A 1,141,932-nucleotide genomic window follows, 5' to 3' on the forward strand; every position below is an offset into this window, starting at 1 on the left:
TGAGAGGGAGAGAGCATGCGCAGGGGGGAGGGGCAGAAGGAGAGGGAGAGAGAAACTGAGCAGATTTCATGCTGAGTGTAGAGCTCGTTGTAGGGCATGATCTCACGACCCGGAGTTCATGACCCGAGTTGAAACCAGGAGTTGGTCGCTCAACCAACTGCATCCAGGAGCCCTTGTCTTATTTATATTTTTGAACACTAGTGAGGGTGAATATATTTCCATATGTTTTAGCCAGTGGTATCTCTTCTTTTCCTAATTGTGTCTTTTCTTCATTTGTGTGTTGTGATCTTACTGATTGTTCTTATCCATTTGTCTGAGCTCCTCATGTAATATAACCCGAGAGCAGAAATCTCCACAAAATAAAAACTTATATGAAGCATTTGAACTTAGACTTTATTAAAAATTTGGGCAGATGGCAAAAGATTTACATGACAGCAATCTCAAATGGAGTTCTAAGCACTCCCGTTTTTGTAAGCCCGTTATCATGTTGCTTTCTCTCTCTTCTCTCTTTCCTTCACTTCCCTATGCTTTCCTCCTACCGCTTCACCCCAATTCTGTTTCTTTCCAATCTGGAAAGTAGTTTAGTTATGCCTTTGGTTTGTCTCCATTTACCCAAGCTCAGTTTATCTTCCATGTTCCTAGTTTATCAAGGTGTTTTCCTAGACAAGGACATTTCCTTTTCTCAGGGGAATACCAGTACCAACTTTCCATATAATTTTAATATTATAGGAGGGTGAAGTGATTTTGATTTCTTTTGTGTGTATGTGTGTGTGTGTGATTTTGATTTCTATTGTGCTATTAGTTTCAAATTCTTCCCCCACTTTGTTTAATTAAAACATTGATCTTTTTCCCTTGAAAAAATTGTGAGGAAAAAATAGATATTCTCTATGCATTTTTTCAGTGCCTTTAAGCTTAAAAGGTACTTCCTAGTGGGGAGTATATAGAGAGTAGGAAATGGAGGGAAAAGTGTGGCATGCCTATCATAAATACTGACATACTTAGCATGCTCCTATGTGTAGTATAGAAAAGTGAGCTTCCTCTCTTTTTGTAAAACACATTCTCTTACTATTAGAAGCCATTAGAAAGCAATCATGCCCTGCTTATATTAAATATGCGTGCTAGATTTTTGAATGAGATATGCTTGGCCTAGTAATAGAGCTAACATTTATTGAGCACAACATTACACTGTCTCTCAAGTATAACATGGTGTTTAAAACATTGGAAAGTGTCAGGAAGTTGGAAGTGGATGCACTTGAGTTTAAAATTTAAGAAACTGAGATTAGAATTCTGCTTCAGGGCCGCATACAAACAAAAAAACCCAAAAGATTTCAAATGTAGACCCTAAACTTGCACTGTCCAAAGCAGTTGCTACTAACCTCCCGTGTGTATTTAAATTTTAATTAAAGTGAAATAAAATTTGAAATTAAGTTTTGGTCACACTAGCCACATTTCAAGTGCTCAGTATCCACATAAGGCTAGTGCATACCATATCAACAGCACAGAATAACATTTCCATCGTTGAAGAAAGTTTAATTGGACAGTACAGAGCCAACAAAATATTGCCTTTAGGCCCATTTTTGTGCTGCTAGATAAAGCTTTTGGAATTCCTGACAAGTTTCCAAAGCTGTGCTATATGACTGGTTGTTGGAATTGCCTGAACTTCATCCAGAATTGGTGAGAAATATCAGGTTGGGGATAGTTTGGTTGGTTGTTACTTTCTATCCAATTTAATACTGAGGCTTTAGGAAATCTTGTGGTGAATTTCTACAGAGACCCAGGAGCAGAAAAGGCATGGGATAGCTCAGAAAACGTGGGTCCTGTAATGTACAGTGATCCTCGTGATCATTTACTGGGTGTTTTCTATGTGCCAGACACTGTGCTAAATGCATACTTTCTTCAGTCCTGACAATACCTCTAAAAGGTGTGTATCATTACCACGATTTCACAGGTAAAGAAGCTGAACTTTAGAGGCCTAAGGTCACACAGATAGTAGCAAAACGAGGATTTTAAATGAGGTATGTTTACGCTCTTGTGCTGAACAGCTCTGTGACCTCTGGTTCTTCACTTTCCTCATCTGTAAATCTAAACGGACTAAATTAGAAAATCCCAAATTTCTCTATCGTTTCTAGAACTTCTAAATTAGAATAATACCCCCTTATTTTCCCAAGCCAATGAAACATGCTGGGTTCAGAAGAGCGGCTTGCTACCTTCTTCCTTCCAAAGGATATGCTTTTTCCCTCCGTGCATGCCTTTGCTCTGAGACCTTTCTTGGTTTCTCATTATGAAATGTGGTTTCAACTATTGTGATGTTTATCACACGCCACACATACTCCTGAACTAGATAACGTGCCCTCTCATGGCAAGGAGTGATTCGCTCTGGTAGATAAATCCTAAAAAAAAAAATAGCAGAATGCCTACTGCACAGTATGTTCCACGAACATTTATGGAATTAACTGGAAGTGGACTGGAAGGAAAATGTGAATCAGCTGAAGTAAACTATTAAGGATATTACTCAGAAATCGGGGCTGTCTGAAGAAAACCCCGAGTGCAGTAGCCTGTGCAGGCGGCTGGAGACAAAGTCTGACCCACAGAAACCTGAAAAACTGAGATAACGTTAGGGATGGTGGCGATGACGTTCACAGGGGGCGGACCAGACGGCGCTAGGACGCCGGGAGAGGCTGCAAACCCCACCTAGCCCGGCACAGCGGCCGCCAGCCTTCCCGGGTCTCCCGGCCGCCCCGGAGAGCCTCCCAGCCCCGCCCCTCCGCGGAGGTCGCCGCTGCGACGGCAGTTGCGGCTGCGCAGTGGCGCGCGCGTAGGCGAAGCGGCGCGCGCCTCGGTCAGCTGACTTCTCCGGCTGGCACGTGACTTGCTCCGTAGGCGCTGGGGTCGAGAAAGCCGTGAGGCCGGAGCTTAGGTCCGGGAGGGATGGAGCGCTGAGCCGTTAACGTCTGCAAGGCTGTCTGCCTCTGTACCTGTTAGTGCAGCCACTTCGTCGTTTGACACCTTCCTGGGTCAGTGAGCGATGGTTACCCCGGATGGGGAGTCCTGGCCAGGCCGAACCTTGCGCTGCGGTCGCCGTCTGGGAGGGATGGGGGTGGGCGCAGGGGCCGAGGTTGTGGCGTTGGAGCTGGCTGGATGGTTGTGTCTGGTTTCTCGGCGTCGGTTTGTTGAAATCTTGGGCGTGGGTTCGGTTTCTAAGGAAGAGGAAGAAGGGAAAAAGAAATGGCCCTGGGGGGTACTGAATAGCCTAGACAGGAAGGAGAAACGCTGCGGGTCTGGGACATTTCTCCTTGGAAGTGTGTGTGGGGGGGAAGCGAATCCACACCCCTTGATTTAGAGGGATGAAATGTGACAGAGTAGCCCAGATGAGGATCTGGGATGGTGTGTGTGAGGTCACAGCGAGCTCAAGACCCTTCACTGGACGTACGCGCTTGTGAGTAGCGCGGGGATGGCAGTTTAAAGGGTCTAGGAGCCCGTCACTACAGGCAGGGGACTCTCACAGAGGATGCTGGGTCTTTGTAGGCAGGGGACAGAACAAGATTTATTATTATTTTTATTATCAAACCATTTTTTTATTAGAATGGGGGAAGGGTAGGCAAGAAACCCCTGAAAAGGAACTTGAGGGGAGAGTCACATAAGGCAAATTGAATCACCTGAGAAACGAGTAAAGAGACGCTGATACTCTTTTCAGAGGAAAAATCTGGTATGTTAGGGAAAAACCAAATATTTCAGTGAGAGCTCAGTACTTAGCACTGCTCTGAGAGTGGGGGTGTAAACAGTCCAGCCTTAGGAGTTCGCACCAATGTTGGGGAGATAAGTCACGCACATATGACACATTGAAGTACTATGAGATTATATGTAATTATCAAAAAAATTGCTAAGTGCTTTGGAATTGTGGAGCAGGGATAGAGGTATGAACTGACACTATCAGGAAATATCCTGGAGGAAAGATAACTGGGTTTGGATCTTTCTAAGCCAGTGGGACTTGAACAGGTGGAGAGAAATGAGAACTTTCTAGGTAGGGAAAGCCACAAGATTTGAAGGCCTGAAGATGAAAAAAAGAGTGCTTCTAGGGGAGTCAAAAGTCCAGGTTTATGGTGGATTTGAATTCCAGAGAAGTAAAAAATAAAGTTGGGGTCATGTAATGAAGACTTTGAATGATATTTAGTCATTCATTCAACTGATATATATTGAGCCTTATACCAAGTACTGTGCTGATATGGAGGTTTAGAAAACAGGATCACTCTTATAGAGCTTCCAGTCAGGTGGAGGATATGGGTCTTAATAAATAATTATGCAAGTGTGGAATGTGCTTGGAAGGAATAACAGTGGTGTGAAAGAGTTTGTAAAGGACATGGCCTTTATAGAACGTTCAAAGGAGGCATTTTGGAGCATACGACTTTCAAACTGACATCCGAAAAGAAGCTAAAAAGGCTGTGAAGATGTGAGTAAAAGTGTTCCAAACAGAAGAAACAGCGTATGTCAGTGCCCTGAGATGTGAAGAGGAATAAAGCTTTTGAGAAGTTGTAGGAGGACTAGCAGGGTAGAATTTGGAGAGAACTATGTGAGAGAGGCAGGCAGGGGAAGGCTGGGATCAGGCCCAGCAAGGCTTTTATCCTAAAAGCAAAGGGAAGCCAGTGAAGATGTTAGGTGGTAGAGGGAATTAGAAGTGTTTTTTAAAAATAAAATTTTGTTGAGAATGTGGAGGGTGCAAAACTGAATGAGGGGAAACCACTTCGGGAGGACATTGTTGTAATTTCTGCCAAGAGATGGCAAAGCAATTTAATAGTTTCCTCCTGTAGGAAATGGAGAGCCACTGAAGGATTTGAAGGCAGGCTACCTTTTCTCTCCACTAAGGAATTAAGGAGAAGGTTTAACCGTGTTCACTTTTAGAGGAGCTAAGGAGTTGGGGAATGATTAGATTGTATTTTGACCCTTCACTGAGTGTAGTTATAACTACCCTTAAGCAGTCCTGAGGACAGGGGAGGCTGGATCATTTGGGGGTTGACTGGAGATTCCTTTGCAAAAATCTGTTTTGGCCTTCTAGACTTATCCTTTGGTAATGTTACTCCTCCAGCGTACTCTTCATTGAATAGTAGTAACAGGGTGGACTCAATTAACTTTCATGTTTATTTTGTTCTCATAGGTCTTTGAGAGAGAGTAGATGAAAATGCATTTCATTTTGTAGATAGGAACCTGTCTAGACCCTTGGAACTAGAAACAGATTTGTCTCAGTCTGATAGAACTTTCACAGTGTGCTGACTACTGGTATATTGTTCCTGCTGATTACCTACATAATACTTAACCACAATCATATCTAGAGAGGGTGAGTTTCCAGAAGTACGTTGTAATCTTTGATTCAGCACGTTAGCACTTTTGGTGAACTTTTTCTAGTAGGACACCTTCAGGATTTGGCAGTGGTGGTCAGCGCTTTAAAAACTGCTTTTCTGTAAGCTTGGGTAGAGCTAGTCAATTCACAGTTCTGCCGGAGGAGATAATAAGCAACAAAGTGGAACTCACAGTGCTCGGGTTGTCAATCACGGTTCTTTGGCAACAAGCAAGTTTCAAGTTGTGGTGAAGATCGAGCCTTGGGGTTGTGTCTCAGAACTCCCGGATCTTTTTCTCTTTTGGTGTATCTTGCAGGGACTACATAAAATCTAAAGAAACAGTACTCGGGATCTGACTGAAGTAAATCCTGAGAGCTAGGTACTTAGTGTAATTCTGCTTTTAGAACTGGCCGGAAGATTTTAATTTTTGGCATATCAGTATTAGGAACCTCATTTACATTGGCTTTTACAACCTAAAAAGGAAATTCAGGGCTTCAGAAATTTTATTTTGTGATTATTTCCATAACTTGTGAGATAATTCCATTGGCCAAAGAGCAAAACTGGAATGCCAAAATAAACCTTTGCAGAAGGATCTCCTTGGAGTCCACCAGTTCCTAAGCAATCTTCCTATTGAACTTGAGTCTGTTTAGGGATAGCTACAGTTTTGATTTAGTATTTCCTAGTTAAATTTTGTTCTTGTACATATTTTGATCTGTCTGCGGAAGTAAATCTTTTTCACCCTTTGGATGTGCAATTATATGCTGTTTTAGTTGTACACTAATTCATGTTAGATTCTCATTTCATCGACATTTTTAAGACATAGTAGAAACCATTACTATAGTGCCCTTGGAAAGATAGCTCAGGCAATGACCCAGGTTATTCTAAAATTTCTTATTGACACGAGTGACCCTTGGAACCAGAAATTTCAAACTGTATTCTTGATAATGAAGCAGAATTATTTTCTAGTGGTAAATCTACTTGTAATGTTATATCACTGTGTAAATCTGCTCAACATTTATTGAGTTCAGAAAGGAGTCAGGTGGGCAGTGGAGGAGAGGTGCTTTGATTACATCAGAGAATAAAAGAGCATTAGCTCTTTATCTAAAATGAGGTGTGTGTGTATTTGAAAATGAAATTCCAGGTAGGTGCAAAAACGGTGTTTTATGAAAAGAAACTGATATATTTTTAAGGAAACTGTCAGTGAATAGGAAGTTATTTGTAAATTAAGCTGATTAACAGGTGGGTTAACTTTACCATGAAGGGTTTTCATTATGAAGCAGGCTATAGCTTAATGTGTCTGTATGGATGTTACTGGCATTTTGGGCAGGACGGTCTGTTGTTTGGTCCCCATCCACTAAATGCAGTTAGTAGCCTCCATGTTGGGACAACCTAAAATGTTCCCATACATTTCCAAACTCATGGAGGAGAGAGGTACCATTTGGTTACAAAACACTTGCATGTGGTGCTACCGTTTATTCGACAGATATTTGAGTGTTTGTTAAGTGACAGGCACTCTCTTAGATGTTGGGGGTATAGAAGTTAAGAGTAGTATTTTAATAAACCAGCATGTAAAATGTGTATAGTCACTAGCTGTGTGATCTTGGGCAGATAATTTCATTAATTGTCCTTTGATCTACAAGTGGGGGTGGTAATAACATCTTTGAAGAAGTTAAACACAAAATTGCATAGCATATTGACGTGCTTATCACATAGTGTATATTCAGTAAGTGGTTGCACTCTGAATAAACAGAATCTCAAGCTTACTGGAGTGATGAATTGGGGAAAACTAACTTGTTTTAAGTCTGTAACTTGGTGAATTTCAGGCTACATTGTGTTAGAGATATAAGCATCTTCTGGTGGAATTTGGTATTTTGGTCCAATCACTGTTATAAAATACCAGCCCAAAATAAAAGAGAAGTAACACTTTGGGAGCCATGAATGTAGATTCAGGGATTCCCCTGTCATGGAAGGAATTGTTTGTTCCTTGGGTCATTGCTGAGTTGCCTGTGACAGAGAGGAAGTCTCCGGGAGCTCAGAAGGTCCTGATGATTACTTTCAGTAATAGGTATACAGTGCCCTCTTGCCATTTCTACCAATTCATCTAGCTTTACTAAAAATTACAAGAAATTTTCCCTAACACACACTAACACCATCCACCTCCGCTTCCCAACATTTCAGTTTTTATGACCGATATCTGTGCAAAAGTTAAGGCTTGGCTTTTACAAATTTATTTTTAGTGAACTGTGAAATAAGATGGTGGTTTACGGTGCTTGGGTGGCTCAGTCAGTTAAGCATCCAACTCTTGATTTTGGCTGAGGTCGTGATCTTGTAGGTCGTGGGATTGAGTCCTGCATCGGACTCTGCGCTCAGTGGGGAAGTCTGCTTGAGAGTCTCTCCCTCTCACCCCCCCCCCCCCCACTCCCTCGCTCATGCACTTGTGCGCGCACTCTCTCCCCTTCTCTCTCTCTCAAATCTTTTAAAAAAAGATGGTAGCTTATGAAATATGTCTATTAAAGATAAAATTGTCTTTCATCTTTAAATGTATTATGGCATGAAATTTAGGTACCCTGTAATGGGATTATAGAGCAATTTTAAATATTACAGTTGAAAACAAAAAGGCAAAAATTAAGATTTATTTAAAGAAAGTACGTGTTCTTGCAATTTCTAAATTCGTTCCGAATGAATCATGAAACTACTCCTTGAAAGGTAAAATTCCCCTTTTAGTTATTGGAAAGTTTTAAACAAGTTTTATTACCAGTAAGCCCTTCCCACAACCTCAGTTAGATGCTTCTGTTTTGAAGGGTAGAATTTTAATATTCAGAGAGGAAACAGTTGTTTTTACTTTTTATTTGTATGGTGTTAACAATTTCTGGGGAAGGATGTGGCAGCTTTTTAAAATGAATGGATTGTGGTAAATCTTTTACGTGATGAATTCTCTTAAAAGTCGATATATTGCAATTGGAAGGCTGTGTGATATTTCACTGACATCTGAGGTGTTTCTTCTTGAGCTTGTTGAAATAGGCCACTTTAGTAAACTTGGTATTTTCAAGGACTGAAAAGGTTTTGCATGTAAACCACCGTCAGTCTTAATTTGTTGTGAAATTTTATTTACTGTGAAAAGTGGTTGCATTTCAGAGACTGTTGGTTTCTTGAAAGTATTAAAATCAGTTAAGTATTGAACACTTACTGGGGTTCAGTACTGTTTTCTGTGGTTGCTCCTGTGTTGGGTCAGGCTCACACCTTTAAGAAGAAATGCCAGCAGATCTCTGTTTGAGCTTATAATCCTAACCTTTTATGTTGTGGTGGTTATTACTTTATTGTTTTTTATATTTACATCAGTTGTGGTAGAAAAATAATCTACAGCCTTCAAATTCCCAGAAGTGGGTTGACACAGTAAATAAACAGTCTCGGAGCTTTGTACCCAGGTTTTCCTTTAGTCTCTCCTTTTCATTCTCCCATTTTGAAAAATAATTGTTACTTTTTTTTTTAAAGCAGCATACTTACAGCAGTCAGACAAAATAGTATTTTAAAAATTGGACCAGTGTTTCTCTTGTGCTCCAGTGTAGCTTTTTTTTTTAAAGATATTATTTTTAGAGAGAGAAAATGTGTGTGTGCGTGCACACACATGCACGAGCAGGGGGGCGGGGCAGGGGTGTAGAGAGAGGGAGGGAGAGAATCCCAAGCAGGCTTTGCCCTGAGCACAGAGCCTGCCTCGGAGCCTGACTCGAGGCTTCACCTACCGGCCCTGAGATGATGACCTGAGCTGAAATCAAGAGTCAGACACTTAATCGACTGAGCGACCCAGGAGCCCCTCCAGTGTATTCTGCTTCGATTTTTTTTTTTCTGTTGTCGTCTGTGTTAAGTTTTCCTCCCACCCCTAACAGCACATAAATACCTACCTACTCATACAGACCTGTGTGCACATGATTGTAAGCTCCTTCAAGATAGGGAGTGCATTTTATTTGTTTGCTTTTTAGATCCTACCACAGTTCTGAAAACTTAAGCACCCACAGCATTTGGTGACATGAATGATGTGACCCTAAATTGAAAACAGTTACAGTTAAGCAAGAGATATGTGACAAAACACCAAATAGATGTCTGCTTTAATGCAGTTAATTACATGGGTTTAAATGGGTTAGAGGGAGAACGTACTGAGGGGAACATACTGGTTTGGGATTATAATGGATTTAGTGCCTGGTTAGGCTTAGTTGGGAAAAACATTTTGTTAAGGGAAGTTTGAGTTGGTTTAGACAGGAAGAGAAGTTTTGTGCAAAATGGACTATCTGAGCAGAGGCAAGTAGGAAGAGAACTAAAGGCAGGCCCGCCTGAGGTCAAGATTGATAGAATTCAGAAAGATTGTGAAGGTAAGGCAGAAAAACTCAGACAAGGACACTAGTTGTGATGACAGTGCAGACTGGCAGATTTGAGTCTTATTTCCAAGAAAGAAGCAAACTAGGAGCATACGTATTTGTGAGTTATTCAGCCTCCTATCACCAGTATTTTTAGAGCTGGAAAAAATTTTCAAGGGAATGTTTTGGGAATGAATCAGGACCCTACACTGTGGTCACAAAGCCCCTTGCTATGTTTATGTAGGGCATTCAAAATCCTCTGTATTCTTTCCTTCATAAATTAAATAAAAATTTGCGTTTCTTGAGCACAGCGAGTTTACTCAGATTTTGTTTTGTTCTGTACTTGATTTTATATTTCATATTGCTTTTCACTTTTTAAGTTTATAAGTTGCCATGGATAACATGCAAAAAGTGGGTTGATACATAAGGTTTCTGAGCACCACAGAACAAAAATCATTTCTGTATTATAGAACTAGCAATACTGGGGATATTAATAGTGGCAAGTTGTATCTTTTTAATGCTTTCAAATGAATTTATATTTTATCAATCATGGTACCACGTTATACATTTCCAAATTAATTACACATGTATGAATGTGTGGGACATTTATTCAAGCTCTATCTGTTCTTTTATTTTTTTTAACGAAAGTGAACATTTCTCCCCTTATTGCCAAAGCAATGCATTTCCATTGTTGTGCTCACAGTATAACTACAGTCAAGCCTTGCTTTGAAGCCTACTTAAAAAAAAAAAAAAGGAATTTAAAAAGCCGAAAAATGCACCTAAAGTGAAAAATTCACTTTGTGAGATGAATAGCAGAATACTCTAAAGAAAAGTTCAGCAGTGTAGAAGATAGAGCAAGAGGGTACCCAAACTGAAGCACAGAAGAACAACTGAAAAAAATGGAGAGAAGCTTTTCGACCTGTGGAACAATATTGGGTGGTTTAACATGTGATTTTTGTCTCAAAAGAAGGGAAAGAGAAGCAGAAAAAAAAAATTGAAGAAGATAATGGGTGAAATTTTTTCAAATTTGATGAACACTAAACAGAGATTCAAGAAGCTCAGTGAAGTCCAGGCTGTGGAGTTGGCAAATTTTTCTTAAGCCACAGCATATGTTAGCAAAGACGAACTTGGTAAATTAGACAGCAGTACTGAACACTTCACAGCAGTAAGTGTTGGGTGAGCACATATAACAGCTGGAACTTGCATACCTTGGTAATATATCTACTTTGGGAAACAGTTTGGCAGCTTCTTATGAAGTTAAGTATATGCTAATTATTCAACCCAGGAATTCCACTTCTTGACGTTTTTCCAAGAGAAATGAAAATATATTTTCACAGAAAGTTTGTAGTGGAATGTTCATAGCACCTTTTTTGTTAATGGCCCCAAACCAGAAACAGTCTAAATGTCCATCAACAGACAAATAAATAAGCAAGCTGTAGTACAGTCATGTAATAGTAAGCAATAAAACAATGTACTTCTACTGATGCACACAACGTGGATAAATATCAAAAACTTGCAAAAGGAGTCCTATACAAAGAATATATAATGTATTTTCCATTTACAGTGAACTTCTAGATCAGGCAAAACTAATCCGTAGTTTCACAGCAGATCATCATCTGTCCAGGGCTGGCGGTGCAGTGGGAATTGACTGGGACTGGGTGTGAGGAAAGGCTTTAGAATGACAGAAGGGTTTTTAATCTTGGTTGTAGTGGTGGTTACACAGATGTGTACGTTTGTAAACTCATTAAACAGTACCTTTATAATGAGTGCAATTTTGTATATAAATTGTATTTCAGTAAATTGATTTTAAAAAATACAGGGGAAGTGAAGGAGGTAACCAGTTACAAACCAGGTACTTTATGTTATCTCATTTAATTCTCACATTTATTCATTCAAGAGCATTCAGGGGCGCCTGGGTGGCTCAGTCATTTCAGCATCTGACTTTGGCTCAGGTCATGATCTCAGGGTCCTGAGGTCGAGCCCTGCGTAGGGCTCCCTGCTCAACGGGGATTCTGCTTGTCCCTCTTCCTCTGCCCCGCCCCCACTCATGAGCACGGGTGCGCTCTCTCTCTCAGATAAATAAATAAGATCTTAAAAAAAAAGGAATATTCATCAGATACTTTCTGAGGTTCTACATACTGGCCTCTATGCCAGGTACTGAGCTGTGAGCAAAAACTGTCATGGTTTCCACCTACTCTAGGGGCAGTTTATTTAGAAGAAAGACATTATTAAAAAGTTGTCCCTCAGGGAAATACTGAAAAGAAGGTGCTATGAAAGCATATAATACATTTCATTCTTAGCATACAATGATATATGTTATCATCTTAGCAAATCATGATGTAAGATACATATTATATATCTCCTAATATATGAGGCACTTTCTGTGCCTTGGTTTCTTTGTTTGTAACTATTACCTATCTGATAAGGTTGTTTAAACATACTAAACATACTATGTATGGAGTGTTTTGACTGGTGCTAGTAAATAGGAAGTGCTTCATAAGTGTTGGCTGTTATCTTGATGACATTTGACAATTCTAATTGTCTAATGTTGCAGGGGTACACCTGTGCTAACTCGGGGAACACTGGAGTAGGACAAGGTTTTGGGGAAGAGATTAAGAGTTTGACTAGAAACGTTGGGTTTTAGGTGCTTTTGAGACATCCAAGTGGAGACGTCTTGTAGTTAGTTGAGGAGGCTTGTTGGGTACAGCTCTAGATGCAGTGGAGGGGCCTGGGGCTGGAGATGAAAATTTGGGAGAGTGTTTAGTGTCTAGCCTGGAATTTCCTTGAGTATAGATAACATCTTCAAGAGAAAAACTATACACACATTTTTAAATTTTTTTAAAAAGATTTAAAAAAATTTTTTTTAAAGATTTTATTTTATTTATGTGACAGAGAGACAGCCAGCGAGAGAGGGAACACAGCAAGGGGAGTGGGAGAGGAAGAAGCAGGCTCCCAGCCGAGGAGCCCGATGTAGAACTCGATCCCGGAACGCCGGGATAACGCCCTGAGCCGAAGGCAGACGCTTTAACGACTGCGCTACCCAGGCGCCCCTTAAAAAGATTTTTTAAAAAATTGAGAGAGTGCGCAAGTGGGAGTTGGGGCAGAGAAAGAGAAGCAGACTCCCAGCTGAGCATGAAGCCGGTTGCAGGGCTTGATCCTGTGACCCTGAGATCATGACCTGAGCTGAAATGAAGAGTCAGACGCTTAACTGACTGAGCCACCCTGGCACTCTGTGTATACACATTTATACCCACATACAGCAGAGGGACTTAGAACTAGATCTGAGTTTTGAGGAACTCCAACGTTTGATTGGAGTACCTTTTAATTTTCTCTTTGTTTAACATATGATTTGTCTCTATTTATGTTGACTTCTAATATATAAGATGAAATAAAGGGAAATGATTAGGAATTCAGAGCAGCATTCAGAGGAGGTGGAAGTGTCTAGGTTCTTGATGAGAAGATAACCATCGAACACCCGATTTTGACTCTTTCCTGCAGCTGAGATAAAAGGGGAAATGTGTTTAACAATATGGATTTCATCTTCTGATCCCAAAAAGCATATATGTATATTCATCTGCAAAGACAAATTTTATTTGGAACTGAGCTTAAAGTTTCTTAAATTTAAAGATTTTTTTTTTTTTTTTTGAGTAAGCCCTACACTCAGTGTGGGGCTTGGACTCAGTGACCCTGAGATCAAGTGTCACATCTCTGCCAACTGAACCAGCCAGGCACTCCTTAAGGAGAAATTTTTTTATGTGACTGTGTCCACAGGATAACAGTGGACATTGTTCAGAAACAGGGAGAAAGGATTTTGCAAAAGACTTACTGATGCTATTCTCATGGGCATTTCTTACATTCATCATTTTGTTGACTTCTTCCAACAGCTCTATGAAGGGATTTGTAATATTCCACAGATGAGGAAACTAGTGAGAGGATAGAGTTAGGATTTTAACTCTTATGGACTCCAAAGTTTGTGCTTTTTTCTTTCTGAAATCCAGGTCTCTTTTTAAATTTAATTTATATTCTATCTCCAGGTCTTTTGAATCTCTTATTTTATTTATTTTGCTTTTCTGTTTGGAGATATCATTGTTCCTTCTAGGAGCTAGGATAGTTTGCGATGCTGGGTGTTGCTGTTTTAGAAATTGTGGTGATCCTGGATGAAACGAAAAGGGAAGGGAAGCTCAGATCAGGTCCCATTATCTGAAGAATTCCTCGGGCCTGTGGGTTGCTCAGAGCCTGGAAGGAAACAGAACGAAAGGGTTTAAGGTTACAGGTGGATCTCTCCAAATAGGGAGAGCTCAGGTGGGTCTGAGTGCAGAACATTTTCTTCTAGCATGACACAATAGAAAGAACATAGCTTTACAGTCAAACGCAGTGAGATTTGAACCCCATTTGCCACTTGTATAACCTTGTAAATTAGTAACCTCTCCAAGTATTACTGCCTAGCTCATAGCGCTGTCTTGAGTAAGTGAAATAGCATAGGAGACGTGTCTAACACAGTATCAAACATAGAGGACACCTCTTCCTCCCCATAACCAAACAGGCCCCAGAGAGGGCTCCAGCTGAAAGATGGAATTAGAATACTTTCTGTAAGTTTCCTAGATGTTTTTTAAGTTTCTTTTTTTTAGTAATCTCTGCACCTGACGCGGGGCTCAAACTCACGACCCTGTGATAGAGTCATGTGTTCCCCTGACTGAGCCAGCCAGGCACCCGTTTTCTAGACGTTACTAGACTCCACTTTTGCTTAGAATTATCATGACGTTATTTCATTTGATCATAGTAAAAGCTCAATGAAATAGGGTAGGGCAGGTATTTATAGATAAGAAATGGGGTGCTTTTTCTTCTTGAAATATTTTGGAAACCTGTTGGATGAAAAAGATTTTCTAGAACTCTAAATGGTATGATAGTGACATCTACTGTAATAGCTCATATTATTACAGTCTTTGAAGAAGCTGCATTTTGGATAATTTTTAAATCTCAGGAATTGGATCGGAAGAATTAACATAGTTAAAATGTCCATGCTACCCAGAGCAATCTACACTTTCAATGCTATCCCGATCAAAATACCGAGGACATTTTTCAAAGAACTGGAACAAATAGTCCTTAAATTTGTATGGAAACAGAAAAGGCCCCGAATCTCCAAGGAACTGTTGAAAAGGAAAAACAAAGCTGGGGGCATCACAATGCCGGATTTCGAGCTGTACTACAAAGCTGTGATCACAAAGACAGCAATGTACTGGCACAAAAACAGACACATAGACCAGTGGAACAGAATAGAGAACCCAGAAATGGACCCTCGGCTCTTTGGGCAACTAATATTTGATAAAGCAGGAAAAAACATCCGGTGGGAAAAAGACAGTCTCTTCAATAAATGGTGCTGGGAAAATTGGACAGCTACATGCAAAAGAATGAAACTTGACCACTCTCACACCATACACAAAAATAAACTCCAAATGGATGAAAGACCTCGATGTGAGACAGGAATCCATCAAAATTCTAGAGGAGAACATAGGCAGCAACCTCTACGACATCGGCCAAAGCAACCTTTTTCATGACACATCTCCAAAGGCAAGAGAAACAAAAGATAAAATGAACTTATGGGACTTCATCAAGATAAAAAGCTTCTGCACAGACAAGGAAACAGTCAAAAAAACTAAGAGGCAGCCCACGGAATGGGAGAATATATTTGCAAATGACACTACAGATAAAGGACTGGTATCCAAGATCTACAAAGACCTTCTCAAACTCAATACACGAGAAACAAATAAACAAATCAAAAAATGGGCAGAAGATATGAACAGACACTTTTCCAATGAAGACATACAAATGGCTAACAGACACATGAAAAAATGTTCAAAATCATTAGCCATCAGGGAAATTCAAATCAAAACCACACTAAGATACCACCTTACGCCAGTTAGAATGGCAAAAATAGACAAGGCAAGAAACAACAATTGTTGGAGAGGATGTGGAGAAAGGGGATCCCTCCTACATTGTTGGTGGGAATGCAAGTTGGTACAGCCACTCTGGAAAACAGTGTGGAGGTCCCTTAAAAAGTTAAAAATTGAGCTACCCTATGATCCAGCCATTGCACTACTGGGTGTTTACCCCAAAGATACAGACGTAGTGAAGAGAAGGGCCATATGCACCCCAATGTTCATAGCAGCAATGTCCACAATAGCTAAATCGTGGAAGGAGCCGAGATGCCCTTCAACAGATGACTGGATTAAGAAGTTGTGGTCCATATATACAATGGAATATTACTCAGCTATCAGAAAGAATGAGTTCTCAACATTTGCTGCAACATGGATGGCACTGGAGGAGATAATGCTAAGTGAAATAAGTCAAGCAGAGAAAGACAACTATCATATGATTTCTCTCATCTATGGAACATAAGAACTAGGATGATCGGTAGGGGAAGAAAGGGATAAAGAAAGGGGGGGTAATCAGAAGGGGGAATGAAACATGAGAGATTATGGACTATGAGAAACAAACTGAGGGCCTCAGAGGGGAGGGGGTGGGGGAATGGGATAGACCGGTGATGGGTAGTAAGGAGGGCACGTATTGCATGGTGCACTGAGTATTATACGCAACTAATGAGTCATCGAGCTTTACATCGGAAACCGGGGATGTACTGTATGGTGACTAACATAATATAATAAAAAATCATTAAAAAAAAATCTCAGGAAGAACTTAATTGATTTAATCACCTATTTTGAGGGGAGAGGAGCTTTAAAATGTCATCAGATATACTTTAACAGAACCATTTGTATAAATAATTATAATCAAACCTCAAATTCCCAAAAACTACCATCACGTAGAAGATCTGAATTATTAAAAGAGGTTGAAAGATATTATTGGATTCTCTAATCAACCAAGAATTTTAAAATTCAAGGTTGTCCTGTAATTGGTGTTTGGGCTAAAAAAGCTAGATTTGATAAGTGTGAGAATATTAGATGGAGGAGACCAGAGATAGGGAAGAGCCAAAGCTGAAGTGGCCAAAGGCAAGTGAAAAGATAGCAAGGTTTGGAGCTGCTTAGGTGAGGTGGCCCAGGTACAGTAGAGAACAGGATTATACAACGACAGGAAAGCAGGAGATAGACCTACAACATTTCATCAGGAATTTAATTTAAAAAGCAGCTTACTGAGATGGATCCTGTAATTAATACAGGTGTAGTCCAAGCTCTGACCTTTACTACCTTATGTGATTAGAGCTGCTGAATATGTTGACCCTAAAGTATTTTTTAAAAATCCCAAAACATCAAAAAGGTTTCTGTTCTATATATATATATATATATATTTTTTTTAAAGATTTTATATATTTGACAGAGAGAGAGAGACAGCCAGCGAGAGAGGGAACACAGGCAGGGGGAGTGGGAGAGGCAGAAGCAGGCTCCTAGCGGAGGAGCCCGATGTGGGACTCTATCCCAGGACTCTGGGATCACGCCCTGAGCTGAAGGCAGACGCTTAACGACTGAGCCACCCAGGCGCCCCTGTTCAATATATTTTTATACTTGGTCATAACATAAACAGATTAGAAAGCATCTTTACTAGTATTAGAAAAGTTGTGCTTGGAGGATTAACGTAGTAACGAGACTATTCTCTGGATATTCCATTTGAGAGTTCATTAGAATTATAGTTTTTATAAATTTGCTAAGTATTCTGTTTTATTTTTTCATAAATTACATTCTTTTAACAGTTAAAATATTTCGTTTTGAAATATTTCAAGTATACAGAAAAGCTCAAATATTTCAGATTGACAGACATCCATGTACCCACTACCCAGATTTGACAGGTACTAACATTTTGCCATATTTTCCCCAGATATTTTTTTAAAGAAATCTTAAATACATAGCTAAAGCACCTTTCTCCTATGCATGTTTCTATATTTTCTGTAAATACATATTTATGAACAATTTATACCATTACGTGGGAACTTCATTTGGTAACTGCTTTGGAGAACTGTTTGACAGTACCCAGCAAAGTTGATGATGGTTTTTGTCGTTATCTCATAATACATAACAAATGACCCCAAACTTCAGTAGCTTAAAACAGTGGTTTCTTATTTCTCCTGATTCTGTGGGTTGTCTCAGTGCTGCTTCTGCTTGTTTCACCTGGGTTCATTGATGGGGCTGCGTTCAGCTGGAACATTCACTACGCTGGAAGTTTCAAGAAACTGAGCTATTTCGCAGTTTATGCTGGTTGTCAGCCCTAGTGTTGCTGTTTCTCTGCCATGTGGCCTCTTTATTTTCCAGTAGACTAGACTACATGCTTCCTTCCATGGTGGTCTGAGAAAAAGAAACAGAGTGGAAGTTGCAAGGTCTCTTGAGGCCTGGGCCCTGAACTCACATACTGTGGCTTCCTTGAGTTTTGTTGGTCAGAGCAAGTCACAAGACCAGCCCAGATTCAAGATGAGGGGAAATAGAATCCATCTTTTGATGGGAGGAGTGGCAGTCACATTGCATTGGAGCATGGAAAGACTTGTCGCCTCCATATTTGGAGACAGTCTACCACATGATCATACTCAATTCAGCTGTTTTACTTCTGTCTGTCTTGGAGAAACTCTTTCACCAAACCAGACATGCACAAGGTTGTTCACTGCAAAATTGTTTATAATAGCAAAAAAGTAAAATGTAACTATCCTTCCAGAGGAAAATGGGTAATAAATTTTAGGTTATTCATAAAATACCTCGTAGCACTTAAAATGAATGAACTACATTGCAAAAACAGGTTGAATGAAAAAATTAAGGAGGAAAAGAATATGGGTAGAATGATATTTATATAATAACTTAAAAATTTAACGTTTGAAGTTTCTCAGGTAGTGTAGTGATGGTTTTGTTTTCAAGTCAGTGTTTATCTGGATGACTTCTTTAGAACTTGGTGCTCTGAGTGGCTTCCTTCCATGGATGGTCAGTTAAGCTGTACTATTTTCTGGCCAGACTGAATGCTTTGTCTGGGCTTGCCATCGCTAACAAGCTTGTGTTTAGTTTGTTGATCATTTGAGAAAGTAGAGCTCTTAAATGCATCTTTATCGTTAATGTTGGAAAAATCATTTTAGAGTAGAATTTTTGAGATAGTCATTTAATATCACCATCTAAATTTATACCAGTTTAACCTGTCTGAATTTCTTACCTGTAAATGGGGAGGATGATATGTATCTCATAGAGGTGTTGGGAAGACCGAGATGATGATGTATGAAACATTTACAGCAGTACCTGGTATATAGTAGATGCTCTACAAACAGAAATTGGAAAAAAAAAAGTAAGTATATAGAATGGCATCTGTGTTCAGTGCACTTTGAGTTGTATAATAATTGCATGGGATTACTTCAATTATAATTCTAAAATTAGATTGAGTGAAATTATGAAATTAATAGAAGTTCATTATGAGTAGCTATAATACTTTACATTTTAAAGGAAATTTAAATTTACAAAGTCTTTTCACATTCATTATATGATTTGTTATCAGGACAACTTTGTAAGGTAGTTATTTTCTATTCAGGAGAGTATCAGCAGTCACTGGTAGTAGGAAAGTTTATGGTGGTTCTAATGAAGACATATTAAAGTGGAAATAATAATACAGTAGTATTTTCATTTTTATGAGTTTGTGTACTTTACCTACTTAGATTCTGAATAGATTGGCTCTAGACTTTTATTTTTCCATGTGAGAGGGAGGGAGGTTGTAGAAGAGGGTTGGTTGTGTCTTTTTTTTTTTTTTTTTTAAGATTTTATTTATTTGAGATAGTGCAAGCAGGGGGAGCGGCAGGCAGAGGGAGAGGGAGAAGCAGGCCCTCTCTAATGAGCAGGAAGCCCAATGTGGGACTCAATCCCAGGACCCTGAGATCATGACCTGAGCCGAAGGCAAACCAACTGAGCCACCCAGGCACCCAGGGGTTGGTTGTGTCTTAATGGAAAGGGGATCCACAGCCTCTCACTCAGATCCAGTGGTGTTGTATCAACCCCCCCTATCATATTTTTACGTGTAAGGCCAATTGGCAAGATTTTTTTGCAAATTTATAAATGTTTGATGGCAACTAAGTATATGCCAGTGATTTGAGGAGGTTCCTTTAGGTTGAATATGGATTAAAGTTAACGACCGATTTGGCTAACTTTGTAGGGGTTGCTAAGCCAGATGTGACAAATTTATTTAGTGGCTACTGTTCAAATGCACTGGTTCAATTCCTTCTCAAAGGTAAAAGTTATGCATGTTTTTAAATTTCCTATTTGGGTTTTATGTTTTAAAAGTTTAAGATAAACCTATGCATTTGTGACTCTTCTACTTTTTTTGTGAAATGAAACTGTTGGTAGCTGGTATTTTAAGTAGTCTCACTTCTTTGAATAATTCCCATTTTAGATGTTTTGTAATTTAAAAAAATTAGATACTTCATGTGTTAGGTCTTTTTGTCATTTTTTTTCCTCGTATCATAAATAAATCCCCTTTTACCATTTATGTGGATTTACTTCTGGTAAGTAAATTTGACTTTTCTTGGATCACCTGCCATTGTTGGATTATTTTTGAAGCAGGTTAATATTTATCTCATCCTGTGACTCAAATACTTTAGGAACAAATGGTATTAAAAATATTTTTTGTTTGTTTTGGTTTTTTTTTTTTTTACCTTTCAGAGTCACTCTTGATTTTGGAAAAAATACTTGGTAACAAATATGACTGAGTTCTGGCTTATATCTGCTCCTGGGGAGAAAACATGTCAGCAAACTTGGGAGAAATTGCACGCGGCAACTACGAAGAACAATAATCTTGCTATTGCTTCAAAGTTTAACATTCCTGACTTAAAGGTAAAACTGCATGGCACAAAATAGTTCATCAAAATATGAGTTCATCATGAAGAGGACAGGTGTCTCTGCTTACCTTTAGAAAAAAGAGATATCTGGGTTCCTTCAAAAAAAGCGCTCATTTCTAGCCGTTGGCATAATTGAAAACTTATCTTGTTCTCTCTGATGTTCAGATTTTAAATAATGAGGAAATTGAGATTTTAAAAGTAAACTACCAAAGTGAGATAACATTTTTTTAAACTTTTGTGCTTTTCTAAATTATAATTTAAATTGTAATGAGAAATCTTATGAAAATATTTGACATACTTCATTCACAAATATCTTCAGAAGTGAAAAATCTTAGTAATATATATTAAATTTCACACTGAACCTAATTTTTTGTTAATTAAATTCATCCAGTGTTCAGTAATGTTGTAACTGTTTTACCATTTTACCTCTTTAATCATAGTTGGCAAATCTTGCCTCGTTATTTAATGTAGCTAATTTATTTAACATTTATTGAACACCCATAACCTAGCAGCCTCAAAGGGAAGCAGACTGTCAGTAATTTTACTGAATGGAAAAAATCATATTTTTATTTTATTTTGCTGTTAACTTAGCAGGCATTCATTTAAGACATACTTAAAATTGCTGGTTCTTGGGGCGCCTGTGTGGCTCAGTTGTTGGGCGTCTGCCTTGGCTAAGGGCGTGATCCTGGCGTTCTGGGATCGAGCCCCACATCAGGCTCCTCCTCTGGGAGCCTGCTTCTTCCTCTCCCACTCCCCTTGCTTGTGTTCCCTCTCTCGCTGGCTGTCTCTATCTCTGTCAAATAAATAAAATCTTAAAAAAAAAATAAAATCGCTGGTTCTTAATATTTTGGAAGTTACAAATTCCTTTGAGACACTGATAGTCATGGACCCCTACTTCAGAGCTGCTGTTGTAAACCTGACTTCAGATGATCCACCCGTCACTGGACAGTACAGGCAGAGGCATAGGCCTGCCGTCGTGGAATCTGCACATCTTAGATAGTGGTTCTACCCATGAATTAGAGGATTATCTTATACATATAAATGCCTTTGAAATGTCTGACAAACATTTTTTAACCACACTTGCACATTATGAAATAAAATGTGGAAAACTTAAGATTTGTGGGCCCTTCAAATCAAGATGTTGTATCACCGTGTAAAAAAAAGGGGGGGGGAATGAAACTTAGGTAGTAAAATGGTCTATTTCCCTTCTAGGTTGGCACACTGGATGTCTTGGTTGGTTTGTCGGATGAACTGGCTAAACTGGATGCATTTGTAGAAGGGTAATGTACTTATATGCATAGACTAGAGCAAAATGAGGCTACCTGGACATTGGGGTTATTATCACATGTATATTCTGCTTATTGGAATGGTTTTTAGAAAATAATGACTTTTTTTCTTTTGTAAATCACCTTTATAAAGGTCCAATTTATATACAATAAAATACACCTGTGTGAAGTATGAAAATGGACTGTCTTTAATATTTTTATTGAGATATAATTTACCATATAATTCACCGATTTAAAGTGTACAGTGATTTTTAGTATAGTCACAGAGTTGTACAGCCATCACCACAATCAGTTACAGTACATTTTCATCACTTTCCCACTACCACCATCACAAACCTCCTGTTCCTTGTCCCCTTTACTCCCTGCCCACTAATCTGTTTTCTGACATATGTATAAGGTTTGCTTATTCTGGACATTTCATATAAATGGAATCATACAAAATGTGGTCTCTTGGGACTGGCTTCTTTTCCTTGGCATAATGTTTCAAGGTGTATCCACGTCATAGCATGGATTGATGTTTCATTTCTTTTTACTACCAAAGAATATTCTGTTGTACAGAAACACCGTATTTTATTAATCCAGTTACCAGTTGGTAGACATTTAGGTTATTTTTTTCCAGTTTTTGGCTAATAAGAATAATGCTGGTATGAATATTTGTGTACAAATTTTTGTATATTCCTATGTTTCATTTCTCTTGGATATGTACCTAGGAGTGGGGTTACTAGGTCATTTGGTAGCTCTACTTTTGACATTTTGAGGAACTGCCAAACTGTTTTCCAAAGTGGCTGCACCATTTTATAGTCCCACTAACAGTGTATAGAGGTTCTAATTTCTCTGCATTATTGACAGACTTGTTACTATTCATCTTTTTTATTATAGCCATTCTAGTGGATATGAAGTAGTATTTCATTGCATTTTCACTTTGCATTTCCCTAGTGACTAGTGATGTGTTGAGCATCTTTTCATGCATTTACACTGGCCATTTGTGTTTCTTCTTTTGGGAAATGTCTGTGGGGTCCTTTTCCCATTTTTTAACTGTCTTATTTGACTTTTTATTACTGAATTGTAAGAGTTCTTTATATATTCTAGGGACAAGTCACTTATTAGATGTGAGTTGCACATATTTTCTTTCATTCTGTGGGTTGTCTTCACTTTCTTGATAGTGTCCTTTTAGGCACAGTTTTTTTTTTTTTTAAAGATTTATTTACTCATTTTAGAGGGAGAGAGAGAGTGCATGCATGCAAGCAGGGGGAAGGACAAACGGAGAGGGCGAGGGATAGGATCTCAAGCAGACTCCCTGCTGAGCACTGAGCCTGCTGCGGGGCTCCATCTCAGACCCTGAGATCATGACCTGATCCAAAATCAAGGTTGGATGCTTAATTGATTGAGCCACCCAGGTGCCCCCCCCAATTTTTTAAAAAAAGATTTTATTTTTAATCTCTATACCCAATGTGGGGCTCAAACTCACAACCTCAAGATCAAGAGTCACTGCTCCACCAGCTGAACCAGCTAGGTGCTCCTGAATCATAAAATGTCTAATTTTAATGTCCAATGTATCTATTTTTCGTTGCTTGTGTTTTTGATATGTCTGAGAAACCATTGCCTAATTCAAAGTGACACAGTTTTATAGCTATGTTTTCTTCCATGAGTTTTATAGTTTTAGCTTTTACATTAGGTCTTACATCCTTTTTTTTTTTTTTAAGATTTTATTTATTTAGAGTGTGAGTGAGTGGATGCGAGCAGGGGGAGAGAGAGAATCTCAAGCAGACTCTGTGCTGAGCGTGGAGCCTGACGCAGGGCTCAGTCCCACAAATTTGAGATCATGATCTGAGCCAAAATCAACAGTTGGACACTTAACTGACTGAGCCACCCAGGCGCCCCAGGTCTTACATCCTTTTTGAGTTAATTTTTGTATATGATGTGAGGTAGGAGTCTCAAATTAATTTTTTTGCGATGGGTATCCAGTTTTCATAGCACCATTTGTTGAAAAGACTGTTTTTTCTCCATTGAGTTGTCCTGCCACCCTTGCTGAAAACCAATTGATGAACATAAATGTGAGGGTTTATTTCTGAGCTTTCAGTTTTGTTTTATATTTCTTTCTAATCCTATTTCTATCTTTAAGCCAGCACCACATTATCTTATTATTGTAGCTTTATAGTGTAAGTTTTGAAATCAGAAAGTGTGAATTCTCTTTGTCTTTCTTTTTCAAGGTTGTCTTGGCTATTCTTATTCCTTTCATTTTCATATGAATTTTAGGATCGTGTCAAATTTCTGGAAAGAAGTCAGCTGGAATTTTGATGGGGATTGTGTTGAATCTGTAGGTTAGTTTGGGGAGTATTGCCATCCTAACAATTTTAAGTCTTTGATTCATGAATATAAAATGTTATGCCATTTATTTGAAGATAGTGATGCTCTTGTTTTTAAAATTCAGTTATAGTAAAAGAGTTTTTCTAAACTATAGTTTCAGTCACTCCTGATACTTACTTGCTTTGTATTTCAGCTGAAGATGGATCTGGGATCCTTGATCACTTTTTGCATTTTGATTAATTGGCAGAACCAGTCTACAATCCCTTTGATTCTTGGAATACAGAGCATTTAAGTACTTAGGGTTTGGGTAAATAGGTACAATTTTGTAAGATACAGAATTTTGGAGAATCTTAGAAATGTGTATTTGATTGAAGCTCAAAGGGAACTTCTTGAAGTCTGTTTGGAAGGGTGTCCTATGTATGCTATTAAGCTTTTCTTTATTGATGGAACCACCATAATGCAATGTCTCTGGGTAATAGAGGCTGATGTTGCAGAGACCTTTTAACATGTCAGTGTATAGGAAGTAAATAGACCTAAAGATGTACTGATGGTCTTTAATATAGGAGGCAAAAAAGCCACTTAGGAGACAGGTTTATAGTAGATTAAGCAAGAGATATTAAAAGTTTTAAGTAAGACGAGGCACTTGGCAATAAGAATGAGTGAAAGGATGAAAGAAAAAGTAACAAAGTACTTTACGGATAGTAATTCCATGTATTCATTATAGGGCAGATGTGAAAATAATTATTGATGATATTCTCAGAGCACTATGGTATGAACATCTCTTGGTTTCTTGATGACACATTTTTAATTGAGAAAAAGTTTGAGGAAACTCTTTGTAGTTGCCATCCCTAAGGTGAGTATCTTCCCTACAGTCCCATCCCCTCATTACAGTTTCAGGTCGTGACAACTGGAGACATGAGGAAGGGAGATGCCTGAGAATGTAATTACTCGGATCCTTATTAATCACCTCAGTGGCTCTGTAGGTCTTTGGGATGTCCTGAATTATAGCGTAAGGTTTGCTCGCATTTTTTAGGGAAGGAATCTGGGAAGTATTTGGATTAAATGTAGTTCATTTGGTTGTGGAATTAAAAGTTACCTGTGCAGTTTGTCCTCTGTTCTTTTCTGCACTGTTATGCAATCTTGTCTTTGTCAGTTTTTCTGAAACATATGAGGAATTTAAGAATCCTGAAGTTGTTAGACCTTGGTAGAATTGACAGATGGTAGCTTAATGACTTAAGTGTTCCAGTTTTTAAAGTCTGAACACTGTGATATGTGGAGTAAATTACAGTTTTTACTTATCAAGTAATCTAATCATCAGAGCAGTTTTTAAGGTGACCATGTGTACTTTGACATAGATACTCTTGTAGAGATGCACAGGGAGATTGGGAAGTTCTGAATTACACACTCAGTTTAAAAATTTGACACTAGGCAATTCTACACTCTGAACTATTTCTGTGGTAAACATATGGACATTTTTGCATTTTCGTAGCAAATGGTTCTGTTTATAAGATGCTTGTGAAATTGCACGAGAATAACGGCTTGTCTCCTTTGAAGGGATAAGTGAATTTTGGAGATACAGCCAAGTGTATGTACAAATCGCAAGTTAAATGTGTTGAAGACAGCAGCTTACATAATTTTTTCTACAGTTCTACTGTATTAGGTTTGAGGTCATTTAGCATAGGATTTTTTCTGACCCTTATTGGTTCATGTTGCAGAAATTTCTTTTTCTTTAAGATTTATTTCTTTATTAGATCACAAGAGCGTGATGCATGCTTGTGAGTTAGGGGAGGGGCAGAGGGAAAGAATCTCAAGCAGACTCCCCACTGAGCACGGAGCCAGACTGGTCCCCAGGACCCATGAGATCATGAGCTCAACCGAAACCAAGAGTCAGAGCTCTACTAAGCCACCGAGGCACCCCTTGCAGGAGTTTCTTAATTTGTCTACCCATTTACCCTCCCTGCCGTTGAGCATATGATCCTCAGATTAATAGTCCAAAGCCCTGTTTTGACCATGTTACATACACTTCTCTCTAAAGTCTGACATCAGAGGCTATCCACCTGGCCAGCTGGCTCCAGGCTACCTTCCTAGTCTAACCGCCCCTTCTCAGCACAGCACTTGGGCAGTCTGGATCCCTCTTCATCCTCTGAATGCCCTTGCTTTTCTGCCCCTCCTGATGTTGACTCAGGGATGCCCTGCAGCAGGAATGTACTTTCTTCCCCTGTAATCATCCTTTCAGAACCATTCCTGTCCTTCATTGCCTTGCTCATGAGTCATTATGCTTTTTTGATTACAGTGGCTAGAAGTGATCCCTTTTTCCTTTGCGCTTCTCTCTCTGTAACCTGGTATTCTCAGCTGGCACTTAACCATAGATTACTTTGTATTTAGTCATTTGTGTCTTCTGGTATCTCTCCATTTCGATTTTAAGCGATTTTAAACTAGTGTTTTGTTTTTGTTTTTGTTTTTTTGTGTTCTATACTTTTGTATCCCACCCAGGGCCCAGAGGCAGACATAGAACTGGAGAAAGAACACCAAAGTCCAGACACCATGTTTCTAGTCTCAGCTTTGCCATTAGCTGGTTTTGTGGTATTGTGACTTTTTGTGATTAAGTCACTTACTCTCTTTATACCTTGGCGTCTTTACTTACATAAAATGAAGGGATTGACAAGGTGATACCTAGGTGCCTCAGTAGTTATGGCACTATGGTTTCTCTTTAGCATTGTTCCTTGCACATAGTAGATGCTCAATAAATAGTTAATGAATAAATAAGACGGACCTCATTCTTCACCATTACTGTTGCTTGTATTCTGTTGCCTGTCAGATCTCTTTTGTCCTAAGTGAAAGCGTATGTGGTGAATGCTAGCTCCCAGCCTCCGTCCTTTGTTGTTGGTCCTTGCAGTCAGATTCATTGGCCCATTTTTGTCATATAATGTATGTTTCTCACTAGTTTCCCATTACCTTCTTTCCAGACTTAATAAACATATTGCATGTAGTCTCTTTAAAACTCTACAGTTACTCAGTTGAGCTTTGCATATAACAAAATCTTGGTCCCTTTTATTCTTAAAACCTTATTTATAGAAGTTGTGACCCATTGTTCTATATTATACAGATAGGTATGATGGGAACGTATATGGTCAAATTCATGTGTGTATGTACTGCGTTCATTGTATAGCATGGAATTTAGGACTTTTTCCTGAAAATTATTGTTAATTTTTTTTCCCCTCCCAAGGGTGGTTAAGAAAGTGGCTCAGTACATGGCTGATGTGTTGGAGGATAGTAAAGATAAAGTTCAGGAGAATCTGTTGGCCAATGGAGGTAAGCTAATATTTCAGGATTTGATATTGACTTAACATAAGGTGAATGACTTAGCTATGAAAACAGGGAATAGTTGTTGAGTGTCTCTTTGACTCTGCATTGTTTATTCTTTTCATTTGAATGTGAAAGGGTCTGTGTTTTGAAGATAGTTGAAGTATACACTCCTAGAAACAATTATCACCTGGTTTTAATAGATTTATTTTCAGTTTAAGTTGGCAAAGAATATACTTTTGTCAAATTCTACTTATTGAGGAGACAGTTTGAAGTAGTTTCTTTTTTTTTTTTTTTTAAGATTTTATTTATTTATTCGACAGAGATAGAGACAGCCAGCGAGAGAGGGAACACAAGCAGGGGGAGTGGGAGAGGAAGAAGCAGGCTCATAGCAGAGGAGCCTGATGTGAGGCTTGATCCCATAACGCCGGGATCACGCCCTGAGCCGAAGGCAGACGCTTAACTGCTGTGCCACCCAGGCGCCCCTGAAGTAGTTTCTTAATCTTGTGTCTCTTTCTCCTACATATGAGGCATATGATGGGTATGTGCATATCCCATTTTTTAAGTCATCAAATTAGCATTTTAATATATATGTGTATGGATATATATCTATATATACACACACACATACCCATATATATGTGTATATGTAAAAATATAAATTTTTGAGTAAGGAGAAGAGATCCAGTCAGATTACAAGGTAAAAATGTTGATTATTCCGTGTTACTTAATAATAGTTCCACATTTTTAAAATCAGGACTCTCCAGCAATGGTGACATCTTTACTGATTTTCTCAGTGCAAGTTTCAGCATTAAAAGTTATTACTGTGTAGGAAACTATAAACATTCTGTTGCTTCTCAGCAAAAAAAAAAAAAAAAAAAAAAGTAATTAACTTATTTCCTTATTTCAGTTGACTTGGTTACTTATATAACAAGGTTTCAGTGGGACATGGCTAAGTATCCAATCAAGCAGTCCCTGAAAAATATTTCTGAAATAATCGCCAAGGTAAGATAAAAAAATGACACAGGTAGGACACATTTATAGTGGTTTTATTTATTTTATAAGTTTTTAGCTGGGAAATGCTCTTTAGGTTTTGACAAAGCAACTTTAAATGATATGTGATTGGATAGAAACGGAAAGTACCCTTAGTGCAACTTTGCCCGAAAAGAAAGATGTTGAAATATAACACTTTGCTGCGTACATTATCCAAGTTGTATTTACTTACTTAAGTGGTTAACTTAAATATTGTATCAGTGGTGTTTAAGTAAGAAAGTAAACTTTAAAATTCTATATTTATTATTTATACAAATTTAAGGGTAACTGAGATTATGTAGAACAGGAAATTGGAATCTGTTAAAGATTTAGTAGTCATTCAGGTAGATGACAGTGATTAGTGTAGCATGGTTACGTGTAGTACTGATTCAGACATTAAACTTTAGGGGTTCTCTGATGCCTTCTGACATTCAGTATCGATCCTCTACCCCAAAAAAATGCTAGTATTCATGTACACATGATTTTATGTACAGTTTCAGAGAGTACACAGATCCTGCGAAGCTCATCCATGAGCTCACCAAGTTAAGAGTTCCTTTATATTGTATCCTTGAACCTGAGAGAAAATGTAAAAGTCATACCTGAAACTATACACAGGGCAGGTAGACAACATTGTTATGATCTGGCTAGGATGAAAAGTATGGTTTAAATTACTTGGATAGACTTTTTCCTGGCTCCCAATGACTTCATTTGAACAATGTGCTCTATAGTTAAATATAAATGAGTAGATTGTTAAGGATTTTAAAACTGAATTCATCATTATAATTTAATGAAAACGAGTAATTTGATTATATAAAATGGTGCTCTCACTATGACTGAGCCTTATTTTCTTTTGATTCTTATCAAGGATCTAATCATCATCTTCTGATACTAGTGTAGATGAGGAAACAGGTTCATAGAGGTGAATTGACTTACCCTGGTGCCAGATAGCTAATAATGGTAGATATGAGTCAAAACTAGTTCTTCAGATGCTGAATCTGCTGATTTGTATTTTCTTCCTAAATTGTTAGTAGTTTTAGGCCTTTTTTTAAATCAGCTTCTGTAACATTTATAAATATATTCATCCACAATTGTAATTTAATCACAAAAGTATTTTGTGTAAGAATAGTGGTGTTGTGAACAACAAAACTGTGTAGTTTATTCCTTTTGGAAATTAATCCTTTGGCCTTCTGAAATTAAAGCCTTTTAATCAATAATCTCTGTACCCAGTGGGATAGATTCCATTTACGTGGTTTAAGTAATATCATAATGGTAATTAAAGTACATGTGGACTAAAACATTATCTTTAGTAGAAAAGATTCATATGGAAATTACTAGGGTTATTAAAAATGAAGTAGATTATTTTTTAAAATGACCTTTTAAAGTTGTGCTTTTAAAATAATAGTTCTTAACATTGGCAACCAGTGATGGTGTTTTTAAAAGTAAATGTTCAAGTACAGCTACTTTATTTGTGTTAGTAGAGGCAGATTTAGGAAAATCTTGCCTATTTTTCTTTTTCATTTTTAAAGGGAGTGACTCAAATTGACAATGACCTGAAATCTAGAGCATCCGCATATAATAACTTGAAAGGAAATCTTCAGAATTTGGAACGGAAGAATGCGTAAGTGTATCAAGTATATGTGAATATTAAGGATTGGGGAAGCACTCTAGCATACACTGAACGAGCTATTGTTGGGGTTTAGCGAATTCCAGTTTATGCCATTTCTGTAATCAAAACGGTGTTTACTTCATGGAGAAAAGTTTATTAATTCAGGCTAGTCAAAACAGATGCGAGGCTGATTTATTGTACTTGTTTAGTTTATCCCTTTATGCGTTTGAGGTTTTACTGAAAAATTGTCTAAAATTGTTTTAAATCAAATCATAGTTTAATTGCATAGCAATTACATGCTGCTTAAAAGAATTCTATTGAAGAATCCTTTTACAATGTAATTTATCTGCTTTTCTGTTTTAGCTTTTTTACATGTTAGATTTAAAAAAAATAGTACATGTTTGTTTTCTTGATCTCATTGCACTATGACTCCTGCAAGTGTAGCTTTAAGCATTTAACTATTCAAGTTATGTGTTCATATTCCAGAGGGAAAATTGGTTGGATACCATCAGTGATACAAACAGGGCAAGTCATTTGCATTATGAAATGTACTGGGAGACCAAATGAAGACCGATTTGAAAGAGTTGATTATTGGGTTAACCAACCAAAATTGCCTAGTATCAGATGATACCAGGGAGAGGGAGGAAAATCAAAGGTTGTCTTTAGATGATATAATGTTGTAATTATGATGAAATAGACTTTAATTGACATATAATGAATAACACTTGCCCAGTCAAGGTATTATATCTGTAATCAAGAGAAGAGCTGAGTTATAATAATTAAAGCAAACACAAAGGGAGGTACAGGAGGCAAATTTTGATAAATATTGACATTTCTTTAATAGTGGGGGCGAGAAATAGCTAAATTTGACTTCTTACAAAAGTAAAAATGTTAAGATTAATCTGTTTCTCGAGATGTATATATATGTGAATATAATTAGCCTGCTCTTTCTTTACTTGTGTTATGGAGGCATTATCAGCCTGATTATTTTTTTCTTATTCCTCAGAGGAAGTTTGCTAACTAGAAGTTTAGCAGAAATTGTGAAGAAGGATGACTTTGTACTTGATTCAGAGTATCTCGTCACATTACTGGTTGTAGTTCCCAAGTATGTCTTTTAATTACAAAAGTTTTTTTACTTGTTATTGTAAGAAAAATGTTAGTATCTGATATTGTAATTTGAAGTGTTCCATAGAACCCAATTGTGAAGGAACTATTACGTTGTCCTTCATTCTGTGAACCAACATGTACTCATGTGGCACACGTAGTAGAATTGAGTTTATAATCTGGTAATGGAGACATCAGTTATAAATTGCGATTCCAAATCAACTTTAGCAGCTTAGTAGAGTGGGCTTATTTAAAAATTAAATAATGCTAAATTATTAGATTTTTTTAAAAATACAGAATTTAGATTTTTCAAAGTAGGAAGCTCTTTGTATTTTTCTGGAAAGTCTTTATGATTGGTTAGGATGAATTAAACCCTTTAAAAAGCAAAGGCTGGTTTAGGTCAGGGGTTAGCAAATTTTTCTTTAAAGGGCCATATAGTCAATATTTTACATTTTGCAAGCCCAAGGGTCCCTTAAAACTACTCAACTCTGCCATGTCAACTTTGTGGTTGTAGCTGAAAGCAGCCATACTGTGAATGGGTGTGGCTGTGTTTCAGTAAAACTTTGTTTACGAAAACAGGCATAGGTTCTGGGCCTAGTTTGCTGGATTAGAGAACCCTTTGAAATCTTCTTCAGATTAGGTCTTCTGTGTTAAGTAACATTCGATCATAGTTAATCTTGGTAAAATGAAACCTTTTCGATACTCATAGGAAGGATTAGTAATTCTGTGCACATGCACGCATGTGTATGGGAGAGAGACACTGTTAGTGGTTTCACTTCTGACTTGCACTGAAGTCTCGCCATCAGGGAATCTTTGGAGGATCCAAACTGAGGTGGGAGATTTGGGGATTCTTCATAGTATCATTGCACGAATTCTTCCTTTGCTGTGCTCTCCATTTCTGTCTGGTTAAGGAACTGGGAATATTGGAAAGTGGTATGTCCTGGAAAGGGTGGGAGAGCACCTGCCTTGAATTTACCATGGCCACAATATTATATGACTTCTGTTTTTCTCCCCTTACTGCAGAATACTAGAGCACTGATTATTTATAATAAATTTCTGTGTATCTGTGTCTTATAGGTAGAAAAATAACCTTTGCCCAGATAAAAGATTCGTCTTAATCTTTATTGAAAATTTCTGTTTAAGATCAGAAATTTTTAGTTTTTTGTACATTATGGGACCTAGGGTACCTTATGTGTTGAATTGTTCACTATCTGGCCTACAAATACTGCAGTTCATTAAATTGGAAACATAACTGTCTTTCTGCACACGCCCCAAACCGTTGGTCTCTAGAGAGGGTTGTTGCACAACGTTCTGTGCAGCATGGTTTGCTGTCACTTAATTTACTCAATGCTTCCTGGTATGCTGTGCTTTCAGTAAATACAGTTTGATTCAGCCTTTCATAAACAGCCAGTGAATAGACATGATAGAGATTTCCAGTGTGGCCTTTTAAGTTAATTTATTTTTAATAAGGTAATGCATATTAACTCTGAAGTTTGAAAGTCATTTAGAATCTGTACTTCGCTTTACTTCCTTTCCAAACTTAGTTCTGGGGTGTGCCTCTTTTGCAATAGTTAGTGGATATAAGAGTGGTGAACTGTATTTCCTGCCTCACCACTTACTGTGTTTGAAACTCATTCTCAGTAGGAAACTTGAAATTTTTTTTTTTTTGGTTACATAGATTTGAAGTATACTTTAGTTGAACTTCCTGTTTGTCCCATATTTTTTTTCTCTCTCTGGATATGGCAGGAGGTAAGACTTGTTTTTCTTTTCCACTATTTACTGTACCTTTTCTGCAGGTTAAACCATAACGACTGGATTAAGCAGTATGAAACACTAGCTGAAATGGTAGTTCCAAGGTCTAGCAAGTAAGTAGTAGTCTTTGTAAAACCCATTTCTTTCCTAGAATTCCTTTTTATAGTTGGGATGTTGGGTTAGGAAATAGCTTTATCTTTTCTTTGTGGTAAATTTACGGTTTCAGAACCATCTTTTTCATCATATAAGTAAGTTACGTTAACTCTAGTAATCACAGTTATAGACCTGGGAGGGACTTTGTACAGTCTGATCGACTGCCTCATGTTTGTAGATGGAGAAGTTTGAGACCACAGGGGTGAAGTGGTTTGCCCAGAATCACATATCTCATTAATGGCAGGGCTAGAATTGGAACCCAGGTCACTAGTGTGGTACTTTTTCTGCCATGCTGTGCCACCTTCTGAAAATTCTTCGTTCAGTATTTATTGTATACCTACTGTGTGTCTGTAATTCTTCATTTCTCTTGGAAAGTAAGTGTACCAAAACGGCTGCTAGACTAGAGTACCACGTGATCTCATTTTCCAGTGAGCATAGATTCTACCTAATCTATATTTTCCATTATAAAAAACTTGTATTAAGTGTTTTTAAATTTATGGATTGATATACTTTGTCTAATTTGGTATTTATGACAATTCTTTGAAATAGTTGGAGCAGTTATTCTTGTGGATAAAGAAGCAAAAATACAGAAGAATTAAATAGCTGCCTAAGGCATTTGGCTGCATTGACTGTTTTAGTGTCCAGTGACAAAATTAGGACTGAAAGTCAGGTTTTTTAATGTTAGGTCTTGTACTGTTGACACTACCATGTTATTTTTTCCTGTATTCTGCGATTCCACATGAGATGTTCTTGAGAAAATATTAAATACAGTGTATATGTACCCCCCAAGGATTCTTTTGTATGCTATGCCTCAAGAGGTGGCAACATGTGGTGAGAAAGGTATAGCAGATAGTGAAGAAGTGGTATTAGTAAGGTTAGGCCCATGCAATATTTTCTTTTCCAGTTTCATTGTGTCATATGGGAGGTAGCTTAGTATAATGGAAAGAGTGCTGGGCCCAGGGATTTGAGTTCTGTTGCTGGTTCTGCTACCAACTTGCTGTGTGACCTGGGGTAAGTCTTTTACCTTCTCTGGGCCTCATTTTTCTTTGTCTGTAAAATGAGCATAGTACCTTCCCAGTACACATTATGAGGCTGTTTCAAGGCTTGATAAGATATACAAAATATAAGGTAATATGATTATGATAGTTTCACAAATGTTGGTTTTTTTGAGAACTAAACCGCAAACCTCTGCTCATCACGAATTTTTTTTTTCCCCATTTTGGGGAATACCTTCAATTCATACCAGCCCTTCACATGGTAAACTGAAGACTAAGGACAGCCTTAGTCTTCATATTAGTTTCCCAGTGAAGGTGTTTATCCTGACAAATAACAACTTCTTATACCTTTGTACTCTGTAGGACATTAAAGCGGTAGAGGTTGGCTTTATGTCTGAGAGGCGGGGGGGGAGGAGACCAGAGACGCAGTGTACACACATGTCCTCACAGCTAGTACATATGCCAGACCCAAGGTCCAGGGGAGTGGTGTGTAGATAAGTTTCAGATTCACTCTTTCGAAAGAAGGACTTTAAAAATATTACTTCAGAGATTTACATCTCTTGAACATTACTCTAGTAGCTTAAAGGAAAAAAATGCCAAGCAGTAAGAGTTCAGCATAGACAACACCTGTCTTCTGAATGATGAGTGAGTGCTCCCTGACCACCAGTCAGTGAAAACCTGTGTTCTACCTGCTTCTCGTTCAAAAGACGTTTAGAACCACTGACATGAAAGCGTAGCTATTTAAATTTCGTTCACAAGAACAGCAGCAGCTCAACCAGCCCCGTGACAGGATGGTTCATTCATGTGGGGCAGACAGGCTGTGGTGGGTTAGTTTGGAATTTTGGCCACTGTTCAGGAAAGATCTCTGTGACTTGATGCTGGAATTTTAGCGTATCATAATAACTTAACATTTTTGAGTAGCTGCTGTGTGCTAGTAATTGTTCTAAGTGCTTCATTTTTAAGTCATTTGTAAGTAGTAATACTTTTTGGCACTTGAGTCCTGACTCTTAGGAGCAGTGAAGATGAAAGTGAAATTGTGAGGTGAAGAATGAATTGAAAAATACTGTCTTCAAACCGGAAGGAAATAACTTTACTGAAAAAATGCTTAGAATCCAGCTATTTGTAAAATATTCTACTTAAGTCTTAAAATCATTGGAGAATTTGAACTCCCACCATTGTTGTGTGGGTAAGTGCAGGGATGAGTGTAAATGCCATGCACAGTTACGGCCAGAGAAGCGGGGGCTGGGCGGCTGTTCTACTTCTCGTTGGAAAAACTGTTCAGAAAGAGGTGTTTTTCACTTGTACTCAGAATTACCACTTTTCTTTTTGTCTACTTTTCCTTGTGAAGGTAGTCTGACCAGGTCCGATCACTAGTTAACTTTTGCCTTTTCTGTGTTCTTGGAAGCAGCACCACAAACGCATTGGTGCTTCACAGAGGGTTTTGGTCAGGGAGCTAGAGGAACCCAGCTCCGAAAGCCAGGGAGAACTGTTCTAGCCATTGTGCAGAGAAAAGTTTCCCCTGTGTTTTGGAGCTGGGATTGCAAAGATAACTTTTATGAAGAAAAGCAGGAGAGATGCCTTGGCAGTGACACAGGCAGATTATTTAGGGGACAGAGAAGATGGCAGGTCTGAGTTTTAGGACCAAGCTAAGAAATCGGGAGCAGCAGGCCGAGGTAGTGGGCTCCAGGAGCACGGATACTCACATGGGTGACTGAAAATGCCGTGAAGTGTCTGGAGAACGTTGCGTTTCCTTCAGGCCTGGTTATGCCTGTGTGAGGATGGTGCTGCTCCTACTAGGTAATAAATAGTAGCACTAAACGGAGGGGTGCATTTGGGTCATTTATTTGAACCTAGTAGAACTTGTGCCGCCTGGGTTAAGCTAAACTAAGCTCCCTTTCAGGCACAGTCCAAGTCCTTGTTTAATCATGAGAAGATGGCACTTTCTTAACTCTTTCCTCTCCTTTTGGCTTTCATTTTGTTTCTCTGCCTTGGTCTCATATGTCACTTAAGGTCGCTGCTGGTTTTGGCTTTGTTTGATAAACCCCCCAGCTTCTGGCTTCTCATCTCCCCAATCCCTGCAGCTCACAAACCATCACCTCCACTTGAGTTTTTTTGTTGTTTATTATTTTTAAGAAGATTTTATTTATTTATTTGTCAGAGAGCGCACAAGCAGGAGGAGCAGCAGGCAGAGGGAGAAGCAGGCTCCCTGCCTAGCAAGGAGCCTGATGTGTGGGACTCGATCCCAGGACCCTGGGATCATGACCTGAGCCAAAGACAGACGCTTCACCCACTGAGCCACCCAGGCGTCCTCCACTTGAGTTTTGTAGTCTCTTGCCTTACCCTCAACTTCTAGAAAGGCTTTACTTCTGGAATCTTAAATCTGTAATCCAGTTCTTAAACCAGAGCCTCCTTTTCATCTTTTCTACTGTCCCAGAACCTGCTCTTTGACCTTGTCCACATCTCTAGTCCCCACCCCTTTGCTCTGACATTGTTGATTTCCTCCAGTCATGCTTCCCCTCCTGCTGAGCCTGAACTCTCGAGTCATCACTTTAGCTGTTGTCTTGCCTGCACCATCATCTCTGGCCCCTGTGACCTCCTGCAAACTCCCTCCCCGAATTAATCTGTAATGCAGCCTGCTGGCTTCTACGCCTGAATTGCCTGAGCTAGCCGGAGAGAATCTGGTAGCTCTGAGTATTGGCGAGTCTAGTCTTGGGCTCTTCTGTCTTACCAGGACAGCCTATCTTCTGTCAGCACCTTTTCAACCACACCCAGGGCTCTGACCTCTGCCTACAGTGCTGGGACTCCGAAATCTCCCATCTGTGGCCTGGCTCTCCCCATAGTTTCAGACTCCCACACCTGGGTTCTCCTGGGCACTGCACATGTCTGCGCCACAGGTAGCTACCAATAGGACATCATCTCCCCAATCTCAGCCTAGTCGCCCACCTCCCTTATAGTGTGTGGCAGCAATATCTGCCTAGTTACCAAACCAGACTGTGGTAGTCAGTCATTTTGAACTCTTACCTCTCCCTCACCACCCACCCTCCCAGGACCCAATCTAACAGCTGTGTTATTTCTACCTGCAGTAGCATTTGGTTGACTCATATGAAATTGCTATTTTGTAGGTCAAAAATGGTCAGATACCAACAACTTCATATGGTTCAACTGACTTTAACACCCCCCCCCCCCGCCCCGCCTCGCCAAGTCCCGTAGCTACAGCCTCTGCTTCAGTTTAAATTCCCGTCTCTTGCCTGGACTGTTGTAATTGCCATTAGCTGGTCTCTTTTATCTCTACTCTTTTCTTCCTCTCATCAGTCTCCTGCATTGCTGCCATTTTCATTTTTGTGGTGTACCAATCTATTATTGGCACACGTGTGTGCACACACGCCCACCCCTGTACTCTGTGTTCCAGCTATGCTTATTTCTGGCAGAGCCCCACATGTGCCATGCTGTTCCACACCTGTGTGCATTTGCCTGTGGGGCTCTACTGGCATGTTCTCTGCTTTGCCTGTCTTTCAGACTTCCACTTAGCATCACTGCTTTTGTGAAACTCTTTAATGCCTCCTGAGATAAAGTTATTAATTCCCTTTTTGCCCCAATATATCACATATATCTTCTATTATAACATTTGCAGTTCTGTATTGTATTACTTGTTTCTCTCTGTTTCCTTGATTAGACCATGCCTTGAGGTCAGCAGACCACGTTGTCTTAGTTTTATTCCTAATATGTAGCGAGAGGTGGGCACCTTTGTAGAGGCTCGGTACATGTTAAATGATTGAAAGTCCATTATCCCAAGGACTCGTGGTTTGTTTTTTATAATATTTTAAGAAATACCTTTCCTGGGGATAGGAAGGAAAAGCAAATGGTTTCTGTTTATTTTTTCTTAATAAGGTAGCACAGCAGGATTTAGTCATAAAATAAGACTGACTTTTTATCTTGTCTTCCTTCACCATAAGGATTTTGAATAAAGCCAGACAACTTTGCTGTGCCTTGGGTCTCTGCATGATAGAGGCGCCTGCGTAATAGACACCCGGCTCATTGTCACAGAGCTGTGGCAAACATCGAATGCTTTAAAACGGCCAAATACTGTGTGAATTTAAAAGATAACTTTGACAGTGGAGGAATATTGTTCGGGGTCTGCACTAGCCTGTCAGGTTGGATTTGGATTTGTTTGATGGCAGTGTGCATTTTACAGAGTTAAGCCTGGGAGATCTGAAGATCATTAAACATTTTCTATTGAGTTCTGTGCACTTGGTAGCTGCCTTGCCTTGGATTTGATAGGCACCAGGAGCAAGAATTAAGGGTAATAGTTTTGAGAGAGCACCTCTTATTTATTTATTTATTTTTTAATTTTTAAGTTTTTTTTTTAAAGATTTTATTTATTTGAGAGAAAGTGAGTCAGCGAGAGAGAGAGAGAGCTCACAAGTAGGGGGAGTGGCAGGCAGAGGAAGAGGGAGAAGCAGACTCCCCACTGAGCAGGGAGCCTGACGTGGGACTCGATTCTAGGACCTTAGGGTCATGACCTGAGCTGAAGGCAGACATTTAACTGACTGAGGCACCCAGGAGCCCTAATTCTTATTTAAAAAAATTTTATTTTTAAGTAATCTCCACACCCAGTGTGCGGCCCGAACTCACAACCTAGAGATGAAGAGTCACACGTGCTACTGACCGAGCCACACAGGTGCCCTGAGAGGGCAACTTTGAAAAGGAAGTTTAAATGTTCTAAATCCGAATTAGCTGAGTTTCTCTCTGTGTTGGTGATGACAGTGGTCAGTCCTCCCAGAGGCCTCTGCTGGTCCTACTGCTGGAGAGGTAGACCAAGAGCCAGGGTGGCTTCAGTCCTACAGCTGTTCTGCCATTAAGTATTGTTGTTGTCTCCTGAATTTACCTGAATTAACTGCTGACCAGGCAGTTCTTAGACTTCTTGGAAAAACTAAACTTGCTTTTTTTTTCTCCCCCATATTTAGTAAAGTATCTTTGAATTCCACAAGCACTCCCTCAGGTTTGTAAAACATTATTTTTCCCAATTTCAGAAGTACCACATTGTAAATAAAAACTAAACAAACAAAAAACCCTAATACTTAGAAGATAGAAGGGAAAGGAGACCCCTCCACACACCATTAAGTGATGCTCCTGTCCCAACAACATCACTGTTGAACAATTCGGTGTATAGCTTCGTCGACTCTGCATCTGGGATTCTCTACATAAGTAGCTATAGGTAACTTTTGAAAGCCAAGTGAGAATCACAGCGTACATGAACCGTACAGTCTGCCTTTCCAAACAGCTTTTCCCCAGGGCATTAGAAATTTATACGACAGTTAAAATTTCCTTACAGTTGTGTCCGGAAACGTCTTTCCAGTGATGTCCATGAGACCCATGACTGGATAGAAGTTCTGACCTCGCTAGGATCTTCTAGAGCCTAGGAGGAAGCCCTGAGGTGCATAAAAGTGTGTTTTGTCAGAGGATAGCTAGACCATTGCATTTGTCTGTTTTTGAGTTAGGGTGTTGGGGGCAGTGGGAAGGAAAGATCTGAGGTAGGAGGTATTGGCAGTGCAGAGAGGGTGAGTCAGGCCTCAGTGGGCTGGGCTGGGCTGGACAGAGGTAGAGAGAATTCGGTTTCCAGAAGAGAAGAAGGTGCTTATTAGCAGGGAAGTAGGGAGACTCTGGAAGAAACTAGCTACTGGTTTTGCCTCAGCCAGCCTGGCACTGGGTAGATGGAAAAGCATGGTTCTTGGAGTTTGGATGTTTCACTTGAGTAAATGTTGTGGATTTTGTTGGGTGAGGAAGAGGTAAATGGCATAGGGCTGTTAAGGCATTGTAAATAAACACATCGTAAACGCGCAGTGTCCTCAGCGTCAGAGGCCATTCGGGTAGTTAGCCTTGAGGTGGTTTGGGAAGGGCTCCATACCCTACTCTTCCTCCTCCTCCTGTTTGTGAATTCTGCCCTCAGTGTGAAAGAGAGCGATAAATACAAAGCTTTAAATGGACTTTTTTGTTTTTTCCCCTCATAGTGTTCTCTCAGAGGACCAAGACAGTTACCTTTGTAATGTCACCTTGTTTAGGAAGGCAGTTGATGACTTCAGACACAAAGCCAGGGAAAACAAGTAAGATTATTTGTTTGTTTGTTTTTAAATTTGTTAGATCACCTATATACACAGTGTTGACAATTTTGTTTTTCCCCCCACCCCAAATTTAGATTCATCGTTCGTGACTTCCAGTATAATGAAGAAGAGATGAAAGCAGATAAAGAAGAAATGAACAGGCTTTCTACTGACAAGAAAAAGCAGTTTGTATGTGTTCTTAATATTTACTATTTTTTTTAAAGATTTTATTTATTTATTCGACAGAGAGACTGGCAGCGAGAGAGGGAGCACAAGCAGGGGGAGTGGGAGAGGAAGAAGCAGGCTCCCAGCGGAGGAGCTTGACGTGGGGCTCGATCCCAGAATGCTGGGATCACGCCCTGAGCTGAAGGCAGATGCTTAACGACTGAGCCACCCAGGCGCCCCTTAATATTTACTATTGTCAGTGTTAAGCAAAAGAAAAAGAAGTGTTGCTTTTTCCTTTTTATTTAAAAGAGAAGAAAACTGATTTTACTTTTAAGACATTTGATTTTAGTTATTTTTCTATTAATCAAAATGAATTTTCTCTAAGCAAACTTAAATCTTAAAATCCATATCTTAAAATTAATTTCTCCATCTTAATCCATGTCAGGAATTAATTTTAAATGCAGTTATTAATGCCTCTGTAGTGTGAGGTTTTATTTTAACGAAGTAATAGTTCTTTCAGAAAGATTTTTCATTTCCTTGAGGCAAATTTTTTTAATGCTGCAGTATTAATACTGAAGCAATTTCTATTTAAACCACTGGAGAGTTAGTATGTTCTAGGCAAAATGGGGAAAGGGGATGGAATCGTGACAAGGGAGGAAGATGGTGTCAACTTCCTTGTCATCTTTAAGTGCTGAATCCTTTAAGTGCTGAATCCAGTGCTGCCAAGACTACAAGCTTGAATGGAAGGTGTGATGAATGAAAATTTATTTCTCTCTAATGCAAGAGAAAATAAAAGCAAATCCCATTTAAAATTATTCCTAAGTATTATATAAACCATATCATCTCAAATTGGGAGAAAACTAATCCTAACCAAGTAATGCCCAATAAAACCAACTTGTTATGAAGGTCCAGAGCCTTTTTAAAGAACAGATACTTTAACTGAAGATTTTCACTTTGTCTTGTCCTTTTTGGTTAAATTAATTGGTTGGTACATCAAGTAAACCTAATGATGTTCTCCAAATAATTTAGCTAAACTGATCACGTATGTCTTTTACGTATTGAAAGGCTATTAAGTTATTTAAAATCTGTTTAAAGGAGTATTTTTATTTAGTACTGGAAATCATACTGAATATTTTAAGTTCAAAGAGAAGTTATCCTATATAATAGAATCACTAAAAATTTCGAATGTGAAGAGGTTTAAGAGATCTAGAGCAACACCCCTGATTTTATAGATGAAAAAATTAAGGTCTAGGGATATGTATTAAATGACTTACTGCATAACTGTTTATCCTGTTCCTGAGAAGTTGATTTAAGTTGAATTCTATTTTAAATGTCTCAAATGTATCGAATAATAAGTTCAGGTTTTTATATTTTGGTTTTCAAACCTAGGGCGCATCTATATTGTGTATCAGTTTAAACTACTTATATGCCTTTTTCTGTGTAGTGAATAGGTTCCATGAATTTGGTGCCTTCTCAGGTTATAGCGTAGTGGCTAACCTTTTAATCTTATTTAAGATGAAGTGTCCAAGATAATGAGATAAATGAAACATTTTTTAAATGAATTATGATGTGATTTAATTCTCCTGTAGATTTTTACTAGATAGTCACTCTTTTAAAAATATTTGGTTTATTTATTTCTAACTGCCATTTTCAAGACCAAATTTGTGGTGATTTTTTTTTTCCTTTTTGTAGGGACCACTTGTACGGTGGCTGAAAGTAAATTTCAGTGAGGCGTTTATTGCGTGGATTCATGTGAAAGCGTTGAGGGTTTTTGTTGAGTCTGTTTTAAGGTAAAGAAGTTAATCGAGAAACTTGATCCCTTTACGTTAGACCTCTTTGTTATAACATACAGTCTAGTAATAGGAAATTGATGCAGAGAAACCAAAGGGACAACCACGAGGAAGAGATTGTCAGTATCATACATTCATATTAGTCTTGTCCTTGGTGCCAGGTAGGGAAAAAGCGATCCATACTGCTGTACTCCCTGGTTCTTTGCTGTTGTAGTTAAGTTCAAAGTAGATTATAAAATATCTAGTTAACGTTTGTTTAAAAGAAGGTCTTTCACATACTTTACGTATAGTTTGGTGTATACACTATACTGATGATTTATTTGAAATCACTGTTTCATATTAACTTAAAATAGTTTATTATTTTGAGATACTTAAAAATCTCAAACATCTTGTGATCCTCTGTACATTTTGCTCATATTGGAAGTAGTTCAAAATACTTATCTGTAGCCCTGCTCGCTATTTGTAAATTTCATTGACTTTTCAAGATGTAATTATGTTGTTCCTGATCACAAAGGTGTCTCCTAAATGTACATATTATTGCTGAGGGTATTCATAGATTAAAAATTGAAGAGTAATTAAAAGTAATTCCTAGTAGACAGTGGACTCTCATTATAAGGATTTCTAGTGGATGGTGAGGACCAGAGGTTGAACTTGTAAAGGTGGTCATTAAAATGAGATACTCTCTCTCTGTTAACTCATTAAAGAAGACTATGAGAATATTTGCTTTGAAAAGAAAATCTCTTTATGTGTTTACTTGTGTTATATACTGTACATTTGCTTCCTGATAAGGTATGGCTTGCCAGTGAACTTCCAAGCAATGCTACTTCAGCCCAATAAGAAAACAATGAAGAAACTAAGAGAAGTATTATATGAATTGTATAAACATCTAGACAGCAGTGCAGCAGCTATTATTGATGTAAGTACTTATTAGGTACTTTGGAAGAGTAGGAACTGGAATAAATTTCAGAAAAGATTATTGGAAGGAGATAAATGGAAAAGGGATTGTAAATATTGCATTATTTATTCAGTCTTTTTTTTAATTTGAGGTTCTCAATTAATTTGTTAAACATAGCAAGTAGTTTACGTTGTTTACCCTGTTTTGTACTAGTTAGAGCAGTGCTTTTGCTTCTAAGCCAGTCATGGTCTTGCTATAGATCAGATGTTTATAGCTGCAGAAATAAACAACCGTGCTACTGTACTACTTGCTTAACAAAGTTAATAAATTGCAGCAAAGAAGAAAATAAGTAGTTAATTCAGTTGTATTTGTTACAAGTAGTGAAGTCAGAGGAGCATTTTAAAGGGAACTACCATTTTTCTAAACTGGTGTGTATCTTCTTTCAAACAGGAGGGTATAAGCAAACTATTGCTGTTGTTCAGACTTGTAGTGGGTTTTTATTTCATGTTTTTTAATTTCAAATATCTTGTTAATTTTTTTCCTTTTTAGGATGGTAGTATCTCATATTTGCATTAGTTAGAACCCACAAAACGTCAGTTTTTCTTGATAGAAGAAAATGCAGGAAATTACTGTCTACATTTTCATGTAATTATCAATAAAATATGAGGTTCAACTATTTGATACATAATTTCCTACCAGTATATATGTATTTTTAAAGATTTTATTTATTTATTTGAGAGAGAGGGAGAGAGAGCATGAGTGGAGGGGAGGGGCAGAGGTAGAAGGAGAAGCAGACTTCCCACTGAGCAGGGAGCCACCTTGGGGCTCGATCCCAGGACCCTGAGATCACGACCCAAGCCAAAGGCAGACTCCCAACTGACTGAGCCACCTAGGCACCCCTCCTACCTGTATATTCTTAAAACATGTATAAATAATAAGTGATATCATTAAAATCATACTTGGTATACTTCTGTTCAACATTTTAATGAGCCATGTGCCCCATAAACTGAATACCCCAAGCCTGAGATTTAAGAAGTAATTTTATTCATTATGCATAAAAAAGGTTTATAGGATCATGGTTAAGCACATATAGGCTTTGGAGTCAGTGAGTGCTTAAATCTGGCTTTACTACCCAAATCTGTGTTTCCTCATTGGCAAAATGGGAGCAGTAATGCCTAACTCAGATTAAATTAGCGTAAACATATACACTTAGCCCGAGAGTAGGTGTTCATTAAGAAGGTAAATGGTCATACTTAATTTCTTCGTTTCTTTGATTTCTGTAAGTTCTCATTTGGATAATTGTCTGATTTTTCTGTAGGCTCCTATGGATATTCCAGGCTTAAACCTGAGTCAACAGGAATACTACCCCTATGTGTACTACAAGATTGATTGCAACTTGCTGGAATTCAAGTAAAAATGAGCTCCTTCCCAGACAATCCTGTCCTTGTGTTGGTGTATTCTAACAGAAATAGGTTGCAGTGTGACAGTACTTTTAACTCCCTATTGTCCTTCGCTTGCTTCTGACCACTTTTCCTAGTGAGTTCTTCCATAGTGGTCCATCTCAATATTTTCTTCTTAAAGGAAAATAGATGTCTTACTTCTTTTTATTGATCAGGTCTGTAAATGTGTACTAAAAAAATCAGAGTTTATTTATAAACAGAATAGTTTATTTAAAGAGAAGGTCTTTCTTCATTGATATTGTGGTATGCATTAATTCCATTTGTTACTGTTGTGCACAGAAGCCTTGTTTACAAGGGAACGGTAAACGTTTATACCATTTCATTCACTGTATTTAGTAGACATAACTGTTTAATAGTTACTGAATCATGATGTAACAAAATGTGATGATATTCAGGTATGTGCTTTCTGAATGTTTCAAATTCCAATCTCTGAGCACTGTTGACACCCACAGGAGAGAATAAAATTACCTGTGCAAAGGTGTATCGTGGTGTGTGTAACTTGGGAAGATGACAGTTCAGGCTGGGAGTTTAATAAAGGAGAGCAGAGCTGACTTGCTGTGCTACTTCCCGGTGTTTGTTCCGTATCAAGGGTTGACCGTTTGTGTCTGACTTGCGTAGGATTTAAGTGTGCCAATGTTGGGTCGCAGCACAAATGTAAAGATTATTTTTCAATATGTGATGGATATTTACATTGGGACACTAGATTTTGAGTTCCCTCAAATAATTAGGAAGTGGGGCCAACTCTGAATAAAATGTAGTGAAACTGTGCAGCTTCAGTCATTTGTTCTGTCCTTATTGTACATGTGTCCTTCCTAGGATTTTTTAATTATAAAAGCCTTCATTTTGACGTGTATATCATTTATGACATCGTCCAAAGAGGCATTATTTGTTGTAAAAGTCTCTGAACTGGACGACTTCATTTAGCATCCCAAAGGAGCTTTTAAAAGAGGTTTCTGTGGCAGGGCTCCCCTTCCTGTGCACTCCCAGGGCATTTCTTTTTCTTTTTTTTTTTTTTTAAAGATTTTATTTATTTATTTGACAGAGATAGAGACAGCCAGCAAGAGAGGGAACACAAGCAGGGGGAGTGGGAGAGGAAGAAGCAGGCTCCCAGCAGAGGAGCCTGATGTGGGGCTCGATCCCAGAACACCGGGATCACGCCCTGAGCCGAAGATGGACGCTTAACGACTGCGCCACCCAGGTGCCCCTCCCAGGGCATTTCTAAACTATTCTATTCCTTCTAGAAATTAGCCTCCCAGATCCTTTTTACTTCACAAATTTATATTGTTATTTCAAAAGAAACTAACTTCAAACATATTCAGACTGCTAGAAAGTAAAAAATGAGAGCTGACCCTTCCAGTCCCCCATATTTCTTCTCGAGGGAGTGGATGTATTTTTCCAGGCCTTTCTCTATATTTCCACAGCATATATATCACACACAAGCAAACATGGTTTATTTTTAAATAATTGTAGGATCAGACTGCGTATATTCTGTCACTTGCGTTTTTGCTTACTAGTATATCCACAATAGCTAGATGTCAGTCTATCTAGAGCTACCTCATTTTTACCCACTGGCTGCATGGTTTTCCATCATGTATTTCTGCCATAATACAGCTGACTGGTTGGATGTTCGGATTATTTTGTGTTTTTGCTCTTAACAAACACTGCTGCAGTAAACTTCCTTCTACAGGTATCTTTGTTTACTTGTGTTAGTGTTTCTCTAAGAGTGACCCTGGAAGTGGGGTTCGTAGGTCATAGAGTATGTGTATTTAAAGTTTTGACACATACAGCCAAGTTCTCTGTCAGAATTCTAAATTTAAGACGTTGAGAATGCAGATTTTATTTTCAGTTTTCCTTTGGATAAGAGGAAGCTGAAAATTTTTGTCTTTGGTGTCAGAAAATTCTGGTTCTCTTCTCTTTTTTTTTTTTAATGTTTTTTTTATTATATTATGTTAGTCACTATACATTACATCCCTGGTTTCTGATGTAAAGTTCGATGATTCATTAGTTGCGTATAACACCCAGTGCACCATGCAATACGTGCCCTCCTTACTACCCATCACCAGTAGTTCTCTTCTTTTGCAAGTGTTTTTCGAGTCTTAGTATCTGTACAGTGGGCATAATCTGTGATGGAAGATGTGTTTTGACAAAGTGAAAGACTGGTAGGCCTACATGATGACTTTAAGGTGTTACCTGGACTGTCACATTGTTCTGACATGAGTAGGCAGGGTCGTTTCAAGTTTAAAATCCCAGTGTGTGTTTGGAACTTCAGGACTTCCACTGTCATTTCTCTCAGGAATGCAGAGTGGCTGAGCTGTAGCTTTCAAGCTCTTGTGGAGCTCTCGTCCAGTTCTGCTGCTGATTAGCCCTGTGATCTCCATGCCCCATCCCTCCTTCATAGAATGGGGATAACTAGAGTGCCCACCTCAGAGGGCTGTTGTTCTGAGTGAAAGAGATCCCACCTGCACGTGTAGTCCTTTGGAATGGTGCCTGGTGAGAGCTTGAGGCATGGACTCGGAATCCTAGATGAGTGCCTTGAGCTTCTTTTTGCCTGTGTTTAATCTGGGAATTTTAAGAGTCATGACATTGTAGAGTTTAATGGTTAGAATGAAGTAATTGTGTGTGTATGTAGCATAATGTTAAAGCAGTTCGAGTGTCTCTGAGCTTTAGTCCATGTTGGATTTTGTATATCCTTGATGGTAGCTGCCATTCCTGGGAAGGGACTCTTCTACTCTTGCCTTGTTTGCCTCAGAGTCTACTGGTTCTCCTCTAGGATAGAGCTCTGATCACTTTGAGATTCATTAGACTATTTATTGGATGTCTGTTACAGACCATTTCTGCCAGTGCTCTCAGTACCCATTGCTTCATCCCTTCCCTATGTTGTTTGTGTTGGGAGGACTGGTGGTCCCCATTCTGCTTACGGAAGCTTAGGGGCAAAGGACTTTGGTGATTTCTTTGTTAGATCTCACAGATTTTGAGTTAGAGTCAGAATTTGAACCTAAGATTTCTACCGCTGGGCTTTTTTGTCCATATAATGCCTCCTTCCCTCTACAGGATCCTGTATGAGTCAACCACTTTCCTTCAACTTAGTGCAGGAAAGACTGTGATATAGAAAAAGAAAAGGCATTAGATGTGGTTCATGAGATATTAAATTGTGCTGGTATTTGTCAGGAGCTTAGGAACCTGGACCTTCTTTTTGGTGATGGGTAATGATGTGTCTAGCTGTTGCATGCTAATTTCAGTAGCCCAAGTTATTCAAACTGGAACGTTTTCCTGCCTGCTGAAGTTGCACTTACGCAGACACTGTGTGGTCTGGGTGGAACAGACTCCCATGGAGCTTTTTGAAGGAGCATATACCAAGTAATACTTTTCAAGTAATACTTTGTGCATCACAGATACTCAGCAAACATGAACTTCAAATTTAAATAGTCCCAAATGTTGGAAATAAAATATAAGAAATTGATCTAGATATGAAGTTATTATCCTTTATTCTTAGCTGCTTCTTTCTTTCTTTTTTCCCCTTTCCTTTTCTTTTTCTTTCTTTTTTCTTTCTTTCTTTCTTTTTCTTTCTTTCTTTCTTTCTTTCTTTCTTTCTTTCTTTCTGTCTGTCTGTCTGTCTTTCATCAGAGTAACCGGGTGCCTGGGTGGTGCAGTCAGCTGAGTCTCTGACTCTTGGTTTCAGTTCAGGTCATGATCTTGGGGTCGTGAAATCAAGCCCCGTGTCAGGCTCCACGCTCAGTGTGGAGTCTGCTTAAGGCACTATCTTCCTCTGCCCCTCCCCCCATTCTTTCTCTCTTTCTCTCTCTCTCTAGAATAAGAAATCTTAAAAAATCAGAGTAATAAATGAGTAGGTTAAAAACCATGTATAGAAATATTATAGAACAGCTTACAATGAAAACCTTGCTATTCTATAGGAAAAAAAGTGGTTCTTTTTTTCTGTTAACATCACTAAAAGATGGCTTATCCTAGCAGGTCTGTAACAGTATTATGTTCTAAAGGAAGTGCGTTGAAAACTTTCCGAATTTAGCTGTCTGTAAATGGAAGTTTATGCATTTCAGTAATGTAAACTTATTTAGGGTCTTTATTTTTCTAGTCTAGGTAGCTTTAGATTAATATATAAATGTAATTCTGGCTTAAAAAAAGAAATACTACCTACCAGAACTATTTTATTTACCAGCAGATTCACCTTTAGAATGGTTTTGGATCCGGGCCCCTTGACTTGTAGGAGAAAAAGGGAGCAAGGTAAAACCATGGAAGGAATCAGCAGTAGGGAATAGCTCCCAGGGGGGTTTAGCTGGAGAAGAAAGTGAAACAGGAGAAACAAGACAACATCCTTCACACCAAGAATGGTCAATATAATGCAAGAAGAAAAAAGTTTAAAACGAAGCAAAAGTTCATGAGCAAACACAAACAGGAGATTTTCTGACAGTTGCTTAATATTGAAATTGATTAGATCCACAGTGGTTCTTACTTGGGGAATTTAATAAAAATGCAGATATATTGCCAAACTCCACCGAGATGTGGTTTGTAAGTCTTGTGTAGATCCAAGGCATAATCTACGTTTTTACTAAACACTCAGGAGACTCAGATGCTGGTGACCAGTCAAATGAGACCGCCTTGGAAAGAGGCTTCCTCTGAATGCCCAGATAGGGTCGTTGACTTAGGATTTGGGAGCATCTTGAGGTCTCTCTCAAAGAGTGATTTTTCTCTCTTTCACACAGACTATACTTAGTAGGATCGTTATGAATAAATCAGCTTTTCCTACTCTGCCACTTAAAGAAGCATTCTACATTATTAATCAACAGAGCCAGAAAGTTCTGCCTCAGCAGAAACTGATCAGTGTAGGTGTCCTCTACCCTTACAAGGCCATAGAATATCAAATTGGAATTGCAGAAACTCTAAAGTGACCAAAATCACATTTCTGTCCTTTTTTGAAAACCCAGTTTGGGCATGATATATCCTGCTTGTAAAAGTGTAAAAGAACAACCAGAACAGATTTTCGAAGAATGGTTTGCATAAAGAAACAAAACAAAAGGATATTAAGAGAAAAGTGAAAAAAGTTGGATGCAGCAAAGATTATTGTTAGACCAAAAAAGGAAAAACTGTATAGATTTGAACTTGAAAATAATCTTTTTTTTAAACCAGAGGATGAACAGAAACTTTGAGAATACCAAATCCAAAGAGTAATTTTGATGTATTTTGCGGTTTCCTAAATACGTGGATGACCTCTTTGGATAGTTCTGTGACAGATCATTCTTTTTTTCTCTCTTTTTAAAAAAATTTTTAAATTTATCTATTTGAGAGAGGTAGAGCAGGGAGCCCGATGCAGGGCTCGATTCCAGGACCCTGGGATCATGACCTGAGTCGAACGAAGGCAGACGCTTAACTGACTGAGCCACCCAGGCACCCTGAGTGATAGATAATTCGTAATTACCTTTTTCGCCAACACAACTTGCCACATTTTAAATTTGACTATCTAGATACCTATTTGAGCTGATTCTCAGAGTAGTTATAGGTCAGTACAGGTCTTAATGTGTTGTTAGAAGCATAAAGTCACTCTTTTCTTTAAAAAGGAATTATGAGGGGCGCCTGGGTGGCGCAGTCATTAAGCATCTGTCTTCGGCTCAGGGCGTGATCCCGGAGTTCTGGGATCGAGCCCCACATCAGGCTTCTCCACTAGGAGCCTGCTTCTTCCTCTCCCACTCCCCCTGCTTGTGTTCCCTCTCTCGCTGGCTGGCTGTCTCTGTCAAATAAAATCTTTAAAAAAAAAATTAAAAAATAAGAATAAAAAAGAATTGTGACTACACAGGTACTACATTTCACCACAAGAGGGCGCTCTGGTGCCATTTAGAAGCAAACAGGTAATTTAATCCCCCACTCCCCCTCATGGTTGGTTACAAAACATACAGTTAATTTAGAGAAGCCCACAAACACTAGGTAGTGTTCTGATTTGGGATATTTTGTTACAAATTAATGTTAATATAAGGGTCTCAGAAAATTTTAGACAATTTATATTCATTTTGTGACTTAATCCCGCCTGTGCAAGTGTCTGTATATAGAACCAGTGTTTAGAACCCAAACACTGGTGCCAGCCAGTGATAGTTTTCCCCCAAGACAAAATGAAAAAAAGGAAAGCATGTCGATATGTCTGTCTGTCTGTGTGCACATATGTTCACTTATTCAGCAAATTGAGCATGTACTAGGAATCAGGCTTAGTTTTAGGTACCAGGGGTGTGATGCTGAGCATTAAAAAGGCACAGTGAGAAATGAGGAAAAATATCGTAATTACTGATCTGTAAAATCAAGGCTGAAGACATCCTTGAGGGTATCTGTCCAGAAAAGTCAACCTATAATATCAGTCAGTGAGTGAAGAATAGACTTTTTTTTTCCCCTCCGAATATGACCATACAGTTGGCCTGGTTCAGCACTATCCAAACAATTTTCCATGAGTATGGACGTTCTGTGTCTATGCCACCACAGTATGCCACCTACTGTGGTAGCCTCTGCCTCATGGGACCATAGTCCACTTGAAATGTGGCTGGTGTGACTGAGGAAGTGCGTTTTTAATTTTCTTTAACTTTAATGTAAATCGCTGCCTGTGGCCAGTAGCTGCTGTGCTGGCCTGCACGGGCCTAGCTGGCCATGCTTGAGACGTGAGCTGTGTTGCCTTTGAGTTTCCAATATGCCCCATGTCCTTTGGCTTTTTGTGTTCCTATAACTGGAAGAGCCAGCCTAGCTTCTATCACTCTGATGGCCAGATTTAATTTCCCTACCAGCCTGAGAAAGGAGGAAAGGAATGCTTTCTGAGTCATTGTTGATGTGCCTCAGATTGCTACACAGACAGCTTTCACTTTGGTCACAAAAGACAACTACATATACTTTGTGCCTTTATGTGCATGAGGGTAAACTGGTTGCAATATTGAAAGACCAAAAGCTGTTTCTGATGGGAAATATTGAATCAGCAGAATTGGAAACACAGCTGTGTGGTTCTGATGGGGATATAATTTCTTCTGTCAGTCAGTGCTCACTTAGCACTCATTGTGTGCAGGGCATTCACGATGCCAGGCTCTGCAGGGAGGTAGCAAGGAGACGTTCAGCACACGTTCTTGAATGACATTTTTTTTTTTTTTTTTTTGGTCTCTATTGACTCTCTTAGGGATTTAAGAAGTTCATAGAATAGTGAAGTAGTTCAGGTCTCTAGCAAGAAGAGTGACCGTTTATAGGAAACCCTTGGAAAGAGGAGAGTTGTATATGAAAGATAGCACCCGTCTGTGGTGTGTTGGCCTGGGTCTTACTTCATTTTGAGCCCAGCAGCACCACTCTGCAGGACAACTGGCCAAGGCAGGAAAGAGTGCAGTCGAAAGGAGGAACGCAGCTCCTCCCTCAAGCCCCGGGCTCCCCACCTCGTGTTCTCTCTCACCCTTTGCGCCAGGCACTCAGGCATTTTGGAGGTTTTCCCCTCTCCCCTTCCCTGCCCTTCCTTTCCCCAGTTTGTTTTGAGAGCCTCCTAACTGGCCTCCTCGTCCTCTCCCTGCTCACCTTCATATCACCGCTGCCAGAAGACTCTCAGCTCATGGCTCACAAATCCTGACGAGCTCCTCACTTACCCACAGAAGAAAGTCCCTTTGTTCAAATTGGATTGTTTCCTTCTTTGTAATTTAGCTTCTCTGTGTTTTCTGAAAGCAGGATGTTGTTTAATGTTTGTTTTTAATTTTGTCTGCAGTTTCTTTGATGGGTATTTGTTATGCATGCTCTCTCATGTTCTGCTTTTCTCTTCCGGCCCCTTGGAGCTGGCCCTGTCTGCTAGGTCCAGGTCCTACTATGATCGTAGGCAGCCTGCCACCCTGGGTCTGACTCCATTTCTTCTTTTATAGAAGAGGGATGGTGATAACCTGCAGGATTATTGGGAGGATTAAGCCTCATGGTGTGTTCAGATTTTTTGACAAGGTACCTGCATGGAAGGGGGGTTCAACTTGTTAATGGCCATTTTTGTTAGTATTATTTTTTATACTACTTTATTTTTGTTTCTTTTTTGTTATTGGGCTTCTGTAGCTTATGTGAATTGAAATTAGTTTCCCTTTAACTATATCTGTTTAGAAGGCAAATTCTTCATTAAAAACCCACCAGAATCATAGGATGGACAATTCCAAGGTGTGTGTGTGTGTGTGTGTGTGTGTGTGTGTGTGTGTGTGTGTATGTATCCCCAAAGAATTGAAGACATAGGTTCACACAAAAGCTTGTACATGAAAGTTTGTAGCAGAATTGTTTATAACTGGAAAGTGGAGACACAAGTGGTTATCCACGTATGATGAATGAATGGATAAACAAAATCTGGTATGTCCGTACTAGGGAATATTACTCAGCCATAAAAAGGAACTGAAGTCCTGACCCATGCCACAATATGGCTGAACCTTGAGGACTTTGTGCTGAGTAAAAGAAGCCAGACACAGAAGGTCACATAATGTCTGATTCTTGTTACACGAGATGATAGGAGTAGGCAAATCCAAAGATACAGAAAACAGATGAGTGGTTGGTGGGGACCAGGGAGAGGGAGGGGATTTAGAGTGGCTGCTAATGGATACAGGGTTTCTTTTTGGGAGAATAAGCATGTTCTGGGTTAGATAATGCTGATGACTGGACAACCCTGTGGATATAACAAAAATCACTGAATTGTACAATTGAAGAGAATATATTATGATGTATATATTTTTTCTCACAAAACCTACCAAGAATGATCTAAAATTTTCTTTCTTTTTTCTTTTTTTAAAGATTTTATTTATTTATTTGATAGAGCCAGCGAGAGAGGGAACACCAGCAGGGAGAGCGGGAGAGGGAGAAACAGGCTCCTGGTGGAGCAGGGAGCCCAACGCGAGGCTCTATCCCAGGACCCTGGGATCATGACCTGAGTCGAAGGCAGATGCTTACGGACTGAGCCACTCAGGTGCCCCTGATCTCACATATTCAACAAATTCTCTCAATTCTTGGCTCATATGTTTATGTCAATGTAGTTTTAAGAATGTGTTTGAATTCCCTTTGCTGAAAGAGTTGTGTGTTTTAGGGTTTTACTCCTTTCCATGGTCTTGCTATTCATTGTGAGGTTTTATGGCTCCATTTCTGTCAGTCTCTGTTTATCTGTTGTGTTTTCCTTTGTTCCACTCATCACCCTGGTGAGACTTGGCTGCAGCAGCTTCCAAACCCCTCCTCTGTTTCAGGGCGGGTACACATCTGTTTCAGGGAACTCTGATGTCACTGGTCACCACGTCCGCACTCAGCCCGCCTTCCTAGCAGTCTCTGAGGAAAAGGTCTGTTCTCGGAGACTTTACTGGCCTGATGGTTTAACGTACATGTCCCCAACGACTTGTCTAGATAAAAGAATCCTTGGTTCCTTCCTTCATCAGCCAGTTACTGGCTGAGGACATACATTATGAGTTTCTCGAGGGTAGAATCCTCATTCACTCGGCACCTACTTACCTGTTGCTCAGTGCCAGTGGCTGGAGCTGGAGCAGGAGTGAGCACTGAGCACAGGGCCCCTGCCCGCCCCGAGCTCATCTGCTGGTGGTTGGTGGCAGTGGGCACATAAGAAACAAGACCCTTCACCTCTGAATGTGTGAGGTGGTAGTGACCTGGGCTGAGAAGGGGTAAAGAGAGCTGCGGCAGACGGGGGGGAGGATGCCAGCCAGAACCAGGGGGCAGAGCATCCCTGGCGAAGAAACAGCAGATGCAGAGGGCCCCAAGAGAGAACTGGCTCAGAGAGTCGGAGTGGCCGGTCAGCGCGGCGGGGGCTTCGTGAGTGAGGGGGTGTAGAAAGTGCACCGCGTGCAGGTGGGGCGGGGCTTGCAGAGCGTGGTGGAGAACTGAGAGTTTGTTCTTCTACAAAGGGAACCCATTGTAAGGTCTAATTTATGTTGTTCAGGGGTCACGCCCGCAGCAGTCTTACTCATGTGTTTGTAACCGCAGCTTCTCACGTCGTGTTTGGCACGTTCGCTGTAGGCGCTGGTTCGTCCAGTGGGTAGGCACCTGGGGCGTACACCACGCCAGGAAGGGTGCCTGACGCTGCCCCCGAAGGCTCTTCACCTTGTCACTCTTTTAAGAGTGTTTTACAAACACACCTAGTACTCTCCTGCAAATGTCCATGAAGATCCAGGCAGAAACTAACAATTTATAAACATATTACTGATTTTTTTTTGCAACTGCCCTGATTTCTTCAAACTCAGAGTCATCACGTGTTTATCAAATGAGTTGGCATTTTAAATCATATTTGATACATAACTGGCTAACTCTGCACTCAGTAACTATTAACAGTTGTCCTCTTCGAAGAGCCAACACGACAGCAGGGCTTTTGCAGGGGTGGAAGGGCACTCTGATTTCTAACTCATTTTTCCAATGTGTCTGAATTTCTTGCTTCCACACTCCCTAGAGGAGAAAATTCCTTTTTTTTTTTTTTTTTTTTAAGATTTTATTCATTTATTTCAGAGCACGAGTGGGGGGCGGGAGAGGGAGAGAATCTCAGGGAGACGCCACACTGAGCGCAGAGCCCCATGTGGGGCTCTATCTCAGGACCCTGAGATCTTGACCAGTCGAGATGCTTAACAGACTGAGCCACCCAGCCGCCCCGGGAAAGTTGTCTTTTTGTTTGCTTCAAACTACTCCGGCCTTTCGCTGGGAGACCAGAGGCGACGATCACCCACTAATGTAATGTAGGAAGTGAAAATCCATCAGGTGAATTGCCGCCACTCTAACTTCCGTCTTGCCTCGGCCTCCTCAGTCGTTTAAGGCATTCATTTGTCTCGGCTACAGCCCGTCCCTCACATTCTTCCAGGGGAGATAATGCAGCGTTGGAGACACGGGAACGCTGGGGTCGATGTGTCGACTGCTTGAGAAGTGTTCGTGTTGGTTCTGGGATGGGGCCTGTGTCATAGGTACTAACGCTGAAAGGAAGTGTCAAATTTTCCATAGTCCGAGCTTTCCAGAAGTTAGTTGGCTGCTTGCCTCTGAGTCAGAATTTCTTTTCTAAAATAAATGATTTGGAACGCTCTTATCTTGCCACCCAGACACACAGTTACAGTTCCTCTTGCCTGGGAAAGTTAACTCTCCAGCTGTAATACGGTGCACAGCGTCATCCTAGTTTAATCATCTTCCGAAAACTCACTAAACCCCACATTAAAATTGTAAGGCAACAGCAATGTTGATTAGACTCCTCTCCCCCCCCTTTGATGCCATTGTTGGGTTTTTTCCCTTGCCTTTTTTTGTTTCCTGGTTTTACCCCTATTCTTTCTTCTTCTTTTTTTTTTTTTTTAAGATTTTATTTATTTATTCGACAGAGATAGAGACAGCCAGCGAGAGAGGGAACACAAGCAGGGGGAGTGGGAGAGGAAGAAGCAGGCTCATAGCGGAGGAGCCTGACGTGGGGCTTGATCCCATAACGCCAGGATCACGCCCTGAGCCGAAGGCAGACGCTTAACCGCTGTGCCACCCAGGCGCCCCCCTATTCTTTCTTCTTAATTTTGTTTGGTCAAAATCTTTCTTTTAATAAACATTTGGGTCTCTTTGGACTGTTCCACCTTGGTAATTCCTCTGCTTATTCTTTCTTCTGTTTTCTCTCATTTCAGAACACCCCTTTCCCATGAACCTGCTTTTTCCTCCTGCAAGGATCACTGTTGAAAAGAAAGCCGAGTTGCCTGGAGCTTCAGGTCGCTAAGCAGCCATTTCCCATCCTTTCTTAAGCCGAGAGGATGAATGATAAGATCATGCAGTTAGGCAGCGTATTTGTCAGGGTCTCCAGAGAAACAGAACCGTTGTGATACACGCGTGATCCTTGAACAATGTGGGGGTTAGAGGCGCTGACCCCCCTCCCTGCAGTTGGAAATCTGTGCATAACTTTTTTTAAAGATTATTTACATATTTATTTGAGAGAGAGAGAGCGTGTGAGGCAGCAGGGAGGAGCGGAGGGAGAGGGACAAGCAGACTCTGTGCTGAGCAGGGAGCCAGATGCAGGGCTCGATCCCATGACCCTGAGATCATGACCTGAGCCAAAACCAAGAGTCAGAGGCTTAGCTGACTGAGCCACCCAGGTGCCCCCCATGTATAAGTTTTGACTCTCCAAAAACTTAACTAATAGTCTACTGTTGACCAGAAGCCTTGCAGGTAACATAAACAGTTAACACATTTTTTGTATGGTGTATGTATTACATACTCATCAAAAAAATACTATGTATTTTTTTTTTTTTTTTTTAGATTTTATTCATTTATTTGAGAGAGAGTGAGAGCATGCACAAGCAGGGGGAGCGGCAGAGGAAGAGGGAGAAGCAGGCTCCCTGCTGAGCCGGGAGCCCAACTCGGGGCTCGATCCCAGGACCTTGAGATCATGACCTGAGCCAAAGGCAGGTGCTCAACCAACTAAGCCACCCAGGCACCCCTATATACTATATTCTGTACAATAAAGTAAGCTGTAGAAAATGTTACCAAGGAAATTGTAAGGAAAATATATTTATAATACTGTACTATAAAAAATATCTGTGTAAGTAGACCCATGCAGTTCAAATCTGTGTGGTTCAAGGGTCAACCGTGTGTGTGTGTGTGTGTGTGTGTGTGTGTGTGTGTATACAAAAGGGATTTATTGTAATGCATTAACTCACAGGATTATCGAAGCTGGAAAGTACAGACTGTCCAAGTCCATGTCTCAGTTTGAGTCCAGAGGCCGGAACTGCTGTAGAACCAGGAAGAGCTGATGTCCTAGCTCGAAGGCCATGAGGCAGGAAAATTCTGTCTTACTTGGGCCACGTCAGCCTTTTGTTCCATTCAGGCCTTCAACTGATTGAGTGAGACCCACCCACATAAGGGAGAGCAATCTGCTTTATGCAAGTGTCCCGATTAAAATGCTAATCTCATGCAGAAATACCTAGAATAATGTTGGACCAATTCCCTGGGCACCCCATGGCCCTATGAGATTGATGCTAAATTTAATCATCACGGCAGCTGTTGCTTTCTCCGGAAGCACACAGTCCTGGGCTGGGAGCTGTATGTTGTTTCACACGTATTGGAAGCTGACCTCAGGTCAGAGCTGGGACATCATTTTGTAGTTTGATGCCACTCTGCTCCTGCGTTCTGCTAATGCACCCTCTTACCATGTTTTGTACGTGCTCTTTTTACTGGTCGCTGGTCAACAGCCTCTTGCGCCATAGGAATTGCTCCAAATTTCCTCATTTTTCAAGATCTTTTCCTAACTCCTGCCTCTTTGCTCTCCGTGTGAGATCTGGCCTCTTCTTTCACAGATGGGAGAAACTGAGACTTAGGTCTGTTACTTCTCCCAAAGTCACAGGGCTACTGAATGGGCAAACTGGGATGGAATTTGAAGCAATGGGCCTTGTCAGTCCTGGGAGCGCCAGGCATCATGCCATGCTAAATGCCCTTGTTTCCCCAACATCTCTAACCTTGATGCCTCTGTCCTTCCCATTTCTGGAAGGGTGTGTCCTGTTCCAAGCGTATTTCCCTGGGCCTCTGTACGCGACACTGCTCAGATCTCAACTGTCTGGCACTCTGCTCCTATAATTTTCTTTCCTGTTTATTTGTCCCCTTCGTATTTGTGGTATAAGAACATAATTCTGCTCTTTCATCCTTAAAAACTCTCCTGTGTCCCTCTCGAGTTACTACTGATCCCTTCTCTTCCTTTTACTCCCCATTCTTTATTTTTAGCTCCGAGTAAGTGCTCACCTGCTGAGACCCAAGCTGCTGCTACTTCCTCCCCGTCCACTGACACTGTTCTTGGCAAAGCCACGAGAAGCATCCTGTTTGATCCCGTGTCGTGGCTGCGCCGCCTGACTCCGCTGCATCTGTCACCGCTGACCACCTCTTCCCCCAGGAACTCGTGTCCCTTCTCTGCTCTTGTGTGGCCTCCCCCACCTTCTGTCCAGCCCCTGTACCTGGAAGGATGTTTGGTTCCACCCAGTCACTGGAACAACCAAGACAACCCCCACCCCCCAGACATTTCCATATGCCCCTAGGGGTGTGGTGCTGTCCCTGGTTGAGAAGCACTAGGTTCCCCCACCCTGCACCTCCTGTATCCTAGCACACCCTAGTCAGTCAAGCAGAGACCTTGCCCTTCTGCCTCAACCTTCCTCCCTTTGAATTGGTTACCAAATTCCATCCATTTATTTCTAAAATAGCTCTTAATTCTGCTCCTACTTCTGTAGTTAAAATAACAGGCTTTAACGTCTGACTCCTTGACAGGGGTTCAAATTAAAATCCTAATTTGGCCATTTAGTAGCTGTGTGACCTTAAGCAAGCTAACTAACCTCTCTGAGTCTGTCTCTTCAATCCATAAAAAGAAGATAACTCCTTCATAGGGTTATTGTGAGTACTGGCAGTGAGTACTAAGCACTTTTCTCTGACACAGACGGGGCACTCAGCAAATAACGGCTCTCCCTGCTGGCCTGGTAAGTTCTGCCTTAGACCAGTGCAGGGGCCCCTGCCTGCCTCCAGTCTCCGTGCCCTAGCCCTTGCTTGGTGCTGCCCAAGGAGTTTTACAGATGTAGCCTGGCCAGGCCACACTCTGCTTGGGAATCTTCATGGATCCCATTGCACATACAGTTAAACTCATCAGCATGGCCTACAAAGCTCTTTGGAAATACGACTCCAACCCCGTTTTCCAGCCTTACTCTTGTCTGTCAGTCTGCTCCCTCCGCTCACCACCTCCCCCATGCCCCCACCCTCCAGCTTGAGTTCTCTCTCTCTCTCTCTGAAGGAGTCACTGCCCCCACTGCTTTCACGTCCCCATGTTTCTTCTTTGCCTAGGAAGGTCCTGCTCCTTCTAGGCCAGCTTGAATGCCCCTTTCTCTTTCTCTGTGAAGTCTTTTCCCTGTGTCTCCTTTGGCCCTGGGCTCCCACTGTGGGATGTGTGTGCCTCTGTTTTGGCGTGTGTGTTGTCTTTAGCTGATTTCCAGTTTCTCCTTCACTTGCTGAGTGCAATGTGGTGGAAGGAGCATGGGCTCTTTCCCACGACACACACCTTGGGCTGCATCCTGACTCAGCCGCTGTGGAGGCGTGTGACACTGGCACGTAGCCCCTTTGTTCAGGAGTCGTGTTTGGGTTCTCCTGTCTGTCTCTCTGGGTCAGATGAGATCACATCATTAAGGCACCTGATACAGTTCTCAGTGGGGAATCGTTTGGCAAAACACCCCTGGGGGCTGTCTCTGCTGCCCTTAGGCCTTTCCCGTCCCAGAGTCACTAGCCAAGGCCATTCCAATTGTATTAGTTTTCTGTTGCTGCCATAACCAGTTACTGCAAACTCAGTAGTTTTGACAACACAAGTTGATCATCTTAACAGTTCGATAGGTCAAAAGTCGGATACAGCCTTACCCAATAAAAGCAAAATGTTGGCAGGGCTGTGTCCTGGAGGCTCTAGGGGGTAATCACTTTCCTTGCTCGATTTGGGTTGTTGGCAGAATTTACTTCCACGAGGTTTTAAGACTGAGGTTCTTGTTTGCTTGCTGGCTGTTGGCTCGGGGCCACCCTGAGCAGACAGCAGACTGTCTCTGTCCCAGAGTGGGGCTCCCTAGGGCTCAGCTCCAGCCACGGGACATCACATCTTCTCGCTCCACCCCCGCCGACCCATCCATCCATAAAGGCCCTTTTGTCATATAAGATAACATACCCTCAGATCCCAGGGACTGCGGTGTAGACATTTTGAGGGGCCCTTTTCTGCCTGCGACACCCATCATCCCTCTGAACTCTCTGAAATAACACTGTGGATGTTACTCCCTTTCTTGATGATCCTGTGGTCATCGTCTTCCAAAGAATCCTTTGTTTCTGCAGTACCACACAGCTCTTCTTGCACACGGTGAGCGAGGCGGTTGTTGGCTGTTTTTGGCAGCCCAGATCTAGGTAATGGTACCCCAATCCTCCAGCCCCTATTCTCGGTGTATGTGAGGCGGTGCTGAGCCGGCTGGCCAGCTCAGGGGTGGCGGGCCCTGACGGCACAGCTTAAGAGTGATTAGGCCAGGGATGGGGACCCGCCCCACACCAGGCCCCCGAGACATTGACCTGGGACTTTTGCTGGAACTATTAGGCAAGAGGCCTTTCTCCTTCCAGTGGGACAGACGACAGGCTAGAATGGCAGCCCAGAGATGGAGGCGGTTATCTTGACATCAGCAGGAGAGGGAAGAGCCTGCCGGAGAGTGAGGCCAACCTGGAAAATCAAAGCAGACCGAAAAAATGGAAACCGACAGGTTTCTGCTGACCTAGTTTGAGCCCCTGGATTTAGAATTTTCGGAAGCCTGATGCGCACCTGGACTTTTAAGTTATAGCGTACCGATAAATTCCCTTTCTTTGCCTTAGCAGGGTTCAGTTGGGTTTGTGAGGACCGTGTGTCCTGACTATAACGGTCAGCGAGGGTGGAATTCAGAGCTGATGCGTTGGGATAATGGAGCTCTCTCGTTCAGGTCTTCACCGAGCTTTTGTGGAAGGACCTTATACTCCTGGTGCTTCTTGTTATTATTTCTCCAGAGTTTATCTGAGGATCCTCGGCTCCTACAACTTAGTGGAAGAACCACTTTTTAGGGACACCTCTAGTTTCAGTAGTTGTTTATTCATTTTTTTTTTAATTTTTAATTTTAAATGAGTCGTTCTGTGCCAAGCTGCAGTAAGAAGGTGTGTCTGCTTCTAGGGAGATGTTGGCAGGACGGTGAAGAGCTGTACCCCTGGGATAGGGCAGGCTTTGGGCAAGGGCTGCAACACCCAGCACGAGGAGGAAGGAGCCCTGCCCGCTCCCCCTCCTGCCTGTTGCCTGGGCAGTCTGCTATCCAGACCCAGTGCTCACAGACCTAGAAGGACACTCAGCACAAAGATATGCCTACAGCCGGGAATCCCCCCGACATTTGAGAAAAACCAACCTGCCGAACGGGAGGGAGGCACTCAACTCAACAAACGAAAATAACATGGAAGGAAATATGAATCAGATGAGTAGAGTAAGACTTGTTGAAAAAAATATATGAAGATTCATGTTTATAGACAAAAAGCTGGGCATCCCAGGAATTATTAAATGTTAAAAGGTGTTGATTGCTTTCTAAGAAATGATTTACTCTCAATCCAAGTGAACATTTTAACGAATCCTCCAAAAGCATGTTAATATAATGTGCTTAGCATGGTGGCTTGCATGTATACTCAATAGATGTTGGTTATTATTCAAGTTAATAAATGAAAAAAAAAGCAAGCTGAAAAACAATATTATAATATGTGACTATTTATATTGTTAAAACAGAGAGCAAAACTCCCATCTTTCTATAAGACCTATGTGTGTGTAAATGCCTAGAAAAGGCCTGCAGAGAGTCTCTGCTGGGGAGGCCCAGAGTGGGGAGTGAGGAGTGGTCCACAAAAATTTTTACTTTAGCTGGATGATGGTGCACATTTTTTACAGTGAAACCGTATTCAAGTGCACCGTTATTTTAATTAACACAGATTTTGTGTTTTTTTTTTGGTTTAAGTAAAGAAAGAAGTAATAAAATCCCACAAAGGCTGCTATCATAATCTTGTCTGTAACATGGGGCTTTTTTAATTCCCTTAGCCCCAGTATTATAAGGGACTTTTAAAATATCTTTTGTGTTAATCCTTGTTAATGTATAATCACCATTTGATCCAGTGTTTTTGAGATTCAGGCCAAGGTCCATCAGAGGGTGATGAACCCAGTGTTGGGTTCAATCAGAACTTTCTTTAAAAAGAAAGGAAAGAAAGAAAGAAAGAGAAGATAGAAAACAAAAACAACCGAGCAGAACAGAATAGGATAAAATAAAAAACATTAGTATGCTTCACAAGCTATGAGAGTAAATACTGTTTTGTGAAACTTTGTGATGCGGAACATATTTCTTGCTGTGGCTTGTGGCCCTAAAAGTTTGAAAAAACACTAATCTAATTCACTTTCTTCCTGTGAGGCAGCTGAACGAAACTGAATTTTTTCCTTTCCTGTATTTGCAGAATGCATTATCTTGAATAATTAAACACTAAAGCAAACAAAGAACACGCACTGCAGATTTATTCTTGCCATTTCCTCAGTAGATTCAACTCTGAAACGCAGAACCGACCGCAGCTGTAAATGATGCAGGACCTTCGTCGGCTCCGTCTAAGTGCTCATTAGCACCGTCCAAGAGTCGCTCCAGGTGAGGGTCGGGAAGCTGCTTCTGGCTGCTGAAGTGCATCATTCCTTTGTAACTTAATGAGGAAACTAGCCAGCAGCTAAGTAACCTGTCAAGAATTTCTTTCAGCCTAGATTTCCAGTTACAAAATATCAAAAAGAGACATTTAGAATCATGAGTATTTCAGATTTGTCGATAAAGGACCGAGAAGTCCTATCATATACAAGGAAGAATTTGGAAGGTGAATTTTCTGAAGTCATGCGTCTAAGATAGGCATATAACTTGTCTTCGTTGTGCAACAGTATATAGTTACATTTATTCTCCTAAACCTAATGCATTGTATTAATCACGTAGAATATGTTTAATACGAGAAATTTCTGAGCTCAACACACATGACCTACATTTACAGATGGAGACTTACCTGTCCCCTGTCGCTGCTTTCCCTGATCCCAACCAGCTCATCTTACTCGTCCTTTCTTGGAGCTAAGTTAGCTCTTGATGCGTCCACTGCAGCGTGGGACTTGTAACTGGGGTGTGGAAGAGCCTCAGTGCGAGGGAGGGAATGAAACTCTAGCAAAATCTTGCTCCGATATGTCTAAAGCCAGCGTAATTCAGTTCTCTTTCATATCCGTTTTCTACAAAAGAAAATAGCTTAACTAATCCATCAGCCCACATAACTGTTTTTATAATACATTAATTGTGTGTGTGTGTGTGTGTGTGTGCGTGTGGTGTGTATAGTGTAGCACAATTATTTTTAATGTCCTGTTTGGTATTCTGTTCTCACTTACCTATTGTCTTCTTCCTTGTGTGCCTGATTATCCACTATTGATTTTGCTCCAAGTGTTTGGACTCTTCCCTTTTCATAAAAAAGGAAATACAGCTAGACATAGATGATCACGTCATTTGAACCTATTTTTACTCATCGAAACAGTGCTTCTGCTGTTTGGCTCTAAGAAACAGTAAGTCCTAAATAAAGCAGCAGCTAGTCTTGCCTTATTTACTACTGAAATAAACCCCCCTACCAGCTTCTCAGAACCACGTTCTATTTCCAATCCATATTATTCCTTGGGATATTCCGCTTAGACTGGTCATTGGAAAGACTGTGGTTTGGAATCCACACTTCTCATGGTATTTTGCTAGTGGCAGGGCCTGAAGTAGCCAAGAGCCTTCATGTTCTAGCATGGTGGGCAGCTAGGGAGTGCCCTGTGTCTTGGCTTGACGGGATAGCAAGGAGTTGAATCCCAAGCAAACCCTCCAGTAAGCCCTGCCCCGGGTACAATGTCAAATGTTTCCCTCCCCCAATACCTTCACCTCGACAGGTGTCTAGGGACCTCCTCTTCTTGAAGAGGCTTTATGTGTGTTCAGGACAATAAAACATAAGTCAGAAAGAGACAGACTCCCGGGCACAGACAGGTGCCCCCTGTCTAATGGTGGGTGGAGATGGTGAATGGATGACAGACAACCTGGTATCAGAGAGACTGTGGCAGACACTGTTGGTTGTCTCTCAGTAGCAGAGTAGTCCAGAATCCTTTTCCTTCCATACCCTGTTAGAAGAGTTCACCACCCACAATAGAGACTGAATATGTCAGATATTCCCGGCCTCCACTGCAGCTAGGGGAGAGCATGTGACCCAGTTCTAACCAATGAGATGTATAGGGAAGTGTGCTGAAGAGCATCTAGGAAAGATTTTCCTCACTAAAAAGAAATATGCACAAGAATATGCACAAGAATGTCTCCTTTCATTATATCTTTGGATGCAGTTGTATGAGGCTGTGATGCTTGGAGCTGTGGCAGCCATCTTGCATCTATGAGGTGACAAGCCTAAACAAACAAACAAACAAACAAACAAACAAAAAAACCCAGTCCTCTGTAGGAGAAGAGAGAGCCTGGGTTTTAAATGACATTAAGTTGCTAAACCAACCTTAAGATTTCTTTCTTAGGACTTCATATAAGATGACTAAGTGTCTCTGTTGTTATCTTTAGACAGATGTGTTACTTACAGCCGAAAGTGTTGTAACAAGAAGTCAATGAGAAGGACATCCAATGAGCTCCCCAGCCCTGGTGGTGTTTGGTGCCCACTGGGTAGAGGCTGAGGATGGTGACTTAACTCCTCAACCAAAGGCCCTGTCAGGTATAAGGGCCCCATGTCTTGGGTTCCTCCTCTTATTCCTGTTGCCCTCCTATTCTGCCCCCAACAGCCTGGGAAATCTTTTTCTTATTTGAGTATATAAAAATCTGGCCCATGTTCATTCTGATTTTTCTGTGATCTGAATTTTCTCAGGGCCTAGGCTTTTAAAGCTAAAAATATTCCTTTATTCTCCTTCTACTGTAGCATTTTTCAATTTACAAAACAGTCTAGATGCTTAAGTGGGGAAAAAACCTGTGAGAGGACGTGTATGTGTTGTCGTGGAGGACAGAGCTGGGGTGGACGGAGGTGGTGGGGATGGTGGAGAGGATAAGGCAGGTAGAAGAAGGGAAAAAAACAGAAAACAGTATCAGTTAATATTTTAAGCCTTGTATCCATTTAAAAAACTCTAGCCTTTTAGAGATGCTTATCATAAACACTCATAGTATTAATATTTCAAGGAGGAGATGGGTAAAAAAATCAAGAATAACATTTTAAAACATTTCAACTTTGTTCCTTTGTGATCTGTCAAAAAGGCAAAGCCACCTTCATATCCGATACCTAATCTTCATCTTTTTGGAAGTATTTTCAGAGCCAAGATCTAGGTGCTAGGAATATAGTAGTTACAGAAAGAAAGAAGTTTCTGCCCTCAAGGAGTTTACATTTTAGAGGGGGAGACAGACCCCAAGCAAATAAAGGAAAACGGAGTCTAAGAGGATGACAGCATGATGAAGATGGACGGGGTGGGTTTGTAGTTTTCAGTTAGGGGTCAGGGCTCCTGAGAGAGAGATGTGAACAAAGGCAGCCAGGCGTACAGATACCCGGGGTGGGAGCATCCCAGCAGAGGGAACAGCTCAGGCAGGAGGTGGCTCAGCATGGAGGAAAACAGCTCAGGTCAGTGTGGCTGCAATGGAGTGAACAAGGGCGAAACTAGGAACAGACCAGGTTCCAGAGCTCATGGGCAGCCAGACTGGGGAGGGCCCTGCCTCGGACCAGGGAAGCTTAGCGCCTCTTCACCGATGCCCTTCTGAGTGCCTGGCTGGCAGATGCCACGTCCTGCAATCAGTTGTAGGAGGTCCCCCCCTGCCTCTGGCTTTGTTCTATACCCCCGTAGACAGCAAAGCGGAGGAGGACTGCTTTTAAATTACCTGCAAGTCACACAGCCAATGGGTATGGATTTCTGGAAGATCCTGAAAATTCAAAAGGCATTCCCTCACATACCAGGCAATGGAATTTTGTTTGGCTTCACTCTTTGTACAAAATGGTACATTTTTGTCAGTGATATTTCCCCCTCCACAAAGGCAACGGTGACATTGAATGTTTGGGGCTGTTTTAAAGGAAACCGAAATTTGCATTTTAAAAAACTTGGTCAAGGGGCGCCTGGGTGGCAAAGCGGTTAAGCGTCTGCCTTCGGCTCAGGGCGTGTTCCCGGCGTTATGGGATTGAGCCCCACATCAGGCTCCTCCGCTATGAGCCTGCTTCTTCCTCTCCCACTCCCCCTGCTTGTGTTTCCTCTCTCTCTGGCTGTCTCTATCTCTGTCGAATAAATAAATAAAATCTTAAAAAAAAAAAACTTGGTAAAATAACATTTGATCAGAACTGTACATTTATCATTATTTTAAAAGTGCACCACATCGCTTGGCCTCTCCCTAAGCATTGATACAGCATCTCTGTTAGCTAAGCGAGCTTGCCTTCTGGTACCTTTTCTCCCTCCCAGGGGAACAGATTAGCAGGTAACCCTGCTGCCTTCTACCTGGTTTGTTTCTCCCTTTGCATTTTTTCTCCTTGGGCCTTTCTCTTGGGCATGTCGGTGGCAGCGGGGGCTTTGACTGAAGAAGATGGGCTCAGGGCTGGTGGGGGGGGGGCTCATTCTGGGGAATCACGTAGGTTTTATAGCACCGAGAGAAGCTAGAGCTCGCTCTTTCTTTCTTTCTTTCTTTCTTTCAGATTTTATTTATTTAAGGGGGAGGGGAGAGAGAGAGAGAAGGAGGAGGAACAGAGGGAGAGGGAGAGAGAGGGGAAAGAATCTCAACCAGACTCTCCACTGGGCAAGGAGCCAGAGCTGGATCTCAGGACCCTGAGGTCATGACCTGAGCGGAAACCAAGCATTGGATGCTTTTTTTTTTTTTAAGAATTTATTTATTTATTTATTTGACAGAGATAGAGACAGACAGCGAGAGAGGGAACACAAGCAGGGGGAGTGGGAGAGGAAGAAGCAGGCCCATAGCATAGGAGCCTGATGTGGGGCTCGATCCCATAATGCCGGGATCACACCCTGAGCCGAAGGCAGACGCTTAACCGCTGTGCCACCCAGGCACCCCCAAGCGTTGGATGCTTAACTGACAGCCACTCAGGTGCCCCTAGAGCTGAATTTCTTTTCCCATGGTCTGTTACTGACCCACCGTGGAGTCCCTCTGAAATTGTGACCTGGTGTGAAATCCTTGAACCGGAAGGGCTTCTGAAGGACAGCCTGTGTCTGCCCTTACCAGGAATACTTCTGCCTGCAAACTCTCTCGGCAGACGGACAAAGGCTTTTCTGATTCCACCACGCTCTCTCACCTCGGTCACGGGCATTGTGTTCTGCTTAGAAGGGCCCACCAGTCGCTCATCAACTGCATACTGAATCTGGATATTCTTGAAGAGGGTCCAAGTGTGCTGCGTGGGACTATGGTAGCATTCATTCTTTTCCTGAGTAGACCTTTACTGAGTGCCTGCTGTGTGTTGGTCATGGGAGCAACAGGACATACAAAGCTAAAGAAAAAAAAATTCAGCCTTGGAGAAGCTCATGGGTTTTTTCTTTAGCAGTATTGAAACGATTCAAAATATCATTTACTCTCCAGCTCAGGGGTCCCTTTTGGATCTTTCCTTGTGGACTGAGGATATTTATGGTCTACTTGGGCCAGAGGATGTAAAGGCAGCTGCTTGGGGTAAGGATACTGGTGATAATCTAGAAAGCGGAGGCCCAGAGGAGGCAAGTGTGACCGCAGGCCACCTGGTGGTCTGGTGATGGTGTTGAGGAGGGAGACTGGGCATTGCAGGCTGGGGAGCAGGGCAGGGGAATGTTTTGGGGATGCCTGAATTCCAAGACAGAAGAAAGGCTGAATTTCTGTGAAGCAGGAACATCTCAGAGGAGATGGGGAGGGAGGGATTCTAAGTTCGCAGACATTCGGGAAAAGAGAAAGCTCTCTCCTTTTCTACCCCTCTCACCTGCCATGCTTCCTTGGCCCAGGACCTGGAAGGAATTCAAACTCTGTCCATTCTGGGGCCTAAGGACAGAACTAAAGAGCCAATGTAACGTACGTCATGTGCTGAGAACCATGCCTGGCACAGCGTGAGTGCTGTATAAATATCTGTCTATTGTTGTGATTCTGTTATTTTAGTCCCCAGATGATCAGACAGATGGACCTGGACTTTTCAGGGCAGCAGTCACTCATCAGTGGTGGGACTGCTGGTCTGAATTCTCTGCAGGCCACTTTTGGGCAGATGGCCCAACTCTACACCAACCCTTGCTAATGTCATGTGACTAGATCCCTCTGCTGCCTCCTTTAGAACTTCCTTTCTGAAGTGTAGGAGGCTGGGGGAAGCTCCCAAGCCCCATTCCTTCCTCAGAGCAGGGCCGAGTGGGGACCATGAGGTGTTTGCCTGAGTAGTTCTGGTTGGCATCCATGTAGCAAAGAGCCTCAAGGACACTTCAGGTCCAGAGGTGCAGCAAAAGGAGGCTTGATTCTGCAAGGAGGTGAGGAGGATGGAGGTTCCTGTCTGGAGAGGGGGCTCTGGAATATTCAAGAAGCATCGAGAAATCCCAACTCACCTCACTCTTGGAGAGCATGCTCCATTATTATGCAGAGGGCAGCTCTTCTCATGTTCTTAGCAGTGTGGGAACTGTTCACGTGGGTTAGCCAACCCTCCTGAGACTTACCAGGATTCTTCGAAGGCTCCCAAGAGTTTGTCTGGAAATTGGATGGAAAAAAAATCCAAAACCAGGTAGTTGGGGGCTCCCCTGACAGCAGGGGGCTCCAGTCACCCATTTGACAAATGTAAAATAAACGTTTTCATTATAGGAGCTTGTTCTGGTAGCATGTTGGACAGAGAGTTTAAGACACGTGCTTAAATATCCTTCACTAAGGAAATCTTAAGGGGCTGTCATTATAGAAAGTGCTTGAAAAGTAGGACTGGGCCATTGCTTGCAGTATCCGGTATCTACCAGCTAGGTAGCATGAGATAATTATTGAAAATGTAGAATATTATCGTCAGCATTTATAGAGGGTTTAGTAAGTGCCAGACTTGTGCTGAGTGCTTACTCATCTCATGTCACTTCACAGCACCCCCGTGATGATAACAAGCATGAGTGACTAGACAGACAGCCGCAGTCACCTGCCCAAAGCCACACAAGCTGGCTTCAGCCCCAAAGCTGTGTTCTTAGAACCATTCGAACTCACTGTTTGGGAAATCACTGTTGTCCTTATGAATAGTCACAAGGGTTCCAGAAACCAGTCAAGCCTATTAGAGGAAGCCTCTTGTTTTGGACTTTGAGGGGCAGGGAGAGAATATTTATCATAGTCTGAGGTGTAAGGGAAAAAAGGGAAAGGTCTCATGTCTTCTGAAATCACATGTCAAGTGGTCAGATCATTTCAGCCAAAGTGGATTTTTGTCTCTGTTTCCTTGGCCGGTGCAGGTGCGCTTGGGGGTCAGACCCAAAGCTCCTTTCTCCTTTCTTACTGGTTCAGGGTTCGGCCAGGCGGCAGGGAACGCAGATTCGGGCCAGCTCAGACTCTCTCGGCTCCCCCAGGGGCGAGCCCCTCAGCCTCCTCCACTCTTGCGTGTGAAGTGGGGGTACCCCATGGCCTCCCTCAGCGCTCGGGTGGGAGACGTCAAGTGTTGCACAAACTTGCTGCATCGCTGTTGTCAGGAGGATGCAGAGGGAGGACTTAGGTGCAGCCAGATCCGCTTCGCCTTCCTTTCCAGGCGGCCTGAGGGAGGGAACAGGCGTGCTGCCGAGGCTGGAAAGCTCCACCGAGATATATTTTTGAGGCTGATGCAAAATCCCAGGCAGTGACGTGCCACTGACTCAGCCCAGTAGGTGGAAGTGATTTTAAATAATGACAGTATCAACCGTCTTCCTCCTCCCGCGGTGTCACACATCACCAAACACAAGCTCTCAGCCCTGCACCCACTGAGTCATCTGCTCTGCGGGAGACAGAAAAGGCTGGAACGACCCACGGTGTTGCGGTGCCTCCCCCTGAGCCGATGGGGTAAAGTAAGGCATCACTGAGCGGTGTCCCTCCCATACCCCGAAACAAGCCCAGATGTGCAAGGGTGACAAAAAGGTTACTCTGTACATCCCCCAAGTTTCAGCTGTCCTCTCAGGGTGAAGTGAGCCATAATTATAGCCGCCACCAGCAGGGAAGAGGCCACTCGAGTTAATTAGGAAGGGAAACCGCCCAATTTCAGTTAAAACCATTTAGAAATCACTAGCATTCGAGAGAGGAAGAAGCTGCAGTAATTGGATTGGCAGCTTCAGACGTCTCTTTGTAGGCAAACAATAGGGGTATCAGCTCAGGAAAGGGGGCGCAGGTCATGACGGGTTTGGATCTAATGAGTCCCCCTGTGACCGGCGTGGAGGCTGATTCATGGAACTCAAACGGCGCCCAGCCACTGTGCCTGCCTCGCGCTATCCTTGACCCCGGGTGCCCCCAGAGGCGAGGGGTCCACCGGGGACTTCACCGGGACTTCTGGAGGATTGCAGGGACCACAGAAAATTCACAGCCCTTGAGCCAGCAGTGGGAGGGGGAGGGGGGTTTCTTAGGAGCAGCCACCTCGTGAGTAAGAATGAGGTGGAAGGGCTTGCAGAGAAGAGTCCAGCCCACAGAGTCCAGGGCATGAAAGGTTGCAGGGGTTTGAAGCCCTTGGCTGCATCCCTCCGCTTTTCTCTGGCCAAAGCCGGAGGCTCCAGATGGAGCGGGGACCAAAAAGGATTTATTTTGTAGGCACCATTTTAAGGAACATCAGTGTGTACCGTCAGGACCAATACAAATTAAAAACAGGTTCAATTCACTCTGCTGAAAATAAGGGAAAAGATTTCCCTTCTCTCTCTCTCTTTTTTTTTTTCAAGCATAGACTTTAGGAAACTTGTAAGTACCTTCTCTCGTCTTTGAAAGATACACAGATCATTTGAAAGACTAGATGGGCATTTTGTCAGCACTTTGGCCCTGGAGCGTCCTCCTCCTGGGCCTGGGCACCACCTCTTTGAAATGTGAACATCAAGGGAGCCGGTGTTCCATCTCTCCGCTTAGGGGGAGGGGGGGACCCTCAATAGCTTCAGTGGGCACCTTCCTCTGAGCTGCAAAATAACCTCCCATCATAAAGTAGGAGACGGTTGTTTCTCCTCTGGATAAGGCCAATTAGTGCAGAAGGTCCTCGGTTACCAGGAAAATAGGACGAACTATGTGTGACCAGTGGCGCCATCAAGTCCCCTCCCCTTACCTGAGGACTCAAAATGGTTCATCCTGAGAAAGTGTACGGAATGGGCATCTGCTTGGCTCTATGAAAGGCTGAGCGTTCTTTCCGTCTCTGCAATTCCTAGTGGATTGTCTACGCTGTGCATCTCACACCGGTTTAATGCTTAGTCAGTAATAAAACTGATTTTTTTCTCTATGCTCCCTTTGTGGAGAGAATTTCGGGTTTGAGAGAGGATTTTGGTTTTGATTGTATCTCTCCAGCCGTCCTCACCTTAGGTCTGTTCCGTGCCTGGCTGCCCGCACTCCGTCCATATTTGTAAGTACAATATATGTCGCCTTGGCTTTTTATAGCTGAAGTTCTTGTAAAGGACCCAAACGTTTGCTAAGATGATTTTAAAGCTCAGAGAAGGAAGGAGCAGCTATAACTACTTTCATTTCGTTGTGGTTGCAGAAGGTGTGGGGCTTGTCCGAGTTCATGTGGACTGGAGAAAGGTAGGGAAGCGTTAAATCCCTGTACTCCAGGACACCCCATATCAGCTGCCATGTCACCCAGGACCCCACACCACTTGATTTTCACCGTGTTATAATATTATAATTTTCTTTTCTAATCATCTGCCATATTCACATATCCCCCAAGTTCCTGCATCATCACATTTGATGAATTCTTAAAAATGCAATTTGCGGGGCGCTGGGGTGGCTCAGTCAGTTAAGCATCTGCCTTCGCTTCAGGTCATGGCCCTGGGTTCCACTGAAGGGCTTGTACAGTAATGTTCACAGCAGTTTTATTCGTGATGGCCCGAACCTGGGAACAACCAAAACGCCTATCGACAGGTGAATAGATAAGCCAGTTGTGAAGTATCCATACAATGGAACACCACTCAGCCACTGAACTCAACTCCCAACACACGCAGTGACATTAGTGACTCTTGGAAATATTCCCCTGAGCTGGAGAAGCCAGACACACTGTGTGATCCCACTTCCACGGTTTTCTATAACAACTAAAACCAATCTAGAGCGATGGAAAGTGGTCAGTGCTTGCCTGGGGTGGGAGTGGGAGAGGCTGACTGTAAATGGGCACGAGGGAACTTTCTGCGATGGTGGAAATGTTCTATTTCTTGATTAGGGTGGACGTGGCAAAGAGTATATCCATTTATCAAAACTCCAACTATATGCCTAAAACGGCTGTCGTTAACTGTAAATAATTCAGTAAAGTTTATTCCAAAAATAAATTTTTCTTTATGCACAAAATTTGAAATAAAAACACAAAGTGCAGTTTGCTTTCTCAGCCGTGGCGACCCGGTTGGCAGGATGCGGGGTGGCCGCCCCTCCGCGGAGCCTGTGGACGTGTCACCCTCCCAGAGCCGGTGGTAAAGGTATGCTGCCCTGTCCTGATCTCTGACCGGAGGTAAACAGAGGCTGGCTCACAGTGTCATGCAGCTGGGAGTGGGGGGTTCCCAGAGCTCTTCTCCGGGGGAGGCCTGCGCCATCAGAAGAGCCCAGAGCCCACAGCTGCCGGGGTTTGTGATGGACCCCGTGGCTATCACAGGAGCCAAAGGTGGGGACTCACACGCGTCACGTTGATGGGACTATTAAGGGCTCCCTTCCCCAAACGACAGGGTGGGGGGAGCAGAAAACTCTCTTTAAATTTTACGTTTTTGGTTTTGTTTTTTTTTTTTTGTAAATTCATTTCAGCTCCTCCCCACTGACTCATTTGAGAGACATACCTGTCAGGGTTATATGGTTAAGTCAAATCCTTCCTCAGAACAAGACAGCGTAGGGTGCAGGGAAACCACCTCACTCTTGTCCATGTTTACCAAACTCGGAGGGAAAACCTGCCTCTCTCTGTTATATGACGGCAGCAACAGGGCCCTTTCTGGCGGGTTTTCCCACCCTCCAGGGTCAGGCAGGACAGGAGGGCCTGGACTGTAATTCATTGTTTTAAAATAGACATCACCGGGCCGGCAGATCCCAGAATGGGATCCTAGGGAGATTTTTAAAGAGGCTTCTGTGAATTCATCAGATTTCCATCCCCCTTAGGAAAGCTTGGGGGAGGAAAGGGGTGAAGCAGAGATGGGGGTGATGCACGTCAGAGCCAGGGGACCGGATGTCGGGCTGTCACCAGAAGCCAGCAGGGAGGCGTGGCACAGACTCCCCCTTGGAGGCCTCAGAGAGAAGCACCCTGCCAACAGCTGGTTTCAGCCTTCGGCCTCAGGACTGGGAGGGACACATCGCAGCTGCTCCAGCTCCCAGCTTGTGCCCCTCTGCTCTGGTAGCTCTGGCGAGCTGGCGCCGAAGCGCCGGTGGGGAAAGAGCTGGCGCCGTGGAGAAGGTCGCAAGGCCGGCGGAGCTCGAGGTGATGCCGGAGAAGCAGGCCCCCGCCAGCCCTGTGGCTGGGCTGCGGGCGGCATGCTGGGGACCTCCGTGGGCCAGTCTCCCAGCCCCACGCTGGCCTTCTACCACAGAAAGAGCATTCAAGACTCAGCCAAGAGATTGCGTCAGAGCGCTGGGTGCCATGTCCTTTGGCTGCCTGTCGCTATGCAGCTCCCATTTCCATGTCGCTTGTCTGGAACATGGGGGGACGGGCATGACAACGCCTGGCCTGTCCATTTCTCCGGGTGCTGGCAAGGAACAGAGGAAACTGAAAGCGTCTCGTGAATCACAGGCACAGGGTGTCAGATGCACCCTGTTGTTTCAGAGTTTTGGCAGAGACCCCACAGCCCAAGAGAAATAGGCAGCTGCTTATCAATGCAGGACTCACTAAGTGCTTATGAATCAGCTTTGAGACCTTCAGCTTGTCACCGACCTGGAGATCATAGACGAAGAGACTGGGGGGGGGTGCAGCACTAGACAGGTGGAGAGCAGCTCTTCAGCGTGGGAGCTGTTGTGGGGTGAAGGGCTGCTTCTCCCCCTTTGCTTCGTATTGTCCCCACAATAAGCCTAGTGAGACTCTGGCTTTGGTGTCCACAGAACGCTTGACAGGTGCCCTCTGGAGTTGGAGGGACACAAGGACTGATACTTGAGCCACATCGCAAACCACGAATGAGGAGCCTGGTTGGAGTAGCCCATCATGCAGGACCCGGAGAAAAGTACAGGGCACTGCGCTGCACTGGTGACCACGGGGCTCAGAGAGAGCTTCTTACAGCTGCGTGAGGAGCCCACAGAGAACAGCTGCCATGGAGTTACCCTAGAAGGGACGCTGGCCTGAGGACCATCTGCAAGGCAAGGTGACCCCTGCAGTGTGACTCAGGATGGGGCAGACATCAGAAGCCAGGGGCCAGGGACGGTTATAAGTGGGCAGCTCGAGGAACATCCCCAGTGTCTAAAATTCCCTCACAGAGAGACCTCCGGGGAATCCGCGAACGCTCCCTGTGGGAGAGAGTAAGCATCCGGGCAGGCCACACCCCTGGGTCCTGTCCTGAAACCACCATGCTGATCAAGTACTGGACTGGGGCTGGTTACCCATTACTGCTCTCCCCTCCCTGCTCTGAGTCTGCGGGTGCCAGAACAGTATTTGAGTCAGGTGAGAAATGGGGAGAAGTCCTCTGTGCTTTTCCTCTTCTGTTTAGAGTTCCCGAGCCTGAGTCAGCCCTGAGTTTTACATTGGTTGTGGGATTATAGCTTTGATAGTAGACTGAACTGGACTTTCCAATATTTGAAGAAGGAGACTATTTGCTAATCAATGGAGTGACTGGAAAAGCTGTGGAACTTCTCTCAGAATTCATCCCAGGACAGGGAAGAACAACCAGAGAGCAGTTGCTTAAAGAAGCAGTGGTCAAAAAGAATCAAGATTTGTTTCTGTTTGTACCATATTGCATCTTAAGCTTTTTTTTTTTTTTTTAAGATTTTATTTATTTATTTGACAGAGAGACAGCCAGCGAGAGAGGGAACACAAGCAGGGGGAGTGGGAGAGGAAGAAGCAGGCTCACAGCGGAGGAGCCTGATGTGGGGCTCGATCCCATAACGCCGGGATCACGCCCTGAGCCGAAGGCAGACGCTTAACCGCTGTGCCACCCAGGCGCCCCTGCATCTTAAGCTTTTTAAAAAAGATTTTATTTATTTTAGAGAGAGAGAGACAGAGCACAGGAGAGGGCGAGAGGGGCAGAAGGGGAGAGGCAGAGGGGGAATGAGAGGGACAAGCAGACTCCCCATGGGAGCCCCAACCCCAGGACCCCAGGATCATGACCTGAGCCAAAGTAAGATGCTTAACTGACTGAGCCACTCAGGCGCCTTGTATCCTACTCTTTTAACAGAGGTTATAGTTAGATAAATGTTAACCTTGGAACCTCATTTCCTGGGAATAAAAGGATCAACAGAGCCCACTCTCCTTACTGTAGCTAAGTGGATATCCATATAAAGGGCATGTCATTAATTTTATTGAGAGTGAATCCTGAGTTACCAGTGAGCATCGGTTTCCATTAAGGATTTCTGTTTGCATTCAAAGAAGGAAATGTGACTATTCCTTAAGTTGTACTTTGCATGGCGTTTGTGAGATAACTGGATAAGATTACAGTTAATCGAGAAAGGTTTTTTAGGCAACTTGAAATGGATAGGATGCAGTAAATCATAAAATAGCATTAGAACAGCCTTACAGTTTACAAAGAATCCGACGTATCTTGAGCACCACAAATTCTAGTGCTTCAATCTGGTGATGCATTACTCTTGGTGTTAGCCAAGACTTCTTTGGGAGTAGTAAAAACCCAACTCAGATCTGAAAGGGAATGCATTGGTTCATATAGCCAAGAAGTCCAAGGGTGGATCTGGTTTCAGACACGGCTGGATATAGGGCTGCTTCTCTCTCTCAGCTCTGCTGGTGATGCTTCACTTCATTCAACAAACTTTCCCCAATATGGTGGGGGAAATATCTCCTAGCCCCTTCGATCTCACATGCTCAGCAACCATGGTAGAAAGTGAACTTGTCTCAGCAGTGTCCACAAAGCTACAAGCCCCAACGACAACCAGGTCATATTCCACCCTGAACCAACCTCTTTGGCTAAGAGATGGGAAGCTCTGACTGGCCAGCTTGGCTCATATGGCCATCTCGGGCCATATGAAGGAGGTTGTTGCACAATGGTTGTCAGTCCATTTAATGGACCTCACAGAATGGTCAAGAAGTTACTAGTAGAAGGGGACGGAATCGCATGCTGCCTTAGCACATGACAAGCTCCATTTTCTTCTTTATTCATAGAGACTATTCAGTTGGCACTTTCTAGGTCTGGAGTTGAAATGACGTCCCTTCACCCTGTGCCACTGTTGTCTGATTCCACTCAGAGTCAGCCTACCCATCTGAGCCCAAATCATGGAGGGACTGGCCTGGAAAGAGAACCTATTTTGAGTCCGTGTAGCTTTCTCCTTAAAGCATCAGGGTTTATTTTTTAAATCCATCTGTCATTTATTTATACATTATTTATACTTGTTTTAAGTTTTCGGTGAAAACAACTCATGTAGTTTCTGTTTTCCTTACTGGCCCCCAACCGACTGGAACGCATCCCTTTGAGAACGACTACCACGTGTAGGGCTGGCTATGAAGGATGAAGTTTGTTCTTGGATCCGAGACACCTCGTTTCCAGGCTCTGACTCCCAGATGCTCCTGGCAGCCATCCTGCCACAGGCTCCACACCACCTTGCCAGCCTTCCGTTTTTTCCTCTCTGTCACCCACACCCCAGGGACTGCATCTGCTAGGTAACTGTACCTGGTCATGGATGTTGGTCAGATCGCCCAATCCCTTAGTTTCCAGCTAGCTAGTTGAAATGTTTCCCTCCCAGATAACCTACTTCCTTGGTTTAGATAAACATGGTTCTTAAGAAGGCCTTTACGGGATGTCAGAGATGGAGGGAATCTCAGTCCTGGGGGCTAACCAGAGGCTTCCATGCACATAGACACGGTCATCTCCCCTGTCTGTGTGTGAGGCAACAGGGGGTGCTTGCGTGTTCCTTCCTCCTTTGACACCTTCCCATCCGGGCCAGTGGGAATGTTAAAGCCCAGTCAGGCTAATGCATTCTAACGTTGGTTAGTGTGAGAGAGCAAGGCTGCCAGAGCCTCAGAGGCGTTATTTGTTAGAAATAGAACAAATCATTTTTAGCCGGTACAGATAAATTAGTTTAATTTTCTCAAGCAGTCAGTTTAAACAAAATTTGCTAAGCTTTGTTTTGAGTTATTCAGTGCAATTTGAACGATGAATTGTGTGTAACTGTTGTACATTTGGCCATGAACGGCTACCCCTTCTTCCCTTTAGGGGAGGATTTTTCAGATCCCCCATAGCATGTCTCTTTTCATGCTCAGCAGTTAAACCTGCAATTTTTTCGACCAATCTAGTAATTAAAATATTTCAAGACAGGGGCTCCTGGGTGGCTCAGTTCGTTAAGTGGCTGCCTTCGGCTCAGGTCATGATCCCAGGGTCCTGGGATTGAGCCCTGCATCGGGCTCCCTGTAAGCGGGGCAGCCGCTTCTCCCTCTTCCTCTGCCTCTTCCCTGGCTTGTGTGCTCACTCTTAAATAAATTAAATCTTTAAAAAATAGATTTCAAGATAGTATATGGAAGTCACAAAACACATGGTAGGCACTCAGTAAATGGTAACTGTAAGAACAACTGTGTCAGATTGTATTTTCCAAAAATGATCATAACAGTCTTTCCCACCCCATCAAGAGGTGAGACCTATGCTCCCTCCCCTTGAACTTGGATGGGATTTTGTGACTGCCTTGACCAGAAGAGTATGGAGGAAGCGATGCTCTCAGACTTCTGATGCTAGATCAGAAAAGGTCAGTCTCTTTCTCTCTCTACTTTCTCTGGAGCCCCCAAGCCTCCATGTGAGAAGTTTGGTTACTTGAAGCCACCATGCAGGAGAGGCCATAGAGCAAATATTTCTGTATCTCATGATATAGAGAGAATACGGTGGTTGAGGAGCTCCACTGTTCAGCTATCAGCTATTGGAGTCTTCTCAGCCCAGGAGCCAGACACACGAGCAAACCTTCAGGGGGTTCTAACCCCACCCACCATCTGAGTGTAACCACAGGAGGGATCGTAAGGGAGAATCCCCAGGTCTGTGAGGTCATAATAAATTATTGTTGTTTTAAGCCACTAACTTTTGGGATGATTTGTTATGTCCCAATGGCTGATATAACATTGAATATTTGTCAAGTACCGACTGAGTCAAGCACTGTTCTAGGTACTTGGTGGAGGGTACCTCATTTAATCCTGACTATTCCTCTGAGATAAGCATTTTCACTCACCCTCAGAGAAGTTAAGTGATCTGTCCAAGGTCACCCGACAGTGGACGACAGTCTGATCTGGGGTCCAAGCGCCCAACCACTAAGACCAGGCCATGTAGCGTTCCCTTTGCTCATGACTTCTCTGCTGGGTAGTAGCATCTCTGCTGACCTCTCGCACAGGCGCTCTGTCGCCCAGCAGCAGAGAAGCAGAGTGTGTGAGCAGAGGAGGGGCCAGCAGGGCCTCACAGATCCCAGATGATCACTTCCAGCCAATGCTTAAGCCCCAATCCTATAGTTTTGTCCCTTTACCTTTCAGACTTTGTGTGGTGTTTTAAAAATCCCCATTGGTGGCGGCATTGGTGGGTAGAGACCTATTATATCATATTAGCCATTTATACTCAGTGAGGCTGAGTTTATAGGAAGCTTTCCTGTTGGAAAATTTTAATGGCAGCTGGGGGTAGGGGACGGAAAGAGAAAGAATGAAGGAAGGGAGAGAGGGAAGGAGGGAAAGAAAGAAAACAGTGAAAATGTGGAACAGACACCCAAAAGGAAAATGGTTCAGAGATTGGTGTGCCAGAGACAAAGACTCATTCCTGTATGAATGTATTTATTCATTGTTATTCCAAAACTCCATTGAATATCCACAACATGCCTGGCTGTGCATTAAATGCAAGAGATGGATATTTCCTACCCTCAGCTCATAGGAATAGAGATGCTTACAATGTATTACCAGAACCCTTGCTCCTTGATAGGCAGAAAGAGCAGGGAAGGCTTCCTGGAGGAGGTGACAGCTGAGCTGAGGCTTAAAGAACAGCAGTTCACTAGGCTGACAGGAAGTGGAAGGTATTAAGTGGAGGGAACAGCATGAGCAAGGGCATGGAACGGCATATGTAGGGGCCATGAGCAGTTCTGAGGTACTAGAAGGTAACATGCAAGTCAGGTTGTGCTGAGAGGTGAGCCTGGCTTGCAGGTCACAGAGAGGGCTGTGGCAGTCATTTACAAAGTTTGAATTTTGTCCTTGGATGATGGGGAGCCACTGAAATGTCTTCAAGGGGCTCCAAAGAATCATTGTTCACCAGCTCTCCCTCTTCACTTCTGACACGCTCTGCACAGCAGGATTTGTTGTCCAAATTCTACAAATCGAAGACTGCCCCCCCCCTTAAAACCAAACTTGTTCAAATTCTAGTGGCAAAATCAGTGGGAAAAATGACCTACCAGGTGAAGAAAGTTTCCCATGCTGGGGTAGCTGGCTTGGCTCCCCTCACTCCTGAGGTGTGGGGGCTCGTGAGGGAAGGGTGGTGGCTTCAGTGTCCATGGCCCCCTTCCTCAACTTTTCCTTCTCTGAATTCCTTTGGCAATACTGCAATCACTCACTGGCACTTATCAAGTGCTACCTTAAGTGATTAATTGATTTTTACCATATAAATACTAACTCTGGAACTAGACCATAAACTCCTTCAAGGTAGAAGTCTTGCTTTGAATACTTTGTGCCCCCATGTATCATTGGTTCAAAATGAGGTATGCCAGGTAAAGTTCTAGGGGCTGGGTAGGGAGAAAAGAGAGCCGGTCTACCTTCAGAGAGTTCACAGTCTGCCTGGGGAGATAGATACGTAACGTACCCATGGTTTGGGCCATCCTGCATCTATCTCTCCAACTTTTCTCTTGAAAGCCGTGTCCTACCCAAGAGAGTTTCTTCACTCAACTTCAGAGGTGGCATCCAGGGTCTAGCCTCAATCCTGTACTCACTTCCAGGATTAGGCATGTGACCAATGGGTTGGGCCAGCTGAGGAGTCAGGTGCCTGCTTTCCTGAACTTGACCCTGGGAGGGAGGAAGGCAGGACCTGTACAGCAGCATGCCTCCAGCGCCTGAGCCTATAATGCCCCTTCAGCTCTAGTCAGTCTGAGCCGAATTCTCGATAGAAACCAATAGAAAACATAGAGAGGTATTATGAGAGAGGGGTGTCACGGGATCATATACAATTGTGTGTCACAAATTGTGTGTGTATGTGTGAAAGAGACTGTGTGTGTGTGTGTGTGTGTGTGTGTGTGTGTGTGAGTGAGATGGTTTCTGGAAGGAAGTGGTACCTGACCTAAATCTTGAAAGACCGGTAGGAGTTAACCAAAGCTCTTCCAGGCAGAGTGGCAGGCCTGTGCTTGCATCCTGCCATCAGAGTAGGTGAAATTCCAGAAGGCTTTAGGGCCTCTGCACTCTGTTCTAGGGCTTCCCCAAACATCTATGGAGGGAAAACGCTTTCAGAAGATGTTACCAGATAGGGACACCTGGGTGGCTCAGTCAGTTAAGCGTCTGCCTTCGGCTTAGGTCATGATCCCAGGGTGCTGGGATTGAGCCCCACGTTGGGCTCCCTGCTCAGCAGGGAGCCTGCTTCTCTCTCTCCCCCCTGCTCTTGCTCTGGCATGCTCTCTCTTTTTCTTTCAAATAAATTATTATTATTATTTTTTTAAAAAGAAGATGTTACTGAATAGATGTGCAGAGAGAAAACTGTGAACAAAATTGCTCTCCTTTCAGCATTGCTGGTTTTCTCTGGGCCTTTAATATATTAATGTGCATCCAACAACAGAATCCTTTGTCGGCAGAGCACAAATCACACTCTGCATTGCACAGTTTTGGAAAGTTTATAAAGTGCATTTTTCTATGTGGTGTGGAGTAATAAATCACTCAGTAATACTTAACAACCTGCCATCTGGGTTTGTAATTGGTGACACTGTTGTAAAACCAAATTACATTGTACCAAAGACAATATAAATGTGATCGAGGGCAAACAACAGCATGATGGATTCCTGGAGCCTTGTCAATAGTTCCTGCATAATTCAGCCTTTCTCATTTGCACATGAAGGGCCCTGAAGCAGGCATTATTCTGTAATTCGCTGGAATACAGTGTAGATAGCCTGGATCGGTGGAATGCACCATGACAGTGTACGCATGCTGGCTCAGTTAGCAGAAACCGCCAAGAGATGAGCCCATTATTTTATTAATTTTATTAATTATGCGACAGGCTTTTGCAGAGACTCGGCAGGAGACTGCAGAGGGACAGGCCGTGGCAGGCTCAGCGAGCTGAGATTTCATCCTCAAGGTAATAGGAAGCCTTCGGAGGCTCCTAACCAGTGGGGTGTGGTGATCAGGTGTACTTTAGAAGGCCCGTTCACAGAGGATTTGAAGTGGGGCTGATGCTGGAGACAAAGAAACTAGGTAGGAAGCTATTTCGGTGGTGGGGGCAGCAGTCACAGCCGGCCAAACTGAGTGAGTGGTGATAGGAACGGAGAGAAGGCAGGGCCTGAGAGACATTTAGGAGGCAGAACAGATTGACTTGGCTCTGGAGCAGCTGTGGGGATGGTGGGGGCAGGGTGGGGGTGGGGAGTGGGAGGACGACCCGCGACTTTTGGCTCCTTCAGCAGTGTGGACAGCTGTGGCCCTACAGTTAGCCGACGGCCTAGTAGAGAGGGAGCACTGCACAACAGAGCTCACTTTGAATCCTGGTTGTCGACACGTAGTGCCGTGGCAAGTGAGCGGGCATCTCTGTGCCTTGCTTTCTTCATCTGTAAAATGGGATGATAGTACCGCCAGATTGCCAGTATGAAATGGCACACGGTGGGCTTGAGAAGTGGAAGCTACTGCTCCCAGTGTCGGGAGCAGTTTAAGGAGCCAGGCAGTCTCATTTTACAGATGTTGCCCTTGTGCTGACTTGGGCGGCTACACGGGGGTGTCCAGTAGGATATGAGATATACGAGTATGGAAGTCGGGAGGAAGGCCAGGGCTGGGCAGAGAAACGGGGGCCAGCAGGCTTTCGGCATTAGACCTAGGCAGGGCAGGAAAGGAGAACAGGCCGAGAGAGTACAGACAGGGAGGGGACCGGAGGGCCTAACAGAGGACCTGGGCAGCGCCACCACCCGGCAGCAGAAAAAGGCACGTCCAGGAGCCCCCTTACCCGTGGTCTCACTTTGGGTGGTTTCAGTTCCCCACAAACCACCGCGGCCGCAGCAGATGATCCTCCTGACCAATCATCACACGGTCAGTATAGCCTAACCCTGCGTCACGACGCCTGCGTCGTTCACGTGACGTCATCTCCTCACGTAGGCGGTGTAGCATCTCACATCCTCCCAAAACCAGGGGTGAGTGCATACAGTAAGATATTCAGAAAGAGAGGGACCCCGTTCGGGTAACTTTCATTACAGCATGTTGTTGTAATTGTTCTGTTGTTGTTTATCGGTTGTGCCTGATTTACGGACGAAACTGCATCATAGACGTGTGCATCCAGGAAACAACGTGCTGTCTTTGGGGTTCGGTACTACCCTCGGTTTCAGGCATCACTGGCGGTCTTGCAGCATGTCCGTCCCCCCCCCCCCCCCCCCCGCTGATAGGGGGGCGGCTACTGCAGTGATGAGGAATCGGAAGGAAGCGTAAACTGGAGTCAGAGGGCCTGGATTTGAGTTTCAGCTCCACGGCTTACCAGCTGTGTGATCCCGGGTAACCCACATAATCTCGCAGGCCTCAGTTTTCTCATCCATAAAATGGGAATGCTACTGATACTAGCCACTTCAGGAGACTTTGGGGGACTAAAAGTATGTGAGCTCGTTTTTTAAGCTAGAAAGCTTTGTAAGTGGTTCCATGTGATCATTTTTTTTCCCTCTACATTGAATCAGCCTGGTTCTAAGAACAAGGTAACTTTAAGAAGCACTCTATGACTCTGGCCTCACTTGCTTGGTAGAAGTTCCCATCCACTTAAATTCCTCCCAAGCAGTTCTGAAGTTGCTGGGCTAGAGGTACCACCAAAGCGTCTGTTTTGCTCTGTGCAAGGAGTTTCACGCCCTTCCAGGGAAATGGCCACTTATCACAGGCCCTCCCATTTTCACCTATTTGTCCTCACCTCCTTGGCTACAGCTGGTGGGACCAGGGCTGGGCCCTGCTCCCAGTGTATCCGATGGGCCAGCAACTCCCCAAGCCTCCCCAGGGGTCCATGCACTGGAGACTCACCTGTCTCCTGTGCGGAAGTTTGGACTCAGGTGCACCGGATGGGAGTGGGAGCTTTGGGAGCAGAGTGAGGGTAGCTCATGGCACACCTCACCCCCTTTGGGGGCAAAGGTGCCTGGTGCTTGGGGGAGGCTGCTCTGCCTCCAGCTGTTTTCAGTTTCCTTTCTTCCCTGCCTTCACTGTAAAGTCCCACTGGTTAAGGTAACCTGGTAGTGTGGCCGTGTCTCAGCTTAGAGGAGCCTGATTGCCATGGGAGAATGTCAGGGTCCCTGCAGAGGTGCGGGGTTTGCTCAGAGTAAAGTGCATCAGCTACTCTATTTGAAAAATGGAAATGTCATGACATCTACTGACTAGGGGCTGGTAAGCAGGATCATGGCACCCACACCACCGTGAGATCCTACAGCCGGAAAATGGTACAAGGAAACCCTTTATATACTGATATGGAGTGTAATGACTTTTCTAAATCTGGAATCCTGAAATTAAACCAACCACTTAAACAGTCACATCAGAAAAAAAAAAAAAGTCTTGAAAATGTGCCTTATGAAGTTGAGCAGTCCCGGGTTCATTTTTGGCTCCAGAATTTATTGCTATGTATTATTGAACAAGTTACTTGACCTCTCTGAACTCGGCTTTCTCATTTGTAAAATAAAAACAGTAATGCCAGCCTGATAGGACTGTTGCAATACACGACCCTGTGTGGCCCATTGCTGCCATTCAACTTTGTTTGGCTATTGTCATTGCCAATTTTTCCACAAGGCCCTTAACATTTCCCTCCTAGCTTGTCCCGTGCTCCTTAAGATGCAAAATTTCAAAGCAGTGCTATGTTTTGTTGGCATTTTTGTCCTCTTTGTTTGATTTTATCCCATATTCTCCCCAGGATAAGGGCTATGGAAGTTGGGCCCAGTAAATTAGAATCAGCCTCCGTTGTGCTCGAGATTAGTCTTCTATTTGAAATGGGCTCATTGTCTTTGGACCCAGCCTGTGCCTGACCATCTTCCTTTGGAGTGAGTTCTTCCAGTCCCTTCTTAGTTCCTTCTGCAGAATCCTGACCGCCCACCCATGGATTCTCTAAGCACTTCTAAATGCCTGGTGAATACATTACCCAGTGATGTTAGTTATTATGGTCCCCACTTCCCATCCTCTTCAGTCACAGTATTGGATGAATTGTAGTCACGGAAGTGTGACCAGGATTCAACACAGTGATGGCTCTGGGGCTCAGGGGCTGGATAGACTAGGGCCATGTTGCTTCTAACTGGAGAGAGACAGGATCCAAGCCAACTTGGTCCATGTATCTTGCTGGCACTAGGGGGTGCTATCTTGTTTAGATATTTTCTTAAGTTATGTTTTAGCTTTTGAAGGGCTGGGCCTGCTGTAATCCTATCTTGAGTGCACAGGAAAAGCTACAGGCATATGATTATGGAAAGGAAGGCCAGGTCTGTGTGTCTGGTTTTCTCTCTGTGGGGGAGCGAGTGTTAATGTAGATCCCCAGGCTCAACCCCCAGAGCCCTGGCTCAGTGGGTCTGGACTGGGACCAAGGAATGTGCATTTTAGTAACTCAGGTGATAGTGGTACGAGTGTTCCAAAAGCAAAACACAGGGGTTGTTTGTTTGCTTGTTTTATTTTTATTTTTATTTTTTATTTTTTTTAAAGATTTTATTTATTTATTTAACAGAGATAGAGACAGCCAGCGAGAGAGGGAACACAAGCAGGGGGAGTGGGAGAGGAAGAAGCAGGCTCATAGCAGAGGAGCCTGATGTGGGGCTCGAACCCAGAACGCTGGGATCACGCCCTGAGCTGAAGGCAGACGCTTAACCGCTGTGCCACCCAGGCGCCCCTGTTTGCTTGTTTTAATCTCCTTTTCCTATCTGTTTGTCAAAATGTGTCTGCTGACCCTCACTCATGGTGGTGCTGACCCTCCTGGGCTGGCCAGTCTCTGCGTGTGTACTCATCTGTGTTACATCTGCATCTGTGGGAATCTCCCAGGTTTAAATTGGGGGTGCTCTCTTCAGGAAGGATTTGCATCTGTTTCCGCCAAGCGCTGCTGCCTTGGAACCACTCAGCCGTCTTCTAGAATGGTAGCCTAATGCAAGAATCCAAGGCTCAGCTCCTCCTCCTGGCTCGGGGTTGTGTCTGGATCGCTCCCTTGCTGCCACCGTGTGCACGGAGGACGGGTCTGTTCTTCCCTGCCTGAACACTGCTTGTAGCCTGAATTTCCACTTCCGGTCTGCTCCTTTTTCTGGGGAGGGGTCCCTTGGCAACTTCCCTGATCAGTGTTGCTTCAGTAATTTTGCTTTCTCTGTAGTTGTTTGCAGCAGGAGGGCTCCCCAGAATATTGAGTCCAGCACATGACCGGTGGAAGTCTTTATTTTCAAACATAGACGGGCTTGTTCCTGTGAGATAAAAGGGTAACACGTCCAACGTGGGAGAGTTATTCACCGTGCAGAAGTAGTTTGGCATCCCACACCGTAGGAGGGTTGAAGGAGCCAGGAACACGCCAGGAGACGGTCTGTGCGTTACTTTTCAGATAATTGCCGGTGTATTGCACTGGGTTCCACCCTGGTATCTTGTTGAGGCCTGACAAGGCAAGAAGCAGGGTCCCAGAAAATTCTACAGTGTTATTTGTGTCTGCACCTATCTTTTTCTTCCTACTCATTTCAGGGAAGGAGGTGTTCCTCTCATATCAACGTCTGTCCCCACTCTGTGGGTTTAGGATTCCATCCCTCTAATCTTCTCAGGGACTTTGCTCCTTCTGGAATCCTCCCTCTGCTACACCATCAGCTTCTCTCTTCCTCTCTGCCCCCCCCCCAACCTTGGTAGACAACTCTCATGCCAGATGTGCCCCATTTCCCATCTTTAAAAACCCACCCTTGACCAAGCTACGCTACCCCCACTATTCTAATCCCCTTTAGAACCAAATACCTCAAAACACTTGGCTATACACACCCCCATTACTTCTTCACTTTCCATTTACCTTTATTTCTCTTTGGTTTCTATTTTTAGTGAGGTGATTCACACGCATTTTTAAGCCAAGTAGTTCTATAAGGCTTATTATGAAAAACAGTCCCCTGCTCTGCTTCCCCCATCAAAGACAGCTACTTATAACTCTTTTTGCTGATTTTCTTTTTGGCATTTAACTCTGCGTTTTTAAATAAAATGCTAGTATCAAGTTCCTTCTTGATCCCTCAATTTCAGGCACTTTTAGGCAATTTTATCTACTGACTCCCCCTTAGAGACAGTGAGGATTTGACTCTCATTTTTTCCATCATTCCTTCCTCTTCCCACAGCACTCACATATACTCCTACATCAGGGTAAGGATATGGTTACATTACAGTTTTGCTTGATTCAAAAATCAGTGTTTACTTTATTATGATACAGAAGGGCTGGGCCGTCGTAAATCTAGATGGCTTTTTCTTATACAATCTTCAGTTTTCCTTGGGAATGCCTTTTTTTTTATTTGCTTAGTTTCCATGTACTTATTACCAGTTCAACTTCAAGCTGTCACTATTTAACTCTCCTCTCAAATCATTTAGATTTAGCCGTCAATTTTGTTTATCCTTTTGAGGAAATCTCTTCTAGAACCTTCTGACCTTTGCAAATTTAGCTGTTCTCCAGTCTGCCTTCCTGACCTGGTGTAGGTGGCAGTGTCTCTTAGGAGGTCCCTCCACCATCAGCCTGGGGATTCTCTTCATCTTTTTCGTCGGTCCTGAGTCCAGACTCTTCTTCCTTCCTATTTTTGTGGGACACATCTTCCAGTTACTTCTTGGGAAAAGTGGATGGGAGGTAAATTTGGGGGGACCTTGCAAATGAAACTGCCTGTATTCTAAGCTTTTACTTAATAGATGGTTGGGCTGGGTATAAAAAGAATCTAGGTTAAAATAACTTCTTCAGAATTTTGAAGGCAGCATTCCACTGTCATCTAGCTTCCAGTGTTATGATTGAGAAGTCCAAAGACATTCTGATTCCTAACCCTCTAAAGCTCACCTTGTTTCTCTTGGGAAACCTGTAGGCTCTCTTCTTTGTCCCCAGTGTTAATGAAATTTTACGATGATGTGCTTCGGGATAGGTTTGCCTTCATCTATTTCAACAATTCAACTCTAGAAAATTTTCTTGAATTATTTCATTGATGATTTCCTTCCCTCTGTGTTTTCATATCTCTTTTTGGGATTCCTATTATTTGGGTATTCAAACTCCTGGACAGTCCTCCAATTTCTGTATATTTTCTTTCCTATCCTCCATCTTATGGCTTTTTTGCCTAAGTTTTATTTTTCGAGCCCTTTTACTGAGTCATTCTACCATCTTAAATTTAATTTCCAAGAGCTTTAGGTTGTTGTTTGTTCTCTGAAGTTCCTATTTTACTTGCAATCTGTTTTTTTTTTTTTTAAAGATTTTTATTTATTTATTTGACAGAGATAGAGACAGCCAGCGAGACAGGGAACACAAGCAGGGGGAGTGGGAGAGGAAGAAGCAGGCTCACAGCAGAGGAGCCTGATGTGGGGCTTGATCCCAGAACGCCAGGATCACGCCCTGAGCCGAAGGCAGACGCCCAACCGCTGTGCCACCCAGGCGCCCCATCCTATTTTACTTGCAATCTGTTTTTCTTTCATGGTTGTAGCATCTCCTCTAATATCTCTGAGGATGCTAAATATGTATCATTTTCTGGAGGTTTTCTTCCTCTTATATAGTCTTTACTTTCTCCAAGCAGCTCTTTCCTATGACATACTTTCTTCAGATATCTTGTAATAGTTGCTATCTGCTGATGCTTGACAGTGGGAGCCAAAAAGCTGATTTGAAGCTTTGTTAACATGAATGGAGCTTATCAACTGTGAGCTTCACAGGAGGGCAGTCTGGCCTGGCTGTTCACTTGGGTAACCCTGATGCAGGTATCTTGCCTCTGGACTGGACAGTTTCCCAACAGAATCTTCCCTGCCTGCGTTCTGGAAGGTGAGGAGGGGAAGAGCCCTGGGGAGTCTTGCACACGTAAGCATACAGTCGCTTCATCTTCCTGCGTGGTACCCCAGCGTAGAGACCCATTGTTTTATCTTTCCAGAAAATGAAGCCCAACTGAGGGAGAGCAGCAAAAGACTACTCAGGACATGGTGGGGGTTCTGCAAATAACAATTATTTTTAAGACTGCTTTCAACCAATTCTCCTTGTTCCAATGCCAGTTCCCAGCACCCTTGCCTTACCTCCAGTTTGAAAGTTTCCTGGTGCTGCCAATCTTTGAGACTTTGAAAGGGTAAATTGTGTTGGTTTTAGGCTTCCTCACTACTGACCCCGAATCCAGCTTTCTTCAGTCTGCTTAGTCAGTTAAAGCTTAGCTGTGCGATTTTCAGCTTTCAAAATGTTGTGGTGATTTTGCGCTCTCCCCTTCTCACCACCCTTCTGGGTTTACGTTATTGTTGTTTCTGTGGGGTTTCAAGAGCGAGTAAAGCTGGATGTGCGTGTTCACTTGCTTATTAACCCACCCTCTGGCTCTGGCTCCACCTCCACTGACACCTCTCTCACCAAGGTCCACGTTCCCAAATCCAGCACGCTGTTCTTCGTCCCTGACCTGCACAACCTGAGAGCAGCTTTTGTCAAAACTGAATGCCCTCCTCTGGCAGGTCCTTTACTCTTAGCTTCTGGAACACCACCTCCCACTTCTTTGATGTCCCCTTCTCAGTGTTCTTTTCAAGCTCATTTTCTTCTACTCATCCTCTGAAGAGTGGTTTCTTCAGAGCTGGTCCCAACCATCCTCCCTTCTCTCCCTCTCTACTCTCTTCTCTCTCCTTAGGGAATCCCACACTTTTGTTCGTGGCTCCAACACGGACCTTCCTTGATCTCCCATCTTCTCTCAATTCAAAGCATCTAACGTGGAACTCCTGATTTTTTTTCTACATTTATTTCTTGTCAGATCTTCCTTACTCACCCTGCAACTCAAGCAGAAATCAGAGAGTCATTCTTGTTTTCTCCCTCTTCCTTACGCCTGACATCCAAACCGTCAACCGGCCTTCCTGACTCTACCTCCGTAACGTGCCTCCAGTCTGCCGTTTTCCCCATCTTCACTGCCGCCTTCCTGAGCCCCTGAGCTGCTGTCATCTGTCTCTCGCTTTGATGATGGCAACCCTCTGGGACCTGGTCTCCCTACGTTTTCTCTTGGCTCCCTAAAAATCAGTTCTCCACACAAGTAATCTTTTAAAAACCAAACAGCAGATTAGTTTCTCTTCTGAGAAAATTACTTTGTGTTATTCTTGTAACAGGATCCATACTTGTTACCATGTCTCCACCAGGCACCGTGGCTCCTCGGTGGGCTCCCTTGTTATTTCCCTGGGTGCCACCACTTCCTCTGGGCGCTGCAGTCTCCTGCTAGGAGCCCTAGACACGCCAGACAACATACCTCTCCTAGTTTTCTAACTGTTTCATTTGGTTAGTAGAGTGCCAAAGGAATGACATTTATGCCCTAATATCAGACAGCTGTAAAATTTTTAAAAGTCTTGTTTATTGAAGTATAATTGACACATATTAGCTTCAGATAGACAATATAGGGATTCCATTTCTGTACATATTGTGAAATGATCACCATAAGAAGTCTAGTTACTATCCATCTACTCTCAGCAGTGATCGGATATGCAGCACAGTGTCCTTGTCTGTGGTCACCATGCTCTACATTACATCCCAGGGACTTATTTATTTTATAACCGGAAGTTCTACCTTTTGACCACCTTCACCCATTTCGCCTACTCTCTGCCCCCCACCCCTGGGAACCACCACAGACAGCTTTGAGTGGAACTATTTTCTCGTTTTGCTTCCAGCCGCCTCCTTTCTACAGGCTTTGGGCTCAAGTTCATAGAGGAAGAGAGTTCAGAAGCCTGGGGACACGCATGGCGCAGGAGGTCAATCTGAATAACCACCGTGAGGCTGCACTCAGCACCTTCCTTCTTTCTGACCGCTAAGACTGTGCTTTTGTTTTTTGGTTTTTTAAGATTTTATTTGTCAGAGAGAGAGAGAGAATGGACATGCAAGGGGAGCAACAGGCAGAGGGAGAAGCAGGCTCTGAGCCGAAGGCAGACGCTTAACCGACTGAGCCACCCAGGTGCCCCTAAGACCTTGCTTTCTGAGCAAGCTTGCTTTCCCCAAATCTTCTTCCCAGGAGGCTTTCGGTTTCTGAAGTAAGTCGAGCTCCCCCGAGCTTTGTCCAGAGAGATTTAGAAATTTAGCTTTAACTTGTTCCTCACCATGACCACTTATTTTCTTTAATTCTCTAATCATCCCCCACCCTACACCTTCCCCCTAAAATGTCTCTGTACATTTTTGAGGGACCAAAAGAGATATACTCTTCTTCCTGTATAGGGCTTATTCAGGAAAGTGCCTTTTCTCTCTTTTTTCTTTTCCCCACAATCCTAATTCTATTCTTATTTGAGATGCTTTGATAAGCATGAAACAGCCTGCTTTCTGACCCGTGATGGCAGCAGGTCCCTGAAATTCCAAAGTGAGTTGCTGGCTGTTAGCCGAGAACTTGATGCACATCAGTTCATTCAATCTCATGAAGGAATCTATCAGGAGGTAAAATCAACAGTGCAGATAATCAAAACATTCTACCAGCCCACATGTAATTTTTACTAGCTTGTTTCCCCCAGAGCTGCCAGGATAAACACCCTATGCAATATAGATAATCAACAGAGAAATCAAATCATTGTTCTCGTATTCATGGCTTGTTCCTGGATTTGGTCACATGACTGTTTACAAGGGAGTTCTAAACTGTGAAGTATTTTTCACCCTATTTCCAGTAACTGCTCTATTTTTGTCAATTCCGAATAGGATTACTAACAGCATAGACACTGCTTGGACCTGGAAAATTTCTCCCAAGGCCCTAATAATCTTCATTGTTCCTCTTGTGACTAGTAGGAACACATGTAGCTTTTCCAAAAGGGGTTGCCCTTGGAGATGACCTCTCCTTAGATGTTTTCAGGGAGCCAGTCGCATCTGAACAGCTCTCACATAGAAGACTGGGCAGGGTGATCAATGGGTGCACTTCGGTGTCGCCTAGGCCTGCATTTAAGTCTTGGCTTTGGTATTATGGTTGACGTTGGACAAGTCATTTAACCTCTGTAAGTCTCAGTGTCTTGTTATAAAAATGGGGCTTTTTTTTTTTAAAGATTTTATTTATTCGACAGAGATAGAGACAGCCAGTGAGAGAGGGAACACAAGCAGGGGGAGTGGGAGAGGAAGAAGCAGGCTCACAGCAGAGGAGCCTGATGTGGGGCTCGATCCCATAACGCCGGGATCACGCCCTGAGCCGAAGGCAGACACTTAACCACTGTGCCACCCAGGAGCCCCAAAAATGGGGCTTTTAATAGCACCTACCTCCTAGCGTTGCTGTGAGGATTAAATGAGCTAATCCATATGCAAAGTGCCTATTATAGAGGGACTGGGACATTTAAGCGCTCCATAAATGTTAGCTAGAATTAGTTATAGGAGCTGGGTAAAGGATCACTGCCTCCCCCCTGAGTGTACGTGCTCCAGTCTGGGAAGCCTGTCGGTGTGCACCAGAGGTCCATCTGATACGCTGTTTATCGGAAAGGGCGTCCTTGCAGGGATGGTCACCCTCCAGAGTCCCCAGTTGGTTTCCAGGGTTACCTCTGGGTACAAAATGCAGCTGCATCTATGCCGAGAGCTAGTCCTGCCTATGAGCTCTGCCTCCGGCCAGAGGTGGAGACATGAAGGGAGAGGTGCCTCCATACATTCGGGGCCCCCCTGGGGTTCCCTTAGCTTGTTCCCACTCTGTTTTGCTCTGAGGAGGCCAGGGCTTTAAGGACATTGAAGGAGAACATGTAAGGTCAGCCCTGCGATGTCAGAAGTAGCACAGAAAGAAGACCTGGCCATCCCAGTCAGTCAAGGAATAACAGTGATGAGAATGAAACAGTTTTGAGGATTAAAACAATAGCTGTAGCCTCTGTTGAACACTTGCCATGTGTTAGGACTTGTGTTCACTGTCCCCTCTTCTCAGCGACACTGTGAGGCAGGTACTGTGCTTATGTCCCTTTCATAGATGAGAGCGAGGCGCAGAACAGTGCCCCTGGCCTCACGTGAGTAAGCATTGGAGTCAGAATTGGAACACAGGTTCGTTCGAGGGGGGAAAATGCAGAAAGCATTCTAAATCCTTGCTTTAATGACCCTGAAATGCAGGCAGAGTCAGATCGACCCGCTCTCCTGGGCAGTGTATTGGGAGCTTCATGCCGATGGATGACTTCTGTCTTCAAAGTGCCTGCCAGGCTGCCTCATCTGCTCCCCCACCTGCTCCCGGGCGTCCAGCTCTCTCAGGAGACCGTATTTTCGCTGGGTTATTACAAATGAGAGACCTGGTGTCTGCCTTGCTCATGTTTTTCTTTCCCTCTCTTTACTATAATCAGGATGTCATGTTTTTCATTTAGGATAAGGCGATTACTTTTCTGTTGACCAAAGACTAGCAGAAAGCAAACTGAACCTCCTCTCCATGTTAATTTTACAGGGACAGGATTGTGAGATGGCCTGACTTCCCTGCATCTCACCCCTGTCTCTTCCATCTATACCTTCTCTGATGAAGGCAGTCAATCCCAATAGCAACAACCAAGATGGCGTCGACAGACTGACTGACTGTGGTCCTTTTCCCCCTCATCTGGGGAAGATGAACGAAAGTCACCATCTGTTCCCCTGGGCTTTGTCATGCTGTGTTCTAACGTTATATATAAGTACAGTTAACAGCTGTCGCACCCTAAGGAACAATATAATAACTACAAAAAGTAATTTGTATGTGTTCACTTGCCTGGGACTCATTTTTATTTGCTCTGCCTCAGTCAGGCAAGCAACTCTTTGCAAAGGGAAATGAATAAGATACAGCACATCCCTTTACTGATTGGAGGTCCAGGTTAAAGTGTCCTACAGGTAAGCAAACAGCAAACAAAACATTGTATGTGCTTTCTTTCAGAGAAAGAGTCTCAATGATCTGGCCTACTCTGGGCAACATGAACATTTCTGAGAAAGGTCAAGAGCCCCACGCCACACATTGCCTACATGCTCCAGGCCGTGGTCAGAGGTGAGGAGAACGTTCTGTTCCTGTCCTCGAGCTTTGCCTTAAAAACCCGAACCCTGAACTCCTGGACTCCTGGCATTGTAAACTCGCAGTCCCCTGCCAGCAGCAGCAGACAGAATCTATTCCACCTCCTTCACTTCCTCTCCCTTCATTAGATTATATTCTGACAAGTGCCTGCTGCCTCTTTTTCGTTTCACATGCTGTCAGGATCTCCCTGGGTTCGACGTGAAGTTTCGATCAGAGAGAGCTGATGCACGGAATGACTGTTGTTCTTAATAAACACTGCACTTAATAAAGACAGCAGCTTGCAAAGCCATAGAAAATGCTCCTTCTCCAAACTCGGGAAGAAGTTACAACATGCCCTTTCTTTGCTCTAAAGAGAAGTAAGCCTCCCTGGATGGACTGAAAGATCTAGGCTCTAATGTTCCTCTTCCTGACATTTAGAGTAACCTTTGGCAAATGATTCAACCTGTCCTTGTTTCAGGTGAAGAGGAAGTACAGAGACGACACTGAATCCACCACGTGTGATGCTCGGGGACACAGTAATGAGGGCGCTCGAGGCCCTAGGAGTATGTAGTGCTACGTCGTCGTGCTCTGTGGACGCTTTATCAAAACCTCCTCTGGGCTTTGAGGATTGTCTCTGGAATTAGCCCTGTGGGACTAGGGCTCTCTGGATCTCTTCTCACCTCTAATTCAGTCCCCTTTTCTTCTGTTACAGTCTACAATTTGAAGTCCTATCATTTTAAAACATCACACATCCACATCATCATCCGATTCTCCTCTCCGGGCCGTTTCCAGGAGAATGTGGCTCATTCTCCCCGTTGAAGGAACAAATCGGTTATTCATTACACTTTATCAATGAGCTAGTCCTACACAGAAAGGAAATATACTGAAATCGGAAACTTGGAAACACTGGCAACTGCTTTGTCCTGGGTTTTCCTCTGGGCTGTAACAGAGTGCCACAGGACATTGACCCAGGCGCCGAGATAACTTCTGAAGACGTTGAAGGAATTTGCTGAATCTCTTTAGAACTAACCCAGAGGAGCTGACCTCTCTTCTCCTGAGACTTATTTGATTTAAAGATTCATGGGGGAGAATTTAGAGTGTTTAGTTTCACATTTAAATTTAATTTCCTATATCCGTGTTTTAGGGTAACATGTAATTACTTATTTCTTTTTTTCCCCAAGTTTCCTCTTTCACCCTTTCTAACTTCTTACACCAAGTCCAAAATGCATTTATCTTCTTGCTGTTTTAATGTTTCAGTTTCTCTCTTTTGTTTTTACTCCAGTTGTCGTGTTCATCCCGCATCACCTGAACTCCAGTGCCACACATCTCCCCAGGGATGGAGTCATTCTTTAAAGGTGAGAGAGGAGGAAATGGGCTCATGCAACACTTGCTGACTTTTTTTTTTTTTTTTTACCCAAATGTGAGGAATGCAATTAGATTTGTGCATTGGGGCGCTCACATGGCACTCTTTTCTTTACAACAAAATGACACTTGGATATCCATGAGGATGTGTCCGCTAGTCATGACTGGGGAACAGGAGGGATGCTCAGTGGAAACCACCTGAGAGTCCTCCAGACAGAGGGCATGCGGCTGCAGTTCTGGTCTGCTCACTGAATTTGGAGTCGTGGGATGCTTGTGAAGTCTGGCATTCAGGACTAGAGAGATTTACCCAGGGTCTGCATCCTGCTGATCAGAATTACTCCTGCTGTAGTTCCTCATTTGTGTTACTTTTTCGTTTGGAAAATTCAAAACTTATAAGACAGTGAATGCGTCTGTGTTCTTTGTTCAGATGACGGATCCTGAGGGAGGTTGAGGGTCCTGCAGAGCTTCTGTTCTGTCCTGGACTGCGACTGTCTCAGTGAAGGTCTCCTTTCTACAGCTGGCGACAGTTGGGCAGAGCTCTGTGATGCTAGGCCACATAAATAAGATCTGGAGGTGGAAGGGCTTTGGTCCCTAAAGCCCTCTGCTCCAGTTTCCATAGAAACAAGCCAGGGGTGATCCCCACCACAAGGGCTCTTAAAGCCACACATACTTTATTCTGAGAATCCCATCATGTTACAAATACCATTCAGCAAGTTTTTAAAGGCATAATCTTTTTTTTTTTTTTAATGATTTTTTATTATATTATGTTAGTCACCATACAGTACATCCCCGGTTTCCGATGTAAGGCTCGATGATTCATTAGTTGTGTATAACAGCCAGTGCACCATGCAATACGTGCCCTCCTTACTACCCATCACCGGTCTATCCCATTCCCCCACCCCCCTCCCCTCTGAAGTCCTCAGTTTGTTTCTCATAGTCCATAGTCTCTCACGTTTCATTCCCCCTTCTGATTACCCCCCCCTTTCTTTATCCCTTTCTTCCCCTACTGATCATCCTAGTTCTTATGTTCCATAGATGAGAGAAATCATATGATAGTTGTCTTTCTCTGCTTGACTTATTTCACTTAGCATTATCTCCTCCAGTGCTGTCCATGTTGTAGCAAATGTTGAGAACTCGTTCTTTCTGATAGCTGAGTAATATTCCATTGTATATATGGACCACAACTTCTTAATCCAGTCATCTGTTGAAGGGCATCTCGGCTCCTTCCACGATTTAGCTATTGTGGACATTGCTGCTATGAACATTGGGGTGCATATGGCCCTTCTCTTCACTACGTCTGTATCTTTGGGGTAAATACCCAGTAGTGCAATGGCTGGATCATAGGGTAGCTCAATTTTTAACTTTTTAAGGGACCTCCACACTGTTTTCCAGAGTGGCTGTACCAACTTGCATTCCCACCAACAATGTAGGAGGGATCCCCTTTCTCCACATCCTCTCCAACAATTGTTGTTTCTTGCCTTGTCTATTTTTGCCATTCTAACTGGCGTAAGGTGGTATCTCAGTGTGGTTTTGATTTGAATTTCCTTGATGGTTTAAAGGCATAATCTGCTTCATTTCTCTGGATGGCTTTGGCTGAGGGTTTCAATTCCTTGTTGCAACTCTTCTTCCTTTAAGATAATTATTTTTTGTTGCTTTTATTTTACGTATGTATGTATATATGTATGTATGTATGTAGGCTCCATGCATGGAGCCCAAAGCAGGGCTTGAACTCACAACCCTGAGATCAAGACCTGAGCTGAGGTCAAGAGTTGGACACTTAACCCACTGAACATTCCTGTGGTTGCTTCTAAACTTGATGGGAAAAGGTGACCAATTCATGCCAGTTGAGTTATAGATTCAGAACAGATAGGTTAAGATAATTTATTACACTTTACATATTTACATTTAATTTATTACATTTGTTCCTAAAGTTTTGGGGGAAAATTTAGTACCAACTTAAGAGTTATAATTAAAAGAGTACGGAGCCAGCAGTCAAGGGCCTCAAGCACACTGATTGAAACTTCAGTTCTGCTAGACATCACACTTTACTTTGTGATTTTGGGTGATACCACAAACCTCTCTGGCCTCTGATTGCCTAGTTGGTAAAATCAAAGGACTGGATCAGCTGATCTCTAACTTTTTCTAGGTTTAAAAATTCTCTGAATTTGTGGTATTATATAACAGCAGAAGAGATTCCATGAAAAAATAGAATGTTGCTCTATCGATGATGATTATGTAGGAATGGTAGTAAGAAATTTGCAGGAAGGTTGCTAGTAACATCATAAAGGAAGGAAAAGACAGTGAGGGAAAAGAAGAAATACCACTTACCAAACTCCTGCTGTGTGCTAAGAAATTCACAGACATTATCCCATGGGAAAATATATCATTTCAGTGATTTCCTCCTTAAGGGACAGATGACATTTTTGCTTCTTGCCCCAAATGTGCATGATAGCTAACATTGTTTGAGTGCTTTCTATGTGCCAGGAACTCTCCCAAGCACTTTACACATACTTAGACAATTTATTATCCCCATTCACAGATGAGGAAACTGAGGCACGGAGAGGTTAGGAAACTTGCCCAGGGCCATCCAGTTGGTAAGTGGCAGAACCAAGCTCCAAACTCAGAGAGTTGGGCCCTAGATCTGTGCTCTTAACCACATCCCCATATTGCCTCTTGTCATTCATTCGTTAAGAAAATATTTGATGAACACTGACTGAAGGCAATGCCCTAGACTTGGTCTATTTACTAGATGCTTCGTGTTATAGACAATGTAGTCTGCATTCTATACAGTATGTAGGATATAACGAATACTGTATCTTTATTCTATATACTTTATAAGATGTATTAAACAGTACGCACTACAGTCTATATACAATGGGTAATATACGCAATGTATTAAATGGGTAGTATATATATACTAGCAGTGTTTTGCCATAGTAGGTATTGTGTAAATATATATTGAATGAATGAAGACAATCATTCAGCATCATGTTCTGTTCTGACAGAGCTGGGTCATAGAGGATTTATTCTTCCAGTTCTTCCCTTTTCCAGCCCTCTCCTTTAATGGCAGTTTCCTTCTTTTACCAGCTGTTCTGGCTTCCCTGGAACAGGTAAATTCATTGGCCCACCCAGGTCTGAGCTCTAGTCTGCAACAAGTTGCTGAGTGTTCAACAGGGAATGAATGAAGGGCTGACAGCGGGGCGGTGGACACAGGAATGTCAAAGCTGCAGGTGGGCTTGGAGGGAAGCCAGCCATGCCTCCCAGCCTCATCCAGAGAGGGTGTCCTGGATGCTCAAAGTTCCTGGTCTTCTTTTGTTTCCTTGAAAACAAAGCTCAGAGTTACAGAACTGGAAACGTGATAGTGATAGAGTCTAGCCCAACTCCTTCAGAAATCATAGGCCCTACTCCCTGCTCTCCAAACCAGCTAAGACCAGAAAAGGGCTCTGACTGTTCCTTAATTCTTTGTGGCATTACTTTCTGCCCATTTTTTGGGGGGCTTGTCCTCAGCTCTACTGCTTTTGAAGCAAGTGGCCAGAACGCTTGGTATCCCTTCCTAAGCACTTCAGTTCTCACCAGGATAGATGAATGGAAGGAAGGAAAGGAGGAAGGAAAGGAAAAAAGGAGGAAGGAAAGAAGAAAGGGAGGAGGAAGGAGAGAAGGAAAGTGGGAAAGAAGGATGCATGCATGAATGGGTGAATAGATGAATGGATGAACGGGGGAGTGTGTGGACTGATGGATGCACAGGACCCTGGGAGCTTAACCCCAGCCGGTGGGACGAACCCCTTGTGAGACCCGCGCGTTCCTCTCAGTCTCTGACCTCTGCTCCTGAGCCCCCGACCAGCTCCGGTGCTCCAAGGGAGGCGTGGGGCGGGGGGGAAGCGGGGGACGAGGGGGAGGGGAGAGGAAGGGGGGAAGGGAGGGCCTTGGAGGGGGGGAGGAGGGGTGGGGGGCGGCGGGCGCGGCAGGAGCTGGGCGCCTGGCTGTAGCGCGGGCGGGCGGGGACGCGATGCCGCCGCCTCCTCCTTGTCGCCGGCCTGGGCTGCGCCGCCGGGGCTGAGCCGCCGCCGCCTCCACAGCCGCGAGCCGAGGGGCCGCCGAGTGCGCCCGCAGCACGGGAGGATGGGCTGTGGCGGGAGCCGGGCCGATGCCATCGAGCCCCGCTACTATGAGAGCTGGACCCGGGAGACGGAGTCCACCTGGCTCACCTACACCGACTCGGACGCACCGCCCAGCGCCGCGGCCGCCGAGAGCGGCCCCGAGGCGGGCGGCCTGCACGCGGGTGAGTAAGGCAGCTCCGCGGACCCCAGGCGCCGGGAGGCCGGAGCCGAGAGAGAAGCGGGAGGGATGCGGGGCGCCAGGGGCAGCCGGAGATTTCCGTGTGGGGGGCGGTGAGGAAGACAGACCCACAGGACCTTCCTGCTGACAGACCGACAAACCCAGGCCCCTGGAGTGGGGTCAGCGTGAGACCCTTACAGAGGCTGAGCCAACCCCCAGAGCCGCGGGGAACCCAGCTCCCTGCGTCCGCCGGTGCTCGCTCAGTGCCCGGACCGATGCACCCACTGGGAGGATAGCCCACCTGGCACGCACACCTGCCCTCTGCCCACCCGTGCCGCGGCCCGCCTGCCTTCACCTCCGTCCCGCTTCGTAACCCGCTCCCCCCCCACCCGCCACCCCTGCGCCGGCCCCTGTGGATCCAATCCGGCCACGTCTCCATCCACCCGCCGCCTGGACACTCTCTGCCTTGATTTATAGACACGGCGCCTGACCCAGATTGCCTGGGTGGAGTCTTCCTCCTCGCTTTCCCTTCTCTACAGGGAAGGAGTTCCCTCGGGCTGCGAAAACCAGAATCCTAGTTTGGCACACAATGGACGCCTGCTCCCCCATCACTAGTTCTGCACTTAAGCTTACTTCTCCAGCAGGTGTTCCGTAGTGAGGACTTCCCTCCCCACTCTGTGGTGCCTCCGTGCTTCATATGAGGCAGGGCAGAGATGTGGATTAGGGCTGTAAATTACATACTCTTACCATTCCCCCTCTAGCAGAAATTTAACAGAAAGATATGCAAAGAACTTTCTGGTCCAGCCACACATTAGAATTTTTTTTTTAAAGCAGACAGTAATAATTGTAGAGATGAAAATAGTCAGTTGCCACAGACTGACCTTTAGTCATAAATGTGTTGGTGGAAAAGGAAAACACCTCACTGCTTAGTATATGGATGTTGTCAAAAGCCAGATGATTATTTGCATAAAATATTTTAACTCTTTCTGGACCCCTTTATGTTGTTGGCATTTTTGAATGAAATCTGAGGTAGAAAATGAGGTTAATTTGAAGGATATCATATATTATAAGAAGGAAAGAAATGTGAAATACTACATCCATGCTTCCTACATAAGAGCTGCCGTTTTAATCTTAACAGTCTCTCCATCTTTTAGGACCAAAGCTGGCTCCTTTTTCACGTGAACTTGGTGAGTCTCTTTTTTTAAAAAAAAGCAAGAACTGTCAGTGAAAATTGTACAGGACATAGCAGTGTATTTGTCTCTAATGTTTCTGACTCACCGTGGTAATCGTAGTGGTTACTTTGTGTTGTTGGTGCTTTCCCCAAGTTTCCAATTGTGTTGGCTCGATTCAGGGTCAGAAATGAGGATACGACATAAGCCTTCACAAGGGACCTGGTAAATATGGGATTTAACAGCATTTCCCAGGGAGGTGTGGTACTTCTCAGCAGAGTCAAAGGCCAGAGCTTCACTCCAAGGAAAAGTGGTTGAAAAGATCTAGTGTGAAAAAAAAAAAACGAAGTACAGCTTCGAGGAATGGTTGCTTTGGTAACTGGAAGTATATGATGTGTGTGTACCTACGTGTGGGTATGAGATGGTTATTATGGGATGGCTAAATTTTCATTTCCAGTACTTATTCTTTTTTAGTCTGCCATCCTGACTCCTGTCCCATCACACTTCTTTAGATTGGGTCCCTGCAACAGGTGGGGCCTGGGACAAGCATGCCCGTTTGTGGTTCCTTGCGCAATATGGGGCAGCCTTGCCAGGCAGGTGGTCCTGAAGATGTCCTTGCTACTGAAGTTTGCCCACTTGGATCCATTTAACCTAGATTCTTCAAAGTGCCTTTCTCATCCCACAGCTGCTCTCTCTCTCTCTTTTTTTTTCTTTAAGATAGAGAGAGAGAGAGCGCGCGCCTGAGCAGGGGCTGGGGCGGGATAAGGAGGGACAGAAGGGGAGAGAAAATCTTAAGCAGGCTCCATGCCCAGCACAGAGCCCCGAGTTGGGCTCCATCTCAAGACCTGAGATCAAGACCTGAGCTGAAATGTAGAGTCAGTTAAAACTGTACCCTGTTTCACTGAAACACCCAGCCCAGTTCCAAGATTAGATTTCTTCTAATGCATCCCCCCCCAACCAACTCCATACTCATGTCTACTGAAAAGTCCCGTTTCAGCAGGTCTGCTTGTAAATCTTCAGTTTCTTGGTCCAATCCAGATTGAGGGCACGTCACAGGACAGTGTGTGATAAATACTTGTTGGATGAACTCTGCATTTTACTGCAGGAAGGGGGCATGTTTTTCTGCCAGTCCAACAAAGAAAAAGTTTCTTGCCTCCTCCTTACTCAAAAAGTAGATCCTGAGCCTCTGCTTCCTGTGTTTGGAGATCATCTCCACTAGCCAGCGGAATTCAAGTAAGTTTTCAGATTTGGCTATGACGTAGGCTGGAATTGAAGACTCAGCCGAAACCATAGCATCTGATAGCACATCGCTTCCCTGTGTCACAGCAGCTTGTCTCGCTGTCACAGGAGGAAATTAAATTGGTCTGACATGATTTCGTCCTCATAAAATCAGTTTGCTGGATTGATTTTTACTTCCGTTGTCTGATGGGGGTCTCTCAAGGAGAAAGGGAGTCTCTGAGGTTGCCGTACCAAGCCAGCTCAGCTGTCCCGTACGTAACACCCTAGCTTGACCTCAGTTTGCTCGTGAGTCCCTTAAATTACACCCTTAAATATCCCTCCTTGTACTGTTAGGTATTTTCCTAATTTCTCTAGGGAATAAAACATTTCAAATTTCTCTGAAGTCCTACTTTACGGTTTTCAATTGCCGTAATAATTGCTTTCGTAAATGCAGGATGGAAGATTACAAAATTAGAGACTCACAGCAAAACAGTTTACCTAAATAAATTGAAATATGTAAAATAAAATGAAGAACACTTAATATTACCATCAGCTAATGTTTATTGATGATTTACCAAGCGCCAGGTACTGTACAAAGCAGCACTTAACGAAAATCCTCTCACTTTGTCCTCATGGTCAGGACGAGGTAGGGACTGCGACCATCCTTCTCTTACTAGTAAGGGGATGAGGCGTGCAGTGTGTGAGTAACTTTTCTCAGTTCAGTACTGGGATCCAGCTCTGCCTGAATCCAAAGTCCATGCTCCTGAATACTGCCTGCCTGACTAATGGGAGATGAACTATAGATTCTTGCTTTTACAGTTGATAGGACTCAGAGTCTGCAGGGATCTCTTGATATTCCAGTCTGATCTCAGATAGCATAGTTTTCTTCTGCAGCATCCCTGAGGATGGGGTATGTCTTCCCTGGGAAAGGAGGCCCCCCATACCTTAGAGGGGCAGTTCACCTTGTGAGAAACTCTTTCGGCTGCCTTGTAATTTGTCCCTGGCGAACTCCATGCCCTTGCAATCAAGTCTTGTACAGACAGCTCTCAATATTTGAAGAGAGCTGTTGCATCTCCTCTGACCATTGGTTCTCCAGTCCAAACACATGCAGATCTTTCAGTCATTCTCAGACTTGTGGGGTCCTGACCAGATCATTCCAAATATGCTGTTTGGTTTGTCCAAGTCCCTCTTGATTCAAGAGGTCTGTGGTTAACTCCAAGCTCCTGGGTATTAGCTGCGCAGCACAGGGCAACATGTGGGCACTGAGCCTCTCCTGGTGCAGATAAAAATCAGGGTAGGATCTGTTTGTTTTCCTGCTGTTGTTGCTGCTGTATTACCTTGATGGCTCACATTAAACTTGTGATTCGTTAAAACCCTTAGGTCTTTTTTTCTAGTCAAAGTTAAGTCCTCTGACATCAGAGACATTGTCTGTGCAATAAGTCCAGCACCTGGAACAGTGACTGGAACATAGGTGGCACTCAGTAAATGTTTGCCAAATGAATGGTTTTTTTCCCCTCATGAATCCTGCAGTCATACTATTGATTTCAGTCACCCAAAGTTGAGATTTTTGTATTTATTCCTATTAAAATGCATCTTGTTGGTTTCAGTTTAATCTGCCGACCTTGATTCATCTTGATAGCGTCATTAAGATAATATTCTAGGTCTTTGTTTCCTTTTGTTGACAGACTAAAGAAAAAAGACATTTATTTGCTCTTATTCATTCAATATACATTAGGCACAAAGTTGATTAAGATATGTTCCTTGAACCATAAGAAATGAATAATATAGTGGAGACAGACACAAAGGTGGAGGCACTTCAGGTCAGCCTGTGCACCATCCTGGAACAGCTTGGCGGAAAGATGCTGGAGGAGTACAGGGGACTGAGTAGTTCATTTTGCTGGGGGGTGGGGGGCGGGGAGCAGTGTGTGTGTACAGAGCCCTGCAGGAGCATGGCAGAGGAAGCAGGACTGTTCCCGAAGGCTGTCACCATGCGGGAGGTGAAGGAAGGTTATCCTGCTTCCTTCCTTGAGAGGGAGTACCTGTAGAAAGCCCACCTGGGACTTTCTGATGGATAAGGCTCCTCCCCCCCCCCAGCTTCCTCTATCTACCTGTTACACTTATGGTTATATTTTCAGATAATTTATCGATGAATGCCTGCCCCCTCAAGCATGACAATCTGTATTAGTTAGGTAAAGGGTCTTTTTGCTCACCACTGGATCCCTGTGCCTAACACTGTGCCAGTAGTAGGACCTCAAGTGATCTTTCTTTAATGACTAAATCTCCTAAAACTTCTCTGTGTCCATTTCTTTCTCCTGGAGTCCCCAGAGGTAATGTTTTCTTTCCTCAGAAGTTCCATCTGCTCATCCTTTTTGGGTTCTTGTCTGCCTGATTAGTTGCATAGTAAGAAGACACCCCCACTTTTCTCTGCCCCCTTTGCCAAACACAAGCCTTTTTGTTACCAGGGTTGTTTTGCAAAAATCACTACAAAAACAGGTGGGAGCAAACCCAGGCAGTTCATAAAGTTTAGGAAGTCTCGTGTGCTCATGGTCCAGGCCACACCTGCGCAGAGTGACGTACATCTTGCTACAGGCTCTCCAGGGACTCTGTGCAGCCCAGTGGTGGCACCGGTCATGCTGCGTTGCTCTGTCTCTCCAGTTAGCCCATGAGCTCTGCCGGCTTGGACGCTGCCTGATTGACGGTTGCGTGCCTGCCTGTAAAAATGAATAGTTGGATAAATGAGCCCGCGAAGCAATGAAGTTTTATCTTACATTCTCTTTTCTGAGTCTTACCTTAGATGATTTTGTCTTAGAAATCAGTCTACCGAACTGTGTCTTTATTAGACACTAGATAAACTATTCTTACTCTAACCAGAGACGACTTTAAGGTTCCAGACTTGGGCCCCACCCAGAGGAACATAGTCCCTTCTCAGTCAGCACGGAGCCTTTTCCTAGCTTGTCCTGTACTCTGCAATCTCTCAGGCTTAGACCCCTACTGGTCCTGCCTTTGCTTTGGGATCTGTGCACCCACAACCCCTTCCTGCTGATAAGGCCGTTCTGTCCTTTAGTGCAATTGGATGTCTGAGCCTGTTGTTCCTGGCCAGTGACCTGGCCTTGCATCCCAGGAGCCTTTCTGGGTAGGCCCACCACCTCTAGCCACTCTCAGGAGACCATTTTGCTTCTGTTACAAAATCTCATCTCTGCCAGGACTCCTACAGAGATTCTCTGGCTGGTCTGAACACCTCCTTGGCTTTCATCTGGAAAGGAGGCTGGATGGTGTATCCTGAGCCCATGTTATGATCTAGCACCTTCCGCCTTAGCTGGCCTTAGCTGCCACCAACATTCACCTTACATGTTCTCCTCCTACTCTGCCCCCCAACCACCTCCATCTCTCTGTTGTTATGGGCTCAATTGTCTGCCCCCCAAATTTCTATGTTGGAGTCCTAACCCCCAGTATACCCAAATGTGACCCTTTTGGAGATAGGGTCTTCACAGAGCTTAAAATGAGGCTGTTAATGTGGGCCCTAATCCAGTGTGACTGGTGTCCTTATAAAAAGGGAAATTTGAACACCCAAACAGACAGGGAGAACCCCACGTGAAGTGAAGGCAGAGGTCAGGGTGATGCCAAGGAACACCCAAGACTGTCAGCAAGCCCCCAGGAGCCAGGAGAGAGGCCTGAAACAGACTCTCCCTCACAGCCCCTGGAGGAACCACCCCGATCTCAGATCCCTGGTCTCAGAGCTGTGCGACAGCGAGTTTCCGCTGCTTAAGCCACCAGTTTGCGGTGCCCTGCTACAGCGGCCGTGGAGAACCAACAAGTGTGTTCAGGAGCACCAGCGCTGCGAACATTTGGCAATAACGAGAGGATTTCTATTGTCACAACCTCACACTTTCTTCAGAGACTGGGTCTAGTCCCCTGTCCTTTCAATTCAAGTAGCATTTATTGAGCGTCTAATGTATGTGAGAATTTTTCTTTGGGGCATTAGTTTACCCAACTCTCTAAAATAACCTCCTAAACCGTTGTGATCCCCATTTGCCAGATGAGGAAACTGAGGTTCAGTGAGATTAGGAGATAGAGTAAGGTCACCGGCCGAGAAGGTGGAAGAGCCTGCATCAGAAGTCAGGTGTCCTGTTTCTAATCCAAGGCAGTGTCCATTATGCCATAACTGCTTAGCACGGATTTAGTGCCCTCCTCCACCCCATCTGCCTTTTGCTGTTTTGAAAAAATACTTGGAGTGGGAGCGTCCTGCCAGCATTTGCAAGGCTGAGGACAGGAGTCCTTGAGCAGACATCTGCAGCCCAGTGGTACTACTAGTGCTGCCCGCTCCCTGTGCTGAGCGCCCTGAGCAGGGCTGCAGAGAGGGCTCCAAAAATCACCTGCATCCCAGGCGCCTGATGGCCTCCTTAAGGATGAACAGTCTTGGGGAGAATAATATTTTTTTTCCTGGTTTCAAATGCAAGGGTGTTGCTTAAGAAACTTAAGACGTGTTAGAGAAGCACACAGAAAGAAGTAACGCCTCTGTCAGCATTTGCGGGTTTACCCTTCAGGTCCTGCATCTAGGTGCCTACGGGACATCTTGCCTCTTCTGTGGGGAATATGTTTGGGGGATATAGGAGAACTTCCTCAAAAATCTTGGAAGCTCAGGGGCGCCTGGGTGGCACAGCGGTTAAGCGTCTGCCCTCGGCTCAGGGCGTGATCCCGGCGTTCTGGGATCGAGCCCCACATCAGGCTCCTCTGCTATGAGCCTGCTTCTTCCTTTCCCACTCTCCCTGCTTGTGTTCCCTCTCTCGCTGGCTGTCTCTCTGTCAAATAAATAAATAAAATCTTTAAAAAAAAAATAAAAAAATAAAAAATAAAAAAATCTTGGAAGCTCAAAGGCCAAGAGAAAAAAGTACTTGGAGGTAGTGACAGCCAAAGGCTAGTTTGAACGCAGGAAGAGGTGAAGGGTGGGGAAGGCCATGGATAAGTGAAGGATTTTTCTCCCTTTTTTCTTCTCAATACTAAGCAAATATAGTGAATTCAGGTAAATTACATACGAGGCAAATGCATATCATGATCCCACCGTTTACAATAGTCTTGTCCCCGTGTCACCTCCCTGCCAACCCCCACAGTTGGCTCAGGCTGAATTTTATACTCTGCCCAGCTGTCTCTGGGATTTATGATCACTTTATGGTTGTAGTAATATAGCCTGTTGTGTGTGTGTGTGTGTGTGTGTGTGTGTGTGTGTGTGTGTGTGTGTAGGGGCCAGCTCTCTGTCTGAGCCTCAGATGCCTGTGAGGTCACGTAGACTGGCTGTCCAGTGTTCTGGTTCGGGTACAACCCCGTTCCCTTCCAGCTCCGGATCTCCGTGTCAGATGCAACAGTACAGAGTGTCTACCTACATCTTGCCATGTGGTGTCTATATAAGGAAGCAAAACCAGAAGCCTTCGATTTTTCTTAATAACTCCATCTTCTTTATGAATAGTGCCAGTTTCTCCCAGAGTCTGGGATTAGGTTGTCTGTTAGTCTTCATTTTGGGTGATTGTGAGTCTTGGTCTTTTTTTGTCTTCATAGCCATTTTAGTGGGCAGTTGGGCAAGACTGCATGGGTAGCTCGTGGCCAGAAGCCCCTCAGCCCCAAAGTCCAACCCAGAGCTTGCAGAGCATCTCTTCCAGGTCTCTGCACCAGCCTGTAACACATGCTCACACACGGGACCACCCAGCCTGATCTGCTGCCACCTTATAGTTTCATATGCTTCCTCCCCTTCGATGAGCCAGCTTCGCACACCCATCATGACCTCCAGTCTCTGGACCTTCCTGGGCTCTCTTCTTTATCATCATCTTCCTTGTTCCACTCGAAGATCATAGTTCAGTAGTTGGGGAACTAGACTTTGACAGCAGATATTGACCAGCTTTGTGACCTTGAGCCAGTTTCTTAGCTTGTCTGGGTTTCAGTTTCCACATTTCAGGATAGGAATCGTTGTAGAATGAATGTGTTCACAAATGTGAAGTGTGTAGCCTTTTAGGGCTGCCACTCTTGTACCTAGGTTCGCTTCACCTCTTCAGTCTTGCCCTGGGCTCAGTCTCAAACCTGGGGTACTCTTCCCCTGTGCTCCTTACAGCCCTGGTTCTGAGCTGCCTGGCGTTGCTGGAGCAAGTCATGGGTGTTGGTGATTGCACCCAATAGCAATTCATTCTCGAGAACCTCGGTGTTCTTACCACTTCTTGGCAATTCTGTTAATTCCTTATTAACATGCTGGGACAGTCGCCATGTAATAGCTCCCAACACTATGCTGTTCTTTCCCTCTGAATACTAAACTAAAAAAAAAAAAAAAAAAAGACTTGCTATGAATTCTCCCATTTTTCCCTCCAATCACCTGTTGTATGTTCTTCTGGGCACCTCAGCATTTAAAAAACATATTAGCTACCCTATCCTCATCTCTGCCTGTTTGGTTTCTAAGTGGACTGAGATGAGGTTGTTCCTCGTTGTCACCATAGGTGAGGACATCGCGGGCAGTGCCATCCACAGGATGAAGGCTATTCTGTGTTTCCATTGGCCCTCCCTGAGCCCAGGCCACCGTCATGTTTTACTTGAACCTCAGCAATAGCCTGCTTCTGTTCTTGCCCTTGACAAGTCATTCTTCATGTTAGAGGGAGAAAAATTTTTTTAAAACATGTATCAGGTCTTGTCCCTCTCTTGCTTAACAGCCTCTGGTGGCTTCCTAATGTATTATATGTAAGATAAAAACTCAACAACCCCTTTCCTTGCCCTGCATAACCCAGTCCCCGCTGCTTCTCCAGCTTTGCTTACCCTGCTCTCTTTCTCTGTCTCTCAGTGTTCCAGCCAGCTTCCTCCATTTTTGTGGGGCACCTGCTGGAATGCGGCCCCTCCCCCCACTCTTTACCTCCTTGATTCCACCTCACCCTTCAGCTCTCAGTTCAGATGGCACCTCCTCAGAGAGACCAACCTCCCCTAGTTACCATCTGATTATTTTTTTCTTCTGATCACCAGGCTGTCATTGTCTTGTTCATTTACTGCTTACGTCTTTATCCCTTCACTCCGGGAGGCGAAGGGCTGCCGGAACATACTCTGTGCACTACTGTCACCCAAGTACTCAACATGGAGCTCAGCACAGAGTAGGCACTCAAAGAATATTTGTTGAATGGAGAGAACCCTCCTCATCTTTTGTATCAGTAAGGAATTGCTTTCAGTGGAGCGCCTGGGTGGCTCAGTCGTTAAGCGTCTGCCTTTGGCTCAGGGCGTGATCCTGGCGTTCTGGGATCGAGCCCCGCATCAGGCTCCTCTGCTGGGAGCCTGCTTCTTCTTCTCCCACTCCCCCTGATTGTCTCTCTCTCACTGGCTGTCTCTCTCACTGGCTGTCTCTGTGTCAAATAAATAAATAAAATCTTAAAAAAAAAAAATGGAATTGCTTTTAGTGGCAGGAACAAAAGCCAGGGGAACATGGTTTAGCAAGTAGAGGTTTAGCGCCTGCACTTCACAGACGGTCTGGAGGTAGGCAGCTGCGCTGCTCGGGCATGCTAGCAAAGACCTGAGTTTATTACTTGGCCATCCGTGGTGTGTGGATTTCATCGTCATAGTTGCAAGGTGTTGTCACATCTTACTTTAGATAGGAAGAAGGGGGAAAGGCGCATTCTGCCTGAGTCTGTTCCTTTTTATCTGCAAAATGATAGCTTTCCCAGAGGCCAGGAAGCTTTGCTTGAGTCTCATTGGCCAGACCTTTGTTACATGGCCATCCCGGGCTCCAAGACAGTCTAGGAGATCGGGCTTTTAGTTGGGTATGCACAACCTTTAAAGTATTGTGGTCCTTTTGGCAAAGAAAAAAAGAGAACAGATATTGGGTAGGCTGCCAGCAGGGTAACTACACCTTTCATCCTAAGGCTACGTCAGAGGGGAGAGAAGATTAGTAGGAGAAAGGGAAGGAGGAAAGAAAGGAAGGAGAAGGGGGAGAGAAAAGCAAGGGGAGGGAGGTCTGCTAGAAACCAGAGTAGCATAATTATTGGTATTAAGATTTTGCAATGATAATAATAATAATAAATCGTGTTTTTAGTATTACCGTGTGTTAAGTGAATTCATAAAGGTTGATATTTGTTGGGAAAGTTACATGTGCTAACATTGAACTAATTTTAGAAATAACACAATAGCTTAAACTTAAATCTTTTGGAATAGTCTTTTAACATCAGACTCTGTGCGGTGTACGCGAGATGTGCAGTGGGCATTCCTTTGTTTTCTGCTTCATTTTCCTGCAAAGTGAATGCCAGCCGGAAACTGATGTGCCCGCTGCTATTCTGTGGGCACATGTGTGCAGGCTCGCTGTGCGGGGTCACACTGATGCTCAGGCTGGGGGCTTCTGCTGAAGAAGCAACAGACAGCCAATCGGCTAATTTAAAGACTTGACAGTATTTCCTGTGGAAATCTAAAAAGCCCACCGCGCTATTGTCTCTAGGGCTTGTGGACTTGAGGGCAGGAGGAAACTGAAAGGATTTGAAGAAAATAGCAAGGCTGTTTGGGAAACCGGTCGTCATAACAACAGGGCACAGCAGCGGCTACAATGGAAGTGGCAGTCGCCTGCGCACCCTTCGTAAGGGGGACGATTCAAGTTGAAGCACGAAACCGAGGCCTCATTAAAATCCTGCGTGCGAGAATCGCTTTTCAGGGACAGTCTTCAGAGCAGCCAGGCTCAGGTTTGCTTGGCTGGGGTGATAAGTGGTGAGTGTGCAAACACAGATGAGCATAGCCACGGTCTCCCGAGCGTGGCTTCTGTTAACTGCGTGCCCAGCATGTGCCCGGCCTGGCATATTTATTACCTAATTATTTATCCCCGTTTTACAGATGGGAGAAGTCAGAGAGGCCAGGTGACCTGCGCAAGGGCTTGAAGGTTGTAAGTGTCTGAGGGGGTTCTGGAACCGAGCTCTGTCTTCATTCTGGGCCCTGTGCTCTTTCCTTCATGCCAGCTGCCTAACTGATCACTAGCTCTGGCCCTCACTGCCTTGCAGCTCGACGTTGGCAACAGCTTTGTGACGTATCTGCTGACCCTCAGTCACTGCCACTCCAGTATCTTGCACACCATGTGACGTATCCGCTGACCCTCAGTCACTGCCACTCCAGTATCTTGCACACCATTGCCAGGTGAATATTCCTGAAGCATAACTGGGATCATTATCGTGTTATTCTCCTGCTCAGAGCCTTTCATGGTTTTTCTTTGCCAACTGAATGCAAATGTCTTAGCCTGGCATTTAAGGCTTTCTCTTCAGCCTTATCTTCCACTAGCTGTCTGCAGGTCCTCTCCGCTTAGCCTGACTCAGGGTTTGCCCTTTGCCTGAAGCACCTTACCCTGTTGCGCCCCCTGCCCCCACCACCACCTCGGAAAGCCCCACACCTCCTGTGCGCCTGCCTCAGTCACGTGTTCCCTTCTAGCTCACACCTAGCACACTTATTCTGTTTTGCATTTTCTTATTTATGGCCATGTCATGTCTAATGTTATGACATATGCTCTTACAGCCTGTGAGGAAATAGACTGAAATGGACTTTTACTAGGGTGACCTTTAGGGAACAACACGAGTGAGGGGTGAGGGTGGCGGGACTGGGCTAAGGGAGAAGTTGAATTGCTGGGGGCTCTGGAGCAGGGATGGCCCTTCAGATATTGTAATGAGAGGTGTTTTCACCCTATACCAGCCAAGTATCAGCTGCAGGCTGCCCCCAGCAAGGGGAAGGAAACTTGGGTGGGGCCACTTCCTTCCACAGAGGGCAATTCCTAGAGAGACGGTCAGCTGCGAGCCTTCAGTGGTCACCTCTCCTGGCTTCTTGAGGATGTGGTGTCAGCCCTGCAGGGAGATCCTGGGAGTGACCATACTCCTTATTTCTCAGTCAGCTTCCCCAGCGGCTATACATCAGATTCACTTGGGCAACGTAAGCAAAAGGCCCCACTCCAGGGCTTCTATAGGGGCCAGAAATCCTGCAGGTTTGGGCAGAGTGGAATTCCCTAGGTCTGGGGTGGGGTTTAGGATTCTGCATTTCTAACAAGGTCCCAGGTGATGCTGCTGTTGCTGGCCCATGGACCTCTCAGAGAAGGGGGTCCTAGATCACAGGCTGGCAAACCTTTGTTGTAAAGGGCCAGGTGGTAAACATTTTAGGCTTTGTGGGTCACGTGATCTTCATTGCAGCTACTCCATTTCACTGTTTTTAGTACCAAAGCAGCCAAGGGCGATACATAAATGAACGGCCACTGCCCTTTGCCGAGGTCCATTCCTGTCCTAGGTGATGCTGAGGCTTGGCCACTGTCTTTAACCCTCAAGGCAGCGTGGAAGAGAGAAAAGAACAGGGCTTTGCAGTTACGGGTCCCAGCCCTCAAACGCACCTCTAAAGAGCTTAGCACATACTGAGCCCTTAGCAGTGTTGGTGGGATGAGCAAATAAATGGGACTAAGAGCATTTCCCACCTTGAAGGCAATTTTTGAAGGTTGTTAAAGTATCTCTGATAACATTAGGTCATTGAGGCATTAGATATTTTATTATGCAAATCATGCTCCTGAGCGGAGTGGGGTCTGGGAAGCGGAGGGGATCCTGGTGCCACCCCGAGTTTAAGGTGCCCAGTTCTCTGGGGAGCTCACCCTGCCTCGGGCTTCCAGGACTTGGGACTCGTCCATCCCTTCAGCACAGGTCACGCTGATCCAGTGCTGCGAAGGCTGCGTCCAGACATGCATTTCCCAGCAGGCACCTCTTCTGCGGGTGTGGAGCTGCTTCCAGGAGGTGTGAGAACAGTCATCTCCCTGGGGTTTCTCTGAGCTTCGCTCGCCTTTCCTTAACTCTCAGTTTCCCCCACAGCCTGTGACACCGTTGCTGGGAGTGTTTAAAAAGTCGCCACACGGGTGCCTGGGTGGCTCAGTTGATTGTCTGCCTTCAGCTGAGGTCGTGATCCCGGGGTCTTGGAATGGAGTCCTAAGTCAGGATCCCTGCTCTGCAGGGAGTCTGCTCTCCCTCTGCCCCTCCTCCTACTCGTTCTCTCAATCTCTCTGTCTCTCTCTCTCTCTCTCTCTCAAATAAATGGATAAAGTCTTCAAAAAAAAGTCACCATACGTCTGGTTGGTTGTGAGTCTGGGCAGCTGATGAATGGGTTGCTGTTAAGATGTTTGCTTTTCTGAATCAGGTGCTCCTTTGTAGAGACAGGGGCTTCTAGCCGTTATGTAAGGCTGCAGAAAACGCCGGGGAACTTAGAGAAGAGGGATTATTTAAATAGAAGCTGCCAAAAACGTTAACAAAGAGACCCAGAGAGAGTGTGCCCAAGCCGGTTAGCTTTATTTTTTTTTTCTTTTGCACAAGAATTCAAAATTCAAACACTGACTCTTGTTAGAACCCCCTTATCCCACAGCCACAAGAAAAAAAAATCAGTGGGCAATGTAATGAAAACTTATATGAGAAAGTGATTTAAACATACGTGCAGTCTCTCTCTCTCTCTCACACACACACATATATATATACACCCCAGCAATTATATCTTCAACTGAGCATCGCTCTTCCCAGCAGACACCAGCTGCTTGCAATTGCTGAAAACAATTCTGGAATCCCTTAACTGTAGCATCAGGCATTTTTTTAAACATAACATTTCAAACACATACAATAGCTTAAGACCCTGAAATGACACATACATATTTCAGAAATTTATATATAATTGGGAGAATGGTATAACAAGCCACCACGTATCCGTGACCCAGCTTCAACATTATCAACACGTGGCAAATCTTGTTTCTTCTCTACCTCCGTTCCCCATCACGAATTGGATTAGTTCGAAGCAAATTCCAGAAGTCATGTAACTTCGTTCATAAATACTTTTGTTGAATTGCCAAAAGATGGGGACCCTTTTTAAAAGATATAAGATTGAACCAATATGAAGTGGTCACTTCTTTAAGTTGAAACGGTGTCATATCAGCAGTTCTGTACGCTTCAGCCTTACAGCCACAATACCATGATCACATCTAAAAATTAATGAGAATTCCTTAAATTCTCTAATATAACCAAAATTCAGTCATGTCCAAATTTTGCCGATGGTCTCAGCAATGTTTTTTCTATGACTGGTTTGTTTGAATTGGGATAAAAAAATGTCCACAGATTGTATTCCACTGGTCTTTTTCTTTAATTTCCTTCAATTTATAGATTTCCCATTTCCTCCCCGCCCCTTTCAATTTTTATTTGTTGAAGAAACTTGTTTTTTTGTTCTGTAGAGTTTCCCATTTTGGGGGATTTTGCTGATTGCATGCCTATGGTGTTGTTTAAAATGTGTCCCTGCGTTCCCTGTAAACTAGTAATTAGAACTTGAAATTAGCCATTTTTCTAAGAAGCCCTGGTTTCTTTAAATGAAATATGATAGAGCCTGCAGCCTGCGCACCTGGGATGCTCAGTGCTACCAGGTCGGTTGTTTACAGACCTTTTTCATGGACAGAGCTAGGAGTTCTTTATTTTCTTTTTTAAAGAGACAGTATATTTGTATTGGTTTATCAATTCAAAATTTTCAATTGTAGGGCTTTCCCTTAATTTTTAAATTTTATATTCGCTCTTTTTTTTAGATGCTGAAAATCTTGGTTTCTAACATAAGTACTTATGTACTTTGTCTTATAATACATCCAACAATGTAATTACTGAAAATGTTTTAAGATTTTTGTGGGATTTTTTTTTTTTTGTCCTTAGGGTATATCCTGAAGGGATGTACAGTTAGATTTCTATGGGTTTTTTTTTAAAGGTTTGTTTATCTGTTTATTTATTTATTTATTTATTGAGAGAGAAAGAGGGGGGGGAGGGGCAGCAGGAGGAGACAAGATGACTCTCTGCTGAGCAGGACCCTGAGATTAGGACCTGAGCTGAAATCAAGAGTCGGATGCTTAACTGACTGAGCCACCCAGGTACCCCTACATTGCTGTGTTTTAAAGTCACTTGAAATAATTTATTTCTGTGTGGTTAAGCCATCAACTTGCAGTATAGGTAGGTTCATTTATTTCATTTTGCTTTTGAGGTAAATTTGCTTTATTTTTCTTTTCCATTTCAGTTAAATTTTGTCTTATATTTAGGTAAAGAATTTACATGATTCCAATGGCAAATCTACAAAGCAAGTTACATTTAAGAAGTCTAATTTTCATCTCCGCCCCTTCTACTCTGTCCCCTTTGTCCCCCTATAAATACTCATTTTATTAGTTTTTTGGTTTATCTTTTCATTTAAAAAAAGTATATGCATATACTATATCCTTTGCTCTGTACCTTTTCACTTAACGTATTCCAGAGATCATTGCAAAGCGGTATATAGATAAGTTCCTCGTTCTTTTTTACAGCTACCATTGTGTGCTTCTCAATCGTGTGGCTATGTCATAGTTTATTAAACCAGTCTCGTTGATGGCCATTGGGACTGTTTCTAGACTTTGCTACACAAAGTCTTATCCACATGTTTTTTCACTTTTGCCGGCGTTATCTTTAGGTAGATTCTTAAAAGTGGGATGGCTAGGCCAAAGGTTGAATGCAGGTGTACTTTTGCTCAATATTGCTAAATCCCCCTCTTCAGGCCTTGTACATTTTGTGTTTTCACCAGCAGTGTATGAGAGCACCTGTTTCTCCACATCCCTGTCAGCACAGTATACTGTCAAACTTAGGGGGCTTTGTCACTTTAATAGGTAAGACGCTGTAGCTCAGTTCGTTTTACTGTGCATTTGTAGGAGGAAGGTTGCTGTCTTTTTACACGATTATGGGCACATTGCTTTTTCCCTCCTGCACACAATTTGTTCATATCACTAGGCCTGTTCTTTCGATCATATTTAGTAGTTGCAAATCTTTGTCCTTTGATGTTGACTGAGCTATTTTGAAAAGCAAGAAAGTCCCTAACGTTATTTGGTAAATAAAATTGTTGGGTTTTTGCTATCTGACGGAGCCTCTGGGGGCTGGCTGGGCATCTCTCTCTTCTACTACAGTCCCAGGGCTTCTCCATATGGTCTTTCTGCATGGGCTAGTTTGGGCTTCCTCACAGCATGGTGGCCTCAGGGCAGCTGGACTGTTTACATAACTGCTCTGAGCTCCAGCACAGTCCCAGCTAAAAAGCAGAAGCTGCATTGCCTCTTATGACCTAGCCTCGAATGACGCAGTGTCACTTCTGCATTCTTTTGGTTGCAAATGAGTCACAAGCCTGCCTGGATTCAGAGGAAGGGAATTAGACCCCACCCCTGATGAAGGGATGGCAAGATTCTAGAAGAACAAGGCAGTTTTAAGAACTGTGAAGTGTCTGAGATTTTAGTCAACTAGTTAGCCTTTAAGTTTCTTGGAAGCAAGTGAGACATGAGACTCCTGGGTCAGAAACAATGGCACAGCAAGCCTCACCAGTGTCAGCATGTTTGCTCTGATCCCCTTTCCCCAGGTCTCACAGGGGCCACGGAGATGGGTCTGGGTGGACGTCTGCACATGCTGTAGACTGCATTACAGGAGATTTGTGTGCCCACTGAGCTGCTGAAAATCTTCCCACGAAGAGCGGTCTCGTAAGTGCAGTCAGTGCTCGCTATGAGCTCTCTGCAGCTCTCGGCACTGTGGATCTGGCTCATCTCCTCTGCCCACACCCTCGTCCCCAGTTTGGAAATCGGCTTTTCCCCTCAGTTTCACCGCCCCCACTGCTGGTGACTTTCTCTCCTACCTCTGATTATGTCTTCTCTGCCTCCTCCCCCTTTCTTGGCCCCCTCCTGCCTGGTTCCCCCTCGCCCCCACCCATGGAGATGTGACTCTTCACATCCCTCTCCCAGGAGTCTTCCCTCATTCAGCATGAGCTCATCCCCTCCTCTGACTTCAGTTTTCCCCTGGTGGTGGCTCCATGATTCTCTCTGCCAACTCCAGAGCCACATTTCCAGCTGCTCATGAGACATCTGACTACAGGTGGCCAGATGCATCAAATTCAACTTGCCCCAGGCCTGATTAACCTCTTCTTCCACCCATCGGTCCCTGCTGCCCTGTGTCCCCTCTCAGTTCATCATGGTCCTCCTCTAGCTGGCCAGGTACAAGACTTTGCACTTATTTTGCTTTCACTCCCATCTTTCTCTTTCTCTCTGCACATCTAATACGGCATCAAATCCCACAGGCTGTCTCTGAAATGTCTCTTGTATGAATCATTTCCATCTTTGCGGTTCCAGGAATACTACCCTAGTTCAGGCCCTTACTAATGTTCAGCTTCAAATTGTTTCCCATTGACCCTTCTGGATGTGGGCCATCTTGATAGCTAGGCAGGCATCCCCCTCCCCTCTCATTGCTCCTGCTTCTCTCTCCCCAAACCATAAGCTCAGTTTAATCTTATGCGTTTCTCAGATAGAGAATATTCTTTTTTTCTTCTTTCCTTCCTTCCTTTCTACAAATATTCTTCAGTGCCCAGTGTGGGGTGGGCACTGTTTTAAATACTGTAACAGTAAAGAAGACAGCCAAGAAGACAGCTCCAAGAAGCTCTTGGAGCTTACATTCAGGTTGGGGGTAATGGTGATGGGCAGAGAAATAAATAATAAGCTAGGTAATTAAGATATTGGTAAGCATCATGGAAAGAAAAACCAAGATAGTGAAATAGAAAATAACTGGAACGAGGGTTGGAGGGTTTAACAGATTGAGTGGTTAGGGAAGGCCTCTATGAGAAGTGTTATTTGAGCTAAATTGTGAGTGAAAAGTGAGGGGAGGGAGGGCTCATGAATGTTAGGAGCCAGAATGCTTCAGGAACAGCCACCAGCAAGTGCAAGGGCCCTGAGGCTGGAATGAGCTTGATGCAGTTGAGGCACGGAATGAGGCCAAAGTGATGGGAGGGACATGGGAGGGAGGGTGTGGTAGGAGAGGATCTGCGTAGGGGGTGGAACATGTAGAGCCTGTGGTTGATGGCCAAGAGTTTGGGCTTCATTCCAGTGGCGGCGGGAAGGAGGGCTAGGATTAGGTACCCCTGCTACAACTTGGAGTCTCATACTAAGTTCTGAACTTTCCTTTCTCTGGCCGTTCCTCACACTCCTGCCTGACCATAGATGTGATCCTGTCACTCTCCTGCCCCAAAATGTCTTATGATCCCTGTTTCCTATTGGACAAATGATGAAATCTTCAGCATCGGCGTTCCAGGCCCTTGGCCATCTGGCCTGAGCCTTCTGTCCCTACCGGTTCCACACTCTTTCTGTTATGTCGTTAGTCTTACAGTTTCCCAGATGGAACATTTTACCTTCACACTTGTTCGTTGTACAAGTCTAACCCAAAGTCCACCCCCTGTGCAAAATCTCCCTAAATTCTCCCCAGGTGGAACTAATCTCTGTTTTTCCCATATCCTTGTTCTATTATTTTTTTGTCCTTTTAATCAGTATTTTCACTGTTGTGTAGCCAGCCTTGTGTGCATGTGCAGAGGCCCACCCTGCTATAGGAATGAGGGCTCCTTGGGGGTAAAAGTCGTGTCTTGCTCGTCATCTGTCCCTTAGGAAGTTTTGCATGAAATAGAAGCTCCATTAGTGTTTTCTGAGATTGGCAAGGCAGGCACACATACTTTGTTATCCTATCTTGCATTTGAAGAAAATGATGGGCTCTTGCTTGGCTGTAAAACTGTGAGATTTCAGGCACGGCTCCATGGACGCAAAGCTGGGTGGTTGCACGGCTGCATAACTCCGTGCTACAGTGACCACACCGTTGCTTTGCTGCGTGAGCACATGGCTGCGTGACCGCATGGCTGCGTGACCGCATGACTGCAGAGTTGTGTGGCTCTTTAGCACATGAATATATAGAAACATAGCTATCTGGCCACAGTTTGCATGGCTGCGTGGCTGGGTAGCTGCTTGGCTGTGGGGCTGCACAGCCATATGGCTCCATTGCTTTGACGGAAGACATCCCCTTTGCTTTTCTGTGAGTTACATTATGATTTCCAGCAACATTGGGAGGCTGGCTGTGTTTTCCATCGGGAAGCCGTTGGCATTTGGGGTGGGACTGCTGCGTGCATCTCTTGTCCAACCACCAAATGGCAGTATGGCTCCCTTTAAGACACCAGAATGCCCTTGTACCTTTCTAAACTACCTCTCTCTCCACTTACGACCCTGAGATCACGAGCACGGGGGGGATAAAGTGAAGGAAAAGTTACAGAGAAATTGTGTTCATCAGCAAAAGTTTATATCTGAAACGGATCCGTATAAACCCTGAAGTTTTTGTGAGACAGTCAAGACCCAGGAGCATAGGGGATTCCTGCTGCCCCCTGCTTGTCGGCTGGTTGCAGACTAGAATGTATTTTCTTGCCTGTGATCTGCGAATTGGGGATTTACTTGTTTTCATATAGCAAGTACTTACATGTTTTACTTACTTTGGGCCAAACACTGTTCTAATCACTGAATGCTTGTAGCAACCCTATGAGGTCACATTGCCCCCCACCCCTTGCAGATGAGGCCACACAGCACTTTCTTTATGACACGGTTGTCTTATGATAAAGCACAACCTCGAGTGTTGTGGGGCCGACTGAATGCTGTAGTACACGTCAAAGACGCAGCTCTCGGTAATGTGCTCCATGAACACTGGCCATCATTTATTATGGTTGTGACTCTGTCCCCCTGTTTGCTCTTCCGAGTGTACTTCCCTCATCTAGGCTATACAAGTTCAAGTCCTTTTAGATGTTTTAGGTCTAACTGGCATCCAAGTGGGGCCTCTGTTGTTTGCTTTTCCCTGAAATGACCACACATCATTAGGTACAGGACATGGATCTGTCTTGGGGAGAGGAGGTCATCTTCACACAAGGTGTTTTTAGGGACCTGAACTTAAATTTCTGCCTTTTGTGTCATGCTTGGTTTTTAGAATCCACTTGCTTCTATTACCACAGAAGCACATGTTTCTGTCAGTTCCTGCTCCTGAAAGGCTGCAGGGCTCCCCTTTGGTTGTTTTTGTTCCAGAGAGGGTGAGAACAAGAGGGAAGGGAGGCAGATAAAAAAGGAGGCAGAAGCAAAATATTCGTCATTGAAAAGAGAGTAGGAGAGAGACCTGCTTTCCCAGACTGCTTTTTGCAGGCCTCAGGAATACTTTCTATATTGTCAGGGACCTCCTTGAATCTGGGCTTGAAATGGAGAAAATATATAGATGGGGAGGGAGAGCACCTGAGGGTCGATACAGTTTTCTGGAATGGGCAAGAATACTGGTAAGGAGACTCCCATAGCCAGCATGTTGGGAAGAGGCAGATAGGAATTTACTGTTATTCAAAAATACCTGGTTTTATTTTTTAAAAGTCTCCTGAGTGCTTAAATAAATATATTTGAATATATCTCTGGGTTGTTGAATTTGTTCAAACCCATTGAACACATTAACCATTAATGAGGTACTTATGCCTCTTTGAAAGCCTGGTAATAATCCTCTTAAAGGGAAATCATACCCACTTAATCTCTTTCTTTGTGTGTAATGCTAAAGACAGCATCTAAACTGGATTTATACTCCACTGATGCCCAAAGGGACTTAGCTTGCCACACTCACAAGGCACATTAGGATGATTTAAATCTAAATGGACTCTGAAAATACATGTCTTAACAGTTAATTCTAATGATTAGTTCATAAGACAAATCAGACAAATCAAGAATCTCATTCTAGGAGTGATAATCCTTTTGAAAGGTAATCTTTTTGCCTTCATGAGTCACTTACCTACACTTTTTTGCCTCAAATGGTGCCCTGAGTATTTATTTAGTTAGCTAGGTTTTAATTTTCTTTGGTCCAAGTTTTGCTGTTGGGGTGGCAGAGAAATAGATGTTATCGAAGTGCTGGAGGCTAAGATGGGTCAGATATCTATATCTTCCCAATTAGAGGAGTGACCTTACTTTTTGCCCTCTGTGAATGAATGAATTTCTTTATTCAGCAGTTACTTAGCACTTTCAAGGCCTTTAATGTTGCCCGAGGCAGTCAGGAGAGATCCACGAAGAACCTTGGTGGAGTTTACAGTCTAGTGCAGTGCCCTCCAACAGAACTTTCTGTGGTGATGGAATGTTCTGTCTCTGCACTGTCTGATACCCTCACTACAGCTCTCAATCACTTGAAATGGGGCTAGTCCAGCTGAATTTCTCATCTTTTTTAATGTTAATTTATATTTACGTAGCCCAAATGTAGCTAGTGGCTACAGTATTGGACAAGACAGGTAGAAAAGATAATAACCTGAATCACACAGCTAATTACAATTGTAAATATTACAAAAGAGAAGACAGGTACTATGGGAAGATGAAACTGGGCAATGTAACCTAATCTAAGGCTTGGCTGAGACTTCTCTGAGATAATGACATTTGTGTTCAAAACTGAAGTGCTTGGGATTCACTAGGTTGCGGTTGGCGTGGACAACATTTTTAGCAAGAGGAAGAGCGTGCACAATGGCCTTGGGGGCAGGAAGAGCTTGGCACTGTCCAGCCAGTATGATTGAACCATCATGAAAGCAATGCGTGAAAGGAGGCAGGAGAGGGGCCGGAGGGCTGGAAGGGTTGGGGGGTGAGGAGTGGAGAATAGGTGGGGCTGGATCTCATGAGGACCACATAGGCCACATTAAGGATCTTGGACATTATTCTAACAGGAGTTAGAAGCCTTGAGCAGGAAAATAACTTGATCTAATGATATATATTTTTAATGTTACATATTTTCCAGTGATATACATACACACATTTTAGAGTCAAACAGTTTCTACAAGGCTTGCTTGTAGAAATCAGCAAGTCCCCTGCTGTGGTTCCCAGTTTTCAGTCCCCTCAAGGTAGCTACGTCCAGTTCTTTCAGCTGATTCTCTTGGTTTTTACTCCTATGTCTCTAAATAATATGCAAGTGTTACTTTTGGGAGGGTGAAGATGTCACTCTTTTCACCCCCACCCCCCCCCACTCCCAGTAGAGTTGTCACATAATTTGGTCAGATGGATGGTCAATGTTTGTATTATTATGACTTCGTAAGCACTATTCACAGCTAAACCACATGGTATATTGGGATTACTTCTCCTTTCACACAGTATTTTATTTTTATACTAGGAATTTTTTAGAAAAATTGAACTCCTCACTAATTCACGTTAAACTATCCTCTGCTTGTGTAAATTTACTTTTAACGTGTTTAAGCACATTAGGAAGTCTACCAGTTTTTTTGTTTTTGAAGAAATTGCCCTTGGCGCTTTCTCACCTGCTCCAGTTCGGCTGCTTGCCTTCCAGGCTTGCTGCACAGCCCCTGGCTTGGAATGTATCTTCACCATTAATCTGAGGACCCTCTTAGCCTCTCTCTTGTGTTGAGTTGATACCATATTTCCTGGATCCTGTGTCTTCCTCTTTCTTGGTTTGTTCTTTTATTTGGCCAAGAACATGGCCTAGCAGCTTCCTGTGCGGAAAGTAACATTTTTGAGACTGCATTAAAAAAATTTCTTTATGCTTTCTCTCTTCCATTGACAGTTTGGCTAGATATAAAAGTCTAGTTTAGAAATACCGTTCCTTTAGAGGTCTGAAGATCTTATTCCATGTGTGCTAGGGTCCAGTGTTGCTGTTGAGAAAATTTCATAGTGTGTCTTCTTCCCCTTCTCTTTGTCCTTAGGGGATGCCTTACATTTGCTTTTGTGGGGTTGGGGAGTGGAACAGAGCTAATTGCAGTTGCAATAAGATTCTTCATTAAAAAATTGGAATTCAATGAGCCTGTTTTGTTTTTTAAAAAAACACCTTGGTTATAGTGTAGAAAATGGATTTGGTGGTTCCTGTTCCTTTCGTATTATATGAAGTACTGGGTAGAATTTGTCTCCCAGGAAGATATGTTCAAGTCCTAATTTCCAGTGCCTGTGAATGTCGCCTTATTTGGATAGAGGGTCTTTGCAAGTGTAATCGAGTTAAGGTAATGTTATATTGGATTAAGGCGAGCCTTAATCTAATGACTGATATCCTTATAAGAAAAGGAGATTTGGACAGACAGGAGAAAACACCATGTGAAAACAGAGGCAGAGATTGGAGTGATGTGTCTATGGGCCAAGAAATACCAAGGGCTGCCGGCAACCACCAGAAGCTAGGAGAGAGTCATGGGACAGGTTTTCTCTCAGGGCCTCTAGAAGGAACTGTCTCTGCCCACATTTTGATTTCAGACTTCCAGCCTCCAGAACCACAAGACAATAAATTTCTGTTGTTTGAAGCCATCAGGTTTGTGGTATTTTGTTACGGCGGCCCTAGGAAACTAATACGGGTTGGTATTAAATTATGCAATTTAGTGTTCTTAGAAATGGAAGGTGCTTGGAGAAACTCTCAGTTTTCCTAGAAATTGAATGTGTCTTTGGAAATGGAAGGTGATTTCCCCTGAAATAGGAATTTGTTCTTTATATCATTTATCTGTCAGTTTCATTGAGTATATGTCTTTATTTTTCTTGAACACTCTAAAAATTCTCATAGTGTAGCACACGTCTGTACGTATCTTTTGCTTTAGGAAGTTAGTAGAAGGTTATGAGGATTAGGTGATTAGGTATCCTGAATTCTGTTCTGCCTTGCTTCTTATTACTGAGGCAAATTTCCACACCACCTAAGCTCCAGTTTCCCTGTAAAATGGGGATAATAACGCCATCTTCCCAGGTATAAAGGTTAATTGACCCCAGAGATAACCTAAACAGATTTTTAAAAAAATTATAATCTACTTTAAAATGTACATATTAAATTAGGTAAAGCTACCCCTTACAGCTCACAGTCATAAAACAAAAAATAATTTACAAAGGCAAGACCTGTAAACTAGAAAGCCAGTAACACTGTGAATAATAGCATTAATTTAGCAGATAATTTTGTTTTGTAGAAAATGAGTTACACTGTTGATTTTAGTCGTAGAAAGATATGTTCACTTGTTTTCTATTTCACTTTTGTGCACTTGATGCTTTTAATTTGGGAGCACAGTGGACCATCCAATGAGTCATCATCATTATTGCAATTATTTTTCCTTTAAGTGATGCCAGTTTTCATCATCCACCACACTCCCTGCAAGTCAGTACCTTGGAGGATGGGAACTGCGCACCACATCTGATTTCAATGGGATGCCATCATTTCCAGCCAGCACCCCTTATTTCCTTGTGCTGGGTGATTATTCAACTCTCCCACTCTCTTCTCTATTTAAACAACTCAAAAGTCTTCATCTATGATGTCATTTCCCTTTTACGTATGCAGAGGTCTCATTTATACTTTTGTTTTTGCATTTCAAGGCTATGAAGGGAGTTGGTGCCAATACAGCCTTAAAAAAATACCAACGGGGGCACCCAAATCATGGAATTCTACTACATCCGTCTGGATGACCTATGCATATTATAATTGTTTTCCACAATTATCATCCAGATGGAAGCCCGAGAACATATCCTCAGTTCCCCCAGGAACCTGCTGACCCCTGCATTTTTAGGCACATTGGCCAAAATGTGGCAGAGCATCTGGCATGAAGGCACTTGCTAAAGGGAAATTGTTGTGAAATTTACATCAGAACCATCCACTAAGACCAGAGATTGCCAACCTGTAGTTTTAAGGTTAAATCTACTGGATTTCGATGAATCCGTGTTCCAAAAGATTAATAAGATATTAGGAAGAATATTATTCAAAGTAAACCCGACAGAGTTGAATTTGAATCCCAAGTAACAGGTAACGGTGGTGCCAGGTGGTGAGGAATGCAAGCTTAGTTATGGCTCTTGCCCCACAGTCTTGCAGGTCTCAAAGTAACCAGGAGGCCCTGAGAAATTTATTTTAAAAACCTATCACATGGGGCGACTGGCTGGCTCAGTCCGTAGAGAGTACAGCTGTTGATCTCGGGATTGTAAATTGGAGCCCCATACTGGGTATAGAGATTACTTTAAAAAAAAAAAACAAAAACTCTTTTAAAAAATCCTATTGCATCAAGAAGGAAGATGCTGTGGGGAGGAGCATCAGCTCTCCTTGTGGAGAACACTGGTCCCCCTTGTAGGGAACACTTGATCCATAAGCAATCCAGAGAAGGAAAAATACGCAGTGAGGACACTGCACGGCTCTCAGGGGAATGAAACTCCGGAAGCGGATGGCTCATTAGACTCTGAAAGGGGGCTGACCCTGAATCTGCTCCTCTAGGCTTCTGCCAGGAGATGGGCTTTTTCTATTAGGAAGACTCCGTTCGCTCTACCTCCCGTGCGGCTCCTTTACTCACGCAGAACTCTTCACTCCAGACGGTTCTAGTCACCAAATGTGTGCATCCAGGAAGTGTCTCGTTATGCCTCGGAGCAAATCAGTATTACCAAGAAGGAACTGTGAAGCAAAACTTCTGCTTCCTGAGGACAGAGGCTCTGGGGCCCTGTCCTGCCCTGCTGCTGTGCTACCGTCCCTTGGCTAGACTGGCTAGGCGAGCCGGAGCCGGTGAGGCCGGTGTATTCTCCCCGCGTGTTTCCAGCTGCCTGGGGGAAGAAAATTTATGCAAAATATCCTTTCATTCGTGGTAGGAAGGTGTTCCTTTGGGTTTTGCTGTTGAAGTTTTGGTTCAAAGGTGTTTCTCAAACTAGAAATAAGATGGTAGAGGTGTTCGGATCTCAGAAGTTCAGTTTCTCTTTATAGCCACCCAACCCATGCAATGCTCCCCACCTTCTCAGCAGCCTGGATTCGTCTACAACCTGAGTCTCTGTCTTTTTTTTTCTCTGAGTAGAGTTGTCGTGAAGTGAGTAGGGCCACATGGCACTTAGAATCATGGAGCCCAGAGTTCTAATCCTAGCTCTGCCTCTGACTAGGTTGAGACCTAGTCGTGAAGTGAGTAGGGCCACATGGCACTTAGAATCATGGAGCCCAGAGTTCTAATCCTAGCTCTGCCTCTGACTAGGCTGAGACCTTGGGAAAGTGACTTGGACTTTCTGAACCCTGGTTTTCTCATCTGGTGTACTGAGATAATAAGAGTGTCTACCTCATAGGGTTGTTATGGGTATTAAATGAAAGCATGCACGGTAACGAAAATGGATTGAGAATATATTATGTGCCACATGCTGGTCTAAGTGCGTTGTGTGTATTTACCAGGTGAATTCGCCATGAACTCCTTCCGATAGGAGCCATTAATGTCTCCATTTTACAGAAGATGGAGCTGAACCGCAGGGAAGTTAAGTAGCTTTCTCAGGGTTACTCTGTGTTCCTCACACAAAGAGTGATGGTTTTCATTAATATAGTCTCTGGTGAAGAAATTAGCGACCATCTGGTCTATGTTTGTCTTCAGAGCGCAGCCTGGAGCTGCTACTTAATAGAGTAATTTCATTAATGGCAAAGGAATATATCAAGACATGTTTCTCAAATTGTTAAAAACTTAATTCTCATACAAATAGTGAGCAGGTGTCCCTATCTATTGGACTCATTAATGAAGGTCACAGCAGGATGATAAAGCCCATGGTTAATAAAAAGGCAACATGAGGGCTCCTTGTCGTGCGGGAACTATTCTGTATCTTGTCTGTGGTGGTGGCTGCACGGCCCCACTCACGTGATGAAATTGTACAGCACTAGACACTAATACAGAAAGGAGTCCAAGTGAAGTTTGGGAAATCTGAGTAAGCTGGGTGGATTGTATCAGTGTCAACATCCTGGATATGATCTTGTCCTGTAGTCCTGGGGGAACCACTGAAAGGCATACAGAGATCTCTGTATACTATTCCTTACAACTGATCTCAAATGAAAGGTTAAAGACAAAACAAAATAAATAGCTCAGAAAAAAGAGAATATGAGAAACTGGTTGGTTTATTTTAAATAGGCTGTGGAAAGAAGGAAAGCTGAGATAAGATTGCTAAATTAAATATAAAACTCGTTTTATCGTCTTTGGGTTTATCCTCTGTAGCAGATGGGAAAAAACCTCATCACACGCTATCAGTTCATAGAATTGTGACATACTTGGGTCACAATCAAATGTGCAAACAAAGTTGCACACTCCAGAGCTGTGTTTCTCAACCTCAGCACTATTGACATTTTGGGTCTGGAAAATTCTGTGTTGTGGGAGCCTGTCCCATGCATTGTAGGATGATTAGTGGCATTCCTGGCCTCTATCCACTAGATGCCAATAGCTTCTCCTCAGTCAATAACCAAAATGTTTCCAAAGGTGTTCTGGGGGTATAGTCGTCCTGGTTGAGAGCCACGATGCGAGGCTCTTAGGGCCCACAGAGCCAGAAGACCTTTAGGTGAACTTGTTATTAAGTGCTCCTAGCATGACATAAATCATCTTTTGGCATTATTCCCAAGTTTTGGATAATTGTTCACAAACCACCAATTACAGAGTCGTTGTGCTGGACAGAAGCACAGTGCGCTGTCAGGAGTCGTAGATGTTCAGCACAACAGGAGCCTTGGAGATTCACTAGGCTTGGTCCATCCTCATTTTACGGCTGAGGAATGTGAGTGCAGATGGCTTCCCAAAAGGCAAACAGCTAGTTCGTGGCAGAGTATGTTCAGTGAAACCCTCTCTTGTTTCAGATGGATTTGAGGCAGGTGTTATGGAGCCGTTAAAACTCTGTGAGCACCAGTTAGGAGCCCGGTGCTGGACCAGGCCCCCGGCTTGGAAGATGAATAGCCCTTGAGTTCCTGTCCTCAAGGTGTTGCGGGTCTTACCGGGGAGATGGGGCTGTGGGCACATCACGACTGGGAGACTTGGAAGTGATATTGAGGTCAACGGGGGCTGGTCGAGAGTCCTGATGCACTCAGGGTCCCAGATCCTGATCAAGGAGGGGTGGTCCTATCCTGGGCAGGAGCCCAAGTCATCACTCCTGACCCAGAGGGAATGTGAGGTCTGACAGTGATCTGCCCACAGGGCAGGCCTGGGCCAGATTCTGGGCTGAATGGGTGCCAGAAAAGAATAAGAGAGGGGATGCAGAAATGAGACCCGTGAAGAAGGGCGAGGGGGAAGGAGCCGATTTACAGGCAAGAGATAAGGGCAAAGATAGGACCGGGTGGGCCAGTGGGAGGAATGCAGTCCCCAGATGGAGCCTGAAGAGAGCTGGAGGTGAGAAAGAAGAAGATGGGGTCAGTGCCACACGGGGCAGGGCGGCGCCAGGGGCTGCTTGTTACCGGCCGTGATGGGGTCACAGGGAGCTGATGGTGCAGGAACCTGAAGCCGGGTCTTCCGTGCTGGCTGCTCCGGGGCTCACTCGGGCATGGGGGAGGACTTGGCCTCTGGAACTGAGACTCCGATGCGACCCTCCGAACAGAACCCTGGCGAGGAGGGAGCGCAGGGCGGGCAGGGGGCCGCTTCCAAGACACTTTACATGCAGAGCAACAAGCTCTCCCACTGCAGCAGTTGAAGGAAGCAGGCTCCCCTTCCAGCCTGTGCCTCCTCCCTCGAGATTCATTGCAGGGTTAGCAAGAGGTAAGCTGGAAAATAGGCCCCCCGTGGGATTTCTGGAAAGGTCGACAGAATCAGGGAGCTTGAGAGGTGCCAGGTGAGGCGCTGCCTGGAAGTTCTCTGATGGGCAGCAAGCTTTCCTGGGGGAAGAGCCTTTCCAGAAAGGAGGAAAACATGTGGAGGCGGAATCTTGGGGATTATATGAAGATAAATATAGCACTGCATAGGAACCAGTCAAAGATTTTCCCATCCGCAGATTTTTATCAGTCTAACTTCTTTAAGGCTCTGACTAACCAAACATCTATCATCTATGTAATGATTTTTCTACTTTCTTTTCCTCTCTGGATACTTAGATTAGAAAACCCTGATAAACCACAGTAACAGCATCCCCGAAAACAAAGCTTGATAGGGGAATAGGGGAAGAGAGGTGGTTATTTAGGCTGTCTTGTCAGGGTCCCTCTCGGCCACTGCCCTTGTCTTGCACAGGTGGCTTGGTTAGGCTGTGGGGGTGAAGAGGCAGGAATTGGTTGGTTGGTGGAAATTTTAGAACATTTACCTTTGCAAAATTTTCCTGGGCAGGTTAGGCTGTGACTGGGGAGTCATGTAAGTGGTTTGTGGTTAACTCCATGCCACTAATAAAATTCCCCTTGTATGTATGTCCGTCCAGCATCTGTCTGTCTTAGTGTATATTGATTTCCAGGACCTAGGGGCCACAGCTACCATGGATTTGGACCTAATAGCCATAACAGAATAAACGAGGATTTGGTTAATAGTAGCTAATATAAATACTAACATTTCTCGGCACTTTCTATGGGCCAATTCAAGCATGCTGTATGGATTATTTCATTGGATTCTCACAGCCCTACGATGAAGTGGGTGCTATCATACACTCATATTATGGATGAGAAAAGGGTTAGCAAGAATAAGCAAGTTGCCAAGAGGTCCACAGAGTAGAAGAGCCAAAAGTCAGACCCTTTAGGAATGGTGGTTCCTCTGCTGCTTGGAAGAGGTCACATTTATCTCTTGATTTGTCTCATTGCTCTGTGGCTTGGCCCACCAGACCAGGATGAACCTTGTTCAGACATTGCTCTGGGCTGCTGCCCACTGGTGATAGGGCCCGCTTTGGTATTGGGTTAACCTGGGACTTTGCAACATAAGGGAAGCTGAGAACCTCCAAACCTAGATTATAAAATAAACCCTGTTTGCTAGACGTGAATACATGTAACCATACTTTTTTTAAAGAAAAGATTTTATTTATTTGAGAGAGAGCAAGAGAGTACAAGCAGGGAGAGGGGCAGTGGGAGAAGGAGAAGCAGACTCCCCGCTGAACAGGGAGCCAGATGCGGGGCTCCATCCCAGGACCCTGGGATCATGACGTGGGCCGAAGGCAGATGCTTAACTGACTGAGCCACCCAGACGTCCCTCCATGTAACCATACTTTATATACCGGTTGGATTTTGCAGTGTCATTCTGGGGCCGACTCCTGATCCCTCCTCATAGAGATTTGGGGTGAGGCACTTAGCTGGAAATGAAACATGAGGTTTCTTTTTTGCTCTGTCCAGAGCCTTTTCTCCTTTCATCCCCCTGATTCTGCATCCTTTGTGATCCCATATCCCACCCTGGTTGGCCAAGGAATCAATGGCCATTCAAGAAGTCCCCATTTCTGCATTTGCAATCATGCAACACCTCCACTCCAGCCACATTTTCCAAGGCTGTTTTGTGAGGCCCCAGTCAGCTCCCTTCCCAGTGTGCTATTGTTTAGATCCATGAAATGCTTGAACATTTGACCATTTATACTCCCGTTTGAGGTGAACTCTGCGAAGTGCCTTCTTCAGCCACTGTTATGCCCACACGGCTTTTCTTGCTTTCTGCCTCATCCTGTGGGGTACAGAGGAATAGAGAGGCTCAGCGGGTGATCATATATGAGCCACCGGGGCTTTTAAGAGCACAAATTTGCCATCAGAAAATCAATGATGTTCGGCGAGACTGAAATGTGAATCTGGGGCGGAGGCACCGGCCAGTGAGACAAGGACCAGGATCCATACCTTGGGAGAGCCCCGTGGCCCAGGTGTCTCTGGGCATCTTTCCCTGAAGCAGGCGGGCATGTAGGCTTCAGTGTAGCTGCCACGGAATTGCCAGCAGTGCTTCTCCAGCAGAGGTTGGGACAACTGACTATGCAGCCCCACCACCCCCACTCCATATTGCTCCACTACGAAGGCATCGAATCACCCAGATGGGTCCCAGGCACAGAAGTCATGGCTGTCATTGGTATACCTAGGCTTGCAAAGCAGGACGGGAAAACTCCCACGATGCCAGTATATTGATTTCCTGTTACTGTTGTAACAAATCACTGCAAATGCAGCGGCTGAAGCACGATTTGTTCTCTTCTAGTTCTGTAGTTTAGAAGCCTGACCTTCTCTCACTGGGCTAAGGGGTCAGCAGGGCTGTGCTCCTCTCTGGATGTTCTAGGGGAGAATTCATTCCTGGCCCTTCCCAGCTTCTACAGGCTGCCCACATTTCTTGGTTTATGGCCTTTTTCTTCATCTTCAAAGCCTGTGACATCGCACCTCTGTGTGTTTCTTTCATAGTCCCATCACCCTTTCCTTCTTGCTCTTCTGCCTCCCTCTTCCACTTTTAAGGACTCTTGTGATGACACTGGACCCACCTGGACCACCAGGCTCATCTATTTTAAAGGTCATTTTTAAATAGCTGCCTTAACTGGATTAGCAACCTTAATTCCTCAATCTTCATTCCCCTTTGCCAAGTAACTTAATATATCACAGGGTCTGGGGATTAAGAGTGCACTTTTTTGGGGGGCTGTGGGGGGCATCATTCTGCAGACCACACCATGTCCCTAGTAGAGCTGTAGTCAAACAGAGCTGCAGAGGAAGAGGGCTGCCATTTATCAAGTGCCTACTGACTGTCAGACAGTAGCCTGGGTGCTTTACAGATGATCTTATTTAGTCTCCCAACATTCAGTCCCTCGTTTACAAGTGAGAAAATGCTGGCTCTGAGAGCTTTACTGACTTACCCAAAGTCCATAGCTGGCGACTGTGGAATTCTGTCTCTGTCCTCCAGTCCGTGCTGCCTTCTTTTACCCTTTGTTCCCTCCCAAATAGGCCCAGAGGCTTCCAAATGTATGTGAGCATGTGTGTGTGTGTTTGGGGGGGTGCTGAGGGACAAAATCCCAGTAGGGAGTCACCTTCTGAACTTGAAGCTAAAGAGAACCAACTTAAAATAGGTGAGAGCAGCAAGCAGACGCAGTGACTCATATGGGAGGCATTGCTGGCCCTTCAGCTGCTGACAACAGGGGACCGTCAGGGCGCCAGCCCAGGAGACCCATCTGGACCAAAGTACAGAGACTTGTCATTTACTCAGTTGGTTTCTACCTTGCCTGATGTAGGGGTACCTCTGGGGTCTGATCAAGGCATAAGAATGAGTCATAAGAAGGTCTCCCGTTTTTATCCAGCCCTCTGTAAAGGGAGGGCACAAATGTCACAACAGAGGGTAGAATAGCCCCTGTCCATGGCTTCACCTTCCCAAGCCTAGGTGGAACAGCCTCGAAACTTCTAAATCTTTGTGCTCTGATTCTGTACTCAGCAGGCAACCTTCGGCGGCAATTTGTTCTTTTATAGCTCATCAGCTCTCTGGAAAAGCCAGGATTCTAGACCTCGGCCCAGCCCTGGTTACTGCAAGTGGATCAATTGACTCAATCTCTGCTGGCCTCTTGTCTCAATCCTTGTAGTTAACCACTGTGAGCACTCTCCTTTCTATTCCTGTGCTTATCCTGAAGCTTTCATCCACGTGCTTCATTTATCAAGATCTAACATTCATCAGTACCTTTCCTGTTCCTATATTAGCTTCCTTCCTTCCTGGAGAAAAAGACACCTGTGCCTGAGAGCAACACACGGGGCTGTGCCTCAGGCCTCAGAGTTATGTGACCCCAAGAAACCGTGGCCAGAGACACCTCAGTGTGTGATCTGGGGGGATCGGAGGGACGAACTGCGAAGGGATTCAGTCCCCTGCCACACCCCAGATTCCTGCTAATCTGTTCTCTTTGGTTACTAAGTGTGGGTTCATTTTCTAGGGCCCCTTAACAAAGTACCACGGCCTGGGCGGGGGAGGGGGTGTTACAGCAACAGGAATTTGTTCCTTCCCAGTTGTGGAGGCTGAATGTCTGAGATCATGGTGCCGGCAGGGTTGGTTCCTTCCATGGGCTGGGAAGGAGAACTTGCTCTGTGCCTTTCTCCTAGTTCTGATGGTTTGCTGGCAATTTTTAGGGTGTTTCGGTTTGTGACCGCATCACCCCAGTCTCTGCTTTCATGTTGTTTCTCCCTGTGTGCGTGCATCTGTGTCCACATTGCCCTTTTTTATAAAGGACACCAGTTGTCTTGGATTAGGGCCCACCCTAATTAAGTTAACCTCATCAGCAACAGTCTCCAAAGAAAGTCACATTCTGAGGTCCTGGGGATTAGGACTACAGCATTTGAATTTTAGGAGACACGATCCATTATACTAATATAGTAAGTATACTACTAAATATAGTAAGTTTACTAACACTTTCTAATGCATTTGTGAAAAAAAAATTACAGTGTATCTGAGAGGTACTTTTTTTTTTTTTAATGATTTTTTATTATATTATGTTAGTCACCATACAGTACATCCCCGGTTTCCGATGTAAGGCTCGATGATTCATTAGTTGTGTATAACAGCCAGTGCACCATGCAATACGTGCCCTCCTTACTACCCATCACCGGTCTATCCCATTCCCCCACCCCCCTCCCCTCTGAGGCCCTCAGTTTGTTTCTCATAGTCCATAGTCTGAGAGGTACTTTTGAACCTGAGGGTTTGACCTCAATGGTACTAATAAAACATTATAATTCATTTTTTTCCAGCTTTACTGAGATATAATTGACATACACCATGGTGTAAGTTTAAGGTATAAAACATGATTTGATATACACATATATTGCAAAATGATTACCATAGTAAGATTAGTGAACCCCTCCATCATCTCATGTAGTTACCTTTTTCCGTGTGGTAGGGACTTTTATGATCTACTCTCTTAGCAACTTTCAAGAATTCAAGACAGTATTGTTGAGTATAGTCACCAAGCTGTCCAGTAGATCCTCAGAACTCATCTTATAACTGGAAGTTTGACCACATTCACGCCCACTCCCCATTTCTGGGATTTCTGGGGTTTTTTTTTGTTTTGGTTTGGTTTGGTTTTGGTTTCTTTTAGATCCCACATATAAATGAGATCATACAGTATTTGTCTTTTTCTAATTTATTTAACATAATGCTCTCAGGATTCATCCATGTTATTGAAAATGCTAGGATTTCTTTCTTTTTGTGGCTAATATTTCATTGTGTATAATATGTACCATATTTTCTTTACCCATTCATCCATCAGTGGACACTCAAGTTGTTTCCATGTCTTGGCCATTGTAAATAATGCTGCAATGAGCAAGGTGCAGATATCTCTTCAAGATAGTAATTTCCTTTCCTTCAGATCCATACCCGGAAGTGGAGTTGCTGGATCATATGGTAGTTCTAGTTTTAATTTTTAAGGAACCTTCATACTGTTTTCCACAGTGACTGCACCAATTTACATTCCCACCAACAGTGCAGGAGGGTTCCCTTTTCTCCACATCCTCGCCAGCACTTGTTATCTTGTCTTTCTGATACTAGCCATCCTAAAAGGTGCCAAGGGATATCTCACTGTGGTTGTGATTGGCATTTCCCTGGTGATGAGTGATGTTGAGCACCCCTTCATGTATGTGTTGACCATCTGTGTATCTTCTTTGGAAAGATGTCTATTTAGGTCCTTTGCCCATTCAAAAAAATTTGGTTGTTTGGGTTTGTTTACTATTGAATTGTATGGATTCCTCATTATTTTGAGTATTAGCCCCTTATCAGGTACATGATCTGCAAATATTTTCTCCCACTCCACAGTATATGTTTTCATTGTACTGATGTTTTCCTTTGCTGTGCAGAAGGCTTTTAGTATGATATAGTCTCAGGTGTTTATTTTTGCTTTTATTGCTTGTGCTTTAGGTGCCAAATCCAAAGTATCATTGCCAAGACCCATGTCAAGGAGTTTCTTTCCTGTGTTTTCTTGCAGGAGTTTCATAGTTTCAGGTCTTACACTGAAGTCTTTAATCCATTTCAAGTTATTTCTTGTGAGTGGTGTAAGATAGGGGTCCAGTTTCATTCTTTAGCATGAGAGTATGCAGTTTTACCAACACCATCTATTGAAGACTATCTTTTCCCCTAACGAAGCATTATATTTTATGCCAGCAGCTCCCCACTCAGCTGGCCTGCACTAGTGTCTCATAGGCGGCCGTCCATCCAATGCCCCTGCTGGGGCATTTCCATGTAGACATCTCACCTCCAGGGAGTAGTTAGGTTTTGCAATTCCTTATGTACCATTTATTCTTACCGAGGGCTCTGTTTTATTAGGTGTACCTGGCTTAAATTTGTGTTTCTTTGGCCTTTCCAAAGCTACCTGGCAAACAGTGTCTTTCTTAGAAATGGTTGAATGATGGGACATCTCAATCCCTGAGTTTTCATGTTCACTAGAACTGGAACGGAAACCCATCCCTCATCTCTATAGGGAGGAGAGCAGATAGGGGCAGTTTGAACATCACTCCCTGCCTGCGTCATTCAGTTGGCTGGAAAACACCTTTCTGCAATTCTAAGAACTCTGCAGGTTGTGAGATCGTTTAAAAAAAATTTTAAAGATATTTTATTTATTTATTTGTCAGAGAAAGAACACACAAGCAGAGGGAGTGGCAGGCAGAGGGAGAGGGAGAAGCAAGCTCCCTGCTGAGCAAGGAGCCTGATGCAGGACTTGATCCCAGGACCCCGGGATCATGACCTGAGCGGAAGGCAGATGCTTAATCTAATGTGCCACCTGGGTGTCCCATGAGATCATTTTATTTATTTTTATTTTTTAAAAAGATTTTATTTAATCGTTTGAGAGAGAGAGACAGAGCACAAGCAGGGGGAGAGGCAGAGGGAAAAGGAGAAGCAGACTCCCTGCTGAGCAAGGAGCCTGATGCGGGGTCCAATCCCAGGACCTGGAGATCATGACCGGAGCCGAAGGCAGACACTTAAACATCTGAGCCACCCAGGCTCCCCCTACCCCTGCGAGATCTTTTTAATAACAGCTTTTAAGAGGGGGAAAGCACTGAGCAGATTAAATATGCACATTAATTTAAAAATATACCATAATTTCAGAAACAAAAATGTGTAGTTTGGAATTCAAGGTATATGCTGTTTTGGAGTTTCTTCTAAGTGCTGGTGCTAGGAGTTATAATTCAGAAAAAAGCAGACGCGCTCCTTACCCTCATAGGGCTTTATCCTCTTACACCGGAGACAATAGCCAAGTCAGTAAGATAGTCACAAATGTGATAAGGGCTTTGAACTTGAAATACAAAGCACTATGGGAGTGGCCACCACGGGAACCTTGCATTCACTAATTCATCTCCTTTCCCGTTTAGTACATGCCTACAGAATGGGGCCCACTTTCCATTTCTTTTGTTGTTGTTGTTGTTGTTGTTGTTGTTGTATGAGACCTCTTCTGTTGCCAGGGTCTTGCATTAGTCCTCACTGGAGCCCACACGCCCTGTTCTGTACTTGCATACAATTTAAATGTTTGTTGAAAGGGACTGAAGAATGAGATGTGAAGCCCCTTCAGCCCAGGGGGCCAAGCCTCATCCATCTATAGTCCTCAGGGCCTGCCCCAGAGGCCACCGAGTAACAGCACCCATGTTCACTGTCCACTGAGCCAATGTCCAGTAGGCACTTCCTGTTCCCCTTTATGGAAGGTCAGCTAGTGTGTGGTAAGGCGCTACTAAGTGTCAGGCCGGCTCTCGCTACTTTATTAGATGAGGAAACTGAGACTTTGAGTAGTGACTTGCCTAAGCTCATTTAACAAATAGGGGATAGTGAAGGGATTGGACCCCAGTTCTGACTGGTGGCGAAGCCAGTTCTCATTACACTGTAGCACCTCGGCAGCCAACATAAGAGGCCAAGAAACCGTGGTGAATAAAAGAATCTGGTTCCTTCTGAAAATTCCAAAGGGCTTTGTTTCTCGTCACCAAACTCTGCTTCTGCTGCCCACAGGGATTATTTTCCATCTGCCTTAGTGTCTCCTGTTCACCCAAGCTCATCTCCCTGCTATCCTGAACATTGTTCATTGAATTTGCCCAGAAGACAACTTCCGGCTTTCTGGGTCTCCCAGTGCACATACCCGAAGGCCCCAGCCCCAGGAGTGGAGTCTGGTGTGTATCCCTCCCGCCCCCGTGTGTATCCCTCCCCCCCCCCCCCCGTGTGTATCCCTACCCCCCCTGGTGTGTATCATCCCCCCCCCCCACCACAATTGAGTCGTGACTGAGAGAAATAGTGGTGGGTAATGGTGAGCTAAGCTCTTTGATAAGGCTCAAAGTTATGGGCTTTGTCTGAATTCAATCCACATAGCCTCAGGTCTCGCTGGCCTCTGGGGACAAATCGGTTCCTCTGAAAAGCAAAGAGCCTGTTCCACTGTTTCTCGCCCACTTGTTCCTTGGGGCCCTAGCTCTTTTGCAGTTTGTCACAGTAGTTCAGGGGTCCCCAGGGTGCGGCTCACCAGTGAGACTGGCCAGCTGCTGTCCTGCTCCTGTGGGCTTCTGTCTTTGCTTTCTGTCTTTTGACTTTCTGCTTTGGAAACTGCCTCCTTCCTCACTGTTTCTCCCCCACCCTCCCAGGGCCCTGGCCTGTCTTCCAGGCACGTCTATTTCTGTGGCTGAGCTCCATTGCTACTTCCAGTCTGCACTCAAATCCCCTCTCAGTGCCACAGCCACTAATATTCCAAAGCGATTGTTTTCAGCTGGGCCATTGTGCTCCCTAGGGGACATCGGACAAGGTGTGGAGACATTTTGGGTTGTCAGCACAGGGGGGCGGGTGATATTAGTATCTGGTGGGTAGAGATCAGGGGTGCTGCCAAACGCCCCACAATGCTCAGGACAGTCCCCCACAGCAAAGAATGATCTGTCCCCAAAAGTCAGTAGCGCTGAGGTAGAGAAACCCTGCTCTAGAGCCAGGATATTCCGAATAGGCAGAGCTATAAAGTAGGGAAGAAAACCTCGCTCCCCACTTCGTGTTATGCTGTGATTTTAGAGGGGCCCCCACGTAGTGTTGCTTGTATCCTGTGTCTTAGATAATTTTTTGAAAAGTAGGTTTCTGAATTTTTGCTTATGGCCCGTGTCCTCTCCCTGGGGTCGGGTCGTGGACAGCAGATGGGTCTTAGGGACAAGCACTGATTGTCTTTAAAACCGTTCCTTCCTCTGACCTCGAGGCTTGGCTCTTCTTACTGGGTAAGGCCTGCTGGGGCTGGCTCCTCTTCAGTTAGGGCAAGTTATTTTCAGGGGGCTCCCTAGGCCCTTACGCAGATATGCTGCGAGCCCCCACCAGTTTGTCCTGCTGTGTCTGCACTCCAGGATGGATTCCAGCTCAAGCTCAAATGAGAGAATTTTTTGTGAATTGACACCCAGGTGCTACAGAACTTACAGGAGTGCAGCTCAGGGTAAAGCTTGGGGTTTACTCTCGGTGTCAGTTAGGACTCTTTGGGGGGCAAGCAATAAACAAACCCATCAACATCTACCAAAACAAAACTCTAAGCCGAAACAAGGGACTGTATGGTTTGGGCTGAGGCTGGGTTCAAGGCTCACATGGTGCCAGGAACCCCTTGTCTCCCTCTCCTTCTCTCAAGCCCATTCTTCTGTGTGGTCTCCATCCTCAGAAAGGGTCTTCCCTTGCACTGCTCAGACCACTGCCACAGACCCACTGTGCAGTGCTCGGACTCAAATCTACTGGGAAAGAGACAGACTCTTACAGAGGTCCTGAGAGTTACTGACTGGGGTCATGTGATGTCTCTGAACCAATCATATTGTCCCTGAGAATACAGAGTGGTGATTGGCTTTGCCCTTGGTCACGCACTGCTACCTAGCCCACCAGCTCTGAAAGTGGGAGGGTGGGGTTACTGGGAGAAAGATACCCAATGGTGGGGAACAAGTCCACTGTAGGGGTTTAGAATCTTAGGGGCGATCAAACAAACTGTGGGATCATTAGGGAAATCGGGAAGAGACTCTCTAAGGAAGATATGTTCTTTTATTTTATTTCCTTAAGATTTTATTTATCCTAGAGCGAGGGAGAGAGTGCGAATAGGGGAGGGGCAGAGGGAGGAGAGAGAGAATCTTAAGCAGGCTCCACCCTCAGAGGATCCCACCTGTGGACCATGAGATCATGACCTGAGCTGAAATCAAGAGTCAGTCGCTCAACGGACTGAGCCACCCAGGCACCCCAAGAATATATTCTTTTAAAATGAAAAAGGATTGATAATTTTATCTTTAAGCAAGTTGGAATGCACAGTGTGGGGAGCTGAGGGCTAGGCAGGTGTAGGGAGTTCTAAGGGAACTTTGATGGAAAGGAAATATTACCTGCATGTTCCTCGGTTATGCTTTTTATAGCCCCATAATTTGGAGTGTTTTTCTCTTCCTAAACCTTTCAGTACATGAAATTTATAAACACTTTGATTTTTGCTTGATGATATGACAAGATGTATTTGACGGTAATGAGTACTTATTTTTTTCTATACCTTAATTTATTCATGTTTTAGATTTTTCCTAAAACTGCTTGTGAAATTTCACATCTTTATTTCAGTAAGCAACTTTCTAAAACAATGTTTCATTATTTTCTTTGTAAAGTCAAATGTGGCGATTGGAGTACTTTTAATTTCCATTAGACTTTAAAGTGCATTTCTTCAACTTCATATCCAAATACTTTTTTAAAGCACAATTTTAAAATAAAAAGCAATTTTTAAGGAAAAAAAAATGTCTTTGCACCTATCTCAGGATAGTAGTGAGGCTTTTTAAAAGCACCCAATTCAATGCCTGACGTGCAGTGGGCTCTTTATAAATAGAAACTCCCTTCTGCTCGTTTTTAGAACTGTTAAAAATCTCTGATGAAAAAAAAGTATTCACTACAGTTTGTAGAGATGGCGATGTTCTTGTTTGCCAAGAGGTTATAAGACTTGAACCTGCCTTATATTTCACTTTAAATAAAATATATCATTTAATAATTAAAAATGAATTGAAGGACAAATTGTAAGAATTGATCACAAATTAGCGTTATATTTCCCACACTCCATGAGAATAATATAGGTAAATGAGAGCAAAAACCAAAATGCCAAAGCTCCCTGGAGATCTTTCTTCTTCCCAGGTTAGTAGAAGTAGCTGGGCAAAGTAATAGATTTTGTTCCTGAATAAATGAATAGCCTCTCTGGGGAGAGAAAACCCGGGCACTTGGAACAAGCCAAGAATCACCGAGTGCTACTTTGTGCGATGTTGACTACAGACGCTTAGGTTGTGGAGCGAACAGTGATCAGGGTTGCCCTCCCCAGGCTGGAAAGGTGAAGGAGTGAGGAAGAACACGGCAGGTAGAGGGTCATCCTGAGCAGTGACACCAAAGTGGGCATGAGCCTGGCACTTACGGGGCACAAAGGACACCTGCCTGCCTGGAGGATAAGGTATGTGGTGAGAACCAAGCCCAGGTAGTTACAGTGAGCCCATTCGATGGAGCACTTGAAAGCTGGGCAGAGGTGTTTGGATCTGATGCAGTGAGGAAGAAAGCCACGTTTGGGGAGGACTCATCTTCCTGTCATGACGTGGACATTCCAGACAGTGGAGAGAGACTGGAATCAAGGAGGCCAGCTGCACGCTACTGCAGTAATCTAGAAGTGAGGTGCACTGGACCTTTCCAAGGGAGCACAGATGGAAGGCAAAGAGCTCTATGGGAAGAGGTGTAAAAGGAAGAAGGGACAGGGCTTAATGTAAGACTCGATTCTAGGGAATGAAGGGGAGGGGAGAGGAAATAATGCACATGTTTTTAAGGCCTGAGGCTAGAAAATTGGTGGCATGACTGACCTAGATGAGAGAGTCAAGAAGAGCCAGATTAAAGGTAATAAGTTCAATTTGGACATATTGAGACTAAAGTGACTTGAGGGACTTCCAAGTGGGAAAAGGTAGACTGCGGCTGGTTCTGCAAGACTGTCTCATCTCTGTCTGCATCTCTTCCTCTCTTCCCCCCGTCTCTTCAACACAGCCTCTTCCCCATCCTGTTGCTCGAGCTGAGGTCCTCATCACCTCTGACCTCCAGATAGTGTAGAGTCCTGACCAATTTTCCTTCCTCCAGTCTCATCCTCTTTAATCCATCATCTTCCACATCTCTCAACTTTTTATCTTGTTTTCATTATGCCCATAATTTCATTTTCCAGATTACTAATTCAGTATTTATCTAGGAACAGTAGAAGCAAGTAAAGGATTTAGATTACTTTCTAGTAACTCACCGGTGTTGACCGTTGTTTTCTTCAGTATAATGTCATTCTGAGACGGCCACGAGGATGACTCGATCTATAAGGACTGCATTGATTTCTGTTTCTGACTCTCGCACTAGATGTGAGGACTTGCAGGGCGAAGTATGCCTCTGTGAGTCACCAGAGCCTGGTGACATGTCTGGCACATGCTGGGGCTCAGCGAATACTGGTTGAGATGAGCTGAAAGGAGCAGAGAGCTGGGTACCCAACAGGAGCTACACCGGTAAGGATGGATATAGTTTCTGAGAGAGGAGTGTGTTAGAGCGCGGGGCACAAGATTTCTAGTAAGTGGCCATCTTCTTAGTGATGAATGAACCACCAGGTATAGTTTTTTTCCTGAACAGAAACCACAAAGCCATGTGAGTCAGTAGGCCCCATACTGCATCTGTGGTGTCCCCGTGTGAACCTGGGATTCATGAACTTTCCCACAGGGCTAACTACCTTCTCATATATCCCTGAAGTCTGACCCAGATATTTTGAACGGGAAAGCCGAAGAAAAATCAGTTTTGCTGTTGTTTTACATTAAAGAAAAACTGCCTTAGAGGAAAACCTCTGGAAAGAATTTTGATTTTTCTCAAGCTTCACATCCCCTGGTTCTAGTACGCTAAAGTAAGCAAAACTGTTTCAAAATGGATTCTGTGCATTTAGGGTGGGATCAGGTCACACAAACAGGTTATTGACTTTACAAATGATGTTGTCCAAACATCACAGGAAACGCTACCTCCTCCTGTAACTATCAAAAATGGTAATATGATTTAAAGCGAAGCCAACTGCACCTACTCCCAGAACCTTGCAGGAACTTGTCGGAAGGGGGAAGCTTGAACTTGACTTGTTAGGAGAAGAAAGTCAGCTGAAACCTGCTTTTATCTGGGGAAAGCTGCACAGACAGGAACCAGGGATTTCAGAGCCAGTCACGGCATTGCAGAACTACAAATTCAAGTTGGCGCATTTGGAGTTTTTAAATGTATGCTTCCTACAGAAAACCCACGGCATCTCTGCCTTATGCGGCTGCTAGAGAAGAGAGTTTTGGATAGTACCAACTACTTAATGTTAATAGTGAGCTATGTAGTGAGTAGTTTCTCAAGCTTAATCCTGCTCATTCTGGCTGTGTCCTTTCGAAATTGTTACCAAAATCCTTTTCATCTAGATTGTGGTTACAGATGATTATCCTAATTAATTTACTATTATTTTTCTCTTTTTTCCTCTTTCTTTCTAACCACTTCATTGCACTTGTCAGATGCGTATTTTGGCAAAAGCCGTCTTTCTGAAGCGGTGTAATCACCAGTCACAGCCTTCTGAGAGTGGTTTCCAATTTGGCGAGTGCAGCTGGGAAGATCATCATCTCAAAAATGCATTCGGGTGGTGAAGGGAAGCTCTCGAAGGAGGCAGATCCCCACAGGCAAGGTTCTTCTTACTGGACTCCCTGCCTCCAGGCTTGAGCCCTTCACACAGATCCCTCACACTGTCTCAAGGCTGCTGTTGCCCACAGGACACCATCCGAACTCCCTAACGAGGTACCGATGGCTACCCATGATTTGCCCTCTGCCTCTCTTCGACCTGCTTTCTACTTGGCCACCAGCACTACCCTTTGGACATCTCTCTTCCCCACCTCCCAGATACCACTGCCAAAGGGCAAAGACAGAGCATATCTCCTCCACTGCTGTGTCCCCAACCCTAGGACAGAGCCTGGCTCACTGAAAAGGTGCAGGAAATACGCGTGGCTGCGCCACCCGCTCCGGCATGGTCTGTTTTTCTCCGGCTCTGTCCGTTCCTATTCAGCCCAACTTGTCTGTCCTTCAAAGAAGGTGAGGCACAGCCGGGACTTGTGAATGTTTTTATCTCCACCATGTGTGTCCCACATCAGCCCTTTGATAACACACAGTGAACACACCCCTGTTCTGCAGTTTGGGGCTCCCCCTTCAGCTCAACCTTCTGTCCTCTTGACCTACCTCCTGGGGCCCCTTTGCTCTGGGTCTTGGACCCTTTAGCGGTTGCTACACTCTGACCAGATCTGGGACAAAGTTGTCCATGTGAGAAGTGGCTCTTTGATGATACTCCCTTGCCCCTATGGCTTTTCTGCATTCTTTTTCATCCACCCAGTGCCCTCTCTCGCTCTCCAGAAAGGATCTGAAATCAGCCTTTGCACCTCGCTGTGCCTGAGGGTGGGAAGTGGTGAAATCAGCCCCAGCTGTGTGCCAGGCTCACCTACTCTGTTCTTTGATCACCAGTCTGTAATGCAAGTATCAGAATTCTCATTTTCTATCCGAGGAAATTGAGGCTTAGTGAGGCTGTCGTGGGGCGATGACAGAGACAGTAGCTGGGGGCAAGATGTCTTTGGAGTCACACAGAGCTGAGTATTGAGACCTGGCTCCACCATTGGCTGTTTGCTCCTCTCCGAGTGAGTGATTTGGCTTCTCTGAGGTGGTGAATAAAACGGGAGTCGTCATAGTAAAGAGTTGGACAAACAAACAATAAATGTTATTATTTTGTCACTTGAAGAAAGTCGCACAGCTTGTAAGGGGCAGAGCTGAGCTTGAACGCAGGCCTGCCTGGCTCCAAAGGCAGCGGCCGTCCCACTGTGGCACAGTCCTCCTGTGCCTACAGCCGCCAGGCCACCAGCGATACGTATTGACTGAACATAAATTTAAGTTATTCACCTCGCAGACTCTTAGGGCCCCAGGAGGTTCAGTGTCAAAACAGAGTCAGGTTCAGGGCACCTGGGTGACTCCATCAGTGAAGCGTCTGCCTTCGTCTCAGGTCATGATCCCAGGGTCCTGGGATCAAGTCCCGCATCGGGCTCCCTGCCCATTGGGGAGTCTGCTTCTCTCTCTGCCTCTCTCCCTCCTCCCTACTTGTGCTCTCTCTCTCAAATAAATAAATAAAATCTTAAAAAAAAAAAAGTCAGGTTCAGAGATATGAAATGAAGAAAAAAAAATAATTCAAATCTTGTGTCTCACAAAGAAAAGTATCACAAGGGAAGGAGTTTGTTTTTTCATCTTTACCGAGGTAAAGCTGACAAAATTGTAAGATATTTAAAGTGTTTGGGGTGCCTGGGTGGCTCAGTTGGTTAGGCATCTGCCTTCAGCTCAAGTCATGATCTTAGGGTCCTGGGTCGAGCCCCATGTCAGGCTCTCTGCTCAGCGGGGAGTCTGCTTCTCCCTCTGCTTCTGCTCCCTCCCCACCCCCTCGTGCTCTCTCTCTCAAAAAAATAAAATCTTAAAAAAAAAAGATATTTAAAGTGATCAATGTGATTTGAAACCCATTATGAAATGATCCCACTATTGAATTAATTAGCACATTCATCACATCACGTATTTACCTTTTGTTGTGTGTGAGAGAGAACTCAAGTTCTGCTGTCTCAGCAAATTTCAATAATACAGTCACCGCGTCTTATGTTCGGTCCTCAGACCACTCATCGTACAGCTGAAAGGTTGTGTCCTTTACCAACTCTTCCTATTTCTCCCACTCCCAGCCCCTGGCAGCCACTTTTCTAACCTGAGTTCAGCTTATTCTTTTATTTCCTTTTCTTTCTTTTTCTCTGTCCTGCATCCCCCGCCCCCAGATTCCACATAGACATGATACCATGCAGTATTTGTCTTTCTCTGTCTGATTTATCTCATTTAGCGTAATGCCCTCTAAGTGCATCCATGTCGTCACAAATGGCAGGATTTTGGAAGGAGTTTACTTTTGATGCACAAGAAAACCTCTTCGAAATCCTCTCTCAGACTTTTTTTTTTTTTTAACCAGGCAGTGGCTCCTCTCTCCCCAAATCGCTCTTCTTTCTCTTTCTGCCTCGTACCACTCCTCTGCTTCCAGTTCCTTCTCCACCTAAACCCTAGTAAATAAATCAACTGATGTCTCTCTTTTCTTTGACCTCCTTTCCACTGTTTTGGTTTTTTTTGGAGGGGGGTCTGTTTTCTTTTGTTTTGTTTTTTTTAACATGGATTCTTAAACCCAGAAGCAGCCATGAAGTCATTCTAGCAAACGGAATCCTTCCTGCTCTGAAGTGAGTGGGAGAAGTGGACAGAGGTGAACTTAAGTTAGCATGTCCCTCTCCTGGAATTAACTAAATTTTAAAACTTAGTGCTAATTGTGATGTAAAGGATACTCTTCCCTGGGTAAGGAATTTCAAGCATCAGCAGAAAGGATGGAACATTTTAGAGGCTGGAGGGTCCTTCCTTTTCTACACGAAGTTGTCCCTGGAGAGCTTCCATCCTGGAATCAAAGGCCCAAGGGTCAGGCCACCAGCATGTTTCCAGAGCTCCATCATTAAAGCTCCCCTTTCTAGCAGCAGTGCAGCCATCTGTAGGGAGAGGAAGGGACAGCCCAGTGTGACTCACCTCTTGTCTGTACCGTCGCCAGCCCCCAGGCGGCATCGCCCAGCCTTGTCACCAACACATCTTGTTCCTCGGCTCCGGGTGACCTTACTGAGCTAGGATTGTTGGGGAACTGCTTTCACCAGAGGCCTGTGATGTTCACAATGAGAGGCCATCCCTTCTTTTAGCAGCACAAACCTCCAAAGTGAAAATGGAGTCTGGGGAGACTTAGGGTACTGTCTGTGTCTTTACATTTAGCCCTGAATCCTGGAAAGACACCAGCCTTGACTGGGGGCCCTTAGGAGCCACAGCAACCTGAAAAGCATGTGGGGAGAGTGATCTGTGTCATAGGAAAGGTCTGTCGGAGGCTGATTTCACTGTTTACGTGCACTCTTTCCTTCGCTCCCCAATAATTGCCGAGTAATCAGAACAGCAAGCAGGGTTCACATTTGCACTTGCTTCCTTTGGAATTTCAGCCATTTGGTACATAAGGGAGAAAACACTCCACATACAGAGGTCTGTATGGCAGCTTCTCCTTGCAGGGATGGTACCAGCTCTGGCACCCTCCCCAGGGGTTTGGGACCCTTTCAACAAACATTTCTTGAATACCTAATATATGTCCAGCACGGTAATGAACAAGATAGGCATGGTCCTTGTCTTCATGGAGCAACCAGCCTAGTGGGAACAACAAATTCCAACCTGGCTACATGCTCCAAAGTACAAGGTGCTGTGGGACAGAACGAGCGTGAGGGAGGAGTCCGGGGAGCCCCCTTGCCCTCCGCCTGCGGAAGTCATGTTTAGGTTGAGGCACAGAACTCACCAGGCCAAAGGAGGAGCATTCTAGTAGAAGGGATGGCGTGATAAAGCCAGGGAGGTGCCTTCGATGTCAGTAAGGCTGGAACATGGGGAACGTCGGAAGAGCATTAACTCACGAAGCCGGGAGAGGCAGGACTGCTCACATAGAGCCCTGCAGGGCATGTAGGGATTTGGGACTTTATCCCAAAGGCGTGGAGAAGTCGATGAAGGGATGGGCTATCAGATGCCTACTACTCCAAGATTGTTCCGGCCGTGCAGCAGGGAGTGGAATCCACAGGCTACTCTCCCGGTGTCCCGCAGCCTCCCTCTTGTCCCCTTGATTGGATCACCAAATGTCTGCAACACTCAGGTTTTGCTTGCTTCCCTAGGATTATTTTCCACGCCAGAGCAAGTAGTCATGATCCCGCCTGGAGTAGAGATTGCCCGAAGCCAACTGACTGCGCCCCTGAAACGGGGGGTGTTGAGTGCAGAAAATGAGCCGTGGCCCTGGCTTCTGAGTGTCCGAGGACAAGTGATCAATGTTTAGTGGGTGACCCAGAGGGCTGAGCACCTGGCAGAACAACAGTTTCAGGGTTCTGATGGTAGAAAATGCACCGAAGTGGTTTAATTAAATACACTCATCTTCTCCCTGTGTGTACTTCATTGCCCCCCGCTTGATCTGCTAGCAAGTTACTTGGATTCTAAGTCGTCGTCGTCGTCGTCGTCTTCTTCTTCTTCTTCTTCTTCTTCTTCTTCTTCTTCTTCTTCTCTTCTTCTTCTTCTTCTTCTTCTCTTCCTCCTCCTTCTCCTCCTCCTCCTCCTCCTCCTCCTCCACCATTTATTTTATTTATTTGACAGAGAGAGAACACAAGCAGGGGGAGCTGCAGGCAGAGGGAGAAGCAGGCTCCCCGCAAAGCAGGGAGCCTGACTCAGGGCTCCATCACAGGACCCTGGGATCATGACCTGAGCTGAAGGCAGATGTTTAACTGCCTGAGCCACCCAGGCGTCCTGATTCTAAGTCTTTCTAAAGACCAGCTCCACCCTGAGGAGTAAGACCTTTGAGCTGTGGATTATCTTTTAAACAACAAACAAAAAGCTTTCATTTATTTTGATGATATCATACATCTCTGTTATTGCCTCACCTTGAAAAGGGAGAACAGGATTCATTGTAGGTTTTCTTTCTTTTTTGTTTTTTGTTTTTTAAACGATGTGAGTAAACACAAATGCGTTGAAAGCAAAGGTTGTAGAGGCTGGCGGACCCGGGGTGGAAGCCTGGCTCTGGCCCCAGCTGTAGGACCTCAGGCAGAGTACTTGCTTAACCTCCGTGAGCCTCAGTCTCCTCTTCTGAAAAAAATAAGAGTATTGTAAGACCTACTTCAACGGTTCTAGTGTGACAAAGAAGTAGAGTTGGGAACCAAATTCCAATGCCATGCTCTTAGCTACCAGTCCTTTCAGGAGTCCTCCTGTCTTTAGATCCTTAGTTCTTAGCATGGGCTGGCACTCAATGGGAGCCCACAAATGAGAGTTTCATTTCATTTCTTCTATTATCTTCACGTCAACAATGCCCAGTCTTTCCTCCTAAACACTGTGGAAGAATCCTCTCCCCTGTGGGACTAACCATGCCTGATTTCAGTCCTGTGAGTGATCATCCCCGGGTTCCAACCAATATCTATAATTAGTTCCATTCACATTCACTCTTAGGATGCCCCAGGGAATTGTCCTACGGCCCTACAGAGAGTTAGACATCTCCTCCCTTGGTTTGAAAATGGCTGACCTTTCTCTGTAGAATGGACTAATAGCAACGTGTTAATGCCTGTGTGCTGTTCTTGTTCTTGGGGTCGTTATATTTGATGACTATGTTTGATAGCGTGTTTGATTAGATATAATCTAATAACTAAAAGATAAATAGCCAGATATTCTAGGCAAAAGGCAAAATATGACAGAGCTCTACTTTTAAAAAATCATTTTTACTTCAGAAGGAGCATATTTAAAAAGTAGAAATGTTATGGATAAGGCCCCATTAACCACCCTCTGATCTTGGTTCCCTGCCTTTTCCTCAAACATCGTTCAGGTTGTTGGGGATGCACATACACATATATGTGTACATATAAATATACATATGTAAAGATGTATGTACATACCCATGTGTGTATCGCTGTGGAAAAAAGTATAATAACATATATAACGCAGTGTTTTTCCTACATAAAAGCTGTCATTTTTACATATTTATCCTCTCCTTGCCTTATCCCACTCATTATTATATACCAGACTTGTATTTGTAGAAATCTTTATACTTTCTAATTGTATAGAATGCTGTAGGATAGGTAAAGCACAGTTTACTTAGTAATTACCCAACTGCTGATTGGCTCTGCTGGTTTCATTTTCCACTGTTTCAGGGGCATAGAGCGTGTCCTCAATAGGCCTCTTTGTGCAGTGGCGAGAGGTTTTCCACAGTAGATGCCGAGGACTGCGATCGCTGACTCATAATGGTGTGCGCATTTTAAACTTGAATAGATTCTGCCAATTGTCCTCCAAAATTGTTTTATTTGCACTCCTACCAGCGACATATGAGAGAACCCATGATCCCACACCCTTTCAACATTGAATATTATCGGACTTAACTTTTGCCATTCTGATAGGTAAGAAATGGTATTTTGTTTTTTTAAATTTTGCATGGCTCTATTTTTCAGTACTTTCTAAATAAACTGTGAAGTTTCCAATTAAGGGACAGAAGCATAAAGAATTCAGGTAGGCAAATGCTTTATATCCACCAATAGCAGCCCAGTGCTAGACAGCATAGGGACTCAGAGATGCTGGGGGACTGATTGATTGCTTTGGATGACTTTAAAATGTCAGGAATTAAAACAATACAATTGACTTAAATCTCCTAATTCTGATTCAGCCACATAGACTTCTTCTATCTAATAAGGATGTATCACCTGATTTCGAACGTCCAGCTAAGAGGACAATATAGTGCCAGCCACAGCCCGCCTGGAAAGAGCCCGCTGAAAAAGCTGGTTGCACTAAACTTAAAGTGTCAAGGAGTAAAAACAACAACGAGGGAACAAACTTCCTTAAAGGGCTAACCATCCCCCAAAATGAACCAAGGAATAAAAGAAAACAGAGAGGAAAATTTCACTGGGAGACTCTTCCCTAAAGAAAAATTTCACTAGGTCAAAGAGGCCGAAGGGCAGGCCACGAAGACTAGCGTGGGGCCAGGCATCTTCGGAGCAGTGTTAGGGTGCAACCCTGGGGTGTTTTTAAATCCCTGATTAGATCTGCCGACTTTGTGGGAAGAAGCCAGGCCACAAGCCAGCACACCTTGTCTGCACACATAAGGAAGTGGGGTAGGAATAAAAGATCAAAGTAAGCCTCCCCATTCAAGCAGAAATGGGGCCATGATGGGCAAGGCCGTGGCCGAGGACGGCACCAGGCCCTGGAGGGGCCTCCTGGGACTCCACCCTATTCCCGGGACTTCCTTCCCAGACAGCGTTTTGTCCCCCTACGAGAGTGTTCCATGCTAAGGCCACCACTTGTCAGAGATTGCCTGGGATTGCTCAGGTGAACAATTCCCCGGAGAGGCAATTTCAGCCTGAGTAAGAAGGTGGGATCCGGACTTGGTTGCATGGAAGAGGAAGGGGAGGTTAGATACATGGATGGAGATGATGCATTGTCTTCTAAATGTTCTCTACCTTGCCTCGCCCTCCACCTGTCACAGATAATTTTGTCAACGCCAGTTCAAATTCTTGTCTTCTGTCTCTTCCCTGCCAGTGGGAATTCAACCTTGCCACCCATCTCCATTATCCTCGCTGGTGTGGAACCAGAAGGTTTAGTGCAGATTGGGAGAGGCAGTAAGGGAAAGTGGGTGGAGGGAAGGTTTCGCTGAGAGACCTCGATCCTCCTGCACCGTAAGCTCGGGTGTAACCCAGCCTCCAGCAGAGAGCCTGGCATGTAAGAGGCATGGGACAACTGATTTTCACATGACTGGCTAATTCAAAGACAGGGGATAAAAGAACAAGTAAGTGATCACTTATGATGATGAGGAAGAAGCACGTGAAGGAGGGGAATTAAAGGGAGGGAGGGAGAGTAAGACTGACAGATTCTAACAGCATCAACACGGAGGAGAGTGAGAGATCTCGATCTTTCCTTTTGGCTGCCTCCCAGGTCATCCGCTTGTTTGTTGTCCTTGGGTGTCTCTTTGGGGGAGAAGAATCCAGGCCTGCCTGAATCCACGGAGGACAGACAGGACTCCCCTTGCTTCTTCTTGGGATCCTTTCAGTTCCAGCTGTTGCTCTCAGCAGTTGTCTTTCTTGCACGCTGCGGGGTACCAGGGGGAAGCCATTTGCCCCACCAGTCCCCGTGGCCAAGGGCAGATGGGATAGGCTGGCAACTCATCTCAGGGAACAGGGGCCCTCCAATGCCCTCCTAGTCAGGAGGCCTTTGGCAACTGTTAGACTCGAACTGCTGTTATCCCTGTAGACTGTACAAGTCCATCGGTCAGTCTGCCCCCGACCGTTGTTGCTCAAAACCAAATGTGCTGCTTTATTTTCTTTAGTCAGTACACCATTCCAAAATGTGTGCTGACATTTAAAAAATTACACCCTTATGGAGCTATAATTCACGTACTATGCAATTGACCTGCTTAAAATGTACGATTAAATGGTTTTAGTCTATTTTCAGAGTTGTGCACAATCACTTTTAGAACATTTTCATCACCTTAAAAAGAAATCCTTTGTCTGTTAGTAGTCGTTCCTCATTTCCCCCACAACAACCCCAGCTCCAGGCAATCATTAATCTAATTTTCTTTCTAGAGATTAACCTATTTCTGCACATTTCATGTAAATGGAATAGGATACTATGTGACCTGTAACTGGCTTCTTTCACTTAGCGTAATGTTTTCAAGGTTAATCAATGTTGCAGCATGTGTCAGTACTTCATTTTGTTTATTGCCAAATAATATTCTATTGTATGTGTATACGTATTTTATTTATCCGTCTGTCATTGTTGGATATTGGGGGTGTTTCCACTTTGGGGCTACTATGAATAATGCTGGTACACTTACATACAAGTCTGTGTGTGGACGTGGGTTTTCGTTTCTCTTGGGTGTATACCTAGGAGTGGAATTTCTGGGTCATATGGTAACTCTATGTCTAACCTCTGGAGGAGCTGCTAGACTGATTTCTAAAGTGGCGACACTATTTCACCAGCAGTGAGTGAGTGTTCTGAATTCTTCACATCTTTGCCAGCACTTGTTATTATCTGCCTTTTTCTATTAAAGCCATTCCAGTGGGTGTGAAGCAGTATCTCATGGTTTTGATTTATATGTCCCCGATAGCTAGTGATGTTGGACATCTTTTCGTGTGCTTATTGGCCATTTACAGTCTTTTTTGAAGTAATGTCTATTCATATCCTTTGCCTATGTTTTCATTTGGTTATTTGTCCCTTATCAGATACAAATTTGCAAAAATTTTCTCCTGTTTTGTGGATTGTCTTTTCACTTTCTTTATGATGTCCTTTGAGACACAAAAGCTTTACGTTTTGGTGATGCCCAGTTTGTCTATTTTTTGCTATTGTTGTTTGTGCTTGTGGGATCATTTTTAAGAAACCATTGCCTAATACAAGGTTATGAAGATTTATGCCTATGTTTTCTTTTAAACGTTTTACAGTTTTAACAGTTACATTTAGATTTTTTTAATCCATATTGGGTTAGCTTTTGTATATGGTGTGAGATAGGGGTCCAGTTTCATTCTTTCAAATATATATATCCAGTTGCCCCACACACTAGTTGAAAAAACTCTCCCCCATCTGCCCCCCCCCCGCTAAAAAAAAAAAAAGAAGAAAAAAATTATTTCCCCATTGGCACCCTTGTTCAAAATCAATTGACAATGAATGTTACACCATTTTTAAAGGATTTCCTTATATCAGCTTTATAAAAAGCCACATATCAGCTTCTTACACATAGTGTGTGCTCAAAAATTACTCATCAGATTGAAGAAATGACAGATACCTCTCCATATTAGTTCATTTTGAAAAATGAGACAAATTCTAAGTGGCTGGGTAGTTGGGGTTTATTTAACATATACCTCAGTTCAGACAAAATTATTATCAGCCACATGCTCAAGGCTTGAGGCCAGACACTGACGGACCAGAGTTTCATCTGATGTGACTTTAGGAGATTCTTCCCAAATAGACTGCTAGCGTCTTACTTTGGTTTTCAGTCATTGAGGGTATGACTTGCATGTGGTTTCAGTGACTTTGGACACCGAGATCACCTTCACCAAAGAAAACCAGGCGCTTGGGTTACAGAGGAGTTGCCCCTTGTCCTGCTCTCCATATGGCTTCCAGCTATCATTTTTCATTTCTGTGTGCTGCCCCCCTCCCAGCTCCATTTCCAAAACAGCAAGAGACTGGCAAGAAGTCATTGGTTGCAACTTATCAGCAAGCTTTGGATGCAGCTGTTTCCCATCTTTTGGCAAAGTCAGGGATTTGGCTTGTCTTCTGGATGGAATGAAAATTTTGTGAAGGATGTCAAAAAAAGACATACCCTTGGGGCACACAGATGTCCCTCAATTTACTACTACAGCATTCACTGTGGAAAGAAATATAGTTGGGCATTTTGCATGTAACCCTCAAAACTAGCACGAGCATCAGTCTCCATGTCAGGAGCCTGAAAGTGGAGTCTTCAGAATTCCATGTCTCAGAATCACTGGAAGTGGGTGGGGTGGAGGGAACTTGTTAAAGTGCGTATTCCTGGGCCCCTGCTGAATCAGAAGTTCTGGGGGTAAGACATAGGTATCTGCATTTTAACGGACACCCCAACTGGGTCTCATGCCCACTAAAATTTGAGAACTGCCTACTTGGGATTTTTTCTTTGAAGGATATGTGACTACTTGCTAAGGACCACAAGCTTTAGAAACATACAGAACCTGCATTAATCTTCAGTTTCTTCTGCTGAAAAATAAGAGTCACTCTCCCATCTTTCAGGTTTGAGAGGGCTGGCATGGGGTAGAGTTGCAGGTGCAGTTCAGGGTCTAGTAAAATGCAGCTTTCACAACAATGTCCCCCCGCCTGGGGCACTTGGCACCCAGTAGGGTTGCCAGATAAAATTCAGGAATTTCAGAAAAACAACAGTAATTTTTTTTAATACAAGTGTGGCAGCCACGCTGAGGCCAGTTTCCAGGGTGTAGGGCTTGGGAGAACAAGCTCCACGGAGGGATTTGGGACATTGTGCCTGGATGGATAACCTCTGTGCCTCATCCTCCAACCCTCCCGGAAAGTCTGAGAGCCTCCCAGATCACTTAAATGAATTGCTTTCCTACTTTAATTCACTGGAGTCAATTTCTGTTGCTTGTAGCTGAGAACCCTGACCGATGTAGCATCTTAACTTCCTACTCAACAACTTGCCATCTGTCCTCTGTTCCCACCACTCTGAGCCTTCCCAGAAGTCATCAGGAACCTCCTAATTGCACAGTCTCTCTGGCTTTTCTTGGTTCTGTACATTTTTTTGGTGGAGGAGTGTATAGAGGACACAGGCACCCATGGCGACCCGGCAGGGAGAGAGCTAGGGGAACAAAGACCTGACCTCAGTATGCTACTCTAGACCTCTCTGCTCGGTAGCTAGTGGTGCCCGTTGGCAAACCCAAATAGAAGCCAGTGGGTGAGAGGGCCTGTTGATGTGGTTCATTCACGTCAGTGTCCTAGAACATAGAACAGGGTGGGGAGGAGGGGAGAGTGAGTGTGGCAGAACAGAAGGAATATATCCGGCATGCAGGCTATTTACACTGTCCTAGGTTTGGTTCTCTGGAAGCAGAGCCTGAGAAGGGGATTTCATGCAAGTGACTCCTGGAGACACTGCTGGAAAGGTAACTGTGTGTGAGAGAGAATAGGGAAGTAGGATGGGCCAGGGGAAGGAGCTGGGCAGAGATGTGGTTTCAGGATTAGTCTAGCCTCAGGCTGATCCAATGGGTTGCTTTGGAGCAAAGGGACAGAAATTGTCCTGTTCAGAGACAAGGGGCCTGGGCTGTGGTACACCCTTCCCGCCCCCCAGTACACTTTTAGTTGATTACTGGCCATGGGGTGTACCTGATGTAACCAGCCAGGCCTTTCCTGGTAAGGGGGCTTCCTTCAGCCAAGGGCAAGCCTTAGGAGAAGAGGGCAGCAAGAGCTATTAGCCACCAACACCCACCGCAGCTAGGGGGTGGGTGCAGGGACCAGGTAGGTAGACCTGGGTGGACACCAGTAGCATCTGCCAGAAGGACATTTACCACCTTGTTAACAGGAGATCGCTCTGGGTGATGACATAAAAATTATTCTTCTTCTGTGGTTTTCTATAGCTCTCAAATTTTCTAACATCGAATCTATTATTTTTGGAACTAAAAATACAAGTTAAGTTAAATCAATGCAACAAAATCACCTGGTTTATTGCAGGCAGAAATAACAGTAAATGACCCCATATTCCTGAACCCCTGCAGTTACCCCTTGAGCTCACTGGGCAGATGATCCCCGCTCTCCATTAGCTTCTCTGCTTATTTATCAGGCTCAGCGGGCCAGTCCTTCAGCACTTCACGGGCACCAGTTGTATGACTCATAAATCAAGTATGTAACTAATGTGGCTAATGGAGAAGGGCACCATGAGGAGACAAGACAGTGGTATTGGGCCATATAAAAATAAGTGCAATATATGTGCCAAACATGTTGGAACCTTTATATGTGCTGTCTTATTTAATCCTTACAACAGTCTATAAAGTAGGAATTGTTATTCCTTTTTAATTGTTATTCCTATTTAATCAATGAGGAAGTCCCTGGATTGGGGATTAAGAAACCAGAGTTCTAATTTTTTATTAGCCACCAATGAAAACTGAAAACATTGGACCAAATGAATGATTTTCCGATCATGTTCCTAGAAACCCTGGGGCTCAGCAGAGATGCCCAGGGAATGGAGGGGCTGCTGAGAATGCAGAAGTGGCCATTTGTACCTTCGCCACAGCCGCTCTGCTCTGATCTTTAAGTGTTGGCAGGACTGGCTTCATGGGTGTGCAACCTGTGCAGCTGCACGGGTTCTGCTGAGCTCAGAAGGGGCTCTGCACTTAGGATTCAATGTTCTGTAGTATTCTTGAAGTTCTTAATAATTTTATTTTGTGGTTTGTAAGTGAAATCCTATGGAACAATGGAGCATTTGCCAGAGGCTTGGAGCTCTGACTCATGCTTGGTTCCACTTCCTATTGCCTATCTGCCTTCCTGGGATGTGTTGACGCCTCGTGCCCCCAGCCTCCTTTTTCTGCCTTGCCTTCCCCTTCCTGGGTAAACAACTTGGTTGCGTTGGCGGGGAGGGAAGCCGGCCATGGGCACGGGGAGAATTGGGGTCAGATACATGTCTTGAATGACTTATAGTAAGACAAGGGGGTGGACATCCCTACCCAGGCTGGAAGCACCATGGTACATTCAGTGGATGGCTCAGTAGTGCCTCTTACCTACCTTAACCCAGATACCAGCTCATGAACAGCATAGAAAACGGTAACAGTCTTAGGGCCCGCTGTGGCAAACAGGCAAGGTAGTACTGGCTAGCCTTGAGTCCCACTCAGTAATCCCAAGAGCTGAGGGCAGTTCTACCCTAGAGGAACGTAGATGGAGCTTCTGCCTTGGTCTTGTGTTCCCTTTTCTGTCCCCACCCCATTTGATCCCACTCTTCCCTACAGGACAAGGGGACATACCTGACAAAGTCCCCAGCCCTCCTTCAGGATCAGTTCCTTTTTTTCCCAGTCCATCACAGGCAAATGTGTGGTCTTACTGCATATGACTAATACACAGCTCACACCCCTTGGGACTCACTATGTGAGTCTGACAGCCCTGGAACTGGTCTGTCGCCTATGAGAGAAGTTCAGTCACACAAGTTCACTCTCAGGTGTTCCAGTTATGTCAAGTGCCATAGAAATTTCTAAGTGCTTGCATTCAGTTTTTATACTGAAGCCACAGCAGACCAGTAACAACGGTTTGGTCCCTGGATCACACTGAGAAGCTCTGTTCTGGACTCTTCTGTGGGTGCTGGGACCCTGGAATTACCAGCCCAAATCATGCCAGGCCTGCTTCCAGGTTTTTCATGGGCCTCTTCTCCTGATTCATTCTCCGGGTTAGCACTCCCCTGGGCCCCCGGGCAGCTAGAGATGGAGAGCGAATGTGTGTGCTGGGTTGTCCGTACACATGCATTTGAGACCCTTTAGGTGTAAGATGGAGGGGGGATGAGAAGAGAGAAAGGGGAAAGGCTGCCAGCTGATGGAGGAAGGGGGCCCCAAAGATGTGGGGCAAGCTGAGCTGAAAGAATCCATGTCTTGGCACATCCGAAACACATCCACTGTGCCCCTAAGTACTGAAGACAGCCAGTCAGGAAACTCCAGACCCACCATTTTCTACTTTCAGTGTTTTGAATTCTGATTCTATCCCATTGCCACAGTTCAGAGCCTCTTAGCATTTTGCAGAACGGGTGGGTGCTCTGTGGACCTGTCTGTTCTTTGGATCACTGCTTCCTCAGCTGTGTTGGGACTGTGGCCTCGCCAGCTCTGCCTAGTCAACCAACCCCCCCTCTCTTTGTACATCAGACGTGTTGTGCTTCTGATGCATGCCTCATTGCAAATAATTTCTCAACACTCTGGGAAAGGATTTTGTTTGTTTTCCTTAAGTTTGATTAAAAGCAAACCAAGGCTAACACCTCAAAAGAAAGATAAGCAAATGACTTGACAGTTTTTAAAAAGTCCCACACAATTAGCCAATAGGCACATAAATAATATGGTATCTCTAGCGAATCGAGCAGTGTAAACCCAAGCACTGAGATACTATTTTGCCTCTTAAATTGGCAAAGATGAGAAACAAAAGAGAATATTCAGGGTTTGTGCAGGATTGGGGAATATTGCCATTTCATATACTGTTGGCAGAGGGCAGTAGGGTAATTGGAGATTTATAGAGGTAAATCTGGGAATGTATTGCAAAAGACTTTACAATGTGCATATCCTTTGAAATCTTGAAGACACTCTTCCATATTTTCTTACATCCATTGGTTGTTGATAGAAAGTCTAATGTCAATCTCATTCTGCTTTTTTGTTTTTGTTTGTTTTCCTCTTCTGAAGCTTTTCTTGTTATTGACAGTGTTTGAATTTTCACTAAGATCTGGCTAGGTTGGCTTTTCTTTTCATTTGTCTTGTCAAGTTTGTGGTAAGCTATTTCAATTTGGGGTTTCACATCTTTCTTCATTCAGTTCTGAGAAATACTATTATTCTGTGAATATTGCCTCCCTTCATTTTTCTTTACTCTCTCCTTCTGGAACCACTCTTCAATTGAGGTTGTAATGTCTGGATTTTCATCCCGTGTTTCCAGCATGTTTTTCATACCTCCACTTGCTCCTTCCAGAAGAATCCCTAAGGTAGCTCATTGACTTGCTCTTTATGTTTGTCCTGCTAATCAGTGTCTCTACTGAGTTTTAAAAATTCATTTCAACAGTTAAAATTATTCAAATATCTTTGGTCACTCTTGTCCTCATTTTGCGCTTACCTTATCTCCCCTCATCTTTCTGGGCAGACTGACTACACTTATTTAAATTTTCTGCTGCATACCTTATTAGCTCCATTTCCTGTGACATCTCCACTGTCAAGTTCGCTGTCTCTCTTTTATGGTGTGGGCCTTCTTCAAACATTTGTTTATTCTTGTTTTGTGCCCATTTCTGTCACTGAAACTTCCTATAGCACATCAGCAGCACCTGCTTCTTCTAAGAAGCCCGCTTGGCAGGCAGGGGTGGAAACTATTGGCCTAACTCTTGGCACTGTGTTCAGAGGGCCAGCCTTTGTGGCGTCGACTTTCTCCTTCTCTCAGGTGTCACCAGCCCTTGAGAGCACTGCCCTTCCCTCTGTGCCAGGCCCCTCTCTGTGCTGTTTCTACTTACAACACTTCTGACACCAAACGTGTAGGATTTTTTTTTCCCACCAGATCAACCAATTCTCCAACTCTCCAGACACTGCCTAGGTGTCCTATAACTCAGTTCAGTTCTGACTCCTGAGTCAGCACAGCCCCCACAGGTGAAGGGTTCAGTCCCACTAGACTGCCCCCCACTTTAGACGCCAGTCCCAAGTCCTAGGTTGCCACCTGTACATCTGACCAGCCAGCTGTAAATCGGAGTTCTTATATCCCCTCTCAGGTTCGATAATTTGCTAGCATGGCTCACCGAACTCAGGGACACTTTACTTGTGTTTGCCAGTTTATTGTAAAGGATATTATAAGGTATAAATGAAGAGGTACATAGGGTGAAGAGGTACATAGGGCGAGGTCTAGAAGATTCGTAAGTGCATTCTGTTCCTGTGGAGTTGGGGTTTGTCACCCTGTTGGCACATGGATGCTTTCACCAACCTGGACGCTCCCTCAATGTTGTTATTTAAGGGTTTTTTTAAATTGGAGGTTTCATCATGTAGGCATGATCAAATGACTCAATTTCCAGCCCCTCCCTCCTCCCCAGAGTTTGGGAGGTGGGGCTGAAATTTCCAAGCTCTTAGTCAAGATTAGGTCTTTCTGGCAACTGGCCCCTATCTTGAAGCTACCAAGGAGACCTATGAGAGTTGCCTCATTAGAATAAATGGTGCTCCTGTCTTTCCTATCATTCATAAAATCCCAAGGGATTTAGGAGCTCTGTGTCATGAACTGAAGCAAAGACCAAATGTTATAACAAAAGATGCTCCTATCACTCAGGAAATTACCAGGGTTTTAGGAGATCTATGCCAGGAACTGGGGGAAAGGACCAAATATGTATTTCTTGTTATATCATAATATCCCACCTCGCAGACCGCTCTGTGACTGCTGATGGCCTCAGCGGCTGCAGGAGTAGAGTGACCAACCTACCTGGTTGCCCCTGGCCTCCCTGTGGCTACTGCACAGCTTCTGCCCACTTCTTGCCCCCCACCTGCTATTTCCCCTCATACTTCCTGGGCCACCTTTTCTCTGTTCAGTCAGGTACTCTCCAACCAACTATTCCTTGCTGTAGCCCTCTTGCTTTTCAGTGAGGCCATATATTTAAACTTCATTGTATCATTTCTTGGCGTTCGTTATTGACGAACACATGCTCAGTCCAACACCTCGAGATGGAACAGTGTAAAAAACTGTACAGCCTTCAAACCAGTAACTCTACTTGTAGGACTTTATCCTAAGGAGGTAATTAAGAATAAAGCTTTAAGGGGCGCCTGGATGGCTCAGTCGGTTGATATCAGACTCTTCATTTCAGCTCGGATGGTGATCTCATGGGTCGTGAGATCAAGGCCCGCATCAGGCTCTGTGCTCATCGGGGAGTCTGTTTGAGATGCTCTCTCTCTCTCCCTCTCAAATAAATAAATAAATCTTAAAAAAAAAAAAAGAATAAAGCTTTAAGCCTAAGAAGTTTCAACCACAGTGACATTTATTGTGAAGACAAATAACCAACTAGAGGGGATTAAATAACTGGTGACACAGGGGTGCCTGGCTGGCTTAGTCGGTAGAGCATCCAACTGTTGATCTTGGGGTCATGAGTTCAAGCCCCACATTGGGCATAGAACTTTCTTAAAAAAATTAAAAATAAATAAATGGTGACACATCCATACAATGGCAGACTAAGTATGTGAAAACTAATATGGCAGAATATTGAATTGCATGGAAAAATGTCATTGATGTTAAGTAAAAGTTTCAGGTTGCAAAATGATTTTAAAGTCTCATTTTTGTTTAAAAAAAAAAAAGAAGAAGAAGAAAGAAAGAAAAGAAAAATATACACAAAGGGGCACCTGGGTGGCTCAGTTAAGCATGTGACTCTTGATCTCAGGGTCGTGAGTTCAAGCCCCACATCGGGCTCCACACTGGGCGGCACCTACATCTTCTTTTAGAAAAGGGTAATTCTGCATGGTGGGATTCTGGTGACTTATTTCTTCTTTGTGGCTCCCCCTCCGCCCCGCCACAGTCTCGGGGATTGTTTGCAGCAACTGTCATGTGCAAGACTCCAGTGCCATCCTCTGCTTCCCTCCCCCAGGTGTGCTGGAAGATGGACCGTCCTCCAATGGTGTGCCCCGATCCACAGCTCCGGGTGGAACGTCCAACCCAGACAAGAAGCTGAGCTGTGGGACCCAGTGCCCGAATCCCCAGAGCCTCAACTCAGGCCCTCTGACCCAGAAACAGAATGGCCTTCGGACCGTGGAGGTAAGGTCACAGCCACAGAACCCACTTGGTTCTGGAGAAAGGGGGAGAAGCTTGCTTCAGAACAGGGTCAGGCTCAGATGGCACCCAGGGAAGGAGCAGTGACAGCTCACCTTGCCAATGGGGAGATTTTTCTACTCCACCCATGTGAAAATTGTTGCAAAGAAAATCGCAGGACCCCTCCCCACCCCTATTCCTGCCTCGAGGGTTGCTGTGTTTTGTTGAATCAGCGGAAATGGGCCCTTGCTGTCTGCACTCTAAAGGAAGCGTGTGTTTGCTTAAATACAGCTTTGTTCGGGCATCCCTTCAGCACAGCTCTCACCATCTTGACACTGAGGATTGTACTGGTCACAGGAACCAGTTTGGGGCCAGGCAGTGGGCAGGGCTCAGGGCTGACTGGGAAGGAGAGAGACCGGTATGGTAGGAGACAGGCCAGGCATTTTTACCTCACACCCTTCCCCCAGGTGGGCAGTGGGAGTGTCCCCGAGGGGGGCTGTCATTGCAGAATGTGGTGGCAGCATCACCCTCAGACCGTTAGTGTTGAAGAAGACGCCAGGGCTATGGCGTCGCAGAGCCCGCTGGCCCCTTTTGGATTCTTTCCTTTCTCCCAGAGCTGTTGTGGGGTGGTGCCCCCCCTGCTGGCCCTAGCTCCTCCCACGGGAAAGACTGCCCCTCATAGGCCTCCTCCTCCTTCCGTCCTCCCCCACTTCCTCATCTGCCCCATGCCCCACCCTCCTCAAAGTCCCCTGCTTACCTGATGCTGATTTTCCAAACCCATCCCCCCCTCACTCTCTCCTGTCAAAATTTACCGGTCCTGTCCCCTCAGGCCAGTGCCACTTGTTTCCTGATGCTACACTTGGTCCTTTAATGAAGGAATTCTTGCTCACTTGAGTGAGTTACCTCTAACCCTTGGTTAGAAAACCTGCTGCAAATTCAGTTCTAACGCTTGTGAACTAAGTGGCCTGGCAGGACCCACTTAATCTCTTGGAGTCTCGGGTTCCTTATCCACACAATGGAAATAATGGCACAATGAGAGAACAGATGGGCCTGCCCTGTGTAAACTGAGAAGTGCGTAAGGCCGGCAGTAGGGATTGGCGGGCTGGTGAGGCACACAGCGCCCCAACAGGATGGAATGACGCACTGATCGTGGCTCTTCAGACTCAGAGAAAGTCACGGGGCGGGGGATAGACTTGAACTTGCGGGTGGCCCTCCTAGGGTCCTGTTTCCCCTACTTTGCCTGTACACGAGCTGGCCTTCTAGACACCTAATCATTATTGCTTCCAAGGGTAGGTCAGAACTACGCTCAAAAGCTGGGTGACGGCTTTAGTGCAGGCCCTGACATTTGTTCCCAAGCCTCCTCCCCGTGCGTGTGCCTTCACCCTTTGAGTCAGGCTGGGTCCTGTGGGCAGGAAGCGGCTTTGCCTGGCACGTTGCATGATCCACACACTGGCCTCCTGCCCCCCATCATTCATGCCTCTAAAGTTGTGCTCTGCAGTTTGCAAAGTGCTTTTAGGTCTGCTGGGGCATTAAATCCTCGCAAAAGCCCTGTAAAGTATCGTCTCCAGTTTATAGAAAATGAAACCAATTCATTTGACTTATGACATGAGTCATTCATGTAAGTGCTGGAGGTGGGTGCCAGTGACTTGAACTTGAAACAGGTGTTTAGTATAAAGATGGAGCATAGAGATGTAAATGGACTTTTTAGTGAAGAATGCAGTATTAGTCCTTTATCGCCAAAGGACATACCAAAGCACACCAGCATTCAGGGGCTTCAAAAAATCATCTTTTTCTTTCCCCTCACAATCAGCTACAAGTTGAGTGGCGAGGCCTGACCTCCAGCACCAGGCTCCGGGTGTAGTTCAAGCTGTTTCATGTATATTATTTTGGGAATCAGGCCAGAAAACAGCATTTCTGAGGTTTATCTTCTCATGGCTATGATAGGAACCTAAGAGGGCAAAATCAAACTACCGGAACACATTTCATGTCTCTGCTCATATCCTGCCACCTAACCTCCTGTTGGCCCAAGCAGGTCACATGGACAAGCCCAACATCAGGAGGGCAAGGAAGTACACACTGTGCCCACTGGAGAGACAGCAAAGGATTAAGGGCAATCGTACTATCTACCAGCTAGAACATACATTCAGAAAAACGCCCACGTCGGTCATAAGTACAATGAATCTTTATAAGGTGACACACCCATGTAACCGTCATCCATGTGAAGACGTAGAACATTTTCCATACCCCAGAAATCTCCCTTGCGCCCCTCACCGTGGTGACTGGGATGTGCCAGTCACTGTCCACCTCGGCAACCCAACCACCGTTCTGACATCTAGCATTCTAGGCCAGCTTTGTTTATATTTTAGACTTTTATAAATGGGATCATATGGTATGTGTTCTTTCGTGCCTGGCTTCTTTTGTTCAACATCACGCTAGTGAGTGAGACTCATCCGTGTTGTTGTGAGTTACAAAGATTTGCTCATTTTCACTGTTAAGTCCATTCCATTAGGTGAGTGTAATCATACTACTTGAAGGACATTTGGGTTGCTTCCGGTTTGGGGCTATTGTGAACGACACAGCCATTAACATTCATGTGCCTGCCTGCTGGTGGACATTCCTTTCTTTTCAGTATGTTCCTTGGAGTAGAATTGCTGGCTCATAGGATGGGGATATGTTTGACTTCTATAGATACTGACAAATAGTTTGCCACGCTAACCAGCTTTACACACTAACCAGCAGTGGATGAATTCCAGTTATGAACATAAGAATTTAAAGCCAGTAGGTTGGGGCACCTGGGTGGCTTAGTCGGTTAATCGACCAACTCTTGATTTCGGCTCAGGTCATGATCTCAGGGTCCTGGGATCGAGCCCCATGTCAGGCTCTGTGCTCAGCGGAGAGTCTGCTTGTCTCTCTCCCTCTGCTCCTGCCTTGCTCTCTCTCTCAAATAAATGAATAAAACCTTTAAAATAAATAAATAAATAAAGCCAGGAAGTTGTGCTTAGCCTTCCTTAGGCCTGTGACAGCAGCCTGGCAGGCAGGCATAGGATACTAAGTGCTCTGTTGTATTATCTCACTTAATCATCACGATGACTGTAAAATGTTGATATTGTCCCCAGTTGACAGATGAGAAGGGAGACTCGGAGATAGCGAAGGGAAGCAGTCCCTTACGCCACACACACATGGTGGAGCCCACCGGGGGCCGGGGGAGTGAGGCGCTAGCCCGCCTGGCCGGCACAGCCCCGGGAGCACGATACCTGCTGATAGACCATCCATGCAGGTTGTTGTCACAAGCCAATGAGCAATGGCGGTGTTGCAGCCACTTCCCAGATGAGATAGGGAGCAGAGGGCTTCAGTGCTGAGTGTTCACACAATTGCTACAGGGCATCAGTGATCTTTGTGTCCTGGAAGCTCACCAGCCACCAGACGTCTTGAGTCCCTCAAAAGCCACGGCGAAGGTTTTCTATCCACGGTGTCCGTTTACAAGACAAGTTTACCTCTGATTGAAGCTTCTGTCCGCAGAGTTATTTCGTCCCAACACAGCTCTCAGCGGTGAATCTCAGTGAGAATGATTTTCTTCCTAAACCCTCCAGGGCCTTTGACATACTACCTCGTCCTCGCTGGTCTCCTGTACTCTGGGCTAAGGCTTCCTGCATTTTCAGTGACCGGCTCAGGCAGGAGCCACTCACCTCTTCCCTCTTCCTCTACTCCCCAAGATGACCTCCTACCATTTCACAGCCTTCCACTGTATGGCATCCGGTCACCTGGCTGATGGGTTTTTGGCACTTTTTAAGAGCTCTCTTTCTCCAGAAGAACCCATTCACGAAGCATGCATCTTTCTGCACCTGTCTGCGTTCCGACATACAAAACAAGCCTGTTAGAGGCAATCCTTGGTAGGCCTGGAAGTGTTCTGCTCGGTTCCTATAAGCACTCCTTGGATTCATTCGTGTCATGCTCTTCCACGGAGTGCCTTCGAGGTGCCAGGCACTGTCCTGACGCCAAGGATCCAGGGGTGGAAAAGGAACACATGCCCCGTGCTCTGAAGCGGCTGCCGGTTTTAATGGGGTGAGGCTGGGGAGTCAGATAATACAGAATAAATGAACAAAGGCGTCACCGGTTTGAAATAGTGTTGTTTATTTCAAGGAAATAAAAGGCCACTAATAGAGGCTAGCACCTCCTCCCTTTAACGCAGACGCCTCCGCACGGTTCGCATTGCTCTCTGAAGGGTGCCGGGGACAGCTGATGGCGCTAATGGCTCTGAGCAGCAGCATCTGTCCTGAGCCCCTCTCCACTTCGTGGCCCAGCAGACAAACCGTAGCTTCCTTCTTTCAATCCCCTCGGCTCCTGTCTTCTGCCTGGGCTTAGTAGGTGCTAACCAGCGAAACGATGTGACAATAACGATATTTTGCAAATTGGAACTGTCTCAGTGGAGAGCTCGTTCTCTTTCTCTCCTGTGTCTTGATTTCCTCCAGTCACTTGGGAGGCATCTCAGCATCTGAGAAATCCTTGACTGCGTCTCCCTCCCCCAGCCTCTTCCCTGAGCTTGACAGAAGCCCAGGAGGAAGTCCTAGAGCTGCTCTTCTCCCCTGCTAATCGTTCAGGAACGCTGGGCTGCTTTCAAACATTTGCTCTCCAATCTGAATGTGCCGTTTCCTGAGCCTTAGGACTCCTGTTTTCCTCCCCCAGGACTATCTCAAGTTATTCACGAAGGTAGAAATGTACGTGTGGATACGGCTCTGAGCAGACAAAGCCTGAGTGTGTGGCTGGCCTCCCGGTGAGCCCTCATGCCTCTGGAAGCTGCGCCATTGTCAGTTACTTGACTGTTCTTGACGACGTGGCCAGACCGTGCTGAAGAACTTCACCGATGTCCTAACTGATTCTGGGCTGAGAAGCCTCCCTCTGCTCCCACCCCCTCCCCCCACACCCAGTGTCTGACTGGTGGCAGCGCTCCGACCGGTCCAGGAAAGTTGGGTGAAGCCTCACAGAAATGGCTGTGGCCAAAGAGGGAGGCCTGCTCCTGAAAGGAGGATGGAATCAGCCCAGAATTTCTCCTGGGTGGTGGTAATAGGAGATAGATGAGAAGAGTTTGGACAGTAAATATGAGTTTCTCCTTGCAAAGCAGAAACATGCCATTAAAAGGAGGGAGAGAACAAAAGAAACCATTGAGGAAAACCAGAGAGGGAGACCTGTCAGAAGGGCACTTTGATGCACATTCTAGTTTGAGCCTGGGAAAAGGAGGCAATTTAGCAGTATAGGGATGTGGAGGGTGTGTGTGTGTGTGTGTGTGTGTGTGTGTGTAGTGGTTTCCACTACCTCCATATATGCAGTGGTCTGCTGGCTGCCACCTTATAGACATGAAGGATTGCAAGACTCACTACTCATCTAAGGGTCTGTAGAAACACCAGTCTGATTAGAAGACTCTCAGGGCGCAGACCTCCTTATTCTTTATTTCCTTGACCCCTGAGCCTATTTCAGGGTTATGAACCTAGTATGTACTCACCAACTACCTGGGACCTTCCTCACATCCCAGCATCTGAGAAATCCTTGACTGGGTCTACTTGATTGAATGAGGCTGGCCTAGTACTTCACTGGGATTGGAAAGGTTTCCCACAGCACCGCTCCCACCCAGCCCCCTCCAGCGCCACCATCATATGACTGATGACTGTTCTGTGGGATCCCCAGTGCTTTTCTCAAGCAGGTTCTGTCGCCTTCCTAGTGTTTGATCTACCTGAGGTTCAACCTGAAAAGCGACAACTCCGTTTGGCACCTGCTACCGGATAGATCTAAACCCCCACGCCGAGTAGCCCAGTGAGTACGGTGTGTGATGCTGTGGTTGGCGCGGGATTTGCTCCAGGCTTGGGGAGCTCCGGAGAGTTTTGGTTGAGGCGTGACCTGACCCCTGCATTTGGAGCCTGGCACCCTGGCCCTGGGTGGAGTTGCTACCATCAAATGTTTCCCGATGACCTCAGATGAATGCCATGAAGAGCAGCAAGTAAAATCCCAGAATTCAGGAACAGCTAGATGTTTGTTATTGGTTGTTATTGTCTGTCTCCCTTTAATGGGGCTTGACTGAAAAGAAGAAAAATGTCTTGAGTTGCAGCTGACAAGGCTCGGTCTTTAATCTTTTGGGAAGGAAAAGGGGGAAGCAGCGTTTCCGACTTGGGAAAACAGGCTCAGAAAGGTTAGGTATTTGGCCAACATGGCCCAAGGAATAGTGATGGGGCTGTGTTAGACTTAAAACCCAGATCTGTCTTCCTCCAAACCCCATGTTCTTCCTTCCCATTACCAAAAACAGAACAGCGGAGAATTCAGAGTAAGCTTTGGCAGAGTTGTGGGAGGCTGGATGTGGAACCCAGGTCCACCATCTTTAGTTCAACCCACTGCCGACATTGACATTGGTGTTGGGCAAATTATGTTGGCTTAAATGGCTTCCACGGCCTCATTGGGAAAGGGAGTGCAGTACCATCTCCGGCTGTCTCTCAGGGATGGCGCAAGAAACAATCAGTTGTAAGCATAATGTAAATACTGTAGGAAAGTTCTAGGGCAGGGCAATGCAAACAGGTGTGCTATTCCCAGGACATTTTTTTGTCTTCTTTCTGAAGATTTCGTTTCATACATGTGTTCATCAAGTTATTTGTTGGGTGCCTATTATGTGATCGGCACTAAATTATATTCTGGGGATATATATTCTGGTGAACACAACACCCTGGGTCCCTACCTTCTTGAAATGTATACTCTGATGAGGATGTAGAAAATATGCAAGTAAACAAGCAAATATATAATCCAAACCATGGTTAAGGCCAGGAAAGAGGTAAAGAATACTGGGAGAGAGAAATCATTAGCTGTGGCTGCCCCTGGGGAAAGCATAGAGCATGGGAACAATGTTACTTTTCACTGTGCCTTCTCTACTGTCTGAATTTCTTTTACCATAATTATGTACTGGTTTTATAAATTAAAAAATATAGTTATAGAAAAATTGATGTCTGATAAATCATAATCTCAGTAAGCCTTGCTTTTCTTCGTTGTGTGTGAGGAACTGTGAAAAGGTTAGGATGATCCCGTGTTAGGTATAGATACATTTGTGGGGTCAAAGTAAGGTTGAGAACATCTGTATTCCCATGTGGGGGGCAGTGAGAAATGGTGAGCGGACTGGTTGCACCCCTGAGTCCAGGCATCTACGGAGCAGCCATGCTGCCCCCACTTCCCACAGAGACGAGCTGGGTCGTCGACTTCCAAACCCCAAGAGAAACAGGTTCATCTGGGTTCAAGGCTGCCAGGAAGTTATCACAGTCAATCCGGTTACCTTTGAGAAATGGCAGCCGATAAATTACTTTTAATTAAAGAGGCAATATCAAGAGGACTAAAATCCATGATTCACAGAGTTCTAAACCTGCAGAAATTAAAATGAAGCAGAGAGAAGAATAGAAAAGCTGTAAAGCTGAGTGAGAAACAAGAGGTGGCCCATTAACAAGAGTCAGTGGTGATAAAAGTCACAAAACACGAATTTTGAAGTGGAGGAAGGATTGAGTGAGCAGAGAGGCACAGAAGAAAAAGGGGCCAAATAGGCTTCTCTCATCACTGAGCTGCGAACCAGAAGACTTTTTTTTTTAGGCCAGTCATTGCAAATGGGACATGTTTTCTTTTCCTGTAGTTAAATGAAGGGAGTGGGATATTAAATAAAAAGGTTTGGCTGGCTGAGAAGCACATCGGAGGGGAAAATGCCTCTTCTGCTCACTGTCTGAGGAACCAAATGGGATAATTGTTCTGTGTATCCAGATAGCACTTCTCTTGAAGGAGGGCAAAGCAGCTTCTCAAGAGGGCTTCTAGAGAAAATAATCTGGCACTGTTCTCTTTCTCCCTCTCATTCGGGCTTGAAATCTGAGATTTCCAAGTTGTAACTAGATTCCAGCGATGACCAACCTCTTGAATGTCCACGCTGCTGTCGGAGGGGTGATGACTTTCTGCTGATGCCTCAGACTCAAAAGTTTCTCTTTCATGAAACGCTTCCAAGAGAATGGCTTGTTGTTCGGTTTAACTTGATAGAGTTAATACGGTGCCATCGTTTGAAAGTGGACTCTTTGGCTTACAGCCTGTACCCATCACTGGAGTACTGAACTCCTGTCGCCCTTTATCCAAATGTACACCCCGCAGGGTTATTGTCGGTGTGTTTAGAAGTAGCAGGAGCAAGAGCCGTAGTTTGAGTAGAATAAGAAGGTTTTCAGTTGAATTTAGTATGTTTGACATCATCATTTTGCAAATAGAAGTAATGGCAGCTCTAACTGGGCAGACCGACTGTCCTGGTTTGTGGGGGCCTGAGCGGGTTCCCAGAAGGGAGAACTTCCAGTTTTAAAATGTGCCAATCTTGAGCCAACCTGGAGAAGTTGGTCACCGTATTAATGCTGAGTGACATGCTTAATTCTCTCAAAAAGCCCCACAAAGCATCCGGCATTATTGCCCCATTTTTCAGGTAAGGGAACTGAGGCTCAGCGGTTAAAGCAACGTGTCTTGTGGCAGCTAACTGGTGACAAAGCTTTGCCCGAAGTCCAGCTCTGTCTGGCCCCAAAGCTTGTGCTCTACATACTGCCACTCGATGGGCTTCGGGTATACAGACTTAAGAAACTGCAAGAAGAAAAAACAGAAATTGCGCCGTTGTGCTTGAGATTAAAACCATACGTATTCTGTGGCTGTTCTGGGAATGACTGTTTTGTAGCTTTGGACTCTTAAACAGGCAAGGAAATGAAGAATCACCCAACTGTTGAATTTTTGCTTATATTTTTAAGCTTAGAAAAGCAGACTGAAATATAGAGCAGAGCATTTTCTGTGTGTAATCTTTAATAACCTTTTGTGAAATCTTGCCAGTAACTCTAAAGAAAAGCAGTTATACTATTTGGAAAGTTTACATTTCCATTCTGGAAAGCTCTCTTACTGCCTACCGGTTTGAGGGGAAAGCTGCTGTCAACTTGGCTCATTTTAAATAAAGCCTCTGTGTCTCTATCCCAGGCCCTGTCATCAAGGCTTGGATGCAGCAACGCCCGAAAAGCAAATCAGATGGAATTGACCTCTTAGTTGCCGCGCTTTTCTTTAGGAGACAAAATTGGTTGTGGGACTTTAGGAGTTCTCTGCTTTTAGGGAAAAATAAACGCATCAGAGTCGCTGTTTGCCCTGGTGCCAGTTCAGGCTTGGAAGAGCTGAGAGTAAGACCAAATCGTTAGACAGCATTGACCCCTGGTTGTTCAAACAAGGGCGCGTTGACAAATGCAGTGTGCTCATTCGTTCGTTCACCACTACTTTGGCCAAACCTAAATGTAGCGCCTGCTGTGTCTCAGATGGTGTGAGGCACTGGGAACACGAAGAGAACAATGAAGTCCGAGCTCATGACATCAACGGATAGGACTAAAATTGCATTTAGTCAAAATTATCCCTTAAACGCCCCTCAGATCACCCATAAAGTATTCTTAGGTCAGGTTCCCTAGAAGCAGAGCCCAAGACGAGGATTCTTGTGCAAGCGATTGATTGAAAGTAGTCTCAGGTCAAACCGGTACAGTAGTAACGGGAGCAGGCAGAGGACCCAGGTCAGCAAATATGTGCGGTCTGCTGAATCCCAGGGAGCCTGATCCCACGGGGGCTCTGGAGCGTGAAGATGTCATAGATTTATATGCCCTCGAGGCAAAATGCCAGCCTTTTGTATCCCCAGCCATCAGACATTGGCTTTGGGCTGTCTCCAGGAGTGAGTGTGTGCCCTCTGGCGCATTTCTGAGCAAGGTGGCTCCGATCAGATGAGGGCAATTCTCAAAACATGGGTGCTACTATGAGCAGTTAGCTGCCAAAACTTGCAGCGGTTGGGAGATAGAGGCACCAGGCACGTAAGGAGAATCTGGAGGGGGCGTCACCAGCAGCTACTACATGGGGTCTATGTGACAGGTTACAAACTACTATCATTTGCTAGTAAATCAAACAGGCCAATGTCTTGTTCTCCAGGGGCCCAATAGTGCACATTTCTTCGGACGCACTACAGCTCAAGGAGTCGGCTTGTACCGAGAGCATGCATCTCTCCGCACTCACACCGAGCGTGGGGAGACACTCCCTCAGATCTGAGGCTGACCATGTTTTCCAGCGGGCGACACTGAGATGTCATTGTGTAGGATGCTCATTAGGCATCATCCCCTGTGGAGAGGAGGGATGGAAGCAGGAGGGGCCAGAGGGAGAAGGTGAGCCAGATGCAGGCTGAGCAGCAGCTGTGGCTGACCCCACCCCATGGGGAGCTCTGGAGCCGGATGGCTTGTCAGAGCTGGCCTGCTTTGTGCCAAAATGGCCAGACCTTTGTACCCCTACATTGGGCCACCCTGGCAAGCGCAGGACCCAGGGTGAGGTGGCTTCCTGCAGGTGAATACCCCAAGGGAACATCTGGAAGCTATTGACTTGACTGCACTCCCAGGAGCTAGGCAGCAGGTCTTCCCGGACTGGGGATTGGGCAGCACCCGTCTCTGTCCACGCACTGTGGGGACGACTCCCAAGACCACGCTCATGCTCACTCCAAGCATACAGTTGAGCGGAATGGGCACTCGTTAAAGTTTACTCTTGAGGTGGGACACATATAGTTGAAGAACCCACAGTTGAGTCAGTGCTTTAGTATTTAATATGAATGCTGGACTTTCAGCATCAGTGTATCTTCACTCAGAAGTGGATAATCTTACTTTTTACTATTGTTATACTTATGAAATATTTTTTGGTCTTTTTTTTGTGACAAGCATTATGCTGAGTACCTTAATGCATGACTTTATTTAATCCTTACAATAATCTGGTGAGGTAGGTATTGTTAATTATTCCCCATTTTACAGATGAGAAAACTGAGGGTTAGGTTAGAAAAAACTTGCTCATGGTGAAATTATCTAGTCAGTATTTGAACCACAAAGTCTGTCTGGCACCAAAGCTCCACTCCTTCCCTGCTTTGCTAAAGCTAACTGTGAAACCTTCCACACTGCCCTTTGATGGACCTTAGCCAGTTAATGCATTCATTCGACAATGTTTTAGTGAGCAAACCTTATGCCAGGCTCTGTGCTAGGTCAGTATTAGAGTTTCAACAGAGAAACCTTTGAAAGGGAGTATATATGTGTTCTTGTGGCTTCTTCCTGCCTCTGCGTGTGTGTGTGTGTGTGTGTGTGTGTGTGTGTGTGTGACAATCTCAAGAGATGACTGCAAATTTGGATATTTTCTACTAACTCAATTCATGATGTTAAACTTTTTAACAGGCTAAAAGAGATGCTAAGCGAATGTCCGCAAAAGAAGTCACCATTAACGTTACAGACAGTATCCGACAGGTGGACAGAAATCGAAGAATGGCGAAGAACTGTGTTAACTAAGAGAGTGTTCCACTGGAAGGGCAGATGGACTTCATTGGTGCCCTCCGCATGCTGGACCCCATCAAGGAATCTTGAAGAAGTGGGTGGCCCTTGCTGGATGGGAACAATGCAGCTGCCTTGAGAGACTGTCTTACCTGGCAGGCCAATGGCCACCTGGGCTTCTGGGACATTCTCAGCCTCCTGCTTGCCACATAAATGAATTGGCACAGTACTTGCGTAGGGTAATAAGCTGCAAATGTGCAGTCAGTTTGCCTGTTTGCAACTCCTGCAGTGTGGTCTCATGTAAAAGAGGTGAGCAAGAGCCGTAGGTGGGCTGATGAAACAGAAAAGTAGGAGTAGGTTTCCTGGTGAGAAATGCTCGCGTGGGTTCCAAGCTCTCCTGCCCATGGTCGTGTGCGCTGTTCCGACTCAGTTTATTCTTTCGTTCTTTCATTCCGAATACTACCATCAGAATGCTCTCCGTGTTCACTTACAAGCTGTCTTTCACCCAAATGCAAATCCAGATACGGGAGAAATCACGAACAAGGAAAATTCCCGGCTATACTTGTTTCCTTAGCTCAGTAGGAGACACATTCAGATCCACTTTCACACAAACTAACCCCCCAACACCCACAGTGTGTTTTGGGAGCTCTCCGTGATGCAGTCACAGCCATTTCTCATCTGCCTTCAATGTCCCCCCATACTGGTGTTCACGTCAGCCTCCGTACTGCAATATCGTGGTCACTGTGGTCAACGCACCCAACCTAGGACGCCCCTCGGGGCTCAGCCACACACTACGCTTTCAGAGCTTTCCAGGTCTCTTTGCTTGTGCTCTTGAGTGTTCGCTCTCTCCGGCTGGGTCATTTGCAATCGCTGATCAAAGCGCGGACACAGCTCACAAGAGCGAGATAATCCGGAACCCATCAGCAGCACACACGGCTTCGCTCGGGGCGCTCGGACGTGGCGCCAGGACTGCGTCATCTGCTGTGTGCGAAGGCATCACTTTGGAAAGCCCGGACCTGGTTGCTGTGCATTCACGTTGACGTGAGACTGACGCGCACTGTGTTACACATCAGAGGCAGTAAAAAAATGTCTTGATAGATTACAGTTATCTAACATTTCTTTAAGCATGTTAAGTGGAAGTATCTTCTTCCAAAGTAACGTAACATGATTTTAAAGGACTGTTACCATGCCTGGATTGGGAAAGGTGGGACTAAAGGTGTACCAGATGATACCGATAAACTCCATGTTTAGCAGAAAGAGGCAGCCTGACTGTGTTTATATGACATGGTCCAGAGAATTGACATTCCTAGATTAAAATTTAGAAACTCGGCCTCATTACCTGCCAATTTTATTCCTCAAACACAAGCAAATAGTGACCGACCCTTCCTTCCTTCCTTCCTTCCTTCCTTCCTTCCTTCCTTCCTTCCTTCCTTCCTTCCTTCCTTCCTTCCTTCCTTCCGTAGACTGTGTATTTATTCATTTAGCATTAAACACCAACCCTGCACCAGGCACCTTACAGATGCTGAGAGCTTTGGAGTCTAGCCGTCACGCTTGTATATCCCGAATCTAACCGCGGACTTAATAACCAGGGGACCACCTTCGGCCCTAAGGGTTAGGGTGTGTTGTGAATTGCTCTGCAGTGGAACTCACTTTTACATTCAGAATAGATTTCTCTCTTAAACCCTATATCTGGGCGTTCTCCTGATCATTGCACAAGCCTTTGCCCTGCACAAAACTAGTTTTCCTAAGCCTCTACCATTTTGTGGTTCTTTGAGAAAGGGATTTGAGGGAACTTCATGTTCTGAAAATGAAAAAATAATGATAAAAGCAAATCTGTGATTCCTATGGCCCCACTGGCATTACTCGGCAGGAGCCCCCAACTGCCTAAGGTCGGCAATGATCCTGTAAGTTCAAGGGCTCGTTCTCCCAGGGCACGTGTGTCGTGTTTCTGTGTGGGGTGTTCCTGCCCCCCTCGTGTGCTGTCAGTCGTGGACGACACCAGTTTCTCTTCACATCCTTGTTTTTGCCTAACTTAACTGCTGCAAGCTGTTTGGGATTTAACTCAAGAGGGTGTCTCTCTCATATAGAAACAAAGTCTCACTCCTGGGAGAGAAGGGAATGAAGGCGCATATGATCTGCCCCTCCCTGGAACACTCTGGATTTCACAAAGACAGTGATCAGAAGTTAAACCATGCTACTGGAAACTCATCTGGAAAATTTTTCACGTGTGTAAGATGTAAGAACAGATTCTCATGATCCTATTAACGTCACACTTTCTATTGCAAAGTTTGTGTCAATAAAGTCATCAATTTCAAACATATGGACAATACAGAGAGTCTTTACTAGAACCTTAAATTTATATTTAGGGCTGTTTAGATTTTTTCTTTTTTGACAGAAAGGTCTTTTATATAAGTGATCTCTGTGAACCCTTCAAAAAGCCTTATGAAGTAGGTAAGGACAACACTATTCTCCAACTGACAGTTAAGAAGTATTTATAGTCACTTAACTAGTAAGCGGTGGAGCAGGGATTCAAGGGAGGGAAGTCTGCCTACAAATCCGGTGATTTTTCCAATAGACAGTGTGATGCCTTTCCCGGCAAGAGGGTCTGACATGGCCGGGAGACTGAGCCATTTCAAGGGGAATCATCACAGAGCCTGAGAGGAGGCCGAGCCCCAGTCTGAGAGGGTGACAGCCATGACTGGAGAGGGCCAGGGAGCTTGGGGAGTTTGGGTCCGGCCCAGGCTTCCTTATCCCTCCAGAGAGGGTGACGCTGACCTAGTGTGAGGGCACCTTGGGTGAAGGTCAGAAAGAGAACAGCCCTCGCGATTTAGAGGAGCTGGAAATTGTACCCGTCAGAAGAGCTGCTAAGACCTCAAGGTGAGAGGAGCCCGGGCAGCCAGCGACCTCCCTGATCTGCCCACGCCCCAAGCGCTCCGTGGGTGCCAGGCCATGGACTGTACCTCACCCTTTCCCGCCGTCTCCTCCACAGTGCTCCCCACTACCCCAGGCTACCGAACACACTCCTGTTTGGACTCCCCGTTCAAGCCCTATTAACCTTCACCTGTTCATGACTCTCACCAGCCCCACCCACCGGCTCCCCCACCTGCCACAGAAATGTCTCCCAGCCATATTTGCTCCCCTAAGCAGGTTCACAAAACCAGCAGCTCCTCTGCTGAACCAGATGGCAGAGATGCTTTGTTTGGCTGTCATGGTGTTAAAACCTGAGAATTTTTACAGAAAAAGCCAGCTCTGGCAGGGACTTCTAGTTTAGAACTCCAGTATTCATCCTCCCCCTCTTCCTTATCTGGGTGCATGTCCACTTAGAAAAAAGATTATATTTTTCAGCCTCCTTTGCTGCTAGGAGTAGCTTTCGATTTAGTTCTGGCCAATGAAATGAAATAATAGTGGGGCATGGAAGCTTCCAGGAAGTCTCCTTATAAAAGAATGGTCAGGCCTTTTCTTTTTTCCTTTTCCTTCCTGTTTCCTGGAATGAGGAGGTAATGGCTGGAGCCACAGCAGTTCACTGGGTCATGAGGTGACTTTGAGAATGGAAGTCATGCTGAGCTGAGCAATAAATTAAAAGAAGCCTAGGTTCCTCATTCCACTGAGCATCCATAAGTCCAGGATTGCACAACCCAGACCTCTTTTGTGAGAGAGAAATACACTTCTATCTCATTTAAGCTACTGTTTCAAGTCATTACTCACAGCCAAACCTAATTCTAGTTGATATACAAACTTTCCATCTTCTTTTGAAAACTTGGGAGATCTTACACACCTGGGCTCTTATTGCCACTCGGCCACAGTTGGCAGCAGCTGATAAGGTTGCATTAGCTGAAGTTACGGGGTCTCTAGAGTGTCACCCCATCATTCATTGTGGCTCACACATGGCAGTCTCCAGATTGATGTTACCTGCCTGAGCCCAGAGACAAAGGCATTTGCAAGCCCTGCTCCAAATTGTGTTCCCGATATACTGCTTTCATGTTCTTTTCAGGAGTCATCAAAATATAGAAGGTCCTTTTCCCCATCCCACCAGTCCAGGAAGCCAATCTCATAAGAATTTTCTGGGTAGGCAAATTACAAATGTGACTTAAGGGGCACCTGGGTGGCTCAGTCAGTTAAGCATCTGCCTTCGGCTCAGGTCATGATCCCAAGGTCCTGGAATTGAGCCCCGCATTGGGCTCCTTGCTCATTGGGGAGCCTGCTTCTCCCTCTCCCTCTGCCTGCAGCTCCCCCTGCTTGTGTTCGCTTTCTCTTTGTCAAATAAATAAAATCTTTAAAAACAACCCCAAACATGACTTAATATTTAAAGTTATATATTCGCTCACACTCTCATTTACTCCATGTGTATTTATCCAGAAGCTTCAATGTGTCAGAGTTGGGATGCAGTGAGGAATAAAACAGACCTGGCCCCCTGCCCTCATCAAGCTGGCATTCTGGTGAAGGAAACAGACAATAAAAACAGACAAAAAGAAATAAATCATCACGATAATTTAAGATGGTGATAACTGCTAAAAGAGCATGAACAGGAGGGGTGCCTGGGTGGCTCAGTCGGTTGGGCATCAGACTCTTGGTTTCAGCTTAGGTCATGATCTCATATGTTGTTAGATTGAGCGGAGTGGGGTGGGGCAGGGGGGCTCTGCTCCCAGTAGGGAGTCTGCTTGAAGAGTCTCTCCCTCCCGCCACACGCACATGTTCTCTCTCTCAAATAAGTAAATCTTTAAAAAATAAATAAATAAAAGAACATTAACAGGAGAATGGCCTGGAAGGAAGTAGGAATGGAAGCAGGAGGCCATTTAGGAGGCTCCCAAGGTGGTCCTGGGGAGAGAGGTTAATGGCAAGGAATAAGGTAGTTGGATAGAAGTTTCTATTTTAGAAATAGAAACATTAAGATTTGCTGATGGAATGGGTGTAGGAAGTGAAAAGAAGAAGGAATCAGGTGATTCCTAAGATTCTGGTTTGTTCAACATGGTTCTTGGTAAGACAGGGAATGACAGGGTGAGGGAAATTTTGTTGTTATTAATGGTTCACCCAGCTGGGCCATCGTGCCCCGTTTCTCTCGCAGTGAGCTCCTAACCTATTTCAGCACGATTTAAGTCTCCTTAAATGACGTCACATTGTTCCCACAAGCTACCCCCCATGGAAGACTGTAGAAACCAGCATCTGACGGAATGTATACTTAATTCTCTCAGGACAATGGAGCCTCTTAGAAGATCCTGACACGATCGTGCAACAGATCACCCGCAGACAGCGATGTCTGGGCGCTTATCGCCAACCCCAGCGGTGCAGTTTGTTTCTCAGCTAGGCCTTCTCCTGGTGGGACTCCACTCTAAGAGAAAAAGGGGTGAATAATACTGTCCTTTCTGATCCTTTTCTGTAACGTGGCCATGTGCCAGGGAGAGAGCCCCAAATTTTTGTTTGCCTTTTTATTTTATTTCATTATCCATAGAGACTAGGTCCTTCTAATAGATACATCAGCCACGGGATGGCCTAGGAAACAAGGGCTGGCAGCCAGACAGCCAGGAAAAACAGAGAACGCAGGCCGCAGGTGCAGGAGACCACTGCGTGCTTGGGGGCAAACCGTGGAGCCTCTCAGAGGCTCACTTCCCTTCAGCGGAAATAACTGCATCTTTCCGAGGGTCTGTTGTGAGGTTTCAGTGAGACAACAATGTAGATAACATGGTGTCTGTCACCTAATAATAATTACGGCCCCGTGCCAGGTACAGAGCTGGTGCCTCACACATGCGCTCTTCTCTCTAATCAGTAAAGCAGTCCTGCCAGGTGAGCCTCGTCAGCCCCCTTCACAGATGAAGAAACCACGACTGAAAAGCAGGTTGCCAGCAAACAGGGAGCTGGGATCTGAACCCCTGTCTGTCTGCTTGCGAAAACACACGCTCTGTCCATTGCACCATGCATGTGAATTTCCTTCCTGTCACGATGGATGGCAAGTGGCTTCACAGCCCCATTTATAGCATCCGTGTCTCAGCACTTCCAAGCTGTCAGTGCTAATGCCGGGATCAATGATTGCACCCTACCTACAAACCTGTGAAGTCTCACCCTTGTTTCTTTTGAACTTCTCTCTCACTCTCTCTCTTTTTCAACAGCAACAAAGACAGTGGCCGTCTTTTGAATTGTGCTATAATATTAAAACGCCTTTGTAGGTAATACTAATATACATTTGGGGATCTTGAAAATGTATTGCCAACCTGAGTATTATAGATCTACCATAGTAATCGCCCCTTCCTCTTTGTTCCAGCATAGGAAGGCGACGGCCTGAGACAGCTGGGTCCTCAGGCAGAAGGGTAGCCTGCAGATGGTAGCACCGGGCCGCAGGGGCCTCTCAGTCACTGCTTGTGTAAAGGAACAAAAGGGAATAGAAATTTTTCCTAGCTAAAAGACAAAGTTAGCAGGTGGAAAGAATTAGGATTGCTTGGCACGGATGGTTTGCAGTATGTCTGCACAGTGGAATCACCCGGGGAGCTTTCCAAACAGTGTATGCCTGGGTCCCACCCCCAGAGATTCTGGTTTAATTTGTCTAGGGTGCAAATCTGCATGGGAAGAGGTTTCAAAATTCCCTAGAATGTTCTCATGCACAGCCAGGGCTGAGAACTACTGGCTTAGCAGATTACAGACAGAATTAGTGTCTCCAAAACTCTGCGAGGGGATATTAAATCCAAATCCCTGGGTTCGAATCCCAATTTCACCACTTACTAGCTTTGTGACCTTGGGCAAGTCATTTAACTACTTTATGCTCTGGTTTGCGCATTTATAAAATGAGGCTAACTGGTATCCCATGGTAGCAGGGAGATTTGGTAAGGATCTGTAAAGCACTTAGCACAGTGCTCTGCATATGAAGATAAACACAAGGTTATTAATGTTGACCTGTGCTACAACCCTGGGATTCCCAGGACATGGGCAAGGCCTGGTATATAAAACTCAGCTCGAGGGTGAACATACCAGAGAGCAGGGTCGTTATTTGAGCACATTGTATCCTCTAACTTACCACAAGTGTATCTTTTTTCAAGATAAGCACTTCTTATTATAAAGGAGATTTCAAAGTGGAGCTAGCAAGCCTAGCTGAGAGAATCTCCTTGAAATAGGTTTGGGAGGCCATAAGGGAGGAAGAATTTATGTACGTCCTCATCAGAGAAACTATGAACTTTTTGCCAGCTGCAAGCCCTTGGCAAGGACCTAACTCCCTCCTCACCATGACACCTGACTCATTCGCATTCCTCACTTTGAAAACAGCCCACGTGATTTGACAAGTTTCATTCCCTTATTTGCATATTAACCCAACCAATCCCGCACCATAGTTTCAATCCCCGTTTTTCACAGAGGATCTAAGTGAGAGCTGCTCGCATGACCTCTTTCTAACTCTGCCCCCTCTTTGTCTTCTTTGGAACAGGAGTCAGGTTTCCTGAAGCTGTGCCTCTCGAATTGCAATTCTAATTGCCCACATAAAAGCCTGTTTACTTAAATTTTCAGTGAATTCTTTCTTGGTCATTATTCAATACAAAATGTACCTTGGGCACCATGGGATGAGGAAAGCAGCCACCTTCAAGAAATCTTCCTAAGGAACATGTCCTTGGCTCCCGGCAGAAGCACTGACTTGGAATAATGCAGAAGGAAATTGGCTTCCTTGGCTTTAGGTTGTAGGGCCTCGGTGTTTCCCTTTAAAGCGGTCTGAGATTCCATTTGCAAGCTCTCTGGACTTAAACCGGTAACTAGCAAGTGAGACAGGATTTTAGTTGTAAAGGAGTCTGGTGAGGAGCTGCCTGGCAGCGGATTGGGGATTCTCGCATATTTGTTTTGCACCAATAAAATGTCTGGAGCCTGGTATCAAAGATGCAATGCTGTTCTCTGGGGAGGGAGAATGCTCAGCTCCAGCATGTGTGACAAAGCTGGCGATGTCCCCTGCAGGCCCAGGGTAGGCCGGTTTGATTCTCCTCCTCTGTTTAAGACCTTTCAGCTTTCTTCCTGGCTGTCAGACTCAGGAAAGGCCCAAGTAAACATGTACATCCAAAGAGATCACTTACGTGGACACGGAAAATTAAATTCTTTTAAAGAAAAGATCCTTCTAGAACAGCTTTATTTGACATCCCTGAAAGACAAAGAATAGTGACAATTCACCTAATTCTTGAGTAAAATCAAGATGCAGAAAAGCCTCTGGACAAAGAAGACCAAGTGGAAGAGACTCCGGGAACCCCACACTTACTACCATAGCCCGGATCCCGTTTTACAGCCTCGGCCAAAGGCCTGGGATTCAGACAGAAGCCAGCTCCAGGCTGGGCTACTTGTCGCTGTAAGGCCACACAGCTCCTGTGATGGGATCCCAATATGGCTTTATTGTTGTCTCTGTCTCTTAAAAACGTCTCCTAAAAGGGAGGGTTTTCCCTTGCCACCTACAGCAGCCCTGAGACTTTTCTGGGTCCTAGATAACAGAAAGCCCGTGCTCACTGGGAGTCGCAAACATGCTCTCAATTCAGAAATCGGAATGGCAAGTCCCAGGGAAGTTATCAACAGTGACATCAGTCTTCACTCAAAGGTAAGCCTTCTCCCCGCTGGGCTGGCAGTTGGAGGCTGCCGGGAGGGCCTGGAGGAAGTGGCTGACCAGCCATGGGGCAGAAGGCCAGGTCAGCTCCTGTCCCTTATTTGCTCACCTCTTCTCTCCTCCATTCCAGAGTTTGCCAAAGGATGAGGGGGAATGGAATCGAGCCCTCTTATTTTGCAGTTCGAAGTTTGCTTTCAGGGACATCTGGGTGGTGTGGGTGGTTGAAGCGTCTGACTCTTGGTTTTGGCTCAGGCCCTGATCTCAGGATTGTGAGATCGAGCCCCGTGTCAGGCTCCAAGCCTGCTTGGAGTTTCTCTCTCTCTCTCTCTCTCTCTGTCTCTCGATCAAATAAATAAATAAATAAATAAATAAATCTTTAAAAAAAGGGGGGGTTTGCTTCCAGCTCTCAAGGTTTCTAATACTTAAAGCTCTTATTTTTGCTTCTTTGGTGTTTTTGTTTTGTTTTCTGGGCATTTCCTGTGTTCTCATAAACCCCCTTGAGGGACCTCTCCAGCTGCATCTCCTGGGCTGGAGGCCTGTGGCTATTGGCCCTGGTTCTGGGGACCCACTCCATATCGTCTCACTCTGTTGAAGCCCATCACCCCCAGGCTGTCCTTCTGGGCAGGAGTCCGCATGGCTCAGGCCCAGCTCTGGCTCCCCTGGACAGCATCTGCCCTGGCACAGGGTGGGTGGGCAGAGCTGGCCTTTGCAGAGGGGACATTTGAGCCGAGACCTGAGTGGCTAGAAGGAGCCAGTGGCACAAAGCTGCCGTCTGGGCAGAGAGGAGCCCAGGCAGAGCGACAAGCAAGTACAAGGGCTCTGAGTGCAGCTGGGGCTCGGAAAGGCCAGTGTGGCCGGAGCCAAGGGAGAGAGGGGCGAGGGGCGGAGGCCGGATCGGGAGCGCTCACGAGCCGTAGCAAGGAGTTGGAGTTTTATTTTCACAAGGCCCTCTGGCTACTGTTTGGAGAAGTAGATGAATTTGGGAGACATTTTAAAGGTTGAGCCACAGAACTTGCTTTTTGGCTTAGAACGGAGACAGGGAACAAGTGAGGAAATCAAAGATGATTCCTAGGTTTCTAGTTCAAGCAATTGGCTGGTTATTTACTGAGAAACAGAAATTAGAGGAAGTTTTGGGAGAGAGTCAAGAGTTCAGTTTGAGCCGCGCAGCGTCTGCGGGCCGTTACCCAGCGAGGATGTCGAGTAGCAGTGGAAATTCAAGTCTGTAGCTGGAGGTGAGGCGAGATGGTCAGACCCGGCGGTACCGGTTTGGAGTCCTTTGATCCAATACGTGGCGTTTTTCTCACACCACCAAGCAAGTCTTGGACACCATATGGGTATTCCACAATCCAACTCAATTCTGACATTATCTCCCCGAAGAATTCAGGTTAATTCAGTTGCACCAGACTGTCCCCCCACCCCGCTTCAGATGCCAATCAGAAGTCCAGGTTGTCACCTGTGCTATAGATCAGAGGTTCCCATGACCCAATCCCTGGGATCTATTCATTTGCTAGAGCTGCTCACAGAACTCAGAGAAACATTTCACTCACTATGTTCTGGTTGCATCGGGAACAGCCAGAGGGAAGCAATGCATACATAGGTAAGGTGTGGGGAAAGGGCGTAGGGCTCCCACCCTCTCCAAGGGTGCCTCTCTCTTCAGATCTCCACATTTTCACCAACCCGGCAGCTCTGAACCCATCCTTTGGGTTTCTGTGGAGGGTTCATTACATAGGCATGATTGATGAAAACATCGGCCATGGGGGATTGAACCCAATCTCCAGTCCCTCCCCCTCCCAGAGGTAGGGGTGAGGGAGTGAGACTGAAAGTTCCAATGATCTGATCACACAGTTGGTTCCCAATCCCCATTTTCAAGTTACCTAGGTGATGTAGGAAAGGTGTTAGGGTTTAGGACAGATGGCCAAGAAAGAATTCTTGAGACATCTTTGGTGCAGAGAGGTAGTTTTGTTAAAGCACGGGGACAGGACCCGCGGGCAGAAAGAGCTGCACTGGGGTCGTGGGAGGTGGTGATTATATACTTTCAAGTTGGGAGGGGGATAGGGACAGAGCAAACCTCTAAGGTATTTTTGGAAACAAGGTTTCTAGGACCCTGGCGGGGCTAGCTATTGTTGGGAAAGGTCGTTTATTACTGTTCAGTAAACCCTTAGTCTTGAGACCCCTCAGATGTATATCCATGGGTCATATGCTTGGAGGATGATTCCTAACATGTATCTTGGGGGGAGGGGGTGGCGTAGAGAAAAAGGGAGCTTCCAAAGGAATTTCTAGATGTTTAAAGTAGACTCACAGGATTCTGGATGGTTGGGCTACAGATTGCCTTTGCCCTTAACAAAGTGTCACCACCGAGGCAGCTGGGCTCCCAGAGAGTCGCTCTGCCTGTTTCAAGGACTCGTCAATGGGCTATAAGAAGGAAGGAAATTCAGTAATTTTTCTTCTGCCTTTGTTCCCCACATCACTAAGTGCTTTCCAAAAGTCACCTCATTAACATAACAAAAGACGCTTTTATGGCTCCTATCACTTAGGAAATTCCAAGGGTTTCGGCAGCTCTGAGCCAGGACAGGGGATGAAGACCAAGTATGTATTTCACATTGTCACAGTATCACATCAGCAATACACGATGTTTAAATTCATGGGACTGAATGAACTCACCTGGGGGGGAAATGTACAAAGAGAAGCCATTCCTCTCATTTTATGGATGAGAAAACTCTGCTTAGAAAAGCTGTGTGCCAGGTTTTCACAGCCAATCAGCAATAGAATCAGGATTAGGATCCGAGGCTAATTTCTGGCTAGGGTGACGCTGAAGGATTCTGGGATGGGAGACTCTCAGGGCTAAACCCATGGCAGTCCCAGGCAACCCGGGACAACTTGATCATCCCACTCCCAGACCAATGATCTCTGCCATGTTCTCCTTTGGCAATAGCAGTTGAGACTGGAGTGATTATAGTCAGTGACCGTTTATTCTTTGAAGGAAGATTGTTTCCATTCTGTTCAGTTTTTGTTCTATGTCAATGAAATATCATGTTCATTTTGAAGGAGATTTAGCTTTTCCTGAGAGGAAATTATGAGTGGTGATTACCATGTTTTCCTGCTCCTTCTGGAATAATCAGGACAGGAAAGAGAATCCTCCTGAATGGTACCACGGGATTAACCCTTCACACAATGTTGAAATCTAAGCTGGTGGGGGAGGCATGGGAGAAAATGAAGTCCCCAGAGCCCAGCCTCTTGCGCAACTCAGCAACCCCTCCTGACTCTTCCGCTTCTATTTTGGTCACGTCCTTTCTCTCCCATCCTTTGCCTTTATCTCTCCCTTCCTAATGCCACTCCCTAGCTCTGTAAATGTGTCCTCATCAGTGTACCTTACATCTCACAGTCAGTGGCCCTCTCTCCACCAGACTGTTCGAAACAGAAACTCTGGAGTCGCCTTTGACCCGTCCCTCCGCCTCTCATGGAACCCTGTCTCATACACTTGACAGGTGTCTTTCCCACCTGTCTTTTCCAGCATGCCTCCGGACCACCACCTTCGCCCCCAGGCCACCACACCTCCTGGGTTTCTGCAGACCTCTCCTTACCTCTCTGCCTCCCTGTTTGCCTGAATCCAGACTTCACACTGCTGTCAAAATGATCTTTCTGGAATTTTTTAAAAAATATTTTACTTATTTATTTGACAGACAGGCAGCGAGAGAGGGAACACAAGAGGGGGAGTGGGAGAGGGAGAAGCAGGCTTCCCGCTGAGCGGGGAGCCCGATGTGGGGCTCGATCCCAGGACTCTGGGATCATGACCTGAGCTGAAGGCAGCCATGTAACGACTGAGCCACCCAGGCGCCCCTCTTTCTGGAATTTTTCACTGCCCTCAAGATCCAGATTGAATAAGACTGGCTTACTGAATATTCACTTCCGACTCTGGCTCCTTCTACCACCTTTAGCCGGTGTCTGTATTTGGATCAGAAAATCCCTTTGCATCTTCTCTTGGGGGGAATAGACCATCTTATGTTTGAGGTCACTTTATGTGTGGGAGCCATTCACTGGATGTGTGTAAAGGAAACATCAGTCATTTCCTCTCATCTAGCGTCTGTCTCCCTGGCCCCGGCCCAGCCTACCCTGCTAGTCGATGAAATCTTCCCGGGGAGTGGCTGTGGTGCGGCGGGACTGCGAAGGGACCGCTGTAGATTTCCACCCCGGCCCCGTCAATTCCCCGAGTATTTTAATGTGCCTGAGCCTCATTCGCCTAATCTGTAAACAAGGACACTCAATAAACATTGATTATCGTGGTCCTCCCTTGTCTGTGGTTTCACTGTCCACCACTTCTGGAAGCAGATAATCCTTTTGACCTGTCCTCAGAAGGTCAATAGTAGCCTAACCCTATGTCCCAGTGCCTGAGTCATGTGTCATTCAGGTCACGTCATCTCATCACGTGGGCATTTTATCATCTCGCATCGTCACAAGAAGGGTGAATACAGCACAGTAAGATTTTGAGAGAGGAGACCACATTCAGATAACTTTTATTATAGTATGTTATGATTGTTCCATTCCGTTACTCTTGTTAATCTCTTACTATACCTAGTTTGTAAATTAAACTTTTTCGTAGGTATATATGGTATAGGAAAAAGCGTAGTGTCTATGGGGTTCACTACTTTGCACGGTGTCAGACATCCATTGGGGGTTTGGGAACATATCCCCCGGGGTTAAGGGGGGGAGACTGTAAATCGGACACTTGCCTGCTCTAAATTTTCAGTAGCTTTCATTGCCTGATGGAAGAGCTGATTTCTCAGTCTTTCAAAGCCCTCCTTGTCTTTGCAGCTCTACCCAGCCTGCACATACTCGGCGCTTCAGATCCGGCTCCTTGCAGCCCTCCGAATGCCCGTCACACACTCTGCCTTCCGCACAAGTCTCTGGACCATCCTCTCTCCCTGCGGCTGGAATCCCACTCACTTCCAAGGCTCAGGGCCAGTGATCATTCATTCTTCAATGAAAATTTCTTAATCCCCTTAACCAAATGTAATCTCTCTTTCCCCTGAATGCCCCAGGGCGCTCTCTAGAGCTTCTGGCACCCATCTATCCATATCATGAATGTTCTTTTGCTTGTCTGTAAAGTGATAAGGACACTTCAATTTACAGTAAGGGCCTTGGCTCCATAGAAGACACCGTGTTCAGCATCCATACGCTCAGCCAATGTTTATTAGACTGAGAGCACTCGTGGGACAGAGGCATTCTCAAAGTCCGCGGCCTAGATGCTTACTTAGGCGGTCATGAATTCATTTGTCATTTATCAAGCATTTACTGAGTGCTTTTAAGTCCTGTGGGTCTAGAAAGAATTTTAAGCAGAGATCCAGCTCCTCATGATCTCATAGCCGAATCAGACAGCTAAAATATAAAATGATAAACACATCATAGGAAATCAGAAGATAAATAAACAGGCGTATAAAGACTTTATTATTGCTGACTATAAGGAAACTCCTTAAAAGACTCCGCTTAGTCTTTGTAAAATCCCAACATTTAGATATGTACACCCAGCCATAGTAGCTTAGAAAAGGGAGCAAAGAATTTTTACTTCCAAATGCCTACGAAGTGCCGTGCATGCATAGACCGTATCTCACTGTCGGAGATCTTGTGGGATGTTATTAGTATCTTCATTTTATAGATGAGGAAACTTAGTGTAAGATTTGTTGTGTAACTCGGGGAAGGTTGTACAGTTAGAAGTTCTTAGCCAGCTTTTAAACCCAGGACTCTCTGGTACTGATCGGCCTGTGATTGCCCTTTCCAGTCAGCAGTCCGACAGCGACCTGAAGGCCTGTGAGTGGCCTAGACTTCATGTAGGCGTCGGTTCTAGGGACTGGAACTACTGATAGGGAGCTGTGAGAGTTTGCCTCTTGCGCAGAAGACCCAGACATCGTAGGAACCAGGGATACTTGGCCTGGAGACCATAAGACCTAGAGGAACTATTCCAGCAGGAAAGGTAAGACGTTCCAGGTGACAATTCAGGAAAGAACGGTCCTTTTGAGACCTGAACACGGAGTGCCTCTCGGAAGTCCAGCTCTGAAAGCACTACTGAGGCGCTTCAGGAGGAAGTCAAGGCCTGTTCCTGGTCTATGTTTTTATCCCCCGACCTCAGCTTGCACCTGACTATTCGAACAAGAGCATGCAGGGAAACTAAGAGCACAAGAGGAGGCTGTGCGGGGTCCCCTTGAGAGGCGCACCACGCTGGGATCTTGCAGGATTTAGGAAGAGAATGAGAAGCTAAATGTTCTCGGGACTTTGTGGACAGATGACGAAGATCACTTTCTGGAGATATAATGTAGTAACTCCTAAAACAGATTTTTTTTTTTTTACCAGAAGACAGAAATAAATTATATGATGTGAAAATGTTTTCACATTCATGTCCAGAAAGTGAGGCGGTAAAGAGCAGAGTTTACATTTTCCTGTCTTTATGGAAGGGCCTCTAAATTCCATTAAAGAGGGGCACCGGGGTGGTGCAGTCGGTTAAGTGTCCAACTCGATTTCAGCTCAGGTCATGGTCTGAGGGTCGTGAGATCAAGCCCCACATCAGGCTCTGCAGTCAGCACAGAATCTGTTTGAGATTCTTTCTTTCTCTCCCCCTCTCCCCCTCTTCTCTCCCTCTCTAATTAATTAATTAATTCCATTACAAGTATGCTTGCCATCGCAGGGAGGGCAGAGCTGTGGCGGCACGGGCTCATCTGGGTTCCTATGGGATTACTCCTTTGGTTTAGAAGGCGTAAGTTGGAAACCCTGCCTTGACTCCACGTGAAGAGAAAGCCCTTCCAGACAGTTCTTGTCTCCTCTAGGCTAAAAGGCAATCAAAGGAACCAGGATGCTTGCAGAGTGTTCTCCGTTCTTTCAGACAGAGTCTTCTCGTCTCTCTTCCCTCTTCCCCATAATAATTCCTTTTCTAAGGATCCCTTGCCCAGTGTCTCCATGCTGTAGAACGCTCTCACCACAGGGACATTTGACTTCGATGTCCTGACACCTTTGGAAGATTCCGAGAGAAAGATGACAAGTGAGAAACGTCATGCTTTCCTGCCACTGAGGACTCATGCATGATGGTTTTTTGCAACCGACCTTCAACTCTATGAATGGAAAATTGGTAGAACTTGTCAGCGCTTGCTTCCTTCTTGCTAAGTTCCAGTTACAAGCTGGGGCATAATTCCTGTAACTTTTATGAAGTCTTTCAGAAATATGAGTGTTGAAACACAGCACTGAAGATATTCTCTACTTTTCACTGGGAAGCTATCGACCTTCCCCAGTTTCAAGATGCATTTGCCCCTGGTCCTTCAGAATTGATTCACTGGACCGTGCTGGGCAACAGTCGGCAGGAGCTCAGGGCTCCAGGGATGACAGAGTAGGCTGAAAATTCTCATTCTCCTGCTGAGTTCTCCATTTACCGCTGCGGTAACCTGGAGAAAAAAGCTTGACTTTGTGCTCAGTTTCTTCCTCTGGATTCAAGCTGGAGAAAAAAGTGCTAATCACATTTCTAATAGCAGTGAATACACTTGAAAGTTAAGCTCTTTTGCTATGTCAAAGAAGTTTTTGACGTAGTTAAGGACTGTGCCATACGCTAGTCATACATAAGATTTGGATCTGTGATAACGTGGGTGGGAGTGGGACCAAGGTGCAGGTTATTTTAAAAAGCTCCCCAGGTGACTCTGCAGGAGTCAGCGGGGTTGAGAACTGCTCATGGAGGGGAAAGGACACGGGCTGTGGAGTTGGACAGACTTTGGTTCAAACCCTGCAGTGACTGGTTGTGTGACTTATGGTGGATTTCTTAATGATTTTAAGCCTCAATTTTCTCCTTTGTCGAGGAAGATGAAGTAGAGCTTACCGGGTTTGCATTAAAGATTAAATGAGATAACTAGCATACGTAAAACATCAAATTGCCTGGCACAGAAAGAATATCTGATAAATACCTGTGCTCTTTCTCCCTTTAATATGTAAGCATTTTAACAGATTCAAGTGATAATCCTTTACAGAAAAGGGGGCAAACCCCATTGACCTTCTGGCGAGAGTGGAAGTAAGAGCATATTGCTACTGATCTGGGTAGATAAAGGGAGGATGAGGTCAAATCTCATTTTACTCCATGACAGATAATCAGATAAGGGCTGCAATTCACAGCTCTCAGAATATTCTGTTGTTGTTGTTTTTCGATTAAATCTTGCAGTACCATACTACAGAATTTTTTTTTCAGAATTTATATTTTAAACATCTAACAAACTTTTTCTGAGGTATTTTTTTTTAAAGATTTTATTTATTTATTTGACAGAGATAGAGACAGCCAGCGAGAGAGGGAACACAAGCAGGGGGAGTGGGAGAGGAAGAAGCAGGCTCCTAGCGAAGGAGCCTGATGTGGGGCTCGATCCCGCACCGCCGGGATCACGCCCTGAGCGGAAGGCAGACGCTTAACCGCTGTGCCACCCAGGCGCCCCTGAGGTATTTTTAGATGTCAAGAATTACTTGGATTTTCTGCTCCATTTCCTTTTTTAATTTGCTTGTCCTCCAATGGTGGCTATCAGTAGGAAATTCACAACATTAAAGAACAAAACAATACCTGAAAATACCCAGTAGAACATGATAACTTTATTTAGTTATAAGTCGGGTAATGCGGAACATGGCCCAGCGGATGGGTTTTGAATAACCTTATAGAAACTCTGTTGGAAGTCAGCTGAGCAGAGGGTCAAACAGATCTTTTTCCTCTTGGTGCCAAAGACTGAGGAGCTTGCCTAGCCCAGGGGATGACTTAATGTTGCATTGCTCTCCACACCCCCAACCCCCTTAAAGCATATGGATATTAGGTACTGTGATGAAAACAAAAAATGGCTACATGTATCCACAAGAGAACCTGGGTGGTTCGGTCCAATCAGCAGAGCAATGCTCAACTCTTAAAAAATAAATCCCCAAATCATATTTTTCTTGAAAAAAAAGAGGTTAACCTTTCTTTCTTTCTTTCTTTCTTTCTTTCTTTCTTTCTTTCTTTCTTTCTTTCTCTTTCTTTCTTCTTTCTTTCTTTCTTTCTTTCTTTCTTTCTTTCTTTCTTTCTTTCAAGATTTTATTTATTTGACAGAGAGAGACACGGTGAGAGAGGGAACACAAGCAGGGGGAGTGGGAGAGGCAGAAGCAGGCTCCCAGTGGAGCAGAGGAGCCTGATGTGGGGCTCCATCCCAGGACTCTGGGATCATGACCTGAGCTGAAGGCAGACGCTTAACGACTGAGCCCCGCAGGCGCCCCGAGGTTAACATTTCTTATAAAAGCTGTGTACGTACACAGTATACATACAATATGTACCAGTATATATTTTGTGTTCTGCAGTGCGGGCTATGTGCTGGGCTCAGGAGGAGGGATGTCTACCCAATCTCAGCTCCCCAGCTGCTAGCTCTGTGGCTGTCCAGCTTAGCCTCGGGTTCCTCATCCTTGGAATGAGAATGACAGTAGCGCAGATCTATATCGGAGATCTGCTGTGAAGATGGGGTGCTGGTGTGGGACACAGAGCAGTCACTCCAAGTGAGCTATCGGTGTTAAAAATGGGGGGGGGGATCGCATATTTGGAATTCATGGTCTGAGAAGCACTTAGAACAGTGCCTGGCGTGGTGTTGATTAGACCTTGGCCACGCCCATCAGCGGCCCCGCCCTCCCTCCTCTTCTCGTCGCTGCGGTAGCTGGATTTCATTACCTGTAATGATACTTGGTTCCAAGCTACTTTTGTGATGCTCTTTTCCCTCTAATTGCCCCCGAACTTCTCCTGAAACGCAGCACACTGTTCTCCAGAGATAAGCGTTCTGGGCTTTGTCCCGCATAACCGACCACCTGGGCCTGCAGCGCACAGGCTAAAGAATGTTGTTTGTGAGACTCCTGCGGTGCGAATGACTTGGGAACTGAATTGTTTAAAATATATTATCTGGCCTCCAGGTCAGACCTGGCGCTTCTGTTCTGGACGCCAAGAGCTACAAATCAAATCTTGTCTCACATCCCCCTCCTGCGGCAGGCGGGGCTGGCCCCCTGGAATGGAATCCGGGACGGGAGGCCGCCCCAGCCCAGGCTCCTTGAAAATAGAGAAACACGATCACATGAAAACGCAGCTCGCTCCAAATTGCACGTAGGCGAACAAATGTTTAATTTCAAACCCTGCCATTGGCCCTATAAATATGCCCCGTACGGGGATGGGCACCTGAGGGGAGGACTCGAGCCTGGCCGTCTCCACGGGCTTCGCTAGCTGATGAGGGGGGACATTGTAAGTACCCAGTTTGATGTAACGGTGCCTTGTTCTCATTTAGTGCCTACTATTCCCTTCGTCTATGTGTAGATTGCTTTCCTCTTCTGTTTCTATTAGGTTTCTATAATAATAATAGTTTTCTTTCTTATTTGAAACCAAAACACAGCTGTTGTGAATCTATATAAACAGATATTTATCCCCATGTTTCCCAAAGGGACTCACAAAAGTATCAATCAGCTCCACACAACCATGAGACGATATTGCACTCATGGCATTCAATGTACATATTCCTTAGTTAGTATTTCTTTCTTTTTAAAAATATTTTATTTATTTATTTGATAGAGAGCACAAGTAGGCAGAGTGACAGGCAGAGGGCGAAGCAGACTCCGCGCTGAGCGGAGAGGCCGATGTGGGGTTGGGATCATGACCTGAGCCGAAGGCAGACAGACGCTTAACTGACTGAGCACCCAGGTGCCCCAAAATAACTGATGTTCTTGACTGCTAACTAGTACTAGGCGTTATGCAAACACATTCATTATCTCACTTAATTCTCAAAATAATTCTTTGAAGACGTTTCTCTTACTACCCCCTATGGCTGACACTGTGTATCGGCTACTCAAAAGTCATTTACGTCCCTTTCCCTCTTCATGACTGGAATGCTGACGTGAGGATGAGGGTGAAGCAGCCATTTTGCAACTGTGGGACAGCAAGCAAGAAGGATGCCGCCATGCTGGGGATGTCAAAGCAGAAAGAGCCCCACAACACTCATGAGCAGCTACAAGGGCCCCGAATGGCCCAACTATGGACTTATTATTCGATCAGAAAAATAAACCCCGAAGTAACTCTGACCGATTTTCTCTTCCTTGGGCCAAATACATGTCTAGTGAATGCATTTCATGTTATGAGTGAGGAAACTAAAGCTCAGTGAGTTTGGGTAACTTTTTCAAAGTCATGCAACTGGTAGGTGTTAGAGACAGGATTCGTACCCAAATCTGCCCAAGAGCCACGCACATGCTACTGACCACAAGAGCCGCTGCGCTACCCTCCCATTACCGCGTTTCCATCATGCAATCGTGGCTCATCCTTTCCAAACTATGTGTCGCAGAATTCAGAGATTTTTCAGAGGTGAGCCTCAGGAGAAAAGCTTCTCTGGTAAACATTTCTTCCTATGGTCCTGGGTTTTTTGGGGGTTTTTTTGTTGTTGTTTTTCGGTTTTTTTTGAGTACCGCAATGCACAATATATCAAAGTTTCTGAAAAATTCTGCAACAAACCTGCCTGACTGGTTGACTCAGAGGTTCCCAAACTTATTTGCATATGGAACACATTTTTTTAAAAAAAGTGACAGTCCTATGAGTTTCCTTCAGAACATTGTTCCCCAGAACACCAACTTGGGAGGTCATTCACTGAATTTTAATAAAGAGTTGTTTCCATAGCTTTGGCTTAAAGTAAGAGAAAGTGAGTCACACACAATTTGCTACTGTGTGACTGTTCTTGAGGTTTTTGTCCCTACACAGCTCAGGGCGACCCATGTAATCCCAAACAATTTCTGTGAGAATTTGGTGCCAGGACAAAACACGCAGCTCCTGAGGAAATTGTCTGCTTCCTTTTTTCTAATAATGAGAATGATGTGACTTACTGTGTCTTCTCTTTTGCTTTGGCTTTCCGGAAGCTCAGAGACAAACGGGAAACAATTGTTGGCTCAGGTTCCTGGGTTTTACATATTTATGTTTTCTTTGATCTGATCTTGATTTTCCTCTTTATTTTCCTTGGTCCTGATTCTGTGTTTGAATTGTATTGGTATTATTGCGTGTGTTCTTGTGACATTCCATTCTTTGTGGAATGAGAGAAATAAACACGAGTCAAGACTCTTGAAAAAATAAAAGTCCCATTTCCTCCTTCTCGACATGGTCATCCCTGTGACGCCTGATCGAGGAGTCAAGTTCATTCATTTAAATGGATACGGTAAAACTTGAAATTATATCTTATGAATATCTAATAAAATGAGGGAAGTAAATCTTCACAGGGGGCATATACTCCTGGAGATGAAACATAAATACCTTTTCTTTTATTTGGCTATATTCTAACATAAACGGAACTTTTATTGGAACTAATTCTACTTCTCTAGATTGCTGAGCTAACGCAACATCCATTCCACCAACTAGGTGACCAAATTAATCACAACTGTAGGAGAGGGACACTTTTTCCTTCTTCCCTTCTAGTGCCTTTGGCTGGTGTAATAATTACGGTGACATGAGAAATTAACAGGAGAAAAACACATTTCATTTCCTGTGTATGGGAGCTTCAACGATAGGAGGCTCAAAAAGTGACCCGAGCAGGCAACTTTTATACCTTTTCGACAAAGAAACAACACATTTGTGAAGAACTGACAGAACGATGAGGTTTGGGCTTGGGTGGCAAATTCATGAAGCAAAAAGGTTTATTTATACAACCTTCTTGGCTTTGAGTTCCCCATCTCTGGCCATAAGGATGCCTTCTATCCTCCTGGTATAGGGAGGATACTGTCACATGGCAGATGTATTTCCTGCTTTCAGGGAGACGAAGGACAATCAGAGTGTCCTTCTTGCACCAGCTGTCTCTCGAGTAACTTTAGTTTAAAATCGTGCTCCAAAGGGGCTATTTTTGGCTGGCAGGTTGTGCTTCCATTCACGACCTTGCAGAAAAATAAAATCAAGAAAGGCAGACGTGCCCTATGATATATATCTATCTGAGGATACTTAAGGGTTGACTACCCATTGCTTCCTTAAGAAGGAATAGAATTTGCTGTAATTATCAACACAGAGGAGCAGTAAGTGATTGACAGGCTGACCACTCCTACCATTCATTGAAGGGGCTTCATTGAAGGGGCAGCCCGGCAAGCCCCAGACCAATAAGCAAATGTTAACTAAGGGCACATTGTCGAATCCAGTAGGCGATACAAAGACATATGATAAAGATGTTGACTCCCCAACTGCTGCAGGGAGAGTGCTCGGGCATTGAGTAGGAGCCGGAGAGAGAGTTTGGAGTATATTATTTGCAGCCACTGTTTTCAAACAGACTCCTCTAGAGCTGCTTTCAGACATCGTTAAATGTATTGACCATTTTCATGTCTCTGTATACCTTCTCTTTGATTTTTAAAGCTCTAAATTCCAGGCTTTAATACAAGGCGTGGTGAGTACTTGGATAAATTTCATGGGTGCAGATACAACATTTTTAAATATTAACATTTGCTTCTTTCTCTCTATTCCTTCAGGTAGCAAGAAGATGTCCTCCTCAAGGATCTCAGAAAAGGATTATGGCAATGTAAACTCAAAGAAACAGAGAGTTCAAATTTAGCTTTTGAGTTTCAACATAGATCTTGTAAACTTGTGGCAGAGAAAATGGCTTGAGAAAAAAGGGTTTTCAGGAATGCCCTTGTTAACCTTGTTAGAGTTAGCATAAGACTGAAAGTGCAGTCTTAAATATAGAAGTTTATTTCTCTTTCTTGTAAAAAAAAATGCCTGGTCATGTGGAGCTGACGTTGTCACCAGATACTCAGATTCCATATGTATTTTAGTTCCCTCCTAGTACTGGTTTACAGCCTTACGATTACCTCCTGGTACAAATAGTTGCTAGAGCTCCAACCATTATATCCACATCCCAGGCAATAGGAACTAGGGAAAGGCAAAATGATTCCTTCCTACACAGTCAGATCACGTACATAGGCAAGACAGAGGTCCCACAGAACACTCATGTTGTATTTCATCTGCCAGAGTTTAGTCACATGGCTATGCTTAGTTGCAAGGAGCCCAGAAAATGTAACCTTTTGTAGATTTATCTACAAATAAAATCAGCACTGTGTTACTAAAGTAGAAAGAGAGAGTGGAAATAGGGTCACAAATAGCAGTTTCTGCCACAGCCCTGAAGTCAAAGTACAAAGTTGATACCATAAATACAAATCGACTGTCGTCCTTGAGTATGCAATAGCAAATTTTCTCACTCAGGATGAGATAACCATCCTTTGGACTGGGTGATGATGGGAGGAACAGAAAGGAAATAAGGAGAAAATGGCTGTTGTGGGTCCCAAGCAGGTTCCTATGCCTGAAGATTCATGACCGAATCGTCCAAAGAAAACCCAGATAGACCGGGGAGTGCGAGAGCAGAGGCTCTGTGCCTGGCTCCCAGGGGAAAATCCAGGAGGTGACGAGGCTCATGGAATTGCCCCAGGCCTCTGTGGTGAGTTATCCGTAATAGAAATGGCAGCCTGATAGGTCTAGACAGGGAGAGCCTGAGACCCTATGGTAGATGGCCTATGACCCTAGGGTAGTTTGGGAGAACATCTAAAATCAATGTCTACAAGCCCTTCCCGCTCCATTATGAGGAGCTCAGAGGTAGAGGGGAGGGTCAGCAGCCCTAAGATACTTTGAGATGGAGATAAGAGGGAGGCAGGGTGACCTTCCTGGACCTACTACCAGAGACCAGATGGAGAACCCAGATGTCCTAGAAATTTCCGGGGGGGGGGGTGACACACATCTCCACAGATGCCGGCAGGGACATACACCTCCCGGTCCTGCAGCACCATGGCTCTGTGAGAACTCCCAGTATTAGCCATAATCCAGGGAACGGGGTGGGGAGGGTGGTGAAAATCCTGAATTGACTGAAAAAAAAAAAAATCTGAATGAAAAGACTCTGATTTGACTGGGTTTTCCCTAAAATGGCTGGGATTGAGTTATGCTACCAGACAGGGTTGGGGCTTGAGATTAAAATTCAATTCAGTTATAGGACAAAATTCCGTACCACTGAGAGTAGCATGTGGGCTCCTCGGCCACCCGTGCTCTCTCGGTTTGTCATATCTCACTCTCAAGTCATTCAGCTCGGGATTTCGCCTCCTTCTTTGTTCAGTGTTACGTGGAAAGTAGTGACAAATGAGCATTTTGCTATTTCTACTGAAGTTATTTTGAGTGAGAAAATTTCACTGTCGCTTTGCCTCGATAACGTTGTACGTCCTGTCCATGTGTCACCCCCTCTCCATTCCGCACTGACAAGCGTCTACACAGATGGCTGAAGATGTGTTTCCCCAGCTTTTGCTGCACGTGAGGTGACCCCTTGGCCCTGTCCTCCCCAGGGCTTTTCCAGTGTTAGCAGTGGAGGTCTCGTGCGCCCAGGGACTCTTCCGCAGTTCGGGCAAACCAGGGCCTTGGTCCCCCTTGCCGTGTCAGACTCGCCTGGAGGGCCTGGTTAGCTCGGATTCCCAGGCTCCCCCCTCAGAGCGTCTAATTCAGCAGCAGTGGGGGTGGAAGCCCAAGACTGCATTTGTCAACAGGCTCGGGGAGATTTGATGCGGGTCTAAGGACCATGTTGTACGGGCCCAAGAAACAGGTCAGTTTTTTCCCAGTCTTTTTTTTTTTTTTAAGATTTTATTCATTTATTTGTCAGAGAGAGAGGGAACAAGCAGGGGGAGCAACAGGTAGATGGAGAAGCAGGCTCCCCATTGAGCAAGGAGCCCGATGAGGGAGTCAATCCCAGGATCCCGGGATCATGACCTGAGCTGAAGGCAGAGGCTTAACTGACTGAGCCACCCAGGCACCCCAGGTTTTCCTCGGTCTTAACATAATAAAGCAATGATGTGGATCCATATATTTAATCAATGACACCCTTGTGGCAAAAACTTTGACTAAGATCTTAAGGTTCTCTCCTCTTCATTTCTAGCAATTCCCTTGCCAGGCCAGCTCTGTGGGGCTGACCTAGAGTTCATCCCCAGGGGGGTTTAGCCTAGAACCTGTCCCTCCAGCACATCTGGAAGTTTTATAAGCACCTAATTTTTTATATCGAATCCCTTCCTGCTAAAACCAGCAAAAGAGTGTTCTGTTATCTGTACCTGAATCCTACTGATAAATCATGGGACCCCGGAGCATAGTTTGAGAAGCACTAAAGAAAAGGGGAGAGGAGTTTGTGCACATTTCAGGGAGCAGGGGAGAAGGAACAGCAGAGATTTCCTGTGAGTGCCGAAGCCTGTCTAGACAAAGATGTCCATGCACACCTCGGCCATTTACGAGCAAAACACTTACAAAAGCAGCTGTAGAAAACCATATCAGTACGTTCCTGAACAATTACTACAGTCAGCAAAGAAATGACATCATCCCTCCTCTCAGAACAATAAGCTTGCTCTAAATCTGTACACAACAAAAGCAAACTCTGTTTGTCTAACAGATGGGAATGAACAGACCTGAAGGTCATGGTGATCCTTCTGTGGTCTAACCAGCCTCCCCCCGCAGTGTCTTACCCAGAAGATCACAAATCTGAACACAAGTAGACACCGTAAAATCGCCTGAGCCCAGTGAAGACTTCTAGAACCAGAGACCCAGGTCCTGCCATCGTAAGAGGAGTAAGCACAATCTAGAAGAAAGGAAACCCCCCAATTCTCAAACATCTCCCAGGAGATCAACTTCACAGCCATTCCTTTTGATTTTTTATTTAAGCCTTTAAAAATTCATTCATTTGGTAAGGTAGAAAAGCAAAAGAGATGGCAAACGTACTCTCAACTACAAGGTCCCTAATTTGCTGAATCAGGCATTGGGGGGGGGGGGCAAAGTAAATTATGAAACCTCAATGTAGACAGACCTTTTTTTTCCACGTTTTTATTTAAAATTTAGTTAACATAAAGTGCAATATTGGTTTCAGGTGTAGAATTTAGTGGTTTTTCAGTTACTTACAACACCCAGTGGTCACCGTGATAAGTGCTTAATACCCATCTCCTATCTAGCCCATCCCCCACCCACCTCCCTCCACCAACCCTCAGTTTGTTCTCTATCATTAATAGTCGCTTATGGTTTGTTTCTCTCTCTCTCTTCCCGCCCCCCATATGTTCATCTGTTTTGTTTCCTAAAATCCTCATATGAGTAAAATCATACGGTACTTGTCTTACCTGACTTATTTCACTTAGCATAATACACTCTAGTTCCATCCGTGTCATTGCAAATGGCATGATTTCATTCTTTTTGATGGCTGAGTAATATTCCTGTGTGTGTGTGTGTGTGTGTGTGTGTGTGTGTACCACTTCTTTATCCATTCATCAGTCGATGGACATTCAGGCTCTTTCCATAGTTTGACTATTGTTGATAATGCTGCTATAAACATTGGAGCACATGTACTCCTTCGAATCTGTATTTTTGTATCCTTTGGGTAAATACCTAGTAGTGGGATAGCTAGATCATAGGATAGCTCTATTTTTAACTTTTTGAGGAACCTGCATACTGTTTTCCAGAGTAGCTGCACCAGTTTCCATTCCCACCAGCAGTGCAAGAGGGTTCCATTTCTCCACATCCTTGCCAACTCAATGTACACAGTCCTTAATATCAACTCTAACATGCCAATTAAATCCTTGAAATTGGATTATGCATGTGTACGGACTCAGTGCTAGATACGAAAGTTAATACTCCTCCTGATAAAGCAGCACTTCTGCCAAGACTTGGCGAGTTGGTCTGGCTGCACTGATAACAGTGGCATTGACAAGTTCAGGGAAGTACCATACATTTTCCTCTGTTTTATTTTCCAGCTTTATTGAGATATAATTGATACATAGTGTTGTGTAAATTGAAGGTGTGCAATATGGTGATTTGATACACCTGTGTATTGCCACGTGATTACCTTAATAAGGCTAGTTAACACCGCCATCACCTCACATAATTACCGTGTGTGTGTGTGTGTGTGTGTGTGTGTGTGTAGGGAGAACCTTTAAGATCTCTTTTAGCAAATTTCAAGTATAAAATACAATATTGGTAACTCCGGTCACCATGCTGTATGTTAGATCCTGGAAGCAGCACACATTGCATGAGCCTGACTCTGTTAGGCCTTTGAGGACTCCTTACGCTGCCATCTTTGACTCATTTTAAAAATACTCTTCTGATTGCAAAAGACACTCTGCCAGAGACACTTTGTGTAAACTCGATTACTAGTCTGTAAGGTCGCATTCTAACAAGACAAAAGAACCAACATAATCCTTTTTTTGCCCCCCTCAAAATTTGGCTTCTTATCCCAACAGAAACTCTTTGCCGGTTGGGTTATTTAAAAGGTTTAAATCATCATATGTTGCAGTTTTTACATTTTTACTTCTGTTTTTCTCTCCTGTTACATTTGTAATGAACCTATTATGATTATTTCATCCATTTTTTGGAAGGCACTTTATATACAATTCTTCAAGTAACGGGGTAGAACAAAAGGGTAGAATCATTCTTTGCCCCACTTTTAATAATAGAAAAACCAGGCAGAAAACCAATAAGGAAGTAGAATTGAACAGTACTATACACCAACCAGACCTAACAGACGTGAATGAACCTTGAAAATACTGTGCTAAGAGAATGTTAGCCACAAAATACGCACGTTGAATGATCCCATTTGTAGAAACTGTTCAGAATAGGCGTAGCCATAGAGATAGAAGGTACAGTGGTGGTTTCTAGAAGCTGTGGGGAGGAAATATGACTCCGTCTAGTTGGGAGGAGAGAGAAAAGGTAGACATTCCTGTCTGGGACCCTAGTATCAGATAACTCTGTGCCCTTAGAAATGAGTTTTAACCTAAGCATTTCTTTGTAATTTTCTAAGTGAGACCAATATTAACTGCCATTCATGTGTCGCTGGAGTTTTGCTAAGATTTATGACCTATTAAGCCCGAAGCAGTGAAGCTGGGAAGGGCAGTGAGGGGGGCCAAGAGGAGGCATGAAGAATGGGAAAGGACAGGAGGAGAGCTAGTCTCTTCACCCACATTATAGGGCTGTTGTGAGCATCAAAGGATGCCGTGTCTATGCAAGTGTTTGCACCCACAGCACACCACAGAAATGAAAGGAATCATTACTGTTTAATGAGGCAGAAGATAGTTCTCTAAATTATTGGTGTCTGCGTTACTGTTCAGTTCTCATGTGTAGGATCATGCCCAAATTTTCCATAGAAAGTTTTGGTCTTTGGAAGATTGGTGTGTCATAAATATAAACGAATAACACAGTCATTAGCTGGCATAATCATCCTGTTACTGTGACTACATGAGATGTCAACAAAAATCTAGAGCTCACAACAAAATTTTCTCAGCACATTGACAGAATTTGAGACAGAATTGAGGCAAGGGTATAAAAGCACTTTGTTAACTGGAAAATGCTAACTAAAGGGCAGTTATTATTATTATTTGAACTAAGTAAGTTGTATTCATTTTGCTTTTTTTTTTTTTAAAGTACGTGTCAAAAAATATCAGCCAATTTCCAATTCGGTCCCATGACAATATTTATTGGTGCCATCTGCTGGCGCTGGAAGTTCCTGAAAAATTGATGAGATTAGGGTGAACCAAATGATAAACAGCTCAGTACATGGTATTTTAAGTACATGTATTCCTCACATATTCACGTTATTATAGGTCAAGTTTCTGGCATGCATTTCTCGTATGAAAATTTTCTATGTAAAATATTTTGATGCCGAATAAATGACTATGTTTCATAAACTGTAATATTCATTCATTCCAGGACTCTATTTTGAGCTCTTTGGGTCTGCCAGGCCCTGGGATATGAATAGGGATGCAAGGAGGCGAAACTGTCTCTGCTCGCAAGCGGCCAGGGTCCTCCATTTAGTGGGGGAGGGGACAGATCCATAAGGAACTAAATGTGACGCACTGGGGTGAGCAAAGACCCCCATGGGGGAAACCAAGGAGGGGACCTCCCCAATCCAGGAGGTGGTGGTCTTTTCCACAAAATATTGAAATCTCCCACCTTTTCAGGGGTGGAGGAGAGAAGGAAGAATTACAGAAGAAAAATCAAACTTGAGAAAGTGAAGCTGTCAAGCCAATAGAGGTAAGAATTAAAAAAAAAAAAAAAGCTTCCTCTAATCACAGGAAACAGGTGTCAAGTGGGCTCCATGAACAATGAGCTCAATTTATTTTTTTTTAAAGATTTTATTTATTTATTTGAGAGAGAGGAGGGGAGGGGCAGAGGGAGGGAGAAAGAGAGTCTGAAGCAGATTCTGCACTGAGTTCAGAGCCCGAGACAGGGTTCAACCTCACGACACCCCCCCACACCCCAGATCACAACCTGAGCCCCTACTCCCCATCATGACCTGAGCCAAAACCAAGACTCGGAGGTTAACTGACTTCACCACCCAGGCGCCCTGAGGAACCGAATCTTAAACTTCACCTAATTTTAAATTGATTTGAAGCAGCACGTGCAGCTAGTGGTTTCCAGACCAGACAGCAGAGTGAGCGCCCTGTGAGGCACGGCGGATCCTGGAAGGGCTGGGCTGCAGCTGAGAGCAAGAGGCAGATGATGGGCAGAGGGTCGGAGCCAGAGAGATGTGGGTTCCCTCCCTGGCTCTCTCACTTCCTCGATTTGTAACCTTGGGCAAGTTACTCCGTCTCCAGAAGCCAGCAGTACAATGGCAGCGGTAAGAGTACCTACCTCCTAGGAGGACAGTTACGGGCAGTACCAAGCAAGGGGGCCCAAACTTTCAGCAAATGTCTGACTCATGGTAAGTACCCAATACATGTTCATTATGATTATTATCTAAAATATTTCCAAAATTTTATCATGGGGGCAGGGCAAGATGCAGGACGTCTATTGGAGCAACGGTAGGCCGACCTGGCTCCCAACGCTTCTTAGAGCTGTAATTCCGTGGATGTATCTGCCGAACAGTTTCTTTCTCCTCTGTGTTATTCTTTGTCTCCTTGTCTAGTGATTTCAATCTTTCTATTCTGCTTATAGTATGGACTGGTTTGTTTTGTTTTTCACTCGACTGACTTAATTATCATACTGTTGAAGCCATACTGTTACGGAAAACTGACTAATGATCATACGCTATAGAAGTTTGCAATGATGTCAAAATAATGTTTGATGGACCGGCCACAGTGATGCACGTTTTCTTCCTAATTACTGTTTTGTTCCCAGGAGTGACTTTTCTGACACCACTATGACATGCCACGAGGCTTTACCCATAACACACTGCATGGTACGTTTATGTCTGACTGACTTTTCCTTATTATATTCTTTTTAAAAAAAAAAAAAAAGATTTTATTTATTTGAGAGAAAGAGAGAGTGCGAGGGGGGCGGGAGGGGAGCAGACTCAGCGGAGCATGGAGCCAGTTCAGGGCTTGATCGCACGACACTGAGATCATGACTGAGCTGAAATCAAGAGTTGGACGCTTCATCGAGTGAGTCACCTAGGCGCCCCTCCTTATTATATTCTTAAAGATAAGAAAGATTTATAAATGTTTGCAAATGTTTTATAATAGCTCTGATACATTGTGGGGCTTGATTTATTACAGAATCTATTATTTTTGCCAAAATTAGCACTGTCTTCCATAATCTCTTTTGGTGGTTTAAGAGAGCAGACTAGCATCTGGATACTTATTTTTTACACAGGTAACATAGACATGCCTATATATTGTCAGCTGCCTGGAGAACAATATTCTGATTGAAATTGACAGGAATTTCACAAGACATGACTGTCCTTGAAGTGGTGTTGAAGGAGCATCTTGGCTCAAGTCAGAAATAGTGCTAATGAGGCACCCTGGGAGTGGAACATTCTATCACAAGGGTAAAAAAGATATATTTTTTTCATTGCTCAACTACATTGTTAAATATGGTACATTTCTTAGATAACTTACAAGGGAGCCTTGAGGAAAGGGTAAACATAAAAGGAATGTTGAGCCCTAAATGGAACCTAAGCCAACAATAACAAGATTAGCCTGCATGCAGCTATTAGCCCCATAGGTTGCTCTTAGTATAATGTGATGACCTGAGCACAGGCACATCAGAGCTTTCACTTAAGCCAGCCAAAGTCGTGGATTGCTCTGAATATTTCCTGTGGATATGCTTTTAACACTAGTGGGAGCTCTTGACATTAAGGAAAAAAAAAATCACAAGACCCACCATTGTTCTGCAAACTTCTCCCTCTCATATTAGATCCAGTCCTCATGTCTGGGAGACCCTTAAGGACATCATCTGCCAGGATTTGGATCAATTTTTTTTTTTTTAAGTGCATGGTTAGCCCTTGCATAAAGCACTGGAACATGGAAGTAAATAATTTGCTACAATCTTCCTTTCTAACCTCTGAACAAGAGTTAAGCCAGTGACAGGAAATTAGTCCCTGGTCATTTGTTATTGCTGTTGTTCAATTTTAGGTTATTTCCACACCTGTTATGTATATGAGACTGTCACTCAAAGAAAATCACACACACAAAAAGCACATGAGAAGATGCAGAGGAAGAGACAAACAGTTTTTCCTATACTTTTGAGAACATGGAGAGGGAAATGTAAGAAAAACAGTAAAGCTTATTAAGTACCTGTAACATTTGACAGTGGTATTTCTGCTTTCCAGAACAGCCTCTGTCTAGTTGCCTGTCCCCTCAGTTTCTGCTGCTATGACACCCTGTATTCTATCTAGTACTTTATTACACTCCTGGCGTAAAGCCTGAACAGAAGAGAGCAATATCTCCCTAACTTTGGCCTTCCAGACCATGGCACTTGATTGTCAATGAGAGGGTGGCCTGGCATATTCTTGGGAAGCAGAGAAGAAACTCTCACAGGAAGGGATTAATCCTGGAAGGGCTTTGAATTTCTACTTTCTTGCACTCTCTACAGTCACCCTGACATTCCTCCATAATTCTATTTCTGATCAAAGGAATAAGAAAACCTGGAAGAAGTGAATCATGGGCTCCTGGAGCTGTAAGCTGTCCTGAGGTCCATCCCCTTCCTTACACATTGGGTGAAGACTCCGAGAGCTGGAGTAACCTGGCTCAAGTTTTCTTCTGATTCTTTCTAGGACACCACCCTATACATCATGAAAATGCATTGAATTAAAGTCATAGCTTCCATTAGGTGGAGAGCGGGCAGTAGAGGGACTTACTAAGTGTCAGGCACCTTGCTAAGGGTTTTATGTACATTCTCTCACATAATCCTCATACCAAATCTATGAATTGTTATTATTCTAATTTTTCAGATTCATAAACTAAAGCTTTGAGAGTCTAAGTCACAGATTTGTGAATGGCTGAACCAGCATTCAAACCCAGATATGTCTGACTGCAAAGGCCATTTATTCAGACTGCTATGCTACACTATGTTGTCTATGTAAAATGTAACTTATTGCCAAGACATGGGGAGTAATCAGAGACCCCAGGAGACAGTGAGATCCCAGGAAACATCGAAGGCAGGGATCATCCCTTAAGAGTAATAATAGCGGTGATAGCTACCAATAACTGAGTGCCTACCAAAGGCCAGGCACTTTGTATTTGTTATTTAATTGAATTATCACAACCACCCTGTGAGGTAGGGGTAACTACATACCCATTTTTCAGATGAGGAAGCTGAGAATTAGAGAAATTAAACAATTTTCCAAGTCACAGAGTCGGCAAGTGGTAAAATGAGACTGATAGGTAAGTCTAAGCGATTTGAAATGTCATGTTTTTACTCATTTTAAGATGAGTGCCTGGCCATGGAATCTACTTAATAGATACTGAATGCATGAATAAATGAATGGGGAGAAAATGAATGAATGGGGACTGCAATGGAATATGTACCTGTTATGCCCAAGTGGGCCTTGGTAAGAATCGCTTAAAAACAAATGAGTAACAGATACATAATGCTTTGTTTTGCTCTGAAAGGTAGAACAGGGACAAATCCGTGGAAACTGAAGACTTCCTGTGGCTTCCTGTACAGGAATCTGGCTTTAACATGTTCATTGCCTGAATGACCTTCAATCCTATGATTCAAAGATTCTATGAGGTCAGTGTCTTTATAGAGGCATAATAATGAAGAACCTTCCAACACAGAGCTGCTTTGTAAAACAGTGATCTGCCCGTCTTTCAAGGTGGCCCATGTGACCACCTGCTGGCAATAGAAGAAATTATTAAATTGGGTAGTGTAGAAGACTGTTTACAAAAGTGGCTACACTTTCTTCCCTTTACCCATTCCCCTTTGCGAGATGATGTTGAAGCCCCTCCCACTGAGAGATGGCATCCCCCATCCCTTGAACCTGGGCTGGACTTGTGGCTCACTTTACCAAAGAGAATGCAACAGAAGCAATATTCTGCCAGTTCTGAATCTAGGTCTCAAAAGGCCTTGCAGAGTGTCGCTCTCCTTCTAGAAACTCTGAGAACCCTATGGACAAGCCTGCTGGAGAACACAAGGAGATATGGAGAAGAGAAGCAGCAGAGCCAATAGCCAGCCAACTCTGGAAGCATAACCACCTTGCTGACCTGTAACAGACCACAGATGCCTGAAGACGCTTAGCAGAGATCAGAAGCCCCACCCAGCTAACCTGTAAATTCATGGGCAATAGTAAATGGTTGCTGTGTGATTCTCCAAAACACCTTCTGAGATGGGAAGAGATAGGGAATGCCTGATGTCCTGATCAGAATAAGTCATGTGCCATCAACTCCCTGTATCCCAGAAAGCCTGCAAGAACTTTCTTCAAGGGACTTTGTAGCCAACATTAATTGGACATCTTACTACTTGCCAGGTAATAGTCATAATGCTTTATGTAAATTAATTCTTAAGTCTCACAACAACCAGTGAGAAATACATTATCGTTGAACTGACTTGACAGATATAGAAGCCATGACAGAGAACTGAAGACACTTATCCAGGGTACAGAGTTAGTGAATGCCTAGAACAGGTTTCTAACCCAGAAGTCTAAAACTACAGCCCTTTCCATTAGCCACTCTACACTGCCTCTTGTTAGCCAATGTAAAGGGGACAATTGTCAGCAGGGACTATACTTACCTTCACAAAACCTGGCGGTTGTAAGTAGCCCCCCAACACCTTTCACCAGGCTCTGATGTCATCAAATACCTCATTCATTTTCCGGGCTTCTCCCACCTCAAAGTCGTTTTTCTTACTTCCTGTTTCTAAGGAATTTCACTGTTATATTTGAAGCTTAGAGCCATGATCAGGAGAAATGTTTAAAAAGGCTCATTACCAAAAGTATGGGAGCAATTAGAAAAAACACTCCTTGCCCAAAAGAGAATCAATTTTCCATTGTGAGAGTTTCCATCCTACCCAGAAATAGAAATGTGCATAAATCAGGTTTAGAAAAATGTATGAGATGGGCTTATGCAAAAGGCTTCAGCGGGGAATCTAATGCTAAATAAAAGGATACAAGCAGATCTAATAATCACGCCTAATGTACGAGATGTGTCCAGTCTTTTTTCCCCTGATATAGTTTCTCTGCAGCTCATGATAGCTACAAAATGTCTCAAATGACTATTTTTCTTGTTGAATACAATGGACTGCCAACACTTCAATCATAGTTAAACTAGTCCAGCAGGAAAAAAGCCAAGAATGCCTCCATCCAAGGTTTTCTACAGTTTGGTAGTGTATAGCTCTCTGCTATAAGATTTCTTAAATGAGAATTCCAGTTGCCAAACTGGATGAAACATGACCAAGACATACCCACTTTTCTAGAAATTTCCTCTACCTTATTTAGTTTCTCCCTTAGAGAGGCAGTATCACTCATCTCCCTATTAGTATTTTTTTTTCTGACACCTCTTGGGGCCCTGGTACAACACCTCCCCCCCCCGCATTCCACATATACACACAGTAGGACTTAGTCATTCTTGACTTGATGCAGGACAGTGGGAATCCTCTATTACCCCTCACCTCCATCCCACTGCTCGGGACTTGACTGCTGCCTCTAGGCAGAGTAGTAGAAATATTTGTCTATCTGCTTGTAGTCCTTCTTTTTATTTCACCCATTTGTCTAACTAATTATTTTAGAGCATTCCTGTAATCTCATCTCCTTCTTGCCTGTAGCTTTTTAAGACCCTGATAAGAACCCCTCACTTCTCCCACCTCTTGAAATGAACCATTTGGCTCTCACACCCAGTCTTGTTTGGGGAAGTTTTCGTGGAACCCTTTCTTTTCCTTTTTAAATGAACTTGATATTTCCGAACAGTTTTAGGTTCACAGCAAAATTGAGAGAGCTCCCCTGTACCCCTGGTCCTCATAAGCATACAGCCTCCCTCACTACCAACATTCCGTACCGGAGTGGTGCATTTGTTACAAATGGTGAACCTGCACTGACACGTCACTACCACCCAGAGTCCAACTTTTTTTAAAAAAGGTTTTACTTATTTGTGAGAGAGAGAAAGGGAGAGCCAGCAGGAGCAGGGGGAGGGGCAGAGGGAGAGGGAGAAGCAGACTCCCGCTGAGCAGGGAGCCCCACGGGGCTCCATCCCGGGACTCTGAGATCATGACCTGAGCAGGAGGCAGACGCTTAACTGACTGAGCCACCCAGGCGCCCCCCACCCCCAGAGTCCATACTTGATGTTAGGGTTCACTCTTGGTGTTGTACATTCCACGGGTTTTGACAGATGTAAAATGGCTCGTGTCCACAGTTAGAGAATCCTACAGAATGGTTTCACTGCTCTAAAAATCCTCTATGCTCTGCGTATTCATCTCACTTTCCCCTCAATCCCTGGCCACTGATCTTTGTTACCATCTCCATAATTTTGCCTTTTCCTAAGTATCATATAGCTGGACTCATCCTATAATACTTAGCTTTTTCAAATTGGCTTCTTCAGTTAGTAATATGCTTTCAAGGTTTCTCCGTGTCTTTTTATGGCCTGATAGCGCATTCCTTTTTAGTGCTGAATGATTAATGTTCCATTGTCTGGATGGATCATAGTTTATTTATTCATTCACCTACTGTCTCAGTCAGCTTACGGTGCTACAGCAAAACACCAGAGATTGGGTGACTGAAGCCACAAACATCTCTCCCTCACAGCTCTGGAGGCCGAGAAGTCTAAAATCAAGGTGTCAGTGGGTCAGTTCTTTGTACTTTGTGAGGGCTTGCTTCTTGGCTTGCAGATGCCCACCTTCTGGCTATGTCCTCACATGATGGAAAAAGAAAGCTCTGGTGTCTCTTCCTCTTATAAGGCTACTAATCCCATCATGGGGACTCTATCCTCACGACCTCATCAAAACCCAATTACCTCCCAGAGACCCGCTCCTCTATCATACTGGTGGTTAGGGCTTCAACATACGACTTTGGGAGTATAAACGTTCCATCCATAACACCAACTGAAGGATATCTTGGTTGCTTCCAGGTTTTGACAATTATGAATAAAGTTGCCATAAAAATCAGTGTGCAAGTTTCTTCATGGACATAGGTTTTCAGTTCATTTGGGTGAATACCAAGGAGCATGATTGCTGGATTATATGATAGTATGGTAAGAGTATGTTTAGTTTTGTACCTGTACCACTTTGCGTTCCCACCAGCAATGAATGAGTGTTCCCAATATTCCATGTCCTTGCTAGAATCTGATGTTATCAGTGTGAGACAGCTAGGGACCATGGGAACAAGCCCCAGGTGAAAAACATTGTGCACCCGGGGTACTCTCTGTGGGCTGTTACTCTTAAACCACTTCTCTTACAGAGCAGAACCAGGATATGGCCCTATATACAAGCGAGACTTAAAACAGAGGACCCAGGATCCAAAACCCACCAATAAGCTGCCTGGTTGCCTGCCAATCTTGACCAATCAGGATGAGGCCCTTCCAGCCAATCAGGATGAGGCATTTTTCTCCTTCCTCTTATTAGTATATTGGGCTCTGATGGGAACCTGAGCTGCAACTTTCTCTATATAGGCAGGGCCTCCCCTCCGTTGGTGGGGAGGTCTCTTTGTAAATATAATTTTGGATGGTCACTTTCTTTTCTTTTTTTTTTTTTTTAAGATTTTATTTATTCACTTGAGAGAGAGCGTGCTCTCTGTGCTCTAACTAGCTCTCAGAGAGCTAGTTAGCTCTCTGCTAACTAGTGTTTGTTAGTGCTGTCTCCCTTCATCTTGAGCTGTGGCCCTAATAAAGCCTTGTTTTGCCTTTGATTTTTGGGTCCAGACTTAGGTCTATCCTTGTCCAGCCTAAGAACCCAACTTTGGTAACAAGTGTTGTGGATTTTGGCCTTTCTAATAGATGTATGGTGGTAAATTGTTGTTTTTACCATTATGTTTTAATTTCATTTTTGTCCTTTGCTGTTGAATGTACTCTACATCGTGAAATTTTTCTTCAGAATTTTCTTTTTATAAAAGTAATATAGACTCAATAAGTAAGAGCCCTCTTTGCACGTCAGCCTTTGCCTTAGAATCAACTTATTCCAGCCAGTCACAAAGGACTTAATGTTAATAGTTTCTCATACCTCCTTGGAAATATATCTTTTTATCTCCCCTCTCCATCTCTGACACCCCTCCCCCCACCCCATATGCTGGTCTCACCCAACTCAAGTGTAGACCTGCCAAATGTGTCTTTCTTTTTAACCAATTGAAATTTATTTAGGAGAACATTCTATAACTTTTATATTTGTCTTATAACTATAATAAGTCCAGAGAACTGCTTTTATAATCTCAGGTGTCCCTCGTTGTTGAACTGCCCCTATTATTCTCTTAGTGTCATTTTTGCTAGAATGAATTTGTTAATCGAATTAAAATGCAAGATTTATTTTATCCAGAGTTTTTGCTAAAATGAAAATATTCTATTCATGAAGTTCCTGTTTAAATCATCTTTCCCTCTTTTAATAAAATACTATCCTTAAGGTTATAATCCATTGAATTTGAGCAAAAGTAGAGTCATTTAAGTAACAGACATGTCTTAAAATTAAAGTGAAAATGACCATCCGGGGCACCTGGGTGGCTCAGTCAGTCAAGCGTCTGACTTCGGCTCAGGTCATTTTCCCAGGGTCCTGGGATCAAGCCCCCTCACTGGGCTCCCTGCTCAGTGGGGGTCTGCTTCTCCCTCTTCCTCTGTGCACGTTCTCTCTCTCTCTCTCTCTCAAGTAAATAAATAAAATCTTAAAAAAAAAAGAAAAGAAAGTGACCATCCAAAATTATATTTACAAAGAAACCAAAATTGACCCAAATTTGTTTATTTTGAGGTCAAGTTGGTATATGACATTATATGAGTTTCGGACATACAATATTGTAATTGTGGCTTTCTTTGTCCATTTGCTGCTTCATTTGGGGACTGAATTCACCTTGATTGTGGATTCCACTTTTGGATACAACAGTGTGAGAAAAAAATCCAGCCTAGGGGAGAAGCTAATGAAGAAAACTCCCTGAGGGAAAGAAATTCCTCATCATTAATGGAGAAGGACCAGGCCAAGCACTGTGGGAGCAGCGTTTCCTCTTCCTGAGGACGCCCCACTTCCCAAGTCCCTCTCGCTCTTTGGAGAGGGGGGCCCGAGGGACAAAGACTGGGAGGGCTTTTCCTGCAATAAGGAACTTGCCGGTATGTACTGCCCAGCTCCGTTTTCCCTCAAATACACACCTCCGTGTCTCCACACGTACATCCATAAATGTTTTGTTAAAGTTATACACGCAAAAGTTAACTACGTCTACAAAGTTTTTACTCATAAGAACGTAGGTCGGCAGCCTCGCCTTCCACTGTTCCCCCTCTCTTAGTGGAAGTCAACTCTCCTCACGGTTATTCACGGCCTCAAAATCTCCCTGAGCTCTTCTGTTTCCCTGGTCTCCACTATACTATTTTCCTCCTTTCAGGAGAAGTACATTCTGATGGCGAGGTTCTTGAAGCTTACACAATTTTAGGGACTCTTTTAAAAAAAAGTACATAAGATCTAGAATTAAGCTGTGGAAGGGTCCCCCAAGCTTAAGCTTCATAAGCATCAGGGCAAATCTCTGCCTCCGCCTTCAAAGACACACAAGATCTATTGTCTTAAATTATTCCGCAGCTACCCCTACACTGTCGCCCAACCCACAGGCCATATTACAAATCTCTTTATAATTTTGCATTCACGTTGCTCCCCAAAGACCACCTCCTCTATAAAATTTTTCTCTTGAGCTGCAAAAATAGTAATATTTCTTTAATTCCACTTTCTCTAAAATTTAATTTATATTTTGCTTCATTTGTCACCCTGTAACATATACTTATCCCATTTGTTTTTAAGACGATTAAAAAAATACATATAGTCATTAACAGCCCATGATGCACAATTAGGGGTAAAGTTGGTTTTGCATATCAAAGGAAATTAATTAAGCTATTATCTATATTACTAAATTTGAGGCAGAAGTCCTTTCTGAGATGCTACAAGCTTTAGAGGAAAATAACCATTTCTAATATTTGACTTTATACGGCTGGTTTGCTGGGAAAAAACGGTAAGATCTTAAATATTCAAGGTGACCAGATAGTAGGTATTGAAACCACTAAAAACAAAATCAATCACAGTAAACTGACAGACACAGTAAAACTCGGAGTGTTAATAGAGCTGAAGCTGTTTTTCTTTAGCATTATGAATCTTCTTATTTGCAAATGACAATACCAGGGCTCCAAAGACACAATCTTACCCGTCAAACTGTCATTAAAATATGTGGCTCTTTCCTGCAGTGTTATGTTACTACTGAAATTTTTATTTCCTAGTAATGCCGGAGGTAGTAATTAGAAGGTGTATTATTTCTGGCCAACCATAATGGATACAACCACAGCGAAGAGGTTAATGGCTACGCTAGAGATGCTGCAGCAATTAGCTTTGAGAGCAGGGAGCGACAGGCCAGGCACTTCAAGGGAAAATTTTTAAATAAAGGCTCTCCTCTACTTTGCGTTCATAGACTCCCCCAAATTAAGTCAATAAGCCATCACATTCGCACGTGTCACTTCATGGACTGCAGCCTTGGGCAGAGCTCTCAAGGGTAAGGCAAACAAGAGTTTGGGAGGGAACTTCAGGAGGGAAGGAGCCCCTAGAGGCCAAACTCCTCTCTCCCTCTGTTGCCTTCTCTGCTCCCACTCACCCAGCTTCCTCCGGCTGGGGTTCCCCTACTGCTGTTGGCCCCCTCCACTCCTAAGGCCTGGGCATCGGGTCAGCGATTACAAGCAGGTCTACCCACATGACGTGTGCGGGCTCCAGGCAAGAGTACAAAGGAGGACACCATACTATATGTCTACATACTGAAAAGCCATAAATCAAGCTAACAGACTGTTAAATAAAATATGTTCTGTCTCCTTCCCTTTATCATAAAATAAAAATTTTTTTAAATGTATAAGGCTATATTTTAATGAGCATAGGCAAATTACCAAGTTCAAGGAATGTAATTATTATTGTGTGCATCTGTTTAGCCTGGTGATGGGCTGGAGATGTTTGGATAAGTAATAAAATAAAAACTTAGCACAATTTACAAATGATATGTTTACCCCACAAACTTTATTTTCTCTTCATTTTAGCAAAATCACTTAATTTTGTTATTATAATCACGATTTTCATATAATCAGTGTTCTATTAACAACAACACTAAATTACATAACTTTCCTGAGTTATTATAACTCTTGGAACATTTGAACTTAATTTTAATTCAGAGAAACTTGGTTCTGCTAAGGCAGCAGCAACTGAAATATTGATCAATTTCTTAAAGCAATACTTATTTTAGAAAATGAAGAATTGGAGTTTCTGGTCTGCCGTGTAAATAACTGAGAAGCCATCACTTCTGAACTAGTGAAAAGTTGAATAAACTGAAAATCAATAACTTCTCTTAGATCTCTCAGAGACTTGAGATCATAAAGCCCACTGATGCCCCCCAAATTGGAGAGACAGGCAGATACAGAGAATCACAACCTACCAGAGCAGAAACCTTCCAGGGGAACCAGCAGGGGATAGGAAAACCTGAACTCTAACTGATGATTTGCTGGAGACTCGGGGTAGACAGGTCTAAGAGTTCAAAACCCCATCGGGACCCAGTCTTCAGGGAACCCCCACACTTGTTTTATTTCCTGAAGCTCTACTGGGTTCTGGCAGTGACTAGTGGAGAAAAATCCCCTCATGTTTCTGGCAGGGGAAGGAGGAGGAAAGAGACTGTATTGAAATATGCCTGAGCATTGTTTCTTCTTCTTCTTCTTCTTTTTTTTTTTTTTTTTAAGATTTTATTTATTTGTCAGAGAGAGAGAGCGCACAAGCAGGGCAGTGGCAGGCAGAGGGAGAAGCAGGGAGTCTGACGCAGGACTCGATCCCAGCACCCTGGGATCATGACCTGAGTCAAGGCAGACGCTGAACCGACTGAGCCACCCAGTCGCCCCTGAGCATTCTGTTCTTAATAAGGCCCGACTTCCAGGGACATTATTTTGCCAAAGTCTAACCTATTGGGATTTTATTGGGCCTAACTGACTTGGGGGAAGAAAATACCCAACCCCACTCAGTCCACTCTGGCGATATTGTCCAATCACCCAAACAGGGGGAGCAGCAGAGGGAGAGTGAGAAGCAGTCTCCCCACTGAGCAAGGAGCCTGATGTGGGACTCGATCCCAGGACTCTGAGACCATGACCTGAGCCGAAGGCAGACGCTTGACCGACTGAGCCACCCCGGTGTCCCCCACCCCCACTTTAATACCACATCACTAGAGCCTCATTTACTGCAGTTCTTTTTCCTAGTACGTCATGTCTGGCTTTCAACAAAAAGTTACAGGGCATACTACAATGCAGAAAGACTCAGTCTGAAGAGCAAGCCCCAGAGCCAGACTCAGATATACAGAAATGTTGGAATGATCAGGCCAGGAATTTAAAATAACTATGATTAATATGTAAGGCATCTACAGGAAAAAGCAGACAGCATGCAGAAACAGATGGGTAATGTAAGCGGATACATGCACACCTGAGATGCTACTCGGACCACTGCAGTAAAGCAACTATTGCAATAAAGGAAGTCAAGTGGACATTTGGGTTTCTTGGTACATATAAAAGTTATGTTTACACTATGCTGTAGTCTAGTAAGCGTGCAATAGCATTATGTCCAAAGAAACAATGTACGTACCTTAATTTAAAAATACTGCTAAAAAATGCTAACCATGGTCTGAGCTATCAGGGAGTCATAATAACTAGATTACAGATCACCAGATATAATAGGAATGAAAAAGTTTGAAATAATTTGAGAATTACCAAAATATGGCACAGAGACATGAAGTGAGCAAATGCTGATGCAAAATGGTACCAATAGACATGCTCCACACAGGGACAGGTGCTAGGGTATGGGGCTTCCAGCACTGGGCAGGGTGTGTGTGTTGGAGGTCACAGTCTTCCTCCCCCAGACATTCTGTCACCCTCCTGGTCCAGCTTTGTTCATTATGAACAGGAGAGAGAGAGTCCAGAAATACACCCATATAAATATAGCAACTCATCTTTCACAAAGGAGCAAAGACAACACACGGAGCAAAGAGCATCTTTTCAACAAATGGTGCTGGAACAACTGGACATTCACATGCAAAACAATGAATCTGGCCACAAATCTCACACAAAATCCTCACAAAAATTAACTCAAAATGGATCATAGACCTAAATGTAAAACACGAAACTATAAAACTCTTAGAAGATAACATAGGAGAAAGTCTGGAAGTCCTTGGGTTTGGTGATAACTTTTTCTGTACAACACCAAAGGCACGATCCATGGAAGAGATAATCAATGAGCTGGACTTCATTAAAATTAAACATTTCTGCTCTGTGAAAGACAGTATCAAGAGAATTAGAAGATAAGCCACAGACCAGGAGAAAATATTTGCAAAAGATATATCTGATAAAGGATTGTTATCCAAAATATACAAAGGACCCTTAAAACCCAACCCTAAGAAAACAAGCAACCCAATTAAAAAATAGGCCAAAGACCTTAATAGAAACCTCATCAAAGAAGGTACACAGACAGTAAATAGTGCATGAAAAGATGTTCGCGTCATATGTCATCAGAAAAGTGCAAGTTCAGCCAACAATGGGATTCCACTCCGCTCCTATTAGAATAGCCAAACTCTGGAACACTGATACCACCAAATGCCGTTGAGAATGTCGAGCAACAGGAACTCTCAAACTTTGCTAGTGGGAATGCAAAATGGTACAGCCACTTTGGAAGACAGTTTGGCAGTGTCTTATAAAACTAAACATGGTCTTACCTTATGATCCAGCAATTGGGCTCCTTGGTATTTGCCCAAGAGAGTTGAAAACATCAACACAAAAACCCGCACACATGTGTTTAGCAGTTTTAGTCACAATTGCCAAAACTTGGAATCAACCAAGACCTCCTTCCGTAGGTGAATGGATAAATAAATATTTGGTGGTCCATCCAGACAATGGAGTTTTATTCAATGCTAATAAGACATGAGCTGTCACGCCATGAGAAGACATTGAAGAATATCACTAAGTGAAAGAGGCCAATCTGAAAAGACTACGTATTTTACAATTCCAACTATATGACATTCTAGAAAAGAGGAAACTATGGCGAGAGTAAAAAGATCCCTGGTCGTTGGGTCTTGGTTAGGAAGAAAGGAGGGATGAATAATAGGTGAAGCACATGAGATGATGTGTGGCATGGCTGGCACTAAAAACTAGGTTGACTTCTAAAGTAGTTCAACTTTTGGGTTGCCAGGGAGTCTCAGTCTGTTAATCCTCTGCCCTAGGCTGAGCTCATGAGGCCAGGGTCCTGGGATCGAGTCCAGCATCGGGCTCCTTGCTCCGCAGGGAGCCTGCTTCTCCCTCTGCCTGCTGCTCCCTCTGCTTGTGCGCGCACTCTCTCTCTGACAAATAAATAAATAAAAATATTTTTTTAAAAATTTAAAAATAAAGTAGTTCACCTTTCTATTAGGGTTTTGCGTCAATAAAACTGTGGGACCTGCCAGGGCTGGAATCCCATTGCCAACTGCCCCTCACGTTGGTGGCTGGACTCCCAGAATTAACAAAAGGGATTTGGGGGTGGGGCAGTTATCCAGGAAGTTACCCACTTTCCAACTAAGGACGGTTGAACAATTAACTTTACAGAGAAAATCTGCCCCCTTGTAAGAATTCTTGTGTGTCCTGAGATCCGAAATGCAGTGAGTTCTCTTAAAGGCAGTTTTATTTAGGGGATCACCAAGAGCTTCAAAACCCCGCCTCTGGACCGGGCCAGGGAGACGCGCCGCGTCTCGTGTGCGTTGGGTACCAGCACAGACCGCAAGGTGGAGGGGACTTGCCGGCCGCACAGCGGGACCCACAGCCCCACACCGGTCCCTGGGGCGCCGCCCGGGCCGCAGCGCAGGCGGGGCCGGGCTGAGGGCCAGGTCCGCCGCCGCCGCCGCCGCGAGCCCAGACCTGCCCGCCCGACCTGGCGGCGCAGTCTCGCGGGATCGCTCAGCCCTCGCTCCCCGGGCCGCTCCGGAGGCAGCTGGAGTTCCGGACGCTTCCCGCAGCCGCCGTCTCAGGTCAAGGGGGGCGGACGGTAGACCGGACGAGGACCCGAGGGAGGTGAGGCTCCTCGGGCCGGCTGGGCGGGCGGCTGCTGCCGGGTGGGTCCCGGGGGCGAGCGGGCGGGCCCCGGGGGTGCGCGGCAGGCTGGGAGCCACAGGTGCGGGGCCGGCGGCGGCGGGACAGGCCGCGCAGGCCAGAGTTTCCGCAGAAGCTGGGGCGAGCTCTTGAAGGACGCTGCGGGGGCCCCGCGCCGCCGGGCCGGGCCGGACCGCTGCTGCCGGGCTCCAGGCCCGGGGCAGGTGCGGGGGTGTGGGGCGAGTTCCCGTGCCAGGCGCTGGAAGCCTGGCACCCGGCGGGGGCGGGGGCATGGGGGTGGGGGTGCGGTTCGTCGCGACCCAGGGCCCCCAGCCTTTCCTCCCCAGATATCCGTCACCCTCCCAGGCCAGCTGTGTTCCTGTTCCCTTTCGGTGGGGTCACTACTCGCCCCAGCCCGTGAGAACTAATTTCGCTCCTCCAGGAGAAATCCTAGACGTCTCCCTCTAGTTGGCCTTTTGAAAAACAGGAAAGTCAGAAACTGGCTCTTTGGAGCCCTTAAAGAGTTTAGGAACTCATTAGGTCTTAAGGAATTTCCCTGGGACTCAGTTTTCTTGTGCGTAATCAGATATCCCACAGGGGCCCTTAGATTTGACGATTGGACGAATACTTTTTAACTTACTCCTAAACCTAGCATGATTTTTTTTTTCTCCATTTCACGGATCCTCTGCCCCGCCCCCCGTGTGTTCAGACTGCGCAAACGTTCTATCATTGGGTTCCCTAGAGTTGAGACTTCCTCAGCAAATTCTGTATTCTGTGCTAAAGCAGGTGGAAGAGTATCCCGAAAGGACGGAATTTTCCGTCATTTTTCCAGTACTGGTTACCCAGGGTGAAAGTTTTAGCTCTGCACTTTGATGTCAGCATTTGAGTTTATGACAAATGTTGCACATGCCCTCTCTTGGTTGTTTTTACAGTAATTGACCCAGAACTCATTTCAGGAAAAGAGCTTCCTTCAAAATGGCAAAATAATGAAAGAGGAATTTGAACATTTTATTTTTGGATGGAAATCTGAGAATGAAAAGAGCGATTAATCCCAGCCATGTGGTAAAACCAGGAATTTGAAGAAAATGGAAATGTTGATATTTTTGTGGACGTGTGGTTTTCTACCCCTCATAAGAGGGCACAGTCTTTTCACCTGTGAACCAATTACTGTTCCCAGATGTATGAAAATGGCCTACAACATGACATTTTTCCCTAATTTGATGAGGCATTATGACCAGAGTACAGCTGCTGTGAAAATGGAGGTGAGTATTTCTTCATACATTTATAGAGAAATAGTTTATGTTCTGCTCTGGAATAAACTATAAATGTGACTTTTTTTTTTTAACATAGGGATTTTCTTTAAGTTGTACACAGCTTCATCTTTTGAATACATCCTTTTGAAAATTAATTTCCCCTCCTAAATTATGTTTTGTGTAGTTTTGTGGCCCTTGTTAGTGGATTAGCTTAAGGTAGGGTTTATTTTACATGCATTGTAGTGATGATTTTGAAATATCTTGCACCTGGCAAATATTTTGCTTCCCTCCTGAACCAATTATGGTAGTTCCTCTGGAAATGTGAATTCTGAATTTTTCCTAATTCATTAAACATATATCCCATATTGCCTGGACTAAAAGTGCTTGAATTACATCCATATATTTTCATAAGTAGTCGTAATGTTCACCTGGCACAGTATTTCTGAAATAAATCAATTACTGGAAGATTTGGGGGCTGTAGTGTTTCGCTAAAAAGTGACTTTTTTTTTTTTTTTTAAGCGTAGCACTTAAGTGCTCGATGTAAGATACCTGTTGAAAGAAACCACGGATCTGGGGAGGAGCAGATAGACACTAAAGATTGCCGTAGGTGTCTCAGTTACCTGCCTCTGGTGTAGAGATATGCAGATTGCCAGGGATGTGTGGGAAGAAAGAATTACCTGTAGAGACGGGAGCCTGCCCTCCTGTACAGATCTGTGAGGTTGATAAGTCTCATGAAGGAAAGAAGACAAATATTTTTGTAGTTTTGCTCCAGAAGAAGTGTCCAGAGATGGTAAAGGCTTTTTTCCCTCAGAATGTTGCGAAGAGATGCAACTCCTACAATTTTAATATAGGCACTGATTTAAAAAGTGATTAGATTTGGTTTTGTGCATTCAGAAGTCTTCCACTGTAGTTTAGTTGAAGAGTTTTTTGACTACCTCATTGGTAGATTCAGGTCTCAATACAGAGCTTTTAAATATTATGTAGATGACCTTTAAAAGGATAATACACATTACCTTATGGTAATCTTTCTGTGGTTTTTCAAACCAATGCAAAATATCATTTTGAACACTGAGCAGATGATGCAGTGATGCTTTCATTGATTAATCAGAACCATTTTGATGGTTTAATCTGATCAAAATAAAGTACGTAATAGGAGTGACTTCAAGGAATAATTATATCATTCATATTTTCTCTGATAACATGTTTTATAAGTCACGCCTTATAGAGTTCTTAAAAATGTGTTTGTTCTGAAATCTGATTTCTTTTCTGTATAGTAGCTACATACGTTTGAATGATAACATTGGCCTTACAAAGCCGCATCATTTGGAGTTCATTATCATACAGGACCTTTGAAGAGAGCAGGGGGAGGTGCATCCCTGCTATTAAATCCTGTAATTTCAAGATGATAAGAACTACTTTTTGTTCCACATGTCTTTTTAAAACCAATTGTTTCTGATTAAAAGAAGAAGTTTTTTATTTACCTAGCTGCTTTTCTTTCCCCGGGTAGTTTTGTGTCTGGACATTATCGAGCAGGCATTTTTGCTCTCACCACCTTCATTTGGTTGCTAACGCCCGCAGCCTCATTATATATATAATCTTCCTCATATGCTAAGCTTTCTCATAGACTTTACTGTTTTTTCTATGAATCATACTTCAGTAAATTTAAGGATATAAGAGAAGGAAGTCATCAAGAAGTTGTTTAATATAGCATTAACCTACAGAAGAAGAAAGGGAAAGTAGTATCAACCTTCGTCAGACTGTAAATCCCAGTGTATTCTTTTTTTTTTTTTTTGGTCCGTGATATAGTACCTTTACTATTGCCCCGTCTTTCTTTGTCCTTAGCCAGTGACATTCTTAGTTCCTATAATGAATGCACAGTCCTATAATTTGAGAGTTGTGACACTAAATATCAGGCATAGTTTCTTAATCTCTTCTTAGAATGAGAGAGTGTTTTAAAACTGAATTAAGATGAGTAACGTTACAAAGGAAACCAATTATATTGAAATGTACTTCTGTTTATAGCCCAGGTTAAGAGCCCCTGAACCCTTCATCATATAGGTGAAGAAACTGAAGCTCAGAGAAGTTGTGATTTGTCCGAGGCCTGAGCACTAGAATCTGACAGACTCTTCTCTGTCAACAAGGACCATAATGTCATCTCTAAGTGGTTTTTTTTAGCCTTTGACCTTGTTGGATAAAAAAGAAAATATTTCCTAAGATTCAGAATGTTAATTTCGGTCTTTTGCTTCTTTGCAAATTTCATTTCTATAAAAATTAAGCTGGGAATTTTGGTTTTCTTTTTTTTTCTTTTTAACCTCTCTTCAGACCTACCTCTCTTTCTCCTTCTCATCTGTGCTGTGAATACAAAGTCTCCCCACACTTTTCACCAATTGCTCCTCCCTGGTGGTGTCAAAGTGATTTTATTAAAACGCAAATGCACACGGTCCACTTTGGGGGTAATATTCTTCACCTTTCCTCAGAGCTAGAAGAACAGATCTGACTCTAGCATGTTACCCAAGGTTCTTCATATGGGACCCTGCCTTCCTGTCCAGCTTCCCCTCTTGTCCCTTCAGAAGTTACACACTCTGCTTCAGCCAAACTGACCTGTTGGTAGAACTCACATCCATATTACTCTCTCTCACTTCTGTACCTTTGTACACCTTGTATCCATCACTTCCTAGGCTCTCTACCTACCCTTCACCTGCTCCGTTTCTGCAGGACTCTGTGCTCGGTGAAGCCTTCTTTCACCTTTCCCCCAAGCATATGTAACTCAGTTTCTACACTCTGTTAGCACTGAAAATATACAATGGTTCTTACGCTTATTATGCTGTATTGCAGTTACTGATGTGGCTCTCACTAGATTGCAAAGGTGCTAGGAGTAAGGATGGTGTTTATTCATTGTTTTCCTAACGCTTAGTACAGTGCCTGGGAGCCCCGTAGATGCACAGTAAAAGCTGAAAAAAGAAAACGGTGGTGTTTCCTGTTCTAGGAAATCAGCAAAGAGAATTTTCCCTCCAAATCTATACCTTCCACCTCTATCGTCTGCAGTATCCAAGTGAAAGAAACTCTGATATTTTTAGGTGGTTTGCATATCTCCCACTTTGGTTCTACCTGAGCCTAGTTCTAATGAAGGGTATTAGTTGACATCTTCTATATTCTTCCCCATATTAGCATGATACATGTTTCTTAGCATTTATTTAAAGAATCTTATTTTGGGGGCACCTGGGTGGCTCAGTCATTTAAGCATCTGATTCTTGGTTTCAACTCAGGTCATGATCTCAGTGTCCTGGGATAGAGCCCCATGCAGGGCTCCCTGCTCAGCAGGGAGTCTACTTGTCTCCCCCCTCTCCGCCCCTCCCCCTGCTCATGCTGTCTCTCAAATAAATAAATATATCTTTAAAAAAAGATTTTTCTCTTTAACCATTTATATTTATATGGAGTGAAAGAATTTCGTCCTTTGATTGGTGCATTGTATTATAAACCACATAGTTTTTTTTTCAAACATTGGACTATAGTCTAGTCAAATACTAAATCATAACTGCATATAGCCTAGCTTTTACTAAAAAAAAAAAAAAAAAGCGTTTTATAACTTCTCTAAAGAACAGATTGGATTTTACACTTCCGACCCAGCTGCCTTCGGTTCCTGCTGGTCCCTGTTGAGTTTCCAGTGTTCTCTATGAATTAATGTTAGGATGAGGGGCTGTAGAATTATCAGCTGATTATGGCAACCAGTTGTGCTTTCTTAGCTACCAAGAATACCGTATGTCAACAGATCTCACTCCTCTTTTACGCCTTAGTTTTCATTTTGTTGAGGGCTATCCTGTTTTATAGTCCTAGAATCTATAGCATCTGTTGTCATGGCTCACCTGTGATTACAGGAGATGGTTGAGAGCAGTGGCTCTCGAAGTTCAGTTCATAGACCAGCAGCCTGTGAGCTTGTTGAAAATGCACATTCATGGACCCCGTCCCAACCTAATGAATCACGATCTGTGATCAAACACAGGAGGCTGTTCAAACAAAGTGTTTCTTACGAATGTTAAAGTTTGAGACCCATTGGTTTAGAGCAAGGGACGCAAATTTTCTGAAAGGGACAAATACATATTTTTGGCTTTGCAAACCATACAGGCTCTGTCACAGCTATTCCACTCTGCAATTGTCACAAAACAGCCATAAACAATATGTACACAAATGAGTGTGGATGTGTTCTCAGTAAAACTTTATTTACCAAAACAGGCAGTGGGCTGTTTTTTGGCCCACAGGCTGTAGTTTGCTGGACCTGGCTTTAGGTATTTGAAAGTGTTCTTAAGGATTATACACACAGAGTATGTAATAAGTAACCATTATTGTTCATTCTTGTCAATATGTTACCTGAGCTAGATATTATTTACTTTCCACATAAATTTTTTTTAGGCCAAATTTATCACAGACACTGACTGGGATATTCTGGTTCTTCAGTCTTGTTTCAGAGATTGCTTGAAATGGGGGACTTAAGTTTTTTTCTTTTATTATCTGAAGCTGAAGTCATTTGTATTTCAAAGAGTTAATTTACAATTCTGAATAGTAACTTGGCTTGGTAATGAAAAGGATGTTGTACAGCCTAACTCTCCCAAGTAGAAAAACAAATGGCTGCTGGCTTTCCATTGTGTTCCTTTTTGTTTCATATCGAGAGCATTGTTTCCCAAATTGTGAGGTTGATGTCCCTTGAGAGACTGATTTCGTCCAGAAAGAGCTGAGACTGATCTCGGAAAAATGGAAACAGGAATATTGTATTTTTCTTTTTGAATTGCCTTCGTTGAGGTCTAGGCAAAAGCAAAGTCATGTATTGTGTTTGGAACAGCATGTGGTCGTGCCACTTTCGAACAGTCTAAAGGGAAGTAAGCCAAAAAACCCCCTTTCCTTTCCACCTGTTCACATGCACCACTAAAATGTCTCTCTATCCAATTAAAAATAAAGGAGTGGAGAAAAACTGTATAAACAAACTTCTCAGGAAAAAAAACCTATTTCTGCTGGGCAGTAGTTTTGTAAACATTTTCACTTTCCTGCTTTTAGAAGAGCCTAGTGGACCCCCTTCATTTCCTCTTTATTTACTCTTATATCCCCATATGGAAGGAAAGAAAATGTTTAGTGTGACTAACTTCTGTTTTTCAGGAAAGACTTTCTGAAAATAGCTGTAACTATTCTGAAAGTAAGTTGTTGAGTCATTCAAAATGAAACAGATATGAAATGTGTTCCAAGTCAGTGTGTGTATAGTGGCTACTGTTGTGTTTTAAATGTAGAACTCACAAACTTACCTTCCTTTGTGATGCTGTGTTACGTAGTGATGTAGGAAAGTTGTTAGGGTTCAGAGCTGTGGGCCAAGAAAGAATTCTTGAGATGTCTTTGATGGAAAAGGTGGTTTTATTAAAGCATGAGGACAGGACCCGTGGGCAGAAAGAGCTGCACTGGGGTCCTGAGGTCCCATTATATACTTTCAAGTTGAGAGGGGGTTAGGGATAGCCTAAGCCTCCCAGGTATTTTGGAAACCAGGTTTCCAGGATCCTGAGGGGCTAGCTGTTGTTAGGAAAAGGTCATTTATTACCGTTCAATAAAAACTCAGTCATGAGACTTTTCAGATGTATATCAGCAGGTCATATGCTTGGAGGATGATTGCCAACATGTATCTTGGGGTGGGTAGAGAAAAGGAAGTTTCCAAAGAAATGTTTATATGTTAAAGTAGACTTACAGGATCCTGGGGGTCAGGCTAAGATTGCCTTTTGCCCTTAGCAAAGTATTAACGTTGAGGCAGCTAATTTCCTGGAGGAATGTCACTCTGCCTGTTTCAAGGACTTGTCAGTGGGCTGTATGTAGTAAGGAAATTTAATTTTCCTTTTATCTTTGTTTCCCACATCAGTAGTAAGAAAGTACCATGACTATTTCTGCGTCTGCAGAATCAGACGTGTATGTGAACAGAGAACAGTACTTCTCCTGGGAAGCTCTGCTGATAGGCACACCTTACAGGGCCATTCCTTGATGTTGAACAGTCTAGGACATTACTCGTCATGCCCTCAGGAGAGCTTGTCCACAAAGAGGCATAGTTCTTTCAGACTGTGAGAGGACTGTTGTGTTGTTGTTATTTCCTTTCCTTGAGAATGTGACGTGTAGATAATGAAGCCTTATTACTCTGGTTTGTATATTTGTCATGTATTCATTAATATTTGTCGTATACCTAAATGTGTAGTTTCCCTGGAATTAGAGTTTTTCCCAGTTACAGGTTTTAAATTAAAGCTGACTCTTCACTGGAAAGATTCTTTTGTAGTTTCAACCAGTTATTGTGTATATTTGTCTAATCTCCAAAATAAACAATCTTTTGGAGAAATAATTTAAAATTTATAATGCTGCCTGCTAAGAACTAAAAATAAGTATTCCATTGTGGAAATAATGCAAATTCTTGCTTTTTCTTCTCTTGTATTCCAGGCTCTGGAATACTTGTATTATGTAATACTTTTATTATTTAATAATTATTTAATAATACTTGTAATAATAATACTCGTATTATTTAAAGAAGCTCACTTGTCTGATATTGGTCACGTTCATGAAAATAAGTGACAAGGTTTGCATCACTTTCTTACATAGTTTCTGTTAACATTCTCATAGAATTTACTTGAGATCTCTGTAGCCACTTTAACAGTATTTTCTCTGTGAGGTATAAACATATAAGAACCCCTTTAGGTATGCCTGGGTGGCTCAGTCGGTTAAACGTCTGCCTTCAGCTCAGGTCATGAACCCGGGTCCTGGGATCGAGTCCCACACCAGGCAACCTGCTCGGTGGGCAGCGTGCTTCTCCCTCTCCGCCACTTGTGCTCTCACGCACGCGCTCTCTCTCTCTCTCTCAAATAAATAAATAAAATCTTAAAAAAAAAAAAATAAGGACCCCTTTAGATCTTTAGTGACTCTGTTATCTAGCTAAGGCCTATCACTTTTTTTGTCTCATTTTTTAGACTTCTTCACTTTCCCCCAATTTTCATTACCATCACTAGAAGTTGACTTTGTTTGGGTGCTTTTTTAAAATAAGGAATAAAGCTTTTATCACGTCTTGGGAATTACTGTGTATGTCCCCGTGAGTAGAAAGCACAGATCCTGAGCTGAGATTCAGATGTTTCGCAGCACTCGGTCTTGTTCAGTAGTAAAGTGCCGCTTCCTTGCTTCCGTGTGGGATTCATGTTTCAGCAAAGTGACAAATGCTATACATCCTCTGTCTTTTAGTTTGGTACTAAGGGAGTCAAGGCACAGAACCACTCTGCTTCGGGGTAACTTTATATATTTTTAAAAAATCAAAAAATCTTTCTTCTTTTGATCACTCTCTAGTAGAATTCTAACCCAGATTTCCTCTTCAGGCTCTTACAGTGCCAGCAGATCCAGGCTTACATTATGATGCCTTCCGTTGTCAAGTCATCGCGTGGGAAGCTAGCGGGTGTGTTTTAAGGAAAAGATGGAAATAGGGCAGAAGCAGGCATTCTGAGAGTGTACGCGTACTCGTGCTGCTTTCCCATGTCTTTAGTCCCTGTCAGGCCACTTGAAGCTGGAGTGCTATGGAGTCCACCTGATGTCATGAGTAGGTGAGTCAGCTAAGACCCAGGTCGTGAGAGGTGGCTTCAGGTGGTTATGTGTAGCTGTCCCATAGTTGTGTCTAGTCTTTACCGGGAACTATTAGCAAAACCATTATTTATTTAAGGTTAATCTCCTCATTGGAATATATCTGTGGCAGCTTTATGTCCTACACATGGGGGCCAGTGTGCTGTCCTATGAAGCAGCGATACGTTTAGAGTCTCTGATGTAGAAATTGAGACACAGAGCTGAAGAGCTGATGTTACTCTAACGTGGTGCTTCTCAAATTTTGGTGTGCATGAGAACCACCTGAAGGGCCTGTTAAAACACAGATCCTCGCCCCCACCTGGAGAATTCCTGAGTCTGTAGGTCTGGGGTGGGATGGAGAGTTTGCATTGCTAACATGTTCCCTCCGGATGCTGCCGAGGCTTACTCAGGGACCACTCTGAGAACCACTGCGCTAAGACAAGTTGGGAAAGATGTGTTGCCATCCTTCCTAGATGAGAGTAAATGGCTTTTGGAAGCAACAAGTGTTGACCAGATTAGCATTGGCCTGCATATGAGGTGCCAAGGTGGTACTGATTTGCTCCAATAGAGACCACGTCTGGAAAAGCATCTTAGCCATTTGATTAAGGTTGCTTGAGACAATCTATTAATAACATATTTGGTTGTGCTGGAAAGTTAAAATGGACAGGTGCTAAGAATTACACTATGTTTTCAGTGGTGTTATTAGCCTCTGAAAGTGCCCCCCTTGGCTTGTAGTATTGCTTTTGATGTTCTACCATGGTAGAGGGAGATTTCTAATGGCTTTCATTTGGCCCCTTCTACCATAATAATGTTTATCCAGGAAGCTGTGTGGTGATCGTGCTATTGCTAAATACAGCTATTTGAAGTATGCCTGGACTTGGGAAATTACAATGGATTGGAGTCCCACCAAGCCCCTGTCATGAGCCCATTTATCATCTGACCTCCAGAAGCCCAGTTTCTGAAACTAGCGCATTGAATCTAGAATGAATACACCCATATCAGCCCTGTCTAAAATTGTATCAGCCCTGTCTAAAATTCTGTTCTTTACTCCTTAATCCAGCACACTCAGAAACCAATATAGTGAACAGTGTCTTACAAGTAATGTGTATTCCTCTTTTCCAGATTTGATTTTAGCTTGACCCTCCCAGGGCATGCTGGGGTAGAACTCTGCTTACAGGTTGAGACACTGAAGAGTGGTTGGGATGTGGTATGAGGCTATTTATTTTCTTCTTATAAAGTAAATTTTGCAGATGAGGAGCACCTGCCCCAACAGACAAGGGACAAGGGTCTGCTTTGAGGTATTCAGGTTCAGAGAGCACTGTGTGAGTACTCTGAACCTTGTCTTGTATCTGCTTCAGATCTGCGGCTCCCGCTGCTTCCAGATCACAGTATCTCTCGCTCTCTTATGTGAAAGGGAAGCAAAATTTAACTGATACAATTTGGCAACCTGCAGGATCAAACTGTGCATTTGGTTTTCAACTTCTTAAACCTTAAGTCCTTTTAATCCTTATATTTCATTCTACTCCTTGAACCAAGAATTGAGGGATGCCATTTGTCACTCTTTCCTAAGCTAAACAGTGCCACTAGAAGCACTCACCTCAGCCCACGGTCCTTGAATACCTCATGCTTTCCATACGATTTTTGACTTCTCTGGCCGCAGACACTCAGCCTTCCCTTTACGGGGCATGCCATTCTAAGACATTCTGGAATCTAAGTGATTACAAGGATAATGCGGTTAGCTGGTTTTCTGCTATATACCATGGGTTGCCAGAGTGTTCACTGCTTTTGGCCCCAGTTAGGCCAGAACACCAGTTCTAGGATTCCTCCTGTTTCACTGAGGTCACTTACAACCCATTCTTCATATAATTGCTGTACCAGTCAGTTTTCTTGGTTGCAAACAGTAGAAACCAACTTTGACTAACTTAAGCAGAAAATGGATGGATATTGGGTAGCTTCTTGAATCACTGGGGAGACTGGAGAGCCAGGTTCATAATAGAGAGAGGAGTAAAGGGAACCAGGACACAGCTAAGATCATGCCATAGCATCAGTCTGTCACGAGTGCCAAGGACACTTGACGCTTCCTAGACCATTGTCCCTGGATACTTACTTTGACACTGTGGGCTTTATCCATGCCTTAAATAATCTGACTGGATCGGTTCTTTCACATAGCCTTCTCCCCAAGAATCACAGTCCTTGGAGCACCCAAATGGCCACGCTTAGATTACGTGCCTCTGTGTTCATTGGCAGGTTGCACCCCTGCATCTCACCCTACGCTTCTGTAGCATCTCACCTACTTCGGGATTCCCAAATAGGGCTGCTGGGCTGACGGAAATGATAAGCATTCGCTCCAGAGCTCAGCGCAAGACAGGATTACCTATGAAGGAGAAAATTTCACTGTAGTACCTACAGTTGTTTTGAAATTTATGTCCAGCTCTGCTACTCAAGTCTTTGTTACCTTCTTCATAAACTTTTTGAGTCATAAAATGTCCTTAGATATTATCCGGCAGTTCATCACTCTCATTTTACTGACGGATGGTCTGAGGCTCCAACACAGGAAGTGATCTGCCCGCGGTGACACTAGTGGTTAGTTATGGCACTGTTGGAGCGGGAAGCAGAATGCTGGCATTTTTTCTGACACAGTATTATATAAAATACTTTGCATGTTTGATTCTTATGGTCTATTTATCATAATGTGACTCTGGTTATATTTTAGAATGGAGGCCTCAGTTGCCTTCTTAATGGTGCTCTTCTTCCTCATCCCTGCTAGTAGTAATAGTAACTACCACAGGATTTCTGCCAGGAGCTAACCATTTCCTTAAGGAGGCTACCTTTTACTTCTGAGTGTTAAGACTATCATCAACTGGACTGTTTTAGTTACTATTGAATAGTAGAATCTCAAAAGCATTGATATTTGATGTCGTGGTTAGTTACTGGATGAGTTTCGGAGCCTTCTTTGAGAATGAAATTTGAAAAGCAGAAATTCACGAGTGAGACCGTGAAGGCCCTGGGTTACTTCAGAGACTTGAAGGAGGTATGTCACCAAGGGGGGAAGAAAGGGAGCAGACTGACGAGACTAGGAAGTTTGAATCCTTGCTCAGTTCACATAGTTACACAGCACTTGTCCTGCTAAATAGAAATACTAGTTTACTGATACGATGGAATTCAGAGGGTAGTATTATGGACATAAGTAATGTCACAATGAGCCAAGCCCGTAGTTTTCCACCTCAGGGTTTGGTTTCTGAGAAACTCAGGACATTTTGTGGAAAACCATAAGCGATTCCTATCAAGTTTTTTGGTTCAAATGACTGGGGAAATATGCTCATTCTGTTTGTTCTGTTTTTACCCGATTGGGATGAGTTCAGTAACAGGCTGACTACCCATTATTTGAAGTGCTCTTATTTGTTCTATAACTATCTGTTTAAAAAAACCACCTCCATCAGGAGGTACGTGTATCATCTGAAATGTGATTAACACAGTTTGAGGTTTTATACTCTTTGATTATGTGTCCTGTGAACATTTATCTTTCAAACTGAAGACTTTTGTTTCATGTATAAGTTTACCCGCCCTCTTTTGATATCTGTTTTCCCTTTCATCCTTATTGGCCTTCTTGCCCGTCTTGTGTTTTGGGGAAGGGTAGTTTTCAGAGAGAGTTGGGTGGTAGCATAGTGTCAGGGTTAAAGAGGACATACTCTGGAATCGGACGGATCCAAGTTCACATCCTGGTTGCCACTTACTACTTAGGACACTCCATGAAAGTTGCTCATAGAACCTTGGTGTCCTCATCTGCAGGGCGGAGATAAGAACATCCCTCGCACAGGATTGCTGTAAAAGAATTGGCACGTGAAAAACCACAGTGCCTAGTTTATGGCAAGTGCAACTCTGATTTATTATCAGTACCTCTAGTGTTGGTAAAAGTAGCATTAGCAGGAGTAAGGGCGCTGAAATTCTCATTCAGATTAGATTTGGGGATTTCGTAACAACTTCAATAAGCAGTTGGATTCTGTTTTCTCACTTTGAACCTGAAGGTCTGGATTAGGTCAGTGGTTTTCAGACTATGATCTCTGGAAGTGCTTTGAGGTCACTGGCGGGGAAGGGGAGCAGTGAGAGGTCTCTCCGAGGGAGGGCTTCCCTTTCAGCCGGAGCAGCTGTGCTTTTATTTATTTAATATATTGGGCTTCTTTGTAATCTCTTATTTAAAGAAAATCTTCCTTGGCAAAATACACACACAAATTTAGAAAGTAATAGACTAAGAAGTCCACTCAAGTCCCTTCCAAGTCTAAAATTCTTCTTGTCAATCAGTTTGCAGCAGAACTTGGAAGTCCACACTGGATCTGACCTGAAGACATGTTTTATTTGTCCCGTACCTTATTGAAATGTTTATATTAAAGTGCCAAAGTTAAAAATTTGGAGATTTTATATAAAAATCTAGATTCTGTTTTCTTGTGAAGAGTGGATGTATCTGACAAGCCTGTGCCCCCGTTTTCAAAGAGCAGTCTGCCGGGGTCAAATGGCAGCCGCCCCCAGCTGTTCCTGCTGTCTTGTCCCTTCTGAATTTACCAGCCTGGCCTCTGGAGGTATTTGAGGCTTCACCATCTGATCTATTGTCTGCTCGTTGCATGCACCCCAACATTATTGGGTTAACCAGTACTGGATTCTAGGAGAATTAAGCAAAGGATGGGACTTGCCATAAATTTGCCCTGTAAGGAAGTTATTTTAACATAGCAAAAGGACATGTGTCACTTTCATGCTGCCTGCCCTTAAACTGGACAGTGAAGCGTTCTTAAATGCCGACCGTCTGTTTACCCTAGCTATTACTGAATGACTCCTGAGTTCGAATTAAACACAGTGTATTTTCGTTCTTTCCACCATAGGGCCTGATTAACAGACACTCAGAAATTTTAGGAACGAGGCTTGTTTGGACAGTAAATAAGGAAATAAATGCTACTAGTTGCCCGGGCTTCTCCTTCCACCTCAGCTTCAGAGTGGATACTCGCACGGTCGGGGCATTCTCCCGCTTAGGATAGAGAAAACGGAGAGAAGTTCTCTGCGGTCTTTCTCTAACAAGCTCCTGTGAGGCAGCAAGGGGTCGGTCTCAGCGTCATTCATGTAAGGGCGATATGGTCCGCCGCCTGCGGAGGCCCGGTGTTGCCCAGTCTCTTCGCCCCCTCGGGACAGGGTGGGCTCTCCACTGGTCCAACGTCCTTGAAAGCTCTTGCTCTCTAATTGTTGGGTGTGGGTTCTGTATGTGCCCTTTAAATCAGACTTGTTAATTGTAGTGTTGTAATCACATCTCATATTTACTTATTAATTTTTTCCATGTTTGCCCTTTCATTTACCAGGAAATATGCATTGACTTTTCCCATTAAGGTCATGGAATTCTACATTTCTCCTTGCAGTTTCATTGGTTCTTACTTTATATATTTTATGCTACTTTATCAGCTGTATACAGTGCTCAGCAATGCATTTTTAAGCGTATCTGTTGCAGTTTCTCCAGAACCTGAGTGTTTTTTGGTAGGAGATACTTAGTTGGTCACATTCCTAGAAAGTCCTCATTCTTTTTTCTTTCATTTCTTACATTCCTTCAGTTGCTCGGTATCGTGTCACATTTTTATTTTTTAAATTTTAATTCCAGTGTAGTAATTCTATAGTGTTATATTGGTTTCAGGTGTACAAGGTAGTGATCCGGCAATTCAGTATATTACTCAGCGCTCATCAAGATAAGTGCGCTCTTGCATCCTCATCACCTGTTTCACCCATCCCCCAACCCACCTCTTTTCTAATAACCATCTGTTCTCTATAGTTAAGATCTGGGTTTTCTGGGGGGGGGAGGGGTGTCTTTTTTTTCTTTCTTTATTCCTTTGTTTTGTTTCTTAAATTCCACATATGAGTAAAATTATATGGTATTTGTCTTTCACTGACAGGCTTATTTCGTTTAGCATTATACTCTCTAGTTCCATCCATGTTGTTGCAAATGGCAAGATTTCATTTATTTTTATGGCTGAAAAATATTCCATTATGTATCTACCACATCTTTATCCATTCATCTATCGATGCACACTTAGGCTCTTTCCATAATTTGGCAATTGTAAGTAATGCTGCAGTAAACAAAGGGGTGCATATATTCCTTCAGATTAGTGTTTTTGCATTCTTTGGTTAAATACCCAGTAGTACAATTACTGGATCATAGTGTAGTTCTGTTTTTTATTTTTTGAGAAACCTCCATACTGTCTTCCACCATGACCGCACCAGTTTGCATTCCTACCAACAGTGCAAGAGGGTTCCATTTTCTCCACATCTTCACCAACACTTGTTCTTTCTTGTGTGTTTAATTTTAGCCATTCTGACAGGTGTGAGGTGATATCTCATTGTGGTTTTGATTTGCATTTCCCTGATGGTGAATGATGTTGAGCATCTTTTCATGTGGCTTTTGGCCATCTGTATGTCTTCTTTGGAGAAATGTCCGTTCATGTCTTCTGCCCATTTCTTGATTGGATTATTTGGTTTTTTGGTGTTGAGTTGTATCAGTTGTTTTACATATTTTGGATACTAATCCTTTATTGGATACATCATTTGCAAGCATATTGTCCCATTCAGTAGGTTACCTTTTAGTTTTGTTGATTATTTCCTTTGCTGTGTAGAAGCTTTTTATTTTGATGTAGTCCCAATAGTTTACCTTTGCTTTTATTTCTTTTTTTTTAAAGATTTTTATTTATTTATTTGACAGAGATAGAGACAGCCAGCGAGAGAGGGAACACAAGCAGGGGGAGTGGGAGAGGAAGAAGCAGGCTCACAGCAGAGGAGCCTGATGTGGGGCTCGATCCCATAACGCCGGGATCACGCCCTGAGCCGAAGGCAGACGCTTAACCGCTATGCCACCCAGGCGCCCCCTTTGCTTTTATTTCTTTAGCCTCAAGAGACATATCTAGAAAGATGTTGTTATAGCTGATGTCAGAGAAATTACTGCCTGTGCTCTCTTCTAGGATTTTTATGGTTTCAGGTCTCACATTTTAGTTCTTTCATCCATTTTGACTTTATTTTTGTTTGGTATAAGAAAGTGGTTCAGTTTCATTCTTTTGCATGTTGCTGTCCAGTTTTGCTAACACCATTTGTTGAAGAGACTGTCTTTTCCCCATTATGTATTCTTGCCTTTTTTGTCAAAGATTAATTGACCTTATAATTATGGGTTTATTTTTGGGCTTTCTTTTCCTTTCCATTGATCTATGTGTCTATTTTTGTGCCAGTATCATACTGTTTTGATTAGGACAGCCTTGTAATATAGCCTGAAGTCTGGAATTGTGATACCTCCAGTTTTGTTTTCTTTTTCAAGATTGCTTTGGTTATTCAGGGTCTTCTGTGGTTCCATACAAATTTTAGAATTATTTGTTTTAGGTCTGTGAAAAATGCTATTTGATTGGGATTGCATTAAATGTGTAGATTGCTTTGGGTAGTATAGACATTTTAACAATATTTGTTCTTCCAATCCACAAACATGAAATATCTTTCCATTTGTTTGTGTCACCTTCAATTTTTTTCACCTGCGTTTTACAGTTTTCAGAGTACAGGTCTCTCATTTCTTTGGTTAAGTTTATTCCTGGGTATTTTATTATTTTTGGTGAAATTGTAGATGGGATTATTTTCTTAACTTCTCTTTCTACTGCTTCATTATTAGTGTATAGAAATGCATCGGATTTCTGTACATTGATTATGTATCCTGCAACCTTGCTGAATTAATTTAACAGTTCTAGTAGTTTTTTGGTGGGGTCTTTAGGATCTCCTATGTATAATGTCATGTTATCTGCAAATAGTGAAAATTTTACTTCTTCCTTACCAGTTTGAATGCCTTTCATTTCTTTTTGTTTTCTGAGTGCTGTGGCTAGGACTATATTGAATAAAAGTGCTGAGAGTGGACATCCTTGTCTTGTTCCTGACCTCAGGGGAAAAATTCTCAGTTTTTCCCAATTGAGTATGATGTTAGCTCTGAGTTTTTGATATAAGACCTTTATTATGTTGATGTATATTCCCTCTGAACCTACTTTGTTGAAGGTTTTTGGCACGAATGGGTGTTGTACTTTGTCAAATGCTTTTTCTGCATCTATTGAAATGATCTTATGGTTTTTATCATTTCTCTTATTGATGTGATGCATCATGTTGATTGATTTGTGAATATTGAAGCACCCTAGCATCCAGGAATAAATCCCACTTGAGCGTGGTGAATGATCTTTATAATGTATTGTTGGATTCGATTCACTATTATTTTGTTAAGGATTTTTGTGTCTATGTTCATCAAAAATATTGACCTGTAGTTGTCTTTTGTGTGTGTGTGTGTGATATCTTTACCTGGTTTTGGTATCAGGGTAATGCTGGCCTCGTAGAATGAATTTGGAAGTTTTCCTTCCTCTTCTATTTTTTTGTAAAAGTTTGAGAAGAATATGTATTAACTCTTCTTTAAATGTTGTTAGAATTCATCTGTGAAGCTGTCTGGTCCTGGACTTTCGTTTGTTGGGAGTGTTTTGATTACCCATTCAATTTGATGGCTGGTAATTGGTCTGTTCAAATTTTCTATTTCTTCCTGATTCAATATTGGGAGTTTATATGTTTCTAGGAATTTATCCTTTTCTTCTAGGTTGTCCAATTTGTTGACATATACTTTTTCACATTTTCTTACAATCCTTTGTATTTCTGTGGTGTTGATTGTTGTTTCTTCTCTTTCATTTCTGATTTGGTTATTTGAGTCCTCTCTCTCTCTCTCTTTTTGTTTTTTTTTTGTTGTTGTTGTTGTTTTTTTGTTTTTTTTGTTGTTGTTGTTGTTGATCTTTTCAAAGAACCAGCTCCTGGTTTCATTGATCTGTTCTATTGGGTTTTTTTAAGTTCATCTATTTCTGCTCTAATCTTTATTATTCTCTTTCTTCTGTTGGTTTTGAGTTTTGTTTGTTCTTTTTCTAGTTCCTCTAGGTGTAAGGTTAGGTTGTTTATTTGAGATTTTTCTTGCTTCTTGAGGTAGGCCACTATTGCTATAAACTTCCCTCTTAGAACGACTTTTGCTGCATCTCAGAGATTTTGGAACATTGTGTTTTCATTTTCATTTCTGTCCATGTAAATTTTTATTTCTTCTTTGATTTCTTGGTTGATCCATATGTTGTTTAGTAGCATGTTATTTAATGTATATGTGTTCTTTCCAGACTTTTTCTTGTGGTTGCTTTCTAGTTTCATAGCATTGTGGTCAGAAAAGATGCTTTGTATGACTTTGATCTTTTTGAATTGGTTGAGACTTGTTTTGTGGCCTAATACATGATCTGTTCTGGAGAATATTTCATGTGCACTTGAAAAGAATATATATCCTGCCGTCTTAGGAAGGACTGTTCTGAATATATCTGTGTCATTCAAAGTCACTGTTTCCTTGTGGATTTTCTGTTTGAGTGATCTGTCCATTGATGTAACTGGGGTGTTAAAGTCTCCTACCGTTATTGTATTACTATTGATTAGTTCCTTTATGTTTGTTATGAACTGTTTTATGTAGTTGAGTGCTCCCATGTTGGGTGCATAAATATTTACAATTGTTACATCTTCTTGTTGGATTGTCCCTTTTATGATAATATAGTGTCCTTTTTTGTCTTTTGTTACAGTCTCTGTTTTAAAGTCTATTTTGTCCAGTATAAGTACGTTATGCCACAGCTTTCTTTTTACATCTGTTTGTGTGATAAATGCTTTTCCATCCCTTCACTTTCAATCTGCCTGTGTCTTTAGGTTAGAAATGAGTCTCTCATAGGCAGCATATAGATGGGTCTTGTTTTTTTATCCATTCCATCCCCCTATGTCTTTTGATTGGAGTGTTTAGTTCATTTACATTCAAAGTAATTAATGATATGTATTTATTGATATTTGGTTACTTGTGTGGTTGTTTTTATAGTTCTTCTCTGTTTCTTTCTTCTCTTGCTCTCTTCTCTCATGGTTTGCTGGCTTTCTTTAGTGATATACTTGGATTCCTTTTCTTTATCTTTTGTATATCTATTACTGTTTTTTAATTGTGGTTACCATCAGGTTTGTATATAACATCTTCTGTATATATCAGTCTATATTAAGTTGATGGTCACCTGAGTTTGAACCCATTCTTTACTCTCTCCCCTGCTGTGTTTTATGTATATGGAGTCATATTTTATATTCTTTTAATTTGTGAGTCCCTTGACTGATTTTTACAGAAATTTTACTGCTTTTGTGGTTCCTACTTTTTTTACTTTTACTTATGGTCTTTCCTTTCCACTCAAAGAGTCCCCTTTACCATTTCTTGTTGGGTTCGTGTAGTGGTCATGAACTCCCCTAACTTTTGTTGTCTGGGAAACTATTTATCTCTCCTTCTATTCTGAATGATAGGCTTGCTGGATAGATTATTCTTGGCTGCAGATTTTTTTTCCTTTCAGCACTTTGACTATATCATGCCACCTTCTTCTGCCTGCAAAGTTTCTGCTGAAAAGTCTGCTGATAGCCTTATGTGGTGTCCTCTTGTGTGTAAATGTCTTCTTTTCTCTTGATGCTTTTAAAATTTTCTCTTTGTCACTACTTTTTGCCATTTTATTTACTATGTATGTTGGTTTGGACTTCCTAGGGTTGATCTTGTTGGGGGATTTATGTTTTCCTGGATCTGGTTATCTATTTCCTTCCTCAGATTAGGGAAGTTTTCAGCTGTTATTTATTCAAATACATTTTCTGCCCCCTTTCCCCTCTCTTCTTCTTCTGGGATCCCTGTAGTGAGAATGTTATGCTTGATGAAGTTGCAGGGTTTCCTAAGTCTGTTCTCATTTTGCGTAATTTTTTTTCTCTCACCTGTCCAGCTTGATTACTTTCCATTACTCTGTCCTCGAGGTTGCTAATTCATTTTTTGCTTCCTCTAGCTTACTATTTATTCCATCTAGTGCATTTTTTTTTAAGCAGGGTCCATGCCCAGCCAGAAGCCCAATGCGTGACTTGGACTCATGAACCTGAGATGCAGACTTGAGCTGAAAATCAAGAGTTGGACACTTAACTGTCTGAACCACTCAGGCACCCCTCTCTGTAGTGTATTTTTTATTTCATTTGTTGTTTTCTTTATCTTTGATTGGCTCTTTTTATCTCTTTTTTTAAGAGTCTCACTGAGGTCTTCCACACTTTACTCAAGTCCAGTGAGTGTCTTTATGATCATTACTTTAAATTCTCTATCAGACACATTACTTATCTCTGTTTTGCTTAGGCCTCTTGCTGTGGTTTTGTCCTATTCTTTTATTTGTTACATATTCCTCTGTCTCCTCATTTTGTCTAATTCTCTATGTCTGTTCTGTGTGTTAGGAAAGTCAGCTATGTCTCCCACTCTTGAGAGTAACGGCCTTGTGAAGAAGAGGTCCTGTAGTGCCCTGCAGTAGCAGTGCCCCCTGTTCACCAGAACCTGGTGCTTCAGGGGTGTCTCCTATGTGTATTGCATGCTGTGTGTTGGCTCTTCTGCACTGGCTCTCTTTTTCTGTTGTGGGCAGTGTTTGGTCCATGTGTTGTTAGTAGGCCAGTCTGGGGCCACCTTGGGCTTGAGTTTAGTCAGACCAGGCATTTGCCTGAGTTACTCTAGCACCAAACTGAAGGGTGCTTTCCCTGTGTTGTCCCCAGAGAAGCTTTTATTGGTTGATAGGCCTGCAGTCAGACCAACTGTCTGCCCCCAGCCTGCTGCTGGGATTGTCCGACTGGGGTGTGTGGTTATCTTCTCCTCACCCAAGGGTAGGAGTCACTTTGGAGTGGTACCAGCTCCTGTCATGGCTGCTTGCACAATGCCCAGCTTGTGGCTCTAGTTGGAATAGGCTCCAACCAAGAGCTGTTGGAGGGGGCAGGGCCCACAGTGGCCACAAGGTTTATGCTGGTTGAGGGGAGCTGCCATTGCAGGGTGTGGCTGGTGCAGCTGCTGGTGTGGGGCCTGCAGTTTTAATAAGGCATGCTGGTCTTCAGTGGGACCCACCACCACTGGAGGATTGAGGCTTCACAAAGCACAGGGGTTGGGAGACAAGGTGTTGGCAGGGTGCGCCAGTGTTCTGGGGAGAGGACACTCAGTGCTGGGACTGAGGCAAGCTTGGCTGGAGGGGGCGGATCCCCTAAAAGGGTAGGTGGTGGTATAAGCAAGTTTAGGTAGTGAGTGTCAGCTCTGGGCTAGTTCCCAAAAGTGGCCATGTGTTTGTGCTGGTGGCGGGAAAGGGAAATGGTGCCTGCCAGCTCCTTTGTTCCTGGGGGAGTCCCCCAGGGATCTCTATCCCTTGGGGACACACTCTGAAATTAGTAAATAACCCTCCCATATGCCCCAGGCTGCTGCCTCTATGCTCTATCTCCATGGGTTGTTTGTAGTGCTTTCTCTTTAAGGTTGGGGACTCAGCTGGCTCTCCCAGAAACCAGCCTGCTGATTTTTAAAATCCTAGGCTTTAAGTTCCACTGGTTGTGAGAACTCACAAATTTAGCCCCTCTAGTTTTAAAAGCCAAATGTTATGGCACTTCATCTTCCCCATGCAGGCTCCCCTGTGTGATAGTCTTTCTCTCCCCTCTCCACATCCATGGCTCCCTCCTTTCCAAGGACTGCCAGGGTTCATTTAGATCTGACCACATCTCCACCCTCCTTACCCTCGTCAGTGTGACCTCCTCTCCACCTTTAGTTATGAAGTTGGTTCCGCCAGTCTTTGGGTTGTTTTCTGGGTTTTTTACACTGATGTGAGCATTATCTAGTTCTATCTGTGGGCCAAGGTGAGCTTAGGGTCCTCCCATTTCACCATCTTACCAGATACTCCACCTCCATTCCTTTTTATCTTTCAGAAATGTCTCAGTGTTTATAGTTCATTGATAAGACCTTTTCCTAGTTTTTTGTAGAGCTATAGATTTTCTTTTTTTTAATCCTTAAACCTTTTTTCCCATTTCAATGACGTTTGGAGAAGAAGAGGATGTTAATATGTAAATTCAGTGCATTCCTCTTGAATCAGAATTTTCATCTTCTCTTACTCTATTTGTTCTCTTTGGGCACTTTCATTCACATATTTCAATTACCTTTTTCATAATGATGGGTTCCAAATCTATGTTCTTTACCTAAAGTCTCTTACTTACAGAACTTTGCTTATATAACTGTCTGCATGTTTCATGGGCATTTCAAACTGTCCATCAACAGGTGAATGGATAAACAAATTATGGTATAACCACATAATGAAATACTACTTAGCAATTAAAAAGAATGAACTGTTGACGCACGGAACAACATGGATGAATCTCAAAATAATGATGCCAAAGGAAAGAAACCAGACAAAAAGAATATATGTTGTATGATTCCATTTATGTAAAACTCTAGAAAACACCACTCTATAATGACAGAAAGCATATCAGTGGTTGCCAGGGGAGGTTATTGACTTGGGGTGGGGGTAGGGCGTGAGAGGGGAGATAGGAGAGAGGGATTACAAAGAGGCAAGAGGAAACTTTTCATGATGATGGATATATTTAGTTCCTTGACTGTGATAATGGTTTCAAGACCCATCAAAGTTTATACTTTATCCATGTTCAATTTATCATATGCCAACTATACCTAAATAAAGCTGGAAGAAAACCCTCAGTATTAAAGGCTTTTAACAGAAAAACAGCAGTTCCTGCCCACTCTTCTCTATGCCCATCCCAATCCTCCTCCCCAAAGGCAGACACTTTGAACTCTTTCAAGCCTCTTCCGATACATAGGCCATGTTCTAATATGCTTAGTCTGTTACTTACTGATCTTCCATTTAGAACTTCAAGCAGTCTCTGTTTATTCTTTCCTCTTACAGTAGTTGATATTTATTTGTCTAACTCAACCATTTTTACTTCTCCTCCCAACATTCTAATACAATTCTTGGTTAAATCAGTCATCAGTGCTAGCATTATTAGGAACATTAAATATTGTACATTACTGAGTCAAGTAGTATGCTTTGATTGCATGTATTTCTTTAATATCTTCCCTCTTGGTTAATGCAGTAACTGCATCTTCCCTCATTTACTTTGTTTTTTATGTACCTATAGCTAATTGTTTTCCTGATTTTTTAGACATCTAATAGTGATTTTTCCAGATGCTCAAAATATATAATCTGTCAGTTCCAGTCCCCCATTCCCATTCCCTTGAGACATTCCTCCTTCAGCTGTCTGTCCTCCCATATATGCCCTGATTGTTTTCTGGACTAGATACAGAGCTGTCATGTTAAGGCTTCCTCTTGCCATTCTCCAATGTTGGATCAACTAATTTGTGAGTCCCATGTCATTTTCCTTCATGGCTTATTCATATATTCCTTCAGTTGGTTTTAAGAATACTACATCCTCTAGTTGCTTCCTTAAAAGGGATACTTGAAAGTTAACATTTTTTTATTCCTTTCAGGCCCCAAAAGGGTATTATTTTACTCTCACCTAAATGTTTGGTTGGGTATAGAATTCTAGGTTAAAAGTAATATACCTTCAGAATATTAGAGTTATTTTTTGCACTGTCTCCTAGTATCTGATATTATTAGATATTCAGAATTTAATTCCTTTGTGTGTGACCTGGTTTTTTTTTTTTCTATTTGGAAGCATTTATGGTCTCTTTATCTTGATGCTCTGAAATTTTTTATTGATGTGCCTAGTTCATTCATTGCTCTGGATAGTTCATTTATTTAACAGATATTTATAGAGAAATCATTCTACACATGCACACACACACACACACACACACTGTTCAAGGCGCTAGGGATATAGCAGTGAAAAAAATAGACAAAATCCCTTTCCCTCATGGAATTTACATTCTAGTAGTAAAGGCAGAAATTAGGAAATAAACTAATATATAATGAAATGCCAGATAGTGATAAGGACCATAAAGAAATACAAAACAGAATAATGGAACAGAGAATGGAAGGACAATTTTTTACATAGGATGGGCAGGGAATGCTTCTCTGAAGTGACAGTTATGCAGAGACCCAAATGAATGAGGACACAAGCCATGTGACTATGTGGAGGAAGAGTGTTCTAGGCAAAGGGAATAGCAAATGCAAAGATTCTGAAGCAGAAATACACATGGAATGATGAGAAGCAAAAGGCCAATTTGGTGGCACTGGAGTGAATAAGAGAAAGCATGGCAGGAAATGAGGAAAAGGCTGGTAGCAAAGTGGATTTGTAGCCAGGGGCTAGAAAATCTAAGGCTTCTTAGGACTTGGTAAGGACTCTGGAATTTATTCTAATGGAGTCTTTTGAACAAGGACAACTTACATTTTAAAGAATCACATTGGTTGGAGGGGGGATCTGAATGGAAATTGTCAGATTTGCAAGAATGTTAAGTAGTGAGACGATTGGGAAGCTATTTCAGTTGTCTAGGTGAAAGATTTAGCGGCATAGACATAGTAACTTAGTGAGAAATGAGATGATTTGAAATATATCTTGCAGGGAGAACCAACAGGATTTGCTCCTGGATTGAATATGGGGTAAGAGAAAGAGAGGAGTAAAAGCTGAATCTTTAGATTCTTGGCCAGAGAACTTGGTGATGGTGGCACCACCTAACTGAGATGGGGAAGACTGAGGGATTGTTTGGGAGATAGGGTGCAGTGGGATTGAGCTATGTTTTGGACATACTGGGTTTGAGATGCATGTGGACAGCTTAGTGGAATTCTCCAGGAAGCAGGTGGTCATCAAGTAGAGAGTTCACAGGAGAGATGGGGCCAGAGATAACTTTGGGAATCCTTCATGTACAGTTGGTATTTAATACCATAGTTCTGGACGAGTTTCCCCTGGGGAGTGAGTATAGATAAGGTAGAGGTCTGAGGATGGAACTCTCAAGTACTCCAATATTTAAAATTGGGAAATGGAAGAGGATCAGAAAAAGAACAGCGATGAGATAGGTAGAAATCCAGGAGAATTTGTATTCTAGAAGCCAGTTGAAAAAAGTGTTTCACAAGGAAGGCAGGATCCACTGTGTAAAATATTGTTAAGAGTTTAGTAGCATGAGGACTTAGAATTGACTATTGGATTTGACAATATGGAGTTTATTGGTGGCTCTGACAAGCAGTTTCACTGAAGTGTGAGGACAATTGGAGGGAGGCTCAAGAGGGAATGGGAAGAGCAGAATTAGAGAAAGTAAAGACAACTATTTTGAGGAGTTTTTCTATAAAGGGGAACAGAAAAATGGAATAATGGCTGGATGGGGATTGTGATATGGAGTCAAGGAAAGGTATTATTGTTTTGTTTATGATGGGTGATAATAGAACAAGTTTGTCTGATGGGATAATCACTGTAGCATAGGGTTTGGAATTGGAGGGGTTGGAAGAGAGAAGAATATGAGAGAGATCTCTGTAAAATAAAATTGACTGGGGGCGCCTGGGTGGCACAGTTGGTTAAGCATCCAGCTCTTAATTTCAGCTCAGGTCATGATCTCAGAGTCATGAGATTGGGCCCCACGTTGGGTTTTGCACTCAGCATGGAGTCTGCTTAAGACTCTCTCTCTCCCTCTACCCCTCCCCCAGCTCACACTCTCTCTGTCAAATAAATAAATCAAAAAAAAAGAAAAGAAAATTGACTGAAGTTTTAGCCCAGAAATGTTTTAATAGTAAGATTGCAGTGCGATGCCACCTTTTTCAGTTTGTAAGCTAGTACCCTTCTGTTCTGAAAAATGTTCTTATATTCTTTATTTGACTATCATCCATACCTCATTTTCTCTGTTCTTTCTGGAACTCCTTTAGTCATGTGTTGGACACTTGGACTGATCCTCTGATTGGGAGGATTTTCTCTCTGATTGTCCATCTCTTCCCTCAGCTTTATCTTCTAATCCTTCTGTAGAGGTTTTTTTTTATTTGAGCTATCTTATTAATTTTCCATAGCATCCTGTCCCTTTTAAATGGATGCAATAACTTCTCATTTACAATAGTAAGGTTTTTGTTTGTTCTGTGATTTGTTTTCTTCTGTTCCCTGCATAATCTCTGTTTCCTCCAAATATTCAATTATCTGCTTGCTTGCTTTGGTCACCCTTTGATGTGAATGGCTTTCTTCAAATGTCTGACGATCCTTGGCTACCCATTTTTATTTGTGCGGGGCCCTAAAAAGCTGTGTGTGCAAGAATGGGGCTTGTTACCTGTGGGCTTCATTGTAGGGTGAGCTCAAGTTCGACTGGCTTTTTCATTGTCAGTGTGTCTCTTCAAGACTGTTGAGTTTTTTCGAAGAATGGGGGTGGTAGGTATATGCCTGAACAGAACAGGAACAGGGAGGTGAAGGCTTCATGTTTCTGTAGGTAGACTGTTATTCAGTCCCTCTCTTTTCTCTTTGTGCGTTATCTCTGTCCTGTGCTTGACGCCCCAAGTGCAGAACATCTCCAGCTCCGTTTCTCCTGGAAACAACCCTGGTAGAATGAAATAATCATCTGGGCTGGCGTAGGGTGAGAGTAGCCTTTTGTGCTACTTGGTACCTCAAAGAACAGACTCTCGGGTTATTTAGAGCACATCAGCTCATTGTCATCTGAATGTCTCCACTCCTTCTTCATAGTCCACCCTGTGTCCCATTAAGCCACTTTCCACTCCTCTAATAGCTTTCCATCTTGGAAAGCCTGGGGCTTTCTTTTTTGTTGTTTTTGTCATTGGAAAAGTCAGATATGCTAATGTGATCGCTTCTGTTCACTTACTGATGGGTTAGTGCCTTTTTTCCCCTTTATTATAATTTAGTGAGGAAGCATGAGGAGGGAAAGGGGGTAAACATACATGGTTAATGTGCCAGGTTTATCCAGAACCCATCTGCACTCTCTACAGTGTAATCATCACAATAACTGGCATTTATTGAGTGCTTACTACATGCCAGACACTGTTTGAAGTGCTTTACGTTTATTAACTCTGTACTCGTAACAATCTTATGCAACAGGTACTATTATTATTGCCATTTTACAGATGAAGAAACTAAGGCACAGAAACGTTAACCCGACAAAGTTACACAGCCAGTAAGTGAGGGACTAGCATTCCAACTCAGCTGTCAGACTCTAGAGATACTTCCTGCTTTTAAAACTCTCCAAAGTATTTCATTCCTTAATTTCAAAAATCCGGACAACTTAGCATGCCATTCCTGATCTCCAGGATCAGGCCCAGCGTACCTCTCCAATCTCACCTCTCTCTACTCTGCCCTTAACACCACCTCTTTGACCTCATATTCTAGCCACGCTGAGCTTGCCCTGCATGGACAAGGTTCTAGTGATCCTCGCGCCTTTTTCATGCTCTTCCTCTGCCCCAAACATTCTTTCGTTCTCTAGAATGCTCAGTACAGTGTTAGGGTATTCCATTATATACTTATAAGTTGAATATTTGCATAATTTATTTTACCTAGCAATCAACTCATACTTTTGATTTGATTTAGCATGTCTTCTTGAAAAATGTATAGTTGAATAAAATAATAATGTTCCATTGCATATGAAAGGTTCATAAGTCTAACAGACTAACTGAAATTATCTCCTTAAAATGTGATTGTATTGAGGGGCACTTGGCTGGCTTAGTCAGTAGAGCATATGAGTCTTGATCTCAGGGTCATGAGTTCAAACCCCATGTTGGGCATAGAGATTAGTTAAAAAACAAATTAATAAATAAAAGTGAAAAAATTTGTATTGAGAGTGAGACGTTCTTTTGGAGTGTAAGTAAGTGAAAATGTATATACTTTAAATATTAAATGAATTCCATTCATTTGTTATTAAAATGTTTTCTCACCTCATCTTCTGTTTTTCTTAATAGCCTTTTCTTCCTCTTGCAAATTTGGAATGTTCACCAAACATCGAAACTTTCCTTTGCAAAGCTTTTGTACCAGCCTGCACAGAACAGATTAATGTGGTCCCACCTTGTCGTAACTTTTGTGAGAAAGTTTATTCTGATTGCAAAAAATTAATTGACACCTTTGGTATGCGATGGCCTGAGGAACTTGAATGTGACAGGTAAATTATGTTTTCAACTGAAAGTTACCAAAACGGAAAGCTATCTTTTAATGTTGCTATTAGTTTTCTAGAATGTTTGTAAGAGGCTTTCATTATTTAATTCAACAAATGTTTATTGCACACTTAACATATGCCAGCCACTGTGGTGATAGTGTTTTGGACACAGTGGTGAGCAAAAACAGATTTGCAGTGGGAACTTATAGTGGGGTGGGAGGAACAGATAGTAATCAAGTAATTATAATAATAAATGTAAAATTATAACCATACTAGATCCAACAAAGGAGAAGTACACAGTTCTCCAAGAACATGTAAGGGTGCCTTTGACCCAGACTGGGGGGAAATGAACGTATTATCAATTCACTGACCTTTTTGCACCTTGACCTTGATTCATTACTTCTGTCTCCTATTCTCTAGACATTGGGGGATTGCAATTTGAAATATTCTGCTGATATAATGAGACCCCACATGATAAAGCTGGGAAGCTGTGTCTATCTTTTTGTGTCTTTATCTGTAGACTAAGGTATAGAAGCTTTGTGGCAGTCGTATACTTCCGGCAGATAATTGTTTTCAGGAGCAATTGATAATATATAAAGTAGAGGACGCTCATACCTTACATTCTGGGCAATCCCCTTCTATAGAAACTTTCACACAAACAAGGAATCATGCATAAGAATACTGATTGTCACATTATTCCTAATTTTTTAAAAAAAGTGAAAAAGTGAAAGTCCATTGTAGAATGACTGGTAAATTGTGAGGTACTTACACACTAGAACACTGCGATACAGCTGATAAAATTAATGTAGTTGATCCACACCTGTAAACATGGATAAATCTAAAAATTATACTGTTAAGTAAAAAATGAATGCTGTGGGTTAATATATATAGTATGATGTCATTTATATACAATTCAAAACCTGTGAAACATACTATATAACACAATGGTTAGAAAATCACATAGTAAAAAAAAAATTTTAATGCATATGGAGAATAAAAACTGAACTTGTGGTAATGAGTATTTCTGGAGAGAGAGAAAAGAGAATAGGACCAGAAAGGGGTCCCAAAAGCTAGAAAGCAAAACTGACATAATATTAAGTTTTAAAAATGCTGGTAGATACATAGTGTTCTTTTTGTGGGCAAACTATTTTATTAATTGCTACTCTTATCTATATCTAAAGCATATTTTAAACATTTCCTTGTTGGGGTGCTTGGCTGTCTCAGCTGGTGGAGCGTGCAATTCTTGATCTTGTTATGAGTTCGAGTCCCACGTTGGGTGTAGATATTACTTAAAAATAAAATCTTTAAAAAAAAATAAATAGCTTTCTTCTGAAAAACTCCCACTAATTTATTTTTTTAAGGATTTTATTTATTTGAGAGAGAGAGAGAGCACAAGTAGGGGGAGGGACAGAGGAAGAGGGAAAGGGACAAGCTGACTCCCCCATGAGTAGGGAGCCCAACGTGGGGCTCAGTCCCAGGACCCCAAGATCATGACCTAAGCCAAAATCAGATGCCTAACCTACTCAGCCACCCAGGTGACCCAAAACCCACACTAATTTCTAAACTATATAGACCCTCTAAATTAATACTGGTACGTAGAAACTCACCTGTGTAGTAAAGGGTTTCACAAAATAGAAATATGCCTGTGTATATCACTCTGGTCTGCCATAAACAAGGGAGGCAAAGAGTGCAAACTTCCAGTTGTAGATAAATATGTCATGGGGTACAATGTACAGCATGGAGAATATAGTCAATAACGTTGTGTTGATTTTGTGACAGATGGTGATTAGATTTACTATGGTGACCATTTGTCAATGTATATAAATGTTGAATCACTATGTTGCACACCTAAAACTCATACAACATTGTATGTCAACTATACCTCAATTAAAAAAAACCCAGCCAAACTGAAACAGAATAGTGATGAGAATTAAGCTGGTCCCCAGTCTATCTCTTGGTGATCTTCTTGCCTTTCTTTAACAATGTAGAGATCACCTGAACTCAGTCCAGGAGAGGGAAGGGTCTCATTTCCGTCAATTTTAACTGTCAAACCTTAGTCATATGGTTGAGCTCCTTTGTGGGCATTAGAAAACAAGTGAACTTCCCCAAGTCTTGTATTTTTAATGCTATAAACAGACAAGCCAGCACTTTTTTGTCTGGAGACTACTAGTTAAGATAAATTCTTTCTTTTTTTTAGGATAAATTGTTAGATATTTAGTCTTGGAAGCAGAAATTATTTAAAAATTATTAATTAGGGCACCTGGCTGGCTCAGTCAGTGGAGCATGCAACTCTTGATCTCAGGGTTGGGAGTTCAAGCCCCACTTAGGGTGTAGAACTTACTTTAAAAAAAGTTTACAAGGGGCGCCTGGGTGGCTCAGTCATTAAGCGTCTGCCTTCGGCTCAGGGCCTGAACCCAGGGTCCTGGGATCGAGCCCCACATCGGGCTCCCTGCTCTGCTGGGAGCCTGCTTCTTCCTCTGCCTGCTGCTCCCCCTGCTTGTGTTCCCTCTCTCCCTGGCTGTCTCTCTCTCTGTCAAATAAATAAATAAAATCTTTAAAAAAAATGTTTATAAAATAAAAATTATTAATTGATCATTTTCTGAGTAAGGGAATTTTCATAGTCACTTGCCTGGTATTAAATATATGTTAGCGTGGTGGGGGCTCACTAACAACTACAAGTTTTTAGTTAACTTCAAAGCTCCAACCTATAATTTATCCAGGTTGTGTGTCTTCCCATCAATTATGAATGCATCAGGTAATACTTTAGAGCTGGAAAGCATAGCATTAAAATAGTGAATCAGTAAAAACATTGACTTCAGTTTTTATAATCTCTACAGGTTGCAATACTGTGATGAGACCGTTCCTGTAACTTTTGATCCACACACACAGTTTCTTGGTCCTCAGAAGAAAGCAGAGGAAGTTCAAAGAGACATTGGGTTTTGGTGTCCAAGGCATCTTAAGACTTCTGGGGGACAAGGCTATAAGTTTCTGGGAATTGACCAGTGCGCACCTCCATGCCCTAACATGTATTTTAAAAGTGATGAGCTGGAGTTTGCAAAAAGTTTTATCGGGATAGTTTCAATATTTTGTCTCTGTGCAACTCTGTTCACATTCCTTACTTTCTTAATTGATGTTAAAAGATTCAGATACCCAGAGAGACCAATTATATATTACTCCGTCTGCTACAGCATCGTGTCCCTGATGTACTTTATCGGATTCTTGTTAGGCGATCGCACAGCCTGCAATAAGGCAGATGAGAAGCTAGAACTCGGGGACACAGTAGTTCTGGGCTCTCAGAATAAGGCTTGCACTGTTCTGTTTATGTTTTTGTATTTTTTCACAATGGCCGGCACGGTGTGGTGGGTGATTCTTACCATTACGTGGTTCCTAGCGGCAGGAAGAAAATGGAGTTGTGAAGCCATTGAACAAAAAGCGGTGTGGTTTCATGCCGTTGCGTGGGGAATACCAGGTTTTCTGACCGTGATGCTTCTTGCTATGAACAAAGTTGAAGGAGACAACATTAGTGGCGTTTGCTTCGTGGGCCTTTATGACCTGGATGCTTCTCGCTACTTTGTGCTCCTGCCACTGTGCCTTTGTGTGTTTGTCGGGCTGTCTCTTCTTTTAGCTGGCATTATTTCCTTAAATCACGTTCGACAAGTTATACAACATGATGGCCGGAACCAAGAGAAACTAAAGAAATTTATGATTCGGATTGGAGTCTTTAGTGGCCTGTATCTTGTGCCACTAGTGACACTTCTGGGATGTTACGTCTATGAGCAGGTGAACAGGATCACCTGGGAGATAACCTGGGTCTCCGACCACTGTCGTCAGTACCACATCCCATGTCCTTATCAGGTAAAGAGCATTTGTATTAGTTCACTAATTTTTTCAAGATTTTATTTATTTGAGAGAGAGGGGGAGAGAGCACATGCACATGAGCCAGTGGGGAGAGGGAGAAGCAGACTGACTGAGCTGAGAGCCCAACACGGGGCTCGATCCCAGGATCCTGAGATCATCACCTGAGCTGAAAGCAGGCTCTTAACCAACTGAGCCACCTAGGAGCCCCTGTAGTAGTTCAGTATTTAACTTTAACATAGAGGATGTTCCCTGGAAGTACACTTCAGCTAGTCTGAACATGACATTAGATTTTTCAGAAGAAAATCCAGTGGACAGAGGGAATGATTCCCTGGGCATTAGAAGAAACTGGAGTCAGGGCCTCAAGAATTCTTCCTCAAGTTTAGACTTTGGTTACAATCTTAAAGTGCCTCCTTTGCTATTCTTTTAAAAATTAAATTCGGTTGCGGAGGCAGATAAATAATAATGAGGAACAGAAACAGAAGAACAGGTCTGTCAACTCCTGCTGAATTGGGAGTTGTTTTTAATTCTTCCATTAGTGGGGGGAAACCATATTTGGGTATATTTAATTTGATCATATCATCTTACAATTTTTTGTTTCGTATATGCTTATAAAAACAGAACTTATTTTACTGTATTGAACTGATACTTATTACACTCTCACCAACCAAATTTTTAAAAACACAACAATGCATAAAGACTCGAAAATACTATGTTGTTCCAATGAATTTAAATGTAATTTTTTGGTAGATTTAGTTTAGGAAAGTAGATGAATTCTTAAAGCCAGATATTTTGGCAATTTTAAGAGGCTGCTATGTTTATAGGGAAAAAATGCTGGGAAATCAAGCCAAGATTTAGGATATTCTTTCTAAATATATTTAAGTGTTTTTCCTTTCTAGCTATGTATTTTGATACACAGATAAGCTCTTCATTCAGAACTTTAGTAAAGAATATACTTAAAGCAGCACTATTCATTATATTATGCTATGTCAAGCACTTTATAATAAAACAGACTGAAGATTTATATTTTTTATTCAGCTTTTACATTGACTATATAGACTTCTTTCCACTTAAAATGTATCACTGAAATTGTTATTCATTTTTTTTTGTAGGCAAAAACAGAAACTCGACCAGAATTGGCTTTATTTATGATAAAATATCTGATGACGTTAATTGTTGGCATCTCGGCCGTCTTCTGGGTTGGAAGCAAAAAGACCTGCACGGAATGGGCTGGGTTTTTTAAACGAAATCGTAAGAGAGAGTAAGAAGCTATTGAATTATCTGATGTTGTTTTAAATTAAATAGAACAAATACCAAGGAACTATTCAAGTCATCATTGTACTGGAGTTTCGTTATGTCAACTATTACATCAAATTTGGAAATCTTTTTTCTAGAGAAATATACTTTATTTTGTTTGGCGTTCGTTAAAATAGTCTTTGATCTATACTATTCTATTGAAATATGAATGAAAGATTTGTAAAGTGTGCATTTTCTTTACACAGCTTATTAATATTATGCTATCACTGGATTCATTATTTTGGGTGCAGCATTTTAAATTTTAATTATTTTATCAGTGATAAAAGATTAAATGAGATCAAATATATGTAAGGAAATCTAGAGAGCATGATTCAAATATATTGTATGATCATTGTTTACTACCTTTAAATTTTACTACACATAGTGCTGGCTTAAAATATCACTTATTTGCCTTGCCTTAAGATGGTAAAATTTTAACCTTATGTAGTATTTTATAATAATATAGGAGATTTGCAAGTAAATAGTTCAATTTGGTTATATACATTGTATGCTCTATACAGTCAACAGTGTAGTATAGGTTTTCAACTATTCCCCATTGGTTTAATAAACTTTTTGGGGGTAAAAATTTCAGAGCTATAGATCTTTTCTAAGTTTTTGAAGTCTGAAGAATTGCATCTATTTTTTTTAAGATTTTATTTGACAGAGAGAGAGATAGAGAGCGGGCACAAGCAGGGGAAGAAGCTGAGGGAGAAGGGAGCCTGACTGAAGAATTGCATTTAACTGCACTTTAATTTTTTTGCCCTATTATTATTTATGTATCCCATATTTATATACTCACACTTCAGTATAACTTGCTAACTTTAATGTTAGAAAGCAAACAATTAAATTTAACGACAACCATTCTATGTTCTTTCTCTTCTGGTTTACTTTTATGTTTGATATATTTATGTGTGACACACAGATAGTCCCTACTTTATGCTGCTTTGAGTTTCCTTGTCCTCATCCTTTGGTTTGGCTTCTTTAATTTCTTACCAATCTACTTAGGCCGACAAAGGTAACTAACAGTGTATGCAAAAAAGATTTCACTTGACAATCTACTTATAGCTCATAGTATCTATAATCTCAGATTTCGTAACTATAAATGGTTTAGAATTTTTAACTTAATTGACTAAGGGTTTTTGGTATAAGATATGGGATATGCTTTTTGGCTTCTCGATAACACTTAACATTTACCAAGTCAGCCCTCTCCTTGGTTTCTCTTACAGTCCAATCAGTGAAAGTCGAAGAGTTCTACAGGAGTCATGTGAGTTCTTCTTAAAGCATAATTCTAAAGTTAAACACAAAAAGAAGCACTACAAACCGAGTTCGCATAAGCTGAAGGTCATTTCCAAATCCATGGGGACCAGCACAGGCGCTGCCGCCCATCATGGCGCCTCCTCGGTGGCGATCACCAACCACGATTACTTAGGGCAAGAGACTATGACAGAAATACCAACCTCCCCAGAGACATCAGTGAGAGAGGTGAGAGCAGATGAAGCGAGCACCCCCAGATCCAGAGAACAGGACTGTGGGGAGCCGGCCTCCCCAGCGGCATCCAGCTCCAAACTCTGTGGGGAACAGGCCGACCGGAGAGGCCGGGCCGGCAATGGGAATGATAAGATCAGCGTATCCGAAAGTATGCGGAGTGAAGGAAGGTGAGCGTGGATTTTGTTTTCTTAAATCGGGACCGCTTTGAATATTGCATTATATACTTTTTTTTTTTAAGATTTTATTTATTTATTCGACAGAGATAGAGACAGCCAGCGAGAGAGGGAACACAAGCAGGGGGAGTGGGAGAGGAAGAAGCAGGCTCATGGCGGAGGAGTCTGATGTGGGGCTCGATCCCAGAACGCCGGGATCACGCCCTGAGCCGAAGGCAGATGCTTAACCGCTGTGCCACCCAGGCGCCCCTGCATTATATACTTTTTATTAAAGCATAGCACATCTGGAAAGAAAATATTCTAGGAGATGACATGTTCATACACTTAATCCAAGGAAGTTTGGGTTTAAGAAGTTGAGGTTCAGACTATAAATGTGCTGTTTGGTAGTTCGATTCTTAGCTTGGAAAAGAGCCTTCAGGAATGTTGTTCAAATAGGAAAGTGATGTTCGTTTCTACGGTAATTGTTAAGTGTTGCGTGTATATTTGGGTTAATGTTTAAATCCTTCTGAAATAGAGGCTATTCAGTTGTAACTTGTATCATAGTACTAAAAGGCATTTGTCATTTTATATGGAGATGATTATAAAATGTTTATTTTCTGAACATGAAAGAATATTGATATTAATGAATTTTTCCAAATGGTCATAGGTGATTCAAACACAGGTAAACATCGAATTAGCCAGAATGCTGATAGCTAAATACTTTTAGGTCTCAAGGTTGTCTCACCTCCCTCTTCCGAAACTAGACCAAGTGCGCCTTCTTTGTGTCCCCGTAACAGTTTTTGCAGACTGGATTCTAATTAGATATATGCCTTTAAAACTCCACTAGATCTGTAAACCCTCAAAGGCGGAGCTGAGGTCTGATTCATCTTTGTGTTTCCATCTTTGTGTTGGAATTACACCATGTCTCATCCTTGGTGGGAGATGAATAAAATACTTGCTAAACCAAGGGCCAGAATCCTGCCATATTAATTGTATTCCCCAGGCTGCGCCGTGCTCAGCCCGTGCACGGGCGATGCTAAATGCGGTTTCTGACGTTAGCGAAAACGGTGTTTGAAAATGAAGTATTTGTATTTTGAGGTGTCAGGGTGCACATAGTTTTAGTTACTTATGCTCTGATAAAGGTGCGTGTTGGTTGGGAGTCAAACTCATGGAAAACGGGTGGCAGTTGTAAAGACAGTAGGCATCGATTTGTGCTCTGGTCCTAGCATATCACCTTTCGTCTTCTTACCTAGGCTAACTCCGCAAAGTGACGTCACCGAAACGGGCCCGGCGCAGAGCAGCGGCCTGCAGGCCCCTGGTTCTTCGGAGCCGGGCAGCCCGAGAGGCTCCACGTCACTGCTCATTCACTCGGCTTCGGCAGGGAGCAAAGAGCAGGGCCCCGGCGGTCCCTCCGATACGTGAGAGACAGGTTCGCCCGTTGCTGAGAAGGGGATTCGTGCTACACTGGAGAGGACAGCACCTGTCTTACCATCAGCGTTCTGTTTTGCACTGACAGCCACGTTGCCTGCTGTTACACTGGCAACGGTAGATTCCGAGAATAGGATTCATTCCGCACAGAGGTTAACGATGACAGTATACTCAGAAAGCAGAAATGTGCAGGTGAATAATAGTTTTTCAACCTGTGTGGGAGGAGGGAGTTAGAGGAATCTTCCTTTTCTATTTATGAAAATTCTACTCTTGTTAAAAGTATTTTAAGATGTGGTATATGCTGTTTCACTTTTATGGTCTAAAATCAAGATATTTCTTTGCTAAAGTATTTAAAACTTATCTTTGTATCTTTTTTTTATATATTTGAAAATAAGTGTATATGGACTTGAACTTTTTTAGGAATCCTGGAAGCGCTACTCAAATATCGTTCTGTTACTCTCATGTGCTCGCACTACTTTGGCAGCTTTTACACGGAGTTCCTAAGAAAATGGAGAAATAGTATTCTTTTATGGTATAAAAAATATTTGACACAACAGAAGGAGTTATAATAGGAATTCAGCTTTAAAATAAACCTGCTTATTCCACTCTATCTTCCCTGCGTGAATTTTATAAAGTCCTTTTGTTTTAGGAATTTCATACATCTGTTATGCCACTAAAATAAGGTGCTTGATGTCCAGTGTTGATTGTATTATGCTGCTCGATGATCCTTCTACATTTTTAAATAATATGTCCTGAAGGATTAGATGAAATGTTACTCTGTTAGAAATTAAGCCAAGTGCAATTGATTTCTTTTTAAAAAAAATGTTTTATGACCACTCAAGATTGTATCTTTATGACCATTTATAGTTGCTTGTACTTCTGTTTTAACTGTTTTTTAACATTTAGAATACTAAATTTTGTACACTATCTTTGTCAGACATTACGTAGAATTCATTTCTATACTTATATAGGATTTTGCTGAACATTTAAATATATGTTTAAAAAAAGTGTTAGCAATATTAGTGCCAATCAAATGGGGAAAAATGTAGTCATGATAAATAAAATGTATTTTATATAGCATACTTTAAAATATTAAAGAATTTTCTTAATTTTATTTCCAGTTAAGTGTTATACCTTGAACAATGTTTTCTGATGCTTTGGGGTTTTTTTCCTCAGTTTAACATTCTATTAAGCATAAAAAGAAAATTATCATGTACTGTATGGAAAATGTAAATATTAACTTTTCCACATTTTTGAACTTTGTATACAAAAACATTGTGTGATCTTTCCAGTAATAAAATTTTCTCTGTGTAAGAGATTGTAGAGTATTCTGTGCTTATTTTTAGTGGTCCTGACCCAGGAAGTGGTAGAATTTTTTAGATCAGTGGCTCCATAACTAATAAGCCAGAAGCATTTTTTTTTTTTTTTACTGGAAAAATAGAAGACAGGACTCTTATTTGTCATCTGTTACGATTTCTTCCCAGAGTATACATTATACAGCCATATTTACCGTACTTTTTAAAGCCAGTGGAAGACCTAAAGGATGGGGTAAAGCAAAGGGAACCCAGGACCCTGCTTTCACTCCTGGAAGTGGGAAAAAGAACAATATTAAAGTAAAACATTTTAAAAAACGGTAAGACAGTGAGAAATTGCCAGGCTAAGACCTGGGAGAAGAAAGAAATTCACCCTGCCAGCCCCAACAATTGGAGCTTCTTTGCCCAGGGAGCATTTAATGATTGGGAAAAGGTAGCTGAGAGGTTGAACAGTTAGTTATTACCATCCTCGGAGGGCTGGGCTCAAGGGAAAGAGGGTCCACGCACCACATGGCACTTAGAATTGTGACCTCAAAAGGATGAGTCCTAGAAGTGTAAAGTGTCAGGAAAGCAGCGCTGCTTCAAGTTATCCGGGTGGACTGGAAAAAACCTCTTACTCTGGAATTAGAATTAGGTAGTTCTGGATTAGAGGTAGGCAGAAGCAAATGGAAATCTTGTCTGGAGGAAGAAAATGTCATTTTCTGTACTCTACAAATATTTTTTCCAATACGATAGTCATCATATAATCAAACATAAGCAGGCATGCCAAAACAATACATGAGTAAGAATTGGCCCAAACATCCGACAGGACGAAAAGATCCAGAGGTACTCCTGAATTACGAGGCATGGATTTGCTAAACTCATGTAACTTAAAAATACGAGACACCACTACAGCTATTAGAATGGTTAAAATCCAAAAGACAACTGACGATATCAATTTCTGGTAAGGATGCAGGGCAACAGGAGTGCTCATGCATCGCTAACGGGAACGCAAAATGGTACAGCCATTCCAGAAAACAGGAGCTTCTCAACACAGCCGAACGTGGTCTCACCCTCCGATCCCGCGATCCCACTCCTAAGAATTTCTTGAACTGAGTGACGTGGATACTTCATCCTTGAGGTGCAGAATTCTTCACTCAAGTCTGGCCAGCACATAGCCAGTGGCTCCCTTCCAAAGAACACAGTAGGGAATGGGGCGGGGGAAGAACTTCCACGGTAGAGAAACTTGACACTGCCCGAGCCAGGGGACAGAGTCGACAGCAGTAGAGGGCCTGTTGAGAGTTGGTGCCCTTCCTATGAGCTGATGAAAATGGCACTTGGCCTTGTGATGATCTTCCTCCCCCAAAGCCATAACCTCAGTCTAGCTGTGAGAAAAGCAGGCAAATCCCAACAGATGGACATTTTACAAAATACCTGACCAGCACTCAAAGCTACCAAGATCATCAAAAATTAAGTCAGAAATGGTCACAGCCAAGAGATGCCTAAGGGGACATGGTGACTGGATGTCATGTGGTTTCCCGGAAAAGGAAAGGTGCTGTAGGTAAAAACTAAGGGCATCTGAATGAAGTACAGGCTTTAATTTAGACGTTCAATTCAGTGAAATGTCCTTTGCGTATGTGTGGTCTGTGTGTGTGAGAGAGAGAATTTCCTCCCTTCTGCTTGCTCTTTTTTACTAGAATCCCTTTCAATCCAATCGTGGACATCTTAGGTGGCTCTTCCAATTTTCTCATCTTTCCTCTCTTTTTGTCCATCTCTTTGAATTTTGGTTCTCTAAGAAAATTTCTCACCTTCTAAATTTCTATTGAATTTTTAGTTGGGCTGTCATAATTTTAACTTCACAGAGCATTTTTGTCTCTTATTTTAAATAGTATCTTTCTGTTTCATGATTCTTTATAGTTGCAGATACGTAACTTGCTTCTTAAAGATCATGTAGAAAACACGAACTTTTAATATTTATTTTGTAAAGGATGACTTTATTAAAGTCTCCTAGTCACTCTAAAAATTTACAGTTGATTTTTCCTGGATTTTCAATAATCTTTAGATGACCTTTTCATCTCAAATAATGGTAATTTTATTTCTCATCTATTAGCTTGAACTGGGAGCCTATCATTGTTCATAGCGGTAGCAGTGGGCATCCTGGTCTGGTTTATTTTAATGAGAAGGTCTCTAGCATTTCATCATTAAGAACAACGTTGGCATTTGAGAGAAGATAGATCTTTTTAAACAAGTTAATAACAAATCTTATTTTAACGACTTTTTTCAGATTAGTGGGTGCTGAATTTTGATTGAATGCTTTTTGCTGTATTAGTCGAGGTAGGCTAACTGCAATGACCATCCTCGAGAGGCTAGCAGCTGAAGGAGCTGTTATTCATGGGGCAGGTATACGTGTTCTTGAGGTAGCCTTCCACCTGATCGTTCAAGGACCCACCAGTTCCACCTTCCGATGCAGCCATCCACAGCCATCCCCTAGAACTGCAGGTCCTTTGCAGGATTCTCTGCACCCAGCCAGCAGATGGAGGAAGAGAGAGTAAACGATTGCACAGAAAAATGTGTCAGAGTGGGAAGTGGTTCCCATCATTTCCAGCTACATTCCACTTGCCAGAACCCAGGCACAGAATCACACCCAACTGCAAGGCAGGTTGGGAAATGCAGTCTAGGTGTGCGACTGGGAGGGAGGAGGAACCGCCTTACTCAGTAATTGGCCAGCAACGTTTCAACCTACAAGTCTAATGTAGTAAAATAAATTTCCTAGTATAATGCCATTCATTCGTTCTTTGAATAACCCAAAGTGATCATGGTGTAACATTTAGTATCCTGCTGGATTTGATTTGTTAGCAATTTATTTAAGATAAAAATGTACATCTATACCTACTTGTATTCTAAATGACTCCTCAACCAGGGACATAGCATTTGTAATCAGTAAGCTTAAATTTTTTAAAATATTCTACTTCTAAGAGCAAACTTCAAGACTATCATCTAATTTCAAATAAAACAGCAGTTTCTCTTTTTCAGGAGACCAGAGTCCATGATGCAAAAAGAGCCTACTGTTCCAGAAGTGGGGACATTAATTTTATCAGAATTACAGAACATTTTTTGACGAAGCAAGTGGACCTAAATATCATATTTACATTTGCAATAACAATATTGGCGTGAGCAATGTGCAGCTAAACTCCACAGCAGAAAAGATATGATGAAGGAACGTTTCACCTTGAAAATCATCCACAAATCCTCAACAGAATGTTATGGAATACCATCTTCCGAAAAGACAGTACATCCATTAGGATCCATCTGCTAGGCTATTTATGGTAGCGAAGGAATCTTTCCTAGACTTTCCTCGAAAAACTAGACCAAAAACAGCTTGTAATTACCACCCATCATCAAAATCACTGCTTTAGTGCTTCCTTACTTCTCAGAAACACGCCACTGGTGGGCTCTTCCAGTTACGACTGCTGGAAAGTTTTAACGTTGCCAAGGCAGGCTCTGGAACTCTCAAGAAAGGAAAGATATAATTTTTAATAATCACAAGAAGCATTCCTATAACTCTTCTGCGTGAAAAGCATGATCTTTAATACCTCACTGCCAGCGCAAGTCAAACACTGAAAGTTCCAGACGTTGAAGGTTTCTAACAGTGGCCACTGTGATCTGTATGTACAGAAGAATCAAACTTTCATTAATTCCTTTGCGTCAATAGAGAGCAGACAAGAAAAGATTAAAAGCCTGATCCAAACTTCTCCAAAGACATTGGCCCCCAGAGCTGAACAGCAGGGGAGAGCGGCCTTGGAAATTCTGCTGCGGACCCTGCTGGGGGAGGGGAAGCTAAAGGGAGCCATATGGCAAAAGTAGGGAAGAGGAAAAGAAGGAAGGACTAGAAGTGGTAAATACTAGTTAGAAATGAAAATAAATGAAAAAATGATGCTAAAATGAATGAATTTTACCAGCCAAATCCAAGGCTTTTATTTTCCATCCCTAGAAAGAAAAAGGAGAAAACCAGAAGAAACTTCTAAGGATATCCACCACAAAAAAAAAGGGTGAGAGAAAGAGAGAATCTACTTGTTTCAACAGAAACATCTTAAAGGACGTTTTTCAAATAAACCATTTTCTCCCAACTCATGCCATAGTTCATCTTGATTTACATTATTTTTACAAATATTTCCTCCTTATTTGGCACGTATACTGGGTTTTGACATACTCAAGTGCAAAGAGTCTGTTAAACTCGATGTTTAATACTTAGGTTTATAAATCTACAGATTATTACATTTAGAAAATGTCGAGCGAAGAAGCACACACACAAAAAATCAACAAAGATTAAGAAAAGTTTGTCCTAACCCCAAAAGAAAATATCTTAATATTTTCTCCATCTTATTTGCCAAGGTGCTAAAGTAAAACTGGCAAGTTTGTGGGCTTATTTTCTTGGGGGCCTATTCTACGATCTAATTAGTTTCACTGCCAGAAAATACATAAGGCTGAATACATAGATTTAAGACTTTATCTGGAAAAATTCACCAGTCAAGTATAAGGTCCCATAGCAGTTTCCGCCCTTTCGAATGGCCAGTCCCGTGGCCCCCATGAAAACTCATAAAACAGAAGCCTCCAGAGCCAGTAAACAAAGCTGACCACTGGCAAAACCGCTGCTGGCCCTTGCCGCCGCCTCTCTCTGCGCAGGCTCCGAGGGAAGGAGAATGGCACGCTCTGTTTCTAGAGCTGACCTGGTCGGCAGGCTGCGGGCAAACAAGTACGGTAAAACAGAACAGGAGGACTGTGTTTCCTCGACGCACAGTCCTCACTGCCTCTTTGTCACTGGTCCTCGGACTCCGGGAAGGGCTTTCCAGGCCTGCCCTGCCGACACGGAGAGGTCCCACCGCTTTCCTGATGAAGCAGAGACCAGGAAAGGGGGCTGACACATCGGAAACCAGGCCGAGGGAGCCTCGGGGACTTCAGAGGCAGGGCAGAGTCTGGCTACCCTGGACACTCAGAAGAGATCTAAACAATATAAGACCCTGTCGTCTCTACTCACCAAGCGTCCAGAGTGATGGAGGAGAATGAATTCACGTGTGAAAGAGGCAAGAACACCTAAAGAATGAGCAGTTCGGAAGAATGAAGTCTAAACGCACGGACATGGAAGCCTTCCAAGACATGGTTATGCACCAAAAAGCAAGTTGCAAAACTATACTTACAGAATAATACTGTGCATGTAAAAAGCCCCACCCCAGAGAACTGTACTGTGTTTTCTCTTGTTACATATCCATGTATCTAAATGCATGATGACACCACGCATGCAAGCAGTCCCTCACCACACAGAGTAACCCTGTATAGGTCATACAGATACATAAATGTAAATGCATGAGAAGACTCCAGGAAACGTGGTAAATGCGTGATCTCTGGGGAGGGGATCAGCGTTGTAGGTAATAATCAAAGCAGACTTGAACCTGGTCTGTAATGTTTAAATTTTTGTGAAGAGAACCTGTTAATATATCATGTGGTGTATTAAAAAATTAATTTTTTATTATGTTAGTCACCATACCGTACATCATGAGTTTTTGATGTAGTGTTCCACGAGTCATTGTTTGCGTATAACACCCAGTGCTCCATGAAATACAAATTAATTTTTTTTTAAGGAAAATGTACTGAGCCCGGATCCAGCTGATGGTGATGCAGTGGGTCCAGCCCATCTGTCTGAGGGGGACTGAGTCTGGCGGTCAAGGCCTCCCTGCTGTGAGCTGCTAGCGCGCGGGGAGGGGCAGCAGACCCCATGAGACCCGGGCAGGCCCCCAGTTCATCTAGTTAAACTTCCTTTCGTTCCTCCCTGCTGCGCCTCTCCTGCCCCCGAAGCCGCCTTCTCTTCAGTAGGCAATCCCGCAGGTGTTCTGAGAACCTCTGTGCCTACTTCTTGAGTCCCCTCCCCAGACTCCACTCCTACCCCCACGAATAAAGCTTAGACCTGCGCACTTGATCCCAGCAACGGGAGACACAGGTGGCCAGAGGACCAGCCCCCCAGGATGTGATATGGGGGGACACAAGGGAAGGCTGAAGTCCACAGAAAACCCACGATAGCAAATTCTTTCCATCTGCCACCCCCTCTGCCTCCCCCAACACAACTAGACCACCACCACCTTCGGTGCCCCCGGCGTGGATAATTCACACTCACCAACTTCAAGAGTGAATGCAGAAGTCTGAGGTCTGAAGGTCAGGGAGAGGCTAAGGCGTTGGCGGCTTTCAGCAGAAGGCAGACCCCTGTCCTCCTCTCGAGACGCCCCCGGTGCGTTCACCCACGGCCCTGAGCGCAGACGGCGGGGCTTATGAGAGTGATGCTGGCCGCTTCTCACCGGCTTTGTTCTAGGAGCTTCGGGCGAGGTCTTCTCGGGGACCACCCCGTTTGGATCAGCAGTTCCCAGCTGGCTGGGCAGTTCCAAACTTCAGCAGAACTGTGAAGGCCATACGTTTCCCGTCCGTCCCTGCCTGCTGCCTAACCTGCTGAAAGATTAGCTCTGCTCTTAGAGGATGCCCTAGTCCTGTCCCTCCAGAGCAGCTGAGTCAACTTTTCCTCTTAAGTGTTTGCCAAGAGCAAAAATAACGTTCCTACCCACCTGACACCTAAGCCAGAGATTCGTTACTTTTAATCAAGGGGATGAAATACTAAATACCTCAGCCCAAGATAAGGCCCAGCTGCATCCTGGGAGACTGCCGGAACTTTCTGAGCCACCCCGCTCTCCCCGCCGGCCACACCGTTCACGTCCAGAACACAGCCAAGGAGAACACGTGAGTTATATTTTGGCAAGATTATATACTCGCTATAGATCCTGAACTCAGGGACTCCCGATAGCTATTTGTATATTTTGGGTCAGTTTTGCAGTGTCTGCAGAATGAGACGCTGGTGTCCACGTTGGATCGTGTTCCTGCTGTGAGCTGAGGCATGTGTGAGCTGAGGCACGTGTGAGCAGAGGCACGTGCTGCAGTCCCTCCTTGCCATTTGTCCATGGGATGCGGTGTTAAGGTCAACTGTTTGTACCTCAGGCTTCAGGCAAGGTCCTCATGGGATGGAACTCGAGATATACCGAAGACTTAAAATCATGTGTCTCATATAAGCCCACGGGCCGCCTGGGGGGCTCAGTCAGTTAAACACCTGTCTTCGGCTCAGGTCATGATCCCAGGGTCCTGGGATAGAGCCCCACATTGGGCTCCCTGCTCAGCGGGGAGTCTGCTTCTCCCTCTGCCTGCCTCTCCCCTTGCTTCTGTTTTCTCTCTCTCTCTTTCTGGCAAATAAATAAAATAAAATCTTGAAGAGAAGGGCCCATGACAAGAATTTTATATTTTACTGAGATGCCTATTCCAAATTGCTCTGGATTTGGAAACAGGGCCATTCCCTGGTTTAAAGGCCTTTTACTAAGGCAGACTGAAGGGTGTGTTCAGCATTCTCGGTTTTAAAATCAATAGATATCCAACCTGTGTGTTTGGGAGGGTAGTGGGTGTAAGCTGTTTTCCCTTGGGTGGCCTGTGCTAAGATCTAAACTCGGAGCATTAGGAGGCAAGGAGCAGAAGCAGGCCCATTTCGCTCACAACAAGCCACGTTCTCCAGCAGCAGGCTTCACATTCACCAAAGTGGGATTGTTATCTTCACCTGCTTGACTCGTGTCAACAGCTCCAGTGCTTTCAGGTGTAGGTATCATTTATTCAGGACCCTCAAATACAAAAATAGCATACAGTCTCAAAACTCAGGGGAGGTAAAACTAAATGAGGAACCACTCAGACACACTGTAGAGATTTTTGGTAAATCTATTAATAAATCAAGTGGGAAAAGACAGGTTGTGCTTTGTTCTTAGAGCTCTGTTGCTAATCACAGTTGGGTAAAAGATTGGAAAAACTCCCATACTTAACAAACGATGCTGGAACAACTGGACATTTACATGCAAAAAACAAAAATGTGTCTACACAAGACCTTATATTCTTCGCAAAAATTAAATCAAAATGGAGCATACACTCAAATGTAAAACACGAAACTATAAAGCTCGTAGGAGTTTCAACATAGGAGAAAGCCTGGATGACCTTGGGTTTCGTGATGACTTTTTAGATACAACACCAAAAGCATGATCCATGAAAGAAATAAGTGATAAGCCGGACTTCATTAAAATTACAAACTTCTGGGGCGCCTGGGTGGCTCAGTCGGTTAAGCGTCTGCCTTCGGCTCAGGTCATGATCCCAGGGTCCTGGGATTGAGCCCCACATCAGGCTCCTTGCTTAGCGGGGAGTCTGCTTCTCTTTCTACCTCTAACCCCTGCTCATCGTGATCTCTCTCTTTTTCACTCTCTCTCTCTCAAATAAAATCTTTTTAAAAAATGAAATAAAATTACAAACTTCTGTTCTGTGAAAAACCATGTCAAGGGCATTACAAAACAAGCCACAGACTGGGAGAAAATATTTGCAAAGATGCATCTGATAAAGGATTATTATCCCAAATATATAAAGAGCTCTTAAAATTAAAAAAATAAGAAAACAGACAACACAAACTAAAAAATGGGCAAAAGAGCTTAATAGAACCTCACCAAAGAAGATATACAGATGGATGGTAAATGGGCCATTGGATTTTACCAAGAGCAAAAATGTCAAGAGATGTGAGTGACTGAATGTGTCCTGGTTCCCCGCCTACCTCAGGCAGTCAGATAAGTCAGCAAGAGGCAAGGGGCCGTGGTGGGGGTGGAATTCCTGAGATCTGAACTGGTTCCTAGTTTTCAAACTATGAATATTTCAAGGTTTTAGAGAAGCAGGATCTCTACAAGGACACTGCTTAGGCAGGAAGCAGTTGTAACTGGCTAAGCCAGGGACTAGGTAGGGAGAGGGCCAGAAGGAGCCACCTCGCCCCAGGCTGGATCTTTGAAAAGGTGGAAATACGTATGTGCTCCCAGTAACAACAACAGCTGATATTATCTGTCAGGTACTGTCCCAGCTGCTAAGGACGTAATGGGGAACAAGGAACAAGCTCCTGCATTCACAGAGCTTATATCCCAGGGGGTGTCAGACAATGAGCAAGTAACTAAATAGACAAACAACATAAATTCTGATAGGGATTAGCATTATACTAGAACATTATTCAATGATATTAATTGAAGCATCGTTTAAAACTGAAACTTAAGTGGGCACGTGGTTCACTCAGTTAAGTGTCCAGCTCTTGGTTTCAGCTCAGGTCATGATCTTAGGGTTGTGAGATCGAGCCCCATGTCTGGCTCTGCACTCCGCGGGGAGTCTGCTTGAGATTCTCTCTCTCCCTCTCCCTGTGCCCTTCCCCCTTCTCTCCCTCCCTCTCTCTCTCTCTCTCTCTCTCTCAAATAAATGAATAAATCTTTAAAAAAATAAAACTGAAACTTAAATATCTATAAGTATGCAACTGGTTATATAACTTATTTCATTCATTAGAATGCTGTGAAAATGTTATAAAGGAAAAGGGGCAACTATAAATGTTCACAGGGAAAGATGTCCAGAAAGCATCATTAGTGACAAAAGCAGGTTACGATACGATGTGTTCAATGTGTGCGTTTTTTTCAATGCCATCAAGCAATTAATTGCATTCTGACACTGTCTGCCTGGAGATCCCACCGTCAGGGTTCAGTCCTAGAAGACTGCCCCCCACTTCAGATGCCAATTGCAAGTCCAGGGTGTCCCCGTTACTTCGGACCCCTTGCTGCAGTTGGAGGTTCCCACAACTACCTCCACAGGTTCACAGAAGTCAGAGAAACATTTCCCTACGTTTACTAGTTTATGATAAAGGATGGTAAAAAGGATACCGTCGAACAGCCAGAAGAGGTGCATAGGGCAAAGTTTGGGGAAATGGGCGTAAAGCTTCCATGGTCCCTGAGCAACCAGTCAACACTTCCACGAATTCACCAGCCTGGAAGCTCTCCAAACCCCATCTTGTTGGGTTTTTATGGAGGCTTCATTACAAGGATCGATTAAATCATTCACCATTGGTGACTGATTCAACCTCCAGGCCCTCTCCTCTCCTTGGAGGTCATGGGGTAGGACTGCAAGGGACAACCCTCTAATCACATGGCTGGTTCCCCAGCAACCAGCAGCCATCCTGAGGTATTTTCCAAAAGTCATCCCATTAACACAAACTCAGGTGTGGTTGAAAGGGGTTTGTTATGAATATCAAGACACATTTAACACTCTTACCAATTCAGAAACTCCAAGGGTTTTGGAAGCTCTGTGCCAGACATGGGGCCGAAAACCAAATATATATTTCTTATTATGTCACAATATCACATATATACAATAATCCTATTTAACTTATGTTCAAACACTGTCCCGTGTATATGTTTAATGACTAGAAATGTGTACTAAGCTGTGGACAATAGTTCTTTTCAAGGAGCGAGATCATGGTGAGGGTTAATAACAAGGAAACCTTTCACTTTCAAATGTATACACGTCTATATTGTTTGATTTCAAAACGAGCATATGCTAGCACCTGCCTCCAAAATCGGGCGTCATGGGGCATGCTCAAAGTGGTAAGAAAGAACAGCCTGTTTTGCAAACTTCTATTACTTGCTTTATTTCATACTTCACCTAAATGAAGGCATACTGCAGTTCAAGACGTACACCAATATGAAGATAAGCAGCTTTATGAATTTTGTTATTATCAATATTATTCTAGAATTTTCAGAATTATTGCTCACCAGATAAAAATTTCCTTCCCCCCCAATTTTGTAAAAGACACAATAAACTTGTACTTACATTCATAAAAATGTCTACATGACATGTAAAATTCCATTCATCCCATAGATGGTATTAATGTATAAAATACATAGTCGGTTTTACCTCCTACTGTAATTCGGTTTGGATCTTAACTTTGATGAAGGATCTGTGTCTCTGGATAGAGATCTTGGAAATATTTAACATGCTTAGTCCTATACTGAATTCTAAGTTAAATATTTCAAGATGGCTTTGGTCAGCCAAGCCTGACTGCTGGTATGCAGACATGAGCAAATCACTAAAAAAAACAATTAAAACCCTGACTTTGGATATGCAGCTTGGAAACCAGCATATCTGTTGAACGTATTAACAATGACTCATAACCACATGAGTTAAATATACTGAGGAATTAAATGTTTAGCTCATAGTTCTGGATGAGCTGAGGTCTAGGATTACCATAACTCCAACAGAAAATTGGAATTGAATTAGATATACTGGACTTGACTCCTAACTTCAAAGCCAAGAGTTTGCAAATAATGCACCCTGTTGGGCTCAGACAGCAGGGGAACCTCCCCGTCTCCCTCTGCCTTCTGTTTTCCAAGATTCTGTCAGGCACGAAGGGGAAAATATCTTTGCAGCTGCCCATGGTATAACTTGAATTCTCGCTTCTGATGCAAAGTATAACTTGAATTCTTGCTTCTGATGCAAAGTCCAAGAGGAACAACAGGAGTCCTGGTAACAAGTTTTAAGGGGAGGGAAATCTGCACTTCCTGGCCTTCTTAGGGAATCCCCAGGAGCCCCCAGGATAATCCTACTAGAGTCTGGGACCCCTCCTTCTCCATGGAGTTTCTTCTTCATGTTCTTAATTGGCTACTATGGTTATCTCCTTCTCCTGGTTGAGAAGTATTGACCCCCTTCTGGCCCATGAGATGTGCAAGGGCAGGGGGCTACTGGGAAAGTTTCTCTTCCTCTTAACCAGGAGATCCTGCAAGAACTGGTCCTCTTCTTTTCTAGACATTGCTACATCCAGCAGGGACACCTGGACCAACTGTCGCCCCAGGGGGATGATGACATGGGAGGAAAGCCCAAATCCTAAGAGTGGCAGAACATAAAAGTTGAAAACATCTGAAGCCTTGATGATGTGGCGAGTCACTGAATGAACCAACTCCAGAGGAGCCCTGCCTCTGAACTTCCTGTTAAGTAAGTGTCCTTATTTAAGCCGCAATAAGCTGAATTTTCTGTTACTTGCTGCTGAAAGCATCTTAACGGATACAGCAGTCCACTCCTTGGGGGTGATTCATAGCCGCCAGTACAGCATGTCTGTCTCATAAAAGACTCTCAATAATGTTTGTTGAAATATTATAGGAATGTGTATCTTAGACCCTTCGATGACCTCAACTAGAGTTGCGTTATTCCATCCAAACAAGCCCAAATTTGAGCTTCTTTATACTGCAAGATGAGTAGCAAAGTAAGAGGACACTGTAGGATGCATGTGCAGGAAGTACATCTGGGACTCATTATTGGTCAAGAGTTAGCAGGGAGCACAGCAGTCACCATCTGGCTGGAAAAATGTGACTGATGCCTCCAGGGACTGCAACCGTCAGTACAAAATCCTTGAAAATTCTGCTACAGACTTAGGGGAATGATGGCACAGGGCAATAAGTGATAAGCTGAAAACTCTTCCCAATCTGAGGTCTGATAAAGACAAATGAAATCGATACTGAGCCTCTAGAAAGAAAGGCTTGAAGGTTTGGGTTATGCCCTGAGTTCCTGTACCTTTTGTACTTAGAGAAATGTCCCTGCGGATCTGCTTTGCCTATTGCCACAGTCAAAGTGATTTTTACAATGGGCGTAATGGCCATTCTAGAAAGACTTGTTTCCAACGATGACACAGAGCCATGACTTCATGCGGACCTTCGTCAACACTGTACCGTTCCACCTAATTGTACTCTTCTTTTATTTTTTTTTTTTATTTTTATTTTTTAAAGATTTTATTTATTTATTTGACAGAGATAGAGACAGCCAGCGAGAGAGGGAACACAAGCAGGGGGAGTGGGAGAGGAAGAAGCAGGCTCATAGTGGAGGAGCCTGATGTGGGGCTCGATCCCATACCGCCGGGATCACGCCCTGAGCTGAAGGCAGACGCTTAACCGCTGTGCCACCCAGGCGCCCCTGTACTCTTCTTTTAAACAGACTTTATTTTTGGAGCAGTTTTAAGTTCACAGCAAAACTGAATGGAAGGTACAGAGCTTTTCCATATGCCTCCTATCCCACACGTGCCCAGCCTCCCCCACGATCACCATCGCTCACTGGAGTGGTACGCTTGTTACAATCGATGAACTACATTGACACATCACTATCACCCAAAGTCTCTACATTATACTACAGTTTATTCTTGGTGTTGTACTTTCTGTGGGTTGACAAATGTGTAATGACATGTATCTACCATTATAGTTTCATACGGAATAGTTTCACCACCCTGGAAACTCTCTGTGTTTATTCCTCCCCCACTACCCCTGGCAACCCGTGATCTTTGGACTGTCTCCATAGTTTTGCCTTTTCCAGAATGTCATATAGTTGGAACCATACTATAATATGCGGCCTTTTTGGTTGGCTTCTTTTACTTAGTAATATGCATTTAATTTTCATCTGTGTCTTTCCATGGCTTGATAGCTCATTTCTTTTTATTTTATTTTATTTTTTTTAAGATTTTATTTATTTATTTGACAGAGACAGCCAGCGAGAGAGGGAACACAAGCAGGGGGAGTGGGAGAGGAAGAAGCAGGCTCATAGCAGAGGAGCCTGATGTGGGGCTTGATCCCAGAACCCCGGGATCATGCCCTGAGCCGAAGGCAGACGCTTAACGACTGTGCCACCCAGGAGCCCCAAGCTCATTTCTTTTTAGCGACAAATAATATCCTATTGTCTTGATGTAGCACAGTTTATTAATCCATCCACCTACTAAAGGACATCTTGGTTACTTCCAAGTTTTGCCAATTATGAATAAAGCTGCTATAAACAGGTTTTTGTGTGGACATAAATTTTCTAATCATTTCAACACATGCAAATACTAAAGAGTGTAATAGCTGGGTCAGATGGTAAGAGTATGTTTAGTTTTGTAAGAAATGGCCAACTGTCTTCCAAAGTGGCAATACCATTGGCATTCCCACCAGCAATGAAGGAGAATTCCTGTTGCTCCACATCTTCATCAGCATTTGGTGTTGTCAGTATTTTGGATTTTGGCCATTCTAATAGTAAGCGGGCATTTCAGTGTTGTTTTAATTTGTAATTCCCTAATGACATATGATGGGAACCACCTTTTCATATGCTTATTTGCTATCTCTGTATCTTCAGTCTTTGGCCCATTTTTCAGTTGGGTTGTTTGTTTTCTCATTGTCGAGCCAAATTTTTAACTTCATTTTGGTGACAGATTTAAAAGGGGTTGATCTTTTTCCCAACCGGATTCTAGCCATCTGTTCTCTAAAACTCATAGGAAGGCAAGCCTAGAATTTCAGTTCAATGCAATATGCATTACTTAACATCATTATGTTATTTGCCCAACACATTGTTTTAAGTATTGTGGAATACAAAGAAATGTCAAATACAGTCCCTGCCATCTTGGCAATCTTTGGGGAAACCAAAAATATGGCAATGAAAGCAAAGTAATTGCTAAATGGGTGGGATCCCCTCTAGGTACTTCCAATGAAACTCTTTTATCTAATTAAAACTCAAATTTTCTTTTTTTAAAAAGATTTTATTTATTCACTTGTCAGAGAGAGAGAGCACAAGCACGGGGAAGGGCAGGCAGAGGGAGAAGCAGACTCCCTGCTGAGCAAGGAGCCTGATGTGGGACTCGATCCCAGGACCCCAGGATCTTGACCTGAGCCGAAGGCAGACGCCTCACTGACTGAGCCACCCAGGTGCCCCAAAACTCAAATTTTCTAAATACATATATTTAAAAGTTATTTTATGAGAGGTGACAATCGCAGGTATTTTACTGAGAACCATTAATCCACAAACTTATAAACGGCATATACATTTTATTATTACTGGCGCACTGTGTATAGTAGGCAGGACAGAAGAGGGAACGGAACAACCATCTCACACTTCTTTTAAATAAATAAATCATTGGCAAACTCTGTACATGAAGAAATTTATCACAAGGATTCATACTTTTTTCTTTAGTGTAGAAATAAAGACCACACCAAGGGGAAACAGCAGCCAGAGTGGAAACAACCAAGCAGAGAGCTGAAGTGTAGTAACGGTCATCATAACAGAACTACGGTGGCAATCACGAGGAGCAATTTGGAAACAAATGCCTAATGATTCAGTTCCTGCCAATGGACCGATCCTTCAGGAACCCGAAGACCATATGAGTCTAGGAAAGAATACAGGCATTATGCGAGAGCCTAAATTTCATTTGAGGAATTGTCAAGAGATAACAAAAGGCCTGTGGCAAAATGACTGACCCGAAAAACTGGCCTCTCAGTGAGAGCTCTGAGGCTTATACAAGGCTCCTCAGTAAGTGGGGCCCCAGGAATGATCACCCCAGGAGGAAAAAAAAGCACATTCCTTGGAGATTAGATCCCTGGGGAGGCAGGAAGCAAACATTACAGGCCAGACACAGAGTGAGCCAGAAATTTGTGTAAGCTCCTTGGTGTTTGCATAAAACACTCATGAAAATGGATCCTCTCGGGAATATTCCACTGCAACCACACTGAGACGGGGCTACCTCCCTAAAAACCAGAGCTGGGTTCTCTGATTAGCCTTTGTGTACTAGAAAAACTACTGGTGCAAGAAGAGAGTGGTTAATATCCACACATGGAACTTTGTGACGTGTCTTTTGGACTTAGGGGCCTCCATTCCCGGATGCTTTATCCTCAGCCTGTTCCCTGGAGGTCTCCCATTCCAAAAGGTACCCAGAGCCGACAGTGGTTGCGTAAACAAACCAAGGGCTTTCCCGTGGGTGACAGGAGTGCGGAAATGGTAAGGCTCTTCCCATGAGGAAGCCTGTGTTCTGGCAGATGCTCTCGTTAGTCACTACGCCTGCCACTCGCCCTTCTTCCTTGCTAATAGAACCCGAATGCTGTTCAGTGTCCTCCAAGCAGCCACGTCTTCCAGGGAAGGCACAGTCTTTTTCTAGCCCCGTGAGGCGAATGTCTCTTGCCAAGTGATTTGTTTTAGGCAACAGGCATATGCAACAATCCTGGCCAATGAGACAAGAAGGAAATGTGCCAGAAGGACTCTGGAAAGAATTTTCTCACTCTTGAAAAGGGACACATCACAGGGTCATTTCATGTTTCTGCCTCTGGAAGAATGCTAAAATATATTTATTTCTTTATCCATTTAATGAATATTTATTGCCCAGCCTGTGTCCTGAAATTCCAAGTCTACCTGTTCTTGAACTGGAAAGGGGTGGCTTTAAAATTATAGGTGAGTTTCAAAAAAATAAATTAATTAAATCAAATAAGATTATAGGCAAGTTTCGGGGGCGCCTGGGTGGCACAGCGGTTAAGCGTCTGCCTTCGGCTCAGGGCGTGATCCCGGCGTTATGGGATCGAGCCCCACATCAGGCTCCTCTGCTATGAGCCTGCTTCTTCCTCTCCCACTCCCCCTGCTTGTGTTCCCTCTCTCGCTGGCTGTCTCTATCTCTGTCAAATAAATAAATAAAATCTTTAAAAAAAAAAAAAAAAAGATTATAGGCAAGTTTCGAAGGCATATTCCAATAAAGTCCTGTACTTTAAAAATAGAGCGTAAATGCAAGGGAATTAGCAGCCCAGAAGCACTAAGGACTGGTTTTCCAGCTAAGCAGTTCTGAAGGCCCAGCTTGGAGAGGTTGGGGAGAAGGAAATGCATGCTGTGGACAAAGGCTAAAGGCAAGGAGATACGAAGGAGAAGAACAGCACCAGGGTTCCAAGAAAATCAGCAAACCCCGAAGCCCAGGAGGCCCACAAGGAGTCATAAGAGGATACAGTGCCGAAGTCCTGGGCTGAAGAGCAGAACCCACAGTCCGAGAATCTGGAAGCCCAACACGCGCTGGAATGGCATGAAACTGCTAATGTCATACCAGGGATGCTTGCTCTCTGCTGTGATTTTAATTCCCCCCCTGCACAGGCACGTGTGTGCTCGGCCGAGTGCGTGTGGTCAGGGGAGGACTGAGTCCAGCCCAGCTGGCTGGGCTCTGATCACAGTGCAGACCCCGGTTCTGCTCCCACTGCCGAGCCTCTCTCGGATTTCCTCCTATTTCTCTGGCCTCTCCTTTGGGGCTCTCTTCTTCTGTCCACCCCACAAATCATCTGTTCTCAAAGTGGGGTCCAGAGACCCTTGGGGGTGCTTGAGACACTTTCGGGGAAAATGTGACATCAAAACTATTTTCATAACAATAAGACGTTATTTGTCTTTTCCATTCTCATTCTGTCATGTGTGCACGGTGGAGCTTTCCAGAGACCACATGATGTGTGATAGGGCCACAGATTGAAGACAGAAGTAAATAGGAGAATCTGGCTGCAAAAAGATTTGCAAAAGATGCAAAATAATGCCATTCTCCTGGTTAATTTGTTGTTTCAGAAAATATAGCTATTTTTCATTAAAATGCTATTTATTCTAACATATAATGGAGCTAATTATTGCTATTTTGAAATGAATTTGTGAAATTATTTTTTAGCTTTCTATTTCACTTTTTAATGCGTGCCGCCTGGCCAAGCAGCTCCTGCCGAGCTTGTTAGAAATGCAGATTCTCGGGCCCCTCCCCAGACCTACTGACTTAGAAGGTGTGGAGGTGGGGTCAGCAACTGGGGTTTGATAAGCTCCAGGCGATGCTCGTGATCCCCGAAGCTTGGAACCACGGCTCTAATACAGCTCCCCCCACCCCCGGCACCGTTTCCCCGAAGTGAGTAGAAGCACTTGGCCGAGTCTTCCGAATGCAAGGGCTGAGAGGTAGTGGCTCTGGTTCTGGGTTACGGACCTGTCTTGGTCAGCTAGGGCCTCCATAACAAGATATCAGAGGCTCGGGGGCTTAAACAACAGACATTTATTTTCCCACAGTCCTGAAGGATAGAAGGCAGAGACTGAGGTGTCAGCATGTTTGGTTTCTCCTGAGGCTTCTCGCCTTGGCTTGCAGCTGGCCTCCTTCTGGCTGTGCTCACACGGTCTTTCCTCTGTGCGCCCCGAACAATGTTTCTTTGGCTGCCCTTACATTCCACTTGGCGGCATCCCAGTCTGTGAATTGTCACCCAAGCTAGAAATCCTGGCAAGGGAGGAGATTGCTGTGGTCTTCTCACTCTCCTCACACCACCCCCAGGACTGATCAATCACTAAATGCTCTGATTGCATCTTCTAGATTTTTCTCATCCTCATCATCCCCTCTTCATCAACCCAGCTCTCATTAGGCAAGTTTGGATCCCTGTTATCTCTCACCTATACCAGTGCGCACCATCTTTTTTCTTTGGAGAAAAATGCTCATGCATAATCACAGCAGGTATGCTCCTAGGGCCATGGGCATGCGGTCCAGACAAAATAGGCTTCAGATCCTGGGCAGTGTCGTGGACCCTTGCAGAGATAATTCTCAGATCGATCAGGACACAGTAGCATTGCTGATAGCTGCTGGCCTGAATGATCTTCCCGATACCACTGGGCTTGCTCAAGTCCAGCCCCTGCATGCAGCCTGAGGGGTCTGGCTGAACAACCTGACCAGGCCAGTGCTGGTTACAAACCATGTGAAGCTTCTCACCAGCTCCAGAACAAAACCCAATCACCTTTGCAAGGAATACAGAGCTCCCCATGCTCTACCCCTGCTGGCCTCTCCAGCTCATTGCTGGACACTCCCTGCCTTGCATCACAAGCTCTGGCAACCCCAAGTCTGTAGTTCCCTGAGTTGGGGGCTATGCCTTGCCTTTGTGCCAGGCCCCGTGCTGCCATGCTGACCAAATGCTCTTCCTCTCATTACCCTCCATGCCATACTCTTCCAAATAGCCAGCCATCACGTCCTCCAGGAAGCCTTCCATGGCAGTGCCTCTTCCTCTTCCCTCTCCCCATCTCAGGCGACCTGTACTCACCCCTACCATGGCATTCACCATCCTGTTCTGCATTTGTATGTTTAGAAATTTGTTTTTAGGGGTGCCTGGGTGGTTCAGTTGTTAAGTGTCTGCCTTCAGCTCAGGTCCTGATCCCAGGGTCCTGGGGTCGAGCCCCGCATCAGGCTCCCTGCTCAGCAGGAAGCCTGCTTCTCCCTCTCCCACTCCCCCTGCTTGTGTTCCCTCTCTCATGTGTCTCTCTCTGTCAAATAAATAAAATCTTAAAAAAAAATTGTTTTTAGAAATCTGTCTTTCTCATCAGACTCAGAGCTCTTTGAAGACAGAAACTATGCCTTTTTCTTCTTTTTATTCCTGGTGTCTAGCACTGGATCCTAATTCATAGTAGGTGCTCCATAAATGTTAAATAAGGGAATGAATGACTTCCAGGAATGATGGAGCTCACTCGAGTGGCAGAGTCAACCCAAAGTGAAGGAGGGCGTTGGCACAGTTGCCAGACAAGGCAGGGCTGGGTGGAGTCTCCTCGAAATTAAAAGTCCCGAGATAAAGCTGAGAGGAAAATGATGTGCCCGAGCCCTGCTTTATAAAGCTTGGGGTCCACCCCCCACAGCCTTGTCACCCTTCAACTGGCCCTGCCTCCCGGCTGTTTGGAGAGTTAGTATCCAATTTCAGTCCCTGAGACACTCACCACCTATTAAGCTCAGTTTCAGGGATTTCGACATTGCCAATCCATATCCTATTTCTGGAACATAGTAATCATTGTCTTCTAGAATCAACCCGCTGCCTGTGCAAACTCTCCTCCAGGAGACGCCCAGCGGGGGTGCCGCTGTCCATTCGACAGCGCCTCTGCTCCCGCCCCTGCCTGCTCACTGCCAGGGCAGCTGGTCTGTTATTACGAAGCAGACATCATCCTCAATGATTGCTTCCGCACTGACACATTCTGGAATGCTGCAGATAACCTCGGAGAAGTTTATACCATCGTCCCGAGCGCAGTAGACCAAGGCTCCTCTCTCCCTTTCATGACAGCCCTTGTCTCCTCCTCGCCACCCTGCTCCAACTTTCCAACCGTTCCGTCTTGGAGATGGTTTCTGAGCTCCCTCCCAAGCATGCCCGCTGCCAAGAAGCCTCCCTGTGCTGTATTTGCCCACGTTCCTCTTAAAACTTGTTGCCTGGGGCGCTTGGGTGGCTCAGTCGGTTAAGCATTGACTCTTGATTTTGGCTCAGGGCAGGATCTCAGGGTCGTGAGATCCAGCCCCTGTGTCAGGCTCTGCGTTCAGCAGAGAGTCTGCTTAAGATTCTCTCTCCCTCTCCCTCTGCTCCTCTGCACACTCACACATGCTCTCTCTCTCTCAAATAAATAAATCTTTAAAACAAACAAACAAACAAACAAACATGTTGCCTGGCATTGAGCACCACACTCCAGCAGGGTTCTTAACCATACAGGACAGTTTATGGCTGTTAATATTTTTATTTCTTATCGTGGTTTTGATATCACTAAGATTGCCTTGGTTTTTAGTAGTGAAATATGGAGCAATATAATTATTGTCAGAGCAGAAATGCAGGACTTTGTCTACGTGAGTGAATATGGGCTGCGAAAGTGTGGTGACTGGGAGATAGCCCCAGAATGTAATATTCCAATCATACCTTGACATGTCATCAGACACTAATGAATTACCAAGAAGCAGAAGTTCCTGGGGACATATTAAGCAGATGCTGAGGATGTGACGTGGCTCTTAGAATTCTACCTAAATGAAAGGGGTATGGGTGCAAATTTCCTTTCATGCCCAAGGGAGCAACCACCTTAAAAACTGGGGGAGCAGAGTCAAAAGGTACAAACTTCCAGTTATAAAATAAGTGAGTCCTGGAGATGTAATGTACAGCATGGTGACTATAGTTAATAATACTGTCCTGCGTATTTAATTCTTCTTTTTTTAAAAGATTTTATTTATTTATTTGACAGAGATAGAGACAGTCAGCGAGAGAGGGAACACAGGCAGGGGGAGTGGGAGAGGAAGAAGCAGGCTCATAGTGGAGGAGCCTGATGTGGGGCTCGATCCCATAACACTGGGATCACGCCCTGAGCCGAAGGCAGACGCTTAACCGCTGTGCCACCCAGGTGCCCCTGTCCTGAGTATTTAAAAGCTTCTAAGAGAGTAGACCTTCAAAGTTGTGATCACAAGAAAAAAATGTGTAACTACGTGTGGCGATGGATGTTAACTAGATTCACTGTGGTGATGATTTTGCAATATATACAATATGGGATCCTATCTCACACTGATTTAATGTTCTACGTCCATATAACCTCAATTACAAAAAATGAGGGCCATGGCAAGGACTCCAGTTAGCTGATGAGATTTCACAACAAAACCATGAGGGGATCAAGTTGTAGGGTATCTCTTATCACCCCTGGTGTGGGGTCACATACGACTATATGCTGCCACATTTAACTGGTGAATTTAAGATCCAAAAAGAAAATTTGCATATGGCTGGCATCAGTGGATGTTTATATCTGTTTAATGGATAAGTGAGAATTTTTGTGGTCTCTCATTCAATTTCAGGTGACTTTCTTCTGTATAATAATTCTTTGGTTTTCATTTAGCAAGTGGCTAATTCAATTTTCCCTCTCGTTCCCCTCCTCCCCCGAGACTTATCCACCCTGATCTTTTCCTCAGAAACTGATGCCAAACAGATCTTTCCCATCTGGCTTTAGTGCAAGGAGCTTGACTACCTCTCCCAGCTTTGGGTCATCTATAAATAGCAAAGCATGCTTTCTATAGAATCCATAAATAAATGAGGAGGTCAACGGTCCATAAAAACGGGAATCATTCATTTAGCCAAGAGTTAGAAGGCCGTTTCTGATAACGCTGATAATTTTGTAAGGCTGATGATTCTGGTAACAATGCCAAGGTGTCTGATAATGTTGTCAAAGGGTTGTTTTCAAATCATGGTAAGGAACATGGGAAAGGAATTTGCCTAAACCAATTTTAACTTAATTAAAATTAGTTTCAATTTTCTACATGTGGTGGTTAGCAAACGGTACAACTGGTAACTTCCATGCCATAATAAAGAGTGAATTATCCCATTCACTCCTGTTTTTACTTTGGACGGTTAGCCATTTCTTGTTTTCTATCCAAACCTCTTGATTTTCTCCCTCCTGCCACCGATCAATTCCCATGTCGTCACTGTCTAGCACTCTCCATCGGGCAGTTCTGGAGGAGGTGAAACTGAGTCAGCTTGCTCTGTTATTTGCTAAAAACTCTGATAGGTGAGGCAGGGGATTCATATTTTGGCTTGTTTCGATTTCCACTCCAATGACCCGACTTTATATCCACAAAGCAATAACCAGAAACCATGGTCTAGCTGACGGGATCGGAGATGTGTGCAGGGAAATGGGAGACCTGGATGCATTTTGTAAACTGAAAGGTTTTGAGATGTAATTCCAAGTATCCTGCTTACTTTGGCTTTCTTTTATCAGAAAACAGGCAGCTCTTTGTGCCTTGAAAGAGACACGCAGGCTGCAGAGAGTCATCTGAACTGCCCAGAGAGGTCTTTAATCTTGACCGTTCTCCAGCACGGGTCTCCATGGTGAACCATTTTCTAAGGAATGCTTACAATGCAGAGTCTGTTCAGAGGATGCTGATTTCAAAACCTCTGTACACAGGCCATAATGAAGAGGGGCAGAAAGTGCACAGCTTCGGTAACTTAAGAAAAAGGAGAAAATTCGACAGGAAATGAAAGACTACCCAAGTTGAAAGCATGTCGCCGGCTATGATTCAGAATAAATGAAACGTAGCTCTTGGAGGTCTCACGTAGACCACCCGCGCTTGCCCTCAAGCGTGGCAAGCACGCCAGCGTCCAGTTGCATAAATGTGCACACAGGAAAAAGGACACGTGAAGAACGGACTCACCATAATCACAGGAAGGGACTTATCTTTTATCAACGATTTGGGTTCTATAATTTTCCAACAACTTTAGTTCTCGTGGAACTATAACAATCCCAATCACTCATGTGCTGGCTCCTTACTGTTTATCAGTGCTGGATGTAGATAGATTAACGGTTTAATACCAGTCCAAACAGTCTGGTAATCTACATATTTCGGATTGCAGATGAAGCCACCACAATGTTGGAATTTAGAGCTGCCTGTGTGTACACATGTAAGCATGAGCCAGTGAGGGAGGAATTCAGGACCTTCTCAGGACTGATCAGTGCTCCTTGCCCTCAGATCATTCTTCAAGCTTCCCCCGCTCCGCTCTGTATAGCAGGAGGCTGACTTCTATAGGCTGTTTCCGGACTCCTGTTTCTGGGGGCCTCTAGCTGCGTTTGACTGATCAGAGACTGGAAGGGGGAAGAAGGGAATAGCCAGGGTATTACTCATCTTCCTTCTCTGGCAGTGGCCCCATCTCTTTCATGGGTCCAGCTTCCAGTGGATAAACCCAACATGATTCCAGCTTTGACTGGTCACCTTAGGTCTCTCCAGCTTGGGAGTGGTAGCGGCTTATGGCCATGGCCAATTGTGGGTTGCTGCACTGTTCCCTGCTGAGCTTTCAGCCTTCGTAGTCAATCTCCTACATTAAATTCCTAATGTAAATTATTCTTTACATACTCAGAATGGTTTCTGTTTCCTAACTGGATTCTGAATGATACAACTGAAACATACGTTAAGTATGCATGGAATCTCTTTTATAATAAAAATAATAATAGCTAATAGAGAGAGAAAGCTCCCTAAGTACCAGGGAAAAGCACTTAGTAAGTCCTGACACAGAGGGTAGCTACAGCTTTCGCCTCCAGCTTCTCCTGGTAGCAGCTGATGAATCTCCTCTGGTTGAACTCGCCAGCGTGGCTTGTGTTACTCAGACGAGACCTCGACTGATACATAGACTCTTCTACCTTAATTCCAGCTAAGTGTCCCCTCGAGTCTTTATTTTTTTTTAACAGTATTTATTTATTTATTTGACAGAGAGAGAGACAGCCAGCGAGAGAGGGAACACAAGCAGGGGGAATGGGAGAGGAAGAAACAGGCTCCCAGCAGAGCAAGGAGCCCGATGTGGGGCTCGATCCCAGGACTCTGGGATCACGCCCCGAGCTGAAGGCAGACGCTTAACGACTGAGCCACCCAGGCGCCCCACCCCTTGAGTCTTTAAAAAACGGTATTCAGCCCATGTATTTCTATTTTATTTCAACTATACTAACTTTATGAGTTCTTATTTACATCATTACCTTTCTTTTCCCTTTTGCTCTTTTTCCAGAAAATAATAAGAACAGGGGCGCCTGGGTGGCTTGGTCGGTTAAGCATCCGACTCATGATCTCAGTTCAGGTCTTGATCTCAGGGTTGTGAGTTCAAGCCCCATGTTGGGCTCCACGTTGGGTGTGAGGTCTAACAAATACAAGCTGTCAAATGATTGCACAAATACTGTTTACGAAGATAAAGATGCTGCTGAAAGGGAAGTTCGACGGGCAGGCTATGATTACGTGATACTTTGAAATGTTCATTATCAGGTGATGCTTGGAACATGCACTTGGCAAACAAAGGGGGACTGAGAGATATGTGAACGCCTAACAGTTGAAAAGTTGAGGACGTCCCATGCTTGCTTTCCTGCAAAGGAAATGCAGAATTCTGTTGGCTGACTCCTACCACTAGTGTGATTACAATATTTTTATTGACCATCTTGATCTTCTTGCCACCTGCCAGAACTTTTTGTGTTACAAAACATCACTTTTTATGCTACAAGGAAACAAATGATGACAATCAAAAGCTCCCAGCCATAGCCCAGTGATACATGGGGTAGACGGATTTCTAAGACAGCCCCCTAAGATTTCTGCCCTGTGGTAAATAATCCTCTCCCCTTGAGTATGAGCAAAACGTGAAGATGATGGATGTCACCCCCATGATTATGTTATATTACATGGCAGAAGGGGTTTTGCAGGTGTAATTAGGTCCCCTGATCAGTTGACTTGACTTATCCTGGATGGGCCTGACTTAATCAAATCAGACCTCAAAGGTACTACACCCTTCCCGCCACAGATTCAAAGGGTTACAGGGAGGACCTATGGAAGGGGCCACATGGTAAAGACATGAGAGCGGCCTCTGGTAGCTGAGAACAGTCCCCAGATAACAAACAGCAAAAAAGCAGGGACCTTAGTCCTACAACCACAAGGAAATGAATTCTGCCAAGAACCCAAGGAAGATTAGAAGTGCATCTTTCCCTAGTCAAGCTTCCTGATGGGGACTCACCTGGCTGACTGCTTGACTTCAGCTTCATATGACACTAATCTGAGCTGGGCTCCTGACCTACAAGACTGGGAGGTAATAAATTTGTGTTGTAGTACGTCACTAAGTTTGTGGTAATTTGTTTCACGGTAACAGAAAAAGAATATAGCCTATGGGGTGTGTGTGTAGATTCCATCTGCAACAGCAGCAAAATACATCATAGCCACAATAAGAAATATGTAAGGAAAATCCTAAAATTTTACTGATGCATAAAAGTGGATTTGGAAAACTGGGGGAATATATTATGTCCCTAATCGGAAGATCAAATGTTTTAAAGATGTCAACCTTAAAGTAGTTTTTATGATAGATGAGAAGTGCATGAATAGTCCAATAGAAAAAAGAAATATCTGAACAGAAAATACATAGAACATTTGGAAATCTTTGGGAAAGGTCACTCTGGAAATAACATCCGAGACACTAAACTAGTCCATAATCTCTCACTGGAACTCAAATCTATAGTGGTAGAATGGACCTAAATTTTAGATCAAGAAAACGCAATTGGACTGAAATAGTAAATTCTAGAGGTGGTAGGAAAAATGACTCTGCAAACCCACAGAGGTATAGAAGTAAGCACAGAGGGGCGCCTGGGTGGCAGAGCGGTTAAGCGTCTGCCTTCGGCTCAGGCCGTGATCCCGGCGTTCTGGGATCGAGCCCCACATCAGGCTCCAATGCTGGGAGCCTGCTTCTTCCTCTCCCACTCCCCCTGCTTGTGTTCCCTCTCTCGCTGGCTGTCTCTATCTCTGTCAAATAAATAAAATCTTTAAAAAAAAGAAAAAGAAGTAAGCACAGAGATAGTGAAGTTAATCGAACCCTTAGTGGGAATAGATTTGTGATAATTTTAGGACCTGAGAGACGGGGTATATGTAAGGCATTTATACATTACCATAGATTATCTTTGAAATATAGATAATGATATCTGGTTAGCTTATCTTACAGTGTAATTTGATGAGTTATGTGAACGTGTAGTTTAAAAATGTATTGATGGTGTCAGATGGGAGCTACACTTGTGGGGAGCACAGCATAATGCATAGAGTCGTTGAATCATTATGTTGTACGCCTGAAATTAACGTAACACTGTGTGCCAACTATACTTCAATTTAAAAAGTTTTTTGTTTAAAGATTTTATTTATTTGAGGGAGAGAGCACAAGCTAGGGGAGAGGGAGTGGGAGAAGCAGACTCCCCGATGTACAGGGACCCCGATGTGGGGCTTGATCCCAAGACCCTGAGATCACGACCTGAGCCAAAAGCAGACGCTTCACCCACTGAACCACCCAGGCACCCCTAAAAAGGATTTTTTTAAAGCAAAAGAAATGGGGGGGGGAGCATGGATGTTAATACAGGATTAGCTGTTTGCTGAAACTCCAATCTGGACCCAAATTTACACAGAGAAGGACCATTTGAAGTCGCTGGGTGGTAACAGCATCAGGAGTTGCGATTGGATACTCTCTGGGGAGCCCTCCCCTCCTCTCCTCTCCAGCCTGTAGATTGTTGCCACCGCAGCGGTTTGGCACATAAAGGCACCAGCTGGGACCTTGTTCAGCTTTACACAGGGCTGTTTCATGGGTGAGTGACCTGTGCAGCTATGCTTAAAAGAACCCCACGCTTGGTGTATAGTTCTGTTAACACTGTCTTGAAATTCTTAATAATTTCTTTTAACAAAGGACCCTGCATTTTCATTTTGCACTGAGCCCTGCAAATTATGTAGCCAGTCCTGGCTTTAGAACCCATTGGATTTTTGCTTCTTCTGATAAACAGAAATAAAATTTAGTTGCAGTTGAGCAGTGGCTCAGGGGTGAGCATTCCTCCAAATCCCCTGACATGCTCCCCTGTCAGACTGTTCCTTTTCTCTAATATCCATCAGTTGGGTCTACTATAACTCTCAGGAAACTGGATGGGTCTCTAAAGAGAACTTGGCTGAGATGGACTTGACCTCAGCAGCATTGCCATTCTGTCAACAACCTCCACGTTGTTACAGGTGTGGCAAAACATCTCTCCTGCCAGATTCCAGCCAGTGGTGTATAAAGGACCCTACCTTGTGGGTGGCCTGGGTCTCCTGAGGATATTTTTTTTCCAGAATGGACAGAGGGGGACAAAGGGGGTTAGAAAAAGATAATATTAGTCAGAAGTCAAGAATGATTACTCAACAGTGAATTTCTACCATTGATTGTTGCTTAATCTCCCTGAACCTCAGTTTCCTTATCTGTGAATGGGGCAAATGAGGAGGTATCAACCCCCATAGGACTCCCCAGAAGACAGAGAGGATATATAAAAGACTTTGTGTGGTTCCTGGTGCTTAGTGAGTGTTGGCACTTATGAAACATCAGTTCTTTTTAAATTTTTAATGTATCTTTTTAAAATGTTTATTGAAGTATAATTAACATGCAATGTTATATTAGTTTCAGGTGCACAACATACTGATTCAACAACTCTATACATTACTCAGTGCTCACCACAGTAAGTGTAATCACAATCTGTCACCATACAAGGTTATTACAATAGTATCAACTACAGCGGCACCTGGGTGGCTTGGTCGTTAAGCGTCTGCCTTTGGCTCAGGTCAGGATCCCAGCATTCTGGGATCAAGCCCCGCATTGGGCTCCCCGCTCAGTGGCAAGCCCACTGAGCTTCTCGCTCTCCCACTCCCCCTGCTTGTGTTCCCTCTCTCGCTGCCTCTCTGTCAAATAAATAAGTAAATAAAATCTTTAAAAAAAAATAGTATTGACTATATTTCCTATGCTGTACTTTTCATCTCCTTGACTCATTTTATAATTGGAAGTTTCTTTTTTATCTTTCTTTCTTTTTTTTTTTTTCCTGCCGCAGGTTTGTTTGTACAAATAGCACAGGAGGACACGAGCCCCACGCAGATGGAAGCCCAGGGGTCACACCAGTCCTTCCGTCCTCACGCCGGCAGACAGAAGCATCTACGCTGGAGCCTTTGTGGGGGCCTGGGCACCTTTGGGAGCCTGAGCTGCAGCCGGAGCCGGAGTCGCAGCCGCAGCCTGGCCTTGGTTTGAGCCTTGGCCTTGGACTTCGGCGGCAGAGCCTGAGACCCTTGGCATTGCGGGCACGAGCACGTTTCCCAAGCTTGGGGTGAGCGATGTAGGCAAGTCGATTGAGCTTGCGGCTGCCGCCCTTTGGGATCTTGGGCTTGACCTCCTAGGGCTTGACGAGGGCCTTGACAGCCTCGGCGCGTGCACTCGTGGCCTTGGCGTTGTTGGCCTGCATCCTTTTCAGGCCCTTCTTGTTGTGCTTCTTCGCAAAGCGCATGTTCCTCAGGAACTTGGGGTCTACCCCCTTAAGAGATTCGTATCTTTGTGACCGGGGTTTCTTGATGCCATTTCTGTGCCATTTCCGTGACTGGTTGTGTGTGGTGTGGTTCTTGGACTTGGCCATGTCTGCACCGAAGACCGCGGCTCCCGAAGCGCCTCGGACCGGAAGAGAAAGAGCAAGAGCTATAACTGGAAGTTTCTGTCTCCTAATCCCCTTTACTTATTTCACCCATCCCCCCACCCACCTCCCCTTTGGCAACCACCAGTTCTCTGTATTTAAGAGTTTGCTTTTTGGTTTATTTAACATCGATTCTTAATCATGTGGGTCATGGGCCCCTGGGAGAACCCTATGATACCTATGGTTCCTCCCCTACCCCTGTTTCGCCCCCAAATGTCATCTGGGACAAAGAGCTTGCCTACAGTGACAGCTCGACAACCCCTGAAGGTGGTTCCTGGACCCGGGTGAGGGCACGTGCCTCTCAATGTTCACTTAGGCGCCGCTATCTCCACTTCCGCCTGGAAGCCTCCACCTGCGGCCTCCCACGGCCGCCCCCCCCTGCCCTCCCAGCCCCCCGACTCCGCACGCGGCTTCTCCGCAAGGGTCTCCGCGGCAGTGCCGGAGGGGGCGGGCCCGGCTGTCGGCCCGCCCAGTGTCGGGCTCGGGGTGGGGGCTCCCGCCTATTACAGGATGGAAACTACGCTGTCCAGTGGGGCGGGAGGGAGGGAGGGAGGCGCGCGGGTGAAAGAGGCATTGATGCAGCCTGTGGCGGCCTCGGAACGCGGCGGGGCCAGACTCTGATCACGTCCCGGCTCCGCGTCTCCTCCTGCTCCTCCTCCCGCTCCGCGCGTCCCGGGGCCGCCGCGCACCATGCGCCCCCACGGCCCCGCCGCCGCCGTCCCGCAGCGGCTCCTCGGCCTCCTGCTGCTCTTGCTGCTGCAGCTGCGGGCGCCGTCGAGCGCCTCCGAGACCCCCAAGGGGAAGCAAAAGGCGCTGCTGCGGCAGAGGGAGGTGGTGGACCTGGTGAGTCCGGCGGCGGGGACAGAGCCGCGCGCCGCACGGGGAGGACGTGAGTCCGGCTGGCGGGGTGAGGGGTGGTCTGTACAGCTGCGTCTGTGGGTCATGCGTGCGCCTGGGTGTCCCGCTTTGTCTGAGTCCACGTGTAAGGTAGGACCTGGGCAATGCGAGCGGTGAGGACGTGGAACTCTTACGGGAGACGCAAATGCTGGAGCGGAGATGCGACGGTCGGATGGGACCCCCCAAAATACAGGGAGTCGCCCAATAATTTCTGGCCTCTGAGGGTCGCCAGCCCCCCCCCCCCCAACAGCCCCGGAGGACGGAGAGGGTTAGGTCGGCAATGAGAGTAGAATGGGAAGCTCGAGTAGGTTGGAAGGTGAGCCTGGGAGCTGTCTGGGACACCCCGGCCTCGCTGCTCCCCTGGGTGGGCCTGGGCCAGAGCCCTGCGACGTGTCCTGTGTTGGGGCTGGTGGCCACGTCTGCCTGCAGGAGAGAATAACAACCCTCACAAAGTATCCGTCCAACTCTTTGTAACTTGAAGACTATGAGTCATGTTGGGTCATCTTCCTAGGAAGTGTGGGCTGCAATTTACTTTGTTGGACGACCACAGCTCAGGACAGGAATGGTTCAGAGGGATTAAGGCCAGAAAGGGAAAATGAAGGGACCCCGAAGTAACCCTCCGAGGACCCATTTCATTGTTCTGTTTATAGAGAGATGGGCAGTCAGCCCTTCCAGATACCCTCGGTCCTCAGCCTGTGGCCACCAAGCAGGAGCATCACAGCAGAGCAAAGGGAGAAGACAGTTCTCAGAAGAGCCAATAAATAGCCCAAGTGCTTTCCGAGGGGCTAATCTATGGGAAGGTCTGTGTGCTTAAAGCTCTTTCCTTCCAGAAGTCAACAAACCCAGTGGAGGGCAGAGCAGTCCTCTGCCCTGTGTCAAGAGCTGTCCTTTCACACCATATTCACTACCATATTCCTTGGCACATAATAAACTTCGGTCTTTAGGCCAATCTTATTTGCAGACAAATAGGGTTTATAGGCATTGCAGAACCTAAGGGGGGGGCATTGTTTTGATTTAAAAAAAAAAAAAACTGTCTCGAGTTTGTTAAGCTGCCATTATAAACTGAGCTAATAAACCAAACTCCCTGGCAGCTAGTTCTATGCCAGATTCAAAAGCTCTGGAAAAAAATTCCTGCCATTGCACACTGCACTTTTGGTAATGTGCTATGTAATTTTGTTCCACAAAGCAGACAATGTGTTCAGGGCTCCAGTTCTATTTTAAGTGTCTAAATTGTCTAAAACTGTACCAAATGGCTGGGGTTCATGTGCAGTTTGCATTTTTATGAATTTGTAATTATGATACACAAAATACCCCTTTTCTCCAGAAAGCTAGCAATTTTTTCTTTTCCTCCACGGATTTACAGTACCTGCGGTTTCCCACAACGCTTGCCCGGCTTGGAAAAGCTTATTGTGCAGCCAAGCTCAGGTGCATCCTGTAGATTGGATTTGGTTTTGCTGGAGAAAAAAAAAATGTTTATGTGGTCATTGAGAAGGTTTCAACAGATTCTATCAAGAAACTTCTTTGTACAGGAGCTTTCAAAGCGTTCCTTTCAAGCTTCCAGCAAGCTCTGCCCCCTGGTGGCCGGTGGAAGAAATAGAGGTTCATTCTACGGACATTGATAGAACTGCCCCGCCTAGTACTAAACCTGTGCTGGGTTAGCATTTTTAAAGTGAAGGAAGACAGACGTAATACCCGTGGAACCAAATTCAATAAAATCGTGTGGTCACTGAAATGCAGCTTTTAGATAAAAAGCTGAATAAACATTCTCAGCCTTGGCACTACTGACATTTGAGGCAAGATAATTCTTCGTTGTGGGGACTGTCCTGCTCATTGTAGGATATTTAGCAGCACCTGTGGTCCCTATTCCCATTAGATGCCAGGGGCACCCTCCCCTCCCAAGTTGTGACAATCAGACGTTTGCTAAGTATACCCTGGGGGACAAAATCGTCCCTGATTGAGAACTACTGATATATAGGAAAATAAAACTTTGTGTATCATCTTGCCTCAAGGAGAGTAACAGTGAAAAAAAAAATCGGAAGAAGTCTTATTGTTTCTCTCTTCCCACTTGAAATTTATGTCTAAACATGTATCTGCTAGTGAAAGTGAATGAGATTACTAAAATGAAAGTCTCACATAAACCAAACTGCTTTAGAATATTTTATACTTTAGCATGTCTTCAAATTTTGTTAAATACATTTGCAATTTTGTTAAATACTTTTCTTGCTATTTCTTTGGTAATAAATAAATGGAGCCTTTTCTTTCTTTCTTTTTTTTTTAAAGATTTTATTTATTTATTTGACAGAGATAGAGACAGCCAGCGAGAGAGGGAACACAAGCAGGGGGAGTTGGAGAGGGAGAAGCAGGCTCCCAGCAGAGGAGCCTGACGAGGGGCTCGATCCCAGGACTCCAGGATCATGCCCTGAGCCGAAGGCAGACGCTTAACAACTGAGCCACCCAGGCGCCCCAAATGGTGCCTTTTCTTATATCAGGAAAATGACAGTGGCCAAAGTCATGACAAAAATCATTTATCAAAACGCAGATGAAATTAGTGATAGGAGAAGAAACTGATTGGGAAACATTATATCTATGAGGATCCTTCCTAGGCAGTGGCATTACTGGATTTTATAATATGACCATGTCTAAGTCCAGAAGTTATTTTAATGTACAAGGAGTCTTCGTTTCTTTTTTGTTCTCACTAGACAGTGTCGTTAAACAGAATGATAGTACAATTTACATCAATACGGGAATGTTAAAGTAAAAATTTAAGTGGTTTGCATTTGGGGTTGGGGGGTCCTAATAAATGGGCCAATTCCTGAATAGACAGGGGAATTAGATGGAGATAAAATATTACCTATACCCCTTACCCAACTATATTGGTGGGGGGGGGCTTATGTGTGTGTGCTGGCTGACAGGTTCGCTAATGCTGTCTTTCCCGGGTCTAGACCCTGGTAAGGTCCACCCATGGGAGTAGACACACTTGCCCAGTGTCACTGCCTCACATGGTCTTGGGGGAACAGTAAGACTCATCATGGCTGACATACGCAGTGCTCACTGTGTGCCCCGCACTGCTCTAAGCGCAGCTTGATATGTGCTCTCACTTAAATCTCACATGAACCCTACAAGGTAAGAATCTTTATTATTTTCCCTCTTTTACAGGTAAGGAAACAGGCACTGAAATGTTGAGTAAGTTGCCATATCTCACATAGCTAATAAGCAGTAGAGCCAGGATTAAAATCCAGAAACTCCATGCTTTTCATTTCTACCTGGTACTCTTGCTGCCTGCCCACCAAGAAAACCAGAAAGAAATCTGGCACTTGAGAGGTTTGATTGATTACTGCCACCCTGTTGAAGGCCAGTGGTCACCTGTGACCAGGTCATTCGCTCCTGAGGGGAAGTGAGGTTGGAGGCCAGAAGTTTTTTTTTTTTTTTTTTTTTTTTTTTTAAGATTTTATTTATTTATTCGACAGAGATAAAGACAGCCAGCGAGAGAGGGAACACAGCAGGGGGAGTGGGAGAGGAAGAAGCAGGCTCATAGCAGAAGAGCCTGATGTGGGGCTCGATCCCATAACGCCAGGATCACGCCCTGAGCCGAAGGCAGACGCTTAACCATTGTGCCACCCAGGCGCCCCATGGAGGCCAGAAGTTTTACCTTGATGACACTTCCTTCACATAAAAATAGAAGCAGGAGATGTGCAATCCAATTCAAAGATACTGCTGGTGTAAGATCATTATTAATTAAGATTTTCTGATAATTATATCCCTAGGAGTATGTCTTAGGGAAATAATTCAAAAGATGAAAAAAGCTGTATGGGTGAAGATTTTCATTACAATAATACTAATGATAGAAAAAAAAAGAAATAACCTAAGTATCCCAAAATAGTGCAATGTTTGCATAAAATGTTAAAAGTATCATTCTGATACTTTACAGCCCTTTACAACATAAAAGGCTAGAAGAAAAAAACAATATATCTAATTATGTTCACCCTGGAATACAGCAATTTAAAAATTATGTATGCTTTTAATAAGCAGTAGGAAAAAAAGCAGGCAAATGAAAACATTTTGTCTTCCTTGATTTCTGTGTGGGGGGGGGGCAGTCTATGCAGTAAGAACGGGAAAGAAATCTCAATATTTTAGAAATAACTTTAAAATCAATTCTCTACAGTAATGCATCTAGAACACGAGCAAGTGGTATAAAGGGATTCTTGACTCCAATAAATGAATGCAATTCTAGGGGCCCCTGGGTGGCTCGCTTGGTTAAAGGACCAACCCTTGGTTTTGGCTCATGTCATGATCTCAGGGTCCTGGGATCGAGCCCCGTGTTGAGTCCCAGTAGACCCCGTTGAGCCCCAAGTGGAGCTCTGCATTGGGTTCCACATCAGCGGGAAGTCTGCTTGTCTCCTCTCTCTGCCCCTCCCCCTGCTCTCTCTCTCTCTCACTCTGTCTCTAAAATAAACAAAATAAATCTTTAAAAAAATGCATGCTAATCAGAATGAGTCTTTGAATCTTGAGTGGTGAGGGTTTGTCCCCTTTTCCTTTTTCTGCTCTAGTATAATGGAATGTGCTTGCAAGGACCTGCAGGGGTGCCTGGGCGAGATGGAAGCCCTGGGGCCAATGGCATTCCTGGTACCCCTGGGATCCCAGGTCGGGATGGATTCAAAGGAGAAAAGGGGGAATGCTTGAGGGAAAGCTTTGAGGAGTCCTGGACACCCAACTACAAGCAGTGTTCATGGAGTTCGCTCAATTACGGCATAGATCTCGGAAAAATTGCGGTAAGTAAAGTCGGAATTATTTTAAAGTTGAAGCAGAACTTACGAGTTTTCATAGTTGAGCGTGAATTTACTATTTGATTTTATTTTTGCTGAAATTGTACTTTTTACAAAATTAGGGAGTAGGAATCCTGTGGCTAAGTTAGAATTAATGAATAAAAAGAATAACATTTCAGAGTTAATTTTATAAAGGTATTTCTAAGACAAATACATCACCATGTTATTTTAATCCTAATAATATCTAAAATAACTTCTTTTTTAAAAACATAAACAAAAAGGGAGAGCATAAGTATTTGTGTTGGACAGTAAGCAACTTTCCAATCTTGTTCAAAAGTGAACTTAAATTTAAGTTAGTATAAGAAATTCTGCTGTGGCTCCAGACACAAGGATAGGAAGAAATTTCCAAGAAACTCACCATGTGATAGGAATTATCTCCAAGTGGGAAGTCCATTGGTATTTGTCCTTATTCTGGCTAGCAGGTGTGGCTTAAAGTTGCTAAGCTTAAGGGAAGTGCAATGGACCAGAGATGTACCGCAGTGAGGATTTAAAATTTTTCTGCAACATTTAGGGGGAAAAAGTACTCAAAAAAGTTGTCTAGCAATGCATTTTGATTCACGATTCAGTCATTTTAATTAGTGTTTGCTTCAAAAGTAACTGGCCAGGCGACTGGGATGGCCCAGAGTTGAAGAAGCTGGTGCTATTCGTAAGCCTTTCTTCTCTTGTCGGCCAACTCTGTACATGGTTCCGTGTCTGTATTATTATTATTCAACAGTATGAGGGATAACCTTGATATTCACCACTCCTACCACCTGGCAAATGCAAGAGAAGAGATTTTACTTTCACAAAACTCTGAGATGCTCATCTCTTGACGGTCTGCTCGATTATCTATAAAAATGTTTCAGACTGTCTTGATTTGACTTTTGTGTACCAGAATTTCCATAGAGCTTCCAGAGTTTTGGTGACTGTGACCATTTTTATTTTCCTATGGGACGTCTTAGAAAGCATTGTATTAAGATGTGTTAAAATGTTGCCTGCTTCTTTAAACACCTGACAGTGATAGACTGGTTACTTATTTATAGTTCATCAAAAGTTGCTGAGTTCTCTCTCAAACTATCGCTGTGGGCTCTGAATTATTAATATGTTTTTAAGTTTCTTTTAGGAGCAGTCAGAATGAGTTTGGGAGCTTTCTGAAAGTAAAAGATAGTAGACCATGAACCAGGAGAGAGACAAATTTTGCAAAGAGCAATTAGAGAAAAAAACAAAACAAAACAGGGCCTTCTAATTGTGTCATTATCGGTAAAGGCTAAAACCTCCACCTGGGCTTTACCCCGATACTGTTTACTGTTACAAAGAAACCGGTCAAGAATAAACACACAGAGACAGTGCTGGTCTAGAATATACGCCCCATGAGGGCAGACATTCGGTTTCATACAGTTGCTGTTGTAACTGTGGCATCCAGCACATAGGGCTTAGGAAATATTTTTGGAATGAAAAAAGAAAAGTAAATATAGAGATCGGTTTGGCTTTAAATACTGAAGACCAGCTGTTTTGAGTAAAACTAAAAGATACCTTCAATGGTGTGAAGAATTCTGAGAATGCCATCATTTGATTTTCTTAGAGTTCCTCCTATCAGAGTCTCTGCTCTGCCTTGCAGAGACTCTCTCTCCTTCTGTAAAAGTTAACCTTTTGAAAAGTTAAGCCTTAAGTTTGAGGAAAAGGAAAGTTGAGTAACATTCACACGACAACTCGAAAGCATCTTTTAAATGAAAATTGAAGATGCTAAGTGGCCCCTCTTTCTGTGTTTGCCATAGGAGTGCACATTTACCAAGATGCGCTCGAACAGCGCTCTGAGAGTTCTGTTCAGTGGCTCACTTCGGTTAAAATGCAGAAACGCGTGCTGTCAGCGTTGGTATTTCACGTTCAATGGAGCTGAATGTTCAGGACCTCTTCCCATTGAAGCCATCATTTATTTGGACCAAGGAAGCCCGGAACTCAATTCCACCATTAATATTCACCGCACTTCTTCTGGTACGTAGAATAGTGACTGCGGGATGTGCCTGACGGCTTCAGAGACCAGAGCTTGGTTGTGAACCCACTCTCATGTTGGCTCACCAGCCTGGGATAAAGAGACCTATAGCAAGTTTCCAGCACCTAACTCTTCATCCTGGTGGCATTTCAGAATTCCCTGAGATGGATCTTTGAAATAATACGCAGATGCCTGGGCTCCATCTCTGACCAACTGAGTCAGAATCTCTGGGGATAAGACTGTGTTTTTTAGAAGATCCCCAAGATTGAAAATCACAGAGTTAGATGAAATGGAAAAACAGCCCATAATGCCACAGAGCAGTGGTTTTCAACCCTGGCTATACATTAGGCTCACCTAGGGAACTTAAAAAAATCTCCGTCCCTGGGTACCGCCCTTCCAGGGAGTCTGACTTAATGGCTCTGGAAGCAGCCAAGGTACTGGGATTTCAGAATTGCTTCCAGCTAGTCTCATGCTCAGCCAAGGTTGAGATCCGCTTGATAAGGAGATTATTTCTCTGCCTTGTCCTTTGAAAGGATAGACATTGTCTGCTGAATTTGTAAAAGAGAACATTTCTATAGTGCATTGTTTCTGCCTAGTATAAAAGACATTCATTTAAACCAGTGTTTAAGAAAAAAAATTATTACTTTGTTCTATTCTATTTTAAGGTTCATTAAAGAAACTTTGGAAGATACCCCAAAAATAGAAGGGGGGTGTCTGTTAATGTCATCACCCAGACACACCCCTATCGATATTTGGCTGCCGCCCATTTTGGTTTCTTAGGTTGCAATGGGATAGCACACCATGGCAGGCCACGCTGGGAGAATCACAAGATGTATATATCACTAGCTTCATTCCCCGGACGTCTTGCAGGGGTTTCTCACTAACCTTGAACTTACAAATGGCAGAGAGAAGAGAAGAGATCCGTCCACCGTTAATCAGAGGAAATTCTATTTCAGCATGCTTTGGGCATCCAAGTCAGATACTGAAGCCAAAAATTAACATAGCACATTTATTCCTGAGAAGTCAAGGGCATCCCTTCCGCATCCTTCCTCAAATCCCCACACTATCCTTGAGATATAAAGAAGATATTTTAACCCCCTCTCTTGGCACATAAAGAAGGTCCAGGGAAATAAAGTGTCTTATGCAGGACAGTAGAATCAGTGTTCAGGAGAGCAGAAACTAGCTCCTTGCCTGCCTTCTTGTCTCCCCAACCCTTTCTTTGATCACGTTAAAAAGCCTCATTACTGAGTTCTTAGATCCGAAAAGCAGTCTCTGCAATAAGAAAATATAGCTATAAAATAAAAATTCAGTTAGGAAGTGATATACTATATACTATATAGTATGTATGTGGTATATGTAATTAGTATAAGCAACTTACTTTCTATCTTATTACCTTTAAGGTCTTTATGCCAATGTCTTGCTACAACATAAGACCTCGGGCCAGGGAACTGTGAGCTATACATGTATCTGCTTTATAAATTACTTAACATAGCAGTTCCTAACCATGGTGTGGAAACTTATTTGGTGTGATCACTTGGGTGGAATATCAGAAGTAATTTGTTATTTATAACAGTTTTTGTATTAAGATGATAGAAGGTTACCTCTGTAATAAAATCACTTTCCCTTGCACACTGATACTCTTTCTTGAGAGAAAGGAGACACTTACACTTAGCACATCAAGGATGACTTTAAAGCCTTGGATATGCCCATGGGAGTTTGAAAAACATTTGAATGTCACCTTCTTACCTGGGGTCTAGAAAACCCTAATCCAACATATTTTAGGTGCTTAATCAGTGGCAATATTACCTTATCACAGCAAAAATGTTCATTCATTCAAAAAACATTATTTCATGGATTTAAGACCATGAAGTGACCATTTGACTCACCTCATGTGAGACGGATGCTAGACCCAAATTTGTCTTATGTCCTGTAGTGTGAGGTGAACAAGCTTCTAGGCCATGATGTGCAGAACTTGGGAGAACATGAGTATTTCTGGGCATTTTCACCCAGCATGGCACTAGATTAAATGGGATCGTGGCCACACTGTTTCGTTCTCCCAGCTTTGAAAGGAGCCTGAACCACAGTCAAATCCTTGGATTCTGAGGGACTTACCTGAGATTCATTGATGTGTCAGCTGAAGGAAGAGGATTGCTTCAAGCCCAAATCCCTGAGGCTCAGCTAGAATGTACTAAGCTACCAAATGGGAAACCTGACCCGTCACATGATGGCATCCCTACACTACTTATATGTCAGGACTCATTTTCTGAAAGAATCTGGCAACCTCTGGTCCTTTTCCCCCCTTGCACAGACACTATCTTTTTGTCTGTTAAAATGACCATTGGGGGAATTTTTTTTTTAAATATAGAAGGACCTTGGTAAGATGGAATGCACATTGTCTATTAGTATGCGGAAGTCCAGAGACCCTGAGAAAAGTTGCATATTTATAAAGCATAAGAACACAGACGGAAAGCAAGGTTGTTCGTCCACTGTGAGGAAATTCCATGTAAAATGGGATTCCCAGATTGAAGGACTGGTATAATGATTATGCTAGAATTTCTTTTAGTGTTACAAAAGTCCTCCTATGCATCAAGTGTACAGGTAAGTGTGGGGAAAGACCTGCATATCAAATCAAAGTCTTGGCTTTCAAAAGTGTGGGTTTCCTTTGTTTAGTCAAATAAATTGCTTTTTTGTTTTCAGTCACCTAAACGGTAACTTTCGGTAACTGAACAGATTCTGGTTTGATGGCTGAAACCTGTAAGAAAACCGCCTCTTCAGCTTATATCATCAGATGGATAGGTATACGTTTTAAAAAAATATTTATGTGGTAAGAAAAAGAGAATTTACCTTTATGAAGTCCTTATTAAGTATTAGAATTTTAATTTAATTAGAATTTTAATTCACTGTGCATTCAACAGATTTGTTACCCACCTTGCTCAAGTAATAACATTTAGGTGAAGATTTTTGCTTTTTATTCTAAAGAAAGGTGTAACTTCCGTCTCTCTTCTGCAGTGGAAGGGCTTTGTGAAGGAATTGGAGCCGGATTGGTGGATGTCGCCATCTGGGTTGGGACTTGCTCGGATTACCCGAAAGGAGACGCCTCTACTGGGTGGAATTCAGTGTCTCGCATCATTATTGAAGAGCTGCCAAAATAAACCCTTTAATTTTTGCTCCCTACCTCTTTTTTATTAAACCTTCGAAGGGTACATTTTAGTGGCATTTTAATATAATTTTTATGTAGACATCTGAATAAAAAACAAAGTTAAACGTGTTTCAGACCAAAGTGTGATTTCACACTGTTTGAAAAGCCAGTATTATTCATTTTCCTTCAATCAAAAATGGTTTCAGGATTTTGTAGTTGATTAGAAATACCTTCCTCATATTCCCCATTCCCTGAACCTATAATTTGGAATGTCATTGTGGTCCTGAACTTTTCCTATTCTCTTAGGATAGCACTTTTTAAAACAGAAAGGCTGCCATGCCGGTCTTTGTACAAGTTGTAAATGTTCAGAATTGTTTTATATCTGTGAAATAAAACTTATTTCAAACAACTTCAATATGTTAACCTAATTGCTACTAAAATTAGAGTTCCTGGTACTTTATATCTGAAAAGTTGGGTTCATTTAACAATCATATATTAAATTTTAGTGCATGTATAGGACTGTTCCATATTTTGAAGAATAAAAAGAAAAAAGGGGTATTTACATGTCGGGAAATACATTAGCACTTTAGGAATTTCATTTTTAACAGAATAAAAAGATATTTTTAACAAAGAATAAAAATAGGAATTCAGTCCCAAATTGCTTACCACTTGGTAGGGAAGGTAAGATAGATTCAAAAATAACAATAAAGCAGAGATCAATATGTTGATTGACATAAAAGTTACTGAAGGGGTGATACAACTCAAAGGATGTTCTATTACTTCTGGCCGAGGTGATCAGAAAGAATTCATGTTGAAGGAAGTTCAGGTGTCAGACTGATAAGTTAAGTGAATCCTGGGCTTGAATTGGAAATATCAGCATGAACTCCTGAAGTACTTTATCTTAAATAAGCCTTTAAAACAATAACAACAAAGTCTCCTCATTTTTGGCCTGCAAACAATGACCTAGAAAAGGCCTAGAAATGATGACCAGTCAGGTGACACCCCGATTGGGATCTCCACATTCCATTTCCTACTAAAAGGAACTAAGTGTCCTTGAAGAAATGGGTGATTTCAGCTCTGGGGCAGGAAATGTACAGTGTGAGTCTGGAACATCCTGGCATACTGGAAAACAAGGCAGCTATGAAAGACAACTGAAAGGATCCAAGAGCCAACTTGAATTGGTTCCCACTGGCAAAGATGGTACGATGTAAGCATCAATAAAGATAATAACTGCAATGGTTTGCAACACATCAAATATGTTTTAATGCAAGAGTTCTTAATGATATTAACATAAATTCATTGGTCAACTTGGAGGATGCCAGCAAACCAACTTGTTACTTTGAAAATTGGTAAATAGAAAAAAAACCAAGCATTTATTCTGCTTTCTCAATATGAACCTTATTTCTGGGTGACCAAATTGTTGGTGAAGGGAAATTTCCCCTTATAGAAAGTGTGTGTGTACTTTGTAGTGTGTATTGATATAGACAACAAATGAGGAGTGATGGAATTAGAATATCAAATTTCAACCCCTCACAAACTAAGGGATCTAGCAATGATCGTCAGTGACTGACAGCATGCCAAAAAGGGAGGGACCAGGCTATGTGCCTCTTAATGAAGGTACCTAACACTACTCAAGAAGTACTTTTGCCAAGAAACAATCAAACTTGGATTTGATAGAGCTTCCAGATAGAACCCTTAAATTTTAGGAAATATAGGGGGTAGAAGAACATGTTCATTGACAAGACAGAATCATAATCAGCAAATCTAGACTATGGGAAACTTGAAAGACAACTTGGTTTCTTCAATAAAAAATAAAATGCAAAACAAGAGAAAGAAAAACATGGATTAAAAGAGATTTACTGTCATATCAATCCATTTCAATGTTTATTTGGATGCTTGAGATAGCTGAGGACATTTGAACATTAACTGGATATTGGATATCAAATAATAATTTTTAAGTATGATAATGGTATTATCATTTTTTTGAACTCTTTTTTTGAGATTTTATTTTATTATTTTATTTTTTAAAGTTTTTTTTTTTAAAGATTTTATTTATTCGTTTGACACACAGAAAGAAAGACAGCCAGCGAGAGAGGGAACACAAGCAGGGGGAGTGGGAGAGGAAGAAGCAGGCTCATAGCGGAAGAGCCTGATGTGGGGCTCAATCCCAGAACGCCGGGATCACGCCCTGAGCCAAAGGCAGATGCTTAACGACTGAGCCACCCAGGCACCCCTGAGATTTTATTTTTAAGGGGCCACTGGGTGGCTCAATCGCATCTGCCTTCAGCTCAGGTCATGATCCTGGGGTCCTAGGATCAAGGCCTGTGTAAGGCTCCCTGCTCAGTGGGGAGCCTGCTTCTGCCTCTCCCTCTGCCCCTCTCTCCCCAACTCCCGCTCTCTCTCACTATCTCAAATAAATAAATAAATAAAATCTTTAAAAAAATATTTCATTTTTAAGTAATCTCTACACCCAACGTGGGGCTCGAATTCGCAAACCCAAGATCAAGAGTCGTGTATGACCCACTGAATGAGCCAGCCAGGCACCCCAGATTATGGTTATTTTTACATCTTCTCTTTTAGAAGTACTGCAATATTTAAGGTAAAGTGATATGTCTGGAATTTGCTTCAGAATAATCTGGAAAGGAAAAGTGGGTGAAAAAGGAGTCTAGATGAAATAATGTTGAAAAGAGAAGTTAACCAGGATGGGTAAACATTTTGAGAAATGTGGCTGGGATTAAGGACATTTTGGGTGGGGACAAGAGCATTAATTCAGACCTCTTTAAATTGGCACAGACTGTGAAGATACTTGGGTCCCACGTGAATGCCTACTAAAGAATATCCATTGCAGAGGGGACTCTTAATAATGAGATGGACAAAATACACACTGTTGGGGTAAGTTCCTCTCCCCAGCCACGCCAGTCCTAGTTTAATGGACCCATGAACAAAGAGGCCATGGTGGCAAGGATGGAGGCTGTTCAACAACATGGAATTTCCCTTAAAAGGCTGGCCTGGCTAGAGTCACTGCTGCAGAGACCAGCACTGAGTATGTAACATTGGCACCATTTCCTGAGAGGACAAGCCAGACACCTAGTGGACCTCTTCTACCATGGAGGGACAGAGATTCATTCTCATGGAGATAGACATATATTCTGGATATAGATTTGCCCTCCATGCCCCTAATACTTCTGCCAACACTACCATCATGGACTCACAGAATGCCTTAACCACTGTCATGGCATTCTACTCGGCACCGCTTTGGATTCAGAAACCTACTTCATTCTACAACAGAGTGCAGCAATGGGGCTCACCCCATGGAATTAACTGGTCTCACTACATACCCATCACTGGAGAATGGCTAGTCTAAAGGAAAGGTGAAATGGCTTGCTGAGGACTCATTATGGTTCCAGTTGGTAGACAGCATCCTAGAAGAATGCGGTCTCACAGGATGCAGTATGTGCTTGGATCAGAAATCATTACATGCTGTTCTCTCTCCTGTAGCCAGAATACAAGCAGTGGAAGTGAGAGTGGCTTCTCTCACTATTATACCTAATAACTCATTTGTAGACTTTTTGCTTTCTGTCCTGGCAACTTTGAACTGCTGATTTGGAGATCTTGGTATCCAAGAGGGGAATGCTTCCACCAGGGAACACAAAAATAGTTCCACTGAATTGGAAGATGAGACTGTACTAGTTTTCTATTGACTGCATAACTAATTTGGTAGATTAAGACAATACAAATTTATCTCATGGTTTCTGTGGGCCAAGGATCTAGGTTACAGGTTAGTCGAGTCTTCTGCTTATGTTGTCACCAGGCTGAAATCAAAGTATTGGCTCAGTTATCTCATCTGAGGCTCAGGATTCTCTTCTCAGCTCCTGTGATTGTTAGCAGCATCTAATTCCTTGCAGCTGTGTTGTTGAAAACCCTGTTTTCTTGCTGTCAGCTGAGAACTGCTTTTACCTCTTGGAGATCACTCCGAGGTGCTTGCTATGTGGCCCCTCCTTTTACAACATGGCTGTTTTTCTTCCAGACCAGCAAGAGAACTCTTTTCTGCTTATAAGGCTTGCCTGATTAGGTAGGTTGGGCTCACCCAGGATAATCTCCTTTTGGATTATAGCCAACTATGATTAGGGACTAATTACACTTGCAAAATTCCTTCTGCCATATTCCATAATCATGGAATTGATAACCAACTATATTTACAGGTCCCAACAACGCTCAGGCAGAAATAGGTTGTTTATGTCAGGGGGCAGGGATCATGGAATCCCTGTTAAAAGTCTACCTACCACAGACTGCCACCTGGCCATTTTACGCTCTTTATACCACTGAACCAACAGGTGAAAAACAGGAGGTTAATCTATCGGCTTTACTGATGGAGCCCAATTACCACGGGAAATTGGTTGCTACTATGGTGGAAGCAAAGAGGACTATGTTTGGAACCCAGAAGATTTTCTGAGGTTCTTTTTAGTACTTCCATGTCAAAGATTAATGGAGAACTACAGGAACCGGAAAAGGCAGAGTGATTGGGGATTCAGACCTTCCAGAAAGGAGGATTTGGATTTACTTCACCAGGTAAAGAACCTGGAGATGTGGGTTCTGGCTGTGGGCAAGGAAAGTGTGGAATGGGTGGTTAGCGGTGGAAGCTATAGATAGCAACTATGACCTTGTGAACAAGGACGGAAACCAGGACTGCGGTAGCTTTGGATATATTCTCTTTGTTATATGCCTGTTTATACATGCTAACCCTTTTCTTCCTTTCTCTCCTTCTCATTTTTATTTTATGTAAAAGTTGGTGGAGGTCAACTTCACAATTTTGAGGCGTAATTAATATAGCCAGCAATGAATTCAATGACTGTTGGGCTTTGTGTGTTCTCATATGGGGAAGGGCAGGCACTTCACTTACCGGGATAGTTGTATCATGCTAGGGCTAAAATAGTTAGTTGCTTCATCATTGTGCAGGAATTGGAATGGGTTTAGAAGGTTGCAAATGAAACTAAGTACTCCAAAGGGCCAATTAAAATACTCAATTTATTGCTTCTGAGCTCTGAATTCATTTTTCAATACCTACACTATGATAATGAACCGGACTCTAAGTATTTCTCCTTTAGAAGCGGGCTATTAAGAGAATACTGGAGGGACGCTGCAGAAGCAGCTTGTCTTCCCGATTTCAGTGAGCTGAAATGTGCTTCTTCTTGCTCCTATCAGTGGTGTGTGTGTCTATCTGGTGGTACTTTGCTGCAGTTGCACACCCAGAATGCACAGTCCTTTAACTAGGACTTGCAGCCCCAGCCCCGGGGGTCTGCTTATCTTGCTGCAGTTGAGAGGGACACCACATACTCCTGGCCCCTGTGGTGGCAGCGTCCCTGATTCCCCAGAATGCCCCCCCTTCCCCAGTCTCGGCTTGCTTGTCCCCTGCAGAGTTGTTCCTGAAGCCTTTCCAACTTGGGCAAAGTCTGCCCTGGTTTTGCACCTGCAAAAATGTCCCAACCCCTTGGCAACCTGCTCAACTAGCCTTGGCTTGTGTCCTAAGGGATCTTTTCCCTGTTTATCACGTAATTCTAAACCAGCTCTGGCCCAATAAATCCAGCAGACTTTCTCATCATCCAGTGGTCTGTAATGGCACCTTCTTCAAGAGGTCTGAATTTCAAAGGGGGACCCTCTTCCAAACTTGTCCTTCCTTGGCTACTCTTTCTCAGCTTTAGGGTACTGTTTAGAGTTCCTGTAATATATTTATCATAGCTTTGCAATTCCTTAATCTTCTCTTGGTTAAATTTGCTCTGTGTTCTGTCTCCTGGTTGGACTTAGATTGACAGTGTGTGATTAGTTGATTGGAGGTGGGGACAAGGAAGTGAGCATGAGTGGTGCTTTCTCTCCCCTCTTTGGGAACAATTGCTCACAGCATGAGTTCCGCCCCACATCTCCTTGCTGTTTTTTTTTTTTTTCCCCCAAAGATTTTATTTGAGAGAGTGAGAAAGAGAGGAGCAGGGGGAGGGGCAGAGGGAAAGGGAACAGCAGACTCCCTATGGAGCAGGGAGCCTGACACGAGGCTCAGTTCTGGGACTCTGGGAGCATGACCTGAGTGGAAACAGACACCCAATCGACCGAGCCACCCAGGCACCCCCTCCTTGCTCTTTTACAAGGACTGGCTCTGCGAGTCTTGATCCAGTGCTTTCTGTGGCTGGATGGGTAGGTTTGTATGACTCTGAGGGTTGGTATAAGGAAGCCCTCTTTTACACAAATATAAGCCACATTCTCTAATTTCAGCCTTACTACTACTAAGGATAATACTTTATGCTTCACTTAGTCAATTTATTAGTTTTTTTTTCAAAGATTTATTTATTTGAGAGCTTGCAAGCAGGGTGCAGGGCAGAGGGAGACAAGCAGACTCCCCGCTGAGCTGGGAGCCTGACACTGGCTCAATCCCATGATTCTGAGATCATGACCTGAGCTGACATCAAGAGTCAGACGCTCAACCGACTGAGCTACCTGGGCGCCCCCTATTTATGAAATCGTTTAAAGGCTGGGCGAGAAAGGTTAACGTGAATCACTTAACAAAATTATCTTGTTGCTTTTTGACATGTTGAATGTAAACTGGTTTTATCACTTTCCTGCCTTGAGTAGAACATGCCTGGCATCACAACTAATATATACTGAAATTTAATACAAACACACAATTTTGTCATATTTGATGTCAGAAAATACATCGGGAACAACTTTCAAATCATCCAACACTTGTACAGTTGGACCTTCTCCAATAGCAGATTTTAGTTATTTTCCTAAGGCTACTGGTCAGTCTTCCTCTTTCATGTTTTTCATGGTGAGTTGAATGACTTCTTTAATTCTTTATGAACATTAAACAATGTTTTTCAGTTAAGGTAAAAACATTTTCAAAAACCTATACAACCCATGGAAGGATCACAAAATGCTCCTTTTTCCTAAGGGTGACATCAATTTCCATAGAAATGAGAGTTTGACATCATGATGGTTGATGGGAGAATGACACGTAGACTTTAGGGTCTGGATCACAGTCTCGGTGTCCTCTGGGAAGCTGCCAGTTGCAGTGAGTAACAGGCCCAAACTGAGAGTAGCTTAAAAAACAAGGAAAGTTATTGGTTCGCTCAGTTGAAAACTACAGAGGTACATGGAACTGGGGGTCAGAATGGATCCAGAATCTCACATGACATGATTTAGGTCCTAGTTTCTTTCAATTTTTTATTGTTATTTCCTTGGTTTTGATTACATTTTGACTCCAAACTCTACCTCCCCAATTCATAATCTTGAATTGGCTTTGAGGAGCTTTGTGAATTACACAAACCCTAATTGGTGAATCAGCAAAGAGAGAATCTGTGTCAGGATACACAGAAAAAAAATGTCTCTCTAAGAGTCACTGCCCGGGCCAGCTTAGGCAATTGTGTCCATTCCAAACGTTCATTATGAACAGAGATGGCACATTTAGATCAGCTCTGCTAATCAGGGCCTCCTCTAGGGCAGGTGAGGCCAATTCCATCTAAACCACAAAGGTGAGAATGGAGGGAGGTTCTGAAAAGAAATTCCAGCTACTCGTCTCAGAAGAGAAATCGACGCCAAGCAGCCAGTAACAAGGTATTCCCTATGGATACTTCCAACTTCTTATTCACTCACTTCGAAAGAAATTTAAGACCTCACCCAAAGTAACCCAAACCCTCACATACTTTCTGCGTGTTAAATAATACATTTTTAGAAAAGAAATAGTTAAATCATTTCATGCTATTTTATTTCTGTAATTTTACAATCACTAAAGAGGCTTTGCTAATAAAGTAATAATACTCTGTCTGGAGGATTTTATGTTCAGTAGTGTGTCCACATTCAAAAGACAGACCATGCTCTGATGATTCCTGAGCTCAAACATACTTTTTAGTTGATATCCCTTTTCTAGTATGGCTTTGAACAACAACTTTCTGAAGCTGCCGCACTACAGAAGCACATAGTGAAAACAGAATAACCTTCTTTTCACAGGCATGGCACCCAACATTGTCTTGGTTCACATTTTACCATACGTTCGTTCTCGGATGCTGAGCTCCAAGTTTTACTTTGGCCTAGATCTTAAGCTTTGAGCCTTTTTATAATCATGTTCCGGTTTTCGCTTGGCCAACCTCCCTGCTCGCACCCCTTCCTAGACTCCCAGTACTTTTTTCAAGCTGAAGTTCTCTTTCTACCTTTCCTTTATCTGCTGAAATCGAAGAAAGAGCCTAGAGTGAAAGGAATCCTTGCTGTTTGCCCTACCTGCTTAGCTGCTTGCAATCTGTCTTCAGCCTCTATAATTTGAATCTGCTTCAAGTTATCAGTGACATTCATCTTCATCTTACTGAAATATTTACATGGTTGATAACCCCTTCCCTTTGAGTTTGAGCCTCTTATCTGATTGGTTGTCTTCTATCACCCTTGAGATGTAACCATGTCTGTTCTGTTAATGACTCTCACTTCTCTTTTAGTCATCAAATAAAACCTAAACACATTACTAAGACTCAGAGTTCTCAGGTTCTGGTTCGTCGTTCAGCTCTCTCTTCTGTTTCTTCCTTTTATTACTACATTGACAACACACTGCTCAAGACATGTCACCTGTGCTTTTCATGGTTCCCTTTGAAATCTCTACCATCAAGGCCAAGCTTCAAGTTCTCCCTTCCATGAACCCTGTTTTAGTTAACCCCAAGCTATACACTATTTCCAATTTCATCAATCAGGTCGATGCTACCACCAACTCTTGATTAGGTATCTGTGAAAGCTTCCTAACTAGTAACCCTGTTTCTTGTCTCCTAATTCTTTCTTCATACAATCGCTAGAATGATCTCTCCCGAAATCTAAACCCCTGACTACGGCCTCTAAGATCTGGCCCATGCTAATGTTTGTAAAATGCTAAGCACTATACATTGATTGATCCATTTAATCTGATCAATAATCCTATGAGCTACCTACTTTTAATATCCTCATTTGCAGATGCTGTTGATGACCCACCAAATCCCTCTTTTACAGGGCTGGTGCACCCATATCCCAGCTAACAGCTGTCACTTCCACATTATTTGGAGGACTGCTTTTGACTGAGGAGAGGGACCTAGCCTCCCCTCCTCTCCATGACAGTCAATGACTGCCTGATGTGAGAACATCATAGCCCAGGCTCCCACCTCAGGGCAGGGCAATCTCTGTGGTCCAATTCATACTGCAGAGTGTCCCGTAGGATCAGGCTGAAGGTGAACTTCTGAAACTTCCCCCGTCTTCTTCACTCCATGACAGAGGCTCGTAAGAGCACTCCCTCAATAAGCACTTGCCCAAGCATCCTCATAGCATCCTCATCCACAAAGGAACAAATCTAAGACACATTTTACATATGAGAAAACTTGATTGGGCTGAGGCCAAACAGCAAATGGAAAAGCTGAAATTGGAAGCCAATCCTGCACTCTTTCCTACCATACTAGCAGGGCCATTTCTCCAACCTTCCCCTCCCTGGCCAGCCTAACCTCAACTCATCCCCTCTAGCTAAATTAATTCCTGCCTCAGGGCCTTTGTACTTCATATTTTCTCTGCCTAGAATGTGTTTCCTTATCTCATTGTGGCTTGCTTCCTCATTTCTTTCAAAATGTTTCAAATATTGCCTCTTCAAAGAGGTCTTTCCTGACCCTAACCATCCCAAGATAGCAGCACTGCTTTTGTTCTATTTATAGCATTTAATATCTGAGATTGTATTATGCAGAATTTATGTTTTCTGTCACTTGCACTAAAATGAAAATCCCCTGAGGGCAGGAATGTTGTCTGGCTTACTTTCTGCTGTATCTCCAGTGCTGGCACAGAGCAAGAGCTCAGTAACAATTTGTTGTTGAATTAAGTGGAATGAGTTCTCTTTTCTCAGAACTCTCACAGGGCTTTGTAGAAATCTTCTTGCCTGTTAGTCTAGAACTGTAGTTACTTAATGCTTATTTATTTTTTCTGCAAGCTTGCATGCTCTTAGAAGACAGGAATTCTGTTTTAGTACTTTGGGGGTACACACAGGAGGCATTCAAACAACGGCACTACCTCTAAAACTCCAAGCAGTACCTAGCCGGTCTTCCATATAGGGACTAATATCAGGATTTCATATGAATTCTAGTACATCCAGAAGTATGAAAAAATGCATTGCATTTAATTTACAAAGTATTCCTGTGCATATTACAAGAGATTAGAGTAAATACAATTAGATACTTACTGTTTCATATTTTTAAAACAATGCCACTTTCAAAATATAAAAAATAGACCTATTTTCAAAGAACCATTTAAATATGGCTTTGAAAACCACCATTTTTTTATTTACAACAAATAGATGGAAGTGCAACAGCATTCATAAAGATTTATGATAAATAAAAATATTATTCTGGCATCCTTTTGGGGCAAGCTTTTATAGATATTTACAATGGCTCATAAAAGTAAAGTCAATAATGGCTATCAACGTAATTTGTATTGAAACCTGAATATGAACAACCAATGGAGATTAATCATTTATTTGGGACTGAACCCATATCTCCGATAGCTGAAGTAGGAAGTTAGTTTCTCATTTTCACACCGTTTCTCAACAAACACATTCCAATTATTCCAGTATCTGTATGAGGTGATCTATTAGTCATCTACAGCCTATTAGTGATTTATAGCCAAATATGCTAACCAAGGGCTGCACAGCTGGATCCTAATTCAGATTTTATACGTTTAAGAGGCACTAAGTACCTATGTCAAAAATATAATAACTGGATCCACAATTACATTTTAAGTTATGGAAGAGCCCCTGGAGAAAAAACTAATGACAGAATGACAACAAAGATCAGATATTTCTCAAATTAAGAGAAGTATGTAACTTCTCAAATTTCCCTAGTTAGCACATTCCAATTGAATTAAAACTAAAGCACACTTACAGTGTTTTTTTTCTTACCAAAATTTCCCAATTCAAAAATGGTATGGATTTAAGCAGTACTTTTCCCAGCAAATCCTGAAAGTTTAATTTACCCTTAAAACAGCAATGATCATTCTTTTCAGAAGCCATTTCCTTGCTATTGCACAGAGATTGATTTTAAAGCCAATCCAGGCAAACGAGTTCAGAAAAAGAAGCGCGTTCATCTAATCCATTTAGCAAATGCCGTAATCAGCTTCTACTTGAACAGTGAAATACAGAAATCTGCGAAACTCTTCACTTGGTATCAGTTTTACTATTGTGTTGATGGGAGCCATTTCTGGCGGAGGTAGCCAAGTCCCATACATATGGGGAAGGCAAAAAGCAGAAAAACATTGCAAAGTCTTAGCAGTTCTTTGACTTCTAATGATTACAGACCAATTTCCATTGTGAACCATGTTGCTGTGCAGTCTTCTTCTGAGGTTTACATCTCAAACACAAAGAAACAGTTGCTCCCGTAAGCAGATGTACTGGAATTATCTTCTTCTAGCTTACATTTTTTTTTCTCTAAGGTCAAGTAGAAAATGTGAGACATTCTCATATACCACGAAAGTGATACAGCAGGCTGGAGTCACTCGGATCAAATTGGGGGCAATTCCTTTGTAAAATCCACCGATGCCTTCTTTCCTTTAGAGGGAAAGATAGATACATACTTAATTTCCTACATAGCTAGCCCGAAGATACAAAAGTTTAATTGGCATAGGGCATGGAACCAGCATTCAAAGCCTCCCTGTGATTTAAGTCGATGTATTTGACATGCTGAAGTAATGTAGTTTATGAGCCATTTGTAGGGGCTTCCGTTCCTTCTGTGACTGACTCAGAAAGAGAGGGCAGAGGCACTCTAAAACTGAAAAGTGCTGTAATGACAACCATCTTTCCAATGTCTCTAAACATACAAGCATACAGGAGCATTAACTGATTAACTAACGTAGGCATTAAAAGTCTTACAGCTTATATAAATGCCAGGTGACACTAAATCTAGCACATACAAAAATAAAACTTTATTTCCTTGATGCCTAGAATGGGAATATGGCCTTGGAACTTGTCACTCGGTTCTCAATAAATATTTACTGAACTAAACTCAATGTAAACACCCTAAATATTCTGCTCTGGCCTTTCAGAATTACAGAAAAATATGGGGATGTCTACCTGTAACAGTTTATCCACAGGCTGAAGAGCGAGCATCTCTTTTATACATGGAGACAAGTGTTTGCAAGTTATTGTGCAAGTAGCAGTTTAATTATATTAAACTAAGGTTTTTATGACTTCCTATATTCAATGCCACTCAACTATCTTATGACACCTAAATTTTGGTACATTAATTTGCTGAAGCACAGATTTTTTTTTTTTTTAAAAGAGTGTGAGCAAGCGGGGGCAGAGGGGCGGGTGGGGAGGAAAGAGAGGGAGAGCGAGAATTGCAAGCAGGCTCCATGGCCAGTGCAGCACCTGATGCGGGGCTTGATCTCATGACTCTGAGACCATCACCTGATCCAAAATCAAGAGTAGGATGCTTAACTAACTGAGCCACCCAGGAGCCCCAATCTCATTTGATTTTTATAACAATCTTGTCAGCCTAGATTTTCTAATTTTACAAATGAAGGAATCAAGCCTCAGAGATTAAGTCTGTGGTTCTATGGGTAGTCCATGGGAAATGGAAAAGCAGGGGCCACCAGCCATGTCTTCACCACAGCACACTGGCCTTTGCTATCCCAGTAACAGCAACCGGACAGTTTGAGGCATGCAGGGCAGATCCGGAGAGCTGTTTTGATACGCTGCATGCTCTCACCTCCACGTCTTTGTGATCACGTCCAGCACGCCGTTGTAAAACATGTGCTGATCCTGCAGACGGGCTCTCACGACCTGATACGGGTACGTGGCTGCCACAGCAAATATTTTGGAGAGTGCTGCAACAGATATATATTCTATTGTGCTCTAAAATGACAACACAAAACATTTATTTTTCTTTAGACAGGGTTCCTTTAAAAATATAGAAGTAAGCATTATATAGGAAAACGTTTAAATGGATCTGTAAGTGAAAAATATGGTTTCCCTTCTTAACACAAGCTCTGTACAAATAAGGGGTTCTATTTTTGACATGTGTCATCTGCCTATAAAATATTTAACTGTAAATTAAATTAGTGGCAGTCATCATCATAGCAGTATTACCAAAGTAAACGTGACAAAATTTCCATCTATTAAATGCCCATAAACGTAAATGACAGTTTTTTGTTTTGTTTTGTTTTTAGAACCATCTTACCAACTGGGCTTCTGGTAATCTGTTGATATGCCGGTTGTATTTCAACTTCAACAATTCATATGCCATAAATTGAAGGGCACCATGTGATGTTCCAAACAGCCCAGGAATAAATCCCTAAAAGGGAACAATTAAAAAAACAACAACAAAAAACAAAAACTAAGCCAGTTCCGAAAGGACACAGTTTCCAGGGACGGAAGTAAAGAATGGGTGACCTCAATGTTTAACTTAGAGAAATGGTTACTGTACAGAACTTTATAGACAGGCCTTCTCAAACCTGCCAGTGTCATGATGATGCACCTTATAGTAATGAGGATAAACAGATTAAAGCACAATTTCCACATTATAAACCAGAACTTCCGTTTTCATTAAATTGCTTTTTGCCTGAGTCTGGCTTTTTTTTAGGACTGACTAAAGGTCATTCAGAACTCAGACAACAGAGCCAAGGGAAGTTACAATGGTCAGTTATTCAAAATATACTGATAATTCATTACCTTATACAATCCACGCACACCTTCATACTTATATATTTTCAGAAGTGTATCAAACATTCCTTTATATTGTTGTTGTGAGGAGTTAACAACACCGTTGTACTGTAACATAAGGCGAGTCTTTGTTACCCATAACGGGTTTGTAATGCAGAGGGTCATGGCTCCTAAAACCAAATTTAAATAAGATTACTCAGCATACAAGTACTGTGCCACTTATGATGATCCAGATTAAGAACAGTCCATTAATAAACAGGCTGCCCAGGGGTTGTACCTGCAACAGTGAGATATGGTCCCTGAGGAAGCCTGAGGGTTAAAGGGTAGCCATAGTTTTTGGTGGTCATAAAAAGTTCCTCACTCGGTTAGTGGGAGGTAAATTAAAAGGGAGATGGAAACGTGAAACACTTTCCCTTTGAGGTGTGAGGACAGCAAAGATGTCCTGGCTCCTAAACAGTATGGCTTGGTGTAGAGAACAGATGGGAGTCCTACGAAGCAGACTCTGGTAAGGAGATATAAATAATTAGGAGTAGGACATAGTACAACCCAGAGAGGTTGAAGATTAGGGGAAAAGGATCCGGAATGCAACACCTCAATATTTTCTACATGAAGATACATATATATGTATATATATATATTCACCCCAACTTTACCACGATCCTCCTCAAATCTATTCAAAGTAGCCAACGCATCTCAAAACTTAAAGAACTACATGATAAATAATACTTCATGCAATATAGAAAGTGACAATTTTGCATATAAAAAATTTCATCTGGTTAAGTTTCTCATTTGCTGAGTTTCCTAAGTAGTCCTTTTTTCAACAAAAATTAATTAAGTCCCATTGTGATTCAGGTCTGTTCTCGCAGCTAGGTATTCAAAAATGAGTAGGTTTATTAAGACAAGAACTATCAATAAACAAAGTGTCGAAGTATGAGTTATAAAGATTTATAGGTCCTGCTCTGCTTTTCTCTTTGAATAGTATACATACATGAGGCAATTAAACAAGGCTACTAAACTGTCTAATTTGAAAACTGAAATTATACTTTAATTGAAGAAAATACCATACCAAATCGTCTTAAACTATCAGGAATTCATAAATTTTCTAAATTTTACTTCCTTTGTGATAACTAAAATTCCTGAAATCTGTCCAGAGTAACCAGTAAGAAGAGTTGCTTTCTAAGAAATTCCATGTGACAACTGGTTACATAAGCATACTTCAGCTCTATTGTTCAATGGGGGAGAAAAAGCAAATAAAACAAAAAACAAAAGAGAAAATCAAGTTGGAAGTTGCTGTTTTAGATTTCACACACTGCCTTACCAGCTTCGGCAGCTGAGACGAGGTATTCTGTTGCCTCTAAACGTTCTGCTCTTCCTTCTGTCTTATATGATTTGATGGCATTGTAACTAAAAGAATTAAACATAAGCAGTTTGGTAAATATTGAATAGGTGTCATAAAGCAGTAAAGTCTGTTTTAAAATGTGTGTAACTTAACAGCAGTACCCAAAAGTAAAAGTCAATGCATAAAACAACCAAAGGAAGTTTCAAGAATGCATTTGCTGGAAATGGTTTACTCTTAAGAGTTTACCATCACTCCCCCCAAATGTATACGGCTACCACTACATATGCAAAATAGTTTAATCACATACTCATCAATTAACGGGGGGGGGGGGCGGGGGTTAGCAGCAGTGCAGCAATTGGGCAGACAAAGCAGAAGGACAAAAGAGGGCCCCTAACAAAGAAGTGCTGAACACGTAATGTTCAGGTACGTGGTTGGCAACTCGGCTAGATAAAACACTCGGAGGGGCCTTCCTAGTGGATTCACAAGGACCACAAGCTGCACACAAGTAATCATAATAAAGACAACACAGATGGTGTCATAAGAGATTGAGAAACTGTGGCTGAGATCACAGAAGGCTTGTGTAGGAGGTGGCACTGGTGGGGCATGGAGACAGGTCCGGTTTCAGTGGGGAAACAGAGGAGTGTGAGCAAAGGTATAAGAGTGGCGGGGAAAGACGGGGAAAATGGAGCCACACCTGAGCGCAGACTGATATTTGGGCTTTATTTGGCAGAAAATTGAGCCACTCAATGTTTCTCGCAGAGGAGTCAGATAAGCCTAGTCTCTAGAACTCCAATTTCCATTTTCCTCTTGGAAGAAGAGTTCAGCTACGTAAATCCTTCCAAACTTTACCAATACTATTCTAACATGAAACGAGTATACTTTTATAAGAAATTACCATCACATAAACCTTACATTCATACGGCATGTCCTTAGAAACCCTCTTTAGAGAACCTACACAACTCAAAATGCGTAAAAGAATAAATTTATACCTATCATTTCACCCATCTGTGTCTTAGAACTAAAAAGAAGAAAAATACATTTTTAAACAATATTAAGGTTGAATTTGTTTTGCATTCACTTAAAAAATATTTTAAGATTGTGGTTTGGGGGCACCTGGGTGGCTCAGTCGGTTAGGTGTCTGACTCTTGATTTTGGCTCAGGTCATGATCTCAGGGTTGTGAGATCGAGCCACACATCAGGCTCTGCACTCAGTGGGGACCCTGCTTAAGATTCTCCCTCTCCCTCTCCCCCCGCCAAAGACTGTGGTTTAGATACTGCCATAAAATTATGGGAGATAAAGTAAAATATACAACACAAACGAGAAAAGGGCAAATAGACCAGGTACAGATGGTTCTCCTACAAGTGCCATCTAGTAACACAAAGACAAGACTTCCCATTCGTGGGTTCAGGTTCCAGTACCAGAGGCATTGTGTGCCCCTCCACTGCAGGGCTTTGCTCCCACACTCTGGCACAATCAGTAAGCCGAACGTGCCTGTCACAAGCGCTTTCTGGGGCTTCTTCACTGGTCATGGAATCGCGGCTATTTCACATGGTGATGATACCCGACAGGGGAAGGAGGAAGAAAATGAACGAGCTAGGAAGATGATGGGGCAGGTCAAATAACAGGCAAGAAATAATGTGTCTCAAACTCTTCAAGCTGCACACTGGCTTTTACTTTCTGTTCCCAAGAGGGAGTTCCCATGGTATGTGTTCTTATGAGGGCCCCAAGACCTGTCTTCTTCAGCTTTCCAACTTCTTATGAATCAGAAGTACTCTGATAAGGCATCTTCCCGAATTCACCTCACAGAAGTAGCTTCTATAAGATTGTTTCTCCAAATCCTCCTTCACCTTCTTCCTATTAAGAACTTTCTTCCAGACCAAATGCCTCTGGATAACAGCTGACAGAGAAGGAAAGTAATAAGACTTTTGCTCTTTCTGACCCTTCCTATTCAGAGAAACTAATGAAATGTCTCATCTGGCTTCATCAACTGAAATGTAAAACAAATCACTGAAAACAAAAACTCCTTTTATTTAATACTGTAAAATCTCCCAGATCTACTCACAAGAAAAAGTAGAGTCCCCAGGATAAACCTGCACCCCACACATTTGGGGTTACTCCTTGGTAAAGTCCCCGTAGTCCATCAAGTTTCCAAATGGTAGTCAAGCAATGCACAATTCCTTTATATTTTGGTCTCAGTTCCAATCCATCACTCACTGCAGTAAAGGCACAAAATTAGGTGAGAGGAAAGTTCTAGCTCTGAATCACATATAAACATAGATATCACATAGTCATAGGAAGGAGATAAATTCAGAAGAAAGTCCTTTTTAGGTAGAGAAAAATAATTCTATTTTTTGGAATTATTTATTCTTTATTATTTTCTCTTTAAAACATCTGACGCAAATTGCTAGAATGTTCAACAACTTTCAGTTCTTATCTAGTCTCTGAACCTTAAAGCTTTTATACAGGCTGTTCTGTCTGCCATGAACATTCTGTCTTCTCAATCTTTGATTCCTCTTTCAGGTCTGTTTAGTAATTTCCTTTGGTGATCCTTTTCCTATCCCCTAGATGAGTTCAAGTTTCTTTGCACCCATGGCACACCATACTTTCCCTAGCATAATAAAAACACTCTTCATTGCAATCATTATTGTTCAATTATTCTGGCTTCCTAGTAGGAAGATGCTTTGTGAGGGCAGGGACTACTACTTTGCTGCAATATTTCTACTCCTATCTTAGCGCTTTGTACACTGTAGGCTCTCAATATATATTTGCTCAGTTATTATATCCTGAATACTGTGTTTCTTTTCCAGATCCACTGTCCATCCCTTTCTATCACGTTCTGCCTAGCAGCCTGATCTTGTCTTAGAGTTTCTAGTTGAGCTGGGCTAGTGGGGAGGCCTGACAAGAGATCAGAGGGATGGAAGAGAGCAGATGCAGGTATTTACTCTTTTACCTCCCTTCCTATGGGGTTGCCTTAGGCGGGCTGAACTTCTCCACTGCCAGTTACAGTTCCTCTCAAGGTGGCCCTCTCTCAATGACCTTCTCGCCTTGACATTTGGCCCTTCAGGTGGCAACAGCCCAAACTGTTTCCAGTTCCAAAATACTGCAGTATTCCTTATGGTTTTGCTATAATCTCGTATTTTTGTAAACAGTCCTTTCAAGCACACCCCCCCATGCCCCGAATTATATTATTTCGAATGTGCCTTCTGTTTCCTATGGGGAAATGGAATGAAAGGATGTCAAATTTATAATCTAGGTTTTTTTAAATTGGTATTTTACTACATATAGTTTTGTATACTGCTTTTTTCTTCACTCAAGAGTGTATTGTAAGAATTCTCTTTGTAATTATAGACTTGTTATTTGTAATTAAATAGACTTCCAAAAGATTTTTAAAAATAGTATCATGGTTTTCCCTCTCACAGATATCCCATCATTTGTAAAATCATTCCCCTAGTTGACATGTAAATTGTTCTCATTTTTTTGCTATTATTAAAAGGTCTCTAGAAAATATTCTGTAAAACAGACAAATTCCTATATCCTTAGAATTAATGAACAGAATGGGAATTAATAGGGGTCAAAGGTTATGAGAGGTTATACTGAAACTGTCCTCTACAAAGTTTATACAATTACAGTCCTCTGGCCATATAAAAGCATGCCCGGTTCATTGTCCCACCACATAATGGAGTCTGGCAAAGAATCACTGTTTACCATTGCCAGGGAAAGGGAGAAAAGTCAATTTCTTTCATCATTAACTTGACAGTGTTACACCATGAAATGAGATTAAAGTACATGAGGCTTTATCAGAAGACCTGGGTTTGATATATAATTTCCCTAATTAGCTACATGATCTTAATCTTTCTGAGCTTTAGCATACTCATTTATAAAATGGGGATAAATGTCACCTACCTCACAGGCTGTTGAGAAGTTTATACAAGATAACAAGTTTAAAAGCAAGTAACAGAGGAACAGGCTCTCAAGAAATATTTTGCTGTGTATTTCATCATCTTTCTGATGCTTTCCTTGAATTTCACGTCTCTTATTCTCCTGATAAATTTCTTCTAAGTACCTTTCCATTTTCCTTTCAATAATAAGCTCACAACACAATGTCTCTCTTGAGGTAAAAAAAAAAAAAAAAAAAAAAAAAAAACCCACAAAAACACCATCTTTGCTTTTCATGGGTATGAACCAATAATTTCTTTATTGTTTTTGACAAGTCAATTAAAGAAGTAGAGTATTAAGTATCTCAGTAACAGGCAACAACATTCTGTACCCTATACTTCCCTGATACTATAATCTTGTCTCCACTATATAGTTAGGATCAAATCTTTAAATGTGAAAAATATTCATTTGTACACCTATCACTTTATAAAAAAAATTTAAAAACTATTGACTCCTTATTATTGCCAGGCAAACGGGCAATCTAAACAGGTAGGACACAAACCCAAACCCTGAGGAAGACATAAGCTTCAAGGCCAAACAGCAGCAATCATGTTACAAAGTTATGAGCACTATGGTGAATGAAGTGCTATAGGATTACAGAAGAAACACACAAAAATGTTCTGTATAGAAGGAACTGGGGAGATGAAATAAGTGACAGGGAACGTGAGAGAGAAGATGCTAGGGTAGAGTCTTGAAGATTGATTAGAAACTTGTCTTTGGGGAAAGGAGAGAAAGGTTTGTCTCTAGACAAGTGCAGTAGCTTGTGTAAATACATGCAAGCATCACAGTGCCTGGCACTGTCTGGGAGAACATTAGGGATCTGGTATCAAGTGTACAGCTGACGGAGGAAAGGGATGGTAGGAAATTAGGCTAGAAAGGAGGGCAATGGTGTGATGGTGTGAACTGCGTCCCCCCCAACCCACTGCAATGTGATCTGCGCCTCCACCCATTACTGCAAGTGCTCTAAAGACCCTGAAGTGAACTGTGGGAATCCTCTCTTCTTCACCAACCATTTAGCAGCACCTAAGACTTTCCACCTCCTAAACACTCTTCTTTGGACTAATTTTACACCACACTCTCCTGATTTTCCTCTTTCTTCTCTGGCCACTAAATTTCCTTTGCAGCCCGCTTACACTCCAACACTTAATTGTGTGATCCTGAGTCACTTACTGGATTACTCCGTGGCTAAGTTATCTCACCCATAAAAATGGGAAAAATAATAGAACCTAACTCTAAAAATCACAAAGGGCTAAATGAATTAATACATATACAGCTCTTAAAATCATGTATGGCACACAGGAAGCATTCAATAAGTATTAGTTTATTTAAGCTACAGGGTCTTGCACTATATATACAAAACTGGACTGCATGCTATTCTTGTTACTTGATTCTACATTTTGGTTCCTCGATTAACTTAGAGATTAAAGGCTTTCAGGTTTTTTTAGAAAATTACTGTTTTTATACCTCATTCTTTGTTGGGGCTCTCTCTCTCATCAGTCTTTTTTTTTTTTTTTTTTAAGTTTTATTTAAGTAATCTCTCCATGAACTTATGACCCCAAGATCAAAAGTCGTACCCTCCTGCAACTGAGCCAGCCAGGCGCCCCCTTTCATCATTCTTGGATGATTTAAAATTGTATCTTAAAGTTAGAAGGGTCCTCAACAATCACCTCGTCCAATTGACCTTTCCACTCAACACAGGAGTATCTTCTAACTTCTGTCATCCAGCCCCGAACCACTTCCACATATCCAGATATCACCAGTTTCATTTCTGAGTACCACTACTTGGGAGGCCACAATCTGCTTCCCTGTCATTTCCACTCAACCTCTACCTGGTCTTTACATCAACCCATAATAAGATAAATCCCTTTCACACACGACAGTTCTTCATCTTAAGTCGTCTGTCCCTGCCCTCCACCCACCTGAAGCCAAACTAGTTCTTCCATTCATTTCTCACAAGTGATTTCTAATCTTTCTACCTCTCTGGACACTTTTGGGTTCCAATTTGCACTTGAACTCACTGAAATATTCCAAGTTTGGTTTAACGGGACATCCAAGACTAATACCCCTGTCACTAGGTAATTACAATTTCATTACAAGGGCCTAAGTTTCATGAAAGCATAAAAACTACAGCATTAATGTTGATGACGGCCAGTCAACTATTTTGATTTCAGTAATTTATCTTCCTTAATTTTCCTTTTTTCTATCACCACTTCACAGCCACACTTTATCATTACAAATTCCTGCTTTGACTCCTAGATCTTTAATTTTGTCTTTCCATTCGTCTCAATCACCTTACCTTGGCCACATTGGTCTCCTAACTCTCCCCAATTCATCAAGATTACCAATTTCTCAGGTACCAAAAATTCCCTTTCTTCAGGCACAATCTGCTTCACAGCACTGTCTTAAACTCACCAAGCCAACACTATTCCTCAGTGATCATCTCAACTGTCACCTCTTCTCCTAGACAAAACATTGGAGACGTCAAATCATAGAGGCCTGTACCTGCAGCCAAATCCAAAATTCTTTTCTTCATGTTCAAGCCACTGTATACTAGGGATTCCTAGAGGTAGAACGGTGAGTGGTTAAGAGTAAAAGGGTTCTAGAATTATACTGCCTGGGTTCAAATCCCACATCTATGCTGTTATAAACTTGCGACTGGTCAGCTTCTATAATTATTTGTATAAAATGGAGGTAATAAATTCACAGGGCTGTTCGGAGTGGTAAACGAGATAAATAATGCATGCAAAACTATTAGTTCATTGCCTTGCTCTTACGAAATGCTCAGTGCTACTTGTCATTGTAATTTTTATCTGTGCATGTGTCACAAACTCCATGGAAATTACTTTCCTTTCTGGGTTTTCTTCTAGGGAGTATACTCCGTAATTTTCACTGACTTTCCTCTGTAGAATGGCTTCTTGTCTCCTTTCTAGCTGTCAAAATATCAGTCCTTCTGTGGGGAATCTCAAGATCTAATGGAACCTTACAGATACGGATACATATGGCCATCAGCAACCTATAATATTCCTGGTAGTCTGTCTCTACTTATATTTTGATATTTGGATTTACTCCATTTTGCCCTTGACTTTATGTTGCCCAGAATTATCTTTTATGTGACTAACACTCAAGCCTACAATTAGACTGTACATCCCCTGAGGACAAGAACTTTGTTTAGGTGCTTCTGTATGCTATACAGCAGTCTACAAATATTAAGAGAACAATAATATTTTAGGTGGATAGAATCAATTTGACTCTTGATGATAAACAACTTCTGCAGATCTAATTCTCAAGGCAGAACTTGAGTAAGAAAGAAAACCAAATGCCAGAAAATAGTTTCCCAGTAAAGTTACCAAGACCCTCTCTGAAACTATCTTTTCCAGAATTTACTGTTGAGTTTAACTTCTAAGGCACTTTGTAAATTTCACTTAACTCACTGCACTTAATGCAATAAACGTAAATTTTAAAAAATAGCATTTGGATTCTAACTATCTATTCCTTCATAGGGCTTTGTTACCACACTATAAACGCCAAAAAACAAACCTTCAAGAGAATCCCATCCCAAACCTATTCCCAGCCAGCCTCTGAGGATTACCACCTACCCCCAACCACTTTTCCTCAGCTCCGAGGCCAAACACGTGGCTACCGTAAGATTTCAAAGTACCTCCAAGGGAGAATGATTAGCATATGCGAGGGCTAACCCCTAAAAGGTGCCAATCCCTTTCTCGCTTTACAAATCCGGCGTTGAGTCCCCCATCCTATGCCAATTTGAACTTTTCTCAGACTTTTCTATCCCTGTTCTCCATCCCTTAGACTTGGGGATCTGGGACGAGGGCGACCAGATCCCTTTCCCGGGCTCCCCTTCCTCGAATCTAGTTCCAGGTGAGGCCGGATAAGCAGCATTTGCTTCAACGCTCGCCTCGTGGTAGGCAAGGGGCAGGGGAGCGCAAGGCCTCCTTTTGCGTCTTTTATCACCCACTTCGGGGTACCAGCAAGGAGAAGTAGCCCAGGGTCTGTCTGAGTGTGCTCTTACCGGCGAAGCGGATCTTCACGAGGTCGAGCGGGTGCAGCGCGAGGTTGGACAAGACCCCGCCGCTCACACCCGCCACCAGATTCTCGTACCGGACGTGGCGGAATATCGTGCTCCACGCCGACGACCCTGACGCCGACTGGCCCTGGCCCGTCATAGTCCCAGGGCCCGTTGATACCACGCCCAGGGCCACGGAGGTGGTAGGAGATGCAGTGGCGGCCACCGTGGCGACCGTCGCCGCCCAGGAGCAGAAACCACGGGGGGCGAGGCCACTTCCGGGGCCAGCGCTAGGACGCGGTAACTAAGCGGAGAGACCCCAGCGCAGAGCCGGCGTGAGAGGCGCAAGGTAGCACGTCACGCCTGCGGAGAACGCGAAGGAGGCGGGGCGCCGGCCTCGGCCAAGTCCCCGCCCCGCCCCGCCCCGCCCCCACCTGCTGCCGTTTAGGACCGAGGGAAGCGGATCGGAGAGCGCAGCTGAAGAAGCACCTCGGGCCAACCTCTGTCGGCAAAACTACGGAGCGCCGCAGGGTCCTGCTCAGGAGGCTGGCTTCCACACCGTGGAAGTCACATGACAGGAAGTAGTATTGAAGAAGCGGAAGTAGCATGTGCCTGAGGAGGCGGTGGTAATCCAAACTCGGGGTGTCGGGCACAACTAGCAGCCAAAATGAAGGTGAAGATGCTGAGCCGGAACCCGGACAACTATGTCCGCGAAACCAAGCTGGACTTACAAAGAGGTGAGACGAGTTGTTAGGGAGTCTGCCAGCCTTGAGGCTGGCCTCGGTCTCCACGGAGCAAAGCTGGGGGAACATTGGCGCTCCAGTCTCGTTCTTTCCCTGTTCCCTTTTGCAGAGGCAGACTTTGTGTATATAAGGACGTTGCGAGACTGGGTAGTAGGTAACTTCTTTTCAATGCCTTTCTTGAAGAAGTTTTTCTAGTGGTAGGTGAGAAAGTTGGTCATATCTGGAATGCTTCCGCCTTCCCCTTTCCAGCTGCTGCTCTCCGATTTTTCCCAGACCCCAGTTGAGAAGTGGAACTTGAAAGACAAACTCGTGAATTGAAGGATTTGACAGGCTTTTTTAAACCTAGCTTTTGGCCGCTTTACTTCTTAAAGTTACGTACTTCTAAATGTGGGAAGAGACAAAGGTGAGACGTAAAGGCATCAGTTTTCTAAACTCTTGTGGAGAAGTCTGATGGGGAAATGGCTAAAATGAAATTAATAAGGCTTATTTATTGGTCTTATTTACTGGTCTGTTCCCCCATTAGCATCCTGACTGCTATCATTTGTAGATCATAATATCTAAATGACGAGGGACTAATCATGTCTGAAGAGACTAACAGAGGCCTTGAAGCAGGAATAAAGATAAAGCGTAAGAGAAGGGCCATGTCTTCGGATTTTGAGTAGGGGATAAGCCATAGAAGATGAGGCTCGGACGATATTTCGGTATTTTGATTGAGTAGTAGAGATTATCCACGTATATGTGAGTAATGCTGAGAGGTAAATATGTGGTCTGTGTTCACAAGCTGTTTACAAGTTAAGTAATAAGATAGTAATGTTTCTAAAATGCAAATTAGGTTATGTCGTTTGGGCTTGACATCATCTCTGGTCCTATCTTCCTCTCTAGTTTCACTAGTCACTACTTTCCTTCCAAGTACGCTTACATTTACCCTTGGACATCTGAGTGCATTTCAGACATTTCTCTTTCAGATGTCCTGCGGCACACACCCTTACTCAAATTAGCTCCTTCCTCTGAACAGTAATCTTTCCATACTTACTTCCTGTGGTTCCCCTCCCCAGCCCATTTAAAGCACCCTTCTTCTGTGCTTTGATCACATTTTTGTACTAACATCAGAGTGTGTATCACATTGTCTCATGATTATTTTGGTTATCAGTCTTTTCCATCAGATTGAACTTGTATTGAAGGGAAGAGTCATATTTGTTTCTATGTCCACTGTGTCTAGACAACACCTGGCACATAGTGGTTGCCTTATAAATGTCTGAAGGAATGAGTGAGTGACTGGCTGGTCATAATCTCCATGTTAGGAGATTATTAGTCATCTGTTGTTATCGAGTGTCTTATTTTCTATGATATCTTCTTGTTTCTTTATAGTTTCTGATGAAAGTGGTTTTTTAAAAGATTTTATTTATTTTTTTGAGAGATTTTATTTATTTATTTGAGCAGGGGAAGGGGCAGAGGGAGAGGAAGAAGCAGACTCCCCACTGGGCAGGGAGCATGACCTGGGGCTCAGTCCCAGGACCCTGAGTTCAAGACCTGAGCTGAAGGCAGACATTTAGCTGACTGAGCCACCCAGGTGCCCTTCATGGAAGTTTTAATAACAATATGGAAAAATAGAAGCTTAGGAGCTCTGTAAAACATAAATCAAGGAAGACATTTGTTACCCCACCCTTTTTTAAAAAAGATTTATTTATTTATTTGAGAGAGAGAGAGAGAAAGAACCTCAAGTGGACTCCCCTCTGGGCGCAGATCCCAGGACCCCAAGATCATGACCTGAGCCGAAGTTGGTAGTCAGCTGCTTAACCAACTAAGCCACCCAGGCGCCCATTTGTTACCTTTTTTTATTCTTTCATTCTTGTTTAGGTGTTATTTTCTTGTAAATTTTGATTGAATGTTGGATGTAATACCATTAACAGGGAGTTAGAGAAAAAAAAAAAAGACAGCAAGGTGAAGGTGTGGGGTAAGAAGATGCATTTACTTTTAAACATTAAGGGTTTTTTAGACATGTGGGCTTAGAATTATTTCCTAAGCACAACTAATTTACTGAGACATGTTCGGCAGCATAGCATAATAGTTAGGAACATGTATTCTGAAACCAGACTGCTTTTGTTTGAATCCTGTCATTATCACTTCATAGGAAGTTACCTCTCCGTACCTCAACTTCCCAGCTATAAAATGGGAAATAGTAATAGAACTTACCCATAGGGTGCTTTGGAGATTAAATGCGTTAATACACAGTATTTGGAACAGTGCTTGGGACATGGTGAACTGTTTTTTAAATAAGTTAATAAGTTTTTTAAATAAGTAAACAAATGTGTGAAATGCTCAATAAAAAGTAACTATAATCATAATCACAGTGTATGCCTTGGGGTGCCTGGGTGGCTCAGTCATTAAGCGTCTGCCTTCGGCTCAGGTCGTGATCCCAGCATTCTGGGATTGAGCGCCACATTGGGTTCCCTGCTCAGCGGGGAGCCTGCTGCTCCCTCTCCGCCTGCTTGTGCTCCCTCTCTCGCTGCCTCTCTCTCTCTGTCAAATAAATAAATAAAATCTTAAAAAAAAACCCCACAGTGTATGTCTATCAGTATAGTGGTTAGCACTGGAGATAAATAGTGCTAATCCTGCCCCAAAAGGAGCTTAGAGTTCAGTTGAGTAAACATTTGTCATAAATTTGTTTTGTACCACGCATTGTGCTAGGCATAAGTAGTAAAATGAAGAATGTGGTGGAAGCCCTACCCATGAAAGCTTTACAACCCAGTTAAAGAATGTAGTAGGGCATATAAAAGGAAAAGCTGAGGTTATATGTAGGGTCTAAGTATTTTTTTTTTTAAGATTTTATTTTATTTATTTATTTGACAGAGATAGAGACAGCCAGCGAGAGAGGGAACACAAGCAGGGGGAGTGGGAGAGGAAGAAGCAGGCTCAGCAGAAGAGCCTGATGTGGGGCTTGATCCCATAACGCCGGGATCACGCCCTGAGCCAAAGGCAGACGCTTAACCGCTGTGCCACCCAGGCGCCCCAGGGTCTAAGTATTTTGCAAGATGTATGCATTCCATAGTTTTCCGGTAGTTTTGGAGAGGTTTCTGAGTAAAAGGTCATCTACTTTTGTATTTTTCACAGTGCTAGGCATAGAACAGTGTTCCTAACAAAGGCTTATTGAGTAACAAATTGAATAATTAGCTGAGGAAGACCACAGGAAATATTAAAAGTGAATTATTTTATTAAGAGGAGTCATTTTTATTTCAGTTCCAAGAAACTATGATCCTACCTTACATCCTTTTGAGGTCCCACGAGAATACATAAGAGCTTTAAATGCTACCAAACTGGAACGGGTATTTGCAAAACCATTCCTTGCTTCTCTGGATGGTCACCGAGATGGAGTCAATTGCTTGGCAAAGCATCCAAAGAGCCTGGCTACTGTCCTTTCTGGGGCATGTGATGGAGAGGCAAGTGTCATTCTAAACATTGCTATTTTAAACTAAAAGTAGTTGTGTTACAAATGTTTGTTAGTTTTGCATTACTATGGATTTTAATTGGTTTGATTTAATTTTTCTATGTCCTGGTTTCTATTAATTCTCAAGAATGAATTCTGTTTGAATTATGAACTACAGTAGTTTCTCATCTAAGCCTCAGAAATTAGAAAGGTAGCAGCTGAAGGCTCAGTTGAGCTGAAGGCTCAAGCATGTTTACAGTAGTAAAGGTATTTGGTTCCCCCCCTCCCTCCCACAGAGGATGTTATTAATGATTCAACACTTATTTTCACTCTGGCAAGAAAAGAAAGCTTTGAAACATTTTAAACTAGAATCAACAGAGTACTTAACAGATTGAATTTTCTGCTTGTTGATATACTATCCATATGCACTGTAGTATTTTAAACTAGAGGATTTTGTTTTTAGCAGTCTGGTAGAGTGAGTCATAGCCTTTTCATTGTGAATTTATTTTTCTTGGATGTAGTACTCCTGTGCCTGAACATTTTATGTTTATAGTTCACTAAAATTTCTTGCTATGCTTTATCATAGGTTAGAATTTGGAACTTGACTAAACGAAAATGTATCCGTACAGTACAAGCACATGAAGGTTTTGTACGAGGAATATGTACTCGCTTTTGTGGGACTTCTTTTTTTACTGTAAGTATAATTCAATTAGTCATTAACTCTTTTCAACATGCGTAAGACTGAGCTAATGTTTTTTGAATTCATTTATTTGTTCCAAGAGCCTTTTGGAGTTTCACAACCCAAAATAACTTTTTATAAAGCCTTGAAAAGTCCTAGTTTTCTTTATATACTTCAGTCTTCTTCATATTTCTTGATTTTTTAAAATAAATAATTACTTAATATGTTATCGAATTAATATTCTGTAGAACACTGAGAAGTGGGATTAATGCAAGGCGAGGCTAGAAAGGTAATCTGTTTACTCTGGACTATTTTCAGTGTTCGAGATGAGTAATTTGTACTTTGTCAGAGAGTAGTAAATTTTTGAAGTATCTGTGTGTGTCGTAAGGTATAGAGAATGTACAGTTTACCATTCTAATCATTTTTAAGTGTACATTTCAGTGGCATTAAGTACATTCACATTATTGTGAGACCCTTACCACTTTTTCATCTTCCCAAACTGAAACTCATGTCCATTAAACAGTAACTCCTTATTCCCATCTTCCCCTGGCCCTTTGTAACCACTGTTCCACTTTCTTTTTCTATGCAGCTTACTATTCTGGGTACCTCACATAAGTGGAATTATGTCATATTTGCCCTTTTGTGTCTGCCTTATTTCATTTAGTGTAATGTCTTTATGGTTCATCCATGTTGTAGCTGGTGTCAGAATTTCTTTCCTTTTTATGGTTGAATCATACTCTGTTGTACATACATATGTTTTGTTTATCCGTTCATCCATCAGTGGACATTTGGATTGTCTCCATCTTCTGCTTTTATGAATAATGCTGCTGTAAACATTAGTGTGCAAATGTCTGCTCAAGTTCGTTGAAAGTTTTGTAACAGGAATGACAGAATCTAAGCTGTGCTTTGAGGTAATTAATTTGACAGCAGTAAGTGATCAGTTTAGAGGCTGTTTTAATTTTTTTTTTTTAAGATTTTATTTATTTATTTGACAGAGAGAGACAGCCAGCGAGAGAGGGAACACAAGCAGGGGGGAGTGGGAGATGGAGAAGTCTGATGTGGGGCTTGATCCCAGAACGCCAGGATCATGCCCTGAGCCTAAGGCAGACGCTTAATGACTGCGCCACCCAGGCGCCCCTTGAGGCTGTTTTAATAATCTGGGTAGGCAAAAATGAATCTGTGCTAGGGAGGGAAAACCGTGGAAAGAAGTCGTTAGGTTTAGAAACATTTTGGGGGTGTGACAGGCTTGGCAACTGAGGGGTATTTAGGAAGATTCCTTTTCCTTCTAGAAATGGGGAAGTCAAGAGTGTCAGAAGCTTCAGAGGAGAAAGGGAATGGGAAGGATATGGTATGATGAACTGGACTGCAATGGACTATCTGAATGAAGAGGTCTATCACACCCTTACAGATGTAGGTCTGGATTTGAGGAGGGAAGTGAGAACTAAACTTGGTATCATCAGTACAGGAATAATGATTGAAGTCGTGGTATGGCGTCATTGGGGGAAAGTGATGGAAAATGTAGAAATACAGAAATGTCAGGGAAATAGCCTTGGGGAGTGCCTGCTCCTAGGTAGGAAGTAGGAAAACTCTAGGAGTAGCCAGAGATCTAGAAGTAAGCCGGTAAACAAGCTTAATGTCCCAGGAGAAAAGAATCATTGGTTCTGTGAACTACTACAAAGGATGATGGAGATGAAGACTGAAAGAAATACTTTAGGAATATAAACCTGTAAAAAATAGAAAGTTAACAGTCCTGTAATTTCAGTTTTACCACTGTTGGCAGTTTGGTGTCTATCCTTTCATCTGTTTTGACCTATATATATATAGCAGTTTGTGTATACATACTCGCTAATCAACCATGTAAATCTTGAGTAGTGCGCTGGGTGCCAAGGTAGATTGCAAAGGAATAGCAAAGGGAAGAGATGACTTCTGGGAGACCTTTAAATATTTGAAAGATTGTCATGTGGAAGAAGAAATGGACTTTTCTGTATAGCAGCGTTAGTAATAGTTGTTAATGTTAAAAGATTTGTTTTCAGTGTAGGGACAAACTTACTCGCTGTCAAAAACCGAAATAGGCTACTTGGTAGGGAATTCAGGTATTTTTTACTAAAGGGGTTTACACAAGCTTCATGACCCTGTATACAATATGTTGTAGAAGGAATTGAGTGGGAAGTTGGAGCAGACTGACTATAACTCCACTTTCAGTTGGTTATTCTTTTGGATATATTGATTTGTTTAATATCCCAGCCAGAGGATTTACTGGCTGGGTTTTATATATATATGTATATATATACTTAAAATGAATAAAGGCTGAAAAATATTTCATAGTCACTGTTCACTTCCTTTCTTCAGATAAGACACATGAAAACTGCTTGTTGGCCGAATTTTAGCACTTAGTGTTTCAAAAAATGTTCAATACACAATGCTGCAAAAGATAAATCTTTATTACCTGTATTTCATAATATCTACTATATCTCCATTTGTGGCACCAACAGGTCTTTTTCAGCCTACTCAGCCTTGAGATAAGATATCCTGACCAGGCGTATGTTGCTTGGCTCCTCATTTCTACAAAATGTTAAACCTTTCTCAGCATTGATGATCTGCTAAGGCTTATACTCAGCAGACTGTATAGGGCAGCTTAGTCAATTACAAAGGAATTCAGTCTTGAGCTTGCAGATACTATAAGAAGCTTGATCGAAAGAAGCAATCTTTAGGGTAGACATTCTCAATGACAATTATCTGTCTTGCATAAATGCTAAAATTCCAGTGGGTCAGGCTAGATTAACAAAGACCTCAGTACCTAAATTAGATCTTACTAGCTCCCAGTAATGGGTTTCCAAAATTGAGTTTTTGGTATGATGCCAATAACTCAGATTCAGGTTGTCATTAAGATATAACCCTATTAAATATGTTTTGTCTATTATAAGGATGTTGTTAATGATTCTGTTAGCATCTTCAACAAAAAAATTCCTCTCTGACCTTAGTACCAAACTTCTCTCCTAATCACTTACCTGTTGTAATATCATGGGCGCTATGAATTGTTTTGCAGGAAGGGTTTCTCTTTTTGAATTTGCTTTAAGGAAAGAACTAAATTTATACCCCTCTCCTAGATAAATATATATCTTTGTTAATATTTTTATTTAGAAAGTGGATGTAGATTGTATATAATGTAAAAAACAAGAAAGTTAACATACCCTGTATTTCTATTTTCAGTTAAAACTAGTGGTTTGGCGTATATATATACAATCGTTCGCACCCTGTATATGATTATTTTATGTTTTTAACCCTAAACTAAGTTATATTGTGCATTCTGTTTTGCAGCTTATTTCACCTAATATCTTGAATGTATCTGCCACATGCCCAAGCCTAAATTACCATTGTTCATTACCTTGGTTTGATTTGGGCTCAGGTGCTAATAGTCCTACCTGCTGTGGCTTTTTCACCATCTGCGCAACTGTCAGTTCACTGAAAAGGCAAATGATGTCTTTACAACATTATGGAAATAGTTTTGACCTTATGGACCCCTGAAAAATTCTCAGGATCCTTCAGATGTCTGCATTTCACAGTTTGAAAACCATTGACTTAATAGTTTTGGAGTCTTATGTCATGCAAAGAAGGCTTTACCCATGGCAAGATTATAAAAATGACTTCTGTCTACTATTTTTATGTTTTGTATTGGAATTTTTTACAATTAAAATTATGTGGAATTTTGTATTTATGTCAGGTATCAGATTGCTTCAAACTTTTTAAATGACTAACCTGATACCATAATACTATTTTATTATAATCCACTTTTCTCCCTAATTTGAAATGCCATCCTTATCACAGTATGCATTTTTTTGCCATATTTATGGCCTGACTTTGTTTCTACTCTCCTTTTGCTCTTATACTGTCTTATTTTTAATTTTATCCCCTATGTATTTGTCACAAATCTTTACTATAACATGGTGGGACATAAATGAATCAACAAATATAGTACTGGAAGAGTATGGGATGTGTATTTTTTAAACTAGAGATGTTTATAATTTGATGTATATGTTATCAAGTTTACAGTTAATAACAGTAGTTCATTATCATCTGAATCATTAATGTTTTGAGGTTGGTGATGACAAAACTGTGAAGCAGTGGAAAATGGATGGACCAGGCTATGGAGAAGAGGAGGAACCATTGCATACAATATTAGGAAAGGTACAGAAATAAATTGGCCTATACTTTGTCTATTGAAAGTCTTCTCTTAAAATTATTTCGGAATTAATTTTTTAAAAAGATGTAAATGAGACTTTAGTCTGCAATAATTGACCTATTTTAAGTAATATTTAATGCAGTTAAGTCCTTTGCAGCTAAAGAATTTGAATGGGTCTTTGGTGTTCATTGTATTGGGTTCAGCTTCTGCGTTTAGCTGGAGGATGCAATGAAACATTTCTTATGGCAAGTCCATGGGAGGAAATCTATAAGAAAAATAATGCTTTGGCTTCTCTCTGATTTATATTATCATAGTTCTTACACAAAGCTCCGAATTTCTTACTTGAAAGAACCCCTTAGGCAATGAAGAGGTATTATAATACGATGTTTTTTGTATAAATCTCATTTACATTTCGTAAAACATTATTCTGCAAATCAGATGATATGGTTTAGTTATATCTTAAGTATAATTCAGATCATATGGCCTACCCATGTTTCATAATGCTTACATTTTGAAATTAAGCGAACTTCTAAAGTTAGATTAATCTTTAAATATCTGCATTTTAAAAATCAATTTGTCATTTCAGTATTATGTTGGTATATATTTAAGTTCTGCTTTTCAGATTTCAAGAAATTGTAAATGTTTTTAAAGGTACATGGAGGTGGGACATGAGTATAACATGGTAATAATTTTCAAGTGGTAAAAAAGTTAGTAATTCCTAAAACAAAATTGGTTTCATTCTTGAAAATGTCTTTTCTCTAGGAGCTCCAAATATTTTTTAAATATTTCATTTTACCCCTATATCTGTGGTAATGGAGATTAATTTTTACTGCGGAAAAGTTTGTCAGACTTGCCTTCGTGAATAGAAAATAATTGGAAGCCTGCGGATGCTGCTAAGAGTTCTTAAAAGCCTAAAGTGTTGGCTAAATATTTCCCTTGAATTTGCTTTCCAAACATTTTTTAGCACATAGTATAAAGACAGATTTTAATCTGGCCTTGAATAGATCAATCACGTCTTTTAAGTGGATAATAACAAATTTATGAGATTTTATTGATTTTAACAATATTAGCATCCACCATTGCCAGATTTATTTCTCTCCCTAAATTTTAATCCAGTTGTTGGTTTCGGTATTTTTGTCCTGGGAATCAGTACTTCATGTATTAAATGTGGAACTAAGTGTTTTAGACCTTACCCTTGCATTTCATTAATTGTTTGCAAGGTCCTCGAATACCCAGTGATGATTAGGGATTACTTCAGTGATATGTATTCAAACTTAATTAAATACGTCCAATGTTAACAGTTTTCTGTATTCCTAGAATGTGTTAGATAGGAATCGTTACTTTTTATGGTACTGTGTTCTCCTTTATTTTTTTTTTTTTTCAATTTTTATTTTAAGTAGGTTCCATGTCCAATGTGGGGCTTGAACTCACAACCCTGAGATCAAGAGTTGTATGCTCTACGGAGTGAGTCTTAAGTAAAGGCTTCAGAGGAGTTTCTTTGTAAACAGGGATTTTCTTTAAAAAATGAGAATGTGGGTAAATATATTTAAAATATGTAGATTTGAAATATTAATGATAGAAAGACCCATCTATAACAACATCTTTGCTCTTAAAGACAGTGTATACGGGAATTGATCATCATTGGAAAGAAGCTGTTTTTGCCACATGTGGACAGCAAGTAGACATTTGGGATGAACAAAGAACAAGTCCTATATGTTCAATGACCTGGGGATTCGACAGTATAAGTAGTGTTAAATTTAACCCAATTGAGGTAATGCTGCTTTTTAAAATACTTCTGCTTCCTCTTTCTTTATTTAATAATTTCAGCTCTGTTTAGGAAACTTTTGAGTGTATGATAAAAGAATTTTGTTTAAATTTTAATTGGCTTCTGGCATTTGGTTAGTTTTCCAGATTATATCTGAGTTCTGATATCTTTGGTCAGATCTCGACGTGTTTGCCCAGTTTAGTCCCATATACCAGTGTTATGCACTGTTAGAGGAAGGTGTGTGCATGTACTCATAGGAGTAGAATTCAAGCAAATACTGTACTGTGAACAGTTTTACTCATGTCTTCAGTACTCATGTTCTACAGATTACATCATTGTATATGGGGAAATGTTCATTTTTTAACTCTCTTTGAGATCAGAAGAGGCATTGAGCATTGTTTTCTCTATTTGTAAGTGACAAGGGCACTAATGATTTGTAGTAATATGCATGATTACTACTATACTGCATAATGACAGTTGTATTTTTCTTTGCTCAGAAGTCTGATATGGTGATTCCTAAGTCCTTCAAGGTCTGAGGGAAGAGTTGGAGATTAAACTCTACTTACTGTTTATTTAGGTCTGAATTTAGGAAAGGAGGCTGCCCTAAAGGCTAAGCTAGTCCTTGGACTTAAGATCTTTCCCTGAGCTATTTCTGAATACATAACAATAGATGAACTCATTGTCCAAAAGACTCAGTAGAGATACCTTTCCTGCAGAAAGAAAAGGAAATTGTTGCATGTATAAACTAATCTTCAAAGTTATCAGGAGATTATCATGTTAGATGGTATAAGAGATTATCCTGATATGTAAGTTTTGCACTCTCAGAGACCAAGCTGATAAAAGGAAAAAATGTTAAGTCAAAGTAGTAGAAGATAAAATCATTTATATAAAGTATTGGAACATGAGGTGGTGCAGTTCGATGTGAATTTGACCTTGTGGTGCTGCTGAGAGGTCAGATGGTCAGAGAGCACCCTTCTTGTCCCCAGCACATACCTGCCTGCACACTTCTGGGAGGGGTTACAGGTCAAGAGCAGGGGTTGGCAAACTGGTTCATGAGCCCACTGCCTGTTTTTATAAATCAAGTTTTACTAGAACACAGTCATGCCCTTTTGTTTATATATTGTTTGTAGCTGCCTCTGTACTATGATAGCAGAATTGGCCCACAGAAGTTTAAAATATTTACTCTTTGGTCCTTTACAGAAAAAGTTTGCTGACCCCTGGTCTAAAGTATCTATCTGTATTATATCTTCCTCACTCCATCCTCCATCATCGTTTGGTTGTAGAAGTGAGATATGGCATGAGGGGGCAAGCCAGCTTTGCAGAGCCAGGCCAAGGTGACCCTAGGCAGAAACAGGCTACAAACACAAGCAATTTGTAGGAACATTTTGTGTCCTACTTGGTGTGGAGTTAAACTGAAACTGTATTTTCTGCTAGCGTACCTTGGTAGTGACCTTATATAAGTCACACTTCTTCTCTATATTTGCTTCTTTATTTTTAAAATGAAGGTCATGAGGGTAAAACGTGATAAATTTTATGAGTATTTTTTAAAGATGCTACCCAAATTTAGGATGACGTTATTACTATTAAAAAAATAGAACAGAGCGATACTGATTCCTACATGTCTGAGGTATAAACAGTTATTTTGCGTCTCTATTCTGGTAAACACCTATGTCAGAAGAGCTGATGGTTAATTCCAAAAATCGTAATTAGTTATTAGTGATGACCTAGTGACCATGTTTTTCAAACTTGACTGTATAACAACTATATTTGTTCAGCTGTGTGGGTTTGTTTTTTGTTTTTTTTTTTTATTACCATTATGAATTGAGGGGTAAAAGCAAATGGTGTGCATGTCTCTTATCCTATATTAAATTTAATGGGAAGGGCATGTTGCTGTGAACAAATGGAGTGTATTTGTTTCCTCTAATAATTAATAATTAATTTTCTGTTAAAATATTGAAGCCTACAGTTTTGCTAAAGCCAAAAGTTTTATGCTGAGCATTGCCACATTTTGTAGTGTAAAAGTCGGCTTTCAGTCTAGGTTGAATTTTTTACTTTTCTCAGATTAAAGTCTTTATTTTTAGAAATGGAACCTGGTCACACTTTGAGGTGGCAGAATGAGAAACCAAGAAAGATTGAGAGGAGTCAGTAACTAGGGGAAAGTCTCAGAGGAAGTGATTTAAAAAGGAAGGTTTGGGGTTGTTTTTTTGTTTTTTAAGTAAAGATTTTATTATTAGAGAGAGAGAAAATGAGCAGTGGGGAGAGGTAGAGGGAGAGAGAGAAGCAGACTTCTGGAATGCCTAGCAAGAAGCCCAATGGCGGGGGTCAATCCCAGGACCTGGGATCATGACCTGAGCCGAAGGCAGACACTTAACTGACTGAGCCATCCAGGTACCCCAAAAAGGAAGGCTTTGGAAAGGACTGGAGAAGAAGTCATGATTGCAGCATTAGCTTTATGATGTTTCATTTGAACTGTGTACACATATACAGTAGGAGTTAGCTAGCCATACAGCTATGTAGTAGATAACTCTTCTTCCTACACTTGCAGTAGGAAGTGATAGGCAGAAGCCAGGAGTTATGAGCGTCAGGAACCATGAGTAAGGAGGCACGGTGGGACTCAGGCCCTGCTGGTAGGTAGAGGGATTGTTCTCACATAAAGCTAAGGGTTAGGTATGTCAGCCTCTTGGACACTATAACTGACTTATAAGCAAATTAAATACTTGCAGGTAGGTATGTGTTGGGGGCAGGAAGGGTGCCCTCTGACCATCTGATCTCTCAGCAGCACCACAAGGCCAAACTCACATTGAACTGCAGCACCTCATGTTCCAGTACTTCATACAAACAATTTTATACCCTGCTACTTTGACTTAACCTTTTTCCCCTTTTACCAGCTTGGGTCTCTGAGAGTGTAAAACTTACCTGTCAGGATATTCTCTTATACCATCTAACATGATAATCTCTTGGTAACTTTGAAGATTAGTTTATACGTGGAGCAATTAAACAGTTGGACAAAGAACTGGCTTAATTTATACAGTTAATGAACATGAGGAAATGTTTAACTATTAAAAGGCAGTAGTTCATATGATTAGGAAATATTGCTGTACAGATGTGAACTTTTAAATGCCACTACTTAATGCTTCTTGGTTGCAGTAAAATTGACATATTTCCACACTGCAGTGTATATTGATACAGCTCTTGGGAAAACAGCTAGTCCTAAATAATCAAAAACCATAAAATTGTTCATACTTTTGACTCAGTAATTCACTACTGAAATTTTATCCTTTGAAAAAGAAGAGTTGAATTTATGAAAATGTTTGTTGAAGGGTTAGTGATAATACTGGAAACTAGGAAATAGGCTCAAGTTGAAGAATGGATAAATAAAATATGTTCTGTTATTAAAACAACACTGAATTATCTGAACACTCCCATCACTGGCATGTAAAATACACTCATGGGCATTTAGCAATGAAAATACTTGACTTAGGTTGCTGAGGTTATGAGTGATCATTGTTCTCTCTTAAAAATGGACTTTAGTATTGTAACTTTGTATCTTAAACATAAACATTAAGGGTAATTGAATCATTTGTTCATTGAATGGACAGGGTTTGCTGCCAAGCCTGGCTTTTAACTGGTGATTCCTATTTTTAGACATTTCTCTTGGGAAGTTGTGCTTCTGACAGGAATATAGTACTATATGATATGAGGCAAGCTACTCCCCTGAAAAAGGTGAGTTTCAGTTTGTTTCTGCTTTGTACAATTGTTAATGCATTCCTCTATGAAGTGAGTGGCAAAAAAATACGGAGCAAATGTTTTTTTTCAGAATTGAATTTTTTTCATAGGCTTATTCTTAGAAGCCAAAGTGATTATAATGGCATTCTCTCATATCCTTGTTGCTTTTTAGAGACCCTTAAATTTTCACTAAGTTCTGTATCCTAGTCAACTTTGTATCTTCCATAATACCAGTAAGTTTTAGGCACCTAAACTGGTACTTGTTGAGCTCAAAGTTCTTAAGTATTGCATCCCATTACTACACACCCCCATGGTTTTCATATGACACATACAGTATTCAGTTCCAGAATGTTTTGTAATGAATTCACATAACCAGCTTTATTTGTTTAATTACATGCTGATGGATACTAGTTGACATTTTGTTTAGATAAGCACTAACTTGTTCAAGGTGACACATTTCCCAGCAGTTTTAAGGCAGTCATTCCAGGACTTAGATACCAAAGCTGATACAGCCTTAAGCTGACTCAAGAGGGACTGACATATTGTCAGTAAAGAGAGGAGTACCATTATAAGTGAAAAGTATAAAGTTGATTTCAAGTGCTCAAATTCAGAGTGCAGAAGGGCCTAGCCACCATTTGTGTGCTGCAAGTCCATTGTCATAGTCCACATGTGAAAGAAATGCTTTTAATGTTTTTGTTGTTCCTAAACCATTTTTACTACATGTAGTAAATACAGAAATATTACAAGTAGAGTATATTCATTGAGGTTTGAACTGCATAAAAATGATAATCTTTCCAAAGTACCACTTTAATCATTTCGCTCATTCATGTAGTATAGTGGGCAGATCTTGCATGAACTTTGGTATTAGACCTTAAGCAGGTAACTTAGTCTGTGTTTGTCCTGTAAAATGGTGATATTAATAACTACTTTTCAGCACATTGGTGAGAATAAAACATGATAACAGAATTCTAAGTTGAAATCTAGTTTAATAAGTAGTAGTTTTTGCCCCCCTCTGCATATTCTGTTTTTAATGGTGCTCCATTACTTTTAGTTGAAGAAAAGAATGATAGCCTGGCTTTCAAGGCCCTCCAAATCTGGTCCCAATTTGCATTCCATTGATATAGTTGTTTCAGTCAGTAAGGCAACATTTAAATAGGGTTTGTCACATGGAGGTCACCTTGATGGAGGTAGAGATGCTATTATCTCTCATTTATTCTGTATAGTAGGCTATCATTGTTTCTTCTGTCTTTTCTCCTACACTTATTAGTTTTCAACCAGGGGTCTATTTTTAGGAATGTGGGAGATGCATTTTAGAGACGGGCCTTTAGGGGCGCCTGGGTGGCACAGACGTTAAGCGTCTGCCTTTTGCTCAGGGCGTGATCCCAGCGTTCTGGGATCGAACCCCACATCAGGCTCCTCTGCTAAGAGCCTGCTTCTCCCTCTCCCACTCCCTCTGCTTGTGTTCCCTCTCTCGCTGGCTGTTTCTCTCTGTCAAATAAATAAATAAACTCTTTAAAAATAAAATAAAATTAAAATAAAATAAAATAAAATAAAATAAAATAAAATAAAATAAAAAATAGAGACGGGCCTTTAGTGGACATGTGCCTGAGAGGCTAAACATTTGCAGTGTACAGTTACACATAACAAAAATTATCCTACTCAAAATGCCAGTAGTGTTTTTGCTGAGAAATACTAATATGCTGATCCTTCACAGGTCAGCTCAAATCATGCTTGTCTTTTTGAAACCTTTCTTCTCTTCTTTAACCCTAAAATCACTGTTAATTTTGTCCCCAATTTGATACTTAATTATTTACTGTCTCTTTGTTTGTATTTTAAGTTTTCTTACATATATCTCATTTTCCTGACTAAAGTATAAGTTATTTGAGGTTGAGGGACCATTTGTTAAGCATATTTATATTTTTCAGTATTTACTACTTAGCCTATGTACTCTGTAAACAATTATTGACTTCTTTTTGTATTGCACCGAGCTGAGTACTGTGCACATAATAGGTGTTTACTAAATATTTGCTTACATCAATTAAAAAAAAGGAAAGAAAATGAAGTGGGAGACTTATCCATTTGAGAGGGAATTGATTTAATGGTGATGGGTTGGTTTATTCCTCCTTCTCAGGTCATCTTAGATATGAGAACAAATACAATTTGTTGGAACCCTATGGAAGCTTTCATTTTTACTGCAGCAAATGAAGATTACAAGTAAGTTTTCTGCTTTTTAAAACCTATTTATTTCTATGTAAAGTGGCTCCATTGTATAAATCTTACTAATGAAATATGTTTTCCTACATAGTATTCCTTCAAATATAAGATAGAAAATTGTCACTTGTTTTGCTAAAATAAATATTTCCCAAATTGGAGAAGAGCTTAGAAAAATATTCTCAGTTTTCAAAGTGATGTAGACTAAGGACAGTAAACTGTGACCCATGGACCAAATCCTGTCGGCTGCCTGTTTTTGTAAATAGTTATTGGAATATAACGATACTCATTTATATATTGAATGTGGCTGCTTTTGTGCTATCATGCCTGAGTTTAGTGGTTGCAACAGAGACCGTATGGCCCACAAAGCTGAAAATATTTATTATGTGGCCCTTCATAGAAAAAGTTTGCTGATCTCTATACCATATAAATAATGAGTGAACCATACATGTTATAATAGAAACTAAAAATATTTGCTTACAATGTGTAGTTCTTCACAAAGCTGTTACTCATATAGTCATGTTATCAGCATCACTATTAACTTCAGTAAGACAAAAGGAAAAATAAAGTTTCAGTTTTTACCTTTACGTTTATGGACTCCATGTAAAGGTGACTTAGCAGCCTTACATTTTTGACCTAGAAGGAATTTTATAATCCCTTATATATTGCCTTAAAACTTGTTGAGGCATTTCACATTGGCTGTCTTACTTTATCTTCTCAGTATCCCTAAAAGGTAGATAGGACATGTATGCTGTCCCCTTTTTAGAGATGAGGGTGTTAGAGCTGGGAGTTTAATCCCCTAGGGAGGAAAGAGTGTCTTCCTTTTTTTTTTTTTTTTTACTCCAAAGCATTTGTTGTAGTACAGTGCATATGGTAGATTCTTAATACATGTTTTTTTGAGAAGGTGGAAGTTTGTAATTGGATTGAACTTTAGATCTTCTGTCTTTAAGTTCTTTGTTCTTTCCACTGTTATTATTTATGAAAACATTAATTAGCTCAGAAATAGGATTTATTACATGATGTTTTAGTGGTACCAACTAAAAACATTATGACTTTCCGTACTATGCTCATTTGGATTCTCATTGTATGGTAAGATCAAACCAAATTAATTGAAGGCCTTTTAGTCTTTATCAACATTTTGAAATTAAATGGCCTTATTCCAGTTAAAGGAAATAAAATAATGTTTTGCTGACCAACCTTATTAAAGTTTCTAAAGTTTGTTCTAATTAGCTATTTTTGCAAGACACTTTTATACAGAGTATCTGGAATTTCTCAGTTCTTGCCTTCGGAAGAATTTCATAGGCACCTGAAACAAAGAGCACATCCCTTGTAAGAAAATGCTGTAATTTGCTCTTACCTGAAAGTGATCTTGCCTTGGTGTACTCTATATTTTTTAATATTTTCTTTCTTTTATTGCCCACCAAATAATATAATCATTCTGAATTCAAAACCCAGGTTTAAGTCTAGACCCACCCAGTAACCACTGTAGAAATTTGGACTAGACATGTAAATGAACTCTGTGCCATAGTTTCATCATCTGTAAGATAATAGGGTTGAAATAGATGATCCCTAAAGACTCCTATAACTCGAAACTTTGTTTATGTAAACATTTTCTTTTCAAATGGGTTCATTTGCTTAGATTTTGAATAAGTTCTTAACCTTTTTCTTGTGTCGAGATTAACAATTTACTAAAAAAATCAGAATGTGTTAAACAAAAGCAAACCTGGTTGAGGACTACTGCTCTAAAGGAATATAAAGCAGGAGGAATATAAAGAGGAATATAAAGCGATTGTCAACTCAGAAATTTAACCTCAAAGATCAGGATGACATTGGCTGACCATCCTGTGGTATGTGGAGAGATTAAAAAACAAAACAAAACAACAGACTTTTCTCTTGAGAGTTTTATGTTATTTGGGATATTTTACCAATACCATGAATGATTTTTCATAGTAATGATGTTAAAAAATATTCTTTTTTAAGTGTTAGGTGAATTTTTTAAACAATTTATTTTGAAATAATTTTAGGTTTATTGAAAAGATGCAAAAATTGTATTTGTCAGCCAGTGGATTCCCCTAAAGTTAACATCTTATGTAACCATAGTTCAGTTAGCAAAAACAAGAGTACAATACATTTAGCATTGGTTAACCAAACCACAGACTTTATTTCATCACCAGCCTTTCCATTAATGTTCTTTGTCCGTTCTAGAATCCAACACAGGATCCCATGTTGCATTTAATTGTCATGTCTCCTTAGTCTGCTCAGTCTGTGACTGTTCCTTACTTACTCTTCCCTTGTCTTTCATGACCTTAGTACTTTTGAAAAGGATTTGTTAGTTTATCTTGTAGACTGCCCTTAATTTGGGCTAACCTGATATTTTCTCATTATTAGATTGAGATTATGCATTTTTTTCAAGAATACCACAAAACCGATATGCCCTTCTTGGGTCATCACTTCAGGGATACGTGATGTCACTTTGTCTTATTACTGGTGGTGTTAACCTTGATCACTTAGTTATGTGCTATCTGCCAAGTTTCTCACTGTGAAGTCACTATTTTTTTCCTTTTGTAATTAACACTAGTCTTTGGAGAGATACTTTGAAATTATGTAGATACCCTGTTTCTCCTCAAACTATTGCTCAGTAATTGTAGCATTTTGAAGTGTTTTAATGTTAGGAACTTGTTTATAGTAATGCTGTGTTACTGTTGTTCATTGTGCACATGGTTCATTTGAAGCATTATTCTTCTGTTAATTAAGAATTTTTAAATCTTGAAAATCATGAACTCATTTTTTTGTTTTACCAGCTGTGCACAAAATATAGTTTTCTAATTTTAGTAGACCCTTTGAAAAGCCATAGTCACTTTTATATATCACTGACAGGAGTGGAACTTTGTTGGAAATGAGTCAACTCAGAAACCTTAAAAGTTCTCATGCTTTTGGACTTTGTAATTTACTTGTAAGAATTTGTCCAGATTTAATTGAATTTGTCCCATTCAGTTAAAGATTGAATTTCAAAAATTCAAATACTGGAATTTAAGAATTATTTAAAATTGAAAGTTGGAAATTTTTTATTAATAAAGTATAAGTATATTTAAGTTTTAAATAATTTATAAGTTATTTAACTCATTTAAATATGCAACCATAAATGTTTATAATATGCTACATGAAGTATCAGAATACAGAACTTTATACAGTATTACCAATTTTGTTAAAAGTATATATTTAAATATTAGCATAGTGAAAAGATTAGAAGTAATTATACTGCACTAACTGTTGTTCCTTTGGTGGGGAATTAAAGGTAAGTTTTGTTCTCTGTACTTTTTTTGAAAGTTTCACATTTTCTACAATGCGATTTAGGTTTATGAGGATGAAAGTGTGTTAAGTTTAATCTTAAGGAATAAAAACTGGTAATATTTTTCTCTGTCCCTTACCTGCTGTGTAAAAACCTATATATTTATGACTGCAAGTCCATTGTCATAGTCCACATGTGAAAGAAATGCTTTTAGCTAATGGTCTTAATTTCCCTAATGTCTCTTTATACTGCATATGTTTCTTTATAGAAATTTGTGTGGAATAATCATTCTTTTACAGCTTGTATACTTTTGATATGCGTGCACTGGACACTCCTGTAATGGTACATATGGATCATGTATCTGCGGTACTTGATGTGGACTATTCTCCCACTGGGAAAGAGTTTGTGTCTGCTAGTTTTGATAAATCTATTCGTATCTTTCCTGTGGACAAAAGTAGAAGCAGGTATGTGACTACCAGCAAACTATTTGTTCTCATTTGATGTTTTCTTGTCTTGATCATCATTTACCTTTTTTGAAAGGTTACCTATTTGGTTATGTGTATATGGTGGGACTCACATCTAGGTATTGTGACTTAGGATACCAACTTCCACTGTGTCATCTGGGCAGAACATCAGCCTACTGGGCAGTTTCTTTCACTAAATAGGATATTACCTTTATATAATTTCTTGATATGAAATCTTAGTGTTTGCCTTAAGGTGAAAGCCTTTATTTCAGAGTTGTTTTTAAGTGTCTTAGACTACACTTTTTTTTTTTAAGACTTAATTCCTTTTAGAGCACTTTATGGTTTACAACAAAATTGAGAGGAAGGTACAGAGATTTTTTTTTTAAGATTTTATTTATTTGAGAGAGCGCGAGAGAGCACAAGCAGGGGTAGCGGCAGAGGGAGAAGGAGAAGCAGACTCCCTGCTGAGCAGGGAGCCTGATGTGGAGCCGGATCCCAGAACCCTGGGATCATGACCTGAGCCGAAGGCAGATGCTTAACCAACTGAGCCACCCAGGCGCCCCCAGAGATTTGTTATATAGTCTCTGCCCCAACACATGCAGAGCCATCACCCCTCCACGCATTATCAGCATCATTCACCAGAATAGTGTGTTTGTTAGTAAGGATAAACCTGCATTGACACGTCTTAATCACCTTAAATCCATAATTTACCTTTACGGTTCACTCTTTGTGTTCTACATTTGTGGGTTTGAACAAATGTATAATGACATATTTTCATCATGATAATATTTTCATTGCTCTAAAATATAATAAACTTTTAAAAAATTTTGATTTGTTAAGAACTTAGAGAAGTTTTCCTTCATATAGTTTCCCTCAATAACAACAGTGCCTTTTTTTTTTCTTATTCAAATTCAGTTCTTATACACTCAAGCAAAAATAAAAAAGAGGAAAAAAAGCAGTTTAAAATTGTCAGGCTCATTCTTCCTCCATCCCACTTAGTAGGTATATGTCCTGGAATGACCAAGAGGTGGGAAATATGATACTCAGCTGACCTTTACTCCCATTTGTCTCTTGTTCTGTAAGCATATCGCGTGTGACTCTAGTGTTAAGATATGTGTTATTTTGTACAGCTTGGCCCTTTACTACATATTACGTGTTATTGAATGTATATATTTATACATCTATACTGTATTACATATTGCTGTATTGAGTTAGATTATAAAAAACTATAGCGTTTTAAGGTTTTAAGGATAGTTTTGACTGCACTTGGTTTTTTGCTTTACGGGCTGACTTCAAAACCTAACTCCTGTGTAAGATAATCGCTGCTTGTATAGTGTGTTTACAGAGCACTTTCATGCACATTCTTGTTGTTCCTTAGTAATGGTTTTTATTGTTCCTGGAAGCATATTCAGAGCAAAACCAAGTAAGTTGGAAGAAGTTTCCCTGTAAAAAAGAATGATAACTAGGGCACCCAGCTGGCTCAGTCAGTAGAGCATGCGACCCTTGATCTCAGGGTCATGAATTCAAGCCCCACGTTGGGTGTAGAGATTACTTAAAATAATTTTTTTTTAATGATAAAGTATTATAGTGGTGTTGCTCACACTTGAAGATATGACTAGCTCCATTTTAATACAGTAATAGTATTGACGTTAAAATTTAAAAAGAATAATCTAAATGGTCTCTCTAAAGTACCATATAAATACATATACACAATATATATATGCATATACATGAATACATATACTTGATTGAGTGTCGTACTCTTCTTGCTTCGTGTAATTAAAGCTCAATGGGGGAAGATGGACTTGGTGAAAGGTAACAATATAATTGGAGATAGGAAAGGTAAGGAGAGGAGTGAGTGCAATCTGGGAGAGGAAAGAACAGAAAACATGTATAATGAGGGTTGGGGGTGATGATCTGTGCTGGAGGACAGCGGTGTGGAGCTGTAAAGCAGTGTACCCAGCTTCCTAAAGATTGATGGTAGCAGAGAGTTGTTCTGGGACCCTTCCTTCCCTTAAAAAAAAAAAATCTAGAGAACATTCATTTGGTGTTGTAACTATAACAAGCTGGAGAAATCTCACCATTTTAATGCAGTGATGAGAATTTTGGTTACTGCTTTTACTGATAAAGAGCCTAGCTTTTATAGTGCTGAAGCTTTTTGAGTCTTTTGAAAGAGTGATGTTCATTTTCAAAGGCATGTCGTGTCCTTCTCCTGACTCACCATCATTCTGTTCCAGCAGGGTCAGAACTAGGGTGTATCTAAGTCAGGGGCCTTGGGTGCAGAATTTCAAGGAGTTCCTCATTGTTGTCAGGGTTGTACAGGTGCCAACCCTGTGTCTGTACCTCAGTTTCTTCACCCTCGTCCCAGCCCTGTTTCAGAAACAAAAGATCTTTCAAACAGTGCATCCTGAGAGTCAGGCAACTCATCCATACCTTGTTTGGTCATAGTCAACCTGCTTTTGTTTGCCATTTTGGTATTTTTCTTGTGGTAGTTGCATCTTTCTACCCTCTAATTTGAGTGAGCCATACTGATTCCTAACCCTTCTTGTATCATTGATTATCAGCATGCCATTGTCGTCATCATTGTGTATCTGATTAAAAAGGTGCTTGACTCAAAAGTGTACTGACTGGAGTATTCTGATGACTTTGATCTTCATTCCATCTTCTCCATGTAGAACTCTCAGTGTTCGTTCTCATATGGCTGTTGCCTCCTTTACAACTTACTTGATACTCTCCAAACTGTGATGAATGGTTTGTTGGGGTTATTCAGTCACGCCCACAGCAGGGCTGGTAGTTTGCATTCTTCTCACATTCCTGGAAGATACTAAGAATCAGGGGAATGTGCCCTTCAATTATTTTCTTTGAACCAGAACCGCCAAAGGTAGTAGCACAATATTTTCCTAACATGATGCATGAGCAGACACAAAGAATGGGGAAAGAAGAAAGAAGAATAAGAGAATTGAGAACGTTTGGGCACCTATGATCTCAAGGTCTCTGCAGCTGAGTTATTCCAAAGCTATTGTGGGCATCCAAATGCAGATCTATCTAAAAAGCTCAGGTAATTGAAAGTTGTATGAAGTAAGGAGTTCTTATGCCCCTTTTCTAGGGAGTTGTCTCCTGATGACACTTAGAGATTTTGTAATCACAGTGGTGGTATATGGTACTTGTTGTTGGGTTTAAATATAAGTCATATTTCCTCTGATCTTTGCCTTCATCTGCTTAAAAGGTAGTTCTGGCTTGTTCTGTGGTCTGCTCTAGTTCATTACAAATATCAAATAGCGCAGCCAGTCCTTTTGAGTAATCTTTATGTTTAAAATGTTTTTCTTTGAAAGACCTTAAAATGGTAAAATGTATTTTTAAAGTAAATTTTTAATAGATTATTAAAAACTACAGGTAAGTCAGTGTTTGAGATTAGACTTCTATTGGGATTTCATTCAATATTTACCAAGCAAACAAGTAAATTACTTGTATTCACATGGATAGTTTGACTGTATAGTGAAGAATTTAAGTTTTTAGAATGTATATATCTCCTAATGGTATAACTTTAGTGAGCTTTGTAAATCTTTAACATGCATAAACATATTTAGAAGTTAAGAACTCTGCATAGTTTACCATTAAGGAGGATCTGTTTTGGTTAAGGAACTAACCATTGGATTTGACTGGTTTCATATATCAACAGATTATTTTTAATGGTTAAAGCCTGATTGAATTTCCTACCGTTTTTTTTTTTAAGATTTTAAAAATTTATTTGTAAGAGAGAGTGTGAGCACGCACAAGCAGGCGGAGGTGCAGAGGGAGAGGGAGGAGCAGGCTTCCCACCGAGCAGGGAGCCTGCCACGGGGCTCCATCCTGCGACCCTGACATCATGACCTGAGCCGAAGGCAGACGCTTAACCGACTGAGCCACCCAGGCACCCCAAATTTCCTAGCATTTAAATTCATTGGGTGGGTCAGTTGGTTAAGTGTCTGCCTTCTGCTCAGGTATGATCCCAGGGTACTGGGATCAATTTCCGCATCGGGCTCCAGCTCAGCGGAGGGCCTCCTTCTCCCTCTGTCTACTGTTCCCCCGCTTGTGCTTTCTCTCTCTCTCTGACAAACAAATAAATAAAATCTTTTTAAATAAATAAATGAATTTCATTATATTGCTAAAGAAAAGAAGGGCCACTTAAATAGGTAGAGATTATGAGAAATGAATCTTGTGAAAGCAGAGCATTGTGAGGGGGAAGAAAATGCATCTATCTCATCTAGTTTTTTATTTTAATAGGATGTTGTTTCTAACGTCCTTCCCCTTTTAGAAATAAATTTCTTAGGGTTTCTCTACGGGTTCACTCAAGAGCTCAAAACATATCCATTGGAAACAGTGTAAAAGACTAGTTTTATAAATGTATCTCAGATATTTTTTATAAGTCCAAATTCTTTTTGATCAGGTCATCATGTGTGGGGTTTCTTTTACTGTGCAGAGTGACCAAGCTCGTTTCCTTTCTCTCGAGTCTGCATTTTGAATCATCTAACCCAGATATGGAAAATTCATTTCTCCAAAAGTCTCTTTTTATTTTTCCTGACCTTGTCTTTTACTTGTTTTTTAATGCTTTTCTTAACACTTTCCCAATATAGTATCTTCTGTGAATTCACTTAGCATGTTTCACAGCCTTTCCAAATAGGTACGATATTTTACATCTCCATTTATTAAATGATTCTTAACTCATCAGACACTTCTATAGCCCTCCCTTTCTGTTCACACATGTAAATCATCAACTCTCACTTTAAGTAAGCTCTTTAAACAATTTGACTGAAACAAAATCAGACATTAGGGTCAATATATCAGGATGTGCTCTTTGAATGTTATTACATCCGTTTTATTTTCCAGTAAAATGAAAAAAAAAAAAAAGTGATTGTTGACCTGAATTGATTTGGAGGGAAGAGACAGTCTATTTCTTATTGTTAAAAAATTACTCTAGCTTCAGCATATTTTATTTGTGTTATATGCCTTCAGTAATTTTGTGAACTTTCCTGGGCATCTGGTTTTGCTTAGTTTTTTTATATTTATTTTTCTTGTTAGATTGTAATTTCTCTGAGAGCAAGAATTTTTTTTAACTCCCTAGGGCTTAGCATAAAGCCCTGTTAGTTTGGTTCAATAAAAGTATGTTAAAATTAATTTGAATTCCCCTTTTATACTCTTCAGACTCAGAAATGCTATCCTGATACTTGATGGGCAATGGTTAAAGAAAATCTGTATCAAAATCCTAATTTTAAATTAATTCCTCTTCTGTAGGGAAGTCTATCACACAAAGAGAATGCAACATGTTATTTGTGTAAAATGGACCTCTGACAGCAAATATATTATGTGTGGGTCTGATGAAATGAATATTCGTCTATGGAAAGCTAATGCTTCTGAAAAATTGGGTGTGGTAAGAGACCCCGTTTTCTTTCATTGTCATAAAACTAGTTTCTAATTTAGTGGCTATCATTATATTATAAAGAATTTATTTGAAGTACTTTAAGGATTTTGCTCAAACTGGCATAGTTGTGATAAAAAGAAATAAGTTAGCAACAAAATAGACAAGGCTGTATTGAGATTTACTTTTTTCATGTCACAGGCACCTTCAGAGGCCTGTGTTAATTAAGATGTTTGATAATATTTGAGCCTTCTTGATTGTTTGTGTTTTTCTTGAGATAAGGAGAGGTGTAGAGACTAGAAGGTTGGACTGAGAGTGCCTGTTTCTTCTGTTAAAGGGATAGTAATCAGGCACATCAAAGGCTGCCGGTGCCTCTGAGGTCTTCTAATTTCAAAACAGTGAAACACTAACTTCAAAAAAAAAAACAGAAAGCTTCAGACTATAAAGAAGATTCGGTGAAGCTATAACTCATATTATCATGGTTGGCTCTCTCTGGGTTGGGGGTTATGGTTGGTTTTTGTTTTTGATGTTTTTCTGATATGAAACATGAGACATTTCTTATCAAACATGAGTGTTTAGATCAGCCACAAATACTGAGTTTAAAAAGGAAAGTTTAAGTGCGAATTATTGTCTACTTAGCCCCAGTAGGAAAATCAAGATATGATAAACAGTAATTAAAGGCAATTTTATTTTAGGCTTAATGATTGGTAAGTATTACACTATGCATAGGTTTCAGTTCATCATTTAAGTTCCTCTAAATCATATCATCCTTAACGTTTGTTAAACAAAACCTTGTCATTACAGAATTGAACACTTTTTGTTTTCTGTTTCAGTAGTTATTTTTATGGAAAAATGTCGAAGGATTAATTTAGGTGCTTTTTCTATGTTTTTTATGCCCAGAGACGGTCTAGTTTGGTGGTCCACATATCCCTACTCCGTCAGCACTGATATTTTAACTTGGTGGCATATATCTACATTGGAGGCATATAGCCTAAAAGGAAATTCAGTGTTTGCAGAGATAATGACTCACATAACCTTGTAAAGGGTAGAATTACATTGGCAATTTTGCTTGCATTTCCTACAAGTTTAGTTTTTGGGAGAAAGGGTGCTTCTTCCTAGCTTTGTTATATGAATAAAAAGAACAAACCATTCATTGAAATGTCAAAATGCATTTTTCCAGCTTACATCACGAGAAAAAGCAGCCAAAGATTATAACCAGAAGTTGAAGGAGAAATTTCAACATCATCCTCATATAAAACGCATTGCTCGTCACCGACATCTACCAAAATCTATCTACAGCCAGATCCAGGAACAGCGCATCATGAAGGAAGCTCGCCGACGAAAGTATGATTTGGGGCATTTGATTCTCTCTCCGTATCCTTTTCTAACTTCCCCCTCTCAGCTCACCGGAAATAAACAAAAACCAGCCTTCTGAGGGAATAGTTTATGTGCCATTATACAGTAGAGATGTTTTTGAATACTGCCATGAAGGGGAAGCAGTGATTATATGAGAACTTCCATTACCTATTTTTTGAGATTATGTTTAAAGGGCAACCAGTAAAAATGAATTCCATCAAAATAAGAAAACATTTCTGCTCATACTAAACAAAACTGTTGCAAATAATGTTTTTAAAAATGATTTCTAAAGAAGCTGGAGTTAAGAGGTATTATATATTTTCCAAGTTAAAGAATGCGAAGAACTGATAGCGTCCATTTCTTGAAGCATGTTAGAAAAATTTTTATTCATCATAGAATTTTGAATCTAAAGCAGAGCTCTCACCACCATTTTCCTGGTAGTGTTCTTCTCTTTGGAATAGGACACTGTTACGTGATGAGAGAAGAAGCAATTGTAAATAAGTTAACAAAAGTTGATTTCTAGCTACTTTTTACCCAGTCTCCTTGTGAAAACTTTTTTTTTTCTCAATAAGGAGTTTTCTAGCAAAAGAAAAGACTGTGGTTTTTATAAGAAAGCTTTCTTTGGGCAAGGAGATTTCTCATAAACTTGCTTATGTTTTGTATATTTTGTTTATTTCTAGGGAGGTGAATCGTCTCAAACATAGCAAGCCTGGATCTGTGTCAATTGTGTCAGAGAAGAAGAAACACATAGTGGCAGTTGTGAAATAATACTTGGTATTCCTACCAATCCTGATGTATAATTATTGGTTACATTTTGATGTGCAGACTCCGCAAATAAAGTACTGACTCTAGAATAATAACAAACAGTTCAGTTACATGTTTAGAACACTACCCTGAAAACTGTCCTGAAAGGTGGCCTGGTTGATAAGACTATCCAACATTTTATCTTTGATCCACTTTCTTATTTCATTGAAGAATACAGTATTTACAAACATGTTTATTACTGTTAGAAATTGCAGATACACTTTCGCTTTGATCTATTATTGTAGATACACATTTGAATTTACATTTAAGACCAAACATCTTTTTTGTTACCTTTAATATTACTTTGGGTAATTATTGCAATGATTCTTCCTATGATTACATATAACATGTGGAAGAATTATGTCAGAACTTTTTTCAATTCAATTAATTTTCTGTGCTTTATTTGTATTTGGGTCTTTGAGACTTTAAAGATGATCAGCTTGCATTTATATAACTTTTATAAATAATAATTATAATTTATGGTCAAGTTAAGATAATAAAACATCCTTTTCTCAGCATTGTAACTTTGATCGATTTCTGCTAATTTCTCTTCAATCTCACTAAATCATAAATAGTTCTGTGTGACATATGTTGGGTTTTTTTTTTAATTAAAGTTTAGTAAACTTTATTATTAGAGTATATATAACCCAAATTTTAGGAAATTTTAAATAAGAGATTTTTAGGGGCACCTGTGTGGCTCATTTGGTTAAGCATCTGACTCTTAATTGTAGCTCAGGTCTTGATCTCAGAGTCATGGTTCAAGCCCTGCATTGAGCTCCATGCTGGGTGCGGAGCCTACTTAAACAAACAAACAAAAAACTGGAAGAAGAGATTTTAAAAACACACAAATGTATGTGTTAAGAATATATATATTTGTAGTAAAAATATAAAGAAATGTACAGGAATGATAAAGATAAAAATTGAGAGTGGGAGGAAGAGAGGGTGGGGTACACAGGAGACTTCAACTCTTACTAATGTTCGTTTCTTAAGCTGTGTGATCATTGTATTATTTATGCTTTCTTGGATATCTTGGATATTTCACCATATTTTTTATAAGGCTGAGAAGAGATCAACCATCTGTCTTTTAATTCCTATGATCTATTGCAGGCCTTACTTACTTGATTTGCAAGATGAGCCAAGTTGTCTTTTGCACATATACTGCTGTTAGTTTGGGTGTGGTTTTAAAGAAATATGCAAAAACTGATCCAAAACCATGAGCTTTGGTGTAATTTGAGTCCTTCAAGAAGCAGATACCTAAATGGGATTATATGTGCAAGAGATTCATTGGCAAGAACCGTCTGTAAAGGATTAAGAGGCAGGAGCAGGGAGTATGCAGGGAGAGCCTCTGTCTGGACTATAGGCTTGACATCTGTGACAGGTGAGCAGGAAGAAAGGAGGACTGAGTAGGAGGAGGCTCAGGCTGTAGTGTGGTTCTAAGGTTGGGCCAAGCTGATAGGGTGTCCTGGAACCAAGTTGCTTGTCAAAGGAGTCCCATATTCAAGAATGGGCTAGTGCTAGTACCCTCACTGTGCTCAGTCAGTGGCAGGGAGCAGCCGTGGGGAAGCATGACCTTACAGTGAATGCCGTAGTGGTATGTAGGACCCCTCAGCTAGGACTCCGTCAGCTGTACTTCCTGCAGCCAGTTCTTGAAGGAGTTCTGAGCAGAGCATTTCTATAGCTGCACCCCTTGTGCCACACAGATGCATTTCTTGCAGGTTTGGGGAGCAACTCCTCCATGATTTTCCATGCACCTCTTCTAGAAGAAGGAGTTTGGATGGTCAGTAACCCCTGTCTCTGAAGGGCCACAACTAGTACTCACCTTTTTAAATTTTCCTCATCCACAGCTATCACCTTCACCAGTTTTGGTGGCTTACCTCATAGTATAACCCAAACCTTCATTCCTGAGGGGTCTGAACCTTTGGTAATCTTCTCTGAACCTTTGATAACCTTCTCAGACAGGGGTTGCTACTCATATCCATTAACAGTTGCAGTGGAGCAAGGGAGTATCAGCAGACACCAAAGGGATTGTGTTCTGCATGTATTTCTCCCATCTCCCCCTAACTGCCTCTGGTCAAAGTCAGTACTCCTGTTAGGAGGCTGACCACTCCCTGGACATAAGTTCAAAGTACCTTGGTGATAGTCGTAACTTAAAGAGAAGCAGGACTTGTGCTGTGTTCTCTAGCAAGAGTGTGTACCCCTTTAGCAACTAATTCTTCCAACCCTGCAAAGCCCAGAGTTTTAGGAATGGGAAGCCGTGGGTTGCTAGGAATGGTGGAGCCATTCCTTTTCTCTCTTGGTCCTTGGACACAAAGGTTTGTGATTTGGTGAATTTAATGCATTCAGAAGGACAGTACCCCATCATTTTACCATATTGTATCTGAGCTGGTGCTTACATTATGTTATTAGCAGGCCATTCCAGTAATCTGTGAGACTGTGTATTTCTGCACTGTGTATGTGCTATGACCAGTGGGGTCCTTTGGGCCCAGTTTCTTACCTCCTTTGCTTGAAAGTAGGTTCCCTGGATGAATACTGTGTTGAGTGGGATTCATGCCTGTGAATTAGGCATTCTGATAACGCCCAGGTAGTGGTGCTGGCTGAGACTTTGTGACTGATATCTGGGAATACTGGCATAGGTATCTCCGTGAAAATTAATTGCTGGCCCTTCTAGGATCAAAAAGAGCAGTATAGTCATGTTGACACCGAATGGTCTTTTGTTCTCCTCAAGGAATAAATAGTACCATATCAACACAACATTGGTCTCTGTCACTAACAGTTTGGACAGTCACGCACACAATAGCTAGATCAGCTTTGGTAAGTGGGGGTTCATTTGTTGAGCTCATTCATAGCCTCTATCTCTGCCACAAGCCATTCCATCCACGTGCCCCTTGTGCCTCTTCTAGGTTGGCTAATGTCAACTAGTGGAATTATTCTAGTTGGTGCTTTAGTGCCTCTTTCGTGGTGGATTTTTTTGGTGGACATTAACATGTTATACAAAATACTCTTGACTCCCTCATATCCATCCATAAACCTCTACTCCAGACCTCCTTGTCAGATCTTCTAGCCCTTTTCTTTCCATACCCTGACCAGCCATTGACCGCTGCCCAGAAATCTCATCTAAGGCTCCTTCTACCTAAAATGATAACCAGGCACATAGCTCATAGATCTATCCATTGGGAAGGTTTTCCCTCACCACTGTCTCTCAAGGCCATCCCTTTATGTTTTTTTTTAAAGCAGCCATCGTCCATTTGTGCCTCCCACATATTGAGCTAAGCCAACCCCTCAGCAGACTAAGCTTGGGCATTATCCACCTTCTTTAGCTGGTTTACCCCCAGGGCTCTTGGTGCAAGTGGGAGGAATGACACTGATGCAGTTGTGGTGGGAGATGTGGAAGTCTGTGCTACCTACTCATATACGTGCCCTCTGGTCCTGCTTACGCTCTTTCTCAGATGTACCATTCTTCTGACGGACTGCTGCTGAGTTCATATAACTTTATATCTTGGCTGTTCTTACTAATTCATCTCAAAATGGGCAGTTGTGGACAAATGGTTATTTGGTGCTCATCATCAAGCATTCTGTGTCTACCAGAGCTCAGTCACAGTCCAGAAGCTACTTCTCAAAAGGTATAATTTTCCACTGCAGATAGCATGGCCTTGCTCTGGAATCCCAGGGTCTTGTGATTCTCCCGCCTGGACTTACCATAAACTCCACACTGCATCTTTTTCCACCAGTGATGCTTCCTGTACTGTAAAGTCTACTGGGTCTTGTGGCCCAAGCACACAGGGCTGCTTGTACCTTAGCCTAGACCTGATACAGAACTATTTCCTGATCTGGGCTCCACTCAAGGATTGTAGCCTTCTGTATTACTCAGCAGATGAGCCAAAGCAGTAGGTATTCTTAGGTGTGAAATGTGATGCCTACAAAACTCAAGTGGGTCTACCAGGCACAATGCTTCCTTCCAATGCAGCGGTTACACTTTGGAAGAGATCTTGTGGTATGCCCCTGATCACTGGACCCCTAGAAAGTCACTAATATGACAGATTGCTGAACCTTGTTAGGATTAATTTCTCACCCTTCTGACCACGTGTATCTTACCAGGGCTTCTCGCATGGCAGCCATCTCTTGTTTGTCCTGTCCAGTCAGCAGGAAGTCATCAATGTCATGTATAAATGCTCTGTGGGATGTCCAGTCAGCCTCGATCTCTGGACTGTGAGAGAGTACAGGAGAGTTCGTAGCCTGAGGGCAAATTTAAGTGAATATTGTTCATTCCGTGTGAGCGTGAACTTTCTGATCGTCTTTTCTAGCTGGAGTAGAAAACACATTTGCCAGATCAATAGCTGCATACCGTGTACCTCCGGCCTACCAGCACGTCTGCTCTAGCAACAGTACTGTGTCCAGCAGAGCAACGGGGATCGGCCATACTCTTTTGACTGCTTGCAGTGGTGTATGTTAACAGTCATTCTCCATAATCCATCTGGTTTGTGCAGAGGTCGGACTGGCAGATTTGATGGAGCTGTGAGACCATATCTGCTCCTTTCCTGTCCACCCACCCCCAATACTTTTTAGGTCCTTAATGGTGGCACCAATCTCCCCTATCCTACCCACCCCCAATGCAATATTGATTTTGATTTGCTGTCTTGGTTGGGGGGAAGAGGTGGGATTTAAGAGGCTTCTTACTTGTTTTTCCTGTCACAGCTCTTATTTCATGGGTCAAGGACCCAATGTGGTAGTTATTCCAACTATATCATTTCTAATTACACACTTGGGAACTGAGGAAATGACAACCGGGTAGGTCCATGGACTCAATAGACCTACTATAAATTAGACTTTAGATCTCCATTTATAAGATCCCCATTAGTTGTCATTCTAATAGAGTCATAATGACTCCTCAGGTCTTGGGAGTAAAATGTCAACTCAGACTTCGGCCCCTATAATCCTTGCAATATCTGGGTATTCCTCTTTCCCCAGTGCACAGTTACAATAAGTAAATGGCCATAGGTCCTTTTGAGAAACCATTATATCATATACTTGTGGTTTTGCAAGTCTCCCCCGCCCGCCAAGGACCCAACTACCTCTGCAATCAGCAGTTCTGAGGTCTGCTAACTGAGCAAGAGATTGTGCCTTTTTACTGTGATTACACTCGGCTTCCTTCATTCTTGCCTTTTTCTGGCTGTAGATGTCAGAGTACCATTATTGGATATCCATCTATTTGCCTCAAGGACACCATGCTTTAATGATTTCCCAAACTCCCTGCAGATTAAGACTATTTGGCTGCCCCTCCAACCTTGCTGGTCATGACTGCCTCGTGGCTTCTAATGGTTAAGTGCCACCACTTGACCTCTCTTACTGGTATATGTTTGGGGGCAAGGGCATGATCACCATGGAATTTAATGAGCTCAGCTCTCTGATTACTTTTCCTATCATCAGCGCTGGGCTGTAGAGAACTAGCACTGAACTTTTTGGTGATGTTAGTTCTCCTCTCACCAGCACATTCCTATTGACCTTGGTGAATGGTGTGTCTCCTAGGCTTTCCCTTGCACATAATCTGATGGTTGCTGCCTTACTTAATATATCCATCCATCATGCCAACTTCCCTCAGCTCTATTTCTTCCTCTACAGGCTGCCAGGGCAACAAGGTGTTTCCACTTTGCTCAACATTGGCCATCACTTTCTCCAGGCTTCTAGGAGCCATCCGAACAGTGAGTGTCCCCCTTTCCCTAGGGTCCTTCCCAGGGTGCCAAATCCTATGACAAATAATTCTTCCTTTTTCAGGGTTATGCCCCTTCCCCCTTGAAATTCCATCCCAGCAGTACTTCCTTGGCTCCTGCCAGGATACACCAATTCTTGCAGCTCTTTTGGTGTGTAATCTGTTTCTTTTCTTATCAGGGTCAATATATCCCTAACCAGGAAATGCTGGAATTTTACTCTAATTATTGGCCCAGCAGTCCAGAGTATAGACAAGGGAGTGCTCCCTACCTGTTGCCTTGCTGAGAAGAAGCCTGTGTGGTATCTTTCCATACAGGAGAAATGCTAGCTCTTACTAGAAGGGATGGACCACCTCTCCAAGCTCTAGGGAATCAGGGAGGTTTGCAGTGCCCACATCCTCAGAATATCCTTGGAGTTCTCCCACATCATATTTCAGAGTTCTAGTTTTTCCCTACCAGAGACCTGTCTTTAGCAAAACAGACTACACTGGCCGAGCATTTAAATGTCTGCAGAGGTGTGCAACTCTCATGATTAGATCCTGTGTCTGCTCCTCAGCTCCGTCTGCACCTTTACTGCGGGAGGGAAGGGCTGCTTTGTAAACTAGCAGAGTCTGGTCTCTGATTCTCACAGTTAGCCTTTAATTAATGGCCCTCAGTTTCTCATTATTCCTCTGCCAGGCACCACCAGTACAACTTAATAATCAGCAACTCTGCTGTCCTTGGAGACATTGTGCCCTCGTCTCTTTCACATGCTTGAATCATCACACCTGCAAGGGTAGTTCCTCCCATCAGGACATTTTCCTAGGTCATCACACTGGAATCTTCAGCAGTGGAGCCACTCAGACTGGAGCCATTTTTATCAGCCAGGCAGTGAGTGAGCCTGTCTCCAAACTCCATCTTACCTCTTATTTTCTTGCTCTACTCCTAGTACCAGGTTCTAGTCAGGTTCTCTGAGAAACAGATGCCAAGACAGCGTTAGACAAGCAAGAGATTTAATAGAGGAAGTGTCTGTGAAGGTGAAAGGGCAGGGAGACAAAAAAATTAAAAAATAAAAAGGCAGGGAGCAGAAGTACACAGGGAGAGCCTTCTGTCTGGACCGTAGGCTTGATACCTGTGACAGGGAGCCTCAGGAGACAGTGCAGTTCTAAGAAAGCTTTAACCAAGCCAGTGGGGAGTCCTCCAGCCAAAGTTGCCTATTAGAGAATTCCTTAAATCCCTCAGGGATGGGCCAGAACTAGGACCCCTACTGTGCCCAGTCTTGGGCTGGCAACAGCTGAGGAAAGTGTAGGGTTGGCAGGAGCCTGGAGGTGGGTTTGGGGCTGCAGCTGGGGTTCTTAGTAGACTGTGCTCCCCACTGCCAGTTCTCTTGAAGGAGACCTGAGGGGCACATTTCCATGGCTGCCACAGCTACCCGCTTTCATACCCGTTGTCATTATGAATTAGGATCTGTTTATATTTCTACATATAGATCATTCAATAAGTACGCTAATTTTTTACTTACCTGGAACTTAATATAAGTGAAAGTGTAATTCATTTGCAAAGTGCTATTTAAATATTGGTCCTAAGTGATATTGACTGTCATGGAATTGGAAGTGACCAATGGCAGAGAAAGAAGCCAAGCTCAACATTTAGCTCTTGGCACATAGTGGGTGCTCTTTAAATGTTTGTTGACATAAATAAAACCCACACTTGCATTCCTGGTGGAATATTTACTGATGATTGTAGTTATATATTTTCATGACTTAACACTTTTCTCCTCATTCCTTTGTCCTCCATAAGCCTGAGAATGCAAAATGTCTCTATTTAAGGAGAGTGCCTTTTTAAAATATATTTTGTCCTGAAATATTAAAAAGTATATTGTTCAGGTGCATAAATAAAAACATGTAACTCAATTTTTGATGGTGCTAACATCAAAAAATGTATTTGATAAAATAAAAAGTTGGTTAAATTGGAGCCATTGAACTCTGAGGCATAACTGCTTAAATTTACCTTTATGAAAATATGCAAGCTATTTTTGTCATTCATGCAGCACGTCAGTTTGATTCAACTAATTGAAATAATTGATTCAAATCATGAAAATATATCCATACCCAAAAATAGAGTCAAATATTTAAAGTTAGGCCAAACAGATATTACAAAATACCTTTCTGATTTTATTGTTTCATTGAGGAATAATCACTATAACTGAAACAGGACCCAACCATGATTCTTAAGGGATGAGGATGAGAGTGTATATATCAAATCATGCTGTTAAGAAACAATGCCCCAGGGGCACCAGTTAGTTAAGCAATCCCACTCTTGGTTTTGACTCAGGTCATGATTTTGGGGTCCTGGAATCGAGCCGCATGTTGGGCTCTGCACTCTGCGCTGAGTCTGTTTGAGATTCTCCCTCTCCTTCTGCTTCTCCCCCTGCTTGTGCACTCTCTCTCTAAAATAAATAAATAAATGAAATGTAAAAAAAACGTTTTCCCCTTTGCTTGATTTCTTTTTATGTTTTTTTCTTCAAATTTATAAAACACGAAGGAGGATCACAAATTTTTCTACTTATCGAAGGGGATGGACAAGGGTTTTCAATGATGGAAAGATACTATTTCAGGGTTCTTGCCTACCCAGAAACCATCTGACCACTTTTGAAAGTTTAGAGATTTGCCTTCATCCTTTTTCATTTTTACTTAAAGGGAGTAGGGAGGGGAGTGATGGAAGTTGAATGGTCACAGCGCTTATTATCACTTATGGCCACCGAGTTCTCAACTCAAAGATGATGAGATGAATGCATAGGATAAACCTTTTTTGAGATGTAATTGATATGTAGCGTTAGTTTCAGATGTATAACGTACGATTCAGTATTTGTGCACACTGTGAAATGATCGCCATACATACATAGAATTATAGTTCTTTTTCTTGCAACGAGAAGTTTTAAGATCCATTATCTTAGCAACTTTAAAATACACAGTACAGTATTAATAGCTAGAGTAACCATGCTGTACATTACATCCCCAAGGACGACTTACTTTATAACTGAAGTTTGTGCCTTTTGACCACCTTCACGCATTTCCCTCAACTGCGGCTCCACCAAACTGCCTCTGGCAGCCATCAGTCTATTGTCTCTATCTGTGAGTTCGTTTTTGTTTGTTTTTGTTTTAGATTCCCCATAGAAGAAGATCACATGATATTTATCTTTCTCTGTCTGATATATTTCACTTAGCATAATTCCCCTGTAGCATAAGCCCTTTGGCTTTTCTTTTTGTAATGCAAGTGTATGACTTAAGGTTTGATCGCTGAGCCATCTCCCTCAAAGAGGCATCTACTTCAAATATGGCTATGTTGAATAGACACTTGCCAGCCTTAGAGCTAAATAGTCAGGCCACAACCCCCTCTCCCCTACCAGTCTCCTTTATTTTAGAGATCTTGGTTGGTTTTGATAAGTGACCGCTTGGGCCTCTTGGTTGGTTTTTTTTTTCCCCCTCTTTCCACACTTTAAATTCCCTCTATTCTGCTTTAAATAATTCACCAATAAAAAGTGAGCCTAAACCCTAGGCCCTCATCCTCAACCTTAATAAAATCAGAACCCTAGGGCCATGCATGCCCTCTTTCTTTTTCACTCTATCCGCAACCTCCCTGTGTAGCCACAGATGTGCCATGTAATTTCTAGGTACCATAAGTAATTAACCTTTCTTATAAAGTTTCCTGATAGTTATTGCTGAAGGCATTTTGAAGTTATAATAAGAACCATAAGGGCTGGTTCAGGCACAACATTGGTTATTGATAGGCTGAGACTGGCACACAACATGCCCTCAAGGTCCATCCATTTTGTTGCAGATGGCAAGATTTAATTCTTTTTTATGGCTGAATAATATTACACTGTGTAAGTGTATGTGGTTTTTTTTATCCTTTCATCTGCTGATGGATAATAAAGTTGCTTCCCTGTCTTGGCTATTGTGAATAATGCTTCAGTGAACGTGAGAATGCAGATACCTCTTTGAGATCCTGATTTCAGTGCTTTTAAATATATATCCAGAAGTGGGATTGCTGGATCATATGGTAGTTCTATTTTAATTTCTTGTGGAACCTCCATATGGTTTTCCATAATGGCTGTACCAATTTACATACCCACCACACGTATACAGTGGTTTCCCTTTTCTCCACATCCTTGCCAACACTTGTGTTTTCTTCCTTCCTTTCCTTTCCTTTCCTTTCCTTTCCTTTCCTTTCCTTTCCTTTCCTTTCCTTTCCTTTCCTTTCCTTTCCTTTCCTTTCTCTCTCTTCTCCCTCCGTCTCTTTCCCTCCCTCCCTTTCTTTTTCTTTCTTTCTTTCTTTCTTTCTTTCTTTCTTTCTTTCTTTCTTTCTTTCTTTCTTTCTCTCTCTCCTTTCTTCCTTCCTTCCTTCCTTCTTTTCTCTTTTCTTTTCTTTTCTTCTTTCCCCTTTCTAATAACCATCCTAAAAGGTGTGAAGTGATATCGCTTTGTGGCTTTGATTTCCATTTCCCTAATGATTAGTGATTTGAGCGCCTTTTCATGTACCTGTTGGCCATCTTTCTCTTCTTCAGAAAAATATGTATTCTGATTCTCTGCCCATTTTTAAAAAAGATTTATTTATTTGAGAGAGAATGAGAGAGAGAGTGGGGCAGGAGGGGCAGAGGGAGAGAGAGAATCCTGAAACAGACTCCTTGCTGAGCGCAGAGCCTGACATCGTTTGATCCCAGCACCCTGAGATCACAACCTGAGCCGAAATCAAGAGTTGACTGCTTAACTGACTGAGCCACCCAGACACCCCTGCCCATTTTTTAATTGGATTGTTTTTTGCTGATGAGTTGAATGAGTTCCTTTTATTTTTTGGATATTAACCCTTTACGAATATATGATTCGTAAATATTTTGTCTCATTCAGTAGCTTGCCTTTTTGTTTGGTTGATGGTTTCCTTTGCAGGGCAGTAGCTTAATGTAGTCCCACTTAACTATTTTCAAAAGCTTTTGGTGTCAGATACAAAAAGTCATCGCCAAGACCAATGTCAATGAGCTTACTGCCTGTTTTCTTCTTGGAGTTTTATGGTTTCAGCTCTTACATTCAAGTCTTTATTGTATTTTGAGTTAATTATTGTGTATGATTTAAGATAGTGGTTTATTTTCATTCTTTTGCATGTGGCTGTCCAGGTTTCCCAGCACCACTTATTGAAGCGCCGTTTCTTTCTGCCCTGTATATTCTTGGCTCCTTTGTCATCAGTACTTGACTATGTATGCATGGTTTTATTTCTGAGTTCTCTGTTCTGTTCCATTGATCTGTGCAGTTTTTTTATGCCAATACTACACTATAATTTAATTACTATAGCTCTATAACATAGTTGTAAATCAGGAAGTATGATGCTCCTAGCTTCATCCTTCTTTCTCAGGATTAGTTCGGCGATTTAGGGTTTTTTGTGGTCCCATACAAATTTGAGAATTATTTGTTTTAGTTCTATGAAAAATGCCGTTGGAAGTTTAATGGAGATTGCATTGAATCTATAGATTGTTCTTAGAAATATGGATGTTTTAACAATATTGGTTCTTTCAATCCATGAGCATGGTGTAGCTTTCCATTCCTTTGTGTCATCTTCAGTTTCTTTCATCAAGGTCTTATGGTTTTCAGAGTACAGGTCTTTCACCTCCATGGTTAAGTTTATTCCTAGGTATTTATTCTTTTTGAGATTATATGAGATTGCTTTCATGATTTCTCTTTCTAATGGTTTATTATTAGTGTATTGAATCATAACAGATTTTTTGTGTTGATTTTGTATCCTGCAACTTTACTGAATTTGTTTTTCCTAATAGCTTTTTGGTGGAGTTTTTAGTAATATGTCATATAGGCTTTTTTAAAAAGCAGTATAAAATGATGTTTTAAAAAAACCCAAACACTTGGCACATATTGCAAATATTCAGGAAGTGGAATCACTTTTTTTTTTTTACATTTTATTTATTTATTTGATAGAAAGCGAGGCAAAAAGAGAGAGAGAGTGAGCACAAGCAGGGGGGAGGGGCAAAGGAAGAGGGAGAAGCAGGCTCCTCGCTGAGCAGGGAGCCCATACAGGGCTCCATCCCAGGACCTTGAGATCATGACCTAAGCTGAAAGCGGATACTTAACTGACTGAGGCACCTAGGCATCCCGGGAAGGGGAATCACTTCTGATATGAGTCTTAATCCTCTGTCATTGAAGTTAAGGAGTTTAATAAAAAACTTACTTTTTTTTTGTCTTAAAAATGTTTAAGAAGAGTCTGGCTTTATAGTTCCTAGTTACCGTGAAGCAGGGCTTTTTACTTTTAGCCCTGTGGTTCTCAACTGGGGCCAGTTTTGTACCTTTGGGGACATTTGACAATGTCTGAGACTTTTTTTTATTGTTACACCTGGTCGGGAGGGGTTGTTGCTAGCATCTAGTAGGTAGAAGCCAGGGACGGATGCTGCTGAACATCCTACGAGGCGTAAGACAACACCCCCCACAACAAAGAATTATCTGGTACAAAATGATCAACAGTGCTGTTGTTGAGAAACCTTGCTTTGGTCAAATTTAGCCAAGCCACTACAGAAATAACAGGGATCCATCTTTTTTTAAATCAAAATTCGAAACTGCAAATTTTAAGCAGTTTATAATTCATTGAGAAAAAAAAAAAACAGGTAGGAAAGCTATTTCATTATCTAGCAATATCTTACACTTACAGGCAGTAAGAATGAGCCTAGCAGGAAAGTACATCTTTCCCTTACAGCCTGTCCTGAGTAATCAGTTCCAGTCACTGAGGCCAACATTCACTGATTTACAAAGTGGAGTAGCATGGAAGTTTATTTTTTTTCTCTCTCTCTTTTATCATTTGAATCTGATCTTTCTCTTGCTGGTTTTCCTGCTCCTGCTTTGGCTGATCTCAAGTCTGATTTGCACCTTAGCCCAGTGTCAACGTATATACCACTTAAAAAATGAAACAGCCGTAGTATGGTGTTTGCTTGGCATCTTGTCAGGGCACTGTGTACTACTGACTTGGAAGTAACACCTGCTGAGTCACTGGTACTACCTCCTGCTACACCCCGTGGTTTCCATAGTGATGTCTCCGTGAATTGCACTCAACAGAACCTGACTGGTGAAAGAGAAGAGCAATTTCCTGTCATTCAAGCTCTCTGTTAATCTAGAAATGGGAACATGATTTTAACCATTTTCAAATTTAACTTTACCAGTCAAAATCTTTTGGAATAAAATGCACAGATATGTTTTAAGAAGTGAGGTTGTTAGGGTGAAACCCTTAATAGGAAAGGAAGGAAATAAGGTGGTAGGTGATGGGAAAGAGTTACTTAGGGAGATAGAGAAATGCTAGTGAATACAAAAGATTGATAGTAACTTCAGGAAAGAAAAGTTGCATCAAATGCCTTGTTATTAAGTCTTGCACCTTGGTCACTGCTATAGGCCTTATCTTTGATGGAGCCAGAGAAAGCAGATTGTTATTCAACCAATTTTTTTTTTTTTTTTTTTTTAACGATCCCCACTCATCATCTTATTTTAAGAAAAAAGAAAGGGCTTGCCTGGCTGGCTAAGTCAGTAGAGCATGCGACTCTTTATCTCAGGGTTGTAAGTTTGAGTCCCTCGTTGGGTGTAGAGATTACTTAAAAATGAAATCTTAAAAAAAAAAAAAAAAGGAAAGGAAGGGAGTACATCTGCAGCGAATGTAACACTGTATGTTAACTATACTGGAATTAAAACACACAAAAAAAGTTTTTTTAAAGAGAAAAGGAAGGGAAAGAGCCATTGATTTTCCCTTACTTGCTACCCATTTAGTGGTGTGGACATAGAACAGTCTTTCTGTCCTTCTCTCCCTCCCTTCCTTCCTTCCTTCTTTTTTTCATTCGTTCCTCCTCCGTCTCCTCCACCTTCTTTAACTAATACATTTTTACAATTGCAGAATAGATTGCGGAGATTTTTAAAAATTGGTATGACATTCTGTGTACTAGAGAGACTCAAGGACTGTGTCATGGGAAAAAAGAGATACTCAGGAAATCAGGTATCTCAAGTCTTTAGAGAACATTCATGGTCAGCTTGGATGTTTGAGTAGTGAATCCAAAATTGCTTGCAACCCAGTGAGCATTGTGATTTATACAGGGCCTTAAAGCCCCATAATAGAAGGTACTAAATAAACATTTGATTATTTGGTGAAGGAGGTTTTAAAACATATAATGGATCAGTGTTTTCCAGTTTTTTAGTATTATGACACATAATGGTGCTAATAGTGCATACATTTTATTTTATTAGACTTTTTTTTTTTTAAAGATTTCTTTATTTGAGAGAGAGAGAATGAGCATGAGTGGGAGGTGCAGAGGGAGAGGGAGAGAGAATCTCAGACTCAACACTGAGCGTGCAGAGCCTGACACACGGCTCGATCCCACAATCCTGAGACCATGACCTGAGCTGAAACCAAGAGTCGGTAGCTTAACTGCGCCACCCAGGTGCCCCTGGTGCCTACATTTTAAAGTAAATGTAAGTTTGCTTTGATCCCTTCTTTGAAAGTTATTAAGTAGCTAGGTTTAAGTCGGGGCCAAGAACTCTTTCAATGAATGAATGAATGAATTATTGAATGAAATAAATATTCTTTCATTTAGTTGACATTTGAGTCCCAGCTATGGGTGTGTGTCTTAAGTCAGCTTAATGCCTGATTCTCTTCACAGGCAGTGAAGGTAATGTCCAAAAATGAACTCATTATTTTGCTCCAACTGTCAAATTTCATCTCCTTCTGCATTACCTATTTTTGAATGGCGTATCACACACAAAGATACCCAGACAGGAACCTGGAAGGAAGCAAGTTTTATTATTAATAATAGTGTTAATAACAATAGCTGCTAATGTTTATTGAACACTACTAATACTGCAAATGCTTTACATGCACTTAATTTAAACTAATTTAATTCTCTTAAGAACCCGAAAATGTTGTTCCAATAGAACCTTTATAGGCCCTATTATAATCTATATTTAGTCTCTGTACTTGGCACTCAATCTATAAAAGATTCTGAAAGGAGCTCAGTCTCATAGGAGATAGACAAGTAATTGAAAACAAGTCATTGCAGTCCACTGTGATGCCTCAGCAGGATACCAGCAGGATACCGTAGCAGCACCCATGAGGAAAACCCTAGCTTCTGGCTGGGACAGAAGCAGCCCTCCAGAAGTGAATGATGTTTATCAAATGCCAGCTAGTTGTGATATATTGCATGGGTGAGTAGAAATATAGCAGGGCTGTTTTCAAAATAAATCTCTGATCCCTCATTCAGATATGTCACTATTAATCAAAGAATCTCTTGCAGCAATGCTATATTATCAGAAATTGATTGCCCTAGGTCAAATAATATATAAGGTTTGGGCTCATAGTCTCCAGAGAGATAAGAGAGTTAAAGGATAGAAGTCTTATTAGGGTATTAAAGTTGAATGGATCAGAAAACACAAAAAACATATTTAGGGGTCTAGGACATGGGGCAGAAGAGTGACTGTTAAGTAAAGATGAAGGTTTGTGTGAGAATTGGAGGCACTGAGCAGAACAGGGTGTGCTGCAGATCCTGGTGGACAGGCCCATGACACGATCAGCCAATAGCGACAGAAAAGAAGCTTCCAGCAAGTACGCACGCATGTGCCTACGTCTGCTGTATGGGAGCGAAGACTGACAGCAGCAAAAAGGGAAAGCATCTCTTCTGATCTTTGCCCCCATAATTCACCCGACCAAATGAAGAAATTAGATATACTTTTAGGGCCAGCTTTAAAAATAGGCCTGAATGATTTCGTGACTTCCTCTCTCTTGCTAAATAAAATATCTCTTTATTGCAACTAAACACAAAGATTAATATATAATTATTGGTTGAGTTAATACATTGATTTAAGCACACGATAGCTTTGTTGTAGATTGGGGATCAGTTTTTTGCAAGGAACAATATTTTCCTCAAGGCAGTTCAAGAAATATATGGGGAAGAGTTTCATGGAAACCCAGGGGCAAGAACCTCAGAACCACCACTGAGCGAGACATTCAGGGCTCTGTAGCTGGGCCCTGGAGAGCCACGGGGAAATGAGACTCCTTCTGCATCTGCTCTGCGTGTTCTCTACCAACTGGCCTCTTTCCCTTGCTCATAATTTCTATTCTTCTATAACATCAACTCTTCCTGTGCCCAGACAGCTGCCCCACCTTGACTAGACATGACTTTCTAGTTCCAGTGCCCCATCATTTGGTTCCTTACCTCTGTATCTTTCAATTTCAGTTTCCCAGGAAGGAAAACCCCTTAGCTGGGATCAGCTTCTTGAGGGCACAGTCTCTTGCGTCAGAGTCACTTGGAGGCCCTGGTTAACAGGTCTGCCCTTGACCTCTTGCACAGCATGAACTAGAGGTGGGAGTTTTCAAAATGAGCTGTCAGTACTAAGCCATTAAAATGTTTAGTGCGTTTCAGTTAATGATCAAAAGGAATAGGAACGTTCTATCAGTGTTTTGGGCAAGGAATGGAAAGAAACAGGGACTTGGGAGTCCAAAGTAGGGGATAGGTCACTCTGAGTTGATAAAAGGGCATGGAAAGAGGAGGCTGATTTCAACCTCAATTCACTTTGACTGCCTCTGTTTTCCTAGCTGTTCAACCTTATGTCTCCTGATGGTCACCCCCAAATATGTGGGAGCAGGCTCAGCCTTGCCTCTGTTCCTCCTTTGGTGGGACGTGTGAGGGGGGCTTGGAATTCTGTTACTGTCCCTATACCTTCAGTGTCTCCCTGGATCTGGGTGTAGATCCCAATTGCCATCCTTTCCCCATGTGGCTCCACCCTGAGTCCCTATGGTGAGTAGTGCCCTGGAACCCTAACTAGTTCCTACCAAATTGGCTTCCCCATCACTGTTAGCCCATGCCCTGCTTACTGGCCTAATGGAGGGTGGTAAGTTCTTTGGTTCCTAAACTTCAGCACTCAGAAACTCTCCCTCCATGCCCTGGCCAACCAATGATGAGCCCCAGAATTCTGCCAAGCCACAGCCATGACCAGCAACTGCAGCCCCCATCTTGCCAAGCTTGAGCTTCTCTCTTGCTGCCGAGGTTTCAGCATGCCTTGCACCGGAGAAGAACACAAACTGCAGACTTCATAATCACCTCAAAGGGAATTTTATCATCACCTTAGCAGGGATAAAATAGAGGCTATGTACAAACGTGTTGTTCTGCTAACACGCTCAGGAAGCCTTGCTTTGCATGCTTTATGAAGCTTTTTATTGGCTTTAACACCTTAACTTCCTCATGAAGAAACTTATTTCCCCAAAGATTCCTTAATCAAAACATCACAACATTAGATTTGTGAGGAAGTTCCCTTAAGCAATTAGTACTGGTAGAGAATATAAGCCCAAATATTGAGTTTGGTATGATGATAATACATGCTCCGCAAGGCAATTGTTCTCAATATTTGCAATTTTATTTTTTTTTAAAGATTTTATTTATTTATCTGTCAGAAAGAGAGAGAGAGCACAAACAGGGGGAGTGGGAGAGGGAGAAGCAGGCTCCCCGCCGAGCAGGGAGCCCGATGTGGGGCTCCATCCCAGGACCATGAGACCAAGACCTGAGCCAAAAGCAGACACCTAACTGACTGAGCCACCCAGGTGCCCCAATATTTGTAATTTTAATTTAAAAATTCATTTGAACTTAACATGTGTTATAATAGTACATAGAATCTGAAATGCAAAAATTTCAAGCTCAGTAATAACAAGTAACTAGAACAAATATATTTGGGTCTAGTTTCAATTCTATAAGGAAATAGGTCAGAAAATTAATTTATAAAAAGCAATCTTGTTAATTAGATTCTTTCCAGGTGAAATGTGAAGCTTTGAATAGCATTATCCATTCCAATTTATAATTAATGAACTCAATTTCTGTTGTAGCGAAATTTCCTATTCATCCATCAGGGATTTTCAAATCACTATCATTCATTTTATGAGGAAAAAAATGTGAACTATTTCCTAGAGGAAATACATATTTTAAAATAATTTTATTAATCATGTTTTGCTTAAATTGGAGTAAATAAGGTAGAAAAAATTAATTACTCCAAATCTGTTTGTATTACATAATAACCAATTATGCCAATCGTGTGTGACTATAGGCCAAACACTTATCCTCTCTGAGACTCAGTCATGTCATTTGAAAACTGGGTATATTCTATGCACGCCTTCACAGGGCTGGAGGTTTCTTTTCTTTTTCTTTTCTTTTTTTTTTTTAAAAGATTTTATTTATTTATTTGACAGAGAGAGAGACAGCCAGTGAGAGAAGGAACACAAGCAGGGGGAGTGGGAGAAGAAGAAACAGGCTCCCAGTGGAGCAGGGAGCCGGATGTGGGGCTTGATCCCAGGAGCCTAAGGCAGATGCTTAACGACTGACCCACCCAGGCACCCCTAGGGCTGAGGGTTTCTAATGAGACAATGCCACACCCTAGCCAAATAGCAATCTTGACAAAGATGCTTGCTTAAAGATCACAAAAGCAAAGTCAGGGATAGACCTAGATGGGGTCTGTTATTTGAATCAACTAGTAGAGGTTACTCAAGCAGTTTCTTTGCTACCCTTACAAACATGTCTGAAATTCTTGGCTGAAATTCTACCCCTTCATTAAAATAACACTTTAGTAAATTATCATAAGCAGTATGCAGTGGACATTTGTCCTTTTTGTGGTTTCCCAGTATCTACTTTGATGGAATCTGCAGTGTGTGATTCTTGGAAGTGATGGAGCCAGTCACTCCCTCTCCCTGTTCCCTTACGGGCAAAGCCAATTAGATGCTGCTGCCCAGTGCTTTGAATCTGGGGTAAGTGAAACTGTCATGTAGGGTCAGTTCTGAACTGACACATAGAGGTGCATCCAGCAGCAGTGGAGGGCAGCACTGGCGGTCGTGTCCATTGAGATACCCCAAACAGACCATTCCTTTGGTGGGACTGGCCTGCTTCCAGTTCTGTAACCTTCCCTGGCTCCTGTCAAATTTCTAGCCTTGGACTCCAGCCTTCGTATTCAATCTATGATCTGTCCTATGCCTTTCCAACAAATTCCTTTTCCGCTGATGTTAGCAATAGTCACTTTCTGTCTGTTTTCAAGAACAAGTGTATAGTTCTTGGCCAACTAATTCATTAGGAAATTACCTTTTGGTGTTTGCATTAGAAAAGAGTCTAATTTACTACCTTTCTTAAGTCAATCTTGCCTTCCGAGAATCATTTTTCTTAAAACAACAACAACAACAGTTGAATGGAAACCTTACAAAGAAGAATAAACCCTGTACAGTCTGTTGATCTGGGTATCTTGTGTATGAACGCTGCCTCTTCTGGTTTACTTTAGTAAACTTCACTACGTTCCCTGCAGTTTCTGCTTTCCACTCTTGCTGTAGAGAAATGAGAAAGGGCAAGGTAGAAGAGGAAAGAAAATCTTCTCACTACTTTTGATCCTCAGCCTTTTATTTCCAACTGGACTGCAAGGGACTTTGTGTTGTTTATTGTTGACTTCTCAGCATATAAACAGAGTCTATGGAATCACAGATACTTGATTGAGTTTGTTGAATAAATGTGGTGAATCTCTTCAACATGATTCATATAGAGTCTTAGTGTAACTATATTAGGGCTTAAAATAAATTTTTATGAGCTAGTTTGGGAACTTAGCCACAATTTGTAACTTGTTATATTAGAAATTATATTGCAAGAGTCATAGAATGGTGAGGGCGCCTGAGTGGCTCAGTCAGTTAAGCGTCTGACTTTGGATCAGGTCATGATCTCAGGCTCCTGGGATCCAGCCCCATGTTGGCTTCCTGCTCAGCGGGGAGTCTGCGTCTCCCTCTCCCTCTGCCCCTCCTCTTGCTCATGCTCTCTGTCTCTTTCTCTCAAGTAAATAAAATCTTAAAAAAAAAAAGAGTCATATAATGGTCTTACAAATAAGCTTTTGTAAGGCAATTTCAGGTAGGTTAGGCACTGCCCTTCCAGTGGAAGAGAACTAATGTCAGCAGTGATGACTTCTGCCTGAAGTCGATTTGAGTTAATAAAGAAAATATCAGTGGGATGTTAATATATGAATTGACGAGTAACTCTTTTAAAATGTTTAAAATGTTTGCTCAAATTTTTCTTTCAGCAGTAAATCTGCACCAGATAGCTAAAGCAAATTAGTTAAAAAAAAAAAAATTGTTTTCAAAAATGCCAAAGATGCTTCAGGAGGCACCCTCCCCAGCTTGAAGACTGCCCACACCCACTGACACTTCTCTTACTGTCATCTTAGGCATCAATGCCTGTTTTCTCTTCCAGCTGCCAAACCATCATTCCAAATCGAACCCCTTGGCTCCTTCTATCTGCCCTGCAACATGCTAGCATTGCTCCATTAATTCATTTGATAATTACCTAGGCACTAGACTTCTACTTCTGGATGTCCTTGGCTCTGTCCTATCTTTCCATCAGTCATCAAGTCCTACATACTTCCTAATTATCTTTGAATCTTCCCTGTCCTCTTCATTCCCACTGCCAACACCCTAATCTAGCCCACCGTCAAACCTCACTCAGACCATGGCAATGGCCTCTTTTTTTTTTTTCAAGTTTTTCTTTAAATTTCAGTTAGTTAACATATTGTGTAATATTAGCTTCAGGAGTTGAATTCAGTGATTCATCACTTACATAAAACACCCAGTGCTCATCAGAACAAGTGCCCTCCTCAAAATCCATCACCCATTCAACCCAACCCTCCACCCATGTCCCCTCCAGCAACCCTTATTCTGTTCTCTATGGTTAAGAGTCTGTTTTATGGTTTGCCTTTCTCTTTTCCCCCCCTTTGTTCATCTGTTTCATTTCTTTAATTCCACATAAGAGTGAAATAATGTGGTATTTGTCTTTCTCTGACTTTTAATTAGCAAAATACACGCTAGCTCCATCCATGTTGTTGCAAATGGCAAGATTTCATTTTTTGTTATCCCTGAGTAATATTCCATTGTATATATATACCACTTCTTTATCCATTTATCAGTCAATGGGCATTTGGGCTCTTTCCATAATTTGGCTATTGTTGATAATACCGCTATAAACATCAGGGTGCATGTATCCTTTTCTTTTTTTTTTTTTTAAAGATTTAATTTATTTATTTGACAGAGATAGAGACAGCCAGTGAGAGAGGGAACACAAGCAGGGGGAGTGGGAGAGGAAGAAGCGGAGGAGCCTGATGTGGGGCTCGATCCCATAACGCCGGGATCACGCCCTGAGCCGAAGGCAGACGCCTAACCGCTGTGCCACCCAGGCGCCCCGCATGTATCCTTTTCAATCAGTATTTTTGTATCCTTTGGGTAAATACCTAGTAGTACAATTGCTGGATCATAGGGTAGCTCTATTTTTAACTTTTTGAGGAACCTCCATACCGTTTTCCACAGTGGCTACACCAGTTTGCATAATCAGTGATGTTGAGCATCTTTTCATGTGTCTGTTAGCCATCTGTATGTCTTCTTTGGAAAAATGTCTATTCATGTCTTCTGCCCATTTCTTAACCAGATTATTTGTTTTTTGGGTGTTAAGTTTGGTAAGTTCTTTATAGATTTTGGATACTAGCCCTTTATCTGATATGTCATTTGCAAATATCTTCTCCCATTCCAAAAGTTGCCTTTTAGTTTTCTTCATTGTTTTCTTTGTTGTGCAGAAGCTTTTTATCTTGATGAAGCCCCAATAGTTTATTTTTACTTTTATTTCTCCAGCATCAGGAGATGTATCTAGTAAGAAGTTGCTACGGCCGATTTCAAAGAGGTGGCTGCCTATGTTCTCCTCTAGGATTTTGATGGTTTCAGGTCTCATATTTAGGTCCTTCATTCATTTGGAATTTATCTTTGTGTATGGTGTAAGAAAGTGGTCCAGTTTCATTCTTTTGCATGTTGCTGTCCAGTTTTCCCAACACCATTCATTGAGGAGACTCTCTTTGTTCCATTGGATATTCTTTCCTCCTTTGTCAAAGATTAGTTGACCATACAGTGTGGGTTCATTTCTGAGTTTTCCAATTCTGTTCCATTGACCTATGTGTCTGTTTTTGTGCCAGTACCATACTGTCTTGATCACTACAGCTTTGTAATATAACTTGAAACCTGGAATTCTGATGCCTCCAAAGATTGCTTTGGCTGTTCGGGTCTTTTGTAGTACCATACAAATTTTTGGATTGTTTGTTCTAGCTCTGTGAAAAATGCTGGTGTTATTTTGATGGGGATTGCATTAAATGTGTAGATTGCTTTGGGTAGTATAAACATTTTAACAGTATTCGTTCTCCTAATCCATGAGCATGGGATATCTTTCCATTTCTTTGTGTCCTCTTCAATTTCTTTCATCAGTGTTCCATAGTTTTCAGAGTACAGTTCTTTTACCTTTTTGGTTAGGTTTGTTCTTAAGTATCTTATGGTTTTGGGTACAGTTGTAAATGGGATTTGATTTCTCTTTTTGCAGCTTCATTATTGGTATATAGAGATGCAACAGATTTCTGTATGTTTATCCTGCAACTTTACTGAATTTGTGTATCACTTTTAGCAATTTTTCAGTGGAGTCATTTGGGTTTTCTATACAGAGTATCATGTCATCTGTAAATAGTGAAAGTTTGATTTCTTCTTTGCCGATTTGGATGCCTTTCATATCTTTGTGTTGTCTGATTGCAGAGGCTAGGACTTCTAGTGCGGTGTTAAATAACAGTGGTGAGAGTGGACATCCCTGTCTTGTTCCTGACCATAGAGGAATAGCTCTCAGTTCTTACCCATTCAGGATTATATTAGCTGTGGGTCTTTTGTATATGGGCTTTATGATGTTGAGATATGTTCCCTCTGTCCCTACTTTGTTGAGAGTTTTCGTCAAGAATGGATGCTGTACTTTGTCAGATGCTTTTTCTGCATCTATTGAAAGAATCATATGGTTCTTATCCTTTGTTTTATTAATGTGGTGTATCGCGTTGATTGATTTGCAGATATTGCAAATATTGAGCCACCTTGCAACTGAGGAATAAATCACACTTGATCGTGGTGAATGGTTCTTTTAATGTACTGTTGGGTTCAATTTGCTAGAATCTTGTCGAGAATTTTTACATCCATGTTCATCAGGGATATTGGTCTGTAATTCTCCTTTTAAGTGGGGTCTTAGTTTTGGAATCAAGTTAATGCTGGCCTTGTAGAATGAGTTTGGAAGTTTTCCTTCTGTTTCTGTTTTCTGGAACAGTTTGAGAAGAATATGTATTAACTCTTCTTTAATTTTTTTTAAAGATTTTATTTATTTGAGAGAGAAAGAGAGAGCGCACGGGGCGGGGGGAGGGGAAAGGGCAGAGGGAGAGGAGAAACAGACTCCCCACTGAGCAGGGAGCCCCAGGCAGGACTTGATCCCAGGACCCTGGGAGCATGACCTGAGCCGAAGGCAGACGCTTCACCGACTGAGCCACACAGGCACCCCCTTCCATGACTCTATCTTCTATATCACATTTTGTTCCTGTACTTCTTCCATCCTTGTGGTCATTACATCCAGTCAGTTTCACATCTTGGTCATAACATTTTTTATTTTGGCCTGTCTAGTTATTAGCTCTTTTATCTATGTGGTAAGGGACTCCCTGGTGTTTTCCATGCCTTTCTGAAGCCTAGCTAGTTTCTTTATGATTGTTGCTTTATATTCTGGATCAGGCATATTACTTATATCTGTTTTGATTAGATCCCTGGCCATGACCTTTTCTTCTTCTTTCTTCTGGGATGAATTCCCCCATCTTAGCATTTTGTCTAGGTCTCTGTCTTCTTCTGTGTGTTAGGAACACCTGTTGTGTATCCTGCTCTGGAGAGTAATGGCTTTTTAAAAAAAAAAAAGTCAGATAGTGTCCAGGGCCTGGCACTTCAGGAGGTGTCTCTGGTGTTTGCTATTTGGACTCTGCTGCTGTGTTTTGGCTGCTTTATCCCTCAGGTCAGTCATCTGCTGAGTTTCTCCTTACCTGCAGTGGGGAGTGTTTGGACCTTGGCCAGAGTGTGGTGAGTTTTAACTAGGTGTGCTCTGGTGTGCTGTTTAAAAGAGACCTGAGACTAGAGCTGAAGCTTTGCAGAACTCTATGGTCAGTAGACATGGTACACTCGGAGGGTTTGTGCTGATCTTGTGGGGGTGTGTGTGGACACTGCTCTGGTTCTCAGGCATGCTTGCTCTAGAAAAGCAGCACCTGCAGAGTGCAGGTGTGCAGGGCTTGGTGTTAATCGGTTTAGGCCACCACTGTTGGTGCTGTGCTGCTTACTGAAGTTAGTTTATGCTGAGAGCCTGGGGGAAAAATGGCACCAGCCCATTCCCTCGTCCTTGGAGAGGGCCACTGCTTTCCGGGAAGCCCTCCCAGAAGAGCAAACAGTCTCCCTTCATGTGTCCCAGGTGTCCCTCAGATCTCTGCCTTCACCCTGTCTGTGTCCAGGCCATCTGGACACATGCAGCGTACCCATGTTCTATCCCAGGCAGGCTGGCTGAGTTTTAATACTGCTAACTTTAGGGAACTGGCATGGCATGGATCTGTGCTGGTCCTCTGGGGGAGGGTCTCGTGGCATTGGGACTGGTACCAGTTTGTCCCAGAAGGGCAGTGGCTCCGAAGCACAGGGGTGTGGAATTTGGAGTAAAGCTTAGCAGAGAGCCAGTGCCAAGTTAGCCGTCCTCAGCAGGTGTCTCTGTGCCTGTGTTGAAGGGCGGGGGATGGTAACGGTGTCCACTGGCTCTTTTGTCCCTGGAGAGACAATGGCACCTCTCCCAGATGCACTCCCAGAAGGGGGAACCATCTCTCCTAGTGCGCCCCAGGGGATCCTTAGATCCTGCCATCCATTATAGGGCTATCTGCCCTCCTTCTCCACAGGAACACTGCAGTGCCCAATGGGCTCCACTCCAACCATGCTGTGGACCTCTAAAACTCCGCCCTTTGAGCCCTGCTGGTTGTAGAAACTCACAAAAATCAACCCCTCTCATTTTTCCAGTCATTGTTTTTGGGGAAGTGTTCTCCTTGTGGGAACCCCTGTGCACTCCTCTTTCTCTCTCTCTCTCTCTCTCTCTCTCCCTTCTTTCGCTTTGTGACCAGGGCTCCCTCCCCTCCGCAGCACCCACATTCCTCTTCTCCCCCAATCGTGTCTCTGCTTCTTCTCTCCCTCTGGTTGTGCATTTTGTTCTGTTAGTCCTCAGATTGATTTCATAGGTATTCAGAATGATTTGATACTTACCTAGATGTTTTCCAGAGATGGGGCAAGCCTAGGGTCCTCCTAATACTCCACCATCTTAGCTCCTCCCCTCATGGGTCTTTTTACATAAACTTCCTCTCTTTTTAATTTATTTTCTACTCTTTGGCAAAGTAATCATTTCAAAAAGCAAAGTCACCACGATGACTCTCCTGTGTTCAAAAGCCTTTCAATAGCTTACTCTTGCCATTAGAGTAAAGTCCAAAATCTCAACATGGCTCACAAGGCTCTCCATGGTCTGCTCTCTTGATCAACATCACTTTTCTTTTTGATGCCACACTCCTCTTCCATCTCTATGTTCAGCCAATTGGATTTCTCTCAGTTCTTTAATTATGCTGTGCTTTCTTTTGCCCCATGACTTCCACAGATTATTCCCTCTGCCCTTGGGGGACTTGTCCCAGATTCTTCAGGTCACCTCAAACCTCATTTCCTCAGAGAACACTTTCCTGTCCCCATAGGGCAGGTAGTTCCTTATGATGTAATCCCAGAGGACTGCTCTGCCAACTGTGAGACCTAGGAAGTCATGGACCATGTCTGTTTTATCCTTGGGTGTGTTCTCAACTCCCTGACCTCTCTGCTTTATTATATTCTCCACAACTCCCCTTTTTCCTATACCCTGAGGAGTAGATGTTATTTCTGTCTTCCTTTTCTCATTTTGAACTCTCTTGGAGAAATATATCCCTCATTTAACAGCCCTGGGAGTCAATGAGAGAGGGCTCTAATCAAACTATTTCAATAAGCAATTTTAGGGAGAAAGAATGGTAGATTAGTTAAGATCGTTGTCCCTCAAGTTAGACCACTTGGGTTCAAATCCTGACTCAATCACAAGGAATGTAACTCTAGGTAAATTTACTTAACCTCTAGCCTTGGCTGAGTTTCCTCTTCTGCTAAGTGGTGGTAATACATCATAGGTGGTTGGGAGAATTACATGAATTAATATATGTCAAACACTTAGAACAGTGCCTGGTATATAATATATGTTAGGCAAGTATTAGCTATTATCATTTCTTGAACATGGATTCTGTGCTACATTAGACTAGCAAGGTTAGCCCTGTGAGGGTAGAGCTTGGGTCTGCCTTCTTTATTTTGGTATTCTCAATGATTAGCACTTTATCTTAGCACTAAGTAGTTGTACATTAAATACTTGTAGCATGAAATCAAGGATGACTGAAAGAATGGTCATCATTTGTTAGGCATCATCCTAATGGAGAATAGCAGAGAAGGGACCTAACTTTTTCTTTTTTTTTTTAAGTAAGTTCTATGACTAATGTGGGGCTTGAACTCAGGATCCTGAGATCAAGAGTCACATGCTCTACCCACTGAACCAGCCAGGTACCCCAGAAGGGACCTAACTTTTATTGAGCAACTTCCACAAACCTCCTCTCCTTACCTGAAAATGGTGGTAATATCCTTCTCACAGGACTGTTGTGAGATTTGAGTGACAATAAATGATGTAAAAAGCTTATCCCAGTGCCCAGCACACTAAGCTCATCAATTATGGGCTACTGTTACTCTCCGAGCTTGGAAGCTAGTAGGTTAGTGTCTTTCTTTCTCTTGATTCCAGCATTAGGTTCTCAGTTCTGCCTCCTTATCTGTCCGACTTTATTAAGGCGTTTCCCACAAGGTGATCATCTATCTTCTCAACTTCTGCTTGCTCTTATAAAATCTCTACGAAAGCCCAGCAGAATCCTCTGCCTTCAATATTAGCCAGCACTTCCCCTCTCCAGAACTTACTCCATCCTTACGGATATTGAGAAGATAAACAGAAATGATTAGAATGTACTTTCCAAATATAAAACATTGTACTATAGGAGTTTGCCAAGAGGGATTAATATAACCAGATATCTCTAGAACTTTATGAAGACTCTGTCTATCTCTCAGCCTTAATGTCTAAGATTGTGGATATGATAGAAATCTGTAAATAGCTTGGAAAAGCAAATTTATTAAAGTCTAGGACAACTGCATTACCCAGCTGTACACAGTGTGTTCTTTCTTCAGATGCAGCAATAAATGAAAAAAAAAATGGTTGCCATAGAGATAGTTAAACTATGCCCTTTGGCTAGCAGATTAGAAGTACATTTCAACCTAGGAGAAGAGAATGCATTTTGCCTCTAAGTCATATTTACAGATTATTTCTATCACAGTTGCAACCCAAGTTATTAAAAGTTCAAATGCTAAACCTATAAACATTGCAGCTTATAAAGATTTTTGTTCTTTTGACAAAATTTATTTTAACTTTTATGTGCAAACCCTAAACGCTGCTATCTTTTTGCCTTGGAAAATGTATGTTTAAAGTTCTTCCCCCTAAGATATAAAAATCTTCCATGAAGTCTATTCTATCATACAGTTGGTTTTATTTTCTTTGAAGCTCATATTTTATTTTTGAATTATTTGTCAGAGGTAATATGTAGTATTGCAAAGGATGGACCAGCACAGGAAATGCTTATGAAACATGGAAAACTCATTTAATAATAACTCACAGTAATCAGTTAGCAGAGAGATTTGTGGATGATAATATTTAGATCCTTATGTAGTCATTTAATCTGTTCTTCAAAATTCAGAAAGTAATTACAAATCCACAGCTAGGAAAATCTGCCAGTCGATGCAAGCATTTGCTGCAGGAAGAAAATTTGTCAAGGTTAAGCTTATTTTGCCTGGTTGGGTAAGATAGGTTCTGTGGATAACAAAGAAGAGCGTCAATTTTTTTTTCCTCTAAAATTGAATGAATTTTATGTCATCATAAATCTGACCACTGTTCCCTGAAATGTTGCTGCATAAATTCATTTTTCAGATCTGGTAACTTAAAAGAGATTTGTATTCCCTAGGAAAACAATAATTTTCCTCTTTCCCTGGGCATTGGGGATTCAGTCATGACCTTCCTTTGCTCATGACAACATTTAGGTAATTGTTTCCTTACCTTATGCTGGTGGCAACTATTTATATCATTGTATGTGTGTATGTGTGCGTGTGTGTGTGTGTGTGTGTGAAGTATATGTGTCTAATTGAGCATTTAAAGGAAGCAAGAATAGTAGAGAAAAAGCACCTTGGCAAATATCCTGAACTTCAAACCAAGAACCTTAAAGTTCTAAATTTGGGTGAGTACATGATCATATAACTTGTTTCCCATCTTTCCCTCTTCCCCCACCCTCAATGTCCTTTTCTTAGATGTAGTAAAACCAGGTGAGTCAATATGCATGAAGATCTTTAGTTCCTGAACCACACATCATTTAAGGTAGAATATCAGTTTTCTTTTTTTTCTGAGATGAAGTGAAAACTTAAGCAACTACATACTTTATAGGTTAAGAGAGTTGAAATAGGTATCATACATTGTTCAGGCTCTTCTTTATTCATAAAATCAATTATTTTATTTCTTCACCTAAGAATCTGTTTCATGTTTGTACAAGGAAAAGCATGGCAAACAGTGAAATTAGACTAACCTTAAACACATTCCCCTCCCTCTTCTCCATTCCCAGTTTTCCACTAGAGAGGCTAGAAATGCTAGTTTTCTAGAAAGAAATACTTTCTTTCTACCTCCCTATGGCTGGGGGTGGCCATGTGAATCTGTCCTGGCCAATATGGCATAAACAGAAGTCTACTGTGAGATTTCTGGGAAAGCGTTTCTTTCTTAATAAAGGGACAGATGTGGTTGGCGCTACGCTTTCTTCCTCCCCCTCATCAACTTCTTTATGCCTTAAATGTGAAAGTGATGTCTGGTACTGCAGTGGCCATATTGTGACCATGGGTCTAAGGTATGAGGCTAAAGGTGATGGAACAGAAGATAGGAGGGGCCAAGGTCTTTGACAACATCATTCAGATAGGAGATACAACCTCCTGTCTCCTGTCTTCTAATTATAATGAGACAAATAAATGCTTACTGACTCGAGCCACTGTTAGTTTGATTTTCTGAATGCTTAAAACCAAGAAAAGATCCTAACTGATACAAGGTTTGGTTTGAATTTCAGTCTGAGAACCACCCCTACCCTAAAGGTTGTTAATACTTTCCATTTTATCCCTTGTCTATTTTAGGTGAAATTGTTTCATCTGTATTAATCATTATAAGCTGTTTTCAATTCAGTAAATAAGCTGGACCTTTTCCAAAGAGGATAGTTTGGTGTTATGTAAACATTACCCCACTATCAAGATGTGTATGTAACACAGTTCAAGGATCATCCTTAGGGTCGTAACTTTTAACCAGTTTGGTAAATGAGGCCAGTTACAGACTGGGAAGGAGAAAATTTAAAGTTAATCTCTTTGCATCAGAGGTGCAGGTGGCTCAAATCAAGTCATTTTCTGTGCAAGTTAATGAAAGGAAACTGACTTCCATAAAGTAGAAAGCACATCTTCTCTGTAAGTATTCTTAGTTTTTCTACCCCAATTTTGTATCTCTGGGAATCGGACATGCTCTCTTGGCAGACTCATCTGTTTTTAGTGGAAAGATGTACAGCACTTCCGAAGCACTTCTCCTTTCGACTCTCCCTGGTTCCAATTAGTCCTCCCCAGAGTGACAGATGTACTTCTGTAGTTTCTAAGCTGACAGCTGCAATGCCGTGTATCTATCAGCATCATCACCTGACACTCTCAAGTTCCCCATGATCTCCCAGTCACTTCAGATAGCCAGTCACGTTCAGGTTAATGTCACTTGCTCTGAACCAATTCTCCATCAATTATGGGAAACAAAGCTAAATAATTTACACTGCTGTTTAACAGATATCAGCTAAACTTTGAGCATACACATTCATAAAAAGATACACATATCTTTTCCCCTGAAAGCCTTTTATGATTCTTTGGAAAATTATTTCAATTCAATCAGCTATGGACATCATCAAACATCATGGCTATAAATAACAATGTTGCATTCGGTTGATTCTGGCTCCAAATTTGCACGTCAGATCATTCAATAACAATCATCAACTGCTTTTTGTTATAAATTGAGGTTAAATTCACATAACATAAAATTAACCAGTTTAAAGTATACAATTCAATGGCATTTAGTGCATTCACAATGTTGTGCAGTCGCCACCTGTATCAAGTTCCAAACATTTTTATCACCCCAAAAGAAAAATCCCATACCCATTAAGCAGTCACTCACTATTGCCTCCCTCTAGCCTGGGGCAACCACCAACCTGCTTTTTGTTTTTAAGGATTTACCTGTTCTGGATAATTCATATAAATGGGGTCATATGTGACCTTTTGTGTCTGGCTTCTTTCATTTAGCATGTTTTTGAGGTCCATGCACATCATAGCATGTATCAGTACTTTATTTCTTTTTATGGCTGAATAATATTCTATTGTATTGATCCTACTACCACATTTTGTTTATCTATTTATTAATTGATGAACATTTGGGTTGTTTCTATCTTGGGGGTACTGGGAGTGGTGCCACTATAGAAATGTATGTACAACTATTTATTTGAGTACCTTTTTAAAATTCTGTTGGCTATGAACCTTGGAGTGGAATTGCTGGGTCAGATGGTTATTTTATGTTTAGCATTTTGAGGAAGCACCGCACTGTTTCCCTCAGCAGCTGCACCATTTTACATACCCACCAGCAATATACAGAAGTTCCAGTTTGTTCCCATCCTTACCAACACTTGTTGCTTTCCTTTGGTTTTTTCTTATGGCCATCTTAGTGGGTATAAAGTGGCATCTCATTGTGGTTTTGACTTGCATTTCCCTAATGATTAATGATGTTGAACATCTTTTCATGTGCTTGTTTGGCCATTTACATATCTTCTTTAGAGAAATGTCTTTACAAGTTCTTTGCCCATTTTTAAGTTGGGTTGTTTGTCTTCCTTGTTGAGTTGTAAGAGTTCTTTATATATTCTGGGTAAAGGTTCCCTCTTGGATATGTGATTTGTAAATACTCTCTTCAGTTATGTGGGTTGTCTTTTTAGTTTTTAAATAATGTCCTTTCATGCACAAAAGTTTTTAATTTTGATGAAGTCCAGTTTATTTTTCCTTTGTTGCTTGTGTTTTTGGTGTCATATCTAAGAATCCATTGCCAAATCCAAGGTCATGAAGATTAACCGCACTGTGTTTTCTTCTAAGAGTTTTATAGCATCAAATGCTTTTGTGAAGTTAGCACAGCGTGACTGCTGAAAACAAAAGTAAAAAGAAATAAGGTTTATGTACTAACCTGCTCCAGAGGAGAGCTTATCTAAGGCTGAAGACTTTCTGTTTTCAGTACTATATAATTAGAAGTTGGTCCTGGATTCTGCTACCTAGACGTCACAGTGTCCTCTTAGCATCTAATTAACAGAGATTGTTCACTGATGAGCTAAGTGAGAAAAAGACAATTTAATAAGAAGGTCAACATAGCCTTTGGAAGACAGGCAGATGGTTCTGTGACACGATGCCAAGCTTCTTACCAACTGAAGGCTTACAGCACAAACCAATCTTTGCTGCGTTTCAAAATATTTTAGCTACCACATAAATTAATTTCCCTTCTTAAGCAGCTCCATTAGTTAATACCTTTCATTGAATATCAAGGCAGAGCCTCCACCAATAAGATGTTAGACACAGCTTTGAAATGAGTAGTAGGATGCCCTCATAACGCTATCCAGAGCAGGGCCAGCCTTTGGAAAACTGAACTAGAGATTAAGTTTGTACATATTGTACCTACTAAGGTTTCAAAGACAGTAGGACAGCCTTCTGACCAGCCTATGTCCCAAATGTGAATGGTTTTCTTGGCTAGCCTCCATAGATGTTTAGCTTTGCAGGTTGAGAAATTATTTTTTACTTATTAAGAAATTGTTCAAGTTTAGGAGGAATTCATTTCATTCTAACAACTCACAAGAGCTTATTTTATCAGTTAGGATGCCAGTTTCAGGATTTTAGAGATTATATCTGCCCAGAGGCCCATATTGGCTATTTGCTTCAACTTCTCTATCTTAGTGGTAAATCTACTGGGAGAATAAATTGTTGGTGCTGCATTTTGGTAGAAATTAAGTAAAAGTGCCTGTGATGGTTCCAGGTAGTATGGATCTTCACCTGCCCCTCTCCACTCATAGTAGGAGCGTACTGATGTATAAATATTAGTTGATCTTCCCCAAAGAGGGTCTGTCTTTCAAGAGGTACACTGCTAATTCCCATGTACAGCTTTTCTCTTTGGTGGGTTGTAGCCTGGACAAAAGCAAATTTAGAGGATCCAGGAACATCCCTCTATCTACATATCTCTACCTACAGTTCCTTCCATACTAGGGGAGATCTTGCTCTTCCATTAATCTCAAGCCCAAAGGCCAATGCCGAATTATACTTTGAGTAATTCAGGAGTTTAATTACTTAAAAATTAACCTCTGGCCACCCCAAGTGGAAGGGAGTTAATGGTGTTTTATTTTCTTTTGCTTTTTTCTTTCAAAAAGCAAGAAGGAGCCTGAAAAAAAGTGCATTTAACACTTCCCTTCTCACACACCACACCACAGCATTACTGTGGACAGGCAATACGTATCTCAGGGTTTCTCAGAATGTGTATCACCAGGAGCACAGAGGTTAAGTTCAGCTGTTACCCAGACGGAGCGCTTTTATTTTAAAGGTTATGCATTTATGTTAATGTGTGTTAGAAAACTATCTGACTAGCTTATCAAACTCATGGTGTCATAGATACCGTTACTTAGGGTGAAACTAAAGTATGAAAAATATTGTTAATTAGTTGTTTTAAAGAACACCACGAGCTGTTTTCAAGAATTACATTGAAGACTATAGGTAGTATGAGAATATAGCAAAGATGATAAAGGTAAGTAACCAAAGAGCAAAATTTGGGAAATGCTGAATTTATTTGTCTTATATTAAGTGACAGAGTTTTAGCAGCTCTTCTGCAATATGTCCTGATAGCTGATTTAATAAATCCAACTAATCACACTCCATTCCCTATCTCCTACTTTGACTCGTTATAAATGCTTACCCCTCAATTGCTTGACATTACAAAGTATCAACTTCATTTGGAAAAAAAAATGCTTACTGTGGCAAGCTCTCCATGGATGTTTCTCCCAATTTTCCTCTTCATTCAAGCATTTAGATTCAGCGTTTATCTGTAAATGCACCCCTTGTGATTATGCCTCATCCTGACTTCCTCTTATCAGTAAGTCAGCCTTGCCTTTCTCCTAGTCTTCCTTTCTCTTCACCCACCTCTGAGCTGTATTTCTCTTGAAACTTCCATTTAGCAATTTATTTTCCTATCTGGCACTAAATGTACATTATTTTCCTCACCCATGACATTCCTATCCACTCCTCTTCCTAGTTCTTTCTGCCTACTGCAACGCTTGGTGACAATAATGACAACAAAAATAGTTAGATGTAATTACTGGCTATTTTTATAAAATTAAGTGTAACTTGCCCCTGCTCTATTCTAGGTATATTCTAACTAAAGAATTGACATTGGCCTTCTGAAGTCAAAGTGCCCTTCCGTCTGGGGAGGCTGGATAAACCTAATATCTGCTTGCTCTCCTGCCTTCCTTTTCTTAGGTTGATGCAGACTTCCAATCCTCCTTCTGTTATGACAGCACCACAAAAATCGGAGGCATTTGGCAATATCACTGACAAGGCTACAGTTTTGTTTTTGTTTTTGTTTTTGAGAAACCCAGTGTCTTTCTTAACTGGACTAAGAGACAATGGCTCTATTTTGGACATGTTTATAAGCGAGTTAAAGTGAGTCATTCCTGCAGATGCAGTCTTATTCACTTTGCATCAGTTTTAATATCAGAAGCTAACCTTTCCTTGACCTCATCCCTAAATTTCAGAGCTATCTGCTATTTGGAACCTTAATGAATGACTGCACTGTTCCACGCAATGTTTCAGCATCTCTGCATCCAGGCCCTAGTCTATGACCTGTGACAGGGCCTTCCTGTCTCAATCAGGTGCCCAGATGTAAAGTGATCTTCGCTAACAAGGTTTTCATTGGTTAAAAGTTGTGAGTAAAAAAGGGAGCCCAGGGCACCTGGCCAGCTCAGTTAATGGAGTGTGTGACTCTTGATCTTGGGGTTGTAAGTTTGAGCCCCACACTGGGTGTAGAGATTACTTAAAAAAATAAAATCCTTAAAAATAAGTACATAAATAATAAATAAAAAAGATAACCCTTCCCCAGTGAGTGTATGGATTTAAGAATATAGTACTCCTGTCCGTATGGAGGTAAGAATAATTGAAATGTAAATGGGCTTTATGTTGTCTCAAGAGGGAAAGGATGAAGTCTGTGGGAGTACTGGAGGTTTAAATGTGAGAGAAGAAGATGAACAAAATGAAATGTAGAAGTTACTTAAAGAGTCACTTGGGAACGTTCCAGAAAAATGGGAAACTAGAGCAGGGTAGGTTGGAAGGATGCTAGTGGAGTCTAGTGGGGGGAGTACATTAGCTTTATAAAGATAAGTATCCAGAAAGGGCTTGGAAAGAGGAAGCAGCAGCTTAAAACACTTCCTGTGAACAGACCGAAGGGATCTTGAGATGAGAAATTTGATGAAGAGAGTTGGGATGGAATCCAAAGTCAACTGCTCAAGCCGTATCTGGAGGTTGCAGAGAGAAAGTGGTATTTAGCTGGGACCAAGGACAGTGCCTGGTGGCTAGAACTGAGCTTAATGACCACCTGACCTGACAGTGAATTTTGAGTAACAATCTGTTAAAATTGTGTTCAGTGAGTTAAAAATCATCAAGCTGTTTTAAGAAGCCAGACTGTATTCCTCTAACTTGGGATAATTTGTATCCTTCAATTTCCTCGCTTCAGAACAAAGCCTTGTTGAATACCCAAGTGACTGACTAACTGGGCTGAGATAACAAGACACAGAAAGGGGAAGAAACCAGAAACAAACAAACATACAAATAAATCAGACAAGGAAAAGGCCACAGTGCACCTGGTAAGTGGTGAGGGGGAAACTTACCAGTCATGGACTTCTAGGGAGATTTTCTTGGGGGCTACTATGATATATCTTTGTCCCAAGGTATAAAAAGGATTATTTAGGGGTATGAGATCTTTCTAGTACCCTTCAAATCCTGCCATGTCTAGTTCTAAGTATGAACTGAGGTGGGTCAGAATGCACTTTAAATATATAAATTTAAATATATATATTATCGAATACTTATATATTCACACTGAAATCCAATGATAGCTGAAGCATAAGTAAAATATTTTTAGATACATTTTCCTTCAGACCAAATTTTCCTTATGTCAGAAATGAAACCAAAGAAACACATGGTGAAATTTTGTATTCTCTCTTTTTTACCACAGTTGTTCTATTCTTCCCTACAGGTTCGTGTTACCATTTAGGTTTGGCAAGCAATGGTAAGTTTTTGATTGCTTCTGATTCAGATTACTTTAAAATTCTTTTGTTTTGGATGTGATGAAACTCCAAACACATTTTTCTTAGAGCTCTTCCCCTCAAAGACCAGTTCTATGTTAAAATCGTTTTGTTGTTGTTGTTAGTTTTTAAAACAAAGCTGCTAATTGAATCCAGTGGTTGTCAGAGGCACAAAATTTTGATTCGGGGATGTGGAAAAAATTTGGAGGTTTACTGAAATGAAATGACTTGGTGGTAGAATCAGATATCGGGGTGAAAAAAGGAAAACAGGGCATATGACACTGTGCTATCTCAGAAATGGGAGACCAGTGTCAAGTGTCAGTAATAGATGGCACCTTGCTCAGGGACAGCTATCAACCAGATAAGACAAACCTGGGGTTACTATCCTGGCTCTTTGGTTAGTGCCCTACCCCCATGCAGGGGCAGTAAAACTCAGGTGGGCATTTGGACAAGGGGAGAAAACGATGATCTATATTGCAGGTAATAAGAAGAGAATTTCCTAAACATACACGTAGCGCTGGAAATGAAGGCAGAATTTAACATTTGCACATACGAGCCTGAGGGAGCAGGGCGTGGGTACGGGTGATGGATAGAGGCTTCTTTTTGAGAAAGGAGCAGCCATGTCAACAGCTGTCAAATCTTGGCTTCCTTCTTGGCCAATTCTCAGTCTTGATTTCACATGGCTTCCTCTCCTATCTTCCCATCATGGTGTTGACAAATGCCAGGCCTCATGTTAGGAAATTGTGGAAAGGGAGCCACACTATGGCTGATGCCTAAAACCCTTAGTTTCCAAGTCAAATTAAGTGAGAATTCGTGTCCCCCTCCTGCCACTTCTATCTTCCTTCCCCAACAAGTACATATGGGGCACATGATATTCAAGTTCTTTGTAGTTCTCTGTGACTTTTTTTTTTTTTTTTTTTGCATCAACGTGTGTCTGATGTTCATCTTGAAATGTGTCCTGTCTCTGGAATGGCCCTGTTCAGACACCATATTCTCTCCACTACACATACATTAAGTACCTATTATACATACTCAGTGGATATTCATGAAGAAGAGCCTGTAAGTGGATGTGATCTCCCCTTGTGTCTGCAGTTTGCAGGGATCCTTAACACTCTCACCAGATTCTCACTTCAGCAATTCATTTAAAAATTAGTTGTATTCTGGGGGCGCCTGGCTGGCTCGGTTAGTGGGGTATGCGACTCTTGATCTTGGGGTTATGAGTTGAAGCCCTACAATAGGCATGGTGTCTACTAAAAAAAAAATAGTTGTATTCTTTTCTTTCCTGCTTGTATGGCATCTGGAGTTTCTTCCTCCAATGTTCTGCCACAAGTGAGCCAATGTTCATAACCTATCTGTCCTTGGAAGTTTTTGTCTTTCCTTGGATTTTAATGTACTTTGTTGCCCAGTGATATCAGCTCTTTGATAGGTTTAAGAAAAGGTATGATTATATTGATTATCCTGCTTTTTCTCTTTTATTAGGGTGGAAACAATATTATTTCAAGCTCCCTATATCCTAGATAGAACTAGCATTGTGTTTACTTTTAATTATATTTGATTTGGGCTTATGGCAGGATAAGCGTGCAGCTATTTCTAAGAAGTAACAAATATGAGACAAAGGACATGAAAATTCAGGTGTTATCTGCAGATCTGATCATCAAAGCTGATAGAATATGATATTGTAGAGGAAAATAAACTGCAAAGAAAGAGCTGACGATGGGAGAAACAATGAAATCATTGAACTTCCTGCAAAAAAGATAATGTATCTATGTCTGTTTGATGGGAAGTGGATGGTTGAACAAAATAATTAAACTTTCTTTGTAGTCTATCATTCCAGTTTTTAAACTGATTTCCTGTGATCTGTGCCTTTCAGTTAAGCAGACCTGTTTCTAGAGAACCATCTGAGAGTTTTTCTTCTCGTCTTTCTCAACTAGTTAATATTGATACATTTGGCTTTATCAGCAAAGAAAGTAATCACTATTTCTTTCCCCCCCCCCTTTGGATTCCTTTAATTATTTAAAGTGGTGCTGCTCCAAATAGCTAAAGACTAATTAAAAAAAAAAAAAAACTCCACAACAAATGGTGATTCATTCATTTCCTCCACCAGAGCCACATCTTAGCCCAAGGGCTCAGGATGGCAGCAGCATGAGGTTAATTCTGGAATCACAGGCTGCTTGGTTGAAAACTGTTTCACTGATCCTTTCTTCTGAGTGGGAGCTCCCACTGATTGCACATTCAGAACGACAGATGAGAATTAGGCTCTCTATTTCGGAGGTAGGTATTTTGAGCAAAATTGAGGATGGTATAGGTAGGGTGGATTAGGTTGAAATGAACCCCAGTCTGACAAAGCCCTTAAACACACACACACACACACACACACACACACACACACACACACACACACACACACGATAACAAAGGCAGTATCCACCCTCAAGAACGAGGTAGTTTTTTTCCGGCAGTAGCCGCGTGGAGTGGTAATTAAAGTAATTAAGGCTGTGGACTCTGAGCTTAAATCCCGCCTGCATCAGCTATTAGCTGTGCAACCTTGAAAAGTGATTTGATCTCCCCAGGTTTTGGTTTCCTGTAATGTTATATAGGGGTTAATCGTCACAGCTAACGCTTGTCAAGTCTATGCTATGCACAGAGTATTTTTCATGTACTTATTTTTATATTCTGAGTGCACAAAATGCTTCATTTAGAACAATAAAGTACATGTACATATCTTATGTATTTTTGATATGACGAACTGGAAGAAGAGTTAGGAGAAAATATCCAAACTTCAGAACAAAATGGGATGGAAAACATAGAAAAGAGAGAAAAAGATAAATGGGACACGGTGACTAGGTTTAACACGTGTAGGGGGAGTCCCAGGAAAAGAGAGAATGGGGAGAAGCTTATTTGCCAGACATTGTTAAGCATTTTACAGATATAATACATTTAATCCTCATGAAAACGGAGGCGGACATACTGTACTTGCCACATTCACTGTCCAGTTGAGGGGTCCCAGGCACTGGTAAGTTAGGGGACTAGCCCGGGGCCACATAGCTCATAGGTGCTGGAGCTGGGATGTAAACCCAGTCTAGCTTCACAGGCCACATTCTAGACCAGTCCTATTCTGAGAACTTTGTATATATTAACTCATAAAATGTTCACCAAGGGGCACCTGGGTGGCTCAGTCCGTTAATTGTCTGCCTTCAGCTCAGCCTTCGGATTAGCAAACTATGACGTTGGTCTACTGCTAGGTAGCAAGATACATTAAATTTTTCTGTGCCCCTTCTAAACAAAGAATCAGCTGTATATGCACCGAGGAAGAAGAATATCTAAGACTTATAAATCCCCTAAATCTCCTTTGTTTATAAATCCTGCTTGCCTTGTATTTTGAGATACAATATGTATATTCTATTCCTTGACTCTTTTTGCTTTTAAAATAAATTTTTATTTCTATCAAGTAATTTTAAAAAGCAAAATAGTACTGAATTAGTAGGTGAGAGGCTAAGGTATTGTTAACAAAGACGGCTCAGGTATTAGCCATTGTATTTGATGACCCCAGCAATGCTCCATGCTTCAGATGGCTCCCAGCAATCCTTGGCGTTCTTGACTTGTAGCTAGATCACTCCAGTCCTGCCTCCATCGCACATGACTTTCTCTCTGTGTGGTCTGTGTGCCCTCTCCTAAGGACACCGATAATTGAATGTAGATCGTTAGAGCCCACCCTAATCCAGTGTGATGTCTTCTTAATTACGTCTACAAAGATCCCATTTCCAAATAAGGTCACATTCTAAGGCTCTGGGTGGACATGAATTTTTGGAGGACACCTTTTAATCAACTACAACAGGTATTGGTGCCTATGTCCTGCAACCAGGGTAGGATAGAGGGTCCATTACATTTTCTTAATTTCTTATTTTAGCCCTTCATCTTCCTTCCTAACCCCCAAGCCTAGAAACTTAGTCCAGAGCCTCTTTGGTTTGGGGTACCCATGTATCAATGGTATCTTGACAAAAGCGTTTGGGTACATAGTTGGGTAGAGGATAGTGTGGGTGGATATGGAGTCACAGATTTTATGAGGTTGAGAAAGGAACCTAGCGAGTTTAATTATTTTCTGTCTAGATTTTTCAATCAATCCTTCTTTCAGTCCCAAACCTCACCTCTGTGATTTGCTTTATCTTGGGCCTTCAAGTTGAAGCCTTTCAAATGGTTTTAGGGTTAATTGTGCTTCATTGTCTTTAATATCCACCCCCCAACTTCACCCCCAGCAAGCACTTTATGTTTTGACCTAATCTACTCTGCTAAATCTGTTGCCACTTCTCCACACTTCACCATGGGTAGGCAGATGTTAAGAGACGAGAAAAGTTGAGTTTCATATAGACTCATGAGAAAAACATGAGATATTATGTCTGAAAGCATACTAGGCATAGTAATTGTCATATAGTAAGAATTTGAAAGATATTACTTGAATCTGAATTTCTGGTATCTTTTACAGAGCAAATAATTATGCCCTAATTTTTCTGTAAATCTAGATGTTCACATGTTGAATTGGCATCAAGCAAGTTAATATTTAAAAATCCCCCTCTTCCACTTAGAAATATTCTCGTATGAAAAAATGATGTTTTAATATGTTTTAAGGAATCTTCATTTTTGAATAATAGGGCCAAATAAATTTTACATTAATTTCTTTTCAAAAAATGCTTGTTTTTTGTTGTTTAAATATATACATATTTTTAATTGAAGTATAATTAACAAAATGTTATATTAATCTCAGGTGTATAATATAATGATTCCACAATTCTGTACATTACTCTGTGCTCAGAACAATGAGTGTATTCTCAATCCCTTTTATGTTACCCATCCCCCCCCAACCTCCCCTCTGGCAACCACCAGTTTGTTCTCTGTGTTGAAGTCTGTTTTTTTTTTTGTTTTTCCTTAGTATGTTCATTTGTTTTGTTTATTAAATTCTACATGGGGCACCTGAGTGGCTCAGTCAGTTAAGCATCTGACTCTTGATTTTGGCTCAGGTCATGATCTCAGGGTTGTGAGATTGAACCCCGTGTGGAGCTCCTCGCTCGGTGTGGAGTCTGCTTGGGATTCTCTCTCTCCCTCTGCCCCTCCCCCCACTCATGGGCACGCTCTCCCTCACTAAATAAATAAATAAAATCTTAAAAAAAAGATTTAAAAAATTCTACAAATGAATGGAATCATATGGTGTTTTCTTTCTCTGACTTATTTCACTTAGCATTATATGCTCTAGGTCCATCCATGTCGTTGCAAAGGGCAAGATCTCATTCTTTTTTACGGCTCAGTAATATATTCCATTATATATGTTTATATCTATCTATCTATCTATCTATCTATCTATCTTAGATAGATAGATATCTCACTTCTTCTTTATCCATTCATCTGTTGATGGACACTTGGGACTTGGGTTGCTTCCATATCTTGACTATTATAAATAATGTTGCAGTAAGTATAGAGGTGCATTTATCTGTTCAAATTAGTGTTTTTGTTTTCTTTGGGTAAATACCCAGTGATGAAATTACTGGATCATATATTATTTCCATTTTTAATTTTTTGAGGAACCTCCATACTGTCTTCCACAGTGGTTGCACCAGTTTGCTTCCCACCAACAGTGCATGAGGGTTCCTTTCTTCCCCCACACCTTTACCAACCCTTGTTTTTTCTTGTGTTTTTTATTTTAGCCATTCTGACAGGTATGAGGTGATATCTCATTGTGTTTTTTATAAGTTTTATTTATTTAACTAATCTCTACATGCCACATGGGACCCAAATTCATGACCCTGAGATCAAGAATCATACTCCTCTTGGGGAGCCTGGGTGGCACAGCGGTTAAGCGTCTGCCTTCAGCTCAGGGCGTGATCCTGGCGTTATGGGATCGAGCCCCACATCAGGCTCTTCCGCTATGAGCCTGCTTCTTCCTCTCCCACTCCCCCTGCTTGTGTTCCCTCTCTCACTGGCTGTTTCTATCTCTGTCAAATAAATAAATAAAATCTTAAAAAAAAAAAAAAGAATCATACTCCTCTTATCAGCCAGCTAGGCACCCCTCATTGTTGTTTTGCTATGCATTTCCCTGATGATTAGTGGTGTTGAGTATCTTTTCATGTGTCTGTTGGCCATCTCTATGTCTTCTTTAGAGAAGTACCTGTTCATGTCTTCTACCCATTTTTTAATTGGATTATTTGGGGGTTTTTTGGTGTTGACTTGGTTATAAGTTCTTTATGTATTTTGGATACTAATCCCTTGTTGGATATACCACTTGCAAATATCTTCTCCCATTCAGTAGTTGTCTTTAGTTTAGTCGACTGTTTCCTTTGCTGTGCAGAAACTTTTATTTTGATGTAGTACCAATAGTTTATTTTTGCTTTTGTTTCCCTTGCTTCAGCAGACATATCTAGAAAAATGTTGCTATGACCAATGTCAAAGAAACTACTTCCTATGTTTTCTTCTAGGACTTCTATGGTTTCAGGTTTCACATTTAGGTCTTTAATCCATTTCGAGTTTAATTTGGTGTGTGGTGTAAAAAAGTGGTCCCGTTTTGTTTTTTTTTCATTGTTGCCCAATATTATCAACGCCATTTGTCGAGGAGATTGTCCTTTTCCCATTGCATATTTTTGTCTCTTTTGTCATAGATTAATTGACTGTATAGTTCTGAGTTTATTTCTGGGTTCTCTGTTCTGTTCTCTTGATTTGTATGTCTGTTTTTGTGCCAGTACCATACTGTTTGATTACTACAGCTTTGTAGTATATCTTGAAATCTGGGATTATGGTATGACCATCATTGTTCTTCTTTCTCAAGATTGCTTTGACTATTCAGGGTCTTCTGTGTTCTATACAAATTTTAGGATTGTTTGTTTTAGTTCTGTGAAAAATGCTGTTGGTATTTTGGTAGGGATTGCTTTAAATCTGTAGATTGCTTTGGGTAGTATGGACATTTTAACAATATTGGTTTTCCCAATCCATGAGCATGGAATATCTTTCCATTTGTGTTGTCTTCAATTTCTTTCACCAGCGTGTTATAGTTTTCAGAGTACAGGTCTTTCACCTCTTTGGTTAAATTTATTCCTAAGATAAATGCTTATTTTTCATGAGACCTTTGATAAATACAGTGATTTGGAAACATATGTCACCTGGAAATTTTTATATGCAAATATAGCATTAAAAAATTGTTCAGTATATTTAAGATTCATAAGGAATCAACACACTCATATTTCTAATTAATATGGTTACATAGAGTATGCTAATATTTTGAGTACAATAACATTTTAATTAAAATTTTATTGTAAAATGAATTAATTAAAATCTGAGAAGATATTGTTTAAGAAAGAAATATACTAATAACAATTAGTGTAGTCATTTGAAATATTTTCATTAAACTCTCAGCTTTACTTATAATAATGCATTGGTATGTTATTTATTTATTTTTTAAAAAGATTTTATTTATTTATTTGACAGAGAGAGAGAGAGCATGAGCAGGGGGAACGGCAGAGGGAGAGGGAAAAGCAAGCTCCCTGCTGAATGCGGAGCCTGACATGGGGCTCCATCCCAGGACCCTTGGATCATGACCTGAGCCAAAGGCAGACGCTTAACTGACTGAGCCTCCCAGACGCCCGGTTTTAAGATTTCTATTTACAATCTTTCTTTAAAGAAAAGTTTTAGAGGAAATATTTGACTTTTCAAGTATAATTCATTTCACTTTCACTCCCTTGCTCTGCTTAAGCCAGATAATACTCTTATTCAACCAAATGTTATAAATTTCTCTCAAAGTTGAGCTTTTATGGGTTCATTAATCTTATATATTGAGGTTTCAAGTTTCACATGACAGCAGCAAGAATGAACTTCAACAGTTGTAGAGGAACTGCTTCCACAAGAATGTATAAAAAGGATGTTCATTGTAGCACTGTTTGTAATAGCAAGAAAACTGGAAATAACTCCATTCCCTATCAATAGGGGCTTGGTTAAATAAACTATGGTGCTCTGATATAAATGGAAAACTAAGCAAAACATTAAGATGTAAATCTGCAATACTCATATGGAAAGGGTTCTTAGATATATTTTAAAATAAAAATTCAAATTGGCAGAAGAGTATTATATTATCCCATTTGCCTTAGTTACATATTGCATATGCATAGCAAATTCATGCATGATTTTGCAAGAAACTTAATGATGGTAACCTCTATAGCGTGTCTGGCCTTTTCTTTTTTTCCATATTTTTTTAGATTATGTATATAATTATTTTATTTATTTATTTATTTATTCCTGGTGCTAATTTTTTTTAACTGTACAACTGACTATTATATACACTCTAACACTAATGTGATCACTTCTTTATCCCCACCTCCATTAACCATTAACACCCTGAAGCATAACTAATGTGTTCTTTTTAGAGCAAATATTGAAAATAGCACCATGGCTCATCTTCTAGTGTGGCCCCAGATAAAGTCTGTAAACTTAAAGCCTAACTTGTTCAATTTTGGTTTTAGTACTAATAAATCTCAACTGGGTTAGCTGCTGGAAAAAAGAGGAAAAGTTTTGAAAAAGTCTTTTTTTTTTTTTTTTGCTATGAGTATAGTTTATTTTTAAAAAAACTACTTAATACAAATTGTAAAAACTTACACCACACAAATACCTCATAAACTTCTAAATTATCTTCAAATTTAAATTTCACTTTTTCTGAGTCAAACCACTAAGAATAAACAAAGGCTCAGCTCATTTTATACACTATTGGAGGAAAAAAAGCAGTTAAAAACATGGTTCATGTCCTCAGCTTACAATCTTCCTAGTAAAGCATTAAAAAAAAGTTCTTCTCTGCACTAAATCTAAGGACAGAATAACTTCAGAAATAGGGGGCATCCGTGTTGTAGGCGCTAGAGTAACTAGAAAAGGCCTCAGTCAGGCAGCAGGACTTGAACTCAACTTTGGAAACGAGACAGTTCAGAGGAGAGGGAAGGAGAAAGGTCATTTTGGCAACATACTGGCTCTTCTACAGGCACTGAAGCAAGAATGTGCTTGGCATTGTAGGGAAGTGCCCAGATAGAGGTCCCTGTCTAAAATGAGAGTATGTGTTAGGAAATAAATTTTATACAAATAGGGTGGAGTTGGCTTGTGGTGGGCTGTCATTTCTCCGAAATGAGAAGCTTTTTCTCACAAGAAATTGTGAGAAGCTTGACCTTGATACTCCAGGCAATGTAGATTTTTTAAAAAGCTTTCTTTCTTTACGGGGGGAGGGGCAGAGGGAGGAGAGTCTTTTAAGGCGACTCTGCGCTGGGCGCACAGCCCAACTGGGGCTCATTTCAACCGGGAGACCCTGAGATCATGACTCTTCGACCTGAGCTGAAAGCAAGAGTCGAACACTTAACAGACTGCACCACCCAGGTGCCCCAGCAATGTAAATTCTTGAGACGATAAGTAGGGATGTGATGAAAATAATTATTAGACATATTAACGTGGGGGTGCCTGGGTGGCTCAGATGGTTGGGTGTCTGCCTTCAGCTCAGGTCATGATCCCAGCGTTCTGGGATCCTGGCTCCGTGGGGAGTCTGCATCTCCCTCTCCCCCTGCTCATGCTGTCTCTGTATCTCTTTGTCTTAAATAAATAAATAAAATCCTTTAAAAAAAAAGAAATATTAATTTGATAGCCCTATACGAGATACACTGAAGTAGGCTGAACTGTACTGGGGCAATGGCAGTAGAGAAGAAAAAAGGTGAAAGTAGAGAAAATGATTAAAAATAGAAGGATTTAGCAATGGCGCAGATATAGCAGATGCACTATGGTAAAGAGTCAAAAGTAGCTCTCATTTTCTCTATCCTACAAGCCTAGAAGAACTGATAAAAATGCTCCAGGCAACACTGTTAATTGGTTGATGGAAGCTAATGAGAACCATATTTCTCCACTCTTTATGTATCTCCTGGATATAATCTCTTCCCTTCAAATTCAGGAACATTCTATATACATTAAGATGTTTTCCCCAACCATTTCTTCTGGCATTTTTTTCCTCCATTGTATTTGTAAAGACCCAACCCGCAATTCCCCTTGATTTCAGCGCTATTTATCTTTTATTTTTAAATCTGATAAGCTTTCCTCTAACTTAATCTTTATATCTTCTTTTTTCTTATTTCTCAGTATTATTTCAACTCCATTAAATCTCATGCTCCCAATTATCTGAATACTTGAAGTCATTAGGGAGTTATCTTTGTACCAGCCCAACATAGCAACATGTAGAGTAGAAGGTAATCATCAGGTACCATGAAGATCTATAATTAAATTAATGACGATGGTAACAGTCAAAGATATCCCCACATTTTCAGTCTTGTTTTTGCTGAGATTTTCCTATTTTTGCTACCTCCTTCTCTTAGGGAAACTACATGAGTTGACATGCTTAAGAATGATCTTATAAACCTTGTAAAAATATTATATGCTATGTGACATGCAATGCCCTTTTCTTAATAATGGCTAAAACATAAAATTTTCCAAAGTTCAGTCAGTGAAAATACTGGAAGGAAAATCTCTAGAAGGAAAAGCCAAGTAAATGACCTTAATTCTTTCACCTCCGTTTTCATCTCCCTTTGGGAAGATTTGTGCTGTCCTACTTTGAATTATGCTGGGTACCAAACTCTAGCCAAATGTGAACAACATATTCTTCCTCGCTTCTCCTTAGGACAGAAGAAATAGGTGGTCATTTTGAAAACTTCACCAAATAGTAAGATAGAGTAAAAAATTAAAGAACATGGCAAAATAAAAACAAGCAGGCATAAAAGATGTCAGTTTTGATTATGAAATAATTAGAACCATACAGCGTTCTTAAAGGATTAGATCCACTTTGCAAACATGGTTTCCTTCCCTCTCATCTTCCTTCCTCTCTATGACCCCGGCCATCTCATTTACCATCACAGAAGAGCTGTTTTCCGGACATACTGACTCATTCTTGGATCAAAGTTTAGGAGCCTGGTTTAAACGTCTCAGACTAACTGAGGTCTTCTCATGAAGTTCAGGTTTCTTTCTTTTTTTGTTTTTTTCTTTTTTTTTTTTTCAAGATTTTATTTATTTATTCAACAGAGATAGAGACAGCCAGCGAGAGAGAGCCAGCGAGAGAGGGAACACAAGCAGGGGGAGTGGGAGAAGAAGAAGCAGGCTCATAACGGAAGAGCCTGATGTGGGGCTTGATCCCACAACGCCGGGATCATGCCCTGAGCCGAAGGCAGACGCTTAACCGCTATGCCACCCAGGCGCCCCGAAGTTCAGGTTTCTAACCTGAGGTATATACCTTATCTATCCATAGTAGATTATTGGAATTATTATAATTCACACCATGAGTTACCTAAACCTTTCTGGCTGAGGTTAACAGATTGTGCTAATTTCTCGAGCATCTGTGAGGAAGTGATTTAAAAGGTTACCATCATCGTCATCATTCTCATCCTAATCATCACAAAATGACCTTAATCGTATCACTGTATTACATACACAGTAACAACAGAGTAGTCATCTCATAGGAACAGAGGGAATGAAGATGGAAAAAAGATGAGCAATCCTGAAGGAAAAAATTATGACCTCCTACACTCTGTTAGAAAAGCGTTTAGTCATTTTTTCTTTTTTTCCTAAAAAAAAGGACAAGTAAATTAAAAGATAAATTAAAACTAAAGTGAAGGTGAGCTAGAATTTGGAAACGTGAAGTAATGTTTCATCAATTCACCTAACCAGATATATTAAATTTTTTTCAATACTTATGTTAACAAAAGGAAAAAAATTTCCTCATTTTAAATAAAGAAAATCATATTGTTATGCTTACATGGTTTTCTTTCAAGTGTCAAGATTTTAGAGTCAAAACATTGCCTATCAGTTGTTGGCTCATTAGCAGGGCTTATTGGTTTTAAATTAAATTCAGTAAATACTCAGTGAGATAATAGGCACTATGTTAGAGGGTAGGTGAATAATAAGAAGAAAGCATTTCACATGCCTTCAGGAGTCCATAGGCCAGTGGGAAAGACAGAACAATTATTAGAACCATTACCTAGGAATACATTTTTTAAAGTTTGAGAATGAAAACTAATTATTTGCATACTTATTATTGAATCTGTTTTTAGAAATGAGTTTGTTCCTGAAAAATTCTTCCCTCTATACTTTGTTATGTTGCTCTGGTGAGTTGAACTTTACAGAATCTTCACTTCATTTAGCATTATTATGGAGTACATTTAATGGAGAGAAAAAGCATTAGGTGAATGCTAATGATCTCAGTGTATAAATAAAAGATTGCATCATAATTAGACAGCTGGATTTGCCGTCTTCTTTTGAAGTGCAATGATTCAAGAAGAATTTTTCTTAACATTTCAGATCAGTCATATTTAAGTTCAAAATTAAAATGCCAGCCAGCAGCCAATCTACGAGCAACAGTTGCATTATGAAGCCTTTATTATTAGAGACATATTAGATACCCAAAATTCAAGTCATAACAGTGCAGTAAGATACATAATGTGTAGTTTCCTTTAGTAAAATATTTTGTATCGAAATAGCAAAATATTTTTATACAAAGTAGTGGGTCTGTCATCACTTCCACTTGCAAAGGATGGAAACTGTCAATAAGTCCTGTTTGCAAGAGCATCTCAGGTTCTAATAGTCAGGGAAGTAATAACAAGGTCAAAAGAGCAGTTATGAAATAAATGAATATGTTTTCCCAGATGCCACTTAAGGGAGAACACTTTGCAAGATCCAAAGGAAATAAGAAACTTAAATTGAGATTGTCAAGGCTGAGCAAGCCACTGGTGGAGGCATAAATATACTCATCAAACACAGCTATTTATTATAAAATCATGTTGGGGGGGTGCCTGGGTGGTGCAATTTGTTTTGGCTCAGGTCGTGATCTCAGGGTTGTGAGATCAAGCCCCAGGTCAAGCTCCTTGCTCAGCCCTGAGTCTGCTTAAGACTTCCTCTCCCTTTCCCCTGCCCCTCCTCCACCCCCCACCCTCTCCACCCTGCTCCTGTGCATTCTCTCTCTCTAAAATAAATAAATAAATCTTAAAAAAAAAAGAGAGATAAAATCATGTTGGCTTCAAACTCATTCTGAAAGCAGAAATGGGATTCTGTGGGCTCCTGTTTTAGGGAGTGAAATTGAGTTTTTTTTTTTTTTTTTAACCCAGAGATCCATTGCTTGTTTCTCTTCCCAAAGGGCAGTTCTGAGAGCTGTGATACTCTTTTCCACCCACGCCACTTCTTTTAACCTCCTAATTCCATTTTCTAAATAGATAGCACTGTATCCACCGTAAAACTATTTTATCCTTCATTGAGTGCTGTTTTCAGCTCAGTGCTGGATAGAAATATAATGTCCCTGACTTCAAGGAACTTATACTCTACTTAAGGAGGCAAGAGATATATGGATAAAAGATACAGTATAGGGCAAGAAGGCAGTGTTTATAGAAACTGACATTGTCAAAGAGATGGTCTTTAATTGGACCATAGGGATGGTGGAATGGATATTCTTTACCTACTTTCATTACCTACTTTGCCATTACTAACAGCATGTAGACTTTAACTTGGATGATATCCTCTACTATAAACTCAAGTACTTTGAAGGAAGCTTATCCCCCCTCAAGCTTCAGGAGGAGTTGTGGTTTAATCCAATCATTAGCACACTCCATTTCCCCTGGTCACATCATTGTTCAGTTGGGGCTGTGGGTAGGGGATGGGGAGAGGAGGATATGACCCAATCAGGGTGAGTTTTAGGAATCTTGTTTGGAATGCGGGGAAGAAACTCTCTTCCTCCAACAACAGGGTGAAGCTTGAAACCATTCTAGCCATTTTTCCAGATGTCAATCAGCTTGAGGGCCAAGGAAATATATGGAGGAAGGCACTGGCAAAGAACTGCAAAGAAACAGAGGTAGAGCCACTGGACCAAGCCAATCTGAAACCTGTTTTACCACTAGAACAATAGATTTCCTTATTATTTAACCTAGTCTAAATTGGTCTTTTGTTTCATGTAGCTGAAAGCCTTCCGATTTAGATGGCTACGTTGCAGATAAGTAAAGAGGCTGGTGTGTTCTGGGCATAACTGATACTGAAGACGTGCAAATAAGTCAGAAACCGCTTGAAGACCGAGAATAGACTAGTATGTTTGGGTGAAGGGTCTATAGAATATAATTGTCAGGACAAGTGTAAGGAAAAAGTGGTTTGGAGGCAGATGTGGAAAAATTTAAAACTCAGGCTGTGGATTTTGGACTTGTTTGGTAGGCAGGATCAATTAATGAGTTTTGATTGGGAAATGTCAGAATAACATTATTGAGCACTTACAATGTGCCAGGCTTTATACATATAGTACCTCATTTAATTATTGAAATCTTTAATGAGGTGCTATCTCTTTTCCTGTTTGACAGATGAGGAACATACTTAGTAACATGGTTGGTAACTGGCAGAGCTGAGATTAGAATGCTTGCATTCTGACATTAGGGCTGATACCCTTAACTATTGCTTTAGTGTGCCTCCTTCATGTAATAATAAAAGTGATGCTTTTTAAACTTAATTTATTTGACAGAGAGAGAGAGTACAAGAAGGGGGAGCCGCAGAGGCAGAGGGAGAAGTAGGCTCCCTGCTGAGCAGGGAACCTGATGCAGGGCTCCATCCCAGGACCCTAAGATCATGACTTGAGCTGAAGGCAGTCGCTTAATTGACTGAGCCACCCAGGCGCCCAAAAGTCATGCTTTTAAAAGGTTAATCTGCTAGTGGTGTGTGGAATGATTTGGAGGGAAGAGTAGAAGCGAGTGAAACAAGGGAAAATAGTTTGGTACAAAGTTTTAGAACTGAAGAGAACACAGTGATTCTCTTGTCCCGTTCTACTCATTTAATAGAGGAATTTAGGGTTCAGAGATGGAGACACCTAAGATGACATAACTAATTAGTGGTAAACTGACTCAAAGTCCAGTGATTTTTCTTCCACGACATTCCTAGGATACTGCAGTTATTTGAGTGGGATGTGATAATAACCTAAGTTAGAGTGGTGGTAGTGAGAAGACTTTAAGGGATATCTCTGAGATATAAAGAAATAATAGTATGTATGGGCTGATTAGATGTAAGCAAAACATAAGGAATAATTACAGATATTTTTGACATTTCTGCTCCAGAAGATCTGGGGGGAAATGATGACTCCAGTGATAGAAAAATGGAAGTCAGAAAGGAACTTTATTTAAAATATTTTGTTGAGGAAAGGGGTAGTGGATAAATTCTGTTTTAGGCATATTAATGCTATACAGACAGCTGAGTATGAAGGACTGAAATTAGAAATACAATTTTATTCATTTATTTATTTAATTAAGATTTTATTTGACGGAGAGAGAGAGAGAGCACACGCACAAATACAGCAGCAGGCAGAGGGAGAAGCAGGATCCCAGCTGAGCAGAGAGCCCAACTTGGGGGCTCCTGGGATCATGACCTGAGTCAAAGGCAGATCTTAACTGACTGAGCCACCCAGGTGCCCCAGGAGATACAATTTTATTTACTTTTTTTTTTCTTTTTTTTAAGTAATCTCTACACCTAACATGGAGTTTGAACTCACAACCCAGAGATCAAGAATTGCATGCTCTACCAACTGAGCCAGCCAGGTGCCCCGGAGTTACAATTTTAGATATTAGTTTTGTTGAGGTAGTTGTTGAAACCACAATTTTTTCATTAAACATAAAGTAAGAGTAAAACAGGGACTCCTGGGTGGCTCAGTCGGTTAAACGGCTGCCTTCAGCTCAGGTCATGATCCTAGGGTCCTGGGATCAAGGCCCACATCGGGCTCCCTGCTCAGTGGGGAGCCTGCTTCTCCCTCTGTCTGCCACTCCCGCTGCTTGTGCTCTCTCTCTTGCTCTGGCAAATAAATAAATAAAATCTTTTTTTTTTTTAAGATTTTATTTATTTATTTGACAGAGAGAGAGACAGCTAGCGAGAGAGGGAACACAAGCAGGGGGAGTGGGAGAGGAAGAAGCAGGCTCCCAGCGGAGGAGCCTGATGTGGGGCTCGATCCCAGAGCACCGGGATCACGCCCTGAGCCAAAGGCAGATGCTTAACGACTGAGCCACCCAGGCACCCCAATAAATAAAATCTTAAAAAAAAAAGTAAGAGTAAAACAAAGTGAGGGCATTATTATTATTTTTTTAGTCTCCTGCATCATCTGGGGTCATTTCGGTTACTTAAAAAAACTTTAGGGGAATAAACTTCCAGTTACTTTGAAAAAAGTTTTGTGATGCTTCTGTTGGATTTGGATAAAAATCCTCCAATCAGTGGTGGAGAGAAGAGAAGCAAAAACATGCTTAAGGTTGTACTTTATTATGGGCATCAACTCCATACACATTTGTATATTAGAAACACTATTTATAAGGGAATTAATTCCTGTGTGTATATTTTTTAACAGTGGGGTGGCCAAAGTCCTTCTTTTTCACTTTTGGTACTGTTTCCATTTTATCAAAGATTCTCATCTTTTTAGGGTAAAATCTGGACATATCCCAGTCAACCTTATAACATCAATTCTTTTTGAGTCTACTTCCCTCACTTCTTGGGGCTGCACTAACAAAGTAAACTTTGCCACCTTCATGGCACCATTTTCTTCCTTATGCTCTCTCTAATGTGATTTTCATCTGTGAATCTGAAACATCATTTGCTCACTTTCACGTTTCAGTTTTTTTTTTTTTTTAAGATTCTATTTATTTATCTGACACAGAGAGAGACAGCGAGAGTGGGAACACAAGCAGGGCGGGTGGGAGAGGGAGAAGCAGGCTTCCGGCTGAGCAGGGAGCCCGAAGCAGGGCTCGATCCCAGGACCCCGGGATCACGACCCGAGCAGAAGGCAGACACCTAACAACTGAGCCACCGAGGCACCCCCAGTGTATTTTCTTATCATGAAAAAATCACTCGAAATGTAAAGACTTAAAAACGAAGTTGATATAAATGAAAACTAAAGAACAATCAACATTCTTATTCTGCTGACATAGTTATTTATCTAGTACCTATTTCATTCTTCCCCCATTAAGTGGCAACCGTGTGGTTTGGGTGGGCCAAGTCTATCAGGTAATCTAATTCTCTTGCTACAGCGATGGGTTCAGGTTAGTCAGATCTAAGTCATCAGAGCGTGGCCTGCCAGGGGCCCCAGGGATGAATGAGAAGTGCTCCAATCCGCGCACCATTTAGAACATAGGTTGAATGGATATGGGAGCAGATTAGCTCAGATGTGGAAGGGCGCTGTTTTTGTCAGCCAGATTATGTCAGTGAAAGGAATCATTGTTATAGTGAATATCATGGACATCAAGAATGAAATGGAGTCCCTGATAAAACATAACTAGACTGCTGGTTCAACCAATTCTGAAACCTTATCTACTTCTGATTTTCTAGTTAAATGAGACAATAAATGTCCTCATTGTTTGTCAGTTTGTGTCGAATTTTCCTTTATACGTCACTGAAGGCATCCTGAAGTAAAGCATTCTTTCTTTATTGGTAAGTTGTCTGTTGCTATGGGGAAGAGCCCTGGAATAGACTCTATCTTTAAACATTTATACTTAGTTTTTCCTTCCTGACCGAACTACTCATGGCAGGGGTGCCTGGGTGGCTCAGTCAGTTAAGTGTCTAACTCCTGGTTTTGGATCAGGTCATGATCTCAGGGTTGTGAGACAGGGCCTCCCATGGGGTTCCACACTCAGCAGAGTCTGCTTGAAATTCTTTCTCTCCCTCTCTCTTTGCCCCCTTCCCCTGCTCATGCTCTCCTTCTCTCGCTCTCAAATAAATAAATAAATCTTTCAACTACTCATAGCAATTGCATGAGGCTTTACAATGAAGCCTTATTTATCCATTGCTTACGTATGGGGAATGTGTCTGTTACCATTCTCAGGCACTTACAAATGAGCTCATTTTCTCAAGGGTGTTATGATCTTGAGATGTCTTCTGGGATTTCCAAACCCTGGTGTTTCTCAAAGGAAAATGATGTTGTTAAGCCTGCCAAGATTTCCTCACCTTCAGTGTGGTTTTCAAATGTTACCATTTCTTAATTTCTTGACTGTTGGGTAAAAAAAACATTAAAAATATCTTACAAAATGATATATTTTAAAAGAAATAAAAAAAAATAAAGACACTGGGATGCTTTTTATGTTGAGTCCCGCAATACAGATGCTGAACTGATTCTTCATCATGCTGTGGAATAGAAATTTCTTCTAAGATGAAAATGTTCTGTACTGGTACTCTGCAAAATGTAGCCACTAGCCACATATAGCTATTGAGTGCTTGAAATGTGACTAGTATAACTGAAGAACTGAATTTCGAATGTCATTTAATTTTAATTAAGATAATAATAAATTGATTTAAATTTAAATAGCCACATGTGGATAGTGTGGCTATGGCTACCATATTGGACAACATAGTTCTAGATCAATCTGAGACTATTATAGGGTTAAATAGAACAATGGCCAAAGATGGCTATAGCCAAACAAGTGTATTTTTATGGTCTTTTTTGTTTTTGTTTTTGGGATGTAGTTCATCACTGATTTAATGAGATTTTATACCTTTAAATCAAATTAAGTGAGACTATTGGATTCTTGTGTGGACTTCTCTCTCTCCCTCACCTGTCACAGCTGATTAGTCATCAAGTCCTATTCATCCTCCATCTTAAAAATTAAAGACACCCCCTCCTTTCCATCTCCATTACCATGGTGACCATCATTATCTCAATAGGTTCTTCATTTTTCTGTTTACCACCACTCTTGCTTCTGTCCATTTCACTTCCTACCTGTTCATAGATTAACCTTTCCTAAAAACAATCTTACCACATCACTTTTCTACTTTAGACTACACTTCACACTCAAAATGTGGTCCATGGATCAGCGGTATACGAGGCATCACTTGGAGCTCAACAGAAATGTAGACTCTCAGGCTCTATCCAAAACTAAGTGAATCAGAATCTGTATTTTAATGAAATGTGTAAAGGTGATTTTTATGCAGATTCAAGTTGGGGAAGCATTGTTGCAGGATGAAGTCCAGCTCCTTACCATATCTCGGAGGTGCCGTTTCCAGCCTCATTTGCAGCAATCACCCCTTCCCAACCTCTTGAAACCCACCCTCCAAGTCATACAAAATAATTTGCAAGTCCATGTATTCATCTTTGTTTTTCTGCCTAAATAACCTTTCTTTCAAAACTGATTTGAAAATTTTCTATAGTTTCAGGGTGCCTGGGTGGCTCAGTCAGTTAAGCGTCTACCTTCAGCTCAGGTCATGATCTCATGGTCCTGGGATCTAGTCCCGCTCCTTAGGCTCTCTGATCAGCAGGGAGTCTGCTTCTCCCTCTCCTTCTGCCCCTTTCTCCACTCGTGCTTTCTCTCTCTCTCTGTCTCCCAAATAAATAAATAAATAAATAAATAAATAAAATCTTAAAAAAACCCCAAACCCTGAAAATTTTCTATGGTTTCTCATAAAAGGTAGGTGTATCTTCTCTTTGTACTCCCACAGAATTATTTAGATACCTCTCTTACAGCATATCCCACAGTGGATTTTAAGTGTTTGTGCCTCATGCTAGACTGTGAAGTTTTTGAGGTAGACAGCTATGTTGTTCTCAATAGTTCCTGATACATGCAGTTGCTGTTTGAGTGATATGTTTCAGAAGTCTTAGATAAGGGTAGTATTTTATAGAATCATTACATTTTAAAGGTAGAAAGAATCTTACTGATCACCTGGTAGAAGAATTTTATTTTATAAGAGGAAAACCAAAGCCCCCAAAGTTGAATAACTTCTCCAAAACTATTGGCATGGTGACATTTTCTCTATTTATTGGCTGAATAAAATATCCAGCCAATAAATATGATAAATTTATTACTCTCTCTGTTATTTGGATGAACTAAATTATCATTGACTAAGGTAAAGACTCTAATAAACTTGGATTAGTCTTGATCTCTTCTGCTAGTCTTTTCTTCACCTTTCCCTTGTGGGAAATGACAGGACTCTGTTCTATCTCCCTTTCAGTTTCGTGTTATATGACGCTAATCAGAAAGATAGTGAAGTAATTAAGGATGCAGTACCATCGGTACACGGCTGATAGTAAGCTTTGCCTCTCCTTTCATCAGATCTAGGATGTAGTTTCTTGAATTTCACAGTGTCTGGCAGAGTAAAGGACATGGAGGAAAGCATTTGGATCAGACACCATCTAGATAAGGCTAAAGTGATCCTCAGAGGCAGAGGGAGACATGTGAAGCATACAGCAGCCAGTTCATGGTGCAGAAGATAAACCCACCGTGTGTCTCGGAAAGCCACAATTTTGTTTGAAATCTTAGATTGCAGGCTATTCCTAGGTGATTAGATTTTGGCCAAAACTTCCATAATCACTTTCTACATGTTTTCAAATAAACAGCTATTATCTTTTCTTCTAATTGGGAAGATTGTTATGGCTTTATCTTCTTGCACTGTATTTTAACCTATGTGGATGACTTCTATATTCATTATTATGCTTGTCTTACAAATCCTAGGCCATTTGATCCGTTTTTGCCATGAATCTTCATTAGAAGATGGACTCAGTATTTTTGGTATTCCTATTTCTGGATTCCAGATAGAGTCAAAATCTTGTCCTAGGGGAGAATATAATCTAATCAGAGGGATTTTACCCTTTCTGTAATGGAGAATCCATGAACTCTATTTCAATTAAATTTATTAAATGTCTAGCATGTAGTATGGTAATTACATGATGGTTATGACACAGATCTTTATCTTGGAACACACTGAATTGAAATAGATTTTCTATACCCATTACACATTGTCCATCTGAGCCTAATTCATATTGCACCAAATACAGCACAATCACAAAATTTGATGTGCAAACTGAGGTACTTTTGAGAGTGAAAGGAGTTGTAATTAATAATTACACCTGATCAACAGATTACAAGGGATGTCCTGGGCAAGCTGGGATAGCGTTAGATAAACTGGAACATACGGCCACCTTAACTAAACATTAGTTTCTGTTACAATTGCTTTTTTGCCATTTTAAGTATGGCAGTTTAGGTTAAATATAACTATTTTATGATGCCTATTATATGTTAAACATTGCAGTAAAAGTGTACTCATATTTTAGTCAGGGAAACTATATGCATGTAACCATATTAAGCAATTGTGTATAGTAGCGGTTAATAGTGGACAGGGAGCTGGGAGACCTCAATTTGAAAATTTGCCTTGGAATTCAATCTCTTCCTTCAGTCAAATGAACAACCTCTCAGGTTGTTTTCTAACCTGTGAAATGGAGTGATACGAATTCTTCATAGGATGGTGTGAGAAAGTGGTAAAAAATGTGAAGGCAGCTAACATGGTATGTATCAAATAATGAATGCTTGATAAAAGGTTATCCGAGTTTGTTGATTTTCTAGTTTAATGAAAGTCAGCCAGAGTGGAAGCTAGAGACTCTTATTCTTTTGCTAAAAACTTTTATTATGAAGGATTTTTTACTGTCATCCATGGCCAGTTTTGCTCCATTCACACCCCATCCATATTATTTTGAAGCAAATCTCAGATATCACGTCCAGTAATTTCATCCATAGCTTTTTTAGTATGTATCATTAGGGAGTCTTTATTTTTTAACATCATCACAGTATCATTATTAACCTAAAAAAACCCAATAAATTCCTATTATTATCAAACACCTAGTTACTGTACACATTTCCAGTTCTCTGAAAAGTTTTTCCAGTCTTTTTTTAAAAATCAAAGTCCAAATGAGGTTCACGAATTCTTGTAGTTAGATGAGGACTTTTAGGTTTCATTTCAAGTATAGATCCTCCCTCCAGCTCTTTATTTTTTCCTTGTAATATATTTGCTGAAAAAGCTGAACTTCATTCCACATATTACAATCCCCTGGTGCAGTTTAATGTGGTCCTTTGTTCTCCGTGTTTCCTGTAATTGATAGGTGGATCCAGAAGATGTTCAAATTTAGGTGTTTTTTTTTTTCTTCTTTTTTTGCAAGACAACTTCACAGGTTGTGTTGTGTTCTGTGTTCTTCCATCAGGAAGCACATAATGCCTGGCTGATTATCTTTTATGATGTTAGCAGCTGTTGCTTTTCAATTGCTATTTAATGCCTAGATCCATTTGTTCATTAGGGATTTTTAATTTATTTCTGATCTCATAAAATTCACTTGTCTTTTTACTTCTATAAGTGGTCAGCAATGTAACTAAGATGAAGATATAATTAAGAAAATAGTAACATCAGTTATGCCTCTATGTCCCAACCTCTAATATTGTCCTATTGCATTTTAAAGATGTGCTCCCTGACTGCTTGGAGGGAATAAAAATAGAAATAACTTTATAATGCTATAAATGAGGGGCGCCTGGGTGGCGCAGTCGTTAAGTGTCTGCCTTCGGCTCAGGGCGTGATCCCAGCGTTCCGGGATCGAGTCCCACATCGGGCTCTTCCGCTGGGAGCCTGCTTCTTCCTCTCCCACTCCCCCTGCTGTGTTCCCTCTCTCGCTGGCTGTCTCTCTGTCACATAAATAAATAAAAAAAAAAATCTTAAAAAAAAAGTGCTATAAATGAAAGATGATTAGAATATGATTTTCCCAGATCCTTTTAATATAAATGACTCTATGGGTTTTATGACATAATAATTAAGAAATAACCTTCTACATGGCTAAATACACAAAAGGTAATTAATAAAGCTTATCTACACCAACATCCACTAAATTTTTCATTACTTCTTAGCCTCAAATCCCAATAATTAAACTGTACTAATCTCAAGCTTTTTTTCTAGGAATAAACAATGTATTCTTTCTCTGATGCTGTGCTCTTTTGTTATCCCTAATATGATACTATTATTTTAATTTAAAATGACAGTATGGTCCTATGACCACAGCTAAGTACTTTGTGTTGCTTTTCCAATAATGCTGATTAACTTTTGGTGAACCAGTCATATTCTTCCACACAGTTCCTGGTCAAGAAATAACATGTTGTCATTTGACAACTGGCAAGATTAACAGTCAGCTGTGGCCACTGCACTGACTGACTCACCCAGGGATTTAAACCATGACCTTGGCCTCATTATCATGCTGTTATAATCTACTGAGCAAAATGGCCAGAAAAATGAATTCTGAAGACAGGAGGTAAAAATTCTGCTATTGTGTCTCCAAGCCCACAGCACATCTGTGTCCTTTCTGTAATTTGATTAGCAGCTGTTTTGGATATGGACGAGGAACTGAAGGCAGGATAGTCTCCTGAAAATTAAAGCTGATCATGTCAGTCCTGTGCATGAAAAAAACCTCCCCTGCCTGTCCAAGGACTATAGAACAAGTTCAAATTCTTCATCACAGCATATAAGGTTGTAGCATAATCTTCCTACAACCTATTTCTCCAGCGTTGTCTCTTGCTCAGTTCTCTGCCTCTTTCTCTGCATACTCCAGTAACAGTGATTTTTCTCACTACTTTGTGCCATTCATGTAATTGTGGAGCATATATTTATTGAGATCCTATAATATATAAGACAGTTTGGTAGGCCATGGGGAAACTGGAGTGAAGGGCATAGGCCTTACTCTTAAAGAATTCATGGTGTAGTTGAGGATACAGAGAAAGAAGTCAATGCTTACAATGCCATGTGACAAGAGCTATCTGTGAGCAAGGTCTGTGCAGTGTGAAGACAGCCTGGGCTAAAAAGCTGAAAGAGGAGAAAGGGAGGGATGAGTATATGAAGACAAAGAAGATAACTAACTGAGAGGAAGGTTATGGGAGAGGGAGTAGAAAGTCACAGAAATGAGAAACTACACTTTCAGTAAAGTGCATGAAGGTTGTCATGGCTGAAGAGGGGAATATGTTGGTAGGTTGGATTGAAGAAAAGCCTAGAGGTAGGCAGGAGATGAACCGTAAAGGAACCTATATACCTTGACAAAGTTTAGATCTTACTTCTCTATACCTGTGTTTCCCTCTTTTGAGAATGCTTTCTTCCCTTTCTCCGGCCCAACTTAAACCAATAATGATGACACATTCTCTTTCCAGAAATTCATTCAACAGGTGTTTGTTGGAACACCTACTATGTGCCATGTACTGTCTAGGTACTTGGGCTACATGAGTAAAGATACTGCTCTGTGCATGTGCTTATGTTCCAGTTGAGGGAAGTTGATAACTAATGATATACATAGTAAGTTGAGATATTAGTAAATGTGGAGTAAAAGTCATCACAGAATGGCCAGTGCTATGGAAAAAAAGAAAACGGGTATAGTAATGGAGACTGGAGCAACCAGGGAGCAGTGGGGCAGGCTGGAGTATTAAATAGGAAGAATAACTGAGCAAAGGTTTGAAAGAGCAGAGGAAGTCAGCAAGTGAATATTTCAGTGAAGAGTGTTCTAGGCAGAGGGAACAGCTAGAGGCAAGCCTGAAAGAAAGTAGTGGATGAGGTCAGAGAGATTATGTGGGACTTGTACACCAATTAAAGAGTTTAACTTCTACTTACTGAAAATGGAGAGCCACCACAAGATTTTGACCAGTGGAGAGATATGCTCTGATAAATGTTTTAGGAGGCTCGCTCTTCATGCTATGTTGAGAAAAGACTTTAGAGCCGTAAGGATACAAGCAGGGAGATCTGCTAGGAGAAACTGTAGAAATGCCAACCATCTAAGTATATTCATGTACAGTAGGAAAGCTGCAATAGTTTCAAGCACTGCAGGGAGCCAGATAATCTTAGCAAAGTACTGAGTCCTCAGTAAATTCTAGTGATGTGATTAGTTTATGATTTTAGTTTAGATATGCCTCCTATGACTTATGTAGTAGATTACAAGTAGCTCTTACTCACACGTAAAAATTAAAGTCTGCAGACTTACAGGCTTTACAAACTTGTGTCCCCATAGGAATTGAAGGACTTGCATTTTGGAGGTAGTGTGCAGCCTATCAAGAGGACCTTGAGAATTCAATGATGAAGACGGTCAGTTCCTTCTAAAGTTAAGAAGAACAATCCGTTTGAACTCAACCTCAAATTCATATATTTGAGGGATATGCCCAAGCAAAAGATATACGCCATACAGGATACAGTAAGATATGATAAACATTTTAAGTAAAATACTAAATCAGAACAAACAAAACAAAATGCTTCTAAGATCCAGACTATAGATCAAAAGACAGAGATCTTTTGAAGGATAGAGGTATTTTGAAGTTACTTTTGGTTCTGAGCATAGCAATCTCGCATTAAATTGGGCCTATTACTTTGAAAAGTAGTCCATGTAAAATTCTATGTGATATATATTTTATCTATATGATACATAGTCCGATACATTTTTATTTTGAAAAGATATATGAATCAAAGTAGAAGACAATTTTAAGATACTTCCTGAGGATTCCCTTTAATAGGAAAACCACGTGTTGTCATAAAGAAATGTAAAAAGGAAACACAGTAAGATCACTCACTTCTGCTTCAATCCTGTAAGAAGTCAGCTGTCCCAATGATACCATCTCGTGTGCATTGTATTTCACCTGTAGGCAGTGTCTCCAGGCAGGTGAGAGGCAGTGGGGGTGCAGGGAAACACAGCCACTGGCATGCTATGTTACTGGTAGAAAATAGTACAGCACCCAGGATGTGGCTCTACTGTAAAGGAAGCACCAAAACTGTTTAATTTGGACAACTACTTTTAAGTTCACCTTTATATACTCAATGTAACTAAAATAACTAAAAGAAGTGTTCTTGTTTCCCACTTTCCAGGTCCTCCTGTTTCCTATTTTGCGATGCTCACGGTGTAATTCTGAACCTTTGCTGTATATTAGTCACTTAGGGAGTGTTCAAAATATACCCATGACCAGATCAGGGTCCTAACCCCAGAGATTGATTCATTTGATCTAGGGTTGGACCCAGGTGGTATTTTTGAAAAGTGACCCAGATAATTTTAATGTGCAGCCAGGGCTGAAAACCACCATGGTTTCACATTGGAGTAAAAATATCTAGGTTCTAGTTGTAGTGCTGCCTTTTACTAGCTGGCTGATTTTTAAGTCCTCAGTTTCCCGTAGGATGACAAGGCTGGCTTAGAGATTTATAAAAATTCTCTAACTCTCAACTAAAACAAAATTTAATAAATTGGGATACATATGATCTCTTCTAGTTTGCTCAGCTCTGAAAAGATGAAAGCAGAATTATTTGGAGTATGCTAGTTTGGTTTGAAGCAGGTGAGTTAAAAAAAAAAAGAGCACTTAAGTAAACTTTTCCTTCTTCCCTCTTCCCAATTACAAGGTCTGGGAGAAAAGAAACACAGACATTTAAGCTTTGAAGTCACAAGAGACTTCTAGGGCTGCTATGTCTGTCACCAGCTCTCTTAAATTGGGAGTTAGTCATATGGTACCTGGCGAACAGAGGCAGGAGGGAGAGCACTTACTAAACACCAAGAAGGTAAATAAAATACAACCCCCAAAGGCCTTATACTAATCATCTAACCATAATCTGGCCTGGTACTAAACACTGCAAGTGTGGAAGGTGAGGTAGGGGTGTGCAAATATACATATACACACACGCACACACACACTCCCCAACTCTCTTGTGGAGGGCGCCCAGAAGAGGGTGGTCACTAGTGATGCGCCCCCAGTCAGGGCCACTGGGGCCTTTTCTCCATCTCCCCCTCCCCCAGCTCCCTCCCAGCCCTGCCCCCACCCGGAGGGTTGTCAGGACTGCACTCAGCTAGGTCCGGAGAAGGCGGCGGCAGTCACTGCCATTCTCCCGCAGCTGGTTCTCTGTATCTTTCACTGAATCCATCTCTGTGCCTCTAAAAACAGACGCAGACGCTAACCTGATACCCTCGCTTCTCTGCCTCTTCTCTCTAGACTAGGTCCCGCCCCCACCCCCACCCCGGAAGGGCCAGATAGACCGAAGCCCGTGGCCCAAACTCAGGCTCATTCTCACCCTCCGGATTATCCTAGCACCTCATGGCTTCCCGGCTCCTCTTCATCCTCACAAACCTCCCAGACAAACCCTAACTCCCACAATCTCACCTCCCTACTTCTCCGCGCTCTCCCACGTTGTCCCCTCAGTACCTCTCCACGCATTCTTGACCAAAAGCCCTCAGTTTTCCAGAACTTGCTCATCCTCTCCTCCCCAACCCCTACCTTCTGCACAGGGTCCTCGACATCTCCTGCACTCCCTACTGGCTCATAGCTCTCTCTCCCTCCCTTCAAGGAACCCTGGCGGGTCCCCTCATCCCCGGCACCCGAGGTGACCTCCCCAACCCTATACACTCTCCCTCCTTCCAGGACCCCACCCACGACACCTCGGGAGCCCCTCCACGCACTCTTCACCTTCAAGCCCGACACTTGGGCATCCTCCCCCTTCTTCCGCACAGTTCCCTCCTTTCCAAAACCATAGGTGCCCCCACTTCCCAATCACACCCCATCTCCGGACCTCTCCTCCCCTGCCCCCAGGCTCCCACTCCTTTCCCTCGGACCTGACCCACGGGGCGCCCCCCTCACAAGCTCGCGTTCTCCACACCCCCCTTGAAAACTGGCTTCCTAAACCCCCCCGCCCCCGCTCGCCCCCAGCCCACAGGTCGCGCTCGGGAGGGGTGCTCGCCCTGGCCAGGGCGGCCGGGAGGTGACGCGGCCCCCGCGGGAGGAGCCCGGGAGGCGGAGGGGCGGAGGAGGCGCGGGCGGCGGCACCGAGCGGCGGCGGCAGCAGCAGCGTAGGGAGCCCACCCTCAGCGCCGACTCCAGGGACCCAAAGGGCGGCGGTAGCTGAGGGTCCGCGGGCAGGCGCGTGATGAGGAAGCACCAGCGCCCGACCGTGCTAAGCGTTGGAGCTCGCTTGGATCCGGGCGTTAGCAGCCGATGGGCCCCGGCCCCGGGAATCTCCGCCGCTAGCCCTTGTCATCCCTTCCTCGCTTTCGCTTCGCTCTAGCCCGGAGCGGTCTCCCGCGGCTGTTCTCGGCCCCGCGGCCCTTTCCCGGGCGTTTCTGGAGGGGTCCTCCCTCCGCGGCGCCTGGAAGCCCAGTGACGCGTCAGTCGGCGGGACAGCTGGCTGCTTCTCTGGGAAATTAGCCCCTGTTTCCTCACTATTCTCTCCGCTCCCGCCCCGGCGCCCCTCCGACTGGCAGGACGCTGCCTCCTTGCGCTCGGAGCGAGTTCCCGGGACTCCCCTAGGGGCTGGTTCGCAGCTTACCCCCTTCCCCTCCGCGGCGGCGCGCGCCCCCGCCGGACACACTCGCGCCCCGGCCGGCGCGCCGCCCTCCCGCCCGCTCCCTCCAGTCACCCCACCCTTAGCCGTCCCCGCCACCTTACTCCACCACCCTCCCCCGCCGCTCCGCGCACACCGCGTCCCGGCCCGGCCTCCAGCTCCTCTCTGCCAAACCGCTCACTTGCCAGCCCTTCGCCCCCGGGAAGAAGAAACATTTCCCGGAGCGCACTCCTCAGCCCTCACTACCCCCGCGCTCGCCCTCCCCCCCCCAGGCTCTTTCTTTCTTGGGGGAGGGGGGCTGTCGCCTCGGATTGAAGGCCATTGATTTGTATGTATTTGTCCCAGCGCCGGAGGCTGCCCCAGCCGCCCGCGCGGGTGCCGCCGCCGCCGCTACTGGAGTTGCCTCCCTGCTTCCCTAGGGTGGTTAAGCTCCACCAAACATGTCGGCTCCTGTCGGGCCGCGGGGCCGCCCGGCTCCCACCCCGGCGGCCTCTCAGCCGCCCCTGCAGCCCGAGATGCCCGACCTCAGCCACCTCACGGAGGAGGAGAGGAAAATCATCCTGGCCGTCATGGATCGGCAGAAGAAAGAAGAGGAGAAGGAGCAGTCGGTGCTCAAGTAAGGACCCGGCTCCATCTTCCCGCCTCCCTCCCTCCCCTCCGCCCCCACGGCCGCTGCCCTGCGGCCGCCTGCGCGCCCGAGATCGCCGCCCTCCCTCTAGCCCGCGGCGCCTGGGCCACGAGGGCTGCGGCCAGCGCCGGCCGCCGGGACTGCTTTCTGGGTGTCAGAGCGCGGGGGTGTGTATTGGGGAGCGCCAAGGCCGGTTGAGATGAGGGTGTAGAGCCCTTGGACGTTGTAATTTTCCCGGGCGTCCTTCCGGCTTCCCCCGCGGGCCAGTTGGGCTCCAGGACCCCCTCGGGGCTGAAGCTGAACCCAGGTTCCGCGCAGCCCCTCTCCTTTCCAGCCGCCCCCGCGCGGAGGCAGTGACTGGGGCAGTGAATCCAATATGGCCGTGCACAGGTGCTCCCTGGTCGGGACCCGGGCGAAGGCGCGCCGCCGGGGATGCGGGCGCAGCTGGGGCGCCTCGTCCCGCGTTTCCGCAGGGCGGCTCTGTTTCCAACGCGGAGACGAGCAGAGCTGCCCACGGTCGCTGCGGGCAGGAGGGCGGCGGTGCAGGCGAGGGGCCTAAGCTCTGGCATGTCTCGGGTGGGTGTGCGACCGCCGCCATCTTCCAGCCCCTCCCCCTCGGCGGGTTCTAACACCCTGCACTCTGCTGCTCTTCCTGTTTGGAACTAGTAAATCTGTTTAATCCTGAAGAGACTCTGAAGAGGCTCCCATTCCTACCATTACTGCGGTTTGGGATGCTTCCTACCTCGTGAAGTTCTACTACTCGTGTTCATAGTCTAGGCAGCTGGGATTTTGACGAGGGTGGGATAGTAAAAGCAGCACCCAGGCATCGGTTTAGCGCTGTGTAACTTCAGCACCAGGGAACTGTCCAGACAGAAATAACGAGCTTTGAGACTCCTTTTCTTGCCCGTATAGCAAAGAGATTTGTTTCTACAGGTTTGCTTTTAAATGTTTTATGGGTATTTGATTTCTCATTTACTGTATGAAAGAGATTGTGCAGAAGATGCGTAACCTTTTTATGTTTTTCCAACTCAACTTTTTTCTTTTTACTTGAAATGAATTTTTCACTAAGAGATTAACTTGTGCAGTTTATATGCTAAAGGTGGGATGGTTCGTCTGCATATTATCAAATACACTTTTCCCATATTTTCCACAGAAACACACAATTGAAAGAGTAGAGTTCCTTTATGAAGGAACTAATACACTGACCTCTAATCATGTAAAGTTTAAAAACAGGTTGTTGAATTCAGTATTCTTTAATACACTTATAAAGAAACAAGTTTCTGTCTGTACATATATATTTTCATATTTTAATGAAAAATGCTATAAATTGTGGTAACAAATTTATCAAATATCTAAGAAAAATACAATTTCTCAAAAAATATTGAAGCACTAAGAGAGCAAACGTTCCTGACATGTTAACTGGAATGAAGAAGAATTACTTCTTCAAAGCTAATTTCTGGGTTTGGAGACTTCTTTGGGAATATGACTTATTAGTAAGCTTGGCAAATGAAAAACGGTTAAGCAATTTAAGTAGCTTATTTTAACTAGTGGAGTAATAAAGCATTATTTTTAAAAGCTTTTTGAGCATTCTACTCACTTTGCTTTAACTATATATACTGCCAACACCAAGAGTTTGATATTTAGATATATGAATCTATATTTTTTACTATAATTACAGTAAAATTAGTGGTGCCAAAGTGGTGTCAAGTAAAATGTAGTTTTATTTCTTTGACCCACATGTTTAAATGTACAATGTGTTTTTATTTCTTTGTAGTATGCTAAATCATAGTATTTACTGACTAGTACACTATTGTTCTGATATGTAGAAATGTAAATGAACTTTTGAATACTAAATTAAGAATTATTCAGAGTGACCAGTATGTTACATTAGGAAAATGTTGTGAAAGGGTTTTTCAGGTAGGTTCATGACATTACATACATTACATTTCTGTGTAAACCTACATATGATGCAAATACCTATAATGTTTATGCATTCATAATTACACAGGTTAGGTAGAAACATTCTCTAAAAATACACTCATACAATCTATGAAATTACACTGTTGAAAAATCTGTTCACATTTATTTTAAACATCTATTTGCATTTCTACCTAACAGTCTTGGAAGAGGTCATACCTCAAAATGGCCTACATGATTTCAGAATTATTTTTATTATTCATTTTGACAAGTTTTTTGGAGATTAAAGCATAATGTACTTAAACATTTAATTTTAAATGTTGTTTAAAATGTTTTTGGCTTTTGTAGTAAAGTAAGACTAGGCAAGGAAAATGAGGAAAAGAATAGACTTTATGATAGAATTATAATAAAAAAGATTGTTTTGAAGAATTTTATAATTTATTAAGTAGTATTATCAATATTGAGTACTAAGTTATAAATACTAGATATAAGAAAAAATAATACTAGTATTCTTTTTTTTTTTTTTTTTTTTTTTTTTTTTTTTTTTTTAAAGATTTTATTTATTTATTTGACAGAGATAGAGACAGCCAGCGAGAGAGGGAACACAAGCAGGGGGAGTGGGAGAGGAAGAAGCAGGCTCATAGTGGAGGAGCCTGACGTGGGGCTCGATCCCGTAACACCGGGATCACGCCCTGAGCCGAAGGCAGACGCGAAAAAATAATACTAGTATTCTTCAATAATTACTATTTCTCATTAAGTTTTAGGAGTCATTCATCTGGTCAAGACTACATTATCCTTTGTTTTTATTTAGCGATGTCCATTTAATTGCATGTTAACACCTATTCTGAGAGAAGGTCATGGGCAGAGAGAAAGTGAAAATCACATTGATGTCTGCTGCTTGTAACAACTATGTTAAAAGATAAGTTTGATGTGTGAAAAATTGAAACCATTGGATGAAAATATTTTCATGCTAAGTATTCATACAGAGTGGGGTGTGCATATCAAAGTACATCACAAGATGATAAGCTGGAGTACAGGCAGAGAATATGAAAACTTCTATTTCTATTTCTATTTGAAAATGAAATTAAGTTTTACTGATATTTAATATATAGATTGACAATATTAAGATGCATATAATTTGTGAATAAATATGCACGTATTAAGAAGTTCACGCCTGAGATATTTTTAATGAGAGAGGTGAGCAATCAAAGGAGATTGAAACCACTATTGAGATCGTTACTATAGTAATCTTTCTCTTTAGGAAGAGATTAATTAAGAACTACTTATATTTAATTATTAGCAATTTCTTCAAAGCCATGCTTAATATCCACGTACTTAGGAAGTCTTCTGTCACCATCAAGTAATTTCATTTTATATGGGCTTGAGATACTAAAATTTTGGAAGCTTTTTTATATCTCAGTAGATCCCTCAGTAGATCAGTAATTACTTTTTTTATCCTTACATGACAATCCTTTTTTTTAGTTTTAGTTTTGATAACTCAGTCTATTGGTAAAATCTCTTATGTTCTTTTACTTATTATTTTTAAGCCTTGTCTTTCAAGATTGTAAACTTCTTGAGGGCAAGAAGAGAAATGTACTCTTCTTTGGAGTTTCTGTTTTGCAGCATCCTTAACACCCGCACATACTAGATACCTAATAAGTAATGTTGATGTGACTTGTGGTAATGTTAATGAGGCAGATTAGAAATTTTGTTGGGAAAATGAAGGATAATTTCTTTGAAAGAAAAGCATAGTTTATTAAGTTTATGTTTTTCAGTGAGGTTTTTTTTTTTTAATGTAGTATTGTGAAAAAATGTATGAAGAAAGCAAAACCACTGAAATCAATAGAAAAGTATTCATTCAGTAAATATTTATTGAGTTTCTACTATGTGCATGTCATAGCCTTTCAGATGAGGGTTTTTTAAATAACAAATTAGAAAATATGTTTCTTGATGTGTAAATTATCTTTTTATTCTTAGTTTGAATTTTCTGTTAATGTCAAAGGGATAATTTGCTCCCCAAATAAAGGAAGACAATGAGTAAAAGTTTCATGATAGATCAGAGTGACAATTTTGCTACATTTAAAGCATAGATGAGCAGTTCTAAATTTTTTTTGATAATTTTAAGAGTATTTTTCAAAGTCAGTTTATAGGCTTCTTTATTTAATGGATAATATATACCTATAATACAAAATTTCTTAGCTATGTTTTTCCCCAAGCCAGGGGCAACTACTCTTGCGAGTTTATTGTATACTATTCTAGAAATATTCTATACGTAGGAGTAGAGATGTGTATATATCACAGGTGTGTGTGTGTGTGTGCATGTGTGTGTGTGTGCACAGATTTATGGATGTATATGTGTACATATAAAAACCGCAAATGTGTACTGCAGTTTACTTTTTAGGAAATCAGTTCCACATCCATTAATATATAGTTTTTTCATTCATTTTAATGGCTGCATAATATCTCATTTTGTGAATGCTCTGTAATTTCTTTAACTAGAACCGTATTTTTGGATATTTAGGTTGATTCTAATTATTTTGCCATTAGAAACAGGACTGTGATAAATATCTTTGTACATATATCATTTCCTACATATGTGAATATATCTTTGGAATGAATTCCTAGAAATGCATTGTCGGGTCAAAAGGTTAGTGTATTTTAAATTTTAATAAATATTGCCAAATTTACTTTCATAGAATAGGTATGCATAAGTGACATAAAATAGGGAGACTCCCACATCCTTTCCAATTCAGTGTGTGATAATCTTTGCCAATATTTTGGTGAAAAATATGCCATTGTAGATTTAATTGAAATTTTCTTATTATCAGTGAGCCTGAGAGCCTTTTACATTTGTTTAAAGTCTTGTTTTTCTGTTGGTTATTTTTAGTGATTTGTAGAAGCTCTTTTTATTGTCATTTGTTTTATGACCTGTTTATGCCTTTTTTTATTGGTCAGGATTTTTCTAAAAATGTGTTTGAATTTATTACTTTTTGTTTTATGGCTTTGGGGTTTGTGATGTAGTTAGAATGATCTTCCTCATTCTAATATTTAAAAAACTACCATATTGTCTTTACAGCTAAGTGAAATTTTAAGAACAAGGCGTGTCAAATAATAGATGCAATTTAATCATGAAGACTTTTAAATAAAATCATTATTGTACATGTAAATAGCCATGGCCATTGTAAAAAATTGAAAACCTATAGTTTCTAAGAATTTAAGATGCATTCTAAAACATTGATTAGCATTTTAAGAGATAGTACCTAATACATTCTTTATATATATTCTCTATTTTAAAGTAACTAGGACAATTAAATAATGTCTTCTTGTTGACTATATATATATATTGATAAAGAACTGATCATACTGTGTGATGAAGAGAGATGTAATGGAGGCAAGTGTGAGGGACCAGATGGATTTTGACTTGAAACCTTAATTTACTAATTAATAACTAAAAGGTCTTACTTATGTTGTTAAGCACTCTGAGCCCGTGTTTCCTCATCTATGTTATCTGAATAATAACACCTACCTTGAAGGATTGTTGTCATCAATATAGACTAAATGTCCTGGCATAAGTAGGTGTGCAACAGATAGTTGTTATTAACTGAATATAGACAACAGTTTCTAGGCCTTAATATTATTATAGCATTCCTGGATGAAATCTTACCTTTTTTTTTAAAATTGAGCCATTCTCTTCCTTGTCTACTGGGAAGTAAAACAAACAAACAAACAAACAAAAAAACAAAACCCGAAGTTTTTTAAGTGACTTCATTATTTATTTAGAAGGTTAGGGGTGGAAAGGGAAGGTGATGAATTGGAAGTAGTTTCCTCAGCAAAAACCATTCTCAGAGAGTCTGAAAACTAAGGGATAGTAGTGAAAATAATATACCAACTTATTGATAAGATATTGATTGTCTTGGGTAGATGTGAGGGAACTAATTTTTGCAGATTACTCCGTGATTGTCCTTAGATTTGCCTGGGATCAATTTTTTACTCTGATAAAAATATGTATTTATTTATTTGTCTTATTCATATTATATCTGAGAACTCAGAGAATCTCATCACGTTAATGGATTTTGAAGAATTATTACAGTTCAGAGTGCTCCTGTCCTTTTCATTGCTTCTCAGATGCACACAATCTTTGTATGACTGCTCTTTCTCATCTTTCTGACCTTAGCCTCAAGTTTGCATCCTTAGAGAGCTCCTTCTTGCCCACATATTCTTAAGTAGGTTCTCTTCTTTCTTCTTTTCCACATTTTTAATATTTCCTGTTATGCTTATTAAAATTTACAATTTCTTAATTTGTTTATGGTCTGTCTACCCTGCTAGATTATAAACTCCCAGAGAGCACACACGCTGTCTGTCTTGCTCACCATTTCAGCCTCAGCTTATAACCTAACACAATGCTTAATGCTAGTAGTACTCAAAAATATTAGTTGGGTGAATGGATGAAACATTGGAAAAGAGATACTGTGTTTCATTTAGGTACCGCTTGAAGTAGGATTTCAAGGTAACCTAAAAGAAAAAGGTTTGCTTAGGCAGTAGTACCCTTATTTTTGGAAATCAACTATAATTTTTAAATGTATGTCCAATTTTGCTTACATTACTAGAAGCAAACTTATAGTATTTGTGTATGGTTGCAACTTATCTTTCTTTTAGACTAAGCACATATCTGTTTGACTAGGAACCAGCAGAATATTGTGATATGTCATTTTGAAATTTTAATTATTTTTTAATATAAGGAATATTTTGCTTTATAAATTATTACTTTACTTTGAAAGTGTTTGTAAATTTCCAATGTGCTTAACAGAGCCGAACGGTAAGTGATGTACAGAATATTTTGAATAGAAACAGTTCTCCTCAGAGACAGACAGTTGTAGGCCAGCTGTAATCATATGAACACATTGAAATGTAAAGTGTTGTGAAAAAAAACACCATGAAGGTGTTTTTTTTTTTTTTAAAGATTTTATTTATTTATTCGACAGAGATAGAGACAGCCAGCGACAGAGATGGAGACAGCAAGCAGGGGGAGTGGGAGAGGAAGAAGCAGGCTCATAGCGGAGGAGCCTGATGTGGGGCTCGATCCCATAACGCTGGGATCATGCCCTGAGCCGAAGGCAGATGCTTAACTGCTTTGCCACCCAGGCGCTCCCATAAAGGTGTTTTTTTTTTTTTTTTAATTTTATTTATTTATTTGACAGAGACAGCCAGCGAGAGAGAAAACACGAGAGGGGGAGTGGGAGAGGAAGAAGCAGGCTCCTAGCAGAGGAGCCTGATGTGGGGCTCGATCCCAGAACGCTGGGATCACGCCCTGAGCCGAAGGCAGACGCTTAACGACTGTGCCACCCAGGGGCCCCATCCCATAAAGGTGTTTTTAAGTACATCATGATCATAGTAAAAAATATGTCAGACTAATCAAGTGAGTGTTGTCTCTTTGGTATTGTTTAAGGGTGTCAGACATTTTATCCTTTTAAATTCTTTAGAAATTTTACTCCTGCTAGATATTAAAGATTCCAGAGACTAGAGATACTGTTGTATTCACTAGTCATCTGATGAAATGCAGATATTTATCTCTGAATGTTAAAACACTTTGAAATATTATCAGTTAACCCTTTTGGGAACTCGCTATAAAAAACATGATAAACCACAATTGCAATGTTGCATGATGAGTGCCGTGCACAGTGTATCATGGATATATTCATAAAAGAGGAGTCCTTGATCCAGTTTTGGGGGGATGACATCTAGGCTGAGGCTCAAAGAATGAGTAGATGTTAGTTGGGCACAGGAAGATATTCTAAGCAAAAATACTAAAACTACCCCAGGCTTTAACTTCCTTTGTAATAGAGAGGAAGGACATGGTCAAGAAACTAACTTGAAGTGATTTAGAAGGTCTGGAGCATAGGGTATATTGGAGGTGTGTCAGTAAAGGAGACTTGAGAGATGGCAAGGGTTAGAGCTTTGAAGACGTTTTATGTTTTTCTTTTGGTTTGGATTTAATCCTGAAGGCAGTAGGGAGTCATGGAGGCATTTTAAGCAGTGACACAGTATAATCAGACTTCTGTTGAAAAAAACCCCACTCCTGCAGTATGAGGGATTGATGAGAATATGTAATGCTAGAGTCAAGAGCAGTAGTTAGGAGACTCTTCTAGTAATCCAGGTGATACATGATAGAGATATGAAAGAAGGCAGTCCTGGTGGAGGTGAAGAGGCAGGATAGCTTTGGAAATATTTAGGAGCCAAATTACTGGGATTTGCCATCAGTGTATAAAGGGTCAGGTAAGCTCTTAGGATGCCTGATGTGCTCAACTGGTTGCTATACATAATATGTATCTATCTTTGCTCCTCTGATGGTCAACTCTCTACACTGGTCTAGTCTCAGGACCAGAGTTCTCTTGAGAGAGCACTTGGGGGGAGGCTTCTTTTTGTTTTACTTATTCTAAACAGTTTATAATGTGAGTATTTGTAGAAGTGAATACACCTTGCGATATAGAGGGGTTGGATGGGAAATAATAGAGTAGTAGTAGGAAGGGTAAAAAGGGAGAAAGAAGAGAAGGCAAAGAAAAAGGGGAGAAGAAGATCAGGACTATTTGAATCCGTTCATAATTGTGAGGAAGCCTACCTAATATTTTAGCTTAGAAAACTTTTTTTTTTCAGGCGCCTGGGTGGCGCAGTCGTTAAGCGTCTGCCTTTGGCTCAGGGCGTGATCCCTGCGTTCTGGGATGGAGCCCCACATCAGGCTCCTCCGCTGGGAGCCTGCTTCTTCCTCTCCCACTCCCCCTGCTTGTGTTCCCTCTCTCGCTGGCTGTCTCTCTCTCTGTCAAATAAATAAATAAAATCTTAAAAAAAAAAGAAAACTTTTTTTTCCTACTGAATGTATTACCATTGTATAGTTTTTTTCAAAACTGCAGGTCTGTTTTCCTTTTATTGAACATCCCTTGCTCCCATTGACAACTTCGTCTTAGTGAATTTCTCACCATCTGATTTTGTTTCATTCTTTCGGTGTTTTTCACTATTATACAATCTTTGTTTTATATGATAGGTTTAACTAGGATAAACATCCTCCCTCCCTTTTTTTAAAGATTAAAAAAAATTTATTTGACACAGAGAGAGCGAGCACAAGCAGGTGGAGCAGCAGGCAGAGGGAGAAGGAGAAGCATGCTTCCCACAGAGCAGGGAGCCCCATGTGGGACTCGATCCTAGGACAGTGGGATCATGACCTGAGCCAAAGGCAGACGCTTAACTAACTGAGCCACCTAGGGCCCCACAAATTTCCTTTTTTGTGTATATTCCTACATTACTTCCTAGGGAATTTTGGAAATGTGAGTGTAGTTTAGGAAAGGGAAGATATTAGCTGTGGAAATGCCATGGTAGGTGAAGATTCTGTTCCTCTTTATATTAGTGAATTATTGCAAATTTCAGACAGTGTTGTTTTATGAAAGAGAAATAAGTTTTGTTGGATTTTGTGATGGGCAGTTTTAGAAATAGGATTAGGAATAGGATTATAGAAAGGGAAAAGTTAAGAACAGGTTTAGACCCAGGAGTGATATATTATTATTTCACTTACTTTCTCTCTAGAACTGTTGTTACCCGCCAAAAGTATAGGCAACTAGATAGTAAAAATTAGGTTAAGAATGGACAAGTTTTGTACAGTTTATGCATTATGAACATGTATTATATGTTATGATATAACATTATGAACATGTTATAAATACGCATTAAAAAGCTCTAATTTGTGTTTTCCATATCACATGGTGCTGGCATTTAGAGTTAAGAATTTTTTTAGTTTATAAACATTTAGCATTCTTATGTAACACACAGAATTTGGTAGGTTCTGCTAAACAGAGATGCTGGTTAAATGCTCTTTTAGGTACAGGAGGAAGATGGAACTCTCTATGCACTTAGGCAGTTTTTTTCCCCCCAACTAAGTTTATGTTCAGCTCTAAGGGAAAACTAGCAGTTTCATGCATCCTGCAACTAGGCTTCTTGGATGCTAAAACTGGGAAAAAGGGTTTATACTAAGCAATATAGCTAGATAACAGAATAACCATAATGGTGGTTTTGGTAAGGGGTTTGCTTCTCAGGCACATATATGAACAATCTGTTTCATCATACATCACCTCACACAGAATTCCTTTTGACTAAAAGCTGAAAGAATTAATTATTGCTTTTATTCACACAATAAAAAATTAATTTTGTAGTGGAGATACTAGGTTTTCATCAAAGATTTACATTCTTCTTTCACAGAGTTGTTGCTGCCCAAGTGCTCAGCCCTGGACTACCTTTTCCAGCTTTCCTTGTTTCTAAAGGGGTTCATGTGGTTAAGTTCTGGCTGATGACTTAGTCTCCTCTCCCTGTCCCCCCACCACCCCCCCTGCATTACACGTTATATGAATAAGAGATACATTGCTGTCTTAAGTCACTGATTTCAGGAGTGTATCTATTACTGTGGCTATCTTAAGTAATAGCAATTCCCTTATTATCTGTTATTTATTTAACTCTGGGAAGGCTTTACTCAGCCATCAGAAAGGATGAGTACTTACCACTTACGTCGATGTGGATGAAACTGGAGGGTATTAGGCTGAGTGAAATAAGTTAGTCAGAGAAAGACAATTATTATATGGTTTCACTCATATGTGGAACGTGAGAAACAGGGCAGAGGACTGTAGGGGAAGGGAGGGAAAGCAGAATTGGAAGTCATCAGAGAGGGAGAAAAACCATGAGAGACTCCTAACTTTAGGAAACAAGCTGAAGGTTGCTGGAGGGGAGGTGTGTCTGGGGGAAGGGGTAATTGGGTGATGGGCATTAAGGAGGGCACGTGATGTGATGAGCACTGGGTGTTATATGAAACTGATAAATTATTGAACACTACATCTGAAACTAATGATGTACTAGAAGTTGGCTAATTGAATTTAAATTAAAAAAAAAAACAACTTTGCGAAAGCTTTAAAGTTCCCACCTGCACTGGTCAACTTCAGAAGTACTTTGGTGGTACTGAACTTTATTACCACACGTTGATTTCTCTTTAATGATTGTCTGATCTAAGCTAACTTAAGTCTTAACTCAGCCATAGGATTCTTGAATACAGAATTTACCAGGAAGGGTCTGTTCTATCTGCTTGGTGACAACTGGCTGTATCCCATCTGGGGATTTGTTATTGAGGGTGCAAGAAGGTACATCTACTAAATCATAAAGGAGATGCACTGGAAGCAGATATAGGATGCAGACTTCATGATGAGACAAAAACATTTGCAATCCCAGGATCTGTTTTAGAATAAATTGAAGTCTCATGTTAGAGATTTTGCAGGTTTAAGGCTAATGGTTAAATTCCATTTCCAAACTAAAGGTTAGGAAGGTTTCTAGAAATTGGAAGTGAATTTTAAAAGACCAAGAAAGATATATTTGAATGTCATTGAACTTTTATTACTGTATGTTGCATATTTTTTCCATTCACCCTTCTAGATCTACTCCTACACTACTACTTTTCCCTCACTTTGCTGTATACAACGGGAGGCTGACCTCTATGGATTGCACCAGTGGGCTCTCTTGTCCCTGACTTTCATTTGGGTTCTGTGTTGTGAGATATTTGCGGTTTGGAGGGAAGGAGGACAGTGAGGTCACATTATTTCTTCCCAGGCTTCCTTCAGAGCAGGCCTTTTGTGTCTTTCTACTGAAAACAACAGTTCCATCTGCTGGCCCTCTTAGTATAGCTACTTTCTTCTGGTTCTGGAAATTGCTTTGCACTGTTGCTAGCCCCCCTGCACTGCTTGTTGGTTTCCTTAAACCCTGCCCACATCTTTATAAAAGAGTCATTTTATTAAACACTAGTTACTCAGTGTGGATATGCCATCTGTTTGCTGGATACACTGTGGTTCAGTAAAAATTTACTGGGATTGTGAATGTGAATGGACCACGATTTGAGGTATTCACAATCTACTTTCTTCAGTATATCCACAGTAATCTTTTAATGAATCCCTCTGTTTGTCATGTTCTTTAATTCTTTTTTTTTCTTTAATTCAGTTATGCACACGCTCTTACTCTTTACCTGGTGAGCAGTTTTGTGTCCACCTCCATTGCCGTGAAGCGGTAACGGTTCTTTGATACATTTGTTAGCTGTCTCCTCTCTCAATTGTTACAGCATTTTGTATGTAACTATTTTATAATGTTTCTGATACTCAACAGTAGTAACCAATCTCTACTTTTTCCTTGGTGTCACTGGTTTCTTTGAAGTCATGGGCCAAGTTTAATCATCTTTTTATGCCCAGGGCACATAGTTGTCAGCCAATAAACATTTGTTAATAAAGCTTGGTGTGTGTAGGGGGATCACTCTAATTTTATTCTTCTCCCTCAGCTCTCAAATATAATCAGTTACCAAATCCTGTCATTATTATCTCCCAAAGATCTCTGAAATCTGTCTACTTCTCTCCATTTTCGTTATTGCTTCACTGTTTCATGGCTTTATTATATTTTTCTTAATTATTCATCTCCAAATAGGTATCTCCACTTTCAGTCTCATCTCCTCTAACTCAACTTCTGTAATAGTACAGCACTCTAACACACAAATCTATTTTGAAGTCCTCAATATTCATCATTTCCTCCCCACTGCATTCACTATACAGCCTTGTCATCTAGGTGTGTCATAGAAGTCCTTTTGTGATGTTTTATCGGTCTTTATATCCTGGTATCCTTCATGGGGCGCATGCCACCTGTTTTGGTTGTATCGAATTGAAGTTAGTTCCCTCTTGTTTTTTTTAATCTTCCCTCTCTAGTTTAGCATATACTGGTCTCTTTGCCTAGAAAGTCCAACCCACTTTTCTCTGGCTAAGTCCTACTAGTTATTTATTTATTTTTTTTAAGATTTTATTTTTAAGTAATTTCTACACCCAATGTGGGGCTTGAACTCACAACCCTGAGATCAAGAGTTAGACATGTTCACTGACTGAGTCAGCAAGGTGCCCCTAAGTCCTAGTACTTCTTAACTCAGATTCATCTCAGGTTTCCAGCCAGCTGAAAACTAGATTAGATGACTCTCCTTTGTGCTCTCATAGCCCTTATTGCATACCTCTGTTATAACTCTTACAACATTAATACTCAATAGCCAACATGTACTGGACGCTTACTGTGCTGTTAGTATGCTGTACCATATATGCATTATCTGATTTCAGCCCCTACAACAATCTTATGAGATAGTTATTATTTTCTCATTTTTACAGATGGAAAAAATGCAGACTCAAGTTCTATGCTCAAAGTATGCCAGGATTTTAACCGAAACAGTCATATTCTAGAATTCGTACTTTTAATAACTACACTTTATTATATTAGTGTTATTGACTTACTTTAAAACTCTTTTCTAATAGATTTAGAGAAAGGACTGTCTTTGCAGTGGGTGGTCCATTGTGAGTGGATATAAATGTTTTTTGAATGAATAATTAAGTCTGGCACTGCCTAACAGTGGAGAGCTGCTGATACCTTAAGAAGTGGTTATCTTTGGGATTTAGTGGTCACATTTGCAAGAAGTTTCACCGTTACCTCTCTTGGACATGAGAGCTATTGCTTATGGTGCGTGGCATTAGTCAAACTAACAACCAAGCATATGTTTTTAACAACACATGAAATCAGTGAGGACAAAATATAATACCTGCTTCAGAAGTTATTATGAGGATTAATTGAGTTTACTTTTGTAAAGCCCTTAGAGAAGTTTCTAGCACATAGTAAATACAAATGTTTGTTAAGTAAGTAAAGTAGCTAAAAGAGGAAAGCATTGATAACTATAGAGGATATCAGTCCAGTTTATCATCAGTAAATACTTCTGTGAACACTCGCATTTTTTAATACCTGGAAGGACATTGCTACTTTCTTTAATAAAGGAAGACCTAGATCTTCCAAGGTTTAAATAGTATTCCTTCTGTTAGTTTTCTACTACTAACAAAATTAGAGGCTTAAAACAACACACATTTATTATCTTACAGTTCTGTTGGTCAGAAGTCTGGCATGGGTCTCACTGCATTAACATGAAAGGAACTGGCTGCATTTCTTCCTGGAAGCTGGAGTGGAGGATTGTTTCCTTGCTTATTTGGGTTGTTGGAAGAATTCAGTTTCTTGAGGTTATAGGACTGAGTTAGATCCCTGTTTCCTTGATGGCTGTCACCCGGATGCTGTCCTAGAGTCTTCTTTCTGCTGCTTGCACAAAGCCTCCTACTCTTGGGGCTGGCAATGGGGTGTTGAATCTTTCTCCTGATGCCATCTCTACCCCTTCTTCTGTCATTGCATCTCTCTCTGCCTACAGGAGGGGAAGATTTTTCTCTTTTAAGTACTCATGTAGAGTAGATTGGGCCCATGCAGATATTCCAGAATAATCTTCCCATCTTAACCACATCTGTAAAACCCCTTTTGCTATGTAAGGATACACATATGCATGTTCCTGGAATTCAAATGGGAACATCTTTGAGAGGCCATTATTCTCCTTACATTTTTCTAGTGAGTGCCACTAGATAAAAGTTTGGATATATGTTTTTTACAAGGTAGACTTTGTACTACTCTTTTTAAAAAAAAAAAATGTATTTGTATTCAGAGATACAAATTCCAGAATGATGTCTCTGAAATAATATTCTGCAATGCACTTTTCCATGGGTTTATAATACCTTATTTCCCTCACATCACTCGTAATCTGCTCTTCATTTTTTATTTATGTAACAGTTTCCTCCTGAATGAAAATATTGGCTTATCTGGAGGTGGGGTAGGAGGATTGGGCCAAGCAGTGTGAATTATTCTGGGCTCTGTACATAAAGAGCACATACATACTCTTCCTAAGTAGTCATTTTAGTTAATACTTGGATTTATTTTTATAGAGGAAGGAGTAATTTTGCCATATGACTAAGTAGTGAAGAGTTATTGAAATGTTTCCAAACGCAGTATTTTTATTATCTGATAGTCATTTTTAAGATTCAGCATAAACTTTATTTGCAGTATGAGTAAATAAAGATTTGGACTTAAATCTTTTGACGAGATTATGGTTTCTCTTGCATGTTTGGTCAAAGAAGCTTATCTTAACCCTGCAATGAGTGTGCCTTCACATAGTATTTTTTTCTTATAATGATTAGCTAAGAAGTCTGAATGAATGAAAAGATATAGTGTATATTATGACACACTTTATATCAGTGTTTAAAATATAACTTAGTTTCTATTATAACTTAGGCAATAAAACATTAAAAGTAGCTATGAAATAGAGAAAGAACAGGATCCAAGGTTGTCCTTCAAAATTACTAATAGAAGTCCACGTCTCAGTATATAGTTGTATATGTTAGGATAGACTAGATGTCCAAGTTCAGCCAGGAGACAGAAACTATAATAGTAACTTGACCAGGAAAACTGTAATATAAAGGATTATTAACCTGTAAGAGGGAGCAGCCAGCTCTTTCAGTGCTGAGGCTGTGTACCCAAGGAAGGAACAAATTTGGAAGAGGTTCCTTCCCCCCAAAGCTAAGGCTGAGATCCAGCCGATGTTAGAGGATGTGGCTGTGGCCCGTGGAGCTGCCACAAGCTGGGGCAGGCAAGCTGGAAATCATCTGGGAGGGTGTTGGTAGGGCTTGCAGAGAAGCTGGCTGGAGTTCTCAGGGAACTTGCTGGGAAGCCACCTATTAGGGTGCCTGCTGGGGTGCTACTGAAAGTGATGGAAAGACGCCCACCGGGGTGCTAGGGAAACATGTCAGGAGGGTGAATGCCGTTGGTGTCCTGTAAGCTCCTGGCAACCAAGATCCTGGCAGTCAAGGAACAAAGAAAACAACGAAGCATCCAGAACCAGAAAGAGAAGCCCCTTCTTCCTTTAATGTCGCTCTGGCTCCCTCTGCCGACAAAGCTTAACACTGTGCCGACTGGTGAAGGACAACTGGTTACAGAGTCCAGATCCAGTATCAAAACAGGACAAAGAAGGGGGGATTTGGGGCTGAGGGTTAGTCAGTTTATTATTGTATAAGCTATGCTCTCCCTAAATATCAGTAGCCTAAAACAATATAGGTTCATTTCCTTTTCACGCTGTATGTTTTCTCTGGGGCACTTTGGGTCTCTGTGTCATCCTCATTTTGGGACAGGCTGAGGGAGAAGATACCTGGAACATTGAGAGCAAAGGAAAGGAGAGCCTGTGGGGAACTGCAAGCTGTCTCTTCAGGTTTCCTCTCAGAAATATATATCACAGTTGTGCTCACATTCACTGGCCCAAGCACGTTGCCCAATTGTGCCTCACTCGGGGAGAAGGACAGTCCTACCATGTATGGCAGGAAAACCAGGAATGTTTGTCAAAAAATAGAATTACTACGGGGTTGACAGGACAGGTATTAGAAAATTTGCATTCCCTAGGATAATTACTTGTAGTTCTCCCTCTGAAATTTTCTTTGCTTTGTAGTTTTTATAAATTTTAGTGAAAAGTAGCATCAAAATAAATGTTGATGGCGCTCTTCATTTCGGGGTCAGGAACCTCAAACCAGAGAGTGAACTTACCCATTTGTGTGAAACTGTGAAAGTGTAAACAATTTAAGCAGCAGGAAGTATATTTTTTTGAACGATAGATACAGACTTTATTTTTAAATTTTGTATTAAAAATTTTACATTAACTTACGCTGACGTGATGCTACATGCAATATGAAGTGTCTATTTATGTAGATAAAAGTTTTTGGTATTTTTGTCATAGGTTGAAGTGACACTAGGTAAATGAAAATGCTTTTGAGTTATAAATCGCTATAACATGCTAATTACAATCACAATGGCCATTGATGTTATCATCATAATCAGCCATTTAAAATAATATTTTAAGGAAAGAATTGAAATTTGGATTTTGCTGCTGTAGGCTTATTCAAATAGATCAGTGTTGGGGTCTTTACTGATCTCAAATCATTTGAATTTTTATTAAAAATGATTTAAATGGGACTGTTGCCAGAAGGAACTTTACACATGAAAAATCTGATCATGTCACTCTTTTGCTTAAAATAGCTGTGTCTCCCCATTGCTACTTGCACGTAGCCTTTAACTGAAGTCCTTCCTCTGAAAGATGGTACACACAAAATGATGAAAATGATTTTCTTACTTCTCCCAGGGATGGGTATATAGCTACTACTGTACTGGAAGCATTAGAGATCACTAGAGATTAATTAATTTGTTACATACAATGGATGCTTTAGGACTTGAGAGCGTAATTGTCTTTCAGATTTCTGGTTGATAAAGGCTGGTGAGAGTATACAATTCTTAGCCTGGCAAACAAGACCCCTTGTGGTCTGTCCCCTATTTACTATTTGTAGTCTTGTTTTTTCCCCTTCTACCATATATGTATTTTAGCTGACTAGTTACATTCCTTTACTAGTGCTTCCTAACCTTTTTCGTGTCATGCTACACATAGAAAACAATAATAGACATCTATGTCATGTTGGGGTAAACTGGAAAAGATTTGGGGGCATCTATATGGGATTTTGTGAAAAAATAAATGATGTTTTCTCCCCACATTAATAAAACAAAGGATAAGAACATTTCAAGGATAAGATCCTTTCAATAGATGCAGACAAAAATTTGACAAAGTAGAACATCCATTCATGATAAAAACCCTCGACAAAGTAGGGTTAGAGGGAACATACCTCAGCTTAATAAAGGCCATACATGAAAAACCCATAGCTAGTATCATCCTCAGTGGGGAAAAACTGAGAGCTTTTCCTCTATGGTCAGGAATAAGACAGAGATGTCTACTCTCACTACTGTTATTGAACATAGTACTGGAAGTCCTAGTCTCAGCAGTCAGACAACACAAAGAAATAAAAGGCATCCAGACCTGCAGGGAGGAGTCAAACATTCACTCTTTGCAGATGACTTGATACTGTATATATCCCTGTGTTAATAAATAATTAAAAATCTTAAAAAAAAAAGAAATAAGTCATAGAAAGACAAATACCATATGACTTCACTCCTATGTGGAATTTAAGAAACGAGACAAATGAACATAGAGGGAAAAGAGGAACACCATGAAACAGACTCTTACGTATACAGAACAAACTAATGGTTACCAGAGGAGGGCATGGGTTAAATAGGTGATGGGTATTAGGGAGGGCACTTGTGATGAGCACTGGGTGTGTGTGTAAGTGTTGAATCACTAAATTCTACTCCTGAAACTAATATTACACTATATGTTAACTAACTGGAATTTAAACAAAAACTTAGAGGAAAAAAATCACATTTTCTATTATATAATTATAAGCAAAACAAAATGCAGGCTCTTATGGAAGATAGTAAATGTTGAATTGTAAAAACTTTTAACTAAATATCCTTCAATATCTAAAGTGAGAAACTTAGCTGGCTTCTGTGAGGATACTTTTTATCACGTTTATATGCCTATTTTTGAAATATATACATCATTCCTGATCGAGACTGTCTAAAGATGATCTCTTCAAATTCTTGTTGCTCACCATTGACAAACTATACAAGTAGTTGGTAGCCAATTGCAAGAAAGAACTTATTTCTTTTTCTTTGGTTGATGGAAATTCCTTTTATGCTATTAATCTTGAAAATTCACTCTCTTTAAATTTTACTTTAGTGGTGGTAACATTGAGCTGCTTGCTCTTCCTTGTCTTTCACTGACAAATGTAATGTTGAAATTTCTTCCCATAATGTGAATGGATTTCCAGTCCAATGGAAGTTTAAAAAAATCAATTATTTAATAATAATGTTGATATTCTTGTTCAAGCATATACAGTACTCTGCTAGCCTTAATTAGGACTCAGATTATAACGTTGCCTGTCACTGGTGAATCATTTTAACTTAATTTTTATGAAGCTGAACTGTTGCTCTGAACCTATAAACTTTGTCATACTCATTAATATGTTGCATGGTTCGTGGAAATTTTTGATTGAGTTCATCCAGGTGTTTGAAACTGTCACTTACGTGAGCCATTTTTTCTTTTTTGAAGCCAATTACCAGCCTTCAACAAATCTATAAAGTAAGAATCACTCACAATGTCAATGCTAATTTTTAACCCAGAAACTTTAAAATGAAAGCTTTCCATTTGAATAGACTAATGCACTGAGGTATGGAATGGCACAGATTTCTCTGTATGAACACATTTCTCTGTATGAAGCCGAAAGCAGTTTGGGATTGACTAGATTCTTCATTTTGAAACTAATGTGGAATCTGTATCTATAGACAAGATTTTGCATTCAAGAGCTTCTTTGGAATAAGATAGTGTTACTTGAATTTCAGTTTTTTCAGAATAAACTCTGGTTGTAGAGACTTTATACTTTCTTGTCATAAAATTATACAGTATTTCTATAATATTTTGTTTTGAAATCTGATACTTTTTTGCCAGACAAATAATATATTTTTTTGTCATTTCTCTTCAGGTGCTATAATGTCAGTTATTAACTAGACTACTAACTGTGGATTCATTCATCTGCATTGAAAACTTTAGTAATTTTCGTGACTAGAGTTGTCTCTCACATGCCGTCAATACACTTAGTAATAGTATTGTTGAAAGTGTCATTTATTCTGTGTCTCCTTTTTGGTTTATTGATTTAAAATATAGTGTTGTCAGTTTTTTTTTTAAAAGATTTTATTTACTTTTTTGAGAGAAAGAGAGAGAGCAGAGAGAGAGAGAACACATGGAGGGGAGGGGCAGAGGGAGAGGGACAAGCAGACTCCCTGCTGAGCAGGAAGCCTAATGCAAAAGCAGCCCCTTAACAGACTGAGCCACCCAGGTGCCCTAGTGTTGGCAGTTTTTATGCAAACTGGTAAATAAGCAGTTCTGCAGTTGTGCTTTGTTATTTTACACTTGCAGACACTTTTTTTTAAAAGTTTTTTTATTTGGGATACCTGGCTGGCTCAGTTGGGGGAGCGTGTGGCTCTTGATCTCCAGGTTGTGAGTTTGAGCCCCACGCTGGGTGTGGAGATTACTTAAAAATGAACTCTTAAAAAAAAAAGTTTGTTTGAGTAATCTCTATACCCAACATAGGGCTCGAATTCATGACCCTGAGATCAAGAGCTGGGTGCTCTTCCAGCTGAGCTAGCCAGGTACCCCTTCATTTGCAGACGCTTTAAGAAATTAAAATCTTTTGCTTTGTGGTAAGGTACTGATATTATTTACTTGACCCCATTGCTTTGTGATAAACTTTTCATGCAGTAAGACATTTTGTTGAGGAGAATTAACAGGGTATGGGAATTCAAATTTGAGATCCTCATTATATTGCTTAACCAGTGATTTAAACTTTTACTTCAATAATGAAAGTTTTCAAAAATTCACAGTTGCACTGATGCTAGAAGAAAGCATAGCTACTGGGTGCCTTGACATTGGTCTTGGTATTGAATTTTTGGGTATGACCCAAAAGCAAAGGCAACAAAAGCCAGTATAAACAGGTGGGACTACATCTAACTGAAAGCTTCTGCGTAGCAAAAGAAACCATCAATAAAATGAAAAGGCAACCTACAGAATAGGAGAAAATATTTGCAAATCCTATATCCAATAAGGGGTTAATATCCAAAATATATAAAGAACTCAGCTCAATAATGAAAAATCAAACAATTTGATTAAACAATGGTCAGAGGAACTACAAAGACATTTTTCCAAAGAAGTCATACAGGTGGCCAATAGGCACATGAAAAGATATTCAACGTCACTGCTTATTAGGTAATTTCAAATCGAAACCACAATGGGATACCACCTCACACTTGTTAGAATGGCTGTTATCAAAAAGACAAGAAATCAGTGTTGGAGAGGATGTGGAGAAAAGGGAATCCAAGTATACTGTTGGTGGGAATGCAAACTGGTGCAGCCACTATGAAAAACAGTATGGAAGGTCCTCAAAAAATTAAAAATAGATCTCCCATATGATCCAGCTATTTCACTTCTGGGTGTTTATTGAAAGAAAATGAAAATACTAGTTTGAGAAAATATATTTAGCCTGTGTTCATTGAAGCATTATTTACAATAGCCAATATGTGGAAACAACCTAAGTGTCCATTGATGGATAAATAAAGAAGATGTGGTGTACACACTCACACACACACACACACACACACACACACACACACACACAATATGGGGTGATACTTAGCCACAAAAAAGAAATCTTGTCATTTGTGACAAATGCGTGGATCTTGAGGGTGTTATGCTAGGTGAAGCACATCAGACAAGGAAAGACAAATACCGTATGATTTCACTTATATGTGGAATCTAATAAACAAAAAATAAATGAAACAAAACTGAACTCAGAGATACAGAGAACAGACTGGTGGCTTTCAGAGGGGAAAGTGTGAAGGAGGTCAATTGTATGTTGATGGATGGTATCAAGACTGTTGTGATCACTTTATAGTGTAGGCAGATATTGAATTATTAAGTCGAACACCTAAAACTAATATGATGTTATATACCACTTTTAACTTAAAAAAAAAAAAAAAAGCCAGAAAGGAAGAAGAAGGAAAGGAAGAAAGACAAATAAAAAAATTGACAAAATAATTTACATTCTAATAGGGACAGTCTAATGTGGGCCGGTGATGCTGATGAGGATAATGATAGCAATCATACAGACTTAAATGCTAGAAGAATGTGAAAATAAGGGCAAATTAAATAAAAATAAATATTTTGCATATCTATATTAAAAAAAAAACTTCACTGATAGTAACCCCATGGTGGCAAAAGTAATAATTAGACTACCTGAGATAATCCAGTGGGAAGGCCAGGGAGAGAGCTACATGCTGCCATCTCTACAAAGCCGTATATACTCTCTACTCTCTAGAAGAGTGTAGAAAAAATAAGTATTCTCTTGTACATGTTTGTTTGTAAAATTTTCCAGTTATAGCATACAGTATAGAAAAAATTTTTTTTGGCTTAGTTATTTATTCATTCTTTTAAATACATGTGCTTTGCGTGTCTGCCATACATGAGCCGCTGTACTCATTTAAGACATGGAGAGGAAGAGGAGGACATAGTCTCTACCTTTGAGTCGCTCATAATCTAGTGGGTAAGAATCATGTAAATAAATAATAAAATACGTGATAAATGCTTTAAAATAGGTATTTATCCATTGTTGAGCTGAAAAGAGAAAGGGGTGACTATATGAACTTGGAGGATTTAGGGAAGAGATTTTATAACCAAAGAGAACAATTTCCTGGCTTTGCAGGAAAATTATAATTCAGTATGTGGAGGAGGACATTCTAGATATGTGCAGAGCATGGACTGTGAAAGAACAGAGTGTCTTTGGGGAATGGCCAATATTCCTATATATTGCTAGGTGTGTGGAAGATGGGAGCAAGGGATGGAGTGATGGAAGCTAGTTGTTGGAGTCAGTTGTAAGGAGTCTTGTATGCAGGACTGGAATTATTCAACTATAGTCACCAGTACAGAGATACTGGTTAGTAAAATATTGAATCGCTTTCATGCAGATTGGTAAATTTTATTGAGAGAATATGTTACCTAATGATGTTGTCTGGTGCAGTCGGTAGGGCTAGATTATGGGCCCTAGTAACCTTGCTGGTGTGGATTAATGTGGCCCTGGGAAGTCGTCAGTGCTTGCCCGATACTCCCGAGTGTCCTGTTGGTGTTGGAGGCAATGGAAAAGCCTGCAGCATGAGTGGTTTTTGTGGCATCATTTTTTGGGGAGTGTCCTGAGGCACAAGTGTTTCATGTCCTGTGGGAAACACTAGCATTCATATGCTTGTGTGACAGTGACATGCAAACAGCATGCCCAGCCCTTTACTGCTGCAACAAAGTGCTGCTGGGCACCAGGAACTAATGACTGTCATTTTAACAGGAAGATGTTGGGAAAAGCTTGTTATGATTTTAAATATCTGATCATGGCCGCTTTAGAAAGATTAAGTCAACACGTTCTAAAACTCAAGAGATTTGGAAATTATTAAAATGACTATATGAATAATTTGTGCTACAACTTATTACACAATAAGCAGATATCTGTTTGTCTACATCTGTAGTTTATTTGGAAAAAAATTTATTTTGAACGTTAATTTATATATTAGTTTGCATATTAATTTCATATGATTGTATAAGTATTATAACCACCTATTCTTACATGCCATGTTAAGAAATTTGAATTTATCTCATTGGGATGTTTGATTGTAGTGAAAGGTGTTGAAATAAAAGCAGGATTGGGCCTGTTGTACCAATAAATTCTACTCATTTAGTGTCAGAAAGTCTAACTAGCGTGAGGATTCTCACCAGTGTATTTCTGCCGCTACTGCCACTGTCTTGTGTTTTGAAATCTCGTGTATTTATCCTGGATTTGTCTTCTGTATTGCTGCAGAGTACCTTCTAAAAAATCAAATTTAAATTATTTATTCCCTAGTTTAAAGACCTCATTAGGCTTCCTGTTGCCCGGATACAATTCCAACTCCTTACGTTTGCATACGAGGTCTTTCGCAGTCTCTCCCCAGTCCATCTTTCAAGCTTCATCCTCCACCTTTTGCTTTCATAGATTTTTTTTTTCCAGCTGTAATAGATTTTCACTATATCTGGAACACTGAATAGGGAAGGGTACCCTCTTCTAAGGGAGATATATTTGGCATAAATAATTCAGTGAGTTAATATACTATATAGACTATATATCCTAAATTATTTGAGGTTGGGACCAAATCCGTGGTGCTTTCATTTAAAGAGTTACATTAGGGGCGCCTGGGTGGCTCAGCTGGTTAAGCATCTGCCTTTGGCTCAGGTCATGATCTCAGGATCCTGGGATGGAGCCCTGCATCGGGCTCCCTGCCCGGCAGGGAGTCTGCTTGTCCCTCTCCCTCTGGGTGCGCACACTTTCTCTCTCTCTCTCTCTCTCTCTCTCTCAAATAACTAACTAAATAAAACGTCTTTAAAAAGATAAATAAAATGTTACATTAAAATCACCTTTTGAAGAGTCTCAGATGCCTGTAAGTACAAAGAACCCTTACTACTCATTTTCTTCAACTTTAATAGGAAATCTTATGGGATTGTTTTGGAACACATGCTTCCAATCTGCCACCAGATTTTGCAGCCGGAATTTATATAACCATGCCATAGCTCAAACTGTCTCACGATTTACCATATGTTTCAATATTTCCAATGTTTTCAAACACTCCTCTTTCCCACCCTTTCCAGTTTACATTTCTCAGCTTTGTCCTGGCCTTTACCTCGTAGTTCTCATTCATTTCTGTGATTCATGAATAATCTTCTGTAGCCTTCCAGTTTAGAGATAATTCTGTACTGGATCTCTTTCCTGGACTTTTTCTAGACCATTAACATAAACAGTGCTTCATCCTCACTGTAGAACTCTTGATTCCTGGCCTAGGTTCAGCACTCTCATCTCAGTACTTGTTTCTGTGGCTTTGCTACTTGTCTTTTACCTCTGTTACTGGAGTCAGAAACACGATTTAGAGTCAGGCTGGCTCCTGTAAGTATAAGACAGCAGTTCTAGTAAAATTTCCCTCTTACGAATCCTGTTTTTGTCTGGTTAGAATTTAGGGGAATTTCTATAGTCTAAATCTCATCAGTTAAGACAGCTTTATATAAGTCGCTGGATCTTTATGACTGCAAATGATGACCTTTTCTGCTTATTTTCCTCCTAATCCAGTGTTTCCTTAGCTGGTTTCAAGGTGTCAAGGCAGTGTGGTGTGTGTAAGCAGCTACGCTTTTCCCGTAAAGGAAAGGCTTTGGCATAAATCAACTCTGGGTCATAGCCTAATTTGCTGGTTGTGTGACCTTGAGCAAGTCACTTAATCTTTGGGACTCTCTGTTGGTTTATCTATAAATTGAGAACAATAATGCCTGGTTCCTAGGATTGTGGTGAGATGCAAATATAATGTACCTGGCACACAGAGGACAGGCAATAAACGCTCATAGGAAAAATAAACATTTTGTGTTTTAGGTTACTTTTTCTGTTCCTAGTCTTGTGCTCGTCATCCCTATCTGAGGTTAGATTCATTTCTTTGTAGGAAGGTCAGTCTTGAGATTAGATGAAACTAGAGTGAGGGGAAGTGAGAACACAGGTGAAATTCATCTGGGTATTTGTCCTTGAGCATTTTCTGCACTAAAGGATTTTTGAGATTGTTGGTAATAGCAAATTGCCCTCTTGAGGCTGAAAGTTTAGTTAATCAGAATTTTAAAAGGCTTTTTTTTCATAATATGTAAAAAGTAGTATTTAAAAAATTGTTTTGTTTTATAAATACTGCAAAAATCTAAGCCCTGCTATGGGCCTACTGTCTAATTTGACTGATGTCTATTTCAAGGCTATTCATACCGTCTTCAAATTGATCCAAATAGCAGTACTCCTAAATTTATGTTTGTTCTCTTTTGATCATCTTAGCTATTGAAATCACCATCTTTCAAATATGTTCACGTAAAGAGCTGATTACATTATATAGAAATAGAAAATTCAAAGACCATTTTTATCTCAAATTTTACTTAAACTTAATAACAGTAGTAGACTTTTTTTAAAAAAAAGATAAAATTCTGTATACTCTTGTCTCCCTACACAACTGTTTGTTTTTATATATTCCCTTACAGTTTTTATCCCTAGGCATCATATGTTTTACGTATATATAATTATAGTGTATGTATGATTTTATATTCTGCTTAGTACTTCATTATAAACGTTTTTTACTTAGTAGAATATCATAGATGTTTTTCCATGAATATATTTTCTCAGTCATCTACGTCACCACCTGTCACATGCCAGGCATATTCAATTAAATAGGTTCTCCAACCTTTCTAATTTTTAATACTTGCAGAACATTTCATTGCAGTTACAACAAAAGTTCAACATTCCACTATTGATTTTTGCTTTATGTTTTGCCTTTATCTCTGCTTGGATTTAAGCCAAATGTGGGACACAGCCCTATTCCCTGGATTCTGAAATTTTACTCATATCATTAGGCAGCTGTGTTCATAATATTTCTTTGGAGATTGAGGGATAATGATGATGAGATTTACATACAGTGATAAGTCAAAACTGAATTAAACTTTCCCATTCTTGAAAAGTCCCTGAGCATTTCCGCCCAGTGGGTTCCAACTTAAGGCCGTATTGTTAGCCCTACCATCTTTTAGCTTACCCTTTCTTTTCTCTTCCGTTTCTTCTTCACTCACCAATTTCTGTTAATTTTTATACATATCAGGTTAGCTGTTTTTTTCTTTCAATCTGTTCCCTTGGAGTTCCCCTTCCACTCTGAAGTAACTTATCAAGGTTTTTTCCTAAATGTACATAGTTTCTTCCTAAAGAAAAAAAAAATCACTATTATCATTTGGTCAACTATTTTTTCTCCATTCTGTTGCATAGATTTTTTTTTCATAAATTGTTGTTTAGTTGCTTTTGGTTGGTTGATAGGGGATTCCTTCCGACTATAAATTCACTTGGACCTCAATAATATGAAAACGTGTATGAGAGTTTCACTGCATCTACTTAAGAGAAAGGTTGAGGAACACCAGGTTGACATTATAATTAAATTTCACCAATATTTTTCTTAGGTTTATATGGAGTAGAGTGATAACCTTGATTAATAGACCCTCTGAAGACATAGCACCATTGCAGTAGCCTCAGTAAAATAGAAAAAAAAAAAAGGCATTAGTCTTGTGAAACAGAAATGTTGTGATTCTTTTGGTCCAAAGACATTGTTCCGAATGACAATGCAGTTTCTATCTGTCTGCCCAAGTTTGAGTGATAAAGAGGGTTGGGCCACAGTAAAATAGTGAACTTGGTGGAACGTATCTTGTATCCTTCCTAGTTTTCCCGTTTGATGCCTTTTCCCCATTTGCAAATGACTTTGGCCATCTACTGCTCTCCTACTCTTTAATCTTCTCTCCCCAGTCACTAGCACATTAGAAAAATAATAATCAGTAATTTGTATTTTCCCAAATGGTAGATAATAAAAAAAAAACCTTAAATTTTCCAAATGGCTAATAATAAAGTTGTAACTGTAACAGATATTTATAGGTTAAGCCAGGTATTAATAAGTTATGTTTATGTGAGGACTGAGGGCAGGAATTGTGTGCGATGTCTCATTCTGTTCCTTTTTGAGGATATCACAGTGCCTGACATGTAGTAGGTGCCCAGTAATGAATTAAAGAAGGAATTAAGGACACCTTGTTTAAAGAGCTTCAAGGTACTGATAAACAGTATGAAGGGGTACAATGTCACAGAAATTTAGAATAATACAAGCATATCTCAGAGATTCTTGGGTTCCATTCCAGACCCTGCAGTAAAATGAACATTATAGTAATGTGAGTCAAACGAATTCTTTGGTTTCCCCCTGCATGTAAAAGTTATGTTTACACTACACTGTGGTCTTTTAAGTGTGTGATAGCGTTGTGTCTACAAAAAATATGTACATGTCTTAATTGAAAAAAGACTTTGTTATTGAAAAATGCTAACCATCTACTAAGCTTTCAGTGAGTTGTAATCTTTTTGCCTGTATGTTGATGGCTGCTGATTGATCAAGGTGGTGGTTACTGAAGGTAGGGGTGACTGTGGCAATTTCTTAAAATAAGTTAACAATGAAGTTTGCCACATCGATCGACTCTTCCTTTCACAAACAATTTCTCTGTAGGATGTGATGCTGTTTGATAGCATTTTACCCATAGTAGTATTTCTTTAAATATTGGAGTCAATTCTTTCAAACCTGCCATTGCTTTATCAACTAAGTTTATATAATATTCTAAATCTTTTGTTGTCATTTCAACAATCTTTACATATTCACTAGGAGTAGATTCTTTCTCAAGAAACCAGTTTCTTTGCTCATTCATAAGAAGCAACTCCTCATCCATTCAAGTTTTTCAGGAGATTGCAGCAATTCCGTCCCATCTTCAGGCTCCACTTCTAATTCTAGTTCTCTTGCTATTTCCACCACATCTGCAGTTACTTCCTCCAATGACGTTTTCAACCCTTCAAAGTCATCCATGAGAGCTGCAATCAACTTCTTCCAAACTCCTGTTCATGTTGATATTTGGACCTCTTCCCATGAATCACAAATGTTTTTAATGGCATGTAGAATGGTGAACCTTATACAGAGGGTTTTTCATTTACTTTGTCTATGAAAGCTGCCTATTTATGGCAGCTCTAGCCTTATAAAATGTATTTCTTTTTTTTTTAAAGATGTATTTATTTATTTCAGAGAGAGAGAGAGCACGTACACAGGAATGGGGTGGGGGGGAGGGGCAGAGGGAGAGAGAGAATCTCAGGCGGACTCCACACTGAGTGTGGAGCCCGTCATGGGGCTTGGTTGCACCACCCTGAGATTATGACCTGAGCCAAAAAAACCAAGAGTTGGATGCTCAATGTACTGCACCACCCAGGCACCCCCAAATTGTATTTCTTAATAAGACTTGAATGTCAGAATTACTCCTTGACCCATGGGCTGCAGAATCGATGTTGTGGTAGCAGGTATGAAAATGATTTTAATCTTGTACGTTTGCTTCGGAGCTCTTGGGTGACTGGGTACCTTGTCAATGAACAGTACTACTTTGAAAGGAATCTTTCTTTTTTATTGAGCAGTAGGTCTCAAAAGTGGGCTTAAAATGTGTAGTAAACCACACTGTCAGCAGATGTGCTCTCATCTACATTTTCTTGTTCCATTTTTACAGCATGGACAGAGTAGATTTAGCATAATTCACAAGGGCTCTAGGATTTTCTGAGTGGTAAATGAGCTTTGACTTCAACTTAAACTCACCAGTTGCGTTAGTCCCTAACCAGAGAGTCAGCTTGCCATTTGAAGCTTTGAAGCCAAGCATCGACTTCTCCTCTCTAGCTATGAAAGTCCTACGTGGCATCTTCTTTCACTACAAGGCTGTTTCATCCACAAAAATGTTGTTTAGTGTAACCCCCTTCATTAACTATTTAGCCAGATCTTCTCGATAACTCGCAGCTTCTGTATCAGCACGTGCTGCTTCACCTGGCACGTTTTTGTTATGGAGCAGTTTCTTTACTTAAACCTCAAGAACCAACTGCTGCTAGCTTCAGACTTGTCTTCTGCAGCTTCCTTACCACTCTTTGCCTTCATAAAATTAAAGAGAGCGAGGGCCTTAGCTCTGGGTTTGGCTTTGGCTTAAGGGAATGGTGTAGCTGGTTTTATCTTCTATCAAGACCACTAAAACTTTTTCCATATCAGAAATAAAGCTGTTTCATTTTCTTACCATTTTTAGTGTTCACTGGAGTAACACTTTTAATTTCCTTCAAGAAGTTTTCTTTTGCATTCACAATTTGGCTAACTGGCATAAGAGGCCTAGTTTTTGGCCAATCTCAGCTTTTATGACATGTCTTCTTTTCACTAAGCTTAATCATTTCTAGCGTTCAATTTGAAGTGAGAGATGTGTAACTTTCCTTTCATTTGAACAGTAGAAGCCATTGTGGGGTTATTAATTAGGCTAATTTAAATATTACTGTTTCTCAGGGAATAGGGAGGTCCAACGGGAGGGAGAGAGACAGGGTTGGTGGAGTAGTCAGAATATAAACAACATTTATTAAGTTTACTGTCTTATATGGGTGTGATGCCTCAAAACAATTACCATAGTAACCTCAAAGATCACTGATTACAGAGCACCATAACAAATACAATAATAATTAAAAAGTTTGAGATATTGTGAGACTTACCAAAATGGACAGAGACACGAAGTGAGCAAATGCTATTGGAAAAGTGGCTCTGGTAGAAGGGCTTGTCGAGTTGTCACAAACCTTCAATCTGTAAAAAATGCAGTATCTGTGAAGTGCAGTAAAGGGAAGCACAATAAAAAAGAGGTGTGCCTGAAAATCTGAATGAACTTTATTGGAAAGAAGATGTATAGCTGGGTAACAGGTACATTATTAATCATCAGGGAAGTGCAAATCAAAACCACAATGAGATATGACCTCACACTTGTCGGAATGGCTAAAATCAAAAAGAAATAAGTGTTGGTGAGAATGTGAGGAAAAAAGAACCCTTGTGCACTGTTGATGGGAATGTAAATTGGTGCAGCCACTATGGAGAACAGTATGGACGTTCCTCAAAAAATTAAAAATAGAACTACCATAAAAAAAGGTATACCTGTATCAGAAATTATTTATTTATTTTTTCAATTTTAATTCCATTATAATTAACATACAATGTTATATTAGTGTCAGGTATATAACAATAGTGATTCAGCGACTCTATACATTACTCAGTGGTCAAGATAAGTGTACTCTTTTTTTTTTATTAGTACAGTTGACACAGAATGTTACATTAGTTTCAGGTATATAACTTAGTGATTTGACAAGTTTATACATTATCTATGTTCACCACAAGTATAGCTACCCGTAATCTGTCCCATTTCATTGCTATTACAATATCATTGACTGTATTCCTTATGCTCTGCTTTTTATTCCTATGACTTAGTCATTCCATAACTGGAAGTCAGTATCTCCCTTTCCCCTTCACCCATTTTGTCCAGTCTTCCACTTGCTACCCTCTGGTAACCATCAGTTTATTCTCTGTATTTATAGTGGTGCTGATTCTGCTTTTTGTTTGTTTTTTATTTTTTAGGTTCCATTTATGAGTGGAATCACATAGTATTTGTCTTTCTCAGTCTGACTTATTTCATTTAACATAATATCCTCTAGGTCCATCCATGCTGTCCCAAAATGGCTAATGCCATCCTTTTTTATGGCTGTGTAGTATTCCATTGTATACATATACCACATTTTCCTTATCCATTTGGACACTTGGGCTGCTTCCATGTCTTGGCTATTGTAAATGATGCTGCAGTAAACATAGAGTGCATGTTTCTTTTCAAGTTAGTGTGTTTGTTTTCTCTGGGTAAATACCCAGTAGTGAAATTATTGAATCATATGGTATTTCTATTTTTATTTTTTTTGAGGAAGCTCCATACTGTTTTCCACAGTAGCTATACCAGTTTACATTCCCACCAACAGTGCATGAAGGTTTTCTCCATATCCTCACTGATACTTGTTGTTATGATAAGTATACTCTGTATCCTCTTTACCTATATCCATCCCTTCACCCACCTCCTCTCAGGTAGCCATCAGTTTGTTCTCTAAGAGTCTGTTTTTTTGTTTGTCTGTTTTTCCACTGTTCCTTTGTATTGTTTCTTAAATTCCACATATGAGTGAAATCTCATGGTATTTGTCTTTCTCTGACTTATTTCACTTAGCATTATACCCTCTAGGTCCATCCATGTTGCTGCAGATGGGTAAATTTCATTCTTTATATGGCTGATAATATTCCATTGTGTATATATACCACAACTTCTTTATCTATTCATCTATGGATGGACAGGGGTTGCTTCCATATCTTGGCTATTGTAAATAATGCTGCAGTAAGCATAGAGGTGCATGTATCTTTTCAAATTAGTGTTTTTGTATTCTTGGGATAAATACCCAGTAATGGAATGACTTGATCATTTGGTATTTACATTTTTGAGGAACCTCCATGCAGTTTTCCACAGTGGCTGCACCAGTTTGCATTCCCACCAACAGTGCATAAGGTTCCTTTTTCTTCACATCTTTGCCAACACTTGTTTATCTTGTTGATTTTAGCCACTCTGACAAGAGTGAAGTGATATATCATGTGGTTTTGATTTGCATTTCCCTGATGTTTAGTGATGTTGAACATGTTTTCATGTGTCTGTTGGCCATTTATGTGTCTTTGGAGAAATGTCCATGTCTTCTGCCCATTTTTTAATTGGATTATTTGATTTTTGGTATTGAGTTGTATAAGTATATATTTTGGATACCAACCCTTTCTTGGATATGCCATTTGCAAATACCTTTCCCATTTAGTAGTTGTCTTTTAGTTTTGTTCATTGTTTCCTTTGCCGTGCAAGAGTTTTTTATTTTGATGTAGTACCAATAGTTTATTTTTGCTTTTGTTTCCCTTGCCTTAGGAGACATATCTGGAAAAATGTTGCTATGGCTGATGTCAGAGAAATTCTGCCTGTGCTCTCTTCTAGGATTTTTGTGGTTTCAGGACTCACATTTAGGTCTTTAATCCATTTTGAGCTTATTTTTGTGTATGGTATCAGGATGTGGTCCAGTTTCATTATTTTGCATGTAGGTGTCCAGTTTTCCCAACATCGTTTGTTGAGGAGACTGTCTTTTCCCTATTGCATATATTTGCCTCCTTTGTGGGAGAATTGACCATATCATTTTGGCTCTCTATTCTGTTCTGTTGATCTATGTGTCTGTTTTTGTGCCAGTACCATACTGTTTTGATAACTCCAGCTTTGCACTGTATCTTGAAGTGTGGGATTGTGATACTCCAGTTTTGTTCTTTCTCAAGATTGCTTTGACTATTCAGGGTGTTTTGTGGCCCCATACAAATTTTGTATTATATGTTCTAGTTCTGTGAAAAATGCTGTTGATATTTTGATAGGGATTGCATTAAATGGTAGATTGCTTTGGGAAGTATGGGCATTTTAACAATACTGGTTTTCCCAGTCCATGAGCATGGGATATTTTTCCATTTGTGTTATCTTCAGTTTCTTTCATCAATGTTTGATAGTTTTCAGAGTACAGGTCTTTTACTTCCTTGGTTAAATTTCTTCCTAGATATTTTATTAGTTTTGGTGTAGTTGTAGATGGGCTTGTTTTCTTAATTACTCTTTCTGCTACTTCATTATTAGTGTATAGAAATGCAATGGGTTTCTGTGTATTTATTTTGTATCCTGTGACTCTGCGGAATTCATTAATCAGTTTAGTAGTTTTTGGTGGAGTCTTTAGGGTTTTCTGTATATAATGGCATCTGCAAATAGTGAATATTTTACTTCTTCCTTACTAGTTTGGATGCATTTTATTTCTTTTTGTTGTCTGATTGCTGGTTGGGGCTTCTGGTACTATGTGGAATAAAAGTGCAGAGAGTGGACATCCATGTCTTGATCCTGATCTTAGGGGAAAGCTCTCAGTTTTTCACCATTGAGTATGATGTTAGCTGTGGGTTTTTAATATATGGCCTTTATTATGTTGAGGTATGTTCCCTCTAAACCTGCTTTGTTGAGGGTTTTTATCATGAATGGATGTTGTGCTTTGTCAATGCTGCTTCTGCATCTATTGAAATGATCATATGGTTTTTATCATTTTTTTGTTGATGTAGTATATCATGTTGATTGATTTGCAAATAAGGAATGACCCTTGCATCTAGGGCTAAATCCCACTTGACTGTGGTGAGTGATTTTTTTAATGCATTGTTGGATTTGGTTTATTGAGGATTTTGTTGAGGATTTTTGTATCTATGTTCATCAGAGATATTGACCTGTAGTTCTCTCTCTCTCTCTCTCTCTTTTTTTTTTTTTTAGTGTTTTTATCTGGTTTTCATATCGGGGTAATACTGGTCTCATAGAATGAATTTGGAAACTTCCTTTCTTCTTCTATTTTTTGGAATAGTTTGAGAATAGGTATTAACTCTTCTTTAAATGTTTGGTAGAATTCACTTGTGAAGCCATGTGGCCCTGGACTTTTGTGTGTTGGGAGTTTTTTGATTCAATTTCATTGCTGGTAATCAGACTGTTCAAATTTTCTATTTCTTCCTGATTCAGTTTTGGGAGGTTATCTATTTCTAGGAATTTATCCATTTCTTCTAGGTTGTCCAATTTTTGTTGACATATCATTTTCATAATCTCTTATAATCCTTTGTATTTCTATGGTGTCAGCTATTCTTCCTCTTTCATTTCTGATTTTGTTTATTTGAGGCCCTCCCTTTTTTGTTTTTTGTTTTTTTGATGAGTTGGCTAGAGATTTATCATTTTTGCTAATTTTCTCAAAGAGCCAGCTCCTGGTTTTGTTGATCTGTTCTATTATTACTATTATTATTATCCTGGTTTCATTGATCTGTTCTATTATTATTATTATTATTATCCAGGTTTCATTGATCTGTTATTATTATTATTATTATTATTATTATTATTATTATCCTGGTTTCATTGATCTGTTTTATTATTATTATTAGTTGTTGTTTGTTTCTGTTTCACTTATTTCTGCTTTAATCTTTTTTTTTTTTAAGATTTTATTTATTTATTTGACAGAGATAGACACAGCCAGCGAGAGAGGGAACACAAGCAGGGGGAGTGGGAGAGGAAGAAGCAGGCTCATAGTGGAGGAGCTTGATGTGGGGCTCGATCCCATAACGCCGGGATCACGCCCTGAGCCTAAGGCAGACACTTAGCCGCTGTGCCACCCAGGCACCCCTGCTTTAATCTTTATTATTTTCTTCATTCTCCTGGTTTTGGGTTTTGTTTGTTCTTTTTTCAAGCTCCTTTAGGTGTAAGGTTAGGTTGTTTATTTGAGATTCTTCTTGCTTCTTGAGGTAGGCCTATATTGCCATAAACTTTCCTCTTAGAACAGCTTTTGCTGCATCCCAAAGATTTTGGACCATTGTGTTTCATTTTCATTTGTCTCCATGTATTTTTTTATTTCCTCTTTGATTTCTTGGTTGACCCATTCATTGTTTAGTTGCATGTTATTTAACCTCCATCTATTTGTGGTCCTTCCATATTTTTTCTTGTAGTTAATTTTTAGTTTCATAGAATTGTGGTTGGAAAAGATGTACGGTATGACTTCACTCTTTTTGAATTTGTTGAAACTTGCTTTATGGGCTAACACGTAATCTATTCTGGCAAATATTTCATGTACACTTGAAAAGAATGTGTATTCTGCTGTTTTAGGATGGACTGTTCTGAATATGTCTGTTAGATCCATCTGGTCCAATGTGTCATTCAAAGCCACTGTTTCTTTGTTGGTTTTCTGTGTGGATGATCTATCCATTGTGGTAAGTGGAGTGTTAAAGTCCCCTACTATTATTGTATTACTATTGATCATTTCCTTTATGTTTGTTATTAGCTGCTTTTTGTATTTGGGTGCTGGGTGCAGAAATATTTACAATTGTTATATCTTCTTGTTGGATTGTCCTCTTTATGATTATATAGTGCCCTTCTTTGTCTTTTTTTTCAGTCTTCGTTTTGAAGTAGTTTGTCCAATATGTGTATTGCTACTCTGGCTTTATTTTGAAATCCATTTGTGTCATAAATGTTTCTCCATCCCTCACTTTCAATCTGCAAGTCTGTAGGTCTGAAATGAGTCTCTTGTAGATAGCATATAGATGGGTCTTGCTTTTTTTTATCCATTCCATCATCTTATGACTTTTGATTGGAGCATTTATTCCATTTACATTCAAAGTAATTATTGATAAATATGTACTTTACCATTTTGTTACTTGTTTTATGGTTGTTTTTATTGTTCTCCTCTGTTCCTTTCTTCTCTTGCTCTCTCATGGTTTGCTGGCTTTCTTTAGTGATTTATTTAGATTCTTTTCTCTTTATTTTTTGCATATCTGTTATTGGTTTTTGATTTATGGTTACCATTAGGTTTATATATAACATCTTATGCATTTAGTAGTCTGTATTAATTTGATGGTCGCTTAAGTTTGAACCCACTTTAGAAGCACTAAATTTTTATTCCTCCCGCCTTGTTTTAGGTATATGGTGTCATACTTTACATACTTTTATTTTATTTTGTGAATCCTTTTATTGATTTTTATAGATATATTTAATTTTACTGCTCTTGTGCTACCTACTTTTCTTACTCTTGCTTATGGTCTTTCCTCTCCACTCAAAGAATCCCCTTTAACATTTCTTGTAGTGCTGGTATAATGGTCATGAATCCCTTTAACTTTTGTTTGTCTGGGAAACTTGGTCTCTCCTATTCTGAATGATAGCCTTGCTAGATAGAGTATTCTTGGTTGATTTTTTTCTCTGAGCATTCTTGGTTGATTTTTTTCTCTGAGCACTTTAAATATACCATGCCATTTTCTTCTGGCCTGCAAAATTTTTGCTAGAAAATGAGCCGATAGCCTTATTGGGTTTCCCTTTTTTATAGCTGTTTTCTTTTCTCTTGCTGCTTTTAAAATTCGATTTATCACTACTTTTTGCCATTTTAATTACTATGTGTCTTGGTGTAGACCTTCTTGGGTTGATGTTGTTGGGGGCTTTTTGTGTCTCCTAGATCTAGATTCCTGTTTCCTTCCCCAGATTTGGGAAGTTTTCAGCTACTGTTTCTTCAAATACATTTTTTGTCCCCTTTTCTCTCTCTTCTCATTCTGGGATCGCTACAGTGGGAATGTTATGCTTAATGGTGTTGCTGAATGCCGTTAATCTATTTTCATTTTTTATTGTTCTTTTTCTCTTTTCTGTTCAACTTGTTTTCCATTATTCTGTCCTCCAAGACACTGATCCATTCTTCTGTTTCCTCTAGTCTACCATTTATTCCCTCTAGTGTATTTTTAATTTCAATTATTGAGTTCTTCATCTCTGATTGGTTATTTTTTATATTTTCTCTCTCTTTGTGATGCTCTCACTGAGGTCCCCCTCTCTTTTCTTAAGTCCAGTGAGTATTTTTATGACCATTATTTTACTTATTTATTTATTTATTTATTTATTTATTTATTTTTTAAAGATTTTATTTATTTATTTGACAGAGATAGAGACAGCCAGTGAGAGAGGGAACACAAGCAGGGGGAGTGGGAGAGGAAGAAGCAGGCTCACAGCAGAGGAGCCTGATGTGGGGCTCGATCCCATAACGCCGGGATCACGCCCTGAGCAGAAGGCAGATGCTTAACTGCTGTGCCACCCAGGCGCCCCTATGACCATTATTTTAAATCAGGCGTATTACTTATTTCATTTCATTTAGCTCTCTTTGTGTGATTTTTGTCCTGTTCTTTGATTTGGGACATATTCGTCTGTCTCCCCATTTTGTCAAACTGTTTGTGACTATTTCTGTGTGTTCAAAAAGTCAACTACATCTCCTGTTCTTGAAAACAGTGACTATGTGAAGAAGAGGTCCTGTAGTGCCCTGCAGTGAATGTCCCCTGTTCATCAGAACCTGGCATTTTTTCAGAGGTGTTTCCTATGTGTTGCATGCACCCTACTGTTGTGCTGAGCCACATTTGCCTTCAGTCCAGTTGTCTGCAGTGGTTCTCTTTGCCTATTTTGGACAGGGTTTGGTTCCTATGTTGCGGGTGGGGCGGTCTGGAGCCACCTTGGACTTGAGTTGAATCAGACCAGGCATTTGCCAGAGCTGTGGTAGCACTGAACTACAAGACACTTTCACTGTGTTGTCCCCTGAAAGCTTTAATTGGTGAGTGGGACCTGCAGTTAGACCAGATGTCTGCTCCCAGCTCATTGCTGGGGCTGCAGCTGGGCTGGTGTGTGTGGTTATTTCCGGAGCTGAGTCTGGTGATTTTCAAAGTTTCAGGTGTTAAGACCCACTGATTATAAGAGCTTGAAAAGTTAGGCCCTTCTGGTTTTCAAAGCTAAATATTATGGGGACTTGTCTTCCCAGTGTGGGTCCCCCTTGCTTAGGGTGCCTGGTGTGGGTTGGGTCTGCTCCAGTCCCCTCTCTTTGCCCACAGTGACCTTCCCACCTTCAGACAGTCCTACAAGTCCATTTGACTCCTGACCATGTCTCTGCTCTTTCTATCCTCTTCAATGCGGCCTCTTCTCTACCTTTAGCTGTGGAGAGTCTATTTGACCAGTCTTCAGGCTGTTTTCTGGGTTATTTGCGGTGATGTGGGTATTATCTAGTTGTATCTGTGGGATGAGGTGAGCCTAAGAAATTCCTACTCCACCATCTTCCCTGGAAATCCCTATATTAGAAATACTTTAAAAGCTAACCTTGAAGGTAAATCTGAAGTAATCATCTTGGTGTAGCCAGAAATGAGGATGTGGGGTGTGTGTGTTGTGTTTGTGTGTGAGAGAGAGAAAGAGAGAGAGAGATGGGGGAAGAGCATGAGAGATGGTTTACTCTTCACTATGGAGGTGAAAGAATGGGCATCTTGAATCTCCAGTGTCTGTTCACTTTCCACCTATTATTTGCTGAAGGAAGATATGATTGACTTTGATTCCAGCCATTTTTCTAGAAGAAGAGGGAGAGCAGGAGACAAGAAAGTATGTGTAGAATATAGGTTGTGTAGGAAGTTCTTGCCCAAGGACTGAAAGGGACTTTGTGCATGCATCCATTCTTTTGTGTATGGGTGCATGCATGTGTGTATGTATGTATGATGAGTTAGGCATGAATTGTCCTGTGAGCATTGGTTATTTTCCTTATGTCTGTGTTGAATAAGGAAGGTAGATAAGTTGAGGATGGATCAGTAGGTAGGAGCTAGATTAGAGAGGGACTTCTATGACATGGCAGAGAATTTGGTTTTATTCTAAATATAATGGCAGTTTAGGGAGATGGGTTGAGTGATACGATGTGGGGGAAGTGGTGATGGGGAGTGTTTAGAGTAGGGCAGGGAAGGTTGCAAGTTTCTGTCTGAAACAAGAGTTCAGTTCTAAACAAATATGGAGTTTGGTTTGTGATCACAAGTGAACAGACACAGACACAGCTTGCAGATGTTTTACAACTTTTCAAATGAGTTCAAACATCTCAACATTGTTTTCTGCTATCTTCTAAAACATGTACTAGATTTTCTTGTTTATTATGGGATAATGACACATTTGAAATGAAATATGAAATATCATCTAAAGCTACGAGTTATAATTTCCGTTTGAATTAAAATTATTATTTGCCTTGAGTATTTTGGGCTAAGATGATATTGCCAGTCAAGTGGTACATAAAATATTTTCTAGGTATTGGCAGTTGTGATTATAATAAAAATTGGATTTTAATAAAGAGTTCTGAGGAAATTATGGTTTTTGCACTTGAACTGCTGATTAATTAAATTGAAAGTGTTCCAACTGCTTTTGCCCTGAGCGTCATTATAATAAATAATGACATAGATATTGTTGGTATATTTAAGAAATAGGTCAGGAAGAAAGAAAAAGGGAAGGGAAGAGAGAGGATAGAGAAATGGAGCGGATGAATAAAAAAGAGGAAGAGTGGATAAAGAAACACACAGATGGGAAAATACAAAAAGAAGCCCCTGGCACTGAAAGTTGTATAATTAGGAGAAGAAAAACCACTCTAAATATTTCATACAAAGGCAACAATATAGGGAATTAATTACCAAAAGTGTTGGTAGGGCTGGAGAAGCAAAAAGTGGATGATGAATTTACCAAGAGATCGGCAACTGCAGAAAGCCACTACCCCTCCTAGGGCTAGCAGAGAAAAACTGAAAATGGTGTTAAGCAGAGCCCATAAGTACTATGGTGCTAGGATTGTTGGAGTGCCACTGCTACCCTTGGAGCCCAGAGCCTGCACTTCTAATGATGTGAAAAGTCTTGTCCATGATGCTGGACTCACCCTGGAGGATGCTGGAGCCTGTAGTCACTGTTGTTGCTGGTGCTTGTGCTGTTACTACTCCTGGAACCAGGGCCCATGATTAATCTTGCTGAGCTTCCTGGAATATTGTTGCTGCCTTTGCAGGAACTAGAAAGGGAAGGAAAAAATTAAAATGGTGTATCTTCCCCTGCCATCTAATTTTCACCAGTATATCCCAGTAGCAGAACTTAATTGGAAACTAGCTATCAAGAGAGTGTGAGAAATGTAGTCTATATAGGCTTCTAGCCCTCTGAAATCAAGGGAGAAAATGGAAGAGCAGGGATGGAACTAAGAGCCAATAAAGAAAAAGCACAGAGAGAAGTTATAAAATACTGATTCTTTAATCATAATAGAGAAAAGAAACATTTTTGCAACTTTTCTGATTAATGTCAAGACCCCTTTTTTTTCATTTTTTTTTTTCCGGTTGAAAGAAAGATTAGGTTATAAAGACTGGTTGAAAACCTTGAAAGTGAGATATGTCAGGGTATTTTAGTTTCAAGCAACAAAACTGGACGCTGGTTCACTGAAGAGAAAATACATTTATTATAGGGATATCGGATAGTGCTCAGAAATGTGAAATATCTAGTCTCTGGATAAGAAATTGTCATAGCTCTGTATAGGTAGTTTGCAGAAACTAATGGATGCCCTGTTCAAGGTGCTACTTGCTGTTTGTATGGGTCAGCTTCATTATTTTCCACTTAAGGTTCACATTTACCAGTAGAGAGGCAATCTGATCTACCTTTGGTTAGTTGCCTATGGCAGAGTTGAGTAGTTGGGATGGAGAACATATGTGGCACTATCTCACTTTGCACTACTGCTTGATCCACTACAAATTGCAGTGATGGAATTAAAACTGAACAGCATTTTGGGTACCATGTATACGGCTGTATTATGATACTTAGTTCTGTTGTATTTTTTACTTACCAGTGCATACCCATCATGTCAAAACAAGAAGAGAAAAGTAGACTTCAGGTGTGCTTTTAAAACACAGTGGAGTGTGGATTATTTTGTTATCAAATTAGATAACAAAGCATTGGGTGTTTATTATTGTGGGTGTTTATTATGTGTTGACAGTGTAGTTGTGCTAAAAGAATACAACATAGTTGATGTCACCAAACTAAGCACCCATCACAATATTCCCATTAGGGAAAATTAGAAATTTAAAGTGGAATATTTTGTTGCATCAGAATTTCTTAACAAAAGTAAAAAATGAAAATGAGGCTTCAATCAAAGAAAGTTGCCAAATGGCTCATCTGTTGGCCAGTCCACTTACCATGATGAGTTAATTAAATCACATTTGATTGTAGCAGATGAACAAATGTGTCCAGAGAAAATAAACTTGTTTAAGACTATTAGCTTTTCGATGAGAATAGTTTCTTGAAGAGTTGAGGACATTAGGAACAACAATTTACCGTCAATTAAAAAACAAGACTAATGATTTTGAGTGCTTTTCCTTGGTTCTTGCTCAGTTTACAGATGTTCTTGGTAATGCTCTGCTTTTGTTTATTTGAGGAGTTGGTACTAAGTTTGAAGTGACTGAAGAATAAGGCTCTAGGAAGTCAGTGTGGAATAACAAGAGGCAAGAACATTTCAAAGAATCTGAGAAAATTCAGTACGACCTGAAGTGGAATCTGCTAAGATGTGTTAAAATTGGTGATGACAAAAATATGGATGAAGTAGAAAAAGACTAAGTTGGACACATTTACAAACATGTTTAAAGCTCCTGGTTATTCATTGTGTTGTGAGTAGGTACCTCGTAGGAAATATTTGAATCATTGTGGATTACTGAATTGGTATTGTCAAAAGTAAACCATTCCTTCTTGTGAATTTAACCATCAGTTCTGTGTATTTTTTGTCAGAAATAGGAACTGAATATCATGACTTGCTCTGTTACATAGAAGTTTGGTGGCTTAGAAGTGGTAAAATTTTATGCAGATTTTTGAACTCAGGGGGAACAGTTGAACTTATCTGCATGAGAAAAATACCCTTATCACTGTTATTGAACACTGAGTGGCTTTGGAAATTTGTTTTTGCATTGGTAGTTTCTGAGTTCAGCTTAGAGTTACAAGGCAAAAGTATACTTATCTGTGGAACTTATACTGTGGTAAAGTCATTTTAACTTCAAAGGCCACTAATCTTTATCACAAATAATTTCAGCTGCTTTGTATGCTTCTCATGCTGCCAAAAGCTAAAACAAGTAGCGAACTCTCTAATCCTACACAATTGTCAGTGAATATATTTTCTCAGCTCAAACTATGGTTCCAATAGCATTTTTTAGACTTTGATGCAAATGCAAAAAAATTATGTATTTAAAATTTCATTTAATTATGCAGTTGTAGAACTACACTCAACCTTAATCAGCAGTGTAATGATATGCTAAAAGACAAAGACCAGGAGAAGAATCTAATTCAATTCTAGAAGTGTCCTTTAAGTGATGCGTATGGTCTATATCAGTACTTGACACTTATCTGTATGAAAAGACATTTCTCAGTTGAAATTCATAAAATCATATTACAGATCAGCATTAACAGAAGAATATTGCAATTGATCTGAATGATTTGGAGTACTAACTTGGAATCCCAACTCAGTAAAAATGTTATACTACCCCAAAAGAATTCCATTATATTCTTATTAATGGAACCTATTTTGTTAACACTTGATTATTTGAATTTTGTCAATAAGAAATTTGTGGAAATGTGTTTTCTCTCTTACATTATTAATTAGTACATATTATTCTTAATTTTGCTTTTTGACCTGATGCTGGCAGGCTGGGTCCAGGGACGCGGAGGGGGTCCCACAGGACCAGTCAAAGAGGGTCTTGGCTTTGCATAGGATAAAAATCAAATGTAAGCCAGCAGGAAGAGAGACAGAATTTATTGAATATATGGAAAGAGCAGATCCAGACAGAGCGTCTGGGAGGCTGGGAAAGGAAAGCAGCATGAGTTTCGTCTTTGTTTAGGGTCTGGAGGTTTTCTTTTTTTGTTTTTGTTATTAAGAATGGTGGTCTGGTTTCCTCTCAGGCATCCAGGAACTGGTTAAAACAAAGAGGAGGGCCCAGGTGTTATTCCTGGGAGCCAGGGGGCCTTGGTGTCAAGATGTCTAGCTCCCATGGTCTTGAATACTCATAGGATGGCTTCATCCAGTCATTCTCATCTGTTTCCTCCTTCCGTATTATCTATTCTAGAGAAATCATTAATTCCAGTCCCTTATGAGGAGGAGGTATGCTATTTGCCTTACAAAGCATGTCTGAAGTGGTGTGGGGGTGCAGGTCCTAGCCAGAATAGAAGCAGGAAAAGGAGCAAAAGCAGACTTTTATGGAGTCCTTTAGTTTCCCTATCTCAGACCCACAAAACTTAAAATATTTACCATCTGGCCTTTTACAGAAAAGGTTTGCTTTGAATTAGGCAAGTAAATACCAGTAGATACTAATCTGAAATCTGTATATTGTATTGTTTTTCTTTGTGTAAGCAAGAGGAATTTACTTCTCTTTAGCTTAAAACATCCAGTTTACTATTACCTCCTGGCTAAAGGATTTTTTTGGAGGAAACTTTGAACTTGAATTGTTATTTACAACTTAAGAATGTAATTAAACATGGTTGGTCTCAGCATTATCATGTACTTTTTTGCATCTTTTGCGAAGTGTGGACCAGCCAGAAGCAACTGTAGACTGTGGACAAAACTAGAACAACTTTCTTCATCTTTGGTTCTGAATGTCAGAGCTCCTTTCTCCAGTGAAATTTTATCCTAGCATTATGAAAGCACAATCTCTTCTAAAGATTAGGTTGGTAGGAGTAGACTAGGTGTGGAGGGGTAGTATAAATGCTTCCTTCTCTTTCCCGGTGTAGCTTACCAGTTCATCCTTAATTACTTCTATATAGTCTAGCAATGGGCTAGCTACACTGCCTGAAAAGTCTCTTCTACACCCATATTCTAAACTTTCGACTCTAATATTAGAAACTTCCAAGAACCTTGTTCATAAATGTGATTATTTATTCCATTAGTATCATATTAGGCTCAACTATTTCTCCAGGATTTTGATATTATCATGTTTAACCCTATCATTGAGGTGATCACAGCCAAAAGAACTGCTCTGAGTACCTGCAGAGTTTTGCCAGCATTCAACATTAGCCTTTGGCAAGACTCCGGAAGCCACTGGTGAATCTTGGCCATCTGGTCTTCTACACTTGCAGTTCGTGCCAAATAGTGAGGCAATAATTTGGCGCATTTTGATTAATGGTAGGTTTCGCAAGAGTTAGGCTTTCAGGGAGCTAAATGTGACAAGATGAGTAGAACAATCTTCTGAATACTGTAAGCTGAGTGAAGGAGAGAATGTGAAAAGGCATAAGGAGCAAAGTTCAGGAAGGAACTAAAATGTATAGAGTAGCAGACACTGGCTAGGTGTTTCACACGTATCATTGTATTAAATTTACAGCAAAACATCTGGGAGTGAGATATTACCATACTTATTTTACAGATGAAACTCAGAGGTAAAGTAATTCAAAGTTGTAACTGGCAGATCAAAAGCCCAGTCTGTCTGTCAATACTTGGCTTATAATACAGTTGACATGAATAGATATTATAGCAAAAGGAGGAAAGGCCAATAATAAACCAGCAGTTTGAGACATCTCTGACTTCAGCTTCATCAGATGGTGTTTTATTGGGAAACCCAGTTGTGTTTGATCTAACGTTCTTTTCTGGGACTGGAATTGCAGAAAATATCCTGGTCTCTATTTTGGTTGTTAAGCTCTAGGAGGAAGCTCTCTTGACTTTGCCTTAGTAAAATGCACAAGGGCACTTCTGAGGATATGAGATTAAAGAGAGATTTTACATAAGAAAAATACTTAAAGTTTATATATTTTTGCAGATGTGCTTTATGGTAGAGAAAGCTTCAAGAATCCCCATGGGCCTAAGAAAAAAGAGTAAGAAAGAATTAATAAGAATTAATACAGTATATAGAAATTGTCAGATAATCTCAAGATATGCACTGATCAGACCTTGAGTAATGTCCATTTTTGAATTGTAAAGTTTAGGAAAGATAATAAGAGGTCTACCAAGGAAAACCTAAAATGTGGTCAATTGGCTAAAAAAAACAAAAACCAAACTAACAATTGATTAATTCATTCATTGATCTATTCATCAAACTTTTATCTCCACTATGTGACAACATTTTTGCCAGGCACTGAGGAATATAAGACATGGTCTTTATCTTAATCTATCTAAGTCAGTTTCCTCATCTATACAATTAGTTCATAATACTTAACCATAAAGGATTGTGTGTGTGTGTGTGTGTGTGAGGTTTAGGTAAGACAATACATTTAAATTCTTGTAAAGCACTTGGGCACATAGTAGGGACTCAATACTATAGCCTAATAAAGAAGACAGAGAAATGAAAAGTGATTATTATTGTAATCAAGATATGTACAAATGCTATGGGTATAACTCCTCAGAGCAGATGGCATTGAATCCTGAAGAAGATGGAACAGAATTGAGAAACTTTGATTTTTAAAAGTGAAAAAGGTATCTTAGCATAGTGCTAAGTACATAGAAGATAACCAATAAGCACTTACTGAATTATATTGATTCACTAGATTATCAAGAACTGTGAAAGGTCTGAGATTTTACCCTGTTTGCAAGTTAGCCTGCAAGTTACAAGTTTCACGGATGCTGGCAGAAGTTATGAGACTTTGGGTCAGAGATGCTGGTAGAAGATACCAGACTTTGGGTCAGAGATGAAAGATAGGCTGTTACTTAACTGCAATAGTAGTAGCCAGAGTATCATTTGTGCCAATTCTTTTTACACTTATTCCCCACACAGTGGGCCAAATTATACATGCAAGTTATAGGAGAGGATTTCTGAGCCCAGGGACCCCTTATCTTTTATAACATGCAGTAAACATGCCTACCCTTTGCTCTGGAAGGAGACATTATCTTTATCTTCCAAGGCTGTAAGCGAATCTGCCCTTCTTGGCTTTGGAGGCAGATGTTAACTTCCAGGTGTTTTCTGTACAGACATCCTTGAGAAGACTGTATAGAAGAATAAGAAGTCAGTGACTTTGCCTATAAGACATGTGAAAATGAGAGACCATGGAGAATTATCTTCCAGCATAGATTTTTTTAAATTAGAATTATTGTTATATTAAAGAATGAAAAGACAAATTTAGATTTTTATCTGTCTCTACCCACTAAAATAATAGAAACTGAAAACATGTGACCTTTATTTAAAAATCTTCAGAAAAGAGTACACTCTGAAGACAATTTTTAAGTAAATTATTGAATGTTGCTGAATACACAGATCGAACATTGCAGGTTTTTTTACATATTAAGTAATGAGGCTATATCAATATCTGGGGACAATCATGAAATTTAAGATGTTTTAAATTTAAAAAATAAGTTTATTTCAAGACTCATTCTCTTTGTCAGATTCCTTAATGAAAAATGAAACCCCAGATACCATACTTATGTTCTTTTAATTTTTTGTTTTTTTTTTTGATTAATAAATATAGATGCACTCTTTGCATCAAGTAGGAGTTGGTTAGCAGCTTGACTTGTATTGCTCGCAAACAAACAATAAACAACAACAAAAATGCAAACCGAAGACCTATGAAAACAAACCAACAGCCAAAATTACTGTCTGTATCTTTAAATTCTTAAATGTGTTTTGGAATTTGTTGGGCAAAGTTAGGTTGGTTTTAAAATTTAGCGCAGTGACTCAGTTGCAGCTGTTCCAAATTATTGGTCATGAGCTTTTTATACTATCTGGCTTAATTTAACAGAGTACAGCTTCCTGCCATTTTTTCCTCTCTGTGATCAAGAATCTGAAATATATATGTCTTAAGGGATTATCTCAGTTGTCATATTTAAGAATAACGGTCTAGTGTAGGCTTTATGAAGAGCGGTTTTCATGCACTTTTTTATTTTAGATATTTTCATCTGGATAGATAAAAAAATAGGAATTCCAGATGATTATGTATTTTTAAAGTAAAAAACCCATGCTCATTGTATCCATTTAGAAAATTTAGGCATATAAAAGAAATACTCCTTTCACTTAGAGATAGCTACTTAAATATTTGGTATATAGCCCAATTACTGTCTTGACATCTGATTTTTGCTTTTGTAATGATTAAGATTATTTATTATAACTATAGTGGAAATCAAGAGATACATAAATTACCAATGCTGACCTGCTGAGAACGGTTCTCCTTCAAAAAACACACAAAAAACATTTCCTTATTCACACCAGCAGCACCCACAATACAATAGCAACAAAACAAACAAGGTATGCTGCTAATATATCTTGACTTCATAAATACTAGCTATTTGACAACAATAAAAATGAGTTAGCACCTACCTGACGGGGTTACTCAAGATCTTTATATAGGCAAGTGTTTTTCCCTGGCCTGTTTTTAATGGCCTCAAGTTACAGTTTATTGCATTGTAATGTCTAAGTCTGTTGCATATTCTTGGTCTTACTTCTGAATAGAGGAGGAACAGAACTTTGTAACTCATGGACTAAAGTTCATCGCTCCTTTCAACTCTCATTTTGCGTGTTTATTTGTAGTAAACACATCAGATCCTATACCTTTGAGTGAATTTTGTCTCTTTTAGGTATTTTGGGAGACTCTTGGTATAGTTCAGCTATCCTGTCATTGCTGTTCACATTTTTTAGGGATTAGGCATGGCTGTCTTTTTTTTTTTTTTTTTTTTTTTAAGAGTGAGAGCAAGAAAGTGAGAGAGACTGTTAAGTGGCATAATGCCATCTATAAATTTTTAGCCACATCTATGGTTTTGCCTTATACTGGAGACTCTGGTTGGGTCCTGTTTGGGCTCTCATTTGAGACTTGACAGACATATGGACTTTTCATCTTTTCATGTGCTCATTTTTGGCCATTCTTTTATCTCCTTGAAGATATGTCTATTCTGATCTTTTGCCCAGTTTTAAATTGAGTTGTCTTTTTATTATTGAGTTTAAGGCTTGTGTATCTTGCTTGCAAATCCCTTATTGTATATGTGATTTACAAATATTTTCTCTCATTCCATGGTTTGTTTTTTCACTTTCTTGATCATGTTCATCGATGTACAAAAGTTTAAAATTTTTTAAAAAGATTTTTTATTTTAATCTCTATACCCAGCATGGGGCTTGAACTCACAACCCTGAGATCAAGAGTTGCATGCTCCACTGACTGAGCTGGCCAGTCACCACCAAAAGTTTTTAATTTTGACACAGTCCAATTTATCTTTTTTCTATTGTTACTGCTTTAGTGTCCTATCTGTGAAACTGTGCCTAACCCAAGATTATGAAAGTTTACTTCCCTTTTTTTCTAAGAGTTTTATTGTTTTAGCCTGACATTTAGGTCTTTGATCCATTTCCAGTTAACTTTATATTATGTGAAGTAGGTGTCTATCTAATTTCATTCTCTTGAGTGCAGATATACAGTTTTCCCAGCACCATTTATTTCCTAATAAATTGTCTTGACACGTTTGTTGAAAATCAACTCATCATTGATGTAAGGGTTTATTTTTTGAATTTCAGTTCTATTCTATTGATCTCTATGCCTCTTCTTATGCTGTTACTATACTGTTTAAATTATTGTAGATTTGTTGTAACTTTTGAAATCAGGAAGTGAAGAACATTTTCAACATTGTTTTGGCTATTCTGGGTCCTTTGAATTTCCTTTCAAATTTTAGGATCGGCCTGTCAATATGTGCAAAAAAGCCAACTTGGATTTTGATAATGATTTCTTTGAATTGGTAGATCAATTTAGTAGGTATTACCATCTTAGCAATATTAAGACTTCTTATCCTTGGATATGAGATGTCTTCTGATTTATTTAGCTCTTCATAATTCCTTTCAGCAATGATCAGTATTTTTTAGTATACAAGTCTTACACATCTTTTGTTAAATTTATACTAAATATTTTATTCCTTTTGATATAATTTTTTTTTAAAGGAAGGTAATCACATGAATAGCTCTTTATATTTTACTTGGATTGTCACGTGGCTCTTGAAACAATCTGGAGAGGTAGAACAGGAAGTCATTAAAGTCTAAGGGCAGAGAAGACTAGGCTGACTCTTTTCCAACTCACTTTTAGGTAGGAAGCGTCACATATTACATTATTTCTTCTTTGACATCTGGACTTCTTTACAAAGAGGTCTCTTCGTTTATAATTCCTGAGAACTTGGGTCTCCAGAGCTCCTGAGCTCCTAGTTCCTTGTTGGCATTGTATAATCTATTCAACTCCTCTGTTCTTATTTTAATTACCATTTGGGTGTATGAACAGCCCCCAGAAGCTTGAGCTCTCCTTTGCTCTGGGGCACCCATATAGCCTTTCAGATCAGTTAAATCAAGCCCAGAGGTCTTTAAGAGTACTAACCTTTCATCTTCATATGCCATATATAATCTACATAACCAGCCCTGAAGTGCCTACTGATGTGCCCTCACATTGTAGTCATTAAGCCAAAATCCTAGGGTGCTGCACCACAAAACCCACCTCTCATTCAGCTATCTGGAACTTTCATTCAGCTCCCTTTTGGTGCTATTTTTAAATGAGATTGTTCCCTTAATTTCATTTTTGGAATGTTCATTGCTACTATTCAGAAATACAATAGATTTTTTTTTTTTTTTTTGTATTTGGCTTCTATCTTGCAAATAGTTGTAATCTACTCAGGACTTCTCAAATACCATCTTCTCTGGGAAGTTTGCACAGATCCTTCTGGACTGAATTAGGTAATCGTTTATGTTGCTGTAAATACTTCCTCATACCATCACTGTACAATGCACTTTCATACTATTTTGTTATAGACTTATAGAGTTATAGAGTTTATTTCTAGACCTCTTATCTAAATTATTAGATTGGCTTTCAGTCCTGACATTGTAACATACTTGTAACATACTTGTGTGCCAAGTTTAGTGAAAAGATTTGTCCCAAATATTTCTAACAATAATTTGAAGTACTGAAGTTTCTGAATGATTTACTACTTAATAATAGGTAATATTAAAACTGCAAATTCTGAGTCTGACAACAAAGTAAGGTTTATTTTTCTTTCAATGGAACTCATTCCCTTATTTTATTTATAATACCTAAAGAATGGAATTTTGGGGGAAAAAGACCAATTAAAAAATAGAGTTCAAGATTTAAAGAATTATGAGTCTTATTTCCTATTCTTTGTTACTTACTTATCCCTATAAAATGACACTTTTTAAAGTTCTTTAAGTGAGTTCACTAAATTCACGTGAATATCAAATGTTTTAGTGAATAACTCTTCCCTTCTCCATCAATTCTCTGATGCTTTAACTCTGTGAACACTTTTTTCAGGAAACATTTTGGCAGGAGAATGCAAATGAGTTTAGTAATGGAAAAGGTTAACAAAACTTCAGCAGACTTCCTTAAGGGCAAGGAATTGTGTTTTATGTGTTGTTAGCACAGTACCTGACACATAATAAATGGATTTGTCAATATATCCATTATTGAATGAATGTCTTTACCTGTAAATCTTAGAGCTACTATTCAAAAGTAACATTTATTGAGCATCTGCTAAGGGCCAGACACTATTCTAGACCTTGGGTTTAAATAGTGACTAAAACTTTCATGGAGCTGACCTTCTAGGAAGAACTTAGATGAAAAATTTTCAAATCAAGCTCATAGTATTTTTTAACAAAAGCAATTGCTTTTTACTGTTTTTCCAATATCAATTACTTAAAAGTAGATATTTGGGATCATTTTGACCCTAGTGACCAAGTGTTCTACTTCTAATTTTTCCCTTTTTTATCTATCTGTATTTATTCTCATCCATTCCCCTGTCATCAGTGTTATCTTTAAAGAGCATAGACCTGATCACTATATTAAAATTCCACTAAAGCAGCTCTCATGTGTTTATATGTTCTACTGTAGTGTCTGGTACATAGTAGGTACTCAGTAAATACTTACTGAATAAATGAGTGTCACTTATTCTGTTTTTAACAGAATAAATTATAAATTCCTTAATATAACATATAAAGTCCATGATAATCTGATCAATTTACCTTTCTAATCTCAACTGCATTATTCCCCTTTTCCCACCTTAGCCATACCAGTCTGCTTGAGATTTCCTGAAAATATTATAACTCGACATTAATGGAAACAGGATATTAATTTGAGGATTTGGCCAAGATGCTAAGGCAACAGATATTACCACCCAGTAGAGTTGTATTCAGCTCTTTATCATCTGAGTACATAGAATAATGCTGCTTTCCCTTTTTTAAAAAAATATTTTATTTATTTATTTGTCAGAGAGAGAGAGCGAGCACAAGCAGGGGGAGCAGCAGGCTGAGGGAGAAGCAGACTCCCTGCTGAGCAAGGAGCCCGATGTGGGACTCGATCCCAGGACCCTGGGATCATGACCTGAGCCGAACCAGCTGAGCCACCCAGGCGTCCCTAAAGCTGCTTTCCTTGTGTGTGTGTGTGTGTGTGTGTGTGTGTATACACGTTTTTGTTTGTTTTGTGATTTTAGACATAAGATGTTTTGTCAGTCAATACTTTTTTTTTTAAGTAAAAAACAACTCAAATTAGCATAAGGAAAAAAAAATACTGGCTCAAACAACTAGGAAGCCCAGTAGGTGATTGGATCTGGGGGCTCAAAGAATGTCTTTGGGACTCTGTTCTGTTTTCTTGGATCTGCTTCCTTTTATTTGTTGACTTCAAACTTGTTTTCTATTTGCTCTGCAAGTGACAAAGACAGGTTGCTTGCATATTTAGTCCACATTGTCTAAATTTAGCACTTTTATGTATTGGTGAGGCAATAACAGAAGCAACAGCAGTAGGAATAGTAGTAGTAATGGTATGATAGTTAACATTAAATTTATTCGAAACCTTTTTATATGCCATTTACTATGCTAAGTGCTGTATGTGTTTTACTGTATTTAATTTTCATAATGATTCTATGAGAAAGGTATTATTAACAGATACATTTTAAAGATGAGGAAATTAAGAGACAGACCAATTAAGTAACTGGCTTAATCATTCAGCTAGTTAGTGATAGAGTCGAGAATTAAAGTCAAGGAGACAGTGTGTGCTTACCACTGTGCTCTTCTGTCAGCTTACTGTCAATCTAGGGAAGAACTCTGTCTTGCTTGTCACATGCCCATTCTCACACCAGTTACTCAGTGCAGAAAGATAATGGTCCCATATTTACTCAGAGCTGAGTTATCTACCTGGCCCCATTGGCAAACTTATTAGAACCATATAGCATGGGGGAGGGTGACTCCCTACAGAAAGTGATCTTGAGCATATAAAAAAACACATATGTCTCCTAAACAAACATTTTATTGACCATGCTGCTTAGCAACAGAGTTTCATATTAAACATTGAAAGCTCAGTTGCAACTGTCAGAGGCCAACTCTATTGTGAGTTTGGATTATAAACTCCTTCAATGTGTTTTCTTTTTTCAGGTGATACCATTTGCTAGTAGGACATTGTTTGGGTGGTTAAATTATGAAAATCTTAGACTAATGAACTTTTTAAAACAAATCATTTTGGATGGTTTTAAAGCCATCTGTATTTTAAAAGAAATTTGATTTATGATAATTAAAAAAATCTTAGATGGAGAAAAGGAAAATGAAGCAGATAAAATGACAAAAAGCCTTTTAAAAAAAATATTGAAATTCAGTCTAGATAAGACCAAGCTTGTTAAAAGCAAATGACTAGAATAATCTTAGAGATTAAGGCAGAATTTGACTTCTGCCTTTAGCCAGATTGGTTTTTAGATATTTGTATTATTTTCAACTGGTATGTCAATATTTTGTTTAGCTATTTCAGGTTTTTGCATTTTTCCCATAATTTTCTCAATTGGCCATTGACTCCAGTAAGCAAACTGGGGTTTTTTTCCTCATCAAAAAGTGTTTAATCTGGCTAATACGTGTAGGCTTCATTGTTTTGTGAGGTGAACTATTTACTTGTATTATAATCTATTCGGAGCTATCTAAGAGATAACACTTACTGGATGCTATGCTATTCAAAGAAAAATTAGAAATCATATTTGACTTAGGCTTCCCCAGTTTATTAAATAAAAAAAAGATTTTAATTGAAGGTATTTCTAAAAGCCATCATAATTCTGGTGTGGAGTGCTATTGTTACTCTTTTTACAGCAGTGAATCTTCAGACAATACTTCCCTACACCCGTCTTCCCTCCTGTACTTTCCACTTTGTGGACGTAAAGACTTGTGATGTAAAAACAGTTATCCCTCAGCCTCATATTGGTTATAGCCTTACCCTGAACTCCTTACCCTAGTTTGCGATGGTTGGCTTGTTCCTGTTTCTAGGGCTTCATTTTCCTATTTATTTCTTCGCTTTACTGCTGTGATATGTAAGTTCTCTGGTAAAGTAATTCTCTGTCCGTGGTGTTTACATTCAGTACAATATCATGCTCTCTTTCTAAGGTGTCTTTCATTACCCTGTAAAAATATGCTTCTTGGTCCTGCCTGGTTCCTGGGACTCCCTGGTATTTGCCTGGTATATGTTTGCTTGAGCTTGAGTAGTTGTGACTGGCTGGTTACCAGAAAGTTCTTACTTTGGAAGCTAAGTGAATTCTGTTTACCTGTTTATCTGGGGACTCTTTCATTTGAATGTATATGTAGCGTACACTGAATGTGTGATCAGTGCTTAGGATCTGCAGAAGATACAAAGGACATAGGAGATATTTTTAGCCCTTGCCCTGAAGTATCTTTTAATCTAGACTTTGAGCCATAGTACATTGAATGCTTATAATAACAAATGACGATGTCTGCATTGTAGCTATCTGTTTGTTATAAGGAAGGATCCCAGCAGAGCCACCAGAATGATTCCTTTTTTTAGTCTCAGAAGGTCCTAATTTATGTGACTCATCCAGAAAATGTAAACAACTCACACAAATCAATAAAACAAACCACTCAATTACAAAATGGGTAAGACACTTGTGAAAGTACTAGATAAAAGAGGTTGTACAAATGGCCAATAAACGTGAAAAGGGCTCAGCATCATTAGTGACAATGGGAATACTGATGAAAATCACCACAAAACTACTGTGTACCCACGAGATTGGCAAAAAAAAAAAAAAAAAAAAAAAAAAAAAGACAATACCGAGCATTGCAAGGATATAGAATAGCTGCACTTCAGATATACTCTTTTTGGGGATTTTAAAATAACTTAACCACTTTGGAAAACTGGCAACACCTACTAAAACTGAATGTGTGATGCTCATGACGTGGCAATTCCATTTCTAGACATATACCCAACAGAAATGAGTACACGTACACACCAAAAGGAAAGTAAAAAATTTCCATAGCAGCATTATTTGCAATGTTCCTGTTTAGTTTCCCATTGCTGCTACAACAGATCACCACAAACTAAGTGGCTGAAAGCAACACGGACCTACTCTTATAGTTCTTAAGTTCAAAGGCCCAATGGGTCTTACGGAGCTAAAAGCAAGGTGTTGGCAGGCTGGTTTCTTTTGGAGACTCTAGAGAAGACTCCCTTTCCACGCCCTTTTCAGCTTCCATAGGCTGTCTTGGTTTATAGCCCTGCATTGCCTTTTCTTCTTTTGCTTCTGTTGTCACGTGGCCTTCTTTTCTGACTTTCTTGCATCCCTCTTATAAAGACCTTTGTGATTACATTTGGCCCACCAGGCTAGTTGATTATGTTCTCATCTCAAGATCCTTAATCATATCAGCAAAGTTCCTTTTGCCACGTAAAATAATATTTACAGGTTTTGACGATTACAGGTTCTGACGATTGGGGTGCTCTCTGGAGGGCAATTATTTGGCCTCCTATAATCCCCAAACTGGAAACAACCCAGATGTTCATTAAGAACAGAATGGATTGGGGGGTGCCTGGGTGGCTCAGTCTGTTAAGCGTCTGTTTGGCTCAGGTTGTGATTTCGGGGTCCTGGGATTGAGCCTCGTGTCAGGCTCCCTGCTTAGTGGGGAGTCTGCTTCTCCCTCTCCCTCTGCTCCTACCCCTGCTCATGCTTTCCCTCTCTCAAATAAATAAATAAAATCTTAAAAAAAAAAGAACAGAATGTATTGGGGTGCCTGGGTGGCTTAGTCAGTTAAGCATCCAACTCTTTGTTTCAGCTCAAGTCCTGATCTCAGGGTCATGAGATTGAGCCCTGCGTAGGGCTCTGCACTCAGCTGGGAGTCTGCTTTCCATCTTCCTCTCTCTCTGCCCCTCCCTGCTCCCTCTCACTCTCTAAAAGAAATAAATACATCTTTAAGAAAAAAGAACAGAGTGGATAAACACACAATAGTATACTCATATAATTGAATACCAATTAATAATACAAATGAAAAAATGAATACTCAGCCCAGAAACATGGATGTATCTTTCACACACATATGTTTATAAAAGAAGCCAGATTTAAGAGGTTATATAAAGTTCAAAACCAGGCAGAATTAACCTATAGTTACTGAAGTAAGCAAAGTAGTTAACCTAAGGAAGTGTTAATGACTGAGAGCACAAAGAGAACTTTTGGAGCGCTGGTAATAATCTGTTTCATGATTTGGTGCTATTACACAGGTGTACTCATTTTGTAAAACTTAACTGGATTGTACACATATGATTTGTGCACTTTTCTGTAAGTGTGTTATATTCCAGTAAAGAAATCCCAAGTAACTATTACTTCAAATTATAAGTCTTTGAATTAGGGGAATTACCAGCTCTTTTCCAGTCAATTTTATGAAGTTAAATGCTTACTGAGGAGGGGGCAAGGGAAGTGAGTTACATAGAGTAGTGAAGTAAAGTTCTTTGAAAATGGTATTGAGGAAGAAAGCATAGATAAGATTCTAGTAGAAAAATCAATTTTGATGACATAGTGGCAGAATAATGTGAGGAGAGCAGTGAAAGTCTATCTTAGGTTGAGTTCCTAGGAAATAGATTTTGAGGTGGAGATAGGTCTGCAGGAAGTTTATTGGAGAGTGCTTTGGGTAATACCAGGGAGGAGATGAAGGAAGCAGAACTAGGAAGAGGGAGAAGTAGTACTGTGATACATTTGCAGAAAGGCTTTAAGCAATCCCAAGGGGGTTCTGGAGGTAGGATGGCTCTTCAGGTTTCCCCTGACTTGAGGCAAAGGAGCTGGGTTTTTTTTTTGTCCTTGTCCATGGGTGACTGGTTGTGGACTGCCCTTGAGGAGGCTCATAAATTTGATGAGGCAGCTCCCTTCAGCTGAGGGAAATTTCTGGGGGAGGCATTCCATTTTAAGCTGTCAGTAGACAATACTTTTGGCAGTACTGGGGGATTGCATGCCATTGTCCTGAAGAGGGATGTGGGTAGTACGCCACAGCATCTACTATAAGAAGTACAGTTTGCTTGATTAACAGGCATGTTTAACAGTTCTGGTGAAATACAAGTTTGTGTGTGTGTGTGTGTGTGTGTGTGTGTGTGTGTGTGTGTGTGTACAGCATAGCAAGAGGGAATAGATTAGGGAAATTTTGTAATAGAAGTATCAGATTTAGAATTGACTAAATTTCAGAAGTCAGGTATAATGAAGAAGTTGGCTGTATTTGATATTCTCTATTGTGGTTTAGGAAAGAAAGGGAAAAACAAAAGACTCCACTAAAAAAGAGAACTACAAGCCAATATCCCTGATGAACATGGATGCAGAAATTCTCAACAAAATACTAGCAAATAGACTCCAGCAGTACATTAAATGAATCATTCACCATGATCAAATTGGATTTTATTCGTGGGCTGCAAAGGTGGTTCAGTATTTGCAAATCAATCAACTTCATATACCACATTAATAAAAGAAAGGATAGGAACTATATGATCCTCTCAATAAATGCAGAACAAGCTTCTGACAAAGTACAGCATCCATTCTTGACAAAAAATCCTCAACAGAGTAGGGATAGAGGGAGCATTATCTCAACATCATAAAACCGATATACAAAAGACCCACAGCTGATATAATCCTGAATGGGGAAAAACTGAGAGCTTTTCCTCTATGGACAGGAATAAGACAGGGATGTCTATTATCACCACTGTTATTTAACATAATACTGAAAGTCCTAGCCTCAGCAATCAGACAACACAAAGAAACAAAAGGCATTCAGATCTGCAAGAAAGAAGTCAAACTTTCACAATTTGCAAATGACATGATACGTAGATATGTAGATATGTAGAAAACGCAAAGGACTCGACCAAAAAATTCCTAGAAGTGTTACACCAATTCAGTAAAGTCGCAGGATACAAAATCCATGTACAGAAATCTGTTGGATTTCTATACACCAATAATGAAGTTGCAGAAAGAGAAATCAAGGAGTTAATCCCATTTCCAGTTGCACCCAAAACCATAAGATACCTAGGAATAAACTAACCAAAGAAGTAAAAGATCTGTACTCTGAAAACTATGGAACACTGATGAAAGAAATTGAAGAGGACACAAAGAAATGGAAAGATATCCCATGCTCATGGGTTAGGAGAACAAATATTGTTAAAATGTCTATACTACCCAAAGCAATCTACACACTTAATGCAATCCTTATGAAAATACCACCAGCATTTTTCACAGAGCTAGAACAAAGAATCCAAAAATTTGTATGGAAGCACAAAAGACCCTGAATAGCCAAAGTAATCTTGAAAAAGAGAAGCGAGGCTAGAGACATCAGAATTCCGGACTTCAAGTTATATTCCAAAGCTGTAGTGATCAAGACAGTGTGGTCCTGGCACAGAAACAGACGCATAGGTCAATGAAACAGAACAGAAAACCCGGAAATGAACCCACAACTATATGGTCAACTAATCAACAAAGTATGAAAGAATATCCAATGGGAAAAAGAGAGTCTCTTCAACAAATGATGTTGGGAATACTGGACAGCAACATGCAAAAGAATGAAACTGAACCACTTTCTTAACACCATACACAAAAATAAATTCCAAATGGATGAAAGACCTAAATATGAGACAGGAAACCATCAAAATCCTAGAGGAGAACATAGGTAGCAACCTCTTTGACATCAGCCGTAGCAACTTCTTACTAAATATGTCTCCTTAAGCAAGGGAAACAAAGGCACAAATGAAGTATTGGGATTTCATCAAGATAAAAAGTTCTGCACAGCGAAGGAGACAATCAAGGAAATTAAAAGGCAACTTTCAGAATGGAAGAAGATATTTGTGAATGACATATCTGGTAATGGGTTAGTATCGAAAATCTATAAAGAACTTATCAAACTCAACACCCAGAAAACAAATAATCCAGTTAAGAAGTGGGCATAAGACATGAATAGACATTTTTCCAAAGAAGACATACAGATGGGTAACAGACACATGAAAAGATGCTCAACATCACTGATGATGAGGGAAACACAAATCAAAGCTACAATGAGATACCACCTTATACCAGTCAGAATGGTAAAAATTAACAATACAGGAAACAACCACGATACAGGAAACAAACCAACAGGTGTTGGTGAGGATGTGGCGAAAAGGGAACCTTTTCCACTGGTGGTGGGAATGCAAACTGGTGCAGCCACTGTGGAAAACATGTATGGAGGTTCTTCAGAAAGTTAAAAATAGAACTACCTTATGATCCAGCAATTGTACTACTAGGTATTTACTCAAAGGATACAAAAATACTGATTGGAAGGGACACATGCACCCTGATGTTTATAGCAGTATTATCAATCATATCCATATTATGGGAAGAGCCCAAATGTCCGTCAACTGATGAATGGATAAAGAAGTGATATATATATATACACATACATGCATGCATACATACATACATACATACATACATACATACATATATACAATGGAATATTATTCAGCTATAAAAAATAATGAAATCTTCTCATTTGCAATGATGTGGATGGAGCTAGAGAGCACAAAGTAAGTCAGTCAGGGAAAGATAAATACCTTATGATTTCACTCATATGTGGAATTTAAGAAAGAAAACAGATGAACATAGGAGGGCAAAAAAGGAGAGGCAAATCAGAAAACAAACTCTTAACTATAGAGAATAAACTGAGGGTTGCTGGACAGGAAGTGGGCAGAGGGATGGGTGAAGTAGGTGATGGGGATTAAGGAGAACACTTGTGATGAGCACTGGGTGTTGTATGTAAGTGATGAATCAGTAAATTCTACACCTGAAACTAATATTATACTGTATAGTAACTAACTGGAATTTAAATAAAAGCTTGAAAAAGGAAAAAGAATAGATAAACTTTAGCTAGATTCCCTTAAAAATGTAGAAAGGACTCAAATAAAATTAAAAATGAAGAGAAGATACTGCAAGTTATACCATATAGAGTATCATAAGAGACTACTATGAACAAGCATATGCTAACAAGTTGATAACCTAGAAGAAATGGATAAATTCCTAGAAATATACAAACTACCAAGACTGAATCATAAAGAAATAGAAAATCTGAATAGGTAGGAGATTGAATCAATAATCAAAAACCTCCCAACAAACAAAAGTCCAAGACTGATGAATTCTACCAAAGACTTAAAGAATTAATACCAACCCTCAAATTCTTCCAAAAATTGAAGAGGAGGGAGTACTTCCAAACTCATTTTGTGAGACCAGCATTACCCTGATATCAAAAGCAGAAGGACCTTACAAGGAAAAAAAAATTATTGGCCGATACTCCCTTTTTTTTTAAGATTTTATTTATTTATTCGACAGAGATAGAGACAGCCAGCGAGAGAGGGAACACAGGCAGGGGGAGTGGGAGAGGAAGAAGCAGGCTCATAGCAGAGGAGCCCGATGTGGGGCTCGATCCCATAACGCTGGGATCACGCCCTGAGCTGAAGGCAGACGCCTAACCTCTGTGCCACCCAGGCGCCCCTGGCTGATACTCCTGATGAGCATAGATGCCAAAATTCTCAACAAAATATTACTACACCAAATTCAACAGTGCATTAGAAGGATCATACAGCATGAAGAAGTGGGATGTATTCAAGTCATGCAAGGATGATTCTATATCTTTGACAAATGTAATCACCCCATTAACAAAATAAAAGATAAAAATCATGATCATATTAGTAGATGCAGAAAAGGCATTTGATGAAATTTAATATCCATTCATGATAAAAACTCTCAACAAACTGGATATAGAGGGAACATACCTCCACAGAATAAAGGTCATGTATGACAAGCCCATAGCTAATGTTATATACTCAGTGGTGGCTTTTAGCTTTCAGCTAAGATCAGGAACAAGACAAGGATGCCAACTCTGCGTGTTTATTTAACACAATACTGGAAGTCCCAGCCAGAGCAGTGGGCTAAGGAAAAGAAATAAAAGTCATCCAAATTAGATAGGAAGAAGTGAAACTGTCTTTACTTGAAGATGGCGGTGGTATATATAGAAAAGATCCACGAAAAAACTGTTAAAACTGATTAATTCAGTAAAGTTGTGGGATACAAAATCAATATACAAAAATCTCTTGTGTTTCTATACACTCATAACAAACTATCAGAAAGAGGAATTAAGAAAACAATCCCATTTACAACTGCATCAAAAAGAATAAAATACCTAGGCATGAATTTGACCAAGGAGGTGAAAGATCTGTACACTGAAAACTAACACATTAATTGAAGAAATTGAAGGAGACACAAATAAATGGAAAGATATTTTGTGTTCAAGGATTGGAAGAATTAATTTTGTTAAAATGTAAATACAATCCAAAGGCATTGATAGATTCAGTGTAATCTCTACCAAAATTCCAATAGCATTTTTCACAGAAATAGAATAGTCCTAAAATAAGTATGGGACCATGTAAATAGCCTAAACAATTTTGAGAAAGAACAGAGCTGGAGTGATCACACTTCCTGATTTCAAATTATATTACAAAAGGATAGTAGTCAAAGCAGTATGGTATTGGCATAAAAACAAACACAGAGATCAATGAAACAGAATAGAGAGCCCCTAAATAAGCCCATGTTTATATGGTCAATTAATTTACAGTAGAGGAGCCAAGAGTATACAATGGGGAAAGCATAGCTGGTTCAATAAATAGTGTTGGGAAAACTTTGCATTTATTATGTAAAATAAAAAAATTGGTCCCCTGTCTTATACTATGCACAAAAATCAACTCAAAATGGATTGAAGATTTGAACATAAGACCTGAAATCATAAAGGGAGAAGAAAACATAGGTGGTAAGCTCCTTGACATTGGTCTTGGCAATGATTTTTTGGATATGATATCAAATCATAAGCAATAAAATTAAAAATAAACAAGTTGGGACTACATCAAACTAAAAAGCTTCTGCACAGCAAAAGAAACAACAAAAATGAAAAGGCAACCTACAGAATGGGAGAAAATACTTGCAAACCATATATTGGATAAGGTGTTAATGTCCCAAGTATATAAAGAACTCATAAAACTCAATAACAAAAACGCAAACAATCTGATTAAAAAATGGACAGAGGAACTGAATATTTTTTCCAAAGAAGACATACAGGTGACCAACAAGTCTATGAAGAGGTGCCCAATGTTGCTAAGCATCAGAGAGATGCAAATCAGAACCCCAGTGAGATGTCACCTCATATCTATTAGGGTGGCTATCTTCAAAAAGAAAAGAGATCTCTCTTGTGCCATGTAGTAGGCCGGATAATAACCCTCTAATACGTCCTTGTTATAATCTCTGGACTCTGTGAGTATGTGAATACATTACCTTATATGGCAAAAAGAACTTTGCAGATGTAGTGTGTGTGTGTGTGTGTGTGTGTGTGTGTGTGGGTCTATGTATGTATGTATATATACACATTAGACTATCATTAATTCATGAGAAAGAAGGAAATCCTGCCTTTTGTGACAACGTGATGGACCTTTAGGTCATAATGCTACGTGAGATGTCAGACCTGGAAAGACAAATGCTGTATGATATCACTTATATGTGGAATCCAGAAAGGCTGAACTCCTAGAAACACAGAGTACAATCGTGGTTACTTGGAGCTGGGGGTGGTGAAACTGGGGAAATGTTGTTAAAGCTACACACTTGAAACTAGAAGATGAGTAAGGTCTGGAGATCTAATGCACAGCATAGTGATTATGGTCAGTAAATACTGTATTATAGACGCTAAAGTTACTGAGAGATTGGATCTTAAATATTTTCAAAAAGAAATGATGATTCTGTGGCTCAGTGGAGGTGTTAGCTCACACTAAGGTAGTAATCATATGGCGATATATAAATGTGTCAAATCAACCTGTCGTACACTTTAAAGTTCACAGTGCTATATGTCAGTTATATCTCAATAATAAAGCCAAACCAAACCAACCAAAAACAAAGGTAATGGGAGGTGGTTGTTTTGGTAACCTATCTCCTACTACAGTTTACTTTCAATATTTCTCTCTTACAAACCATGTTGCAGTGAACATGCTTGTATATTTTGGATGGTGGGTCATTTGCACTTCTGTTAGGTTTTTCTAAATTGCTTTTCTGAGATTTATCTTTAATTTTGAACTTATTTTCATCTTTTTTTTTCTTTTACAAAAAACTTCTTTTTTTTGGCACCTGGGTAGCTCAGTCAGTTAAGCAGCTGCCTTCAGCTCAGGTCATGATCTTGGGGTCCTGGGATCGAGCCCCACATTGGGCTCCCTGCTCAGCGGGGAGCCTATTTCTCCCTCTGTCTGCTGCTCCCCCTGCTCATGCTTTTCTCTCTCTCTCTCTCTCGCTGAAATAAATAAATAAAATCTTTAAAAAATGCTTTAAAAAAAACCCCCTTCTTTTTGGAAAAGAAATACCCTTTTTTGGTAAAAGTTATTGTTATGTCCTACTAAAATAATAAGTCAGTTGACTAGGGACAGTTTCTAAATATCAAAATTGTTGAGGGTATTAGAACTAGATAAATTTTATTTTATGAAATTTTTAATTATCTAAATTTGTATTTTTAATTTCGTTAACTTGTTTGTTACTGAAATTTGACTGTGAATAATAGTTTGCCAATTGATTTAGGTATTCACTAATTAATATGACAGCTACTATGACACTGGCCTTTAAAAAATTTTGTTTTGTGGTATATTTGCCTAATTGTGAACTGGATTGAGTAGGTTTTGGTGAGTTACCAGGTAGTGAATTAGCTCTGCTTATAAATGTAGATGTCTGACTAATTTTGAAAAACTTAAATCTGACCTCAATTTGAATTTCATTTAATTTGTTATGTAGTTACTGATTCCTATTTTCTAATAAATTAAAAAAAAACCCTATCCAGTCATTTTTCTTTTTTTTTATTTTGCTAGTTTTTATTGTCTCCATTTTTCAAAGACACAGCTTATGCATTGCCAAATGTTAATAACTTTGTAGTAATTGCATCACTAATTTATTGAAATCTCTTAGAAATAATTTTTTTGTTAGTACAGAATATGAAAAAGATAAATAAAAGTTAGCCCCTTGTAGTATTAATCTTAATGTATTTTTCCACTAAAACAACATAGGTATTTCCGTAGCAGGGCTGTGTACATGAAGTGTAGGAAACCATTTGGATCTGCAAAGAATTATAAAACAATGTAGCAGAAATTAAAATTGATTCTAAATTCTGGCAGTGGGAAATTATGAAATAGAAAAGAAACATATGTTTATTTACTCAGTCAAGCATTTTTAATAAAAACAGGTCAACATTATCGGTAGGAAAGAAGTGCTAATTAATAGAGCATAATAAACAAAGACCACAGAGTTTTAGCTGCATATAAAGTTCTAGTTGTCTGATAGCCTGAGAGAACACGCATAAGAGCACATGCCTTTCTGCTCTCATGCATGATGCAGCCAAATGCCATCAGCCTTTTTTCCTTTCTGGCATAGCACATTATTTTGTGTTGGCCTTGTTTCCTCTTATGTGCCTGTTTCTGCTTTCCCTTCTGGCTCTGGCTTCATTTAGCCTCCTGCTTCAGGTTCTACTTGTTTTCCTGGCTCTGGCTGTGTTTATCTTCCATTCTCTGCTTCCTTTGTCAGCCCAGAAGGTCCCACACCTCCTGCCTCTCTGAAGTTCATTTCCTTTTCTCTGCTCAATGGTTATACTTCTTCTGGCCCTAATAAACCTCCCTCTTCTGACTTGTGCACATGGAATTACAATGATTTGAAACCTATAGGGTGACCCAGCAGCATGTCACATCTACATGTAAAATAGGTGATTATAAAGGCGTGTCATGTTATTTGGCTATTTTTAAGTCTTAAGCTGCTCTCTGAAACTTTAGGAATATTCTTGAAGTCATGGGGAACTCAGAAGATAGAGATTTGTCCTGAGGTTATAAGATGTACTCTATCTCTAGTTACTGTTAGAGGAGTGTTTTTCAACCTGGGTCATGAAGTCTATTTAGTGGAAGTATAACTAGCAATTAAGAATAAAGATGTAAGTTGAAAATAAAAGATGATATTGTACATTTCCTTTGTAAGTATTGTTTAATGAAATTTTATTGTATGTATTTATGTAACTATATATAAATATATACTCTATGTAAAGTGTATTTTAGGTCAAGTTAAAAAATATTTGAATGTCATTGCATAGAGAATTTACTTTCAGCCTTGGTTGCTTTCAGATGATGCTATTCAAAGAGATCATTCCAGGGGTGCCTGGGTGGCTCAGTCAGTTAAGTGTCCAACCCTTGATCTCAGCTCAGGTCTTTTTTTTTTTTTTTTTTTTTTTTTTTTTATTTATTCGACAGAGATAGAGACAGCCAGCGAGAGAGGGAACACAAGCAGGGGGAGTGGGAGAGGAAGATGCAGGCTCATAGCAGAAGAGCCCGATGTGGGGCTCGATCCCAGATCGCCAGGATCACGCCCTGAGCCGAAGGCAGACGCCCAACCACTGTGCCACCCAGGCGCCCCTCAGCTCAGGTCTTAATCTCAGGGTCGTGAGTTTGAGCCCCGTAATGCACTCCACGCCTGGGCCTACTTCAAAAAAACAAATCAAAAGACTTCATTCCACATGGTTGTGATCAACTTTAGAAGCATATGTAAAAAACCTTGAGAGTTGGTGTGAACTACATCAAATTGAGTAAAGCCCTGAATTCTATCACAACCTTTGCATGAGCCCCAGAAAAACATTACCCGGAGATGCCTGATTTAACACTTCCTCTGGTGAAGCCACTGTGAAAACTGGGATTCCAAAGTGTAATTCAGCAGCATGTGGGCATTCGAAGCTCTGTTGCAGCTCTTCTGGTCTTACGCTGCATTGGAAGTGACTTGACTAAGAGGATTGCACTGAAAGAAATGTACATATTGAAGTCCTTACTTATCTTCCTATTGAAATCTTTTTTTTTTAAAAAGATTTATTTATTAATCTTAGAGAGAGAGAGTGAGAGAGAGTGAGCACGGGGAGGGGTAGAGGGAGAGGGAGAAAGGAACTTCAGCAGACTCTGAGCTGAGCATGGATCCCAACATGGGGCTCAATCTCATGACCCTGAGATCCTGACTTGAGCCAAAATCAAGAGTTGGTTGCTTAACCGAATGTGCCACCCAGGGGCTCCCCTATTGAAATCTTATAGAAATGGGATTCATTGAGATAGTGATTGTTTTGTTTTGTTTTGTTCAGAGTTAGGGAGAGACAGCTGAAACACAAGAATGGTCTCAAAGGCATATTAAAACTGTCCTTTTCCCTCTCCTCTTCCTTTTTTTTTTCTTAAAAACAAGTACCACCACTACTACCAGTTGTTGAGCACTTAAGATGTGAACCAGGACTTTTCTGTCTTTATTTTATTCAGAAGTCAACTTTGAAAAGTAAATATTGTTTTAAGCCCCATTTTTACAAATGACGAATCTGGCTCAAGAGAGAGGAGGGCATTGTCCATGGTATCACGGGTAGTGGTAAAATCAGGGTATAAATGTAGCCTGTGTGACTTGAGTTTGCATTCTTAAATCATGGTGATTATGGTAACTTTTTTCCTCTCAAGTTAGATTGATTGATTGATTGATTTATAAAGATTTTATTTATTTATTTGAGAGAGAGAGTAAGCGAGAGAGCGCGCGTGCGCGCGCGCAAGAGAGAGAGAGAGAGAGAGCGAGAGCATGAATGGTGGGGAAAGGTAGTGGGAGAGAAGAAGCAGGCTCATCTGCTGAGCTGGGAGCCCCTCACAGGGCTCTCGATTCCAGGACTCTGAGATCACGACCTGAGCTGAAGGCCGAACTTAACCGAGTGAGCCACCAGGTGCTCCCCTCTCAAGTTTTAAAAACTGATCTCTATAGTAAGACAGATCACCAGAATATACCCACGTGTAGTTGATGCCTGCATAACGCAGGTTTGAACTGTATGGGTCCATTTATACGCGGATTTTCCCCCATAAATACAGTACAGTACTGTAAATGTATTTTCCAAATAACATTTTCATTTCTCTAGTTTTACTTTACTGTAAGAATACAGTATTTGCTAATATACAAAATGTATGTTAATTGACTGTTTATGTTATTGCTAAGGCTTCCGGTCAACAGTGGGCTATTGGTTAAGTTTTTGGGGCGTTAAAAGTTACACAGATTTTTGACCGTGTAGGGCTTGCTACCCTGTGTTGTTTCAGGTTCAACTGTAATTTTATTTTTTCCCTTACAGTGATAATTTTTGTGATATCATCAACCAAAACAGGCATTTTCCCCCTGCTGATTTGTGATACTATTCTAAAGGTTTTGTTTGCTCCTTTGAATCACTATGGCTTTGTACATTTTAGACATTTAAACTGCAGGGACCCTTAAAAGTGGGTTCCTTTTTGCATTTAGCACCAACTTTGTCTATTTTGGATTTAACTGATCATTATTTTCCTATTTATGATCCTTTCTCTTAGGCATTGAGAAAAGTTCCTCTTACACCCGTGTGCTGAAAGTCATCAGATGATGTTTATTTAATGTGATAAATCTGCCTAGAGGTAGAAGTCTGAACTTCTTGGTGACCTCTAGTCCCCTCCTTTTTTTTTTTTTTTTTTTTTTAACTTAAAACTCTGGTTTAAGTAACTCTGGTTACTCATGTCTGTAACAAGGAAGTGAGTCAACATTTATGAGAGCCCATTATGTGCCACTCATTGTATGACGTGTTTGTGTAAGATTGCAAACATATAGAGGAGTTTAGAGAATAATAAAACATGTGCCATGCATTTTCCCATTACTTTATTTAATCTGAACTGTCACTTTATGAGGTAGCTATTTTAGTGTCCATTTTTACAAATGGATTATAAAATTGTTAAGTAACTTGCCAAGTAGTGAACATTGGAGACAGTATTCAAATCCCCCGTCTGCTTGACTCCAAAGCCCATACACTTCCATATAAAACTGACAAAACTAAATTGGGAGATCATGTTGTTTCTTTATTAGCCTTCAATATGTCACACCAAATCCCTCATCATCTTCATTTTCTGTGAGTGTCTAATGGGCGGCATGAGAGACTTAGTGTTTTTCTTTATTCTTTTTCATTTTTTTCCCCTGAAAAACCTCATTATTTTAAGTGCTCTCATATGTTGTCCATCCTGTTCAGAATAAATAACCTGGGCTCCGCCAGCATGATTTATTACTGCTACTTCCTTTCTTTATGTTTTGAGTAATTTTATTATAAAAGGATATAAAGTATTGTAGACGTGCAAATGCGTGAGCAGCTAGAGCAGTTCCCCTGGCTGTTTGGCCAACTGCCTGTGGACAGTGCTCCATTGGATGGCGGAGAAGAGAAGAAAGGAGAGTAAATACAGTTTCTCACACAAGATCTGTACAGAATCATAACCCCGTTTCTCCTCTAACGAGCCCCACAGAGAACTGCCAAGACATTTCAAATCATCAGAGAATTTATACATATGCTTTATTTCTGGTCTTTGAGCAACTCCATCATTGGGATGAGGGCAGAAAGAACTTGTTGAGCAAGTCCCCTCACTGAACAGGTGGTGCAGACTATAAATCTCTGTCTTGGGAACTTTGGAAATGGATTTTACATCTAAACGTGTAAGATCATTTGATCTTTAAACTGCCTATAAGCATAGGGGACGCAGAATGTTTCTTCTTTTTAAAATCAGACGATATCTTAAAAATATCTTATCTATTTGATTATGAGAACGTGTCATTACGTGAGGGAAAATTTGAAAAAATAGAGGCAGGAAGCATAAAATCACCCACAATCTTGCCATTCTAATAAAAAAAAATAATATTTTGAGGTATTTCATGCTTATCTTTTCTTAAATCTTATGCATTTGAAATAAAAAAAACTTAGAGCTAGTCTCCCAGATAATGTCTTAACACCTCTTCTGGACCCAATGCTACGTGATTTACAGTGATGATGCTGACAGATTTCAGAATGTGCATATTTGTCTCATTGTGTGTATTCACTTAATCAGATATAGATGCCCTTCCAATGTGGACTGGTTGTTGTGTTTACTCTGAATTATTAATTCTTATAATCAAGTATGGAAAAATAGTTTTTCATTCTTCACAATTTACTTGGTTTCTCAATTGTAAGAAGTAATGACCCTATTTTTTGTGAGTACTTTTTAGATTTTTGAGGATGTATTTTTCTCTATAAATCTCTAGAAATTAATGATAGTTTTTTTTTAAGTGTTTGATGCCTTGGCAAATCACCGAAGTTTTTGGATTGCCTTTCTCTCTCTCTATAAATAGATCAGTTATTTTTGGCTTCCCTGATAGCACAGTTCATTAAGTAGTTGTATTCTATTATGAATTTAGGTAGCTAGAGAGACATTTTCAGTTGTATTTTTGCAACCACGTAAATATGACCAAACTGTAGATAGAGGTCTCAACTCTGCACCCATTTTTCCTGATGTTTTTGAACTAGGTGCCCAGCATTGTTCAAAATTCTTGGGCCCCATAGATGAGTAAGACATAATCCCTGTTTTCAGGGGTCTCACTTACATGAAATTATTAGGACTTTATGTATGGAATTTGATTGATATTTTTGATTATAGTAGTTTACTATTTTATTTAAATTTTATTCACTTATTTTGAAATATAATACAAAAGTTACAAAAATTTGGCAACGAAAAGTTTCTTTTCCAAACCTTTCTCCTATCCACCTATTATTGTCCCCTCCTTAGGAGGATATATTCACAGAAATGAAATATAAATATTTTAAAGTTGGATAATTAAATATTTTGAATTTAGTTTTGAAAGGAAGTTCAATTTTGAAAAGGGTACTTTCACTTATTTTATAAGTACTATGTACACTATTTAATCTTTTAAATATTCTTTATCCAGCATTATCACAATTTTACTAATTACAAACAGAGTCTCAAATAAGTTGCTCATGATCTCATAAATACCAGGTAACAGCTAACAAATAGGATCTAGGTCTGTCTAAATTCTCTTGAGCCCATTTTCCTTTCAGCAGATGTTTATACAAAATTAATGCTTTGGAATTTCAGTTGAGTTACTTTAAAAGTTTGTTAATTGATTTTCCCTCAGAAAATGGTTAGGAAATAGATCTTTACCCCAAACTGATAACGATAAGCTTGAGTAACTAGTGAAAGAAATTTGGGAAAAGATATATGAAGAAAAGATTACAATTTTTAAATGATACACTCAAGTATTTAATTTCTTATGTTAATATAAAAGAAGAATTAAAAATCATTTTGTCTTGAATTTACCTTCCATTGTGGATATCTGTCTATCTATTTTTCTGTCTATCAATCATCTATCTAACTATAAACTTAGAAAAAAATTAAGCTTGCATTCTCTGAGCAAATACCATCTGGTATTGAAGGAACATCTTTGGTGTCAGGGGAAATGTAATTTGGCATTGAAAAGTTGCCACATATATAATCCAGATTGATTATGTAACATTTGTGGACTAACTCTAATACAGAAAGTACTTCAGCATTCATTGACAACCACCTTATTGACTTAACAGTTTCATGAATGTTCTCTTATTCCTAAGTATTCTAAGTGTTTGTGAGTGGCTGTTTCTCATACGCAAATGTAGTGACAGCTAGATTTTAGGAGCCATAGTTTCTAAAACACTGATCTGTTTGCTGTGAATGAAATGCCAAAAAATGTAGTCCATTTATAGATGTATACAAGTTAAAATCAATGGCATTAAATAGGAAATTAGTGGTTGCTAATGAAAATGTTCATATTCCCCCCTGTATATGTCCAGATATTTACATATTACATTACATATTACATATTACATAGATCTTGTGGCAGAAAGGTTCATGGCCCTTTTTAGGAACTAAAAGAGAACCAGAGTGACTGGAGTATAGATTGGGGGGGTTTCTGAATAGATGGGGCAGCTGGGAGGAATAGCTTTAAAGCACCAATGGCAGAAGTAGATGCCCTGAGAAAGTGTTTGGCCTCTGGTCTGTCTTATTATTTCATCTTACGTTTACAATAAAGAGTAGAAATCTTTCACTATGTCATCTGTTTTCTTTGCCCTTTCTTTCCATTTTTGTAGTTCTGTTTTATAAATGTTTGGTGGCTTAGGTTAATTTTAATCTTTTCATAATATCCCCAGCCTCCTCTTTCTTTTGGTGTTGGTTCCCTTTAGATATTGGTTCCTATAAATATTTGGTGGCTTAGTTTAATTTTAATCTTTTCATAATATCCTCATCCTCCTCTTTCTTTCAAATTGGTTCCCTAACAATAACATAGTCTGTGATATAGCTGGGCTGGATTGTTGGGGAGCACAGTTCTTTTCTCTTGAGTGAGTTAGATTTCCCAGAGCAGAATCTTCCAGACTTCATGCTAGAGAGCATATGCGTGGCTGCTAGTGCGCTGGGGACCATGTTGGGAAAAAAGCTAGAGTCTTAACATTCATTATATAAGATTTCATTTGATATGTTCAGTGTATTGCCCCTGTTGTCACTCTGCCTGGTCTCGCCTCGTTGAATCATTCTGTTTTACCTTCTCCAGAGAAGATGCTTGTGAAGCTTCTGCTGAGGCTGGGGAGAGGTATGGCGTGAGTCAGGGAATCTGGGTCCTATTGTAAAGACACTTTCAACTTGTTTTTAGTCTTCACGTTTACTCTCTATTTCTAGAGATACCTGGTTCTGCCAATTCTTGAGCCTTCTGGGATTGTTAATTGGCCTCTTTGCTGTCTTCACTGCATTGGGATTCAGCTTTTCAAGACCACTTGTCTGTCTTCTTGCGATTCGATACATTTTACTAGCCTCGAATCTTAACCCATTCTAACAAACAAGGAAACCCTGTCATTGGGGGAGTTTTGGGGAGAGAAAGAAACTAAATGCATGTATTTATAGCTCCACTTTTGATTAATCTAATTGTTTGAGCACAGTAGCTCTAATTTATTAATTATATTCTATAGGCTTTCTCTCTCTCTCATCATTATCTATCCTCTCTAATATGTAAGTATGCATAACTTCAGACTAATATCTTTGACTCTAAATCCAGCGCTGTAGACAGGGTTCATTCATTTTAGTCTCCTCTCTGTTTATTTGTAACTTCTTTTTCTAAGAGTGAAAAACCTGACTCTCATTATCTACAATTTATTTAGTTATTGTTCAACTCCTGTCTACATGCATGATAGTTTCAGAGTTGCTAACCTGTGCAGCGTGCAAACAAATTTACCAAATAGAGTATGGTGTTTAAATATAGTTCTTTTTTGTCTTTAGCATTGGAAGTGTCTACTTAAAATATCCTTTTCCTGGGGAGCCTGGGTGGCACAGCGGTTAAGCGTCTGCCTTCGGCCCAGGGCGTGATCCCGGCATTCTGGGATCGAGCCCCACATCAGGCTCCTCCGCTATGAGCCTGCTTCTTCCTCTCCCACTCCCCCTGCTTGTGTTCCCTCTCTCGCTGGCTGTCTCTATCTCTGTCGAATAAATAAATAAAATCTTAAAAAAAAAAAAATCCTTTTCCATCGTTACTTAGAGCAGCAACTTTTTCTGAATCAGTGAGATTTATTATCCATTTTCCAAACAGAGTTGGATTCATTTATCACATTCTGCATTTCGTCCTAGGATTCCTCTGCCCTTGTGGTTGATTATTTAAAAATTTGTATACATTGGGGTTCCTGGGTGGCTCAGTCGGTTAGGCGTCTCTGCCTTCGGCTCAGGTCGTGATACCAGGTCCTGGGATCGAGCCCTGCATCGGGCTTCCGGCTCAGCAGGCTCCCTGCTCAGTGGGGTCTGCCTCTCCCTCTCCTTCTTTGCTTTCTCTGTCTTTTAAGTAAATAAATAAAATCTTAAAAAAATTTTTGTATATATTAAGGTTTACTCTTTGTGAGGTATAGTTCTGGGGGTTTTTACAAATACATATTGTCATGTATACAGCAATACAAAACAGTTCCAACATCTCCAAAATTCCTGTGTTTGATCTCTATGTAGTTGATTCCTTCTTGATCTTAAGGGGAAAACTTTTAGGTTTTCATCATTAAGTATGGTGTTAATTGTAGCTTTTTATGTTCATCAAATTGAGGAAATATTCTCAATTCATAGTGTGTTGAGAATTTTTATTATGAATGGTGGTTGGATTTTGTCAAATATGATATATGATTTTTTCTTCCTTAACTTGATGTGATGGATTAGACTAACTGACTTTTGAGCAGGCATATCTGGGATAAGTCCAACCCGGTCATGGGTTATAATTGTTTAATGCATTGTTGGATTCAACTTGCTAATATGTTGTTGAATATATTTGCACTTGTGTTCATGAAAGATATTGGCCTGTAATTTTCATTTCTTTTAATGTCTTTTTTTTTTGTATTACGGTGTTGCTGTTCTAAGAGACTGAGTTGGAACGTGTTCTCTTAGCCTCCTTTTCTGAAAGAGATTATAGAGGATTGGTATAATTTCCCATTTAAATGTTTGGTAGGGTTCACAAATGGAACCATCTGGACCTTGGTGATTTCTGTTTTGCAAGGTTGTTAACTATTGATTTGATTACTTTAATAGATGTTAGACCTAATCAAATTATCTATTTCTCCTTGTGTGAGCTATCATGGAGAGTATCTTTCAAGGAAATGGTTCTTTTCATCAAAGTTATTAAATTTCTGATCATAGAATTTCATAATATTTATTATCTTTTTTAATGTCGTGGGATCAGTAGTGATGGACCATCTTTCATTTCTGGTATTAGTAATTTGTGTCTTCTCTCTTTTTCTTGACTGGCCTAACTTTAGCCAGGTTTTTCATTATATTGGTCCTTACAAAAAAGCAGCTTTTGGTTTTGTTGATTTTGGCTGTTGATTTTCTATTTTAAGTTTCATTGATTTATGCTCTTATTTTTATTATTTCTTTTCTTTATTTTACTTTAGATTTAACTCACTCTCCTTTTTCTAGTTTCCTAAGATGGAATCTTAGTTTATGGATTTTAGATCTTTCCTTTGCATCCAGAGTTGAAAGTTTTGTCTAAGTACTGAGTCAGCAGCATCTCATAAATTTTGATAGATTGTTTTTCATTTTCATTTAGTTCAAAATACTTCAGTATTTTCTTGAGACTTTGTTTTTGATACAGGTATTATTTAGAAGTATGTTGTTCAATCTCCAGGTATTTTTGGATTTTCCACTACAGTTTTGTTACTGGTTTCTAGTTTAATTTCGCTGTGAACTCAGAGGATACTTTGTATGATTTGTATTCGTTTAAGTGTGTTAAAGAGCATATTGGGGCCCAGAATGTGGTCTGTCATGGTAAGTGTGCCTTTGAACTTGAGAGTAACGTGTGTTCTGGTGTTATTGGATGATGGATTAGAGAATGTCAGTTGGGTGCACTTTATTGATGCTGCTGCTCGTTCAGCTATGTCCTTACTGACTTTCTGCCTGCGCGGTCTGTCAATTACTGATCGAAGTGTGAAGCATTTAACTCTAAGAGTGGATTTGTCTGTTTCTTGTGGCAGGTCTTCCAATTTTTGTCTCTCATATTTTGTCACTCTGTTGTTACGTACGCACATACACATTAAAGATTATTATGTGTTCTTGGAGAATTCACCCCTTTGTCATTATGGAATGCCCCTCTTTGTCCCTGATAATTTCCTTGTTCTGAAGTTGACTCTGACTGAAATTAATGTAGATACTTCAGCTTTCTTTTTATTAGCATTAGCATGGTGTATCTTTCTCCGCTCCTTTACTTTTAATCTGTCAGTATCTTTACATATAAAGTGGGTTTTTTGTGGACAACACATTGTTGGCTTTTTTTTAGTCTACTTTGACAGTGTCTACCTTTTAACTGGTGTATGTAGATTGCTCACATTTAAGTGATTATTGGTATAATTGGATTAATAGTTACTGTATTCTATTCCATTGCATTCATTGCCTGTGTTTTTTTATTTCTTCTTCTTCTTCCTCCTTTTTTCTCCCCCCTCCTTCTCACCTCTCCCTCTCCCTCCTCTCCTTTTTCTTCTTCTTCTTCTTCTTCTTCTTCTTCTTCTTCTTCTTCTTCTTCTCCTTCTCCTTCCCCTTCCCCTTCCCCTTCCCCTTCCCCTCCTTCTCCTTCTCCTTCTCCTTCTCCTTCTCCTTCTCCTTCTCCTTCTCCTTCTCCTTCTCCTTCTCCTTCTCCTTCTCCTTCTTCTTCTTCTTCTTCTTCTTCTTCTTCTTCTTCTTCTTCTTTGTCTTCCACTATTTCTCTTCCTTCTCTTATTTAAGGTCAACTTTTTATATGATTTGATTCCATAGTTTCTCCTCTCTAAGCATATTTTTTAGTGGTTGCTGAAGAGTTTTCAGTGTACTTTTACAACTAATCTATTCTCAGTTAACACTATACCGCCTCAGGGGTAGTACAAGTACTTTATAACAGAGTATTCCCATTCTTTCCTCCTGTACCTTAAAAATTGCTGTGATTCATTTCACTTATCCATATGCTATAATTACCAAACACAGTGTTACCATTATTACTGTAAACAAAATTATCTGTTAGATCAATTAAGAAAAATAAAAGATTGGGGCGCCTGGGTGGCACAGCGGTTGGGCGCCTGCCTTCGGCTCAGGGCGTGATCCCAGCGTTATGGGATCGAGCCCCACATCAGGCTCCTCCGCTATGAGCCTGCTTCTTCCTCTCCCACTCCCCCTGCTTGTGTTCCCTCTCTCGCTGGCTGTCTCTATCTCTGTCGAATAAATAAATAAAATCTTTAAAAAAAAAGAAAAAAAAAAAGAAAAATAAAAGATGATTTTATTTTACCCTCATTCATTCCTTCTCTAATCCTCTTCATATTTTTTTTGTAGATGTGTATTTTCAACCTTCTCCCTCTTAACGTTCCTTGCAAGGCAGGTATATTGATGACAAATTCCCTTAATTTTTGCTTGTCTGAGAAAGTATTTATTTTGCCCTTACTTTTGAAGAATAATTTCACTAGATACAGAATTTTAGGTTGGTGCTTTTTTTCTTTCAACATTGACTATTTCACCCCACTTTCTTCTTGCTTGCATGGTTCCTGAAAAGAAGTCTGAAATAATTCTTATATTTGTTTCTCTGTAGGTAAGGTATTTGTTTTCCTTCTGACTTCTTTCAAAATATACTTTTTTTTCAGTTTGAATAGTATTTGCATAAGTGTACATTTTTAAAAAGATTTATTTATTTACGAGAGAGAGAGAGAGAGAGAGAGGGAGAGAGAGAGGGGGGTGAAGGGCAGAAGGAGAGGAAGAGGGGAAGCAGACTCGGAGCCCTACGCTGACCTCCATCTCATGACCCTGAGATCACAACCTGAGCTGAAACCAAGAGTTAGATGCTTAACTGACTGTGCCACCCAGGCGTCCCTAGGTGTACATTTTTAACATATTAATCCTGCTTGGTATTCCTTGTGCTTACTGGATCTGTGGTTTTGGCCTCTGTCATTAATTTTGGAAAGTTCTTCGTTATTATCACTTCAAATATTTCTTGTGTTTCTTTGTTTCTTCTACTGGTGTTCCCATTACATGTATGTTATACCTTTTGGTAATTGTCCCACAGTTCTTAGACATTGTGTTTCATCTTTTCCTCTTTTCCCTCTTTGCCTTTCAATTTTGAATGTTTTTATTGACATATCTTCAAGCTCACTGAGATTGTTCCCAACTGAGTGACGTGTATTGATGAGTCCGTTGAAGGCAAAGGTCTTCATTTCTGTTAGAGTGTTACTGATTTTTAGCATTTTCTTTTTGTTCTTTCTTAAACTTTCCATCTCTCTGCTCACACAACCCATCTGTTTTTGTATGTTGTGCACTTTTTCCATTAAAGCCCTTAACATATTATAGTTATTCTTCCCAATTGGATAAGTCTAAAATCTTTGCCATATCTGAGTCTGGTTTTGATTCTGCTTTGTCTCTTCAGCCTGTGTTTTTTCTTGCCTTTAAAAATGCTTTGTATTCTTTGTTGAAAGCTAGACAAGGTTTATTGTGTAAAAGAAATGTAAGTAGACAGCCCTTTAGTGTTAGGTTTTATATTTTCTTGGCTAGGAGTTAGGCTCTGTTTATTGTTTGGGGTAGCTCTAGTATCAGAAGCTAAAATTTCTTTTATTGTCCTTATATTTTTAACCAATATTTCCAATTTTGGTAAAATACACAGAAATAAAATGTACCGTCTTAACCACTATTAAGTGCACAGTTCAGTGATATTAAATACATTTATAATATACTACCATCACAAGTATCCATTTCAAGACTATTTTTTCATGTTGTAAAACTGCAGCTGTAGACCCATTAAGCAAGAACTCCCCATTTTCCCCTTTCTCATCAGCATCTGGCAACCAACATTCTACTTTCCGTCTCTATGATTCCAAATATTCTAAGTACCTCATGTAAGTAGAATAATACAATATTTGTCTTTTTGTGATTTGTTTATTTCATGTAGCATAATGTCTTCAGGGTTCATCCATGTTATAATATGTGTCAGAATTTCCTAAGTTTTTAAGTTTATATAACATTCCTTTGTGTGTGTGTGTGTGTATGTGTATGTATATATACATATGGCTTATCCATTTATGCATTGATAGACCTTTGGGGTGTGTGTCCACATTGTAGCTATTGTGAAAAATGCTAATATGAACATGGGTGTACAAATATCTCTTTGAGACCCTGCTATCAGTTCTTTCTAGTATATACCCAGAAGTGGAATTGCTGGATCATATAATAATTTTTAATTTTTTAAGGAAACACCATACTGTTTTCCACAGCGACTGTACTACTTTGCATTCCCACCAACAATGCACAAGGGTTCCAGTTTCTCCATATCCTTACCAACACCTGTTATCTTGTTTTTTTGATCGTAGATATCCTAATGGTCGTGAGGTGATATCTCACAGTAGTTTAGATTTGCATTTTTCTAATGATCAGTGAGATCAAGCGCCTTTTCATGTGCTTATTGGCCGTTTGTAAATCTTCTTGGGGGAAATGTCTGTTCAAGTCTTTTGTGTCTATTTTTGAACTGGGTTCCTTTTTTTTGTGTGTTAAGTTTTAGTAGTTCTCTGTATATTCTGCATATTAGTTACTTATGATTAGATATAATTTTTAAACATTTTCTTCCATTGTGTGGGTTGCATTTTTACTCTGTTGATGCACAAATTTAAAAATTTTTGTGAAATTCAGTTTGTCTGTTTTTTCTTTTGTTGCCTGTGCCTTTGGTGTCATATCCAATAAATCACTGACAAATCCAGTGTGGTACAGCTTTTGCTCTTATGTTATCATCTAAGAATTTTACAGTTTTAGATCTTACATTTAGGTCTTTGATTTTGATTTAATTCTTGTATAAGTTAGGTAAGGGGACCAACTTCATTCTTTGCATGTGATATCCAGTTTTCCCAGTCCTGTTTGTTGAAAAGACTGTCCTTTCCCTGTGGCATAGTCTTGGCACCCTTGTCAAAAACCATTTGGCTTTTTTATGAGGGTTTATTTCTGGGCTCTCTGTACTATTTCATTGGTCTGTGTCTGCCTTTATGCCAGTACCACACTGATTATCTATAGCTGTGTAGTAAGTTTTGAAATCAGTATATGTAAGTCATCCAGCTTTGTTCTTTTTTTTTTTTTTTTTTCCAAGATTATCTTGGCTATTTAGGGTGCCTTCTGATTCCATATGAATTTAGGATGGGTTTTTGTATTTCTGCCAAGAGCATTGGGATTTTGATAGGGATTGCATTGAACCTGTACATTGCTTTGGGTAGTATTTGGGTATTGGTCTGTAGTTTGCATCCCTCTAGTGAATTTTTTATGTCAGTTATTGTACTTTCATCTCCAGAAATCCTTTTCCATTTGTTTTAGGTTTTCTATCTCTTTATTGATATTCCCATTTTGCTCACACATCTTCTTGACTTTTCCCACATCTTCCTTTAATTCTTTGAGATTCTTTAAGATGGTTGTTTTAAAGTCTTTGTTTCGTGGATCTCCTGTCAGGCCTTTTCCAAACAGTTTCTATTCATCCTTTTTTCCTCTGAATGGGTAATACTTTCCTATTTTCTGTATGCCTTAGGATTTTTTTTTTTAATTGAAAATTGGACATTTGAATCTAATGTGGTAACTCTGGAAATCAGATTTTTTCCCGTTATTGGTTTTCTTGTTTTCTGTTATTGTTTTTGTTTACTTTGTGTATATATATATATGTATTTAATTGTAGGCTGTCTTTGTGCTGAGGATTATCCTGTAGTATAAATTTAAGGTCTTTTCAGTTATTTGCTAAGCCTGGGCCTTCCTCTGGGCATTTACAGTGACTTTACTTTCTCCCATACATGCAGTTGCTTTTGAATGTTTCAGTCTTTAATGTCTGGCTCCGAAAGGGATAATAATTGAAAAACAGAGGGGTGGGGGATGTACTGGCCATTTAAATATCCTGGAAATCACCTTAGCCAGAAGAGAAAGGGCTTCAACAGTGCGAGGACTTGCAACAATAGCCACCCACTTTTTTGTCTGCACCTCTGAGCAGAGAAGCAATAGTCCATGATCTGAGCACAGATCGCTGATATTTGGAGGACAGAGTCCTTTTTACTAATTCTGACCCCTGCAAGCTGTGTGCAGGTTGTTCCGGGAGCAGGTGCACAGCAATGTGCAATGGGTCTGGCAGGTGGGGAATGGGTAGCTGATACTATGATAAGAGCCCAAGTTGACCAAAATTAACTGCAACGTATAGTTCAAGTCTTCTCCCAAAGTTGAAAGCCTTCATTAGACTCCAAATTTCCAAAATAGTCAAACAGATTTTGCCATTGTTGTCTACGTGGGGAGACAGATTTCTATTGTTTTTTACTCCGTCATCCTCCCAGAATCTTCTCTGTTGTCTTTATTTATATTTTCCTTCCTTCCTTTCCCTTGTGTTTCCCTAGAGACTCTCAATTAAGTAGTGTCTAAAGTTTGTAGTTCTTTTAGTTGTAATCTCATCATTATTCAGGAACTCTATTGATTTGGTGGTAATGTGTTGTTATATGAGAAGCATTCAGTAGTCTGTCTTTTGGTGAGCCTGAGTTGGGTATTTCTCTTTCCCCATGTTGAAGGCTAGAGGGGGTGTAGTTTATTTGTTTGTTTGTTTGTTTTCTCCCACCTCAAAGGCTAGAAGAGGTAATTATCTTCTTCAGGCTTGTTTGGTTTTGGTAGAACCCCCATTATTTAAGTTTTATTAAAATATTTTTCCTTGAGTTTAGGATTGTTGAGGAGAGTAGGGAGCTCTGGGAATATTTCATAGTGGTTACTTTCCCCATCTCTTGCTGGATGTAGGAGGAGATTTTTCTTTGATTTTTCACAGTGAGCAACTGGTAGGGCTCCTGGAGATAAAATTTATGGAAATGTGGTCACACAACTAAGACTGGGACCCCTTGGAATTTTAAAGTCTCAACCCAGTCCACGTTGAGTCTCTAGCAATTGGTCAGTTATAGTTAAAAGTATTTCTACAGATAGTAGCTTCAGGTGTGGGCTTCTGCCTCTTGGCTAGTACTCTTGGTAAAATGTGATATTCTGTACCTATTTGTCTGTTTCTTTCATTTTCAGGGCAATAGTTTGTCCAGTAACCGAAACTCTTTGATGGCTCTAAGGAGAGTTGTTGATTTTCGGTTTTGTTCAGCTATTTTGCTTGTTGTAAGGATGGAAGTGATGATTTCTAAGCTTTTTATGTATTAGACTGGAAACTGGAAACCCCTCATACACTTTGGAATGCAGGTTTAATATAGCTGTTCATTGTTAATAATGTTAGTGTATTGTAAAAGAATTATATGATATCATTACTTTTTCATATTACCAGTTCTTAAATTATCTCATCATGAATTTTAATTATGTCCAGACATTTTGAGCTTTGATTTTATTGAAAATATTGGGGAAAAAAGGAGAATAATTTTATACTCGATTGTATTTAAAGACAGGATAAATTTTTTTTAACATAGTGTTTTATTAGTTTAGGTGTAAAATACAGTGATTCAGCAATTCCATACATCACCCGGTGCTCATCACAGCAAGTGCACTCCTTAATCCCCATCACCTACTTAACCTACTCCCCCATCAAGGTCCCCCTGGCAACCATCAGTTTGTTGTCTATAGTTAAGAGCTTCTTTCTTGGTTTGTCTTTCTTTCGCTTTTGCTCATTTGTTTTGTTTCTTAAATTCCACATATGAGTGAAATCATGTGGTTTTTGTCTTTCTCTGATTGCCTTATTTTGCTTAGCATTATACTCTCTAGCTCCATTCATGTCATTGCAAATGGCAAGAGTTCATTTTTTTATGGCTGAATAAAATTCCATTGTATATATACCACGTATTCTTTATTCATTCATCTATTGAATGGGCTGCTTCCATATTTTGGCTATTGTAGATAATGCTGCTATAAACATTGGGGTGCATGTGTCTCTTTGAATTTAGTGTTTTGTATTCTTTGGGTAAATACCCAGTAGTGTGTCCACTGGATCATAGGGTAGTTCTCTTTTTTAATTTTTTGAGGCACCTCCATACTGTTTTCCAGAGTGGCTGCACCAGTTTACATTCCCACCAACAGTGTATGAGACTTCCTTTTTCTCCACATCCTCACCAGCACCTGTTTCTTGTGTTGCTGGTTTTAGCCATTCTGACAGGTGTGAGGTGACAAGTCATTGTAGTTTGATTTGCATTTCCCTGAGAGTAAGTTAGGATGAACATCTTTTCACGTGTCTGTTGGCCACCTGACAGGATAAATATTTTAACTGCCTTACTATGATACATATTTTATTTGGGAAGCTTATGCAAGTATTTGTATATTTTACATATAGATATCTTACAATGCCTAGAAATACTTCTTGAATTGGTAATTAACATTTTTGTGTCTGTTAATTTTTCAAGTAACGATTTTGAAATTAGGAACTGAATGGTGGTTTAATATCAATTTGTTTATGATGAAAACTTTTGTCACTAAGTAAAAAAGCAACACGATGCCTTGCAGAGATCATCCAAGAATTCTATAACAATATTGTTTCCTCATTTAAATATTTATTTCAGTATTTATTTATTTAAATAGTTATTGTTTTTAACATACATATCATTTGGTGAAGGGTTATCTTGCATTGTGCTCCATTTGGAGGAGCTGATATGGTGGTAATCTTTCTTTGTCATTATCTGTTTGGGACCTATTTTGTTTTGAAATGTTAAGAGATTTTTATCTTATTCTCTTGGAAATACAATACGTTTTCAGGATACAATCCAATGTCACTCTAAGTTTTTTGAGTTTGTTTGTCGGTAGGATATTTGGTGCTAAATACAGTATTATTAATCCATTATATGACTATATTTAAATACTAAGTGATGTGGCTTTAGCTCTAGAATAAAATTATCACACTTTTTTGAAGTTTATGCAGAGAACACAGGATATTCCTTTTTGGTGTAATATAGAGATACATAATTACCAATTATATTTATCTATTGGGACACAAAAATGTATAAGGGTGTACCTTTTCCTTTATTGCTTATAGCATTATAAATAGGAACACACTGGAAAAGAAAATCAGTTTGATCTAAAAAGAATTTAATGCACAGTTTTAATATAATTTCCTTATGAAAGTCCTAGATTTTGGTGATCAGTTTTAGTTACTAATTCTTAGCCTTTCTTTGGGAAAGTAAAAGCTAATGAACTGATCATTGAGTCAGTCCTAGGTAAAGTGTGGGAAGCCAAATTTCAGAGGAATCCAGTACCCTTGGGTATGATCTTTCTCTGCCTTGTAAATATCCAGTGCTATTTCAGTGAAGCACTGAGTTGATTACAGTTTAAATGCATTTTTCATCTGTTATCTTATATGAATAATTTACTTTAGCTTATAAATGTTTAAAATTTAATATACATAGTTATTTTAGTAGTTATTTTTAGGTAGATTAGGTACATAACCCCCAATTCTTTTATCTGCTCCTTTAAGCAATAAATAAATTCATTTGTAAGCCTTTTAAAATACACTTATAAAACTATACATTTTATTTAAAATATTTATGCCTTCAATTTATATTAAGGAAGAATTTTAAAAAATAGAGAGGAAATTGATTTATCTTCAGTAAAACAAATGTAACTGTGTTTAATATGGTACTTTAAAATAAGTATTTTAAAAGCTTCAATATCAGTATTAATAAAAATGTGCAGAGAACTTGAGGACTAAATCATGGAATCATTAAAAGAGTAGTAGAGTTTTAATATCAGTCCTTTATTCAGAACAAGTGATTCAACTTCTCTTTTTTTGTGTCAGCTTAATTTAAATGTATGATTCCAAGTAGCAAAGCGCTAACCTTTTCTATGTAACAAACCTCATTTTTTATTTTTATACGACCACAAATTGTAGATAGAAAATTTTTCTTAGTACAGTGCACTCAGTTGTGCAAACTTATCTTTTTAGGGTCAAAGAAGAACACAAACCACAACCGACACAGTAAGTAAACGTATTAAGAGTGCAGTAGGCTTGATTTCTGTACCTTTGCCATATTCTGCTTTCTGCACCTGGGATGGTATTAGCTTACACTAATACTGGATAGGCTGCGGCTACTGTGTCTTCTGCTTTCTGACTCTCTGGCTTGTAAGAGAGCTGCCTGCAGCTTCTTACTTCATCCACATATTGACTGGATGTAGTTTTTTGCTGCCTGCTTGTAGACTGGTTAAGTGTTCAAACTTAATTTCCCTACATTCTGACTGCCTGGTGATAATTGGAGCTCACATTTCCATTGGCTGTAGCTTTTGTGCCTGTGTATTTTTATTATTATGGATAAGAAAACATTTGACCTACATTGTTGTTCATTTGGTTATTCAGTCACATTATTTGCTTATTTAAACAGGTGGTTTCCCTTTAGTGGGATCACTGAACTGGTAAATAACGTTCTTCAGCCCCAGCAAAAACAACAAAATGAAAAGGAGCCCCAGACGTAAGTAAGCTGATCTGTATAGACTAAATATTATCTCTGATAGCATAGCATACTGAAGAGTATGTATTAAAATGCTGCCCTTGGAATATTATTCCTCAGAAACAAAAATTGTTAGGTTATGAGTTTGATACTTTTATTTTTAATTATCATAGAAATCTAAAAAGAAAACAGGATAATTCATAAGGTAGTAAAAATGAAGAGAGGTAATTCTCCCCTCAGTTTCAGTATGGATAATGTAAACTGTATTTGTCCAGTAAAACATCTTTCTCCAATTATGCAATATATTCTAAAGTGTGTTTCTTTCAAAAAGAATTCAGAGGACATTGAGAAATATTACCCCCCCAATTCAGTCTTTGGTCAAATAGTTTTGGAAAGGTTTTTTTAGAAAAAGGTCAAGCAGTTTTCTTTATTGTAATACTTCTGAGTGTCTAAAAATGCTCCAAAGGGGTTAGAACATTCAATGTTTACTAAACATATTTGACCACTGTTTTCACCAAACATTTCATTAAGTTATCAACATAATTTGGGAAATGCAGCAATTTATTCTCACATTGATCTGAAGCATTAAAACAAGTCAATTCTATTTATTTTAGTTGTTAGTAGAACAGGAAACACTCTTTAAAAAATTGTTCACACATCTCTTTTTAGCCTTGTGCTAGTAATATTATTTATATTTTGAAGGGGAAGTAACTTTGAGAATGTGAGAAAGATTGTATATATTTAAATTCTAATCTCTCCATGATAACTGTCATCTCACGTCCAAGATGCTCTTACCGCTCAGCCTCCATGCTTTTTTCAAGTGGGAGCTCTGTTTATGGAGAAGATGGTTTGGTTGTAAGGATGGGCAGATCGAAAAGTGACATGAACTCCAGGAGAGGATGAGAAAGACTACTATGGGAGCCCTAAGATGAAATATTCTGAGAAACTTTCATGTTTGCCTTTAATGCAAACTAGGGGATAAACGTCTTTTTGTCTTGTTGTGGCTGAGGGTAATCTGCTCATTCATTTTATATTACCTTGTATGCATCTTATTTAAAATTTTGTTGGTGTTTTCGTTTCAACCAACCTAAAATTACGTTGTGGTACACTACTTCTAAAAGTGTAGAGTAGTCCCCTTCACCCCTACGTGCAGATATGTTCCAAGGCCCCCAGTGGATGTCTGAAACAGCCGACGGCACATAATCCCTATATTTACTGTTTTTTCCCCATACATATATACCTACGATAAAGTTTAATTTATACATGAGGCACAGTAAGAGATAAACAGTGACTGGTGGAGCAATGATAATATGCTCTAATAAAATTTATGTAAATGTGGATTCTCTCAAAAATCTTGTACAATACTCACTCTTCTTCTTGTGATGATGTGAGATGATTAAGTGCCTACATGATGAGATAAAGTGAGGGGAATGATACAGGTCCTGTGACATAGTGTTAGGCTACTGTTGACTTTCCGAGGGTATGGCAGGAGGATCCTATGCTCCAGACCCCAGTGGGTCATGGGTCACTGAAAGCACAGAGAGTGACACTGAAGATGAGGCTTGGGGGGTCTACGGTATATGTAGCTCTAAAATGGGAGCTGTTGCTGTATTTAATCTAGGTGAAGTCAAGACTTGTTTTGTCCTAGCTACTGTTTTATCTTTGGCATCTAACAGAATGCCTGATCTGTAGGAGGAACTCAGCAAACCTTTCTTCACAACTGATTTTACATGTTTTTTCCTTTGATGGTATAAGAATACTGTGCTACAAGGAATAGAAATGAATTTAGTAAACTCTTTTCTAATAAAAAATTGTGTTAAAATGGCGTACCATGTCATTATCTTGCTGATTTTCTCTAAGGCACTGAAATGTCATAAAATAGTAAAATTACTATCAAAATATAATTAGATGCAGGGGCGCCTGGGTGGCACAGCGGTTAAGCGCCTGCCTTCGGCTCAGGGCGTGATCCCGGTGATCTGGGATCGAGCCCCACATCAGGCTCTTCTGCTATGAGCCTGCTTCTTCCTCTCCCACTCCCCCTGCTTGTGTTCCCTCTCTCGCTGGCTGTCTCTATCTCTGCTGAATAAATAAATAAAATCTTTAAAAACAAACAAACAAACAAACAAACAAACAAACAAAAACAAAATATAGTTAGATGCAAATTTGCATCAGTATTAAATGACTTCAGTTACATATCTTATTTGTAAGTTTCAGAAAGTAATCAAGATTAAGTTATATTATTTAGCAGATTACAATGGGCATTAATAAAATAGATACTTTGTTAGTAACTTTAAAAAGTGATGTCTAATTATTGAAATAAAGTGACATTTGATTGGCATAAACAAAGATCAAGGCAAACTTGAAAAGAAATAGCTTTACTTCAATAATAAATATAATTCAGTTTGTTTTGATTTTTGGATAGGAAGATGGTAGGAGAAAAGACTAGTACTTTTGGATGTTTTAAACATTAATTCTTGTTTAATAGGTACTATTTCCATTAAAATATCTTGGGCAGCTCATTCTTGTTGTTAATCTGTGATTTATGCAGTTTTAAAAATTCAGAATTAGGGGTGCCTGGGTGGCTCAGTTGGTTGAGTGTCCAACTCTTTATTTCAGCTAAGGTCTTGATCTCAGAGTCATGAATTCAAGCCCCACATTGGGCTCCACAGTGGGGATGGAGCCTACTTTAAAAAAAAAATTGAGAATTAATAGATTCTGTCAATAGTTAGCTTTTTCATCTTATATTCCTGTTATGCTGCAGATTTTTGGTATATAATTTTCCAGAAGCTTTCCTTTTATCTTTTCTGATCCCAAAACCAGGATACTTGTGAATCTTCTCTTTTAATTCGTCTTTCCGTATTCTAAGACTTCTTTCTGAGTCATCTGATTTTTTTCTCTCTTTGACTACCATTCGAATGGGATAACTTCCTATCTGCCTATTTTCTGTTCATTCATCTATAAAATTATTTCTAAGAACTGAATTCCAGGTATTCATTTAATATATAAAAAATAGGACTTATGTTTCTTCATACTCCATGTAGATATTTTCATAGTAGAATAACTAAGTATTCTATCAGATAGTAGTAAAAGTCTAGTATTTCCTGAACAGTAATTTCATTTTAATGAATTTATATAAATCCCATTTTGTGGCTATTCAAAGCTATAATAATGTAAGTTTCTTGAGTCTTTTTTGGAGTTTGTTTATTTCATAGTTCTTTAATATAACAGGAAGGTTTACTAATTTTGATATTGGTAATTCATGGGAAACTGTAGGTATAAGTAGAACAGCGTGTCCAACTTTGATTTTCCGTAAGTTTTAAGGCATAGAAAATCAATTGAGACATCTGTGTCCGTTGTCAGCTCATTTTAACCTTTGCAGAAATTCCTTAATATACAAATTAAATAATTTTAAGTTTGCTCTTTTCCTTCCTTCCTTCCTTCCTTCCTTCCTTCCTTCCTTCCTTCCTTCCTTCCTTTTTCTTTTTTTTATACTTTTTTTTTTGCTTCAGCATCAAAATGAGGGAAAGTTTCTCTAAAGGCAATATAATACAGGTTATATGTATAGTGTAGAACAAGTCCCTGGGTAATTAAGGATGGGCGTACTAGGAAAAAAACTGTTAAATTCTTTGTAATGCAACTGTTAATTTAACTTTGTATCCCAATATCTAACATAATATCAAAGGTAAGTTAGAAAGTTTTAAAATACAGATTAATTAAACCAATAATTGGGTTAGTTTGTTTTGAATTTTCATGTAATGACAGTTTTATTCATGTTGGGACATAATAAAAATTACACTTTTGAAATACTAGGAAAATCTAAAATTTTAATCATTAGAATCAAATGGCCACTTAATACAGTAGTCCTCTTTGATTATGAGGTCTTTTCACAGGAAAAAATGCTAAGAGAAAGAGTGTTTTTTAAGCAGAGAGAACATCATTTGTGAAAGTTTTTTTTTTTTGTTTTTTTTTTTTTGTTTTTGTTTTTGTTTTTTTTTTTTTCATTTGTGAAAGTTTTTAAGTAGCAAAGGGTTTGTGGTACAAGATGCAGTATGGCAGGAGATGAGATTCCAGAGGTAGGACTCAGATAGGGCAGTGTTTATACAGAGAGTGAGTCTGAGTCTCAGTATGAAAGGATCTGAGTCTCGGTAAAAAAGGAATATAATTGGAAACTTTCAAACATGGAATTGACGTGATTTAATTTATGTGTAAAGATTAATCTGGCTGCTCTCTGAGTAGACTGAGTGAGAATAGAAATGGGTAGAGCAATGAGGAGGCTTTTATGAAAGACTATGCTAGAGATGATGATGACTTGGACCGGGTTGATTAGAGTGAAGATGGAGGGGAGTGGATTGGGGATATATTTGGAGATTGAAATGGCAGGATTTTTTTTAGTGTAGTAGATATGGAGGAAGTTAGTAAGGAACAAAAAAGAGCCAAAGATGACTGCCAGATTTCTGGTCGGAAGAACTAATTTGGTTGTGATGCCATTAACTCTGATCGAGAAGGGGAAAGGATGAATGGGTTAGGACTAGTAACTAAAATATAAGTTTTAAACTTTTTACGTTTCGGATGTTATAAATTAGCCAACTTTGTAGGAGAGATATGGATTGGCGAGAGTTATAACTTTTGGTGTTAGAGCTAGATGAATAGATAAGATAACTTAGAGAGTGTGTGAGGAAGAGCAGATAAGAAGGTCCATGATTGAGCCCTGAAGAATTCTAATGGTGCACAAGGTGTAGGAATCCAGAGATAAAAGGACTATGGTTCCTGCTCTCACAAATATTTCACATTCAGAAAAAGACATGCTGATGAACAATGAAAAACAATATTGTAGAGATTTTCTGTTTCCTCTTTGACATGTAAAGAGTTTGGAAGTTGTTACTCTCATCCTCGCAGGAAGAAAAGGCTGACCAAGTGGAAAATCAGCAACTCTTCTAAGATTTATCACATAATTGTAATCACAGGACAGATCAATGCCCTGACAACTAGAGGGAGAGGTGAAGAAAGAGAACCACAGCTTAACTGGAACAGAAACTATTGGAGCTAGGATCTGGTAGGAAAACTTAACTATAATTGATGAACTCAGACTGAAGGCTGAGTGTGGACTGACTTGAGTTAAAAATTTGTGGGAGCCCAGCCTTAGGGGATCAACCTTCCCAACCTCCCTGGTTTTGTGAGTTTAACCTCTAGGAATGTCACCAGGCTCTCAACGTGAAGGTCAGTGAAAAATTCTCTCGCACTTCTAGCAGGGGAAGGGTAAAAGAATATATTTTTTTTCAATAAATTGAAATAAATATTCAAAATGGTTGAAATACTCCCAGAGCTTTTTGTTCTCAAGGGAAACTACTTTACCTCAACATGAGAGAAGGGAAATAACCAACTGCAGTCCCCCCTCGCCTTCCCATCTCACTGAAAGGGGAAAAGAAGCTTGGGGTTGCCGCATCAGAGGAAGAGAATGGAGAGAATGGAAAATGGAGAACTTATTAACTACCTAAGACCGGTCACTTTTGCTCACAGCTCATTCCCCAAACCTGTCACAGGGCTCTTAACTGCAAGGAAGTCTAGAAAGTCTTTCCATGTGATCATGAAGAGAGCTGACTCTAATATAATGAGTAGTAGTACATCTACTGCTGTTAGGTTACGTTTGATTTTCATTTATTGCAATGAGATGGAAATTTCAGGATGCCAAAAGATAAAGATTTGCTGCTAAAGCAACGATAACTACCATTTTAGTCGCCACTCCTGGTACTGTTGATTCTGTTGAAACTGCTGTAATGACTTGGGATCAAGGTCAAATTTTGTTAGGGTTAATAACATGAAGAAAATTCCAATACAGAAATACTCCAGAAGGAAGGAACTTTCCTGTGTGTAGTGTTTCCAGGAACATCTATTAAATTTTGTCAGTGAGATTGTAGGGAGAGTTTTGCATTTTCTTAGGTGGCAGTGAAAGGCTAACGGACATTACAAATGTGATCATGAAAATACATGAAAGCATATGAGAAACCTTCAGCTGATCGTTAGAGTACCAAAGCATAAGAATAAGATAAACAGGAAACAGAACGATCTTAAAAAGAACGAGTAGAGATATCAGAAAATCATTCTTCCCTTCTTGGATGGAAGCTGTTGATTTTGATTAGTCATCTACCTGATCCAAGAGTCATTGGTTAGCCATTTCAGTCCGAAGATCTTTTGCTTCTGGAGGAATCTTAAGATCCTCCTATTTAAGATCCCCTGATGGAGCAGATTTCCAACAGTCCAGGCAAAATTATTTATGTCTTTTTAGGTGCAAAACATGAATCCAGGGATCCACATTTTGAGGCTTTTACTGAAGTGCTAGTTGTTAACAGGGCTTGTTACAGTCTTTTCCTTCAAAACTCTGGGACATCTTTTCTCTCCTGTCTCTTCCAGAAGACTGAATGTCTAAGTTTCAGGTCATAGAGGGTACCTTAGAAGAATGTTTTGGAGACTGCTTATAACTGTTGATGATAAGAATGAGTGTATCACTTGATTCTTTTGCAGTACTTAATCATGTTAACTTGGAATAGAGCTGAGTCTAGGGTCAGAGGTGAAATTTCTAAATGCACAGGCAGCCTGTTATGAAGTCATAAGGGAGAGCTGGTGGACCTCAAAAAGGGTTGATTTTTCATGTTTTGAAGGCAAATGGCAATGGAAATCGAAAGTTCCTTGAGAATATTGTTGATTTGATTTTACTTTAAAAATTCCAACTGGGGGGTGCCTGGGTGGCTCAGTCGGTTAAGTGTCTGCCTTCTGCCCAGGTCATGATCCCAGGATCCTGGGATTGAGTCCCCCGTCGGCGGGCTCCCTGCTCAGCGGGAGCCTGCTTCTCCCTCTCCCTCTGCTCCTCCCCCATGCTCAAGTGCGCGCGCTCTCTCTCTCTCAAATAAATATCTTTAAAAAACATAAAAATTCCAACTGGGGAGCAACTGGGTGGCTCGGTTAGTTAAGCGTCCGACTCTTGATTTTGGCTCAGGTCATGATCTCAGTGCTGTGAGATTGAGCCTGCCTCGCACTCCGCACTGGTCATAGAGCCTGCTTTATTCTCGTACTCCCATCCAGGGAAGATTACTTCCCAGCCCAAAGGGTAACCTTATCCTTTTATCTGGCACCACAGATTATTTATATATATATAATATATTTATATTTTATACAAACGGAGTCACGTAGTATGTATTCTATTGGGTCTGTATTATTTTGTTCAACACATTTGTGAGATTCACCTAAACGATCGCATGTTGTTGTATTTCATTCATTCTTCTGACTTTATGGTGCTCTAGTACCTGAATATACTACAATTTCTTTGTCTGTTTTACTACTGATATGCATTTGGGGTTTTCCCAGTTTTTGGTTATTATGAATAGTGCTTCTATAAATATTCTGATTCCATTGTGTTTTTTTTTTTTTCCTGTTACTCTGGAGGAGAATTTTGTAGTTATTTGTGAAAATGAAGTACTTAAGCTATTTTTAAAATATTTTCAAATAATAAAGCTAATCATTATGTCAGAGTCATTAGTCTAGTTTCCCATTTATTTATTTGGTACTGTTTCTTGAGTATGCCCTACTGTTTGATGTTTTGGTGGCTCTGCATCTGGCCAAGAAAGGGAGAAAAGGCATTCCAGGCAGAGGAACCGCATATAGGATGATATGATCTGATTTGCACTTTATAATAAACATTAGAGTTATAATAGTCACTTAGGGAGCTTTGTAGAAGTTCAGATGAGAGGTCTGCCAAGGGTCTGGGATGGCCAGCTATGTGGCATATGTTTGTTCTTTTATCATAAAAGGACACTAATTCTTTCTCTTAGCTGATTAGTGATACAGTAGCTTTTATACTTCTTTTTTTAAGCCTCCGTCCATTAAAGAAATCTATTTTGAGCTATAACCTGGTGTGTATATATATATATATATATATATATATATATATATATATATATATACACTACATACAAATGTTAATATATAATAGAAACAAGATTTGCATGAAATGCTTACTCGCAGTCTTTCCAATGCTCTGATATATTTTATTAAAAAATTATGAGTCTTGGACAGCTAAATTGATTGGTGCTTAGTGTTGGGTTGCACTCTGCAGTTTGAAAAGCACTCTAAAAAAAAAGTGTGTGACTACATTTAGTGATATTGTTCCAAAACTGCATGCCATGAACTTGTAGAAAGCACTACTTCAGATTCATTCTCTGGTGAAAATCAGTGTTAAAATGATATTTATTTTAATGCTTCAGTTTTGTTAATAATCAAGTCCTACTTTAAGGTTAGAGTGTCACAGATTTGGACTGTTAAAGAAAAAGCTTTATAAATATCATTTCAATTTAAACCTTAGAATAATAATCATAGTTAAGAAGAGTGAGAATACAGAAATATAGTTTAGTATTTGATTAATCTGATACATAATTTTAGTTCCTTCAAAGATAAAAAGGATAGACACTCAGACAATACTAAAACATTGTACTGTAGGTAATGTAGAACATGGGGAACAGATGCTACTTCTATAAGGAAAAGAGTCAACCAAGTTCAAGTCCAGACATAAAGAACACATAAAGGAGAGGAGAGAATGGGGAAACTTTGAGCTAGGTTGTCTTCATATGTTATCTCAATTATCACAGTACTCTGATGTCTATGTTAAAATCCCACCTGACAGATGAAGACTAAACTAAGTAACTTTCCAGCAGTCTCATACAGCTAATAGGAAGTGAAATCAGGACTTAGACCGTGTTTAAAGAAAAATCTTTATATTTTCCTGCCGTAGATTTCCTTGAAATACTGAATTTTTCTTGCTTATTTAAAATACCTCAACTCAATTTTAAATAAGGTGCAAATAATAACGTAGTATGTGTCACCGGCACAGTGCTGGGCGAAAGGTGAATGGTCCTAGACAGATAATATACATAAGAATAATTACAGTGTGATATATTGTTTAGAAGTGTAACCTAAGAGTCAGTGAGTGACTCTGCCAGTTGGTGGGGATCAGACAGGGTTGCTGAAATCTGAAAGAAGAAACTAAATTATATTCTAGTGGGTGGAACAGCCTCTGCAACGATGTGAAAGAGCATGATATGCTTGGGGAACTGTAGGGGGACATTATTGTTCTAGTGTAAATGTCAGAGTTAGTATTCAGATATCTTGGTTGCCAGCATGGTAAGTAGCATTGTGCTACTGGATCATGAAGTAGTTCAAGGTTTATCGTTATCTACATCAATCTGAGATTAAGTGAGTAACCTAGCACAAATTGCAAAAAATGTAAATAATGCAATCAGAGTTTTCTTTTTTCTTTTATTATTATTTTTTAGATGACGAGCAAATAGTATTTTACCCAGGAGCAGTGCATAAAAGTGTTTTACTTCCTAATGTCTTTTTCAAAGAAGTACTTTATTTTGGTTAAGCAGAAAGAACGTGAAGGTTGGATATCTGTAATGGCCTTAAAGTGTTTCTTCTATTTATCTTTTTTTTCTCCCCAGAATTGAATTTGTTGAATACTTTTCTTTAAGAAACAAATTTCAGGGAAGCAATATACTTTCCTCTCATCACCAGAGAGGGGTATCTACATATTCAAGATGAATCATTTCCTATTGTCAATAATAAGCTATGAGTGTACTTTTACTTATTTTGAATCGCAGTTTCTAACATCAAGATGATTTCATCTTGTGAATGAAATAATCATTTCAGTTCAAAGGTTCTATATCTGGTGATTATATAAATTTTTTTTTTTTTTTTTTTGTTATTGTTGTTAAGAAGTAGACCTGAATTTCAGTGCCTTTTGGATATTGGTCATGGTGGCATCATGAAACACAGAAACAAAGTTATTTATATTAAAGATACATATTAAAGATAAAGAATTAATATTAGCTAAAGAACTTCATGTAAATGTTAGTATAAAGAGTGTTTCAGCTTGGGCTTTGTGTGTGTGTGTGTGTGTGTGTGTGTGTGCGCGTGTGTGCAATAGTTACAAATTGTTTTGGAGAAGTATTTTTAGCCTACAGAGAGTGAGCCAAATATCTGATTTATTTGAGATAGTTTTATAATATTTCTCAGCTTTCTCTTACTGATTTCTGTAACTTGTGATGTGGCAAACTAGGTTGGATATCAGACAGTATGGGAAATGATTCTTAGCAAGGAAGTCAGGATATTCTCCCCCAAGCTGCCTCTCCCGCTTCTACTCTATTTCTCTCCCCTTTCTTTTCTCGTACGTACTTTATGCCAAGACAATGCTTTCAACTTCCTGAGTTCTCCATCTGTTTTTATGCTTTGCATAGTTCAGGTTGAATCATTCTTCATTTTCTGCCGATCACAATTTTGCATATCCTTCAAGTCCAGGATGTGCAGGATATTTAAAAACTAAAACTTCTGTGAAGTCATTGAAATCTTCTATGAAGTCATGCCAACACCATTCACAGTTAGTGGCTCTTTTCTTTGTGCTCCAGTACCATTTTTCTTATATATTTATTTAGTATATGTTTCATTTTATCTTGTATCATATAGGTTATATTCAACTCATGTCTATACTTGTTCATATATGTCTATCTTACTGAAGACAGGATTGGTTCATACTCAACTTTATATTTTTGCTCCATCACTTGTGAAACAGTGCACACATAGTACACATTTGTTTATTCACTATTAATTCAAACATCTGGTAAATGTTTATTGAGAACTTGGCTATGGGGCATGCATCATGCCTATCGGTGGGATAAAATGGACAGCAGAAACAGACAAAACAATCCTCATGGATTATATTTTCTAATTAGAAAGATAGGCATTGATCAAATAATCATATATACAGATAAAAGGAGGAATGTGGAAATGCAGTATACTATAGTACTTGGAATAGTTAATGGAAGGATTTGACATAGAGATGCTAAGGAATACCTTCCCAATGAAGCGATGTTGAAGTGCAGTGAAAATAATGAGTTATGGAAGGGAAGAGTACAAAGTATCATGGTTACAATGGCTTCATGAAATTGTTGGGGAACTTGCTTTTACTTTTCTTCTGAAACAACATATAAAACATGAGAGTATCTCATAGAGATCTTTAATCTATTTTTTATATGGATGCTTTGACAGGTTGGTGAATCCTATAGACCCCATCTCAAAATAATGTTTTTAAATGCATAGGATATAATGCAAGCAAAATATAAATAGGGAGCCAATTAAATTGAAAAATGGGTCTGTCTATAGACTCCTTGGGGGTGTATTATGAGTTAAAATGAAAAAACTTGAGTTAAATAATTCACCTGTAAAGCCAAATAGGTGGCTACTGTTTTTTGAAGATTGGCAATAAAGGACTCATCATGTTAGTAGAGGGGGAAGATGCAACAATGTAAAGATGTCATGTCTCTTGAAACTAGTCTATAAATGCAAAGCAATTTTAGTAGAAATTCTACCAAGATTTTCAAGAGAATGGAATAAAAGGATTAAAACACTTAAATGGAAGAAAAACATTTATACATAGGAAGACAATTTTCGAAAAGAAGAGCAGAGAGGAGGATTCATTTTGCCAGATATCAAAATGAGTTATAAAACCCAAGTAATATATATTTGGGAATATGTGGCGATCCTTTAAAAATTTTTTTTCCATGAGATTATCCTTCTAGGAAAAGGAAATTGCTTTATTTTGAATTGTTGCAACATATTTTATTATGAAAAGCCCAGGATTTCTTTAGTTTGAGTTACAAAGTACTGCTTGGCAAAGACACATTCCCCTGAAAGGACCTCAAACAAACAAACAAACCTGTACCTATAGAGATTAACTGGCCCAAACCTGTGAAAGGGGAGTTAAAGACATTCAGCATCAGTATGGAAATTCCTGGTGATGTGACCTCGTGACGGCTACTGTTGGAAGTTGTAATAAGCAAACTTTTTAAAGATTACTTCAGCAGCGCCTGGGTGGCTCAGTAGGTTAATTGTCCAACTCTTGGTTTTGGCTTAGGTCCTGATCTCAGGGTCATGAGATCAAGCCGCATATTGGACTCTGTGCTTAGCGTGGAGTCTGCTTAAGACTCTCTCCCTTTCTCACTGCTCCTCCCCGCATGCTTTCTCTCTCTTTCTCAAATAAATAAATCTTTTTTAAAAAAGATTACTTTAAAGAAGGGGTAATGTAAATGGTTAGCTTGTAAAGATCATGAAAACATACCTATGAGATGAGTGAGAAAACAACAGCAACAAAAACATGTGGCTGGGTATAAAATTATCAGAAATAGCAGGATTTCCAGGAACTAGTGGATTGAAAAAGTTCAATTTTTCAAATAACTCAGGAAGTGAAGAAAATTTGCTTTGGAAAACACCGAGTTCATTGAGCTGCTTTAGTGATGACGGAGACATTGATGCAGAAAATACACATGAAAATTTGGATAAAATAGGGGCACTTGGCTGGCTCAGTCAGTATAGCATGTGACTCTAGATCTCAGGGTTGTAAGTTCAAGCCCCACATTGGTTGTCGAGATCCCTTAAAAATAAAATCTTTAAAAAATTTTGCATAAAATAGCTTTATGAAATAAGAAGATGGAAAAAAGCAGTATTTCTAAATTGATATCTTATTGTGTATGTCTTTTAAATATTTATTTGTAACAAAAGTTTTAAATTAAAGTATGTCTTTGACATACATATACTATGTATATCCAGGATCTGCAAAATGTGGCCTGTGGGTCAAACCTGCTTGCTCTGCTGCCTGTTTCTGTAAATAAAGTTTCATTGGAACACAGTCACGCTTACATTTTCATATTAGCTATGAATACTTCCACATCTTAAGGGCAGAGTTGAGTAGTTGTGACAAAGTTGAATAGTTGAGGCCCTATGGCCCACAAGACCTAAAATATCCACTGCCTGGCTCTTTAAAGAAAAAGTTTACTGACCTCTGATTTATATCATTGGAAAATTATATATTCAAATTTACATATTTAAGATCTTTTAGACCTTTCATTATATTTGGAGCTTGGTTCTGACAGTATTGTTCTGGAGTAGGAACAAACACAAAAACCAAGGAAATAAAATACAGAGTCTGTAAATAGACCTATGCACATGTGGGAACTTAGTATCTGATAGATTGCCATTACGAATAAGTTGAAGAAAGGATGGACTATTTAATGGTGCTGGGAAAATGCAATCTCTATATGGAGAAGATTGAAATTAAATTCTTGCATCACATCACATATAAAAATAAACTTCAGATCGATTAAAAGCCTAACTGTGAGAGACAAAATTATAAAGCTATTAGAAGAAACTGTAGAATTTTTTGGTGACTGACTTAGGGATAAGTAAGAATTTTTTATAGCCAGCCGCTGAAACCACAAACCATGAAGGGAGAAATTGATGTATTTGACTACATCAAAATTAAAGATTTCTGTTAAACAAAGGACACCATGTACAAAATTAACAATCAGTTGTCAGACTAGGATATTTGTTTTGCTTAACTTATAAATGAGTAACATATAAGCTATATAGGATACTACTGCAAATCAGCAAGGAAAATACAGGAAATCCAACAGAGTATTGGTAAAGGATGGAGTGAATAGGCAATTCATAAGAGGGGCAGTCCCATGGGCTGAACTTCATTAGAAGTCAGACAAACATGAACTGGGAAAAAAATCCCCACAAAAACACATCAATTCATATCTATTAAAGCTGCAAAAATTTTGTAAGTTAAGTAATATCACACATTGGCACAGACAAGAAAAAACTGGAACCTTTATACCTTTCTTGCAGGGATGCTAACTGGGTTAAGCCACTTGGGAAAGCAGTTTAGAAATATTTAGTGAACTTGAGGATGTATACTATATATACCCCAGAGAAAACCATACAGGCTTACCTTAGAGATATTGTGCGTTCAGTTCAGACCACTGCAATAAAGTGAATGTGGAAATATAGTGGGTCAAATGAAGTTTTTGGTTTCCAAGTGCATATAAAAGTTATGTGTGCGCCATACTGTAGTCTATAGTGTGCAGCAGCATTCTGTCTTAAAAAAAATGTGTATATCTTAATTAAAAATACTTTATTGTTAGGAGTGCCTGGGTGGCTCAGTCGGTTAAGCATCTGTCTTCAGCTCAGGGTCCTGGGATCTGCTTGTCCCTCTGCCTTTCCCCTCTGCTCATGCTCTCTCTCTCATGCGCTCTCTCTCAAATAAATAAAATCTAAAAAAAAGACTTTACTGCTAAAAAATGCTATATCGTTGCTGATTATGATCACCATAATATGATAATAATGAAAAAGTTTGAAATATTGTGAGAACTACCAAAATGACACGAAACATGGAGTGAACAAAGGCTGTTGGAGAAATGGGGCTGAGAGACTTGCTTGATGCAGGGTTGCCACAAACCTCCAACTTGTAAAATAGGCAGTGTCTGCAAAGTACTAATAAAGCGAAGCACAATAAAATGAGGTGTGCCTGTGTATGGGTTTATAAGTTTATCATTATAGAAATATGTATAATAATGAATTATAAAAGACCAACTTAAAAAAAATAAATTGAATAAAATGTGATATATGTAAACAGAACGTTATACATCCATTAAAATGCAAAATGCAAAACCCAAAGCGGTTAAAAGCATGGCTTCTGGAGCAGCACTGAATTTGGATCTGGTTTTAACGGCTTACCATCTGTGTGACCATGAGCAAAATAGTTTCTCTGAAGGATAGGAATAAAAATAGAAATAATAATAGCACCTGTCTATCTACCTGATATACCATAAACACTGTATGCATTAGCTATAGTTTATCTATGTAGATTTAAATATAAAAAAGTAAAGTGGAATGGCCAATATGACAAGCAGAAATAAGTAAATGGCACAATGCCATTTATGTAAATTGACAAGACTGGTTACCCGATGGAAGAGAAATCACATTGGGGAAGGGAAAGTAATTAAAATAGGAGCCAAGTATGGATATGTGCTACCAAGCTTATGATCAATTCTGTTCTGGATACCTAAGGTTAAAAAAAAGTGAAAGAAAAAGAAGTGTGCATTGCAATCCGTTTCAGGTGGAGGCAAGAGCATGTATAAAGTGCAAAGACCAGTAATGTGAGCCATGGTGATGAATCTAAAGGATGAAAGAAAGCCAGAATGGCATTAACAGAATGAGGGTAAAGAAACAGTGCAAAACATGAGGTTGAAGAGGGAATGTATGCCAGAACATTCAGGGCTTTGTAGGTCTTCATATGAAGCGTTTTCTTTTTATTTAAGAGCAGTCAGAAGCCAGTAAAGTATTTTAAACAGTGTCTTTTAGGAAAGCTGAGTTTTCCTGTAATGTGCAGTAATAGATTGAGAGAGAGAAGTGTGGGAGTGAGTAGCCTTGCTAGGAGACCAGATGGGCATGGGTGGTAACAAGGCCTGTGGTATTCATGGGGGATGTAGAGACAAGTGGAAGGACTCAGGACACATGTAGGAAGTAAAACTGAAAGGACTTAGTGATAAATAAATTATGCATGTGAGGGAGAGAGAGAGTTCCAGAACAATTCTGGACTTCAGGCCGTATAATTGAATGGTAGCACCATTTATTGAAATAGGGAATGCTTGGAAGGGAATCTGGTTCATGTAGGAAAATTATGATTTCAGTTTTATACGTATTGAATTTCAGGTGGCATTGAGATTTCCAAATAGAGATGTCGAGTAGGCAATTGAATTTTAAAGCTCAGAGGAGATCTGAGCTGGACATTTACATTTATAAGTAATTTATAGGTAGATGGAAACTGAAGCCTTGGATATAGGATAAGACTGCCTAAGAAGACACTATAGAATGAAAAGAGAATAGGGCCTGTGTCTTGACCTTTGAAGGAGAAGGAAAATAAAAGGTCCACAGATACAGGAAAATGAGGAGAGCATTGTGACAGCCAAGGGGGGCAGTGAACATAGTGGAACATAACTTCAAATATTGCTGAGAACTCAGTAAGATAAAGAGTAAAAATTTTGTTCACTGATTTTAGGTACAGGGAGACCATTGATGAACTTTGTGAGAATTAGTAAGTAGAATGGGAACTAGATTAGATGGGTTGAAGAATGGGGTGAGGAAGCAGGGATAGAATTCGCTTATTTATAAATGGGAAGGGGAGATATGCTCTTCTCGTCAAGGAATCTGAATCTGCCTGTACACCATTACTTCTTCTCCTTTTAAAGATTTTATTTATTCATTTGAAAGAGAGAGAGAGAGCAGGAGGGAGAGGGAGAGAGAATCTGAAGCAACTCTGCACTGAGTGCAGAATCTCATGTGGGGCTCGATCCACAACCGCGAGATCAGGACCTGAGCCGAAACCAAGAGTCAGACGCTCAACTGACTGAGCCACCCAGGCGCCCCTGTATACCACCACTTCCACGTATAGTAGTTTGTCACTGTATAGGACTTGAAGGATGCGTACACGAAATCTCTCTACATCTTCTCGTTACCTCAAACTATTGTCGTCGTGTCCTCCTTGGATTGCATCTTCTTGATCGCTTTTCTCCCCACAGCTGGGACCATTGGATCCCAGCCTGCAGCCTTACTGCTCCAGTCTCTGGGATTTCTGCAGTTCTCCATAAGAGAGTTTCCAACAGTTCTTTAAATAGTTCTTTGGGGTACATGATTCCTAACTTTGTGACTAATATGATGGGCCTTCTCCTCATGTGAGATGCGGCTTCCACTTCCCTTGAGACACTGTGTTTTACTACAGTTCACTTAAGTAGACTGCTTTTTTGCTTCCGTGCACCTTGGTAATTGGCCTACTATTCCAGTGCCTCTAGAACTGAAACAAAACCTTGCTGGTCCTAATATTCCTCTTCCCGCCTTCTTTTTCCTCCCTGCTGGGTTCAGCCATTTCCTGAGAGGAGTGTCGGAGTTCATCAGTGCATCAACGTGTATATGATAGAAATGTACAATATATCTCACACATGGGAAGATAATTCTTCTAAATGGTGCAGAGCTCATCCAATGGTCCACGTAAACTCATGCCTGCTCTGGTACACATTTTATGGGCTTAAACCTCCTGCAGTGGTGCTTGTTTTGTGTTAGCAGGGCTTCCCTTTTGGTGGGTGATAATCAGGGAAAAAACAGTGTATTATCTGAAGTTACATTAATCAAACTGGCATAGCTATTTAAGTGTACTGATATTAGGTGTGAAGAAGGAAGCATGTGTTTGTAATTGAGTAGATATAATGGCCTCACTCATAGAGTTCTATTTTTAATTAACCTACTGGCTTTAGGAGAGCACTTTGAAACTAACATTTTTTTATAGTCAAGGTTTTTGAGGTGTAATTTATTTACAGTAAAATTCACCCCTTTGAGGTATACACTTCAGTGAATTCTGAAAAAGCATACAGTTGTATGTCTCCTACCATAAGCAAGATACAGGACATTTCCTTCACCCCAAAAAGTTCCTGTGCCCATTTGTAGTTAATTCCCTTGCTCTGCTGCAGTTGCTAGCAACCACTGGTTTGATTTCTGTCCTCATAACCTTGCCTTTTCTAGGATGTCATATAAATGAACTCGTATTGTATGGAAGTGGGCAAACTATGGCCTATAGGCCAAACATGGCTACTACTGGCTGTTTTTGTGTACGTGGTGAGTTAAGAATGGCTTTTACATTTTAAAATCATAGAAACAAATTTTTTTAATGATAACATTTTGTGACTATAAAAATTACATGAAATTAAAATTTCATGTTTATAAATAATGTTTTATTGGAACACAGCCATGCTTATTCATTTAACATGTTGCCAGGGGCTGCTTTCTGGCTCACACTTTTTACATCTTATTGAAGAAATACTTGCCTAGCCTATCTAAGAAGTCTTTGTTTAACCCAGGGTCATGATTTCCTTCAGTTTTTTTTCTAGGAGTTTTATAGTCATTATACTTAGTTTTGTGATCTGTTGATTGCAGTTATATAATACATTGAGTTAATTTTTGAATAAGGTGTAAAGAATGAATTGAGGTTCATTTTTTAATCACATGGGTTTCCAATTACTTTTTTTGCACATGAATTTCTCATTGCTTAAAAGATGACTCTTTCTCCATAAAATTGCCTTGACACCTTTTAAAAAAAAAATGACCATTTAAGTAGTGGACTATTTTGGACTCTATTCCATTCCATTGGTGTATGTGTTTATCCTTTGCTAATACTATATTGACTTGATGACTTCTGTAGCTTTATAATAAGTCTTGAAACCATGTAGTATGAGTCCTGTAACTTCTTTTTCAAAATATTTTGCCTATTATAGGAATTTTGCTTTTCTACATAAATTTTAGAGTTAGCTTGACATTCTTCAAAAATCATGCTGAGTTTTTGATTGAGATAACATTGAATCAAGAGATCAATTTGGAAAGAATTGATATCTTAACAGTATAGTGTTTCATCATTGATGTATATTTCTCCTGTTATTTAGATCTCCTTTGATTCTTTTTATCAGTATTTTATAGTTTTCATCATAAAAAGCCTGTATATATTTTGTTCAATTTATACCTGAGTGTTTTCCTTCTTTTGTTTTTTGATGCCATTGCAGACTTTTTAAAATTTTGATTTCCAATTATGCAATGCTAGTCTATAAAAATCCAAGTTTTGGGGATATGCTTAGTTTGTATCTTGTGACCTTGCTAAAGCACGTTTATTATAGGAGATTTTTTTAGTTTCTTTGGGATTTTATATATAGATAATTCTGCCATCTGCACACAATTTTTTTCTCCCCCTTTCCAGTCTCTATGCTTTTTATTGTTTTAATGCACTGGCTAGGATTTCCAGTTCAATGTTGATTAGGGGTAGTGAGAGAGGACACCTTGCTTTGTTCCTGACTTCAGAGGGAAAGCATTGAATCTTGAACAATACAGTATGATATTAGCTGTAGGCTTTTTTGTTGAAACCCTTATTGCATTCAGGAAGTTTCTTTGTATTCTAGTTTGCTGAGTCAAATGCTTTCTCAGTATATTTTGGCATAATTATATGTCTTTTCCCCTTAGCCTTTTAATATGCTGACTTATATTGCTTGAATTTAGAATGTGGAATCAACCTTGCATTCCCAGGATAAGCCTGGTACACCTGTTTCTGATGTATTATTCTTTAATGTGTTTCTGGATTTGGGTTGATAATGTGTGAGGATTTTTCATCTTCCTATGTAATTTTGGTCTATAATTTTCTGTTATTTTTTTGTATGGTTTTGGTATCACAGTAATGCTGGCCTTAGGAAATTAGTTAGGAAGTATTCCCTTATTTTCTATTTTCTGGAAGAGATTATGTAAAATTGGTGTTATTTCTTCCTTAAATGTTTGGTGGAAGTCATAAAAAAAGCCAGTGAGAACGGGAGTTTTATTTTTAAAGGTTTTAAACTAGTAATTAAATTTCTTTAACACATACGGGACTTGTCAATCTTCCTGTTTCTTCTTGAGTGAGGTGTGCCAGTTTCAGTCTTACAAGGAAATAGTCTATTTTATTATAGTCTATTTCTCATGTAAGTTATAGAATTTATGGGCATAGAATTGTTCATAGTTTCCTTTTGTAACTTTTTGCATTTAATTTTGATTAACTGGAGTCTGTAGTGATGTTCCCTCTATCATTCTTGCTCTAGGTAATTTTTATCTTCTCTCTTTTTCCCGTCTTGATCATTTTGGCTGGAGGTTATTGATTTTTTTTTTTTTAAGAAGCAGCATTTGGTTTCATTGATTTCTTCTATAGTTTAAAAAACTTTTTTAAAAAATACTTTCTTTGGTTTTAATTTTCTTTTTTTGGAAATTGATTTTTTGAGACTTTTTTCTTTTTAATATAAGCATTTATTTTTATGTGCTCCAGGTTTCTATATGATACTTTCAAGGAATATCATACTCCTTCTGCCTAAAGAACTTACTTTATATTCCTGTGGTTAATGTCTTCAGACAATAAATTCTTTCAACATTTCTTTGCCTGAAAATCTTTATTTTGCCTTTATTTTTTTGAAGCATAATTTCACTGCATATGGGATCTTGGGTTGACAGATTTTTTTCTGTCAGTACTTTATATAGATGTTACTCCGAAGTCTTCTAGCCTCCATGGTTTCTGAAAGATGATCTTCTGTAACTTTTACCATTGGTTCCTACATATAACGTATCATTTTCTCTGGCTGCTTTCATAGTTTTCTTTGGTTTTTAGCAGGTTGACTATGAGGAGTCTAGGTGTGTGTGTATTTGGTGTCTGTTCTACCAAGTCTTCTTTGAGGTTCGTGTGTGTGGTTTGGTGGCTTTCATTAATTTTGGAAAGTTCATGGCTATATTTCCTCTGTTCTGTTTTTTCCTTCTTTTGGGACTCCAATTTCACATGTTAGATCAGTTTAGTTCTTGGATGCTGTGTTTGTTTTTTTCTTTCCTTCTCCAGCTCTTCTTTGTTTGTTTGGATATTTTTTTATTCACTTATTTGAAGTTTACTAATCTTTTCCTTAGTTCTTTCAAGCATATCCATGAGCCCATCAAAGAAATTCTTCATCTCTGATGCCATGTTTTCTGTTTCCAGCATTTTCATATGTCTCTTATACTTTCCATCTTTCTGCTTCAGTACCCCATCTGTTCATGCTTGTTGTCCCCCCCTTTTTTAAAATAAATCTTTTACCTTAATAATTATAATCATTTTCAAGTCTGTCTGATAATTCTGATAATTCCATCATCCTTGTCATCTCTGAATCTAATTATGTTAATTATTTTATCTCTTGACAATGGGTGGTTTATTCCTTGCTATTCCCCCCCCCACCCAGTCTCATGGTTTTGAATTATATTTATGCCTTAAAGTGGGCATGCCTTTTCTGTCAGACTGTTAGTGTTGGAAATTAACTCATCATCAGGTCAGAAGTTCAGATAGGTTTGGATTTTGTTGTTGACATCATTATCTTTCGTGCATCACAGTCTTCAGATTCCTCCAAATTCCTCCAGTGGGTCTACTGCTGTATTGTATTTAGGATGAATGCAGGAATATCACAAGTCGTTTTCAGTGTTTTGCTACCCCTTCAGCCATTTACATCTACTTACTCCACAGGGGGCATCTCTCCACATGCTCTTGCCCCTTCCCCAGCAGTAAACTCTTGATGCTTATTTCTTGATTCTAGGTTTGGGGCAGGGGTAAGGGTGTTTTGTTAAGTTTTCCTGCCCTTCATCTTTGACAGGACCTGTCCATCTGGGCCGTATGGATGAGGTTTGCTCAGAGTTCTTACGCCCTTCTTCCCAGAGAAGTAAATCTGCCTTGTATCTCTGATAGGTTTGGGATAGGAGTTTCCATCCCTCTCCTAGTTATGGAAGGCCTTTGATTTGAACGAAGGATGTTGGCTGAAGATGGTTTTTTGTCCCTCTTTCATGCGGAGGTTTTTTTCCCTTTAACCTTTTCCTTAGCTGCAGGGGATCTTTGCCTTTGCCCTGGGGACAACAGAGTTTCCTTCTTCCTGTGGCTTATAGCTTTGACATTTTTAGGAGAGAGAGTCTGGGGAATTGTGCCTGTACCCCAGGAGCCACTAGTTAACTCTTTTTCACGTACACGTGTGTGCCCCCAAGGAGTTGTTTGTTCTTATGCCCTGCTCCCAGTCTTCCTCATAAGTAACCAGTAGAGGCCTGCAGAAAAGTGCCTGTGAGTGAATGTGAGCTTTCCTTGAGTCTAGGCCCCTCTCTAGTCCAAACTGTCATGTTAGCCCATACTTGGCCTTTTACAGTTTGTTAAAATTTTAACTGACTTCCTCCTACCTGCTTGCATGGTGGCCCCTCTTTCCCCTCTTCTGCTCTGCCAGCGATGAAACAGTATATTTCATTTCTCTTTGGAGGGGCTTGCTGCTCTTTGGCGTTCAGATTGTTTGTTTGCCTTATATACTCAACTCTCTGATGGGCTCAAGAAAAGTTATGATTTTGTAGATTATTTAGGCTTTTGTCATTTTTAGGTTGGGAGTGACATTATTTACAGCTTTGTAAGCAGAGTTAATTATAGTTTTAAAACATTTTAAAATTTCCTTTATGAAGATATTGGAAGTGAAAAATTTTATAACGATTTATTTTTAAAGAGTAAATAATACCTTTTTCTAGTCATCTTTTTCTCATTTTTTTGTTTTGTTTTTAAGATAAAAATTGGTCTTACTTTTATTTGCACAGCTTTATTTGCTAGGCTCCTGATATTTCACAATGTTTTTAAAGCCAACTAATATCCAGACTGTTGAACAGATTTAAACAATTAGTGAGAGCACTCATCCAGTGTTTTCCCCTCTGTTTGGATTCTTAAGATCACTCCAGTTGAGAGCTGTCTCAAAGATTTGAAGTTCATAGGTTTTGGCTGTACTGCATAAGTCAGATCAGCTCAGTCTATTTCTGAAGCTAAACCTTTGAAAAATAATATTTTAAATATTTTAGGGCATATGATTGCAAATATATTATAAGTAGTAGGTAGAAATTTTACAATTATAACTCAAAGAGATATCTCTATTAACATGTATTAATTGACTTTTAAATTACCATGTATATCAGAGGGCAGAACTAGTTGCAACACTCTTGTGATGTGCCATGTAGGATGTTATTCTATAATCAGAAAACTAAATTTTTATTCTTTATTCTCATTTTATGAAATTTTTGGATACAAAATTGCATATGGATTGTTGTAATTATTATTTTTGAGGCCATCAGGAAACCAAATTTTTCTTATCTGTTTTCTTTGCAGAAAACTTCATCAGCAGTTTGAAATGTACAAGGAGCAGGTGAAGAAGATGGGAGAAGAATCACAACAGCAGCAAGAACAGAAGGGTGATGCCCCAACCTGTGGTATTTGCCACAAAACAAAATTTGCTGATGGATGTGGCCATAACTGTTCATATTGCCAAACAAAGTTCTGTGCTCGTTGTGGAGGTCGAGTGTCATTACGTTCAAACAAGGTACAGAATGAAAATTATACATAATTCTATTATAGTTAAGCTTATAATACAGTTAAGCTAATTGTGAATAAAATAAAGCAGACAATTGAAATTACTATTCAGGTTAATCAGTGAACAAAAGAACTTCTAGTGTCTTCATTTTAGATGAAAGAAATTTTTAATTTTTCCTTTCAGTTGAGGAGATTTGTCTCATTGTTTATGTCCTTTAGCTAATGATTTTGTTTAGAATCATAGGATCTTAAACTTTCAAAGATGATGAAGATAATTTAGAGGTCAATTGGTCTCACTCTTTTATTTTACAGATGCAGAAAACTCAGATTCAGGGAGATTAAAGGTCATTCTTGAAGTCACACACTGATTAATGTTAGAGCAGTGACACTGCTTTTTCCATTACTATATATAATTTTATAACTTTGTAGACCTACTCGTCCTTTGACCCCTGTTTTCTTTCCTTTTAAAAGAGGCTCTTCCCAGCTTAGAGAGTCTGTGTTTTATAATTTTATAGCTTTTGAAGCTACATGACCCTTTATTTTTGGTTTAATATTAATGAAATAAACAATAGACTACGGAATTTAAAGAAGAAATGTTAAGGAGATATTTTGTACTAGAGTTTTGTAGTTTATCCATTCACTTCAGGGAATATGTTAATGCTGCCCAAGGAATGCTTTGCTGAAATAAGCAAAAACAGTATCATAATATGTTTTTCTTAGTAAGTTCTTTAGAATTTGCATTTATCTTCTGCCTAGTATTTTATCACTCAATTCTTTACTTAGGCCATTTCAAAATAGGAAGCTGATGTTTGTACATACATTACTTAGGCATAATTATGGGGATTTGTTCTCCTGTGTGATTTAATTTCTCCATTTTCTCACTGTTCCCGTTTCTCATTGTTTTGTTTTGCCGAGAATTAATAATTTTTCATTCCCCCCCCCCTAATCTTTCCCCCTCGTTTACCTGATTATTTTTCTTTTCCTTGACTGGTTCCATTGGCTAGAAACTCCAGCACAGTTCTGAAAAGAAGTGGTGAGAGCACATATCCCTGTTTTGGTCTTGATCTTAGGGAGAAAACATTCAGTCCTTCTCTATTAAGTATTACATTAGCTGTCAGCTTTTCATAGATGCTATCTATTCGTAATTTGCTGAGAGATTTTTTTTTTGGTTTATTTGTTTGTTTTTACATCAGGAATATATGATGGAAATTGTCAAATGCTTTCCCTCCATCTGTTGAAATTAATCATGTTTTTTCTTTGCTTGTTAATGTAGTAATGAACTACATTGGTTGATTTTGAAATGCTAAACCAACTATATTCTTGGGACAAATCCCATTTGCTTTTGATGGATTAACCATCATTATGGATTTGCTTATTTAACCATCATTAACCATTATTATGTAATAATGAGTTTGATTTATTAAAATTTTGTTTATAATTTTTGCTGCATGAGTGTTAGTATCTGTAGTTTTCTTTTCTTGTCATGTTTTTTTTTGATTTTGGTATCAGAGTAACGCTGGCCTGATAAAATGAGTTGGGAAGTATTTCCCTCTCTTCAGTGTTTTAGAAAAGTTTCTGTAGGATTGATATTTTTTATCCTTTAATATTTTGTAGATTTTACCAGGGAAGCCCTCTGGGCATGCTATTTAATTTTTGGGAAGTTTTTAAAGTACAGTTTCAATTTCTTTTAATAGGTATAGAATTATCCAAGTCATTTATTTTTTCTTGAATGAGCTTTGGTATTTTTCAAGGCATTTCTCCAGATCCTCATAAATTGTCAAATTTACTGGCATAAACCTATTCACAGTATTCCATTATTATTCTTTAATATCTGTAGATTCTGTAGTGATGCTACCTTTTTCATTTCTGATATTGGTAATTTGTATCTTCTCTTTTTTCCTAGTTAATTTGGCTGGAAATTTATCAATTTTAATGATCTTCTGAAATAACTAGTTTTTTGTTTCATTGGTTTCCTCAGTTGTTGATTTCATCTTTGATCTTTATTATTTCTTTAATTCTGCTGATTTGGGGTTTAATTATCTCTTTTTCTGGTTTCTTAAGGTGGGAGCTGAGGTCTTTGCTTTGAGATGTCTCTTCTTTTCTAATATAGGCATTATGTGCTGTCACTTTCCCCTAAGTACTTTTTTGGTGACATCCCCCAAATTCTGATATGTTGTCTTTCATTTTCATTCAGTCAAAAATACTTTCAAGTTTTCCTTTTCCACTTTGACCCATGAATAATTTAGAAGTATGTTATTTATTTTTCACATATTAGGGAGTTTCCAGAGATCTTTATGGTAATGATTTTTAATTTAATTCTGTTGTGGTCCTAGACATACTTTGAATACCTTGAATCCTTTGAAATGTATTCATACTTGTCTTATGATCAGTATATGGTTTGTTTTGGTAAATGTGTGTGTGTACTTGAAAAGGCTGTATATTCTTTAATTTTTTGTTGGAGTGTTTTTAAATGTCCTTTAAGTCAAGTTAGTTAATAGAGTTGTTTAAGTCTAGTATATCCTTTTTGATCTTTTGCTTACTTATTTTATCAATTATTAAGAGAAAGATATTGAAATATACAACTATACTTGAATAATTCTGCTTCCTTTTGCAGTTCTCTGTATTTTTGTTTTTGTTTTATGTATTTTATTAAGTTCTGTTTTTACATGCATAAACGTTTAGGATTATTATATCCCTATTAATTAATTGACCCCTTTATAACATTAAATGGCTTCCTTTATTCCTGGTAATATTCTTTGCCATGAAATCCACTTTGATCTTAAAAAAGCCACTCTAACTTTGGTTTACATTTTTCTCTTTTACTTTAGACTAATTTATGTCCTCATGTTTAAAGTATTTTTCTTAGAGGCAGCATGTAATTGGACCTTGCTTTCTTATTCAACCTGACAATCTTTACCTTTTAATTGGGGTCTTAGATAATATACACTTAATATAATTTTTGATATGGTTTGGTTATATCATTTTCCTTTTTTTCTACTTGTATCATCTGATTTTTTTTTTTTTTTAAGTCTCCTTTGAATTAGTCAAGCACATTTTATGATTCAGGTTATCTCCTTTGTTGCCTCTTTAACTTTGTGACTCTGTTTTATAGCTTTGTTCGTTCTTTGTTTTGTCATTTTATTAATTGCTTCAGGGTCTGTAGTATACATCTTTAATTTATCATCATCAGCCTTAACCAATATTATATCATTTTATGTATAGTATAGTATAAGAACCTTCCAATAACGTGTTTCCATTTCTACTCTTTTGGACTTTATGTTAGGCGTGATATATTTTACTTTATTTTATAACCTGACAATACACTATTATTCTCTTTTGTTTAAAAAGTTTATCTTTTAAGAAGTTTAAATAATAAAAGAAATAGTGTGTATTTACTGTCATCATTATCATTTCTGGTACCATTCATTTCTTTTTGTAGATCTGTATTTCTGTATGGTATCATATTTTATCTGCCTGAAATTATTTCCTTCAATATTTATTGTGGTGTGAGTCTGCTGATGATGAATACTTTAAACTTTTTCTGCAGAAAATTTTACTTTTTTTTTTTTAAAGATTTTTTTTTTCTAGGTATAGAATTCTAGGTTGAGGGTTATTTTCTTTCAGTATTTTAAAGATGTTGTTTCACTGTTTCCAATTAGAAGTGTGATACCATTCTCATCTTTGTTTTTCTGTATATAATATGTTCTTTTTTTCTGATTGCTTTTTCTTTTTAAAGATTTATTTATTTATTATTGGGCATGGGGTGGGGTGCGGAGGAGGGGCAGAGGGAGTCTTAAGCAGACTCCACGCCAAGTGTAGAGCTGACTGTGGGGCTTCATCTCATGATAATTCTTTTTATCACTGGTTACGTGAAACTCAATTATGACGTTTCTTTGTGTGTTTTTCTTCATGTTTCTTGTTTTTGGAGCTTTTTTGAGCTTTTTTGATCTGTTAGTTTATAGTTTTTGTAGGGTTTTGGAAAATTTTGGCCATTATTTCGTCAAAAAAATTTTTTTTAAATTAACATATAATGTATTATTTGTTTCAGGGGTACAGGTCTGTGATTCATCAGTCTCATACAATACAGAGCGCTCATCACAACGCATACCAAATATTTTTTATTGGGCTTTTCTTTCTCTCTTTTCCTTCAGGAACTCCCATTACGCATTCATTAGGCTGCTTGAAGTTGTTTTACCGCTCACTTATGTTCTTTTCATTAAGCCAAATTTTAGTTTTCTCTTTGCTTTTCATTTTAGTATGTTTTATTGCCGTGCTTTTAAGTTTACTCATTTTTTTTTTTTTTTGCAATCTCATATCAGCTGTTAATACCATTCAGTGTATTTTTCATCTCAGACATTGTTTTGATGTCTAGAATTTCAATTTTGGACTTTTTAAAATATCTTCTATGATGTACTTAAGTTTTTGTACATGTAGAATATACACTCTGTAATAACTGGTTTGATGTCCTCTTCTGCTAATTTCAACATCTCTGTCAGTTTTTGGTTGGTTTTGATTGATTAGTCTCATTATAATATGTGTTTTCCTGACTCTCTCCTGAGTCCTGTAGCCAATTTTGCATATGTTTATTAGACATGAATTAAGACTTTTTTCCAGTTTTGCTGGTGGAAACGTCCACTGTTTTCTCTCACCCGTCAGGTGACTTTTCTCACATGCATGCTCCCTCATCATTACTAGCTGAATACTTGAGGGACTCCCTGCAGATCTGTGGGGTTCTCCCTCTGCAGTTTTCTCTTCTCTGGTAAGTTGGCCTATAAAACGCAGCTGTGTTGGCCTCCTTAGAGTGTATGTTCTCAAGTTTGTTCTCTTCACCTGAGGATGTTTGCCGAGCTGAACTTCCGCTCCTCTGTACTGCTCTGCTGCCTGGAAAGTCTCTCAAAGCAGTAAGCTGGGGCAACTGCATTGCTTATCTCGTTTGTTTCCCATTAATTTTAGTGATCTCTGTACTTTTTTGCCTGATGTCCAGTGTCTTGAAAAACGATTCCTTCATGTGTTTTTCCCATATTATATTTGTTTGCCAGGCAGGTGGAGAGATCTTGTTCTTGCTACCGCATTTAAGCCACAAGTCGAAGTCTCTAGTGACATCTGATTATAGTTTGCTTGATTATATATTTTCTGGTGTTTAATGTATGGTCACTTTATGCTGAGCAAAGTTTTAGTCAGTAAATTAAATACAGTGAAAAATTGGAATGCCCCTTGAGAGTCTGTTGTTTGTAGTGAACCACAGAACTCTGCATGGTGTGGATTAGCCTGGTGGATGGTTTACGGAGGAAAGAAGGAACCAGTAGTACTTCCCACTTTTTCATGTTTTTTCTTATATCTGAGGGAAGTATTAGGGGAATGAAACATAAGAAAAAATCATCTAGATTTTAGCTCAAGGAGGATAACTTTGGATTTCTTTTATTAGTTTTTCTACATTTTCACTCATAATCGACTTGAGGAAGCATTCCTTTGTATGATATGTATAAAGATTGTCTATATTCTAAATGAAAAAAGTATTGAGTTCAATTTCTCTATTTAAATTGGATCATCCTATGTTTGCTTGGTTGCTTTATGTAATAGAAGAAGGCTTTTGCTCTCAATAGATGCTGAATGCACTTTTTGATTTATCATAGCCCCAAAAGATTAAGCTCAGTGAAATTTGTTCAATTTTTATGAAGTAGAATAATGAAAATACAAATATTTTATAGCTTAAAATTTAATTATAAAGCCATTTTAAAATTTATTTTGTAATCTCCGACGAGAACAAGATAAAAGAACCTTTTGTTTTAATTTTGAGGGTCTTTCATGTGGAGCCATCCTTAACAATTAATTAACTCTTTTGAGGTATATTTATGATTCAGCCAGAATAAATGTAGTGCAGGACATATAGAAGTACCAATACAATAAGTTTTTATGAAATGTTGCTTTCATTTATTTCCTTTTAAGATGACACCCCCTTAGTAAATTAAAGCTATATATTTAGTTCAGATTTTAAAATAATGACTTTATAAGGAGGAAATTATTTTGTAATCATGGAATGGTGATTCTAATAGGACAGACCTGAAAGGTAATTTACAATGAGGATTATTGTAAGCTTCAAAGCATAGCAACATTAATTTTTTCTTTCTTTTGCTTTTTGCTAGGGAAAATAGGTTACTATGTGCTTAAAAGATATCTAATTTTGAAAAAGTAAATAATATACATTTTTCAGAATTGTATTAATTTACAAATGTAATACGTGTAAATTATCAGATTTGAAGCAGAATGAGTATAACTTTAGAATGGTTATAAAAGCAAGTGATCCTTAAGCAAGCCCCCTAAAACATATTGACATACATGTGTTCGCTATATCGTATAGTACGAGTGAAATAATATAGACGTTTCTACTGTATAACTAAGTATCATTTATATGAATGATTTTAATGATAAATTTTTAAATTGTGCACTGAGAGATAGAATAATGAGTAGAGTAGTTCTGCAGTGCTTCAGGTAGTTCTTTCTTTTTTAGAAATTTCAAGTCACAGGGCATCTGGCTGGCTCAGTTGGCATGCAACTCTTGATCTCGGGGTTGTGAATTCGAGCCCCACATTGGATGTAGAGATTACTTAAAATAAATAAATAAAATAAAAAAAGATTCAGGTCACTGTGATTACGGGCAAGTCTTTAGCTAGTGTGCTGGTGCAATATACAGTCAGTTCCCGTATGCCCAAGGCAAGCATAGCATGTATAAATTTTCTTTTCAATTTAATAGACTTCCTACATGCCAGCATATCAGGAAACACTTGACATTCTCCAGGAAGAGGATGGCCTAAGTTGAGACAATAAAAGAACCAAGTTTTGTTTCTGCCCTGGTGTTGTGTGACTTTTGTTTGACGTATCACTTCATGTCTTAGTGCTTCTGCTTCAAAATCTGTAAAATGAAAGCATCAGTTTGTGATTTCTAAGGTCTCTTCTGGGTTTTTAAAATTAATGCTAGATAACTCATGTCATGCTTGAAGTACCTAAAAAGAATATTCATATAGCCAAATATATTTACTGCTTAAATCATTTTTAAAAAGGAATTGAGGGGCGCCTGGGTGGCTCAGTCGTTAAGCGTCTGCCTTCGGCCCAGGGTGTGATCCCAGGGTCTGGGATCGAGCCCCGCATCGGGCTCGCTTCTCCACTGGGAAGCCTGCTTCTTCCTCTCCCACTCCCCCTGCTTGTGTTCCCTCTCTTGCTGGCTGTCTCTCTCTCTGTCAAATAAATAAATAAAAAATCTTAAAAAAAAATAAAAAGGAATTGAGAAGCTCCATTAATTCTCTTATGTTACTGTATCTAGTACACTGTGTGTTGGTTTTTATACCATATCCCACATTTATATGACATGGGAGTGTGGAGGGCATCACTATTTTAGTAAACTGTGTTCATTGGAATTTGAGAAATAGGTAGCTGGCAAGCTTATTAGAATTCTAGACTTCATAGGACTACCCTGAAGCAAATGGCTGCATGAGGTGGATCCTCAACTTCAAGCCTTTAGGCTCGATAACCTAGAATGTGTGAGAATATTATTTGAAATGGTTGTTGAGTGTAAAAGGAAGAATTATTTTCCCTTATTGATGTCAGCCTCCCTAATGGTACAGGATAATATAGGGACTGTGAGAAATAGTCTAACTTGCAGAGTCTTAGGACATTTTATACTTCCTCATGTATATCAGCATCATGGGAGGAGGCGAAATAATGTTTCAGGTTGAGCGTAAAGAAAAACATTTTTACCAGTTTACATGAGCTCATTCCCTCTCAACATGGCATCTTCTATAGTTTTCACTGGGCTCAGCCCTGACTTCCATTAGCTGTAGAGCATGATTCAGTGTGGGTAGTAATACCTAGAAGAGCTCGTAAGTTTAGAAAGACTATTGTAGTTACCAGTTTGGGATTGTTTCTCTTCGGGAATCTCTGGATGATTCCATAGGCATTTTATACTCTGAGTTATATGGCAGTGGGTTTGAAAGTCTCCCCCTGCTGTGGAAGGAAGGCTTTCTGGAGAATGGATGAATGTGAATAACTTAAAGGGCAAATTTTTCCATATGTATTCTTTCATTTTTTTCTTAAAATTGATCTACCTGAGAACATTTCTGTTTTGTGGAATCTTCTAACTCACTTTTACGATTGCCTTTATACTCTAAACCAAAAGCATGCTCCTTAACCCTACCTAATGTGAATCTAGTCTTTATATAATGTATTGCCTCAGGATGTAAAAATTTCTGGGGCACAAAACAAAGTGACAATTCTAGACTGTATTGTCCTGAGGGAGAGTTCCTTGAGGGCAAAGCAGTTAGAAGTTTTGTACGAAATATAGAGGGGCAGCACCTTATTTCATTCAGGCAGGAGACTGCTGGTGAGACTCTGGTGCCTCATGTCTCTTTTTTAGAATTAGAACTTTGATGTGAGTTGATTACAGTGACCCAAAATGCCACATTTATTTGAATTTGAAAATGACGTTGGACTCTTTGAGAGAAAGACATATTTGTCTGATGGTTTTTCAGTGTGCCCTGGTTTTCTAAATAGGTTATATAGTAGACATTTTCCATATATTGAATGAGATAAATCTGCAGCTCCAAGATTTGATAAAAATATAATTAAAACATACCTACAATATACAACATATCTGAAAATGCATCCTTTCCAACTATTTAAACTTGAAATTTAAATATTATCCTAAAAATGTGTGAGGGGTACGTGGTTTTAGAAATTTATTTTAGAGAAAAGAAAAAATGTATTTAGGGGCGCCTGGGTGGCACAGTCGTTAGGCATCTGCCTTTGGCTCAGGGCGTGATCCTGGAGTCGTGGGATCGAGCCCCGCATCAGGCTCCTCCGCTGGGAGCCTGCTTCTTCCTCTCCCACTGCCCCTGCTTGTGTTCCCTCTCTCGCTGGCTGTCTCTCTCTGTCAAATAAATAAATAAATAAATAAATCTTAAAAAAAAAAGAAAAAATATATTTAGACTACTGTTGTATAGCAGGTGCATAGGTATGCTTGGTTAATGGCATATTGTTAACCAATAGCTTGGTTAATGTGCGTTTGAAAGCTTGCTGTCTACTTGCTCCTAACCACTTGGTGGGAAGAATCCTGCTCAGTACCTAATATTCTCATCAATAAATGAAGTAAGCTCTTTATCAGTAGATAAGATGAGCACCAGGTTAAATAGATTTTACTTAGCTTGTATGGGGAAGATTAATGATAGCATCTGCAATGAATTCTAATCATTAACAGTAGACTATATGGTAGTTTAATAGATAAAGTAATTCAGGTTATCACCGAAACTGCAGCATAGTTAGACACTGGGTAGGGGAGCACAGAAGAAATGGAATGCAGACAACGTGTGAGAGGAGGATTAGAAGTAGTTATGAATTCCTCTACCCTTTTTAAGTGGAATACACAAAAAATCTCACCGAATTCTTTTTCAAACAATCCCAAGAAAGTATTTAGCTTCAAACACAAGCAAAAAAATAAATGAGCTCTTATCTGAAACAATATTTTTGTTTTAAGTTAAAAATAATTCTGATCCATAAAAAGAAAGGACATAAGGGGGCACAAAGAAACTATGGAGGTGACAGATATGTCTATTAACTTCATTGTGGTGATGGTTTCATGGATGTATTCTTATGTTTAAACTCATCAAGTTGTATACACAAATATACGCCTTTTTTTTGTATATCTAAATAAATCAATATATGACCTAATTGAAAAAAAAAGGACATAAGATTCTTCTTTGAAGTGTTGTCTTTTTAATTCCCTTTCAATAAATATATTAGAATACCACTGAATCTCACTTAGGTCAGAACAGACTATGTATTTTCTGTCGCTGGAACAACCCCCAGATCTAGTCCTTCTATAATTTTCAACATTTTGAATGGCACCACTATCTACTCTGTCACTTAAACCAGAAAACCAGGAATACTTTCAGGTTTCTATCTCTACTCACAATGTTTGGATATGATCATTTCCTCACTACCTCTATGAACTACTAACTGTGGTCTTATTTAGGCTTTCATCTTCCAGCATCTGGACTAATGTCAGTCTCCTGACTGGTCTCTCTGCTTCCTCTCGTACACATACTTCACACATTACTATTGTGATATTTGTAAAATGCAAATCTGATTACTTTACCTTCTGCTTAAAACCTATTTAATGACGACTCATTTTTTGATGACTTAAGTCATCACGACTCATGAAGTTTCTAATGGTGTAAAGAACCCTATGACTCGTACCCTGCCTAACTCAAGGCACATGCTTCACTCCTTTCTGTATGCCCCAGTCAAACTACACTATCTGCATTTTTCTTAAATTATTACTGCCATATATCTCTTACGCTTTTGCTTATCCCGCCACTTTTATCTGAATGACAGCTCTGCTTTCCCCTACACCCTGCTCCTACCCATAATCCCTACCTACTTGATGAAGATTTACTCATTTTTCTGGATTTAAGCATCATCTCCCCATCATGCTTTCTTTGAGTAACTCATGTGAATTAATCACTCACTATTTTGTGCCTCAATGGGTTCTGAAGGCTTCTAATCTAGTACTTTTAATATTTTATTATCAAGTGACTCTGTTTCTCTAAGTCCTCTTGTTTGCTATAGGTTTCCATGTGTTTGGTACATAATAGGTCAGTATGAATACTTGTTGAGTGAATGAAGGGAAGAAAGAAATCTGGTGTACTTATCATGGGCATGTTGTTCTGGGATAGGCATTATCTTTTGATCCAGCTCCTTGCTGCAGCCCAGCACTGTGACAATGTTTTTTTGAAGATGGCAGTCCAAACTTATGAATGAATGAGTAAAAAAGATAAACTATATAGGCAGTATATAATCGTTGCAGTTCTTGGAAGAAGGGATTAGACGTGACAGAGAAGATGGAGTAATATTGTAGTGGTGTGAGGGGTGGTTTAGGATTGATTATACAAGATAGACAAGAAGAGAGAGACAAGCGATGGTAGTTTAACTATGGAGAGTATATTGCATTGATATAGAGGGTGGGATCTATCTTTCTGGCAATACAGAGAAGGAAGCAGTAGGAGAAAGATTGAATATCTAGAGATTTTATTAGTTTATTTGAGAGGGAGAGAGCGCGAGAGAGCATGTGAGCAGGGGGAAGAGCAGAGGGGGAGGGAAAAAGAGGGGGGAAGAATTTCAAGCAGACTTTGTGTTGTGAGTGCGGAGCCCAATGCAGGGTTCAAGTCATGACCCTGATCATGACCTGAGCCAACGCTTAACTGACTGAACCATCCAGGCACCCTGTCATTGAATATCTAGAGAAGGAGTTGAGGGAAACTGACATTAGTTTACTCTGTGACTGGGTAACTAATAATGGAAAGTTGGACAGAGAATAGTCATTGGCAGATGATAATGAGAAGGTAGATTAACACTTTAGTTGATCTTCAGGAGAGGTAATGTAATTGGTTATTAGCAGAAGTGATAAGATAGTAAGGATGGCCATAGGGAGAGTTGATTATGGGGAAAAATGGTGAGTATAAAATTATTAGAAAATAAAATACATTTTTAATAGCTTTTTAAAAGAAGTTTTAAATATATATATTTATACTATTAAACTTTTAATAAATAACTTTTGGACATACTCTTAACCTATTAGAGTTTTCAAGTCTAGTAATTATGACCTGAAATAATTTATTGATCAATTAAATTCACTTTTAAAGAATGCTTTATTTATTTATTTATTTGAGAGGGAGAGAGAGGGGAGCTAGAGGCTGAGGGAGAGGGAGAGAGAGAATCTTAAGCAAGCTCCACACTTAGCACAGAGCCTGATATGGGGCTCGATCTCACCACCCTGAGACCATGACCTGAGCCGAAATCAAAGGATGGACGCTTAACCGACTGAGCCACCCAGGCGCTCCTAAAGAACATTTTAAAATTCAAATTATCCATATGCTTAAAATAAAAATATTTCTTCACAGCAAGTTATTTTTTATATTTCATATATTTATATTTTATGTTTCAGAATATAATTTTTTATATTTCATTAGTCTTTGTCCTAAGATCCTTGATAATATTTTATATTTATACAGTATCTTTGATTTTCATGCAACTCAATTCCAGTTTATTAATGAGCTTAATATCACTTTGGACAAATACAGTGAAACTTCTGACTTAATTGTATTACTAAAATCCGATTAGAAATTAAAATCTGTTTTGAATTTCTTTTCTTTGGAAGGTTTGCTAGTTCAAAGAGAAGGACCATTTTGATTACGGGTCATCATTCTCATTCCTGTTTAACAGTTTCCTGGGGATTTTATGCACTCCTGTAGCTTCAAATACTGTATCTATGCTGATGATTTGCAGATATTATTTCACTGGCCAGATTCTTCTTTTGAGCTCCAGATCCACCTACATAGTTCCTGCTGAAAAATCTCTGTTTGTATGTATTAATTGGCACCTCAAATCACCTTGTCTATACCTGAATTCATTATTTTCCAACTGTGTTTCTTGTGTGTTTCTTCTTTCAATGAATGGTTCTCTTCCAGCTGCCCAAGCCAGACTCGGAGTCCTCCCCTACTCCTTCTTCTTTTTCATTCAAGTATTAATAGCCTTACTTCTCAGTATCTCCTAGATCAGTCTACTTCTCTCCATTTCTCTTGCTACTACTGTAGTTCACACTGCTCTTACATTTGTTTCTTACCCCAAATATTTCAATATCTTCTTTTTTTAAAAAAAGATTTTATTTATTTATTTGAGAGAGAGAGAGAACATGTGCGTGCATGAGTTGCGGGGGTCAGAGGGAGAGGGGGAAGCAGACGCCCTGCTGAGTAGGGAGCCCTACTTGGGGCTTGATCCCAGGACCCTGGGATCATGACCTGAGCCGAAGGTAGACACTTAACTGTCTGAGCTACCCAGACACCCCATATTTCGATATCTTCTTAACTGTTCTCTCAGCTTCCAGTTTTGTCTCTTCCCAGTGTGCACTTTGTACAATAGTTGATGACTCAGTAAATAGTAGCTAATAATATTATGCCTTATTTATAAATCATATGATAGTTTTTTTTATTTCTGTTGAAAGATAATAAAGATATGATGGCAGTAATATTTCATAATGTTTTATAGCTAAGTTTTTCATATATATGTTATAGCTGAAATTTAATCTGTTCAGAGGGATTAATTTAGCAAATTCGTTAGTTATAGCTTCATTTTGTTTCATGTCTTAAATTTCTGCAATGTGAATTAATTTTTGTTAAAGTGTTATGCTTTTAGTTAACCATAGAGACTTTAGTTCAAATATAACAGTTATAATCTAGTCATTCCCACATACTTGTATTCCAAATATACCAGTCTTATTTGTGCTTTTGTGCTTTTTGCATATTTCATGTTCTTTGTATAAAATATTCTTCCTTACTAGTCTTGCTTGACATTCTCTTCTTTATTTTTTAAAGACCTGCTTATATCTCAGAAACTTTCTCTTAATCCTTTTTCTCAAAGTCCTGTTATCTCCTCATTCGTGTTTCTATAGTGCTTTGTTGTTTTCTTGCTTTCAGAAGTCTCTTTGTTCTGCAGTGTTTCTTTTCCTCTTACTCCATTTAGTTCTTTGATGCCAGAAACTTTAATTTTTATGTCCCAGAAATCTAGTTTAGTGCCTGATACATATATATTGAGTGCTCCATAAGTGATTTTTTTTTGGACTAAATGATTAGCAATAGATGTCCTGGACTGTTTACAGTAGCTTTTATATGATCTTTAGTTTTACCATTTGTAACAAATGAAGCAATCAAGAACACAGTATAAGATAAGGAATGCAGTTCTGTCCCTTCTATGCAATATTCTATGTTTCAGTAGATTAGAGTATTAGATATAGAACTCTATGCCAGGCACTGTATTGAGAGCTTTCCGTGTTATTTTATTTCAGAAAATCCTATAAAGTAAATATTAATTCCCTATTTTGCAGATAAAGGCTTAGCTTAAGAAAATTGCATAAGATATATAGGTAGAAATGTTATTTTAAAAAAAGGTAGAATTTTAAGATAGATTTCTCTGATTGCAAAGTCCTTCCTCTTCGTCACAAGTAGTAGATACGGCCACCCATATTTCAGAGAAGCAGTGATACTTCAAAACACATGATTTTAATTTTTAATTTATATAAGTTCTTATATCAGAACATTATTATTTCGTTATCACTTTTACTGTTATCATTATTCTATATTTAAGTAAAGAAAAATGCAACAATTTTTAACCATGGAATATCTAATTGTGTTCTCCTGACCAAATCATGCATCTTGCCATTTTATTTTCCACATTTATAATGGGAAACCATGACCCAAAATTATCGACTATAATCAATAACGTTTTGTCTTTAATGTTTTTTTCTAATTTTTTTCTTTTTAGTTATAGAGTTTAGAAGGCTTCTAAATTAATGGGACAGAAATAACTTTTAGAAGCAAAATGCATAATTCATATAAAATTTTGTCTTCTTTTGACAGTGTATGATGAAATGAAAGATAAACAGTGATGCTGTGTTTTATTGTCTCTGTACTTAAAAAGCTATTTTCTTTAACATTTTCAGTTTCTCTTTTTGGGTTAATTGAGTGTTTAATTGGGATTTTGTTTGTGGAAAGAACATTCTCATTTTTCTGATGTTTGTATATTTAATTGCTTTTATAGAAACTATTCTGTTTATATATCTTTATATATTCTAGTATATGGCATGCTCTTGCTTGAAATGTGTGGAAAAAATTTTCCTTTTAAAATGTTTATATTTCGGTCAAAATGTAACTTAGACTTTTTCAGAATTTTTATTTCACTAACAAACTCTTAAAAACTCTTACTTGTTTTAAGAATGGAATTAATTATTATTTTTTTGTTTTGTCTTTTCTGTCCTTTCTAACTTGCTTTCGTGGATTTCACACCAGGAGGACAAAGTGGTTAGAGTCTTTTTTTCTGTCTAATATTATTTTTTTCTTGCTGTTATTATCGCTAATTTTAATTTTATAGCTATATTTAATTTATAGACTTCTAAGTATTTTGTTACAGCTGTAGTGCATGATAATTGCTATACGTTGATATATTTTAAGCATGCTATCTGATTTTACTGATGAACACATTTTATTATCTTATAGATGAAAGTTTGATTATTTTATTTGATTCTTAAAAAAGCTTGCCTCTTTAGAGTTTCATTTTTTTTTTAAAGGAGATAGTCTAGCATTCTTCGTTGTGATAAGAATTCCTTTCATCTTATTATGCTTCTCTAAACTCATCACTGTATTGGTCAGAGTTTTCAAAAGAAGCTTCTGAGTTAGTGTAAAGATTTAATCTCTGTAATAATGAGTCTCAATAACATTGAACATGGATTTTCTGAAGTGTATAGTTATAGTTGATTTGAGCATTTAATATATTTTTATTTTTCTTAACAATATATTTTAGAGATTGGTTAAATGTCTATCTTATATCCTCATGTTGAATATTAGATATAATTAATTTTAAAATACTCGGGTATATAGAATTTGGCCACAGGCAGGATTTGAATAATCTGCTCATGTCTGCAGAAGTCTGATTTGGATTTGGATCTGTTCTGGAGACTGGTGACTTCCTGCAAACATAGATAAAATCTCTCTATTCTGATTCCTTTGATGAGTCAGACTAAAACCTGAGGTCCTTTCAAGTTTTCCAAATTCAAATTGGGATAATACGCACAGAGAGACCCTTTAGCTGGTATCTTCCAACAGTACCTTCTTTTTGTTGGTTGGAGCATTTTTATTCTGTTCAGTTTTCAGTTACTTGTGGGATAATGTGGGTGTTGGCAAATACTGATGTGGGTTTAGAATGAAATCTCTGAGCAGAATAAAAGATACTGTGACTACCTTCTTCTTCTTTTTTTAACCTATAGGAATTCTACTAAATTTTGAAGGCAGTTTTGAGGATGCACAGTCAATTACCATAGACCTGTCCCAGACTGTACGTCATCCTCAATTCAGGGCAGGTTCCCTAGAGAAGCTACCAGCTTTCTACCAGCCAACTTTATTAGCTGACTCTCCAGGAGTGCAATTCAGGCAGTTCAAAACCTTGAGAATCTCCAGTGCTACTTTTATGTCCAGAGTTAACACAGGATACATAATAGTTTGATTATCATCTGTAGTTTTCATAATGAATTCTGACACCTATCCCAGAAATGAGACTCTTAGTGATAACTTAGCTACAGAAATGACTTTCACGTACTGACGAGATTTCATTATGTAACAGCCCATATTTTAAATCACAGAGAGGCTAACGGATAAAAGTATGTGAATTTTATGTGGGTTTGGAACATCGCAAATGAAATTCAACAGGCCTTTTTAATGACACTCTTTATGCAGTCCTGTTTAATGGAACTTTCACAAATGACAACAGTGTTTTATATCTTTAACAGAACATGTGAAATGTGGCGAGTGTGGCTGAAGAACTGAAATTGAAATTTTATTTAATTTTAATTAAATTTAAATAGCCATATATAGCTAGTGGCTGAAGAAACTCCAAGCGTGGATAGCAAACGTTCTGTGACTAGTCAGCGTCTAGGGTGCTACCCTGTCCCCACAGTAGCAGTATGGTGTGTGTACTGGTAGTGGAGACGCAAGCTGTACAGAATGCAGGAAGCCTCCACTTGCCAGCACCAGTCTCTTATATAGCCCAGGAGGATCACGGTCAAGGGACATCCTCCCAAAGGGCAGAACCAGGGGACATACATGACAACAGTCAAGGGAGACGAGCTGAATCAGGGGCTGCCAGATAGGGTAACCGAAGAAATGAAGGTATGTCTATGGAAGGATTGTTGTGTGCTCTGGACAGTTGACCACTGTATCTTTCTGATTCTTCCTGTTTTTGGATAAGAGTTTTTGTTGCAATCACTCTGTTCTTTCTCCATCATTGTGTTGGAAACAGGTAACTTGTCTTTCAATGTGTGGTCAGTGGTTCACAATGAGGTACACTTGACCTTGATGGAAAGATTTGCTCTACCTCAGAGATCCTAGATTCAGAGCTAGATTTTGTAACTAGATGAGACTTTGGGACTATCTCCCTTAGGGAGGGAGTGAAATGTGTTATGTGTAATGTAGTACACACATATATAGATGTGTATTTACATATATACTTGTATACACACACCACACATATACATATATATATCACACATATATATACATATAGATGTGTATTGTATGTACACACACACACGTATGGACTTTGACTAGTCGAAAGGGCAGCCTGTTCTAGAACCTGTTCAGTGGCTATCCTAACTTCCTTCTCACTTGCAATCCCCAATGGAAGGACCTGAAAAAAATAAAAATTTCTAGATTTCCTTGCAACTGGGAATGGCTATGACACAGTTCTAGCCGATGAGATGTAAGAAAACTTATGAGGGCTTCTAGAAAGTCATGATAAAAAAAGAAAGATGTAGCTGGCACTGCCTTTTAATGCAAAAGTGTTATCTTGAGCTTGACCAGACCTTTGTGAACATGAGGGAAAATCCGAGAGTGTTGGAATCATTAGGTATGACATTATTGAGCTACTGATTTAATGGTATTGGACACTTTTCTTCAGTGTGAGAGAAGTATCCACCCTCAATTAGTTTCTGCCACTAGGAGTCAGATTTTCTGTTACTTACAGATAAAAGCATTCTTAATGGAAATCTTAGGGGAGATGTAATGTGCAGCAGGGAAACCCTACAAATATCCACAGCTGTTCTTCAAAAACACGGAACTAGAAGAAAGAAAAACACGTTGGTCGTTGTCCAGATACTCATCTATCTGCTTTTGCCTCTGAAAATGTTTGAAGAATGAGGATCACTTAACATGTCTGCTTATATATTACATATAAATTACCTCAGTTTGCAAACAGTACATTAATATGAATATTGGTCTTAGAATATTTTCTTAAATATGAATTTATCCTTTGATCCTATGAATCAAAGAAAAAAGGATTGAATTATGTTTTTAAATATAATTTGGATGTTTCTTTGAATTTTGTGTGAAACAAACAAGGAAACTAAAGTTCTATGGTAAATTATTTGCCCGTAGGTTAGCATATATCCCTGTTTATCTCGTAATAAACACTGATCTATTCGTGTCTAGTGACAGCATAATGAAATTATAGCCTTGGGAAGAAAATGATGCTCATTTTGCTGTCTGGAGATAATATTATCTAATTGTATAAAGACCACTTTAATGAGGACCCTCTTTCTTTTATTACAACAGTGTTGAATTCTCTTAGGGTACCAGTGTTACTGGTGGTTATTGTTATTGAAACGAAGGGTGTGGAAGGATGTTACGTGACTTGTGTTTCTCCCATCTCAGAGGCAGGAAGGTTATCTGTTGGGTTGCAGCTGCAGCTATGATACTCTGAGCAAAGTGCCTTGTTTTCACTGAAATTTGATACTTTTTCTGATTTAAGCACATTATCCAGGCTTCCATACCTCTGTGTTTTATCTAGCTGCTCACTGTAGTTCTCATTTGCAGTTGCAATTCTGCAAAAAAGTATGTTTATAGTACGTTTGATTGTTCCATTTTATCTGGGCAATGGCTGTGCAGAGCTGCATTCCTTAATTTTGCCTAAATATTGCCTTAACAGTGATAAATTATTTGCTTTTGCATTTCTCTTTGATAATACAGTAACGTGTATATGATATTAATAAAATTGTTCTAGAAATTGAATATAAGAGCTCTGTCAGGGCCAACTTTTATAATAAAATCATAAGTTTAAATGCTGCCACTACCATTCTGCCTCTTATTATAAGTCTGACAAAGACCAGAATTTGTACATTTTCAGTAAAAATACTGTACAAACCTCCAGGGATTTTGTTAGCAAAATAGAAGTATTTTGAACAATATTATTTAGACAACATACCATACAACAGAAATATCGAAAAATGCATTTATTTATTTATTTTTTAAAAGATTTATTTATTTGAGAGAGAGAGAGAGTGAGAGAGAGCAGGGGGAGGAGAGAGGGAGAAGCAGGCTCCTCACTGAGCAGGGAGCCCGATGCAGGACTTGATCCTAGGACCCCAGGGTTATGACCTGCACCGAAGGCAGACACTTAACCAACTGAGCCACCCAGGCTCCCGGAAAAAATGCATTTAGAAAACAGGGAGAGGGTGGCGGGCATGGGTGAAATAGGTAAAGGGGATTAAGAGATACAGGCTTCCAGTTACAAAATCTGTAAGTCACAGAGATGAAAAGCACAACATAGGGGATATAATCCCTAATATTGTAAAAACATTGCATGGTGACAGATGGTGGCAACACTTATTGTGGTGAGCACTGAATAATGTATAGAATTGCCAAATCCATATGTTGTACACCTGAAACTAATATAACATTGTATGCTAATTATACTTCAATAAAAAAAAGGTAGGAAGAGTTTTGAGTAAATCAAAAGACCCGGAAATTGTAGAGCTGGGAAAATATTGTGCCTATTTAAAAGACAGGAATAAAAATCACATCAATAAAAAAAAAAAGATAGGGACTGCTGAATATTTACGTGGATATATTATATATTCTAATTTCAGTGAAAAATTTATAATATTAAAAATCATTCACCTGATCAGTTGCATAGTTTTTGTAAATGAGCAAGTGAACTTTGAAAATCTCATTTAGGTCTCTTATAAAAAGGGATTAAAACTCACATTGTGGAAATTGGGTGAAATGACATATCTGTAAGATACAATAGCCTACAGGGAAATTATAAAGACTATATATGACAAGTGAAAATACTGATAACTATAATATGTTGAAGGTTTTAGAAGTTGATGTTACTGGGGCGTCTGGGTGGCACAGCGGTTAAGCATCTGCCTTCGGCTCAGGGCGTGATCCTGGTGTTATGAGATCGAGTCCCACATCAGGCTCTTTCGCTATGAGCCTGCTTCTTCCTCTCCCACTCCCCCTGCTTGTGTTCCCTCTCTCGCTGGCTGTCTCTATCTCTGTCAAATAAATAAATAAAATCTTTAAAAAAAAAAGAAGTTGATGTTACTAATAAGAATTGATTTAAAGTGACTTTCAGCTTGGCGACGATAGAGATCAGAGGAAGGTGGAGAGATCACGGTGTATATTTACACTTGCAGCATAGCTAACTTCTTGAGAGCAGAGACAGGTCGTACGTTTTGATTATGTATTCTGCTACTTCTCCACCTGCAGGTAACTTTTGCTTTGATCAAGTTATTCCAATTGGGTATTCCATTCTATTGAATCTACAACTGAAATGAGACTTGATTCTTTATCCTCTGTGAGATTCACATAACTACTAAATGCGGTAGATGGGAATATATGAGCTCCTGAAGTAGGATAAAGTGTCCTTGGCTGTACTAAGTGATGGATTTGAGAGTTGAGAGTTAAAATTGAGAAGTTTAGTAGTTGAATAAAGAGGATGACAAAGACAGAGTAGTATAGGAGAACAACTAGGTTTTTGCATTGAATGTAGACATTTGTGCTGAACCCAGCACGTAGAAGGTAGAGGACATATTTGGGGCAGGAAGGGAAGGCAATGATTGTAGTTACAGTGACACAGAGTTTAAAGAGCTTTTAGGAAACCAAGAAAGAGATTTTTTTTTTTTCAGATTTTATTTCTTTATTTGACAGAGAGAGACAGGGAGAGAGGGAACACAAGCAGGGGGAGCAGGAGAGGGAGAAGCAGGCCTCCCGCTGAGCAGGGAGCCTGATGCGGGACTCAATCCCAGGACTCTGAGATCATGACCTGAGCCTAAGGCAGACGCTTAACTGACTGAGCCACCCAGGCGCCCCAAGAAAGAGATGTTTATTAGTAACAGCGCACTTTATTAAACAGTCATTATGTACGAAGAGCACTGTGATAAACCTTTCAATGTGTATCATTTCATTCACATGACAACTTCTGTTTAACAGTAAGTGGTGGGAATCCTAATAGGGTCTGAGGTGGATGCAACATGAAATGGTTAAGAACAAAAACTCGACTTTCAGAATGCCCAAGTTTAAAGCCAGCCTCTGTCACTTTACTAACTGTGTTATTTGGGCCAGGTACATCACTATTATAAGCCTTACTTTCCTTATCTCTAAAATCTCTAAAAAAAAAAAAAATTACTCCTTTTTTTAATAGTCATTTTTATGGCTGAGTAATAGTCCATTTAATACATATACCACGTCGTCTTTATCCATTCATCTGTCGATGGACACTTGGGCCGTTTCCATAATTTGGCTAGCGTAGGTGCGGCTGCTATACGTGTCAGGGTGCGCTTATGCCTTTGAATTAGTATTTTTGTGTTTTTTTAGTAAATACCTAGTAGTGCGATTGCTGCATCATAGGGTACTTCTATTTTTAACTTCTTGAGGAAGCTGCATACTGTTTTTCCCAGTGGCTGCACCAGTTTGCGTTCCCACCAACAGTGCAAGAGGGTTCCCCTTTCCCCACAGCCTCATCAACATCTGTTTCTTGTGCCGTTGATCTTAGCCATTCTGACAGGTGTGAGGTGATATCTCATTGTGGTTTTGATTTGTATCTCCCTGATGATCAGTGATGTTGAGCATCTTTTCATGTGTCTGTTGGCCATCTGTTTTTCTTCTTTGGAAAAATGTCTATTCATGTCTTCTGCCCATTTCTTAACTAGATTCTTCATTTTTTGGGTGTTGAGTTTCATAAGTTCTTTATAGATTTTGGATACTAGCCCTTTATCAGATATGTCATTTGCAAATATGTTCTCCTATTCCATAGGTTGCTTTTTAGTTTTGTTGATTGTTTCCTTTGCTGGGCAGAAACTTTTTATTTTGATGAAGTCCCAATGGTTTATTTTTGCTTTTATTTCCCTTGCCTCAGGAGACATATCTAGAAAGAAGTTCTATAGACAATGTCAGAGATATTACTGCTTGTGTTCTCCTCTTGGGTTTTTCTGGTTTCAGGTCTCATATTTAGGTCTTTCATCCATTTTGAATTTATTTTTGTGTTTGGTGTTAAGAAAGTGGTCCAGTTTCATTCTTTTGCATGCTGCTGTCCGGTTTTCCTGACACCATTTGTTGAGGAGACTGTTTTTTTCCCCCCCATTGCGTAGTCTTTCCTGCTTTGTCAAAGATAAATTGACCATATAGTTGTGGGTTCATTTCTGTTTTTCTATTCTGTTCCATTGAACTATGTGTTTATTTTTGTGCCAGTACCATACTGTTTTGATCAGTATAGCTTTGTAATATAACTTAAGTCTGAAATTATGATGGCTCCAGCTTTGTTCTTCTTTTTCGAGGTTCCTTTGGCTCTTGGTGCCAATGACGTGGATGGAACTAGAGGGTATTATGCTAAGTGAAATAAGTCAGTCAGAGAAAGACAAATACCATATGATTTCACTCATATGTGCAATTTAAGAAACAAAACAAATGAGCAGAGGGGGAGAAAAAAAGAGAGACAAACCAAGAAACAGACTCTTAACTCTAGAGAACAAACTGCTGGTTCCCAGAGGGGAGGTGGGTGGGGGGATGGGTTAAATAGGTGATGGGGATTAAGGAGAGCACTTGTTGTGATGAGCACTGGGAATCGTATGTAAGTGGTGAATCACTATATTGTACACCTGGAAGTAATATTACACCGTATGTTACCTAATTGGAGTTGAGATATAAACAACAACAACAAAAAAAAAAAAAAAAGAAAAAAAATGGAGGCAATAAATAAGTATACAAGAATAGTGCCTACCCCATAGGGTTGTTGTATTTGATTATTGATTCTTTCCCCAGGACTCTGAGGACCCTCTTTCCTAAGTGCCAAAAAGGAAAGTAAAGCCCACCACCATGTTTTTAAAAATAAATAAGAGAATTTATTGTATTTTAACATAAAAGATGAACTAGAGCAACATATGGTATTGGTTGGTGGTTACCCTGTGACAGCCATTGGGTCCAGTGATGCTCGAACAGTCCTGGATATATTCCTCCCCTGTTGGGTCTCCTTAAGTCTCTCAAGGCCTTGGTTTAATTTGTCTGAGTAGGACAGAGGCAGGAGAAAACCGTTTACGGACCAGTTCTTTTTTGTTTCAAGGAGCGGCTTGTGAGTCCTCATCCCTGTTTAGGATACACTCATTTCTTATACTCATGGTCCCTGTCATGGTCCCTGCATTTCCTGCTTGCTTCACTGCATCCTCTGTTCTCAGTGCCCCTCCCCCACAAAAGGCCCTTTCAGTTCCCTTAACTCTTCCTCTGGTCCTATCCTGTCCTCCAATTCCTATGTCTCTCTGCAGTATCGTTCTGCATCACTGCCCTGTTACACTATATACAAATGTTTAACTTATTTTAAAGAACATTATTATGTATTTGGATAAGTATCATGGGGACATGGTACAAAATTCAAAAGATACAAAAAGCATAGATAGCGAAACTGAGTTTCTTTCCCATCCCTGGCCCTCAGTCTCCTGGTTTCCCAGTATCTCCATTCTGTTCCCTACAGGCAGCCGGTTAGCATTTTCTTTTATATACTATGAGATATATTTATGGGCATACAGGTTTTACACAAATATTCTGCATCTTAATTTTATCTCTTACTTGTATATCTTGGAGATTTTCCTGTATTGATACATATAGAATGATCACATTTGTCTTAATGAATTCATTATTACCTTGAATGGATATGCATTGATACATATAGAATGATCACATTTGTCTTAATGAATTCATTATTACCTTGTATGGATATGCCATAATTTATTTCATCAGATTATATATGATCTTTTGCTTTTATAAACCTATTTTTGTACATATGTAACATTGTATATATACAGATATTACTGTAGGATAAATTCCTTGAGGTGGAATTATAAAACATTTGAAATTTTGGTCAGTATGCCAAATTGCCATCTCTAAAGGGCGTTCATTAATTTATATTTCCACTAGCAGTATGTGAGGGTGCTGGTTCTCACATCAGTGCTAACACAATATATCCATCTTTTTTATCTTTACCGAGTCGATTGTAGTTTTATTTTGCATTTGTCTTAGGGTGAGTGGTGTTGAGCATCTTTTCACATTTAGAAGCCACTTCTATTTCCTTTTCTTTGTACTACCTGTTCATGCTTTCAAAGAAGAGGAAAGCTCTGTATTGTGTTTAGGTCCTAAAATCATCAAAAGTACTTATATTATTGTATATTCATATTGAAGCAAGATGCTTTATCAAATGCTAGAAGTTTCAGTATGTTTTAAAATACAGAGCCAGAGAACTAAAGGGCTAGAAAAGGAAAATAAACTCCAAAGTTCCACTCCCTTTTACAAAATTTTATGATAATTTTGCCTGTTTGTTTTTCACATGACCATTTAGAAACAGCTTGTGTAGCAAGTTCACTGCAAAGTAATATATGTCTTAAATGATAAACAAGGACGACTTACATACTATCACGGTTGGCCATACTATGTTTTAAGACAATGCATTTATTTTCAAAATGTTGTTTCAAATGTTCCTGAAACCTAAAGTATATACAAATGTAGAGATGGGATTTATATTTTTAAAGATAAAGACAGGTTCTGTAGTATATCTGCAAGAGCTGTTTACTTCTCTGATACTGTCACGAAACAGGGAGGATGGAACCCATGATGGAAGGAGGGGATAGGAGAATCCCATTTGAATTGATACATTCGGTTTTAGTCTAATGAGTTCAAATGATGAATCTTTGTAACTAATGAGGTGTTTACTAAAAGTCCAAACAACCACTTCCTAGATTCCCTTTAGTACAAAATACAGAGATGCTATAAATATGTTCCAAGTCTTTTGTGGGCATATATTTTTAATTCTCTTTGATAAATACTGGAGAGTAGAGTTGCTGGGGCAAAAAGTGAGGTATACATTTCACTTCTATTACAAACAGATTTCCAGAGTTCATGTACAATCTTACACTTCCATCAGCAATATATGAAAGTTCTGCTTACCACAGCCTTAGCAGCATTTGGTGTGAGCATGAAGTGGTTTGGTTTTTATTTCTATTTCCTGAATGTCTAGTGATGTTAAGTATCAGTAGTGTTTATTGGCCATTCCTATCACTTCTTTTGTGAAACAGCTACGTGAATCTTTTGCCTATTGTCTTTTTATTATTGATTTGCAAGAGTTTTCTCCATATTCTAGATACAAGTATCAGATATACGTATTAAGAATATTTTCTCCCTCTCTGTGGCCTGCTTTTCATTTCTTAATGGTGTATTTTGGAGAACAGAAAAATTTAATTTGAGGAACTCCAATTTATTAGCTTTTTCTTTACTGGTTAATGCTTTTTGTATTCTAAGGTATCCTTGTCTGTTCCAAGGTTGCTAGGTATTCTCTTGGCTATACTTGCTAATTTCCTTCTATATGTTAGAATCAATTTGTTTAGTCCTAAATAAACCATATAGGGTAAGTTTTACTTAATCATATTTAATTATGGATAAATTTGGGAAGAATTGTCATCTTTATGATATGAAGTCATTATATTCAAGATTAGAATATGTTTTTTGATTTATTAATGTTCCTTTATATCCCTCAGTAGTATTTATATTAATTTTGTGTACTTTTCAGTAATTTAAAAAAAAATTATAAATGAAATATTTTATTACTTTTTTCACTTATTTTTATATAGGAATATGTTGTTTTTTGTATGTTATTGTACATAGTCACCTTTCTGAATTATATTGCTTCTCAGAGTTTGCCAGTTGTTTCTTTTGTTTTAGCAATATAAAACCATATGAAAATAATAATATAATCTATGCCCTCCTTTATGAGTTCTTGTTTAAATGCATTCGCCAGAACCTTCAGAACAATTGAAATAAAAATTTATTCACTTACATAATTAAAATAACCTATGTAACTTGTCATTTTGTTGTATTTTAAAATTTACTTTGTAATTGTATGATTGTTTCAAGTTCTTCTTCCTGCCCCCACCATTCCTGTGCAAGCAGGTTTTCCATTTCTGTTGCAGATTTAACTCAGTTTTATTCAGAGGTTTCTTTCTTTTTTTTTTTTTTAATTTTATTTATTTATTTGACAGAGATAGAGACAGCCAGCGAGAGAGGGAACACAAGCAGGGGGAGTGGGAGAGGAAGAAGCAGGCTCATAATGGAGGAGCCTGATGTGGGGCTCGATCCCATAACGCTGGGATCACACCCTGAGCCGAAGGCAGACGCTTAACCGCTGTGCCACCCAGGCGCCCCAATTCAGAGGTTTCTTGACCTACCAGCTTCCTACTTCATATTTAGGTCTTTAAGGGTTATAAATCATCCAACTGTCTTTCTTGTCTCCTGCTACCATCTGGTCAGCTCCAATTCTAAGGCTAGTCTCCGAGACATGTTACTGATATCAACACATGATTTTTCTCCGTGAATCTGTTATGTGGTAAATCGAAATCTTGGATTTTCACAAGCAATCTTGCATCCTTGGGATAAAACTCAGTAGGTTATGATATAATATTCTTAAAAATATATGCATATAGTTTTGGATTTGATTTACTAGTGTTTTGTTGAGGATTTCTCCATCTATGTTAATGAAGAATAATGCTCTATACTTTTCTATTCTTCTGTGTCCTTTTCTGGTTTTGGTTTAAAGGTTATGCTGACCTCATAAAATGAATGATTTTATTCTGTCTGTGTTTTGAAAATTTGTTTTATTTCTTCTTTAGACATTGATAGAATTTACCTTGGAGGCCAGTGGAGTTCTCTGTGAGAAGGTCTAAAATTCTGTGTTCGATTTTTTTAAAGATATATAGAACCATTCAAATTATTTCTTACTGTGTACTTTGTTAAGTTTTGTTTTTGAGAGACTTTATTTATTTTATCTAAGTTTTTGAATTTGTTGCCATAAAGCTGTTCATCATATCTACTTATTAACCATTAATGTTGATATGACCTGTAGAGATGTCCCCTCTGTCATGCTTGATATTGAGAATTTGTGTTTTTTTCTCTCTCTCCACAATCAGTCTTGGTAAGGGTGAATCAGTTTTTGCTTTATTTTCTTTTTGTTTATTTGTTTTGCTTTATTTACTTTTTGTTCAGTTGGGTTTTTTCCTTATCTTTATTATTTCCTTCTTCTACTTACTTTGGGTTTTCTTTGTTTCCTTTGCTAGTATCTTAAAGTGGAAGCATACCTTATTTTATACTGCTCTTCTGTTCTAATACACGCTGTTAAAACTGAATTTCTCTTTAAGAACTGCTTCAGCTGCGTCCCATCAATTTTGATAGGTGTGCTTACATTTTATCATTAGGTTAAACTATTTTGAATATTTCTGTTTTGATTTTTTTAATTGGATTTATAGGTTATTTGAAAACATGTTGCTTTATTTCCAAATATTTGGATTTTTTTTTTCAAAGATTTTATTTATTTATTCGACAGGATAGAGACAGCCAGCGAGAGAGGGAACACAAGCAGGGGGAGTGGGAGAGGAAGAAGCAGGCTCATAGCGGACGAGCCTGATGTGGGGCTTGATTCCAGAACGCCGGGATCACGCCCTGAGCCGAAGGCAGACGCCTAACCGCTGTGCCACCCAGGCGCCCCTAAATATTTGGATTTTTTAAGATACCTTATTGATTCCCAATCTAATGCCCTCGCAGTTAGAGGACATATTGTCTGAGATGTTATTCCCTTGGAGTTTATTGAGACTCATGTGGTCCTTCTGAGAGAATGAGCCATGTGCACTGGAAATTGTGCTTTCTGATGTTGTTCAACATATTGTTTCATACGTACCATTTACATCAAATTGGTTAATGGCATGGTTCGAAACTTTTAAATTCTTACTGGTATTTTGTGAAATAAGTTACTGAGGGGAAGGGGTTAAAGTGTCTTCACTGTAGATTTATTTACTCTTCTCTTTCATACTTTAAATTGTGCATCATCTGTTTGATAGCTTTATTATTAGGTCACTCACATTCAAGATTGTGAATGCGAATATTATGCTTTCTTGATGAATCCACCTTTTGTTACCACGAAGTGCTTCTCTTTATGTTTGGTAGCACTCAATTTTGATGTCCACTTTTTCTGATGTTAATGAAGTCATACCAGCTTTCTTATGCTTAGTGTTTTCATGGTAAATCTTTTTGCCATACTTTTACTTTGAACCTTGTCCTTATCGGAAGTTTTAAAGAGAAAAGTAGACAAATCCACAATCAGAGTTATGGGACTTCAACACCCCCCCCCACCATAACTGATAAAATAAGTAAAAAAATATTGCACAGGTCTGATGTTTAAAATGAATTTCTTATAAATAACATCTCGCTGGGTCGTGCTTTTTGTATCCTGTCTGGCAATCGCTGCTTTTAATGAGTGTATTAACATTTAGTGTAATTACTGATATATTTAACTCTACTGCCTTTAGTATTTTCTTTTCTATTTGTCCTCTCCTTTCTTTGTTCCTCTGTTTCTTCTTTCTTGTCTCTTTTGGGGAGTATCAAGTGATTTTTTTTTCATAGTTTATTTCATTTCCTCTATTGACTTTTTAGTTGTGTCTCTGGTGTTTTTTATGGATTGCTCAAGAGATTACGGTATACATCTTTAATCTATCACAGTCTACTTTGAAAATATTCCTTTACTTCGTGAATGATGTGAGAGTCTTACATCAGGTTACTTTCAATGACCACCCACCTGCTTTTTGTGCTCTATGTGCTTTGTATATGCTAAAAAACCCACATTACCTTGTTATTAAAAATAACTAAGTAGTCAATAGTTTTTAAAAGTAGATTTGTATATGTCTGTGTATGTATATATAAATAAATTTAAACAACAGACTTTTACTAACATTTCTTCGTTCTGATGTTCTTTATTCCTTCTTGTGGAAACATATCTTTTTCCTTCAGCCCAAATTTTTTAACACTCTTTTAGCACAGGTCTGCTGGAGATGAAGTATGTCAGCTTTTGTTATGTCTGCAAACGCCCCATTTCATCCATATTCTTGAAGCATATGTTTGCTGGATTTAGAACTTGGGCTAAGTGGGTTTGTGGGTTCCTGGATCATGATGCAAATTATACACCCATGTGAAGTGCAGGACAATGTTTTGAATTCTCAGGGGAAACGTCTGTTAGTCTAGAGTATAAGCAGAGACGTACTTCCTCTGCTTTCCCTGTCAGTAGATGAAATTTTTCTTGTTTACCCCTTCATTGAAAGCATGGAGTTCTCAGTACCCTGCATTGCGTATCATCGTGGATTCAACTTCTTAGTCTGTATAGACCCTGGGCTTTATTTGTTTATCTTTGTGTGGTTCCTGCGTAGGTGTTAAAGTCTTAAACTGCACAGTGTCAGTCTCCGAGCATTCTACTCTCGTTTGTAACTCCATTTTCCTTTCTGGCACCTCAGCTTTTCCTTCCTTAGCTTTGCATTTAAACAAATTTGTTATCTTTTATACATTGTTATCGAGGTACAGTAATTTTCAGACTAATGTCTACGAAACAATGGATAATAGAGTTGTTTTTTTTACATCGAAGATGTGTTACTTAGAAAGCCTTGTTGTGGAGAAGAAGATGGTCTAGCGGTAAATAGCTTGTTCTGTTTTGTCACTAGCAAGAATAGACCTGACCACTTTACTAGCTTTGAAATTATGCTTGCTGGAGTCTAGCCGTTTATAAGAAATGACTTACCCAAGTTCTCTAACAATGTGAGGAAACCTAAAACTGTATTCTGGCATGGAAGAGAATGTAGTTTTGATTTTTGTTTTTTAGACCTTGCCATCGACTAATTTTCATCTATCGTGAGCAGCTATGAATTGGCTACAATGAATCTGGCAAGCCTATTCTCTTTAGAGTTATTTAGGATTTGGCTCAGTTTTGGTTCTTGACTGATTTTAATCTGAGAATTGGCTTTTATATGGAAAAACATTTTGGTGTATTTTGGGGAAGGGTCTAGGGGGTTCATGAAACACAATATAACGGCCTCAAATCAGGTTTTGTCATGAAAAATGATTCCTATGAAGGTTTTTTTTTTTTTTTTTAAATACTAGGGGCGATATTTAGCTAGAACAGAAACCTGTAGGCCTTTCTGAGCAACAGCGTGTTATGAATTATTAGGCTTGTATTCCTCAGAGCCACCCTCCATTTCGCCTAAAGATTAACCGAATGTAAACCAAATTCTAAGGATTAGAAAGTAGAATATGGAAAATCCTAATGGCTTTAAGTATCATCTGTACAACTTACGAATGTCTTAGTCCATCTGGGCTCCTCTAACAAAATACCATAGACTAGGTAGCTTACAGACAACAGAAATTTATTTGTCACAGTTCCAGAGGCTGGCAAGTCCAAGATCCAGGCACGGGCAGATTGAGTGTCTGGTAAGGACTCACTTTCTATTTCATAGATGGTATCTTTTTGCTGTGTCCTCACATGGCGGAAGGGGGTGAGGGATCCCTTTTATAAGGGCATTAAACCTATTTACAGGGCTCCATCCTTATGACTTAATTACCTTAAAAGACTCCACCTCCTAATATGATGACCTTGGGGGTTAGGATTCAACCTGTAAATTTGAGGCGGGGACAGATATTTAGTCCATAGCAACTAATGTTTTCTAAATGTATATTCTAGTCCTCACCTGTACTCTAGAGTCAAATATCTAATTTTCTACTTGACATCTGTCCTTGGATATATAATAGGTATCTCAGACTTAACATACACCCCTCAGAAGAGAGCATTATTGGATACTCTGTTCCTTGAGCCAAAAACCTAGGGATAATCCTTCATTCTCCCCCTTTCCTTCTCAACAATTTTATCACTAAATCCTTGTGGCTTCTATGTCTCATTTGAATTCCTCCAATAACTTCTAATTGGTCTCTCTGCTTCCTTTCTCCAACCTAGTCTTCATCTCTCTCTCTCTCTTTTTTAAGATTTTATTTATTTATTTGACAGAGCGAGAGAGCACAAGCAGGGGGAGCAGTAGAAGGAGGAGGAGAAGCGGGCTCCCTGCCAAGCAGGGAGCCTGATGCGGGGCTCGATCCCAGGACTCTGGGATCATGACCCGAGCCAAAGGCAGACGCTTAACCATCTGAGCCACTGAGGCGCCCCTCCATACATCTCTTTGAGTGATCTTTTTCAAAATGCAATCAGATTATGTCATTTCTCTGCTTACATCCCTTAAGAGCTTTCTCCCACCACTTCTTACTGAGACAGACAGGGAAGATGATACACGTTCTGGCCTCTGTCTCTTTAACGTCACTCCCATACCATCCTCCCCCTCGTTGCTTTCCTTCGCAGGCATTTCTGTCCCTGGAGCTACCAAGGCCTTTCTGGCCTGTAGGCACTGAACATATGTTGCTCTCCTCCACCTGGCATGCATTTCAGCAGCTTTTCCTGGGCGCAGCTCATCCTCCTGTTTGCTGTCAGTTCGCCTGTCGTCGCTTCAGGGAGGCCTTCTCTGACTACCTCTGGAGGCTGTAACTCTCTCCGCACCTCTTACTCTCTATCATACTGCCCTTCATTTTCTCCCAAGCACACTTGTGTAGTTTTCTTGTCTGCGGATTTGTTAATTTATTATCCATCTCCCCCACTGGACCATGAGCCCCACAGAAAAGAACTGCTTTGTCTTTTTTTCACTGTATCTCTAATAAGTCGCGTAGGACTTGGCATATTGTAGTAGGTTTCAAAACTGTTCGTGAATAGATGAATAAGTGCTCGAATGAAATAATTTCCTGGTATCACGAATTTTCCCGTCCTCAACCCAAAATGAGCAGATAAAATAATAAAGACATAAAATGAGATAATTATTTTATTATTTTTAAGAAATAATAGCATCGTGAAACCAAGATTGAAGTGGAAAGATTTTAAATTTCAGTCACTTTCATTTAAGCTTCCCTATGATTTAAAAATTTTAAAAAAATGTGTCAGGCATGAGCTTGGATAAAAATGGCTGCATCTGGCCAGGGGATTCTTTTCTCTGTTAACACAAGTTTTCAATATTTGGTCCTGTCGTTTAGTGTTAAGAGAGCTTAGAAAATAAAAGTGAACAGTTCAATTAGTTCAGATGACTGTGACAATCATCACTTTATCAGTACTTCCCTCTCTTCAGTGTGCATTCTGAGGGATTTTTTTTTTTTATCTGTGTCTCACGGACCAGTTATATCTAGGAACAAAATATACTACCTTCCTCTTTTAAAATTTATTTGTTTGTTTATTATTAAAATTTAATTCCAGTACGATATACAGCATTATATTAGTTTCAGGTGTACAATATAGTGATTCAGCAGTTGTACACATTACTCCGTGCTCATCATGGTAAGTGTACTCTGAATCCCCTCACCTCTGTCACCCATCCCCCCGCCCGCCTTCCCTCTGGCCACCATCAGTTTGTTCTCTTAATCTTTAAGAATCTTTTTTGTTTGTTTCTCTTTTTTTATTTGTTTGGTTTCTTAGATTCCACATATGAGTGGAATCATATGGTATTTGTCTTTCTCTGACTTATTTCACTTAGCATTATACCCTCTGGATCCATCCATATTGCTGCAAGTAGCAAGATTTCATTATTTTTTATGGCTGAGTAATATTCCATTGTGTATATATCCTGCAACTTCTTTATCCATTCATCTGTGGATGGACACTTGCTTCCATAATTTGGCTATTGTAAATAATGCTGCTATAAACACAGGGGTGCATTTATCTTTTTGAATTAGTGTTTTTGTATTCTTTGGATAAATACCCAGTAGTGGAATTATTGGATTATATGGTAATTCTATTTTTAATTTTTTGAGGCATCTCCATGCTGTTTTCCACAGTGGCTGCACCAGTTTGCGCTCCCACCAGCAGTGCATGAGGGCTACTTTTCCTCTACATCCTTGCCAACACCTGTTGTTTCTTGTGTTGTTGATTTTAGCCATTCTGACAGGTATGCTGATACCTCATTGTGGTTTTGTTTTACATTTCCCTGATGATGAGCGATGTTGAGCATCTTTTCATGTGTCTGTTGGCCATCTGGATGTCTTTGGAGAATGTCTGGTCATGTCTTCTGCCCACTTTTAAATTGGATTATTTGTGTTTTTGTGTGTTGTGTAAGTTCTTTATAGATTTTCGATACTAACCCTTTATTGGATATGTCATTTGCAAATGTTTTCTCCCATTCAGTAGAATGTCTTTTAGTTTTGTTGATTGCTTCCTAATATAGTACCTTATTATTATTATTTTTTAAAGATTTTATTTATTTATTTGACAGAGATAGAAACAGCCAACGAGAGAGGGAACACAAGCAGGGGGAGTGGGAGAGGAAGAAGCAGGCTCATAGTGGAGGAGCCTGATGTGGGGCTCGATCCCATAACGCCGGGATCACGCCCTGAGCCGAAGGCAGACGCTTAACTGCTGTGCCACCCAGGCGCCCCCTAATATAGTACCTTAAATCTAACAGAGTGCTTATTGGCTCAGAGTCTGTTTCTTTGCATCACAGACTGGTCTTTAAGTGCCATAATCCTGTATCTTGTGGTCTGTTCCACTTTTGAGAGTCAGTCATTCTTATTCTATTGGATGGTGGAACTAGATTAAAATGGGTATAGGTGAGAAAGGTGTGCTCTGGTCTGGAGCCCTCCCAGTAGATACAGGGAAATATAACCTGTAATGGGGTTTCAGATTCAGTGCTTTATCACAACAAACTCTGGATGCACACTTACATGAGAGCCCACCAGAGTATCATCAGCCTGGGAGCTGACCAAATTGGATCTCTAAGAATAGCTCTGCCGTAGCTCTGGCCGTCCACGGAGTAACTGACCTGGGCTTTCAGTGAATAAGGTAGTGGTTTCAGGGACTTGTGCCTGCTAGGCAGGATATGCATTGGTAGTTGGCCTGACGCTGTGTCCAGGATTTCTTTTTAGAAAATTTATCGTAAGAGAGTTTGCTGGGTTGTGGCTTTTAAAAATGCCAGCACATTGTCCTTTTTGGAATTGAGGGTACGCTTATTCAGTTGTAGGTGACACCAGATGAGGCTTGTGTTAACCTAATAGCATTGTATTAGAATTTATTGTGATGTTGAAAAAGCAGGGAAATGGCCAACTAAAGGTCAGATCATGTCCACTAGAATTACACTGAAAATAACCCATACTAGAGCCAGACAGAGCCTATGAAAATCCAAGAACCATTGACTTAATTAAATATATTTAGTTTGGGGAGAGGACAGGGTAAAGCAGCGATTGAAATTTGGTTATCATGGCATATAATCATCATTGGGACTTTTTTCTGTTCTGTGCTTCTTAAAATTTTTTTATTGTGGTAAAATACACAGACATAAAATTTACCATTGCCACACTTTTTAAGTGTACAGTTCAGTGGTATTAAATACATTCATAATGCTATGCAACCATCACCATTATCTATCTCTGTAACTCTTTTTATCTTGTAAAATTGAAACTCTGTACCCATTAACCATTAACTACTCTATGTCCCCCCTTCCCCAGCTCCTGGCAACCACCATTCTGCTTTCTAGCTCTATGATTTTGACTACTCTTAAGTAACTCATATAAGTGGAATTATACAGTATTTGTCTTTTTGTGCCTGGCTTATTTCATTTAGCATAATGTCTTCAAGGTTCATTCATGTTGTAGCAAATGTCATATTTCCTTACTTTCTAAGGCTGAATAATATTCCCCTGTGTGTGTATGTATGTGTGTGTGTGTGTGTGTGTGTGTGTGTGTATCACATTTTGCTTATTTACTCGTTGATGGACACTTGTGTTGCTTCCATGTTTAGCTGTTGTGAGTGCTGCTGTTGTAAACAACTTCAAGGCCCTGCTTTCAATGCTTTTGGGGCTATTCCTAGAAGACGAATTGCTGGATCATATGATAATTCTATTTTTAATTTTTTGAGGAATTGCCATTCTGTTTTCCACAGGGACTATGCTAGTTTACATTCCTCCCAACAGTGCACAAGTGTTCCAGTTTCTCTACATCCTTATCGGTACTTGCTACTTTCTGTTTGTTTTTTTGTGTTTTTTTTGATAGTAGCTACCCTAATGGGTGTGAGGTGGTATCTCAGAGTAGTTTTGATTTGCATTTCCCAAATGAGTAGTGAGGTTGTGATACTGTGATTTGTAATAAGAAATATATATTTAGTTTCCACTTTTCATTTGCCTCCATATGTTCTCTAACTTCCCTTGTGATTTCTTCTCTGATCCATCGGTTGTTTAAGAGAGTATTGTTTAATTTCCACAAATATGTGAATTTTCCAGTTTTTCTTCATTATTGATTTTTAGCTTCATCCCTTTATGGTTGGAATCCTTACTTTGTATAATATCTATCTTTTTCAATTTATTGAGACTTACTTTGTTTTATTTTATTTTATTTTATTTTTTTTAAGATTTTATTTATTTATTTGACAGAGATAGAGACAGCCAGCGAGAGAGGGAACACAAGCAGGGGGAGTGGGAGAGGAAGAAGCAGCCTCCCAGCGGAGGAGCCTGATGTGGGGCTCGATCCCAGAATGCTGGGATCATGCGCTGAGCGGAAGGCAGACGCTTAACCACTGCGCTACCCAGGCGCCCCTGAGACTTAATTTGTGACCTAAAATATGGTCTGTCCTAGAAAATATTCCATGTGAAGTTGAGAAGAATATGTCTGCAGTTGTTGTTGGGTGGGGCATTGTGTTTATGTCTGTTAGCTCTACTTGGTTTATTGTTGTTCAAGTCTTTGATTGCCTTACTCATGTTCTGTCTGTTTGTTCCATCCATTATCAAAAGTGTGGTATTGGAGTCTCTAACCACGAGGGTAGAGCTGTCTATTTCTATCTTCAGTTCTGTCAGTTTCTGCTTCATATATTTTGCTGGTCTGTTATTAGATAGGTAATCGTCTATAATTATTATATCTTCTTGCTATTGAAGATTTCATTAATATACAATGTCCTTCTTTGTCTCTTGTAACTTTTTTTGATTTAAAGTCTATTTTGTGTGATATTCGTATTGCTGTCCTGGCTCTCTTTTGGTGACTATTTGCATGGAATATCTTTTTCCATCCTTTCACTTTCAATCTATTTATGACTTTGGATCTAAAACGAGTCTGATGGAGCATATACTTGGATCATGTAATTTTATCCATTCTTCAAATAGCTGTCTTTGAAGAGTTTTACCCGCTTAAAAAATAATTCTCGATTAAGAAGGACTCTTTAATTTTGGAGTTTGTTTTCCATATGCCTTATAGCTTCTTTATCCTTCATTTCCTGCATTACTGTCTTTTGTATTTAGTAGATTTTTTTGTAGTGAAAAGTTTACTTTTTCATACCCTTTCCTGTGAAAACTTTTCTTTGTGGTTACCACGGGGATTACATTTAGCATTCTAAAGTTATAAAACTCCTAATTTTGAATTCTTACCAGCTTCACTTCAATGACTACAAAACCTCTGCTCATTACAGCTCCATCCTTCCCCTTTTCAGTTTTGATGTCACAAAATTACCTGTTTATATTTTGTGTGCCCAAATGTATAAACTAATAATTCTTTTAAATGCAGTAGTCTCTTAAATTATGTAGAAAACAACATTTGGAATTACAAACTGAAGTTACAATAATGTTAGCTTTTAGACTAATAATTAACAAAATATATATTAATGTCTCACGTCATGTAGAAAATAAAAAGTGGAGTTACAAATTGTTACAACGATATTAGCTTTTATAATTTCTCATCGGTTACTTTTATTGAGATCTTTATTTCTTCATTTGACTTTGAGTTACAGTCCAGTGTTCATTTTACCCTGCAGGACTCCCATTAGCATGTCTTGAAGGGGGTAACAAACTCCCCCTTCTTCTGTTTATCTGGGAATGATTGATTTCTCTCTCACTTTTGAATGATAGTTTTGCTGGATATAGGATTCTTGTTTGACAGTTTTCCTTCAGCACATCGAATATACCTGTCCACTGCCTTCTGGTTTCCAAAGTTTCTGATGAGAAATCTCTTAGTAATCTTATTGAGGATCCTGTGTATGTGACAAGCCACTTATCTGCTGCTCCTCTCAAGATTCTTTATCTGTGGCTTTAGAAGGTTTGGTTATAACGTGTCTTGTTGTGGGTCTCCTTGAGTTCATCTTATTGGAGTTTGTTGATTTTCTTGGATGTTTACATTCATGTCTTTCATCAAATTTGGGAAGTTTTCAGCCATTATTTCTTCAGATATTCTCCTTGCTGATTTCTTTCTCCTTCTGGGACATCCAGAATACATATGTTTGTCACCTTGATGGTGTCTGAAGGCCCCTTAGGGACTGTTCACTTTTCTTCATTCTTTTTGATTTCTGTTCCTCAGGCGCAATATTTCCATTGCCCTAGCTTCACATTTGTTGATTTGTTCCTCTCCCTGCTCAAATCTCCCTTTGACTTCTCCTTCTAGTGAATTTTTCATATCAACTATTGTACTTTTCAGCTCCAGGATTTCTCTTTGGTTTCTATGTAGGTCTTTTTTTTTTTTTTCCTTTACTGATAATTCCAGTTTGTTCACACATCATTTTCTTGACCTTCTTCACATCTTCCTTATTTCTTTGAGAATCTTTAAGATTGTTGCTTTAAAGCCTTTGTCTATTAGATCCTCCATCAGGTCTTTTTAGGGACAGTTTCTGTTTTTTTTTCCCTTTGAATGGACCATATTTCCTGTTTTTCTTTATGCCTCATGATTGTGTTGTGGTTGTTGGAAATTGGACATTTGGATCTAATAATGTAGTATCTCTGGAAATCAGAGTTTCCCTTTTCCTCAGGGTTTGTTGCTTTTTTGGTTATTGTTTTTATTTTTTGATTGTTATTGGCTGTCTCTGTGACAAAGATCAGCCTGAGGTATAAACTTAAAGTCTTCTCAGGTCTTTCGCTAACACCTTTCTCTGGGAATGTATAGTCATTTTCTAATTTTTCCTGAATTTGCACTTGCTTTTGAATGTTATAGTGTTCCATATCTGGCTCCTAAGAGGGGAAAAAGAGGAAAATGAAGGGAAAGGAAGGGAGAAAGGGCACCAGCTCTTTAAATCCCCTGGAGGTAACTTCACCCAGAGTGGCAGGTGTTTGCAACGGTAGTGGTAGGTGTAGCAATAATGGCTGCCCTGCTCTTTATATAGACCTCTTGGACCAGACATGGTAATCCATGATCAGAGTACAGGTGTGTAATATTTGGAGGATAGAATCCTTTTTTTAAGGTGTTTATTTTAATTCCATTTAGTTAACATACAGTGTTGTATTAGTTTCAGATGTATGACATAGTGATTCATCATTTCCATACATCATCTGATGCTCATCACAAGTGTACTCCTTGATCCCCATCACCTGTCTAACCTATCCTCCCACCCACCTCCCCTCTGGGAACCATCAGTTTGTTGTCTGTAGTTAATGGTCTGTTTCTTGGTTTGTCTCCCTCTTTTTTTCCCCCATTTGCTCATTTGTTTCTTAAATTCTACATATGAGTGAAATCATATGATATTTGTCTTGATAATGTCTCTGATTTATTTCACTTAGCGTAATACTCTCTAGCTCCATCCACGTCCTTTCAGATGGCAAGATTTCATTCTTTTTTATGGCTGAATAATATTCCATTGTATGTACACACCACATATTCTTTGGCCATTCATCTGTTGATGGACACTTGGGCTGCTTCCATAATTTGGCTATTGTAAATAATGCTGCTATAAACATAGGAGTGCATGTATATCTTTGAATTAGTGTTTCTGTATTCTTTAGGTAAATACCTAGTAATGAAATTGCTGGATCATAGGGCAGTTCTATTTTTAATTTTTTGAGGAATCTACATACTGTTTTCCAGAGTGGCTGTACCAGCTTGCATGCCCACCAGCAGTGCATGAATGTTCCTTTTTCTTCACGTCCTTGACAACACTTGTTTCTTGTGTTGTTGATTTTAGCCATCATGACAGGTATGAGGTGATATTGCATTGTAGTTTTGATCTGCATTTCCCTTTTTGCTCACCCTGGCCTCTGCAAATGGTGTGAGGCTGCTCTAGGAACACATGTGTGATGCTAGCCAGAGGGGAAGGGATGGAGGGTGGGTAGCTGCCATTGTGCTGAAAACTGAAACTGACTGAAAGTAACTGCAATTTACTACCAGATTTTCTCCTGGACATTGTAATCTTATCAATAAACTCTAAAGTTTCAAATAGGCATATTAGACAGATTCTGTCAGTGCAATTGTTGTCTAGATGGGGAAACAGATCCCTGTGCTCCTACTCCACCATCTTCCCATCATTGGGATTTTACCAAATTCTCTACTTCACCTCCGTCTGCTTTTGTTTCGTAATTTAAAATTCATCACCTTTGGAATTACATCTTTTATTAAGGAGACCCAGTTCTCTTTAATGCTTCTGTGCCTTTTTATTCATTGTTTCCTCTGTCTAGAGTCCTCTTCTCTATTTTGTGCATTTATACAGATTCTTCCAAATCCAGCTTAGCTATTTCTTCCGTCATAAACCCTAATAGCTTTGATCAGTACTTGCTGAGTATCTTCTCTATGTTTTTATTACTGTCCAGATTGTACTGTAATTTATTTGTTTACTTATATGTTTTGCTTGTTAGTTTCTTGAAGACAGAGATTGTATTTTATTAATTTCTTTATCGTAAATATTGAACACAATTACTAAGAGATAGGAAATACTTACATGGTTAATATTCAGATTATTTAACAATCAGGAGACCCTGGATGCCAACCAATCAGAATATATATAGCTAAGAACAATAGACAATGGCTATTCCTCTATACTTTCATACCCTGGCTGGACATTATTCCTGGGTGCTTAGTTAATGCCTATAGACTGTGAATGATCAGTGGGCAAGAGCATTTTTCTTTTTTTTTTAATCTTTTTTATGTAGTGATTGTATATGATTATGGCTTTCCTACATGAATTAAAGATCCTTAAATACATTGCCAACTAAGTCCAGAACAACCCAAATATAGGTATTCATAGTTTTGAAATCTCTTCACCAGTTGATTCCTGTAAAGTCTCTGTGTGCCATGATTTTATCAGTTACGTTGTTTTCAGTATAACTGGGAATGATTGGAAGCATCTATAGATTACTCAGTCTGTAAGCAGTATTTTCTACCTCCACAATCTGCTAAACATTGCTTCTTGCAATTTGATGAACTCTACTAAATATAGTGGTACCTATGAAAGTTTTAATAAAATTATACTTAGGTCATCAGTTAACATCTTTTTTGGAGCAGAAGAATAACCTTTTTTCTCATGAAGGGTTTCCTGTCTTTGCCAGTGAGCAATATTAATTTGTAAAAGTTTTCTGAAGCCAGTCTTGATTACTGCTTGTAAGTTGCTAATATCCTCGGTTTTCTTCATGTAACATTAATGGCTTTCTTTAGGGTTTGAATGTTTTGCAAATCAATGATGCTGCAAGAGAGATGGGTTCACACTGTTGTTGGATGATAAAGTCTTAAGAGCAGAGTCTTTCAGGGTCTCTGGAGCAGTGTAGTCTTTCACAGGTTGGATATATAACTGGGAACTATATATCCAAGAGCATTTTCTTGTATATTCTCATATCCCCCTTCTTAACTTTTAACAAATTGCAAAGTATTAAATGGCATTATTTTATTATTGGATAGCGTACAATGAACAGGCTTTATGAAGTATGATCTGCTTCATTAGCAATTAAGATATTTTTATAAAGAATAGTGCCATTTAAGGGTGCCTGGGTGGCTCATTTGGTTAAGCGTCTGCCTTTGGCTCAGGTCATGATCCCAGGCTCCTGGAATCGAGCCCTGAGTCAGGCTCCCTGCTCAGCAAGGATCCTGCTACTCCCTCTCCCTCTACCCCTCGCCCCACTCGTGCTCTCTCTCTCTCTCTCTCAAATAAATAAATACATACATAAAATCTTTAAAAAAAAAGAACAATGCCAGTTAAAAGTGATAATCTTGACCGCTTCTTACCTTCAAATGGTATTTCAGTACTTTTTTTAACATATATATTTTTAAGTAGGCTCCACACCCAGCATGGAGCCCAACATGGGGCTTGAACTCGCTATCCTGAGATTAAGACCTGAACTGTGACCAGGAGTTGGAGGCTCAGCTGACTAAGCCACCCAGGCACCCTGATATTTTTCAGTATTACTGCAATCACAGTTAGGTTCTTGCTTAATTTTTCAAACTTTGTTCAGCCAGTGCCATGCTTAGTTATTGGAATGTAACTGTAGCGTCCCTGATGTTCACTGAGCACATAAGAAAACTCCGCACATTTAACAAGCAAGTATTGGTATTGCTTGTTGACACAGCTCCACTTATATCAATAATCTACAAGTGTATTTTATGTATCATGTGTATATATCAGGAAGTTTTCAAGCCATCTGCCAGTTATGAATGAATACTTTACAGCTGTATTGAGAAACTAAGTTAAGAAAATCACGATTACCTGCAGAATAAGACTGCCAGGTGAATTTGTTCATCTGTAGTTTCTGTTACATCCACGTGTGATACTAGTGTCTGACTTGAAAATATTCTCTAAAAATTGGTAACTCTAGATTATTGACATGAAAACCCCTGACATTTTATTTATTTATAATTTATGTAACTGTCAAAATCATTAACAATATAACTGAACTAAAGTCTCATTTCTATCTTCAATGAATAATCAGCATCTGTATTTCTGGATTATTTGTCTTACAGTTTTGTTGATATACCAGATTCTTTTCTTTCTTTTTTTAAAGATTTTATTTATTTGAGAGAAGGGGAGGGTGCGAATGAGAGAATGATAGCACGAGCAGGGGAAGGAGCAGAGGGAGAAGCAGACTCCCCACCGAGCAGGGAGCCCAATGTGGGCTCGATCCCAGGACCCCAGGACATGACCTAAGCCGAAGGCTGACACTTAATCAACTGAGCCACCCAGGCGCATTTCAGACTCTTCTGTTTACTTGACCTTGCAAATATATAGTTCTTTATACTCTAAGGAAATATTTGAGAAAGCACAGTTTTATCTGGTCAGATAGAGCTACAGTTTTTCCATGAAGTTTAATTTTTGCTGAGGGCTTTTGAAAAGTAATATTTACTGATGTAACAAAAGGTCCTTTTATTCCTACTTTTCTTACCAAGTTAAAGAAATATACTTGTATTCCTAGTTTTCTAAGGTTACTTTAAATCATAAAATGGTGTGGAATTTTATCATATGCTTTTCTTCATTGATTGAGATAATGATATGATTTTTCTTCTTTAGTCTGTTATATTACATTGTATGACTAAATTTTCTGATGTTGCACCGTCCTTACATCCCTGGGGTTAAATGGTGGTCTGTTGCGATAGGACATGTTTTCTATTGGATTTTGTTATTTAAGTTTTAGCTTATGTTTTAGCTCTCTTTAGATATACAAGAATAGAATTGGCCTATGCTTATGTCAAAATTGGGTTTGTAAAATAAGATATATGACTTTTCTTCTTTTTTAAAATTTAATTTATGGAATAATTTATATAGGATATGAATTAATAACAGTCCCTTAAAAGTTTGGTAGAATTCACCCATATAATTATAGCAATTATTATAGGTACCCTACTCATAGACGTCAGCCCAGCCCAGATGACACCTGCAAATGGTTCTTGAACATACCAGTAGCTTCCTGCATCTCTTTGCTTAAGGGCGTTTTATGGCCAATGAGGTAGACTTAACCTGAGGGAGAGGGACAGAAGTGCCAATGAGCTAATAGATAAATACCCTACTTCCTTGCTCTTAGTGTGATGAGTCTGAGGGTTCTATCAAGACCAAGCTTCATTTGCCTTCAGAAATAACCTACTCTTTGACTGTTTATTAGCTTTTCTCTTTCTCACTTTCCCTCTCTTTTACTGTACTTTCTGGGATCATCTTTCAAATAAACAAACAACTTTGCTCTCACATCTTTGGGTCAGGATCTGATTGTGGAGAAACCTAAAAAAGATAAAAACCATGTGGGCCTGGGATTTTTTATAGAAGAGGTATTTTAAAAAATTACTAAATTGAAATATAATTCACATAACATCCAATCCACTATTTTAAAGTATACAAGTTAGTGGTTTTTAGTGTATTCACAGTGTTGTGCAACTATCATCAATATCAAATTCCAGAACATTTCCATCACCCTGAAAAGAAACCCTATAACCTAATTAGCAGTCACTCCTATCTCCCTTCACACCCAGACAACCTCCAATCTACTTTCCTTCTCAATGGATTTACCTATTTTGGAAATTCAATATAAATGGATTTATATAATGTGTTGCCTTTTGTGTCTGGCTTCTTTCACTTGGCATAATGCTATAAAGTTTCATCTGTGTTGTAGCAAGAATTAGTACTTCCTTTCTCTTTATGGCTGAATAATATTTCATTGTATGGATATACCACATGTTTATTTGCTCAACAAGTGAAGGACATTGGATTGTCTATACTTTTTGGCCATTATGAATAATGCTTTTAGGAACGTACATTTATGAGTTGCTCTGTGAACATATATTTTCAATCATCTTGGGTATTACCTAGTACTGGAATTGCTAGGTCATGAGATAATTCTGTGTAAGTTTTTGAAGAACTGCCAGACTGTTTTCCACAGTGACTGCTCCATTTTATGTTCTTTGCTGTCAATGTACAAGGGTTACAGTATCCCACATCCTCACCAATACTTGCTATTTTTCTTTAAAAAAAAAAGTTACATCCATCCCAGTGGGTGTGAAGTGGATTTGGGTTGGGTTGCTGCCACCACTGTCCCCAACAGCTATGCCTAGATTCAGGTGGGGGTCAAAGAGATTTGACGCTCGATATCAAAATTATTGGCTACATGAGATTTAAAATAGACTTAATGTAAAGAATCTAGTATCCCTTGCTCATTAGAGACTGGGGTCTGAGTTCTGACTACATTGCTTATCAGCTAGAAGACGTTATGTGACTTGACCTCCTCAATCTTCAGTAACTAGTGGAATTAGCAGACATTAAATGGGATAATAAATACACAAGAATTAGAAGAGCGCCTGGAACATAGGGAAAACTCAACAAACGCTACTTACTGTTGTTAGTATTGTTGTTAGTAGCTCTGGCGGTGGCATGATGGAATAGGGGCTGTGGCAGTGGCATGATGGAATGGTGGCTGTGGCAGTGGCATGATGGAATGGTGGCTGTGGCGGTGGCGTTCTTACTAGGACCAGAGTTTGGTTACATACCAGAGTTTACAAACCAGAGCCTTGCTATGCAGAGTGTGGTCTGCAGCCGTGCAGAAGCAGCACCGCCTGCGAGATGGTTCAAGACACAGAATCCCTGCATCTCTGCCCTCAGACCCTGGGCTCAGAATCTGCATGTTGACAAGATCCCTTGGTGATTCAAATACACATTGCAGTTTGATAAGCTCTGGTATAGTCTATCATTTTGCTGCTCTCAACTTAATCTGACTCAGTATAGAAGGCGGTTTCCACAGTTTTGTTTTTAATTTATTTTAACAGCTTTATCAGATGTAATTGTTATACAAAAAAGTGCACATCTTTAATGTAAACAATTTGATGGGTTTGAGCAAATGCATACACTCGTGAATCCATCACCACGGTCAAGAGTGATAAACATTTGGAATCTGGGAAGTTCTTAAATGTTATGTTATTTTTCTTCTAGACAATTTCATGAAAGGCCATATATTTGGATTGTAGAAATTTGCCAAGCAAACAGATTTTAAAGAAAGGAATCTGTAACTGTTATGTACTTATTGTTAATATATTAATCCACTCATCCCTTGAACTTGTCTTGGTGTTTTCTAGGCACGTGGGATAGGGCAGTAAACTAAAATAGACAAATGTATCTTGTACTTTACAGGAGACATATTCTAATTAGGAGATGCACACCAACATAGGTATTAAAGATAAGTGTAAATGTACTGGAAAAAAAAGAAAATCTAGATACTTTTGGGTGGTGTTGGAAATATAATTTGGGCGGCTGTAAGCATGACAGTTGAGCAACAACTTGAAAGAGAAGAGGATGTACTATATGTTGGCTAATTGAACATAATAATGAAAAGAAAAAAAGAAAGAGACGAGGGAGTTATTGACATTGCAGATATGTAGGGGGAAAAACAGTCCAGATTGAGGTGACAGTGAATATAAAACTCACTTTTTAATTTTGTTAAAATTACTGTATTTTTAACTGAAATTTAATTTAGTTTTGGGGAAAAGGTGGGTTAACACCATAGTACTAATATACAAAGAAGCCACTGGGTTCAGTTTGAACAAAGTGCTGTAGCACAGACTAGTGGGAAAACTTAATAATTGCAGAAGCATTCACTTGCCTTAATCTTGCTGGACATACCTACTGTTGTTAAGAGTTGTCCTAAAAAATTACTTAGACTAATTTAAACTTAAAATGCAATTGTGAATTAAAATGAGATTTGAAAGTCAAATAAATATTTATTATGAGGGCAACAATTACCTTATTCTGATAATAATCAATATACAATTAAAATCTTTTTAATGACTGCTTTGGCAACCGCTTCCTTAGTTTTCTGGTAACATTCAATTTAGACTAGTTAATAAAATAAATCAGTTGCTTTGATGAAAAGAAAAATACAACAACACTACAAAATATGTACAGTTAATTGGTTACCTTTGATATAATTGACTCCTTTACTCACACCCCTCCATATAAAAACCCCTGAAAGTAAGCTATATTGTATTTTTAAAAAACATCTGTATGAAAATTCAGTAATTGATTCTCAGTTAACTAATATATTTATGTTAAATACATCTTTACTTTCAGTGTGATTGTAAGTATCAGTAAGTATTTTCACTATCCAATTAATCTTAATTGGTTTCTAGTCTGGCATTCCTTCTTACACATTCCCAACTCCTCCTGCTGTTTGTTTCTTTTCCTTCTTTTTTATTTTGAAACATTTTAAAAATGTCAAGAAGTTTAGAGGATAATACCAACCTTATACAAATCTTAGTGTTTTGTCATATTTGCCATATTTGTTTTATATATATATATTTTATTTTTATATAGTTTTTTATAGTTTATTTGATATAGTTTATATAGTTTATTTTATATAGTTTATATATATTTTTATATAGTTTTATATATCTATACATATATATATATTAGAGCTAGAGCAATTATCTTGATTACTTATGACTCCACACATGTTTTTATTTTTATGGTTTTATGGTTTAACTTTATATATATATATATATATACACACATATAGTATATATATATATAATATTATAGTATTATATATATAAATATACTATATATATACTAAATATATATATATACTAAATATATATAATATTATAGTATTATTTTGCAAGGTTTTTAATGCTGTTTCATGGATCACACTGTACTTCTCTGAAACTTGTTTTATTTAACTCTATATTTCGAGTTATCTCAACATTTAGATTCATTAAAACCCAATTCATTCATTTTGACTGCTGAATAGAATTCTTCTGTATGAATTTGCTACACTTGATCCCCTGTCATGTTGATGTAGGTTATCTAAATTTCTTCTAATAGAAGCAGTGCTCTGTGTATGCACCTGTTCATGTCTTCGTGTGCGTGCTTGGGAATTTCTCGGGGGTAGAAGTAAGATTTCTGGGTTGTAGAGCACACGGAGAACTATTTTCAGTTTCATCTGATACTGCAGAATGGCTTCCCAAAGTGGTCAAAGTGATTTACAGCCCTGGGAGGAATGTTTGTGAGTATTGGTTCCTCTCCAGTGTTTGGTATCGTCAGACTTCTAAATGTTGCCAAACTGATGGAAGTGAAATAGTTGCATTTTCTGACTAATGAGGTTAAGCACCTTTTTATTATTTTTTATTTTTATTTATTGATTTTTTAGGGGGGAGGGGCAGAAGGAGAGGAAGAGAGAGAATCCCAAGCAGGCTCCACGCTCAGCTTGGTTCTCACAACCCTGAGATGACGAGCTGAACCGAAATCAAGAATGAGACGCTCAAGTGACTGAGCTACCCAGGAGCCCCCTAACACCTTTGTATTTCTTTATTGTTGAATTTGATTTCTCTGTGGAATTGCATATTCATTCCTTGACCTATTATTCTATTGTGATGTTTTTCTCTCTCTTATTGAATATGGAAACTCTCCATATATTCTGAATGCATACCCTTTGTTAGCTGTATCCATTGCAATAAAACCTCTTCCAGCTGGTGTTTCTTTTTTTATTTTATCTTATTATTTTACTATTCGAAAGTAAACATTTTAATACAATAGAATTTATCTTTTTAAAATTTTTAAATTTTTAGTTAACTTCCATTATCTCGTATAGATACAGTAAAAAGAAAAGAAAAAACTTCTCCTTGTGTTGAGAACTCTTAGGATATACTCTTTTAACAACTTTCCTATGTGCCAAATAGTGATGTTTACTGTAGTCCTCATGTCGTACATGACATCCCTAGTACTTCTCTTATAACTGGAAGTTTGTACCTTTTTTGTTTTTTAAACAAAGGTATTTGAGAGAGAGAGAGAGCACAAAGGGAGAATGAGAGGGAGATACAGGATCCCTGCTGAGCAGAGAGTCCGATGTGGGGCTCGATCCCAGGACCCTGAGATCATGACCTGAGCCAAAGGGAGATGCTTAACCAGCTGAGCTACCCAGGTGCCCCCACGTTTGTACCTTTTGACCACCTTCCTCCATCCAGTCTGTCACTAGTAACCACAAATCTGGACTCTTTTTCTAGGAGTTTCATCTCTCTTCTGTTTTATCTTAATTTAATTTATTGCTATGTAAATTTATAAGCTAAAATTCTGGGGGCAGAAACAAAAATCTTTCTACAACAGTTATGTCTGTCTTAGCAGAAAGATGTTAAAAATTAAGATTTATCTCATGGCATAAAACAAATTACTTTAATATGTAGAGATAAAAATAGAGTTTAGGTAAAGTGAAAAGAGGAGTAAAGGTTTAAGTTTAGGCGGGGTAGTAGAGCTCACTGTAATTTTTAATTCTTTCATTTCTCTGAGGCTTTAAAGTGTGAGTTAAATTGTGTTTTTTTTTTCTTCCTCAATTGGGTGTTTTGTTTGGATAAACAGGGCAGATATTTGAAATTTAAGTAATATCGACTGCATGGTAATATAATAAATCATTGTATTTTCAACTTAATTTTCTTATCTTTCATTTCCATTGTCATTTCCTGTCTTTTTTTCTTTCTTCTTTTTTTTTTTAAGATTTTATTTTATTTATTTGACAGAGAGAGACAGCCAGTGAGAGAGGGAACACAAGCAGGGGAAGTGGGAGAGGAAGAAGCAGGCTCCTGGCGGAGGAGCCTGATGTGGGGCTCGATCCCAGAATGCCGGGATCACGCCCTGAGCTGAAGGCAGACGCTTAACGACTGAGCCACCCAGGCGCCCCCATTTCCTATCTTTTAATTAATATTTGGCATCTCAAATTATGAAAATGTGAGATGGCCCCATCATACGATGGGTAATATAACGTTGTTGAAATTGCTACTCAATTATCTGATTGTCTGTTTTCTAACTTAATTGGTTACTTACTGTAAGGTCATGCAGCTGAACAACTGAAAACTCATATGATCTAACTGGCTTGGCTCTGTAATTGAATTGGTTGAAACCAGTTTCAGCTTCATTTGATAACTTTTTGGAGAACACTCAAAGTGAATGAGTCTCTAATTATGATACTGCTCTGTTTTGTTTTGTTTTTTCCCAAAGGAACTAGCTCACCACTAACATGCTATGTAGAGGGCGTTAAAGCTCAACCATAGGACATAGTGGTTCCCCCCCGTCCCCCAATAATTACATGGATTATTCCCTTTGACTCTCTCAAACTGGCTCTTTTCTCTAGTTTCTGAAGTTTGCCTCAGGCCCTCCTACCCTTGATGTTTTGTGCTATCTTTTTTGTAGATTACTGACTTCAGTTAATTTTGCTGTAAAACTTGGCGCTTTTAACAACTTTTCTTTAAGTAACATCAGCTCTGGGTAGTATAGGCTATTGTCACATTCCCTGGGGACCACCTTGCCTGGACTAGGTTCCTTTTCTCTCTCCACCAGCCTCCTAGCTCCCAAATCCTGCCCAGAGCAGAGGAGACTTCTCTGTCTGCGTATAGATCTGGTCCATACTTTGTACTTAGGCAATTATGAGACTCTGAACATAGCTGACAATGCTCAAATCGCGGTATGATAGGTATGTTATATTTGAAGTGCCTCTCAGTTTGGATTCTTTGATCAGTAAGCCAGCTTCTTTTTTCTTTTTTGCCATTTAAGGCAATGGGTGGGTTAAGAGAAGCTACAAAATGGGAAGCCTGAAGCTCATTACTTCAAGCCTAAAGGTAGCTGGGGACAGCATTAGGTATACAGAAAAGGGAAGTCAAGGAAAAGCCGGCCCCTTCTATCCTTCTGCATTGTAGGGAAGGAGAAAGAAGACAGAGGTGAGGCCAGTAGATGACCAGAGGTATGGTCTAATCGCTGCTTTCTAGGCTTTGACCCAGGAGGAGGGATGCCTATTGGTTAAATTGAAGGAGCAGCTTTTACCCTTCTTAATATTTGAGGTTCTTGGAAGAGATCACCTTTCAGGATGCTGTAGCACCCACGGGGGGCATGCCTGCTTCCGAGTGAATTCGGCAGTGCATCATGGCCAGGAAAGGGCCAGCATGAGCTTTCCAGAACTATCCTTAGTTCCAGTGTGGCACGGAGGACGTGAAGGTAGCTGCATGTCCCTGTCATGACACCCCCCTATCCTGAGGGACGAGAGAGGAAGGATGAGCTGACTTTGCAGAAGAGCCTTCCGAACAGATAGCTTGAGCCATGGCTGAATAGAGGATTACTCGGGTTCTAGGAGGTGTCAGCAGTGCCTTGGGAGCAGAGGTAAGATCGAGTCGATAGTGGAGCCCAGTCCTGTCAAAACTGAGAAGAGCCAGACTCTGAATTAGATGAGCTGCAGATTTCAGCAGCAGGAGCCCCATAGAACACCTAGACGCGTTCTTGGAAAACGGCACGGAAAGGGGTCGAAGTATCAGAAATAGAGAATTTATCTAAAGGAGCTATTTAACAGAGTAAAATTACGTGTTGTTGTTGTTGTTTAATTTGGCTAGTATGCTGCTGAGGAAAATCAGATCAAAAATAAAGAAATGAGCTGTGTTTTTTCAAAGCTACAACAATTGGTAACAGAGAAGAGTTGGCAACAACTACGATTTGGAGATGTTCTGGTTAAAGCTTCTTCTGTCCTGCTGTCTGCTGAGAGACTTACGAAAGACACCATAGAATTTTCTTGCTTCAGTCTGCAAATGCGGCTGCAGCTAGAGAAGGCCATGCTTGCAGTTCATGGGAATTGGGGAAAGTCTTGCTGTTTGTCTTGGGGTATGAGATGAAGCAAAATCTCTGATTTTTGTTTTGTAATCTGGAAGCCTGTTATTTAGAGATTACAGTGATCTCTTAATTGCTTAAGGAACATATTTGAAAACTTGAGCCCTCTAGAATATGGGCCAGTACCTCAACTTCGCAAATCTACCGTGACGGTGTGGGGGGCGGGGCTTGGCGGTTAGTAGTCACAAATTCCACTGAATTCTGCCTTTTGAGACACAGAGATACCATGGCTCTGGTGATGGGAACACTTTGGGGTAATGCCTTGACTGAGCCTCTGTGGATTGATTTCCAGGTCTCTTGCAGATCTTTTCTGAATCCTTGTTGTTTTTTTCAAACACAGCCTGGGCCAGGGGAGAAAAAGCCATCAAGAGATCTATGGTGTGCATGCTCTCATTTTGTAGAATTTATCATAATTGTAATAGAAACAGTATTTGTGTGATTATTTGTTTTGCTTATTGTCTCTCCCACGATACTTTAAATTCTCCAGTAAAGTCTATGTCTGTTGAACTGTATTTCCCAGCCCTTAGCATAGTGCCTGGCATATACTAGGCATTTAGTGAATATTGTATGAATGAGTAAATAATTAATGAATTAGTGTTAATAGCTATTTGCCCATCTACAAATAAATTGGAATTTTATGGTCTGAATTAATTTTTATGATAAATTGCAGCTTCATCCAAGTTTACTTACCAATACTGAATGCAGTATTAATCTTTTAATGCTACCGGTTGGGTTAACAACTGGTTTCCTGTAAGAAAAAGCCCTGATTTGTGGCATTTTCCAATTTCTGTCATCTAAATACGCCTCCAGGGCTGATGTCAAGCTAAGCCGCATTACTTTGTTGAAAGTGGAGTTGGGAAGAAATGTGCACAACTGGGTCTTAGGAGTCCTAGGTGAAAGCTGGCTCCGGAACTGCCCGGAAGCACTTTCCTCTGCGAGTTTAGGAAGGCATTGTTCCTCACGTACCAAGATTGTGATGGTGATACACACTCAACAACATGTAGTTTAAAAGAATTCTCAGTTAGTTAAGGGAATGCTATCAGCTGTGAAGGATAAACTCAAAAAGTGTCTGTAGTTCAATATTATTAAGTTTGTTTCTTACTTACGTTGATATGGCCGATCAGCAGAGGGCTCTCTTCCAAGTGCTCATTCAGGTTCTTTGGCCTTTTTGTGGCTCCTTTATCCCCTAGGTCTTGAATGGAGAGCATGATGGTAGTATATGAGGTGTGTGTGTGTGTGTTTGTGTGTGTGTGTGTGTGTGTGTGTGTGTGTGTATGTATATAAGATTTTATTTATATAATTGACAGAGAGAGAGAGAGAGGGCACAGGTAGGGGGAGCAGCAGGCAGAAGGAGAGGGAGAAGCAGGCTCCTCGCTGAGCGGGAGCATGGATCATGACCCGAGCTGAAGGCAGACACTTAAGTGACTGAGCCACCGGGTGCCCCATATGTGAGAGTTTTTTAATGGTCATGGGAATGGCACACGTCATTGCACTTATAATCAAATAGCCAGGGCATAGTCATATGGCCATGGCCATCCCTAAGTACAAGGGAGATATGGAGAAATGCAGCATCCTAGGGGAAAAAGGAAATAAATTTAATAGCCAGGATCTTTCAATTTTCTAGTCATACGACAGATTAAGCTGATCAATTTAGATTCTCTTACTAATACACACATTTATAAGCAGGCTGGCAATGATTAGAAGTGGAGTCTAGTAAATTCTTTTATCTGTACAGAGTTAGCTGGATCTTATGAGCTTGGTCTATGGTCTAACCAATAATCCTTCTCTTCCCTGAATTACTGTCATTTATTATCCCTACTTAGATGAAAATTACAGTTTTGCAGAGCTTTAAAGTCTTGTAAATTATTGTATGCAGTTGACATAATTTTGTTTTTCTTTGGCTGTTCAGCTTAAGCTAGTGCATTTATTATTTATATAATTTTCAAGAAATATTTCCATTTTCCTTAGTTTTTTCTCTCCCTTTCTTTTTTTTTTATTTTTAAAAGATCTTATTTATTCATTTGACAGAGATAGAGACAGCCAGCGAGAGAGGGAACACAAGCAGGGGGAGTGGGAGAGGAAGAAGCAGGCTTCCAGCGAGGAGCCCGATGGGGGGCTCGATCCCAGAATGCCGGGATCACGTTCTGAGCTGAAGGCAGACACTTAACCACTGAGCCACCCAGGTGCCTCTCTCTCCCTTTCAAACCCACCAAGGATGTTTGTAAAACAGAATAAATGATAATAAAAAGCACATTTGAGTCGTTAGAGAGTATTCCATCTCTTAATATTGCTGCATTACTTTGCAAAATTTGGCATATTTAGAATTGAAGGTAATAATACCTTATAATTTTGAATCCTATATATCTTTGTATTCTGAAGGCTTTGGTGTTTTCAGTATTTATGAAGATCAGCAAAACTAATAGACCCTAATCGATTGTGGCTATTTACCGGCATCTATATTACTAAGATATTTTTAACAGCATTCATCATATGATACACTTGCTGATTAACTTAATTGGTTAAAGGGTTTCATTAACAAAAGTCCTGTGATTTTGTTCCCAGATCAGTTTAATTTTGTTTCATAGACACATAACTTACCTCTCATAGACATTAATAATTTCATAACCAGTTAAAAGTCATCTCCTACGTACACATGTGTATGTGTTTGTGAGACGGAGTTCTGTATCCTCAGTTTAGAAGTTAAGCTACTCTGTGTGTGAAGGACTTTGAGTGAAAGGGTCAGTCTCTGTACTACTTCGAGTGAGTGGATTTGTTTACTGAGCTTTAAAGATTAACAAACTATTAATCCACGAATGGGAGGAGATAGTAAAAGAAGAAAAGGAGAGTGAATTGGGTGTTAGGATGCGAGGATACTAAGTAGGAGGAATATAGTGTCTAGTCAGAAAAGTAGCAGCCAATGTGGGTGTCCCAGAGACTATGGGGAGAGAATTAATACAGAGAGCCTTTAATAGGAATCGAACAGCATCCTTCAAGCCTTATACTCCTTTATCTCGTATTAGTATCCTTTGGGTGTTAACAGATGAGGAAAATGAAGCCCTTCGTTCTTTCAAGTCTTGTTCTCACTTTGGGCTCCACAGAAATGTTACTGTTACCATTTGTACGGTGAGTAGTTCACACTGAGGTTAATTGGTGAGGCTACGCCTGGCCTTCCGTACTCAATGAGGAGCACACACGTAACCCGTTCTTCATATCAAGTTGGGCGTCTCTGCTTCAACCAGTGGTTCTCTAACTTTATCAGGCATCAGAATCACCTGTAGGATTTGGCCAAAGAAATCACAGATTTCTGGGTCCCGCCAGAATTTCTGATTCAGCAGGTCTGGAATGGGGCCTGAGAATTTGCACTTCTCACAAGTTCCCATTGTCCCAGGGATAGTCTTTGAGAATCTCTGCTCAGAAGAGCTTAAGTAACTTGCTTACCTTGTGACAAATAATGAAGCAGCAATAGGTCGTGTCTGCAGATGACTGTGATTGGATACTTGTTGTCTCACAAACTCACTTCCGTTTTATTGTCGGTTACCAGGCACAAAGGATGTTATTCTTCAGTACTCTGACTTACTCTAGATGGATTTATATCATGAAATCATATAGCTTATGTTATCACTGTAATATGAATAGTAATCTGTTTAAAATAAGACAGAAAAGTTGAAATTCAAACTAACATTTTTTTGTGGTGCTAGATTTAGTTTACCTTCCACACTTGAGAGACCTGCAGTACCAACATTTGTCACAAGATGGCATCAAAAGGCTGAAGATTTTGGTTGAAACTTCATTGTTGAGAGTGAGATATATTTCATGAGTGTTCAAAAGAAATTTGTACCATGAGATATTTTTTAAACATTTTGGTGAGATTTTGGTATTTTCATAGCAAAGATGCTTTCTTATTTACTTATAAAAACAAAATAGGCATTGTTTGACATTATTGACATTATTAATGACTAATTCTTTCAGAAATCAGTGAAACATAAATCTTAGTGTAATAATATACAGTATCTTATCATCTTTCCCCAAGAAGGATTTCAAAAGAATTCAAGTTAGTAAACATTTAGAAGGTCTTACTCTCCTGTGATTGGTAGCGTCTCCTTATGCAAATAGACGATGTAAACCCTGTCCCCATTGTGCTTTGAATTTAGTTGGGGGAGGGGGAAGAAATGTATATACAGTCCAAAGAGATAACAAAATAATATAAAATGATTAAGTGCAATAAGTACAATGTTGTACGATGTGGATTATACAAAAACTATGAACGAGAATGAGGCCAATTAAGCAAAAATTTTAAAGGTCATTTTACAAAAAAATCTTTGCATCAGTTGAAAACAGCATAATGAATCTTCCTTTTACTGTGATTATCTATCTATTATTATTATTTTAACTTATTTAAACTATGAGGAAGTGTTTGGGAATCTTGAGAGCTGTGTAAGTTTCAGTATTTAACATACACGTCAGAAAACACTTGAAATATGAACTCACCTTTTATTTCATGAATATATAATTTTATTTTTTCTAATTAATTGAAAAATATTTCTTAGAAGAAGGTGAAGGTTTTCTGGTCACAAAGATAGTAGTTAAGATATTTTTAGATTTCCAGAGTCTGAAAAACATACCTATTAAAAAATCAAGTGTAGAATGGTGGTTACCATGGGGTAGGGAGGGAGAAAGGGGGTTTGCTGCTTAATGAGTATAGATTTTGAATTTTGCAAGATGAACAAGTTTTGAAGATATGTTTCACCGCTCTGTGAATATACTTAGCACTATTGAACTGTGCACTTAAAAATGGTTAAAGTGGTATATTTTTTTTACCACAAAAAGAAAAAAAAAACAAGTATCTTTTATAAATTATGAGCAACTAAAAGGTTTATATTGAGGGTCAACAATGTTCCTAGCTTTATTTTAGCCGTTAAGAGCTACTTAAAAGAAATAAGTACCTCTTCAAGAAGCTTATAATATAATAAATTGGTGATAGAAGATTTACTTAATATTAGTAGGTAATCTCCTAGAAGTCTAACATCTAACAAGCATGGTGCTAGATATTTTATATAAATTATTTCCAATCTTTAATTCTCAAAACAATATAGGAAACAAAGTATTATCATCCCTACTTCCCTATTTTATCACTAAGGAATCTGTTTTATAGATATGAAGATTCAGCAGCTAGTTCGATTGCAAAGTTTCTAATCTTGGAGTTGGTGTGTAAACCCAAGTCTGTCTAGCCTCAAAATCCATTTTCCCTATATTCCACCATGCTCCTAATTTAAATAAAAAGTAATTAAAGAATACATATAAACAGCTAGTAATTTGGCACTCTAGTTTGGTATTTCTGCTGTCGGTAACATTGCCTGTTTCATTATAATTATGCTGACAATATTAAAAAAGATATGTGATATAATTAATGGTAGCAGTTAATCGGGATTACATTTTAACTTCAGAAAGGATAACCATATGATTTTTGTTGTTGGTTTGAACTGTCTTCTCTTTTGATTTCTGTTTAACTTTTGGAAACACTAATTTTTCTTCCCTGTGTGTTCGTGTGCAGGTTATGTGGGTATGTAATTTGTGCCGAAAACAACAAGAAATCCTCACTAAATCAGGAGCATGGTTTTATAATAGTGGATCGAATACGTCACAGCAACCCGATCAGAAGGTTGTGCGAGGACTGCGGAATGAGGAGGCACCTCAGGAGAAGAAAGCAAAAGTGCATGAGCAGGCCCAGTTCCAAGGACCCTCAGGTGACTTATCTGTACCTGCAGTGGAGAAAAGTCGATCTCATGGGCTCACAAGACAGGATTCTATTAAAAATGGGTCAGGAGTGACGCACCAAATTGCCAGTGACATAGCTTCAGACAGGTAAACATTTTGTTTAATCTTTAGGTAAACATTATTTTTAATCTTCATTCCAAACAGAAATAAAAATACATGAAATGTTTAGGCAACGAGCTGTCTAAATGTAATGTAAATGTCCATGTGTTTTATATAAATGCTGGAGGTGATGTTCAGGACTCGAGGTATTAGAAGTTTGAACAATCTTAGGTTTATTCTGATTTTCCAGAATAAAGAAATGGAATAAAAGAGAGGATTTAGATAGAAGGCATAGGAAAGACAGACTGGGATAAGAGCACTGGGAATGAAGAAGAGATGGTTTTAAGACATTTTAGAGAGGTTGCATTGAAGGACGTAGCCAGAAGTGGAAAGTAAGAGAAGAGGAAAGTTACTGATGTCTCTAAAAGTTCCACCTTGGGCTGAAGGATGAGGTAGTTTTCCAAGCAGGTAGATTCAGACGAAAGGATTTCACGAGTTTGCTGTATTCATGGGCCAACTCTGTTATTACTATTTGGGATCAAATCTGTGGGCTTCTTCATGTTCAGAATGTTAGACTTTTACAAATAGTATTTATGGTCCTATATTTCCTACCATTGGAAGGGGAGAATGAAACATTTTCATGGGAAGATTATTTTCCTATATTCCTATTTGAATTGAAAACTAAAAAAACTGGTTTATACTATTTCTGTTGTCCAGAAGTGGCCAATAAATTTCTGTGTGAATAAGTACAAAGTCATGCATTTGTGGAAAAACAAATCTAAAATTATACTATTAGGATGGTGGGTTGTGAGCATTCATTTATCACAGGTAAGATAATTGGAAGTCACTTTATATAGTGCCTCAAGTGTCACCCTGACATCGGGGTGTCTTGAGACTATGCCTTGAGAATAAGAAAATGATGACTTCACCAGTTCTTTTGAAAACTAACAAAAATAAAACAATGTAATCGTATCTTTGGGCAAAACAATGGTGGTTTCGTGACTGACATACCATGAGCATGTCTCAGTGTAAAATCTCAGGAACCCAAGAATTTTAAGTTCAGAGGACCGTCTTCTATCGAGGTCCACCTTAAGCAAAGTAGTTTATTTGGAAGGCAGTCCCACGCACCACCTGTAGGGGAGTGAGCAGTGATCCAGTTAAGAGAAAAAACACGATACTAGGCACATTCAATAGCAGGTTACCTCTTTTGGCCAACATATCTCAATTTTACTGAGACTTCTGGGACACAGGGCAGAATGGCCTCAGAGTTATCCTACTTAATGGGCAAGGAGATTGGGGTATTTATCCTGATCTCTCCTTTGTTGTTGGTTGTTCCTGGAGGGTGTTAACTCTTTGGAACTCACTGGCCAAGCATGTTCTTAACGGCCAGAGAAAGCACTCAGGCAGGCTATTACAAATATGGTAAGAAGACAGTGCTGTGTAGGGCCTGGTAAATGATGAGGCAGTGTGAGTTGGGACAGTGGCAGTGTCTGCCACACAAGGACTGTAGAAATCAATTAAGCCTATAAAATGGTGACTACAATGGTCATGGTATATGAATTTGGATGAAAAAATAGATGATAACCAGTGGAGGTAGGGTTTGCAAATGAATGAATGAGTGAATGACTAAGTAAAATGGATAATGGGAACATAGATACATTCTGCAAAAACTAGATAGACGCATGGGATAGTTTCCTTTGGAATTTAGAAAGATAGGTTTAGGAAGAATAAAAGGAAATACTAAAACCCTGGATCACATAGTAGATTATGAAGTTTTGGAATGCATTTCATCAGGAAGTTGTGGATGTTAAAATTAAATCCAACAAGTTTATGAATGATTAATTCATCTTTGTAAGGAAGCTAGAATCATCTCTCTAATCTTTGAAGAAGGCGATGATGAGAACAAATATACCTTTTTCAATATTATGTCTCAGCTCTTCTTCTGTTGACAGAGTATTAGCCTAGATGAACAATAGAGTCTGATCCATTGTGCGGAAGCAAGAGATAGTAGTTCTTTTTTCCCCCTTCTTCTCTTTTGCCTGGTGACTTTGACTGCCATTCCTAGTAAATGTGTATCTTAATGACGCAAAGTATCCTCTACGTGTATCCTTCCTTTACAAATCTCATGTAAGTCAAACCAGTAGCTCCTTTTGTGTATAGGAATTACTCTGGTCAGGGAAGTTAGAGTTTAACATTAGATTTAGTAGTTATGCCTAGAAAATGGAATCGGTTATAATTTGTAAAAGCTTTTATTTGAAAAATACTTTCTCTTCAGGAATAATGCAGTTCCCCTTATCATAAGCAAAAAAAGAGCATTTGTTTTATTATTTTAAAATTGCAGGTTCTGTAGCAGTTTGCTGTGTGTGCCTCTGTGAACCCACGGAATTCTTTCCCCAAGAGCATGGGGTCAGCAAACTATGCCCCCAGGCCGAGTCTGGCTAGCCACCTGTGTTTTGTAAATAAACATTTCCTGGACCACCGCCAGCCATACTATTCGTTTACTTATTGTCTCTGGCTATTTTCAGCTCCAGCTCCAGGGTTGAGTAGTTATAAAGGACTATATGGCTCTCATAGCCTAAAATATTTACTCTCTGACCCTTTACAGAAAATGTTGGCCAATTCCTACCCTAGAGAGTAGTTAGTTCTCTTGTTCTGTTGCTATGTCTGCTTTCTTTGCCCATTTTCTTTTGTTAACTGTTTAAATCATTTTGGTTAAGCGTGTTTTCTTGTAGATACACCACATCTTCTTTATCCATTCATCTGTGGATGGACATCTGGGCTCTTTCCATATTTTAGGCCTGTTTTGTTCTGTTTTCTCCCTGTCCCTCTCCCAGGCTCTCCCTCCCTCTTTCCTTCCTTTTTTTTTCTGGGTGCCCTGTCTCTCTCTCTTTCTTTTTTTCTCTCCACATCACTCTCCTTCCTTACCAGGATGGATCTTCTAGCAATTCGAGTTGAACAGTGAAGTGGAGCTACTGATAAGGAATATGACTTCAGTTTAAAGCATTATTAGTAATTCGTTTCCTTAGTATCATTCAGAAACTGGTGGCCTCAAAAAGAGAAGTTTTGGTTCAATTAACTTAAATCTCTTTAGATCTTGGAATTGTGTTTGACAGATGCAAAAGTATGCTACATTTTCCTCTTTTAAAGAGTTTAGTTTAATCTTTAACTGTAGTAGCTTTGACTGTTTTATGACTCTTTTCTTCCCTTGCAGGTTTTAACACATTGCTTTACACATGGACCCTTAGTATTTATTGAGTGAATGAATATCAGTTGGGCCTAGATCTTGGCTTTGAGTTAATGAGTATTTACTTAATTAATTTATTCATAAAAATGGCAAATGTTTATTATCAATTTAGATGCAAAATATTATTAGAAGTTTTCAAATATGTTTTTTATTTCAGAATAAGTTTTGAAATCACCATTTAAAAAAAATGTTGTGTAGCTTGCTTACCCTTTGTTATGTCCCTCAGGAATGCCCTGTGGTTTCTCAGCCTTTAATTTACATGTATATAATGTGGTGATCTTATTAAAGTGTAGGTATGAATCCTGTAGTTCTGAGGTAGGACTTGATAATCTGTATTTTCACAAGCTTCCAAGTGATGCCAATACTTCTAGTACAGGCCACTTGTGAGGCAGTAGGACATCTAAGAAGATCTTAGGGAGGGAAGACCAGTGGCCTTCAGTAGCTCAGTGGCAGTTGTCCTCTGTGGCTCTACCACCAAGAGGCATACCACTTAGCGAACATGTAAAGGTTCGTAGAAGCAACATAGCTGTCCATTTGACTATCCTGTTCTGACATATTTATTGAACGGAGGACAAAAGGTGGAAACCAGCTACCTGGTGGCCGATTGGCTACCTTCATGCAGGTGCAAGACCCTAACTCCTTTATTATGACATTGTGGCTGAGCACTTACTTATTTAAATATGTTCTATTTTTTTATATAAATTACTGATTTCCCCTTTATTATACAGTTAGGAATATATATGTATTAAAAATTATAAATATATACAGCTAGGATATTTTACCTCTGGATTCATTTTCAAAGTAGTAAAGGGGGTGTTACAGAATATTTGTTTTACAAGGAGGCCTTGGGTTGGAGGAGGGTAGTGAACCGCTGTGTTAAGGAATCTAAGGTGGGATCTAGAGGAGGGTGGGTGAAATAACCATTTAAAAACTAAACTTTTGTTAAGAAAATAAAATTAAATAAAAACTAAAATAAATTTGTCATACAACATTTAGTTGACATTTTATACACTTGAAATTACTTAAAAGTTGGATGCTTCATAATTTTCATAGTTGAAAATTAGTCGTTAAAATTTAGGAAACAGTTAAATTTTTTCTTTTACATAAAGTTTTAGTATTTGTTTATTTAGCACTTCCTAGGACATTGGGAGAAATTAAAAAGTAAGAAATATTATGGCTAATTTGTTTGGTGGAAGGGATGAAAACTGGAAATCAGAAGGCATAGTTCCTGTTCTTACTTCCTCTCTTTACTATTATCATTTGTAGGTATATACCTTTTGTTTGTGTCTCTGTTTTCTCATCTCTGAAATAAGAAAGGCAGTCTGCAAGATCTCAAAAAGACTCCCAGTTGTAAAATTCTTTGCTTTGTTGGATTTTAAGTTCTTTGCCGTGGTATAAACTTGAAAATATTCTCTTCCATTATTTTTTTTCTTTCCTCTACTTGGTAGTCTTGTGTTCAGTTAATAGAGGGCTATCTTCCATATCGTAATAACTCATTGTTATAATCCACTTATTCAACAGACATTTATCAAATTTCAGTTAGATATTATCTGTTACTACGTGTCTCAAATAATTTCACCATGATTTGTATATAAAACTGAATGTATCTGACATATTAGATTAAATCTCCAATAAGGACATTTTGACTCTGATCTTGTAATTATATTACTATGTAATATTTCTCACTCTATTTTCCCTATTTCTTTATTCTATTATAAAACAAAATTAACAAGTAATAGGAAAAAGTAACAGAGTAAACTGCTTCTAATGGACTATCAAGCATTTTAAGAAACATAACTACAAAGAAATAATATTCCACAGGCATCCCAGATTCTTAAGTATTTGTTTTTACATTTTACTGCTTAAATAATGACACTTAATGGAAGTACTGAGAAAGTTTATTATCATTTTTTCTGGAATTTTCATTAGGTGAGAGTGGAAAACTAAAAAACTGTCATGACTCATTACATTTCAGTGCATTCTGTTAGATGGCGACTATGCTACCAGGTGTAAGTGATGGCAAGAGAGTAATAAAAATATAAAGTGATTCTTTTGGGTCAAAATGTAAAGTTTTAAGGCAAATTAAGTATAGTGAAAATTTAGTAGTTCGGTAATCACCACAATTTCCTTATTGTCTGATACTTATAATGCACCGAATACTTTTGTGACATTTCATTAAATAATTAAAAAGTTTGATGCAAATTTCAGTTAGTTAACATACAGTGTATTATTAGTTCCAGGTGTACAGTATAGTGATTCCCTATAACACCCGGTGCTCATCACAGCCGGCGCCCTCCTTAATCCCCATCACCTATTTACTCATCCCCCCACCCACCTCCCCTCTGGTAAGCATCAGTTTGTTCTCTATAGTTAACAGTCTGTTTCTTGGTTTGCTTCTCTCTCTCTCTCTGTCTCTCTCTCTCTCTCATTTCCCCATTGCTCATTTGTTTTGTTTCTTAACTTCCACATACGAGTGAAATTATATAGTATTTGTCTTTTCCTGACTAACTTATTTCTCTTAGCATAATACTCTCCAGCTCCATCCATGTTGTTGCAAATGGCAAGATTTCATTCTTTTTTTATGGCTGAGTAATATTCTACTGTGTGTGTGTGCATGTGTGTGTGTGTACCATATCTTCCTTTTGCATTCTTCAGTCGATGGACATTTGGGCTGTTTCCATAATTGGGCTACTGTAGATGCTGCTGCTGTAAACACTGGGGTTCATGCATCCCTTTGAATTACTATTTTTGTGTTGTTTGGTATAATACCTAGTAGTGCTATTGCTGGATTGTAGGGTAGTTCTATTTTTAACTTTTTCAGGAAACTGCATACTGTTTTCCAGAGCGGCTGCACCAGTTTGCATTCCCACCAAGAGTGTAAGAGGGTTCCCCTTTCTCCACTTCCTTGCCAACACCTGTTGTTTCTTGTGTTGTTGATTTTTGCCATTCAGACTGGTGTGAGGTAGTATCTTATTATAGTTTTGATTTGTATTTCCCTGATGATGAGTGATGTTTGGCATTTTTTCATGTCTATTGACTATCTATATGTTTTCTTTGGAAAAATATCCATTCATGTGTTCTGCCCATTTTTAGTTGGATTATTTATTTTTTGGGTGTGGAGTTTTATAAGTTCTTCATATATTTTGGATACTAACCCTTTTTCTGATATGTCATTTGCAAATATCTTCTCCCATTCTGTAGGTTGCCTTTTAGTTTCATGGATTGTTTCCTTTGCTGTGTAACATTTGATTATTTTAAAGTAAAAGTAATAGTTAAAATATATGCTTAAGACTTTTGCTTCCAATATAGATGGAGTAATAAGGCCTGGATTTATGCTTCAGCCTGAGATATCTGAGAAAATAGACAATATATTTGAAACAGCAGGTTTTTAGAAATTGGACATTAGGCAACACAGGAGAGTAATACCTGAGAGATGGCAGATAAACGAAGTGAGCCCCATGACTGCCCCATGCTGCTTTGAGAGAGTTTACAGGCTCTTGTACAGGGAGACGAGTCTAGGCAGCGTCCAGATGTCTCCTGTGTTGAGGAGACAGTTCTGAGGGCTTGGGGAGACCAATGCAGCCAAAGTTTGCTAGACAGAGTACCAGAGAGGAGAGAGATGAACAGAAAGATACCCTGGAGATCTGAAGACGGTTCTTTTTGTGTATTCAGTGGACTAATGATTGGCACATGTGCGTGAAGAAACTAGTTGAGGCCAGGGAAAGGATCACTCAAAATGATTAGAGGGAGCACTGGCCTGCATTCACATAGGATCAAGAATAATGTCTGGTCCCTGCAGACAGACTAGAAAACCTCAAGAGTACCGGAATATTGGGTAGAGTATTTTAGAAATTTTTATCTCAGCAATGGGGAATAATTAATGCTAAAATGAGCACTACTGTGGGACAGAATAGCAAATCATAAAAGCAAGAAAGACCTGAAAGGATCAGGCTGTTTCCAAGTTGTTTCCAGAAGTTCAAGAAGATTTATAGGAATACAAAAATATTCAGTACCCAACAAGATAAAATTCACAGTGTTTGACATCCAATCAAAGATAACTAGGTACAAAATAGCAGGAAAACACAATCAATAATGGGAAAGTAACTAGACACTTGACATCAGCCCAGAAGTGACACGGATATTGGAATTAGCAGGCAAGAACTTTAAATAGTTATTATAATTGTGTATCCCATACAATTTAAAAAAGTAGATAAAAGTAACATAGAAAAATAAAACCTGAATTAAACTTGTAAAGATGAGAATTAAAATACCTGAAATGAAAAATATACTTGATGGGGATAATGGAAGTTTAGGTACTGAGGAAGGAAGAATTAGTGAATTGAAGGCTGACAGAAATGAGGCAAAATGAAACACAGGATAAAAAAAGTGAATAAATAATTTAAAAAGTGAGAGAACATTATTAGCCATGGGATAGTATCAAGTATTTAATATATATGTAATTGGGTGGTCCTTGAAGGAGAGGAGAGCATGAAGAACACTAAGAAAAATTTGAAGAAATAGTGGTCAAATTTTTTTGTTTCTCCTAATTTTTATTTAAATTCAAGTTATTTAGCATACAGTGTAATATTAGCTTCAGGTGTTGAATTTAGTGATTCATCACTTTACATACAATACCCAGTGCTCATCACAAATGCACTCCTTAATCCCCATCACCTATTTAACCCCACCCCCCGCCCCCCTTCTTCCTACAAAATTGACAATTTAGCCAAACTGGACAAATTCCTTGAAAGACCCAGATTACCAAAGCCCACCCAAGACGAAATGGATAGCTTAAATAACCTTATATGTACTAAAGAAATTATATTTGTGGTTAAAAACCTTCCCACAAATAAAACTATGGACCTGACGGCATCACTGGTAAGTTCTAACAGACTTTTAAGGAAGAAATAATGCCATTTCTTCATAAACTCCTCCAGAAAATTAAAGAGGAGGGAATATTTCTCAACTCCTTCTCTTAGCTAACATTATTCTGATACCAAAACCCAAACCAACTACAGATGAACATCCCTCATAAATAGAGATGCAAAATTTCGAAACAAGTTTAGCAGACTGAATCCATCAGAATATTAGAAGGGTAATACATCATGACCAAATGGGGTTCATTTCAGGAATATAGAGTTAGTTTAACAGTTGAAGATCATGGTAATTCACCATTTTAACAAAATAGAAAAATCCTGTTTCAGTAAATACAGAAAAATCATTTGACAAACTCCAACATCCATTTTTAATTAAAACTCCCAGCAAACTAGGAATAGAAAGGAACTTCCTCAACCCAATCAAATGTATTTACAGTGATTCTGAAGCCGATGTCACATCTACTCGTGAAAAATGAATACTTTCCCCTTAAATCAAAAGCAAAACAAGGATGCCCATTTCACCACTTCTAATCAACATTGTAGTAGAGTTTCTGGTCCTGATTTATTTATTTATTTAAAATAAATAAATAAAATAAAAGGCATCCAGATTGAAAAGAAATACTTTCTTAATTCACAGAGAACATGATTGCCTTTATAAAAAAAAATCAGAGTCTGTAAGAATGCTATCAGAACTAATAAGTGAGTTTAGCAAGGTTGCAGGATATAAAGTCAGTATCAGATAACCATTTGCATTTCTAAATACTAATAAAGAACAAATTGAAAGTGGAATTTAAAATAGTATTATCTATAAGAGCTTAAAAATGTGAAATATATTTTCACTAGCACCAGCTGATTAAAGTACTTAGATATAAATCTGAAAAAGTATGCATGGGATCTGTATGCTGAAAACAGTGAAATGCTGATGAAAGAAGCATAAGTTCTGATTAAAGGACGAGATACACTGTGTTCATAGATTACAAGACGAAATATTGTTAAAATGTCACTTTGCCCCAGTTGAATCCATATGTAAAGGTAGATTCTTGGGACGCCTAGGTGGCTCAGTTGGTTAAGCTTCTGCCTTCCGCTCAGGTCATGATCCCAGGGTGCTGGGATCGAGCCCTGCATTAAGCTCTCTGCTCCATGGGAGTCTGCTTCTCCCTCTCCCTTTGCCTGCCCCCCCCCCCCCCCGCTTGTGCTCTCTCTCTCTCTCTGTCAAATAAATAAATAAAATCTTAAAAAAAAAAAAGATTCTTAAATGCATATGGAAGTGTTTGGAATAACCAAAACAGTTTTAAAAAAGAATGTAGTTAGAAGCCTAACACTCCCTGATTTGAAGAAATGATAAATCTACAGTAATTAAAATAGGGCAGTATTGGCATAAATAAACACAAATAGATCAATGAAATAGAATGGAGAGCCTATACATAGACCCACACATATAGTGACAACTTGTTATTTTTTTTTATTTAAAGATTTTATTTATTTATTTGACAGAGAGAGAGACAGCCAGCGAGAGAGGGAACAGAAGCAGGGGGAGTGGGAGAGGAAGAAACAGGCTTCCCAGAGGAGCAGGGAGCCTGATGTGGGGCTTGATCCCAGGACCCTGGGATCACGCCCTGAGCCTAAGGCAGACGCTTAACGACTGAGCCACCCAGGTGCCGGTGACAACTTATTTTTGACAAAGGTACAAAGGCAATTCAGTAAAGAAAGGTTAGTCTTTTTAGCAAATGGTACTGCAACAATTGAATACCCACTAAAAAAAAAAAAGGAGTTTGAAGTTTCTTTTTTTTACCATGTAAACATAACTGAAAAAGGATCATAATCTAAATGTAAACCTAAAAGTATAAAACTCCTAGAGAAAATATAGGGGAAAATTATTGTGACCTTGGTTTAGGTTAAAACTGTAAAGCTTTGGGGAGGAGCTAGAGGAGAATATCTTCATGACTTTAGGGTAGGCAGTGTTTTCTTAGACACAGAAAACACCAATCATGAGAAAAAAATGACAAGTCAGGCTTCATCAAAATAAGCTTCTCATCAGAAGACATTGTTAGTAAAATGTATAATCAATTTGTGTTTCAAGAAATTTCAAGACAAAATATTTGCAACACATGTAGCTTAAAAAAGAATATAATGAACATTTCCATTTAAATGATAAAAATAGCCCCCAAATGCAAAAAATTGGAATAAACTTTTCACAAAAGAAAATATACAAATGGCTAATAAACATAAGAAAAAATGTCTGGTGTCTTTAGTCATTTGTGAGATGCAAATTAAGACTTCCATGAGATAGTTTGGTGCACTCACTGGGAAGGCTGCAACTTAGAACAACAAAAAGCTGACATCACATACAATTTGTGAGGACTCAGAGCAAATGGGGCCTCTAATTCTTTGCTAGTGAGAGTGTAAAACATGTGAAATGGTACGAGTGTTTTAGATAAGTCTTTGACAGTTTCTTATAAAACTAAATACACATTGGGGCACCTGGATGGCTCAGTCGGTTGGTTAAGCCTCTGACTCTTGATTTTGGCTCAGGTCATGATCTCAGGGTTGTGAGATCGAGTCCTGCCTTGGGCTTTGCACTCAGTGGGGAGTCTACTTGAGATTCTGTCTCTCCCTCTCTACCTGTCCTTCCCTCCCTCAAATAAATAAATAAATCTTAAAAAAAAAAACCCTAAATGTACACTTAGCCTGTGACCCATTAACCTAAGAAAATGAAATCATATGTCTATAAAAATACTTGTATAATAATGTTTGTAGCAGCTTTATTCTTAGTAGTTTGGAAATGGAAGCTTTCCATATGTCCATCAATTAGGAGAATGAATAAACAAATTGTGGTATATTCAAATAAAATGAGGGAATGTTGACATGCAGAGAAACATGGATAAGTCTCAAAACTATTGTGCTGAGTAAAAGAAGCTAGACATTAAAGAGTACATAGTATAAGGTTGCATTTATGTAAAGTTTAAGAAGAGACAAAACAAACAGGTAGTGGAAGAAATCATAACAATGCTTTCCTTGCGGGAACTTTCTGGAGTGACAGAAATGTTCTGTAACCTGACAGAGATATGGATTACTAGTTGTGTATATCTGTCAAAAGCTATTGCAGTGTGACACTTAAGATTTGTGTCTTTTTACCTGAAACCAATATTATATTACATGTTAACGAACGAGAATTTAAATAAAAATTGAAAAAAAAATGAACAACAAGAAAGATTTGTGTACTTTTTACTGAATGTAAATTATTTCTCAATAAAAAATTAAAAGGGAATTATATGTATAATTGCTACATTAAAATTTTTTATCCTTAAAATTTTTTCCAGTTTTATTGAGATATAATTGACATGGTATTAGTTTGTGTACAACATAATGATTTTATATATGTATATATTGTGAAATGAGTATCAAAATAAGTTTAGTTAACATCCTTCACCTTACATAACATATTTTTTTCTTGTGATAAGAGCTTTTAAGATCTACTCTTATGTTTGCTACATCTTTAAATTGCGGGTTCCATTGAAATTTTATTGGTACTAAGTGTTTAAGATTTATTATGAAATTGGATTAGAAATAATGAATTTTTCTTCATAATCAACATTTCAACAATGGTTCTTTTCAATATATTCAGAGATGCCTATATTTATAGAATGCTGATAGTGGACCTAGAGCCTTGTATTTAGAATTTATTAAGTGTGGATTACATGTGATTTAGGGACTATGTAGCCTATTTCTATGAGCTGTCTTCTGAAACTGACATAGTTCTCATGAATCTTATTCCAATTCATTACCTGAGATATGTGGTGAGGGAAAAGTAACATGAAGTTGAGAGAAAGAAGATAAAAAGATGTAAAGGGAAATAATTTTATTTATTTTTTTAAAAAGATTTTATGTATTTATTTGACAGAGCGAGCACAAGCAGGGGGAGCAGCAGAGGGAGAGGGAGAAGCAGACTCCCCACTGAGCAGGGAGCCTGATGCAGGGACTCCATCTCAGGACCCTGGGATCATGACCTGAGCTGAAGGGAGATGCTTAACTGACTGAGCCACCCAGGTGCCCCAAGGGGAATAATTTTAAAAAGGGAATCAAAGTATGGTTAGGAAAGAGATTAATTATAAAGAACTAAGGGACTAGACAAGATCAAGCTCTGATGTTTGCCTTAGGAGAAAGAAGAATCTTCATAACTTGGAAGCGAGTGGTTTTATAACCTTTATTCCTAGAAAATTTTTTTATACTTTTTAGAATATCAGATGAAACAAAAAGGTAACAAAGATGGTTATGTGTTTGGTGCCACTTCCATTGAATTATGCACATTCAGTAAACGCTTGGAACAGATGATGAATGAAAATTATCATACTAATGTGTTTAACAGGAGTGATGTCATTTCTGTAGCATCTTTGTCTTTTATTGGCAGAATGATCAAACAATAGACTTGACGATATACAATGACGTTTTCTAATGTAGCCGACACTTGAGACCTATTTTTAAAATATGATATGAGCTCTGAAAGGCAAGCTATGTCTTTTTTAAAAAAAGAACGTTTAACATATTATAATTGGTTTGACAGTGTAAAAATCTCTTCTCTCAGAATAAGTAACTTTAACAGTTTTAATGTCAATATTTAGATGAAAAAGAATTTTTAGTTCTATTTTCAACTGAATTAAACTTGGAACCATTCTCAAGTTTCCTTCCTTTAAGTGACCTATAAAAGGAATTGCACTGTGTGCCAGTTTGCTTAGGACGGTCCTAGTTTACACCTGTTCTCTCCTGGCAGCCTTCGGAGGTTGGCATCTATCCTGGATTTTTTTATATGAAGTGTTTCATTAACAGTTGCACTAAAATAAGTTAGGGTAAGTTTGGTAGGTCTCCACTTTGTACTTATAGCTCCCAACATGATTTCATTTTGTGTGGGATGAATGTGCAGCGAACACAGCTCTCATCTGAAATGCAACCAGCAAGAATCCATCTTTCCCCTAACTTTTCAGACACACGATAGTTAACATTTCTCTTTTAAGAGCAGGTGCGAGTAGCTCACTGACAAAACACAATGTGATCTCGAAAGGTCGCTGGTCGTCGTGGTGGTGGGGGGAGTATTTGACATGGCTGCTTCCACTCGCCCTTTGGTACAGAGGCCAGTGTTGTCGTGGCTCATTCTTTAGCACGTGAGATGCAGGAAGTAAGGTTTGTGGGAGACTTTAGAAATGATAGGTGAGGTGTATGTGAAGCCTGTGCAGGAAATAGAGGCTGAACAGTTTCGTCCTAGGGTGTGTAGAAGGTAGTCTGGGTGTTTTTTCTACAGAGGTATTGTCATTTATTGTGTAGCATAAACCTACAACTATTTATGTATTTTATTATTTTGTAGTTTTTAAAACTTTGTGATAAATATTTCATCAACAAGGTGCTAAAAAAAGAAAATGCATTTTTATTGATGAATGTGTAATTTGCACAAATTTTTGGTTCATTTGCCTTCCACTAGGGGGCCTGGAGTCACTGAAAACATACATTCAAAAAAGGAAGTAATATCCTGTGAAGAAGCAACATCTATTTTAGAAGTCAGTTATTTTAGATCTAAAGATGACAAAATCATTCTTACAGATACAGAAGGTGTATTTTACACGCTATTCTGTCAAGCATGACTTTTCTTTTGATGACTTTTCTTTAAAACTAATTTTAGCCATTTTCAGTTCCAAGTTATGTGTGTGTGTATGTACACCCTGCAAATAGACTCCATTAAAAGAAGAACTTCACTGAACCAGTAAATGCTGACATTCTAAAAAGCATTTTAAAGGACATAAATTTTCTCTATAAAAGTAAGGGAGGAATTGAACAAATTAAAAAAATTTCTAATGCTAGAGTCACGTGTATCTTCTTCATCAGTGTATTCCTAGCACTTTGCACAGTAATTGACACATAGTGGTACTCAGTGAATAGTTGTTGAAATACTGAATGAATGGAATAATAAAAGAGCTTAAGAAAAAGGGAAATGAATTATAAGGGCATTGCAGTGTCTGTCAGAACCCCAGGAAAAGAATGAGGATAGACCTTATGAACAACTTGAGTTACGGACTCAAATACTGTGAACTCTATCTCAGTTTCTTGTCTCTGTTCCTTAGCCTGTCTGTGTTACTCTCATGCTCTCCAAAAAGGTTTTTGCTTTCAACTGTTCTCCACGGGGGGGAAAAATGACCGTGCATAGAAATTTGTTAAATAGGGGCGCCTGGGTGGCACAGCGGTTAAGCGCCGGCCTTCGGCTCAGGGCGTGATCCCGGCATTGTGGGATCGAGCCCCACGTCAGGCTCCTCTGCTATGAGCCTGCTTCTCCCTCTCCCACTCCCCCTGCTTGTGTTCCCTCTCTCGCTGGCTGTCTCTATCTCTGTCAAATAAATAAATAAAATCTTTAAAAAAAAAAAAAAGAAATTTGTTAAATAATTGAATGAAAGGACTGTTGTAGTAGACTTCATATTGGAAATCAGTACATTACTGGTGTATGTATTTTACTATTGCTTCCGAATTCATATGATAAGTTCACTTGAAGCTATAGAGAGAGATTCAGTAATGAAGAAATGAAACTTTGCTATGAAACTATGGTTAAGGTCCAAGATAATACATAGTTGAACTGAGACTTATGCTAATTGGGGTCGACATAGAAAAACATAATTATAAACTGTGCCATTTGAAAGCTAGTAAAATGTCTCACCATTTGATTATGTACATAATGGTACACATATGAAAGTATTTTAGAATGGGCTGTAGGCATTTTGATCTGACACTTGAATATCAAAATTGATCTTGCCAGTGGACCGTGAGAAGATTACCCTGACTGAAAAGGATATAAATAGAATTTTATGTTTTGTGCCTCTTAAAACTAGGTGCAAGGCAAGAGTAACAACTTCTGAACTCATTTACAGCATAAAATTTGGAGTTATCCTGTCTTCTGATATTAAAGCTTGCCATAGCTTTGATATTTTGAAAAAGTTTACCTTTCTTCATATGTTAGAAGTAAAAAGTGTTAGAAGTAATTTTGTTCAAAATGACTTAGTATTATTGTGATAGAGATAGTTTTGAAAGCACTTGAAAAATTGCCATGCTGATTTAAAATACAGTTTAAGATCTGGTTCCAGGATTACTCCAATTTTTTGATTTGCATTTTCTTTTTGAATTCTTGTTTTTTGGAGTAAATTTTAAGACCTCTGAGCTCATGGAGAAGGATTTTCTTTTTTTTTTTTTTCTTTTTTTTTTTCTTTAAAGATTTTATTTATTTATTTAACAGAGATAGAGACAGCCAGCGAGAGAGGGAACACAAGCAGGGGGAGTGGGAGAGGAAGAAGCAGGCTCATAGCGGAGGAGCCTGATGTGGGGCTCGATCCCATAACGCCGGGATCACGCCCTGAGCCGAAGGCAGACGCTTAACCGCTATGCCACCCAGGCACCCCGGAGAAGGATTTTCTTATGCTTCAAGGTGTATTTATTCTTCTGTGTGGGATCTCCCTATTCTATATTTCTGTTCCATTCCCTAGACACTCAGTTTCTTTTTCCTCTCCAACCACTGTTAGTATTTTTGTTTGTGTATATTTTTATAGATATTCTCTGCAAATATAGGAATATATATTTATAATATATATATATATGTTTGTTCCTTTAAAATGATATATACATATGTGTGTGTCTATACTGTTATCTTTCTTTTTTCATTTAACAGCATATATTGGAGATTTTTTTTTTTTACCAGTACATGATGAGTATGCTTTATCATTCCTTTTAATGGATGTGTCAAAATTATTCAGTCCCTATGATGGACACAGGTTATTGCCAATTTTTTTTGCCATTACCAACACTGTTGTAATAAGTAATCTCATATATATGTGTATACACATATGTCTATATTATAATTTTATATCAGAGTAAATCTGTAAGATAAACTCAAATTCCCAGAAGTGGAATCACTTGGTCAAAGTGTATGTGTAGTTTTAATTTTTTGTAGCATTGCCAAATTGCTCACTACAGAGGACGTACCAGTCCGTACTTCTGTCAACTATTATTAGTGTTTCTGCTTTCTGATTCTTTAGGCAACACAATGTTACACAACTTTTAACCTTTCTATCTTATATCATAAATGAGTCAAGTTGAGCAATTCTGCATATGTTTAAGAATATTTGTGTTTCTTTTTTCTTTTTGAACTCCGTTGTTTATTTTTCTGTGTTCATCTTTATCTAAATGGGTTTTTAACATCTCTATATTGTGGACGATAATTCTTTGTGCGATGGATTGTGTATTAGCTTTCTGTTTCTTTATAACAAGTTACCACAAACCTAATGGCTTAAAACAATATTAACTTATTATCTCACAGCTTTCGTGAGTTAAGGTCAGGGTACAGGTTAGCTGGATCCTTGGCTCCGAGTCTCATTAGACTGTCATCAAGGTGTTGCCTGCGGCTGTAATGTCATCTGATGCTCAGGTCCTTTTCTAAGCTCACTCATTATTGGCAAAACTCAGCGCCTTGAAACTGTATGACTGAGGTCCTCAGCGCTTAGAGGCCACCCACTGTTTCCCTGCCAAGTGTCTCCCTTCCCACAGCATGACAGTTTTTGTCTTCTGAACCTAGAGGAGAGTGTCTATGCTGCTTTGAATCTTTTGACTTCTGTCTCTGACATCTGTTAACTCTTTTAAAGTGTTAACTTGCTCCTTAATCAGGCCCACCTCTCATAATTTCCTTTTTCATTAACTTAAAGTCAACTGTGTAGGGACCTTACTCCTCTCCACCAAAACACTTCACTTTTGTCATAAAATGTATGGGAATGATAATCCCAACATACCCACAGATCCCACCAACACTCAAAAGGAGGCGGTAACACCAGGTGTACACCAGGTGGCAGATATTGGAGGGGATCAGTGTAGGTTTTTGCTCACCTCAGATTGCAAATGTTTTTTCTGAGTTTGTTGTTATCTTTCGGCTTTGCTTATATTGTTCTTTTTCCAATGCATAAACATAAACATGTCTTTTACAGTTTTTGGAATTTTTTTCTTTTATGACTCCAGTTTCTTTTTTTAACTTTTCACTTTCAGTAAAATTCACCCTTTTAAATTATATAATTCAGTGGATTTTAGTATATTTATGAATTTGTACAACCATCTCCACTAATTCCAAAGCACTTCCGTCATCCCCAAAAGAAATTTCTTTTAGTAGTCATTCACCATTCTCCCCTGCTATCAGCCCCCTGGCAACTACCAATCTACTTTGTATCTCTATGGATTTGTCTACTCTGGACGTTTTGTAAAAATGGAATCATACAACACGTGGCCTTTTTTGTCTCCCTTCTTTCACTTAGAATAATGTTTTTAGGGTTCATGCACGTTGTAGCATAAATCACTAATTAATTCATTTTTATGGCTGAATATTATTTCATTGTATAAATATACCATTTTTGCTTATCCATTCATCAGTTAATAGACATTTGAGTTGTTGGCACAGTGGGGCTATTATGAATAATGCTGTTATGCAAGTTTTTGTGTGGATATATGTTTTCAGTTTTCCTGTCTTTTCTATTACAGTCATCCCTGTGAACATAAATTTTATCTCATTGTGGTTTTGATTCACAATTCCCTCATGAATAATGATATTGATCATCTTTTCTTCTGCTTATTGGCTATTTATATATCTTCAGTGGAGAAGTATATAGTCTAATTCTTTGTTGTGGCCTTCTCTTCACTAAGATTAAAAATATTTCCATGATCTCTTCTTATACTATTTGATTTTACTTTTACATTATAAAACTGGTCGATGTGAAACCTGCTGGATTATGGTGTGAAGTACAGCTCCAACCTTACTCTTCTGTACAAGGTTACTTAGTCCTCAAATTATTTATTGAGTGGTGCATCTTTTCATCCCACTGATTTGAGGTGCCATTTTTATCACATATTGAATTATTATATTTTAGGGCATATTTATAGATGTTCTGTACTGTTCCATTGAGCAATCTGTTCAAAGCACATATCTAGTTTCAAAAAGTCCATTTCTGCTACGTAAGCAATTCAAGCGATTGTTGAGAGCAAGAAACTTGGCAGCATGAGCTTTAGTAATACATTAAATTCCATAGTTACTTAACTGCCTTGTGGTGTATATTGGACTATGCAATGAGTGAATTATGAAGTGGGAAGGTCCTGGAGAGTAGGGGGAGGTTATATTTTTACCAATAATACTTCTTCCAGTTATACAGTTTGAGTGTATTAGTGGTCAGAGTAAAAAGTGAGATGAGAAATAGCAATTGTGTTAGAAACGAAGTATGAAAGATTCTTTCCCTGTAATATAGTGCTGGGAAAGGCGTTGATAAATGACGAGATTTGAACTTTTCAATGATCAAGGCTAAACCTGTATTTATTATTTTTGCCACCAGGTGGCGAAGGTGCATCTCTAAAGCAAAACGATTTGCTTCTGTGCTTGTCACACCTGAGCTAGTTGCTGAGCCCGCTATGGACTAGTAAGTGGATGAAGCTGGTGTCCGAGATTGTGAAAAACCCAGTTCCCGGTGTACCATTGCCTTTCCTTTGTGAATATTATATTTATTGCCAAATATTTATCTCTAGTTCTGAGATCTCCATGTACCAGATTTTACAATTGGGGGGTGTACAATCCTACTTTTTGTTTCACAGATATTTCAAAACCAAAATGTTCTGAATCTAAGTGTCTGCTTCCTCCCTAAGGAGCACCTTTGTTGTCATTCCCCAGCTCTTCTGGCTGTACCTTCAATCATCCTGCTGCCCAAGTTAAGAAACTTACATGTTATTTCCTAACCCTCTTCCTCTTGATTTTCATATTCAGTGAACATTTATGTTTTTGGTCAATTTCATTTTTTATAGCATTTCTTGTATTCAGCCCTTCCACTTCATTATGGATAGCATCAGTGCCCTGTTTAGGCATTAACTGTGTCTTGGTTTCTTTCTGGCTTTCTGCCTATTTGTTTGCTTTTCTCCATTTTTCCTTGTTTCCAGAATGAGGATTTTTTTAAAGTACAGATATGATGAAGTCATTCATTTCCTCCTTTTTGATGCCTTCCCATTTTGTACTTGAATTTCAAATCCTTAGTTTTCTAAGGGAAACTAACATTTATTGATTACCTACTACATTCTAGGCTCTGTGAGAAAAATGTAAGGCATTTATTTTTAATTCCCACAATGATGTAAGGTGTGGTTTAAGATACCCTTTTTTATACTGAAATGATTTCTCAAGATTCCAAAATTAGAGGTACAGTTTTCCATTGAAACATACATTTTTCTGACTCAAAATCCTATCATTCTACTTTTCAAGACTCACTATTATCTGTATTTTGAAACCTCATCTTCCATCACTTCCCCCCATGCAACCTATAATATAGCTACAGCAGATAACTAATGAATTTAAAAATATCTTTCGTTCTTAAAATGGAGAGTCTTTGCTCATGCTTTTCATTTTATCTAGAATTCTGTTCCAGCTATGTACATACGATTTAACAAATATTTATTATTGGTTGTGTGACGGACGGATTTCTAGGTGCTGAGGGTATGTCAGTGAACAAAATATACAAAATCCCTCATGGAGGTTGCTTGTTAGTTGGGGAAGACGAATAAGAAATAACTAGTAAACTGGATGCTGATAGAATTTGCTTTTGACTCTACACGCTGTGCAGAGCAGACCTCCTGGGGGCGCCATTCACTTAAAGTTGGCACCTCCTAGGCTCTGGCCAAGAGTACTGCAGAGGAAAATAATACAGGGGAAAGAGAGAAAGGGATTTTTGTGGGGGAAGAAGGATGGTTAACAATTTTAAATCAGAGGTTATGGAACACCTTCACATCCAGTTAAGAGCTGAAGGAGGTGAAGAAGTAAGTCATTTGTCTGTCTGGGGAGAGAACACTCCAGGCCCAGAAGTAGTAAGTGCTAAGATCCTTAAGTAAGGGTGTACCTTAGCATTTCTGCCTAAATCTTTACTTTTTCTTCTAATCCCAGGCTAAGTGTCCTTACTTACATGAAGTCTTCCCTTATTTTTTTTCCAGCAGGAATTATATTTTTTGCTTATAAAGTGTAACTTAATTGTAGCACTTACCCCCATCTGACCTTCAGTATGCTTGTTATCAACTTGTTTCCCTCTTACTAAATTTTGAGCAACTTTAGAGCATTCTGTCTTTTACGTCTTTGTGTCCATACATGCCTAGTTTAGGTTCTAGAAATAGTAGGCGCTCAATGAATAGTAGTTGAATTGGAATGAATTGAAATAAATTGAATCCCTGAAAAGACAAGTAGATAACTGATGGTCTTTTCCATACCTTTTACCTTTTACAATTATGCTGTGTTTACAAAAATTGAATTTATTTATGTAATCCAGTACCGTATTTTTCTTTTCTCCTTAGAATCCTTTTTTTGGTGATATCTTTATAAAAACATGTTAAGCTGCATAAAAGAACTAAACTACTGGTTGCCACATATATGATTGAGCTCTAGAATACTATTGTTTCTTAGACACTTACACTGATGATGGGGCATTTTAAGTGCTTTAACATATTTTTAAAGCAGTTCTTATGCATGTTGCTTTGATCTGTCACCTTTTAGCTTCAGTTTAAAGAATGTGACTAAATATCTTGCTGTTTTCCATGTTGTTCAATCTATTTTTGGGTAAGGTGACCTACATCCCAGGTTGCCAGGGCCGGTCCTGGCTTCTACCTGTTGCCCCCGCATCATTATTAAGAGCACTTACTTTACTTTCTAAAGTTCTGGTGCGGGCAATAAATCACATGATCTCCCTGTTCTTCTTGGAGGCTTCTATGTAGTAGCTAACGAAAATCTGCATAGTACTTGTTAGACTTGTAGAAAGCTCCCCATGGAACTATACTGCAGCAATTATTACTTCAGGTGCTCAGCCTACAGTATTTATCAAGTATATATTTATAACATTAGTTTATGTGAAGAAATACAAAAACAGTAGAAGATGCTCTCTGCCATAAGAATTTATAATCTAGTAAGTCAGGACCAATGATGTAGTTACAGAAATGTAACTATTTGAAATTGGTAAAAACAGATGGTAACAAAATATAACTTAGAAGTATATGAAATTAGAGGCTTAAATGAACAGATTTATTTATTTATGTATTTATGTGTTTATTTATTTTAAGATTTTATTTATCTATTTGAGTGAGAGAGAGAGAGAGAGAGAGCCCGAGTGAGAGAAGGGGCAGAGGGAGAGAGAATATCCAAGTAGACTCCTGCTGAGCGCAGAGCCTGACGCGGGGCTTGATCTCACCACCCAGAGATCATGACCTGAGTCAAAACCAAGAGTCAGATGCTTAACCCACTGAGCTACCCAGGTACCCCTCACATGAACAAACTTAAATCATATAATTAAATAGGGCGGTTTAGGGAAGGTTTTGTAGGTTTGTTAAAATTTTAACAGAATTTTCCTGAAGGAATTTTAAAGACAGAAGATACAGTGTGATATAAAAATAGTAGGAAAGCCAGTTGTGTAGTATCATCAGTGTCTCTCCTGCCACTCTTTAATTTATTTTGGTTCTCAGATGTAGCAAGTTTTGTTAGTCATAGTTATCAGTTTATGGCACTTCAGTGATCTCTGTAGGGCTCTTCTGTTGTGTGCTTTTTCCCGCCTAAATAGGTTTTTTTTTTTTTTTTAAAGATTTATTTATTTATTTATTTGACAGAAAGAGAGCCAGCTAGAGAGAGAGGGAACACAAGCGGGGGGAGTGGGGGAGGAAGAAGCAGGCTCATAGCTGAGGAGCCTGATGTGGGGCTCGATCCCACGACACCGGGATCACACCCTGAGCTGAAGGCAGACACTCAACTGCTGTGCCACCCAGGTGCCCCTAAATATTTATCTCTGAATAAAAAAAAAAATCTTGCATTGTGCGTGTATGTGTTTTAAATTACATAAATGATGTGGTGCTTAGATCTTCCATTTGAAAAGATTTGTTTATGTAGGAATATTAGTCAGTTGGTCCATTCTGCTGCATTTTGTTCTGTGGTAGACAGAAAAATGGTCTTCAAAGATGTTTATATCCTGATCCCTGCAACGTGTGACTATGTTATCCTCCATGGCCAAAGGGACTTTGAAGATGTGATGAGAGTGTGTGATGAGAGGGAAAATTATCCTGGATTATCTAGGTGAGTCCAGTCTAATCATTTGAGTCCTTCCAAGTGGAGAACCTTTCTTGACTGGGTCAAAGAGATGAGATGGAAGAAGGGAAAGGAGTGATTCAAAGCCTGACAGACCTGACTGGCCATTGTTGACTTAAAGACCGAGGAAGGGGGCTGTGAGTCAATTCAGCAGCATCTAGAAATTGGGAAGCACGCTCAGTTTACAGTCAGCAAGGAAATGGTAACCTTGGTCCTACAACCTCAAAGGACTGAATTCTGCCAACAATGTGAATGAGGAAAAAAAAAGTGTCTTTCCTAGAGCGTCCAAAAAGGAATTCAGCTAGCACCTTGATTTTAGTTTGTTGAAGCTTCTACTAGACTTCTAACATACAAAACTGAAACACAATAAACTGGTATGTTTTAAACCACTAAATTTGTAATGACAGAGGAGTGGCATATTTCTAGTATGTATCTTATTTTATTTGACAGTCCATTAGTGATAGAGAATCTAGGCTATGTGACAACTCCTCATAACTGCAAACAGTGAGTCAGTGAACATCCTTGAACATGTCTCCTTATGGACCTATGCAAGTCTTCCTCTGTAGTGTGGATATCTACATGTGGAATTACTGTAACATAGGGTATGAATACTTTATTTAACTAGTTCTGTTTTCAAGACTGACTCCGTCCATACCCCTACCTGCAGTGCTTGAGGATTTGTGATATCCCATATAATTACTAATAGTTAATAGTAATCAGACATTTGCCTTTTACTAGTCTGGTAGATATTAAGGGGTATTTTTGTTTTCATTTGAAATTTCCTGGTTACACTGAAGCCAAGAATTCCTTCATATACTTGTTAGCAATTTGGACTGTCATTGCTGTGAATTGTTTATTTATATTACTTGCCCATTTGGAAAAAAAATCTCCCCGCCATTTTCATCTACAGTATCTTTGTTGAACAGACTTTCTTTTTTTAATGTAGTAAAATTCATTACTTTTTTTTGCTTTATAGTTTGTGATTTTTTAGTCATGATTAAGAAGTCAAACCTCACTCAAAGACCCTAAGAATATTCTTTTGCACTTTCTGCTATTAGCTTTTATGTTCTGTCTCATATATGTTTTTTTTTTTTTTTTAAGATTTTATTTATTTATTTGACAGAGACAGCGAGAGAGGGAACACAAGCAGGGGGAGTGGGAGAGGGAGAAGCAGGCTTCCCGCCAAGCAGGGATCCCGTTGCGGGGCCTGATCCCAGGACCCTGAGATCATGACCTGAGCCGGAGGCAGATGCTTAATAGCTGAGCCACCCAGGCGCCCCTCATATATGTTTTTAATTACCCTGAATTTAGTGTGGTTATAGCGAAATATAAGTTCAAGTTTATTCTTCCCATATAGCAAACCAGGGTTTGCAGCAGCAACTATTAAACCATTTGCCCACTACTGGGTTTTGGGACCACCTGTTTATAACATATTTCTGTATGTAGTTGGGCTATTTTTGAGTTCTCTATTCTGTCCTATTGGTTTATTTATCCTGTGATAGTACCACACTATTGTTTTAAACATTCTTTGAGATTTTTTACAGAGGTGATACTGTGTCATGTGTAAAAAAGACAGCATTATTTCTTACTTTTCAGTTTATAAGCAACTTATTTCCATTTTTTTGGTACTATTTTACTGACTGGTGCCTCCACTATAACATTAAATTGAAGTGGTAACGGTGACATCTTTACCTTTTTCTCAACCTTAGGGTGAATGCTTTGAATATTTTACAATCAAATGTGTAGTTATTTGCAGGATTTGCATAGATATCCTTTTATGAAATTAAGGAAATCCTCTTCCAGTATTAGTTTGCTGAGAATTTTTTTTTAAACCATGATTGGCTGTGGAATTTTGTCAATTGCTTTTTTCTGCCTCTATTGGGATGATGATATGATTTTTCTTTTTTAGTCTGTTTATATAATAAATTGTACTGTTCTTAAGTGTTGTACCAGCCTTGCGTTCCTGGGATACCCCTTTTGGTCATGATGGTATTATTCTATTTATTTATTGCTGGATTTGATTTACTAATATTTTGTTAGAGAATTTTTAATTTATATTCATGGAGGGTATTGGTGTGTAAATTTTTTTCCTCGTAATATCATTGTTTTTGGTATCTGGGAATGCTGGCCTCATAAGCTGGGTTAGGAAGTGATCTTCTAGCTTCAGTTTTCTGCAAGAGTTTGTGTACAAGTGTTATCATTTCTTCTTTAAATGTTTGGTAGAATTTGCCTCTGATGCCAGGTGCCTGGAGTTTTTGTGTGGCTAGGTTTTTTTAAAATTATGAATTCAATTTTATCAATAGATACAGAACGATTCAGGTTACTTATTCTTGAGCATATGGATAAAAAAATATCTAGTCTAATTTTATAAGCCATGGCAGCTGTACTCATTCTGGGGCTGTCTCACTAATAATTTGAAAATCATTCTATTTTCCTCTTAAGAATGTTGGAGACAGAATAAAACATTTTAGTAAAATACTTTTTTCCAACTTAAACTTTTCCATGTTCCCTACTGATCTACATCTTGGAACTATATTTTCTTCCAATTTCAACTCACATTTTTATCTGTTGGTATCTTTGGGATAATTTCAGTGACCATTCATTCCTCTCCATCTCTGGCTGAATATGGTGACTTTTTACTTTTGACGCAGAGCCATTCAGTGATAGTTTATTTTCCCTTGACTTACGGAAGTTTTGCCTTTTGTCCACTTGTTTTGTCCTCCTTATTCAAAGTCTTAGGAAGTTGTTACCCACATTTAGAGTATGACTTGACTATACTGGTCACTTTAGAACTAGTTGCTTTTCAGTCATACTTCAAATATTATAAGCCAATATTCGTTCTCCTAATCAGTGACATTTAATTGACTCAGACTGTACTTGTTGCTTACTATTTCTTGAAAAAAAAAGTGTCTATAAATTCATAATCATTTTTAGGGCATCTCACCCACCTCTCCCCGTACGCTTTGGCTCTCCTGATATACGCCAAGTGAAACAGTTCTGATATTGGTCAAGGATGTAATGAATAAAGGTTACAAAATTGGACTGCCATACTAAGGTGGGCAAGGGTTGGTGAGTGTAGAAGTGTTTTAGATCTTTTAGTCAAGTAAATAAAGCGGTAATAAATGAAACTGGTTTGAGGTAAATAACTGCTTCCATTTTTTTTTTTTCTCACTGTATACTTTCATCTGTTGTAGCTGATGTGATAAGACAGTTCTGGGATAAACAATTGGGTGGTATCCTTTGGAAGATGAGAGACTAAGGAACCAGCCACTGGCGTATCTTGCTGAATATTGAAGCTTAAGATTCAAGAATAGTCTTTTTAAGGCTCATACAACATCTAGCATGTCTCACCAGTGTTAAAAAAAAATAGGGAGTTGGAGTCAAAGCTTTAAATAAAGTTAAAGATAAAGATCTATTTTCCTGTTTGTTATCTTTAATTGTTTAAGGATTCAAGCATCTAAGTTTATCAATCCATAATAACATGAATAATGGTAGTCAGTATCATGGTGGGATCTGTGGGGGGGTGTCTCTGGGAGCTGAGAGCAGGAAAAGGGGACTTCAATCTTAGAGTCACAAGAAACTGAATTCTGCCAACAATCACATGAGCTTGGAAAGGACCCTGAGCTCCAAAGGAAACGTGGTCTAGCTAATACCTTGATTATACCCTTTATTTTTTTTTATTTTTTTAAAGATTTTATGTATTTACTTGACAGAGACAGCCAGCGAGAGAGGGAACACAAGCAGGGGGAGTGGGAGAGGAAGAAGCAGGCTCCTAGTGGAGGAGCCTGATGTGGGGCTCCATCCCAGAACACTGGGATCACATCCTGAGCCGAAGGCAGACGCTTAACAACTGCGCCACCCAGGCGCCCCTGATTATACCCTTTAAACCATGCTTGGGCTTCTAATCTTTAGAAACTGGAAGATAATAAATGTATGTTTTTTTTAAGCCACCATGATCGTGAGGATTTGTTTTGCAACTATAATAGAGAATTAATACAACATATTTCAAAAAGAAAAGAAAAAGTAAGGAAATTGGCATTATCTTACATTTTTGCAAATCCCTTTAATGTCTGATTTAGTGGAAGACAGCTGGGTTCTTTTATCTCCTTCTGTATTCAGTATCTTGAGATAGCATACATAATTTAGCCTCTGGTAAACTCTACCCTAACACCCGTAAGAAAAGAGAGTCCAAAAGGCAAATAATATTTTAGTATTATTCGGACTGTAAGTTTGACCCTGCAGATCCTCTGAAAGAGTCTTGGGGATCCCCCTGAGGTCATTAGACTATACTTTTGAGAATTGCTAGATTAGAGAACAAATTTTTACTAGTCTCTTACTCCATTATGAATAGAGTATTTAATTGTATATACACAGAATTATATAAGATAATCTAAACTACATGAAACTCTCAGCTTCTTTCCCTATTTTTCTCTTGATTTCTGGTTTTGCCTTTGAGTTTGTCAATGTGGCTTATTTTCTCTGCTCCTCTTTATAAACGAATGCAAAAGATCTTTGTTGACTTTAGTTTCTGGGAGGAATAGGTAGGAATATGTTTAATACGTAGTGACTTGGGACAGGACTTTTCCAGAAATGATCCTGGCATGTTTTGACTATAGCCTCTACCTATAAAAGTGTTGTAGCCATTGAGAGATTTAGTTTAAAACTCCGGAGGAGTTTGGGGTGCCTGGGCGGCTCAGTCGTTAAGCGTCTGCCTTCGGCTCAGGGCATGATCCCAGGGTGCTGGAATCGAGCCCCACATCGGGCTCCTCTGCTGGGAGCCTGCTTCTTCCTCTCCCACTCCCCCTGCTTGTGTTCCCTCTCTAGCTGGCTGGCTCTATCTCTGTCAAATAAATAAATAAATAAAATCTTAAAAAAAAAAACTCCGAAGGAGTTTGTAAAATTTTTTTTAACTTATAAGAAATTTATAGAAATTGTCTCATTATCTTTAATTGTGTATGTCCACTTTTGCCTGTGTGTATATGTGAGTGCATTACTTAATAATGGTACTGGTGCATACTTCTTGTAAGTGTTTTTGTTTTAAAATTGTGTGATCTCTTTTAACACTAGGAATCCTGAAGAAAGAGTTAGTCTCATGCATCTCAAGATAGCTTAATACATGATAAATTGTTATTGTCCAAAGATTTGGGATACAGTTTGTTGTTAGGTACATTAATACAGATCATATGGATTTCTTCTTGAGTAATCTGTGGCTACTCTAGTTTTTTCAAACAAATAATGCAGCAAAAATAAATAGTGCAGAGAATAAAAATTGTTGTTTCCTATAACCAACTGTTTATATTTCTGTGATATATACCCGAGAGATGCTTTGTATATATTATTTGACACAGTTGGAAGTTCTGAGGTATGATTTGGAGCCCTTTGTCTGGAAAGGTCTTTCAAGGTTGGTTTGAAGGTTATTGGTGGAACAGTTCTTACTGTGCTTACATAATTACACAGTGCTTGAACTGGAAAATTAAACTTAAGGGTGACTTCCCCTTCTCTACTGATACAACCCCCTTCTATTTTTTTCTTTTCAGTTCTTCTTTCTTTTTATATATTTTCACTTGAGCATTTTTTTTGTTTGTCAATTTCTTAGATGTTAGTTTTCAATTTATTTTTCCTCAGTAATATTTTCAAATTCTTACTGAGTTTTCTGTTTATCCAATCGCTTTAACTATTTTAGTCTTCCTTTTCTCTGCACGAGAATTGGTTTGTGTTGATAGAGCAGAATTGACAAATTTTATTTACATTTCTCAGAAGAAGTTTCTATTTTTCATGGCTGTAAGACGACCGAATATATGTACTCGAACTTGTGGGGTAAAATTGTTTTGCACTTTTTAGATATATATCACCCTTGTGATATATATCTGAAATTTGCTTATGTAAACTGTGACGTGGTTGAAAGTTTTGAGGCATGATTTAAAATCACTGTCTGGAAAGTGGTGAGAAACCTGTTTCTTATAGTCGACTTTGCTTAATAAGAATTAGAGTCCTGTGAGTGGGGAAGGATTACGAAAATTTGATTTTTTTCATTAGAATATTTCCCTTTCCTACCTAAATGTATTTTGATCCAGTGCTTTGGTGGATCTTTGTGTTTTATTCCCTCAAAAAATATAAGATTTTGGAGTTATGTATATGTCCAAGCCTACCTTGATCTTTTTATTTGTGTTTTCACATTATCCTTTTTTGCATTCTGGGGACCCTTATAAAATTAGCTTACATTTAAAATGAGAGCATTCGTGAGAAGTTGCTGACTGACAGAGACATGGTAGTACTGTGTAAGGAGCACTGGACTGTAAGGAGATGTGGATGCTCATTCTAACTTTGTCACCAATCACTTGGACCAAAAAAAAAAAAAAGCAGGTCACTTACTTTCTATAAAATGAGAGAGTTTAGATTTTGTTTTAAATCTGATAGGATGCCATTGTGATTAAACACGGAAGGAACATAATATTATTAATGTTTTTGTATGGTCATTCTGTTGTGTGGAGAATGGTTGTAGAGGACAAGTATTGATGCACAGAGAAATTAGGAGGTGATTGAAGTAGTCTGCGAGAAATATTGGTAGCTTGAATTTGAATTGTGGTGGCGAGATGGGAATTTTGATGGATTTGTGTTCCATTTCAAAGGTGGAGTTGACAGAACCTACTGATTGATGTGGGTGGCAGAGTGTGAAAGAAAAACAGATATCAAGGGTAATTCCTGGATAAATCATGGTGTTGTTCCGAGATAGGAAAAACTGTAAGGAGAAACAGGTTTGGATGAGGACATCAGAAATTTTGTTGGCCATATATTTGAGATGACCTTTTGATTTCCATTTGGGGATGTCAAGTTGAGAGGCGGTTATATCAATTTGGAGTTCTAGAGGAAGATAAGGACAAAGGTATAAATATACAAGGTATTTAAGGCTATGGATCTAAGTCACTTAGCGAGAGCATGTAGATTAAACAACAGAAGATCTTGAGGCAACTGGCAGTCTCAGTTGGTAGAGCATGCAACTCTTGAACTTGAGGTCGTGTGTTCAAGCCCCGTATTAGGGTAGAGTTTACTTAAAAGAAAAAAATGAACAGAAATCTGTAACTTAGTCACAGTAGAGCCTTGGACATTCCCAACATTCAGGGGTCTAAGAGAGGAGTAAGAGCTAGCAAAAGACACTGAGAAAAAATTGCCCCTGAGGAACAGGAAATCAGGAGAATGTATTTAAAGAACAAAGAGGACAAAAAATGGTTAAAAGGCCATGGACAGCATAGCATCAGTATTAAATGCTGTGGAGGGAAGTCAAGTTAAGTTAAAGTTCATGTTAAGAAAAGAACAGAGATGAAGGTAATATAACACTGTATGTTAGCTAAGTGGAATTAAGAAATAAAACAAACGTAATAAGAGAGAAAAGAACAAAATTGCATTTGAATTTGGCAACATGAAGTCATTGGTGAGAGCAGTCTTGGTGGAGTATTAGAGATGAAATTGAGAAGAGGATGTAAAATGAGGAAGTTGACATGGCAACTATAGACAACTCCTTGAAGAAATTTTGTTGTGAAGAGGATCATAAAAATGGAGCGGTACCTAGGAAGAAATGTGGGATCAGAGGAGGTTCTTTTAAGATAGGAAATAGCATAGTACTAAAATCACTGGTGACTTGATTCACACATAAAATAAATGTTATTCTTATGACAAATATCATTAGATATTAGATCTCTATCTTTTAGAGGCTTCTAAACTAGATTCAATAATAAAAAACCAGGTATTTTAGGAAGAAGCTTGTAAGGAAAAGGGAAAGCTAGGCAGAAAATTAATAGAATAGGTCTTATTTGTTTTATACTTTCTTTTCCTTTCTACTTTCATATTTGGTGCTTAATCGCCTTCACTCGTAAGTAACTGGATTCTCTGATTAATCTTGATCTCGGTTCATTTCTAAGGGCCAGGCATATCCAATTGTATTTTTAAGTTGGTAGTGTTGGATCAAGATACCTGTAGATTTGCATGAGTTTATTTGCATAAGGTCCTCTGCTTTGGCTGTATCAAGACTAAAAATTTTGTTTGCATACCTTTCACCAAGGGAGGAAAGGGGGTAGATGAAGGAAACTTGGATGTCTGTTCTTGGTCTGTTTTCATATGCTAGGTCTGGGTCTTATGGAGTGAGTGATTTCAGGCCAAAAGAGCTCTTTTCAGAATTGTTTTGAAGCACAGGGTCACAAATGATAATCATTCAAATTCCAGATGACAGAATATATAACAGAGGGATGACCATACCATTCTTCTTAAAACAGAGCCTTTTATTGGCTTCTAGGCCACCACACTCTCCTGATTTCCCTCCTACTTCTGTGGTGGTTCCTCCTCTTTCTCCTTGACTTGCTTCTTCTTTACCTGATGACTTAATGTGGAACTTAGTTCCCCTGTGTTCTGTCTTAATTTTCCCCCCTCTTTTCATTTTGAACTTTCTCTTTGTGTAATCTCATTTACTTACTTGATTTGAAGTCATTACTAACATGCTGATGCTTCCTGAATTTATATCTTTAGATGAGAACTCTCTTCTAAACTTCGGAGTGACATGTCCAATTGCTTACTTACTTGCTTTTTTAGCTCTCTTGCATGCTTCTTAAATTCAACAACTCATCATCTTCCTTTTCCTTCTCCCTCAGTCTGCTCCTCCTTTAGCATTTTCTGTCTCAGCAAATTTTAAAACTATCTGCTTGGTTACTTAAGAGAGAAATCTGAGAGTCATTTTTGACTCCACTCTTGACCTTCATACACTACCTTCCGTCCCTGTAGCAGATCAGTCATTAGGTCCTGTTGATTCAACATCTACCTTTTTAGTCCTTCTTTGTCTGCATCATACTGTAATTATTTTAATCCAAGCCGACTAATATGTTGCTTTGACTAATGCTTTAGCTTCTTAATTGATTTCCCTGCATCCATATGTAGTGAGATAATATCTTGGTGTATTTTTGCTGTTTCCACTTGCTCATGATGTAATGAGTAGAAGGAAATTGCATGAAAGAGGCATTGTGGGGGCGCCTGGGTGGCTCAGTCGTTAAGCATCTGCCTTTGGCTCAGAGCGTGATCCCAGCGTTCTGGGATCAAGCCCCACATCAGGCTTCTCCGATGGGAGCCTGCTTCTTCCTCTCCCACTCCCCCTGCTTGTGTTCCCTCTCTCACTGACTGTCTCTCTCTCTGTCAAATAAATAGATGAGATCTTTAAAAAAAAAAAAAAAGAAAGGAATTGTGGATGGGACCTCTTGGAGGCCAGTATTATTGCATAGTATTCCATTTTCTCCCATATTTTGCTAAAACAGATTTATAGTTGTGCCAATGATTGTTATTTCTACTTTTCATGTGATAACTATGGGCATTCAGTTTGCAAGCTTAGGTGTGAGTGCTTGGAGTCCCAAAGCTATAAACATTTCTTATACTGTGGCTCCTGGCGAATGTAGCTATTAGAGATTGAATTGGCCCTTACTCATATTGACATAACTCCTTGAAATTGTTGTGTTGCTTCCAGTGATTCTCTTGATAGTTATGAAGGAGACATATACTTGGAACTAGTAGTCCTAACACTGGAGGGACTTGCCAGAGATCTTGGTTCTCTTTCTTCTAACAGGTAGAATCTCTAGGTGTCAGATTAGATAAAATACTCTAGATATTTTCATTGTGGAGCTTAAGTCTAGCCTGACTCTTGCGTCCAATGGAAAAGAAATTTCAGTGGCTGCCAGCTTGTAGGTGTGGGAACTACTCTGGTAAGAGCTGCTTGGCACGGGACTGTTGAAGCAACCCTGTTAATACCTCTCATAATAATGCAGCTTGAGCCAAGTGTAGTAGGCTTAGCCCTCATATTTCTGGCCTAGAAAGAGGAGTCAGAGAGATGATAATGATGGTGGGGCTTCTTGCATTCGTGGAGGCTTTCACTGTGCTCCCCCTTTCCTTTATGAATTAGATGGTAGAAACTGCTAGGAGTCTGTTCTGCAGCAATGGCCAAACCTTAGGGACAGAGAGATAGAGAGTTCAAGCCCCAGGAAATACTATAGAACTTTTTTGTATATCAGAAAATAACAGTATCAACATGTTTTAAAAAACCTATTATGAAAACTGCTGTAGGTATTTTGAACTCCACTGTTTTCTCCACTGATTTTACTCTGGAATCTCTAGATTTGTAGTGTGCTTATTTAAGTCTGGGCCATTCTTCCTCTCTTTCCTCCCTGGATATACCGTATACTGTGCACCCTAAGTTGAAGTCCAGGCCAATTTTCCTTTATTGAATGCTTTTTTCCTTTCTACTTTGGCTCGAAATTTCATCATCTGCCTTTTATTTGCTCATTTGCTATCCCTGAGGTGAATGGTTCTATGGTCTTGCCTCAGGGAAATATTTACAGTGAGTGACATTAATTTGCAAAACATATGAAGACACTTGTTCTCTGGACATCTTTCTTATATATAACCCTTAGATTTTTATCAGTCAGATGCTTCAAAGAGGCAATGGAGCAAGAATAATGCAACAGAAGAGACAGTGCAGTTGTTCCAATTATATAGATAGAACTACAGGTGTGTATTTTAAGAAAATGAAAAATTCCTTGAAAGCATTTCTGGGATTTTTGTTGTGGATTATGCATATTATATATCATATCATTTCAGTAATTGATTAGCTATGTTTAAATGTTTGCATGTATGGAGCATTTAATAGACACACTTTGGTACTCTTAAAAATTCAAAATAAGCCGAGACATCTTTAAAATTATAAAATCGAAGTATGTCATGACTGATTGAGTCTTATCAAGTAAGAGGCTTGTGTTGTTATTAATTTAGAAGAGAATAAATTCCCAATTTTTATTCTTTCATTTAATTTTTGAGTTTGTGTTACATTTCTTAGGACATTTAGCCCACAGACTTTAGGCATTTGTAAACCAAGACTCTTAAGTGATTTTAATTTTTAAGATCTTATACTTCCAGTATTTTTGAGGATGATAGAAACATGTTAGTGCTGTTTTTTTCCCTCCTTTCATTTGGATGTTTCATAGTACTAATTAAGCAATTTGAATGATTACAGAATTTTAGGAACTCACTGATAAAGAAGAGAATACCTTTGCTAATGGATGTAGCTGACCGTGTGAAAACTAATAATCTAGCATTTGATTTACTTGAGCATTGCTAAGAAAAAGCTCATGGGCCAACATTGTACTTAATATGTATGGTTATGATTTCATTGTAATTGTAGAATTGTCCACTTGCAGGTGGATTAAACTTGGGGCTTTTCTTGTGGCTAATGTATAAAGAGGTATAATGAAGAAAAAAAATCTGTGATGTTCTCACTCAGATATAATCAATATTAACATTTTGGTGTTTATTCTTCTAGTGTTCTCTCAGATTCTGAACACTTCTAAAGTTTTTGGTACATATTACTAACTATTTCTCAGAAAGGTTCTACCTGTGTACGCTTCTCCCAATAAATATAGTATGAGAGTGTGCCCATTCTCTGACCCTCTGGCCAATACTTTGCCAATGTAATGGCCAAAAATACATTACATTGTTATTGTTTTATTTGAATTCTTTTGAGGAATGAGATTATACTCTTTCAGGTGTTGGTTAACCTTTTAGATATCTTCTTTAATAAAATTGCCTCTGCTGCTGGAGGTTTCTTAACACCTCTTCTTCTGCGAGAACTCTAATTAGCTTTTCATTACCAGTGAGGTGCTAAAGATTCTAATCGTGCAGCCAGGTTTGCACCATCTATATCACTTGTGAGAGTTAATGCCTCTCAGCTGGACTCAGTGTAAACGTAGAGCTAATTATCTAATTTTCCCGGAAAGAGGTAAATGTAAGCATTGTATCCTGTCAATATCTAACAGAGGGATAGAGCCTTGCACAAAGAAGCCTGTGAATAAATGCATCAGGAAGTGCATGAATAAATATGGTAAATAAAAGATACCTGAACATAATTGTTAGAATCTTGGTTCCAATCATTTGATTCCTTGGTAGCGTAGTGAGGTTACTTCCAATTACTATGTACTTTAGAGTTTATGGAATGTATTTATATACATTACATGTTGAAATACAATAATAACCCTGTGAGGTAAATGACGTAGCTTGAAGAAACCATAGCCCGGATATATAAAGTGAATGTCGTGAGGTATAATGGCCGGTTAGGTTTGAAGTTAATACTTAAACCAGGCCATTAAACTCCCAAGTGCCATGTTCTTTCTCTCCTCCTAGAAGCCTCCAATGTTTATGTTACGTGTGGCCTACAGTGTATAGAAAATGTAAAACAAATATTAGCTATAAACATTCTTAAAATATTCAGGATATTCCAACAAATTACATAATGTTTTTGATTGCAAATATTAGTTGCTCTTGTATTTACGAACCTTATAATATGATGTGGTCGGCTAAAATAAACACAGAAACAAAGAACCAGATTGAGCCCTGAGCAGTTTCCTATCCCACTTATGGGATGTGACTAAAAACTAATTACCTTTTCAATAAAATATAGGCAACTGTTCATTCAACAAATATTTATTGAGCACTTACTCTGTACTAGGCACGATGCTAGAATAAAAGACTCATGAACCTTAACCTCATGGGACTGAAGTGAAAGACATAAACTTTTTTTCCCCAAATAAATATATAGTGACACTGTTACCAAATGCATGAAGTGCAAATACAGGATATGACGAGAGTGCATGGTAGGGGACCTAATCCTGGTCAGAGAAGGTCTTCTTGAGAAAGTGACATGTGAGTCCTTAACGATGAATGGGAGCAGGTGAAAAGTTGGTAAGGGCTGGAGAGTGGAAGAAATCACTTCTAGAATGGTGAGGGAACTAAGAGAAAGCTGACCAGTAGCGTGTGTTGGATGGTCAGAGCTGAAAAAGAAGGCTCTGAGGAAGGTAGTTGCTGTATTCTTTAGTCTTTCAAAGAAGTCACGTTACTGCTCATTCCAGTGATGTTTCCGTTGCTGAGACCGTTTTTTGAAACTCTTCCTATGACCTTGCCTTCAGATCCAATTTTGAAACAAAAGAAACTTTCTTTTAAGCAACAAAGAGCGTTTTGCAATGTAATCATCTTATTTAACAGACTTGCTTCAGAAGGGCTTTTGATTATTTATAAAAACTGAATCTACCCACAAGGGGGAAATATATACATACTTACATATATGCATTACAGATAGTATAAGCTTGGAAATTATATATTCATCACAGATAGTATAAGCTTGGAAATTAAGGGTTTTAAAACTATGTGTTTTCACTTACAGAAATTGACCTTTTGTAGATGTAAAAAATCAACATGATCAGAGGCTTAAAAATTTGAAGCACATCAGGTTGCTTCTGTTTGAGTTAAGGAAAGAAAGCTATTTAAAGTTACTTGTGAGTTAAAATAATTGAGATGTTTGCTTTAACTGAAATATTCTTGATTACGTCACTGACAGGTGGTTTTCCTATTCACATATAGAGACTGATCTATTCACAAATAGGTGTGTGTGTGTGTGTGTGTGCGCACGCGTGTGCCCAGATGTGTACATATGTAGAAGATAGAATGATAGGGAAGGAGCATGAGACATGGAGTCCAAAGCAAAGACCTTCATTCAGTTTTTATGAGCTGTGTGATCTTTAATCCTTTAAAGCCTCAGTTTCTTTTCATCTGTAAAACAATAGTAGAATTACCACCTGCTCACATTTTCTTGATACTAAAAAAAAATAAATTTAGAAGTCCTGGGACACGTGGGTGGCTCAGTTGGTTAAGCGTCTGCCTTTGGCTCAGGTCATGATCATAGGGTCCTGGGATCAAGCCCCACATGGGATCAAGCCCCACATGGAGCCTGCTTCTCCCTCTCCCTCTGACCATGCACCCTGCTCATGCTCTCTCTCTCTCAAATAAATAAATAAATAAATAATCTTTAAAAAAATTTTAAAAGTAAATATAGAAGAACTTTATAAACAAAAAACCTTATGATTATTATGTTTCATAAATAGATTAGTATGTGCCCATAAAAATATAAAATAATAAATAATAAGCACTCTCAGTTGAGGATAAACCCATAATTGAACATCTTAGTTTCTAAAAGAAATAAATTAGTTATTTAAAAATTTGCATTATTGCATGTTTATCTTGTGTCATTAAAAAATGTATATTGTTGCATATTTATTTTGTGTTCTTTTGTGACATGTTTATTCATGTCAACAAAGAATTCACCAGTTTTTTTTTTTTTTAAAGATTTTATTTATTTATTTGACAGAGAGACAGGCAGTGAGAGAGGGAACACAGGCAGGGGGAATGGGAGAGGAAGAAGCAGGCTCCCAGAGGAGGAGCCTGATGTGGGGCTCGATCCCAGAACGCCAGGATCACGCCCTGAGCCGAAGGCAGCTGCTTAACGACTGAGCCACCCAGGCGCCCCTAGAATTCACCGGTTTTTAAAAAAACTTCTTAGTGTATTTAAGTGCCTATTTATTGTTAGTGGTGTGTGTGTGTAGAAGGGGATAGAATGGGTTAAAGCTAAAAATTGAGGTAAAAAAGGGCTAAAAGCATATATCTGTTATAGAAGTGTCATGGTTTAGGGGCAGTTAAAGATTAATGAATATGTTAATTGTCTCTATAAGGGAGAAGATTTTTAAAATTTGGTTTACACATTACTTTTAGAGCATCTTTTGTAGAAAGATGATGTACCTGGATATAGGATAACGTAAGGTTTTATCTAACCCAGAATTATTCTTTTGCGAATGGACGGTGATCTGGGGTGCTCTAAAGCAATTGGAGGCTTCAGGGAATATTCTTTTCTGAAAAATGCTATGACCACCATTTATTGAAATAAGTTAATAATAGTTTATAAAGTCTTTCTGGGCTTAGTTGTGTGTGTGTATGTGTGTGTGTGTGTGTGTGTGTGTTTTAATTTGTGGGAAAGTTCATATTTAATGAGTGCTGCTTAAATGAATTTTAATTGATAGAGTATAATTTTTTTTCTATGCACAAATTTCTTTGCACAAATAATCTTGTAGTCATTATGTATGGCCCTTAGAAAGGGACTGGATTGAACATTATTCACTTCTCTTTAAGAATAAATGAAGACTTTTTAAAATTAACTAAGAAATTAAGACGAGTAAGTTTTCCAAATGTCTCTTTGGAAACAATGGCCTTATAAATGCAGGCAATAAAAAGCCCTATTGTCTGTCATATTTTTATAGCTTCATGATATCAAACGAAGGATATACCACTTATTTTTAGAGCGTTCTGTCCTATGCAGCAGCCTTCACAGTGAAGAGACCTACATATTCTGTTGCTGGAGTTACTCGTTTTTCAGGGAAAGAAGAAAGGGTTAGGAAATGCATCGTTTCTCTTCTTCTTACCCAGTAGTAACATTGAGAAGATACCTTGTCCCCATTTTTATTACTTCTGAGATTTTTATTGCTGGCAGCCAGATGTGCTGAAACTCCTGACGACAGCATCTATTCATTGCGTGTTTTTAATAGGCTTAGAGAAATATGAGTAGAGTACATGAGAGCAGCTCAGCTTCACACTTCAGCTGGGAATGCCCAAAAAGCTTACTGCTGTTTAGAATTCTTGCTACAGTCAGGAGAAAGCCGAAAGCTGTACGGGTGCTGAATCTTCTACGACTGAATTAGAAGAATAATGACTGTACAATTAACTATCAACCTCTGCTCATTTAAGCACAGTTTCTACAGAGCTCAGGAGAAATATGGAACTTGATTGGCATGTTTGTATTTGATGGTGTCTGCAAATAGATGACTTTAAAGACAGGTGGTAAGGAAAAATAAGAGAAGGGGAAAAAAAAAAGAAAAAAAAATGCAATTTGAGACATTGCGCCAGGTCTGCAATTCTGTTTTATCTCATTTTCATGGGGTTTTCTCATCCCCACCAAATATTTTACAAAATGAGCTTTTTGGACAAACGCTGAACAATGCAAGGTGAGTAAAGCTAAACTATATTTCTTTTGGCATTGATATTTTCAGAATAATAAATCTCATCTGTCTATAAAAATTGTTCTGTATTGAAATGTTGGTATTATAAGGGTGTTGTCTTTTTACCATAAATATAAAATTTTATATAGTATTCTTCTTAATTGGTTTTAAGAAGGAAAATAAGCTTACTTCAAGGCACCAAAAGCATCTTAAATTTAACTAGTTTGACCTCTGAAGCATCATACAGGCTGTTTCATGATTTCATTTTCTAATAAATAAGATGATTAACTTAAAATGCCTGATAGATTTTTTTTTCCTTTGTGATCATGGCACTGATTACAATGCATATATAGGGAGGGAGATATATAATCATATGTGATTTGTTGGAAAATGTGAATTAGCAGTCATGCATGCTCTTTGTAAAACATGCGGAAGATGTTTCCTGGGTCTGAGACGTTTCTCTATGCAGGGTAGATCAATAATCACTTTTAAACAAGCTATATTATCAAACTGCTAATCATGCTTTGTATTTGGTCGGCTAGTTTGAAAGGATGCTTTGTTATAAATTCCTATTGCTTTCTCAACCTCATCATTTTGTGTGTGTGGTGAAGATTGTTAAATTAGGAGCATATGTTTTAGACGGCGTCTCTGGCTTACACTAAAAGAGACAGCCTATTAAAGAAGGCTTTTAAAATGTAGTTTTATTATCCAGTTGTTTGCGTTGTGAGAATTTCTAATGTTATATACCTCCTATAGAAAAGACCCCATTTTAACTAAACATACGTGGAGAAAGCCTAAGAAAGAAATTCTGTGAACATGATAATAATGCACTAAAACCTTCTGGAAATTGAGGGAGAACTAATAGTGCATAGAATATTGAATGGTTCTGCTGGTCTCTTCTGAACAATGTGAGGCAGCCTATTTAGAGATTTTGAAAAACCTATTACACAGTATGTGTCTTAATTTAGCAAATGAAAAGGATGCTTTTAAAATTTGTTGGCATTTAAAATATTTACTGATGATAAATGTATCTATGATCTTTTCACTGAATATGGAATAACATATCTGTTTTTTAATAAAATTTCACTTTTTTCCTCAGTATGGTTCTATTCAGTTGACTAATTTTATTTTATGTTTGGTTTTTAGATAAAGTATATAACAGTATATGAAGTGATATGATACTCTATAATAGGCTATCTATGTTTTAAGATATTAGGTTTTTTAATTTAGTAATGTATCACTTGGGTCTTGACTGTCTGTAATTTATGGTAGAAATAATCTGTATTGCATGTTATATTTAAATAGAAGAGGCACTATGGCTTTCTTAAAATTTCCATGACCTGAAGCTACCAGAGTTTTAGGATTTGTACTCATCTTTTATAAATCTTCTCTTTGCTTGATTCCTAAAAATGCCAAGACTTTATGAGTTTAAAAATATTAATATTAGGTCTGGGTATATATTCACATGGGAAATTGTGCTTTGCACAGTATGGCATGGAATTAGTTTTAAAGGAAATGTTAGTTTTAAAATATGAGAATATCTATATTTTGATGGGATTGTGGATCCCTATCCCTATGCTTTTGTTTTACTTCAAGTTTCTTTTATTGTTGGCATGCTTATAATTGCACTGCTCTCATTATTAAACATCTAGAATTTTATGTTGCTGCAATTAAACATTAAAATGTGAAGTTTCTGATGCTTCTGTAAGACCAGTCTTATTTAACTTTCTTTGATTTTTTTTTAATGTAAGGTTATCTGAAACTACCACTTAATAAAATTTTATTCTGGTTTAGGGGAAAAATATATCTGCTTTATATGTTCTTAACTTCTTAGTCCTCAAAAAACATAAGACATTTTTTCACATGCAGATCTACTGATTTTCATGAATAATCGTCTCTTGATTTACTTTTAAAATTAGTTGAAATCAGTTATACAAATAGTTATTATTTTAGAAGTATGAAGAGTGAATATAAGTTTATATAACTCTCAATGCCTCCACATATTTTAATGTTTTGGTTACTTCGTGTTCAGATGAGATATAATTGGTCCTTTAGAACTCTTTCTCTGCTTAGATTCTTTAAAAAAATTCAAATGGCTTGACATCAACATTTCAGTTAGCATTGAATTAGAAAGTAAGATGTAGACTAAAAAATCATTCTTGAAGGAAAAGTCTTGGAAAAATAATGACCCTAGTATGTCATCAGAAGATGTGATCTTACAACTTGAAAAGTCTTTCTAAATAAATGAGCCTTTCAACCTTGTGGACTGGACATTAATGGTTTTGAGATTTAAAGCATCAATTATGTAACTCTCCCTCTGAAAAGAGCAGTTTTGGTTGTTATAACATGTTTAGTAATCATTTAATTGTTTGGACTCGTTCAAATGAAATATTCGGTATTTGTGTTGTGACATGAACAATGATCTTTAAACTGATAGAAAAATAATATCATAGATATGGACAGTTAGATTATATTTTATTCTGAGCTTTCTAGGAGAAATTACTAGAATAGTACAATGCATCGATTGTAGACTGTATGTGGTTGAGAGGACCCTTTCAAGTAATAGTCTTGAGACTTCTAGGTAGCTAATCACATACTGAAATCTGCAGCTCAACTTTCATCAGGTTTCAGATGGTAGGGCAGTTTACTTCTATGACATATAAGCAATCAAAGGTTAAAAGATGAAAATCTCCCATAATAGTTACTCCGAAAACATTGGCAGGTTCAACTTGTCAAAGAGCCAAGATTTTAAACACACCAGGAATATTTTATGGATAGTAAATTACTAAACTGTATATGAATATAGATTGCTGAAGTATTTTTATGATCAAATGAATATTGAAATTTATTTATGACTGAAAATCATTAGAATATTTTAGACTTGGTGTTGGAAGCCATATACAAGGACCCTTACATTTCATACTGAAAGGTTTTAGCTTATTCTCTTATCATTATGGTTCTTGAGTACCATTTCAGTGCATAAAGAGGTGACAGGACATCCTCTGTGCTTTTACAACTAAAATGAAACAACTGAAGGTAAAGCAAGAAAAAAAAATCAGTGTCTGCATCCTACATCAATGCACATGACAGGTTTTGAGGAAATGCCACTAAATTCTTGTTATCAAGTTTTCTTACTATAAACTCGTTTTTCCAAATTAAATATTTAATCAGATACAGAGATAATTGCTTTTGTTGCCAATAAAAAAATCCTCAAGTACTAAATTCATTATGAAGCCTAAATTTTGTGATCTTGTCTTTGGAAGCAAACATAAATATTGGGATGCTGGAAGATAGATTTTTTTAACAGCGCTCACTGCATTGAGTAATCAATTGCTTTGAGCAGTATTCAAATACATGATAATGATGACTATCTTTTGTGATAAAATTTGTGGAAAATGTATTTAATATCCTTCAAGTTTTTCCATTTACTGATTTTTAGTAATCGCTCTTGTACAGTGAAGAAATCTCTTGTTTTGTTTTGTTTCCAGATGTGATTTTTTCTTTGTAACCGAATGGGTGACAGTGAATTTGCTGTACTGGCTGGCCACACAGGGGCATAATAGGACTGGAATTTATTCAGAATAGACATTAAAGACAGTCTTTCTCTCCCTTCCATATACATCTAATGAGATAGGCAGACTTCCATATTTCAAAGCAAGATTACAAAGAACTTAATAGACCAAAGGATATTTGGGTTTGTTGGTGTTTTCAGTTCCTAGGAAGGTAACCGTATGATCTGGTTTGCCTGGAGTAGCCCCATTTTATGCCTGCCATCCTCCACTAATTATTGTTAGTACTTCTCAAAAGTGTTGCTATTTGATGATAAATTGCAGGGCCACTCTATAAAAATGAAATGTAAGGCTTGAAATTACCTAGGGCAAATGGACTCTTTTCTACTGACAAATTTTCACAGATCTTAAACATTAATATTATTTAAATAAAATTCGATTTTGCGAAATAAAGGTTTAATTATTTAATGTCGTATTTTTGGTGAGAAGTATTTAGCTCTTTAGGTAGCATTTACTATTGCTTTGGTTTATAATGAAGCCATCAATTCGTGTTCAGGATTTTTGGCATAAACCTCTGTTATTCATCATGGCACATTAATGACTACTTTGACATTAAAAGAACAGCATGCTTACTTTTCATAGCTCTGAGGGCGCAGTCTGCACAGTATGCATTGTTTGGAGTTGGTATGATCATAGCACAATTGATTTTTCATTATAGGAACATTTTTTTATGAACCGTCTTTATTCTGAAGTGTCAAGCACCCAGTAGTCTGATACACATGTGCACATACGTACACAAACACACACATGCACATATTTATTTAACCTTGTTAAATATATATACTAAGTATTATAAAACTAATTATTATATATTATAGATATAAAAGCTAATCTTAACAGTTGTCTATGTTTATTTCTAATCAAAATGACTTGATTCATGAATGTGTAGCACATTTATTTTTACTAGAATATTTACTGTGGACCTTAGCTATATACCACAATTATTAGTACAGATACTTACTCTGACACTGATATCCAGTTTTTAAATATTTTCTTTTTGGGAACATTTTTATAAAACTACTGTTTTTGTGGATGACTGACAGGTAAATGTTAGCTGTACTTTTTTATTATCAAGTTTTATGTGTTCATGAAGGATCTTAGAAAACTCATGGTAATTATTGGTAAACTTTCTGTTTCATGCCGGCACTATTCACCGATTAGTAAAATGAATTCATTTCCTATATGCTGTGAACTATCATATTCAAATTCACTTATCAGTTACACAAAAAGATTCATGTGTATAACAAAAGAATTTCCAGAACTGATGCATAATTTAAGTTAAGCTTCTGAATTTGAGTTTTAAATATCTCAGAAATGTGTGAACACTTCTATTTGGGCAAAATGGGAAAAGCCATTGAACATGGCTTTCTTTCGCCTCATGTTTTTCAAACTATGCTTTTTGTTTGTTTTTTGTTTTTACCAGAAAATACTTCCTTCAGGATGTACAGGTAAAGCAGGTAAAAGTGGAGCAGCTCTGATTTCGAAAGTGGGACATGGGACCCACATTAGGTTCTAGAAACAATTTGCAGCTGCTTACTTAAAATCAAACTCAGGACTTGTCATTTCAACTCCTTTAAACTTTCCACCTCACGGTGTGACCTTTGAAATGTCAGAGATAGAGGTAATGGAAAACAGCAAGGAGAGCTGCCATGTTGCATCAAGAATTGATCTGTGTCTGACTTTTCTATCAGTATCGTGTTAACTTTATGTTGTGTACTGTTGAACATGGAACTCGGGTTCGTATCTCAGGTCTGCTACTTACTGGCTGTGTGATGTTAGTAAAATCACTATACTGTGAGTTCTTGACTTAAGAGGACTATATATTTATTAACCTCAGAATTCCAACACTTATCATATCCCTCATGCTTCTTTCTAGTCAATGCTGGCTTCTCCCAACCTCCAGAACCAAATATTATTCTGCTTTTTTCTCCCTCAGCATAGATCAGCTGTGTAGTTTTAGAACGCAGACCATTTTAAAAAGGGGTTGTTCATTTTAAATTCCCCCCAGGTGTGTTTGAGAGTTTTGGTGGTTCCACACAGTATACAACCTTTGATGATATGTTTTTTTTAATTTTTGTCATTCTGGTGAGTGTATAATAGCATTTTCTTTTGATATTATTTTGTATTTGCCTGATACAAATGTTCATATGTTCATTGGCCAGTTATACATCTCCGTTTGTGAAGTGTCTATTCAATTTTTTTAAAAATTAGATTTTGTTTTTCTTAATGAATTGTGGAAGTTTTTTTTTAATCTACCTGGATATCAGTCATTTGTCAGATATATACTCTATGAATATTTTCTTCCAGTCTGTGGTTTGCCTGTTTTTTTTTTTTTTTGCTTGTTCATTTTCTTAATAATGCCTTTAGATGAGTAGAAGTTTAAATTTTGATGAAATATAATTTATTAATTTTTTCTTTTTTAAAATTATTATGTTAGTCGCCATTTAGTAATTTTTTTTCTCTTAGGGTTTTTGTTTTCTGTGTGCTGTCTACAAATCCTTTGCCAATTCCTAAGTCATGAAACTATCCTCTTATGTATCTCCTAGAAGATTATTTATTTATGGTTACTTCTCTGTTGAGATTTCCTATCTTTTACTTATGAGCATATTACCTTCATTTCCTTTAGCAGAGTTATCATACTCTATCTTTGAAATTCGTTTCTGCTAATTTTAACCTCCAAGTTCTCTCTTGATCAGTCTCCATTGATTCTTTTTTCTCTTGAGCATGGGTCATGTTTCCTATTTTTTAATATATAATCTTAAATTTTATCTTGGACATGATTAACAATACTGTGTAGAGACTTTGAAATCTGTTTTGAAGACTGCTGATTATTTTTAAAGCAGAAATTTAACTTGGCTGAACTTGAGCTACAGACTTTGTTTCCCTTGAGGTATGGCAGCTGAAATTTTAGTTTAATTATTTTAATTTTAGCTGAGCTGTTTGAAGTCTTTCTGTGCATGCATGAGATTTGGCAGTGTTTATTATTCACAGAAATTTCTTTTTCCTTCCTGTAGCTTTCTTTTCGTCATTTTCCCCTCACTTTCCACCTTCTGTATTTGCTCAAGCTCTTTTCTCTGGTTTTTCAAGTTAGTAAGATTCTGAATTTTCTAACATACATTTAGCCTGCAAGCACTGAATGGATTTGGTTGAGTCATAAAAATGGGAAGCGCACCTAAGTCATTCCTTTCTTCAAATGTCAGTTACACCACAGTGTGTGTCTTCTTGTTGTTACTTTCTAGGGCCTTCAAATAGTTATTTGTTCATATTTTGCCCAGAACTTTTTATCTTTGGGAGGGTTAGTTTGATGGCAGTTCCTTAGCCATTATCCAAAGAAGAATCAATTCTGTAACATTTTAAATTGTATTTATTAAACACTGTGCTGCCAGAAATTGTATTTGTAGTTTCTTTTGCAATCCCAACTTCATTGTTTGTAATATGTTGTGTTTTTCCAAATATCATTGGATAGCCAGTTGTCCAGTGGCTAATTTGGGAACCTCATGTTCTAATTAAATTAATATTGTATCATCAGAATATATAGAGAATACATAACTTTCAATACTCTTTCTTTGCTGTTCTATCTCATCCGTATTTTAATGACTTTTGCGAATGGTAATGTATGAGCAACATGTGCACAGGCTTTCTTCACAGAAAACAGAAGCTTGGTGTTTCTGATCCATCAGTAAAAGAAAAGGTCTGTTCACATACGATGAAGAGACAAAAGCCATCGTATTTATTCCTCATCTCTTAGGTGGGCATCCATTTCAAAGATAATTTCCTTGTGGATTTTTTAAAGGAAATTTGATGATGATTTTGACGGGAATGATAAACTAAAGATGAAATCCCACTTTGTGAGAGTAGTCACTGGTTCTTCAACTGGTGTTGATCACGGGATAAGGCATAAAATGTGTGTGCTGAAAATTTGGTAATTACTTGTAATAGTCGCCCATCTTTTAAATTAATAAATTTTTAGAAGGCCACATGTATTTTTTGCAATGAATTTTTGAACATTACATTTTGAACATTTTTTGGGGTCTTGTGGGGTTATAGTTTAATTCTGAAAGAAAATGCTGTGTATGTAAAATAGGATACACTACCTTTTCTCTAGAAACTGAACAGCTTTTTATGAAACTATATGAACAAAATATAAATCTGGTGATGAAAATACACTTAGGAGCAATAGTGCTTCAAAGAATATTACCATGTTTCCCATGAAGCCCATGGAGCTAAAGAAATGTTCATTATAGCGTTTACCATTGGTGTTGCAACAAATATATAGATTAGCAGTTTCAGTGAAAAGTGGTACCACAATTAGATACAGTCCAAAGATTATGTGGAGTTCTTCACCTGTGTGAGCATTCATCTTTTTAAATTTTATTTTATTATTTTTTTAAGCAATCTCTACACCCAACATGGGGCTTGAAATCGACCCTGAGATCAAGAGTTGCATGCTCTACTAACTGAGCCAGCCAGGTGCCCCATATATGAGTATTAATCTTTTAATTGTCTTTTAAAAGTTACTTTTGTTTATGTTGGCGTATGTCAAAAAGATTCATGGGGCTCCTGGTTCCCTCAGTTGGTTGAGTGTCTGACTCTTGATCTCAGCTCAGGTCTTGATTTCAGAGTCCTGAGTTCAAGCCCTGCGTTGGGCTCCACACTGGGCGTGGAGACTACTTAAAAAAAAAAAAAGATTTATTACTTTATGAAACACGTAATGTGAGTGCATCGTGTATTAGTTTTCTATCACCACAAATTTAGTGGGTTAAAACAATACCCAGTTTTATCTTGCAGTTCTGTAGGTCAGAATTCTAGGCAGAGCCATCTGAGTTCTCTGCCCAGGGTTTCAGAAAGCTGGATCATAGTGTCAGCTAGATGGGCTCTTATCTGGAAGATCATGGGAAGAATCTACATCCAAGTGTATTAAGATTGTTGGCAGAACCCAGTTCTTTAGTTGTGAACTGAGGGCCCTATTTCCTTACTGGATGTCAGCTGGGGGCTCCTGTCAGCTTCTACATGCCTCTAGTATTCCTTGGCTCATGGTTCTATTTTCATTTTTTCATTTTTATTTTTATTTTTATTTTTATTTTTTTTTATTTTTTTTTTAAAGATTTTATTTATTTATTTGACAGAGATAGAGACAGCCAGCGAGAGAGGGAACACAAGCAGGGGGAGTGGGAGAGGAAGAAGCAGGCTCACAGCAGAGGAGCCTGATGTGGGGCTCGATCCCATAACGCCGGGATCACGCCCTGAGCCGAAGGCAGACGCTTAACCGCTGTGCCACCCAGGCGCCCCTTCATTTTTATTTTTAAAGTAACTAATTTTTAAATTGAGACATAATGGACATATAACATTTTATTAGTTGTACATATACAACATAGTGGTTTGATGTATGTATATATTGCAAAATGATTATAATAAATAAGTTTAGTTTAACATCCATAACCACACTTAGTTACACTTTTTTTTTTATCTTGTGGTGAGAATTTTTTTTTTTAATCTATTCTCCTAGCAACTTTGAAATATATGATTGTTAACTGCAGTCACCGTGCTATGCATTACACTTAGTAGGTTGTTGCCATGTCTTGGCTATTATAAATAATGCTGCTATGAACGTGGGGTGCAGAAGTCATTTTGAGTTGGTGCTTTCATTTCCTTTGGCTATGTTCCTAGATGTGGAATTGCTGGATCACAAGGTAGTTTTATTTTTAATGTTTTGACGATCCTTTATGCTGTTTTCCATAGTGGCTGCACCAATTTACATTCCCACCAACAGTGTACACGGGTTCCCTTTTCTCCACATCCTTGCCAGCATTTGTTATCTCTTGTCTTTTTGATGATAGTCATTATAACAGGCATTAGGTGATATTTTATTGTGGTTTTAGTTCGCATTTCCCTAATAACTAGTGATGTTGAGCATCTTTTCATATACTTGTTGGCCTTTCATGTATCTTCTTTGGAAAAAATATCCACTCAGAACCTTTGCCCATTTTTAAACTGGGTTATTTTTTTGCTATAGAGTTGTATGAATTCTTTATATATTTTGGATGTTGACCTCTTATTGGATATATGGTTAGCATTTCTTGTAAGGCAGGTCTGGTGGTAATGGACTCTCCCCACCTTTATTTGTTTGGGAAAGTCTTTGTCCCTCTTTCATTTTAGAAGGACAGCTTCACTGTGTGTGGAATTCTTGGCTGACAGTTATTTTCTTTTAGTATTTTTAATATGTCATCCCATTCTTTCTGGGTCTGAAAAGTTTCTGTTGAGAAAGCCATTGGTCATCTCAGGGGGTTCCCTTATATGTAACTTCTCTCTCTCTCTCTCTCTCTCTCTCTCTTTTTCTTGCTGCTCTTAAAATTTTTTGTCTTTGACTTTTGACAATTATAATGTGTCTTGATACAGTCCTATTCAGGTTCAACCTGTTTGGTGTCCTTTGGCCTCATGGATCTAGATGTCCATTTCTCTCCTTAGGTTCAGGAAGTTCTCCGCCATTATTGATTTAAATATGTTTTCTGTCCCTATCCCTTTCTGTTCTCCTTCTGGAATTCCCACGATGAGACTATTGTTTCTTTTCATTATGGCCTATAAGCCACATAGATTTTCTTCCTTCTTTTTCGTTCCTTTTTTCTTTTTGCTTCTCCAATTGCCAATGTCCTATCTTCCTAGTCACTGATTCTTTCTTTTGCACGATTGAGTCTAGTTTTTAAATTCTCTATTGAATTCTTCAGTTTTTGCATTTTTTCAGCTCTGGTGTTTCTCTTTGGTTTTCTTTTCTTTTTCTTTTTTTTAAATGATTCCTATTTCCTTGTTAAACTTCTCTTTTTATTCATGCATTGTTTTCCTAATTTTTTTTTTCAGTTGTCTGTGTTTTCTTGTAGTTCACTAAACTTCTTCAAGAGGATTATTCAGACTTCTTTGCTAGTTTATAGATTTTTATTTCATAAGGGTTTGTTACCAGAACTTGTTACTTTCCTTTAGTGGTGTCATATTTACCTGATTTTCCTTGATCCTTGATTTCTTATGTTGGTATCTCCACAAGAGTAGTTGGGCTCCTCTTCCAAAGTTTACAGGGTCGCTTTGGCAGAGACCGTTCTTCACTAGTCAGCTGAGTCTGGGTTTCTGGGTCTGTCTGCTGGTACTGTCCTTGGGCAGGTGGTGCCTGCTATTTATGGCTTGTTTTTGGTTGAGGCAACTGTTTGAGTTCTGAGGACTGGGATGGGGTTGTGCATACTGCTGGCTACGAGCAGTTAGATAGGACTGCTGACTTGGTTCCTTACCCAAGTGAGGCTATAGGATGGGCTCCACGGTTGCCTGATTCTCTAGTCAGGATTACTAGATGGTCAGGAGTGGGTACCTCATTCAGTACTACATGGGGCTATTTAACATTTAAAAAAAAAATCTCTACACCCGATGTGGTGCTTGAACTCACGGCCCGGAGATCAAGAGTCGCATGCTCTACAGACTGAGCTAGCCAGGTGCCCCCAGATGCGGCTATTAATTAGCTTCCTGCCCTGGCAAGACCCAGGACCTGCGTAGCTTGTTGTTTGGGGACCCAAATCAGCTCAGAGTATGCACTGAAATCCCTGGTCAGGTAAGGCCGCTGGTTTTGCTCTGCAGACAGGGGAAGCCACAGGCTCTGCTCTCTGTTCCAGTGCCAGTCTACGTAGGGATGTTGAATAGGCTGTGCAGCTTCCTGTGTGCTCTGGTTAGGTTCCCTGATTGGACAGGCTGAAGACTGTATACAGTGATGAGCAGGGCTGCATATTAGATGCCCTGCCTGGGCACAGTGGGAGAATCAGCTCTAAAGCTGGTAAAGCTCTTAGTTTATTGCCTTAACTCAAACTGACCTGCACCCCTCATTCCCTGACCGAACAGGGCCACTGGCTTTGCTCTGCAAACTATTGCCTTTGCCTGCCTGTCTTGGATTGAGTGCTACTGGGTCACAGCTTCCAGGACCTGTCCTCAGCCCTTCTGGTCAGATGGGGCTGAAAGATACTTTCTACAGCAGGTGGAGCTGTGTTGGTGGGAGGTGCTGCTCCAGGTCACTTTCTGTTTCCCAAATAGGCTCTCCAGTTGGGAGGGGCCAGGAGCTGCCCTCTGCTTTGGCTATGAATTAATCGTCCTACCTGTGCTTAGTGTGGGAACACTTACACACGTGGTACTGGCTTTGCTCTGAGGGTGATCAGCTCTGCTGCCTGCCTCTTGGCTCAAGTGCTGCTGGGGCTGCACAGCTTCCAGGAGTTGTCGCCAGCCCTTCTGGTCAGATGGGGCCAGAAGACACTCCACAGTGGGTGGGGCTGTGATTCAGCTCCTTGTCTGTGCTTGGGCTCTAAGACCAGCACAACTCCTCATTTGAACGTCTGAGTCAGACAGATTTGCACCCCAACAAGTTCCCTGGTCAGAGTGTACCCCTGACTTGGTTCTGCAGATGAGCAAAGGCGTTGGTTGGGATTACTACTTGGGCGCTGCAGGTATGAACTCTCAGCCAAGATCTTTGTGCTGGTTGTTTTGAGACCCTCCCCCCATCTCAGTCAAAGTCCGATTCTCAGTGGTTGTGCCTTCAGATTCCCCAGTAATCCTCTTGCTGGAAGATCAGAGTAGTGGCTCTTGTAAAGTGACTCACAATGCTGGGGGTGCTGGTTGTACCTCATGGGTTCTCTTTTCCCACTGGAGGAACCAGAGGTTCAGGGGAGACCTCTCTGCATGATGCTGCATTGGCCTGGGGGAGGGGCAATGTGGTCAATGGGTAGCCACTTCTCTTACCCTTCTAATGCAGTCTGTCTTGGTCTCTGTGGTACAGGGGATGCTTCAGCCTCAGCCCTGTATTCTGGGATTCTCTCAGTGGTGTCTTGTTCTTGAACAGTTGTAGTTGTTCTTACTGTGAGGGGTGTGAAAGGTGTCGCCATCTTGGTGATATCACTCTAGCCAGTATAATTTAATTTTTACCTCAGTTGCCCTTTGGGCCATTGTTGTTATATAATTTATTGATACAAATATAAACTTTACCATCCATTATTATGAACTTTGCATTAAATAATCAACTTTTTTATTTTTAAAAAGGACCTTTTACAATTACCTACACATTTACTGTTTTTGCTTATCTTCATTTCTCTCTCCAGATATGGACCTCTTTTTGGCATCATATCTGTTCTACCTGAAGAAATTCTATTAGTATTTCATGGTGTGTGGGTCTAATGATGATGAATTCTTTCAGCCTTTGTAGGTTAAAAAAAAAAATCTGTATTTTTTCCTTCAGTTTTTGGAAGGGAGTTTACAGATTAGATAGAGATTTAGGTGAACTTTATTTTTTTTCTCTGGCACTGCAGTCATTCCGTTGTCATCTGGCCTCCACTGTTTATGGAGAGAAGTCAGCTGTAATTTTTATTGTTTTTCTCCTGTAGGTATTGTGTCTTTTTTCTGTGGTTGCTTTGAATACATCTCTTCATCTTTTGTTTTCAGCAGTTTGAAGTATTTTTCTTTGTATTTATTCTCATTGTGGGTCACTGAGCTGCTTGGGTTTATAGGTTGATATTAATCATCAATTTAAAAATGTTGGTCATTATCTCTTTAATCTTTTCTCTGTCCCATCTGTTTCCCCTTTCCCTCTATGACTCCAGTTACATGTATAATGTATTCATTTATGTTTTTATCTAAATGCTTTTTTAAAAAAAAAACAGGCAGTTAAATTAAGGAGCATCACCTTGATCTTATCAAAGTTTGGTTTTAGGCTTTGTTTGGATAGTACTCTTTACTTTTTTCTTTTGTATTGGGGCACAGCCCTTACTCCTAAGGTATGGTTTCTTACTCTTAATGAGTGAGCTTTCTAGGGTCTCAACTGAATGCCTTGAGATTTTCACAAATATCTTTCCAAGCCTGCTTTATCAGAGAGTTTCATTATATTGTGTGACTTCTGAAGTTGCTCTTCATCTCTCAGCCCTCAGCCAGCGCAGTCTACCAGGTCCAGAAAGCCTGCATATGTACAGCTTAGGATTTGGGAGGAACCTGAGTAAAAACGCTATGCCTATTTCCGAGGTTTATTCTCTTAGCTCCCTTCTCTCTAGTAATCTGTGTCACAAATTCCCACTGCATTAGCAAGCTTGATTCTAATCTCTGTTTTTAACACCAGGGTGTTCTTTATGCTTTGTAAGCCTTGTGCCCTCTGTCTGCCTGAGCTCCAGTTCCTCATCGTGAAATTGTTGTGAAATTGTTTCCAGACAGAAAAGCTAGTATGGAGTGCACCTTATATGCTTTTCCTTTCTTAAGAATCTCAACCTTGGGTCATATCCAATGCCTTAAGGTGATTGTTTCATCTATTCTGCCCAGTGTTCTCGTTTTTTATGGCAAGAAGGAAAACCTTATACTAACTACTCAGGAACCTCTTAATTATTTTATAATAATTTAATAAGCATCTCTGAACCTGCCATCCCAAACAAGAGCTGGAGCCTTAGCAGTAATTTACATCTGATCATCTTTTTAACTTCATCTCATTCCCTTGACTCCTCCAGTGGCAATATTATACTGAACCGCACATTCCTCATTCCTTTGCTTTCCTTTTAAATATAGGTTTCTTACATGTATGTGTTCCCCCAAAGCATCAGTTGTTTTACCTTTATGAAAAGGTGTTGTTCTTTTCACTTAATTCAATGTATACATTGCATCATATTGTTATGGGTTGTGGTAGTTCATTAATTTTGATTGACATACGATATTCCATAGAGTAACGATATCACAGTTTTTAATATACTATCCTGCTGATGGGCATTTGGATTGTTTCTAGATTTTCTCTATTGTGAAAATGCTCCTGTGAACATTCTCAGATATATCTCTTGTACATATGTAGGAGTTTCTCTTGGATATATTTCATTCGTATGTTCGACTTGAAGAGATAATGCCAAAATGTTTTCCAACTGGTTTTTTAGGCAGTGATTGTTCAATGCATTCATAAGTGGGAATGAAATGATCAAAAGCAAAACCTTAATTAAAAAAGTTGGACAGTTTTAACCATAGCTGTTACTGGGAGGTGCACTTGTTAATTTGGCAAAAACAATCTTAGAATAAATATATTTTAAATGAACCTGCCCGTACCAGAAATTTGTTTTCATCCTTTCCTCTCTCCTTCCTGCTCTCCTTCCATCTCTCTTTTCATCCTTTCCACTTTCCTTCCTTCTTTCTTCCCTCTCTTTTTTCCCTCTCTGCCTATCTCCCCTCCCTCCCTTTCTTTCTTCCTTTCCTTTCCTTTCCTTTCCTCTCCTCTCCTCTCCTCTCCTCTCCTCTCCTCTCCTCTCCTCTCCTCTCCTCTCCTCTCCTCTCCTTTCCTTTCTGTTTTTCTCTCTTTCTTCTCTCTTTCTTTCTTTTTACCAAAGCAAGGTATAAAACCTCTACATCAGTAAAGGAAGATCTTTGAAATAGAAGTAGCAGGTGTTCAGTAGGCTTTAAAGAACACAGAGTCTAGGATTTTCATGGATAAAGTTTCCAGATTGCTAAGAAAAACCGCATTGTCTATAATGATACTAAATTACACTATTTGGGCTCATTTAGGTCCTTCATGCTATTGCTTGAGAATTATTTGTTTATTCTCAATTAATTAATTACCACAATTTCTCCCTTTCTACACACAACTCTATCAGGAAATGAATGTCTTCTTGATTTTTATCTCCAGAAACAATAAATGCTAGATCTCGAAAATTTGTTTCCATATCTGAAATTGTTGCCTCCTTTTTAAACTAGCTCTGAAGAATGTTTCCTTACCTTTTTTCCCTCTCATGTATGGTAGTTTATGAATTATCTCTTTTATTTGAATGTTTATTGTTAAACGGTGAAAACACTAGACTTGACAATTTTCTCTCTCTGTGTAAATCTTCATTATCAGCAACAAGATGCAAGCAAGTGAATCAGGGTATGAGTTTCCATTCTCACAGCCGATGGTGTGCTTTCTCATTGCCTCTAGCTGCAGAAATGCAGGTGAGCCCTGTTAACCCAATCAGCTAGACATCTTCCTCCATCAGATCTTACAGATGGTTCGGATGTTTCAGAAGTCTCTTAGCATCTGTTTAAAATCTTCAAACTGCTTTTACCAAATTTGTTTGAATCTTATTTGTCGTTACACTTGATTATACATCTGTAGACATATAAGGATTGGCATTAAGAAATGGCTTTATTTCTTGTACTTATCGTATGCTAACATTACTTCTAGGGAAGCTATAATTGAAGTGAAAAATAAAAACAAAACAAAAAATGTACGAGATTAGTGTATTCAAAGAAATAGAGGTTAATCTCATTTTATTTGGGTTCATAAAATTTTGCACATAAAGCAAGATCCTAGTTTTCTATAGACTTCCATTATATTTTCAGTGATTGATAATAGAAGAATGCTTTTTGACTTCCTTCACCTATGTCAAGTGATAAAAGAACATAGATGTAGCTTTTGTTTTGTTTTACAAATAGGAAAAAAAAAACTATAGAAAAAGGAATTGAAGAAAATATGCCAAAATATTAACAGTAAATGCTTCAGGTTTTATAATTAAATAGAACTAAAAAATAATGTGACAGTGAATTTTATGAAAATTAAATGTGCTAAAATATATAAAGCATTTAGAACATGGCCTGATAAGTAATGAATACTAAGTAAATAATAAGAATTATTTTTATTAATTACATCCTTTCTTCTATTCAAGATTTTACTCTGAAAGATTCTTTCAAGTCCAATTTCCAGGTCAAAAGCTTTCAACTTTTCTAAGACTCCTATCATTGCTAAATTGCTTTCCTAAAAGGTTAAACTAATTACATTTCCACAATGAACATATGAAATTGCTCCTCAGAAATGGCATTGGTTGCTTTCATATTGTCATATGCTTAATTTCATCGGTTGTTATATAAGTTTTAAAAATATGTATAAAAACATTTACTCATCTGTATTAATTTACTAGGGCTTCCATAACAAAGTATCACAGATTAGGTGGCTTAAAAAGCAGATATTTTTGTCTCAGAGTTCTGGAGACCAGAAGTTCAAGATCAAGGTATCAGCAGGTTTGGTTTCTTCTGAAGCCTCTTTCCTTGGATTGTAGGTGCCTGCTTTCTTGCTGTGACCTCATGGTCTTTCCTGTGTGTGTGTGAGTGCATGCATCCCTGGTATCTCTCCATGTGTCCAAATTTCCTTTATAAGGATACCAGTTAGATTGGATTAGGGCTCTATTCCTAATTCAGACATTTCTATTCTGGCAGGCGCTCGTATGCTAGCATGTTGATATTAGTGGCATTAGTGACATGAGGCTGGTCAGAAGGAAACATAATGGTTAGGTAGGTGCAAGAGGAGTAGGCAACGTGGATCTGAATATACAGACTGCAGAATAAAACAGAAATGCAAGAAAGAACAAACAGAGTCATAGTCAGAAAGGAATTCATAGCCTTTGCAAAGATGTCTGATAATCGTTTTCCTGCCATTAATGGCCTTGAGGCCACCCTGGGCCCCAAATATGTTTCCATTATAACAAGAGTAATAGAGGGATTTGATCAAATCAAGTGGCATAAATGTTATCTCCACTTCACCTCAGAGTTTGGTATGTTTTTGATGCTTTTTCTCAGTTTATCATTTACTGCTTTGCTCTTTTTCCTCTTTTTCCTGATTTGCTGTCACATACACCGTTTTGAAATGTTACATGGCTTTTCCCCCCCCCCCACAACCTCTTTTATGCAATTTCTTTTCTCTTGGTTTTTTATTTTTTTCCACCTTTATTGAAAATTGTACAACCTTAGACAAAACCTAACTTATCTTCTGATTTTAATCTGAAACCAATTTAAATCTGCAACTTTGGTGTAGGTATTAAATTTTGCTGAGTCCTTTTCTAGGACACTGAGTACCATCATTTTCTTCCCGTGACAAGTTAAAAAGCATCTATTTTAAACAAAGGCAGCTATCAACTACTTGTTATTTATTTTGTCAACTAACGTTTGTTAACTATAATTTGCCAGATGCTTTAGAGTCACCGAGGGGGAAGGTGGTGAAAGAGGCAGTAGGTCTCCAAGGTCTCTGTCCTTGGAGAACTTACACTGTGACAGGTCCACTCACTGCAAGGAAAACATGTGTCCATAGGAACCATTCTTAAACTAGGACTTTGGTCTCACCTTGGTTCTGCCCTAATTGAAAAGTCACTGGCAGATGACAGACTTTCATTTCCCTTTTAAGTTTATGTGGAGTCTAGGGCCTGAGGACTAGAGGTCAGAATCTTGACACTTCATTAAACTTAATCTTGATGTCTACTTTCTTCTTGCTGCCTTGCACTTGAAAAGTTCAGTTCATTAGAATTTATGGTAAGAGTTAGAAAGAGAGGAGTATCTTAGTACAAGTTGCCTAGAAACAGAGTCTGACAGGAATTCGGTTATGTATATTTTATTGAGTAAGTGCTCTTCAGGGGAAAAAAAATAGCAGGGAATGAGTGAGGCTGGACATGGAAGAGCTAGTCAAAGATGTGGTCTCAGGTTAAGTCTAGCCATGGGGATGTGGGGGCTCTTGAGCATGAGTCGTTCCTCAGAGTTGTTCCTTCTATCTGTACACCCCTATCTCAGTTAGTCATTGGGTAAGAGTTGTCCCTGGGATGGGGGTAACCTCCTGGGTGAGATGGCAGACATCCTTTGAGACCATTTCTTTGATGAACAGGGGTACCTGTGAGCAACTGGCAGCCAACAGTCACAGCAGCTGGAAAGTGGGTGCACAGGCCTGGGAAAGGGGATTTGGGGGCCACTGATAATGTGTACTTTAGTCTATCCCTTGCACCATTTGGAGCCAGTTGCCTCCAACAGTTAAGTTTACTCCATTCAGGCACAGGTCCTCCAGGTTTCCGTGTTCACAATTTCTCTAAAAACGTACTCGAGGAGTGCTGGATCCTCGACTATTGCAGTTAACCCTGTGGCGGTAATTGATACTTATTAACTTCTTCTCCCTTCCCCCCGCCCAACCCCCACCCTTTTATTGGTCTAAGTGACTCATCTGCTAGGTAGACCCTGACCCTCATCACTGCAGAGTCTAAGCACCTTCTTGTCATGTCCTTATGATGGATTCCCCTTGGTAGTGGCAACATGACTTGCAAATAACAAGAGGCACTCTGGTGGATAGCCTGAATGTCAAACACATGCTCCTGCCCCCATTTCGTAGCAGCCATCTTACCTCCTCACAATGATCGGGGTCAGTTACTCCTGCCAGTATGATTATTCTTTTTTGGCACAAGGAGCACCAAGTAACCAGGCAGTAGCTGTAGCTTGAGTTATGTGTTCCTGGTGAAGCATTCCCTGCTTTGGGAATCAGGATCTCTAGACCCATAGAGCCTGGAGCAGCAGTATGACACAAATTTCCCAAGTTGATAATTGACAGTAATGGTTAGTATACCATTACTAAATATCATGTATAAGGAGTACACCATTTCCTAAAAGATAGTGTTCCTTCCTTGCAGGGTGTCCACCAACGCTGGAGTCTCAGCAGCATATTGAGCAGAACATGCTACTGCTCTATCAGGCTGAGAGATTCCGGATGCCACGGTATGTGTTAGGCTCGGTGGCTCCCATGATTGATTGATGTCCTCACTGCATTATCACTGCAAAGGGGACATAGTTCCTTTGTTTGGTCAAAAGTATGTTCTGTGAAATCCCATCTAGGTAAAGCAGGCACTCAGTGCATGTACAGTGGTACTTGGTGAGGCACTTTGGGCAGGAAAGGCAAACCCATATCTGAACACCTGTCTATGCCCATTTGAATGAATTACTGACCCTTACAGGTGTTTTGTGGTCTCTTTGAAACGTGGAATTATACTGGGTGAGAGGTCGGACAGTCAGCAGGAGCAGTAGCTTTATTAGTCAGGGGGAGAGTAGAAAATGCTGTTGGGCACATGGATAGCTTATGTATCTGCCTCCATGGTTTTATTTCACTTATGGGGTTGGGTGGAGTTGGTGAGGACAGAGGCTGGCTGATAGCTCTTCATTGGTCCACTGGGTTATTTAAAGCCTCTTTTGAGGCAGATGTTCTCTGGCACACATACTGTGCAGTACTAAGGTCCACACACCGTCAGCCCACTCCTGTAGGTCCACCCACTTGTGTCTTTATTGGAACTCCTTGTCCCAGATCTTCCAGTCTTGCTTTTTTTCTGGTCCCTGATTAGTCATCTAAGCTATTCACCATTATCCGAGAACCCAGATACAGTTTTTTCTCTGCACACAAAATAGATAACCAGGTATACTCCCTGAAACTCGGCTTATTGAGAGGATTCTCCTCATCACAGCTTTTCAGGGCTAACCTTGAATGGGGCTGAGGTCTAGCAGCACTCCATTTTTAGCTTATGCTTACGTACTGAGCTGGTCCATTCATGATCTAAGCTCAGCCTTTTTCTTTCTTGGATACGAACTTCAGAGGAAGCAATGATGCAATAGTGTTAAGTGACTTGATAGCCTGGGCCATCTGTTTGGACAACTTACTTGTTGCCTCTGGACCTACTCAACCCAATCCCAGATGTACTGCTTTCATTTTATTATGGAATGCTGCTGAACCTCTCTGACCTTATGATTTGGTGGTCTCATGATGGGCTCTTCTGGATGCATGGTGGCTTGATGTCCCAAGGTTAGATGTTCCATCTCAACCATGACAGAAGCAGATTTTTAAATACTTCTCTGCTGTGTTGGCATGGCCTTGTTTCAGAATCCTGTGGGTTTCTGTTTCAGTTCTCCTGATGGGGATTTTCAGAGACTCCATGTGTCTTCTTTGTCTACTACTGTTATCTCTAGTACCATGGATTATATGGGGTTGTAAAATAGCCAGGATCCATTGCAGATTTTTCTTTTCTTTTCTTTTCTTTTCTTTTCTTTTCTTTTCTTTTCTTTTCTTTTCTTTTCTTTTCTTTTCTCTTCTCTTCTCTTCTCTTCTCTTCTCTTTCCTTTCCTTTCCTTTTCTTTGTTCTGGGCCCTACTCAAAATAATTGGCTATTCTCTTCTTCACCAAAGTGGATCAGAGAAGTATTCTCAAGTACAGAATATGTTACCTTCAAAATTCAAAGGATCCTAACAAATTGAGGATCCTGACAAATAGGCTTTTCTCTTAGTGTTAGGAGGTACAAAGTGCAATCAGCATTCCTTTAGGTTAGAGATGTTCCATACCACTGAAATCCTAAAAATATAAGCTTTTTGAAATTTATTTCTCACTCATCTTTCAGAGTGCATGTGTCTTACTTTCAGCTTGCTGTTCTAGTCCTGTTAACATGCTATTATCAATGTAGTGGACCAAAGTGATGTTCTGTGGAACATTTAGATAGCGGGGTTCCGTCCAACTGTGTTATGTCAGAGAGCAGGAGAATTGACATATCCTTGGTGCAAGCCTGTGAATATATACAGCTGTTTGGCCTATATGAGTGTGCATTGCTTCTAATCCTCCTTTCTGATGGTGAAAGAATACTTTAACGAAATGAATAAGGACACATCACGTACTCAAGAGCATGTTTACCATCTCTAGTAAAGATACCGCATCTGGCCTGGTAGTCGCAGCTGGGGCTGCTGCTTGGTTATACTTACGGTAGTGTGTGATCTTCCATGGTCCATTTGGATTTGCAAAGGCCAGACTGGTGAATTAAGTGGAGATGTTATAGGGACCATCAGAGAGACATCATTTAAGTCTTTGAGGGTGGCGCTAATCATTTTCCTCAGAATGCCAGTCGTTTTTCATTTACTTTCTGGGTGGTGGTGGTGGGGTGGCAGTTACTCTCCAGGTTAAAAAAAAAAAAAAGTTACAGTTCTGCCAGTTGCTAAGTATGTTCATTCTGATTGCACTTTCGGAAATCAGGGAAATAATTGGAATCGGTGGACCTGGCTGGGTCCACTGTGAGATAGACATAGGCTGGAACTCCATTTGTTGTGTGACATTTCATGCTCCTCCTCTAATTGGGAATGTGCGTGAAGGTGATGATGGTGCTTTGGGTTCCTGGATGTTAGTGTCCATTTAGATATTGTATCCAGCCCTCAACAAGTCTGGATATTCTCCTTTTGTACCATCCCCATTAACACTAGAGAACCCAGTTTTCTAATAGCATTTTCTACCCTTAGCTAGGGCCTACAGAGGATTTCTCCCTTGACAATTTTCCAGGATAATACTGGTGTTTCTACTTCATTTAATGGAAACCATCACTTTTTAAGCTTTTGGGAGCTATGTGATTGCATATTAATACCATCTGCTGTGGCCCTTGCCAGAGTGTTAAAGTCCTGTCTTCTCTAAATCTCTTACCAGCTTTACATTTTGCCCTCTTTGACCCAGCACTTTTAGGATTTACTGCCAGTCGGACTCTCCCAGTTCCTATTGGTATGTGTTAGCCAGGTTCTGTTTTGGTGTATAATCTCTTTTCATCCCTAGCAAGCCTAGTGCTTCCTTAGTTGGGTTATGTTAAGATTTGATCTTGTAGATTAGTTTGGCAAGAGGAGAGGTGGAAGCAGATCCCTAGGGAGGCCAGTATAATCTTCCAAGGCACCTAGCTCATTTGGGCCTTTGGCATAATCTTCAATCAAGGGGGTCCTCCATCTTCCAATAAGTGGAGTTGGGGCTAGTTTACTGCCATAGACCTAGGAGATTCAGGGGGATCTGAGTCTCAAGGACCTCTTGTGTATCCACCCAAGTGGTCCCATCTCAAGTCTCATGTTCTTATTGCTGCTCTGCTAGGGCTCTCATTTTGTCATAGATTTGCCTAGGCTGAGAATTTAGCCTTTTTTGAAGTTCTTTTACCTTAAGAATTAAATTCCGTAACTTAATTATATTTATTAGTCTTTAACTCTGTCTTCCTTCTGGCTTTATGAGAAGAGGCCCTGTAAATGAGAACAGGGAGGCTCTTTGACCCTCATACTTTGCTTTATATTGATGACTGAGAACCTGAGCTTGTCATTCTTAAATTTTCAATGCATCTGTCTGGCACATAGCAACAACCGTCCAGTTCCAATCCTTACAATGACTCTTTCTCCTATACTTCTCAAATGACAGAGATATTGCATGATCCAGTGTATCCTTTCTACTTATAATCCATCCTATTTCACTGTGGGTCAAAATCTTAACTGAATTACCACTGCATGTCAGGGACCATCAATATTCCACTTACACCAATAATAAGTTACTCATTTCTGGTTGGCCAGTGAGTTATCCAACTTCAAAATCTCTTTGGGTCTGTCTCTTGGGCTCACTCCTGGTATTGTCTTAGGTCCAGTTTATTAGAAGCAGAGCCTGAGACAAGGATTTCTGGGTATATGATTTATTGAAGGACTGTTCTTCAGCAAAAACCTTTAAGAGGGTATTGGAAGCAGGATAGGGAAGGGGAAAGAGCTGAAGGATTGGTCTCAGGTAAAGTCTAGCTATGGCTTGATCCTGGATGTATGGATGGATGGGAGGGTGTGTGTTGAGGGGCTTGGATCTTAAGTGTAAATCACAAGGTAGTGTTTTGTCTTTTGAGGCAAGAGTGGAAGACTTTGATGTCCCATGAAGTCATGGGCTCTGGGCCATGCCTGGGGCGGGGGGAATGGCAGTGCTCCTTTCCAGGGGAGATTACTCCTGTTAGTTGAGGAGGACAGTTCCCTGATGGGAGGAAGTGCATGCCATTATAGCAGCCAACACTCATGGCAGCTGAAGGGAGGATTCATCAACCTGGTAAAGGGGATCTGGGAAGGACACGAACAGTGTCTACCATAAGGAGAAACAAAAATTACGTATATCTCCTTGGAATAAAGAGACTTAGCAGCTCTCTATAGATTTCAGTGTTTTACCATATCATAAAAATTAGCTGTTTTGGGGGCACCTGGGTGGCTCAGTTGGTTAAACGCCTGACTCTTGGTTTCGGCTGGGATGGAGGCCCATGGGCTTTGCGCTCAGTGTGAGTCTGCTTCTCCCTCTCCCTCCCTCCCTGCTCCTTACCCAGCTCACGCACGCATGTGCATGCACTCTCAAATAAAATCTTTAAAGAAAATTAACTGTTTTATCTAAAGAAAGAGGAATCTCTATATTTCATAAAGTAGTGAGAAAAAATGTTGCAAAGAAAAATGATCTAAATATAAGTGTTCACATATAACTTTGCTAAAGAGGATGAGTGTAGAAAAAGACAAGTATTGAATGGGTCGCATACTGCAAAGACAGCAATAGTTTAATATTGGGAAATTTACCAGTATTTTATCTAATAGGGAATTAACATTTTTTTCTTTTCACTCATTTTTCTAGAAATTTTTCTTTATACTTGAAGATAACCCACTGATGATGCGTTCACTCTTTAAATGTATTTATTCAATACATACATATGACTGCATACTACACAACTGGAAAAATTTCCAAGATTTGCATCTGTTACTTCTATTTGTAGAGCAAGAGAATAAAATACAATCACATTTTAAGAAAACATTTTAAAGAAATGGGTATATAATTTTAAAATATAGTATGTACTTAGGTATTGATAATAAATTGTCAACAAAATTCTCATTCCATTGCACTTGGGGTCCCCGAGTCATTGACAGCTCAGTAGATTTCCTCTGGTGCTTGCGCCATGTGGAGTCCTGTTACAGTGGCTGCTAAGTACACTGTCGTGGAGGAAGGATCATCTTCCAGTGTAGCTCCCTGGTGCCTCTTTAGTTCTCCAATGAATGCCAAAGACCAAATGCTCTGGTTTTTGGTTGAGGGTGAAGGAACCCGGAGCACCCTATTCTGATGTTTTTATCTTTTGTAACCATCTTTTCTTTTTGCATAACTATGACTTTCTAATTTTACCTTACATGTATATTTTCTGTTAACAACTCTAAGGGAGCAGAGCTAAGGCAGTAGGCTTGGAGTTTAGTAGGTAAGTCATATATGTTTAATGTGAGTGATTGAAATGTACTGGACCTGCCCGCTTGCACATGATCTTCTTATCTGAAAGTATATTTAGAATCCTATATTTTTTCTTATCTAGCATCTACTGCTGGATAAGCAGTTAATTCTTGAGTATAAAGTGTATTAATGATATAATCTTCTATATTAAATCTGTGATGTCTTTGAGTGGGGCAAGATTTTGGTAACTTAGATAAATGTTAAAGAACATTCTAGTTATTTATTCACTGTGTCAGAATTTTGGAAAATCAATTTCTAAACTCTCGTTATACTTTATAGTTTTACATTATAAATTGTTTACTGTCATATCTGATGTGAGTTTTGGCATTTAGGCATGAAGGGAAAAGTGCCTAGAGAACACCTCTTAAAACTCATTTAAAGTTTCCTTCTTTATGAGGTAATGTAGTCGATTAAGAAAGAAATAAAAAGTGCGTAGTCGCAGTCAATAGTTATAGGTCAGTTTTCTTATTGATAGTTTTTAGAGAGAGGGAAATTGGTTTTAAAATGGTTGTGAACTTTCTATTGGTGTGTGTAATATATTTGAAATAAGAATTACAGGCTATTTGTTATCTGTTTCATTAATTATCTGTAAAGTTGCCCTATAATTTTGACAATCCAAAAATATTTATAATGACCATAAAGTAACAAAAAAACCCATTGAATATGTTTTCTTCATGTTCAGAGTATAGTTTGATTTCAATATTATTTCAGTTGCTAGCCATAGCCAATTATGTGTGTGTATGTGTGTATGTGCCTGTGTGTAATACAGTGCTTGTGTATATGTACCTACAGAAACAGGCAACCCAAAAGCTGAAAATTCAAAGGATGACATATATTTGATCTTAAATAAATAAAACCAGAGAAGTTATTTATAGTGATGTCCAAAAGGGGACTTCATAATATAGCATTTCATTTTCTGTGTCTAGTATTGATTGTACTGTAGGGACAAATAAAATATGAAAATGTAATTGCGTTTTTAGGAAAATCATTAATTATTTCATGATTCAGCATCATGAAGAGTCAAGAAAACATCAGAGGCATCTAGATTGTAGCTCCCTATCTTTCCTGCTTAGATGCTGCAAGTAATATTCAGGCAGATGGTTATCGAGGGTATTTAGGGCAGTCTTCTACCGCGGTTTCTATAGCCTTCCCCCTTACTCCAAGACAGGATAGATACCAAGGACTTTTAACCCCCAAAACATTATTTTTGAGACTGAAGAGGTGTTTTTGACAATAAGACAGTGGTTGCAACTTCCAGCAAGACTGGATCTGTGTGTTCCTTACCGCATAGTAGCTGGTTTGCATGAGCGGAATCAGCATTAATAGAACTGAGCAACACAGCCGCTGGTAAACAGAAGAGAGCATGAAAGTAATAGCAGTGGACGCACATGGGGGGTTGGAGATAATTTTAGCACTTTGACTCTCAGTGAATGAAATACACGCAAAAAAAGAAAAAAAGGAAATATGCACAAAAATATTTATTTGAATTTTGAAAGGTCATAGGTAATGTTACATTAGTAACATTTAATTTTGTTATTTACAAAATACTCTTACATACAAGTTTTAATTTACTAACGTGGCACATAATAAGTACAAAACTGTATTTTATATGTGACTGTTTGCATTGGAAGGGCGTTCCAAAATATTTTTTATTCAGAAGAAGTTGTCATGTCTGTTTCCCAACAATAATTTTCAGTTGTAACTGATTAATTTGTTAGGACAAGTTCATATGGCAGTTTGAAAAGAAGAGATAAAAGGCATAAAAGAGGGCACAAGAAAAGAAGAAGGTTGAAGACCTTTCACAGCTTATCAGGATATATCTGAAAGCATTCATTTTTAAATAACCAAAACACTGATTCTACTTAATGACAAACATGGTGGGTATCTAATGCTAGCTACAATAAACAGCAGTTAATATTTCCATTAATTATTTGATTTGCCATCTTTGGCAAATAGTATGGATAAATCAGGTCTCTCTTTAAAAAAAAAGTATTTGAATATGTTGACACAAAATGTTACATTAGTTTCAGGTGCACAAAATAGTGATTCCACAAATTTATATATTATGCTATACTTAACCACAAGCATATCTACCATCTGCAACCATATGACACTATTACAATGTCACGACTATATTCCTTATGCTGTACCTTTTATTCTTGTGATTTATTCATTCCATAATTGGAAGCTTGTATCTCCCACTCTTCTTCACCCATTTTGCCTCTCCTTCCATCCCCCTCCCCTCTGACAGCCATCAGTTTATTCCCTGTGTTTATAGGTCTGATTTTACTTTTTTGTTTGTTTGTTTATTTGTTTTTTAAAAAATTCAGCATATGAGTGACATCATATGGTATTTATTTTTCTCAGTCTGACTGACATAGCTTACATAATACCATCTAGGTCCATCCATGTTGTCCTTTATTATGGCTGTATAATATTCCATTGTACATACATACCACGTCTTCCTTATCCATTTGTCCATTGACAGACACTTAGGTTGTTTCCATATCTTGGCTATTGTAAGTAATGCTGCAGTAAACATAATTCTTTTCATTTTTTTAAAAGATTTTATTTATTTATTGGACAGAGACAGCCAGCAAGAGAGGGAACACAAGCAGGGGGAGTGGGAGAGGAAGAAGCAGGCTCCTAGCGGAGGAGCCTGATGTGGGGCTTGATCCCAGAACGCTGGGATCACGCCTTGAGCCAAAGGCAGACGCTTAACGACTGCGCCACCCAGGTGCCCCAACATAATTCTTTTCAAATTAGTATTTTCTTTTCTTTGGATGAATACCTGGTAGTGGAATTATTGGATCACATGGTATTTTTATTTTTGATTTTTTGAGGAACCTCCGTTCTGTTTACATTCCCACCAACAGTGAGTGAGGGTTCCCTTTTCTCCACCTCCTTGCCAACCCTTGTTTTTTCGTGTCCTTTTTATTTTAGCCATTCATACAGGTGTAAGGTGATAGCTCATTGTGGTTTTGATTTGCATTTTCCTGATGATTAGTGATGTTGAGCACCTTTTCCTGTTTCTGTTGGCCATCTGTAGGACTTCTTTTGAAAAATGTCTGTTTCTTCTGCCCATTTTTTAATAGGATTGTTTGTTTTTGTGGTGTTGAGTTGTGTAAGTTCTTTATATATTTTTCTAAATCAGGTCTCTTTAAAAAGCTTTCCAAAGAAGTTTAAGCTAGGTTTTTCCCCTTTTCGATACTCATATAATAGGTAGAGACATTCAGTATCATTACGTTAACCTTCGAGTTTTTTCTCCTCCAAATCTGCAGATGTCTTCAGGGAAGTTTGATAATAGCTAACAGAGTACTTTATACTGTTGTATGGTATAAAATTTTACTCAAGGGAATTCATGAGTATAGATTCTGTTACCAAAGTTGATAGGTAAAGAAATCAGGTAAGGGGTTACTTATTAATATATGAGTCCAGGCTTACAAATACATGCAGCATTTAATGAAGACTCAGAGAACATAGCTAGTGCCTCAGAATCTTTGACTGAAACATTTTCTGATTTTGAAATTAATAGAATAAGACACTTACAATTGGTTAAAATGCTTTTTTAAATTGTGTATAACCATGATCACTTCTTTTCATATGTGTCGTTATTCTTAAACAACTTTTTGTTCATGTGCATTATAATAAAATTGTTTCTCAACATTTAACTCAATATTTAATATAATATTTATTTTAAAGATCTTCATTTACTAGTTTTTTTGAGTTATGAATCTTAAATTTTGCTTTGGGATATATAGGTTTATTTGAAAGTTATATTTATATGAAATTGTATTTTGGCCTTTATTTTCATCTCACAGTATTTGAGGATCATCAATTTCCCACCTAAATGTCTGAATATTTACTATTTTAAATTTTACTATAAAATTACTATTTTGATACTCTGTTCAACTTATTATGTTTAGAATTACGCTAATTGGGAAAACACAATACTCAACAGATCACAAGGTTGTGCAGATACTCTTTGCAATCTTACTGATCTCTACTACAGGTTCTTCCTTACTATAGAAGCTGCAGAATGAAAAGCTCACCTTTTCTTTGTAGCTTCAGGCAGCCTTGTGACTCAGTTCTGGAGAAGGAGAAAACTGTCTATTAGTGCAGCATCTCAGGCTTCTCCCTTTTTCCTTCTTGGCACATGCAAGAAATGCCTGAGCTGCAGTATCCAAAGTCCAGGAGTGTAGAACAACACGTTTCAGAGTCTGGTGCCTTGTCAGCGTCATTTAGTGCTGGACCAGTCCTGGACTAACATCTTGTTGGGCAAGACAGATAAATACTTCTCCTGTTAAAAATGCTGTTTGATGGATTTTCTGGGACTTGTAGCCAGAGGCAGTCTCAACTGATTATTAGATTAGCTTTAAAGATGAGCTTCAAAAACGTTTGCACGTTATTGCTAAAGCAGGCATGAAACATTGTCCTGGCTATGTATAACCTTGTATAACCTTCTTATGTATATTCTCAGAAAACAGTAAAAAGATACAGTGAATATTACTTTATTAATGTTTTTAATTCCACCCAGGTCTATCATGATGCTTTGCTGCAGGCGGAAATTAAGATATGTTTGAAGGAATAAAAACTGAGTGAAACAGAATCTATAAATTATTTGGTACAGCTTATAATAACTTTTTATTAATATATACTTTCTGATTTTAATTTTTAAAGATTAAGGGTTTATTTTGCCTTTATAATTTTTTAGTTAAGTTAGACTCTGCTCTAATTTTTTGAATGAAATTATTTTATACATTAAAAATAGTATTGAGAAAGTAACCATATTGGCTTGCTAACTAAAATATTACTACATTAAGCTAGATCTGCATACTGCTGCTTTAACAAAATTTTTAAAGCTTTTTGTTTATTTAACAGAAAGAGAGAGAGCACAAGCAGGGGGAGCGGTAGAGGGAGAGGGAGAAGCAGGCTTTCCGCTGAGCAGGGAGCCCAATGTGGGGCTTGATCCCAGGACTCTGGGATCATGACCTGAGCCAAAGGCAGACGCTTAACTGACTGAGCCACCCCGATGTCTCCATATACTGCTATTTTATGAGAAAAGTTAGAACTGAAAATTTTCAATGCTTGTTGATAGTCTATATAAAAGAAAATCTGTTACTTTCACAAAAATCTACCAATTTCTAGTATTTCATTCAGGTTTCAAGAAACCTAGCCAATATATGAAAACTAAAAAAGAAAAACTACAACGAGTTATTAGGAGAGCTTAAATATAATCTTTTTTTTTAATTTTTGAGGAGTCAGAAAGTTGTATATTTTATTCAGAAATTAGTTCTATTAAAATCCTTTTAGTATAGATTTATATTAGGAAAATAAGTAACATTCGTACATTATGTATGTGTATATTCTTATATGAAATATTATTGATGGACAAAGAGTACCTTAGAAAAACCCAAATAATATAATAACTCTTTTTCACATTTGTATAATTATATTTGGCTACCAGAAGACCAAGAAATTCAAGACCCTATTATTTCATGACAGCCAGGAGAATATTAGTTTATAAAATTGCTAAATTTCAGCCCCATAGTAGGAAGTGCAGAAACCTTTGAACAAATGAAAATTACTGCTGATATTATTGTGTTTATCAATTATTAGTTAATGTTATTTAGCCAACTTTCTTTAGATTGTGTCATGTATTTATAAAAATTGATTTTGGTAGTGGTCACTGGATCCTTTTTACCTTTATTCAATCATAAAGGAAAATGCTCTTTATCTTTTTAATTTTAAAGTAAAATAATGAACTTTCCAAGTTGCTTGAATGTTGGTTTGCAGAAAAGCATTGGATTGTCACATAAAATTAGCAGAATTAAGTTAAGGAAGACCTTAGCTTAGAGATAGCTAGACTTACATTAACTCAGAACCTGGTTGCCTAAAGTTATCATGATACATCTCTCCTAGCTAGATAGTGTGGTAAAAATTCACAACAATGTATATAATATTATAGGGTCATCATTTACAACAATATAATATAAGTGTTATATGATTATAGTAGGGTAGAACTAGAGGGGATTTCATTATCTACTTCGAATCATGCATTTTACAGAGAAGGAAAAATAGAAGCCATCTACAAGGGTATTTTTGTCATTCATACACATGTATGAATGGGTTCAACCTGAGTGGTTCTTTATAATATACAGTTGAAATAGATAATCGTGGTTTGAAGAAATTCTCAGTATTGAATAACTTAGATAAGTACTACAAATAATAACTTGGGATAACCTGAGACACTAAGTACTTGTAATAGAATATGGAGTGGGTCTTTTCCTGTTGCTTTGGAATTATAGACTGAAGCCTAATGTGGACAAAAAAAAAAAAAAAAAAAAAAAGCATTAAGTACCGCATCCTTAAACAAAGGCTTGGGAATAATTAAGACCCAGCACTTCTCTCAAGATTTTCTAAAAGTAGATTAACTGATAGCTACCTTCAGCCATCAACCCCAGTGGAATCTTCACTTTTCATAACATAAAAGAGGACTGGAGAGAGAGAAGGGGAAAGAGAGCAACTTGAATAATTAGTCTGGAGCCTAGTGGGGAGTGCAGTGGCCTTTTCTTCTCTTTTCCACACGTTGGGAAGGAATATATTATCCCCCTCTACTAAAAACGAAGTGAAGGGAATCTCTGAATTCTTTGAAGTGATTAGAGGTTCTAACAGGAAGGGGATAATAACATTCCATTCCCTGGTTAGCTAACTTCCTAGGTAATAGAGTTATTGGTCTATCCATCCTGTGTCTATTTCAACAGAGGAGAAGATAATTGGGAAGAAAGTGGGAGTAGGGGATGTGTGGGCAGAGGACAGCCTGTATTTCCATGTGTGGGGTGGAAAGGAATGTGTAAGTGTATTATTCAGGATTGGCAAAGTTGTGTAGCAGTAACAAGTAACTCTAAAATCCCAGTGATTCATATTTTTAAAAAAGCTTACTTCGTGCTCTTGTATAGTGTGGTATATTGTGGTGCTGTGGGTAAGGGTCACTCTTCACAGTAATCACCTCCCATGCTGTTTAGCTATACCAACGCTGTCATCTTGCAGCTGCATGATCTGGTATGTGTGGGCAGAGGAAGGGAGATGGGAGATTTGAGCATGGGTCTTTTACACCTCTGCTCACAAATGATATACTTTCCCTCGTAGCTCACTGGACAGTACCTATCATTTGGCCTCTTCCATCTGGAAGGGGGATGAGAAGTATAGTCTTCTGGGTGCCCAGATGGGGAGAAAATTTTGATATCATAGGGCTGTAGCAATATCTATCACAACTAATTTCCTATAAGTAAATTGACATCACTGAAGGTGTTTATAGTTGAGCTATTCTAGAGGTCATTATGGAATTGGCAAGGTGGATTCAACAGAGCATAGTTGAGTGCACTGAGTAGAGAAAAATAATATTTTCATATTTATTCTCTGGCAAGCTGAGACAGCTCACTAAACTGAACACATAAAGGAATGTTTTGTTGTAAGAATATGGGCTCTGGGCTCACATTCAGGCTCTGTCACTCCCTATCCTAGGGGGATAATGATAATACCTTTTTCATAGGATTCTTTTGAAAGATGAATGGGCAGATACATGTAAAATGCCCAGAACACTACCTGGTACATAGTCAACGCTCAGTTTAGCTAAAGCATCACGATAGCAATAATAAAAATAATTTATAATACTCTTCATCACACACAATAATTTATGGCCTAGTGTACTCAAGCACTCCTACCCAGGATGGAAATATAATCCACCAAGTAGACAAAAATCCTCATGTAGTCAGAACATCTCTTTTGTTCGGTGATAGAAGAACACCCATAGATTCTTCCTGTCTTTTATGAAATACATTTATTCATTGGACAATAAAACATATTTTCCTACAAACCTTTTCCTTTCTATTCTAAATCTATTCAGTCACTCAAGAAATAAAATTCATAGTCAACTTTTTTCTCTGTTTTTCCTTACCCTCCTCTATCTAATCTGTCAAAGTTTCACAGATTTTATCTCCTAAATATATTTTGTTTCATTCCTTCCCACTGCCTTCGCCAAAGATCTCATAATTTCTCACCAGAATCATTGGAATAATCCAATTGATCTTCCTACCACTGGATTTGCTCCTGTCCCTTGTTTAAAGCAGATTATGAGTTAACTTGCTAGCACAAAACATCTGATGACCTTCTCTTCATCTACAGAATGAAAGCCCAAAATGCTTAGCATGGAACATGAGCTTTTTAAAATCTTCACCCAACTTTGATTTCTGGCCTCCCCTGCCACTTCTGAGTTTGATTCTGATTTTCTTTTCTACCGAACTATTTTCTGTATTTCATTTTTTGTGCGGCTTCAAATTCTTTGTGCAAGGAGTTGTGATATAAAGAATTCCAATGAATAAGATAATGTAAAAGGGCTTTTACATGATATAAAAATCTAGAATAATGAAAAAATGAGAATAGTTCTTTATTGTGGCTATCTCAAGGTACAGATTCAATTATATAATCTAGTGCCATCTAGTGGTAAGTACTTTCAGTTTTCTCTACATAACCCACTGGGGAACTTCAAATGCAGTTTGATGCCCTTTCCCTGCCTACCGTCATTGCACTTATCATTGGATCTTTGAAAATCGTACTTACCAAGGTTTTTTTTTTTTTTTTTAAGTTCTAACATGTTCTGGTTTCATAAATGCACTTAAATACTGTCATAACTGGCAACTCAAACAAAAGTGTCTAAATTTGGGGGTGGAATGCCCTATTCAAAGAATTACAGAGATTTTCAAGTATTATTAAATTAAAACCTGAGGAGTTTGTTTTCCTGTTTTTCATTCTTTTGAAAAGTAAAATTAACTCTATAGTTCTCAGTGACTGGGGAATTCTTTGACTGTCCCTTACTCCCTTCCTTTCTCAAACAGTGAGTGAGATATTGCTAAATGTCAGGCTCTGTATTAGGTTCCTTGCACTTACGAATTGATGTTTTCAGATAAATAATGATAGCTGTTGGCTAACTCTTGCACTTTTTTCTAGGTTCTTGTTTAGCTGAGCAGTAGAGTATCAGCCCTGGTGTGCTCCAAAGGGGGGGGAAATCTTGATTTATAGCATTTACTCATTGTCATGAGGTAAATGACTATGTCCCAACATGGCTGATTTTAAGGTACCAATGTGACATCCAGCGAACAGAGAGTTGGGAGGAGACGTTTACAATGGGCTGGTGGCGGTGCTCCACTGGGTAAGGAATTAGGATCTACTATTCTGCCTCTTTTATTTGAAGTCACTCCCCCCTTGGGTTATATTTCTTAGTAAAGCTGCAGATATCTTCTGTTCCTAGACCGTTCTCACTTGTTTAGTTTCTATTGAAATAGCAGCCAGGTTACTAATGATCGCAGATGTCTTAGAAATCACACTAGAGGCGAGTGTTTCTCTGGCCTCAGTTAGCACTGGGTTTAGCTATATATAACATACATCGCATAGCCACATGCTTAAATAAAGAAGGAGTTCTATGTTTTCCTCAGATAAGAACAGTCTGGAGATAGCCAGCTCAAGGATGGTACAACTGCTCGAGGAAATCGGCAGAGACCTGTGCTTTTGTTGTTGTTTCCTGCCCTGCGACCCACAGTATGGAGCCCTCAAACCCACGGTTCAAAGAGATCTGTTGAGTTATAGGAGTAGGACCACATTCCAGTCAAAAGGGAAGAGGGCAGAGTATGAAAGGTGAATGCCAGCTGGCTCTATCTCTTTTCGTTAGGAATAAATAGCTTCGTAGACCCTGTATCTAGTCCACTTCGGACGATCATTGACCTGAACTGTATCACATGACCGCCCCTAGCCACAAAACGGCCGGGCATGTAAATATTTTAGACAAGGCACACTGTGGATCTGAATAAAATTAGGATTCTATTTGTAAGAAAGAAAAGAGATTTAGATATATTCGGTAGACAGCCAGCTGCGTCTGCCACAGTCTGTTTTGCTTTTGGTCCTGGTTCAACCCTATGAACTCTGTAAAGCTATAATTTCTTACTGCTAGCTCCTCAACTTACAGTTTAAGCAAAGTGTTTTTTGAACCCTAAATCATGAAGTCCTGAGTTCAGTAGAATGACTTTAACCCAACACAATTCTAGACTTAACTGGTAGATAGGGTGCCCTTCTTTCTCCCTCCTATGTTTCCTTCCATGTGGAGAGAGCTGCACTAGAAAATATCCCTGGCTCCCTTGGACTCCCTGTTCCACTCTGCCGTTGGAGGAAAGGAAGTAAGCATAAGTAACACTTTCTTTTTCTTTTCTCTTTCTCTTGGGAACAAGCTACGTATGGGATAGCACGTATTCTCTTCTGTTTCTGCCGTAACTTTCACAGGGATAAGCTGTAAAATAGCTGTACACCAGTGTTGTCTGTGCCCGGATAGGTGTGTTTGTATGATTCTGAGGCTTGGTATTGGAAAATCTGCTTTTACGTAGATGTAAGCCAATTATCCAAATTCAGGTTTACCAGTAATAGAAGTAATATTTCATACTCTGTTTACCTCTTATATGTGTTTCTGACTTACCTTAAAAGTGGGGGTGGGGGATAGCTTAATGTGAATTACTTAAAAAAAGCAGGTTATTGCTGTTGTTTGAGACATGTCGAGTGGGACTTGTTTTGATCACTTCCTAGCCTTAAATAGAACAAGTGTAATGTCATAATTATCATATGAAATTTAATATTAAGCATGCAGTCTTGTGATTTTTGATCTCAGAAAAGAGTTTGGTCTCATTAAATGATTATTTTTAGTGTAAATGAGAAACGTTGGTGGGAATGCAAACTGGTGCAGTCACTCTGGAAAACAGTATGGAGATTCCTCAAAAAGTTAAAAATACAACTACCCTACAATCCAGCAATTGCATTACTAGGTATTGACCCCAAAAATACAAAAATACTAATGCAAAGGGATACGTGCATCCTGATGTTTATAGCAGCATTTTCTACAATAATCAAATTATGGAAATAGCTCAAGTTCCCATTGGCTGGTGAGTGTTTAAAGAAGATGTGATATATATATATATATATATATTCTACACAATGGAATATTAGCCATAAAAAGGAATGAAATCTTGCCATTTGCAACAACATGGATGGAGCTAGAGGGTATTATGCTAAGAAAAGTAAGTCAGAGAAAGAAAATACTATATGATTTCACTCATATGTGGAATTTAAGAAACAAAACAAATGAGCAAAGGTGAAAAAAAAGAGAGAGGGTGGCAAACCAAGAAACAGACTCTTAACTGGAGAGAACTGATGGTTACCAGAGGAGAGGTGGGTGGGGGGGGGATGGGTGAAACAGGTGATAGGGATTAAGGAGTGCACTTGCTGTGATGACCACCGCTGGGTGATGTATGAAATTGTAGAATCACTCTATCATACACCTGAAATAAATATTACACTGTATGTTAACTGACTGGAATTTAAATAAAACCTTAAAAAATGGGAAACACTTTAAAGAAATTATGTGACTGCAAGATACATAAGGGTCCCAGTGTGCTTACTTTTCACAAAGGAAAAAACCAGTTTTCATAGAGACGGAGTTCATAGGCATCGTGACTGCTGATGAGAAAGTAACATACAGGCTTTAGACTGTATCACAGGTTCTGTGTCAGCCAAGAAGATTTCAGTTGCAAATCATAGAAAATTCAACTGAGTCTGGCTTAAAAAATAAAGGGGGTTTATTGGTTTACCTGATTGAAAACTCCAGAGGTAAATGTGGCTGCAGTTGGATTGATCTCGAATCTCATTTAACATGACTCAAGACCTAATTTCTTTCTATTTTTAATTGTCACTAGGTGTCACTAAATTTTATGACTTCATTTTAGGAAGACTCCCCCAATTCATGAGCCTAAGTTGATTTCAGTAGCCCCGAGAGTTACATGAATCCTCAATCATAAAATGGGAATCTGTGTCTCAGTACTCTCAGACAGATGTTTTTCAGTCACTGTGATTGGACCAGCTTAGGTCATTGTGCTCGTCATGAACGGGGATGGTACATGCAGGGATGGTGCTCTGCTCCTCATGTGCACCCCGAGGACAAGTGAGGCCATTTTAATCCAAACCACAAAGCTGAGAGTAGAGGAGACATTCCTTACCTTCCAAGAAAGAAGAGTAATCAATGACAGAGGGCCAGCAACAGATATTCATTATAGTTGTTTCCAGAATACATTTCCTATTTTCTTCATTTAGAAGATTTTAAGTTACCCCCCAAATTCTCCTATTTTTGCTTTTTATCTAACATATTTTTAGAGACTAGGCATAAATTAAAGGTTAAAGAAATAATTTTGCTGTGTGGCATTATTTTCTATCAGTTACTTTAAAAATTGCTAAAGAAACTTTGCCATAAAAGTGGTAAAATGCATAATTTATCTGGAGGCATTTATATTTAAAAACATGTCCACGTTGAAAAGAAAGTCCTAACTCCAGCGTCTGATCTGATGACTCATCATCCTCATGGTTTCCGACATGCCTCTTAAATAATATCCCTCTTCCAGTGTGGTGTCTAAAAGAGAACATCGTGTTTTAAATATTATGAAACCACACAAAGACACTTGTTAAAATTTAACAGCCTTTTTTCACAAAGCTCAGCTTCAGCAGTGGCTCCCATCACATTCCTCCTCATGCGATTTGGGGTTGAGCTCCAGTAAGCATCATACTTTGGGGGGGGGTGGAGTGGCTTGCTGTAACACAGCACTGGCAGAGGAAATTTGTAGGAGTGTGGGAAATAAGCTGGTAAGAGGCTAAAAGAGATTATTGAAGAGAGAACTACTTCAAGGAAAGAATTATTAAAAAGAGATGTTTTATGGAATGCTCTATGGGGTGCAATGTTATCTTCTTCAACTCCTTAGTACCCCTTCCTTAAAATTTCCATTATGTTTTACTACATTTATGGTGTAGATATATGGGTTTGGGGCAGACTTCCTCAGACTGGGAATGGAGTGAAAACAGTGGTACCCTGAGATATAATTGTTTATTACTTTCAGCCACTTTTGAAGACAATCTATTAAAGATTCAATTTCATAGTATTTTACTTAATGTCTTAAAGTCTTTACTTAAGTCTTGAAGAGTTAAGGAATCAAGAGATCTATCTTCCGGAGAATACACTGCCTATGTAGGCAGTGGGATGCATCATTCGAAGCAATGTAATATTGCTATAGAGGGCTAAGGAACTCCCGCAGATCGTGCCGGCATGCAGATGTTAGGTGCTGTTTTCTCTGAGCAAGAACATTCTGTTAACTGGAAGATAAATCAGGTTTCCTTAATTGGTCTAGTAGTCAGATCTGAAGGTGAAGATCGTGCAGAAATAATTTGTGCCTGTTCCTATAGCTTCGTGTCAAGTTAGATAGCATGCTATGTGTGTATTTACTGGCACATGAACATACAGGAATTATATCGGAAAATTTCTATGACCGCAGATACTGGTCTAATGAGGGTTCCCACATTTAAATAAAATCTGTTTTGTGTTTTTGTCTTTGTTTTGATTTTGTCATGAGAGTTGCTCCATTCAGTACCGTATTATTGAGTTGGTTATCATCAGTTCCCTTCCAAGAAAAATCTTGTTTAGCAAGAGCTTCCTTTGTACCTGTCACTCTCTAAAATAATTTGTGGGCGTTGTATTCTCATGCGGGTTGGTGGGAGGCTACTTGACAGAACATAGCTCTAGTTTTTAAGGATTCTTTCTGTTCTGCTATCAAGACCAGCCTGTTTGTTGACTCCTCACCTCTCCCTAGCTTCATTTCCCTGCCACAGTTTTCTCCACATCTCTGAAAACATCATTTAAATTTTCAAATCACTCTTACAAATCAACAGAATTGCACAGAAAAAATTCAGGAGCTGGGAGAGTGAAGAGGTTGATGTTCTTAAAATTCATGCATCAAAGGCACATCTTTTACTTGTTCCCTTGGGAGTGGTATTTTGGGTAATTTATGAGTTTATTTTTTAAGGTAAAATACAAAAAAGGAGAACAAAGAGTATGAGTTTTGGCTAATCCATTTATGTTTCTATTGTAGGTACGCTGGTCAAATAGGGCAAATGATATTTATTTTTTATCATTGTGTAAAAAATACCTTGCTTATATAGCTTTATTTGTTTATTCACTAAGTGTTTATTGAGTATCTACTACGTGCCAGGTATTTGGGGATCAAACGACCAGAACAGTGATCCCTGCCTGCAACCTGCAAAATGTACATACCAGGAAACAGTAAACATGACAAATAAAAAATATGCCATAATTACAAGGCGATACATGTTATGAAAAAGATTTAAAAAACTAAAGCAGGCTAAGGGGCTCAGGATTGGGAGTGCAGGGGCTGAAGATAAATTGAGGTATTAAATAGAGTGGTCAGGATAGGCCTCCTTGAGAAAGTGAGACATGAGGGAAGAATAAAGAAGGTCTCTACTGACTCGAGGACTAGACGATGTCTGCTGATACGTGGGGGAGCAGCATTCCAGGTGGAGGGGGCTGCCAGAACAGTGGTCCTAAAGTGAGATAATGCAGGGAAGCCGTGGTGGCTGGATCTGAGTGAACCAGTGGGGAGCGGTAGGGGAGAGGCCAGAGAGTGATGGGTGCCAGATCTCATAAGCCTTGTCAGCAAAATGGGGAGTTACTGATGGGATTCAAGCATATCTGACTTACTCTCTTGCTCCTGTGTTGACACTGAGCTAAAGGGGTCCGAGTAGAAGCAGAGAGATCAGTTAGGAAGTTTTTGCAGTGATTCATATGAGAAATGGTGGTGACTTCTCCAGGCTTGTGCCGGAAGAGGTGGTGAGATGGGGAGAAGCGTTTGGGTTCTGGATGTCTTCCGTAGGTAGATCCTATAAAATTTCCTCATCGATTGGATGAGCAACTGGGAGGAGAGAATTACCATGAACTGTGATGGAATGCGCTGTTTCTCCTTAAACCCGCTTATCTCTGTTTCCTATATTTTAAAACACTGTGTGATTCTTTTTCCTAAAAAAGAAATAAACACTTAGGATGAAAATTAATTATATACATGTTTGGTTTGCAGAGAAGCAGCATCTATGTTTTAATCTGATATTTATTTTTAGATGTGTTTGTTTCCTTTTATAGGAAGAGATTTCTTTTCTCTGAGTAACTATCGCTGTAGGCGCCAACCCAAAATCTGTAAGCTGTTTTTTTGGAACAAGTAGGAAAAGGAGAGAATGCAGTAGGTGTATTAAACCAATAATTGGAGTTCAATAAAGGAACTGTAATATTAAAATAATCAGGGGAGAATAGGATAAAATAACTCTTTCCGAGGGCTTTCACTGATGATTATGGAAGGTAGATGTTAGCTAAGTGTATTTATACTTTTTTCTTCTATTTCTTGCTCATTGTACTTCTTTGTATTGTTTTGTTTTCAATGAATATCATAAGATTGTTTCTAAGGCCATCATAAACTTGGAAAGACCACCTTAAAGAAGGGGAATAAAATCACTACAGTTGGAAATTGTCTTCTGGTACAGAATGGTTCCTACTCTTTGTGGGGGTTTGTTTTGTTTTGGTTTGATTTGGTTCTTGTTGTTTTTTTGTTTTGACATGGCACTTTTGGGGGATGGTGGCAAGAGGGGAGTGGCACAATGGTTTATCATAGGGGAATATCATTTCTGCACCATTTTCTAGAGGTTTGAATATCTCTATTTTTAAAATATAATTGGAAAATATTGTCCTGAATAAAATAAAAGTTAATTTAAACTGGTATCTGATTCATAGAATCTTTATTTTGTACTTCTGAAGAAGTCAATGGATACTAAAATTATAAATATTCCCATGAAAACCTTTTAAATCCCAAATTGGTTCCTCATAAATTTGAATGCATGGAAAGTACTTAACCAAAGAATTTAAAAAAATACAAAAGTAAAGAGTTAAAAATGGGGAAAATAGTCCTAAAAGGGAAATATAACTCTCAAAGCGTAGGAAGGAGGAAATTGGAGACCTAGAAAGATCAGTAGAGAGTAAACATATTAGGAATGATACGAATGAAGGTCTGAGGTGGGCAGCTAAGAGGAGCAGGAAACAAGGTTGATGGTGGAGCAGAGGACTGGCAGCGGAGCTTGCATTTTAGTTGGGACAACACTGCCAAGAGAACTCATGGAAGTGGGAAAAGTGAATGGAGGGAGAAATAAAGAGGAAAGTTAGTTATCATAATATCAACTGTAATCCGTGTCTGAAATTTTCTGGACTAATGAGCTTGGAAGAATCAAAGTATTCTGGTGAATCTTTCTTTCTTTCTTTTTTCTTTTTTTCCAATTTGATATTAACTGTGTGGTCTAAATGGTTGAATTTTATTATTGGTTAGCATTCCTATGAAAATGATTGGTCTTGAATTTTTATCACTTTTATTTCAATAAGCTACAAGTCTTTATTGGGAATCTCAGTGTTTAACCACTTTATCTGTCTCTACTGCCCCTTGACAATCTCACCAAGATTTATACTTAATTCTAGGAGAGAATTGTGTAGGTGAATACTGCACAAATAGTAGACTCTTATTTAAACTTGAAATTCAGAAGACCAAAAAACAGCACAGTACTTTCGCATCTTTCCCCACTCTTCAAACACTGGCCTTTCCTCAGTTCTATAGAAATTTTTTTGGAATCACTTAAATATAATTCTCAGAAGTTATTAACATCCAGGTGATTGGTTTCCAGTAGACAGGAGTCTATGTCGCTAGTATCTTCACTATTTTTTATTTTTTTGAGTGACTGAATAGAGACATTGAGAGGTCAAGTGATAAAGTGAACAAACTTGATTTAAACTCAGTGTCTAATGAATTTCTTAGTTCATGGAACACATTATTTTTTATCAAGTTTCTACAGATACTGATATTTCCTGTTCTATTACACCTCTGGGGGAGCATTCTCTTTTTAGTGAAGATTAGGAAACTTACTGAATAATTGAAAAGAAATTATAGAATAGACTAGCTAAACCATCAACAACGTTTATTGTCACTATACATTTTATAGTGGACACCAATAGCAAACACAATGAATTCTGTTATTTTAGTAATACTGTAATGCATGTAGGAGAATGTGGTTTACAAATTTCTCAATCTGTCTGTTTTAAGTATAGTGCCCGGAAATGCTGTAGATGTAGGATGCATTTGGTATTCAGTATTGTGAGGCACTAATCAGCTAAGTACCGTAATCCTCCTTACAGGGTACATTCTTACTTGACCTGGAGCTATATCCAGCCACGTAGTAACAGCATTAAAGAATAACCTTTTTCTTAACAGGCCCATCACTACAGGATTTTATGATTCCATCCATGAATGAGTGTTGTTTTATGTGTAAATTTTTAATAATTCAGTTTTGAAATAAAATGATTGTAAGCAAGTAGAGACTTTCAAATCATCTGATTAAGGATGGATCCTATGATTTTGCTAGAGCTAGAAGGATTAAATGAAAGCACGGCCTGGCACAGTGTTGATGTATTTTTGTCAACATGATGCTTCATGCTCGACAGATGTGCATTGGTTGAGCAAAAGGTAAAACTATAAAAATGTGTTAGATATTGTGATATGTAAAAAAAGATTGGTCTTTTTTGGTGTGTCTTTTGGTGAATATAAATGCTTTGATTTATTAGAAGCTTTCTGAGGAATTCTAGGCATGGGGTCTATATATTTCATATTTTATAGGATCCTATATTTCTGTTAAATCCTGGATTTAATGTATCTTAATTGCTTCAAATTTCAGAATTTGATTACAATGTTATGTTTATACGGTTAGGATTGTGTCATTGAATTAATGAAGCGGCATTTTAAGCAATAACCATGCTTTATAAAGCTTCTAATAAGACAGAGGTTTTTTCAGATTATTGGTTCTTCAGATATCATTTCTATTATTTATAAATGACAATCATTTAATGATCTCTACTAATAAAGGTTATGAATAAGGGATTTTCTTCTAGGTAGTTCTTAATTAAATAGCATTAAATTTGAATTTGCAGAAATTAGTAATCTTTAAATTCTTTACTTTTCAATATCACGATCCTTAAAAATTGTATAGGTATTACGAGTCAAAAGTACACAAATATTAAAGCTCAAAGTTTCCATGTAAGCTTTCACTGTCCTTATAAATGTTTTCAAATGTTTTATAATAGATTATATTTTCAGAGACTGGATGATTATTTTGTAGTATACGTAGTCAGTATTGTAGGTGGTATAACAAAGCAAACCACATAGCAGGGTAAAGGTTGTAAATATTAAAATGGAAACTGTGGTAAAAACACGATGAATTGTTACATAGCATGTAAGTTGAGACTGCCTTTGGGCAACTGTTGAAAATGACTTTAATTGGGAAAGAATCTTTTTCTTTGGAGTTTTCCTGTTAGCAGTCTGATTTTTAGATGTGTAGCTTTAAAGAGACTAATTGGTAGAGTTTCTTGCTCAAACTATTATGCCTAATCAGAATACCATTTATAATGGAGTGTTAGGAGTGAATATACAGCCAGAATCTTTAGAAATAGATCGAATGGTCCATATGACCAAAAAAAGTATAAGCAACGAACAGAAATGGTACTGATTAAGATACATTTACAATATTTCTGTATGTGATTTTCTCTAAACTGGTTCTGGTTAAGACCCCTATAATACGGGGGGAAGAGAAAATAATTGTAACAACTTAGATTTCAATAAAAAGAGGTAAGGTGAATAGATATTAGGTGAATATAAAGTGAATGCAAATATGTACTGATATTGTTATATCAGAAATAAGGATTGACTGATGCATAGGAGTAAAAAGTAAGGAACTATATAATGTCACAAATACATATTATTCTAAAGAAAGGCATAACTCTGGATTCTGCCTCTTAATTCCTCAGTGTCTTTGAAGAATTAAGTGAAATATAACATCTTAGATGAATTGCTCCATTCTTCTGAATTATAACGTATGGGTGAAGTACTGTTAAATGCTTTATGATTGCTTAGAGAATTGTACAATTTATCATTTAATTCCTTACCACTTAAATGTTTTCCACCCGATAATAATAAATGCTAAGACTTGCTTATAGAGGACAGTAGCAAAGGTAGAGGTTATGGTACTTGAATTTTCATGGGTTTTCCCCAGTCCTGAAAAAAATGTAGTGTCTAAAAACACAGCAGTTTTCATTTAAAGGAGAGCATATATGAAATAATTCATGATTTAGTTGGCAAAATTATTTGACAGAATATTTTAATATTTTGGAGTAATTGATAGCAGATTCTTCATCGTTTGGTAAGAGTAGTCATAGAATAAAATCTTGCCTTGCTCCTAGCATAGCTTTAATGTACTACCTTAAAATGTATTTTTAAAAACTTTATTCCATGTTAAGTAACAGTGACAATAGTTATCCCAATTTCAGAAATCATGAGCACTGTTCTATTTTTACTTAAATCCAGTACAAATCAGCATCTACAGTATGATTCACAGGCTTCAGGCAAATTTCATAATCTCTAGAACAATGTGATTGCTGGATTTTAATATTGAATTCAAGTTTTCTAAGGTATGATTTTTAAAAAGCACTTAGATGACTTGCTAAGTGCTAATTAATAATAGACTTTATTTTGGAACTGAATTCTATGATAAACATTCTTTTTTTATCAAATAAAATATATTTCCTATATCATAAAGGCTCACTATATTCACTTTATTTATACCCTACATTCAAAAATTTATGTTAATCACTCAGGGAATGAAGTATTTCTTTTCTTATTCCTACCTCTGTCCCATTATAACAAGTGTGATGTTGAATATATTACTAGAAATCCTTAATTTACAAAGAGGTTTTGTTCTAAATGTTTAGTTGTAAGGTGATTGACACTCTAAATATATTTTGCCAAAGAAATCATTTTATAAGCAATTGTTGGATTTTGAAGCCCAACAACAAAAGTAAAATTAACATACAATATACATTACTACTAAAAGCAATTCCTTCCTTTCACTTATGGTGGGTGCTATTACTGCCAAGGGAACACTAGGGGAAAGAGAAAAATGACTATTTTAGCACATCAATGGGTTTACGAGTACATATCATGAAAAGTAGAGGTAATCTAAGGAGAATTATCAGTTCTTTAAGTCAACAGATGTTTTTTAAGCACCTACTGTGTGCAACCTGCGTAGCTCCAGGGTGCTGCTCCTCATGAACCTTAATGTCTTAGAGTATTGTAGACATTCCTGGATAGAAATGGACACAATTACCTTGGGAAGAGGTACAGTGAGGAAGAAGGCCATCCTCAGGTTGAACTGCCTTCAAAATATCCAATTTCCCCCTTAACAGTTTCTGAATTTTTTAACTTTCTTGCATGGCATTAAGTCCCACATTTTAGAGATTAACTTGCATTAGAAATCTTAAAGCATACAAATATTTTTGATAATATTATAAAGCTAATATCCATTCATTCCGATTTAATCTGGTGGTTTTTCTTTTGACCCCCATCTGAGGTCAAGGATAATGGGGAATTGGAATTTACTCAGTTTGAGAGCATGAAATCTTTTGAAAAGGAGGGGTATACGAAAAAGTGTTGGTGGGCTGCTTTTAGGTGGGTTCTAGAGATGAACTTCCTTGGAAAATCCTTGATTTAGTAAAACAACAGTTAAGAATTCAGTAGATTTTATATTTTATAAAACAGCTTGAAAAAGAAAGAGAAGAAAGAAAGAAAGAAAATAATAGCAACCTATTGTCAAAACCCAGAACATTTCCAATGAAGTTGTAGATTTTATATAAATGGGCTACACTCCGTGTAATTACATTACTCAGGTCGTAGTTCAAATGTACTTTTTCAGGAAGTCATTTCTTATTGAAAGTAGCTTCCCTCAGAGACTTTCTGTAAATTTACCCCGTTTCAGTTTTCCTTTATAGTACTTGTCACTGTATGGAATGACTTTGTTTATTGCTTAATTTATTTGCTTATTGTTTGTCTCCCCTGCTAGAAAGAAAGCTTATTGAGGGCAGGGACCTTATGTGTCTTTTCTCTATTGAATTTCCAGCAACCGGAATCAGCTGGCACATATTAAGCCATAAATCAATATTTGTTGAGTGAATGAATTAATACAGGAACTGCAAAGGTATAATTGACTTAGTCCTTTCTGGTTCAAAATTTAAAGTCTAATGGTCAGTACAGAACAGAGATTACATAATTGTCAATAGCATAGAGTAGTGTATGTTGGAGAAATACAAAGGCACAAAAGTGAGTTCTACCTGATGACCAGATCTTACTGGTCTACGGTAATGTGGCAATACTGCTTTCAAAATTTATATCCTTACATACAGCTGTAAGATTACCTATTCAATCCACACTGGATTTTAGGGTAATTAGAATTTGCTTAAACAATGAAGGGATGGTCAAGATGGGTGAAGGGGAGTGGGAGATACAGACTTCTAGTTATAGAATGAATATGTCACAGGAATAAAAAGCACAGCATAGGGAATATAGTCAATGATACTCAGATTTTAAAAAGAACAGTTTTAAAAATAAATGAAGTTTAAAAAAATTATTTTCTTATGTACCATATAAATCTGAGAAACACTAGAATCTTACTCTTGGAACAGTATCAATTTCTAGATATTAAATTTGGTTAATGAATAATGTATAGTTTTGGAGACAAATATATTTATTAACTTAGATTGGAAAAAAATAACATACCAAAATGTATTTCAATTCCTAACATAAAGTCTGCATCTAAATGGAGGTTAGATGGTCAGTTTAGAAGAACTGATGTAGGGTGCCTGGGTGGCTCAGTTGGTTAAGTGCCTCAGGTCAGGTCATGGTCCCAGGGCCCTGGGATTGAGCCCCACGTCGGGCTCCCTGCTCAGGGGGAGTCTGCTTCCCCCTTTTCTTCTGCCTCTTCCCTCTTGATTGTGCTCGCATGCAATCTCTCTCTCTCTCTCTCAAATAAATAAATAAATAAATAAATAAATAAATAAACTAAATTAAATCTTTTTTTTTTAAAAAAGAACTGATGTAATTGTTTATTATTTAGAGTTCCCTAGAGAAATTCTCATTTATCTGTTTTTAATATAGTAAGTAGATACAAGTAGCCAGTTAATGAGATGTGAGTATGTTGAAAATTGGCACCAGTTAATTATATCTTGCCATAAGTATTATTTTTTGCTATCCTTAAAGCTTTCATTTAGGCATATTAACTTGAAGTTATGGTGTCAGTATTTTAAGATCATAGCTTAATCGACTGAGCCACCCAGATGCCCCACATTTCCTTATTCTTAATCTGTATTATAGTATGTAGCATTTAGTTCTTGCCTAATACATATTTGTTATAATAAATGAGTTACTGTGTATAATCTATGTTTCTCACTTTAAAATACAGACTCTCAAATATTAACTGGCCATATAGTTTCAAATAACTGGTTAATAACAAAAGTAGGACTAAGAAACCCAGCTCCCTTGATGCTGTCCTTCTTTTTATGATACATTGCCATCATGCCAAAGTATTTTTTCCTTTAGTCATATGTATAAAAAAATGACAAATACTTTATGGTGACCAACATAATATAATATAATATAATATATAATATAATATAAATAAATAAATAAATAAATAAATAAATAAATAAAATGACAAAAAAGTAAAATGAGTTATGCATAACAGATACACATATAGGATATTATGTGGGTCAATATTGTAAAATTTAGTTTGAGTGGTCTGTTTTGATTGTGTATTTTAAAATATAGGAGTCTCTGGTTTTATGTAATAATTGTCACTGAAAAGAGTTGTTTTTAAGTCCTAAATGTTTTATATGCAGATATATGATATAAATGTAAAAAAAGAAATCACAGCCACTTGCCTAATCTTAAAACATTTAGGAGAACACACTAGTTCCTTCATTCTCTGTAATACTTTTCCCTTTATGGCTCTAGGGTAGAGTGCCCCTGGCTATGCACTTGTGTGACACCGGAAGGTGGAAGAGTTAGAGAAGCCTTTACTGGCAAGCAGCAGTTGTTGGCAGGCACACGGGATGTGACAGTCTCAGTGGCCCCTGACAAGCTCCTCTTAATTGCCCACCCTCATGCTGTTGGCAGCTGAGATAATGGTGGCAAATTCCCAGAAACTCTGGAGCTCTGTTGCTCTGTTGCTCTCAAGCAACTTCCTAAAGAACATTTTGAGAAGCCTTGTCTTTGGTTCTTTAGGCCAAGAACAGAGTATTAACGTTGCTGGCCTTCCTGGCTGGTGCAGTTTTGTACCTCTTGATTCCTGTATTAAAATCCTTACTCCCTGGAAAACCTAGAGTGACTTCTGTTTTTACCAACAAATCTTCATTGATAGATTGGCAGGCTATATTTCAGTTATGGGGGAAAGAGATTTGGTGACACAGGAGACTTTAGAGGAGAATGATGCTGTTGCTGTCATTCCACATGTATCCTTTCTCTGCTCTTGCTTTTAGGCCCCCCCCCAAAAAAGTTTAAGAAATTCACAACTGAGCTCTCTCATGTTGGTCATCTTTAACTTCAACTGACCTCACTTTTTATTATCTCCTGTTCATATATCCTGGTAAAAATCCCTGTAACAGATATTCTGAACTTCAGGAGTCCAGTCCCACTGCTTTTCATGGCTGGTGGTTGACGTTATCAGGGTTCATACGGAGAAGAGGACAGTATGAATATTTTGTTGACAAAGAGTATTATTATGATTACAAGGTCCGCTATGTTGTACCAGTGTTGGAGGGGCAGCCTGAGAACTTAATATACGGTCTCTTCCTCTGAGACTATAAGGAAGTATGAGGGGTCAGATGAGAAGACAAAGAGAAGTGTCATTGAGCTGGCCTTAATCTCATGAAGGTACAATCAAAATGGCAGTCCCTTCTGACTTCTACAAAGACTTTTTCTGTGTGTGTGATGAATAAGTCATTATTGCTGTTATTTATTTAAATTGCTTATCTCAAGTTAGAGCAGTAAAGAAGGGTTGGAGATACAATGATAAGATGAAAATTTAGATGAACCAATACTTGGAGTGATCTAGGTAGCTGATGAATGAAAAATTATTTTTTAAAAAAGATTTTATTTATTTATTTATTTATTTATTTATTTATTTATTTACTAGAGAGAGAGAGAGAATGGGAAAAAGAGCAGAGAGAGAGGGACAAGTAGCCTCTGAGCCTCGCATGGAGCTGGACCCAGGGCTCGATCTCACAACCCCAAAGTCATTGACCTAAGTCGAAATCAAGTGTCGGACACTTAATTGACTGAGCCACCCAGGCGCCCCTGTGAAAAATGATTTTTAAGAGCCGGCATATCAGAAAGTATTCAACTCTTGAGCCAAATCAGTTTGGCTTCATTATGTGTTCAAGTGACTTCATATCAAGATGTCAGGAATAGAGAGAATGTCAGGTGGAATTTTTCAAAACTTCTCATTAGCAGTTGGGAGAGTGTCGAAGTGTATTGAGCCAAGCAAAGAAATTAGAGCAGAGTCCATTTTGCTGCAGCAGAGTATGATGCTGACTGCCTTATTTCAGGGCATATTAAGTATATTCCTTATGTCGTGTGTCAGGCATTAAAGAACCGTATCAAAGTACCTTTTAAATTTCCTATTTGAACTGAATAAAATGAATATTAGTAGAACTTTTGTTATGGCATGACTTTAAAAAGAATTTTTTTTTTAAAAAGCAAAAAAGCTATTTAAATTTAATTCATCAACCCACCAGTGAATTAATACAACGTTGAATTGTTTAGACATTGCTCCTCATCATTCTTGTCCTTTGCTTGCTTAGGACACGAAGTCCATCTGTATCCAGAGATCAGAATAGAAGATACGACCAAAGAGAAGAAAGAGAAGAATATTCACAGTATGCTACTTCAGATAACGCCATGCCTAGATCTCCATCAGATTATGCTGATAGGAGGTCTCAGCGAGAACCTCAGTTTTATGAAGAGTCTGACCATATAAATTACAGGGATCCCAACAGGAGAAGTCACATGCATTCCAAAGAATACATTGTAGATGATGAGGATGTGGAGAGCAGAGATGAATACGAAAGGCAAAGGAGAGAGGAGGAATACCAGGCGCGCTATCGAAGTGACCCGAATTTGGCCCGTTATCCAGTAAAGCCACAGCCCTATGAAGAACAAATGCGTATTCATGCGGAAGTGTCCAGAGCAAGGCATGAGAGAAGACATAGTGATGTTTCTTTGGCAAATGCTGAACTGGAAGATTCTAGAATTTCTACGCTGAGGATGGAACGACCATCAAGGCAAAGATCTATATCTGAGCGTAGGGCTGCCATGGAAAATCAGCGATCTTACTCAATGGAAAGAACTCGAGAGGCTCAGGGACCAAGTTCTTATCCACAAAGGACCACAAACCATAGTCCTCCCACCCCCCGGAGGAGTCCAATACCCACTGACAGACCAGACTTGAGGCGTACTGACTCACTGAGGAAACACCACCACTTAGATCCTAGCTCTGCGGTGAGGAAGACAAAACGGGAAAAGATGGAAACAATGTTAAGGAATGATTCCCTCAGTTCCGACCAGTCAGAGTCAGTGAGACCTCCACCACCAAAGCCTCATAAATCAAAGAAAGGAGGTAAAATGCGCCAGGTTTCGTTGAGCAGTTCAGAGGAAGAATTAGCTTCCACACCTGAATACACAAGTTGTGATGACGTTGAGATTGAAAGTGAGAGTGTAAGTGAGAAAGGTAAGTACTGTCTTCTAATCACACTTTCCCTGTAGTTGATTCCCTAGGGGGTTTTCTTTCCAGGTTGTATTTGTGATAAACATTTAATAGTTAGATATTACTGCCTTTATTTTAAACGTTTCTTAATGGTGCCAGTTATATGAAGAACGTTTCAAGTCTTAAAAAGTAACTATCTTCTGTTGCTCATGTGGAAGAGAAGTCTACTGATTTTTTTTAAAAACTTCACTTTGTTTCTGAAAATTATCTTGCATCACTTCATGGTGTATTAAAAATATCTATTAGCTATAGTTGTAAAATAACATTTTGTGTGTGTTTCCTTTTACAAATGCAATGTATTTACTATAGAATATCTGAAAAATTCTTCAAAGTGTAAAGAATGAAATGCAAACTGTCCATTATTTTCCCCCCAGATATAACCATTGTTAACATTTTGTTGTATTTTCTTCCCTTTTTCCTATGCATGTATATTTCACATATTGATAAAATTGGTATCATGCTATACATAATTTGTATTCTGATTTTTTTTCAATTGAGATCATATCATTAACTTTTTTCCAAGCCATTAGATGTTCTTCAGAAGTATGTTTTAAAAATGTCTGCATTAATAGTCTAGCATATGGATGTATACAAACTATTCCTTTATTTGGGGGCATTGCAGTTGCTTCCAATGGCTAACACAGTAATATTATAACGGTTATCTTTATATAAGAATTTTTGCCTAATCCCTGAGTATTTCACAAATATATATCCATGCTTTGATTCTCATAAGCTCTTGGTTCAGAATGCCAACTTGCTTCCCAGAAAGGTTATAACACTCCATACTCCTGTCAAAAGTTAAGTTTTCAGTCTCAAAGCACCAAATCTTTGCAGTTGGATAGGCCACAAAAACGCTCTCTCTTTGTCATTTTAATTTGAATTTGATCGCGAGTTGAATGTTTTGTATTTTATTGGTGTTTCATATCTTCTATGAATTATCTGTTCATTCCTGTTATTTCTTCTGCCCATGTTCCTATTGGGTATTAATAGTTTTTCTCTTGCTGGCTTGTAAGAGCTTTTTATACGGTTAGGATTTTTACCCATTTAACTATCATCTATTTGAAATGTTATTTCCCATATTGTTGTTTATCTACTAATTTTCTGTGGTCATTTGGAAATATTGAATTTACTGTAGCTGTCTTTGCATCTTTGATGATTTTTTCCCATTTCTTTTATCCGTAGAAACTCTTTATTCATCCCCAAGTCAGTTAAATATTCAGCTGTGTATTTTCTCATGTTTTTTTTATTTACTTTTAACCTTTAACTTTTTAATCTTTCTGTGATTTATTTTGGTATATGCCAAAATATACCAGATATGTGAATATCTAACATGAATCCTTTGTACCACCCACCCCCTGCCCACCACACACACAATTTTCTGACACCATTTGATGAATAATCGACTTCTTCATAAGAATCAACAGGAATCAATAAAGGAATTTAAGAAGGCAGCTAGATATGAAATTAATATGGAATCATTTTGTGCTATACCAAAAATAGTTAGAAAAGTAAATGAAAAGCAGTTCCCATTCTGAGCTAAAAACAGAAAATGTGGTTTAAAAATAACTAATAAGAAATGGGGGGGGGGCCCACGTGAAGAAAGCTATAAAACTAACATAAGCGAAGATTGTCATTGAGTGAGTGATATTCAGTTCATGTTCCTGATTGGGAAGGCTAAATATTGTAAAGATGCCTATTCTTTCTAAGCGATGTCTTGGGGTTAAGGCCATTGTAGTTGTAATCCCAATTGGTGACTCTATTTTATTTCTACAAGTTAATCTGGAAGGTGTACAGAGGAAAAACTTAACTTTTTTCTCCCCCCCTCTATGCCTTTTAGGCTCACTGGGGCGGGGGATTGACGAAAGACAGATTAACAAGAGAAAAACTATTTTATTATCATGTGCATTGTACATACACGTGGGAGCTTTCAGCTACTGAAACTTAAAGGGGTGGCTAGAATTTGTGCTTATATAGTCTCTTTGCAAAAGGACAATAGATTTTTAGAGAGATGACAAGACAAAGAAAAAGGACTTTGAGTTTCTAGGGTAGCAAATCATGGAAGGTAAGCGTATGAGGAAACTAGTGGAAGGTAAGGGCTAGCTGGTAAAGGTGGTTGTGTAGACTTCTCCTGAGCCAGCTCTCACCTGCTGAAGAGCAATTAACTTCTCTCCTTCCTTATGGAGGGCAGGGGGGACACTTTTACAATTTATGTCCCGCTTTTAGGCAAATAGGGGGAAGGGCAGGCAGTTTTCTTGTATTTGCTTCTTCTCAGGTGCCTTCTGCTGAAAATAATCCTTATACCAAAATGGCATATTAAAACAAATAAATGATAAGAACATAGAAAGTGCCACAAACCAAAGGGGAAGAGATCAGTTATTCAACAGATGGGATTGGGGAAGACGCATATACAGTGAAAACAGAAAACCAAGTTATAGCCTCATTTTGTAGAAGTTGCATTGAGATTATAAATAATAAACAAATTGGGTTTGTTAAAATAGAAAGGTCTAGAAGGAGAAACTGTGGATCTTAATTTTTTATCATAGGACATATAGAAAGTTTATTTCCCAGAAGCTGTAGTATTTCATTAAGTATAGTTAATAATTTTTAATTTGGTTGTTTTCCATCATTGTCAGAGTATATCATAATACTAAAAGGTGAGAAAAAGATAGTTTGGATATCTTTAGTGGATTAGTTAAGATTCTCTTACATACTTCTGTTATTCTTTGCTAAAGTAATGCATTCCGTTTTACCACTTAAAGATGTAAAAAGTAAACACATAAAAATCTCACATAAATGAAAAGCTATACATGAGTTGAATTAAAATCTTATATAATGTTATTTAGCAGAACTTAGAACATTTATCAAATATGGAAAGAAACTAAATGTCGCTCACGTCTGTATCCTCCCTCTCTTGAACTCCTAGTAGACGCTTAGAGATGGTTGTCCTTCTCATCTGCCTAATAATCTGCATCCCGGGGTGCAGATTTACTTCGGCTTTGGAGGAAGAAATTGAAATAAAACAACCTCTTCCTGTTGGATGTTGCCCCCAGTAGTAGGATTCAGTGAGAAGAAGTTATAGCTGTTGAGAGATTGGGACAGAGCTTAAATTTTGTCATATCTTGGCTTTTCATCATGAGAGAAGCATTTTTGGTTATTTGTGGAAAAATTATCAGTCTAATTTTGGAATAAGCTACTCACAAAGATATCTAACATCGTGATTCATAGTCATCGTTGGTAGTTGACTAATGTTTGAAAATTTCTCCTAATAATTAAAGAAGTTGTATTAGCAGCATTTTTTTCCTGTATGCTTTTATGTGGATACATCAACCAACCTTTAAAAGATGGTTATCTCTGCTTTATTATCCCTAAGCTAAATGACCCCAAAGATGGTGTTTTAAAATGGAAACGTCTTTCTCATTGTCTTTACATTTCTGTCTCTTTTCATTCTTGTGCTGAACCTTTCAAAAATGTGCAAAACAAATTTGGATCAAGTAATGTGAAGTGTTAAACCAGCCTTGCACAGATAGATAGCACAGGGCAGCATTATTGTTGCACAAGGATTCTTTGCTGGCCCTTGCTATGTCTACTACATAGCAGGATCTTTCCTGATTTTTAAATAATAAAATTCTAGAATCCACAGCAAGCTTATAGGCTTATAGTTTACTTAATTTTTTTTTTTCTTTGCTGTCCTATTGGCTAGCCTTTTTTTTTTTTTTTTTTTAAACTTAGACTTTATTGGTGCTTCTGGGGCTTTGGCTCTTCTTACTCATTTGTCATTTGTCTCTTTGGATAGATCTAATTTTAAATATACAGAATTTCACTGAACTTTATAGTAGATGTCATTTCATTCACTATGTTCTATTAAGTGGTGCTGATAACTACAGCCTATGAGTGATAATCACAGTCATTGTTGTGAAAGAGTAATAGGGTTTTATGGAAAGAGCATGAGTTTTAGAGTCAAAGAGGAGCTCAAATCCTGGCTGTGAAATTCATGAACTACACGATCTTCTACCTATTTAACCACTCTTGGTCTGTTTCCTTATCTATAAATATAATAGTATGTTCATGGTCTGGTAATTTGTCAAATAATAGAGAGTAAAAGCATTTTTAGACTGCTTATTTAATGTTTTGTGATAGTCAACAGTACTTAAGACTTTTCTGAGACAGCTTTCAAGAATTTTGAATGAACGTATAGTCATGGTTACATCATTTATGTTGGTTTCACCTCTTCTATGATCTGCCACATGTTGAACTAGGCTTGCATTTTTAGGCTAAGAAGAATATACTTTTTAAGTTGCTGAGATACAATTTTGAGATGTAAATCCAGTGTGTTACTAAATACTAGACACCTATTTATTCCTTTTTTGGCCAAATGCTTTCTAATGACTATTACTTGCAAGATGTTGGATTGGACCTAGTAGAAAACATAGAGGTGAATAAGACACAGTTTCTACCCTTCAGAAATTGAAAGTCTAAAATAACTAGCAATATAAGCCCATTGTATAATAGATACTATAGGACTTCAGAAGGAGAGGCACTGGTTATCTCCACTAATTTTGTGTGATTTCTATGTTTTGTAACACTTATCTCTTAACCATGATATGGTTTGCTTTTTACAATGCTATATTGATCACTTCCTCATATTTTGTGCTGGGTGCGAAAATTGCAAACTGATTTTTTTCTTTTTTTGTCTTCAGATTATGTAAAGAGATACGTCTTAGATTGCTGATGTCATAGTATCTCTGAATCTAATTATTAGACATCTCTCTCAAAGTTTAAAATATTTTTTCATAAGCTTTAAAAAGAACTATTGACCTTCCAGTCTTATCTATGATTTCCTTATGAAATAGTCTAGAGCACATTTCTCAGTTTCAGTACTATTGACATTTGGGGCTGGATAATTGTTTTGCAGACTGTCTTGTGCATTATAAGGTGTTTAGCAGCATCCTTGACCCCTACCCACTAGATGCTAGTGGCGTCCCCACCCCCCAGTTATGACAACCTCTAAAATATCTCCAGATACTGTCAAATCTCCCTTGTGGGGCAAAGTCCCCCATAGCCACCTGCTTAGCCTCCATCCTAAGCCTTTCCACTTATTTTCCTTTTCTCCTCACTTTTAGAATCAAATGGGAGTCTTGGCCAGCATTAGAAAGAGAGTGAGAGAGAGAGAGAGGGAGAGAGAGACTGGAATAGGATGGAATAGAAAATATCAGAGTGGAGTGCGTAGAGTAAGGGTTTTTCTCTACAGGCCCACAATGTAAAATATATATTTCTTACTGTGGATCATGGCCAAAAATGTTTTAAAGCCCTATTCCCTTATGTTATATTTTTGTGATTCACTTGATGCCAGTGTTTCCTGCCTTCCCTCCACCCCCATCTCCTTCTAGACTTGGAGAAAGGTCTAAAGATGATGTTCAGTGGCTAATTGATCTATTATAAACACGATACTTTTTTTATTTATTTTAATTTTGGTATTATAATGCAACATATTTTTCACTTTAATTGCATAGTCATGTTGTCCATCATTTGCTCAACACTCAAAGGATTCAGTTTTTTGTCTTTTGTTTTTTTTTAAGCAGTGAAATCATTGTGAAGAGTTGTGAAGAGTTTTAGTTTCCCCTGTCTTCCAGGTTCCAACCTGATTGATTTTTCTTGGTTGTTGCAGGTCTCTCTTGTTTTTCTGTAACATCTTGAGCGACTGGGCTGGTAAATGCGAGTGTACATGTGTGTGGCAGTGTCCTAAGTTATAAACTGTGAAACATTTGATTCGATTATTAGACTCTTGAAAGTAACACATCCTTTAACTTATTTTTGGGAAGGAGTGAGTGGAGATGTGAAGGTAGAGCAATTTGGAGAACAGATCCAGAACAGGAAAAAGGGGCGACAGACTACAGATCTCCAGATACAAGTTCTAAAGATATCAGCTTTTTGGATGTCTGAGTTTGGGTGTCAGTATCAATAGTGAAATTTATCCCCTGGTGTAATCTCAAGTTTCTTATAATTTTTAAGTAATTGATTTACTGTATATGTTTATAAGAAAAATAGGCTATTGAAGTGATAGCCAGTATTCATTAGAAATTTGAAGAAAATATTGATTTATGGAATTTGAGACCAATTAAACATGTAAGGAATTCTGAACCAGATGGATTAAAAAAACTTTTAGAATAAGTTGTAATAATGGGAATATTTAAAATTTTTTTCAGTTATCTATTTTATTACTAAGACTTCCACAAGTAAAATTTTGAAAGTTAAAGATTGATTACTTTCTTGTATATTCATAAAGTAATTTTTTGCTAAATAATTATTCCAATTGTAACATGAGTCTTAGGGCTTCACTATGTGATAAAGAAAGAACTGCATCAAAGTTACATGGATATAATTAATCACTCTTGCTATATTAGGCAACATTATGAAATTATTTCATCAAGTTCTTTTTTATATAAGATATTTTTTATCAGAAGAGAAATCAAGTTGCAAATACATATTATGAAGCAGATCTGAAACTTGAAATTATATAACATAAATATAAACAGATTAACAAGTTAAATGAACTCAAAGTTAATTTGTAAAGTGCATAACCAGAAGGTAAATTTACAAATGGGAATAAAGAATTTTTTGTTTCCTGATAAATTATAGCACATGGATGTTTAAGATGGTAATTCTTTCTATTTGCAAAAATATTCCCTTGTTAATTATAGATGAAATACTATGTTAAGCATTTGCCTAAAGTAAAAGGATTATTTTTAATGGAAGATATAGTACTCAACATTTCAAGAAAATAATCTTACAAATTTCAGTTTGTGGGATATTCGAGAGGGTGCTTAGCTAGTTGAGTGAAAAATTAAAAGCAAAATTAAAATACAGACTAGTTGTTGAAGTTGATTTGGAATATAGAAGTCTCTGTTAAATTGGATTAGAATTCAATAGATGCTTAGATATTGATATTTAGTACAGCTTAAAAATTGATAATGAAATTTATTCAGTAGATAGAAATATATAAAGCTTTATGAAAAACATACTGTTATTAATTGATAAGAAGTATAACAGAGCAAATACTCTAATGGTGTTACAAATGCTGAACAAGCCGATTATATTTGAGTTAAAAAAGCATTGAAATAGCAGAAAACTTGGGTCTAAGACTAATTCAATATTTCAAGCAGTATTTGGTAAATTCATTCATTCATTCTTTATTTCATTCAACTAAAATATATTAAATGTCAAAATAGTACTAGAATATGAAATATGAAAATATTTTTATGACCCTAGAATTGCTTTTTTGTGGAATGAGTCGAAGAACTTGTGCTGTGAATTTGACTACATTTATGCTAGCTGGCTCATCCAAGAAAATTATACATGGATTAGGCTTTTGTTTTTGATAGCTCATGCTAGAAGCTATCTATTTTCATTTCTAGGATGTATCCATGAGAAGAGCTTTTTCAGGAAATATTCGGGGTATGCTTCAAAGCAGAAGGGCAGCTCAAATTATTGCCGTATATAACCTCATTCTCCCTGCAACTGCTTATCTGCCTCTTTTTGTAGGGCTTAGCTTGGTTAAGAATTTTTTCAGGAGAAAATAAAGTGAGCCTGACATAGAAAAGTTCAAGAATGGACTCCTACAGTACAAGACTGATGTTAAATCTTTTAGCAGAGGACCTAATGAAATATAGGCAAAGATTTAATTTCATAGGAATCTAAGATGCTCCAGATACTTTTGTCTAAATCTTGAAATATAAAATTATAATTAATTTTTTGAATGGACTCTTGAATAAAATAGTAGGATCTATGAAAGTCATGAACTTTAATGGATGACTGAGATTATAAGAACAGTTTAGAATAAGAACAATTTAGACTATATGTAAGATGAAGGACATCAAAATAAGGAATTAGCTTAAAGAGAATAAAAGATGTTAAGATTCTGGGTTAAGAATAAATGGATATGAATGGAATACTTTCCAGTTTCGTCAAACCAAATGCATTTTAAATATGACTATATTTTACAAAACAGTACACATACTCAGAAGTGTGGGTGTGTGTGTGTCAGCAGATTGAGCTTTAAATTTTATTCTTACAGATGATTCTATAAGCCACTTTATTTCAGCACATCCTGCTCTGTACATGTTGGGAATTTTTTAAAGAAAAATTTATTTCTCATGGGACTACTGGCCTGTGCTTTGTAATTGAAGATACCTAGGGTTTAATTAACCTAGAATTTGGGTCTCATATCCTGTTCTTAGATGGTAGGAGGGGGCAACTCTCCAAATTTTGCTGAGGAAAAAGGAAATACATCATATTTCTAATTTTGAACTTTAGATGCATTTTCCCAAAGAAACTATGTTATAAGTGACAATAAATTCTACCTTTTTATTCATTTGATTCTGCAAATTTAGGGAGCCAGTTCTAGCTACTAAGCTAGGTACTTTGATCTTGTGGCGTAAAAGGCATACAACTCAATTTTTGTCTTGCTCTTTTAAGCTGGGAAATGTTTTTTTATTTCACCTTTATTTTTGGGGGATAATTTCTTTAGATATAGAATTTTTGGTTGACAGGCTTTCTACCCTCTTTCAGCACTTTATTTATGTAATTTCATTTTTTTCTAGAGATAAAGGGTCTTGTGTTTTACTGTTTTCAATATATTCTCTTTGTCTTTGGATTTCAGCAGTTCGACTGTCACGTTTCTAAGTTTAGGTCTCTTGTGTATATCCTACTTAGGGATCATGAAGCTTTATGGATCTATAGAGTAATGTTTTTCCTTAAATTTGGGAAGTTTTCTGTCATTATTTCTTCGACTAGTTTTTTTGCTTCTTTCTTTCCCCGTAGGAATCCCATAACGTGTATGTTTGTATGCTTGATGTTTTTCTACATGTCTCTGAGGTTCTCTTCATTTTTTTTCCAATATTTTTTCTCTGTGTTTTTCAGAGTGGGTCATTTCTATTGCTCTCTGGTAGAGTACACTGATTGTTTCATCTGCCATCTCAAATCTGCTGTTGAGTCCATGTAGTGAATATTCATTTTGGCTGTTGTATTTTTCAACTCTAGAATTGTCATTTCTTTTCTTTTACAGTTTTATTTCTCTATTGAGAGTCCCTGTTTGTTGAGTCATTGTCATCATATTTTCCTGTGATTCTTTGACATTTAAAAAATACATTTTTAATAGCTTCTTTAAAATCTTTATAATAGCTGTTAAATCCAACATCTAGGTTCACTTAGAGTTAGTCAGTTAGTTAGTTAGTTAGTTTGCCTTTTTTCCTGGTTATGGGTCACATTTTCCTTTTTCTTTGCATGTCTCATAGTTTTTGGTTGAAAGCTGGACACCTTTGATGAGGTACTGTAATAGTTCTGATTGCTTATTTATTTTCTTGAGGATTGTCTTGTCTTTCTTTTTTTTTTCTTTTTTCTTTTTAAATCTGTCCCCATTGTGGTATATGTCCACTGATCTTTCTGCTCAGTTTGTTTTACTCAAGTGTGTGTGTGTGTGTGTGTGTGTGTGTGTGTGTATCCACCTTCCTGTAAGTCATTCCTGTGTCTGCATAGCCTAGTTGTTAGCCAAAGATATGGGCAGAAGTCATGCTTAAGTATTTTGAGTTTGTAAGGCTTCTGCCCTCTGCCAATCAATCTGTGTATAGTGTGGGGACACATTCAAAGTTCAGCCAATTCTCTTACATGCTGTGTGACTCCAATTGAATAATATACTGGAAAAAGCAAAATCATGGGGACAGTAAAAAGATGAGCAGAAGGAGGAAGGAAAGGATGAATTGGCGAAACATAGGAGAATTTTAGGGCAGTAAAATTATTCTGTAGGATACCGCAATTGTGGATACATGTTATTATACATTTATCAAAACCCACAGAGTATACAACACAAAGAGTGAATGCTAATACACGCTATAGAATTTGTTAATAATGATGTGACAACGTCAGCTCATCAGTTGTAACAAATATATCACACTATTGCAAGATGTTAATAATAGAGGAAATGGGGGGATGAGAGTGAGAGAATATGTGGGAACTCTCTACTTTGAACTCAATTTTTCTGTAAAGCTAAAACTACTCAAAAATTTTTTTAAACATGAAGAAACAACCAGGATTTTGTAAGTGTTCATAAAGACAGACCCAGACTAATATCAAAACAAACAAACAAAAACAAAGTTCAGCCAGTTCTCAAGTCACTCTTAGGTTTTCCTTACTGCCAGCCTCTTTTGTCATCTCCGCTGAACATGGTATAGTTTCCTAGTCAGTGTGAAAAACGTGGAGAGCTTAACTAGCTTTTTTCTGTGGGTCTCTCATTTCCAATGTCCCTCTGTAACATTTCTGGTTGGTTGCCATTTACTCTATGTAGGACTGCAGACTTAGGCTAGCAAAACTGCTGATTTTCTCTGTTTCCTACTGACTTTGTCTCTTCTAGCTGACAGAGCCGTGGGTTTCACCCCCACCCCAAATCAAGAAACAAAGGTCTGGTAGCAGAGCTGTTGTTTTTTCTCAGCCCCACACTGCTAAAACTATTGATCCTTTCTATAGACCCCTTCTTTTGTATGTACCGTGCCAGAAGAGGGTTAGGGGTATGTACCGTGCCAGAAGAGGGTTAGGGGAGCAATCCCAGGTTAGAAGGTAACAGACTTCTGTTGTTATTATCTGAACTTCTAGCAGTTTTTCTCAATTTTTTGTGTGTCTTTGATTTCCATAGCCATGCAGTTGTTGTTTTTGATATTTTTGTCCAGGCTTATTCTTGGTTTTGTGATGAGAAGTAGTTGATACTTCATGCAACTAATGAAAAGGCTCCTCCTTTGTCATGATTTTGTGAGTGTGGAATTCAGGCAGGGTTCAGTTGGGTAGTTTTTCTTCTTCATTGGGTGTTATTGAGTTTAACTGGTAGAATTTAATTGGTAGGATGGGCTGTTCTGGAGGATTCAAGATGCCTTTGTTTGCATATCTGGCACCTTGGCAGGCATGGTTGGAAGACTGCTCAGCTGGGATTCTAAATCAATGCACCTATGTTTGGCCTCTTCAACATAGCAGTTTCTAGTTATTAGGACTTTTTATATGGTGACCCAAGGCTCACAGAGACAGACTTACAAAATAGGATTTATTTTGACCTAGCTTTGAAGTCATGCAGCATCATTCCTGTCATATTCTTGGTTATAAACAAGTTAAAGTAAACAAGTTACATAAAATGGAAGGAGTCTATAAAAGGCCATAAACCATATGAGACACAGTTCACTGAGGGACCATTGTTGGAGTCTAGCTACTATAAGGCTTTAATGTATGTAGTTTTATATGTAGTTGTTTTTTTTTTTTTCTCATTCCCAGGAGTTTATTCACAAGCCTCTTCTCTAGACATCATTTTCCTCAGTCTTTCAGGTTTTTTTTTTTTTCCTAGGCTTCGGACCAGTTAGCCAAGTCATTAGCCCAAGTCTGTGTCCATATCTATTCTTACCCATGGCGTTTCTCTTTCTATATAAAGTGGATGACCAGATACACCTTCTAAAGCCCTGTCTATTGAAAGGATTTTCCTCACTGATGTCTTCAAGACCGCCCCTGAGTGGGACAGCAGCAGGCTACTTTTGGCTCATATATATATTGAGCTGACCTCTTTATAAACCAGGCATTACTTTTGTCTCCTTTTTCCGCAGTCATAATAGCCCCTTATGTGGCCGTAGATGTGAGCTGAGGAAGAGATGCTGATACAGTAACAGTGGTTGGTGTTTAAGTCTGGGCCACCTGCACATGCAGTTTACTTATACCCCCTGGCCCTGCTTATGCTCAAACATAGGTGCATCACTTCTATCTTACAATGGATTGTTGTTTGACACGTCCAGCCTTTTGATTTGTTGAGCCTGACAGACACTAGCTTATGTTGGGCACTTCTGGCTCTTTGGTCACTTGATTGGATCTTTGTCCCTACCAAGGCCAGGAGCATACCAGGGGCAGTTTTTCAAGTAGTGTATAATTCTCCACTGCATCCTGCACGGTCTTGATCCACAAACCTAGGAATGTACATCGTGATTCCCCTGTTGAGGCATGCTGTAAATTTCACATGGCATCTTTTCTCACCGTTGATGAATCTAATAGCACACTTTCTGTTGTATCATATGGCCCAAGTGGCAGGACTGCTCACACTGTAGCCTGAACTTAATCTAGAGCTGCTTCTTGTTCTGGGTTCCATTTGAAGCCAGCAGTCTTCTATAATAATTGGTAAATGATTCAAAGCAGCGTTCCCCAGTGTGGAATATGTTGCCTTCATAATCCAGAGGCTGCCTACCAGGCATTGTGCTTTTTTCTCATTGGTGGTAAGTGCAAGATATAATATGTTTTCTTTTGCTTTGGAGGGATGATCTGCCAGCCCATGACCATTGGGTCCCTAAGTATTTCTCTGATATTATGGGATCCTGAATCTTTGTAGGATTATCTTCCATCCTCTGGAGCAGACGTGTCTAAACACAAGGTCTCCCAATATAATTGCCACTTCTTTCTCACTGATATAGTGAACCAATGTGTTGTTCTGTGGAGTGTCCTTAGGGCTTTGGTCTTTGGGGGCTATATTATGATAGAAGGCAGTAGAGTTAACATAAGCCTGAGGAAGACTAATCAATATGTATTCTTGTCCATCCCAAGCATATGTGAGTGATTCCAGTCTTTCTCAATAGGGATGGGAAAAAACACATCTGTCAGTTCAGTGGCTTCCTTTCTTATATTTGAGTCCATATTAGTTGTCCCTAGGAAGGATACCACATTGGCCTAGCAGTTTTGACTGGGGCTACCTTGTTGAGTTTACAGCACTCCATTGTCATTTTCCAGGATGTGTTGATGCTTGTTTTTTTTTTTTTGCACCACCCTGGTAAATTAAAAGGAGGATATATTGTGAACCATCACGTTTGTATTCTTTGTTTTTGACTGAATCTTTGCTGGTTGAGGAGGGCATTATCAGAAGCTTCCACATGCCTTTTCCCACTTGATAGTTTTAACCCCATAAGCCAAGGAACATTACTTCTTCCAAATACCAAGTCTGTCCATTTGGGGACTGTAACAACTGGATAACTTGGAAACATCACCTGTGAGGAAATAAGGGCAGAAAGACTTGGAAGAGAAGTTAAATTGTGGACAGGTGCTTCAACTAAACCCACAGGAGTTTGAAGCTGGGGTAGATCTTTAGAGATGACCTGATTAAGGAAGCGGTCAGGAGGGCTTGATATGGCTGCTCCCTGGGGAGGGCAAGGCAAGTCTTGGTCAGAGTATATTTCCAGGGTGAAGGAGTCAGCTCTAAGCAGTGAGCATGCAACACTTGGGCCAGCTTGAGGAATGAGTGCAATTATAGATGGTATACAGCAACATCCAGTAAGATGGTTTTTTTTTTAGAATTGTCCCCTTATTTTTACAAGAGGGATATAACAATTTTAAGCCTCTCTTACTCATATGCCCTTTTGAAACTGAGGGAAAATTTTCTAGAAGTCTCCCCTGTAGACTTCTTCATATGTATGTATTTTTGGGATGTATGTGTGTGCCGCAGTTGCTACTCATGCCAGTTCCTAACTAATCACTGACAACGAGTTAGACTTATCAAGATTGGCTTAGCCTTCACAGTTCTAAGGGGATAAGAAATGACTGTTGGGTGGATAACCATTTATGCCTGCCAGAGATAGTCATTGTAAGGATTATAATAGTGCAAAACTGGAAACGATTCATGTATCCAAAAATAGTGTGTGACGGAGCTTGCTTGTGCCAGCTTGTGAGAACCAGTTGCGGGCATCTCTTCCCAACTCCACATTCAATGACGTCGTGTTGGTAGCTCAAAAATTGGCTGAAGTGGAAGTATTTGCACCATAAAAATAGACGAATATTATAAAACAGGGCCTGTTTTTCTCCCAGAAAACTGGTAGGTAAACATTAATCACCATACCACTGATAACTATTGGAAGTTTTGATAACCCGTGGAGACTGTGGTAACGAGGAAAATTGCCCAGGGTATAATATAACCTTTTTAAGAAGCTTAATTGAAAGTTATATCTGCTATGTCAAGATGACATGTGTATATAGAACTAGAAAGAAATAAGGATAAGTTAGAAGTTTTATTTGTTGGAGCAGTAGTTTGTAGGAAAAATTTAATGTAGAATTTCATTAGTGTGGCTATAATATTTATATAATAAACATAAGAAAAGGAAGTTCTATTGATTAAATTGTCTTACTGTATTTCATTTTTAGTGATTACCCCCATAGACTCTCAGAGTACATATCAATAAATATCATAAATATAATCTTGTGTATTAGATAGGTCATGCTTACTGCCTAAAACATGTAAAAAACTGTATTTACTTGATAACAACATTCATTTCTCCATAACATTTTCCTTACAACCCCGTCGCATTTCTAGCGTGTTGAATTTTTATGGTTCATGCTTCATCTTCCCTCATATTTGCTTTAAATTCAGATAAAATTAAACTGGTCATTCATTTATTAACTTCTTTTGGTATGTATGACTTACCCAGATCATATAAGTTCCCACAATGTTTTACAAGTTGGTATTAAGCATTGAACTCTGTAGCAGTCTTTTCAGGAAATTCTAAGACTAACATTGATATGGAACTGAATAGAACAATATTTTATTCTTTGAGAAAACTTCAGACAGGTCTCTTAAGTGATTACTATATCCAGTAGGTGTAAAACATTTTTAAATGTTGATATCAAAGTATAACAAGCAGTCTCCTAGTTGATTTATCTTTATTTTCTGTCACATACAATGCTATTTTACATTAAAGAGGGATTTCATTATATTATGAAATGGCCATTTGCACAAAATTTAGTTTTCAAAATAAAGCTTTCCATCTCCAAATGATAAACAACAAAAATGAATTAAGATTCCAGATTCAAATATCAGTTTGCAAATATTATGTAAAATAACAAATTTTTTTTGTATGCTGAATGAAAATTTTCCCTTCTCTATTTATTAAAAACTCAAAAAAAACAAAAACAAAAACAAAAAACCCCAAACCTCAAATGAACACATTTGTAATGCTGGTATTACCAAACTGCCACGTTGGATTACATTTATCTATGGTGAGAAGTGTTTAAATAACATCTTTTGAACAAGACAACATTGATTTTGAGTTACAGTTTAGGCAAGTATATTCAAACACAGGATGTTTTGATCATTGTTTTATTTTTATCTCATAAATGAAAAGGTTGACATTCACTGTGACAGAATTATCCAAATGAAATAATGAACAAATACACCCACTAAATGCAGACCAGTGTTCACCTAATTTATTTTGAGTCAACTGGGATTATTTCTGTAGCCCAATTATACTTGGCTATATTTTGAAAAAATTCTTGTCATTAAATTTTATTCTTTTATCACCCTCTTTCTGAATCGGCTCAGTAATGATAGTTTTCAGATGCCCCTCCCCATGCTCTCTCTCTCTCCCTCTCTTTCTCTCTGCTCTCTTTTTCTGTCTCTGCCTCCTGCTATTTTCCCTCTATTCTCTCTCTCTCTCCTCCTTCTCTGTTGTCTAGCCCCACTTCATGCACTTAACATTTTTGTATGGTGACTTTATTTCTTTCAGGTATGCTAGTAACTTGTGTTATCGCTTAATTTTAATCCAGCCCCCATTTAAAAGAGAAGTCTGTTTTATATAAACCACATTTAACGGAACAGCTTCTATTAATTAAACACTTCTAATGTTAGAAAATTAGAAGGGCTAGTACGGGTACTTTTTTTGGTATTAGGCTACCTTGAGAGCTATACAGAAAGGGATAATATGTTATACAACCTAATGCCTATTCCCCTCTCCTGCCCCTGAAAGTCCCCTTTTGGTAGACTTCCTATGAAATTAAGATTATATTTAAATTTTAAATTTGAATGTGAATTTCCCCCGGATGCAAGACATTTCACATCACATTCATTACTTCACATCATTTAAATTATATTAAGTAGCTAATTGGAAGTATATAATGTCACTGGACATTATGTTTGAATTTACATGTTGTTTTTTAGTAATAGCCTTAACTGCATTAGCTATTGAAAAACTTTATATCTGTTCAGAAAAAAGCATAATAACCTTTTAGTTCTATGAATTATGGTTGTCAGAACGCATTAAAATTCATTATCTTATGAAAACATATTCAAGACATCATAGTTAATATTTTTTTATTAAAATTATTGAATTTTATTCTATTTTTCAATAGCTTCCAGTTGTTAAAAATTTTATAAATATGATTTTGAAAGTATTTGTAAGAATAAAGACCGAGGTCAAATGATAAATATTCACTTGTAAATGCCATGTAAAGATTAGCAGAAGAAAAAGGAAAATTAGAATTAATTCTATGTAGGAAGTCATCAAAGAGAAATAAATATTAGGTTTCAGATATAAGATTTCAGTTTAAGGGTGCCTGGCTGGCTCAGTGGTAGAACACATAACTCTTTATCTTCGGGATGTGAGTTCTAGCCCCACATTGGGTGTAGAGCTTACTTAAAAAAAAAAAAAAATCTAGTTTTATATAGAATATACAGCGTTTCTAGAAGAAATCTAATTTCTGCTACACTCTCAGTGAAACAAGCATTCTGATATTAATATCCTCTCAAACCCAACTTTCAAATTCTGTTTAACACAATTTAATTTAGGAAAGAACAAATTTTGCTTCTTGCTTATTGCACTGATGCTGTGCTAACTGCTGTATGTAAGGTGAACACAGCACGACCGTTGAGAGATAAGCATTTAAGCAAACAAGGGCAATACAATATGATGGACATGAAAATAGTTAAATATAAGACATAGATGTAATCCAGAGAAGGTAGAGAAAGTTCTACCTTGACTTAACGGGGAGGACTTTACAGAGGAGGTGCTATGTGCATTGGGTTTTTAAGGTTAAATAGAATTTTCTAAGACGAAATATGGGATGGAGATAGGTGGTCATTCTACACAGTAAAATATAAACATTATGTCAGTAGGAACAACTTTTATGGAGTACTTACTGTTTACACTGCTTGGCACTGAGGGGAGGGAGGGCATATACAATGACAAAAAAGACACTTTCTTTCTTTCTTTCTTTCTTTCTTTCTTTCTTTCTTTCTTTCTTTCTTTCTTTCAAGAGAGTGCATGAGTGGGGGATGGCAGTGGGGGAGGGGCTGAGGGAGAGGTAGAGAGAATCCCAATCAAGCAGTGTCCATGCCCAGTGTAGAGCCTAATACGGGGCCTGAAATCAAGAGTCTCACACGTAACCAACTGAACCATCCAGGTGCCCTGACATATTTCCTTTCTTTAAGAAAAAAATTTTTTTTTTTAAAGATTTTATTTATTTATTCGACAGAGATAGAGACAGCCAGCAAGAGAGGGAACACAAGCGGGGGGAGTGGGAGAGGAAGAAACAGGCTCATAGTGGAAGAGCCTGATGTGGGGCTCGATCCCATAACGCCGGGATCACGCCCTGAGCCGAAGGCAGACGCTTAACTGCTGTGCCACCCAGGCGACCCCCCTTTCTTTAAGAAATTCATAAACTATTTTGAGAAATTTTTGAAATGAGTTTTTATAAGTTGCATATTGTAATACTTTGCATTTTGATTGGTTTGTTTTATATATACTTTTTTTTTTTTTTCATTAAGTCAGTGATATCATCCCTCCTCTAAAATAATGAGTGATGGATTAGGAGAGCTGTACTCTGGTACCAGATTGCCTGGATTAAAATCTCAGCTCCTTGAACAGTTTTATTGTTTTTTAATTTATTGTTTTGTTGTTTATTAACCTCATTTGCCACATCTGTAAATACATGTCATAATAGCATCTATTCCACTTGATTGTTAAAAAGGATAAATAGGTTAATGTAAATATTTTAACATAAATAATGCCATACTAAAAGTACTCTTCTGAAATTTGCTTTTCTTATTTAGTAATATCGTCATTCATTTTACCTGTCAGCCTGATTCTTTGTAAAAACTTCCCAGGGATGCCTGGGTGGCTCAGTTGGTTAAGCATCTGCCTTCAGCTCATGATACCAGGGTCCTGGGATTGAGTCCCTGCATCAGGCTCCTTGCTCTGCTTCTCCTTCTGCCTACTGCTCTCCCTGCTTCTGCTCTCTGTCTGACAAATAAATAAATAAAATCTTAAAAAAACCCACCAAACTTTCCAATAATTTGTATTTGACATACATGTTTCCAGACATTTTCTGTTGTGAAGTATGCTGAAACAATTATTCCAACTAAGCTTAAATATTCTGTACTTCAAGTTCTGATAGTTTCCTATATAGCTAGAGCCAACAATTAATTTACAGTTTTTTTTAAACACTGTCAGTAAAGAGGGCATTTGCTTAATGGTTAATACTATACTTACATTTTAACTACAAATTTAAGGTTTAAACTATATTTTCTATTCCCAAGAAATGGATAAGTACTATCTCAGTTGTATTCATTTGGGTATGTTTGGGAGAGTTAAATACATGATGTTTGGAATGAAAAAAAAGAAGGAAAAAGAAAGAAATTTATAAGCCATTGAGCTGGTACGGTTAATAGGTTTATAAATTATCCTTTTTTATAGAGAGATGGTGTGGTGTATTAGAGCAAAGGATTGAAGATACAGATGCTATTCTAGGCTCTGCCAGTGACCCCATTGTAATCTTTCAAAGGTTATTTAATTTTCTGGGCTTCAATTTCTTCTCTAAAATGAGGAAAATAGACTGACTCAATATTTTTAAAAGTATGCTCAATGAAGCACCAGACATCTGTGCTCATGTTTTAAGAACTGCTGAAGAGGATATGATGATATGGATAAGCACGTGGGTCTTTCACTTTGTTTCAGCCAAACTTTGTTCTCAACCAGTTTATATTTGGAGGTTTTGTTAGGAAGGAGGCTCCATTGTGTAAAGAAGTATAGAAATGACTAGACTTGTTATTTTAATTCATCAGTCAGTTTATTCAGTTAGTGTTTATGTTCCATGTGCTACTCTGTATGCCAGAGTCTACAACAGTTTAAAAAAAGTACAATAATGAGCTTCTTGATTGTTTTGTTTTGTTTTCCTATTAGACTGTATGTAACCTCCTTGAAGGAAGATACCTTGTCTATGTTCTTTCTTGTTGTATCCCAGAAATTTGCCTGAGACCTAGCACTTGGTAGCCTCTCAAGAGATATTTTTTGAAAAAGTGGGTGACTGTATGGAACAATGAATGAGTGGATGAATGAAACAATGTTTTTATGATTTCTTTTTGCTCCAACATTGTATGATTTCTCTCAGTTACATCTTAGCTTAGAAAAATTATTTTGCTTTGGTTATAAAGCCCAGAGTGTACTACATAATATCAAATAAAACAAATGAAAGAATTATTAAGTAAAAAAACATAAAATTAGAACTATTTATAAAAACAACATGGAGGGTTGCTTGGGTGACTCAGTCAAACATCTGCCTCCAGCTCAGGTCTTGATCTCAGGGTCCCTGGATCAAGCCTTGGGTGGGGCTCTCTGCTCAGCAGGGAGTCTGCTTGTCCCTCTCCCTCGGTGCATTTTCTCTCACTCTTGCTCTTTCTCAAGTAAATACATAAAATCTTAAAAAAAAAAACACAACATGGAAACAATAAGTAGGCTTCACATGTAGTTATGAAAGCACATTTTTATGGACCTACTTTCCTGATTGGGAGAGGTTTGGGTTATCTCAGTTCATATTAAATTAATATATCCCAAATAATAAGAAGAATACTTACTAAAATTCAAATAATGGATTTTTAAATAGTTTTTATTCTTGCTTACTGGTGTTGGATTAATTTTACTTTTAGTCACTTTTAGGTAGTTCCTTACAAATGTTTAAAATCCATTGCAAAGTAATTACTTAATCAAGAGTTATTTTTAACATCATGCATAATTAGAGGCTGATTTGGATTATGTGACCTTCGAGTTACTAAATAGGATAAAATCTGCAGGATAATAATTCCACAGAATTTAATTTTAGCACAAGATTTAAGAATGTGAACTTTTGAGACAGACTACATGGATTTTTAATCCTGACTCTATTATATCCTAATAATGTGATCTTGGGCAAATTATTTGAGCCTCTCAGTTATACTTTTCTCACCTGCAAAATATAATACTGTTATCTAGTTTAATGGTTATTGTGAGGGTTAAGTAAGATAATCATATAGAGTATGTATTCCAGTTACTACAAATAACACCAAAACTTAGTGGCATAAAACAGTCATTTAATATGCTCATGATATCTGTGGGTCAGGAATTTGAACAAGGCTTAGCAGAGACTGCTGTCTCTGTTCCTTCTTGTCTGGGACCTCAGTGGGGGTGGGGGGTGGGGAGGCAGGAACAGCTGAGCTTCCTCAGGTATTGCTCTCTCTCTCTCTCCATGTGATTACTCTAGCATGGCAGCTTCAAGGAAATGGACTTCTTATGCCTTCACAGCTTCCAAAGCACATGTTTTGAGATTGTCAGAAAGAAACCATGCTGTCGTTTTAAGCCAAGCATTTTCTTGTTCTCTTAATACATAAAACAATTAATGTTATCTCACATCTGATAAAATTAGTTACTTGAGTCGATAATAAAGATCAACAATTCCCAAGCATTGTTTCCAGTATGAAACATAATTCATACTCAGCTCATATTCCTTTCCTAGTGATGTGGATAATTTCTAATTTCTTGTGTAGCTTTACTCCTCTTCTTTCTTTTTGAGATTGACATTAGCGTAGATGCAAATTTGAATTAATTCTACTTTGAAATTTACTTTTGTTAAAAAAATTAAATAATTTGTAAATTACATTTCTTTATCAGTAGTAGCATTACTTGTGACAGTTTACAACCTTGTTATAACATAGTGGTTGAGTACTGCTGATTCAGATCATGAAATAAATCCAATTACGGGTTAAGGGAAAGATTATTTGCTAATATTCTACTACTTACCATTTCCCAAACATATTGGCAGCAATAGTTTGATATATCCTCCTTGCTTTGCCAAGATTGTACATGTTATTTTCCATTAAGAAAGTAAAAGCCTCCAGTAGTAAAAATTTACTGTCTCTCTCAAGGTACAGTTTAAATATCACCTATAAGCATTTCCTAAGTATCAGTCTCTCCCTTTTCTGAATAATCAACAATTTTTTCATGAAATGCCACAATTTTGATTCTAAGAAGCAAATTTTTCCACATTATAATATCTTAGAAATAGAGATAATTTTCACCATTAAATGCTTATCATTGTTTGATGGTAGCATTTTTTTTTAGTGATACATGAAATGATGGTATATATTATAATTGATAGCAACTTAGATGAAATGAAATAGAATACAATGGGTGTATGTTATATTAAAATATGTTACACTATGTGATGCTGTTATATATTTTACCTATCTTTCTAGAATGTGAGTTTCTTGAGGTTCTATTTGTACCCACAGGACCTAGAACAGTTTTACACTGTGTAATAATTAAAACGAATTCTAATGGATGTAATATATACCATCATTGTGTTATCAATATATTCTTCTTTAATAACATGTGATTGATTAAAATTGGTTAAAATCACATTATTAAGAATATATTAATAACACCAAAGGTGCAAGATTTTAAAAAGAAAACAAACTAATTATTAATAATGTTTATCTTTGTATTTAAAGTGCTAATATATTTTGAGTAGCCTTGATTTTGCTTTAGAGGTTGGAACTTGGTCTAAAGAATCTATCTGGCCCTTTAGATCTACTGACTTTTATGTTTTGGTCCATATCTTTAAAATTTGCTGCTTTGGAAGCTGGCAGTGTATTAGGAGCAAATTACCATAAACCTAGTGTCTTAAAACAGCATGTATTTACTATCTCACAATTTCTGTTATTCAGGAGTCTCAGCATGGCTTAGCTGTGCACTCTGCTTAGAGTCTCAAAGCTACAATAAAGGTGTTGGCTTGGCTGTGTTCTCATCTGGAGGCTCGACTGAGAAAGAATCTGATTCCAAGTTCAGTGAGATTGTCAGCAGAATTCATTTCCTTGTGACTGGATACTACCCAAAGTTCCTGGATGGTACCCACAGTTCCTAAAGACAGCCTGCTCTTCCTTGGCACATGGGCTTCTCGTTGTGGCTGCTTACCTCATCAGGCTAGCAAAGATAATCTCTAGAGCAAATAAACTAGCTACGGAGTCTTGCTAATGATCTCATGGGAGTGACATTCCATCACCTTGTCATCTCACCATCTTAATTAGGAGCAAAATCATGAACACCACAAGGTGGTGATAATGGGGCACCACCTTAGAATCGGTTTTCCATATATACCCTAAGTTTGTTTCTGAAGCAATTCCATGGAACATAGTTGGAAAACCATTGCCTTGGAGAATATTCACTCTATGTAACTTTTCTTTTCTTTTTTTTTTAACCCTGAGTTTCCTTTAATACTGAACATTTCCTTTAATACTGAACATTTTCTAAAGTGTAAATACTTACACTTTATTATTAGTTTTAATGGTTACCTTGTGAAGAAAAATGACCCTCTAGGAAGGTTTCAAATTATGTCTCAAAATACAGTTCCTGAAATACTTGTTCCATTAGAAAGGTTAGTGTTCCAGTTAGGTTTGTGGAAACTATATGTTATATAATTCGTGTAAAGAAACATATTGTCATTACTATGTGAAAAATCCTTCACTCCAGAAATCTATTTAATTACATTTAATCTAGAGTTTTCCAAACTTATTTGATTATAAGACCTTTATATTACTCGACCTATTAACATTTTGCAGAATCAGTGTTCCATGTTGGGAAATGCCAACATTTATAGCTTGACAAGTTGAAGAAGAGGGCAAAATATCAGGAAGAGAAATGAGAGGAAAAATGAAAGATTATAAATGAATTTTCCCTATCTATTTTAGAATGAAAGTTTGATTATTTCATTTTAATGATGATTAAAATGATGATACCATCAAATGGGGATGACTCTACAATTTGCAGAGAACTTTCATTACCATTATCATATTTAAACCCCTCAACAATCTTGAGATATCACAATTAATCTCTTTTTATATGGATGAGGAAATGAGGCCTAATGAATTACTTGACTTGCGCAAGTCCTAAAATTAATAAGGAACAAAACGGATACTTTAACATAGGTTTTGTGGCTCTAGCTACAAAACTCTGTCACCACATGCTATGGTCTTAAAATTTGGTTAAATTTAAAAATGAGGATATTGAAGAATAATTTTATATAACGTGATTAATTGTAAAACCTCTGTTAACCTAAAGTAATGAAAACAATGACATAAAGAGTTAATAAACTCTTGCATTCACTTAATGACTTAGAAAAAATGTAATAAATAGGATATTCGGACTTTTTTCTCTGCGTGTTCAGCACACAACACACACACACACACACACACACACACACACACACTATTGGATTAGTTTATGTTTTACAGCAGAGGTAAGTGAAGGAGAAAATCTTAGCCTAAGATGTCAGTCTTTGATTACTATTTTTAATCAGGTTTCATATTTAAGTATGTTTAACTTGCAGTAATAGAATCATTGAATATCAGAGTTACATAAAATTTAGTGTGCTTTTTGTGTAACTTCCTAACGGAAGCACCGATTTTCTCTAAGTCATGCTGACAAGTGGTACTCCAGCCTTTTCTTTGAATTGTAAGAAGTTGCAAAGATAGTACACGGAGATCCCGTGTGCCTTTCACCTGGTTTCCTTCAATGATGACATCTTGTATAATTATAAATTATAGTACAGTATCAAAAGCAGGAAATTGACATCAATTTATATAGTTTATATAGTTTTATGACATCACATATGTGGATTTGTAAACCCCTGCTATTATAAAGATACAGAACTATACCACCACAAAGATCTTTATTATGCTACCCCTTTATAGTAACATTTTTCCTCCCCATGCTCATCCCTAACCTCTGCTAACCACTAATTTTTCATCTCTATAATTTTATCATTTAGAGAATATTGTATGAATGAAGTCATATGGTATGTAACATTTTGTGACTTTTTTTACTATTCTGCATATTGCCCTTGAGGTCCATCTATGTTGTATGTATAATAGTTTTTTCTTTTTTATTACTGAGTAGTATTCAATGGTATGGTTATACCACAGTTTGTGTGGTCATTTGCCTATTGAAAGATATTTTGGTTGTTTCCACATTTTAGCTATTACAAATAAAGATATTCTTTTTGGTGAAATTTCTCTTCACATAAAGAATTTAACCTTTTACCGTTAAGTATGGTCTTAGCTACAGGTTTTCAGTTGATTATTTATTTGAGCAAGTTCTCCTCTATTCCTTGTTTTTTTGAGAGTTCTTTTTTTTAAACATGAATTTTTTTCTACATCAATGAATGAATCGTGTGATTTTTCTCTTTTATTTTGTGAGTATGATAGGTTGCATTGACTTTTCAATATTCAACCAGTCTGGCATTCCAGCAATAAACCCCATTTGGTCAGAGTGTATAATACTTTTTATATATTGCTGAATTCTATTTGCTAATATTTTGTTAAGTATTTCTGTGTTTGTGAGGGATATTCGTCTGCATTTTTTTGTTGTTTGCCTTTTTTTTTTTTTTTGGTATTCTGTTCCCTCTGATTTTTATTTCTCTGTTTTCTTTTTCTTGCCTTCCAGTGGGTTATTTTAACATTTTTTTAAGAGTTGCATTTTGATTTATCTGTAATGTTTTTTTGAGTGTATTTCTTTGCAAAGATTTTTTTTCTTTTAGCGGTTGCTCTAGGTAATATATTACATATGTACATCACATCCTGCTGGTATTTACATTTTACTAGAGTCAAGTGTAGAAACCTTACATACCTTAAGTTTCTTTGCCTTTCCCTGTTTCTAATGGAATTTTCTTAAATATTTCTTCTATATATGTTAAAAAGCACATCAGACAATGTATACTTCTTGCTTCAGACACAAAACATAATTTAGAAAGCTTAAGAGAAAAAGGGAAGTCTATTGTATTTACCCATATTTTTGCTTACTGTGTTCTTTCTACCTTCTCAATATTTCCAGATTCTGTCTTTTTTTGTGTGTTTATTTGTGTTTCCAGACCTTTTCTTTAGTCATTCTTTTAGGGTAGATCTGTTGGTGACAAATTCTCTTAGTTTTCTTTTGTCCGAGAATGTCTTTAATTCTCATTCATTTCTGAGACATAATTTACCATGTTTAGAATTCAGGGTTGACATTCTTTTATTTCAGAAATTAAAAATATTGTTCCATTTTCTTCTGGCCTCCACGGTTTCTGATCAGAAATCCACTGTCATTTGAATTATTTTCCCTCTTTAGGTAAGGTGTTGTTTTTCTCTTGCTGCTCTCAGGACAGTTTTGTCTTTAGTTTTTGGTTTGATTACAGTGTGTCTTGATTTCTTTGAGTGTTTCTTGTTTGGGGGTTTATGTAGCATTTTTGAATCAATAGGCTCAGCTTACACGTTTTACAAATTTGGGAACTTTTCAGTCACTGTTTCTTAAAATACTTTTTCAGCCTTAGCTTCTTTTTCCTCTCCTTCTGGGACTACTATCTTTCTTTATACATGAATTTTAGATCTTTTGTTATAATTCTTCAAGCCCTTGAGGTCTCGCTTATTTTATTTATTTGTTTTGTATTTTATTTGTTTTATTTTATTTTATTATTTTATTAGTCTACTTTATGTTTTTCAGATTGGGTGATTTCTCTTGTTCTATTTTCAAGTTCATTGAGTTGTTCCTCTGTTTTCTGCATTCTACAGTTGAGCTCATCTATTTGCTTTTTAAATTTCAGTTATTTTTCAGTTTTAAAATTTCCATTAGGTTCTTTCTGTGTCGTCTTTTTCTTGTTCTGGAACTGGAAAGCCTAACATTTTTGAAATGTTACTAAAGGAAGAATATTTTACTATTTTAGTTCTGCCCTTTGAAGCTATACAAAATATGAATATTAATGCTAATAGTCCTAGTGGCTGAGGACTATTTTATGTATGATTTACATTAATTACTGTATTTAATTCTTTAGTAATTCTGTGTTTTACTCATTCAACAAATGTTTACTGGCTTTGGTCTGTCAAATATTTTTGCTTTGGCTTCAAATGGTTAAACAGCTTGTCCTTTATTTACTCAGGAAACAACTTCATTTCTGCCTTTTTTGGTAGGTCGTAGGCATTGGGAGAGAGAGATTGTGAGCTGGGTTCTCACACCTTCACAGAAACCAGCCAAGAATTTTCATTTAGGGTTTCCATGCTTTATTTAATTCAGTTTGGAGATTTATGAGTGCTTTTATGTGGAACAATATTGTATTTTCAAAGGGTTTTCTGAGATACAAAAACTCTTAACTTTTTGGGTAGCCATAAAATTATAACTATCAATTTGTGCCATGAGAAAAATGGGGAAGCACTTCTCTGTTTTGTAGATGAAAGAATATTTTCCCCTCTACAAAGTGAATTTTGTGTAAATTAGATAACCCAATTTCATCATCCTTCACAAATAAACTTCTTAAGGGAATTATCTCCAGTGGTTTTCAAATATTATTGAGACCATAATCACCTGGTGGGCTGTTAAAAAACAGATTGCTAGGCCTTATCTACAGAATTTCTGCTTACTTAAGTCTCAGCTGGTGCCTAAAAATTTGGCACTTTTCACAAGTCCCGGGGTGATGTTGATTATGCTATTTAGGGGATTTCACTTTGTGAACCATTTGTCTCCACACAAGTTTTCTACTCCCTTGTCTCCCTTTGATTCTTCAGTTACTTCAACAGATTTTAATTTTCATCATTCTACCCAAAGTGTTTTCTCTAACATCCTTCTGATCTTCATGTCGCCGAATCAAATGCACACTTTTCAGTTTCTTATCTTACCTACTGTACAGAAATCATAGTTATTTTCTCCTCCTGCAGAGGAAGCTCTCTTCTGTTTGGTTCAGAGAAGTCCGTCTCCCTCCCTCCTTCGTTTCTTTCTGGCATGCTCTTTCTCAGCCTCTCTTTTTCTCAAACCAAACTCTAAATGTTAGAATTCATTCGGGCTCCTCTTCATATCTTTACCTTCTGTTCCTAAATGATCCACTTAGTCCTATCTGCATGCTAGTAATTCCAATTTATGTCTGCAGCTCGGACTGTTCTTTGTTACAGCTTGACAAATTGATTTTTTATATACCCACTTGAATAGCATAGATATTTTGAATAATACATCCAAAATCAATCACCATATTTAATAAATTCTAAGATGCATATTTCTATCATTTTAATACATGTGAATTCTGTAGTCAGTGACATCTTAGATTCTATAAAATAGAGTATTTCCTTCCTACCCTTTCTAATAAAAAGTGTTCTTCCTCCAGCTTTCTCCATCTCATAAGTAGTCTTTCCTTCCGTCCAGTTGTTAATGCCAGAAACCTGGGATTTATCCTTGATTCTTCAGTCTTTCTTAATTTTTTTTTAAGTAATCTCTACACCCAACATGGGGTCAAATTCACACACTGAGATCAAGAGTCACATGCTCTCCTGACTGAGCCAGTCAAGGTGACCCTCTTCAGTCTTTCTTAATTCTCTTATTTCTACCTCCAAAATATCTCTCAATGCCCTTTTTTCTTACCTTTCTGTTGCTGTCACCTTTGTTCAAGCCATAATTACCTGTCCCATGAATTATTGCAAATGCCTATTAACCTTGGTGTCTTCCAACCCAATCTGTAGTTAGTGCTTAGATTCATCTTTTTAAGATGTAAATCAGTTCATGCCAACATCTTGCTTAAAATCCTTTAGTGAATGAAATCCATAATCTTTAATACAGCATAAAAAGTCCTCTCTAAGCTGGTTTTGCGCTGCCTCACCTCATTTAGCATTCTTTTTGGTTCAGACACACTGGTGTTCCATCAGTCCTTCTACAGTACCCTGTTGTTGCTTCTTCCTGGAATGTTTTTTCCTCTACTTTCTGTCTACCTATCTCCTTACTTGTCTTTTAGGCCATATGCTTCGTTTCTCATTTTAAAGATCACTTCTTTAGAGGTCATTGCTGACCCCAAACTCTACGTTAGATCTTATTATACTGTTCCATGGTGTTTTGAGAGTTCTGCCCTTTGCACTTATTATACTCTCTCATAGTGTACTCTCCTGTATGACATTCATGATTTATTTATTGTGTTTATCTTCACTCTGTTCTATGTCTCATTGTTTTACTCCTTATGCTAGAGCTTAGCACAATACATGGCAAATGGAAGGTATTTACTAAATCTTTTTAAGTAAAAGAAAATATGACTAGAGCTTAAAAAGATGTATATGTACACATAGAGACTAAAAAGAATTTTATTTAAATGTAAGGCAAATAAGGAACACATAAATTTGGGAAATGGATATTCATTCTTAGTTGCCAATTATATACATTGTCTGACAAAATTATTTTAAAAGAAAATTTACTTTTTATGAGAATGCAATTTCTACAAAGAAAGTTGAGAAAATATTTCAAAGTAATTTTATGTAATTCATGATATTTAAGTAAAGTTTATCTTTACTAATAGAAATTGAGTGACTCTGTTTTTTCATTTTCATACAAAAATAATCTTTTGTGTAACCAATTCTTCTTTTTTAAACCACCCCGATTTTTTGGGAGGTTTCAGCATTATAAAGAATATCATACTACATTCCAGGAACAACATTTAATTACTTGTTTTTTTTTGTTGTAGTGGTTCTTGGCAAACCGCTATTTAATTTTTAAAATGTTCCTTGATCTTTGGAGAACAAACTCGTGTCTGTAGGCCAGCATGGAAAAAAAAAATAGCATGAATAACAGACACAGTGGATAGTCTTTTTCTTTTTTGGAGTATATAATTTTTTCATTTCTATTCCTGTTTGTTATTAGCCTTTTCTCTTCTTGCAGAACTTTTGCTCTCTAGGGTCCATCTAGAGTACATAAACTTTATATTCTGCATTCTATAAATTTTACTCATTTGGAATCTTAGCTTTCTCTTGGTTTATATAGTGAGTGCTGCAGACAAAGTTCTTGAATCCAGACAGAATCACGTAGTTTAAAATGTTTATAATGTCTTTGTCTGTCCTTTCTTTCGCTGTCTCCTTTACTGCACTCTTTGTCTGTCTGACTCTCACAGGAGACATGGATTACAACTGGTTGGACCATACGTCTTGGCATAGCAGTGAGGCATCCCCAATGTCTTTGGTGAGACATGTGGAGCCTTACTATTTAATTTTCGTTTTTCATTTCACTTTTCCTTTTTTATTTACACCTTTGCATGTTTTCTTTTTTGTATCTTTTTTTTATTTTTATTTTTTTTTTATTTTTATCCCACACCTGTAGGGGACAGTCAAAAGGGAAAAAGAAAAACTAGTGAGCAGGCAGTTTTGTCGGACTCTAACACCAGGTCTGAGAGACAAAAGAAAATGATGTACTTTGGTGGCCACTCTTTGGAAGAGGACTTGGAATGGTCTGAGCCTCAGATTAAGGACTCTGGGGTAGATACCTGTAGTAGCACAACCCTTAACGAGGAGCATAGCCATAGTGATAAGGTACTGAGATTGTGGAGCCTGCCTTTCAGCCTGCTCATTTGGTCTTCGTTTGCTCTCTGTCACTCATTCAAACAGAACATAATAAAAGGACAGGGCATTTCAAGGGTCAATGTAGCATTTCCTAAGGTGCAGAAAAGAAAAACAAAACCAAAACAAACAAACAAACCAAAATACTTCTCGCTTGCTTTGCTGTTTTTGTTGTTTGACGGCATACCAAAAAATAAGTAAATGAAATAAAAAATTAGGAACAAAGGAATGCTTTGTCTGTGGTCGCATGAGAGAACTTTGTGATGTTTTTATAAACCACAAATATAAAGAATTTTTGGATTGGCTTATTTGATTGCTTGCATATATTTTCCTTGGGATGAAAATTAAATTATTAATAGTTTCAATCCCAGGCAAAAGGGAGATAATTGGGTCTGTTTGCACAGAAAAGGTTGTTTTTCTTTTTTCCCTTTCACTGTCATTTTGCTCTTTTGTTTTATTGTCATAGCATTTTCATGTAGTATTAATTAGTACTAGAACCATTGCCATCTGCTTTGGTATTTATTATTTTTGCTTTTAGAATAGTGAGACTTTTGAAATCTTTTTGCCATATAGATGTGATTGACTGGAACTTGTCTTTTGCCTGCCAAATTTTGCATGAAGATGTGCATGTTACTTTTAGATGACTGTGAAACTGTGATTACACAAATCATTTACTTTGTTATTTGACATATAATTTATAATGGATGGTGTCATGATTTACAACGGGCTTGGCTCTGCCCTGAGAAAGAGATAAACTCTTAACGTTTTCAAGCTTATTTAACAGTGGCTGCCATTGAATTATCTAATAAACTTAATTTACTAAATAGATCAACGACCTGAAAAAATCAATGAACCTACAGAAAGTGAGAAATATAAACTACCCTCACCTTTAAATTAGGTCTCTTTCTCTCATGCAGATTCAACTGAAAAGTTACTGGGGCTTGTGTATTTTTATAATTTTAATCTAGAAACCTATTTCAAGGAAGCCCTCATCGTAGGTTCAAATTTGATGTATTAATATAATTTTACCTTTTTGCTTTTACTGTAATTAAGTCTTTCAAAGTCTCCAATAGTGTTTGAACATTAAAATATCATTTTTAAATGAACTTAACCTCATAGAATTTCAATCTATCTTTTCTGTCATGTGAATTTTTAATTAATATTCAGCGTGTAGATAGTTTGCATATATTTTCAAGATTTCTCAGACTTCATAAAACAATATAACTGCAGTAATGTGTCAGGGCACTGTAAGAATTTGCAGTCATTGGATTTTGAAAAATCTTGAGATGATAAAATTGAGCGTATCCACATAATGTAGTAAGGCCTTTGATCAGTGTTTTGAATGCAAACTGGTTTGTGTAATCATAACACTTTGGAAATCTGGAGTTTGGAGAGATTGTAAAACAGGGGTGATTTATCATAAAAGAACATTAATTTTTTTGTTTGTTGATGCAATGTGTCAGCACCCTGTGACGTGGCAGCCATCTAAAGATGGAGATCGTTTAATTGGTCGCATTTTGTTAAATAAGCGTCTAAAAGATGGAAGTGTGCCTCGAGATTCAGGAGCAATGCTTGGCTTGAAGGTATGTGATGAAATATGTGAGATTTTAGCTCTCTACGCCTTTCCTGATTAAAGACAAAAGCAAAAATTTAATAACTCTTTCCAACTTATGCCAACTTACTGTTTTTTCCCCCATTTTCAAGAATTCCCAAGTATTTGCACTCATTACCCCAAATCTTTTCATTTTCCAAGTATTATTTATTCTGCAATAATACTTGTATGTATGATTTTGGAAAATACAACTCAAATGATATGCTTGAATCCTGAATACAGTGCTCGAACTTATTTTATTTATACAGTTTGTCCTTTAAGTCTGTATCTGTGTTTATATTCTATTAAGACAGTGGGTTTAATCAATTACTAAATATGCAAACTTGGGAAATGTAGTATATTTATGACACAGTGTTTAAAGGAAAACTATAGGCCCCAAATAGCATCACTTAGGTTAAGGCCCCATGTCACTAAAACAAAAATTAATACCTAGTTTAATGCAGTTTCAGCCCCCCAGCAATGTAACCTTTATCCAGTCAACATGGAATTTCCTGGTCAATACTAGGAAATTTATTGATAGACGCCCTTTTCAGAGGGCAGTCTTGCCTTAACAGTGCATTCCTTGCTAATAAATTCCTTTCTTTTATTTATTTATTTTTAATGCCCTCTCTCCACCTTTGAAAAACCTTTGTTTTGTTGAGCTCAGCAGAACTCTCCTCTGCTTGCTAGGTGGGATGCTGCCCGATTCATGAATCCCATAATAAAGTCAATTAAATCTTCAAATTTACTTGGTTGAATTTTGGTTTTTAGCAATCAGAATATAATTTTTCTGTCAGTGTAGCAAAATGTGGGTGTGTGTATATTTGTATGTGTGTGTATGAGAAAGAGAATACTCAAAGATCCTTATACTAGGAGATTTATTATAAATATTGATTTATATTTGACTGTGAAATACCAGACAGTTATTTGGTAAGTAGATCAAATAGAACTATGTGATTTTGTTGTTGTTGTTGGTGGTGGTGTTGTTGTTGTTGGTGGTGGTGGTGGTTTTTTGGTGGTGTTGTTCATCTGTATGGTGAATTAAAAACTGAAATGAAAGAAGAGTAAATGGTTTTTAGAGTTAAGCAATTGCCACAGAAGTTGTCCTGTAGAATATAGTGAGATATTAGAAAACTTTGGGTGTAAGTGGAATTGGCCAACTAACATTTATTGGGTGGCTGCCATGTAGCTGGCACTCATCTGAGTATCTTACTCCTATCATATTATTTAACACAGCAGATGAGAAATAGGCTTAGAGAGGTGTCATAACTTGCCCATGGTCACAAAGATGATGATGAAGGTGAGATTTAAATCCAGGTCTGTCCAATAGAGTGTTAGAGCAGTGAAAAGTAGAGGTTAAGAAGTCTTGGCTTGAATCCCAGCTACAGCCATTACTAACAATGGTACATTGGGCAACTAAACTGTTAGCCTCAGATTCCTCATCTGTAAAATGGAGATAAGAATGCTTATTGAATTATTGTAATAAACTTAAATAAGGCAATATAGAAGCATTTAGCACAGTAGCTAGCATACTGTAAGATTTCAGGAATAATAATAGTATAAAGTATCATTAATTATTATTATTGAAGTTTATCAAGCCAAGAAAGTTTTAAAATATTAACATAAGGATGTCAGCCCATAATATCTATACATTTAATTTTCAGAATCAAACATAGGACTAATTAGTTAATATGAACTGAACTAAACTGAGGGTGTTGACTGCAATTTGGGAATAAATACATAGGAAAGCCAGTGCCTTTTTAAAATTCAGGTATTGTTCACTCAATTTAGAGGAAAAAAAACTAGTTAATGAAGTTAATTACTGTTATTTGCTTAACACGCTGTAAAGTTGATATATTGGTTGAATGGTAGTTGATCACAAGCATTAATTTTGTAAGAAGCCAGTCTTACAGGTACACATATGACTCCATAGCATTATTGTGAACATTTCTTTTTCCTCTTTTTAAAAGACATATATGAATAGAAATATAAAATTGAAAAATTGGGCTGCAAATGGTCTGAAGTTTACATGAATTCTAATGAGATTAAGTACATTTTGTAATTTTCTTGGGAAAAATCCATCAGTATCATTTACATTATTAATGTGCCTAAAAGATTCCTAAATAATGAAATTTTGGTGGGTTATCATAGTCAAAGTAACAAATATTTATGTGATTATGATATTTGAAATCTATAACTAGACATGTTAATAAATTATATAATACTGTAATACCATGTTTTTGGAAATGATAAAAATACTTCTCTAAGATAAATTACAAATTATTAAATTCTTTCTAAGGTATGTGTTTTTTTTTACAAATAATAAATAAAATTGTAAAAATTTTAGAATATGTAAAAAGAATCCACACATGGAACATGTACTCAGTTTCTAATAAAACTATATTATTTAAAAGTTATTTTTAGAATATTATAGTTTTAAAAGCTACAAATTGTCTAGTTATTTTTTACTTGAATCTTCAATTATGTTCCTTTGAACAATATGCCTGTTTGAACACTTTTCTCTTTTAAACAGGTTGTAGGAGGAAAGATGACTGAATCAGGTCGGCTTTGTGCATTTATTACCAAAGTAAAAAAAGGAAGTTTAGCTGATACTGTAGGACATCTTAGACCAGGTAGGTTTCTATCTTTGATTATTTATATTTAAACTATTAAACTCAAGTAGTTATAAAAAAGTTATCCTCACTTAGAAGTGATTTGACCAAAAATAAGGAGCCCATTTTTAACTTAAATAAAAAATCTTTTTTCATAAATGGAAAGTGTAACTATTATTTCTTGAGTCACATTAGATAAAAAGATTTTTATATTTACTCTTTTTTTTTTTTTTGGCTGATGGATATTCTTATTGTGTATCTAGTATTAATCTATTTTGCTTCCCATAAACCTTCATTTTTCTTTTGAAAAAATTCCAACAGTTTAGGAAACAAACTTTATGGATAAATACATATTTCCTACAATGTGTGACTCCTTATCTCTTTGGTAATGGATACTATTGGAGAGATCCTTGAGTGCCTTGGAGAGAATATGATAAACTGCTAAGTATTAAGCCTTTTGTAAGAAACTGTAGGGGCACCTGGGTGGCTCAGTTGGTTAAGTGTCTGCCTTCGGCTCAGGTCAGGGTCCCAGGGTTCTGGGATTGAGCCCTGTATCACATCAAGCCCCCTGCTCACTCAGCAGGGAGTCTACTTCTCCCTCTCCCTCTGCACCCCCTACACCGCCCTGCTTGTGCTCTCTCATGCGTGCTCTCTCTCTCTTTCAAATAAATAAACAAAATCTTAAAAAAAAAAGAAACTTTAGACAAGGTGCTCAGTTGCATATATATTGACAAATCTGGAATGTAGTCATAAAATTTTCAAAGAATTAACAGATTTTAATAATTTCTAGAATTAAATAGTTTCTAGAATTAGATCTCGTTAAGAAACCACAGACATAACTTTTATGTAATTTTATTGCTCAGATGTTTGTCCTTTTGGGTAAAAATATTAATCATCCTTATGGTCAAATTTTATGCCAATGGAGCTGTTCTCAGTATGTCTTATTCCGTAATGGTGATTTTATTCTATGGAGTTCATTGCATTTTACGATTGCTTTGGTTTCAAGTGCATTTTATGGGGTTAGTTTTTCTTTCTAAGAGTATCGTTACTGGAATACACTATAGGGGATGAAGTATTAGAATGGAATGGAAGGTTATTGCAAGGAGCCACATTTGAAGAAGTATATAACATCATTCTGGAATCCAAACCGGAACCACAAGTGGAGCTTGTTGTTTCAAGACCTATTGGGTGAGTTGGTTTGTGTACTTTACGGACACACCTTATAAAGTTGACCACTATTACACAATTTGTAGTGTGCAATCTAAAAATACCTGATTGCTATACAAATTGTTTTGAGCATAGTGCTTCTTTTCTCCTTTTTTGCTAAAATGTAAAACCAAAAATCATGACATCTCTTTATCTGATCATGCTAGAATACACAGTTAATTATAAAAGAAGAAATATTTAGGTGTTTACTATTTTTATTGTCGTAGTGTAGCTTAATAGGTGGCTAAAGGCATAGTAGGAGAAGTAATTTTAAAACTACTTATAAAAGAAAGTTCATGAACTGTGGTCCTCTACACTGTGAAAATGAGGGTCAATGAATTTTACATATTCTTTTCAAAATGGAGATTTCAACCTAGGAAAGAGAGGTCCTAAGGACACACTATTCAGAAATAGGGGGAACAGTTGAAGGAACAACATGACGTGTTTAAGGAAACAGACCAGAAATAAGCAAATACCAAAGTACTCCTTGGCTTTTGTAATTTTTTACCTATAGATTAAATTAGCAATTTCCAAAAGTTGGCAATAAATATTTTTTGTGACTGTATCATGAGAATTTCTCATTAAATATCACAGCAATGTTTCCCTTATAGAAGCTTATATTCTAAGCCAATGTAAAAGATATACCTATAACTAAGTAAAAGCAATAGAAAAAATATATACGATGATTAAGTGCAGTTATTAAATGCAAGTTTGGGGTAAGAGTATTTGAAGGTGGAAGCTATAGAAATTCTTTTTTTATTGTAGAATACCAATGCCCAGTTTTCATTCATTTAGAAAATGACTGGATTGTATTATTTTGATCTCTTTTTATGTTGGAGAAAATGACTTACATTGATAACTTAGTTTTATTGAAATGTTCCTTTCAAAGTAATGAATCTGGCATATGAAATTGTATCTCTTTTTCATTTTGTCTCTTCATAGTTTTGTAATATGGTAAAACTGCAGTGTATCAGCTTAGTGTAGTAATCAAATATGTTTCTTGGTATTAAAGGATCCTCTAATCATATTTTTGTTTAATACCTTAAATATCCTTTTATGTATATTTCTGAATGACCTTAACTATTAAAATCTACCCTGCGTGGCAAATCTCAAACAAAAATGTATATACTTTTGGCATAAATGCAGTTGCCATTTGTAAGTCCCAATGAAAAACATGTTTGCATTTTTTCCTCAGTGGAGTTGTTACATTTAAAAATTTCAGTCACAATCGGAATCTTCAAATTTTTCTTGTGGTGATATTTTATTTATACTTCAATGTTATTGATTAAAGAATAGAATAGAATTCAAATATATCATAAAGCCTATCTTAAATTCAAAAATCTATTAGAATGGATAATCATGTAGTAAAGCACATAGAAAATAAAGTATGTTTTTATCAATCTGCTATAAGTGCATATGATAATGCATAAATGCATTATTCCTTTCTAAGTAGTTGAGGTTAGTTCAGAATACTTGGATTGGCAATCAAGTACTACGGCTTGTTTTCTCTTACGTAATGCTACCATCATACACAATTTTGTTCAGTTTACGCTCTCCCGTTATATGTAGGTTGATGATCATCAAAATGGCAGTTGCATTAATTGTTGAAACAATTTCCTGTTTTCTTGTTCTATCATTTCAGAGATATCCCTAGAATCCCTGATAGCACACATGCACAACTGGAGTCCAGTAAGTCTCATTCATTCTAGAAGATAATACTAATAGTGTCATTTCCCAGGGGTCAAATGAAGTATTTTACCTATTATTACAAAAAAGAAATAGAATAATCTTGTTATCAAATATATAGTCATTATACAAATGAAAAATGGAGTATTATTTCATGTTATGTGGGATAAAGTACAAAATTCTGTAATATTTTAAGATCGTTTTTTTCAGACGCACCATCTTAACTACTACATATTTTTACATAGCTTTATTAAGGTAGGCTACAGAAAACTGCACCTAAGTGCGTAATAAGGTAAGTTTTGACATACAGAAGATACCGTCATCACAATAAAAAATAATGAACATACCCATCTCTCCTAACAGCTTCACCCTAATTTCTTCTAATTTTAAAATTTACTACTTTGTGAACTAACCATCAGTAAGTGGGGGAATGCTCAGCACAATCTAGTGAATAATGTTCTAATTTATATTTTTAGAAAATAGGATAGTAGTTCTGATTTAGCATCAGAGTCATAATGGAACAATAGACAAATAAGTTTAAGTAACGTTGAATATGTAGATGCTTTTTATTATGTGCGTTTGAGTGCTGTTTTAGATGTTAAACAGATGGATTTTTTCCAGTGAACTAAGTTTCTTATTGATTGAGAGTAGAGTAAGGGATATTGTAAAAGAAGAGAGGAGGAGGGCTGCCTTTTGAAATATGTTGCTCAGGAGAGACCATATTGAGAAGGAATGATTGGAGCAAAGATCTGGAAGAGTGGCTATCGGCAGCGGTGGGGGTGGGGGGGAAGCTTTCCAGGTACAGGGACCAAGCCGTGCAGCGGTTCTCAGGCAGGAGGGCCTATTATGCACTTGAGGAAACGCAAGGAGACCAGTGTTGCGGTGCCAGAGTGAGTGAGCAGTCAGAGGATGAAGGATAGGGGGGTCATGGCAGCCAGGTTGTATAGAGTTTGTAAACCAGTGTAGAGCATACTTTGTTTTGGGCTTTTACTCTGTGGGAAATTGGTAGTTACACAGGATGGTTTGGAGGAGAGATTTATGTCTTAAATTCTGGCTACTGTGTTGGAAATAGTTTAAATGGAGTCAAGGGTGAAAGCAGAGAGAGTAGTGAGAGAACTATTTTTATATTTAGTATTTTATTTGGTGACTTAGTCGGCCATTGGTGGTAGCAATGGAGGTGATGAGAAGTGATTGGATCCTATAATAATTAAGAATATACTATTAAAATAGATTTTTTTACTTTTATATTACAATTATAGGTGTCTTTAAAATGTTTACCAGAGAGGTGAAATACTTTGGGAATGGCATAGCACTGTATTTTTAAATATGATTGAATGACTTATTTGATCTGGTACTAAATCATTTTATCCAAAATAATACCATGATCACAAAAACTATAACAATAAGTAAATACTGTTGACCCTTGAATAACATGGGTTTGAGCTGCGTGGGTCCACTTATATACACATTTTTTCAATAAATACAGTGTATTACTGTACATGTATTTTCTCTTCCTTGTGATTGTTTAAATAACATATTCTTTTCTCTAGCTCACTTTACTGTAAGAATACAGTATATGATATATATAGTATACCAAATATGTATTAATCAGCGGTTTATTGGTGAGTCTTCTGGTCAATAGTAGGCTATTGGTAGTTAAGTTTTGGGGGAATCACAAGTTATTGTGGTTTTTTGACTGTGCAGGGGTTAGCGCCTCTAACCCTCAGGGTCAACTGTACTACTATAATGATATCATCATCATTCTCATCCTTGCTCCCATTTTACTGAGTGCCCGGGATTGTGGTTGATGTTGTGTCTACATTATCACACTTATTTCTTACAAAAGTCCTGTGGAGTAGGTACAATTTTTATTCGCTTATGTAACATTACTCAGATATTGTATGAGCAGGGTGGAACCCATTATCTTATTATAGCTATTTTTAAAAATACCCTAGTCTACAATTTTAAAATTGTTCCTGAGGAGATGGGGTCCTTTCTCAAATTAAATTAGAATCAATCCTTTATTCTTTAAAAGTTGAATAGGCTCAATTATTAATCTCTGTCCTTAGTTCCTCAATAAATTATTTTCTTCATAATGGTTTTAATTGCCAGATGACTCTTAAGTTCTTAGTACCGAGATGATCTGTCACTGCTCCTTTATCCTTGGATGTTAAAATAATATGTTCCGTTAAGAAGCATAATAATATGCTTCCTGTTACTTGAAGCTTAACATGTAGAAAACTGAGCTTATTTCTTACTCTAAAGCCATCGTTCTTTCCTTTTCCCTTTATCTCTCATATCTAATTAGTTTCTGAGTCCTCGTTTATTTGTTTTGTGATATCATGGGAATTCTTTCGTTCCATTCCATTTTGGCAACATTTCCTAGTATTGTTTTATTGAATTCCACCTGTTTTTAAGTGTTTTCCATCTCTTTCAAATCAACCCATGCTTTAAGTAAGTGGTAAAGTCATCTTCAAATGTAGTTATTGCCTCATTCAGAAGAGCTAGCATTGATACTCAGTTAGAGCCCAGAATTCCAGGCACTTAATTCCCCCTGCTATCCCAGGAGCTCCATTTTTACTCACCTTCCCTACTGTAGAGATATATTCATACATACAACTTCTGGGTATTAAGGCTCTGCTTTTTCTGCTATTCTGCCTCTTTTTTCATAGACCTTTACTTCCCTTCTGCCCGTCTAATTTATTATATTCTTTTCCAGATGTAGTTTCAACTTACCACTTCCCAGAAAGACTTGATTAACATTCTAGTACTTGTATTTTCAGAATTATAAGTTTAGACCATCTTCAAGTTGCTTTTTGATTTAGGTTTTTGTTCCTAAGTCTCTATTTTTAGAACTTTCTTCATATGTTATTGTAAGATATGAATTTAGTATACACATAACAGACAAAGTAACTAAGTCCTGATGTAGAGGTCTGTCTCTACTATAATTGGCAGGGAAAATGTTTCACTCTTGGTCTTAAGAGAATCCCTCAGCTGTACTTAAGCTTCAAAAAATAGCTGTAAGTGTATTTGGAACATTGTGGCTAAGAAAATGGTTTACATAATGACATTTTGTGGACATTTTAAATAAATAAATAATTTAAAAGACATATGGTAAAGATTATTAAATACAAATGAAGAGTCATCATTATTGTTATTTATGTGTAATTACCATTTCAGGTTCTAGCTCTTTTGAATCTCAAAAAATGGATCGCCCTTCTATTTCCGTTACCTCGCCCATGAGTCCTGGCATGTTGAGGGATGTTCCACAGTACTTATCTGGACAACTTTCAGTATGTAACCACTACATTAATTTCTCTTTTTTGGAATACCAAGTAGTGTTATTAGTATATGACAATAGCTTTTGTAAACCAACTCCTTCTTAGAATATAATTATGCTTTTAACCATCACTTTTCACATTCTTAGTAGTTTTGATTAATTGAAATTTAATTTTAATTATTTAGCATGGAGTTTATTAGAGTATATTAGATTTCCTGGAATTTAATGAGAGAATTTGTGGAGATATCTAAAACCTTCTTTACCTTAGTAGTTTTATTCCAAAATTCAAAGTCATGATTTTTGCTCAAGATCTTTACATTATTATAATTTGTCCTAGACTTTTGAGAGAAATAAAATTGCTGTACTGTATATTTAGATGGTATATTTAAGATGAAAGTCAATTTCATACATTCCCTACTTTTGAAGTTTAAGGAAATTTGGTATAAATTTCATAGTAAATCATTGGGGTATGAATATTGCTGTAAGTATAATGATACTTGAGAAGCTTTGGTCAACAGACAAAAACTAAGTAAATGGGGCCATATATAATAGATAACTGAATATACTGGGTGATTTCATTGTAAGTGATCCCTAATTCGAACATTTTATATAAAAATTAAAAATTGAATTAGGCATTTTCTGTCCATATTAGAAGAGCTTTGCAAATTTGAGCCCTCATTCTTTATCAGTTTCTTCAGTTATCATTCTCTTTTTAAACTACTTAAAATATTAAAATATCTAAATTCATCCAGTTGCACTTTAGAAACATCATGCTGATGAGTTACTAAACTCGCAATTTTATAAGTGTTAAGAACTTTTTAGATTCTCGAAATCTAGACATTGAATTTTGGATAAAAAAATGTTATAATTGAAAACTAAACTATTCTTGAGCTGATGTTTTAAGAGCAATAGAAAGAACTTTCTGTTTAATCAGCTATGAAATTTCTCCTTTTATTTTTTGGGGGATAGGGGCAGTGTTTGATTTTTACTGAAGAATTTTTATTAATTAAAAGCTATAGGAAGTATAAGCAGAGTTAACATTTAAATTATTGAAAGAGTTATTAGACATGTATATTCTGGGACTATTTTGATCACAAAGGTGACAATAACAGAAAAATTATGCAAGAAAGAAGTTGAGATACTATTAGGAGCTTGTACATGTCTTACTAAAATGAATTTCTTCTCTTTATTATTTTCTTTTCCTTTCTCTCATAAACAGAGTGAACTTTTTCATTTGAAGACAGTGGTCTTTTTTCATTTTCTATAATAAGTAGCATCTTTCTACTTATTCTTTTACGTATATTGACAGCACAGTTGTCATTTATACTTACAAATATATGTGTATTTTCTTCCACCATTTTAGAAAGTGCTAATGTTAACCTTTTTTATTAACTTATTATGGCTCCGTTCAAATGGTCCATCTTTAAATAATGCTTAGGATGGCTGTACATTTATAAATGTGTGTGTGTGTGTGTGTGTGTGTGTGTGTGTGTATAGTTGGCTTCAGCTGGTGGAGGAGGGAGTGAAGTTAGACTTCCATAGTAAGTAAGTACTGCTTTGTTGCTGTCTTTGAAATCCCAAGGTCCTATAGAAATTGGACTTGGGGGGGATAGAGATTGAGGAGCATAGTGCAGCACATTTTAAATTCAGCTGTTTTTTGTCATGGTTCAAAATGAATATACTAGAAAGGTAAGACTTAAATATTTTGGAGAATATAAACTTAAAAGTTTTATTTCTAAGGGTATAATTAGTGATTTAAAGTCATAGTATACATTTATAAATGGTGTTAGTTTAAAATCCATGTAATTGTAATTTAAAATGTGTACATTTTATCATTTTCTTGTGACTTGGAGAGGGTATGTTCCAGTAAGATAACGTTAATAAATACAATACATATTTGTTGTGGTAAATCTAGAGAGTACAGATAAGTAACTAAAAAATAAAAATTACCAATAATCCTACCACTAAAATGTAACTATTCACATACATAGCAGTTTTTAAACAAAAGTGGTAAATCTGTGTATAGTATTTTGAGACCTGTTTTTTTCACTTAGTAAGGTATTGTACACTTTTCTCTTTAAAATTTTTTTCTTTAAAAATTTCTCTTTAAATGATTTTAATATCTAATATACCATTTTACTTAAATTCTCTATTATGGGACATCTTTTGTATTCTTAATTTATATTACATGATGCCATGCAAATCCTGGAATATAACTCTTACATATTTTGTTAGGTCAGACAAAATTCTTTTGTCAGGATTTTTCAGAAGTAAAATTACAATATGAAGAGAAAGAGAAAGAGATCTAAGATTCTTAAAATCTATTGCCAACATTTTCCTCAAAAATGCTTTTATGAAATTAATCTTCAATCATCTATTTAAGAAATACATGTTAAGTTCTGACCCCAGGTCAGCCATAATACTAGTTGCCGGGAATACAACAGTGAACAAGATAGATAATGGATTTTATCCTCATGAAACTTAATTTTATTTTCGTTCTTTACATGCAGGAAAACATAAGCAAGATACCCTTCTGGATATATTATTTCCTTTATATTTAACCCTATTCCTGGCAGCTGGAGACAATTTTGGTGTGCTCTAATGATGTGGAATTTAGGAAACACATCCACATGTATCACCTTGTGGGAAAATTCCTAGGAAGTCACAAGGCAACATTAGAGTTCCTATCTCCTTCGACTTCTTTTACCTTTGGGCATTTTTATTTTGGTGAGATTTTACCTGGGCTCATAACTCACTTACAAATTTATGATGTTGCTAATTCCAGAGAGCAAAGATAATTTGTATGGTCTGTGAGCTGACCTCCTAATATATTATGTCAGTTCATGGACTGCTATTTTCTCAAACAGAAATATACATATAATTTAAATTGTTATTTAAACTTTCATTTCAAGGCTATGGATGATTTTAAAAAATTTATGCAGCTGATTTCTTCTCTATGCTTGAACTCTGCTGCTGCTTGTTACTCTCCTAGGGCATAACTGTGAAAGTGCCATTAATGCATTTGGTGAGAAACTCAGTGTGAGCTCAGGTTGTGACACCTGGACTGTATATTAGCCTTCTCAGTGTCAACACTCCCTTATTTTGATTCTTTTTAAAACTTGTGTTCTTCCACAGCTTAACAGATTCCTTCTTCACAGGATTACTTTTGTAGTTCTTTCAATATTTTTAAATTAATCTGGAGTCTTTGGCTAGTTTTTGATAGAGTGCTCAGATAAAAGATAGCCTTCAACTCTTTTTAAAAGTGAGAAATGGCTCAAAATTCTTTCTTTCTGTAGGAACACATTGATTCTTATTGACAATCATATTTTATTTTACTTCTGGGTCTATGGTTGATTTATGGCTATAATGTTTCCCTAAGTTACTTTGTTTTAATATTTTTCTGATGCCATTTTTAGTGATTATTTGTAAATATTGTACATATCCATTTTGTATGCCCTTTTAAGTGGAATAAGTAGCTGAGGAGTAGGTATGTAGCCTTCATATGTCAGAAATTCTATAGTCTTTTTAAACCTTTCTGTAAATGAAAGTGTTTTCCTTCGAGCTTTTATCTATTATCCCTCATCGTCACAACCTTGTTATTCCAGAAGCATTGCATAAAAGGAATGCCTTAAAGATAGTGGTGCAATATGGTACAGAGTGACATTAAAAATGCAAAACAAATTGTGTACAAATTCACTTCTTCATTTGTATGAGGCTGAGTTGTTACAGGTTTCATCAGATATTTTCTGTTTAAAATACATGAATTAGTATTAATTACAATTTGCAATGTAATATATAATATTTCACCATTCATGTATAAAATATTCAGAATCCATAGAGGCAGAAAGCAGTTTAGTACTTGCCAAGAGTTGGGACAATAGGGGAATGGGGATTGATTATTTCATAGGTACAGTATATTCTGGGGTAATAAAAAGTTTTGAAACTAGAGGGAGGTGGTGGTTGCACAGCATTGTGAATGTACTAAATCCCACTGAATTGTACACTTTAAAATGGTTACTTTTATGATATTTGAATTTCCTCTTATTTTAAAAAACTAGCAAAACAAAAATACGTTTTTATAGCCAAGTTTAATGTATAAACTTATAAGTGAAGATTAGGTTTAAATTACCATAGATTGTAGACAACCGATTTCAGAAATCTGTGAGTTGCTGATTTGAGACCATTTTAGAAGATGGAAAATGTTTGCCTTAAAGGACTAATTTATTTCAAAGTGCTGTTTGTTTCAAATTAATTTTTTTTAGTTTATGGAGTAATATTTACTTGCAAAAGTCTTCCATTACCTTGCTATTTTGGGTCTAAAACAGAACAGGTGAGAGAGCAAGGAAAAGAAAATCTATTTCCAAATTGAGTACTTTGTTAGTGCCTTTGTTCAGCCTGCCTTGTTAATCTCTGTGCATTTCATACATCCCTGGTCCGTTTGCCAGAGTCCTCTCCACCTAGAATTATGCAGACAGATATTGGTAACATACTCCATATCTAAAGATTTCTTTCTTCCTTTGGAAATGTCTCCACATGAAAAGGAAGACTGCTTAGATTTGAGACTGCCTTGGTTTTTGGAGAGAGAGAAAGATGACTCATATGATTGATATCTGCTTTTAAGGTCTGCTTTCCTTTGAGTTTTAGATTTATGTCTTAAACAGTCTCTATCTGATGATAGTTGAATTAGGCAACAGTCCTCCTACTACCTATTATCTGTTTCCTTATAACAATGGAAAGGTCTGAAGCCTCTATTTATAACTCTTTGAATTAGGCAAGAGTGATATCCATGAGAAGTATGAGGAATGGGATGGAATCTTGGTGAAAGAAGCAGAATTACATGCCTTGAAATCCATTCCCCAAACCAGAAATATGCATCTGATTTTGTTCCTGATTTAACCATTGGCATGCCTTAATAAAGGCACAAAATTCTGATTATTGTGGTGTCTTTTGGAAACTGTTTCAAAGTAAAAACAGAATAAGCCAGAAGAGAAAGAAAATTTGATTTTATTCTGAGAATTTGAAGTAGACTGACTTAATCAGAACTGGCCTTCCTTTTTTTTTTTTTTTTCTTTTTTCTTCTCTTTCTTTTCTTTGCTTTTCTTTCTTTTCTTTTTTCTCTTCTCTTGTTTTTGTTTTTGTTTTTTGGAACCTGGCTTTATTTTCTACCTTTACACTATCTTACTTTTTGTTTGAGTCTGGGCAACTGTATGCAGCCTTTTCTATGTCTCTGTTTCCTCATCTCAAATTAGACATAATAGCAACTACCTCCTCGTGTTGGAGGCAATGAACTTGAATAAACTGTCCGTAAAAGCTTGGAAGACTATAAAGAACTATAGAAATAAAAAGAAATGAGGTATTATCATTAATAAGTGTGATTAGCAAGAAAGTGTTATCTTGAGTGGTACCTAATAAATGTTTAAAAGTGGTTTTTAAATACTAGAATCTGGGATAAATTCTTAAAATGTGAATCAACTAATTAGTCCAGTGCCTTCTGCACACTTTCATCTCACCGTGTTTATTCTTTTAAGAAATGCTAAAGCCAGCTTGGCTAATGTTTTTTAAACTTTTCTTAGACATATTTTGGAGAAGTCACACAATTACTTCTACAGATGACTTTTCACTATAATTCTATGATGCGTTTTCATGTAACATCTTCTTGGACTATGATTTTTTTCTATGGTAGTGTGTTTAAGGGTGAAACCTGAAATTTCTTGGCTCTTGGATTATGTTTATACTCATTCTTTCAGAGTATACGAGCCCAAAAGTGTCATTTTACATTCAGTCTTAATTCCTGTTATGTTGATTACATTTAAAAACTAAGATTTTATATAGTTTTTATATGTTTTAACATTTTGGCAAAATTAACTTATTCATTCTATTGAAGTACTTAATTTAGATATATATTGTTACGGGAAAAGTATACTTAAGGGATAGTTTTATGTGTTTATTTTACTTTTGGTCTTTTAGTTCCAGCGTGTTGTCCTTTTTGGTTTTGTTTTATTGCTTTTTTCTTTAATTTTGCTTACCAGAGCCAAAGCCTTAGTAGAAGAACAACGCCTTTTGTTCCTAGGGTTCAGGTAAAGGCCTTGTCTGCCTGATAGAAACTAAAGTTGTGTTTTAACCCTTATTTGTATGTTTTTGGAAAATGCGTAGTAGGAAACTTTTTTTGGTATGTTGCTCCAAACCATATTATTGACTTTCAAATCATTTTATAAGCCAGCTTGTAAAATTCTGCATGGGGATTAAAATACAATAAAAATTTAAAGAGACAATCTTTGTTAGTGATTTATATGATGAACCAAATACTAAAAGTCATAGGCTTCAGACTGTGCTTATATATATATATATATATAACATTGACAAAAATAGCTAATTTTATACTGTTGGTATTATCCTTTATTACACTAAGGTTGCTGTCTCTTTAAATCATTCATTATATCACTTAACATGTACATTCTCTTGCATTTTCCAAGCAACAACTCCTTGAGGAGATTGGCAAATAAATTTGTACCTTATCTAAAATATGAATTTTATGCATATTATATATAAGGTTCAACTTTGGAAAGTGTATTATTTTGAAAGAACAAAATAACAATCTAAATAAAATGTGTTGGGTTTATGTTTACATTTTGTAATCGAAATGCCGTTAATTTTACTGTAATACTTGGTACAAGTTGTTTGCCTCTTTTCATTAGGAAACCCTTCTATAGTAAAGTAATGACAATATAGTTTTTTCTTTTTTTTAAAGTAGTAGTATGCTTTCCTTGCTTTGCTGCATGTTTTTTTGTTGTTAGTTTTGAATAATACTAATTTAGTTTAAATTTTAAAAATTATAGTTGTTTTAGTTAATGTTATTTAGAATTAAATATTTGCTTCTGCTGTTCAGTTCTCCTTAGGAAATTTAAGAATGCATACATGGGAAAGCTGGAATGATTGTTATATTAAAACAATTAAAATGATGCCAAGATTTCTATTAATGAAAATCAGCTAAAATAAGAAGTATGTCATATCTAGGATTGTGGAGATATATTTGTTACGTTTTGGAGAAATCAACATATATTTTAACTATTCATTTGAAAAGCACAGATAAGAAATTTAGGAATGTGATAAAATAATCTAGCTAATAAGATAATTCTGTTTGGATAAGGTGAACTGGATATCTATTAAAAACTTCAATGCAAGTCCTGTAATACAAAATAAAAAATAGGGCTATTGATCAAATGCCTAATTTAAGACCATTTATTAAAAGTTGTAATTTTGGTTAAAAAAATCAGTAAAATTAAAAAGTGCCTGTTCTTTTAATCTATATTATTTTAACATTTATCTATTTGGAAAGTATGATTTAATAAACTGTGAGGTATAATTGTAAAAATATGAAGGCTATATGCCTAATATGTTTGTATGAAAAATGAATATTATTGACAAATGATATTTTTGGTTTTCTATGGCATAAGAAAATCTAAAAAGAATACTCCTTATCAAACATTTGCAGTTATGTATCTGAAATGTTTCTAACAATTTTTGAAGAGCAAAAAAATCGCCTGTGGAGATGGCAAGGGTTTAGTCTCATCCCTCCAAAAAATGGACAGAAATCAGTGATTTTCTCCAATATGAGCTTAGTCTAATAATAATTATTACTGTTTCTTAGTTTCTAAATGTAAAGTTTATCAGAAAACTTTTCTTTAGCCTTTAGAATCTTTTTCTCTTTGAAGTGCCTAATATTCATGTCATGATCCTCAGAGAAGGATTTTTAATATCATGGAAAAATAAAGCCATCAGCTTTTTTATTGCTATAGAAAATAGAGAATATCAGAAATTAATGTGGCTTTGGTGACACATTTTAGAGGAACCATGATGCTCTCTGACAACATCTCTGTTTCATCTCATATACGAGATACTCTTGTATTTCTTACTTTTGTTGTTGTTTTCCCCTTATGTCTTTTGGCAGAAGAATATTTTTTTTCTACTTACCCTCATCTGTATCTATGTTCTCATATTGTCACACAAGGAAATATTGGAGCTTTTTTTCTATTTGCGTGTTAGAGTCTTTTTCTTCAGGTTGTCGATCCCCTAGTCTAAGGCAGTGGTTCTCAAACTTTAGATGCCTATGAGAATCACCAGGAGGATTTGGTAAAATGCGAGTGCCTGGGCCCCGTTCTGATTCAGTACGTGACAAGTGGGCCACAGGAATTTGTTAACTTTTTAACAAATAAACCAGATAACACAGATTGTAAGGAGGTTAGGGAACCACACTTTAAGAAACACTTCTCTAGAGGCTACCTGGCAGCTCTATTAGGAAAATTTTTTTACACAACAGCAAGATAATACCTGCATTAAACATAAAGACTTAGTACAACATAAAGAATAATAATTATAATTTTTAAAAATTAAGTATTTCTTATTATTACTAAGAGGGAGAATTCCATTTGACTGAGAAGCAGGATAAATAATTTTATATACCCTTCTGGGCCATCAGTCTTCCTCTTCTGACTCAGGAGTCTTGCTCAGCCTGTCATTCTCTAAACTATGGAGTAAGGGACACAACAAAACCATGCTAGAATTGGAACTGCACTACCAGTATATCATATATACATACATACATTTTTTATTTTATATGATTTTTTATATGTATGTATGTATGATATGTATTTATTTATGTATGTCAGAGCTGGCCCAGACCTGACTGTCCACTTCAGGAGGAGAGGGAAGGACTGACATGAGACATATATTTAAATTTTTTAAACTGCTGCAAATATTGTGCATCCAAATTAAAGGAAAAATTAAACTATTAAAAAGCATATAAACCACAAAACTATATATAAACCATAACTTCATTCCCAAATTTCAGATTTTGGATTCAGTGTCAAGATAGTGGTCAAAGATGTGCTGCGTTCTGAACCAAAATGTGGGGTAGAGCCATAGTTATAAATCCTGACATGGTAGAAACAGCCAGCTAGGTGTGGGAGTGTGAGGTCTGTGTGTGGGAGGTGATAATTGTTAAATCAAATGAATTTAGCAGCTGGATGTGAAGTTCTAATCCCTGATTATGTCATAGGGAAATTACTCACATTTTCTCATCTCAAATGATAAAATATACCCTATTATTCTAAGGATGTGATACATCTTCCCCACTAATGAAAAAGGGACTTTATGTCTGTGTAAAAAAAATCTATAAAGATGAATTTATTATGGTTTTAAATCCAAACTTAAGGAGGCTATTGACTAAAGCTACTAGTAATTCTACCTGGCTTATAATCTTTGAAATGTCTTTTTAAATGAAACGTTTTGTCTTTTAAAACATTTGCTTAAAAATTCCCTGTGAATGCCATATAAATAAAGTATCTATTCAATTCATTTGAGCAGTTATTCTGAGCTCATTATTGTAGGGGAGCTAAAATGAACCACAGTGATTCTTGCATAAAGATAGACACAGAGCAGTCATTGTATATAAAGTTCTTAGTTATGGCAATGTAATTATTATATGCATGTTCATAAGCAATCAAATTAGGATAACAAAAAGCTCAAGGGTTTTTTCAATCAACCCAAAATATCTGAATTATTTCCTCTATTCATTGAAGTTATTATAGCATATCCTTTTATTTTAACTATTTGCAGCTTACTAAGTAGAACCTATATTCTGTGCTCACATTAGCATAAGAGAATGGGGCAAAGATTGGGAATGTAAACATTATGTTATGGTATTCAAAATTTTGAGCTGATAAATGAATATTTTTCCTTTTCAGATAAAACTATGGTTTGACAAGGTTGGTCATCAATTAATAGTTACAATTTTGGGAGCAAAGGATCTCCCTTCCAGGGAAGATGGGAGGCCAAGGAATCCTTATGTTAAAATTTACTTTCTTCCGGACAGAAGGTAGGGATGTGAAACAAAAATAAATGTTCTTGAAAATAAATAAGAAATGTTAATAACAGTGGGTGTTTCAATTCTGCCTTATTTATTTTTATATATCATGCAAGTCAGATATTTATGAAGTTTAACATAAGCATAATGATTCATATTATTCATGTGATTCCCATTAGTCTTCAAAGCAGTGACAGTAAAGCCTCAAGATTGTTTTAGAACTTGTATCAAATGTTATAGATGATTTTATTGAATATTTATTTTACATTGTATGGATTCTTAAATGATGTATATTTTCATTTGTCAAAATCATTAAAAATTATACTTTTTAAAATCAAATGCATTTTTAACACAATCTACAGAAGCAAAAAGCTGGAAATGATGCTAAAAGATACTCACCATATTCCTTTACAAGTCCTACTTCCTCATACTTCATTTCTTTATGTTCCATAAAATTAATGAGTGTTTCATATTTCACCACCCCATATCATCAAGGAAACTTAACCACTGGGCCCAGAATCAGCTTCTTCAAGCATCATTGGTTTGTGTCCATGCTAATTAGCATAAATGATATTGCTCTGCCCTAACTTAAGCAGAGGAATTAGGATTGGAGAAATAGTTTTTCAAAAATTGTCTAATCACTTTTAATTTCTGGAACATAAAAAAATAAAAGAGATTTTTGAATAGACATCATGAAACAAGAGAGAATTAATGGCACCAATTACCTTTTCCCCGGCTTTTCTGCATCCGTAGTTTCCAGGACAGAGTGTTCTCAAGGTCTGGTCATTTTTTCTCAGGCTGGAAGTGGCCAGGCACAGATGTGATCTTCAACATGTTCACACACTTCTGGACCCTCATGTACTTAGTTCAAGTTGAAAGTCATCAGAGTCGAGTGCCCACACATCATCTGAAGAATAATCTGTCAAAGAAAAGGATGAAAGAAAGGAAGTAGGCAATTAACAAAGGCCTTCCATTTTATTTGATACATATTTTGAAGTGAAATTTGTGAAGAAAATCCCTCAGAAGATATGTCAAGGTGCCATCCTATCCAAAGTGATTAGAAACTGTTTGCCCTATAATTTCATCTTAGAAAATTTGCTTGAAGGGGCGCCTGGGGGGCACAGCGGTTAAGCGTCTGCCTTTGGCTCAGGGCGTGATCCCGGCGTTATGGGATCGAGCCCCACATCAGGCTCCTCCGCTATGAGCCTGCTTCTTCCTCTCCCACTCCCCCTGCTTGTGTTCCCTCTCTCGCTGGCTGTCTCTCTCTCTGTCATATAAATAAAATCTTTAAAAAAAAAAAAAAAGAAAAAATTTGCTTGAAGAAAGTTGTTTTCTCACAACTTAGGTTGTCTTTTGGCTAGGGATATACTTTGATGGGCAAAGGAAGAAGAGATGATATTCATAACTGGGGCTTTGAAATCTAGCTTACACTTTAGTTGGATGACAGATTTCACAGCCACATTCCCCTGCCCTCCTGGAGGCCACATCCCCTGGCTTCTTACAGCACACCTGGTTTCTAGTCCAAGCGTTCTTAGAATGCCGTCATAACAAGCTGCCGGAAATGCTGCCTTCCCATCTACTTATGGGTACATAGAACTAAAGTGTCTACTTCCTCAAACCTTTGAAGAAAAATATTTTTGAAGATGATAAAAAGTCTTTCAAATTATGGAATCAAATAATAATATTTGATTGTTTATTTTTGTTTAGTTTTATTTTATTTTACATACCCTCTCCTCCTTTCTGAGCAGATAGATCTAAAATGGAAAGGAAGGTCCCCTTCACCATCCTTTATATTGTAAATGTAGTGTTTTTTATCTTTTCTCAACACCAAAGAATGTGGGAAACACTTTAATATTTCACTCACAAATTATTTCTCAGCTGTTTCCTTGCAAATTATGAGGAATTTGAAGAATATTTAAGCAAGCTTGTTGCTTACTTTATTGATTGATAAAGTTGTGTCTGGGTCTTACCTTTATTTATTTGAGAGAGAGAGTGAGCGAGAAAGCACAGGAGCAGAGGGAGAGGGAGAAGCAGGCTCCCCTGCTGAGCAGAGGGCTGGAGGCTGGTCTTGTTTCCGGGAGCCTGAGATCGTGACCTGAGCCAAAGGCAGATGCTTAACCCACTGAGCCACCCAGGAGCCCCAGGGTGTTTTGTCTTTAAAAGAGAAAAGAATTCTTTCCTGAACTCAGAAACACCTACATTATCATCAGTTTTTTTTCTGTTGATACAAGTTTTTACACATGCATAAAGGGCTGTTTATGCTTTTGGTATGAATTATTTCATTTTTCTTGACAGTTTTTCTGGAAGAAAAACTATTTGAATAGGTGAATGTAGAAAATAATTGATGCCTTTTTATTGGTAAGAATTCCTGGAGGGACACGTGAGACTGCATTGAAGAGATTTAGACTGGAATGTCACTATGTTAGTTAATCCATTTAAAACACTATTTTCTAAGTAATGAATTATGTACTCTAAAAAATAGCTGGGTGTGCTTTACAGTCTTTTATATCTTGAAGAAAAGTTGGTTTTCAGTCAAAATACATTTCTTTCTCTCATTTTGAGTAAACACATCAAGTCTTTGCGTACAGTTACTAAAATAAATTAGATGGAAACCAAAAATACCAGTAGCATGAAAATACATAGAAAAGGCTTTAGGTTGGATTTTATTTAAAAAAAAAAATAGTTTCCATTCTTAACAGGTTAATGATGCTGTTAGAGATCAATGATTTATTTTATTGCTGTTGGGCTGCTATTTAAAAAAAAAAATCTCAATAGCATGCGTATTGATCTTAGTTTTTAAATACTCTTAGCAACTTTCTGTCTTTGACTTTTACAACCTGATCTTATTTTGTTTGTTTCTTTGTTTTAAAGATTTTATTTTTAAGTAATCTCTATACCCAACATGGGATTCAAACTCACAACCCCGAGATCAAGAGTAGCGTGTTCCACTGACTGAGCTGCCCCTCCTTTTTAACCTGACCTTATTTTGAAGGCTTTTGTTATACTTCCAAAAACAAAATAATAATAATAATTTAACTTTTTTTTAACTCCCTGAAGATAATTTTTCATGGTTCTTTGCATGGATTGGTGCTTCAATACACACTAAATTGCCTTATTAAATGTTAATTGTATATGGTGGGTGTGCGAGGAATTTCAGTGATTATCTACTCTCCTTCCTACCCAGTATAGACATCCTTTCTGAAATAGTCGTCTTTATTTGAGAACTTTTTTCACTACTTAAGAGGAAGTCAAGGTTTATTTTTCTATTCCCTTTCAGATTAAAGTAAAACCTGCAATTGTTGGATTATACAGCAAGGCTCCCACTCAGTGCTTTCTTCCTGGCTTTAAAGGAGGGAACTTTCTCTCTTCACAGGGTCTCATAATTCATTTTTTAAAGTGTGGAATATATGTAGGTGCTTTATAAATATTTGTGAAAATTTTAGATGAAGAGAGGGGATGACAGGAGCAATAAATCCTAGTCCTTGTTATTATTCTATTATTTTGTTATTTTTGTTTATAATAGCACTTTTTCATAACATGGAATAGAGTTAAAATTTCCTATGTGGGTTTCCGAAGTTATTTTCCTGATAAGACCATAGAAATTAATGAAGATACATTGTTTTAAAGTGGCTTTCTGCCACACTAAATATATGAGCTCTGGAAACATATGTGCCCTTGATTATTTAAATACAACCCGTGTTGAGCATGAAACCCTGTATTCACCTAGGAGAAGTTGCAAAGCCTCCCCAATTCAGAGACACCTGTCCTTTCTTAGTTCTCCCTGCTTCCTATATTCCAGCAGTCTTAGAATTTAGTTGTGCTGAGGGAATTTGTCTACTCAGAGCTTATTGTCCATTTCTCACTTCAACAAGCTCTCTAGATAGCTTACTGTTTTCTTCCTAGGTGATTTTCTTTATTCCTATTCAGCCATTGAATCTCTCTAATAAGCTAGTGATGTCCAAAAGGAATGGATGCACCCAGGGGATCTAAGACAATCCGTTAGCGTTCAGGAAGAAATATTTGATTTTCTAAATTTTCACCTAATTATTTTTAATTTCTAATTTTGTATATTCACGAATTGACACAATGTATTAGTACCACAGTACAGTAATAACGTGTATTTCGTAAATATATATGCATATAATGGGATGCCTTGTCATTAACATTCACTTGATAGAGATAATGCAGTTTTAAAAAGTATGGAAGCCTCCGAGATGGACGCCCCATCTGTCAGGGAGCCAGCTTGCATTTCCAGCCCACGTTATAGTGGCTACCTCACATAGAAATCGCTTTACAGGGGCACCTGGGTGGCTCAGTCGGTTAAGCGTCTGACTCTTGGGGGACCTTGTGTGCTGGTGGTGGGCATGTAAATTGGTGCAGCCACTCTGGAAAACAGTATGGAGCTTCCTCAAAAAGTTAAAAATACAGGGGTGCCTGGGTGGCTCAGTCAGTTAAGCAGCGGATTCTTGATTTCAGCTCAGGTCATTATCTGAGATGGAGCCCAGTGTGCAGCCCCGCGTGGAGCCTGCTTAAGTTTCTTTCTCTCCCCCTGCCACTCTCCCTCCCTCTCTAAGAAAAGAAAAGAAAAAGAAATAATTTTACAGTGCTTTTAAAGACCCCATTAACTGTCAAATGGGCAAGCATGTATTTCTTTATGTAAGAAAGTAACTTAGTAAAGTGTAATTATAATTGCTCAGCTGAGCTATATGGATATAAAGTTGTGAACATCACAGTTTTTTGGACTTTTGTGCAATTACACTTCTGTGGTGTGAGTATTATATGTTATGTTACTGGTTCACTGCCATTTTGAAGGTTTCCAATAGGGCAATATGTTTAAAAATATGGAGAGTTAGTATTTTTCAGTCTGGTTTTATTTAGATTTTGAGAAAGATGAAGTTTTTAATTATCACGAAAGGTTTTCAGATTTATCAAAACATTGCCTTTATAAAGTGATATAATTATATACCTATAAAGTTTAATAGGAATTTAAATTATTATAGTATTTTTAATGTATGATAAGTTTGTGGTAAAACTTCACTCCCTGCCTGAGAAATTTTAAATGAATAATTTTTAGGACAAAACTTTAAAAGGTTTATGTAAGTTCATATATTCTTATTTTTTTTATAGTGATAAAAACAAGAGAAGAACGAAAACAGTAAAGAAAACATTGGAACCCAAATGGAACCAAACATTCATTTATTCTCCAGTCCACCGAAGAGAATTTAGGGAACGGATGCTAGAGATTACGCTCTGGGATCAAGCTCGAGTTCGAGAGGAAGAAAGCGAATTCTTAGGAGAGGTATCTGGAATTATTTTAAAGCTGAGACTATTCATGTCCTCTTAAATACTTTTCTTTATGTGATTATCAGTAAAATCTTATATTCTGAATATCTGAAAAAGTAAACAGTTTCTTTCATGGAATGAATTTAGCTACTACTCTAAGACAAAACATTGATGCCATCAACAAATGGGTTTTAAATAATCTGTGACAATTTTTAGATGTTTATTCCTGTTGTAGAAATCTCAGTGTTGAATGCTAAAACGTTGGTTTGTGTTTCACAAATGTATGGTATTTGTGGCAGTCAATACGGTTCTATTTAGCTCGCATAGCTCAATAGTCATTTATCGTTATGCAGCAGTTCTCATGTGCGTCACCGCAAGCACTGTCATCTTTGCATAGGACACTACAAGGAAATAAAAAGAGTCATTTATTCTGTGGACTGACTTCCTTTGCATATTTATTAAATATTCATGCTATAAAATCCATATTATGATATGGTTTGTATTAAAAATCTATTCTTCACTTTCTTTCCTTTTTTGAATTCTTAGTGGCATGATGTGTTGAACAGAGTTTTAAATAAGACAGGCTTTGATTCGTATTTATAACTTTCTCACGTACCAGCTAATATGAGCTTAGACAAGTTCTTTTCACCTTTGTTGGCCTTGGTATCCTTATCTGTAAAAGTTGAATAAGACCAATCTGGTAGTTTTTTTCTGAGAATTAAGATAACATATGACATCATTCTTAACATACAGTAGACACTTCTAATTTGGTTTTGTTTCCCCGTTTAAGAGTTTTCGTAAAGTTTAAATTAATAAATGTAAATAAAAATGTTTTTAAATTATCAAATGATATACAACTATTAGTTACTACAGACTTGTAGTAATAAGCATTATTTCTGTAATGGCAAATTTACATTTCCCTGATGATTAGTGATGTTGAGCACCTTTTTATGTGTCTGTTGGCCATCTATGTGTGTTCTTTGGAAAAATGTCTGCTCATGTCTTTTGCCCGTTTTTTAAATTGGATTATTTGGGTTTTTTGGTGTTGAATTACATAAGTTCTTTATATATTTTTGATAGTAAACCCTTGCTGCCTATATCATTTGCAAATATCTTCTCCCATTCAGGGTGTTGCCTTGTTGTTTTACTGAATGTTTCCTTTGTTGTGAAAAAGCTTTCTGTTTTAATGTAGTCCCAATAGTTTTTTTTTGCTTTTGTGTCCCTTGCCTTAGGAGACATATTTAGAAAAATGTTGCTATGGCCCATGTCAGAAATTACTGCCTGTGCTCTCCTCTAGGATTTTTATGGTTTCAGGTCTCATTTAGGTCTTTAATCCATTTTGAGTTTTGTGTATGGTGTAAGAAAGTGGTCAAGTTTCATTCTTTACATGTAGATGTCCAGTTTTTTCAACATCATTTGTTGAAGAGACTGTATTTTTCCCATTACATGCTCTTGCTTCCTTTGTTGAAGATTAATTGACCATATAATTGTGGGTTGATTTCTGGACTCTCCATTCTGTTCCATTGATCTATGTATCTATTTTTGTGCCAGCACCATACTGTTTTGATTTCTGTATCTTGAAATCTGGGATTGTGATACCTCCAGTTTTATTTTTCTTTTTCAAGATAGTTTTGGCTATTTGAAGTCTTCTGTGGTTCCATATAAATTTTAGGATTATTTGTTCTAGTTCTGTGAAAAATGTTGTTGGTATTTTGATAGGGTTGCATTAAATCTGTAGATTCCTTTGGGTAATATGGATGTGTTAATAATATTTGTTCTTCCAGTGTACAAACGTGGAATGTCTTCCCATTTGTTTGTGTTGTCTTCAATTTCTTTCATCAGTGTTTTACAGTTTTCAGAGTACAAGTCTTTCACCTCCTTGGTTAAGTTTATTCCTAGGTATTTTTTAATTTTTTGTGCCATTTTAAAAAGGATTGTTTTCTTAATTTCTCTTTCTGCTACTTCATTATTAGTGTATAGAAATGTAACAGATTTCTGTATTTGGATTTTGTATCCTGTGACCTTTCTGAATTTTTTTTATCAGTTCTAGTAATTTTTTGGTAGTCCTTAGGATTATCTATATATGTCATCTGCAAATAGCAAAAATTTTGCTTCTTCCTTAGCAGTTTGGATGCCTTTTTTTCTTTTTCTTGACTGATTGCTATGGCTAGGACTTCTAGTACTATGTTGAATAACAGTGGTGAGAGTGGACATCTTTGTCTTTTTTCTGAGCTTAGGGGAAAAGTTCTCAGTTTTTCACCTTTGAATATGATGTTAGCTGTGGGTTTTTCATATATGGCTTAATAATGTTGAGCTTTGTTCCCTCTAGACCTATTTTGTTTAGGGCTTTTATCATGAGTGTACTTTGTCAAATACTTTTGTGCATCTACTGAAATGATCATATGGTTTTTATCCTTTCTCTTATTGATATGATGTATCACATTGATTGATTTGTGTATATTGAACCACCCTGCATCCCAGGAATAAATCCCACTTGATTGTGGTGAATGATTTTTTAATGTATCTTTGGATTTGTTTTGCTAATATTTTGTTGAGAATTTTTGCATCTGTGTTTATTGGAGATATTGGCCTGTAGTTTTTTTTCTTTTTTGTGGTGTCTTTATGTAATGGCAAATTTAACAGTAGATGGGTGGTTGGATACCTGTAAATAATCTAGCTTTTTAAAACTATTGAGTCAGTAAGAAGTTGTGCATATTTATCTTTTATTTAGTTATTGTCAAAACATATGGACAGTTTTGTAACATAACATTGCTTTTGACCTAATAGCATTTTTATTATAATTATCATTATTGTAAAAGGTATGAGACCATTTAAGAGAGTTTCTATATTATAGATTTTTAACATCCTTTTGTCTCTTGACTTTGTAGATTTTGATTGAATTAGAAACAGCATTATTAGATGATGAGCCACATTGGTACAAACTTCAGACCCATGATGTTTCTTCATTACCACTTCCCCACCCTTCTCCATATATGCCGAGACGACAGCTTCATGGAGAGAGCCCAACAAGGAGGTTGCAAAGTAAGTTTTCAGTGAGATTTATCAGACCTTTATTGCATTATCTTGAATGATATATACGACATAGAATTTGAAGATCCCATTGTGGATATTAACAGGCATCTATTAGTGTTTTCATAGTTATTGATGGTTTTAAATTGGTTCACTAAAATGAGGTTATACTTACAGCATTGATTTATCACAGTATGACCTCAAATGAAGCACAGTTATGTTTTAATTTTAGCTATTGGAAACTTATATAGGAATGAGATAGCAGCCATTGTAAAATTTGGTCATGTAGCTATATATATATCTGAAATTATGATTTCCATCTTCATTATGCCAAGTATTTTATAAAATGTAGGATGGCAAGTATAGCATAGTGGTTGAAACCATGACCATGAGCATTACTCAAACAAACATGGATTTAAAGTTTGATTCTCTCACTTAAGAGCCATATGACTTCAGGAACGTTCTCTTGCTATGATTCACTTTCCTCATTTAGAATAATACTTACATTAAGGGTGGTTATAAAAGTTAAATTTCTCAGGGCTACAAACTAATGTAATTATTGTTATTGTTATTATTATTGTCAGTGTTTGTATTTTACCCTGAATTATACACAGTCCAAAGTATCAGATAGAATTTGATCAATTCAGAGAATCTTAAAAGAACCTTGGAAATGTTTTCTAGACTAAAAAGTGGCATTATTGGTTTGTTGTTCCTATGAATCTAATTTGTTTTCTTGATGAGTCTCTTATTAAAAGGGGGAGGTGTCTGCTTGCTGCTGGGTGTAGTGTAATGGGATAATTTTATCTTCATGGAGTCAGCATGTTCCAGGCTTAGCAACATTTTTTTTATGAAATAATGGAGAATTGATTGATATTAACCAAATTTCAGAAGCGTAAATTTATAAGCACAAAAGCCATGTCATTTATCAATCATAGGAAATATTTTTGACAACATAACAAATGACTGTTGTTTACATGGATCACATTCTCCCTGATGAATAGAGGACTAAATTATATATCAGAAGGCTATTTGATGAATAGAGAATTAGAGCAAAGGATAAGTCTTATGGGATATTTAGTCATAGGAAAGCCTAGAGAATTACCTTCACTCCTTTTTAAAATAATGTCTCTGATGACTAGAATTTTATTTCCACTAGCTATAGTCTCTTATAGTTGGGTGGTATTATTTAAACACTACTTTTATAGCACTCACTTTTTTCAGCTTCTCCGCAGAGTAAACATTTACTCACTGTTATTTGCAATTGCCATTAAACATGTTTTGTATAATAATTACACTACTGTTTATTTTATGTGGACTCATTTTAGTGTCTATTCTTTCTGGTCACTGTAATCTACTAAATACATTCTCTCTAAATCACAATGTAGAATCACAGGTTACTACATGCAGTTTACTAATATAAATCAATTTGTACTAATTCTTATAGTTTAATTTTACAGGCTACTAATGCTAATACTTACTCTAATTGCTATTACAATAACTAGTTTTGATGACTCTTCATATCTGAAACTCTTAAATCTACCAAAAATTTTCATTATTTTTTCCTCCCCAGCAAATTAAGAATAGAGTATGTGAAGAACAATGAGAATAGAGTTCTTTCTAGTTAGCTTCATATATTATAGATTTTCATGCAATTAATTTGATTTAATCAAGTTTGTAGCTTTTAATATTTAATCATCCCCCAAATGGCTCCTCTGCTATAGAATTAAATTCATTCATGGGTAATATGGTTTCATGTTGCACCATTCAGTCTTGTCACTACCTACCAACTAACATCTAATAAAATTAATTTTCATTGCTTGAACATATGGCAAAAATTGGTGTTTTACACCTAAAATGTGATCATAACTTATTAGTAATGTGTAGAACTGAAGATAAGTAAAAATGTGTACATATGCATGAAGGAAATGAAGATTAGGAAATAACACTTAGAAGTTAAAGACATTACTATTGGCTGAGGATATATTGCTCATTAGTGTTCAAGTTCAAGTTAAGGTATGTATAAATAAACATTAATTATTTAAAAAATTCATTCATAAGAATGACTTCCAGGATGTTTTTTTCATGGAGAAAGTAAATATTGCATTTATTTATAAGTATGTCTTATATTGTCAAAGATCATGATCATTAACATATTTGATGGAACATATGCATGAACAGTTATCATAAAAAATGTATAATAATCCATCATTTATTCTCTACATCTGCATAATAGAATATGTTCGTAATTCAATCTCTGAGGCTATGAGCTGAGGCTATGAACTTATTGAATATACATGGATATTTACTGGTATTGTTGGAATTCTGTTTTCTCTGCTCATAGTTTCCTATTTTAAATTTATATATTCAAATGATTCAAAAAAGTACTTCAGTTCCATGGACATTAGTAATTTATAATTTTAAACATCTAAGGAAGTATTTTAAAAACCACTCTAATAATAAGTATTCCATATGTCTTATAGCTAACTTAAATATTTTTTAAATTCTTTTTAAGATAGAAGTCCAGACAACTTTGATTATAAGGTTTGAATGGTTTCCCTAGTAAAGGAATTAGTGAAAGTATTTGAAATAGATGGCTTCTTCTTATACCACTATTTCTGTGTGTGGCAAAATAAGAGGGTTCTGTGTATTAAAACATCTATAGAAAGGGCCACATGTTCATTGCTCATGTCTGAAAGAAATTAGGTTATGAGAAATTAAAATTTTAATATGAAAGTAGTATTTTCTACAATTTTTAACATCAGGCTACTTTTACCCTCTCCTGTCCCAGATGTTATTTAGACATTACCAAATGATGGGACAGTGCATATTTGAAAGAGTGATTGATCAAGCATTTTTAAGAAGATTGGAGCCATATGTTCAAATAACTAAAATTTACCAGTAGAGAAGTGAGATTGCTTTTTTAGATGGTAAAATGTCTCATATATTCACATATTTTTATTTTGACTCATTGGTGAGAAACTATTCATTACTGTCCTGAAGCATAAAGAGATTTTTGAAGGTACATTTTGATGTTTAAGTTTTTATTTTTATATATTCTTTACTGTCATTCAGTTAAAGTTGCATAGTGTCTTAAGTAAAGTATTTTCCTTTCAACGTGACAGAAGTCATTACAAATTTGTTTGTTACTTGGTATCTTATTCACCATTCTCATCACAATTTGAACTATACAGATGAAAAAGAGTTTTCTTTTTTGATCCTTTATTCTTTTCCTATTCCCATTTTAATCAGATTCATCTCTTTGATATCTCAAATGTTGATTCTTTATTTAGCAAAATGTAACATTATTACCCTTTCACTTTTTAAAACAGATAACATCATATCTATTATATTTTTATACAGTTTCATAATCACAAGTCTTTAGAAAAGTGAATGGAAATAAATCATTGGGACAAAACCAAAATGATGGTTTTGAGAGATAAAAGAGATATGATTTCATCATTTATGTTTCTCAAGATTTCAACTATTTGGGAGGATTTTTGGCCAATATTCTAATTTTCTACCCCATTCTTTTACTTATCTCTTTCTTGAACTGCAGTTACATGTATAAAACCTCTTAACAATGTTTTACAGGTTATTGAGTTCTGTTTATTTTTTAATCTTTTTTTCTCTCTTACTCAATTTTGGTTATTTTCACTCACCTGTCTTCAAGTTACTAGAATTTTTTTCTACAGTGTCCAAGTTCCTTGAAATCTATACTATGAATCGTTTTAGCAAAAATGTATTTTTCCTTTTAAGATTTACATTTGGTTTTCTTAGTACTTCCTATATCCTTCCTGAAATTCTCCTTTTATTATATCCCTGTGTGTATAATATTATATACGTATATGATGTGTATGTGTGTAAATATATTAAATAATTTACAGGATCACATATATACACATATGTAAATATATGAAAAATCCATAGGATTATATATATACCTGCATACTTATGTACATGTGTGTATGTGTGTATATGTAATGTACATACATGCATGTGCAGTCTCTATAATGTATCTACTTAAATGTAATACATGTGTGTGTATAATCCTGTGAATTCTGTCCTATATTTATAATACTTATTTTAAAGTCTGCTAATTCCAATATCTTTGTCTTCTGTGGGTCTACTTATATTTCTGGTTTTTCCTTTGATTCTGGATCACATTCTATGTGTTTTTTATATATACTAATTTTTACTGTGTACTGGACATTGTGTTTCATACATTTAGAGACTCTGGATTTGGAAGAATGTTGGTTTTTATTTTGGCAGACAGTGAAATTATTGAAGGATCACCTAAAACCTATAGAGGATATGTTAAGGGTTCTTCCATAGTTCTAAGGCATAGTCCTTAGTCTGGTTTGTGGTTCTCATTCCTAATGTGTGAACTTTCCAAACAAAGTCGAAATTATTGGCCAAAATCCTATGACATCACTGGACTTAAACTCCAGACTCTGTGTCCTGTGCATCAAGAAGTTGCTGAAATCTCCTTGCGTCTCTTTTAGCTTTTCGGCTGTTTTCAGCTTTCTTCTTGTTTTCCCTCTGCAGTGTACAATTTAGGGAGGGATTTAGGGGGCTGCTGTGTGTAAATTTGGGGTTTCCTCTTCTCTGGCTCCCTCTTTTGCAGGATTTTCCTTACAATTGTAGCTGCTCTGACAACTCTGAATTCTGACCTCTGGCTCTTCAGCCATGTAAGAATGAAGCTCTTTTCTTGAGCTAGAACTCCTCGGCAGGGCACCAAATTGGGAAGGCCCTTAGGAGAAAAGCTGTTTCAGTATGCACCTTTCTTATTTAAGGGTCATGTCACCGATTTCTGCCAGCTTTGTTTGTTGTCTGCTGTCTTTCAACAGTTTTTTATTAAAATATTTGTCCAGAATTTGTAATTTTACTGGCAGGAGAGTTAGTACAATATAAGTTACTCTGTCATTCTCAGCAGCAGAACTCCACATTTTTAGTAAACTTTTTACTGAAGTATAGCGTCTATACAGAAGTGTGTATAAATCATAAATATGCCCCCAAGTGAATTTTCACAGAGTAATGACACCATGTAAGTAGCACCTACAGCACAAATAGAACATCACCAGCCTCCCTCTTGCTCTCTTCTAGTAAGTATTCCTCCTGCTAAGGTAACAACTAACCTGACGTCGAATACCATAAAATAGTTTTACTTACTTTTAACTTCATGTAAATGGAATACTCACACACACATTTGAATTTTATAGAACTGGAATTACAAAAATCTATTATTCTTTCACATCTGGCTTTTTTTTTCTTACTAATATGTTTCTGAGATTTATCAATGTCATTGCAAGTAATTGCAGTTAACTTATTTTCATTGCTATACACAATTCCTTTCTATAAATATACAAGAATTTATGCATTCTACAGTTGACTAATAGTTTGCTTTCAGATTTTGGCCATTCCTAATAGTGCTGCTGTGAACTTTCTCATACATGCCTTTTTGTAATCATATGTGTTCATTTTTGCTTTGTTTGTTTGTTTTTATTATGTTCAATTAGCCAGCATATAGTACATCATTAGTTTTTGATGTAGTGTTCAATGATTCATTAGTTGTATATAACACCCAGTGCTCATCACCACCCATGCCCTCCTTAATACCCATCACCCAGTTACCCTATCATACCCCACCTCCCTCCCTTCTGTAACCCTCATTTTGGTTCCCGGAGTCCAGAGTCTCTCATGGTTTGTCTCCTTCTCTCATTTATTCTTGCTGTTCAGTTTTCCTTCCCTTTCCCTGTGGTCCTCTGCACTGTTCCTTATGTTCCACATATGAATGAAACCATATGATAATCATCTTTTTCTGCTTGACTTATTTTGCTTTGAATATACCTCGTAGTAAAATAGATGGGTAATAGACTATGCATATATTCAACTGCAGTAGATATTATTAAGCAGTTTCTCAAACTGTATTGATTTTACTTCCTACATTAAAAAACTATACCAATTTGTACTTCCTCCTATGGTAGCGTTAAAGGTTTGAGTTTCTCCACATCATTACTTGTTCGTGGTATTTTTATTTTCATTTACCCATTCATCTGGATGTTCACTATTACCTCACTGTGGCTTTAATTTGCTTGCTCTAATGACCTTGTCATAGGTTAATAGACTGCTGAGCTATCCTCTTTTATGAAGGGCCTAGTCAAATTTTTAGCCCATTTTTCATTTGGGTTCTGTCTTTTCTTATTGCTTTATGAGTTTTGTAGTTTTTTTGAAATTATAGATTTGAATTCTTTATAGCATAAATGTATTGCAAAATTATTTTACTCTATGATTTGCCTTTCCACTTTTTAATGGGATATTTTAATCAACAGAAATTTTTAGTGTTAAGTGTATTTTAGTTTTCAATTTTTTTCTTTAGTGTTAGTGTGTTGGTGTGATCTGTATAAAAATATCTTGATCTTCTTCAAGGCCATAATGATATGTTCATATGTTTTCTTCTAGTATAGTGCTTTACTCTGTTAAATCTACAACTCATTTGGAATTGAGTTTTGTATATTGTGTAAGGTAGGGATAAAAATTCATTCTTAACCCTTTGGATGTCCACTTGATCCAGTACATTTATTTAAAAAGCCACATGCATGTGGTTAACTTTTTGAAGTTTATTCCTTTCAATTAGGCAAATTTCTATTCTTGTGCCAATACCAAGGTGTCTTATTTACTGTAGCTCTATAATAAATTGTGATATCTGGAAGTGTAACTAACCCAGCTTTGTTCTTCTTTAAGATCATTGTTAATATTCTTAATTTTTTGCACTTAATAAACAAATTGAGTATCAAATGATCATTTTCCACAAATACCCTTCTGGAATTTTCATTCAAATTACATTCATCGTTTTGGGAAGAACTGAAGTCTCTTCAGGGAGTGAGGAGAATTCCACCCCATGAATCTGATGTATCTCTAAGTAATATTTTAATGGGTTTCAGTATAGAGGTTTTATATCTTTACTATATCAGTAACTAGGGATTTTATTTAAATTGATGTTAGTATTCAGAAATAAAAGTTATTTATTATTTAATGAATCCTAATAACATTTCCATACATTATTTTGAATTTTGATGTACAATATTATGTTACCTGTAAATAATGACAATTTCTCCTCTTTCTTTCAAATTGTTATACCTTGCTTTCCTTTTCTTAAAGCTTTGGCAAGGTCTTATCATAAAATGCTGAGGAAGTGGTGTTGTTGAGTAGAAGTTGCCATCCACGTTTTGTTCCACATTCCTTAGGAAAAGCTTTAAATATTTCTCAATTGTAGTTGATATTTTTGTGTAATTAGTGTAAGATTTTTACACTACACTGAGATTCAGGAAGTTCTGTTTTATTCCTAGTTTGATGAAATTTTTAAATCTTGAATGGATATTGAATTGTATCAATTTTTTTCTGCATATATGGATATAAGTATATGATATTTCTCTCTTACTCTATTAATATGGTATATTGCATTGATTTTCAGATGTTAATCTAGCACTTCTGTGATGAATTCAGGTAGCTCATGATGCATAATCATTTTATCTATCCCAGGTTTCAATTTGCTGATACTATGTGTAGAATTCTTGCATCTATATTCATGAGAAAGAAAGATTGTCTTTTATTAGCTTTTGTTATCAATGCAACACTGGCTTCAAAAAAGTATTAGGAAGTGTTTCTTCTTTTTCTGTTAGATATCTTATTTCCCTTTCTTAAAATAATTCCTGTCAAGTTTTGATGTGAGTATTGTGCTGGCCTCATAAAAAGTGTTTGGAAGTATACGATTATTTTCTATTGTTTGAAAGAATTTCTGCATTATCGATATTATTTCTTCTTTAAATGTTTAGAAGTATTCACCATTTAAGTCATCAAGGTTGGTAATTTCTTAGTGTGTAGGTTTTTTAATTATAATTTCAATTTCTCTGCTAAATTTAGAACTTTTCAAAATTTGTGACTTGTGCCAGCTTTGTTTTTTTCTTGGAATTTGTATATTTCTCCTAATTAAAAAAATATTTACATAAAATTATTCAAAATAATATCTTGTTATCTAGTTAATGTCCATTGGATGTGTAGTGATGTCCTCTTTTCCCCAGTATTGGTAATTTGCTCCTTCTTTTTCTTGTTTTTTTTTTTTTTTTTTTTTTTTTTTTTTGGTCAGGCTTTCTAATGATCTGTTGATTAGTCTTTAAAACAAAAAACCTGTTTTGTTTCTTCTCTAGGTTGAATTTGTTTTTCTTTTCCACTAACTTTTGTTCTTATTATTTGTCTCCTTTACTTTCCTTAGATGTAGTTTATTTGTTTCTTCTCATTTCTTCAGAAAATACTTACATAATTTTTATTGTGATGCTTTCATTTACCTATCAGTTATTTATTCCAAAGCGTAGGGTCTATCTATCTATCTATCTATCTATTTATTTATTTGATGTCTGGCGTTTTTCTACTCTTGTCAGAGTATATACTTTGGATCATTTGGAATCTTTAAAATTACTAATTTTCTTTATGGTGCTTCATGTAACCATTTTTGGCAAATGTTCTTGAAAAGAGTATTTGTTATGTCACAGTTCTGTAAATGTTCTACAAGTTAATCAGGTTTATCAGTTTTTTTGTTCAAATCTGGGTTTGCTTTTTTTTTTTTTCCCCTGACCTGAGTATTCCACCAGTTATTGAGAGATGTTAACATTTCTATGTATGATTGTGGACTTCTCCTCTTAATTTTGTCACTATTTGCTTTATGGATTTTGAAGTTATGTTATTGGTTGTATATAAATTAAATTGATATACTTTTACTAACAGACTGATAATTTTATCATTACATAATATGTCTCTTTGTATCTAGGCATGCTTTTTCCTTAAAACCCTCTTTGCTTATGTTAGTAATGCTGTCGCTGCTTTTCTTTGGTTAACTTTTTTTTTTTTTTTGATGTGATATATCTCTCTCAATTCTTTTACTTTCCACTTCTTTGTGTCCTTACATTTAAGGTTTGTCTTTTGAAAACAATGTAAAGTTTGTCTTCTTAAATTCATTATGACAAGATTTTTTTTATTGGGATAATTCATACATTTACATTTAATGTAATTTCTTATAAATTTTGCTTAATATTTTACACTATTTTTTATTTGTCCTTTTTTCTTCTTTCTTGCTTTCTTTTGAAATTCACATTATCTTATTTATATCCACAAATATTTAGTTACTTGTTATGGTGCTTGTGATTGATCTAAAGATACATTATATTTAGATAGAAAGTAAAACTCTTATTCACAAAGTTGCATGTAAAATACACATTTTCCCCCCCAAAATTATGTTTAATCTTATTTAGGTATCTCTGTTCCCAGTCAAATATTCATCTTTATTCCTTATCCTGACCTACTCCCACCTCTTAATGGAGTTTCCAGGAAGCCCTAAAAAAGTAAATATTCAGAAAAGACCCATTAATTTTTAATCCTTGTAGTGCTTCACTGATTTGTCCCAGTATACAATGGCTACTTGAAACTAGGTCTATGCATAGAAGTTTTTACTGATGCTGTTCCTTGGTGCTTAGCATCCAGCTGGATCATAGAGCTACGATCCTAGAATCCTAAAACATCACTGGACTTCGGAGAGGTCCTAGAGTCTGGTTCCCTATTATTCACAAAGCTCTCTAACCACTGTCTCCTTACTAATTCTGAGAAATAGTGACCTTATCAGTGCCTTCCTCCTTTCTCTGCCCCCTCTAGACTCCTGTCTCATTTCTCTCCTCTAGCAAAATCTCATTAGTAAGCCTAGAGTATGGAAAGTAAAGTGCTATAAGTCATTTTGCTTTTCAACCTGAAACATTAATTTCTCTAATTAAAAGAAACATAAAAAAGCTCACCACTCTTTAAAATGTATAAGGGGAAACATAAGGATAACAAAGCATAATTTATGTCTCAGTACACAATCATGCCATAATCTTGGAATTTGTATATATTTTTTTATTATATATAGAAAGGAGAGTTGTAAAATTAAAATTATAAGCTTATGTGGAGGTATTAGAGAATAATGCAAGCTGTGATGAGAATTTTAGCTAGGGTTTAAAAGAATAATAAGTAAGATATCAGTAAATGGATGTAAAAAGGACATGGAATTACACTTCTATCCTGATGTTCTTAAAAAAGAAAGCCGTTATATATATTATAATATCAATATGGGACATACACATAGTTTTATTGAAGACACAGTTTTGTTGAAGACATACTATTACATGTAGGAACACTGTTGCCAAGAATGAAGTTCCACCACTCAGAGTTACCACTAAAGTACATAAACAGTAGGGGCACCTGGCTGGCTCAGTCAGTGGAGTGTGCAACTCTTGATATCAAGGTTGTAAGTTTGAGCCCCACATTAGGGGTAGAGATTACTTAAAATCTTTTAAAAAAGCAAAACACCTAAACAGTAGAGTGACATAAAGTAAGAAGACCACAACAGAAATAGTTCCTTTACTAAATATTTATCCATTTGAAATTCTAGGGTTTGGATGTTTATATTAGCGTTAACTTGCATATGTGGGTAAATCAATATGAATATGAATATGAATATCATCATCCTAAATATTTTAATGAAAAGTAATTAACATGATACAAATATATCTATGAAGAATTATAAAACTGGTAAAAATGTTAATTGTTTCAGCATGTAAAATATGATTTCAATATAGACATTTACTTAGATTTACAGTTATATTCAGTGTTTTTCACTTAAGGAAGTATTTATATAACAATTCATTGGTATTATAATTTAAAATTATATACACTATAGCAATTCAGTTTTTAAAGTAACAAGATATTTTATTTATTAACTGTGTAACATATTTCTATTATACTTTTTCCTATAACTTTTTGCTGCATACCTTGTGATCACCTCTTCATAAGACCGTTTTGTACTATCAGTTATATTCATGTGTGCTCTACTGATTATACAAATTCTTTTTCTTTATATTACTTTTATTCTGCTTTTTTTCTTGTTTAGAAAGATTGTTGTAACTTTATCTCTTTTTTTGTTGTTTTCATTGTCTTTGTTTTTTGGATGTTGAGATATTCTTCATTATTATTACTCTCAGAGTTTTCTTTTTCTTTTTCTTTGTGATGTAAGAGTTTTTGACATCTTAAAGCATCTTCAGTCTTCTCATTTTCAGTTCGTGACTTTACCTAGTACATTTACCATTACATTTTAACTTTAGTATGGTTAATAATTCTTTTTCCGATGGTACGCTGGAACTAGAGCCAGTTGTGCCTATCTCTTCTCTTCACAGTCATTGACATTGGTAGCTTGAATCGGCTATCTGGGAATATATACATTATGGAAATTGACAAATATTACAAACCAAGGCTTTTTCTTCGCCAGTTGGAAAGTTGTTAAACATTTACTAGCGTACCACTGCCTTATATAGTATATAAAAATTAATTTCAGATTTAACAAAATTTAAATGCAAAAAGTCAAAATGTTAAAGGGCTAGAAAAATATACATGAGTATTTAAACAAGCTATATATGAAAACAGAGGAGGGAAACTCAGAAAAGAGTATCAGTAGGTTTTAAAAATATATGGTAAATATATTAAATCTATTTTAGATGAAAATGGTGGAAGGTAACTTGGTAACCTGATAAGTGAAGTGATGGTAAGTGTTGGTTGGTCAAACCTGATAATTTAGTTTATGTTGATTTTTTGAAGTTCTAGTTTAAGCTAGCTGATTCAGTTTTTCTTTAGTTTATGAAATTTGTCCCAGATAAATGTTACAATTATTCAACTCTACATTTTTTTTCTAATTTCTACAATTATACTCTGACCTCAGAAATTCCTATACAGTGGTTAGAATAGTTATTTTTTTCCTCAAAATACTTTATATAATTCCATCACTGTGTAGAAAACTAATCAGACAAATCAATCATGTAAAATATTGCCAAATATACTGCTTCTCTATTTGTTAAATAAAGTTCAGAATAATTTCATTCAAATTTTAAATCTTTTAATTGAACATTAGAAGCTAAGCTTCTGTGATAATGTTTGAATCTATTATTTTATTTTCCTGTAACTTTCTATCTGGGCTAATGACGTAGATGTGTCAGGATAAACATTTACATTTCTCCAGGTATTAGGGCATATTTACACTTCTCTGGTATTTTTATGGCATGATAGTTCATACATTCCCTTAAATTGCTAATGATATTTACATGATAATTTACTTATCTTTCAATTTGAAAACAATTTATTGATATTTTCCTACCTTTTAAAACTTTGTAAATAATTATATATAGAAAAATGTAACTAATTTGTATCCTGCTAAATTATTTATAACAATTTCTCTTTCTATATTTGCATTTTTATCAAGTGAGAATATCAAAATAACTTGTTCCCTGTAAATTTTCAAATTGTTCCTCCTCCAAAAGAAATCAGTTTTAAAATATATTTTTTCAAAATCAAGAATTCCAAAATTAATAATGTTTTTCTAAGATTCCTTCAATTTAAGCACATTAGTTGCTTATTACATGCTAAATTTCTGTGTATAACTAATACCTCTTACATTTCATGGTTTGTTATATAACCATGTAGTATTAATAAAATTGATTGCCTTTAGTATGCAGGGCAGATCTATTATTAATTTCTTATTTTATGTACCTTCTCTTAGCCTGTAATTATTTCATTTAATCAAAGTTTCTGCTAACATAACTTGAATTTTTTACTAATTCAGATATGATGTGTCTTTCTATCTTATTTTATTCCGAATTAGTATGCCCTTTTTATTTTATAACAAAAATGTTAAAATACAGTCTGTACTATAAAGCAGAGATTAGATTTCAATATCCCCATTACATATAAAGATTTTAAATGTATTTTTGACATTATTTTAACATTTTTTTTCCAGATAAAGCCTTATGTTCATATAATTCAGGTAAATTTTAGCATGCACAATGTTTAATGCATGTATTTATATGCACAGTTTAATTGGTTTTGTTTTGTGCTTTGTCTGGTTATTGTGCATATGTTAAATTCCTAAACAAAATGTCAGTAGCTTCCTTTTTCTGCCTGTAGTACTCTTCCAGTATTTCCATGTTTACATCTTTAGTATTTTGGTATTAAAACCATTTGTTGAAATACAGTGATTTATGATTTCAGTGTGTCTAATATCGTGTCTTTTAGTATGGTACTAGTTTATCAATGAAGTATGGTAAAATATATTCTGTGTTACTGTGTGCATTGTTTCACAAAATTTGGGTACAGTCTTTAATGTTTCTGACTAATGGAAGGATAGTTTTAAAAATTCCAAATATGTTGAATTAAAATATAATTAAAACTATGACATTTGCTGTAGTTTCCATCATTTTAGCTATTCTGTCATAACTTTTAAGGAAAACTGAATAGATTTACTTTTATTACTCTAATGTGTTATAATCTTTAAATTCACACATGCACGGAGTATGTCAAGATATTTTAAACTAATGTGAAATTTTATAACTGGTCACTGGGACTTACTTTAGTTTTAATACTTTTAATATGAAAATATTTTACATATATATAGTCTAATGAACTTTTATATTTTTAAAAATTATCTTCTTGAATGGGATTAGGAAGTAATTATAAAAAGCTTCAGGAATGGCACACTAAAGTTTCAGATCGACTGAGGAAGACTACCACTTACAACCAGGATGGAATAGAAGGGACTGGACTTCCTACCTCAGACAACAAAAATGGACAAATATATAAGTCAATTGATTTAATAACGCTGGATATCAGGCAACTAAGGACAGGAATTATTAAGAGTAGGAAGACAAATGAGTTGAATCTTAAAATTGCGTTAGCCTGCCACTTTAAGAGAATATCCTGCACAGAGCATAGGGTGAGAGAAGGTAGGTGGAGCCTATGAACTCCCTGAGCTAAGGTGATGGAACTGAGAGTTTGGGGAATAACAGTATCTAGAGTTCACAGAAAAGACTACTGAAGAGGAGAGAACTATCCAGAGAGAGAACTCCAAAGAACTTCAGAGGGTCCCTCTCAAGTGTTCAGCTGAATATTGATCTGTGCATGAATGGAGGAATCTACCCAACCTCGAGAAAGGACCACCCAAAAACAATAGAAGTAATAATGCCTGAGGATAGTGTCTATTTGTTTCCTTTTCCCCCCCATGAGACTGGATAACATCAGATTTCAAAGGACATTGGGTTGAGTGCACAGAAGTCTCTGGCCTTAGTAGTGAACAATATTTGGCCCTAGACTGACACTGTATCACCTTAAAAAATCTTAAAAGCAAGAAATGAAAGGATCAAAATGTTTCTAAGTAACACAACTGCATGTAGCAAAAACTCAAGAATAGTTATAGAAATACCGAAGTATCTAACACATAACAATGGCAAATTCACAATAGCTGGCCTCTAATAAAAAATTACCAGCCATGCAAAAGAGAAAAAAAAAAAAGACCCATACAAAGGATTTAAATCAATCAAAACTAAACAAGAACTGGTACAGATGTTATAATTAGTAGACAAGGATATTAAATGGTTACAGAAATATACTCCATATGTTCAAAATGTTAAGTAAAGACATGAAAGATATAAATGGATCCAAATGAAACATCTGTAAATGAAAACTACAGTGTCTAAAATAAAAATACACTGAATGCGATTAACAACAATAAACATTGCAGAGAAAAAGTTAGTGAACTTGGAAATACAGCAATAAAGACTATCCAAAATGAAGCACAAATAAAAAAGAGAATTTAAAAAAATAACAAAGTATCTGTGAGCAATGGGCAACCTGAAGCTGCCTAATACACAAGTAATTTAAGTCGTGCAGGAGAGAAGAGGCAAATATTTGAAGAAATAATGGCTGAAAATTGTCCAAATTTGATGAAAACTATAAACTCATATGTCCAGGAAGCTCAATGAACTCTAAAAACAGAAACATGAATAAGAATATAGGTACCTCATAATTAAATTTTTTAAAATCAATAATAAAAAATCATAAAGCATCTGGAGAAAACAGACTCACTACATAACTGTGAAATAAAATAAAGATGACTGCAGATTTTTCATTGGAAACAGTGCAAGTACTCAGAGAAAAAGATATCAATCTAGACCTCCCTACCCATTCCTATTTCTTTTAAAAATGAAGATGATATAATGATTTTTTTCAAACATACAACTGTTGAAAGAACTCATCACCAGAAGATATGCACTACAACAAATATTAAAGGAAGTCCCTCAAGCAGAAGAATGATGATACTAGGTGGAGACATAGAATATAGATGTATATAAAGAAATAGGGAACACAAGAAATGATAACTAGAGGGGTAAATATATAAGGTTTATTCTTACTCTTTAAATACCTTTTTAACATAACATAATAAAAATTATTATAAAAAATACCTAAATATAATTGTCTGCTAAAACAAATAGCAATGTAATATAAGGTGTGCAGCATATGTGAAAGTTAGGAGAGGAAAATAGAAGTGTATGATTATAACATTTTTATAGTGTACTTATTAGAAAAGAAGTATGTTATCACTTGAAAATAGATTGTAATAAGTTAAATATATATGCTCTGAGCCCCAAACCCACAAAACAAAGGGTTGTACCTAACTAATAAGCCAACAGAAAAGATAAAATGGAACCATGAAAGTATCCATTTCACCCGAAAGAATACAGAAAGTGGGGAAAATGGAGCAAAGAACAGATGGGACAAATAGAAAATAAACAGCAAGTTGATAGATGTAAAATAACCAAATCAATCATATTAAATGTGAATAGTCAAAATACTGCAATTAAAAGACAGAGATTGTCAAATTGGATTTTTTAAAAAGGCAAAGCCAGCTATATATTGCCAGTGAGAAACCTACTTTAAATATAAAAACACAAAGAGTTTTAATTTCAAAGGATGGAAAAGATATACCCCACTAACACTAATTTAAAGAAATATGACGTACCTATATTAATATTAGACAAATAAGACTTTAGAGCAATGAGTTTTACCAAGGATAGAGGAGGTAGTTTTGTAGTAATAAAATGGTAAATTGATCAAGAGAACATATCATTCCTAAACATTTAAGCATGTAATAATAAAGCTTCAAATTACATGGGGAAAAATTTAAAGAGAGATTGTTAGACTGGATTTTTAAAAAAAGAAAAAAACAAGATCCAACTCTGGTGCTTTGAAAAGCTCAACAAAATTAACAAACTAGACTGATCAAGAGAAAAGACACAGATTACGAAAACCAGTAATGCATTGGAAATCACTACAAATTTAACAAGTTAAAAGGATTACTTTGGGAATACTTTGGGGAATCCTTTGTGAATACAATGAACACCTGTATGCCATGAAATTAAACAACATAGAAGAAGTGGACAAATTTCTAGAAAGCCACAAATTATAGAAACTTATCCGAAAATATAAGAAATCTGAATAAAACTATAATGACAAAAGAAGTTGAGTTAGTAAAAAGAAAAGGTTAGACCTTCTAGTGGCTTCACTGATGAATTCTATCAAATATGTAAAAAGAAATACCAGTGTTTCTTACATTCTTTGAGGGAAAAAAAGGAGAAGGAAATGCTCTCCAATTCATTCTATGAGACCAATATTATTCCAATACCAAAGGCAGAGAAACATTATAACAACAAAACTGCAGACCAATATCTCATGAATGTAAACATGGAAATCCTGAACAAAATATTAGTAAGTTGAATTAAAAATGTTTATTCACTGTAACTAATAGGGATTTACCCCTAATGCAGTGTTTGTTTACTAACTAAAATCAATTAAGTATAATTCAACGTAGTAATAGATAAAAAGATAAAATCACATGATCATGTGATGAGATGGAGAAAAGGCTATGACAATAGCAGCACTCCTTCACAACAAAAACTATCAGCAAAGTAGAAATAGAAGGGAACTTCCTCACCCTGATAAAGAAGACTTTAAAAAACCTACTGCTGACATCATTTTTAATTATAGAAAACTGAATGCTTTCTCCTTAACTGGGGACTAGGCAAGTATACTTGCTCTTACTATTTTTATTCAACGGTGCCCTGGAGATTCTAGTTAGGGCAGTCAGGCAAGGAAAATAAATAAAAGTCATTCAAAATGGAAAGAAAGAAGTAAAACTATCTTTATTCAGAGACATCATTCTTCTACATGTAGAAAATTCTAAAGATTCATCAGAAAACTACTAGAACTAATAAATAATGTCAAAAAAGTCTCAAGGTACATGAACAATATACAAAATCAATTATATCCTATATACTAGACACTAACATTTCGAAAAAGGTAATTAAGAAATATTTTCATTCCCACAGTATCAAAAATTTTAAAATACCTATGAATAAATTTCATAAAATAAGTACAAACTTGAATACTAAATAAATCAGAAAATCTTGCTGAAGAAAATTAAAGGAACATCTAAGTAAATGAAGAGATATTCCAAATTAATAGATTGGAAGACTCAGTATTATTAGGATGGCAGTTCTCCCCCAGATTTGTCTACAGATTCAGTACAATCACTAACAAAATCTAAGCATTACTTTTTGCTATAATTAATAAACTGATCTTAACATTTGTATGGAAATGCCCAAGATTCAGAACAGCCAAAAAGGAACAAATTTGGAAGACTTAGCAATTCCTGATTTCAAACTTACTACAACACCACGGTAATCACAACATGGGGGTACTGGCATAATGGAATCTAAGTCAGAATTCAAAAATAAACCCTTATATTTATGGTCAGTTGATTTACAACACGGGTGCCATGGCAATTCAGTTGGGGAAAATTGTTTCTTAGCCATTAATACTTGAACAATTGAATATCCACATGTAGAAAGATTAACTTAGACTCTGTCTCACACCATCCACAAAACCTAACTTAAAATTGATTGTAAACTTAACTGTAAGAGCTAAAACTGTTAGAGGAAAATATAGGAGAAAATCGTCATTACCTTGGGTTAGGCAGAGGTTTCTTCAAGACAAAAGCAAAAGCATTATCAAAGAATGAAGTGATAAATTGGACTTCATAAAAATTTAAAATGTTTGTGATTCAAAGACAGCATTAAGAAAGTAAAAGACAAGCCACAGTCTTGGACAAAATATTTGCAAAGCACATATTTGGAAAAGGACTTGCATTCAGAATTCATCAAGAAATCTTGAAAGTCAATAATGAGAAGACAAATGATACAATCAAAAGGCAAAATATTTGAATATCATTTCAGTGAAGATATATGGATAGCAAATAAGCACATGAAAATATTCCCAGTATCATTAGTTATTAGTGAAATGCAAATTTTAACAATGAGATATCACTTTACATTTACTAAAACGAGTGCAACAAAAAAAGACGATAACAATTTTTGGCAAGGATTTTGAGAAAATGGAATCCTTATACATTTGCTGATGAAAATGTGAATTAGTGTAGCCCTTTGGAAAACAGTCTGGTGGTTTGTTAAAAAGTTAAAATAAATTTACCATATGACACAGCAGCTCACTCCTAGATGTACACCCAAGTGAAATGAAAATGAATGCCCACTCAAAGTCTTGTACCTGATGTTTACACCAGCATTATTCATAATGGCCAAAAAGTGGAAATAGTTCAAATATCCATCAGTTGATGAATGGATAAATAAAATGTGGTATCCGTACAGTGGATTGCTATACATAACAAAGTATTAATGAATACCACCACATGGCTCAACATAAAAAAAATATTATGCTAAATAAAAGGTGCCAGATACAAAAGGCCACGTGTTGTATGATTCCATTTATATAACAGAAAAAGCAAATCTATAGAGCAGAGATTAGATTAGTAGTTGTCTGGCTGGGGATAGGAATGGGGAATGAGTGAAAATGAGTATGAGGAATTTTGGGGGGATGATGGAAATGCTCTAAATTTAGATTGTGGTGAGGATTACGCAACTCTTAAAATTTACTAAAAATTACTGGTTAGTATACTTAAAACCATTATATTATATAAATTATACCTCAATTTTAAAAATACAGTGAGGAAACTACAGAAGAAATAGATAAAACCTCAATTATAGTCAGATTTTAATGCTCTTTTCTTAGTAATTTATAAAATAAGTAGACAGAAAAGCAGTAATACTGGAGGGGATCAATAATTTCAACTAAATTAATGTTTATAGAACATTCAACATAACAGCATCAGAATACACCTTCTTTTTAAGTGCATTCAGAGCACTTATTAAGATAGATAATATTCTGGCCAAAAAAAAGTCTCAATAAATTTAAAAGTATTCAAGTCATACAAAGTATGTTATCTGACCATTATAGAATTAAATTAGAAATCAATAATAGAAATATCTCCTGATAATCTCCAAATATTTAGAAACTAAATAGCACTCTTCTAAATAACTGTGAGTCAAAGGAGAACTCAAAGGGAAAATAAAATGTATTTTGAAATGAATGAAAGGAAAACACAACATATCAAAATTCATGGGGTACAACTACAGCAGAAGACAGATGGAAATTTAGAGCACCAGATATTTATATTACAAAAGATATTTATAGCACCAGATATTTATATTACAAAAGATATTTATATCACAAAACATAAAAAGAGAGAGAGAGTGCAAATTAAACTCAAGTTAAATAGAAGAAAGGGAATAGTGAAAGTCAGAACAGAAAGCAGTGAAATAAAAACCAAAAAGCAGTAAAAAAATTAATGAAACCAAAGTTTGACTCTATGAAATCAATAAAATTAGTCAACTTTTAGGCAGAATGATCAGCAAAAAAAAAAAAGAAAACAGAAATTACCAATATGAGAGAAGAGGTGATGTTGCTACAGATTCTACAAACACTAAAGGGATCGTAAGGAAAAGTTATGAATAACATTATGTCGATACACTTGACAACTTGGAAAAATAGAAAATTTATTTGAAAGGCATAAACTCGATGCTCACTCAAAAAGAAATAACTTGAATAGCCCTGTATCTAATTAAAGAAATTTAATATGTGGTTAAAAACTTTGCCACAAAGAAAATTCAAGGGCCAGATGGCTTTACCAATGAGGCGTACCAGACATTTAAGGACAATATAATACCGTTCTACACAAACTCTTCCAGAAAAATGTATATTTGGGAAAACTTCCCAACTTGTTTTATGAGAGAAACATTACCATGATACCAATACCTGACCAAAATACTAAAAGAAAGAAATCTACAGACCTTATAGAAATTATGGCAAGTTTAGCAAATTAAATTTTGAAAGATTTAGCAAAAGAAAAATTTAGCAAATTGAATACCACAATACATAAAATGGATAAGGTAGCATGACCAAGTAGTGTTCATCCCAGAATTCAGTGTTTATTTACCATATGAAAATTAATGTTATTCATCATATTTAAAAAAATTCAAAATCATTATCTCAAGAGATTCAGAAAATCTTTTTCTGAATAACAAAATCAAACATCCATTTCTGTTAAAAAAAAAAGGAAAGAAAAGAAAGAAAGAAAAAGAAAAGAAACTCTAAGCAAAGTAGAATGGAAAGGAACTTTCTTAAAAAATAGGTAAAGCACATTTATCGAAACCTACAGCTGAATCATACTTAGTGATAAAAGACTGAAACCTTTCTTTGTAAGATCAGAACAAGAAAATGTTGTCCGTTCTCCCTACTTCTATTCAGAATTGTACTGTAGGTTCTAGCTGGTAAATAAGGAAAGAAAAAGAAATAAAATGTTCCCAAATTGAAAAGGAAGAAGAAAAATGATGTTGAATACTACATCTTCATCTATATAGAAAGTGAGGTGAAATCTACACAAAAGCTATTATAATTAAAAAGTGAGTTTATGAGCTTGTTGGATACATTTGTATTTATATGTACCTTCAATGAACAATTGAAAATTGAAATTTAGTAATACAATGCCATTTAAATGTGTCAAAAATATGAAATATTTATGGGTAAATTTCACAAATGTGTAAAAGATCTCTAAACTAAAAATTATAAAATACTGTAAAATCAAATTTTAAAAGACTTAAATTAATGAAGAAAAATACTCTGTTCCTGGGTCAAAAGAACCAATATTATATTATGTTAATTTTCCCCAACTTGATCTACAGACTCAATTCAATTAAAAAATCTCAACAGGCATTTTTGTGTAAACTGACAAACTGACTCTAGGACGTAATTGAAAATATTTAGTATCCAGAATTGCTAAAAATCTCTCCCACTTCCCCTGCTTGTGTTACCTCTTTCACTGGCTGGCTCTCTGTCAAATAAATAAATAAAATCTTTGGAAAAAAAAAAAGAAATACAAACTAACAGAAAAAAATAACTAACTGAATTCCTGTAACTACAAATATTAATATGTTAAAAGTTGAAATAAATCTTTGATTTAGAGAAAACACTAGACTCAGACATTCAAGTAGTTCATATTTAATATTAACATATTATTTCAACTTAATAAAACTCTTGCATAATATAAATAAAGTAGGAATATTTCCAAGCTCATTTACAAGGAAAACATAACTTTTATATCAAAAATCTACAAATCCATTCCAAAAAGGGAATTTATAGTCCCATTTCACTCTTAAATATAAATGACCAAAAAAGCTACTGTATACGGCAAATCAAATCCAATAGTTTTACAAAACTCTATAAATGTCATTGTAGACATTTACAGATCAAAGGAGAAAAAATATGTTCATTTCTTCATAATGAATTAAAAACTTTATAGAATTCAACAGAAATTCATAATGATATCTGTTAGCAAATTATGAATTAGAAACTTCCTCAATCTGATAGAATGTCTACTAAAAACTTACAGGAAATATAATCTCAAATGGCCAATGATAGAATTATTCATTAAAAAAAGCATGAGCAGGAGTGTGATTGTAATGGAGAGTCTAGTGCAATAAGAAAAGAAGAATTTAGAAATAATAAGGATTCAGGGACGCCTGGGTGGCACAGCGGTTAAGCGTCTGCCTTCGGCTCAGGGCGTGATCCCAGCGTTATGGGATCGAGCCCCACATCAGGCTCCTCTGCTAGGAGCCTGCTTCTTCCTCTCCCACTCCCCCTGCTTGTGTTCCCTCTCTCGCTGGCTGTCTCTATCTCTGTCAAATAAATAAATAAAATCTTTAGAAATAATAAGGATTCAAAGGAGAAATAAACTATCATTATTTATAGATGATATAATTATTTTCCTTAAACTCTGAAAATAATATACTGACAAATTATGGTTTACCAAGATGTCTGGATATAAGAATAATATATAAAGGTCAGTTGCATTTCTGTACACCAGTACAAACAGACATTCTTTAAATAATAACAGAATATCAGATACCTAGGAATAAATCTAACAAAAGTTATATAGAAGAACTACAGGAAAAAAATTAATGTTTATTAAGAAACATTAAGGAATACCCAAATAAATGGATATATGCCATAACCACTGATAGGAAGACATTATTGTTAATTTCCCCTATTTGACATACATATTTAATTGAGTTCTAATCCTATCAGATATCTTCAAGGACACTGATGAGTAGATTCTAAGTATGTAGAGGACTAAAGGGCCAAAAATAGCTGGAAGGATTCCTTTGAGAGCAGGGAGGAGAAACTTTCTCAGATATCAACATTTACTGTAGTTCACACGGTGTGCGTCTGGCATGAGAAAAGATCAGTCAGTGGAATACGATTGAGAGCCCAGAAGCTGACTCTACTACATGAAACGGTCTTTAATAAGGATCTGAGGTAACACGTCAGACCCAGAGAGGAGAAGTAAATGATTTAATAAATTGAGCTGGAAAAATACTATCCATAAAGAAAGAACATAGATGAAATTGGATCCCTGTCCTGCAACATGTACATAAACTTTAGGTGGACTAAGGACAGACAAAGTTAAGTTTCAGTCAGGAAGCTGAAGAGCTGTTAGAGATACGAAATAAAATATTTTTTATAAAGTTTAAACTACAAAATTGCAGAAGAAGCTGGGAGTTCTTTGTCAGAAGGTTTGTAAGGGAATGATCGAAGAATCTGAAAAAAAGTCATGTGCCAGAAGCAACAGAGAGGACCTAGTGAAAACATTTGAAGGGCTTTTGCCTCTTCTGTTCATTAGGGGTCTTGAAGTCGTTGTAGGTCATAAGGAAGGGTTGGGAAGGAAAATGCATGTAAACCTTCCCCTCCTGCTGTAATTTTAAGGGTGACCTGCAGAAGAAGGTCTGTAGGTCCTTTGTCATGGATCTGCAGATGTGCTTGGCACAGGACTGGGGAAATCTGAAGAAAGAGGTCTAGCAGGAGCCAGAGGAGCATCTAAAATCCCAGACTTGGTTATATCATACCTAAAAACCAGAAAGAATTGGAAAGAATTGAAAAACCACAATTATCATAACAGTCTCTCACAAATGTGACCTACAGAACTGATGAACTTGAATAAATAGAACATTCTCCCAACAAATAGAGAATGTACATTCTCTTCATCTATAAATGAAACTCATGTAAAATGTTGCTGTAAGTTTTTAATACATGCATATGGTATAAATTTAAAAGTAAAAAAAAAAAAAAAATCTCCCCCAGCTGTTTCTCAAACATCTAGTTCTCCTTACTTGAGTGAAATGCTGTTACCAGTTTCGGTATGTTTGCTCAGATAGTCTATGTTTACATAAAAAAATATGTATGGGTTTTTCCTCCTTTTTTCTAACATAAATAGTACCATTATTGTGTATCTTCTGATTTTTTTACTTTTATCTCCATTCTTTTAGTATTTATTATTGAAATCACAACCTTGCACACTTAACAAAGTAACATTAATTAACATCTCTACTATTTTTTCCAAACTGCATAAATATTGTAAAATCTGATTTGTACCATCACCCCTGCTATTTAACATATTATTGCCAGAATTTTACTCTGCCTCCCAATTAGTAATTTATTATGTCATTTTGTTCATTCAGAGTTTGTTTAGATATACCTGAATTTTTACCACTTTCTTTGCTTCCCACCTTTTTTTCATTTTATCCTCCCCTTTTTTTTTTCCTGGGATGAATTTCTCTATTTTTAGAGTACACATATTTTAGTAGTGCTTTCAATGAAGATCTGGAAACAGGCTGTGTTTTTCTGAATATGTCTTTATTTCTTTATTCCTGATGAAAAGTTTAGCTATATATAAAATTCTAGAATTCCTTTTATTCACTCTCTCTCAGCATCCTGACAATGTTATTTTAATAACTTCTGACTTCCAACCTTGTGGAAAAGTCTCTCCATTTATTTAACTTTTCTTTAAATTGTTAGCAGTTGTTATGAGTTTAATTGTGTCCCACCAAAAGCTTATGTCCTACCCCCAGTACCTAAGGATGTGAACTTATCTGTAAATAGAGTTAATACAGAAGTAATGAAGTTTTTACTTTTGAGGTCACTAGGATAGACTTAATCCAATATGACTGATGTCCTTATATAAAGCGGAAATTTGGATACAGATAGATGTGAACAGAGGGAAGACAACGTGAAGACATTCAGGGAGAGGATAGCCATGTGACTGGAGGGCTGTATTTACAAGTGAAAGAACGCCAAGGATTGCTAGCAAACCCCAGAAGCTAGAAGAGACAAGGGAGGATTCTTTCCTGGAGCCATCAGAGAGGGCATATAGCACGGCTGACACCCGATTTTGGACTTCTACCCTCCAGAACTGTGAGACAATAAATTTCTGTTGTTTGAAGCCCCCCAGTGTTTGGTACTTTGTTGCAGCAGGCCTAGGAAACTAATGCAGCAGTGTTTTGTGGCTTGGAGGTGTACATGTTTTGCACATGTTTCGTTACATGTATTCTTAGATTTTCCATGTGCTTTGGTAAGTGATAGTGGCTTTGAAATTTATTTCTAGTTGTTCATTGCTATTCTCTAAAAAATACAGTTCATTTTTGTATGTTGATTATGTATGTATTCTGCAATCTTGCTAAATTATTAGTCTTAGTAAGTTTTTTATAGCTTCCGTAGGAGTTTTAATTTACATGATCATGTTACCACTTGCTTTCCCATCCGTGTGCCATTCATTTATTTTCCTTGCTGTGTTTTACTGTAATGCAAGTGCAGTGTTGAGCAGAAAGGGTTGGAGTGGGCATTCTTAGTTTATTCTTTGTTTTAGGGGGACTACATTCTGTATTTCATAAGTAAGTCTGATGTGAGCTATAGGTTTCATGAATGGGGTAAGCGTTTTCAAATGATTCTTCTACATCTGTTGAAATGATTTTAAAATTGCATGTATAAATGAAAAACTCTAATATAAATAAACTAGAAAGAAAAATTAACAAATTAACCACTGTTGAAGAAAATTCCATTGTAATTTTCTCTCAATCACTGATAGATCAAGCAAACAAAAATTTAGGAAAGAAACAAATTAACAAGTTTAATCTCATGCTCAAAAAAAGAACTCTGCATTTAATAGTTAATGAATTTATATTCCTGTTATATCCATGAAACATTTGTAAGAATTATTAATATATTATTTAATAATTCATCTTCTGACTAATTTCAAAGACTGGAAGACTTGACAAATACAGGCTGTTTTTTTCAGCACCAGTATTACTATGTCAATTTAAAAAAAAAATAAATCCCCTCACAAAGGCTGATAAAATGAACTTCATTTTTTGCTGGTGTCATTCTTATCTTCCACCAGAGGCAGATCTGATTCTTGACCAACACTAAAAGCATGTAATCTTTATGCTGTAGTATGTATGGCACATTAAACTATCGTTATGCTGTCCTTGAGCATTCACGTTTACAAGGTGAAGTCTTGTTACAAGATGAGTAGCAATTCTTATCATGTCTCTCTTCAGTAACTTCATCTGTGGTATCCTTTTTTTCCCCAAATCCATTTAGAAAGTATACACTAATTCCGTAAATCCTTTTATGCTCAGTCTTTTGGGATATTGCGTGGTAATTGTAGTTTCCATATCAGTTGGGGCTGTAAGAGCCTATGATTTGATTGGGTTTAAAGTTTTATGATAGAAGGCTTTGGAAGGAATATAGCAGTGAGCCCATTCAGTGGGACCACATGATCAAAACAGATCAATGTCTTTTATGTAACCATTAAAAGGGGGAAAACAGTTCCGGCAACAGACTCTCCTTTCCCAAGAGGGCAGGGGTTAAAACAAACAAAAAAAGATTGAAATGTATAGAATATTTCTAAGAGGAAGTTGGAAATATTGGAGGGCAATCCTAGAATGTCTAATCATTGCTACTTTAGGTACCTTATAAAAAATGAGCTTTCAGTGTTTTATATATGTTACAGGAAAGCATTTGTTTTCTGATAACTGAATTTGGTCTATTTAATGAATAATGTGTGGTGTAAGTAGACTGACAAAAACAGTCATTTCTTGAAGTAGCAATGCTGTTTTCATTTATCATTAAGTATTTTCTGATTGTAAGGAAGGAAAAAATACTGTAATAAGGGATTCTATTGTGTAAGATGTGCTTATTTTTGAGACACATGTAGGAGAAAAGATACATTAAAAAAATCACATGTTTATATGCATATGTGATATACTTCATAATCAAATGTGAAGACAATCGGCTTTAGCCATCAGTTCAGTGCTATTTTTGCCATAACATGATTAACATTTTAAAATTTTGTAATAGAGGTCTTAATTATGTTAATTATTACTGCTCTGTTTGAGGCTATTTCTTAGAAAATAAAACAATTGTGTGTAATTAATACACAATTTAGATGTATTAATAAGTTTGTAGATGATTTATTTCTCATTTTCTTTTCAAAGCAATGGAGGAACAGCTAAACTAATACTGAAAGAAGATTAAGATGTCTTAAATTATACTTCTCTATGAGTGTGAAAAATGAAGAATTGGGTATATTTAATTTATTAGTCATGCGTTTTAGAAAAAGGCACATGAATGCTCTTGAAATAACATTGTTTTGCTTTGAAATTTATATAGACTTAAGTGCCTTTGTCTAAAAGCATCTGAAACTGACTTAACTTAGCTATTTTTAACTTAGCTTTTTGTTCAATAGATTTTATCAATCAACATTAAATCGCATACATATATTATTTGGTATTTAATATTATTTCAAGCTTTAGGCATTTGGGAAATTTATTTTATACATTTTAAGCATAAAATTTAAGAATAATATCTTCACATTATGAAATATGAGTAAAAATAAGTGTGAGCTCATAATGACTTTCCTTCTCTCTCTATTTTTTATTCTCAAGTATTTCATTCAAAATTCTTTCACTTTTTTTTTTAGGTTGGTGAGGAGTTTTTTTTTTTCTCCCCCTTAATATTCAGCAATTTTAATTATTTCTATTGTTTGCTTCATAGGGTCAAAAAGAATAAGTGATAGTGAAGTCTCTGACTATGACTGTGATGATGGAATTGGTATAGTATCAGGTAAGAATTTCAGAATTATTTTATAGTAATAAGAAGGAAGGTTATTCATCATTATCTACCAATAAACAGATTAAATAATATATAAAATGAGAAAGAAATAACTTGCCTGTTTATCCCCTCTCACCCCAAAAAAACCACCTTATGGCAATTTAACCATTGAATAATTCCAGTTGCTGGAACTCTTGTATCAATTGTTAAACTGAATATTCTTTTACTGAAAGTGAATACTTCTAAGTTTTCTATTTTTAAACTGCTAAATCATAAGGATTTTACCATAAATTTGAAAAGTTATTGTGTAATTGAAACTTCTTTATACTGCATAACAGTGTGAAAAAAATAAAATCTTTTTGACGTCACCAACATACTCAAATATGTCAAATATTTGCGCTTTGTGAAATTTTTTTCATTGTTGTCATGTTGATTATGTATCAGGCACAGCTTTATTTTCAAATTATGGTATTGTAGTTGAAAATCGTGCCTGATTTATGGTTGGAAATTTATTTGATGACTTAAAAAATATGAAGATGATTTCAAATCCTCGAAATCTGCTTACTATTAGAAAGTTGAAGCATCACCAGATTCTTTTTTTCTTTTCCATATTCTTTTTATCAACATGAAAATCAGGATTATGGTATTGTGGTTTTGAAATGTTATCTTTTCATAGGCTCATACCTTTAGTAAATTACATTTACCTAAGTATCATGATAACTAAGATTTAAACGTTAATTCTGTTAAAAAATACTTTTCTGTGTTTTCTTTTTTTAATGTCCTTTTTGTTTTAAGCTCCGTCATTAACAGTAGTTTCAATAGAGACTAAATGCTTCAATCAATCGTTTATCAAGTAATTTGGCTGTCAGATGAAGCAAATAATCCTTCTTATCCCCCATGTGAACTAGCATTTTAAACAACTAGTGTAACTCTAGACACCAGCAAATCTGTTAGTACTTCGTTCCCCATATGCAGAGATTCGTTTCCAACTGCATGTTATACATATCTGTCGAATGCAGAGTATCTGTTACAACCATTGAAAACCCTTTTAACCTGAACTATCAGCCTTTTCTCAATAATGAACAGTTTCAGCTGCTTTCTTTAATTTTTCCAAGTTTGCAAGGCAGATGTCCTGAAAATTAACTATGCCAGGGGTAATATTTCCCATGTGCTTACTTACTTTGTTTACTCTGACTAATTCAAGTCAGAGGTAATTTTTTATATTTGCATTGCTAATATTATTCTTCAAAGTAAATAGAAACTTTGATTGATATTGAAATTTAGGGTTCTCAGGGAAGCAACTGCTGGCCTGGATTTTGTGCCCCAATGGTATGCTGAGTAGGGAAGAGAGAATGATTGTAAACCAGCTATTCTCTGAACCAGTTGACTCACCCCACAATGCAAATAAATGGAATATATATATAAAATATGAGTTTATAGCCACTTAGAATGTTAGTGTTATTTTCTAATCTGACCTGAAATAATATACAAGTACATGTAATATACAAGTACATTTTCCACTGGGAAGGTAGAGTGATGTTTTAATAATTAGCTCTTAAATGTCACATGTAATATTCTGATTTCCTAAGTTAATTACCTAACCCTGATACTCATTTTTTATTACTTCTGAGTAGCTCTTCATATTATTAATAATGAATATTTTCTTAAAACTCTGTATTTCTTTTTAGTTTTCATGGGACTGCATTATTTGAATTTTCTTCTTGTGGTAACTCTTCCTCCTTTTCTCAATAGTCTCCTTTAAACTCCATAGTCATAACTCTTTTCTCTATATATATTCCCTTACCTTGGATTTCAATGATGTTCTTTTTATGAATGTCTCTCAAAACTTTATTGACAGTCCTAATGCTTTTTCCAAAATTCTTTTCCGCATGTTTAGCTTTTTGCCCATGAGGCTGAAAATACTGTTATACTCCTCCTCTCCAAACTGGTTAACCTTCTAAACTTCTCTCTTTGTAGTATACATTTTTTCCCAAAGATTTTATTTATTCATTTGACAGAGAGAGAGAGAGAGAGAGAGAGAACAAGATTTTATTTATTAATTTGACAGAGGGGCAGAGGGAGAGGGAAAAGCAGGGTCCCCACTGAGCAGGGAGCCCAATGTGATGGGGGGAGTGAGAGGGATGTGGGGTGGGGCGGTTCAATCCCAGGACGCTGGGATCATGACCTGAGCCCAAGGCAAACGCTTAAGCTTAACCGGCTGAGCCACCTGGGAGCCCCTTTGTAATATACTTTTAACTTCCTGGTGGGCTAATCAAATGTTAAGAGTCATTTATTTCTTCCCTTTTTTGGTCTTGTATCTGATCACAGATTGTTGTTGGTTCATTTCAGAATATCCCCAGACTCCATTGTTGGACTTTTCCTACATTCACTACTCTAGTGATCACATCTCTTTAAAGTCCCATGCCTTCAAATAGTATCTGTATGCTAAACTTCCCACATGTCCAGTCAAAAGCACTCATTTGTATTTCAAATTTTTATTTTCTGCTGCCCATTTGACATCTGTGCTTGGAAATGTAGTAGATATCTTCAACTTGACATGTCTAAAACTGATCTTTCCCACCAAACCAAGTTATTTGATGGCAACTCCATTCTTTTACTTGAATTAAAATTTTAGATTTGTTCTTGTCCTTCTCTTCCTTGTATGTCCAACATCAAATCTTATACAATATCGTCCCGATGGCTCTACCTTCAGAATATATCCAGAATCTGACTACTTTCCATGTTTCCATTGCTGTTGTCCTGGTTCGTCTCTTGCCTGAATTATTGCCTTTCTTCTTTTAGTCTATTCTCAGCATGGCAACTGAAGTGATCCTGTTTAAAGAAGATAGGTCATAGCCAGTTTCTGCTCAAAATCCTCTAATGGGTAAAAAATCACTCAGATCAAATGCCAAACATCTTTACAAAGCAACATAAGGCCCCACGTGATTTTCCTCCTTCCTCCAAGTGTCTCTGATCTCTTCCATTGCTCCACTGCTAGCACCCTCTTCTCCCTGCTGTTGTGAACATGTTCAACTGACTCTTATCTTGGGGTTTTTGCACTTGTCTTGCAACCCTCCTCTCTCTGTATCCTCTTGGCAAAGCATCTCACTTCCTTCAAGTCTTTCTGAAATGTCAGCTTCTCAGTGAATCCTCTCTGTGCCCAACCACCTTATATAAAATTGCAAAATGCTTCCCTATTCTGACATTCTGATCTCCCTTGACTCCGTTTTGTTTTCCTCTTAGCAGTTAATCACCTTCAAACATATCATATAATTATTTATTAGGATTTTTATTGTTTCTACCACTCCAACTGGGTTTGTTTTGTTTTGCTCACTCTGGCTCCTGGAATAACATGCCCATACAGTCATAAATACTTATTGAATGGATGATTGTATTGATTTTTTCTATGTAGTCTGTTTCCACTACCAGTTGTCATACTCCAAAGTCGTACCACTAGCTCTATGTGGCTATTTATATTTAAATTGATTTAAAATAAATACATTAAAAATTCAGTTCCTCATTAACACTAGCCAGATTTCAAGTGCTCAGTAGTCATGTGTGTCTAGTGGCTACCATATAGGACAGTGCTGATAGAGAACATTTTTATCATTTTAGAGAGTTCTGTTGGACAATCTGTTCTACATTTTATAAGAACAATTAATCTTGCTGCAATCTCTCTAACCTTTAGTTTGAATTAAAGTATACTGCTGTCAGCGTCATCTTCCTAAATTATTTCTTTGATCATAAAAGATAAATGTAGCCTAAGAGCACAGTGAGAGCTTTGGGAGTGAGATAGAATTTGCTTTTAATCCCAGACCCTGTATTTGACACTTAATTTAAATTTCTTAGTAAATTTCTTAATGTAAATTTCAGTTTCCTCAAATATAAAATGAGGATAATATATTTTTTAAAGATTTTAGTTATTTATTTGTCAGAGAGAGCACAACTAGGGGGAGCAGCAGGCAGAGGGAGAAGCAGGCTCCCCGCTGAGCAGGGAGCCTGATGCAGGACTCGATCTCTGAACCCTGGGATCATGACCTAAGCTGAAGGCAGATGCTTAACCTGAGCCACCCAGGTTCCCCAAATGGAGCTAATATTATCTTCTTTGCAGATTTGGTTCTTTCACATCATTTAGAGATTCCTGAAAAAAACCTTGTGCTCTGCAAAATCGTGGACTAAAACAACAGGGCATCTGGGAAAACCGGTTAGATCGGACCATTCAAAACTCATGTAGCTTTGTAATCAAAACACTAAAAATAAAAATACATGTAATTTTTAAAAGTCGTGTTAACTTTTAAGCAATAAAAATATTAAATGTGGGATTTAAAATAAAACGAAGGTATCTAGATGGAAGGAGTATGTCTAGATGGAAAAGAGGATAAGTCTGCACGGTTATGGTGTCAAGGGAAATATTCACAAAACCAGGAGGAACCCATGCAAGAAATACTTCTAAGAGGGAGTTTTTTTGACCAAAGTGAGCCAAAAGGAAGAACATGGGATGAACGAGCATCATATGTAGTTCTGTATTTCTCTAGCTTTCTGCATGCAGCTGTGTTAATGTACTTTGCTTTCAGCTGCTATTATTTGGTGGATAGAGTGGGCACTGTGGGTGCTCCATGCATATCCTCTTCAGTTCAGCTGCTTTACCATCTCCAGTGAAGGCTGGCTGCTCACAGCTCACAGCTGCCCCATTTTCCGGAGAACTGGCCTTAGACAGACAGAAAACAATCTCATCCCCTTCCCACTGGCAGCCTTCAGTCATGACTGGCTAACATTGGAGTACTAAAGTCCAGGACCCTTGCTTCAAAGTCAGAGCAACTCTGGTACAGTTCACATTCCAGAGCCTCCAGTGGAATCAAGCTGAGATCACATTCTTACTTAGTTTCTCCCCGTGCCCTGTTCTGCTTATGTCTTTCTCTTGAGACCGCTGCTTCAGTCGTTCGTGTGCACACAGATCTTTCTCTTGCTGCATTCCTTGGGAACCTCACTTCAGATAGTACTGCAAAGTGTGAGCGTGTTGGGGAAAATCGCATATGAACCAATACTTTTTCTGAGTTATTTCTGAGACAAGTGTTTTAACAGAACACTTTGTACAGCACCTCGCAGAGTTCCGGCACATTGTGAAAGTCAATAGCGGCCATGATGAGCATGATGAAGATAACGGTGGGGGGGATAATATCACTTCCTGCTCAGAAATGTTCAGGTTTTTTCCATTAGAAGCCTTATGATGTTTTAGATGTACACAACATGGGTCAAGCTTACTTTTACTGTTTATTTCCCTACTGCTGCCCCACATGGGACTGCTGTTTTTCTATGAACTTTGAATTCCTTCTATTTTTCTCTCCATTGGTTAAATATCCATTGCTTTCTAAGATTCATTTGAGTTCTATCACTTCTAATACACTTTTTCTAAGTGTGTCAAATCATTGGGCTGTTTCCCTCCTCCAAACTGTCGTGTTTTTATTCTCAGGCATCTATTGTATGTCAACCGTGTCAATCACTATAAGAAAAGCAGTTTACGTAGGTACTTCAGATGATATTCAGAATACTTCTAATGTTGTTTATCTCCTGAAAAAATAATCATAGGCTTCTAGGAATTTTTGGGAAGTTAATAATTTTGAATATTTATAGTTGTTGAAAAGTAATTAAAGCTCTTCTAGTTTATTGAAGAGGTGAAAATGTTTTTACGATAAACTTGCCTCTTTTAGTAAAGATAACTAACTGTATATAAAAGTTTTAGTCTAACTATCACAGTGCCTTGGACATAGTAGCTATCTAAATATTTGTCATTCATTTTTAATTTAAGTGTTCGCAAAATACTATTTTATGGTGGTATTATGTTTTATTCATTATGCTTTACATTTAATATATTCAGAGGCTTTCAAATTCGCTAACATTTAGTTTTTTCACTAAAGTACAAAATGCAAAAGGACTTATTGGGGAGATAACTGTATTCTTAATCTTTGCACCTTTAGATTATCGACACAATGGTCGAGATCTTCAAAGCTCAACATTATCAGTGCCGGAGCAAGTAATGTCATCAAACCATTGTTCACCATCAGGGTCTCCTCACCGAGTAGATGTTATAGGAAGGACTAGATCATGGTCACCCAGTGTCCCTCCTCCACAAAGGTAAGAAACCATATACATTTTATTTGTAGGATGGTATTAAAAGACCACTTATCACAACAAATCATCAATAATTTCTAAAGGTAATAAATTCTTGCAGAAGAAAGTTACTTGAGGAAAAACAAATATTTCTTCACCAACCTAAATATTGAGAGTAATATGAAATATAGGCTACTTTGTAACTTTGGCAGATGTGTGTATTCTTCTATGTGAAAGTTCAAAATCATAAAGAAGACCCAGCTTTCAGTTACATATCAATACTGAGCATATCTAGTTAGAACCAACCAACTATACTCTTGAATGATATAGGTATTGATAATTTAAGAAATAGGAGAAAATAAGCATCTGATGGGGTTTTGAAGTTAGGAGCAATCATGCAAAGAATAAAAAATAAAAAGCACAGGCAGAGGGAAGAGTGGCTCAGAAAATCTACAGCTCTAGGTCTTATAACTTGTAAAAAACTCTATCATCAATCTAGTTAAGTACAGAAAGGCTTACAGGAGTAAGAGCCATGGAAATAAAATATTTACTAACAAGAAATATGTACATAATTCACATTTTATAGACTTGCAAAGTTTAAGAAAATTTGAACTCTTAGAATGATAATCTTATAATGCCTATTTTGAATGAATAATTGAGTTAGTTTTAGATTTAGACTTTTTCCTTATGATTTTAATTTTTTACATGCTATTAAGCTATCTAAGAGAACTTAAGATTTGTTATATTTATAAATTTAATTTATTTAGTGTATAAGGTAACTGCTAGAAAGTTATTACTTAATTTAGACCATTGAAATAATTAGAAAGAAAATACATTAAGTTTATAAAAATTTAAAATGATTGAAGATGTTGAATTAACTAAGTTTGTAAATGGGACTAAAATTATTAAAAGTCTTCTGAAAAGTAATTGCTCAAATGTGGTAGACTTATCAATATAATAATATTTGTAATCTGAAATTTAAGGTTTAAGAGAGAACTAGATTTTGGATTTTAACTTTAATAAATTAAGCCATTTCTTATTTAAAAAAAAAAAAAAAAGGATGCTTGACTTTTACCAGGGAAAGAATATTTGAACACACCTAAAAAAAAATAGGCAAAGTTTTAGAATAGATTCAACTGCACCTGACAGAAAGCCCATACTAACAGGAGCTATGTAAGAGGCTTATTCCATCATGAAAAGAAGTGTGTAGGTTGACAGTCCTGGGCAAGAATGGTAGCGTAAAAAAAATCATCATTGATCATTTATAAAGACTTCAATTTGGATTTTAAAAAAAGATCATAATCATTTTCCTAAAACAAGATACACCAATATTATCTGTAAGCAACAAGCTGAACTCATTTTCTCCACAGATTTATTCTTCCTCCTGTATTGCATATAAGAATCACTACCAGAAACCTGGGAGTCATCCATTAATAATTTTTTGATAATCCTTATCTCTATCCCCATTGATATCACATTTATGTGTTTATCTCTGTTATAACAGCCGTCTCCTGACTTCACTGTCTACCTCCAGTGGAAATGTATCCATTAGCCCGAGGTGCAATTAGTTAAAACGAAAAACTTGGACTTGATGTTCCAGTGATTTTTGTCTTTCTACTTTCTTTATTAATAAGCCTCATTTCTTAGTATAGTGTATGATTATGGTTCATTAAGATGTTTAATGGATTTTGCTATTTCAGTCGGAATGTGGAACAGGGGCTTCGAGGGACACGCTCTACTGCTGGACATTATAATACAATTAGCCGAATGGATAGACATCGTGTCATGGATGACCATTATTCTCCAGATAGAGACAGGTAAATAGGATTAAATACTATTAGACCTTATAATCGCTGCCTTCAGGAAGAAGGTATTACCATAAAATATTTTCATCCAGAACTCGGATGTGTGTTTTCTTAGCTTCTAACGCCATTTCCTTTACAATGCCTACATTCGTTCTTATGACCACCATGTTAAAAAATAAAACAAACAAGAACAACTTTTTCTTTGGTTTAAAAAAAAATCATCTTGCGCTTGCAGTTTTGGTCCTTCATTAAATCAAGCCAATTAAGCTAATGAGTTTGCACATGAGGTTATAAGGATAATTATAATGAAAATAGACATTTCATTATTTTCTTGTTATCATAACCAATCATTACATGTAAATATACTTCATGAGACAATAGATTTAAAGTCTTTACATTCATCAGGGAAACCAGTGTGACTTTTTTATATATAGAAGTATTGACACAAGTCTGGTTTGTTTAGGAAACAGACACAAAAACTGATTCATGAAGAGGTTTTTCCTCATGGCTTTCAGTAAACCTTTTAAGCTTCTTAAAGAATTATGCTTGTTGATTGTTGTATTTGGAGAAATTCTCCAAATTTGCTCCATTAAATGTGACATACTTGGAAATAACATATGTTTCAATGCATCAATCACATTAATAACTATTAATTATTAACTTAACTTTTTAAGTTAAACAAATTGATTAATCCTTGAATTCATGGTTTGGTTCTATATAAAGAAATATGCTGCGATATTTCCCCCACACTGTCAAATAGGTTTGAGGTAAGGATTAGCAAAGAAAGTTTCATTTACTGTTCAGAGAATATTATGATAAAATAACAGGGTAACACAGAAGTCTCTTTGTATGGGACCTCAACCAATTTTAATAACTTCTTAAATCAACTGACCTGAGAAGTTCCCAATATTTATCATTGTCAATATTTATAAGTTTAATTGTTTTCATCTAAATCTAGGGTTATACTCAATTTGGGCTTATAATTTCATTGTGTTAAGTACACTTTTCAAAAAGAAAAGATAGGGAACATCTATCCTAATCTTCAGTAGTGTCAAACAAGTATTGGCTTTTGTGTCTGAGATCTAAGAAGAAATAGGAAGTTATTAAATTAATATCTTTATTAATTGTTAAATGAAAGTTAATGTGGTATTTTATTTCTTTTAATTTGCTTAACTTTTTCATAGTGATCTGTGTCTTTATGGGTAATTATATGTGTGGGACCTATAGAAATTGATTCACATCAAGTATGATACTAGTGAAAGAAAGATAACTGTATGGGCATGATTAGGAGTTGGAAGAAGTCATATTAGGGTAGGTGAATGAGTATTTTTATTACGTTATAGAATTCCAATAAGTTTGTTCATCTCTGGAAATTATTTATATAGCAATTCATGAACTCCTTGTTCTTTGAAATTTTGTTAAGGCAATGATGAAAGAAAAAAGTCTGGAAATGACTTAAATCCTTCACATTTACACAAGTTCTTTCTTTAGATGAGAAGTGGACTTGGTATTTTCTCTGAAGACAATATGGTCTAAATCTTGCAGAGAAGAAAAAAATAAAATTAACCTCAAGAATTATATTTACAAACAAAAATAGTCACTATCATGTCAACCATATAATAATTTACCAATATTTTAATACAAATAGCCATAACATTAATGATAAAAGACTTGCTGTTAAATCCTTGGCATATAGCTATTATAGTCATAACTGATATGTCATTATATTTTTTCTTGTTTACTTTTATGAATCTTTTAGTTTGACAAAAATGTTCAAGTAATTCAGAAGTTTTGGAGGAATTTGACCCCTGGGGTTTCATCACTTTTTTAGAATGCTGTGAATTACCGAATCATAATTACTCCTAATTGTGAGCTGTTTTAATTTTTTTTTAAATAACTAAAATAGAATTTCTTTTAAATAGGACTATAAAACTATTTCTAATGTTATTTTTGAGTTATCCGTGTAAACATTACTTATTAACATGAGGGATCAAAAATCAAAAAGTACAGTAGTATCCATGTTAGGTAGCCTATCACATTATTAAACAATGGGTTCTTCATTTCTGTTGTATCCTTTATATTCTAAATATTCTAAGAGATTTTCAATAATAGAATGCATGGGAAGACATCATAATTTTTATGCACTCTTTAGAAGGTAAGAATAGTCTAGAACTCTTATAGTGAATTTTCATGAATAGCATTTTATATGGTCAATCAATAATCCTGTTGATTAAAAGGCCTAAAAGAGAATTTCCTTTGACATAGTAAGTAAAATTTAGGCATTTTGAGTGGTGCATTAACTTTCCTTGTCAATAATAAATGGTACACTGGACCAGAAGAGTATTTTATTGAATATGCTCTTTTTTTGTAGGATTTGGAACCAAATGACATTGCATTTGAATGTAGACTTTTTATTACTTGCTAGCTGTGTTTCTTTGGGAAAATTAATGTCTTTGACACTTGATTTCCTTAACTATAAAATTAGAACATTAGTACCAACTTTTAGGGTTGTTAGGTAGATTAAATGACACAGCACCTCCAGTTGCATAGTGTGTACTCAGAAAATGTGCCTTACCGTTAACATTTTAAAGGATCTTGTGGCTTACAAATAATTGACATCTTAATGTGCTTATTAACTAAGCAGAAAAAAGAGAAATCAGTTAATACAGATTTTTTTTTTTAAAGCTTTGTGGAGAGTGTAGAACATGAGTTGGACCTTGAAAAATGGACATGCTTATTTAGGCAAGAGCAAGAGTATAAATACAGAGGCAGAACACACATACATATCAGAAAGACACAGTATGAAGGATGAAGGAGTTGGGACATATTGGAAAGTTGTGCATGAAGATAATGGCTTTTACATTGGCTACATTGGGTGAGAAATTTTACTATTTGGCATTAATTTATGGTGTCTGGCTAAACTTAAGTGGTATAAGAAGGAGATAATAGTATTTGTATCTCTTTCTTATAGGTAATGTTAAAAAGAATTATACATCAAAATTTGACTGGATCTTTATATCTCTGCACATCTCACTCTGTCATCATTAGTCAAAATCCTGTTCTGTTTTGAAAAGAAAATAGGTTATTTACAAGTAATCTTGGATTACTTGGATGGAGGGCTATTAGTTAAAATGATGAATTATAACAGACATCGTTCATCTTCCTCTCCATCCCCCATACTTTTTGGATCATTGTTTCTCTGGTAAACCCTGGTAACAATGACTAGGAACATTATTTTCCTGGGGCAACTTATGTGGCTTTACTATTAGAAACCATTTCAAGATCTTATTTGTTTACATGAGTTAATTTACTATTAGAATAAGTATAGAGTACTAGATAATATTTCTGTAACATGTCAGTGATATCATGCAGTACTCATTTTTATGTCTATCCTGGAGGCCAAAATATACTGGGTACCTTTAATTCTATGCAGTATACCATAAGCATAATAAGAAAAAAAATACAATTAACCCTGGCCTAAGATACATTACTTCATAAGCTTTTTTCTTTTGTGCATTCAATTAATACATTTGTATTCTAAAAAGAAAAATGTCATATTATGTGAATCTCTAGGATACTTCACACACTTAATGCCATTTCTTACTCTTTATCAGCCAACCAGCAACAAGAAAGTGTCAGAGTTACCCATGACTGCTTATAGTCGTCTTGGTCCTTTTAGTTATCAGCTTTGAGGGGAGCACATCTCTAAAAGTTTGAAAATACAGAGAAAGTAAATGAAAAAAAGAGAATTCACTTTACAAAAATAATACATTTTATTATATTTTAAGAATATATTTTAACATAGTTAAATCATACTGAGTATATTTTAGGAACTATAAAGTAGCAAAACATTAACAGGAACATAAAGTTTTGCGTTCAGTTGAGATTGTTAGAAACTTTGCTTTCAAAAACTATAGGTTATTTAAGGATGAGGTATTTTATTTCTTCTTTTTGCAATCCTTTTTGTTTGGTAGTTTCTAAAAGGAGACATTCAGGCTCATCTGATATAATGGAAGAATAATTCATTATAAATACAGTTTTGTTCTGTCTTTAAAGATTACATTTCTTAATAAGAATCTAAGTGTCTAGAAATCAGATCAGCAGTCCAGTTCAATTATTTGAATAGTGATATTTGTCACTATGATTTTTGAATCTGTAAATTCTTTTTTTCACTTTTTAAAAATAGTAATTTTTTTAGTTTTCTATTTTCTTTTACAATGAATTACTGCTCTGCTCAATTTTTAAAAAGTTTCAAAGAGATTAGATAAATTGCAATTTTTAACAATTTTTTAACTCATTATGTGTATTCGTGACAGTATTGTTTGATTAGGTTTTATAATTCCATTAATTTTGGAAGAAAAGTAAGAATGATTTAATTGAGAAGAGTAAATGAAATGTTTTTAAGTGGATGTGGAAAGGCCCTTGGATGCATCTCTGGATCTCAGGTGGATTTTACTACCAATACATTGTGGTTAATTTTATGTAATATTCTTCGATGTAGTTTTATAGTTTTCAGCAGAATCTCAAGGGGGATCATGACCAGATTGTGTTAAGAGGTATAACATGGAACATTACATCAAAAACTAGGGATGTTCTGTATGGTGACTAACATAACATAATAAAAAATTATTATAAAAAAAAAAGAGGCATAACATGACTATAGAAAACTATGCATTCTGGGTTCTCCAAAGAAACAGAGCCAGTAGGATAGATAGATAATAAGGATTTGGCTCACATAATTATGGAGGTCAAAAGAGCCTACTATCTGCTCTATGCAAGCTGAAGACCCATGAAATGATGTATAATTCAGTCCAAGTCTGAAGGCTTGAGAACCAGGGTGGCCAATGTTATAAATCCCAGTCTGAGGGCCGGAAAGATAAGAGATGTCCAGCTCTAAAGTGAGGCAGGAAAAAGGGAGGAATTCACCCTTTTCCTCCTTTTGTTCTGTTGAGCCTCTCACCGGATTATATGTTGCTCACTCAGATTGAGGAGGGCAATCTACTGAGTCCACTGATTCAAATGCTAATATCATCCCAAAACACCTTCACAGACACACCCAGAAATAACACCCCCACCCCTTGGGCCAATTAAATTAACTGTCACTAAAAGGGAAATAAAACAAACTGATGTTTGATAAAGGTGATCCTTGCTTAATGTTTTCTTTGGCTTTATAGAGACAAAATTAACTATAAGGCTCCCCAAGGAAAGTATTAGAAATTGATGACAATATATATGTTCTATGAGTTTGAAAATTTTAATAGGTTTTGGAGTTTACATATTTTTATTGCTCAAGTAATTTTCAGAGAAGATCTATTTGTTCTTAATACAATAAATCCTAACATCACAACTGTTGGGTATTACTTCTACTCTTTGTAATGCCAGGAATGTCTTTTTTGAATACTGTTTTACTTTTTTTTTTTATGCTACATGGATTTGTAATGTTCTGTTTACATTTCTAGAAGTTTCTGTGATTATGTGAAGCATTGCCTTCTTTGGAGGGTAGGATCACCATGAAAATAGCATAATTCTGTTTTTACTTTTTAGTTCAATCCAATGTATTTATTGAGTGTGTCAGCCAATTTTGCACAAAGATTTAAAATAGACATTATCCTGGCCTAAATAAACAGATGATCCAATTAATTATACCAACTCATACATACCAACTAATTATATAATATACCAACTAATTATAAAACATAGAAGCCGGTCAGGCCTGAGCATAATATTACTGGAATAGATTAGAGAGAAAATTACTTGCTTGAGTATTGGAAAAAAGCTTCAAAGGGAAGTTGGACTTTAAAGATTGAGTAGAATTTTCAAAGGCAATAAAATGGAGACAGAGGGAGGATAATGGCATTCTTGGCAGGGTGATAAGCATGAACAGTCTCAGACTCAGGAAAATATGGGATATATTTAGAGAATCTTAGGTGGTCTGGCATACCCACATAAAAAGTTGTAGTATGGGGGATGGGAAGTGATAGGATATGAAGGTTGAAGTAGTTTAGAACTCAATTTGTATGCCATTTTAAGGAATATGTACTTGTTTTTGATACGTGAAAGCAATGAAGGATTTTAAGCAAAGTACCTACATGATTGAAAGCATAATTTGTAATTGTCTTGCTTGTAGACAAAGTGGAGAATGGATTGGATCAAGAAAGGGTTGGGGTTGAAGGAGGGGAGACAATAGATTGTACCAGTAGATATGGTAAGCCTGATTGAAGGTAGGAGGAGAAAGGGAAAAAAAGAGATAAATCTGAGTTACTTAAGCATTAGAACTAGCAAGGTTTATAAATCAATTAAACGTGGAAAATAAGGAAAATGGAGGAGTTAAATTATGAGATTTTTAAGACTTGGTTTGTTAAGTAAATATTTAAATCTTTAGTTAAAACTGGAATTACATGAAGAAGAATAGCTGAAGTATTATATTAAGTATCAAAGGAGGGTTCAAGAATTATATTTGAAACTAGAGGGTCTTTTAGAGATCATGGAGTCCTCAATTCTGAAGAGGTACCTGAGGGACTGCTGTTGTAGGGAAGGACGATGCCAAATGGATAGGGATTAGCCTTCCCACTCCCTCTTTAGCCAGAGTCATTCTGATTTTATTGGATTCTTTTTTTTTTTAAAAGATTTTATTTATTTATTTGACAGAGATAGAGACAGCCAGCGAGAGAGGGAGCACAAGCAGGGGGAATGGGAGAGGAAGAAGCAGGCTCATAGCGGAGGAGCCTGATGTGGGGCTCGATCCCATAACGCCGGGATCACGCCCTGAGCCGAAGGCAGACGCTTAACCGCTGTGCCACCCAGGTGCCCCCGATTTTATTGGATTCTTAATGATTGGTTTTATGTAAAAATTTGTTCCAAAAAAAACAGTGGTCTTCTGATCAAAAAGAAAGTTTGAAAACTACTGCTCCAGCCCCCTCATTTCACAAATGCAGCACCAGGTGTCCAAATAGGCGAATGTCTTGCTCAGACCTCAAAATTAACATGTGTTTTCCTGAAGTGTCTACACGACAGTCAGGGAGCCATGTGGAGAGCCCAGGAAGCAGCTGGAAATGTGCTGTGATACCCAAAGAAAAATGAAAGCTAAACAAAGTGAGAGTTCACACTATAAGAGAAATGATATAATCCAGAAAGAATGTGATGGAATATAAAGAAGTTTGAAGAACCCATCCTGGGAAACCACTGCCTCTAAGGAATAAAAAGAAAGAGAATCCAGTAAATGAAACGGGTAAAGAAGCAGTTAGATAGGTGGGAAACCAGGCCATATGTGTAAATATTAAGAGCCTGAATTTTGGATTAAAGAAGCCCTGAGTTTGAAACCCAGTCCGGCTACTTACTGTACGTGCCCACAGCCTCCGTTTTGCTGTCTGTGGCAATACTAGAATTTACCTCAAAGAGTTTTATGAGAAATAAATGAGATAAAGTAGACAAACCTTTAATGGAGTACTTGTCACCTCATTAAGTGTTATGTAAATACTATTTTTATTAGCTTGAGACAATCATGTTTCAAAAACCAAGAGAAGAGAGAGGGTCAAGAAACAGAGATTGAAAATCAAGGTGTAACACCATAAATAAGGGTAATATGATGAAGATCAAGAAGTTAAAGGATTTTTCAGGATTTCACAGGTAACATTCACAGGCTAGCTTCTAGAGAATGGTAGAGGCTGAAAGTCATATTACTTACAATGAGCTTAAAGCTTGGATGAGAAGTGAGGAAGGGGTGGCAAGAATTGTAGATATGGCTGAGATGTTGTATGATGAAAGCAAAGTCAGAGACATGCTAGGGCTTGAGAGGAAGGCGAGATTAGCGAAGGGTTTATTTTTAGGAGGAAGTGCAGGAATGGAAGGCATGAGACAATAATGAAGGCAGGAAGGTCATGTGGGAAATTAGGATTACAAGTAGAGGAGAGTTTCTTCCTTTGGTGCAAAAGAAAATGACAAGTGAAGATATAAGTATAGGTACTCTGTATTTAGTGGTAGAAATATGACAGTTGAGAGAATTCAAAGTTGGTTTCCTTTTTTAAAAGAACTAAAATGTAGTGATCATCTGCCAAAATTAAGTGTGTTGGCATGAAAAGTTTTAGGAAAAGAGAAAAGTTTAAATTAGCGCTGTGGGAAGAAGAGGAACCACTAGAGATGGGTGAAAGGCCAGTGTGCTGCTTTGATGGCTTATGATAGTCATGAGGCGTGAAGTGTAGCACAGCTCACAGTAGGTAATAAACATGTACTGAACACAGTGAATGGAAAAATGGATAGCATCCAATGAACCTAATAACCAAATAATAATTCAGGTCAGTTTATTCCTTACTAAATGGAATTTTTAAGCCCTTTTAGTTATTTTTACTTATTCATAATCTAAGAAGAAATAATTACCTCATAAAATCTTTTAAGTGTGTATTAGAAATTACTTCTTTAATTATTTTCTTCTTAAACTTTGTTATTTTATTATTTTTCTCTTCCCATCTTTCCTCCTCAAAAAGGGACAGCAACTACATATTGTATACATTTTATAGATGGTGCTAGAGATGTTTGAGTGATAATTGACAAGATTTTATTTTGAAATATGATTTGTTTAAATCTTGATTTGCTATGTTTTTGTTGTGTTTATTTTGGAATACTTAGAATATTTTAAAATTTAGCACGGCCGTATTACAATGGACATTGGGAGGAAGGGGCAAGCTTTCTAGTAACAATTTTCATTTGCTTTGCTTATTATCTGCTTATCTCTTTTGAATTTCACTTTTTAAAATTAAACGATACCTTTTCATTTCTTTCCTGAGTCTCATTTATATTCTTGTTTCTGCCATGCTTGCAGTCATTTTCTTACTCTACCTCGCTCCAGATACAGTCAGAACATTGAACATCATCACAGGGATGGCAGGTATATTTTTCTTACAATTGAGTCTGTTCGTAGAATTGCATGTGCCTGTCTAATGCTATGATATAATTCACTTCTATTTCTGCTTTTGATATATACATATATGATTATTCATGAAATGTAGAAATATTATCCTTACTATATAAAATAGTAGAAAATAAAGCATATGTAAATACTTTAATTGTAGTAAGATGTCAAAAACATAGCTTCCCTTTAATGAGCTAGTATCTTCTCTTTGATGACTCTAAAAATTTAGTTCACCAGGCTTTACAGTTAACCCCTGATTACCGAAAAGGATAGAATAACAGTATTTTTAAAATTTAATTGCGTTTGACCACCTGCATAACTATATATTTAGACAGCACTGGTTTTCACATATCTCAACAATGTGCTTCCCCACTTCCCCCCCACAGTTGAGGAATCAGTCCTAGAAGTGCTTGGGTTGAACTGATCAGTTTATAGTTTGCCTTGTCAAAGATGGCTGTGATCTAGTCATTGGTCATAGATAATCCTGGATCTGTGGAGAATATTGGGTCTGTGAAAAAATCCTGGTTCATTTCTACCTTACCACCATTCTCCTTAGATTAAAGGGAAATATCAATTACTTGGCATTTAACAGAAAGAAGGATAAAAAAAGAAGAGAAAGAAAAAAGAAGGGAAAGAAGATCTCTAAAAGCTGTTTCTCGAGGCTTTATGTAGCTTTAGGGATTTGAGCCCCTTCTGTGACATTTTGAGGCCCTGCAGGCAGAGAAGAGAATGGCAGTGATAATGTGGTAGTGGGTTCAGCTAGTATAGATAAAGAATTGTTTCAAAGTAATCTGGGTTATGTGTGACCACTTTTGTACTATTAATTTAATTCATTAAGAGTTATTAATAAAAGAGTTTAGAAAAAAATAGTTAAAACTAATGAGTAAATCCCTAAGGATTGAATTCATGTAGATAAATGTAGAAGGAAACATAAGAGATAATATCAACAATAGATTCCTAATGATGGAAGTTTTGTGATGTCTTTCAGTAAATGTAATTGAAATTTAGTGCCTTCCAGTTTATTATATGATAGTGATTATTGCTGTATTTTATTGTCCTTTGCATTTTCTCAGTCTCTTTTCTGTTATTTTGCTTTAATACTAAATAATTCTTTTTTGTTAGGTCTTTTTTTTTTTTTACTTTTGCTGTATATTACATTCTATTTTGGGTTTGCAGCAATTATATAATTACCTTACAAAAATGTAAGGAAGTAGTTCTATAACTATCCCTGTAATTGACCAAGACCTTTCTTAAAGTGGATGACATAAATGAGACATTACTGATTACAGGCTTATTCTAATTCAGCTGGTATCTTCATTTAAATTTAAGTTAAAATCTTGCACCATATTAGTTTTTTTTTATATTCTACTTATCTTAGTTATCAAAAAGTAGATTGCTTCATATTATTTATTTTTTCAATGAGCCAACATGTGTGGAATCAGTTCTTGACCAGCTCTAGGTTGGTTATCAATTTCATGTACTTATTCAAATTCTGACCCCTAGCCTAGCTGGCCTATTTTGCAGGATATATTTCTGAATTGCCTTTTATGCCATGATTTACTTTATGGTCAGGAAACACAATATCATTAATGTTTATATTAAAGTAAAACACAGTTAAGAAAATCAGTTTTAGAAGACAAGTAATCATGTATCTTGCTGTAAGATTTGCCATCACTTAGACGATTCCAGTATGTGAGACTCATGTATACCTACTCCTAGACAAATTGGGTAGATTTTATAAGAATGAAATTCTTTAGTTGCTTTTAAAAATTCTGTCTTTCATCATTATCAGTTTATTACACAAAAAAGAATGTGTGCACAATTCAAAGCTTAATGATAAAATGAAATCCGTGAATCTACTACCCAAACTGAAAACTGGAATATATGGTTTTACTTATTGCATCTGTCTGTAGAGTCTTTGCCTATTGAATCCATATACCTCTTTCATAGAAGTAATAAACCCTATACTGATTTTCAGTTTAACATCCCCTTGCTTTGCTTTTTTTTTTTGAAGTGACTTTGGTCATTTGTTTTCACTCTGCTAACTTTTTTAGTTACTCAGTCTTTCTGATCCTCACCTCAATCCACTATGAGATTCTAGGATTGTTGAGGATATAATCAGGAATCCATTCTCCCATGTTTATTACCATAATGTTCTAGGCTTCTTGTCTTTAGTCTAACCCCGTACCTTTGTATGTCACGCAACTGAGCATAGCCCTTCCATGTTGAGATCATCTGGCGACCTCTTGGTTATTCCGTTTTATTCACTGAAGATTTTAGCACCTGGCTTTAGTCTAACTTGTAATATTCCCTACCATCGACCAGAGTGATGGTAGCATTCACATAAATGACCTATTCAAGCAACCACTCACTTCCTTGGCTGTCTCAGATTGGAGGTGGTGAACTTTATCCCCAATTCTACTTTAGTCAGTCACTGCCATGACCATATCTGAATCTTATCATCACTTGAAATTATTGCATCTCTAACATCTTAATTTAAATACTTCACTCTTGGACCAGAACTACACATGGTTCTTTCTTATTTTTTCATTGAGTTACTTTGACCTCACTAACACCTTGTATCTCAGTAGAGAACTCCACACTCTTGACACCTCTTCCTTTCCCTATTAGTCTCCACTTCACTTACTTACACATCCAGAGGTTGAGTTCATTCTTAGAAATGTCCTTAATTCCCTTGCTACGCTGTTCTTCTTTTACCTATTTGACAGAGTTCAAATCTGGATCACTCTCTTTCTCTTGCAGAATCGTTCTGAACTAAATTTTCCAAATTCTCCCTAACTCACTTTCTTGAGTCAAAATAACTGAACACTTAGAAGAAAAGCGACCTCTTTATTGAGAGTTGTGAAAGAAAGAAAGAAAGAAAGGAGCGAGGGAGAGGAGGAAAGAGGGAGGAAAAGAAGAAAGAGAAGGAAAGAAAAGAAAGTGGTACCAACTCTCTAAGTGTCCAGTTTCTCAGCCCAGATTTCAAGGTGGCATTTACTGTCACGGTCTGGGAATTCCCCTTCTGGGGATAAATATGTGTTAATAGCTCCAAGTGGACTATAGTGTAGCTACACTACACTATATGAAATCTGTAATTTTCTGAATGGAATGAAGGTAGTAAATTAAATATGACATCTCCAGTCTGTGAAGAATCAGAACCACCAGTCTCTCTATCCTAACGTTGTAAAATGAAATATTATGAGTGCCATCTCCTTGGAACAGGTGAATAAAGGCTTAAATAATGGTTGCTAAATTTTTTATATTATTTCAGGAGACAAATATTAACTAATATTAGGAATCAAAACTCTTTTTCTTCTGACCAGGTTATGCTAACCAGTACAAATCTAATCTGAGTCACTGTGTATTTTTAAACACAGTCAGCATTTAAACAAACATATTTAGAATAGATACCATGTTACCTTTTATTAATATCTTTATTAAGATATAACCTTTATTTTAATAAATATACCTTTTATATTTAAAAATTTACCCCCATACTTACTTTTTTTTCCCCTCTAGTATTTATCTCTACTTAAAGCTATACACAGCATACTAAGAAATCAGTGTTTGGCAACATGATGTCATGGAGAAGACCACTAGGTTCTTATCTTAAAAGAGGAATTGGAATTATTTAGATTTATATAGAGGTAAGGTAGAATGTCAGTGGAATTCTAAAGAAATGTATGAGCAAAGTCACTAAAGTAATAAATAACCTGTTTTAGTGCTATTGGAGCATTATCCACAAGGCAGGGAATAGCAGGAAATGAATCTAGGATGATAGAGATGGTCCCAGTTATGGATAACCTTGTATGTTCTGTTAAGGAATTTAGATCTAAGACTGTAAGTGATAGAGGTACTTCCAAGAGTTTTAATTAGGCGATGGTTATAATATTATTATTCATTCTAGAATAATTACTCTAGAGACTATGTGGATGATTGATTTGAGACAAAAGGGTGTGGGAAAGAAAAACATGCATAAAGATATTTACTGCCTTGGTCTTGGGCAGCAGAAAACTCTTTGAGGGCCTGAACTGAGTAATGTAATGGATGGGGAGATAGAAAGAAGATCAGAGATTTAATCAATTGCAAGCAATAATACATGGTAAATAATAGCATTTGGCTGTTGATGGGGAGTAAAGAGTCAAGAAACACAATGAGTCTTATAGTTTGGGTAACTGGATGCATGTGGTACCTTAACAAAGGTGAATGGGGGGAGGGATATTCAGAGAGAAATTAGTTTAGGCGAGAGACAAGTTCAGTTCTGGAATTACTGAGAGAGTTAAGGGGAAACTTCTAGCAAGGAGTAACTTAAAGAAGTTTGAGCTATATAGAGTAATTTGAGAGTATGTTCACTAATAACACTAAGTAGCTACAAAAATGAAAGTGAAATCAATTGGAGAAACAACCCATGAAATAAAGGCCAAGCTTTATTTTTCTCTGCTCTGGGAAACATTAACATTTAAGTGGTAGATAAAGGAAGAAACCTAGAGAAGAAAGAGTGAGAAGAATAGAGCTAACAGAATAGAGTTTAAAGCAGGAAGAAATAATGTCAACAGGAAAAATAACAACTGAAAAATGCCCATTGACAAGTGAGGAGTCATTGGTGACTTCATCTATGATGATTTCAGAAGAGGGTGGTGGGAAAAAGAGGCTTGCAGTGACCTGAGGCTAAGAAAACAGATGCACTATGAGTGTGGAGGAGAAATACTGGATAGGGGAATGTGATAGCAAAGTAGATTTCTTTCTTTGGAATATGAGATATGTCATGAGTTTTTAGGCCAGAGGAATGGATCCTTAGGAAAAGTTAGATTAAAAATACAGAAGGAGAGGATGACTGTTAGAAAGGTCTTAGGGCAGAGGATTGGGCTAAACACACAGAGTTTGTAAATAGAAAGAAGCTCTTGTTTCCTTTTGAGACAGGAAGAAAATAGGTCTCAGAGTCGAAACTAAGTTTTTAGAACAAGTTGTTAAATTGAAGGTAATTATGATAGGCTCAATTTTATTGTTGCTATACATCAAGATTATGGTGATGATTTTTGAGACAAATTCTTGAGTCGGGAGGCCCAATGTTAAACATGATGTTTGATTGGAAATGAGGAAGTTTAAAGTAGTCATTGGTTAAAAAGTGATGGGAACAGATGAAGTAAAAATAAAAAGATTCTTGTTGATACCAGCACAGCAGAAGTTGGAAGCCATGAATTTGCAGTGTGCCAACCTGAATGAATGTATGTTTTGCTTAAACTATACCCAGCCTAGATGTAGAGAAATCCAATTATGGCATTGAACCAATTTGGGGGTTCTGATGAATGTTTGAAAGGTTGGGTTAGAAGGGAATCTGAGTGTTGATATGGGAGTGGGTCATATGATCAATGATAGGACTCTAGAATGGGTAAAGAAAGAAGGCAAAGGGAGTGATAAATACTGTTAGGAATTGGTGGCATCAAGGAACAAAAAGTATCGAATGAGGATCCAATGAAGTGGGACTGAGACTGTGAGACACCTGGCAGAACTAACTATTGTAATCAGAATTTGAGATATTGGCGTTTAGTGTTTCTGAATTTAAATAGTTTTCCTGGATTCTAAGATCCATGGTAATTTCGGGGTTGAAGGTAATGCAGGAAAAATGTGAGGATCATTGAAGTTTTGAAGATCTTGTAATTCAAGCTTATTGAACAGTTTTCTGCATGTGCACTAAAAATCTCCTAGTATTACCGTAGGAATTAGGATAAAGAAGAGGGCTAACAACCAGTTCCCCAAATTATCCATGATTAAGGGATAATGATTCCAAGTTGGACAGATACTAGCAACCTGAATTTTTAATGGATGTTCGAGCTAAGTTGAATGCTATGAAGTATGAAGGAATAAGCAGCTTCTGCTGATGTGAGCTACCCTTTAAGCAGAGCCTGCAAGGTTGAGCTGAATATTATTTATGGTAGGGATATGCAGAAACCATTCTTCAGAATGAAATCATTCCTTGATGATACAAGGAAGTTTGTTAATGATGGATAAGGATTTTTGAAAGTACAGCTAAGAGACTCAGGGGAGATTAAAATGATATAGAAGAAAGTACAGGAGATGAAGAATTGAGAGAGGTGACGTCAGGGGCAATTGAGCTTGCCCTTTACTTGAAAACTAAGAATGACAGGGATGAAACCTAAGAATGACAGGGATAAGATGGTTGAGTAGAAGTGATGTACCTCAAATATCCAAAATTTATCATAAGTTGTTTTGATTCCAGAACTGGGACTTGTTTGGGTGCTAGAACTGAGTAAGGTTCTGGGAAGGGTCTGAGCTGGGTCTAGAGTCATGTTGAGGGATGCCACGGAGTTTGAAGAGAGGCAGCGAATGGTCTTATGTCAGGGTATCTGGGGTCACGATTAAGACCCCAGTTAGAGAAAGGGTTCTGACAAAATGGAGTCACAGGGAGAAGGAGATTCCTGTATGGAACGTAAGCTGTTTCTGGCAAGTAGTACTGAGAGCCCTTAGCCCTTAGGAGACTTGATCGAATCCAAGTAACTCATACTTCCTGAGGTACCTTCCTTTTTGTCTTAATTTCTTTGCATTGTTACCAATTTTCTTCTCTCTTACAAGTATCTTCTTTCCCATCACAACTCTTCTATTTGTGTTTCTGACTGTAAACTCTCTTAATGCCTTTGGAATTTTTCTTCACTGATTATTTCTTGTTTCTCTTGCATTTCAGTCTCTCTTATTTTCATGATTTCATTTCTTCTTGAATTACTGATGAAGTGTAAATAATACCTTCTTTCTATTCTGCCACAGAAAAGCTACTTTGAGTATGATTCACTTCTCTCTCTTTTTTAAGTCATGTTTCTGGAGTATGTATTTTTACGTATGCTTCCAACACTCCTTCATCAGCTCCTAAGTTTCAACCCTCTACAGTTTGACCTCTGCCTCCATCACTTGATTTTACATTATTTTCTCCATGGTTATTATTTGCCAAGGCTTTTATACATATATATCTGTGTTGCCTCTTTGTACCTGCCATTATTAATCACTGCTTTTTTTTTAAGTTTCTCTAATGCATTATTATCCTGGTTCTCATTCTACCTTTTGACTATTCTCCGTCTCCTTTCCTTCTTTTTCTCATGTCCTCAACTTTTTGACTGTGTGTTGAGCCATATCCTATCTTCTCTGTGGTTTTGACATAAACTTCCAATAGCTGGTATAGTTCCTGGCCCATAATATGAATGCAGTAAATAGTATTGAAATAATGAATCAATCAATCAATACTGAAATATTAACACTATGCAATGACTTCTCAAACTGTATCTCTAGTACAGCTCTCTCCTTTGAAGGCCAGTTTTCTCTCTCTGATTGACATCAGGACAGAAGATTCTTCCACCCCTCACAAATTTAAGTTCAAATCTGAAGTTACTATCATTCCCCCCCTAGAATCCTTTTATTTCTGTACATAGATCATCATTTAATTGTGGAGGCTGGGAATTTCAGGGTTTTTTCTTTAGTTTGTTTATTTCTACATTTAATTCATATGGTGATGTCAGACATGTTTGAGAGGGGGAAAAAAAGTCCCTGCTATCAAAACATTTATAGTTCAGTGAAGTTAACAGGTGTTAGGATCAAGAAAGCTTGATTCTAGTTCCAGCTCAGAAAATATCTACTTGTGTGACGTGTCCAAGTTTCCATGAGCCTTAGTTTCCTTATTTCTAAAATGACAAAGATTGGATTATATGACTTCCGTGATTCCTTCTAACCCTAACATTCTATTTGTATAATTCTGTATATTGTGTATATTCTGTATGCTGCATGTTACATATTTTGTACATTGTGATTTATAATGTTTGTCATCCATACTTTCGTCTCTATTTTCACCACCTTTACTGCAAGTTAGCCTTTTCTTACTCTAATTCATTCCATACACTACTGCTGAATTCAGCTTCTTAATTCATTACTTGAAAATTACCTTTGTTCAGGAGCTTTAGGTCACTCTCATTGAAAATTAAATCCTGTCTAAACTTCTTAACCAGACGCTTAAGACCCCTATAAACTGAGTCCTGGAAAATTTTCTTTTCTTTTCTTTCCTTTTTTAAAGATTTTATTTATTTATTTGACAGAGAGAGACAGCAAGAGAGAGAGGGACCACAAGCAGGGGGAGTAGGAGAGGAAGAAGCAGGCTCCCAGCAGAGGAGCCAGATGTGGGGCTCGATCCCATAATGCCGGGATCACGCCCTGAGCCGAAGGCAGACGCTTAACAACTAAGCCACCCAGGTGCCCTGCGGAAAATTTTCTAACTACTATTTTTGCAATATTTTACTTTTGTATTTCTAGCATTTCTATTTGACTTCTTCCCCCCACCCCCCCGCCACCAACCTGATTTCTTGAACGTAACAAAATTCTGTATACAACATGACCTGGACCTGCTGCTTCAAAATGTGGCCCTTCCTTACTAATATTTTGATAAGTCAGCCCATAGAGTGTAAAAACACTTACTCTAAAATGAATAGAAAAGTGCCTAATGCACTTGAAATGAATGGCCTAACTTCTGGAACTTCAGTAGCTTTATAAGATAATTAACATAGGTAGAATTCAGTCCCTAGATGACAGGCTGCTGGAGAATTTGATAGAAGACATCAAGAAGCCTTGTTGTGCATGGCCACTGATACCATCATGTTTCTGGAGAACAATATTCCCGTTATCTGATCTAGGCATACCACAGGAGTGTCAGTGGGGTCAGGGGCTAGAACAGATATCACCCGGCATGCTCAAATGACGGGATCCCACAGCAGCCCAGATTAAGTCCTTAGGAGCCTGTGCCCAGGATTCAGACAATGGGCAGATCTTCATTGTGTCCGCCAAGTGCTGCTCCAGAGTTTCCTCCATCACACCCGCAATCCACCCCAGCCCGGGACCCCCAAGAACATTGTGTCCCTTCTCTACCACATGCCTCCCACTTGACTCTTTTTGATGGTTTCCATCTATCTGCTGAAACTTCTCCATCTTTCCATGCATGTGGTCCATCTTCTCTAATGTAGTGTTTAATATATCAATTATCATATTTGAAATTCCCTGTCTAATCATCCCAACATCTGTGTCATCTCTGAGTTTGACTCTGTGGATTGCTTTGTCTCTTGAGAGTGGGCCCTATTTTCCTTGCTTTTTGGTGTTTCTAGTCATGTTTTATTGACTATTAGGCATCGTATCATCAGTCGTGACTGAGGCAGTATTTATGTCCGAAAATGTGCATACCTCTTGCTGTGTCAGACTGTGTGTGTGCGTGTGTGTGCGTGTGAGTGTGTGTGTGTGTGTGTGTGTGTGTGTGTCTGTGTGTCTGTGTGCGTGTGTTGGGGGAATTAATCCTCTGACTACCATGTTTGACTGTGTGAGTGGGGATGACTTGAAGTGGCAGCTAAGGGCAGCTGGCAGCAGCGTGGGTGAGATAATTGTGCTGCACCCATTCCACTCTCCCTGTAAGCCTAGCAAAACAAAGGAAGGTTAGTGAATGTTCGGTGAGACTGTTGAAATAGCATTCTGGTGTGAGGACCAAGCCTCATCACATTTATACATATATTACAGTAACAATGCGCATACATCCTTAAACTGTTTGTTATTTTATGGAAAATTTGAGGACCCAGGAAGGGAAAGCATAGGGGTCTCATACCTCAGTGGAATAACATTAATTTCTTACAACTGACAAAATGTTATTAAACTTTAACATCCACTGACAATGAAAATGATCTATTCAGTAAAGTAAGAATTTCATAGATTAGAGATGGCAATTCTATTATCTCAGGATTTTAAAAAATATATTTTAAAGATATATTAATTTGCTGCATGTTAGTTGCTGCCGAGTAAATAATCCTGCATATCTGTGCTTTCGTTTCTGTTATGTTTTGATGTAAAAAATAACAATGAAAATTATAAATATTTGATAGAATACTCAAAATATCCTCAAGACATTTACATCTTTTATGTTTCTGTGTGTGCATATTTAATAATACTATATATCTTTATTTTTCAGTATTGCATTTGTCCCTAATTTTCATCAGGAAATTGAGATATTTAGTCTTTTCTTCTTGCGGTCTCCTATAATACTATTTCTAAGAACATACTTCTCTAGATATGAGAACACTTCTCTTTTTGATGATCAAATAGGCTTATGGGTAATAGTAATATGTTTTCCTGCATTAGAAGTGTCTTGCTTTCTCACCTCACTGTGTGTATTATTGCTGTTTTCACATCGTAGATTGTTACCGTGGCTGACACTGTTACCGTGGCTGACATATCTAGTGTCAGCCACGGTATATTTTAATAAAAAATATTATTATTTTTTAATAAACTCACTTTTAACTAACATACAGAATTTACATTTAAATGAGCAGAAATGTTCTGTAAAGAGATGCTATCATACCTAAGGATAAATTATCTATTTTCCACCAAAATAATAAAAATGTTCCTATTTGTACACTGTATCTATTTATTTATTTACCATGATTTCCATGGTGAGTATTTTGTGTCTTGCAATTCTCTTTACCTTGGAAGCAATACTAAATTAGTATTATAAACTAAAGTTTGTAAAAGGTTAAACTTGTACATTGTAATTTATGATGAACATGAAAATTATAGAGTTGAGTCATATAATTTTAATTATTATATTACATAAATACGTATATATATTTATTTTATTAATTACCCTAAAATGTCTATTTTAAAATTTTACCCTGTATTTATTTCTTCAATTATGCAGTAAATTCTCAGAAAATCTCTAGACATTCAATATATTTTATCAAAAGTATAATGCTTCTGCTGTTAATCAGCTTACTGTATTACACAATATGGATACAAGGAAGACATTTCTTGCCCCAAACCAGAGATGTATTTCTTGTCCTTCAGAGATACATTGAAAAAAGTTTTTTTAATTTAAGATTTCAGCGTTAGAGAAATAATTTCCTTGTCAAAAGGAAAAAAGGAATAACTAATTCTTAAATAGATTCACTTTTTACAAATTTATTTTTTTAAGAAAACCTGTTACATTTGCTTATGGCATCTCTACAACCTGAATATGAAATGAGCTTGTCTAATTTATCACAGACTGTTGAAGTTCTGAGTCACATTCTAGGATAATTTTCACTGATATCTGCATATTACTTTGAAATTTTGCCTTGTGCTGGTGGTTGTTTTTTCTTTATTTCTCTTTCTTTCTTTCTTTCTTTCTTTCGAGTATTCTTAGTATTCTTTTATCAAACCTATAGAGATGCTGTATATTGAGCTTTTGTTGTTACGGAGTTGAATCACTGTGGTGGTTGAATGTAAGAGCTTATAGAAAAGAAGGCCCACTGCCCTATTCTCCCTTGTGACATTGCATATCTCCCTTGTGCTGTAATTGAGAATAGGAAAAGTAAATAGCAAATGTGATTAAATTAAGTAGAATGCTGTGCCAGATACCTGGAAATTTAAAAAATCTTTTAAGAGCAACTATAGTGGAGGGGAAAATAACTCAAAATGGACAACTTCACTAGAGGATTATAAAATTATTTTTCCCTTAGAAATCCTCAGCTCAAATTCTTCCTGTGCTCTTATAGTCTTTTACAGCTGAGTTATTACAATACTGGCTCTTGTTACAGTATTATTAGTCAAGATGAATTAGGTCTGTTTGTGGAAGGGCTATTAAACAGGATCTTCTGCAAATGCTCACAGCTTGAGTAGGAGCCCCCCAAAAATGCAGAGCAGTAATCCGTATTTATCCAGGTAAATGATACATGCAAAAATATGAACTATTTTACACATATGTTACAAAGTTTAAACTATTAAAAAACAGAACTATGAAAGATAGTAAATCACTGGATATTATATCACTTTTTAAAAGATAGCAAGATTATTTACCTAAGAAAGATTTAATTTTATAGGTGCATGGTTCCTAACCTTTTAAATGGCCTGCCCTTTGGCAGTCTTGTAAAACTTATAGCCATCCTTTTTGGAAGAATGTTTTAAAATGCATATAGTAAAATAAAGTAAATTAAGTGGAGTTACAAAGAGAACTACTTACAGTGAAATAGAGACCCCAACTTAAGAACCCAAGGTAGTCACTAAAATATTTTATGTCTTGTAAATGCGTATTTCCCACATCTCAGTTGCTACCATTCAAAATTAATTATTTTTAGGTTCTTATCTTAAAACTAAAATTCACTAAGAATTTAGGTGGAAGTTGTCAAGTTTTACATATCATTCCCTTAAAGAACCTGCTAAGAGACTGGGTATTATAAGTCAGATGTAGACATTGCTGCTTTGCATTTTCTCAGTAATTGTCTTAGTTCTTAGTAAGGCTTATTCTTACCCAACGGTGGGGACAGGAGCCTGTGTTGATCTTCTCTTGTGTTATCTAAGTTTAAAATATGGTAGCTTTTCATCATCCTTCACTGTGGTGACATTTTAGGAAATTGCTACCTTCTACCGTGGGTTTTTTGTGTGTGTCTGTGTTTCACGTATTAACCAATTTTCCTTTCACAATATGGAAATCATATAATTCATATTATTTATGAATATGCAGAGAAGAAATAGAAGCAAAATTTAAAACATTGACATAGTCTTCAAACAACTTTTCCGCTAAAGAGAAATTTTTCTAAGGGATATTTCCTAAAGAGTGACCTGTTTGCTTTATAAGTAATGGTAGCCTTTAAAGGACATAGCAACAAATTTGAAGTAATTCTCTGGATTTCACTCACAATCATGTATTTCAATTATTTAAAATATAGTGTCAACGAAGTCAAAGTGTATATCCTAACGTCTTAGTTTACACTTGGAAAAATTACTTGACAGAATCAGAATAAATCAAATTTTGCATAAATCCATGAAAGAGTAGCCTCCCTTTTGCTGGGGTAGTCATAGACGTTCCACAGAATTTTGTCACTGCATGTCATATAATAAGTGTAGGATCGAGATAATGGGAAACCTGAAAATAATGTAAAGATTGGTACTCTCCAAAAAAATAGGTTTTAAGGAATCTAAGATAGATATATATATATATATATATAGATATATACAGATATCCCTTTGCTTCTGCTTATGTACTGTGGTGAAGCTGTATAAAAGATAAGTACACTAAAAACGTTGAACAAACTATTTTGCACATTTATTTATAAAGAAAAGTATTCTCTCTCAAATAGTTTTTCAGGAACAAAAATAGAATTATGATTTTTTTTATACCATCAGGTTGCCTTTTTTATATCTCTCTTTGAAAGTAATTGAATATTGTATATGTCTTTACACTTTGTATATGTCAGGTTTTTTGACATATCCTGTATACTTATATAAACATACTAAATTTATCTTAGGAAATCAATCATATCGTGGCACATGGATTTTAAAATATTTAAAAAAGTGATTTGACATATGTATTACCTTGTGAATTTAAAGTGTAAGAGAATTACAAGATATATTGTAGAATAAACCCAGCGTTCACTTCCTAATCTCATGACTGCTGGTCCGAAATTATATGCCATATAATTAATTACATGTGGGAAGTTGTGTCCTTTATTGTCTTATTTTTCTTTAATTGCCCACATTTATCATTATCAAAAATCAGATTGGGAGAACTTAGAGGCAAAGTGGAAGTTGTTTACATTAGTCTTGGAGGAGACTAATGCTTGTTTTTACAAACCATAATATGTAAGCATTTCTGTTTCTGTGGTTCCAACTAGATGGGGAGGTCACAGTTTGATTTGAAGTATAATTTGCCATATGTGTTATTTTGGAACTCTCAAGCCAAAATTAGTGTTTGTGGGGTTATCTCCCAGATGGTGGGGCTGGTGTTAGAAAACATTTATCGATCACATGTTTGGTGTTAAAAGCATGCTAGATTCCAGGGATACAAAAGTCAGTAATGATGGTTTCCTTAAATTATGTATACTTCTTTCAACAAGGACTAAGTTTTGCTATTGGTCTTGTTTGTGGTCAAAGAGATTTGAAACATTGTTTCAGAACCATTGCTACTTCAATCTCTTAATGCATTTCTGCATTGTATTGGCTGGCATTGCTAAAGCGCCCCGAGATAGGTGGCATAAATTGGCTGATCAACCAGCTGTCTGTGATTTTTCTTGTGGACCATGTGTTTAAATCTGGCTACAGCCTGCAAAGTTGCAGTGTTTTCTTACAACGTTTTGATTCTTCTGTTGGAATGTTTGGGTGCATCAATATACTATGTTTGTGCCGAAAGCCTTTTTATAGCTCAGTTGCCATACTAACGAAAGCCTTAGGGCTTTAGAATTAATGCTCATGTGGTCTTCTTCACTCTTTTGAAAATGTTAGGAAAAAGCCATTGAATTCTTTGAAATAGAATACTTCACATATTTCACCTGCTCCATTTAGGGAGTTCATTTTGGAAAACAGGCAGTTTCGTTTGTCATTAATGATAACGGAGCAACTCCTATCATCTTCAGTGGCAATTGCTGGTAAAGGCAGGTTTGGGTTTCCTTAGAAATTCTTAAGAAGTGTAGCGAGAATTGCTCAGAGTATGTTTTTACAAATTCGATAATTTTAAACAATGACCTTTTTCAAACTCAATTTGATGCATCCTAACCAAATAGCAGAAGGGCACTAAAGGTCAACTGAGCTGCTTTTTGACTAACGTTTCAGGAATTGTGAAGCAGCAGATAGACAGCCATATCACAGATCCAGATCAACAGAACAACGGCCTCTCCTAGAGCGGACCACCACCCGCTCCAGATCCACTGAGCGTCCTGATACAAACCTCATGAGGTCGATGCCTTCATTAATGACTGGAAGATCTGCCCCTCCTTCACCTGCCTTATCGAGGTGAAAGATAAATCAATCAGACTAACCTCCCCTTTGCCCCACCAGCACACCTATTTATTTTCCCAGCAGCTAAATGGTCTCTTCTATCATCCTTGGCTGATCACTAATAACAATCGATACTAACGTTTTCAGTGTAAGCACACTATTTATATTCAGCGGATATAATAGTGTGTGGCTACCATTGTAATTTGTTTTTAACTGTCCTGACCACATTTGTTTTGTGATTTCTCATTTATCAGGAGTCCTGGGTAAATCCCCCCATAATGCACCTCATAACTCTCATGTTCTTCTCCTACAGAATGAGAAATTGTTTGTGTCCATTAGACATCACTTTTGGAATAATCATCATAATGACAATAACTAAAAGTAGATTTTTGTTTCTTTCTATCAATACTAGTATCATGTATTAACCAGTATCTTCTTTAGTTGAATTTTGAATTGTTCAGAGTTTTATTTGTAGTTTCATGAGATATTTTCTAATAAAGGGATATCTAATATAAGACTGAGAAAAAATCTCCTTGGATCAAGGGAGGGAGGTTAGTGTTGAGAGTTTGAAATCTGGTAGAAAGAAATGTAAAACATTACCTTTTATTTTTTGAGCTGCAGAACTCTCTTGTTGCTTTTGTATGGATAGAATACTAATTTACATGAACAATTCCATGGACGTTACTGTAGGATTTTGTGTGCATGTATCTGTGTATGTATGCATATGACACAAAAGTAGAAACATCTTTCGACAATCATTCAAATATCCATATTTTGTCCTACTTTCCTAACCTTTTAATCAGCAGCTACACCTCCTTTAAAATTGCACTTGCACAGCTATCATATGAACCAAATGTATTCAAATTATTCCATTCATCCTACTGAAAATGAGCATCAATGGTGTATCTTGTAGGTCTCATCCTCGTACTGGGTCTGTCCAGACCAGCCCATCAAGTACTCCAGTGGCAGGACGAAGGGGCCGACAACTTCCACAACTTCCACCAAAGGGAACATTGGAGAGAAGTAAGTTCTATTTCTAATTATGTCATGTAGGAAATACACATGGAAGCTAAGGTGAATCAAGATTTTTTTTTTTTACTACCTTTGTTTAGTATTCTTCTTTTGTTAACTGAATGCCTTAGCTGCATTTGCTAGTAGTTATATTTATCAATATATTTATAAATGCTTTATATTTTATATTTAAAATTTGTAATGGAGGAAAAATAACCTACTGTTATTGCTCTTGCACAAAAATTTGAATAAATGCATTTTAAAAAGTAAACTTAATGCTCTTAAATAAGCAGTTGGATGATATTTCTTTGCTGCAACTAAGTGTATGTGGTTGTTGATAGTTACATAAAGTTTATTAGTAACTAGCCAAATCAATTTTCACACACTGCGAAGGACTGGTTAGCTGATGCACAACAATGGTGATCCTTCTCAAAACTGGAGTACCAGAAAAAAGGTAATCATGAATATACAAAGAAAGATGCATGTTGTACTGATATTTTAATTCTTTCAAAATTTTGCATAAGAAGCACTATTTGTTTATACACAGATGAGCATACTCCCCAAACATCTATAAATTCTTAGATAAAGGACCTCTAAAAGCATGGATGATAGAATATAATAATTTTTGACCTCATTTTTTAAATGGTCCCTTTATTTAGTAACTGGATGTGCTTTGCCAAAAAATACATATATATATATGTATATATTTAAATCACCATTTAACTTTTCTTTAGTAGATGATACATACATTTTGTGCCTTTGGAAATTTCTGTTGTTTTTAACCCCTGTGCTTTGGTTCCCCTTTTTGTTTTGTTTTTATTTTGTTTTTCCTAGACAATGGAGTCAAGGAGATAGAACCTTATGAAGGTCTGTACATAAAGGAGGGTTTGTTTTGTGCTGACAGCCTTTTTGGGGGGCTATGTAAGCAAAAATAAACCCAACTGCAATTGATGTCCCTCCATTGTATAGACTTTTATATACAGTAGAATGATTTTCTTTTATACTTTTTGGTATCCTACTTTTGTTGTACGTGGAAATTATACCAAGGAGTTAAATTTCTTTGATTCGTTCAAGTAAGAATGCAAGGACTTGAACTTCCTTTAAATGACAGGGTAAAATGTTCTGTTCTGAAAAATTTTAATTTGCCTTTCAAGCAGAATTCTAAATGTTGTATGAGACTTGAATCAAAGATATCAATTGCAGTCTGTGTTTATGTCACCGAAGATGTACACCTAGTTTAGTGATACTCATCATCTTATGTCTCATTTCGTATTTATGATGATCTTTCAATGATTAAATTTGACTTTCTAGAAAAGAAAGTTGCTGAAATAGATAGTGATCGTGGTTTGTATTTCCTACATCACTTTTCACGTTGTACCAAGACCGCTTACAGTATACCGAAGTTAAATATGTGCAGTTTTATGATCAACACTACATTATGACTCAAGAGAAGTACTAAGTCATGATATATGGAGTGTCATACGTTTACTAAATAATAAAAATTCCTCTGCCAAGAAAGAATTCTGAAAGTAACTTTGTAAATGTAAGGAATTGTTAACTGTGTTATTTACTTATGAATTTCCAGCACATAGAATAATGCCTGGCACATTACAGGCCCTCAATAAATATTTGTTGAATGAATGCATGAAACATTGCTTACAAATTGAAAAGCTACTTCAAATAGTGTATAATGTATCGCTAAAATAATCTTGTCATTCTATAGATGTTTATATTAAAATGTGTTTTATATTAAAATTTCTATAACCTATTTGTAACAAAATTTTAAGTGCACAGCATTTGGGCAGCAATACTTTTATTGCCTTATAGAACTTGGAACAAATTGTTTTCTTGTTAGTTACTGAACGGTTTGTGGACTTCTATATTGAGGTGCTTTCTATACTATGTATCATGATTCTAAACAACGCCATGCTATAATGACTAATGTTCTCTTACGTTGCCTGATAAGGGGATTACAGCTGCATTTCTGTAGTTCTCATTATTCATGTTAGAATGGGTGTATATAATTTTAAAAGTGCTTTCCAGAAAGTAAGTTCTGGGGTATGTATGAAATTTTTTGTCTTCCCAGGATTTTTAAAGACAGTTTTGATTTCATTTGTTGGCATATGAAGTCAGAAACATCGTTTAAGTCCCAACTTTTTAAAAATTCAGTTTTAATATCTTTATAGCAATAGTCTGTTGAGATATGAGTAGTTCTGTTCTTGGTAATAGCAAACCTACCAGAAAGTCAAAATAGAGCTAATACCGAAAGTCAGGGTTGAGGAAGTTTTTAATGGGCTTGTCAGCTAGCATTCTAGACGCCATCTAGTTTTTACCCTATAGAATCTATTAAAACCATGGTTTTCCTTGAATGTCCCCTTTCATTGTGATTTTTTTCCTTTTTTTATATGTGAAAGAAAGGAGAGCCAAAACTTCCCTTATCGTTTCTTGTATAAGATAAAAGGATTTTCTGTTTGTTTTGTTTTGCTTGAACGTACGAATGATTTCAGCAGTGTTTGTGTCAATGCTGATATGAAGACTTGGCGGATACATAATTTGTCATTTTCTTTAGCTTAAATGGAGATACAAAATATCTCTTTTAGAAGTTTTCAAATTCCTACTGAAGTTAAAGGTGCATAACCCAAAATAGGCTATTAGTTGGTGGTCTAAATCAGATTATGTTTGGATTATCTCTTAAAAAGTGGTCAGAAGTTGTAATTTAATGGCATTATTTCAAAATCAAAGTAATGACATGCTTATTTTTCTCATTCTGTTCAACAGCTAGAAAATGAACAACTCCTACCTTAATTCCTTTTGACTTTGCTTATATTTTAGTCTGTTAATTAAGTTAATTTAAAACCTTGTGTATGTTGGTTTTCGTGATGGTACGGTATTGGTTATCTTCTCTTGGTTTGAGAACCAGAAAAAGTAGGCACAGTATAAGAAAAGTACAGGGTGCTAAACAACTGTTAAGGCATTAATATTTTTTAAAAGTTTCTCCTAACTTTGATGTACTGGCATTTTGTGAAAATAAAAGAGAGTTTGTAATACCGGTTTTTTTTTTATTCTGTAGAAGAAAAGATGTATAATACTATTTTTCTAAGAACATATCAAGTTTATAGACAAAGTATTTTGCCTACTTTACACAGTTATTGCATACCACAAATATTTTAGGGGCTACAATTTCTCTTTTACAAATCAAAGCCATCAAAAAAGGAGACAATGTGATAATTTATTAATAGAATACTTATTTGCTTCCGTAACATGTCAGAAACTCATTAAGGATAATCTGTTAGTCTCCTTATAATCATTCATTATGTCGTGAATAATTTAAAATTTTTTGTCACTGAGAGTAACAAGTATACATATCTGGTCTTATTTTTTTCTTTACTTGTGCAAATACAGAAGTTAATGAAGAAACTGGGCATGTGGAAGAGCAGTGGGGAGAAAAGCAGGGTGAAGAGGTCAAGGCAGGTCTGTCTGACTGTGTGTCTAAAATAAATAACTGATTGATTTAGAAGTATGACTTTTCAATTTCACATAAGACGTTGGGCTTCAAATTTATAAATGCACAGTAAAGAACAGTTTGTTTTTCAGTACTGATTGTTAAATAAATTGCCTAATTTTATTAATGGAGAAATATTACATAAGCTATCTCATCTAGATAACTTATCAGAATATTTATTTTATCCATCTAAACATGTTCCTTAATATTTAAATCTAACTAAAATTATAGACAATGCCTCTGATCAAATTCATACCTATCCTTCACCCCAATTCTGTATTCAATTCATTTATTTATTAAAAACTGAGTTCCTACTGTGGGTTACACTGAGTAGTTTGTTGCCTCTTCTCTAAAGAATTTTGGTTTTGTAGAGGAAAATTACAAGTAAATATAGAGCAGAATATAAATTCCATTAAAACTTTTAGAGACTATCACAATTTTCTTCATAAGTGTTTTTCCTGAAGTAAGAACAATTAACCATATATTCCTGTTCTTCATCCCAGCTAAATATTGCTCTAATGTTTATTGACAATCATAATTTCTTGCCAAAGAGTCCTTCTTCTGAGTGGTGTGGAGGGCTTTCATTTTGGTGTTTTCTAAAGTCCCTATTCTGTTTACATGCTATAATTTTTGCCACTTTCTTTGTCAGAATGTTCCTGGAAGGATTTTAAAATGTAAAATATTACATAATCAGTAAATGTATTAATAGTCTTCTTTTATCAAATTTTGACTATTTTTATTTGAAATACAGAATTGAATCCTAATCTTTTCTAAGATGTCAGTTTAAAAAAATTTACATTTCTAAGAATAATGAAGAATAACTGTAGTCCTAATTTTATCATGCTTAAATCACCACTTTCCATTCATGAACAGTAGAATGTACTTTATGTGCCTTATATTCTCTCCTCTTCCACTGTGTGAAAGCAATGTCTGTGTGTATATGTGCAGAACATATATTTTCATGGATGTATTGTCTCAGTATTTGTAGTATAAGACACAAGACCTCTTAAGCTGCAGTTGCTGATTATAACTATTTTTAATGTCATAAAGATGAGACTAAGCATCAGAGTGCATCTGACCATGAAAATAAAGGCAAGTTTAGCTGCATATTTCTAGAAATGCATAACTATCTCTGTTCTGAATATCTACTATTCTAACTACTAGAATGTCACGCATCTTCCATTTTCCTGCAATGCTATAGGAATCACGTGTTTAGAGAATACCATACAAAATGAATTTCTATTTAATTTAGCTGTGCAGTTAATGTTTTCCCATTTGCCCATTCCTATGTCTCATATTAGTCCATATGAGCACTGAAATGCTTTCACACTGTTCATGAATTGGCTGCCACAGGAAAGTCATTTTTTTAGGAAATTATTAGTTTGGGGCCTTCAGTGGTAGGTAATATTTTTATTTACTTTTCACGTCATTAAGGTAGAGCCTATTTATTGAACCAGTTTGTCACTTATGCTTTATTCTCAAAATTAACTTAATTAGTGAACACATCAATTATTAAATTAGCATAAAACCATAGCTAATCTTTCTAACTTACTATAAAATAACTCTTGGAATTTTATTTTTGTTTTTGTTACTTTTCTCATAGGATGGGAAGGATATACTTTACTCTTGTGTTCATTAATGTGAGATGTCATGTTTAATGCATGAATTTGTTTCCCTAGTGTGTGATTTCATCTTTTGCAGTGTGCTTGGTTTTTATTTGGGTTGTTAGTGACCTTATTTATTAACCACTATTGTCTGTTTTCAATGTTAAAAAGACAATGAGGGAGAAACACCAAGCCCACCTAATAACGGGAAAAAAGGCAAGTCTATTATGAAGTTAATAGTGACTTTCTATATATTAGACACTCAGTATTGACACTTGTGATATGTGTGAATATGCTTTCTTAAATTAAATAAACATAAATATCCTAGTACAATCCTATTCTATTGAAATGCATGTCATTACGTCAGAAGTTTGGCTTTGTTGGTCATGTTAAGATTCCGAGGGAAAAAGTGATGGCCACGTTATCAAGCGAAAAATACAACGTAGATATTTCTCAATCCAGAAATTGTTTTAAAACTGAGTGATTTAAAAAATATTTTAAGCATAAAAAAAAAAAAAAAATTTTAAGCAGAATTTTAAATTAGAAAATGATATGAACTTAGTAATTGGTTCAGCAATGTTAAATGAACACTTATAATATTTGTAGATTTTTCAGTTTTACACACATGAATTAATATATTGCCTGAGTGAGTAAAAAGATGATCAATTTCAATACTTAGGTTTAGTTTTCTTATGATTATTGGTGACTTAATTCTATAACCCAGCACAATTAAGTTCTGTCAAAAACAGCAGGACTATATAAGTTTTATAGTAATTGATAATCAAATATAGTTACAGGTATTGACTCAGAATGTCAGCATTTTAAGATGGCTATATAAAAAAACCAATGTTCTAAAATTTCTCTATATCATAACAATTTGCCCTTGTTATGGGGCCGAATTAAAAAATGAATAGTATTTGCTTCAGTAGCTGTAGTTAAAATGTCTTTTAGTCTTGATTATATTCTTTTTCCCCTATCTTCATCTGTTATAAATACTGTGTACAATGAATGTTCTGTGTGATATTTAATTAACACTAAAATAATTTTATAATTTTTCTTACTATGGAGTGTTAATTACTCATTAACACCCCTTCCAGCATAAAATTCTTAAAATATGCTAGGATATGACAGGTAAAATAAGGTGAAAATAATGTAACCAAATAAATAAAATGAAATCAAGTATTATAAAATATTAACACTCTTCATAAAACAATAAAAATTTAGATAAGCTTTCAGTGTGTATTTACGTATTTGTCATTTTTATCTATATTTTAACCTCCATGATTTTTGCTTACGACCTACGAAAGGGTATGTTTATATGTACTGATTTTTATGTCAGTGATCCAAGATAGATATATCTTCTTAAATGTTCAGTCAACTGTTAGGGTGCAACAAGTTTAAAGAACATTTAATGCCATTTTTTTATTTAAGTACGTTTCAATGTATCAAAAGAATAAGGACTTCCCAAGAGGTCACCAAGGTAAATACTTTAACTGAGGAAGTACTTTGAGCAGGTTTTTTGGGCTTCCTGAGCTCTAGTTGACCCTGAATGCTGTTAAGTCTTTGATCTCTAAACTGTTCTGCATTCTTGTTATTTCTTTGATCTTGCATGTAAAGGTTCTACTGACAATGATTGTTGAGTCGCTCTCACTCATTATTAGTATATTTGTTTCATTTATATAAAAATTCTCTTTACTGCAAAACATAACTATTGTTATAGATCAATCCTACATAGGATATAGTTGGACCTAGGAAGAAGTTAACGAGTAAAAAATTTGAAAGATGAGAACTCTGGATATTTTACGTATGTCAAGTCACATTCTTATTTAGCGTAATCTTTTGATGGTCTACTATACTTAAGGTCTAGGCATCTAATTTTTCCTTTCTCTGTTTTCTTTTGGGAGAGACTCATTTACTGTTTGTGTTGAGTTTCACAGTAAAGTTCATGAGTAAGATTAAGGTGGGAGGTTGTTTTTAAATTGGCTAAAGCATATTTGTGGATTGGAGAAAATTCCATAGGTTAAAGGGATGTTACAGTATTCCTTCTTCTACTTATCTATTCAGAGTTAAAAAATAAATAAATAACTATGAATTCCGGCTGTGACCATGTATTAGAAATGGCCAAGCATTGAATTGAATGATGGATTTATCACCATCCTCTCTTCCGATTTAAAATTCAAAGGGAGGAAATAATAAAGAAAAGATAGGTTTATTCTACATCTTTCTGTGAAGTGCCCACATATCATTTTGGAATAGACAGTGTATGCTGCCCTTCAGTTAGTGAGATATGTGATCAGTCAGCCAGCACATCTCCATTAACCCTGTATTAAGGTCAGATTCTTTGGGAGGTGGAATCAGTTTCAGAGTTCTCAAATGATGACCTACCTAAGCCAATCCCTTTAGATACATTGGCTTTTCGTACCGTTGATGAGCTAAAATGAGACTATCCTTATTCCATAGCATAGCACCATAAATTAAGACTCGAAGAACAGCATAATTGGTGAGTTTCTAGCTACTTATAATTTTTTTTTTTACTCATTCATTCTACAAATCATTTTGGGGTACCTACTATGTTCCAGTCTCTTCTGGGTGCATGCCTTCATAATCCTTACATTTATTGGGGGAAGTAAATAATAAATAAAAGAATATATTATATCATTTCATATACTGGTAAGTACAAAGAAGAAAATTCAGGATAATGGGATAGACAGTGTTCAAGAAAGTAGGGTAAATAATTCTTGATAATGCATTCTGAGAAGTATCCCCATTGAGGTAATATTTGAGCAGATACCTCAATAAAGTGACAGAATTACCACTTGAAGGCCTGGAAAGAAGAGTGTTCCTGGCAGAGGGAACAGCAAGAAGGAAGGCTCTATAATGGGAGCCAGCTTGACTTGTTAGAGATGCTGGGAAGAGGTCACTTGAGTGTGACTGACTGAGCAGGGTGAATAGTGGTAGGTGTGGTCAGAAGGCGCTGGGGCAGGTGACTCACATTATCTATCAATGTTAGGATTTTGTTTCACTGAGTGAAATGGGAAGATTTGATTCAAGTGACATAATACCATTTCTTTTTGAAATAAAATCAGTTTAACTGCCATGCTAAGACTAACCTGAAGGAATTGAGATTAGGAACAGGGAGGCTTTTGCGAAAGAGGTGACAGTGGCTTAGACCATAGTGACAGGAGTAGTTGGATTCTGGGTAGATATTAGAGAGAGAGCCAACAGAATTACCTGATAGGATGAAAGAGAGAGATTCAATGATAACATCCAAGCTTTGGGCCTACGTAACTGGAAAAATACAGAGTTTCTATTAACTGATAGAGGAAGAAACTCAAGAATTGTTTGGTGGGAACATCAGGTGCTCAGTTTTGGATATAAGTTAGAGATTCCTAGATATCTAAGATAAGATGTCAAACAGGTGACTTAAATTTCGGTCTGGATTTCAGGTTGGAGATTCAGACTGTTTGGGAGTTACCCTCAGAAAGAGAGAGATTTAAAACCACGAGACTGGTTGAGATCACGGAGAGAACAAGTGTAGAAGAGGTCAAGGGACTCCGCACCGAACGATTCTCATATTTAGAAGTTGACAAGATAAAGCAGCAGGAGGGAAACCATGGAGCACACTGTCTTTGAGTACAGGTGAAGAAAGTACTTGAAGTGGGAGAGAACTGTTGAGTTTGAAACCATCACTAGGTTTAGCAGGATGAAGTAATCACATTAACCTTCATTAAGAGCAGTTTTGGTGGAGTTGTAAGCAGTAGAAGACTGAGTTGAATGGATTTAAAAGAAGAGGAGAGAAAGGGGACAGTGAACATAGATGCTTTGAAAGAGTTTGGCTGTAAAGGGAAAAAAAGAAACAAAAATCTAGAACTGAGGAGAGAGATCATGGGAATACAGTGCACGCAGGATACGTGGGAAACTGTGTGTGCACCTGTGTTTTGTTTTCTGAATCCAGATTGTTGGTTTGGTTGTAGAGCCATCTGGCCCCAGCCATCTGCCTACAGTTTGCCAAGATATCTGTCAGTATTCTGTGGCTTCACTCCTAGATTTAGAATCAAGACTTTTAGATTTAGAAGGAAGCTTATAAATCTTTTAATTAAACTGCTTCTCTTCATTGACAAAGGAGCAGAAATCTACAAGATAATCCGCTTTCTTCAATCCACATAGTAGCAGATTTCTGGTCTTGACTTCCAATGTGTGCATTTCTATACCGTACCTCTTCAGCTAAATGGCAATCTTCTTGCGTGGGTTGCAGCCATTTATTTTATTTTAAATATTAGCTAATGGCTTAGTTCAGTTCAACCAATATCTGCAGTTTTCAGCGTATTTGTACTAGGTGGTTATTGAGGATACACTGACAAATCAGATGTGTTCCCTGCTCTGGGGAGGTCCCAAGATAAAACAGTGAGAATAAAATGAGAATAACAAAACAGAGCTGGTAAAATTATTTTATAGCATGTCACTTACATAGAGTGTCTTGAGATTTGTGATACATACAAAGAAGAGGTAAGTTTTGAGGGGCTCTGGGTAGGTTTTCAGCTTAAGATATTTCTTCCACTGCTTGTCATAGTTCATATTCTGTCATTATCTCATGGCTTAATTATTTTAATAATATAAAGCTTTTTAGGCTTTCCGGAACACTGAAACGTAAATAATCCTGAGCAGACTCACCTGGGCTCTCATTTCATACAGATCTTCATAGGAAGCAAGTTAGAGCCTGTGAGTGGAGAAGGTCAGGTGTAGGGGAGGGATGCTGAAAAATGCAGCAGAACACTAGGTACCTTGGAAGAGTGTTAATAATGAATTCTGCCTCGAACTAGCCCTACTCTAGTCTATTAGCCTGCTCTCAGTAGTGTTACTTGCTATGTAGATATGCTCTAAATTTACTTTCTTAACTAATTTGGTATATTTAAATTGCTCAGAACAATACTTGTCACATAATAAGTACCATATAAGTGTTAGCTGTTATTACTATATTTCTTAGTAATATCTTGCTCCGATTTTGTATTTTCAGCACACACTCTGAAAACTTCCAACTTAAAGTAAAAGCACACCTGATTATGAAAGTAAACCTGAACCATTTATTCAATACATATTATTTAGTAGTTTTTAGGAAATTATTAATCTTGATGCTGTTCTTGATCACATGGCTTGCATAAGAAACAATAGCAGGGGGAATAAATCAGATCAGATTGCAGGATTAGTTATTGCATCATATGCTAATACATTTGGACATGTTTTAATCCATGTGTAAAAATCAATATGCAAATATTTAGAATACTTTTCTCTAAGAGAACTTTTAAATTATTAGTACTTTTCAAGTTTTATAGTGTTTATAGGACTCCATTGGAAGTCCGTAGTTGGCTCTTAAGCTCATTTCTACTCCTAGGCATGTGACCTCTGGTAAGGCTTTTAATTTCTCTGCACCTCAGTTTCCTCTTCTGTATAATAAAGTATCTTATAAGAATATTTTTTTATAGAAACTAAGTGTTTTTGGAGATGTAGCTAATGAAATCTAAAGTCTCAAATAGTTTCGTTTTCAATTTATAATCTATGCTGCTACTGTTATTTGTTCATTTTGTTTGGTTTTGGAAACTTAACAGATACAACCTCCAACTGGCTATTAGTGAGTCATTCACTGTCAGGATGATAGACTTAATAAAACCTACCATACTACCTATCAAAAAAATCATGCCCCAAAACATACAGAAGGAAAAATATTTTATCCCTTTGAGCCTCAGTGTATAGTTGCCTACATTATTTCAAATGTAGATAACCTTGTAGATAAGAAAGAAAGGAAGGAAAGAAGGAAGAAGAGGAAAAAAAAAACAACAACAGGTTACAAAGGAACCAAAAATAATAAAGTAATTTTGACAGTCTGTAATGAATACTTACTTCTATAAGCATTCTAGAAGTCGGATAGCATTTAGGGTGTGGACAGGCTTTGTTTTGCTGCCTCTCTGTATTCTTGTGAATGCTTCTAGAGCGACATGTACCCATGTCTTAATTTCCAAATACGACTTATATCAAGATAACAATGGATTTTGTATTTCCTAAGTACAGCATTCCTTGCCAACTTAGATGAATGACGATTTGACCAAAAATTACATGGGAGAAATTCAGGGATATCATAAAAAAGCAAGGAATTTATCATATGATTTTTAGCAGGAAGAGCATCCAATCACATCTGTATTATGGAATAGTAACTCAGGGACAATGAGCAAGATGGCTTGAAAGAGAAGAGACAGAGGACATAAAACCATTTGGGGTATTTCAGTAGTTCTCTACCATGGTCTGAACTAGAGCGAGGAGAATAAATGCATTTTAAAAATTTCCCTCCTCATTCGAATCCACAAGCCTAAGTGAAAGAGTTGTAGAAGTTAAGTACTTATTAAAAAATATTTTAAAATTTCTTTTCCTGATCTTTCCTTTCCTTCTCGGAAGCCATTTCTCCTTATTTTACTCTTCTCTCCCTTTTGCTCATTTTATTTCTTCTATACTTCCAAAGCCTCAATTGGCTAATCAGATTTAGTGAGAAATTCCCTTCTACCTCATACCTTTCTGCATACTTCAACCATTATTCAAGCCATACCACCGCTGACTTCCTAATATAATCCTAAAGCCGTCTTCTGTTTGTTGTTGAAAATAATGTGATCTGAGGAAGGTGATAGGAGATAGAGAAAGAGCACAGGTTTTGGACCTTGTCTCAGGGCCTCTTTACTGTGTACCAACTGTGCGACTCTAGGCCCCTAACCTAAGTCAGTTCATCTGAGGAAAGGAAATCTTACCACATTTCTTTATGCCCGGTATGCTACTTTGAGAATCAAATGAGGTAATGAATGCGAGATTGTCTGTACACTAGATAACTATTCAGTTATCCTTAATAACCAGCTCTTTGTTTTCTTACCTGTAGAAACCAAGCACCTGATAGAAGGTCCCTTTTGTGTTTTATAGGATTAAATATGATGCTGTATGTGGAGGCAATTGAAGCATATAGTATTATACAAATATAGTCTTATTAACGTAAGAATTTATGCTCTTTAAATTGTAGCATTTATAGGATTGGCTTCCTGGTGTGATGGAAAGTAGCTGAAATACAGTTATTTTGAAGACGTGGGTTTCTTAAATGTCACTTGAAAGCTCACTTCATAGTTAAATCTTCATGTGTAAAATCGTTCTTCATATTATCTAATATTTATTAAATCAAGCTTTAAGCTTTCCCATCTACAGATTAAATTCATAACTGAATATTTACTCAATTCAATTTTAAAATACTGAATTAGAGTGTTAGTAAAAAAAAAAAAAGGAGAAAGAAAGAAAATTATCCCTCTAGAACAAACTTTTTGTGTGTACTTGAATGGATTCCTAGTCTGTGCTATTTGACATGTTCTTTCAAAGTAATACTTACCTATTAAATTACATTATACATCTTTGATTTTTACTTTTTACCCCTGGGTGGTAGGTGTACGATATCATGGGCTAGCGCTTTGTACTTAAATTTCAATTTTAAGTTCATTATTATTTAACATTAAGGAGACTATTTTTTTTTTTAATTATCACAATAGTCCTTTAACAGAAAAGACTGTCTTTAAGGTACTATGGCCTGTAATTCTAAGAGGGCTAGATATGGGTAGCTCTCAGCTTTGGTTTTTGGGTGATAAATGAATTAATGAGTCAGTAGTCGGTTCTGTTCTTTTTACAACTTTAATTCTGTTTTAAAATAGACATTTGCATTTCAATGTAGGGTTTAATAATAGTTACATTTAGAACTTTTGGAAAATCTTCTATACTCTCAGTGTCCTAATTTCATCATCTCTGGTATAGGTATTCTTCCATAAAATCTGACTTATCCGTCTAGAATAATAAGAAGCAAGAGCAACTCTGTAATATTAGAAATGGAAATAACCTTTTAAATTTTCAAGACCAACTTTCTCACTTCAAATATAACATATAATTGGCCAGAGAGGCTATGAAACTTGTCTAAGATTGTACACATAGTTAATGGCAGAAATGTTCTAGAAGCTACCATTCCTGGCTCAGTCTGGTAACGTATCTATGACTTTTTTTTATCAACCATCGTTAGCCTTGATCTAGGTCTTCTTTCATTGTTATATTGGCTGTCATTTATAAATTGATGGTTATGGGACTTCTTTTGTTACCAGCATATAATAAATTTTCAACAAATACTTGCGAATTTCACTCTGTCAACACAAGACAAATGACTATAAACAACTTCTCTTCAACTAAAATATTCGTCAACTCAAAGACAGTGTTTAAAAATTAAACGTGTATGTGTTAAGGTGCTTTCTGCCAGTTTATAGGCAGGCTGTACCATTTTCAACACAAGCCATTTCTATTTCTACATACTCAATCTTACTTCAGAAGTAGCATGTCTTCTATTTTGTAACATCACAAACTATCAAGTGGTGAAGCAACTCTTTAAAATGACAAATGTATAGGATTTTAGCAAATTTTAGGAACAACTCTGTAATGCTTGTTAAATCTTTCATATTGTATTGGTGGATAACAAAAGTGCAGGTCTTTCAAAATCAAGAAATACTTTATTTTAATGAGCTTCTTATTTTCCCCCAAACAGGGAAAGTAGTCTGTTGGTTTTTGATAATCCAGATTAATTTGGATTAAGGGGCAGACGATTCCTTCATTCCTATAACTAAAGAAGGCTTAACTAGAGTTTTGGAGTTTATTAGAAAGTTTGTATATTCTTTAAAGGTTTTAAGATTTTTCTTTAACTAGCAGTTGATTGAAATATAGTATTTTTATCTAGATTGTTTACCATTTCAGAGTCCTGTATTCCATCTTTAGCAGATTATTTACCAATTAGAAAATCGGGGTGTCAACTACACACCTAAGTGTAACTTTAATGCTCCCAAATCTAGTAGGAGTTTGTTTCTTCACAATAGTTGATTTATGTTGGGCCAGAATAAAGCTTCATATTATTAAGAAGCTTAATAATTTATTAAGCATTTATTTTTGGTTTGGGAACTGGAAAACCCTTACAATTAATGCAGTTGATTCTAGCAGTGTAAATAATCAAAAACAGTAATTTATTAAGCATTTATTTTTGGTTTGGGAACTGGAAAACCCTTACAATTAATGCAGTTGATTCTAGCAGTGTAAATAATCAAAAACAGTAGTGCATCCCGAATCACCTTTATTTATTGCAAGATAGCTTATTTTCCATTTTGACAGTGATTTCATCTTCCTAGTTATGTTTTGCTTAGGTTAATATTATAAAATGCTGGCATTCCATTATTTATGGCCAAAGGTAGATAAGCTACCAATTTTGTATGACATGGTGAAACTTCATGGGGATTAAAATGTACATTGATAGTAACCAGCTACTCATAATATAGCTTTAGAAACATGTGAATAAAAAACAGGCAAGGGTATACTTAAGTATTTATGAATGCTGCTGTGAAATTAAATGGTGATCAGTGAATCTTTTGATAAACATCTTAAAAGGCCCTACGTGATCTGTACTCCCCCACTTTCCATTTCATTACCTCTTTACCCTCATCTTCTACTACCTTCCCCTTCATTCACTCTGTTCCAGTCACAGTGATCTTCATGCTTTTTAAGAACATATCAGATATGCTCTTACCTCAGGACATTTGCATGTGCTGTTCTTTACACAAACTTGCCTTCTTAGTGAGGCTATCTATGACTAACCTATGCAAACATCCGTCACCCTCTGGACTTTTTATTTTTTTCTTACCTACTTCATGTTTGTCTTCTTAGCACTTACCAATATCTAAGTCACAAAACATTTTACTTTTTATCTTGTTTATTCTGTTTCTCCCACTAGAATATAAACTTTATGAGGGAAGGGACTTTTGTCTGTTTTGTTTGTGGTTAAATTCCCAGTGCCTAGACATGCCTGAATTATAGGAGGTGCTGAATATATATTTGTTGAATTTAAACATATTATACAATACTACAGATAATTTTGGATGATCTTAGATAAGCCAGATAACTCATATTCAGTAACACCAAACTGTTAATAGTTTTCATTGAAATAATAAATAAATTTTTCTTCATTTAATGAAAGTACTAAATGTGGTAACAAAGAACATAAAATTTTACCACAGCACATAAATTTTTCTGTCATTTAATGAAAGTACTAAATGTGGTAACAAAGAACTAGTCATTTTACCTTATCATATATTAAAATGTATTTGTAGATTTTCTCTTGGTATGTATGGAAGTCTCTGCTTTTTAATTCCAAATAAACATTTTATTGCATCATAATAACACAATATTTAACAAAATGTTCATTTCTAAAATAAATTAATATTATTTAATACCAACTAAAAAAAACTTTATCTGCCAAACTATTTTAATTATGTTTTCTTCATATCTTGGCCCCTCTCATTTTATTGAAAATAAATTTTGGAGTTTACTGTAATAAATTTTAGTGCTCTAGATTTTGAAACCTATAAAAAAGTTCAAATGTCACATTCCTGTGTTTAAAATATTGACTACATATTACTAAAAGTTTATGGGAAAACATAGGGGGAAAAAAATCTAAAAAATAATTAGGTTCCTGAAGCATTTTTAGGTTCTCGTTACACACATCATCTATACTTCTGACAAGCTCTGATTATTGTTTTTTTGGTTTATACTAGAAGTTACATGGGAAGACCAGCAGAAAAAGGTGAATGGTACAATAAGTGATGACAAACCATTGCCGAAAAAGAAACACCAATCTGAGCCAGGTTTGTCAGGGTTTGGAAAACCACTGAAAGCATGAGACTATAAGCTTTGCATTTCATGCTTTTTAAATATGTGTGTGCTTGTTGTACCTCATTTTTCTCATTTTGGTGTGACCCTTATAGTGTGTAGAGCCTATTTAAATTAGAGTGGTGAACCCTTCGTTTCAAGATTTGTGTAGAAAACGAATTCTACGTATTTTGGAAAACAAATTTTTGTTATCAAGATTACTTATATAGGAGAAATATGGACTAATTTAAGCACAAATGGTCATTTATATATTTGGTTGTTTTGACCCAAATTACTGTACCTTCATGGAAAGGTATCACAATACATAATGGAATGTAATATATATAATTAAACTACCTTAATGGGGAGGTATTACTTGCTTCCTTAAAAAGTACTATACAAAGCTCAGTAATACTGCCAAGGCACTATACCAGATATTGGTAATGACTGTTTCAACTTCTGCAGCTACAAGTATTGCTAACAACAGCAAGAAGGAATGAGCATATTGTGTGAAGTCAGTAGTCTCTTTAGTCCATTATTTCTACAAATGAATTGAAATGAAGCGATTTTATTTTCCTCTTTCTTTTCTTATTTGGAGAGGTATTATAAACTAAGTAGAAGACAAAAACTTGAACCAGGAGTAAAAGGAAGAGAAGCAAAGGGCAGAGGTAATCAATAAACTGAATAATCAATCCTAGTTTTAATCAGTCATTGGATGAGAGTACGTTGAAAATTTCTTTCAAAATTTTAGGATGGCGTTTCTGATAGTGATATTATCATTAAAGTGTGTCTATAGTAACAGTGTTAATGTATTTTCATATGGTGACTCAGTTCATCTTACACCTCTAAAACCTATGCTTGAAAATATGTCAATGTGTAAATTAAACTAACTTATTAATGAGTATTCACTGCTGTCCTGTCGTGTGCCAGGAATTGTGGCTGGTTCTGGTAAACAACACAGGTGCAGCAATTATCCTCATAGAGCTTACATTCTGGCAAAAATACATAAGTTATAAGTAATTATACTAATGATTAAGTTACCACAATTGTGACAGTGCTGTTAACGAGAAGAATAGGTTGCTTTGAGAAAAAGAATTGTTATATAAGTCTGGAGAGCAAGGAAAAATGCCACAGCACAAATGGTTTAATCTGTGAATTCTCTTTTAGTAAAACATATTTTGAAAAAAAAAATCTTGCTTTTTTTCAATTTCCTATTAAGCATCACAGTTTGTTTAGAAAATAGTAATTACCTTACTATATTTAATAGGATTTAAAGGTGAACAGTATAAAATTAATGATTTATGTTATGATTAATATAATAAAAATTATTACTGTAAAAATATTTCCTTGCAATATTGTGCGATACGGGTTATCCTTGGTCATAAACTATTATTTGTCTTGTTTGCCATCATGTCTAAATGCGTATATAGGTTTGTGGCCATATAGATCTATGTAAATAAATTACATTGAATATTAAAGTCATGGAATGCAATGTTTGGCTAAAAGAGTTTTTTAAATCTCACAAACAAAATTTTTTAAATCTCCTAAATATTATTAATTTGTATATTCTCATAGATAGCATATATATTTTTTTATCCCTTGAGTCCTCTAATTGAATATAAATTTCATGTGTAGAAGAGGAAAATTAATGTGATTAGTATCTTAATGTCATGGTATAAATGGTTATAAATTTTTCTATTTTGGCAATTGTGGATTTTCCTATATACTAGGAAATTCAAACTGGCCCTGGAAATTCCCACCCTAAATGTCATGAGTAAGTATGCAGTATGCTAAGGCAGTAAACACTGTGTTAAATGTTAGTATTCGGAAATATTTTTGTTTGTTTCTTAAAGAAAGGTGGGCTATCTTAGGGAATATTTTTCATTATTGAAACTTTGAAGTGGTAAAATGGGAGGAAAGTAGTGGGATATCAGGTGAGTCAGGCTAATTACATTTCAGTAACATGGTTTGAGCCTGGGCTTTATGCAAGACATGTTTGGGGTCATCCTTTATTTTATATGTAAGTACATCTATGATACTAATAATCTATTGATTGTAATCTGTGTTTAATACGCAATTTTCATTCACTAAAATCTAAGATAGCATTTTCTATTCATTGTCAAAGATTTTTCATCAGAAGATTGTGGTAGTAAACTTGTGGTGTTAGAAAAAGTTGGTAAGGACTTGAACCCAAATCTGAGATGCAAAGTTAGCTATGTGTATCAATAGTGTATATTATGGTCTTTTTTTGTTGCTGTTTTATAAAAATCTGTGTAAGAATAATAGCTGGGAATATGACCATTTTTAGGATGTATACTAACAACTTAAAACCACGTGAAATTTTTATTTTAAATATGAGTATAGAACTGGAGGACTAAATGGCATAATGGAGGCTAGAAAACATGTTAACATATATTTGGATGAACTTTAAGTATTATTAAACAGTATCTGCTTCTTTTAAAGAAAAATCTTGATATTTCAAAACTAGACTGCCCTGAGGGGATTATCAGCAAGAGGGGTGATTTATTTTTAGTATCTCCTACTTAATTGATGGTATAGATGAAGATCCATGGGAAATATAATGGTGTTTCTCACATTAGTTATCTTCGGTATGAGCAAAAATATAAGTATTGTACAAATGATTTTAAACTTCAGGTGTTCGGGATGATGTGTAGTGTAAATCACTAACATCTTCCTCAAGTAGATGTGAATTCGATTTTGTTTAGGCTGTAAAGTTAACAAACCATTCTTAACACAAATCAAGGTTATTTGAGTATGGAAAATCTGTTGTTTATTTTTTCAATGAGCAATCTGATGCTAGACTAGAATACTATGGTCTGTAATAATGCACTGCTGTTAAACATTGAAAAACTTTAATATGTTGAACTTTATATTTTCACTTTGTGAGTCTATCTGTTCTTACAGTAATCGAAATGTATCTGAGAAGGGAGCATATTTTACATAAAATATTTTATCTCATATTTTACTTAAACTCGTACCACAAAAAACTCTGGTGGGAAAGCTAATTTTAGTTAGCCTGAATGAATGTTTTAGAAATGACACAGTTTCTCCAAATAAAGAAGATCTTGGGCTTAATTAGTTCAGAATGGACTTTGAGATACAATTTTAAATGATTTCTGATATGTTTGATAATTAATTGATACTATTCCTAAAAGGATTATTATCTGCCTTGATTCATTATTTCTTAAGTGTAAGATATGCTATGTCTAGGAAAATTTTGGAAGGACTTAGCTACCCTTATGATAATTACCCTGAAACCATGATGGTGCTCTTACTTTGCTGGGTTACTTTATGATTATACAATATTTTGGAAATAGAAACTGTTTAAAGTAACAAGTTGTGTTTTACCACATACTATAGCATCTTGATGCATAAACCCTTAATTTTAGCATTATATGATTTAGTTAATGTGTTAACCTTTAATTTTTTCCAACATGGACATTTCCATATTGTATTCTTTGTGGATCTGTAACTGTGGTGAAGGTAGGGACTTCTTTTTCTTCTACCTTTGGATTTATGATTTATGAAATTTATCTTAAGAAAAAATAAATACTCAAAGATTGTATTTTGTTAGTGAATTTAATACTTACTTTTTTTTTAGTATTTTGATGTTATAGACTTTTGCTTCCTTTTATTTTTGAGTATTTTGGCATTCCTTAAATGTAGAAACTATGTATTTCCAGCTAAATCAAAAATCTAAATTAGTCTTCTAGTTAGATGCTCATCTAATCCATCTAATCTGGAAAAGAGAATCAAGGTTGTGTTCTTGGTCAGTATTAGAAGCTGGTAATTTCCAGATTGTTATAGAATAAATGAATTTTATTTTTGATAGAAAAAAGTGATATGAAACAAACTATGTAAATTTTTTATGCAAGACGAATCAACTGATGGAATTTCAGAATTAAATACTATCAATACCTTCAGATGTAAATATAGCATTCTTTGTTAGCGACTGTGTTTTCCCATCGATAAAGTGCAATTTCATGATTTATGAGTTTAGTTGCTTATGTAAAGTTGGCTCATTGCCCTCTGAACATGCAGATAAGCTTATAAGGCCAAGCCATAATTCAGTGACTCTTGTTTTTATGATAAATAGTGTGATGTATTTTGAAAGTCAGTTATTTTAAACTCCCTCAATACATACTCTGAGTATATTTTTCTTCTGTATTTAAAATTGCATTATGTGTCAGACCTCAAGGACAGAATCAGAAAAAAACAGTACATCTAGGATTAGGAAAGAAGACATTTAAAAGATAAACATTTTTATTAGTGAGCTTAAAACAGCAAAATATTTTAAAAGATTGTACCTTGCTTATTTTAATAGGTAGAAGTTATTGTAAATACTGAATAATTTTATGGTTGCTGACAAAATTATGAAAAGTAATAATTAGTTTAAAAAATAAAACTCAGATCACTTGGTTGTGGAATTCTTCAACAAGTTTTTGTCACAGTGGAGAAGTTTTAGTTTGAAATCTGTAAATTTGGTAAATGTTTGTTTTTGTATTCTAGATCTGTCCTGATCCTTGTACCATGGAGGCTCTCCTATAAAGTAGTTGCTTATTTAGGCTTCATTTTGAAAAGTATCACTGCTGACCCCAAAGGGACATTCTAAGATTCTATGACCTTTAAAAAACCCTCACAATTTGATTAGTTTTTTATTATATGAAAGTTATAGTATGCTTTTAAAGTATTAAGGCTTCTGTCTCATTGTCAGGAACCTTTTTAACAGAATGCTTGCTCCCAAAGGACATGTGTTTACTCAAGTACAATTACATCTGATAATAGGACCAATATTATGTCTGTTGTGAATGTTGATAAATGAGAAAGAACATTAGCCATCAAGAGAGTTTCAAATAGATATCATACACACTTGGTAGAAACTGTATTTATGGATAAATAGGCCCATGTACATGCCTTTTAAAATTAAACTTATTACAGATTATTTTTTCTCTTTGAACTTGAGATGTATTAAGTCAAAATATAATAATAGTTAATACATTATATTAGCAAGAGAAGATTTTTGGTTTGCACAAAATTTTGCATAAAACTTGGCATATACATTCTTACAAACTTACTTTTTTACCAAATAACTTAATGAAACTAATTATTTTATATATCTATTTATCTTCAGTAGATTTTTTTTGTTAATTTAAAGACCAAAATACAGCAGCTTTAGTAGGTAGGTAGGTAGATAGACAGATGGACAGGCACCGTATTACTTTGCTAGATTAAAACCCCATTCTTTTTATAGTTTGATGCACCTTGATGCACCTAAATTTAAAAATAATTCTTAAAAATAATTTCCCATAAGTGATGAAATGATATCATGGGGCTTATGAAGTATTCATCATATCTTATAAATGTCTTTTTCAATAAAATATATGGAAATTTTTTATTACACTTTTGTTGGCTCATGATGGAATGAACTGAAAAAAAAATACTGTATATTCTCTCTGCAAAGTCTTTATATTTTCTAAGTCTAAAACTAAAACTATGATTCAGCCATAATTATGATAGTAACAGATACCAAAGAGAGGGTGTACTTTTACTATCCTTAACTTCTTACTATCTAACTGGTTATTGATTAAAAGAAGCATTAGAAAGAGTTCTCATTAGAACGGCCGTTAAAACAGCACTGAAAAGTAGGATATGGCATAGTAACGATCAGAGGAAAAGTATGGAGATAGGAATTGTGGAGGCAATTCCTCTTAGCTTCTTCAAGGCTTACTGAAGTCTGCAGTTCATTTCAATAGTATATGTGAAATATGTATTTATAGTTTATTGCCATTTAAATAAGACCGGGCTGCTTAAATGGTGCTGACTGTAAGTTTTTCTTTTAAAATGAGGCTGTTATAATATAAATAATGTATAATACAAATTCTAACAACAAGAAAGACAAGAAAACAAATGTTTTAAAAAATATATTCAGTAAAATTGTAAATTTTTTATATTTTATGATTTAAATGAATATTCTATCTGCTAATTAAAATTAAGTGATTTTTACATAAGAATGGTTATGACCTATTATTTATTAATGGATCATATTCATATAAATGATGGAAAAATGATTTACTGGACACTTTCAGTTAGTGAGATCATTGTCAAATCTTTCATTTTCATCCTTTTATGTAATATAAATTTTGTATTATTTTATTAAAAAATTAAATTATTGGTGCTGGGTGTTACCATATTTCTCACAAGAGTAAAAACATCAGTGAATTACTTGCATAGTTGTGGCAGTTACCTTTTTAAAACAAATATCCTAACTAAATACTATATAATAAAATGTCCAGATCAGATACCACCATGAGAATATTTTTTTGTTTTTTCTTTGCTTGACTTTTTATTTCATGTGTTTTTATTGGGTCAAATAGCATCTAGTAGAAAGAAAGTTGACGTGGTAATCAGGAGACCTGTGTTCTATTTCTGGTTCTGCCACTGAACTTGTTGTGTGACCTTGGGTAAGTCACTTAAACTCTGTGTGCCTCAGTTATTCTCTGTAATGAATGAATGAATGAGTGGAAAAGAATTTTGAATGTTTTGAATCCATATAACATGAAGAACATTGCCTCAATGCCATTATAAAATAATTCAGGGTACAGAAAAATGCTAGGTAGAGAAAGAGCTTCATTTATTTATGTTGTGTTTATGTTTTCTGCAAAAAAATAATAGTAATAATAATAAATTTTTTTCTTAGAGAAGGAATATACCTAAGCAGTCATTTTATCCAATTCATATCAATTTTTCATTTTAACATGCAAGGACATTATTTTAGTAATATGGTAAATATGTATATAGACAAATTTTGCATATGAGAAGTAATATGAGATATAATACAATTCAGAATTAACCTGTGTTATTAATATATCTCTGATTTTTCTACCTTCTTTGAGAAGTGGGCAGACTGGGGTTGGAAAACAAAATATGGCATATATCATATTAATATATGGAGTACATTTCAGGAGGATAGTACTTTTCCTAGTGGTCAATCCTATCAACATAGTCTGGTTTGTAATACATTTATGATGAAAATTAGTGTCCAATTTTGAATAGATCAGAGATGTGCTCAAACAGTAATCAAAATGACATTGTTAAATTTCAAAATGTGTCATTCTTTTTCAGTTCTCTATAATTCATAGGAGGATTTGTCTTTTTTCTAAGAAAACAAGTTTTGGTCATCTTAGCAATCTTTTCCTAGTGAAAAGTTTTCATTTTCTCGCTACTCGAGAAAAGAGATTAATTTGTAATAGGAAAGAATCCTCGTTTAAGAGTTATAATTTCAATATATCAATATTCCAAGTTTATTTTGATATGGTATGTTTTTCTATAGATCTCTCAAAGACTATGATATGACCATTGCAGAAGTGGATTTGGTGTTTTAAGAATTTTATGGTACCTGACCCAAAACTAAGTATGTGATTGAATAGGAGATTTTGGTTTTGTATTACAGTATTTATCTGTGTCAGTCATACTAATACTAACTCACTAATATCTTTGGAAGAAATTTTTTCCTAGAATGCTGAATTTAGCAGATATTTCCTGCTTTCAATCACTGTAAAAAATGTCTTCTGAACTCCACTAGTAGTGGAGAAAGAAGTGTTTCCAAAATGTGTGCTGTATCTATTATGGTAGATTTTGGATTTTGATGGGCAAATTTAAATAGAGATATCAGTGATGTGTTATGTGGTGTCTGTAAGAATTTTCTGATTAAATAGGTATTGTATGGGAATATAATCAAATAAGATTTGTCTAAATTTAAGGTTCATCGAATTTTTAATATTTCAATAAAGCTGTATCTTTCCACTACTCTTTTTGTAATGAGTCTTATAGTTGTTACTCTCCATATTTTATAATGTAATATTTTATAGTAATATTTTGCTATTGTGAAGTAATTCGATAGAATATTGTCCTGATGGCCCATGTGTGTACTCATCAGTTTGGGAAAATGGAAAGGCATAGAAATCTGTTGGAACTATTTTAATGTTCTTTTTAAAGTTTATTCAATTAAATGTTTTTCTTTAAATGATAATTAAAAATTCTAAAAGCATTTTCACAGATTTTAAGCAGATTCAGGAATGTCTTGATCAATATGGTCTTACAAGTAACATTGTTTTCACTAATGGTATCTTTCTTCAGCGTCAGTGTTCAGGATTGGCTGTCTATAAATAATTGTAAACTTTTGAATCTTCTTTATTTCTATACTAACTTTATTTTTCTGATTCTGCTAATCTGTAATAGCTTAACCAATTCTCCATCAGTTCTTCTGTATTCTTTTTTTTTAATTTTTTTTTAATATGGTACGTATTTTATTGTATCTTCCCTACAACTGTGTACAGGACTCTTTCTCAAAATGATTTGGGGCCCTTTCCTTCAGTGTCACTTTTTACCTTTTGAGTACATCCACTCACACCCATCTCCTTTGTCTATGTCTGTCCATTACACGATGTGACCACAGAAGAAGTGGACTCCACAAGGAGAAGACATGCAGGTCTGTCTCTTCTACTGCTTTTCTTTGTTATTTTTTCATGTATCTAACTTGTTTCAGAAATTTTTACTATTTTTTATTCATTTCATTATTTTTCATTTTCCTCTAATATAACAAAATGTTAAATCTTACAGGCATTTTTATTTTAGGTAGTGATATATTCAACTTTTAACAGCACCTGCTCCAATTAGATTGATAAAATAAATTGATTAATTTTTAGGTAATATGTATATATATGTGTGTGTGTGTACATATATATATGTGTGTATTTTTCCATAAAAAATAAAAATAACTAACTCCAGATCCAAATATATGTATATGTATATATGCCCATACATATATACGTATAGATATATAGTATTTAGTCAGTGAGATTAAATTAACAAATTAATCATATTTCATTCTTCAACTTATTTTAGACTTAAACCTCGTTTTCAACTTTATTTTACATAATTCTAAAAGTGTTTTATTTTTATCATGAGTTCTGCAATATGCTAGACATGTGGAGAACACTAAAGATCTAATACATGTCCTCAACAAGCTCTCAATATCACTGAGGAGTTAAAACATGTGGGTAACATGCTGTGTTTATGTGCCAGTATGGATGATTCTAGCAATATGGTCTACAAAGATATAAAGTCAAATAAAATCTGTTTGGCTACATGGCCAGAAAAGGCTTCACGGAAGAAATCACACTTGAACTGAAACTTGAACATTCATTCAACACTCATTTATTAAGCACATGTGATGTGGTACTGTTCTAGGTGCTGGAAATAATAGGACACACAAAATAGCTCCCTATCCTTGCAGGCTTTTCTAGTGTGAGTCTGACAAGTAAATGCAATAATATTACAGGTGCGATGAGAAATCTATGTATGTAGAATACAGTGGAATCATAAAGGGTGGTATGATCATTTCCACCTGGAAAGTATGGATTTAGTTCAAGAAAGACTTCATAGGGGAGATAACATATGAATTGAACATTAAAAACTAGAAAGATGTTGCCCTCGTGTGTAGAGAACATTTCAGGCAGAAGAAACAATATGGAAAAAATGACTTCAAACAAGTTTAGGCAAAAGTAGACAGAGGAGTGTTTCTGAAGATCATGTAGGTATTGAAACATGTAAAGGAAGAAAGGAACAAGATCAGATAGTTTTTCCTGGAAATATTACTGTGGAAGCTATGTAAAAAATGGACTAGAGCAGTAAAAGCAGAAAAATCATTTATAAGGTTATTGCACAGATCACTAAAGAGATGATAATGGACTGACATAAGGTATCAGTAGCATAGGAAATTGATACATAAGTTATAGAAAGATGTAGAATCTGTAGGACTTTGTCACTGATTGGTATTGTTGATGCAAGAAAAGGAGGGAATAAGATCATTTCAGGTGACTGAAATGTATGGATAGATGGTGGCATATTCTGTCAGGTTAACGAATGTAGGTTGAACAAGTTTTAGGGAAAAAAATAAATTCAGTTTGAGGATGGGTTGAAGTTGACATTCCTTTGGAATATTCAGGTATGGCTGTCTAATAGAGGTGATTGGATGTATGGGTCTGGAAACTCAGCAGAGAAGTCTGGCCTAGAGACATGGAATAGAATATCCCAACACTTAACTGAATCCACTGGAATGAATGGAATTGTCAGAAGCATATGAAAAATAAGAGAGCCAAGAATCACATTTCTGGGATTACCAACATTTATTTACATATAAGGAGTGGATGAGAGAACAAGACCCAGAAAACCATGATGAAAGGAACTATTGAAAGACAGTAGGATATCCAGAAAAGAATAGAATTCAAGAAAGGAAAGTGTTTCAAGAAGGGTATACTCCTCAGAAAAATTCAAGAGTAGAACAATTATTGTTAAACGACAAAACTGACCAATAAGGATCTTTGCCTAGTTGGTATTAGTGAAGTTGTAGAAGGTGGAAGCCAAATGGAAGAGAAGAAAAGAGAGATCTAAAAAAAAAAAAAAGAAGAAGAAGAAGATGAATGTAGACTTGGTGAATGAATGAATGGCTTGGGGAAATTATAAAATGAAGAGTAGCTACCGTGGGGGTTACGAGAAAGAGCTCACCAAAGATATGTAGAAAGATGATAGTTTAAGTGAAGAATTTAATTTGTGGTGGCATTGGTTCTCTAAGATTGTGTGATTGCCTTATTAGCACACTTCAGATAAATTGTTGGAAGTTTGTGGGCAGTTACAATAGAAAGAAAAAGAGGATGAGGATGTTGAGGGTAGCTGTCAAGGGAAGTGTTTAGAATGATGTCCAAGGGCGCCTGGGTGGCTCAGTTGGTTAAGCATCTACCTTTGGCTCAGGTCATGATCCTGGAGTCCCTGATCAAGTCCTGCATTGGGCTCCCTGCTCAGTGGGAAGTCTGCTGCTCCCTTTGCCCTTCACCCCGCTTGTGCTCTCTCTTACTCTCTCTCTCTCTCTCTCAGATAAATAAATAAAATCTTAAGAAAAAAATAAAGTGATATCCAAGATAGATTAGGTAAGATGCTAGTCATGTGAGATCATGTGTTCTTGTTAAATCATGTTCAGATGCAGAGTTTTCTGTGACCTGGAAGTGAAGCGTGGATTACAGTTTGGAAAGGAAGGCAAAGTAACAAATTTTGATGTTAGAATTTTTATATAGGCATTGGAGTCACTGATGGCCTAAGTTTGACAAGAAATGGATGAAGGAAATTGCCCAGGAAGAAGACAGTAGCAGCAAGAAAGTATAATGGTATGAACATAAAAGGAGTAAATTTTATATGAAATGGAAGAGTAAGCATGTGGAAGCAGCAGAGCAGATCTAGAAGAATGCTGATACCACTTCTGGGATTCCATATTACTTGAAGTATAAGATTTTGAGCAGTTTCTCCTCAAAATGTTTCTGACGGAGGTACTATTTCTTATGGAAGGGTCAGCTTTCCATTCGGGCTAACAGGTGAGATGAGCACTCTGAGATGCGGCTGAGAATGCATAAGATTTAAGTAAAAGGAATTGGGCTTCAGAATTCATAGTAGAAAGACTAGGACGTGGAAAGGAATTCGGGAAACAGTAGACAAAGAAGCTCAGGATAGGTGTGGCTGAGGGTACAGATGGGAAAATGTTACGAAAAGAATGGATGCTAGGATAAGGAAGGAATGAGCTATTGAATATGGTACAGGAGAAGAACAAAGAATGTAAGCTAGGCTTTGGGACGGGGAATTCAACAATTGAACAAAGGAATCTCCAGGATAGGAATAAAGGTAAAAGGAAAGCACTTAGTTCAGGGAGTTTGAAAATTAGGAAGAGGAGAAGATTGATAACGGAAGCAACTTTTCTTAAGAAAAGAATCAATGCTATGTAGGACATATGCAGAATGGTTAAAATACAGAGGAAAGAGACTTTTGTTGTGTTAAAGCATCAGGTCCTAAATTACTTGTAATTTTTACCTAAACATAACTTAAAGTCTTTCTTACTATACACGTCAAAGCCGTTGTAACTATAGAACTACAAGCTTACTGTCCTTCCGGTGGGAGGAAGCTGGAGTGAGCTTTCTCAGTTCTAGTTGTAGACTCCCAACACCATTAGGGGGACTTGATCTTATCAACTAGCCCTGCAGTTAGGATTCCACAAACTCTCCAAAGCCTAGACATAAATGAAGACTCATGCATTCCATTCCAAAGGAAATATGAGAAAGGGGGAGATGATAGAGAAGATAGTAAGAAGAGCTTCAGAGAAAAAGGAGATAATTTTAGAGAACGGTAAATTTTGTAACAAGCAATTCGGAATGGAAATTCAGTTGGAAAACTGTTTAGTAAAAGTTTGGTGAAGCTAAAGCTTTTCAAAAACTGGAGACTGTGACCAATAAAATAATATCTTTATTAAATTATCATCACATCTCTAATGAACATGTGAGTTGGTTGCTTCTCTGTATCAAACACTACCTATTAATACTTCGAGCCAAAATGTGACGGGAAAATAATTTTGTAAGGCTAATCATTTTCCGACATTGAGTTGAAGTGTGTATTTTACATTTTACACCACAAAGGACCTTCATTTCTGTAAATAGGTCCAAATATGGTCATTGCAACACAATTCTACACAGCGAACGAAGGAACGGAGTTTGATCACACATTTTGAAGCAGCAAAAAAAAAACCCACTAATTTTAGCTCTCACAAATAATAACCAAGTTCTTTTAAATGAGAAGTAGTGAGTTTTATTAGGGTTTACACTTTTCTTCTTACTCTTAAGAAGTTTCATATGACAATTGTATTTTTTTTAGATAATTGTAAAACAGATCTTAGAGACCATTTGAAAGAGAGCTGGTGATACAAAAGTGATTTTAAAAATACTGTTTGATAAGTTCCATACGATAACATCTGCTCATGTTTTTGAATTGAAGTTTTAACTACACAAATTTTCAGAATTACTTGCAGACCCGGTCTAGAGCATCTAGCGATCTTAGTGCTTGTGTAATATGTGTTTTACTCCTAAGGAGATCTCAGAAACAAAAGATGTTGTGTCAGCCATATTTCTTACTAATTCCTTAGGTAAATTATTATATTATAATTCCAATTATTTTATTATTATGTTAACTAATTATTACATTATTATAGTTGGTTCTGTGTTACATCAAGAGTTTTGGAAAATATGTTTAAAAATTTCTATTTCAGACTGGTCCATTGGTCTGCCAAGTACTAGTGTTAATTTGAAAAGCTTAACAATTCAAGTTGAATAGATTTTCAACACTTCTTAATAAAAATACAACTAGGAATAAATAATATATCCTTTGCATTGTAACTAATCTTTTCTAAATTTTTAAAATTTATTTTTAATTCCTTTAAAAGTTTTCCAACATTTTCGAGATATAATTGGCATTGAATATTGTATTAGTTTGAGGGGGCACCTGGCTGGCTCAGTAGGTAGAGCATGTGACTCTTGAACTCAGGGTGGTGAGTTCAAGCCCCACATTGGGCATAGAGATGACTTAAAAAGACAAACATTGTATTAATATTAGTATTAGTACAACACTGTGATTTGAATATGTATAAATTATGAAATGATTTCCATAATAAGTTCAGTTACCATCCTATAATTCTTAATAAAATTATTACTTCACTTCCTGTTACGGTTAGCTAAAGGAAATTTTTCAAAAATAATACAATTACAGTATTGTTTTTAACATGAAAACAGTTTCTCTTTTTTGTTTTATTTCTGTGATTATCCTGAATGTTGCCCCTTGAGATGTGTTATTCCAAACCTGCATTTCAGTTTTTACAGATTTGCTTGGCATATCTGCCATGTTCTGAATGCTATGTGCTTTCACTTGACATCTTGTTCTCCTTGTATTATATATATCCTAAAAGGTAAAGAGAAGTGACATTAATTGTAGGGGAAATTTACTATATCTATGAATATGCACACATATAAACACGCATATAAGCTGTTACTGAAATCTCCCAAAATCTTTCAGTTATTGATTTATTATCAGTCTTAATATTACACACAGATTCTACCCATTTTCAGGTATTTTCTATGCATTAATTCTATCCTACCTATATTTAATGGACTCTATTATTGATGAAAGTCTAAGATATAGATACTCAAGATTTGCTCAGTCATGAAAACCATAACTCTGTAGTATACTGAAATTCTGCTAGAAAATGTAAATCAGTCAGTTCCTAAGGAGGAATGGAGTGTCAACTCCCTGTTGATTACTGTGCTGACTACCTTAGACGTTACAAGAGACACTGCAGCTTAGAATAGTTCATGTAAGCTTAAGTTTAACATTTTATTAAGTAGTGTTGTGGTATTTTAACCAAAAAAGTATCAAATGAAATATGAGTATATGTGCATCTATATAAAAACATATCGCATCTATATGAAAGCTCCTATTAATAAGGTACAATACTTAAGACTAATTCTCTAAAGCTCAAATACTCAAATATAAAAGAGAGTTTAGAAAATTCTTGGAACTTGAAGTAATAGGGATAGCCACACTTGGAATAAGAATGGTCTTGAGTATTTCTTCCTTGGGTGGGTGGCGTGAGGGAAATTGGAAAGATTATTAGAATAGATTATTAGAAAATTAATATTAATAAAAGAAAATAGAATAAATTATTAGAATAGGAGTCAAGAGACCTAGTTTTAGCTTTAGTCTTGCTAGTGAGCTGTGTGATCCTAGACCCATAATTTCAGATCTTTGGGTTTCAGGTGTCTCACTTTTAAATTAGGGTTTGGAATGCATAGTTTTTAAATTTTTTTATAGATAGAAAGTTCCATCTGCCTTGGAAGATACAGCCTGAATTTAAGATATTATTGCTGAATTCTCAAAGTATTGTTCGTGCACTCTGAATACTGCAATATTCTATTTTACCTTGGTCTGTTGTCCGCCTTAGCTCTATTTCCTGAAAATTTCAGTTATTGAGGAAAATATTTGTTCCTATAAGAAATGTTAGCCGAGAAGCAGTCTTAGAGCACAGGCTCTGGGACTAGACTGCCTGATCAGCCCCACCACGTATTTGCTGGGTGATCCTGACAAAGTTGCTCTTTGGAGATTACTCCTCTCAATAGCAGGGGGGATGATTGTACGTCGAAGGGTTATTGTGCGGTTTAAATTCATTAATATATGATCTGTAAATCACCTAGCTGCAGTGTCTGGTACTTAGTAAGCACTCGATAAGTGAAACTATTCTTTTTATTTTGTAAAATATGTTAAAAACCAGAATTTTTATTTTGAGTCAGGTGTATTGAAGCCCAGGCATTTTGATGTGTGGTCCTTCATTCTATGATACAAAATTAGTTATTTTTGTTATGTGCATCACAAATATCTTCTAGTAGCTTGTGACTTCCAGTCCAGGACGTGGCTGCCATAGAAGCCCGAGCATGAGAACTGCTGCAGCCAGACCAGAGAGCTTTGTCATTTCCGGGCAACAGAGTTGGGTAGAAAGCAAGAACATTTGAAATCCAATCGATCTGAATTCTAATCCAGTTTCTGTCACCCACTAGGGATGTGACTTTGGGCTGCAGTTAGATTAAAGGGTTAATTATGTTTTAATGAAAGCATACAAGAGCTTTTCTCTGAAAAGAGCAGGACTTTCTAAGAATAAAATGAACACATTTCTAAGTAATGAAATTTAAAAAGAGAGATGACTACAGTGAGACAGGTATAAACTTCAGAATCTCAAAATCAGCATAAACAAATTGAAAGGCAAACAACAAACTGGGAAATGTATTTGCAGCAACTCAGAGTATTAAGAGGGTTAACATCTGAATCACTTTGACAAATGAATTATGTAGTCTATAAAATTCTAATAGAAAAATGGCCAAAAGACATGTACAGACATTTCACTAAGCAAGAAATTTAGTGGACGGTAAATATATAAAAAACATTTCATTCCAATCATAACCAAATAGATGGCTTTTTAAAAAATGAGATACTGTCTTTCATCTGTTTAAAAAAACAATGATTGAATGCTGGCTAAAGTGTGCTACAAGAATGGAGGCATAATTTAGTATAATCTTCCTAAAAAGTAATTTTTCAATATAAATCAAGAGCCTCAAAAATATTCACAGACTTTTGACCTGATGGAAATAGAATTCATGTAAAAATATATGTACCAAAGTTTCACTAAAGCATTATTTGTAGCAATGAAAAAGATGTTTCCGTGAATGTTGAATAATGGGGGGAATGGCTAAATAAATTATGATACATATGCAACCATTCAATTGAATAATTTTATTGCCATAGAAATTAGAAACACTTAGGTCTGTATTTTTTTGTAATTTGAAAAAAATTGAAAGCGATAACATCTGTAAGGAACCTATCATAGTGTCCTCTCCGTACTAGAAAGTAAAAAAATGGTAGTTCCTATTAATTATTACTACTGAAACCAGTTATGCCGAAAGTTTCATTGTCAGACAGATATATAATGTAAACAATGAATAACAAAATTGAGTATTTAAAATGAGAATAAAAGTAAAATAGGAATAAAAATCCAAAGCAGAGACTATTAAAATGTCTATAAAATAGCCTAATAATACGTAAACTTGATTTCGCTAGACTCAAATCCTTCTCTAGGTATCAAAATGGCATAATAAGCTTTCCTATAACATAATTGGCTTCTATAAAGGAGAATTTATGCCTGAAATTTTTATTCGAGTGGTGGTAAGGTATTTCACATCCGAAAAATGCATTTGTTTAACAAATATCTACTCAACATTTTTGTATGCTAAACCTTATTCTAGGTGCTGGGAACATAACAGGTCTCTCCTGTCATGGAAATTATATTCTTGGGAGAGCAAATAGTCACTGAACAAGACAAGTTTAGATTATTATAAGTACTATTATTTAAAACCCTTATGTACTTAGTGTGACTCGGGTGGGAAGGCATTATTTTAGATGGAGCAGTCTAGGAAGTCTTTCTGAAGAGGTGATAATTTGAATTAAACCAGAAGAGTAAGAAGAAGCAAACTATGCAAAGGAGCCAGGAGATAAAACGTTAATTAAGATCAATATACAGCAGATAAAGTCAGGATGTTTAAAGTTCAGAAGAGGAGAATGATTTTTTTCTACAAATCTTCCTTTTCTGAGAAGACATTTAAGTGTCCACGATGGATGAAAGAGTTTTAAATATTGAAGATTTGCAGGAAGATGAAGGAATAAAATAGAGCCCTGGACAGTAAAGTTATGGTTAAAATATTTTTTTAAATCATTTGAGTTGAAAGGAAAGGATAATATGTAATAAGTTAGTAATCAAGTTATTTAGTATTAATTTGTACACGATACTAAGTATTCATTAGCACATGGTTAAAATTAGTTATGATTGTTTTCAGATCACTTCCTTCCTCTTCGCTCACTTAAAGCTCTATACTTTTACATCTATAATGAAAGCATTATAATACAAAAGGGTTGGTATGAAAGATAAATCAGTTTCATATGAAAGAGGGTAAGTTGGCATGAATAATGCTATATTGAAGGTAATTGCTAAGGGAATTTAAATTAGATTACAATTCAACCGAAGAGAAGGATGTTATTTGACAGACAGATGAGAGTCTCTTTTTATTAGCCTGTGTGAAGGCTTCAGGGGTGAGGTATGGGATGTGGGAGTAAGGATGAGGAAGGGAACTGATGGTAGGAAAGGCAAAGTTTAATGGAAAGCAAAGAGATAATGAGTAAAAGTGATTAGATTCATTAATTATGTGACATAACTGAGGGGGAGATCATAGTTATAGATTATAAGGTCATGAAGAATGTGAAGGAGGTTGATAGGCCATTTCAGAGTAAAGGAATGAGAATCAGAAGGAATCTTTAAAAAGAAGATTAAACATTAAAAATGACTATATTATAGATTAAGGTTGGGTCATATGGAAATAAAGTATGACCAAAAAAAAAAAAAAAAAAGCCAAAGAGAAGATGATGCAGTTAGAAAAGGAAAGGGGGGGGGATGTTAAAAGGAAGGAATGTTGGAGCAAAAAAAGAATCAAATAAGAGTTGGGTGCTATGTGAGTGTATGTGAAAGAGAGAAAGACAAGAGAAGAGAGTCCTTTCATGACTTAAGTATTTCAGATCATAAGTTTTGGGAAACAGACCAATCTCAGTCATCTGCTAGTTATATGACCTTGTACAAATTTTCTAATAAGTAAAATTGTGAAAATAGTCCTATCACATACAGTTGTACTGATTAAGTGACATGATCATAATACATGCAAAGCTCTAAGCACAATTCTCAGCATGTGCGAAGTATTATTCTTGTTAAGATCTTAATTATTCAGGAACATTAGAATTAAGTTCTAGAATACAAGATTTTAACCATGTACTCTTAAAAGCCTTGTTATATTTTATTTTCTATGTCTTGATCAAGTAAAATTAAACATTGCTGAAAAAAATTAACAGCTAGACGGAAATCTGGTCAGTGGTTATCTGGGCTTGCAGGGAGAGTATTGACCACAAACAGGTGACACCAGGGAACTTTTTACAGTGACAGAAATACTCTGTATCTTGATTGCAGTGAGGCTGAATGCCTATATACATTTGTCAGATGTCGTAGGACTTTGCACCTAAATAGTGTCAATTATAATTTATGTTTGTATGCCTCCATAAATCTGACTTTAAAAATAACTGAAAATACACAAAATTTAAATGAATTTTTAATATATTACCCAAATAGTACTAAATATATGCTAATAGAAAATTTTATTTCATCTGACACATCCCAAGCAATTAAGAGCCAAGTCCCATCCCCAGATAGAGTTCAGGGGCATGGTAATGGATGGGGTTAGCCTATAACTTCATAACACAGAGAGAAGAGATGACCATAGTGGTTAAACTAGCAAACAAAGGAAGGCCTAGAGCTCTAAATCTGAAACAGTGGTCAAGAAACCAAGAAAGAGCGAGAAAAGTATTTACCGTTAACTGTTGCAAGAACAGGCAAGACATAAACAAAGGTATAGATTCTGGATATTCTGGATATTCATTAATAACAACTAAAGGAAGAAGAACAGATACTAGAAATAATGTTAAATTGTTTTGGACAAACTGAGTTTTAGGTACTGATGGAATATCCATTTAGGGATGGCTAGGAGACAACTAGAAATGTGCATCTTAAGCTTACAGGAGAGGCAGGAGCTAAAGGTAAGAGCCTTCAGCAGTCAACATTTTGGATAATTAAGTCACCGTGGTATAAATTATTTTAACCATAATTGAGTTTAGGACCCATTGTAAGTACAATTTTTATTTCTAGTTTACAGATTGAAAAATTAAGGTACAGATCAGTTAATAACTTATTCCAGTCATTCGAAACTGGAATTTAAACCTAAGCAATTGGGCTTAATGCTAAAATCCATGCCCTTAACCTCAGGTAATGGGGTCTTTACCTGTGACAAGGGAGAAGATATGGAAATGTTAAAGCCAAGAAGCTGGGACATGGGCAGTGAACACCATTAGAGAACAATGCTAGATGTCTAGAAAAAGGAGAAAAGGAAGAGAGGAATTCAGAAGGGGAGATTTAATTAAGTCAATAGAGACCAGCTCATTCAAGTTTGCAGTTTTATTTAAGATCCTCAGTGTAACTACGTATTCCTACGTGAGTAGTTGGAAAGTTGAATGACATTCAGCCTGGTCTGTCGCTTGGGCTGGTCTCTCCTGGTGTCTGCATCGAATCCTCATCTGTCTCTGAGAGTGATCCTACCTACCTTTTATTCCTCTTTCTTCTCAGTATTGAACAGAAGCATTTCAGGAGATGTCCCTATTCGGGAAACATTTAGGATGCCTTCCTTTGAATTCTGAGGGACATGAGTTACTCTGTATGGTTCTTTTAATTCCCTTGACTGATAATAATCATCATGAGCACCTATGGAAAAAGATAAATAGTTTGATATACAAGCATGAGTATTATTTAAAATCCCTATATTTAAATAGTTCCTTTTCTCATTGTAAACAATTATGCCCAACTTAGGTGATCCCAATTTAATGGAAAGTATTTATTTAGCTAACATGTATATGTACGTATTATATATATAGATATATAATCTCCTTTATCCATTCATCAGATAGATCCTTGGGCTCTTTCCATAATTTCGCTATTGTAGATAATGCTACTAAAACTTTGGAGTGCATGTATGCCTTTGAATTAGTATTTTTGTATTCTTAGGGTAAATACCTGGTAGTGCTATTGCTGGATCATAGGGTAGTTCTAATTTTAACTTTTTGAGGAATCTCCATACTGTTTTCCAGAGTGGCCACACCAATTTGCAATCCCGCCAACGGTGCACAAGGGTTCTTTTTTCTCCACATCCTTGCCAGCGCTTGTTTCTTCCATTTTTTTATTTTAGCCATTCTGACAGGTGAGGGGTGATATCTGATTGTACTTTTGATTTGCAGTTCCCTGATGATGAGTAATGGTGAGCATCTTTTCATGTGTCTCTTGGCCATCGGTATGTCTTCTTTAGAGAAATGTCTATTCATGTCTTCTGCCCATTTTTAAGTTGGATTATTTGGTTTTTGGGTGTTGAGTTTTACAAGTTCTTTATATATTTTGGATACTAGCCCTTTATCAGATATGTCATTTGTAAATATCTTCCCCATTTCATAAGTTGCCTTTTAGTTTTGTTGATTGTTTCCTTCACTATGCAGAAGCTTTTTAGAGTAAACAGGCTGTCGCAGGAGTTTTAGAAATGCTGAAATGAAACCTAAAGAAATGAGAACTAAAGAAGTAATCAGTATGAACAATAGCAAATATCAAAAAAATTGATTTTGGGGGGATTTATATTGTTTGGGTTTCCATTTTTATTAGTTACATACCTTAGAGCCAACATTTTGGTAATCATTACCATTTCTTTTCTATACAATCTTTGTGAGATGGTTAGAATTCTTTATATAGGAAAAAAATTGACAGACTAAACACAATTTCATAAGCAAAATATCTAACTAATTGAAAATCCAAAATTTCACCATGTGTTTGGAATCATACCATGACTATTTTTTAAAAAGAATTTCGAGTATCAATATTAAGGCTAAATACAAGTTGGAATGCAGAGATTTCAATTTTAATGTAATGTGGGCAAATTTAGATACGTTTTTAATTATAGCACATAGAATAAACTATCTGAGTTTCCAGTATTCATAAGAAAAAATATATGGGTCTCTTCCTAGAATAGGCCTCATTACTGTTTTTGTATGATGGACATTTTTATCTTTTTATGATTTAAGTTAATATTCTCAGCGTTTCTAAGTATACTTAAATTTCTATTTCTAAATTAACATAAATGTAAAGTTGCGTTTAAATTTCTTCATGATGCTCCTCTCAAACCTTCCATGCAATCTGCGATATGTATATTAGTGGATGTAGTTGAAATATATCTCATGGCTATGTTAATTGGGCCCCAGATGTGGGACACAGTGGTCTTTCATAATATGTCCTACCCAACCATAATAAGATGGGGACAAGTCGTATACACAGGGCAATAATATGTGCTGCTCTGTGGATCATCTCTTCCTCAAGGTAGATTTTATCCATCAGGAAAAGGTGGGAGATTCCAAAGTGCTTAACACATATGGGGAATAGTTTATTAACTCAATGAATCTGATTCATGTTTCTATCTTTTATCAGTGGTTATTGCACTTTCTCTTAAAAGCAATTTTAATAATAACCATTATATTCCTTCTCTGAAAAACTTTAACTTGAAAATTTAGTTTATCCTGTAAGATACATTTTGTTTTTTCAAAGAGACAGGAATTGTGACTAACAAGTTAAAAATAACTAAGTTATTTGAAAGTTACTAATATTTTCTTTTAAATACCTCACTGTATATGGGGGGGAGGATGTATACAGTAAAACAATTACACTTGAGCTAGTCTAAGAGATCCTCCTAGTCTCCTATATTAGATCATCCTGATAATTCTTTTTGCTGGGCAAGGTCTCTGGTTTACGAAACTTTCAATACAGTTTGTGTCTATCTCTCTGCCTCTCCCAGCCAGGCTCACTCTTAAGATCTCTCTCTCTCTCTCTTTCCTCCCTCCCTCTTTTCCTTGTCTTTCTCCTTCCTTCTCTTCATCTCGTTTCTGTCCCTGTCCCTGTATACACACACACACACACACACACACACACACACACACACACACACAGTAGAATGCAATACCAGGGCAAACAGTAGGGATTTCTAGACCACTTTAAACTATTTATATTGATGAAATAGATATGATAATATAAAAGAACAAACACTTACACATTATTTGGCCTCAAAATAACCAACCAGATAGTTTTATAGCAGAAGGAATCATAAAGAATATCTGGTCCAAAATTATTAATTTTACAGATAGTGAATTTTATGGCCAGAAAGGTAAGTGTGGTGCTTACAGTTATAAGGCTTGTGAAATCAAGACTTGAACCCAAGTCTTGTCTCTTCTTATCTTTTAAACCAGTGCTGTTTTTAAGACTTCGTTCACTCCTGTGTATCATAAATATACCCATTACCCTAAATCTGGACAGTTCCAAAGTCCCATCAACTCTGTAATGGTTATCTGCCCTACACTCTCCATACACAAAACCCTGACTTTCCCCCATAGGCCAGAGATATCCCGATTTTAAATGTTGAAACTTAAAATGGTGCTAAAATGCAAGTCTTCTGAACGATAAAATCTCAGTAATTCTATTTACTGAATTCAGGTGTCAAAAACAGGTATACTGTTTCCTTAAATCACTGAGTCACTCCTGATAACCTAATAACGTATGTCCTAAAGTAGTTTAAATACCAGTTTCTTTTGCCTGTAGGGAAAGGAGTCTGTGCAATATGCTATATAGCATCTCCTTTGAAGTATTACTTAATGAGTATGGCAGAGAGTTAACAGAGAAGTAGCAGATAGATACACACAGCAACAGGTAACCTAATATCTAAAATAGGTAGTCAAGGTTTAGAACGTAATTTAGAAGCCTTCGAGCTTCAAGGTAGTACAATCGTTTTGTAAGTTTCTAGAGCTTTTATGTTTCAGTTAATTCCATGTTTCACTGAGGCACATATGGAGTTCAGTTTTCTACATTCCTAGGAGCGAGCAGAAGAAAGATCATTTTATAAGCAAACACATTATAAACCAAACCACATTATATCTTCTTTCATTCCCAATATGTTAGCTCCTCGTAACCACAGTAGAAATATCCTCAAAATTGATTGATTTGGAAATAAGTATTCCTCGAAATATGTGTATCTTAATTGCATGGGTAAGATTAAGTGTGTTTGAGCAAAGGGAAAAGAAGAGAGAGAAAGGCAAACCAAGAAATAGACTTAACTATAAGAACAAACTGATGGTTACCAGACGGGAGGTGGAAGGGGCATAGGGGAAATAGGTGATGGGGATTAAGGAATGTGCTTGTGATGAGCACTGGGTGTTGTATGGAAGCATTGAAATCAGTGTATTGTACACCTGAAACTAATATTATACTGTGTGTTAACGCACTGGAATTTAAATAAAAACTTAAAAAGATAAAGTTTGTTTATACTTTAAAAGAAAATGCTTCCGTTTGCCCCAGTACTGAAGCAGAAATAATCTGGTACGTAATTTATAATTTTTATCTCAATATTTATTTCCATACTTTTTAAATTTAACTCGTTCCAATGTTTGTTATTCTCTGCATTACATGTAGTTGAAGAAATAATTTAGCTAACAAAAGTGTACTTTTTATGAGTTTCTAGTATATAATAAAGTTCTAGTATTAAAAAAATCAAAATTTATTAAGTGATTATGAAGAAGTGATTATGAAGAAATCATTTTAAAGTAACTTCAAAAACTTTTGCTGCATAATTTCTTAAGTCCCACATTTGAAAAACCTGATAAGGAAAATTTTAAAACATGCCAGGTCACTTTTTGTTTTAATATTCATAAAAAATTGAAAAGATCTGCACTTTATTGTGTTTGGAAATATTTCTCATTAATATACCATTTTTGATCAATACACCCAAATGCTTTTATTTAACAATTAAATATATATCCCTAAGATAAATTAAGCAATGAATGATTGTGTATTTGCATTTTAAAAATTATTTAACATTTATTTCCAAAGCACTTTTATCAAATCATGACAAAAATACAGGTTTCAAACTGAGTAACTTGTCCTTTTTCACAAAAGCACTATGTTTTGTGTTTTTTAAAGTAATATTTTTCTTCTGTATAGTACCTTTGTGGACATTTTATAAACTAGATATTGACCCAAATAAGAAAACAGTAGCACTTGATTTCAATAACCAGCAATAACTGCTAACATTCTGGTGTATAAATCTTAATTTTTCCCCTCTCGTTGTCTTTTGTATAGGTTATGCGTATATATATTTTTATGAATATATATATATTTTAAATTATAGTTTATAAACTATAGTACTATATCACCATTTAATCTGTTTTATAATTACCGATTGTGATGTCTTTATTTTACATTTATATATGTCAATACACATGCACATCAAAGGCATTCTTTCTCATGGATGCGTCCGTTAAGTGCAGTTTACTATCCCCTGTTGTTGGCCATTTAGAGTTTCTTTTCCTAGGCCTTTACAATTTTCAAACAATGTAGCAATAAGTATGCTTGTATGTACATCTTGCACATTGATTTCTTTAGGAACAATCCTGGGAAGTGAAATTTCAGGTTCAAACATAGACCATTGTAAAGCCCTTTCATACAGAGTACCAAATATGTTGTGTTTTTGAGCAATTTACTTTTTATCATCGTACATCAGGTACTTCAGAAAACATTCATATAAATCACTATCAATTTTTTTGTCAAAAGCTGTCAATGACTGTCAATCTGAGAAACAAATTTTTTCACAGTTAACAGATATTGAAAGACAATAAAAATATTCAGTAAAACTCAAGGACAGTATTTTCTTTTTGAATTGCTTAGCCTTTGAAAATAATAATGTAACAAAATACTACCTTTCTTTTTTATCTCACATATTTTTTTTATTCTTCTTTATCTCATTATATCTTATGTAGTCATTTTAACAATTTCTATTCCAGTCCTCTGACTAGTGAAAGACATTAATAAGTTATTTTTATAGTCTATCCTACTGAAACTGGAAAATAGACATAAGTAACCACGCTTTCTCCTGTAATAATTGTCACCTTGAAGTGGGCAGGTAGAGATTGCATATATGGTTATACCTTTTTCTTTATGGCACTTTATTTGGTACATACCTACATGCATTTAGAGATTATGTGAATTTGGCCCTTTTAGCTTTGTTCGTTTGAAATATGTTAATTCTGTCACTGTCATCATTGTCTGTAGTCTTTTGTTTTGTTCCTCTTCCACTTTGTATTTTCTTGGAAGAAAAGTTTGTAAACTAGGATTCAATAGGATAGTTACCAAAAGTAATTTTTTCCTTTCCTCAATGGTTTGGCAAAATATACTTAATTTTAAAAATATGTTTCTTCTGTATGTATAAGTAATATACTTCTTTAACCTCAATCAGAAAAATGTCTCAGATAATATTTTGTCTTATGCTCAGATTCCATTTATTACATCTCTCTGTATTTTATGAAAATCAATTTGATTTGTTAAAGCTACACTTTATCCATATTGTTATCAAGTGTTTGGGGGAGTTTCAACAGAAGACAGTTTATATTTCCTATGATGGATCTTTTTGCCAGTAGGATACTTTACTGTCTAAGGATATCATTGTCTGTGAAGTGTTTTCTTTATGAGAATAGGTTGATAAAAATGTAGAAAAGAAATGGAAGACTTCATAGGAGCCAAATAGTTTTGGAGAGAGGAATGTCTGGTTACTGTTTGTCCTAAGGATTAGCCTGATAGGAGAATTTAAAGTTGAAAGTTAAAAGTGTATTTACCAGTTTGTTGACTATATATCCGGTAAGATGGTCACTTGAGATTTCATTAGTTAAGGCTCTAACAAAGAACTTTCCGTCTAAGGTTTGTCTGTAGATGGTAATTGAGTCTGGAGAGGAGAGATGTGTTTGAGATTGGAATTTAGGTAATAACGTATTTAAATAATTATATCACTCTATTTGCATCTTTGTTTACTTATAGCAAATACAAATTAATATTCTTCTGAGCCCCCTCCCCCACAATGACTTGGCTCATAGACCAAATCGGGTGTGCTGCCTGTTTTGTAGATAAGGTTTCCATAGAACAGTGACGCTCATTTGTGTATGCATTGTCTATACCTGCTTTCATGTTATATGGCAGAGTTGTAGAAAATACGGTCTGCAAAGCCTAAGATACTTATTATCAGTCCTTTACAGAACAAGCTTGTCAACTCCTGCCAGTATATATCACATTACTACCTGGTAATTAAAAAGAATTTGATGTAGCTTCATAGGAGGCTGATGTGCAGAAAGTAGTCTAAATATTAGAAAATGCATATATATGTATGTATGTGTGTGTATATATCTATATGTATATATGTTTAAATATGAATATATAAAATGTGTTCAAACTTCTTTGTCTGTTGGTGCTATTTATATTACTATACTATCTTGCTACCGTGATATCAAAATGAAACTTTTTAAAAGAACTTCCCAAACACTCAATTTAGCTAATATTCTTTAAGTACGTATAATTTTTTTGATGCAGGGATGGCTTTTTTGTTCCCTTGCCCTTGGAGAAAATAAATATATTTACCTGAGAATATCTCTTAAGGTACAAATAATTTCAAAATTGTATTTTCATAAGCTAATAGACATTTATACTTCACTGTAGTTCACATTCATATCATGGAGGCACTCACTTGATTTTATGTATCATTCAGTTTATATCAATATGACACATATCCCTATTTTATAATTTGGCACAGACTTAATCAAATCATTATTAAAGTGAGACTCTTAAAAGGAACAAATTGCCTCACTTTATTGAATAGGTGACTTAAGTTAGCTGTTATACTTAGAGGTCCTGTAATATAGACTCTTTATACATTCTTTTATTTAGGATTTTCTTACTCCTTTTTGAAATTTTTTCTTTTTTTATCTTATTTTAAATTAATCGGTTTTTACTTAAAATTTGTTACCAATAAGAATTATCTGATATACAATGAGATTTTTTTTCAGGATAAGTATTAAAATACTTTTTTTTGAATAGGCACACTTTTGTCTAGAGATCTTTACTGCTGTTTTCAGGTTATGATGTTAAGCAAGGGGTATATATGTGTTTGTTTACATTCCTCCCCACACTCAGTGGTTATAAATTTATGTGATGACATGTTGTTGTAGATACCCACTTGGGCCCAGTAAGCTATGATTATTTTTCCCAGTTTGTGGATTTGTAGTATACAATTGAGATTTTGTGAGCATATTCTCATTATGCATATTTATGAGAAATGGAATTTTCCCATAAAATCTCTTTAATAAAAGTTATAAATATACCTTAAAAACACTTTTTCATGTTTGCTAAGATTTGCTAACTGAATTTAGCTCTTATTCTAACCAAAGTTTTTAAAGACCCTCTTGATATCTATAATTGATGTGTTCGGTGGTAGGACCTGTTATAGAGAGTATTAGTCTCATTTTGTAATAGGCTTACCATCTCACTTTCTCACCTCCTTACATTTTTTTTTTTGTTTTTCTGAAATGATTTCAGTTACACTCTGTGCCTTTACTGGCATAGTATGTTCTCAGGAGTATTATTCCAACTGCCTCTTTCTTGATACTAGTTCTAGAAAATTCAAGTTCAAAAGATCCGTATGTAAGCTTGGGAAACCTGCTTTAACATGTGGGCTAATTTTATGATAATAGTTTCTAAACACAATTGTAAAGTTGTCTTTGAAACCAATTAGACTTATAGCTATTTTTCAGTAAATAAATCAAATCCTGATGAATTCTAAGCCAAAGTTTTTATTTCTAGTATTACTATTGTCAAGTTTATGTGCTGTCACATATATTCTCCTGGACATACATGTACCAGAAAGTGTTTTCTATCTAGTTAAGATTTGTTGTTCTGTTAAAATTCATTTACATTTTATTCAGATTAAATTTTTTTCCATATTTAGTAATCATGCTTTTATTCACCAAACTGCATACTTTAAATAAATCTAAGAAATAATATGACATTTTAATTTGTACGTACTACCTTGAATGAAAGTAATATATCAGCCTAGCATTTCTTCTATTATTCTATTATACATCCTGTAAGTAGGGCTCAGAAATAAGAACTGAACATTAATTTTATGGGTTTTTTTCTACTCGATAGGTGCTATGGATATAGAGGAGAGAAATCGCCAAATGAAAATTAACAAATACAAACAGGTAGCCGGATCAGATCCCAGACTGGAACAAGATTACCATTCAAAGGCAAGACATTTTTCTTTTTAAAAGTTGTAAAATAAACAATTAATCATATGAAACCGTTAGATTCTCTTCAACTTCTGAACGCAGATTAGTTAGACACAAACATATAATGCAACGGCCCTGTGATACCAAATGCTAACATTTATAGTGTGTTTATATTCCAACATTTAGGGTTAGAAATTGTCTTATTAAAAAAGTCATTATATAACGTAGGAGATTAAAGTGATGAAACTCATAAATGATCTGAAGAACAAATCTTTTAGAATTTTTTATTTTATAGAATCTATAAGGTCCTAACACCCTCAGAAATGTTTAGGAAGAACAGCTGTGGTTTTCCCATACGTAGATTTTTTTTTCAATTTTATAGTATTTTAATTGAACCTGGTTTAATAATGAGTTAGTGGAACAAAATACATATTCACATGAGATACACGTTCAAAACGGTTTTTAGTGAGCATCTTTTTGAGCTACTTTGTGGGAATAAGTTGAGGTATGAGGTTTACCAGGGAAGATTCTTGCCCTTCATTGCTTTTATATTTTCAAATCATTTTTAGGTTCATGATACTATTCATGGTCAAAGTCATGAAAAACTTGGCTCTGATGTACCTATTTAAGATTTAATAAGAGAATGAAAGTAGCAAAATTTACTCATAACACTTAGTTACTATGTGTTCTGTGACTTAGTAATGTGATCATTGCAATCATGTAATATTTGTGGTCTCTCTATATATAGAAAAGCAGTTTTGATTTTTATACGCTTAGGTCCGTTTTATCTCCGCCTATTTAACCTTTAGTTCCTCTCCATGATACTCCATTCTTTGGTGAAGTCAAGACGTACTAAGTAAAGCATAACTGGCTATATCGGATATGCATGTGTGGTAGGTAGCGTACGTTTTAGTTTCCCCACTGTACAACCTAACAGAGGCAGAGACTCTTACATCAGCATCGTCTTCCAAATCACCAGTCTCTTCCCCAAATTACATAAATACTGACATGGTGAATGTAGAATTGTTCATCACAGAGTTCTGATGTACTGGAAATAACACAGGCCTAAAGCCAGAGAAAGGTAAATTCAAGACAAATAAACAAACCCTTGCCTTTACTCAGCAGTTTCTAAAATAGATTTGTTTTCTAAAATAAAAATATGAATAACTACAAGTAGGCTCAATGAATTTCATAGATAATAGTTTTGTAATGATACAGTATTTCAGATGCATACCAATCTTTTGAGCTTAATGTCAAAAACGATATGTCTTCCCAGGTACTTTGTTGGTATTTCTTCTTAGGTCTTTTGTGGCATGTCTTATACTCTAATGTCTCATTTATTCATCATATATAATCCAAAGACCAAGGCATGTAGTCCTAATAAAATAGGATATTAAATTTCAAGAAACATGTCTTCAACTAACATCAATTTTTTTTGTTTATCTCCCGCTATAGTTTAGGAAAGAATGTAGATGATTTTTTAAAGTACATATAGTACTCTCAACAGTATTGTCAATGAAGAGATGAGTATCAAGGGAAAATGAAGTCAAGGCAAAACAAAGTAACAGAGGAAGTAAAGCTTGTGAACAAAATGCATAACGTGAGATCCTATTTACCTGCCGCATGTGAAGCATATATTTTGACTGTGAGCTTCCTAAAAAGCAGTAAAGACAGAAGGGGAAACTGGGTTGGTTGTGTGATTCCCATTGTTTATACAATAAAAACAAGTTCCTTAGATGTAATACCAAGGATTCTTGTTATAGATAACAGAAATTTGCTATAGGAGGATGGACCAATGGAATATAATAGGCATGGCTCCAGATTTTTTTTCCAAAAAACGAGTTTTGATTCCATTCTAATTCATAAATAAATTAATTCTTGAATCTTCAAAGTTTTATAACTTTGATACCAATTATTTTGGGCTGGAGAAAATTCAAATCTTGGCAAAGGACTAATTATAATAAGCAATGTAATTTCATAGGTATTCTGTAAGGAAGTGGTTTCCTAAGTATAATCCCAGACCAGTGGCATCATCACCTTAGGACTTCTAGAAGTGCAAGTCTCTGGCCCACATACTTAATCAAAACTCTGGGTGTAGGGTCCCTATATTTTAACGAACCTACCAGGTGATTCTGATGTACACCAAAGTTTGAGAACTACTACTCTAAGGTGAGCCGCTTATAAAATTGACTTCCTCGATTAGGGTCTTAACTGGAAGCCATGATGAATGATGTCATTGAAAAATGGAGACTGAGATTAGATGATCTGACACCTTTACAAGGTGCTCATAGTTTATAATATCCTATCTCTAAGAATATCATATACTTTATCATTATGTTTTCAGTTACTGAAGTTATGCATTCAGCTTAACTAAAAATATTTTTAAGCCATTAAGGTACAGCTTCTTTAAAGGATCCAAAACACAACTTTATTTCATTACCCTACAAATTATTTACTGATGTGGAACTATCTTTGCTGGGTCATCCCATCATCCCTAACTTGATTTTCCTCTGTCATAGATCAAAAAGAAAATTACAGAAGATACTTTTTTAGTCAAGGGTACATATAGATTTAGTTATTATTCATTTTCATACTAATAGTTTCTTAGATTAAAATTTTTGATAACATCCATCTTTTTAATTATACATAAATAATTAAATATAAATATAGCTTATATTTCCATTATTTTCTACTTTATTTTGATAACAAGTATTAATTTAAAGCTTGCTTTTGAGACATTAGTACATTAGATCTAATTCTTGACAAAAATCATTTACAGATGACAGAACTAAGATATAGAAAGGTTAAGTAATCTGCCCAAGTTCACATGGTCACTGAGTCCTGGAAAGTATTTTTCATAGATGATCTGATTTTCAAATTTAAGATGACAAAGATCAAATCCAAAGCCTCAGACATATGGAGCGTATGCTGTACTTCCGAGCTATATTCCTGAAATTTCAGTAAGGCTACTGAGAAGCTTTGGTGGGATCTAATTAGTGTTAGTGAAGTGTTTTTAAATTACACATTCTACATTTTAAATGGCATTGCCTCCCTGAATTTTTCAAGCTTTCTGCATTGATAGTTGTAAACAATTCTTACTAAGTTTTTAAAAATTCTCCTTAGTAACTGACTCTGAAAGCATCTGTAGAACAATAACTATTAAGTTACTATCTAAGAATATTTTAAGTACACTAGGAAATTTGAAGACAGAAAATTTTTATTTAGTAAGAGCAGTCAAAGGCAGTGCAGACATGATTCCTATTTAATCAGTGGATGATTTCTCACAGAGTTTTCCCTCAAAACAGAATTTAACTATGTAGCCAGTGCACCCCCGTGCCTCTCTTTATCCCAGCTTAACTCATCTGTTCTACTCTCAGCAGAAATTTAAGGAGTAACTTTGATTTTTTTCTATAAAATCAATATTCTCTGCTCTTCGTTGGTTCAGAAAAAAGTGATTTGTCTACTAAATTTAACAGTGCAAAATATAATTCAGCATAGACCAAACTATCCTTCTGTGAGTTATATAATTGTTAACGAACAGAATTAGCGATAATTGAATGTCAAACAATATGTAACTATACCTGAAAATTAATATGGAGAATTTGATAATGCTTATTTAAATATATAATGTTTATTTTTTTAATTAGCTATATTTATTATTTTAAAATGATCCCGGAAGATATTTTTTAAAAGGGTAGTCCCTAACATTTCAGTAGAGAACGCTATACAGTTCATTGGTACAGTATTTATTTGGAACACAAAGCTTTTATCTCTGTAGAAATAATGCTGTTTTTTAAATTAAATAATTAAGTGATTTTGTGTTCCCACAAAAATATCTTACTCTTATTATAGCATAAGTGCTATATATAAATATCATAGTATAATTTTGTTTTCTTATTTATCTCCCTAGAATTAAGTAATAAAGCCCATAAGTTCCAGAACTTTTAAAATGTGAACCAAAAGTCTATATTAATGCATTTAACCCTCAATCTAACAGACTAACTTAGTGTTCAGGGAGCAGAGGACAGTGTAGTGAAAGAAAGGAAGACCGTTTTTCGCCATTCATTGTGCACACCTGGTCCTACTTCTTGTCTCCTTGTTCCCTGGCTTTTTGTCCTTTAAGGACCCATTCACCTATTTCAAAGAGACCTATCAAGAGAAAAGCAATCCAACTAAAGTAATTTACATTGTAATATGAATAACATAACAACAGAAATAGTTTCAGTGTTTTAAACCTAAATACAACTAAAACTCAACATTGCTGGCATTGCAAACAATATCAATGTAAAAAATTTTAGACTGCTTAAGTATTTTTGACAAATACGTTGCCACTGTTAACTAAGCTGTTCCCTTTATTAGAGTTTATTCTCCTCTCCATGGTGAGAATACACATTCAGGGCCAGCCTTAAATGTTTTAAATTGATTTTCAAGACCTAGGCAATAGGGACACCGGAAGAGGGAGCCAGGCTGGGGCGGGTTAGGAGTGGCCACATATCGGCTGTTCGCTGTTTGGGAACAGGAGTACTTGAAGACTCCAGTGTCATCACAGTGTGCCAGTGGTACCTGAGCAGAGTGTAGTAGGTGGAGGCACAGCCTGGAGTCGCGCAAATTCCCCCTGGGTGACTTTGGGTAGGTTGACCCCTTATTCTCAGTTTCTCTATCTATTAAACTGGGCTTGGAGACCTGTTTCATAGGATGATGATAGGATGAAATGAGATGATGTTATAAATGGCTTAACATTTAGTGGTTAAATGCTGAATATGTGGTGCAGATAACATTTGTTTTTATTTTTGTAATGATAACAACAAATGTAATCGTAGACACCAGAAATTAAACTGACAAGGTCAAAAAGAAATAGTAAAGAAATAATTTGAGCTAATGAAAAGGATTGTAGGGTAACTCAAATATCATGGAATGTTCCCTTTGTTCTCAGAGAATTCAAGCATGAGAAATCTAAAATGAAAAATCAAATTCAGGGGGAAAGAATTTTTGAATCTTCAAGGGATATGGAGATTAAAAACGAGAGACTGGAACATAATGTGGGATGGTAAATTACAAACTAAATTACTGAAATTAAGCAGGTATGTTATCAAGGCTGATGTTAAATGGGCCTGGTCCTTGGAAAGTGCTTAGCAGGTGCACGAGTAGGCATGGGCATTTAACAGGAAATGCTCCTTAATAGCAGTGATGTACATGGATCTGAACACTGAAGGACAGAATTTATAAAAAGTAAATTTTAAAACGTGGGTAGGTGGTCTTATACAAATTACTAAAAAGATGCATGAAATACATGTATTTAGCAGAAGTGAAGAAATGAAAGGTACGTTTTAATTTTATAGCTGTGATTGAAATAAAATGCTCAAATTTTTCTGGCCTAAGCAGAAAAGTTGAGTTGCTGGCAGCATATAACACAGTCCAGCAGCAGAACACTGAGCTCGGCTTTGTGCCTACTGGAGGAAATGCTGCTGCAGAATCTCTTCTCAAGCTCCCAAGAGAACCTGGTACTTACACGAAACAGACCCCATTGTGCCAGTGTCAGTTAGATGGAATCGTCGGATAAATAGAGCAGGAGAATTCTAATAGGAGTGATCTCAGCAACTCAGTCTCTACCCTGCAAGGCCCTCAAGGAGTAAGTTAAAGTGTCCCATAGGAAGTAATGAAGCTCCCTTTCTTGGAAGAAGCAATTTATTGTTTCTTGAACAGAGGTAGGACTCAGATTTTCAAAAAAATTCCTGCTAGGCTTCATCTCACCAACTATCTAACAGAATGGTTTCATTTGTAAAAATCAGGATTAAGATTGCTTACCTGTGGTTTCCATCCCAGCTAGGTCAAGAAATCTTACCACTTACTGACGAAGATGCCACGGCAAGAACGCCAGTGGCCGCCCCCGGATTGCTTCAGTGAAACACACTATTTCTCTAACCTTCTGGTCTGCTTTGGCAGATTTTTCTATTGTTGTGTTAATTTCTCTATAACCCTACAATCAGCTAGCTTCAAGATCGGTAGCAAAATCCTAAGAGAAACTTCTGGAATTCACCAAAGGTTGCTGATAAGTGAGCATAGGAAGAAAAATGAACAAGTTACCTGGAAGCATTCTTTTTTTTTTTTTTTTTAATTTAAACTAATTAGCCAACATACCTGGAAGTATTCTTGCTGCCAAAGTTAGCCACTAAGGCTCCAAGAAAGTATGCTGAGCCCTGGGTGCTGCTGTCACTTCTTAATATTCTCTACCTCTCCTCCACCACTTGAGGATACATTTTGTCCAAGAACTGCACACTTTAGATTGCTTCCTGGCCCCAAACCAAGCCACAGCCTTCTGGACGATCTTGCTACTTACTGAATCCAGACAAGCCTCCAAGGCTTTTATTAGTCACCTGCTGTGTACTTTTTTACGATCACTCTCTGGTTGTTCCTTTTCCAAGTATATTTACAAAGAGAAATAAAACTAGATTTTTAAAATCTAGATTATTAAACTAGTAAGTAAGAGCAGCCATATATAATACGGATCTACAAGTACAAGAGATATTAGTGGTGATCTTAACAAGACCTGAATTCAAAAAACTTTGTCTCACTTAATGGCTATCAAAGCCTAATGAAAAGAGAGTTGGAGATTGAAATGAGAAAGGAACCAGATATAATCATATTGTAAAAGCCTTTGTATCCTATTTTTCCCTCTTCTGTAGTTTCTTATTCATGTTTGTGAGAGTAGATTTTCCATTTATATTAAACATCCACCAAACTAGAATTTAAAAGTAGCTAAAAAATATCTATATACATTTATATAATTTCTTCCTTTATCCTTGAAATAAATAAAGGGATGATCAATGCATCATCAAGGGAGAAGGGGCCATTGGAAGTATACCTTCTTGCTGTTGGGGGGCATCATCCATAACCATGGTAGCAGCCACGATCACAGCACATCTAAAGTCTTGATTACAGTAATGGAGATATCTCTCCAGTTCTGTTAGTCCCTCTTCAATTTATTTTTAGTGATTATGATTAAATATGGGCTGCAGAGTAGTATTAAAAGTATGGACTCCAAAACCAAACTGCCTGGGTTCAAATCCTACCTGTCACTATTTGTATGACCTTGGGCAAGTTAGTTAACATCCTTGTGCCTAGGTTTCTTATTCTAGAAGATGTGCTAATAATAGTACCTACCTCATAGGATTGTTTTCAAAATTAAATCTGTTTATCTACATATGTAACTCTTAAACAGAGTTCGGAATATGGTAAGGAATCCATACATGTTAGCTGTGATATGATGATGGTGGTGATGATGATGATGGTGATGATGATGGTGATGATGGTGATGATGGGGAGGAAGGAGATAAAAAAGAATCATCTCCAACAGATAACTTGCTCTTACCAAAGTTCTTGGGGGTTCCGGTCTGTATTTGTTGCCATCAACAATCTACTAGGTAAAGATAAGCATATCTTTAAGGTAATCCTAAAACTATGTGGGTGGAAAGGGAGGGAAAATATAAAAATTAATGATAATTTTAAAAGTCTAAAAATTGATTAAGGTTGTATTATTTTTACTAGTTTACTCATATCTTTATCTACCCAAAATTATTTTTCTTATAATTTCTACTCCCTAGTAGTAAGCTGGTTATACTTCAGTTTTAGTTTAAAGAGAGAGATAAAATTCTTTTTGCACATAAATTTATCTATTAGTACACACATACACACATATGCACACACCCTAGAGCTCTGAGCCAAAGGAAAATTTCTCTTCTCCATATTTTAGCTGATGGAAGCAACAACTATTCATTTCTTGCTTGTCTCCTCGATACAAATATATCTCACTTTATGTAAAAGGGCCTCAGTTAAAAACTTAATGGTAAATAATTTTAATGGAATTTGGGAAATGTGATATTTTTATGTGTGATTAATCTTTGAATTCAAAAGTTTCTAACTTTAGATTCCTTTTCTCCTTAATATCTTGTGTTAGTTGGCTAGGACTGCCATAACAAAATGCCACACACTAGCTAACTTAAAAAAAAGAAATTAAGTTTCTCATAGTTCTGGAAGCTTGAAGTCCAAGATCAAAGTGTTGATGGGTTTGGTTTATTCTGAGAACTCTCTCCTTGGCTGCAGATGGCTACGTTCTTGGTCATCCCTCTGTGTACTGGATTAGGACCTGCCCATGTGAGCTCCTTTTACCTTAATTATTTCTTTCAAGGCCCTATCTACAAATACAGTCATATTCTGAGGTACTGGGAATTAGGACTACAATATATGAATTCGGGGGATACACAGTTGAATCATAACCTTTCTCTACAAAATAATTAGTGGTCTTTTAAGATAACTTTGCTGCCTTATAAAAGCATATTTGATTATAATATGAATAGAGAGTTTAAGGCAAGTAACTAAATATAGCTATTTTGTTTCAAAGTTCGTGATTTTTTAAAAATTTTATTACTTTTTCTATTTCCCCAACAACATTGTCACATCCTAGAAGATGAAATATTTTGTTTTTGTGTCTACAAGTTCATTTTTAAATTACTTTTCTTAGTGATAAAACCACATTTAAATTTAAATATGGTTTTCTTGGTCATAATTTTATTCTGACATTCAAGCCATGGGTCTTTTTTCTTTACATATATTTGTGAATTGCTACCTATTACTATCTAACCACATGCCAGGCCAAGAAGTATGAAGAGGATACTTTTTAATTAGGAAGAAGTCATTTGAGATTACTAAAACAGTAATTTATGTATTATAGAACACTATAAAATTACAGAACAAATTGTAATTTCTCCCTTTTTAGCAAATATAATGTTGCTGAAAACTGACAAAAGAATTTTAAGTAACTTGTATTCAGCTACCTGGTGCTAAAAGGGTCTATCTATGAACAATAGCTGCTCTTGCCAAGATCATAGTTTCTTTTAGCATATTGCCTAAGAATACACAAGGAAAACATTTTTCTTTTACCTCCCCCCCAAAAAAAAAAAAATTTGTGCATTCACTTTTGCTTTCATCAAGCCTCCAGAGTTGCTGGCTTGAGAGCAACTTAGTATACCTTACAGGGAATACAAGGGATGAATGATACGGATCACCAAGAGGAGAGAGATCTTGCTTTATGGAATCAAGGAGGATATGGGAAATAAAGAAGGAAGAAATTGTGTTAAGTAGGGCAGAAATATTATTTCCAACTCAAAGTCCATGTAGTCTAGAAACATTAAGTATTTTTCAGAAAAAAATTACAAATATAAGAATATTCGAAACAACAGAGATGTGAAAACATAAATACCTTCTGAACCAATCATGGCATTTGTCACCTCCTAAAATGTATATATTCTGCCTTATATGATATTTGCTTATTTTTTACCTTCTTGAGAGTGGGGACTATATTTTTTCATCTTGGTAGTCTCTCTAGGGGCAAGCACTTTGCTTTGGCTATAATAAGCTCTCAATGGGACATTTTCTAGAATATGGACATTGATGCTGAGAGGAAGCTAGAGTGTCAGGGGTGGTAGATGTTTGGAAAAGGCTTTAGAGGAGGTGAATGTCAAGTATTTTGTACCAAGGTAAGGACAGGATATGAACCCCGGGAGAAGGTATAGGTAGGTTATTGCATGAGAGTCAGAAGCAGATTTTCTAATGGGTATGTAATTATTGATTTATGTCTAGAGTTAATTAGAGTAGAAAGAATACTGAGAAAAAAATTAGAAGATTTGGGCTCTAATTTTTATTCTACCACTTATGTGATAAGACTTTGGATAAACTACCCAGTAGTTCTTCACAACCCAGCTTTTTTCAGTGTAAAAATTGAGGAAACCTGGTAATCTATGAAGTGTTGCACAAATACATGGTACTTTGGAGGCTGCATTGAGAAAAACAACAACACTATGTGTTAATATTTGGGTTTTAGGCAACCTCATCATTAATTAAGCAAATCGTTTAATCTCATGGCCTAATATTTAAAATTAGGTTTGAAGTAGATTTTCTATATTTCATTTTCTTCATCTAAGTGATTCAACAATCTCTCATCAGGGTCAGGATCTATATTAGATATAGTCTCACAAAGGATTGAGTCTATGTATTTTAAAATTAATTTATGGCATATTAATTATGATTTAGAGAATAAATTTATATGTATAATATTTTAGCCTATTTCTTCCCATGAAATAATTGACAGCTAGGTTTGAATTGACACTTAATTCAAAACCTTTAGTCAATTAGGCAGTCAGTCAAGTAAGGCAGTGTGGAGCTGTCTACACCTATAATTTCAATCTAATTTGGCTAATTATAATTTGAACATGTCTACAGTTTTATTATGTAACAGCTTGTTCATGAGCACAGAAATTAGTTGTAATTTTTCCTCTATTGGAAGAATTGCAGATATTGTTTATTAGCAAAATAAATTCACTAATGTTTTCCTAAACATGGAATTTTGATTATTTCTATTTCATTAGTTTTGAAGATTGCAAAATAATACTGTAGTCTGGAAATAATATATCTAACCTATAAGAGAAGGAACTTTTGGCTGGTGATAACTTGGAGAGGTAGAACTATTGTTGTAAAGGGTACAGAACTTGGCTTGGCACCTGGGAGCTCCCAGTAATGGTAATTATTTTTATTATCTATTATGCATGTGATACAGGGGTAATAAAAGAAAAACCTTACAGTTGAACTTCATTCTCATGGATGAACCAAAAAACACTAGTTCAATATAACTTCCTAACTAACAAAGCAAATGGCTGTGATTTTATGATTGGCCCTTTTCAGGTCATTTTCATGACCAGGCATACTCACAGCAAAGCTAATAGTCTTCAAAGTAGGGACATGTCAAAACATGTTACTTCTTAAGCCCATTACCATCTTCTGCCTCCCGCCTCCCCTCAAAAAAAAGATGACCTGAATTTTAAATGGAATGTAAAGGAGTTATTTCAATGGGGACATAAAACATCTTTATCTTTTTATTCAAGTTAGTTTACAAGATACTGTTTTTTTTTAAATTATTTTCAAGTTTTATTTATTTAAGATCTATCCAGTTATAGTTATAGGTTTTTGTATTCTGATTATGCATGTCGTTTTAGGTAGAGTTTTAAAATTCAGAAAAGGAAGAAAATCTTCATTCTGAAGTATATACCTAAAAATGTGAATATTTTAAAAAGAAATGACTTAGGTTCTACATATGCTTGCCTAGTATCTTATTAAACATGAAATTATAGTTAACACATTTTTTAATGAAAAGAAATGGAAAGACTTCAATACTAGCGAATCATATAAGCTTAGTCAATTCACTTCTCTGTTTCTTAATTTTCTCATCTGTAAAATTAAGAAGATAGATTACATCCTCTCTGAGGTCACTTTCAGCTTTAAAATACTGTGATTTCTTTTTAATGACTCAGTGATGAGTGAATAACTAAAAGTATGTTTCAGCACCAAATAACTTTGCTGGGCTTTTTTCTTAAACAAAGGGTGGTTCTAGATGAGTCCTCTTTTGTGTATTCTGAACATAATCTCAGGGGACATTTAGTAGCTTTCTCTGTTCTGCAGCTCAGAACTGCTGAAGCTGGTCAGCTGTCATTCTGGTTTCTGGTTCTGCAACATTAAAAGGAAAAAAAATTTACAGAGAAACAATAAACTGAATAGCGATAAAGTGAAGGACTGAGCAAATGGAGGAAGGAAGGGAGAAAGGGAGGGAGTAAAAAAAAAGAGTTTGAAAGCAAGGGAAGGAAGGAGGAATGGAAGAAGGGAGGCAGGCAGGCAAAATCCTTCCAATCTCAGAGTTCATAATTGAATTAGGGAAAAACAGATACATCAGTGTTCCTCTTACAAAATAGGCTATGTTAACTGATACAATAAAACTTAACCATGCAAAGAAAGCATAAGAAGAGAAATACTAGTTTGGCTTGGAGAAAGCTGGGAATACATCATAGAATAATACATGAGGTGAAGGACATGTCAGGCAGAGGAAGAGCTTAAGCAAAGTTACGGAAGCAAATGAACAAAAGCTGTATGTTTAAGGAACGGCTAGTAGTTCTTTAGAATGGAAATCCCCAATAACAGGTTACATAATAGGATATAAGAATGGAAAAGTTGGCTGGGATCAGATTGCAGAGGGCTTTGAATCACCCAGTTAAAAATCCAGAATGTTCTTCATTATCACCATGAGCTTTGAAGATATTTGAAGCAGTCACCAATATGAACAAATATTAATTCTAGGGGCAAACTTAAGATGCATTTGAAAGGGAGATTCAAGAGAAGTCCTATTCAGAGGCTACTGCTATAGTCAAGCAGGACGTAAATGTTATTCCTTGTCACGTTTGACTGTTGCCTCCATCCCAAATGGTCTTAACGCAAATCCAACTGATGGTGCTCTGTCTTCTCACACGAGGACTGAGAGTAGTGGGCCTCTTCCAGATTTTCAACAGAACGTAATTACATCTGCCCTATTCCTGAATTTGATGGGTCATGGCAATTCTCAGACCCTTTCAAGTTTTTCAACACTTTGTGGTTTTCTGGCTGTTATTTAGCCCTGATTCTCTTAAATACAAGTAGCTTGAGTTACTCTCTTGCTTTCTAAGGTACCGATATTTGAAAAGGAGCCCTCTCCATATCCCCAGTCCTTTAAATTTTGTTGTGTTTCTGCCTACTTCACACTCCTAGGACCTTTGTCCTGATGCTGTGTTCTCATGTTGTATTTCTGTTGCAGCTTTTGGAATGCTAGCTTGCCACTCAATATCTGTAATGTCCCCACCCCATATCCTAATACAAGTTATAAATATTCTCTCAAAAATACAAAAATCATGTAATAAACCATGGAATAGCTAAAGATACTCACAAAGGACTAAGTATAAGGGACTCTTAGGGCCAAGGAGAGCTTCTTTGTGATACTTTTCAATTCTAGCTGGATCTTACAGGTGTCTTACCTGAGGGTTTGGAAAAGCATTTGGTCACAATAATGGTACCTGTGCTTTAACACTAACTCTTCTGTCTTTTGGAGAAGTCTGGGCTTGTTGGTTTGCACTGGCAGCAGGCATTCTTGTTCTCCCCTCTGTCAGCTTGGCGATCAATGAAATGTTACATATATCACAATGAGATATTGTCATTAATACATTTAACGGTCTGGGAAGAACAGACTTGGAGAACATGTCTTCATTGAGGCAGAAATTTCAGACAACATTTGTTTGAGATATTACTGAATAATAAAGGCATAAAAATAAATGTAAGGCTCATTAAGGCTGTTGAAAAAGAAAAAAAATTTACATTATGTGAATACATGTGAATCAAGAGACAGCTAAGTGTTAACACATATTATCTCTAAACTTAGAAAATAATAGCTGTCTTAGGTGTCGGGAAAAGAAAACAATATATAAAATATTTGAAAGTTGTTTGTAAACTATAAACAGTATGCACATTTTAATAATTATTAGGGTTACCGTCATGAATTGTTATGTTCCCTGGTTTAACTTTCCTTGATTCCAAGTGGAAGCGTAGTTACAAAAAGTAACCCAAGTTAATAGTTTCAAGAATAAAAAACACGAATTTCCAAGTCAGAGTTGGTGTTATCCTACTCTGAGTAAATCAACCTGGTGTCAAAGGACAATGCCTTATTTTTTTTAATGAGATATGGAATTAGGAACTTATTTCTAAAGTTTTCATAGCTCTTTTCAAGTTTTTCTAGCCAAGAGAAAATGAGATGATAGCTGAATGATAATGAAAACTGAGTATCACAGTCTGGAGCTTCTTTAATTTCATTTCAGACTATGCCTAATTATTATCATGATGTAAATATTTACTATGTGCCAAGACCTGTGATCTCATTTAAAGCTCACATCAGGCTCAGAGAAGTGAAGAGACTTGCCCAAGATCACACAGCTACCAGTAAGTGGGAGAGTGGTTGCACATCCATGTATTTCAGCTCGGTAGCCCAGGGTCATTATGATACACTGCCCCTTATCATCAAAATTAGATGACCACATTATAGATCGTATCGATATTGTCAGTTAAAGAATGTGCCTTCATACCATGAAGTCAGAAAGTATTTTTTCTGACCCAGAACAGGATAAGTGATATATCATTCAGGTGTGTATTCACATGTTCATGATTTAAAAAAAAAAAAAAAAAAAAAACCTGGCAAAATTATCTGAATAAGGAATTTTTTTTCCCAAACAAGAAATTCAAACAGCAGCCCAGGGCTGATCCTGCTGTTTAAGGACCTAAGTTTCCTATTCTTAGAACTTCTCTTCCTGCTCTCTATTCTTAGAGTAGGACATTCATGCTCGTTGTCACAGAATGACGACTGCACCCCCTAGGCCCATATTTAAACTCCATTTAGAAAGAAAAGCAAAGAGGGAAAGCAAATGGCCATCCCAGCTGAGTCAGCCCACTGTAATCGCTCTCGCCAACCCCCACCTCCTAGGTCCTGCTTAGATCACACAGACCAGACTCAAGTCAAGTGATCACCCTGGCTACAAGGAAAATGGAAAATGAAGTTATTTTGTTTTTTTCCTGTTGTTGTTGTTGTTGTTGTTGTTGTTGTTGTTAGACTACTAAAATAAATCCAGATTCTTTGAGTAAAGAACAAAAAAGGAACAAGAACATTGGTAGGCTTTCAGCCGCAGCTGTGACCATTGAATAGGAGTAGTAGACTTGAATTACCAACATGAAAGACCAAGGACCTATTTGTATGCCCCTAAGAGCTAAATATCCAGATATTTGTTACCATAAAATGAGTGATATTTCTTGATTAATTAGAGTGGAGAATATTGAAGAAGGAGAGGTCAAAGGTAACTCACAATTTTTCTATGTTTTAGTTCGATATTGAGCCTATTAAACAATGCAGGGAATATAGGAGATACAAGAATAGCTAGTTTGGGGTGAAAGAGAAAAAATTTGGTTTTGGCCACATTGAATGTGATATCCCTGAAAAACAACATGTGGTCGATGCCGTGTTAGCACCTGGAAATACAAGTCTGAAGTTTGGGGGATAGTGAGAGCAGACGATAAGGATTTATTAGTCATTACATGGCAGTGAAAATGCGCAGATAATGGATCAGATCATCCTGGGGGGATATGCATAATGAAAAGAAAAATGGACTATTGATCAGAATTTGGGGAATATATAATTTAAAATCAGGTCAGGGAAAGTGATGCTGGCAAAGGAGATTAAGAAGGAACAGTGAGAGAGCCGGGGGAGAAACATGAGTGACATTATCTGAGAGACCATTCGTGGAAACATTTCGGGAGAGAGGACTTGAACAGTATTAGATGTAACAGCAACATCAAGAAAGAACTGAAGACACTATTGGCTGGTAAATTAGGATATTTTTGGTGTTTTCTGTTTGTTTTTGAGAACAGTTTCAGTAAACGGTAGACTAGAATGGGTGAAGAGTTACAGATTCTGAGGAGAAAAGTGATAAGTGCATTCGTTTAGAGCAAAAGCATGAGTTCTGTAGCTACCTGAGATTGACAGATCTGGAATTTCATCGCAGAACTGGCATTTCCATTTCTAAAAATTGTGAGACATTGATGGAAATAAATAACAGATGATGAGAGCAGGTGATTGCTAATAGACATGGAGTGACCACGGAGCCAAGCCTTTGTGAGCGTCATAATTGACTGCTAGCAATAATTCCTCCCCTACAAATTCTCCAGGAAAAATTACTAATCTTACAAGTTTCCCTCAGACCAAAAGACAGTTGGCTCTTTTGTAAGTCTTGGCTGATAGGGTAATGGCTACGCTTTCTACTGTTACAGTTTTGTTTTTTCCTGAAGCTGTTCTTGCTATTCCATTTTTCACAAGATTTCCCTGGATGAGTAACTTACAGATATGTCATCTTTTTGTCCCTTACTCATTGTCTCCTGATGAATCTCAATGAATCCTACAAACAATGCACGTATTTCTAAGCCCCATGCTTGTTGGTATACACCAAGTCTGCATTTGGTGACCACTTGATAACTTGAAATCAGCCATGGTGGGAGTATTTATTCCTCAGAAATTAGAAAATTGTAAATCAGAACTTTTTCCTCTTGGATACTTGGTTATTAAAAACATATATCCGCACACCGCTGCCTATACCCACCACGGGGAATAAGAGGATTACATGACTAAACTCTTTTCAGCTATCTTCACAGTATTTTATACTCTGATTTAATGCTTCATACTGGAGGTAATACTCCAGTATACAGTCCAGATAAAACAATCATTCCCTTCATTTCAATTCATTAAACATTTATTGAGCTCCTACTACCTGCCAGGCAAGGATCTAGATAATGGGAATACAGACTAAAATAAACAGACAGTCATTATTCTCAGGGAGTTTATAATCTAGGCAGAATAGATGATAGATAGATGATAGATAGATAGATGATGATAGATAGATAGATAGATAGATAGATAGATAGATAGATAGATAGATTTGTGTGTGAGAGAGATACATGAGTAAATTGTAAGAAAGGCATCAATAAAGTCGTATAGGAACACTCCAGGCAGTGACTAACTCTCCTTGAAGGAATTAAGGAAGAGTTTTCTAGCAGGGATTTCATTTGTAGGATATTGTTTATAAGGCTTAATCTTAAATTAGCCCTCAGTGTTCTGTAGCTTTTCCTCAGTCTCTTCTCCCTCTCAGGGTAGAGACCTTATCACACAATACCCTCTTTAGGAGTCCTATCTAAACAAAATGATCTCTAACAGATTTTTGTACAGTGCAACATTCATACCAAGCACTGATAAGGGCCTTGGCTGGGGCTGAGGGGAGTCATCTGGAAGTAGCTCCTCAAAGGGAGAGTCTCTACAGTTGTGGTACTATCAAAAGACAACAGGACTCTGAATTATGATCTGAAATACTGTAAAAATAGCAAAAATGAGAGTGTCCCCTTGCTCAAATGATCATTTCATTGATCATGGTGCCAAGACTCCCCCTCCTCTGTTCTTGTCTCCTCCAGACCCCCAAACTGGTGTCGAGAGCCCTGTCCAGAATTTCAGCTTCTCCTTTGCCTTCCAAAGATTATGTTTGCCCTATTTTTTTCCCAATCTCATGATCTGTTCATTGTGTTTTCCCTCTGAATGTATTCAAGTATTTGAATGTCAGGTATTTCCTGATGACATAAAACTTATTTTTCTTCAAACTTGGACTTTTTTCCTGCCTGGTATTTTGCAATAACCAAGTCTTGCACTAGATTTCCAGACAACAAATTGCAGTTTTCTGGTGAAATTTAATAAATCAAAGATAAGCAATGCTCAAGGGAACTCATCATCCCACTCCTATGTTTTGTCTGAGAAGTTCATGTACAGAACTCAAACAACCTGAGTTGCTGAAATGCCGGTAGAGAAATCAAGCTGGGAAATTGCCTAATTCTAAGAGGTTCAAATGAGTATACTGGAGAAATGAAAATCTTATTTTAGAAAATTGGATTTTACTTTTTTCTCAGGAATATTATTCTAAAATTTTAATAATAACTTTCCTTTTAATAGAGTTTTGATGATACGCTGTTACTTTCCGCTATTGTCAGATGAATAGAGAGAACATTAACTTTTCTAGGCCACTTAAGAACTCTTTAGAATCTGGAACATCCTGAAGAAGAATAATTTCCTGTAAATTTTTCTAGTTCATGATCTACTTAATAGTAATGTACAAAACATCAAAATGCTGTCGGGAAAAGCTTCCTTACTCTCTTCCAAGATTTTAATGATCTCCAATCAGGGCACAATTTTCAGCTGAGATCATATAATCCTATGCAATAAATCTTCTTTGTTTTTGCTCCATTAAAGAGAATGGTGAGCATATCATCCATTGTTGATCTGTCAGCTGTAAACTAATACATGGTAATTGTTGAAAACACTTTTTATTGTATGGTGCCAAGATAACACCAACCATTTTCTAAATAAATGAGCTTATTTGCATTCAAAAGTACCTTGGTACAATAATAATTTAGCTGCTGCTATCTCACTGTTAAACTATAAGCTTTTGTTTGCCATCATTTAGGAAAAGAAAAAATACGTTTAAGAAATTTTTAAAAAATGAATCATTTTAAAGTAAAGTCTAGTACTAGGTCATTTATAATTTTGATTTCTGGGATTTTTTGGAGTCGTATATATGAAGATGTTATATTCTAAATATATTCAAAATCTGTTCTTCTGAAGTTCTATTTATAAAACAGATTTTTTTCTAATATTTCTCACTTCCTATGTTTCTCATTCTGTGTATCATATGTGAATTTGTAATGGAAACCTGAGCTATACCCTTAAGTTGCTTAGAAGTAGACAGAGAAATGCGCTTAATGAAGGCCTTGAGAAGGTAGTAGAATCCTCATCAAACTAGGGCTAATCAAACTTAGCTAATTTGTATTCTTTCTTTATATAAACTTTTCCACTTAGTGTCTTTTAATTTAATGACTTTCTGCTTTAGGCACTGGAAATGAGCAGTTGCTGTGTGCTGGGCGCACTACTGGATATTTTGAATATATCATCCCTCTTATTCCTTACAAGAATCCTTAAGATGAGATTTATCCTTATCTTACTGGTAGGAAAACTAAGCCTCAGAGTTTAAATTAAATCAAATTAAGTCTTTGATTCTTAGGTGCTAAGAGAGTTAGAAAAATAAGGAAGATATTGTCCTGGCCTTTAGGAGCTTATAGTCTAGTAGAGGGTTTGAAAATTAAACATGAACACACACACACACACACACACACACACACCTTTAACAAGAGATAGCATGTGTTGAATTCTATAAAACTATGTATGTGGAATCTTACCTTTCCCTAAGTTTTGCATATCCAAAATTTTAGCTCAGCAAATTCGATTATCTAAGAGGTCTTAGCCAAAAACATGTACAATGTACACTATGTGCATTTTTTAAAAAAAATTCTTAAACTGTAGGCTAGTCTATATGTACCTATGAATCATAGCAACAGGATTAAAAGTCATGACAACTCAAAAAGACAAAGGCTCGAGTATGCAGTCAGAATCCGAACTAGCGAAATATAAAAGTCAAGTAAGATTTAGGATTCAGAAGTGAAGGCAGAGCATTCAGACAAGAACCGAGCAGGGAAACCGGGATACAGAGGTACCAGTTGTCTTTGGATATTGAGAAAAAGGACCCAAGACAGATATTAAAAGTGAGGCATGCTCTGTGTCAGCCAAGAAGTGTTACGTATTTCCTACTGGGGGAAAGCTACTTCTCATCCTGGACTGGGAATCAGTAGTTCTCAGTAAAATAATGGGATTTGGATGACCCTGCTCACACTGGGAAGGTGAGCCCGGAGGACAGAGCAGGAGTCAGTGGAAAAGTTTGGTTTAATATTTTAATTTTACTTTATAAACATATTTTCTGAAATGAATCTCTTGGAGATATGTAAAAATGGCTATGTTTTTATTGTAGCTTAGAGCAGTGTTAAAATAATGTATTTATTTGGGGGTATTTCTACCTAGTGTTTTCTTCGGGAAAGATGTACCTGGAATCATAGTATTCAACTACTGTTGAATCATCATCATCATCATCGTCGTCATCGTCATTTGTCATTTATTAAACACTTGTTATATGTCGATGTTGTGCTAAGTGCTTTGTTACATACATTACCTTATTTAATCCTTGCAGCAGACCTAGGAGATGGGTCCAGTTGTCCATGTTTCAACAGATAAAAGAACTGGGACTTACAGAAGCAATTGGCCTGAGATTACCAACGTAATAATTTTATGTAGCCAGGATTCAGACCAACAATTCAGTCTCACTCCAGAGCATGTGCTCTGGTTACATTATTATTTCTTACTACCTCTTACAGTTAAAACTTAGGGTTTTTCATTTGCTTTTAGTACATTTTTTTTTTTAATATCCTGGCTAACTTAAATAATGTTGGATCCACCCATTGAAATGCTATTCTACACAATGGCTGAAGACCTTGTCACTTAAATTGTTTTTAAAATATTTAAAGTGACTTCAGTTTGAAAAAGAAAATCATGGACTAAATGTTCTCCAAATAAATTCAGTGTAAATAAATAATCTACCTTTAAAATCAACATGAGTGTTCTATTTCCATAGATATTTATGGGAAAAAAGGCAGCAATTTTGCAGAACTGAAGTGTATTCTTTTTGATACGTGAGATTTATCCAACAAAGTAGAAAGTTAAAAGAGACTAAAAAAGGCCAATACCTCACCTAATTTGAATATATATTTGTAGATTAAGGAGCTGATTATCAAATTTTATGGAGCCTTAAAAATAATCCCTTTATTTTACATTTGAAGAAAAGGATAAGTCATTAATTCCAAAATATATAACTAGACACTGAGAGATCCTGGGGGGGGAAACCCAGATCATTTTAATCTGATTTAATGTTTATATTACACCCTATTACCATTCAATTTATCTTAGCCAGAATGTTTATATCTATCTAATATTTGCACTGAATTGTTATTCTTACGGGATGGTTTATTAGGTAAAGATTCTTCAAGTCACCGTAAATTGTTTATATAAGATAATCATCTTTCTAGGGCTTTGTGAAATTTGCTAGTATCTATGATTAGAAAAATCTCCATTGCAAAATCGACCAAATAAGGTTGTTTCAACATTATGTTTGAAGTACATATAAATAAATAGTTACTAGCAGATATTCTCTTAACCCGCTAGTAGCCATCAGTTAGTAATGATACAATCATAATTATTTATTTATATTACTAGATAGCAGAGTGCATTATTTCTAATTTTCAAAACAACCCTGCAAGGAAGATCTTATTATCCCTATTATTTTATAAACAGGCTTATAAAGGTCAAATAATTTGCTCAAGTTTACCCAGCTAGTGAGAGTTTTCCTAACTCCACGTTTTCCAGACTCCAAAGTCTCTTCCTTTTTACATCCCAAGTGTCACGAATGTAAAGCATTTATGATGGTTTGCAACTTACCAAAATATTTGACCACCCAGAACACCGTGCAGGCTGGCTGTGCCAGATAACTATTTGATTATTTCAATTCCAGGAAGTTCGAACTATTGTAAATAATAATGACTTTTTCTAGTATTTCTAGGATTCATCAAAATTCCAGCAACCATGCAAAATTAAACTCTCTTTTTTTGGCTCTTCTTTTAAAAAGTTAGTGTTTTAATAATTAGATTTTATATTATCTCTAGGTTTTCAGTGAAGCATAATGGATTACAAGAGAACGTTGATGGCTACTAAAATTGGTCATTACAAGTTACAATGGCAAACTTATCGTACTTTTTTTTTAATTCTATACAGAAATAAGACAATTCTACTTCCTTATATTATGTTTATTTCCCAGATTTTACCTAAATGTTCTTCCCTGGGGCCATTGCTATTGTGAAACTGTTTTAATGGCCTTCATTGGGGTGTGGTGAAAATGCTCTAATTGCCTTTGCTAAAAAACAAGGGTTTCATATAAATTGCATTTTTCTTTTAGGATAATTGCCATTCACTTTTGTTTTATATGCCACTGAGTGGGGTTTTGCAGTATCCTCTGTGGACAATTAAAGTGCTGAAATAGGAGAAGCTAATGATTGCTTTGTGTGGTAATACTGACAACCTCTGCGTGTTTGTCAATCTGTGTTAACAGTATCGATCAGGATGGGATCCTCATAGAGGGGCAGATAATATTTCCACTAAATCTTCGGACAGTGATGTAAGTGATATATCTGCGGTTTCAAGGACTAGTAGTGCTTCTCGTTTCAGCAGCACGAGCTACATGTCTGTCCAATCAGAACGGCCAAGAGGAAACAAGAAAATCAGGTGAGTAAGGGGACTTTAGCAGAAAATTCTTCTAAACATATTTTAGGAAGTCTTTGATTTTTCTTTGGATAAACATAAAATCCTGGATTTCGAAATGGTTAATACGTGTCTGAACATATCACTTTTTATTATATTTTTATTATATTTTGGTCTATATTCAAACTGCTTGCACAGAAAAGTTTTATAGAATGTAATTTTCTTACTAGACTACTTGAAATCATATCACGAGTTATTTTTTCATGTTTGACATTTTAAAAAGTAACTCTGTTATTATTATATCTTTCCTGGAATTAAAGTGACGGCTAAATGAAGACTTGAATGTGTTAATGTTCCAAGGAATATGAAAAATAATATTTTGAAGGGTTTTTTCCCCTAGCCTAATACACTTCAGTGATTCAGAATACATAAGAATATTACTTTTTTAGTATGATGCTCTCCCATTCTCCTGAAACTTTTAGAAATACATGGAAAAAGTCCTGGGCCTCTCAAGAAAATGTATAAATGTAATATATGTTAGTATAATTTTCACTTATCACCTGACCTATAGATTTTATGGACACCCAAGCTATTTTTTTTTTTTACTCCCATTACATCAGAAAACATCTGTAATGGAGAGTACAACTTTTTTCCATGTAACTTTGTGACAGGAAAATATGATCTAAAAATAATGATGACTAAGTGTTGCTTACATAGTGTTTCTTCTGGTGTGCACTGGAGAAAAAATATTCAACATTTAAAAGATAGAATTTTAGTTTGTTTTAGTTTTCATTACTTTTCTGTTTAATTTCATGTGCATTTTTTTCCTTGACTTTTTCTTTCTTGTTTGTGTTTATTTGCATGCCTTCGATTTGTGTTGCTTTCAAAAGGCCAAAGGGAATAGAAGAGGGAGGGCAAGAAGGGCATAAGCATGAAGAGATAGTTCATGAGAAGGAAGAGGTAAAGGAAGAAAAACTTAATGAGAATGAGAAAGGGACAGAGATCACAAAAACATGTGATAAGGAGAAAAACAGAGAATCAGGAGACGAGGAAAAAGCACAAGATATACCTGAGCAAGGGAAAGAAAAAGAACAGTGGAATAAAGAGGATTTGCAAAGACGATTTTCACAAGATGATGACAGGTAAAATTTGCTTATTTGTGTAGACATTTCCCATTAGTAACTTTGTCTTTTTTCCTAATCCTAAAAACTATTTTGCCATTTACATTTGGTTTATTTTCTTGGGTTTTATCTACTTAGCTTCTAATACAACTAGTTCATATATTGGCAAATTAGTATCAAACAGACTTATGAAACAGTCTGTAATTTGTATCCACTAGCTCTGAGGGTCTGGTTTATTTGAGTTTCTTTATGACTCGCTGAATCCAATGTAAATTTCCCTTAGTTCCTTTTTTGTTAATTGCTGTATAACTTCTCCATTTGTAGAGTCAAAATTTTTAGAATGAGCTTCTGAAGGGCCTGAAAAAGTTTAGCCTACTTCATAAAAAATATTATACACTGGAGATTAACTCTAAAAATGAGTGGCAAAATAGCTAGCAAAAAGTAAGCTTTATTCAGTCTCTGGCTCCCTTGCCTCTTAGTTTTCTGGTGGGTTTTAGCCCAGTTTTGAGTACTGAGGAAGATTGCAAATCAGGGGCAGTACTCCTTGATACTCGGAAAAGGATAGATGCCACGGGGTTTGTTAGAAGGCAAGCAGGTCAGGTTAGCTCCCTCGAAAAATTCAATCAGCTAGAGAAACTGCCAGAGAAGGAACTTTGAACAGGAAAGAAAGGGAAGAAATATAAGCAGCAAGTATAAAAATAGCCATGTTTTCATTTTCATAACACAGGCACCAAGTAAGTATGGAGCTATCTTTCTCTATAGTGCTGTACTGAAGGCCACCTCAGCACAACACATGCAGTAGACTTCATCTTTCTGCCTGGGAGATGAGGTTTCTCTAATTATATTTCTCAGAGACTGAGAATTGTACATTGTGCCCATTTTGGAGGAATTTGGGTTTCTACTCTATCCAGAATTTGATTTTATGTTAGTACATAGTTGGCTTGATAAGCATACCCTATTATAAGCCAAACTTTGCATTATTATATATAAACCCAATCTCAGTTTGTACTTACTGATAATTAATGAGAAAGATAATTGGGGCAGATGTTTACCCCCTCAGCATACAGTTCCGTGGTTTAGTCTATGACACTTCACCTTTTGTCTCAGGTTGGTATACTTAACTATAGCTGTGATCTGTGAAGGTTTCTGCATAACAGATATTAAACCTAAAAGGAATCCTAAGTTTGGCCGGTTATGTGATTTGAGTCTAAACTAGTAATTGCAAATCTACCTTCATTACTTATCTAACTTTCAATAATTACAGTGGTTTAGCAATAGAGACCATTTTTCTGATTTGTTGAGCATAGAATAGTTTCATCATTAGTTCACAGAGAAAAGCTTTCAGTGTTTCCTGGGAAGAGTTTCCTTTCTTTCAAAAGCAAAGCAAAATCCGGGTCTCTACTATCTTTCTTTCTGTATACTGCATAGAGAACACCTGAGCCCATTGGTGTTTGCCTGGAGCCGAAAGTCTAACATACCTGGCTTGGTGGGCAAAGGTTTGGAGAATATTTTCATTTTAAGTTCTCAGTTTTTAATGTATTACTTTCTTCATCATTTCCTTGAGGGAAAGAGTACTTTATTTTGCAGAGGAAAGGGAAAGATGGTAAATTCCTAGCAATCTGAATCATCAAGGCACTGTAGTAAGCTTAAGTAACTATATAATCCTTGTGAAACTATAACGGAGGCCAGGCGGATGTCTCTAGGGAACACAGATTCTATTAAGATGGTAAGAAGTATCAACTGCAATTATTACTTGTAGGAAACTTTTGGTGTCACTAATTATTGCAACATAAGATCTTGAAATTGCTTTCATTTCTTAGAATAAAATGAACAGTCTTTACTAGAGGAAATATGTCTGAGTACTCCAGGTAATATTTTGTCTTGGTCATTGATGAACACAATCATAGATTGTTTAAACACTAAAAACAGCTTATGTGCTTATACAAAATTATTGGAAATAAACTTATTCTATAATACACCATTGACATTTTATGCCTTTTGCTAGTAACCCAAGTTTTATAAAGGAAAAAAAAATCTGACTTCAGAGTTTAAGTATTTATAGCAATGTTAGAACTTAAAATTAACACAGTGACTACGATGTACCAAATCCATTATAGTTGCTGTTTTCACTACAGTAATTGAATCTCATTGCGTGACACAGAATTATGTTGTTTGTGATCTAGTAGTCACGGAAGAGTAAGTCTTCTGAATATGCAGGTGAAACACGAATAGGAAAAGTAAATTCAAAAATGGTTCATTAAATTTTTGAATATAGTATTTTTTCAAAGTTGATTAATAAATAGTATAGTCTTATTTAGATATTTACATTTGCATACATGTATATAAGTCTGGTTAATGCCCCTATATCATTAGTGTTTTTTTGTAAACTCTAGAAAATCCAAAATTATATTAACCATTTATAATAACCATAAATGGTTATTTTTTCCCAGTCTGCGTACACGTGTGCATGTTCTAAATTTAAATCTATTTACATCCGCCGATTACATACCATATATGTGTGATAAGCTGGCTCAGAAAAAAAAGTGTTCAGAGTTCAGAGGTAAAGAGAAAGCACTTATTCAGTCAATACTTATTTAGAAAATTTCTCATGCACTGTACTAAAAACTAGGGATAGAAATGAAATTAAGCATTTCTAAATATCTAAGCTGAGAGTGAAGCAGTTTCTTAGCCTTGTGTGAGTGGACATTTAAGGAGAGCTTCATATCCAAAAAATGTTATCAATATACCTAAACAAATTCACAAGTATATTTGAGGAAGGAATTTGGCACAGAAAGGAGGGGATCTTAAGTAAATCTGCAATGGAAGAAAAACAAACACTGAAAAATATAGTATTGTCAAAACCAACAATATTGGTAGCTTTATGATCGAACTAGACTCATCTGTTCCTCCAGGTTTTGTTCTAGGGCTATAAGACGAAAGAAAAAATTCACGAGATTTGTTCTCTATAAATTTTGAGTTCTCAGGCATGTCTGTAAATGCTAGAGAATTATAATTTCTTTTTAAAGAGAATGTTCTTGAGGTAGGGAAATTTTTTAAAGGAAAAAGGTCAGCATCTGTTCAAATATTCATGAAAAACTGTTTTTAAGAGACTTGAGCCATCTAAATTGTGTAGGTTAAAGTTCTTATAATCTTTAGAATGGCAAGTAGAATAATTTTTAATGAAATAGTTATTGCTACTAACATGTAGATCAGAGTTATAGATTGGAGTTGAACATTTTCATGACTATGTAATACAACTTGGTACATACAGCATATTTATGCCCATGTTACAGACTGTTAAAGGAGAAACAGTATGTCTCATAAAAGTAATTGTGGATGAGGCATCTAAAATACCTGGATTCTCATCCTGACTCTGTCACATCTACCTGCACACGTTGTCTGGGCTTTCTTACTTGGAAGGGATGGAAGGAAGGGATGATTCACACTCCTTCCCATCGTACACAGCCAAAAGGAAAGTAAGCATCTTCTATTACACTGATGATTTGTCTTTATTATCATGAGCTCAAGACATCATTGGTTCTGCAACTAATCACTAGCAGAACGAACAGCTCAGCAAAAGTTTCCATCATTTGATAGATGTTTCTATCTATCTGTTCTAAAATTTAGGTGACCAGTATTTAATACTCCATAGATCAAGCTGAGTCTTTCAGTTTTCTGGAAGTATGTTTCAGTGCGAACTCATCCCATAGGGCATACTGATTGACTATGCTGTTCCACTATTGTGTTACTAGTGGTCTGTGCTTTCTTCTGCTTTTTTCTTTCTCATTAAGGCTATCTTCTAGTTAGTACAACTGAAATCTTACAAGCTTGAGTAATTTCTCCTCTGTTTTATGATTGTGCATGAAAAGGGAATTTTTAAAAAATACATAAATATCACTCTTGGAATTTTGATTCTGTAAGTTTGGGGTGGAACCCAGTAATTTGCATTTTTAAAACAAATACCCCAGGTGGTAATGATGCTATCTATCCTTTCATTGGAGTTGCTTATATTTCCTAATGAATTTTATGATCAGCTTGTCATTTTTGGGAGGGGAAAAGCAGCTGGGATTTTGAGAGGGATTTGTTTAATTAGATCAATTTGGGGACTGTTACCGTCTTAAAAATATTGTCTTCCAATCTGTGAGTATGAGATGTTCCATTTATTTATTTTCTTAACTTTCTTTCAATGATGTTTTATAGTTTTCAGTGTCCACATCTTACACTTCTTTTGTTAAATTTATTCTAAGCATTTTTGGGTGCTATTATAAATAGAATTGTTTTATTAACTTACTTTTAGTGCTGTTCATTGCTAGTATCTAAAAGTACAATTCATTTTTATATATTTATGTTGTATCCTACAGCCTTGCTGTATTTCATTTATTAGTTCTAAAAAGGTTTCTTTCTTAATTCCCTAGGATATTCTATATAAGAGAGCATGTGATCTGTGAATAAAGGTAGTTTTACTTCTTCCTTCCAATCTAATGTCTTTTATTTCCTTATCTTGTCTAACTGGCCTGGCTAAACCCATCACTACAATCTTAAACAGAAGTGACTCATAGAAAGTTCTTAAAAGAAACAGCCATGTAGGATTTCTCTGTATTAGCTGTCACAGCATTTTTGAGGATGTTTTCTCCGATGCCACTCATCCATTTTAGAAGAGTCTATGCAAAACTTTCTTTTAAAATTCTGTATTTCTCCTAAACAATTGATGTATCTGCTTCACAGAAAACAAAACATTGTAGCCCATTGTATGTTCTCTTTACCTAGTCTATCAGGAAGTCAAGTTCATAGTCAAAACCTATTAATTCCATTCAATTTCTTGAACCACGTGATATTAAAATTATTTTACATATAATAATTGACATTTTCACTTTTGCCTCTTTTTTGAGGCTTTGCTTTTCTACTTCTATTTTACTATAGTTTAGCGTTCTGTAACTCTCTTAAAACTTCCTCAAATTATGTATGCTTCTAAGTCTTAACAGTTTTCATATTTTATTGTGCAGTGTTTTAGAATTTGACCCCATTACCCTTCTCTTCTTGAAATGCTTTTTTCTCTGAGATTTTGTGATTGTACACGCCTTTAATTCTCCATCCATCTCTCTGGTCACCTCTGTTTTTTCTGTGAGCTTTCTGTATGCCCCTTTTATGTTGGTATTTTTCAGGATCCCATCGTAGGCCCCCCCTTTTTTTTACTCTATACATTCTATCTTGTTGATGCATTTTAATTCCATGGCTTCAAGTAACATCAGTATATTAATGACTTCCCAATCTGTATTTCCACTCCAGATCTCTTTCTTAATCATCCGCCAGACCTATTCAGTCCTGTTCTGTCCATCTTCTTGTCTGTCCTAGAGACATACCAAGCTCAACATGTAAATTAAGGGGCGCTTGGGTGGCTCAGTCAGTTAAGTGTCTGCCTTTGGCTTAGGTCATGACCTCAGGGTCCTGGGATCCAGTCCTGCATCGGGCTCCCTCTCAGTGGGGAGTCTGCTTCTCCCTCTCCCCCTGCCCCTCCCATTTATGTTTTATTTCTCTCTCTCTCTCAAATGAATAAAATCTTAAAAAAACGAACAAACATGTAAAATTAAATTCATCATACTCCTCACCAAACAAGCAACCAAAATGAATGACCTGCTTCTCTTGTACTGTCTTTCTCAGTGCATGGCACCCATACTCTTAGACTTGCCCAAGTGTAGCAACCCAGGCAGTACTCTTTACTGAACACAATTCCCTGCCTCCAGTCACCAAGTCTTATGGATTCTAATGTTTAATCATTTCTGAAATATGTCCATTTCTCCCTAACCCTATTTCTACTTCCATAAATTAATCTGTTATCTCTTAAAGAGATTAGTTTAGTAGGAAACTCTTATCTTTTAAAAGTAATAACCCATAACTCTGAGCTCATTATAATAATACCATTTATGAATTATATACTTTTAAAGATGAGTTTTTATGGTACATGAATTAGATCTTTTAAAATGCTCAAGAAATACTAAAAAATTTTTTAAATGTTCAAAAAAGTAACTGCAAAAAAAATGAATCTGTAATCTGTGTTGCTTCTTCAGTAAACATTATGATCATAGTGGTGATAAATGCAGATGATATTTTGTTTAGGGCTTAGTTTGTCAAGCATGTTTTCTTCTATTCCATTTCTCCTTAAGAGTTACCTTTCCCTAAAATGTTTATCTCTCTTTTTAAAAAACTCTTGCATACATTTGTAACATCGCCAGGGTGCTTAAGATGAGTACAATACAGACCTCATTCTTAAGAAAAGGTGATGACTTTCTTTTCCCCTTTTTTATAGTCCCAAATTTCTCCTTTGCACAAAAATATAATTGTTGGCCTGAAACTATGAACTCTATTTATATATTGAAGATTCTCAGTTAATAAGTAAATAAGCTATTCTCTTAAAAAATTAAGAAAAATTCCTGGGTTAATTGATTCTCCATCATATTATTTTCCATGTGTGCTTATGACTTCACGGTCTCCATATTGGATCACTGACAGTGGAAGCTTTGACACTTGATTATGTATACGGTCTAAAGAGAAGGAGCTCTGAAGATAAAGTGCTGGGAAGGCTCTGCTACTAGAGTGAGAACCTAAAGATGGAGGAGGGCTTTGGGTCAGAAACATAGGTGGATGGATTGGCTTAAAGCAGAAAAAAGGCAAATATGAAAATAGGTAAGTTAGACTGGGAGTTGGGAAGTTGGTTGTCAGTACCTGATGGCCTTACTTTTCTCAAACACATAAGAGGCAGAATGTAAGAGTTTGTAAGTTGAATTAGAGGTTTGATTTGAAGATTTGGAATAATCGCTGAAGAAAATCAGAAAAGTAGCTGACCAAGGACAAATTAAAGGGTTGATAAATAACTCAATAGATTCAACTGAGGGACAATTACAGGAGACACCAGCATGGGAGAGTAGTGTGATCTTTTCCAGCAGCACTGAGCCAATCCAAGTATAGGTACAGAAGTCAGATTGTAGCATTTGTGGAGGATGGGAATTTCAATGCGAGGGGCTGTTAGAAAAATAACAGTGGAAAGAAATTAAGGGTGCTCAGGTAAATATCAATGCTACACAAGAAGGAAGAAAAGTCCAGCCAGGAACTGATAGACTAGGAGAATGTAGAGAAAATCCAAAAATTGGAAAACTGTATCACATCGTACAAAAGCAGATTTAGGGAGCTGGAACGGTGAGAGGTTTTAATATCACAGTATGACATTGAAACTGAAGATTGTGTGGTGGAGCTATTTCACTAGTTAGCAAATTTTAAGACGTAGCCTTTGGAGCAAGTAGAATAGAGTGGATGAAAAGAGTAAATGTGAAGGTAGATGGAGTTAAGAAGCAGTTGGTTAGGTCTTCTTAATGAATATGTAAGTCTCACCGGATTACAGTAAAATTGAGAGTTGAAAGAAGACTAAGCCAGCTCCTAAAGACTTCAGTGAATGAGTCAATGGCCATGAAGTCACCAGATGATAAGAGGAAAGGAGAAAAAAAGGAGAAGTACATGTTGGCATATCCAGAAGTCATACGCTGCAAAAAAACCAAAACAGAAAACTTTTAAGTAAAAGTAGAAGAGAAATATTTTTTTAAAAAAGTAGCCAGTAGTTAGAAGTATTACAACCTATGAAGAAGGATAAGTATTTGTCACTAGAAAGGTCTTCAGGGGAAGCAATGTGTTCAAGGAAGCACCAGGTTTAAGTTAAGACAAGACATAGATTGTTTTGTTGACCATAATGGAAAGGGTATGGAATAAGTAATTAGAGTATAGCTTTGTAATAGAGCCACGTGGCTTTTCCTCTGCTGTTTGTGTCATCACATTTTCAGGGTATTCTTTTCAGCTAAGTCATAGTATTTATACTTCAATACCACATCTCTATTTTTTGATATGAGATTAGAGATCAGTGTTAATTAAAATTTACTCCCACATCCTGCATAAATTTTAAGAGACTTATAAAATTTAATGGACTTCATAATATAATCATTATTAGTAATTCTGTTAATTTGTATTTCTCTGGTGACTGGTTATCCTCTCCTGTTACCTCCAGAAAATCCTATTCAGAGGTGTCTACACATTCATTTTTACTGATGAATCAATTTCACTATAGTTAGAATAGCAATTGAGGGTTATATACATTTAAAATGTCTATTAGCCTTCATTTGTATACTGAACTTTTGTTTTCTGGTATTACCACCAATGGTTAAGCTGTAAGTAAATAATGTTTCTGTAGATTTGTTTTCTATAAGAGATAAAATTAATTTTCTTGCTCTTTTTTTACATTTATTTCTAACATTTTCCCCACTAGTTGCATGTTAGAGAGTAAATTTAGTATGAAAGTAGAGAAATAATTAAATTGGAATGACTTTCACCATACAAAATAATAGAAGAAAAAAACTACGGCAGTAGTTTCCATCATATTTAGTATTTTTTTAAGAAGCCAATAAGGACAATTAATCTACAGCTATTATTCTAAACTAAAGGCAATATTCAGAGCTAGTGACTCCTAACAGAACTACAGGTATCCCTCAGGATGAACAAATTTAACGTATAGAAGTTTGATTTTTATAGAAATACTAAGAGTAAGATCAAGTTCAAAGTGAAAGAATTTTCAAGCATGAATATTATTAGGCTATATGGCAGTATATCAGTATAATGTGGTACTGTATAGTATGACTTCATTTTCAACTTTTTTTTTTCATTTTCAATTTCTGATTCTCCATGTAGAAAAATGGGATCTGATCTTTAAGAAGCAAAAGTCATGGGGAAAAAGTCCACAAACACCTGGCCTGAGACTTGAGAACCTTAATGACACAATTCCAATCTTTATATTTTATCCTTATTTTGACTTCAGTCTTTCACACTTACTGATCTTTCTCCTTACAGGCTCTTGCTTTTATACTTTTGTATGTATGTTCACATTGATTCTTGTGCCTGAATTGTTTCTCCCTTTCTGTTTATGACTAAAGTACCTACCCATCCTTCAATACTCAACTCAAATATAAATTCATCTAAGAAATGCTGTCTCTTTTTTCTTCCTTCACAATTTATCTGATACCCTTTACAATAACAGTTTCTCTTGTGGTGCTCATATTATAGTTAATTATGCATCCATTTAATCAACCATGGTTGACCATTAGTTAGCCTTTTGAAGATAAGTTATCTATCATTTTTATCTTTTTATTGTTTTATCTCCCAGTATGTACTATAGCTCACAGAAAGTAGGTACTCAGTTAGAGTTTGTGTATGAATATATGAATAAGTAAGATTGTAATAAAGCAGTGAAGATATAGAGGTGTAAAGAGCTTCCAACATAGTGGTTCTGGCTTCCAGCATAGTGCAATACTCAACATGCTCATCTCATTCTTCTTCAATGAAAGTTTAAATAGTCCAAGAGGTCGTTTGTATTGCATTTAGGAAAGATTTCATTGGTTGATGGGTTGGTTTACTGATTTGATATATGACAAATTGTTATCTCTCTCATCTTGATAGTTTTGGATAGGATTCGAGAATTCATTTTACGCTGTTCTTTTAGGGTGCATTAGTTTGGTATTCATTTATCTATAAATAGTATCTTAGGGAATCCTTTTGTTATTTTTATTTATTTATTATTTTATTTATTATTATTATTATTACTATTTTATGTTTTTCTCCCACCCTTGTCAGACTTCTTACAGGATTTTTACATATAAAAACAGTGATTGTCATTAGGATGGGGAAAATAAGGAAACTTGAAAATTAGTCTTCTGAGACTTTCTATCAAGATATTTTGAATAAATTTTACATAGGACTAAATATTGAAGTTGTCTGAAGACAACTGCATATTTTCAGAACAATCTGTGAATTAACCAACTTTACTATTTTTGTTTATCATGAATTATGAATTATTGCTTCGCATCGTATACCTGTCATCTGTAGAGACTTAGCCTTTCAGTCTAACACATGGAGGATTCAGCTGGCTTGCTTTGCAAAGTTGTGAATGAGAACTTGATGCCATGTTACACTGACTCATAGTAAGCATAAGATCACTTATCATCATCCAAAATTTATTTTAGTATCAAAATAAATAACACATAAGTCTTCCAAAAATATACATGAGGGATAACGTAGCATAATGGTTAAAACTTAGCTCTGGATTCTGACAGAACTAGATTGAATCCTTGTTCTTTCAGTTCCTAACAATGTAACTGTGGGCAAATAAAAACCACTCTTTTCATCTATATATCAGAGATAACAATAACTTTTTCACAGGGTTGTCATGAAAATTCAATGAGATTATATCCTTTTAACACCATTCCTGGCATTCCTGGCACAGGATAAGCATTTGATAAATAGTAGAGATGGGTAAAGAAAGAAAAAGGGGGCACCTGGGTGGCTCAGTCAGTTAACCATCTGCCTTCCCTTAGGTCATGATCCTGGCCTCCTGGGATAGAGCCCCATGTTGAGCTCCCTGCTCAATGGGGAGTCTGCTTCTCCCTCTCCCTTTACTTCTCCACTCCCCGCCCCCGCCCCACTGATGCTTTTGCTCTCTCTCAAATAATAAATAAAATTAAAAAAAAAAAAGAAAAAGAAAGGAGAGGAAAAATAAATTATAAAATTCTCACTTTTTGTGGTCTTTTTAACTGCATATTTCATAGAAACTTTCCAGTAACACTTTGACAGATAATTCAGAATAAGATAAGTCCATCTTACATTTTGTACAAGAGGAAATAATTTCCAAAATACCAAAGAGATTTCATGATAAGATAATTTCACAAAGTAATATGGGAGAGATTCTGAAAAATGTTTATAAGGTTTGTTTCATAATTTGATATGGTTGACCTTTAATGGTCTTGGAGTTGAAGTGCTTTTATTCCTTAAAATTCCTTCATTTATGCAGCAGATATTTTTGAGCATCTTCCATATGCCAGAACCTCTAGTAAAATGGGGGAAATACTGGTTGACAAGACCTGGTCCCTGGGGCGCCTGGGTGGCTCAGTCATTAAGCGCCTGCCTTCGGCTCAGGGCGTGATCCCAGGGTCCTGGGATCGAGCTCCGCATCGGGCTCCTCTGCTGGGAGCCTGCTTCTTCCTCTCCCACTCCCCCTGCTTGTGCTCTGTCTCTCACTGGCTGTCTCTCTCTCTCTGTCAAATGGATAAATAAAATCTAGAGGGAAGACAGAGTAATTAGAAGTAAATAAATGATTACAATAAGTAATTACAGTAAGTAAAAGTATAAAAAGTAATTCTAACATGTGATTTGATAATACTTCCCCTTAGTACATCATTTTAACAACTCACTTAATTATCTCATATAAAGCTCTCTACTAACTTTGAAATACAGATGTATGGGAAATGGAAGTTATAAAAGGATATCTAAATTGTCTAAATTGCCCAACATTAAATCATTTAAACTGAAGCAGAGACAGGTGACTCTTTCAGCATTATACAAGCTAGGAAAACATCCTCAGAAGAAAATCCATTATTTCTTATAAGCCTCTAACCATTTATGAAGTCTGAATTAATAGCTTAAGACATATTTGGAACCTTTGTTAAACAGTTGTTCTTAGCTCTGATGCAAACCAAACGTGAGGCTTTTAAAATCTAAAAAATACAATAATGAAAATTTTACATACTATTTTGTACTTGGGACTCCTGGGTCCTCCTATTTTGTTTTGTTCTTGTTTTTTTTAATCTTCCTGCCATGTAAATCTGAAAGGGTCTCTCAACAAGGTAAGATTATGAAGTATGAATACTTAGACATATATAATCAAATCTTTTAAATTGGTACTTTCCAAGTGTATTTCCAGAAAATTAACCCCATGAACCAATGCTTAAAAACAAATGGTTTTAAGGGCAACAAGTGTGGGAAACCAGTAAACATACTGTTTTTCTCTTCGGGATTCGTAGTCTGTTTCAGCATTCTGAGAAGTTCTGTAATAAAGTTGTGTTTAAACCAGTATTTCCTAAATATTATGATAGATTATTTTAGTGTAATACTTTCACATTTTTTCTGAGAAATATGCTTTAAACTCGATGTCATGCATTCATTTTCATTCCTAACTTTGGCTTGCATTCTCTCAGTGAAATAAATATTTTTATTCTTGCTGAGCTTAAGCATAGAATTATGGTACAAAATTTGGGATTTCCCAGATGAGATTCTTAGGGCTGAGAAAACTTACTTATGGGGATTGATCTTGTCCCTAATGAAGCAGATAGGTGGGGCCAGGAAAAGAATTGTAAAATCAACTAGAAATTCACAAATCTGACAAAGAGGAAAAGTATTATCCAAGAAATATGAGATACGATTTATCTTCCAAATGAGGACACTAATAAAGGGGATGCATAAAAATAGCTCCTATAATTCACAAATATCATGAACATTTATCATTTTTGCTGACTTTTCACCTGTACTTTAAAATTTAATTCACCCCGTCTCCTGTTTAGGAAATCACTTCAAACAAAGCAGTTGAGTCACATCGTAGAGATGGAGTTGATGGGTAGCCCATTTCTACCTTTTCTATCCTTTTCCATCTGCTTGGACTATTCGTGCTGAGATCAAAGGAGGTGATAGCTCTGGAGCTATGATGTCATAGGTACATGGATGTACTGGTGTATGTGTGTGCATGTGCTCTCTAGCACATGCTTAATGGAGCTCTTTCCCAATTTCCCTCCTTAAGAAGTGCTCTATGAACTTGAGACCTTCTTATGTCTAATTTTCTAGACATCCAGAGTTGTTATTTAATGTAGTCCATGACTCCCACAGCTAATATTTTAACACATCTTTAAACTTTACTATTTCTACCGTCATTAGCCTCTTCATTAAAAGGATTAACTGTACATATTATATAAGACCAACATGAAAATTCTCTTATGTTTAAGGATATATAAAATATTCATCAAGGTCTATCAATATGATAATGAGTGAATATTATAAGGGAGATATTTGTAGACTCATTTTTAAACTCAGTATATAGCTACGTCATTGTCCTATTATACTTTCAAAGGCTTCACCACTTTACTGTTATCATTCTTTTAGTAAACAATGTTAAGGGGCGCCCAGGTGGCTCAGTCAGTCAGGTGTCCGACTCTTGATTTCAGCTCAGGTCATGATCTCAGGGTCACGGGATGGAGCCCCACATGGGGCTCTGTGCTCAGCACGGAGTGTGCTTATCCCTCTCCCTCAGTTCCTCCCCTGCTCTCTCTCACTGTCTTTCTCTCTCTCAAATAAATAAATAAAATCTTTTAACAATAAATAAATAATGTTAATATATTTACAGAGTACTTTACTGGTTAAAAACTAATTTTATATATAATACATACAAATATATGTACATATTAATATATAATATAGTATATTAATACATCATATATGTGTTACGTATAGCACTGCCTAGAACACTTCCTAGCTTAGTGCAGGTCCTCAGCACATATTTGTTGAAGAATAAATGGATAAATGAATGCCTATTTCTGTAATTTTTTAAAATGTGGTTTTTCACTAAAACAATTGAACTTAGATAATGAATGAGAATGATAAGTTTAAAAAATAAAGATTTTCAAATACCAAGTAATTAGATTAAATTGAGTGCCTTTTCCCACTAATCCTCAAACTATTATGAAATATTTAATCACCCTATTACCTCTTCTTGATTACATTTTTCTTGTTAATGATTCATTCTTAAAATCTTAATGTAGTGCTTCCCTTTTCTTCTCTTCCAAGATTTTATTTAAATTCCAGTTAGTTAACATAGAGTATAATATTAGTTTCAGGAGTAGGATTTAGTGATTCATCACTTACATACAACACCCAGTGCTCATCACAACAAGTGCTCTCCTTAATGCCTATCACCTATTTCACCCATTCCCACCACCCACCTTCCCTCTGGTAACCATCAGTTTGTTCTCTGGAGTTAAGAGTCAGCTTTATGGTTTGCGTCTCTCTTTTTTATCCCCCCACGCTCATCTGTTTTCTTCCTTAAATTCCACATATGAGTGAAATCATATGGTATTTGTCTCGCTATGACTGACTTTTTCACTTAGCAAAATACTCTCCAGCTCCATCAATGTCATTGCAAATGGCAAGATTTCATTTCATTCTTTTTTATGGCTGGATAATATTCCCTTGTATACATCAGGGTGCATGTATTCCTTTGAATCAGTATTTTTGTATTCTTTGGGTAAATACCAGTAGTTGTAGTGCTTCTCTCTCATAGTTCAACTATTATATACAGAAAGCCACAGACCATTATTGGAAGGGACTTCAGAAGTTCTCTAGTGATCTGATCTAAAGTTAGACTCCTATCAGTGGTTTGCAAACCAAGCTCATAAACAAATTGCCAGGGGAGTGTTTTAAAAACATCAATTCTCTGACCTTAGTATGAGAATTCTGTTCCAATATATCTAGATGTGATAATCAGTAACCCTATACAGTATCACTGATAGTTGATTGTTAATCTGCATAAAGAATTCAGATCTCTACCTTATGAGGCAGTCCACTATATTTTTGGACATTTGTAACTATTGGACTTTTTTAAATGGAGCCAAACCCTACCTGCCTATAACTTTTTTAAAAAATGGTCGCTGTCTTAGGCTAGAGAGTGATTATAAGGTATTCACTTTATAATTATTCTGCAATTGAGTGTATGTCTTACATACTCCTTTGTATTTGTGACATATTTCACAAGTTTAAGAACATGAAAGTTGAATTGGAAGAGAGTTATATCAGGGACTAACACCTCAGAATTGAACCAAGTTATGTTTGACCCACTGGGTGGGGGGTGAGGAAGTTGGGAGGGGTGTAAAATATATGTTTAAATTATTTTATTTTAATTAATTTATGTTCATTAGTTATATAATTATTATTTGCCTATAAGACAAAAACAACACATACCTAAGAAGAATTCTGTCTTTAAATAGTATTTATCCAAATTAAAGATTTGTCGTGTTCCACCGATCTCTACTACATTAACATTTGCATTTCACTTGCTATGTACAAATTGTTTTACCCATTTGAAGTTATTCCACAATTTGATAGTAAATCAACATAGCATGCATCTTGTATTGAAAGGATGCAAATAGCTTCAAAATAGTGAAATAGTGAAATTTTACCTCTTTAGCACAATTTAAAAACATTATGTTTGTAACAATGATATAGGAAAAAACAGTGAAAGGGAAGGTGAAAGATGAAGAAAAGAACAGAAAGGTATTGAAAGGATTAATGTATTTTCTTTAAGAAATAGATAAGTTGTACTATAAAGCATTTTTATTAGTCTCTTGTGTAAAACCAAATATAGTAATTAGTAGTATTTAAGCCCCTCAGAAATTTGTTCGTAAATGTTAATAGCTAATATTTCTGTTAGCCAGAGTTAGGACTCTCGGACCACATCATTTATTTTGAAAAATCTTACAGTTCCATTTTTCTGAATTGATGGATTAGATATCTATGCCCTAATCATCAGCAGAGTTGCTGTGGAGAATGATAGACTAAAAACTCAATATTCTTATAGTGCTTTTATTGTTCAAATTTTCCTCTTTTTTATCATTTAAAATTCTCATTTACATAAATTATAAGAAAAATATTTAAGCCCCAATAGCTTTTTAAACTTGTATTGAAGGATTGCAAATTTTTAAACTCTAGTGACGATGAGAACACCTGTGAGTCAGTATTTCTTTTCAAATTGAAAATAACTGGATGCATGTCTGAGAATATTACTACATAATAGTTTATAATAATTATTCTGCATGACAAAAGGTAATAGCAGTGCTCTGAGGCTAAGACTATAAATGTATTTGAATTTGCATTCAATTTATTATAAATCTTAAAATATAATGTTAATAATGGTGTTTAAATTCTTAAGCTTTTAGCAAAATAAATTGCATAGGAATAACAGCTGCCCTCATTTCTTTTTACTTCAGAAAGAGTTGTCTATTTAAGAAGGTATTTTGTTCATTAAGTCAAGGATTAAGTTTCTTCAGTGCTAGATTGACAGTATCACCCTTGATGTCTCTATTGAGTCATTAAATATTTCTGCTTTCAGTATTTGCATATTTATAATGAAAATCACATGCAAAAAAATATCTTAAGGATCTTTTAGATGGTTCAGTGAGGAGGCTAGGATTTTTAATTTTATTAGACCAAAATCTTTGATCGTTCCTCCTAATAATACAGAAACAGTTGCTCAGTGTATCTGGTGTTGACCAACTAGAAATTAACTAGAATCGTTCTTAACTATATTTTACTCCCATGCTTTACCAGAAATAGGAAAGTGACCATAGAAAGTGCCTATCCCAAGATCCCTGAGATTCTTTTAAAGGCAACTTTGACAGAATTTTCTCCAGACTCACTAAGTGTAATTTCTATGAGTCTACAGTGTTCTAAGACTAGTCTGGGATCTCGAATTCAAAGTCTTACAGAGGCCAAGTAGGTAATGTAAGTGATTAAAATCAGGTTTAAGGACTAGGTAGTATGGGAGCTGTGGCCCGTTGGAGAGCACGTGTTCCCCAACGGGTCCAGTGCTGCTCAGCCCCAGCTAGTCCTTGCCAGACTGGAATGCAGGCAGTACTGCCAGGTGGGACCTTTCAGGAGACCAAGCCCTAATCCCCTAATCCTTATGTTAACTTTGTAAAGATGTCTTCTGGCTAAAGAAAGTAGATCAGTGGGCCAGATTCACTGGTGGGGGACGGGGGTACTGGTTTGCATCTGAAATAGTAATTATTCCTGAGAATACTGAACCTGAGTTACCAAAAGCTCCAAATGATTAAAAAAAAAAAAAAAAGAATAAATCCTATGTTTTAGAACACTCTTTAGTAATGTAAGTACAAACAGATGAATCAGAATATTACATTTCTAAAACGTTCTTGTTAATGATTAGCTAGCTAGGCAAGGAGATGGATGTAAATAGATAAAGTGATTGATTGGTAAATAGATGGTAGAAACAAGCATAATAATAGGATGTTATATGGAATTGTTGTACAGAATACTATAAAGCCCTTAACAGAAATAATAAGTGCTGTGATGGATTTAAGTACCCAGGAATGGAGCTAATTATAGAAATGCTAATAAGTATAAATAAATGGTGTTGCCAATGTGGAAAGCTTTGTCTTCTATGTTTTATAATATGATTACCTAAATTAAGGGGAAATTAAATGAAGCTTCATTAAGATTGCTAGAAAATAAAAAAGAAAACAGTTAAGTTTGTTCTTAAAATGGGAGGGAAAAATAAAATAAGACGAAATCAGAGAGGGAGACAAACCATAAGAGACTCTTAACTATAGAAAACAAACTGAAGGTTGCTGGGGGTGGGGGGATGGGTAACTGGGTGATGGGCATTAAGGAGGGCACGTCATGTAATGAGCACTGGGTGTTAGATGCAATGGATGAATAACTGAATTCTACCTCTGAAACTAATAATATACTATATGTTAATTGAATTTAAATAAGATTTTTAAAAATGGTTTTAGTAAAAGCAGCTCTTTAAAATGCAAAATTAAATAACTATTCTTGATTGGTTTGGAGTTCACAGGGTATACAGTGGGTTAGACTGAATTCTATATTTTCAGCTAGTAGTTTTGGAATTTTGGAAATTATTTAATTTACCATGGAAGGGGATGGTTTTAATTTTGTTTTTAACTCTGATCAAGTGTGTATCTGAAATCAAACAAGCATGGCACTATTAGATTATAATTACTACAATTATAATATAGTAATTATTATTTGTATGGATAGATAAGATTTCCTTTTAAAACACCTTCTTTGTCTATTAATCTAACTTAAATATAAGTAGTAATCATAATATCCTTCTCAGACTTATTTTTTAAATGATAAAGAGCTTTTCTTATATCATTCTAGAATTTGGAATAGTTCTATGTATAGTGAGTAACGTCAATAACTTTGCTTTAGAAATCTGCTCACAGCTTTGCCTTCTTTTTTCTGATCTAGTAACTCAGAAATGTATTTGTACAGTTTAACTCAGCTTTGTGCAAAATTCATCACACCGTACATATTAATATTTAAGTTGTAAAAATATATATGAGTTTTCAGTGTGTATATTGGCATACATTCTGTATTTCATGGATATCTTATAATCTAATGTATTCAAATAGGCTTACATTTTTAGGGTAATGGAATTTTAAAATGTGTAGGAATATATACATTTAAAAGAAAAATTATCTTTGAGAATTTCTATAGATTGTAATTATGAGCAAAATGATCTTTACATTTTGTACTGATTGGTTTATGTGAAATATTGTCTTCTGCTTTAATCAACAAAACCCAATACCTTAAGATAAGTATTTGGGAAATTTTTTCTTCTCTCTTGTGCTGAATTCTGAGATATCTTCATAGCCTTATCAAATTTCTGATTGCCCTCAGGCTGCCAAATATCTGTATACATTTATAAATTTAAGTGTATAATTTAAGGAAATTCTTACGCCACTAAATTGATTTCTTGCCAGAACATCCACCTAATTGGTGCCTATGAATCAACGTTCCCAGGTTGGAGCTGAAAGGGGCAGTTTAACCATTCTTAAGCGTCAGCCTGTCCTATTGCTGCAGTCGTGCTCAAAATAAAACCCATGGTGACTGAAAAATTGGTGTCCTCGAGCCTGCAAAAGTGACACACCCTTATTTGTTGCTTGAACAGCGAAAGCAAATGCATGCTTTTGCATGCAGAAATTTTGATTGAGATTTGGTCTGTCATATGTAAGAAAAGATTACTTCAGAACTCTGTGTTTACTTAAAGCATAATAAAGCTCTTGTAAGTTTAGACAAATGTAGACCACGATGTGATAAGCAGAGTGAACACCCAAAGATTTTCCTAGCATATTTCCCCATGTTATAGTAGAACTGGCACTTGGTTGGATATATTCTAATTGCATGCTCCTATTAACACTGAGAGATGTGGGGTGAGTGTTGTCATTCTTCAGTTTTGTCACTCATAAAGAGAGCCAGATGGTCCTCAAGTCTCTGCACAGTTTAGGTTTAGATCATCATTTTAACATTTAAGTAACACTTAATGTAAACTTTTAACATTTAATCTGAACTCCAAAGAACATGAAGTAGGTCATAATTTGTAACTTTGGAAAATGAATGCTTCATATTTTTTGCTTTTTACCCAACAATATAAAGCATTTTTATATTATTATTTGAATGAGCTGGTTAATTCCTTAAGTTGGTTACTGACAATTTCTTGAAAGAGTATCTAGTAACCTTTTCATCTGTGTTTTCTTCCTCCTTGGGATAATCTTGAGGTGTTTCTGGACTGCAGTCTTCATGAGGGTAAAGACTATGTGTTTAGTCATTTCCATATCCATTGAGCAAAAACAGTAATTCTTCTCATTGAGAACTATGTGTTGCTTTAGATTAAACAAATAACTCATTAGCTTAAAAAGTTATAGGCAATTCTTATTCACTGTTTTGGTTCATTTTATAACATACAGCGCATAATCAAATGAAGCAGTGATTTTTACCTAAAACTTTTAAAGCAGGTTTTCTAGGAAAAATGTTGCGATATCAGTCTTACAACAGACAGCAACAGTATTATAAAACTAAAATACAAAAAGGACCAGGAAAAAAGGAAAAGACCTACAAAAATCACATTTTTCAGTGTCAAGACATAATTAATTCCATTGCACTGTGGTGGAAATAGCACCATTTATGGATGTGTAAAAGATTCAGCCTTTTCCCCTAGTCACCACTGAAATGTAGAAAGAAATGAACATGTAGATTAAGTGGCCTCTCTCCTTAGCAGCATTTGATAGGCAATGAACTAATTAGCTTCCTACTCTCCTTCTCTCTTCCCATATCCTGTCCTCTCTCTTCCTCTTTACCTCCTTTCCTTCCCCTAATCATTTTTCCAGTAGCGACATTTTGTCCATTGTGATAATTTCTAGAAAGATACTAAATTGTATGAAAATAGTTCTTGTCTTGTGGAAGTCAAAGCTGGAGGAAGACATGGACACTTAAATAATTATAATACAATATAATAACTGCTATTATAATGATATATTCCATCATTAAATATTTCATAGTCACATATGTTGAATGTTAGATAGTTACACGTATTAAATAGCCAATGATTCTGTACTTGCCTTGTGTAAGGAAATAAGTGTAAAGGGAACAGTCTTGGGTGATACCAGTTAAGTTAGGAAGCACAAATTCCCATTCCCACTTCCACTATATTCCAGCATTTGATATGTTTCCTCAGAGTGTTACTAACTATTCCAGTTAATCTGAAAATGAAGTTATTTTAGTTTGGTTTTAATAAGGTGCTGGACTAAAGAGGTAGCAAAAGGGACAAGTAAGGGAAAAGGCCAAGACTATTACAAAGAATGAATCAAATAGGATTTGATGATTGGTTGAATTACTTCGTTCATATTCAATAAATATTGAGTGCTTATTAATTGCCAGGCCCTGTTTTATTTATATATATATATATCTTATTTTTTTTTAAAGACAAATATCCTTCAATAAGACTGCTTTGGTCTTTGATTTCCTCAATAATTTTCGAGATGTGAAAACCTAAGCTACATTTTTCTCCAGAGATAATGGTTCAAAGAGCAGGGGCAAATTTTCAAGCCAGTTTTCATTATGGCCACTCTGAAGCTAGTGTCCATTCAGCCCTGAGTTACAAATTAGCTCTCTAGAACATTCACTTATTTCAAGTTAATTTTTTCTATAAATGTGTCTGCTCTTGGCTATCCTAAAATATTGCATTTTAAGGTTGTACTTATTTTAATTCACAGTTACTTCAGAAGTAACCTGGGGCGGGGGGGTGCCTAGGTGGCTCAGTTAGTTAAGCATCAAACTCTTGATTTCAGCTCCGTTCATTACCTCAGGGTTGTGAGATTGAGCCCCGTGCTGGGCTCCACAAGCGGGGAGTCTGCTTAAGATCCTTTCTGCTGCCCTTCCCCATCCTCTAACATAAATAAATAATTCTTGAAAAATAAAAAAGTAGGGGCGCCTGGGTGGCTCAGTCATTAAGCATCTGCCTTTGGCTCAGGGCGGGATCCCGGCATTCTGGGATCGAGCCCCACATCAGGCTCCTCCGCTATGGGCCTTCTTCTTCCTCTCCTACTCCCCCTGCTTGTGTTCCCTCTCTCGCTGGCTGTCTCTCTCTCTCTGTGTCAACTAAATAAATAAAAGCTTAAAAATAAATAAATAAATAAATAAATAAATAAATAAATAAAAATAAATAAATAAATAAGTAACCTAAGGATTTACTAAAGTAGAATAAAGTTGAAGTAAAACCATTATTTCAACAAACATCTTCTGAGTATCTCACTCGTTTACGCCTAATGCCAGTGTTCAGCCTGGAGCTGGTGTGTATGGTAAATGCTCACCAAATATTAGAAAGAATGGATGGATGAGTAAATAAATGGAAGAATAACGTGTGTAGAATATAGCATTATGTTTTAGAGTGCAGGGTCTGGAACCCAGACAGTTGGGTTGGATCCTGGCTCTCCCACTTATTATCTTGTGTGTGTGTGTGATCTTGGAAAAGTTCCTTAACCTCTCTGTGCCCAGTTTTCTCATCTATAAAATTGTGATAATAATAATAGTTTCCTCATTGGATTGAGGATTAAATAAATTAAAACTAGCAAAATATTTATAACAGTGACACATAGTAAGCACTGGTTAAGTATTTGCTAAAATAAACACAATGAAAAAGAAATATTACCTCCAGCTTTAAAGGCAAAATTTATGTGTGAAGCACCAACACTTACAAAGTCATGCACTACTAACTTAAAATTGCTAGGAATGAAGACTGGGTTGGTAACTCAACTGTAGCCAACTGATACTGACCCAGTCTATGTTTCTCATTTTCAGGCCTTTCTCTCATTGGTTGGTGTCTTGGGAAAAGGGGGAGGGAATTTGAATCTAGTCTGGAGTAACACTCGGGCGATTGCTACATGAGATCACGTCTTAACCCAAGTAGCTCAAGATTCCATAAGCGACAAATATTTTTCTCTTATAAATGTAAAAGCTATTTAGCCACTCTATTTACAAAACAGGGGGGTTCTTCTGAGGCTAGTGAAAGGATAGCTTATGGGTCATACCCGGGGGGATCTCCAGATGTGCCAGTTTTAGGACTGTGAATGATCTACCCCTGAATTTGTGTTCTCCCCAGTTACTCTCTGATCATCGGGGTCATACCGCTAACATGGGCAGGAATATCTTCTCCAGTTTTGTGGAGGGTGTTCAGAAGTTCCTCTGTGCTGGTCAGTTGGATATTTGAGTATCAATTTCCAAGGGTGTTTCCAAGAGTAATGGCTTTTCAAAATGTTATTAAAAGACTATATTTTAGGGGTGCCTAGGTGGCTCAGTCAGTTGAGCGTCCGACTCTCGATTTTGGCTCAGGTCATGATTTTGGGATCGTGGGATCGAGCCCCCTGTTGGGCTCTGCTCTGTGCTCAGTGGGGAGTCTACTGGAGATTCTTCTCTCTCTTCCTCTCCCTTTACCCCCCCCATGCTTTCTCTCTCTCTCTCTCTCAATATCTCTGTCTCTCTCTAAAATAAATAAATCTTTTTTTAAAAAAGACTGCATTTTAGATACTCAAATAATAAGTCATTTTATCCTCTAATCTGTGAGGAATTAAGATATAAAAATAATCTCTTACATAGAATAAGAGGTACTGTTTAGTCAGCTATGCTCTATTTCATTAAAGTTTTGATTTCCTTGATATGCTAGGCTAAATTTTAAATATATAGTTTCACCTGTTTTAAGGTGCCTCAATGTCTTCAATTTATAAAAGTAAAAAATATTTATTGTCTACAGAATCTTGGGCTAGTAGGCTAAAATGGGACCTGATTTAGCAATTCCTGAATGTCACTCCACACTGGGTTCAAATGTAGTTTCTTCCTTAAATCATGCCTTACATCCCTACTGTAAAAAGCAACCAACTAATGATGTGCTATACAGTGGCTAACTGAACAGAATAGTAATAATAAAAAATAGAATCAAGGGAGAAAATAAATAAATAAATAAATAAATAAATAAATAATAAAAAGCAATCAAACAGTGAAGTGATATATTCTGGACTACATTTTTTATATAGAGGGACAGAACTGAGACTTAATAAGATTTTTTTTTTGCTAATAATTTTATATTTATTACACTTTAAGATTGTATATTATTTTGGATATACCAAATTATTTTTTTTCCTTTTTTTTTTATAATGATTTTTTATTATATTATGTTAGTCACCATACAGTACATCCCCAGTTTTCGATGTAAGGCTCGATGATTCATTAGTTGCGTATAACACCCAGTGCACCATGCAATACGTGCCCTCCTTACTACCCATCACCGGTCTATCCTATTCCCCCACCCCCCTCCCCTCTGAGGCCCTCAGTTTGTTTCTCATAGTCCATAGTCTCTCATGTTTCATTCCCCCCTCTGATTACCCCCCCTTTCTTTATCCCTAAAAATATTTGTTGACATCTCACTATATGCTTTAACTGTCTGCACATGATCAAAGATATAACCTGAATATAATGTGCGGACCCCGGAAGGTGGAAGGGTTAGCTTAAGTGGAAGAAAGAAAGAAGCTGCAGCAAATTCGTGCGGCGCTTTCTGTGTCAGCACAGAAGCAGACATGAGTGCAGCGGGAGGCAGCTGCATGGCCTGCAGGGGGTGCAGAACTGTTGCGACTTGTACAGATGGACAGAGATTAGTGGCATTCCTTAATGTATTATCTGAAATTTCTGACTATTTGATGTCTTTAGCATTTACTTGACACTTACCAGGTGTTGCCTTGGGTTCTATTTCGTCTCTCTGCTTCATTTAGCAAAACTGACTTACAAGTGATTTTAGAACAAATACCATGTCTTCTATTTCTTTAGAGTTGGCATAGCATGGACTCCAGTGTCTTGTACATGGTAGGTGTGCAATAAATATTTGTGAATTGATTAGCATCTATAGATTTCCAAAAGATGTATTAGGAGCTTCTGTCTTGTCATCAGCAAATATTGATTCAGTACCAAAATGACTTATGAAACTTACTAGATGCAGCTTACACGTTATTATTGAATTATCCCTACGTTACTAGGAGCATTCATTCATATAATGAATTTACTGAATTCACTTATTCAGTAAACTATTTCTTTAGAGCTATTTAGTGCCAAGTATCAGGTGCCAGGCTGCAGACGTACCCTGACAAAATGAGATATCCAAGTTCCAGGAGAAGAGAGCACAGGATTGTAATAAAATTTCTATGATGGAGGTATAATAAAACCCTGAGAAAACACTATAATTTGTATCCAAAAATTCGTGGTGTCTAGTGTAATGTTGTCACATTGGCAGGTTCATTGGATGACCTGGGTAAACCTGGGACGGCCAGCAGTTGTGCCATCTGAGCCCAAAAGCCCATATACCAATTACATTTCGACACCACCTGGCTGCAGCTGTTTAGTGAAAATACCAAAAAGAAAAGTGGTTCTGAATTCTGTGGCAGACGGACACTTTCAGCTTAGTGGCAGAGTCCAGCTATCTCCGTGTTGGTTTTCCCAGCCCACGGCAGAGGATTGGGAGAACTACCCTGTTTCTCCATGGGCTCCAGAGCCTTGCCATCCACCATCACATCTCCCTCCCAGGAGAGAAGAATTTGAGCCCATGCATTTGCCAGCCGGTGCTAGGCAGAAAATGGGAGCAAATTGGCAATCATGTTATATCTAATTTCACATTATTGAGGAATATGTTATTGGGAGGTCTTACTGTATATATAGCTGACTCAGGGAAAGCACATCAGAGTTCCCCAAGCTGGTGGGTAAGAGATTGGGGAAGTCTTCACAGAAGAGTTCTTGTTCCAGCAGTGACTTAAAAGAAATATGGTGGCTTGCCAAGTGGCCATGTGAAGAAGGATGTTTATGAGAGAGAGAAAAAAGCAGATGTCAAGGCGCAGAAAGCTGAAAGGATGTAGGTATTTCTGAGAACTACATTTATTTCTAGAGCATAGAGTTTGAGAGCTAAGGGAGAAAGAAACAGAGATGAAATGTTAGGCGTGGGTCAGAATGACTCATTTGTAGGCGGTGCAATGGTTTCTGTCTTGTTCAATAAACAAAGGAGTCATTAAAGAAGTTTTTTCAGAAATTTTATTTTTAAAAGATCACTATAAAACTCAGTTTTCTCATCCGTGAAATAAGAAATAATAGTACTTATTTCATAGGATTGTACAGATTAGAGAGAAAGCATGTGAAGTCTTTTGCATAAAGTCCAGTGCGAAGTATTAGATAAGCAGTGGCTATTAATATTATCATATTAGTATTAATGTTACTGTAATGAACGATTGGAGGGGCAAGGCTCGAGGCTCGTAGCTAATGGTTTTCAAAATTCTTAAACATTTTCTGTTTCAGTGACCAATTCATATATACATTCAAATAATTTTGAAAATTATTCATTTTCCTTTTCTGTTTTTCATGTTAATATAATTAGAACCAAGCTAAATGCATTTTAATATATTTGTTACTTTCTTGGATAGAATAATCATGTTCTATATTACTCTAAGCTTTTATTAGCCTTAATAAAATCTTCTGCTTTGCAACTTTCTCTTTGGGTCATTTTAGAATGTCTGTCTTCCGTAATTGAATTGTATTACATTCTATAATATTCATCCACTTAAGTTTACAGTCGAAGAACTTGAGACCCAAGAGATCAAATTATTTGTCTCAGGATAGGTGCTATATAGTCCTAAAGTCAGAACTCCTGTTTCATGAGCCTACGTCCTTACTTATTAACCTAATTTTGCTAATAATTTTTAAAAATAGAACTATCCTTTAACGGGTGGAATACTTGAACTTCCACCCTAACTTCTCTCTGACATACTATTACAGGAGAACATGAAGGCAAAAATGTTGCTTGGGTAAGTAGAGAGAAAATCAACCTCTGATTGGGGGATTGTAAAATCCTGGCTAAGGCAGATAGAAGAATGGATAAGCACAATTAGCACGGTGTATCGCAATTCCCGTAAAGGGCGGTGGACTAGCGGCTACTTCTAGGTAGGCAGTAAATGCAAGTCTTTTAATTGAGCAAAACAAGAGGAGTGACCTGAATGTTGTTTACCGAACAGCAGATGAGGGCCTACTGTCTTTTCACCTAAGATGTAGTTGTACTGTAAGTCTTAGCGAGTGAAGCTCAAAATACGCTTTCTGGATCTGTAGCTTCAGCATCTCCTGGGAACCTGCTAGAAATGCAAATTTTCAGGCACCACTCCAGTTTTAGCGAGTCAAAAACTCTGGGAATGGGGCACAGTAATCTGTTTTAATAAGCCCTCTAGATTAGTCTAATGCACGTTGAAGTTTGGCAACCCACGTTCTAAGCTAGGTGGGATTGGTTTTCATCTTCTGGAAGTATTGGTAAAGTATGGTGGCTAAGAGCACATGTTCTAGAATCAGACTTCTGGGTTCCAATATCAGCCTCACGACTTCCTAGCAATGAGAACTGGACAAACCTCACCACCTTTCTGCACTTCACATTCTTTTTGTGTGCTTATAATAGTTTCTATTTCATAAGTTATTCGGAGGAATATTTCATGTGGAGTATGATGTATGTGAAAGTCCTGAGGTGGAAAAGTTCTCGGCATTTTTCAGAAATTTAAAAGAGGCCTCTGTGGCTATAAAGTATAAAGAAAAATGAGATGAGGTGGAAGAGAAGGTCAACCATGCACAGTCTTATAGGACCTTGGAGAAAGGCTGGGGTCCTCTGCTCCTTGGAGAAACTGGTACTTGCAAGGAGGAGGAGGGACACTTTTTTTTGTTATGAGGGCAGAAAGAATAGTGCGCAAAAGCAATTAGGTTTATAGACTGTCTGTTGGAAGATAAGGGAATTACCTTCTATTTTATGGATTTTGCATTTTTCTCAAGGATGATGAGAAAACACTGAAGAATTTTAGCATAAGAGTGACTAACCCCATTTATGTTTTAGAAAAAAAAAATCTCTCTGGCTGCTTGTGTGGAAAATGGAACATGAGCAGCTAGGTTGCTGGTGGAGGGGACTGCACGAGAGTGGCACGGACGTGAGCAGTAGAAGTCAGGATGGCAGGAGATGCAAGGTCCGAGTGTATCCTCGAGGTAGGACCTGTAAGACCTAGTGATAGATTAGGTGTGGAGCTGAAGGAAAGGGAGAGATCAAGGGAGTCTCTTGGATCTCCAGCTTAGGCAACTTGATGAGTAATTATACTCTTTACTGAAACAGAGAAGGCTGAGAGAGGAATATATTTGAGGAAAAAAAGTGATTAAGTTCAGTTTGTGGCACATCAAATTTGTAACATCCTGTGTGACATCTGATTGCTTACTACAAGTAGGCAATTGGATAGACAGTTCTGGAGTTTGGAAAATAAGCTACTCAGCTAACTTAAATTTAGAGATGATTTGCATATTTTTGTGTGTGTATGTATATATGGGTATAAATATTAGCATATATATACTAGTTTTAAGGTAGGCGAATTATTTGCTTCTGATAGCTTCCATTTGCTCTATGAAATATAGGGAAAATAGCAAAAGGTGGAAGGTTTGAGTACCGTGAAGAAGGGGTGCAGTGTTTATTGTGGAGCGTGGGGAGTGTATGTGTAGAGTAACCGTTGAGGCTCATGACAGTCAATTATAGTGGAACCAATGTGTCCTACTGAATTTTTATTTTCAACAAACCTCAAATGTTGAGATATAGGCATAGAAGAAGCACATGGTAGGATTCATCAAAAGGTTCTGCCAAAGAGTGCCTACGTGGCTCAGTCGGTTAAATGTCCAACTCTTGGTTTTGGCTCAGGTCATGATCTGATGGGTCTTGAGATCAAACCCTGCATCAGGCTCGCGCTCAGCAGGGAGTCTGCTTGAAGATTCCCTCCCTCTTCCCCCCACCCGACTCCTGTGCACTCTCTCTCTCAAATAAATAAGTAAATCTTTAAAAAAAAAAGGGGGGGGTTCTGCCAGTTGGATGCCATATGAGGAGGGATACTAAAAAAGGTGAAGGTACTTGCGAAAAAGGGATTGAAATGATGGACTATGGAATCTAAGTTACGTAAAGATAATGGGAGAAAAAGTGAGAGAATCAAAGTCTCATAATATTGAAAAGTAAGAATACCTGATTAAATGAGCTAGAAAGAAGGGACACAGAAAGGCTTGTAGCAACTTTTCAAACAAGGTTGAGATCTTATTATCCTCTTTTTATATAATAGGGCAACTGAGGCACAAACTGTGTTGTTTACTCAGTCACAGCATGAGTAGTACAGCTACATCTTGAATGTGAGTCTCTTGATTAAATTCACCTGGCTTCCCAGTAGATAATTATTTTTTCTTACTGGATATGCAAATCATAGATATTCTTTGTTCAAGATTAGGAATCGTTGTCTTTAACAGAATGGAAGTACAAATGTCCAAATAAGTATTAAAATAGAAAAATGGGTTGTTTGTCTTAGAGCCTGTGTCTGCCTTATCTTTATAATATTTTTTTGCTAAATATTCTTCTCCTTTGTGTTTTTCCTTTCAATGAAATTTGTTTATGTTTTATTTTGAGTATCAATTGTATTACAGTTGTAATTTTTAGCATTAAGCTTAATGTTTTGTCAGTGATATCATTTGGTTGCCTTTATAAAAGTTTTTGTTTTTGTCTATTTTATTCACATGACACTAATTCCATAATTAATGTCAAAGGGAAAGGATAATTTACATAGGAAAATACATTTTATATCAAATATTTCTGCTGGAATTTATGCCATTTTAAACCATTTATCTAGAGCAGCATTACCCAATAAATATGATATGAGCCACACATCTAAGTTTAATAATTTTAGTAGGTACATTAAAAAAATTAAAAGACAACAGGTAAAATTAATTTAGTAATATCTTTTATTTAACCTAATATAGTCAAATAACCTCACTTCAGATTTAATCTATATAAAAGGATGAATGATGTATTTTATCTTGGGAGGGGTGTACTAAGACTTCTAAACCAGTGTGTTTATTACACTTATAAAACACATCTCAGTTTGGACGAAGCTCATTTCAAGTGTTCGTTAGCCATGTGTTGCTAGTGCCTATAGTACTGGACAGTGCAGATGTGGAGTCTTCATGAAGTATAATTCAACAAAGTAAAATACTCAAACAAAGTTAAGCTCTTTGTGGGATGCCTGGGTGGCTCAGTGGATTAAGCCTCAGCCTTTGGCTCAGGTCATGATCCCAGAGTCCTGGGATCGAGTCCCACATCGGGCTTTTTGCTCAGCAGGGAGCCTGCTTCTCCCTGTGTTCCTCCCCCAACTCATGCTCTCTCTCTGACAAATAAATGAGTAAAATCTTAAAAAAAAAAAAAGTTAAGCTGTTTGTGATTTCTCCTGAGAGAAGCATGGTTTAAGAAATCTTGGTTAGAAAAGATACGTATTTGTTGGAAAGAAGAGAGGAAGGATAGCAGGGTTTTTGTTTTTTTTTTTTTAAAGGAAATAGACTAGCAATCAAATTGGTACGCAGTCTGGTCTTTTTATAGTACAACAATTTCATTGGTAATCCTATCTTTTAGAACCATAGTTTTTTTGTATTAAACTTTTGTATGTGACTACTTGAAAAAATGGCATAATTGTGTTTATTTATATAAATCTGACTTTATGGCTAGCGGTAAATCTTGGGCAATTTGATAGCTCTATTGTGTAATAATCTAAAACATAATCATTCAAAAATTTCTGAGGATTTATAACTTCCATTTTTGGAACATAAGAATTTCTGAATGTAAGGATTTAATCATTTAAAATTTAATAAAACGTTTAATAAATAAAAAATTTAATGAACAATTTACATATTTAAATTAAAAATGTAGGGTCTTCATTTAATGTCAATTAGCAACATTATTGGTTTCAATATTTTAAATCAGAATTCTATAAACCAAACATTCAGTGTCATACAAAACATAATAACAATATATGCTTATTTTATGCTTATAACTGAATTCTGTAAGAGATGTCAAAGTGAAGAAAAATACCTTGTATTTATTTTTTTGTACATGCAATTCATTATCCACTCATTCAAGCATGAGTTTAAGCGGCAGGTTATATTCATTAAAGAAAAAGAACTTAGATAAATATCCATGAAAGCAAAAGTAGCTTAAAAATGTGGTAGAGTAGAATGTTTGAGACAAGGCATTTACAATTTGCTTAAATTCTATTTATCTTTATTATTTCATTCTGATGAATAGATATTTATTTTCATTATTATTCATTGTTTGCTAGCCTTTGACATCACAAAATTCATTTGAAAACAGAACTATATTAGTTTCATACGTGGCTGACTGTAATGGAAGTAATAATATCCTTGACTTAAGTTTTGGAAGTTAGTTTTCAAACCAAACTTGAGAACATAATACTTTAATGCCTCATGGGAATGCTTCTGCCACACATGTGCCCAGGGTGACTCCTTTTTGAGGACCTCTTCATTGTCTTTCACTATGTCTCTAACCTCACTGAGCATTTTTTTTTAAAGATTTTATTTATTTATTTATTCGACAGAGATAGAGACAGCCGGCGAGAGAGGGAACACAGCAGGGGGAGTGGGAGAGGAAGAAGCAGGCTCCCAGCGGAGGAGCCCGACGTGGGGCTCGATCCCAGGACCCCGGGATAACGCCCTGAGCCGGAGGCAGACGCTTAACCGCTGTGCCACCCAGGCGCCCCGCACTGAGCATTTTTATCCAATCTTAATAACAGTTAGCTGAAAGCACTAATACAGCACTTAAATTGGCATTCTTTCCAGGCAAAAGGGAGCTTATGGTAAAGTCTGAGCTTTGGAGTTTGGGAGTGTTTTCAGGAGGATGATCTATAGAATAAAGAGAATTTCCCATTGTAATCATTATTTACCAACAAAATGGAAGAGTACATTTATTCACATAGATTGTGTGTACCATTTCATTTAGTGCCCAAAGAATATAATTTTTCATTCACTACCACAGTATATGACACTCTGTAGATACTCAGTAAATGTCTATTAAATTGAATTTACTAGACAGTGCATTATTAATTTAATATCTGTGTAACAAGGTCATCTTATAAATATTTTCATTGAAACACATCTTTTTAAATTTGAAATGACTGAAGGTATGGGAATTATTTACCTATATGAAGTCTGAGGGACCATTTCTAAGAAGCCACAGAACTTCTCTATTTATGTAAAGTAGCTGCTGCTTTGCAGGAATGAGGTAAGAAGTAAATCTAGCAAGTTTAAGTTTCTGTGCTTAGTGAAGCCTCAATGTCTCTATGTAGTTGTAAACAGATATAATTTAGAGCTAACGTATCTTAACTGTATTCTAGATGCTGTGCTAAATGCTGTATATATTTTATTTCATTTAATCCTCATCACAAACTTGGGAGAATAGTATTATTTTTGTTAGAGTAATTCATTTATTCAGTAAATATTTACTGAATACTTACCAGGCAGGAGGCATTATTTTAAAACCTGGGATTTAGCAGTGAACAGAAGAGGTAAAGTCCTTGCCCCATGCAGCTTCCATTCAAGTGGAAAGGTCTATAATAAGTACATGAGGAAACTACAAGCTTGGAACAGGTTAAAAAATATGCTCAAGGTCATGAACTATAAATGATAGAAATAGGATAGGAAACCATGTCTGACTGACTTGGAACCTAAATTTAGGTCTCACTTCTTTTTTTTTTTTTTTTTTTTTGATTTTATTTATTTATTTGACAGAGACAGAGACAGCCAGCGAGAGAGGGAACACAAGCAGGGGGAGTGGGAGAGGAAGAAGCAGGCTCATAGCAGAGGAGCCTGATGTGGGGCTCGATCCCATAACGCCGGGATCACGCCCTGAGCCGAAGGCAGACGCTTAACCGCTGTGCCACCCAGGCGCCCCTCACTTCTTGATAAATTACTAGATTTTGTTGCCTTGAATAAATCACTTTAGCTCCAGAAAAATCTGGCAGTGTTTTTGTTTGTTTGTTTTGGGTTTGTTTTTGTTTTTGTTTTTTTGTATACTGTGTAGTTTTATCGTGTTATTCTTTATGTCTTTCAGATTTATAATAGTAGGAAAACTTCAAACACTGTACACTAGTCTAAAAAATAGTTCACCTAACTTCCTTTCCTACGTCACCTCCAATTCCAGTGGATTTCCTAACCTTCAAAGACTAACACTGTGCCTGCTCTGAGATATCATTCCAGAGCAAAAATTCATAATCATTGTAGGACTTATTGACATGGAATCCAGGAAGGAAAAAAAATAAGTTTAGATTTTTAATGTGCTGAAAGACTTTCTTTAAAAGATTCCAAGGTGGGGCACCTGGGTGGCTCAGTTGGTTAAGCGGTTAAATACCTGCCTTCTCCTCAGGTCATAATCCCAGGGTGTTAGGATCCAGCCCCTCATTGGGCTCCCTGCTCCGCGGGGAGCCTGCTTCTCCCGCTCCCTCTGCCTGCTGTTCCCCCTGCTTGTGCTGTCTCTCTCCCTCTCTCTGTCAAATAAATAAGTAAAATTAAAAAAAAAAAAAGGTTCCAAGGAGGATTCAGTATGTATGACCAAGCACATCTAGTCAAAATATTACTGTCATTTTAATCATTAAAGGAGATTATAATCTTTCTGTTCATGGTGATGTCTGAGTGACATATAAAACAAATTTATACTTGAGTAACAATGACTGGAACATTGTCTACATGCACAAATACAAGCTAAGGAAATATTCTAAGTTAAATCAGATATTTGCATGTCTTTACGTGAAAAAATAATAAGTGCTCTTTAGTGGCAAATAAAGGCATCATCTTGAGAATTTTAATACAGTGCATTTTATTAACACTGGATTTAGTCAAAGGGGAATTACCAGTATTCATCTAATTAGGCAAGAAAAGTATATTTTAACAAAAAGTAAGGGATTACCCGTCATGTAAATATTTTGTTTTCCACATGAAATGCTTAAATTGAACTTAAAATATGCAAGGTTAAGTCTTAACCTAGATACAGTGCTATATTTCACAAAACAATTTACACATTAAAGCTACCTGGGAATTTTGTTTCTTAACTCTTCTAATTTATGTTCTTGTTTTTCTAAACTTATTAACTAAGACAGTAAACCATGGTCCTTGACAGGAAGTACAGTCATTTTATACATATATACATACATAGTCTTCTGTGTTCCTGTGATGGTCAGTCGGGTGTGGCCACAAGAGGAGACACAGGAGGAGCTCAGGAAAATGAAGTTTATGATAACAGGTCCTAGGAACCTGGAGGTGTGCCACGCCACTCAGGGCTACATGGGAAAGCAGCAGTATAAGTCCAGAAGGCAGAAGGGGCAGGAATGAGGTAAGAAGTAAGGCCAGAGCCTTTGGGGAGGGCTAGAAAGATAGGGCAGAGTGAACAGTTTAAGATTGGCAGGTTTGAGTCATTCCTTCCAGCTGGGCTTTGGGTTTTAGGAGTGCTCTTCTGCCTGGTACCGGGCCCTGGAATGATTTAGGGCAGAGAAAGTAAGTGCCTGGTGTGAATAGGCCTAATAAGAGGAGGTGTGGCTCTGAATTAAGCTAATTTGCATATCAGCAGTTTACACCCGGCCACGTCCTTTGCTATCTATCTCTAACAATTGGCTAGCCCCAGGAAGGGCAATTTCTTTCCAGCCAGGTAGATTTTTAAGTTGTCAGAGCATCATAATATACTGAAAATAAAAAATATAAACAGTACACATACATATGCATATATGCGTACTGACACATATAATCTTTAAATGATTTTTAATCCCCACTAAAATTAAGAAGTATAAAAAATTTGTTTAGATATTTTTGTTGTTGTTTAGATATTTTTGACTATCTGTTATCGTGGCCTGTTAGTGTGTACAATTGAAGGAAAACTCCTCCTTTGTCTTTTATTTCCAAGCCCAGAGCTCTAATTTTCTCCCGTGCAAGCAAGGGACCTGATAACTGTTAACAACACTGTCTCAGAAAGCACGATGTGCTTCTCTTCCCTGACATTTCCAAATCCTGTGGCCCAGTCTCCTGAGCCCTACTGTAAAGAAGATAGATGGTAAAAAATGGCTATCTTTTCTGGACAATGATTCAGAGCTCATTAAGAAGAATAATGTGACATAAAGCCACCAGTTCCAGGAACTTGGAACAGTGGTGCCCTGCAAATCATTTTACCTGACTCTAACAGTTGCTAAGAAAGGTAAAGGGCAGGAAACTACTTGTCTTTTCTGGGTCATTCTCAGCCAAATATAAGGAAAACATACATGATTTTAATAAAAGCATCACTCTTTCCAAATATAAAGGTATAATATATGGGTAATATATATTTGGCCTCTTGGGAAAAAAATTCCAGAATGAGTTTTGGGGTTTTTTAATCCCGTGGGCCTCCAGAAATTCTGGTAGATTCTTCTGTGAATTTGAAAGATTGATTTGATTAGCTATGGAAGTTACATGGATAATGAGTAATTAGATTTCATCAAGATATGTAAGTTTAAAGCATTTTCTCACTCTCTGAAATGATGCATGCAATGTGATTACACAAAGTAGAGATATTTAAAATCTGTTTTTGATTTGTAATCACATTTTCAAAAAATCAGAGTATCCAATATTTTTCAAAATATGGGACTAATGTATTTTGTACTTTATAGTCTGGAGAATTAATATTTTTAATATATAGTCATTCATATATGGTCATATGTTTTGAAGCACAACATCTAGTCATTTTCTATGGATAAAAATTACTGTCCGAGAATATTTTCATAATGTGTGATTTGATGTGGGTAAGTGATAGTCCAAGAATATTTTCATATTATGGTTTAGCTTTTAACTTTAGAGGCATAATGTGAATTCTTATGTCATGTAATCATTTCACTAGTATGAAATAGTCATCATTTGTTAAATACTCTACAAACTTGATACACTCATAGAGTTGGATGATTAGCAAGAAAAATCAAAACTCTCGGTCTATTTTTTTTTATTTTCACAAAATCTTAACTATTAGTGTTCCTTTGATATTGATAAGAATGGCAAAAAAATGTAAATTGATGCTTGAAGTTATCGGCCAGTGAGGATACCGTCTGATAGTTGTCATGGACCTTTTCATAGGTGTAGCAAATACTGTGGAATCATGTGGTAAACTCAGAAGAAGCTGAAATGAAAATGACTTAGAGGGAAGTCTATTCCTGCCTAAAATATTTACATATAGAAATAATCGTGTTTAGCTGAAAAGTACCAATGAAGCAATAAAACAGTTTAAGGGGATGATACACACATTGAATTGCTGGGTTAGTATTGTGGAGTTTATTCTGAACACTTGTGAAGGGAAAGGTCATAAAAATCATATACCATGGAAAATTGGGAGGAACAATAGCTGAATTAAAAGAGAAAAAGAACCCGGAAAATTTGAAAGGAATTAATTTTAAAAAGATTAACAGAGGTATTAAAGTCATAAAAATGTGGGGGTTAAAGTCTATTAATGATCTCTAACCTGCTCATGTCCTAAGTTAGGAAAAGGAGGCCCAAAGAGCAAAGAAACAAAGAAGTTTAATGTGCTAAATCAAACTTTACCACTTGAGTTCTTAAACTCATATATTTCTCCATCTTGAAGAAATATTTTGTATCAATTTTTCACTTTCTTTTTAATCTTTCTCTCTCCTCAAGTTCTTTTGCCTTAAAAAAAAGTACTATACTAGTAATCCTTATTTTCATAACTGTTTTCTTCATTTTGGTACTCCCTTGAGTTTACCATTTCTTTCTTTCTCTTCAGTGCAAATCTCTCCAACATAGTATCCACCTTAATAGCTTCCTCTCCATTCCATCAAGTTGCTCTGTCAACCTCTTGGAAACTGACTTTGCTCTGTATTTAGTAGCTGCTTTCGTTAAGGCCAGTTGTGTTCTCCAAAGTTCTAAATCTAAAGCCTTTCTTAAATGTTCCTGCAGATGAACTCTTTGCATCACTTGACCACCTCAACTTTCTTGAACCTCATTCTTCTCTTGTCTTTTATGGACTTTAACCCCATTCCATTTTTTCTTATTTCTGAGAATGTGTGTTCCGCTGTGACTCCTCTTCTTCCTAACCTTTATAAGTGTTCTGCAGGGTATTTTCTCAAGCATTGTCATTTCTGTCTTTACACTCCTGACTTCCCAATGTAAGCCGCCTCCTAACTTCCTCTATCCTCTCCTGTTCAACAAATATTTATTCATCTCATCTTTTTAGCCCTGACTCTTCCCTTGGGCCCTTGTCCTAAGTGTGCAGATTCCTCCTACAAAATCTCTCCATCAGAAAATTCCATTGGTTCAGTGGTGATCACTTCCTAAACCAGCACTATGCAGGCAAACACAACGCTCTTTAAAGGCACTAGTTTCGTCTTCCAAAAATGTTGTTGTGAATTAATTCATATAAAGTATGTAGAGTAGCCATTGGCATATGGTAACTACTTACTAATTTGAACTCTTATTACCTTATTCCCAGATCCAGATACTAAGCCATACAGATGGTTCCTTCCAAATAACTTTTGCATTAGTCTTTGCTTCCTATCAGTAATAGCAATGTAGGAGCCTGGGTTTTTTTATCCTTCCCCCAGATTATTCCTATAAACTCTTTTTTTTTTTAAGATTTTATTTATTTATTTTGACAGAGATAGAGACAGCCAGTGAGAGAGGGAACACAAGCAGGGGGAGTGGGAGAGGAAGAAGCAGGCTCATAGCGGAGGAGCCTGATGTGGGGCTCGATCCCAGAACGCCGGGATCACGCCCTCAGCCGAAGGCAGATGCTTAATGACTGAGCCACCCAGGCGCCCCTATTCCTATAAACTCTTAATTGATTTTCCTACAGACAGTCTCTTTTATTCCAATCTCTTTGTTAGTCAAAACAGATGAGATTGTGCTGTTGTGAAAAACAACCCTAAGCTCCTAGTGACATTAACCAACACAAGTTATTTCTTCCCAATGTAGTCATTCAGGGACCTAGTCTGATAGTGGCCCTGTCTTCCACAGTTCCAGGCAGAAGGATAGAGAAGTTGGAGTTTATCGCCTTCAATTAAATGCTTCTACCCAGAAGCACCATGATTCATTTCCACTAACATTACACTTGTCGAAACAAGCCAAAAGATCACTTCTAGCCTCAACGGGATAAGAAAAGATAACCTTACCTTCACCTGCAAGGAGGAGAACAGATTATTGTAAACAGCCTAATGACTCCCTCCACTATGTTCCATAATCTTCCTTATTTATCATTTGTATGTTATTCTGTAGCTCCATCAGCTTCAGGGATTCTTTTTACAGGAATCCACATAGCAATGTGAGTCTAATCTGCTTTCCTGGACTTAACCTCTGCTACTCTTAGCCTATAACATCTTCCACTTCGGCCAAACTGTGCTACTTATCCTAAAAACGTGGCATGTTCTTTCTTACCTCTGCATTTAATGCATTATATTCTCCTCTCTTTAACAGTTTTCTTTCTCTGTACATGTGATCATCTTTCCCATTATTCACGACCCAGGTTCATGAAACTTTCCAGATCTCTGATTTTTAATGGTCTCTTTCCCTCTAGTGAAATCTCATACTACTGTGAGATTTTTCTCTGATATTTATAACATTTTTTAAACTAATTTGGATAAGCATTTCTCCTCTTATTTGCATTCTTATACTCTATGCTCCTTAAATCATGACTGTGCCTCATTCATTGTTTTTATTCACCACCGGGCCAACCCTACTCTAGCCTAAATGGAGCCTTAGCACCAATAAGAAAAAGGTGTTCCCCTGGGTAGATTATTAGAAACAGACACTTGTTTTGAACAGACCACTTAGAGAAATTCTCCCTTTGTGTGCAGAATTAAAAGTTCTCTTCCTGTCAGTTTTGGCCCCATTGAGCACGAGCATGGAGCTCAGACACTCTTTCAGCCCCTTTCCTTTAGGACTTAACACCAAGTAGGTGTAACACAGTAGATATTTGCTAATAGAATCAATTAATTAGTGACAAGAATGTTTGCTGTAGTGTAAATTAGCAGAAATCCAGAAATGTGTGCAGGCCTAAAAATTCAAGGAGAAAAAGAAACAAAATATAAATTATCACTGAGGATCATTATAAAGAAGAAGCTGAGATCCGAGAAGAGATGTAGTTTTCATATGTGTTACAATGAAAACATTTTTAAAATCATAATTCTTGTATAAAGTGTCTTTATAAACTGTTCTCTTAAATCGATAGTGAAAGCAAGTGGCATGATGGAAATACGTATACTCTAAGTATAGTTTTTCTGTTTAACTTTTTAAGGAAGGCAGAACACAGCTAATATAATAAAAGATATTGAAAAGTGATCATATAAGGACGGGCAAAATAAATTATTAGAAACCATGATCACTGAGTGACAGAAACATAGACTTAGGATTTATAAAGTATTAAGTTTAAATTTTTTTCTTAAACTAACTTTCTTCATACTCAAAGAGGTGGTGGTAGGGATATGTTAGTCAGCAATTTGGTGGAGAACATTAGAAACTGTGAAGAATTAATATGTAGGGAGACTTAAGAGTTTAAATGAATTTATGAATGTTCAGTTGGTAAATGAATATTCCTAATACCTTTGATGATCTAGCCTTCATAAATTCATTGCTATTTAAAGAAGAGAATCATGTTCTCTCCAAAATGGCCTTTAATGGTATATTTAGAGATAAAATATTGGTCTGGATCCCAGGTCTCTTGGTGCCACCACCTGTGCAGTTTATGTCCTCACAGACTGAGGGTCACTGTGATGTGATATCTGAATAGGCAGTTCAATAAGGGTAAGTAGGACAGGACATACATGGATCCCATCACATCCAGGCCCTCTTCTCTCCTGACCGCATCTTTTGTCAGTATCCCCACCTTCACCTCATTAAATTAACACTGGTTTCATAAGTTCCCTCCAACAACCAAGCTTGTTTTGGCCTCAGGATATTTGCACTTGCTGCCCTCTCAGTTTAGAGCACCCTTCCTTAGCATGACTGGCTTCATCATTCAGGACTCAGCTCAGTTATCTCCTCTCCAGAGACACCTTCCTTGACCACACTATTTAAGGTTGTCCTTCCCCCAGACTTTCCAGTCCCCATTATCATTTTATTCTACCTTATTTTCTTCAGATCACATATCACAATCTGAAATCGGCCTTTATTTACTTGTTTATTGTCTTTCTCCATGACAATTTGCATGAAAGCTCCATGAAAACAGGGGCATTATCTGTTCTCCTCTGCTATACTTCTGACTGCAAGATCTACCACATAGTAGGTACAAAATAAATATCTTTTAAATGAATGATCAAATCCTAGAAATAGTGACATGTTAAAAAAGATCAAACCTCAAACTAAGAAATAAATCTTTTTTTTTCTTAAAGAATTTTTGTTTTGTTCTTCCGAAATTTTTAATGTAGTAGAACTTTAGGCATTAACAAGACGTTGGGAGGAGAATTTTGGAGCTTACGGGCCTTCCTGGTGCTCCTTAAACTATTCTAAGTAGCGATCTGCTCTGTTGACACTGAGGCACTGCTTCCTTCCCTGAGACCCAAGACTTGAACCTTAAAGACAGCTCTGTGACTAATGGCTCTTGTCAAGGCAGGTATTTTCGGCTAAAAATACTTCGTTAATTAGCTAAATATTCCTCCCTAACTCTGGATATCAACTTTGTGGCACAACACACATCCCCTCTAATACATTTAGATACTATACTAATAAATTATGGTATATTAATTGAATGCATTTATATATAGTACTGCAATAATACTAAAAATACTGAGTTTTAAATTTGTGTCATTTCCAGTTAGTATAGGAAATTCAGTTTTTACATACTCCTCAGAGAGAGATTTTTTTTGAATTGTTAACTTAATTAAGGTTTCTTGACATTAGAGTTGGTCATTGGAATTTCAATTATAAATGAAGACCATGTCGTTATGCAGCCATATTTGCATTTCTCATGCTGATATTTGCCAGTAAATTAATTAAAAGAAACTATGTCATATCATGTTTTTATCTTTATATTTGTAGAGATAGATGTTAAATAAACAGTGGTTGAATAAATGATTACTACTTTCCTAGCCTAAAATTGTAGTGAAAGTGTATTTCATTTAAGTGAAGTAAAGCTTATTAAATCATAAATTAGGATAATAATACTTTCAAGTTCCACATTTTAGGAAAGCCATAGTATTTAATATAGAGAAAATTTTTAATTAAGAGAAATTAAGACAGAAGCAGAATTTGTTACTCCTCTTTCCCACACCCAAGGAACATGCCAGAATTCAAGAAATGACACCTTATAATCCAGACATCTGCCCAACGACTGGCAACTAGTGCAATCAAGTATGAGTTATCACTGTGATAGGTATATGGTTAGCCCTGGGCACCTGCTTCCGGAAACAGAACAATGGGAAGGAAAAGAAATTAAACCTTTCAAGATGCCATAATGTTTGAGAGCTTGGCCAGTCTCACTGGGTGCTTTTCTCCCATTCTACCATTATTATATTGTCTTCTACCTTTTGAGCTCTGTAGGCCCTCTCTAGTACCACTTCCTAGCCCCAGATGTTATAAATACTTCCACTCCTGGAATTATCTCTGCCTACTTCCTATCCAGAAGTGTCTATTCTGTGCCTGATACGCCATTCTCACACTCCACTGTATCAGCTGCTGGGCCCTCTGTAGCTCGGGCCACAACGTTCTGAATCACCCCAGTCTCTAACACTTTGGCTAACTAAGTCCCTCCTAACCACCTTCCCAGCTCTCAATATGATGAAATATTTGTTTTGACATGACTATATATTTTATTTACAATGCTATTCCTATGCCCATATTCTCACACACTCAGAATTTGTCTTTGTCCTCTGTTTGCTATTTATTAAATTTAAGCCAAATGGCTTAGCTCGATTCATTCAGACTATTAATTAACACATTTGGCCCCATGGCCTATAAACTTCATTTAATTTAATCACGTACCGCTATAACCCCTGATACGCTACTGAAGTCTTTGAGGAATATCTACAAATATTTCACTTGCCTGTCATTACCTTTCTCCTAATGATTGACAGTACTAAATTTGCCTTTTAAAGATCTTTGAGGATACAGTTTCGCCATTTATAATTATGTCATGAAACAGATCACTTGCACAGGCAATTTCACATACTTCGCTGTGAGAATACTAAATGTATTAAGTTTTTCATCGTGTTTCTAAAGTCGCGAATTAGAAAACATGTATAAAACAATATTTAGAAACGTAGAAATGGCTGCATCTCTTTCTAGAACTGATCATCCTATGTCAACACCCAATATTATTGTGTGGTAATCTCTTAGGATTAGCTTGAAAGCCATGCTATACTTTTAGCCCACGGAATGAACTATGTGGAGTGAATAACTTGACCTATCTAAAAGAAAAAGGTATGTTAATCCTTGATTGCTCTTTTCATTTGTTTTATCTTTTTTTCTTATTGCTATGTATGTTGGGGGGGAAATAGAAAAAAAAAGAACATTTCTAAAAACCGTAATTACCAACCAGAGAAAATTAAAACTACTTTTAGTGTGCTGTTCACAGTATATCCTTCTAGATCTTTTGCTGTGTACATTTATACTCTTTCCCTATAAGAACATAAACATTATGAACATATAATTGTATTTTTCCTATTGTGTTTATTTGCCTCTTGTGCAGGGAAATGGTAGATTATCTCACAAAATTGGGCTTCCCCAACTACCTAGTTTTGCAAGAATAGATAGATAGATAGATGATAGATAGATAGATAGATAGATAGATAGATAGATAGATAGATGATAGATAGAATGAAAGAATGGATAGCCTCCAGGGTTTGAATTTATCTGTGTCCCCTAGCAGGGAGGTAAATCCATATTTGGTACGAGAGCCAGCTAGCTGCAAATATCGGCTTCATCTCCCCCCGCCAATATCAAGAACATATATCAATAAATACTTACCTACAACATCATTTTCAAAGGCACATTCTATTTTATTGGTGAACATAACTTATTTAAACACCCTCAACTATTGGACAGTTGCAAGGTTTTCCCTTGTGTGTATGAGTGTGTTGTTATTATAATCAATTCTGTGGTAAATTGCTAAATCTGTACATATTGCTAAGTTTTCCTTTAGGATATATCTAAAAGTAAAATCGATAGGTTAAAAAGCTAGGCTGGGGTTTTTTTTATACACACACACACATATATATATATATATACATACATATATATACACAATATGTTTATTTTATTGTATCCTGCTTAATTTTGACTAAGTTCTTTATGGCTTGTAATATCCAACCATGAAAATTAAAATGCAAAAATCATAAGGTGCATTAAGCAGTATTTTGTGAGTATGTCTTTTTCTTCCTTGGGTGGGTGTAGCTTAAGTGGCTCTTTCAGAAAAGCATTCACTTGAGAGAAAGATGCCTGCATGACAGGAGTACTAGGTTACTCTGACATGTTATATGGAGCATGTTATTATTTTGAGAGCCTTAGTTTCAACCAAACTTTAACTTTTCTAGGCTTTTCTGATGACAGCATACAATGAAAATTGTATGTTGCATTTCTGTGTTTATTTGCCTAGTATCCATGGAATAAGAAATATCATAGGGCAGCAAAGCATCTCATAGTTAAAGGGGACCTTACAGATACTCCAGTTTAAGATGTTTAATGGACGCTCGGTGGACAATGGTGGTGATGGTGGTGGTGGTGGTGATAATAAGGAGAAGAAGGGGAGACTAATTTTTGGAGTTCTTATACGTCTGGCTTTCCGCTTAGTGCTTTATTTACATTTTCTCATTTATTAAGTGAGAAAATTAAGTTTCAGAAAAGGCTAACAACTCCCCAAATGAGTCAGTCAGCTAAGGATCAAACTGGGATTTCCTGACTCTCAGTGCCGTCTGCTGTCCACGATGTAATGCTGGCTCTTTAAAGAGATGGTAGACGTTTTAATTTCAAGTTTGTAAGTTGATAATTATAAATATCATTTCTGTTGATGCTGCGAAGTATTTATATGACACATGTTGAAGGGCTTCACCCTTATTCTATCTGTTGCCCATATTCCTTAATAAAAATTGTTATAATTTCAGTTTATTAAATTTTTACCTTAGATATATTATCTTTATTCTTTAAAATAAGAAGGGAAAATAGAGGGGCGCCTGGGTGGCACAGCGGTTAAGCGTCTGCCTTCGGCTCAGGGCGTGATCCTGGCGTTCTGGGATCGAGCCCCACATCAGGCTCCCCCGCTATGAGCCTGCTTCTTCCTCTCCCACTCCCCCTGCTGTGTTCCCTCTCTTGCTGGCTGTCTCTATCTCTGTCAAATAATAAAATAAAAAATCTTTAAAAAAAAAAAAAAAAGAAGGGAAAATAGAGTAGTCTCATGTTAGGAATGAGGAATCTAGGGTTCAGAGTAGAGCAATTAACTCTTCCAAGGAATTCAGTTAAGTAACAGCAGAACTGGGAGTCGAGCCCATATCTGTTTGCCTCCAAAATTCTTTGTTTTATTCTGTTGTTGTTTATTAAAGAATAGCAAAATCAAACAAGCTTGAAAATGATTGATTTGGGGTACTATAGAAGTATATACACTGTTCTCTTTTTTGGCCTATTTATGCCTCGTTTCTTCTTAAAGTAATATGAGGGGTAAAATCATACAGTTTACTTTTTTTTTCTTTTTAGATTTTTTTTTTTATTTCTTAGAGAGAGAGAGAGAGCAAGAGAGCACAAGCGGGGGAACGGCAGAGGGAGAGAGAGAAGCAGGCGCCCTGCTGAGCAGGGAGCCCAATGCAGGGCTCAATCCCAGGACCTTGAGATTATGACTTGAGCCAAAGGCAAATGCTTAACTGACTGAGCCACTCAGGCATCCCTGGTTTACTATATTTTTAAAACAATTTTAGGGGCAGTCGTTAAGCGTCTGCCTTCGGCCCAGGGTGTGATCCCAGGGTCCTGGGATGGAGCCCCACATCGGGCTCCCTGCTCTACTGGGAGCCTGCTTCTTCCTCTCCCACTCCCCCTGCTTATGTTCCCTCTCCTGCTGGCTGTCTCTCTCTCTGTCAAATAAATAAGTAAAATCTTAAAAAAAAAAAAAAAAAAAAAAAAACAATTTTATACTAGGCCTTTCCCCTCTGAAATACTTGTAGAAAATGTACATAAAATTGACATGGGGTCCTGGCCTTTGATTTTACTCTAAGATGGAGTAAAAAAAAATTTTTTTAGGAAGACCAAGAAATTATATTAGAAATAAGAGCTTACCTCAATAGGTCAGTTTTCTAATTCTCATTCTTTAAATGACATATGAAGCTATTTCTAGGGCTCCTGGGTGGCTCAGTCGGTTAAGCTTCTGCAGACGCTCAGGTGTTGATCTCAGGATTCTGAGATCGAGCCTCACATCAGGGCTCCCTGCTGAGTAGGGAGTCTGCTTCTGCCTCTGCCTCACCTCTCTGCCCAGGCTCTCCCTCTCTCTCAAATAAATCAATAAAATATTTTTTAAAAAAATGTATTTCTAATGTTTCTTGATTTTTTCCCCTTTTCTTTTGCTTCTATCATTATGTGTCATTCACTCCTATTATCAAAACCAAATTAAAGAAGAAATTATTACTCTAATCCTGAGTCAAAATGATATGTAAGTAAGTCTTCCCATTCCTGCAACACGGGCCACATCCATATTCTCTCAGGGTTGGAGGGCCAGCTAGATAGCCTGCTTCCAGATTCTTCAACCCCCATACTACTTCCTACCATACTCCAGTGATCACAGAAAAATCAAGGGTCCTGTCTTCAATCATTCCCGTTGGCAATGTTAGCCTACTGACTACCTCCAATGGGAGTAATCAGTAATCACTGCTAACACAGCCGATGGGAGTAATCAGCTAATCAGTAATCGTCATCAGTAATCAGTAATCGTTAATCAGCTCACATGCTTCATTGAGACATTGATTGCTTTCTGACCATATTGCCTGGAAAACTGATAATGAGTTTTCCTTCTTTCAAATGAATGCAGGAGGGAAATCTTCCTTTTCTTTATTTTTAGAATACAGACATCAATAAATATGAAATTATGTTAAGTGAAATAACTTATTTTTAAATCAAAACTAATGAAACATCAATCTCTATTAGAAAATTTAACCATTATTAGATAAGTCTTATGAGACAAAGAAAACTAATGTTGAAGGGCCACTCAGCTGTGGATGCTGTCATTTTTGCTATTTTTAAAGAACTGTCCCACTCACGTACTTTCTTGTTGAAGGCAATAGGAAAGCAAGCTGGAGAAGAATGCTTTTGGAAACGTCCTTCTTTGTTGTACAGCTGCTTCACAGCATATCCGCCCTTGCAGGACAGTATCTTATCTTAAGCCCACTGATTTCTTGTGAATATTTTTTTCCCCTCTGTGGCCGTGCAAACTGGTGCCTTCTCTGACGCAGAAGTGAAATCATGAGTATGAGTTATCATAGTTGTGTGAGGTTGACCCTGAATCATAGAGCCCATTCAAGACCATGGTACTTGAAAATTTTTAAACCCTAAAAATAGGTCCCATAAATGATATCATTTAATTATACTCCAGATGTTTCCTCTAAAATACATTTTTCTGTCTTTTCCTTTTCACTCTTGTCCTCCCTTTTAACGCTCCATCGGCCTACAGTGTCTTTACATCCAAAATGCAAAGCAGACAAATGGGCATCTCAGGGAAGAACATGACCAAAAGCACCAGCATCAGTGGCGACATGTGCTCGCTGGAGAAGACGGACGGCAGCCAGTCCGACACCGCGGTGGGTGCCCTGGGCACCAGCGGCAAAAAGCGGCGCTCTAGCATCGGGGCCAAAATGGTAGCTATCGTTGGCCTCTCCCGGAAAAGTCGCAGTGCTTCCCAGCTCAGCCAAACGGGTAGGCATTTTTATGTTCCTTTTCACTTTGTATCTGAGTCGTCATTAAAATACGTATTCTTTTCTCTTGCTCATTTTGTTGCAGTAATTAGTGGAAGATGACATGTTCCAGAGAGATAGGGGCCTTTTAAACCGCTTAACCTTTCGGAAAATAAAACAATAACTTTGTTTTTCAGTGACGAATGAGCCTGCTTTGGAGGGACCCCTGGCCCTGGCTCTCGAGAGGCATGTCAGGTCTTTCCTCCTCAGGGAGGAGTTCAGCTGTGGGAGCCCCATTGCCAGTGGCCGATCCTTTGTAAAGATTATCTGATCTGTGAGATATTTGCTTTCTTTAGGTTCCTCAAGAGGGAACCAGCCAAATTAATTTTCATTCTCAGCAAGTTACCGTGATGAAGATGACACCTCATATTTTGTGGGAATCATAGAGTTCTTTTATTGCTGACAGCCTAACTTCTTTTTCAGTTTGTAAGCAACATTTACCAGTAGTATCCATTTTCTTACTGCAGTTTTTATCTTCCTATGAAAACTTCAAGCAGCAATATTCTCCAGCAGCAGGGATGGAGGAATTTTCTGCTGATAGTGAAGATATTCAAAGCTTTGCTACTTTAAAATTCAGTTTCTAAAACACATCTGCAAAAATAAATTAGATACAACACTCCTACTCCTACTCAGAAAAGCCACAGTTAGCAATTAAGAAATTTGTGAGTCAAAGCAATGTCTTTTCAAATGGTTGTTGATAATTAAACATTAAATCCCTGGTATCTTGGAAATAATAACATAGCTTCTACTTAACAAACAAACAAAAGCATATAATATGGTGTTTCTTTTACAGCAGATAAATTATAGGCAAATGGATGAAATCTCATTTATGTTTGAATTACTAGGGTTCTTATACACAGAAATCAGGACAAAAATCTGCAACACAAAAGAATTTGAGGATACATTAATTCCTGGACCCGACTAATCTTGATTTTCTGTAACTATAACAGCAATTCTGGAATTTGAGCCTTATATAGTAATATACTGAAATAGTTATTTGATGGTTTTCCTTATATCGTGGTTGTAACTCACTATGTTCAATGTGACAATTGACAGGAATTTTTCATTTGGTGTTTTAAAATGTTATTTTACATTTTAATATACAAATAAAAATTTAATTTATGGACAGAGAACATATTTCAATGATTTTTAAAATTGCTAATATTTGTACTTAATTAGCTATGTTATACGATAGATGTTGGCCTTTTGAAATTGAAGGTTTTTTTATATTTCTCTAGCAGTTAGAACTTTGTTGCATATTTCATTAAAACTTACAAACATCTGTAAACCAAAAACTGTTCTAAAAATAAAGCCTATAAATTAAAAAGTACAGAATTTAAACCTAAAACAGTCGTAAGTTTATGTAAGTTAGAGAATATGCGGTGTTCAACTAAATAATTATTTCCACTTGTTTAGGGTTTTTTTTATAAATATTGAGCACCTACTATGTGTCAGGCACATGGAGAACAAAGATGGTATTTATCACTGTAGAAGTAAATATCAGTGTAACCAGAATGGATTTTCAGACAAGACTGCTTAATTGCCTTCTGAAGAGTAGAATACTCAGCATAGTGGAATCTTTCGAAAGAATAGTGAAATTATCTGAATGATATCATAAAAATCATATGTAAACAATAACTGGCAAAATGGAAACCATTTATAAAGGTATGTTGTTGACCAGTACACATGGCAGCTAAGTCATATCTGTCTGCTGCCATGCTACTTTGTGTGCTCTTTTGCCTGTTAATTGGAAACTCTTCTTTAAAGTCACCATTTCTAAAGATTAAATATGACTTGCTCGGCATTATAACTTAGCAGAAAACCCATAGAAATAACAAGGAAACTCGGATTCTATTGCTTACTCTGAGTTATATAAGATAATCAAATACGACCTCTTTAAAAACCTACCAACTTTTCTGAGTCATAGAATGTTCATCTGACAAATCTAACAAGGCTTTTATAAAGATAATATTTCAAATTTATAAGAATATGCTTTGACAACTTAAAATCATTTCGTAGATGTAAGATATCAAAGCCAATTCAGCCTCACAGGGGAATCGAGGGCTCTATTTTAGATGTGTTGATTTTGAGAAACCTGTTTAGACATATAAGTGCAGTTGTTTACATAGTTAGTTGGATATGAGTCCAGAGCCTAGTAGGTCAAGAGTAAGGATGTAAGTTGGGAGTGATCAGCAGGTAGTATTGAAAGCCACGGCACTAGATAAGATGGCTTAAGGTAACTTGAATCAAGAAGAAAACTAGAGTGAGCTCTGTGGTACTCCAACATTGGAAATCAGAAGAGAATTCATCAAAGAAGACTTAAGAAAAAGCAGCCATTAGAAAGAGAGAGAGAGAGAAAAGAGAAGGAAGGAATATGATATCTTATCGCCAGCTGGAGGAAATATTAAGAAAGGTTATCAGTGTGTCAAGTGCTTCTGACAAGTAAGATGGAAGGTCAAGTAAGATGGAAGTCTGAGAATTGACCTTGGATTTGGCAAGACGGGGAATTTTGGTAAGCCTTGACATCAAACCCTTGTAGTGGTGGACAAAGCCTAATTGGAGCAGGTCGAAGAAAATGGGAGGTTAAGGTAGAGTCAGTGAGAATAATATCAAGAATAAAAATAAGAACACCTAATACTTATTGAGCACTTTTATGTGCTGGCACTATTCTAAGCACTTTACATGTAAATCATTTAAACCTCACAATAATGTTTGAAGCAAATTAATTGCTACTGTCCTCATTTTACAGATGAGAAATCCAAAGTGAGCAGAGGGGAATAACTTTCCCAAGTTTACCCAAGTAGTAAGGGTAGAAGCTGGGGTTTGGATCCAGGCAGTATGAATCTGGAGACTTTACTCTTGTTGTAGCATAATCTAGATCAGTCTAGATCAGCACTGTCCAATACAACTTTTGGCAATATGGGCAGTTTTCTGTATCTGTGCTATCTAACATGATATGGTAGCACTAGCCACACATGGTTATTGAGCATTTGAAATGTAGCTACTGTGACTGAGAAACTATTTTTCATTTTTATACATTTTTCATTTAATTAAATGTAGATAGGCACATGTGACTAGTGACTATTGAGTTGGACAGTACAGATAGAAACAGCTCTTTCTAGGATTTTTGATAAAAAAAAGAAATATGGAAATAGGACTGTAGCTTGGGGGAAATGAAGTCAAAGAAGAGTTTTTCTATTTTAATGAAAGACAGGATCCTTGTGGGAACAACTGAGTAGGTGAAAGATGTTGGATTCAGAGCTTAAGTGGAGATCACCTGTTATGTTCTGTGGTCACTCAGGAATCTATGCTCTCTTCTTCTCTTCTTGTAGTAATTTCTAAGCTTACATAGGACTTTAATTATAACACTTAATAACTGTTATCATTTATTTATTTGTCTATTTCCTGGCTAGCCTGTTTTTCATATTTCATGTGTCTTTCTCTGAGTCTGGTATAGTTTCAAATATAGTGATCTGTAATGAAAGGCTCATGTACTTCTTGGGATGCATGATTCTGTTCTCTGGGGAAATGGAAAGAAACTGATAGGATTTATTTTTATTTTTTAACCTAAAAGACAAAGAAGAAGTAAGCATTGCTAATATTGAGTACCTACTTCCTCCTTGTATTCTTGGTCAGTCCAGATGGCGGATGGTCAGTGTTGCACGCCTTTCTGGAGATGTTAGTTTGGTGAACCACCAGAAAGTGGGCAAGTGGCTTAAAAAGATCACTGCCATGAAACTGTGGATTGAGTGTAATACTAATATTGCAATGGTCCAAACAAGGTAGACCTGAAACCTCTATTCCTACTTCAGCTTTTCATCAACCACTGATGAAGTAGATACAGTGACACTCTAAGATGACAAGAAACTCACTGAAAAACTCTAAGTTACTGGGAAGATTTAGAAAATATAGATTTGCATCCACTATTCTTAACAATGAACCCCTTACCCTGTATTTATACTTTATTTGGTCTACAGTATGTCTTTGTGAAGTTTCTTTTTCAACTACGACATCATTCAAAGTGAGTGTGAGAAAAGTGCATTTGGAAGCAGACCTTCAAGTTGCTGGATTTATTAGCAGCATAATGCCAGCTGCTGTAATAGATAAACCTTGAAAACATGCTGCAAAAGAACTTTATTGGGTAAAAATAACAGTCCAATGCCGTTATTTCTAGTGGGCCAGTGGCCTTCCCTGGGGCCAGTCAGGGTTGGAGGTGGTTTTCATCTGGCTTTACCCTCTTCTGGGAACTTGGAGCACTCTCTCGATTCAGCCAGCACGTGGCAACTTCTTATGGGCAAAAATTGAAAATAATAAAGTCACTTGTATTCCCTTGGCTCAGTCACAGAGCTGATGCTGGAAAATGGTAGGCTGAGGAATGGAGTCTAGGAAGTGCTCGGGACAAAGAAGAGGCAAGTTTGGTGAGCGTACCAATAGTTTTGAACATTATAATGCACATCACTTCAGACATTTTTCCTGAGAACATAAAGTCTCACTTCCTCATTAGAAATAATGGTTTGCAAATAGTTGTTGCACTTTAATCTTTTAAAATATTTGTGTTTTATGTGTTATAAATGTATTATAGAATATGTGTATTACTTATAAATAATTTTTTACTGAAATGGAGATGATATTTTAAAAGATTTAAAACAACTGGTCTAGTATAAGTAATTCAAAAAGGTTTAAAACCGCAATGCTAGTATGTTGTCGTTCTAAGTGAGTGCTGACTCCACAGGTCTGTTAACAGAACTTCGTAATTGTGAAGACTAATAGAGATGTTAAATAGTGGTAGTGCCTTTTCACACTATTAGAAATCTCAAACTAACACTACAGGATATAACACGTTAAGGATTCTCACAAAGAATGTGTATTTAACCCCAAGTGCAGGTTTGTTTCTCACTTTTGAAATAATGTTTTAGCAGTTATAGTACAATCAGCCATAATTAATTAAAAGTATTGAGAGTTGTGCCACTGTTTGTTCTTTGGTACTAAGTTCAAGGGGTTTAAATAAATATAATAGATGAGGTAGACAAAATATTTTGTGTAGGGGCGCCTGGGTGGCACAGTCGTTAAGCGTCTGCCTTCAGCTCAGGGCGTGATCCCGGGGTTCTGGGATCGAGCCCCACATCAGGCTCCTCCGCTGGGAGCCTGCTTCTTCCTCTCCCACTCCCCCTGCTTGTGTTCCCTCTCTCGCTGGCTGTCTCTATCTCTGTCAAATAAATAAATAAAATCTTTTAAAAAAATATTTTGTGTAGGTGAAAGCTATTATAAGCATATTATAAATTGTGGTAAAGTATTTCTATAGCAAGCTGGGATGAGGAAGTAGCTAAGAAAGATAGCTTTACTGTTAATGGAAATTAATTTAACATTTCTTAGATTTGGATCGAATTTTATATCATTAGTTCTAAAAAGAAAACTCTTTATTTTTTAAAATTGTGTAAATTTTTAAAAATATACATAACATAAAATTTACTACCCTAGCCGTTTTCAAATGGACAGGGCAGTGACAGTAAGTACCTTCACATAATTGTGCAGCTGTCCATCCATCTCCAGAAGGCTTTTCATCTTGCAAAGTGAAACTCTGTACCCATCAAACAGCTCCCCATTTGCCCTTTCCTCCAGCTTCTGACCATTCTAGTTTCTGTCTCTGAATCTGACTACTCTGGGTACCTGATATTAGTGGAATCATACAGTATTTGTCCTTTTGTGACTTAATTATCTCACTTGCCATGATGTCCTTAAGATTCATTCATGCTGTAAGCATGTGTCAGAATTTCTTTCCTTTTTAAGGCTGAATAACATTTCATGGTATGCATATACCCCGTTTTGTTTATCTGTTCATCTGTCACTGGACATGTGGGTTGTTTCCACCTTTTAGCCATTGTGAATAATGCTGCTATGAAGCCCATGGGTGTAAAAAGATCTCTTCAAGATCCTGCTTTCAGTTCTTTGGGGCATATACCCACAGTGGAACTGCTGGGTTATATGGTAATTCTATTTTTAATTTTTTGAGGAACTGCCATTCTGTTTTCATAGCAGCTGCACCATTTGACATTCCTACCAGCAGTACAGAGAGTTCGCTTTCTCTACGTCCTTGCCAACACTTGCTCTTTTTTGATGATAGCCATTCTGATGGGTGTGAGGTGGCTTCATTGTGGTTTAGACTTGCATTTCCCTAGTGAGTAGTGATGTTGAGCATCTTTTCATGTGCTTAATGGCCATTTGTATATCTTCTTTGGAGAAATGTTTATTCAAGTCTTTTGAAGTCCATTTCCTAATTGGGTTATTTTGTTGTTGTTGTTGTGGTGGTTGTTGTTGAGTTGAAAAAAACTTTTTTTATAATAAAACATATAAGCCTCTTTTTCAGATTCTTAAGTGTTATCTCTGATTAATAACATGTTGTATTGTTATTATTATTTATTTGTACTTCTCTGAATCCCATTAGGCCTATAAATTCCTTGAGGGGAGGAACTATAGCTCATGCATTTTAATATCTCTGGTACCTACAGTAATAGGCGATGTCTACTAAATACTCAGCATTTGTTAGAATGAATGAATGCATAATTCATCTTTGTTATAGGCAAGGTAACTTAAAACTGTTCCTCAGGATGTTAAACTGGTACAGTGAGGGGTGTCTGGGTGGCTCAGTCGGTTAAGCATCTGCCTTCAGCTCAGGTCAGGATCCCAAAGTCCTGGGATCGAGCCCCACATCGGGCTCCCTGCTCAGCGGGGAGCCTGCTTCTCCCTCTCCCACTTCCCCTGCTTGTGCTTGCTCACTTTCTCTTTCTCTGTCAAACAAATAAATAAAATCTTTAAAAAAATAAAATAGAACAAGCTGGTACAGTCAGGTTTTAAAGGCTATAAATGATCACATAAATATATTTCAGATATTTCTTAACATCTCATATTCTAGTGTTTTGTTATAATTTATAGAAAGGATAAATAGAACTCTTGAAAGCTATTGTTAAGGAACTATCCATTTACATCTACAAAAGCAAATTGTCTTACATTATCCTTTCCCAAAACTAGAGATTACAGTCATAATCAAATTATTAAAAATTTCTAATGAATTCTTATGGTATTTTAATCATTTCCCTAAAGTACAAACATCACCATACATTTATTCATCTCACAAAATAAACATTTTTATCAATTACACTATTTTCAAGAAAGGCATTTTGGTAGGCACTATGGAAGGCAAAACTTGACGAAACATAGTCCCTACTCTCGTAGCTTTTATACTGAAGGATTTTAAAATCTACTAGAAGAAATGAGTTTTAGGCTGGAGGAAATATAAAACAAGGTGGAACATGACAAGGACAAGCAAGAGAAACAAAGAATATCCTATAAGGAAACGTAGCAGAGTAGAGAAAACAGATTTGAGAGTTTTAGAGTTCAAATCCCTCCTCTGCTATATGGACAAGTTGCCTAATCTCTCTAAACCTCCCTTCCCTCAGCTGTAAAAATAATGGACTCTATCTTCCTACCTCATGAGGTTGTTATAAGCACCATGAAAGCACTTAGAACAGTGTCCAACAAACATGTACTAAGTTCTTTATAAATGGCAGCTACTATTGTTAATATAATTACTAACATCAATTTAGATATTAATATTATTATATTGCTGTTAGTGTAACCATGGAAATGATCACTTCCAACCCTCATGGCAAGATAACAGTTGATCTAAGCCTTAACTTATGGATAATGTTTAAACTGTGAAGATGCTGATGATGTCAGGAATGGACGTTTCAGACATGGGCAATCATAGACCCAGAGATACAGAAATGCTGTTTATGTAGGAGCAGAGCAGAGAGTTTTTGACACAGAGCGGGAGGTGAGACTGGCCATGGAGGTTGAGGCCAGATAAGAAATAACTCAATGTAAGACCAGGGAGTTAGAGCCATAGAATTGGCAGTAGGAAGTTCTGCAGGATTTGGAATATGGTCATGAAAATTTGAGCTAGAAAGGTGTTATTGGTAATGAAGTCTAGAGATCAAGAATAGGAGATGAATTAGACAGTTTGGAGCAGAGGTGATGAGGGCCTGATCAATGGTCTATTAAGTTTTCTCTTGCTGCCGTAACAAATTAACCACACACTTAGCAACTTAGTGCTGATTTACCATTCTGTCAGAAACTTGGGTGAGATTGGCTGGTTTCTCTGTTCTGTGTCTCACAAGACCAAAACCAAAGTGTCATCAAGGCTGGGCTTTTATCTGAAGGCTGAAGGGAAGACTCCATTTCCAAGTTCATTCTCGTTTTAATACGTTGCCTTCGTAGGACTGAGGTCCCTTCTTTGATGCACGACCCCTGTCATCTTCAAGCTAACAATGGCGTGTTGAATATTTCTTGTGTTTCTCATCTCTCCAAGTACCCATTTTGCTGCGTTTCTTTCACCGTCCATCTAGAGAAAGTTCTCTGCTTTTAACGGCTCATATAATTAGATTGGGCCAACTCAGATGATCCAGAATCATACATCCCTGTTTTAAGGTCCTTAACCTTAATTACATCTGCAAAGTACCTTTTACCATGTAATGTAATATATTTTGAGATACGAGAAAATGGTGTATGGATGTCTTTGGGGACCATTATGCCTACCACAAATGATAACAGTAGAAGGAGATGGAAAGGATGGGGAGATTCAAAAAATATTGTAGATACGTTTCATAAAAATTATCATTTACGTCCATCCTATTATATGCTTCCTGGGAATATAGCAAAATAGACATAAATGTTAATCTTCACAGTTTACAGTATCAGACCAGAGTATAAACCAGTTATTAAGAATTTAAGCTTTTTAAAATATAAAATTCAGAAAATAACTTACCGTTAATAAAGACATCATTAACAATAGCATGAATTTGTTCATTTTAACTTTCACAACCTTAGATATATGCATTATCATTCCCATTTTACAGGTCAGAAAACTGAGACTCAAAAGTTTCATAGTAGACAGATCCACTCCAAAGCTAGTACTCTTTATGTAACCTCACTGTTGCTAAAAGTATGTTTTTATAATTCATTCTTTTCATATCATTAGGGGGGAAACTTTCTCTTCAAAATCAAAATTCTCAGGGTACTACTTTTAATTTACTATACGTTTTATTTAATTTAATTGGACATAATTTTAAGATGTGACTAGCCAAAGGCATTGTACAGGCTAATAATCAGTAAAGGCCTAGTAAATATAAATGATGAAACCATAAAGAGTTTAATTGTAAGCTGAGAAGTACATACTAAGGAAAAGTAGTCTTTTAATTTCATTAAAAGAAAATGTTTTAAGGTTTTGGTGCATGAGAGCATAAACAGAAATGGCATTTTCAGGTAAAGGCCATTTTTAAATGAAATTCCCATACACTCTGCATAGGTATATGGAGCTACTAGTTTTGTTTTGTTTCGTTTTTTTGAAGTGAGTTCCATTCATTTTACCTACTAGGAAAATTTCCAGAGACAGTTGCAGGCATTTGTTGGGAATTTAATAGAGCCCTAGATAAACAGTGTAAAATTCTGCTAGGAGTAATGTCAGCTCATTTTTCCAACTTACAGAAAAATGTAGGAGTGTTGCCTCATTGTCCCCCTGGGCTTTGAAAGCTATTTTGTATTGCAGACTTTGTGAAATGAAAAACACTGAGGTAGAATCCATCTTTCCTCTCTGATGCTGCTCTAGATGGAAAAATCCTTCTTTTTATTATAAGATTTTTTTCTAAACTGATGCTCTTACCCCCTACCTGAGAACATGTTAACATTATATTGCTATTCAAGAAGTGTTTATTGAATTTCTACTCCATGGCTGTCAACATGGTATGTAGTAACTGGGATCCTCTTTGTATAGTATTTATGTTCCAGTGGGAGAGACAGGCCTCGCAAAAACATAAAGCAGTAATTAGTCAAAATTCCAAAGCTTGCCTTGGTGGAGAAGTACTAAGTGGCATGAAAAGTATATCACAGCAGGTAACGCACCTAGTCTGGCTCATCATTCTGTCCATCCCAGCTCTCACCAAACACTTCCCACATGGAGTTTCAGTAAATGGTGGTCGAATGGTATAAAACGTCGCACATTAATGGTAGAAAATGTCACTCTGCCCTTCTGTCTTTGTGTTCGGTTTGTTTGGCAATCTCCCCATTCGTGAGCATGGTCCACAAATCTCCCCAGGGGGTCAGAGTGTGTGTGTATGTGTGTGTGTGTGTGTGTGTGTGTGTGTGTGTGTGTGTGTTTTCTGTTAAAAACAACTGAAAGCCAAATGACCTGAAAAAGAGATTTGAAACCGTGTCGGTTCTGAATTTGTATACTATGTATGCTGTGAGGGAGAGAAACAATAGATTCTGGTTTCACGTGGAAGCGTGCTTCATGTTGAAATCGTGGGGAAATGGGTCTAGTATACTCTAGGCAATAAAGTTCTGCATTGACAGAAAAATGTAATTTCTGTAGCTTTTAGTCCAAAGAGTAAGGTGTTTTTTTTTTCGTTTTGTTTTTCTCCTGGTATCTGAGGATTCATTACGTTTTACTGGAAGCTTCATAATCACTTAGAAAATGAGGGTGGGACAAGAGCTGGTGAAGTCTGAGATGAGGTGAGGACGTATTCTGAGGAGGAAGTTGATAGTAAGGCAGCATGTGATGCAGAAACAGAAAGGTAAAGACACAGAAATAATCACAGAAAACCACAGAGAACCCCCAGGGGGGCTGTGCTCATAACGGAGACATTTCTACATCTTCCAACTGAAACCTTCTTTCACAGGAAACACAGTGGCCAGAGGTGGGAAGTCAGTGGCCATCAGCCTCTTCTCTTAGGCTCTCCAGTCCCATTGACATTTGAAATATCTCAAGTGCTTGTCCCCTTTTGTTTTTTTCCTCCTTCTGCCAGCAGTCATTTTATCCTGGAATTAGAGATATCTCCGTCAAAGGGAAGATGGATGAGCAAAGGTTTCTGACTTGCTCTCAGCCAGACTGAGTTTTTCCTCATTTAACCGGTCAGTTGTGAAATTGTCTTAATGGAAGTGACAGTTGGATAGAGTTCTGCTTCACTGTGTTGAAAGAGATTTCTTTAAAAAAAAAGAAATACAGACTACTTAAGAATCTGTGTTCATTTGACTTATTTGGAAAGTTTTTCCCCCCAGAATTAGGACAGTAAGATAAGAATAGTTTTAGAGGTGCCTGGGTGGCTCAGTTGGTTAAGCATACGACCCTTGATTTCAGCTCAGGTCATGATCTCAGGGTTGTGAAATGGAGCCTCTCACGCAGGGCTCCACGCTCTCCCAGCTTGTGTGCCACCCCCAAATAAATAAATAAATCTTTAAAAAATAGTTTTACACAAATGAAAGTACCTGTGCTTTGCAAACAAAATCGTAGATGTAACTGATAATAAGAAAGATGGCATACCATATAACTAAATACATACTACTCTATGATTGAAAGTCCATTTCTTATTTCTAACCAAAATGGAAAACTGAGATTATTTCCTTCCTCAAGGAAGTATAATACTTCTCCCTTCCAAATCATATAGCACTATGGACAATTCTAAAGCTATACAGGGTCCTCTTTTGAATTGTGTTCTAGAATTTAATCCCACTTACTGTCAAATCTTTTTTGTTTTATATTTTATAGTGATGAAGACTAAGTGGTTCACATTCTTTGAATATTCAAATGATCTTTCATATACTTAGATATGAATTAACCTTCTTTTCTGAGTCGTACAATCTCAGCTTCAATAAAACTTCCTTACAGATTTTGCATATTGGATTATTCCTCTTTTTAATCCTTTCAATCATATTTAGTATTCCCTGGATGTGTATTTATTTTACATTTATCTTAATGTGTAGAAACTTACACTGGAAAAAATATAAAGATGTCATATAAAGATACTTATTTTTTTTCTGACCTTTTCATGGAGTATTTGTGTGTATCAGTAAAATCTTATGTCTCTTTGCTTCATTTTGAATAAGAGAACTGGGTAAGGGGAGCCTGAGTGGTTCAGTTAAGTGGCTGACTCTTGATTTCTGCTCAGGTCATGATCTCAGGGTCCTGGTATCAAGCCCTGCTGTCAGTGCGGAGTCTGCTTGAGGATTCTCTCTGTCCCTCTCCTTCTGCCCCTCCCCCTGCTTGTGCTCACTCTCTCTTCTCTCTCTCTCTCTAAAATAAATAAATCTAAAATAATAATAAAAAAAGAAAGGGAGAGCTAGGTACAGTCAGTTAGTTTTAATCTGCTTTATCTTCTTGGTCTTTTATTGTTGCTTGTTCTTCCTTTATGTGTTCTTGGTGTAATTTGCTTTTTGTTCTTTAAATAGTACCCACTGAATCTCAGTCTACTTCCAATGAGACATTTTAATATAGTACGATCAGTTAAAATTCCATTGTACTTAAATATTGCTTAAAATTTTAAATAGACTATCAAACTAGCACTGAGTACTTTTTTAAAAATTATAAATTTAAGATACTCAGTCAATATGATTTATTGTGGTTCCAATAAAGAAAATGTGTTGTGCAGGCACTATGGACTATTGAAAAATTATGCAAATCATAGACCCAGTCTCAAAAAGCTTAAGGTCGGGGCACCTGGGTGGCACAGCGGTTAAGCATCTGCCTTAGGCTCAGGGCGTGATCCCGGCGTTATGGGATCGAGCCCCACATCAGGCTCCTCCGCTATGAGCCTGCTTCTTCCTCTCCCACTCCCCCTGCTTGTGTTCCCTCTCTCGCTGGCTGTCTCTATCTCTGTCAAATAAATAAATAAATAAAATCTTTAAAAAAAAAAAAAAGCTTAAGGTCTATTAGAGCAGATATGTTGGATAGTACATCCAAAGCACACAGCGCTGTAAGATTTCAGAAATGCCCTTCTGACCAGAATGGGATTTTAAATGGCTTCTTGGGAGACTTGTGCTTCAAGCCAGAATTTGAAGACTTGGTAGCATTTCAATGAAATCAAAGAGGCGTACATGTCAAGCGTAGGAAACTTTAGTACCATAGGATGAGTTCAGGAAAACAAAGTATGAATCAAAGAAAGATCAGTGATCTAATTTGACTGAAGAATTGGTTTCGAAACTTTTTTCTAAGCAATTTGGAACCCTTTTAAAAAATATGTGGCAGATCAGACAGTACAATCTATAAGTGTATTCGGGAAGGAGTATGGCATGCTGAAGGAACTAGGCTATGTCCTTGTGCCTGAAACATAGAGAAGAACAGATAGACTTGAGATATAAAGCTGGAGAGTTGGTCTGAGAACAGATGATGGAATCTCAAAAGTTATGTCCAGGAAATTGGATTTTATCCTAAAATTATTGACAGTCATGCCAAAGGGAGAAAGATTAGAGGCAGGAAGAACCTGCTAGAGCTTTGTGGTGATCTTTCAAAAGAGAATAGTAGTGGTCTGGACTACCAGGTAGAAATGGGGAGGAAGAGATAAGGCTGGATCTGATAGGACTAGATAGGTGGTAAGAGGAGAAGGGGAGAGAGGAATCCAAGTTAATTTCTGAAAGCCTGGCTTGGGTAACTGGGTAGATAAAGTGTTTTGCTATTTACCGAGATGGGGAACCAGATGAGGAGCAATGAGAATCGCAGGATTACTTTGATGAATACAAGTGTGTGTTAGTACTTACTATGTGCCAGCTACTATGACAAGTTCTTTATATGCATTATCTTCAGTGCATTATCTATTAATCATCTGCAGGGCATTGCCTAATTTAATTCTTATTAAATATTAGCTTTTAAGATGTGAAGAAGGCCAGGTCATCAGGGCTTAAGGAGGACATAAATCTTAGAAGTTGGAGGTACCAACCAGAGATGCAAAGGACAAAAAACTCTAGTTCAGAGGCTGGAAACCTATGAACCACAGACCAAATGCAGAAGGTGCTGGGGTTTTTTTTATAAATATATTTTTTATTTGATGAAGTTTTATTGAAACACAACCAAGTTCATTTGTTTATGTTTTGTCTGTGGTTTCTTTTGTGCTACAGTGGCTCAGCTGAGAGGTTGCCGGAAAAAACCTTATGACCTACAAAGCCTAATGTATGCACCATCTGGCCCTTTACACACAAACTTTGCCAAGCCCTATTCAAGCTTGATTCAGGTGGGGATCCAAACCCGATTTTACCCTCCAAGATAAGAAAAATCTTTCTGTTTTGAACATAACGGGAGGGAAATAATTGAAGATCCGAGAGAGGAAATGACTAAGTATAAAAATAGACACCCAAATATTTTATTGGATAATTTTTAAATCTCAAAAGATTAAATGTCACTTAGTCCAGCCGGCTTGTTATCTCATGCTTAATTTTCAATTCTTTCTAATCTCGGAAAGGAGTTCTCTACTCTAGCTACACTGATTGCACCAAGATTATCTAGTGAAGAATTAAACAGCTCCACTGTTGTGAGGGACTGAGGTTTTCGACCAAAATAGCCTTGAAATTCTATCAGTGTTCATACGTGTGCTCTCTCGCACATTTATTGTGCTCTGTGTAAAATGACGGCTGTCCTGTTTACCACCTCTGCTTTGAGGTTTACTGAACAATGCTTGCAGTCACTTTTGATTTTCTTTTTTTATTTTTGATTAATATGATGTAACCATTTAAGTTTGTAAAACAGGTGTAACAAACTTAATATCCATGTGTTAAGAGCAAAATTCTTTGAAGTCAGTGTTCATGATCATTTTTCCACTTTATCCAGAATGCTTTTGGAAGACCTGTTTCTTACCCTGTAACCAGGGTTTTGGATTGTCTTTGAGATTTCAGCCGTCTTTGAGAAAAATGACGTGGTCCCGGTGGTGAGACCATGCTTCCTCCAGATATGTGCGGTTTGGACAGTGCTGTTCATTGTGGATAATTTTAGATTAATGTTGAATGCTACTATTTATTTTAATGAATATCACGTAATGTTAGTGAAGTAATAGTCAAGTGTTTTTTATGGATTTAGTCACAAGAGTTTCTATAGTGTTACAAAACAAAACTATTTTAGATAAAACAAAGAAAAAAGTACAAACCCTTGCTTTCTTAAGATGTTTACTACTGTAGCTTTTTCTGATTTTTTAAATTGGATCTGATTCTAGGACTTTCTCATCGAAAGGACATGTTATACACCTGAAACTAATGTAACACTGGGTGGTAACTGGAATTAAAATTAAAAGCTTTTTTTTTTTTAAAGAAGAACATTGTAGCCATGATTAAAAATTGGAAAAAAGGAATAGAATAAGTCAAACTTAAACCAGGCTCTTGGGCTAAGTTCCCTGAAATCCTTTTGTGGGGAGGAAGGTTAAGTGGCAAGTTGAGAGTTTCTGGGCTTAGAAAGGCACATAGGGCTAAAAAAAAAAAAAAAAAAAAAAATTTCTTGATATCTTTTTATTTACTGTCATATTCATTGAGGAGAAAGTGCTTTTTTCCCCCTTTAGCCAAATGAGATAGACAGGAGTTGCAACAAGAGAGTAATGGACAGTTCCCGGAGCACCAACCATTTTATTAACTCTCCAATCCCCATATTTGCTCTTTGAAGAAGGAATTATTATCCCTACTCTTCATTTTTTTTTAATAAGGAAACTGAAAGAAATAATAGAAAGAAGGGTAATGGGGGAAGAGGAAGGAGAGAAGACAATAAATGCTTTGAGCAAGTCCTATTCAAAATTGTGAAGCAGGTGAATCGCCTCCAGTAGTCTCCACTTTGTGCTCCCTTTCTTTCTATTGCTGAACCTCCTTGAGTATTTTCACGTTCTTTCACCCTTTTCTGTTCTCAGGAAATAATTATCTAACTCATTCCTATTAAGATAAAGAGTAGTTGGAAATACTTAGATCCCCTCTACACGTGTTTGTATCTTCAGAATTGGAAAGTCTTAGACCCCAGTGGTAAAGCTACAAAGGTGGGATTTTAAGCATCAGTAAGTACAGAGTAAAGTTGGGAGAGGCAAAGAGTCTTCTATTTCCAGTATCATTCCCATAAGGATTCTATGATCTCTTTTCCATACCCAAGAGCACTTTTGAAGGGCTGCCATTTTTGTTAAGTTAAAAGATGCATTGTTTGCTAAAATATCATTGTTTTAACGTAATGACTGTTCAGTAATTTTTCAAGTTGTGGAACAAACACAGAGACTTCTCTCTTCACAAGAACCAAGCCAAGCTGCCTGCTCCTCTTTATTCTAGGACAGGCATAAAATCTGGAGTTGTATTCCAAAACCAGCCCAGCTTCTCAAGACAGCAAGTTTATTCTGTCTCTTTGTCTCTTTGTCTCTCTCTTTGTCTGATACTGTTCAGTCTATAGTTCTGAGGCAGGAATTATATGAATCCTGAGAGTTCTTGGCCCCGTTGTTTCATATCTGTTAGTCTAACTTGCCTACATCTGTGCTATCTTGAATTGACCCCTGGCAGCATGTATCCCCTTACTTTTGGCTTCTTGGCTGGTACTGATTCATGCCCTTGCCTATTATCTTCAGCTCTCCAACTCTGGCTGCTTTTCCAAACTCATATCCAAAAAACTAAAGTAATGTGTAGATTCCCTAAACAATTCTCTTCCAATTCTAGTAACTCGCTGAATCAAGAACAATGTAGAAAGCTTCTCTGAATGTAAAATAACCTCGACCACCCACCACCATGACTATCACCACCAACATCATCATTCTAGCCAATTTGTTTCTGTGTCATTAGTCCCGGCCTGGCTTTAAGATCATGGTGGGCGTGGTTTGTTCTCTTAGGCTTTAAATCTGGGACTTGAAGCTATCGTTTTACTTACTCTCTCCTCCTTGCTGTGAAATTAGAGACCCTGTTTTCATAGTAACAGTAATAGTATCTCCATAGCTCTAGAGAGATAAACCTTTCCATAATGAAGAAAAAACAAACATATAATCATTTTTTAAAGGAAAAAATTAAACAGAAATAATTGAATGACCATCACATTACTTCCAGCAAGCTTTCTCAATATTTCCATACTATATGGAAGTCATGTATACCTTTCAAGTTGTATCTGAAGAGGACAAATAACACATGGTTATGTATTGCTCTTACTATATCATTAGCAACCTTTACAAATATTTACTTACTAAAAGCAATATGGTTATTTTACATAGGTTAGAGATGTGACAAGTTGAACAAGTGAATCTATATTGAAATATGGAAGGCCAATGTACACATATGCATGGAATAGTTCTGTAAGTGAGTCAACTGTAATATATTTAAATATAATTTACTATAATTATGATAAATAATATACTATCATTTGCATTTAGATAATAATATACTATCATTGGCTTTTAAAGGAGGTAGCATTTTTGAAAACTTGAAATACTTTTCTCATTTAATAGAATAAGACAGGTATAAGATCATTTCATGAATGTGAAACCAAAGAAAAAATGTGAAGTGACTTTCTTGAGGTCTCCTAGTCATATTAATAATGAAGAAAAGATACAACCTAATTCATTGTTTAATAATGTAATTGCACTGCCTTTGTACTAGGAAATTTTCTTTTTATTTATTTATTTATTTATTCATTAATTCATTCATTTTTAAAGATTTCATTTTTAAATCATCTCTACACCCAATGTGGGGCTCAAACTTACAACCCTGAGATCAAGAGTTGCACGCTCCACCCACTGAGCCAGCCGGGTGCCCAGAAATTTTCTTTTTTAAATTCATAGCTATATTCTATATAGTAGCTACTTTCATAGGGAATGCATTAGGATGGAAATTTTATACACCTTATATGTAATGTCTTTACTTTTTTCAGAACTAAGCTGACTCCTTGCTTAGTAAGATCTCACAAATACGTGCTTAATAATTTCTAGCTTTTATATGTCAATCAGATGAAGTGCTACTGGAAATTTTCCTAACACAAATGATTATAAAGGTAAAATAAATGTAAATGCTTAAAGGCAATCTCTTCAAATAGGCCACACAGGCAAAGAAGGAAGAATCACACGTTGTGTGCATAGATACAAGATAGTAACAGACCAAGGCAAAATGGAGACATTATTACTAATGCACTTCTCTGTGGGCCTTGCTTTCTTGGTTCTAGGCTTAAAGGAAGATACCAAAGCTGCAGATAGGAATTGTAGTGACAGACGTAAGGTAATAACAGACTGTAGCAAGTGGTACTTAGTAATGTCTCCATAATGCATTTCTCTTTGGACCTCATTATGCATCTTCAGGATTTTCTTGGCTAAACGCTCATTTCTTTCATTGAAGTATGGTTGACACACAATGTTATGTTCGTTTCAGGAGTACAAGGTAGTGATTCAACATCACTGTGGTACACTATGCTCGCCACAAGTATAACTTCTGTCTGCCCTCATACAACGCTATTATGATACCATTGAGTGTATTTCCTATGCTGTACCTTTCATCCTGTGGTTTATTTATTCCATAAGTGAAAGCCTATACCTCTCACTCCCCTTTGTCCATTTTGCCCATCCCCCCAGTTTCATCCCCTCTGGCAATTTGTTCTCTATATTTAGGAGTCTGCTTCTGCTTTATGTTTGGGGTTTTTTTAGATTCCATATATAAGTAAAATCATATGGTATTTGTCTTTCTTTGTCTGACTTATTTCATTTAGCATAATACCCTCCAGGTCCATTCTTGTTGCAAATGACAAGCTCTCGTTATTTTTTATGGCTGAGTAATATTCCATTGTGTAGATATACCACACCTTCTTTATCCATTCATCTGTCAATGGACACTGAGGTTTGCCCCCATATCTTGGCTGTTGTAAATAATGTTACAGTAAACACAGGGGTATGTATATCTTTTCAAATTAGTGTTTTCATTTTCTTTGGGTAAGTATCCAGTAGTGGGATTACGGAATCATATAGGAGATCTATTTTTAATTTTTTGAGGAAACTCTATACTGTTTTTCATGGTGCCTGCACCAATTTTCACTCCCCCCAACAGTGCACAAGGCTTCCTTTTTCGTCACGTCCTCACGCGCATTTGTCATTTCTTGTCTTTTTTTATACTAGCCATTCTGACAGGTGTGAGGTGATAACTCATTATAGTTTTGATTTGCATTTCCCTGAGGATGAGTGATGTTGAGCATCTTTACATGTGTCTGTTGGCCATCGGTATGTCTTCTTCAGAAAAATGTTTATTCAGGTCTTCTGCCCATTTTTAATTGAATTATGTGGGTTTTTTGCTGTTGTATAAATTCCTTATATATTTTGGATATTGATCCCTTATTGGATGTATCACTTGCAGATATCTTCTCCCATTTAGTTGGTTGCCTTTTTGTTTTGTTGATGGTTTCCTCTGCTGTGCAGAAGTTTTTTTATTTTGGTGTGGTACCAATAGTTTATTTTTGATTTTGTTTCCCTTGCCTTAGGAGACATATCTAGGAAAATGTTGCTACAGCTGATGTCAGAGAGATTGCTGTCTGTGTTTTCTTCTAGAAGTTGGGTTTGTTTGTTTTGGTAAAATGTAACGTTAAAATTGCATCAAAATGTGAACTAATTTGGGGAGAATTGGCACCTTTGTAATATCAGTTCTTACTATTCAGAGTCCTTGTAGGTCTCTCCATTGATTTAAGCCTTCTTTTCTGTCCTTCAATTGTATAATTTTTGTCCTATGTCTTTGGGACATAATTTGTTCATTTTATTCCTAGGTATTTTGCAAATTGTATTATTATAGTAAATACCATATTTTTTCAATTACATTTTCTCACTGGTTATTTTGGGTATTTCTTTATTAAAGTTATTAATTTAAATTGTGTTTTAAATATTCTGTCAAGCCACCTTATCGAACTCTGATTGGTACTAATATTTTTTCTCATTAATTCTACTAGTTTTCCCTTTAGTTTTTCCAAATACAACCCTAGATCTTCTGAAAATAGTACTTTACTCTCTTCCTCTAAGTGTACTTTGAAGGTGCATCTGTTGAGATTTATCACAGATTAATTGGAGCAGTGGCTTGAGATATGTTCAGAAATGTTATTGCATTTGTTCCCTGCTGGTCTAGAAAATGGCTCACTGCAAGGCTCTGCTTTTTAAAAAGGGGAGGGAGGAGAAGAAGCAATATTTTTTTCCTTCCTAACCCCACATCTATATTACATAAGTCATGCTGTCAAATAAGAAAGCAAAATTAAGTTTTCGTTTGTACTGCATCCTCTGTAGTTCTTTGAAGCAGAAACTTTAATCTATGATTCATTGCTTTTTAAGGTCACTGCACTATTTAATGTATTGATATGACATTGGGGCTGTTGCCAATCTAAGATCTATTTCTAGCTATCAATATTTTCAAAAGCATGAAAAAGTAAATTTTAAAAATGAATTAACAGAGTGACAGGAACAAGGGCAAAAGTAATCAGCAGCGGTATTTAGTAAGGGCTGTTAGGCCTCTGGCGTTGTAACTTTGCTCATGTGGAAGTGTCACTGGTTAAAATGGGCAATATCAGACATCTTGAATAGAAATTATTTCACCAAAAGTGGCATTTCCCAAAGTGCATCCCACAGAGCAATAGACCTTTGGATGTCAACAGATGTTAAGCAGAAAAATAGGATTTCACGGTCAGATAAGTGGAGAAAATATGAGTTAAGCAGTTTTTTGTGTTAATGTTGTAAGTCTGAGTAGAGTTGACACACAATGTACATTAGTTTCAGGTGCACAACCCGGTGAGTCAGCATCTCTGTTAAGCTGCTCTCCCCACAGGTAAAGCTGCCTCTGTCACCGTATGGTGTCATTAAAATATCATTGACTGTGTGGGTTGGGTTTTTTTTTTTTTTCCCTAATTGCAGCACTTCGTCAAGTCCTTTGTTATGTTTATGTGCTTCGTGACTTTTCAAAAGAAAAATAGAATGTGGCGCTTCCCCTGGCTCACTTTGACCAAGTAGCCTTTGTCTATGAAGCATATCTTGGAATCAGTATTCCTTGGACTCCTTTAGAAAACACTTAAATATTCTCAAACTTAAAGAGCAGCGTGTGTTTTTAAGAAACAGAGTTAGAAGAAATAGACAAAAAACTTTTCTCTATTTAGTTGCATCTCTCTGGTTGCATTTTTCATTAAGTGGCTGACAAAGGACTCACGTGGCCTTCTTAGCTGTTTTATGTCTCCCTGCTCCATTCTTTTCACTGAATCATGAAGGCACCCTGCAGAACTAGGTCCTTGGTGAGGTAAGAGGTGTGGTAGGAAGAAAAAAGATGCGATGATGGAGAAAAGGAGTTAGGTGGGATAAAGGTGCAGTGATCTAGCCAGCGATGAATTGGTTTAATCTAACCTATGGCATAAATGGGACTTGTAGATTTCAAACACATTGTGATGGTAAAACATAGTATGACTACTGTGGTTATTTTCAAATGTCCCAGATGTTGTTTATATAGAACCAGGGAGTTAACAGAGTAAGATTCATGCCACAGATAATGAAGGCTGCAACTACCAAAGACAGCAATTGAGAACATTTTACAAGAAGGGTCACTTATTTACAAAATAAAATTATTGATACACATATTAAGGGTAAAGGATATTGGGAAGGAGTCAAATAGGGCTCTGAGATTGTTGAGACAAGTGTATCCAAAAGAAATGTGAGCCACAGCTATAAATTTAAATTTTCCAGCAACCCTATTTAAAAAGTAAAAAGAAACAGGTGAAATTAATTGTAGTGATCTATTTTATTTAATCTACTCTCTTCAAAATATTATTTCAGCGTCATCAATAAAAATTATTAACGCTACTTTATATTCAGTTTTGCATACCAAGTGTTTGAGTGCTGGTGTGCATTTTATGTTTGTAGTACATTTCGATTCAGCGGCCACATTTCAAGCACTCGGTCAGCGCATGTGGCTTGTGTCTGCCATGTGGGCCAGGGTAGCTTTAGACCCCGCCACTCTACAGATGGGTGTCTTCTTGAGCTTTGGCTTCCTTATCTGTACAATGGAGATAATATCCATTTCAATGGGCTACTCTAAGGATCAAAATATAAAATGTATGTGAAGGTACTTTGTAAATTACTTACAAATAATGATGAGCACTTATAAGTCATGGAACAGTTGCAGCTGTTCTAGAGATGCAGCTAAAAGTACATTTCTCCTTGTAAACCTCAGAAAAAACGAAATAAATGAAGGCATTAACAATGAATCCATGAAAAGATGTAGAAGTAACTACAATTTTTACCCCACATTCAAGTTGTTTTGCTGTTCTACATTCTGTTCCGTCTGATGGAGTACAACCAAACAAAAATAAACCCTTCACATGCTACCTTCCCAAAGAATTAAATTATCAAAATGGTTGTCTTCATGGAAGAGTCGATACATTTTTTTTGTTTAATTATTTAATTCTGTACCCGTTATGAATTTGGCTGCCAAGAAGTTCAAAGTTATGTTTGAAATTCAACTATAACAATTAAGTTGGGCTTAAAGTAGTGTATTTCTACTCATTTACGTTTTATTATTTTTCATTCTTTTTTTCTGCTTTATTTTACCATTATTTTTTCCATTCATTCTTCTTCAGTAAACTCATATTTTGTAAAACCATTAATATAAATAAAACCAAAAGGATAAAAATAATTTAAAAAATAAAACCAAAGGTTGAGCTATTTTACAGATTTTTAAGATTAATAAGATTGACATTCAAATTAGACAATTCTGAAATATCAATCACACAGAAGGCAGAAGTTCCAGAATACCATGGAAAAAATAAACATTATTTTGAAAATAAACGCTTTTTTAAAGAAAAAAATTTAGTTATCAAGGAATATAGAGCTGACATGTTAGAAAATGCTACATTTTCCTTTAACCAAGTAAATTCTGGACAGCTCATCAGAGTATAAAAGAATATGATTTTGTTGGTGAGATCCACGGTTTTTACCAAAAGTAAGTAATGAGATATAATAGAATTAAATTTGTGGTCTATATTTGATAGTCTCATTAATTATAGGTATTTTCACCGTTAGAAGATTATTGGGGAAACAGTAAGTAGATACAGATATAAAAGAATAGATATTTTTAAAAGTCTGGACTAGAGTTAAAAACTGTGAAATCAGCCTACTTTTGGTAAAACTTCCTGTAACACTCAATATAGTCTTACATGATGGAGATCTATAAGGAGAAAACTGTTTCTTTAATTGGCATTGAAGTACCTTTTTTTTTTGGTATGGACATGATCCATAAAGATTATGAAAACATGGGAAATTTCTAGGAGAAAAAAAAAGGAAGCAGTGTACTATGTCTTAACTTGTATCCTACCTCAATTATATAGAAAAGATATATAATATAGTTTTTTTTAAACAGGTCATCTCTGGACAAGAGACAGAGTACAATACTATGACATGAAATTTAGGCACAGAGTTCCTGGGGCCCTGTGTTTTCTCAAGGTCATCATGTCTACATTCTCCTTAGATTGTTCATACTGAATTAGGTTATATGCTTCTCAAGTCGAAAGACTTTATCTTCTCTATAAACTATTATGTTTAAAGCATCTACACTCAACTTCACATGTAATTATTTTTTATGTAATTTGAGTTACTAGTCACACAGCTACATTAAAAACTACTAGAGAGAAAGCTCCATTTATTATAATTCTTTTACCTACTTCATGATTCAAAAACAGTATATTTATTGGATAGTGTGAAAGATATTTCCTGCTTGATGTAAATACTGTTTCTGATAGTATCAAGACAAAAGCTCTCACTGGCTATAATCCTCAGTCTCTCTGATTTCTCTTTCGGTATCTGGGTTTGGAACTGTTTTCAAACAGATCAATGAAATTTTCAGTGGTTATTAGCAGTTGCTATTAAATGACATTTTATTTTATTTTATTTTGGTTAATTCTAAAAGATTCAGTAAAAAATTAAGATAATGTGATGTACTTCCTAGAAATCCCAGTAAATCAGAGATTGATTTGTGGAGATAATAAAGAACAAGTCAAATGAGACTCACCTACCTCTTTTAAAAAGTACTGTGTTTAGGAAACCTTTCGATATATAGGTACATACATATGGTAAGAAGTCAGATTCTAACAAAACTTTAAAATAGAAAAGAAAAAAACCCCAGAAAAGTCGTGGTCTGTGGAGTAGTTTTTTTGTTTTACTTCTGTTATTTTGGGTATACCCATAGTACTAGCTAGCATCTGTTCTGACTGGTGAGTTGTAAAATATTTCAGTGTTAACCCTGGTTTGTGTGAGGCATAATTGCCTTCATTATATCTTTTTATGCATATGAATAAATGAAAATGTGTTTAAATTTCTCCAGTTACATTTACATTTCACACCAGGAACCTAATTTCAACTCAATAACCCCTGAGAATAAAGCATAAAATCTTGCTTAAGCCAGTAATTAGTTACATTTCATAGTAAACAAAAATGATTCATTAAACTTTTATGTTTTTCCTTCCTGGTAATAGTGGGTTATGTATAAATTTTTAATTATCCTTGATCTCTATAGCCTTCGAAGCTATTACTTTAAGTCTCCATTTATTTTCTAATTAGAATGAAGAGCCATTCCCCATGTCTCCATGTTCTTTCCAAAGGGCCAAAGGCCATTCATTCTTTCTAGGTTTACCTGGATCAGTATTACCTGTAGCCCCAAATCCTGACAAATGCACTGAGGCAAGTAGTGAACAATACACTAAACGAGAGCCTTCAGCTTTGGAGATAGAAATAGAAATCACAGATTTGTCATTAAAACTCCAAATCAACAGCTCAAAGTTCAATTGTATTCTTCCTCACTAAGTATCTCCTTAGTTATCATTATTTCTACTGCTCTTTCCTCACCAAGGTCTGACTTCTTGCGTTGCCAGTGTGGGGAGTAGGGATAAAGAAAAAATTGGGGAAAATTAGTGATTCTCTTGGTCTGTAGGGCTGATTGCCAATGTTTCTCCATTCTCAGAACTTTAAGGACTCTTCATGGCCCTTCCTGTTAATATTCAGGTGTGTTGCCTTCCGTGTTAATGCCTTCCACCACTGACATCCCTTTTAAACCTCATCTACTCATAGGTTGCTGAGTTGTAGTGCAGAAATGTTCTACACATAAGGCCAGATTGTTTCCCTTATCTACATTAAAGAATATTTGATATCCCATCTCCTTGGCCTTTTACCTATTCCAGGACCAAGTCTTGATCCAAAAAAGCCCTTGTAGTCAGAAAAGGTCACACCCCCAGCATGATTCCAGCAATGTGCTGGTGTTCCCAAAGTGCGGGAAAGGACAGTATTTCAAAGGAAGATATATCTTGAAGGAAAATAGAGGAGAAAAGCTATTTCCATAAGGAGGTCTGGGGGAAAGAAAAGGATGAGAAGAAATAATATTGACAGACTGACAAATGAAACAAAACCATTATAGTGTCTCAAGTCTCGAGTTACATGATTTTAATACGTTTTCTCTTAGAAGAAGTCAAATGGTTGCCTTTGGAGAAAACTAATCTATGCAAAAGTTCTTTTTTTTTTAATGTTTTTTTATTATAGTATGTTAGTCACCATACAGTACATCCCCGGTTTCCGATGTAAAGTTCGATGATTCATTAGTTATGCAAAAGTTCTTATATGACTCTAGCCTTTTCCTTCATGGATTTCCTGAAGCAAACTCTTTGCAGAAACATAAGTGTGGAAAATATGTGTTCTTGTAAATTCCAGAAGAATTCAGTGTAGGCACTTAGTCCTTTGGTTTGTTGTTTGGGATTAGTTCCTCTTCACTGTGAGAATTTCTATTCAGTGCTTATGTGAACAATATAATGATGATAATCTATAGTATGTTTATGAATAAGTCTCAAAGAACATAATGATGTGACAGGCAAATCGTTTCCTGCTGCTAGTGAAATATCAGTGCAGAGTTAAAATAGCCTTAGAAAATGAATCTGTAGGTGAAACTGAAGTATTTCAAAGCTGGAGTCTTTCATTCTATTACTGTGTTCAGATCTAGCTAAGAACTATATTTTCATTTAGATATGTACCTACTTGAAAGCTTGATCTCTTGCCCTCCATATCAAAAGCAACACATTGTGTAGTTCTTAAAGTTTTACTTGGTGGCATCAAGTCCATTTTATTTGGCTAGCGGTTTTTCTTTTATTCCTGAATCTTTATTGAATTACTTAAAACTCTTTTATGAGTAATTAAGGAAGTAAAATGTAATCATACTCTAGGTATATTATTTATTATTTAGAAATCCTGAGATTCTGTAGAAGTAAGACCAGCCAGACCCTTTAAGACTTCACTTTTATTAAGTTATCAGGGTTGAATACAAAATGCTTCTCTTAACAGCAAATACCTTCCAACATCACAAATACTTCTTTGTCAGAAATTCTTATTACTAGAGGTTGAAATGATACAGAGTGTTTTTTAAAAACTTTTTTATTGTGAAATAATTACAAACTCACAGGAACCTGCAAAAATAATACAGAATGTCTCATGTTTCCTTCATCCAACTTCCCCCAGTGGTGACAATATCTTTTATAAATATAGTATAATACCAAAACCAGGAAATCTAAATTGGTACAGCTGTGTTATAGACTACGCATCTTAGATGTGATGAATGAAGGTGAGGAAGAATCTAGAAAATTTTCCATATTTGAGACTTATATGATATATTTAGTGGTTGTCTTACTTTACTTGGGTGGCCCAATCAAAATTCCATAGACCAGGTGGCTTAAACAACAGTAATTTATTTCTAACAGTTCCGGAGACTGGGTAGTCTGAGATCAAGGTGCCAGTCAATTTGGTTCTCTGGTGAGAGCTCTTTTCCTCTTGGCTTTCAGACGTCTGCCTTCTCAGTATGTCCTTTAATGCCTGAGGTGGTGGAGAGGGTGAAGAGAGAGAGAAATGAAGCAAGCTTTCTAATATTTCCTCTTTTAAGGCACAAATCCCATCATGAGGGCGCCACTGTCATCAAAACCTAATTACCTCCTGAAGGCCCTATCCCTACCTTGGGGGGTTAGTGCTTCAACATAGGAATTTGAATGAGGATACGGTTTAGTCCACAGTGGAAGCCTTTATCAAAATAGGGAATGTAGGTGAGGAGAGAAATACCATTTCCATCTTGGGAATGATGATTTTTGAAATGCCTGTGGAGATAGGTAGGAGGTAACTGACACACCAGTCTAAAGTTTAGGGGGTTGGGTTGGGGTACAGATGTAAAATAGGAGATCTAGGAGTCATCAAAAATGAGAGTATTTATAGGATGGGAATTGACGGAACTTATCATATCTGTTCAATAGAACAATTCCTGGTTGGTAATGAAAATTATGGAAAGAAGAGTTCAACTTGGGTACCCCATTTGTGAGGAAAGGTTTCATTAAAGAAGTAGGACTTTGAGTTGTTTATTTAGATAGAATGTGTATGTCTGTGCATGTATAAAATCATCTACATATAGAGGCAATCTAAGTTTTTATGTAGAGTTATCTTGAGCTAAAAAGTCTTCAAGATTTCCAGGATTTTTCTTTTAATCAGTAGGTTAATTTTAATTGCTATGTATTCAAGTCACAAAGAGTAAATAATAGATGTATCTAGTGTCCATTATGTGCCAGACATGATAGAAGTCCTAGATAGTCAAATAGAAGTAAGATTTATACATTTACTATGCATGAAATACTCAAAATCTATCAAGCGAGGCAGATACAATGTGTGCCCAAACTGAGAGGTGTGAAATGATTAACATTTTTAGTAGGCATTGGAGGGGTGTGGTATCCAAATGAGAGTTTACTATATGCATGGGGAAAGGCTCACAATATGTAAGTTTTTTTTTTTAAAAAAGGACACAAAATTATAGAGTATGATTCAATTTTCATTATAACTTAATTACAGATAATAAATATACCAAAATATAGATTCCTTCATTTAGTTAGTAAAACTATGAGGGTTTTTTTTTTTTCAGTAGACTTTTCAATATTTTCCTGGTTTTCTACAATAAGTGTATCATGTTTTTAAAATTATACATTCTTGGGGCGTCTGGGTGGCTCCGTCAATTAAGCCTACTGCTCTTGATTTCAGCACAGGTCATGATCTTGGGGTCATGAGATTGAGCCCTGCTTTGGGCTCTGTGCTCAGCACAGAGTCTGCTTGTCCCTCTCCCTCCCCCTACTTGGGCAGTCTCTCTCTCAAATGAATAAACAAATAAATATAAAATGATGCATTCTTTTATATTCTTAAAGAAAAAAACAGCGGTTGAGTGGAGCAGGCCTGCCTAGTGCACATGGCTGCTCTTGTGAATTACAAATACTGACCTTTCGTAAGTATCCTCCACTGGTTTGCCCATGTCGACAGACTGCTCAGCCTTCACTCACTTTGCTTTTTGTCAGTTAAATTGTGCTTTTGTCTTCCAAAACATAAATTGTGAATTGGCTTTTTAATGATTACTTATTTAAAGAACAGTAAACCACCAGGCTTCTCTGTAAGGCATCCTATACAATAGCTGTTTCTATTAGAATCTAAGAAAGACAAAGAAGCCTCAAGTTAGTTTTCAAAGAAGGAACTGGAAACAAGCATCTTCTTTCTCCTGAAATTGTTTAAAGCTTTTGGCATTAGAAAAACATTCCAGCACCTGCATGCTTAGGTCTCTGATGGAGGATGAATCATTAGGTTTTTGTCATCAGGTCACTGATCTGTCTTCCTGACCTGGAGATGACACAAAACTGTACTCCCTTAGGTGTTTCCCTTTACCTCTGATACCTTCTTGCTGTTGGACTGGATCCATTATTTCTCCAGGGGTCCAAAAAAATGAAATCACCAGAACACCAGAAGATCCTAGCATAAACCCTGGAAAGTCCTGGCTAGATGTCAAAATGGAAAGCAAGGAATACATACATATATATATATATGTGTGTGTGTATATATATATATATATATATATATATATATATATATATACTGAATGTATTTCAAATACACATTCCAAATATATATTCTAAATATACATTCCAAATGTGTATGTACTTCAAATACATATATATACACACACATTTAAATTATACATATTTTCCCCAAAGTGCTGAATAATGGCTACAAAATTATAACAAGATAGTATATACATATTTTTATGAACTATTGAATTATGAAACAAGCCAATTTTTAATAACATGAAACTCTGAAGACAAAGAAAAAACTCATTAATCACTTTGCTTCGGAGATCACAGAATACCAGAACTGAAAGTGACCATCTAATCCAACTACCCATTTGTTTCTTGAATTTTCTCATATCCTCTTCCAGGGTACTTGGCCTATGCTAAACACTTCCAGGGACAGGGAATTCACTTCTTAAATATAAGGATACCTACGCCATCTTTCCAAGAGCTTTAGTTATGATTCGTATCTGGCTTGCTGTGACTTCCATCCGTTCGTTAGTTGTACCCTTTGGCTCATGTAAACCTTCATATACAGTTTTTCCTATTTTAAAAGAAAGTTTTGATGTCTTACCTGAGTTTCCTTTTTAGTGTTTACCCTTTTTGTCTTTCCTGTTGAAGTTTCCAAATACTTTGATTCATTTCCTCCAAAGGTATTCAAGTTTGCACTGAGAAGTGAGTGGGGTCCTGAGCGTATGGGACTGCTTTAGCGCAGAACGGGGTATCACCTATCAGAGCCCGTGGACGCCTTTGGGGAACTCCTTAACAGCCCAATCATTTCACAGATCATTTCAAAACATCAAAAATAAGAAAGATGCAGTTGCCACCGTTGGGTTTTGAGTTGTAGTGTGTTGCAACTAGTTTAAAGGCTATTGCTTTCTTAAACATTTGAGGAATGTTAGATTTAATCTCTCTCTTTTCTTCTTGTGAGTTTGACTTAATTTCTTCCTTCTCTGGGGTGGGAAACTATTGGGAGAGGGGGTCACACATAGGACTAAGCAAAGATATGCAGTCATTTCTGAAGAAGTACTGAAGGACACAAAGTTTATTACCTAAAATGCTCTGCTTTTGTGGGGGGCGTGTCTCTTTTAGCAGGATCTGATTTTCATTATTTGCTCTAAATAATAATTTAACCTATAAATTGAAATATAGTCTGTATTCCTATGAGATTTATGGTGGGCTTCTCAAGACAGTGATAATTAGGTCTGTCGTTTCAAGTCTTATTTTTATAAAGATTGTATGGCTTCTGACTGTGAAATGAATAGACTCTGCAAAAAAAAAAATACAGCTGTTTGTAAATTCCCATTTCTATGAATCACCATACTCGACCTAATAAGTATTTTTGCAGTGAAAATAAACTTCTAATTCATCTAGTTCGTATATGTGGGTCTCAGGACCTTGTTTTATCAGACCAGATTTAGTAAAGTGAGACACTGCATACATGATCTGCACTTTTCCAGGGAACAGTTGAGCTTAAGACCAAAAGAGAAAGAGGTTTGTAGGGAAGTATACTGAAAATAGCACATGACTTAAAAGCCGCAAGAGATGATTTAGCAGCTTTAGCAGTTTCAAAGAAACTGTTGTTTACATGTAAATTACCTAGCATTGCCCAATCTTTAACCCTGTAATCTTCCATTGTTTCTAATCTGTTATTCACCAACGCAGTGGTGCAATGAGGAGTCGTTAGTTTAGAGCTGATCAGCACGACCCAATGGCAAAGTCCTCCTTAAGTAAATTACCCAGTGTCCTAGAAAATACATTCATTTCCCAAGAAGAGCAATATCCTCGAAAAATGTTTGTTCCCTGAAGAATTAATGTTCTAGTGAAAATGTTCACCGTAATACATGTGAACAACAACAATAAAATGTCGTTATACTGTCAGAGAGAAGCTCGGTGCTAATGAAGTTAAAGATTCCTTCTTTGGTAACTTAGTTGATTGGTAAGGGTTCTGTCACTTGCAGGCAGGAGGGAATGGCAGTTATGGATTCTGGCTGGAAATCGAGGAACAGTGGTATCTGCACTGCGAGGACAGGGACACTGGTCCCGCGAAGCGGGACCCTTTCGGGCAGGGCATGATTTAGTGCTAAGTGAAATACTGCGAAAGTGCACGCTTTATGAAAATGATAGTAAAGTCCTATTCCGAATGATTTTGTGATGTTATGTTACAAGCTGAAGGAAAACTCCCTGATAGAATTTCTGACTAAGAAGTTCCAATATAGGGACACCTGGGTGGCTCAGTCCTTAAGCATCTGCCTTCAGCTCAGGGCGTGATCCTGGGGTCCTGGGATCTGAGCCCCGCATCGCATCGGGCTCCCTGCTCCGCGGGGAGCCTGCTTCTTCCTCTCCCACTCTCCCTGCTTGTGTTCCCTCTCTTGCTGGCTGTCCCTCTCTCTGTCAAATAAATAAATAAAAGCTTTAAAAAAAAAAAAAGAAGTTCCAATATAAGAGAGCATAAGGAAAATTATAATATGCAGACTTTAAATTTGAAAGAGAGAAACATTTCTTGCTCTTCGAACAATAGTATTTCTTTGTCTTTCTGCTTTAAAAAAGCTGAAGATGAAAATCTTTCTTCTCTCTGTTTTAAATGTATTATCTAAGACTAAAGTGGCCCAGCTGGTGCCACACAGGAGTATCATTAAAAATAAAATTTCTGCTTGGTTTGCTTCACTTGAATGAAATAGAAGAACTTAACCTCTCTTGCGATGAAACCTGGAATTCAACACTGAAAAGATCCATGTGGAATTTTTTTCAAGATCCTAAATTCAGCTTTTGGTTTTTCTCTCTTTATGAGTCAGCCCAATATAAAAATGTGCATTCATTCATTCCTTCAACAGATATTCCTTGAACCCCTAATGTGGTCAAGCACAGTACCAGGTACTGAGTGTGAATAAGACCAAAACATGGTACCCACTGTCATGTGGATTGTGACCTAGCTGTAGAGACATGGAGTGTACAGTCACACTGTGGAGTGGTTGAAAGGGGGCAGTGCAAGGAGGAACTTGGAGAAACAGGGTGAAGGGAGGTCACACAGGTCCACACAGAGAGAAGACCTCCTCTCCTCTCCTCTCCTCTCCTCTCCTCTCCTCTCCTCTCCTCTCCTCTCCTCTCCTCTCCTCTCTCTTCTAGCCTTTCCTCCCTCCCTCTCTTCAGTTCTCCCTCCCTCCTTCTTTAATCCCCTTTAACCTTTTCCTCCTCCATCTGTTAGAGTGGTTATTTTACTATGTTTAATGTGTACCTTCAGTGTACATATATGCTCTTGTGAAATGTGCAGTGTTTGTTGTTTTACACATACATATATGTATTTGCATTACGCATTTTAATTTCCATTCTCCTTTACCTTTTCTCCTTGAGCATATGGTTTTCCGAGCATCTGTGTGCACACTCAGCCGTGTGTTTCTACCTGCTGCACGGTTCTACGTGGTACGCATTTACCACCTTTGTCCTCTCTGTCCTTCCCATGCTGGACAGCCAGAGCTACTCGAGCTCCTGTCACCCCAAATAACACTGAGATGAGTGTCCTCCTAGATCTCTCCTTAGGAGCCTGGGTGAGACTTTCTAATGTATATCTATATTTACCCAGAACTAGGTTTGTTAAGTTGTTCAGTGTGCATCTAATCCATTTGGCCGGGTTCTGCCAGCTTCCTCACCAGATGGCCTACTCTAGACTACTTTCCCACCACTAGTGTGTAAGCGTCTCTAAATCCCCACATCCATGCTGACAGGTAGCATTACTTCCTGATTCTTAATATGCTAGTATCAGTATGAATGATGATTAGCGTGAGTGATGATTAGCAATGAATGATTGCTCACTGTTGTATTAATTTGTTTCTCTAATAACTAATGAGTTTGAAAATCTTTTTATACCCATCAATCTTTTTGTTTGCTCATATGTAAATTGACTGTTCCTAACCCTTACTCATTTTTTTTTGTTGAGGTTTCTGTCTTCATCTTTTTTGTTTTCAAAAGTTTCTGACATTATTTCCTTCTTCAGTTTGAAATATTACAAAAACCTCCCTATCATGTGGAAGTTCTTTTTTTTTTTTTCATTGTGAATGTGGTGGGGTAACATCTGGAAGAATCCAGAACCCCCCAAAGCAAGACTTTTAACTATTAAGCAGTATAGACATAGTACTCACACCCTGTGAAGATCTGTAAGTGGCCTTTTTCACAGTGGCTGTATTATTTTCTAGACTCTTAGAATAAATTCTTATAGGAAATATCAATCTTATGAAAGTTTTCTTTTTTTTTCAAGGTGTCAAAATGCTCCTGTATTCCACTTTTGTATTAGAATCTTTATGTATATGATTCCTCTTTGACCTTCCGATATTATGGCTCCAAAAGTCATTTTCTGGAGCAAGCTTTCACAAATAGTTAACCAAAATTAATGAGCTGGTAAGATTTCAGAGTTTGCAAATATTGGGCATTATTTACACTGTATGATCATATAACTTTACAAAATCTTCAAGGTGATTTGTAATCAATGATAATTTTTTTCTCAAAAACTCCTTATGTCGAGACTGAATGTAGAAATAAAACAAATGTTTTGGAGCTTTTACTGCATAGAAAATACTGCACTAGACATAGGGTGGGGACATGAGGCTGAATGAAAATAAATTCAATTAAATAAAACAGAGTAGTGTTTCTCTTTAAGTTCAGTTGGACATTTTCACTCATTTATTAGCAAAAGTCATTTATTGAAATTTCAGTACATGGCACAAAAAGTGTCTGACCTATCATAGATATTCAATAAATAGTCAAGTGTCAGTGAATGAACATAATTATAACACAGTGAACACAGTTTTTAATACTATCTACTAGAGACAGACTCCAGGGACCATGGAATCTTAAGGGGCATCCGCTCCAACCTAAGATTAGCATTTGTTCCCTGTGCATAGAAAATGTCTAGATGAAGAGATAAAGAGGAAGGCGTTCCAGGTACCCCACCTTCACAAACGTGTGGGTGGCGAGAAGTAGCCCGGAATGCACAGGGCAGCTCACACAATCCAGTGTTGCTGGAGCTTGGAGTAAAAGACAGGAAGAAGCAAGAGACAGAGATGGATAGCAGGCATGCCCTTTAGGCCAAGGGAAGGGAAGCGACTGAAAAGTTTTTTAAGCAGTGACATGGACTAACTTGCTTTTTAAATAGATCATCTGGTTTCATGAAGGATATATTGGGAAGCACTTAGACTGAAAATAGAGTAACAAATCAGGAATATTTTAAATGATGGGAGTGAGAGATTATGAGGTCCTGAACTAGGGATGAAGTAGAATCCGTATGAAGATATTTAGAAGGTATGAATTAGGGCTTGATACGGGTGGGAGTAAAGAAGAGAGAGGAGTTAAAGATGACTCACAGTTTTCTACCTTGGGAGGCTGAGTGAATGAAGGCATTGGTGCTATCATCTACTAGGAGAGGGAGTACAGAATTAGGAGCAAGTCTGGCAAAGGATGGGGCACTTGGGGATAGTTTGAGGGTTTGATACCTCTGGAACTTTCAAGTAAAGATGTACAGTAGGCAGCTGAAAAAGAAAAGTTCAATAATAATGTATGATAATAATAAGTGCCCAAAGAGCGGAGGAGATAAAGGGATTTCAGAAAGAGGACAGCATGACGATGGTGGATTCAGGAAGCTGGTGGAATTTAAACTGAATCTGGGAGGATGGGCAGCATATCGATGAGCAGAGATGCGGGAGAGCGTTCTGTGACCAGCACACAGTAATGACTTTAACAGGCTCTGTATTTGCAAGGCTGCTGGGACCTTGAATTCATAAACCTAGGGTTGGGAGGATGGAAATTTGAACCGGCTGGTGCTGGAGATGCTGTAGAACTGGGCCCCTTTGCTAAGGGGTCCTAACTTGCAGGCTAAAGTGTGCCATAGGGATGTGATGAATGTGGGTCCTACCTGGTCAAAGGAAGTAGGGGGCATGACAAGAGGTCACACAGAAATAGCAATATTGATAGTCAGACTAGGAGGTATATCATGATTCTGAGGATCCAGAGACTGAGGGTATGAGAAATCAATAGCTTCCAGCCACAGGATAAAGGAACAGTCAGGGTCGGAGTTTGCTCTGGCACAGCAGACAAGAGGCTTTGGAAAGAAGATGCATTCCACACCCTACTAATGGACTCAAATGAAAGGAAATAATAAATGAGAAGCAAAGAGGTGTGCTGAGTAACAGAGAACAGAGTAGCGAAGCTTGATTAAACCTGGATATGTTTGAGTAGCGAAGCTTGATTAAAGCTGGATATGTTTGAAAAGTGGGAATAAAATTGGGAAGGTCTTTTGGTTGGAAGCCCTGAATTCTGAGATTGGTAGATAAGATCTTGTCCTATCAACTCACTGAGAGTTTGTTGTTTTCCTTAGAAAGAGACTTGATAAAAAAAAATTTATTCTAGGAAAATGAATCTGGCAAACGTGTCCAGGATGGACTGAGAGGGGGAGGAACTGGAGACAGAAATGCCGATGAGCACGTTGTGAAAGAATCCAGACATAAGGACAAGAGGGCTGGGGCCAGGGCATGGGGACTGGAAATTGTAAAAAAGAAGTAAGTACATACATATTTTTATATCTGAGCTGGTACCAGCATCAGTAGTTGTTTTTATCTAAAAACTGTGCCAATGTATAATGAAACAAAGTTGTAATTCTAACATAAAAGTTGATTTCTGAAATAGTTTCTAGAATGTAATATTTTAGCTTTGTTTTTTTCCCTTAAAAATGACATAGGTTTAGATCATAAATACATACTTAGCTTTATGGGAATTTTTTTATTGCTTCATTTTTTAATTCAGGTATAATTAACATACAGTGTTAGATTAGTTTCAGGTGTACTGTGTAATGATTCGGCAATTCTATACATTATTCAGTGCTCATCGTGATAAGTCTACTTTAATCCCCGCTACTTACTTCACCCCCCTCCCACCCACCTCCTTTCTGATAACCATCAGTTTGTTCTCTGTATTTAAGAGTCTGGGTCTTTGGTCTCTTTTTTCTGTGGTCATTTGTTTTGTTTCTTAAATTCCGCATATGAGTGAAATCATATGGTATTTGTCTTTCTCTAAGTGACTTATTTCACTTAACATTATATTCTGTAGATGGATCCATATTGTTGCAAATGGCAAGACTTCATTAGTTTTTTATGGCTCGGTAATAGTTCATTATATGTCTATATCTGTATCTATACCCATTCATTTATGGATGGACAGGTTTGCTTGCATATCTCGGCTATTGTAAATAATGCTGCGGTAAACGTAGGGATGCATATATCTTATTGAATTAGTGTTTTTGTTTTCTTTGGGTAAATATCCAGTAGTGGAATTGCTGGATCATGTGATAATTCTATTTTTAATTTTTTGAGGAACCTCCATACTGTTTTTCATACTGGCTACATGAGCTTGCATTCCACCAGCAGTGTATAAGGAAGGGCTCCTTTTTCTCCATATCCTCACCAACATTTGTTATTTTTTGTGTTTTTTGTTTTAGCCATTCTGACAGGTGTGAGGTGGTATCTCGTGGTTATGATTTGCATTTCCCTGATGATGAGTGATGTTGAGCACCTTTTCATGTGTCTGTTGGTCATCTGTATGTCTTTGAGAGGATATTTACAATTGATACATTTGATAAGGGGTTAATATCCAAAATATATAAAGAACTTATACAAGTCACCACCAAAACAAACAAACAAACACATAATCTAATTAAACACAGAAAGAAGTCATGAATAGCTTTATGGGAATTTTAAGTTGCTGTGTAGATCAGCACATCCCAACACAAGTTTAGTAACAACTCTTAGGGTTTCTATATTCTTCCAGAGCTATCACAAAATTCTCAAAAGATTCTCAAAATAAACTTTTACTCAATTCAATTCAATATATGTCCCTTCAATTCAACATAGGTCACAATGTCCAGGGGAAGAAGATGGTCGTGAAAGCAGATGAACAATTGAAAGATATAAAGAATTCAATATCACAGGTTTAAATGGATGGTGTTGGATGGGACATTTAGAAATGCAAGATTTTGTATTTCTATTATATTTAACTAAGTAGCTAGAAAATGACACCGTTAGTTTTTAATGTATTCAGTGCTTTAAAAATTAGCCAGGCTTCTAGTACTGAACACCTCAAATGATGAAAGTGAGAAATACAGGTTCATTTTTAATTTGCTTCCTAGTAAGTGGAGGCATTGAAGATGTGTTCATGGCATCCATTTACTTTAGTGAATTGAATAACTTACCCTTGCATTTTGTAGAGCTTTTTAAATATCAAAAAAATGTAATTTGTGAGTAAGGATTTAGAATGTGAATGAAAAATCAATTTTAAAAGCCACAATTCACAGTAATAGTCGTCAGATGATTCATTTACATTCACCACAGAAGCTGGTATTAGCAGTTTTAATTTTGAAATCTTTTCTTTAAAAGCATGAATGAAATAAGAACTAGAGTGTGACTATTGGTAATGAACCACTCCTTTATGAGAATTTATTTGAATAAATTAGTGTCCTCAGGAGCAAATCAGGGAGCTAGGCCCTGATCGTTGTGGCAGGTAGACCCTGTGAATTCAATATCATAAAAAAAATACAGTTTCTGCCCTTAAGAAAAGTGACATCTTATGAAAGGACTGTAAATGCTAAAGTTTATAGGAGACTTAACTTGTCTCAAAGCATACTATATTACTTTGCTAGGGCTGCCATAATAAAATACTACAGAATGGAGGGGCTGAAATGCCACACGCTTACTGTCTTACATTCTGAAGGCTGGACGTTCTTTCTCCTTGACCTACAGATGACCACCTTCTTGCTGCCTACTCACGACGGTCTTTTCTCTGTGTGTCCCCGTTGTCTCTTTGTGTGTCCAAATTTCTTCTGATAATGACACCAGTCCTATCGGATTAGGGCCACCCTTACAGCCTCATTTTAACTTAATCACCTCTTTAAAGACCTTATCTCCAACCGCGATTACACCCAACTAGGTCTTGGCACTTCAACATCTGAATTTTGAGGGAACGCAATTCAGCCATACGATCTATGAAGTGGTATTGTAGACAAGACGTACAACTCACAATAAAATTTCTTCAATTTACTAGGAATAAGTATAGAATGGAACGTAAAGGATAGTGTCTTCATTTTAAGACTTCCATCACCCTGGAAATACAGAAGATTAGGAAGCATCTTCCCCAAATATTAGGAGAAAAATATAATCGATTGTCTTCATGTAGGGTTAGGCTTACAGACAGACATTATACCAGCACCGTCTCAAGACGTTTTCAGATCTTCAAGACATTGTCATTCTTCCCAATCCCTCAAATACAAAATGGTTTATCAAGCCTAGGAACTAGAAAACACTTATAGTAGTAACATGCCTAACATAATTATCTGGTTCTTTTATCAGAAATAAATTAATTTGGGGAATAGAAAATTACATAGTTTTTAATACGACAAAATTTCATTATGTAATGTATGGCTATTATACTCAGAAAAAAAGTTATATTAGAAAGGATGTCTGAAAAGATTTTTAAAATAGGGGTGCCTGGGTGGCTTAGTTGGTTAAGTGTCTGCCTTCGGCTCAGGTTGTGATCTCAGGGCTCCTGGGATCAAGTCCCACATTGGGCTCCCTGCTCAGGAGAGAGTCTGCTTCTCCCTCTCCATCTGACCCTCCTCTCTGCTTATTCTCTCTCTCTCTCTTTCTGTCAAAAAAAAAAAGATTTTTAAAATAGTAAATTTCTTGCACTATTAGTTATATCATATCTTATAAATATATTATTGCCAAAATGCAGAAATCTACGTAAGTGATCACATAGACTTTAAGTTAAGAGCACAACTTAAGACCATGCAAAAGCAATTGAATTTTCATCATATTGTAAAAGAATTGTCATTCAACTAGAAACTGTACTTCTAATTTTAACTTTGATAAATGCAATAAGTAAAACATTTAATCCATTAGAAACTACTGAAACATTCAAACTTGGAGTTTTTACTTTGGTGACCTTTATAGAGAATCACTGTAGCTATTTCTCAGTTGAGTAAGGGAACAGGCGAGGCCAATGGTTTGAATATTTTAGATTGACGCTTCCTATGTCTACAGAGTTGTTCCATAGTCAATATGGCAGAGGGAGTTGATATAAAAGAACCCTCCGACTCCACTCCACCCACATGAAAATACTAGATAAAACATAGCAAAATAATTTGGGGGCATAAATTTATCCTGAGTCCATTTGGCCACTTGAATAAAATAAAACCTGCGAGCAATCATTCACAGAGTTGTATGACGGGCATTAAGGAGGCACTTGATGTAATAAGCACTGGGTGTTATATGCAACTGATGAATCTCTAAATTCTACCCCAAAATTAATAATTCACTAGACGTTAACTAACTTGAATTTAAATAAAACCCCCAGGGGCGCCTGGGTAGCGCAGTCGTTAAAGCGTCTGCCTTCGGCTCAGGGCGTGATCCCGGCGTACCGGGATCGAGTCCCACATCGGGCTCCTCTGCTGGGAGCCTGCTTCTTCCTCTCCCACTCCCCCTGCTGTGTTCCCTCTCTCGCTGGCTGTCTCTCTGTCACATAAATAAATAAAATCTTTAAAAATAAATAAATAAATAAATAAATAAATAAATAAATAAAACCCCCAAAAAAACCCATAAATATAGCATACAGTATCCTATATTGTAAATCTGCCTGTGTATACAACATTATGGGAAAATTCTGAACTTTTGTAATACATATTATATTTTAGTACTCTTTCTAATATTCATATTGTAGTCATGAAGTAATACAACCTAGGTGATAAACTTATATCCTAAAACTGGAATTAATCACCTTGAGATGGCTGCTTTGTCCAGCTTGGTTTTACTTAATCAAGGACTTGTCTTGTTTAACATGATACTGTTATATAAGTATTACTATATCTATTATCTCTATAATGTTAATATTTGTGTATAGTGTTCTTCATCTGCATCAGAGGAGTGTTGCACAGAGGCTGTTGTTAAATTTCTCTCAGTAGCAGTAATTAAATTTTAATATATTAAAATATATGTGCAGATCGTTCTCTAACATACCGCCTGAAAAATTGTCTTTAGCCCCTCAATGTCTACTTCCAGAGCACCTAATTTGGGGGAAAACAAGAAAAAGTTACTTGGCCATTTTAACAAATCTGTGTTCAGTTTTTGAGGAAAGAGAGTAGCTGTACCAAAGCTAGAACTCAGAAGAGCTGAGCCCAGCAAAGAACCTAAGGAAAGGCATGTGTGCATGTGAGAAAATCTTCCAGTTCCAAATGATAAAGCCTCCATAAATGTATCTACACATTTTTTAAAATCACTTTTAACACGGCCTAAAATTTCACCAATTAAGTTGAGGACAGTGTTTGAAAATAAAAGTATCTTGGGTGCCTGGGTGGCTCAGTCATTAAGCACCTGCCTTCGGCTCAGGGCGTGATCCCAGAGTCCTGGGATCGAGCCCCACATCAGGCTCCTCCGCTATGAGCCTGCTTCTTCTTCTCCCACTCCCCCTCTCTGTGTTCCCTCTCTCGCTGGCTGTCTCTTTCTCTGTCAAATAAATAAATAAAATCTTTAAAAGAAAAGAAAAGTATCTCTGAAAGATGAATCCATTTCACCAGTTTATGTCTGTCCTAAAACCAGCCAGAGATTAGCAGTACTTGGAGAGTAATATTTTAATTGGAGAAAGGAGGATAGGGAGCTGATGGTTTGGAATTTGTGAGCTATTAAAGGAGATAATTCTCACAACACCCTGTGAGGCCATTGCTGTTATTTTCTCCCATTTCCAGATGAGAAAACTGAGGCATAGAGAGCTTAAGCAATTGCCCAAGGTCCTACAGCTGTGAAGTGGAAGGGCTGGGAGGCATATACTCCAGCCTCGTTCCAGAGTTCACACCATTAACCGCTGTGTCTTCATGTCTCCTGGGTGAGGATAAGCAAACATCTGACCAGGCTGTTTGGAGGATGCCCCAAGAAGTAAGGAGGCCTAGCTTCCAGCCGTTACAGGCATTCCTGTCCCTTTCAGGGGGGGATGGAGAGTGGGAACTGTCTTAGTGCTGTTCGGAACCAAGTAGAAAGCTTAAAACTGCAGACCGTTAAAGCTGGAGGGAGCTCAGTGACGCTGTGTAGACCGTAGAGAGAAGCTATCTGGGGACAGGGAGATTAAGGGACAGAGAGATTAAGTGACTTGCCTGAAATCACACATCTGTTAAAAAGATACCTGGTGAATGACAGCCTCAGAATTAAAAACAGACTTCCTTTTGACATACAAGACTGGAAATGTCTGCCAAGGACCTAAAAGAAGAGATGGGGCTTTATGTTATGTACTCTCTCACGTCTGAAGAGAAAGAGGAGCTGAGCCTGCCTGGCCATTTCCGCGGGACCCAGCCCGTCTTTCCCTCGTGGATAACCGAGCTCTTTGTCCAGCCGCAGAGCTAGGAAGTCGGACCTGGCGGGTTTTATTGGAGGGGACAAATAAATTTTTAAATTATAGAATCCAATCTAATGTATTCTTAATGGCTATGTAGATGAAATCAAATAAGATAGTAATGTTACTAAATCGTTAAATATTAAGTAATGATAATAAATAGTGTTTGACTTCCTGTGTCACGATCCGGAAGTTCTACTTCCACCCCCACTATTTTCAGCATAGTGATATGATGCATTCTCACCAGTAATAGCAGCTCACCGCATAAATGAGTCACGGGTTCTTCAGGGAGGCAGGTGTAAGTTTTAAAGCCTTGTTGGACAAGTTAAATAATCACTGAATGATGGTACTGCCATGAAGGATTCCTGGCCACAGATCCCGTATATTTCATGAGACTTCAGAAAATACGTGTGGTGGGAATTGACTGACCTTTACATCATTCTCTTTAAGCTGAAATACGAGAAGTAAGGAGAAAAAGGTCTATTTAAAATTGAAGAATACTTTCTGTGGTGGATATCAGTATTTTGTAACAAGAAAAACCACAGGGGAAAGGCACTCAGTGATCTGTTGGAGAAAATAACAAACTGGGTAACAGGCGGAGAAAATGTGAAATTTGAAAGTGAAGAGGTGAATATAATTCTAGAGGGAAAACTGAGACGTAGAAGGATCGGATTTGGACTGAAGTAGCAGGAAATAGTGTATCTTCCTCAATTTAAACAGGTATTATAGAAAGAAAAAATGAGGAAGAGATGCTGTCCGATTAAAAGATTTTTAAATGGACCTGAAATTCCATGAACTTGATAAGGCAAGCTAAGTACAGTACATTTAAGTGAAACTGAAAAGAAAAATAATAGTTTTCAGATTTAGTAGAGTCAAGAGGACAAGATGCTTTCTTAAAAGCAGATCATAAAACTATTACAGAAGTAAAATGGAGTAGTTAGAAAGCTTCAAATATCTGAACATTTGTAGATGTCCTTTCAAGAGAATTAGGGTAACTACCCTTCTAGATTCCACATTTGAACAACAGAGAAGAACTGATGAAGAAGAGCAAGAATTAGAAATCTTGGGAGAACGAGACTGTGTTTTCTTAGAGTTCCAAACAGCCACCTTCCGATTCTGATTTGCATCCACACCTTGATTATAACACTCAACGTGTACGGTTGCCTGTTCATGGTTCTGCTCCCACTAGACTGTGAGCTGGTCATGGAAAGAGTCTTCACCTAGACCTTAGAGTCTCCAGGACCTATTATGGCCCCTCACACATTATAGTTACTAAATATATCTGTAGGAAGAAGGTGGTAATTTAATAAAGGAAGGGAAGGCAATAGGCTCAGAGGGAGAAGGGAACTCTCTGCAAAACTTTGTTCAAATATCACCGTCTTGCTGAGGACCACCCTGACTGCGCCCTCCCACACTCTTGATTCATTTACTCCTTATTGTACTGTGCGATGTACTGTTCGTGTGTGTGTGTGTGTGTATGTGTGTGTGTGATAACCAAAGTTATTTATCTCCTGATTTTCCCCATTGGTTCTATTTTCTTGTTGAATACTGTACTTTTCCAAAATTATGTGTTAGAATGTGATAGTCTTACAATTTTTAAAATTAATGTCCCGGGGTGCCTGGGTGGCGCAGTCGTTAAGCGTCTGCCTTCGGCTCAGGGTGTGATCCCAGCGTTCTGGGATCGAGCCCCACATCAGGCTCCTCCGCTGGGAGCCTGCTTCTTCCTCTCCCACTCCCCTGCTGTGTTCCCTCTCTCACTGGCTGTCTCTATCAAATAAATAAATAAAATCTTTAAAAAAAAATTAATGTCCCATGATCAGAAAGTGTGACATTATCATGGTCAAAATAGGAATACTTAAGCTGTCTTTGTTTTGCTCTGGTGCTGATATCTTAAATGCTTTTGAGCTTTATACACGTGTTCTAAATACATTCTGGTCTATTATTATATTTTTATTTTTAATTACATAGCTTTACTTGATCTGTTTCCTTAGCTTTTCTACATTTATCCGTTCAAATAATAATTGAGTGGAAGTAACAGATTTAACTAATGGTCAGTTATTTAATAAATGATACTATATACTACTTTTTTCTTTCATTTTTTTTTTTTAAGATTTATTTATTTATTTGAGAGAGAGTGAGAGCGCAAACAGAAGGAGCAGCAGAGGAAGAGGGAGAACCAGGCTCCCAGGGAGCCCAATACAGGGCTCCATCCTAGGACCCTGGGATCATGACCTGAGCCAAAGGCAGACACCCAACCGACTGAGCCTCCCTAGTGCCCACTGTATACTACTTCTGTTTAGCACTGTACATGGACATGGTGGCATTCAATAAATATTTGCTTAAATTGTTTAATAAACAATGGTTAAATGGAATATTAGTTCTACTAAGCTAACAGTTCTCTTTGTTAAACACTTTTAATAGATTACTTTTTCACAGGTTTATATTCATTGGCCCTTCACATATATTTTTGCAAATAATTATTCAATATACAGAAATGCAAAAAGGTTTTATTTTTTTATTATTATGTTTAATTCGCCAGCATATAGTACATCATTAGTTTTTGATGCAGTGTTCAACGAGTCATTAGTTGCATATAACACCCACCAAAAGGTTTTAAACCCACAATATATCTCAGCTTCACCAAATCTTACTACTAACGGATGTGTAGCCTTTTATCTTCCTTATACTTTAGCGCATATGAAATGGGGCCTAAACTAAGAGGTTTCATGTTTTAGATATGTTTTAGAGATGAACATATAGGTTTTTCAAAAATACTTGAGAGAAAGTTACTGTATTAAACACTTATTATGCATTAGATCCAATATCTAAAAACATGAGAAAAAATTTAACCATGAGAAATGCTTAGTGCAGGTGCTAGAAAAGATTTTAATCCCTATAATATGTTACACTATTGTTGACATGTTGTTAATAATTGCATCATTGGCATAAATTTTTTAAATTGGCACATACAGAGAATATTATAGAAAGCATATATAATTGGAAGAGTTCTCTTATAGTCATTGTGGTCATTATATTAAGAAATACATGTTAATAATAGATTCTCATAGGTTTATTTAGTTTGCAGTGTTTTACTTTTTTTTAATGGATTCCATCATGGAAAAAAATATGATCTTTCTCTCTTACAAAAAGTTGTATTCAAAGTGATGGAATGTGGAGAGACAAGGAGAACTTCAGTTCTGGGGGCATTTCCCTCTGGTCATTCAGGTCAAAAGTTCATCCGCAAGGCAGTGAAGCAGAGGAGACTTGATGGTTTGACAAACCCCAGGTGAGCACAGGATCAGAGCAACAAAGTGAGACTGAGCATAAAGTTACGATAAAACTAAAGATGGAGGTAGGGTTCAGATCGAAGAGCAAGGAAGTGAGCCCTAGCTCTGTAAGGACTGGAGCAAACTGTGTCTTAGAAGGTTGACAGGGGGCTGTTCGCTTCATGTGATGACTATTTTATTTACTCCAGAATGGTAAGGTTCTGCCCCATGTACCTTCTAAGTGGCTATTCAGAAGGCAGAAAGTATACCCTTTGCCAGTCGATCCTGACCTGTAATCTGAAGTTGAGAATAAAAATGAATCCATTTTAAAAAATGAATTTTAAAATAGTACAAAATTTTTCACATTCTGTTTTAAAATTGCAGTTATCGGGGCGCTTGGTGGCTCAGTAGGTTAAGCATCTGCCTTCAGCTCAGGTCATGATCTCAGGGTCCTGGGATCAAGTCCCTCGTCAGGTTCCCTGCTCAGCGGGGAGTCTGCTTCTCCCTCTCCCTCTGCCTCTGCCCCCAACTCATGCTTGCTCTCTCTCTCTCAAATAAATAAATCAAATCTTTAAAAATAAAAAATAAATAAAATTGAAGTTATGTTGAATTGTGATAAAATGTGTAACAATTACATTTTTAAAGTCACTGTCCTTGAGAAGTATCTTTTAGTATTCAGATACCATGTAAGGTTTATTAAAATATAAAGTTTTTATTATTGCCTCACCCAGAGAACCTGTAAAATGTTGCCCTCATAGTGTGAAATACAGTATTATTTGAAATGAAATTAGGAGCTTATAACAGTGAATCATGAAGCAACGACTTTTTTCTAGATGTTAGATCAATGCCAGATAATCACGCACATAAAAAATTAATGCATGACAGAAAATTAAGGAACTTAGATATTCTCTACCACAGTATTTCTATGTCCAAATGCTGATAAATAGTGGCTAGACCTTAAATATTTTTGGAAAGCCTTTTTGAATGGTGTTGCCAAATTTTAAAAATGTATGTTTGGATATTTTTTTAGACTGTAAATCATCCATCAAGATTTGTGTCTCCTCCCCAAATATCTTTTCAGAATTTGTTGTCAAGTATGGGGGAGGAAGTTGGGATTTGAAACACTGCTCTATTAAGGGTTTGAATGGCTGGAGTTGCCAAGCAGAAGGAGACAAGTTATAATGCAGTGTTCTAGAAGAATCATTATGAGATATTCCCTTAACTAGAACACATATTGATTTGCCTCTGTTTGTAACTGCTTGTATTTATTAGAGAGTTTCTGTATGACACTACAGGTTTCCCTCTTACCGAGACTGTTTTCCCTGGGGAGTAGTCCTCTGTCTTGTTAGACCTGAGCTTCTCACCTGTTGTGGGACTATACATGATGCATAGCAGGTGGAAGTAGCTTGAATTGAATTTTACGAAGGAAACATGTTTAATCTGTATTGTTATTTCCTATGATGAGGTTTCAGATCAACAAGACAGACAAAGTGTTACTTCCAGACACCTTTAACACAGAGTGCCTGAGATGGGAGTCAGCTGAGGATGACTTGTGTAGTTGGGTTTCTAAGTTTCCCGCTTGGCACACAGTCTGCACTGTTTGCCGAATGTTCTGAGCTGTGCCTAGAGCTACCTTGAGGCAGCTGTTCCCTTATGCCCAATCTAGGTGATGTCTGACCTGGATTTGTACAAGATGACGGCTTTCCATAGGCTTTTCTTTCTTTTTTTTTCAATATGCTGTTAAAGATCCTGCAATTTTTAGTGCTTGGACAGAATCCTCATTCTTCCCTATTGCCTTTGGTTTTTTACAAATTTAAATGATTTCATTGCAAATCTTCTGCCTTCGTATATGATGAAAAATAATTAAGGAGCCTACAGTTAATAAGTCAACTGGACAGTGAAGTCAGAATATCTGTGAAAACTGTTAAATTCTCCATTTTTATGTCAGCATGGTATCAAGCAGTACAAAAATGTATCACCACTTATATCTAACCAATATATGACGCAGTTAAACAAAATGCTAATCAGAGAAGTCTTCACTGCCACGTGTGTTGAAGGGAATACATGAAGTTTAGCCAGTAAAGAAATAGAACCAAGAGGAACAAGTAGGAACTGGAGTTACTTGTGATTAAGGAAATACCTCTATTTTCCATGCGTAGGTTATATTATTCACATCACACTGGTGTGAGTAAGGAGGAAATGAATAATGAGTAAATGAATAGTGAATAAATAAATTAATGATAAATGAATAAAGCAGCTTAAATGCATGCACTTTTAATAAATATTGCATAGTTTGGGGCATTGGTACCTGAAACTTACATGAAATTTTTAGATCTTACTGTATATTTATGCAAATGTTTATGCTCACAGAATCTTATGGTGCTTTTGATTTCATAAAGATAGGAGACGTTGTTAGGTGACGTTCCTCTGGAATTCCAAGGGAGTTACAGTAGAAGGAATACTTCTCTCTTGTCTCAGATGTTTGAAAATGTTCTTCTAACATTACTATAAAGACTTTGTATACATTTCTGCCAAAGCCAGAGCATGGGTTGGAATAGTAGAACAGAATACAGGAGCAGGGAGTTTCTCAAACTTGGAAACCATCCTTGCCACTACCACCACCCTAAAGGAAGAAAGAAAGAGGCCCTAATTCTTACCCATTTTCAAAGATCCAAAAGAGGCATAGATAGTAGTTACTATGGTCAGGGTTTCTGCCTACCAAACAGCCTGTAAAATGCAGCTCAGGTGTCTCTTCTGTGAAGGTTTCTTGGCCCATCCAAGTAGAGTTGTCCCTCCCTGTTGGATGACACCAGAGTGCCTAGAACCCGTCATAAATATACTGTGTATTCCACTATATTGCATTTATTTGTTTTTCTTGTCTGTGTTATCCTCCCTGTCCCCTACCACCAGACTCTGAGCATCTCGAGAGGCAAACATGTTTGGTGTAATTCTTACCCAAAGATCCTAGAAAAGAGTCTTGCATATGGTGCCCAGTAAATATCAATGAATGAGGAAATGCAGGCAAGTGTGAAGGCCATCACACATTAGAAAGAAACTGTCTGAATGATTGAAACATAATGGTATTTCATGTACCTCTCTTTTCCCTGGCCCTAAACAGGTGTTGGTAATTGTAGTCTACCTATCAATCTCTAACTCTATCTAACTTATCATTGGATCATGCTTAACCAGTGAAATAAAGGGTTTCCTTTTTATATGAATATTTTAGTTTTTCTTTGAAAATGGCATTTCACGTGACTGTTTTAAAACTTATATAGATGGTCTATAGAAAGTATATAGAAGGCACAGCATTCTTTTTCTAAATTTTGGTATTATTTATCCAAAATGCTTAGCTTATGATTTTTTTTTATTATGTTATGTTAGTCACTGTAGCTTATGACTGACTCCATTTTATTTTGGGAAGTATACTTCGAGGGGTGACCAAATAACAATAATTACAAATCTCATGAAAGTATATTTCCTGTTTCCTCTGAGGCTGAGTTCTGTCTGAAGTCATCCCTGTACACTGCCTCCTAAAATTGTTGAGGACATTTAGTAAGAGTTTTGGATTCCTAGTGATAACTAAATGAAGATTTACATAAATATGTCCTATAATGAGACAGAACTACTGTGCTGAAAGTTCTTTGTTATGGATGGAAAAACAGTTCTTACTGGCAGCCCCGTTGTCTAATACAGGTATCAGAAGGTTCTCTTAAACCATGTTATTTATCAGTTAATAGCATGGATTGTAGGGGCACCTGGGTGGTGCAGTGGGCTGAACATGGACTCTTGGTTTTGGCTCAGGTTGTGATCTCATGGGTGGTGAGATCGAGCCCCGTGTGACACTCCGTGCTCAGCAGGGAGTCTGCTTGAGATTCTCTCCCTCTGCCCCTCACCCCACTCTCTCTCTCTCTTTAAAATAAATATGTTTTTTTTTTTAAATAGTATGGATTATAGAGTCAGAATACCTGGAGATTCAGGGGCGCCTGGGTGGCACAGCAGTTGAGCGTCTGCCTTCTGCTCAGGGCGTGATCCCGGCATTATGGGATCGAGCCCCACATCAGGCTCCTCCGCTGTGAGCCTGCTTCTTCCTCTCCCACTCCCCCTGCTTGTGTTCCCTCTCTCGCTGGCTATCTCTATCTCTGTCGAGTGAATAAATAAAATCTTTAAAAAAAAAAAAAAAAAAGAATACCTGGAGATTCAAATCCTGGATTTGCTACTTGTGACATTGGATAAATTATAAAGGTGTGCATCAGACTTCGTGGGCTTAAATTCTGGTTTCATTTCTTAATAACCTGTGTGACCTTGGGCAAGAGATTTACTCTCGAGTCTCTCAGTTTTTGCTTTTTTTTTCAGTTTTCTTATTTATAAAATGAAGATATTGATAATCGTATATCTCTCACAGGGTTGTGCATTTAGTAAGTGAGTTGATGTGCTGGTTATGTAATGTTGTTTAGAAAAAGGCTGCCGTATAGGAAGCGGGAGATGAGTGTTAGATTACCACTAGAATGCGAGGTTCATGAGGAGCTCATTGTCCATTTTGGTTCACTGCTATATCGCCAGGAACTAGAATAGTGTGTGGCACGTGGCAGGCACCTAATATATATTTATGGAATTAGTGTACACTCCCTTTCCTCTCTGTGAAATGAGAATAATGAGAGCAGCTTATAAAACTTATAGAGTGTTTATGAGCATTAAATGACATAATGCTTATGAAGAACATAGCACCAACACTATTATCAGCATTATTATTATACGTAAAGTGCCATAAGTAATATTAGAATCCAAATGTTTGTTCTTTCCCTATATCGTCTATTACTCTGCTCTCATGACTCATAACTTTGATCTTTAGAGTTTTTTTCCTTTGTTCCTCAGTCAACTCTTATTACTGTTTTTTAGACTAATCAAGAAATTAACTTCCATGGACATTTTCTGTCATAAGATAAAGGCAAATATTATCCTGAATCTCATTACAGGACAATGAAAATGCTGATCATTTAATGTTTTTTTTTCATCTTCTGTACTCATCCTTTGACTTCATCAACCCTTTGTGACAGTTGCAGGTTGACCAGCTGCTAAAGTGTCCCATCTGCTATTCACTTAGTAAATGTGCTGAGTAGACACTAGAACTACGCTGGAAAACTGAAAAATCACAAAAGCCTACAATTTATTTTTACTATATTGACATGAAGCTGGAGATGGGAGAAAAGACTGTATATTTTAGATTTCATATGCAAGTCAAGGCTAATTGCCCAAGACTATTAAATACTTTTAGTAGTCTGAAGTCCGTAGAAAATGTGGACTACATGGATTTGATCTCTCATGACTTAAATGCAAAGTTATTTTGTGACGGAAAAAAAAATGTATGTATTTTAGGATTCTGAGAATTGGTTTTGAATTAAGACAACATATATCCATAAATGTTTTATTTAGCATAGAGTCATTGCTATAAGGAGGATTGGTTCATGGTGGCAAAAGTAATTGATATCAATTGTGAAGACTGAGGTAGAAACAAATCTCCATGTTATCAAAAGCAACTGTCTATCAAGAGGTCAGTTCAGTCTGCAGCCTGGCTCTAAAACCTATCTTGAGCAATTCCTGTCTCTTCTAGCACCCAGCCATTTCTGGAGTGGCTGGAAAATACTATATGGTGACAGAGTTGCCAGAGGAGTGTTTTTCTATTTCTTTTTAGCATATCTACCTCTGAACCTTGCTACTTGTTTTCTCCCCTACTTCTCTCAGAGACTTACTTCCTTTTCTTCCCTTCCCTTTATTAGATAATTTACATTCTCATCATCTTCACCTGCATCATCTCTAGCGTAGAAAAGGGCAAGGCTGCCAAAGGCACAACTGTGTGCTGATTAATCTGCAGTCTAGACACTATATAACTACTTCACGTAATAACTGTTTCATATATCCACCTAAGTGACCGAGTCTCTATTTCAGGAGTAAACTAATTTAACATCCTTTAAAATTTTGGTGATTTTTTTGAGAAACTGTTATAAAAACAGAGACATAAATGACATGTATTCTAGACCTGTTATAATTGATGACTATGATTTGATTTTAAAAAAGCAAATATAAATTTAAAATTGGTATACTGTTAAAATAAACAATATGGTTTTAAGGATGTATTTTCAAAATTTATTTTCTCTTAAATCATTTACTGGACAATTCATACTATATCTATCATCTGTTTTTGTGTAAGTACACATGGTATGAGACACCCGTGATACAGTAACAGGGCATTGAACCTGAAATCAGAGCCTCTGAATTGGAGTCTTGCTCTGCCACTTTCTAATTAAGCAAGTGATTTAATATTATTGAGTCTTTACCAGCTCATCTATAAAGAAGAACTAATGATGACGTTCTCAGGGTTGATGTAAGAATTGAGGGGCATAATGGGTGCGATATTCAACAAATAGAATGCTATAATAGTATATGCAAGCTATATTTACTTATTTTTTCTTCAAAAAGATGATTTTCATATTTAGTGGTAGAATCTATTTTCAAGGCCACATTGTGCTTTTAGAAGGTAATTTATTGTGTATATTTGTGACTCACATTTTCCTCTGATTATCTTTGGATGAATAGAAAGTTATAAATGATTCAAATACTGGGTTATAATGATTCTGGAGTTACACTTAGTTTTATATAATGGAACTACCTGATGGCCCATCATTTAATAACTACATCCAAAGCCATTTGAATATATAGAATATGGTATGGAGGAATGACAGGTACAATCTTTTATCAGTGGCTTTTTTTTTATGTAAATGTTTCAATTCCTTTGAGGATAGTAGTACTTAGAATAGTATAAGAAATAATCAACCTGCTGAAAACATAAGTCAGAAATATTATTTATATAAAATTTATTATACATAGGCAAGCAGTTGAGCATAGGACAGAAAGGAGTCAGTAATGTTCTCAATAAGTTCAGTGTATGCCACAAGCTATCATCCAAGACTAGGTCTCCAGCTATTATTGAGCTTTGTCTCTTGAATGCCCATGTGCCAACATTCTGCTTTTTCCTTAAAGCTTTCTTCCTTGAATAAGGTGATTTTCTTCTTTCTTCTTGAGTTCTCCCTACTTCTCATGCCATTCTTCTGTCACTTCTCTGTATCTCTAAGATTGTAACTATAGGGAAAAATATCAGAAATCTTACCAGGACAACCGTGTTCTAAAACTACAAGACAGAAGTGATGCTCCTATGGGCATAGATGCATCTGGACTATTCTAGACTAACTTCTTCATGGTGCAGAAAGCCAGGTCATTAACACAGAGAAGGCAGGGCCCAAGCAATTCAGGCATGACCACCGTTTCAGGTTTTCTATTCCCTGTCCCCCTGCAATCACTAGTAGGAACCCAAGGTATTCCCTTCCAAAGTGACTTTCAGCTACCATTGTGATGTCCCTGGATGCCAAAATAAAAGTTTCCACCCCTGGCCAATTTATCTTCCTAGGATTTCCCCCACTCAGTCCCTCTTCCTTGATACTTTCCTCTTGACCACAACACAATACACACATGCACACGCACACACACATGTACACTACATGAAGACGTATTCCTAAAACAGTACTGCTAATTGATGCACTAACTACGTGGGCTAGCCTCTAATATTTTAGTTCATTTTATTTTTTAGAACGCTGATCAAAACTTAATAATTGATTTTCAGGACTCACTAGAAAGTTGTGACCCACAGTTTAAAAAAAATATTAGATGACTTTCAATAGTTTTTTCAGTTTGCAAAATTCTATGATTGTCTTTATTCTTACGGTGAAATTTTCATTTACTAAAAACGTTTCTGTTCTCTGAATAAAAAGCAATATGGTATGAGAAAGTGCTCTGAGAGTTCCTGGCTGTATCAGTGTTCTATTGAAATGCTGGTATTTAACAAAAGTGAATAAAGAACAGGAAATTGAACTAAGAAGGAGTTGTAGGAATAATAATGAGAAGGACTAAAGCTTAATCAGAAAAACTGAAGCAAGAAACCTGGAAAATCCTAAATCTAAGCAACCAAAAGTTGTTACGAGACGGCCTGCTCATTTGTACTGAAAGTTTCCTAATTTTTAGAAAGATTTGAAAGGATTATTCACCCGAATGCATTTATTAATACCTTGTAAGTTGCAGTGTCCAATGGCCAGATTCATTAACATCCCTAAAAGGCCTTGGTCATCTGTTCCTTTCTCTTTCTCTTATCTCTCTGATTTCCTTTCCTTTCCTCTCACTCGCCCCACTGCGGCTGCACTGCCCCGTTTCTGCTGGTCCAGGATGCACCTCGAACCTTCTCCCTGGAGGTTCTCTTTGCCTCAAACTCGCTCTCCTCCTCCTATGCCTGAATGGTAACTTCCTCAGCCTCTTCAAACCTCTGTTGAAATGTCACCTGGTCAATGAGGCCCACTGTAACAGACCCTTTTTTAAACGGCAGCCCGTCCCATCCCTCTTAATTTTTTCCCCATTTGCATAGATCCTAACCCTTTTAACACTGCATAATTTACTGATTTATTGTGTCTGTCTCCCCCTACTAGAATGTGAGCTCCACAAGAGCAGGGATTTTTATCTGCTCTGATTATTATTGTGTCCTAAGTGTTGACAAAGCTACCTGGCATATATGAGGAGCTCAAGTAATAGTAATTGAATGAGTGTTTGAATCTCCCAGTACATCAAACAAAGAACTTGTACGTATATACTATTCAGGAAATATTTATTGTATGAAAGAATAGACCTCCCTTACATGTACTCCAGAATCGAGCAATGACATGGTTAGGACTGGAATCATTGTACCCTACCTTCCCACCCCCCTAGATAAAGAAACTGAGAAGTTGAGTGACTCGCATAAGCCGCAAAAAGTGGGGCAGTCTTCTGACTCGTATTAAAATGGAATTACCATTGCTTCATATCCTGGGATAGGGATTTGCAGTTTCCAGAATGTGACATGCTATGTCACTTATAAACTATTTTGTTTCTAGTATGTTTGTGTTATGTCCAACTTAAGAGGATGCTGTTTTTTATTTAGGTGTTTAAAGCCTTCCAGTGTTTATTGTCATTCTTAGCAACATTAGGTAGCAGATTATTTACTCTAGAGAAAGAAAGCATTAAACATTCCTGAAATTAAAGCAAAGTTGATAAGCAAGAAAGTGCTTTCTTAGTATGGGTGCTTTTTCAGGCTCTTGGTTTCTTTTTTCCTCTATTGAATTTTTTTTTTTTTTAAGACAGACGGTAAAAGAGAAAGCTTTAATTCTAGGTTTCCCAGCCTTGTGTTGGGATTTGGAGAAAATTTGAGTCTTTCCTGTCCATGCTTGAGGAGCACTGACAAATTGTTTAAGTGAAACTGAGGAAAGGGACAGTGACAACCAAAAATTTGCCGGATCTATTCGCCATCTGCGATGCCTAACGTAGTGCTTGTAACTAACACTCTCTGGCCCTAAGCACGCGGGGAAGAAGAGAAGCTAGCCGGGGCTCCTCTGGGTCGAAGTTGCCCAGGAGCCGAGGCGCGCGCTCGGAAGCCGCCAGCCCACCGCCACCGCCTCCCCCTGCGACTGCTGATTGGCGGGGACCACAGCATCAGCAGCATCTCCCGGCGAGGGGAGGGCGGCGAGACTCCGGCAGCTACTGCCTCCGGGATCCTCAGCTCCCACCCGGCGAGACCTCGGACCTTCGCCGCCAGCAGTCGCGTCTCCGCCCGCCGCCGTCTCGATCCCCTCCTCTTGGCCCCTCCCCAACAAAGTGGAGGACCCGGCAGCCGGGACAGCCGCGTCCGGTCCGGCCCGGGTCGGCGAGGCCGGGGCCAGACTCCCCAGGGTCCCGCCGCACCGTCCCGGCCCCCGAAGCGCTGCGGTCGCCGCGCCCCAGCCGCCAAGACGCCTCGTATCTTGTACCGCGGGAAGAGTGGGTCTTCGTCCAAGATGGGCCGGCAGGGCTTGGGGGGCGCCGGCGCTGCGGGGCGCTCCATGCAGCGCTCCCAGAGCCGGAGCAGCCTCTCCGCCTCCTTCGAGGCACTGGCCGGCTACTTTCCCTGCATGAACTCCCTGGAGGAGGAAGAAGGAGGTGAGGCCGTCCGTAGTTGGCGTTCCTGTCTGTTCACCCCTCGCATCTCGGTGGGTGGAGGGTTGGCAGGGGAGGGAGCACTGCCAGTGGCGGTGGCCCTGCCCCGCTCAGCCGTCGGGCACTGGGGCGAGAGACCCTCAGGCGCCGACCCTCAGGCGTGAGCTGCGAAGTTCCGTTTATTTGTTATTCCGAGAGCTCCACCATCGCTGACTTGGGAAACTGCTTTCCTAGTGAAGTTCATTATCAAGTGCTTGCAAGTTGAGTAAGGCTGCAGTCTAGGGGGAAGCAAGGCAGCAGCCGTCGGGGGCACCCCACTCTGTTTTTGTTTACTCCCGCAGTCTCAGTATTAACTTTTGGCCTCGAGGACCGAAGTACTCAAAAATTGAAGGGGGAGGGACCAGCGAAACTTTGAAACTGGAATCCCCATTCCCGCTTGTGTAAATTCAAGATCCAGGGAGGGCAAGGGGTGATACAATGGACAGGTCAAAGGTTGACCGTCCTGAAGGCGGGTTTATACTCTGGACACGGGACTGTTCACAGGGCACAGTGCTGTCAACCTGACCGTTGGTTGTCTATCTCTGGTGTTAGGGGATCCCATTATAATTAAGCTGAAGAGAAAAACGGGGAAGAGAACTCATTGTTTTAAAATTCTCACCGAGTGGTTTCAAGACCTTCATAAAGTTTTGAATAATACGACAAAGGTTTTCATGAAGAATTTTTCGTAAGATTTAACAACTAACACACACACACAAATGTAATTTGTATATCAAAGTAAAAATTGCTAAATAATGGCATCCCAAGACTTGAAATACTGTTCATTAATTTATTGATATGCTAGTTGCAAACCATGTTCAGCTTTCCAGAGTATATCCAGAGTAGGTTAGCTCTCATCATCATGTTAACTCTGTTATTGTATGGTAATAGAGTTTATTCTGCTTTTGTTCTGTGACAATCAATGATCGCCTAGGATGTTGGCACTGAGCCCTGATTTAGAAGAAACTACCTGCTCGGAGAGAGGGGTAGAAATAGATACTTTTCCCTCTATTTTTCCCAGGGGAGGGACAGGGAGCTGGAAGATGGGAGGATAAACAATGTCTAGAACATGGTCTTCAAAAGAATTCACTAGTTAGAGCTATCCAGGTTTCTTCTAGCTTATTGTTGCAATCTAATAGTAGGGTACTTCCCTATACAAACACAACTTTTCATTTTCATACCAATGTTTTGCTGGTTTTGTTTGTACATTTACATTTCACTAGTGATCTATGATTAAATGTTTAAAATCTCAGGAAGTGTAAACAAGTCAAGAAATTAGCAAATTACATTGGGTAAAAGAATGATCACAATTGTAGCTAAAACTTTCAGTATTTATTTTGAGCCAGGCACTGTCCAAAGAACTTAGCTGTATTTATTCTTTTAGGCCATAACGACGTTATGAGGCAGTATTTTTATTATCCCTATTTCACAAAGAGGAAACTGAGGCAGAGAGAATTTCAGAAACTTGCCCATGGTCAATGTTGCCTGGATGGTAAGCCATAGAGTTGCATATGAACCCAGGCAGTCCACAGCACAACCTGTGCAGCCAGCTCTGGGCTCTCCTAGGTTACTGTTTGCATATACTTGGCCACAGTCACATACCTTGCAAGTGGTGAAGCTAGAACTCAAACCCAGCTGTGCCTGAAAATACATATTTAAATAAAACAAATTATTAGAGACTCATTTCTCAATTTTTAGTATTTATACCAGGTCTTCAGTCTTGAGTTTGCTTCAGATAAACTATCATCATTCTTCCCTAAGTTATAACCTGAATTGTTGAATTTCTAAAAAGACAGGGAAAGCTTATATAAACATGAAAAATTTCAAAATTTAAAGTACATTCATTTAACCTTGGCTTACAGAGACCTATCCCGAAGGAAAATACTATATCCACACATGGGAAGTTGGAACAGATTTCTGTCCCACAGTATGGCTTATTGAGTTGCCAAGACAAAATCTTTCATAAGGAAGCCAGTGTTTTCAAAATTAAGCACAATAGTTCTCTACAGGTAACTAGAGACGAATCACTCCTCATAAGTGAGCGGTCTTTCTGCTGGGCCACGGTCGTTTATACAGCCAAGAGAAGAGATCCTGACTTTCTTCCTGTCTTGCAATATTCCTACCACCCTTGAAAGTCCTGAGGTGTTTTTAAGGTATTCCAACATACCCTACAGTGTTGTAAAAGTTAGAAATCACCGTCCTGGAGTAGTGCTTCCCTGCATTTTTTTTTTTTTTTCCCTCTTGAGACACCCACAAGGGACACATGAAGTTCATGCGGGTAACATACTCTCATAAGCTTATTCGGGAATATGTTTTTATCGTCATAACTGTGAGGCCCATTCTAATGTATAAAGAAAAGTAAAGCCATCACAACAAGTCCATCACACTGGTTGAGAACAACTTGTCTAAAGAGATCAGTGGTCTACTAACCAGTGTAATTTGACTAATGAAAGTGATTTTAAATTAGCCCTGATTTTAAAGCTCGTCTTTTTTTTTTTCTTTTTGCCCTTTTCAGACTTCATGCAATAACTAAGTCAAGTCTACTCTGCCTTCCCATATTCTCATTTCATTCTTCTACTGCACATCTGGACATTGCCATTCTACACAAGAAGTACCAAGAAGTTTATTGAGAAACCATATTCTTTTTATTTATTCATTCTTTCAAAAATATTTAGTGAGGCTATTTGAGGTGTTAGCAACGGTAGTCCTTGAAATAGTTGAATATGCTCCCTATGCTTTTAGGGCTTACAGTCTAATGGAGAGAGATATTAGTAGGAACAACTATGTAATTCTATGTAATTATAACTGACCAGTGTTAGGAAGGAGTACAGAGTGCAATAAGAATTATAAGAAAACTTATTTGAGGAGTTAGAGAAGGGAGTCCTGAGAAAGTAAAAGTGAAACATGGATTTGGGCCTCAGTGACAGCTCTCAGTCCCTCACCTGCTGGGATCAGTGCCTCCTGCACCTGTGAAAACAATGTGCTCGGAGCCCACAGCTTGGAAGTTGCCCTTGCTAGAATCTAAATCCATAATCTGGCTCTGGAGTTTGTTTCTTCATTATTTTGCTGCATTTTCTAGTAGTATGCTATGGAGTTGATGACCGGGTACAGTACATTACTAATAGTTAGCATTTCTTGAACAACAATGTGCCACCTTCCTTTGGTTTCCTAATTCTTCAAGGAAGTTATTATTTTCAACATTTTATGCATGTGAACACTGAGACTCAGAGACGTTAAACAGCGTGGCCACAGATTATAAATTTAAATGGGGCTGACTTCATGGGGGATGAAAGGGGCATTCCTATAAGCAAAATAAGTTAAGATTCTTGATTGGTCTTTGTAGCACCGTTTTTGTATGCTTGTAGTTCTTTTTTAAGTTTGCTTCCCTGTCCCTGGATATATTCCAAATAACAATTTTCCAATTCTCTGAGTAGCTTTTTTAAAAGATTTTATTTATTTATTTATTTATTTATTTATTTATTTATTTGAGAGAGAGAAAGAGAGAGCAAGTATGAGTGGGGCAGGTTGGGGGCTGAAGAAGAGGGACAAGCAAACGCTGTGCTGAGCACAGAGCCTGATGCGGGGCTCGATCCCAGGACTCTGGGATCATGACCTGAGCCAAAGTCAGACGCTTAACTAACTGAGCCATCCAAGCGCCCCAGCTTTTTTTTTTGAAGTGAAAGTAATAGTAATAGTCCCTTACATGTTACTTAACAGTTTATGAATTACGTTTACTTATTTTATCATTGAATCCTGTAAGTACTAACTTCACTATGTAAACTACTTGGCCCCAACATTGAGTCTATGAGTCTACCTCCCTAATGTAGAATATTATTGTGTGTAGAATTTTTAAACATTACAGGTAATTCTAAGAAAGAAGAAATCAGGGGCGCCTGGGTGGCTCAGTCGTTAAGCGTCTGCCTTTGGCCCAGGGCGTGATCCTGGGGTCCTGGAATTGAGTCCTGCATCCGGCTCGAGCCTGCTTCTTCCTCTCCCACTCCCCCTGCTTGTGTTCCCTCTCTTGATGGCTATGTCTCTCTCTGTCAAATAAATAAATAAAATCTTTAAAAAAGAAAGAAGAGAAAGAAGAAAGAAAGAAAGAAAGAAAGAAAGAGAGAGAGAGAAAGAAAGAAAGAAAGAAAGAAAGAAAGAAAGAAAGAAAGAAAGAAAGAATCATTTCAAGGAAAAGTTACCATTCTTAATAGGAGAAGCAGCCCCACAACTTCCCACCCGTAGATTCAATAGCAAATGGTTATAGTCTTATAATGTAAGAATATAGCACATTTTCTAACACTTGGTGGATCTGGTTTCTCAGAGGCTATTTTAATGTTGTTACCTGTGGTTCTGGGCTAGTGATTCTTGTTCAGTTAGGTACATATCATATGTGATGAATTTGATTTGCTTGATTTTTATGGCCTGCCTTCTTTGGTTAAAATATGGCTTGGCAATCATACAGAAGAGATCTTATCGACTTAATGTTATTTAACTAAATTAATTCATTTAATTTCTTTTACATGCCACTAGCTTGAAAATTAAATTACAGGAACACCATCCAAGAAACAGGAATAGTTTTCAATCACCAGAAAAATTGAGAAACGTTTTTTGCATATGATAGTTAAGCTACGCGGAATTAATATAAAAGGAACTAAAGAGACTAATAGAAAAGACCTATTTAATTCACCCCCACTCTTTAAGAGGTCATGCAACCAATAAGAAGAATATAAGAAATACTATCTTAGTCTAAGCTTTGTATATGGTAAATGATACACTTAATTCTTAATAAGCAATCCCATTTGATTAAAATGGTACATAGCACTTTGCCCATGCTCCATTGGAATAAAAAATTCTCCATACACTTAAATGTAATCCTCCCAAGTACAGACATTGTGCCTAGCAAAGTATCCACTAAATGTCTATTAATAATAGTATATAGTTCTACCATTCTTTTCAAAGTGGATATCATTATAACTGACTGCTATCCATTTTATTTATGTTGTTTTAAAATTTAATATGTGATCTAGACTTTTTAAAATTCAGTGGTCATAGTTTTTGCACATCTTCACAATGCCAATATTGGGGGCAGTACATGAAGAGATAGTTTGAGTCTGAATTTGTATGTTTTCTTAGGAGATATTATCTTTCCTAGAGTATGATTGATTATATATAATAATAAATCATTTCATAAATGAGTCTATACCATATTCAAAAATTGCACAGTATTTTTATATTAGGCTTATATTCCAGACAGATAAGGTGAAGCAAAAAATCTTGGAATTAAAAAAAATAAATGAAAAAGAGTTCCATTCAGAGTGCTTATTAAATTTACTTTTTTACCTGAGATTCAGAATTTTTTACTGGTAAGTGTCCAAACAGTATCATTAAAGTAGTTTAAAACTTTAATACAAAAGTCAAGTTTAACCCCCATTTGCTTTCATCCTTCATAAGTTCACTAAGTTCAGAGCTAGCAATGGGGATGTGTTTCCCTATGGAGACATCCTGGCGTATAAGGACTTACAAAAGAAACCCACTAGAAGGTGGTAATGGCAGCATCCCATTGCTGCCAAGGACTATGGTTTAATGTAAATACTCTCCATTGTTCTTAAGTAGCTCTTATTGATCAGATAAGATCATTCTGTACATTTGCTCTACCTCCTAATGTAACAGTGTTTGATGGAGAAGAGGGGTAATTACCTAATGCTATGTATATATAATAGTATTTGAACAATTGAAGAAAAAAGCTATCATAAAAATGATAATATCAATGTAAGTTTTGAAGTACCATTTCTTAAGATTTAGATTTTGCCTAATGAGACTACAATGAAAGGACTGTTTGTTTTAGCTGTTTCCAACAGTTGTTCCATTACTATCCTATGAATCAGGGCCAGGCAGGTAACATACATCAGGGAGGTAGACCAGATGTAATACAAATGGGAAAAGCAAGGACTCTGAAAAGCTGGAGAAAGCGTACCCATCCAAAAAGGAATGGTGAACACTCTGTTCTAGTTAATTGATGCCAAATTGAATATCAGCCCAGGGTTGGCAAACTTACTCTTCTTTTTTCCCTAAGAGAAAAGCTATAAATCTGGATGTTTACTTAAAATCTTTTACAGTGTTGGCAGCTAAATGAAAAAATATAAACATTCGTTGGGCCAAACAAAACATAACCTGTTGACCAAATGTGTGCCACCAGTTGGCAGCTTCTGCCAAGGAGCTGCTTTCTTCCTTTCCATTCTTATTGTCACCTGGATAGCTTAGGATCATGTTTGCTCCCCTTTGAAATCTTTTGAGAGTCTCCCAACCTGCTCTCTACCTTCTGGGTCTCCCCTCCAATCTGACTTCGTTGCCTCTGTGTCAGTGCTCTTAAATATCCTCTTGATCTTGACACTGCTTTTCCTCCAAAATGTCAATAGATTCCCATCCCCTACTAGATAGTTCCTTTAGCCTGACATTCAAAGTCTTTAACAATCAGGTACTTATATACAGCATATCTTCCCTGCCTTCTAAGGCCCTTTAGTAATCTAGCAATTCAATAAAACTAAGCCTTCTTGCTCTTTGCCTCCGAATATTTGTTCATGCTTTTCTTTCTATTCTTCTACTACTGTATATGCATCATATCTAATTACCCTTCAAAGCTCAGCTCATAGGGGCACCTGGGTGGTGCAGTCGTTAAGCGTCTGCCTTCGGCTCAGGGCATGATCCCAGCGTTCTGGGATCGAGCCCCACATCAGGCTCCTCCGCTAGGAGACTGCTTCTTCCTCTCCCACTCCCCCTGCCTGTGTTCCCTCTCTCGCTGGCTGTCTCTGTCAAATAAATAAATAAAATCTTAAAAAAAAAAAAGCTCAGCTCATAGATCTTGTCCATGAAGTTTTCAGAAGCTATATAAGCTTCTGTAGGCAGAGGAAAAGCTGAATGGGCGTATACCTGGGTTTGAGATATTAGCTCCACCTTTTCCTCCTTGTGTGAACTAAGTAAGATACTTAATTTCCTTGACCGTTAGTGTCCTCCTTTCATGTGAAATGTGCGTAATAATACTTACCTTGGAGAGAGTTGTGAATTGCATTGTCCTGGCTATTATTCCCTTATGATCCCATATCAAAGTATGTTTACCTTTTTCTTTTTTTTTTTTTTTAAGATTTTATTTATTTATTTGACAGAGAGAGAGACAGCCAGCAAGAGAGGGAACACAAGCAGGGGGAGTGGGAGAGGAAGAAGCAGGCTCATAGTGAAGGAGCCTGATGTGGGGCTCCATTCCACAACGCCAGGATCACGCCCTGAGCCGAAGGCAGACGCTTAACCGCTGTGCCACCCAGGTGCCCCTGTTTACCTTTTTTTGAACTCAATTTGTGCTATCCAGTACAGGAAGCACTAGGCACTTGGCTATTTAAATTTAAATAGATTGAAACCAAATTAAATAAAGAATTATTTCCAGAGTCACGTTAGCCACACTTTGAGTGCTCAGTAGCTACATGTGACTGGTGACTACCTTATTGGACAGTGCAGAATTACTGAACATTTCCATCAGTCACACAAAGTCATTGGACAGTACAGCTTCAGATTCTTAAGAGCACTCACATAGCACTTAGAATATATTGCCTGGGATTGTCATTATTTATTTACTATCTTGCCTAATAAATTGTAAAATTATAAGGAATTATGTGATCAAAGGTTACATATATTTATCTCCCACAGTGCCTTGCACCAAGTAAGTACTTAGCAAATATGTAGTGAGTGAATAAATGAAGAAATATCTGGTTAGTTTCTGTGTTCATATCATGGAATAGAAAGAAGCTATTAGAGCTAGAAGGGACCAAATTGTTTTAATAACTGTATCCAACCTTGCAGGTGCAAGAGTGCTCAAAAGTCATGCATTCTTTGTGCTTTACCTAGAAGTTGGGTATACTTAGCTCCATATAAACTAGGAACATATTTTTCTGCTATAAATTATAAACAAAATATGTGTATGCAGTGTGTTTCATTTAGGGTGCCTCGTAATCAACAGAAACCAAGTCTAGCAATTTAAGTGGAGAAGGTATTTGCTAAGGGATATTGGACAGGTCACAGAATTTTTAGGAAGACTGGAGATCCCGTACTAGAGGTTAGGAATGTTGTCCCAAACCATCCTGCAGAACTAATCCTACTGAACTACCACTGTTGCTTGGCACAGAAAACACAGTTTGCAGTCTTGTCAACCTTTGATGTTGAATCATTACCTACTGCTACAGGGCCATTCTTGGAAATTACACATGGTGGCTACCACCCTCATTAGAATGGGAGCCTGCGGTGTCCCACCTTCTTTGCTTCATTAGCTTCAGATCAAAGTTGGGGGCAGTAGTGTGTGATCAGCAGAACCTCAGCCATTTGTTCCTGCCCTATTTGCCAGACAGGCTGGTAATACCCAACAATTTTGGTGTCTACAGTTGAAGGATAGATTACTTCTCATACATAAGAAAAAGGTTCAAATACTAGTGAGCCAAAAACATTAACAAATATCCATTTAATAATATAATTACTGGTGGAAAAAGCCCATTAAACTCAGCCCAATTACCTATTTGTAATATTTTTAAATACTAGTTTGCTATTGGGTTATTTTCCTCTTTGCTTGATAAGTATAAGCAAATAGGAAAGGGGGGAATCTATGGAAGAAGGCTAGGATAAAGACTATAGCTCTCTTAATTTTAACTTTTTCTGCAGATTTGGCTACCCGAATATCCATGCACACTCTTATTTTGCATATAGAACATACTCAATCCTTCCCTAGAAAGACAACTTTAAAATGTCATTCATTTACTGCATGCAAATTGAAATCTAGGATGTTTGAGTAATGTGTAGTTCTCTTCCTCATAGCCAGATGGGGATTTTCATGTCATATATATACATACAGATACACCGGCAAACCTACAGGTAAGTTATCTGCTTACAATACATTCAATTTAAATGGTGGAGTAGCAACAGGATAATGAAAATTAAAATTCTCATTTAGAAATGAGAAAATAGGGGGATACCTGGGTGGCTCAGTCAGTTAAGCGTCTGCGTTTGGCTCAGGTCATGATCTCAGGGTCCTGGGATCTCAGCTCAGCGGGAATTCTGCTTTCCCCTCTCCCTCTGCCCCTCCCCCCGGCTCACGCGCGCTCTTTCTCACACGCTCTCTGTCTCTCTCTCAAATAAAGTCTTTTTAAAAAAAAAAAAGAATTGTGTTTAAAAAAAAGAAGAAAGGAGAATAGGAATTGATAAACAATAAATTATCCACAAGAATTATCAAATCCCACCTGGAAGGAATTGCAAAGATTGACAGAATACATTCCTTGGTTGCTCACCTGGCAACCTCCGTTCTGTTTTTTTTTTTTTTTTTTGGAAAGTATGTCTTTGCCTTTATTCTTCATTGGCCATGAAGACTGGTTTTGGAGAGGAGGCTATATAGTATTAATAGCCTGTTTCTGCTAGTGCATATTAGGCAACTCCGTAGTTACCTTAATAGTTGAACAGACTTTTCTAAGTGGGCTTAGTCCTTCAAAAAGTCAATAGTCATACAGTCTATTCAATTCCAGTTAGTTTCAAGTATGAGTAACTCCAACCAAACACCTCATTTGACAAAGACTTTAAGCCTCAAGATTCTTTACTTTTAGTTTGTAACTTCTATGCCCTGCCCCCTTCTTTTGCTCTCAACTTACTGGCATCCACTTTGATATCATCTGAAAACAACGGGTTTGTGTGGGAAGGAAACCCCTTAATCCGTTTTGGTCAGCAGTCTCCTTTCTCCTCTTTTGAATGTCAAGGCCCCACTTATTTATTCCTGGAAGTTTCTTCCTTCAAGTTTAGGATAATTGCACATTATTGCAGTCATTTTTCAAACAAGGATTTATATGGCATTTTACAGTTTTCAAAACTGTTTCACATAGATTATAGTGTCAGATCTTTATTCATTATTACTTTGGCCTATTTCTGGACTCTGTTCTGTTCTGTTCATCTTTTTATCTATTCTTTAACCAATACAATATTGTCTTAATTACTGTAGCTTAAAGTAAGTCTTGTAACTCGATAGTGTCAGCCATCCAACTTCATTCTTTGCCTTCAATGTTGTGTTGACTATTCTGGATCTTTTGCCTCTCCATAATAAATTTTAGAATCAGTTTGTCAATATCTACGACATAATTGCTGGGATTTTGATTGGGATTGCGCTGAACCCATAGATCAAGTTGAGAAGCGCTAACATCTCAACAGTATTAAGTTCTCATATTCATGAACATGCAGTATCTCTCCTTTTAATTCTTTGATTTCATTCATCAGAGTTTTGTAGTTTTCCTCATACCAAAAATTATTTCAATTTTTGTGTTCTAATATAAATGATATTGTTGTGGGTTTTTTTTAATTTCAAATTCCATTTGTTCATTGCTGGGATATAGAAAAGAAATTGATTTTTGTGTATTAACCTTGTATCCTACAACCTTGCTATAATCATTTATTATTTCCAGGAGTTTTTATATCTATTTTTTTTTATTTTTCCACATAAACAGTCATACCATCTGTGAGCAAAAAAAGTTTTATTTCTTCCTTCTCAATCTGTATAATTTTTATTTCCTTTTTTTGTCTTAGTGCATAGCCAGAATTTCCAGTAAGCTGTTGAAAGAAGTTACGAGAAGGAACATACTTGCTTTGTATTGGATCTTGGTAGGAAAGCTCTGAGTTTCTCACTATTAAATTTAATGTTGGCTTTAAGTTTTTTATAGATCTTTTTTATCAAGTTGGGAAAGCTCTTCTCTATTCCTAGTTTACTGAGTTTTTATCATGAATAGGTGTTGGGTTTTGTCAAATGCTTTTTCTGGATCTATCGATATGATCATGTGATTTTTCTTTTCTAACTTGTTGATGTGATGTATCACATTAATTAATTTGTGAATATTGAAACAGCATTGCATAACTGGGATAAAGCCCACTTCATTGTGGTGTATAATTCTTTCTATACATTGTTGGATTTGAATTGCTAATATTTTGTTGAGGATTTTGCATCTGTTTTCATGGGAGATACTGGTCTGTAATTTTCTGTTCTTGTAATAGTCCCTTTGTTTTACAGATGAGGATCAAGATACAAAACAGTCAAGGTCTTTTTCAACCTCGCATGCTGACAAATCCATAATTTTTGACTATGTATTTAATACTGTTTGATACCATGGCATCATTTGATGGAATCTCTACTTTTTGGTATGGATAAATCCAAAGTAACATTCTGAGAGATAGAAATGGAGATATATATATATATATATATATATAAAATAAGGAATAGCTATTTCTGGCGCATTTGTTTGAATTTTATCATAAATATATTTTTTCATCTTTATGGTTATTTCTTGAAGTTTTAAATTTTAATTCCAGTATAGTTAGCATACAGTGTTATATTCATTTCAAGTGTACAATACAGTGATTCAGCAGTTCTGTACATTACTCAGTGCGCATCCTAAGTGTACTCTTTAATCCCCATCACCTGTTTCACCATCCCCTACCCACCTCCCCTCTGGTAGCCACCAGTTTGTTCTCCATAGTTAAGAGGCTGTTGCTTTTTTGCCATCACATTCTTGAAGTAAGAATTTAGTAATAAAATTAACATTTTTCCATTCATGATAAAACAAGAAAGCATGAATGATCTAAATTTTTTTTTTTTAAGATTTTATTTATTTATTTGACAGAGACACAGCCAGAGAGAGAGGGAACACAAGCAGGGGGAGTGGGAGAGGAAGAATCAGGCTCCCAGCAGAGTAGGGAGCCTGATGCGGGGCTCGATCCCAGCACCCTGGGATCAGGCCCTGAGCCGAAGGCAGACGCTTAGTGACTGAGCCACCCAGGCACCCCGAATGATCTAAATCTTAACAATGTTCATAAAACAATTTAAGTTTATTTGGACATGCAGTGAGAACATGGAGATGAGGTTTCAAGTCACTGATTACTCTGGAATCAGAAATTAATGTCCAAAATACTAAAGATGGAAGCCAGCCTATTTGAGAAGTAAGCATTGGCTTTGACATTGCTAGGGTTTCAGCTCAAGTTTCACCTATATCACTTGCCAGCTGTGTAACTCAGGCAACTTCCTCAAATAGAAAGTGATAGTAATAATAAGCACCATACACCACTGTTCAGAGGACTAGAGGCAGGTAGAGTTTATATCTAAAGCATCCCCACGTAGTAGTAAGTCAAGACACAATAGCTCTTTCTTTCCTTCCTTTGTTTTGAATTCAGTAATTGAATTTTTCCCAACTTTTGTTGTGAAATATTTTAAACATACAAAAAAAAGTAGTACAGTGAACATCTACTATATAGATTGACCGATTTTTTTTTTTTAAGATTTTATTTATTTATTTGACAGAGAGAGACAGCTAGCGAGAGAGGGAACACAAGCAGGGGGAGTGGGAGAGGAAGAAGCAGGCTCCCAGCGAAGAAGCCTGATGTGGGGCTCGATCCCAGAACGCTGGGATCACACCCTGAGCCGAAGGCAGACGCTTAACGACTGCACCACCCAGGTGCCCCAGATTGACTGATTTTTAGTTGACTATCTTTCCTGTCTCCCCCCTGCTTCTCTCTCTCTCTCTCTCTCTCTCTCTCTCTCTCTCACACACACACACACACAGAGTATGTATTTTTGCTGAACATTTGGGAGTAAGATAAGTTGCAGCATGCCTCTCCTAATTTAAAAAAAACTACATAAACAATAAAATTAATGAAAAATATCTATCATCTAACATTTCCCTCATATACAATTTTTTCAATTACCCCAGAATTGTTTCTGATGGCTAAAATTTTCTTGTATTTTTTCCTCAATCCAGAATCTAGCCAAGGCTCATTCATTGCATTTGGTTGTTATATGTAATCTAAAATGGTACTTCCACCTTTCTTTTTTTCATGATACTGACTTTTGAAGAGTCCGGACAAAGTTGTCTTATAGAATATCTAACAATCTGGACTTGTCTGATTGTTTTCTCTATTTCCTGTATTCGTGTAAACTGGACATTAGGTCTAGAGACATGGTTAATTTTCAGTTTAAACATACAGGTGATGTAAACGTCATCCATCCATCCGTAGAAACGATATCATGTTTCCTCATTCTTAGGCATAGATTTGACCACTTGGTTTAGAGGTGTGCCTAGCAGTTTACAGAGGAGATGTAGCTTTCCCTTTATAATTACTAAGTAAGTTCCGAGGTAATACTTTGGTACCATGTGAATATACTGTTTCCCAAAAACCTGTAATCAAATGATTTTTAACATCCAGTGCTGATCCTTGCCTGAGTCATTACATTGGAAATAGTGATTTTAATTTTAATTTTTACCTGAAACATTATTGAGCTTATTTGAATAAACTGTTTAAAAATATGTATATTAACTCTGTCCCTTAACATTATACCATACAGTATAAATTAATTTACTATTGATAATTTATTTTCATATATTCATTATTATTTACTTATGACAGGACATATTTTCTATTTTTCTATTGATGAGTGTTTTCAACTTATGTATTGTTTTTTAATAAAAATAAGTGATTTCATTAATGGGTATATTTATACTATGATGAATTATACCGCATATAAATTTCACATCCAAAGAGCAGACTAAAAGGAGTTATAAATATAAAAGAATGTCAGGAATTAGAGACATAAAACATCTGTCTCCAAGAGGCATCTAAGGAGATATGATAATGACAAAATGTGATGTGACCTCATAGTTTAGAAAAAAAAAATTCAGTTTAAAAACCAAGGAGATCTAAATAAAGCATAGACATTAGTCAATAGTCATGTATCAATATTAGTTCATTAATTGTGACAAATTTACCATAGCCATGTAAGATATTAATAATAGGGAAAGTTAGGTGTGGAGTATGCTGGAATTTCCTGGAATGTCATAACAATTTTCCTGTAAATCTAAAGCTATTCTAAAATTAAAAGTTTATTAAAAGTTATTTTAATATTTTTAAAACATGAATCTGAAGTTTAAGAACAATTAAAATTTCTTCAAGCATCATACTAATTTGACAAAAACAATGAAAGCAGTTATACAATAAAATATCAAATGCAGAGTTTTTATTAACAGAACTGTATTCAAAATGGTCAATATTTAAATGGTTCTTGTGGATACAAGATTTGGAAAGAAGTCACCATAACATTAAGTTTGCCATTTCATTTTGAGCTTCATCTTGGGGCTTAGGAAAGTTTCCAAATCAGTAGCAGAGAGGACCTTTTGCTTGTTGTTGTCAAGTCACTCAAAGGGTTTTCAGATATTATTAGTGGAAACTGACCCTTCGGTTGTTTATGGTTGTTTATTCAATCAAGTGGCTTTCTTTGAATACAGAGGGTGCCAAGTGAATGAGTCATCAGACTAAGCAGAGCAGAATAACAAGGACACCTCCTGTGTTCTGCTTTCTGCCGGTGATGCTTGGTAATTCAAGAACTTGATTTTTACCTGCAGGTGCCTTCTTCAAATACACTATGGTTTAAAATACCTAATACCAGAGTGGTTTTAAGGGCTCTACAACAACATAATCTGGCCCTTAGTTCTATAGTTTGCCACCCAAGTATTTTTAAACATCTGTATATACTCACACAGGCACATATATTTTATAAATATATGTATATGTATGTAGTATATATACCTTTTAAAATATATATATATTATTTATTTATTTATTTATTTATTTATTTATTTTAAATCATGACTATTGAGTCCTTCAGTTGGGCCACTCCTATGGCCCCAATAGCTTATTTTTTTATAGCTCTTGCCATTTAAAAGAACATGTATCTAAAAACTTATCTATTGCTGCTTAACAATTTTCACAAATTTAGCAGCATAAAGCACTCATTTATTAGTTTGTAGCTCTGTAAGCCACAGGTCTGGGATGGTGTGGTGTGGCTGGCTTTTCTGCTTAGGGTATCGCATGGCTGAAGTCAGGTATTGGCTGGGCTCAGTTCTTGTCTGGAGGCTGTAGGGGAAAACTGCTTCCAGCGCCATTCAAGTTGTTGGCAGATTCCAGTTCCTTGCAGCTGTAGGCCCGAGGCCCCTGTGTTCCTGCTGCTACTCAGCCGAGCAACTCTCTCAGCTGCTAAAGGCTGCTTGCAGGTCCTTTCCACGTGGTCCCCTCCATCTTCAACCAGCAAAGGTACGCTGAACCTCTCATGGGTTTCAGATCTTCCTCAATGACTCTTCTAGAATTAGCCAGAGGAAGCACTCTGCTTTTAAAAGGCTTTTGTGGGTATGTCAGGCCCACTCAGATAATCTCCCTATCTTTAGGTCAACTGACTAGTAACCTTAATTACATCTGCCAAATCCCTTTTGCCAGGTAAAGTAACACAATCATGGGGCCATCTTAAATTCTGCCCACTGCACTTACCTTATGTAGACACCCACATCCACTGTTCTCCAGATTCAGTTTTTGGGTTGGGTGACATGACAAAGTGAACCACAATTATATTTAGACGAAATTACTTTTATTGTGGATGTCATGCAAAGGATTTGTAGAACCAAAAAATACATTTTTTAAATAAGTCTATGTGTGCATTCGATAAAAGAATATTTAAAAAACATGAAGATGTATTATAAACACGCAACCTGCTGCTTACAATTCTCTAATTGTATCAGATGACAATGAGTCACTTTATCTCCTCCATGTCTGCCATTAATCATGATCTTGGTCATACACTAATGATGCAAACTCATAGACTTTATAGCTAAAAGACAGCAGAGATCATCTGTCACCACACCCCTATTCCCTGCCTGTTTCGTAAATGAGGAGCTAGAGACTCAGGATATGACTCAGAGAGGGCCACAGAGTCAGTGGTAGAGATTGGCCTGGAAGATATGTTTCTGATTCCATAACAGGTAGTAATAGTAATGACAGTACTATTAATTAGTGATTTTCTATGTGTCAGGCACTATCCTAAGCACTTTAAATATATTTTCTTATCCTCACAAAAATTCTATGAGGTAGGCATTACTGTCTTTGCAATTTCACAGTTTGAAAAAACTGAGTCACAGAGGGGCTAAGTAACGGGTTCAGTGTCACCAGCTTGTGTACGGTGAAGTGGGGATTCAAAGAGAAACAGTCTGATACCAGGGCCTGAGCCCCTCACTGTGCTCTGCTCTTTCCACCCCACCAGCCCCTCCTCACGGGGCCTTCCACAGGCAGTTACAGAGTTAGCCGCACGGGCTACCCATTGGCTATATTCTGACAACAAATCAGTGAGTAGTGGAGAATCTGGAGTCAGGGAACTGTTTATAAACTTCAGTTGTGTTACTTTCTGGGTAAGCTGCCAGGGCCCGTGGATTCTGTGTTTGTAAGATGGGGCTTGTGAGAGTTCTGAAGAGAATGCAGGTAGAAAGGTCTGTAAACACAAGGATGACACGTTCATTGTACTGTTATTCTTTGACAAATGGTAGCTGGTTCTCATCCCCCTGTAACGGCAGGTTTTCAAGTCACTCTTGCTGCGGTGGAGTCAGACGTTATGTCCTGACACCTTTAGGAATCCTGTTTCCTTTGAAAGTCCCTTGTCTCCTGTATATACCCTCATTCCACGTCTTCCAGCTTCGCTGCCGTGGTGCGGCTCACTCGGAGGTGATTTTTCACACGGGCGTTCTTCATGGGAAGAGAACAGTACAGCTGCATGGACAGACCAGGACCTAGCCCTTGGCCAGCTCCTGCACAACAGCCTAGCACCTTCCATGATTCCAGGGCACACCTGAACAGAATTGTATGACTTTTGGATGTGGCCTTTTGGAGATCACCGTCAAATAATCATGAATATTAAATTTTTGAGTACCAAGGATCTCTTCTTCACCCCCATTCTTTTTCTAAAAACATTTTCTCTTTTTTGGGTGTATGTGTATTTTCTGCTCTACTATTTGAAAGCAAGTTGCAGACAATATAATGTTTCAGGTCTAAATACTTCAGCATGTTATCTCTAATGATAAGGAAATTTTTTATAGTACATGTCACTATCTACCTAGGAAAATTGACAATTTTCTTATTCTAATATCCAGTCCATGTTCAAATTTCCCTTTGTCCTAAAACCGTTGTTAGAGTGTTTTGCTTTTAGGCTTTCTTGTTTTGTTTTTTCCCCAAAAAGAAACCAAAGTATACTCGTAGCATTTCATGGTTACATCTCTGTGGTGTTTTAAAATCTGGACCAATTCCCCTACCTTGTTAGTTTATGTGTTTGTTTTCATGATGTTAACTTTTTAAAGAAACTAAGCAAATTCCCTTGAACAAAACCCCTTGTTCTGTGTTTGTCTGATTTTTTTTTTAGTTGTGTCATTTATCTTTACTATGTCCTCTATGTTTTAGAAAAGAAAAAGTTGGTTTCAAAGACCTAATTAGAAATAGTTTGTGTATTTTTGTCTGGACTAACTTGGTAGGTGGTAGTGTGTATCTTACATCAGGAGGCACCTATGATGGCCCCGCTATTAGTGCTACTAAGTATGATCACTTGATTAAGATGGCGATAGCTGGCTGGTCTCCCAGAGTTAAAGCCCATGTTTACCTTTAACAAGTAGAACTAAATTATGGAATGATTTATTTATTTATTTATTTATTTATTTTTTGGCTCATGTGAATATCCTTTCATCTAATGCTGTTAGTATCCATTGATGTGCTTTATCTGAATCATTTATTCCATTCGAGGTTGCAAATTGGTCATTTTAAATTTTTATCATTCCTTTTACACTTATTGACTGTATTAATTATATATTAAATATAACTAATATTTCTCTGTAAAGAAGGGCCTTTCCTCATCCATAAGGGATACTTTAGATTCTCTTATAGTTCATATCAGTACAACATGTTTACTATTAATTTTCTAAAATATCAGCCTTAGATTATGGAACTGAGCTGTAGAGAAGTCATAGCTTATATTTGATATAAACTTTTTAGAGCATTTTGATGTATATTGAGATTAGAAGTAGAGAATAGATGAAATTTAAAGCAGTGTTTCAAAATGGTGAGCAAATATTATAAGAGGTGCGGCAGGAGGAACTTCAGGAAGTCAAGGTCAATATCAGCATGTGTTTATTGATCTAAAATAAAATTATTAATACCAGGCATTAAAAGAGCTTACCATTTCTCAAAAAGCTAATAGTATGCATGGTCAATGTAGATAAATATTTAGGCCTGACAAGAAGTAAATTAAGACAAATAGTTTGGACTGTCACCTGTTGTTCTAGCTTTAGGGGTCCCTATGCTCTACATTCTGACATGCAAGGCCCTTTGTGTTCTGGGCTCAGGTTCTGGTCTGATGCTCCCTCACCATTACTCTACATCTGGTTATTTGCATCATCCCTCAACTGCACATGGGTTTTCATGCCTTCATGCCTTTTTCCAGGCCCTTCCCTTGACCCAAAACACTTCCTTCTTGCCTCTTAGGTCCCAGTGTGCCCATTTCTCAAGCCCAGCTAAAATCCCACTCCCTCTGTCAAGCTCCTTCCTCCCTGACCTCACCAAATCACTCGCACTTCTTACACTCTGTCACATCTGTGGTCTCTGACTCAGTGGCCTGTTTGGTCTTCTCATTGGCTTCTGTAAGTAGATCTCATATTCAAGCTATAAAAGGTCCTTAAGGACATGACTACCCATGATCCCAAATTAGAAGGCTCTTTTCACATGCTGTTGCTGGGTTTTTGCATTCCCTTTGGGAGTCTCTCTGAAAGTTACCGACAGATGTGAAAATATGTCGGACAGGTTATCTCCTTTGTATGGCTTTCTTTGCCTTCTAGTATTGATCACCCTACAAAATCAGGTTTTTGTGTGAGAGTTAAGGCTAGAATTGAGGTTTACTCATCCCCTGTTCTTTGGGAATAAAGTCAAGGCCTAATCATTTCACTATGATCAAAAGAAAGGAAAAAGAGAAGGATTGGCATAAATTAACATTGTATTTAAATATTACAATGAAAACAAAGCTTATTTTGTTTTCCTTACATTGAACCATTTTGTTCCTTTCGTAACCAACTTGAACACTGCTTTAAATGGAAATAAAACAATGGTATTTTGTGCTTCTTGAAGATTTTTTTAGAATATTTTCATCCCACTCAACAAGGCATTGTTTGAAATACTTTCCTCTGTGTCTTCTTAACAAGAGCCCTTCGTCTTTATGCCGTTCTGTCCGTCTGAGGACCTTCAGCACGTTGGCTGAGTGCTTCTCGTTACCAGATGGTGATGACAGAAGCTCTCAGGCCTCTTGTTTTCTGTCTGTGCAGAAGCAGGAGGTAAAAAGCTACGGAGCACCGTCCAGAGAAGCACGGAAACGGGCCTGGCTGTGGAAATGAGGAACTGGATGACTCGCCAGGCAAGCCGAGAATCTACCGACGGCAGCATGAACAGCTATAGCTCAGAAGGAAAGTGAGTGAGGCCGGCCACGAGCTGGTGTCTCTCCATGCCTTGCCGGGACCATCTTCTCTCTGTCTCTCTGTGCTTTCCCAGAAGCTAACTCACACTTTCGAGAGCGCCATTTTCATTTCCACTGGCTGATTTGCTGTGAAGAGAACTTCTGCTCACCTACCACGGAGATAATGGGACATATCTGGCTTTTTATGTCAAGGAAAATAGGTTTGGGGATAAAGTGTTTTGCTTTAATAGCAAGACGCTAAAATGTGAGCGTCACAATACGTGCACGTAAAAGTTTGCCCTGGCTTGAAATAATACATAGAAGCACAGAAAGAGCAAGCATTTGTGCCACACCACGTGGACACTGCTAATCTCTATAGTCTTTGCTCTGAAGAGTTATTACTAAGAATTCTATAATACTTGACACATACTTCATTCCATGAACTAATAGGCAGTTCAGAGAGAGGCGATGCCACAGAGGAAGTTGTGAGCCCTGTATGTAGTCGGCATGTAGCTTTTCCTTGAATCGGCTGTGGCTAGGGTATTTTTAAAGCATTTGTCATGATTGTACAGCCCTGTCACCAACACATTGACAATAATCAGCAACGACAGGTCCATAGATGGTGCATAAAGGAGGTGAATAGAGGAAAGTGGGGTTTACTGACCTCACTGTGTCATCAGCATGGAAGTTTCAGGCGTTTAGACAACATACATGTGGCCAGATGTGAGGCAGAGTATTGGTGATGTGCCACAGGGAACATTTGTCTAGAACAATCGTATAAGTACAGGAGATGTATATGGTTTCCATATATTTATCAAAAAGGTTATATGGGGTACTAATTAAAATACTTGGATTAACCATATATTTGGGGATTTACGTTGGGGAAAGAACCAGATTTGATGTTAATCAAGGAAGTCTTAAAAGAGATGGAGAAGCAATTGAAAAATGAGCTTTCATCATTGCAGAGTGCTGTGTTAGACACTGTTAGGGATTCAAAAATGTCCAAACTGTGGCCCCCGGCACCCCAGATATTTATATCTTATGGGAAAAATGGGTTGAGTACTTGTAAATTCATTCAACAAATATCTCCACGCCTTCCAATGTTCTAGGCACTATGCTGAGTTAGGGATGTAAGTCATACAAGGGGCCAAAATCAGTTAGTGGTTAACACCATGGGCTTTAAAATCACATAGGCCTAAGTTCTCATCTGTTTTCCGGTACTGTGGAAACTTGAGCAAATTGTTTAACTTTTCCCAGTTTCATTTTAATGAATTGATTTTGCTTAACAAGTATTTATTAAGTGCTTAATTCCTGGCATGTTTCTAGGGGCTGGAGATGTATCGGTGAACAAAATAGAAACAAAAAAAACCGAAAAAACCCTACCCGCACCAAACTTAGTTTAGTAGATAAGATGGACAATAAGTAAGAAAAGTTGTTAATATGTATATATAAGGAAAATTCATAGAATATATAGTAGATTAGGTAGTGTAAGTGCTAAAGAGAAAAAGAAAGAAAGGGAGAGAGATGAGAGAGGGTAAGGGTGGGTTTTATGTAGGGTAGACAGGGAAAAAGATGTATTTGGGTAAAGATTTGAAGAATGGACATTCGAGGGAAGAACATTCCAGGCTGAAGCCATGCTGAAGGCAGTTTGCCTGGCATCAGCAGTGGGGAGGGCAGCACTGTGCACAAAGGGCAGGAGTAGGAATTAAGATGGGGGCGGGGGGAAACAGCTCCTATCATCTTTATAATAGCATTGTGAAGACTTTGCTTTTACTCTGAGAGGGACGAGAAACCAATGGAGGATTTGAGCAAAGTCCAGATATTACCCGACTTGAATTTTAACAGACCATTCTGATTGCTGTGGGGTGGACAGTAAATCTGGCCACAAAGGGGTCATTCAGAGGGCTGTTCAGTAATACTGCAGATAGAAGATAAAGGCTCAAGGGCGCCTGGGTGGCACAGCGGTTAAGCGTCTGCCTTCGGCTCAGGGCGTGATCCCGGCGTTCTGGGAACGAGCCCCACATCAGGCTCCTCCGCTATCAGCCTGCTTCTTCCTCTCCCACTCCCCCTGCTTGTGTTTCCTCTCTCGCTGGCTGTCTTTATCTCTGTCGAATAAATAAATAAAATCTTAAAAAAAAAGAAGAAGAAGAAGAAGATAAAGGCTCAGACCCCAGTGGGAGCATTAGCGAGGTCAGATTCTGGATGCATTTTGACAGTAGAGCCAATAAGATTTATTGATAATCTGATGTGAGTAATGAGAGAAAGGGGTGTATTCATTTGCTAGGGCTGCCCTAACGAAATACTGAAGATTGGGTAGCTTGAACAACAGAAATGGATTTTCTCATAGTTCTGGAGGCTCGAAGTCCAAGATCAAGGTGTTACCAGGTTTGGTTTCTCCTGAGGGCTATCTCCTTGGCTGCAGATGGCCTCCTGCTCAGTGTGCTCACATGGTATTTCTTCTGTGCATGCATACCCCTCTCTTGTTCTTCTTATAAGGATACCAGTCACATTAGATTAGGGCCCCACCCTTATGATCTCATTTAACCATAATCACCTCTTTCAAGACCCTATCTCCAGTGCAGTCATTTGGGGGCTAAAGCTTCAACATATGCATTGGTGGGGGGACAAGATTCAGTTCGTAACAAAGGGGAAAGACTACCCCAGGCTGGACAATTGAAAGAATGAAGTTGCCATTTAAGATGAAATCCCCTGAGAGGAACAGACTTTGGCTTTCTGCTTGTTCCGAGGCTGGGAGTCAGTCTGGGACAAATTGAATATCAGTTGCATAGTAGATATCCGAGCAGACATGTAGACAAGGCAGACCGCATACAGGTCTGTGGTCCAAGCTGGAGATGGCAATCTAGGCCATATCAGCATAGATGGCATTTAAAACCGTGACACCGCATGAGATTACCAGGGAGATCGGGGCATGCAGAAAAAATAAGAAGTCAAAGGATCGAGCTCCCCATGTTTATTGGTAGAACCAGTGACAGAGACTGAGGTAGAGTGGCCAAAGAGGACAACCAGGGAAGCAGAGGGTCTGGGAAGCAAAGTGGACAAAGTGTTTCAAGGAAGAGGGAGGGTTTGACTGTGTCAGCTGATGCTACCATGTGAAATCAGACAAGTGCTGAGTATGAGCAGTTGGGTTTCCCACGTGACCCTAGGTAACCTCGGTCAGAGAAATTTGGGTAGAGTGGAGAAAAATCAAGCAAGCAAGAGAGCAAGGAAAAACTGAATAGAGTTTCAAGGGAAAACAAGAAAAAAGAGATTGAAGATAATACATAGAGTAAATTCTCTCAAGGAGCTTTGAGTAGAGAAATGGGGTGGGAGCTGGAGAAGGAAGTAGAGTTAGGAAAGGGATTTTTTTTTTAATGGAATTTTTTTAAGGTGGAAGTTTTTTTTTTTTTTTTTAGTGTGGAAGAGTAACGGTGTGTTTGTGTACTGATGGGAATGATCTAGAAGAGTTTCTTCATCTATAAAACAGGATAATGGAATCTATCTCCTAGTGCAGCCGAAAGGATTAAATCCAATTATGCCTGTCATGGAGTCAGTGCTCACTAGGTACCGAGTGCTACCGTAGAAATCACAGCGCATGCCCTCCAGACAGGGAGAAAGACACGTACACCAGCAGCCTGCAAGACGGTGGGGCAGGTGCCTCTGGTGACCTACATGGGCTGCTGGAGAATAAGAAAGGATGAGCCATGGGAGATGGAGCGGGGTGCTGGGATCCAATTAATATAAGTGGCAAAATCACGGTACCCACTGCTCCTGCCCCGAAAGGGGGCAAGAGGGAAACCCGAGCTGCCTGAAAGTAAATGGGTTGAGGGTTTAATCCTATATGTTATTTTGCTTTTAGCCTGATTTTCCCCGGTGTCCGCCTGGCCTCTGATAGCCAGTTCAGCGATTTCCTGGATGGCCTTGGCCCTGCCCAGCTAGTGGGACGCCAGACTCTGGCTACACCTGCAATGGGTAAGAATTTCAGTCATGTGATTTCATTGTTTCTCCTTTAGATTATTGAAAATTACATTCTCTAGTTTCATGGACTCTTTAACAGTATTGTCACAGGAATAAGTATTTTTATTTTACCAACAAAAAAATTCTAACCGATTTTTTTCCAGGTTAGTTGATACACCTTTTAAAGTAAGAGATCATTGATAGAATTTTAAGTATATTTGAATTTAGGAAAATATATGGGAAATGATGAAATGATATAAAACCAAGATCTTTGGCACAAGCCTGTTTCTTACTGCATTTGTACACTAAGGTCTGTCTGTTTCTTCCTCACACACCATTAGGTGACATTCAGGTAGGAATGATGGACAAAAAGGGACAGTTGGAGGTGGAAATCATTCGGGCTCGTGGCCTTGTTGTAAAACCAGGTTCCAAGACACTGCCAGGTAATAACAGAAGAGATTCTTCTATTATTTCTAATGCGTACTTTTCAATACAGAGACTTTGTTTTTGATTAGATGCAGAAAACTTCATTTTTAGATAATTAAGGATGCTAATATATGAAGCTGTTATCTGTAGTAGTTTGTGTGTTTATCTTAAGTGAGCGTGCAGTGAGGGTGGTCTGGTAGGGATCATTGAGGTTATAATTAAGTTAACCTTATGAAGTTAAGTACATATGTAGTAGGAACCCTTGCAAAATAAACACATACATAAGAATTTCTTTTCCTTATTAGCTGATATTTTGTGTTCTTTACTTTATCTGGGGCTTCAAAATTCTCCTTGGGAATTCTTAAAGCTCTGCATGAGAATAAAAATAGATACAGGTTTCCAAAGCAGCATAAGCCTTTGTATACAGGACATTCTAATTAGACTGACTCTTACTTCCTGTAGCTTACAAAGAAAGAGAGGCAGCTTTATCAATTTGTATTGCGATGTCACACGTTTCATACTGAAATGTCATAATCTAAGGTGCCTGGGGCCGTGGAAAATGACACGGGCTCCAGATCCCCTGTGCAGAGATGTACTAAACAGAGATCTGGTGTGTGAAACGATTCGTGAGGATTCTGAAATTCGGGTTCTCACCTCAGCACCTCCACGGACTGAAGTGTAATTTTGAATTTCCTAACTTCCCTGTCCTTGTGGAAGTTCTAAATGATAACGTGTACAACCTCCCAGGGTGATTAAGTCAGTTGTGTTTACAAAGGCCTTGGAGCTAGTTGACCCACTGTGCTGTAAAGAATACCATCGTTTGTACCTGCATGGAAATGCTTTTATCAAGAGTCAGATACATTTCAACCCATGCATTTCATAATTTGTTGCCTCTTCCCAGCTTATGTGAACGTATGACATCAAACCCCACCCCTGCCTTGTACCCACGCCACCACCAAAAAATAAACCCTTTTGAGTAATAAGGGATTGTTATTTATAAAAATTTATACTTATTATTTACGTTATATAATTATATTACGTATTTATATATTATAGAAATTAGATTATTTATATTATAATTGATTTATGAGATGATATCGTCTCAAGCATGTTTACTTAGATTTAAGTGCCGACAAATAAAAGACTGAGTAAGACCTCTCTCTTGAATGTTGGTAGGGGCTGGAAGCATTTCACCTTATTTAATGCCGTGTTTAAATCTATATAACCATCTGATCGCGAAATAGTAATGAACTCAGAGTAGCCTGTGAGTTAATATTGCCTGAACTACCTGAATGGCTGATAGGTACCTATTATTTATCTAATGATTTTTGACATCGTGTGGAAAGATGAGCAACTTTTCATTGCTAGCTCTTCTGGCCTAGAACTAAGCAGTTGCAGGCGTCGCCTGTGGGTTGTGTATTCAACAACCGTGGCTCGTCACCTAACCCTCCTCTGTGTGTGTTCTTTCCCAAGCACCATATGTAAAGGTGTATCTGTTGGATAACGGAGTCTGCATAGCCAAAAAGAAAACAAAGGTGGCAAGAAAAACACTGGAACCCCTTTACCAACAGCTATTATCTTTCGAAGAAAGTCCCCAAGGGAAGGTTTTACAGGTATTCACTGAATGGTTTCTCCCTCACATAAGAAAGTATTTTCATGGACTCAGACTTGGACCCGCATGTCTTATGTATTCTCTTCCGTTGCTCACCACTGAAATTCTTGGGAAATGTCCAAGCAGTGGCAAGTGCTATCAAGCCGTAGACACTGTTGTTTCCTTTCTAGTGAACTAGAGACTTGCCAACCCCCATCATATACAAACTCCAGTCCCCCTGGACTGCTTAGTATCTGAACCCCCCAGTACACTTTTCCTCATGTGCCTTTGGCTTCTAGTAGTTAAAGACTACTATACCAAGACACAGATAAAGCTACTATAAATTTTAATCCAGGATATAAAATGTTCCCTAAAGACACAATTGAACATCTTGTATTAGAAAATAAAATATAATGATCAAAAAAAAATAAATAAAAAAATAAAGACCACTATACCAGCAGTTAAAATACAACTATTTAACTTGACGTTTGATGATAGCACATTAACCGAATGTGTTTTAGTTTACAAGGTTCCATGTACATAACTATACTGACCTTACTCTTCTTTTTATTTTGCCAACAGATCATTGTCTGGGGCGATTATGGCCGCATGGATCACAAATCCTTTATGGGAGTGGCCCAGATACTTTTAGATGAACTGGAGCTATCCAATATGGTGATTGGATGGTTCAAACTTTTCCCCCCTTCCTCCCTAGTAGATCCAACCTTGGCCCCTCTGACAAGAAGAGCTTCCCAATCCTCTCTGGAAAGTTCAACCGGACCTTCTTACTCTCGTTCATAGCAGCTGTAGAACTGTTGTCATAGCAACCAGCGTTACAAAAAAAAAAAAAATCCACAGGTCGCGAACCCTGGTAACACTGCATGCTTAATGTTGTGTCTTCTGAGCCTGTTTCTAGGGATACAAAGCGATCCTGTGTTCTCAGAGGAAGTTGCACACATTGTGCCCTAAAGATGGCCCTCAGGTGAAAGAGCAGAGTTATGAAGAACTATCAGGTTTGGAGTTCAATAACACTCGAATTTCGGTCCAATCTGAAGCCATGGATTAATCTCAAAGAATCAGTCAGTTTCATGCAACAAAAGCCCTTTTCAATGGCACCTTTCTATTTTTATCGTTCCTTTTTCTTCATTTCTCTGACCCCAAAGCCCTGTTATGCCACAGAAATGGAGCTATACAGTCATTAAGCCATGTTACAAGTCAAGGAGTGAAGTCCTAGAAAGCATCAGGTGAAAAGCAGGAGACCAAAGAAGTGGTCCGGGACAGACGTCAGCCCTCCTCTGCACGTGACCAGGGGCAGCCCGTCCAGCGTGAGCAGCGGCCGACTTCAGAGCTCCAGCAGGCACGCCATTCACTAACGCCACGATGTGTTGGACTCTGAAAAACAAAATTCTGTGGCTTCACTGTACTGAATGAAATTAAAGAAACTTTTTTTGCATGGACACAGATTAGCTGAATACTTAAATTATTTTCTTGGGGCTGCAACTTGCAAAAAAAAAAAGAATAAAAATCAGCCATTTTCAACAATTTATATTATTTTTAAAAATAAATTTCACTATTGCATGGTTTTAAAAAGGGGAGAGAATGCAACAGGGTGATACAAAGACACACCATGTTATTCTTTAATCATAGTCTGTGTTTTGGCAGACATTACAAATGAGAATACTTTCTAGAAGATACTTAAAATTCTCTTTATGTGACAAATAAGCATACTATATTCAATTTATTTCCATGTTAAATATACAAATCTTATGAAGTTCGATATGTACAAATTGTTCACATCTTTCTTCCTCTTCTCTGTCTCACTTTTCCTCTTTTCTCTTTTAATCTTTTATTTTCTTTCTCCCTACCAGAGTGACCATTATACTAAAAGATTACAAGTTTTTGACCTGATACTCCTTATACCCCATGTTTGATTCAGAGCTGTAGATGCTTCTGAATTTATGAATTTCTCAAGGGGGAAAAAAAAACTAAGAGCTTTCTTTATATCAAGCATGTTGAAAGGATTTGCAACATGACTTGGGAGTGCATTAAAGTAAGTCAGCATGTATTTGATAAAGAAGATATTTGAACTTTTGCAATTTATTGTATAGTGCATGGTACTTTTTCTTTTCACGTGCAAAGTTCAGTTTACAGGAAAACCCTAAAATCATGTGGCCATTGTAATGTCTAATAAATTTGTTTTTAGCACCAGCATTATTCATACAGGGGTTAAAGTATTATTTCTAGAAGGTCTTTGGTTTTGTTTTTTAATTAATTAAAGCAATTTCTTTAGCCAATTTCCATTTACTATGTGAATAGAAAAACACTGCGAAAAATTTGGAGCCTGAAACACAGGGCTGTTTATTAATTCATTTTTCTGTAGTAAAATACAATTTTTCACAAATTATATTTCTAAAGAAATATAGTAAACATAAATATGCAACAAATAATTTTAAAGCTCCAATTTTTAGGTGACTCAAAGAAAGTCAGTCTGCCTATTAATAGTTCTTTGATGCCATCACCAAAGTCTATACCACAAATCCCCTAAGGTCAAACCCCTGCCTTTGGTTTTACAGATAGTTATTACCATTGGGTGGTGCTGCAAGGTCAAGTTTCTCTTAAGTTCCGCTACTGAGAGGAAAAGTCACTGGTTAATATAATAAAGCCACCCATACTTTTCCATTTCTTTATGTACACTTTGATAACACATTCTTACAGGTTGATTTTAATTTCTTGCAGTAACTTTTGAAATCCACATACATACTGTTTAAGGCCATGCACAAAAATTGCTTTCTTTTTTTTCTTTTTTTCTCCTTTTTAAATTCCATGCTGACCATTAAAAACTATCATGCTTGATATGGTGCAAAAGTTAAAATGAGTATCACTAAAAATGCCTTCTCTTTCTGTGGTGCGATACGTGGAGACTGTCTTGACCTTCTGAGATCTCCGATGGACCCAGGTAAAGTTGTCAAAAGAACGAATAAAACTTTATGGAAATAATTTAGACACTTGTGTACCAGCAGCAATTGATTTAATAGACCTATAGTGTCTATACTCTCCCTTAGAATAAACGTTTACCAGTTTCCTGATACTAAGATTGCAGTCACATAATCTTTTGTGCATATTCCTATATAAATTATTTCTAATTTTAATAAGAAGGACATGACTGTATGGAATATTTGTACATACTTGTCATTATGCAGTATTTATTTAAAAAGTTGGTGTATTTTTTTTTAATTTTCACATGTCTGCACCTCGACTTGTGGTTTAGTCGTGTAAATAGCACTATTCCAGTGACCATTGCTGCCCTGTACATAGTATGTTTTAAAAGTAAAGGGAATTCCAGTTGGAAAAAAAAAAGGGGGGCAGATTAGTCCTGTAATGAACACCAACTAATGTAAATCAAATTCATTCTGGTGATGGTATTTAACACTTTAAATAAAACATTTTCTTTACAGACGTCGTATGCACGGCTTTCTCTGACTTTTCTCCCCATCCCACACCTGCTGCAGCTTTCCCTGAACTCACGCATCGTTTCAAAACAACGAAATCATCTTTTCTTACTTCTCCATGACAGAGGCAGACTGCTGGTCTTAGCAAATAGCCCTCAGTAGAGCGTGTTTTCAAAGTGCCACAGGATCGCTGCTCGCAGCATTAAAAGTTGCCACTTTTCAAAAAGGTGGTTATTCTGTGCAGGGCGTGGGGCGTGTGTTCCGGTTTGAGGTGCTTTCTGTTAATGACTCAGCAGCTCCCAGAGTCTGTGAGTGAACTGAGTGCTGTTTCTGAGTCAGCGTCACCTCCACGGATGGCGGTCCTGGAGAACCCCACGCAGACTGTGCCATTTCCTGGGTGAAGGTGACAAGAGTGACGGTGGGTTTTGGGCTGGTGTGTCACTGCAGCTCTGTGGGGGGTCGAGGGTGCATTTTCAGCTGGGGAGACACCTGTGCTAACGTGATGTGTAACGACCTGTCCCTGTGGCTCTGGATGGAGGGTTTCTCCAGCTCCTTCTAGGGCAGTTCCTCAAACTCGAGGAAAAAACCCCAGCAGAGTTCTGATACAAGTCCTGCCTGGCTCTAAATGTAAAAGGGAGCTTAGTTATTACAAATCCAAACCTAGTCCTCTCGCCGTTCTTGGAAATAGCCATTTCTTCTATTTCCGAGGACTCCATTTCAGCTCAGTCCTCCATGCCTGTCCCAGAAGACTTTTCGCTATTCGATATACACCTCCTACTCCAATGAGCTGTTTCTTTGCTGCTCACGCACTCCTATTATAACCATCCCCTTGCCTTTCTCATATCCCCGCTCCCGAAAAGCCCTTCTCCGTCCTCAGAACTGATCCGCGCTGGGCCCTCCCTGCAACTCCCTGCTCAGGACGGAGCTCCTCTCCCACAGTTCCCGACTAATCCCGGACAACAGGACTGCTGTGGGTGCCAACGCCTTCCCTTTCCCGGAACTCCCGATCGAGGCGCCACAAGCAGCAGTAAAGGACATGGGGGTCACTCGTAGGGGCTGACAGAGGAATGGTCAAAAAGTCACCAAAGCTGTCTGCCTGAACTGACTTACTCCCAGGAGTGAAAGTGACTAACTTCTACATCACAGACCACTTTGGGGTGGTTTTTCTTTTAAATTATACTCTAATGACTGGTTCCTGACTCTGCCACTTACTTACTGTTCAGCTTTGACAATGTCACTTATATTCAGTGAGTTTCACCAGCCACAACTGCAAAGTGGGAATAGGAAAGCTCTCCAGTTCTTTGGGTCGGCATAGGGATTAAATGAAATAATGTATCTAGAACACACAGCACCATGAGTGGTATAAAGTCAGTGCTAACTATTACGAGCATAAATAATTGATTAGAAGGCCTTAAACACCATTTCGTTCTTTGCTGGTCCATCTCATTGAAGGTACAATCCTCCTAAGGAGATAAAATTACTTTCTCTGGACATTCGGGGCCAAGCTGGATTGGGAGGGAGCCCCACTGAGGTCCCTGCGGACTATGTCTGCTCTTCTTTGAAGAAGAATGTGCCCCCAATGGGTTCAGCCATCTATCGTCGGGGTACATGAAAGAAAGACCCCAGCAAGAAATCTCGGCAAGGCAACACAGGGCCTCCTCAGAAGGGAGCAGCTAGGCAGACAGAGACAGGCAGTCATCCAAAAGATAGGACCTTAAAAATACTCTGGGAAGGTTCACTGCACATGGGCTGGCTCTCTGTCCTGGAAAGTCAGTGATGGGAGAGGAAGTTCCAGCTCCTAGAAGATAACATGACATGGGAGCGGGGTGACCTCAGAATCCTCATAGATCCCTGAGTTCCTTATCATGCACCTTCCCTGATTGTTTCCTAGGCAAGACATAGGTCAGGCTCTTCTCTGCTTCTCACCTCCAGAGTCTGGGCTCCCCTCTTGTCATAGGTCTGGTTGGTGGGCTGCTGGGGACAACAGACTTTTTGGGTGTCCACCCAAAGACGATGAGCACCCTTACAGACTACACGGGGGCCTGGTGACATACTGGGGTACCCAAACCCTGACCCTGATGACGTGGGCTCTCTCTGGGAGTGATGAACAGCATGGCAGCAAGAAACTGTGTGTTAGACAATCCTAAGCCTTTTTTAACAAATTTTAAGCTCTTGCTGGAGAAATTTTAGAAATTGTAAGAAAGCGTATGTGTTGCCCAATTATTCTTGATTTATTAGATCCAAGAACTTTGTGTGCTGACAGACCAAAAAAAAAAAAAAAACAAAAAACAAAAAACCAACCCAGTGCTTTGGTGGTAAGGGGGAACAGGATGGGGGGCTGACTCATCCTGAATATTCTGAGTTCTGTCGAGCACTGAGCACTCAAAGTTGACAATCTAATCAACCTTTAGGTACAAACTTGGTGCCTGAAGACTTAGAGAAATAACCCCAAACTCACAAAATCAAAAATCTAGTTCTTCAGCCTTTCTCAGAAGAAGTGATAGGGTATAACGAAGTCTCAAGTCTTAAAATTACCTAAGAGACAGGCTCTTCAAATATCCAGGAATCATTTCTCTTCCAAATGGATGGTTCCTCAATCTCCAGATACTACTAGGCACATCTTTTCTATCTTTTCTATTGTCATAATAAATCACATTTCGGTTCTCAGGTGTAAATACTGTGACTCTTCATTCAAAGCTGGACCTCAAACCCTATCACTCATTTTCATGGTACCAAAGAGGAAATGGGGGGGGGGGGGGAAGAGAAAGAAGAAAAGAAGAGCATGGGAAAGGAGGGGACCAGGAAAGAAAAGTCCCCTAAACAACTTAGCCCTTAATGAGATTTGGTCTGTTTTCCCTGTCCAGAATGTGGTCCATTTTCTCACACCTAGCTGGAGTGAGGCAGGTGAGCGGGTGAATGGGAACGAGCACTGGGGACAAAATGAAAATAGAAATAAACACTTGGAGGCTTCTTTTAATGGTAGACTTATATCCAAGGTCTTGCTGGAGAGCTGAGTGTGCCTTGAATGTGAAGAAGGGTCATGGCTTTTAAGAGGACACTCAGAGAAGAGAGCGCCACACCACTGGGCTGGAGTTAAGTTTGAGGGACACAAACCGCGTGCACGGAGAGCAGGACCACATCGGCACAGGCGTGGAAAGGTCTTCCTCTGAGAACTCAAGAAGCAGCAGTGGGAATACCTTGAGGCTGCTACAGTATGTCTTATTTTTCCTTTAATATGGAAGCATCAGAGTACTACTCTGCCCAGCCAGGTGTCTTTTCCTTTCTTTTCTCTTCCTTTCATTTTTCTTTTCTTTTCTTTTTTCTTTTAAGATTTTCTTTATTTATTTGAGATAGAGAGCAAGCTTGTGCGCATGCTTGAGAGAGAGCAAGCATGAGGGTTGGGGGGAGGCAGAGGGAGAGGGAGAGTCAGGCTCCCCACTGAGCAGGGAGCCTGAGGTGGGGCTGGATCCCAGGACCCTGGGATCATGACCGGAGCCGAAGGCAGATGCTTAACCAATGGAGCCACGCAGGTGCCCCCAGATGTCTTTTTCTAATCTATTGGGCTGGGCAGTTTATCCACAGCATTGCAAACACAGCAGACGTAGGTTATCAAACAGGTTCTCAGGACATGGAACAAGGTGGGGCTCATGATTCCTAGAACGTGAGGGTGGGCAGCAGCAGGCAGCAGTCCGGTGGGAGACTGCATTGCAAGAATTTTTCAGGTCTTGGCATCCCAGTGCTCAAACTCTACTGGTTGCCACTTGCTCTTGTCTGCTCTGTAGAGTTGGTCTTCTTAATAGAGAAAACCCTGAAGAATATATAGCAAGATAGTATATTCTTTCTATTTTATTTTTTTTTAATATGGTATTATATCTATATATTTTTTTAAATTCTGTAATGTCATGGTAAGACATCATTACAGACTCCAAAAGGGCCTCCCTGAATATGATCAGAGTGTATGCTTCCATATCTAAAATATGTCTGTTGTGAGAAAAGATAACATGCTAAACAGGAACCCAGAGGAAGAATTGGTTAATTTTCTTCAGAAAGGTTGCCTGAAGGAGGTGAGCTTCTCTCTTTACTGTTGACTTACTCTGATTCAGCTTACTCATCTGCCACAGACGCACATAATGGCCACTTCAAAGAGTTGTGGGGGTTGAAATAACAAATGAAATGACCACTTCCAACACAACCTAGTATACAATAAGTACTCAAACAAAGTTATCTCTTGTATTAACCAGGAACTGTGTTCAGCATAGGTAAGAGAGTCTACGACGAAAGTAGCTTGTTTTTTCTTCAAGGTTACTTCCTGGTTAGAAGATGGCAGCTGTAGCTCCCGCCATCACAGCGACAGTACTGGGAGAGAGAAAAAGAGGAAGAGGGAATAGCGAAGGGCACTAGTCAGGTGGGGAAATAGCTTCAACGCTTTCCAGGAAGTTCTGCCCAAGACTTCCAGGCTTAGGGGGGAAAGGTTCAATATTTGACCATTAAGTATTGCGTTAGTTGTAGGATTTTTGTAGATGTTCTATCATACTGAGAAAGTTACTTTTTATTCTCAATTTGCTGAGAGGTTTTGTCAGAAAGGGCTGTTAAATTTTGTCAAAGACTTTTTTTCCTTCTATTGAGATGTTTATATGGGTTTTCACCCACACGCTGTACTATATGAATTGCTATATGAATTACATTGATTTTTCCAATGTTAAGCCATTTAACAATTTGGAGAGAAACCCAATTTGATCATGAGGTATTATCTTTTTTATATATTGCTGGGTTACATTTAATAATGTTTTGTTAAGAATTCTTGACTCTGTATTCAGATATTGGTCTTCCATTTTCTTTCATGGTAATATTTGTCAGGCTCGTTATCTGGGCTATGATGGCCTCATGAAAAAACTACTTGGCAAGGGGTTGCTTCTCTATTTTCTGAATAAATTTGTGTAAAACTGGTATTATTTCTTTCTTAAATATTTGCCAGAATTCACCAGTGAAACCAGCTAGGCCTGGAATTTTCTTTGTGGGAAAATTTTGACTGCAAGTTAATTTGTGTAATAAATAAAAGGCTGCTAGAGTATCTTTCAGTTTTGGTTATGATTCCCAACAATTTGTTGACCTCATGCAAGTTGCCAAATTTTGTCATTATAAAGGTATTTATAATATTTTTTGCCATCTTTTAAATTTCTGTAGAATTTAAAATAATGGTTCCTCTCTTACTCTTGATATTGATAATTTTCTCTTTTTCTTGATCAGACTTGCTAGGGGTTTATCAATTTTGTTACTCTTTCCAACATGCCAATTTTTGGCTTTGTTATATTCTGTATTCTTTGTTCTTTATTTCGCTGGTTCCTGCTCTTTATTATTTCCTACCTTCTACTTACTCCAAGTTTGATTTGTTCTTTTTCTCGTTTCTTAAGGTAGAAGCTTAGATCATGGACTTTAGACCTTTCTTCTTTTCTAGTATCCTTACGGTTGTACACATGCTTTTACACGCTGCAGTAGCTGCATCCCTCAGAAACGGACTAGAATGTTCACTGTCATTGAGGTAAAATGCTTTATCATACTGTGCGATTGCTATTTCCATCCAGAGTGCACTAATTCCAAATATTTGGGCATTTTCTAGGTATCTTGTTATCAATGCCTAACTTAATTCTAATTCGGCCAGAAAACAAATTCTGCAAGATTTTGATCTTTTGATATCTATGGGGACATATTTTATTGTCCAGCATATCGCTTATCTTGGCCAACATTCCCAGCGCACTTGAAAAGAACGTACTTTCTGTGGTTGCTGGGTGTGGTGTTCGCGTTCTGTAAATGTTAATTAGGTCAAGTTAGTTGATATTATTGCTAAATTCTTCAGTATCCCCATCAGTCACTGAGAGAGAGGCAACTGTCTGGAGGTGAGTTGATTTCCCCCTTCCATCTTCGAGTTTTTTTCCCTTATGTATTCTGAAACTCTGTTGTGAATTGCATAATGTATATGACTGTTATGTCTTCCCGATGAATTAATTGTTACAGAGTACCCTTTTATCACCGATCACATCCCACGTCTGGAATTTTTAGCAGCCTTCTGACGCTCGCTGCTTCCGTCCTTCTACTCTTGACCTGTACATGCTGGTTTATCTCATTGAGTCTGTGTCTCCTTCAGGGCAGTTCATGGTTTGCTTCTGCTTTGTAATCTATTCTGATGGTTTCTTCCTTTTGCTTGGATCACTTAATCCTTGACATTTAGTCCCATGATTAATACCCCTGGGTTTAAGTGTGCCGTCTTGGTATTTCTTGCCAACTTACTCTATCTGCTTTTATCTTGTCCTGTCTTTTGGATTAATGTATTTTTTAATATTCGATTTTAATTCCTCTATTTGCTTTGCATTGATTTTTTTTATGGCTGCTTCTAGATAGATGACAAATGAATTCTAAACTTATTACTGTCTACTCAGAGTTAATATTTTACTGGTTCACATAAAATATAAGAACCTTACGACAGCAAAATTCTATTTACCTTGCTTATCCTTTTTGCTCTTGTTATTATTTGTCTCTCTATCAGTTATCTTTCAAACAAAGTGAGAGTAGGAAAAAGATATTCTTTTATATTTTTCGATAATATTTCTTTTTTTTTTAAAGATTTTATTTATTTATTTATTTGACAGAGATAGAGACAGCCAGCGAGAGAGGGAACACAAGCAGGGGGAGTGGGAGAGGAAGAAGCAGGCTCATAGTGGAGGAGCCTGATGTGGGGCTCGATCCCATAACGCCGGGATCACGCCCTGAGCCGAAGGCAGATGCTTAACCGCTGTGCCACCCAGGCGCCCCTCGATAATATTTCTTATTTCTGCTTTTCTCGTTCTGTTGTAGATTCAACTTTCCACCTAGTGTTTTCCTTTTTAGCTTGGAGGATTTCCCTTAGCATTTCTTATAACCTAGGTCTGTTGTCAACAAATTCTCTAAGCTTTTGTAATTCTGAAAACAGCTTTATTTCACCTTAATTTTTGAAGTATATTTTTACTGGATAAAAATTTCCGTGTTCCGCTTCTTTCCTTCTGTTACAGAACTTTAATATTGTCGTCTCATTCTTGTCTGGCCTCCATTCTTTATGATGAAAAGTCCATCATAATTCATCCTTTTCCCCTCTTTTTGTCACCTCTTTTAAAAAACAATATGACTTTTAAGATTTTTCTCTTCCCATTTGGTGTTTAGTAATTTGACTCCATTATAGGTAGGTGTGCTTCTCTTTATATTCTCTTTATATTGAAATTACCATTAAGTTTACTGGTGGATTCTTTGGACCCTATCAGGCTTGTTTCTTTTTTCGTTAGGGCAGGTCTATTTCTGTTTTGCACTTAGTCCTAGAGAAGGGCCCTCACTCTGAAGGCTCGGCCTTTCTGCAGTCACAACTGAAAGTGTAAAGTACTCGGGAGGTGCCTCTACTCTGGCTGGCCCGGAACTCCAACATCTTCCAACATTAGAACAGCAAGAATGAGAATTATCCCTGCAACCCAAAATAATGGAGGATCAGAAGCAGGACTAAACAGAGGAAGCTAATGCATAGGAGGGTTTTAAAAAGTAGCCCTTTAAGACTGTAACTGCATCACAATCATGGGGTAGTGGTAACGCTCTGCCAGCATGGGGAGCACCTGGGGGGCTCAGTCGGTTAAGCATCTGACTCTTAACACCTGCTCGGGTCTTGATCTCAACGTGTGAGTTCAAGCCCAGTGTTGGGCTCTGCACCCCACGTCAGGCTCCGCCCGGTGAGCCTACTTAAAAAAATAAAAATAAAAATAAAGCTCTGCCAGGATGTTTTGATAAATCTTGAATTCAGAACCATCCTTCAGCTCCAGATGGCCCGAGGTCCTATCCTATTTTAGTTCCCCTCTTCTTAGATGTTCAAGGGATTCTCCTAATCTTTTTACACGATATTGGCATTAAACCCACCCCTTTACTTAAGCTACCTTCAGTGGGTCTCTCTTTATTTACTCAAAGGGACAAGCCAAAACTGTAACATACCTGTCATTCAGAATATTTGGTAAGCTATGACACCAATCCTTTCATCAAATCTGAGCATTCTGTCACTGTAGGAAGAGAAGTAATATATTAGGATGAGTAACCCAAAGCCCAGAAATATTTTCTGACCATACTGGAAATTTCTTCATTTCTCTTGACTTCAGTCATAACAGATGATATAAAACAGTGGTTCTCAAACTTGAGTGTGCATCCGAATCCCCAAGAAGGACTTGTTATCATATAAGTGATTAGGCCCCATCGCTAGTGTTTTTGATTTGATAGGTCTAAGAAAGGACTTAATGTACATTTCGAACAAGTGTCCAGGTGCAGTTGGTCAGGGGACCACACTATAAGAACCACTGATATGGAGAGTTCTGAGAGCAAGTTCATGTCTATGTTTGTCTCTTTCCCTCCTGTAGAGAGTCACCAGCCCCCTGTCACTCATTACTTTACAACATGATGTCATCCACAATCCCAGGGGGTGATGGGTAGGGGTGGAAGGTGATATCCAAGAGCAAGGAGAGGGTTATAAAGGAGTCATTTCATTAATAATGATTTCTCCCCCCTGGGAGAAATGACAGCAGGGAGATTTAAGTGTTTCCAGTTACATTTCCAGTACTTTCTATGCCATGAATAAAGAGCCATAAGTATACAATTGAAGTCTGGCAGGATTTCTTCAATATACTATATGGGAAAAGCTAATGATGGTGAACTACAGATGTTTCTAATATTTAGGTCATTATTATCACCAGCAGTATATCTCTAATTCACATAAAATGAAATTTCATAACCCAGTGATAGTCCATTTTTTATTAGTTACAATACTAAAAACAACAATAATTATTATACAATAATAACAACAATAATTATTATACAATAATAATTAATTATTATATACAACAATAATAATTATTGCCTAGCTCTCTGTTTTGTCAAAATGTGAACTTCCCAAATGAATTCTCTCTCTTTTTTTTTTCATCTGATAGTACCTTTATTTCACCCTCATATTTGGAGGATTGCTTGGCTACGTACATCTCTCTTTTTTTTTAAGATTTTATTTATTTGACAGAGAGAGAGGCAGAGATAGAGGGAACACAAGCAGGGGGAGAGAGAGAGGGAGAAGCAGGCTTCCCGCTGAGCAGGGAGCCCAAAGTGGGGCTCGATCCCAGAATGCTGGGATCATGACCTGAGCCGAAGGCAGACACTTAACGACTGAGCCACCCAAGTGCCCCCCAAATGAATTCGCTTAGTCACACAAATTTTCTGTGACTTGAGGTCATGTCTTGGTTCTTCTTCACTTAAAAAGAGTTTATAAAAGAAACAACAAAATTTAAGAGCTGTGCTCTGTGGAGAAGCCACAGATATTCAGGATATGGTGACTTCGGGAGAAAAGCTTACTGTCCAGTAGGGGAGATGAGACTTCTGCTTATATTACTGTGACAGCAAGAAGTAGAAAAGAGCAAGAGCCCCAGGGGTGAGAGAAGAGCCATTGTTGGCTGGCGTGATCAGAGAAGGTTCTGTGAAGAAAGTGGCATCTCAGCAGAATTTTGAAAGTGAACTTGGGTTTTGACAGTCCTATGTGGGAAGAAAAGCAAAGACAGGGAATTAACTCCAAGAACACCAGAGGCAAACCAGCTCAGAGTATATCCCATCTATAGTGAGCTAAGTGGCCTAGGGCTCATGTACGATCCATGCAAAGGAGTCATGGAGGGGGGTTAGAGGTGAGAGAAAATAAGGTCTCAAATGCCAGATCAAGGATTGAGAGTTTATTCAGCAGATGGTGGGGACACACTGACATTTATGAGCAAAGGAATCATAAGATCTGGATATTTACCTTCAGCACATCCCTGAATGGCCAATGACTAAGAAAGGATAGTTGATCATAAAATGAAGGGAGTAGAAGCAGCAAGATGACTCCCGAGGTGTAATAATCCAGGAACGAAGGGACCACGACTAGACCAGGAGGCCTCCAGGGGAACTATAAAGCAGGGACAAAATCAAGTAACTCATTATATCAAGTTGGGGTCTTCAGAAGAGCGTTGGTGCCGCTAACCCAAGCAGACAAGTCAGGGAGAGAGGGCTGTGAAAAAAAGAAGGGAAATAAGATGGCTGCTTGAGGCAGCAGCCAAATCAAAGCTGATTTGCTAAATCAAGTCTGACAGTTTTTCCTTCATTCATTTAGCAAATCTTTATTGAGCGTTTACTCTTGCCAAGCACTGCTTTAAGAGCCGGCGAGAGACAGAGCAAGATAAGTTTTCTGTTCCCATGGAGCTTATCTTCGAGTGGAGGCAGACATACAATAAATAAGCGAGCAAAAGAAGTGAATGAGTGAAAAAGATAATTTCCAATTATATTTAGTTCTGACAAAACTAAATAAATTACATTCAGTTCTTCCTTTAAAGGAAGTCATCAGGTAGGTGGAGCGTGTGGGCTGAAGGGTATGTGCTCCACTACTCGGGACTGGGTGACACACATGCTGACGCCTGGAGGGCAAGAAACACAGGCCAAGCAATGATTTGGAGCTGGAGCTTTTCATGGTAGGCAGAAGCTCCGATGGAAACTTCTAGAAAACAGATTAGATGGACAACTAAAAATGGCTGTCTGTGTGAATATCTAGAAAAATAAAGGTTCTAGAAGGCATTTCCCAATGCACAGGGTTCATTAGTTTAGAAGCATGTGGCTTCTCCTCCAGGTACCTTCTCTGCCACAGAGCCTCCTCCTGGTGCTTGGAAAGGTGGCTGCAGGGTACAGGTCCGCAGACGCGATTCTTTCCTTGGGGTTTTTATATTGTGCAGACTTTCTTTGTAAAGTTTCGGAACCAGCCCTCACTGGCTTATGGCGAAGTGCCTCTTACACTTCATTCTTCTTGGTTTCAGGCTTGCACAACGTAGTCAAACATTGTGTTTGACAATACGGGACCTTTCTCACACATCACAGTGGCCACAGGGTGCATTTTCCTGGGTCCCCTCTTCTACCCGTGTGGGTTTTGAAAAGAGAAACTCACTCAAATCCCTGCAGAGCTCTGTGACCGGCCCCTGTGGCCTCAGACGATGAGAGCAGTCACCATGGCCGTTACAGACTGAATGACACTGCCACCGGGAATAAATGTACACTTAAAAAAAAAAGATTTTATTTGTTTATTTGAGAGAGAGAGAGAGAAAAACAAAAAACAAAAAACCAGAGAGCACAAGCAGGGCAGAGGTAGGGGGAGAAGAGGACTCCCTGCTGAGCAGGCAGCCCGATGGGGGGATTGATCCCAGGACCCCAGGATCGTGACTGGAGCTGAAGGCAGATGCTCACCTGACTGAGCCACCCAGGCGCCCCTAAACGCACACATGTTAAATTGGGGTATGCCGGTGCAGTCTGCTGAAAGATTAATTTGTGTTAACTTATTTCTATTTTTTCATATTGTTTGTCTATTGTTCCCACTGCCCTCCCTGCTGGAACACAAGCTCCACGAGGGCAGGAGTACCTGTTTTGCACACTGATGGATCCCCAGTTGCTAGAACACTGCCCCACACGGAGGAGGAGCTCAGTAAATAGTGAGCGAATTAATGTTGTTGTTGTTGTTTTCTCCCTTTTGTGGGACCCTGGCAGGAAGGCAGGCTTTCCTTCAGGCTAGAACGCAAAAGGTAGCCCAGTTCCTGTGTGAGCTGTGAATGCCGGGCTCAGGACTCATTAAAGACTCTGTTCTGTTGAGCGTCGAAAGCCCTAGCCTGACATCCCGAGAAATGCTTGTGCTCAGAGAAGCAGACAGGATACCAAGGAGGACAGGGGTGTGGAGAGGCCCCTTCCCTGAGTCCTCTGAGCACCAGAGGTAGAGGGCTCTCTCTTATAAGACACCAAGGAGGAAGAGTCCCTACCTGTTCTGAGACGAGAGGGTTAGAATACATTATTCTGATTTCCATAAATTTAAAAGTTCCAAAAAGTATCTTAAAGGCCAGAATGGGATGACAAGGTCGGGAACGCGGCTGCAGCCAACATGCCCTGTGTGGTGCCAAACGTAAGCGCTTTACGGTCATTTTGTCACCAAGGTCTGCAAAGCATCCTGGGGGGAAGAGCATCCCCATTTTACAGAGTGGCTGAGTGCAGTTCAGAGGATGGTTTAACTGGAGCTGGTGGTGACTAGTGTGGCCTGGAGATGACTGGCTAGGGCCACAAGGATCACGGAACCCTGGGTGGCGGGGGGTGGGGAAAACGATCACTGGAGCTGTGGAGACTCATCCCCGGGGGGCAGACAGGGTGCCAGCAATAACAAGTGGGGGCTGCGGAGGGCCCGGCTTGGAGAGACAAAGGAGGGGGCCGGTGAACTTGTCCTAGGCTGTGGAGGGCCCTGGTATTTCACATGGCAGCTTGGTTTTTTTAATATGCCAGCAATTCGGGGAAATCTTGAGCCAGGAAGGTTGGGAAGGCAAATTCGCCTTCCAGTACCTGTGTCAGGGGAGGGAAACTGGCTCACAGCAGAGCTCTGCCCTAGGCCAGGAAGGTGTGGGTGCGAGAACCCGGGGCACTGCCATGGCCAAGTTCATTTACTCCCCACTTTCGACCCCAAATTTCCAATTAGAAAGAAAGGAAAACAGAAGACAGTGAAAAAAAGGCCCAACGCCTTTTCACTAAATCTAATTTAAAACAATAAAAAATCATGTAAGGTCATTTTGGAAAGAGACCCTTTCCCTGCAGGGCTGGGTGGGGCCAAGAACACAATGCAGGGGTGAGGAAAACTCCTTTTCCCCCAGGCCCTCCAAGCAGCCTCCTCCTGGCCCTGGGAGACAGGGAGGGTTTCGGATTTTCCACCTTGCCGCTCCAGCAGGCTGGGAGCCCCACCAGGAGCCGGCTCTGCATGGGCCCGTGTCCCACCCCCACCAGACACGCTCCTCCTCCCAAGGTCCTCAGGACCCCGGGTCCCCAGAAACGCGCCAGGCAAATTCAGGGGGGTCTGACTCGGGCTGAGGGTTGGGGTCCATTCTTTCGTCTTCAGCGCCCTTTCTTTGTCCCTCTCAGTCCTGGCTCGAAGGGTCAGCCACTTCAGGGCCATTCGCATCAGTCCCGGGCTTGGGCAGAAAACGTGCGGCTGTTTATTGACTGACACTAGGACTGGGGCTGGGAGGATGGGTCGGGCGCAACCCCAGGCAGAGACCGCCCAGGGTGTTCTGCATCTTCCCCCCGTGACCGCGGGGTGCGCTCGCCGAGCTAATGCCCTGTGACAGATGGATTCTGGGCCTGCGCCTCACGCTTGGCTGGTCGCTCCCGCAGACCGCAGAGAGGGGACTCAGCAGCGAAGTCGCTCCCAGAGAATTTATTTCCACTGGTTTGAAAAGCTACGGGGCCCTGGGAGCATCTGAAGACCAACGATTGAGGGAGATCAACATCGTGTTTGCAGCTTTTCAATTCTGTCCCAGACAACCTGAACTAATATGTGAAAGCAGAGAAAATTGGTTCCAAGGGAGTCAATACTTAGGGGCAGATGAACCTGGTGGCCCCTCCTTCCTCTTTTCATCTCTCGGAATCCTGGGCGCCGGCACAGTGCTGTCTCTAGGAAACATCCTCCGACCTTTATTAACTACGAAGATTTCCTTCTTCTCTCAGTCCCAGTTCTACCTATTATCACACTTTCATTCAACTAATATTTAACAATCCCCTACTTTGTTCCAGGCAAACGAAAATGACAATGATGCAGTCTTATCCTCATGGGGACTTGGAGGAAGACAGGCACTCATTAAAACCCTCATGGTGCATTAATGTGCGCTGCTTTGGAGAGCTTACCCAGCTCATCTGCATATGCATGATGGATATGTTAATTACATATATGTACTCATAGATGTATGTGTGTGTGTGTATAAACTGGTTTTCCCATCAGACTATAAGCATTTTGAGCACAGGGCTGTATCTTATAATTCACAGGGTGCAGGGGATAATGTATAGTAATGTATAATAATTCTTTTTGAAATGGAAAGAAAATGATTTTGAGGTGGTAGAGTGGCAGTGAGAGCATCTTTTGAAAGAAAAACAGCAAGTCGTTCCTGTGTGTTGCAACTAAGCATGCGTGGTTGGTTTCATCTGCGCTTTTTCCGCTTGAAATGAACGCCAGCACTTCCGCAGCTAGAACAGAACCGAATCCTACTGCTGATCTCAGGAATACATTGTGGGCTGATAATTTCCAGGCATAGTTTTTCAAGGCAGCCAAAAAGCCAGTAAGAAGCAATGAGGAATAATCAGAGAGGGAAAATAATTAAGTTGGATTCCGATCTCATACCATACACAATAATAAATTCCAAAGGGATTGAAGATTGAGATATAAAAACAAAACCTAGGTAATTAGAATATCTCTTTGAAATCTTGCAATAAGAAAGGCCTTCCAGAACAAGACAAAATCTAAAGCAAAAAAACTCAGAGGGCATAAAGAAAAAGACTGACAGTTGGTTTTTTTTTTAAGATTTTATTTATTTATTTGAGAGAGAGAGTGAGAGAGAGAGCACAAGCAGGGGGAGCTGCAGAGGGAGAGGGACTCATGTGGGCTCCATCCCAGGACCCTGAGATCATGACCTGAGCCGAAGGCAGACACTTAACTGACTGAGCCACCCAGGTGCCCCTAGATTGACAGATTTGAGCATATAAAATTAAAAACTTCTCTAGGATAGAAATATTTATTTTTAAAGTCACTAAGTAGAAGAGTATTAACCATATTAGATGGAGATTAGTAGGAAAGGTGATTTTTTTAAGGTAATCTAAAAGAGAGTAAGGATTTTAAAAATGACATAAACACAGCATTCACAGAATATAAACAGCCAATAAGGGATACTTTTAATTTTGTCTCTTAATGCAAGCCTGTGTTTTTATTGCCACTGGTGTTTTTGTCTCCATCAGAGCAAAATTCACCTTGTTATGTGATTTCATAAAATAAGGCACCATTCTCTGATTAAAGCCTTTTAGAAAGAAGTAAAAAATTTCCTTCTTTTGAGGTACTTTACCTCTATGTGATCTAGACTCAGGCTTTCCCCATTCTGAGCTGGTAGCGGGAGGAAAAGTTCCTCAAGGTCTCTCAGCTTTGAGAGCCATCAATGGAAGATAAAAGTCCTGGGTCATCGTCACCATGGCAGGGCCTCCTATTCACAGGGATCCAGCATCCTCGACAGTGATGAGCTAAGTATGTATCCCTGGTGGCTGAGGGTAAACAAAAGAGTTTATTCCAGTACCAGTGATGTTTCCGACATTCCTCTTTCAAAGGTGAGCTGACTTCAAATCAAACATATTTTGTCCACACATAAGGATATGATGCCATTGGATCCCTAGGCATCTAAACACTCAATCCTGTTAGCTGCCTTCTCTTCATCCGACCCCATTTCAGGGGTCAGCAGCCACGTCCAGAGTCAGGGGCCGCCTTGGTTGCCTGGACCCAAGGAAGAATGAGAGAACGAGAAGTCTCCTTCTTCGGGGGGGCCGTGGGAGTCTAACTAGATCTACAGGTCTATGAGAAGGGCTGCTGGGAGCTGGGAAGAGAGTCTGAGAATCGGAGAGTGATTTTGAGAAGGAACGGGAACAATGGGAATGCAGATAATTGCCTGGAAAAGCAAAGGTGAACCTTGGGCTAAGTATGACTGGAAAAGAAAGCTAGAGCTTCTAAGCAGAATAAATAAAAAGAAGGTAGATGAGAGAAGGCACCTGGACACATCACAGCAAAACTGCAGATATCAGAGGCAAAGACATCTTTAGTGACAAGGAGAGATAACCACAAGTGACACCTAGGCTGACAGTTGACTCAGCACCAACAATGAAGTCAGAAAACAGTAAGAAAATAGCTTCAAATGCTGAGATAAGATACCTGCCAACCTGGATTGATATACTTAGCAGGACCGTTTCTGGAGAGCAAGGGCAACATAAAGACATTTTCAGATAAATACTGAGGAGGTTGGCCTCCAAACACTCAGGAGTGGAAATGCTAAAGGAAGCACTAGAGAGGGAAAGAGAGAGAGATCCCAAGAGATCAGAAGATAGGTCTGAGATAAGTTCATTTTTTAAAAAAATTCCACTTTCTAAATTTAAAATTCTAAAATTTTGAATCTAGAATTAAAAAAAATTCTGAATCTCAAGAACATCGAAGTGATAAAAATAATACCTAAATAGTGAGGTCAAGAAAGGAGCTAATGCTCCTTCTGAAACCTGTAGCGGAATCCTTCCTTGCCACCTCCCAGCTTCTGGTGGGTTTGCTGGCGATCCCTGGCTTTCCTTGGCTCCTAGATCCATCCCTCCAGCCCTCCATGTTCTTATCATTTTCCTTCTCTGTGGGTCTCTCTGTGTCTCAATTTTCCTTTGATGAGAACACCAGTCGGATAGGATTAGGGCCTTCTCTAATCACCTCATTTTAACTTGATCCACCTCCATAAAGACTCTATTTCTAAATAAGGTCACATTCTGAGGTCCCAGAAGTTAGGCTTTCAACATATTTTCTTAGAGGGGGGATGGGGAGCAGAAGTCAACCCATAACATAATCTCAATCCTAACGGATGGTTTTAGACTCTAGACCTCACCCTGGGTTCTAACTGCTACCACATCTTTCTTTCCACCTCCCATTCTTTCAAAGCTCCAAAACCAATGGTGCCTGTGAGGCCTTCCATTCTCATCTATGCTCGTCATGGGCTAATTGTTTCCTCCCCAAATCCGTAAGCTGAAGCCTAAACCCCCAGTACTTTAGACTGTGACTATATTTGGAGATAGGGCCCTGAAAGCGGTGATTAAGTTAAAATGAGCCTGTTAGGGTGGCCTGTAATCTGGTATGACTGACGTCCTCATAAAACGAGGAAATTCGAACACTCGGAGAGACACCAGGAATGCACACTGTTAAATAACAAAAATTCAATGGGATAAGTTTTAAAGATCTAATTGGCTTTATTAATCAATTCATGAATCGGGCAGCATCCCATCCAGTAAGTAGAGGGGAATTTCCAGGAGTTGTACAAAGTGGAAGGTTTTTAGAGGAAGGAGCGTCGGGCAAGAAGTTATAAGCAGGAGGAAAGAAAGGATTGTTCCAGCAAGGTCAGCTTCCCTCAGGGGAAAGGTCAGCCTGTCTTATTAGCTGGATCGTCTCATCTTCTCTGAGGGGTTGGAGAGCCTCTGTGGTAGATTCCTTCATTAAGGCTGATGGAAACGTTCCTGACCGGCAGGTTGAGAGTACGTTTCTGGGGGATATGGAAACCACAGCTGGGTGAGGTGTTAGGTCCAGATTGGTGACGTGGCTTAAGTGATGCCGTCTGGGGGCTGTGGTTTCCTTTGTAACAACGTGCACAGAGGAAAGACCTCGTGAGGACACAGAGGCAAGGTAGCCATCCGCAAGCCCAGGACGGAGGCCTCAGAAGAAACCAAACCTGCCGACATCAGGATCTTGGACTTTTAGCCTCCAGAAGAGGGAGAAAATAAATGTCTGTGGCTTAAACCACGGAGTCTGTGGCATTTTTGGGGTGGCAGTGGGAGCCGACTCATCCTTTGCTCCAAGCCCCTCCCCACTGCATTTGGTCACGCTCCGAGCCCTGTCCCCAGGCCTCACTCCTTCTCCAGATGTTCCCTGCCCCAGGGTGCTTTCCTTCCCCTCTCCTGGCCTTCTCTGCAAAACAGGAGTGCAGGCTGCCAAGAGCCTTGGCTGTTGGTGAACTCACCTTATGGGCTTTGCGGACCCAGGTGTGGGTGGATGCGTTGGACTTGGGCGGGTCGTATTCTTGAGCTCTGGGGACTGGCTATAAACCAACAAATAAGAGAACTCTCGGGGCAGAACGCGCTGAGGATTAAAACAGGGAGAAAAGATTGCCTTGGATGGCTCTAGGTCGGGGGGCTCGTGGGGCAGTCCTGGGGGGGTGGGCAGGAAGCAACTGGCAGTTTGGGATCCACAACATTTATTAATCCGGTTGCAAAAGCACTAGATAGATAGGCCAGCGTTTTGCCATCTCAGCTCTAAATTACAAAACTGGAAATACGTTTGCTTTTCTTTATCCAATGGGAGGGGGTGAGACCAGATCTGGTTAGAAGACGAATAACAAGTGCTCCCAGGTCCCATCTCCTTTGTCTCTTCAGAGTGCACTTTACACTGTCACAAAGCTTTCTTCTCGGGCTTTGATAAGGAAATGGGGTGTTATGAAAGGCTGTTACCTAAGAAAACAAAAACTGGGAGATACATATTTAACCTACCCTGGTAACTTCTTTAAGTCCCAGACATGCAAGGACAATTGGAAGTGACTCAGGACCCCAAAGCCAGACACTGTCCGTCGGTCCCAGCACCAAGTCCAGGGGAGCCCTTTCAGGTGGGCACACTTCGGCCAGGGGCCAAGGGCAGGAGGATGCAGCACCCCAGGTCTTGGGGGTGAGCCCTGTGGGGCTCTGGGGCAGCACTTTGAGCGAGGGGCTCAGGGGAAGGGGTTTGGGGGTGATATGGGGAGCATAGGGGTGCCAGGAGCAGCTGGGACCTCAAGATCCAGCCGCCTCCATCACCACCCCTGAAAGGGCAGGATGCAAGCTTTGGCTCTTATCGTGGCTGACGTGCACTCCAGGGCCAATACGCCGACCTTCAGGTCAGGAATGGACTTCTTGGTCAATTGCGGCTTTCAGGGGCCTGCCAGGATTTGAAATGAAGCAGCAGTTCTTATAACATCCAGCCATAAATCTAAGTCTTTTTTTTTTTAACCCAAGCAAAATAGTGAGATAACTTGACATTTTGCATGCTTAAATTTAGAACAGATTACAGAAATTGAATACCCACGTCATAAGCTGCTTCGTTTCAGCACAGCACACATACCCAGACTGAGTTTCATGTGATTTGTGTCTTGACAGCACCTCCTCTTCTGCCAACATTTTAAAGGCTTCAGGTGGCTAACGCACACCTGCCTGAGAATGAGGCTACCTGACCTCCAGTCCCAAGCAAAGGCACCTCTCTGGGCCTCGGTGACCCCATCTCTAAGGCTCCACGGTGTGCAATGTCTGGCCTCTGGGCCCAAAAGGCGCAATCACAAATGACCACAGATAGTGGTCACACCTCAGTGTCTAGGAAGCTGCGAGTAGGAAGATCGATGAGATTAGCTTGGCATCTATGCCTCATAAGAGTTGTTAATAACAGATGCCACTCACCAAGTGCGTCTCGTGTGCTCGGCACTATTAAGAGCACGCTTTGCTTGTCTTATTTTTCCTAATTCTCATTACGAATTCATAAGGTATCATCGTTTTACCAGTGAGGAAGCCGAAGCTCAGAGAGGTGAAGTAACTTGCCCAAGCTCACACAGCTCATAGGGCTCTAAGGGGGGACTGAGGATATAAACCCAGGCATCGTAGTGCACTCGGCCTGCCTTGCAGCTTCTGGGTATCAGCCCTGAGATCTTCGCCCCATCACTGACCTGGAAGGATGAGAAAGGGGCGGAGCTAGTGATTCTGATCCGAAGATGGTTCCCCATGGGGTTGATCATCTCTGAACCTGTCCCAGAGTGACCCGTCTGGAGACAGGAGGGGTGGGCAGAACACAAAGTGGTAGACTCAGTTTAGGAAAAAAAAAATCACTGCCCCATTACCGTGGGCAAGGTACAGTGTTCCCAAAAGTTCTCTTTCGAGAAAATTACTACAGATCTTAGGAAAATGAATCTAATAGAAAAGAAAAGGAAAGACAAAGGGAGCCCAATTATTTGAGTATGAATGTTCAGGTTTAAAGCAACTTTTGCCCTTTAAATACCTCTTACTCACCTTGGTGGCAAGTCTCTGCCACTTTAGGACTGTCTCAACTTTTACTGCAAAACCTGGCTGGGACCATCAGGCAGGACCATCTGTGCCGGAACGAGGTTTCTTCCAAAGACCTGGTTTTGATTTTCTAGGAGCTGTGCGTGACATCATACACTTTAAAGAGGAACTTCTCCACTTTTGCTTAACTTCTTCCCTTCTGCCCAAATGATTACCTGCTTGTTATTCTCCAAGTAGGACAGTGGGGAGGAGGGCTATTGGTTACATCTTTTCCTTTTCGGAGGACATTCAGCCAGATCTGAAGACAAAACATCCAGGCCAAAGCAAAATGTATAGTCAGAGCCACTGGGTCTAGTCTTTCCAGCCCTTTCTTCATTTTCTCTGCTCAAAAGTTAGAATCAAATTTGCCTAGCTTTTCGTCGGTTTTCTTGTGGATATTGGTTTGTATTGACTCCATTAATCTACATTACATCAGTAGTTTCCGCCTTCCTGTCACCTCGTTGGAGTCCAATTAGTCGGATATACAATGAGGAAAGGGGAGAGGTTTGGTGTCACAGAGGATTATGAGAGGTCCCTGAACTCTGGAGGCTTACATTCAAATTAAGTAAGCATCCCATGTTCAGATAGACCAATTTATTTATTTATTAAGATTTTATTTATTTTTTTGACAGAGCGAGCGAGCGAAAGAGCACAAGCAGGGGGAGCAGCAGAGGCAGAGGGAGGAGCAGACTCCCCGCTGAGCAGGGAGCCCGACACGGGGCTCGATCCCAGGACCCTGGGATCATGACCTGAGCCGAAGGCAGATGCTTAACCCACTGAGCCACCCAGGTGCCCCTCAAACAGACCAATTTAAATAAATAAAGAGGGTCATCTCTGTTGTTAAAGCCGGACTATTAAATAAGACCAAACTAAAGCATATTAACAATAACAGTAAGGACACCATTTATTGAGCGCCTATTATGTGCCTGGCAACAATGCTGTGTGGCAAGTGCTATCCTCCTTTTGATGGCAGAGCCGCAGACTCTGTGAAGCGTCAAGGACACAGAGCGAGCAATGGTGGGGCCACAGGTCTGAATCCAGATGCGGTGCTCGTGTCACCCCCTGATGAGGAAAGCAGCATCAGCGATGGGACTCACACATAAAGCTTATGCATAAAGCTCGCACATAAAGCAATGTGGCATCATCAAAGACGCCGAGGCCAAGAACTGGGTTTGAGCCCTTTCTGCGATGTCCTTCCTGTGACTTTAGGAACACTGTAAAATGGCACTTTGTGCCTCAGTTTCTTCATTTCTCCAGTTTTCATACCAAGTGGCCCTTGTGAGCATTGGATGGGAAAATGCATGTGGAAGGTCTTTGATAACTCCTTCCGGTTTGTGTAAGTGTCCTGAGAACTGACAGTGTCTATTTTGACTACTGCTGAAGCCGGGCCTATTTTCACTATCGGTCAGTTGAGAAATAAATGCTTCTAGGAGGGGGCATAAAATAGCGTCGGCTTTCACCTCGGTATCCTGCAAAGATACACAGCTAGTGTGCATCTCGCCACCTGGACTTGTGGCTCCTTGGTGGTCTGCGGCCGGTTCTGGCAGGGGCTGAGCAAGTCTGGGAGCTCCCAGCAGAACCCTTTCACAGAGCTCAGCCATGGAACTGCTGTTTCTGGCTAGACGGAGGAAGCTCTGTCTCCCCGCCATTGTTTCCCCCCTTGTATCACTGGGAACAATGATGAGAGATACTGGACCCACGGAACAAAGTTCCTCTGTGTATGGAAAGCGATCCACACAGAAATCCTTAAACGTCTTGCATGCTTGCCTCCCCTCCTGACAAAGGTCCTGGACCACCACTGGAAGATTTATAAAGTGAGTTACTGATGCCTTGGTGCTGGTGCGCCCACCAGGGACCCTCGACATCGTCAACCTCATTCTCATGCCAGCAAGGGCCCCGGGGGACCCCACAGGACTGACCGTGTCCGTTCCTCTCTGCTCAACTGGCCCGTGACCACGGCTGAGCTCCAGGGGCCGAGTGCTGTCGAGTGTCATAGAGCAGGCGCCCTGTGGGAGAATTCCGAAGAAACCTCTCAGCTGTCTTTCAGGAGCGCTCTAAGCACCTCTGTGCCTCCAGCCGTGCTCCTCCCAGCCTGGCAGCCCGGACGCATGTTCCCGTTCCCGCAGTAGGGTGCTATGCGCGGAGTCCTTCCCCGGCACCTGGCCCGGTGCTTGGTGCTTTCCCATGCGTTCTCCGGTCCTCCCATGGAGCCAGCAGGGAAGGCTCTATCTTCATTGTGCAAGGAAATGAATTCAGGCCCAAAGAAGTGAAGGGCGGCCAAACTGGACAGAGCCGGGAGTTAAACTCGGGCCAGCGCTTCCTGCTAAACTTCGCTCTAGCTCAGCAACGCTGGAACTGGGATTGATTAGTGCCCCACAGTAGCCTGGTACCAGGGGAGTCCAGTCCGCATCCCCAGGAACAATAGCTACCCTTGGTCAAACTCTTACTATATGTCTGACTGTGGTTTACCAGTGCGATTGCATTAATTTTCATAACCACCCAATGATACCAGTACCGACGTGCTCCCCTCATTAGGGAGCGAGGGCTCCTAGAACCTCAGTAATTCAAGCACAGGCCGCTGCTGTCAGGATTCACATCCAGGCCCGTCTGAGTGTGAGGCCCTTGCTCGGAACCAGTGTGCTCTCTTGCCGGGTCAGGTGGTTTCCCAACTGTCCTCGTAGGAGCTCATGAAGCCTGCGGGGCCCCACCTGGCAGGCAGGAGAGCTCGAAGACAGGCGGGAGAAGGGCAAAGACATATGGGGAAGGCCAGCTTGCGTCTGAGCCCTGCCATCTGTCCCTGGTCGTTTGATTGGGGTCCAGTTGTGACAGCATGTGCTGGGCACCCGGGTGGCAGTGTGCTGTGATCACCGTCGCGTTTAACTCTCAGAACAACTTTATTGAGTAGGTGCGATTATCTCCATTTTACAAACAAGGGAACTAAGTCTGCCTAGATTAAGTGACTCTCCTGTGGTCACATAGCTAGTAAGTCACAAGGCCTGGGTGGTAATCCTGGCTCCAGGCTCTACACAGTGTTTGAGGAAGCATTCCTCTGGCAGATACTACTTGTTAACTGACTTGAAACATAGTCTCACTCCCTTATCCTTGGTACCTCCCTTATAAAGGGCAATAGCTGCCTTTCTCATCCCCCTATGGTCACATGACACAGTTCTAGCCAATGGGATGTCAGCAGAAGTCCACTAGGAAAGTCCACTGGGAGCTTCTAGGAAGGTCCTTGCTCTTTCCGATGGAAAGGATGTTGCTGTCACTTCCCCTTTTCTGTTTGGTATAATGAGGCCATGTGTCTTGAGTAGAACCACCCATCCCACAGCCTTGTTCATAAGGCCAAGAGCAGCTGGCCCTGACATCACCAAGCCCTCGACCAATATGCCCAGCTGCCTGACCAAAGACTTCTTGCTATTTGCAACAAATACATCCCTTTGTGTGTAAACCCCTGTAAGTCTGACTTATATGCTCTTGACTGATACGGGTCCCTAGAGGCGAGAAGGAAGCAGCAGCACGCCTTGTGATGCCTGGTCACGTTGCATCTAGTGACTTGTAAGTACTGAGATATTAATTCATGCACTCACCAGGAATGAAGCTCTTGGATGTGATTATGAAATCTTTGGAATGACTAGACTCATGAAAATGGTGTTTCATTTCCCCAGATTACAATGTGTGAAGGGCAGGTCAATGGGCAGTCAGAGAACATGAACTACAATGGACAGACTTCCAGGGAGCAAAGTTCTCAGGGGCTGTGGCTCCTCTCTGTGACCCCTCTAAAGCCTGTCAGACCCTGGTGGGAAACTTCCTGAGAAGGATGGAAGGGAGAGCAGCTGTGGATGGTAGAAGTCAAAGTTGGAGACCCTGAGAGACATTTCCCAGGGAACACCAAGAAATGTGGGGATCCTGGGTGACTCTGCCTGAAGTCCTCCTTGCTCCTTCACTCTCTCTCATTTGGGTGTATGATTGGCAATTTAATGTGGGGGTTAAGAGTTCAGAATGTCTGGGTTCAAATCTTAGTTATGAATACAATTCCAATCATAAAACTTGTTCTCCATAGGACACTGGTTAAGTTACTTAAACTCTCTGTGCCTCTATTTCTTCATCTACAAAATGGGCTAACAACGCTTATTTCATAGATTATCATAAGGCTGAAATTAGATAAGCCATGTCATAGGCATAACGCAGGGCCTGGCACATGGTGTGTAACTGTAATGTTAGATGTTGATGGTGTTACTGTGAGAGTCTTCTGCAAGGGCAGGTGGCTGTTTGTTCATGGTGCCGATCTTGACCTTTTATCACATGGAGGGGGCCATCTTGCCTCCACCTCCACTACTCTCCGCAAAGTCCTGCTGTGTTGGGCATTATGCTCTTCCACTAGTAACTCCCCCTGACGTCAGAGCAGCAAGTGGCTGGATATAGAGGGCAGTCAGGACGTTCGTTGGCCAACATGCCAGTTGAAGGACCTGGCCGGTGTGGCCTTGATTTTGCCAGTGCTAACCTTTTCATCTCATCAGGCAAACTACCATGGGTCAGGTCAAGACCAGAGCGGGGGTGCAAGGAGAGAGCTAGCCCTTAAGATAGGAATGGGGGTAAGCTGGACACCCTCAGCCTTATGATTTGACATTGGCATAAAACTGAGTGGCATAAATTTAGCTCTAAGTGAGATAACATAGACACCCCCCCACACACATACACAGCCCTAAGTCTGGGCAGTTTTCCTATTAGCCAAGAGAACAAAACATCAATCTCCCTCTGGACGCAAGTGCTGGGCACACAACACACTCTGCTGTCTCCCGTTTCCAGAAACGGTTGATGGATCCTTCCCCTCACATTTATTTCTGCCATTAACGTGGCACAGTAGAATTTCAACAAGACAGAAATAGAAGACAGAAAGGTTGATCCTGTCAAAAGCTCTTAATATAATTATGAGAGTCCAACCTCTGCGTGCATCCCCCGCCCCAGGAATAATTAGGCTGCAGGTCGCTGGGAACCGAACTGGGGAGAGGGAAGGAAGAGACAGTAGGCTGAGGACATTGTGATTAGTGCCATGGCTGCTGTCTCTCTGCAGGAGGACGCCGGGAAGCTGCAGCCTTGCGGGCTCCCTGGGAATTCTGCAGGTTCATAAAAGCCCGTTAGAGCTTAGATGGTCCCAGGCAGCAATTAGCCGCCTTAATCATTTCGGCCAGGCTGCACCCACCCCCGCCCCGAGCGCTCCGTGTGCACAGACCCTTTGCTGAAGGTTAGGTACTTTGAGGTACGTAGAAATACACCCTCGTCACCCCCCACCCCCAGGGTCTGCAGAAGGGGGCTGGGAACAGCCGGCCAGGGCACCAGGCTTAGGGACTGATGGGAACCGCGGAGGGAGGTGCAGCCTGGGACATCCTGGCTACTGGTGAGAAAACAGAATCCCTCTTCCCTTGAACATTTGCTTTCTGTTTAGGGTTTAATTTTCTCTTTGAAAGGCAATCTATGGACTGCAAAAAAAGCCAGTCCCCAAAGTCCATTCGTGGTGTGTCTCTTCTCCAACTTAATTTCCGTTCTAATGTTTATGGAGCTCCCACCTTGGTCTTTGGTGTTTGTTATTCTAATCCCACGGTTATTCTCCTCAGGGTTTGCTGTTTTATCGGTGGGGTGGGGGGGACTGGGCTGCTCCATTTCAGGGGTTGGAGCCGAATGACTGAGCTCAGATGTTGATGGAGAGGACTCCGGAAGGGCCCAACACCCTCGAAATGAGCTCTCCATGGCTGCATCCCCTCTCCCTCGGCGCCAGAGGGAGGCAGCTCTTTTGCTCTGCCGACAGCCACCGGGGTTCTGGAACATTCATTCTTCACTGGTGGCCAAGTGACAGAGCCCTGTGCTCTGTACAAGAGACAGACTCAGGCCCTTGAAACCTCCTGCTTCATGACTCTGCACCTGCCCTCTGTCAACAGCAGTTTAGCCTTTTTTAAAGCACTCTCTAGAGCTGAGCCAGATTGCCTTGGGTTTGGGTCTTGGCACTGCCACTTACCAGCTGTGTGACCTTGGGCAATATCTTTAACCTCTCTGTGCCTCAGTTTCATCATCTGTAAAATTGGGTACCAGCAGCACAGGGCTGTTGTTAGCATGAAATGAGTTAATAGATATAAATTGCCTGGAAGAGGGCAGGGGACACAGCATCAGAAAGTGGTAGCTGTAATTATTACTGTCATTAGTCCCTCCTGGTCAGGCCTGGATGCAGACACCGGAGTTGCAGTTCCCAGCGTGCCCAGCAGGCGGCGCCCCGCATCTCAGTTGTACCGTGTGTGGAGCGGGTGGCCTTCAGTGCCTGGTTCGCCAGATGCGGACTGCCTGGTACCCACACGTTGGATTTTGTCGGACCAATGCGTACTGCTTCCGTCTCTTCCATCCCTCTCCCTCCAGCCCACCGGCCCTGGAACGACTTGTCTGAGGAGGGCAGATGGGCAGGAAGGAATCACAGGAATTCTGATTCTCGTCCTCAGACAGGTTCAGTCACTGGGCCAAGCCCACTCAACTTACAAGTGGCATTGCAGGGATTCACACCCACCTTGGCTTGACTCCCAAGGACACACTTGCCTACAAGGCCCCTTGCGGCGACGGCCCTTTTGCCAGGGGCTGCTCTTTACCCTTGGACGCTGTGCTCTGGTGAGTGGTACAGACAGGTCCACCAGCAACTCTGAAAACAGAAGCGAGGCTGTTTTCTAACCACCAAGGGCTGGAGACGGTCCAGGAGAAGCTGGCCTACTTTAAAGGCTTCAGAGAAGGAAATTCCCATCCAGACACAGGGTGAGCTGCCACCTTCAGGCCAAGTGTGGATGACAGGGCTTCTTCCTAAAATGCTCAGCCGTCCATTAGACCCTGGTAGGGCCCAACACCTCACAAATCTGTGCCCCTGCCCACAGACGGGGACCCCCAGGAGCAACCCACAGCTTGTGCCCTGCTGACTACCGAAGTGACCCCACTTTTGGGCACGTGTGAATAAACCCTCTGCCCCACCAGTTGGGTCCCAGGCAGGAGGACACACACCTGTCCCTCACAGCCACCCCGGTGCATTTGCCTAACTTGCTTTGTGGCGCATTGTCGGCTGCCTAAGGCAGTCACTGCTCCACAGTGTAAAACGCCAACCGGAAGTCTGTGGGCATTCCAGGGCTCTGGGCTGTGCCTGGCCTCCACCTAGCTGGCCAGTGTCTGGTGAGTATGGGTCTCCTGAAGGCTGGACCCAGGCTATGGAGTGGACTGAACTCCATGTCTGCCACCCGACACCCAAGCCCTCCTAGTACCTTCTGTGCTCCGGACTCCCCCATTGAAGAGGCCACAGCCCTTGCCCGTGATCCTTCCGCCGCTCAGGCTCTGGTTGTGTCATCCGTTTTAGGCTGCATTTCCCTAGATCAGGGGTACACCAGTGTTGTTCCTGGCAGACAAAGCCGTCCCAGGTTGATCTGAGAAGCTGCCAGAGTCTTGGTGGCAGTCACTTCCCAGCCACAGTCTCTCTGGGTCCTGGCTTTCCTGCAATCCTTGCCTGCCAATCTCGGCAGATGTCGAGGATATGGGCCCCTATATCATTCCCTGCCGTTCTGGAGTCAAGAGATCCATCTTCCTGAGGCCCCTGCAGAAGATGGGAGGTGAGGTGTCCAGGACGGAGCCTAGCTTTAGGGCCAGATCTGGGCTCCAGAACATGGGTGCTGTGTACCCCAAGGGCAAGGGTTACCTCTGTCCCTCAGGGTGCTCCCCCCACAGTAGGGAGAGTGGTCGCTCTGCCGACTGTCATCGTGTGAGCAAGTGATAACACAGGGGGGTCCCCCAGCCCAGGACCCTGCACACACTCAGTACTCCCCAGCTGCGCACTAAAGGATTCGCTGTGAAGCCCATGACACTGGGGCTGCCGGTGAGTGAGGCCACTGGTTGGCCGGGAGGCCCTGCCGAAACGAGGCTGGGCTTGCTCTGGGCTTGCTCGAGGCTGGGAGAAACGCAAGACAGCAAGACCGTGGCCTTGAGACTAGGCCCCGCCTGAAAAAGACGGCAACAGATCCAGGGCTCCCCTGAGTAAAAGAGGGAGGCATTGAGGGGCATTTGAGAAAGAAAGTGATGAGGAGATGGCCAAAGCGCCACAAATGACTCGGCCGTTTTGCCATTCTGCCGAAAGGTGGCTCACCCTCAGGCAAAGCCCCCATCCTGGAGTTTCCTGACCCCCCACCCTCGGCCCCCTCCCCGCGCCCCGTCTGGCACTCTGCAGCCGGCTCCGTCCCCTTGCCCTTTGCGGGGGGCAGCGGACGCCCTGCGTTCCCTGAGAGTGCGGGCGCTTCCACCTGCTGGCAGGAAGATGTGGTCTGCTCGAGGCTTTCCAGACGTTCTAAGGATTGGGAATCCTGCGCAAGAATGAGGCCCGACTTTTAGCTCCCAAGGATCCCACCGCAGCCCTCCCTGAGGTGTGGCTGACAACCAGAGAAGAAAAGTGAGAGGATGGACAGAGATGCCTGTGGCTGAAAGGTCTGGCTGTTGGATACATGGATTCACCCTCTCGGATGTTGGAAGGTCTGCGGGCTGGAAGAGAGGCTGGTCCCACCGACGAGCCTGGTCCATCACAGGTCCATCCGGCCGTGTGGCCCCGCGGCCTCCCTCGGCGCCACCTACAGAGGGGAGGGAAGGGCGCAAGGAGCGAGACCGAGGAGCCGGGCAGACACCAGGGGCAGCGGGGGGCAGGGCCGCCTGGAGGCTGAGCGAGCTGCCTGCTCCGGGCTCCTCCCCACCTCGGCCGGCCTCCCAGGGAACCAGCGCCCCTTCTGCCCCAGGGGTGCGTCGCGAACACTATCACGGAAGAGGCAGGTTGGGGCGTTTTCAGTGCTACAGACGTAATAAATCAGGAAACTTCCCTGATGCCTGAACTCCCCGAGATACCCTTTGATTTAATTATTCATAACCACCGTCGCTATCTCCTGATCTCCACGGCAGTGAGTGAAGCTGCCCCCGCTTCTGCTGAAGGAGGGAACGGGCAAGCCCCTGCCCCAGCCGGAGACCGCTCTGAGCTGCCGGGCGCCTCTGCCTGCGTTGATACTCAGAGCACAACTCCCTCCCATCTGTCATTTCGGGCCTTATCTTATCGATCCTTTTAAAAGCAGGCAGTAACAATTTATTAGCCATTTTCCAGAGTCTGTGCCTCCTGGCTAGATCTTTTTCCATCTTGAGAGCTGAAATAATATTTCTTCTAAATCCGGCTCTCTTCAAGGCACTAAGGAAGGCCAGTCTGAGGGAGCCAGTGATGCCTGCAGAGAAGGAACAATTAAATTAAGACATTTCCATTTTCCCCCTGCAAAAAAAAACAATTTAGTGGTTTCAAGTGTGCAACTGTGTGTGGGGTTGGGGGGGGGCGTGGACACCTACAGAGACTGGATGAAAACAAGTAATTTTTCTTCCCCTTACAGAAGCTGCCTTTGTAGAAGTGAGGGAGAGAGGAAAGGAGGGAGGCCCGCAGGCTGCGTGGGGTGGGCTCCCTGCGGCCCAGCCTCCCTGCCCTGCGCCTGTGGCTCAGGCTGGCTGCGCCTCCGTTTCAGCCACAACCAAAACCAGGGGAAGAAGAAGCCACCGCTCTATCTCCTGACCCACGGTTGATTCATCTCCTCTCTCCACCTCGAGAATGCAGAACCACAAGGAAAGCTCTAGAGCTGGCAGGAGGTGCCTGCCGGGGAAGAAGGTCGTCCAGGCAGCCCTTCTGGCTTCTCAGTCGCCGGCCTGAGCCAGGAAGCCACAAGGGACTCGGCCCGGGCAGACGTCTGGGGCTGTGTAAATTCCAAGTGTTTATCCTGTTGTTGGCCAAGAGGAACGGGGGCCAAGATGAGGCCAGGGACTAAGAAAGCTCCAGAGCAGATGGGGCTTCAGGCCTTCCAGCCAGACTTACGAAGTTGCCTCTGGGTTTGGAGCCAGATTTCTCCCAAAGGGAGGGACTCATGTCCCAAGGACTTTGACTTGCCCCAGGAGGGCTCTTGTTCTGTTGCCCTCTGGTCCTTGACCTGTCTCCGCACCCACCCGCCCTTCCCCAATAGCCCATCCCAGAGCTGATACACACACCAGCCACCTGCTCCCCGGGCATCGTGCCAAATCTGTATCCACTTTACCCACTTCTTCTGACCCGCCCCCATTTGCACGACAATAATAAATATCCTTGAGCTCAGAGCAAAATGGAGGCTCAGAAAGGCTAAGTGACTTGTCCAAGACCACACAGCTAGTTACTGGCGTGAAATGCAGGTCCATCTGCTTTATATTATTTACTTATTAGTTTCCCAATATTTATATTATAGAAAATTATTGGCTTATCTACTTATATAAATACATTCATTAAATTCATATAGAACTTCATTTATAAAATTATACAATACATGTTATAATTTAGTAGTTATTATTTAATTATTGTTGGGAATTTTATGTTATTTACTTTTTGAATAGGCCATAGTGCATAGAATTCAATATTCAAAATATACCTAAGGAATGCAATAAAAACTGCCCCTCCTCAACCTTTGTCCTTCAGCCACCCACATCCCTCCTCAGAGACAACCACAGTTAGTTCGTTGTGTAGCCTTTCGGAAACAAGAATAATATGTCATGTATTCTTTTACCCCTCTTTATACATGATGCATACAGCATGTATTATTCTGCTTCTTACCTTTTTTCTGATCAGTATTTCTTAGAGACCATTTTATTTGAGTATATAAAAAACTGCCTCCCTTCTATTTATAGCTCCATGGTCAAAGACACTGGATTAAATTATGTATTAGTCTCAAGAAGCAAATTCGTTTCTACTCTCCTGTTTTATGCTTTATTTTATTTCATTTTTTATTTTTTAAAAGATTTTATTTATTTTTTTGAGAGAGAGAGAGATAGAGAGAGGGCATGAGCAGGGGGAAGGGCACAGGGAGAAGCAGACTCCCTGCTGAGTGGGGAGCCGATGTGGGGCTCAACCCCAGGACCCCCTGAGCTAAAGCAGACACTCAACCAACTGAGCCACCCACGCACCCTATGCATTTATTTTTTAAAGTTCCATCTTTTATCTAACTGAACTTTCCACTTTGAACCTAGATCTTCTGGTTTGGAGTAAATGTCCAGTGCCGGGGAGCAGGTCGGTCCTGTCTGGAGAATAACCAGCGATGGGCAGCGGAGCCCAAGGCTGGCTTACACAGCCTGCTGTCGGGCGGGCCTCTGTGCCACATCAGACGCCGCGATCCCAGCCCCCTGCAGTGAGGATGCCTTGGCCCATACCATGGGATTGGGCTCATCACTCCCTCCATCTGTGATGAAGAAGCATGTCCGCGGTTATCCCGCCATGTGTGGAGCCCATGTTCTCAGGAGTCAGTAAGGTTCTAGCTTGTACATCTGAGGAGTTTAGGGAGAAGATATTGGCAAATGCTGTCACTTTGGATGTCACCGAGAGCCGTCCATTTGATGATTTTTCAGGAATAGGGATTATGAGATCAAAGAATTTTTAAAAATCGTTTTTATTTTTCAGAGCAGTTTTAGGTTCACATTCAAATCGAATGGGAAGTAGAGAGTCTCCGTACACCCCTTGCCCCCACATACGCACAGCCTCCCCCACCATCAACATCCCCCCCCCAGAGTGGAAAATGCATTCCCGTCCATGAACCTACCTTGACACATCATAATCACCAAAGCCCATAGTTTACATTAGGGTTCGCTCTTGGGGTTGTACCTTCTGTGGATTTGGACAAATGTGTCATGGCCCCTATGCACCGATGAAGTCTCACCAGAGTAGTCCCACTGGCCTGGACATCCTCCGTGCACTGCTTACTCATGCCTCGTCCTCAGTTCCTGGCAACCACTGATCTTTTCACGGTCTCCATAGTTCTGCCTTTTTCAGAATGTCGCATTGTTGGAAACATCAGATTGGTTTCTTTCACTGAGCAATATGCACTTAAGGTTCTTCCATGACTTTTCATGGTTTGATTGCTTATTTCTTTGGAGCGCATAGTAACATTCCGTTGTCCGGGTGAACCCCAGTTTATTGATCCATTCACCTACTGAAGGGCATCTTGATTGCTTTCGGGTTTTAGCAATTATGGATAAAGCTGCTGGTAACATCTTCATGCTGGTGTTCGTGTGGACATAAGTTTTTAACTCCTTTGGGTAAATACCAAGAATATGGGTGTATTGGTTGCTGGATTTTAAGGTAAGACTATGTTAGCTTTGTAAAACACCGCCAAACTGTCTTTCAAAGTGGCTGTGCCCTGTTGCGTTCCTGCCATCAAGGGATGAGAGTTGGTGTAATAGAATTTTAAAGCTAGAAATGGCTCTAGACATCATCGGATTTTACCCTGCCATATTGCAAATGAAAACCAAAAGCACAGGGGCGCCTGAGTGGCTCAGTGGTTAAGATCTGCCTTCGGCTCAGGGTGTGATCCCGGCGTTCTGGGATCGAGCCCCACATCAGGCTCCTCTGCTATGAGCCTGCTTCTTCCTCCCCCACTCCCCCTGCTTGTGTTCCCTCTCTCGCTGGCTGTCTCTCTCTGTCAAATAAATAAATAAAATCTTTAAAAAAGAAAAGAAAAGAAAAACAAAAGCACAGAGCAGTTAAGCAACTTGCTTCAGAACACTCAGCTTGACAGTCAATGCGGAGATGTCTGTGAGGACCAGCCAAAACACTAGCATTTCCTATCCTGGCTGCTGGACATTATGCCAGCAGGCAGCTGATGTGGCCGAGGAAGCAAGTATCAGGCAGGCTCTTGAAATGAGCTCAGGCTATTTATAGCAATTTTACCAATGACAGCTGTACGATGGTCACGGCCGTCACGTGCAGGTACAGACACTCACTCTGAACTTGTAACAGATTCTGCTATTTGATTAAATGAATGACAATAGTCGTTCTTAATGAATACTAACATAATGGAAACATCAAGAAAGATAAACAAGAATGCAACTCTGATGGGTAAACTACAACGCACCTCTATCACAACAGCTATCTGCACTACGATTCTCAGGGTACATACCTGAGTTCCCCACCAGATTAGGAATGCCTCGAAGTTAGAGATGCTGGCTTAGTCCTTCTGTAACCCTAGTGACAAGTTTGACATTTGGTTCATCATTTGTTCTCAACAAACATTTGTTGAGCTGAAACTTGGAAGCATTAAGATGTAGCTCATTATTGGGGCACCTGGGTGGCTCAGTTGTTAAGCGTCTGCCTGTGGCTTGGGTCATGATCCCAGCATCCTGGGATCGAGGCCCGCATCGGGCTCCCTGCTCCACTGGGAGCCTGCTTCTCCCCCTCCCACTCCCCCTGCTTGTGTTCCCTCTCTCGCTGTCTCTCTCTCTTTCTGTGTCAAATAAATAAATAAATAAAGTCTTTATAAAAAAAAAAAATCTAGCTTTAAAAGATGTAGCTCATTATTGTTCCCAGAGCGAGGTGACATCCTATCTCACCTGCACATCTCATAGATCTTACATTCTCACTTCAGTGTCCCTTCCGGAAGTGGTACACTCACACACTTGTGTCACCTGCAATTCGGCAAGTCACCATGTCACTGGATTCCCTGGGCCCCGGCTGGAGCCTGGTGGGCTTGCAAGCACGAAGGCGACGAGGCTGAGAAGAGAGACACGGGAAGGAATCTGAACTGTTACCTGTCACCATGGGGACCAGGTATGCATGTTAGGAAGTGTGTTCTCCCCACCAGAGGAGCAGAATAGAAAGTTCTGAAATAAATATACATCTCACATGAATTTTTTGTGTGATGAAGATGACATTTCCAATTAGTAGAGTAATTATGGATTGATTATTTAATAATAGTATTGGGCTAACTGGTGAGCCCCTAAAAAGCAATAATAGCTCCTATGGTAGACAGAATAATCACTTAGTGATGGGCACTTACCTTTCTCCCATCTTCCCCCCTTTCTCCTCCCTTTCTCCCCCCCACCCCTACCTCCCTAGAGGTCCTTGTCTTAATCCCCAGAACCTGTGAATGTGTGACTTTATGGGCACACAGATGTGATCAAATTCAGAGTTTGGAGACTGGAAAATTAGCTTGGTTTATCCAACGGGACCCAATACCATCACAAGGGTTATAGGAGGAAGCAGGAGGGTCACATTCAGAGATGACAATGTGAGGATGGGAGCAGAGGTGGGCGTGGCGTAATGGCTGCCGTTGAAGACCAAGGGGTGTTCTCACCGGAGAACAGCGTGGGCGGCCTTTAGAAGCTGCGGGAAGCAAGGACACAGATTCTTTCCACGAGCCTGAAAGAACAACAGCCCTGCTGACACCTTTATTTTCACCCTGTTAGACCCATTTTAGACTCCTGACCTTCAGAGCTGTGAGAGAATACATCCGTGTTGTTTTAAACCACGAAGTTTACCAAGTTTGCAAGTTGTTAGAACATCACTGGAAAACGAATGCAGATTCCTAGTTTACAAGTTATCAGCTAAATATTAGATAGATTAAATATTTAAACGGGAGCACCACATACACACAGACACACAAAACAAAACTTGTGAAGGGAGGAGAATTTTCTTTCCTCAAAGGCAGAGAGTGAGAGCATTTTAAAAAACCTCTCTATGCAAAACAAACAAAACAAAACCTAAAAATCAAATTAACATGCAAATTACAAAGTGGAAAGTTATTTGAAGTGTGTAAAATGGACAGAGAATTATCTTTGAATGGAAAAGTGAAGGGTGATTTTCTACAATGAATGTGCATTATAGTTTTGTAAAGAAGATACATATTTTCACAGAAATTCTGTTATTGTGGCAGTTGTATCAAAAATGAATTAGAGACAGGTACGGGCACTTCACCGAAGAAGATACAGGGATGGCAAATTAATACATGAAAAGATGTTCCCCATCATTAGTCACTAGACAAATGCAAATTAAAAGTAGAATGAAATATCACTGCATAGCAATTAGAGTGGGTTAAATTAAAGAGACTGATTATTCCAAGTGTTGACAAGGACCTAGAGCAGCTGGAACTCTCACTCTGTGCTGGAAAGAATGTAAAATTGCACAGTTACTTTAGAAAACTTTGGCCATTTCTTAAAAGTTAATCATATATACACCTACCATATGATCTGGCCATTCCACTCCTACGTACTTTCCCAAAAGAGGTGAAATCATGTGCCTATACAGAGACTTACATTCAAATGTTTATAGTGGTTTTATTTTTAATAGCCCCAAAGTGGAAACAACCCAAGTACCCACCAGCAGGTTTATGAAGAAACAAATGATAATATGTCCACACGTAGGAACACTACTCAACAATCGAAAGGAATGATATATGCAAAAATGTGGGTAAATATGAAAATAATTACACTGCATGAAAAAAGCCAGATCAAAAGGAAAGAATGAGTATATGCTCTATGGGTTCCATCTATAAAATCTAGAAATACAACCAGTCTATAGTGACAGAGCAGTGCTGGCTGAGGTTGGGGTGGAGTGAAGAGGGGGTGGTGTGCCAGGGAACTCCAGGGTGACGGATATGTTCACTATCTCGATTGTGATCGTGATTTCGTGGGTATACACGGAGGTCGAAGCCTATCAAATTATACATTTTGAATACATGCAGTCTGTTGTATGTTAGGTATATCCAAATAAAGTGGTATCTCAAAGTGGCTTGACCTTGAAAAAGAGATGGGAGAAAGGTAAGTGCCTATCACTAAGTGAGAGAAGCCAGTCTGAGAAGGCCGTGTGCTGTATGATTCGGACTGTATGACATTCTGGAAAAGGCAAAATGGTGGAGTTCGTAAAAAGATCAGTGGTTGCCAAGGTTAGGGGGAGTTACGGATCAGGAGGTAGGAGCATGAGGATTCGGGGGGCAATGGAACTATTCTGCACGAGTGAATAGCCACTGTAGTAATGGGCACAGGTCATCCCACCTTTGTCCACACCCAATGAATAATGACACCAAGAGTGATCTGTAATATAAACTATGGACTTCGGTGATTGTGAGGTCTCAGTGTAGGTTTGCTGTAACAAATTTCCCGCTCTGGTGCGGGATGCTGGTAAGGAGGGAGGTTGTGCACGTGCGGGGACAGCGAGTATACGAGAAATCTCTGTTACCTTCTTGAGTTCAATTTTTCTGTGAACCTAAAACGGCTCGTAAGATAAAGTTTATTAAAAAAAAAAAGTGGCTTGAACAATTGAGATATTTGTTTTCTCTTGTATCAGAGGCCTGGGGTGGAGGTGGGGAAAGCAGGTTCAGTACAGAAGTGAGTGTAAAACACTGCGAGGCTTCCGTATTGAGACAGCAGAATGATCCAGATCTTTAATTCTAAAGGATATCGCTTGGATGCCCTCAGAGAAACACTTGGGGTTATCACTCTGAGATTAAAAGGGGAGAGTTTTGGAGCAGAGACCACGCAACTGGACTCATGGGACAGAATTTTCTCGTGCTCATTCAGCATATGAAACTTACTACCTCTTACGGGTTGGTCAGGAAAGACCACAGCCATTTTCAAGGGGCTGAAAGCTACTGAATGGCCGAAATGACAGCACTGGTCTATGCCAGGCCTTGAAGTCCCACAAAACACCCACTCCCTGCCTTGTTCTCCAGAGATCCCTGGCCTGGATGAATCACAGGTCTGAAGTGAACCTCGTATTTTCCATGCTTCCTGACTCATCAACACCAAAATCATCTCGGGGGCAGAGATCCCTGATGGCGGGAGAAAGCATGTTAGATGCTCCCGACCCTAGGCTCTTACAGGAATTTCAGCAGTGACTGACTGCTCCTTGTCCCATTCTGCAGGCGGAATCCTAGACACGCCCGTGGTCACCAGGCTCTGGCCTTGGAATCAGGATGGTCGCTGCCTATTGGGCCCTCTCAGCCATTGCTGTTCGGAAGCTCTTTATCTCAGGAGTACAGAGACTCTCCAACTGTCAGTCTACGAATTGCAGACTTTCAAAGTCATGAAGGAACCCTGAAGCTGACTCAGGTTAAAATTCCCAGCTGAGGGGCGCCTGGGTGGCACAGTGGTTAGGCGTCTGCCTTCGGCTCAAGGCGTGATCCCGGCGTTGTGGGATCGAGCCCCACATCAGGCTTCTCTGCTGTGAGCCTGCTTCTTCCTCTCCCACTCCCCCTGCTTGTGTTCCCTCTCTCGCTGGCTGTCTCTATCTCTGTCAAATAAATAAATAAAATCTTTAAAAAAAAAAAAATTCCCAGCTGAGCAGACCTTCCCATTGTCTGAGTTCCCTGGAAGCCCAGGAAAGAAATCTTGGCAGCAATCGCCAAATGTCAGCATCCCAGCCCCTCAACCTTCAGTTGCACCCACTTTTAGGAGTCTCCAAGGTCTGAACCCAATTGGGGCTACCATTCCAAAGCTTGAGCACTGCTGGGGGGGCTCACTGCTTCCCCTTGATGACCTTGGGGGGCTGGGGGCCCATTAGTTTCCTCCTCCCAGTGCTTCTAGCCGCTGCTCCCAGAAGCGCTCTCCACAAGCTGGCGACCCATCTCTCCTCCCTACTCTCTGGGCAGAAACCCCCCAACCCCGAAACCCCGATTGAGCCCATTCTCAGTGGCTTTCCTTCTTTCTCTTTATCTCACCTCCTCCTATCCTTGTTCTCTTTTGTGAGGTTGATATGCTAAATTTTCTCCCTTCCTCAGAAACCAGTGGGGCGCCTGGGTGGCTCAGTTAGTTAAGCATCTGACTCTTGATCCTGGCTCAGGTCCTGATCTCAAGATGGTGAGATCGAGCCCCGCATCAGGCTCTACTCTCAGTGCAGAGTCTGCCTGAGATTCTCTCTCTCCTCCCAGCCTCTCCCTCCTCTCATGCTCTCATTTGCTCTCTCTCTCAAATAAATAAAACCTTTTTTAAAAAATTAATTAATTAATTTAAAAAACCCCACAAAACCACTGCTTCTAGACTTCTGTCTTCTCCCCTCTTCATTTCTACCCCCAACACTATAAAGCAACATGGGCTTGCCCCTCCCCTCCTCACCTCTGGTTCACTCGCTGCCCTCTGCTGAGGGCTCTGCCAAGAGCACAGTGACGTCCTAACCACCAAAGTCTAGGGCCACTTCCGGGGCTTCATTCTTCCCACCTTCGTGATCTCCAGCGTCTGGTTTTCCGTTCCTCTGACCCATCCCTTTCTTGGGGCCCCCAAAGTTGCTTCGGGATTACTCCATCAGACCCCTCACCGCAGTCTGGAGCTTCTTATGCAAACGAAACATCTTGCTTCAGTGGCGCTCTTGAACTGCGACGGAGTCGCCCCTGACGCGAAGGCTGTCGAGGCTGTGCCTCTGGCACGCTGGCCTGCCTGTTTCTAGCCCCTTAACTTCAGTCACACCCAGGTTTTTGCAATTCTCTCTCATTTGTCTCCATGCATTTATTTGCATGTGCCATTTTCTTCTCTCTGGAAGCCTCCCTTCCCCTCCCTCCTTCTCAAGGTTAAGACTTGCCTCTCAGCCTCCCTGGAGGCAGTTGTGCTCCTGAAGCCCTCTCTGCATGTGTTCGGTGAGTTTGATGGGTCTGCAGAAGCCCTGGCTGGCACCCTGTAGCCCAGTACACATCAACCCAGCCCCACATTCTGCTGCTTTTCTCTCTCTCTCTTTTTTTTTTTAAACATTTTATTTATTTATTTGACAGAGAGAAAGAGACAGCCAACGAGAGAGGGAACACAAGCAGGGGGAGTGGGAGAGGAAGAAGCAGGCTTCCAGTGGTGAAGCCTGATGTGGGGCTCAATCCCAGGACTCTGGGATCACGCCCTGAGCCGAAGGCAGACGCTTAACGACTGAGCCACCCAGGCGCCCCTCTGCTGCTTTTCTCTCAACACCGTTTCCCTCTGAAAATCCATTTGGCCTCAGAGTTTCACCTTGTAACTCAATTCAACAGAAATGCTCGGGATGCCGCAGGCACTCGCCGGGCTAATGCTCAGCTCTCTATCTTTATCCCTCATGTCTTCTCCTAAGCCTAGGATCACATTCCTGGCTGCTCACAGGATGACAATTTCCATCTGGACATCTATCTGGGACCTTATTTTTCCAGTCACATTCCCTGCGAACCTCCATGCTCTACGTGGTTCAGGTGAAAAATTTTGATCATCACCGATTCTTTTCCTTTCTCTCCGCTAGCTACCAGTTCTGTCCATTCACTCTCCAAAGCCTAAACAAACAAATAAAACCCTATGTTTTGTCCTTCCTTTCCATTACTCAGATCTGGTTGTGATGGTTAATGTTCTGAGTCAGTTTGGCTAGTGCCCAGATATTTGGTCAAATACTAATCTGGATGTTGATGTGAGGGTATTTTTTGGATGAGATTAACATTTTAATCAGTAAACGTTCAGTAGAGTATTCTCTATACTGTAGGTGGGCCTCATCCAATCAGTTGAAGGGCTTAAGAGGGAAAAGGGCTGAGGTCCTCCCAGAAAGAGGGAATTCTGCCTAAATTCACATTTGGACTCAAGTTACAACATCACCTCTTACTTGGGGCTCTCGCTTGCTGGCTCACCCTGCTAATTTGGTACTTGTCAGGCCCCACAACTATGTGGGTCAATTCCTTAAAATAAACCTCTTTCTCCATACACACCTTCCTCCTACCAGTTTCATTTCTCTGGAGAACACTGACTAATACACTGGTCCTACCTCCTGACTCAGCTCCCTGCCCCCTGTACCCACTCCACTCAGAACCGCCCTACTGATGCTGATTTTTTTTTTTGTAATGTTAATTTGCTCACAACATTTGCCGGATACCTGTTGTTCAGGATGGATAGCTATGTCTCCCAAACAACATATATTTAGATATCTTCACCATGATGCTGGACCTGAGTTTTCTTTTTCTTTTTTTTTTTTTACCTAAGTTTTCAGTGACCCATCTATCCACTTGTTTATTTTATATTTTTCTTTATATCAATGCTTCTGCATTTTGGCAGGAATCCACGAATTTTAAGATAAAGTCTCCTCCAGTTATATTATGGGTCTCAATTGAAAGGTGAAGAGCAATTTTGTAGGGGGTTTTGAGGCTTCCCTAACTCCCTCAAGCCATACAAGCTCATCTTCTTGACCTGGAAGCTCAATTTCCAAGATGGTAAGACTGAGACGCGTTACACAGACAGCGACACCTGTCTGGGGTCATGAGGGCATAGGGGGCTCCCTCATGCGTCTGGGACTGTGGATGGCAGTGGGGATGGTAAAGATTGTCACTGTCCCCTTGCTGGGGATGGGGTAGGGAGAATAAGAGTGAGGGGAGAAGAGGACAGAGGGAACAAACCCTCCAAATTTTCGTAACTCACTCTCCTGTGTTTGAAAATGCCTTATTTCAGGGCGCCTGGTGGCTCAGTCGGTTAAGCATCTGCTTTCAGCTCAGGTCATGATCCTGGGGTCCTGGGATTGAGTCCCGCATTAGGCTCCTCACAGAGAGCCTCCTTCTCCCTCTCCCTCTGCCTGTGGCTCCCCCTGCTTGTGCTCACTCTCGCTCTGTCTATCTCTCTCTGACAAATAAATAAAATCTTTTTAAAAAAATGCCTTACTGTGTTGTTTCCTAGAATTGATTTCTGAAACATCTATTCTGAGGAAAATACTGGAAAGAAATACGGAGTTCCTTTGTATCAATTATCCCTTTTGTCAATATTATGACTTAGTCACTTTGTGGGGGAAATAAAGACGTTGATTCAGGGCGATGTGACCCTCTCGTCACTTCTAGTTCCTTTTTTCCTGTTGTATATGAAAACTCAGAGTCCCTGGGAAGTGCACTCTTGCACTCAGAGAAGAACCTGAGAGGAACTTGTAAGTAAACTTTTCGAAAAATTTGTTCTTGGAATTGCTTTTTTTAATGAAAAAAATAGTAAATTGGAAGAAACAGTTGACATCAGAGGATACTTGAAGCTCCTCCTCTCCCCCTGGACAGTTTATCTGTGTGCAGAAATACCAGAAAGAAGTCTTTGCGGATGCTGGCCTGAGGGACCTGCATACCCCCATCTCAGAGCGTGGTTATCCTCTGAACAGAGCAGCGTGGGTTAACTTGCCCGTTCCCCAGCTTTTGAAGAATTGCTGCCTGTCGCTGGTCTCCAGGCAGTGGTGAGGGGCAAGGCTGGCAGCCAGGCCTCCCGGACAGTGCCCTGCGCAATGACAGCCTGAATTGTTCCCTAAATGCTCTTCTGTTTACCTGGTAGCTTTCATTAATCTTTCCTTTCTTGTGTGAAGGTTGCTTTCACAGAGGAAGGCTGGCTTTCCCAAGGCAAGAACGATTAAAAGAAATGAGGAATTCATTCCACTTCAAAAGGAGGCTTCTGAGCCTTCTCAAGCTATTCGGGCAGTCTGAGAGAACAGTCTGTTCCCAACCTAGCTGAAAGTTTGCAAGAAGGAAGGAAGAAGAAGAAGAAAGAAAGAAAGAAAGAAAGAAAGAAAGAAAGAAAGAAAGAAAGAAAGAAAGAAAGGAAGAAGAAAGGGGGGAAGAACTGAAGGTGGGAGGAAGGGAGAGAGAGGGGAAGGGAAGGAGGGAGGGAGGGAGGGAGGGAGGAAGGAAGGAAGGAAGGAAGGAAGGAAGGAAGGAAGGAAGGGCTGAGAAATCCTCCATTCTTCCTTTGTCCCACTTACAGGTACCAGGCTGGAAAATGCCAGCACTCCAGCCAGATCTGCGGTTCTCCTGTGCCTTTCATTTCCAACTGTTGGGCTAGCAGGAACTTCAGAACTCATCTAGCCCAAGGGAGCTGTGGTCCTGAGAGGTGAAGGGACCTACTTAAGGTCACAGAGCTCATTCTGAGTAGAAGCAAGCTAGACCACAGGACTCCTATCTCTCCAACCAGTGCTCTTTTCCTATTCCACTCTGACCTTTGTCCCAATTTCCTTTCAAATGAGAGTCCCATCAAGTCCTGAAGATCGGGAGAGAGGTACTGGGTGGGTAGGTTCCCTCAGGGGATTAGCAGTGCTGGCTGGAGGAGCGCAGAAAGAATACAGGGATCCGCGGTCCGGGCAGCCCCCCCCACCCCCACCCCCCCCCCCCCCCGCCGCTGGTCTACAGACTGCAGCTGGGCCTGTTGAGCATAAGCCCTTGGCTTCTGCTTGGGGAGCAGGGGCAGAAGGAGCTGGTCTCACTTAATGGAAATGTTGGAATGTCAGACAAGGCGAGTGTTCCACAAGTAGGAAAAGAGGGGAGCAATAGGGCGGTCCCCGAGATCCTGATCCCTAGGTTCCTCCACAAGGAAGTCCACTTTGATTTGTCCTACACTTGCACTGAGGTTTCTGTTTGCCAGCAACAGAGCGGCGCTGGGGATGTGCATCTCCAATATCCCCCAATCTAGGAAGCTCCTGGAACAGGCCATTTATTTGGAGGCTTGAGTCGTTATTTCATGGCTGCGTGTGTCCTGGCTGTCGCCTGGGCCTTGTGTGTGAAGCAAGGATGCGTTACACCTTGCGAGGGGATCTGTGCTCAAAGGACAGTACTCAGGAGTGTTGGACCCCCTGACTCCTCCACAAAGTGGACGAGCAGGGCTCTGGGGTGGGGGTGGGGGACTTCGCTGCAGCCTCTGACATGTAACACCCCCTGGGGAAAACAGCGGAGGCCACCGTGCATGCCCTGCAGAGCTGTGTCTGCTAGCGTGCAGGGGGGAGGGCGAGCCTGGCCTCCGCTGTTTCCCATGGCAACGGCTCAGCTCTGCGTGGAAGCAGCTAGGTGTGGGCTCTGGCTGGCTACACGTGCGGGCTCTCAGCGTGGACCAGGGGCTCCTCATCCCCAGCCCCGTTTCCTGCCTGGCTCCCTCCCACCCAGGCACCCCCCAAATTACTTTAACCCATGGAAGAGAGATAGGGCCCCCTCGGTGCTACTCTCTGGGGCGCTCCAGCTGCGGTTCTCCCACCCAGGCTGGGGCAAGAAACGTACTTTAGGGATAAAGGCAGGAAAGTGGTAATTTGTCTTGGAATGTTACTATGGGTAAAAGCAAGAAGCAGGTACTCTGTCCTGGGGAGACAAGGTTGTTGAGTTAGACAATAAACGTTATCAATAATGGAGGCAAAACAAAGAAATTGCAGGTTAAGGGGATCAGGTTTGCCTTTTAGCAGCTCCCGGAAGAAGCAATGAAGAGAGGGAGGGAGGGGCTCCGTCTAGGAGGCACAGAGAAGGGAATAGAGTTAGAGACGTTTGGGCAAAAATAAATATTCCCAAGGCATAGAGAAAAACCTTTATGCATGAGACTGGAAACTGGCCTACAGCATGATTTTAAAATGTCCCAGGGGATAAAAAGAAGGAAAGGCAATTCAGATGAGTGGAAAAGAGGAAGAATAAGGGAAGGAGGGGGGCAGAGCAGAGAGGAGGAAGCAAAGAGGATTCCCCAAAGACCAAGGTGTGCAAATGGACAGTGGGGTGGCCAAAAACCAGCCAGCCAGAGTATTTAAAAATCATTTGAGCCAAGTTTGCTTTTGTTTTTTAAGTCAGGAGATGTTACCTCCCCAAATCTAGATTTCTGGCTTCTTTTGAAAAAAACAAATCAGAAAATCTGGCCACACTGGGTCACCAGACAGCCTTGAAGAAAATCCTCTGGGACGGACGTTGCTGTCCCTATAACTTAAACTGGGGCCTGGGCTCTCCAGCCCTCAAGACCCACTGCCCATTGCTGCACACCCCTCATGCCGAGAAGTATCCATACCTCCTGGTTTCCTTTCTTCTTTCTGGTGCTTGTCTGACCCTTGCAGCTATTTAAAACGCTGAGTGCTGCCCACCCTGCCCTGAGTTTCTGGCCCTGGACATCCCGACCCCGACCCCCGGCGCAACAGAGTTGTGGGCACCAGCCCTGAATGTACCTCCTGGCTCCTCGGCCCTGGGACAGAAGGCTTTTTGAGTTGAGAATGAGGACCCTGTGGCCCAGACCTCAGACCAGGGAGCCCGACACCAAATGGGCTGGTTTAAGGGGAGAGGAAGTCTGAGCCTAAAGGTGGCTGGAACAGTCTCTAAGGAGAACATGGAGCAGGCCAGAGCGGAGCGAAAGGGTCAGCCCAGGGAAGGGAGAGCCAGTCAGCTCTGGAGGGTTCGGTGGGGCTGAGCTGGCAGTGAAGGTGGGGGAGGCCGGACGCAGATGGCAGTGCAAGGAGAGCTTCTATGAGCATTGTTAAAGCCACATTCCCGGATGTGTGCGTGATTGGGATTCTGGGCGTATATTCCAAACAAATTTAGAAACCGCTCTTTGAAGATCATTTTAAGAAAGTCTAGAAAGCTGCCCATCCTGAACCTTCAGTGCCACTGAAATGTGGGTTACAATCTTGGCTTTTCCACTTATTAGCTGTGTGACCTTGGGCACGTTATTTGACCTCTCTGAGCTTCAGTTCCCTCATCTAAAATACAGAGATGTAAGACTACCTATAATATCTAGAGTTGTGAAGATCAGAAATAATGTACATCAGATGCTAACACAGTGGCCAGGCACTTGGTTAACAAACTGATAGCTGTTACCTAGTATCATTACTAGTTTGCTAATGTCACGGAGGCACAGACTAGAGTTTGTCCACTTTCCTAATTAAATATTTGCCTGAAGGCAAATTTGGTACGTGGGAAATTTTAACTCCATTATCCAGGAACACTGGTAAGCATCTGAAAACAGGGTTCATGAAAAGTCAGAGCTGAGATGCTGATGTGACAGGTAAAGCGGTGGGGACTGGGGTTTCACCCCCAGCTCTGTCTCCAATGCCAGGACGGCCTCCGTGAGTCCCTCAGCTTCCTTGGTTTTTTGTTTCTTCATCCGTGGAAACCCGCTGGCTAGGTGTCAGTCCTCTAGAGCTGGGCGGCTCAACACAATGACACCAGCCGCATGTGACCAGTTACATTTGGGTTCATTAAAATTAAATAATGTGAAAAATTCAACTCCTCAGTCACACTGGCTCTATTTCAAAAGCTCAGTCACTGCATGTGGCTAGCGCCGACTGTGTCGGACCGCAAGGATATGGAACGTTTCCATCATCACAGGAAGTGCTGTCAGACAAGGCTGAACCCACGAGCTTGCTGCCCCGTGTCTGGTCCTCAGATGAGCGGCATCAGCCACCCGGGAACTTGTCAGAAAGGCAGCGCCTCAGGTGCCACTCCAGACCTTTAGAAGCAAAATCTGCGCTTTAACAAGCTTCCCCAGTGATCACAGACTCACGTTTAAGAAGCTCTGATCTGTAAGATTTATTTTAGATCTAAAAATAAAATACAGGAATCCGGGTATCTGCTTGACAAAGTCTTTGGGAAACAAAGAAGCAACCGGCTTGTCCAAATCCTGATTCACTGATGTGTCTCAAAGAAAAGAATTGGGGCCACCTGCAGAAAGCACAGCAGGACAGCTGCACCCCTGCAGGAGAAGAGGAAGGAAATCAGAACGTCAGTGCTGGGAAGGCGCTGAATCCAGCTCCTGTCGCTACGCCTCTCATGAACTTGGGCCACTCCGGTCCTTGCCTGAGACCTTCAGAGAAGGGAAAGTCTCAATCTTTTGTGGCAGCAAAAAAAAAAAAGGGGGGGGGGCAAGAAAGGGGCAGCACTTTCTGTCCGGGTTGTCCTAAGGGGCTTGCTAAAGCTCCCGTCGTCAAACCTCACCAGGAGGGAGCTCAGGCAGATCTTATATTCAAGTAGGGAAAGTGAGAAACAGATGGGAGAAGAAATAGAGGCCACTTTCAACAGTGAAAGGAAAGGCAGACTGAACAGCAGCTTCTGGGTACGTGGTCCAAAGCCCGGGTCTGCGGCTTGAACTATGAAACAGGAGAGAATGTACGACCGGAGCAGGCACTCTGGAAAACTGTATAGAGGTTCCTGAAAAGGTTGAAAATAGAGCTGCCCTACGACCCAGCAACTGCATTACTGGGTCTCTACCCCAAAGATACAAATGTAGTGATCCGAAGGGGCACCTGCACCCCACTGTTTATAGCAGCGATGTCCACAATAGCCAAAGTATGGAAAGAGCCCAGATATCCACGGACAGGTGAATGGATAAAGAATATGTGTACATACACAATGGACTATTACTCAGCCATTTGCAATGACGTGGATGGAACTAGAGGGTATTATGCTAAGTGAAATAAAGACAATTATCATATGATTTCACTCATGTGGAAGTTAAGAAACAAAACAGGTGAACAAAGGGAAAGGGAGGCAAACATAAACTAAGAGGAAATCAGAGAGGGAAACAAATCCTAAGGGACTCTTTAACTCTAGGAAACACAGTGAGGGCTGCTGGAGGGGAGGTGGGCCAGGGGAAGGGATAACTGGGTGATGGTCATTAAGGAGGACATGTGATATAATGAGCCCTGGGTATTATATGCAACTGATGATTCACCAAAATCTACCTCTGAAAAAAAAAAGAAAATAAATAAATAAAATAGGAAAGAATGCATTCAGTCCTCTTGTTGCAGAAAGTTTTCGTGTCTTTTGGTGATGTGCTGTTTTCAGTACAAAAACAAGGAGGATAATATTAGATCTGTTGCTCATTAAGAAAACATGTGCCTCTTACAGGACAAAATTGCAGTCATATATCTTATTTAGTTGATATTAGTTTTTATTGCCCAATGTTACAGTTTTCATGTGTCCATAAATCTGTTTCTTACTTTCAGAGAAGTATCTGTATAAAGAACACACTGTGCAAGAATGAAGGCAAGAGAAGGGAAATATGAATCCAAAATACACGTTATTAATTTTTTAGGAAGCAAGCAAGATGGTGCCTCATAAAGGATATTAGGGGGAACAAAACCAGCTGGGATTTCTGATTTGCTTTAAAGAAAAATCTGCTGATTTGAGACACAGCTTTCCAGGGCCAACTATCTTGATGCAGGGGGAAAATGAGCAGATAGAAACGGGTTCGTGATCTACAGGTCAGCTCGTCAGCAGTCACTGGCGGAAAGTGTAACGTGTTTCCAGCAGAGACACACTGAGCCGAGTGTCCGGTCGCATACCCCGGAGTCATGGAATCAGGACCAGGAGGCAGGGACAGCAGGTCTGGCTTCCACTGTACCACCGACTGTCTGTGGGATTGCTGACAGATTTCGGTGAGCCCCTGGGCCTCACTGCTGTGTGAAATGCCAAGGGCATCTAGGATGGAGGGAGATGCTTTACGGAAAGTGAGCAGAATAGACAGCGAATCCCTTTTAGTGGATCGTTTAGTCAAATAATGGTTTGGGGTCAAAGCCAAAGCTGTGACAAAGAAAGCGAAGGGGGCCACCCCTGGGTGGGGAGGCAGCACTCCTGACCCACTCCGGATGCTGGTTATCCTGCCCGTGGCCCACCTGCTCCGCTGACTGCTGCTGTCCTCCTGTCCTCCAGGGGCCATGAGGCAGCTCTGACTCAGGCTGCCAGTGCTGGGGACGGTTCAGGAGCACAGGAGCCCTTTGGAGATTTGCAGGGATCAGAGTGGACTAGGAATGGGGTCAGTGCATGGGAGCACTGCCAACCTCTAAACCAACCTGAGACTCTAAAAGGAGGTGAGTGTGCAGGAGAAAAGAGCTATATCCTTTTGCTGGTCCCCGTTCTAATGGCGATTCCAATTCCCCTCCGGATAGAGTGAGAGCATCCTCTTACGTGGGATTCTGAATCTCTGATAAGGCCAATGCCACATGGTAATGACCCTTCTTCAACAGTTACTTTCTCTCCAGATCTCTTTTCTGTACCGAGCATCTCCCTTCACGTGACAGGAGCTGCAAACCCCCTGTATTAGTGCAGGAGAAACAGCCACAGGTTTGTTCTTCACCTGCCCATTTCCCCATCTCATTTCCTCCCCTCAGTCCCCTCATTCAGCCCGAACACAAAAAGAATCGTTCCTTCACCTTAAGTTGCTCAGCGCATGCCTACTAGCCAAGGCCTGGATGCCTCTCGCACCCTGGTTGTAATCCACTGGCTCAAACACGTCCATCTATTCCAGAAATCCAGCCCCATCATAGCTGAGGTGAGGAGGGATGTATTTGACCATGTTTAAAAACTGATCAATGTCTTCATTAAAATCCCATGCATATGGCATAATGCTCATTTGATGTTTTCCTGCTAATCAGGAGAGAACCATCTCCAATTAATTTTATATGGTTCCAAATGAACCCAGGACTCTGAGTGCATCACAGACCTAAGTATGCATGACTGACAGGGCGGCGGCAGCCCCACAGCACCTTTGTTTCAATCATGCCACATCTGGGAAAAAAGAAAAGATGATTAACTCAGTGACAAAGTATTCTTGTTTTCCTTGCAAGATTCTCGGGGGAGAACTGCCCTCCGAGGGAGGGGCGGGCTGGAGGGGTGTGGGTGAGTCGCAGTCGTTATGGGGCAGGGACGCGATGGCTGCAGTCCAGTGCCACATTTAAGTTTGGAAGCCCTTGGTATGCTTTCTGGCCTGCAAAATTAGAGCATGAGAAAACAGACTATCAAAAAATGATCCTACATAATACAGTGCATTGAAATTTCAGCCTGTCCACCAGCCGAGGGGTTATTTCCATTACTAAGGTCCGTGATACAGTATTGCTGCTTTTATCAGTTCACAATCACTGCCTAATAAAGCAGCACGGAATTCAATGGCTTAAAATAAATAAACATTTGTTACTACTGAAGTATCTGTGATCAGCTGGTGGGCCGGCTGGTGGCTGGCTGGTCTGGAATGGCCTCCTTCAGCCGTCTGGCGGTTGGCCGGCCATTGGCTGGCTGTTGGTTGATGGAACTGACTGACCATGTGTCTGCATCCAGCAGCCCAGCCTGGTGTGATAGGCTGAATAATGTCTCCCCAGCACCAAGACGCTCATGTCCTAATGCCCAAAACCTGTTAGTAAGTCATTTCACATAGTGGTCGGGACTCTACATATGGGATTAAGTTAACAACCTTGAGATGGGACGATTATCCTGGATTATCTGGGTGGAACCGAGATAATTGCAGGGGTCCTTAAAGGGAGGCAGGAGGGTCAGAGTCATAGAAGATACAAGGATGGAAGCGGAGGTCTAAGAGGAAAAAAGGTGCAACATCGCTGGCTTTGAGACGGAGGAAGGGTCCATGAGCTTCCAGAAGGTGCAAAAAGTGAGGAAATGGATTCCCCCCTCGAGAGCAGCTCTCTCGACCCATTTTAGACGTCTGATCTCCAGAACTGTAAGAGAATAAGTGGGTGTTTCTATCGGCCACTAAGCTTATGGCTGTGTGCTACAGCAGCAGCAGGAGGCTAGCACAGTGGGACTTGTTAAAAAGTTAGCTGGAGTGTTCCTAGAGAGACGCAGGGGTGAATCATAGACTCAGGATTGGCACCCTGCCACTTCCGCCACATTCTACTGGTCGAAGACATCACAAAGCCATTCCGAAGTCAAGGGTTGGAGAAATAGAGCCACCTCTTGATGGGTTATTCTCTTTCTCTGGCCTCTTGATGGGAGAAGCCATAAAGTCACATTGGAAGGGGTGCGGAGATAGAGATTGTAAAGAATTATGACCATTGTTGGCCGCCAGTCTACCACCGTGCCCTTTACAAAGTGACAGGGGACATTCAAAAGCAACATCTGACCCTGGTTTCTTTTTATTTCCAGGGACGCAGGGAGCATGGGTGTCTGGACCTTGGGCACTGCTGTCTTCCTAAGTCTTTGGGGGACGTATGTGTCTCCAAGAAGCCCCGGCTGGCGGGCCTTTATCCGGCAGGCGGGAGTGTGCGGCTTTGTGGCTTTCGTCTCGGTGGGCCTGCTGTCTCTGGCCTTCCCCTGGTCTCTGTCCTCGCTGCTAGTCTTCAGCGCCGGCTGGGCGGTCACCGCTCTGCTGCTGTGCAGCTCCAAGCGCGCGCGATGCTTCGTTCTTCTCTTCTTCGTCTCCTGCGGCCTGCGGGAAGGCAGGAGCGCCTTGCTTGCGGCCGGCACGGGGATGGTCATCTTCGGACACGTGGAAAATACATTTCATAACTTCAAAGGTCTCCTGGACGGCATGACTTGCAACCTAAGGGCAAAGAGCTTTTCCATACATTTTCCCCTTTTGAAAAGATACATTGAAGCAATTCAGTGGATTTACGGCCTTGCCACTCACCTGAGTCTATTTGATGACCTGATTTCTTGGAACCAGACTCTGGCGGTCTCGCTTTTCAGCCCCACTCAAGCCCTGGAGGCACAGCTAAATGACACCAAAGGCCAAGCCCTGGGTGCCTTGTACCAGATGGTGACGGCCACCGAGGTACTGTCCTCGCTGGGTCGGCAGCTACTCGCCCTAATGGGGCTTCTGCTGGTGCTGCTCGGCACCGGCCTCTTCATGAAGCGATTTTTGGACCCCTGCAGTCGGCAGTTCGAAAACATCTTCATCACCAAACAGTTTGTTAGGTTCGATGAGACGGAGAGGCGTCTGCAGAGGCCCTGCGTCCTCCCGCTGAGTAAGAAGGAAAGGAAGAAATACGTCGTCATCCCGTCTTTCTGGTTGTCTCCGAAAGAAAGGAAAAACCTGGGGCTGTTTTTCCTCCCCATACTTACCCACCTCTACATCTGGGTGCTGTTTGCAGCCATAGATTATCTGCTGTATCGGCTCATTTTCTCAGTGAGCGAGCATTTCCAAAGCTTGCCAGGGCTGGAGGTTCACCTGAAACTGCACAGAGAGGTAGGCGCTGCTGGCGGCGTGTCCCGGCTCCTGGCTGGGGTGTCTTAAGAAGGACCGTGAACCTCCCAGAGCAGGGCTGGGCCTTATTCACCTTCGGATCCCCGTGTTGGCACAGGGCCTGGCTTGTTGGCATTACTGGCGCCCAATAATTGCTGGTTAAATTGAATCGAAGTCCAGCTGTTAGAGTATGACATCAGCCTGAACATCCGGGTCACTGTGTTAGTGTCCCGGGGGTACGTAACGAAGGAACACAAACTGGGTGGTTGAAAACAACACAAATGTATCCCCTTACTGTTCTGGGGGTAAGAAGTCCCCAATCAGTATCACTGGGCTGAAATCAAGTGTTGGCAGCCCCACACTCACTTCGGACCCTAGGAGAGAATCCACTCTGGGGTGCTCTCAGCTTCTGGTAGTTTGTCGGCTTTCCGTGGCTTGTGGCTGCAACCCTCCACCTTCATTTCTGTCTTCGTATCGTCTTCTCCTCTGTGTATGTAAAATTTCTGTCTGCTTCTCTCTTGAAGGATGGATGTATTGTGTTAGGGCTCACCAGGATTACCAGGGTAAATTCTCCAGCTCAAGATCCTTGACTTGGTCACTTTTGCCAAGTCCCCTTTTTTCCAAATAAAGTAACATCTATGATTTTGGGCATTATATCATGGGGGGGCATTTTTAGCTTTCCATAGTCAGCAAACACTGAAATGTGGGAATAGGTATCTCTGATATGGAACCTGAAGTTGGTTCTCAAGCAACCTGGCATGAACCTAGGGCCCTTCTTCCTCTCTCTGTAGGACCTTGGGCACCTTTTGTGAATGAGAACTTCTTTTCTTTGAATCTTGAGCCCTTACACAACACAGGAGGCCTCCCAGTGCATCAGCATAGCATTTAAGAGGGCTTCGAAGGGCTCCTAAGTAACGAAATGTTATGGCCAGTGCTAGTATGTGGTAATACCCACTAAAACAATGAAAACAACTACCTTGTCTTTTTAGGTCAGTGGTTCTCAACCTTAAGTGTGTTTTAAGTATTTCCTGGGATGGATGCAGAGTCTCCAGCCTCAATTTACAGGGAATCCATTCTCAAAAAGGAGAGTACCTTTAGTAAGCAGGTACTCTAATAGGTGGTCCGTAGACCATACTTGGAGACACCTTGGCTCAGGCACCAAAAAGCAAGGACCTTTGAAACCAGTGGTGATCTACTGTGGCTGCCCAGTGTCATCGCTGTGGACCACAGCAAGCAAACCAACGCCCCAGGAATCAGATTTAAATGGATTGGGGTGAGGCTGGGGTGGGGGATTTTTAAAAACTCTCCAAGTAATTGTGATGTGCGGCCAAGATTGAGAACCACTGTTCTAAACTCCACCCGAAAGAATGGAGCCGAAGACCATTGGATGGATCTATGAGACGATCTTCATGAGTCAAGACAGTGTGTTTTCCTGAGCTGGTGCCCCCGAGTCTCGGGATCTGCCTTTCTCTCCTTTGTTTTTGCTTCTCTTCAACTGTGTCCCCGGCCAAGAAAACCATGGCTTTTGTGCATCCCATTTCTTTTCTCTTTTCCATTTTTCTCTGGGGAAGTTTGTGGTTATGTGGGCATTTCAGAGGATGTGGATCTTGTCAGATATTGTCTTGATTTCTTTTAAACCCAGAGGTGGTGAAACTGAGCGAGGTGGGACCTGTGCATGCACATGCCCGTGTGTGCGCGTGGTGTGTGAGTGGATGTGTGAGTGCTGCGTGTGCGTGGGTGAGTGAGTGCTGTGCGTGCTGGGGCGGAGTGCGCTAGCCTGGGCTGGTGAAAACACCAACGGCTGTCTGCACATGTCTCATTCCCCCTTGCTTTTGTCAAGCTACAGTAGGGGGACTCTTAGAAGGAAATGGCAGAAAGGGTGTCAGCAAGCCCTCCTTTGAAGGCCCCCTTTCCACAGCTCTCTTCCTTTAGGGCCTGGGGTCCTCCTGTAGCTCACACACTCTCCCTCCCTGCTTCTTCTGGCTCAGCAGGTAGGGGGGCTCTGCCCCTTCTAATTCCGGGCTGTTTCTCAGAGTTGATTACCCCGAACCCTCTGCTGCCCCCGAAGAATTCAGGGCATTCCCAGATCCCTGTTGCTCTAGATATCCGGAGCAGGGACATAATGGGGGCAGTGCTTCCGGTGCAAGCCAAGCTAGGCTTTCAGACATGCTTGATCCCGCCCCGGCAGGTGAAAGGGCCTCTCCACTCCCCTCCCCCAATGCATCCTCCTTTGTCTTTTTTCCTTGCTCGCTTCTTCCTCTCCTGCCTTCTCTTCTTCCTTCTCTCTCATTTAGTTCTCTCTCTCAGTCAATACCCATGCCTGCTTTGTGAATTCTCACCATTTTAGACAGAAGGAGAAAAAAGCAAGTTCTGCCTTCCAAAAAAAGCCCCAGAAGCTTTCCAATGACAATGTCCTGACAAATACATTTTCGGGCGTCACTGGGGACTGGGCATGCAAAGATGTCTAAGCTTTGCGGGCTGCCATGGCGCACACATCCTGGTGGGGGAGGCCGCCTCGCGCTCGCACAGCGACAGCAGGGCGGTGGGCGCTGGGGCAGCTGTGGCTACGAGACTGCCACCGCCGTGGGGGCTCCTCTCAGACTCTCTCCTGCCGTGCCTGGGAGACTGCCATCAGCAGCCGGCTCCGGACCCTGCGTGCCTGCCCTTATCCCAGGATGCCCTTGGAGGCTCCTGGTCCCTCCGGCGTCGCAGGTTTGCAAAGGGGACGTCCAGCAGGGAGAGAACCATCGCCTCACGATTTTGCCGGTGTTTCTCTCCCACTCTCATATGGTTGTAAATAAGTGTTTTAAGTAAAGAAGAAAGAAGGGAAATGACCCAAAGTGAGCTAGCTGGATGGGCGGACGTTGTAAGTGAAAATAGCCAGCGTTGTCACTTACGGAGCCCCTACTTGTGCACAGCATTTGTCTGCATTAACTTCTCAGGACTCTGATACCAGAGCGGGTCCTCGGTCCATTGCTCAACGCTGTCTTGGCAAATTGTTTACTCAAGAGAGGTAAACACATTTTAAAACATCAGGGAACCATTCAGTCTATTGCTCAGCATTTTGAGAGAATTCATTTGTCTTCCGCATTACCCTCCGCCAACCCCGCACAGAAATGTTGACTCAATCTTTATGAAGCCCTGACTCCCAATTGCAAAATCGCCAGTTAGATTCCTAGACTAAGTAGCTTCTTCCCAGACCGGACACCCGCTGCTTTCTTATTAAGCAGGATTTCTCATCACTGACTCAGTCGATGTGCTTGCTTCTTCAATAGTATTAAAAAGAGTGCATGCTTTTGCTCTGGGACTGAAATCTCTCTATTTAATTGTAGGCGAGCTGTTTTTTTAATAAGAGGAAAGGAGAGGCAGCACAAATGCTTTCCATTGCTTAGCACAGTGCTGGGGAAATGACAAATTTGACATGCCGTTTGTAGAGAGGTCCCAGATTTGAAGTGTCCAGAATCTTCACAGGTACTGGGGTAGATGGAGGTGCACTCTGTTCTCTGGGTGTGCTTGTGTTCTTTTGGAGAAGTCATTTCCCTCTTCCTGGCCCCAGGGCTCTGGGGCGCAGCGGTGCTAATGACTTACTAAGGATTCCCGTCCGTAAGTTTTTTTTTGTTTTTTTAAAGATTTTATTTTATTTATTTATTCGACAGAGATAGAGACAGCCAGCGAGAGAGGGAACACAAGCAGGGGGAGCGGGAGAGGAAGAAGCAGGCTCATAGCAGAGGAGCCTGATGTGGGGCTCGATCCCACAACGCCGGGTTCAGCCCTGAGCCGAAGGCAGACGCTTAACCGCTGTGCCACCCAGGCACCCCTCCCGTCCGTAAGGTTAATGCTCCATCCCCAAGGTGCTTCATTTACGCTGGGAGTAGTTTATTCATGGGCAGGACCTGGTCCATTAATTCCTGTTTTACCAAATTAGAAAACAAATCCAGCGAGAGATGAAATGACTTTCTCAGGTCAGGGGAAACAAAGCACTGAACCAGCACACACTTCTCTTGCGGGTGGCTTGGCTGGGTGGCTCAAGGTCATCTTTTGCCCTCTGTGTCAGTCTGCTGAGGGCAACTGGTTTGTACTCTTGCCTTCAAGCAGAAAGGAACACATTCCACCCGAGACCTCTACAAGTGGGATGTAAAGGCACCTTCAGCAAATACTGCTCTTAGTATTCTCACACTAAGAATCCTTCCCCTCCCCCAATGTCTAGAAGGTTGGTTTAGAACATAATATAACGCTTCCACATCTTTTTGACATTGTGGTCTCCTGTCAGGGTATTTGTAAAGATGGGGAGGATATGACCGGGTCTACGTTCCAAAAATCTCCTCCAGTTGAGCTAAAACCATCTTTCATCAGTCCCACATGTGCTACAGGATAGAAACAGGTGTTCCTTAAAACCGGGTTATGTGGTCAATTTGTCAGGAGAGCCGCTGGCTGACGTTAAATGGATTTCTTTGTCTTCTTCTCAGAGACTTCAACAATCTCATGGGCATCCTGACTCTGCAAAGAAAGGACAGAGTAGATACACTTATCTGATACCCTTCTCTCAAGGAAATCTCTATTTCCACAAACCCACTCTGGAAAAACACTGCGATAGCTTCAAGTGAGACTCGGCCCTTCTCTTTACTCTGACCCTGGCACACAGGAGGCGCTCCAGCCGGAGCGCCTGCAGGCTCTAAGACAAACGTCATGTATTGCAGGGCAGGACTGAGAAAGACCAGGACTGAGGACAAGCATGGCATGAATCTTAAGGATTTTATTCTTTCATTCTAGGAGCAAGGAACTCAAGACATCATCCATGATTCTTCCTTTCACATATCTCTGTTCGAACCCACCTGCATCCCTGAGCCAAAGCTTCTCTTGTCTAAGACCTGGATTCCTCTCAGCATTATTCTTGTGATACTGGTGGTGCTGGCCTTGCTCTCCTCCATCCTGACACAACTCAAAATCCTGGTGTCGGCATCCTTCTACCCCAGCGTGCATGAGGAGCGCATCCGATATCTGCACGGGAAGATACTGAAGAAAAGATCAAAGCAGGCGGGGGGAGGAGGAAGCAGTAAACAGCGTCTCTACTTTACAAAGGCAAGGCCAAGGCCAAGGGGGGGCGGTGACCTGTCACGAAGGATATTTTAAGTTTGAAGGGCAAGTGGACTTTGAAAGCACTCCTCCGCTTCACATTAGGGCTCACATCCCCAGTAACAGACGGGACACTGGGCAGAGAAAACTAACAGATGTGCGTGGCTAAGGCTCTTAGCTTCTTGATGGTGGATGCTGGTCCAGGTGATTCTACAAGACATTTTTCAAAAAACTGGTTTTAAGTGGGCACATTCAGCCGTAGGTAGAGAGACCGGTGGGAAGACCCTCTGAGGTGATTATTAATGGACAGTGCCCAATTAGAGTTATTTATCCCCCCAAGGACACATAAATAACAGAAGGAACTATTTATGACAGCTTGGTAAACTCCAAAGAATTTGTTTATTTTCCAGCACTAAAATATATGTCCGGTGTGTATATATCTATATGACGATGGTTTTATGTATACGACACATATGCATATTTATACATCTATATGGTAACCGAATGACTTCCTACACATAAAATGAATGCTTGTCAAAGATTTCATTTAACTAATTAATTAACGAGGGAACAGTAGGAAATTCTAACCGATTCAAAGAACAATTCAAAGCACACACATATGTAAGCCAACAGGAACACCAAAATGAATGAGCTTACTAGATGCAAGACTGGCTTCTTCCCCAAGGTGGGTGGGAGGATTAATTGCACTCCACAGGGTAAAAGTCATTTTCACGTCCATGGACAAGAATCATTTGCATTGCTGCTCTGGGCTCCTGACAACTTAGAGTCGGAAAATAGCTCATAACAATGAAAGACTAAGAGAACTCACAAGGATCAGTTTCTGGCCATTCTGAAGTTTATTTGCATTTTTCCTGATGCCAGCCATCGCGTGATGGAAACTTGATGTCAGAGGCATTTGAAATGACTCTAATGCTCATTCACCCATCTTTTTTGCGTCTTCAGATTCACTTCTGGCTTCCAGTCCTGGAAATGATTAGGAAGAGACGAAGGGGCATTGCAGTTGAAGACAATCCCTGAGAGACTCCAAGGAGCTCCTCGGCCACGCCGCTGCGGCCATTCTCCGGGGCTCTGCTGACCCAGGTCCCCATGCCTGCCCCACAGCAGAGAACTGCGTCCATCACCTGCTGCGTTTGTTCGCAGGCCAAGCCACTTTTCTTCATAAGGCCAAGGACTACCAGGTAAATGGCGTTGTCATCTGTCTTCCAAACAAGGCCCATGACCCAGACTGTGTCACACTGTAGCAGAAAAGTGTAACCAGACCCCTGGAGGATGAGTCTCAGCATAGAGTAATATTCAAAGAAAAAAAAAAAAAAACAGAACAAAATTAGAAAAAATCAAAATCACTACTGCAGGCTTACAGGCAAATGCCAAGAAGAACATACACGTTTAATGCCAGGAAAATGTCTTTAAACTCTTCAGTCCCTTCTCTGCCCTTTGAAATGTCTTTCATAACTGTTCCCTGCCCCCAGCACTGTCTCCCCTCCCCCTGTCCTTATTCAAACATCAAACGCTTTCTCTGAAACCCTTATCTAGCAGCTCCTAATTTCTCTTCATCACCACCTCGGCTTCTACCCTCTTCTTTCCTGGAGCACTTTCCGTTTGAGGCTTTCCATCAAATCCTCCATCAAGCATTTATGACCACATGAATCCAAATCACAGGAAGTGCTTGTTAAAAGGACCATCTTGGGCCGCTTTCTACTAGGCTCAATGTAGACTACACAGTATAGGGGCCCTATTTCCCCTAAACTCCGAATACCCAAGAGGGAGAAAAACCTCCTCAAATATCAATTCCATTATCTCGAAAGCCCCTGAGAAATAAAGAATCGTTAAATTTTTCTAATATTTTCATTTTGAAAACTTCTCAGACTTACAAAAAAGTTGCAAAATAGTACAGAATTCCATTTACCCTTCATCCATCATCCCCAAGAACTGAGCACAATTATTGAAACCAGGGAAACAACCTTGAAAAAATGCATCATGTATCATGTACAGAGCTTCTGGAATTTATGCCAGTTGTCCCACTAATATGCCCTTTCTGGTCCCTGAGTCAGTCCAGGTTCCCACAACACATTTAGTTTCCCAGCCCTCCCCTGTCAGGGCCAGCTCTTCAGTCTTTCTTTTTCTTTTATGACCTTGACACTTTAGAAAATTACTGGCCAGTAATTTTGTCAAATGTCCTTTGACTTGGGTTTGCCTGATGTTTCCTTGTGTAATTCCTCCAGATAATGTATTTTTTTTTAGAGATTTTATTTATTTATTTGACAGAGAGAGAGAGAGACAGCCAGCAAGAGAAGGAACACAGGCAGGGGGAGTGGGAGAGGAAGAAGCAGGCTCCCAGTGGAGGAGCCTGTTGTGGGGCTCGATCCCAGGACCCTGGGATCACACCCTGAGCCGAAGGCAGATGCTTAACGACTGAGCCACCCAGGTGCCCCCAGATAATGTATTTTTGGCAAGAATATTACAGAAGCCATGATGTGGTCATCTCCGTGTCCCCTTGTGCCATGGGGCATGTGGTGTGGACGTGTCTCATTACTGATGAGGTTACCTTTCATCATTTAGTTAAGATGGAGTCTGCCAGAGTTTTCCACGGTAAAGTTACTGTTTTTCCCTTTGTAATTACTAAGTGTATTGTGGGGAAATATTTAGGTGATGCAATCACCCTGTTTCTCATCTTCCGTTGTTATCATCTGTCAATGTAGAACCAGGGTGTGGCCAAATAGTGATTTTTCTACTTACATAGTATCAGCGTCATTTCTTCGTTGGAATTCTACACTATCCCCAGAAAGAGACATTGTTCCAAAGACCGAACTTTGTTTTCAAGCACCAGAGTAGACATTTTATTTACATGATCTCCTTCCGGTTGCGCAACAATTCTGTGAGGCGGGAATTATTTCCATCGGATAGTTGGGAAAGCCTGACTCAGCTGGCTGGTGTGGGGCCTTGGCGCTGGCTTGTTGAAAGCTCCCAGGCCATTGTAACGGGCAGCCAGGATTGAGAGCCACGAGTCCAGGGAGTTTTACAGAATTACAGGTCTTTCAAGTCAGGTATTCAACTGTGAAATTTCTCTAACAGAAGGAGCCTCCATTAAAAGCGTGTCTGATTCAGCATCTCCCAAAGTGTGTTCCTCAGACCACACCAGTCTCTCAGCGGTTCCATAAAAAGTTACATGAGTTAGTAAATCCATACCATCTGCCTACAAACTTTGAAGATTCATAAAGCACGTGGGCACAATTCAAAAACTTGAGAAACCCTATAATAAAGAAATCTCTTTAAACCTTATTTCACCCCTAATTATTAGACCCTGGAATAATTTTACCTGCAATAACGATTAGCATCGCGGAGGCCAGTTCTGCAGTCCATACTCAGCAAGTGCTGATGGAACTGGCATGACTTCCAACCAAAAAAGGATTTGAGAAGATGAAGATGCATTTGTAGTTTTGGTTTATTTAAATCAAATCATTCTCATGATTTCATACTTTGTTGTGTTTTCTAAATAAACAAATGTATGTATTAATAAATGGATCCGATGTGTGAATGTTTGCATTCATTTTGCATTTATTCCTCCTACAGAGAAGGGATCTGTTCCATAGCAACAAAGGCAAAAAATGAACTACCAAATTTTTAGAAGGAATCAGATGCTTTTGTGCTTCTAAATTCTGTTAATCAACAAATTTATTTATCTACCTAACAGCATCACCAAGGACTAGAATAAACGTCCGGGGCAGGCCACATAGAGGTACTGGCGATGCCCAGACAGTTCACCTTGGTCCCTGCCTTTGGGATGCTTTCAGTCTAGTCAGGAAGACAGACACACGCTTAGACAATAAACAACAATATACACTAGGTTTTGGTGAGTGCCAAGGGCACAGGCAGGGGGTTCCTGTAGGGCGCCGGGGCCGGGTTCTCTGCCCTGGCCTATTATGAATGCCTAGTTTGCTCCTATTCTCTATGAGAAGGGCATTAGAGAGATTAGTCAATTGGTTTTAATTCCCTTAAAGCCAAAATTACTTTTCTGAAGTAGCATAATCTCTGTTGTTTCCAATGCACTGTGACGTTGAACAGTTCTCGAGACTCCTGGAGAGTGTCCTGCTGTCCCTGTTAGGCATGTTTGCCCTTACTGTGAATGCTTGTCCCTATTGAAAGGACAGGCTGGCAAGCAGGTGCCGGCACAAAGTGCAATTTGATCCTGAAAACAAGATTTAGACTTGCTCATTAGGGCCAGTCTAACTGGGATATAAAATGTTTATTTAATTACAGCTTATCCACTTTAGATTTAAATGAACAGCTAGTTAAATTTCTTGAGACATCTATCGTGAAATGTGCTCTGTTGACCTCATGGAGGTGGAAAGATACCGCTCAAAGTAATTTAATAGCGCTTCCTTTTTCACCTCTAATTTTAATGGCTTATAAAAGATATTGCATTATTGCAGTTTAAGTCGCTATCTCTCATCTCACGAACGCCAGCTTGGTGCCTTATTCATTATGGTCTTTCATGTGTCATTCTGACATCCTCATTGGTTTTGCACCTGTTGTCGGTTGTGTCTCTGATGGTGAGATACACTAATCTAAACACCTTCACGGTACTAGATCTCGTTTATTGTTCTAGTCGGCATGTTAAACATCGTCTTTTCTCTTCTGATTTGGTATCTGCTGCTTTCTTGATGAGGTTATCATCACTCCTAATTATAATATGGGATATATTGAAGTCTTCACACACATGTATTTTTGTCTTAATTCACCTAAAAGAAAGAAATAATATCTCCTCCTATGAAATAATATCTCATCTTATGAATGAGATAATATGAAAAATAATATCTCATCCTATGAAAGTAAGAACTCGCTTTCTCACCCAAAGTCATTCATAGTGAAAAGACCATTAAGGTCAATTATTTTTGTTAACTTATACTATGGAAGAGGGAGGAACTGGTTAAAAACATGAATGTAGGCTGAATGTGGCCATATACATATATATATTTAAAAGTCTGTTTTATTAAACTAATATAACCCCCACACAGTGGGGAGGAAAGATTTAAATTAATGGGTGGCTGAGGGGCACCTGGGTGGTGCAGTTGTTAAGCGTCTGCCTTCAGCTCAGGGCGTGATCCCGGCGTTCTGGGATCGAGCCCCACATCAGGCTCCTCCGCTATGAGCCTGCTTCTTCCTCTCCCACTCCCCCTGCCTGTGTTCCTTCTCTGGCTGGCTGTCTCTCTCTGTTAAATAAATAAATTAAAAAAAATCTTTAAATTAATGGGTGGCTGAGACCAACAAACTTTCAGGGTTCAAAGTCTTTTTTGGTTTTAATCCCTAATGGTCGCAGTGACATTTTTAAAAGCAGGAAAGGAAAGATGAATAACAGGGTACAGGAGGTACTAGCCTTTTATCTCCTGGGTGTCTATGAACCTCACTTTTATAATCAGAGTGGGATTTGTCATTTGAGGAATTTCATGCAAATGCAAATGGGAAGTGAAAAAGGCAATGATAGAAATAAAAGTATAACCAGACCAATCACTACAATGAAGTCAGAAAGTGTGTGCATTACTTTCCCGGAAACTGAGGAAACACACAGTGTGGTGTGTACGGTGCCCTCCCTCCAAGCCTCATTCAGCAAAGATGAGGAACCATGTACCCACTGCCCACAGCAAGGGGCTCAGGAAGATGATGGGCTTAGAGGACACAGGGGGACCAGGAAGGGCTGTGACAAAGACACAGGCGTCCATCCGCTCTTTAACCAGAGCAGAGGTTCCCAAAGCTGGCTGATCATCAGAATTGCCTCCGGAGGTTAAAGAAAAAAAGTAAAATTACAGATCCCCAAACCTAAATTCAGATCCACTGACTGGAGAGTCGGGGGAGGGTCCTGGGAGTCTGTATTCCACGGGCCTTCATGGGATGGAGCAGGGGTGCAGATAATTAGGGAAATTTGGGAACCACTGCTTTAGACGGCTGTAGCAAGTTTGGAGAGGGTTATATTATATAAAAACACATGTACGTGGTACCCACGTGATTAGTTGTGTGGACGTATACATAGAACTTCCGTTCTACCTGTTGCTGAAGGAGCTATTAATCCATCAAGATATTTCAATAATGCAAAATGCGAGTTGTCAAAAAGTGCATTGTTTTCACCTTCTGTAGCCCAGCTCCCCATCCAAACAAAAACAAAGCTGATGATGGTATCATAAATTAGATAATCATAACTAGTAGCCACCTAGCAAACATAGTTTGGTGCACAATACTATTTTTAACTAAACTATCCCAACATAGGGGATGGTAGAACACATTTTTTTAAAAATGAAAGTGACCTCACTATGACAGTCACGTGATACACTAGAAAGAACAGCTTTTTAGGAGGGGAAGGCTGGATTCAGACCCTAGTTCGGCTAAGTATTAGTGGCATCAACTTAAGAGACTTAGCACTTATCTCTCTGAGCCTCAATGTTCTTATTTATACAATGGGGCTTCAAATAGGAATTGATAGCATCTTTTTGAGAATGAAATGCAATGACACATATAAAGTCTCCCCAAATTAGATAAATAAATGTTTATCTTCTTTCTCCTCTCCCATTGTTCCCTGCTCAATCTCACTTTTTTCAACTTTTGACAGTAAGATCTGATACAAAAAGAGTAAAACGGAAACAAACGAACAACAATGAAAAAGAGTCTCAACCAGGCGTGATACACAACAGGGATCGGCAAACTTGCCTGGTGAAGGGACACAGTAAATATGTCAGCAGCCATGGGATCTCTGTTGCGAACCCTCTCACCTCTGCTGGGGTAGTGAGAAAGCAATGGCGGACAAGAAGTGCATGAGTATGACAGTGTTTCAGTAAAACTTTATGTGCAAAACCAAGCAGCAAGCTGGATCTCCCTGCCTGATAATGCAGGAAGACTTTTTAGATATGCATGGGTTGATGCCCTATGGGAGGGAATGGGGACTCAAAGTCAGAAAACACCAATGTGTTCAAAATCCCTCACTAGCAAGATGACTTTGCAAAATTCACTTCACCTTTCTGAGCTGAATTTTCTCATCTGTGAAGATGAAGGAACTGGGCTACAGAATCTCTGAGGAGGCTGCCATCCTGTCTCCGATTCTTTGAGAGACCACAGTCTCCTGGAGAGAATCACCAATACGCTGTCACCCGAATTTCCGCATTTGTTCTTTCATGGTTGATCAGTGAATCATAAAGAACAACAGAAGCTCTCAGGTCATAAGTATGATTTATTTGAGGAAAAAGGGAAAAGATAGCATTTGGTCAGAATAAATGTTATTTTCTCCACAGACACAAAGAAGCAATCAGAACAGTTATTAAATTCTAAATGTCATACGTAATTTCACATGGTTCCAAGTCAGGCTAGGCTGTCAGTGGCGACAGACCTGAAAATTGAAAGCCTTGTTTTTTCAAAGCAGGCCGTGCACTCCCTCTAACTGTGATATATGAATTAGAGAGTGAAAGAAATCAATCAAAACTGTTTTTCCAAAAGGAAACCATTGTGGAAGTATGTTTGCACTAAGTAAGGGCGCTGTGTCTTGCAAGAGCAAATGCTAACACATACAAGAAAATAATAAGACATCTTTTAAAACAGGATGCTGTCAAAGAGAAAGAGTGTCGAATTAAAAATTAGAACCGACCTCTAATTCTGTCTCTGCTACTGCTCGCTTTAGCCCGGGGGTTCCCTCTCTTGACACAACTCAGTTCTTCGTAGAAAACTTCATAATAGCTATGATTGATGGAGCCCTTAGTAGGTACCAGATACTGTTTTTTGGTGCGTTATTCCTATTAATCCTCACCCAAATCCATGAGGGAAGTTCTGACGCTATTGCTGTTATATATTGAAGCAGTTGAGGGACAGAGAGGCTACGTAACTGGGTTCTGGAAACAGTACTTGAACATAGTTACTCTCTACGGTGCTGTCCCCAGAACGTGGCTTTCCTGTGTCCTTTCTCAGCTCAGAGACCCAGATCCACACGTGCTGTGAGTTCACACTCCCCTCACCAGGCACTCAAGCTCCTCCCATCTGATCCCAGCCACCACCATAGTTCTCATTCTCCCTCTGCCTGAGCCCTTCTGTTATTAAAAAGCTCTTTTTGCCTGGCCCCCCGAAAGAGTCACCTGTGTTCCCCTTCAGCACCGTGCTCTCCTGATCTTCTCTCCTCAGCCCCGTCCCTGCTTTCTCTTGCCTTCCAGGCCCTACCTGAGTCCTGACTCTCAGGGACCGAGCACAGTGGAGAGCATGAGTGGAGGTCATGTGAAGGCGGCCATGCCTCAGCTCAGGCACAAACTCTGTGTGGAAACTGGGAAATGTCCTTTAAACTTTCCTGGCCTCAATTTCGTGATCACTCGAGCGTTGGACTCCATCTGAACTTTTTCAAACTGGTGAACTATTGTTCTCTGAAGTGGTAGGCCCCTTCCCCTGATTCACCTTTTCCATCACCAATTCCCCATCCAGCAGACACAGGTGCCCTGCTCGAAGGAGACATGGCTGGCCTGAAGCCACTCTCTCTCCTCTTGTCTGCTGGCAGTTTCGGGAGCACCTGGGGGATCTGCAGACCAGACCAGGAAGACACAGGGGTGGTGTTAGTCACGCGGGCACAACCTCCACGAGTTTGTAGCAGATTCGCAGAGGTCATCCTCTATCATTTACTTCAGCGTTCTTTAAATCAATTCAGCATTTTTACTTAAGTAAGTTTATTCTAAAAGGAAGCTTTATAACATCATTGCAAATGGAAAAACAGTATCACCTTCCATAAATATAAAGTAGCATACACGCACACACGTGTCATATGTACCTTGTTACATACACAGATTATGCACATATACGTCATACACCCAGTATATACATTTTATATACACAGATATAAACTGTACAGACTACACAGATACACACACTGAAAACAAAACATTATTACAGCATTAGTCTAGCCAAAGCATTAACCTGCCAGAGCCGACAGCCGATTCACTCTGTGTGTTAAACAGCTCACAGAACCCATGCTAGGGGTTATCCCACCGAGGGGTGAGGAACTGGGGTATTTATACCCCAACTCCCGCCCATTGCTGGTCAGGGCTGCTGCTGCTTTTGGGTGGTTTTCATTCCTGGGCGCTCTGGCTTTCCTCGGTTATGAGAAAAGCCCCCAGGCGGAGGGACGCAGAGCCTGGCCACTGGCCGTCAGCTGGAGCGCAGGGTGGGGGGAGAGCAGGGCCCCCACAGCATCTACAGCAGCTCCATCTCAGTAAGATGGGAAGGGGCTGCCTTCCACGGTCACCCGGGTCTCCACTGACATTGAAGCCCCGTCATTGTCATGATATCGTTCTTGCCTATAAAGCACTGAGGACCCTTGGCTCTCATTCCTGAGGCCTTTCCTCCAACAAAATGCCTATTCCTGGAGCAGGGGTATTTCCCCAACTAGAAAATAATTTTGCTAAAATATCAGCCTCATTCTCCATGTCACCTGCTGAAAAACAGTTGTCACTATGGAGTACAAACCAATCACGGGATCATTAATTCAGCTTAAATAAATGAATAATATTCTTTGAGTGTCTGCATCATTCAACCATGAAGTCCTAGACAACGTCCAGAAAGCGGTGGCCCAGAACACCCCGATCTCACTCAGAACACTATTTATAAGAATGCCCTGTGTGCAGTAGTCTTTACAGATTTTTTTTTCCCTTCTCAAATGTTCTCTAGCCTATGTAGATGGCATTTATGCAATTCAGAGAAAGGTACCGCGACAGGATTAGTCAGCAACACGCCCTATGACGCAGCTTCTGTGATCTAGTTAAAAATAGGAAAGAGGATGTTTTGCATAAGTCATCACCATTGTGCAGGATCAGAGAACTGTCCACTTTTTTTGGTTTCCACATCCTGTTACTTTATCTAAAAATAGATGAAAACTCTGTCCCCTGGATTTTTAGACAAGACCTTTGCTTCTGTGACCTAGGCTCCCTGGTCCTTCCTGTCTGCAGATTCCTTTGCTGGCTTCCCTTCCCCCTCTGCCATTTCCAGTCCTGCGGGTCAGCCTCAGGATCAGGATCTCCGTCGTTCTTCCCCACTCCCAGGGGTTGTAAACCCCAGGGCCCACAGGGGCCAGGCCGGGGATAGCAGCGCTGAAGCCAGCCGGGTGGGCAGGGTAAACCAGCCTGCGCCTGGTGTATCTGAAAGGAAGGAGCTCTTCCTCAGTTTCTCACAGACCAGCTGACTTTTCCCCGTGTGCCCAGAAACCCAGAGTTTTATGGGAATGCACTTAATGCAATGTTAGAAATGAATTTAAATATTAATTTTTTAAAATAGAGTAAAGGTGGAGCCATGAGTTTGTGGTTTGTGACCTTTGGTCCATATATTCTCCTTCGTATGTCCCCAGCTATGAAGTGGGGGTCTACAAAATCTACATCCATAGGTCTAAGCCCTCCCACTTTCTCCAGCTCTTGATCTCTCATTTGGACTAGGAGAGGAGTTCTGGATTCTGATTTTGGCTCTACCCTTTGCCAGCCACGGAACTTTGGTTGATAGCTTCCTCTCTCCAGCCCCAGCTGCCTCGTCTGCGAATGTGGCCCTTGGGGTCAATGACTTTGAGGGTTCTGCCAAGCTCCATTAGCCTGTGAGTCTGAGAGATCCTCCTCTTCATCCCCTCTTTCTTGCCCTTCTTGATCTCAAAAAAATCCATTTCCTATCACAGTCAGTGACGCCAACTTTTTTCAGGTTTTCTCAGCTTAGGAGTCAGCTTTATTTGTAACTCTGCTTCCAGGCAACATCCAACCAATTCTACTGCTGCAACATTCTTAAAATTTCCCTTTTGTCCAGTGTTGACTGCTACCATCGTTTTCCTACCAAACCAGGAGATATGCTTCCATCCCTGCTTGAGCCTCTCCTTTACCCCCAGCTCTAGAACTCTTCCTCCAAAGACAAAACACAAACATAATTTTAAAAGCACTTTGTTCAGAAATTTTCCTTGGAAGAAAACTTACAATGGCCATTTATAATCTGCATTACTTATCACATCCAGCCTTCAAGTTGCCTTGCTGCCCTGGTAGGCTAATGAGTCCGTTCAGGCAGCCATATTTAATTCATCAGCTGGGCGTGAGGGGAGGGTCTGGTGGTGTGTAGCATGGTCAGGGGTGGTTCACAGTAGCCTCTCATCGGAGTATCAGGCATTCACACTCCAGTAGGAGCTATAAATATTTAGGCAGTATCTCAAATAAAAGTGCCTCATGTCTTGTGGGTAATAATGTTACCGATGTCAGGGGAGGAAAATATCTCTGTATTTGTTTTCTCACATCCAAAAGTAAAGAAAGTATTCTCATTCCAGAAAAAACTGGGCACATTCCCATTTATCCTTGCGGGAGCTGAACACTGGAGGCAGCACAAAATTTGAGAGATCCAAACCTCTGACCTCTACCCCGTTTTCTCGTTGGGGAACGAATTATTTCCTAGGGCTGCTGTAACAAATTCTTACACACTGAATGCCTTAAAACAACAGAAATTTACGCCCTCACAGCTAGAAGCTGAATGAAGTCTCAAAGGAAGAGTCCTTCCTTGTCTCTCCTACCTTCTGGGTGATTGCTGGCAATCCTTTGCATTCCTTGGCTTATGGCAGCATAACTCCGATTTCTCCTGTCTTCACACTGACAGTTTTCCTTCTGTGACCAATGCTCGCTCTTATGATAAGAACAGCGGTCCTTGGGCTAGGGCCCACCATAATCCGGTAGGATCTCATTTTAATTTGATTATATCTTCAGAGACTCTATTTCCAAATAAGGTCACATTTGGGGAACTAGCGATTAGGACTGGAACACATTTTTGAAGGGGACACAGTTCAACTCAGTACAGGAAAGACTTTCCCTACAAGAATGACCCCACATACACTATGTAGAACCACTCCTTGAAAAGTATTTTTCACAAATTGGTCACAGCACGACCGCACAGTTAGGATGAACTTTGCATATCCTCTGGTGCGCTTTATCTCTAAACGCAGGCAGAGAAAGAGCAGGAGAAGTCAAAACTGGATTTTCGACGCACAGAGGAAAGTTGCTTTAAGGAACCTGGGATGATACCTTAGCCAGCATGAATGGTCCGCTGTGTAGAGGCTCACTGACCTTTGGGGAAAGGACCTAGATGGAAGACTCCGGCAATACACTGAGTTGAGCCACGAGAGGCCTTGTAAGTGGGAGATACCGAATGAGGGAACCAGTATGGCACTTTACGGGAAGGCAAGGAATGGCAGTGAAGGGCCCCCAGTGAGGAACAGGACTAGCTGCTGGGCCAAGGACAAGCCAGTCCAGGCTGGCTGCAAGTGGTGATGGCATGGCAGACAGGTCTGCCAGCAGATCTGAAAATCCACGTCGAAAAGAAAAGAGAAGGTGACCCTGAACTGGCATTCGTGGGCGCCATCCGAGTGCTTCCTAAGGTTACAAGTGTACAGCTGAGAAAGAGATCATGGTCAAGACACTCTCTGCGAGTAGAGCAAGATGGAGTCTAAGAATGGGTCAGATAGCTCCCTCTTCATTAAATTGCTGAAAACCACGTCAGGAACCTTAAAAACAGAAATGGATGGGTCTAATAAAAACAATACAGTCAAATAAAATTAAATGTGCACTGCAACTCTTGCTCCTCTAATTTTCTGAGTTAGTGTTCGCATTCCTCAGTACTGCGGGTGAGACTGCTGGTGAAATGATCGGGACAGTGACCAGGAAGGGGTAGAGTCCCCAGATGTAGGTGAAAACTTGACAGCCAGACATTATCTGGGGAGCCAAATCCTTCTCTAGGGCTGGCATACACTATGTGTGGAGGAAACAGTTTTGAAGAGTCAATGACAAGGAAACTTATTTTTTGGCAAGGAAGTTGTGGAGAAATTTTGTATTTCTAGTTGAAAAAAGAAGTCCTGCCATAATATGTTTCAGTGCATTTTTAAAGTTAATTCTGAGAAGACAATGTTCCCTTAATGAAAGACATTCTGGATCAGGACAGGATGTAAACACGGCTGGGAACTGAATAAGGTACAGCAATGGCTGGTAACTGGAGACAGGTTGGGTCTGGCATAAAGAAGCAAGTTGCCATGGAAACAAGCCACGGAGTGGACTGCAACCATCTTGAATGCATACAACGTATAAAGAGAACGGAAGGAGGCTGGAGGCATGCCGGCTGGCCGAGAGTTCTCAGGGGGGACAGTGAGGGTAGTCTTGGCATTAGGTATATGGCATTAGAAAGAAAGCCAAAGGCTGTCAAAAACCAGCAAAAGGGGGAGTAAAAATTCCAAGCTTGCTGGGTATCTTGAATTTGGCCTTATTCACTTGCCATTCATCTGCTGGTTCATTCCAAAGAACGCTGAGTGCCTTCTGTCGGCCAGGCACCGGGCTAGGCAGTAGGGCTACAGGGAGGCTGCGATGTACCAGTTCTCAAGGATCCTGCTGTCCCTCACTGCCTTCTGGAGCAGCAAGGCCTACACACAGTTCTCTTGTCTCTCCCCCGCCGCAGCTCTGGTCCTGTTCTGGGGTGCCTGCCAGGTTTCCATCCTGCCCAGTGGCCTCCTGGCCACCCTGCCCAGGATTCTAGCTCCTTCAGAGCTGGTCTTCTTAGCCTCCACTGTTATCCCCGCGGCAGGTCCCTACACTGGCTGCCAGCCTCCTCTGCCCAGACAGGGTGCACTCATTCTGACCTCCTCCCACAGCCTCTGGCTGGGCTTTCTCAGAACCTGCCTGGACTGGCCAACTCATTTCACCTCCCGGACCTCCCGGCCCTTCGTGTCTTCTCCACAGATCCTGTGGTGCAGTCATCAGTCCCGCACCGCGTACTTATTCCTGGCTCTGGCTTTTGCATGTGACCCTCAGTGTGGACGGTACAGTGACTCACGGAATCATAAGCTCACATCATAAGCTGTTACTCCACCTCCATATCCCCGGCATGTCAGAGAACAAAACCTCCAGCTTCCTCCAGTGGGACCCAGCGACACTTCCTCCTCGGGTCCGGAGGCTAAGCTTACCCTTCAGTCTCTCCATTTCTTGGCACCATCTCCCCAAAAGCGCCCTTCTATGACTGTTGTGATCTCACCAATCTACTTGTAAATCTCCACAGCCTTTACAATCTCTCTCTGTCTGAATCATCTCTGACCACAAACCAACCTTCCAGAGTCACCGGCTTTTTGAGCAGGACACTGATATTATAATCGTATTCTACTTCTTACATGCACATGATTTCATTGCTCACAAACTTCATGAGGTTCTTCTGCCAATGCAGGGTAGTTAGCAGGACATTATTATCATTTCCATTTCATGCATCTAGAATTTGAGGTTCAGAGAAGTTCTGCAACTTTCCCCACACCACACACGGACAAGGGCTGAAAGCCGGCTCCTCACTCCAAGCCCTGAGCCCTGGCTCGGAGCCCGGGTCCTGCGTCTTTTAGCGCAGGCGGCACCGCCCCCCGGGCCTCCGAGTCTGCCCGCCCCACGCCTCCCTGTAATCTAAGGGTCCTTCCTTCTCTGTGTTAAGCCAGCGTCTTCCAAAGAAGCTGAATAAACAGCAACGGCGACTTGCGCCTTCATTTCCCCGTTTCCCTTTAGATTTGGTGGCATAATTGTAGATTCTAGGATCCTACAACTAAGATCCAGGAAGCTCCATTTTCCCTTTGTTGCCTACAAGAAAGGAAAAAGCCCAAACCAAACCAAACCCTACAAGACAACCCTTTTCTCGGGAACTCTTGAAACGCCAGCGTGCGTGCAGGCATCCGTGCCGCTCCCGGGAGCCCCATAATGCTCAGACTCCTCTCCCAGCAACAGTTTTATCACGAGCTCCCCCAGGGCTGCCTCGACATCTCCCTCATGTGCGGTACAGCTCTCTGCCTCTCAGCACACCTGTGCGAAGCCAGAACTATTGACTGGGGTGTGTATGGGGGCGGGGGCGGGGAGCAGCGTGTTCTTGTAGAAAGCCAGCAAGCCTTCTTGTTACTAGAATTCCCAAGACAATTGAATTACTTACGGCGAGATTGGCCGTAAGGTGTAAAGCAACTCGGGGTATTGTAAACCACTTAAGAAAAGCACGCAGAACTGGCCGGGGGGTGCGGGAGGCGCGGCGTCGGAGAGGAAATGAGTCCCAAGCCGGCCGCCTGCAGTGCGGACTCTGGAAAACTCGGGCTCGGGGCGCAGGGCGCCGGGAGCGGCGGGAGAGCTGGGCGTCGCCCCGCCCCGCGGCCCGCGCTCCCCGAGCCGCTTCCCCCACCCCCACCCCCACCCCCACCCCCACCCCCACCCCCACCGGGACAGGCGCGGGCGGGCGGCGTGGGAGGCGGCGCGGTCCGGCGGGCTTCGCTGCAGCCCCTGCGTGACTCAGGGAAACGGCGCTGCGGGGAGAATGTGCAGTCGCCCTCCTTTACCCATGGCTCCCTCCCTTCCGGCTCCGCGCCGGCTGCAGGGTGTGCACCGACTCCTCTGAACCTCCCAGCCAGCTCCCGACGGTGCTGCGGCCTCCATTACCTAGGAGGAAACTGAGGCTCAGACCCATAATCTTCCCGCTGGTGAACGCTGGTGGTCTGACCCCCAAACCTGGGCCCTTCACCTACTCTTGAAAACACGCTCTGACCGGGCGTCTGATAGGTTTCAATGATTTCAGATTTTCTCTCGCGTGTGCCTCACCGAGAGCCTCTGACAGAGACCGGATGAATGCTGTCGTCCGTTGAAACGGAAGCTCAGAGAGGCTGAGTGATTTGCCCCAAGCCACATAGCTAAAAGGGGGCAGAAGAGTGCTAAGACCACACGCCCTTGGACACTGATTTCAGAAGCCTGTTCAGAACAAATCCAACCCTGTGGTCATGTCTCATGACCATGAGCAACGTCACGTGGAGCTTCCAGCCCACATGCTTTCAGCCTGGGGAGTGGGCGGAGTGTAGACCCATGGAGAGGGCGGATGGAGCAAGGAGCACACAGGGCCTGGCACAGAGAGGGGATCCAGAGTGCCTGTTGAATTAACAGATGAATTTATCGGGAAGAGTGCTCCTTACGACTCTGGCATGACAAAACTGTTAACATAACCGGCTCTGGTTTCAATAGTGTTTGCCCAGTGACTGTTGCTGAGCCCTAATCTGATCATGTCATTGTCTCACTCATCTGGAAGGATTTGGCTTTTTACCCAGGGAGACGGCTCAGGGTGTTGTAGCTGAGCCCCTTAAAGTATGTCATTGGCATTAGGACACCTGCTCTTCCACTCCCCTTTTCGTCTTTCCTCCCAGCTTTCCAACCACCAAAACTCCGAAGTCGCTCACGTACATTAATCAATTTATTTTAAAATGGTTATGTGTGCCTAGTTTTTTTTAGTGTTTTATTGTGGTAAAATACATTGACCATTGTAACCATTTTAAAGTGTATAATTCAGTGGCTTTTTGTACATTCATACAACTTTGTCATTTCAGAACATTTTTTATCATCCCCCAAAGAAACCCCAGACCCATTAAGCTGTCTTCTGAAAGGGTGAGTTTGAGCAAACAACATAGCCAGTTACACACTCCTGTGAGGCACATGGTGGGGCAGTCACAGGAGTGTGTAACTGATGATTTTGTTTGCTCAAACTCAGACCTTTCAGAGGCTCTCTCAAGGCAAGGACTCTGATGGTGACAGTGCTGTGGGATAATAGAACTCCGAACTCTTCCAGAATGTTCACGGCTGAGGGTTGTCAAAATTGTATACTGTATGCCTTAGAAACTCAGAGAGTAGACAAGTCAAGAATTGCCAAGGGGCTTGGAATGACATAGCCACAGGGGGCACTTCCAATCGATGTATGGCCCCCAGTCCTCCCCCCACCACACACACATACTGTCTTTCCCACCCCCCAAACATAACAAGAAGCAAAAGGATCCTCAGTCTCAGAGAAGGAAGGGTGGATTCTATCCTCAAGAAGTCTCAAAAACGTTTAGGGGCGCCTGGGTGGCACAGCGGTTAAGCGTCTGCCTTCGGCTCAGGGCGTGATCCCGGCATTATGGGATCGAGCCCCACGTCAGACTCCTCCGCTATGAGCCTGTTTCTTCCTCTCCCACTCCCCCTGCTTGTGTTCCCTCTCTCGCTGGCTGTCTCTATCTCTGTCAAATAAATAAATAAAATCTTAAAAAAAAAAGTCTCAAAATACTGTTAATTACACCAATTCTGTTTCATTATGATTCATTGTTAACATAAGTTTGTTCAACAAGCTTTTTCTGTCCTACTAGGTGCCAGGTACCGTGTTAGACACTTGGGAACAGCGATGAATTTGCCCACGGAGGTGCTGCTTATGATGAGGGGTAAAAGGGAAGCCAAGGATCTGGCTCTTGGTTCTTACCGGGTGTGGGCTGAATATAACTGTAATATGGCACAAGGCGTGCAACGTCTGGAGGAGGCTTCAGGAGGGAGGACAGAGGAAGAGAGGCCGGCACAGAAGGTAGAGAAGATTGAGAAGGGGCTGCAGGAGTTGCAGGGGCATCTTTGATGGCCATCCTCATTCTTTGCTCTTACAGCGCCCTGCCGCTGTCGCAGTCCTTCCCACACTGTACTGAGCCGTGGATTTGCCTGCCTGTCTAGGCTCAGGGTCATCATCGTTATGTCCTGGCACCTAGTCCAGTGCCTGGTACATGTCACCAAAAAACACCAAAGCTTTCTGCAGCAAGCGGACTAAGTGCATTCTCTCCTCTAGCTCAAGCCACAGAGTAGAGCTTCAGACCACGTGCCGGAGGCTGGTCCTTCCGGTCACTGCTGAGCGTGGCGATGATTTCTTCTCCATTCTCTGTTTCTCATTTTCCCTGCTTGAGTAAAAGCCCTGCCTGAGCTCCTCTCTGGTGAGGTTTAACAAAGGGAACCTTAGCAAGTAGCTTAAGGCTCCTTGTTCTTAAATTAATTAGGGAATTAATCAGTACAATGTCATCAAAGTCAAAGGAAATGTAAGTTTCAACAAGAGAATATTTGTGTCGACTAATAGGGTGGGAGGGCTGTCACGGGACATGACTGGAGTTGTTGTGGGTGGATCCAAGAATGCAAGATTTGAGGAGTGAACTGACAGGTATATAGGGGCTCTTCTTCCAAACTGGGCTGGGAAGGAAAGGGTCAAGAAATCTCTTTAGGGTAGGAGAAACTTAAGCCTACTTATAGGCAAAAGGGAAGGCACTAATAATAGTACTTGCTGTATTTACTGCATGTTTAATCATGTGTTAGACCCTGAAATATTTTCATTAAGCCCCCAGACAATCCAGTGAGGGAGACAAAATCCTTTCCGCATTTTAGCGTTGATGACACAGTGACTTGCCCAGTGCCACCATGTGGCTGAGGGGACGGTCACAAACTGCGCCAGGTGAGTGGGGAGAAGGGGGGCACAGATGAGAGAAAAAAACGGGCATGGTTGGTGAGAAGATTCCCCTGATTCACCAGCTTCAGAAGTTCAGTGATTATCCTTGACTGGACTGCAGTTTTGTGACCATTAGGCTGGAAGCGATTTTCTTTCTTTTTTTTTTTTAATATTTTATTTATTTATTCGACAGAGAGATAGTCAGCGAGAGAGGGAACACAAGCAGGGGGAGTGGGAGAGGAAGAAGCAGGCTCATAGCAGAGGAGCGTGATGTGAGGCTCGATCCCAGAACGCCGGGATCCCGCCCTGAGCCAAAGGCAGACGCTTAACCGCTGTGCCACCCAGGCGCCCCTGGAAGTGAATTTCTAAAGCCGAAACAAGACTCCGGTTCGCTTGGTATGTATCTAAGCGGAATCATCAGAGCTATGGATCAGCCCAGAATGTCCCCCGAGGGAGAGGAGAGAATGAATTCAGGCCACAGGAGAAGAATGCAGTTACTTTATGCCCGCACCCTACGAGCCCAGCTCATTCTAAAGGGGTGAGTGCATATGCCTGGAGTCTAGCACATTGCCTGGCACAAAGTAAAAGCGACCGTTTGCCTCTGAGGAGACGAGTGAGTGATGCGCTAAGTATAGGAGGGAGCAGTTACACCCCAGGGAAGGGCCCAGAGGCTTCTACACGTCAGACGCGATGCCGGAGCTGCACACCCACCACGTCACGCAGGAAAATGTATTTAGTTCTCTGTGCCCACCTCACTTCAGAAAAGATGTGAGGAAATGCTCTCACTTCCTCCTCACATCATTGCTTGGATGTCAGGAGTCTTAATACTTGTATTTCCAGATCACAAAACTGAGGCATAATCGGGGGCCCAGTACTTTGGATTATCTTGAGAAATTGCAGATTTGAGGTCTCTTTACATGGGTCGTATCTATAGGGTCGGATGCTACTGTTTGGAAACTGGGGCTTCTATGGCAGAGAATTGGCGTCGACATGGCGTTATTGCAGTGAGTTTAGAGTCGGCCAGTGGAGCTGTTGAATCTCAGGAATCTCGTAATTCCTGTGGGGCCCCTTACTCTCAGGTGACCCACCGACGGGCTAGAGACTCCAGGAGGTAAGTTCTAGAAAACAGTCATGACTAGAGTGACTTCCACTGACTACCTTCCGGGTGCGGCCACCGTGCTAAGTGATTTCTTTACATTCTCTCTTTTCGTCCCGAGGTGGACGCTGTGACGATTCCAATTTAAAGGTAGGGAAACGGGGGGCGCCTGGGTGGCTCAGTCGTTAAGTGTCTGCCTTCGGCTCAGGGCGTGATCCCGGCGTTCTGGGATCGAGCCCCACATCAGGCTTCTCTGCTGGGAGCCTGCTTCTCCCTCTCCCACTCCCCCTGCTTGTGTTCCCTCTCTCGCTGGCTGTCTCTGTCTCTGTCAAATAAATAAATAAAATCTTAAAAATAAAAAAAAATAAAGGTAGGGAAACGGAAACTCGTCTGTTCGGACAGGCTCTGCAAATTGACATTGTGGACCCTGTTTTCTCCTATGCTCAGCAGCCTCTTCGGTCTTTCCCCTTGGCGAGCTCACCGGCGTCTCCAGTGTAACCCAGCAGGACCCCAGCTCCCCCCACCCCCACCCCCACCCCCCCCCCGCGCCGCCGCTCAGATCTGTGGTCGCATTTCTGCTGAAGACCCTTCAAAGGCTCCCGCTGCTGGTAGGATGACCAAAAACCGTCCTGGCTCCTGGCTCCTGCCTCCCTCTCCGGTGCTCTCTCCCTCTGTGTCTGTCTCTCTCTCTGTCACTCTGTCTCTTTCTGTCCCTCTCTCCCACCAGATAGCCCAGCCTTTGTTCCCTCACTGCTCCTTGCGGGTCCTTGCCCTCCCCACCCCCAGCCGCACATGGTTCTCTGCAGGACGACGTTCCCGCCCCGCTTTGCCTGGCTGTCTCCTCCTTCAGGTCTCAGCTCATCCGTCACCCTCTCTGGGAAGCCCTCCCTGGCCATTCTCCACATCATCAAATCTTTTCCCGCAGGTTCTCGTTTCACTGTGTCCCTCTTCTTTGTAGTACTTGGAACAGTTACAGATTTAGGCTGGTTTGTGATTATTTGATCCATGTCTGTTTTTCTCGAGAGGGCAGGGGCCATATGTGCTTTTGCTCACAATTTGACCTCTGGTGCCAGTACCTGGTACATGAGGAATACTCAATAAATATTAGTTGCCCAAGGGCAAGAGCCAGGAGGGGCACCTAGGGCAATTTAGCCTGTGGGGCTCTCTCTTATGTGGGGCGAGAAGATCTTTCTGGCTTTAAATCTCTATGATGCTTTCATTTCCTGTCCTAGTGAAGTTTAAGTCTGATCTGTGTTTGAATGTACCAAAGATTTCTTCCAGCAAACAGCTCTCTCTCTTTTTATTCTTTTTTTAAAAATTGAATTGAATTGAATTTTTAAAGATTTTATTTATTCATTTATTTGAGAAGAGAGTGAGAGAGAGAGGGCAAGAGGCATAGGGAGAGGGAGAGGCAGGCTCCCCGCTGAGCAGGGAGCCCCAAGCAAGGGGCTCCATCCCAGGACCCCGGGATCATGACCTGAGCCAAAGGCAGCCACTTAACTGACTGAGCCACCCAGGCACCCCTCTCTCTTTCTATTCTAATGCAAGTTTTGAGACATAAACACCCAGAGTTTAAGTTTGGTTTTTGTGAAAATAAACTTTAAAAACATTTGTGACTTTGGAAGAATTAATTGTAGAAATGTATTTTGTGTATTGTTGACATCTCAGTTCCCCAATAATTAACTCAAATAATAAATTTTATGAGACTGAAAGACATATGTTTAGTTGGCTCATGAGAAAGTTCGAAAACAGCAAGGTTTATTTCTCAAGTGGTTTCATACATTACTGAAGCCAGAGGATGTGCTTCCCGGCCCCTCAGTGGCTAATAACGTAATCACTTCTCAGTCAGAGAGCCGATGGAGGTAAATAGGAGGCTACTAGTCCATCAGTCACCGCGGAATTTCTTTGGTCCAAGGGTTTGTTTTGTCTTTCAGTTTTGATTGTGTGACTGAGCTGTTGGGCAACAGTGGCCATGAAGTGTGACTCAGAGGAGACTGTAAGCTCCTCAAATGGCATTGGATGGCTTCATTCTACCTCAATGTAGAACAAAAAAGCAGTTAAGTTCAAAGAAATAACAGTAGCTGACGCTGACTGAGGACTTACTTTGGGCTCAGTCTAGTGCTAAGTGCCTGCGCCTTACCCCAGCACTGTCTTCGGTGATTCGGAAACTGTTTACCCAGAAGACTTAATGCACCTTGGAAACCCCCTTCCAGGTCATCCTGTGACAATATCTAGGGTCTGAGAAGTTATAATTAATGTACCTCAGTCTCACCACATATAAAATGGGGGCAACCACAGTCCCCTTCTCAGAGTGATGTCAGAGGATGGTTTGAGCTAATACTTGTAAAGTATGTCGGGCTTTACTAAGCAGCCTCTTGATGATTGTTAGCCGCCATGATTTTTTCTGGCTTTAATGAGGTTCAGGCCACTGTACGTCATCCAGGAGTGAGTTCTTTTTAAAATCTTGACTAAGAAATATACTCTCATGGTCAAGTGGAGTCAAATGGGCTGGGATTCACCTCCTGGGTCGCCCACTGACCAGCTGAATGCCTTTGGGTAATTATTTAACTTCTCTGAGGCTTTGTTGTCTCATCTGTCCAATCAGGATGATAATAATAGCATCTCCTTCATAGGACTTCAGAGAGGACGAGATGGCAGGGTCTGTACAGAGCTCAGCACTGGGCCAGACACCTAACAGGGGCCTAATAAGAGTTATGTTCAGAATCTCCTGAGCACATTTATAGGTTTCATTACAGAAAAAGCCAGAGGTCCTGTATTCTTGTGGAGACTACATCCTATTTTCAGGCAAAAAGCAGTCTTTAAAAAGCGCTGTTGATGCTTCCCTACTCCAGCAGCTTGTTCTCTAACCCTCGGTCCAGGCGGAGCCTCAAGGGCCAGCCCCAGGGGTACCTCCACGGCTGGCCTGCCTTTGAGCTCACCTGGGCTTTTGTTGTCCTGCTCCCCTTTCTAAAACGTGCTTCTCTCTTTCTGGCAGACATGAGTGCCTTCAAAACATGGGATTTAAAATCCTTGTTCTTCAGAAAGCCTTTCCAAATTTAGACATTTTCCTCTAAATCCCCTTAGCTCTGTTACATTAATTTCCACTCACCAAGCCCATCGCAAAGGTCTACCCTGTGTAAATCATTGTGCTGGTGTTGTCCCCGGCACGAGCTGTTAAGAAATTGTCCCTATCCTCAAGGAGCTTACAATTACAATTTGCAGTTGCACAATATTTTGCACAATAAATGTAACATAATTATTTCATCATATTAGATTTTTATGCAGGCTGAAATAAAACATAGGCAAGTATATGTGAAAATTGGCGATTTATATTTTTAGAAACTCCCCCGGCAGGCTGGAGACTCAGCTCCGACCCCTGAACACAAATCATAATTTGCTGTGGTGCAAATTTTCATTCGTGAACTATTTCTGTCCTCCTCCTTCGCCATCACCATCGTTTCCTACTTTTATTCTCAAGATGAACTCACGGAGCACCTCACTGTGCCACTCACTGCACATTTGAGGAACAGCGGCAGCCCACGCAGAGGGGGTTTGTTTAGGGTTCTATAAACAGTAGGTGTTTAATAAATGATAGATCCATTGCTTTTTTAAAAATTTTTTTAAAGATTTTGTTTATTTGTTTGACAGAGAAAGAGATCACCAGCGAGAGCGGGAACACAAGCAGGGGGAGTGGGAGAGGAAGAAGCAGGCTCCCAGCCGAGGAGCCTGATGCGGGGCTGGATCCCAGAACACCGGGACCACCCCCGGGCCGGAGGCGGATGCTTAACCACTGCACCACCCAGGCGCCCCTGCTTTTTTTAATTTTTAAACTTGTCTACAGATATTATGCAAAAAAGAAGGAAAGGGAGAGAGTGGGTTTGACAAAAAGAAATCTAATTACTCTGTTTGGGCCTTCAGGGGGCTCAGGAGCAGGCAGCTGGGAAAGGAGCAGAGTAGAAGTTGGTGTGGGGGAGGGGCAGAGGGCGAATCTGACCCACAGGGGCTGAGAGCCAGAGGCTTTACACATATCCTCTCAGTTCATATCCTCAACTAACCCCCGCAAAGGAGATACTAATTATTCCCACCTTACCAACAGAGAAAGTGAGGCTCAGGAAGGTCAAGGGTCTCAGTCAAGTGGTACAAATCCAGCTTTTGTGACTTTAAGGCCCGCGACGGGCCCACGATCCTTCCCTGGCAGGATGCCACCCCGGGTCCAGTCGCTGGCGGAGCAGAGAGAAGACGTTGGGAGAGGAGGGGAGAGCTGTGGCTGCGGGAGCTGACAGCGGGGCCGGCTGGACCTGCAGGTGGCGCTTGAGAGCCCGTCTCCCCCGTCCCCGTGTTTCAGCTTGTGTCCCTGTTCCCAGGGCTCATGGGCCACCTGCTGGGAGCCCCCATGCCCACCGACCTCCGACCTCCGAGCCCTCTGCAGACCCGTGCTGTGTTCTCACCCGCGCCCGCTCTCACTCTGCCTTCGAGTCTAGGCTTCCACGCTCCTGCGGCAGCGGAAGGGGGGCCGGCACCACCAAGCCTGGGGAGCTCCCTTCCCCAAGGAGAGAGCAGGGTCAAGACTTGGGCCATCTCTGGGTGGCATGTCTCTTAGTATTTCATCACATGGCACAGTAATCCCAGCTAGCTTGTGCGGACCATACAGGATGGGCTTTCCTAACCCTCCCAGCAGCTTCGGGTGTTGGGCTAATACTACTACCAGTCTCATCTTATAAATGAAGATACTGAGGCTTAGTTAGATCAATGAAACTGCACAGTGAAAGGGAGCCTCATCAGCGTAACTTTCCACTTAGAGAATTTGCCGGAATCTAAGTAAGGGGAGAATGTGCACACGTTAGGACCCAACAGCCCCACTCTTCTGCACTGCCTGCATGTCCCCTGGAGGAGCTGTCGCTGCGTCCCACGAAACCTGTACAAAAATGCTTAGAGCAGCATCGTGTGTAATAGAGCAAGACCATGGAAACAACCTAAATGCCATCAACAGGAAAATGGGTCAACAGATTGTGGTGTGTCTACACAGTGGAATGTTATGTGGCAATAACATGGAATGAGAGACTGATCAAAACAATAACTCCTAAACACCTTGACTACAAAAACAAAAACAAAAAACCACACAGGAATCAAAACTATATGCACTAAAACCGAGGAACCCCCCAGTGCATACTATATGATGTTTCTGTAAGATTTCGCCACGTACAACACAATGCTTAGAGATCTGCGCATGTGTAGCAAGGGTATAAAAGATGGAATAAAACACCAGACTCAGAACTCTGGTTCCAGTGGGGGAGGAAGGGGACTGGAAATGGAAAGGGATACAGGGCACTTCAACTGTGTTGGTGATGTATTTCTTACACAGGATGATAGATATATAGGTGTGGTTATGTTCATTTTGGGGCTTTTTGTATGTTTTAATCAACTCATATTTTAATTTAGAAATTACTAAAGACCTCACAGTTAGTAAATAGAAGTGTAGAGCCCACACTTTTGTTGCTTCCCAGTACATCATGCTGCCCACTGAAGGAAGCAAGCGACGGAAGGTGGATACGAGGGAATGCTACTCATCCCATCTGTTCTTTGCACAGACCTTGAAAATGCAATCGTTTAGTGATGGGGGATCTCACTTTGTATACCAGACGCAATCCTGAGAAACATGGTATTAAATATTGATAGCTTGAATCCTGGTTTCCTATGGCTTTATATTGTTCTTTAGAGTTAGGTTTCTACAAAAATATTCATGGCAAGCCTAATCCCAGCAACAAAGGGATCCCCACATTCGTTTCAAATGACTTTGCTGACACAGAATCCTATCGCTATTTCATTCTCCAGAATGACTCTATCAGATAGTGAATCCTCGCTCTGCATTTAAAGCAAACTTACCCTCACATACTCTACCAATTTTGTCCCTATTTTGTTCAGAGTTCTCACTCACTTCATCCCTACCAATTTAGAAATTTAGCAGGAATGCTTTCACTTCCTCCTTTCTTTAAAGATTAATAAATATGCATTGAATGCCCACCAATTCCCAGGCACTCTGCTAGATGCTGGGAAAATGACAGTGACCCAGATAGGCCCTGCCCTGAATGAGCATTCAGTATCCTGGAGGAGACCGATGCATAAAGCAATGATTATAGCGCAAAAATGGGGTGCTGTGATGGGGTGTAGGCCGGGCCCTGGTAAAGAGGAACATGACCTAACATGACCTCCCATGTTGGATCCGGGAAAGCCTCCGAGAAGGGCTGATATTTAAGCCGAATATGGGAGAATGAGCGGGAACTGCCTTTTCGGTAAGAAAGCAGTTCAATGATTTCTTTTCAGAGGTTTCAGACATTTTATTGTGGAGTTTCTATTGTCAACCAAAGCAGGGGAGAATACTAATAAAATATTTTAAGGTATCTCTTACCTGACAAAAAAGACCTGTGAGTCTTCTCTAAGTGTAGTTCACTGTCCTTTTTCCTGTGTGTTCAGAAAAAATTATAATTGAGCAAAGTGGATTCCTATCACCTTTTGTCAAAGGTGCAGGTGCACTCCTGATCTCAGTGAGTAAGTCAGGGGCAGATGTAGCTGAGAGTACACTTGCCTTGATTTTACTCCATGTTTGGAAAATTCCTCTTGACCTAGTTGCCTAGGAGAAGACATGCTTCTCTGCATACACAGAAGGATCACAGGCCAGACCCGGAAGCACAGGGAAGGAAGGTATCGCTGTAGCATCTTTCAGCCATGATGATTCTTTTTAATTCCCCCAAATCCTGTACTCATCAGTGTACTTGGATAACTTGCCTTGGACTTAATCTAAGGTTGAGTATCCAGTTTAATTACATGAAGTTTGCTCAGGGACCCGCTTTCCAGAAGTTGCTGAACCAGATGTCACATAGGAAATCATGCTTTTGAATCAAAACCAACCTCCCAGAGTCCCAACCCTACAAATTAGAAGAAGATACAGATAACCCAGAAAACAGGATATAAAATGAAGATCTAAATGTTTATTAATTATAATAGGATGTAAAACCACAGAGTTCGCTATTTTTAAACAAATGTAGCCATTAAAAAAACCCTAAAACAAGAAAGTGATTTTTAAAATTTCAAAGTAAGAAATCCAGTACAAGCGAAGATGGCATTTTAAAGTATCATCAATGAATTTTCCCATCGACTTCCCATCACAATAATATTCATTTCTATCTTCAATCTTACACAGCAACAAAGTCACAGTGAGAAAGGCAGCAATTGCTTCTGAAAGGAAATCAAAGAGGCCTGGAGCGATTATTTTTTAACAAAAGGATCTTGGGGAGTTGAAATAAGGCCTGCTTCTCCATGGGCTGACAACGCTTAACAACGGTGATGGGAACAGCAGAATCCTTTTCTCTGATTTTACCTTTGAACAGAATAAAAGGAACTCAGTGTAACATTCTCCCTCACAAAGAGATGCAGAACTCAAGCCGAACCCCCAAGAAATGCTATAATCAAAGAAAACACGAATCCTGCCCCTATAAATTCTGTTAATAGCGTGGTGCAGCGTTCAATAGAATGTCTTCCTCTTGCTGATCTTCCTCTGAATTGTTAACACGATCTTCCTGGGTTGGAAAAATAACTCCAATAGTAAGGAAATGACAAAACAAACAACAAAACAAAACAAAAACAAAAACAAAAGAACACTTGAAACTTTTGGCTGTACAGCATTGTTAAAGACAACATTCCGTAATAAAGAGAACATAGCACAGTCACAGCACCTCATTATTCAAGTCACGGGGTTTAGGGGAGCATCGGTTTTCCTAATGTGAAAATGTGGGTATGGATAAAACTCCTAAGTGGGTATGGATAAAACTAGCCCTTTGGCAGTGTCCCTAATTAACACAAACATCTACCCCTGTTCATTATGTTGACTCTTTGTGTAAGCCTTTTGCAGATTGTTATGTGTTGAGACATGTGAAAACATCATGAAATTTTAAGAATTTAGAGTTTAGTGAAATTGCAAAACTGGCAAAACATGTAGATTTCATGAATTCAGTGGTGTTGGCAAAGCCACTCCCAAATAGACATCTGACAGTGCAGGACCAGAAAATAACTGAAAAAGGAAGGAAGGAAGGAAGGAAGGAAGGAAGGAAGGAAGGAAGGAAGGAAGGAAGGAAGGGAGGAAATTGATAAGAATGATGATAATAGATGCTTGAACAAAAGAAAGATCTGGATGTCAAAAGACAAAACTGAGGAAGTACTGAAATATTTTTTCAAAATGACCGTATCTACAATATTATTCCAAAAATTAAGTGTGCAATAAAGTACATCAAGTACTATCAAATAATTTTCCTGAAAAATTATACTCCCCAAAGCCACATTTGATTCATTTTTCATTCATTCTAAGTTCTAGAATGTAGTTGCATTTACAATATGAAGATTTATTTTCTCAGATAAAGCCCTAATTGAATAGTTTATAAATTTTGACCACGATATTATAATCTGTTTTTAGACATGTCAAATTTCCACAGTAACAGGTCCCTCTGTATGCTACTGGCCTACTTGCCTCTTGCTCATATTTGATACTTCAAGGCTTTGCTGAATGTTTCCTAACATCTCAGAGAATAAATCTCTAACTAGACCAAGGCCTTCTTCAATCTGGAGGCTCATCTCAGTGTTCTGCGTCCAGTGGTCTTTTATCAGTCCTCCCTTAGCTAACCTGTCCTAGAGATGTATGTCACTTTGAAGCTTTTGACCTTGGCCTTGGACTCTTCAAATGCTTATGAAGACAGAGATGTTATTTGCATATGTTGTCATGCAGAAATACCGTCTTTGCCCACCGTCTCTTACCCACAGCACCCAGCTCAGGGGTGGGCCTGTTTCCTGATCCCCGCTGCGGAGTCTTCTTTTGTCTCTCTAGATTTCAGTGTGTCGACTTCTCCCCTGTAGGGCTCACGCTTCACGGGAGTAGGTGTGCAAGTCTGAAACAGAACAGTTCATTTTTCTCTTGTGGTTTACTGACTTTCAGAATTCAAAGCGTAATACAGCTCCCTTGATGAAGTGTGACAGCAAAAATGAATCTTGCAAATTTACATATCACGTGCCTCCGCCCCTTGACGTCTCACAGAAATTCCTGGCCACCTCGGGGACCTGTGCTGTGCCCCACTCTTGGCTGTGTCTGACAAAGGCTCAGGGAGCGTCTCTAGTGACTGTTCTTTTCGCTGAAACTTACACGGGAGCCTCTGCCACGTCCTCACGCCCTTCTTGTTCTATTACCACCTCGCGGTCCTCCCGACCTGCTACCTTCCCCTCTAGTTTCAGTCCGAGATGTCTATATTCCTAGACTTCTTTGTTGTACCTCTCCTAAGACTCAAAGCATTTTTTTCAGATTCTAGCAATCTATGTGTGGGTTTTCTCATTTTCTCCCCTGCTCCTGTGTGTCATCGGCCGTCCATACACTCTCGCACCTCTAACTACCCCTCTTGGGTGGCCAACTGAGCGGCAGACCTGACCGCCCCACCTTCCCAGCTGGATTTGGCTTGAGTGAATTCAGGGCTTGCTCAGAGTTTAGAAATCTGGACTTTATAAACAAAGGAATTCACAAGAAGTAACTAAAGCATACTGTTTGTAAACATGGGTACAAATTCACTGACAAGTCAAGAGGCAGCAAGACACAATGATTAAGGGTCTGGGCTCTGACATCAGACTGTTTGGGCCAGATACTTATCGCTGTGTTTCAGTTGCCTCGATTTACACTGGGAGTCGGAACAGCACCTACTTTATGGGGTGTTTGTGAGAGGATTACAGAAGGGTGAACCATTCAGAATAATGCCTAGCATAGAATAAGCTCTTAATAAATACGTGTGTACACATAAATATGGACACACACACACACACACACACACACAAATAACGTTTGTCTTGTTTTGTCCACCGAAGGGAATATATTGTAGTGATCAACGATGGGGGTTTGGGCACACGACTCTCTAGCTTTGCCGTCCACTCGTTGTAGGAAGCTGGCGAGCTAACAGATGCCCCCCGAGTCTACTCACCCGTCTAGGAAACAGAGGGAATGAAAGCCATCTCCCAGATACAAAGCATTTCCTTCCTTCATTCAATATTTATTGAACGCAGACCATTCCAGATATTTTGCCAGGCACAGAGGACAAAACAAAAAAACCACGCAGAGACTGTCCCTTCCGCTCTGAGATTTGACGTATAGCACGGGCGCACGCTGAGCCCTTAGCGCCTGGGAGGAGCCCTGCCCTCCGCTCAGCAGCCCGGGTCTCCGTCCACGTTTTGTGTCTGGTTAGATGCTTTGCTGGACTTCCATTTTGGCTCACTATCGACTCTGTCCTTTTCTTCACGCTGGACACTTTTGTCATCTTGAGGAACATCCACACCAGGAAACGGAGGACCGGCTTCCTATTTCTGTCACCCAGTCCCTGGACCTTGTGGCTATCTGGAGCCAACCACACCTGAAACTGTAAATCCACTTAAGACCCCTCTCTGACCACATCCTCCCCTTCAGGGAGGTCTTCGTGTTTTTTCCTTCCTTGGTTTCCTTTCCAAGCCAGACCGTATGATCTCTCACTTAAGCCTAGGGTGACCGTATAATTGATCCAAATTGGGACACGTCTGAGGCTGTAAAAGGAACTAAACATAATTAACGGGCATCATCAGACCCGGCTAAGAAAGCCAGGATTCATTTCCATGTGTCGCCTACAATCTGAAGGGTCTTGCCTTTCTCTCTCCCTTTCAGCTTTGGCACTCAGCCAAACCTGCAGTGTATTTCAGATCAACCACTAGTGACATAAATGGGTAGATCTTTGTGTCACCTGCCAAGCTGCATCCCTCATCAGCCCCACTCTGTCTCCCTCTTCATCCAACAGTTCCTTCGAAATTTCACGGCTTGTGGTTTTCAGCTATTACTTTTCCGTCTCTCCCGGACTCCTTGGTGGGAGGCGGTGGTGAACACGGTGATGTCGGCGGGGCCGTCTTCCCCGGGCGCCGCCTTCCTCAGTCGGGGGTGGGCTGTTCTTCAAGGGGCTCGGTCCCTTGGAGGATCCTTCCCCGACTCCAGCTGCAGGCTAGGGGGTAGCACGTGACTCAAACCAGGTGACCAGTGTCCTTCCCAGGTCCTCCTGCCAGGGCTAGGTCCTTGCCCATGCTGGCATTACCGCCCTCCTTTTGGCCTAAATATCTCAGATTTCTCTTCTACGACTCAGGCCAGACAATCATCAGTCCAGGAAGCTTTAGCCCTCCGGGACATGTTCTCTATCCTGCTAACCAGTTTTCTGTGATCACCTGCTTACTTGCCCCTCTCTTCCAGCAGATTCAGGGCTGGGGTACTGGTGCTGTTTTTCCATAACAAATACTCAGTACACAGTTGATCAATTTCCACCAAGGGTGTGATGGGAAGATCCCCAGCTGAGCTTTGTCTCCTCTTTGCGTGGGTTGTCCTAGCCCGGGCTGACTCCGTTTCCCTCACACTCCTTTGTTGTGCTTCACCATTTATCAGTTCTAGGGGCTGCACTACCCCTGGCCGGCTGCCTTCTGCGGGCAGGTCTCTGCTCACCTGGTTGTCTAGGAACCACTTTCTGGCTGCTCTGTCACTGCACCCGGAGCCCGGCTGGTCACTCTGGTCACAGTGGCCACCATGTATCTCTGGCTGGACGGGCCAGGTCGGATCTGCACACGATCCCACTCTTGATCGGCCTCTGAGGCTCTGGGTAGGCAGGGCACGATTTCCCGCCAGAATGGCCGTGGGACGCTAACCACCCCTGCCCACACCGTCGCCTCCAAAACAAACCAACCCTCTCTGGGGAGGCTTTGCTGCGCCACATTCACAGCCTTCCCCTTTGAGAGATGACTGGATAGGAATCAAAGACAATTTAAGCTCCGGTCCCAAGCCTCCCAGTACTTTTCACCTTTTAACATCTTCTTATCCTTAGAGGTGGGTTACATAAACCCTGTAAAGCTAGACCCACATCGTGTTCATCTTTGTACCGTGTCCTGCCCCTGGCATTGCACTCGATGTGTATTTCAGAACCTCAGTAGATGTTCACTGGGACAAAACGGAAAGGTGACGGTACACGTTCGGCAAACTCTGAAGCCATCACTGCCTTATTCAGAAGCTCAGTGGCATGTTCATTTTCTGAGTAGACATGACCTACAACTTTTGTGACTTGTCTCCAGTGACAATGACAAATCCTCATCTGAAGTGTGAAGTGCTCAGCCCTGACAGGGCTCCCAGCATCTGGGAAGACCAATGTGTCATGCTCATGGGCTATCCGAAGTGGTTGGGTCCAAAATAAAGTGGACTTCGTTCCCTAGTATCCCAGATGGGGACAATGATTAACATGGACTCCATCCTGAGTGTCCCAGCTAAGCCCATACCTAATTCTTAGAGGACATTTATGAAGAGCAGGACAAAGAAGCAGAGGGCTCTGGGTTGAACAAAGAGAGCAGGGCTCTTTCCCGCTTGCCTGCTCTTCTCCATGTTCTCCTGGCTGTCCTCCTACCTCACTGGTCAGCTTCCTCAGGCTCCTTTGCTGGCTCCTCCGCTCCTCAGCCTCTGGAGGTTGGCAGCCCCCGAGCTCTATCTCAAGCCCCCTTTCTTTTCTGCCTACAGTCTCCTTGGGAGCCTCAGAAGTATGGTTTCAAACCTACACGCCACGATTCCCAAATTTTAGGTCCAGCTCTGCTCTCTCCAGACTCCTTTATTCAAGTGGCTAATTGACCTCATCACAGGGAGATATTTAATGAGTGTTTCCAACAGACCCAGAACTTAAGCACCACAAACTGTAGGTGAAACGGAAGTGGGGCTTAAGGTCTCTGAGACCAAACACTGCTGTCACTTTTATGCCTATATCCCCAGGACCTTGGATAGTGCTTGGCACTCAAGAAATATTTGTTAAATGAAGGAAGATTCCTTAACCGTAGGACTTCTTAGAACTTTTTATATATTGGGCAATAGAGAGTAACATTATCTACAGTCATGTGACAGCTTTCTCAAGATGCACCTGCAGAGACCGGTGTCCTGACTGGGAACACACCCTCAGAAGGCTCGGCTGGATTGGGGCATCTTTCTCCCTCCATACAGGTGGGTCAAAATTCGATGATCTCACCCACCAGCAGTTCTTTCCATCTTGATGATATCACAATCCTATAAAATGGCTTGAGGATAAAACCATGTGAGAGGCTATCCTGAGTCATATACGGAACACAGATGGCCCCCCGTCTGGTAGGGTGCCGGCAGTTTTCATTGGCAGATGAAAGTTCAGTTTAGCTCTACAGCATTTCATGATGATTGTCATTGTGATGAGTTAGTTGAAGGACAAAAATGAGAATTATGTCACAACATGCAGTGCAATAAATAAATACTAATTGTAACCATCATTACACCTGCATCACTGCAGAAAGGCTTTTTGGTTAGCTGGTCAGGGGAAACAGGAAGTTTTAAGTTGATAGAAAATGTAACTGTATTGTTTGCAGAGAGTGGAGTGCTGGGATGCTGGATTTTCTGAGACCAGAAAGACCGATAGAGAAGAATCTGGGGCCGCAAAGGAGGTTCTGATATCAAGACATCCATGGAGGCTAAGAAACCAAAATATCAATAAAGACAACAGAAATTCCAGATTCTGAACAGCAGACACTGGCCCAACACTAAACAGCCCAAATGAGCAGCAAATGAAACCCGTGCCTGTCCGGTGAACTCAGAGGTACTCGGCACACACTGAACTGAGCTCTTCAGGGACGTGAATCCCCAGCGCATGAGTAACCGCTAGGTTCAGCAGACGTGACCTATAACAGGGAAAACCTGCATTTCGATAATATCTTACAATCCATCGAATGTTTCCGTTTAACCTTCGACACATCTGCTGAGCTAGTTCCCAAGGACGATGTGACAGAGCCGGGCCCTCTCATTTCTGAGATGGTTCCTCGGGTAAGTTTGCCAGTCTGAGGGTAAGGAGGGGAGCCTGGAGGGGTGACATCCTGAGGATGGGGGCAGCTGGCTATGTGTGTGTGTGGGGGGGGATTACACGTTGTGATTAGTATGCTGCAGCAGAAGAGGATAAAAGGATTGCTTTGACGGTAGGAAAATCTGGGTTTGAGTTCTGACGCTGCCACTGAGTCACTGGGGGACCTCCCTAAGCCTCGATTTCTTGCTTTATGAGATTGGGAAACCACTTTTGCCGCAGAAGTAAGGATTAAGCTGGCCCGGGGACCTAACTGGTTATCAATAAATATGTACTGAATGAATGCTGAGTGGTCCCTGTATTTAGAGAGGCCTGTACACAGTGGCATGCTGGTCATGTTACCAAGCAGCTCGGCCTTCCCTTTTCTCACCACCCCAAGAGCCCTGATTTATAGCACTTGCCTATTTCTGGGGTGTCAGTACTCCTCCCCCAGCTGATTTCAAGCTGCCGAAGTGACCTCACTGAATGAGGAGTTGGGAGAGGTATACAAGTGTCTCTCCTGAGCCGCAACGAGCTGACTCCAACAGAGGTCTCACCTTTCAGAATTATTAGCCCTCAGTCTGAGGAAATTAGGATATATGGCAGTTACCGACATCTGTTAAATTATTGTCTCTGAGCTACCACACTGAGAAAGACATTGACAAACTGTTACCTCAGAAGTGGAGAACACGCATTTCCAGGACCAGATCGGCGTCCCTTCAATTTTATCTTATCTAAAAGGCAAATTATGCTTATCGTTGCAAAGCTTTAAAAGTTTAAAAGCTTTGGCAGCGGCGCTCTGAAACCAGGCCTTGCTCCACCAAGCTATTCCTGTTTCTCTATAAAATGCAATGTGACCCTGATTTCCCAGAATAGACTGGGTTGCTTAATACTGAAAAAAAGAGAAAAAGAGATGACTTAAAGAATTGGTGAAAATTACAAGTCTAAACACAAAAAATTCTAGAAAAAGATCATCCATTTGAGTTTCCAGAGCTATATTTTTGGGGGTCAAGAAGTAACAGTGTGTAAGGTGATTTTTTTTTTTCCAGAGGCTCCTGAATATGGAAATTGCTGTTACTTTTTTTCCCTCTCGTTTCTTCATCCCCTCAAACTTCCCTTAAGTGACTGTTTATAAAAAAAAATGGAAATATATATTTTATTTTCTTTTTCAAATAGTTTGATGCCTCATCTTCTTTTTTTTTTTTTTTTAAGATTTTATTTATTTATTCGACAGAGAGAGAGACAGCCAGCGAGAGAGGGAACACAAGTAGGGGGAGTGGGAGAGGAAGAAGCAGGCTCCCAGCGGAGGAGCCTGACGTGGGGCTCGATCCCGTAACGCCGGGATCACGCCCTGAGCCGAAGGCAGACGCTTAACCGCTGTGCCACCCAGGCGCCCCTGATGCCTCATCTTCTGATTTAAATTTTTTCCCTTTAGGATCAGCTGCTTAAATGTTAAATAAAGTGACAATTCCCTAAAGCTGTCAAACTGGATAAAAATGTTGTTTCTTCCCTTTGAAATTCCTCACTATATCTAATACAGGGATAGCTGCATGGCATGATGATGGCAAGTTTTATGAAGTAATAAAATCATGGATAAGAATCAGGCTCACACCCAACTCCACCATTTGGGGTGAGACAGGGGGACAATCTTCTGGGTAAATTGATTTAGATTTCTTTCTATGACCTCTGAAACTAAAGTCTTTGCTCCTTCCATTTGCAGTTTGTTTATTTGTCAAATTCCTACTATGTCCCAAGCACTGGGCATGAAAATATAAGATGCTGTCTTCAAGAAACCAACGCTCCAGCCAGATCGGCCGGGTTCCGGAGCAGGTGATGTGTCTCTACCATCTGTTCTTTGGGAGTCCAGAATGGTAAGTGATTTATTTTCTTGGTTTGGATAACAAGTGAACAGGAGACATGGTATGGGCTGTTTCTGCTGGCCTTCAAACTCTTATCCCCACTCACAAAATAACCTGAATATTTTAAGGGGGAATCAAAGCAAGAGCTCTAATAACCTAATGTGAATTTAAAATCTGAATGCCTAACAACTTCCTTTCTTTACCTTAGTGTGGTATTTTTCTTCTATAAAATTATCTTTGCTTCATGGAGAGGAAAAAAAATGTTTGAAATGGTTCCAGGCAACCTCCAAACCTCATTTTATCTGTTTTATTTGATACTTTTTCCACACCAACGTTTTCCAAAATAATGAATTTCCCTATGCTTTGAATTTCACAATCATTTTCTTCTCCTTTCTTGCTCTATGGAGGTCCCAAGATACAGTGGGAGTCAGAAGCCATATTACAAATGCTGGCTCTTATGTTTACTTATTGCTTATCCCAGGGAAAGTTATTTAATCTTGCTGAGACTCAGCTTTCTATCTTGTAAAATGAGGACGATAATATCTACCATATGGCTTGTGATACAGATTAAGTAAAATAATGAATATAAATTACTGGTACAGTGCCTAGCAGATAGTAAATGCTCAGAACAACACATGACAATAACCACAACAACTATCACTGTTATTGCAAAAACAATAATGCACCTGAATGCCTTAAAAGTTGGTCACGCCAGAAGAAAATACTAAGACGCTAAAATAACTCACAAAAGTGAGAGTGAACTCTTGAAAAAGGAAGTTGACATGAATTTTGCCAATAAAACATTAAATGATCATTTGGAAAGGAGAACTGATGAAACCAGTTATTTGGTGATCTCTGCTGCCTCAAACATTTTTTCTAGAAGAGGAAGATTTAGGGAAGGTCAGCCATTTAAATACAGTTTATCAGGCTTCCCCCATTTAGTCTAGCGCCCCTGCTGGCGAGGAACTGGAACTGACGCCAGGAGCAGCCCCTTCTCGAATCCACTTCAAGTGTCACCTAACCTATCACTCAGTTCTGTTGTAGAAACAGATTTCCTAAGCCTCTCCCTCTGGGCTCATCCCTTGGATTACTGCTGCAGCTTCATGAATGAATTAGCTGCTAGCAATGCCTCCAATTCAGATTATTTTTTGAGAGACTATTGTTTTTCACACCGAATGCTGAATCATTTATCTCCCATGAACTCATTTAACTCAGTCTTTATGATCTCCAGTATCATTTACTACTCATGTGTACAGTTTTTGGAGTCAAATAAGCAGAGTTTGTGTTTTGGTCCTGCCATATACTAGTTGTGTGACCTGGATCCGTGTCTTAATCTATCTTCTTTCTTTCTTTCTTTCTTTCTTTCTTTCTTTCTTTCTTTCCTTCTTTCTTTCTTTCTTTCTTTCTTTCTTTCTTTCTTTCTTTCTTTCTTCTCTTTCTTTCTTTCTTTCTTTCTTTCTTTCTTTCTTTCTTTCTTTCTTGATTTTATGTATTTATTTGTCAGAGAGAGAGTGCACAAGCAGGGGGAACGGTAGGCAGAGGGAGAAACAGGCTCCCTGCTGAGTAAGGAGCCCCATGTGGGACTCAATCCCAGGGGATCATGATCTGAGCTGAAGGCAGACTCTTAACCTATAAAATGGGCAAAATAATACTTCCTTCCCTCACAGAGCCGCTCCGATGACAGCACCCATGCCCTGACTTGCATTCAGTTAGCAGTCAGTAAGTATTGCTGTTAGCTATCACATAAATGGTCAGAAACACACAGGATTCTTCTAGTCACTATCTACCTGCCACCTGTCAGCGTCAATACTTACAAATTAACCCTAGCAAAATGAACTGCAATCTTAAACACTTTGACTGAAATGGAGTATATAAAGAATTATAGCATCCTGAGAATTTAAAGCATTCTGGAGAGTTTGTTACTTAATTAAAGCTTTAGGAAGTGTTAACAACAACAACAAACGGGACGAATCTTGTATCATGGACTCTGAGAATCCACAAGTAAAAATTTCTCACAAGGTATAAGAAGAAAAATCAAACAGACTACAAGATCCAAATGGAATGCACTGAAAAACAGCCAGAGAACTTGGGAAAAACAGAAGTATATTTTAAAATGGAAAGAAGAAAGAGAAGTCTTGGAACTAACCCCAGGGTTTCAAACTCTACTGTCTCTGTGGCCAGATGAGGAGCATAGCAAGTGAAGCCTGCTGAGTGAGAATCAGAAAGGCAGCCTTGGAAGGTCTCGGCCATCCAGTCCTGGCCTACTGTCCCCACGTGGGACGCAGGGCACAGATTGCCTCCACCCACCCCAAATCCAGCAATTTATATGGCTTTAATCTGAAATGTTCTGACACGTTAGTGTACTTAGTGAGATGAATTTTCAAAACACAGGGTTAAGTAAACAAAGGTGTAAAAGCCCAAGATATATTAAGAGCAAATATCTCTTTTATAATAACATTTATTACAAACAAAGTCTTGGGGGAACTTCGTTATGGATTTAGTCATCAAAAGAGGAAAGCAAAGAGACAAAACTAACATTTGGCCCCTACTATGGGCGTTGTATTTAAAACTCGCATTTGAGTCCTACAATTTGTTAAGAAGGAACTGTCATTCTCTAGATGAGGCAACGGAGCCCAAGGATGAGAGATCTTGCTCTTGGCCCAGAGCTAGGAAATGGAAGGGCAAGGTAGAATTCATATTTAGATCTACCTGAACCCCAAACTCCGCCATTGCTCTCATGGCCAGTAGAATGAACCTTCACACATTCAACTATAAGGAGCAGAATTTTTGAGGAGCCATTCATTGCTAAGCTCTGAACTCCACCTCTATTTCTGCACGGAGACCACACCTCCCACAGCTGCTCCCAAACAGTGACAGCATGCCATGTAGCCGGTTGACAGGAGACTTGGCTCGAGGGCTGCCCCAAGGCCTTGCTCAATCTAGCTTACACTATATGGTAGACTAGCGTGCTCCCACTCCTTTTTCTCTCTTCTTCACCAGGGTAGACTTGAATTGCAGTCTGTAGGCTCTCCCAGCCTTTTCTGGCTCCCTCCCATCTTTTCACACAGGGGTTTCCCCTAATAAAAACATATGTGTCTGCCTCCTGGAAGCCACTGACTAACTCAATTGTCCAAAGTCCCCAGAGACTTTGAACTTGCCTGGGGAAACCTGACTTGGTCATGAGGAAACCCTCCATAGACACACCAATCTGCAAGGGAAAACGCATCCATCCAATAATGATTTTTCTTTGAAAACTGGTATTTTTCTGGAACCTCTCCCATCAATCCTGACATTCGGAGAATGTGTTAAATCGAGCATATGTGCCAACATCACCACCAACATTCAGGAACAAGTGACAGTCCAGCCCCTGGTCACAGTCCACTTCTGCACAACTCACCTGGTCCCGCTGCTTGATCCGTTTGTAAATATACTCAGCAAACGGTTTGCGAGGAATAAATTTCCCATCTCCTGCCGTGACACTGAAGACTCCAGCTTCATACACCACTTTGCCTCTGGAAATAGTCACGAGGGGCACCCCATGGCAAACCATACCCTCGAAGATGTTGAAGTTAACAGCCTGATGATGAGTTTTTGCCGAAATAGTCCTGTTTGTAAAAACAAAGACCCTCCAGATCATCACCAGCTCATCGGACAAATATAAGATATTAAAAGAACGACTTTAGAAGAAAATTTAGCAACTCTATTAAGCCATATTAAGCTTTATCATTTGAACAAGTGACTTTAAGAATAGAACATAGCATTAACATTTCATTACAAAGTAATTACATTTTCTGAGAGAAAAACCCAATAGATCACTTCTTATGGTGATTAATGAGGATGAAGTGGGTGAAAGGAAGGTTTTGTCTTTCACGTTTAGATTTTTAAATTAATTTTTACAACACGTATGAGTCTGATGAACACACTGACCCAGTACCCAGCTCTACAGAATTTTATCTTTCTGCAGATGCATGTCAGGTTTTTCATCACCTCTCCCCAAATCCCATTCCTGTCCCTCCCTTCCCAGAGATTTGCTAATTGGTAGTTATCAAATTGAATTTGGTAGTTATCAAGGAAAACTATATCTTGAATTTCTTTCCCTTGTCTGAGGCAAAACTGAAAATTTGAGGATAATAAAATAACAAAACACACTGGAATATAATCTCTTAGCAGGATCTATGTCATCCGTTTGCATATGCATCGTCAGTCTCAGTAGTTTATTAATACTTTCGATCTTACACAGTGTGATCGATGACTTCCAGGCTAGATACTTGGAAATGTTGGAGGTCTTCTTGCCCTAAATCTCATTTAGTGGAAAGGGGTGGAGGGGAAGTGATCTGGCAGCTGTGAATAATATGAGCATAATCTGAATTCTGGTAGAAGTTTCCGCAAGCCCTCTCAGGAATGGATTGAAGAGAAGTACTTTGCTAAAAACCCCAAGGCTGAGTCTAAGTCAAAGGAACAACAGCCCAAAGCTCCCTCAACCCTCATCCGGAAGGATGGAGCTGGGACATTCAGAGCTTCTGTGTGCTGTCATCCTAGAAATGAATGAGACAATGCTGGCCTTGATCTTGGGCCCAGAACCCTACAGCCAACTACCTACTTGGTTTCCAACCCTCATGTGTCCAAACAGAATTCTTGATTTTTAATGCCTCCCACAACTCCCCACTCGAGTTTGTTCCTCCCGTGAGTTCCCCAACTTTGTAAATTGTACCACTCTCTACTTTTCCACAACCCCCCTGCCATCAAGCTATCATCAAGCCTGTTGGTTCTATCAACAAAGTAATAATAATAATAATAATAATAATAATAATAATAATAATAAAAAATCCCAAACCTGCCCACTTCTGTGGCTCTCCATCGTTCCCGAGTCCATGCCACCATCATCTGTCATCTGAGTGACCCCAACACCTCTTATTGGCCTCTTTGTTTCCCCTCTTATCTTCTACACTCCTCACCACTGTCCACAAAGAGAAGCCTTAGGAACCAGAACCAACTTAATGATACAAAGAAAAGTTGTAAAGGGGCACCTGGGTGGTGCAGTTGGTTAAGCACCTGACTCTTGGTTTTGGCTCAGGTCATGATTTCAGGGTCGTGAGATCGAGCCCCACATCGGGCTTCGTGCTCAACGAAGAGTCTGCTTAAGACTCTCTCTCCCTCCCTCTGCCCCGCCCCACCCCAAATAAATAAATACATCTTAAAAACACAACAAAGAAAAGTTGAAAAGATCAAATGAATCAGAGGTAGGTACAAATACAGTAACAATAATTTCAAACACTAAGGAGGAGGGAAGGCTACTGATCGAATAGTAAGTAATGTCACTAAAGTAGGAAAATGAATAAAATATTTAAAGGGTTACTAAGAATAGAATGAGTTACGACGAGCTAGGAGTTGGTGATGAGAGATACAAACTCAAAGAAAATAAATCTAAGGAACAATACAGAGGAGCTTCAGACTTACAGGTTAGAGTGAGTTTTTACGCCCCCCCCCCCCCCAGTCTCTTTCTGATACTTCCGTAGTCTGGGCTGCTGTTTTCCTACCCGTAACAGTTACACTGATGGCAGAAACTCTTGGGCTTGTTTTGTAAAATGTGACATACACATGACTGGGTGGACGCATCAGTAAGGCCGCAAGAGAGGGAAAATAAAATGCATACAGATCCCCGCTGAAGCGCTTACTAAATACAAGAACGGGAGGCAAATAAGGGGAAACCCTAAACCATAAAATTCTATTTTTCCTGATGGGGAGTTAAGAATTACCGACGCTCTTAGGGAAATGATCTACCAGAAGAAATAAGCTCTGTACACCAAGACTGTCATCACGATAACTATTCAAAATCCGAAGCATAATAATCTTCTAGTGACTATTCAATGGAATATTGGGCATCTATGCAAGACTAGAATCATGAATATGCTGGGGAAGCAAAGAAAACTAAAATTGCATAATAATACCCAGAAAAACATTATATACGTAGTATGTATATTATATCTACAAGGAAAATACATATGCGGGCGGACAAAGACAAAAGGAAAAATGCACAGTAAAGTGTTTTTGTGGGCTAGGAAGAAATGAATATGCAAAAAGACCCAGATAAGAAAGCTAAAGGTCTGTGACAGCAAAAATGTTAAATCGGATTTCTCCGCCTCAGCCAAATAAAGGTCATGACCTTGACTTTCTCAGCCTTGGGGTTCCAAGAGAGAGAAGACAATTAGGCAACATCTAAGTGACTCTTTATAATAAGGCATTATGTAAATGAAGTCCAATTAGCACAAAATGTAAATTCCAGGCAATATCACCAGCAGCAAAAGGAATGCGTTCTTCGTTCTTCGCACTTCCCCGTTGGGCTCCTCCACCAACCCTTGCCTTCCAGCCCGGCTGCCATCCTCCAGTTCTATGGGAGCTTCCGCACTTCTGGATCTTGGTGTATGAACTTCAGTAACTTTCACACTCTGGATCTTGGTGCATGGAGTTTTCTTCACTCCAGATCCCTCCTCCTGGCTCCCATCCACTTTCCCTAAGACCCCACTCAAGAGTCCAGGAGCCATGTTCATGACATCTTAATAAAGCTGGGGGACAAAGAGAATACTGGCCCTGAGAAGCTGACCTCAATGGCCCTCTTTCTTCCGTGGTTGAGCACTATTTGAATGCTAAGTCATCTACCGATCGCTTGCCGAGGGCCTCTTTTCCTACCTGGTGCACGCTTTAAAACTGAGGCCATGTTGTCTCATCCCCTGCACACAGTAGGTGCTTAATAAATATGTAAGAGATGAACAAAAAGAATCGTATGATTTTCCTTCTGTGTGTTTTATTTCCTGCCTCCACTGTCCTCTAGGATGTGACTGTGTTTTGGAAATAGAGCACTAAATTTAACAAGAGGTAAACATCTAACCCCAGAGTTCCGTTGTATACATTTCTGGTGAGCTGTACAAGCTCGTTACGAATACCGACATACATAAATACAAAAGTAAATTGTTATAATTATCATTCTTAATTGCACCTCATCAAGTTATATGAAATGCTTGCTCATCAATACCTGGCAATAGTTAGCAATGCCGACGTGATCAACACTAATAAGCACACGGGTGAGTATTATTACCCCGGATCCCCGCTGATAACGCTGCAACGGAGCTGTGTGAGAGCCTGTCCAAGGATCACGCCGTCTGATAATGAATGAACCTCTGAGAGGTCAGAATAACTTTCACTTGAGAATCCTGGTATATTTGTAATCCTGCCATAGAAGGTTAAAAAAAATTGTGGTACGTTTCAATATTTAATTGTTTTAAAGAAAAAGAGAATGCAATAGCATCGCGAGATTTCTAACATTATGACAAAATGTATTTAAAATCTGTTCATTACTAGTGCAGTGTGGGAAATGGGGTCCATTAATGGAATGAACACAAGTTCAGAGTCGCATAACTGCCTTTGTAAGGGTACCTGTTGTTCCTCTGAACGCGCTCCCCGCAAGGCGGAGGCCTTCTGTTAAGGCAAAAGCCGAGAATACGCTTTCCCACCCTCCCTTGCAGCTGGGGCCCAGTTATGGGATCTGGCCTCCTCCAAAGTAGTGCCCTCGCGCCAGCCTTTGCATGGCAAGCTGGTGACTCGGGAGGCAGGTATCACAGGAATCCACGTCGGCTAGGATGGAGAAGGGTAAATCCTGCTTTTAGGGCCAGCTGCGACAGAAGGTCAGCAGCAGGGTCCAACCTTGCTTCGTGAAGCCATGCACGGTAACTGTGCCCAGGGGCAGCACTGGGCTCTCCGTTGCTCTGGGGTAGGCCAAGGGCATTGGTCCTGGCTGTAGAGCCTATCAGCCTGTTCTCTGGTCCTTCTGGAGATTCTCTGAGCCCCGCAGTGTCCTTTAACACAGTTCCCTTTTGTTTAACTGCCTGGAGTTTCTTTTGGTTGCAGCTAAGAACCTTGCGTGATAAAATCTTTTTCTTTCAATATTTGCAATGTGTCTCTGGGACTTGAAGAAAAATATTTTGTAATAACCTCAAAAGTATAAAATTGAGGGTTTCCTTGAGCATGAAGCCTGAGCCCAACGGCCCTTCAGTCCTGTCCAGTGACAGGTCCTGAGCAGAAGGGAGCACGAAGCACTGTCTCTTCACTCTCTGCCTCAGGCCACTGTCATGCAGGACATAGGAGTGGGCCCATCCTACTCAGAACTTCATGGAAAAATAATGAAACATCCCCCAGGTTTTCATAGTTGCTTACAGGGGCTCCCTCGGATGCAGCACAGGCCCGGGTATGAAAGACAAGGTCAGACTCATATAACCTCCCCCGCAGAGCTGGTGGGCCCCACGTCACCTGTGAGCCGGCAGCGCTTTGAACACTGAGAGACCGTTTGGGAAGAAAGCAAGAATGCACCTACCCAGACTCTGACTAAAAGAGAGTGAGTTAACGGACTCATACGTCATTGTCGTAACGTTCAGCAACACTGTGAGATACACTGGAGCACGTGTCATGGAGCTTGGCGGTGCATTTTGGTTCTGAAATGGGCCACACACATAGTTCCATCCTGAGAAACGCAAGGTAGCAAGCACTGTAGTTTTGTCCCTTGGCTTTCATGCTCCCTTCCTCTGGTGTCAGCACCGCAATTTTTCTTTAAGACCTTTCTCTCCCCCTGTTGGAGAGAATTTGGTAAGACAGGCATGGTACCCTGTTCTTACCTAGCCAAGGGGTGGGCAATTGCCTTTTGTTTCCCAGCAATCTGAATCACTGGCAGAGTGAAAAAACAAAATTAAAAGTGATTGGCAGGTGCACTCCTGAATGCAAACCAATTCCTGCGGCAGGCGGACCCGGGCTCCATCCTTCCCAAGCCTGCAGCACTGACCGTTCCTTTGGTCAGTGAGCTCCCCAGAGCCATCCCGTAGAGTGTGTTTTTTGCTTAAGGGAGAACAAGTTGGTTACTCTTGTTTGCAACCAAAGACCCTGACTGATAGAGCCTTTGTCCCTTGGAGAGTAATTCCCTTAATGAGGAGCCCATGGATAATAACTCTGAGGCAAAGTTCAAAAGTTCTGTGATTCAAAAGGAACCTAGAAGCTACGTGCAACCAAATGTGTCTGCAAACAGAGGCAAAGGTGGGGCGATGCTCTGATTCCAGTTGTAAGCCGGACCCAAGAGCTGAGAGAGTCATCACCAAATCTTTTTCAAATTTAACAGTATGCAAGCTAGCTCAGGAGAGTAGCATTTTGGAGATCTCCTCTCTCGAATGGCTGGGCTGTTGTCCTTTTCGGGGGTGACAGGAAGGATAGGAATTATCAAAGCCTTCCCAGGGGCTAAGGGAGGCTGGGATGGCCGGGCCACTGCCTCTTCATTAGCAGATTCACAGGAAGGGTGTTCTCAGTGGTCACTCTGCCCCAAGGGAAAAGCTGCTCTTTGTCAAGCTCGCTTTGAGCCTGTATCAAAGGGCACGTCTCTGCAGAGGGGCGTCAAGGTTGTCTTCCCGAGTCCCAATTATACACATCTCCAAGGCTCAAGCTGAGAGGGCAGCGAAGCCCTGAAGATAACATTAAGCTATTTTCCAGCTTAGTCAATAACTTTGATACCACTCACATCACAGCTGTGGAGAAACATTCTGTCCCTTTGCAAAGAGCTTTCTATCAAAGAGCCGTGTGCTCTCCTAGATGAGAAAGTCACCAAAGCAAAGCCTGCAGGGGACTGCAACCCCGCCTCTGTGCACTGGGGGAGAACACTGTGCAGGGCAAGAGCATTTCTGAGAGCAGCGTGCGTCTTCTTGACCCCAGAGCAATGACTTGTCTCGGTACTTAGTTCTATTTTCTCCAGCTCAGCCACTTTGTCCATGGCATGGACAGGTTGCCATGAGAACCCAAAAAAGTTTTTAAAAATCATGTCAGGTCTGTTAGTGGCTTCTTTAAACCTATACCTCATCTCTCCACACTGTGTTCTGGACACCTTATCTACTCACAGGAAAGAATCATCACCATTCTGTGGAGTAGGGGCTAGTATTACTCCCACGCAATAAACGGAGATGAGACACAAAGAGGCTTATAACTCACCCCACATTGCACAGTTCCTGTAGGTCAGGGGAGATAAGAAGCTGGAGTCTGAACCCCTGGTCAATGCTGCCCTTGAACGCTGCATGGGAAGCCACCAGGACAGCATTCAGTCAACGAAAGGACTCTTCATCAACCAGAAAACAAATGGGAAGCAGCTCATTCCCTACTTCCTGATGTTTCTTAGTTTGTTTTCTATTTAGCAGCAAGGGATTTAGCGTGCTGTTACAAATTTCTTAGACCAGAATTGACCGGTCATTCTCAATATGATCATGATGGAAGGTATTTTTTTTTTTTTGACATGGGTTCCAACTGTCTATTTCAAACTACCTCTTCTGTCAATTTCTGGGACCTGACAAGTTCTATAAATGGGGGGCACAGCAGCCACATCTCTGGAAATGCTAAACGGTGTTACCTCAAGAACATTGTCATTATTAAGCAAAATTGCTGCTCACTGCAGCCATCAATCTTCAATCCTCTCTTCAGACTTTTCCACCTGCCTCCCACGGAAGAGAAAATGGGAACTGCTTCAGCCACGTTATTAAATCTAAATTGGACAATAACTTGGAACTCTATTGGCGCTCAATGCATGACAAGACATTTAATGCAGGTTCATAAAAATGCTCCCCAACATTGACTTAAAGAAATAAAAGGTAACCCTGCTATTTTGTCTTTGAAGTTATATCATACAGGTCACGAATGGTGGTGTCGATCATGGTTAGAGAAAGTGAATTTAACAGTTGACCTTGGAGGTCGGTGTCATTCCTTCACCTCCCATGCCTCACACAGCACTGAGAAAATAGAAAGCATTTTATATACATATTTGTTTATCTGAAAATAACTTATTAGTAAATGTCTACATTATTACCTAACATAAATATTTCATGTTCTATATACTAGTTTTCAGAAAGTGGGGAACTAAAAATGATTTAGTGTCTTAAAGGAACAGGAACTGAATGTGAATCAGCAAAAGCTAGCATGATTCTAGGATGTATGTCCTATGAATATTGAGCAGATAAGTGCATATAGGTGAGGTATGATTATTAGCTTGTACCAGGCAAGGCTGTTGGCCTAACATATTGGTTGGAGTTAAAAACAACTTTCTGGGGTGGTGTGTGGACTTGTCATTACCTTGTCCCCATGTTGGGAAGTTGCCTCACCCTTGGCTGATGACATTGTTTGACAGACTACGTATGGGAACTCGGGCAAAAACAAGACGTCAGTTCTCTATGCGGGAATACATGGGCTAAGTTTCACATGATATCCTTTCTGAAAAGTCAGAGTAGGACAGGTACTTGGCATGTTCAGCTGTAATGCTATATTTTAGGGAGAGAAAGGAAGGCCTGGAATATAAAGGGAAGACTGTTGAGTTCTTTAAGGGGATAGAAAAGAGAAGGATGGGTACCAGAAATGAATGGGGGACTTCTAACTTACTCTTTTTTTTGAAAGGAAGATGACCTATTTTCCCTCCATCCCTACTGAGGGGAATAAAAAGAGGTAGTAAGCATAAACACTGGCAGATGAAATGGAGTTTGACACTGGAAAATCACTGCTTGACAACTGAGAGGTGTGTTAGTGGAGGAGAGAGGCAAAGGCTGTGGCCAGGTGAGAGCGCCGGATGCAGGCTGCCCGAGAACTGGGTGACGCCCACAATGCTGGAAAGAATTCCTTCCACCTGCGATCCAGGGAAGGGAAGCCTGGCCTCCAGAATTCCCAGGAAGGTGATGAGGCAAGCGTCATGTCACATGATTCTGTTCCTGAGTCATTTCAACGGGGGGCTCTCAGAAATTCCAAAATCACTGAAAACATTTACTCATAATAACCATAACAAATATTTATGGAGTCTTTACTCTGTGATAGGCATTGACAGCATTATCTTCTTCAATCTTCACAGGAAGCCTGGGATGTTGGTATATTATTATTATCCCTATTTTATGGATGAAAAAACTGAAGCGGGAAGCGTTTAAATTGCTTAGGACACAGCTCAAGTGTGGCAAAGCCAGATCTTGAGCTTAGGTCTCTGAGTTCAAAGGCTTCCCTTTAATGATGAAAAGCAGCTCATTTTAATTACAATGCTGGGTCAACAAGCTCTTTCAGAAGTTGCCTGAGAGGATTAGTAAATAACTATGCAAAGAACATATACCAGCACTGTGCTTCTCAATTTCTGCTGGGCTAGCAAGTTTCACCTAACCTTGACTGCTCAAGGACCATCATTCACCTTTGAATTGATGGAGCTACTTATGATCCAACCGTCTAAATGGAATTTCTTTAGAATGTTCTAGACTTGAATGGTATTCAGTTGCGAATAACAAAGTAATCTTTTCCATCATTTCTTGATCCACTGCCTAAAGACTGTGCTGTGAAGAAACACGGACCAGGAGCTGGTGAAGTTCCAAAGGCTTCCTCAGTGTCCATGTGTGAACTGGAGGTCCAGAATGTCCATCAGAGACACAATGTTCAGTGAGAGGAATCTTAATCTCCAAAACTCTAAATCAGAGGTTGGAAAACTATAGCTTGCAGGTCAAATCAGATCTACAGCATGTTTTTGTAAATAAAGTTTTATTGGCACACAGACTTGTACATTCCTTTGTGTATGATCTATGGCTGCTTTTGTACTACAATGGCAGAGTTGAGTGGTAGCAACAGAAATCCTACAGCCCATAAAGCTTAAAATATTTACTATCTGGTCCTTTACAGAAGGAGTTTTCGGACTCCTGCTCTAAACACCTCCTGTGACAATAACAACAAAATAAAAACAAAACAAAAACAAAAACACCAGGCCCTTGGGAGACTTGGGAGACCTAAAACCTTGACAAGGGAGAGAGCTGCAAAAAGAAAAAAGAAAAGGCCAGGAGAGAAAGAGAAAGAGAGAAGGAGGGGTAAAAACAAAAACAAAGAAATAATAAAAAGAGTGCAAAGGAAGGCAAGAAAGATGACCAAAAAGTTGTGGGGCACAGGGACACCACTGCCCATCCCAGCAAGTTCCAGATTTCATCACTGCCCACAAAGCATCTGCTATATTCCAGGTACTTCCACGTGCATCATCTCACTTAACCTCTCAACAACCCATAGGATGATTTCTGTTTATCAGACGAGGGAATGGAGACTGAGAGATGAGTGACTTGCCTGAGAAGGGGTGAGGCCAGAAATAAGACACAAGCAGGCTGAACCCCCCACTCCACCCTCTCTCCACCACACCCCAGGCCATCAGTGACCTCACACCTGCCCCCCCGCCCCCACTCAGGGATGAAAGCACCACATTCTTCACTCATTAAAATTTATCAGAACCCTTGGAATTTTGATAGAAATTATCTGCCTTCCATTTGGGCAAGAGCTAGGCGGCAGCTGACCATCTAGTTCAGCCATGGTGCACACCAGTGGTTCATGGACCCTCCGCAGGGAGATCCCTTTGGAGGCTCTGTCAGAAGCACAGCCCCAGAGTCCCAATTAGCCATAAGGTTGTACAGTTCAAACGTGACCCAACCCAAAAGGCACCCGTTTCTAGGCAGCGCTATGGGGTGGCAGGGGCAGGCTGCAGGGCTAACGTCATCACGACAAGGGCATCTCTGTGCCCTGCGGCGGACGAGATGATGCTGAGAGGCGAAGGCAGGGCAGCCAGTGACCGGGCTCGGCCACAGCACACAGCGCGCCTCAGGGCACGCTCAGCCATTAAGGAGGCAGGACTTCTGGCCCCCAGGGGGGCTGGACAAGCTCCCTGCTGCTGTACAAACCCGCCAATGTGAGCACCCTTGAGCGTAATTGCTAACATTCCCAGGGTGCCCACTGGTCAGACGAGGAACTGAGGCAAACCAAGGACAATCCACTTGCCCCAGGTTAGACTGTCATTCTGGGGGGAGGCCCCATTATGAACCCAGGAGGTCTGACTCCAGACACCTCTCAGCTGCAGGCATTGTCCTCTAACCTCTGCCGCGGGTGCCCCGTCCCGCCCTGCCCTTTGGGAACCTGTAACTTGGCAGTGTTTAAGTGCTTAGACAGGAGTCCACAGGCCTGTCCTGAACCCCAGCTCTGCCCTTTTCAGCTGTGTGATTTGGAGCAAATGACTAACCTCTCTGACCCTCGGTGTCTTCACCTTGAAACAGACACCCACCTTGAAAATGGCATCTATGCCTCAAGGGGTGGAGGGTGGAAGGGAAGCAGAAACCACTCTGCAGCTCCGAGTATGGGCTGGGTCCTCTCCAGGTGTGAGCAGCCGCCACTCGGCCGGCCTTGCCCCGCATCCTCCTGCAGCCGCTCTGACTCCAGGGCCGCTGTGTGTCCCGTCCTGTGAGCAAATGCAGGCCTGCACACCAGCCCACCCAGGGCAGAGGCGACAAGAACAGGCACGGGCTTCACTCTGTCTTCCCCATGGGGCCCAGCCTGCCTATGGCTCCGCCTCGTCCTCGCTCTTCTCGCCCGACCCCATGTTGCCCGTGCAGCGGCCTGCCCTCTGGACCGCAGACTCCAGCATCAGAAACGAAGATGGCAGCCTTGCACACACAGCGCCCACCAGCTCCTACAATCGCGGGACGTCAACTTATATATACACACACGTGTGTGTGTACGTGTGTGCATATCTGCATCCGTCTGTATATACATGTGCATGTGGGCACACACACACACACATACGTATGCGTCCATGTGCACGTGTGTCTATATGTAAGTATCTGTACCTAGATCTGTCTCCAGCTTGTTCTACTTCTCTGTGTGAGCCCTGACTGAGAGACCTTGGGTGGGTTGCTTCTGGGATGGTTTCTTGCAGGGAGCTCTCTTTCCTTCTCTTTGTTCTCCAAAAGCATTCACCTTTGATGTTTTCACTTGCTCTTCGTACATTTCCTAATGGCACCTCAGTGGCGTGGAGCTACGGCCAGGTCACCAATGTGAACGTGGTGATGGTAAGTAATAACACTCAGCTGCAGTTTCTGTTGACTGCGTGCTTGTATGTCGAACCGCATGCAGCACCTTTTCGTGCATTATTTTATGCAATCCTCCTTACAACCCTATGGGAGCAGGCTGCTTTTAAATACCTATTTCATAAATGAGGAAACTGAGGCTCAAGGAAGCTAAGTGGACTCACCTAATATCACACATAAGAGTCCAATACTAAGTACTTAACCACTATACCTAGCCTCCCACTAGAAGAGATCCATCCAGGACACAGGTCTTGAATGAAATGTGCGTTTTATAAAAATTTACACCATCTTCCTCCAGAAATACTAAAGCACTTTGAAAGGAAAACACAATGTGAGGTAGGATAATTAAGGATAAAAACAGAACGGAAACACTGTAGAAAAGAACACGTATGAGGCCCCTGGGTAGGTACTTGAATGTAAGTCTATACGTGAGATTACACTCATCAGCATAAATTCCTATGCAAAACCTTTCCCCAAAAATAGGCAACCAAAGAATGAATCAATTTTAAGGAACACCATCATCTTTTCTTTTAGATTTTGTGCACAATTTATTCTCCTAGGTGCCAGAAAACAACAGATGAGGGATGCCGGGACTCGGAGGTGTCATATATTTGGGAACTAATAATGCTCTCATAGGAAAAACACAACAACCTGGGTCTTTTATCATAGTGCTGAAAGCCATAGCTTGGGTTATTCAACTCTTCTTGTCTCTGGTTTAGCACTTGAATAAATGAGGTAAGAATTGCTAATTAGGCTTACAATGTTACCATATAGAAAGTTAGGTTCTAAGAAAGGAGTTTCATAAGCCCAGAATTGTGAGACCAACTATTTCAGAGCTCTGACCTCCCGGCTTTCCACAGATCTATTCACTTCTGGCTTGAGGCAAAAAAGAAAGTGAAATGAAGATGTCATCTTCGTGGAACATTGTAGAAAATCCCTTTCCACCTATGTGTTTATCTTATACTCATTCATTTAACATATATTTATTGATTACCAACATACTGATTAATTACCATTGATTACTAACATATATCTGTTGATTACCAATTTACTGATTGATTCCATGCCACGCACTGTTCTAGGCCCTGGGGATGCAGCAGGGAATAAAACAGATAGAAATCCCTGCCTGCATGAAGCTCACACTCCCGTCATGCCTATTTTCGAATTTGCAAGGCCCTGTTTGTTATAAACTTGATTCTAACATATGAACAGGGTCAACTCTTTAATAACAATAATATATATATAGTGCTTTCTTTAGTCTCCGTGAAACACTTTCACATAACAATAGCATTTATTCCTCAAAAGAACTTTGGGGAGTTTGCAAGAAATATGACAGACTATTTAAATAAAGAGACAAGTAATATGTTACCAAAAGAAAAAAGAACAACGGGCATGAATAGATATTTCTCTATAAGGAAAAAAAACCCCAATGACTAATAAACATGAAAAAGTATTCAACTTCCCTACTGCTCAAATATACTGCAGCTGAAGGTAATAATTTTTACTTGTAAAAATGACAAAAAGCAAAGGGGAAAAAAAGATTGTATCCAGAGCTGATGAGGAGTTTTGGGGTGGTAACCACATATGCAGAGAGCCCTTAAATGCACATATACTTTGTGTTTTTTTTTTTTTAAAGATTTTATTTATTTATTTGACAGAGATAGAGACAGCCAGCGAGAGAGGGAACACAAGCAGGGGGAGTGGGAGAGGAAGAAGCAGGCTCATAGCGGAGGAGCCTGATGTGGGGCTCGATCCCATAATGCCAGGATCACGCCCTGAGCTGAAGGCAGACGCTTAACCGCTGTGCCACCCAGGCGCCCCTGCACATATACTTTGATACCATAATTTCGCTTTCAGTAATCTGTCTAATGGAAATAATTCCAAATCTGGATTTAAAATAGCCAAAAAAAAAAAAAAAAAGGGGGTGGGACACCTGGGTGGCTCAGTTGGTTAAGTGGCTGCCTTCGGCTCAGGTCATGATTCCAGGGTCCTGGGATCGAGCCCCACATTGGTCTCCTTGCTCAGCAGGGAGCCTGCTTCTCCCCCTGCTTGTGCTCTCTCTGTCTCAGAAAAATAAACAAATAAAAAATATTTAAAATAGCAAAAAATAAAAATAAAAACTATAAAGTTATCCAAGTATATGAAACCTGGATAAAGGGCCTAACTAACACAGGGCCACCTGGGTGGCTCAGTCAGTTGGGTGTCTGTCTTCAGTGCAGGTCATGATCCCAGGGTCCTGACATGGAGCCCAGCATCCGGCTTTCTGCTCAGTGGGGAACCTGCTTCTCCCTCTGCCTCTGCCTCTGCCTGCTGCTCCCCCTGCTTGTGTACTCTCTCTGTCAAATAAATAAATAAAATCTTAAAAAAAAAAAAAAAAAAGCCTAACACAAAGTCATTACCTAGATAGCCTTTCCTAGAGAAGTCAGACAACCAAGAATGTTCAACAGCCCTGTGCAACTTGATGTCTAGGGCTTTCTATACAAGTTGCAGGTACAATTGTACCTCGTTGACCTGCCAATTATGCCCTAAATGTGCAAAGGAGGATATCTATATCTATATCTATATCTATATCTATATCTATATCTATATCTATCTATCTATCTATCTATCTATCTATCTATCTAAACAGCAGTGAGACTGTGATTGAGAAAACAAACTGGAATTCTGGGGCTATTGTGGATTTCTCTAAGCGTTTGTCCCTCTAGGATCCCATGTTATAAAGGTCGTTTACTTTGATACCTCCCTGCTAGTTTACAAATCTCTCATGTCTTATCATTTTGTATGTGGTAATGATAATAATGATATTAATGTCTCAAAGTTCTACTACATGCCAACGTATCAGGTTGAAGGTATTATCTCCTTCCAGCAACCCCCAGAGGCTGGTATTTTAGCATATCTACAATTTACTGGCAGGAAACTCAGCCTCCGGGAGGTGAGGAACAAGTCTCAGGTCACATAGATAGTATTGGCATAGCTGGGATTTGAACCCAGTGATGCGGTTCTGCGCTAGAGCCCATGCCCCTTAACCACTGGGCCACACACCCCGATCTGTGACTTCATACGATGCTTATGTGGAGGTGTTTTTTTTTATCAGTCCAATTAGGTCCTGAGTTACATTAGGGGAAGACGTTTTTCACTCAGCTTGGAGTACAACGTATAGCACCCAGTTGGCACTCGATAAATGCTTGGGTCATAAATTAATAAAGCTGCAAGTGACTCCTCTACTTCATTCAATTTCCAATCTTTCATCAAGTTGTTGGGGAAGAGTTTTCCTTCCAGGCGGAAAATATCAATTCCTCCCCCCTCCCCACTTTTGTTGCCATCATCTTGTCTGAGGTCTTACCCCTCAAGCCAGAGTCCACCAACAGCCTCCTGACCGTTCTCTCAGACTCCAACCAGTCCTGCACACTCATCACCCTAAAGTACTGGGTCCTCAGGCTGTCCTGACTGATGAGCCTCAACGCAGGATCGAAACTCTCAGATCCCAGAGTGGCCAGGTGGGGGTAGAGTTCCGAGGCTCATCACCTGTGACCAAAAGCGCCCTCCCAGGTGACAGACAAGCAGTCCCGGTGTAGGCTTAGGCTGAAGGATTTGCTGGGATGTGGGACTTCCCAGTGCTAAAACTGGGAAAGTTATGGCCAAACCAAGACAAGTTGATAATGCTGCATTCTCCTCTTGGTCCCAAATTCTCTACACTACTGCACACCCCACAAATAACATCAGTTTCTACTTGTGTTACACATAAATCGGGAAGCACAGATTCCGCTCAAGTCAAATCCTCACTCCAAGCCATTCAATGGCTTTACTTAAACTAACTTAAACTAACACTCAAAGCCCTTGGCAGTCCGGCCAGGACCAATCTTACTTTCGACTGCCTGGTATTCTGACCCCTCTGCCCAGGCTCTCTGGTCCCTTGGTAACCCCTTGACTGGATCTTTCCCATTTCTCCTTATTTACCCAACTTCTCCAACTGGATGGCTTTATTGCCCCCTGTCTACTTACCCAGAGCCACCCCAAGGATTCAGTTATTCAAAGCCTTTTCACAAACCCAACCTAGCCTTCAGTGAGGTCTCAATGACCTCAATTCAGGCCAAGTACTTAGACCACTCATTTATTGGGCAGTAAAGCACATGAGACCCTTCCCACTTCTTGAACTGCTTGTGTTGAGTTGTTCTTATTTTCCTCTTCCAAGAGTTATTTGTCCTTTCCCACATGTATATCTTGTCTGTCCAACCAGAATTCAGCCTCTTTGGTGGCAGGTGTTACGCGTTTATTTCTGTCCCCCACAGCACTCAGCAACGCCATTTCTTACACACAGAGTAAGCATGCAATAAATACATGTTTATAGACAACTGGTTACTACTGTCTCTCTCCCCCCTACCACATGAGGCATTCAGCAACCCTTCCACACAGATAAATGCTCCAATTTTTTTCGTGTGGATAAACTGCCTTCTCATTCTTCTGCCTCCAGAATCTTAGCTTTCCTTAAATGCCTCATAGGAGAATGAAACGGAGAGCAAAGTAGGAACATTTCCTCCGCTGGTGATAGAAAAGGGCAGGACCACAGTTGGGAGGGGGTGGGGAGAAGGACAACGGGAAGAAAATAGAACAGAAATGTAAAGAAACTACCTTGAAGAAATTTTGGAGAGGGAGAGACCACTCCAAATATAGAAAAAGATACAGAGAAAAGGTAGGGAGAAAAGGGCTTTGCAGAACATAAAAAAAAATAAAGCTCTCTGTATGAGAATGTGGTTAGAGAAGCCTGTGCGAAAGGGCCCCAGCACAAATGCCAAGCTCTGCCCTGGGAGGGGCAGCCTGCTTGACCCCTTCCAGAAGAGTGCTGTCGGCAGGCTCCGCACAGATGGCCAGCTTCGCATGCCTGTCTGGGGAGGCCCCTCATTGCCCAGACAGCACGCAGCCCCAATTACAGGACTGAAGGCAGGCACACTGAACTGATGGGAAATTTCCTTCAGGCAACATAATCTCGGCATAAAAAACAATATTGATCCATTTGCCTCCCAGCGAAAAAGAAATCAAGTTAGACAAAGGAAATTAGGCAAGAGGTTTAATATGACTCCAACTGCAGCTGCAGAATAAACCTAATGTTCCCTGACTCTCCTTCCCGAGCTCGCTCTGGTTTGCAAAGGCCACTCTCCCGGGAGGGCGCGGAGTAGGCATTCACTGGCACGTGACATCTTTGAACCGAACAAGTCAACAGTCCTCTCGTGTCCAAGGAATCCCACCGCCAGCCAAACGTGCTGGGAAGTGACGTCCAGGAGCCTTGGCAGATTTGCAAGGACCCAGGCCGCACGCCGGCCATGTACACACTTGTCATCAAGGACAGAGCATGCAATCTGCAGCCCTGCAGAACGGTGAGGGAGCTCTGACCTTGGATCCCCAGGCAGATGGGCAGCTCCCTCAGCACTCCCAGCTTATCGCTCTGCATGAATACACACACACACACACACACACACACACACACATACATATGTATATTCCTTCATCTCCCTTTATATAGCATAAGAGTGAGGAGATCTCTCCAGCAGGGAGAGCTAATACCTGAATGTAAGACTCACAACTCGAGAACCAATGACTGACAGCAAAAAGGAAACTACTGCCTCTCGGCTGGCCCTGCCCTTGCCACCCTGGGTAAAAAGTGAGATTATGCCTTATTCACTTTATCTTCATCTACCTCCTGTGGCCTCTGGATCTTGGCAGGGGCCCAATAGCTGGTTTTTAATAACTGAATAAACGAAGGTGGGATAAGATAAAATGTAATAGGGACAAATGGAAAGTTCTGCATTTAGTCTCAAAAACCAAGCGATTTTATATGCTTCTCCTGGCAAAATTTGACAGCATTTGACGTCAAAGAAATCAGGTGCTAGATGAATGTGCTAGGGAAAGTCTCACCCATGTATACAAGGATGTACAGAGCCTCTGAAATAGTGAGAGACTGGAAATGTCCTGAATGTCCCAAGCAAACAATACATAATCAGTTATGCTATATTCACAAAACAGAATACTATACAGCAGTGAAAATGAAACAACCTACACATTTCAACATGGATAAGTCCCAGAAAGATAATACCGAGAAAGTCACATAATAATGTATGTAGTACAAGACACTTCATATAAAGCTAAAAACACACAAAATTATACATATATATACATATATGTAATGGTCTGGGACTGCATCTCCGTATAGCACAAATAGAAAGAAACACATGGGCGTAATAAACATCAAATCCAGGATCCAAGGTAGTTGTTGGGGGTGAATATACAAGGGCATTATTTTTTGTGCTTTCTATTTATATTAAATATTGCATCTTCTAAAAATTTTTATAACATTGAGTGTTATAATAATTTATAATGTCAGACATTATAAATTACTCTCTGCTCAAGTAGACTTAAAAGGGTAATATAGAAAAGCAGTCATTGAGTATAATCCTAGCCACTTTAACGTAAACATCAGAGAGGAAGACCCAATACCAGTTTTTAAATTATTGACTGAACAAATGTGTTAAGATATTGGAACTTATGCAATTGCTTACATTTCACTGTTTTTAACCTGCAAATGGCAATTTCATAAGGTGCATCCTAAAAAATGTAATAAAGGAAATGCAAAGTTCTACGTTTAGTATAAAACTAATCTGCCTCTCGTGTTCCTGCTCTGGTGGTATTCCAGGCAGAATCATGTCCAGTTCTCGGACTTGAATCTTTATAGGACACGGACAAGTGTGTGTCAAGAGAAGGGTGAACAGAGTGTGGTCAGGACATTGGGATTCTGCTAATCATGGACCTAAGGATCTCCTGAGGGATCAGAGAACACTTATTTGGTGATGGGATGGCTTACTGGGGGCCAATGACTTTCTTCAAATATTTGAATGAATGAATGAATGAATGAATGTACTATCTTATGAGAGCATAGCTATATTCTGCATAGCTCCAGAGGTAAACATTTTAGGAACTAGAAAGAGGTAATTTTTAACGCAACCAAAGGAAGAACATCCTCACAATTACAGCCATCCCAGAGAGGACTGAACGGTTTGGTTAAGTAGTAACTTCCTTAAAACTAGTAGTAATCAAGCAGGGCCGTAGAGAACTCTGTTTTGGGAGTTAACTGGACTTCATGAATACCAACGTCTTCTCTAATTCTATGGGAACCAGTGGTTCTCAAACTTGGATATGCATCAGAATCCCCTGGAGTCCTTGCTGAAACATAGATCACTGGGCTCCCCCCACAGAGTTTCTGAGGCAGCAGCTCTGGGGTAGTGCCTGAGAATTTGCATTTCTAATAAATTCCCTAATTATGTTGACGTTGCTGGCCCAGGGACCATACTTTGAGAACCTATGCTCTTAAAAAGAAAAGGTAGATCGGCTTCAATTAAGTTTTTTGGAGTATTTTTCAGGCCATTAGAAAAGACTGCCCTTCCCCACATCACTCACTGCCTCTGAACAGACTTCCACTGTGATCCTCTTCTGATGGGAAGGGCGTAGTTTTCCTGATGCTTTCCTCCAAAGGACTTTGTAAAAAGCCATGGCTCTCTGCTGTGTTTAAGAATATAAGGATCCTGGGGGCGCCTGGGTGGCACAGTGGTTAAGCGCCTGCCTTCGGCTCAGGGCGTGATCCCGGCGTTACAGGATCGAGCCCCACATCAGGCTCCTCTGCTATGAGCCTGCTTCTTCCTCACCTGCTTCTTCCTCACCTGCTTCTTCCTCTCCCACTCCCCCTGCTTGTGTTCCCTCTCTCGCTGGCTGTCTCTATCTCTGTCAAATAAATAAATAAAATCTTTAAAAAAAAAAGAAGAATATAAGGATCCTGGAATTCTTACTAGGTATGGATATTAAATTTCTTTTGATCCGTTTTCACTTTGTTTTCTTGTTTCCTCTATAACCAAGGTTCCCGTGTTTTTAAGATAAGTGGCCAGAATTAATAGTGAATCTGGGCAAAAATCAGGATTGTTTGACCCACTAAAGGATCCAACCTAGCCTAAGCCCCCTTTCTGGCCCGTTCTGGCAATGTTACTGGCCACTGAGTCTGGAATGCATCTTTGCCAACCATGGCTTTGGGGAAGGAGAAGGTAGAAGTGCCAAGAATCATTATTATTATTTTCTTCAACTCAAAAGGAAGTAATGTAAAACCGATCTTAAACCAATTCAAGGAACGGATAAACAACGCCCAATAAAAGATTTTAAATTGCACATTGGTTCATTGGCCCAAGACTATTAGTATCTGGTTTATTCACTCAACAAATAACTATTGAGCTCCTACATGTGATGTACCAGTACTGTTCTGAAACCTAGGGATGCCGCTGTAAATAAGACTGGCAAATGTCGAAGACAGAAAAATAGATAATATATGTTGGGTAGAAAGAAAAATGTAGTAGGTGCTTGGTTAGAAAAGCCTATGCTTTTTACACAACCACCTCTCCTTTTTTACCCCAATGCTTAAAATAAACTGTGCTTACTCTGGCTAAGGCAAATGATCAATGATAGAATGGGTTACTGTGATCTGTTCCTAAGCTGCTTTTCTTTTATAATTAACAAAAAAAATGCCATTATTAGTAGTCAAGTCCCTGGAAATCATTTTCTAGCTCACTTCAAAGGTTCAGTTGCATAAGAACATGCTTAAATAAACAAGATGGAATAAATAGTGGTTAAAATTTTACCCATATGTAATCAGCAAAACCAGCTTTATGCATGCATAGTCAAAAACTTTTTTTTTTTTTTTTAAAGCAAATGTCTTCTGAAGGCCAGAAAATAAATCCTAGGTGGTTGGCTGGAACAATTTCACAGCAAACAATTTTTCAAAGGAGTCAGCTCTGGGGGCACTTAAGAGTCCTCCTTTAATCAAACTATCTCAGCCAAAAGAATCCAACCAGGCTTCTCAATTTTAGTCATTCTTGGTGAAAACTGGATGTGTTCAAGACACACAAGAGATGGAACTTCTATATGAAATAGAATTCTAGTATCTTTTGGTCATGTCTGAATTAAGTTATTACCACAAGGACTTTTGAATCACAGCGATAGTGAATAATAGCTCCCACTTAGCCAATAAATTGGCTACCTACTGCCACTGACCACCTACTACTACTAACTGAGCACCTACTGTATGCCAAGCATTGCTGAACATTAATTCTGGATCAAGCATTTTAGTTATTTTGTTAATTTTTTCCATTATACTCTCTTAAATTCCATGACCATGCTATGAAATAAATACCATCATTATCATCATCCCTATTTTACAAATAAAGAAACCAAAATTCAGAAAAATTAAGTAACATTCCCAAGGTCACATCTAGTTAGTAAAAGGAATTAACCCCCAAAGCGTTTCGCTTTACACTGTGGTTCTGCTCCTGCCCCGGGAACCAGGAAGATGGGCGGGATTTTGTGTGGGTTTGCAAAAGACACTTATTCCTCAAGATACGTTACTATCATCTGGTCATAATTACCGTCTACATCTATGGTCACCACCACGCGAAGGGTGCCCCCATAGTTGTGCAAAGCACAGCCAGGATAACCTTAACCTCATACCACGTGGGCTCCAGGAACGGACACGAGACAACACAGTGAGCAGCCACAGCATAAATTGTCATTTCCACTCACGCACCTGGTACGAGGCCCCGCCTCCCGCGCATATGCACTGCTACGGTGTGGGTTGGGGAACTGGGGGAGGCGTTAGAAACACGCTCAGAAACAGGCATTACAAGCAGAGTCTTCAGGCTGACCGACTCTGGAAGCAGAACTGCAGTTGCTGCGTTTCTGGGCACGGGTGTGAGTGTGTGCTAGGATGTGCGTGTGCACGTGCTTCTGTTGAGGAGGAGGAAGATTATAATGTACCAATTAGTCAAAGGATACCCAGTGAGCAACTTCAGCAGAAAATGCCTGCAGCTTCAGTGAAGACTCCCTGATAATAGAGCTACGATAAGAAGCCATCACTATTCGCGAAGGGCACTTTCTCCCTTATCTCTTCTTTGTCCCCACGCTCCACAACCCCCACTACCCAAGGGTGAAACAGGCGCTCTTCCCCTGCTTTCTTGCACACGCAAGGCCCCCTCCAGAATCCAGAGAGGCACTTTCATAGGCGGCAAGTCATTATTCTTCACTGAATACAAAGTAAAATTCATTTATCTCTACCTTCGGTGAGAAAGGGAAGGAAATTAAGCAGGAGAGACGGCATAATGCCTTTAAGAATGGTATATTCAAGGTCAAAGCCTGCTATAATCGAGTTAAAAAATCATAAATGAAAATAGCTGTGAGCAAAATATGCCTGCTTTGCAGAATACAGTCTAGCTAGAAGTCTTCATTAAATGTTCCAGTGCACACAATGTGTTAGCTCTGTGTTCGTGTGCTTGAGATTCTGTGAGATATCCTGTAGCTCATAAATACTGAAAAGGGACAGTTGCCATGGTAACTAAGTGCTATTTAATGAATACCGAAGAACTGAAGCTCATAGGAGAGTCTTCAATTGCCAGAACGTGAGTTACTGCTGCGGCTATGAGCTTGCAAGTAACTTACATGCCATCCTCTCCAATAAGATTTTTAACAAGTTGCCCAATTTGACGGGTCTCCGTCTTGACCACATGAGGCCACAAGATTCTCTCTTGACACCACATGAAAATCCTACTCCTGATCTCTTCCCCTTGGCTCTAAGTACCTAAATATTTTACAGAAACAATCCAAACATTTAGATAAGGAATGTGTCCTTGAATTTGAATCTTTGACCCAAGTAGTGCAGCGTTAGGACACATATCCCTGTCACAACCAATAGACACCTGCTGAAGGAGTCATCAAGACTCTTTTTACTTCTGAAAAAGGTGAACGCTCCATATGCACCAAATGTGGGTTGTTTCCATTGTGCAATGACCCGGAAGAGCTACTGCGGTTGATTTTTGCAGGAACTTTTTACAGGCTGGTAACATCGTAGGTAATCTTTCATTAGAACGTCCAAACCTTCTCTACAGACTCCCACTCCCAATTCTCTCTCACCATTCATCCCACATGTCAGATTTCTCATCCTGGAATCATCCGGCTTTTCACAGGTTTAAAAAAAAAAAAAAAAAAGGCATGGCTGCATTGCTTTTTCTTGGCTCTGGTCGCCCCCGGTAACTATAATGCAGCCCATTTTTGAAGGTTGCAGACTGTGTTGCAAGCAGACTTACTTGTACATGCCATTAATAAATAATGAGAATTTAGAAAAAGGGGGAAACATCTATGTACCATGAAGCCAAAAATCATTAGCAAACACATCCATTCTCCAGAGGCTGGCTCGTTCTTGCATAACCAGCACCTCAAATGGCCCGGTTGGGTCTCAGTGTGGGCTGTGGGTGCCCCCTTCAGGCTTTGGGGTGAAATGCATGCTGCTCTCATTTCAGATACTAACGAGTCAGCTGGGCAATTGTTTTTGCTAAAACCTTTCGGGAAATTTCAAAGGAATGTGGTGGCCCACCTCTCATGGTGTGGTGAGACAGCGAGCCCTCACATCACCAGCCATCACCTAATATCAAAACCAGGTAGGAAAAAAGAAAAGGCAGTATCATTCAAGGAAAAAAAAACCCCGTAGATACATTCATTGTATTCATTTGATTAAATGATGCTTTTCCACTAGATGAGCTCTGTTGAAAATTGCCTCTGTCTGTAATAAACAAAATTAAAACTGGAGAGAGGCAGCCCATCACTTCCTCACCTTCCTGCTTCCCTCCAGCCTGAACCTGTTCTCTCACATAATCCCGGCCTTAGCTCCTTCCTCCCAGACCCTTGGTTTTTCTTGCTTTCATGTTTAGTCTTGACATCCAGGGACAGAAGCCCCATTTACTGTCCTCTCCAATGTGGTCCTACACCAATGACGGTGCTAAGGTGAGAATGATCTTTGAACTTCAGTGGCTTCTCCGCCTCTCATGTGATATTCTCAACACATTCCTTCTAAGATGGAGGGTATTTGACGTTGTATCTCCTCTCCTCTCCTCTCCTGTCACCGTCAGCTTCCTAAAGGCGGGGCCTGGCTCTCACACAGTGTGACCCTCAGGTCGGGCCCACGGCAGTGCTCCCGTGCTGAGTGACTCTAGTTACTTCATGTTCTCCTCTGTAAGAGCTGCTTAACAAGCTAGTTCCTCCCCAACCTCAAAAATGAAGAAGACACAAAGAAAAAAGACCAGTGGAGCAGTTCTTCCTCCTCTCCTGGGAAAATCCTTTCAACTTACATTCATCTTGATTCATTCTTGCAACAATCATTTACTGACAACTTGCAATAAGTTAAAAGCATAAGGGGAGGGAATGCTACTCTCCTTTACTTTTCCTCTTGCTGTCATTGCTGCTGATGTAATATTCCCAGTTTTCCTTCATGCCATTTCTTTATTTTTCACCAGCCTCATTCATGTGATTTGATAGACTGATATGGTGCAAAATCATTGCCAGAAAGCATTAGCTCACACTACCTTCATGTCACAGAATCACCATTTCTTTTTTGTGGTGAGAACATTTAAGATCTCCTCTCTTAGAAATTTTAAGTATTTAATGCACCTGCTGCCGTTTCTTAGTCATGTGACTCCTACCTGCAGTGTGGAAGGCTAGGTCCTTCTTGCTCATCGGCTCAACATGTGTTGTGCTTCTGCTCTGTGCTGAACTGGGCCAGGCCCTGAAGATGTAGACTCAATTAAAACATAGAACTAGAGCATAAGTCCCCGCTCCCTAAGTGTGGGCTGGACACAGTGACTTCCTTCTAAAGAGTACAGTCTGGCAAGGGGGAAGTGAGTGAACTCGACAGTGCAGAAAGCAAGAAGCTCTGTGTCAGCCAGCTGATCCAGAGCAGCGTCAGCAGCGATAAGTCATGTTGATAGGCTGTATACTTGGAAGGATGGGATGACGATGGCATTACCGCTACGGTCTTCCTCCCCAAACCCACAACCCCAGGCTAGTAATGAGGAAGACATCAGAACAGTCATAACAGAGAGACTTTCCACAACATGCCTGCCCAGGACTCCTCAAAACTTTCAATGTCATCAAAAACAAAGTCAGAGAAACTCACAGACCACTGGAGGCTAGAGAAACATGATGACTGAATGTCGTGTGGTGTCCTGGATGGGATCCTGATCAGGAAAAAGAATATTAGGTAGAAACTAAGGAAACTTGGGGCACCTGGGTGGCTTAGTCGGTTAAGCCACCAACTCGCGGTTTCAGCTCCGGTCATGATCTCAGGGTCGTGAGATCCAGCCCCTGGGACTGCCTCCCTGCTGAGTGCGGAGTCTGCTTGAGATTCTCTGCCCCTCCCTCTCCCTTCCCCTCTGCTCCTTCCCCTGTGGTGCTCACGATCTCTCCCCCTTTCTCTACAATAAAAATAAAATAAAATACCGTAAGGAAATCTCATTAAAGCATGGACTCTAGTTAATAGTTACATACAAATATTGGTTTATTGGGGCGCCTGGGTGGCTCAGTCATTAAGCATCTACTTAAGGGTTCTGGGATCGAGCCCCGCATCGGGCTCCCTACTCTGCTGGGAGCCTGCTTCTTCCTCTCCCACTCTCCCTGCTTGTGTTCCCTCTCTCGCTGGCTGTCTCTCTCTCTCTGTGTCAAATAAATAAATGAATAAAATCTTTATAAATAAATAAATATTGATTTATTAATTATAACAGATGTACCATAGGAATAATAATGGAAACTGAATGTGGTTTGTATGGGAACCTTCTGTACTATCTTTGCAATTTTTCTGTAAATCCAACAGTATTCTGAAATAAAAGATGAATTTTAAAAATTGGATTTGACTTCGAGAATGTTAATGAGGGAGGAGGCAGTGAGTAAAGACCCCGCGGTCCACTCTGGGAAGGGGATGCGCTGCGGTCGGCAGAGCTCAGTCTGCAAGGTGGGAAGAGGCAGACTCCCACAGAGACAATGGGGCAGCAGCGAAGATGGGGGGAAGCTCCGGATGGTGGACAGGCAGTTAGAGAAGGTTAAAAATATTGTCGTGCCTCAGAAAGGTCCTTGTTGAGGTCATCAGCATAAATTCTGGTCAGGAACAGCCAGCCCAGATGAACTACTTTCTCATGACAAGCAGCCAAGAATAGAGAAAGCTGGAGCTGTGATCGGCCCAGATAAGGAATCTGCAGACATTTCCTCCAAATTCTCTCGTTTGATAGGAAGCATGATAAACGCACTTTCTTCTTGTTCAAATAGTCTTCCAGATCCATTATCCTATGAAGCCTCCTCTCCAACTGCCCCTTCTCTCCTGTTTCCCACACTCTGCGATTTTCACACTGAAAAGGATGAATCATCAGAGTGCAAAACATTCTGAGGGTGGCTTAGAGAAAATTCTTAAATTAAAGGTTTGAAGAAGCAAGATGCGAAGAAGTTCAAAGAAATCCAAAGGGGGCTGGATCCTTTCAATATATCCTGCCAAGGAAAGATCATATTTCTCCATTGTCCAAAAGGACAGTAAAAAAGAAAAGAAAAACAAGGAGGTCTCCAGTTTTTTAAAAGAATCCGAGTGTCAGAGAAATAGAAGCCTCTGGTTCATCGGTCTCCCTGGACACCTGAGGCAAACAGCTGAGAACACATAAAAATGAAGATGGACAGCACAGAATGACACCAGCATGTCTAGGCAAATAGGAAGGAAGGAGGACAATACATATTTTGTCTCTGGGGAACACTTTCTTAGTTTATGACACATTTTCACACACGTTGTTCCATGTGATCCTAACAAAAATCCGATGAGGTAAGCGTAACAATTATTAATAATCTCACTTTACATATGAAAGAAGGGCTGCTCAGAGACCGTAACTGACCTGCCTGGGTTCCCTGCTCGGCACGGATGGAGCTGGGACCCAAATCCACACAGCAGGCACCCAGGCTGTGCTGTTTTCGCCTAGGCGGACGCCATAAGCAGATGTAGGTAAAGAAGACATAGTGCTAGTAATTGAATGTCATTGCGTACCTTTATTCCCAAAGACACCTATATGAAAATGTAAATATTTAATTTTCTGCTATCATGACTGCTATAAAGTGAAGGACAAGTATCATCTAAGAAGTACTAGAGAATTGATAAGAGAGAGAGATAAAAAGAAACGTAAAAGCACAGAAACTTTTTAGTTTGACCTTAAGTTAGTTCTTCTTGGATGAGAAATGAGGGACATGAAGCAGGTAATAGATCTGAAAAAACAAGAAGTAAGCTTCTGGATCGTTACGTGCTCCTCCGCAACAACTAACTAGGAAGGGGAGGGCAAGGCAAAGGTGCAGAAATCAGCAACTCAAGCTTGTGCAAAAGCGCTCTAAATTTATATCGCCTGAAAACATGACTCAAAGAGCCATAATCACAGCCTATAAATATCCCCCAAGCAACAATATATGTGGGAATATAGTAAGTGAATTATTCACGCCCGTAGGTTCAGGTCATTTCTCTTTGTCCAGTTGTCTAAGGAAGACAATGCTTTACCCCTGAGCTGGTGTCACCCTCACAATGAAAACAGCCAAGGAGACTCTTAAGGTGGATCCTGCCACATGCCAGGTGTAGGGTGAAAAAGAGGAACCACAGGAACAGCCTTCCACGGCTCTTCACGCTATTAGGAACGAGGCTGGATCACTCCATTGACTATTTTCATTTCTCCCTCACGTTGAAAAGGAATAATAGAGAACAGAATCAGATTCAAAAAATCTTTTTGTGACCTGCCCACTTGATCGGAAGAAAACACAGACCACGAACAAACACGTACAGTATAAAGTGCTCTGCTTCGGTGTCAGGAGATAGCAAGGTATCAAATCTCATGAACAACATAAAAGTGTGCAAAGTCAAAGGCACTGTTCACAGCCGCCATTGTACTATGGTTTTCCCATTGCTGTAAGGGGGAGTCCTATTTGTCTTACCTTGTAAGTCATGTTTCAGATACCAAAGCATTTTATAAAACCCCTGAGAACTGTGCAAATGCAAATGGTTGCTAATTATTATTATTAGGACTCCCCCAGATGCAATGCTTCAAAAACGCCCTTTTTCACAAATATTTCTTCTGCGTGATCGTTTTCTCCCTTTTGAAATTTTTGAGGTTTTCTGATTAAGAATCATCATCTGCTTAAGCCACAGATCATTTCAAGAGATTTATCTGTCCCAGTACTTGGGGCAGCCTAAACTGTTTGAATCACAGCAGAAATGATGCTGGGCGGGCCCCTGCCGGGTGTACAATTGCGTGAGTAGAATGATATTTAAAATATCATGAACTCTCTAAACACAGCATGTTCAATTCATCTACAGACAAATCCAAATCCAAGCAATTTTTTTCCCCTTTGTCTTCCCAAGGACAATTTTTCTAGTCTAGTAGAGAAGCTGCCCCAAATTTAGTTTTATTTGTCTTTATTTCTTCTGCAGGGAAAGGTGCCTAGATGATTTGACATGCAGATATTTAGTCTTTAAATAAGCAGTAGTTCCTTGTTATCATCATAACAAAGACCCTGAGTTGTGCCTTGTTGGTATCTTAGGACATTTATGTCAATAAGATGTTCATATCACCGTGTACTGCACTGCATGACCGAAAGCCAGCAACAGCCTGGTACGTTCACTAACACTTGCAATGACTGCGGACTGCCCACGACGTGAACTGCTGCCTGAGTTGGGACGATGAATGCCCAGAGAGTGTTAAACTACAAATGACAAGCATTTTTTATGCGAGTATCTGGGGCTTATTTTTAAGCCCATAGCAGTGGTAGCCCTAGTGTTTCTCTGTCTTCTGTTCCCCAGGCATAGCCCGGAGCATTTCAATTGAAGCTGGCCTTTGTGACAATAGCACCTCCAAGAAACCATAGACTTTTGTTTAGTACAGTCATAAACCTAGTAGACCTTGAATAAATGCCTATTCAGTGGAGGTGGAAGGTCTTATGTATCCCTATTTACACATGTATGCATGTGTGCGTGAGCACACACACACACACACACATGCACAGACAACACTAAAGTATGTGGGATTTTCTCCAGTACAAATACAAAGGTTATGGAAAACACAAACTGGGGATGCAGGTGTTGTCTGTGCTAATGTCCTACAAGGAGAAATTACCAGAGCTTCAGCCTCTATTCAACGCTTTCCTGAGTTGGTGGAAATTGCCAACTCTGCAATATTAACATAGAATTATGGAAATCGGAAACAAAAGCTGGAGTCTACTGGGAATGATAAGCTCAAGATGAACTCAACTGGAAAATTTGGCTAACTAAAAGTGACATCCTTTGTGCTGGAATTTTTCTATTTGAAAGCTTTAAAAAGGCTATAATTATTTTGAGTTTTCAATTCAGCCCCTTTCAAACTAAGCCTCCTATTTTCTTCACTACTCTATACCTTTCCTCCACATCAACTCCAGTGTCTGCCAAGCTTACCCCTGAAGCGGTAAATTCATATTGGTTTTATATACAAATGCATCTCCAGGGAATGGCAAGCAACACAACTTTTGCATCCTCTAAGCCAAGGAAATACATTGTACAAATTTGTACATCAAAACTCTTATCTCGGGGTACCTGGGTGGCTCAGTCATTAAGCGTCTGCCTTCGGCTCAGGGCGTGATCCCGGCGTTCTGGGATCAAGCCCCACATCAGGCTCCTCCGCTGGAAGCCTGCTTCTTCCTCTCCCACTCCCCCTGCTTGTGTTCCCTCTCTCACTGGCTGTCTCTCTCTCTCTGTCAAATAAATAAATAAAATCTTAAAAAAAAAAAAAAAAGAGTCTGCTTGTGGCTGAGGTCACCATCTCACAGTCCTGGGATCATGGAGCTGTGCCAGGCTCCCTGCTCAGCAGGGAGTCTACTTTTCCCTCTTCTTCTGCCCCTCACCCTCACCTGTTCTCTCTCTCTCTCTCTCTTTCTCTCTCTCTGTGTCTCAAATAAATAAATAAAATCTTTTTTTAAAAAAAAAAAACACCTCTTATCTTGTGCACAGGTTCAAAATAAAGGCTAAATAAATAACCTAATAAGAAGTGTCTGATTGAGGCCAATAAATAATTTCTTTGCGAGTGCTTTTTCTCCATGGAGAAGCTAAGTAATACAAGAACTCAGGCTTACCTGGTGGCTTTTGGGTCCCAAATCACAATGTCTGCATCTGATCCTACAGCTATTCTTCCTTTTCTTGGATAGAGATTAAAGACCTTAGCTGCATTTGTGCTGGTAACTGCCACAAACCGGTTTTCGTCCATCTTACCACAATGCTGTACAACAATTCAAGAAAGAAAATGCATTTGGTTTAATGACCATGTACTTAAACATCTTCTATCAATAAAAGTGCAAGACTTGTATCTCTTAGAACCAAACAAAACTGCACCTAATTTCTTACACTGTGGAGCCAAGCACCTCTGTGGATGCTGGCAAGTCTTAAACTATCGTAATGATATTCATGGGGATGATGGGGTAACACAAGCCTGAAGATAACTTTTCACAAGCCTAAGTTTAACCCCCACCCTGCATGAATTTTCCCCATCCTTCCCAGAATCCCACAGACAACAGCTAAATGTTGGCAATAGCATTTTCGAGTTTTGTTTAGAGTTTACTACCACGACCTACTACTTTTATGATCTGGCTTCTTTACTGTAGACCTAAGATTTATGAGATGATCATGTAGACAACAGGTAAAATATCAGAGAGTTAAAATGAGATAGACCTTTAGGGGCGCCTGGGTGGCACAGCGGTTAAGTGTCTGCCTTCGGCTCAGGGCGTGATCCCAGCGTTACGGGATCGAGCCCCACGTCAGGCTCCTCCGCTATGAGCCTGCTTCTTCCTCTCCCACTCCCCCTGCTTGTGTTCCCTCTCTCGCTGGCTGTCTCTATCTCTGTCGAGTGAATAAATAAAATCTTTAAAAAAAAAATGAGATAGACCTTTAAATCAGATGACAAGACATTTAGAAAGAGGAAAAATCAACTCAAGGGATGAAGTTTTGAGCTACTGAAATGTACATGTACCAGTAATAATGGACAGTCTATTACAAGAGATTTTAATATGGACAAACTTTGGGTAAATGTGGTCTCTCTAAAACCATATGATTTGTTTTTTTAAATGTTGAGAGTTGATCCCTATGTGCATTTATATGGGTAGGAACATTCTTAAGGTTTATTTAATTATCAATGTGTCCATGTCTCACAAAATGATTAAGAACCACATCCTGTGAGTAATATTCCCATGAGTTAATCATCTTAATGTTTCATAAAATAACATAGTTTCTGTACAGTATTAAGAAATATTCAATTATTTTAAAGTCATTTATACACTTGATATAGTTTGAAAGTTTGCTGTAATACTCATTATAATAGCACAAGTTCAGATAAAAAGGTTGAACTTTTAGCAAGAAAATCTAAGCAAAGAGAGAGAGAAGAGTCATCTGGGATGATTAGAGTTAGGGTAGAGGTACAAAGGGCTGAGAGGATGATTAGCAGAAGATAGATAGGGCTATGGAGATGTTTTGAAGATCCTTACATGTAAACTGATTGTTCAAATATCATCCTGTAAGTAATGGAGAACATTAAAGGGTTTTAAAGAAGAAAGTAGGGGCGCCTGGGTGGCACAGCGGTTAAAGCGTCTGCCTTCGGCTCAGGGCGTGATCCCGGCATTCCGGGTTCGAGCCCCACGTCAGGCTCCTCCTCTATGAGCCTGCTTCTTCCTCTCCCACTCCCCCTGCTTGTGTTCCCTCTCTCACTGGCTGTCTCTATCTCTGTCAAATAAATAAATAAATAATCTTAAAAAAAAAAAAATAAAGAAGAAAGTAGCATGAAGAGTCCTTTGTTTTTGGAAGGCAGCACTGGTACTAGATTACAGCATAGGCTGTATAGCATAGGCAAGTGAGAACCTGGCAGCAGGGGCCCAAGCTGTGAGACTACTGCAATGGTCCAAACAAGAGACGCATCTCAAACTAGAGTAGTAAACATGAAGATGAAAATAAGGAGACATATTAGAAATCCAATTGACAAGAACTGGTACATAATTAGAAGGAATGGTATGTGGAGGGGATTCTGAGGTGTGAGATAAGTAGTGTGCCATACAAGGGACGGTTTCTGAGAAATGGGTGAGAATGGTATGAAAATGGTGGCCCCAGGCAAGTCTCCCCACTGATCTGTACAACTACACATGTCAAGTGGATGGACAGACAGGTGGACATATGAACATTTGGCCACTCGATTCTTCTCCATGTTCAGGGAGAAATTTTGAAATCATGGACATTTAAAAAAATCTCTTTTTCTAGGCTTTGGATTATTATTTATGTGACTTTATACAGCAGTTTCAAAAATACAACATTCAAAGTTCCTCAAAAAGGGACATCTACAAAAATTTCTTGAAAAGGATATATGAACATAATAAAAATCCTTCAAGTATTTTCAATCATTCCAAGTATTTACATTCCAGTGATACATGAGGACCTGGGATTCAAAAACAAGAAATCAAGTAGATTCATAGACTTAGAGAGGAATTCTCTTGGTACCCAATCTAAATTTACCCCCTAATGTCTGCATAACGATGTAATGCATCTTCTAAACTCAATTACAAAGAGATGAAAATGATTTCTTCTTATTATCATGGGGGGGTGGGGTGGCGGTGGTCATGGTGTTGCATTCCCAGTCTCCACTCTAATAAAAACAATCAAAAAGATTTTCTTTTCTTTTCTTTTTTTTTTTTTTTAAAGATTTTATTTATTTATTTGACAGAGAGACAGCCAGCCAGGTAGGGAACACAAGCAGGGGGAGTAGGAGAGGAAGAAGCAGCCTTCCAGTGGAGGAGCCTGATGTGGGGCCTGATCCCATAACACCGGAATCACGCCCTGAGCCGAAGGCAGGCGCTTAACGACTGTGCTACCCAGGCACCCCCAAAAAGATTTTCTATGAAGATTTTTGGCCCTCTGGTCCTGAAATGAGCCAGATCCTGGCTAAAGAGTTATGCAAAGCAAGCTGGATCCAGTGAAACTCACCACGCCTTTTTCCCATATTACGGACATCCGGTCCTCAACACCGTTTACCCCATTGGGAATCTTAGTGAAATCATCCTTCCCCAGAGCTTTCTGGCAGGTGTTGAAAGTGCAGTGGTCAGTTCCTGTTGTGGTTAAATCACCACTGGAAAAGAAAAACACACGAGAGTGTGTGATGAGTAGAAAAAAGAATGTCAGGAGGAAACAACCAGAACTTTCCTGTTCTTCTGATGCCCTCCTCAACTGAAAGTCAGAAAACTGCAACGGAGAATGAGTAGCTTTTTCAATTACATATTTAAGCCATACCCATCTCTATTTTAGGAAGCACTTTTGAAAAATAATACTCTTATAAAAAGTGTGATGCAGGACCATGCTCAGGTCAGAAAAACTAGTTCTAGACTCCATCATTTGCTGGTTCTATGATTATGAGTTTGTCCAATGCTCAGTCTTATCTAGAAATTGATGATATGTACTTGATGATAATTATTTTAGGATCACTGGCAATAATGTAAGTGAAAATTCTTTGTGAGTAGAGCACTACACAAAGATGAACCTCAGTGACCCACATGAACAGAGGCAGCCCCTGGCCAAATGGCAACGTTGTGAGGAGAAGATATGTGACATTGGCTGAGGCTGTTCATGTCACCAGCGACAGCTGTGCTTTGAATTGTGAATAATCTCGGAGATGTAGACATGTGAAGCAGGAAGAAGGCCAAAAGAAAAAAGGTAAATGAACTCTTAAAATTTTGCTGTGAAAAACTCCTTTTCACTCTAGACTAACTTGGGTCTAGCATCTGAATGGGGGGCGGGTTGGGATGTCCACGAATGGCGTATTTCTCAAGAAAAGTAATCATAACTTCCCAGGAAGTAGCATCTCTGAAAATAGTTTGGATGGCCGTTCATGGGGATAACCTCTCTGAGGGCAGGATTTTGCCTATCACCCCTACGATGGCTCTGCCCTAGATCACAACCCGTCTATTGTATACAGGCACATTAGCTTCTTGGCTTATATCAGCATAGAAAAATATTCCAGAATATGTGAATGATTAAAAATGAAGCATAACGAAGAGACCAGGTTCTAGGCAATAAGTGATAGAAAAGATGAGGAAAAAATTAGAAGAGAGCAAAATTTTAATAAAAATTATCTGATTTCTCTGTGTCTGGGAGAGATTTTTACACCGTATCATAATGAAGCCATTGCTTTTTGGTCTCAGGTGAGGGACTCCCCACAGCTTATCATGTCAAGTAGAACAGAACACTGGAGGTCAATGGAAGGTCAGACAGTAAGACAAGGTGTCCTACGCCTAAACCCAAGACTCATATAATACCTTATTTTGGCAAAACCCTTCACAGTCATCTGCTGAATTATTACTTAGCCAATAGATTCATGAGGAAGTGAGGCGTTGAAGGGTCCGGTCGCAGGGGTGGCCCCATAACGTGGTGGGCTGCATGGTGCCAGTCTTTGTGCCAGTAGTGAGTGCCGTCTGTGCCAAGACTTGCCGCTATGGGTTCTCCATAGACCACTTTCCCTGGAAATTTCAAAGGAAGCATTCAGCCTCTTAATTTGGTCTCAAGAGAGCCATCTGACAAACACACAAATAGTAGTCTTCTCTGTGCTAGCAAAAGATGATAGGAGTCCCAGACTCAAAGTTACCTTTTGTGGGCAGGATTTAAAAAATGACAACTACCGCTCAGTGAGCATTTACTGTGTTCCGGCCCAGGTGCAGTGCTCGTTGTGACGATCATACCCACGCACTGATACTGGGCTTGACCACATGGCTTACTCCGGCCAATGAAATACGAATGGAAGTAACAAGTGCCGGTTCCAAGCAGAAGCTGTTAAAGCCCCAGTGAGTATTCCTTCTGACCTTAGACTGTCACAGGCTGGTTGTTCAGTTGTGTCTCAGGATGAAGAGAATATGGAACAGAGTCAGGGCCAACCCATGATGGACATGAGTATGAATGAGAAATAAATCTCTGTAGTTGGAAACCATTCATATTTCAGATTCATCTGTTACTGCAGCATAATCTAGCAAATCTTGGCTGATACGTGTGCCATTATCTCAAAAACGCTACTGGGCAAATGCTCTTATTATCTCCATTGAAAGACGAAAATCAAGTTGATGGGGTTAAATAACTTCTATAAAGGTGCATTACATGTAGACATAACATAGATGGAGTTGAGGAGGTAGGATCTGAATCCAGGCATTTTTTACTCCAGCGGTCCTAACTTCTATGCAACACTACCCTGATGACAATTATCACATGGTCATACGGAGTTCAACCACGGTATAGCTCTGTTACAATCGATTTGAGAATCTCTTCATACCCTTAACGGAAAAAAAACCCCAAAACTCCTCCAAAAACTTATGTAAATAAAAAAACACTCAGATAATAAAATTGTAGCCAGAAATGCATATTTTAAAAATCATGCAAATGAGGCCATCAAGAGCACACAATGTTAGAAAAGCTAATAGTGCATAGTGAATTTGAATTTAAAATCAGAACCCTAGCTCTGATTAGCATTTGTTGGGATAACAGATGCACCGGCATCGAGCTGATCATCCGCAAGTAGTCGCAGAGGTGAACACAGAGGAAGGGACGCTGGCATACGGCACCGGTTCACTCTGGCTAGTCAGACGGTGGGTTTCAGTGAAAATCCTGATAGAGAACTGAAATGAACTCATTTTGTCAGAGGATACTGACAGTGGATGGCCACCAGCTGCCTAAGTCATATTCAACTGGAACCTAGCACCCTCTCACACATCATTTCTTCCCCAAACTAGCCACTTTCCTCTTGCAAACCACGAAACAAGGCTTACTGAAGCCTAAGAAACCTTGCTTCTTAAGTAACCAAGGATCATGGCCAATAAAAGTTCCCCCCCAAGAACAAAGCCACTGCTACGATCCCTCACTTTCATCCTCTCTTACACACACACACACACACACACACACACACACGCACAAACACACACACACACACACATGCCGAATGCCATCCCCCTTCTGTTTCTTACTGCCTTACTCCCAGAAAAGAGGAAATACCATTAGTATCTCATTCTGGTGTGTAGGACAGGAAGCAACCCTTTTTAAATGTGAACTAAGAGGTAATGTACTATTTGCTGGAGAGATAACAGGAGGGACCCCATATCTGATATGCGGGTTTGGAGAGACCTTCTTGTTCCAGGAGAACTTACAGATGCTCAGACAATGAAAAACTCAGAGACTTGATCTATAATCACTTTACAAGCTGCCAACTCAGGATTTTCCATGGTGCTTCATCATACAGGAAAGATTCTTATCACATGCTCTATTCAATCATTTGGCCCATCAAGGTGAGATGGGAATTCAGTTCCAAAGTTCTACAATTTTAATAGCTCTCAGGAAAAATTAAAAGCATCAGCATCTACCAGGAGTCTGCCAGGACCGTTTTGAAACCAGAAGACATGTAACCTCCTTGGAAGGCTTTAGCACCTTTAAAATGTGACAGGCCACGGTTTGGGTATATACAACAAGCTCTTCATTAATGGGGCCATTTTCAATGGTCTCCTCATTAAGCATTTACAAATATACTTTAAAATTTTTAAATAAAAAGTAAAAATTCCTAACTACTCTTCCCCCTATTTCACAGTGGTTCTAAGACATTTTCAGAAAGTAGATAGTATTCAAGAAGGAAAAAGGGGAAGGAGAACAACGCGCCTGGGTAATCCATAAATTGGAGAATCAAACTGGATAATTCAGCATAATTGTGGGTTTTATTAGATCTGGGCCAAAAATAAGGTAGTAACAAAAATATCTTAACATATGTGTAGCACTCTATGGATTGCAATTACAGCTTGAAGGTCATGTATTTCATTTGACCTTCACGGCAACCCTCCTGCTGGTTTGACAGATAATGAAACTGATGTTCAATGAGACGAACTAACTTGCCCAAGTCACACAGGTAGTAAGTGATACACCAGAGTCGAACCCTAGTATTTTGATACCACATCATACATACGCATTACCTTACTAGGTTAAGTGTCATTCTCCATTTCTTGGTAAAGAATATGTATTCTTAAATGTTCAAGTCAACCACAAGCCATTTGGGGATGTGGCTGAGCAATTTTCCAATTTCACTTACTGGTTGCATTTACTATGCTTAGCAGGCTGGTAATGAAAAGCGCTCTATCTGTCCTGTCTGCTACTCTCCTGATTACGTTTGAGGCCAGATGGTTGCAACAACTCTCGGGAGATAGAACGTCTTCGTCATTCACCTCCTCCCACTGTCCCAGCAAGGTTTGCACTGTGCCCTGTCTACGCAGACAGGTTATCTCCTTCTCTCTCCAGGGTTTGGCCTGAAGCCAAAAAAGACTCTGCACTTAAGATGCTATCTCCCACTTAAAGGAGTTTTTCCCTCTGGGAGATTCTAAAGATTTCCAAATAAAGAAACATATCAAACCAATCCAAACTCCCCTCTGACCAGACAACCCATTTATTAGATGAAAGTGATAGAGCAGGTGTTCACACTTGGTCTAGATTTGCGAGCAGCACTTAATCACGTCCCAAGATCTGTTATACAAGGTTGAAAAATGCAGTGAGGCTGGCATGAGTACCCAGGAGTGGAAGCATTGGCTACCCACAGAAAGCCAACCACATCTATAAAAATAATTTTTCCTAGCTAGATGGACAGAGTAGAACCTTCCTGGGCTCTGTTTTGGTTCAAAAACATTACATTTACAAAGAAAGGAAATGACTGAGAAGGAACATCCAGAGAAGCAGCAAAATAGAGATCACACAGTTTCAGGTTCAAATCTTGATTGTGCTACTTTTTAGTTAGTGACTCGTGCAAGATGAGTCATCGCTCTTAGCCTCAGTTTTTCTCATCCATGAAGTGGGGTCACAATTTCTCTCTAGAGTGGCAATTTCATGAGGATCAAATAAATTAATGCATACAAAAGTACCTAGCATCTTGGGACTCCGGGTTCACTTCATGTTATGGGCTGAATTGTGCCGCTTGCCAAAATTCGAATGTTAAAGTCCTAACCCCAGTATCTTCGAATGTGACTGTATTTGGAGTGTCCTTTATAAAGGTAATTAAGTTAAAATGAGGTCATTAGGGTAAGCTCTAATCCACCATGAGTGCAGTCCTTCTAAGAAGAGGAAATCTGGGCACAGACACATACAGAGGGAAGACAATGTGAAGACACAGGGAGAAGACAGTCATCCACAAACCAAGGAGAGAGATCTAGACTACATCCTTCCTTCACTGCCCTCAAAAAGAACCAACTCGGGGTGCCTGGGTGGCTCAGTCAGTTAAGCGTCTACCTTTGGCTCAGGTCATGATCCTGGGGTCCTAGGATCGAGTCCCGCATGGGGCTCCCTACTCAGCAGGGAGCCTGCTTCTCTCTCTCCTCCCCACTTGTGAGTTCTCTCGCTATGTCTATCTCTATCTCCCAAATAAATAAATAAATAAATAAAATATTTTTTATAAAGGAGCCAACTCTGCCAACACTTCGGTCTTCTAGTCTCCAATACTATGAGAAAATCCATCTCTGTTGTTTAAACTGCCCAGTCGGTGGTACTCTGTTACAGCAGCTAGGATGTTCCAGAAACGTTCCTGTCCTTATGGTTTCGCAATTCGTTTTAAGAAAATGTTTTAAAATGGCCAGTCTTCAACTGCTTTGCAATTGGACATAAGGTAAATCATCTTGTTCTAAATTTAAAGGACAAGGGAGTGTTCAGATGTTCACATACAGAAAAAGAAAGCCTGAGATGGAGAACCACCTTGACTCAGCCGCCTGTACTCCTTAGGAACAGCACCAGTTACTAAGCGTCCGTTAATCATGCTTGTGATAACAAGATTTGATGTATCCTTGTTTAGTTCTCACAAGCAGTGGTCAACCACACACAGAGAGAGTGGCCCCTGTGTGGACCTTTCTGCCCATCTTTTAAAACACAAGATGAACATGGCGGTGTTGGGGGGGGCAGGCAGAGTTTAAATAAAGTGGAAAATAAGACCTCTAAAATCTCTCGGTTAACAGAAGCTTGTGCTTTACAGCAACAAGCCTGGAAAGTAAAGCTTTCTACAAAAAGTAAAACCAAAACCAAACCACGTCCAACAAACAAATGAAAGAAACCCATCCACAATGCAGCTCCGTTCACTCTACGTTACTTGAGGATCAAAATTAACTTAATCACTTTTGCAAATCCAATGCCTAGAGCGCACTGCCCAGCATATATTTGGTGTCCAATAATTTGGGGTTTTTTGGTGTGTGAAAAGTATAAAGAAAACATTTTTATGAATAAGTTCAGATGAGAATCTTATTTACACCCTAAGGACGGGAATATGGATATAAAATAGAGTTGAACTTTATTAAGACAAGTTAAACTATAAACTAAAAAAAAAAAGGCATTAAAAATTTCAGCCTTAGTTGGAAAACAAATCATAACAGATATACATCAAGTACAGCACCAAGTAAGCTCTGAGAGAAGCCGCCACCATTCGAAATAAAGCATCAGAAACACAGTGACTCCACATGCATGCGAGTTCTAGTGGAAAGGGAGGGAGAGGTAAACGATACATTTTTTGAAAGGCCATTAATAATTCCAGATGCCAGTATGTGGAGAAAAGGAGCATGTATAACCTAAGTTACTCAAACCAAAATAAAAAGTATCACTGAAGCCAATGACACATGTCGACACATATACTGTTTGGACAAAGACATGACTGGTGAGTGAATGCGTTCTGGGGCTGGGCAGATGGGAACTTCTATATATGACACAAATACAGCCGGTTTGTCCAACTTTACACGTGGGTTATGGAGCAAGGGAGTCAGATTCTGCTTCTGGAAGAAAAAAACGATAGCATTCTAAGGACGGCCTTCTGGTTCCCTTACCTCATTTTTGCAAAAGTGGCTTCTCACACGAAAGATGAGAACCAACCTAGTTCTAGTTACTCAATTTAGATGAACTAAGACCAGAAATAAGCATGAAATTTAAATTCCTTTCAAACTGTCAAAAGCAACCCCGATTTCAATGGCTTGCACATGACATTTTTATTCTTTTTCCTGTAACCTGTGTTTTGTTTTCTTATCGCAAGTACTAAAAGAAAACATCAAGGTTGGAACAAAGGAGAACCTCGGGCTTCCATTTAAAGTTGGGGACACAATGTACATTTCTGTCTCTTTCTTCTCAGTTCACACCAAGATGTCTGAGAGATGGGCAAGACCCACAGCTGCTCTGAGAAGGAAGGAGGGACCACAGCTGACCAGAAGTTTGGGTAAATTTTAGGAAGACAAGAAAGCAGAGGGATGTCAATAGCCTATGAAGGAAAGTAGCACTATAGCCTGAACTCAAATTTGAGGAAGGTGTGATGAGCTCTTTTCTGAGGGTGGGAAGGGCAGTCAGCACCTCCCCCACCTCTGCATGGGGAACAGAGCTTCAAAGTTAGCATCCATACTGCAGAGGGAAGCCCTGCACTTTCCATGGGAGCTCCCCGGTGACCGTGCCCCAACTCCTTTTACAAAGCTCATGGTCAGCGCTCCCCTTCAGGTCAGGACCTGCTCAGGAAACAGACCTGAACAGCAGCAGGGACATCCATGCCTGCTCCCTACACTCCCTGCCTTAACTGCCCAGTCACGAACATAGACAGTCCAGCATCACGACCCTTGAAGAAAAAATAAACACGAAAAGAAGGACCAAGATGTTAAAAAAAATAAATGAAAAATTGACTCAGCAAGAAACAGAAGTGGATGTCCATTTCTTTCCCCAGGTTTGGGGAGTTCTCAGCTTTTCTTGCTTTAAATATACCTTACGTCCCTTTCTCTTTTTCTTCTTCTTAATTCCCATAATGAGAATATTGGTTTTTTTTTTTTTTCGTTGTGTTTCATAATTCCTGTAGGCTTTCTTCACTTTTTTCATTCTTTTTCCTTTTTAGTCTTCTGACTGGGTAAAGGTTCTATCCTTCAGGTCGTTGACTCTTCTGCATGGCTGAGTGTACGTTTGAAACTCTGTTGAATTCTTCAGTTCAATTGCTGTATGTTTTTAACTCTGAGATATCTGGGGTTTTGTTTGGTTTTTGATGGTTACTATTTCCTTGTCAAACTTCTCATTTTGTTCATGCCTCTTTTTCCTAATTTCATGTACTCTGTCTGTTGCTTGTAGTTCACTAAACTTCCTTAAGGGGATTATTCTGAATTCTTTGGCAGTTCATAGTTCTCCGCTTTGTTAAGGTCAGTGATTGGAGCTTGACTAGTTTCCTCTGGTGGTATCATATTTACCTGATTTACTTGTGATCCTTGGTTTCTTATGTTGGTGCCTGCGCATTTGAGTAATTGGGGTTCTCTTCCAGACTTCACAGGGTTGCTTTGGCAGAGACAATCCACCAGTTGGCTCAGTTTGGGTTTCTGAGTGTGTCTGCTGGTACTGTCCTTGGCCAGGTGGGGTCTGCTATTAGGGTCTACTTTTGGCTGAGGCAACCGTTTGAGGTCTGGGGACAGGAATTGGGGGGGGGTGCCACTGGCTGAGAACACTCGGATAGGATGGCTGGCTTGGTTCCCTACCCGAGTGAGGCTGTCGGGTGGGCTCCATGGATGCCTGAAATCTGCAGTCAGGTCATTCAATGGTCAGGGTACTCTCTTCAGTAGTGGGGTGGAGTCAGGGCAGCAAGCCAGGAGCCAAGGCCTTTACAGCTCATTGTGTGAGGGCCCAAATTGAGCAGTGTGTACACTGAATGCTCTGCTGGGGGAGGGGACTGCTTGTTTCAGCAACCCACCCCCCACCCCCGGCCCCGGCATAGGGCTGGTGAATGGGCTGAACCGGCTGCACCACTTCCTCTGTGCTCTGGCTGCATCTTCGCATCTCCCTGTCAGACAGCCTGAAGGCTGTCTTCACTGTGACAAGTGGGGCTACAAATTAGATTCCTTGCCCAGGCACAGGGGGAGAAGCAGCCCTAAGCTGGTCAAGCTTTTTCTCTGTTAACTCAAGCCAACCTGCACCCCAAGTTCCCCAGCCAGAGAGTGCCTTTGGCTTTGCTCTGCAAACTTGCTTCTGTCCGCTCTTCTCTTGGTCTGAGAGCTGCTGGGCCACACAGCTCCAGGTGTCCTCGCCATTCCTGGGGCCTGATAGGACCGGAAAACACTCTCCACGGTGGATGGGGCTATGTTTCAGCCCCACTGCCTGGGCAGGAGGGGTGGGGGCCGCTCCAGGCTCTCAATTGCCCAAACGGGCTCTCTGGTTGGCAAGGGCCAGGAGCTACCCGCAGCCCTGGATCTGAATGAATCCCCTGCCTCTGCACCGCGTGGAGAGGCTCCGTGCCTGCTGCTGGCTTTGCTCTGGGTGATCAGGTCCAGCTGTCTGCCTCTCAGCTTGAGCACGGCCGGCCACACAGCTTCGGGGAGTCGTCGCCAGCCCTCCTTGTCAGATGGTGATGGGAGGCACTCCCACAACAGGTGGGGCCCTGACTCAGCTCCTTGCCTGGGCATGAGCAAACCAGGCTCTGGGGTCAGCAAAACCCCTGGCTTAGGGATCTGAATCAGGGCAGATCTGCCCCCCACAGAGTGGTCAGAGTGAGCCTCCAGCTTGGTTCTGCAGAGGAGCAAAGCTGCTGTCTGGGATTGCTGCCTGGGCTGCAGGTACGCTCTCTCTGTCAAAATCCGTGCTCTGGTTGTTGCCGCCTTTCCCCTCTTTCCCACAGTCAGATTGCCAGTGGCTAAGCTCTGTGCATTCCCCTGAAATCCTCATGGTGTCAGATCAGAGTAGAGGCTCCCAAAGTGACCCACAATGCTGAGGGAGGCTGGCTCTCCCCCTGGGTTCTCTCCACCCCCGCCCCCTGTGAGAAGAACCAGAGGCTCAAGGGAGACCTCTACTTGTGGTGTCGCACTGGCCTGGGGCAGGGGCAATGTGGTCAACGTGTAGTCACTTCTCTTACCCTCCTAATGCCGTCTGTCTTGGTCTCTGAGGTGCGGGGGCTGCTTCAGCCTCAGCCCTGTGTTCTGGGATTCTCTCAGTGGTGTTTTACACTTGAATAAATGTTAGCTGCTCCTGTGAGGGGGAGCGAAGTCAGGAATGACCTAAGTCGCCATCTTGATGACATCACTTCAACCATGTGTTTCTCTTCCAATGGTGATAAAAAATAACAAAAGATGATAGTGTTTTAAATAAAATTTAAAATGTAAGGCCAAAAACCAAAGCCAAAATACAAACTTGATATCTGCATTTCCCAACTCTGTAAACCAATTTCTTCTTGAACAGAGTGGAGAGCGATGGAAAACACTGGGGCTTTGGGGCCACATGAACTTGGGCTTGAATTCCAGGTTTAGCACCTACTAGTAAGTGATTAATTTACCAAACTTTTCCAAGTCTCAATTTCACCAGTCACAAAACCGATAAAACTTGGCTTGAACATTGTTATGACAATTTAAACATTTAACATATATTAAAATACACTAATGACATAATATATAGTAAAACAGGAAATGATACAAGACATTAAAATATGTGCCAGGGACATATTAAGTACCCAACAAATACTGTTGGTTGTTATATAATCATTAACGCTCATGCTGCTCTCTTCTGGGTAGATAGTTGGCAATTCAACAATAATATCAAACTTAATAGCATTGTATCGCTAGGCTACTACAATAAAGAATTAATAATTGGATCCCTTTTGTGCTTCCTGGAGCAGTGATTCTCAAACTTTAATATGCATATGAGTCACCTGGGGTCCTAGTTATAAGTGCACATTCTGATTCAGTGGGTCTGGGATGGGGTCCAAGGCTCTGCATTTCTAATGAGCCCCCAGGGGATGCTATGCTGCATTCTAGGGACCACACTCTGATGGTAAGGCCCTGATGATAGAAGGGGCTGGCAAAGATATTTACAGACAAATCTGTAAGGCTGAATTGTTTCTTATTTAAACGTGGTAACAATGAATAGATGTGTATTGCTCTTTTATATTCAGAAATTACGTTAGGTAATAAATGAGCAAAAGGTCAGTGTGGTCCACCAGCTCTTGTCACTCTAGACTCTCCAGAGACCTGCCCTTAGGTTGGCGGATACAGTCACCATATTAACAGTCTGGCATTGTTTATGCCCAACCCACCCCCTACTCCCTTCGGGTTCCTGCTTGATCACATGTGAGAGTTCACATGCCAGGCGTGGGAAAACTCTTATGCCAATTTATTCTGGACCTCTGCTGCCTCTGACCATTGGGCATTAGAGCATTTTCACAAGAGTTACCACAGTAAGTCTGACTCAGCTGGAACATTTGGGTTGACATTTTAAATATTTTCTATTTACAACCCCTTTGGAAAGGGATTTAGCAATATCCAAAAAGTATGTATGCATTTACCCTTGAACCAGCAGTCCCCTTTTAGGACTCTACTCTGAGGATCCTTTTCTGTGGCAGGCAGAATAATGGCGCCCCAAAGACGTCCATGTCCTCATCCCCATAAGCTGTGACTGTGTTCTCCTATGTGGCAAAAAGGACTTCACAGATGTGATTAAATTAAGAACCTAGATAGGGGCTTTATCCTTTAACTGGGTGGGCTCAATGTAACCCAAGGGTCCTTAAAGCAGAAGAGAGGGGCAGAAGAGGAGAGCAGAATAATGCAATGTTCTCCACCTACCACTGCCTTTGGAGATGGAGCAGGGGAAATGTGAACCAAGGAATGTGGGTGGTCTCTAGAAGCTAGAAACGGCAAGGAAAGGGGTTCTCCCCTAGAGCCTCCAGGCCGATGTGGAGCATGGCCGACAACTTGGTTTTAGCCCAATAAGATGTGTGTTAGACTTCTGACCTCCAGAACTGTAAGAGAAGACATTTGTGCTGTCTTAAGCCACTAAGTTTGTGGCAATCTGTTTACAGTAGCCACAGAAAACGAATACACCTTTCACATAAAATAGCATATGTATAAGGCCATCACTGTGATTTTATATGTAAGAACTAAAGACTGAAAACAGCCCGAGTATCTATCAGTAGGGGACTAGTTAGGTGAACAGTGGCATACTCAACATCCGTAGGAAAGAATGGACAAACTCTAGACCTAACATGAGCGGACCTTTAAGATATATTTTCAAGTAGAAAGACAAGCAAAATACAGAACATGAGATACACTATTTTACCTTTCAAGTAGGAAAGAAAGAGAAATAAGAATACACACATATTCTTTTTTCATAAAGAGAAACACTATAAAGATAGGACAGAAATAAATTAATAAAAATAATTACTGGGGCGCCTGGGTGGCTCAGTCGTTAAGCGTCTGCCTTCGGCTCAGGGCGTGATCCCAGCGTTCTGGGATTGAGCCCCACATCAGGTCCCTCCGCTGGAAGCCTGCTTCTTCCTCTCCCACTCCCCCTGCTTGTGTTCCCTCTCTCGCTGTCTCTCTCTCTCTGTCAAATAAATAAAAACTCTTAAAAAAAAAAATTACTAATGGGGTGGAGGATGAAGTTGCCAGGCAAGGAAGTAAGAATTCTCTGGGAATACTTTTTTTTTAATATGTGATTTTGACTGACTTTGGGACCACATAAATGCTGTACATATTCAAAAAATAAAATAAAATTTAAAATTTAAAGTAAAATGAAAATGTCCACATTTAAGTTTAATAGTTTTCTGCCCATGATTATTCCAAAACCTTCTCTAGACTTTTACTCTGTACCTAATGGAATTCTATCCCAGTAAAAAAATAATACCTAAGATCAACAAACTGCTTCCTGACAGGACTGTCAAAATCGTAGCTTGATGTGGGTTAAGAGTGCCCATTTCTGCTGATTTTGCTATTTCTTAAATCATATTCTGACATTATGGACCTGACTGACAGGCTGTAGCACAGGGCACGTGATTTACAAAGCAAATAACTCTACAACAGCCAGCTCCATAGAGATGGCAACAGAGCCACCTGGTGGCAGAAACTAATACTGTAACTTTAAAACGGCAGTATTTTCTTTTTGAAGTGCTGTGCTCTTTTATACTGAAATTATACTGTTGGGAAAGGGGAGTGGGGAGAAGTAAGCAGAAATGTTGGTAGTAAGACCAAGTTCATGCAACGACAAGTGATTTTGACAGAATTAATTTTAGTGTTAAAGATATGCCAAATCTATTTTCGTAATTTTTATAATCCATATTTTAAAAATTCAGTCGGTTTCAGTTTAAAAAGAAAACAAAGAGCCAGGGTGATTGATAAGGCTACTTCTGATTTCCTGGCTTTTAAAAGTGAGACGATAAAGCTACTAGCACATCAGGAGGGCCTATTATATATATATATATTTTTAAAGATTTATTTATTTATTTATTTATTTATTTATTTATTTATTCAACAGAGATAGAAACAGCCAGCAAGAGAGGGAACACAAACAGGGGGAGTGGGAGAGGAAGAAGCAGGCTCATAGCGGAGGAGCCTGATGTGGGGCTCGATCCCATAACGCTGGGATCACGCCCAAGCTGAAGGCAGACGCTTAACTGCTGTGCCACCCAGGCGCCCCAGGAGGGTCTATTATATTATAGGGGCGGGGGGGGGGGACTTTGGTTTTAAAATCTTAAAATGATTGTCATAAAAATACGATTTGGACAATTGCTTTAATAGCTCTAATACCCAAGGAGCTATGGGACAAATCAACTCAATTTGAAAGAAATTTGTTGAGCGTCTACTGTGTACCCTGCGCCATCTTGATTCAACTACTAAGAGGATAGTGGAGATGCCTAAGAGACAGGTAATCTTTAAAGTTAACTGGAGACTCTGCATTTAGCCATTAGATTTAAAAAGTGGGCTGCAGATTAAAGAGTGGGGACCTGTGGCTGCAGGAAATGTCTTGAGGTTCCAAGGATGGTGGAGAAATAGCCTAAGGCAGAGAAGCAGAAAGGAGGGTAACTAGACTTGCGTGAGGTGCAAGAAAACAGAAAGGATGCTGATGAAAAAGGAGGAAGACAAGCTGTGGAAATTCACATGCAACTTTTTTTTTTATAAAGGTACCTTCCTGTGATATTTATTTATTTATTTATTTTAAAAAATTTTATTCACTTATTTGACACAGAGAGAGAGAGAGCACACAAACAGGGGGAGCAGTAAGCAGAGGGAGAAGGAGAAGCAGACCCCCTGCTGGGCAGGGAGCCCAACTTGGGGCTCAATCCCAGGACCCTGAGATCACGACCTGAGCTGAAGGCAGACGCGGAACCAACTGAGCCACCCAGACGCCCCCGCCCCCCATGCAACTTTCTCATAAGCAGAGCCGGAACTGCGGCTCATTTACTTCACTCTTCAGCCACGACTGAGTTACAGGCGAGCTTCTCCCTCAGGAGTTACCGTCTCTCCTTGCATCCGCTATGACCTTGGCTGCAGACCTGCTCATCACATGCACGATGTAGAGAGGGCAGTTCACGGTGCTGGCGATGGTGATGGCTCTCAGCGTGGCCTCTGCCTCCACTGCTTCCGGACGGCACAGCTCATGGCCCTCAGGCCCTGTTATGCCCAATTCTAGCATCTTCTTTGCGCCCTAAAAAGACAGTGGGAACAGATGCATGTGCAAGGAAGGTCTACTAATGACACGTACCATTATCTTAATGAAAATTAAATACTTGGCCAGGCTTTTAGAACTGTTAGGTGCAGAGGTATGAGTGTGTGTGAGTGTGTGTGTGTGTGTGTGTGTATACACTGTGTATATTTGGTAAACATAATTTTAACACATAAACGTAGCACTTAGTATATGTTAGTTTTTCATACATATATTTCACAATTAAATTATTTTGATTGAGGGGCATCTGGGTGGCACAGTCGTTAAGCGTCTGCCTTTGGCTCAGGGCGTCATCCCGGCGTTCTGGGATCGAGCCCCACATCAGGCTCCTCCGCTATAAGCCTGCTTCTTCCTCTCCCACTCCCCCTGCTTGTGTTCTCTCTCTGGCTGGCTGTCTCTCTCTGTCAAATAAATAAATAAAATCTTAAAAAAAAATTTAAAAAAATATTTTGATTGAAGAGCTGAAAAAGATAGGAGGTTAATTCGAATCACATTCTTATTACTGGTTCAGGACAAAATAAAATAAAACCAAATATTCGAATTCCCAATATTGTTGAGGTGACACATATAACATGATGTAAGTAGCTGTACTTTTTACTACCCTCTGCCTCTGTCCCACCCACCGAATGATACTGCACCAGACACTGTCCCACTTCAGAATGTTATTTCTTCCTTACAAAAAAAGCAGGAAATCAACATTCGGAGTGGGAAAACGGCTGGCTCAGTGTCACACAGCAGAGAGTCAATTTAAACTCTGGTTGGCTTGAGCTTACAGCTCAGGATTGCCTCCTGGCCACCCAGCCTCACTCTCCTTGACTTTAATGGGAGCTGAGCCTATGGAGAGGGAAAAAAAAATCAGCTAATATAAAGGGTACGAGACAGCTCTTTAAGTCTTGCAGATAGTGGATCCTTCGGGCATTAATAATAGAACTCACATGAGAAATAAATACCATCTAGATTCCTCCAGAGCACATTTTAATATGTGAAAAGAATGGAGCTTTAAACAGCATTTGATACACTGCTTAAGTCATCAGATCCCGCTCGTCAGGCTTTGGCAATCTGAACCAGCAGGCGGAGCTACTAAAAAAAAAAAAAAGTGCTGGATACACAAAGAAAAGTATTTGTTTGAGAAACATGTTTGAGATCTGATAGCTGGTTTGAAAAGGGAAATCTTCATTCCAATAAGATTGGAATCTTCATTCTGACCTGAATGAAAGTCAGAGCATGGACTTAAGTAAACCGAGTCAAGTGTTTCCAAGCCATAGGACATTCGTGTCTGGATTTTCATTCTTCCAATGCACAGAATTAGCTCACCTGCTTGGGTCCAATTGTCTTTAGCGTAAGTTACGGCCGTTTCGTTTGTGGCAAACCTCTGGGGTGCAAACGCTTACCTCCGCTATCAGGTCTCCATTTTCTGCATGGACCTGGGCAATCGCTCCAATTTCCTTGCACTGAGAGAAGGCAGCGTAGAGCTCCTCATCCCTCACCATGTACAGGTCTTTATAGGCCATAAACATCTTGAAAGAGTTCACACCTTTGTCTTGGGTAAGGATTTTCATTTCTTCTTTAACCTAAAAGGGCACAACAGCCCCACACACAAAAAATGCCATGCTTTAATTTAAATAATTTCAACATTCTCTTCAACACCCAAAATGCTGCATTCAGAAGAGAATTAAGTAAAATAAGGACAACAGTTTAATTCCCCCAAAAATGCAATTAAGGCCTTGATCCTTCCCCCAGGTTAGACCTCACTTCATCGGATGAAATGCTGTTGGTATGATGCTTTTAAATCATGAAAGAGTTCCTGGTTTTCCCCAAAATACTTCATTTCTTTACTTGGACATAAAATTCTCAGCATCTATCTCCTGATGGGAGGAAATTATTTTAGAAAATGGAAACGAAGCCACTTGGCAGCAACAGAAGCAAACATGTCTCTAGAAGCAATCAAAGCTAATGCGAGGTAAGGCTTTGGGCTCAGATCTGAAACCCACAGGATGGGCTCCCAGATGGAGGAGGAAGACGCGGATTGAGCCCCCGGCGGCTCCTAGCGAGAGATGCTAGGGGGCTGGAATCCTCAGGAGCCTTCAGCTGTGCCGTAAGGGACAAGGTAAGATTCAGGCAAGCTCAGCTCGGCCACTGCCCTTGCAGGTCCAATGAAGTCTCAACAAAAACCAAAAACTTCAAAGACAAAATTGGTAGATTTGACCAAAAAGAATTGTTTGAATTTCAATATGTCAACACACACACACACACACACACACACACAACACATGTTCTAGGCATAGGATTATTGCTCTTAGTTGTTTATCGGCTTAATAAGAAAATGTCTAACATCCCAGGTGAAAAATACTACCAGCAATTCAAACAGTAAATACAAATGACTAATAAACAGGAAAAAAATGTTAACCTGTCTGCTGATTAAAAAGTGCAAAATAAAACAATGCAATTTTTTCTATTGAACCGGTGATGTTTACAGAGGATTCTATTACATGTTACATTACTCACTTCTGTCCCTATTTATTCCCTTACTAATTTTTCTTACTTTTCTCTGTGGCGCTTCATCAGCCGGCATATTGTATATTTATTTTTTCATGGCTTCCCCCACTAGAATTTCAGCCCCTCGAGAGCAGGGGCGTTGCAGCGTTTGTCCACCGCCACGTGCTAGAACAGTTCCTCCCGCAGAGCGGCTGCTCCCAAACCATCTGCTGAATGGATGCCTGACCGAATGGACATATATACAGCACATACACCAAGAAATGGAAAAAGTGCTAAAATGTTGACAGTGGTCATCAATGAAAGGATGGAATGAGCTCCAAGATATGTTAAGGGACAACAGCAAGGGGCAGAACATGATAGAGAGTGCCTCATTTTTTGTTTTGGGGTTTTTTTTGTGTGTTTGTGTGTGTGTGTGTTTACTTTTCCATGGTTTCAAGTTTTCTACCATGAGTATCATTTTTATAGTCGGAAAAAAAAAAATGCCTTCAACATTGTTAGCATACGCACATGACCGGCTTCCAAATGCAGGCATGGTGGCTTAAGCCTTGCAGCTCCGAAAGGATGGTACCTGAACCAGCAACATTGGCATCGCCTGGGCGTTGGCTGGAATTGCAGATTCTCAGGCCCTGCCCCCAGACCTGTTGCTATGGGTTGACCTGTGCACCCCCTAAAATTCATATGTTGAAGTCCTAACCCCTAGTACCTCAAAATGTGGCCTTATTTGGAAATGGAGGCATTGCCGATCACCTCGGTAAAGATGAGGTCGTCAGGGTGGGCCCCAATCCAAGATGACTGGGGTCTTTACAAAAAGGGGAAATTTGGACACAGACACGCACACCGGGGAATGCCATGTGAGGTGAAGGCAGAGGCTGGGGTGCCGCTTCTACAAATCAGGGAACACCCAAGATGACCAGCACACCACGAGAAGCCAGGGAGAGGCCTGCACCAGATTCTCCCTCACAGGTCCCGGAAGGAAGCAACCTGCCGAGATCTTGATCTCAAACTTCTAGTCTCCAGAGCTGTGAGACAACAGAGTTCTGTTGTGTAAGCCACTCGGTCTGTGTTTCTTTGTCACAGCAGACCTAGCAAACGAATACATTTTCTGCACATAATCTGTGCTCTAACAATTCCGCCAGGTAACCATTTGCATATTAAAGTATGAGAAACACTGGTACGGGCAAACATTGTCACCTTTGCTCTCTTATAAAATAAGAGTGGGAGGAAGGAAAGAGGGAGGGAAGGAGGAAAGGGGGGAGAAAGGAGGAAAGCAAGAAGATCCTAAAAGCAGAAAAGAGATTAGATGCATCACTTAGAATCGTGTTTTGGGAGAAAAATTAACTTTTGCTGTGGACTCTAAACCTTGCTATTATGTTTGCGGAACCATCTGTTAAAGATTAATTACTTGTTTTATATTAATTTGGTGCCTGAAGCCCAACTTCTAGGGGGAAGGGCGGACATAAGTTACGTGGTAACTTCAAATAAAGTCACCCTTGTGAACCCTTTCTGGCAAAAGGATTTCTGAATTAAGTCCAATGGGGAAAAACATGTTGGCAATTGAAATTCAAGTAAAAATTTCTTCCAAAGTACACATGCACGTTTTTTATGAGGAGAAATAAACATATTTTAACATCTCTCAAAACTATATTTCTATCTGAATTCTGTTGTCCTTTCGGCCATGGCCTAAATGATGAGCAGATAAGGAGGGCTGGTTTCAGCTCTGCCATGAGATGATCTGACCCCGTGTTGATACTAGAGAACAGACCAGGAGGGACGCTGGGTTAGGACACAGCTGGGAGGCAGCCTTCAAAACGGTCACGTTCCTGGTTTGTCCCTTCTTTGTTTTTTTCTCCAGATATTTAACATTTCTAATAAAAGTTCTACTCTGTGGGGAAATACTGCTTAAAAGAGCCTGGAGGTGCTAAAATTGATAAGTTCAGTACTTCTTAAAATTACAGCTAAAGATTTTACAATTCATGGATTACCTATTAGGAAAGGCTATTGTAAATGAGTATAAAGGATATATCCTATCATCTTTATATGCTTTAAAAATTTCTTTTAGTTTTTCAAGTTGATAACACTTCACAGGATTCCAAATTCCAAAGGTACAAAAGAATATGCAAGGAAAAGTCCTCCCTCTAATTCTGACTTCCAGTAACCCAGGAAGCAAGCGAAATCACCAATTTCTTATGTTTTGACATGACCAGTTTCTTGATCTTGCACAGAGCAAGGGCTAGGGGACTAAATGGAAGAAATACCACCCCCACCCCCCACCCCTACTGCTGGTTCACCTGGTCACTCCACCATGTCACCGCCACGTGAAGGCTGTAGTCGCAGCAGACTTTGGGGTCAGCCCAGCTTCGCCAGGTCTCGAAGGCCTGGAGGAGGGAAGCGCCCTTCTGAGGAATGGCAAAATCCATGATCATGGTGGTGCCTCCTGCCAGAGCAGCCTGGAATCACAAGAGGGTTTCAACAGGTTAGCCACCAATTTTCTAGCTGAGTCATTGATCTCCTTGAATGCTAGCATTTGCAAGCCCTTGGGCAAGCCTGAGGGGTCCAGGAAATTGCATAACTGCTACCTGTTTAAAAGACCCGGAGGGACATGGGGAGCCTGGGTGGCTCAGTTGGTGAAGTGGCTGCCTTCGGCTCAGGTCATGATCTCAGGGTTCTGGGATTGAGCCCCACTCCCATCCCCGCTCCTGCATGCATTCATTCTCTCCCTCTCTCACAAATAAATTAATAAAATCTTTAAAAATAAACAAACAAAAGACCCAGAGGGACATAAATAGACTTCCCATAAGTTAAAGTTGGAAGTACCAAAATTGCTAGAATTGCTTCTGAAAAATGACATGTCTGATGAACAGGAAATGGCTTTGGTCCAAACAATATGCTCGGACTGCAGGGAAAAACGGAGATGAAAAAATGGAGAAGACACAAAACTGTTTCTCCTCCAGAAAATTATATTGATTACTGTGAAATCTCATTTCATGAGAATGAGTCTTAGTGAATTTTATCTGCAACTGCCCAGGGCTCCATGCAGAACCTGGGAGACTCACATGGTGCCAGCTGCACCTTCATTCCCCCCAAACAACCGGGGCCTTTGTCTTTCCTTAACTCCCAATGCACCCCTCTAATCCATCCCCACTGTTCTGGTCTTAGTTCAACCTCTTGTCATTCTTCCCCTTGATCTCTGTATCTCAAGTTTTGCTTCCACTCCCTCCAATACGAACTCCTTGGGGCAAGTAGAAGCACACACATTCCAAAGCACAAAAGTGACCACTTGACTCCAAAGGTTAAAACTGAATGCTTCTCACCGCCTCCAGAATGAAGCTGAGTCTTCTTAACGTGGTCTACAAGGCCCCCCATGATCTTGCTCAGCTCACATTTTCCTTGGTATATTATAGTATGTTAACTTATGATTCATTTTAAAAGTAAGTTAAGCAAGTTCCTTAAGTGTCTTTGATGAACGACTGAAATTGATTTTACTGAAACTAAAATCACGAGGTGGTTAATGTGCTTTTAACTGTTGTGGTCAAACAAGGTAGGGGAGGAAAACAAACAGAGCACAGAGGGAGGCTCGAGCAGTCCTTAAGGGCACTGACCAAGGAGGCTGACTAACTCCAGGGCTGGAAGCTCAGATTCAGTGGTTACCGGCTGAGAAGCCACCAGCCCCTCTCCCAGGTCCCTCTGCCTGCACCCCCATCACCCTCCCTGAGAAGCCGCTCAGATACATGGAGTGATCCCATGTCCCACCTGGTTTACTAGCTCTATTTTTGCTTACTTCAATAGATTTTTATTTTTCCTAAGTCATTTGGCCCCATTCCAATTCTTTTTGCTCTCAAAAAACCTCACTTTTCGAACGGGATTCTATACTTTGTCTCTACCTTTAGATAACATTGCCTTATCCACGGCAAACAATACTTATTTGCATTTCTTAAGAAATCCCTATTGGTTCATTACAGTAATGACAATACTAGAAAAAAAAATCCTCAGGCTCTGTATTTTTATTTGAATGCAGATTAATCTTCCTGCCTTCTTCCTTCTTAAAGTGTCTTCCCAGTGCATCACAGACATCCCTTGAGGATGAAGGGCATTTTTCTAATAGCAAGTGCTGTTAATTAAAGTGTTAGAAGAAAGTACTTTTTTAGTGTCTACTGAACTATGAAATCAAGCTTAAGGAACTATTTTTTCCATTCTTTCCATATTAAAAGTCTTCCATATTCAGGATGTGGGCAAAGCAGACGCACTGCTGATGGAAATAAAAGAAGAGGGCGCAGCCACTTTGGAAAGCAGTTTTTCGGAAAGTTAAACCTGGAGTTACCGTGTATGAGCCAGCAAGTCTAATCCTCGGCATGTATCCCAGAGAAATGAAAACACGTCCACACAAAAACCTGTGCACCAGTATTCAGAGCAGCGTTATTCACGATAGTCCAAAAGTGGAAACAACCCCAATGTCCACGAACTGATGAATGGATAGCAAAATGCGGTAGAGGAACGCTATGGAATCTCATTCTCCATAAGGAGGAGACACTGGCGCACCCCGTGGCTGTACCCTGAGCACGGCACGCTAAGTGAAGAAGCCAGTCACAGAGGATCGCGCACTCTCTGATTCCACTTGTGTGAAATATCCAGAAGAGGCCAATCCATAGAGAAAGTGAGTAGGGCAGTGGTTGCCTCGGGCTGGAGGGGTTGAGTCACCGTGGCAGCTAAGGGGGCACCTCGTTTCTTTTTGGAGTGATAAAATGTTCTAACACTGATTGTGGTGATGGTTGCTGGTATACCTTAAATGGCTGGATTGTATTATATATGAAGTATATCTTAATGAAATTGTTACCAAAAAAAAAAAAAATGTCTACCACATGTAAGCCATTACATGGAGTGCGAGGGGGTGGGAGTGCCCACAAATAATCAGACAAAGGTTCTCTGCGTGGGTGTCTATGGTCTGGAGGGGGAGATGGAAATATGAATAATTATAATAAAATAACCAGTTTGTAATAACAGGTAGCGAGCATGCTTCTACAAGAAGCAGTGGTCTAGAAATTGCTAAGGGGAGGTAAAAATTGCTAAGCTCCTTAGAAGAGGTCCAGGGAAAAGAGTACCAGGAATTCAGAGGAGGGAAGGATAAAAAGACCAGAGGAAGCGTGGACTTAAATGAGCATTAGGACACCCGCGTGAAGTTGCTAACAGGATAATGGTATCTCACTTGCAGGGAGGACTTCCTATGTGCCAGAAACTATTCTGATGTTCTCGATGGTTTACCTTTGTATTCATCCCACTCTGCAGATCTGCAGCAGTGAAGATTATTAGCCCCATTTGGGGGTTGAGGAAATCCAACAGCACTCGTAAATAACCTGACAAAGGCGGGATTGGAACGAGGTCACCAGGCTCCAGAGCCTGGGCTTTGACGAACAGCCAGCAGTACGGGGGTCACTTTGAGGAAGGGCCCATGCGGAAAAGCCAGCTGCTGGGCAGAAAGTGGTAAAGGGCAGAATTAGGACCTAGACTAGGGTTGATGCGAAGCACTGGTTGGTTCCAACAAGAGGAAGGCTGTGCTGTCAGCAGGGGCGCCAGGACTCTGTGAACAGATGCTGACTGGGATGAGTGAGGGCGGCAGATGAGGAGACAGAGGAGGGAGGCAGCTCTGGTGTGGAGGGGAGCGTGAGTGTGGTATGGAGCATCCTGAGTGTGGGGTGCCTGGGCACATGTCCACTCTGTGTTTGCACACAGAGAGAAACGCTGACCTGACACTGAGGAGCCATCAAGGGCTGGAGAAGGTTGTGGCAGTCACCTTGGAGAGGATGCCAGAGGGGTCCTGAGGATCCTCTCCTGGGCCGAAATGACCCCAGGACAGAGAAGGGAGACATGATAATATAAATCACAATGCATGCTCCAGAACATTCCAACACTTTGCAGGAAAGCAAAAATACCAAGCCAAGACAACCATTTACAGTGGCTGTTTCTGGGTGGCATGATGGCAGGTTAATTTCCCTCTAGTTAAATTGTATTTTTAATATTTGCTAACTTTTCTATAACAAAGCACAAGTTTTACAAGAAGAAAAAAAGGCTTTACAGATAGATGATCAAGAGGCATGCGTACACTATGTAAACATAGACTGTTGCTGGTCTTCTTCCTAGACTGCAGATGTGATGGTCAAAATGCCATTTTCTAAAACGACAGTAGATCAAAATTCCTGGGGCTAAAATTTGAAAGCTCCCAAATCAGGATTTATCACACCTGCTCCATCTCCCTAATTCCCAGGGAGCAGGAAAGGGAGAAGAGAACTGCCACTCACTCTCCTTTGTTTCTTCTTGCTCTGTTTCTCCTCCACACTCTTCCTCCCTCTCCTCCCCTCAACATGGGAACACATTTTGAGAAGCTCTACTGAATGGGAGGGGGTGTGGGCAGATGTATGGAAAACAAACCAGGCAGCATGTCCTGGCGATCAGCTGCCGGCCACGGTCTGTGCCCCAGCCTCCTCTGAACCTCCTTCCTCCCTCTCCCCTCCTGGTCTCCCTGGTTACGCAGGGTCCTTTCACTGCCCAAGGTTATCTCGAATCCTCGAATATCATTTCAAGACCTGAAATGTCCCCTTCCTTCCACTGGATCTGGGAAGCCACATGCTAGAGTGGCGGATCTGTAAACCCAAATAGAGTGTCAAGAAGATGTGTTCCTCCGAGGAGGTACTGACCTCTTCAAAGAAGAGCCTGTAAATGCCCAGGCCTGGGTTAAGCGTCCTATACACATTAGCTCAGTTAATGAAGCCTTGCTGCAGTCTGGAGAGGTACGAATGGTTTTCACTTTACAGCTGAGGATGTTGAGGCTCAGAGATGTCTAATGACTCTCCAAGATAACATGAAGGACCATACAACTCTGAGGGGTAAGTCTTCCTTTCAGCCTACTCTTCAACCCTACGCCGGCCATTTTTCCTCAGTCCCTCTTCCACGTCCTGGGATCTGATTTCCAGCCAGTTACCCCAGGTCATTGGTGAATCATTCCTTTAAGAGAGGTTGATAAAGTGAATCAACACCTAGGAAACCAAATGCCTTACAAAACAAAACAAGTCCCATCAGACTGTGAATTGGAAAGCCACAAATGAAATGTGGTTTTACATGGCTCGGTTGGTGTTCACCTCTGTGACAATCACTATTGAAATAACGTGTCCCTAGAAGATTACAAGGGCCCCTAGACTAGTGCTCCTTCACCTTCAAGCACCTATCAGCCCCGGAAGAATCTCCTTTATTTAACAAACCACCTGGGGGTGCCTGGGTGGCTCAGTCGTTAAGCGTCTGCCTTCCGCTCATGGCGAGATCCCAGCGTCCTGGGATCGAGCCCTGCATCGGGCTCCCTGCTCCACTGGGAGCCTGCTTCTTCCTGTCCCACTCCCACCGCTTGTGTTCCCTCTCTCGCTGGCTGTTTCTCTCTGTAAAATAAATAAATAAATGTCTTTAAAAAAAACCCCAAAACCCAACTGGTCAGAACATCACCTTCCTAACCCACCTCAGATATTTTCAGGATCTGTTTAATTGTTTTCTCATCAGACCCTTTCAGGTTCACTTTACAGATGTTCTTCAGGGTTTACCTAACGTTTGAGGAAAGAAAAGTGGTTAGGTAGGGGAGGGAGAACCAGGAAAGGGTGAACAATTCTCTCATATTTCTGGATGAACCGGAATATGTTTCCTTTGTTTTTACTGCTGATTGACTTCACTCCACTTTTATTTGTCAGATAGCCAAACAAAACGTATTTACCTTATCTAATCATGGTTCATAAATCAGTTCTTTCAGCTCCTAATTACTTTGGCTGTTCTCCCTTGAAAACCTTCCAATTTATCTAAAGCCTTCTTCTGGGGGGAAGAGAGCATGTGCTGTATCAGGTGCAAATGTGATAGAACATAAACTGAGATAAACGCCAAGCAACAGCAGGGCCCTAATATTACATAACACAAGATTCTATTTAAGAATGTGTTAGGTTGTAAATCGTTATTGAAAGCATCCCAAGCATGTCTTTCTTTTGATGGGGTCACCAAAATTTTCATTTCTAAGATCATCCTGGAACAAGTGACTCTGTCTCATTAAAATCAATCATAGGACCTGATTAATTTACTCAAGTAAAGCAGAAAGAAATCCCTTAGGGAGAAACCCCTGGACTGAATTCTCAGCTTTCTCATAGTCTCTAAGACTTATGAAAACAAACTTCATGATCCCGATTTATGTTCCAGCTCCAGAAGCATGTTTGGCTTTGTAAAGATGGCCTCCACATTGCCTGTCTCCTTGTGTCCCCAAGTCTGACACATTAGCGGCACCATCATCCATCCAGCTCTGCAAACCAGACTGAGGAGTCACCCTTGACATTTCTCTCTTCTTCTCAACATCCCCAGATCCAACCCACTGGCAAGCCCAGCTCTCTCCCAACCCCCGTGGGCTGCCTCCTACATATGCCATGAATCTCTCTCCTTCTGGCATCTTCACCTCTGCTGCCCAGCGCCATCTACATCCCCTGACTGGACTACAGCAGTAGCCTCCTCACGGGCACCTTGTCCCCAGGCATGCTTGCCACTGCCAATCTTATATTGATTTCCCTTTGCTCTTAGGATGGAGAAAAGACAATTCTTTCACATCCCAAAAGGCTGAACTTCAGCTGACTTTTCCACTTGCTCTTGAGTCACCTCCCTCCCAACCCACTCGCCCCACTCCAGTGACACCTTCCCTCCCTCTCCTTGGAGAGCTCTGAGCTCCTTTCTACCTCAGTGAGAGAGTTAAGAAGGAGCTTCCTCCTGCTCTTCCCTCCCAGACCCTCTTCTACTTGGTTCAGTGACTCTTAACCTTGGTTGCATACCAGCATCGTCTAGGGAAATTTATCCCAACCCTCAGAAATCCTGATTGGATGGACATAGTTTCATCTCTGTCTGTCCTGTGCCCATTACAGTGTCTGGTACGTAAATGTTCTTTAAATGTTTAAGGGAGTGTTAAAAAGAAAACCACAGTCCCAAGATGGAATCACTTATACAAGGCCAAGTCACCAAACCAGGGCTTAATACCTAACCAATTCGCAGTTTCAACTTCCCTCAGAAATAAATGTAGTCAGGAATTTTCTGGTCGTTACCAATGAGGTAATCTGTCACATGGGACCTCCCCATCCCCCAAAGTAAGATGAGGTAATCTGCATGGTAACACCCCATGCCCTTCCCCCTCAGGAAACTATTCATGAAACAATCCTTTCTTCTCTTTTGCTAATAACTTCCTTCCCCACTCTCCTTCCTATAAAAACCTTCCATTTTGTAAACTCCTTGGAACTTCTTTCTATTTGCCAGATGGGATGCTGACTGATTTATGAATCACTTAATAAAGACAATTAGATCTTCAAATTCACTCAGTTGAATTTTTGTTCTTTAAAAGGAGAAAAAAAGTGAGGGATCAATGAATTTCCCCCAATACCTATGAGATGGAATAATTTTGATGGTTCACTTTTCCAATAGCAAAATGAGAAAGCAGTATAAGTTACATGTTAATGTGACATTTCATTTTAGCCCTGGCCATGTAATTTTCTGGTTCCTTCTAGAAAAATGTTAATGTGGAATGTATACTCTGAGCGCTTAGGAAAGCTAAATACTCAGTTTTGTCCAAAGCCTATCCCCTAATCAGTGTTAACTAGGGTTGTTAATGTAACAGATTGGAATCCATATTTGCCTCAAATGGTTTTTTGTTTAAAAAAAAAAAAAGATTGCATTTTGTTTTACTTTAAACTAACTTTTAAGGTCTTTGTTTTTATGTGTGAACAGATCCTCAGGGTTCAGGAACTCATGACTACCATGATAACAACTTCTCTGTTATACACAATAAAACATAACTGAAGAATTGAAGAGTCCTCCTTCAATTTGTTACTTGACAGTAATAGAAAGAGCACAAAGTGTAAGCGAACAGTAGACTCTGGGTAATTGCTCACTTAGCAGCTAAATAATTTGCTCAGAAACATAGCTTGTGATGCAGCAAGCCATTAGGACAGGCGAGCTTGCAAAAGGGAAAACGCCAGACCTTAAGTTTTCACTCAAAAATAGTTACCATCATTAAAGTTAAGCCCACAAGTCCAAAAGTCTAATGTATATAATTCATTATTAGGGCCAACATAAATTAGAGCCCCACGTTTCTCTAGCGGGTCTGCCACTGGAAACAAAGACAACCATGGTTTTCATCTCTATGAGCGCAACCACAGTGCCTGCCACCTAGTGCGTTACCAAGAAATATTTGTTGACTGAAATAATATCACCTAACCATCAACTTGAAAAGTCCTTAGTTTAGGATTATTCCATATTAGATGGCAGTGACAAGGTGCAGAGCATGCCACTGTGGCATAAGAATCATGTCGAGCTGAAGGTATTTAAGAATAGGCGTGTGTGTGTGTGTGTGTGTGTGTGTGTGTGTGTAAACTCCCTTAGCTGCCTAAAAGCATCCCAAAAGAATTCAACTGTAATAAATCCCCTTCTAGGAAGTGTCACCACCAGGAAATTGACTCTTACCACCTGAGACTAGAAACCTGTACCATGCCTCAACAGACCTTTGTCACAAACTTTCATGTCTCCCACCTATTCTCTTAAAAGCCCATCTGTCTTCCCTAAAAGTCATTTGTTTTCCCATAAGTGCCCTCTCTACTCCCTCTCTTCTCTTATTAAAGGTCATTTATTTTCCCATACGTGCTCTTCTCCCCCTACCTCTCCCCTGTTAAGGCGGCATATACACCCCAAATTTTAATTGCTTCTTGAGTCACATTTTTCTGTGAACTCGAAGGTGTGCGAAATTTAGAGACCTGTCTCTTCTCTTGTTAATCTATCTTCTGTCAGTTAATTTGCATGCCTCAGGAACTAAACCTAAGAGGTTATAGGAAAACTTTTTCTTCTCGACAGTAGCATTATGAAAACTCTGATTTCTACACTACCTTTGCTGGACACTAAAAACACATGGTCCAGGCAAATGAGGGAGGAAAGAAGCAGTGGAACTTAAAAGCATAGAGAACTTAAGTACGAAAACTGAAAGAAGATGTCCTAGATTCTGTAAAGTTCAGTGAAAGAATTCCTAACACACAACACTCTCAGTAGGGCCCCATTCAACATCAAGTTGCTTCAAATTAATCTTGAGATTTTTTTTTTCTTCCTCTGATTAGTGCAAAGATTAACTCTGTAATCAGTAAAGAGCTACTCAAGGAAATCACAGAATTATAAACTCTTAGAGCTGGAATAGGCAAACTACTAGCACAACAAGAACATTCAAAACTCAGCTTCACCAGCAATGAAAGAAATGCTTGTTTAAAAACATTAAGAAATTCTATGTTTTTCCAATTAAATTGGCATTGATTTTTTTAAGGCAGTAGCTACAATTAGCTAGGATTCAGTGAAATGCGGATTATAATATATTGCTCATGGGAGCACAAATGAAGAGTGAGCTGAACATATGTATTAAACTCCTTTAAGACCGATCCAATATTCTTTGGTCCAGTCATTTCACTCTAAGGGGTGATTTCTAAGTCAATTATCAAGAATCTGTGCAATGATTTCTGTCCCAACATTGTTATACCAGCAAAAAAAACCCTGGAAACCACCAAAATGTCCACCACCGAGAAGATGGGAGGGGAGATATGAACAATCTGTGAGACAGGATGAAACAAGGGTGGCGCATTGGGAAGAAAGGATGAATCTGGTTTAGAACACGCTGAGTTCAAAGCACTTGTGGGACATCCAGGTTGTGATATCCTCAAACAGGCAGAATAGAAGCCTAATGCCCAGAGACACCAAGACTAGAGAGAAAGCTCTGAGACTCAGCCTCAGTGAGGCTAACAGGGCCATGGAAATCACGTTCTCCAATGATAGTCAAAGTCCCGGACAAATGTGTGATGAACAAGGCTGTCTCTAAAGAGTATGCAAAATTATTAGAAAATGTTTACATGCCCCCCCCAATGAAAAGTGTGAAAATACAGGAAGCAAAATGTTAAAATCATAGGTGAATTAAATATTATTTTCTTCACACTCAACTGTATTTTCCTTTTTTAAAAAGCAAACTAATATATATTGAGCAACTATAATGCTCCAGCATTTTCCTGTAGGTCTGGATAATGAATAATATATATTGTTTCCATTACTTCCAACATTTTTTTTTAAATTGAAGTTGTTCTTCTGACCGATGCATCCTCATACAGACAAGATAATGTTAACAACCCTGAGAGAAGAAATGACTTGCCCAAGGTCACACAGTCAGCCCACGCAGCCTCTGAAACCCCGCCCAGAGCTCTTGCAAGCAACAGAAAAAGGGACTTGGCTTGCGACCAAGTCTTCTGAAGCACAGTTCTCCTACAAGGTGAAGAAATTCTATAAATACACCGCAAACGCATGCTTAATCACATACCTTCCACTGCCTTATTATAAGTAATCAGCTTGATGGCACTTTACCAAAAAGTTCCAGAGTAAAGTATAATTTCCTTTCTTGATAATTTTGAAGACTTTTTGTCCTATACACAAAAAAGTGTTCTGCGTGTTTTCCCAATTAAAAAAAAAAAAAGATCCTTCCTCTAGCAACTGATGCTGCCAGATTTTTAATGTGAGTCCACCTACTCTAAGCTGCATATATTCTGAATATTAATCAATATATATTTGAAAACTAGCCACGCTTTTGTAAATTACTCTCTTATCACAGGATGTAGTAAAAGCAAACTCGTAATTCCTTCAACTTTATCTAATTCACAATATCCATTTGAATAAAAAATCCCATTGTTTTTCCTCGTGGATATTGAATTATTGGAAGACGACTGTACATCTAGTATAGACCAACAACATGAAATATGATTTCTTTAAAGCAGAACATTATTTCTATTACATCGGATAGAAAGCTTTTACCTGTAATTAAGGAAGTCAATTATAGGCTTTAACCCAACTTCTGACATAAATTAGATTTACAAAATATGTAACCTTTGGTTCACTTATATTTCATTTTTTAAACTGGGCCACATCACAATCTGGTGATCAATAAACAGAATACCACAAACACCATCCCTTCTACGTGTCAGATATTATAAATGATCAGCCCGGGGCGTGCAGAAAGCAAACGTTTACAGCCCATCTCCTGAAAGCATCATACATCATTCTTCCTTTATAGCTTTCTGTACGTAAGGTACCCATTTCTGTATCCTTAGAGATGATGTGGCCATAAATGCACGTACAAATGCCTCACAAACCTAACGCCTGAGATGTGTATTTATTTCGATAACCTTACCTGCCTCTAGCTTTGGGAAGGTGAAGGGCTACTGTATTTCTTAAGGATGACTTTGCTCAATTTTGCAACTTACCCGGCGTTTTCATCCCATCATCCGCCAGTGGGACAAATCTAAACATGACCTGTTTTTCCAATAGTTTCAGAAAGGAAGAGAGCCTAGTAGGTAAGAACTAGCAACAGCGGGCAGTAAGGAATCTGAAGAGCCGCTTGGTCACTTACTGGTGTGTGACCTTGGGCAAGTGACTTAAATTTCAGTTTCCTCAACAGCAAAAGGAGATAATGACACCTAGAGTGTCCGCAGATGAACAGCTTAGCACTGTGCCCAGCACTCTGAGTGATGGATAAAATAAATGTTACTTTAACGGAATTAATAAGATGTTTTCAATGTAATGTAATTACAGTGAAATTACTAAGATGTTTTCAATGAAGATGTAATAGACAGCAGGATCAGCATCTACGAAAGACCTTTGTTCCTATTTCCCCAAACCAGAAACTCCACCAACATTGCCTTGGGGATTATTGTGAAGACTTTATAAAAGGGGACAAGGTGACTCCATAATGTTCCTTTCAGAACTCAGGCCAATACTTCAATGCTCATGTTTATCTATATTCACCCATCTGGTTCCCTTTTATGGAGTCGCCTCTGTTTCTGGGTGCAGGAGAGGTTATCTCCTGGGATCCAACTAGTTTTGAAGTAGACTTTTGTAACTTAGTGTCTTTGTGAGTACTGTTCAACACTGAGCCTTTGCTAAATCTTTGACCTTAACATCTCTGACTATATTGTTTAATTAAGACCATTCTGTTTAATTAAGATCCTAAGCTCATGAAGGACATGTTTTTTGCTTAATAGTCTGACAAACTTTAAGTATGGAAATACCTAGAGAATCCGCTGGTGGATAAACTCTTTCAAATGCTGATGACTATACTAAGATAATAGGCTCCAAAGACCTGCCTTCTCACTGTAGAATTGTAAATCTCTCCATGCTAGGAATCCCTGAATGGCCAGAGAACAACAGATAGTCAGAAGACTAAGACCCACCTGTCGGGGCCTTGGGGCACGCACAGATAATCCTGAGAAAGGGAAGTAACGTTCCTCCTCTAGAGCGTTCCAACCCGCCTCCTGGCTGCATCTCTGGAACCTTGTAAGAAAAGGGGAGATGCGGAGGGGAAATGATGCTAGTGGGCCTGGCAACTGATGGTCAGAGGGAGCAGCTTGGCACCTGGCAAAGGGGGGTGTCAATGGAATGCCTCGCCATCAGCAAAGCACTTTGTTAGTGATGAGCCCGTGACAACAAAGTGTGTGTACTGTAACTGACAGGTTACAAAATTTTATATACAGGTATACACACACACTCATACATGCATGCATAATATGATCTCAATTATGTAAAATAAAGCATATTAGAAAGCATAAAAGCAATATACCAAAACAGTCGTCATGGAGTTAAGAGATTATGGGTACTATTTTTTTTTCCGATTTTGTACAATCATGTATTGCTTTTACATCCCAAAATTTTACTTAAAATGTAAAAAATAAGTTCATTAAATTTTAGGAAATTTTACTTTCTAACAAAAGGGCAAAACGAACATTCGGTTTTCTCGACAGATAATGGTATGTCCTACAAAAGACTTTGATCGATGCCCTGATGGTAAAGGTTAATAATTAGTAACTAGGAGTAAACTTTCCAAATCTTGATGTGAGCAGCCGGCCCCAGACCCTTCTCTCTGGGTCAAATGGTTCTTTTTTCTATTAAACATTCTACTCAAGCTTAGATGACTGAGAAATGTGGAGGGGTGTGTGTAGAGATAATAAAACTATTTGAGAGAACTTAGCAAGGTAAACGAACTATTGTCGGAACTGCTTTGAAAGCTTGCACAACTGAGTAGCCCGACCTGTTTCACACCCAAGCGTTTAAAGCCTTAAGCATATCAATATTTTCACTCTGGAAAGAGCCATTTTTCTCCCTGCAGCCCCAAAACACAAGCCTCAAGGAGGGTGAGGGCTGGGCTTTAGCCAAAGTGCTGAGTGGGGTGGTTTTTTGTTTTTTTTTTTTAAGATTTTATTTATTTATTTGACAGAGAGAGACAGCCAGTGAGAGAGGGAACACAAGCAGGGGGAGTGGGAGAGGAAGAAGCAAGCTCCCAGCAGAGGAGCCTGATGTGGGGCTCGATCCCAGGACTCTGGGATCATGCCCTGACCCGAAGGCAGACGCTTAATGACTGAGCCACCCAGGCGCCCCCTGAGTGGGGTTTTAACTCTGTGTAGCTGTAAGGCCGCCCAGGTCATCTCCAGATCTTGTTCTCAGGAGCTTTAGAGAAACTTTTAAGGTTCTTTTATTGACCAGAGCCTCCAGGCCTTTCTGTCTAAAGAAACCCAAGCGTCTCCCACCTGGGTTTGGTGATCTGCTACTCCCGCACCATCAGCCAGGCTGCCGCTGCTCCAGCAGCAACGATCAGACCCCTATCTGCAGTCCCCTGGACAAGCCGCTTAAGAAGAGACGGGGCCAGGTGGCCTGGGGGCCAGCGGGTGCTGGGAGACCATTCCGGAATATTTCTCTTCTCAGTTCTTGTCAGGGCTGTGTCTTTTCTACCGAGGGGTGGAGGCAAACACTGTGGACACGGTGGGCTTCCAGCGTGCCCAGACCCGTCATCCTCCGGGCACACTAGGGGAACGGATTTTTCATTTGGTTTTGGCTGGGGACGGAACAGCGGGAGAAAACGGCTGCGAGCACCCATTAAAAAAAGATTCTACAGATACCACGAGAAGACGTGTGGACCTCCACAGAATACCAGTGTCCACGGGGAGGGGAGTGTGGGGGAGTACAGAGCGCAGAGAAACCAGGGTGGGGGGGCAGGTGGCCTTAAACTTGTCGAATTACCTAAGGGAGGAGGAGAGGGCGTCGGGCTCGGCCCGAGCTCGGCTCACGGCGCGAGAAGGGGCGTCCAGAAGAAGGGCGCGCGCGGGGAAGGGTCACGCCCGGCTCCACAGCCGCTCGGCCGCGGCGGCCGCGGGGGGAGGCCCGAGAGCTCGGCGGGGCGCCCGGGCTGGAGGGCGCGGCGGCGCGGGTACCTTGGTGCCCTGGTGGAAGTCGTCCACGGACCGCGAGCCCATGAAGGGGAACTGCATGTGCGTGTGCGTGTCGATGCCGCCGGGCAGGACCAGCTTGCCGGCGGCGTCGAGGACCCGCAGGCCGGCGGGCGCGCTCCCGGGGGGCAGCAGGTCGCGCCCGAGCGCCCGCACCACGCCGTCCTCCACCAGCACGTCGGCCACCTGCGAGAGGTCGTCGTTGACCACGCGCCCCCCGCGGATCAGCAGCCGCGACGGCGCCGCCATGGCGCGGGCGGCCTCCTGCACGGTCCCCGAGGACGGCGGCAGCCTCGGCTCCCGCTCCGAAGCGCGGGCGAGCGCGCAGCCCAGGCGCCGGGGCCGGTGTCTGGACGGGCCGCGCGGGCGGACTCCTCCCCGGAGGGCTGGGCTGGCGCCGGCCGCTGGGACGGGCCGGCTGTGCGCCGCTCCCGCCCCGGGGTCGGTCCCCCGGAGCCTAGCTGTCGTGGGAGGGCAAAGTCTTGCAGTTTTAAACATCTGTTTTCCTTTATGAGAAAAGGCACTTGGGGGGGGGGGGAGATACACCTTATCCCTTCCCTTGAAGACGAACGTGGGACACACACACACACACACACACACACTCACTCACTCATTCACTCAGAGGGAGAAACACCTGCATCAACAATGATAATACCCACGCCAGGAAAAACCACTTGATCTGGATTTCCTTGTAAAAATATTCTTTATATGAGGAGTGAATCACCTCACAGTCCCAGTAATTGGCAGACACAGAGTGAAAGTTCAGAGTGAAATACTTAATCTATTTGAAACCAAAGCAGTTTGGTATCAACTCTTCTCCAGAATGATGCAGTACAGACCAGCAAAGTTTCCATGGAAAACAGCAGGTAATGTAACTAAAGATCTGGGTTTTTCCTCAGGTTTTACCAAAGAAACTTATTTAACAAATACTGGCTTTGTAAGGACTGACCGCTGGGACAGGGGAAGGGGGGGTGGGTTAGATAGAGGGGTAAGTGATAAAGATAAATGACATTCTCGTCCTCAAGGAGCCAAGAGCCAATGGTGACACACACAGACATTTTGATATGTGGCCAAATATATAAAACAGAAAATTCTACCTTTGAGAGAGGATAAAGATAAGAGTTTAGAGGAAAGGGAGAGTGGACTTCGTCTTGAAGAAAATTAGGTATAGAAGATTCACAAAGAGGGGGCGCCTGGGTGGCACAGCGGTTAAGTTAAGCGTCTGCCTTCGCTCAGGGAGTGATCCCGGCGTTGTGGGATCGAGCCCCACACCAGGCTCCTCCGCTATGAGACTGCTTCTTCCTCTCCCACTCCCCCTGCTTGTGTTCCCTGTCTCGCTGGCTGTCTCTATCTCTGTCAAATAAATAAATAAAATCTTTTAAAAAAAAAAAGATTCACAAAGAGATATTTGAACCAGGACATGGAGAACATGGACATAAAGAGATGAGGGGTGGGAAGCGGAATGACATTCTAGGTTGTGGGAACAGAGTATGTAAAGGCTTGGGGAGGTGATGTCAAGTCAAGTCTGATAGAGCTAAACAACTGAGGACCACCCCTCACCCTACAGGGGAAGAGGAGGTGGAGGAGGAGGAAGAGAAAACGGAGGAGGGGGGTCAGAGAGAAGGGGGACAAGAAAGCACTGCATGAGGGAAGACAGTAATACAGAATTTCAAGAAGGGCACCAGGATGGAATGCTGTAGAAGGATTGGAGAATGTGGTAGACCCCTGCTGTTCCAGTCCCTATTCTTGTCCTTATTCTGGTAACAGTCACTGGAGTTTCTCGGGCTGGAAATCCTCCACCCACCAGGAAGCCCTCACTGTGATGGGTCCAGGGATGGGCACGTGTCCCAAGGCGACTCACTGTGCCCAATGAGAGCAGATTCTAAGACTTCTGTTAGGTGGAGCAGATGGGGAGTTTATTCCTTCCTGCTAGACTTGAATCTGGAAGGGCATAAACAAGAGGCTTCTGGAAACCATGTAGACAACGCGGCTGTTAAGTGAATAGAGCCAACACAGAGGACATGAAGGAGAAATGGAGAGAGACTGGGTTCTCACATTCTTGGAGCTTCTGAAGCTATCCATGCTTCAATTCCCCTCCTCCCCTGTTTGTGGAAGCTGGTTTACTTTGGGTCTTCTGTTACTTTCAACAGTCAACTAACAGAGGCTGGGAAGATACTTTTGAGTTTGGAGACAAGGCAGTCACATGCGACCTCAGGGATGGCATTTTCAATAATGGAATGCAAGGTATGGCCAAATTTCCTCAGCTCTCAGATTATACACACGTCAAAATGATTAAAAATGAGAAAGCCTCAATAATTTCAAGTTCCGGATTGGGCCATCAAGCCAGAAACAAGAAATCCAAGAAGGTTATACAATTGTTATCGAAAGGGAGTTGTGTAAAGGTGAAAGGAATAATTATAAATGTAATGAAACTCCTACAGGCTATTCATATAACACACCACCCTAGGAAAATAAGGTGGGATGTCACGGCGGTTGGGATATCCTTTCTGAAACTGTCCAGGTGAGTGATTTCAAAGGTTTCTTTATTTTAGGTATTTTATATCATGAAATGCCCAGCAACACAACACAAAACAAATTTCCCACATTTCATGAACTCAAACTTTGATCAGAAAAGGGGTTTGTAGACTGTCACTGAAGCAGGAGGATGTGGCTCATTGAGATTCACTGAGAGCAACAAAGAGAGTGGGGAAGTTTAAGGAGAAGCGTTAGCTCGCAGGAAGAGTTATTCGCCTTTCTGGTGGGACATCGGTGTCCCACACCAGCTCACCGGGCAGGAGGAGCCTGGCCAAACATGCTCCTTGGAGGAAGCGTGTCCATAGAATAGCCTTCCTCTCTTGGCCTCTTTTGGCTTTGTCCTGCTCCCCTGCCTCCTTACCCAGATGTCTACAGTGAACAAGGATTTGGGAGACAGAGATGGGATGTTGGTGGGAAGCAAGACTGCCGTTTTGCATTCCTCCTCCTGGGGAAGAGTCGGGGTGACTGACTCACAGAACAAACTGTGTCTGAGAGCACGCAACTCCTCAGAGGACTAAGTGACGCTCAAAGGCTTAACCGCAGAAACCAGCCCTGACTGATGGTTTAGAGGGGCAGCAAGGTAGAGGAGAAAATCGTGACCTCCTTCCCTGAGTGCCTTGCGTTTTGGGGGAAACAAATCCACCGGGCCCGGTGGTACTTAAGTCCTCAGCAAGCCTGGTGCCCAGGAGTTTGCTTTCCCTATTTTCCTAACCTGTCCTGCTCCTGCTCTGGGCCCCTGTGGCCCTCAGAGGGTTTCAAGCCATCGTTCATGGGCAGAGGGAAGGGACGCTGAGGGTCTGTGGGCAGCACAGAGGAAAGAGAGGACAGGACAGAACTGGGCGTCTCCAGAAAGCACGCCCCAGTTCCCTGTCCCACCCTGGGATCCAAGTCCCTGGCAGGGTAATGAGGTTAAATGTCAATCAGCGATGAAAGAGGTGAGTAGGCAGCATGGCTAGGTCAAGACAGAAGAAAATCAAACGAGGAATTGGAATTAGGAGTCTAATCCTGGGTCTGATGCCAACTTCTGGTGTGAGCTTGGTCGAGTCACTTACTCTCAGGGTCTCGGTCTCTTCAACTGAAAAACAATGAGTCAGGTTAGCAGGACCCACCCCCTGTGCTTTTAGAGTTTTGTGATTCTGTGAACAGGGACAGAAGCCGGAGACCAAGTAGGACTTGCCTTTGAGATTCAGGACTATTTTATTTCTGGTCCCTCCACTGAAGCAGAGGGGCTCTGCTTGGAAAGGGTGCCACAGACAGAGTGTATAACCCGCGGTCACCAGGGGACGACGCTTGGTGGGACTGATCTTGGAGTCTGTGTGCTGATGAGCAGGGATGACATCTTTATCACGGCTCAGCAATGACATGCATGGCAGGTGGGAGTGGTCCCCTGACTCTGGAGGGCCAGAGGGAGAAAGAGGAGCTGTCATTGCACAGCTCCAGAGGGCGCTCTTCCCTAAGCACCAGTCCTGGGTAGAGGGAGAAGACAGTTGTCGTGAGTAACAATACCAGCATCAGTAGCTAAGATTCATCAGGCACTCAGGTCAAGTCAGGACTGGGCTGATTACTTGACGTGCTTTGTTTTACTTCTCCCGCACATCTCTTTGACCTGAGTACTGTTTTTTCCTTTAACAGATGAGCCTTTTGAGGTCAAATGGTTTGCCCAAGTCACATAGCAATAAATACTGGAGGTAAGCCATTCTGGAACCTGTAATTTACCCATTACATGACTCCAGATTCCAAAGCCAGGTTCAGCTCCTGGCTGCACTGGGGCCTCAGGTGACGTGAACGGACAAACGAATATCCAGGAGTGAAATCTTACGTCCCTGACACTAACTTCAGACCTCCAGCGCTGGTGATGGGTTACGTCAAAGCTGCCCACAGTCACCTAAACTGTGGTGACCTATTGCAGAGCCGTTCTGTGTCTGTGTTCTTGCTCAGGTAACCAAGGTCAGGAGTGGTAAAATAACTACATAAGTAGATAAAGTTATAAAGTGGACATTTTTGTAACAAATTAACAAGTCTCATGGGACCAGATCCAACACACCCACACGGACATGCCTCGGCGGAAAACTTTCAGACATGTTATTGTGTGAGTCCCAGAAACTCAAGGAAAATTCCTCTTTTAAAAAATAAAAAAAAAAAATTCTTTTTAAGTGGGGAGGCCAATGCAAGGCTTGAACTCACAACCCTGAAATCAAGACCTGGAATCATGACCTGAGCCGAAATCAAGAGTCAGATGCTTAACCGACTGAGCCACCCAGGTATTCCTCAAGGAAAATTCTTTTTAAGTATTCTTATCTCCTACAGGGTCTCGTCCTACGTGGTTTTTATTTGCTTGCTTGGTTTTTGTTGTTAAAGCATTCCGATGCAAAGCTGGCCGGTCTAGGCACGCCCTGTAAAGCGGCTAGAGCAGTGCGTCTTCGTTTCCTAGGGCTGCTGGAACAAAGCCCCTACGAACATGGCAGCTTGACAGAACACAAATTCAGTCTTTTTGGGTCGTGGAGCCAAAAGCCCAAAATCAGTTTCTACTGGACTGTAGTCAACCTATGGGCAGCGCTGTTCGTTCTGGGGCCTCCGAGGGGAGAATTTGCTTCCTAGCTCCTCCAGCTTTTGGGGGGTGCCGGTATTCACTGGCTGTGGCCTCACCACTCCCATCTTTGCCTCCACGATTACACTTGCCTTCTCTTCTGTGTCCGATCTTCCTCGACCTCCCTCTTATAAAGACACTGTGATTATAGTCAGGGCCCACCTAGGTAACCCAGGATAATCTCCACATTTCAAAATCCTCAACTTCATATCCGCAAAGTCCCTTTTGCCCTGTAAGGCAACATCCACAGCTTCCATGGTCTAGAAAGATATCCGGGTATCTTTGGGGCCCCTAATTCAGCCTATGATAGTGTCTGTCATTGTTCCCTTTGAACAAAAAGACACTATCTTCTCAAGCGGTGGCCTAGGACCACTGGGCTCTGCTCAGAGTTTTCTTCTGCCGGCAGTACTAACCTGTCCTGTGCTTCCAAAAACTCTCCTGTAACTCACTCAGAATGTGCCACAGTTTCCAAGTGATTTTGGTCTTTTTTAGCAAAACGTATTCCAGCAATATAATAATACTTAAGGAAATAGTGAAAGTGCTCCGTGGATTACAAAGAGTATAAGAAAAAAAATGAATGAATGAATGAATGAATGAATGAATGAATGAATGAATCAGCTTGCACATTGGAGCCCAGCTGATCTGGATTTGAGTTCTGGCTTGTCACCTATCATCTGTGGATACTTGGCTAAGTTTCTTAACTAGTCTAAACAAGAGCAAATCATTTAAAAAATACTATTTGGACTTTTGTTGAATAGACCAAGATAGGGCTTGAATATTATATTTTATATTTTTAAAAAATTTTAATAAAAACACTGTAAAATATAGAGAGTAAAATTCATCTTGTTTGGGCATACAGTACTATGAATTTTGACAAAGACATGCGACCTTTTTTCATGCCACTACCACCACAATCAAGATAGAGTATTTCCAGCATCCGCGAAAGTTTCCTTGTGCCCCTTTACAGACAGTCTTCTCTGCCCTCAGCCCTGGCCCATGGCAACCACCATCTCTTTCCTGTCCTTTGAGTTTTGTTGACTTTCAACTTGAATACAAAGTGAGCTGCAGATATCTGCAGAAGAGTTTACCTACTTTCATTCTAGAAGTCATCTTCATGTGGAAAACACACACAATGGAATATCACTCAGCCATCAGAGAATGAAATCTGGCCATTTGCAATGATATGAAGGGAGCTAGAGGGCATTATGCTAAGTGTAATAAGTCAGAGAAAGATAAATACCATAGGATTTCACTCATATGTGGAATTTAAGAAAGAAAACAGACGAACATATGGGAAGGGGGAAAAGAAAAAAAAAAAAAAGAGAGCGGGAAACAAGCCATAAGAGACTCTTGTAGATAGAGAACAAACTGAGGGCTGCTGGTGGCAGGTGGGCAGGGGATGGGCTAGACAGGTGATGGGGATTAAGGAAGGCACTTGTGAGGAGTTCTGGGTGTTGTATGTAAGTGATGAGTCACTGAAGTCTACTCCAGAAACCAATACTGTATGTTAACTAAAATTTAAATTAAAAATAATAAATTAATAATAAAAAAAAATAAATGTCATCTTCAACTTAGTGGCACTCTTCCTGTGCCCGACATCTAAAGCAAACCCCCCTGACGCTGTCAAGATCTAAAGCAAAAGGGATTCGAGGCAGGCCTTACTGGGATTTACTCCAGACCACACCTGGGGCTGAAGCAGGGCTAGCAGGCTTTGCGCTGGAGCCCTCCCAACACCGTGTTGAGACTCGTAGATGGGGGAGTAATCGGTGTACAGGCGAGAGCATGAGATTCAGAGACCGCAGGCAGGGGGCAGCCCCTCTTACGGGCACTGGCCCCACCCACACCGACGCCCTGTGGCGCAGAGCCTTCCGACCTCTGCACTGTCTAGGCCATCTCATTTTATACTTTTATTTCTCTCACATAAGGTGATGGAGTTGTAGATCTTCCTTCTTCATAGAAATGTCGTTCATCTTCAATACTTCTCGGGAGAAGATTACTCTTTTTCTGTAAGAGGTACTTAGTACTAGACACGACAGACGCAGTGAAAATGGTGTAGTAGGTCAAGGATAATACCTGACTACCCACCTGTTATGTAACTGCGTACTTAAGGGCACTAATCTGCAGCCTCCGGGAAAACGCAGACCGCACCGTATTTATGTGTGTCATCACAGAGCTCTCAGCGGCACGGAAGAAGAGCTCACAAGCCCCGTGCGCACCTTGTCAGTATCACAGTGCAGGACTCTTTGGGGGAATTTTGCAGCGTTAGGTTCACATTAATCAGATCGCAGCTAAAAGTTTCCTTTAGGCTTTTTTTGGAGCTCCAAACTAAGTGCCAGCTTCATTTCCTTTTCGATTCACACATTTGCCTTCAAAGAAGTTCCTTTGAGTGATAAGAAAAACAAGTAACCCCACTAATTGCATTGCGAAATAAATAACTGTAAATGCTAGAATGAACCACTAGGTGGCTTCTTGAAAAGGCCAAAGATTTTGTTTGGTTTGTTCAGCAACTTGTGTAAGTTACAGATAAGCTACTCCTGGTGACCTTATCTCTCTATTTATATTTAGTTTTTATCCTTCCTTTAAAGTTGGAAAGGAAAAGAAATCGTTTGTTTCCTTGAATATGACTAATGCATCATTTTTGCAGACATGTTAATATACAAGCATAATTTCATATTATAAAATTAGAACTTTCTAGATTTACAAAATATATTTTTCACATTAAACAAAGTTTTCACATTATGACGTCAAAGAGCATATAGATTGAGCAAATATAGTCCCTCCATAAATATTTGTGGGAAAATTAATTGTTGAATTTGAATCCACTAGGGCCTGGGGTGAGGCCCTTCATATATGTTCTCTCATCTTGACAGGAATTCCATGAGGTGGGAAGTCTTAGTTCCATTTTAGAGATGTAAAAACTGTGGTTAAGAGAGGTTAATTGCCAGAGGAACACAGCTGATCAGATTTCAAGGCCAATGGAACAGAACTGACAACCACTATATTACACTGCAAAATAGATGAAGACCATTTTTTCTGTCTTTAATTTGATAAAACAATTAGTTTTATCCTGCAGAATAAGGAAGATTATTTATACAGGAATAGCTTAGACCTAATTTTAAAAGCAAAAGAGAAAAGCAATATTGTTTGTGTTTTTGTTCTCTAATCGTTAGTAGCTATATTGAGATAAATTACATATCACAAAGTTCACCCATTTGAAGTGTTCCAGTCAATGGTTTTTAATATACTTACAGTGTTTTGCAACATTCATCTAATCTATTTTCAGAATATTTTTATCAACCCTGAAAGTAGCTTGTACCTAACAGAAGTCACCAATCCTAACTCCCCCAGCTCCCCATTTCCTAGCCCTAGGCAACCAATAATCTACTTTTTGTCCCTACAGATTTCAATACATTTCATATAAATAGGGTCATATAATTTGTGGTCTTTTGTGACTGGCTTCTTTCACTTAGCATAAGGGTTTCAAGTTTATTCATGTTGTAGAATGTTTTTCCACTTCATTCCTTTGCATTGCTAAGTAATATTTCATTTTCTGGATATATCACACTTTTATCCATTATCAAATGATGGACATTTAGGTTATTTCTACTTTTTGGTTATTATGGATAATGCTACTATAAACATTGACATACAAGTTTTTATGTGGACATATGTTTTCATTTCTTTGGGTATATACCTAGGAGGGGACTTTCAGGGTCCTATGGTAGCTCTCTATGTAACTTTTGAGGTCCTGCCAAACTGCTTTCCAGAGCGGCGGCACCATTTTTATATTCCCACACGGGAGGCGTGAGGGTTCCAATTTCTCTACATTCTTGCCCACACTTGTTATTCCTGCTCTGTGTGATTCTAGCCATCCCAGATCATGAAGTGGTTGTTTTTAAACCTTTTTGTTATTTTTAATAAAGCAAACATGGTTCCAAATAAAACAGAAATCCTTACTATGTGATAACACAATCTTAAATATGAAGTAAAATTTCTCCATTATTCTCTTTGTGAAAATATAGTTAAGAATTAGTTCGTGTCTCAAGAGTTCTACTCCTTCCAGTATCAGTAACAAAGGCCCTTACTGATGTTGCTAGTGCCGTGAGAGGACAGTATCCATCACACAGACATGTTCTGAGGATGAGAAATGACGTACACGAGGCATCTAGTACAATCCTTGTTACTCAGGAAAGTATACTCAATACATGGATCCTTATTTTCATGCGCAAATCAAGAACATGGTGACAAAGAATTGCTTTGCACACTTGGCTAACGATTCTAATGGCAATTCCTGAGCTAGAGAAACGGAAATTATATTGTATGGTGACATCCCAATAAAAAACAGCAATAATGCAAATCCAGCCAAAGAAAACTAATAGGAACACAATGGAGCTAAGACTCATACAATGCCCAATAACCAATACAAAGTCCATACTTAAGTCAGACGTTGAAAAACTAGGTAAGAAATTTCTGTGCTCTTTGAAATCAGAGCTCGGCAGATAAGATAGAAATACACACGATCCTATGGTAGTGAAGTTGACAAAGGTTTTTGAATATTATTTATAAGTTGCTGATTGTCATAGTTCCTTGCAAGTCATAACTTCCCTGCAAGTCTGGTGTTTATACTAGCTCAACCCATGTTACTAAGTCCATAGCATGCAGTCACATCTTTCCTGTTCAGAGTTCTGTGGCAATGCTTCATTTTGGCTTTTGTAAAGTAAAATAGATAACTGTGCCAAGATACCACTTTTCATTGAGATACAGACATAAGTTGTCCTGTAATCAGGAAAACAGGACAATGGCTGCTGTAGGAAATCTGCTCTTTCAGGAGGCTCTACTAATATACAGAATGTCTAATACACTTTGGTAGAGGGGAGAACAAAAAGAAAAAGGTTGTTTTAATTTAGAAAATGAATCTGTAGCATTGGCAATTAAAATTTATTTTCCATCTCTTATGATCTGTGAAAGCCTTCTGCATAGTCTCTTTTTCTTTTCTTTTTCTTTTGTTTAATCCTTAGAGTAATAACCCTTAAGGGTAGGTATTATGCCATGTTCCAGAGGAGACAAGGGGCCTTGGTGAGATGAAGCGATTTATTCAGTTGTGAAACTTGTAGCAGCGGAGCCGGGATTCAAACTGTGATGGGTCCCACTCCAAAGCCCAGGTTTTTCCAGCTCACTGTATTCGTCCTTAGTGAAGCTTCCATGTCACTTTTAGGAAAATATTAAGCTTCTCTGGGCTTGAGCCTCCCTCCCCCACATGGGAAGATCCAGCCTAGTTGACATCTCCGTATCTTTACTCGAAATCACTCTTAGGAAATTCTTTTTCAAAATATGTTTCAGTATCAGTAAACCATGTGCTGTTGGTTAGCATAGAGTAACGTGGTTCTACAATGTTCCAGCACTGGTTTCCAGATTTGTCCTGAAAGCCTTTTGTTCAAATGAAATCTTAGTTATAAGCAGTTCTTTTGGCAGAGAGCGGGGCTGCCGTTTCTCGGTAGCTCGACCACCAACCGGAGCAACGACTGCTCGAGCACTACACTGCAGTCAACGGCCCTGTTCTAGTCTGTTGGCATATATCATCTCATGCAATCCTCCAGCCCACCCAGTGATTATTCCCAATTTAGAACCAGTTGCCACGTTAGGAATGTATTACTCTGTGGGGAACCGAGAAGCCGACTCCAGGAGCTTCGTGGAACCGGTGTTGAGGGCGCCAAGCCAGGGCTCGCACAGCTGCTTCCTTTCCCCACGCCTTCACAATGAGGTGCCTTCGCCGCTGCGGGTTGGGGATGCAGCCCGCAAACATTTGTGCATCGAGGGAACAAAGCGATCTGAAAATCGCTGGGTTCTCGGAGTCCCATAACCCCGAACTCCAGATTCAGTCACTGAGGTAATTGCCTCAGCAGGTCCTCTGCCTCTTTTGTCTGGGAATTCCCTTCAACTCATCCCAAGAGCGGTGCTATAGTGTCTTCTCCTTTTTGTTGCTCTCGTTTTGACTTTTATTCTGGGTGGCGGTTCACGGTTCCAGGAGAAGTGGCTGTACTCAGAGGCATTCGGGGTAAGTGCACTTTCATGATCTTTAGAAATCACGACTCTTTCAGGATGTTTCCCACACACTTTCTCATTTAATTCAAGCTTCGGAGATGTTCTCTGTTGAACAGACATGATAGCAAACACACCGCGCTTGCCATGAGCCAGGAACTGCTCCAAGGGCTTTACATATATCAATTTATTGACTCCACCAACAGCCCTGTTATTTCCACCTACAGATGAGGAACTGAAGTGCAGAGTGAGCCAGGGGCTTGCTAGACAGCACATGCAATAAGCAGGGCAGGGTTAAAATCCGGGCGCTCTGGCTTTTACCCACTATATCACCTCTAATAAATATAAAAATAAATATTTTTTTAGGTTATGATAATACATCATGTTGAAATAGTTATTTTAAATATAGCTGAAAAATAACGCATTGTTACCATGTACCAACTGCCTAAATACTTAATTTGCACTGGTTGTTTGACCTTTGTATTTGTAATCAACATAAACACAATTGATGTACTTGACATGATAAGCTGAATTGATGTGATGTCCTTTTGGCAAATGAGCATCTTACTGAGACCGTAACACTGTTTTTCTTAAAATATTCACTGGCAAGTTAGTGTTTCTTATGTATCAGGTACTGTGCTGCGGTGGATTACGGATGCCCCATATTCTTTGCGACGTCCGCTATTGAGAGTGGAGTCCATTACTTTCTGTTGGATCTGGGTTTGCCTCAGTGATTTATTTGACCGACAGGAGGTGACATCCTGTGCCTTCTGAGACTAGGTCATAACAAGCCTTGCAGCTTCTGCAGGGGCTTGGAACACTCACTCTTGGATCCCAGTTTCCATATTGTAAGGAAACACAAGCAGCCCTTGGAGGGGCCCACGTGGAGAGGATCCAAGCCTCCTGGCTGGTGGCCCCGGCTGAGCTCCCAGCCAATAGCCAGCTCAGACTTGTCCCTTGTAGGTGAGTATGTCCTGCAGCCCCAGTGGATGCCAAGAGCCGGATGAACCAACTCCACTGAGTGCCGCCCAAGTTATCGATTTGTGAGCAAACTGAGTAACTTGTGGTTATTTTAAGCATAAAGTTTGTTACACAGCAATAGATGACCAGAACATGTGTGAAGGCCTTTACAAATGTTACCTTAATTTATTCCTCATGATAGCTATTACTGTCCTTATTTTATATCAAGGAAGCCTCAGCTCAGTGGGTTTGCAAATAATGCAGGTCTGTTAGCTCCAATTTAAAGACGGATAATTTTCTTTACTGATATTACTTCACTTCATGATTCATCTCATTCACAAGAGGACTGTTGAGTCAGGCAGGACTAAGTAAGGTCAATTCTTAGTTTTTGTCCTTATTAGTTGGGTCCTTAGGTAGATAAAAGTAATATGTAGTTTATATTATAGAGGCCTGGGAAGCTCCAAAGATACATATAAAGGACTTGGCAAATGGTAGGAACTCAACAATGGGTAAATATATGCTGTGAGAATTCTTTCCTATGATGAAAAAGCAGCTGGTGGTAAAGGACTTAGGAATGCCTTTGAAAACAAAACAGAGGATCATAGGGGAAGAGAGGAAAAAATAAAACAAGACAAAACCAGAGAGGGAGACAAACCGTAAGAGACTCTTAATCATAGGAAACAAAGGGGAGGGGGGGTAAGGTGATGGGATAACTGGGTGATGGACATTAAGGAGGGCACGTGATGTAATGAGCCCTGGATATTATATAAGACTGATGAATCACTGACCTCTGTCTCTGAAACCAATAATATATTATGCTAATTAATTGAATTTAAATTAAAAATGTTAATGGGGCACCTGGGTGGCTTAGTCGTTAAGCAGCTGCCTTCGGCTCAGGGCGTGATCCCAGAGTCCTGGGATCGAGCCCCACATCAGGATCCTCCGCTGGGAGTCTGCTTCTTCCTCTCCCACTCCCCCTGCCTGTGTTCCCTCTCTCGCTGGCTGTCTCTCTCTGTCAAATAAATAAATAAAATCTTAAAAAAAAAAGTTAAAAAAATGGTCTTTGATAGTGCGAACATGGGATATACTCATTTGGGTCAGGTATGTGTCAAAATATGTCAA

At 39.4% G+C, this 1,141,932-nt stretch overlaps 9 protein-coding genes, 1 long non-coding RNA gene and 1 pseudogene across 15 annotated transcripts; 7 read left to right on the forward strand and 4 right to left on the reverse strand.

Annotated features, from left to right (window-relative positions):
- The first annotated feature begins 2,794 nt into the window (after positions 1-2,794).
- On the forward strand, positions 2,795-45,199 carry ATP6V1C1 (ATPase H+ transporting V1 subunit C1). 2 transcript variants are annotated; one of them, XM_044382660.3, is made up of 14 exons: positions 2,844-3,014; positions 18,889-18,940; positions 20,302-20,472; positions 21,690-21,757; positions 27,297-27,382; positions 28,284-28,378; positions 29,932-30,023; positions 31,018-31,116; positions 32,912-32,980; positions 40,024-40,116; positions 40,209-40,302; positions 41,971-42,068; positions 42,858-42,984; positions 44,282-45,199. In XM_044382660.3, the coding sequence occupies exons 3-14, from the start codon at positions 20,341-20,343 to the stop codon at positions 44,375-44,377; spliced, it is 1,149 nt and encodes a 382-aa protein (XP_044238595.1). In that variant the 5' UTR covers positions 2,844-3,014; positions 18,889-18,940; positions 20,302-20,340; the 3' UTR covers positions 44,378-45,199. The 2 variants fall into 2 exon arrangements, with proteins under 2 accessions (XP_026351385.1, XP_044238595.1); XM_026495600.4 differs by lacking the exon at positions 18,889-18,940 and having other exon boundaries at positions 2,795-3,014.
- Positions 45,200-98,803: 53,604 nt separating this feature from the next.
- On the forward strand, positions 98,804-173,009 carry BAALC (BAALC binder of MAP3K1 and KLF4). The gene is made up of 3 exons (XM_057308076.1): positions 98,804-99,014; positions 159,194-159,360; positions 170,601-173,009. The coding sequence occupies exons 1-3, from the start codon at positions 98,855-98,857 to the stop codon at positions 170,709-170,711; spliced, it is 438 nt and encodes a 145-aa protein (XP_057164059.1). The 5' UTR covers positions 98,804-98,854; the 3' UTR covers positions 170,712-173,009.
- Positions 173,010-214,224: 41,215 nt separating this feature from the next.
- On the forward strand, positions 214,225-251,979 carry FZD6 (frizzled class receptor 6). 2 transcript variants are annotated; one of them, XM_026495596.4, is made up of 7 exons: positions 214,225-214,656; positions 215,607-215,936; positions 242,252-242,448; positions 245,280-246,297; positions 247,410-247,558; positions 248,820-249,248; positions 250,487-251,979. In XM_026495596.4, exons 2-7 carry the CDS (start codon positions 215,760-215,762, stop codon positions 250,653-250,655), a joined length of 2,139 nt encoding a protein of 712 aa, XP_026351381.2. In that variant the 5' UTR covers positions 214,225-214,656; positions 215,607-215,759; the 3' UTR covers positions 250,656-251,979. The 2 variants fall into 2 exon arrangements, with proteins under 2 accessions (XP_026351381.2, XP_026351382.2); XM_026495597.4 differs by having other exon boundaries at positions 215,631-215,936.
- Positions 251,980-279,858: 27,879 nt separating this feature from the next.
- Positions 279,859-280,398, reverse strand: LOC113252639 (60S ribosomal protein L29-like; annotated as a pseudogene).
- A 543-nt stretch (positions 280,399-280,941) lies between these two features.
- CTHRC1 (collagen triple helix repeat containing 1) lies at positions 280,942-291,639 on the forward strand. The gene is made up of 4 exons (XM_026495595.4): positions 280,942-281,242; positions 285,844-286,065; positions 287,874-288,090; positions 291,098-291,639. Exons 1-4 carry the CDS (start codon positions 281,090-281,092, stop codon positions 291,238-291,240), a joined length of 735 nt encoding a protein of 244 aa, XP_026351380.1. The 5' UTR covers positions 280,942-281,089; the 3' UTR covers positions 291,241-291,639.
- A 7,319-nt stretch (positions 291,640-298,958) lies between these two features.
- SLC25A32 (solute carrier family 25 member 32) lies at positions 298,959-314,718 on the reverse strand. Its single transcript, XM_026495594.4, has 7 exons — positions 314,212-314,718; positions 308,311-308,461; positions 306,227-306,312; positions 304,918-305,078; positions 304,427-304,540; positions 303,956-304,101; positions 298,959-302,796 (listed from the first exon to the last, which is right to left on the reverse strand). Exons 1-7 carry the CDS (start codon positions 314,363-314,365, stop codon positions 302,661-302,663), a joined length of 948 nt encoding a protein of 315 aa, XP_026351379.1. The 5' UTR covers positions 314,366-314,718; the 3' UTR covers positions 298,959-302,660.
- On the forward strand, positions 314,650-342,762 carry DCAF13 (DDB1 and CUL4 associated factor 13). The gene is made up of 11 exons (XM_026495593.4): positions 314,650-314,942; positions 318,186-318,385; positions 318,959-319,066; positions 323,147-323,236; positions 324,847-325,002; positions 328,642-328,719; positions 330,854-330,936; positions 334,522-334,686; positions 339,958-340,093; positions 341,262-341,425; positions 342,118-342,762. The coding sequence occupies exons 1-11, from the start codon at positions 314,873-314,875 to the stop codon at positions 342,203-342,205; spliced, it is 1,338 nt and encodes a 445-aa protein (XP_026351378.1). The 5' UTR covers positions 314,650-314,872; the 3' UTR covers positions 342,206-342,762.
- An 80-nt stretch (positions 342,763-342,842) lies between these two features.
- Positions 342,843-969,101, forward strand: RIMS2 (regulating synaptic membrane exocytosis 2). Of its 2 annotated transcripts, XM_057307663.1 has the most exons (33): positions 342,843-347,937; positions 376,838-376,967; positions 377,360-377,392; positions 402,220-402,293; positions 403,459-403,522; positions 405,932-406,128; positions 487,845-487,877; positions 488,278-488,364; positions 510,968-511,178; positions 566,835-567,145; positions 654,366-655,291; positions 684,541-684,749; positions 686,240-686,359; positions 688,901-689,000; positions 690,044-690,167; positions 691,828-691,874; positions 695,052-695,164; positions 704,895-705,025; positions 710,141-710,312; positions 713,185-713,338; positions 740,579-740,647; positions 746,611-746,767; positions 748,444-748,560; positions 772,064-772,243; positions 773,142-773,251; positions 817,260-817,360; positions 838,864-839,036; positions 885,639-885,880; positions 959,589-959,730; positions 963,573-963,685; positions 964,012-964,113; positions 965,570-965,709; positions 966,270-969,101. In XM_057307663.1, exons 6-33 carry the CDS (start codon positions 405,953-405,955, stop codon positions 966,486-966,488), a joined length of 4,779 nt encoding a protein of 1,592 aa, XP_057163646.1. In that variant the 5' UTR covers positions 342,843-347,937; positions 376,838-376,967; positions 377,360-377,392; positions 402,220-402,293; positions 403,459-403,522; positions 405,932-405,952; the 3' UTR covers positions 966,489-969,101. The 2 variants fall into 2 exon arrangements, with proteins under 2 accessions (XP_057163646.1, XP_057163647.1); XM_057307664.1 differs by lacking the exons at positions 342,843-347,937; positions 376,838-376,967; positions 377,360-377,392; ... (23 more) ...; positions 838,864-839,036; positions 885,639-885,880 and adding an exon at positions 940,100-940,335.
- A 49,183-nt stretch (positions 969,102-1,018,284) lies between these two features.
- DCSTAMP (dendrocyte expressed seven transmembrane protein) lies at positions 1,018,285-1,025,428 on the forward strand. The gene is made up of 3 exons (XM_026495589.4): positions 1,018,285-1,019,320; positions 1,024,088-1,024,396; positions 1,025,354-1,025,428. Exons 1-3 carry the CDS (start codon positions 1,018,292-1,018,294, stop codon positions 1,025,426-1,025,428), a joined length of 1,413 nt encoding a protein of 470 aa, XP_026351374.3. The 5' UTR covers positions 1,018,285-1,018,291.
- LOC113252844 (uncharacterized) lies at positions 1,022,926-1,040,178 on the reverse strand. Its single transcript, XR_007188100.2, has 4 exons — positions 1,039,950-1,040,178; positions 1,031,412-1,032,947; positions 1,024,150-1,025,673; positions 1,022,926-1,023,814 (listed from the first exon to the last, which is right to left on the reverse strand). It is a non-coding gene; the product is annotated as an uncharacterized LOC113252844 (long non-coding RNA).
- Positions 1,040,179-1,050,752: 10,574 nt separating this feature from the next.
- Positions 1,050,753-1,129,064, reverse strand: DPYS (dihydropyrimidinase). 3 transcript variants are annotated; one of them, XM_026495586.4, is made up of 10 exons: positions 1,128,675-1,129,064; positions 1,114,644-1,114,802; positions 1,111,251-1,111,430; positions 1,109,652-1,109,841; positions 1,096,748-1,096,904; positions 1,095,379-1,095,520; positions 1,092,495-1,092,637; positions 1,062,956-1,063,163; positions 1,052,589-1,052,719; positions 1,050,753-1,051,161 (listed from the first exon to the last, which is right to left on the reverse strand). In XM_026495586.4, the coding sequence occupies exons 1-9, from the start codon at positions 1,128,936-1,128,938 to the stop codon at positions 1,052,603-1,052,605; spliced, it is 1,560 nt and encodes a 519-aa protein (XP_026351371.2). In that variant the 5' UTR covers positions 1,128,939-1,129,064; the 3' UTR covers positions 1,050,753-1,051,161; positions 1,052,589-1,052,602. The 3 variants fall into 3 exon arrangements, with proteins under 3 accessions (XP_026351371.2, XP_026351370.2, XP_026351372.2); XM_026495585.4 differs by having other exon boundaries at positions 1,050,753-1,051,377; positions 1,128,675-1,129,059; XM_026495587.4 differs by having other exon boundaries at positions 1,050,753-1,051,360; positions 1,128,675-1,129,035.
- Between the last annotated feature and the right edge of the window lie 12,868 nt (positions 1,129,065-1,141,932).

Source organism: Ursus arctos, unplaced genomic scaffold, assembly GCF_023065955.2.
Source record: "Ursus arctos isolate Adak ecotype North America unplaced genomic scaffold, UrsArc2.0 scaffold_6, whole genome shotgun sequence".
Taxonomy (NCBI): Eukaryota; Metazoa; Chordata; class Mammalia; order Carnivora; family Ursidae; genus Ursus; species Ursus arctos.

What these genes read in the sequence shown, in the direction of transcription:
- ATP6V1C1 (XM_026495600.4), top strand. Translation starts at nt 20,341, where the DNA reads ATGACTGAGTTCTGGCTTATATCTGCTCCTGGGGAGAAAACATGTCAG. An exon ending in TTTCTGAAATAATCGCCAAG is followed by an intron (nt 28,379 to 29,931) that starts GTAAGATAAAAA and finishes TCATTTTTAAAG; the next exon opens with GGAGTGACTCAAATTGACAA. An exon ending in GTGCAGCAGCTATTATTGAT is followed by an intron (nt 42,985 to 44,281) that starts GTAAGTACTTAT and finishes ATTTTTCTGTAG; the next exon opens with GCTCCTATGGATATTCCAGG.
- BAALC (XM_057308076.1), top strand. Translation starts at nt 98,855, where the DNA reads ATGGGCTGTGGCGGGAGCCGGGCCGATGCCATCGAGCCCCGCTACTAT. An exon ending in GGCGGGCGGCCTGCACGCGG is followed by an intron (nt 99,015 to 159,193) that starts GTGAGTAAGGCA and finishes TCCCTCCCCCAG; the next exon opens with GTGTGCTGGAAGATGGACCG. An exon ending in ATGGCCTTCGGACCGTGGAG is followed by an intron (nt 159,361 to 170,600) that starts GTAAGGTCACAG and finishes ACTTTTTAACAG; the next exon opens with GCTAAAAGAGATGCTAAGCG.
- FZD6 (XM_026495596.4), top strand. Translation starts at nt 215,760, where the DNA reads ATGGAAATGTTGATATTTTTGTGGACGTGTGGTTTTCTACCCCTCATA. An exon ending in GAGGAACTTGAATGTGACAG is followed by an intron (nt 242,449 to 245,279) that starts GTAAATTATGTT and finishes TAATCTCTACAG; the next exon opens with GTTGCAATACTGTGATGAGA. An exon ending in AAACGAAATCGTAAGAGAGA is followed by an intron (nt 247,559 to 248,819) that starts GTAAGAAGCTAT and finishes TTTCTCTTACAG; the next exon opens with TCCAATCAGTGAAAGTCGAA.
- CTHRC1 (XM_026495595.4), top strand. Translation starts at nt 281,090, where the DNA reads ATGCGCCCCCACGGCCCCGCCGCCGCCGTCCCGCAGCGGCTCCTCGGC. An exon ending in AGAGGGAGGTGGTGGACCTG is followed by an intron (nt 281,243 to 285,843) that starts GTGAGTCCGGCG and finishes TTTCTGCTCTAG; the next exon opens with TATAATGGAATGTGCTTGCA. An exon ending in TAGATCTCGGAAAAATTGCG is followed by an intron (nt 286,066 to 287,873) that starts GTAAGTAAAGTC and finishes TGTTTGCCATAG; the next exon opens with GAGTGCACATTTACCAAGAT.
- SLC25A32 (XM_026495594.4), bottom strand. Translation starts at nt 314,365, where the DNA reads ATGACGGGCCAGGGCCAGTCGGCGTCAGGGTCGTCGGCGTGGAGCACG. An exon ending in TGGGGACTCTACTTTTTCTT is followed by an intron (nt 306,313 to 308,310) that starts GTGAGTAGATCT and finishes TAATTCTTTTAG; the next exon opens with TTACAATGCCATCAAATCAT. An exon ending in GATTACCAGAAGCCCAGTTG is followed by an intron (nt 304,102 to 304,426) that starts GTAAGATGGTTC and finishes TTGTCATTTTAG; the next exon opens with AGCACAATAGAATATATATC.
- DCAF13 (XM_026495593.4), top strand. Translation starts at nt 314,873, where the DNA reads ATGAAGGTGAAGATGCTGAGCCGGAACCCGGACAACTATGTCCGCGAA. An exon ending in TGCATACAATATTAGGAAAG is followed by an intron (nt 323,237 to 324,846) that starts GTACAGAAATAA and finishes TTGCTCTTAAAG; the next exon opens with ACAGTGTATACGGGAATTGA. An exon ending in GTGGACAAAAGTAGAAGCAG is followed by an intron (nt 334,687 to 339,957) that starts GTATGTGACTAC and finishes CCTCTTCTGTAG; the next exon opens with GGAAGTCTATCACACAAAGA.
- RIMS2 (XM_057307663.1), top strand. Translation starts at nt 405,953, where the DNA reads ATGTCGGCTCCTGTCGGGCCGCGGGGCCGCCCGGCTCCCACCCCGGCG. An exon ending in AATGAAAAGGAGCCCCAGAC is followed by an intron (nt 488,365 to 510,967) that starts GTAAGTAAGCTG and finishes TTTTCTTTGCAG; the next exon opens with AAAACTTCATCAGCAGTTTG. An exon ending in ACATGCACAACTGGAGTCCA is followed by an intron (nt 691,875 to 695,051) that starts GTAAGTCTCATT and finishes TTACCATTTCAG; the next exon opens with GTTCTAGCTCTTTTGAATCT.
- DCSTAMP (XM_026495589.4), top strand. Translation starts at nt 1,018,292, where the DNA reads ATGGGTGTCTGGACCTTGGGCACTGCTGTCTTCCTAAGTCTTTGGGGG. An exon ending in ACCTGAAACTGCACAGAGAG is followed by an intron (nt 1,019,321 to 1,024,087) that starts GTAGGCGCTGCT and finishes CTTTCATTCTAG; the next exon opens with GAGCAAGGAACTCAAGACAT. An exon ending in AGCGTCTCTACTTTACAAAG is followed by an intron (nt 1,024,397 to 1,025,353) that starts GCAAGGCCAAGG and finishes TTGCGTCTTCAG; the next exon opens with ATTCACTTCTGGCTTCCAGT.
- DPYS (XM_026495586.4), bottom strand. Translation starts at nt 1,128,938, where the DNA reads ATGGCGGCGCCGTCGCGGCTGCTGATCCGCGGGGGGCGCGTGGTCAAC. An exon ending in TGACATGGTGGAGTGACCAG is followed by an intron (nt 1,111,431 to 1,114,643) that starts GTGAACCAGCAG and finishes GTGCCCTTTTAG; the next exon opens with GTTAAAGAAGAAATGAAAAT. An exon ending in AGCGGATGCAAGGAGAGACG is followed by an intron (nt 1,096,905 to 1,109,651) that starts GTAACTCCTGAG and finishes TGAAATTTCCAG; the next exon opens with GGAAAGTGGTCTATGGAGAA.